The sequence below is a fragment of the Prinia subflava genome, chromosome 3 (assembly GCF_021018805.1).
Source record: "Prinia subflava isolate CZ2003 ecotype Zambia chromosome 3, Cam_Psub_1.2, whole genome shotgun sequence".
In the NCBI taxonomy this organism is placed as follows: Eukaryota; Metazoa; Chordata; class Aves; order Passeriformes; family Cisticolidae; genus Prinia; species Prinia subflava.
In genome coordinates this window covers 95671300-96703598 of record NC_086249.1, presented here as the reverse complement: position 1 = coordinate 96703598, position 1032299 = coordinate 95671300, and the positions used below count along the sequence as shown (strand labels likewise).

Here is a 1032299-nt window from a genome sequence, read left to right as displayed (position 1 = left end):
GAAATCCCAATCATCATTCCCCCCCCAGACGCGTGGGCAGCACCTGGTCACCACGTCCTCTTTCTCAGAACCGAAGCAGGAAAGAGGGAGGGCAGCTGGAGAACAGGGGCCGAGAGCTCTGCCCAAACCTCCCACAGCTGCTGTGTCAGGGGCCTGCAGCCAGAGCCCGTGCTCAGAGAGCAGCAGTGCAGAAGAACAACAAACCTTAAATGTACAAAAGCAGGCTCATGCATATGAAGGGCATGTTTGATATTTATCAGTCAACTACAAACCGTTCCATTCTCAGGCAGCTTTCTTCCAGGCTGAAGAAATCTGCAGTCATGCTGACTTTCAAGGAAAGATCCTATTCTGTATTGTCAGACAGACATTACTAATTTTATTTTATTTTGTAAAATGGTCATAATCATTGCAGAAGCTGATTTATTCTGGAAAGACAGCATCAGCCACTTCTTTCCCACATATGGTTATTTTTTTTTCTCTGCCTAAATATAAATGCCCATTTCACTTTGAGCCCTGTAATGTACTTGTTTCTTACATGAATTACATACAAGCCACATCCTGTTATCTGAAGCAGCTTTTGGATTTCAGGCAGTTTCTACATAAACAACTATTTCTTACTTTCCACTATACTCAGATGAAAGTGCATTTGTATCTCTGTCCTTCTTCCATTTAAACCTAATCTTGCTCTGCAAAGGTGCCTCTCTGGTTGTGCCTGTTTCCTCCTGAAAGCACTTGGATAGCAATTAGGCTGCTATTACCATGACTCAGGTTGTTATCTAAAGCGATTATCTTATTCTCCCTCCTTGTCTCTCTCTCCCCCACACCTCCTCTTCTGCTTCAGGGTCAAGCATTTAAAGGGAGAGATCCCAATTTTTTAGTAGCTCTCTTAAATAAGGAATTTTTAGTCAAGGGCACATAATTTCTTGACATGAGCTTATCAAAGTGCTGATAGGAGCCCTGGTGTCTGAGGAGTGTGTGTTGGAGAGGAGAGTTTGAATTCTGCTCTCACAATACATCCTAACACTATGGCTACTTTAATATGACTAACATAATTTAAGAAGGCAAAGAAAATTGAGATGAACATTTCAGTAACTCTGTGGTTGATATTTTGACCAACTGTCAAGAAGCTGTTCTCAGAAGGATCATTTACAGCCACCTTCAGCATATTCCAGCAGCTTCCTTAGGCCTTTTTTGCAGAACATTTTACTCATTGCTGGCATGATTACAGCAGCTAGGAATTTTATTGTTTACAGATGTTGCGACTGTGTCTCCAAGAGTCTGAACCCATCACTGTGGCAGATGAACATCACCTGTGGACTCCAGGAAGGCTGCATGTGTAGTGTGACAAGAAAAACCCTTGGCAGAGGGAGAAAAGAGAGGGGAAAGGAGTTTGTCAAATATGTTGGAACCTTTGGTTTTAACCCCTTTGCTGGCTCTGATTTCTTGTCTGCACCAAGAAACATTAGAGGGAAGACAAATGGATATAAAGTGCAGACTGGGCTTTGTGCTGAATGTGAAAAAGCATTTCATGCTCTGGTTGCTCGGTTCAGATGAAGGCAAAAAGCCAAGTATCTAAAACTGAAATAAATGAAGTTCTACAGTGCTAACTCCACCTGCCATATTGCTGGTATTTCACCTTGGGGAAGATGGGACCTCCCAGCACGCCAAGGTTCATCTAATTCCCCTTCTACTGTCCTTTCAAAGATTGAAGCAGCGGGGATTTATTTAGGACTATCCCTTCCCTGAGCTTCCTCCTACCACAGGTTTCTCTCTCGAGGAAGGACCTGCTGGGACGTAACCAGCTGCCAGTGTAAATGGCTTGGGCAGGAGGGGCTAAAAGGGACTGCAGGTTTTGTTACCTTGATTATCAGAATTGCTGTAGCATATCTTGCTGGTATGGACAGTATGGGCTGGGAGGCATCCCTTGTTCTCCCAGATTCAGGAGGGATAATTAACAATTTAGGGAGATCAATCACCACTTTGCAGTGACATCTCACTGCAGATTTTAAACCAATATTGACATATGAAAGGACCCTAACTTGCCACACACCTCATTAAATGCAACCTGTGTGTCTATGACAGCTGCTGTGTGTGTCTCCTTGGCACTCTGTTCACAGTCTGACAGACTCATACAACAGCTATGGACAGTGCTCAGAAGGGACATGATTTTCTCCATCTTCATTAATTACACAGAATGTGAGCACAACAGCAGCTTAAATCAATGTATTGGCATCCAAATTGACAGGGCTGGTCCCTAGCTGGTGGAGCCATGTCAGCTAACATGGACTGAGACTGAGACTGTTCCCCAATCTGTGTTGTGCTGGTAAAATCATCACTGTCTTTGAAGAGCATTTGCAGTTTAGAAATATGTAGCAGAATATGACTGACAAGTAAAGGAACAGAAGTTTAGGTCAAGCCAGGATTATTCTGTGCACTGCAGCGTTACTTCTGCTTCTGCTGTACTGGGAAGAGCTGGCTTACTGTCTCTCAGGCATTTCTGCTGACAGGATTAGGATGGCATTTTGGAACATTAGGCAGGCTCTGAAGGGCTGAAGGGAGCAATGTTCCCGAGGCTCATTCTCAGACCTTCTTATATCTCTTCCAGGGCAAGTGTTGAATGAACTACCTTGCTTGAAGTGGAAATCCCCTCTACGAGTATTAAAAGTGCTTCATTTTGTTAACATCTGGTTATTACTGAACTCTGTGCTGATGTCCTTCACCACGTGACACTTCTGCTTTAGCTTTCCAAAAAGCTGATCACTGAGACCTCCTGCATTTCTGCCATGTCAAAACCTCCAGGACTGCCCCAGCATTTCCCTCCATCCTCCCACCATGCAACCCTACATTTGGTGATTTTGCAAGCTACACTCCTGTGCTCTCTAACACCCCTTGCCCCTATAATCCCCCCTCACAAGATGATCCTGGCTCCCCTAACAACCAGAACAACCAGTATAGTATGATGGCAGAGTCAGATACTGAACATCTGCAGGGACAACTGGCAAAGGGAGATGGGGAGAGCTGGTGATAGCCTGAGTTCCTGTGGGAGAAGCCCTTGCAGAGCTGAGTTTGTGAAACACACTGGGAGATGGTGGGGAGCTAAGGAAAGAGGTTTCACAATTTTTCCCAGTGAAGACAAGCCTGAGGGATGGCAGCATTTCCAGCCACTCCCTGGATGGAAGGAGTGTCTCTGTACTTAAAAGACAGCAATCTCCCCAGCTCCACCCGTGGCATTTTTCAAGCATAAGGAGTTGTAGAATCCCACATGGGGCTTCGTTCCTTCCCTCTGCAGCCACATCTGGGCAGGAGACACAAGGGGCCTCTGGCCACAGCAGTGCCCATCAGCTGTGCTGGACAGAAGTGTTCCAGCCTCCACTCCTGCTCCTGGGGGTGACACTGGGGGCTGCAGGAGCTGCTGATGCTGCTGGAGGAGCAGTGCCCACCCAGACACAGCCTTCCTCCAGACCCCCACACTGGCTTACTCAGCTCTGACCACCAGGTATTTTCCTCCTTTACTGAACTTTGCTTGTTAAACACCAAGTGGGATAGGAGCCCTTTCTTAAGAACAAGCAATGGGAACGGGAAAGACAGGAATTAGAGAGTCAGGCCATGCAGTGGCTTTTATTACAAATTAATTTTTCTGTAACCAGAGCTAGACTATAAGAATAAAATCTCAGTTGGCAGAGCTGACTTTGGTATTTTCATTGATGCAGTTGTCCAATGTTCATCTTTACACACAAGCTTGCTTGCCTGAAAATGGATCCTCTTTGGAGAGTAGGGATGGAACAGGATAAAAAACCAACCAGTAATAATTTGGTCAGTACCATTTCAACACAGGTAACACATTCCAATGCATTTCTACATAGAAACCATATAAGAAAGAAAGAAAGAAAGAAAGAAAGAAAGAAAGAAAGAAAGAAAGAAAGAAAGAAAGAAAGAAAGAAAGAAAGAAAGAAAGAAAGAAAGAAAGAAAGAAAGAAAGAAAGAAAGAAAGAAAGAAAGAAAGAAAGAAAGAAAGAAAGAAAGAAAGAAAGAAAGAAAGAAAGAAAGAAAGAAAGAAAGAAAGAAAGAAAGAAAGAAAGAAAGAAAGAAAGAAAGAAAGAAAGAAAGAAAGAAAGAAAGAAAGAAAGAAAGAAAGAAAGAAAGAAAGAAAGAAAGAAAGAAAGAAAGAAAGAAAGAAAGAAAGAAAGAAAGAAAGAAAGAAAGAAAGAAAGAAAGAAAGAAAGAAAGAAAGAAAGAAAGAAAGAAAGAAAGAAAGAAAGAAAGAAAGAAAGAAAGAAAGAAAGAAAGAAAGAAAGAAAGAAAGAAAGAAAGAAAGAAAGAAAGAAAGAAAGAAAGAAAGAAAGAAAGAAAGAAAGAAAGAAAGAAAGAAAGAAAGAAAGAAAGAAAGAAAGAGCTTAACAAAGGTAGGCTCATCAATTTTAAGAAAGAGGTTAGGTTTTCAGTTCCAGCACTTTTAAACCAAGTAATCTCAAGGTTTAGTTGACCTATTTAGCAAAAGCTGGCTGCAGTGTCACTTCAGAAGCCCAGTGCTTGACTAAAGTACATTCAAGGCCATGAAAGCATGCAACTCATATTGCTATTAGGACATTCAATTTTATATAAAGCTTCACAGTTCATTATACATATATGTGTGACTGGGATTGGGAGCAATGGTAGAAAGAAATTTGTTAGTAGAAAAAAACCTAGTTAATTATTTTTAATTCATAGAACTAATTTTTCCTTCAAACTATGTTCTTCAAACTCACAGCATCAAATTTACAGTTGTATCTCCAATGAGGCTACCAGCTCTTTGTATACAATTTGCTTTATCATCATCTCTTAGCAACTTGTACCTCTGAGTGCTTAATTTAATTTCCTTTCCTCTGGTTTTGCTATTTTCTTCCTCTGTTACTTTACTCTTTACTTGGATTTATTTGGATGCATCCCATTTATTATTTGGATGCATCCCTTTGGTCCAGGCAACTCATGATGTGCTCTCCTTTGACATAAGGATGTCACAGCCACATTACACAGCTGAACCAATGGTGATAGACAGAGCAGCTCTAAGGTAGATTTTTTTTCCCCTTCATCCTACTTTTAGTTCAGGCCTTGACCAGTGAAACTGAAATAAGAAGCTAGAGGTTTAGTCATTGGAAAAACTATTAAAATGAATCGATTAGAACAACATAAGCTTCTTAAAACAAAGCTTATTTCTGTTAGCCTATGACCTATTGCAAATAAAAAAAAAAAATCCAGACTGAACACAGAATCCAGAGCACTCCTGTGGAAAACAGAAGGTCTATTAATAAGTGTACTTTTGAAGACTGGAGCAAAGCAGAATGGTGCCTGATAGAATCACATTCATTAAATCAATTTGAAATTATTAAAATGATAGATTCATCCCTTTGTAAAATAGTACATTACCTTTCAGTCAGGAACATGATAATTTACTAATTATTTCATCACATTTCTAAGGTACTAGTGTAAAAATCAATTAATCTGATATCAGCTGTCATTACATACATTACAAAAGTTATTGAACCACTGATGTATAGAAATAGGCAATTGAAGATCAAAGGCAGTTGTAAGAAGACAAACCAGTTTGAGATTGCATTCTGTTTGCATGCCAATTGCCATGTACCGTGAAATGAAGTTCACCAGTGACCTGTTTCCTTATTCTGCTCACATGAAAAACAGCATATGGAAAAATCCATGAATCGTGCTCTTTTATATAATGAAGTCACACAGCCTCTGATCCTTGACTGTTAGATGTGATTGACATATTTTAAAAAACAGTGAAGCAAAAGAAGAGGAAAAAAACTGTATGATCTTTCAAATACAAATTTAGAAATAATATTTAAAAGCCAAGATTTGTTATCGACAAGTTGTAACATCTTGGCTCCAATTAAATAGCACTTTTCTTTGCAAGTCATGACCTCAGTGGACCAAGTTATGAAACAAAGTATTACTCAGTTTAAGTAAGGTACCAGCTGCAAACCTTTAATACAAACAAAGAAAATTTATCCAAACTATATGAACAGTAACTTCAGTGATGTGACTAAAACTGGGAGAGAATCTTTCTGTTTGATGTGCCAAGTAAGACTGACATTTTCATGAGACATTCAAATCTCATAATCTTGGTGGTAGTGTGTTTCTGTGCACCATTTGTTACTGCTACTATTTATTTATTTATTCATTCATTCGTTTATTTATCTTCTTTTGATAGATGGAATAGGGTAAGGCTGTGAGGAGATGGAACACTCCATTTTTATTCATGTTTGATGATATGAAGGCAGGATAGCAGTGTAGGAATTAAGAGAGAATAATGACTTGCTCAAAACAAGGAAATAGTAAAACAATATTTGTAGAAGCGTGGGGAAGGCAGGACTGAATTAGTCAAGGATGTTGTAGTGCTTGAGAATGCAGAAGCTGAGAGCTTGGACAAGAGCCATCTGTGTCTTGATGGACACCATTTGTAACTGGCATCAGGAATAAACTTAAGGTAAAAGGACAACTGAAAATGTAGGTATTGTGAAACCAAATAGAATTAAAGGGCTTTTAAAATTGTTGCTTAGACAGAATAGAATAAACCATCTTTGTACTGTGAAGGTACAAATAAAAAAGAATTCAGGAGAAGTACAAAAGAAATTATACTGACGACATGAAGCCATGGAGACAGAGGAGATTAAATTTAAAAAGGAGGGTGAAATTGTACAAGAAAAATGAGTGCATGAAATGGTAAAGTGTCATGGAATCAAAAGGTTAAAATGTAATTTTAATTTGGCATGCTCAACAGTTCTTTTATCAAGAAAAATAATGAAGGGGGAAACAGGAAAAATTGTGACATTGGGTAAAAATGTGAAAGAATCTAGAGCTGTGGTCAACAGTTGCAAAAGTAGAGTCTTTTGTCTAGGAAGACTTAGAAGTCATGGCCAAAACAGGGAAAATCAACAATTATGCCCATAGAAGAAAGGAAAGAGGACAGAAACGAGATAGCTTAAGATGAGAAAATGTAATTGAACTGGAAGAAAGGGGTGGCCATATAAAAGTTTGTGATATTGTTGGCTAGGGACAAGAGGGAAAGAAACACAGAAAATAACAAGATTGGTAAAACACAAACAGAAAGAGATCAGAAGAGTCCAGGGTTTGGTGAAAACAGCCCTGGAGAGCTGACTGGGGCTGCCCAGTGTGGGGTGGATTGTACAGCAGAAGGGCTGTGTCAACACCCACCACAGGACCGGGAGGCAGAGACCAGAGACAAAAACCGTAAAAGTAGAATGAAATAGGGGAAAAACATTCACGAGTTCGGATCACAGGAATTAGGAAGCATGAGGAGAGAAGACCTTAAAAAATTGCATTTAGATGAGAAGAAAGAGAGCAAAGGGAGAGAATGGAAGTGTTGAATAGGAGAGAAACCTGAGAGCAGGAAGTCCTTTGATCCAGAATGCAGTGTCAATTTGCAAGGAAAGGCAGCTACAGTTTTAAAGATACAATTCCTTAAGAAAACTAAGAGCTGAAGGAAATGTCTAGAGGCTTCAGATGCATCCTAACTTTTATAGATGGAGTGGTTACTCCAGAGATGGTAAGAGAACAAAGGGAAATAGAAATGAAGAAATGATATTGTTCTGATGTGACTTGCCATTCTGTATACACAGATTCCACTTTTTGGCTAAAATGCAGATTGCTACCTTTCAGCATTTCCTCTAGAGACTTTCCAACAGTGAATTCCAAATATCAGAGAGTCTTACAGCAAGTAAAGATGTCATGATGGTGTATCAAGAGTCTACTGAGCTATCTAGGACAAGAAGAGATACTTTCAATTTTATATTAGTGTTCCAATTTCATTTTACAGAGAGAATTAATAATAATAAGAAAGGAATGAAGTTGAGAAGCATACCAGTATTATGTAGAGAAAACCTTATATTCTGGGATAGGTATTTTTTGTAATGTTTAAATGGACTTTTGGATGAGAGCAATGGTTTGAGTATGGCACACTTGTGCCTAGCCCTGAGAGCGGGCTCCCAGCTCGCCCTTGGGCAGGGAAAGATGGCAGCTTTCCCACTGGCTTCCTCTTCCTCCTGAAGATGAAGATGGAGAAGAGAAATAGCCAGTCATTTCTTATTTCTTACTCACACTTAAAGGAGAACAGTCACACTATGGGAAAGCTTTTCCTAGGCAGAATGCCCAGGAGACTTTTTTTAACCACTTGGAATTATTTAACTTTCTTTTAAATGTAATGGGCAAGCTTTTCCTAGACAGAATGCCCTGGAGACTGTTTTTACCATGTGGAATAATTTAACTTTCTTCTACGTATACTACATACCATGCCTGACTTCTCTGCTTCTCAGTTACCTCCCTCTGGCCTGGGTGACCTGATGTGTCCCACATGAGCACAGCTGTAGCATTGTTTGCATCTGCTGTAGTGGCAGCCAGAAAAACAAATGCATTTGAACAATCAGGCCTCTAGGTTTCAGCTGACTGGGGGAGTGGGACGTGGAGAAGCAAACAAACAAATGAACATGCTTCAGAGCAGCTTGTCCTGATTAAAGGCATGCTACCAGAGACCCTGGTGATCAATTTTGTGGAACCCAATCCAGCATGCACATGGTCCATACAGCCTACCAAGACTGCTGCTTTGTGCCTTTGAAGGGACAGATTTATTCAAAGCATAGATTTTGTATTTGTCTCCATTTCTACATTAGTGGCAGCTGTAGCAATGCAGTCTGGAGGCAGTGATATGGAAGGCACTGTGTCCAGATCCATTTGCAAAAGGAAGACATGAATTTGTCTTTAAGGCAGAGAAAACTGTAGACTCTTCTTCTTTCATTGTGCAGACTGAGGGATGATCTAACTGAATTTTGAGATTTCACAGCACTTGATAAATGAAGATTGGTATCTTTGACTGAAAGAAGGGTCATAAATTTGGTGTTCCTTGGGTGGCATGTCTTGTAAGGGTAACAGATATTCTGTCGTGTAATTCTGAATGTCAGTGAAACCAGAAGCCATGTTTGCTGCCTACCTTGACAAATACCTTATTGAAACAGAAGAAAGAAAACAAGATATTTCATTGGCTTTCACCTGTGAGCTCTAAGAGAAAAGGATAGGTATGCAGCACTATAGGCAGAGAGCACACAGAAATTACTGTTCTTACTTTTTTCTATGGATCTGAATTTGTAGCTGTATGCATTTTTACATAAGCTGTATATTATGAACAATATTTTGAAGCCATATTTAGTACTTTTCCTTTTCCATGTCTTGACTCGGGCTTAATTTTGAAGTCTTCCTGATGCACATCATTAGAACTAATTTGAATCAGGTTTTTTTTTTATCCTTTTTCAGTTTGTCTGTAAATTAGCAGAAGAAAGGCCTAATATATCTTGCATGACATATTTTGATGAATGTAAAATGTCATCTGGAAAGCTTCTTACTTCTTCAAAGTGGAATTAACTGTTCAAAAATACTCTCCAGAAATGGAAAACCTATTAGAGTGCCTATAGAAAGAAGTAGGAACTTGAACTGATCCATAGCACCTTGGGAAATAAAGACTTTGGATCACTGAACTGTCATCTCTTAATTGTATACTCCTGTTCCAGAACTCTCTGTGAAAAAAAGAATAGATAATTCCTCATTAAAAAGAATTATTTCAGACATATTAATTTTTTTTCCATACACATAAAATAAAAGATGGTATGGGAATGGAAAGGGGCTTTAACAGCCTTCCATTCTGCTAAGCAATTCTTCAGAAGTGTATTGCATTATGGAAAAGGACATAATTTAATTTGTCTGACCTCCATATTTTTTTCTGTCTTTCATTAAATTTCATTGTGAATGCAGTTTTGTTCTATAGGAAATGAGAAGGAACTGCAATCTAAAGAAAAAATCATTAGAAGGTGAAGATTGTGGGTAGACAATAACCACCAAATACTTTTTGTGTCTAGCCACAGGAATTAAAACAGGCTCAAACTCTCAAAATGAAGTAAAAGTGGGTGATATTTAAGTCATGCCAAGGAAAGACAGCTGGGAAAAAAAACCTCAAAAAGTTGCTATCAGAACCCCTTCACATGCAGATTAAGTAAAAAAATCTCTTCTTGAACTTTTCAGTCTTACACATTGAATTTATCTTTCACTCTTAGGAGGGAAAACACAGGCTCTGCCATTATTTACAACAACATTTACAATTTACAATTTATCTGGACTAATTGTGAAGCTGATATGCAAACAATGCTTGCAAACATGAGAAGTATATCATTTACAATGTTTTATTCACAGGGGAGTGTGTACAACAAAGAGTGGGAATTCTTTTGCATGGCTTTTGATTCACACCCAGGTGAATTTGGAAACGAATATTGTAAGTTAAATGAGAGACAGGATCTGAATTTTATATCTACTTCAAGTATACAAGCAAGGCATAAAGTAACCTCTGAAGATTAAACCTGTATATTGAATTATTTGAGTAAAGAGTTTTTAGAGAAGAGCAGACACATTTTGTGTGACAGTATTCAGTATCTGAACAATAAAAAGTATTCAATAATCCCCTTAAATAATTAGCTGGACAATTCCTGTTTCTGTTTGTGCTTGCAGAAGATGCAGTGAGAATAACGTTATTTTCTTGCATTTATTCGATTGAAATGATATCTTAATGACTTCCTACTGGGATTTTATTCCATTGTGAATGGACACTGATCAGCTCAGTGTGAATTGTCAGCTGAAATTCAAGCTGTGCCCGCTGATTGACCACATCAATGGAGCCAGGGAGCATTGATTTCTTGTCCTAGTTGGAGGCTTTCCATAAGTTACCAGGACATCAAATCACTCAGAAAGATGCTGGATTGGATTAGGCAATTTTAGAAGATCTGAAACCTCCCCTGGCCACACAAGCCCTTTGTGCAGCATCTTTCCTAGAAAAAAACCCCAAAACCACCAACAAATTAGAGTCAAAATGTATAGGTTGGATGCAGAGTTGAGGTTAAATTTCCCCCGATCCTTCCATACAAAGTAAAGGAATTCCCCTAGAAGTGTCTGGGCTGTTCCAGGAGCAGATGCTTCCCCCTGGGGCTCTCAAGCTTCAACTGCACCTTAAACTAAACGAGCCTATTCATCATTTTCAGCGATGCAGGCATGCAGGGCTGGGATGGATGGAAAGTGATTAAATTACCCGGTCTCTGGGGGTTACAAAATGTCTTGAGCACTGATCTCTTCTCTCTGGTGACCAGTTTCATGATTTCATTTGTTCAGCCTCTTCGGTTTCCTTTTCATTGCATTTGGTATGACTGCAGAGCAAATCTTCACCTGCTATACACCTACTCCACCTGTGAGTAAAAAAACAATTCCTAAATTTGCATTAAAAAAGCTAGCCTTGAGTCAAGTATTAATCCAGTATGCACACTGTTGCAATGGTAGGTGTATCATTGTACACAAGACAAAGTGACCGAGTTCTGACTGAGCTAAATCTTAATAACAATCGCAAAAGCAAACTGTAAAAAATTATCTTTTCCTTTTTATGAATGACTGAAGAACTAGTGAGCATTTAGTCTGTGAAAGACTGAAATTGAGCAAAGCAAAATGAGAAATATTTTCATCAGAGTATTTAAAACTGTTTGGTTTTTTTCAGTTTTGGGGGATTTTTATACTTGATCTTTTCACTTTTGAGCTTGGTGAACACATTGGACAAAAGGTATTAAGAAGAAGCAGATGTTTTTTTCTGCATCTCAGAAATGGAAAAAATATATTTAAAGGATTTTAGCATTAATACATGCAACAGCCACAACTGAAACAAATGACTAATTCTGAGGAACTATGTAAATAATCATCCTCACATTAACAGTCTGATTTAATATTGTGATTATATTTAGGGTAGTGAAATTAGATCTCGATGCATAGCTAAAATGTATGAGTGCATGATTCAAGCAATTTGGTTTTAAATTCTTTTAATAAGGTTTAAACCATAAGACATTTAGGAACATGTTGGCTAAATTGACCTGTGCAGAGGCAATGTTAGTCCAAAGCTCCTGTAATTGAAACACATCGCATAATAGGGTTTTAAAGAGGGAATATTTTTTGGCTTAGACATGCCCTGATTGTAAGATCCTACTCAGAGCGATTTCCTTCTGAAGCTTTAATCTCAGATCATAGTTTTAAAACAAGTCTCTTGTCCTCCCCAAAAACTGCATGAATTTAACATCCCTTTTTCTTACGCACAAGATCATAAAGTAGAGTAGTGGGCATGCTGCTATGATTTATTTATCAACTAAGGTGCAAGTTTGACTAAGGCTAAAAAACAAGTCTGAAAATGAACAGTGGATGGTTGAAATGAACATAGAGCTAGAGCCATGGGAACCCATTTTAGCCTCTGGTGTGATCATTCAAGAATTGCAGCTAGATAATTGAAAAAAGCAACTTTTTTTTGTAGGAAAAAAATTATGAAAGAGTTTGAAACTTGATGTGATCATACTCAGAATTTTGTTATCTCTCTGAGTCTGCTGAGAGTCTGAAACAACTGCTCTGAGCAAAGAAGCCAAGTATAAGCCATTTTCAAAAGTTTTTGATGTGAAGAACAGAAAAGGAGAGGAAGAAAACATCCAGCAAAATTCTGCTGCTGTTTCAAACCTGGGGAAACCAGCCCTGCTTCAGCAATACAGATGCTCTGTGGGGGTTCAGATGGCACCTCCCTCAGCTGCCCTAGTGCACATTTGAATGTCTTCATCCTTGTACCCACTTTCATTTCCTACTGGTTTTGCCCCAGCAAGGGCTGAGTGAGTCACTGCATTTCGTATTTCACCAGCAGCAGCTGAGCAGCACAAGCTCAGTGGCTGGGCTGCAGTGGGAGGCAAGGTGTGAACAGGAGTGACTGGCTGAATGCAAGGGTGGGGAAATGGAGGCCAAAAAAAAAGTGCTCATTACGTTTTGGACAATATCCCTGCTGCACTTCAAGATGGGAAATCTGAGCCTGTGCCATCTGGTTACCTGCCAAATACTAGCTCAACCCTGGCTAATTTTCTGTAGCTTTTCCTGTGGCTGTTTTTTGAGGAATTCTGAGCTCTAGCTGCTCTTAATTCTAGTTCAACTATTAGTGCCAGGCAGCCCATGGTGAGGAAAGATTTCATTATTTTTTTGTCTAGATTCCATATGTGGCTGGAGCTGTAGCAAATGTAGCAAATTTTAAGGGGCTGGTGAAAGGGTGCCTCATCATCCTGACATGCAGTTCACATGTTGCTTATGTTAAAAGGCCATTACTTCTCAAAAGGGTTTTACTAGGCAGACAGATTTTGGAGGCTTTCTGAGGGCATGACACACAGTCTTACTGATGCCTGAAGCTTTCAGCCTCCAGGTATCCCCCAAATCAGTCCTCCCTGAACCCCTGGTTTATGTGGGGGAGAAATGCTGCCCTGAGGATTGAAGTGGCTGCAAATCAGAGGATTGGTAACCCAAGGAAGCAAAAGATCAGAAGAAACAGAGGCATTTGGGTACTTTTCAGAAATAGGAAATAAAAATGTATTTAAGGGATTTTAGATGATCCAGGATTTCCTTATCTACTTTTGTTTTTAAGGTGGTAAAACATTAAAAATGCCACAGGTGTAGTTCACGACAGGGCCAAAGGAGGCCAAATCAATCTCCCGACTCACCATAAGCATGGCTAATTACCATTTGTGAGCTGTGAAAGTGACAGTCTTTATTAATCCCTTGAACTTGACATACAGAAGGTGAGAAAAAAGGAAGAAAGAAAGACTCATTTATTGGTTTTTTTTCTGATGTAAAAATTAACGTTCACGAACTCACTTTAATGACTCAGTGAGACAGCAAGCAAGTAAAAGCATCTCATTTGCTCTGCACTCCAGGACACAGATGTTCTGTCTCCATCACACTGTAACAAGGAGTAAGAAAGCACGTCCCTTGTTTTGGAGTTGTCTGGGTACTGTGCATAAGCATAATAACTATCATTTTCTCTCATTTTCCAGCATGTTCATATTCTCTTAAAACAGGCAGTTGAGCTCCCTCATCTCTACTGAAAGTGCAACCCCAGAAACAGTCCCTGAAGTCGGTGACCGATGTAAACTGAGTGAGCACAGAGCATAAGAAAGAGGAGGCTACATGGTGGCAGTAAAACATCTATACAGGGATCACAGAAAACTCTCTCACCTGTGAGCCTTGTGTCACTGCAGGATGCAAGAAATATTCCAGAATCCTGGTCAGCTGGGGTTCACAGGGGACGAGAGGCATAAATAAATGGAGGATTGAGAAGGTGAAGAGGATTGGCTGTCATGAACTTGCCTTTGGCTCTTCTGCAGCTGCAGGAGAGCTGACAAAGCGCAGGTGTAACTGAGGGCTGGTTTAGTCTCTGTCTGCAGAACAAGTTTACAGGGACTGAAAATGGGAGGTGTAAATTGTCACCTCTTTGCTCCGCTGACCACCAGTACCACTCCCATGAGACAAGAAATCTCCCAGCAGCACCTCACCTACCAGCCCCACATTGGTCACAGAATCACAGAATCACAGGATTGGAAGAGACCTCCAGGGTCACCAAGTCCAACCCAACCCTAAGCTAACCTAACACATGGCACCCATTGCCACATCCAGTCTTTCCTCAAACACATCCAGAGATGGTGAATCCACCACCTCTCCAGGTAAACCATTCCAATACTTTATTACCCTTTCTGTAAAAAAAGAAACCTCTGATGATGAGGTGCAGGATGCCCTGTGTCAGGCTGTGACATTTGAAGGATGGCAGATGCAGCTGAGCACATGCCAAGGCCTGCACTGCAGTCCTGACACAGCACGAGGGTGGGATTTTTGTTTAATGAGCAAGAGAGAAGCTCTGTGATTTTTCGTGTGTGCACTGCCTACAACAGCAATCACTTAATACACCATTAGACCCTGCAATTATTGCTGAGTACAGGCTCCTTTACAAGAGAAGAAGTGATTTCCACATTTTATGTATGTGCACTATTAGTCATATGGCATTGCTGACATATTTGACTTATTTGTTGTCTAATGTTTGAGGTGAATACTATTTAAGATTTATTTTGTAGTTTCCACTATGCCAATGTAAAACATATAGTTTGTTGCCATCAGGTTGGAAAAAAGACTACCTCTTGATGCAAAAAGGGTGTCAAGATTTGAGACTCTCCAGTGACAAATGAGAGAGGCACCAAATATACCTTGTTCTCGTATATCACTTCTTTGATGATGATGTGCTTTTTATATAACATTGTGGGTTTCATTCCTGTCCCCAGAATACCCTTGGAGCTGAGTAGTGCTGTCCCAGCAGTGTTATTATGCTGACAAAAAGATTTTAATTTTTAGACAGTTATAAAATATATGAATGCAGGCATAATGTTTTAGTTGCATAATGTAATACCAGGAATAGCTCACCAGTCATCTTAATCAGGTCATAATTCACTCAAAATCTCTATAATTTGCAGTACACCTTGTCTAAATGGAGGTCAGAGAAGGTACTGGTAAGGTCAGTAATCAGTTCTGGTACTGAAAGGTGGTACTTGGTAGATATGAAAATAATTGTGCACTGCCTGAAATGTTTTACTTGCGAGGCTGCAACAATCTTGGAGTCTTTTTCAGTTTGTAGGAATTCACATCCACTTTCAGTCATTAATGCTTTCTGATTTGAACAGGTCCACAAATTAAAGCTACCTTCAAATCATTAACTCTCCAGTCTTAATAGGGTTGATATAAAATCACCATTATCAAACCTTCTACAATCTGATAAGAACTCTAAAATGACATTGCACCACATCTGCTCCATTCAGTTACGCCCATTTAAAATAATTAAAACAGAAAATCCTCATTGCTGAGAAAACTCTGGACAGCTGGAGTCTTCCCTTTAACCTACAGGAAACTAACAGGCATCATATCTTTCTTGTTAGCAATTCTGCACAACATTCCTCCTGCCAGCCAGTGCAATTTAAATCACCGGGTTGCCTGAAGTAAGGTCAGGGACAAAAAGATGAACAATTACTCTGAGTGTTTTTTTAACAACATGAATATATTAGATAAGTGAAAAAAAATTATTTCTCATTGCAAGAATAGTTGAAGAAGTATCTTGGAAATTTGCTATATTTCTGAATAACAAGCGTCTAAATTATTCCCGTCATTAGAAAGATGCATTCAAACGTTGTAAACATCAAGAACAATTTTAGATTAAAGATCTAAGCAAAAACTTGTAGGTGGAAACTTAGCTCATCAATAATTCAAAGTAGTTCTGGGAAATGTAATCTATTTCTTGGCAATGCTTTATCTACACGTGTGGCTGTGTGGGTTTGATTGCTCTTCTGTGCCACAAGGTGTCATTGTTTCACCATTATCAGCCTTTAAAATCCACACCATGGGAAAATTGCAAAAAAATCCCTTCGTCTGGTGTTTTAAGAACTTGGAAACAGACATAGATAATTATCTAGGTTTAAGTTGCTTGAGAAATGTAGAAAATAGCAACCCATCAAAGACTAAATCAGAAAGCTCTCTTTGACACCTACTAGCGTCCCAGCAGGCCTTCAAGGTCTTCAGCCTTGCTGGTTTTCCCTGCCTAGTGCCGAGGCATTTTGTGTGGCCATTTGATCCCTCACCTCGACGGGAGGTAAGGAATTTCGGTTCTATTTTGAAGGCTCTGGGGAGGACAGATGCCATTTGGGCAACCCCGCGGTGCTGTGCCCCTCAGGGAAGGCCGGGTTTTGTAATTGAACACTGACAGTCCCTGCCCTGGGACGGCTGCCTCACTGCTCGTGTTGGAATGGTTTGGGTTGGAATGTTTGGAATGGTTTGGGTTGGAAGGGACCTTTAAAGGTTCACCTAACCCAACCCCTGTCATGGGCAGGGACACTTTGCACCAGGCCAGGCTGCTCAGAGCCCACCCAGAGGGGCCTCGAATGTTTCCAGGGATGGAGCTTCATTACCTTCCAGGGCAACCTGTTCCAGTGCCTCTTTACCCTCACTGTAAAACATTTCCTCCTAACATCTAATCTAAACCTCTTTCCAGTTAAAGCCACCCCCTTGTCCTGTCACTGCAGTCCTTGTAAAAAGCCCTTCTCTGTCTTTCTTGCAGCCCCTCTAAGGTACTGAAAGGGGCTCTGAGGTCTCTCAGGAGCCTTGTCTCCTCCAGGCCCAGCTCTCCCAGCCTGTGCAGCTGAGATCAGCAAAGTGCTGGTATTAGCAAAGTGCTGGTATTAGCAAAGCAGAGCTCCGTGTGACACTGAGCCTGTTACACAGACATCAGGTAGGACTCTGCAAAAGAGAAATTCCACTATTAAACACAGACAGGAAGAGAATGGACAAGGGCATTAGCACTAGTAAAGCCCAGGAATATTTATGCATTCAGGAGGTTTTCCAGGTAGATGCCCATTTGCCAAAACATGGCTAAATTTCTCAGGGAAAGCCTGGGGGAAAGCAGATATCCATCACTTTTACAGGGCTTGCCTGGCACAGTGCTGGGAGTTGGCTGCTCAGGCAGGATTTCTCTGTGCTGAAGGGGAGCCACGTACAGAGCTCCACCAGGCTGTTTGCTCTGTGCCCAGGGCAGCCACAAACACTGCCTCCAAAGAGGGCATGGTGCAAAAACCTTGAGAAAAGCTAGGTGGTGAGAGGGAGGGAAAAGGAGGGAGTAAAAGGAGCTGGCTCACAAATACAGCAGGAGAGACCCAACATCCATTTGCAGGACTGAAAGGAGTGCTGGAAAGAGAACGTAACAAGAGAGTTGTAAAGCAATGTTGTGCAGTGAATGAGGAGCTATTGCTTGGAATTTTTTGCCCAGGTACTTACAACCTTGTGGAGGACATTTGAGGTTCTCACCACAGGATGGTTTAATAGGAAATTAATGTTGATGTGTCAGTAGGAACCTGTTGGTGTATTACACAGGCATTCAGTGTTGAGACAAAAACTGTGAGTTAAGAAGTCTACATACAAGCCATCCTATATGTATCCATAAATTATAAAGCTAATAACATATTGCTAAAATAAAATAAAATAAAATATACCCAGACATCCTAGGCATTAAGTCATATCGCTCTCAGCTGAAAATGAATGTTTAAAGTAGTGAGTAGATCTTTCCTTTTGTAATTGGTCTTGAAAATCTCAGTGGACCTTCCAAGACTTCAAAACCTTTGGAAATGTTTCTTCATCCTGGGATGAAGATTACTAACAGAATGGCATGTGAAAAGTTTGCTGGAAATTGCTGTCTAAATCATTACCTTTTCTGTGCACAAAGAGTGACACTCTGAAGAGTGTTGAAGTGTGGAGAAGAGGGGATTTATCCATAGGAGTTTGCTGGATTTCAGAAAGGCATTAAGCTGTGTAATTGCCTCAGTCAGTTTGCTGTAGGGAGAGGAAATTATGGCTCTGTTGCATCAACTTTTCTTCTGAATTTTATCACTGGTTAGTTAGAGATACATTTTTGAGCAGCCAGAGAGGTGTCATTCAGTACTGATATTTAAAAAGTCAGTAAAACCACAGAGATGATTCTCACTGGGCCTTCTGCTTTTCTTTTCTCACCAATGAAAGCACCAAGCATATCTTTTTGTCTTTGATTTAATACACAAAACAAGTCACACTTTTTGTGCAATATCTTTTACCTGAAGTTCCTGCAGGTGTTGGCAGCAGAGGTGAGCAGTGTGGCATCCACTGCACTGCGTGCTGGTGTCTCACCTCGCCCTGCTTCCAGCTCAAACCTTCTCTGACAGATTTCTCCATGTTCAGTTATTTCACCCTGCCTTTATTTCTGCTTTCACTAGGCTCCCCTAGCCAACATATGCATGCCTTTAAGTATCTAGACTGAAAATCAGTCTTCACAGAACCAGCGTTAAATCTTGTACTGTCAGAGCATGACTTGTGTCACTGGGACAGAAGGTCTTTATGATCTTTATGAGGAATGCCTTTAGGACCTCTATGCACTGTATAAAATCTTTCCCCAGGCTGCCAAGGGTACCTATCACCTTTGTTAATGATTCCTCAAATGTCACCATGTTAATGATCTCTTTTCAGCTCAAACTGTAAGCCATGGATGTCTATTTCTCTTGAGAGAGATAATACGTGTATAAACTGCACCTCAAACCAAATGGAAAAAAATAAATAGCAATAACATTTCTGATGGAAAATGCTTTCCACAGAAGGGCTCAAAATGTCACGTAACAGTTACAAAGATAATGTTTCATCTATCATAAAAAACTCCCATCAAACCAGGAGCTTTTACTATGCACTTTATTTGTTGATCTTAGGAAGAGGTGAGGCTTCAGCCTTCTCTTTTGTCTCTTTGTGTGCCAGTACAGATGCAGCAGTGGAGGCTCTGGTCACTGCTTGCAGCTGTGGCTGTGATGGCTTTTGGGGATTTCTGGGGCTGGACCTCAGTCTGCTGCTGGCCAAAGGTCTCAGCATGGCCCTTCTTCCTCTGCTACCCTGGGAGAAACAGCTCAAGTGCCAGAGCAGCAAGGCAAAGAAATGCCCTGACTCTTTTCAGGCCTTGACAATACTCATTTCATAAAAGCTGTTTGCATTTGCCAGATTTTCAGGAGCTGATCAGGAGCTCCTTCAAAGGCACAGCTTGGTCCTTGAACACCTTCCAGGCAGGGGGTTACCATGTGCCTTGTTCGTGTGTCCTGCTTGATGCACAGTGTGATATGTGGTAGACTCACTGAGAACATTCAAGCTGTCATGAATTGAAGAAAAAGACAAGTATCTGTCTTTTCAGAGTCTTTCCAGGCTAAACAGGCTGCCCCCCTTCAACCCCCTAGAAAAAACCACTCAATGCTTGCTCAGATATTGCTCAGAAATATGGATTCATGTAGAATAACCACTGACCACAGCAAAGGCTCACAAGAGTCACGGTGTCATGACAATAGAAGTGTCAGTCAGAGTGTCCAATTCTGGTACTCCCTTTGTCACATCATGCCAAACATTAGAACAGAGCTGTGTGGATGCTGAATGCAGAAGCGGGTAAGATCAATGTTATCTTCAAATATGGAGAAGAGAAAACCAGTGAGATTAGAGGGAACCTTCCTTAGAGGCAAGTTTTACACTCACCAGGTTTAGCTTGCATTTTCAGCTCCAAACCAGACTGTAGTAATTAAGTGGACAGGTGAGTCAAGTGCATGATTTTCCTCTGTGGAAAAATTAAGAGAAAAATGATCCCTTAGAACATCTGGTCTCAGTATCAAGAGGTACTGAAGACTATGTAAGAAACAGGTTTCTAGTGACCAAATTATTTTATGTTCTTTCTCACTGTCATTATGTTAATCAAGGATATGGGTGCTCATCTACCAATGTCTCATTAATGTTCAAAGGCACTGAACTCCTATTTTTGCCTTTGAAATTCATCCCTTATGGTACTGAACACATTTCCAGCAGTCTGTCATATTTAGTGTTTATCACATACCCAGTAATCCCTTCTTCTCCAGCTTCTGTGCTGAAAAACAGTAGCCCTGTATTTCAAAAAAATTAATAACCACGTTTCAACTTAGCAGAAGCTCAGGATTGTCTTAGTTTTCCACAGTAACTGTAAGGAATACCGTAAGAAGATAGGTCAAATAAAAATGTTATTCCATGACAAAATCAGAGGCAGAGTTATCATAGTGTTATTTCTGAAAGCTGGTAGCACTATTGTTAAGATAGGATGTGCATTACACACCAATTCCTCTAAATTATTCTAATTAAAAAAAAAAGAAAAATACTGTAGGGATGTTTGACCCATTTTGGATGGAGAGTGAAATTAATGGGTCAAGGCAAAGCAACGCTTTCACCTTTGTGTGGCACTTTAGTGATACATTTTCTAGAAACTTATGAACAGAGTTAATTCTGTGGTACCTTTTTGGGATATTGTTATAATGATGATAAATTTGACAGCTAAAACAATCTATAGTGCAGATCACAGCAAAATATTGACCTAGGATCAACAAGAATTTAATGTTAAGCTACCTCTCTTTCACAGTTTCCTTGATTAGTAACATGTGCACATATCACAATTTTCTTTTGCTTTTCGTGCTACTATTTGTTATTTCATCCCAGAAGCATTTGGGAGAGTCTGTGATATTCTTGAGAGTTACTGTATAGAACACAGAGAGCAGAGAAGACTTCAGGATGGTTATGATCCTTCCACAAAGACAATCTGTTCTTCACAAAGGATAAGCTAAATATGTTAGTGAATGGGGTGAATCTCTGAGAAAGTGTGAAGCAATACAAACACAGTTTAAATAGATCATGTACTTGCATAGGAAATAAAGTATGATTAAATTTAGAAATACTTTGGTTAATAAATAGAGAGAAAACACCAATTTTTCAATCAAATGGATCAAGTTTGAGAGAATATATGTGTTTAACATCATCACCTTATTTTGAGTAGGAATTGATTGCAATGAGGAGAGTAAATGTTCCTCTTCATAAGCAGACAAATTGAATTTCACAACCTAGATGCCATCTTTATAAGCTCAGGAGAGCAAAACACTTCTCTGAATATAATATATTGCTTAGTTTTCCTCAAAACACTTTCTACAGGAGAACAGAATTCTGGGTTCACTAGACTGAATAGTGTGAAATGTGGACAAATGGTAGAGGGGTTTGTTTGTTGGTTGGTTGGTTGGGTTTTTTTCCTTTTTTTTTTTGGTTGCCCATGTCTTCTAGTTACATGCATTGTGGAACCAAGCTAAAGGTTATGTCTTTCTTCTGCTGCTTCTATTCAAAATTGCTGCACAATGAAATGTGGCATTGAATTTTTAAAATTTGTTCATTTTGGTTTTGCTAAAAGATATGTCCATCCTTATACTCTTCTGCCCTCTGATCACAAATGCTAATTACTTTCTACAGAGTTATTCCTGTTCCCCTTTGGCCAGGTCCTGGCTTAAAAGCTGTTTCCCACCAGGGAGCAGTCTGTACTGAGTGATCTTCTCTTATGGCACTGATCAACTCAAGGCATGTCCCCCTCATCAGAGGGACCAGCTCAGCCTCTGTCCCAGCTCCACAGAAACCCTCCCATGCCTCTGAGTGGAGCTGAGTGAAACCTCTGCTTCTCACAGACTCTCACCTGGACTGTCATGTCCTTTATCACGAACAGGAGTCTTTGTGCTGATCCCTGTCTTTCAGGGATATGAATTTGAGATTGTTTTCTATGCATAATTTTATAGAAAGAGCATGATATTCCACTTTTACAAATAAACAGGAAAGAAATTAAGCATTAGGTACCAGCTGTTGAGCTTACTGTCATCTATTTTGGAGCAAACTGTGACTAAATCTATGTAACAAGGGGACTTGCATAATAGAATTTACTTTATTCTTCATTATAATGCAAATCTTTATGTCCCATTACTCCAGCTACAGTATTTTATACCAAAATAGCTGATGATGCAAACCAGATTTCGCTGCTGCTGAGACCTTGCTCTCTGACATTTTTTCATTCATTTGGGGAAAAGGCCCACAGTTTCCTTCCAAATATCTCCCCCAAAAGCTTTCAGGAGATAAGCATTTTTCCCCTGCTTTATCCTAATGAAAACTTGAACCCATAAAGTTTCATCAAAAGAATGTAAATCTCTCTCCTCCAGAAGTTATCTGCCATGTTTCTTCTTATCCTTTGGATGACTGCAGTAATTTTTATGCTGTGCTGTCGGGAGTGTAATGTTAAGTGCTTCATTAATGATGATTTGTGCCATCCAACAGTTTAAAATGGGCAGATCATGGCAAGGACCTGACATTATTTATTTTCGCTCTTTGTATTAAACTCCGCAAAGAACATTTTAAGAGCAGTTTTGCTTCCACTTGGGGATGCCATAAGCAGTATTTCATATGCCATTGCCTCAGAGACAGCATTAACCAGGACAACAATAATAATGGCTGCACACATTGCTAATAAATATTTTCATTTATTTGTAATAAAAGGGATAAATTTTACTGTGTGAAAGGAAGGAGATAAGTAGAGATGCTTGTCTGCATTTGGAAAAAATGATAATTCCAGAAATTTTCTGCTTGAAGAGTTAAGAAGTAATAATTGTATCTCAAGGACCCAGGCCCTGCAGAGTGTGGTACAGCAGAGCAGCTGATAGCACATATAAACTGGGAGCTGGGAATTGCCCTAGGGAACAGTCTGGGGCTCCCTGGGATACCTCTTTTCAAATGAAAACAAGGAGATCTCACTTTAACTTGGAGGTGGAGAGGGATAGGAAGGAGCAGGAGGAAGGAGGGGATGCCTCAACACTCGGGTTGATGGGTTTAGGTCCTGACCTGGCTCTTGGTTTGGGACCCGGTCCTGGGCTTGGGGTCCTGTCCAGCTCCTTACTTGCCTGGAGAGTGAACCAGGGGGCAGAACTTGTGCTAGAATCTGGGTGGCATAAAATAGTCACAGCACAACTTAATACAGGAAAACTGAAAGACCTTTTTAGCATTTTATTGGCTATTTTTTTTAAAACCCCCACACTACATTAGAATATAAGAGGAAACAGAGGCTCATTTGCTAAGCAAAAGTCTTTTTTGCCAAGACCAGCACAGGATGGTACAATATGGTCTCTTTGTTTAACTACAATTTTTGCAACATGTTGAAAAAACATTAATTTGAAGGAAATTAAAGGAAGTGTAATTTTTTGTCTATTTGATATACAAATAGACACTTTACTATAGCTGAAATTTCACATGACCTCATTTAAACACCAGGCACAGGTAATGCCAAATGGTAGGTAATCTAATTCTTGTGTTTTAGCTCATTAGGACTGTATTTCTCTAGGGAGACTGAAGCTTAAGCATGTACATTAGGAAACTGAAGAGAATTACTTCTGAAGTTTCTAAGCCCTTGTCTGTGGACTCCAAGGTGGCTTTCAGAAATAAATAATGAGAATAAGTTGCACTTCACAGTCAAAAAAAAAAAAAGTTTAAAATACAGTGTCCCAAAAATCACATTTAGTAGTGGTATTAAATAAGTTTGTAGGAAACGAAAGGTCAAACAGAGTATTAAAGGACTTTGAATTAAATACTGTAGAAAAATTAAATCATTAATAAAGACTCTTAGAGCCCCTTTATGATTAGTGTTTCTTGGAACTTTGAAGAGACCAGATTGCCTGTGCAATGTAAAATGTCACTGGAAAAATATTCATTTAATCAACATGGATTAAAATATATGAATCTTTGCCTGGTTCAACTTGGATGCAGTAATTTTCCAACACACATCTGTAGCAGTCAGGCATCAGCCTGGATGAGTTTGTGCTTCATACTTCAATCATTCTTTGGTGTTCTTGTATGGGAAAAATGCAGAAATTAGTTTTATAAAGTGAAATTTTTCCGGAATTACAATTCACTCAATAGAAATGAAAACACAAATCAGATGTTAGGAGCGCTCACCAGTTTCAGTGACCAGACTGCTACTTATTTTAATATGTCTGGGAAAAAACCCTGCACAAATGGCTTCATGACACAGGAATTATTTAGTACAGATTGTTTTTAATTTTACACTCAGTCAACGAGCGTAATTTAATTTAATGGTAGAGAAAGAGAGCAAACAAGGAGGTGCTTACCACGTGGGGAGGAAGGGACCTCATGAGGAGAAGAGTCACCAGGATGGAAAAGGAAGGAGGGATGCCTAGCTGGGAGAGCATGGTAGTGCTGGTGCCTGCTGAGATCCCTCCCTTCTACCACCCTTCTCCTGTGTTGTGGGTTAAATAACCAAAGAATGTTTATTCTGTTTTTCCATCTATTGAAATCGGATGGGGAGATGTTTTCTTTATCTCTTGTATAACCCATTCCTCATAACTCCAGCGGGGAGGGGGTGGATGCCTTCTGCTAATGGACCAGCATTTAAACCCAGGTGGGGCAGTGTTTCTTATCTCTTCCACCACTGTCCACCCTCCAGGGGGATATCTGCTGTTAATGGGCCATTGAGGCTCACCAGTGACTGACACATTACACCATCCATTGGGAGATGCTCCACCCAGTGGGGAGGAGCCAACCATTCCCTACCCAGATAAAAACTGAGACTCAGGAATACCAGGCAGCCTCTTTTCCACTGGATTCCCAGAGGAAGACCAGACCCATCTCACCACCACTGGGCCCTTCTACAGGATCATCTCTACTCCAACAGAACCACTTCCATTTCTCCAGGAGGATTTATTTGGACTGCTTCCAACACCCTGACCAGCAGGGTGTCAGGCTGTGTTTCTGACTCTGTCAGGGTTTCTAGGATTTTTGTTTGTTTTTGTACTACTGCATTTGTATTTTTAATATTCCCAGTAAAGAGCTGTTATTCCTATTCCCAAATCTTTGCCTGAAAGGCTTTAATAGCAAAATTACAATAATTTGGAGGGAGTGGGGTTTACATTCCCCATTCCAAGGGAAACTCCCGTTCTCCCTGGCAGACACCTGTCTTTCCAAACCAAAACTTCCTGACAAGAATTAGATCAACTTTTCACTCTCTCTGCAGGATGCAGCAACCTTGACACGCTGCTACTCTGTGGGATGATGTGAAAGACAATAAAAGAAAGGAATATGTTCACTCTAATTGGCAGGGAAAAATAATGAAGAAGCAAAGATATTGTTGTGAACTAAGTCTTGTTAGGGTGCACGCTCATTTTAAGAGTTGTCCAAGTGGTGCTATTCCCAACAAATCTAATTAATCTGAAGTATTGATGTTTATATCCAGGATTATGATGACTTCTCATGAGCAACCAATTTGCTGGCAGTATTAACAATGCAAGAACTGATACTCAGAAAGTCCTAATACATTTAAAGCAACACAGATGCCATATGTCCACTCTCAGTTAGTAGTAGAAGACATTATCAAGCTCAGTGATCAGTTTAAAAAAGTTTTATAAATCCTGTATACATATGCCTTCTGAATAATGAAACTGCCTTGTGGGTTCATTTTCCCCTCCCATTTTCTCCACCTAAAAGCAGCAGTTTGGGAGGCTCATTTCCATTACAGATGCTGTATGTACATAAAAGGAGAGTGCCTGTGGAGAAAGCTCTGTTTTAGATGTGCTCCCTATGGAGTGCATTTTTATCAAAACCCATTTCTGATAAAACATGCTATTTGAGCTATTTTTCAGTTGTAAAGAATCTCATGCAAATCTGCTGCAGTTGGGCCATAGTGTGAAAAGTCCAGGGTGCCCAAGAATTGGTGTATGAACTGAAGCTGCAGCAGTGCTGGGTAAAGGTATGGGGTCCAGTCAGGATACTGCAAATCACAAATGCAGCTACATGAAATTTTTCAAATTAAAACATTACTTTCCTGAAATGTATCTATAGAGAAATCAAAATATTTTGTCAATATATGCTGAGTTTCCTAAGAAGTTCAGCCTTCCACTCCTTCCCTTCTCCCCAAGTAAAAAAGAAAATATTTTTAGACCTAGTTTTACCTAATTCTTCAACCATAAACCTATATCTGTTTGCAGATTTCAGATTGACCACCATGGGAAAATCTCAATTGTTTTATTTTCACATATTAGGGAGCTGAGTAGACAAGGAAAATGCTTTCCAGGCCTACTTTGAAAAAAGGCTGAAGTAAATATCCAGTTTGTTTGAATTATATCAGGCTCCATACACAGAGAAAACTGGATGCCTGTCACAGAGGAAACATTTCAAGGAGAGTTAATGCCTCGTCACCGTAATCATCAGAAACTCAACAAAACTAATAAGCAATTAATCCTGTGAAGCCAAAACTCATTAGTTCCTGTTCTCATGACAGTAGAATCTAAACAAAACTTCCTGACTTTGTGTCAAGTGATTGTAGAATCACAGAATGTTTTGGGTTGGAGTGGACCTTGAAGGTCATCTGCTTCCAACCCTCCTGCCATGGGCAGGGACACCTTTCACTAGACCAGACCCAAAGCTCCATCTAACCTGGCCTGGAACACTTCTAGGCATGGGACATCCACAACTTATCTAGGCAACCTGTGCCAGTGCCTCACCACCCTCACAGTAAAGAATTTCTCCCTAATATCTAATCTAAATCTACTCTCCTTCTGCTGAAGAACATTCCCCCATGTCCTTGTAAAAAGTCCCTGTCTCTCTCTTGTAGGCTCCCCTTAGGTACTGGAAGGTGCTCTATGCTCTCTCTGGAGCCTTCTCTTCAAGATGAACAACCTCAACTCTCTCAGCCCGTCTTCACAGGAGAGGTGCTCCATTCCTTTGATCATCTCCATGGCCTTTCTAAGGACTCACTTCAAGAGGTCCATGGTCTTCCTGTGCTGGGATCCCAGAGCTGATGGATTACTCCAGGAGAGTCTCACCACAGCAGAGGGGCTGAATCACCTCCCTTGACCCACTGCTCATCTGACACAGCTCAGGATATGTTTGCCTTTCTGAGCTGTGAGTGCACATCACTGGGTCATGTTGAGCTTCTTGTCACCTTCACGCAGGCAGCAGTTATCAGTCTTAAAAATATCTAGGGTGTTTTTTGTTTGTTTTGTTTTTATCAGTGATAGAAATGTTACTCCAGTGTCCCACCACTCCGCATGAGTGGGAAGAAAGCAAGCAGCAAACAAGGCAGACAAAATTGGAAGTAATCATGAAAATATAGGGGACTGAGGGAGTGGAAAGGGAGAGAGAAAATGTCATCCTCATTTGAGAGGAAGAACTTGAAGAAACTGAGAGAGATGACACAGCATGACGCAGCACTAATTGTAAGCAAATGCTGGTGTTGATGCTTCTTCTATAAAAGGAGAAGTTCTGAGAGCTGATCTTCATCTCACAGAATTAAACAATTCTGTGAGGACAAGGCAATAAAGAAAGGAAAAGCAGTGTGCTGTGGCCTAAATTGAGTATATGTTATTTTCTTTAAATCAAGACAGGGTATTTTTGAATTTTTATTTCCTAAAAAGGGAATGTCATGTTCCCTGGCAATATGAGTGAATATGTCACAATATGTGAAATATGAGTTTGTTAACATCAGTGATGATTTTGATAGATAGACTGAAACGTTTTCAGTCATACATTAAAGAGAAAGGAGTTTATTAAAGGAATTTTTCTTCCAACATTTTTATTAGGTCAACATAAATTCAGTGTTTTTTGGCAGTTTGAATAAAAAAGCCATAGACTGTGTGGATCAAACTCATGTCCCTTTTCAAACACTGGGAGTTTTTCTTATGAAAAATATCTATATTAGTGAAGCCTGAATATTTTTGCATACTTTGCCTACAGAAAATGCAGAAAGTCATACAGGTGCAGTATATCAATATGCCACAATCGTGGAATGACCCTGTGTGGTATTTTAGTTTGAACCAGGATTGCATTTTTGTCTCTGCTTACTGCCTCTCACATCAGGGATTTGTCTTGGAGGATGCAAACCAGATTCCTTGATGAAAATGAAGTGGCAGACACTGCCCTGGTGGCTACCTGAGGCACTTCAGCTGCTAATGAGCAATTAATCCATAAAGCCAGAGCAAAGCTGTTCTAGCATAGCTCCCCTCCCCCAGATTCCTACGGTGCTATGACATGTGCTCAGCATCGACTGCTGCAATCAGCAGAACAGCCTTAGCACTCTTGGTAATGGAAACAGCTTCAAAGCTCACTCAGTGCTCGAGGCGACACCCAGCCCAGGGTGGGGGCTAAAGGGCATTTCCCAGTCCTGGCTCTGGATGCTCAGCCTGGTCCTGTTCGATGTCTGGACCACAGCCAGGGGCTGAGCTAAGGTGCACCTCCAGGCTCCCTGGCCTCGACAGGGGTCGGGATGGCTGGGTCTATTATCCTGCCAGAGGCTGCCTGTCCAGGGGGGTAGCAGAGGGAAAACTGCCCCTACGCTTGGACACACAGAGGATGAGTTATTTGGGGCTTGTTTTTTATATCTCCTGGGAGCCCAATGTGTCAGTCTGCATGGTGTCTCTTTGACAAATACAAAGCTTTGCTCCTGCTGCTTTTCAGAAGTCACATCTGCCTTAGAAAAATAGAAAGTCTTCCCTGAATATACATTAACTATTTCTATAAACTGCTTTAAATTCAAGTTAAACAGATAATGTATGAGAAGCTATAAGTTACTGGTAATGTGTACAAGGATGTTGTACCTTCTTCAAGGCAAACAGAAAATTAAGGAAAAACACAACAAGGAATACAGAGAAGGCTTCCATTTATTAAAGTAATATTTTTTTTTTTTCACTAAAAAAAAGAGTCTGCTTTCTCAGGTGTAAGGCCTCATTCCAAGGACTTTATTTTTAATGAAAAGAAACCACCTTGAAAAAGCACACAGCAGGATATAACCATACTAGGCAGACAGCTTTGTTAAATGTTTTCCCTTCATAGATTTCTCAGGCATCTTAGACCGTATGTGTGAGCAATGTAGCACATGCAGGAAACAATTTCATTCTGGACACACAGGTTGAAACACATATCACCGTATAGACATTTGCACTCACAAATAAATGTACATGTATACTCACATGCACAGCCAAATAATCTTAAGCTTCCATATTTTGCCATTCTGATTTGTGTACAGCTGTAGAAGTATCAGTATCTATATCATTTTGCCCATCTATATGTCTTTCTATGAATGATAAATAATTAGTGGTGTAGCTATAAAGCTTATGTATTTCTAGCCAATGACACCTTCAAGGTCCCTCTGCTGCCTACTGCTTGACCTTGGTTTAAAAGCACACAGAATGGAAACCTTGAAACCAAGATCAGCAGGATTCATTCTGACAGAAAACAGATGCAGCACAATGGAGAAAAATACACATTTAATTTTAATCCTTCCTTTTTTTTTAACAGCCTGACTATTACCAGTTCTTAAAAAAATATTCCAAGGTACAGACTGTCCTTCACACAAGTATCACACGTTTAATACTCCAATCAGGTTATGACTGGATAACACTGTAACTGCAGTCACTAGCAATGTCTACATCCTTCCTCCCTTTGGATACGGCAGCAGGAGAACAATGTGGCAGTAACATAACAAAGGGCTGTGGCCTCAGGATGACCCTGCTTAATGGAAGATTCCTGACTTCACAGAAGTACAATAAGAGGCATTTTATTTCATAATATCTGGACACGAAGGTTACAAGACTGCAATATAGACAGATGACACACAGCGATGTGACCTTAAGGATACTGCTTTTGTCTTACATGACTTTTCAATTTTATGTTCTGTCTCAAGCCACCTAATCTTAGGTAGAGCTTAATAGGCTTGTTTTTTGAAAGGGAATGAAAATAATTATCTTTACAAAGTGGGGAAGAGTATTTGAGATCATGTCACATGTCACTGGTGTAGGTCCATGGAATGGACAAACCCATGCCTGGCTCTCCAGCTGCGCTTGTCCATGGGAAATGATGACTAATAGAAGGCTGCCTGAAGTCTTCCCACTAGAATGACTGCTTGCCACTGCATTATTTGGTGCTTTTATACACAAGAAAATATAAACCTTTGCTGATACTGGTTGCCAATTTTGTGCTTTTATTAAGAAGAAAAGATAAACCTTTGCTGCTATTTTTGGCAATGTCAAAAAAAAAAAAAATGCAAGGGTGCTTAAATAATGAAAAGAGGCAGATAATGTATTCTGGATTGCTCAAGCTGTTGGTGACCAAAGAAGAAATATCTTAATACTGCTAAAGCATAGGGAAAAAGAATATAGGACAATGTTCATGAGGAAAGCAGGGATACTTAAAAGAATTAACTTAGAATAATGCTAAAATGGACGGGCATTGTGTTTGAATTGAAAAAGGGGAGCATTCTAAAAGGATGGAAAAAGATACTTATAATTGTTATGGGAACACTTGCAAACAGTGAACATATCCAGAGTCCTTTCTTCATCAGGGTATGTGGGTATGGTTTATAAAGACAGGAAGGTCTTTGTAGTGATGTGTGTAATTTAAAGAATCACAGTGTGAATGTTTGAATTTTGGAAGCACATGAATATTAACTACATTCCACAAAGGCTTGAAGACCCAATATAACAACAACTCTTGAGCTTACTTTGACAAAGCACAAGCTGGCTAACAAATTGGAAAAGTGGGAGGAAGGAATTGTTGTGACAATTGAATTTTTCTGTCACACCACAAGACATTTCTGTAACAGAAGGGACTATTCCTTTCTTTTTCATGAACATTACAAAATCTAGTAACACATGACTCAGACTTTTCCAATTTGTGAAAACAGAACCATTTTCCAGTGCACATGCGCAGACTTTTAATAGTTTCACCAAGGAGGTTAAAGACAGTTAAAGAATTTCTGAAATGGTTCAGTCCTGTAAATTACATAAAAAAAGCAAGCAGGCTTCCAGAGGTTTCTTCATCACACGTGAAGTATCGCACCATCCTCTTTTCTGTAAAGGGCATCTTTATGGTCCTCAAATCACCTATGAGGTCTCTTCCCAAGCCCTTTTCCAATGTTTCTATTTATCCAATTTAGTTCTAGTCTGATGATGCTCTTAATTGCTGTAATTAGGCCCTGCAAAGGCAGGAATTGCCTGATGTTTCAAGCTTCCTTCTGCTGTTTTCAGGCTTCGCCATGTCATGGCTGGTCTCACAGTTCAGCACAGAACAAACTTCTCTTTTTCACTTTTAATAGGAGATTTTTTTTTTTTTTATTTAAGGATCACTGCCTTCAGGTATAGCTAGAGAGTCTTTGTCATGCTGCTTTAGTAAGCTCTTTTTCATCTTTGCTTCCATTTCCCATGTATGTGTGATCAACATACATTCATTGCCATACCTGGATACATCAGAAGCTCAGAAAAGTTTGATTGTAAAGCAAAGTAAAATATATGAAAGAAAGTGTTTTATTTATTCTGGGAATACAATTATGTATAGTTGAATAGGAGACTCTGCTGTATAACTGCACACAGCTTTTTTTCTCTTTTTCTATTTTCTTCTTTATAAAATTGAACTTTTCTGTGGGAAAATGTGCTGGTTAATAATGAGAGCTCTAAGCACAAAATGTCTGATAATGACAAGAGCAATGAGAAGAGAAGCAAGATGGATAGAAGAATAAGGACACTGAAAGAAAGGCAGAAAAAAATCCTGGAAACCTGCACACAGGCCTGGGAGAATATTATTGAATCAGAACCATAAATTTATTTATGTAATTTTATCAATTACACCTAATTACAAGAGTGAATACTGGGAGAGACAGAAAGTACTTCACTGAATTTTCATGCTCATATTTCTCTCTCCTGATTCCTTTTTATTGTTAAACAATTTAAATTAGCATTTAGTTAAGACCATTCAGTCTATAAAAGCATAAATGCCATGTAGCATGTTTTGGTAGGCAAAATAAGCTCCTAACCTGAGAGATGAGTAAGAGGAGCCTGAGGTATTTTTATCAAAGCAGCCTAAGAAATGGTACATTGCAGACCTCAGCTGAGGTAGTGTAATTAAAGGGAAAGTCAATTGATCACACAAAGAGAAGGACAAATATCAACAGTTTTTGTCAATGAGCCTTCTAAATCATCGTGTGGGATTCACAGTTCTAGGGAAAGGTTAAAGCAAGAGACTTTATAATGCAAGAACAAGCATCTCTTGGGGAATTCATTGCAATCCTCTGACCAGTTTGCCACGCTTAGGTTGCTGGGGACCAGTTTCCTCAGCGGCTGTTGTCACGCTGGGTAGGATGTGCCATTGCTTCTGACTGTACTAAACCATTATTAATAAGGTCACAAGGGATGTATTTCACTCTTCAAAACAATGAAACCAGTTAGAGATGAGGTTTTGGGGTTTTTTACATGGACTGACCTTCAAAGGCTTATGCACTTGGCAAAAAATTTGCTTTATATTTTAGTTTTAGAATGATTCTTTAAGCTGCTTGATCACAAGAAATTTCCCATTGCAAGCTTCTGTTGTTTTTGAAGAACTACTAATGAATGGAGCAAGTGTCATCTTTTTGTCTTTAGAAGTAGTGTATCTCAAGGAGTCTGGTTCAGGTTGATATTATCCTAAAGTTCATGTAGGTAAACACAAAGCACTGACAGTTCTATGAATAAAGAGAACTCTATAAATAAAGAGAGGACAATTATTCATATGCTCTGACATGTATACTGAGAAATAAGAAATGGACTTCAGAATATTGAAATACATAAGAGACACTGTCTTAATTAAATTTCTGTATCAATTTGGAGCTTAGAAGAACATCAAAAGGCTTGATTCAAAAGAAAAACCAATACCTCTGATTTCCCAAGTAACAGCTGACAGTTTAATTTTACTGCCATCTTTTAGACTGTAATTTCACAACAGGTTTTTTTCTATTTTAAATGAAGTTCTATAAGTCCTACATTACACTAAAATAAATAAGGTTTTAACTTTGGCTTTGTTCAAGATCTTAGGTCAGAAATTGAATTTTTTAATGATTTATCTTGAATTTAATATATCCAAGCTACTGATTAAACATTATAACTATCTTTCCTTGCAAAATAATGTGATTTATGTAACACCTGAAAATATGGAGCAAAGCATGAGGTTTCTGCTTATCAGCTGAGTTAAGCAGTTCAGTGAGTTAGACTTCAAGCATTTGAAAAATTTTAAGAAATTAACAACTGGACTCTACACTTCCTGGTCAATATGTATATCTGGACATCTGTGCTTCTTCACTGCAGTGCAGGCAGCTGCTTCCCTTGTCAGTGCTCACCTCCAGCCAGGTAACAGAATGACCTGGATCTGAGAATCCATAGTTAACCATAGCATTACAGGTATTCTGCATTAATACAATAATCATAAGTCACTTTGAGCAGTCCATTTTCAGAAGGTGACTGCCTTGCTCTCCAGACTGAAATCTCTATTCTCTCAGCCTTGTGACTCATAATGCACCTTTAGTCATATTTTAACCTTCAGCATTGCACTCTCTGTCACATTTTATTGCTTAATACATGCTGTTGAGCACAGCAACATCACAGCACCAGATAAACCTCAGTGACTTCTGCATGAAAAACAACTTCACTTGCCTTTTTACTAAGAGTTCCTTTTAATTTGAATGCTTAATGTGAATGTTCCCCTATGATACGAATGTTGCATTCATGCCCTTGACATACTTGCTCGATAATAATAACAACAATACTGTCTGTACACAAAAGAGTAAACCAGGATATTTTTGGCATATTATAAAACCATGTTGGTTCACTGGGTTTCATCTCATTAGACTTAACACCTTTTTTTAATTTTTTTTTTTAATTTTTAAGTCAATTGAGCTATAAAACACAATAGATTTGGGGATATTTCAGGAATGACTTGAATCTCTTCATATTCAAAGACACCTTCCCCACCTTTGTGTATTTTGTTTGAAATTTAATGAAATAACAGTATCTGGGGAGAGGTAAAGGAGCCCTGAAATGCAGTTGTTATTTCAGATATGGCAATAATTTATTCTATGGCTTTACAAACCATATGGATTTAAAAACCTATATTCTGTAGCAAACAAAAGGCCCTAGGATTTTTTAAAAAAAGAATCTATCGAGCAATGTGATATGGAGTTGATAATCCGTACCAGTCGAACATCCTATTAATAAAAAAAAGATAATGGGATTTTACCTGGTATAGTCATTAAAGGCAATTTTTTTTTCAATTTGTCATTGTGTTGTTTTCACCCTTTGCTCAGTGTTCACCTCAAGCATAATTCCATTCAAATTTCAGAACCTGCTTGTAAGGATTTAGGAAAATTAATTGGAAAACCTCCTTTATGGAGAAGTGTATGGAAATTTACAGAAGGGAAGAGGTGATAAGCTTTACTCGTATCCTAGTGAGAGACAGTGAGAGACTGAGTGGGATACTAGCAAACACAGACTGATCTCTGACACTGTGGCCAGTGAAAGGCATCATTAAATTCTCTACCTTTTGCTTCATTAATAGTCATTACTTGCTGTGGCCTTATTTTCACACCACAATAAGCAGGAACGGGAGCTTGGCCAATCCTTTGCAGAAGTGGCTGTGGCGTGGGGCTTGGACCACACTGATTCCCCTTGGGGCACCAGGCAGAGGCAGCTCCCTTACCTGCATTTGTTTGCACTGCTGTGCCTTGCAACTCCAAACGAGGAGATCCTGAGGAAAAGAGTGGTGGACATGTGGAATTTATTTCCTGCTAAGTCATTCAAGTTGCATCTTAGCTTAAAGACCAGCCCCCAGCCATTAGAGTGAAAGTGCAGTGGCTGACAGACAGTGGTCCTTCCCTCTAAACATGGGCTACAGCACCACTACATGTGCCCAAACTGAGTCCTTATCGCCTCCTTAGTAGCCCTTCAATTAATTAGAAGATTTGCAAATAGCTTTCTACGCCTTGATCTGGTGCTTTCATTCTTTTCCTGCCGCTTTGATGGATTGCCAGGCAGGATGAGGAAGTGGCAAGACAAATACTTTCAGAGGTGGGAAAGGATCAAGTTCACAGTGCAGAAAATGCATGTCCTCCAGTGATGGAGCCTAAATTCTAATTTAGCAACTCTTATTTCTGGGAAAGAGTAAAAGGATGTCATGTTTCCTCTGGTCTACTGGATATATTTAAATTAGCATCCTAATTTGGATCTGGAGTAAACTCTTGAAATTCTGCACTCAGAGGGTGAGTGCCAAGGCTCCAGCTGGAATGGCTTCACTCAAGGGATTGGTTCCTGCTGTCCTGTCTGACCTGCTGTGTGACTGTAAACAGGCACCACGACTGTGAATCGTTCAAAGCTCAGACAGAGCAAGCAGTGCTTGCTGATGCTGCAAGAGAGCTGTTCAGGCCTGCTTATGTATATATTTATTGTATATGTCTATGTATACATTATAAATCCTCATGCTGGAGCTGCTTCTTTCAAAGGCAGACTTTGGTAAGACAAAGAAAATCCCCAAACAAAGGGATAAGTGAAGATTCCTGCACGAGGAAAGCAAATCTGCTTTGCTTTCCACATTTGAGACCAGCAGCATTGCTACCAGTGGGACAGTAGGACCTGTGCTATTTTCTAGCTGTGTCCAAATACTCCCCATAGGCACCAAAAAAATTCACTGGTAGTGCCAAGAGTAGCCTCCATTTTCTTACTAACCTTGGAAGACTCCTTCATGAAATCTGAGCTAATTCTGGGCTGCTTTTTAAAATTTTTATTTTTATTTTATCTTCAATCAAAGTAATATAAATGAATTTGCAGCAGAAGCTACAAAATATCAGCTTCCTCTGAGTATGCTTAATGAGGCAAATGGCTATGCTATGTGAGAATTTGATTTATATGCATCCTGAGAAGGTGGTAACAAAGTCAGCCTGCATGTCTTGAGCCATCAAGGAAGAGATTGCACAAAGTGTGTCCAGTTCCTCTTTAGACCCACAAGATGTGAGTGCTCAGCCCCTTTCTGAAATCCAGAGGGGATATATCAAAGTGCAGAACATTTTTGTCTGCTTTACAGATATGTAAAGTAACTCTTAAATTTTTTTCCAAAATCTGCTTTTATGGGCTTAATTTTCAAAGCTGAAAAGAACTTTGTTTTTTTTAAACCTGAAATTCATTAAGATGATAAATAGTAAAACAAATACTAAACATTAAATAAGCATATAGTAAATGTTATTGTGTTCAAAGTTTCATCTTGGAGAAAAGCAACAATCTCCTCAAATCACATAGGACTTGCAAGTATTGGAAAATATAATAAGAGAGATCTTGTAAAAATCATGCAGATATGCTGTTTCACCACAAGTACCCCTAATTAAAAAAAAGGGAGGTAGAAATTAAGAGTCTTTTTCCCTCTTCTAGTGTTAAACTACGACAGATGACAAATAATATAGTACTGGATAAGAAATAATACTCTCTGTAATCTTAAAAATATCCACTACATTGCCATCAGACACTGCAGCTCTAATAAAAAATTATTTGGAAATATAAACTTACTTTAATTCTATGGGATTTTTCTAAAACGTGGAAGTATTTTGATGCTATTTAATACAGTTCAGTGAAGAGTTATTCTTTTTTAAACAAAGTTTCAGGGGATTTAAAGCTATCCAAACATTAGTCTTTCATATGAAGCATCATTAGCAGAACTAAAAATTCTCATATTCTACAAGGTTTTGGAGCAGGACTTAAGCAGCTGGTTGCATGGTTTCAGATAGGTCCCATCTCTATTATTCAAAAGGTTGCTTTCTGGAACAGAAATTTTATCCTTTCTGGTGAAGTGGATAACACTCACTTTAAACCCATACTTACATTTTTTGCTGGGTCAAGATTGTCACAGAAGTTCTTGATTTTCAACAAAAGATTATTTCTTGGAGGCACATGAGGGTTCAGTGAAATAGTATTGACTTTGTAGCACCTGTATTTATTTAAAAAAATTGCTGCTAAATTATTTTGTGACCTTTGAAAAATAAAATCAAGAAACTTCCAACAAAACCATTTTTCTCAGTAACCTCAAGTTTTGTGATTTGAAATAAGGCTTCAATAATGTACTCAGCACAGAAAGTTCTGACTATTCCACTGGAAAATAATAAAAGAACTAAAAGATTCCTGTTAAACAATGAGATTTTTAAAGATCCAAAGGGCATTCGGGCCTCAGAGGCTGAGGAGAAAGTTGTGAAGGAAAATGGTTACTATATAACTTTCTTTTTATAGTTGGAATAATCTGACTCTTAAATAATTTCTTGCCCATCACTTGACAGAGGAGAGAGGAAGGAGAGGGAGCTAGCTGATTCCTTTCTTTCTCCAGAACTGTCTCACTGCACAACCTTAAAATAAGCCAAGATGCAAGGCACCTCTGGAGACACCTGGCCCAGGCTCCTGAGGGAAGCAGAGGGATTTTGATGTTGCACCAGCCTGCCCAGGGCTTGCCCCCACCATGTCCCTGGCTACCAGCAGCACCAGAGGAGGGGGTGACCACCTGCCCTCTCCTAACCATAGTCCCAGGCTGTGTCTGAAGAAGACTCTCAGAATATTTATGTCCCCTTGCCCCAAAGGATCAGAGAAATCTGAGTCCATTTCTGTCTCCCTAGCAGCTCCATATAGGATATTTCCCCTGCCTCTCTGGTCATGTGAAACAGAGATTTGGAGCTCCCCTCCTCGTCCCATCCATTGCAGCGATGACCCTGTCCTGCCATCGCACACAGACACATTCTTGCTAGCTCAGGTAGCACAGTTTGAAGAGGAAAAAATTGCAATCTTCAATGCAGTTGTGTCAGCAGGACATCCCAGGGAGTTACACTTCTACTGCCAAAAATACATTTAAAAATATAGCTACTTTTCCTAAAAATTTACTATGCTGCTTTTCTAACAAAAATGAGCCACAAACCTACCAATATAACTGCAACTGCCTCCTGCCAGGGAAAGCAGATCTTAAAATAGCTTCTCTAAGATAAACAAGACAATTTCTTCTACAAAAATAATGCCTACACCAAAAATTGCGTTGATGTAACTGTACAGATGGAGCAGTAAGATTCCTCAAGATTGATTCTTCCCTTTCAAGTCTGGCTGCCTGAAGTTAGAGCTCTCAATCTATTTTCTGGCATGTAGACAAACGATCTGATTTTCATGAGTGCTCAGCACTAGTCAGATTTCCAGAAAACAGTTTACTTTTTAGTAACTAATGCCACTTTTAGGAACACTGAAAGACAGATAAATCTGGGTTGAAGGGTTTCCTCCAATGCTTTCTACGTTGTAGGGTTGTTTTTTTTTTTTTTCTTCTGCTTGTCTTGCCTAAAAATAGAACAAATACTACCAATTTAATTAATTTTAATTTGCTGAATAATAATTAAAAAATCCCTTGCTTGAACAGCATCTCCCATTATGACTGTTCACTGGCCTCTGGGAAATGTACAAGCAAAATGACATTCCTATCCCATGTGATATATGATTCCTCCAAGGCAAGAAAGTTGAGACCGCAGATACATTCTCTATTTCTAGTCTTTGTAGTCATTATTTAGCACTGCATACAACTTTTCGTTCAAGTATTCATAAATATCTTCAATGAACTTGAAGGCAGAATGCATTGAAATGAAAGATTAGATTACTATTGTTAGGTAATGGAGGAAAAAACTAGTAATAGCAGAAGAAGAGAAGTGGGATTTCTGGCATGCTGGTTGTTAATTATTTAGAACACACGCGTGTGCACACCCTGTGTCAGACAGCACAGCCCAGGAGGAGCAGAGGTGTGGGCTGTGCTGCCTTCTGGCTTCTATCCTGCTGTGGGGCTGCAGTCAGCTCAGGGTAGCTGCTGTTGTGAGGGAGGCTCAGACTGTTTTCTGAAAGCAGCAATGGGTGATTGATATGGCTGGGATCACCAATTTGCTCTTCTTTGCTAATGAGACAGTGTTAATACAAGCGGTGCTTCATTTAGGATTTCTGGCACTGTCACAGTCCAGTCCTGATAAAATATGACAGTGCATTGTAGATTGTTACTGCACACAGATTTTTTGGAATGGCACATCCATATTTTTTTATGTCATTTTACTTGCTGATATTTGAACACAATGAAGAAGTCTGCTTGCCTGCTTTAGTTAGCATTTGTAGTTTTTTAAAGTAATTTCTGACCTTGTTAATGCTGTTAAGTGTCCTTGAGCTTAGCTTTAATCTTAAATAAAAGCACAAGAAATGCTATGTTTTCAAAGGCACAGCTGAAAAGCCATTGACAAATAATATTTATAATATTTTTATTCCACTTTACTAAACCCTTCTACTTGTTAGGAGCTCTGATTCAACCAAGTTAACAAGGTTATCAGGTGACATGTCTATTGTCTTGTTCTGGCTGAGCTCCTGCAGCAAACAATGCAGGATTGATGCTTTGTGCAAGCGGCAGGATGGAGGGAGCAGGGAGGGGTCAGGGAGCTGCCAAGGTCAGGATCCATCAGCCTCTGGCTCCAAGGGACCGTAACAGCCCGGCCTCACCTCTGCAAACCTGCAAAGCATCCTCACACCACAGCAGGGACACCAGCAAGCAGGACACTGCAGGCATGAGTTATCCAAGCTGACACGTGCTGAAGACCTTGGAAGAGACGTAATTAAAAGCATTTTAAGGGATTAAAGCTACGCATTAGCTTAAAAATACATTTCCACTCACCTCAACCTATGCCACAGTATCCAAGTTATAACAATAACTGTTTAAATTACCAGTAAGAAGGCAAGATCATGGCTTGCTCCCATTTCTGCTCTTCTGTGTAAATGCCAGGTGCATTTAGCTTTCCCCTAAGCACAGTCATAAATTTGCTATCTCCCTGCTGGCATAATTAATATATGCAACTGTTGCTATCTAAAGAACAGAGGGTGCCAGGGCAGCAGCTGCACAGTTGGAGAACTCACATCAGCATCATGCCAGTTGGCTGGCAATTCTAATCCCTTTTGTACTGTCATGATACTTTGAGAAGCAGAAAAAATACTAGCTCCTTCTACAGTACCAGTTGGTGAAATGGAAATAACAGGAGTACCCCATGTGGCTGCAGCAGGATTTACAGCACAGTTCAGTATTCAGTTTTGGAATGGTATATGTGAAAGTACATGAGACATCATTGAAAACTTTGGTGCTCTTTTCCCTTCTCCCTCCCTCTCCCAGCAACTTTCAATGTTACTGTTTACATTCCTGCCAATAATTCATGATTAGTTGAAGACATTGGTGGACCCCTTGAAAAATTTTAGAGGTTTTATTCAACACCAGTAAAGAATAAAATCTGAAGTGGTTCTTTGAAGTTTTAATGACTGAATGATAATAAAACTCACTCTGCTCAGTCCTTCGCTGACAATTAAGTAGTGGCCAGCATCCTGCTTCTGGACAGGACGGTTCAAAAACTGTATTCAAACATGATCTCAGCTATAACATACCCAGATTACTGCTGCCTGTGTGAAAAAACCGTGCTGGTCAGGGCCAACAGCTCCAGAACTCAAACTGTGTGTGGAGCCATCACCTCCAGCAGTGTTTTAGCAGGTATAAGCACAATGAAGCCCCAGCACTTTCTCCCATAAAAGTGTGTGCCTCCAGCTGTGTCTCCATCACTGTGCCCTCCACCTGCATTCCCTATTTCTCCTCCTCCTGTGGCTGCCACTCACCCTTGCAGTGTCTGCCCAGCCCTGTGTGTTCCTCAGCTCCTCTTTCCACTTTCTTGCACATGTGCTGATTGCCCATAAGTTACCAGCATGTTTCTTCACTGTCCTCATTTTCTAAATGATCTCTATGCCTTTTGTAAATACTTTTTCCAGGGGATGCTGCTTCAGTTTCAACATGTGGCTGCTGAAGTCTCTGCATGCCCTGTGTGTTCCCTACCCTTTTACTTCAATCAGACCACACTCAGTCTCTCTGTTTTCTCCAGCTCTCTGTGTGTGCCAATGCACCTCCAAGCTGCTGTCACAGCGTCCAAACTCACAACTACCAGAGGTTTACCAAAAATAAAACACTCAATTGCCTTCACATCTAGGGGCAGACTGGGGTACTCAACACCCTTTACACTCCTCTGTTGTGTGGAGCCAATGTTGGAAGCCAAAGGGGGAGAGAAGCCAAGAGAAAGGATGGTGGATTCCTGCCTGTCCCCTTCTCTCCCCTCACCTGAGAAAGAGGCAGCTGCTTTGAAACAGTTCATGTCCCCATCCAGATGTACCCTTGTCAGGACAAAACCTTGTCCATTTAGTATTTAAAAAAAAAAGCCTACTGTAAAATGCTAATGAGGGCACTTCCAGACTGCTTTTTTGGGTTGCAAAACCAGTGTGTGTTTACCATGGACAAGAACAGATTTATAATTAAAAAAAAAAAATATCCTTGGCTCCAGACAAAGCCTTGCTGGGTCACATTCATTTCAGACCACTGCAGTAAGGTATTTAACTGAGGATACTTGACATTGCTTGCTTCCTTGTACTTCAAAATCATTTTAACTTTAAGGTTAAATACAAATAGGGCATGCATTGTTCGTTACAACAAAGCATATGTTACTAGAATTCATAGAGAGTGAAATGTGACTCTTTCAAAGGGAAATGTCAGAGGATCCAGAAGGTTTTTTGTCTGTATTTTTCTTCTAAATGCTGGTTTTCATCAGAACTTCACTCTTGGCAGTTTTCTTTGTGCCAGTAAAGTTTCAGTGAATAGAGCTGAAAACAACTCACATGGGGACTTCACTAAAATGTCTTATCCCTATAGGAGTAGGTAATCAGGTCCAGTCTTTGTGGCTCAGGAAAGAGTGATCTACACAAAGGGCACCAGATGCCTCAGCAGAGCCTTTGAGTCTCAAGATCCTTTGAGGATTTTATTTTCAAAATGCTGTTGTGAGAGAAACATTTCAGTAACAGAGACACTTCAGAGACACAACAGGTGACTACTTTACCACTGTGCTGTACAGAGACATCTCACTTGTCTGGGTTCCACAGGCTGAAATGCCTCTTGAAGAACTGCACTTATAACCTTTCAAATAAAAACTTGTGACATTTCCTATAACCCCTGAGACATGTCCCCCCACCGTCCCTCCCCACCTCCAAAAAAAAAAAAAAACCCAACTAAAAAGTCAGCTCAAACCCCCAAAGGATAAAAAAACCCAAACTCAAACTCTACAAAACAGAGAGAAGGGGAGTGAGAATTAATGTTTCACATGGGGAACTCCTGGCTAGCCCCAGAGCACCAAAAATGTTCTGGGGACAACAGTGGGGTAAAAATTCAGTGTGAGTCAGGAATGCCATGCTGTGAAAAAGGCATACTACAAATTAGGATGTATAAATAAGGCTATTGTTTTTAAGGCTTATCAAGGGCTGTTTTATCTTTGTTCAGCAAAATGGAGGCTTGGCTGTATCCAACTGTGCTCAAAGTATAGGGAGTGTGTACAGAAGGGCAACAGGGTGATCAAAGTGATTCTTACATTCCTGGTATGGAAATCCACAGCAAGAGTGTGAAGTATTCTCCATTCTAGAAACAACAAGTCACTGTCTCAAATTTTCATTTAAAAAAGATGAAAATAAAGATGGAGAACTGTGTACCAATATAGCAAATTGTTTTGGGAAGTCGAGGGAATTCTATCCATGTAGTGTTTTAAGAGCAAGATAGACACAGCTCTGGTAGAAATTATATACACAGCTTTGGTTTCCTCAGGCAGAAGAGGAAATTGGTGTAATTACCATTTTGCATAAGAGTTTTACTCAACAAACTTCCAGGTGAAAGGAAACAAGTCATGATTTCTGAAATCTCCTTCACATGTTCAGCTGAGTCTGGGAAGGGAAGTGGCTGGGACTCTACTGAAGTGAGCTTTCAGTTTTCAGCTAGACACTGTCCAACACAGGGTTTTTTGACCATGCCCTAGAGTAGCTTCTACGTTCCTGTGAATAAGTATTTGTGAAAGCTAGTAGGTTCAGATGTTCTCTGAGCTGAGGGGAAAGCAAGTAGGAATTTTAGGGGTATGAACTTTGGATGCTGTTACTTATCAGAATTTTATTTTCCTTGCATCCTTTAGAGAAAAGACTTTCTTGTAAAGATGACGGGAAAGAAGGATGATCCAGGGAACCCTGGGCTTCAGGCTTCACAGGCTCAGCCTGTCCTCAATCCCTGGGGTACCAATATTTTTGGAAGTCACCTCCAGCTACATGAAACATGAAGGTGCATTTGCTAAGGGCTGACTGACCTGATTTCTCTGAGGGGCTGACAGTGTGGATGAGTAATGGGTGTTTACCTTGCCTTTAGCAGGACCTTTGTCAGGGTCTCCTATAATATCCATAACTAGTGAGTCATAGGTTGGATGGTGAGTTACAAATTGTCTGGATTCTTGAGATTAAACAGGGATGATCAGCAGTACAAAGTCCATCCAGTAGCAGGGTAGTAGCTGTGACCCTTGAGGTTCATAATCTCCATCCTTGGGGAAATTTAAAAGTGCAACAGGACACATCCCAGAGCCACCTGCCATAACCAGATCTCCTTCAAGCAGCAGGCTGGGCCAGATGGCCTCCAGTGGTCCCTTCCAACCCACAGCGCCCTGTGCAAAACACTGGAGTGGAGTTTCCTTAGACAGTGTGCTGAATACACTGGGTTGTTTTGTAGGTCAGGATGAGTAAAGGCCAGTTATAGCTGTGTAATCCTTCTATTTGAATGAGAACTGAATTCAAATGAAGACTAAGCAACCAGGCTATTGGGGATTGGGGATTTCCAGAGTCAAGACTGGTCTTGTAGTGTAAGTGAGTGGGGAATCTACAGTGAATCCTGGTGGTACATCAATCTCACTGGCAGCTCACCCTCCTGTCTGCTCCTTAGCTGTTTGCCTGGGAGGTGTGAGAAGAAAGAAAAGATCTCTTTGACAGTAGATGTTTTCCTTTGATATTTGATTAGGTGTGCTTGAATTTCTTAGCCTTTCCCATCCTGAGACCATGTTGGTGTCCCTCCTGTTTTGCAGGAGGCACTATAAGCCTGCTGAATGTGAATCTCTCCCCTGCTCTCCTTCCATTATGGAACCAGGAATGTATGAGTCTATAATTTACTTAATACTATTACATATGTTCCACAAAAAGTCTGGCAGACTTGTTGCAGTTAAACTACCTTGTATCTTGTACTTGTACTTGTATCTTGTAAAAAGAAGTTTTAATTTGAATGACAACTCCTTTTGTGCCTGATTTATCAGCAGTGTGTGGTATGGTAATGGTATCTGGGAGTGAATCACTTTCCAGTCCAAGCTCTACAGTACTACTGGCCTACTGAAATTATCTATTGAATATTCTTTAGGCATTTCAAGTCTACTGACAGAATTTCAATGGACAATTCCATACAATGCCATATTATTAAGATAAGCTGGTGCTTTATTTCAAGTTCATGCCTATCAGCTGGATGGCTTATGGCTCTGAATGTAAAAAGAATTTTAAAATAATCTTTTTAAAAAGCGTTTTTGAAAGATGACAACTAAGTCCTTTGAACATAGATATCATGCTGCAACCTGATCATAGAAGGTAACATCTTTATGTATGCACTATAGAGTGCATAAATAAAGTGCATATACTGCATCTCAGCTAGGATATACAAACCTTTGGGACTCAGCACATGCAGGACTTATAAACTGATCAGGATTAATCTAACAGATTCAGGTGAGATCACAGCTCCTGACATGTCTTAGTTCAAAACTCAAATTAAATGAAAAAATAACCATCCTTCAAGACACTATAGCTTGGTACATTATTTAAATTTTCCAGCATAGTTTCCTAGCCAAACACAGCTTTTGTGAGTTTGCCATCTATCTGTTATTCCTCTTTAAACCTTTTTTTTAAGTTCCAATAACAGTGATAGACATGTCATGGCCTCAGAGATGTTGTGTTTATGTCTATGGCCCACGTATGTTATAATTCCAAGATATTATTTCTGATTGGATTCATGCAGGATGAATCCCAATCACTCCCTGGGCCAAGAAATGCAAGAGCAGAAACTCCATGAGACATGACATTTGAAAAACACCCCCAACAAGTCCCACATGCTATTTTGTAAGACTCAGCCTGTTTTAATATATTTCATGCACACACACACAAACAAAAATTTTAGTTGTTTCTCAGTGTTCAGTGAAATCTCAAATACAAGATTTAGTCATTATTGCTCCTGGCTTTACAATAGAGCAGCTGTTGGGATTAGATACCAATAAATATAATAATTAAACACTATAAAAAATTCTGCTAAACTCTGGGTAATTTCTCTATTGTCAGAACTCCCCTTCTAATTTCTCTCTTTTCTACTTAAATTGTAATCTTTACAAGAAAGGAACTTTCTCAAAATATATTTTTGTAAAATCCTTGCCAGCTTGCTCCTCTGGGCATGAAAGTAATGATGAAAAAACTCCAGTAATAATATTTTTTTCAGACTATTATGTGGGAAAAACCACAAATCCCTTATATGTGTAGGATTAATGTTCTATTAGGGTGGTAGGCTCACAGCTCTATCTTGTGTGTACTCTCTTGAGTAACATGTTTGTTCAACTGAACATAAATAGACTTTTGTAAAATGAACAAAACAGAAATCTTAATTTAAACTTCAGGGAAAAAAAAGTTTGTATTCCACCCATTGCTCTCCAATCTTATTACAACTCAAGTCCTTAGGAAAACAAAATAAATCTACCTAGTCCAGATTGTTTTGCTTCATGCTTTTATAAAATATAAAAAAAATGTAGAAGAGAAGAAAATTAAAGAGAAAATAATTTAATGAATATTATCCCTTAGAAATCAAAGTGTTTTAATAAACATTTTTAAACTCACTAATCAATTAACTAGAAAAGAGGTGTGCCTTTTGTGAGAATTATGAATTTCATTATAGCAATGTCATAGGTTTGACCCAGTTATCTTGTGGTGGGTTTTGTTGTTGTTGTTGTTTCTTAGAAATAAATTGCTCTTAGCCAGCAAACTCTTTGGGATGAGAACTTGCTTGGAGTCCAGTGTTTGCCTAACAATAGGCAGTACAAATAATCATAATTTAGCCTAATTTATGAAGTTATAAATAAGAGTGACTGTTGGGTCATCCTGTCCCAGAAACATATCCCTTACTAGTGCTGATTTGAAGCATTTTTGGCATTTCATTATTACTTCTTTTCTGGTTTTCTTGTGAGCCATTTCCCTGGGAAAGATTTCTTGAGGGGATTTGGCAGCAGGCTTGACTGCTGGGCTTTAGGGATGGCTTCTTTTTCTCATCAGGGATATAAAGGAACAGGGGAAATATGATTTCACATCATTTCAGTGTTGTGGAACCAGAGCTTGGAAGGCAACAGGTAGGTGAGCTTCCACAACAAGTTATGTAATGAAAAACCTGTGCTTCTTCACTCTCTCAAGTGCTTAAGATATATGTTCTCTAACTGTGTAAGGTATTAAGAAATCTTTGAAAGTAATGATGAGTTAGATGTAGTAACCACGTACACCTTCTGACATTGACTCTTTTTCTTTGGAATTTGAGAAGGTGAACAAACTTCAGGTTGTTTAACTTCACCCCTTTTGCCTCCCATGGAAATCTGTAACATGCTTCAATGCAGGTCTGGATTTGAAGGTCTATCCTGCAGCCTTCTGGAAAAGTCTGTGAAGTGACTCCCTGATTTCAAGATATGCACAACAGAAATAAGAAAGAAAGGAATGCAGTACCCAGGAAGAGGTGCATTTTTATATCTGTTTCCTTCTTTGCAGCACACCAAGGTGAAGGCTGGAGGATCCACGCACATTCCAAAAGGGGCTGGACTTGGCTGTGATGTCACTGCGCCGGTGGGATGCACTTTCCTGAGATAACACACTGTGGGTCATGCTGCACTGCTATTCCCTCCCAGATGTGTGCTGTCCCCTCTGTGAGTCACTCGGTGATGTCCTGTCTCGTCCTTTCTCAGTGTCATTGCCGTGCTGGCCAGCACAGGCAGGTGGGAGGGGAAGTGTAGAGCTAGATAACAACAAAGTGTACTCGCTAATTTTTCAGTGTGCCAGTCTTTCTCTGGTCATGAAAATATGATGATGAATTAAAGTTTTTGGCTTGGTTGTGGCTTTTTTTTTCTTATTATTTTTTTTTCCTTTTGCTTGTCTAGCTATGTCTTTTTGAGAGGTATAGTCAAAGGCAGAGCAGAAACTGCTTCCCCTTTTTCCAAGGTCCAAAGCTCCTGCATTTTGTTCATATTTAAAATCAATTCAAATTTTTCAAATAATGAAATAAATAAAGTTTTATGGAAAAAGTTTTCTAACCTGTGGAAAAATAACCTCTTTTTTCCCCCGTTCATATAAAATGTGAAAGAGGCGTTTATTGCAATGTAAAAATAATTATTGAGATTTTCGAGGTGCTTAATACAATTTCAGATTTCTCAAGCAAGTTTTTCTGTAACACCACAAGCAATTTAAAATATATTTAGACTTCTGTCTAGGTACAACCTAGGTTGGATGAATTTGAAGATTGGAATATGAAGGTCAGTTTATTTGTTCCTTCAAGCACTAAACAGCAAAGTTTGGAAAATCACAGGAGACTAACAAACAGCAGATTGCATACAACTGAGAGCTCAGTGCAAAAGCATAAAACAAATGCCACAATATACTGAAGAATCACAATTTGTTTAGAGACAATTTCATTTAAAGGAGTCCTGTTAGTACTTGGGAGAGATTCAGTAATGGCCTCAGCATATTTGTCAGCGGGAAAAATAATAAGCTTGTTTTCATGGTATCTAGGTGAACAAGGTCAAAATGAAGCATGAAATAAGATAATACCAATCCTAGTGTAAATATGAGAACACTGTAGAGGCCAGTCAAAATACTATGATGACTTCTCCAAAATGCACCTCTCCTAGAGAAGATTTGAATGGTATTTCTCTGCTGTCTTCAGGAGTATGTGCTATCCATAATAAAAGCTCAAAATTATCCATAATAAAATGAAGAAGCTGTAGTTCCAAGAATAATTAATATTTATGGTTTCAGCAAACTCAGCTGTTCTTCTTGCGAAGGAGAAGTGTTATTTCAAACCCTTTGAATTCTTTATTAAGCAATGCAGCTGATGATAGAGTAGCAGGATGTGCCTACTGTTGCAAGGAAGGGAAGTAAGTAAGGAGATGTTGTTTCCTATAATTTACTATCGAGTATTGCTGTTTCTTAGGGTGGCAGCTGAGGGAGAGGAACTGCAAAACAAGGCAGGGCACTGCTCTCCCCATCCTCACCAGTGTGCTGGCTCAGTCCACAGCAAACTTCAGGTGAAGCTCTAGTGCTTTGTTCTGTAACACAACTAATATGAGCTTGTAACATATCATGGTGAAAAGGTTGACTTTTTGGATCACGGCACTTATTTTGTTCTCCAAATTATTAAGATGAATAATTACTGTAATTGCCGTGTCAGATATAGGAATTGCAAATCCTGTCCGTTGTATGTTGGAGCCTTTTAAAAAGCTAAGTAATTTACTTCAAGTACATTCTATTTTGGGTTTATTACCCTGAGCTTTCATAAAGGGTCCTCTTGTCCTTCAAAACTGGAAGGCTTAGTTGGCCTCCTCTGATTTCCTCATTCTGTTGTATAACTGACCCATACCTTTTTCTTTAAATCAATCCTTTAAGTCTTGTTTTAAAAGAAAAAAACATGTTCCCTTCATTTCTGTTCATCATTCCATGGTCTCACTTTTTATTTTTTTTTTTTTTTTTGGCTTGGTTTCCCCTAAGGTTTGCATGTGAACTCACCTTCTCTGTAGATGCCTATATACCTTCATATGTCAATTTATAATGATGTTCAATTCACTGACTAATTTTATCTAAATTTGTCAGGGGGCAGACATCTCAAAGACAATTAGTTTCCTATAAATAACTTTCGAAGAAGTGTTAAGAGAAGATAGCAAGGTGACCTCACTTTAGCAGAGAACTCACACCTGACAGGGCCTGAGGGTGCTCCTGCGCCAAGGCTCCTCCAGAGGAGCTCGGATGCCCACTGGCAGACAGCCAGCAGGACATCATGGAAGTACCTATTTTAATGAGGGGCCCAATCGAGAAAAAAGGACAAACTGAGGAGCTTCCAGCACGTACTGCAATAATACTTGCATTTTCCCTCTTCTTCACTTTAAGTAGCTTTTGAAATTTTGTGCAGCAAGGGGCTGAACCCACCTATCATCCTGTTCCTTGTGAGTTCCTTCAGTCTTACAGGATGACCCACCCGTAGGAGTCCCACGGGGCCAATCTCACTGTGTGGAGCAGAAAGTGAGCCCAGAGCAGCTCCCGGGGTGGCTGTGGAGCCTGGCACAGGAGCGATGGAGCTGTGAGGTGTGGCAGTGAGGCAGGATGGAGAAATGCTGCCACCCTTCCAAAGCATCTCCTTCAGAAGGCGCTCGGAGCAGGCCACAGGAGCAGCCATTTCCAGTCCATGCACACACACCCCCCACAGATAGCTCAGGGAAGGAAAGACAGGAAGGGCCTTCTGTATGAAGAATTCCTGCAAGGGTTTGTTATGTTCACCACCAAAGGAGTGCCCAGAGTTAAGTGTGGGGTCAGGAACCAATGGTCTGAGGGCAAAGGGCGGTACCCTATAGGAGATACGGGGGCAGGCCAGCAAGGACACCACTGGGGAAACAGGGAAAGGAGAAACCTTGAGAACTAGGGACTTATATGAACTATAGAGGTGGGCTAAGCCCACGGACCGACAGGAACAGCAAAACAGAGGCAGATTGGCGATAGTTCTGTGTCGTGGTTTGTTCTGTTGTCCCCCATTTACAATGGTTCTTCCCTAGCTATACCCTCCCTCTGAGGTGTCAGTGTCCCCTGGCCCTTCCCTTGTTCCTGATGGTTCCATGCCAATCCTGCAAGTGTGTCTCCCACCTCCCTTGTCAATCCTTGTTGTGCTTGCCCCTCAGTGTGGAATGTTCTGTGTTCCTGGACAGATGATCGGTTGTTGTGAGTTGTACCCTCCCCAGAATTCTTCCTATGGGTCCCTGTAGTGTCTGTCCAGTCCCTGTACCCTCCCCTCTCCTTTCCCCTTTGGTTGTGTACTTGGCCCCGCCTGTAAGGCCACCCATGCTGGAAAGGTTGGTCTTTGTCCTGGGTCTTCAGTCACTGTGTCTACACTGGTTAACTTCCCAAAGAATAAAAGCTTTTTGGATTGACAACCGAGGACCCTCCTCTCATCCTGTGCCCCTGCCTTGCACCGTGTGTGTGTCTGTGTGTGTGTGTGTGTTTGTGTGTGTGTGTGTTTGTGTTTGTGTGTGTTTGTGTGTGTGTTTGTGTGTGTCTGTGTGTGTGTGTATGTGTGTGTGTGTTTGTGTGTGTGTGTGTGTATGTGTGTGTGTGTGTGTGTGTGTGTTTGTGTGTGTGTGTGTCTGTGTGTGTGTGTTTGTGTGTGTGTGTGTGTATGTGTGTGTGTGTGTGTGTGTGTTTGTGTGTGTGTGTGTCTGTGTGTGTTTGTGTGTGTGTGTTTGTGTGTGTGTGTCTGTGTGTGTGTGTGTATGTGTGTTTGTGTGTGTGTGTTTGTGTGTGTGTGTCTGTGTGTGTGTGTGTGTGTGTGTTTGTGTGTGTCTGTGTGTGTGTTTGTGTGTGTCTGTGTGTGTGTGTGTGTATGTGTGTGTGTGTTTGTGTGTGTGTGTGTGTTTGTGTGTGTGTGTGTGTGTGTGTGTTTGTGTGTGTGTGTGTTTGTGTTTGTGTGTGTGTGTGTGTGTGTGTGTGTGTGTGTGTGTGTGGCTGGGCTGAGCTAGGCTGAGGGACCTCGAGGCACTGCGTCAGTTCTGCAGGGCACCACGCGGGACAATCTTTTCTTTCAGCCTAAGCAGGGCAACTTTATGGTAGATTCTTCCAGGGCAAAGCCACGGAGGTTTCCCTGAGGGGTTCAAGGGTTTCCACAGTGAGGAATTCACAGCTCTGCAGGCCCCCTTGCTGTTCTGCTGCTGAGTGTGCTCCGTGCTGGACACACAAACCTGCTCACAGCCATGAAAACCCCACGGCTGCAGGGGGCTGTGGCAGTGAGCAGGAGCACTGAGCTGTGAGATCAGTGTGAGCTCAGTGTGTGCTGGGACATGTTAAACCCCAGAAATGGATACTATCTCATAAGCATATATTTATTTTAGATCAGGTCACATTTCATTTTTGTGCTCAATATGTTCTTCTCTGTTAATCCTGTAGTAATGGTATTAATTCTATTTCTTGTGTTCAGAAAGGCATATTGTGTTTGAATTGGAAATTTATATTGTTCAACTGCAGCCAAACTGGAAATAGTAGAGGAGGTCAAACAGGATGATAATAGTCTCTGTTGCTTATATGTATCCTTAGGGAATATTTTGCATTTTTTTTATTTTTTATTTTTGCTTTTAGTCTGTTACTATCACTACTATAAAATTTCAGCTTAGGGAACATGCTTGACTTTTCCTAGCAATGCTAAATGCTTCTTTCTGTTAATCTCCTATAAGAGATGACTCCAGTGAAAAATAATTCAAGGACAGCGCCTGTGAAACTGAATAATCCTCACTCATGTGAGCAATGTCAGGGAAGCAAATTTTCCTCATGGCTGATTATTTGAGTAGTATTTGCTTTGTACAAAACGAAATTGTCTGCCCACTCTTTTTCATACTTAAAACCAGTTCTAACTGCATGTGCTGATTGATAAGTAACTTAATGCTTATTGAGAGAGGCTGATCCCCACTATAGCAGCTGATCTGAGTAAAGATTCCATTTTCATATAATTGGAAAATAAAGTTGCCTATTTCCCCTTGAACACACAAACTGATTTCACCTTTCCAGTCACCAATACTCATAAAGTGATGTTATCAGTTACTAAGGGTAACAGGGATCAAGAAACCTATTTTCTTATCTTTCAAGGCCAGAAGGTTTTATCATAGTTAGGAGACAATGTTATATGAACCCAAACTTTCTGCTGTAACAGAAAACAATCTGAACTATGTTTGGAATGTTTACTATTAGTTATACAAAACAATACAGCTTTAATTCTAACGACATCAGCTGTGATAAAAACTAGCATGCAGCGCATTTAAAACCATTCCATCCATTTGTATATATATTTATAATAGATTTTTATTTAAGCATCTTATAAAAACACATAATTCTCATGTTCATTTAATTCCTATAGTGCAGAATTTGCCAGGCGGGCCCCTCCTCAAATGCCACAGGATGTTTAGCATTAGTCTGGCAGGCCCCACTAATGGGTAAGGTAGAGCTGTCAGCAACACCACCAATTTACCCTTTGTGCAGATGATCTGCTGTTTTCAGGGGCTCTGCTGAAATCCCAAGCCAGTCTCACCACCCTGTTTAAGTAGGAAAGACTGGCCTGTTGGAATCTAGGGCATTTTCTGGTCGCCTTGGAGGGTCAGGAACCCTGCCAAAGGGGTCTGGGACCCAAGCAGGAGGTTTGGTACCTCTACAGCGGGGTTTGAAGTTTGTACAGGGGGGTTGGAAACCTTAGCACAGAGCTTAAGAAGAATTACAAGTCTCAAGAGTGTGAAATAAGTAGTGTTAGGTTATCACGGGGTGAAAAAGTAGAATTTGGGGGTTTTTAGAACTGAGGCTGAAGAGCCAAGATGGAGGAATCAGGGCGTGGACCTGTTCTTCTTCCTTCTTGTTCTTGCCCCCCTCCATCTTCTGCAGTGCTGGGTCACAAGGGATTGGTTTAGAGTAGAGTTTACATGGTTGGCATAAGTGACAGGTATTGGCAATTACTTGTAAATAGAGAATATGTTATAGACTATGGCTGGGCCAGAGGAATGGTATAAAAGGAACTGCCCAACCAGGGGGGGAATCACCACGAGTTCTGTGCTGCAGCAGGAACCTTAGCAGAGCACAGAAAGAACTATGAGATAAGAAAGAATAAACAACCTTGGAAAACCTGAGATGTGACTCCTGACTCTTCTTCTGCTTCTGGCACGAGGTGTTTCAGAGGGCAAAGGACACTTTGCCACCGAATCTCAAAGATAAAAACCCAAAACCGGCCCTTCTAGAAAAAAAAGTCAGATTGACTTCTCTAGCAATAGAATTGAAACAATTTTCAATGTGATTTTTTATTTTGACAATTCCAATAAATATCTTACCTTGCTCACTGAGATGTTTCTGGAGCCGCATGCCCTTCAATTTCCTTGAAAAACCATTAGAATGACTAAACCCATCAAAGTACCCTGTAAATCTTCCCAACAGAAAGCAGCATGCATAGAAATAAACATAATTTTTATGTTAACATCTTCACTGGGGTCAAAAAAATCAAAGGCATTTTTCTGAAAAATTAGATTAGTATCGTAGCTGCTATTGAAGCAATAGTACTACTTTCACAGTTAGAGAAATTTGAATGTAGGTGTTCTTTTCTAACTAAAACAATTTAAGTGATTCTGTCTAATCTCCACTGAATTTAATAGCATCACATACAAAATCCATCACACAGCAAAGTTTTCTGTTTCCATAACGATATAATTTAGAGCAGTTTTGTAGAGAGAAAATGCCCTACTGCTGCAATGTCAGAGCTGTCCTAAAGCCAGTGCTTTTGTAGTTGATCCCAGCTGAGGAAATATTTTATAACATGGAATTCTGAGTATAGAATTAAACATTAGATTTTTCAGTTTTAATACAGAAGTCTGGGAAGAAAAAAAGCATTCTGTTACACCTATGTTAAAATACTTTTACAGCTGTTGACTTGAGAAGGTTTATTTCTTGGGTCTTAAGAGTGACTTTAAACAGGTCTGGGGGCAGCTCTTCTGCCAAAGCTCTGCCTACCATGTATAGCATTCCTGAATCTGGAAAAGTTTAAACAAACAAGAAATCATGTGTGTATGTGTTTCAAAGATGTGATATCCAAACTGGCTTAGTTAGAGATTATCAGTCAGGAAACCAATTTATTTTGGGGTTTCTTTGTACGATGGGACACTTTGTTGTCAGGAGGTTAGAGAAGAGATCTTCCTGATAGTGCTGGTCTTTGGCTTCAAGTGTTCCTTTTCTCTGGATAAAAAATCTGCAAGGAAGGTGTATATCTCCATTATGGATTCATTCTTCTGCCTGGCAGGCCTTGAACAATATGAAGGAAAACAAAGAGGAAGCAGTTTCTAATTTTGCAGTATTTGACTTTGATTTTTGCAAATAGCAAAATCTCCCATTAAAAATAAGGAGCACTGAAAAGGATTACATTTATGAAAACGTGTACTAGCAATTTCTTTTTGTCTTTTGCCAGAAAACATTGGGAAAATGCTTCTTAGCTGATGATGTTGCTCATCAATTGCTATTGAAAGTCTGATCAGGTGGTGAAGATACCCTTCAGCCTGCAAGAAGGATTACAGTGACAATGACTGCTTTTGGGACACAAAGTAAAATTAACTTCTAGGTTATCCCCGTCAAGGACCATTAAGTCCTGAACTATGAGGGACACTGTGAACAACTCATATTTTAACCTCCTGTGAGCACAAAAGCAGGCAGGTTCTTCTCCTCCCCCAACAAATCTGACCTTCGCTGAAATTTATGTGAAAATGAAAAACTAAAAGAAAGCTGTAGCCCTGCCAAACTCTGATGATGTGACTCATTTTAATTACTGGTATTTGGGAAGTAAATGGCCTGCGTTTCATTCTGTTGTTTGCTGCAGGAAGAATGATTTAAGTAAGCTCCAGAGTTGCAGCACCTTTTACAGCAGGTGTGAAACAAGGCATTCATTTTTCTTTTAAGGGCGTCCTTGTAAACATAATAACAATTAGGAAGCCAGGGCTTCACATCAGAATCTCCTGTGCACTCTGGCATTACCTCCTTGGGCTACTTCATCACTTCTAATTTTCTCAACAAGTTCCTCAAATAAGAGCTTTGATAAAATGACATTGAACAACATTAGATGAGGACAGTTTCCCTAAAGGCAAAACATGTAAGAGGCACAGAGAGCCAGAACACATGCACTACTAAAGGAAGCTTCTCGCTTTCCCCTTATCAACTTCATTAAGCCAGAATATCCACTGCACCAAGCAGTGATTCTTCATTCTGTGAACAGACTTCCTGGGGAAACAAGAGCTGTGTTCTGACAGCTTATGGTGCGTTTCCTTGCTATTGCTTTATTTTCATATAGTATTCCTCTAACAGAATAAGAGAAAGGACTGTACTATAGCAGTAGTGACACTATCAGCTGTTTCTTACAAAAGTCACAATACCTCTGTTCATTTTACATCTAGCTGTATTTAACAGTGACTTTTCATATATTCAGTCTATCTTTGAAAAGCACAGATTGACTTCAAAATACACACAAGTTTGCAGAGCTGACTCTAAGAGAGATGGTGAACTCTCTTAAAGGAAAATTTTCAGTCCTGTTCAGTGTTTCTGATAAATTCTTTTCAGAAATTTAAATTCACCTTTTTCAGAATGAGTAAATCAGGCACAGCTTTCAGATTGGGGGGTGAAGGGAAGCCTGAAATGTTAATTAATTTGTTATTCTTAAGTTTACTCAATCCTGGAATAATTTAAAATATTTTCAAATATGTTTTGACTATAATTTACATTGATAATTTTGAATATGATAATAATTATTTCTACTATTTTTATTAACAAGGAATATCTACTATCTTTATTAATGTACAATTTCAAACTATTAAGTACATCCTGTCAGCTTTTGAAACTGTATTCTACACATCGTCCAATAACAGTAGGGAATAAGCAAAACTTTACAAAAAGAGATAATGGAATAATTTCAGGTATGGAATAAATGCTGTTAGAATGTACTAGTCTGTATGCCTTTAAACTTATATTTTGAACATCAATGAAAAATTATTTATCAAATGAAAGCATTTATGAAAAAATCAAACACATTTTACTGACCATACATAATTATCTCACCATAAAAAAAAATTCCATCCTCAGTTCCACACATGCTAAAATTCTTTTCTTTAAATGTTCCTCAATGCTCTTGAACCATTTCAAGTTAAATTCTAAACAAAATTGTATGAGGATCATACTGGCTCAAGTAGAAGAATGAAATAACAAGCATTGCATATGCCTGCAACAGACTGAAGAATCTTTTACGATAGTTTCTGTCCACATATTTTAAAAATACAGTGCCTGGCTGAGATATTTACTGACTTCCCTTAAGAAACTTCAGTTTCTTAATAGTTGGCAAAATTTCTACCATTATTTTTTCTCTGGGAGCTCCTCCTCATAACACATCTATTTGAAGGCTGATACTACAAGAATACATTTAAAATATTAGTGCTCTAGTCCCAGTGGTTGTGGTACAGAGAAGTACCGCTTTGGAAGTGAAGTGTACTGTGCCATATCTCAGTTGTGAAGCTATCCTGTAAGTCCCATTTTCCCAAATGGAAAAGGCAGAATTATTGATGGTCTAGTTCATCAGAGCAAAGAATATCTGAAAAACAAATTATCCAGGAAGGATGTGCAGTATGTACAGATTAGGTGAAGGTGCAAAAGAGCTCTGCTCTGGAATGAGCAAAGTACATGGTACACTTTAAAAGGGGGGATCAATGTCAAATGGGCAGCTAATATATAAACTGTCATTTTTCCCTGAAGAATTTCTGTCCACTAATACAAGAAAAAAAAAAAAAAAGGAAGTGGAGATTATAATAGGAAAGAGATGAATATTGCAGGAATAGATAGATGTTGCAACTACTTTAGTTCTGAATTTAAGTTATTCTAAAACATTACCTCATTTTCAGTGAAGTAAAAGCTAGTAAATGGAGAACCAAAACTATGTTGCAATTGTTTCTAGAGGAGAAAAGATCTCTACTTCTCTGTAGTGTGGTTATTTCCACTGCTATAACTACATCCGTATTTCCATCCTTGCATTTTTTGGAGGGCTTTTCCTGGTGTATAATAGAAATTTTTGGGAAGGGTAGCAGATAATCATAGAGGAGTATACAAACAAGATGAGGAGAGTCTGTTATAGTCTGATAGATTTTATGTTGGGTTAATGCTTCACAATTCTGAGTGAGCACTTGCTCTGCTCCCTATCACTACTGGGATTGGGGGCAAAAAAGAGGGCAATAATTCCTAATCCCTTGGGATGGAGCTTGCTTAAGTAGCAGCTTAATTTCCTTTTTACAAAGGGCAGCTTAATCATTATTCTGATGATTCTACTTTGACAGCTACAGGCTCCATTGATTTATAATTTACTTGTATTCATTGGCAGAAAGAAGTTGATACTCCATTTTGAGCTGAGTCTATGGTTTGGAAAAAGAGTACTAAGTCCAATGATTTTGTTGAGATCAAGATTCATTAGCATCAGGCCTTGTGATGCACACACCTGTCCTCTAAAGCTGTAATTCTGCTCTGAAATCAAATAACTGCATAGTTCACAAAAACTCCCACACTATACAAGAATCAGAGGAGATGATTTCCCCTTTGGTGACATACAATTTAAGGTTTCTATTAAAAATCATGCTACTATGTATCCTAGCACTGAGAATGTCCAAAGGCTGATAAATTTAGCTTTTTCCACATTTTCTGTTGACTTTAAAAAAACACCTAATTCAGTTGTTGTTATGCAAATTGTATCAGGAAGAAAAAGTAGGTTAGAGGACTTAGCCTGTGTTTATTGACAAAGTGCTATGATGAGATACAGCCTGTCAATGCCAGGTGCAAAGTTATATGGCCATTCTGATGACGTGCACATGAAAAGAATGATTTTGCACATGAGATAATCACCTTGAATTATTCAAAGTGCAGCTTCTTCCTCCATATCTATCATATATTACTGCTGGGTCAGATCAGTCGGTGTTAGATGGTGGTGACATATTTCAGTCCAAAGTGGGATTTTAAAGATGAATTATGAACCCCTAAAAATAAAATAGGAGTTTATCATGGGACCTTCAACTACAGAATTGCTAGTAAGCATAATTAATACTGTGCTCAAAAATGGGCAATCTGCTGCAGTCCTCCACTGAAGAAGGAATATTGCATGAATTAGAATGCCTCATGTAAGGAAGAGAAAGAGATCTATTATTACCATAAACTTTCTGGTTCCATGATCTTCACCTCCAAACCTGTATCAACTAACAGAGGGGTATCTGTGGAAGGAATACAATCATTGCATACATGGTTGTCTCAGGAATTCTGAAATAAATGCAATCTGTTCTGAAGTTACATTAAATAAAGTTACCGGACTTTATTTAATGGTCAAAAAAGAAACAATAACCAGAAATTGATGAAAGGGTAACATTGATGATGACATTGGTATAATTCTACCTGTGCTATATTTTTATGGAGGAATAAAATTGGACTGGCCTTGGCACACTCAAGCTACGAGGACCCTGATTAGACTAGCTGAGAGCAGGGAACAGGAGAAGTGCTCTTAAGATCAGGCTGAATCATAGCTCTTTGGAAAAAGCCCTTTTAACAAGGATTTATAAAAGGGGAGCATCTTTTGTTTGGCAACAGTGGAACACAATGTCAAACCTACCCTGGTCCTCTTCTATGGATTCCTAAACCGTAGATTCCACTTATACTTGACCCATCAAAACACAGGTCTGAGTTTTTCCACACAACTTATATTATTCTTGTATTCATATTTATAGTTCTATGTGCACTGTCACATATATTGCTCACAAAAAACTGAGGCAACATTTTGTTGTATTTGTGAAGAAATAGAAGCACATCTCAAGTTTGTTGCCAATTTCACTTAAGTCACCTGTAGATCTTCATTACCATTCACAAATATTAGCACTAATATGCTAACTGAAATATCTGTTTGGAATATGAACAGTTTTTTCATTGAAAAATGACATTCATACAATATAAAATAATTCTTTTTAAACATGTCTACATCATTTCATCTTTTCTTTAACTTCTCTTTAAAAATTAAGGATAGGGAGAATGGGTAGTAAATTTTACTGTTTTGAAAAAAGAGAAGACAAAAAAGCTTTCATTTATTATCAAAAAATAGATCCCCACCAGCCACTTCTTCCATCTTCTGCAATCTCCACATTACATGGAGCATGTGGTGTAGGTGTCCCTCACTTTCAAGAATTTATCTGTTTGAAGTGTACTTCAATTTTTTTTAGTTATTATTTATATTTCCCTAGTCACAAAACACCAGAATTCTTTACTGTGTTTCAAAAATACAGTTACTTAGTGTAATATAATGCAGAAAATTTCCTTAGATCATTAAGCTACAACATTGCAACTGCAAAATTGCAAAGATGGAAGGACCAGAATATGCATAAAGAACAAAGAATCTCAAACAAGTATCTGATTTTTGAAGGACATATTTTATATTTATGATATACTGGTTGGCAGGAAATATCAATGTTTATTTATTTTCCCAGACATCCCAGTTGGTTTTAGTAAAAGATCTGTCTTTAGCACTATGCCTTGCTTTTGTACATTATGACTGTAGCACTACTACTACTTTTTGAATATAGCCTTCACTTTGACTGAGCTCCATTTAATTCCTGATTTCTCTGTTCTCACTCTTTTATTGTGCTGTGTATGAGGAGGGCTGAGTAAGCATGGGGAAGCACATCCAGTTTTGCAGGGAGTGGGGAAGGGCTTGAAGTGAATCCTCACAACAGAAAGGAGATAGGGGCTTTAACCTGGACATTTCAGAGGTTGTGGAACTCTGTCCTTGGAGAGAGTTCTTCCTTCAAAAACCCAGTTGTGCAAAGCCCCTAGAAACCTGAACTCGGTGTTGAGCCCAATTTGAGCAGGAGATCGGACCAGGGGTTTCGAGTTCATCCAAACTGAGTGGTGCTATGGGTCAGTGACAGCTGTGTGTGTGCAGCTCCAGTGGGAGTTTGGAAGCACCAGTGGGCCAGGGGAGGCAGGAGTGGCTGTGCAGGCTGATCTCTTCCAGCAGGGGAAGTTCTGCCCTTACCACAATTATCAGGAGAGCAGTAGTCTTGGTGAGATTGTGTCCTTTGCTTCCTGTGTCCCTGAGGGTGAGAAGCTCTGGACTGACAGACCACCCTCTGCGTCTCTGACACACAGCCCCTTGCTGAAGATGTGTCTTCCTTCTCCATGGGCACAGCTGTGGACCACTTTTCTATTACCTACTGCTTTTTCCTCTTTTTCTCTGTGCTGGAACTACTGGTATTCTTTGATTTGCTGCCATGTTTTTATTTCTTGACATGTTTTTCAAGTTCTAGATACTGCTCCACGTTCACCAACTAACACATGCTCCCTTCCACCAGCTGTGTTAGTTAGCAATAACTTTCCTTGCATACTTCCCATCACTCCAAAATATTTTTGCTATTTTGTATAATTTGAAGTTTTGTAAACTTTCTTTCAAGGATTTTATCTTTTTCTTCAAGTTTTTCTCAGTAATTTTTCAATCATACCCAAATGTCACAAAGCCAGTTAGGTATAATTTACAAATGTAAGAAAGCAATTTAGCTTGTCACCCTTCTGAAAGCACATCCCCAGCTGTGGGAACAGATTGTGTCAGCTATATGTGGCTGCAGTACTTCCCAAATCTTATCATATCTCAGGTAAGAAGCTGAAGCCACAGCCTTGACTAGAAAATCCATAATGAAATGTGACGGACGAGATGGAGAACCCTGTCATCCTTGTGTTCTATACTGCACATTGTCAGTCCTGTCAAGTCAAATCTGATGTAAATGAGTCACATTAATCAGAAAATGGTGATTTCCATTTGATGAGCTAAAGGAGCATAACATCTTCAATTAGACTAGCTACCTAAAATTAGCTACTGACACAAGCAAGTGTACATGGTCAATTTGCCTGCTTGAAACTTAAAATCAAGTAAGACATGTTAGATAATAGATAGTCTCAGACTGAATGCAAGGCTGTAACTCACTCAATAGGCTGCACTGACGTCACACGAAACCAAAATTAATTCAGCTATATATCCAGTTTGGGGTCATCTGCTGGTGTCTGATTTACAGTACATATTTTAACCTTAAATGGTTTATACTCTTCATCAATATTTCAGTTCTTTGGTTAGAAAAGATGATAGAAGCTGAAGTCCATCTTTCAGATGTGTTCATAAATTCTGTGCTGCTCTGAGATCCCAGCTATGACTAAATGACAAGAGGCTGGTTAGGCCTTTTATTTTTGTTGGTTCAGTGCACAGTAGAAACTTATTTTCTACAAGTTTATTAGGATGAGATAAAGGGAGGAAAGGCAAATAGGGAGAATATCCTTCAGGGACACATGGGCAAGGGCATAAAAGCTTGAGTGTGCAAGATAAGGAAGGATGGTTTCTAGGTGCCCTCATTCTGAAGCTGAGGCTGGATCCAATTGCTGAGAACCTTACCAGGTAGGGTGCTAACCCATGAGCAAATCATTGCCCTGTCCTTGCAGAAGTGTAGGGACGTGTTCCCTTTGAAAATGGACAACAGGAGACCAGTTCTTGGCACTCCTGTGTACCTCAGTATCAGTGTTTAGACAATCATTAGCCAATTACTGACTTAAACATGCACAAATCTGCTTCTGGAGGCTAAGTTATCTCTTGGCAGAAAGAAATTAAACACACACTAGAGTCTTAGTTAATATCATCAGATATTTCTGACCTTCCGCACAGGGAATCTGGGCTCAATTCAGAGATTAGATTAATTGCTTTTTTTACCAGTTGCCTTCTGGATCTTAAACAAAATATATGAAGCTAAAAGTCACTAATGTTTCCATGTTTTGAAAAGCCTATCTTCCTCCCATAAAGATCGGGACTATAATAATTATAGAAATAATAAATAGCAATTACAAACAAAATATTAATCCAGGACTCACAACATTAATTCCCTCTAGGCTTGTGCAGACATGATTGTGTGATTGACACAGAAAGGTGTGTAACACAGTTAAGTATCTGCTCTCTCATATTCCTCGTGGCTTGCTGTTTTCACTTCTCTTTCCTTCTGAGAGTGAATTCCTTCAAGCTGCTACAGTCACTTTTATCTAATATGGACCACTTCTATTTCCATAACAACTAAAACTTCTTGATTATCTTAAACTTCAATAAGTCTGGCATCTTAATAATTTCTAGAGAAATACAATTCCAATAGAGAGGAATAAGCAGACTAAAGACATGGATTTTGAGACCTGAGGGGAACACAATCACATGGTTTGACCTGCTGCACAATGTAAAATATTTTCTACTGATTGTGGCATCTTCACCAGGCTTTAAATCTCTCACTGTAGTGACTGATATGTTATAGAGTGAAGAGAAAATTTTTCTCTAGTTTTTTTTTAATATGTCAGCTCTTCTTCTTGTGTGAACCTTATCTTTAAAAGGGAAGTTGATAAATATCAGAACTTGTCCTTTGACATTTACAGAATGGTCCTGCCAATATATTAGGAAAAAAGAATAGCCACAGGCAAAGATTAAATACTTTGACCATAAGGTGAACAGGCAAAACATCGTTCTCCTTATTGTAACTGGACAAAGACAAAGGAGAACAGATGAGTCCAGAGACAGAATTTCAGTACAAGATGAGACAGTAAATGTTTATTGGGCAGATGGACACCCCCCTCAAGTGTTTGGCTGCATCTGCCATATGACAGAAATGAAGGCATTTTGGACACAGAACAGGGGCGCAGACATAAGGAAACACTTCTGTGCCAGAAATAATGCATGAAGTCACCTTTGTCCACTCCAATACAATACTGAAGGGACAGGTGGTGAACACAGCATCAGGCCAGTTGTTTGACAGTTCTTCTGGTGGAGTTTATCCATCCTGCAGGCTGCAGACCAGTTTGAAGAACTGCTTCAGGGCTCAGGTCCATGAGTGACTTACACCAGCCTATCAGGAAACTTTCCAGACTGAGTTCATCATTCTTACCCTAGGACAAGTCTAGGATGAGATGAATGATGGCAAAGGGCGCCTCTGTCCCATCAATGACTCTCTGAGGGAGCCTAAGTTACTTTGATTAAGTCTGCCTTTGGTTTGAGATGAATTTCACCTCATTCCTGTTGTACTGTTCAGCCAAAGTATCAAAGGTTTGTCCTGAATAAAGGAAGGGCATCACGCAGCAACACTGACACAGGTGATGAGCAGTAATATAATAGGAAGCTACAGTCTGACTGTCAGGTCTTTACAAAATGGAGTTCTGAGTTCTTACAACCCTTTGAGAATAAATTGGATCTTTTTCTGTTGTATCATTTTTGCTTTGAGAGCAGAAATTCTTTATAGATAGCACTTTCAGCCATAATTCATTCAAACACTGTACTAGCAAAATAGATAATGAAGGCCTTCCAAACTATATTTGTGATATAAACCCAGAAAGATGCTTTTAATAACAACATCTTTTATCCTTTTCTTGGCACGAGTATGAAATATCTTTGGAAAGCTCCAGAAAATCCCACAGCTACAGAAAGAGTTTGACCCAGCTTGGATCCCACAGTTAAATCACTCAGGGAGCTTCAGAGGAGACTAAAAATCTCACTGGAAAGTTTGCTTTAATCACAGGGAATTCTTTTTTCCCCACGTTCTTGACGGGGAAAGAATGATAAGTTGTATACACGAAAAAGGAATGGTATCATTTTCCATTTCAGTATCTTCACAATTTTTAATCGAATATCTCCACCATCTTTTGTCAGTTTTGCTTAGGGTTTGTAACAAGCTAATTGAAAACAGAAACAGGCTTCAACTATTTTTTTTTCATTCCTTTAAACTCTACCTTTTGTATTTTCCTGACTTTGTATCTCCCATAAATATAGAAATAGAATAATAGAATATCCTGTGTTGGAAGGGACCCACAAGAATCATCAAGTTCAACTCCTGGGTCTGCACAGGACACCCCAAGAGTCACACCATGTGCCTGAGAGTGTTGTCCAAACATTTCTTGAGCTCTGCCAGTTTGAACATGAACAAACTTTTCATTTCTAGTGTTTCCTTTGCAGACTGCTCTCCTCTTAATTCCTCTGAAGTTACAAGAACTCCTGTGTGGAAGTGCAGAAAGAAGTGCCAGAAGGTGAACACAATTTATTTGAAATACTTGTGAGTGATGCCATTTACTTGTGAGCTATGCAGCAGAGCACTTGAAGAATAGGCTGTTCAGGAGTTTTCTGTAGTATTTCATTTTATCACAAAAAATCTTTTCTGGTCAAAACTCTGGGACTTTTTTCCAAAATAATAATTAACTGTGTCATCAGCAAATAAAAGAAATTGATATTGTTTTTACATTAATTTTTGCAAGTAGCAGAAGTTTTGCATACCTGTTTTCTAAGTGAAAATGTAACACAACCTTTTCTGAAAATGAGATAATATATATGGTAATGTAAATAGGATTACTTCTGAGTTTTGTTACACTCTGCAAAAAGCCATTTGATATTTCATTAAAAGAAAATAGACAAGATTGTTTGTCAAAATGAAGTTTCTTTGATTTTCATATTTCTTGGACTGATAGTGCATTAAAATGATACTAAGAAAATGAAGAGTTTACATGAACAAGAGCTAAATGTTGTTTGGGGATCAATTGTTTGATTGTTGTTCTAATATAGATAGAAAGGAGAGGGTACCATCTATACAGTAAATCATGCAATTGTTAGCATGGATCATTAAAATATACATAACTTCATTCCCCAGAATTTTTTGATAAAAGAAAGAAGATATTTCTTTGCCATTTATGTTGTCTCATTTTAATCACGAAGTTCAAAATACGAATGTTTTCAATGGAAAAAAAAATTGAATAAAACATTAAGAAATAGAATTTAAAGTATTTTTTTCCCACTTAGATACTGACTGTGCCCTAGACTTTCATATCTACTGGATATCCCTCACCTGAAGAGGGAAACACCTAAGGAGAGTTCTGAGGCAGCCTCCAGATCAGCAATTATTCACTGGCAGTCAAGAAACTGTCTTGACTATTGTAATTCTGTTCACATTCTTTTTTACTCCCACCCAATTAGGCAACCTATAATTCAATTCCTTTAATTCAAATCCATTACCACTGTGCATATCTGAGGAACTTCTTTTCTCACACAAACTTGGAATCCAATGACCTCATGCACTAAATAAAGAAAAAAAGGCTGAAAATAAAATAAAAAAAAAACAAAAAAACCCACAACCAAAACCAAACAAAAAACCCCAAAACCAGCAGCAGCCATCAATATCAAAATAAGCTGTCACACAAACAAAGGAATAAAAAGTAGTCATAAAAATATGTCCAAAGTCACCTGTCATCTGTCTAAGAAACCAGGAACACTGCACACAGATGAAAGATGACTTTTCATTTGAAGGTGAGCTTCACAGTCTGGATGCATCTCAGCCACTGATAATGCAGAAAAGACAAGCTCAATAGCTTGTTTGCTGAATAAACATCACAGGAAAATTGCAGAAAACCTTGGTTTGACTTATGCAAACATATTTGTTTAGTTCACCTGATGCGGAGATTTTCCATTGTAGGTTTGACAAGAAACAGATTAATTTAATGAACTTTCCATGCATTTATGATGTGATTATTAAGGGCAGGTGAATGTCTCATTTTGTCAGGTTACGTACTTCAGGTAATAACATCTCACAACAGCAGTCAGCTTCACTTGGAGTGTAACCTTTAATTCACAGGAGAACAAATAATGGACAAAAGGTGTAGGTAGCAAATACAAACATTTTTTGCAACAGATGATTTGTCTGTCTTGTGCAACTTCTCTAATGTCATCCCCCAAAAATCCATATATTCTTTAGTCTGGCCTCAGTTTTCTCTTGCTACCTTTCAGAACAGAGGGCTGCTCAATAACATCCCTCCATAGGATGCCAGCTCTTCCTGCAGCTGCCCTGCTGCTTGCTCAAACTGTGATTTCACTCACCTGTAAAATGTCTAATAAAAGCTTTCTCATTGCTCCCAGGATCTCAGCTAGAGGAGGAGAAGCCAAACAAAGTTCATTTTGATCTTCACTACTTTCAGGGAATTGCAAAATGCAGATTTGATGAAGATCTGCTTCTACTTTCACTTTGGTAAAAGCACTAGGTCAGTGATCTTTCCTTGCGGCAAGACTACTATTAAAAATCATAAGAGAGGTTTTATATAAAAGAATTTTATTAACTTGTAGATTATTAGGAAATTCATAGCCAATACAATTTAATCAGCCTTGCAAAAGCAAAGCAATGAAGTTAAACCACCTAGTTAAAACATAGCCATTCTTCTTACAGTAACATGGTAGAAAAAAGTAAATACACAGAGTTTTTTTCCTCCTTACTCAGCCTTCTCATTGTTATATCCTGAGCAAGCTATTCTTATCAGCTGCTGAGGAATCTGGCACAGAAGCATGTTGATCTGAGAGAAGACTGAATGGGAGAGGGAATCACAAAAGTTTAGTGGTCTTACTAGGACTTTCAGTGTGTGTGAAGAAAATATGGTGCTCTGAGACTCTGGCATCACTGTTCATTGCAGGTAGGTTCTGTGAGTAATTCTGAAAGCTTCAAAGTACAGTTTTTCATATATATATATTTAGAAATTTTTAATGCTTGGTAAAAGCCTTCAGAACTACTGATGAGGATGGATAAAGATTTTGTGAGCAGCTTGGGAAAAAAGAGCAATAGTGATCAGTAGATACAACAAGAATTGCATACAAAGTCTCTGTGAAGTATGAAAAATGCTGTTCTGCTAATTTTATCCAATGACATAATTCTGTATGAAAATTTACAATAAAGGTTTTTCAAGAACTAGATTTGTGTTTCACAGAAAGTCTACTCTGAAGTGCAACTTTTGCTATAGACTTACAGAACCTTTTGATAGCTCCATATCTTTGCCAGTCACCCTCCTCAGCATATTGAAGGACACCCACTCAATCCCTTCATTTTAAAAAGGATGACACACATTATCACCTCTTTCTCCTACCCTCTGCAGAAGAAATTTGGTCCAGGAGAGGCTCAGTTGCCTTCTCAGAGGAAGTTACACAAAGAAATTTAAGAAAAACTTTTTTTAGCTAAAACTCAGACACTAGGTTTTTTTCACACTGATTACTGAAATAATGTTCAGCATTCATTTAAAAAGACCAAACAGGATATTCTCAGTCTTTTTATGACTTTTCATCTTGTTTCTAGTATCTCTAAAAAAACAAACAAAAAAAAAAAAAAAAAAAAAAAAAAAGAAAAAAACCTAAAAAGAAAATAACATTTGAATGAAAAACTCCTTCAAAAATCACTACACTGTTACTGACATTTTACTCCCCCACCATCCCTAGGTCTGACCCTGACAACAAAATATATATCATGCTGAGAGTGTAAGCACTTCAGTTTTGTGATGTGGCAATATGAAGAAAAGATCCTAACTTGTCTGTAGTTGTTACTTGCATTCCTAACTGATGCACTTCCACTGAAATTATTTTAGCTTCCTGTTGATTGTAAAGATTTTTTGTTAAATATACACATAGAAAGAAATAATTAGGTGCCATTTCTTTCAAATAAACACCATTAACTATCTTTGAAATGGAAAATAATCTAATATTATAACCTGCCATAGCAGAGAAAGACCTATTTTTAAGGTCTTTAACCATGAGCAGTACCTGATATAACACACACTACTGAGGCTGGCACCATGAAGACAGCACCTCCCTGGAAAAATATTGTTTGTTGATATACTGTGTATGGGGGAAACATGAGTAGGAACAGGTGACTTTTGAAGGGCTGTGCTTCTTGCAGAAATAGTTCATCAGTGCACACATAATCTATTGAAAGACAAGAGCATGCAGCCTCCCACAGAAAAATAGAAGGCCTATATTTTATTAAGGCCTAAGTAAAGCAAGATTATTTTTGTTATTTACTCACTGAAAGACAATCAATTGCTGCAACATAATCCTGTTGACAAAACCTGTGTGAATGCATGGCCTATCAACAACATAAAGACTTAGAGCACTAAAATAAATAAACATTCAGATGCTGAATAATACAAACCAGTCTTTTGGGGTTTACCATTTAAACTGTCACACTCTTATGCCAAACACCCACCAGGTTTACAAGTATTTCTTTCAATTATTTCATGAGAATGAAAAGAATTCTGATTCATCTCTGCTGCCCTTCAAAAGCACTCCAAGCTGTAACCAAAGGACTCTGAACACTGGTTCTTCCTAAAAGGAAGATTACTGTTTGTATCTCTAGTGTGTAGTACAGAAAGCAGCAGATGAGACCATTTTTTCCTGGATGCATGCTGAAATAACCAGCATTTCCACATGACAGGGAGTGGATGATCCAAATCTGCTTGCAGCACATAAATTTCATAAGTTATGTAGGACTTGGACACTACAAGACAGCTCTGGGAGCTTATGCAGAAAAATACTTTAAAGTAGATGAATTCTGACTATAATCCATACAGAGATGTATGAAATATTTGCTAGTCATTTAGGAACTGTTATGCCACCTGCATTTTAACTTGTATCTCTAAGGGAAAGAATAGTAATTAGGCAATCACCCTAAATTTGCTCACCAATTTGTGTTGTTGTTCTCCAGCTCAGTAACTTTTAAGTCACGAAAGCACTGCATTGCCATAATACATGAAATAACTTGATGCAGTGGGAAGGAACTCTATTAATGGTTCTACTTAAAAAAAAAAAAAAAAAAAAAAAGGCTAATTTACATGTTTCTGTCATTTCAGACATCTAAAAAGTCTGTACTGGTACCTACTCCTGAGACCCAAAGGCAGACCTTGTTTTATTTTTAGTTGGCACTGAGAGCACTGTGTGGGAAGTGCGTGTGTGCCACAAACAGGAAGCATTTAAACACTCCTGGGCTTTTGCCTTTCTGAACATTTGAGAAATTCCTCACTCCCTGATAATCCTGGAAATGCCTTTGCAGTATCTGGATCTTGTCCAAGAAACTTTTCAGGCAGCCTTGGAAGAAGTCATGTGGAGTTTCATTTTGCAAGACAGACTCAATATGATGCTGAACACATTTCTTAGTGCAGTAATTTAGCAATTCCCAATAACAGAGATCTCAGGATTATATCCACAGTATTAAAAAAGTTAGGAGATGACACTAACTTCATCCCCAGAAGAATAAGATTATTGGAGTAGCACTTTGTGAACATCATCACAGATCCCTGGAACACATTTGCACTGCACCTATACAAATGTTGTGCATGGATTTCAGAGCTGTCTTCACTATAGAATTTTTGTTTGATTCTTTGACCACCATTAAAATATTTCTTGCCTTCAGTAAAAAGAGGAAGATTCATGATAAAATTTCAGTGTTCTCTTTTTAGAGACTTTTGAAAGGGAGTAACATTAGGTTTGTTTACATAAAAAGTAAAAACAAGTCAGTAGAAGCCCAGCAGCTTTTGAATAAATGGTGTGAAAATTAAAAACTCAACCTTTAAGTGCTATCACAAAGGCAAAGGTCTTACAAACAGTAGCTTCTAAGAATAATTATATTAAATTACAAAATTTGTTGTGAATCCAACACTTGTATTTCTTCATTTCCTTGCTCTAACTGTTCAGTGATGAGTTCCTGGATAATTCAAGAAAGTACTTCTGTATTTTCCACACTATGAAGGGCTTTTGGAAATCATACATCTGTTCATCATGCGATAAAGAATAACAGCTAAGAGAAAAAATTGTATTTAAATAGAAATCAAAAGTTGGTGTTGCATCCTTCAGATATTTCTACATCATCAATAAGAAAAAAGATGAGTAGGACAGCTGGGAATGCATGAGAACATGTACAGTGTTGGAGATCAGAAGCTTCAAAGTAACAGTGTGGGTAGTGTAAGGGTGACTTTGAGAGCTGACTTTCTTATTGACTTTTAAAATTAAACTCTGATCAAGTGAATCATGGAAAAGTTTTTAATGACTCAGGTTTAACTGAATTACTTTGAAGTGCTGTAATACCAATTTACTCTTTTGTGATTTCTTTCGTGTAAGAAGCCTTTATAAAGAAGCTGTTAGTGTCTGCTGATCAATCATTGGAGGAATAACATAATTTAGGGCAATAATCCATTTAGAGGAAATACTGACATTAAAATGTGTGCTTCAGACTTTTAAGGCTATTTTGAATTTTGAACACAGCTGCAGCCGCAAGTGCTTTCCTCTGCAGAGCTGAACCTAAACTTGCATGCTTACCAAAGAAGAAGAGAAGAATGAAGATGAAATCTAGGAAAAATAAAGCAAGTTTTAACATGGGCTACAAAATATTATATAAATAAATGGCACCTGAAAAAGTGCCATTTGTGCCAAAAAGTGCCACCTGAAAATTTTTTGCTAATGTCAAGTTAGAGTCCATTTACTATTATCTAATTACTGTGTTTAGTTGAGCCTGCCAGCAGAAAAGAACATTTAAAAGTAATTTTTATATAACAGACATCCTCAATATTACAGGAGAAAGGAACTGAGATATAAGTTGATGACCTGATTAAATCAGTTATTATATATAATAAAGAAAATTCTATAGGTGTAAGTTTATTTTAGAAAGACCCTCTCATGAAAGGGATACCAAAGACACTCCACATCATGTCCTTTCAGGAAAGAGGGAGGATTTTGCACATTTGCAGGATTTTCTATCATTAAACATTGACATCTTTTCCCCTCTGGTAAGAGGCAGCTTGGCTTTCCTGGAGAACTTTTCCATGTTTAGTTTTGTCGTGAGGGTCTTAAGCATAGTACAGGTAGACTGGGACTGTACAAGAATATCTGATATCTGTGACTTGAGAGGTCACCACACAGACTGACTTTGTGTCTGCAAAAGTGATACTTTTGTCCCAGCCTCTGATTCAAAAATCTTGCTTGACAGCAAGTTATTTTTAACATACATTAAGACAGCTTGTAAGAAATGATGCATGATTGTTGATGCTGCTGAGGAAAAACTGCATGCAGGGGAAGAAGCAATGTCTTTCTATGACTGTCTCTTTCCTCTAAAAACTTCATTCTTTCTGAAACCAAAATATCAGAGAAAGAAAAGATGTTCCTGGTTTCTACCTGCATCTATGTGTTTTCTGTTCATTCTGCTTCTCAACCCTGGCCTGGTCACATAAAATGCTCCTTTTCTGAAAAGTTGTCTCCTGCTGCTGATTCATCTCCTGCAGGAATCCAGTTTATTCTCCTTTTCTCTAAGGGTTCTCTATGTAATAGAGCTGCAAGAGCATCTTCCACAAAGAGCAATTCTAGTTGTTGAAATGCAGCCTTACCCTTCATTCCCTTGGAAGAATTTTGTCTCTCATCTGCCTCTTACCAGCATTTGCTACAACAATTTTGTGAGGGTAGATGGACAACCACAGTGGGCACACAATCACATTGTAGCCACATTAGCAGGCACTGCAGTGCAGCACTGTGGAGCTGTGTAGGATAGAACAGCACTGAGGATCCAACAGTGATGCTGCCTGTATTGCAGGGCTTTCCTTTAGGCTGACTCAGGCTGGGCAGCTGAACCAATCCCACTGGCAGCTGGAGAGCATCAGGAACATTTCTGGGGATGATATCTCAGCCTGGCTTCACCCAGAAGAATGTGGTTTGCACAGTCCAAAACCACTCTGCAATGCAAACAGTCTGCAGGGATATTGAGCTGAACTGACACACTGATTGCTGTATTAAGTTTCCTTCCTCTCCATGTTTCTTCATTCATCTGAATTCAATGTGAAGCAAGCTCTCTGAGATAAATAAATAGAGTATTCCCACTAGAGTAGCACCTGTGATGGTGGAAGCCATAGCTGAAGTAATATTTTCAGCTCCACTTTCCTTCCCTTGATTTTCTGCTTAATATTTGCAGAAGCAGATAGTGAAGTACTGTCTTGAATATTTTTCAAGAAAGTGTCATGCAAAGTCACACATCACAAGACTAGAAAAAAATACCTAAATCATCGTGAAAGAATATACACAGGAAAGCCAAATATATTTCAAATCCTATCTTTAAATTTGACATTTATTATGCCTATATACTATTTTGGATGTTTCTAAACTATTAGGGGTGGCTTGTTCATTGATATCAGGGAAAAAGCTGTTTCTTAAGAAATGTGATCAATAAATTGAACTGGCAGAGCTGTCTAAATTAACAAGAGAGAAGACTAGTGAATGCATAACTGTCACCAAAACAAGCTGGGAAGGGAAGAAATAGCATCAACCATTAAATGAAACAAGATTTTAAAAGAAGGTAGGCAAGCCAAAGATAGTAAATATTTATTCATAGCATCCCGGACAAGGCAAATGAATCAAAATTTGCATTTTAGCTGATGCACATGGTATGAAGAAAATAGAAAAGTGAGAGTACAAGCTGAAAATTGTCACTTAGAAGTTCCAGAAAATAAGTGCATCATTTAATATATGGACAAAGGTGATTTTTAAAGTAACAGTCTGAAGACATGTAGGAAAACATATTTCCTTTAAAAAAAAGACTGATCTGTAGCTTCAGAGAGGAGCCTTGAAGCTGTCCCCTGAATGGGTTTGCTCTTGTCACTGAAACTATTGTTTTTACTTTTCACTTCACCTGCAGTCAAACACTGATGAACCCAGCAGGGAGAATGACAAAAGAAAATCCCACAAAACACTAGAAATGAAGTGGCCATTTTCATCTCAAGTCACTGCAAGAAACTGTGAACACACCAGTCAATTAAAAATGAATGTGATTACTTTATTCTCTCACAAATACCACTGGCTTTATTACAATGTCAAAAATTTTTCTTACTGGTAATGCAATTTATTTGTAAACAGGAAAAAAAAAAGTGAGTTGAATCAGTAAGGAAAAATAACACATCATGAGGCTGTACTGCAGTAAACTGCTTAGTTCTGGGTATCAAATTTGCCTCTTACTCCCTCAAAAAAATTGTACATTCAGTTCAAGGTCTCCTTTGGATCATATAGAAGGTGTCAGCAGAGACCCATTATGGACTGCATGCAGGATAAACCTGTACAAAGGCAATATCTCTTAACAGTTGAGGAGATTTGCTATTTCCCTTATAATTTTTCTGCCCTCCCTTACCTTTCCTATTTAAAATTTGTGGTTTCCAAGCAAAAAATTAGAATATAAAAATTACACGGTATCATGGTTTAAACATGCAAAAGACAACTCATATTTCCAACTTTCAAAAACCTCATTAGAACCTTACACATGTGTTTGCTGCTGCACCTTTTTTGTGTGCATAAACAGGCTGAGACCAGCACACCCACAACAGGCTGTGCTGAGGAAGGAAAGGGATTCAAAACACAGGCTTTGGAAAAAGACAAAATCAGATTCACAATGCAGCAGTGCACATGCACTTCTCAAATGATAAAAAGTATAAATTGGCAATAAGTTTTCACAAGAAAGATGAGGTCAGCTTGCCCTTGTGTGCTGTTGAAAGCTCTCAGTCATATAAAGTTGAGGACACTCTAATAGGTTGAATTTGTTGCTTGAAAAACTTTCTCCCTCAGTGGATCCAAATTAAGATTTTCCTGACCTTGACAGAAAGAAGCAATTAACTTGGAGTTTTCACTCATCTGCAGCCAACTGAGGGTTGGTCAGGCATGCTGTTATAGTATCTTTGTGAAGAAAACAGAGCAAAAATAGACTAACCCCTGAAGAAAAAAATACTGAATGCTAGGAAATTGCCTGTGTAATTTCAAGACCTGTGCCCTTGCAGAAGTATTTTTTTTGTCTGCATACAATTTCACAGTTAAAGCCAAAAAATTTCTACAACTCCATTTAGCCCAAATAATACTAAGTTCTTTTTATGTATAAGAATTTGCACTGTAAAACTTCAAAAGAAATTTAAATTTCTTATTCCTAATTTCTATTCATAATTACTTTGAAATGGAGCAAATTAAACAAACCATGTTGAAGAAAAAATTAGAAAACATACTCCTAATCTACAAAAGATGGGGTATTTACTAATTAAATCAACTGAAAAGTTATAAAATAATAATAATAAATAGTTCCCTTCATCGGTTTGTACATATTTTCATTAGTGCAGACCTTAAACCATATGTCACTGTCTGAGGAAAAAAGTAGTCATACTCCTCAGAAATTCTAGAGCACAGGAGAATGAAGGGCAATGTACAGATGTAAAAGTATGGAATCACTGTTATGAGCTAAAGGCAGGGTGAGATTAAGGTTAGGGCTCATCCCAAATGCACACAGCATCGAGCTGGTCAGAGCATTTATTTTTAATGTAGCCTTTCCTTAGAGCAGACTTGGAATTTGAACAATGCTCCCTCCAGAAACTCTACTGAACAGTGTTTACACTATAAGCACACAGTCTTAGGGGAAAATACCCCTGAGTTCCAGCCAGTCACAGTACACCAACATGAAACAGTAGAAATTCTTAACATAACCACTTCAAATATTTCAGTCCAACCTCTTCCTTGTGTCCCACTGACAGCTCATGGCCAGTGCAAAACATGGATATCACAGGGACCCATGGTATCTTTTGCCTAACTATTGATGTAAGAAAACCGGCCTACAGGTAGGAAAAAAATGTACAATTCTAAAAAATTCAACGAAGAAAGGGATCTGTTGAGGCACTCCATTGTCAGATACCTTTAGGGCTATCTTGAGCATCTGGGGACATTATCTTTTATGTGTATCTATGTCAAGATACGAACTCCACCTAGAATTGCTTGTGATGCTTAAAAAGAAAGGTTAATGAAACCCAAAAGTTTGTAAAGATCAATAACTGAATTTTCCATAATTGATGTGCCTTCTTCTTTAGCCATTAGTGCATAGTTTGGGACCACAGTTCCAATTAGAAACCCACTATGAAGCTCATGTATTTCAGCCTTCAAAGTACCAGCTGCAAACAAACTATATTAGTCTGAAACATTTCACAAAAAAGACTGTTCACACCTAAGGTCAGTGAAGTGGAGACATCTTGCAAAAGTTGCATTCCCTTCTTTCCCTTCTGCCTTCTTTCTACTGGGGGTAATTTCTGACCCATAATTACAGACCAGCATGTACTTAGTGGTAGTAGTAAAAGATGATTCTTCAACACTATTTGAGAATTCTTAATCAAGAGCAAAGCAGTTCCTGTTTGGAGTGTACTCTACAAAAGCATACCTCTATATTTTAAACCCCACACATGAACTGTTATGACAAGAAGCTATAAATGGTTGCCCTTCTATGCTCTTTTTAAATATAATGCAAATCCTTGTCCTATTTGGGATTATTTTGGTGACCAGGAGATACTAACACAGCCTGAAATAAATTTTGAGATACTATCTTATCTTTGCAGTGTGGTACTATTTAGGTTCAAATACATTTTTATAATTGTTCTTTGCATGGAACACCTGTTAAAGATGGTATAGTACCAGCAGAGCCCTATATTACAACAAACAGATTTTATACACCTCTGCAACTTTCTTATTGCCAACAATACCATCTCTGATCTTCTTGCAGCTGTCTTTTCAAAATATGTTTTGTCTTTTAAAACATGTCAGAAGTTGTTTTGTTCTTGCAAAACATGAGGAAACCAAACAGAGCTGCCAGAAGATGGACTCTGCATAGCAGCTAAAAACTTTGGCATGCTTAGGGAACTCCTCTGAAAACAAAAAAGGAAAATACACATGTTATAAAAAGCCATTATGTTCAGACATCAAAATTGTTGACCAACACCTGTTTAAAGGCAGAGGAATTCTTTCTTCAAAGAATTTATTTTTAATCACTTTCACTTTATTTTTAGTCACTTTCATGAGCTACCACTTTTTTTGACATATTTCAGGAGATGGGTGTGAAGTAGCACCAAAGCCCAATACTGCCTGATCGGGTTCTTTTAGATATTCCATGGGAGATGTAATGTTTAACCTCAAATGTACTTATTTAAAGGTTATGTTACTTGGTATTTCTGATTTGTCAGAGTGATACAAAACATATTGCACAGCACAATACAAATGTTAAGTTACCCTTAGCCAAATGCATGTATGGGAACTGCAATATGGAGTTCAATCACAATATCAATGTGATTCCCATTATTGGCCTTTAGAAAATGCTCACTACCATGACAATGGGTTCCCAGTCAACAGGAAATTGTTGAGGGGTTCAAGCCACCACAAACCTTCTATTCTCTTTGAAATTCTGTTTTTAGTTTTGTAGGTTTTATACTCTTTGTTGGGGTGAGTCAGGTATTTTCTGAGTCTCCTGGTCTGGCTAACTCAGAGAGACATTCCCACTCTTCTAATGTACTCAGAGAGAAACTTTTACAGTGCCTGTTGATCCACTGTTGATAGATGTTTACCTGAAACAAAAGCCATCTTCTGGTCCCCTTGGTGCTAAATCAGCTTCTATATAACAACTTTGGTCAGTCAAGCCCTGCACTTTTCCCAAGCTTCATGGGAACATTTCCTTGCCCATCTCCTCTGCACTGTCTTCCATTGTGGGTGTTTATTGGTCAGTGTCATTTAAACTTAATTTACAGATTTAGGAAATCATGAGGGGGAGTACATTCAAATAGAACTGAAAAATATGAAACAGAAAAGAAAGAAAAGAAAAGAATAGGATGAACATAAATGCCATAAAGTATGAACAAAAATACCATGGATTTCAGCCATGCTCTGAGATGCTCCACAGGAGCAACCAATTCTGGCAGGCACCCCTCCTTCCCAGGCACACTATTCACAGCCTGCACCCCCTCCTTGTGTTGCAGCTGGTGGAACTATCAAGCGTCTATATAAGGCTCCCTGAGTAACTGCTTCTCTGTCATGAATAAACATCCCTTTCAAAGCAGACCCGTGCAGCAGGAAGATGTTTAGCCCCCTTTCACAGGCGGGAATTGGAGTCTGAGACAGACTGTTTTATCCAAGGTCAGGCACAGTATCTGCTGTCTGAGCTGGGAAATGAGCAGAGACCTGCACCGCCCTGCACCAGCACTCTGCCAGCATTCCACCTCATTCTATCTTTATGTTTGCATTGAATACAACCTTAATTTAAACTTGCTATTACCTTAAAATAAGCTGCTGCCTGCAAGCCTCCTTGCAAGCTTGTAAGGAGTTAACACAGTGAGGCTAAAACTTTCAGTAAATACAATTTATTTTAATTACAGCCTACAACAGTATGACATTTTTTTCTCCAAACAACAAGGGCATAAGTCTCAATGCAATAACTTTTTCAAATGATTAATGAGAAAAGTGGGTCAATATCAAGGATTAAATGGTACAGAGACACAAAGTTAATCAAAGTTAATATTTAATTCACCAGGAGAATAATCCTATTTTGTTATGCTCCAGTCTACATTTTTAAATATAGTGCTAATATGGAAATAGAATTTCTTTTCAATTCTTCACAATTCTATCATGAGCTCTGTAAGGTCACACCTTCTGTTGCTGTTAAAACCCATAATATCACAGGGTCCCTTTTTTATAAAACATGGCAAAATATGTTAGATCTAAAACCTGAAATTAATAGTGAAATATTATTAAGCCAACTATGTAGACCTGTAAAATCAAGGTAACAATTACAACACTTTCAGTTTGTATATCCATAGTTCTCATTTTCTTTGTATGGACAAAACATCAGAAATAAAAATAGCCAAAACCTCATGCCATACTTTAGGATAATGATTAGCTAGAGAACCATTAACATGTAGAAGACATAATTTAGCATCTAATGGTAAGCAGAAGGATGAAACAGGTGGTAAACAGAAGTACATAAAGGGTTCTGTTAAGAGAGCACAAGAGGCAAATTAAATTAACATATCATTGTGAGTTTCTTGAATTGCTTCATTGCACTGCAAGCATTTTTGCTAAACAATGCCTTTTTTCTTCCTCTCTGAGGAACATTATATTTCTATTGTCCTTGGTATCTCACCAAATTTTGTAATTATGAAATAATTTCAGAAGAGTGTTTCTAGTGAAAAGAACACTTGGCTTGTCACTGTTCTTTGCTTTCTGAATAATTTAATCATGTTTTTAAAGGTCATAGATGGAACTTTTAGTAAACAAGTTCTTATTTTTCCCTTTACTTAGGTGTACCAAGTCATAAACATTATTGGTTTTCATTTTTGTTTACCTGACAGTCAAAGCACAAACACTGAGGTAGAAGCAGGGCTGTTCTGCTTACGTTTTTGTACTGCTCATAACCCCCTTAAAGCTCAGAGAAATAATCTCAAGGAAATTTCTATACAATCCCTAAGTCAAGGAAAGCAAGGATTTAACAATAAATAAGTGAATACAGGATACCTTTTTTCATTACTGAGTTATGGGGTAAAAGGCAAATCACAATATTACAAACCAAGTTCTAGCCTCTGCTGTTACTACATGTTATGGTGATGTAGCTAAAGAGAGTCACAGGAACCTAGGAACTGCTCCATTCCTGCTAATGGAGCTCAGGGTAATCCAGACACCTTTAACAGATCCAATAAACTCCTCTGGATAGCAGCCTGCACTTCTACAACTCTGTGATTTACCATACAAATTTATAACATATTAGAAATTATCAGTATCATGTCAAATACAAAATGCCTGTGCTCTGAATGATTGCTTTTCATTAATGAAAATGTATCAGACTATGGTGTATTTTAAATCCCTGGACCTTTCCTCTTTTCACAGCACAACACAGTGTGAGTGTATGTGGCAGAGTGTATCTGTCACAGCATGGTGTGCTTGAAACCTGACTGACAGCTACGTGCCATAAACAGCAGCCTGAAAACTGCACTGATAATGTGCTGAAATATTGTCTTGTTGAGGTAATTTAGAGCTACATTTCCCTTCACCTTACCTCTGTCTCTGCTTTGTGATGCAGTTCTCAAGCACTGCACTTCCATTGCCCAAGGACCATCACAAAAGAGGGTTTAGAGAAAGGTAAATTTCAAGAAAGCAGAATTGAAAAAATCTCCCAAAGGCTGTGTCATAAAAACAATGGTGTAGTGGACATGAGTCAACAAGGATGCTCTGCAAGGTAATCAGCAAAAAATGGTGATTTTATGCTCAGTTCATGCAGCATCAATAGACCAAAAATAGAAGAACTGACTTTAACATGTAATAAGAATTTACGTTCCTATTCTGTTGCCTAAATTCTGATCCTAATCTGGTGGATAAATATGGTTTTAATGTCATTATAATGCAGATACACTTTTAAATATCAGATATTATTTTCCAAAGTCAAAAGAGGCCATAGTCTTAGCAATGCAGGATTTGTCATGTGTAAGACTTTATTGATCTACACTGAAGTAGTATTTGTGAGTTTGTGGAGGGCCAAGCTGAATGTTTTTTCTAAATACTGCTAGCCTCATCACTCAGACCACAAGCTGCCCATTGCATTTTACTAAGCATATCACCATCCTGTGAATCCACTGCAGCTTTCTTTGGGGCATGGACAAATTCTTTACAAAAGGAATTTCAACAGATAGCTTACAGACAATAAGTGTGGAAGACTGGGTGCTCACAAAAGGTGCAAAGTCATCTATAAACATCAGCTATGTGCTAGCACATGCAGGTTGGTAGTGTTGTTTTGCACTTATGTGCATAGAATTTGCCCTTCCTTTGCTGATGTTTTGAGAAAAGTCTCATAGGCTTGTAGGAAAAGCAAGAGAAAGCCAGCACAGTTTCATCATGTGCTGCTGATAAGAATGTCTGAACTATTAGAGTCTATTTGGGAATGTCCTTGGAGTTTTAACTTAAGCTTCTCTAGGGGAAAGAGAAGTCCTAATAGATCATTCTTCTAATAGCAATGATAACAAATAGAACTGATATCAGACAGCTGTTGTATATCAGGAAAAATTGCCTCCTGTTTATTTTAAAATGACAGAGTCGAACCACATCTGCACTGCCTTATCACACATTTTCTGGACAAAAGGTTTCTCCTGCTTGTTATTTAGTATGGAGACAATAATAAAAATAAAAAAATAGTCAGTGGAAAATGGGCAGTAGAAGCTTTGCTGAAATGACCTGTGGTTATTCACAGTCTCTCTACTCATGACAACACTTGAGATGTTCGAGACAGTGGGTGAAACAAACACTGTAGTCCTGCTTCACCAGTGATGCATGATACAGTCTGTATTTCTGTTTATCCAGTAGTGACAGGAACATATTACTGCCTCCCACCTGAAAAATGGCCCAGACGTTTTTGTTTGCTGATGAAATTGTATTTAAGCAATAAAAAACAACAACAACAACAACAACAAACCTTCTCCAAATTGGTAAGACAAATTGCTCTGAGATAGTTTGAGTTAGGCTTGGCTGGACACAGTTTAGTGTCACACAAGTACAGGGAGGGGGAAAAAAACCCAAATTGATAGGTCTTTAGTTTTCAGTGCTCTTGGATTTTTTCATACAGAACTTGCTATAGTGTTTCTATGGTCCAAATTCTAAGTCACAGAGTGGTGCAATATTGTTGTGATTCTGTAAATTATTGCAGATTAATTTTGTCTGCATTCTTCTGCCAGAGCTTCTTTTGTTCTGAGCCTCTTTATGCTGTTCCCATCCATTTCTCACTACATGAAGCTAGGACAGAAAGACACAAATAAGACAGATTTTCTTTATTTCACTTTATTTCACTGAAAATGATTGACAGCAGAAGTGCAGCCAAGAGGGCAGGAATAAACCAAGCCAAGTATCCAAATCTGTTTGAGTAATTTGGTTTGAATTTAGGTATTACAGGACTCAATTTTAAAGTTATAATAAAGAGGTGAACTGACAGGGGGAGATTTAATTTAATTTAATTAGGAGTCAAAAAGGCACATTCTCCAACATTCAAAGATTTCAAATATTATGCTTAGGGCAGATTTCTTGAATTCATGTAAGTAATCACATTTTTTTAAAGTTAAAACACTGAGTTTAAAATTAGGCACTGAGAGAACGCTCCATAGGTTTAGGTCTTCTAGTGAGGCTGTTAACAACCATGGCAAAACACAGGATATGAAATGGAAAACTAGGAACTGACTTGACCCTGGAAAGGTGGGATGCAATTCATATGAACACTGGTCAAGCTTCTACTCCCCCTTGTTACTAGCTGAGCACTACAAAGATTTGACTCACCTATGACCTCTTCATACTGTGCAGAATCTGAATAAGAGAACAAAAAACCACCATAACGAGAGGATTTAGTAGAAACTCACTCAAAACCATAAAATATATTGGTCATAGAAGAAACTAGTAGCTATAGAGGGAAAAGGATGGATGGATGGATGGATGGATGGATGGATGGATGGATGGATGGATGGATGGATTATGATTGGCTCTCAGAGTCAAAATAAAATGAGCTTGAGGGCAAATCAAGGGGTTCACAACTCTCAGAACAACTTTCTGATAAACTATTTGTCTGAATCACTCTGTGGGTCATGAATTGTTTTTCAGTCACTCATGGTATCCTGATGTTTTTTCACATCTCTTTAAAGAACATATTTTCTTGGACATTTAACTTTTGTTTGTTGGTTATTGTTTCCCTCTCTTCCACTTAAGTAGTTAATTTTCAAAACAGTGGGCTTACCTAAGCGGTCTCAAATTTTTAACCAAAAGATTTAGAGCATCCTCAGACTGGTAAATTGAACATTGAACTACAAGGTTCAAGCATTTTACTTGTTCATTTTCAAAAATACTGGAAAATGGATTTTATTCCTATTACATACTTGTATGATATAAATGAAAATGACAACTAAAGCTGGCAGAGAAGGCTACATGAAAATATGTGAATCTGATTGTGAATCAAATGAATTTGTGTTGCTCTGTGATGGTCTCTCTAGTTGATCAGAATGTTTTAAGGAAGCGATCAATTTTTCAGCAGTCATGAAATCTTGAAACATTCATCTCATTAATCCAGCCATGGTCTTCTTCAGAAGCAGCTGCATTGTTTCAGAATGAGGAAAGCACATTCATATGGCACTATGTATGAATACGTATTTCTGAAGAAAATTTGGTATCATCCCTGGTATAAAAATTGCTATACATTTATTGGCATATAAATTTATGGAAATAGCTTATTTTCTCTTGACATAAACAAAGAAAAATGGAAAAGAGGGTTTGTTCCTTGAACTGGACTTTCTTTGTTGCGCTAAGTAAAACAATTCTCAGCACCAGAATAAAGGGCTAGGAGTGTAAGATCATATGATCATAAAACTATTTAAATTAGAGCACTACAGAATCATTTTACTGAAAAATGTCAACAAAAGTATTCCATCCAAATCACTAATTCCAGGGTGAGTTTAGTGAAAATAAATAGCCATAGACTTCTCTCTTATTATTTACCTTTTAACTTTTTAAAAAATCACATTACTCTTGCGTACAATGAAGTATCAAATGACGCTCTTGATATTAGCAAAGAGCCTTAACTGGTGGGAAACTGCAGACATGTTTTGATTCTACAAATTTTGCTGTGCCTGTTTCTACCCATCTTGTCTCCATTCCTTTCTGCATGGCTCTTGGTCTGCAGTGAAGCAGCTCAACAACTGTAAAGCTGCAAAAGAGAAGAGCAATCTTTTCTCTATACATAACTCCAAGATTCATTACTTTTATACCTTTTTTTTTCATCACTTCACCACAGGGCTGTTAAGCTGTAGTGTTTCACTGACCAAAATCACTGGGCTGAGCAGTTACATGCCCTGCTAGAAGATATGGGATATACAGCAAGGTTTTCACACAGCTACAACTTCAAATGGGGAAAATAAAGCCTCTCCCTTTTCATTAACCCACTATTTGTCAGTGGATTAAAGCACTGAAGCTTTCACTCCCTTATAGCAGTCAAATCTAGGATAATGTAATGCAAATTGTGTGTATTAAGCTGGAGTTTCAAAATGTTGGCTTTTTTTTTTCCAGACAGTGTCCTTGAGGATATTAATCATATTCTTAATTTCATTGTAATGATAGGTTTCAACAGAGGAAAATTATCTTCTCTTTCACTTGATCTTCTTCCTGCTTGTTGTCTTTTATCACAAAGAGCTAAAACACCACTCTGATGGCTTTAGACAATTATGAAAGAACAGGCCCTCCTATCCAGCTTTTCTAAGCATTTTTTCTTCTTCCCAGGAGCAGGGAATGCTTTCAAGAAAAGAGGCAAAGATCAGTGTCTTCTGTGTCTTGAAGAAAACTACTACAGATATGGCTGGATCCTGGAGTTAGGGGCCCTGTAATGCCTACAACAGCATTTTCAGAGCAAAATTTAGAGAATGTTTAGAGAATGAACACCTGCATAAAACCACATCAAGAAAAAAGGTTAATGAAAGTGAGATGGGAAATTTTGGAGAATTGATTCTGCCCTGGAGTATTTACTGGGTGAAAAGGGCTCTGGCACTTCCCCAGTGATGGATAAAAATGTAAATGTTTCCAGTGTTGGCACAATAGCCAGAAATGCTCACTATTCCCTTTTTTTTTAGTTTCCACTGTTTCTCTGACAGTGGTACTTTGACCCAGAACATTTAATGGCCAGTGTGATCAGACCTTTTTGAATACTGCTCACATTTCTCAGTGCTTCACTGGTGAGGAAATTGGCCAACCTCTGTTTCAGCTGATTAGAGAATCAAGTCTCCAGTTTGGTTTTGTATCTTCAGCAAAATGAACATGTATTGAACATGACCTGCAGTATTGTAAAATTAAGGTATATGCTAGGCTGGGTGTGGAATTGAGTATAAATTGAGAAATCTATAATATGTGGGATGAACTTTGGCCTCATTGAACCCAGGGGGAAATTCATTGCTGGCTTAAATAAACTGGCTGATTTGCTTCACAATTCTGTTTTTGATTATAAATAATCTCAGGCAAATAATTTAATGTCTTTTTTCTTGTCCTTGAAGTTTTGATCCTCTTTGGCCAGTTGTGATAATCCCTGTGCCAAACTGTTGATTGTCTCTTATCCTCAGAGATCCTAAGCACAATGGCACACATCTCAGTCTTTAGTTCTCATCATTCCACATAAATGGTAATATGAAAGCAGACTGTATCAGGAAATCCATGAGCACTCCTTATTTTCACTGGGCCAGTTGCACAATTGCTGGGGATAATCATGAGTACTTACACATGAACCCTCATTGAAGCATCTTTTGATGGTTCCAGACAACAGCAAACAGCTAACACAGAAAACTGAAGTGCTCAGAGACACAGGGCATTGAAAACAGTGTATTGATACAAAGTACCTATAAACCAGGCAAGGTGAGAGAATTCAGAGTAGGCTCTCTCACTGCATTCCCTTCCTTGCACTTGTAGCACAGATGATATGCCTGTTTCTGTGTCACAAAGCCAACCGAATGACAACACTTACCCAGAGCAATTCACTGTTTGAAATATGTCCTTTAACTTTCCTTAATTGTCAGACTTGAACAGTTACCTTACATTTAATTATGTTGCATTTAAGGTCCAGCTTTATGAAGATATAATTTATTTTGGACATTACCAGTGACATTGCTCTGCCTGTCAATGGGAACATGAAAGAATATCATCATAATGAATAACCATGGACTTACATAAATCACTCAAAATACTTCAGATATGTACAGAGATTTTCCATTGACCCTGTAATGACTTTATTAAAACTGTTTCTACACAAGCTGTGTCAGCAACAGAGATGTGAAATGATTGTGCTTCAGCAGCATCACCTCAGCTTTTAAAAGTTTTTGGAAAACACTGTTAATTTTGTTTTAGTAATGTATCATCTTTCCCAAATTACCGTCTCAGAGAACAGCACAGGCTCCATATGCTGGGAACACATGGGATTCCCTTTTTCTGTTACTTCATAACATCAGGAGTTGTAGCACACTCTGGGAATAAACCAAAGTTATTAAAAATGTCTCTACTCATCAAAATGAAGATGTGAAGCCACTGCAGGTTTAATTTAACCATTAGAATGAAGGTGATCCAGCTGACAGCCTAGAGGACTTGGACAGTGATTGTCATTTCCACAATGTCATTGCTACTCCTCCTAGAATTAACAAAACTTCTCTTGTTTAATTTTGTGGGATGAAAAAAACCTTAGAGGATTTTCTTTAAACAGTCTAAGGAACTGCAATTCCACATTGGCCATAACACTGGTGTAATTCCAGTGATCAGAGAAGAATTCCAGGAGTCAGGGTGGAGTTCAATATCCACTGAGGCAGTGGCTCAGACTCTTTATATCCCTTGGTAAGCAAGACCTTGGAAAATAACTCACTCAGCCAGTTTCTGTTACAGTGAGGTAATTTTCCTCTCTCACCTTTACACATTTTTAATTGTAGCCTGACCTGCTTCCAAGTTAAGCCTCCTCTCCTTACCAGGAAAGGTTCTCAAAGATTCAGGCTGGCCATGGCCAAAACTTCTAAAAGACCTGAACTGACAAAGGTTTTGGAGGTGGAGGGGAAGGAGGCTGATGGGGAAAAAAAAGTCTCCAGGGGACTTCTGGGATCTGTGTGTGTAAAGCACTACCCTTGCCAAGTTTGGTAAAGGAAAACACACAATTATGTTTCAGGAGAAGTAAAAAGAAGCTACAAAATATCAGATTAAATTTTCCATGCTTTATGTGGAAACTTTTATTGTAAGGATAGAACACAGTTAATAAAAAAGTAAAAAGTCATACTTCAAATCAAAAGCAAGCATGAAGATTTTACTCAAACTAACCCTCTTGTAATTGGTGAAGTTTAAAATACTAATATCTACAATCAGCAACAGCTTCAAATCTCAGAACTTCTTCAGTTCTGATATTAAAACAAGGTAATGATGTCTACAGGTGTACAGAGAAAGCCTTACTGTGAAAACAGTGGAAGATTTAAAGTAAGTATGTTTCTGGATGTAAGAAAGAGGTAAAGAAGTGTCAGTGATGACATTGTGGGGTTTTTTCTGAGGTGGACCCTCTGCATGGTGCATGCAAGTAAGCAAAATAAACAATAAAGTTGTGAAAGAAGGAATTTGCAATCAGCCTCTTCTAAGGAACCCAAATTTTCAAAGACAAAACAGAAATACATGCTTTGATATGATAGAGGAAGTAAAGAAATAGCAAAATAATCACATTCTGGTGAAATTTCACTAAAAAGAGAGATCTATGTGAAATATGATTTGCACAATAATAAAGGGAAAAGAATTTATCAATCTTTCCTATTTCTATGGGACCAACTATCTCAATTATGTCTATTCTTTAAAGGTCTCTATCTCCTGCAGGCCCTTCTGTATTTTCAGTTCTTTCTCATTTTTCTTTCTTTATTTCTCATCACTTCAAAATTTCTTCTTCCAATTTTCTAAGCTAAAGTTTTCCTCCATGTGCTTATTTTCTATGTCACATCTTATGGCTGCTCTATCAAAGTCCAATGTACTGTAACTGATAATCAATTATTTCTTGATTAGTATTCCAGGCACAACAACTTAAACATTAGTCAATTGATTGCCTATTACATTCTTATTGAACAAGTAACTCTAAAATAACATGTGATCCTTGATTTGTCTGAGTTTTTCAGTGACATTTATGGTATTGATTTCAGTGTTACTGTCCCAGTATTTAGAGGTTTTAGAGTGTTTTGAGAAGTGGACCTAAAAAGATGCAACTCTTACCACTCAAGTCTTCAGACATGAGAAGCACCAGAAGATTCAAACTCACAAATTTTTCTTCTTTTTTTTTTTCTTTTTATCATAAAATACTCTGTGCATCTCTTTAACATAGTACATTATATAAAACATTTCAGTTATGAGGAGCCTAAATAAATTTTTATGGTAGTGCACTATAATATTCAACTCCGTCTATGTCAAGCCAAGAGTAACTACTCAGGTACAACATTGTTTAGAATTATGGTAAGGCATTTTTCTGAGTGACACGACATACCGGTTAAAACATCAGCCCAGTGCAACAGCAAAAAGTTACTTAAGAAATTTTCAAAATTACAATGAACACAGTTACTGAGGAAAATATTTCCATCTCCAACTTAAGAGAGCATTCATGGATGAAGATGAGGATCAGTGGTGATGAGGAGAAGTAACTGAAGGCCAGAAAAGCTCCCTTGGATTGCTGGACCTGTTCTCATGGAACACATTAGAATGCAGCCAAACACAGAACTGAAACAAGAAAGACATCCTACCTCTGCTAATAAACAGCTCTGTTGTTGAAAGAAGATAGAAAAATGTGTAGGATGTCACAGAAGAGGAGCAGTCTGACATAATTCTCAGTGCAATATGCAATTATGACCCCAAAAGACTAATGATCCTTTAAAGTAGGAGCCTAGAGTAATGAACCTGAGTTGGGGAGTTATTATGTCTCTCTCTCTGGCATGGGTGAGAACATCACATGTGGAACCCTCTGTAAAGTTCTGATGTCCCCACTTCAAAAGCTTTTAGAAACCGGCAAAAGTGTTGCAATGGGCTCAAAGGATATCTAAGAAACATCTCTAAAGAAAAAAAAAAAAAAAAACCACAAACAAAAAAAAAAACAACAAACCTTCAAAGTTTTAGCTTGAAAGCTGTTTATAAGATAAAATATGTTACACTCATTAAAAAGGGGGTAAGTATTGACTGGGATTATTCCTATGATTTTAAATTAATAGGGAGATGCATATTAGGAGCCTAGAAGTTATGAACTGAATCTGGAAAGCAGTAACACAGTGCTAATTTTATACAGTAAGAGTGGCAAAAACACAGATAAACAAGCAGTGGGCTGGTAGGATTTAATGTCTTGGACCGAGTTTGCAAACTGAGATGAACGGTGTCCTGCTGAGGCACAGAGCTGAGCAGAGGCTGCACCTCAGGCAGCAGCAGCTCCGTGTTTAACAGGAAGGCAGAAAGGGGAGTGGATGGTCCCCTTCAGCCTCGGAGCCTGAGCTGCAGCCCAGCCAAGGATGCTGCCTGCCTGCAGCTCGGGTAGGTTAAGGCGTGAGCATTTCCCACTGTACTTTGGGCTATCAGTGACTGCGAGTGCACTGAATGTACCAACAGGACTGCTGGGTCACTCCCTAATCCACCTGTGTTGAAAAGAACTAGGTTGGAAAAATCCTTTCTTTGAAGAGGAGAAGCTAAAGTGATTATTTTGACAAAACTGCAGATGCAGTCTGTCTTGTCTGCCAGCAGAACAGAATACCAAATGATTTCCCTGTTAGCTACAGAATGGGTAGAAAATTTAAAAAGCTGGTGAATGGTGATTGAAACAAGGAATGCAAGGAAATGCTGAAGTTATTTAAATATCATAAGTATTTGCTACACAGATTATAGGTGAAGCTTTAAATTAAATATGTACCTTTCAAACTCATGTTTGAAGAATAATAAAAAGAAGAGAAAGAAATACTGTTTTAATACCATAACACAAACTTGATCTAATGAGAAATTTTATCGCTGATTCACCTGAGGACAGTATTTTTAAATACCCAGCTTGGGTGAAATATGTCTGGATTAAAACCTGTAGAAAGATGTACAGATTTTTAAAACCTGCACATTGATACTCAGATAAAATACATGCTAAATTATAGGCATGTTTGAATGCAAATTTTTATTGGCAGAATATCCTATGCTACTAGTCACAAATGAAAGTGTATCTGTGAACTCACCAGTCTCAGACAATTAGCTGCAGCAACATACAGAACTTTAAACTTTTAAAATTGGTGCAATGGATACATAGTATCCTCCTGCCACTGTAGAGCTAGAATATGTTTTATTCTTTAAGCCACAGCCTTGAACAGTATCTAACTTAATTGAGCTTTTTGCCTGTTACCCATCTGTTATTCTGTATCAGCAATGTGTTCTTCAAGGTAAGTAACTGAAAGCTATTTCTACACTAATATTTTATGACACAATTCTCTTTTTCAAGTGCCATTAGCAAGAGTACAGATCAATTTTGCATGATATTTAAAAGAATAATTTAAAACCAAAGCTTGTTACAAGCCCTCTGCTAGTACCTGTAATTTTCTGCTCTCAAGATTTAGGGCTTTACTTTCCTGAGGGAGCAGTTCCACTTGGTGGCTGAGTGGAATGCTGGTTTGCAGCAGTATTTTCTGCTCTTTCCCCATTCTCCTGGAAGAATGGAAAGACCACACCTTTCCACCTGCTCTGGCATCCATTTTAACCCTAGCTGAATTCAGTTCAGTTCAATTAGCAGAAAACTACATGGTTTTTTTTCTTGATGTGTTAGTTTTTGTTGACTCACCAGGCACAATTCTGCTGTATCATGAGTGTTCCAGCTTCTCAGGTGGGGCAGAAACTTCAAAAATACCACTGGGTAAAACAAAGCATAGAAAGCACACTTCAAGTTATCTCATTTCTGTGCTAATTTTTTTTTTTTTTTTTGTATTGGCTGGCACAAAACTGCTGCCAGGTTAGAAAGAAGATTTGGTTCACCAAAGAATCGGGTGTGTGCCAGAGCTGGGCCAAGGAAAGCAGCAGCAGCAGCAGCACTTCTGTGAGTGTCACCTCTCAGCTCCAGTGAGCTGCTGGGTTGGCTCAGGAGGGATTATGAGACTGCACCCTGAAGCATTCCTCACTGCCAGATGCTTGGGAGCCCCATGAACCCACCTTGGACCAAAATATAAGTTATTACTTATATCTAAACACTGAAACCCCAATAGCATTTCTAAATGCACAGTTTGGGGTTGGGTAGAAGAAAAAAGGCCAGGCCTGGGCTATGTCAGACCTTCTTAAATTTTCTATATGCCAGTGTAAATATGACAGTGAAATGCATGGTCCAATAAGAGTAAATCAAAATTCAGAATTGCTGTTTCTGTATCCAAGTTGCCATGGCCACCTCTTACAAACAACTGATCTGACAACAACATCATATTCCCTTTTGCATGTTCTGGTTTCTATAAGACATGTTAAAAGGCTGATTTTGCACCATTACAGTTTATACCAGATTAGATATCATCTGGTTTCAAGCAGCTGGCAGGAAGTTCTAAACCTGGGATAAACTCCTTTTTATTTACTCTGGCTAATTCCACAAAAATGCCACCATATGCTCATCCTGCTCTAGAACAAGCACATACTGTTAGGTGAGCTGGTGGTGGGATACAGATGTCAGATCACAGCCCTAGGGAAGCTGAAAAAGCTCTGGAAATTCTGGTCAGCATCTCTCAGCTGGGTCCACCTGAACCATCTTCACCTCAGGCTCTCAGTATGCTCCTCCTAAGGAATCCATTGCCCATCCAGGAAGGGGACAATAGAGCCATCAGGAGTGTGTGGCACAGCACACACTCGTTTTCCCTTAATCCCCACTTATTTCAAAAAACACCACAGAAAAAAAATAGGGGAAATGTGAATGGTGGTCAGTCTAGCAAATGGATAGCCACAATGAAGAAATAACAAAAAGCAGCAATATATTTCAATTCCCAAACCTTGTTTTAATAAAGCATTTGTTTTTACAAAAGATATATTGTTTATCATGTCCTTATAACAATATTCCACATTAAACTTTGTTTTTCTGTACAAAAAAGTTATCTTCTCTTGTGCTCATCACCAAATTGGGTCTGCTTTACATCTGATCTTAAAATCAAATTTTATTTTTCAGCACTTATACTAAAAGGAATAGTGTGTATTTGTAGGACATCAGGATCAAATTCTGCACTGGAAAAAAGGCTTTTCTCAAGCTAATGGTGCACTGAAGCACCGATGGCATAAAAACAAATGCTTGTTTGGTCTTGTTCTGAAACTGAAGTCTTGCCCTCTGGCCAAGAACCAAATGTGCTACCAGATGAGTGATACAGAGACACTGAGCAGCAACACGAGAGAGTGAGGCTGCCAAGTCTTCCCTGTATCACCTCCATATCCAAGGCTTTGTCTGAGTTAAAAAAACCCTGTAACCACACACACAAACACAAAACCAACCCAAAACAAAAACAATTAAAAAAAGCCCCAAACAAAACAAACAATCCTTTGTCTGGAAGCTTGTGAACCTATTCATGACTGTTCCACAAGGAGCTTGGTAATATACGTGTAACATCAGATATTCCAGCAGTAACCAGGCACTCCTCCTTTATACTGAAAGAGTTTTCATGCTTTTTCCATCAGTTAGGTTTCTGTGAGAGATTTTGGTATTGGTTGTGAATAGAATGCTTTGTTATTAGTTTAGCTTGAATGCTATGGACAGACAGAACTCAGATTTTTAAATAAAGACTGTAAAAATTGCTAAATATCAACATGAAAACCACAAATATTTATAGGATATTCTTAATATTTTATCTGGGAAAGAGATAATCTACCCTGAAAAAAATAAACTTGCACATATATCAGAATACATTAAGAATTAGAATAAGAGAAATGAGTGTTTACATGCACTTGTCAGAGAAGGAAATACACTTCTAACTATAGCAATGTGATTTCTGGCACTGAATAGTAAACCTGAGTTTCTGTTTCAATGTGAGGTACACATTTTGTTATAATTATCAAAGATAAAGGCTTTTTGTATAAGTTTGTTTAGAAAATGAAGAGTCAGCAAAATCATTATATAACTGAATTGCATCTACATTTGAGACTTGTTTGAAAGAGAAATACCTTGAAAAGTTAAACCCCTGCAACCAATATTGCTACATCAGGGAAAAAATCTATTGTAGACTTGGTATAAAAGTTATATTTACAAATATTTCCTTTGTCTATAGCCCTGTGTAAGCAGCACCCTCCCATAATAAGCAGAACATTCCCACAGTTGGAGTCCAAGGTCAAAGCTGCAAAGGCAGTGATTCCAGTCTCAGCTGTACCATGCTTTCCCATAGATATTTTCCAAGTAACAAACTCATAAAAAACACATCTAGATTCCACAGTCAGACTAATAATCTGTATCTCATAGGAGAAATGTTATTGAAGACAACTACAAGCTTAAAGATGATCTTATTCTAAAAATTGGCAAGACTTACCCCTGAAGTTAGTGAACAACCCCTCCTCAAAAAACTAAGAAGAAAAAAGACTAAAAACACTGAAAGAAGCCATCTAAAATCCTAATGCTGGGGAAACACTGAAGACTACAATAGGAAAGAACCTATTGTAGGTTCTTTTATTTCCTTTAGGTTTCCTGTAGGTTCTTTTATTTCCTACCTATTGTAGGTTTTTTTATTTCCTAAGAAATATTCTAGACAAATAATTTACTATTTTCCCAATACTGGCAATACTATCCAAATGAAAAAATGGTAATATTTAGTATTAGTACATTTTTTTTGGTAAATCTAGCATCTTTTCTTTCTTAAAGGATATTTGGCGAAACCACTGGCCTGTCATCAAACTTTAGACATCACTTAATTGGTGCACTGTGGCAGTTCTCTTCTACTACAAAGCCAGTAAAAGTGTTTTATCATGCTTGGGTCTGTGGAAAAGAAAATGCATTTCATAGGTAAAACCAAAAGTATGGTAATCTATATTTTGGACAGCTTGCACTTGGAAAACAAGGTTTACTTGAGGCAGGTAGCTCAGCAGTGTTTTACATAATTTTGTAGAAAATTGCCTTACAAAGAGCACAAGTCATTTGTAAAAGCCATTTGTAAAGAAGATCCCCTCTGAGTCCAATTGTGCAGAAACATTTAGAGGGAAAAGCCTATATGGCTTTGTACCTGTGTAAGCTGATAGAGTTGGGCTGACTTCACAGGGAAAAGCAATTGCCAAGATCCAGCCCCAAATTATTTTGTTTCTACGAAATCCAAAGCACTCAGTGGTATTTGCTTAAAAAAACCCAAACCCAAACAAACAAAAAATACTTTTATGGAAAGAAAATGCAGCTTTTGGAGAAGATTTTATCTTCTCTTGGTAGCAGATACTGGTGGAGAAGGTACAGAATTTTGCTTAAAACCGGCTGCTTTCTCTAACTCATCTGTCAAGGTTCTTCCAGCTCACATGAACCAGGGAATGTTTCTGCTTTAGCCCATATGGAGCAGACAGAAGTAACTATTTTCTGTAGTGTTTATTTACTCCACTCTGCTGCACTCACTTTTATTTAGCCCGGCTGAGAAGGTGTTTATTTTTCATTCAAGAGTCCCCATTTGAACAACCACTGTTCCCTTGTCCCTCCTGTGTAAACACCAAGGCCCGGAAGGATGGAAGGCTTCCTTGCTTTGGAGTCCATTTGCCACTTGGAGGACATGGGTCACAGGAAAATCAGAGGAAAATCAGTACCTAAGAGGATTCATGGAGAAGCAGAGCCTGAAGGGATAATGAAAATGCATGGAGCAACAGGACATCAGAAAGGTGGGGTTTGTGAAAGGCAGAGCAAGGGAGTTATTAACGGGAGTGGTTCCATGGCGGATCCCACTGGGTGCTGCAGCAACACCAGCTTCGGGGCACCCTGACAGAGCCTGGTTTGCAGCCCTGGAGAGCGCCCATTTGGGCAGGCATAGCTCCGATCCTCCCTCCCGCATGGCAGCACTGAGGAGTTCATTTGGCACACAAGGCATCACTCCTCAGGGCAGGCATACACAGAAGTCCTCGATGTCATTGGTGGTGTCACCTTTTCGGACCAGCTCAGCGCTGCTTCCTCCACCAATGCACCTTTCTCTCTGCTCCCCCAGACCTCTCGGGTGCTTGTGAAGGCAGCGGCGCCGCTTTTCATTTCCCCCTGGGCTCCCGCGGGGGTGGGAGCTGCTCCCTAGGGTGGCAAAAAGAGAGAGCGGCGGGAGCTGCCCTGCCTTGCCCTGCCCTGTCCGAAGCATCCCGGCCTAACATCCCAGCCGGGCCGGGACTCGCAAAGAGGGGCATCCCGAGAGGCGAGGAGGGTGCAATTCGCGCTCAGCACGCCGCAGCCCGCGGGCTCGCCGGCTCCCCCCGGGGATCGCTGTCTCAGGAAAGGAGGAGGAGGGTTTGTTTCTTTTTATCACCTCCCCTCCTCCCCCCGCCTCTTTCCCAGCCAGTAAAGCGTGTCTGCCCCCTTGAACCGCCGGCAGAGCGCCTGCGGCTGCACACACACACACACACACACACGCAGACACGCACACACCCCCGCCGGCTATAAATGAGGTAAGGAGCGGGCAGAGGGCGAGCCGTGCCCGTCTGCCGGCGGCACCGGGAGCAGGGCCCGCCCCGCCGAGCCTCCCCGGCGGCACCGGGAGCAGGGCCCGCCCCGCCGAGCCTCCCCGGCGGCACCGGGAGCAGGGCCCGCCCCGCCGAGCCTCCCCGGCGGCACCGGGAGCAGGGCCCGCCCCGCCGAGCCTCCCCGGCGGCACCGGGAGCAGGGCCCGCCCCGCCGAGCCTCCCCGGCGGCACCGGGAGCAGGGCCCGCCCCGCCGAGCCTCCCCGGCCGCCCAGCCCGGCCCGGCCCGGCCCGCGGCTGCCATGGCGTGCGCGGAGCGCCGCTGCCGCTGCTGCGCCGAGGGCCGGCGGCACAGCAGCATCCTCTACAGCATCCTCCGCAGCCAGGAGCGGGCGGTGCCGCCGGCGGGGCCGGCCCCGCGGGGCTGCCCGTGCGGGTCGCGGCGGAGGGTGGCCCTGCGGAGCCCGCAGCTGGCTTGCAAGGCGGCCTCGGCCGTGCTGGTGAAGACGCTGCGCTTCGTCCAGAACGTGCCCTGCTTCCAGGAGCTGCCGTCGGAGGAGCAGCTGCTGCTGGTGCGCAGCTGCTGGGCGCCGCTGCTGCTGCTGGGGCTGGCGCAGGAGCGGGTGCACCTGGAGACGGTGGAGAGCGCCGAGCCCAGCATGCTGCAGCGCATCCTCACGGCCCGGCGGCAGGGCGAGCGGGCTCCGGCACCGGCACCAGCACCGGCACCGGGCCGGCCGCACCACGGCCCGCACCTGCCCTCCGCCGCCGAGATCCAGGCCATCAAGGGCTTCCTGGCCAAGTGCTGGAGCCTGGACATCAGCACCAAAGAGTACGCCTACCTCAAGGGGACGGTGCTCTTCAACCCGGGTGAGTGGCCGGGCGGGGAGCGGGGTCTGTGCCGCAGGGCAGCGGGGGGGGCGGGGAGAGCCCGCTGTGTCCCCAGGGAAGCGGGGCACACCTTTCTCAGGGTGAAAGAGGTGCTGGAGGAGGGGGACGCCGAGCAAGGGTTCACCTTCTGCCCTTCCCCACACCCGGCCGCAGGCAGGGAGGGAGTCCGGCTGCGGCTCGGTCTGGGGACCTGCGGGCTGGCGCTTTCCACAGGCGCTTTCCACGAACAAAGCGAGTTCCAGGCGCCTGGCGGTGGGTCAGGGAAAGCTGCGGGTCAGCAGCGGCTCCTTGCTCGTCTCCCTCGGCGGGAGCGGCGGCAGCTCTGCCCGAGGGCTGCGGGTCTGCCGTGCCCGGGGCTCTGCGCGCCCCGGGGAGCAGGGCAGGCTCAGGGCTCCCAGCAGCAAAGTGCTGCTGTGGCTTTTGGCGTAGCATTTATGATCGGGGTGTTTTTTGCCATCTCGCTTTGTGAAGACTGACATAGATGCAGATCTACCAAAGGACTTATTGTCACGTGGGTGACTCGCCTGAAAGGCTGGATATAGCACTTCCCAAGAGTGGCAGTGCCCTGTGAAAGTGGGACAGGGTCTGCTGGCGCTCCCACTGCCAAACCACTAGCTATTTATGGTTATGTTCCTACTTTGCATTTATCATCCTGCTTGTGTAGCTTTGCTTTCTACACAGACAAGTGTACAATAGTTAAGGTGAAGCTTATGCTACACAAGTCGAATTTGGAAGCTGGTCTAATGCAAAAAAGATAGAGGCATTGTTCTGATAGGAAAAACTTCTTCTCTGAAAGGGTGGTCAAGCATTGGAACAGGCTGCCCAGGGAAGTGGTTGAATCACCATCCCTGAAAGTGTTCAAAAACGTGTAGGTATGTTGCTCAGGAGCGTGGTTTAGTGGTGGACCTGGCAGGGTTAGGTTAATGGTTAAGACTTGCTGATCTTGGAGGTCTTTCCTATCTAAAATGATTCTGTGGTCACATATAGCCTTGATTCTGCACCTTCCATCTTTCAGCATCCCCACTGTGGCTCATGGGGAAACTTCTTGTCTCATGTTGGAGTCAGTACTTCTTGCCACTTATAAACTGGAGTAGAAACAGTTGTCAAAAGAAGTCTTAAATGTAAACAGCGCATTTTTGCAGAAGTGAAAACCAGAGAAAGTTATTTTTGTTATCTTCCCCACTGTAATGGTGTTTTGGAGAGCATTCTTCAATCAAAGTTTTTATCAACTAATTTGTTTAACACTTAAGTGAATGTTTACAAACATCATGTTTCAGGTTTGTGAAGAAGAGTATTAAATATCCAGAACACAAATATGATAAGAATTTGAGCTGCCCAATAAAATTTGGCATGTTGACTTTGCATACAAGAAATCCTCTAGCAATTTAATTTGTTTCTTTCCTTGAGTGATAATTACAATCTGTGAGCTGTTAGGAGTTGTTCTGTAAGAATAATGTTGTTTTATAAACAAAAAGTATGTAAACAAAATAATCTATTTTTTCTTTTCAGATCTACCTGGACTGCAGTGTACACAGTACATCGAAGGATTGCAGAGGGAAGCACAACAAGCTCTAAATGAACATGTTAGACTCATTCACAGAGGTGATGAAGCCAGATTTGCCAAGCTGAACGTTGTTCTCTCCTTGTTAAGATCTATTAATGCTAATGTGGTTGCTGAATTATTCTTCAGGCCCATCATTGGAGCAGTGAACATGGATGACATGCTTTTGGAAATGCTTTGTGCAAAATTATAATTAAAATTGTAAAGATGTGTAAAATAATGAAAAGAATTCCAGTGCAAAGGAAGCCCCAGAGCAGGATAGTGTAAAGTATTGTAAATAAACTAACTTATTGTTTTTACATAGATAGTATTTTTGTATTCCATAATAAAATATTCTTCAAGTTCTGAAAGTAATTTTTATTAAATATGGTGGTTTTGGAATAAGGTTATGGTCATCAAAACGAGCTTTAAGGTTGTAGAGACTGTTCATACCCAAAGTTGGCTGGCTATTTTTTACCATGCCTCTGAATAAAGAACATATTTACTATATTGTACTTCCAAGGTGAGTAATCCCTGCTTTTTAAAATAAGGACAGTCTTACAGCTATTCTTACTACTTCTATTGACTTTATTGGCTTCTACTGAGAGTGAAATCTATGAAGGTTATTAAATATTTGCCCAAGGTTTTCTTCCATATGGGGAAGATGTGTTAGGAGTATTTTGAGGCTCAATGAACTTTAAAGTAGCTTCATCAACTCTAATATTTGCAGTAAAACATTCCATTCAACACATTTTGGGCTCCAGAAAAAGTAAATAAATCAGTTCCCCAAAACAACAAACAAACAAAAACCTCCAAAATATGCAAATTGCAAATGCTGATTAGGGTCAGGAGAACTAGCAGGGTGGACTCACACTTTTATTTCAACTAGATAACTGATAACTGGGACTTCAGTAGTCAGATTCTCCAGACTACTTATTCCTATTGAGAAACAAAATTATTATGCTGAAACATGGTGTACCACTGCTACATCCATCACAATTTGTCAGTTCATGTGATGATGTCTTAATTAAGCATTGAGCTTAACATTTTTATTTTTTATTTTTTTAAATTTTTTTAATTTTATTTTTTCTTGGACTTGATCCTTTCTCCCAAAGTCATTGTGTTTTCATTGAAAAAATACCCTGTGTTAAAAATGAAATTAGAAAGAGAAAATCAGTGATTTAAGGGGGATTTGTCTCATGGTTTTCCTTCCTTTGCATTCAAATTTGTAGCTTTTCCCAGGGGAATATTGGTAAAGAAATGCAGACTGAAGTCTGACAATGTTCCTAAAGTAAAAGGCATCAGTAACTCCATGTATTGTTCAGACATATATTAATCACTAGCAACAAGTGGTTTTTAAAACATAATTACTAAACTTGGAGGAGTTACTCTCCTTAACAGGAGGTGTGCAGGGGAGAGAGGAAAGAGTTTGAGGAGCTTTCTTTTGCTGCCACCTTGCGCAAAGGATAATCACAGCTCCTACACTAAGGTAAGGAGCAGGGGCACTTCTGTTGGCTTGTACCCATCCAGATAAAACTTATGGGAAGCAGAAATTGTTTGAGAAGTAGCTACACATTCCTAGATGTACAAGTCTTTTCATAAATATCACAGAGATTTCTATTGCCATGGCACTAAAGATCTCCTCATGGACTTTTGACACTGTCACAGAGGAAAAATAACTGAGCAACAAAAGCAATGGTGATCATAAATGAACAGTGTTCTGGTGCTCACATAACTGTCTAGGCTTGTGTACTATAAGGAACTTCCCAAAATTTCAAAAGAAGAAAAAGTAAGTGCGTAAGTAAAGTAAGTAAAGTGATTTACCAGTCCAGACTTCAGATCAGTTCAGACCACAATAGTTTTTGTAATAGGTTGTTCCTTTTATAAGTACACACACATATATGCAGACCTATAACAAACATCTACATGTGAATAATATCTATTGTGCCTGTGTAAATGTTCTGTGAGTTTGCCAGGGGTTTTGAATTTACCTGATCTCTCTGTAACATAAATATGTATAAATGTCTCCCTCTTTGTAGGCAGCATATGAGATCACAGTTATTAGCTTTCAAGGATGCCTGACAAAGAAACTTTTTTCCACAAAAGCGCAAAGCATGATGCTAAAACTTTTAAATAGTGGCTAGTGGCAGACAATGAATCTTGGGTAAGGACTAAAAAGAACTCCAACAGCCTCAGACTGGAGCAACTTCATCCCCACACGGAATTCATTAATACTCACACTAGTGTTCACATTTCTCTGCTAAGTGTCAGAAGAGACTTGTTGGCAGTACTCCCAACAATTAATTGTAATAGCTGAGCCTTGGTCACAGGCCAGTATTTGCAGCTGAACAGTTACCTTGACACATCTTGGGTCTATTGTGCTACTAAATATTGCAGTTTTCTTGACTCAGGGGTACCTGCTTACATTCCCAGGTTTGATGTCTCAACAAATTCTATATTATGCTCAATTTTCTGAAGCTTTTATGAAAAATGTGTACTGCAAATCCACCTTGATCTGTATCATATTTCTCTTGGACCAGCAGTACTGTTAGTCATTCAGCTGTTGTCTATTCTAAGGGAAGCACCTGGGAATGGTAAGTAGGAAATCGGAATGGGAAAACAAATTTATCAAGGTTTTTGCAGAGAATTGGCAAAAAAAAAAAAAAAAAAAAAAAAAAAAAAAAAAAAAAAAAAAAAAAGAAAGGTGTCTCTTCACAGGCCAGAGGAAGAGGAATGACAAAGCAAGACATTAAAAACAGATTTGTAGGAGGAACCAAGCTGAAAACCTGGGAGAACTACGCAAGAACGGGAGAGAACAATTGGATGTGATTCTGGAATGCAGTGGGGAAGGGTCTGATTTTAGTGTGGGGATGATGTGCCAGGAGCTGAGTAGAAGGAGCTGGAGAGGGATTGTAATTCACAAAACAAAGTCACGGTGGGAGGTTTCTCCTGTCAGCTCCAGAAAATTTGCAGAGCAGGGAAGGACCACCCGCAGAAGCTGACACTGGAGAGGACACAGCATCCTCACTGACCTGCTGGGACAGGTGTCCTGTTCTGTGCACTGCTGCTGCTGCAGAGGGGCCATAATGGCAGCAGTGCAGTGTGAAGAGTCAGCTCCTCAGCCTTTGACAGAGTGCAGTGCTTGCAGAATTAAACAAAACTACTCAGATCTTTGGCCCTAGGTGCTCTACAACACATTTTTCTGCTGGAGGAAAAGTACTGAGCTAGATCCTTTTCTGTCCTGTGCAGGATGGGTGAATTCTGGCTCAGATAGCCTCAGATGGCCATGGCCACTGCTGTAACACGAGGGGTGATCTTTCTGGATATCCTGGGTTACAGGAATAGGATAAAGCACTGGAGGCCTCAGGGTGGCAGGGTGGAAAGGAAAATGGTGAGTAAAGGATGCTTCTTGCTAATGGAGCCTTTACTAGAAGAAGGGGAGCAGGTCAAGACCCTCCCACAGCCTCAGGTAGTGTGTGAGAGCTCTGTTTGCCAGCTGCCTGGGACTCCTGCAGAGATAAAAGCCTCCAGCCCTGCCTGCTGCTGAGCAGTGCTGTGCAGGGAGCTCTGCCCTGTGCTGGGAGCTCTATACTGGGGAGCTCTGCCCTGTGCTGGGAGCTCTGCCCTGTGCTGGGAGCTCAGCCCTGTGCTGGGAGCTCTGCCCTGTGCTGGGAGCTCTATACTGGGGAGCTCTGCCCTGTGCTGGGAGCTCTGTACTGGGGAACTCTGCCCTGGCACATGCAGCATAGAATTTCTCCTCACGTTCCTAAATGTACCCGTAAAGATTACTTTCCAGATCAGATATTGACATGGCTTCTGAGGCTATTTTAGCCTGTTTTTTCTCTGTTTGCTCTCTGTCCCTGTCATTCCAGGCATGAGTCTCCTAAGGAGCGCTGGTTTTTTCAGCCCTCCAGGGTGTTAGAGACATTTTAACTAAGAGCAGCCTCCCAAGCAATTTAATCCTGCAGTCCCCACAGTGAGTGTCTCAGGCAGAGGCAGTGCTGTACAAAGAGCCTTTCCCAGCCACCTCAGCAGAGATTCCCATCGCTCCTGGTCAGCTCTGCCACTCCAGCACTCCAGACACCAGCTTCTAATCACAAAGCACCATGTGGCAGAGTAGCCTTGTCCTTGTCTCTGAAGAGATCTGAGAGAGGATAATTTAAAATCCAAGTTGCATTTTCAGTTGTATGAGTGCTTCTTTTAGATAAGAAAAAGCATAGCTTTTATTTACAATCTTAGTTTTCCAAGTTTAATATACAACCTTTGCTTTGGTAACCTTTCTAATAGTCTGCTTTAAACTTTGCAACATTTTGCTGTTGTGGGTAGACTGTGAACATTGTTAATGCCTAATGAGTGGAAACTTTCCTACCAAGGGTGGGATTCTGCAACTTAAATTTTCTTGTTTTGAGTTGGTCTTATATACTGGCTTGAAATGATGGTAGTCGGTAACTTTCATCTCTTTTCACAAAAAAGTTATTTTTCTAGTGGACCTTCTAGGCATTGCAATTTATCAATTTAATTTACTGAAAAAAAGTCCTGAACAGGTTAAGCAAATATTATATGAAAAAAATTTGAAATTTCGAGATGCAGCTTGAGATTTGAACACACATATTGTCTTAGGACTCCTAATATTTATTTTAAATTATGGAAGTGTAGTATTTTAAATCTAAAATGTACATGAATAAAATTCAATAGCTGAGACAAACAGAGACTGTCAGAGGACCTTTGGCAAAAAATATTCCTAAATCTGTGAGGTCACAGGGCTATAAATTATTAGCTCTATGCAAATCCACAAATTATTCACACTGTTGATATCAGTCACATTGTTGATAGGAATGGGTAATCATTTCACTGCTTGTGTCAGTAATGAAATTGGCCCAGCTTCATATACACATTCACAACATACCTACATACCTAGATGAAGATAAATAACCACTCAGGTGTTATGCAAGCATACGTGATACACAGCCCCTTTTTCTTCTGTGTGTAGTTATTTACTTATTTTATATAAGAGAGATTACACTAATTTCAGGTTCAGAAAAAAACAACCTGTTCTTTATTGTGTAGAAGAACTCACTGTTTTGTCACATGGGATGAATTTCACCTCGCTGAAACAGAGCTGTCTGAAAATTTAACATCCAGTCTAGTTGGGGCATCTGGGCTGTGTCTGGAGAGGATGGAGAGACACAAAGACCTCCAGGTTCCTTTTGATCCCAGCATCCCTACTGTAGGGTGGTATCATGGATTTGTACTTTGCAGAATTAGGCTTGATTCAAGTTATACACTGAACAGTCAGTAGCTACATTTTGGTAAAGTGAAACTTTGGAGTCACTCTCACTTCTGGCAAACCATCAGCCATCTTCTCCCAGCTGAGACCAAAATAAGGCTTCTCACATATGCACACACCCATACACACATACAGAGCAAAATGGAGCAGGACAATTCATATCCTCTTTTTCTAGTGGGGCTGGGTTAATAGAAATAACAAAAAAGTCAGTAAAGCCTCCAAAAGTAGAGAAAAAGGATTTAGAAAAAACTCTTTGTACGCATAACTACATTCACCCTAGGAGCAGACCTGCAGTTCTAAGTACAGAACTAATATCTGCTGTCTGTAAGTAAGAACTAACTGAAGAAAATGAATCTGTTTTTCAAAGAAAGAAACAATCCAGTTTATTTTGCCTCTTTGAAACAAATTAGCAGATAGGGTTGACTGATCAAATGACCAAAAAATCAGTACTGGAACAAGGGGTTTTTATAATTGCTATTATAGGGGGGATTTTTTTAATTTCTTTTCCCATACTATCTTTACCAGATCAGGGAAATATAAGAATAGATGTGACTCTGTCTTCAAATTGTTGCACCTTAGCAGGCAGCAGCCATTCAGTATACTGCTTCTTGTCAAGTACATTTTGGTGTCCTGAAGAACCAGAGCTGGAGGAGATCTTTAAGGAGAGCCTCTAGAAAGCTGAGGAGCAGTGCTGTATTTCTAATTTTAGAATAATTAGGTGAAAATCCTGATTGTCCATCAACTGGCTCAAACAAGGTAAAGAGAACAAATTCCTATTGCAGGGGGGATCTGAGCTCATCTGAGCTGGGAACTTCAGCTGTTCCTAAACAAGATGTAATGGCTGAGATAGTATTTATGACCTGTAATTTATAAGTTATTTCCAGCTGATTTCCAGACACTCTAGTCTGTGCAGAAATTGAGGGATATAAGAATGATGCTTGAGTGGGTTCTTATAAAGAAGTCACAAAACTCAAGAAGTTACCAGCTTTAAACTGATTTTCAACTGGTCCTTTCTATAATTTCTGAGATTTTGAGTTGTGAACAGAAAATTTTCACTGACATTTGCTGTGGTCAAATTATCACAGCCTAGTTAACAGTTTGAATTAAGGTAGGTGCATCATACAGCTGAACTCTAAGACACTTCATGGCCATCAGCTGGAACTAGTTATTCTGCCTAGAAATCATGCTCAGCAAGGGCTAAGACTTTAAGAGTCCAGCTCAATTAGAAGTGTGCCTTGTTGTAACCAGAGAAACACCCAAGCTACAGCCCAGCTCTGCTCTGGGCTGAAACCACAGTGTGGTGCCTGCAGTTTCCTCTCTCAGTTCTCTTCTTCCCTCCCTCCCAGTGCTTTGGTTTTTCTAGGAAGTGAATCAGATGTGTGGGCTGAAGGAAGCTGTGGCTCCTTCCAGTTGGGCTGCTCTTCTGGACAATCACACACACAGCAGCTTCCCCTGGTTACCCCAGGTGCATTGGGGAGGTTGCAGACCACTCCTTTTCTGAGTACTGAGTGATGCCTTGGGAGGCTGACCTGGAACAGAGACTGGACAGAGCTAGAGAATAAAGCAGGTGTTTATTGAAAGTCCTCTAGGGTTCACCTTGGGCAGGACAGGAACCTGACCAAAGTTGCACCCAGGGTGGGCTGAGAATGGTCACAAAATGGCTCCGTGGTCACAAGATCTTACATTTTTATAGGTTTTGGTCCATTTGCATATTGGGGTTTAATTGTCCAATTACAGCTTCAGGTTATGAAGTCCCATCCTGCTTGTTCCTCCCTTCAGTCCACCCTTGTTTGTGCTTTTGGGCCTGAAAGTTGTCCTTGGTCCTCACAGGAAAAGGATTTGTTTTGTCTCCCTGCTCTGTGAAGAGAGCTTACTAGCACTTAATAATGAGGCTCAGACACCTAAGCAGCACAGAATCTGAAAACATGAAAGCTAAAGTTAAGGCATCAGAGGACTTCATGTTTCTGTCATCCATGTGTTTCTCTCCTTATCTTGCATGTTGGGACAAATATTTGAAAGTATTCTCTACCTTATTTTTGGGACAAACATAGAGCCCTTACAAGTGTAAAGCAATTTCTGATAGCATGAAGGAGGCACTGCCTATTTAGATTTGCCTGGCTCCTGAAGAGTCCAGTTGGAGTTGTTTCCTTAATACAAACCATAGAAGTAATTCAGCAAAGAACCCCATTTTCCATCAGCTATTTTATTACAGAACAGTAAAGGTGACAAGAAGAAAATATGAAGAGAAGCAGTAAAGCTGAAACAGGCTATAAATTACTGTGGGTGTATATTCTGTTCTTCTACATAGTCATATGGCTGGAAGGGATTTCATGGGATCATCTAATCCATCCTCCAGTCCTGACAGGATGAATTGTACACCATATCACACATGACAAGAGCTTGTCTAATTTGTCTTTAAATGTTTTAGTGACGAGGACTCTATGACACTTTCCATTCAGTCTATTTTTGTGTCACTACTCTTAAAACTCTAAAACTCAGGCATCTGAGCTGGCCCTTCTATGTTGTAGCATAATCTCCCTTTTTCTTAACTTATCCACCAGCCACAGGGACAAACTTCGTGGCAGAAGACCCTTGCATATTTGAAGGCTGTTGATCTTACATTTTATGGAAAGCTTCTTGCCAGGGTTCTTTCAGTCTCTCATGTTCCCTGGAACCTCCTCTGCACACCCAGTTGGTCAACATCTTTCCTGAACTGCAACTCCAGATTTTCTACTGGAATAGAAAAACATACAAATTATGAATATAGTCCTCTATGATCCATTTATACGATCTTGTAATCAGTTTTTAAATAGCACAATGAACTCTTTATGGACATTTTTATAAATACTGCTTTTATATCACTCTAGCACTTTCTGATAATCAGTAATCTCAGTTAAAACATATTTTCCAGCTTCAGTTCTAAACATCTTGCATAGATTGTATTTATAATTTTCTAACCTAACAGATGTAGTATTTGATGTTATATGCAGTTGCATTTGAAAAATCTCCTGTATTTTCTTTTTTCAAGGTGGTCTTGACACTTGCAAAATTTAAAAATGAGACTTTTCAAAACACTTAGAAATTCCCTTGTGGGACTGTTCTTAAATAGTCAGTGTGGGTGGATGAGCTTGGTGGGTGGGTAGTTTTCAGTGCCTAATTGCCGAGTCTGTGAAATGCAGTTCAATGCATCATCAGCACATGCCGTTGTCTCAATGACCATTATTCTGTTTCCCTGAGAAAAATAGGTTCCACTTTATGGTGGATTTTAATTTGCTTATTTAAACTGTCTGAAACAAAGAAAGGAAAAAGAACCAAGTGTATGTGTAACATAGCAGTTCCTCTGGAATTGGTATGCTGAGAATATGAAAGGAAAACAGCTAATCTTGTTTGCAACAAGAAGAATGCTTCACATCAAAAGTGAAACAATCATTTCTGCAGACCTTTTACTTCACAAATAACACAGGCTTTTCTACATCAGAAATTTTGCTGAGAAGAGGAAAATGAAATAAAATAAAAAGAAGGCAGAAAGATTGAAGGAGCATATGATGACTGCTATAGAGCCTGGCAAGATCTGCTACACAGCAGGTCTCTCTGTATCTGCTATGCCATACTCTGTCAAAAGCAGCTCCCAAGTGTGGTGAAGGAAATGTTAACATTCCTAATCTTGGATGCATTTAATGGTGCCATCTCAGTTTCATCATAAACCTGTAATAAAATACATCCAGAACATTTTCTCTCATGAAAGCTTAGTGAAACACAGATGTTGCTGCTCCATATTCTCCCAGAGACCCTCACTGACTCCTTTCACAGAGAATCTGGGCTTGCCATAAACCCATCATTGCCTCTAACAGCAGTCTGCCATTGCCATCAACATTTTGCTCTGCAGAATTGCTGTTATCGTGCAACACTGTGCTTTTCAGCACATTAAACTGGTTAGAACTGAGGCTGTAGAAATGTATCATTGCTATTGCCGGGGAAGAAAGCAGATGCTGTTCGTATGCATACTAAGAAATGAGAAGAAAAACCCCCAACTGAAGATTGTTTTGAAACTTCCTTAGAGAAATGTGAAAAAAGGCACAGTCCAAATGGCAGGGAATTACACTAATCAATATTCACCTTAAGTCTGTGAAAGAATGATTAGGATCCATGCTGACATTATCAAAAGCTTTCTTTCTTTCTCATGTACTTTTCAATAGCAGGCTTATTTTTTATCTCTCTCGAGACTGGAATAGCCAATTAAGGTTTTTAAACATCTATGGGGTTTTTTTTCAGCAATCTGCAGAATGAATATAAATAATCTGTAACTTACAGTGCTGCTTCATGAAAGTCAGTATTTTTTTTCTATTTTGTTCTGTGACAGCTTGCAGTTTTCCTTAAAATTTGATTTTTTAATCCCTATTGATTATTTTTTCTTAGTTTTAATAGTTTTCTCCCTCAAACTGTTTTGCATATGAATATTACTACAATTCCTGTTGAACGCTTTCCAGTACAATCACAGGCACATGTATTCTCATAAATTTTGTGTACCTAAGCAAGTCCTCATTAATGTGCCTAGTTATGAATTTAGAACAATCACTTCTTAGATATGGAGTTTTGAAAATTATACTTTGTAACTTGAAGAACCTTCTTCCATTTGTAACTCAACTGTCTGACATTTCATGATCTAACATTAAAGTGGCAGGGTACATTAGGATCTGTTCATATATTTGAATAGTTTAACAGGGAATTTTAAATCTGCACACTGTGGCTGTCAGCACCAAATGAGAATCTCGTGGCTATCATGGTGACCAGTGGACTCTCAGGATAGGCATTTCTTCTGACAAGTGAAATAAATCTGTCCTGTCAGAGGAAAGAACTGTGTTCAAGAAGCTAAGCAGGAGACCTGCTCAGACTTGTTAAAACTGGTGGTCATTCTGTTGGCGGTATGTGGAATTGGAAATTCCAAATATATAATGATAAAGTGTACCATGCTGGAGCTGACAGCTTGGGGAAGACAGGGCTGCTGCCACTCTGTGTCCCCAGCTGATAACAAGGCTGAACAATTACTGCCAACAGGCACAGGGTGACAGAGACCTGTGGCAGTGCAGGTCATTGACAGCCACTCAGGGCATTCCCAAAGCACCAGCAGCCCTGTCCTGCTCCCCTCTGTGCCTGGGCAGCACACAGAGCCCCCTGGGCTCACAGGCACAAGGGGCACCCAGCCAGCAGTGAGGGCTCCTGCACATTCAAGCTCCCAAGGTGCAGCCCCACCGCAGCTGCTGGCACCACAGATTCACTGGCAGGCAGGCAGACAGGGACACACACAGAGGGAAGTGCCTTCCTTGCTGGAAAACACTTGGAAGTGGACTTTAATAACTAGAGGCAGATGGTGATGATCAACTGCAAGACAGGGACAGACAACTGCACTGATCAGACCCGGCTTTTGTGTTAATGGACCCCTTTGCCCCCTTCTTCCCCCTCAAACTCCAAAAATCCTTTCCTTTTTCCATCTTTGAGTCCTCCCTTAAGAATCCCATAGAAATCCTGTGCAATCCTAAAGGGTTCTCCCCCTGCATCTCGTGGTGTGTCCCAGCCCTAGATAGGAACCATCCTTAGTCCAAAAGATGACTCAGAGGGTTGTCCCCAGTGACATGGTGACAATTTTGACACCTGAACACTGGCACTGAGGTTCTGCGGGGGCAGCCCTGGACAAAGCCCAGACAGGATTCTTTTCTCTCTGAGTCTTGAATTGGGATATGCCCCCTGCCTGTTGGTGCTCCTCTGGGTTTATGGCTGCAGGAGTGGGCTTGGAACTGGCTAGACAGGGTGATTTTTGGGGTGCCTCTGTTCCATTGTCTCTCTGAGTCCTTTTGTGGGTGTGCAGGTGAGCTTTTATCAGATAACCTAACACAGATAACCTTCATTTTGTCTTGTAACTACAGGGACCAAAAATTCAGTAAGATAGAAAATCTGTCAGCTGTAAGAGAATAAAAGAGATCTTCTGCCTTCTGAGATATCCCATGTTCCTTTTTTTTTTTTTTCAAGTAATATATGATAGCTAGGGCCATTCTACTACAGATATTATTTGCATGTTAGGCTGCTTTATCTCCCATCTTTCAAAATGCAGTTCCACCACTACAGAAAATATTTTTTCTGTATTTCTTTGAAGAAGTTCAGGATGATAACATCTCTTGATTAAATTTTGGTAGCTCACAGATATTTGCACCAAAATTACATCAGTTATCATCTTGTCTACATTTGTTAGTTTTGGGGGTGGGTTCCTGAGATGTGATGATGGTGTGTCAATGGGTGCATTTTGATTCCTAAGCACTTTATAAATGCAATGTTCCTGCATGTAACTTCACAGTGTCACCTGTACTTCCTCCACTGTACCTTGACCAGCACGTTTAGCCTGCAAAAAATGTGGAGCAGAAAGAAGTCAACGCTCCATTGTATAATTACAAAGCAATGTCATTAGCTTAGCAAATTCAGGCTAAGATGGGGCTCTCAATTGCTATACATTAATGAAATTTCACTGATTTTTCTACAGGCTGGAGAAGCAACTTGAGCAGAACTTGGCCCGTGGCATGACTGACATTTCACACAGCCGTGGTGCCACCTCGCCCACCCCTGTCCCCAGAGGTATTTCTGCAGAGCTCCTGAGCACCAAACTCACTCCCCAGCTTCCTGTCACAGTTGTGGTGTGAGAGAACTCAGTAAAAACTCCTTCGTGTTTGAAGAGCTTAGCAGAGTTTCCTAAGTGGCAAATGTGTTGGAAGTGGATCTGAGAGACACCTACCCTGGACTGCAAAGTAGTTAAAACCAATGGGTAAGAAATGTTGTTAAGCACCTGAAAAAATGGCCTTTTCTACTTTGCCCTAGACCATTCCATATAAATTCTTGTTCAACACCATGTCCAGTGGGTAAGGGTTTCACAGAGTACCTAAGTTGTAACTCATGTTATGTTTATCTGGATAACATGCTGAAAGTGTTCCCAGCTGCAGTGCTTGAACTTTTAACCAAATTCCTCTAGCACAGCTGAAGGTGTAGTTTGAAACTAAGGCTTGACTTGAACTGCAAGTTAAGGGATAACTTGAAGAGATAATAGAGATGTATCAAAGTAGCTGTCCTAAATTTTCTCAACAGGTATGTATGAGAGTGAGCTTTTGCAGTAGCTCGTGACTAGTGCCCAGAACAACCACCCTTTTCTTCTAACACAAATGACCTCAACTAATTCTCTGCAAAATGCAGTCATAGCTGCTTTATATCGACAGCAGTACTAATCTTGCTCCTTTTGAAAATGAAACAGGAAAAAGCAGATAGAATGTAATGGAATTTCTAGAGCTGGAGGCTGGACACAATAGCAAGGCTCCTAGTGGAGAACATACAATAAAATTTTCAACTGATAAGGAACTTGATCTTAACTCTTATCTTCAAAGGAAATACCTCTAACAAGCCAGCATTTTCTAACATGGTGAAAGGCAGGAATTTGAGGAGCAGACCCGAGGAAAGCATGCTGCCTAGTGGGTTACCAACACCTACACACTGAAGCATTTTGATTTTTTTGAAAGCTTCTCACCCAGATACTATCCAGCCCCATCTGTGCTCAGCTTGAAAGCTCTGCTGCAGCCAGAGCTCAAAGCTACAGGCCAAATTGGAGATGCATGAACTGATCAAAATTTCCTCTAATCCTACCTCAAGAATAAGTGAGTGAAATGAATTCCATCAGCTCTATACATTTGCAGCTCTGCCCCTGGCACATTCGAGTTGATTGGCTTATTGCCATAATGGTTTCAGAAATATACTGCACTGAGCTCTTCACAGCAGTGCATTACAATCAAAATTCCTACACATCCACACCTGCTATTATTTAAATTGCTCACTGCAACTTCATTGAACATGGCACTTTATTACAATGGATGCTCAGCAAGAAAATCAAATAGAAGAGGACAAAGGGATAAAATTGCTAGAAAATAAGAGCACATAATCAAAGGAAAAGAATATATAACACTTTGGGATCTCCACTCTTATCCTCATAATATTAAATCATTCTCTTCTTGTCAGTAGGGTAGAATCTGAATGACTAAGAAGGCTAAATGCAAGTTTGCAATGCTGAAATAGACACTAAAGGGTGAAAGAAATCATGAGTACTTAAAAATCATCATCGAGCCTCCCTGCAAAATCAGCATAACTATGATTTCATTCCAAGTGACTAAAAGTATCAAAAAAAGAATTCCAAATAAGCTTAATACTTTTTTTTTAACTACTAATTTGGAGCACTATGTAAATCATACCCTGCCTCTAGAGAGGAAGAATATATTCAAAAATATGATGTATATCAGCTGTATTTTTCACGGCTACACAGTCCTATGTCTCCACAGGGCCCACTCAGCAATCCAGCTGCATGAATTCTTCTATTTCTATAGGCAGCACAGGCATGTGGCTCAGCTGAGGCTTTTGGATTTTTTCCTAATGTGTGGGCCCTAGTGGCTACCTTTCTTTAGATGCAGAAGAGCTAAATCCTCTGAGAATGTGTGATTCTATCAATATTAAAGCTTCAGGAATTGTGTGCATTTGATAGCAATTTTATTTGAAGGGAAATCTTTTCATTTTTTTGTAGTCAAATATCCTTCTTAAAGGCACTGAAATGAGATGCCTTTTTTTCAAATTGCTTTTCTCACTTTGTTTTTAATTTTACATTTGTCTTTGATGAGCATCAATATAAAGTAGCAAGATGTAGGTTTAGTTGATAGACAGCATTTTTGCCTCCTCCCCTAACTGAGCTCCTCTGCAGATTGTGTAAAAAAATTCTGTGTTTGATTTACAGTCAAAACAAAGAAAAAATTGAAATTCTCTGTGGAAGGGAATTTCCATAGTTTATACAGTTTTACCATTGTACTTTTCTTTCACTAATGGCAGGTGAAATATTTGGATGCACTTGAAAAGTATTTTCCATTGGATATTCTCTTATGGTTAATAACCCTTCAGTCAGCCAATATATTACCTTAATTTGGCCTCTCCCAGGCATTCTGAACTTGGAAGAGACTCCTCAAAGTTGCAGAGTAAGAGAAATTGTTTAGTTTAAAATCTGTGGTGTTAAGGCACATTAACTCTTAAACAATAATGACCACCTTTATACTGACTCTTCAAAGTCCATCTGACTGTACTCTTTTCTATTTAACTACCCAGTTGATTTCTAAAAACAAAAAAAATGTTAGTGAAATCTAAATTCTATACATATCTAACTTCATTGCACTTCTTACACCAGCTAGCAGAGAACTGCATGATTGTGTAATAATCTGATGTATGCCTCTTCTGCTTTCACCCCTCTGTTTGTGAACCCATCCATGTTCTCAGATATCTAATGGGAACACATCATTCTGTGATATCTGTCACTGTTACTCTGCTGTGCCATTTTTGCTGCTGACTGTTCCTGAAGACTCAAAGACCACAGTCACTTTGTGCCCACGTTATAAATCTTGGGCTGAAAGGACTAAAGCTCAAGATTTTTTGCATTAAGAAAAGCAATTTGTCCCTGTCTGGATATCAAATACAAATATGTCAGAAGAGTATATCAGACTTCTTCTCAATTACTAACTATAAATTCTTTCTATACCACATACAAACATTCTATATCTCAGCCCTTTCCAAGCCTATACACAGCAGTCTCATTATTCACAGCTTCAATTGCAGGCATTTATGTAATGTTCAAATAATCAACTTGAAAACTGAAATACTTCTCAGTTTCAGCACAAGCCTCTCTCCAGGAGCTGAAGTTATGTTGATTTTATATTGCCAAAAAAAAAAAAAACAAAAACAAAAACAAACAAAAAAAACAACCCCCCAAAATTGCGCTGTTTTTGGATTTAGTAAAATCTTTGCTATATTTTTTTACCCCCAGTCCTGTCCCCCATTTCTAAAGCAATCATGGGCAGATCAAATACTTGACGTCTGAATTGTTTAAACTTTGCCATGAAAAAAGTGATGCTATTACTTGAACAAATACAATCTGTGACTTGGCAATAAAAAGGGGCTATAACTGAGATATATGAATTGCTAAACATAATTTGAATTATGCATACACACTTTATGGATCAGCCTATCAACAGATCATCTCCTGTTTGTCATTTGATGCATATTAACTTTATGCACTACTGCTTCAGCTGCTATTTCATTAGCATGTTTACTGATGTTTAAGGTATATTAATTCACAACAAAAATAAAAGTTCTTACAAGCTCATATTCTTTTCCCTTCAGCATTGTGTAAAATTTATTTCCTTCAAAATTAAATAAAAGAAGATAATGACTATAGTGTTGTAAGTTTTGTAATTATGTAGGCATATTGCTTTCTTTTCTTCCAAGTTTTTTAATTTAAAAATTAACAATGGAAAAGATTCAGAACCTCCTTTTTAAGTTCTGGTCTGAATATGATTTTTTAAAAAAATGTATGGTAATGGTAAAACTGGAACCAACAGAATTGACTTGAGTCAGGGAACACATAGACATAATTATTTCACTCAGAGCTCTTGTATATTTTAGGCCTGAAGGAGAATTAAATTAGGTACGTGGAATTCATGTATATGTGTATATATATGTATATATATATATATATACCCTACCCAAAGTCCACCCCCAATCCATCCTCAGACTAGTGTAAAATATCTGCAGTTTTAGATGTAATATTTCAAGAAACAAATAATTTTACTTTGCACTTAAAAATCTCTTATTTCTCCCAATATGGTACTGGATGTGCAGAGCTAGTTTCAAAAAAAGGCTTTTTCTGGGTGCTCCTGTGCCTTGACATAGCCTAAGAGTAGCCATCCTTAGCAGCATCACTTGGATTGGGAGCTCACCTTTGCAAGGGGATTTTCCAGTCACCCCCATTTTTCATGCCTTGGCTCACACCATGGAAAGCCTTGAGGAGCAGGAGGGGTTCCCTTCAGTGGAAGCCAGGCTGGGGGGGTGAGCTCAGCTGCTTGTGGACACGCAGTTCATGGGACTAGGCAAGAGCTTGTTCAAAGTGAAATATCTTTTAGCCCTATAGTGTGAAAAATAGGTCTTCAGTACACATCTGTGTTGCTGTTTCTCTGTTGGCCTGGTCTTTGACAATGCTGTGTCCTACCTTCTGCCACAAGCAGGTTTTGCTGCAGTTCTGGAGCCTGGGATCTCTCCTGACACTGGTGGAAATGAAAACTGAACAGAACCAAACCTGCTGTTAGTTGGTTGGATTAATGCTTTACTAAATCTGTTTTGGAAAAGCCAACATGTCATGTACTCACTGGTCATAGAGACTATTTCCCTCTCTTGGCTCTGATTTTAAGGCCCTACCAAGGAAAAGGAAAGTTAAAGTTCCTTGGATATTTGGTTGCTTGTTGCATGAGAAAGGGAAGGCAGCCTTTGCCCTGTATTGTGTTTGCATGGCCAGATTTGGTAAGGGAGGGGTACAGGGGTGGCTTCTGTGAGAAGCTGCTGGAAGCTTCCTCCCCATGCAGCAGAGCCAATGCCAGCCAGCTCCAGGATGGACCTGCTGCTGGCCAAGGCTGAGCCCATCAGGAAGGGTGGGAAACACCTCTGTGATAATATATTTAAGAAAAAGAAAAAAAAAAAGGTTTTTTTTACAGAGAAGAGCAGAGTGAGAACATGCGAGAGGAACAACTGTGCAGACACCAAGGCCAGCGGAGAAGGAGGGGCAGGAGGTGCCCCAGGCACCAGAACAGAGTTTCCTCTGCAGCCCAAGGTGCAGACCATGGTGAGGCAGCCGTGCCCCTGCAGCCCATGGAGGGCACAGGGATGCAGAGATCCACCTGCAGCCCTTGGAGGAGACCCATACTGGAGCAGGAGGGTGCCTGAGGGCAGGCTGTGGACTTGTGGGAGGCTTGTGATGGAACAGGGTCCTGGAAGGTTTCCTGGTAGGACTTGTGACCCTGTGGGAGACCCACACTGGAGCTTGGAGAACTGACCCCTTGGAAGAGTGACCCAGATTGCAGCAGTCTGTGGAGAGCAATTGTCTGTGAGATGGGCTCACACTGGAGATGTTCATGGAGAACTCTCTCCTGCTGAAGGGGCCCCAGGCTGATCAGGGAAAGGATTCCTCTCCTTGAGCAGCAGCCAGCACAACCTGTGATGAACTGACCATAACCCCCATTCCCTGTCTCCTTGCACTGCTGGGGGAGGAGTTAGAGCTGGGAAGAGAGAGGGGTGGGGGGAAGGTGTTTTTAAGGTCTTATTTTACTTATCATTATCCTGCTCTGGTTTTGTTAGTAACAAATTCAATATCTCTAATGCTGTGATGGCATTTGATGAGTGATTTCTCCTGATCCTGATCTCAACCCATGTACCCTTCTTTCTATTTTCTCTCCCCATCCAGCTGTGGAAGGGAGTGATTGAGAGGCTTTGGTGGATGACTGAAATCAAGCCAGAGGCAACCTACTATAGCCCATCTCTTTTCCTATTGTCTTCTCAGAGTGCATGCACCCCTTGCAGTTGATATCTTCTATAATCCTCAAAACATTATGGTCCATCTTGCTTTGTGCTCAAACTGGGCCAAAGCCCTCCTGAATCTTCTCCTTTATTATGGGTATGATTTGTTATCTCCTTTGCATGGTGGATGGAAGATGATGCTTCTGAGAGACTTACATGTCCACAGGGAAACACAATTACAACCTCTACATAATGAGATGACATCTACATTTGCATGATTTCCATATGAAATTAGAAGAGAGGACTATTAGCTACAGAAAATACATAAATAAAGTATGTAATCTGGAAATCTGAGATAACTTGGGAAGAGGAGGGAAGGGAATGCAGCTTTCTGTAGTTAAGCACCACCAGTTCTGGGGGTTACAGGGCGAGTGCAGATGTGGACTTGATCAATGGTTGTAGGAATGCATTTCCACACCTGAGCAGGTGTTTTCTATATAAGGGAAAGAGTTTCAGCTTACCTTGGGACGTGTAAGGAAGTTAAACTAGAATTTTCTATAGCCTTCTCACTGTAACTGGCTCAGTGCCAGCATAGAGGAATTGACTGAGCTTTGGAAGTGCACCTCAAAGCCTGGTGCCAATCTCATTGGGCAAAGTGCCAAACAGCCCACCTAGGTCATTCAGTATTTAAGAGAGAGCACAAAAGAACTTACAAGCTTTTTTGGACTGCCTAAATCAGTGTCAGTGTTCTCTGCACTGTGTTTGACTTATATTTCTTTGTTCTATGATGTTTATTATTTTTGTCATTATTAAAAACTTTTATTTTACAAAGCATGTCCAGAGAAGTTGTCTCGCTATTATTAAGCCATTTTGAGAAGTGCTGGACACCCTCAGAGATCTGATAAGTCTTCAGGTGGCTTATTTCCATTCTGGCCATGTGCAAAAGATTTTGTCAAATGGTCACTTGCAGGTGAGCCCATGTTGGCCAGAGTGGCCAGGTCGCAGTGGTTTCCTCCCTAGGAAGTCCACTGAAGGTCACACAGGCTCCCAGATAAACAGAAAGTGACTTTTCTGTGACACATTGATGCTAAAGATCCTAGGAGAAGTAAAAATAAAATAAAATAATTAAAAGCTATTTGAAAACTGTTTTGATTGTTATACATAAAGCCAGCAGTTCCCTGTATTGCATATATTTCTCCTATAAAATTGGGCATATTCCAGTACATGAAAGAAGATGCAGCTGCCATCAGAGATACAAAAGATACAAAAGATGCAAAGGGCAACTTATTAAATGCAATCACTCTCCTTGGAGGAAATTTTTGGCATTTTTCTGTCAGGTTTTAAACCAATACAGGGTTTCTCCTCAAGCTGCAAAATTTGTCACAAGGGAATTGAATTTTTTTTCCAGGCAGTATTTTGTGACTGCTGTTTCCTGTACTCTAGTGGAACACTAAATTTCATGGAAGTCTGCATTTCTCTTCCACCTGAAATATTAGGAAACAGGCTGTGTTGTCCTTCAGAAAAATAAGTAAACCAGAGAGCTATTAATTTTTTAAATAAAAACTCATTTTTAAATATAGTAATTCCCAATTTTGAAATAAAATTTTATGTTTAAATTGCAAAGAAATTTTTTTTTTACTTTTATTTTTTCTATTTTCACAACAGAAATCTTTTCTGTTGTGAAAAAATAATCTTCTTTAAACATTCCTTTTTACTCTAGCAATGTTAATGCCAATGGTAAGCACAAAAGACATGAAAGTCCTAGCAAATCAAACTGCATACGTGAATGAGGAATATTTTAGTTTTAATTCTGTATCCCCAAATGAAAAGCCTGACATGAAATAGTTCTGTCATGCCTACTTCTAATACAGAGAAATACCTTAAATACAGTGTATTATGTGAGTGTCCTGTGGAGCATTGCTTTTAAATTATGTAGAAAACAAAGTTCTGAAATTTCAATCATTTCAAGGTGAGCTGTTACAAATATATATATTTGTTCAGTTACATTTACTTTATAAAAATACAAGTGTTTAATGCATTTATGTAAATATAACTATTGAATTTATATAAAATTATACTTTTGCATAGATTTACATTAATATGATGCTCTTGCAGTAAATTTTTATTCTGGATTTAATTTGGATGGTATTGCATTTATATAAATATGCATTTATACAGTGGATGAATAGTAAGTGGCAGGAATAATGAAATAGCTGAGCTGCTTATTTTGGCCTTTGCAGCCCAGAACATGTGCTGCTCCCCTGTGAGGAGGTCTGGCCCCTCACAGGAGCAGACCTGCAGCACTTCCCCTGCACCTCTTTTAATTGCTGAGGATATGCCAGGTCTTGTCCTCTCACTCTCCTTAAGGTCTGAGAGCTCAGTTTTAGTGCCAGAGTAAATTTGGCTTTGTTTTCCTGTTGGCGCATCATGTACATTTTACCTCTGTGTAACAGGGATACAGGATGATCACTAAACCCTCTAAGCAAAACTAGGACAGAACTTCCCTGCTGCTTTGGGAACCTGAAGCCATGCACTTTGTACACCTAGATCTGAAGTTTTGATTCACATCTTGCTCTGAATGAAGCAGCTCCCTCACACACCCAGATGGGTCCCTCAAAAATGTAGAAATGAGCTGAGTGTGCACATGGATTTGCTCTTTAAGTTTATCTGAAGGGTAGAATAACGTGGCTTTATGACACAATTCTACTACATAGTTCTGGTAAGGTTCTGTCAAATAGCACCTGTCTGCAGACCAGCTGCTGAGGAACAGGAAGATGCTTTAGTTTAAGGGTTAGAGGAGGAGGTGGAGGGACGCCTTTGCCTGAATTATTTGAGGATCCATCTGAGGATTAGTGGTGAACATCCATTTACTACCCATATCAAAGCCTCTCTGCATATGACATATTGTGCTCTCATGTCCCAGATCCAAATTCCACTGTCTTGCTCTCTTGCCAGTTTTCATCCCCTTTAAAACACTAATTTTCTTGTAAGCTGTCTGTAGCCTACTGAGAAAGCACAATGATCCTTGCTGCACTTGTAATAAAGAAAATAAAAATGCATTAAGAAGGTGGCAGAGGAGAGAACGGATCACTGCTTTTGGGAAGCACAGTTAAAGAGTCTTCTGTGCTTGGTGTGGCAGATATAAAAAGTGAAACTGGTGAAAAAGAAGGTTTTGTACCCTAGGCAGTGCTTTGAAAACCAAGCAGGTGAAAGAGTCACTAGAACCAAGCTAAAATATTGGAACAGGGAGTAAGAAGCAGGAGAATTGGCAGTATCAACTTCAGACTGTATTTGCAGGCCCTGTAAGAGGAATAAACAAATATATCCTAAACCATGACATTTACTGAGGACTGACAAGAAATGCTCATTAGTTTATGCTAGTGACAATTTCACAGATATGTGGGAACAAAACCAGAAGTAGTATATGGTATTGTTAAAAAAATTGTTTACTCATCATCTGATCTGATCTCCTGTACATCTTCCTTGATGTTTTTAGATGGCTTGCTACAGCAATAAATAGGAATTCTGTATGCTCAAATGGATAAAAAACAACTCTTTTTCTTCCCAATCTTAAGAATGTTTTTTATTAAATACAATAGTCTTCGGGTCCTACTGTCTGTCAAGCATCATCACTATATTTCATTCCTCACAGGCAACTGTCCAGATTTTATGCTCATTATTGGCTTTGATCTATTTTTAAAGGTAGGCAGGACAATTTTTGTTTTGTAGTAGCTTCCTAAAAACTCAGGGTTTTTTCCATCTGATTAATTATTTTCATAGCTTTTACAGACTTTCTAAGGAAGAGTTATTGAAAATTATATACTTTATTGTCTTATATTATTGCCTTCTTTATAAATTATTTAGGGTAGTGCATATTTTTATTACTTTACCTCAAAACCATTCTGCTTATACTAGTAAACTCTCCTTCCTCTGAAATAGTGCTGATCCATATTTACTTTTTAAGTTTAAAATTCTTTATTAAAAAAATAATTAAAAAGAAAGAATTTACACATACCTGGAAAATTTTGAGAACACAGTAAGCAATCATTTCAGAACAGTGTGAAATATCAAAAACTATCAGAAACTTAAAACCAGTGTAACATTTAGAAGGAAAGCAGGCAACTCAGCCTACAAGGCAATCACTTTGCTGGCTGCTAAATTTACCAGACACCAATGAGAAAAACACTCTGGGAAAATCAGTGTCAGAATACAAAGCCATACTGAAACATTCAGTGACACCTGCAGGGAACACTAATAAAAGAGATGATACTGGGGCAAAGACAATCTAAGTTTGAGAAATTGAAACATTTGACATGACTACGTCACTTCGCAAAATAATTTATTCCATTCTAATTGATTAATTTTTATGAATAAAACCCACACATATAAAATTTACTATAATTAAGGGACCTAAAAACTTAATCAATTTTAGTAATGATCCACACTAATAAGTCTAAAAATTTTGGAGCAGATTTGAAGAAATATTATGGTAAACAAGGAATGTACATGTAACCAGTCTTGTCAGAACAAACTTAATTCTTTTTATGCTAACAACAGAATTATAAAGAAAAGTAACATTTCTTCTTCATGTGATCGAACTCTTTTTTTCTGAATATTTAATTATTGGTTAATTATTGGTTAATAATTATTTTTACAGACTATAATGTATAAAAGCTTTTATTACCATTATTATGAAAATTTAATGAGTATCCATTTTTAGCATCCTTTAACTTTTCAGTTTTATGAGCTGGCTATACTTCATTGAATTACTGCCAAATGCCTAATCTTTCAGAGAAAAATGTAAACAGTCTGTATGGTATATATCATTATCATGACAAGACTCCTCTTTGCCAGTTGACCTGATGTGCAGGCTTCTTTCAGATTCCTTGGTAACTCTTTTCATACAGTAAATCACTAAAAAAAAAAAAAAGGGAAAGTTGTCAGCAATAAAGGTTTATTGGAGATTGAAAAAATTATAAATTGTAGCCTACTAAATAAAGTTCAGAAAGATTTCTGTGTAGGAACATGTAATTTAACAATAAAGATATGTAACAATAAGGATCTTTATAATAAGGAGAGGTGCTGGCTTGCTGACCCTGTACCTTTTTAATTTCATGTTCAGTCATTTCCTCATGCACATCTCCTTAGGGCATTTCAAACCTCTTCACGGCTGACAAGGTTCACACTTTCTGATCCAGAGTGGCCCAGCTTCCAGCCTGTGAGCCACAATGGCTTTGTGAAGCTGCATCCTTTAATCCCAACATATTCCAGCTTTCAAGGGTTAAACAGACATGTGCCAGGGAATAATTACTCATTGCTCAGGTGACACCTAAAAACTACATTTTGAAGAGCCTTCTTTCCTGAGTTCTGTCAGTACAGAGTTGTGTTACCTGAGGTACCACTGCATCTCTGTGAAGGGATGTTTAGGATAATTATTATGTGTTTCAGAATGTTTTTAAAAAGGCTTGTGCTGGTTGTAGTTCCTAGTAATTCATACTGGGTGTTATTCCTAAAGATGGCACCTTATTCCTGGCAGGTGCAGGTAATTGATGAGTAACACAGTTTCTTGGGTTATGTAGTAATAATAATAATAATAATAATAATAATAATAATAATAATAATAATAAAGTGTATTCTATTTCATCTGTAGAAAGCAGTTGGGGGATGGTTTCTTTTTTCTTTGTCTCTTCTAACTCCAGGGGGTAGGAGGGTGGATGCCCTCTGATAACAGGCCAGCTGTTAAAACCAAGTGGAGCAGTGTTTCTTATCTCTTTCACCACTGTCCACCCTGGGGGATATCTTCTGTTAATGGGCCATTAAGGCTCATCAGTGACATGACACATTACACCATCCCATTGGGAGATGCTCCACCCAGTGGAGAGGAGCCAACCATTCCTACCAAGATAAAAATGGGGACACAGGGACCCCAGGTATTCTCTTTTCCACTGGATTCCCAGAAGGAATGGAAGGACTCATCTCACCACCACTGAACCTGTCTACAGGATCATCTCTACTCCAACAGAACCACATCTGTCACTCCAGGAGGACTTATTTGGACTGCTTCCAACACCCTGGTGGACAGGGTGTCACGTTGTATTCCTGACTCCATCAGGGTTTTCTAGGACTTTTGTTTGTTTGCTTGATTTTTTTTATTACTGCATTTGCATTTTAAATATTCCTAGTAAAGAACTGTTACTCCTATTCCCATTTTTTTGCCTGAAAGCTCCTAATTGCAAAATTGCAATAATTTGGAGGGAGGGGGTTTTACATTCTCTATTCCAAGGGAAACTCCAGTTTTCCCTGACAGATACCTGTCTTTCCAAACCAAGACGCACACTGGTGTAAGCCAGTTTGCACAATGTGCTTTGTGAAATGCCGTTTGCTCAGTCCTTCATAACTTTTAAGTCTCCAGCATCAGGAAGGCAAAATCCTGATGCTGTTGAAGCCAAATATCTGTTTTCCTTTTGCTGCAGCAGAGCTGTTAGGCTCCCTGTTTCCCTTAGGAAATAAGCAGCTGCATCCCTGCCTGGAACCAAAACACAGATTTTCATCTTAACTTTGAGATGAAATTTCAGAAAGAGCATGCATTCACACACACCCACACACACACACACAAACCCTGCAAACACCCCCACAAAATGAGTGCATATTAAGCATGATGGTGGAGTTATTTATTTATGGATAATGGGAAATATTTTCAAGATGATTTTCTGCTGTAAAAATGGAATTGTAATAATAAAAGGGAAATGGAAGTAAAAAAGAGATTAGTCAGGAACACATTTGGGTGTGGTGAAATGCCATCCCTCTACCATTTATTTCAAGGTTAAACTACCAAATGTTCAAATATATCTGCAACTGACTCAACAGCATTATAGATGAATAGGCACTATGCAATCAGAATACATTATATCCCTACAGAGGCAGTCCAGGAGGAATGATGCTGATAAACAAGCCAATATTAAGAGGAGTGACAGAAAGACTAAAAATAAAGGCTTTTGACAACACAAAATTGCATTTTGCTAAATATTTTATAGGGTGAATGCAATATTGGATCTGCCAGCATAAAAGATTACATAAAATTTTTGGATTTCAGGTTCTGCTTCTTGTTCTGACAAAGTATCTGGCTAAATTACAGCATGAAGAAAGAATTTCAGGATAGAAATCAGGCCTCAAACCAGCTTAAATTGTCCTGGAACACTCAGTGTGATTCTTCTCACTCTTCCCCCAGTTTTCCACTCCTTCCCAGGGAGGTTCAAGGGAAGCCTGTGCAGGGCTTTTTCAGCTGACTGTAGGCTGCTTCCATACGTTTGGTTTCCTTTCAATCCAAGCTTCCCTGAATGACACCTTGTGTTGCAAAGGCTCAGAAGGGGCAGAATCAACTTCTAGATGTTCTTGTTTTCTGAGTCAGATTCCATAATGTTATCTCTAGTCTGATAGAGATTATAAAATAAAATCTTTATGGGTAAGGTAATTTTGGCTAGTGTTAGCTTCTCTGGAAAGTGCAACAGGAGGAAAGTAAATTCTGTAAAATTTCTATTATTTTTAAACATTTATTATATAGTTCACATGTGAAAATTTTGCAGAAACAAAAAGGATATTACATGAAATTGATAGAGAACTGGTCCAAAGGAAAGGTATTAGACAGATGAGAATGATCAGAGCAAAATCACCAGAAAATCGCTGAATTTATAAACTCATATTGGGACCATATTCTTATTCTTCGGCATCTGACCTCTGGGTCCCACATAACAGATACATTTGTCCTAGGTCAGGTTGAGTTCAGTTGTGATTACAACTGACTTAGTTTCAGTTCCAGTAAAAACCTTTCAGAACTTTGAAATAGGATTTGCTTTTTGTTCTGGTTTAAGCCAAAAATAAAAAAGAGTATTATTTGTTCAGCTCCATTGCTCTGTTATTCCCTTATCCTTTGTTCTGAAATCAAACTTTTCAATACATGCATATTTTGAAGTGGACTAAGTGGTAGGGCACCTCATTTCTATTAACCTTACTTTAAAACTTGAGCCTGTGGATTGTGTGTATCCAAAGAACACTTTGAGTAAGAGTCAGTGTGTCCCAGTATGGATGAGATGACTAGATAAGTAAAAACCTCTTCCATAGAGCAGGTTTTATCATTTCTGAAATTAGCTGCATATTTATCAACTTGAATATAATGGAAGGTGCATTTACAGTTCCTGTTATGTGTCAGATTTTCATTCCTGCACTACCCTGAAACACATCTGCAATTCCTCAAGGAGAAGTTGAGCTTACACTCGACTTATTTACTGTCAGTTCTAGTGTTAGAGATTTACCTTTGCATAATACTGAATATTTACAGTGGTACAAGTGGTACTGTGATCTTGAAAGGGCCAAAGTAAAGCACTGAGCTTTACTCAAGTCAAATGCAATAGGACTACTATTCATCTGTTTCTGCCCCTGGTTTGATTCCTGAGTAGCTGAATCTCTTGCATATCTCCATGTTTTAGCTGTTTTCAGTTGGCAATCCCATCCAGAATGGTTGCTATGTTCCCATTCATGGCATCCAGGGAATACATGAACAGTAGTGAAAACAGCAGCAGGAAATGCAGAAATGATCCTGAGCAGCATACAGGCAGAAAAAGCAGAATTACTTTTAAAGCAACGAGAAATGTGCATCAAAAATTTAACATGTTCATATGCAGCAAGCAATGTGGCACATCATCTTTATTGATTACAACTTCCAGAGTTCACAATAGAAAACATACCCTGCATTAAATTTCAATTTGTTCTAAATCCCTAGCAGGGATAAAACAGTTAGGAAAAGGTCATATATAGTCTTTGCAATAAAAATGGTCATTCTGTACCCCTACTGTGTGAGCTAATGATAATATTGAGTCAAACATGAACAGGGGAACAAAATTGGCCTGGCTAAACAGAGATATTTGGCTGAAACTCAGGACTAAAAGGAGAGTTTATGACTTTTTGAAGAAGGAGCAGACTACACAAAAGGACTGTGAAGATGTTTTGAGGTTATGCAGGGAGAAAATGAGAAGAGACAAACCTTGACCAGAAATTGTTTGGCTACTGCTGTAAGGACAGTAAAAACTGGTCTATTGATACCTTAGAAACAAAAGGAGGGCTAAGGAGAGTCCCCATCTTTTACTGGACACATGGAGGGTGAGGAACACAGTGACAAAGGTTGAGGTACTTCATGCCCTCTTTGCCTCAGTCTGTAGCAGTAAGACCAGTTGTTCTCTGGGTGCTGAGCTCCCTGAACTGGAAGAGAGGGCAGGGGGGAAGAATGAAGCCCCTGTGACCCCAGAGTAAAAGTTCAGTGGCCTTTACACCCCTTAGACACACACAAGGCTTTGAGGCCAGATGGGATCCACCCAAGGCTACTGAGGGATCTGGTGGCAATGCTCACCAAGACATTTTCCCTGATTTACCAGCAGTCCTGGCTAACCTGGGAGATCCCAGCTGACTGGAAGGGACCTAATGTCCATCTACAACAAGGACTGTAAGGAGGATCCAGGGAACTACAGGCCTGTCAGCCTCAGTGCTGGGGAAGGACATGGAACAGATCATCCTGAGTGCCATCATGTGGCACAAATGGGACAACCAGGGGATCAGGCCCAGCCAGCATGGGTTAGGAATGGCAGGGACTACTCTACAAAGCTGATCTGCTGCTATGGCAAGGTGACCCACTTAGTGCATGAGAAAGAGGCTGTGACTGTGACTTCAGTAAAGGTTTTAATATTATTTCCCACAGAATTCTCCTGGAGAAACTGTCTGCACATGGCTTGGACAGCTGTACTCTTTGCAGAAAATGCCATATTGGGCAGGAGTGTTGATCTGCTGGAGGGTGGGAATGCTCTAAAGAGAGATCTGGACAGGCTGGGTTGATGGTCCAAAGCCAATTGAATGAGGCTCAACAAGACCAAGTGCTACATTCTGCACTTGAGTCACAACCCCAGCAGAGCCACAGGCTGGGGGCAGAGTGGCTGGGAAGGTGTGTGGAGGAAAAGGAGCTGGGGTTGCTGTGACAGCAGCTGAACATGAGCCAGGTGTGCCCAGGGGCCAGGAAAGCCAATGGCTCCTGGCCTGGATCAGCAATGGTGTGGCAGCAGGGCAGGGCAGGGATTGTCCCCCTGTGCTGGGCACTGGTGAGGCCACACCTCAAATCCTGTGTCCAGTTTTCACTCACTACAAGAAAGGGGGGGACAGCATTGAGGGGCTGGAGCGAGTCCAGAGAAGGGGAATGGAGCTGGTGAAGGGTCTGGACTCTGATAAGGAAAAGCTGATGGGGCTGGGGATGTTTAGCCTGGAGAAAAGGAAGCTTGGGGGAGACCTCATCACTCTCTACAACTTCTTGACAAGAAGCTGTGGTCAGCTCCCAAGTGAAAATGGCAGGAGCAGAGGACATGGCCTCAGGTTGAAAAAGGGAAGATTTATTTTAGATATTAGGAAAGATTTCTTCAAGGAAAGGGTTGTCAAATGCTGGAACAGGCTGCCCAGGGAAGTGGTTGAATCACCATTGCAGGAGATGTTCAAGAGATCTGTAGATGTGACACTTGGGGACCTCTTCTATTGATTGACTTGGCAATGCTGGGATAATGGTTAGACTCGATGGACTTAAATACCTTTTCCAATCAAAATTATTCTATAATTCTATTCTATGATTACCAGTGATGGTGATGATGATGAGGAAGGGTAATAGGTGGCCTCTTACCAGCAGCATAGAGTGATAAAATATTTCTACCCTGGAAGAGCAAGCTTAGCATAACCCTTGTCCCTTAGTAGTAATCAGTAGTCCTACTGATGTCAAACTGAGATAGAGCATTTGCATTCTTTTGATTAGAGAACTGAGATTAACATTGCAAGTCTCCTCTGATTATATCTGAGAAGATGGGAAGTCATATAAGAACTCCAGGGAGAATGTGATAGCCTTTAAAAGAACACAATTTAGATGGAGGGTATCAAGTCTCTCACTCCTTTGAAGGCAGAAAAAAGAATAGCTTCAAACTGGTACCATGTGAATATCATGCAGCTTATCTGATATTCACTAACCACTTCAGGACTGCTGCCATTCCAAAGGCCAAAGGAAAATGTGACAGTAAGGTGCAAAAGAAAGTGCAAAACACTGGTGATGGCAGCACACCTGTGTCTGCTCATAATAGGGAAAAATCTTGAACTGAATAAGAGAAAAATAGAATTTCACTTCTAAGATTAGTTGTACTGATCCGTTTCATGAGTAACAAGAATTTGCTTTTAGGCATAAAATGAAAGAAAATACATATTTCTTAGCGAACAACTTTTGATGAGATCTACATTTCTGCCAATTACAGATTCCTCACGAGTTTAAAAAGCTGGGAAAAATATAGGAAAATGCTTATTTGAGTTCTCCCCAAAAGGGACAATTGGCTTATTATGTAATCACTTTTATCAAGTTCTTTTATCATTATGTAATGTAAGTTCAGAGTGACAAGATTCATTTACTCATTCTCTCATATCTTCTGTTACAGCAGGCTTCTCTCCCAGCCTGCATGCCTAAATTTTGGGCTGTTTGTTTTTAGAAACAATCTAGCAAGGTCACATGATTTTTTCTGTTATGTCACAGTGAAGAACGTTCCATGCATAACCCATTATGTTACTTAACATTAATTATGGTTTAGACCTTTATTAGCCTTTTTTAAAAATTCCTTTGTATTTGAGATTTTAGTGTTGCATTAGGATTAGTTTTTGCAAGAACACTCAGGTATTTCTATAAATAGAACTGTAATGGATGCACTGAGTGAGGTGAAACTCCACTGTACTTGGTTATCTTCTCCCCATCAGTAGCAAATATTCCCAGCTGTACAGAGAACAAATACAAGAAACAGTGCACAAGAACTCACTCAAAGGAGCTCAGAAATTTAGAGACTTCCTTGAAAAAATAAAGACTTTTCTTCAGAAAAAGAGCCCCAGACTTCTCCTTTTCCTCGCATATTTCCAGCTGTTCTCATCTGTGCAGGGGTCTAACTCCTTTCTGAACACATATAAATCCTGGCTCCATGGTAACATCTGGCAGTAAATTCAACAAATCAGTGTGCTATTTGTTTATTTAATGCTCTTCGTAGTCATTGCTTTGCTACCTACCAGGGACATTTAATCTTCTGGTAGGACATCATGGATACACATTGCTCATCTGAAGTCTCCTCAACCCTGAAGATTTTTTTTTGTAAAAATTTGTGTTATGGAAAGAAGTATTTTCCTTTCAACATTGAAACCCCTTACTCTCAGAGCACTGCAGCCCTGCAGATTTCAATTCCAAAATAAAGCACTCTCCCTTCTTTAGAAAAGCTGCCAGATTTTTGGGCATGCTAGAAAGAGATCATAAACAGAGGAAATAATGGAGAACGAAATTTATTCTGTGCATCCCCAACAGGTAGCCAAATATATATGGCAGATGACTGAGAGAGCCTGCTTTATTTATTCATGTCAGTGTTTGTAAGAGGGGACCAGGATAAGCAGCCCTGCTGAGGGATGCAGGGACACAGCCCGTAGATGGCACTGCTCCCTCACTAGTGCTCTGCTCAAGCCAGCCGTGACTCACAGTTTGTACTGAAGATATTATTTTTTCTCCTAGGGACATGTTTACTTTGTGCATCCTGAGTCACAAACAGAAAAATGAGCTCTTCTTCAACGCAATATTAGCAATGAAAATCCTGTTAAGCCTTGAAAGATCGGGATGGGCCATGTTGCACTTACCTTTTGCACCAGACTGCTCATACAGTTAAATAAAATTGCTCTTCCTGGTTCAGTGGACTAAAGCCCTTGCTTTCTGTCCAATTTAGTATGGAATTCCTTTGTTTCTAGAAAAAGAAAACAACAATAACAACCAAACCCTCTAAAAACTTGCAGACCTTGCAGTAGCATGAAAATCTGGATGTTTCTTTAAGAAAAACAAAAATATCTGTCAATTGATAAGCAAACAGGTGAATTGATTAAAGGAATACATTTAAAACCACACACACACATACAAAGAAAATAAACAAACGTGTCCTACTTTGGGCAGCAGCTTCTGTTTGATCAGGCTTCTCCTGAAGATGCAAAGCTAGCAAGTAAATTGGACAAGGAAGAGTTTTCCTCTCTGTTCTCTGCAGTGTGGCACCTCAGTAAACAATGCTGGGTAGAATTTAACACCAGACTGTGGCAAGGGAAGCAGCATGCTGTAGTGATTTGGTGACTGCATGCTCTCCTTTTATCTATCTGCAGAGAGAGCAGTAATGCTAGCAGTTAACATTTCATAGTGTTTTCCAGACTAAAGTTAGAAAAAGAAATGGTTTGCCTGAGTTACAGCATCTCCAGTTGTTTCCTTGAAGAGCACTATTGTCTTTGTTTTTTTAGGTAATGGACTTTAGTTTTCACAGGGGACTAATCTCGAGGACATGAAGGTGGCCATTGCTTCTGCTTGATTGTTTACACTGCTCTGACCAGCCTATAAAGCCTTTCAAAAACCATGTTCTTACATGCTTAGCAGAACTCTTCAGAGACTGGCTGTAAAAATCTTGCAGCGTTCAATTTGTGCTAGGCACACACTCAGCTCTACAGCAGGCTCTGCAGGTATCTGTCTTGAGCAAAGCTTCAAAAATAGGACTGAAGCTTGCTGCTGCAGGTACAGCTCCTGAGGCTGCACAGACCCAACTGCAAAGCCTGCCCCGAGTGAATATGCATGAGGCAGGATGCCAGCAAAGGATTTCTATAGCAGATCTCAAGGGGTTAATGGGAATAGCAGTAGCATTTAAGGGCTCTTAACAAGCCAGTGACAGAAAACCCATTCGATAGGGAGGAAACAACTGGAAAGATGATAAATCTTTTTTTCCTCCCTGCATGCCAGTACTAACTACTGAGGTTGTGGCCGCTTTTTCTTGCTGAATATCACAAGGAGTTTGGCACGTCTGGGCAAATCCATCTTTGTTTCTACTCCTTCAAGTACACAGAAGAAGGGGAAGCCCAAATTCCTGACTTGTCGCATTTTTTTCAAGTCCTGTAGATTATAAACTGTTAGCTAACTGGGAGGCATGTCTCAGACAGAAACTGTAATGGTTGATTTGCACAGAGCTTAGCTAGGTACAACTATCACTGAAGTCAACCAGCAGACTAAAGCTCAGAGCAGATTGAATCTATCATATTCCTGAGGAACTGGTGAATAATTCCATCCTTTGCCTTTTCTCCCCACACTCCTGCTATGCTTTTTTTGCTCACTGCTTGATTCCCTTTTTCCTTTGTGTTTGCTTAATGATGGCTGCCATTTCCCCTCTCCATGAACAAACAAGCTCACCATTTTCTTTAATGCTCCTATTTGAATTATCTCTGTGAATTCACCAGAATGATAGAAGTGTTATTTTGCTATCTACCCCAACTGTGAGTCTTGCTGATTTAAACTCGAATATGCTAAAATGAGTTTTAGATGAGGATTCTTTGTTCTATTGTCTCTACAGAATTCACTGTTCCAAATGTGTTACTTTGAGAAGAAAAAAAATTAATATCCTGTGCTTGAGGCATTCTTGGAAAAAGCCAGTGGCCTATAGACATAAGGAAGAGATACTTATCTGAATAAAAATGTGTCTGTTAGACATATGAAGACACTCTCTATGCATTCTTCTTTGAAAAGCTGTCCTAGTCTAACCCACCCCACCTCGTTTTCCTCTCGCTCATTCTAATCTGACTCCTCTGAAGTTTCCTTGACCTTTCCTTACTACTCTCTCTTGACTTTTCCATTTCATGTCTTTATATAAGGTAGATGAACAGTTGTCTTTGTACCTCTGAAAGCTTTTTCTTTACAGCCACCCCTGTGAGTTTGAACAGCATTTCTTTCTGGGCAAAAAGCTTTTAACTTGTTTATTTAAAAAAAGAAAGAACAACAAACCAATTTATATGATGCTCCAAACTGAGCTTTTTAAGCAAGAAAGAGAAGGAAAATATTTATCAGGGCTTAAAAGTAAGCACTTCAGGTAATGAAAGCTGATTGACAATTACTGCTGTCTTTTAAAGGAAACAATTGGACTGAGGTATTAGGAACGCCTGTTGTATGAGCTAATATTACAAGAGAAAAGCTTGTAATATTAAAATATCAAAAGCTTGAAAAGCTTGTTGATTCACTAACAAAGGTATGTACTAATTCCCTTTTAAAATGAATAGGTTTTAATACTGAGCAGAGGAAAGTTGTCAGAGGACTTGACAAACCATGACACACTCAGAACATTGTTTGGTAAGTGATGTACCTAGGGTTGACTTCAAGCATGTGGAGAAGAGGCAGGAGAGCACATCAGCAGGGTAAAAGTAGGGAAAAGCAGAATTGCAAAGTGGCTGTGCCCCATTGACTGCTCTGCCCTGGCTAAGGTCCCACAAAGACAAGTTCACTTGAACTGTGACTGTGAGAAGTTTTGTGGATGTAGGGCAGTAAATGTGGCTTTGAAAAAGTGAAACTCCTCTTAGAAGTATCAGATATTTCTGGATCTCTTGCCCTACCTCTGGTTACAGCAGGAGCAGCACTCCTGGTTCTCCAGAATCCACTTGACTCTGATACTTTTAGGAAGGAAAATGTGGTTTTTTCAGCCCTTCTCAGGTGCCACATCCACAGTTTTGCCTCTACCTCTGGCTTCTTCTGTCCCTGTGGCAAAGTAGACCCATCTTGGCTGTGCTGCTTTGCAGAAGCAAACCACCAATTCGGCTTGACTATGGATATATATCTTTGCAACCACTGTGAATGCATTACACACTATAGAGAAATAGATTATCAAAACGTTCAAGTCAAAGTCAAAGACATAATGAAAATTATTGGCAATTTTTGACATAAATAATTTCAGAGCTTTTTGTGGAATGGGATTTGGTTCCTTCTCATTTCAGCCACCACTGGGATGATGTGACCAAAATAACTCAAGCACTGAGATGCATTAATGCAGATAGCTATAGTAAACCCTGTGAAGAAGTTAATAATACTTTGTTTTCATAGCAGGGAATTAATAATGTGCAGTAAAAAAAGACACAAGGCCATTGTGAAAGAGAAAATATAAAACATATAAATACATAAAAATGCACACAGAACACACATAAATAAATACATATATATATATCAATAAAATAGTTGATTCAGTTAAAGAATTATCTATTGGTGTTAGTGCTGTTGGGTTCCTTTGGACTAAAATGAAATGTAAACTTGTGTGCAACATGTAAATAAAGATAACCATATCTGCAACATCCACAGCTAGCAGTAGGAAAAAACCCCAAAAATGAGACCTAATTCTCACCCAATCATTAACAATGATCTTCTGCATTTTTAGGCTGCTTGAGTTGAAATTGTCAATTTATAGAAAGAAGCAAAACAGAAAAACAATCATCCAGCTGCTGCAGTCTGTGCCTCTGTTCCAGAGACCTAGGCCCTCTGAGCTGACAGAATTTTGGACAGAATAGTTATCCCCTCCTCGGCAGAGCAACACTCAGCTAGGGGCAAGATGCTCTACAGCGAGTTTCACAGTTATCAGCTGATAGCAGAGAAACCTAAAACTGGAGTCATGTTTTCTGTTCCAAGTTCTGGGCATATGTTCTGCTGGGTATGTCTTCTTCTGCTTGTTTCTCTCTGGTATTATCACCTCTCCCATGCCTTGAAATTTCCCTCCCCCAGTCCTGTCTCCTGAGATGCCTCAGCCTCCTTCTCCAGGCAGGGCTCCCCAGAGTCTCACACCACACGGGGTCTTTCCTTGGGCCTGTGTTGGATTTCTCCCTCCTGCATGAGGCCATTCTGCATTTGACTTTGCACAGTGCTCATCAGGAAGGAGAATGCTTCTAGGGCAAGAAAGAGCAGGTTTTAAAATCACTCTCAAGCAGATTGAGAGAGGATAAGCTTTCCACATTCAATTTCATTATCTGTGGTACCTCCAGCATCCCTGGGAACAGTCCCTGCAGGAAAGGTGTTCCCAAATACTCATAGCCCTTTGTTGGGAGCTACTTCCTGCAGAGATTTGCATGCACTGTCTTCTCAATCGGATGGGCTGGAAGGGAAGTTATTTTCATCTGAAAAACCTAAGTAATTCTTATTTTTAAAAGCTGATTGTAGTCAGTGTATTTTCATGAGATGACCACTTCTGATATTGCCGACTGTGAAACCACAGCACAGCCACAGCATTTCAAATAAATTATCTGCATTTTTTAAAACATTTGCTAAATTTGCCTTAGGTAGAATAGATCAAATAAAGAGAAAATACTGCAAGCACCTGAAAATTACCTTCTTACTGAAACACTGAACAAGTTTAACAGTAGGAGTTTCTACCTCCCCTATGTCTATTAATTAAATTCTGATATATTGATAATTTTACCTACACATATTTTATTATTTTCTTTGATTTTAGAAGAAGCATTTCTAAACACAACTCTAAAGCTACTGATGCTGTCCCATGGAAAGAAGAATGTAGCTTTGTGGGTAAAGAACTACAAAAGAAAATAGGAAATTTATTTTTTAGAGCTTCCCCAAGTATAAACATAAACATGTCCTTTAATCTTTCCAATCATTGCCAAATTCAAACATTATTCTATATATAGCTTTTGTCAGTCGTCCAAAATAAAGACCCCCCCTCATTGTTAAAGAAAGGAAAAATAAACCATTAAAAGCTGAGCTTACTATCACAGTTAAATGTTAGGTACCTCATTCCTTTACGTCCTTTTTCAATTTGTAGATGTAACTTGCAAGCTTTTATCAAGAGTTACTTTCTGTATTTTTTAATGTTTGTTTATTTGGTTTTATTGTCCACAGCTTTTTGCATTCATAGTAGTAGAGCAGTGCTAAGCTAAGCTTAGACTGACTCCTAATGTGAAATAAATGATAGACCACTTGTAACTGCAATTGCAAATTTTGAAGTATGCTTCATAAAATCTGCGCCTAAATGTGTATTTTCTCACAAGAATATGTTTGTCTCAAAAATACTGTCATAATTTTCATATTCTACCTGTAGTCCTCAATATCTCAGGGTTTTTACTCTTTCATGTTTCAAAATATCTTTCTTTCCTATCTTTAGTTATGGTATGAAAGTCAACTGTACACCGCAGTAAGAGGACAATTTTGAAAATTATTGTAAAACAAATTACAATCTGACAAGGTTGGAGGATTTAAACTATCTGACTCTCAGATTTATTTACCTGTCTTTCTCTACGCCCCACTAAGTAAATCTCAGTTGCAAGAAAAGTAAAATATTTCCATCATCCATTCAGTCAATTATGGAATGTCCAATATTGTATTATCCTTTGTAGTTGTAATTTTGTATTATCTGCAAATTACTTTCTTTGCTGTGCCTTTAACAAACCCAGTACCAATAATGACACATACTGTTTCCCTGAGACAGGCTGAGGCTGAGAAATATGCAGAGCATGATTAATTAACCAAGTGAAAGAAACTACCCAGCTGACAAAAGTAATCATTGGCCCAAATGACCTTTGATGTCTCAGTGCTTTTGGCCAGAGGCCTTGGCAACTGCACCAGGGGGAATGCTAAAATAATCTACAACTAATGAATTAACATTCTGAATATGGTCTATTTTCACTGTAGAAACTACAGGTCTTAAAATAAGCCATTTCTGTTGTTATAAAGCCTGGTAGATTCAGTATTCTAGTAAAAAATAGAGGGACTGGTGCCTTAGTTTTTAGTAATATATTCTCTGTTTCTACAGTAAAAAAGAATCACCTAGCCTTTTTTGTGCTGGTCATGTATTTCTTAAAATTTTTGGAATTTGCTGAGCATGCAGGTCAACTATCATGCACATGCCACGTTGGTCTGACTTTGGTCATTCCCTGGTCTGCAAGTCCCCCTTTGAGCCCTACTGTTTAAGTGCCTGAAAAAAACCCCAAAGGTGTCCACACAGGGTTGGTACAGACTCGGCTGTTTGCTGTGGTGAGTGCCTTCTCTGTTCTGTCACTCAGCAGTTAACCACATGCATGTCTAAATCCTTTTCCACCCCGTGTGTGTCTCATCTGCTTTCTGCCAATCCTCTGTTAAATCACACTTGTGAGTATGAAGTGCCCTGAGTTGCTGTGAATCTGCATTGCTCACCCACTGTATTTAATAAGTCTTGGTTTTTATTGCTGCTGGCCTCTGCCTCCTGGCCTGTGTGGTGTAATAGAGAGACATCCTAACCTGTAAGCATTTAAAGGTGGGGAAATGGTACCACTTGTGACAAGTGAGAGAAAAGTGAATCTAGCTTAGATCTGGACTGTGAGAAAGAGGTACTCAGTACTCCAGCAACTTCTATGTAAAGATGGTCCAGAAAAGCATGAACATAAATGTATATATAGCGACATACACAAATTTCAGCAGAATTAAACCCATTTCCTAGGAATGGCTGACTTACAAAGTGCAGCTCAGCCTCATCCTTCCCTGCCACAACTTAGAAACCATTTTTTTGTTGTGAAAATACAAACTAATCCAAGCACCTGAATAAAGCCTTAATGAGGCAAAAGGCAGACTTTGAGAGAAGAGGGTCAGATGGCATTTTTACTTCAAAACTGTAACAAGTACCAGCTTTAATCTTTGCTCAGTGTGTACTCAGGGAGACTATCACTGTCATTCTTCCATTTGAGAGCCCACTGCCAGAGTTGTACACCCTGTGTCATCTTTGTTCTGTCATCCCCTGGGACACAGTCACAGTCAGTCTCGAGGCCAGCAGGCCCAGAAGATCTACAGTGCAAGAAATGATGCTCATTAGCATGCAGCAAAGAGAAGCAGCTCTTTCACTTTGCTGCAGAAGTCACAACTCTAAGGCTGAAAACATAAGTATTGCATTATTTGCTGACAAGCACAACATATATTGTTAAAAAGATCCTGAGTAGACCTCAACTATAAAAATCAAATGTGGATGTTTTAATAAAACATCACTTGAGAAATTCTGTGTTATTTGAATATGATTAACTGACATTTTGTCCAAGGAGGATTTTTAATTAGTAAATTGGAGAAATTAAAAATGCAGTGCATCAGCTATTCCTGTCCAACACCTCTCTGATCCTTTTTTTGGATGACTTGTATCTCTCTTTTGCTACCAGATATGACATGGTGATGTCCTTGGTATTTAGAGAAAGGAAAAGCACTTAAGTTTCTATGGAGGTGGTCTTCTCAAAGATACGTTTTCATCAATACTTTTGAAACTTGTGGCACAGCTGACAGATCAACATTGTTAAACTAACAAAGCTATTTTCCCTCTGAGCTTAAGACCACAACCCTTTTATGTTGCCCAGCTGACCTTGCTCCTTTTTTTCCTTTTTCAGAAAATACCTGAAATTCTTTAAATAATGAGGTCAAAGGAAGGCCATTATTTCACTTACTTTAATTGTGCCTCTGAGTATCTATTATTAAGTCCTTCCCTAAACAAACTGACCCACCCCAACCTACTGCTCAGATTTTTTTTTTTAATTATGAGAAGATTCAGCAGAACATTTGATGTTTTACTGGTTAACCAGAGCAACACTTCAGACATTCTTCCTAAAACACCTACAAAGCATCTACCTTGTGAAGCAAGCAGAAGAGCAGAAGGATAATTAGGATATAGAGAATTCCACTCTGCCGATGTAATCCAGACAGCAATGTCTAATGAATGAGAACACAAAGGCATGCAGCAGCTGTCAGTTGAATGCATGCCACAGTGCAGAGCAGCTCTATAAATGCTTCTGAAAGATTTATGGGCTTCTATTTCTATTCTGGTATTCTGAGAGCATATATTATTTGGAGGATAATGTAGGGGGAGATGGGATAAGGATGGAAGAAAATTAGATCCCAAATTAGATCACAGATTAAGATGAGGAGTAAAAGTGCTCATGAATTATCATGGGCTCATAATGGAGCTACAGTATACTCCACACCCGAGAAAAGCACTTAATACCCTCTGCTTAGTGCCACGGCGATTTTGGCTAAAAAAATAGAAATCAAGTGGAGTTACAGCTTGCCTTAGCTAAGCACATATGCAGTATTTACTGCACATTTGTTGAGGCTGTTGGGCTGCAGTTCCAGAGGCCTGTTCACCAGGGCACACCCTCGTGTGTCCGTACGCGCTCCCGAGGAGCCGAACGCATCCGCAGGAGGAGGGAGGCACTCACTGTGGCTGCAGCACATGGCTATGGAAGAGAGATATTTGCTTCTTCTGCATTTTGTTTCTCCTCATTTCTGTCTGACATCTTCTGTCAGGTTTCCATGTTTAGCTTTGTCAGCTTTCATTTCCCTCTTCAGGCTCTCTGGGAGGAATTCAGCTCAGGAAATCACTCTCTGAAACTTGCTAAGTCAGAGCTCAACTAAAACGCCTTCACCTCTACCTCAACTTTTTTTTTTGTGACAATCAGATAATGGCTTAGGAAAGGTTACTTCATTCTGCACTAGGGCAGGATTTACTCTCAGCATAAAATCTGTGCATGTTTTATCTAGTCTACTCAAGTATTCCTAATAATAGTCCTCCAACTACCTCTCTTGGTAGAAATTTCCCTTGTCTAATTGTCCTTGGTTTTAGCATTTTTATTCCTTGTGCATAATCTAAATTAATTTTCTTTCCTCAAGTTTCAGCCATTTCTTATTATATTGCTTTTTTAACTTGAAATACTTCCTCCCCATATTTTATGTTACTACTCCTGAAGTAGTTAGACACACTTATCATATCTGTTCTTTGCCATTTTTCTCCTAGCTGTACAAATTGCACTCCTTTCCTGTCACATTTCAGATTATGCCTGCTAAATTATTTATTATTTTTTACCATTTTCTCTAATTTATTCCTGGCTTTTGCTTAGTCAGGAAGTCCACCATAAACCTCCCGTGAAATAAAGGAAAAATGAACATGGAATCTCATTTTTTAATAGCCATTTTAAGAGAGTTTCAAAGGTTTACTGAGGTATTGCATACCTAATTAATCACTTTTACAAGTACTGAAGCACTGTGTTCTGTGTCAGCATAATTATGTTAATGAGTCTAATAAGCAGTCTGAACAATCAAACTTCTTAAAAGTAAATATATAATTTCAGAAAAAAAAATTGCTTGGCATCCTGGCAGAATCATTCAAGAACTAATTTGATCTCATGAATACTGCTGGATTTGTAATTATTCTGAGTTACACAAATAGAAAGAAAAGAAATTTCTGTACTAGGAAGGCTGCAGATGACATTCAAGAGGAAGAGTGCAAATTCATAGGTAACAAAAACCAGTTGATGCTAGCAGAGAGAACTGCACCTCTGGCAGTGAGGAAGCAGCTCTCATTTATATTGAAAGTATTTTTCAAGGTGCTTCAATCTGAGAAACAGTAACATGTCAGAGAAGTTCTTATTAAAAAATGAATGCTATATAAAATTAAAGCTTTGATAATCTGATTTTGTATGACCTTATTTTGTCCTTGGGCAGGCATTTTCAGAAAGCTGCAATATATTTCAAAACTGGTGGTTGTGTTTTAGATCCACACCAAGAACCAACAAGGTCTGACCATCAGCACTTACAGAGCCCACAGCAAAAATGATCTGAAGACCAGGGGACTGTTTCTAATTTTCCTTGAGCAGTTTCTCATAATCCACAAGAACTTGAGGAGACTTGATGAGGAAAGTTGCAGTAGTTAGAAGCCTGGTGTTACTATTGGACACTAACATCAAGTCATGCTCTTCACCAAAAAGTTTGTAACATAAACATAAGGGGACATTTGGGCAAAATGCTGGTTACAGGCAATACTGATGTCTCTGTAGGATAAGACAAGTGGGTGCACATCTCTTCCACTTGTGATCTTGGTTTGTACCAGTGGGGAACCATGGTGCACTTACAGTGTCCTGGTGCTGGAGCGTAACAGAGCCCAGCCAGAGCAGGAGATCTGAGCTGCCACCCTGGAGAGGCCACAAGTGCCCCTGTGCCAGTGCAAGGGACATGGGCTCTGCAGCCAAGGCTGTCAAAGGGACTTCAGGGATTTTATTTTGTTCCAGGAGCAAGATGGTAAGAAGGATGAATCACAGCTTTACCCCCAAAACTGCTGGTTCTAGAGACAGGCTCCAGGAGGCTTCATCGCATGTCTGTGATCAGAAGAGTGACTGTGTTTTATATTTTAAAGAAACAAAACCAGCAAGGCATACTGAAGTCTGACTAAGCTTTATGAATTTGCATTTTCCTAAAAATAAATTGTGTTTTCATAAAAATATTTGCCGCCTTACATTTTTTAGACACTTTCACTTTCAAGTTTGCTTTTTTTTTGTTTGGCCACTTGGTTTTGGGTTTTTTTAATTATTTTTGAGAACTAATGATTATGGAGACTTCCATATTGTCTGTCTTTCACTGGACTCATGGTCTAAATAACATCACTTAAATAGGCCTCTTATAAAAAGGTACAATTGTATGGTCAGTCTTACAGCTCAAAGAATTGGTATATCCTCATTAGGGAGTGCATTTTAATTTTAATCTCAGGACCATTTTATAGTCCTTCATCTGCAGTTCCCTACCCTTAGAAAGACCCAGCTGCAGTGACAATGTGTGATTTCTTCACTGCAGTCTAGACTATGGTCTTTGCAATTGCTGTGCATGGCATTGTGACATACTAACCATCCACTGCTGGTGAAGATGTTCATTCCTGAGGCACATTCCTGTTTGGCTGCTCTCTGGAGCCAGCCTGGCCTGCAGCATATGCTGTGTGGATGAGGGAAACGGGATCAGAGCATGTGGGTGGGACACCAGACTGATATTTTCCAAGATTCAGGTCCTTAAAAAAGCAGGGAGAGCATTTTGTCTAATTTAGTGGCAGAGTACCATGCTGGCAGCTTGCAGTCATTTTGGAAAACACAGTTGAGAGAAATGAAAAATCAACAAATATTATTGTCCATATGAAAGCAGCTATAATTCAGGCAGAGCTCAGCAAATGGATTGTTGTTGTTTAGGATCTGGGGAGAGTTGCTCATAATGCAGGGCTGAGTTATACAGGCTGTTATTCCACAATAGCTGATGTGTTTCTCACCTGACCAGACCCAGATTCACTTTCAAGAGCAGATAATTCCATCCATAGCCATCAGGCTGGCTCTTGCTTGCACATTCACTTTTAACAAAATAATGTTTTTCATCATGTCTGTTGGAAAACCTTCTGATTGCCTCAGATATTTAGGTCCTAAAAATGCCCTAAGAACATGCCATTTTGCTGACAGTCAGAGTGAGAATTCTCAATTAGTTTGAAAGAGAAAAGCTTAAAGAGATGAGAAAGAATTCCAACCTTCAGCAAATAGCAAAAGTGAAATTTTAATGATGGCTAAATTAAGTTTCAGCAGGTCTGCTGAAATGAGAGGTATGGCTAGGACAAAATCAATATATCATCACACTGTTTAGAATAAAAATCTCTATATGTGCTTTTATATGTAAGTCCAAGGTGGCAAACCTCATGGAAAAGCCTGGAGAAAAAATCCATAGTGGAAAGGAACATGATATGTTGTGTGTTTCACCAATAAATGATGAAAATACTTGACCTCCCCTAGGTTGAAAATAACTCATTTGGAAAACTGCTTTATAAACTCATTAAATGAGGAAATTTTTATAATATTTCCTCTAGATTCATAATTTAGGTAAATAATTTTACATGGGAAAACAGACAGAAATTTCTGGATCAAGAAAAAGAAAGGAAGGAGGTTTTTCTGGATATGTTCTAAAACTTCTTTAGTTGTTACTGTTAATTTCTTCTGTCATTGTGATCTGGATACATTTTTAACAGTATTTCGTTGTTTCGTTTCTGGGCATTGACCCATGTGTATTTCAAACATAAAATGTATATTTCCAGACTGTTGGAATTAATAATGATTTTAAAATCACTTTACTGTTGCTTGTGTCCCAATTTTTCCAACATTCATCCTGTTGGGAAATACAACCTCAATTTAATTTAGATATTTGAAAATTTAGGCTTGTGCTTTCTTTCCAGTGCCATAAAGCTGCACTGGAATTGGTTTCTTCCAAATTTTTATGCACATATTTATTTACCTTGTAGCCAACTGCTGTAGTTCTGATAAGTAACTAAATTTGAATTTTAAATAATCTTTGCTGAAGGCCTTGGGTTGGCAAATGCTTTTCTTACAAATAACAACTGCTTCAACTTGAGTTTTCATTATTTCTGATAGAAAAGAAATACTAATACACTGAAATTGTGATAATGAAAATTGAACAGATGGAATTGGATGAAAATGGCATAAATGTTTTAAATTATATCTTTTTTTTTAACATGGAAAGGGTTTAGTTGTTTAAATGAAATCAATGAAGAGGATTTTGTAGAAGATAATAAAATATAACCATATTTAATATGAAATAAGGCATTGCAAAGTAACTCAGTTGTCATTGAGAATAACTTTGCAGGGAAGTCCTCCACTGTGCTCTTCCTCAAGAATACTGATAGGGTACAAAAGAAGCAGTCTGTATTCTTGCAGAGTTTGTTTATATTTCCACAATAAATGTTAATGTGTTCATCAGTTTCAAAATGAAGCATCTCTTGTTTTCTTTTTCATGTTCCACAAACTTGAAAACACCAATAAACAAAATCAGATTTAGGTAGTAAAATCTTTCAGAATGATTAAGTCATGATTGTTCTCTCATTTGAGCCTTTATAACAACCTATATAAATCCAAATATCCCAGTGTACATTATTCCTAGCTTACATTACAAAAGAAAAATTGAAAGATCATTTGCAGTTTTTCTTTTTCATACTATGCATTAAGTAGAAGCCTTAATGGTCTATTCCACAGAACATCTGGAAATCTCAGTTAGATAAAATGCTCTTGTGTTAGGTCCTTACAAACATACTATTGGAAAAAGGCCAACTCCAAAGGAGGTCTCACTCTCAGAAATGCTTGAGGATGGAAAAATAATGATTTGCTTTTTGTAGCTGCAGACACAAATCACAGAAAGGTGATTTGACTTGCCCAGGGATATACATGCGACCTCTGCAGAGCTGGGATTTACGCTTTCATCTCACTGCTCAGTGCCTTAATCACAAAACCTTTATTCCTCTTGCAGCCAGACAGTGACCAGCTTTGCTGCAAAACATTCCTGGCTCTGGCAAAATAATATTGTCCATCCCTTCTGAGTCCAAGTGTTCCATGAAATCTGCCTGCAAGAGCTCCCAGTCTTCAAAACCTCCCTAACTAAACTGGCAGAACTTAAATTTGAGGGTTGATTAGCAGGGTTCACAATGCACATTGTTAGAGACTGAGGGAATTTAACACTGTGACAATGTATTTCCAGCTGGCATCACATACATTAGCTGTAGGTGCTGCCTGAGATCTCTCAATCATTATGTTAAAAAAAGTGACCAAGTTTATTTTAAAATCATTTTTTCATTTGCACTCATTGGTAATAGCTCTTCTCCTGTGTTCTTTGTATGCTATCCTTTTCTTTTTATAATTAATAAATTTGTGTCCTCTAGAATATAAGTGCTATGTTTAGTTCTTGTTATTACAATATTTCCACTGATTGCCAGCCATACCATACAATGAGGTTTGATATCATGTAGGGGTGAGTGGGCTGAATTTCTCAGTGGGTGACATGCTAAGAGCAAGGTTTGAAAGGACAGATTTTTAAAACAGTGAGCAAAATTATTAACATGAGACTGAAGGGCAAAGTAATAAAACTTTAAAACCATTAAGTCTGGAGGCCATGTCAGAACATTGTAGTAGAGGCACAGATGGTGTGCATACTGATGAGCAGGAAAACATAAAAGAGTGAGCAAAACTGTATGGGTAAATGGAGGATTACGTAACTTTTACTGGGAAAACAGATGCATTATTTTCTAAAGCTAAAGCCCACTACAGACAGCAAAGAGAAAATCAGATGGAAAGCTATAGTAATTTCGCTACCAAATGAGTAAAGCTGTGCAAAGAACAAATACCACAAATGTAACATAAATACAGTGAAGTGACAATGTGAGATTTTGAGACACGGAAGGGAGTTATGTGGGGTTAGCACATCTGGGAGCCTGCCTCTGAGATTTCAGAATCTGCACTGATGGTGTTGACACTCAAGGTGTCTGTAGTCATCTTGTTGGGTTGTCTTGGCCGAATGCTGAATTATTGAACCAGCAGTCCATGGCCTCTTTTCTTCTCATTTCCTGAAGCTGGGGAGCTTCTTGTCTTCTGCCTTTGGATCTGAGCAATGTGTGTTGCTTTAACTGATGACATACAGTAACCACTGTGAAGGGAATTTTCTAAATCATGCCTTTATTTTCAGTTCAGCTACAGGATTGATGACTTCATTCATAACAGTAACAAAACATTCTGCCCTCCTACTCTCTTAACAGTGGTATCTTCTGTATTTTAAGGTGATGGCTTTTGCAACCTACAGAAGTAAAGCTAAGTACAGCAGACAGGCATGTAAATTTTCTGCAATTGCCTTGGAGTAGCTGTCTCTGAATCTGGGTTTTCATTCTAAAGGTTATGGATATCAGCAACATTTACAATCATAAATACTCCCATTATTAAATGGTAGTAATAAATGTATTAAATGGGATAATAAAATGGTAGTTTTTCTGAATCCATCCTGCCAGAAAGTTCTGTGATCCACGTAGTCCTGAGAGCCCCATAATTATGTAGCATCTTTGTCTACTTGAAAGGCTCAGGTCTGGATAGGAAAAAATCCCTGGGAACATCAGCTGGACATGTGGGAAGCAGAGCAATGAGGAAGATCAGGCAATCACAGAGGTTACTGCTGCAGCGTTTCTCTTGTTTCCAACAGATATTCTGAAGCACCTTACAAGCCTCTACTCCTTGGTTAAACTCTTAAATGGTTACTGTCTCCAGGGAGCACCGTCAACAGATGCTAATTATGACTCTTGGGTTGCTACTACTTAATCTAGCCTATCAGATATACTACTTCACAGTAATGGAAAAAGAAACTGAGAAAGTATTCCCAGTCCTTCTGTACAAAGGCAATGTGGCTTTCTTCAGTCTTTCTTTGACACATCTCATTCCGGTCACCAGCTGTGTTCAGATCCTCAAAATAATTTCCTAAGTTTCCTTCATCTTTAGGTTTATTGCTATTCTGCCAAAATGTAATCAGTTCTTTTATTCTCCTTTTCATTTTTTAGGGTTGGCAATTTAGAAAACATTTAGCATTAGCAATATCACCCCTTCTGTTCTCAACCTGACACAGTACTCCTTGACCCTTGGCTATTTTCTGAATTTCTCAGCTCTGCATCTGAACTCATCACAAGGAAGTGCCATGCACAGTGGGAGAAGCAAGGAAAGGTGAAATTAATGCCATTTCAGAGCTCTCTAATACGATATTGATAGAAATCGAGTTATGTCCTTGTGGATGTTGTACTTGGGATCTGCAACTGGATTGTTACCTTAGAAAGATGACTCCTGTTTTATTATCCCTTAACTATCTATGGTTGAAAAATAAATTGCCTAGTATATACATGTGATAAACAGTACTGCTGAAATGATGCAAAAGCTTTAGAGACGTCATTGTGGTCTGTGTTAATGGATATGTTTTCAGCAGAATTTTTTTATGTGTGCCTTCAAATTTCACAGCACTTTAAAAAAGATTAATGATGTTAGAAGCATGGGTGAAATATATTTAATGAGCCCATTCTGTGCCAAAATTAAATCTCCACCCTTAATTCAGAGGCTGTAACTTCTGCATCCATTCAGTATTTTAGGCAGGAGGGATGAGAGCCAGAGACACGACTTGGCAAGTGGCATTATTGAACTTTCTTCTATTGTGAAGCCATGTGCTAGTGGTTTGTGTGGTCTGACTGTGCTCTGTGATCCTGTGTTGACAAAGTCCAGTCAGCTATAGTCCTCTGCCTTCCACACAGAGTGGATATACAGTGGATGTACAGTGGATATACTGTGGATAGTGGGTATATAGTGGATATACAGCTCACTGGGCCACGGCATCACTGCTCCTCTAGATATTGGAAGGCTTCAGCAAAACAGGTTTTTTTCTGCAAGTTACCAGGAGACTGTGAGATATGGTAGACAGCAATATGAGGTGGGCTTAAATAGCTGAGATACTTATTAAAAATATAAACATAACTGTATAACTTGCTTGATCCTCTACGTGGTGTTTCTGAATTCACTAAACCATGTTTACTGTGTGCCTTACATTAATAGACACCACATTTCTATTCATAAGCTCTCAGTTCTAATAGGAAATACAGAAAACCTTCTCAGGAGATGAAAGCAGCAGCAGCAGTGTATCTGAATGACTGCCAGGTGAATCACTCCTCAACCATAATACTGACAGCAGCATCTTCCCCTGTTTCTCCCTTTGCAACAGGCTCTTTGTCACAGATTTCCTCTCTTCCATTTATAAATCACCCTGCACAGGCTGTGTCAGGTGTCTGTGCTCCCAGCACACAGCAGTGCCTCTGGGCAGTCCTGCTCTGCCAGGGCTCAGCTGGCAGGGCACAGTTCAGTGTGAGAGCCTCCTCCCCAGCACCTTCTGACCCATTGTCCTCTTGCTGCTGCAAGGACATCAGCTCAGGGACAGGGCAGTAAGCAGGACACTCAGAGCTACTGAGAGTGTCTCCCTGCTTCATTTTTTCCCTCCAAATGCATTTCTACTCTCTGGGTAGCATGTTGTAATTTATGTTGGCTCCCGAAGTGATTTTGAGAGATCCTGGGCTAATCTCTTGTATGCACTGATATGTGGAGGTTCTTGGTGTGCCCAGCACCACCCCTGGCTCAGCTCTGCTCCTCACAGAGGGACAAGGCTGTGGGGAGGGTCCTTGCCCCACTCTGTCCCATGGGACCCTTTGCTACCTGCCCTGGCCCTTGCACCCTGACAGGAGGCTCATGGATTGCAGGCAGAAATCCAAAATGGGCACAGGCAGCTCTGTGGTCCTCACAGACAAGAAGCTCTGCTCAGGGTGGAGAATACTCTGTGGGACAGTCACATGGATTTACTTTGTCTTACCCTTCCTTTCAGAATTGCTTCTCATGGTGAAAGGATGATCTATGCAGGCTAGAGATCATAAATACCACATAGAAATAAGAGAAAAGCATTGAAGGCATGGATTCTGGTGGATATTTATGGCAAAAGAATGGCATTTTAGAGTGGATTTTGCTGCTTAGTTCACCCAGCTAATAACCTTCTTTCCCTGCTTGAGTATCTTTCCCAAGAGCTCCTCAAAACCCATCTGCAGGCTTGACAAACTGCTCTGCTGGCAGTGACATCTCATTCTGTTTTTAATTTTTCCTGGGGGCCCTGTGATTGCTCTTGATTGTACAACATGCCCAGACAGGAAGTCATAAAGGAGAAAGGAATAAATGACCTTGGGAAAGATAAAATCTAGGAAGGAGCTGCCTCTGTCATTGCCAAAACAATTATTTTGGGTCTTCCCTGCAGCCAGAGGGGGTCTTACAACAGTTCATGTGGATTTCTCTGCTGGCTGCAGTTCATTTTTGGTTTCTCTCTGCTCTGGTACGCTTCAGACACAGGCAGGAATCAATACTGTGATGAAAGGACTCTGCATGGAAGCTCTGGAAATGTTTGGGTATCCCTGTGTCCAGAGTTCTCCATAGCAAATGGTCAGCAGCTCCTTCAGATGAAAATTGAGCAGTACTTACCTTTAGCAGCCCCCAAGAGCTACCTCCCCTTTAGGTCCCCACGGTGCCAGGTCCCAAATAAGCAGCCCAGTTTTAGCATTTCCTCAGTTTGTGAGGGGTTCAGTAAGTACTCAATGTTGAATTCCCTGGCTGAAAAGAAACTGCACCCTAAAATGCTTATTTTCTTTAAGTTGTTTCTAATTACAAAACTATTCCCCACAGACTTCTTTCTCTGAAAAGTACTGGTAGGTTCCCATCAATTTGTGCTGTTTCATTTTTATTGTGCAGCGATGGTAACTTGGCTTTCATTGATTGCTAAGCATTGATCTTTACTTGTTAATAAAGGTTTTATTTGACATTAATAAAGTTAAATTCAATGTTAATACAGTAAAAGCTTTACCTTGTTGATGTCTTCATGATTTTGCATTATGAGCATGTTTTTTAGCTTACAGGAGGTAAGTTTAACATGCAGATATCTTACAGAGGTTTTACTTTCAATGTTTTAAAAGATAAGTTAATGAGACAGATAATTTTAACACATACAGCAAAACAACTAAAAAAAAGTTCTCATAGAGCTGATGAAGATGTGGGACTGTGTCGCTTTGAGGAAAAAAGGAATAAAATAGAAAGCCTTGGAGTGAAAATTATTCCTGGATCAGAAAAAAGACACAAGGAACCATGCCAATTAAAAAATGAATTGTGCTTGCCTTGTGATGATTCCAAATTCTTTATGAGCCAAAAAAAATTACATGTCTAATAATTCTAAATATTCAGCATTAGATCACATTGTCCTCTGCAGAACATAAATACTGCTTGCAGCTGGTTCATACCATGACTTCCTAAATGCTCAGCCTTCCACATCTTCACACTTGATGAAGTATGGGGAATTCACAGGTTTATTATACTAAATATTTTAGGCTAAATTAACTAATTACCTTTGCTTCATTAGAGTCAAGATATCTATCTATCTATCTATCTATCTATCTATCTATCTATCTATCTATCTATCTATCTATCTATCTGTCTATATCTATATCTATATCTATATCTATATCTCTAGCTCTATCTGTATCATCTATATCTCTATCTATATATCTATATCTAAATATATATATATTTAGATATTTATATCTATCTAAAGCTGTACTTACTGGAAACAATAGGAGTGATGAGGCCAAGTGTTATGTCTTGGAAAGCACTTTCCACAACTTTTTTAGGTAACATTATTGAATTTTACAATTATATAAATACTCTGTAGCTGTAGGACTGAGCCTTCTCAGTTCTCATGTTCCTTTGAACAGTGCATCACTTCTTAAAATCTAAGATTTTGAAAGAGCAGAATAAAATATTCAGTAGGAAAAATATTGGAAAATATTGGTTTATGATAACAATATTAATAATTCCAATGCTAAACCAGAACTTTTCATCTCTTCATAAAGAATTCATAGGTGAAAGCAACATTTTTAATTATGCAGTAGTTCTTACTCCTGCCAATGAAAAGTCAGTTTGTGCTTTCATGTTTCTACAAGGTACATGCTGTGTATCCAAATATTTGAATACATCTATTCATCCTTTATCTGCATCAATATTATCTTGATATTTATTCACAACCTTTACTTGGCACCTCTTTTTTTCGTTTTGTTTTGTTTTGTTTTGTTTTTTAAACATGGGGAACTGATAAATGTTTAGCTTCTTCTATATGTATTGTTGTCAACTTCATTAATGCAAGTGATAAAATCTTTAGCTTTTTGCCAAGAAGTTAATATTTTAATTAATTCAGAAGCATTAATGGTAGAGGAATTGCTTTTCTTTGAGTGATGTTGCAGAAAATTCAAGCTTTGTTTGATAAATGTTGATCATTGTTGTCTAAAATTTTTCTTTATCCTTATTTTTAAATCTTATTTTTAAATCTCATAATTAGAAAAATCAAACTCTTCTCTCAGTTTAAAAGCCAAGATATTGTTACCTTCTATTTTGTGGTTATTGTGAAAAGCATTTTCTAGCCACCTCAAAAACATGAAATATAGCCACAGCAGGATTGTTGAACAGCTCAAATTTCTCCCTGGGAAGGGGAAAATATCATTTATGTAAGCACGTTTATTGATTTAGATTGGAATGAAGTTGCAGAGGTAACCAAGCCCTCTAACATTGTTCAGGCTGTAGGGTGACCTGGTTTGTAGGGGATATTGGAGCTGTGGATTTTGGGGAAGAGGTCCCTTGGCAGCACTTCCTTGGAGCTGATGGGAGCGACCCAGAGGAGCAGCTCAAACCTCTGTGTGCCCTGCACATGACACTGTGGGATACTTGCAGAAGAAAAACAGTGAAGGTCTAACAAATTATCCTATTTGTTCGTAAATGTGGGAAAAATTGAAAGCACAGAGCACAACAGAGATTCCTCTGGTTTATATTTCCTAGCCCTGCAGACTCATGCTGCTCAGCGAGAGCTGCACAAGAGGAACTGTTCATGAAACAGAATGAACAGGCTTTGATACCAGCAGCCACTGCCACACAGCTTTACTGATCTTGTCAGGGAATGTTTCTTTGTCCCAGAGTCAAAGCAAAAATCAGCTAACCCATCTGTGAGGTCCCTCAGAAGGGCAGTGGGCTCTCAGAAGTGTTTTTCGAAGAGAAATGAGAGTGGAGCAGAACATGGTGGTGACTGAAGAGTCGGCTGGTGGGTGGCAGGGATCAGTCAGGGATGACTGAGGCCAGGGCAGTGCAGAACAGCTCAGCCCTGACTGTGTCTATGGCACCAGTCCATGCCTCTCAAAATCAGAGTGCTTCCAAGCTGGAAGGGACATCAGCAGATCATCCAACACCAGCACCCTGCTCAAAGTGTGCTTCAGGGCAGAGCTGCTGCAGGCCTGAGCTCCAGTGAAAACAGCTTGCATGCTGAGATCCTGAGGGATACCTCCTCCTGCACTTTGCTATAAACAATGAGTTTCAAAATAATTATTCAATTCCCCTACCTATGGGTGTCTTGGAGATGGGAAAACGTGTGGTGCAATGCCTGGGATGGACTGAAATATAATTGCTATGTTACAGTTGAGTCAGAAGTTATTTCCAATTGACAGCAAAACTAGTTGCACCATCTCCCAGTTGACACATTCATGATGATCTCAGATTTTACATGATGTTGGTGGCTGGATTTCCCAAAGGATGTGAAAGGCAGCATTACAACCCAGTAATACATTGATTTATGATTTTATTGCAGGCAGAGCAGGCAAACCAGCACACCTATTATGGTAATTTTTCCTTAAAAATTTTAATTTTATAACTACCTCTGGACTGAAAGCCAGAGTTTTTGTGAGACAAGCCACATAAATCTGTGTTGCTGGTTCAAATATTGCTTCATGCACAGCAATTCAGGCTGCAGGTGGTTGGCTGGGCATGAAGCAGGAAAACCTACCTGTAGCATCCCCTAGATAGGGAGGAGCAACATCTTCAGCAATATAGTGACCAAATCCAGAGCTAAAAGGTCCAAGTCCAGAGCTGTTGGACTGAACAGAGAAGTTATCCTAGTTCTCCCAGCAGTTCTGACAAAATGACCCATACCAGGATGATCCTTTTCAAGATTTCATTTAGCTTTCTCCATATGCCTGTTGTGTTTGTTCTTCCTGACCTATGGAAAAGTGGGTTGAGATTGTCATCTTAAAAGGCAGGAAAAGTGTATGTTAAATAGTCATGATTTTTCTTTTTTTTTTTTCCAGATTTCTGTGGCATAACTTCTTCATTCTCACAGTTTAAATCGGAAAAGTTAAAAAATCCAAATTTATTTCTTTCCCAGGGCTATGGCTGATGCAAAAACAGCTAAACATCAGTTGAAGTAACATCTAGGAGAGAAGTGAGTTTCATAAGCAATCACCCCAAAATTCTTGCAAAGCATACAGAACTAATATGCTTAGGTCTGCACTTTCAGTTTTAGACTGAGGTCTTTCATCACCCTTCAGGGTGATGAAGGGAAATCTTTGCTGTGTGCTAGGACCCTGCATTTTGAGATCAGTCCATGCAAATTTTTCCATAGAAAGAGCTATTTTAAGTTCCAGCAAGATACTTTCCTTTATTCTTACACTAGAATGATGAGGTTTCTGAACAGAGACAACTAACACTAACTGATAAGGTAAGTGGAAAAGCAGTGAGAAGTATCCTAAATGTAATTCTACTTCTGTGTCAGTTCTGTCTTGCTGACTGTCAAAAGGCTCTCTGTACACAAGCTTGCCCTTATATCAGAAGAATTTGACCTTGAGACCTGCTTGATTTGCTCCTTGCTGAGAATTTTATTCTCCTACCACACTTGGCAGCATCTAGAACCATTTGTTTCCTGAGCAAGTTCACTCACCCTCCAGGGTATACCAGCTGCTGAGTTTTTTTTCTTTGAGGGAAGCAAGTGGAAACAATCCTGACTCTGTTGGCCCCAAACACATTTTTTCAAGTAAAATTAATAATACTGTGGCTGCTGAGTTTATTTATGTTTCCTGATATACAAGTGAGTTCCCAAAAATATTGCTATTCTATTTAAGTCTAAAGCTACCAAAACAGAAGTTAAGCAATTAAAATTTTATTAAATTATCAGATTAGGGTTTATCTGTGTTGTACTGAAAAGTGATAATAAACTGACAAACACATGACCAGGAGACCAAATAAAGCCCATTTCTTCAAAACCACTTGCAAAAAACTGCAGAAAAAGGAGCAGATGAAACAAAGCAAAACCTTCATTACAACATTCCCAGTCTGAATACGAGCATAAAACCCAATCAACCTGCTTTTTAATTCTATAGATTTTGGTATGATGCCAGGATAATTTTCAGCTCATTTTTTCCAACATTAAAATAAAATTGCTCGGTAAGCTTCTTCATGGTAATCAGGAACACCTCACATCTGCATTAAGAAATGGACAATTTAAAATATTTACCTTAAAGCCACAATGCAAAAAAAGGGCAGCCTGTATAAAACTCAGCAAAACAACAGAACACCTGACTACAAAAAAAAAAAAAAAAAGATCATCTCATCAAACAGGACAGTTGGCCATCTACCTCTAACATTTGAATTGCAGATGTGTTTCCCATCTTCAGCATTATCCTGTAGAGCCCAGGAACACCTTCTCTTCTTTACCTTTGGAAACTGGAGGGGGTGTGATTTTACAAGAATGACCAAGTATAAGTTCTCAAAACGAGGACATGTTCTCCACCATCCCAAGCTGAGATGGAATCTCTAACATTCCCTGGCCAGAGGGACACTCCTTGGCACTATCAGACAGTGTCTTGCTGAGATATTGCCCTGGTTCTGTTTCTAGGCTTGGACCAGGATGTCTGGGATTCTGTGCTCATCCAGATTCCTTGTCACTGAAGGACAGACAAAAGGTCCACCTTCACAGGAAGGCTGCAGGGTCCCTTTGTCCGCTTTCTGCCTAAAAACTTAACTATTTCTTGAGTTTGAGAGGAGCTCTCATTTGGTTACTCTGCATCCTGATACAAAATAACCTCTGCGTGTGAATGGTTCAAATCGGCATCACAGACAGAGACTAAATCCCAACCCCAGTCAACACAAAAGAGCTCATTGTCAGCCAATTGTCTCTGAGTGCTGGAGCTGCCAGGAGGCTTTTCTGACAAATGATCATCACACCTCTAACTTCCTCATGGAGCGATTTAATTGTTAAAAATGTCCATATCTGAGGGACTTTCAGGATCCAGGGGGACAGGGACCTGCTGCAGTCCCATCAGAGGTGCTGGGGATGGTGCCCAGGGCAGGGAGCCAGGGTGTGACAGGGACCTGGGCTGGCAGGGACACTGCTCAGGCCAGACCACGAGAGGCGAGGACTGAGGAGGCTCCCAAGCAAAGAGGATGAGGGTACATGAGAGGAGGACTCTGGGGATGCTGGTCAGGGTCATCAAGAAAATTTACTGCCCTCAGGGCCCTGACAGTAAACTTGATTCAGAAATACTCATTGGAGCCAACAAGAAACAAAATATCCTTTCACCTCCAACCAAAGAGTAAATCTGGTAGGATGGGGAATAGTGCAGAAGAAAGACTGAAACTTCTTGCCACAAATGCAAATTAAAATATGTTCAAAGCAAAACATGTGCATTAATAAAACATGTCCTACTGAGATAATTAAGCATATGAAATTATCTGTATAAGAATGAAACTAACTTTTTCATTTTCATGTAAAATGAAATAAAGCCCTTTCAGATCAGTATGTAAATCAAAACCTAAATAAAATCATGCAATTGTAGACCATCTGCCTTCAGAGAATGTTTTTGACTGTGATAAGCTATTTAATGATGTTGCCCACAATAACAATGCCTTTTAATTGGAGAAGTCATGTGCCTTGCAACAATTTGCTCTTAGGTGCCTTTTCCTAAATACCTTTTATTGTTGCTGTTGCACCCTGTCACTGGATTTTATCCAAAGCAGGGTGCAATTAAGGCTGGCTGAGAGCTCAGTTCTCAGAGCAGAATGTTGAGCTTGGTCAGATGAATGCTATTTCATGCTTTGCCAAAGATTACTGACTGATATTTAAGCAAAAGGCAATATTTAAAATAATATAATGTACCTGGTCATGTTTTGCAATATGTTCCATGGCTTATAAATTCTTGTTTGAATGTGATTTACTTTATCCTCTGTCACATGAATTTTGATTTTCCGGCTTATTATGTGGAACTGCAAACATTGCTCAGAAGATTATCCACTCCTTCTTAAACTCAGCTGTAGCACATGAAGGCTTGAGCTTCTCTAGCAGTGGATTGTGGAAATGCTACCTAAATATTGTAAGTTATATCCACTTTAAATAAACACCCTTGTTATTAAATACATAGCATGGCTTACATGATTGCAAGAGAAACTGAATAAGAGATTTTGAGTTTTCACTTCAGAACACAATATGAAAGAAGGTGGGACTGCTGCTAGCACGTGGCAGCAGCTGAAGTGAGCTCAGGAACCCAAATTCCTGGGAAAAAGAGGAATATCAGCTCTACATAGCTGAGGGTTACATAGAGGGTTTCTGAACTCGTAGATAATAAGTAGGATGAAATTCTTCAGACTTATCTCTTTGCCTGGTATAGTTGTGTTTGTACACAACTATATGTACATAGTTGTATATATATACATATACACACACATATATATGTATCTATATATATATATAGTTGTATAGAAATCACATTATTGGGTTTTACTAAAGGGTGGATTCAGTCAGAACATTGCTATCAAAGGTGAAATAAAATGAGGGGTCCGGGAAAAGCCATCTCTGAAAGGATTCTGGTGCCAACACCATCTCATGGATGCTCCAGTCAAGTCCTTCTGTTGATAATTACTTGCTTGGCTGCAGCAGAGGTGAACAAAGCACCCCTAGTAGTACTGTAAATGATGTGAAATATGCTTGTTTCTTACTTTTCATTGCAAATGAGATAATTTCTCTAGTTTTTCTTGAGATTCACAAAAAGCTTTTCAATGAAAATGGGTCTTTGTCAAGAAGAGAAAAATTGGTATTTATAGCAAAAGCAATGAAAGAATGCTAGTCTTTGCCATTCTCATGTGACAGACTGTAAAACTTGCCTGAGCTTTTTCTCGTATTCTCTGGTTTTTAAGATGATTCAGGCGTTATAAATATAGGTGAAAAATGAAACATGAGACTCTAAATGATGACTTATGACATTTCACCTTGCTTTATTCCTACAACTTATGGGTAAAATGGAAAGAGAAGAGAATCAACTCATTAAAGGGGTAAAGATAATGCCTTAAAGAACTTGAAAAATCTCTTTACTTTCATGTAAGAGAGAGAGGGCCTGATTTGCATTTATGCACATCCACTGGAAGGGATGCAATTATACTAGCATAAGTTAATGTGAAGATGAATCAAATTCGCTGTCTTTCTTTATAGCTTCAGGGCAAAAAGCTGAGTTTCAAAAAAACCTTTAAGGTGAAACTTAGGGTTTCAGGTTGATGGGTTATGCCAATGCTTTTGGCTTAGGAAAACATTTAAGATCATCTTTATTTTATTTCTTTTTGAAAGGTAAATCTGGGGCTTAACTGAGAGTTACTTTTAGGTTGTGTGAATATTGGTCACATATCCTCTGTAACTCAGCCTGCTGGTCAGCAAAGCTCAGATTGTTCTGCTTACTGGAGATATATGATGTTCTTAGTAACAGCCAGTTCTCAGAAGAACTTCAGAGATGGGCCAGAATTTAAAGAGCTGTCACTCCTTGAAACAACTTCTTACAGTCAGCAAGGAAGCAGTTATCTGGAGCTATATTATTTTATGCATTTCAGATCAGACCTGTAAACCCCCATTTCTCAGAACAGCTATGCTATCAGTGTGTGTCAGAAGCAAACATTTCAGTAAGTACACTGGGCATACTCTATTCTACAATAAAGGTCAGGGAAAGGATGCATTTTCTCCAAAAGATCTGACCTGAACAGATGGTGATGTGTAACTGATTGATTCTTTTAAAGATACTATATAGGTATATGAATATATGAACAAAGATATGTCAGCCATGAAATATATCAACATTTACAGATATATATATGTGTCTATATTACTGTATCAACAGGAAAAATATTATAAGTGAGAATAGAATCAGCTTTTTTAATCTGGATATTTTATACAAACTAAAATTCCAATTTTAGGGGTAAAAAAAAGGGTTATTAAATAATCTCCAGCATAATAGAAGAACATTCAGAAGCCACCTGTGAAGCTCTGAAAACACGATTACATCAAGAAGCACTAAAAGCTCATGTCTATGCCTCAGTGTCATCAGTTTTATATTAGCTTAGCTCAAGTACCAGAAACAACCTCATTGCCACAATTTGGGATTTCCTTAAGGTGTGTGTTGCTGAAGATACCCTATTTTTACAGCCCATATTCTTGTGTTTATAGCTAGCTCAGCTGTCTCTAGGTGAGGGTAAGGCATAGGCAGTTCCATGCTTTTATATCCTTTTATATGCTTGGTTTAATGCATTAACCCTAGGAGAAGAAAACCTGATGGGTACCCTGTCCCAATTGCCACAGCACTGCAACAGCATCCTTGAAGTGGCTGCAAAACTGAACTGGAGGTTTCTCATCTTTATTGCTAATTCAGTCCCATTTTTTTGGCAGGAAAATTTTAACAGGTAGGTAATCCTGTACATGATTTATACATAATGTCAGAGACATAATAATGTGTAATGCCAGAGGCATAATAATGTGTATAAACATAACTAGATGAGTACTGTATTTTGTTGCAGTCTGGGAACTAAATGGGGATTAAATTGAGTAACAGCATAAAAATCAACACTAGGAATGTGCAAATCACTTGATCACAAATTACTACATTACCTCTCAGCATAATCTCATGCACAAAATTTCAGATCTAATTATCTTACACTAGTTTAAAACTTCTATCATTTTTATATGTCCTCTTGAATTCATTTACCACTCAAAAGTAGTAAACATTTCACAGAAATTTTCACAGTTTCCTCTTCTGCCTTCTACAAGTAGGCACTGTGTTTAATTGTTTTGGCTTGTGAAATGAGAAAATGAAAAGTGGAAATTCTGGTAGAACAATAAATGCAGTGTCTTGCTATTCCATTTTGACTGACACTGAGGTTTAAACATTCTCTGGTTTTGATCTGTGACAGATAAAACCCCCAAATTTATTTCTCCAGTGAAATTCTTGGTTTTAGGCAATTCTCCTGTGGTTACCATACTGGCTGTCCATATGTAATAACAGGGGATTAAGGTAACCTAGGAAACCAATATTAACAGATGTAAAGATGTAAATATTTTTAATATTTTCCCATTTCTTCTCTTATCTCAGAACCGTTGATATGGCACATAATAAAATTCTTGCTATTTTACCAGTATATACAAAGACATTATAGTACTCAGGCTACTGTGGCAAAAAGGTTCCTCTGCAGGTGTGCAGAGAAGATATGAAGTGTCCTGGGGATTCAGAACACACATCTATATGGCTGCCTCAGGAATGAATAAGGAAGGTGTTTTTAGGCTAGCTGCAATCATTGACACTTCCAGCTACAAATAAAATGCTGAAAGAAGGGAACTGAGAATGGTTTTATTTTGGTTAACTGGAAGAGAATAGGTATAGGCTGATCAGTTTGCTCATCACACATTAGTGTATGGGTGAAAATTCCTCCCTGATGATGATAGACAAGATTCTGTGGTGCATGAGTTAAAGAGATGACCAGAATATTTGTTCAAATACAGCTTTTCTTTTCTAAATAACTCTGCCAAGTGGCTTCAATCAAAGAAGGAACTTGGAACTTTGATTGAGGGACCTCTTGTTTTAAGTGAAGGTGGAAGGAATGGAAGTGGACAAATCTAAATGTTCCCTTACTCCTCACAGAATTAGTTGTTCAAGAAGGGAATAGATAGATAGCTAGACATTTCCTGACTTGTCCTGTCTTAGTGACAGTGTGTGTGCAAAAAAGATGTTGCATGTCCCACAAGGAGATGCCTCTGGAAGACACTGCATCTCCATTTCTAGGGGCTGACCAGCTTACCTATTTCTCTACTTACCATAATTTTTACTGTGCCACCAGGAATTGACAGCTTCCAGCTTGATCTCAAGAGCACACTGACCAATTTCCTTTGCTTAGGCAGAGTTCAGCATAATTTTCAAACTACCCTAGCACAACTGAACTGCATGGTCTACTCTAATATCTCCAGACCCAGAAAAGACATAGAAAAATTAAAGACCCAAATGAAGATGGCTTGGTCTTAAAGACTCAGTCATGGTTGGGTCTCAAGCTGACTGCAGATTGAAATGTTGCACTTCACAAAATTTGGATCTTCCCTTCAGCCTGAAACTTGAGGAGGACACCCACCAGCATACTGTTCATATCCCAGAAAAGATCTGAGCTTTCCTTGCGTCTCACCAGGAAGCTTCAAAAAAACCCTGTATTCCCAAAGTTTTCAGTTCACCTTAAGAGAGTATATTAGTCAACACAGGGGCAGAACTGAGTTCATGTAGCAGCACAGTACAAAACCTCTGCTTTCATGTTAAAAGTCTGGCCACAAGCATCTGCCACTCCATACTACAGAGCTGACCGGTGAGATTTTCTGTATGAATGGGAGATAACACCTGGAGAAAGCCATAACACTCATGGTACATCTTTGCAGGAAGAACAAATAACTGGTACTGGTGTTAATTGTGGCAAAGGAGGCTGAAATACCATTCCTGCTCCTGCAGAAAGCAAACACAGCAGACTCGTGCTCAGCAGAGCAGCTGAGGGTTTCTCTTTTATGGTAAGAAAAGCAGCTGAACTAAGCAATGAAGTGCTGTTGGTGTACTTTATTTGACAAGGCAAAAAAATCCCAGGGAACATGGGGAACCTTTTAGTACAGTGCCAGAAGACAAGTGGGGGAACGAGCTTCAGGATAACCTTCTCTGACCTCCATCTCAAAAAAAACCATGCTCCCACCCAGTAAGAAGAGACTGTGGGAGGAAAGAAAGGTCTGACTCACAGCAGAAACAAAAAAGTAACACAAAAAGAACAGCCTGCATATGTCTCAATAAAGAGATCTCGTATATCTTTAATTAGCTCATTATAGAAGAGTGTAAAGCACTAAAGGAACCCAACATGGAATTATCAAATCAAACGGTATTAAAAAAGAAAGCAGGGAAGGAAGAAGTTGCTCATGGTACACGTTTTCTGTTAGTGTGCTGTTCCAAGCAAGAGGGAAAAAGAAGGAAGAAGGAAGAAACAGAATAAAAAAGTTTGGACATAATCTACTGTAATGGAAGTGTCCATAGGAGTGAGTGGGGAGATTATCCTACTGCCTCCATCATTTTGTGTGTGTCTGCATTCCTGAACAGGACTTCTCTTTCCACATTCACTTTCAGCTCTCCAAACAATCTAATATCCCAGGTTAAAGAAATGTTAACAAGGTAGGTGGTATAACACAATATGCCAAAATGTAGACATCAAGTCTAACATTAACCTGACATTTAAAGATAAATGACAATTATTTCATGCTGTATCTACGTCAGCCACTCTGATCTGCAATTCTGCAGCAAAAGAAATGAGATGAGCACTTTAGGTACTGTAAGTGGTGTGGCTGCAACTCACCATCAGTGTAAATTTTACTTTCAGCTCTTTTCTCACTGAAATAACCTGCTAGAAATTTTCGTACATGTACACTTTGAGCTTCTTTATATTCCCTTGAGTTGCCAAAACAGTGAAAAAAGGCAAATAGGCTTTAGAGACCAAACAAGCTCAGCAGCTTTTGCAAAAACATTCATAGAATAGTGTAAGGAATACAAAGGCTGCCTTTGAACTTAGTCTCCCCTCAGTGCTAATGGAGTGGAAGTGTGCTATAGTAACTTTCTCTGTGCTCCTTGATACAAGCTGTGCTAGAGAGTAGTTGGCATGACTTGGATCCTTAAATGGTATTTACAATACTCTCTGCTGCCTCCATTAGCAACCAGAGTAGCTGAAATAATAAGTAATACTGTAAAAAACATCTAAAGGGAGGAAGATGTAAACTCTCAGTCAAAGACGAGGGAAAGCAGGGCAAAAATTACAATTCTCCTGCCCTGGCAATACAGCCCTGGTGCAACAGTTCAGGTTGGATGATACAGTGCTCAGCCATTCCTGTTGTACCCTTTACCAGCTAAACTACAAAGGTGACATCTTTCTGAAAGGAAACATAGACCTTGCCATATTTTGGGTGTGCACTGTAAAACCAATAAATACATACTGACAATAGTAATAATTCAGACACTAGCTTGTGAGGACCATCTCCTACATTTCAGCATGTTTGACCCTGTCCCTCTGATACATCTCGTTTTGCAGAGAGACAATGTCTTGAGAGTAAGCTACATGTGAGCTTGGTAGTTTATGTACCTGTGGCCAGCCAGGACAGGTGACCCCAACTGACCTAGGGGATACTCCAGACAAAGTGACACCACTGTCATTATGTAAAGGGGGGTGGGGGGAGAAGAAGGAAGGGAGGGATGTTTGAAGTGGTGTTTATCTTCCCAAGTCACCATAATGTGTGATGGGACCCTGCTCTCCTGGGATGGCTGAACACCTGCCCAGCCATGGGAAGCAGTGAGTGAATTCCTTGTTTTGCTTTATTTATGCACACAGCTTTTGCTTTCCATAGTGTTTAAGATATGCTGAGGCATGGTTGAGAGTTTCTGTTGTTTTCACATCTAATGACCAGACAGCTCTATCACCCTCCAATTTCCCACATGCAGTCACTGACCATTCTTATATAGAATATTAGAAATAATTTCTCAAATTCCTGCAGCTATAGAACAGATGAACATACACATTTATTTATAGAGTTCAGTGCCAACAGCAAGGACCCAGGTTTGCTGAAGCCCAAAGTGTGGGCAGTGAGCCAGCCCCATTTTGAGACCCCACTGAAGGGATGGGGGCACAGCCCTGTACCTGCATCTTTGAATGGTGTTTGCTTGCATCCTCTTCATTTGGTGCCTATGCAGAGCCAGCTTGGAATTTTCTATACATTGCTTTTGGAATAAAGCTTGTTATAACTCAGTGGCCCATACCCATAATATTGGTTTATTCTTTCTTCCCTCTGTCAGACTGTAGAAGGAAAGAAAAGTGCCTTACTCACCTCTTACCTGGCTCAGGCTCTAAGCCAATATCTCGTTTACCTTAAAAAAACCAAACCAACTGAGAGAGAAAGCACAACTGCTATTGCAGAAAAAGGAAAAATCCCAAATGCTTTTAGGCATTCAGAAGAAAAAGAAAATAATGTAATTTGGTACATCAACTTCTGTAAGTCCTCGCTCTCTCTAGAACTGGTGACATACAAGGAATTTGTAGTGTCTTTTAAAACCAAGGCACAGAGTTATCCAGTTTAATGGCCTGTGAGATTCAGAATAGCAATATGAAAAATGTGTGACAAATATAAGAGCTTGATCTTGCCCTTTGGTACAGCAGTAGAATATTACTTCCAGTTGTTTAAAATTAGCTCCTGATTGTATATGGCCTCAAAATGTGGGAGGCAAAACAGGAAAAACTCCTTTGGCTGTGCATATTAGCTCAAAACATGATGGCTTCTTATTCAGGAATTGTTACAAGTGACTTTACCTTATTCTGTTATGTAAGAACTCTGGTGTTGGGTTTTAATTTACACTGCCAACACAGAGCAATGCCACCACAGCTAAAATGTAAGAACAGGCTTTGTAAAGAGAACATAATCAACCATTCCAATGAACAGTGCCCACACAACACACTGTCCCCCAAAACCACTGATTTTCTTCCTAACCTTTTTCAGAGATGCTGGCCAGAATTTTTTATCTCGTCCATTTGTGGCACTAATGAGTTTCACAGAGGTACATGATTTCAGAAAAATAGTTTTAAAATTACTCATAAAAAATAGTTTGGAGGCATAACAGATACCTGCATAGTCTATTTGTTTCCAACCCTACTGAGCCAAAGAACTCAAAAACATCCTGCTTTTCCTACATGACCAACATTCCGTAATATCTGCAATAGTGGAAGAAATATTAAAAGAGAGAGGGAAAAGGGATGATGGAAAGGAGAAGGAAAACAGGATATATTCAGACAAGTAACACTAATAGAATACCTGAAGTAAATAAAGGGGAATGAGATGAGTAGTATTGAGAGCAGAAGAAATGATGTACTGACACAAGCTAGACAAAGGAGTTAAAAATCTTCTAAGGGAACACAGATGACAAAAAATCAAAAGAAAAAAGAAAGAAGTAAAAAATATCCCAGAAGAGAAGGAGAAACCCAAGTACATTTTCATTTATTTGTAACACGACCACTATTTTTCCATTTAGTTGGATGAGAATCAGATAACATTCTTAATAAAAGGCAGAGAAATAAAAAGCTTTCTTGAGGATGAAGGAATGACGAGAAAATATTGCTGGAGAAGAATAATAAGAATTAATTCAACATTTTGAAGATGAAATGTAGTCTAAACATCAAGCAAATTATTATTGGGAATTGTAAAACTCCAGATATTGGAAAACAGAATTTGTCACTTTCTTTTAACAATTTACATTGGTTTCTGTTTCTGTTATAGAAAAGAGTCTCTGTAGAAGTTCTGAAATCAAAGAATCACAGCTTAGAGTTCTGCCTCTTGTAAAAGTTTGGCCTTTTGTCTCTTCTTTTCTCCCTCACTCTCAAGAAAATGAACCTCAAATGGATCTCACTGTATGGAATTCCCCTGGCACCTTGATCAGCAGGGTATGTGACATTTTCATGCTTCGAAAATGTGCTCTGAGGGCACAGGAGAAATGTTTGCCTCTCTACTTCTCTGTACCAGATCTGGCAAAAAGATCAGTCCCTGACATGCCTGTGGGGCTGAAAGTCCTCTAATGATGACTCTGCTATAGAGCAGTGTGGCAGGAAAGAGGCTGAGGGAAAGGCATTTTCCTCCTGTCAGGAGCCTGTGCCATTGTGTGGGTGCTCCAGGTCTCAGGAGTCCAAACTGAACATTCAAAATGCACCCCAGCATGAGCCTCCCACCTGTGGATGTATTTGTGTATGTGGATTCATTTATATATCTTATATGTTTTTATAGGTGTATGTTCTTACATGTATATCAAACTCTGGTTTTCCTTTTCCCATTGACTCTCCATAATCACAATTTCCTCTTTTTTTCCCTCTTGTAACTAGTTTATTTCTTTTGTAAAGGGTGAAAGACCACCAGAATAATGGAATATATAGAGAACTAACCACATCAGGGAATATATGACTTCAACTGCTTAAGAAGTCCTTCAGGATTCCCTTGGGAGGAGAGGAGAGCAATGGACATCATCTGAAAAGTCAAATGCACAGAAGGCAGCAGAGCCTGAGTTGCAGAAGGAGGCAGAGAAAACAAAGATGAGTTTGGATCATGTCCTTTGCTGAGAGGAATGAACATGAGCTGGGTTTAATGACAACACTATTAAGTGATATGTTTCTGCTGCAGCAAAGAAGTAAAATGTAGTGGGAACACATGTTTTGCTGGTAGGGACAGAGAGGAATGACTGGGTTTCTCAGATAGATTAGAAATAGCAGCAGGATTTGATGAAAATACTGAGAGGAAAAGAAATAAAGGGAGAAATTTAAAAAAAACCACCAACTCTGTGACACTGATGACTACAGGAGATAAGAGAGTTACCAGTATTGACAAACAAAGCAGAGGATTTATGTGAAAAATATGTAAGTTAGCCTCCAGGAAAATTTGAAGTATCAGCAAAATCTGGGAAAGGAGATCTGCACTGGATCATTTATCTTGGGGGGTATCTTCTAAATGTTGGGGTAACTAACTTGAAGTCCTCAGTTTCAAAATATTTTGGATACTCTACAGACCAGACTTTGCATTATTCCCTGAGTAACCAACAAAACTGTAACTTGAATTGTTTCCATTTTATCTGGGTGAGTTCCTGGGAGCTGAGTAAATTGATGAAAGGAAAACAACATCACATAAGCTTGAACTTGAGAAAAGTTAGTCTGGTACTGAAAGCAACCACTTTAAAATTACCCTCACTGTTTCCAGTTCATTTTAATCTAATATAGAGGTTGACTAACATCATCCCTCCTTAGTGACTCAGTTTGTCTGTGTTTCAAGTGCTCCTTGCTGGCTTCCAGCTGCTGCTATTCCTGTATGAACCCGTCTTGTGACAGGAAAGGAAAGCAGTTATATGGAATGTCTCAACATGGCATTTGCTTCTATTCAAGATGCATATGAGAGGGAATTTGTGCTAGGTTTGAGTAACTAGATTTCCTGTAATGAAAAGACATTGGATGTGATTGGTGCTTTGGGCTCTGGTCCCTTCCATAGTTTGCAGTTCTGGAGAGGTATGAAAGCAGTGTGAAATATTGCAATCCTTCCTGGGGAGGAGTCCTCTGGAGCAGACAGTGTGGAAACAGCCAGCAGCTCTGTGAAATCAGAGGTTTTAATTACTTCTTCTGCCTCAGTTTGCCATTTGAAAAAAAAAAAAAAAGGAATGCTAATTTACCTGCATTTTAGAGATACTGTGGGATGTAACCTACTTAAGCTTTGGAAATCGTTCTCCTTTATAATTTTTAAACAGTGTTATTTAGCTGAAATGAGAGCACTTGTGAACAATTGTAACCATGGGTTTGAATTCATAATTGTAAAGAATCTTTTGTTTAATAAGTTCACACTGAGAGCATTTGTAGCACCTTTGTGAGCTTTTCAGACCAAATATTTGACTCCACCTAAGTGAAAGACCCTTTTTCTCTAAATGTTGGCTTACAATCTACAGAATAACAAGAATAATAGTAGTAGTAGTGACAACAATAATAATAGCAATAAATAATGTCATTATAATAATGATTAACTCTGGTTTTGGTGACTGAGGACCTTTTCATGGATTTCAATGGATGCTAGATATAAGACCAACTCATCTAGACTTAACTACATTAACTTGATTGGAACTTTGCATAAAACTTTGTGTGGAACTGTTGATGTCACTGTAGCTGCAGGAATTCACAAAATATACCTTTCAAAGTCCAGTGACCTCCAAAGATACTAAAAGCCATTGAGTCAATTGAGATATTATTGTCATGGCACACTGCAGTTTTTGCCAAGCTGTTTCCTGATAACTCAGTGTTCCGTAGTTGATAATTACCAATTTCTCTTTTTGTCTCTCAGGAACTGATGACCTTATCATCTCTGCTTTTTTTAATATCCTCATTTTCCTGACTGGTGACATCAACATTTTTCTTTCAGATTGTCTAATTGACTAACATAATTAAATTAAAAACAGAGCAGGTATTTCCAGTCCAGAACTGCTTTGAAATTGTTAGTTCAGAATTAAAAAATATGTATTATCTTCATCTGATGTTTTTTAGAAATAAAGACTGTGGTAGTTTAAAATAAGTTGTTACCTTTCCAAAAATAACCAAAATCTCCCTCATTGAAAGTATTATCACCCTAATTGTATAGAACAAGAATAACAATAACAATAATAAAAAAAGACATATGTATCCATATTTCAAACTTAGTTCTGAGATGTTCTGAAATGTTTTCAATAGTCCCAGTTGAAGTCTGAGCACTGTTATTTCAGAGGAAAATGGGAAGGCTCTGTTGGGTAAATAGTCACACTTTATATAATGCTGAAAAAAACCCCAGAAAATGGAAATGCCTGAAGGTGGTCATTCAAGGCACCAATTTTCTGCTGAAACCTTAGAAACTCTGTAACTGGAGTTTGGGTTTTTTTCCTATAGACTAGTACAGTTATAGAACGAAAATAATTAGAGGATATATCTAACACAAAAATGTAATCATACTTAATTTCAATAAATCAAAATTGTGATTTAGGTCCACATGTACAAATGTAGGTATCATTTTATTATGCTCTGTTATGATACTCATTGTGACCTGAAACAAACGTTTTCAAAACTGTCTTTGGCTCAAGGACAGGAGAGAAAATAGGCAAATGTAAAGGAAAACCATGTTTTTAACAAGCAACCACTGCTGCTGGTTTGTTTGTTAGTTTATTTTCTACATAGCTTTTTTTTTTCTTTCTTTCTTTCTTTCTTTGCTATTGTTGTATATCAAATTCTAAGTAAATGTTCTGGTTTTCAAGATATGGCATTTACATTATTGGTTGTCTTGGTTTCCAGGAAATATTTCTTCTCTGCTGTTCCTCAGGGAAGTTAAAGACCAGCAAAAAGAGAAGGTGCAGTTACATTTTCTCACACCAGAGCTCACCCCTGCAGCTCTGTAAAGTGTCTGGCTTGAAGAAAATCTCTGGGAGCAGCATTGTCCCCAGGGGAGGAATTGCCCAGACCTTGTTTATGCCCTGGGCTTGGTGGCAGCTCATGGCAACTTGGCAGTGCTGCCATCCTGGCAGTTTCTGATGTCAGCAGATCTCTCAAGACTGAAATACAGCCCTGTGATTACACTCATTATATCTATTATCCAAGATCCATCCAGCTCAACAGGAAGAGAAAAAAAAATGATGTTAATTACTCCCTAGTTATAACTGTTGTGGGGTAACAAATTCTTTCATATAAGAAGTCATATGAGGAAAACTGGTGAAAGTTTGATAATATAAAGTGCTGACTTCCTTAGCAAATAAATTGTGTTTCATTCAGCTTTTTAAAGAGCAAAATTAGCAAGAGCAGACTCTCCCATGTGTGTCTGTATGCCAACTCCATTTGCCTATTTTTCTGAAATTTGAATATCCACTAACCCTGTTTCTGAACTATGTTTTATTTTGGGACAGACTTTAGATCACAGACCTCATTAATAATTTTTCCAGTGTACCATGAATGACAAGTATGGGCTCAATATGATAAAAGGCAATTCATATACTGGTAAATCCACCTATATCAGCTAGATAATGATTCCCTTCTCCATTTTAAATGTATTTACATTAATAGAAGAAATTATAATGCAGAGATATGGGCGTATGACAAACATGCTGCAGTCTATGAAGTTACAGACAGGCAATTAATCTATACTGACTGCCCTGGGCAAACTCCTCTCACACAACTTACTGTGGGGTAGCAAATGTTGTTTTTGCTCAGAGGCAAGCAACTTAACATGAATTTGCATTTCCCAATGAATAATTGTGCAAATGACCTGGCTCTGTAAATTCGCTCTGTAGCTTTGTGGTGGGTTGTTCATACACTAAAGCCTGACTAGAAATGAATATCCACAGCTTCATCTCTCTCAGCAACACAAATTGATTGTACTGGGAAAGTTTGGATGCTACAGTGGGGAAGTTGTACCAACAGGAAACCCTGGTACAACTGCCTGGGATGTAGCATTACTTTACAAGCCCCTTTCATGTTGCAATCAATGCAAGCTAATGTGAAAATTGTGCATAGATTGGATCTAATATTATGCTAATGCACAATAGAGAACTGCCATTCCTCTGCTTAAAATGATAGAGCACTGTGCAGAACAGATCATCTCTTCGAGCAAAACCACCATTTGGCTTTTCAGTGGCTCCATGATTACTACAATAAAAATGGATTAAAGTTAATTTGTACCTTGTCGCCTTGAAAGAATCCATTGCTTGTATTTTGCATATACCAATTTTTTTTGTGTAGATTAAATGCTGACTAATTTCCTAAAAATTGATGTACATTCTATGACAGTAAATGAACAAACAGCTAAAAAGCCATTTCTTTTTTCTCACTGAAAAGCCAAAAATTTCAAAATAAATAATTTTCTTTATTATTTGGAGGGGGACTAATGAATTGATTCCTTTCAGATTATTTGAAAGGGTAACAAACAGTTTCATTTTACATACTACAAGTACCAGAAATTCAGTGGTAGACATAGTCCTGATTTCAGCTCTGGTGTTTTGCCAGTCTAGCACAATGCCCTCAAATGATATGGAGAATGATAATGTTTTTGGGCAGCACAAAAATTGCAAAGAGCTGCAAAATTTAAAAAAAGAAGCACTTTTACATTTTCCTAGTGTCTACTATACCAAGAAGAGGAGAAGTTGCTGCCAATACTAGCTACAAATATTTATTATATAAAGATATGTCAAGGGTAAAGTGAAGTGCCTCAGAGTGCTGGTCCTGGTGTAGTTTCCACAGGGAAGAGGCCTGAGCATTCACACCCACACTGAATAACCAGAGTTCTCACTTTCCTGCCCCAGGTGGAGCTGGTCTGCAGCCTCCCACAGGTAAGTTGAGAAGGGGTTGTTCTGCCTGAGATGCTTTACTACGAAAAGCCAGGCAAACAGAGCAAAAAGTCAATGGTGGTGGCAGGTACCCAGCACCTTTGGCAATCAGGCCAGAAGACATTCTCTTAATCTTCCCACAGCTGGATTGAATGGGAAAGAGACCATGAATAGTTCAAAGCTTTAGAAGGAACGAGTCACTTTGTCACGTTTTCAGGTCTGCACTCTCTCTCACCTTGCATTTCTGACTTATTTTCTTACAAAAATAGTAAGAGAAGCAGCCTGCCCTGAAGCTGGTCTCTCTAGTTTAATTAAAAGCTTTATTTCAGCTTTGTATAGACTGTGTGTGCTAAATGACAGCAATTTCAGCAAAGAAGAATACTGTCTGCCCTCCCACCAGTCATCTCCAGGTCAACAGCAGAGGTATGGTCCAGTGGAGGAACAAGGACAATTGAAGTAACTTTCCAGTTCTAGTCACTTGCATCTTCTGTTTCAATGTCATATTTCACTTCTTGCTTTTCCCTTTTTGTAGAACTCAAAATCTTTTGCTCTGCACTTCTTTTGACACCCACTCCCCCACCAGCAGGATCAGTGAGAGAACTGGAACAGTAAAAGCTGGAAGATTCATGGGTCAAGATAAAGACAGGTTAATTGGAAAAGCAAAAGCCATGCACACAAGGAAAGAAAAACAAAGGATTAATTCACTGCTTCCCGTGGCCAGGGAGATGTTCAGCCATCTCCAGGAAAACCAGGATCCATCATGAGTAATGGTGACTTGGGAAGACAAACACTATTACTCCAAATACCCACACCTTCCTCCTTCTTCCTCCCACTTTATACACTGAGCATGATGTCACACAATCTGGAATGTCCCTCTGGTCAGTTGGGGTCACCTGTCCCAGCTGTGTCCCCTCCCAGTCCCCCAGGCACTCCCTGGCCCCTCACCAGCATGGCAGCACGAGAAGCAGAAAAGGCCTTGGCTCTGTGCAAGCCCTGATCAGCAATAACAGAAGTATCCCTATATTATCATTGCTGTTCAGCACAAATCCAAAGCCTACCCCTGTGTTAGTCATTGGGAAGAAAATTAAATTGTACCCCAGCCAAAACAAGCACATCTGAAAAGGTGAGTCTTGCCCTTCTGTATCTCTGAAATTTTAAAAATAAATGTACAAAAAAACCCCACAAAAAATTATATACCTATACATACATACATACATACATACATACATACATACATACATACATATATATATATATATATATATATATATATATATAAATTTCAGTTTTCTCCACATCCTAAATCCTAGTCAATCCTAACAGAATCTTACTGGCTTGTGACAATATTCCACATGGGCTGTATGTGTTAAGAGTATCTGCAACGTTTGCAAGGATCACATCACAAATGACAATGACAATTCCCCATTTAAGCCCATCACCTTCAATCCTTTGCTCCACTGCAGCTCCATTTCTTCCTGAGCCAATGCAAAGTTCTCATTTTGCCACTCCTAAAGATGGATGCCAAGCATCATTGACTTTCCTTCTGCTCAGATTTGATATTTTCTCACTCATAAGAATCCAATATTCATAGCTTTGAATGGTAAGCTCACTATACCATCGTGACTTCTTTTTTGTCCCAAGTCTACTTACTCTCAGTTTTAAAAGTGAAAATTTGGCCTCAATAGCACAGATTAATTTGACTAGCATTTCTCTTCAGACTGATCTTCTGATACACACAAAAAATATTGAAAATATTCTTCTGCAATACACAGTAGATTTTATGACAGGTAAAAGTGGATTAAAAATCGGCATTTCAAATGGATTAAAAATCAATGATATGTTAGTTATGCAAGTCTTTCTGTTTTGTAATCCATTCAAAAACCATCTAGACATGGTCCTGAGCAGAGACGTTGGACCAGATGGCCTCCAAAAGTTCCTTTCAACATCAACCATCCAGTGATTCTGTGCCTTGCCCCTAGCAACACTGGGGACACAAGACACTTCATCATACAAATTCAAGAACTAAAGGCTGCTTCTGGACCTGGCTGTATTAAACAGGCATGGGTGGAGGACACCAAGATTCAAGACACCGGGTTGAATGACAGAATTAATTCAGAATATCAAACTGTAAGTTTCCTCTCTTACCACTAAGTTACTGACTGCCATGGAAGTGTCTACTGGTGGGTGGTGGAGGGAAATTCCAGGAGATCAAACACCAAATTAGGAATATTTTCCAACATTTTGAAACCAGCTAGGTATTTTTTGACATATCAGCATTTTCTGTTTAAAGATTTATACAATATTTTCTAATTGCTAGATAGTTGGGACTGAGGGGTAATCATATTAAGAGATTGTTACAAAGATCATTAGTATGAATTACCATCCTAAAAATTAAATGTGTGCAATTACAGTTCAAAACTAAGACAAACAGGTAATTTCCTAGAAAAATGTAGTATTTATTTAAGACATGGAAGATATTTGAAAATATGTTCTTTCTAATGACAAGCTCTATGGTAATCAAGAACAAAGAAAAAGTTTCTCTGAAAAAAGAAAATTTTAGGACTACAGCAAAATCACTAAATGCAGGAGTAGACACACATTACAAAATTGAACAATTAGTAGTAATTGTTAAAATGATTTTGAAGTATCCTTTTCCGATTTCAGGTTTCAGACTTGTGATTTTTCCTGGGAAAAAAGAAACCCAAGCAAACAGCAAATAAAGACTGAAGAATCTCAACCACTTGCTGCCAAAGCAGGAGAGCCAAAAGGTGACATAATGAGCTGCATCTTAGCAGAGTCTTTTTCAATGCAACTGCTATGGCTGAAAGCCCTAAGCACCACAGATCAGCAATCCTATCCATTTAGCCCTGCTGGCAATAGCTGAAAAATAGCCATGGTGAATACCTCAAACAAGAACACTTACGGTGCCTTTGATGAGCTGGTTTGTCCAAGCCTTACAGACACTGAATCATAATTTATTTCAACTGGTTATTTCAGAAGCCCTGCTGGCCACCGAGGCAGGGCTGGTACATGCAGGGGGATATGGCTGTGTCTGTATGTGCAGCTCCTTGCAGAGCACAGGGGCTGTAATGAAAGACTCTGCTTTCACTAAAATCCAAGTTATTAATAGCTGCAGGTGCAAATGAAAAGCAGACACATTTTTTAAGGTAGCAGAGTAAAGAGCAAAGCAGTGTTAAAATATATTTGTGACTGAGATTGTACCTCACCTCAACAAATTTTGTCAATGATGTGTGTGTGTTTCAGAGAAGTCAGGAGCCCAAAACCTGGCACAACATCTTGTCCTTTCTTGCTGTCACCAGCCTGTCCTCAGCCCTGTTGTCAGGTCCCCATTTTGCCATTTTGTCAGGTCCCATTTTGTCCCCATTATCCAGCTGTGATAATCTGTTTCAGTTCTATACCCAAGAGAGTTTTATTTTTTTCAGTTTCAACATCTCCAGGTGAGCATATCTCTGTTTCCTTTGCTACACATCTGTTGTCTGTCCATAGCAGTTTCCACCCAGGGATTGGAAGCATTTCTCTCAGCATACAGGTCTCCTCAGTGCTGTGAAGGTGTGACTGTGAGAGCCTCTCACCTCCCACTGGCCTTTTCTCCCAAATGCTGATAACACTTATCTGTTGTCCCAGAGCAATGTACATATTTTGTGGGATGGTTTGAGGGTGAGGAAACTACTGAAGTAAATCCTCTCTCATCAGTCCCTGCTCTGCATTGCTGGCATAATCAGCTGGTCACAGTGACAAGTTCACTGTCTCCCTCCCTATAACACACTTAGACCCAGTATTCCTAAGTTTTCAGGAGGAAAGGTTTAGTAAACAGGGCGTCTGGTCCCCCTCAGTCAAACCCATAGAATCAATCTTAGGAGATGGGAGGGAGGGTGGCAAGATCATTGGACTTGATGCACTGTTCCCAGGGAAGTCCATCTGGGAACCCTGATTCTGTGAACACAGACACACTGATGTAATCAGTGACTAATGAAGGGTGGTAATAACAATTATAATTGCATTCAGTACTGTTTTGCTCAGGTATAGCTGTTTTTTATCTTCCCAAAACAATTACAAATTACTCTATTTAATTAAGTGATTAAAAAAAAGACCATGAAGCTGCGTGCAGCATGTGCTGTGTTCAAAAGGCTGCCTGAACTCACAGAAAGTTCAGTTCAAGACAAATCATACTGAAAAATAGTTCTGACAGCATCAGATACTCCTTAAAGTGTTTGAAGAAATATAAATTACTTTGGACATTAAACTAAACAATGTTTTTTCTCTCTTTGCAACATAATTTGTTACTCTGAGCACATAATCAATCTGAAGGCTTGTTTGAATTCATGGAGATGTGCCTTTGCTCTGCATCAGAAAAGATTTCTCATTCCAAAACCTTCCCCATTGCTCCTCTCTGCTGGGAGGAAAAAGTGGTCAGAATACCCTTCTTACTGCCTTCTTTCCCTTTCTCTAGCCAATTATTTCACATAAACCTGAAGGCAAATGATCTATGTCTGTCTCCTCTCCTTTCCTCCATTTGCTTTCACTCTGGGCTGTATTTGGTACCTGAATGACAAAAAGCCTTAGGATGGTAAAGGAAACACACAGGCCTGTGGGGCTGCCTCAGACAAAATCCTGAGTCTGCTCTAATCCTTGGTGCAGAGTCCTTTGCACCATATGTGCTCCAAAATGAAGTTAACTTTGGGAGTGGAAATGCCACAGTTGTGTCAAAATGGTGCAGCAGTGGGGTGAGGAGGCCGTGATCACTGGGACAGGGATTTTTATCTCGTGGTTGTGCTCCTCCTCTGACACCAACCACTGCCTCTGCTTGAGTTCCAAAAAGGCTGCCCCTGCAGGGAATTCTCAGTGTAATCTTTGTTGGCATGCAAGTGTCCTAAGTGGTCACAATCCTGATTACTGCAAATATATATATATATATATATATACACACATATATACATATACATATACATATACATATACATATACATATACATATACATATACATATACATATAAATTTACACACATATGTGCATACGCATGTATTTGCTCACACATTCACACGTGTGTATCCCCATGAGTCCTCACATCCCTCCTGTCAGTTGTGGTGGTACAAGTAAACCAATTTTATGACCAGTGAGGCAATTTGACCATAGATAACATAAACAGAGGCCTAACCTGATGCAGTGGAACAAGGGAAAAAGGTCAATTTGCCAATTTGAGAACATCTCATTGCACTTAGGCATTTTGTTCCACCATCTCTTCCATAATGCAACTGAGTCTCCCATCGTTTTGTACTTGGAAATGTCAGAGTTCATTTAAATAATGATATGGAAGGGAGAAAAAACTTTACAGGGATGAGATTTAAAAGCATTTACAGATGAAATGAAGGAGAGGATGTCAGTCAACAGGATCTTCTACAGGGAACTGTAATTCCTGTTCAAATAACACCTCCCAAAACTGTGAAGGAGACCTTACAGAGGGAAAGCACCTCTACTGCACAGAAAATCAGTTTTTAAAATTGAATCCAAGAAGTTAAATGTCTTGGTCTGGAAAAGTTCTTTGGTAATGTTTGAGGTTTTCCTGACCTTTACTTGCCTAAGGGAAACTTTAACTGGAATAAGAGCCAACTGTGTATATGTGCATCATCATATATTATGAAATAAAAACTTCTTTTTATCCTTTCAGTTGTGCTTGTGGATTAAACATTTATGAAAATTATACTACTTGATCTGAGGTGTGATTTGTGTCTTGCTTCATGAAAGAGACTGCAGCTCAATTCATGCTCCATAAAGCTGCCAGATTTGTTAATAGAATCTGCAAATATAAGACCCTGGTATGTGCCAGCAAACATTTTTTAGTGGCACAGGAATTTGAATGATAAATCCAAAAGAAATCCTCCTGTCCTGTAGTTTCAGTAGACTTTACAAACAAGCTCATTAAGTGTGAAGGCCTTTACTTCCAGGAGGATTTGTGGAACCCCCTGGGCTTTTCCCATGCCAATTGTTATCAGCAAAATACTGGAAAAGGTTGTGGGATAGGGAACACGTCTGCATAGGACAGGAATAGACTGGCAAACCGAATAATCTTTGATAGCTCTGATGAGATACTGTCAAAAATCTGCTGAAGATGACAGATTTAGAACAAAAATACAATTAAAAAAGTAGTGCAGTAAAATTTTACAATAGATTCCTTTAGTATTGTCTAATATTTTTTGGTCTACGGATGACAATTCATGTAAGAAATGAAAGTGTTCTGTTGGACAAGAAATATCATTGTGAAGGATGTCAAGTAGAAAAGAAAAAAGAATGTCAGATTTTATCTTTGGTTTGAGGAATGTACCTTTGTTGCATCTAATGACTATTGAAATCTAGAGGAAGACTTTTATCCCATAATTTTTATTCATTCTGAAGACTGTGTTAAAGTTTTAATATTTTGTACTTATGTTTGCATATCATATCATTTAATTTTGTATGAATTCAGAATAAGACGCTTAATGAAAGGCAGAGAAATAGAAAGCTTTCTTGAGGATGAAGGAAAGGTGAGAAAATATTCCTAGAGAAGAATAATAAGAATTAATTCAACATTTTGAAGATGAATGTAGTCTAAACATCGAGAAATTATTGGGAATTGTAAAACTCCAGATATTGGAAAACAGAATTTAACAATTTTTACAATTTACACTTGGTTTGTGTTTTTGTTATAGAAAAAGGTCTCTGTAGAAGTCTCTGTAGAAGTTCTGAAATCAAAGAATCACAGCTTAGAGTTCTGCCTCTTGTAAAAGTTTGGCCTTTTGTCTCTTCTTTCCTCCCTCACTCCCAAGAAAATGAACCTCAAATGGGTCTCACTGTATGGAATTCCCCTGGCACCTTGATCAACATGATATGTGACATTTTCATGCTTCTAAAATGTGCTCAGAGGGCACAGGAGAAATGTTTGCCTCTCTACTTCTCTGTACCAGATCTGGCAAAAAGATCAGTCCCTGACATGCCTGTGGGGCTGAAAATCCTCTAATGATGAGTCTGCTATAGAGCAGTGTGGCAGGAAAGAGGCTGAAGGAAAGGCATTTTCCTCCTGTCAGGAGCCTGTGCCATTGTGTGGGTGCTCCAGGTCTCAGGAGTCCAAACTGAACATTCAAAATGCACCCCAGCATGAGCCTCCCACCTGTGGATGTATTTGTGTATGTGGATTCATTTATGTATTTTATATTTTTATATAGGTGTATGCTCTTATATGTGTATCAAACTCCTCTCTTCCTCTTCCAATTGACTTCTTGCCCCACTGAACTCTGTTCCTGCTTCCAACCTATCTCCTGCTCCTGCCTCCTAAACCCTTAAGCCTTTCCAAAGCCCTCCAGACCAGCACTGGTCCCCACCAGAAGCTGCCTGAATGGCCTGAGCTTGTTCCTACCATAACAGTGCCAGATCACCCCTCACACCCACCCTGCCCCCTCCCCAAATCCCTTGCACATTCTGTGACAGTGTCACTGGGGGCCCGATTTTCTGAAACATGAGAATTGCTGGCTTACCCAAGAGAAAGTTTTCAGCAGTTTCTCCTTTCTCAGGCAGCTTTGTGTAAATAACTTTTCTTCCCATAACATTTCTGGGTAAACAATATTCCTTTTCCACAACAACCCCTCTCCCAGGTGTTGTTTGTGTTACTTAACCAATGGAGAGAGGTGTCCATCCCGTGGACCAATACTGTTTCTTTTAGCACATCATGTTATAAAAAGGCTGAAAGGAGTTGTAATAAAGCCTTCTGGTGTATTTCTGCCTTCTGGAGTCAAGCATCTTTATTTCATGTCTAATTGTGCCATGTCACTACCTGGGGAGCCCCCTCTGTGCCCGCTGGCCTGCATCAGACCCCTGTGCTGCAGATAACGTGGTGGATGGGTGCTGTGGGGTGTTTTATAACAACACACACACACACACGGACACACAGACAGACACACAGACAGTCTGGGGAATGCAGGATGTGTGCTCTGCTCTCACTGGTACTGAGAGGCTGCAGATATAGCTATTTTAGTCTGCTCAGTGTCCCGACCTTAAATATTCCGTTACGCTTTTGAAAACTTTCAATCATGAAGGATATTAGTCTACATTTTCAGACTTTGCTCCCAGTGTCCAACGAAACAAGATGGAGAGAAGGACAGGAGGGAGAGGAGGGGCAGTCTGAAGCATTAGCCACAGTCTCAATCCCTGTGCAATGTGTGACAGTCTCCTGGGGAGGGGACAAAAAGTTACAGCTCTGTGAGCACCTCCCAGCCTTGCAGTGAGTGTGTGCCTGATTCCTGATGAACTGGCACAGCTGCTTTGTACAAAGCTAAAAAACTCATGTGAGCCACGCACAGGACTTTTTTTTTTTTTTTTTAATATAAAAGAATTATGATAATTTTAATATAAAAGAATTAATTCTACTGTAAGGATACAGCTTGTATCCTCACACAACAAGATCCTTTAACTTGGAAATTCACCTGAATCACTGAAGGTGTGTTAAATATTTTCTAGTAATAGTTTTCAAAATAAAAGTAAAAATGTCTTAAAAGAATACTTCGGACTCTTAGGCACATGAGGAGATAATTGGCATGTCCTGTGCAGGGCCAGGAACTGGACCTGATGGTCCTGCTGGCTCCCTTCCCACTCGTCGTGTTTTATGATTTTATGATCCTTTCAAACTTACATGGTGACATATTTTGTATCAAAACACTTAGCCAAAAATATCTACCTTTTCCTCTGTTATAACTCTTTGTACTCCAGTCCTTTCAATTCTTCAACTTTTGAAATGAAAGGAAAATAAATGAAATAAAGTGATGGGGAAATAAATAAGAAAATAAAAATCAGATAATAATGAGTTGGAAAAGTTTGAAATAAAGAGTGTGGAAGCATTATTTTTAGTTTGCTTAACTTCTCTAAGAAATGACATAAAAACTTCCTACTTTACAGGGAAAATGACTACATATAGTAAAATTTTTGTTACATTTGAAGTGTTGTTTTTCAGCAAAGTGATCATTGATGGAAAAACTATAAACAGTTTTTATTCTACTGAAGTCTATACTGCTCAGTTTGAACCACCACATGAATTTTACTGATTAGCTGTAAGTTGTCTAAAATAAACATTTCCTTTCATCAGTTTATAATCTGACACTTTGTATTTGTGTGACAACAGAGAAAAGTTTTTAAATTATTTGCTTTATTAACCAACTACATAAGTTTTTTATCTTCTTCAGTACATTTACACTAAAAAACTGCAGTACTAATCTTTGTAATTAATCTCTTTACAATGTTTTATTACTTGCCACTGAACAGTTGCAATTTACATAATATTATATTTACTTTGGATAACCAGAATACTGCTACAAGTCTGTGATCACACCCTACCATTACCCTTTTTTGCTGCTGAATACTGACTTTTTTCCCCCTACTCCATTTTCTGTCTTTAGCTTTTCTTACTCCCCAACAGCCCTTTATTTTTCATATCGTGACAACTTATGTTCTTTACTGGCTTCTTATAATGTAATTTTTCAGAAGTTTATGAAAATCTGATGAGTCACAGATTCAAACTGCTCTCTGAACGTGCAAGGTCCAGGAAACAAAAAGGGAATTAGTAGATAAAAGTAACTTTGAGTTACTCCAGTGAATTATAAACTGACTAGACTGCTTACTTAAAGAAATACTTTGCCTTCTGCGGGAAAGACATGGACTCTGAAACATCATATGGAGTTTGAGGATTTTATTTTATTTTGAAGTTGACATTAATGCACCAAATTGCTTATCTCTTAAAAAAAGAAAAAGAAAAAGAAAAATATCCCACCTAAATGTCTAAGTTGGTTCTCTGTTTTTAAGGTTACAGACCTAGGTCTGTGTGCCTGATGAATGGGAAGGGGATGAAAACAGGAAACTAAAGAATGGAGATGAAGCACAGTTCTCATACTGTCAGAGGCTTATGTCCACAGATACTCATGACTGAAAGGCTTTGGCAGATCTGTAGGAACAGAATGGGAAATATGATTACTGCCATGGGCAGCCTGTACCTGGCTGCCACCTGATATTTGAATTGTGGTAGTGCTTGGGGGGTCCAGTTAGAAGACAAGTTGTATTTCATTGTGTGCCTGCATACGGAAAAGGAATGAGGAATGTTTCAGACACCTTAGATTTGGAACCAAACCCATCATTGCCTTCTTCCCTGGCACAGAGGTGGGAGCTATTTTCTTTGCTGGGTTCAGGTGGAAGCTGAGTGTCACCAGAAACCTGGGTGACAAATTGAGCTGATTAGGAAACAGATACCTTCTTTCTTCATCCCCTTCCTTCACATGTCAGAAAAACTGTGACTAAAATCCCAAGCATTTAACAAATCCAGGAGGAATTAACATGTGTTTAACATGACGTGATAGCACCACAGCATCTGACAGCTGCAGTTCATGGATCTGAAAGTCTAGGTGACCCTACAGGAAGCAAATATTAAGGCATCTTTCCCAATTCTACTGTAGTTTCCTTACTGTGATGGCGTCGGAGACACTGTTGCCCCCAAAGTCCTACAACCAGAGTGTGTGAAGGAGAGGGAAACCCAGCACAGAACAACTTGTTCTGGGAATACACTTGTCTTTCTTCTATTTATCCTTCAGGGCAATTTAAAATTTCTTTTAAGTCTTGAAAATTATATTCAATTCCCTTCCACTGTTTCTTTTCTTTTGAATGTTAATTCTGTAATGAGATCTTTTAACACTCCAATTCTCCTCCTAGATTTTTTCCCCTGACTTCCCTAGTATTTATCAATGCAAACTACTAAATGAGGAACATACAAAGCTGGTTCCTAAAGTAACATCTGCAGTGGAGAACCTGTAGTAGCTGTAGATTACATAGGCATAACCAAAGGAGCTCTAAAATTTGCACGTTTGGATGCACCTAAGACTTATGGAGCAGGACTTCTAACATGCCCAGTGCTAGAATTGCAGTGAGTATTCAATTGGACTCTGTGACTGCATTTCCAGGAGGTGCAATGGTACCTTTGGCTATGGTGGAGGCAGAACCGACAGAGATGATAAATCACTGCAAATGGCAAAATTGTCTGTAAGTTAAGAATACAGAATGAAGCTGTTCTCACCTGCACATTTCCATTACAAGGATGAGAGCTTTTCTAAAACATAATATTCTTGAAGGATAAAAAAGACAGTGGTTCCCATGGTGATGAGAAAAAGGATATTGGAATGGAAATGTGGAGGTCTCTTGAAGTAACTAGCAAACAAATCTGTAAAGTTGATGATATGGTGAGTAAACACAGAACTATGGTAATCAAAAGAAAACTACTGACTCAAAAGAAAGGCACAAGATATGGGCTGTTCTGGGGGTCAGGAAACACTGTTTTGTGGTGGTTAGATATATATGACTCTGGTTTGTGGGAAAGCGATATTAAATTTTCAATAAAAACTATAAACTTATTTTCTGTTGCTAGAGATGATTGCATATTTACTCCAAATTATTTTGGATTTAAAGAAAAAAAAAGCCTGTGTTTTCCATGAAAGTGGCTTACATTATCTTATTAAAGGCCTCTTTTAACTTTTCAGAAATTGTCAAAATTATATTGCTTTTTTGTGGGTTGTCAAATATATTGAATCTGAAATTATATATCCAGGTTTTCAAGAAATCATAGAGATGGTATAAAGTTTGAGATCAATCTTTTATTCTTGAATGTACTAATGTTTTCAATATAGCACATCCAGACTAAATAGCATTAAGCAGATATGCTATTAAAAGAGTATTTCTATATTTTCCCCTTTCTCCCAAGGAGTTAGTGCATGTTAGAGAATTTATGTACATGGACTTTTAAAATAATGCTGCAGCATGGCAAATCCCCAGCTAATTTTCAAATTATCAGATATATTCAATCATCAGATTTGATGTCCAATCACCAGATTTTATGATCAAATGCCAAATTTGAGGCATAATGAAAGAATGAAAAATCAGTCCGTGATTTTGCCAAAGAAATAAGACAAATTAAATATAAGTACAAAACTATTTGGCAGAAGAAAGATATGTCCTATAAGGGAAATGTAAAAATGCTTCCAGTGTGGGTGAGAATGTGACCTGAGAAAGAAAACTGCAAGGAGAATGAAGAGAGGAGCAGCCTGAGATCATGTATCTGTATCCCTGAATGATCAAAAACATCATGGATTTTTCTGGCCTGTGACAACATAAGACAGGTTTGGTAGAAACACAGATCCCTTCTTTTAGTCTCCAATAACCTGGGGAGAGAACTGCAGGGGGCTGGGTTACCATGGGTGCTGTATTATGCTTTTTAACTGAAGCTGGATCAAAGTTTAAAAATATTAGCTACTTCCTTACTTGCCTTAATATTCCACTTTGAAAAATCCATTCAACTTTGCCAGCTGCTGATGGATTTAACCAGGCAGCCTCATTCACATCTTCCTGCTTGTGTGTTCTCCAGCTTTCAGGATCTCATGCAATTCCAGAGAGAGAGAATTTAGAACTAAATCTATCAAACGACCTCACACAGGAAATAATCCATTTTATTCAATTTCCTTTGCCATGGATTTAGCTTGCAGACCTGATATACAGAATCCTCATTGTGGTGTACTAAACAAGATCAAAGATGACTCTGACTATTCCAAATTGCTTTGAAAAGCTAATCTGAATCATTACAATTTAGACAACTTCTCTCCTAGGAGACTCTTCTTTAATGAACCATTATTCACCATAGCACAGGATCTGCTCAACTAAAATAAGCTCAAGTATCTTAGAATTTTACAGCTGCTGTAATTAAGCAAACATTGTCAGATCAAACTTTCCTAAACCATGGAACTTTTTTTTTTTTGTTATATATATAATGTACCAAATTTAGTGCATCTGTCAAGAAAATTTTCAGAAACATATTGAGCTATAATTATGTGTTGCCAATATGCAAAAATTGAAAATAGGGAACCTAACCTAATTCAGTGTTCATTATGATTAAAACCACTTTTGAATTCATTGCTTTGTTTAAGCAGAAAGAAAGAAATGGTTTTATGAAATGATAGGGCTTGATCCAGGGGAACAGAGTTAAATAGAATTGAAAATGAAAGTGAATTGAAATATTTAAGCTCCTTGTCTTTCAGCAGGCAATGCTGCAGTTAGAGGTAGCATTAAGGGCACTGGATTTCTTCTGAAAATATCTCTAGGTTGAAGAATTTCTCTTCAGTACTCCAAACATGGTAGCTGTAGGTAGTGAAACATTCAAAGTATTGTCATGAAAATATTCATAAGATTACTGCTTGAAAAGACAAGAATCTGTCTTCCATAAGAGAGTCTGATTCCATTATCTGATTTCCTTTAAGAAAACATGTGGGTAAGTTTTCATGTTTATTTATAGCTGCTGCTTTCCTTACATCTTGCTTTCTTATGTGCCATTTCATGCATTATGCAGGAGCAAAAATGAAACAAGACCCAGTGAAAATGAGGCTACAGAACATGCCTGAATTTCACCAGCCGAAATCCCCTGAAATCTTTGAAAAAGCGTGTATTTCGTGCTGCTGGTGCGAGAGGCACGGGCTGAGCTGGGGGTGCCCAGGAGCAAGGGTTGCTTCCCGAGGAGGAGGAGGAGGAGCCCTTCCTCCGGGGAGGGCACTGAGGAGGCAGCATCCAGGGGATTCACTCACAGCCAGCACCTCTGTGCAATAAACGGGAGAGCCATGCCTGGAATAGAATCATTTTTACATCCACCAGGGAACAAAACTCTGTGGCTTTCGCTCTCGTTATCCAGACAGCCTTAAAATGTTACTGCATCTATCTGGACAGAATTTCCAGTTGCAGGTAGCTGGTGTCTCCTCTGGTGTGCCACTGATAAGGTGCAACTGATAGGATGCCTTTGTTGATTAATAATGCTGGATACAGCTGACCAATTCTTACAATTCCTTTTAGAAGTCTCAGGACATTCTTTGATTTTAACATTACTATAAAATATACATTTTTTTTTCTCTTTTAATTGCCTAACTTCTACAATTAAAATCATCCTCCTGAATTCATATAACTCTATTTGTCCTTTTTAATCCATCCAGACTTCAAGATAATTTTATTCTTTTGACATTTGGTTTCACCACTCTTCTTTTCTGTACATTTTCTGTAGGCTGAGAAGGCTCCATAAGGCATTTTACTGCAGGTATTAATATGACATCTGATTAATGCAGCCACCATTATAATTAAGAAACCCTTGTTCCAAGAAGATAATTGCATTTCCTTTTCTTTTGATTCAATTATATTAGTATATTATCCTCACATTTCAAATTTCCATTTTTAAGGTATTACATTCTTCTAGCAAGGTTTGATTTCTTCGCAATTTTGAATGTTTTAAAAGATTATTATTGGTCCCAAAAATTAAACAATCAAGAGAAAACACACATCTCTATATAGAAAAAGCTGCTGTTACTGATACTACTATCAATTTTTTCTGTAATTCTGGACTTCAGCCAAAATCCACAAGTGGAAATGAAGTGCTGAATAGACTTTAAAAATGAATCACTTTCTGCTACATGGCAACTGATACTCAGCTTGCTGAGAGAACCTGTCTGAGGATATGGCAACCTTCACAGTAGCTTCTGTGAACAGATCAGATGTAAATAATCATTTGGGTCAATTTCTGTTAAATATAAGGAGATAACCATTAGCATTTCAATGTAAGAAAAGTGAAAAAATTACTGAGAATGATGTCTCATCTTCAGCTGATGTCTTCTAACCATGGCTACCAGTCTCAGCCAAGAATTGTTCTTCAAAAGGTACATGCACACACATTTTGGGAAAATCCTAAACATAAATATCTTCTCATGCAATCACAGAATAATTTAGGCTGGAAAATCATTGAATGCTAAGATCATTGGATGCAACCCCAGCACTGCTAAGTCTACCATAAAACATGTTCCCAAGTGCCACAACTAAAAGTATTTTACATCCCTCCGGGGATGGTGGTTCAACTAGTTCCCTGGGCAGTCTGTTCCAATGCCATACAACTCTTTCCCTGAAGAAAATTTTCCTGACATTCTCAATCTAAGCCTCCTCTGGTGCAACTGGAGTCCATTTCCTCTGCTCTTGTCACTTGTTACCTGGAAAGTCACTGACCCCACTTTGTTGCAACCTCCTTTCAGGCAGCTGGAGAGAGCAGTGAGATCCCCACAGTGTCATTTTCTTCAGGCTAATCCCTTGCAGCTTCTCCTCATCAGACTTGTGCTCCAGACCTTTCCCCAGCTCTGTTATCCTTCTCTGGGGATGCTCCAGCTTCTCAAAGTCCTCTATGTAGTGAGAGGCTCAGAACTGGACACAGGATTTGAGGTGTGGCCTCACCAGTGCCCAGCACAGGGGGACAATCCCTGCCCTGCTCCTGCTGCCACACCATTGCTGATCCAGGCCAGGAGCCATTGGCCTTCCTGGCCCCTGGGCACACCTGGCTCATGTTCAGCTGCTGCTGACCAGCATCCCCAGATCCAAGCACATCCCCTTCCCCAAGCCTGGAATGTTGCCTGGGGTTGTTTGTAATCCAAGGGCACAAACCTGGCTCTTTGCCTTCTTGAACCTCATACAATTGGCTTTGGACCATCCACACAGCCTGTTCAGATCCCTCTGTAGAGCCTTCTACCCTCCAGCACATCAACATTCTAATCACCTTGGTTTTATCTGCAAAGATTCTCAGGGTCCTTTCACTCCCCTCTTCCAGATTATCAGTGGATGTAAAACAGGACTGGGGCCATTACTGCGCCCTGGGGAACACCACTGGAGACTGGCCTCAGCTGGATGTAACTCCATTCCCCACCACTCTCTGGGCCTGGCCCCACAGCCTGTTTTTACCCAGGAAACAGAGAACCCATCCAATCCAACAGCCATTTTCCTCCAGGAGAATGCTGTGGGAATAGTGTCAAAGCCTTCACTGAAGTCCAGGCAGACAATATTCATGACCTTTCCCTCCTCCAGTGAACAGGCAGCCTTGTCCTAGAAGGTGATCATGTTGGTCAGGCAGGACCTGCCCTCCATAAACTCATACTGGCTTGGCCTGATCCCCAGATTTTCCTACCCATGATGGCACTCAGGGTAGGATTTTCCTTGGCACAGAGGTCAGACTGGCAGGCATCTGCCTTCTAGACCTTCTTGTGGATTGGCATCGCATTTGCAGAGCTCTAAATGCCTAATTGCCCCAAATCCTGTGTGATCTGTCTCAGACACTTACACAATTCCTAACGCATCAATAACACTTGTGTCTACTGTTTCATAAATCTCCAGCCCCTCTGCCACAGCAGACCAAAAGACCTCACCAGTAACCATCCCTCAAATACTGGTGTGGTGTCCCCAGGCTTATCTTGAGTGAGTTTGGTTTTAACCCTTTCCCCTTCAAATCCATTTAAAGTTCTTTCACTGACCCCTGATAACTCCTGTAAAAACATCCTTTTCTCTCTTTGATACAGGTATAACCTGTCAAGCATGCAACCTGCACTTAAATCTCACTCACTTGTGAGAAACTTCTGACTGTGGCAAAGCTTTGAAAGCCAAAGACCTCATGAGAGTTAGTCTGGGCAGAATCAATGATGTTGAGATTTACTTAAATTAGCACAATAGCTAGATGATTGATGAAATTGAGGTTGTAAGCATCACGTGCAGGTTAGACTTTTTTTTCCTTTTACAACTTGAAGGTTTTTCTTTTTCCTTCCTGCCCACACAATCATTTTTGTTAAAATTCTTCCACAGGGCTTTCTGGAAAAACACAAACCTGACATTTTAGAGCCATTGCCTTCCCTGCATGTGCACAGAACAAGGATCAGCACACAAACAAAAATACAAGTATCAATGTACTGTCCCAGAAATGAAGCGTCAGTCTGACTCTGCACATTTATAAATCAAAGAAGTATGAGATTATTATCCACTTGGCTCCTTCTCCTTCAGGGTACCCAGAAGCATGCCAATTAGTGCCAGCTGTGCTGACAGCTATTCATTAAGTCTATCAGGAAACTGCTCTGAGATTTAGGGGTTTCATTAATTCCTCTAAAAACATCAGGGCAGGTGCGTTACTCGTAGTGGGAAACCGAAATGCTTCCTTTCAAGGCGGATCATCTATGTTTCAGTGTGGTCAATAATAATGTTTTTGAGGGTTATAAATGGCAGAATGCATTGCTTTCTTTGCTCTTAATGAAGTAAAGAGCAGGCACTTACTGGCAGCCATGGCCCTGATGGTGAGTCCTCTCTGAATCTCACAGGGCACATCTTGGACCTGAGCATGTGCTGCAGTCTGGTCAGGCATAAGCTCAGAACAACCAAGCAAGGAAAACGACAGCAAAAACAAATTCCACTCTCAAGGATTTTCCTATACTTCAGGAAAAAGCAGATGGGATTCTGCCCCTTTCCTGCTCCTCAGATGGTGCCCTCAGCACCAGGCTGACCCTATAGATCTCTATAGGGCTGACCCTACAGAGCCTCCTCTCACGAGGCAGTATTTCTCAATGCAAAACCTCAGCTATTTTCTGTTCTGGGACCCACTTGGATACATTCTCCCTTAGTAATGGAAATTACTATGGATTATTTTCCTCTTTAGTTTAAGACATTAAGGATGGGCATTTAATGCTCGATCCTCTTTCCTGACTGACACAGTAGTGATGTTATTATTATCCACATAAAGATAAAATGCATGCCTTGGATCCCAGTGATTGCATTTTCCTCCAAAAAGAAAGAAACTCTTCACATTGTATCCAATTTTTACTTAATGTCTCTCCACTTATTTTGTTTTATGAAACATGAATATTTGTAATGGCATCTGTTATTTCATATATCCATTTCAATATATATGCTTTGTCTGTATTTCTATCATGTAGCCTTTGTTTGTAAACACATTAAAAAGGCTTGTCCATTAAAGTCCATTACAAATAATTAAGTTTTAATTTTTTTAAATTTCTTTTTTCTTAATTACTTCCTTCAGACAGATTGGCAGAACTGAAAATACTACTGGTGCTAAAAAATAAACAATAACTGATATAATCTAAACATCTCCATCCTGAGACACAGAAAATAGAGTTTGCCTCTGCAAATAATATATGCATGGGTGATATTTTTCTTCTTTCTTTTTTCCTTTTCTCTTTATTGAAGGCATTTCAATTTGCTTTTATTCATTCAAATACCTAGAAGTGTGCATTGAACAAAGTGGTTCCCATATTGGGATTTTGAATTATCTTTTTTTTTTCAAATCTTTCCAAATGGGACTGGCATATTCAGTATTAATAACTCTAATTTCACAGTCTCCCCACTTGAACATTGCCATGATCTTACATAGCTTTAACTGAAATTTGTATATGCACATGTGTTCATATGCATTACATGAAATCAAGAACTGCCTCATAGTGGTGGTGCATTTTTTCCCCTGAAATTTTTAAATGTACATATCTACCATGATATCATAGTTTCAAAAGTAACTGTGTAGCTTTTCAGGATTCACTGTAAAATTCCCACTGACATTTACAAGAGCAGAGTCAGTTTTGTGAGACCAACACTTCAAAAGCTTTGTGAAGACTCCATGCTGTACAAATGTTTGCAGGAACTCTAGGAGGAACCCAGGGCTTTTATTTTCCCAATCTGTAATTTGTGAATGTGTTAGACAGCGTTAGCTCTGATTTTTTTTTCTCTTGTTTTGATGTTTATGACAGATTTTTTCTGTCACTTTTCCTCAGCACTGGAAAAATAACTTCAGAAAATATTTTACTATTCAGGCAAGTGCAATTGGTAACTCTTTTTGTCTAGAAGTTACTAAAGCTTTGAGTTTGCCACATGGCAAATGCTTGTAAGGGTTTGGAATGGGACTGTGTCTGTCTTTATCCAACTAAGGGTAATTCTCTCCATTTCTTGACAGCATTTCTTCAACTGTATCCATGTACTCCAGTGACATCGCGTATCCACAAAAGAATTTGTAATTACTGGATGAAAAGCGTGTTCCTACTGAGAAATGTAATAACTGGAACTAGCTCTGACTGGCAATGTTTTGCTATAACCCTGAACTTTTCCACTCTAGAACAGTGAATTTCAGCTGATCAATTTTTTCAGTTTCAGCTGTCTGTGAAATACTTCCTTATGCCATAAAGAACTATAGGAGAGGACAGACACTTTTTAAGCAACACATGGGCACTGCTGCCAAAATGTCTTTTACTTAAATAGGATTGGATTCCACACTTAATGATGGAAATGCTTAGATGTGATGAAAAGGCTTCTATAGTTGCACTGCTTTTCTGATTAACACTTCCAACAAAATGAACCAAAAGTAATGAATTTTATTTAACAGCTCCAAAATTATGACAGAAAAAAAAGATTTACAGTGCTTTAAATCTTTATTTTTCTCCTGAAAGAATTAAATGCTTTGCCCAAAATACTAAAAAAGTAATTTCTTAAATTCAGTTGATAAGGGGCATGAGGAATGAGGTTTCCAATCTTTTAGGAGCTAAAGCCATGGATAGAGTGTCTCAGCCTGAGGGTCCCTTGCCAGAAAGGGCAAAGAGCTGAGAAAAGCTGTCCAAGGCAGTTAAAAAGAGAAAAGTAGGTACCTCATTCTGGCTGTGTTTTTTTTTCTCTTGAGCCTGATTTGAGATTATGAGCTCATGTTGATCCTCTCTTACACAAAGACACATGTAGCTTTTTGAGGAGACAGATAAGTGGGGATGGGCAGAGGAATGAGGGTTTTAGAAACCCACCCCACCACGGTCCACTAAACTCAAGCAGGGACCCTCTGCCTGTGTGCCTGTGCCTGACCTGGTATAAAAACACATCAGAATAACTGAATTCTGGGGCCCCTCATAACCTATAAGAGCTTAGCGCTGATTTTAATGGAAATGGGTTTTCAGTCAGAAGTAGGGAACTTTTTTCACAAATATATTTATTAGATTGGAATGTGGTTTGCCATAGGAAGTGTCAAATGCAATAATAGAAATTCACTTCAAAAGCTTTTTTCCATTCATCTTCTATCATCCTATGAATATTTTGGTTTCCATTTCAATCAGAGACTAAGAAATTACATGTGTTACGTGCCCTATTTGTACAAACTCTGTCTTATTAAATAGCACATATTTCACCACATTAAATGATGCAACATATTCTTTAACAACCATGAAAATAATGAGAAAATAGGCAGAGTATATATTTAAATATAAAGCCACTGCTGCGTGTAAGACCTAACTGATAGGAGAATATAGTAAAATGGCATTTATAGTCTCAATCTTATAAGGAATCAGTCACATTTCTAAATAAATGCAACTAAATGAGGCATTTCAATTTACATTTTAAAAAAAGCAAAATTTTCTGTAGAGGAAGTAATAAAAATTTTTTAACTAGCACTACTTCTGAAAACTTCATTTGTGAAGACCATTAGTCTGACCTCATTTACCAGCAGAGAATTCACTTCAAACTGATTATGGTAGCAACTTATCTGTCATGCTCTTTTGAAATAAAAAGAACAAGAAAAAGTGAATCAATGTCGTAATTATATTAAAATATCTACATTTTTCATAATTGGTTTTATATGTTAACAAGAGAGAACAATGTAACCATTGAAGTAATTACTTGCTTCTATCTGATCCCTATTTTTGTAAGAAACAGAGTTAAACCCTGAACTAATTATTTTTAAATTCTCCTTTTAGCTGGCCTTACTTTTTGTATTCTGGAGCCCCAGTTTGATGTCCTCAGTGGAATAATTAAGCTGAATGCTCCTCTTTTCTGCATGTATTCATGTAATGGGTGTTGAAGAGAGGAAAAAACAAACAAGTCAATGAACAGACTAGTGTAAAAATTGAAATCTTTCTACTCTTTCCTTCTTAGATGATCTATCCTAGGCTGAAAGACAAGACAATTTGATGCTTTTATTAACACAGCTTTAATGTGGTCTAAAGGCAACACTCTTGGTGCTCCCTTTAGCTGTGGCTAAAGGCAGTGCTGAATTTGATTGCCTTTACAGCTGCACATACATGTAAATATCAGAGCCAGGTGAGCCCTGTTTGACTTCTGAAGTGTATATAATCTGTTTGTGTCTCGGGCACATGGGAGGGCTTTCTGAATTCAGCAACAAGTCAGTGTTCTGGGAGGCCTGGTGGCTTGAATTCTATTTCCATGCTTAATAACATAGGCTGCCTCAAAGCGATTTCTTTGTTCAAGAATGTAAGGAATACAATAGTCAATTATTCAGGTCATTCAGTTCGGAACTGTTTCTGAAAACTAACTTAGATTCAGTCCTAAGTCAAAATTTAACTCTGTGAATACCTACTTACATGTATAGATACATATATTTTATACAAATATACTCTATACATATCTTTACATATACACATGTGGAATCATGCCCACTCATGCACCACAGAGACTGCTATTACCCTGGAATGACAACCAAGTATTCTACTTACTGTCAGTTGCCTTTGTCCAGCCAGGACCAGCAGTGAGTTCAAATCAATTGTTAGTGCCTGGTCCTCTAAAATGAATTCCTAACTCTGAATTAACTGGCATAACCTTGTGACTCCCATGTGTCTGCATTAAACATTCCTATTGTCACTTATGCTCATTTTAGTATTAGAATTAAGGATATTTCCTATGTAGGCACTTGTGACTGCAATCTGCACTGGATTGCAGTTATTACCACTACAGCAGAGTACCTCATCATCCCCTTAGCTGATGGCAACACACCATTACAAACCCTTACTTCTGTCCTGTGGTACTTGAGAAACAAACTTGGCATTTCAGGTTCTGCTGAGTTCTAACTCCAAATCTAACACCAACATCAATATGAAACTTCCAGAGGTGCAGTAAATCCTACTTGCTGACAGAACATTTTGCACTTTCAAACAGGCCTTGTGTGAGTCCTCCTTCCTTGCAATTCCCAGCAGGAGACTGAGGTCTCTTGCCTTTAACCTCAGCCAAACCCAAAATGCAACATCAAACATAATTACTCTACAAAACTCCACGGATTACTATCATATCCCTGAAAATCAGATTTTGAATTATTTGTTCCTGCTGATGCCTCTGATGCCAGTATGAACTGCTTGAGAGGATATAGAAGGTAATGTACCCGATCAGCTGCTGCTTTCAGCTCAAGAACTGGTCCATGCTACACCAAAATCATGGCCTAGTTACACCAATACAAGTTAGGACCATAAATCATAATCTCAATTCCTGCTGACACCCAGGATCTTAACTCTGTACGTTTGGAAGGCTACAGACACTAACTTAATTCCAAAATTGTAATTTACTTCTGAACACAAGTATCTCTCTACTTTTCTGAACTCTAGCAGCCCTTCTTTTCTTGTTCAGGACTACCTCTCAAATTAAAACTACATCATTGCAGCTCAGCCCAACCCTACAAGGCTTGCATCTTGCTTCCCTCAGAAAACAAAACCTCTGCCCTTAGACCAGAGATGAGCATATTTCTTGTTACTAAATGTAAAACTCTGACCATAACAATAATCTTAGCTATTCAGTCTTTCCTGCCCTGACCCCTGAATTGAATCCGAGCCACATCTTCTTCATCCAGAATTTATTAAAAAGATTAAGATTTTCTATAAATTTTCATCATCTTAGCCACAAGGATATAAGATGATTTAAGCAGGAAAACTATTTACTTAGACATTACAGATTCAAACTTTAATATATTTTGCTGACAACTGAACCCATCCTGATGCAGACTAAAGTATGATACTTATTTCTTTCCACCAGAGCATTCTCACCAGCCTTGCGTCACTCAGTTTATTTATTATTCTTCTTTTGTCTGGATTGTATCCAAGACACAAACTTTACTGCAATATTTAAAGCAGTCCTGTGACCTAAACCCTCATAAAATATAACCTAGACTAGTTCTCACTCTGAAACAATTGCACATCTTAGACAAGTAATTGTCTTTCTCATCTATGAACACTTTTCCCTCCTGCTTTGGCAAGCAGATGAGCACAAGATAAAAATAAACAAGGGGTTGTAGTTGGGACTGGCAAGATTTGAGTTAGAACTCGATTTTCCTTTACTGTTTAAGACAGCAGGGGTTGGGGGGGAATGAACTTTAATATATGAAGGCCCTAACCTTCAAGTTAAGCAGCATTAGAGGCTATCTTAACTGGTGATGGCTCAGAAGACGAACAGGTGTAAACATATAATTGTGTGTAAACTGGAAAATTGTGTAGGTACTTGGTCTTGATTATGTGTCAAAAAGAAAAATCAGAGGTTTAGGCTTTTTATTATTATTTTGGTTTTGGGAGAGGTATTATGGTTAAATTGCTGTTCTTATAGCTATTTATATCAATTTGCAGACAAAGCTATAGAAGTGGAAAACCGATGGTGAAGTTTATCTAACTAGAAATACCTGTGGCTTGCTAAAGAATAATAATCATTCTTTTATATGTAAAATGACAGAGTCCAATATTTCTTTGACTTCTGCAGGAACCAAGGAGGAGTTAGGTGTTTGATGGAAGGAATGGTTCATTGTTTGTGAGACTGTAATTTGACAATCCAAACATAACTGTTGATCATTAAATAAAGCTGGCTACTATTTCTGTTAAATATGCTTGTTTCCTGCCTTTATGAATGCTACCTGGGTCTCTTCTGAAACTGAAAATCTGAAAGCACAAGTTTCTGATCCATGACCTCCTTGATTCCATAATTTCAGACTGCCTCCAGGCCATCTGTGGCCTGTGACCAACATGAAGTCTGAGGACTGATAGAGAACTGGAGATATTGATGATAACACTAGCATTTTATCCAGCACAATTTGTATTAGAATTTATGGTTACGACTGGCGCTCATGACCGCTGCCCCTATGCGGGTGGAAGCTGGTTTTCCCCTGGAGCCTGTCAGAGCAAGGGGAAAAGACTGATGCTATAAGCACATAAAAGTTACATCTTGACTCTGTGGATCTGTCATGATATAGATACATTTTGTTCTTTAAATCCTGTTACTTCCAGTCTTAACCCTAATGAAATTACAGTGCCAACACTCATCAATTCCTAAAAGTGTCTTAAAACGTTCACTTGTGAAAAACTCCTGCCCCAGCCTCATAGGAGAGAGCAATAAATATCCCAGTACCTTCTTGCTCTCCAGTCCTCTAACTCTAGTCTTAATCTCTCCTTGACAGTATACAGCAGAATGTGTCACTGGCTCAAGAATTAACATTAAGCTGCACGTTAGTACTGTGACTGACTTCTGTGAAAACACCCAGCCGGGACACTTTGTCAGAGCAGGAGCTGTCAGGAGATCCCTGCTGCCACTGCCAGAGCAGCAGTAAAATTTAGAACAGTGGAGACAGCTGTAAATCTTGGTACTGCTAAGATCAATAAAGGTTGTTGCTGACATGGGCAAATATCTTACACAGAAATCAGGAGGAGAATGAAATAGAAGGGTTTTCATTATGGCTGTGGTTAGGTGTGGAACAACCTAACCATGCTTCTGCCTGAAAATGCTGCATGTCTAAAGGTGATGAGCAATCCTGGAACAGGGAAGGTGAATCATGGAGTGTCTAAGGACTTCCAGATCATCCCTGGGAGACAAAGAAAGGCTGGTCTGATCCTGCAGGATGAAGGGGAGGAATTACTTTAGCCCAGAGTTAGATCTCAGGGTAGCAGAGGTTGGAGGACTAGCTCCTGGATTAATCCTGCCAGATTCAGCATATGATTTATTCTGAGAGCCTGGGGGGTGAGTGCTTTGTTTTGTTAAGGTTGTGTTTAGGCTTGTAGTGGGGTTTGGGACAGCTGAATTATGAGAGTTAATGTCAAGTATGAATTCTGCTTGGCAGACAGAGCTTGGCTTTTAGGTACATTTTGTTCTGGTCCTGGTTAAATGCAGCTAATAAACGACTATGTTAAATATAGGCTTGGCATTAGGCTTTAGGAAGAATAATTTTTTTATTTTATTGTACTAAGTAGAAGTGAATGCCAGCAGAGGTTGCTGATGGACCTTGTTAAAGGTAGTGCTACATTTGAGCCAGACTTAGCATCAGTCTTTGGGAAAACTGGCTGAATTTATCTAGGGTTAGCTTAATTGCTTGACTGTATCAGAATAAACTAGCAGGAGGTAAACCCCATGTTTTTTCTTTAGATCCAGATACTGCCACTGGAAGGAAGGAATGACTGGAAAACAACAGATCAAATGAACTATATATTTGTGATTATTGCTTGTGTTAATCAAGGTCATTGCAGTATCTTGTTTTTATACCAATGGCAGAATCTGGCTTAGAATTAGAATCAAGTCTGACCTCCATGTTTCACTGAGAGCTCTGACAAAGGCTGCAGAGATAAGATGAAGGTCAATGCTAGCAGTGGCATTTGGCATTTGATTGATATCAGGACTGGGGAAGGTCAGTGCTCTTGCATTTAATGGTTGTGTTAGGGCAGGCGCCTGGAAGAGCAGAGCCAGGTTTATCGATTGAATTTCCAAGACTAGCAGGGCTAGGATGATATCTTAAATAGGTCATACTAAGTGCAGGGACTAACAAGAATTGCTGCTCTTCTGAGTTAAGTTTGTGATTAGAATTTGCTGTGTCAAGAACTAAAGAGCTGAGGCCAGCAGGCTGGAGAGGAGTCAAACTGAGAGGGTAGGCTTGTTGTTTGTTTTGGATGTAATTATCTCTGGGCTGTGAGGTACCTGATAAGATAACTATGTAGATGAGTCTCCATTAAAAGAAAAAAACAAGGGGGGGATGGGATGGTTCAGGTGATGAAAAATTCTCATAATACCCATGCCTTGAAACTCATTGCATAACCTTACTTTTATTACAATTTATAAAGCTCAGGCTACCATGAATCCCTTTCACTTTGAAGCTGTAAATGTTGCATAGTTCAAATGAATGCACCAAGAGCAGATTTATCCTGCTCAGGTACAGCAGTGGATTCTAGCTAATAGGCATTCTGAAATTTAGAGCACTGGACAGCTCTGGCTGGGCACAGACTCATTCTGCACCTGAGGCACATCAGGACTTATTATTTCAGATATAACTGAGATTACCCTGAAACACTTCACTGTTTTAAAGCAGATCTCAGGGAAAAACAAAACAACACAAATCAAACACCCCCTCAAAAAATTAAAGAAGTCCAACCAAAACACACAAATCTGATGATAAAAAAGTTGATAACATAATTGCAAGAAAATTTGGAGTTGATGGAACCTTGTGTTTCCCTCCAGCTTAGAATATTCTGTGATCTGGAAATAAAGTTAAGAATATGCTCCTTTGCAACCACAGTGTAACTATTGCAAATGAAATATATGGTATTCAGTGCTTTCTATATATATGGATTTTTCTTTCCTATTTTTTGTTGAAAGTAAACAACAACTAGAAGAAATTATACTCATAATTCCACTACTGGAAATACTAATAAAATATAATTATCTGCCTTTGCTTCAAAGGGAACTTTCAGTTTAAGAGAATAAAATGAGTTTTTCCAAAATCCCAGAAATTTTATTTTTTTATTATGATACAAATATTCAATATGTAGCTATATAGCAGTTGAAAGGATCTGAATTAATGTGTGAACTGAGATAAAATCTATGCAAAATTTTTTGAATACATGCTTTAAAGAGGGACAGACTGAATTAAAATGAACTTCTTACTAATTTTCTCCATGAAAAAAAAGGAATTACCGGATATTCAGAAATACCATGATGTAATGTTGGGAAGGATGCCTCTTACATGCACTGACTAGGTGAAGCCCTGTTTCAAAACTAGGAAAATTCAGCTGGCTGACCGTGAGGATTTCTTTGCCTTTGGTTCTGTGATGAGTGAGAATGTACACTTGTACTAAAGCAGCACAGAAACCTTCATTCCTACCCATGGAAACACGGGGTAATCACAGGTTTAACATTCCAGGTGGGGCAGTAGGATTTAATACAGGGCCCCAGGCAGCAGCAGCTACACTGATTTTACCTTTTCACTTTCTCACTGGCACCCACGGTGTTGCAAAGAGGTTGGTAGAGCAATGAGGGTCAGGAAATGCCCTGAGGTTACAATATTGTATAAGGCACTGCTACCCAGTGGCCCACAAAACCCTGTTTCTTCATTGACTCTGGTCCCATCTGAGCATCTGAGAGCAGCTGATCTGAGCATTTCTAAGCAGCTAGATTATGAAACAGCACTGACAATGATGTATAATTAATGAAGTGTGGGTTCATTCTAGACAAGCACAACGTTGGGAAGGAAGAAAAGCTGGTGAAGAGCATTGATCTAAACTCAGAAATCTGCTCAAACACCCATTTGTGTCAATGGAATGACATCATACATGCAATACTAATAAGTTAAAAAGAGGAAAGAATTAGGGCTTGAGAACAGAAGCTGTCTCTGATAGAAAGATTTTTAAGGAAATTTTCTCATGTGCCACAAAAATTTTAAATGCACACTGAGAATGCGAATTCTCATACTGAACTGTGTTTATCTAAATAATCACCATATACTACACGTTATGCTCTGGTTCCAGAGAGATAGGCATCCTCAGAATGGGAGAAATTCCTTCTGTTTTAGCTCTTGGATAATCTTTGGATGGATTACTCTCTGGAGACACTCTAACCTCCCAAGTTTCTTAAAGTAATAACAGAGCAGGGAAGAAAGTGTGTGTGTTTTATCTGAAATTACCTGTTTGTTGAAATTGAACCATAACATTTCAGTTGCAAGCACTCCAATATTAGAATGGTATCAAGTTCAAAGAGGTCATAGTCCTGTCTCTGACATTTGGACAGTTTTAAAATTAAAAAAATCTGAGCAAGAGGACATATTCTTTTGAACTTTATTCTTAGAGACCCTTAGGTAGGTCTTCTGCAGCCTATTTTCTCTCTCACATTATTATTGCATTCATCATCTCACCAGTGCATGCAAGTACTTTTGAAAATATCATATGAGGGTTCATGGGGTCTCCTGTCCATAAAATCATTCTGTTTGACATTTTCATAAAACCTTCATCAAAAGTGCTCCCATGAGCCTGTACCCATTTAGATGAGGTCAGTATATTCCTGTTCCTGTCGGGTAAACCTACTCATCTTTCTGAATATGAAATGATTATCTAAAAAATGCCAACTGTAAACCAATCTTAGCTGCAGTAATGCAGCCTGTGGTAAGGATGGCTGTTCTCCAACCAACTTTGTGTAATCTTGGGCACTTAAGTGAAAAGTAACATCAATATATATATATATCTGCTTTAATCTTGATCTTTGAAAAATATCAGGTCAACAGACATTCAGCAATTCCTTGTGAAGCTAATTTTATAAACAGACATTTGTGTTTCATTACATGTATATTGGCATAGAGTGATTGACACTGCATTTTTCCAGGGTTCATGTTCTCAGGCATTTACATTTCATAACAACTTTATTTTGTAAGCACAAAGAAGGAAAAGGAGGGATTATGTTTCTGTTCCCCAGTCAGATTTGGCAAGGTGAGCAGCCCTGGGGAGCAAACAGACAGTGCTGAGCACGATGTGTCTGTGGTACACACATTTTGAGTGTGGGGAGGGAAAGGAGGTGTCAGGCCAAGTCTTGTCTGGTTCCATGGCCTGAGCTCCCACTCACTGAATACCTGAAGATTTCTCTCAAGTTCAGGGAATTCAGATCAAGCAGGCTGAGTCAAATCCGCAGTGTGCATGAAAGCATCATAAGAAGGGGGCATTGGAGAAACATTTTGAAAGAGTATTCCTGATCCAAGTGAAGCAGTAATGCAATGCTCAATGAGAACAGACCTCAGGAACGTATTAACAAAAATAAAACAAATGTTGTTTTCAGCTGCTTCGAGTTTTGAAGACACAAGAGTCAATTTACCTCTCACCATCACCAGCTGGCAACTGAGATGAAGTAAAGACATTCCTTTCCTGTTTGCTTATAGAAATTTAATTATCTTCAATTCTGCTTGCTGGGGCTATAACAGGAAATTTTGAGACTTATACTAACATTGCTAATTGCAGACATGATACCAAAACATATCCAGGTGTTGAAATAAAGTCCTTATTAAGTAAACAGCTGTGAAAATAATCTTCTTCTTATTAAACAAATTGCTGATTCAGAGAGTCAGGTTATCCTCTTCTTTCATTAGCAGCAGAAGTGTTAAGGACAGCAAGGCACTCTGGGACAAAATTACCAGGCACCCAAGCAAATGTTTTTCCTTTGTGAACTGTTGAAAAGCTAATGCTACCTGTTCTATCTGTTCTCACAAATCTTTGTTGGGATCATCAAAGTGGTAGCAGCTGAAGAAATGTGTGATATAAGAAGCAGATTGTCCTTTGAGTTTGATATATAATATATTGCCTGAAAAAATATTAAAATATGAGAAAATGAATTAAAAATTACTTGAACAGAATAAATACAGACCATGGAAAATGTCAATGTGAAAAGGCCTTTTACTGATTTAAAATTTAATTGAATTCCAAAATGTTCCACTTCAGTCAAATGCTGAGGAAGCTCTGTTGCGCATTCACAATTTCCTGGATGTCCTGGAATGGATTGATGACAAACGTTATCATTTTGTCACAAGAGACAGTTATATATGAAAAGAAAAAAGAAATATTTTCTGAGCATGAAAACTGCAAGTGTATTTAGCAAGAGACTTGTTTTTAATATAGTGTCGTTGCACTTTCTTAATAGGTAAGACATCTGTGATCTATCACTTGGGCCTTAACCCTCAAATAGATTTTGAAATGCTGGTATTCAGCAGTTTAGCCCAAAATTACACTGGGGATATGAGTTTAAATGCTCTCATTTAGGTCATAGTAACATATTATGGTTTAATCTATACACAGAAGCAATTGTTTACTGTTTGTGATAGTTAACGTTGTTTAATTCTGAGAATTAATGACTTAGATAAAATGAAGAGTAAAAGCCATATTCTAATTTGTAAGTCAGGCAAGATTCAGTTTCATAGAATTGCAAACTGTTAAAAGAGTTTTAACCACTGCAATCACTACAAGTACATAATTTCAGCTTGGAGGGCATTTTTTAAGTACTGCAACAGGGGAAAAAAGAAAAAGATGGAAAGAAAATTTGTGTTAGTCAAAGCACAAGCTAGATTTTTAATGAGGTATAGAAAAGTCTCATAAAAACCACTGGAAGGTTGTTTAATATGCCCAGTTTTGGTTCATAAAATTTACAGCTCTCAAGGGCATTAACTTTAAAGGATTTCACATGACTTACAAGTCATGTAGCCAGACATAGTCCATCATGAAATGTGAAGTATTAGCATATTTACCAGGTAATACTGGAGACAGAATCATGGTGTTTATCATGAACACACAGGGTTTTGTGTTTGTTTTTTTTTCTCCCCCTCTGTGGTAAGACATGCTAAACAGACCATTACCTCAAATAAAATAGCAAATAGTATTACTGTTTTTCAACTACTGAACCATACTTGCTGCTTCTTCCATTTAAACTTCCATTTTCTCTTCCACAACCTACTGCATTCACTTGTGATTTGCTATGAACTTGGTTAGCTATCAAAATAAATCAAATGTGATAGTGTACTGGTACTGGATTGCCAGTGCAAATATAAGTTAGAAGTGCTGGTTTTAGTTTTAAAAATGTAAGTCAATAAAATCAAACTTTATATGTTACAGAGTGTCTGGAAAAACAGGTTTTTGTCTCTAATGCAGAAGAAAAATGTAAGGTGCCACTGTGTTTAGGGAATAGAACTAGACCTGTGCTTTTCAAAAATTAATAGATGTGAACTTTTGTGTTATTTTAGATTTAAACTTTAGAACAATAAAATCTGAGGGAAATTAATCAAACACTGAAATTAAGAGGATCCCGATTTACTTTGTCCTCAACAGAGACATTAATCTTTCTTCACAAGTGCTCCATTGGAATGTTTCAGGTCAGGTTCCTGCTAAGAAAAATCTGATCAGTGCCATGGCACCAGAGTCTGTTCTTAGTGTCAGGTGTTTCATGTGGAAGCTGTGGGTGTCCTTTGAAATATGCATGGTCAGAAATAACAAATTCCACTGGAAGTTGCCTCTCAGGTGGGACAGACTTTTGAGCAGGACAGGTGGAACAGCCCAGGCCATGACTGCCAGTCTTACTGAGATGCACATAAGGCTTTCTTCAGGGTCCTCAGCTTTTACACAATACCCAAGGGCTAGGAAAAAAGGGCCTCTGAAATTCAGTGTGCTCCTAGAAACTAAAGCAGATAGCTTTCCAACTTCCCACATATGCCCCAAAGAACTAGGTATGCAAAATATTTAATTTTTTCAAAACGCTATATGTAAACTTGATGTGCTTATATGCAAAAGCTGTACAATTATTCCCATCAGTTTTATCTTCAGGAGGAAGAATAAAGTTGTGAAAATGAGTAAGTAACCACATGATTGCACATTTTCATGATGACCAGGTTATTCATGTTTTTAGAAATTATCTGCACCTACAGTGAATGCAAATCTAAGTTGAAGAGGACTGCGGAAAGGAGGAGAGGAGGGGAAAACTTCACTGTTGCTGCCACATTTCCCAGCATCTGCCCACATCCGGGAGGGGCAGAAACAGGTCTGTGCCTCTCCAAAACCCTGAGGCAGATGTGCACTGCTTCCTCAAGGGCCACAAGGCAACCTGTGCAGGCTTCTGAGCTTTCACACCTGGATGCTTTCACACTAATTCGTACGGATGAAGGCAATGGGTTAAACTCAACCTTACTGTAAGTTCTCTAAAGTGAAAACAAATCTTCACCCAAGGACTTGAAATGAAAAATATTTCTCCTTTATTTGTGTCCAAATTGCTCCAAAAATTTGGATTTTTTTTTCCTGTATATTAACAAGAAGATAGTCCTGGAGACAAAAATCCAGAGAAGGCAAACTGAAGGGGAAAAAAAAAAGATTGGTGTGAAGCTGGGTTTTCCATTCTTTGCAGTATGCATTTGTGGCTCAGCTTATTTTTAGCCACTTTTTCTGTTGCTAATGTAAATGTTCTTGTTATTCTCAGTAAACCCAGAAATTTTACCTTTGTCTCAGCTTCATCATTATCATTAGGTGTTCTTGAGGGATAATTCTCTCTCTGATGTCCCCATACCATATAAATGGAAGGCTACTTTCATAGAAGCTGAATTATGTTTTATTAAAAAGTTATTTATATTCAATCTAATTATATCAGTGCTATAATGTATACCATGTCTATTAACCAGCTGTATATACAGCCTGATATGCAAAGATATTAAAGAAAGGACTGATGTGTGCCCAGTGCTGGGTGTGCTTCCTAAAAGCCCTGCCACTTTTGATCATTTGTTCATGGCACACAGCCCGAGCTCAGTGCAGCTCCAGCTGCTGACAGGGCCCAGGTTGCAGCAGCCAATATCAGGGGGTGTCTAGGAAAGGATATGACAGTCCTCTGTGTCAGGTGTCATCTCTGCAAGGGCATCTGGAATTTTCACAGAGTGCCAGGAAAATCCATCTGAAAAGCATGTGCTGGAAAATATCTCAAGTGACAGGATATGCTGGCAGTTTTCTTAAGGAGCCACTGGTATGGATTACTCCAGAATGTGGCCCAAAGCATATTTGAAGAATAGAGAAATACTGTAAACCTGGTAGGTATCCTGTCTGCAAGAAAATTCACAGCTTTTCCAAAACATAACCATGAAAGCAATAATAGCAATCAACTCCCCTCTAAACACACTGGAGAGTGCTGTGTTTTAGAGACCATGGTACTCCATTTTAACTAATCCAGTAGCAATGCCTCCTGAAGAACATTAGCAGACAAAATAAAAATTCAGTCCATGATATTATGTGCACATTTCACCTGAACCACATTTGCTGTTACCTGCTTGTTGTGCTGGACCCTGAATGGCTCTATAAGCAGTAATATGGTCAAGAATGAGACCCACTGTGTTTTACACTTAGCATAATTTTTATTGTTGGAACAACAGGTGCATCTGATTCTTGACAGAGAAAGAGCTACTCTGTTAAAACAGTCAGCAGTTTCTGAACAGCTCTTTTAAAGATTGCGAGCAATCAAACAAATAAAAAGCAGAATTTTCCAAAACTGGGTGGTGGATACAGCTTCATCCTGAAGATGACTTTCCATTCCAGATCCTTTGAGGGCTTCTGTCGTGGCCCATAGCAAGGCTGCTCACAGCCCTCATTCTGTGTCTCCCAATCTATGACCCTAGTGTTTTAATGTAAATGGTGACATGGTTTGTGGTAACAGACTGCCAGGCTACTCACTGCTTTCCTGAATTTAGGCTCTCATCAAAGTTGAGCCCCATTCTGTTTTGGTGAATGTGTGTCACCTTCCTGGTAAGGATAATTTCTAGAGCATTACAGTGACCAAAAGGAATGTGAATGCTAACTTTTTTGGCTCTCTCTGGATGCAGACCTAAATGACAACTGCAAAGGGGAGGGTTAGTTTGTTACTGCTTTTTAAAGGAATCAGTATCTAGTACCTCATGTCATTTAGGGTAATAATTTTGAGAGATATGCTGTGTTAGTAATATTTAAAGTCATTCTGGTTTTAGTTTCACTTTTCTACATTGCTTAACTGAAGTTTGTATTCCTTAGTGTTAATGAAAACAGATATAAACAGTGATAGAAAATGATTAAGCTACTTGTCTAGGGTAACTTCATGTTTTGGGATTTTAGAAGGTTCAGGTTTTAAGTAACCATAACAATTTCTTAAAATTGTATAATTATACATTTAAAACTCTACTAATATAAAGTTTCAAATTCTAAAAGCAATTAACTTCTTTTAATTTGATAAAAGTAATTAAAGTATCTTCTAAAATTAATCTTCTAAACTCTAAGAACCTGAAGTTTGCTGTTGAAACAAGTTGAGGCTATTGAAAATCCTAGGTCACATATGTGTTATAATTTGGTAATTGCTGGAAAATTAGTTTGAGATACTCTATTAAAGATGCTGCAGAAACACCATGTACTGCTCATTCATGTGATCACAAAAATGAACACAGAAGGAACTTATGGCTTTGTTTTTATTGCTTATGAAGGTGATGATTTAGGCTATGCTTAAGGTAGATGCAGAATCACTGTCCCTCTGTTAGCAAAATGGATTTTTTCTTGCCAGCAAGAAGATGATATTGGATGATACAGAATATGGAGAGGGAAACACGGGACAGATCAGCACTGTATGAAAAATCATCCATCTGAAAAATGAACAAACACAATTCTCAGCAATAGTCTCCCATGAATTACCTTCAAAGTACTTTGTCTGTTGTGAAATTTCTCTCTGTCTGCCCTCAGAAGGTGCATCATTGTTCCTTATTGCTGGAGCAAGAACCGTCAGACAGAAGAGGAAATCTGGATTCTGAGTCTGAATGTGCACTATGAAGATTAGAAAAAAAATACGTATATATGTATGCATAGATTTTTTGATTTAGTTTTGCTGATGACTTAACCTAACAAATTATGTACCCATATGTAATGTTACTTAGAACTGCTTTAGAGATCTTTATAACATTCAGACTGTTACAAAATTACGATTTCATGCCTAAAATGTTTTAGGTTAGTGCTGCATTGGCTCAAATCAGGTTTTATTCTGTTATTCCCTTGGGGGTTATTTTTTGTGAACTTTTCATATGTTTATGTTGTCTTTGGCTTGGGTAGAGATAATTTTGGCTTTGGTAGAGCTACTTTTCTCCATGGTAGCTGGTATGGGACTGTGTTTTGGTTTTATGCTGGAAACAATGCTGATTACACAGGGATGTTCTGGTCATTGCTGAGAAGTGTTTGCAGTGTCAGGGCCTCCTCTGTTTCTTACCCATCCCACCTGTGAGGAGGCTGGGGGTGCACAAGAGGTTGTGGGGTGATAGCAGGGACAGCTGACCCCAAATGACCACAGGGATGTCCCAGACCATCTGCTATATGTGGCTCACACAGAAGAGATGGTTGGTCTCTGCATGATGGAGCCCAGCTTTCCTGGGATGGCTGAACCATGGGAAGCACTGAATTAATTCCTTGCTTTTCTCAGCTTTTCTTGTGTGCATGGCTTTTGTTTACTCATTAAATTGTCTTTATCTCAACCCACGAATTTTTCTAACTTTTACTCTTTTGATTCTCCCCCTTTTGACCAGGGGCAAGTAAATGAGTGACTGCAGAAGGCTTAGTTGCCCTCTGGGGTGAACCATGACAGTGCTACAATAAACTGTGTTTGAGAGGTATGTGATGTATTCTGCACCCAACAGATGCCAGAGAGCTCCAGCTGAAAGATGCCATGCCTGGTGCAGAAAACTGCTGAAAACACTGTGCCTTTCTCAGGCTAGGGATCTGTCAGACCTGGGCTTGCTTGATAGCACAGAGCCTTGTCAGAGTGTGTTTACAAGATTGTGTACAAAAGATATGCAAAGCCCAACATGAGAAAGTTGAGCCTAAATACAGACTTTACTCAATTTTCAGTCTCTGTGGGACTAGTAGTGCAGTAGTTGCCATCAGCATCAGTACAGCACTACTAAGAAATCAAGAAGACAAGGATAATAAAAATAAAAGTTTTTCTGAATATATTAAGTCAGAAGCAAGAATTTTTGCCCTGTTTTCAAGTCTGCACCACTGTCTTCTTTGTTGGACCTGCCATCTGTATCATGGTAGACTTCAATAAATTTAAATTGTTGTGTTTTCTCCATCTACCTGAACCCAATAACAATGAAAGTCCATTTAAAATATATCTGACATTGAAAATTACTATGAATTTTTCTATTTTACTATGAACCCACTTTAATATATCAATTATTTTGTTTGTTTGCATAACTATTCCTGGCATATATTTATAAATTACTTGTTCCTCTTGGGCATATTTTTCTCCTTTAATCTTTCAGGAAATTCAGAAAGGGAAAAACCAACAACATTAAATTTAACCCATTTAATTCCATCCATAGGAAAAATTAGCAAGAAATTCTGAGGTATTAAAGACAGACAAGGAGTGAACAGGAAAAAGAATTTGTTAATAGATGTGAATCGTCCTTAAAGGTAGGTAGTCTCAATACGGTTTTCTTTTCATGCCTAAACAACTAAAGAATTTTTCTCAACTTTAGGGCCAATAAGTTAATGAATAAGTATGTTTGCCAGGTTTTGATTAAAGCCTTCAAACTTCACAACAACAAATGAATTAAATTGAAGAAAGCACAATAAAGTAGTATAAGAAAAAGAGAAGGACTCTAGGGACTTTCTAACCTTTAGGCTGTAAGAAGTCACTTCTGTTAGACATATGTTTTCAGACATGTTTCTTGATAGCCAAAAATACTACCCAAGGGATTTTCTGGATACTCACCTCTTACTGAAATCTTTGCATGGTTAAGCATCTCTTCTGAGGTACTGATCTCATATTCTGTCCCATCCAGGCATATGTTGTGTGGATTTACAATGACGTCATGAGGGACTTCTGAAAACTCAGCAATAATCTTAAAGAAATTGTGTCCAGGTTTTATTTTCAATCTCCAAGTAGAAACAAATTGTGGAAAAAGTCCCAGCAGTATTTGTATCTTGTCTTACAAAAATAAAATTTGATATTACTAATTTAATTAATTGCTTTGGAAAAGTGTATGAAGCAATATGTGATGGAAACAAAGAGGATTGCAAAAAATACATATCTAAAAAACAAAAGAAAGATTACATACCCTGAAAAAACCCAGTGCATTCTGAGACCCAACTCCTTTGGCTATCTTATGGTAGCTGGGAAAATCTAATAGTTAATTTGTTGGGGAGGCTGAAGCTGCAAACTTTAGGCAACATCTGAAAGGAATGAGAAGAGGAGGTATATGAATTTGGACATCTTCTTCATAAACAAGCTGCTTACCCACAGGCTACAAACTCATTTTTCCTATGCTTTCTTTAGACTACTGAATATTTAATTACTGTATATGAAGCAGAACGGCTTCAATGGAAGGAATCTATCCAGCCTCAAAAATCCTTACCTGATGATGCTTAAATCAGTCCCATTGCCCTTGGCAGGGACAGAGGAGGAGAAGAGCAAAGCCATCACACCCTTGCACCAGTCTGAGTTTGAGAAGGAGTTTTCACAGACACTGAGCTCAGGGGCTAAATTTCTGTTGGGGACAGACAATCTGTACTGACCCGAGGGAAGTGTCTAACTCTGAGAGAAAGGCACACTTTATTATATGTGTTTGTTCTCACAGTTTTGTATCCTCTGGCATAAATGCTCATTACTCTGTGTGCTATTTTCTGTGATTTGCCTTAAACATGAGGTTTTATTCCTGTACAGCACAAAGAACATAAACCCTTAGGAAGGGCTGTGAATGTTGCCAGGTAACTGTGCACTGGAAAGTTGGGCATTGCACTGTCAGTCTGCATTTTGAGATTAACTTCTCCTGAGCTGTCTCCAATTCCTCCACAAGGACACAGCATGCACCTGTGTTTTGACAGGTGGCAGTGATGCTGAAATATCCAGCCATGGGCAGAGCATGCCAAAAAAATGATACTTCTGTTTTTCCTTCTCCATCCAGCTTGAGGTACCAGGATCAGTCTTTTCCAACCTCCTCCTCCATTATTTTTCTCTGGGTCGTACCCTGTGTATATTTTTGGAACCCCACTTATTTCCCCATCCCTTGTTGACAGCTGTAGAGTCACATTACCTTTGTTTAGAGTCGGTTGTGGCACCTAGGCAACCCCAGGGCATCAGTAGATTGGATCATTGCCTCAGATTGCACTGGTGTTATTTTGTTTATTTCTGGGGAGAAACCTTCATTTGAACACAGCTGTATTTGCCTATAACAGCAAAAGAAATAAAATCTTACATTTTTAACCACACTTAACAGCTAATACTCTGAATAAGTAACAGAAATTATCCTGTTTCATAAGTAAAAATTAAAAATTTTTAATTTTGATACTTTTGCAGCCCTGTTCTCTGCCTCACCACCTTTCAAGAATCTGATTCAAGCTGACAGAAGACAAAAAGATATAAAATAATGCCTGACACGTCATCCATAATCCTTACTGTGGTGCCATCTTCTTGCCCTCCTTCAGTTTAGTTCAGTGCAGTGGTAGATGGCAAGGACACATCAGGCGCTTTCACCTTAGATTTCTGGATTCTCTTAGACCACTGGGGTAATTTGCATTTCACTGGTACATGCCATAACTAGAAAGGTACTTCCTCCTGTGTGGAAAGACAGTACACACAGGCACAAAGAACCAAAAAAGGGATTCTAAACAGTGGTATGGGTTTAAGCTATGTAGGAACTAAGATAAATGAAAGATGCTTCCCCTGGGTGAAGAAAATCAGAATAATGTTGAATCATCTGTGCACAGATTTTACAAGGGAAGTACTGTAGAGTCAAAATTCAGTCAAAAGTACCTTAATTGGTATTTCTTTGGCTGTGATTATTTGGTTGATATTAAACCTAGATAATCAGTGCTTTCTAGAGAACAGCAATCATTTTTCAGCATAATGCTGACTTATATAAGCACTGAACCTCTGTAAACTGGCACTATTTTTTTGGCAAAATACACACAATGACAACTTCGAAGAGAAGCAGGAAAGCTTTCCAGAAAACGATGAGATGAGCTCATTGCAGATCACAGTAATTGAGTGTGGTGGGTGTAGCTGGCAGGGTTCTGGTGGCAGGGAAGCTGTGACCCTGAGAGAGCCCACGCTGGAGCTGCTGGCAGGGGCAGTGCCCCACTGGGGACCCAGGCTGGAGCACTCAGGGAAATCTCCTGGAAATCATGCAGCCTGTGGGAAAGGTTCATGCTGGAGAGGTTTTTGGAGGGACTCCATCCTGGAGCAGAGGAAAAGTGTGAGGAGAAAGAGATGGCCCCCTGGGCTACTGAGAGAGAGGAGGTGGAGAAGTCGGGAATGATGCTGAGCCTGTGAGGAACAAAGATGTGTTTATAGATTTGTTGGTATTTCTCATTATTCTCCTGTAATTTGATAATTAATAAATTAAATTGATTTCCTCAACTTAAACCTCTTTTGTTCATGACAGTAACTGGGGAGTGATCTCTTCCTGTCTTTATCTCAACCCAGAAGCCTTCCATTAAATTTTGTCTCCTTCTTGTGTTCAGGAAGGGGAGAGAAAGATCAACTCGGGGGTACCAAGCAGTCAGCCAAGTTCAGTTCACCAAATGAAAATAGAGAGAAAATCCAAGATTCTACAGGAACAGTTTCACAATAAACAAACAAACAAACAAACAAAATTAAATCACCATAGCAGCATAGATTGAGATATGTGAAATAAGAGAATTATTCAGCAATCCAGAAAATTCAGTTAAAATCAAAGAAAATATGTTTAGTGATCTGTATTTAAAATTTGTCTTGAATTAATAATACTGCTGGTATTATTAATAGTTGCACAAGATAACATCTCAGTAGTTCCACTACAGAGAAGTGATTCATAGGAAAAGAAAAAAAAAATGATAGCTTAACTTTTATGTTTTTAATAAAACTTAGTTATTAGTGTGCTAACCCAGATCAGGAACTTAGGACACTCAAACTTCTTTTTAATGGATTCAAATAGAGTTACCAAAAAATTTGGTATTTTTGAAGCCTAAATTGTGTCTTGGAAAAGCTTGTTCAATAGAACAAAAAACCCCCAACAAAACAACACCCCCCTCCCCTCCCCAAAAAGTTATGACTGGCATTTCAAACTCAAAGTGAAAGGTTTACTAACATGTACCACCTTTTTCTTTCACTTTTTTTTTCTCATATTGCACTACTAATGGATTTTTGTTTCAACTTGTGAATTAGCTGAGTCTCATTTTCAAATGGCACACAACAAATCTCATGCTTTGCTTTCTAATTTTTTGGAATTTTTTGCTTTTAGTTGGTTCTCTCAAACACATGAAAGGCACATTTCTAATATTACTTGTGTTGTTATTTTGTGCTTTCGTTTGATCCATAACCTGTCACGGTTTGATTCTTCACATCAGAAGTTTCTGCAGCCTTTGAGAAGCATATGTGCTGATTCACATTCCAGCTCTGTTTTCTCCAGAAAAACACTCAAGATTACAGTTAAATTAGGTCAGTAGTTGGATTGAAAATGCAGAAGAAATTACTCAAAACACCTTTCTTATTTGTGGTATAGAAATGAGGAGAAAATAAAAATCAGGGTTCAGAATACCTTTTATTGAAAGTCTTGTGTTCCAGTAGTAAGTGATTTTTTTTTTCTTTCTCCACTGGTAAATTGAAACGAACAAACAAATGAACTAAAACAACAAAACAAAACCACCAAAACCAAACAAAATCCCAAACCAACCAACCAACAAATTGACTATATTTTCTTAGAATGGATAGTAAAACTATCCCAAAATATTTCTTTTAGAGTATTTATGCTTTAAGATATACTCCAAAATATGTGAAACTCATGATAAGATTGTGAGAATTAACAACTTTCTGTCCTCGTTTGCAGGGAATGTTCAGGAAGAGCTGGGGAGCACAGTGACTCATCTGCATGAGTTAATTAAACATTGCCTGTGGTGCTCTATTATCTCACTCTCATGCTGTTAAAAGGGTCTCTGGCATGATTTTACTCTGGGCCACCAAGGGCTCTCCTAGTCAGTGCCTAAGCAAGTCTGCATGATTGCTCCTAATAGTCAATTTGGATAAGGCACCTCTTTTGGATGCCAGAAGGGTTTTAATTGTATCGATGCACAAGTTGGCCCCAGGACCAAAGAATGGGCCTGTCACAGCTCCCTTTGCTACTTTCAAGGTGACCAAAGTGAGGAAGCCTTGTCAAAATACATTTGAAAAATGTGTAGGGAAAAGCACTAGAGTCACTGGGAGAATCCCCTCCTCATGAAAAATAAACGAAAATCTAACTAAGAAATACAAAAAATGAGATCCAGATTCATAAGGGAACTTAGAAGTCTATGGTCAGATAATATCAACAGCAGCAAAAGTCAAGCTGATTTAGAACTTGCAAATTAACTTATACCATAAAAACAGTCGTATAAATCACATAATCAAGAACAAAAAAGGTGTCCAATCTCTACCCCCACTCCTGCTATATAGTAAGGATAGAGCACATATTAAAGAGATTGCTGGCATGAACCCAAAGGTAAATTAAAACTTTGTCTTTTTTCTGGTCAGATTGCTGAAAGAAATTAGCCAACAATCCCTCAAAATAATAGGAAACACAGTAGGCAAGAAGAATTACTAAATCTAAGACTGAAGTAAAACTCAGTTTGGATATATCTCAATTTGGAGATACCCATTCCAAAGGTCTAAAAAACTTGTACATTAAGCCTAAGTCAAATACCAAGAGTTGTTAATGCATTTCTAAGGCTGACAACTGTACTTCTTCACTAAACAATTGGAATTGTAGCATCTATGTTTATTATGTGGAGAAAGAGCAACAGCTGAATACAATTCTTTATCTGACAAACAGTAGGCAGGGCTTTGGATTATTTAAAAACAAACAAACAAATAAATAAAATACTGAAAGCTATGGAAGCAAATAAAAATGGTGGTGAGTAGTGTGGGTCTATCATCTGTGCATTGTGCAATACCGTACAGGTAAAGCCTCTTAGAAAATGAAAATAAAATATAATATAATTGTAGAACTGGACCTCAGCATGTTTTTCTCAAATTCTTACTATTATGTCAGCAGAAAAGTTACTGGAGCAGAGGATGCTGTGGAGGTCAGGCTTTGTTGGTCTCAGCTGGCTTCCTGCTTCACCTTGAGTCTCATGCGCAGCTGCTGCCACCCCCAAATCACCTCCTGCAAAAGGGCTGGCTGGGAACACATGAACAAAATGTATGAAAAGGCTAATTTACATAAGGGGTGTGCACCTGGTGAACTAAATAAGGCAGTGGATTGGGCCCTCTCCTGCTCTTTTTCTCTCTTCTCTTTCTCCTCTCCTTTCCTCTCTTTCACTTTCTTTGTCTCTCAACTCCAGCTCCAGACCATCCACACGGCAGGACCAGTGTGGGATCTGAGGGCTGGTGATAGTCTTTGTCTTCTGAGGATCTGAGGGCTGGTGATAATCTTTGTCTTCTGAGGAAAACACGTCTATCTTATTCACCCCTTACTCTGTCCTGAAAGCTGTTGTGGGAGCTGGGGGATCATGGAAGTGTGTTGTGGCTTGTGAGCTAGAACAGGTGAATACTGAAGTGTACTGTACAAAATCAAGGGCTTGTTTGCCTCCACTCTTGGGGAAATCAATTGTACCAAGTTAAGGGCTTGTTAACCAGTGTCTTTCCAGTATAAACAGGGGGCTGGTTGCCAAAGTTATTGACTGTACAATAAAGCCTAAGAGTTCCCTGACAATGGAACTGGTGTCTTTCTTCAGCCTAATGAGAATTTATCAAACACCACCATTGGGTCATGACAATTACCAATCCAGATTTCAGTAAAACTTGCATGGGAAATTATTAAACAATACACATAAACTGATAAAATAATAGAAAAAGAGGATTATGTTGGACTATATTGAAAGCAAATATTTTAGTCAGGAGAGGCTGGTACTGAAGCTCTTAGGTGAGTATTAAGGACAATCTTTGTCCCTGCTTTAATTTGGAAAAATTCTGATTCACAGCTTTGGGATGCACTGTCAGTGAGTAAGTCTAAGAACACCACTCACAAACAACAGAAGATTTTAGGACTTAGCTAAAGCCTGGAAGCTGCTGAGGGATTATAACAATTGCATCTAAAAAACTGAAAATAATGACTTAGCCCAAAACCTTATGTATAGGCCATGTAGGTCATCAGTAGGCAATTCTGAGTCATTGTTCTAGACATCCATTAAAAAAAAATTAATCAGGAAAAATACATGTGAAATAGAGATAGACATATCAGTGAAATTTTACAAAGCCTTGGTGGAAGATTTCTTTTAGATCCTCAACGGCAAATCACACCAGAACCATCATGAAGAAACCTTACAGATGCTGAGGGGAAGATAATTATGGGACTATCTTGTCTTATCTTCATTTAAAAAAAGCCAAGATGCATGAATGATACATAGTACCTAATATTTTCTGAGGAAATACAAGGAATAAAAGAATTAATTGTGCATAGAAACAAAATTGGCACAGACACAGTACATTCAGGGTAAATATATAATGGTTTTTGAATGGTAGAAATTGGTGGCCTGGAACAATAAATATAAGACAGTAATAATAAAAAACTACTTGGATTTAAGTTTAAGAAATATACCACTCTGGATACTTGGAGTACTTACAGTTAGGACTGGACTTGACAGCCAGCAGCTTTTGTCCTAGTGCAATATTTGTAGGATTGTCCTTTATTTCTGCTCTGTGGCACCTTCAAGAGCTATCTGAAGTAGGTACCAGGACTTTTTTGGACTTGTTTTGTGTCATGTCTGTTTTATAACTAATAGAGAAGATTTACATTTCTACTTCACACCTTCACAATTTATTTTCCACAGTGGCTTCATCTTACAAAGTATTTTAAGCCAAAAAGATTCTCAAGGGAGAAAAATTTCCCTAGAAATAATTTCACAGTAAAGAATGGGTGTAGAAATTAATTCACAACCACTGTCCATTCATTATTCTGGAAAGAGGGTGAAAGTCTCTCCCTCATATGATTAAGTGACCTACAAGTAGTAGTCAGAAAGAAAATCAACTTCTTTCCTGTTGTTTCTGAGTGGATTTTTAAAAATCAAGACTAATATAGGGATAAGCAGTTACAAAAACTCCTGACCTGTGAGAGCAATCTCTTCAGGAACAAAGCTGTCTCTTTCCACACTGAAATAAAATCTTTGTAACTTCATCCCTTGTTCTCCAGATTCTGTTTATGTACAAAATATATTAGATGTCAAATCTTAAAAAATGTCTGCTTAAAGTTAAGCCAGCCTCATATTACAATAGTTTTTGTAAAGTGATCCATACAAGTTTGAAGACCAGACTTCATTTCTCAGTCCCACGTTACAAGCTCTGAAGAGACCTGTCAGCAACTGGCATTTTATTTTATTGAAGAAACAGAAATCAAGGATAGAATATTCTTCTGTTTTTTTACATCTAATGTCTTTTATCACTTTTGAATCAAGTCCTTGATGGTATTTTGTATTTTTGGTTTAAAATGATCTCACTTCTCCCACTTTTAATTAAAAGTTATAAAATCTGTTATTTACCCAGGAGATTAGATCAGAGCCATTTCATCCTATTTACAACAAAGACAGTCTGTAATAAGTCCTTGAAACCCCTTCTAATCTCTAATATAAATATTTATTTTATCAGTTTAAAGATGATAATTATTTACCAGAGAGACTGAGGCAACTTATACAAAGTTATTATGGATGAAAACATAGTTTTTGAGGCTTTTGTTAAACTTAATAGCTTGAAACAGTCCCTTTAGAAGATGCCTAAATCTTTTTGGCAAATGATTGTTTAGGTTGCTATCTTTTTTGTATGTCACCTATAACCTAAGGAGATTTTTTTTCCTCAGGCATCTATTGATTGCATTAATTGCTAATTGGCCATTTGCTTGGAAGAGTGTGTTATGTTATTTCAATCACTGGAATAAATGCTGCTCTTCTGTCCTGGTTTCAGCCTTAAAACCACGACATCTTACATCACTACAGTTTCAAACTCACACCACTGGTGCTGGGTTTGCATGGCAAGGTTTTGGTAGCAGGGGAACCACAGGGGTATCTGCAGGGCTAACTTCCCTGAGGAGCTGCCAGGAGCTTCTCCCATGTCTGAGGGAGCCAAAGCCAGCTGCCTGCAAGTGACACCTGCCCCTGGCCAAGGCTGAGCCCACCAGGGATGGTGGCAGTGCCACCGGGACAGCAAAGCACAGAAGGAAAAGATCCAAAACGTGCAACAAGCAAGAGCAGCCAGGGAAGAGAGGACTGAGAATATTTGAGCAAAAGACCTGCAGGCACCCAGGGTCAGTGAAGCAGAAGTGGAAAGAGGTGCTCCAGGTGTTGGGGCAGAGATTCCCCTGCAGCCCATGATGAAGACCATGGTGTGGCAGCTGTGTCCTTGCTGCCCATGGAGATCCACAATGGAGCAGGTGTCCACCTGAAGCCCATGGAGAACCCTGTTTCAGAGCAGGTGGATGTTCAAAAGAGGCTGCAACACCACAGGAATCCTGTGCTAGAGCAAGTTCCTGGCAGGATCTGTGGACCCATGGGAGACCCACGCTGGAGCAGTCTGCTCCTGAGGGCCTGCACCCCGAAGAAGGGATCTGTGCTGAAGCTGGTAAAGAGCTGTGTCCTGTGGGAAGGACTCATGTGGAAGAAATTCATGGAAGAGACCACCCACGGTGGAACGGGATGAATGTGAAAAGTCCTCCCCTTGAGAAGGAGGGAGCAGAAGAGACAATGATAGTGAAATTACTACAACTCCTACTCCCTTTCCTCCTGCATGGGAGGAGGAGGAATGCTGAGTGATCTCTCCCTGTCCTTTCATCAACCCATGAGCCTTTTTAATATTTTCCCTCTCCTATCCAGATGAGGAGTGCAGTGCCAGAATGGCTGGGGTGGGCACCTGTTGTCCAGTCAAGGCCAAACCACCACATAACAAGATCCTCTTTTTTACATTCAAACAAATTTATACTTTTTAGCTTTACAACCAAATATTCATGACAAAAAAGTCCTCTTAGATGTATCAAAAAAGCAGAATTTCAAAATCAAATGCAGTGTATGACAGCATACTAAATTCTGTGGCCAAGCAGAACATAAAATAATTAGTTACAGTTAGGGGAGTTTTGGAAGTTAACTTGGAGGAAGTCACCTCTTGCAGTGGGGAGTGTTGAGGTGGCTGAGCTGGTGCTGCCTGGAGGTGTTCAAACCTTGTGGCTCAGCATTGCCTGTGGATCTCATTTGTCTGGGGCCAGAAACCAGGACTGAGCAAGACCTGGAGGAGGCAACAAGGAATTTATCTATCGTGTGAGATGAGAAGTCAGCCAGCATAGGAGCAATAGTTCTTTTTCTTGCATTCTCTTTCACAGTATATTCTCCCTTTAATGCTTTTGTATCCTTTCCATTCTGTGAAGTAGATGTGGTGCCACTATCGGGTGCAGGATGATGCTCACTGGAGAACAAAAATCTTGTGCTTGCTGTTGGCAGGGTATCCAGTGCTGCTGACAGAAAAGCCACAGTATATTCCCACATCAAATATTTGGGCTGTGTTGCTTCTGACAGCTGTCTCCACCACAGCCAATACGAAATCTGAAGACAGTCAGCACCTAATTCCTCAAGACAGAAATGAGAGTGCTATATAAAGTAATCATAAGGGGCCTGGGCTTTGTCCTAGCTTTACCTTGCTCTGTGCTTATTTCCCTGCAGTACAAGTAGGGAGAACATACTGACCTGGGTAAGGCTCATCAACGTTCAGAGAGGAGTAGCTATTTGATTTTGTGGCTTGCATATTGATTTAAAAGAATGAATCCATTCTGCATGTAACTGGAAAGTAAAACATTTTAAAGATCTTTGACTAATTTTCTGGAGCCTATTTTGCAACCTCTAGACAATTTGGACATCACTTCTACGTTACTGTTTTATCTCCTCTGTTCACATTATTCTCAGTATTGCAGTTCTTATTCTGCAGAAAAATATGTTTACTGTTCATTTCACTTTTGGCATTTGTTTTCAACGAGCTTTGAAACTAACTTGTGTACAATCCATGAGTCCATTTGAGGTGAGGGTATATTTCCCAGACCTTTTGGAGCAATTTTGAAAACTTACAATTATATATAGATCTATCTTGCATCGTAACGTCTCTTTTTCTCAGCATTACCTTTTATAGTTTATGACTATCAGGGTGTCTTTTATGTTTCTTGTTTAACAGAAGACTATCTTAAAATTCTCCAGTTGAAATAAAATGGCTTTTTAGTTGCAAACAACAGTTTTATTTGCACTTCAGTGGTTACTATAAATACCTGAGCATTTAACCCTCAGTTTTGTATCTATTAGCTCAATGACATTCCAATCTCCCTGATCCAGCAGTTGACATGTAGGCTCACAGGGTGTGAATAATTGCATTTCACAGGTCTGTTCATAAACCTATGTTTCAATTACAGATACAACACTAAATTCCTAACAACACAAACTTAGTATTTAAATGATACTTATTTTTTCATTGAATACAAAATTCAATTATCTATGCAAAATAAGATAAATATGAAGAAACCTGCTCTCAGATAAAAAAACCATGGGTTGGGTGCTCTGGTTTGGGACAAATTTGGAAGGGAATGGTGGGGATACCAGGATACAACATCATAAAGTCATCCCAGGATATTGGGAAAAATAAAAAGTGGAAATAAGTACCCCTAAAGAGAGGAAAAGTTGAAATTTTGCAATTGATTGTAATAACTCTAAGTAGTACATGTCAGGAGAATTCAAGAAAGATGTCCAGAGATATTCTAAATATTTGGATCAATATTAGTGTTTGTTGGTGCTTTTATTCTTTCTGGGGTTTTTTGTTTGTTTGTTTGTTTTTGTTTGGTTGGGTTTTTTTGTCTCTTTCTCATTATTTATTTACTTTTTGAAACCAAGACTCCAGCACTCTTGAAGCAATAGTCTTGTTTACTTACTTTTTTCTTGTGATTGTCCCTCTTCAAGCATGCAGCCCTATGTGGCTTCTCAGCCTGTTCACACAGGCATGATTTTGGAGAGAATACTAGCAATTAATAAAATATTTGTATTTATATCAGTCATGTGTCTAAGGATTGCAAGAAATGCAGAGTAATGCAGTAAAGAATAGAGAATTATGTTCTTCAATTTTTTTATTAATGTCTGTTAAATAGCAATATTTAAAAAATGTAACTAAATATACATAAATATTTTTTTAATTTACAGTGGATACCATATTTCTGTGCACGTCACATGCTGGTAATTGAGTAATCATAACTCTTATGATGTCTAATCAAATGCTAAATGCATTTCCTGCCACCATACCAGGCCAATGAATTGTGTTGATACTGGTGAAACCATGATAATTTATTCCAATGATCTTACTAATATCTTGTATAGCAAAGATAAAAATCTCATGAGAAGTAGATGAACCTGACAAAGTTCAAAAGGGTAGCTGTCTGTAGAAACAACATTTTTTAATATAGTTCGCCTTGACTTCAGACTGCAGGTGCAAAATACAGTGATATTAAAAATGCATTTAAATATGAGTTGCTGCAGGTAAACCAATTCAGTTGTCACATCTTAGAAGCCTTGTGATACTCATGAGCTACAGAGACACAGGTCTGTGGCCTGGGCTTCTGGAGCCAGATCATCACCAGCCCTTTTGAGAACTTGAGCTCTAGCTATGGCACACCATAGACCTTTGTAAGAGCTGCTGTGCACTGGTGCCTGTCTCTTATTGCAAGGCCCCAAATTCTTGAGTTACAGAGGTCCAGATTTGGAGCAATTCCCCTGGCATCTGAGGAGAATCACAGCTTTAAAAAATAATAAATGAGTGGAAACAAGTTCAGTGTTTCTTTCATCTTTCAGGACTTCAGAAGATGAGGGTCTTGATAGGAAGGCCAAAAAGAAGCTGATTGCAATTCATTTGAGTGATGTAACGTGGGTATAAACTCATTGCCTTGGATAATGATTTATGCCGTTGCAGTTTAGGAGAGAACCACAGAGCTTACAGTCTGTTCAGAAACCCAGGGATGGAATTTGTCCTGACCCAGGCAGGATGTCATATTCAACAAACTTAAAAAAAGAAAAGCATTCTTCCAGGTTTTCAGTACTGCCCTTTTTGACATTTTCTTATTACCTTTCATTGGTACAATGACAATTTTGCAGTGATTTGAGCTCCTTCTGTTCCACTATAGTTTCTGTATCAGTCAGGGTCTTCCATGATGCTCACACAAAGGCACCACACACACACACATGGACTGCTAAAAATCATTTCCTACCATATTACTCTATTCCCCACCACGTTATTCTACTCCCCTGTCACCCTGTGGTGCCAGTGGAGCTAAACTGTCACAAAACTTGTGCAATGCTGTAACAAATCAAACGTGTGTGCAGCACCCACACACAAACTCTTTGCCCCAGAGAGTTATGAGACTGAACTTCTTGCTTTACAGTGATTATAGCCATACCCCTTAGAGTTTTTTAAAAAAAAGAGTACATAGAAAAAAGTTATCTATCCTAAAGAAAATATCCTTAAAAAATAAAACAGAAGAACAAGAGGAAACAACAAGAAAGGGAATATTAGAGGTCAGATTCTCAGCTGGTGTAGGCTGGAGCAGCTCCACTGCCTCCAGTGCAGCTGTGCCAGCTAATCCAATGTGTATGCTCTGACCCACTGTGCCCTTCTAGCCAAATCACTGAACTAGTACCTTCAAAGCTCTCCCTATTATGATGTTAAATTTGTATTGCTACTAGCAACAATTTCTTTTCTTAAAAAAAATTTGCATACGCAAATTATTCACATTGCTTTATTTTTTTTTTTTTTGTCAGTTCACAAAAAAATATTTCAAGTTGTCATAACCTTGCATTTAGTCAGTGAAAGAGTAATCTTGGAAGGAGAACATTGTTTTACAAACTGGACACATACCCTGTTTGCTTTTCTCTATTATTTGCACACTATAAAGCAAGTGGGTTTTTTTGTTTTAAAACCTTCTTCATATATTATCATACAAAAATATTCATATGCAATTAATAAAGTTTTTTTTAAACATCAACTTTTTTAAACCTAAATCAAAGTCACACTGAAAGGGTTTTTTTTGTTTGGTTTTGTGTTGTTTTGTTGTTTTTTAATCTAGACAAAGTACACCTTGTGCTTTAACAAACTTACGGCATCATGTGCTCTTTACAAGGATTGTATTGAAAAAGCTCATGTGTTGTTATTCATTAAATAATGTAAAACTTGCCTACTTTTGTGGGTTTTATTTCTCTTAATCCTCTTTTTTCCCCCTCTATGTGTTATTTGTGTTTGTCTATATGTGTGGAAAAGTTAAGGCAAGTGCAAAGTTACAAAAATCAATGTTTCTATTGCTAACATGTGCAGCATTCACATTTAGTGAGTGATGTCTTTTCTCCTGTAAGAATAAAATCAATGAAAATACAAAAATGTTTAATATGTTATAGCTATTAGAATAAGCTCTTCTTTTTTTTTTTTTTTTTTTTATACCAGTCTTGGTGAATTTTCCAAAAGTTAGGATAACATAAACCATGTTCTTTTTAAAGTAACATACACTGAAACTAGGTAACATTTTGATCATGACTCTTGCTTCTCAGCAATAAATACAGCATTACTACAAAAATGCAGTTCCTTTTAGCTATGACCCATCTAATTGTTTAAAAAATAAATATAAGTTTATCTCTTTAGGTAAAATCTTTTTTATACAGTTGGCATAAATATAGGTTGATGTATTTCTAGTTGACTTCAATGCTTCTATTTTAACTGTAATGATTTTGAACAAAGTGTATAAAGGAAAAGACATATTTTCCAGATTATAGTCATACCTGTAGCCTTAAAGAAAACCTTGACAAGAATGAATATGTTAATTTATGGTTTGTATGGCAATAGTTATGGACATTTGGAAAAGGTAATGATGCTGAAACTTCAATTAAATTGTAGAATAGACAGAAATTCATGTTCACAAATTCTGGGCCTGATTCTGCTCTTTATTTTGCACCAGTTATACACAGCTGCATTTAATTCTGCTGACTTCTGTAGAAATATTTTTTACTTTAATCAACTATTAAGAAAATTAAGACTAAATGTGCCAAAGCCTAACATGGCACTTCTTCTTTCATTCCATCAACCCAAGATTAAAGATGGTAAGTAGACATTTATATCTTCAATGTAGGTGCATGTATTCAATAGGAGCTACAAAGCAGTTCTACTCTGCTGGTTCCTCAGATTGTGGAAGACCATCAGAGAGCTTGATTAACAAAATGCTTTATCAGGATACTTATCCAGGTGTTAACTTTGAACAATGGGCACCCAAGAAGGGATTATTACTGCTTGAGTTGTGTTGTGCATTCTGCTTATGGACAGTCAGCTCCTCAGATGAGTAAAATAACTAAATAAAAGAAACTAAATCACCTAGACAAATTGCTTTATTTGTATTATTTTTGCAGCTTTTTTTATGAAAGAGAAAGTGATGACATTTTTCTTTTAGTATTTCAACTAGAGGTATATTCTTCCTGTTAAAGATCTTCTTGGTCATTTTGTTTTCCTGTCATCTGAAGAAGGTGCAGAACCTACAATATGCTAATAAAAAGATTTACTTAGAAATGGTGCATATGCTTAATTTTATATATTATGAACAGTATCATGACACTAGTAACTGCACAGAAATTAATAATGTGCTTTTTTTGCAAAATTCACAGGTGGCTCAAAACTGCCATGAGTGACAGCAGTGGATTTTCAGATGCATTGTTGGGAGATAACTTAACTGCCTTTTACTATACTAAGATTAGTATTTTGTCTTTTAGCTTCCTCCACTCACTAATTATTGCTGCTTCCTCACTTCCCAGGACTGGCCAACTTTATTAGCACACTGAACATGTATCATTAACAAATGTGCAAATCTTTATGATGAGGATGTTATAAACTATTTATGAGTTTTCTGAATAATATAAAAATATCTTAGGTCATATTTTTACAAGAAATGTAATATAAATTATATCAAATTACTATCTAGGGCAGTAGAACTGTAAGAGTTACAGGAAGAAGGGGAAGATATCTGTGTTCTAGTCAGGTATTTGAAATAACCAATGATGAGTTTGTAAATTCCCATAGATTCACCTTGACTCTGAAATATTTTATTTTATTTTTCAAGACTTTGGAGAGCCTTAGAAAGCCAACAGACAGCAATCAGAAGGCAGGAGTAGAAAACCTCAGCTTTTCAAAGAATGATTATTTCTCAATGAGCAGGGGGAATCAGACTCACTGTGCCTGAGTCTCCAGGCATAATGGCTCCTGAAAGTACAATTTTCCCTTAAAATACCTAATTTTGGGATTGGCTGTGGTGAACTGACTGAAGTTTATGACTATTTTACTCCAGTTCTCTGGACGTCCACTTCATTCTTTCTAACAAACCCTTGTAGTGCAATGGCATCTCAGTCCTGATGAAAACAAATCAGAACAAAGCAAAGCAACTCCAAACAAACAAAAACACAATTCACGGAGGTACAAGGAATGAAAAAATTCTTGAAAATTGTATGCACGTGCCTCTCAGTCTGTGCCCAACTCCTTATGCTCTAGATTGATGTCTGAGGGGATCTTTAAAGTTGTATGTCTGGTAAGTTGCCCAAGATGACTAAAAGGGAATTTTTCTTCAACAATCCTTAAAGAACAACCTGGCAATTGTCATTCAAGGGAGATAGCATCTTTGCTGCTGCTTCTCACTCTTCAAATAATTAACAATATTAAAAAAAAAGTAGGAATAGTACTTGCTATGTGGTACTGAGAGCTATTCTCAAGCTCTTTGTTTAGAAGAGCGAAGACGTAATCAGAGAAAATAACAGATGAACTGTACTGATACAATTATTTACACTAGAAAATTTGGCAGATATTCAGGTATGTCCTATCAACTAGAAAAGAAACTATTTCCTACCTCTAACAAGGTTATTTAAATGACTTTAGATAGCAAACAGTTGAAGTTGAAGGAACTATCTGCTAAATTTGTTGTTCCAGGCAAAAGACATCTGTAATTTCCTGTGGCAGCAGGACCAGATGAATGCTTGTTGTGTTACCCTACCTGGTCATGACATGACCAACAAAGATATTCCCTATACCTCTCCCACCCCGTGTCACCCTGGCAATGTGTCTGTGTCGAATTATCCCTAGCAATGTCTTGGTTACAAGTTTGTCATCTCCTTGTTGCACATGGGAAATGCCTTGCTATGAAAAAACAAAGATATTTGGGAATCCCTTGCCTTTTTCTGAGTGCTACTTATTTTATTTTGTTGCACAGTTCTATGATTAAATGGTTACAAGTTAAAATACCTATGTACAGGAATTAAATGGTATAAAGTGCTTTTTGTGATATAACTAAGATTTGAGAGTGCTTATTGCAAAAAATTTGTTTCAGATATCTGCACAGTTTGCAGATTCGTGTGTTTTGCTGAGGTAGGCATAGGTTAGTGTCTCAAAGAAGGAGCCTGGTGTCACTGAACTATTTTGCTAAGATAGATGGAGAGACAGTTGTGTCACTGTTCTCCTCACTGCTTTGTATTTACATAATTATTCTATTTGGAGTTGCCTGGGTCTTAAGATGACAAATATTCAGCATTTTAATGTTATGCTGAAGGTAAACGTATAGTACTAATTGTTTAAATTTTCTACTGAAACATTCCTAAGAACTCAATTAGGGCTGCAGTGAGCTGTTCACCAGAGAATATTAACTCTGGCAAACAACATCTTGTTGTAAATGTCTGTAAATTCATTGCCACTTGTGTTTTAAATTTACAGTGAATAATAGGATTTCCTAAACAAATATCTCTATGATTTACCTGTCATGCAAAGAATGGAGAGAAAATTTGGAAAAGTTTCTTACTTAACTTCATACAAAACATCAGGAAAAAACAACCTTCTCTTGAAAAAGAATAATCTAAATCCAGGTTTAAAAGGATTAAGTAATTGCATTGCTAATTTGCTTTTCTTCATGTTTGTTTTTCAAGTGTGTGTGTACAGACTGCAATTTAATGGAATATCTTGAGCCCATAACTGATATTTCCAAGACCTTCTTTTTATGTCAGAAAAGATCCAAATAGTATCAGGATGTTGCTTCATATGAACAGTCTATGTGGATGTGAAAAATTTGTGTACTGAGAACAAAAAAATACAGCCTTCTTTCAGCTGAGAGCTTTACTCCTGTAAGTTTCAGGAAAGAAGACATCTACTGGCCCTAAACACCTCTGCAAAGAGTTTTGGTGTGGACCCCAACCTGAGGCCTTACAGCAAGCTTTGAGTGCTTGTACTTCTGATTTAGTCTGCAAGGCAAACTGATACGGGAGGACAGGATGGGACAGGACAGGATGGGACAGGACAGAATGGGATGGAAATTTCTGCAAGGGTGCTCAGGTGTGGTGTTACCTGATTGAAATGGCAATTTCCTGCAGCTGTCATTTAGTGGGTTGCACACTAACCAAGCAAGCTGGCCTCTTTCTATGCTCGATGCTGATATTTAAACATGGAACAAATGGGAAATATTGTCAGCTGTTCCTGCTCTTCCAGATGCTTTCCCATAGGGTATCTGTCCCTCACATCTGGTAGTTCTCATGTTTATTTTCATTGACATCAGGAGCAACTTGCAGCCCACCTTGCCTGTGTTGCCTACAGCAGGTAGGACAGGGGTGATGCCTGGAGCCCGTGGCTCCTCTGCACCCACCTGGCAGAGGAGTAACTAAACCTGAGGCCGAGGGGCCTCTGCTCTCCTGCTCCAGGCACAGGAACACACTTTCCCCTCTGTGAAGCTTCTCAGTCGTAGACATGTGGTGCAGCTGCCTGCTCTGGCTTGCAATTTGTCTGTCACAAAATGTGCTGGGGAGTATGGGCTCAGTATGTATTAATTATTCCTGGATGACTGTATTTCTGAGAAGGGCAGAGAGAGCGCTAATATTTGATTAACGGAGAAAGAGAAGGTTAATTTTTTGTTTGTTTTGTAATTTGTGTGTTCCTTTTGACATGTTCTGATGGTTAAGAGATGTCTTTATAAAAGATATCAATAATACCTCCCTCAAAATCTTAGCTCTCGCATTTTGCTTGAAGTTATTTTCCTAATACTAGTGATCAAGGAAAAAAAATGTTTGTACTCTCCATAAGTTTGGTACTAGATAATCTATTTTATTTAGCATTTAGATCCTAGAGAATCATGTAACTCTTAGTTCCCACAAATAAAAATATTTGAATTGACTACTGAATGTTTCTGAAATTATGTTATATAAGGTATTAGTTATTTAATGTTAAGAATGCTGATAAGCTTTTGGGATGAGACTAGTGGTAATTAAAAATTGAATACTTCCCTTTAAAAGCCCTCAATAAAATATACTAATTTTTTAGTAATCTGAACAGCTTCAGAATTAAAATGTTTCCCACATAAGGTATCAGACCTGCTTTTGTAATTTCTTCTCTAACTACTTCATGACCCTGTGGACTCTAAACCTGCTCTCAGATCTTATTAGTCCAGAGCAAAAGTCAAACTTTGTCATAAGCAGAATAATAAAAGAAGAAAAAAAAAAAGACACAGGAAGACTCTTAATAGCTGAAACATTTTTATCATTTTTGCTCCCCAGGGCAACAACTCTGAGTTTTGCAACATCGAGTCAAGGCTCTTTGGTGAAGTGTGATGCTGCCAACATCTTCTTGGAGGATAGAGACAGAGTCAATGGAAAATGGCCCAGCAGAATTACATCACTAACAACAGCTCAGTATCCATGCTAAATTCAGTGAATCTGAAATTAAAGACACAATGATGGTCTTCAACCTCCACTCAGTGGGCTATTTAGGAGGTGAAGAGATGTGTTTATAAAAAAAAAAAAAAGAAAAAGGAACTTGGAGCCCCCATAATACAAGGAAACTTATTGTTATGAGGTTGCTTACATTTTTTTCTGTTGCCAGCCACTTTAAGCTATTTCTCAGCTGGGTTAGAAAAAGTGTTCTAATAACAGCAGACCAGATAGGGGGTGGGAGTGAAGGAATATAGTTACTCTAGTTAATAAACTAAGTCTGTTACAGAGATTTTTTTTTTAGCACTGACAGATTTTTGTCATCCTCTTTATAAAAAAAATAGATGACAAACAAAAATCTCTCTGTGCTAGACTATCAACAAGTACAAAATCATTTGGAAGTGTATTAGACATACAGGGACATATTTGTGTTGCTGCTCTGCCTGGATGGCCTCCAAAAAAGCCAGTTGCTTGATGCAGGTCAGCCAGAGTACAGGGCTTTGCATGACAAAAGAAACCACAATACAGTCAAAAAGCAAGTGGGTATTTTGCCCTTAATTCTCCATTGGCCACTGTTCTATTTTTGAGCTTAGTTTACCACTGTGGTTTGTCTTCCTTTGGATTTTTAATCAAACTCTCCTTAGGCTTACTAGCTTGACATTTTCTCCTTCTTTTTTTTTTTCTTTTTTCTTTTTTTTTTTTGTTTAAAAATGAAAGAATCCCTCATTTATTTATTTCATGTTTACTAAGCCACTTTGCCCCAAATCTCACTGCTCTATCTATAATTTAAATGGGTCATTAATGCACAATATCCAAATTAAACTTTGTGAATTTTGATCAGGTGGGTATAACAAGTTTTCTGACTTTTCTGAAACTGATTATCTCCCATTATGTAAAATACACATGGTTTTCCCAGCTGTGTAGTGATAGAAAAATCTTAGTTTGCATGTAAGCCTAACAGTATTGAACTCTGAACCAGATCATATTGAAAGTGTTTGAAGTTGGCTGCCAGGTGAGAACTGGGTCCTCACTAAAATACAGAAGGCATTTTAGTGTTCTTCTCCCTGCAGCCAAGATTTCAGCCTGTCACAGACTGCAAATACGAATTCCTTTCCTCATTGCTTTTCTAATTTCCTTCTCCCACACAAATCCATCTTGCACTCATTCAGATTTATTAGATTTACTCTCAAATCATAGTGGTGTAACTGAGAACAGAATCAGACCCAGCAATGCATTTTGCCTTCAAAATAATTAGCTGCATCCTATACAGTCTCCCATTTCTGTCCAGTTATGTATGCCCTCCGGAGAACCTATATACTGAATTTGCACAAGCTGTGTAACAAGAGTCCTTTTATAACACAGACTACCCTGATAAGAGACAGCCTTATAAAGACAGAGCACCACACTTGGATAATTCACGTGCATAGAATCCACATACAGACCCAAAGTTATTGACCAGGCAGAGAAAGTTTTTCTGATCATCACACTGTGCCTTCATTAAAATAAAGTGCTATTTGCTTATGGCTAAACCTTATATGTGGCTATTGCATGCACAATTCAGGCTGCTTTGTCAAAAAACCAAAACATCTTCACCAAAAAAGATGGAGCCTAAGCACTAGGGCAATGGCATTTTTTGTTGGTTTTGGTTTGTTTGTTTGTCTGTTTTCATTTTATTTTGCATTCCAACAGAATTTTTGTCAAACATAGAGCATGTGAACACACAAAGCTTTCCTTCACTGTTCCCCACACAGAGTTGTTCACAGAGGAGGAATAATAAGGATGAAGCACAGACAACTTCTCCACTTATTTCAGGTTTTGTGGTTTATCTTTTTTGTTTGGTTTTTTTTCTTATATTTAATATTATGACAAAACATTGTAAGAAAAGCTTTCTTTAAGTAGTGAGAATATCAAATGGTATTTGTCAATCCCTGAATCATGCTATTCAAAGTGCTTAAATCTACACTAAAATAGAAGAACAGAAAAGTACTTCCCATGTGGTTAACAAAAGACCTACCAATTGTCTAAATGTGACTGTGGTCAAATAATTACATCCTACATTTTTCCACATCCCAGTCTTTACACCAGAGCATGTAAAGGGGAAAAAATAATGCATTGCTTTCAGAGGATCCTGGGGTATTTGTGGTTTAAGCCCAGATGGAAATTAAGCACCACACTGCCACTCACTCAACCCCTCCCTTTCTCTCCCCCTCAGCCCAGTGAAAATCAGGACAGGCATCCAGATGAATGAAGGAAAATGCCATCAGTGCCTGACAGGTGTCTGTAAGAGCAAATAAATAATGGCTTTCTTAAAGCAAAAGTGCAAAGCTCTCTTGAAATGTTATGTGACCTGGCAGCCTAATTTCCATTTTGTGGATGTTTGGCACATGTCCAGAGACACTATAATAAAGAAGAGATTGTAGAAAAGGACTTGAACTTAATCTGAGAGAAATAAACATTTTAAGCAAATAAAAATCAGTGCACACCTCAAAGGTCTATTAGCTTCTTATGCAGATACTGATATTTCTTGGCTTTCACAACAGGAGCACAGTCATTTCCTCCCACACTGTCAGTTCTGGATTTCTCCCACAAACATCCCCCAAACTGCAGCTTCTCGACTCACTTCTCATTAAGAAGACAAAAATATCATAAGCTATACTTTTCTTGTTGTGACAATCATGATGAGCAAACCCCACAACATCCATTATATTGGCCGATATCACTCAGCTGCAGTAAAAACACCTAAAGCTAATTAATTACATCAATAGACTCTGAGGCCTGTTTGCCAGGACTCCAGTTATGATTCTGCCAGGGTAAATCAAAGCCTTGACTCTACGACAGTGTGCTGCAACCAGTAACTCTACTCCAGCTCCTCTGCTTCTGCCAGCAGGGACCAGCAGAGAGCTTGGCCTGAATATGTTGCAGAGCTGCACCACTCCTCTGTCTTTCTAAAACCAGAAAGGACTTTCTGTTATTTAAAACATAAGTATGAGCCAGGTGCTTTTTTAATTTCTCTCAAAGATGTCTGGATGTAAACACAGTGGTGGGCTTTTATTCTTCCCTGTCAGCCATGGTACATGCATTATTTGCAACTCCTCAAAGATAGAATCATACATAAAAATAAAACTAATTTATTTATTCATTAAAGTGAATAAATTGTTCTTAATACTTCCAGGTCTGATTTAAATATTAATTTTGTATAAATAAAGTTTATTCTGAAAACAGTTATATTTCTGGTAATCGCGTCATTTTTTTCTGCCTGAGTTCTTACTGAAATCATGTTGAAATTAATAAAGTTTTATTTATTGTTACAAGCTAAAACCAAATGAAAGAAGATTTCTTAATCTTGAATATATCATTTTAAAGCAAATACAGTTTTTGGAACATTAAAATACAAGGGACTCTGAAATCCACAGGAAAATAATGTTTTGCTCTTGCTTTTTTTTTGAAAATAACACTTTCTATAATACAAAGTGACAAACCATCTACAATATTGTCTTTTTCATTCCCCTTTGGTTTGGAAGTCATCACTGTACATATCAGCAGGACTCTGCACTTCAGTGTCTATTGCCTCACTTGTCTTACTCGCCTGACATTTGCAAATGTTATTTGCAGGATTTTGAAAGTTGAGAAAGAAAAAAAAAATGAGTGCTTAAAAAATAAAATCCACAACCACATTAATACTTTTCCAGGATGTGTTAAAAATAGGGTTGCTTTTATATTTATAAAAAGGATACAACCAACTCTTTCTTAAAATAAGAATTAAGAAAAAAAAAAAAAAAAACAAACCCAAGAGAGCGAAAACCAAACTGGCTATAGTTTCTACACACTCTAGTGACTACTGTGAAGCAACCGATACAGATTGGGTATTTTCTCTTGTTTGACAGGTATCTACCAAGTTACATGTTAGATGGTCAGACTGTAGTGTTACCCCAAATGGGGGTCTCTGTAAGGGCAGGGAAGGAGCAGTGCACATTACGGGAGGAGAAATGAAACTGGAGCTCTCAGTGAGCAATGGGGTCCTTCTAAGAACAAAAACTCTCCAAAAGAGGTGAGCTGCAGCAGGCATGGCTAGGCAGGCCAACAAAATGAATGGTGCTTCTGATATCAACATAGCTTTGTCCAAGCATTCCCAAGAGAGGTTATAAACAAACAAACAAAAAGTCTAAAACTATACTAATGAAGCAAAAAAGTTTCCTATCTATACAGCAGTCTCTTCATTTAAAAAAAATGTAAATATACAAATTCCAATGACATATAAAACAAAGTCAAAAATGTGAATGGGAAGAGACATGGGTAAAACAGGAAGACTGATGCTACAAAGAAATTGCAAAAACATATGTACAAGACCCTGTTTTTCCTCATTTGTGATCGATTGTGATGCATGTTTAACAGCAGCAGTCGAGGATGTAGTTCCAGGCACCAGACTGCAGACTCTGCTCCTGCTCAAGGGGGTCGACGGCCCCTTGCACGTCGGTCACCAAATGACACTTGATATACTGGTCTCCCGCGGCAAGAGGGGCAGTATGGCACTGTTTGTGTGAGCCTCCTCGGGGTTCTGCTCCCTGTTGGCTTTAGTCTGGGGCCGCTGCCCGTTTATGAGTGTCATGGGGATGTTGCAGTAGGTGTGCTGGTTGCCGATGGAGGTGAGGGGCAGGGTGCCGGCGGGCGGCACGTCGTACTCGTAGCTCCGGTAATAGTGTTTCTGGCGCATCTGCGAGTGGTATGTGTTATGGAAGGTGGAGCGCAGGTCTGGGTGGGCAGTGGCAAGAGCAGTGGAGGTGGCAGCGGCCATGGAAATTGCGGAGACTGTCTGCAGTTCCCCAAAGGGCCCCTGCTCACTGACATCTAAAACCTGCTCGTTTGTCATGGGTTCAATCCTCTTAAAAGGCATTTCGTACTGTAAACGTTTCCAGAACTTGGAATTCAACTTGTTGCATTTTGGTCCGTGCCATTTAATGACAGTGAGGAGTTTGATGGTATGTTTTAGGGCCTCAACCTCCTGGTAGTTCATAACTCCCCGTAGTTCACTGCATTCAATCAGTATCACTTTGATTTCTCCCGTGACTAACATATTTCGAAGCCTTGTTTCCAGTTCAAAGATGCTCCAACCTCTTCTTACCACGTAACTTGGAGTCATGACGATGATCAGTCGCTTGCTTTGGTCTACACATCTTGCCACATCTTCAATGTAGGCTACAAAACAAAACAATTGCTCAAAAGAACAATCTAAGAAAACAGTCTGCTCTCATACACTGGTGAGAAACAAAGAGGCAAATCCCTGCTCCCAGACTATATCACTGAAATATGCAAAAACGTCAATTGCAAATGTGCCAGACTGGCCTGGCAGAACATGATCTTGAGCAACCTGCTCTATGTGGGCAGCCTTGAGCAGGGAGGTTGGAAAAGATGACTTCCACAGGCCCCTTCCAACTTCAACCCCTCTGTGATCCTGCAAAACATCTGTTCCCACACGTGCTGTGGATTGCGAGTGTTTTTTCATGACCTGTGGCTTTGTATCATCTATATAGCTATTGGAACAAATATGTCCATCAAGATTTTTACCTTTAAAAAGGCAAAATCACCCAGTTAGACAACAGAGCAGCAGCCATGTGCTTCAGGACCTCAGTCTCAAACCCAAATGATACTCTAAGTTTTTTGGTAGGCTTAGATTCTGCTTTTCTTTCATACCCCTGCCACAAACATTCACAAAACTAGTGCTGTCTCCTGTAAATTAGTGTTTAGTTTGTTGTAGATTCAAAAAATACCCATGAGATTATTAGATGTTCTATGTTGTGTTTTGCCTATTCCAAGCATCCTTTCTTTTATCTTTGATTATAGGTATTGAACTCTGTTGCTGTCTATATGATTACACTGAAGTCAAGAATATTACAATAACTGACAAAACATTACTGTACCTATGTTGGAATATGTGAGAGAAACAGGAAAAAGATCTACTTGTACCAGCTGGAATAGATTCCAGTATTCAGTTTCTGAAAATGATCAAGTACATCCACTACACATTTGTCTACAATGGACACTGGCAGAATTCACTACTTTTGTCTAGTGTAGAAGTTATTACTCATCCATTGCCTTAGTCCAAAACCAACTTTTTCTTTCTTGTATGAATTGCTGTAATACTTAAAATTATGGGTATCTTTCCAAACAAAATCTAAGGAACTGAAAAGAAAGAACTCGGTATTCATTCCTAGGGATGCAAGCTCTCAAAAACTCTGAAAAATGTTAGTCTCTTTCCTTTACTTATGCATGCCATTTCTGCACTGTTTTACCTTCAATTAAAACAATACAATTACTAAATAATAATCCTCTTATCTGAGAAATGCACATTAATGTTTGGTGGCTTATCTTCCCCATTGTCTAAGACATGGGAGAAAAGATGACATTCTGGACGAGTAGGTATAAAAACAAGACTAAAACAATCACTGCAATCACTCATTTTCTCCTTCAAAATCACATGAGAATAATGACATGACTTACTTCCTGTGGGAATCAAGTCTCTGTCTGGTATGAACAACTTGTATCCATAATGCTTTTCCAGCATATCTGGTAGAATCTCAAGAGCAAATCTTTCTTCCTCTCCAGTCTCTTGATTCCACTGGTCAGGATCCACTTTGGTGTAAGACAGATATGCATCATAGTCTTTGTTGTCTAAGGAAAGAGAAGAATTAAGTTAGTTTATCCCTTATTCTAGCAGTTTTCCCAGATATTTCCCCAGGTATTATTTCTGGGAGAATTTTCTGGGAATAGGAGATGGTTTAGATAAAATGGCAAGCTTTCACCCAGTCTCCAGATATGCATCCATTCAGCTTTCCTGTTTCACCTGGTAGAGATAATCCTTAGTTACAGAGATGCAGGGAAGGAGGGCTCCATATCCATAGACAGAAGTCAGTTTATGTAAGAATCTGGATGAAGGAAATCCACTCAGCTGCAGAGTGACAGCTCACAACCACAAAAGTCAAAAGTCATTGAGAAGAATTTGCATTCTTCTCTAGCATAAAAGGAGAAAGAAGAGCATGGAATTAACTAAGCTAATGTGGAAATATCTCTGCTGCATAGTAAAAGCATTTCAGTCTTGCCAGAATTTTACTATTAGTTTAGGACCTGGGGTTGAAATGCTCTAAGTGTACATAGAGCATTCCTTGTAAAACTGTTTAGCTCTCCAGGTCTTAAAGTATTGTCAGGCTTAAATATCTCCAGCATCAGCTCCTGATAATGCAGTTTAAGTTTCTTGAATTCTGTACACTTAAATTTGCAGATTTAATGATATATTAATGTACCTTTCATTACTTAACACTGCGTTACTTCACTTTAATATGAGAAATAACCATGCCTGTGTTTTAAATGTGCTTGGTGTGCCTACTTGAAAGACTGTATCAAAAGAGCCACCATTAATTTTCATTAGGAAGTCAATAATGCCAAGTGCTCTGGAACTAATTCAGTGGAATAAGAGGTCACGTTTTGACTTTTGTTGTGAAGAAAGTAGAGAAAAATCAATGACAAGAGTAATGGAATGTTAACATCCCTCTAACTCTCTTGACAACATTATGAACAGGCTATCCAGAATATCAATTGCTTGTAAAAGAGATCTGACTGAATACTCTAAATACTGTGTGTCATAAGTAATGTTATATTCAGTCAGTGCTGACTTCATTTAATTATTTAGCCACTCCTTTCTTCATTTTGCACCTCTTTGTAGTCTGGTAGCATTATTTTGAAAAGCTTGCCACCTGTAAGGTGGATGCAAAGAGTGTAAGTGAAATTAATGGAGTGGTGCTAATCTTGAGCAGTCCTCTCTCCCTTCTGAGAAACCATGTGCACTATGCTCATTAACATTTGCAGATGAAGAACAAATGCGGTTGTACTGTTAGTACTTTTAAACCCTCTAAACCCATGAAATGGCCATGTGCTCATTCTGTGCCCTTCACATCTTTTGTGGGATATTATCTATTACATTGTTATAGCCACAGAAAAAAACAAAAAACCCAAAAAACAACAACCAAAACAACAGCAAAAAAGGAAACTAAGAAAAAGAGAAGCACTGCCTTTTATGGCTCACACTTCCTATGGTTTTTTGGGAGTATTTATGAAAACATGTCCTTTAATAACAGACAAGCACCTCCTACCTTTGACAATGCCTTAAAATAAGACTGATTGGATCAAGTGTAATATAGAGGGACATACACAGCAGGCTTTTGTTTCTGCAGTAGGACAGTGTTAACCCAGCAAAAAGTTAACATACAGTGAGGTCAAAAATATGTCAGGAAATTATTACAATCGACAAAATACTGGTTCTGCAATGACATATTCTACTGTCACCTCATTAATGTTCATGACTATGGTACATGCTTGAGACCAGTGCTTCTCTGTTCAAAGTCTTTGACTAAAGATGAGGATGTATCATTTCTCAAAGGGATAAGTAATATGAAATAATGCACAATTCAAATTATTTTAAAGGCTGAGTACTGTCTGTTAAGATGGTTTGCACATTCTTACTTGGAGGGGAAATTATTTGTGGCATGGCAATGTTTTATTGCATATGCAAATATGGCACTTACGCATTTATTCAAAGTACACACTTTTCATATCATGGAGGCTCCAGCACCTCCACTAACTACAGCTGCACCATCCTGTATGGCAGGGAAAATCTCTTTCCTTCCTAGTTTTATTAGTATTTGTAGGGCAAAGAGTGGCTGGGGCCTAGGGTATATCTGCAGAGATGTGTTCAGGCATCAGGCATTGGGAAGCTCTGGATTAGTTCATCACAATGAGGTCAAATGCAGCTCGTGCTCAAGGTGTGCTGCTTTCAGTCCACAAATGTTCCAGTCAGCCTCAAACCACTGGTACTGCAAGACTCCAGGCAAAACAGAGAGTTACAAACTGTCCTATCATTTCAACCATTCTGTGGAGTTGAAAGTGAGACGTTTGTAAGTGAGCAATGGTCATGGAGCTACACTCAGCCACAGGCTTAGGTAGACCTTAGGGGTGAACACTGAGGGTCAACTCTCATCTTTGTTAATAACACATGGAAAGAGTACTTCGTTTAGTGGCCCAGGATGCTAGCCAAAGCACATGCTGCATCACTGGGACATGCATTCTTTAATACTGCCTGTTCCTTTTGGTACTCATCTAAATGCAGAGTACGCTATCATACTCCCTGTAACTTTCTACAATGTTAATCCAACAGAAGTGATATAAATTTTTAGGGGATCAGGCTGTAAATGCTTCTTGTTATTCCAAGGATGTGCTCAGAAGCAGTCACTTAAAGGCTCAAAGTAAGCATAAAATGAAACCCAGACTCTATATGCATCTACTTTTTCACATGCAAATAGGATCTTTGAGTAAGTAAATTGCTATCAGACATCTAAGAACTCATCTGTATGCATGCTCTCCTAACAGCTACACATGAAGAAATGATAAGCTGGTGCCTACAGAAGGAATGAGAAAACTACAGGGACCACCAAACAGACTTAACATCAAATTTGCATTATAGATGTATGGGTTTTCTAATGATTTCTATGTTGCACTGCAAGAAGTCAGCAGTTTGGGCCTTTAAGGGTTTCTTAGATTTAAACACTGAAGATATTTCTGCTAATGGGGGACAGAAAAATACATGCATGAAAAATAAAAAAAAATAAAAAAAATTCTAGACACTTTTATCAGCCATGTTCCAGCCAGTGACAAATTCTGACTTTTAGCTGGCATGATACATTCTAGCACAAGACAGATTAAGAGATTAGAACAAGAAGAAATTCCACAATGTTATATTTTACAGTAAATCTTGTTTCAATGAAGCCCTAAGACTTAGGTGGTGGAGTCAGTTCATGTGTCTGTGCATCCTGAACTCCTCAGAGTAAGTTTGCAGTGCCTTCAGGAACATTCAGTGACTGCTCTGGAGGCAGCTGGCCGTGCACAGGGTGCTCCACAGCTCAGTGCAGCCAGCAAGGCTGGGCAGATCTTCCACCTCCAGATCAACAAGGAATGGCACAGCTGGCTCCTCATCTTCAGCAGAGCAGGTGCTCTCCTCTGAAATACTTGAATACTCATGCAGGAGTTGGGACCAATGCACTGATTTAACTCAACATTTCAGGATTTCAAGGGGAGCTTTGGGAATGGGAGATTGGATCCCTCCAAATGCCACAGCGAGCTGGAGTCAAAATGATACAGGAAGCTTTTGTCTTTAAAAAAATGTGCTATGTTCAGGAGGGGTTACAGAGAACCTTTCAGAATTTCTCAGAGACTGTTGTTGCTTCAAAATAATGGCATTTCTTAATCTGTATTTGCTTCACTATTTTGTGGGGCACATTAATATATACATTGGGATACTGGTTATCCTTAATGTAATGAAAAAAAATGTCATTTAATGCTGAGTTGAATGAAATGCTCAAATCCTAGGTCTTTCAAAATACTTATGCTTTTCCTCACACTATTTACTGTCGATGATGTAACATTTTCTATTATTTTAAAATGTCAAGCCCTTTTAATTTTAATAAAAATTAAGAACTACCCATACAATTTTTTCTATGGCATAGTATTTTTAAGTGTAGCATTCCTCATGTTAGTTCATATTCTGGTGCAAGTGAGCAATGTTGAATTGTATGATAATCTCTTTTTTTTTCTACTTTACATATGAAGTTTTAACCCATAACACTCTCTTAGTTTGGCATCTAAAGATAATCTTGGTAATATTTTTTTTAAGATAAACATATCTTTATATCATATATTACACAAGCACTTTAGATGCTATGAATTAGGAAGAGAGGAAAAAGCAGGAATTTTCCTTTGAATTAGCACATTTCATGCACAGAACCTAGAAAATCCCATATTCAGTGGAGACATAAATTGAGTTTTTATTGTTTGAATTGCATTTCAGATGTAAATAAATAACATAAACAAGAAGAGGTAAAAGAAAGAGTTTTCCAAAAATAAAATTGTAATTAAATAAGGGAAAAATCCCTTTTGTAACCAGTAATGTTTAGAAAGAGAAAAGTCACATTTTTCTAAGGTGATTCTAATGGAATTTGAAATTGATATTCATAGAGCAGGATTTCTTATCGTCACAATTTGCCAATAGCCAATAAGAATATATAAACGAGTGGTAAGACTGCTATTGCAAACTTATTTTGTGCGTCCCCAGGGAAGATTCAGTAATTGCAAAGTCACTAACTTCAGCAGTAATTTCAGCCTAGCAATACCTGCACAGCATAATCATTAACACAAGTGCTTTGGTGGTGCTTAAACCAATAGTAGAAGTTATATTTGAAAGTTAATAACCTAGCCACACAGAAACCTGAGGAATCTCAAAGCATTGTCATTCCTTGCTGCTTAGGAGTTTCACGGGGATGAAACCCAGGAAACCACTAAAAAGTATTTCTTGCTTGCTCTTGCCCTGGACAGTTAATAAGATATCATCAGGGCATTCCCATGGGTTCATCCATGAACCCGGCTAGTCTTTTGCAGCTAAATAATAGCAAGGACAAAATCAGGATTACATAAGGACTCCCAGGTGCAACAGGAACTACAAGGAGGAACCAGTTTCATCAATCTCCTAATTTGAGCATTGATTTGCTTTCCCTCAGCAAGAAGCAGAAATTCATCTCTCATGAAAGGGCAAACAGCCCAGCCAAGAAACAGGATAGATGTCATGTACCAAAGCCAAACAAGGTTCCCAGAACTGAGAGACCTCACCAGTGGCACATTTTAATCTTATAGGAACACTTTGCTTTATTTCAGCAATGTGGTGCAAAACAAACAAACAAACAAATAAACAAAGAAAGCAGCCACTTTCCATCTTTCAAAAATGAAACTCCCCGGGCCTGGGCCCAGTTGGTTTTTCTGTAATGGAGCTGGACAGAGGCTTCCTTCAATTCACCAAGGTTTCTATGGCAAAGAAAGCTGAGAAGAAGACTGAGGACACCACAATGAGCTCCTGCCCGATATTTTAGAAACAGCTGATGGAACCTAAAGGCACCAAGGGTCATTGTGAAGGTCATAATTTCAGCTCTTAAACAAACGTCTCACTTTTTAGCTATCAGTGCCCTACATTCCTCTTATTTTCCTTGAGGCTAAAGCTTGGCTTTTTTTTTCTTTTTTTTTTAAGATTGTGTTCACCTTTACTTGTTAATTCCCTGATAAAAAACTTGCACCAATTTAACAAGTTAAAAATCGGCCCAGGTAATGGTAGCAGCAGATACCTGCAAACTGTTTCTGCTATTAGCTGTACCATATGGTCCTACCTCTGAAACTAGAATGTAAAACACAAACACATGCATAGGTTTTTGAATACTTTTGCCTGTCTTTCTGAGTACTTTTTCATGTCCAATGGTTTTTAGCCTGTCATCCATAGACTTCTGGATTTATCCATTATGTAATTTAAAACTGGCATACAGTTATCCACATATGCACCGGAACCTCTCAGATCCTGAATCAGTAAAAAAAAAAAAAAAAAAAACAAAACACAAAACCACAAAAAACAAAACAAAACAAAAAACCCCAAAAACAAAACCACAAAAACCCCACAAAAAACAAACAAACAAACAAACAAACAAACAAACCCACAACCCACAAAAAAACCCCCCACCAAACCCAAAAATAGCTATTTTGGTCACTTTAAGCCTCCTATCTCCTCTCCATCCTCACTGTGGCTGATGTGGCTGTCATGCCTGGGGACTGATCCCTGCACAATTTGAGGAGCAAGAGCAGTACATAGGAGAAAGTTGACCCAGGTAAAATAACAGGAAAATTTCCACTGATTTTAGGGTGTCTGTAAGTTAGCTCATATCTAGATAAAGAGCAGATTTCTACATAGTAATAATATCTCTTATACAAATAGCTTTTAATAGAGTGCAAACTAGAAAGAAGTCAGGGCATGTGTTGATTGCAGGTACTTGTAAATGCTTATTTGCATTTTCATTCTGTCGGTTAAAGTACAATACTTCTTTTCATAAAGTCATTTAAAAACTGGGAACAACAGCAAGAGAAGGTCCTTGGAAAATAAAAATACATGAAAAGCAACTGCTAAAATGCTCCACAGAGAATGAACATGATGTAAAATCTCTTTTGTTGGAGCCCAATGTGCAACAAAATAGAGGAAATCATCACTTCTAAAAGCAGCTTTCACTAACATCATTTTAGTCCCTAAAGTGTGCTTTATGGACAAGGCTTTTTCAAATAAGCTTTTAAGTTTAAAGCTGCAAAACTAGAAGGGTTACCTGACATTTGACAAAGAGTAGCCCTCAGAAGTTCCCAGTGAGCATCTATTTCTAAAAACATTGGTTTTGGAACAGTACAGGACATTTCTTTGTTTGCATAGCACTTCAAGCTATCATCTTTATTGTGTATGCAGAGAGATCTTGAACTGGATTTTTCTTCTTAAACAGATTTGGGAGTTTCTGGCCACCAAACCAGTGTGGTTAGTTATGGCTCAGAGAAAAAAGGTGATGCCAAACTCCTGCAGGTAAAAAACCCCCTGCTTTGCCAAGGGTCAGAGTGTTTCTCTTGCCCCTGTGCTCCAGTGACCAGGGGAGCTGTCAGCATTCACAGAGAGGTCCCCTGACTGGACAGGGGCACCCTGTGCTCCTCTGCACTGAAGGACACATTGTGGTGTCCATCGTGCCATCCCCTGGTGTGGAGCCAGCTCCCACGCGGTTGGAAAGCACAGGAGTGGAATGAGAGGAGAAGCAGCAATATTACTGTACTCCAAATTAGTGGGAAAGGCAGGGAATCAACCATGAAAACATAAAAGAGGGTCTCAATTCCCATTCCCATTCCCACTGAGCTGCAGTGTCTGCAGGAGAGAGAAAAACAGATGGAGAGGCTTGTCCTTAGGCTGAGAAAAAAACATTGGGAAATCCAACAACTGTAAGTTAGAGAAAAGAGGAATTGACAGCTGTGATAATTTCTTTAATCTGCAGTATCCCTTCAGAGAGTAATAAATTGAGTTGCATTAGCTGAAAGGGTTAAATAGTTTGTTTTCAAATACTTTTCAAATACTTCTCACGAGTATGAGATTACCCATGCCTCCCACAAAAATACGTATGTTAGTTAGCCTGAGAAAAACCAATGTGTCTAAGGCTTGGACAGGAAAAAGGAATTGTGATGAGATTTGACATCCTGAAGGGCTTGTTCTCTGATCAGGGGAGAAATGAAGCATTGAATTTTAAAAGAGATTTTCAACTGAATATTTTAATTGGACCTCACCTTTAAAGTGTTTCAAATCCTCTCTGGGTACAATACAGTGCACATAAAAAAAAGACTGTGATATTTTGATGTTTGCTTATCTCCACGCAGTCCTGAAGTATGACAGAACACGGTGTAAATTATGAATAGAACGTGGGTGCTCTGCTGCTGCACTGCAGGAGATGTGGATAGAATAGGATTTTAGAGTTCAGCATTTTGTGTCTGTCAAAAACTAAGCCAAAGGAAGGGATCTCGGTGTACGTCTGCAATTTATTTCTGCACAACCTGTGTCTTGGGCTTCTAGGGAACATTTTCTCTCCATCTCCCCTCTTTTGCACGAGTGTAAGTAAAAGAGACAGAGTGAAATGTGCAGCTGCACTCACTTCATTAGCACAATGGGTTTTATCCATGTTGCCAGCATACTGAACATGGTAGAAGCTACCTGTTTTCATTAAGAATTTGTAAGTAGTATTTTTCATTTTTATATTGCTGTGGTTAAGCACCCAAGCTATCAGTGTTTGCACTGATCTTCTAAGGAGGATCCATGCATGACCTTCTTTAACAATGACCTTTGCTCAGAAGGATAAACAGAATGGATATTGGTTTTCCTCCTACTGAATCAGAGAACAGTATCCTTTAGAGGTAACTTTTTTTGATATTTAAAATCTGTGACTCAAGTATTGCTGTTCCCAAGTGAACAGTGTTTGGGATGGGACAAGAGAGAGAGGCAAGAGTGTAACACCTGGCAAAGTAAGCCTGCAAATAAATTGGAATTATTTGAGAAATTGATAAACGACAACTATAAAAGCAAGAATTACTGACACTAAGAGAGAAAAAATTAAATTACATCCATCTAAACAATTATTATTTTAAGTGTCTATTTCTGCATAGGCTGATATGACTATTATTAAATTCAATAATTTATGGAAGTAAGCATGCCCATTTGAACTGGCAGGTTCTTTGTGGATAGGAGGATATCAGCTTCTGAAAAAAAAGAAGGTGTCTGTCAAATCCTCCATGACTCACAATCCTTCTGGGCCTCAGTTTCCTGCTTGATAAAATAAATAGAATAACCTGACTTTTTTCCTCACTGAGCTGCTACATTAATGCATCTTTTTGTAAATCCCGTAGAAGGTTACAAAATGTTCTGATGTTCTTGGGCTTGTTGTTTTGAGCATTTTCTATTTTGAATCTTTGTGCATTTTTAGATGGGAGACAGAAATGGGTCATTCCCTAGTGATTTTATTACAGAAGTTTTATATAAGGACCTGTAATTCCACAACTGCTCTTTTCTTTATCAGTGACAGATTTATCCATCACTTGTTTATCAATACATATTTATTTTAATATATCACTGTGGCTTCTGCCTACAGGCTGTTATGTTGACCTGCAAAAAAACCTTTGATTAGTACTTCTGTAGAATAAAAAGGTCCTGTCACCAAAGACATAGTGGTAGCCCAAAACATCAAGAACTCTGATCCAAGAAACCAAATCTAATTAATCGGAGACTGCAGCTCAACCCAGTTTGCTGTTCAACAACAATTTTGATTAGTAAGGCTAGAGGCAAAGAAGACCTCTTCCTTCAGTCCATAAAAAAATAAAGATAAAAATGCATGTGTATATTTGATAGAGCTGGTGCATATATTGTGGATTAATTTTGTTTAGGCTGGATGTTCTTGAATCACAGAACAACTTTAATGACCATTTGCAGCCTGCTCAGTGATTAAGTAAATGAACTCAAGCAAATGAACTACTGGGTACATTCCCAAACACCCAGTACAGTTTATTGAAACTGATCAGTTTAAGCAAGCAGTAAATTGAGATTCACTTCAACCTCTGCCTATTTGTTGAATATAATTAGGGAGAACACCCCCTTGCTCACACAGGAGAAAAGCTTGCTTTCAGTACTGAGGGGAAGTGAAAATCTTTAAAGTATAGATGTTGGCAATTTATATTCAGTGTTGGCAATAAAAATCTAAAAGACATGGATGTCTTCTGGAGCTCCAGAGAGCACCACATACATCAGCTCAACAGTGCCTGTGCTTATGAACTGTATGAGGAATGTATATTCAAGTCAGCACCTAAAATTGCAGTTGTTAACACATCTTGAACTGAAGTGAAATTTTGTGGAGAGAAATAAAGGACAGATACTCTTAGAAAGTAGGAAATGTGCTAAGAAGCTGCCTTACCTCCATCTAGCTCTTCAGCTCCAAAATGATTTCTGTAGAAGAGCATAATCTCTATCTTGTAACACTTGTAGATAGTCACTAAACAAACAAGCAGCAGCAGAATAGCACCAAGCCCACCAGCAAGCTCAACTGTGTACATCAGCTCTGCAAAGAATTACAAAACACAGTAACAACCACATTCAAAACCACAGAAAGATTAGCAGCAGACCTTGCACTTCTGTTAAACATTAAAGTAAAATAAGGAATGATGGGTTATTGATGTATTTATCTCATTATAAAGCCCTTAAATGAATACTTAATTGATAGAGTTTTTATTCTTCAATAAGCTGTTTTTTCCCTCTGACACAACATATGAATTGCTCATTTAAAAATAATTTTTGCTGGGGATGTGTGTGTGTTTTTGTATATGAGTATGTCATATATATGATATATTTTATAACTCTCTTCCTTTTTTTTTCCTGTAGATAGATCACAGTTTGCTTTACCTAGATAAATGTTATCATTTGACTTAGAGTGAAAGCAAAGATGAATGTTTCCTTTTTGAGGACTATAATGCTAAACCAGCTCTTCCCTGATTCCATATACAAATAGAATGTGAGCAAACTGGTCAAGATTAAGGATTTTATTTTTTCAAAACAAAAATAAAATAATGATAATTTTAAAAACCTCACAAAACACTTGAGAGATGTGAAGACAGATTATCCAAGGACACCTACAACCTCACATCTCAGTTATATTTATGTTAATATTTTTAACAGTTTCCCAGAGGTCTGTAGTCTATTCTCTTTTCCCCCAGTGGGCTTAGCTCATGTGCAGACACAGCAAACAGTCCTGGTTTGTCTCTTGGGACATTCCCACTCAGACTGACCCCTCGGTGTCTTCGCTGCTGTCTGCTCACAGGATGGATTGAGATCATCACGGTGGAGCTCTGTTCCTCAGGACAGGGAGTGGTCAGCTGTGGCCACCACAAGTGTCCAGCACCAGCAGTGAAGTCACTTTTCAGGCCAAAGGTAATATGCCACCGTGGACTTTTGCCTCACACAGTTTAAAGAAGCTCACAGAGCTTCGTTGCTTTTCATTTGCTCATTGACTGAAAACTGGTAGTGTCAAAAAAGAAGGGCAGGAGGAGAGCTGTTCACAATTTTGTAGCTGTTAACAATTTTGTAATTTGAAATCCCTAGATGGCAAGTCTGAAGGCTTTCCATGCTTTTCCAAATCACTCAGTTTTGAGGAATGAAAAAAACCCCAGATCTTGGAAATCTAAGATATAGAGTTTGCTTCATAAAAACTCTGTGCTGGAACAAGTGTTATTTTCATAGTGTCCTCTTCTGGTAGGCAGCTTCTGTCTGAGTGAAGTAGTGTGGACCTGGAGTAACCTTTTTGCTTGTGTGTGGCTGTTCAGATTTGATAATCCAGCAGCAGAATACAATTCAATTAGAGAAATAAAAGTTTAGAGGAAAAATTGACAATCGCATTTATTTGACAGCTTCTACTGAGAATCACACACCTTTTTTTTATTATTATGAGGCAACTGTAAGAAGATTTCATTGCTCTCCAGAAGACACTAAAAGTGTAATAAAATAAAATAAAAAGGCATTTATATTCCGTGACATTCTTTCCAAAACTGTGCTGGAACTCCTTTGTGTTAGATATTTTTAAGACTGACATGGTTATTTCAAACTCCCAATACTTTTCTGGTCCAGAGAGGGAAATGTTATTAAAAACATTCGACAAAATATGGTTTGCATAGACAAGTAATGCAGTATTTTAGAATATAAATGGAAATGGAAATTACTCTGCACTGGCTTACTATACCCTGTTTATCATTTTGTAATACAGGTGATGCAGCTGTTCAATGGTAACCAGAAGAAAGGCTTTAGTATTTCAGGTTGCTAGGCACAAAGTACTCTATTTATGTGCCTGCTGTTATGACTCACTAAAGGCAAAGAAAAACTTTACAACTGGAAAACAGAATTTTTTTCCTAAACTAATGATTTTTATATTAAATGCAAAGAAATAACTGCAGGTATTCATCTGTTTGTTGTCATTGTGCATGAAATCGGACTAATACACTGCATCACTTTTGCCATCAGAGTCCCCCTTAGTTATATGTTTCCCCATAAAGTAAGATTATGCCTTTATGTTTGCTTCAGTAAAATCTATCTGGAAGCACATGAAACTGTCCTTAATTAGGCCATCAAAGCAAACAGCAAAATTCTCCAGTCAGCCTGAATCATATTAGCAATTACCTTTTCATGTGTTGCTGCTGAGCCTCCGTGATCATACACAGATAAAGTGTTTCTTAAACAGATTTGTTTGCAAAAGAGGTTTCATGCTCTACTGATCTAACAGAGCCAGCCTGTACCTTCCTCTGTGCTGGACAGCATCCGTCAGCACGTGTTCCCTCTGTGTTTTGGGTGCAGTTTGTCAGGGTCCAGGGGCAGTGATCAGGCCAGCAGACTGCTGCATCCTTACACCAGCCCATGCAATGCCTGAGCCGGCCCCAGAGTGGTGGAAGTGGGACAGACACACCCGTGCAGTGCTGGGGGAGGCAGGAGGACTGGCCTGGGCAGTGGCACAGCAGGCTGACTGTGTCCAGACCTTGAGTTTGTGTCTGCAGGATGCTAAACCGTGCTCTGAAAGGCCTCTGGCTGGCTCTGGGATACCTCAGGATTTTAGGAACTGTGTCGCTCTGTGCTGAGCTGAACTGAAGGTGCGAGAAGCAGAAGGCTCAGTCCTGCCTCTGCTGTTGGTCCCTCAGGGGACTGAAGCCATTTCTGTGTCTCGTTTTTCCCAACATGAACTGGGGAAGCTGCTCTGGCTCCTCCCTGTGAGAGCTTACTCCTGAAAAATGCCCTGGGAGTGCCAAGGGTGTTGGTGATGTGTGTATCCACAGCTTCAACAACGCTGTAGTGACTGTTAATGACAAGTTAAAGAGTAGCAGCAAAGTTGCAACCCGTGGTTACCTTCACAATAATATTTTTTTCTGCTGCTTTATTCCGCCTTTTACAGTGTGATTTGAGCACAGTTGCTGCAGCAGGCATTACACTCCTTTGAAGTGCGATCTGTTTTTCCTGCTGAAATTCAAGTTTGATGTAGTGGCAACACACTAAAAATATTCAATTTCATCACAATTCCACATCAGAAGCAAGACATGAGAAGTGCAAACCCTTTAAAATCTATTTAGCTCCTGTGTTGCATTGCTCAAATTACAGACCTGGCCCTCCTTAAGGAGCTGAGACTGAAAGCAGAAAATAGCAGAGGAAAATTACTGGGCTAACCCTTAGGGGGACAGGCATTCTGTTAAACACAACAAACGAGGGAGTGCCAGAGAGTTACATCCAGAAGCACAGCAATCATTTAGTTACAGGCAATTAACAATAGTCTTCCAGTAGCACAGGAGCAGTTCTATTCCAAGGAAAACACATTGATTGCGGCAGCAGTAGTAGATTGGTTTCTGAATAAATAGCTTCAATTTAAAATGAGATTTGCTACAAGTGTTTTGACCAGTGGTTACAATTTTTTTCCTTATCAGGAGGCTTTGGCCAAGCAACTCAGTGAAAGAGACAGCTAATTAAAACAAAGCACGTGCCATCTCCAAATATCTAGCATATATGGCTTGTAATACACTCATTTTATACCTTATCTTTTCTAATTACTGGACACATTTGTAAATTATATCTTTGATCTTCACCTGGCTCTAATATTTGATAAAATTCCTTTCATTGTGTCACACAGGTAATTCATTTATCATAGCTGAACTTATAAGAAGAAAGTAAATAAAAGTGTTCTGTCAAAGATTCATATCTTTTGACTTATATGACGTGCTTCAGGGGCTTTACATTTAATGATCTGTAAAAATTTAAAATTAATTTGGTTCATTAATTAGCCCTCATACAGTTGAACTACTAAGAAAAATAATTATATTTCAAATATTCTTCTTTTTTTGTGATTTATAATTGTAAGAACACATGTGATTTATAGCTGTGTATTCAGTTTCTGAGCCTGTTTCAAAATCCAATTACAGTCTATCTAAGGTTTCAATTTTGCAATCACTTACGCAGATTGCTCAACTTCATGGACTATAAGTAATCCCTCTGAAGTCAACAGGACTATTCACAGAGCTTCAGGTTAGCACAAAAATAAATCTTTGCAACTTTGTGGCCTAAACTGATTTCCATTCTCTGCTTGTCTTGCATGATTTAACTCCCAAAGAGATAGGGTTTGGTTAGAGGCAGTTCTCAGTTTGTTTAGGTATACTTTCAGAGACTTCAATTATTAGAGGAACCATAAAGATAATGAATAGAATTTGGAAGGGGAGCAGGGACTGCTGTGCTACAACATGCAGGTTTGGTTATGAACAAATGTGTCTCTTCCAAAGGAAGAAGGAAGCTGGCTAACACAGGAAAGCTTCCCTGAGCCTCATTTCAGGGATCAGCCATAAAGAGTAGGCAGTGCTTAAGTTAGTAACAAAGAAACCCATACTTACAATTTTAAAATGAAGAAGTATGCAATTTTTTCCCTTATTTTTTTTTCCCTGCTTAGTACAGTGTTTGTCATGGCATGGCTGCAAAACAAATTATCTTCCCAAAGTATAGCATATGGAACCATGGCTTTAAACAGTGTACACATATCCAATACACTTATGCATAAAATCTATTATCTACTTTTTAGGATTATTTTTGTTTGCTTATTTGTTTCAGAGTGACAAAAAATCTGTTTGTGGTAAAGGTACCTAGATGAATATGTGTGAATGTCCTATATGGATACCCTATATGGATACTGTCATGAATAATTACTGATTAAAACTGTAGGATAATAGTCCATCTGAAGCAGTAGAAGCAGATCTGAGCTACTCATTAGCTTGATCATGAAATTATTTCTTAGCACAAAGTATATACTCTTTGCCAGCATGGGCCATGCATGCCTGTGGATCTCTGCAGAGTTGACTGAAGATGACTAAATTAAGTCATGATTTTCAAAATTATTTTCAGTGCAGTAGTTCCATTTTATTTATTAGAACTATTGGGACCTGGTTTTCTTTCTATATTGTTCCCTAACAATAAATAATATATATTCCTGATTCCCTTATGAAAAAGAACTTGTCATGTTTGGGATTATATATACATAAACATATATATGTGCAAATGCAACACAGGGATCTTGTTAATCTATTCATTAGTATGGCAGAAAACACATCTAAGCCTTTGTGCTGCTGGATTTCCAGGGTTATTAGAAGAGAGATAGTAAATTATTATAACAGAAGTATATTCTTACTGATGGCATTTTTATTTCTGCTGAGAAGTGCAGGATACCTGCTCCCAGTAGGAGAGTAATTACACTGACTATCTCCAAGAGTATGTTAGCTCAAAAGAGGATAAAGTTGGGAAAATATAGATGCTGCAATGGTACTGAAGCTTACTACATTTAAATACTCAACAATGATTTTAAAGGCAGTTTATTATATAGATTGAAGGAAAAAGGTGTCATGGTGTGGAACTGCAATAATCTCTGATTATCTTCCCCAAATTAAGGAATTGTGTATGACATCTCCTCATTAGGAGAGCTTCTATTTGTTATTTGTACTACAGAAATCAGACAATCAGACAATTACTTCGTTTAGATCTTCTGAAAGTAATGAATGTAAGAGGCAATGAAGGGTGCTAAAAATGTGGGGGAGAAACTGAGTACTGAGTTCCAAGGATGTAAGATCACAAAATACTGTTTGCATTTTTTTTTCTGAGGATAGCATTAATGAATAATTTAGCTATGCATGGATTCTGAGAACAATTTGTGACATTTTATTTTAAAATATTTTCATCCTTGCCAATCAAGGTTAGACTTGCACTTAGACATTACATAGAAGGAAGAACTAAGGTAAAAGTGGTAGAAAAGTTGTTTTAAAGAGTAATCTGTTAAACAAACCAACTTGTTTGACACATTGTCAGCACTAAGATTTGTCAGAGGAAAGTTAGATTTAGGCACATGCTGAGTAATCTTACAGATTTTTTACTGGAGTTATCTTAGTCCAGTTTTTTAAAGGATGAGAAAAACCTGGTTGATTAAGAGAGTGGTCTTATGAAGAGTTTCTTTGAGGCAGAGGTCTTTAGTATTCTATTCCTCGACTGATTTTAGATGAGGTTGAGTGTAAAAGGACAGACAGTTTTAGTTAGGTTTGGGACAAGAAGGGAGCAAATATTTGACCTTTGGCCCTTTTTGCCCTCTTGGGAGAATTAACCTTTGCACTGCTGAGCACAGTGACAGCTTGAAGACTTCAGTGGCCATAGGTGAATGAAAAATCAATTTCCATCAAATCCAATCCAATTTCAATTCCAATTCTAAAACCTGATGAGGGTCTTGGAAAAGCTTTTCCTGCAGTGCAGAATTAAAACTGAATGCCCTATACAGTGGAAGATGGACTCGTGTAAGGTCAGAACTGACCAAATGGGTTGGAATTCTTCAACAGTTTTGCTTCCACTGAGACTCAGAGATTCACTGGATTGAACAAGCACTCAGGTCCAACTAGCAGAAGCTGAAATATAACTCATTGTTCTCATATTTCACATGATGAGTTTCCTTTCAGAAATTTCAGAAGCATTGTGAAGCTTTTTGGTAAAAGGAGATATAACACCTGGGGTTTCTTTGCAGAGGTTAGAAAAGAACTAATTTCTTGTTAAGTCTTAATTGTCACTCATCACCACCACTGTGTGAAATTGTGTCCAACTGACTGAAAATGCATATAACACATTCAAGTCTGTAAGTAATGAACCAGATTTACACTATTATGTGAGTGGCACTGCAATTTAAGGTGCTTGTCAGCAATTCTATTATCATTAATAACCATATGAAGATAATTTGAAATTACTTTCTATTCAGAATTTGCTATTACATTGTACAGAAAATATTAATATGATGTTTATGCATTAAAAATGAATTTAAAATAAGGCATTTTTCCTCAAGATGCATTCCATTTAGGAAATATTATCTTGCATATTTTTCAAACATATATTTTCATGGGCAATTTTAAACACTCTCTTTGTCTATACAATTTCTTTCAGTGAAAATGTTTTTTTTTTCTTGACAGAAAAAAAACCCAAACTTTTTTTAATTACCCCTCATTAACTTACAGTCAACAAGATTCATATATGCCCACTGAGAACCCCTATGATAGAGGAAAACAAACTGAAACCATATAAGAGCCTAAGGGTGTGATATTAGATAACACTGTGTAGATGACAATGGGAAGAAAGGGAAGTAGCTACTTTGAAAAAATGCATGAAAGCATGTTACCTTAGTTTTGGTGTCTGTCCCAGAAAAATACCAGCATATTATCAAGCTTTTAAAATATCCATACCACTTAAAGAAAAATGCCAAGATGGAATTTGAAATTATTTTACCTGTAGAGTTCTACTTGCAGATATACAGAGAGGACTTTCAAAAGAATAATCACATAATTAGATATTAACCTGTATTTACAACAGTCTATGATAAAATAAGATTATGAAGACTTTGATCCTGCATGAAAGTCATACTTGTCAATACATAACATTGCAGAAGAGCACTTTTTTTCCTTATGCATTGCATTTTTATCTACTACATTGATAGACTATAAGCTTGTCTTCTTTAATTAAAAGACCAATGAAAAAAATAGAATTGTAGTCTGTGGACCACCTGTTGTATCGTTTGCAATCTGTGGTCTGTCATTAATAAATTTCTGCTTAGCTGCTGTCAGTACCACTCTCAGAATTAATTTCCAGAAGATTCCTCTACCTGACTGAAGATTAACCTGAAACTGCTCTGGATGATCAATGGCACCTATCACCGGTAAGTAACAAAATCAACCTTAGATTATAACAAGTAGATTTTTTTTTCCCTCACAGAAAAGAGTGGTTTCCCCCACAGAAAATAACTTGGTTATTGTTAGGGTGAGAGGAATTTGGCCAGAAGGTGGAGGAAAGGGGTGAAAGTTAAATCTTTTGGGTTTTGATTGCTCTCTTTTTCCTATTTTTTTTACAAATTTTGTTGGAATGAATGAGAAAAGGAAACAGCATTGGCATTGTCATGCTTAAAATGCTCTACTGCTTTTAGCTTTCAGTTAAATGCTCCCGATGCACAGAACCTGAGGAAATTTAGGACTCTCAAAATGGTTAGCTGGCAGCAGAAAAGCATAGATCATAGGTTTTCACAACTGGTGTCAAAAAGTAAAAGAAATTCAGGAGAAAACAAGAGCTGGGATCCCTGAGATACAGAGCACTGGTGTTTGCATGAGAGGGAGGTACCAGGGTTCCCAGCTTTTCCCAGTGCTGGATGCTGAAATCGGGTTCACTTTTCCTGCACACATGTGACTCCAGGGGCTCTGTGCTGTGCTCCCCTCCTGAAATCCATTCAAGTCAGGAAAGGAGAGGCTCTGGCTCCCCATTCCAGTGCCACATCAGGGGAAGAGCAGAAGCCCCCTCTCCCTGGCTGAATGTGCCAGGCTCTGGTCTGGGCAGGGACCACCCTCCACTGGAGCCTGCCCCGGGTTTCTATGAGGTGAGAGTGTGTCCCTGTTGGGCTGGCCAGTGGGAACATTAAGGAAGATGCATCCAGGCTTTTTCTGGTGATTTAGCCTGTTGACTTCTATTCTTTCAGCCTTTGTAAGTGTAGGCATGTCTAAAATCTCCCCCTGGACCTCATAGTGTGCAGAGACTCCTGCACTGGGTGAAGCAGCAGTTGCAAGGGTGTTTGAAAAGCTTAACCTTTGTACCTGAATCCCCACTGCAGCGTTCAGCCCTAAATACCTCTTTTCCCAGGAACCCTCTCTGTTCAGCAGCAGAGTTTTCTGCTTTGCTGTCCCTTCTGATCCTGGTGATAATGCTCCACACTGGAAGGATTATAATTTCTTTTTCAGGTATGCAGTGAACATTCCAGATTCATCATTTTTGTGCTCTTATACTGCTGGAAAAAAAGATCACTAACTAGAAAACCAGCCAAAACTAATACATCTGCAAATGTCTTGGTGTTCAGGAAGCAAATTTACCTAATTGTTAGGTCCCAATTGCTCTAAGTCAGCCAAATAATCAGAAATTAATAAACAGCTAACTCATTCCTAGCAGAGACTAAATATGGATCTAAACAAGGAAGCCTAAACCGAAAGGTTGTCATGGTGATATACAGGAGACTAAGCAAGCAGTGCAAAACTCCTTTTCCTAGGAGACCTGAGAGACTAGCTCAAATTTTTATCTGTCATGCTTAATTTATCATTTCACTGAAACAGTTGTCAACATGCAAAATGTGTAGAAGGTTTGTATCTGGTAGCTTTTGTCTTTCGAGGGCACAACAGATTTTGCTTCCAGATCTATTGCAGATTCAGCCTTACTTCAAGAGGAAAAAATATTTTTGGGAGTTTTTCTGCTATTTTTTGTCCTTTTACTATTTATAAGGGCAATTAAATATTGAGATTACTCCCTCTTAAGCATGTCATCATGAGGCCATGTGCTGTGGCATGTGGGATTTACTGAGTTCTCTAAGAAAGGGAGCAAGGAAAGTAGATTGTTGCAAAATTCATGCATGCACAAAGTTAAATTAAAAATCTGGTGGTCACAGAAGAGACAAGACTTACATGTTTTCAGTCTTAGAGCTACTGCATGTATGGAAGAGAAAATAAAGACTCACCATCAGAATGTGACTTAATAGATATCAGTTAAATAAGTATTGGTTTTAAATTAATTTGAGCTTTAAAAAATCTTTATTTTCAGTATTCCATCAAGAAGTTTGATTATTAAGAACAAGCTGATGGATTTCAGTGGTTTTTTGCTTTAAGCTCTTGCTCAGGGTTCAAATATCTCTGACCAAGAGTATATGACTACTAGCTAGTATATTGTTGAAGTTCAATTACTTAGTAAGTTAATTTCTCATCTCAGTAAATTCAAGAAAAAATGACAAATACCAGGCTAGGCAGAACATCTGGTAATTCACACCTGCATCTTTTAAGGAGCAATGACAAGAATTCAGAAAAATTACCACAACTGAAGTTCTATTCAAGTAATTGGAGGTACCCAACCATATGTTTAAATAAATTGGTCACACTATCTTGATTTATGGTTGCCTTGTAAGCTTAGACAGACTTTGCATGCTACAAAACTAAATTTAGGGAAGATATCACTGCTTTGATATAAATTGAGGTGCCACAAGTACTTCAGCACCACAGCAAGATGCAGGTTTGCTCACTTTTACAGTCTAAAAAAAGCACAGGAATGCCAGCAAAATGCAGACACTGCTCCTGCTTTATCTTTGCTTCCTAAAGTCAAGAGGAAGCTGTGTGAGGATGGGGAGTGTCAGTCCCAGGCACGTGGAGCACCCTCTGCGGGGCAAAGTGGGCAGAGTGGGTCTGGGAGCCTTCATCTGCAGGAGATTCTCCATCCCCCTGCAATCATCCCGGTGGGAGATGGCTGTGGCCACTAGGCAGGCTGGAACAGTGGGATGTGAGCAGAGAGGAGAAACAGGGAGCAGCTTCTTAGAAGCTTCTGTTATGCTGCTTCACTTCAGAAATGTTGATGTTAAAAGTGTTGGAAGAAGTGTCCATGTCAGGCTATGCAGGAACCTCCCTGGCATAGGGTTTAGGTGGCATTTCTGATAGAAGTGGAAAGTTTTTGTGGGTTTTTTTTTTTGGTTTTCCTAAAATTTGATTTTTTTTTCAATTATTACAGTTGTATCACCTGTGATTTCCTACTATTTTTTCTCTATTAAGTCTTTATTAATTTTAAAGTTAATGAATTATTAAATGCATTTTTTATAGATATCCAATTAAAAGGAGTTGCTGTATTTTTTCCCAGTGACAGCCATAATGAACAACATCCTTTCTCTTTTATTTTGCAAGTCGTACAAATTCCTGAGGGAAAGTAATCACTGACTATTAATTCTTAAGAAGCTAAAATTCATGCTTGCTTCAGAGGGAATCTCTACAAATAGGGAATCTCACCCCTACATTTTACCCTTTCCTGGAGAAAAGCTGCATATTTACCCCTTTTGTGCAGAAGAATACTGGCATGCCGGCGTCCGTTCCCATTCTCCACGTAGCAGGAATAATTTCCTAGGTCTGCCTCTTCGACTGAGTCAAGGATCAACGAGATAGAAACCTCCTGTTCCCCGAGATGTTCCTTGAGAACCCTGAGAACAAAAACAACCATGGCTGCTGCTCTGCTTGTACCACAGTTTGAAGATTTAGAAAATCGTGACATAATAATGCTACTTACAGCTCACAACTCGCTGGCTCCAAATTTGGTTATGGTTTGATGCAATCTTAATTTAATTATGTCATGCCCTTTTCTTCCTCACTTCTAATGAGGAGGTTTGGCTTTGTAAATGTTAATGAGAGCTGGTGTTGTCTTTTTTAAGCAGAGTGATATGCACATGGAGAATATATCATTGCACACTTTGATGGAGACCCTGATCCATGAAGTTTTGGAACAGTACAAGAGAGAAAACTGAAAACAGATATTCTGGGGGTTTAGAGTCACACCAGGAGTCTGGGCCAAACACAGCATTTGTCCTTTTTCTGAGGCTCTTCAACATGACACTCAGAAACAATGTGTTCATGCCATGGTCTGAGACATAATTTCTAGAATACATTATAAAATTTGGAAATGTTTTATCAAACAGTAAGAAGGGCTGCTATACCAGGTGATGTAGTTCATACAGACTATAAATAAAAGGTGTCCTGTGTAAGACTCCACCTGTCTTCCCATTACTTTCTTTTCCTCTTAACAAGACCATCAGTCGTTTCAGGAACTCAGGAAAGCAAATGACAAATTATTCCAGGTCTGACAAATGAAGTGGAAATGAGCTTTTCTGCTCCTCCCTCCATAAAACAAGGAAGTTGTAACAGGTTTCTTGTCACTGTTTTTTGTCAGTCATCAGACAGCCAAGTCACTGGTTGAAGGACTTGGGAAAGGTTTAAACACAAAATAGAGCTGATCTTATTGTCACCTGCCATTTAGTGTATTGGTCTTGACTTTTATAGAATAAACTTGAAGTACACTGGGGTGAAGTACACTTCCTTTTTGCCTATATCTGGGGATGATGACCTTGAAAGTCTCTGCAGTCTTCTTGATTTTGCTAATTGTGATTGTATTGTGCATAATTTCTTTTTCTTGGGTTTTATTCCTCTATGTCTCATTTTCATTACAATTATTATGAATAATATATGTTTACTATTATAATTAGTATTATTGCTATTATTGTAATCTCAAACTTTGTCTCAATTATTAAACTGTTCTTATCTCAACCTATAAGTTTTATTCTGGTACTTCTCCCTGCCTGAGGGGGATAATAGGGGAGTGAGTGAGTGGCTGTGTGGAACTTACTTGCTGGCTGAGGTTAAACCATGACATGCACACTAAGAATTGCCTGAATTTCTGAGTTTTAATTTCTATGATACATAGAAACAGTGATATTCACACATATAGAATTAGAAATGAAAAAGGAATCTCTACAGATCCAAGCAGATAATTCATATTGGATAGGATTTTGTATGCTATGTCAAGCATGTAATTCTCAATACGAATCCACTTTTGTCCTTAATTTCTAAATGAGGCTGCACTTTTGGGAGCAGTAGAAGTACATGGCATGAATTTCCAGATCCTCTCCAAAACAAGTATTTTAGCAGATATAAGCAGCCCACATAACAGGATGCTTGGCTCTCACAAGCTAGATAACATCCCAGGAAACTCAGGTTTTTTTATGAAGAAATCAAAACATTCCAAAAGGGAAGTCAAACACCACCATTTATTTAAGGCTTCATGTTTGAAAATACTTTTTTGAGATGATTTTCTCATAATACATATTTTTCTTCATTTCATCTTACTAAGGGTCCTCGTGGCTGTTTTTGTAGATTGCCACATTTTGAAAAAGTCACTAGGTAAATTCCAGCTGGTCAACATTACAGTTCTTTTTTGGTAGCTATTCTACTTTTGCAAGTCTCTAATATCAAATTTGGCTGAGGAGGGAATTTTTCTGTTCTCTAATGATGGAGTCAAAAAGGAAAAGCATGGATGTTTGAAAAACAAAGATCATACCCAGTATGCTCCTTAGTAAGTCTGTGATAAAAAGTATAACATTAACTATCAAAAAAAATAGAGAAAAAAAGAAAGAACCTTTTTTTTTTACCTAATGTCACTTTCCCAGACTCGACTATCATCCAAATCTTCAATAAACTTCTCCCCTTTCATCCAGTAGATTAAAGGACTGACGTCTCCACTGTATCCAAAGAAAGCTCTGCAGGTTAGATTAGCAGAACTACCTGTTGCAAAGAATGTAAGAAAATATGTTTATTTCAAAATTTAAAATCAGTTGCTTTTTAAAAACCAAAATATTCAGAGAGGTCCTCAATGTCCAGCTGCTGTTGAAAGTTTCCAAGAGTATCTGCTTGTCTTGACACTGGGTTCAATACATTTTCTGAAAAGAAATACAATAAAAGTGAAATTAAATTATATGTAAAACCAGGATTTTTTAAATATGGTTTCTGTTTGGTAAGGATATCAGTGACTGTCTTTTCAAAAGAATCTAACTTAACAAAATATTTCTATGTTTTCTGTGAAAAAGATAAAAGTTAGGTAAAACAGACGTGCAATTACATCTGTGTTAGTTCAGACTTGCAATGGTTTCTGCAAAGAGGCTGGTATATTCCTGTAGAGTTCCACTCCCAAGGGATATCTGGTAGAAAGAGGTATGCTCATTGTTAAACTACTTTAGCAGGAAAGTTTGAAGCACTGACACTTGAAAAAAAAATACATGTGAACTAATTCTGAACATTATAAGCCATTAGAATGGGAAGAACAATTAGAACATGCAGCAGGGAGCAGAAATTTCATGTATATGTACAGCCCTACTTATACAATCATTATAATGAGGATTTTAGAAACTAATATGCCTTCACTTCACTTTGTTCATTTTCATTATAGAATCTTACACTGTGTTTGTACCACTTGGCTTTGGGTTTTATCTCAAGCACAAACAGGGACTGGAATGGCAGCTTGTACACTTTTTGTGTGCATAAAAGACTGCATAAAACAAGTGGACAGACAGAGCTGAGGATCTCCCATTCACTGCTGTAGAGAGATTTGTCTCAATATGCACCAACTCTTCTAAACTGCCATGAGCATTCCTTTAGGGGATAATTACACAATAACCTAAGGAAGTGTTGGGATTTAAGAAGTGGTCTTTCCCCCTTGAAGAGAGTACGTCCATGGGGTTTATATTACTGCTGAGACCAAATTCATATTTTATTGACACTTTCAGATTTTGATTTTTGGACTTAAAAGCTGACTGACCACAGCTCCTGGACAAAAAATAAGAAAAAAGCATTGTTAGCACTACTTCATCTGTACCAAGATTCCATAAGTCCATCTGGATTTGATTAATTTCCTCAAATATTTATTCTTTTGGATCAAGACCTGGTCCTACTAAATATTTAACAATAATATTTGAATATAATATTTACTTTTTAGCATGAAAACAAATGCAGAATGCAGTGTAACAAGAAGACAAGTAATTATTAAATTAATGTCTTATAAATTACTCCTGTCTAGCTTGAACTCTCACATCCATTCAATGAAAGGTATGGAATAAAATGTTTGTGTTCCAAATGTGCAACGATCTCTGCTACTTTCACAATCTGTTTTTGAACTGTAGGAACTCATTTTCTTTTAGTCATTCCAGAAGGTTGGGTTGCTACCATATCTTTTGCAAGCAATGCCTGCTAAGGAGACAGGTGTATTCCAGTACTTGAAACTAGGATGGAGAGAAAGGTCTCTTTCATAATCAAAAGTATGAAATGGAATCTCTGAACAATGAGAAATTTTAATAATCTCACATTTTTAAGAGCAAAGTTGCCAAATATAAGATGAATATCTTCAGTGAGAGGGCAAAATCTCTCTTTCTAAAGGCAAGCATAGCTCCTGTTTTCACACCCCAGGGAGCGATGGTCAGGACATCTCCCTGGAAACTCAATTTCTCAATCTCTTCACGGCTCAAGAAGTGCAATTTGGAATCACTGGGGGAAAGATTTTTGCAGTCTTGAAGGCATTTGCAGGGAATGAGATGGGCATGGGGACACCACTTAATGTGGGTCAAGTGCATGAAAACCTGTAATGGAACACGATAAATGTCTTGGTTCCTTGCCATGCTGTCCTGGGGTGACTTTATGGTGCTTGCATCCCCAGCTGTCTGTTCTGTTCATGCTGGACATTCAGCTCTGCACCTTTCAGACTGTTCTGAGCCCTCAGGGGCAGAAGCAGTGCGTGGTTTGTGTGCACACCCTGCACTCGCTCCCTGTGTTCTCTCTCACAGACTGTGCTATCTGCAGCACGGGCAGTGGGAGAGAGCTCTCCTCTGCTGTTAGTTAGGTTTGAGCTAGCTGAGGCAGAGAAATTCCCCAAACTGTGGGTTTTCTTTTTCTTGGAGCTGTTCAGCCCTGCTCTGAGCTGAAAACCCAAAAAAACCTCTGGGAGCTCACACCAGTAGGCCACCAGGCCCAGGACACGGCATTTTCCAGAGCAGGAGGGACTGATAAGAGACTGAGCAAGCTGAGCTACACCCCATTACAAGGACTTTCTGAATTTGCCATTTCTTCAGAACAGTGAGAGGTTTTACTGTTGAATATTATTCTTTTTTTTTTTTTAATGCTTGTGAATACTTTGCTTGTTTAGTAAGCAGGTTTTTTCCACCTTTCCCCAAGGAAATCTTTTCCCAAACCAGTTGGGGGAGGAGCCACAGGAATTTTGCTTTCTGGAGGGACCCCATTCAGAGGTTTCCTCCCAAATTTGCCCTAACAGGATGCATAAAAACCCAGTTTTTTATAGCAGTTGCATTGCAGTTATATACCAAGCGGAGGATGGGGTTGTTTGGTTTTGATTTTGGGGTTTGCTTTCCTTTTGGTTTTACATCATAATTATGAAACTTGAACTTGTGAAAATGAAAATATAAAAAGTTAAAGGATTATGAGCGTCTTGGCCACAGAGGAATGTGTGCACTCCTGAAATGGGAGAAGGTACCTGTTCATCTAAAGCCAAAGCTGGCTTCTGTGATAATTGGGCAACCCCCACGGCATTATCTACCAGGCATAGAGAGAAGTGTGCTACCTAATGAGTCACTGCCACTTCTTGGGCTTTTTCCAGAGCTTTCCTACCAAGCCAAGGCTTGGTTGGAACTTTATAGCTTTTAAGAACTGAGAAGATCACAGCTAGAGACTGTAACTTCTGGCCAATTTATCCATGGTTCACAGAGATTAGACACTACAGGTGCTGAACCATCAAAGCTCTCCAGGCTCCTGCAGCTAACAGGTACCCCTGAGAGATGAATTTGCTCTAAGTGGGCTTCTGGGCTTTTTATACATGAATATTATGAACATAGATTTGTTTTTTAAAAATAAACATATGATAAGGGCAAAAATTGTCAAAAAATAAGAGTTTTTAAGATTAAAGTTGTTTTCCTTATTAAATTATTAAGGACATTTTCTCCCTAAATAAAACATAGAAATATATCTTTAAGCATAGAATCTGAAGTTTCCATTCAACATGGAATAGTTGCAACTGAGAAATAAATTAGGAAGAATGTAATGCCATTTAGTAGTACTGTGTTGATTGCAGTTACTCAGGGAAGGCCATTAGCATGCTGGGGCCTCAGCTATAAATTACCTGTACTCTCTATCTTGACCAATCTCCACAATAAGCCAGTGGGATGTTCATTAGCTGGCCATCAAGGAAGATTCAGGGATCAGCTAATGACCGCCTCTGACCATTAATGAGGGGGTTTGTTACTCCAGGACTCACAGCTCCTTGCAGAGGGCACGGTGCTCCCTTGGTGAAGCAAGGAGGCTTCCAGCTGCAGGCACATGTAAATAAAGGCTGACTGCAGGGCAATGCTATGGATGGACAGAGGATTTTGGGAGCACATCTTCATCTGGCATGAGAGTGAGTGTGTGTGTGCTGCAGGAGGGGCTGGTGCTGCAGGAGGGGCTGCCTTTTTCCCTAGAAGTTCACTTTGAAGTGAGCAGAAAGACAATCCCTGTTTTGGCACCGAGCAGCTGCTCTGCATGGACAACCTGTTTTTAAAAGTCTACAGATTTGTAGAAAGCATAAAACATATAATAAATATAAGCTATCCTTTGCTTCATCTTTAAGTTAAGGTATAAACAATCTGTCAATCAATTATAGAAATCCCTCACAGTTAACCTTAGGCAACTGCTTCTCTCCATGTGTTTTCTGTACTGAGAAAAATTAGAGAGGAGATCTGAAAGTCATAAAAGTTTCGTGAAAGGATATATAATGCTTTCTACATCATCAGTTTAATTTTCTGTAAATGCAGGATTACTACAGCTCTATAGTTTGGTTTTGAAGGATTTAATGTCACGTTTTAAATTTACTAAATGTTTTCAATTAAATTGCTAGGGAAATTCATCTATTTCTGACCCCTTTGCTGTAAGATGTAAATTCAAGTTACATCCTGGGGAAACTGCATTGTTTTGGTTTGTGTTTGTTCGTTGTGGTAGGTTTGTTTTTGGTTTTGAGGGTTTGTTGTTGTTGGTTTTGTTTGGTTGTTTTTTGTTGGTTTTTGTTTTGTTTGTTTGGTTTTTTGTTTGTTTTTGTTTTTGTTTTTGTTTTCTTTTGTATTTTTTAGTGGACCTTGGAAAAATCCAAAGGGATCAGAACTATTAAGTGAAACTTAGAGTGCTGCTATTTTTATTAGCATCCCCTCAAAACAACAAACAGAAAAACCATACCAACTTAAACAAAGGATAAAGAGAAAAATAACACCTTTGATTCTCAGTATAATTAAAATTTTTTAACTGTGAAATAAAGCAATAAAGATATGCAAGAGAACACATAAGCATTTCTCCATTTTTCTCCATCACTCTTTTTCTTTTCCCGATGAATATGCTCTTACAGTATTTAGTTTATTTTTTTTTTAAATTGCAGTCTATAGCACTAGATGTTCCTGCTGCTCACTGTGATAAAGTCACACTGCCAGTTCACGCCAAGGGGGTTCAAATTTAATTAGTCAGTAGCTCTTTGCCATCCAAACTGAGACCCGTTTTTGTTGCACAGTACGCTTCCAAGTACAGCAGAATGCACGAAGGGACCACAGCAAGGTGTGCTCCCTCGAAATCAGCAAATATCTTGAGCATAACAACACAATTTTTGTGTTTGTTTTCACGAATTGTCAACATCTGGGGCGCTTTGCAAACTGCTGCTGTGGGAGCCTGTGCCCAGCAGAGGGCACTGTCCATCCTCCAAACATTATTTAAAAATAAAAAGGAATTCCTAGTGACTAACTTCTCGTTAAGAACATCAGCCTGCTAAGAACGTGCGAGTTGTAATTAGAAGACAGTGGCTATTTCGTGATTGCTGAAATGCCATTTTGTATGGTCAGCTGAGATTCCACTTGCACTGTTGTACCACAGAGAACGAGAGCACCTTCCTCACCTTGGATTTGACAGATTCTTAGTAACAGGCAACCATTTTTTGTTGGCAGGAATCAAAATAATCAGAAACATCTCTGCAATTCTTTTTTTAGGAGATATTTCAAAGGCATATTATGGGAGCGTTTGAGAGCCATGCTCAACACCTAGCAATACTGAGGGCCAAAAGACTGAAAATGTTAAGTGCACTGAAATGTGGGACTTTCTTTAACTGTGCAGTGCAAGCCATGTATACAACTTATGCACAGGAAATACCTAGGCAAAACCTACACACTTACAAGTATGACATTTATTTGTAATGTTACCATCTCAAAATGAAATTATAAAAGGTCAAGAGAGATGCAATCAAAATCTCCCACACAGGAATTAAATCCTATTCTTTCCATTCACATTTGAGAAAAAACACTGCCAAAATACCAGTTTTTCAAGGGGAGGGCTGTGAAAGCTGGTAACTTCCTGTGTGTGCAGATCAGGACTGACAGAAACAAGTCAGTAACCCACTTGTTTTGTCAATGTCGTCTGACAAAGACAGCAGGCAGGTAAGTAGGAGCTGCTTTCATTTTCAGAGAAGTTTTGTGTCCTAAAACAACTCACCAGTATTTGAAGGCCTTCATTCAAATGTGATTAAGGAAAAAAAAAATAAAAAAGAAAAGAAAAATGAGGTACCACATAGTTTCCAGCTGTGTGGCTTGACCCTATGATCATCTACCCTTGATCTGTCAGGATCCTCTTAGAAGAGGGCGAACTGCAGAGATTCCTCTGGATTCCTTCCTTCCATGCACAAAGCACTGCTATCTGCCCTCCGGTTTCCATATATAATCTTAAAATCTTGTACTCCCTTAACTTAATATAAATATCCTGCTGCATATTTCATATAAAGAGGTAGGAAAATTAAACAAACAAATAAAACCCCAATTAATACCAAGCAGAATCAAATATTATTTTCTGAAATACAACTGTGAACTTGGAATTGCAAAATTCTAATCACATCACTGAGAAGTAGTTTTTTCAAGTTTTTGGCGAAAAGGTCTTACAGCCATAAAATTGTGAAGATAAAATGTGTAAATGCCCTGTATTTTGAATTCAGAAAGGGTTGGACATGATCATTCTGCTAACTGTTATCATGCAAGCATCATACAAAGTGCTGAATGTGATTACAAAGCTAGATATCTTTGTTATTAGGTCTGTCCATATTTTGCTGTGTTTCAGAGTGGACTTTTGATTGCATTGGAATCTAAATCACATGTTGAATATGTCCTTTAGGCCATAATGATGTAAACTTAGAGTACACACTACCATTCCTACATAATTAAAAAAAAATCAGCAGGAGGTTCTCAATAAGACCAGAGAGAGATTGTAGTTTTTGAACTTTTACAGAATTTGTAGATATCACTATTTAAGGGAGAGGTTAAACAAATCCCTTCCTTCAATTTCTGACTTTTTTTAATTGGAAAGAAAAAATCAAAAGCCTAATCCTTGTTCATTACATTTTTCTTTGTTGTTGTTTTTTTTTACTAAGCAGATAGTCCTGTTCACCCAGAGCTGAACTCATTCACCTGTCCAGGGTTACCCTTTACTGTATGAAAAGCCCTTTGCCTTCCAGGGCCTCCATCTGCTGAATTACAGTTCAACAGCAGGACCCCTAAAGGAGGTCTGTGTGCTCCTGCTGACAATCACCCCTAAATACTGGAGTCTGCAATACTTAGTAAGGTACTGAACTCAAACATATATAGTGAGATCTAAGCTTAGTCTATGAGTATAAAAATTTTGTAGTGGGCTTCTTCGTAGCTTGTGAAGGAAAAGAAACCCCAATCCTTTCTGCTTGGAATGGGCTCTTCAGCAGCAGGACTGCCAGAGAGACTCAGTGAAGACAGCAACCACCAGAGCAGACTGCAGAAAATGAAGTGATGTATGGGACTTGGGATTCAAAATGTCCAGAACACCTCTCAGGTGTGCTGATTGTCAAACTTGCCCTCATTTCACAAGAGGTAACAAAACCCCTGAACCAATAATCTTGATTTTCCTAACAGCAGGTCTCTCCTCTTGATAGATGGTAATGTCAGGCTGATAAATTAGCTGTTCAGCAAATATTTTTCACTTCTTCCTCTTCAGAAGTAGAGGCTGGAGTGGGAGACAACTATGCATAAAGCAAGTATTGCTAAAGAAAAGGAAAGCCACTGCAATTGTTTTACAAACTTGGCTTAACTTCTACTCTAGAAGCTCATATTTTCTGATTTGTTTTTAGTAAATGCATTTATAAACACTTTTTTACTGTGCCGTCTCTGTGAGATCAAAGAATAATTTGTTTTTTAAAGGTTTAGCTGTTTTTAAATATAAGTCACAAGAAAATATCCTAGGTAAAAAAATACCTCTAATTGAAAAAAAATACCTCTAATTGAAAAAAAAATAAAAGAGAAAAAGGTGGCTCTAAATGTCAAACTTCACATTTGTTACCTCTTACAACTTGTGTCTTGGGAGCTTTAAATCTATTCATATCATGCACAGCTTAATATTCTTAAGTGTTTTTTTTCTGTATTCTCTTTACACTGCCTTTGATTATGGTTGTGGTTTTTTCATTTTAATGATGTTACATGGTAAAAAACTCAACCTTAGCTGACAGTCCAAAGTTTCCATTGCACAAAGGAGTCCAAAAACCTCCCATAAGGGTCCATATGGACTCCTCCTGTGTCTGAAAAGAGTCCCCAGGTCCCACACCTGGGGCTGCCACTGCCCCTCAGCAGTCACTGACCCCCAGAAATGCCTTGTGTCTTTAGCTTTGGGAAGTCCTGCTCTGAGTTACATTTTGGAAAACTCCTAGAAAAGCAGAGAGGTTTCCTGCTTAAGGCCTTCATATTTTGGAGAATTTATATTAGGGGAAAAAAACCACCAAATATTCAATGTACATTGAATAAAGAATATTTACTAAAGAATAAAGTAAAGAATATTTACTAGTAAGAAATGCAATAGGACCTAATCTCCTGGAGTTCTGTAGGTGACTCTGGGCCTCAAGAAACTACAAAGCTAGAATAATTTGTCTACTACTTAGGAAAGGGAGTTTCAAGCCATTAGAGTTCTCAATATGCATCTCTCCATGCCGAACAGAATCCAGAGGTAAAGCAGCAGCAGGCCCAAAGAGGCACTTCAGAGGCTCTCTGTCAGAACACAGCTTTTGCTGGGCTTGTTTTGCTGTTTGAATAACACACAACAGCACAGCTCCTTTCCCACTTTATTTTGTTTGTGAAAACTGTAGATATAATTGCCTTTTTTTAAAAAACCTGAAGAGTTTTGTTCCGGCAAAACTCGGCAGATAAAAGAACTCAAATGTCTTGCTGTGGACGCTTTTTTATAAATCCTGTTTTCCTCTTCTTTCTGAACAGACTATAGTGGGTTTGCTTTGGTCTCTTGTGGGTGCTAGCCCATGTCAAAAAACTCTGCTCATCAATCATCACAACCAGTACCTTCTCCCAGTCTCCCTCTCAGGTGCACTGCACAATATGTTCTGTAGAAGGAATAGCAGATGATGCGCTGGATTCTAGATAATGATAAATAACATGCTTATTCTCCCAAACTTTGCAAACAACTTAATACGTCAGTTCACACTTAAATGTAAGTATCAACAATCTTAAAGAACAGGCTTATCAATTCAGGTTAAATACAAATTCAACTTTTTGTTGCTCTTTCAGCTCCTAACTGTTCATACAGTTGATATTTTTGGACATAGAATTTAACAAACAGCATTAGAAAATGTGTTTTATTGGAATGTCTTATAGTAGCTTCTCTTCAACTGCTTTGGAGAGAGGGTCTGCAGTGTTTGTATCATCATTAGGTAATTTGAGTGCATACATCAAATTCTCAGCTTTGGAGTCACACATATATACTAAATAATCAATTATGGGTTTGTTTTCCATTGGTCTGCCTGACCATTCTTTTCCTTTCTTTCTTCATAAGCAAGTCTACCACTAACCGAGTAGGCTGCAGAGAATTATTTGGGCAAGGAGGTATTCTGAAAAATGCTGTAGAAATGGGCTGTATATGAAAGATTAAATAAAAAGTTAGAGCCTTTGAAAGTAGCATGCACAGCGTCATCTGCACCTGCGTTTGTATTAAGGAAACTGGGACTCCAACTTACAAACAACAAATAAACACTATATCTTCCTCTGGTGGATTTTCTCTTCAGTATACACTGCAAACATCACCAGTTCTAAGATTTTCATGAATTAATCTGTTCTGTCAGATCAGATCTTAGGATGGAAAATGTCATTTGGAAAAGACCCAGACTAGTTTGGCAAACATTTGAATGGAGAAAACTATTGCTCCCATGAAGCAATGTGGCAAAACAGGATAAATGCAATACATCTATTATGTAAATCAAAATACTTCAATTCGGTTCTAAAATATGTGACACCACTAGTCTGTCCCAATTTTCACCAGGAAAGCTATTAAGAACCACTGAAAATTGGAGCCCTGATGAAATGAACCTACTGATTACTAAGAAAACAGATAAATAAAATCAGCACCAACTTTCAGTTTACTGCAGTAAAGTCTCTGATGGTGGAAAGTGATTTTATGTTTATTCATAGGTGGTTTTTCTACTTGAACAAAAGAATGAAAAAGAGTGAGATACATATACACATAGTTTAAATGTGCTTCTACTTTAAACCAAGAAGATGCAATGCAGTGGACAGAGAAAATACTAATTCTTAGCATAACCTTTGCAAACAAAGAAACAGTTTGCCATTTAATTATCATATGGACTAGTATCTGTTTATATAGTTTTAAAATCCTAGCACATCAAATGTTTCTATTGAATAAAAATGGTAATGCATGCTGTTCCTAAGAGCACTAGGCTTTCTGCTTTTACACAGTAGTCATCACATTATGTAGTCTTTCTATTTCTCTTACATGTGTTAAGAAGTTAACCTTTAGTTAATAAGTGCTTTCCTAAGAAAACACTGAAACAAAATCCATTAGAACAAACCCCTCTGGTTCACAGAGATGCAAACAGAGAAATTCATTTGCTTCTCAGTGATAAATGTGCTATACTCTTGGACCATGCACGTGCTGGAATAATCCACTGCTATTGATTGGCTTCCTCTCCACATGAAAGGCAAGCAGGCATTTTTTAGATTATACCTCGATACATTGCAGATTGATAGACAATGCTTGGTGAAGGCAGCTGCACAAATACCACCAATGGAATAAAAAAAAAAAAAATCCAGCTGGCACCACATATATGCCACCTGACTTTAAAGAAAAGAAGTTTATAGATGGGAGCAAGCATGAATTTTTGAGCCTGTACCCTGCTTTCTGACCTGTGGAGCAGAGGATCTGAGTTACAAGAAGAATTCCCACAGGGAAAAATACATGTCTGACCAAAGGCAGGATTCCTGCCACACATTTCTGGGCCACACAGCTCCACCTTCCAGGTCCTCACTCTGTATGAAAGCTCCTCCTCTATGGCAGAGTCTGTCCACTGCTCCCAACTTCTTCTCTCACTCTGGTTTTGATGTGGGTGAAGACCAGTGAACTTCATTTCCCCTCTGCAAAGAGTAGTGTTCCTGTATCTCACAGTCCAGAGGGGGAGAGTTAAATAACTAAATAGCTAAATAACACCTCAGCAAGGTGTGGCTTCACGTTGGCTGCTGCCCTTTAATGGGAAAATGACCTGGCCAGACTGGAGGTACAGTGGGAAGAAGGACAGCCTCATGTCCCCATCTGTCTTTGAAGTAGGTGCAGTCCTGGACATCATAAAATGTGATGCTCCCAAAACAACTTCCTTCTCAAGAACAATTAGTCATCAAGTTATTTTGGTTTCTTGCATATTTTTGTCGAGAGGAGATGCTCTTCGATGCTGGAAAGTCTGAGGAGCAGCAAGGCTGAAATGATTTATCTTCTAGCAGCTGCCTCGTTTCTCTAGTCCATCTTCATTCTCCCATTGTCCTTTAGCTGTAATTTCCATGGTTGCACAGCACAGGGTCCTGCCAGCAAAACTTCTGAGAGATTTAGGGCTGCTGCGTCTGAAGCCAAATGCTTGAGGTCAGCAAGCAGGATATTAATCCTCTTTACTTATATAATTGGGAATTTCCTGAACAATACACACAATCCACCCTCCTTGTGCTGCATGCCCACCAATGCTGTAAATTCTCCTTGTTATACTTTTTGGTTTGGTAGTTTTTTGTTTTTTCCTTTTTGGTTTGTTTGTGGTTTTGTGTGTTTTTTTGGTTTTGTATTTGCTTTTGTTGCTGATGTTCAGGTGGGGGTTTTTAATTTTTATTTTTATATATATATTTTCTAAATGTTCTGAGAGGCACTGGAGTTATGGCATTTCTAAAAAGTAGAAGAAAATGAAGGAAAATTTCACCTTGTTGCATTCAAGCCCTGGGAATAGGGAACACTGTCTACAAGGCTGTTTGTGCTTTTAACAGTTTCTGGAGGTCTCAAAGCAAGGACTAAAAGCAGGGTTTGAGTGACAATAGAAATATAACGTACGACAGCTGCTGGTTACAGGAACAGAGACAAATATTCATTATGCAATATTTATGATACAAACTGTCCAAGGAGAGAGGTGGCAGGCTGGTGTCTGTGAGAGCACAGGTCTCTGCAGAGGTGTGTGTGCCACCACTCTCCCAGCCCCTGTCCCCCAGAGCTGAGGCTGCCAGTCACCCCAAGCTGCACGATGGCTTTTTAATGGGGACACCTGCCCACAAGGGACCACAGCAACTTGGCAAAACCCATCTGCACTTGTAGCTCAGAGCTAGAAATTTAGTCCAAGTCTGGGGAAGAAGAAGAGGGAGTGTTAACCCTTGCACTACATAGCCCATCACCAGCTCTAAAGAATATCATTGTAGCTACAAGCTTTGTTTTTTATCAGTGCAATTATTGGCAAATGCTGTTACAAACTACTGTAAACATACTGATAGTAACACATTGATGGATTTTTAGAAAGTGCTTAGTACAGTGTTTACTTTCGGTCCTTTGTCATCTGAACGGCATCCACCCCTTTAAAATGTGTCATAAATGCAGACATGAAAATGAGTATTATTTATAAAACAGTCCAAAATGGATAGCCTTAAGCATTAAATATTGCATGGTCAGATATTCAGCAAGTTTCCTGTATATGTATAGTGTACACTCTCAATGGAGTTTAAATTCCTACTTAAAGGAAGTGGTATGGATCATCTGAGGTGAGAATAGTGAGGCCAAAGAAACCACTTTAAAACACTGTAATGGGAGTTTAAGATCATTGATCTACAAACACAAAAAATGGAAAGAAAACAGTCATCCATGAATCAGAGCAAAGACCTATTACCCCAGCACCCTCTACCTGTACTTTCAATACCATGAGACACAAATACCTAGGTATGAGTGTCACAGTCCCTGAAAACAACCTTAATCATAAGATGAAAATTTTGACAGGCTCTAACTGCAGCAATGCAAATAATAAAAAGCAAGGTCATATATCGGTTCTTTGTGAGCATTTAGTCTATCTGTTCTAACAGGATGTGCATATAAAATAGGACCAGGAACAAGCTTCCTTAGCAGTGGGATACAAAAAGAAAAAACAACAATAACAACAGCAACAACAACAACAAAAACAACACATAAAAACCAGAACTTCTGATGGAAGTTGTGCTTTTTAAAGAAAACATGCATTTAATTAAAACTTTAACATATGTAAATTTATTGATTTAAGAAGAAGCTAAGTGGTCTTATCCAATTGAGTACTTTGCTTCCAACTGGTTATCATTTGTTTTCTCCATCTCTCAGTATAATCAAAGATAGCTAAAACTCAAGTTTGGAGAGAGTTGTTTAGGATTTTGTTGTTGTTGTTTTTAATGCATTAGATTTTGGATAGCAATTATGTAAAGCTATACTTCATAAATTATACTTTATAAATTGTTGTCCTAAAACACTTTGTAGTGTGAGATGCTACAGTTCAACTGCTAAATAATGAGCTCATTTAAGAAGCATGAAAAAACAAAGGAAAATAATAAAAGGCAGATGGAAAAGAGGCAAATTTTCTCCTGGTGTAGGTGGTCATTTAAAGATGAAGTCAGGATTTTTTTGAAGACTGAGATGGAAGGCAGCTCTTCCTTGGTGTCAAAGGCAGGTAATAGGATGACAAGGGTGTTTGGTCCTGTATCTTTTCTATTTCATTCCATCCAGTCTCTAAAACTAATACCTGTCCTGATGAGCATGAGGAAAAAGCTAATTCAATAGGAACAGCAATTACTTCTCAATGTCCTGCTCATTTTTTCCCCCTTATACTGCAATAAGGAATTCTTGTAAAAGCTATTTCCATCTTGAATGTTTAGGTCAGTATTGTGTGGAAGGAGCAGCTGAGAAGCAGAAAAAGATTGCTTTTGAGGTTGGGACCTGGCTTTGAGAGCCTGTGTGTGGAAAGCTGGGGGATGGTAACAAGGTACCTCTCAGAGATGGGCTGCTGGCACCCACCCAGTGACAGTAGCCCAAAACCACGTTCCAAAAAAGGCTGAGCTGGAAGAGGAGGATATTGCTGTTTCTCCTCAAAACAAAAGCCCTCAACAGTCCTGTTGCCCTGTTCTCACAGCCACCTTGTCTCATCCCATCCTTCCTCCCCATCCTAAAGGTTCCCTGCAATCTCCAGCACCTCCCTGCATGGAGACAACTCCAGGCCTTGACCTCCAGCATCCAGTACAGGCATGTGGCAGCCTGAACCCTGCCAACATGTGAATTCACCTAACACCTCTGTCCTCACACACAAAGGCTGGAACCTGCCAGGTCTCTAACATAAGAGATCATTAAATATTATGAAATTTCTTTGAGGTGTGATTATGAAAAATAACAAGGTCAACAAAATAAAACACTGCAGAGATGTGAGGGAGAACTGGCTGAGAGCAGCCACTTTCCTTCCTTGAGAAAGATTCTTCTGCGTTAAGTTTAGAAGTGGCATTGCTAATAAGAACTAGCTAAGAGCAAGTTTTCCCATTCTGAATAAAATGAATCATTCCTAATATGATTAGCACATGTTACATATTAGAATGAATATGAAATTTAAGTTTGAAAAGAGCATTTGTTGAAAAGGCAGAAGAAAAAGGTTGACATGACATTTTCTGCACAAATGAAGACTTAGAAGGGAAAAAAACCCTCTGCTTTCTATATTCATTGTAGAGGTATTTTATTAAAAAGCTATTAGTTATTCAAATGTCACTTTTATGAATAAAAACTTATCTTGGTGCTATAGGAGATACTGCAGATGAGCTCTTGTTTGTGTAAAGAACTGCAAACCCACAGATTTTCACTAAGTAAGACAAAAAAATGCAGATCTACTAGCTCACCCTTTCACTAACTGGGAACATGAAAAACTCCAATAGATTATTTAAAATTACAAAGGTAAATTGTTAAACAGGTTATACAGGAATAAAATCACCTTTGATGGGATTTTTATAGTTTTATTTATCAACTGCTTATAAATGAATAATTCATAGACTTGACACATTGGGTCCAACAGAATTAATTTTCTGTGGCTTAGACAGTGGTATGAAAAGCAGAGATTTCCAGGAGATAGGATTTCTGATAAGAAAGATTTGCCATTTTATTTTATTGATTTTTTTCCTGTCTGCTAGTTTATTTAATTTGAATAGATCAGCACCTTAGAACTGTTAGACCAGGATAGTCACAAAAGCAAGGCTGGCTTGCTAAAAAAGGTTTTGGGATCTCTCCCAGAACTTGCAGAATCTGAACTCAAGTGATGCAGGAAGAAGTTGGGCAACCCAGTTGGACCCTGACCACCTATTTTCCCAGAGTTTTAAATTTTTTTAAGGAGAATAAATTACTTGGAGCTGGAGATCCCAAGGTTTTCTTGCTGGAAACCTTCCTATCAATGATCTTGGAAAGTCTTATATGTCTTTCTGCCTGGAAACACAGTCCTTGAAAGTCCAGCTTGAGCTTCTCAAAGCTGTAGCTTGTGGACTGCCTCCCTGTTGACCACCTCAAGAGCCAGGATGCACCAAGACCAGTGTCACACTGGTCATGCTGGACAGGAAGGCATCTTCCAAGGTGACAACTGTAGCCCACAGGACATTCAGACTTCCACCTCTGTCGATAGGTGGGAAACATCCCTCATGATTATCAGCATCCGAGACCAGCTTGGATCAGAGATCACCAGCTGTGATTTACCATAAATCTGAGATGTTTGATTTACCAAAATGCTGTGAAACCCATTTGTTCTGGTTGGGACTATCTTTTCCCAAAAATTGCTGACCTTGACATTTAGGTGTGGTTCCAGCTGTACTGCATGTGTTTTGTAGGACTTTGGGATGCTTACTGTCACTTGCTGTTCCAATTCACCTGCCACCAGGGCTCACAGAAATTTGTCCTCTAATCCTCTGTTTTGTTTAATTAAACTCCAAGGGCAGCAAGTTAATGAGATTCCACAACACAGACCCTCAAGGATCAGCTGAATGAACGGTAGGCCTGAGTATATCCCACAGTAAAATAATATTCAGAAAATAATAGTCAAAATCCTGAAAGCAATACAGCTGTAAAATGCTGTACTGGATCACCTGCACTGCTTCTGTACCAGAGCTTATTTATTCTGGATCCCATTGGTGTTATAAGGGTAGCATGCATTGCTTACTGTAGGTCTATGAACACTGTTTCTTCTGTGAAAATTGGATTTAAATTGCAATGGAACTTCCTTCTGGTGGAGGGCAGTAAATGTCACTGTGATAACAAGCACTGCTAGTTACATTTGTGATTGCTCATTTCTTCTCTCACTATTTCTTCATCTGTTCCTCAAAGAGGTCATTTGTTTTTGGCAGGCTACTTGAAGAAGTGTGAAGAAAGTAGAATATTTATTAATGCATTTATATAAAGGGTGTCAAGTTTAATTCAGTATAATCTGTAAGGCAATATTACTTTCAACTTATTAGGAAAAGAATAAATAAAATCAGAATGTCTAGACACTGGAAAGGGCTCTAAACAAATTGGTAGTGAAACTTTAGCAAAGCCCTTGTTATCACTCTTGTCTAGGCTACACTTCTGCAATGAGGAAACTGCTTAACACTCTGTAAGCTCTGAGATGACTCATATGCTTCAAATTAAGCATTTACATAACTGTTTATAGGCTGGGGGCATTGCATCTTAACCTCCATGGGGGAAGAGAATAATCTCTCCCATGCTCATTACACACCAAAAATTTAATTCTTTTTCTAGAAGCCTTCCTGCTTCTCCTAGGAATATCTTTGCAGTTTAAGTTATAACACCCCAGATATCTTTTTACTTATTTTTCTTTTCACTACTAACTTGCAGTCAACATAGTGCTTTTGGGATGCTTTTGTACCAAAAAGGCAGAGGCAAAATGAAAAAAAGGCAAAGTAGTAAAAATGCAAATCAGGGAAAACATTTTGTAAGGTAATTCATTGTATTAGAGAAGGAAATATACGTGGAATTAAAATAGGTATTGATGACTGCTCTGTCTGATATTGCATGTCATTAACCTACAATTTAGGTTACAGATAAAATATGATAGAGAAATAGGTACATGTTCCTCCATGGATGTTCACGTGCTGCTTAATGGCTCAGGTACTATTTGAATACATCTTTTGAAATACAACCTGTAAGCATAATTACTCTTGCTAGTGGTATTGTAATAGTGATAAATTTGGACCCTAACACTATAATCTGAGGGGGATTTATTGGTTAGAGACAATATTTGCTACAAGATGAAGATATGAAGAACTGGAAACATTAATCTCAATGTTAGGACAAACACTTGTGCTGTTCACCTCTAATTAAAACCATTCTGACTTCCTTGCTATAAAACTGGTGTGTCTCCCATATTTTATTAGTTCATAGAAACATAGAATATTTTGTATTGGAAGGGCTCTCCCAAAACCATCAAGTCCAACCTCCCTACAATGATGAAGGGGGTTCCTATTTTTTTTTCCTTGTTGCACTGTTTTTTCCTGTTTCTGCAATCTACTTGGAAAATCTGGGTCCCCAAATTACATAAAATTTTATCTTTTTATGTTTAAAAAATGATTAGTTTCACATCTTCTGTGGATAGCATTTTATATTTCTATATTGCCTTTGTACAGACCACCAGAGGTATCCTGAAGTGTTCTTAAATAACACAGCAACTTTTCTGATACAAATGGTATTTTCTATTCAGTTGAACACAATTAATATAGTTTTATGGTGAGATACCAACTGCTGAAGAACTATCTGGGCTGCCAGCAGAACTCCCATCCTAGTCTGGGATTTCCCCCACTGTCTTCACAGCACCACAGCTCTTTGCACAGTAATGCTCCATCTGTTTATGGCTGGCAAAATCACCCTCATCACTGCCACTGCCCAGCTCAACAGCTGTAATAGTGTAATGAGATACAAAACCATTTAAGGCTCCTATTGCTGTGAGATAAATGCACGAGTTTAATCCACACAACTTCTTCTATGCAAAGGTGCATCCCTTGGGAGTCTTTTATAATGGCTGAACCCTGGGGAAATGGAACCTGGGTGTTCATGTGGACCAAGAACAAGGGGGTTCTGTCCATCACTCCTCAATGGGTCTCTGAATAATTTTCACTGCTCACAACAGTTCCTGATGTGCCTCTTGCATTTCTGGCTCGTGTACCAAGCAGAGTCCTGTGCAGTGCTGCCTGTCTTCCCCACCAAATGTTGTTGTGATGACCACAGACAAAAAACCAGAGTGGTGAACTGGGAAAAGAAATATGACAATAGCTCCTTTGAGAGCCAAGATTACTAATTGTGAGGAGAGAGAAACAAAATCAACCCATACCTTGCATGGGAGGATTTTATTTCTGGTGTTAGGGTATGAACACTTCCTGCTAATTCAAAAGGTAGTCATGGAAACACGATGGCTGCACAAAGACCTCTCAGACCACTGAGTCCACATTCTTCATGCAGGATATAGTTTTCATACTTCTAACATACTCAGTATGTTTTACTGGAGCCTAGCCAAAAGACCAGGAAGAAAGTTGTATAATTTGGAAAGACGCCAAGACAAATGCTTTTCGATTAAACACTATATAATTAATTTTAATTCACTATAAAATTCTCTAGAATTTTTCCCTTTATTGGTAGATTGAAATATACCCCCTTTGGGAGAGTTTTAGTAGGAATATTTGCCCTCATGAAGTAAATATGTATTCCCATTCTCCTCCCAGCTGCATGATGAAACATTTGGGGCAATGGTTCCTTTGCCAGCTTTGCCATAAATCTCTGTGGCTGGTCTGGATACAATCTATATCTTCTTGTGGGGGTATGGGTAATAACTCAGTTTGAATAGTAATTCTGTCTTCCTCTTCTGATTTCACGGAAAACATAAAGTTTCTACACACTAAAGATCCAGTAAGAAAATCCTTTGCTCTTTTATGCATAAAATGGAGGACTATCCAGAGACTATAACATTGTGGGAATTGACCTATTTAGTAATGCTTCATAACTAAATCTTATCCTCCTAAGAAAGGCATGTTAAGTCAATTAAAAGGTTCATGCATATAAATTGCTTGGAGCTATTCAAGGATGATGATAAAAATATAGTGAAATTTGTAATCCTGTTGGTAGAGAGGGGAACTTCTTAACAGACAGAAGAAACTGGAGTGGGTAAAAGGCAGAAATACCCACTATAAACTCATTTGCAAACAGAGCCAGTCTAAACAGGGTTCATTTGTTCTCATTCAGAATTGTGACAGTCCCAGACATCCAGGACATGGCAAGGAACAGAGTTCCCAGTAAAATACTATATAGACCATGACTATGCCTCCCTCCTCAGATGTGCACAAAGCTTTTACATAATTCACTTTGCCTTGACAGAGATGATTTTTTTGCAATGTCTAGTTATAGAAAGGAAAAAAGATGCAAAATTATTTTTGAATTCAGACGAACTTTGGCTAAACAAGGGTAGAAAATATGAAGGGAGGTGGTTCTTAGATTTTGAAAAAAGTTTTTCAATACTTCTTACTCTAATTTATTTTATTTTGGGAAATGACCCACCCTGACAAAGGAAGGATTTTTCAAAAGGGATTAAAAATCTGGAAAGGAAATGCAACTTATTATTTTGTGCTGAAAGACATAGTTGGCTTCTCCAAAATGAGACCATGAGTGACATCATTGTTACACCAAATATTCCTAAAAAGGTTATTTAACTTCAACCCTAAAAAGTGCACTCATTTCTTAGCCAAGTATTGATCCTTGGCAGATCCAAATCACAGGGTTGAACTGTGCTAATTATTGTGAGAACAGACTTCTTTAGTGCTTTGTGTTCCCACATCTAAATTGTCCTTTCCTACCCTCATGCAAATGGCATTTTTTACAGCAAGGAGGAACAGAGAGGTTCCTGCCTCTCCGGATACTTGAGTTCTGTCAAAGGGTGAGATGTGCAATCACACCTAACACTTTATATTCCTTCAAGCCCCTTAGGCCCAGGTTAAGCTATCTCCTGTGAGTTCAAATTTCCTTTGAACTATGCCATCTGAGTACCTGTGACAGTTTACATGTTTGTACAGTCACTGTTGTCTTGTGTCGATGAAAAGCAGCGTGGATATTGAATTACACAGAGCCAAAAACCATGGAGGAGCCTGCATGGATTTTACTGGACTCCTCAGTATTCTAAAAACAACAGATTGAACCCAAGAACTTGGAAAGACCACATGTCAAGAAATTTTCTGTAAAATCCTTCCTGATTTTTTTTCTGGGCAGAATATCTCCCCAGATGAAATAATTTTTACAGTAAACAGAAGTTTACTGAAAAAAAATTAACAGATAAACAGAAGTTTATCTGATACCATTTATAACACAAAATACTCCATAAATTTTTTTTGGTGGTGTATCAAAACTAAAATGGAATATGAATCCTTAGGCCTGGAACAAAAGATGCCATCCCAGAACATTTTCTATCCAGGTTACTGGGCTTTCAGCATTAAAGTTGAGGTCATTTTGACCTTTGTTTTAGTACTTCTGTTCTATATAAAGCCAGGAGAATTGCTTGTAAGTGTCACAAAAATAGACAAAAGGTGTTAAAATCTCCTGAACCATAGAGACAATGGTTTGTCTAGAGTTTGACTTGAATTTTAAAGAAGAAATTCTTTTTTTCCATATTCCATGCACCTCTGTCATTAAGATGTAATCGTCTCAATCAGGGTAGTAACCCTCATGAATGACTAATGCCTGCTGTACCCACACTATATGAGATAGAATTAAACTTTAGAAAGGTTTGCTTAGTTGGTTTTGTGTTTTTTTGGTGTTTTGTGGTTTGTTTTGGTCTGTTTTTTGTTTAGGGTTTTTTGTTGGGTTTTTGTTTGGTTTTGTGTGTGTGTGTGTTTGGGGTTTTTGTTTAGTTGGTTTTTGGTTTTGTTTTTGATTCTGATTTTGGTTTTGGTTTTGGTTTTGTGGGATTTGTGTGTGTGTGTGTGTTTGTTTGCTTTAATATGCAGAGCACTTTGTGTTTATACTACAGAAGCTGGGTTGAAGAAATGTCCCAGGCAATTGGGGAGCCACGCTGGGAATTCTGCCCTGTGATTCATCAGAAAAGCCTTAACCACAAAGCAAGTTTACAAAAAGGTATCCCTAGAAGTAATCCAGGACATATCAGAACTTTCACATAATCTCACATAAACAGAGGTAATGTACTGAAACAAATGTGCAGCTGATATTTCCTCATTCCAAGGTGCTGTGAGGACAACCCAGGGGTCTGGTGAAACTGCTGAACAGCCACAATTAATCTCAGATGTAGGATAGCACTCTATCACATTGACCAAGTCTAAATACTCTGCAGATGAACTTGTTTTATATCTGATCATAGTTTTGATTCACCACTGTGGTGAAGAACATGGATTACCTTTAATCATTTCACCCCTCTCTCTGCTGCACTCACACAAATAAAACAAATTAGGCAAAAATCAGAGGTTACAATGGAAAGTGAAAAATTAAGAGCTAGATTGAACTAGTATCAAATTCTCTAGGGGGAAAAGCTAATTTTATCCTTTCTTGAAGTGGTCCTTATTACAGGCATTAAACTCATTGATCAAAAGGTCAGACATAAATTATAGAAATAGATTAAAGACTTACATAGGTGTATGTATTTGCTTAAATTTAAGCTGGTCTTACTGCCTTACTCAGATTCTTTAGGTTGAACAAAGGTTTTCTTTGGTTTGGTTGGGTTTGGTTGGGTTGGGTTTTTTTGTTTTGTTAGATACGTATCTCACAGTTTTGAATTTTCCCAGTAGAGATTCTTTGTAATTAAGACTTCATCAGACTTTTCAAATTCAATAATTTTTAATTTCTGGAAAAATTCTTTCATTTGTTTCTAAAATTTTTCCAAGACTGGTCTCAGTCTCATTCGTGACAATTACAATTGCCTAATTAAGAATAAATGAACTTTATACACAAAATCAAAAAAAGTTAATCCAATAGAATATTATACTTGACAAAAAACTACAGCCTGTTTCCAGTGCTGTGAGAAAAAAAACCCACCCTATTTTTAAATCCTACTCAAAAGTTTTTATTCATGGGCATTTTCATCTTTCATTATAGTTTGAATTCATATAGTGGGAACATAATTGTGAAAAGCATAATTTACCATGTTAGACATACCGTATGTATGAGTATTGAAAAGTAGCACAATCTTTCCAAAAAGATGAATGAAAAATATTTGGTAAAAGTTTGTTTTTATGATGATAAGATTAATTACAAGAATTTCAGGTAATCAAAATATAGAGAATTAAATATCTAATCTAAAGTAGACCACAGTGTTATTTCATTAACAATATTTAAGTTGCACAGGTCAAGAAAATAGCAAGAAATGCAGTTTCATATTTTAAGCACGGGCTTACCTAATACAGATTTTCATAATAAAAGGGGACTGTCCTTGCCAAAACCAAGTCCCTCCAAATATCTAAGTTATTAATATTCTTTTTTCTTGATTGCACAGTAAGTACCAGCAAAATAATAAATTACATAATACAGTAAGTCTTCTATTTTAAAGATTCCAAAGGCAGGAACTTAAAAATTTTAGGCTTAGATGTGCACACAACTGGAAGTTGTACATGCGAAGAATAAGACAGAATCTGCTTACATGCAGTTTACTCTGAAATATTTAATTTGTACAGTTCTGGCTTTCAGTGACTACAGGATGAATCTTCAGATTATAAGTATGTCTGCATTTAATGTGGCCTTTCTTAAAGTATTAAACATTTCAAATGACTGACAAAAATGTTATAAAAACCTATTTAATTCTCCTCTATCTTCCCCCCCTGAAAAGATAAGAGTCTATTCAAATGCTATTCACATAGGACAACATTCCTGAAAACTGGCATCATTAGTCTGGAGACCTACTGTAATTAATAAAATTCACAGAAGAAGGAGATATCTATCCTACAAAAAGGGGATTTGAGGGAAATAGATCTAAAAATTTTCTGTTCCTTGAAAGTTATTACCTTTGTTGTTTAAAAAAAGAATCCTTTATAATCATGATCTGGATCTTCTTTTGGTTTTATATTATCATAACAGGAAGCTCGAAATGGATTGACATAATATGATAAATAACTAGCACAATCTCTCTGGGTCTAAACACTTGCAGAAATGTTCCTGTCCACGCCACAATTCTGCCTGAACACCAGGTACATTTTAAGCAGGCACACACTCACGGGTCCCTCCTCTTTGGGCACTGCATCTTTTGGCTCTTTCCCTGCTGTTTCTGAGCAACTTGTAATAGAGTGTTCCATGGAAGAAAGACTTCAGGCAGAAGTCCAGAGAAAGAGGCAAGAAAAATGTGCCTTATCTCTCAGCAGCTCCAGAGTGTGAAATGACAGTAACTAACTACTGTGGCCATATTGCTCATGGGGAGAAATGAAAAAGAAACCTCCTGGGTGTGGAAAAGGTTTTTATTCAAAATAAATTCTATATGGTCACAGCTTCAACAGTCTTCATCAAAACCACGCTACTGAAACCCCTAAATATATAGAGTGAAAACCCATGGATTTAGAGCACCCTAACACTTTTTCATAGATGTCTGCACAATCACTGTCAGCTAGAGAGACTCCACAGTAATCTGAAATCAATTTACATTACAAGAGTCATTGGACATCAGTGTCTCATCATGTGTCACTATATGAAACAATCTAATATTCTGCCTTGGCAGGTTCTCTATTACAATTATTGAACATAAATTGCAAATCCATTTCTTTTTCTGAACTTCCTCTGAAGTATGGATTCAGAGGAATAGTGATCTCTAGTATGCCAGGATCCAATCTCTTTGATTGAAAATGTTGTAAACACATGGCTCATAAATTAAATAAAAATAAATAAATAAATAAATAAATAAATAAATAAATAAATAAATAAATCGCGGTCCACAGTGTTTAGATGAGGGGACAGTAAAAGGGGAAATTACATTAAAGAAGTCAAAAGAAAATTGCTTTACATCTTCAAAGATTTGGGTGCTTAGACACTTCTAAAAATGGGGAAATCAGAAGCTGAAGAAATAGATGAACATACCACTTGTTTTCTGCACCCACACATGGGAAAAAAACCACCTTGACTGATGGCAATTGCTTGTGTCTGAAATAAGGAAAGCAACTGTGAACATATCCAGATCTTGTTCTTCATGAATGTGCCTAAATCTTGTCATTTTCTTCTGTAGAACTTGTGATACCTGCCCTTTCTGGACATCCCTATCCTCTGCAGATCCACATCTCATGTAATTTCTACATAAGTCTTCTCTGTAGCAGTCCTGTAAAATTTCGTCACCCATTTCCATAATGATTACTAAGATCTGCTTCTTTAAAAGCAGTTTTGACTATCAAAAATCCTTCATGTTGCCAGCTGCAAGGCTTTCCAAAACAATTTTATTCTCATTATTCATTTTTTTCTTTGTTTAATTATTTAAACACTTTGCCACTCCTAAATTACTCCAAATGAAGAAAGTTCAACAAAACCTTTGAAAAGGTGAACATTTTGCTGGAAAAATAAATGGAAGTTTTCTTTGAAAATGGAAATAAAACTTTTAAAAGATCCCCTTAGAAACTACAGTAAAAATTTTGAATGATCTGATTTACCTTGAGGTTTTAGTTCTTGAAAGCTTTTGTGATTTTGATGTTTTTTTAATTCCAGTTGAATAATATGGGGGCAAATCCATTGCAGGACATGAAAACTGTCTCTCAGTGGTTACAGCTCCCTGTAAAGGTAATTGATTTTAAGTGGGCATGTACACTGCCACTAGACAGAAAGTGCTTTTACTACTTTCCTTTCATCTTAGTTCTTTTTATTGACCAAGTTAGGAGGGGTTTCATTGATGGAACAGAAAAGATTAATGTATTACCATGGCTTCAATAGATTCAGGATAAAAGCATAAATACCTAGTTCATAGCTTTAACTTCCTCCCTTCTGCCTCATGCTGCCAGTCAAAGGATTTGTAGTGTCAAGTAACTTGTATTTCTGGATAGAAAAATTTTTAGAGTTTAGCTGTGATAAATAAAGTTTAAAAAGGTGTAAGTTTTCAATAAAGGAAATTCTTAACTAAACATTTGAGAAAAAAAAAATTGGAGGCATAATTTCATTGCCTGCTACTGGGCTTTAATCTTCATTAGCAAACAGATGAATGGATGCAGTTGTCATCTATTCATTTACCTGTCCAGAAGAAGTATTTCAGGACATTTGTACTACCTTTGGAATTTGGGGTGTTTGCAACAGCTATTCTATATCTAGCACAATCCTTTCTGCAGAGGGGCACACAAGGAGATGTGTGGAAGGCAGAGCTGACACAGGAACAGGCAGAAGGTGGGATATTGAGGATATTTAGGGCAGCACTCAGAGACAGCCAAGACAAACCATCCATCTCCATCTTGGATTATCAGTAGGCTGTTGCTCAGCTATTGATACCATAGGAGAAACCAGACACCAGATCCCTGCCAACTAGGGGAGGATTTGTAGTTATTAGGTCACCATCGGGTTGTTTGCAGAACTCACCTACCATGTAAGGCTTTGACAGAGAGGTCATAACTCATGAGCTAAGATAACATGACCATGTTGAAAATAACCCAGGGAAAAGGGTCATAACTTAATTAACTTCCACTGATGAGTGGAAGTGCCTTTTGTCCCAGACTGTGTTGCTGTAAGATGTAAGGCTTATTGTGCCTTCCACTGTTTAGGCCACACATACTTGGAAAACAAAGACATGGATTTTACTGGAATTCCAGGTCCTCCAAACCCACAGTGACATTCACTGCACCATTTTCACATGCTCATTGTTCCAAACGAAACAGTGTTTTGAAGGCTGTCTCATGAACTTAAATACTGGTATGCTGGGAAAACTTCAGCATAAGCCCCCAGCTGGATGGTGTTTATCTCTGTCACACCAAATATGTGATATCTCAGTATGAAGCTTCATGCCAGAGACCCTTCACCCACCACTGCCCTCTTAAATGAGAATTAGTATTTGAACTTCTTAACTGCATTGGTACGTGTGCAGAAATAGATGACATTTTCATTTTTTCCTTCAAAGGATGGCTGTATTGGCTCACTATGGAGTTAATCTCACACAAATTTATCAAATATAAGATGAAATGTAAATCACTTAGACCAGAAGTTTTAAAACTGTGCTGTTTTAGTTATCCTGAAGTATTGATTTTCTCTCATATCAAAACTCATTCAAGGAACATTAATATTGCCAACTTTTTTTGCAGATAAACTTGCAGTTTGAATGAGATGTAAATAGCTACCACCCTTAGAAATGAAGAAAACCAGGCTACCCATATATTTTGCAGCACAAAGTTGAAACTAAACATGCCATTTTTCACCAAAATATTGTTTCCCATTACTGAAGAGAAGTGATGGGCCTGAGGGCCTCATGCATTACAAATCTCATGTGCTTTAAATTGCTAGTAAATGACTTGCAGTTTTGCCTTTAGTAGTTTCTGCCGAGCTCAGCATTTATTGCTTACAGCTGAATACAGCCACCTAAATCATCCATCACAATTTTATAACCTACTGTCACTTTCCATTTCATACACCAAAGAACTGGCACATCCTCAGAATGGCAATGGGTGAGCACACTCCACACACACTGAACAGTTCTGTATGTGCAGCTTGGTGCAGGGCAGGGAGAAACACCCGTGAGTTTCAGCCATGAGCCTTTGACCTCAGGGGACAGGGATCCAGAGCAGAGCCTCGCCCACAGGATGGAGCTGAGACTTCCAATGCTTGCTGCCATCACGTTGCTTACAGTGATGTGAACATTCCTGTCCTTCATTGACTTCACACAAGAAATGAGGTGAAACTTCAGCCGGTGGTGCCGGAGACACCGATGGCCATGGAGCACTGAGCAAACACCCCTAGACCTGGTTTGCATGACAGGCCAAGATTTTGCCATGTTTAAGCTTCTGATGCCCTAGGCAGAACTCAAATATGAGCCAAAGTCTCTCCCTAGTTGTGAAATGTGTGTAGCTGGAGACAGCAAAATGTGTGGTTTTGGCATTCAAGTCCCTAAGGAGATAATCCCAAAGTGACCAAATATAGGAAGGAGTAAAATTCAGATCTGTGCTCCAGGCTGGCACCTCTTCACTTCTCTGGGGGTACTGAACACACAGGCACATGGCCACAGAGCAGTTGAGAGGTTCAGTGGCTCTGGGCTTCTGGAGGCTCACAAGGTGGTAAAGAACAAAAATTCAAAAATTCAAAACTTTCAGTGAAGCCAGTGTTTAACCAGGTCCAAATGTGATGTCACTATGTAGTATTCGTAATTTAGCTTCACCACTTGCTGTAGAAGGTTCTTTTGCCGTATAGATATTTTCTTGGGATCCAACCATATTGAATCTAATCCATCTAGTTTTTATGGACTTATTTCAAAGGTATCTAATCCAAATTCCCAAAAGGGACTTTTTTCCCTTCTCAAATTTCACATTGTCCTTGCATGACAGCAGCTAAGTTCAAACTCTGAGGTAACACCTTATTACTCCAGCTCAGTGATAAGCACTACAATCTGTAGAATTTTCCTGAAAAAATTCATTTTCCTGAAAAGCTTCATTTCACTGTCTCATATGTTACCCTCTTAATAGCTGTCATTTCATACTGTGTTGAATTGCCCTTTTTTTTTCCTTGAATGGCAAACTAAAAGCATAACACAATGGACATTTCCACACGTCTGTTATAAAGTAACATTTTAGATTATTACAAGCACACTACTTCAACAGCAGAATCATGTCCTGTTGGAATAGAGTTGGTAAAAAAATCCAACAAGAATTACAGAGATGGTATCCAAATGGATGTTACAGACAAACCAAAGACTCCATCCATTTACCCAACCATAAAGTCACTTAGATACATTCTTAAAGAGAACAAGAAGCTCATTTCCCTGTAATGTGATTGATCTGCACTTTAGATGCTGTGGGGATGGATGCATAGAGAAAGGGATAAATAATTTTACTGCAGGCACACTAGAAGTGGAATTTAAAATTATAATCAATAATTACCATTAATCATTAGTGAGTTAATAATTATTTAGTAACTAATCACATCCACCTAAGTATTAATTATTCATGAAATGATAAGTTTTAATCAACTAATAGTTTATAACTATTATTATTAATTACCTAAAAGCAATAAATTTCACAATGGGATGCTTTTAATATTTTTAAAAACTTATTTCCTATTTATTTTCTTCCTCACACTTTTAAAGAGGGAACCCCTGCTCCCAACAATATGTCCTTTGAACTTTTCATTTGGAGCAGTACCAGCCTGCCACAAATTAGCCCCTTATCCTTAATTTGTCCTGACTAATTAACTTGTTCCAATGGAAAAAGATGCATTTAAAAGAAATAAAAATTGAAGGTTAAAAAAAAAAAAAAGCCACTGAATCGGTACTTCAGTGTTTGAATACAGCTTTTGGCTTTTCCAGAGAACTGAGTGTCACCTCAGGAAATTTCAAGACACCTTCAATAAAAGCCCTACAGAAACCTTCTTTTTTCAGAGTTCTGCTGTATACCTTTAGCTTTCAAAATTCTGAGTATCAAGAAATGGGATGTGTCACCCAGAAATTTGGAGCCCCTTTTCAACATGCTGAGGGTCTATCCAGTCAGAGGCAGTCTAATGCATAACAGATGTCACAGATTAATTTGTGGAGAAGTGAAGAGTAGAGTTGCTGTTTCTTCAAAATATATCTACAGTTTTTCAGGTATATGTCAGGGTGCAGAGACTGTATAGGTAATGCTGTCTTATTTTCTCTGGGCATAATACACAAATCTTAAATTTCTGTGAGTCACTCTGAACATTCAGGCTGTAAAATACATTCATAAGTTCAGGAGTCTTCTTCATGAAGGCTTTACTGGGGAAAAATAATGGTGAGTTTTTGTTAAGGAAAAATAATAGTGATATTCATTTCCATTTTTTGGTTTAAGATGCTCCTGTTCACTAAGTTAATATGAAACAGGATACAAACAAAAGGAGAGCAGATGTAATAAAACTGGGAACTCTGATTTCAGAAGCCAATGTGCATTACCCAAGGTTAGACTGTGTTTATAAAGGCATGCCATTCACATTTTAAAATGACTAATACAATCTAGTTCTATCGAAAGACCTTGAGTCTCTAAAATCAACACAGAAATTCAGAGAGATATATGATGACTCATTGGTTTAGGAAAAAAAATTCCCAACAAAACAAAAAGCCAAACCAAAACCACAAAACCAAACACACAAGAACTAAATGTGCCCAAAACATTTTTTTTTACTTGGTTTTCTACAAATGAAATGAAGTTTTAAGTGACTCTGAGCAGAATGTGCCTGTATGTATGGTAGGTGATTAGTAACATGAGGGAGGTCTCTGAATATCCAGTTATTGCAGTTTGGGTCATCTCTTTCTATTCAAACAATAGAAATGTTAGAGCCCTGCTGGATACACCTCCAGCAATGTTTATTCAGCCCCTGTTTATACCATAGAAGCTTTTCTGGCTACACCTTCATTCAGATAGTAGGAAAAAATGGAAGGAATAAACATGCCTGGTCCACAGCTGGTATAAACCAGTACAGCTTCTCTGTCTTCCGTGGAATGACACCAATTTATAGCAGCTGAGGATCTGGCTCTTGAAGCCAAGTTATGAGCCAGATGAGCACAATGGGATGCAAAAAGATGGCATAATGTGGCCATAAATTTGCTCAAAGGCTCTTCACATTTCAATGATAGTCTCTTTGTAGAATTCAATTAGCATTGCTGTTTCTACTCATAAAATATATGCTCTTCCTGAATAATTTTTTCTTGTTCTTTTACACATTCCAGAGGCCAAATCTTACAGCTGCTGCTGAGGGTAAATTCTATTGATTTCACAACATGCCTTCAGTATGTAAGCTGGACTATTTCACAGAATTTCTATGTTAAACAATATGAACTTGGAAAGTAGTCTGGAAATATTCTTTGGAGTGCAGAATCTAACATTTTTCAGATGTCTGAGTCCCTCAAAAGTTCAACCCATGGTGCTGCCTCCTTTCAGCCATTCCATTTTTGCAATTTATCAATTACATTTTATGTCATGTTAGGTTTTGTGTTCTGATGTATTAAAAAAGGGTATTTGTGTGTGTGAAGCATATGCTATAAATCAACAAATGAGACAGAGTCAGAACCAAGTATCTTATTTACTGTGTGGTAATAGTGAAAAAAAATAAAAGGAGAAAATTACAGGCATAACTTTTTCAATCTTTGTTGTAAAGCAAGGGAGAAAATAATTTTAAACAAGTTTGTGATAACATGCTATTTGCAAACACCACTGCCTTCAAAGTTTTATTAGAATTTTCAGTATGTGTAAAGTTCAAAATTAAGAAAACCAGATTCAAATCCCAGCAATATATTCCCACTGTACTTGTGCATTTTCCTGCCAATTTCATTCTAATAGCCAGTTTGAGCCTTTTGACTAAGTCAACAGCCTAGGACGAGCAGCAATTGTGACAATCCTGTCTCTGTTTTTCCTGGGCTGAAAAGTCATGGCAACCACAAAGGTCAGATTGTTATTTTCCTTACACGCTGCTGCCACTAGCTGCTTTATTTAGGTGCTAAATCAAGACTCCTTGTTCCTTCTACCAGAGTAATATCTGCATCCTAAGAGTGGTTGACTTTCTCTAGCCTCTGCTGTGTACCACCCAGAAAGTTTTTCAAAAACATACTGCAGGAAAAGGAGAAAACCACAATTCCTTGCACCACCCTAATATTCCACTGAGGATTTATGTTTTTCCAAATACATCTCAAATTTAATCTTTCACTTTGCCTGTACAACTTTCTCTTTAAGTTATTTTTTTTTCACAGAGATGCTAACACAACATGTGCCCCATCTCTTCCCTTTTCTTTCAGATTCCTCCTCAACACCGTTCCTTAGAGAACATCCACAAACTCTAACCAGATGGGTTAAGGTTATTACAAAGGAACTGAAGGGAACTGTAAAAATACTAGACAAGCATAGTTGTCTGCATATGAACCTTTTTAAGAGCACCAGAAAACATTCATTATAATTTTTGTGTCTAACATGTCTGCTCAGTGAATGCCCATCTACTTTGTCTTTAAATTTTTGAGCAAGACCTACGCCTTCTTTTATACTCTTTGGCATGTGGAGCTGGATTGGAATGCTTCCCAAAGATGGATCATCACAATAAATGACAAATAATGATCAGACTCCAAAGCAGCTCTTGAGTTGGGATCACAAAAACTAACGAACATTCCAAAAGAAATTGCAGGAGCTGGAGGATGTGATGACACCGCTACAACACAAGACACTGAATTGTTGAAGAGAGAATAGTCATAAGATGTAACATTTAGGAAAAACAAATCCTTCAAAATAAAAATCTCTTGTATGTTGGGAAATACTTGCTCAACATAGAAGGCTTTAAAAAGCTAATTTTATAACCAAAACTAAAAAATATGAAAACTTTCTTAGAAACAAAGCCAAATATTCAACCATAATCAAATTAAAGATATTAAAATAGGGAAAATAATAAATAGTACAGGAACTCTTAAAGCCATAGTGAGTTTTAAGATGATCTGTACAAGATTTTGTGTTCTATTTTATATGAGCACCAAAACCTTCTCAGAAAAATTTCATCAGTGGATATAAATTTCTCTTTAAAACACTTCCTCTGATTTGAAGGAGTTTTGTTGTTTTCAATTTTTTCATTATAACTGATTTTATTTTTTCTCATCCAATCTTATAATTGTGCAAAAACAGAAAAAAACCTTGCAAATTTTGGATGTTAATTTAGGTTAAACCAGTAGTCAAAGCAAGCCCCTGTTTTTGTTTGCTGCTATTGACTTTGGAAGTGGCCAGCCAGCTCAAAATGAATTGCAGCAAATTTTGGATGATTTTATCTGGTCAGATAAATTTCTATGTGATTCCTTATCTATACACCAGAAATGGAATTATTTTTTTTCTCTTCTCTCACAATGTCTGTTAAATACATGAACAAAAGCCTATTTTAGCAAATAAAATTGGTTACATACATCTGATCTTACTCTGGTCTTCATTCTTCATTATCTGAGGCCATTGTAGATGTCTGTACAAAATGAGCACAATGAATCTGTTTCATTTTGGTAGGATTTTATTACTCTATAAGAAACTAAGGTTCAAGAAAATTCCTTCCTCTCAACCCTTCTGTGCAGCTAGATTGCTAACCTAAGAATATTTCCTCTTCAACAAACACAAGGACAATACTTTTTTAAAACACTCAAAACTATGAAAATTGGGGTGAAATTTTAGTTTCCAGTTATTTTATTTTCAGTAATACCTGTTAGGCTCAGAAAATCCAAATGAAAAATGCTTCAGTTCAGTTTCCCAGTTTAAAAAAAGCTTTAATCCTGTTCTGGTTTCCAAGTGAATTTGTTCTAATGCACTGCCTAGATACCTAAAAGAAATCATAGGAGAAAGTATCTTCTCTTCATCAGGCAAAAAAAAAAAAATTATCATCTTTCCTCTCATCACAACATGAACTCCCTCAACTTCAACATTTGCCAAAGACTGTCCACTAATCCCATTTGATTTTTTTAATCCGATTTTCCTGGGTAATAGTTTGAAGACACTAAAAGCAGAAAATAAATTATTCACCTAGAACATCAAAGTCAGATTTTTCTTCTATATGTCACTGGAGGCTAACAAAGTCTGTGAATAAAATGACCATAGTAAATAATTGGGATTCAATACTAATATGAACTTATGGCAATTTCATATGGTTTTGGAGTTTGATCATATAGCAATTTAAAACAGGACTTTATATGGCTTTACCAATTAACTTCCCATAGCAAAGTTACAAATTATTTTGAATGAAGATTGTTAGTGAATCTGTCAGTTTTGATGTCCAAATTATTAATATTTGATAAAGTGGAAATTTCAATACATAATTGTGGCTGTGGAGTTACATAGTCACATTTAGAGTTTGTTCCTTTTCTGTCATTTGAGTGATACTATTCCATAATTTTTCAAAATCATTATATACCTAATGTAGTTCATTTCTTCTTCTTTGTCAAGGGAAGTTCCTTAGAACAAGAAGTGCCTTGCTTATGAGGGGTACAACATTTTGTATTTTGTGAGGTGTGAAAGAAGAATGCTGTAAGTTATGTTCAGTCTTAATTGAGATGCTCTGCTAAAGGACATCTGAAATTCCTATGGCTATAGTAACATGGTATTAACATCTGTAAAGGGATAGTTATAGAATATTGGCAAATATTTTGTCTTTAGACAGTTTCAGACTTTCAAAAATGAAGGAGGAGTGAATTTTTACAGTGACATTTCAGATCATTAGAATATTTTAAGTATTATTTTCACGTAAATATAGATGCTGATTAAGCAATAGTTAGCTAAACTAAAAGTTCAATGACCTCACTAGATAAATAATTGCTTTAGGGAATTTTACTGATTTTTTATTTTAGAATCTTATATTTTTGTGGGTTTTGTATCTAATTTTCATGAAGCAATACTAATGTCATAAACCAGTGGCTAAGAATATGTTTATGTGTTTTCTTCATCAGAGCTCTTCATATACTGTTACAGTCACACACTCTTGTATCTTCTGGGATTCTTTTGTGCCCTTTTCTGTTCTTACTCACAGATCTGATCCTGAGAACTACAGTTGGAAGGAGACAGCTCAGTGACAAAGCCCCCTGTGTGTGCTTCTTGTCTTATACTACAATCCAAGCTTTCCTGGCAAATGCCAATATCTCTATAATGTACTTGACTCATATAGTGCAATTATTCCAGGGCAGTAACACACTACAAATAAATAAATAAATAAATAGCAAACCTAACATTGCAAGTCTGTTCTGATATTTTGTTATGCCTCATTTTTTGAAGTCTTGTGGGAAATTTGGATTAATAACCTGTTACTAAAGTTTTGGTTTAGAAATTCAGAGAAATATTCTTTTCCACTGAATTATTAATGAATATGAATTAGTCTCGGGTTTGAGTCTTGTTGCTCATGCCATCCTGTCTTTGCTCTTCAGACAGTTTGTGAGGATGGGAACACTGCTGCTGCATGTGTCAGTATGATTATTTCCAATCACTGAGTGCCACACAGATTGTGTCATCTTGGTGTATTGGACTCACCAAATCTTTAGGAATCCTGTGCTGAAAATCTGTCCCATAACAGCTGGATCCTGTCCACAGGCTACTGATTTAAAATAAGTTTCAGACAAACTCTGTGCTTTTTCATCTTTCATCTTTCTGTGACACTTATCTGCATGAAACACTAGGGACTTTTCCTTACAAGCTACTTCATCACTGGCTACTTTAAGTATGAATGATGTTCTAGCACTGATTTTTAGCTATAAAAGTGGCCTAATTAACAGACGTATGATTCTTTTCTCTTAATACTTGAACTTTTAGGAGGTAATTTAAGGTAAAAGGATATTCTCAGGTGCTTAGGAAGAGCCTTGATATCTTGGTTTCTTTCATTTTCCTACCTAAATGATTGTATTATTCTGTTATGCTGCTAAAATTTTTAATTTCAGGGAATGGAACATTTGAAATAATACTATTCTTGATATGGCAATGATGGGTGAGCTTTTGTCTATAACAAGCCAAGAAGTTTTTAAGGAGGTATAGGCTGGTAATGCAGACATTTCTTTGATAAATGTTTATTATTTTTATAAATAAAGCTGTTGATGGGTTCTCAAGTGATGTGAGCTGTCTGATCTTTATGGGAGGGACCATATGGGGAATATAGGATGAGACCGAGCAAGCTTAATGGCAAGGGCAGAAAAATTTATGTTCACAAGGTATAAAATGATGGTTCCATGAACAATGCCCGAGATACTTTATCTTTTATTGTGGTGTTTGTTTATTTGTTTGTTTGTTTCATTGCTCGCTCTGGTAATTTAATAAGAAATATTGTTTCTCACTCTCAGCCTTGTCTAGTGCTTGATCAGGGCATTGTGAACATTCACCTGGGGTCCCATATTCTAGAGGGTTCTGCATGCTGGCTTACTGAAAACAGCAAAAAAAATCTGCTATGGAGCCTGAGTGGTGGGCTAGTGAAGGATGATATTGAACTCTTCTTGCCTAAGCAGAAAACTTCTACCTGGCTTTTCCTGGACAACTGGGGAGCTGTGGTAACCAGCTTGGTATAGCTAGGTAAAGCTAACATTGCTGTAGGCAAGAAACTCATCCATATCCCAGAACAAATTAATCCAAATTATCAGGGAGGTTTGTTGAAGGTAAAAATCTGTCATTCTTATCATGGCTGTCTCTGCTGCCTGTCCTGGGAGGTGCTGTTGGCAGCGTGCTTGTTTATCTTCCATGTTGGCTGTGAAACATCTCTTGTCTGCTTTTCAACTTGCTTATCATGAACAACTTGATTTGAGTTCATCTTTTAAGGCCATTATCATAACCCACAAACAACTTGAGGTAGTCATTAAAGGTGCAGTTTTGCACCTCTTCTGCAGGGAGAAAAGAGAATGTGGTATTTTACCTCAACAATTTCAAAACTTCTGATTCTCTTTTGGAAGACATTTTTACTACATTCTATAAAATCTCTGGGTTGATAATAGAGGCTTTAAATTCAGCACTCACTGTGGATGATTGATAGCTGGAATGAGTACGCAGAACAGGAGGATTATGGAGAAAAACACTGAAACATGTAAGAGGTCTGAAGGGATTGACATACAAGAATAGATTAAAATTTTAATATGTGTAGAGTAGCTAAACAAAAACTGAGAAGGGATTGATAGCCATGCAGGGAGTAAACACAATAACTCGAGGCAACTGAAGGAAATTAATCAGAATAAAAATTAGTCAGAAAAAAAATTAGGAAAAGTAGAATCGATTAATTTCCTAGAACAAAAGGGGAATTCCCAGCACTTCAAGCCTTAAATCCAATATAGAGGAAAAATATAATAGGGTGTTCTCTTGGAGAATTCCCTCATTGCAAAAAAATATTACTTTCTGACCTACTAGGTCCTTTTTATCACCAATTTCTCTGTATATGTAATTAACATCAAAAACACTGCAACAAATCCTTAGAATATTGTCTTACATTCACATGGGCAAAGGTGGCAATTATTAACCATATCACACTATAGGAAAAATTTCCTAATTCTGTGTTTATTAACAAAAAGATGGTAGACTGCAAGCCAGGCTGGAATTTTCATGAATATTGAGATTAAGTTATCTTTTTTTCCTTATTTTCCCTAGTTTACCACCTATATATTGTAGCATCTATTGCTCAAGAGGTTATCCAGAAAGAGGCTTTGGGAATACATTGTCCCTTGAGAAATGTAATTAATTACTATTGTTTCGCCTAACAGATTTCAATTTCAGATCATTTATTTTCTGGAGTCACTGATGAGCTGACTGGGAAAATTAAACACTTGAGTTTAATTACCAGTCAAAATTACAGCTTTCTAAGCAGGTACTTCATCTCATACCCTTTTTCTAATTGTCTCTTCTTATGATATAATATGTAGTTATACCTGTTACCTTTCCCATTGTTAACATCTTACTACTGCTTTCAAGCCAAAAAGAATATAAGATGATTGTAGGATGACTTAAGTGTGGCTTTAGAGTGCACGAAACAGCACAGTTTAATCTCTCACAGGTGCTTACTTCTTTTCCCATGACAGGTGCAGAAATGAGAAAAGGAAATTGCCTAAAATACCCACACTGACATTAAAACTTTTAGGTATTTTCAAACGTAATTTTATAAAATATAATGCAAGCGAGACAGTGGCTATAAACTGGATTATTAATGTCAGTGATACACTACCACAACTGCTGAAAATAGAACTTGAAGCCAGATTCCCAGTGGAGAGACAATACCCTCAAGGGCCCGAGCTTTGCTCCACAGTGTGAGCATCTTCAAGGTAGGGCCACTTAGAACAAGACACATATCAACACTGTCAGCCTCAAAAAGACTAAAAATGTCAAGAAGTGATATTTTAATCACCACTGGGATTATAAAATCATATTCTGCTCCTGCAAAAGAATAGAAATTCTTCTTCCTCACTGGCATGCCCAGTTATTTACAGATATTTTATTCTTTACATTGCTTATTCTGGATAATTAAATGAAGTTGCATTTGAGTAATTAGCTGAACTAATAGTTATTCATATTTGACCTCCGTCTTCTATGTTGCCACTCTCTTATTCTCTGGTATGAGCTTTACAGCATTCTTTCTCCTAGGAGATGGGAGAGATGAATTCAGTGTAGATGAAAAGGTGAAAATCAAATTTAGGAACTGACTACATCACAAGTCCAGCTCAAAATGCAAAACTGGTCTATTCCAAGTAGGAAAATGGTTTTTTTCTTGTTCTATACCTTATAAATCATCATTAATTCTCATATGTATCTAAATATACTTCAGGAGTCTTTACCAGTAATTTCATTTTTTGCAGTTATGAATTACAATCACTGGAGCTAAGCAAGCTGTTAATGGGATTGAGGTAAATTGATAAAGTTAATAACTTCATATCATTAAAGTTGATCAATATTTTCTTTTTCAGCATGGATACAATTTATTCTCAATAATTGCAGATGTGAATTAAAAGAGACAAATACTATGATTAGAAAACATATTGTATTTCCATTTATGTTATGTGTTGCCTGGTGAGAGTGACAGAGAAGATGTAAGACCAGACAAGTATCAGGTCAATTCTTAGGACATTGACAAACCATTTGACTGTGCACATTTTACTGAGTTCTAACAAATGCATGCATAATTTAGAACCAAAATCTTCAGTACTGTTGCTGTTCCTCTAACTATAAACAACACTCATTTCAAATTCTTGTAATAAGAAAAATCTATGATGCTCAGTTGCTCGCTTGCGTGTCACTGACTACACATCACTTTACTCAACTGTAAGAAAATTTTCTGTGCTTTGATTCATTTAGATTTCTCTATCTCCTCCACTAAAAAAAATCACTAACACAAATCCACCAAAGACAAAAATGTCTCTCCACGTACTGTCTATAAATTGCTGCAATTTCTTATTTTCTACTTCTGGTTAATATATGTGGCCACAAAAACACACATAAACAAAAATTGTCTCATCGCTTGGGTTTTACTATTGTTGGGTTTGGGCCAATAGGAAAAAAAGCCCACAAAATGACAACCCAAAAAAAGGACAAAAAACTTGCTGAAATCAGCTTAGAGATGAGCCAGGGGAAAAGTAACAAACACACACACACACACACACACACACACACACACACACACTTACATTCTCTCTCCCCGTGTTTCTGGGATGTTTATTCCTTTTATTTTGATGGTTTGAGATTACCAGAGGTTTCTTTCAGTTTGGTTTGGTTTGGATTTGGGTGGTTGGGGTTTTTTTGTGTGTTTCGTACACAAGATATTTCTTAAAGTTTAACACATATAAATTTTGGTCTCTTGTAGTTACTTATTTGATTTTCTAGATTTGAGACTGGGTACAGGTGTTTCAAGTGAGCAAATGTTCACAATAGGTTATTTCTCATGATGAATCAGGGATGTTCGGGGTAGTTTGTCATACTTTCCTGCCTCCCTGGTCTCCCCTTTGGTCTTTATCCCCTTATACTTTCAAATTTCTAAAGTTTTTATGTCCCGGCTACTAACATTTTTGAAGGTAGTAAGAGTAATTTTTTCATTAGCATTTATATAATTTTATTTTTAGAAGATGGAAGAGATAATATTATCCTAGTCATCAAGAAGGATAATAAAATCTTAAAAACACAGGGATTCAGATTAAGATGGCAAGAAGAAGCACATTACATGTGAATGTACTGAATTAAACAGAATCCTCTGAAACATAAGGTCACAGCACATAGTACATCTTATAAAATATTTTGCACAAAGAATGGATTATGGGTCTATCCTTCAAGATCTTTATAGATTTCAGATACAACAGTGAGGACTTGAGGAGTGAAAGCACTGCCTAAGATTTTGATCAGAAGTAATTCATGAACAGAACAAAAGAAATATCTTAGGATATCAGACTTAATTCTCTCATGTTGCCAGCAAATAGAGGCAAGAGCCATAGTACAGCACCCTTTCCTCAGGATGTGCAACACCTGCACAGGTTTGCACAGGTTAAGATTAAAAGTTTCACTAAACAACAGAGACTCAAGAATTCACACTAACTTTTAGCTGAGATGGAAATTAAAGAACTGGCAATGTGTTTGCTGTATGTTTCCAGTCATGCTAAAAAACTGGTTTGTCTCAATAGATCATTATTGATCATTGAAAATGGCATGACATGAAAATGGCATATTCCTTCTTCAGAAGGCAAGATTTCTATATGACATTTAGAAAGCAAAATTTCCAAAGCAGCTTCTCCACTTTTCCCACTTCCAGTGCACCTACAGTGAATTAGTACTAATCTTCAGAATAGGTTAAAAAAAAAAAAAAATTATATATATATATTATGGCCATTGCAGACATAGAAATCTGGGAATTTTGTCATCCATTTTTCTATTAAGATGCAACAATGTCAACTGTTAGGCAAATTAGAATTAGATAGTTCACATTAAACAAATTGTGAGGATTTTGATCTGCTTCAGACATTTTCCAGTGTTTGCTTAAAACCTTGTGTCATTTTTCTTAGTAGTAAAATATGCCATACAGGAATTCAGCCATTTGCACATTAAAAAAATATAAAATATGTTTTTTCTTGTTTTCCCAGCATAACAAGGGAAAACAGGGTAGCACCAATTTTATCATTATTATTTTTACCTTGTTAGCTAGGCAGGATGACTGCCACATTTCTGTTGGCAGTGCATGAGCACTGGGACAGCATATTCCCTACCCTTCAACATCAAAAGTCACAAGTCACTAAGTGGGAATCAGATCCAGCAGCTTCCCATATCACCAGAATTTCAAATCTGAGGTTAGAGATTCTTTGGCAAAGCTTAGACCTAAAAAGCTTTCCTTTGCTTCCTGTTTTAAGGAAGAAAAACTCTCACCTGCTCCAAAGTATTTCTGACCTAACTCATTCCCTGCACGGCCCACAGAGAGTTGCATTCTCTTTATCACAACCCACTCCATTTGAATGTGCTGCTGGTGTGATAATATGCCTCTGTCATTAATTATAAATGAGGTGGAGTGAGTGTGCTGGTTTTAACTTGGGTAGAATTAATTTTCTTCCCAGTGGCTGGTAAGGGGCTGTGTATTGGATCTGTGCTGAAAACAGGGCTGATAATACAGAGATGTTTTTATTACAGATGTGCAGGGCTTGCACAGAGCCAAGGCCTTTCCTGCTTTTCCTAAAGCCACCCTGGCGAGGGGCTGGGGGTGCCTGGGAGGAGACAGAGCTGGGACAGGTGACCCCAGCTGACCACAGGGGTATCCCACCCCACGGGGAGCCATGCTCAGCATCAAAGCTGAGGAAAAAGGAGCAAGGAGAGGATATTTGGAGTGATGGGGTTTGTCCTCCCAAGCCACCATTACGTGTGATGGAGCCCTGTTCTCCTGGGATGGCTGAACACCTGCCCAGCCATGGGAAGCACTGAATTAATCCCTTGTTTTGCTTTGCCTACACGTGCAGCTTTTGCTTTCCTTATTAAACTGTCTATCTCAATCCCTGAGTTTTCCAGCTTTTATGCTTCAGATTCTCTCCCCAGTCTCTGATGGGGAGTGAGCCAGCAGCTGCCTAGGGCTTGGCTGCTGGCTGGGGTTAAACCATGACAGTGAGTCAGCAGCTTCTCTGTCCTCTTTTCAGCTCAGATCCTCTCCTGCAGAGGCAGCTATTGAGCCATCAAAGGCAGGAAGATGTTATGAGACCTGTAATGCCCCATAGCTTTGATATGCAGCTCACCCAGACACCTCATTCGGGCAATAAATATTTTAGAAGGGTGGCAGACAGATAAGTAAGTGAATTAATTCATGCATTCTTATTTATGAAACGCTTACTGTTACTGTTACTGTTACCAGATTCTGTTAAAATTTTACGTATTGGAGAAATGGAAATTTACTTTCATGAAATGACCATCATCTTCTCTCTGCTGCAGAACTGGCACTGCAAGCAGCACACAGACGAGGGCACGACCTCCTTCTGAAGATCAAAACCCCTGACAAAATTGTCCCGGTCTCATCACACCATTTTTGTGAGCAGATATGCTTATCATTTAAGAACAAAAAAAGTAATTTATTCTATTTATAGCTCATTTTCCTTGAACTTTAATTGACTTACGGAGGGTCACAAATCCTGTTTATGCTTCAAACAAAGCTGCTTTTCCCCTTTGAGATACTTGGTCTCTTTCAATGTGTTCTCTCATAAAAATATGGTTCTGTTGAGTTCACCCTGATATAAAATTCTTTCTTTCTTATTTCTCTGTCCATCTGAGACTTCTGTTACTTTAAATATATATTTTTTTCTGCAAAATATTTTTACATCGCTTCATTATTGGTTTTGATCTCATATAGAAACTGAATATATTTCCATTTTTCAATATATTTACCAGTGAGACCTAATAAAAGACCCTTAATAGAAGCCAAAATGATGCATTTTACACCATTCTGTTACATTAACTGGGGAGGGCAGGCTGACTAGGAGAAGTCTTCCCCTGCCCCCAAAGCAACAGGTATATAGTGTCACTTCCCAAGAGGAGGAGGTATCAGCATGACACAGCTGTGTAGGGATGGCAGCTCCTGTCCCAGATGTGTTATAGGCACGTTAGCAGTTTGCATCTGAGGTCTTCAACCCCCATTGCAGTTATTAATGCTGATGCCAGTTCTTGGGTAGTCCAGGTCTGACCATGCAGATCATGGTGCACTTCTGTCTGAGAAATGCCCTTCCTCCCAGTCAATGCTCTTTTCCTGAGTGAGAAGTGGTAATACCACAAGGGACAAGTCTGAACTTTTGACTGATTGTGGGAGGCTGACCCTGGCTGGACTCCAGGTGCCCACCAAAGTCGCTCTGTCACTCCTCACCTCAGCTGGTCAGGAAAGAGAAAATATAACAAAAGTCTCATGGGTTGGGGTAAGGGTGAGATCATTCACCAGTTACCATCAGGGTCAAAACAGGCTTAGCTTGAAGAAATTAACTTATCACTAATAAAATCAGAGTAGAGTAAGTAGAAATAAAGTCAAACTATATAACATACTTCTTCCTTCTTCCCAGGCTCCGCTCCAGATTTCTCTGCCTCCTCCTTGCAGCAGGGCAAATGGGGGCTATGTCAGTTCATCACATGTTTCTGCCACTCTTTGCCCCTCAGGGTAGCATTCCCCACTCCTCATTCTGCTCTCTAACATTGCTCAGTCCCTGTTTTGCCTGTTACCTCTCCCAGTTATTATCCTTACCTCAAATTCCTCATGCCCCATGCTGGGCACCAAAAGGAACTGTGGTGAGTTTACCTTGGCTGAACATCGCCAATCCCTCATTTTCCCCATCAGACAGCGGGGAAGAAAATAAGATGGTAAAAGCTTGTGTGTAAAGATGAAGGTAGCTAAAAAAAGCAAAAGCAAAGACATAGTTGGGAGCAAAGAAAACCAGAATATTTTTTCTGTAATTCCCATCAGCAGGTGATGTCTAGACTTTTAATATTTTACAGCAGCATTGTTTAAGTAGAAACAGAGGCATTTTTTCTGTCAGCATAAGTCTCAAATTAGAACTTGCTCTGCAAGATATCTGGTTGTAGAAAGTATATATAGGATGTAAAGTCTATGACACATCTTTTGTAGGAGAACTTCAAAATAGAAAAAGCTCTGAACAAAGATCCTGGAGCTGAAAAAACCTAAACTCTGAGAAAATTAGGATTTGGAGTTTGGCTACATTCTCCAAGTGGGTATTTCAACTTTGCTTTTGGTAAAGGAGTTGACAAACTTCATAATAGTTTTTAGTTTTCAGTCCTTATTATTTCCTTTTTAATAAGCCAGTGACACTGAGAAATGCTGGTTCATTTTAGTCATCAGTCCTTGATCAGTCAAGAAATTTTTGTACTTTGTCTGTAACCTTTATTCATCTTAGATTCCTTCCAATTTCCAGCATGGGCAACAAACCCACATTTTGAAATCTGAATTCTCTAGCTGAGAGAATTTCCTGAACTCATTTGGAAACTTTTATAATGATACAGTGAATGTTTATGATATTTCCTCCATCATGCTTAAGGTGTTTGTTTCATATCCCATGGGGTATAAACCAACATTGTAATTTAAGAAGAAAATGCTATCTGAGAAATCTGGAAGCAGGAAAAGGAGAAAGCACTGCATGTTTGTAAAGTTTAGGTGGGACAGGGATCTTTACTTCAGTGACATGTAAAGCCCTCAGCTGGACCTATATTTTAAGAGAGAGTAAATAATGGAATTATTAGCCAGATGAAATTATTTGATTTAATTTGAAAAGCAGAGCCTTGGATTTATAGCTATTATGACCAAAAGAGAAGAAAATTGGTTTTTTTGGAATAAGTTTCTATTCCTTTTAGCAATATACTGTGTATATTAAAGCATATGACAGTCAAATCAGTTAGTTACTATCCTGGGTTGACTGAATCTGGGACAAGAAATATTCTACATCAAGAGCTGAGCTCTTGAGCATCCCCTTTCCTTCTCTATCTTTGTAAGTCTCCAGTAGAAACAACAACAATCTTATCACACATTTTGCATAAAATAAGTAAATAAATAAATTTAACAGTTATGCAGATTCCAAATATATAATGCATAGGTACTCCAAAAACTTGCACGTCAGCTCAATTTTTAGTGCAAACTCTCTATACTTATGAAATAAATCTTTGGAAAAAAGCTCTGCTCCCTTTTACTGTAATACTGCAAGGAAAAATAAGCAAGACACTGTAAAATGCCAAAAAAGAGAGATGTCACATACGAGAATATTAAAGGCAACAAATAAATTGTTGTGAATTCACAGCAATATTTCGTTTCAAACAACCTTCCATTCTCGAGTGCTAGAAATGACCCATTGTTGAAAAGCAATGTGATTTGTGACAGTGGTGGTGTAAGAGTTCAATGCAGGAATCTGTAAACACACTTTGGTTCTACTTCAGTAATTGCTGAAGCAGGCATAAAAGACCATTGTTAAAGATTTTAATTTTAATTTTTTTAATGTTTCTTAAATCCATATTTAAGCAGAACACAGCCCTCCTTTACTTTTCACCCTCATGTTGAACTCCTCATAAATGACACAATACTTCAGGAGAGAATGATATTGACAACTAAAGCTTCCCAAAAGTAAACATGTTGCAATTTATTCAGGGATACAAGCATGTCTCACCTTGTCAGCTTTCAGATTGTTGAGCTGAGAAAAATAGGTGCAACTTTCCATTAAAGGTCTGCTTTAAGCCTGGTAGTTAAGAACATAAAAATGGTACCTTAAAAATGATTCCTAAATTCTAACTGTGAACCACTTAGAGCACTGATTTTTTAAAGTGCTGAGCACTCTGCAGTTCAGGACAAGGTAGTGGTGTGTGTGTCCAGCTTTAGGTGCTCTTATATATGAGTGCTTTGAGTATTCAGGCTACATGTAAAGGTGCTTAAACAGACTTTACTGAAACTGTTCTACAGGGATTTGTGGGCTAAATGCTGGCTTTACCCAGATTTCAAGGTGTCAGATGGTGTGGTCTGTTAAAAAGGCCTGTTTAAAATTTTCAGATGTGAATCAAGATGGAAACATGTGATAGAAGCATAATGGAGAATGACTGCAATTTGTTTCTCTTGTTTACCTGATGATCTTGAGCCTTGACTTGATATTCACAGCAGACCAAGCTGTTTATATGCACTTATTAGAAGCTCTATACTGTGCTCGGCTGGTTACACAATGTTGTTTAAATATATTCCAAGGTATTTTATTAAAGAGCTTTCAGTGGCTTTCAGCCAACTCCAGACACTAGGCAGCAGTGGATGGGATGATTATTCATGACAACAAGAAATGACTGGAAATGAAGGAAGCTTGGGAGTGGTCTGTGAATGATGGAAAAGAAAAGCAGAAAAAGAAGGATTGATTTAGCTGGGGGATGAGAGTATGATAGGAAACTAAGTCAAGTCAAGAAGGAGGAATAAAGGGAAAAGAAGAAGTAAAGTATTTGGAGATGAAAATCAACTAGAAATAGATATCAGTGTGATTGCAAAGGGTTTTGTCATCAATAATTAATAGTTTTACCATGACAGAAAAGAGAAAAACAGTCAATAAAGGGATTGAGAATGAGTGACATGACCAGACCAAGAGATAGGGGAGGAAGTTTCTTTGACAAGGGCACTCAAATTACAGTGGGAAAGAGTAGCAGGCAGTGGGGGTACATAATTTCAGGAAATCAAATCCAGCTATGCTCAGCCCATAAACATGCATGGGTTTCAGCAATGTAGTGCTTTGGAAACAGTGGCTCCCAGATACATTAAATGAGGGGAAAATTGCCTATTCTAAGCGTCTGAGTATATTTCTATTTTAAAAACACATTTAAAAATATACCATAAGTGTGTCTGTACCTCACTGGAAGACATGTTTAGAGTGTAAAATTAAATTTCTTCCAAGAATCCTGAATCAAGGACACACTCCACTTTGTCATCTTGGACTCCAGCCCTCATTACCTTAACAGATTTAACTTAAACCCTTAATCACATATCCTACTGTCCATTGCTGCAATTCCTCAGCCACAGAAGGAAGACGGGCAGTTGGCAGCCTGCTCACAGAACAGGTTAGGGGGACAGGGCCACCTGCCACAAGTCCTGATATTCAGCAAGGGTGACCACAAGGAAGCTACACTCTGTTTGGTGCCCTGGTACCTCATTTTTCCATCAGTTAATTACAGCTGAATTAGGGAAGGTCTGCAGGAGTTGCAGGGGGTAGTGATGCTGCTGCTGCAGCTCTGTGTTCCTGTTTGCCAGCCGAGTGAGTTCCAGGTTACTGCTACTGGTCTTTACACCCCAGATACCTGCAGCCTTGATACCACACTGAGACTTTCCACAAAGGAGAAAAGCACCAAAGAAAGAGGTTAATTAGACAAAGAACTCTGTCTCTAAACACTGAAGCAAGTGCCATAGTGAAATCCAATCTAATGAGGCAAGTAGGATGGACTTTGACACAGTGATCACGTCAGGCAGGTAAAAGTAATTTTCTTTCCTCTATAAATCGTAAAATATACTTTCAACTAACAAAAGTCTTAGCTCAATAGAAGTCTTCACGGGCATAGATAAAAAGTTGCTTCTTTCCTTCTTATCACTTTATAAAACACCTTTCCTCTGCTCTGAGAAGACGGTTCACAGGTGAAAGGAAGATTGTTATTGACTCACAAGCATGAGTCACCTGGAAAAAGACTTGGCTGTTAGAGCTGCTGTACTGATTTTTCCTTTAGGTGTCTACATAAGACATCTCTGAAATTCTAACACATAACAGCAATATTTTTTGAATTTGGAGGATCTTTTCCATCACAGAAACATCTCAGTTCCCCTACGATGAATGTAATTATTCAAGTACTCAAAAAGAAATTCAGTGAACCGTGTAAGTATGTTATTATTTATTTTCTTAAAACATACTCTCCAACTTTGGAGAGACAAATTTACAAAGCAAAATCAGCAAGGTAATAAAGAAACCAAATTCCATTCCCTTTTCAAAATAAACGAAAGGAGTCATTTTAGTGGGCACGTAAATATCAGGAAAAAAAACTGTCTGAAAGACCTGAGGGAACCGGCCATAAAATCAGCTGCAACAAAAGAATCAAACCAAAGTCTCAGAAGAATCTGGCCTTGACATGTCTCAGTTAACTGAAGGCAGCACAGAATTTGCAATGATAAAGCACTGGTAGCACATGAGAACTTTGTGTCTGAAACCCAGTCAGGTTTCAAGGTTAAACCCATATTTATATTTTCACAGTTTTTCTTGTTAATTTTTGAGGTTACATCTATGAATACTATAATATCTAATCTGAAAATTTCTAATAGGTTAAAAGGCAATCTATCACCATCTTTGAAATGTGATGTTAACAGCTTTATAGTTAAATTAGGCCATGAAAAATGGCTAAAGGTTGTCTCTGAAAAAGCTCTTTTTTATGACAGAGATAATTGAACCCATACAGAGGAAAGTATAAGCTGAAAATGATTTAGAAAATTCATCATGAAAGTGTGTCATTATATTAATTTAGAGAGAAAATAACTGGGTTTTTTTTATTATTTACCTATCTCTAATGAATTCATCTTTCTCTGAACAGACAGGCTAAATGAATGTCAAAATGTTAATGATGAGCAAGTTGAAAGTTAGACTTTAACCTCTGCATGACGCTGAGCAGTTAAAACAGTATTTCTGATATCCTTGTAATGCAACATGAGATGAATCTTTGTGAGCCTTTTTTTTCTTTTCTGTTGAAGGATAGAAGAAAGATCTTGGGGAAAAATTGAATTCAATAAATTTGTTGTCATCTTTTTCTCTTTTCTCATATCAGTGTACTATGCAATGCAAGAGTGTCCCTAAGAGAACTGAAAATTTCACTTCAGCCTGCATATAAAATGACTTACATTATTCTCAAAACCTCATCCTTTATCACCTCAGGATAATGAAGGTGACAGAATGGAATATGAAGAAGGGAATTTAAAGTCCTGTTACTGGTTTTTAGCTCTGCATATTAGCTGCAGTGCACACTGACTCAAATCTTTTCCATTTTATCAGTGCTTGTTGACTAATTCATAGTCAGTGCCATTAATTGCCCAAGTAATGAAATCAGTGAGAGCCCCTTGGTAGTGAACAATAATGAGGCAAAACATCCAAAATACTGGGTGATAACTAAGCTGTGTCAGACCCCGGAATGTGTAACTTCTTTTTAAAATGGCTGTTCAAATATCATTTAATTGTTCACTTAGCCATTTTTCATAATGAAGCTTCATTTTAGTTCATTTCCTTGGTGTGAAAAGATAAAAAAAGATGAAGCATCTCTATTTAGTGTTAGGACTCCACGTAATTTTGTGAATTCTCATAAGAAAAAGGCATTTTCTTTTAGTGAGTTTTAAACAAAGAGTATGAACAATATCTCATTTATTAAAAAAAAAAGGGAAATTAATTTTTTTGTTGAATCTAGTTGGTACTTTAGTTGTGTTCACCATCCCTTAAATAAATATTCTGCCAATATTTCTGTTTTGCTGAAGTACAGATTCAGTCAAGAAGGAAGCTGTCCTAGTAAAAATGTAGCTAAAAGGTCTCTTTGGACGGATTTCCTAAAAAACAGAAAATCACGTATCTGGGGATATTTAAGTTTGAACTTGTGTGTCTTGAAAATCTCCTAAATGTTTCAGTGTATTATGGAAAACTACTGACATTTAACAGCAGAAAACTGGGGCTGTTTCTGCTCCCATTTACAAGGGTTTCATATGGCTGTTTACTTCTGTTAAATCCATTTTAATTTACATAAGTGTACCTGACTGTAAAAAGGGGTCCATTTGGGTTATTTATTTGCCCATTACATGCATATTTCTATACATTTCGTTATAACCAAATCACAGCTGAAGAGCTGTTATTATGCACTTGGTCAAAGTTCAGGACTGTTGCTCCTTTGTACCCTTCTTCCCAATTTTCTAAATAGAACAGACCAAAAAATATCTGTTCAAAAAAGGACAGGAAAATGCAATATGTTGTTCTGCCTATGCTTCTCTGTCAGTAGCTGAATACAGTGTAAAGAAACAACTGTGGTGATCCTGTAGCAAGTTAGTGCTCCCTCACAGAGAAAAAATCAATAGTTCGATCAAACCAACCATTAGGACAGCAGAGAACAAGCTCCCAAGATAAAAGAAAGAAATTTTTTACAATGAGGGTGGTGAAACACTGGGAGAGATTGCCCAGAGAGGTGAAAAATGGTCCAGCCCTGAAAACACTAAAAGCCAGGCTGTGCAGAGCTCTGAGCAGCCTGATTGAGCTGGGGATATCCTTGCCCATCGCAGGGGGTTTGACTAGATGACCTTTAAAGGTCCCTTCAAACCCAAAGTATTCTGTGACTCCATGATCCCATGGAAAAAAATTGGTCTGAAAAAATGGCTACACTTTTGCATTGCACCATTTTTTTGGTATGGGTGGAGCTACAGAGGAACAAAAATAAAAGTACATGTCTTCCATGGACAGTGGATTTAAATCCAGTGCTTGTCACGGAGGTACCTAATCAAAGATATTTTTAATCAATTTAAGCAGAAAGTATAAAGAAAAGCACACCGAAATCTCAAAATCTCCCTCATGTGAGATTATAAAATGTGTGTACTTGCTTACATGAAATAAGAAATAGGTCAATAAAAGATTCATTAACTCCTTTTCATAGATGATATTTTGCAAAAAATGGAGGGTCAAATGAGCAAAATACATTATCACGAGTATAATTTTGAAACACCTGTGACTTATTTCCATAACAAAGGACTGTGTATTAAAAACAAATGAGATATTTATGCTACCTGTAAAGGAGGGCTAGCTGCAGATACTGAATCAATAATTCACTGCTTTATGAAGCTGAGTTTTAAGTTAATACACTTATTCAGATATATATTTTCAGATCTCTATGTAAACACAAGAGAACATATTTCAATATTGTAATGAAAGTTCTTGTCATTATCAGATAAAAAACAAAAATATCACAATTGAAAACATAGTACATGTGAAGTACTAGCAACAAGAAGGACCCATCCCCTCTGTATTTAAATCCATGAGAAATGATATAATACAAGAAAAAAGAAAATCTAGCGGTTTACAGTCATTCTCTTGAATATGTTGTCCTTTTCAATTGAGGCAAATAACCTTATTAGAACAATGTTCTTCAATCATTCAAACTAGTCTTCTCCAAGAAACACATTTACTAAATTCTCTGCATGAGTTACTGTCACAGTTCTACCAAGGAAGAAGAAAAGGAAAGGTCTTCTTTTGTGTTTCATATCAGGCATATTTTGTCACTGCTGTTGAGTTACATTTCTGTGGATTAGATTCCTGTTAACTGGTTGTTTTTTGCATGTCATTACCTCAGAACATTATTGATGTCATGATAAGCACTAGTGAAATACAGTTCTTTCACCAATAGAATGTCTTGTGATGCTCAGGTGTATCTTTTCCATGGTAATGTTTCTCTCTCTCTCTCTCAAATAAGTAAGCCTTAGATGAAGAACAGCTAAACCAACATGAACATGCTCAAATAATTGGAATGTATCCCTTATATCTATGCCTTCTTTCATAAAGGCCAATACACAGAAGAGCAGGAAAGTTGTATCTTCATCTGTTCTTGAGAAAAAGGAGAGAGTGCACAACCTCTCCTCCCTGGGTACAATTTTTCTGCTAACAGGGAACATACTCCAGTCTGCAAGAGCTTTTTCCAAAGATGCTCTTAGGTGGATGAAATACACATTTCGGAATGTAAAGAAACCACACAGGTCATCATGACTCAGATGGTCCATCCAACAAGCCTTCATGTGTATTTTGGGTATCTGAAATGGAACATTGAACCATATGTACACTGGCATTCCCATATGAGTTTTAGACTTGCTAGCATAACTACTAGGAGTGATGCCATATCTCAGTTAATTTTTAAAGATTTTCTCAAATCATTTAGCCATGTAACATGATTCTTTAGTTTTCTTTATGTCTGAGTGTAAGTACCAAAGGCCTCATGAATATCCCAGAAGAATGTATTAATGGAAAAATGGCTAAAAATGTTTAGCATGAAATGTGCCCTTGTGGGTAATTGAAATGTTCCTCATTTCTAGTAAGACCCCCAAATGGCAGTGCAAATAAGTATCCTCCCATGACACATTTCACCTTTCAGAGAAAAAGGAACACTGATGATCTAAATTTTTTTTTTCTGGGTCATGGAAAAGGCAGTAAGCATGACTAATTTTTCCTGGTATCTAATTAACAATGAGATGAATAATGTATTGGAGTCTGTGTTGTCTACACCTGCACTGACTACATAGCAAGAATCCTGGCTCATGTCTAGACATGCACAGGTAGATATCTTAATCTGTAGATTCAATATCAGTAACAAAATTGCAACATCTGAAGAAATATAAGGAGAGATTTTCAATTTATGAGGAGATACTGAGCAAAAATTATCAAGCTGTGTAAGGGCTGAGAAAATGAGACAGTGGGTGCAGCATCAGAACTTGAGCAGAATATTAATTTCTGAACCTGTTATATACAAGGTATTTTGTCGCAAAAATCGGGGAAATGCAATACTTGTACATCCTCTTTTTTCCCCCTGCTTTTATCAAAACAAACTCCATGTGGAATATATTGTTTGAATTTCCCAGGAAGACAAACTAGGTTCATGACCAGGGTTCTCAGAAGAAATTATGGAAGAAATCACAATGTACAGCATTTCAAAACAGCTATTTAGAAGCACTGCATGTTTACCACAATTTAAGCAATGACCAAAAAAAACCCAGCAATAGTTAACTCATTTTTTGTCTAACAATTGCATGTATCCAATGCACTTCTTAAACAAACTTGCTTTTCAGATGAAGTGTTTGTACATTTTCCCCATGAAGGTACCTAGAAACTCCCAGATTTTAAAGATGTTGCAAGATGTGTTTCCACAAGGAAGTTAGCATCAAAAAAGCAAAGTGTTTCTTCTTTTTTGCTCCATCCTCCCCTGAATTCTTTAGTATCCAGATAACAGGCAGAGAAGTTGATTATGATGTCCAATGCAATTACCAATTTTTCCTCAAACAACTTTTTGTATTACATTTGAAATTATAATAATTACAATTTTTCCAAGTGCCCTGCTTTTTTGTCTTCTTTTATTAAGATTTCATTGTTACAATATAGATAGAGGAAACATTCTGGAACATTTATTTGAGATTTTTCTTCTGTTTATCTCCTACTGCTCCAAGGGCAGCTTTACTAGTGTTCCCCTGGCTCTCAAAATCAGAATGTTTTTTCCCAGGATTAAGTACAGTCTTTCTATTTACTTCACATTCCTCTTCCCTGATCTTACTAAGTCTTAGGATAATCCATTTTGTTGGTTGCATATGAGATTTCAGATCTGTGGTTCTGTTGTTTCAATCCAAGATCAGTCACAAAGGCTTCTATATAAACAAATCACAAAATGTAAATGTGGCTAATTGGGATAAATTTAAAGGAATTGGAGTGAAGTAGTACAGATCTAGGCCTAGATCTACAGAAGAGGATTCTGTTTTCCATTTGAGATTTTAAAAAACCTGTTCTCCTTTTCAATTCTCCATGGCTATATCAGCAAATACTTTCACTTCAACTATTACATACAAAATTTTTAGGATAAAAACATTTAAGACAAAATATATCCTAATATAAGGGTTTATTGCAACAGTGTCTCTGTCATTGTGTCCACATGGACAATTGACCTAAGCATAACCTTGTTCATGTTTAAATTAAATGATCTTTCTTGAATCACTAGCTAAACCACTTCCATGACTTCAGTGACACTTTGCTCTTTTTCACATTCCTGTCTTACTCACATTTCTGCTGCATGATCAGCACTTGACCTTAGTTCATTTGCTGTCTGACTGCAGAGGATGTTAAATCAAATAGAGAAGGATCTGGGTATTACATGCTGATGAAAGTATCTGTGCACAACAATTTGTACGTGGCTCTTTTCAGCCTTTGACCACTCATGATGGCAGGAGCTGTGCCTGTGGCTCAGTTCAGACAGCAGTGCGGATGCATCAAATGCCATTTCAGCTAAACTTGCACAAGGTGCTTTGTGGGATTAGTTTGGGAGATCTGTGGCCTTGCAATTGCAGAAAGAATGGTCATAAAGGTTAGTGAATCCTTCCCTACCTGTCTTATAAGTTCAGTTCAAAATCCACAATTTCCTCTTAGTCAAGAGTTTGAATTTGAAGCTGACTCTTCTGTTTATATTGCAGATATACTTTCCTCCTCATAAAAAGATGTCTGTTGCTTACATCCTCTTTCAGTGAGACCTCAAAACTCACAATCACTTATCTCTCCATGGAGCAGGTTCTGCACAAGTAATTAGAGAGGTTTTTTGGTTGGTTGGTTGATTGTTTTGGTTTTTTTTTTTTCCTAGAACTAGACTATGCTGGAAAAGAAATCAGTCAGTTCTGGAACTTTAGTCAAAACATAAGCACTTAAAAAACAGTACCTCTGTCTTCACAGTAAAGGGATACACAGTCAGTACAGAGTTCAGGACATATGTAAATATAAAGAAATATAAATATACATATGTATATGTACGTTTGTGAACTTTGGCACTTCTGGCAAGTTTCAGACTGACAAAAACTGCAATAACAGTGAGTCTTTCAGTGGTAACTGGCACTCTCCACACATATTTTGAAAACTTCTGTTTTAAAGGTTATCATGATTGACTGAGGCTGACTGCTCATACTAGGTCAGTTCAAAGTTCCCTCTTGCCCAATACCCAGGCTCCATGGAAGACAAATAGAGGGTTACAGAGGTCAAAACTGAAGCAGAAACCATGCAATTCTGCAATTAAGAAAATATTGCAGTGTATGTTACGACATGTAGACTCTTTCTTGACTATGTTCTCAAAGGTTGTGAAAGTCTCCTCTTCCCCTGGCATGCTTGTTCTCTGTTATTCTCCACAGAGTGAAAGTGAATAAATACAATCAGGACTGTACTAAGAAACAATGAATCTACAGCCCATTAAGAAGTTTTTCCCGTGGATTTCATCAAGCTGTTCAGAGCTGCCATGCAGTTCTACAGGCTGTCTGCTCTATTTACAAAGTACAGACAAAGTTTACAGAGAAGGCTTGAATTAAACTCCTTTCAGAGAACCCCATGTGTTCAGCTCCCTGTGGGCTCAGCTTTGAGCCACACACATGGAGGTGGCATGCAGTCACAGGGATGGGCCTGAATCTATTCTCCAAAATGTAAAAAGATGCAAAAATCAGGCCTTGACACAAACCAGCTCAGTCTATTTGACTGCTGATATTGCACCAAATTATTTGTTAAGGTAGAGATACTCACTGCCTCCAAGCTTCTGATTTCAGTTTATAAACTCCAGTATGAAAGTGATTTTCGGCTTCTTAAATCTCAGAATTCCCCACACTGGAAGGAAAACATTAGGATTGTGTATGTTGTATCTATCTTTCAAGTGTCAGTATTATTAAACCATTCAGGGGCACAAACACAGCTTTTCATTTCAGATCAAAAGCCAAAGCAGATAAGTGGGACTCTTGACAGCAAGTTGTATGCTAATAGGAAACCAAAATATGTTTATGAGTTGAAGTCCTTCCCAAACCCCTTTCTGGTTATTGAATTCACTCTCCATTATTCAGCTTTGATTTGAGCATAAAACACAGTATAATTGTATGCAGGCTGGTAAATTTGTACTTGAACAGAACATTAACTACAGATATAGCATTTCTTATGGAAACCAATAAATGTGAAGTTGATACATAGGAGACACAAGGGCACTTCATAAAAGCAAGAAAGACATCAGTTTCAAAGGCTACATGAGAACGCACATGAGTTTTGAGAGAAAAAAGAAATTACCATTCCTTTGAGATGGGCAATATTCTTCTGGATAAAGGATAGAAAATACAGTCATTTAAAAGTATATCAAATTTCAGATATTTAGAAAAGTTTGGCAAGAGTTGTGGATTACAGGAGGTGATTACTCTTTACTTATTTAAATTTTCTAATTCTTACAAGGAGAATGGAAGGTATGGATAGTTGTGAATACATTGTTTGTCAGCTTGCTGAGGGGCATGGTGTATTCCAGTAATGGCTATGGTATATTCTCTTTTATAAAATTAATTAAGACTTTTTAAACCTAAACTAATTTAATTCAGGAAAAGGTAAATGGTATTTTTGTGAAATGAATCCATGCAGATGCTGGGGGAATTTCAGTTGTGAACAATTATACACAGTTTAAAATAGACTGTAACTATCCTGTGGGTGCTCTCTGATGGCATGAAGAGGTTTGCATTCCCACTGCTTTGGCTGGTGTTACTTCACAGAGCAATAAAGCAAGAGACATTGCAAGAGAAACTTTGCACACCAGGAGGAAAAGGTTGCCAAGTAGTGGCAGTTATACAATAGCTTTAGAATCAAAAGTAGGGGAGAAACACAGGCTGTTGCAGTCCTCAGACTCAAATTCCATCAGTAACAGAGAAAAAGAGTATGCTAGTAATACTGAAGAGATGAACAGCAGTTTTCTTGGCATCATTCAAGTTGACTAAAATGGTATCAATGCAAAGCTATCTGCTTATTTTGTTTGTGCTTTGGAGAAGCAACTCATCCTCCTGTTAAAAATTTGAAACTGATATTAATTGTGTAATGTAAACAGTGATAAAACAGTCTACCTATCTTGAACACATTAAAGCTTAGAAACATTGTTCAGGCTTCTTTTCTCAGAACTCATTATTTTTTTTTCTCTATCTTTCCTTTTGCTTTATGCTTTAGGCCAGGTCTTATACTGTATTTGGAAAAAAGAGAATGTTATAAGGTTCTTCAAAGGCAAAAGTTGGAGTCAGTTGGCAAAAATGTGATCATCACTTCAGAGACACTAACATGCAGTCACATCTGGTCTCAATTATGAGCTTATAATGAAAAAAGTATTAATCTCCTTTATTTGTATAAATGAAGTTAGAAACAATCATAACTTGTTTTATATCATTTATTAAAGTATAATGTTTGATAAATGGAAATAAATGCCTATTGAAATATTTGTATTTCTGTATTAGGTAAGAAAGAACATTTTACTCAGAGATTAATGACTTGCTGGTTAAGTAAGAGAGAGGAGATGTCTGCACCAATCCTGTCCAAACTACATTATCCTTTAAAGAGAAGTAAGAGCCACTGGTGATCCAGGAAAGAAACTTCTTCATGGGAAGCTGTCTGTCATCATTTCAATGACAAGAAATGATTTCTGAAGTTAAATAAAATTACATAAACATGCAAGTGAGCATTCTGTCCAAAACATCTTATGAACATAATCTGAAGATGTAGAGCTGTCAGGAGATACAAGTTTCTGAAATTCAGGGTATGAGCCAATTTGGTACAATTTCTAGAGAGATCTCCATCCAGCTTCACAGGGATTTGATTTTGAAATAATCCAAATATTTTCTTTTCTGACATTTCTGTCTTTATAACTTTGAATGCTCATCTTTTTTTGCTTTGAAAATTAATTTGTGTTCATAACAGCATAGCATTTATTTAGAATACTTTAAAGATATATGGATTACATAAACTTCTGGGATATACTTCCAAGATATTCTTAGAGCACACCAAAATTCAGCAGACAATCCACAGCATACTTCTGCACACATGAGTTTGAGAGACAATACTGTGATGTCTAAATGGGTCAGACATGAACTGGCAACTGTGCTCAGCTGAGAAATTTCTCATTTCTGAAGGAAGTTACACTTAAGGAGTACACTTAAATCTTGATAGGCCTCATGGAGTTTATGATATAAGTATACAAAAAGAAAACTTAGATGAATGACTCTCATAAAGATTATATATTTCAAATGGTTATTCTCCAGCTAAATCAGAGGACAAAGATGTGATTCTGAAATTACATATTGCTAGAGAAGACATAACAGCTGCTTTTCAGCTATATGAAATGATGAATCTACAACACAAATAGGAGTGTTCTGCAAAGATTTTGTGGGGTTTTTTTCTGCATCATGGTGTTAAAGATGACATAGTAAAACATAGTTCTGGGGAAAAGTGTTAGAGACAGAAGTTATCTCACTTTTTTATATTTCGTATGAGCTAAATATGGGGAAAAACAGTTTTGGCATTCAGAAGATATAAATTAGACTATTCCAGATCTATCTCTGATGATCTAGTGCATGAAAAGAGAGTGGGTTTATAACAATTGCTTTCAGAAAAATGACTAAGGATTAAGTCACTTTTAGTTAGGCAAAGCTGTGCATTGTCTCCCTAGATATTTTTAGGCTATTGCTCTTTGATACAAAGGGAAGTACTGAATGTATATGGGATGAGGCAAATCTATTGTCAGAAAAATGATATTTAAAAGCACCATATAACCTGAGTGCCTACACATTTGCACATTAAACTTGCTATCACTTTCCCTAAAGTGCACCTTGTCAAGAATTTTTATGAGCAGCCCTATCATTCCCTTAAGGTACCTTTATAACCCCTCAGTGTAGACAAAGAACACATAAGTAGATGATTTTGAACATCCAGGTCATAATTTATATGAACACTGAAGCATGGAGTGAATAGGGATGATAGCTCTAAATTTACCAATCTAATTCTATGAAATCACATGTCCTTTTCTTTTTTTTTTTTTCTTTTTTCTCAAGAAGTGCCAGTCTTTCACTGGGTGAGACAATGGAAAATAATAGGCCACTTCTAATCCCAGTGAACAGGGACGAACACAGTCAAAATTTCATGTCATAAAATATTAAAAAAAAACAGCAATAATATTAAATTAGTGAAAGTTTACAATTGTATCCTGTTGTTTTCAGTCTCAGAAAAGCTGCCACTGGGAGAGGTGGCCACAAGAAAACAAGAAAAGATGAGTATGGGGAGAAAAAACTGTACAAGTCTAAGAGCAAAAACTTACACTGTTTTCAGGATCAACAGCTCAAACCACAGAAATAGGCACTATTATTTGCTGCAGGTTTCCCAGCAGTGTCAGACTCTAAAGCAGATGAATTTGGAACAATGACAGTAGCAGATGTTCCTGCAAAAGTATTAGTGACAGGAGGCCTTCCAGGCTGGTGTCCTGAGGACAGCTGATGCTACCTCAAAATAAACCATATCCAACAGTAGTCCTACCTGAGCACTCCTGCCTTAGAAAGCCAACCAAATCCTGGGCTGCATTAAAAGCAGCACAGGCAGCGGGTTGAAGGAGGGGATTCTGCCCCTCTCTTCTGCTCTTGTGAGACCCCACCTGGAGCAGTGAGTACAGTTCTGGAGTCCCCAGTACGAGAAGGACATGGAACTGGTGGAGTAAATCCAGAGGAGGCCATGACTGATAAAAGGATGGAATCACCTCCTTTATGAAGACAAGTGGAGAATGTTGGGGCTCTTCAGCCTGGAGAAGAGAGGGTTGTGTGGAGATCATTGTACCGGGATTAAATCACAAAGGAACTATACTCTAACCAATAGAACAGGGAGTACAAGCCCAACAAAATGGGAACAAATGTTAAATTGCCAGTGTTGATGTAGGTGTTGTATGGGAAAAACAAGGATTTAATTCTGAAAGTAATACCATCAAGGCCTAAGTCCTTGACACTGAACAAATGCCATTTTGTAATACATCCTGATGAAACTCCTGAAATTGTACTTGGATATGCTGGAAATAGACATGACGGTATGAGAACTATTTGTGACACTGTCCTTATAGACAACACCACTGTAGAAATGAGCAATCACTCAAATATCTTTCACTTTACCAAAATTGTGGAAACTGACTTTAGCTATTCAGGCCATGTCACAATCTAGCCACTGTTATAACCTAGCTGCACACCATATAAAGATTTACTGCCTACTCCCCTTGGAATGAATCTTACATTGGTAAAGAAACTACTGTAACACGATGGCCTGTGGCAACTGCTAGAACATGCCTGAAACAATGGACAGAAAGCTCTAATCCACGTTCATCATGACACAGAGAAGATACACTATGTCCTGGAAAGAGTGAAGAAGAATGAAATCAGTGCCAGTGGGACACCTCATTCATATGGTCACCAACAGTGACAGAAACCCCACCTCAGATGCTGCACCCCATAAGTTTGATAATTTCTGTTTTCTTATGCTTGCTATTGAATACTATTGTGTATTAGAGTGTGGAGAAAAGCTAAGTGGGTGGCACTGTTCCAAAGAATGCCTTGCATATATGATACTACTCACTCACATTTAATAAAACCTTGATAAGTAGGTAACCTAACAAAAAAAAGTCTCTCAAATTACAGTTAAGTAGGGCATTAATATGTTTATAGACACAGAGGCAAGAGGCAGCCACACTGCCACTCTGTGGAGCAAGATGGATTGGGGAATTTTTAACAGGTATGCTTTTATGCGTTTAAATGTATACATCTCTGTGTTTGTGTGTATGTATTGATTTAAATACCCTCTAGCTAGTACAGTATGAATGTTCCTGCTTGGATCTATAATTAAATCACTGTTGCAATTGTAGTAAACTCTATCAAATCACTTTGTAAATGTTAAATTAGTCAATGATTAAGTGCTGTTAAATTCCTTTGCACCCTTACCCTTTTGCAACCCTGGTTTCCATGTAAGTCATTCTAAATTGCTTCTAACTTGATTTTCCTTTGCATGTTTCACCATGTAGTAAGTAATAGAGTGAACCTTGCCACTGACTCTGTTAAAGTCAGAAATTTATGGTAAAATCTGCTTTGAGCACTACCTTTAACAGTGATTCTTTAAGTGGCCTAAACCACTCCTTCATGACAGGAGAGGAGAGATCATTGAGGGAGCCCAGAATTAATCACGCTTGTGATTCCTTAATGAAAAACACAACAAGAGCCAGGAAATTTAAATTCCTTTCATAGCAAAGGAATAATTAAGACTGGATCTTTAACTTTGCAAAGTCTACATTTGCACAGTCTACCTCAAAGCTAACTGACCCTTGGTCAATGGAATTAAATTATCACTTGTAAGATGCAGTACATTTGACATGTTTTGGACACCACTTGTGTTTACTCCAAAGGACATTCAAGTCAATCGATCAGAAGAAAACACCTACATTGCAGATTCCTTAATTTGTTAAGACGACTTTCATTCCTTTTTTTGGATTCTGTAGGACTTGACTTCTGCATGACAGCAAATTCTGGGCACTGATTTGTGCTGGGTACAAATGTGCTGGGTAATGAAAGCAAATAAGTGCTTTCAAATAAAGCTGAGGCTTGCTGCTAGAAGTAGCAATGAAGCGTTATTTCAAATATTACAATTTGTCCTGTAGAAGGCCTGAAGATCCCCTACACCTTTCAATGCCCAATTTCTTTACCAGACTATTGTAGGAGGCAGAACTCAGTTTTTAAGAGGGTTTTTAAATTTTTTTGCTTGGTTGGTTTGGTTTTGTGTTTGTTTTGTTTTCTTTCATTTTATGTCACCTTGTTTTCAATCTAGTATCATGAATGGCCACTGCTGGAGAGAATTATGTTTGGCAATATGTCAATACATTGCAGGCAAGATACTCAGAGGTTAATGAACTGACTATCCTGTATTGTCTTCTGAGACAATTCTACAAGCATGGGTTTTCTTATTTAAGACACTTCTAAAAATTATATTTCTTAGTTTTAATAACCAAGCTGAAGAACTATAAAAATCTTTCAGCCACCTGTGTATCTCCTACTATTGTGAAAAATTCTCTTTTTTATTATTTTAATTTTAACATGTAATAAAGATTAGGAAACCATATTCCCAAAGAAATGAGCATACTCTAAAATTGGCATATCTAGGGTTTGCTGTAGATTCTAAGGAAGACAGAGCTACCTCATTTGGTTTTAAAATGGACACATTGCATTTAGCACATGTAGGGAAGAATTAACTAGCTGTAGCAAAATATTTTTCACAACTGCTTCTCTCTGCTGGAAATCCAACAATCATACTTATAATCTAAGATAATGAGAAAGCCTCTAAGCTGAAAAAGCACTCCCTTTAATCATTTCAATTGCAGTATAATATATAATTTTCTAAAACAGAGCAGCCTTCTTTTTCCCAAATTGAAATTGAAATTCTTTTCATTTGCTAAGATATCATTTCACTGCAGATCCTTATAATTCACTGCTGCCTGCACTGGCATCTGAGTAAGAGCAAAGAGACTCTTGCTACACTTGGGACCTATGTAGTGACCACAAATGCACAACAGCTCACTCAAGAAGGCTGGAGGGGTAGGATGTGGAGTGCACACTGAGGTGGGACAACAAAAGCACACCATTCCAGCAGCAGTCAGTGAAAAGATCACATGCATGAGCTCAGCAACAGGATCTAATCTGAAACAGCCGTGGTGAGAAATATTGCCAGCTCCAAGAGTTCTACTTGGAAGGGAGGAATTTCATTCAGATGTAAGCACCTGATACTCCAGTACTGAAGTTGTGGTGAGCTTCCTGTTCTGCTTATGTCACTGTGGGGCACTAAGGACAAATACAGAGTGTCTCTCCATAGTGCCTGGCAGCCATTTAAAGACTGTGTCTGGTTAAAAAATATTCTAGGTTATTTCTGGCATTATTAGTAAACATCTGCTTCCTGGGGTAAATGTAACCTTTCCAGGTTCATGTCTAAGATGGAGTAAACCTCCACTGGGTCATGCTCCTCTCTTGCCCCTTAAGGATATAACAATGCTTAACTTTCAGACAGACAAAACAAGGAAACTGAATCCTGACAAGTTTGGGGGGGGTGGAGCAAGGAAGCAGAAGAAGGAACGGAAGAGATGAGGAGGCTTCTCATGAATGTTTGTGTTCTTTTCTGATGACATCAAATATTCAACTATCAAAGATTAATATTAAATTCCTGTGAATAGAGGTTACAGTGCATGAAATAAATAGTATCCTATTCTAAAAAAAACCTCTCCAAAGAAATTGAGAAACATTAATATATCAAGGAGATGAAGAAATGAAGAAGCTTTGCATGCCTGAAAGATCTGGCAGCCACTTCACTATTAAGTCTGTTGACTGAAAGTAAAAATAACTTTCAAAATCTGTTTCTGTTCCACATGTTTTGTTCTACTAAGTGGCAAAATGGAAAAAAACCCATATACATAATAATGCAGATGAGGTTTCTGAGTAAATCCAAGGCTTTCAGCACACCTCCCCACCTCTCCACTGAAGAAGCACATCAGGAATTTGGCTGCCATACTGGGATATGAACTGGAAATTTATATGTATGCAAAATAGATCAACCTGACTCCTGAGTAGATATTAAATTAGATCTAGACTGCTTTCCAAGTAGGTGAAAATGGTAAATGCCAGACATGCTAGCCTTCATTAATGGACTTGAAGGATATGGCTTTCACTACATCATGGCATAATAACTTTTTTTAAAAAAAAACTTTTTTTTTTGTCATCAAAGGGCCAGTGTCTATAAAAGTTGGATTTGACACTGTATTTACAGAATTTGCATTATTAAATTAAATTATTCCATTATTTTAAGCTTAGGCAAAACTATATTGTCTTGGTTAGGATAAAGCTGACTTTCTTTTTAGCAACCCATAAGTTGCTGTAGTTTGGATTTGTGTTAAAATCAGAGTTGATAGCACAGGGTTTTTTTAGTTGTTTGGTTGCTGAGCTGAGTTCACAGTGTCAGGAACTCTGGACCTCCTCTGTCTCTGGCACCATTCCCCTGTGAGCAGGCTGGGAGGGCACAAGAAATTGGGAGGAGACACAGCTGAGACAGCTAAACTCTACTGTGAACATATGCAAGATTTTGATGGGTAGATTTCTGCAGTCACTCATGAGTGGAACATTCAAACATAATATAATTTCAAATAATATGTAATAATATCCAAATCTGATGGTATTCTTGTTGAATTACACAATAAATGTTTAATAGGATTGGATCTTTATGCAATTATTATGCTTTTTGCATTTAGAAAATAAAAAAGGAAATATTAAGTAAACATAACATTTAAAATACTTATTTAAATTAAGAATAAAATATATAATCTGAATACCTGAATATATTCAATGTATATGACTTGGGCTACGTGCTGGTTTTCGCAGTACCTGCTTTAGATGGAGCAGCATTATAATGCAAGTATAAAACAGAGAGGCAAGTTAATAACATTTGTGTAGTACATTTTTTTACAAGAAAGTATATGAGCTATTTCAAAAGCATGTTGTCAGTTTGCTAGTTATGCCTTCTGGAAATAGTCTCATAAAATGAGCGCAAGCTGCCCTCTAAATTACAATGTAATTTTCTTGTAGTGGAAGGTAAGCATTTGGAATACCATCCTGTTTATCACAAATAGGGAACACCATATTTGCTCAATGGAAAATTTTAATCAGTTAAATTAAATTTGTGGATTCAATTTAACCTTTTTTAGGAGTCTGTTTTAAATACTTAACTACACAATATGCTGCAGTTTAGTTGATGAAAATGACCTGTCTGTAGAATTACCATTATTGCACACGTAAAGTTATGTACTGCAAGAGAATTTTTGTACACTGTAATATCAACTGGATTTATTTTAGCCAGTTACAAGAGGATATACCAGAGCATTAAAAAAAAGGCTCTTGTAAGGGATAAATATCTCTGACCCAACTCATCTTCCACCTAGTTTGGGTTATTTTACCTGGGTGGGGGGAGAAGCAGGGTTCCATCTGTCCATTCATTCAGTTAGTGTACAGTTGAATATTTACCTCTCTAAGAAGTCTCTAAGATATTTTGGGCCTACTGTAATTGCATAACAGTGATCAATTATTGTGGATAATTTTTCAGTTGCAGGTAATATATTTACCAAGGCAAACTTCATGAGCATGCTAAAATCACTTTCTTGGAGCATACTATAAATCACCCCAGATATGTCAGAGCCCTCTTCAGTATGGAACCTTATTTTATGTATGTTTTGTACGTAAGAAGTAGATCTTTCATGTCCCAGCAAAACAAGCTCACTATATATGTGCAACTCTATTTATATATATATGATCAAGGCAGAAATGTGGCATTCCTATCTGGAGAAGATGAATCACTCTGGGAAGTCACGTTCAGGTCCACTGTAAATGGACCAGAAAAAGTGTCACTATCCAGTAGCACTAAAGACCAGAGTACAGAAAAGGTTGCCCTGTAAAAAGGAGATTCCAGTGGCTTCACTGAGCAGAACTCAGGATGCTTCCATGGATTGAGCAATCCTGGGTAATCAGGCTAAAAAATTTTCCAAGGGCTTTCTCCTCAGTGAGCAGAGGTCACTCACTACCCTGTACAAAGACATGCCAGGGTGGAGTGGAGGCGGGCAAATAATGAACTAACACTAAAAACTGTACAACAATTTCTGTCACAATCATAATACACGTGAGGATTATATGTCTTGCAAATTCAGATGTTATTTTTCTTACTGGTGCTGAAACAGAATGAGGTTGCAGAGCAGCATTCCTGAGAGCCAGATTCTGTTACACATCCTGGACAGGAAGTGCCAGTGGCTTCAAAAGAGGTTAATTGCAAAGGAAAATTATGTTCACTATGAGAAAAGACAACAGACTGTAAGCCTCAGAAGTTTCATAGAATTTGATCCAGGGGGAACCATTATCATCATCCAAATCTGTTTTCCTGCAATACAGCTCCAAAAACGTCAACCACTGATTTCTTCACTTTGCCCACACTGCTGGTGTTTGAGCTAGACTTTTAAAATGACAGCTAATCTTAATTTAAAGACTTTAAATGGCGGAAGATACACTACAAACTCCAGTGTATTTTGCACAATTTAATTAAATTTTATTGCTGAAAAGTCTTTTTTGACTTTGAATTTATTAAGCTTCCGATTCCAGCCACTGGGTCTCATTCTCCATTTATTTGCAAGATTAAAAAGATTAAAAGTATTCTACCACCAGAATACTTTCCTCATGTGGGCAGCTGCAGACTACAAACAATTCACCTCTTAACCTTCTTTTTGTTTAGTTAAATAGATTAAGTTTTTTTTAGTCTTTTAAGGTTGAAACAGGTTTTTCAACCTTACCTTTTTCTTTGAGTTCTTTTATAAATCAAACTTCTGACATCCTTTTTATACTCTTTAAATGAGAAGTGTACAAAGAATTTCAATAAGTTCTTGCTATCATGGACTGCACTAACCACCTCCTTGTTAGTCTCACCTTTATTAAAACAAAGTCCATGCATGGCTTCAGAGACACAAAATCACTTTGTAACCTCAAGTTCAGATGAGTATGCCCTGTGACCTCCAGCTGCTCCATGGGAACTGGTAAAGGTTCTTTTGGAATATTTTACTTTAGCTAGAGAGTCCTTTAAGCTATACTTCTAAATAACTCTCAAACAGAACCATGTTAAGAAATTCTTGTATATATGGAAAAAGCCAAAAAGCCATTTCCTCTTATGCATGTATTATTCTGGGAATAGAACAATTCATTAGCTAAAAATTCAAATAGACAGTAACATAATCCTAGATGGAATTAATATTTTTATTGATTATAAAAAATTAATTAATTAATCAGAAAAAGATAAAGTGATTTTAAATAATTCCTTACTGCTTAAAAAGCAATTTTCACTTGGGTAATGTAAAAACTTAAATCAGGGAGTTTTACTATCAGTCATTAAATGTATAAACAACTCTAGGCTTACTAAGCTGGACATTGAAGGATATGATGAATAGCTCTGACAAAGAGTTTTTAAACTAAAAATACCAGTCCAAGAAATCAGTTTGAAACATTAAGTATCTTCACTGTATCTAAAACCTTTCTGTTTACAGTCAAACTGAAAGGAAAGCATTACTTCTCCTCCAAGTAAGTAGGCAAGCCAAAAGCAAAATAGATATTTTCAGATTTTTTTCTTATAACATTTTTACCACCCATGTTTTGGTACCCAAGCAGCAGAGAGATACTAGTTATGGTGGTAACTCCTGGCCGGGCTTTTTATAGAGCAGCATTTCTGTCTTCACAGAATTTTGATGAATTATGCTACAAGGCAACTGCTTTAACTTGAATTAAAGTTTCGATCAGTGGTTGAACTGATTTTGTTCCAAATCAATTTTGAACATGATTTTAGAATTCACAGTCTAGTGATAAAGAAATGTTGTTCTTGGCAGCTGCTGTAATGAGTGTCCATTTTCCTGAGGGTTAGGCTGATCCTCTCCTCAGCGTAGTTAAGGTTTCCTTCTTGTGAATGAGGAATCTGGGGAGCATATTTTCCTTTGTCCCATACTTCTCCCTAACTCCTCACTTTGCTGAACTATGTATTCTGTGGAATGGACAAAGGACAGTAGTTCCTACCACAGGTTTGTAGTCTACACATTCTGCTTCTGTGAGACTTTAAACTTGTCAAGACCTTGGAAAGAGAGACATCTCCCTTCCTTCAGATTCCTTATGAGCCACACAAAAAAGCCACCAAGAATGACTATTATTACTTTCCCATTTCTGCTTTCCCTCTTATATTGGACATCCAAGGACAACCAACAGGCTTGTGCTCCCTGTGTTCAGACTGCTCCTTGGAAAGAAGTGGCTGTTCAGCAGCTGGTATGTCTTCATTATAACTGATGCCTTCCTGATATTCTGAAATAACCTCTAATTTTCACACAGGTAAGAGAAGCTGCACATCTAAGGATCAGTGGCATTTTGTATGTTTATATTCTGCTTCTAAAGAAATTACTAGAAATTGCTTCAGGAACACAAAACTGTGAGTATTTTTCCTATTTTCCTAACGACTTTTGGCAATTATTTATAAAACATGATAAGCTGCTTTCTGATTAGTAAAGCAGTGTGAAACTGAAATCCTCACTTGCTGGGAAGTGTGCATTCAGTTCTTGTTTCTTTGACTTTTTCCATTGGTGTTCTGTTTGTGCGTGCTGAGGAACTTCTGTGAGAGCCAGATTATGACAGATTCTAAACCTCAAACAAGATTGACAAATTTTGGTTCACTTTACATATGAAACTGTGCAAAGCCATGAACTCCTTGCAGAATTGCAAATAGCATCTTGGTACACAACTCACATGCTTCTTAGAGCAGAGTCAAATCTGGATGAATTCCCAGGGGCTGTGCAGCCCTCCAGTTCCCCTCTTCTGCTGCACTGGGTTTAAAGCTTTGCATGGTGCTAACAGGTAACCATTTTCACACAGGTGAATTTGCAGTCCTGTAGAGGTTTAAGGTGCTCCATGTGGGGTCTATTTTGGAAATATTGATTTCAGTAAATGATATAACTCATAAGCATTGCTGTAGTTAGGTTTCTTGATCTTGGGGCTAGTCCTGTTTTCTTCCAGGAAACATACAGAATCACACAATGAATTACAAGTACAAATATTTGCTGTTATTTGTAAGGATTTCTTAACCAAACATCACAGGATGCTCATCTGTTTCATTGTCCCAGAGAGGTATCCTAGTCTGAATGTGAGTTCTGCACTGCTGAGATATAAATAATTCCTGTCAGGCTCAGAATAAAGTTTTGTAAGCCTTCTGAGCACCTGTATTACATGGAACATTGACTTCACCTGCTGTCCATCATTATGGTCCCTGGAATACATTTTAGGATGCTGCTAGACTTTGTTTCATGTCTTGAACAAAAAATGTGTTATTTTGCTGGAAGTGTATTTGTTCGCTATTTTTTCCAAGCTGATATTTTTAGGCTAAATTTCTAATCTTCCCATAAATACTATATCCCAATATAAATTTTATTATTTCTTTGTAGCAATATTGCCACATATTAATTATCTCTCCTGTTTTATGCATCATCAGTAAAAACCAGTCATGTGAGAATAATTCCAGCTTCCACAGCAAAAATTAAGATATTAATCAAGAGAGATAATAAAGTCATGTCCTGCGGAAAGCCACTAGATATTTCTAGTCAACAAAATGCTATTTATTATAATTATTAACTTAGGATAAATTAAGCTATAATAAAGGCTAATTATATCAATAAATCAGCTTGGACTTCTGAACAACGTAAAGCAATTTGTTACTATTTCCTGCACAGACGTTTGCCCTCCATAAAACAACCAGCATCCATTGTTAGGAAAAAAAAAGGCAAAAATATTTGTAAGAGTACTACAATTAGCTGTTTATAGTTACTATGGAAACAAAACAGAATCAAATAAGCATCAGAGCTTGTGTGATTTTGCTTTTGTTCATTTGATAGGCTATTGAACCATATTCTTACTTTTAATAGCATTTTCTTTTAAATATTAATAAAACTTGGTGTTATGGATTTCACATTCAGGTGAACCCTATCTGATGACAATAAGCGGAGATGCTGGAAGACTTAAATTCTACTAACCTATAAACATGAGCAACGTGCATTGTAGGAATTTTTACTTGTCTAAAAGAAGAATTTTCAAAGTAGGCTGTAGAACACAAAATGCAGCCACTTACTGTCAGATGTTCTTTGCTGCAAAAAGCCACCAAACTTCATGCTTTAACTTTTTGTTATGGTACGGGCGAAAATACGGGTTTATATGTAGGATTATACATCCAGTCCTATCAAATTGCTAAAGATGAAGCAACAAGCAGATTAAAGGAAATTAAATAACAATTCTGAAACATTAAAAAATAATTACCCAACAATTTATTATGTATGAAAGCACTTGTAGTGTTTTACACAGCCTTTAGATGCAACTAATTTAAAATATATGACTTAATGTGGAAACAATCTCAATTTAAGTGTATTCAAATACAAAAGGTACATTATGATCAGTTTACTGCATGTCATGTGCAGACAGGTAGGGGACACCTGTCCCTGACAGTCAGCATGAATTTAGTGACATCCAGCACAGATCCAGATATACCCCGGGGTTTGCTACTCTGCCTGTTGCTACTGCTCGTGGGCATCCAGGAACTTTGTTGTCTCACACACAGGCGATCAGCCTGCTTTCCTTAGACTCATTCCATGATCTTCAGCATCTTCTGATTTTATCTTTTCTCCCTTTCTTGGAGCAGCGTGGTCTTCACACCACTGACAGAACCACAAGGCTGCTGCCATCCCACTGCTTCAATGCTCCTTCCAAGAAAGCTCACAGGAATAAAACACTCCAATGGAAGGACCAAACTGTGGATGAAAACTGATGCCCCCACATCCAGAGGCCACAAATTGTAATTGTAAGGGTGACTTTACGGCAAGAAGAAACAAAATCTCTTGTTTACAAGAGTTCGACTTGCTCTCACAACCAGAAAGATTCTGACTACAACCTATGCTATGTTTCAATTAATCACCAGTTCAAAGACCCATTTCAGACACGTAAAGAAAATTACAATGATGGCAGCACCTAACTTTTCTAATGACAAGGGACTCACAGGTACTAAGACTGCAATCAAAGTTTTAAAAATATTTTCACATCATATACAGTGCACACATTACTGTGGTATGGGATAATCAGCTTTTATTGGTACCACTTTTGAGAGCATCCTGTTTCCCTTGCTTCCCTTCATGCTAATAAAAACATCAAAAACTCAGAGTACTTTTTCTTCACCCAGCTCTTGACTCTAGTTCCTTTACTGGGCTTGTTGTAAGTTCCATATTTAAACCAGCTTGTCTGTTAAGAAGGAAATTACGTTATGGATGACATCCTGGTTCAATTTACATCAAGAGCAATATTTCTGTCCCTTCATTGGAGACAATTTCATAACACAAGCATAATTAAAATTATTACTCTAGGAAATGCAGCTTCCAGAGGCAGAATTTGTCTTGTTTCCCAATGCTTTTAATAATATAAAATGAACATTTTTTCACATTTTCCTATAAGTAAAGTGTATCTTTATTTAGAGAAAAAAGAAAGGGACAATAAAACAGAAAACAAACTATTTTCCTATGGTAATACAAACAAAATGGGGAAAAACTAATTTAAAGAATAAATTAAGTTTAATTGTGTACTATAAATGTTACACACTAATACACCTGTTTTGTTGGGGTGGTTTTTTTTTTTGTTTTTGTGGTTTTGTTTTTTTTTTTTTTTTTTTTTTGTAATGCCATTTCAGAAAAATGTCATTCTGTAAGGCTATTTTTAAGGATCATTTTAATCTATGACATATTTCTATGTGTCCTGTTTTTCCATATTTGAAAATATTGGCTTCATTTTCAGTACAATGAGAACTGATGAATTTTCTCACTTTAGAAGTATCAAAAAATTCTTGTGATGTACTTGGGTTTCCAAAGAACAACAGCTTCTTGAATTTTTAATTTTACTTTGGACTTGAAACAAATATGTTATTATGCTGCTAATTGTTGTCATCAGTTAAATCCATGCTTGAAAAATATGTCCATCATTTTGGTGATTAACTTGCTCTGGAAGTGTTGGTAATACCTTAATAAATAAATCATCTAATATCACTTTTTTTTTCCCAAACCAAAACAGACACTTACATAAAGGTCTTTAAATTTAATAAAGATAGATGCATTTTTTAGAGTCTCTTTCAGGTCTTTTTCACATTTGATTTTCATTTTGCTGCCATTTTTCTCTATTTTTGACAACATCATGTTGGATGAAATGGAGTGAGTCAGTAAGAAAGAATGTGTTGCAGACTTCTGTTTATAACCTAACATCTGACTGATTCATATTAGAACATCTTGTCATCCACACAAGAGAGTACAATGTGTTTGTTAGCTGGATTCTTCATTTAGGATGTTTCTGGGTTTGTTGATACTATTTCTCCAAATTCTGTATCAGCAGGGAAAGAGGAATGTTTCCTCTTCCTATTACAATTAAAGGATGCCTTCTGCTGCCAACAAATGCACTTGTGTTGGCTTCTGAAGACACAGTTCTCATGAAAGAATTGCAATAAATACATTTTGGTTGGGTTAAACAACAGATGGCTGACATCTTCTACAGTTTCCTTTCTCCAGTGGTATTTTACCACCCTCTGAAAAGCTTGAATTGTAGCACTTCTTGCGTTTCTGTTGATTTTGCAATAGGAACCAATCTGGAAAGCAGCAATGACATCTCTGAGAAGGGTAAATGTTTTTCAGCAGGTTTCTGCTCATAAAGTCTGAGACTTTAGTGAAAAAAGATAGGTAATCTGAAGGGATTACCTTTAGTTTTGTAGCTCATCTGGTGAGCGATTGGAGCAAACAAAAACTATGCTGGCAATAAATTTCTATAAATGGTAGCATGCTCCCTTCCTTCTTATTGAAAAAATGTGAGAAATTGTTGCAAACTTCCAGTTCCTTTTTTTATGCCAAGACCTTTGATTTTGGAAATAATTGACATAGTAATAGTTTCTTTTTTCTCCTCTAAGCATTTTAGGAATTGGAAGATGTAATGGAAAACTGAATATGGATTGAAACACTGGAAGGTTTCTAGATGAAACAGAAACATTTGGTCTGATCTCAGAAACACCTTAGGCACAGATTCCCCAGTGAAAACATTCAGAGCAGCCAGTAGAAGTCAAAATCTAAAACTTTTCTTTGCAAACAAATGTTATCATGACCGACCTTCCTGTGAAAGGAAGAGGGTCATGTTGCACACAGCTCCTTTCATCTCCTGCTTGGGGACAAGCAGTGCTGTCCTCAAGCTGCTCAGCAAGCAAGGCTGACCTGTCACCCTCACACACGAGCAGCAGAGACATGCTGGGACAGGCACTGTCTTCATGTCCTCCCACCCGTGGTGGTTTCACGTTTGCCAATTTCTGTTTCCCAAAATTAGTGTAGTGGTCTGAGCGTCTACCAGAATCATTTACTCCCTTTCTGTTGTGAGATAGGATTAGGAGAAAAGCAAAGCCAGCTCAAACTTAAAGGGTATTAACAGGTTTATTGACACAATTACAAGAGAGGAAAAAAAAAGTAAGAAGAATCAGAATAAATCTTTCAACACACTTCCCTCTCCCCCAACAGCTTCTTTTCTTTCTCACACATAACATACAAAGACAAACTCGGAACTCTAGGTCAGTACTACTTATAAAATAGTCTTTCATCAGTCCATTTAGAAGTCTCTTTTGGTCTGTTATGGTAACTTTCCACAAGAAAGAACAGTCTGCTTGTGGCTCTCAACTCTCATAAAAGCAGCAGCCCTAGGAAATCTGCAGTTATGGGATCCCTCCCATTTCATGCAGCCTTTCCCATGGCTGCATATGGGCCACAAAATTTATTGGGGTATCATTTTTAATGATGAACGGTTCCAAAAGCAAAGGTTTTTTTTCACTACCTCTAAAATTGTCTCCATCTCAAGAAAGAGAGGTCTTCTTTTTCCTAGAGGCTAGAAGGCTCCATATCTTTCTCTATCTTCCTCTGTTCAAACTCTCCATTAGGTCACAGGTATTTCAATATTTACTTAGTCCATCACAAATACCTTTGCTGATTTGTACAATCTGAATACTCTTATCAATTCACATTTTCCACAGTTTAAAGGGATCTTCTAGCATTTTACAGTCTGTTACCATGGCTCACAAAAGACTTTCAGCCCAAAAACCAAGGCATCTTCTCCATCTCCTCACCTAAGATGTAACTTCTCCTCAACTGACCCTGCTGCCTCCATAGTGTCTCTCTACATGCCTGTTACTCTGGCTGTTCTCTCACTCAGAGAAAGGTTAGTGCTTTTTAAGTGTCATCTGTGTAAGGAAAGAGTTAACATTTTCTTAGGACTTTCTTAGGTGTGGTTCTTCCCCAGGAGATGGTCGAAGGTGGCAGACTCAGGCCGTGCCGGGGCTGGAGCACAGGGCTGGCATCTCTCACATGGCTGGGCTCCCCCTGGCCCCTTCCTCTGCCCGGCAGCCGCTGGAGGAGAGGGGGTTTGGCCAGGGCCATGATGGGGATGCAGCGTAGCAGCAGATGTGAGCAGCCACTCGGGCCCAGGCTGGGCCGGGCAGGGCACACCCTCCCTGGTCCCCTGCCCTGCCCCGGAGCCGTCGGGCACGCCGCGGTGAGGCTGCGGCTCAGGGCCCAGCCGGCCCGCCAGGCCCCGGGGACCGCGCACGGAACGGGCCCGGCCTGATACCTGCTCTGGGGCTGGGAGCAAAAAGAGCTTTCCCTCAGTGCCTCTGATTTTTAACCTGTCTAGCCCAGAGGCGTATCTAATTCTCCAATTGGTTGATCAAACTGTCAACTTCAAAGCCAGTCACTAATTGGCTTTTTGCTATACTTTTCTTGAAAAGTCACTTCCGTGTTAAACCAGCACACCCCCCTTTCCTTCCCTGGGCACCACACCCAAAATACCTTCTACACTTCTGTAAGATTTAATCTGCCATGGGTTACTCAAATGGATTCTTGCGAGGCTTACACAGGGCAGATCATTCACAAGAGGAGAATGAGTTGCTTTAAAGCAGAGTTAAGTAAATATCAAAATGTTTTTTGCAAAGATGAAAAACTGTCCAGAGATATGTCAGTTTAGACAAAGATGAACTTTTTAAAATAAGAAGAGTGTGAAAAGAGAGAGAAAGAATTCAGAGTACAGGTATAAAGATACCTGCATTCTCACCCCTAATGCTCAATCAGCATAATTCTGATATTCAAAAATATTTAGGGATTTTGTTTGCCTTCCAAGAGCTAATTTAAAAAGAAAAAACCCAACACCTTCATATTAGCTGCTTTCTTTTCTTGTATTTTTCTTCCCATATTTCTTGAGCAGCATTCCTTATCAAAGTATATCATGTCATCTAAGCTAAAGAAACAAGCTGGAAAAGAGCTACATATATATCATACTATGTGTAAGTTTTCTTTGGGGGAAGGAAAATAAGATCAAAGCACATTTCAGTATTTAACACATCCGTATTGATTCAATGTAAAGATGTGCTGTGCTAGGAACTATGGTATGGTATGAATTTTCAACTTGGCCAGCAAAGAAAGTATCTTGGAGTCTAAAATTTCCAGTGCTCATTTTTCCACTGCTCTCAGATGATAGTGCCATTTTTAAATGAAAACCATTTGGCTTTAAGAACATAGGATAAAGGAGAGCACTACAGTGCGCTAATCTCTGAGGTAGAAAGCATTTTGAAGAAGCTTTTGGGAAAAGCAGTCAATCATATTGATTTGGAAGGCAAAGAAAGGAACTTACTGACAGGAGAAAAGGCTAAAGAACTTGTACATGGCTCTTAATGACCAGAGCAGAATATGGGCTACCCTGTACATTTTTTAAATATCGTGTTTCAGGGGGAATTCAAGGTAGATCCTAATGTTTAGTTAAAATAGAGATACTCTTTCAGCATTTGGGTTTGGGCTATTTCGTGTAAAGCTGACTTGCCTCCCTTCCTGACAGAAACTGAGAGTGAAATAGCACTGATTGTAGATGTCCCCTAGAGGGCATCCTGAGTGACACTTGGTGGAGGAGGACCTAGGACAGCTTCTGGGAGATGATGAGGAAATTCCCTTTTCCTACCAGATGAACTGCACCAGTGTGAATTGCCATCGCAGTGATGAAGAAATGGAATGGGACACAGCCTCTCTCTTTCCATGGCATACAGAACATAGGCCACTTTGGGAGGTCCTAGCTGCAAGTCCAGAGCACTCCCCCTCTCCCTCTTTTCCTTAGCAGCTGGATACAACTCCACTGCAGACTCACTGGTGCACAAGGAAGGGGAAGGACCATTTCCACAGACGTGCTGGCTCCAGCACTGCCAACACGGCCCAGGGTGCTGGGGCTGCCTTTGCCACAGGGCCCGCTGCTGCCTCATGTCAAACTGGGTTCTCTGGACCTTTTCTGCAGAGTTGTTTCCCAGCAGTTCTCCCCCACCCTGGGTTGCTTCATGCCATTCCAAAGCAAAAGGATTCACCCTTCGCCCACGCAGAGCATCTCTTAGGGCAACACCTTCAGCTTTTCCTTCTCATCTTCAGAAGGGCTTACAGGTCATGTGAAGAGAGGATATGAGAAAAATCAGGAAGGAATATTACACAATCCCCATTAAACCAATAAATTTAAGATGTCAGTGTATTAGGCATATGGATTCATTAATACACAGAGCAATGAGAGGATTCAGCAAACAGATGAAAGGCAGCCTGCTGGTACATCTCACCATATATCTTTCTACATGGCTGTGAAAATTTTTTGTCCTGAAAAACAGATCCTTACAGGTGCAGCACAGACGTGTACTTGCCTCCACAGCCATAGATCCATATTTTATATCCCTGGGGTCAGTGAGCAGTAAACAAGGGTTTGAATTCACTGCACTGCTACCTGTGCATGAAACTGTGAGTAGGTGAGAGAATGAGTATTTAAAAAGTATTTTCATTCCTTCTTGTTTAAGCTCAAAACTATTTCTGTATCTCATAAAAAGACACTGGAGAGAAATTTATAATGCAAATGTTATCTTCTGCTAGAATAAATCTTAGAGTCAATAAAGAAACAGCGATTCTATAGCCACTTTTTCATATTAGGACAATATTATTATAAATGTTTGTTTTTAAGTATGAGAAGGAATGGAAAACTTTTTTAATTAAGTGGCTGGAGTTATTAATTAAAAATACACAAACTAATAATATAACCAAGAAACAATACAAGGTCTTGAATATGATGCAAAGAAATATTTTGATTTAGGACTTTAAAAATGAACTAAATCTAGTGTACAGAATTTATTTAAAAGATTAATAATGACATGGAATTGCTATTTTAATTGCTTTGCTAATCATAGGGGCATTATGCAAAGTTCTTTAACATGAACAACTTCATTTGCATGTGTGCTGTTGCTAATTAGTTTGATGCTTTGTGCTGATAGAATGGGCCCACAAGCAAGAATGTATGTTTAGAGTATTTGTAACAAGTAATTTATTAAAGAATAACCTTCTACATTTGGTTATGGTGGACGAGTTAGTAACCTTGTTGAACACTGAATGCTGTTTTTGCCTTTTCATGACTATAATAAAGGAGAGCCACACGTTGTCCTTAGAGACAGATGCAGAGAAGTCACAAAAGCCATTTATGTAGTTAGGAGAAAACAACCAATAGCACTTTGTGAAAATTACATTTAGCAAAAAAAAATTAAAAACAATGACAGCTACAAGCTGTTGGAATTCATATCAATAACATCCCGTTTTCCCCTAGCAGCTAAGAAAAAATGAAGAAACCCAGGAAGTAGGATAACACAAAATGTGCTTTCAAATCTTTGGTTCCAGGGATGGATAACCAGGAGGGTGAAGCTGAACTGGTAAATTCAAATTGGATGGGGCTCTGGGCAGCCTGGTGTAGTTGAAGTCCTCCCTGCCAGGAGGGTTTGGAACTGGAGGATCCCAAGGCCTCATTCTAACCCAAACCATTCTGTGATTCTTCTGTGTGCCACTTCTCCAGAGAAGTATTTGAAAACATTAAGAAGATAAACAAAAACACCATGGTGCCATTAAAGAACTTTCAATCTACTTTCAGTTTAACAGAAAGCAAGTTAACATTGAATTAAATATATATGCCTATTATTACTTTGAAAAGGGATTTTATTGTTATTGCATTGAATATTTTAATAAACTTCATGCAGTAAACACTGAAAAGAACATTATAGAAAACCCATTCATTTTAATTAGTCCTGTTATAAATTATACAAGTGACACTGCTCAGCTGCCTAGCAGTAAGTAAAATGCCATTTCTGAGTTCACATGTAAATAACTGTGAGTGACAATTAAGAATATGTTGATAAAGGAGTATGTAATTACTGCTATTACCATTATACCTAAAAAACAGTTGATGAAAGTTTTTGATGAAAGATGAGGATGAGAGGCAACAGCTTTTTATTTAAGTTTTGCTTTTCTGTTGACATAATTCATTTGGCAATTGTTGGAGTTTTTGAGTAGATATGGACCAAATTTCCGTAAATATGAAATAATTTCTTAATTCATTTTGCAATGGAAAGCTGCTTAGATTTAAAAATACATGTGCTTAAAAAGTAAAAATATTTTAAAACATTTTAAACTAGTATAATTTGGTTTGGTTTACAGTTTCTTCAAATATTATTTTAATAAATGTAAACAGAATTTAATAAAATAGTATACTTGTTATACAGCTATCTTGTTTTATGGTTAATTTGATCCAAAAGTAGTAGTTTTCAGTTTTCAGCAAATTGAACGATGTTGTCAGAAAATTGAAGGATGTTGTACATACTTATTTATATATTAAGAGCTCCAAACTTTACATAAAGCCATGGGACTGCCTGTGTCACTGTCATACAATTGATATTTATTAAAACATCATCACATGCATTGGTGCTATAGTGACAAAGTTATAAAATAATAAATAATTATTTTATTCAGGTACTTGCCAGGAAACACATACCAGTAGTGGTGTCAACCAGTTTTGGTTTTTTTTAAATTGTAATGTAAGTTAATTTCCATTGGTAACATAACTGACATGTTAATTTTTTTTCTAGATAATGGGATGAATTAACCCTATTTGCTTAGGAGAGTAAAAAAAAATAGATATACAACGGTATCAGATTCTGTCTACAGTGGCCTTCTCTGGTCATCTCTGTAATGTGTCCATGGAAGACAAAGGTTTTCTACTGATTTTCCGCTCCTTTCTCTCTCCTAAAAAAGTCAAAATAGCGCTTTCCAAAGTGCTCTAAGCCCTTCTGCATTAGGGAGGTCCTCATTGCTTCTCACCACTCCAGAAATACCATCATAACTCACAGATCATTTATACTCCAACACTTCTGCCCCAAAATTCTACCAGTTTTCACCGTCACATCAAGTCACAAAAATACGCTGAAGTATTTCTCTGGATGTGCAGCAAGGATAGATTCAGCTGGGCTGTACATGGAGCACTGTGTGCCAATAATTCCGTTCACTCATCTCTGAGCCTATTATATGCTGAACTAGCTTTGTTAGTGTGCATCCACTCTCACTTATGGGTCATAAAGTTATGCCCAGTCACCACATTAAACCTGATCTATAACTGTTCCTGATTACCTAGGGTGTTCTGTCTGAAAAAATTTTAGAAACTGTGTAATTCAGTCATTTTCAAATTGCTCTATGCTGATTTACTTGTCCTTAAAACCTGACATCAAATCACCATTGCTGATAAAAGTGGAGAGGAAGAAAATCTGTGCATAGCAGTTCCAAATGGAAGCACTTCAAGTAAAAAAATATGAATGCTGCTGGGAGCACTTGCAGCAGTGACTGATCTGGCTATAGATTGATCTCTTTTGTTCAAACCAAGCCTGCTGTCAGCAATAGCTTTTCTCTCTTTCAGCTGATTTTAAAAGCATCACCCAGAAAATTAGCAAAATGAAAAGGGATGCTGCTCCTTTCTGAATCCCACACCATGCATGCTACAGAACTTTGTATGGTCTGGCAAAAGAATGCAAAGCAATGACCTTGCAGGTAAAATTTAAGAATCCACAATGACTTCCAGCTGGGGAGTAGTGTTACAATTTAAATTGTCTGTGGAGATAAAAACATGGTTACCTATAGCCCCTGGAAATGGGGAGGTAGTAGTGCAGGATGAGCTACAGCTGCTGCTGGTGAAATGAATGATTATCAGATGAGAAGAAATGCAGGAAAGACAGTCTAATATTCAGTTTTGAGGACAGAGTGGAAATGACAATGTCCCCGTGCATCATTAAGCTCCAATCCAAATAATGATGGCAGTGGCAGAAGAATTTTATTATCTTGCTTTTTGACACATAAAAGTCAAGTCTGATGGAAGACTGTCTGAAAATTATTTATCATAGCTGTTTCATCAGATTCCTTCATTTTTGTAGAATTCAAAGGTTTTGGGAGAGGGCATGAATAACAAGTAAAAAAGGAATTTAGTTGGTAATGCTCATTTGCCTTTTTCTCTCTTTGGTAACAAATGGTACAAACAGTAATACCAAGACATATATTGCTGCAGTATGCTATCAAACTTCATTGTGGATTCAAATGAAAGGGAAAAGAAAATCAGAATATATTCTACTTGTAAACTTTCTGTGAAAAACAGATGAGATGCCATCCTAAGAGCTATAATTTCCATGTTCTTTCATTTCTACAGAGATGGAAAGGGATCATTAGGAGTATATATAGCCCAGCAAGCAAGGGACTGTTGGATATCTCTGCAAATAATGCATCATAAATCAGTGAACAAAAGCCACGAAGATTCCACTATTCAAAGTATTGTTTTTAAAGCCCTGTGACAGATGTAAATGGGTGGTCTAGCTTTAAAAAAAAAAAAATCCCCCAAAATAAAAAAGGTTCTTCCCAGCAGCAGAGCCCTCTCATTATTTCAAATCTCAGGTTTAAGGCTTGAAGAAGCAGCAGTGGGGTTATTATCCTCTGTAAGATTCAGTCTCCTGTGACAATTTTTTGACACACTCTAACAGGATAACAAGGCATGGAAGGCTGACACAGGAGCTTGATAATGCACTTGAGATTGCCTTTTGAGTAATTATGTGATCCCAATTAAATTAGTTTAGAATGCCTTAAAAGGCAGGTTAAAATTCAGTATTCATTGTCCACCTTTCTCTATGAGTTGAAGTCCTGCTCAGTACACTGCATAATTGCCATGAAAGCAATGATTAGAGCCTCATTGCCAGGATTCATTACTGAGCTTCCTCTGCAGTGCTCTCAGCTGAGGTTGCTCTCCAGTTTTTCTTGCATTTGAGTGCATGAGGTTCTAGTAATAAATGTCATTTAGGGTATATGTAAAGGTACTGTCACCCCAGAGACAATTTCAATCCTAATTAAGCATTTGCAGTATTTCTAGAAAAGAAAAGGTTACTTATGCTTGTTGTTTTAATGACTTATGGATCTGGACTCTCTGCAGTCAAATACACCTGATCATAATCAGAATGTGGATATACTTTCAGAAAAGCTATCCTTTGGTTAAAAATTGATTGCTTTACCAATTTTGTCTCGGAAGAGTTTTTGCACTAGTATTCCAGAAGTACTTTTCCAAAGAAGCATATTTCATCATGCAGGCATTTCTGATTATTTTTCTGTATGAAGTATGTGGATTATCTGTCCTAAAGGAAGGCAAATGACAATAAAGAGGCTGTTTCATTTACTTTAAAAAAAGGGTTAACATATCTTATCTGCTCTCCCTTTTTATTGAGACAGCAAATGACTTGTGTTTGTATATATGCATAACTGCAATGTAATTATTTTGATCTGTGAAAAATAACTAACTCAGGCAGGTTAGCAAGAAATGTAGGCCATAATCAGTCAGTTAATTTGTCTTTTTAATTAACTATACCCTCCTATGGTTCTCTCTTCTTGTTTCTACAACCCCAAAATACCCTTGAAGTGAGCATCAGTTATGTGGTTTCTCATTCAAGTAGAAACGATTGGTCCATCTACCAGCAGTGCATTTTCAGCTCAGATATCAGAGGATGAGATGGCACCCAGCTATTCAACAACAGATTAGACGCAACTCCCTCTAGGCATGCAGGGGCAAATTCATCAAGACCTACAATTATTACTTGACTTAAATTAAATCTTTCTGTGGTTTGAATAAAAAATATCAAAGCTTCATCAGCCTGCCTGTGCACATGAGAGTGAACAAAGTTTACCTCTTCGGAAACCCCCAAACCATGCCCAAGCTAATGAGACCAATACACTTCATTGGTGTTTCAGCCCAGTTCTTTGAAATGAAACTGCCACAGAGGGAAATGTGAAAAGATTCAAAACAAAAAAAAGAAAAAAAAAAAAAAGAAAAAAAAAAAAGGAATGAGTATTCAGTAAAGTTTGAGTACTTATTTAAATTTGCATTAAATAACAAATTCATGGTATTTGATATTGATTCTTTCTTACAATACAAATTGCTGCAAAATTAGTTGGTTGAGGAAGGAAGCCACTGATAAACTATATGTGGCCTAAGATGGTCAATGCCTTCTCTGGAATGGAGGGTGTGTGCTGGGGAGACTTTATGGTGCTTGCATCCCCAGCTGTCTGTTCTGTTCATGCTGGACATTCAGCTCTGCACCTTTCAGACTGTTCTGAGCTCTCAGGGGCAGAAGCAGTGTGCAGTTTGTGTGCACACCCTGCACTCGCTCCCTGTGTTCTCTCTCACGGACTGTGCTATCTGCAGCACGGGCAGTGGGAGAGAGCTCTCCTTTGCTGTTAGTTAGGTTTGAGCTAGCTGAGGCAGAGAAGTTCTCTGAACTGTGGTTTTTCTGTTTGTTGGAACTCTTCAACCTTGGTCTGGACTAAAAACCAAAAAAACCTCTGGGAGCTCACCCCTGTGGCCCACCGGGGCTGGGACACGGCATTTTCCAGAGAAGGAGGGACTGATAAGAGACTGAGCAAGCCAAGCTACACCCTACAGAAAAGACTTTCTGAATTTGCCATCTCTTCAGAACAATGAGAGGTTTTATTCTTTAATTTCTTTTTCTTAATGCCTGTGAATACTTTGGTTGTTAAATAAACAGTTTTTTCTGCTTTTCTCCAAGGAAACCTTTTCCCAAATCAGTTGGGGGATGATGCTTAAATCTGCTTTCTAGAGGAACCTCATTCAGAGGCTTCCTCCTAAATTTGCCCTAAACCAGGACAGGATGATAATCTATAATTAGAATAACACAGTAAAAGTGACTATTTAAGAACAGTAAATTATCATAGGATTGATTCCAGCAGTTTCCTTTGTGCATATATGTACATAAATAATACAGTACAAACATGACATGGCAATGTGCCATACTGTTCAAGCAATTGCTATCTACAGTGGTTCACAGTTCTTAAAAAGCTTTCATAATCCCCAAATATCCCATTAGACCAAACAAAATAATCACAAGAGCGTGTGACCAAAAGCTTTTCAGAGTATAAATATTTGGGCTGCACAAGCAGAAACTTACTGAGACCCAGAGTCAGTGAGGGGAAAGTGCTCCAGAGGCTCAATGACTTGCTATAATCCTTGGTAATGAATTGCTACCATCAATTTATTAACTCAGTTGTGAGTTGAAATCCAGAGGTGAAGCCAAGAACATCTTAACATCTTCAAAAACGCTACAAGTTGGAAAGTCAAGTTTCGTCAGCTTGTTTCCATAAATGAATTTTCAGTTCCATTAAAAATAAATAAAATCCATCTTTTTAGGAGCACATCCAGTGTGTGCAGCTGGAATTTTGTGAAGGAAAGAGCATGGTGGAACATTTGAGTTGATATAAGATTGGCTTTTCCCCAAGAGAAAATTATAGATTTTCCTACCAATCACAAAGTAACACAGAGTTTGCCAGACTTAAAGTGCTTAGCAATATTCTTGGCAAAGGCAGATATATAATCATCTGTCAATTATACTACTGCTGTGTGTTAGAAAAGAATTAATTTTGACTACATTAAAATTTGATCTCCTTAATCCAGGCCTTGATATCTTTGTTCTAGAGGAATACATTTTTTTATGCAGCACAAGGTAGAGATTTCAAACTTTTCAGATTATTCTCACCATGCATTACCTGGAGTAAAAATAAAAGGGGAATATTTTGCAATTCAAGTTGAAAAAAGACAACTACTAGAAACATAATTTGAATTTTCTTTCAACAGAAAAATGCATCAATTTTAGTCCTAGCCTGGCTCAAAGATGTAAATCCAAGATCATCCAAAGCTTAAGGGAAAAAGATGTATTACTTCACAGGCAGCAGAAGGTTGTTCATTGCAACAATAAAATATATTTGTGATAGCAACAGAGCTTTGGTCCTTCTAGAATGAAAAAAATGTTTCCATAATATCCTTTATGTCTCATGGTAGCTGTGGAAAGCTTCGTGTTTTTCTGATTTTCTGTCCATATATGTGAGCATCCCGCCATATTCATCTCTAATAAACCAAACTTGTTTCTACTTCAAGCTTGAGCTCCATGTAGTTGAAAAGTTTGTGATTCAGTCATGATGGTTCATTTTTAAAATTCTGATCCAAGATTCTGCATTGAAAAATATTAATGTGTTCTCAATATACTGTCATTAAGGGATTCAGAACTCTTACGAGCCTCCCTTTTTTCAAAATTTAGTATTTCCTCTTATAGTCTAATATACCAGTCCTCAGAGTTTTAAATTTGCTTTCTTTAAGCTTCTTGTCTCTGTTGTGATGTTCTTTCTCCATTTTTCCTTGAGAATCATGGGGCCTCTTGAGTCACAATCAACTAATATATTTCAGTATCAGAGTCAAACTGAAATGGTCTTTTTGTCGCTCCCTTTTGCAAGAAAAAAACCCAAAAAACTTCAAGCAATGTCAGACACTTTGTGCTTTGCTGCATTCTTCATCTGGCGGCTGCCTGAGTACATCTGATTCCCTCTTACTACAAATCATATATTTCTTTAATCACTAGGAAATCTCATCTGCATCTCTAAGATTCCTCCACTTTATGTGGTTCTCCATTTTACAGTAACCGCACATCTTTCTTCTATTGTACTAAGAAAATGAGAATTCAGTGTTACTTCTGGTGGGGTTTTTTGACACAGGCACACACACAAAAAGCCAATAGCTAACTAGAATAAAAAAAGATTTCAAGTAAACTTTAGATGGAAATCTGAAGACTTTGTTTTAGAAATGGAAAGGAAAAAAAGTTGGGGAGAAAATTTCTTGCTCTCTCAGTACACTGAATTAGTTTGCTTAAAAGCCTATTTTATTTTAATCTCACAGACTATTAGTAGTCTTACATAAATACAACTTGAAATCCCAGAATTTTATTTGCTTGAACATTATTCTATATAGTACAGAGTTCCACAGACTATTTATATGTTATATAAAGTAGGACCTCTTGTTTTGAATCTGTTGCATTTTCATTTCAAATGACCTCTTCTCCATCTGGCAATGAAAAGGGTTTTAGTCTATATGATTCATGATCTTATATATCACATGATGTAGTTTTGCTTTTCTTCCCACAGTAAATAAGGTTAGTCTACATAGTCTCTTAAAATAAAAGCTTCTGCTGTTTCTGCCTCCAAACAGTTTTGCAGTACTTTTCTGAATTTTTTGAATTCAATATATTTGTGATATTAGCTAAAATAGACTTGTCTATCTGAATCCCATTGCAAATCACTGAGACCAGGTAATATCAAAACTGCTGCCTCAGCTGTTCCTCTCCTTGAAAGGTGAATATAATCTAGCATCTTTTGTCATAGATTATAAACCTAATTGCACCAATAGCATGCTAGTTTAAACTATCTTCTTACTATAAGCCTACCTCTTTTGAAAGGAAAGAAAATTTAAGATATTTGGAAAAATTGGGAAGAAGATTTATCCCTTCCTTTTCCCTAAGCTTGCTTTCTGTCCATCTGGAAGACAGTGGCTCTTTGAGCTCTCAGGTGTTGTTGTGCTGTGCCATACAGGGCTGTTTGCCACTGAGGATCTGCAGGACACTCATCATCCAAACACTCCCATGTAGGTGCTGTTTCCATGCTGTAGCACAATGTTTATGGTTATACCTGATCTCAGATAGCCTTTTCCAACCTAAATGGTTCTATCTCTGCACAAAGGATGCACCACTGAGGCTGGTGACAGTTAAGGATGCAACTGAGGGAGCTGGGGGTGTTTAGCCTGGAGAAAAAAAGGCTGAGGAGAGACCTAATTGCTCTCAAAAGTTACCTGAAAGAAATTGTAGATAGCTGGGGGCACTGGTCTCTTCACCAAGGGCAAACCAACACAATGAAGGGAAATGGCCTCAAGTTGCACCAGAGGATGTTTAGACTGGATATTGGGAAAAATTTCATCACTGAACTGGTAGTCAGGCATCATGAAAGGCTGCCCAGGGAGGTGGTGGAGTCAGCATCCCAGGAAGTGTCCAGAAAAGCATGTAGCTGTGGCACCTGGGAACATGTGGTGAACCTGGCAATGCTGGGTTGGACCAGTTGGACCTAGTGATCTTAGAGGTCTCTTCCAACCTAAGTGATTCTGTGATTCAATGCATGATTTTTCTTCTTCTATGTGGGTCATTAAGCTTTTGTTGAAGCTCACCTAATTTCAGGAAGTTGTCTGAGTCTTACTCTTCACAATTTACTGTAATTTATACTAGTTGTGTGTAGCTGCATTAGTCTCTCTCTCTCTCTCTGAAAAAGTTACTCTTGAGGATTCAAGTCCCTGATGTGCAAGTTACTGAAGTTTAGAATATACTGGGGAACTAATATATGTTTGTTCTCCTCTATGCTTTTGTTACAGTCTATCTTTAAATGAGAGAAAAGAACTAAAGATCTTTGTTTTAGTGTGGTTCACTGCTGGCATCTTTTTGTTTGAAGCTTTTTTGAAGCTTTTTTGAAGCTTGTTAGCTATGCCCAAGAATAAGTTAACTGTATAATAAAGGATGAGAAAGACACAACATTTGACTACAGCAAAAGGAAATGAAACAGCAGACTGAGAAATCTTCACACACCTGAGCACAAACATACACAAACTGCAGGGAAAAACTTGGTTTCCCCTTGCAAGTGAACTCCTCATGAGCTCTGCAGGATGGCTTCCTGGATGAATGTCTGCATATATTTTCCCTATCCACTTTGTTGGAATATAATAAAAAAAAAATCCATTATGTGAATTTAAGTAACTCACAAAGTCTGTTTATTGTTTAATATTCTGTCATCACTAATTTTATGCTTCAATTAATTTTCTGCCATATTTTCTCATGCTATATGAGAAAGCTATTTGTACGAAGTCATCTTCTTCAGATTCATTTCATTCTCCTCTCTGAAAAAGGCCATCTGCATGAACACACTGAGAAAATGAAAGGAAAACTTCACATCTTTAATTTTATAAATCAGAATTATTTATATGATTAAGCTTTGTAGAGTTCAAATAACAAACTGACTTGACATGCCCCCAACTTGGATAACCATTGTCTCAGGAAGGTATCTTAGATACAGACTGTCTGACTGCGTGTGGAATTGAGTGTAGCCTTGCCAGAGGTGGGTAGAGGCAGTAGAAGGTGGCCTTCCATTCCTTCTCATTGCACAGGGTTTTATTTTTCCAAGGCAGATGGTTGCCAGGAAACAGAAAATGCAATTGAAGAAATGGATTTATTTGACATGAATCCCTTAAACAAGGCAAGGGAACAGAACACCATGCAATGACTGAGCTGAGGATCAGTTTGAGAAGTCCACATTTGTTCAGGTGATTGCTGAGAAAGCTACACACAATATTTTATTTTTGCATCCTTTCCTGCCCTGTTTCCATCTTCTGCAAGAAAGGAAGATGAGTATAATGCTGGTCCATGATCTTTGAAGGCAGCTTTTCTGTTCCAAAAAACACCTCTATAGTTCTCACATGCTGGCAGGGAGCCTGGGGAGAGAACCTGCTTGACCGTGCCAGTCAGGTACCAGGGTGCTCCCCACAGCCCCAGCTCCACTCCCACCTCTCTTTCTCCTTTCCTTCCCATCTTGTTCTTCTCCCTTTTCCCCCACCTTCCACTTACAGCCATGGAATTAAAGTCAATTTTCTTCTAGCTCTGCTTACACAACATTCTGTGAAATATTCATTTCCCATGAATGATTTCATCCAGACTGAAATTTGCTGGATGCAAAGCACATATCCTTCTTGGTATTTGCTTTTTTTTTTCTTGCTTTGTTTCTGTCTGGTACAATCAGGCACTATTCTTGTTTGTTTCCCAGCATCATCATAGCAATAAATATAAATAATATTTGCAGTATCTGCAAATTATCCATGATTAACTGTTTCTGGGGTAATATTAGCAGTTCTCTAGGATACACCCCTCTCATAAGAAGTCTGTAATATTATAGACATATTAAATCATTGAAATTATTCAGAAATGTTAAAGCAGGGAGATTTCAACAAGGGAAGCTGAAATCTGCAGCTCCCTAATAACTTCTCTGACATTTTTACGTAAAGATATTTTTCAAAATACATTTTAATTGATAAATTTGTTATAAAACTTGAGGCTATCCTACCCCAGTAATTATATGTACTATTAATTTGGAAGCATGCTGGAGAAAAGAATTAGTGCAATTACCTTCACTGTAAAAATGGGTACCTGTGGACATATAATTTAAGACACCATTCAAAAATATCACACTTTCTTTTATATCTATTCATTTTTGAACATGATAATTGGTGAGAAAGTCTTTTGTCATGGCTCATCTTTGTGATTTATGTTTGTTGTAAAGCTACAGACACATAATATTATAGGAAATATGTTCTGAGCTGGGTAAAAAGATATGTCTACCTAAGCAGCTGAAGTTATTGAAATTCTCTTATTCCCAGAATTATCCTATTTTATTCAGAGGTTCTCAAAATTTAGACAGAAACTTTGATCTAAGTGGGGGTAATATCATTCATCTATTCAAAAAATTTATACAGATTTGAGGAGAGTAGGATATTCTTGACCTTGAATTATTTAAACTCAGAAATATCAGCTTTAAGGATGAGTAAAAGATAAAATTCTTCTCCAGTTAAAAAGAAAAGCCACATTAAGCCTACAAGAAATCAAGTTTTTCAGAGAAATTGGGAATTCAAAAATGTAAATATATGTTGTACTGTGTAAACATCTACACCAGTTCTGACATTAATGCATGCCCTGTTTTACTGGTTTGCAGAGTAAGAAAGATGAAAGCAGATAATCTAGCCAGCACACTTCTTCAGCCCAGGCTCTTGAGGAAAGCAGGGAAAAAGCTTAACTTCCCATGGAGTCTGGTGTGAAAGCACACGCAAAACAACAACACGGAGGCAGGAGGTCTGCAGTGAAAAGCTGCTCCCCAAAAAGAGGGCCAGCCTGTTTATTTCTTCCATTTTTATACATTTGTGGGTCTGGTAGTGGATTGGCTTCCAGGGTTACTACCCCTTCACCCCACTGGCCAGACCAGCTGTCAACCAAGATTGTTTTCAGGCTAGAAATATGTAAAAAAAGGACAGTGAACAAAAACAAGAAAGGTTGTTTATGTTCCAAAGTGTGAGAAAGTGAAAAACTGACCCTTAATATTGTACAGAAATGAAAGAACTGACTCCATATTACGAACAAGTAGAAAGCTTTAAAAAAACTCAGAAAAAACAGAGCAACAGTCTGGCTAAGAGCTGGAGCTGAAAAAGGCACCATTTCCTGGAAGTGGTACCTGCCCTGCTGCCACAGGAGTTCCTGCTATGGAAATCAGGCAGATGCTTGCCCTGAGTAAAGTGGATGTCCACCCAAATAAAGAGATGTCACAGAGGTGCAGCTTACCCCAAGTGACTTTCCCTGTGTCAGGGGCACACACTGTCAGGGGCACAGTGACCAGAAGTCAAAATTTCCTGAATTGCAACCCTGTATTACTTCTCCCAAATCCCATTGCCTTAAATGTTTACAATCTTCACAGTGAGATTTGCCATAGGGAAATACCATCAAGGTAGGTCACTCTTCAAGCCTACCAGTTCTGACAATCTCCTTTCAGTGCATTTCTTTTCCAAAGGATCAGTGTGAGCAACTGCCACTTCTGATCGTGTAAGAACACTTGCTGATCTTACTACTGCCAACTTCCTCACTGCATTGCTTACTGAAAATGTGGTGACAAGCTGGAGCTGTCAGGAAATCACGTTCTCTACAAATATATGACTTTAGCAAACTACTAGCTCATACCAAATCCATACTATATTTGCATCATATAAATATATATGTTGCAATACATACTTAATAAACTATTATTACACAATACAATACAAACAGCCATGGAAAATTTGCTATTTTTATGCTGTATATGCACAGTTCCAGAAAACAAACCTTTATAGCCTTTTGCTATTGTTATTCTTGTTGAGTTTGCTGCTTTTGTTTTCTTTTTTTTATAAAATATTACTTTGAATTGAAACTACACAGCAAAATTGCCTATTGCATGTGTGCACATTTGCATAGAAACAAATCTGAAAAAGAGAAGAACCTAAAAATAATGCTTGAGCTGTTTCAGTTCCTTTGATGTTCTCAGTTTATCATTGTGCTCATCATGCTTTTCAGAATATCACCCATATCTTGATTCTGTTTTTATTGTATTTTTAATCTTTAAACTTTCAAAAACAGGCCAGTTATTATTGTTTTCTTAACAGGAAAAATGAGGCAAAGGAAGATGAACTAACCTACTAATGGTCATAAAATGTCAATCGTGATATTTGTCATGACAGAAATTCACATTCATTTTCCTACACATGGCAAAGTCTTGCTCTTCTCTCTAGCTCTGACTTCAAGGAGCTCAGCATTTTTCTGGACTGTCCAGTGGAATAATTTCTTAAAAAATATTTAGGACAAAAATCACACAGAAAATTGTGGTCTAAGAAAATTCCATGGGCATGACTCCGATGTGTTGGTGGATTACATTTTTTACCTGATTATAATGTCCTAATTACTTCTAAAAATAATATTTGATATCTGTTTAGGACAGAGAAGGTGTTTATTTCCAGGGAAGATAATTCATCCACATTTGTAGGTGTTTCCTTCCTTAGACAGGAGGTTTTAGGAAGGCTGCAGACATCAGGCATCTAGAACAGCATTCATTCCTTTCTTCTTGATATTGCTCTTTTCCTAGTGTGTCATGAGAACAAGGCTGTGCAGTTGTCACTCATTTTTCTATCCCTGAAATACGGGGAACAAAGTGTCACAGCTGTGCAAAATAATTCATCAGTCTGCCTGTGATGGAAACCTGTATAGATTTGTCTTCAATAATCTGGAAACATGAGTGTGAGGAAATGAAGCAGATGTGGGATGGTGGAAATGCATTGGAGGGAATGTGACAGGAGAGAAGCAGAAGGAACAGGGATTCTTGTTTACTCTGGCACTTTATTCTCCCTGCTGCTTACAAACCTAAAGATCCCAATAGCACTCTTGGTCTGTCCATAAGCAAGAGATCTATTATTTGCTGCCCTGCCAGATCCATTTAGATCCCAGGCAATCTGTTCTTGTAGTTATTCCCATTTGGAATTAAAATCGCAGCTGTATCTATACAAGCAGCCACACGCCATAGAATACATGGTGATGGTAGCTTTATTCACTAGTGGCATTTTCTAAGGCTTAATTTATAAAATAAAAAATAGTATTTGCAATTGTGTGCCTTGGGTTGAGAAATGTAACCAAAAATGTGTATTCTATTTTCATCTGTTGAAGTCGGTTGGGAGATATTGTTCTTTATCTCTTGTAACTCTAGGGGTGGAAAGAGGGTGGATGGCCTTGGTTAATGGGAGACCTGATAACACCAGATAAGGCAGGGCCTCCTTATCTCTTCCTCCACCCATCCTCCTCCGAGGGACATCCCCTGTGAATGGGCCATTGAAGGCCTCTCACAGGACTGATAACATCACCTCATCCCATTGGGAGATGCTCCACCCAGCAGGAGGAGCCAAAGCCTTTCCACCGGGATAAAACTGCAATCCCAAAGACCAAGGGAGCCTGTTCCCACTGGATTCCCAGAGGATGACTGGGCCCTTTCTTGAGGATCATCTCTACTTCAACAGAGCCACATCTGTCACTCCAGGAGGACTTACTTCAGACTGCCTCCAACACCCTGACCAACAGAGTGTCAGGTTTGCATTCTGACTCTGTCAATGGTCCTTTGTACTATTGCATTTGTCTTATTTTATTTTTATCTTTCTTGTTGTTTGTTCTCTCTCTATTAAATGGTATTTCTGATTTGGAGTCTCACTGGTTTTGATTTCAAACCAGCACACGGTGTTATTAAAAAATATAATTTCAAAATATACTTTGAGAAAAAGATACTTCTACTTGAGATGAAACTAAATACAACACAACACAATCTTAATAAAGGAATATTTCCTTTCCCACCCCCCCAGCTTTCTTGCAGAAATTCATAAATTTTGGAATATCTCTGTAATTTGGAAAACGTCTCAAACCAGGCGTCTCTCCAGGTCAGGACTGACAAGAGTGCTGCAGTTCAGTGTGCTTAATTATCTAACATAAAGAAGAAGAGAAAGCTCAGTCTGTGTACATTTCATGTTCATGCTCCTTTTCTATGGTTAAACTATGACACTTGCTCTTACTTCAAAGATTTTTTTTTAATAGAAAAGCCAGTTAGTTTCATCCTCCACTGAAATTTGGCACAATCAAATATTTCTGACAGCACATGTGGACCTTGCAAGACACTTTTACTTTTTCTGACATAGTACATGGCAAATGGCTGTAGCATGGTTCCAAAGCAATTTAAATTACAGTCTAATTTTAATCAATCCTTTAATTAAGGGGAAAAAACACCAACAAAAGCAACAATCAAATAAAATCCACTCTTAACAATTATTTTTGGTGAAATTATCAGTTTCCATGTCAATTATTTGGAATAGGAACTCTGGATAATTCAATTATTTTAAATACTTAGGGAAAACTAAGAAGAATTTTTTTCAGAAAATTGCAGAAAAATTAAAACATGTCTAGACTAAATATAAATACACAGATAAATATATTTGCTTGTATTTCAAAACATCTTCAAAAGCAGTGGTGAATATTTCAATAAATAAATATTTTTAAAATAAATTTTTAATAAATTTTTAAATATTTATTTTTAGGTTTTCAGAAAGAAATGTAGTAAAGAAACTGGAGCCCATTTACAACCAGCTTTCCTCTTTAATGTAGGCTTAAACTGCTAATGATGCTGTAGTGTAGGGTGCAGTGAAAGCAGAGAAAGTATAAACCAGCAAGAATAGTAGAAAATATATTAGAATTATTTCCTCTTCTGAGCTCTGCTGAGAATTGATTCTGGAGGTTTCAGGCTGCCCTTGTGCAGTGCCACCCTCCCAGCTCCACATGAAGCAGGTCCTGCTCACGGCCTCATTGCCACAAATGTTTGTGTGTTGATACTGGTATCAGAGAAACTCAAAAAAAATTCTGATATAAAACTGTGAAGTCCCACCGGTTTCATTGACATTAACATGGTGTAAAATAAGGAATACAATGTCAATCTGTAATTCTATCTGTTTGTAACAGTTTAATTTAAAAGATTGGCTTGTGCAGTGGGTCGATGCCAGCTAGCAGCTAATCATCACTTGTGTGATTGAATCAATCACTCACTCCTTCCCTGTGGTAGGATGGGGGAGACAATGGGAAGGCAAAAAGAAAAAGATGTTGTGAGTTGAGAAAGTTTTACAAGTGAAGAGAAAAACCTGAAAGCAGTGTAAACTGCAACAGCAGAAAGTAGTCACAAACAAACCCTGGAATTGAATGTACAGTAAGAAAGGGAATGAGCAACTGCAAGAGACTTAAAGATCACAAACTGAGTAAAATCATTAAACACTGTCAAGGCCACAGAAGGAACTTGCCATAAGCTACCACAGCAGAGAAGAGAGGAACTTGGAACAGGAAGGCCTTAATTCCAGGCCTAACAGAGCACAGCCTAGTTAATGCATCCAGACAAAAAGTTCCCACTGGGATAGATTGTGGGAAAGGAAGCAATGCTACAGGATCCACGAGGTGGTGATTATCTTCTGCTTGATCGCTGTCTCTCCCTGTCTCCCCCGCTTCTGCCCTCCCTGCCTCTTTCCTGTTTCTTTGTATCTCTGTACCTCACATTTACTGTGAAAAAAATCCCTTTGACATATGATCACTTGCACCCTTATTCAGGCAGAGGCATCTTTCAATAAATTGGATCATAATAGCAACAGGTCAGATGAAGGAGTAAATATGTCAACACTGTGGCCAGCAACAGAAAGTAGCAACCCTCCGAGTCAGAGCAAAACTCATATCACAGCTTTAAACTCAGTCTAGCACACTTTGGTCAGATCTGTCATTACCTTGAATCCCTAGAGCCAGAGAGATCTGTGCTGGGCTGACACTGCCAGCAGGCAAGCATCTACACCAGTGCGGACTCAGTCCCTGCTCCAGAGGGACGAGAATAGGAAGAAAAAACACTAAGAAAAGTTGTGGGTCAAGTAAAGACAATTTTTCAAGTGAAAGAAAGAGGAAGAAAAAGCAATGCAAAGAAGCTCCCTCACCACCTCCTATAAGCAAACTGATGCCCAACCGGTTCTGTGCAAAGGACACCTTACAAACCAAAATGAAAATCCCTTTCTTTTCCTCTACTTCAGGTTTTGTTGCTGAGCATCATATTAATACATTGAATATCCCTTTAACCAGTCTGGATCAGCTGTTCAGGCTGTTTCTTACCTTCTTACCCACTCCCAGCCTGCCCACTTGCTTTGGGGGAAGGAGACAGGAGTAGGAAAGAGAAAGCCTCAGTGCTGTGCAAGCACAGTTCAGTAAGAGCCAAAACATTACCTGCCAACACTGTTGTAGACCCAAGTCCAAAAGATAACAACATATGGGTTATTATGAACAAAGTTAACTCCATCCCGGCCAGAGCAAGTACAACTTGCTGCAGAAGATGCTCAACCCCTTATTCGGCAAAATTAAAAACAAGATTAGCTATTAGGCAAAGCAACTTATGTCCTTACTTATGTCACTTATGTCCTTTAATGCAACAGGATTTGTAAGAGGGCCAAACCAAGCCCTGCCTAGTCCCTGAGCAGGTCCCAGGAGTTTCCTGGACAAACCTGGAGGTCCTAGTGTTCCCAAAGAAGGAAAATTTCCTTTCATTTGAAGGAAATTCTTCTCCACATTGGAGGTGTTTAGATGACTACAGCACTGGTTGAGCAGATCTCACTTACATCCTGCTACACAAAAGCCTGACTTGATACAGAAGCTGTATTCTGGGCTCCCTGTCATTTGTGGGAATTACACTAGTCTGTTTAGATGGGAAATGTGCTGCTAACAGCACCTGAATTTAAGTGCCAAAGCTGGCCAATCAAGGACGCCTCAGCAGTCATGAAGGGTATAATACATTTCCTTGGGGAATAGAGCCAATTACTTTACAGCGGTGCCAGGAAGGGATAAATCATCCACTTTAGGTACTTACTGCTCTCCAGGTATTGATGTACTTGTCTAAGTGCCAAAATTCAGTATCAGAAAGAAAACCTGAATATCACTAATTGAAGAACTATCTTGAAACAAAGCTGAAAAATATTACATTTAGCAAATCTGACCAATGTAGTCACAGCTCATAGAATCACAGAATAATATAATCATCAAGGCTGAAAGGGACCTTTAAGATCACCCAGTCCCACCCAGTCAACCCAACACTACCTATTGCGCCCTTAAACCACATCACCCAGCACCAGATCCAGACACCTGATTAGGGTTTGTTTGATGTTACTGACTGAAATGTTTCCTCTCCAAAGAGGAAATAAAACAAAAACACCACCAATAAAATGGAACTAAAATAATTATCAACAAAGATATATACAAAACCAGATGACTGTTGGACATTTTCAACTGTAAAATAAATTTTGGGCACAATTTTCTGTCACTTGAAAGTGGTTCTCCAACATTAGCAAAATGGAGATCAGTCCTTCATATAAAGTTAAATTACTTCAAACAAGCTGAACTGAGAAACTGCACAAAATGAATTGTTATAAAAGCGAGGGTGGGGGGTAGGAGGGGAATTATTTTAGATTTATTACACAAGACATAATATTTCTAAATATTCAGTTAACATTTCTAAAAAGTAATTAACTAGTTTTACTTAGGTTGAATAAATAAATCGATGAAAAATAAACACTCTGATGGTTCTTATCAGATACCTTCACTCCAAACTCCCCAGCGCATTTATTGCCACTAATCAGTATGCTGCAGTATTGTCAGAATAATAATTAACTTACACAGAATACAAGCAAGTCTGGTAAATAAAATCACCCACTCTGGCAGTCATATATGCTATAGTCATTAGTAATTAAAGGCAAGAAGGCAGACAAAATTACAAAAGTTTCATCAGCCTAAGTAACACATACTCACCCATGCCTGGTGAACAGCACCATTCAAGAACATATCTAGGATATACTGTTCCTTCCTAAGGCTTAGGAGATATTTTGTTTTCACAACGTCAAACCATTGTTCTGCTTCAAACCATATTCAAGACCATAGAAGTATCACGTGGTTGTTAAAATAATTTAAATTATTCTAGAGCATCTAGCACTGAAAGACAGCAAGGAGCAACTACTAAAAGTATAAAATATTACTTCAGTGACCACTCCTTTACTGAGGATGACTTTAACATGACTCCAAACTCCTTTCTTAAGTTGGGACAGTATAGAAATGCTCACAGGAATAAACACAGAGGATTCTGGCCCTCACACCAAAGCCATCATCCTTTACCATTCTCGTCAGAGGAGAGCACTGATCTGAAAGCTGCGAGGCAGGAGCCCTGCAGGCTCCCTTTCTACCCTGCCCTGCTCTGTGTCTTACTAACCTGAACAGAGTGTGCCAACAGAAAAAACAGGTATGGGCAAGCTTTCTTCTGGTTTTTATTACAACAATATTAAAATATTCTTTGATGATTAACCTGGATTGCTTTTCTGGTAATTTTTTTGGTGTTGAAAAAAATGAATAATTCATCTCTGCAATTACAGCTAATAAAAATGCATTAAAAAGGAGATAACAGCATTTTTTACAAATTTGAGCTGAATTTTTCTTGATGGTGACACCACAGAGATGCTCTACATCTTGCAAAACCTTAAAAAAGATCATAGCATAGGATTAAGAGATTTTTTCTTAAGTGAAATATAATTCATATTTTTACGCTTTTAATAATAGTCTCAACACTTTTATTTTAAATTTTTGGTCCTTTTTTGGGGGGAGAGGGAATGTTCAGTAAAAGATGGATGGAAAAAACTAACAAATTGTGGTTTCATTTATATGTACTGTTGTCAATACCAGCTCTGGAAAACAGCCTGCATCTCTAATGTAAGATACAATGGGGAAAGTAGAAAAAAATATAACCTTTACTGTTTCTGTAATGTTTTATACACTTGCTGCAGAAGTGTTACATGGTCTGCGAGACCCTGCATAAGTTACAGACAAAATATAAATGGTCTAAGAAATCACAACCCTTTTATTTCACGGATCAATTCTCAAATGCCCAGGCTGAAATATAAGCTATACAAGGCAAGAATTCCATTGCAGAAGGCTTTTTGGTGTATTTGGTTTTGTGTTTTGTTTTTTTAAGGCAATATTTTACCTTTTTTTTTTTTCTTTGGGTAATTTGTGTAAAAACTCAATGCTTTTTCCTTGATGCAGCCGCTTTCCAATTTTCCATAATGTTGCTAGCATTATATCTAAAATTAACATTCCTCTTCTATGGAAATACACACATGATGTTTTTATAAGGAGTGTGAAAGATAACAAAACACTTAAAAATTATGTGTGTGAGAAAATACTCAAGGCTCTTCAGACTCCCAGAGAAGCTGTTCAAAACCATTAAGATAAAAATTAATCCTCTCCATCCAGAAATTTATGGTCCACTTCTTCTGCTCTCTTTGAAGATATGACCCTCAAGGATCAACACATTCCCAATGTTGGCTCTCTGAGAATCAGCTATAGTGCAATTCCTAAAAGAGTCATATATCCCATGTGTGGTCCAATCTTATGCTCTGCACTTTTCACTACCTGGAAAACCTGAACAAAATTTCAAATTTTAAAGGCTGTTTGATAATTATATTTGACAAAGTAGATAAATGTTTCTATCAAGTCTATTTTCAACAGTGGAGTTCTGAAAGATATTATGGACATTTCTTATTTTTCTCCAGTTTGTAGATAAAAAAAATTATATCCGAACAAAGATCATTAAATTGTTGGGCTCACTCCTTAACTCATGAGATTTAATGGACAGGATTGTGTTTAAACTCCTAAAAAAGAACAGCAATTAGTATTTCAGTTACTATTAATTCTCTGCTGATGAAAGATGCAGGCTCAGCCAGAGCCAGTCTAGATGAAATATTAAGTGGATGGCACATGAACAAATTAATTTATTCCAAGTCAGTCAGGATGCAACCAGTAAGATTCCAAATTAACAAACCACTACCAAGTCATCTAAGAACAGTGTCATCTGCATGGAATTTCTGAAAACTTCAGCATTTGTCACTATTATTTAAATGTTTATATATAAATATATAGTTTTTATTTATATATTTATTTTCATTATTTATAATTAATATAATAATTATATTATATTAATTTATAAAATAGGGTTTATTGCATGATTTTCTGGATTGCACTTACATCTCAGTGGTTATTCCCTGTTTTAGCAAATACACTAATTGATATAAAATCTCACCATTAACCAGCAGTTAAGGATATTCCCACAGTTTGTGATAAAGCAATATTATCCCCATCTCTGGAAGTGTTGAAGTCCAGGCTGGACAGTCTTTGAGCAACATTACCTGGTCTGGTTCAAGATGTCCCTGCCCATTGAAGGAAGGTTAGAACTAGATGATTGTTAAGGTCTCCTCCAACCCAAACCATTCTGTGATTCCGTGATTCTACATCTCTGACATCTCAAGCAGTGGTCAAAGATTAGTATAGAAAAATGCATTAAAACAACTTAGAAACATAGAAATACGAAGTGTTTCAATTAGTTGGAATTTCTGGGAAAGATCAATCTAGTAATTAAAAATGAGACTGCACTTTACAAGTTGATCAGAAGGATGTCAACATATTTTCTCTACAAATTGCCCACTTTTGGAATAGGTATAGTAACCCTTTTTAAATTCACAGGAGTCCTAGAAGCCTTCAATGCTGAGAAAACATTGAGTTTCTTGGGTAAGTAGTAAGACAGCTGTGTAAAGCATTTTTCCTAACCAGGCCAATGTGACAAATGAGCTCCTCTTTAGAGTATTTTAACAGCTTTGGTGAACTGCAACAGGAGGTGAAGAGACACCCCATTGTCCAACCTGTATATCTCAGGGATAGGCATCAGCATGATTTATTACAAGAGCTTGAACCCAGCCTGCAGCAAAGGAGAAGCAGTTTTAGATCACTAGGGAGGGCTGGGCTGGGCTAACTACTTCACTGGAGTCAATCACTCTTACACAAAGCATCTGCCAGAACTCTGCTATGAGACATTTACAAATCAGGGATCATGACAAGTACAGAGTGTTCTGTGCTGCTGCTTCTGTTTTTTCCCTTGTTGAAGTTAGCAGTAAGATGATTTGTATTCAGTGCTCTTGTTTTTCACCATGTTACAGCCTATTTTGCTTAAGTGCAGTTCAAAATTTCTCACCACAGCATGGCCAAATTAACTCAAGTTTTTCCCTGATTTTGCTTATGTGAAAGTGCTCTATGAGAGATCACTGGGAATAGGCACACAGCACCTGATTAACAGTGCACAAACAAAAAGTTTTCCTCTGCCTTCACTGCCCTTTAAATGATTTCAGCAGGTGTTCTGAAGCCAAGCTCTGCCGTGGAGCTGGCTTGAAAGGTTGTTGTTAGAGGAAAACCATACTATATGGAAGCCAGTTACTTGGATTCACACTAAATAGATATCACCATTTTGGCAACCACATTTGCCAAACCCTCTGTGTTCCTCCATGCTTTTACACAGTGGGGTTTTTTTTTATGTCAGCAACTTATGAATGTGAAAAAATATATTTATCCATAATGGGATACAAATTATAGCACTGTTACTTTACAATGATTGTCAAAGTTGCATTTAGAGAAGTGTATGGGCTGAATCTGTCAACTCACTGCCATTGATGCCCCAGTGAATTTGGCAGTAAATTTTGCTAATCATGCTTCAACAAAAAATCAGGGAACTAGGTATCAGAATATAAGAAATTTTGGGACCCCCAAGTGGTTTTGAATGAATGATGGTGAGCATGCTAGACATTTTCATGCCTAAAGTTTTTATATTATTGATGTATTTTATTGAAGTATTTTATATCATTGATGAATTCCTAAATAGGTGTAAAAAAAGTAAACAAATCTGAGCCTGGCTGAATTACAGAATAGAGAGCACAGTTCCTTCAGGGTGTATGATTGCAGCTTTACTCATTCTGACTTTGAAAAGGATGGGAAAAGGCGACAATTGTCAGTACTTATGCAACACTTTGTCGAACATGAAATGTGCTCCCTGCCAGGAAGTGTCTTTTCAGTTTAACCTCAAAATGTCAAAATATCTCTGTTTTCTAAGTTTCCTCATCAGCTCTTTTCCCAGTGAAGCCTGTTCACAGCAAAAGAAAGAAGAGTTTTAGTTCACTGCAGAATGGGTCTAAGAATAAATATTCTAAGACTGATTCCAAAAGCTTAGTTATTGGCTGCTTTGCACTGATTTTATGGTACCATGCTTTGTTCAGCAGTGATCTTTGGGCCACTAAGTATAAAAACTTCTAAACTTAAAATATATACAGTTGCCAAAAAGTAAGCTTATGGTTGGAAGGCACTATAAATCTTGCCCCAGAGCTGACAAGGAAGAGCTGAAGGATTTGATGGGGTTTTTTTGTTCTAATTGGCAAAAGCACAAAGTGTGCACTCCAATTTCAGGAACTGCATCCTGATTTCAGCTAAGGCATCACCGTAGTTCAAGACAATTACCTAATCAGCCTCCTTCTACTGCAGCCAACAGATGGGGCATTCATCCCTAACTTAGAGGAAAACAAGACTGACAGCCAACAATGCTGTTTAAGGGTTTTCCTAACGCATTTTTTTTTTCTTTGTAATGAGAGCAGCTTTCCCTCTCTTCAGTCTTTAGTGCACAGGTTACGTTGCAGTTAATCTTCTCTGCTGATAGATTGAGAGAGTATGAACTACAAGAAATATCTTCTCAGTGTGATCCCAGAAGTCATTCTGCATAAGATTTTATTTAGAAATAAATAAAAATTATGAGCATTTCAACAGCTGAAACAGCTTTTCTGAGTAGTTTTGCTTTATCTACGTTAAACAAAGACACAGTATATTATTCCTTGTGAAAAAGGAGCACATTGAGAGACTTTGCCTCTATTAATCTCTCATATATAAGCTTTGGAATTAACATAGCAGAAAGAGACATAATGTTAGAGATGAGATCTGGATTTTTCTGTTGCAAACCTAATGCCAATAGGGACACAGTAAAATCTACCTAGGATATCAATGATCATTGGAGTCAAACAGTTTTGCTCCCCACTAGAAACCAGGCTGAAGACAAAGTAAACTGAAGTCCCTGTGGTGCACAGATTTATACCAGATGGGAATTTCTACCAGCTTTTTTTAGGCTGGCAGTATTAGAATTTCAGTGTTTCTTTCAGGCTTGGATATGGGCCTTAACATGCTCCTAAACTGATTTTTCTTTTATATAGCACCTTTTAAAGACTTTTGAATGGGTGTAATGTTATGTGAACTCTTCCCAATAGGATATTATTTATTTTAATATAAAATATAATATGTATATTACTTTAAATATAAAAATAATTTTCTTAAATATATATTTTATATAAAATATATACTATAAAATATAATATATAAAAATATATTTATATTTATATTTAGTAATACAGCATATTACTACTAGTAGTAGTACTAGTAGCAGTAGGATCATTATTATTATTATTATTAATTTGAACCACCATTAATGTATATTTTAAAATATTTGTATCTTTATATATATACAAACTTATATGTAAATAGATATATATATATGTGTGTGTGTGTAAAAATATGTATGTATGTGTGTTTTTATACAAAGTGTACATATATGTATATGCACTTATATCTCTGGAAAAACAACTATAATATAACCATGTATATACAGACAGATATAAGAGCTCTCAAAGTGCTTAATCTCAGCAAGTGTGTAAAAACAGACACATAATTCCTGTGGCAGCCTAAATTATACCCAGTGCATGATGAGAGAGTTGATATTACATGCAACTGTGATGTGACAAATCACAGCTTTCAGGGACTCTCAAAGGAAAAATGCCATCTTTTTTATTTTGTGTGTTCATGATATTTAAGTGTAAGTATATGGAATTTCTGAAAAAAGTGTTAACAGTGGAAGATAAACGAACCTGCTGACTCTTACAAAAGAAAGTTATTTCTAACAGTAAGATGCTCCATTTTCTTCCATTTTGATTTCTAAATGACTAATACCATAAAATAATAGTAAATTTCAATATGATCATAAAAGTAACACACAATGTAAACCCTGCTGGAAAAAATACATATTATACATAAAATTTACCATCAGAGAGACTTTCAATTTGATATAAGTGAGCAATTTTACCTTGTAGTTTAATGTGATTTATGAAAACAATCTTTTTTTACAGAAATAAGAAGATATTATTGACTGAAAATAAATGTATGATAATAAAGACTGGTTTGAGTAAATGTTCTGCCTCTATCATTTGCACATACATATGTGTTTATCTGAGAATTTAATTAAAAAAATATTTTCTAACTACTCATTGAAATATTACAAAACCAGATAACTCTGGAGAAAACAGACGAATGAAAATATTCTATAAATCCTTATTTAAAATCTTCCTTGGAGAATAAAAATATATTGCATACTCCATACTGTTTCACCACAAACTGACTTTCGTGTCAAGAAGATGGAAGCTATACCACAGTGAAAAAAAAATAAAATAAAAAGAGAAAGGGATACATCTGCAAACATAATTTCCTTACGTCCAGTTCCAAAGGAGATCTCTTTTTCCACCACTGCATAAACTCTGTTAAGAACAGAGAGCTGCCATGTAACACTGGCAGTAAATAGGTTAATCAGTCTCGTGACCTGTTCATGGTGTGACAGGACTTGTTTGACTCAAATCAATGACACCAGCTTTGTTTCTGTAGATTACAAAGGGCATATCCTGCTGCACATCCTTAATGGAATAAAGAAAAATCTCTGATCTTTGGGGACGCAAAGAAAGCTCTGGTTATTCCACATGTTGTTACACATAAAACATTCCTAAATTTAATATCTGTTCTGAGGCTTCCTCAATTTCCCAGTGGTTTCTATTCCTCCTAACAAGCCAGATCTCCTTTTTGAGAAACTGCTGCTAAAGGAGCTCCACTTGATGTCTTGAAAAGCAGGACACCTGAGCGAAGAGCTAATCCTGGACTCCATCCCATCTCTGGGGGACTGAGGACCAGTTCTACCTGTCAGTAATGAGCAAGGTGGAAAATATGTTATCAGTGTCTGATAGCAGTCATATGCTGAGCGGAAAATGCTTGATGCTACTCTCAGAACACTCTGCTACAGCTGTGGGGCTGCAATCAGCAGCATCCCCTCAGGGTTTGCGTGACAAGGGGGAAATGGAACGAGAATGGTCAGCGCTCCAAAGAAGGTTACCAGAAAGTTACCTTTTGGCTCAGGCAAATCTCTCGGTCTTGCATAATTGATAAGCTATTTTCTTCCAGTCTGACACACTTTAAGTAATGGCTTTTAGTTTTAAAGGAGTATTTTTGTTCTCTGAAGAAGAAGAGAGCTTATAAATTGGGTGAGAAAGAGTTGTAACATGTTCTCTACTTCTGTTCAGAGTTAGTTATTTTCATTTGAGAAGAGTACTGGACAGAAGTCAATAAATAAATTTCTCTTCACATACAATAATAGTCACTTCTGGAGAGATTAAGTGCCTGAGGTCCAAACTATATACAAATAGTCCTTATTTTCCCCCAGGAGGAAGCCTAAAATTCACATTATACAGCTGAGCAATTGGTCTGGGGATGCTGAAGTGGAGGTTTTACAGGCTTCAAACTTCACTTCCTTAAGGCTGTGATTTCAAATTTAAAAATAATCACACTAATAAATACATTCTGAATCCTAGAGAATCAGGAGTATCTCAGACAATACTCCATGACAAAAGTGAAAGGGGTTATTCCTCTGGGAAACCGGAGTAGGGAAATTAAGAGGACTGTATGACTTAGAGGAGATATAACATGATTTCTTGCCTAATCCTAAGATGAACTCTTTTTCTTCAGAGGATGTTATAGTGTTGTGATGTACACTTAATACTTTTTCTTATGGAGCAGCCTTGATTCCTGGGTGATGGTTCCAACAGGAATGCAAACCTGCATACTGTGGTTATTATGAGACTGACCTATCTTTCAAAAAGAATGAAAGTTTGGAGGTGTCTTGTTTAATCTTTTTGACATGTTTCAGAAATACACAGTTGTTTGAATATAAAAATTTCATTACTGACCAGTAAATATTAACCTGCTCTATTAAGTGCTTCAAAGATGATCCCAAATTTTAGATACATCAGAGATCATCTGCCTTATATCTATTCTGTATTTTTGGGTGAATGGCTTGATGACTAAAGAGGAAGACATTTTCTAAAATCCAACTTCTCTAGAATTCCAATTGTCATTTACCTACAGCAACTATGGATATTTTATTTCATAAACATTTCCCATTGCTTTTCATTTTTACAGCATTAACTTTTGCAGATATGGCCATTATTCTAACTCACACATTTTTATTAAACTGTATTTAATTTTGTGAGTTTTCTCAATCTTCTGATTCTCTTACAGCTTATTTCACTTGCTTCAGTTCTTGCTGATTATCTGAATCAGTAGGTTTATACTCCTCTTCCTGATCAGAGCTGCTAGTTGATATGCAACTGATATTCAACTATTGATATTCAACTATTAATGCCAATAAAAGCAAGGATTTAAACAACAGATAAAAGTGGTCATTATATTTGTCTGGAAGTGGAGGCTGCTTCACTGTGGGAAATGTGCAAAGCACCCTGTGTGGAGTGTGAGTGGAAGAGGCATCCTGAAGCTGGGGAGAGCCCATTCCCTGGTGCCCTTCAGAACACTTATAGATCCCAGTCTTTGCTCTTTGCAGGGCCAAACACCTCTCAGGCACAGGGAAAGGATCACCAGCACTGCAAGGACTTTCCAAACAATCATTTCTCTTGTAGATATTGGTTTTTTATAAGCTTGTAACATTTAACTGGTTAAGAATTAATAGTGAAAAGCCAGAATTGAAAACTTTTAGAAACATGAACTGATAGCAAAATAGAGACAATTTAATAGATTTTACAGATATTTTCCAACACTCATTTTAGTTATCTATCATATCTGTGCATAGCCATTAAAGTGTTTAGTATGCAATAATTACTTGAAAGAAAACCCACATACTCTATAAAGGAAAGTTGGCAGATAATAAGAAAAATATCTGTTTAAGTATTTAATGTGTTTTAACGTGAATTAATGCCTTTTTTCTTTTTTTTTTTAATAAATATTCATTAAACTCTACTGTCAAGCTTTAGAAAATATTTAAAAAATGTAAACTGAAACAAACCAAATTCTTCTACGTAATTCACACCTCCCAAGATTTTGTATATATCACTTAGATTTCTGTGCACCCTGTAAAAGCAGTTAGCTGCAGGGTCTTCTGTAGATCATTTTAAATTGTGAACATTTCAAAACACACTGAAACATTTCCTTACCGCTGGCTTGCAAATTTCATTCATTCACTCATTCATTCATAATAAATTTACATAGCCATGAAAATTATAATAAAACAATAAAAAACCTCAATTGTTTTCCAATTATCAAAATAATTTACTGCTAAGGATGTGTATTTAAAAAAGGTTGAGTGCATGTGATTTTGGTATATTCTGCCTGAGGCTCTGAAAATGTTTCTGGGACATTAATTTTGCCTCACAAGACTGCAACAGAAATAGTAAATTATTTTCCTAATTTTTCTAAATTTTCTAAATTCTTAAATTTCACAGAGCAAGCAATTTAAAAAGATACCATATGTTAGATGACAGAAACATTTTATTAATTTTTGATGAAAGATTTCTGCATCAGATTTTTTTTTAATTTTTGTTTACCCTTCAGATGGGAGGATGTCATTTTGGCCACTCCTGGTACTCTAGGTTTGCATGCAGAAATTGCATGAATAGAGCTTCATGATTCTATTTGATTCAATCTCCTTACTCATATTTATTTTAAAGAAGTTTTACTATCTGTGAATAAAAATAGACATATTGTTGGATTTTTTAAAAGCAGAAATACGAACCCCCATCACACAAGACTTTTCAGAATGAAACAATTGTGAGTTGACATGAGCTTCCCTTGGTGCTGTTTTGAACAGTGCTATAAACAGTTTTCCTCTTTAATTGATGAAAAATATTCTATAAAAGAGAATTATAAATTTATATTTTCCAGCTTTTAGCCGTAAGTGCAGGGGAAAGAAATCATAACCTTTGGGCTTTGACAAATGATGATAATTGACATTATTGTAATGTCTAAGAACTTCAGGCACATAATAGACCATTATCCTTGCAGACTACAACACTCACAATTGACCCTTGATGTTCCTAAATCTGTACTATACTCTTAAGATAAGAGGCAACAGATTGTTAGAGGCAGATGGAAAAATGGAAGGGAAAATGGGATGATGGCATTAAAACCAGCACTATTCTCATAGCAGTTATCTATTCTCCAAATTTCATCATAGTATCACAGCAAAGGAGAGTATTAGGGTGGATTTTAAAGGAGAATGTTAGCATAGCTTTGTGGAAGTTTTTTCTGGCAGCAAGGACACCACAAAAGAAAGCTGAAAATTCTTTCTTCATAACTTGTACCTTACAGAAGAAGAAAAGATCTGAAATAGGCCAAACATGGATTAGCCTATAAGTCTAGATGGGCCAGCTACCCATAGATGAGCATGGGGTATAAGACCTGCAAAAGAAATCAAAGGAAACAAGTAATAATATGGATTTCAAGGGCGGCACAAAAGGATGAGATTCCAAATGAAAAACAGAGAATCTTGTGCCCAGTGGATCCCATCCTACTCCAGAGTCTAAAAATGATGACTCCATCTCAGATCAGTCTCACCATTTCCCATATTTTAAATGTTTTAAATTGCAGGCAGATGGAGACTTGCTTTGCTCTTAGCCTTCACCAGCCAGATGAAAATCCACTCTGGATTTAAAGGCAAGATATTTGAGCTTCTCACTCACGCTGCCACATGTGGCTGCGTTTCTGACTGACATAAGCTGACATCCAAGTAACCAATGCTGGAATTCATTTAGAGGAGGGAGGAAGTGGTATTGTGCTTCTTCTGAAAAGATTTTCTAGACAAGCCATCAAAGTCTTGACTCTCTTATGTCCAGCTTACATTGTGCTTGGCATTTGACTTTGCTTGGAAAATAGTTGGCTAGTTCTATCAGCACTCCATCAAAAGCATGAATATTATTTTTCCCTTTCCAGTGGCGGGTAATAAAATTGTAATTCTCACCACTTGTCAGAATAGAAGGGTTTGACTTGATTCAGAGATAGAAAGATGGATCACTGCAGGTGAATCATTTCTACTTCATAGCAGGTAGCAAGGAGCTTCCTTGACTCCCTATAGACTTATTAGTTTAGTATAAATATAGGAGGAACTATCTGCCAAAAGGTAGTTAGGGGTTTCCATAGGTGTATATCCTATTTCACAACTGAAAAAGAATTTAGCTTTTCCTTCCACAACGCTAATAAATACACCTTGCAACAGTTTCTCTCACTCATTCTCTTTCACTGATTTCCTCAAGCTACTTAATTTGACAAACTAGAAAATGTCATTTGTTGTTCTCTGAGGTCCCTGAAAAGGGGAATGGAAGAACATTTGGACAACCTGAGAATATTGCCAAGTGAAAGACCACCCTTGTGTTGGAAGCAGAGCAGAAGTTGCCTGGAGTCCCAAGCATTGTGCTGCAAGAGCAGGTGTTGCCATGAAGTCACCTACAAGGGAATACCAGGTTGGATGAAGATGTAGAGGCTTATGGAGGGAGGATGAGAGGAATAAGTGCAGAGCTGTAAAGGAAGCAACCACATTAACGCATAAAGATGACCCACAAGTAACTAGACTGCTTAGAATGTTTACTTGTTCTGTTCTTAAAAAAAAACAACAAACAAAACAACAAAGCAAACTCTATGGAACAACAAAAATTTCAGATTTAAACATCTCTGCACACAGAAACACACAAAGACAGCAAGTGAGGGTACAAGAGCTCACAAAAGTACAGAGTTTTTACAATATTTGTTGGCTGACTATTTGATATATCCAAATGTGTGAGAATAAAGATGCCTGGTCAGCAGCACAAAGTTTATGTGTGTACTTTTTCAAATATTCAGTACATGATTTAATTTAATTACCAAGTGCATATTTGGTAGAAATATCAATATAATTGACTTACAGCAGAAAACATGAAGAAAATTCTAAAGAACTGTATAATTTATGATCATCACTGCCACTGAAATCCTTATTTACATTGGCACTTATAATTTTACTTAAATGATTTCTAATATAAAGCAAAGGATATATATGGGTAATATTAAGCATTCATGATACTGCTAATATTTAAGAGGCCTCACCAACCAAAATGTTTAACTAACTTCCAGTTTTGATTGCTTTTAATGGAAACTCTATTAGATGTCATTGAATAGAAAAGCATAATCCACTAACTCACACTATGGTACTCTGACTAATTCAGAGAATATAAAAATTGTCCATGTTTTTTGCATGTAGTTCCACTTGTATCTTAAAACCGTGGAATTGTTATTGTACTCTAGAGGGTCGTGGATACTAAGCAATGTTTTCTTGTTCTTTTCTTTATTGAAACTTTTAGTCAGAAATTTTTTACAGAATTGAAGATTTTACAGTTTTAGTTCTGAAAGGAAAAACCCATGCTTTGTTACTGTCTTGTTCTTTGGACACTACACCTGGAATCCCTGCATTCTTCTTTAAAGTGGCAAATTTGAATATTTAAGAGCCTGATGGAGTCTATTACTACCTTGCTCTGCAAATTAAAGTGCCGTAAACATGAGCTTGGGTTGTGCCTGTTTCATGGTGGGAACAGATTCTTCTGATGTTTGGAGTGGTTAAGCAAATTGCATTTACCATCTTGCATCAGTACTAATAGGAAAAATGTATGAAAGGAATAAATTGAAGTTTGAAGGTGAAGCTGCAGAAATCAAAGGAGTTCAAAAGTGCAATTTATGTGAACAGCTTGGTTGATAGTAAAATAAAAGTTTGTCAATCACTCCAATGGACTCCTTATAAGAAAGGTGGATAAATTTAAGCTTTAGTCTCTATTCCTATACACTAGACTTCTTTCATTTCTTTTCCAACATTTCAGAGCTGACATTGGTAAAAGATGCTTTGCTGGATTCTTACACATGCCTCATTTCTCACCCTATTCCACCCTGTTCTCCTTATCTTCCTTTCACAGTGTGAGACTGGTGTGAGCCCTTTCAAGAGAAGTGAATTTACCTTGAGTAAACCTTTAAATTTACCTTTTGCTGTAACGGGATTGTAAACCTTGCTCCAAGGCTTTCTCTTGGCAGCTGCAGTCCACTGTTAGAGTGTGCTGGTCTCTTTACACTGACTGCCACACTGTTTTTTTAAACACAGACTGCCAGGCTCTGACATCCAGGGCCAAATTTAGCCCATGGTTTCCTAGTGCAAGGTTTTCTAGGTTTCCTTTCCCACCGACAACTTGCTTAACTGTTCCTTCAGGAGGCCAGCTGAGGGAGGAGGCATGATCTCTGCCCAGCCTTTTTGGCAAATGTAGCCCATCTCTGTGAGTTCTGTGCAGGAGTGATAAATTCAGGTTACACTTCATCCCACATCACCATGGGGCTTTTCCAGAGTGGATAGGTATCCTGGAAAGGAGTTCTTCAGGTTATTAACATGAGATAGGTAAATAGATCTGCAGTTTAAGGGCAAATTACCTAAATAAGCAGTGGAGAGAAACAGGTATTTTCAGAGACAGATGGAGAGTAAGAAATTATTCAAAATGCTCTGTGCTGCCTCTGGAAAGTTTTTGACTCACAAAGGAGAGGAGGCACCTTAACTGCTGCACAAAGGAGGGAAGAAGAGATATCCAAAATCCTTCTGAGCTTTGAAGAAACAGCCCATAGCATGTCCAGTGGTAAGAGGGATGGGTGAAAAGTTCATGAGCAAAGCACTGGGTGAAACAGTGTTTGAACAATTTTCTTACAATTACTGACCAAGAATAAACAGTGCTTTGTCATCTTCCCCGAGGGCCAGACACTAACCTGTGACATTAATCTGTACATCATGAAAAAAAGGCACACAGCATAGTCTGTTGTGCAAATGTTTCTGGCTTTTTTTTCTGAACTGTGAAAAAAGAGACAATCCTCCTTGCAGTGACAGCATGTCCCATTAAACTCATTTAAAAAAGCTTACGTTCTTGAGCATTAACCACAAATAATCATTTAAATGCTAAACAACAATGGAGTTTGACCTCAAATTTGAAAAAAAATAAAAGCTTTAAAGTACATTATTTATGAAATGTCAAGATACTGCACATTCTCAGTGGTAAAACTGTGTTATTATCTAGTCAACATAAGTGAAGAATAAATACTTCCATTGATTAATGAAATTTATAAAACAAAATCCCACAAAAGGAAGTTTCAGACCCTAATTGACATGATGTAATATGGAAGCTAAACTATGTTATCAGAGTTACAAGCAGAGATTTTTCTTCTCTCATCCTGTGTTTTGCTGCAGGGCAACACCTCTTAGACACACATCCGTGCCAGGAGGATCATGGAGCAGCTGATCCTCAGAGCCATCGCACGGCACGCGCAGGACCAGGTGATGTGAGGATGGGGAACTTGGGATGTGTTTTAATGGTGGATTTGACAGTGCTGGGAAAACAGTTGGACTCAGTGATCTTGAAGGGGTTTTTTCCATCCTAAATGATTCCATGATTCTAAGGAATCTGGCCTAGAGCTGAGAAAAGAACAACCAAACAAGGAACTGTGTTTTGTTTCAAACTTGTTCTCTTTACATCTCTTCAAGTTTCATGATTTGTTTCCAGGGGACAAGATATGCTTGTTCTTCCTCTTTGCAGGTAAACATCTAATTCCCTGATAGTATAACAAATATTCTCATAAAATCTATTTCAGTTTTGCTGGTCTTTTGCCAGACTTTATTACTACAGTTTATCAACCCTTCCCAATCCCCTTGTAAGAAACCGAGAAAAGGTAATCCAAACCCTTTTTGTTCTTTTAAGAGAAAAAACATCTTAAGCATTCCCAGATGTTCAGGTAGACCTATTCATTGATCCCATGTTTTCTGAAATGCAGAGGCAGCACAGTACAAAGATTCAAGCAGACATTGATCTTGTTTCATTGCTACCCAGCTCCAATAACCCTGGACCAGAATAAAAACAGGGATGATTTTAATAGACACTTTCATTTCTATCTTCCACCTCTCTAAGTTCAGCAGTAGGGTACTCACATGAGGCCAGACTCCATGCATTGAAATCCACAGCACTGTGTGCAGAACAGTGGATTTGTACCTATAAATTGTTTTAAGCTTTGCTGCCTAAAGAGATTTTCACCTGCTGGTCTACAGCTCTACTACTGAGGGGGAACACATCAATTGTCCTGGGATGTTTGTTTGGGTAGGTGGTAAAAGGTTTGTTTTTATCAGTGAAGATACAGTCACAAATACCAGAAAGGCTACAGGTACAATGTGAACACATGTACATATGTGTTTCAAAGATTACCCTATTACTGATTGTGCTGAAAGATTTAAATGTAATTAATAGATCACATAATCTGCTCAGGTTTTCACCTGTGTCTGCACTTGAACCACATTTGTAATTAGCATATTTTCTGCTGGTTTCATTTATAAAATTATTATATTAATACTGAAATAATGATATAACCTTTCACTCAACTCGTCTGAACTTTGAAAATCCTGTTCCTATTAGCCAATCTCAAAAACAGGTGAAAATAAGACTGTATATGAATGTAATTGGCCACAAAAGTTGGTCACACAAAAGCATTTTACCTGGACAACTGCAACTAATCCTTTCTATTAATGCTATTTAGGTAATATAACTGTGCCTGTCTTATGGTCCATGTTTATGTAAATAAAAATAAATCAAAGAAATATGATCTTTCAAAAAGTGCAAAGAAACCATTTTCAATTATTTTGCAAAATAGACTTAGGTATTGTTATCTTAGGTTTCAAATCTATTGACTCAAGCAGGGAAAGATTAATCAATAATGCATTCTAACTTCATGGATTTTATACTAACTTTTAAGTTTTCGCCACACATTAAGAGCATGGGAAGAGCTTACAAGAAAAGCAGACCCCTCAGGAAAATAAACCTTACACACTTAGCAAATGTATCTGAGAGCTACGCTTTAAATTCATGCTTGTGGTGTTATTTCACCTGATTAGGCAGTAGCTAAAGTCTAATTAATATTTAATTGCAATTATACAGAGAAAGTAGAGACTTTAACCTGTTTGGCCAATGATGGGTTACTGTCAGCCCTAGGTAGATTCTGTCTTTAATGAGTTTGTTGCTGTTTATTTAATCTGTTCTTTTATTTCCATTGAAAGATTAACTCACTGATCCATCAATAACTTTGACATATTCTTTTCTTGCCTTTGACTTTTAGTTGCACTGGTATTGCTAGCAAATACATAAGGATTGAGTGCACATAGGAGCCTTCTCTGCTGTTGTAAAAGACTCTTCAACACACAGAAAGAGGAAACAAGGAGTTACTCAGAAGAATCTGCATTTTCTTTTTATTCACTTGAACAATGTCTTTCACACTATCTTTTATTTGAAGTAAAACTTGTTGTTATAATTTTATACTTTTTCTTTCTTTTTTATTCAGAAGGTTTAAAATCGAATGGATTTTGCAAAGTGCAAAATACAAAGTACTTGGTATTTTTCAAATGATGGGTGTTTTGTTGTTGTTTACATTTGAAAATTCATATTTTATAGAATGTAATGAAACATGAAATCATACTCATAAGAAGTAATGCTGTGTAGTCACAATGCATGGAATATCTATTTCATTGATCTTCAAACCTTGGTCTGGGTCTATAGTGAACTTCCAAAAATGTAAGTACAATAGAAAAATGTGGAGCATAGTTGTTCATAATTTAAAGTAAATAATTCAATAACTCCTTTAGAAGTTCTATGGGATTTTCTTCTAGCCATCGCTTTGTTTCTTATTTATAAATACAATAATTTTACCTCTGTGAATGTTCACGAGAACAACTTGGTCAACTTGGCACCTGTCAAATATCAGTCAGTACTGCAACTCTAAGTGACTTTTAAGTGAATTTTAAGTGGATTGTGAGTGAATTGTAGGTGAATTGTGAGCCAACACATACACACAGGAGCCATCCTTGTACTTCTGCTCAAAGACAAGCTACTACAGCATAGGCAAGACACACACAAGAAAGTTATCCAAATGGGAATACAGAGAACCGGGTTTGAAATGGGTTATTTTCTTTAATTTTTCTTAACAACAACTGCAAAAACATGACATATCTTCTAAACATAATCCATGTCAGTAAGCAACAACATAAAGATGTAAATTAAATATTTACCTGTTTTTTAGAAAAGGCTGAAAATTAATTGCTTTGGTGTATCTCAGTATACAGTTAAACAAAAAAAAAAAAAAGGCAAATAACAAGAGGATAGTTAACCACATTCACAAATGGAACTTATTTTATAATACAGACATGACAGAACTTCTGAAAAGAATCCCATCTGAGTTTAATTTGAAGCCACTGGAAGTTAGTCTTGAAGCAGGAAATTAGCAATTATAATTATCTTCTTTTTTACCTGAGGGTGGTGGTTTTGGGGGTGTATTTTACCTCTTCATAACAGAGCACATAGGAAAAAGAGCTCAAATATTCAGCAGGTCAGTGAGAAACCTGAAGCCTGACTGTTCCCTTACAGAAATAAATTTTGAACTGTGTATTTTTATATATATATATATATTGTTTTTTATTCAGGAATTAATGTGTTCAAAAATACACAGCTCTCCATTTTGTCAACCTGCTAATACTTTTGATATAGCTTTTGATTTTCTTTGAGTTATCCCAAGTAGGGAAAGTTCCTAACAGTCACTGCCAACAGTTCCTACCCATGCTGAGTGCTGGCTCTCATCCCATTTGGCATTTAACACCACAGTGGTATCACTTGGCATTTCTGTTCCCTCCTCATCCCATGAATGCAGAGGGCAGTAATTGCAACGTCTTTTCAATGACCAAATATTGTGGATTACTGAGGATACAGTCCCTGGAAGCCCCTCTGTGAATCTTTCACAAGATAAGGCTGAGCACCCTGCCTCTCCATTGGGCTAGCTGAGGAGATTTGATTTTGCCTCCTGGCCCTGAAAAATGCATGGCTTTTAGACAGATTTCCCAACAGAGACACCTTAAAAGCAGCTTTTCTTGAGTTGGAATTCAGGACTCTAGGGGAAAATAAAAAAAGCCAAAGTGTAACCTAGAAATGAGAGACCTGCTTTTTGGAATTTTAGTGAGTTGGCTGTAAATCCCAAAGTTCTAGCTTTCTGACAGAGCTGCCAAGTGCAAGAGCCTCCAAACCTGGGCTTTAGGGCAGGCTGGACAGTACAGAGTAGAACCCAGCCTGTGCAAAAAGCACAAAAGCCTCAACAGCCACTAGATCTTTAGTAAGTCCTTTTTTTGGTTCTTATGGGCAGTCTGAGGTACACACATACACTCACTAAGGCACAAGCACATATTTGTATTTCAGGTGTGCTCAGAGCAGTGGTAGAATGTTACCAAAGAGATATTTCATGACTTGCATGACCACCCAAACACCCTCCCACCAACACCAATGCTTCAACATTATTTATTATCAAACTCCCCGCACAAAGGACTAAGATAGGTCAGGATTGTGTGACCAAGGCTTTCTCATCCTTAATGCCCTTAAAAGCATAAGATTCTCCAGAGGTAAAATCCTGTCATAACCCATGACAGCCCAGTGTTTCTCTCCTTCCCTTCTCTTTGTTCAGGTTATTGTACTCTACCCAAACCACCCAAGGAGCCAGGATCTCACCCTTTGTTCTGCTGACAAACAACTTTACTGCAGCAACAGGGAAAGAACAGATCTAGCTTTTGTGATCCCAGCTCCTGGTGGGGAAGAAAGGATTATTACTCCAGATATAGGGTAAGTGAAGAGGCACAGGACAAGGCCAGCCTGCAGGTAGAGCATGATGGTTGGGTCACAAAACTGCTTCAGCAATGAACTATGAGCAAGTCTGGTATATCGCTGTGAACCTAGCTAGAAAGACACACTCGAAGCCGGAGTTTTGGGTTGATCAGAGCAGCAGGGCAGAAGAACCTCTGCCTTGTTTATTCTTCCTATTTTATACCTCTCACAAGGTGCCCATGGATTGGAGAGTGGGCATTCTCACCTCTCACCACATTGGTCAAGGGGACTGTCACACAGTCTTGTTTGTCCCAGCATGGAATGTGAAAACAATGGCAATGTTTATAGAACATAGCTGGTGTTTACATGAAAAGAGCGTGAGAAGGTACAAACCTTCTACTTAGTATGAAATGCTCAGCTAGCTAGGAAAATCTCATGGTGACACTGGTATGTCTCAGCAAATGTAAATTTAAAATCCTTGTGCTACCAACCTGTTGATAGATTGCTTGTCACTAGTGTAACAGCTTTCTGAGACAAACTATAAAACAGATAATAAAAGAAAAGCTTCAGAAACAGCCATATAGGCAAAGAAAGCAATAGGAGTGGAAATAGGATAAGAAAAGAAATCTCTTCAGGATGATGAAAAAACACACTGTGAACAATATTGTGAAAGCATCCACCCCTCATTTCTACTGAGCAGCTCATATACTCAGCAAACTCTTCATGGAAGGCAGTAGTTACCCATCTGACACAAACATTAAGAGATGAAAAAGAGGTGAGGCAAAAACATTAAACATTTTTGAATTAAAAATATACCACAGTGCAATTGGATATTCTGATAATTCACAACATGAAATTGTTGAATACTTTGAAAGCATGGCTCCTCTATAAAAAACAAAACACAGTATTACAGTGTTAGCTACTGAATTATGATTTGTTGACCCTTTGAGAGTGATGGGCAGTTCCTGTAGCTTTCATTCATGAATGGCCATGTTGGACTTCTCTTCCCCAGGACACTGTAAGAAATGACATCACAGACAGATTGTCTGGCCCTTTACAAAGCAGGTGGATGTATTTGCTGTTAGAAGAGAAGCTTTGGCAGGAGGTTCAGGGAGACTACCAGCAGGTAGACTCTCCTGGGCAGAGCTGGAAGGTTTTAACAAAACACCTCCATTACCCCCACGTGCTCAGATGGAGGCGTTCCCTCCCTGCCTGTGGTGATTGAAATGAGGGGACACTAAAGGGGGCCAGCCCCATTTACCCACGGGGATGGCAACCTGAGATAAGCAAGAGAAACAAGCAGATTAAGGTAAGCCAACAAGGAATTACTTTCCCCATGTTTTTCTCCTAGTTTCTTTTATTCTTTCATCACAAGTTATGTACAGATCTCATAAAAGTATTTCCATTACACAGCCTAAAAGTATTTATGGGTTTAAAGAAAATCCTTGTGCACATATCACATGGTTGGTGTTTCAAATCAAACTGTTTTATTTAGGTTATGAAGAATAAAATTTTGCAGAAAGATGGAAGACCTTAAGATTTTATTTAACATTAAAGCCCAGAGTCTCATATAAAAGAGTTACCTCTGCTGCACAGGTAGGTGCAGAGAAGTAATTTATATCCCCAGGATTCAGGACATAAGAATTAGAAAATCCCTAAGCTTTTCTTATATAAGGGAAGGAATTTTGTTCAATGCATCTGGGGAAGCGCTATTTCAAATGCTGGGGACAAAAGTGAATAGTAATTTATTTTTCCATGGGGAGGCAGGATGCCCACAGCACCTCTAATGTCTTTCCATGCTGCACGACCAACAGAGCTTCCTGTCCAAAGTTTTCCCAGCACCAGCATAAGTGAGCTTCCTCTTTTCCTTTGACTCAGAATTTTGTTCTGCCTGAAGAACACATCTTTCACATACTGTGAGTCAATAGAAAGTTGTTGTCCTCCCTGCCTTTTTTTTTCTTAGATCATATTTTAAGTAACTTATCCTCATGCTATGAAAATAATGAAATATCACGGAAAATATTGAATATGGACAAACTATTTGATAGCTGTCATACCTATAGACATGCACAACAAACCATAAAAGCTATGTGTTAAAAATTAAAATAATTTATGAATATTTAATTAAAGCTTATTTTCTAACTGCATTTTTTAAATAACTGTTTCCTGTTGGAGGACATTCCACAGTAAGACACCACATTGAAATAACTGAGGACTCCCACTGTGCTTTTGCACTATACTACTGTGATGTAAGCCCTTTATCCCTGTAAAGGTGCTTTCCTGACAACTCAGTGATTAATGGAAAAGAGGTGAGTTGTTAAATATTCAGCTTTCATGTCTTGTAGTCTCTTGAAAGAGATCTGTAAGAGCCACACATATGCAAAAAATCCTTTGAAATGTTGCACTTATTAAGTGATTTTCTAAACCTTTTCACAAATTAAAAATGGAAGAAAAACTCCAGCAGTTTTATATACTCTGAAAATGTCAGAGAAGCTAAGAACTAATTATTATGTATTCACTTCTGTTTGAAGCAGGAGGAATGTTACTAGTAAATATAATATTCTCAACACTAACTCCCATAGCTTTTAAAGAAAAAATACTTCCCATTTTTCAAATCTTGCAGGCATAAGAGGAAACAACTACTCAACTACGATTTTCTTGTTTCTTCTTCTTTTAAGATATGTATTTTGATTTTAAAAATATTACTTTATCATGGCTGTCTTATTCTATTTAGACACTTAGACATAATCACCATCCATGTTTCTCATTCTGAATCTTTGTTAATATCTTTGACATTATGCCTCATAGGTGCACTGCTGCAACCAGACCTCAAGCTGTAGGGCACCTTTTCATCAGGATTTTTCAAAATAAGTTGTTGCAGGGACACTGAAGAATATGCTCCTAACTAATGACACCACTAACCTAAAAGAGGCAGCTCTGTGCAAGGAACTGATTAGTTATTGGTAACTGCAATGGCTCTTTCTGCTCTTTTCTGTCAAGGGGAAGCCCTGAATGTGCACAGTAAAAGTGGAAGTGTGGCAGGGTAGGGAAAATCACTGGACAGCAATAGACCATCAGGATCATTGTGGAAGTGCCCACAGCTCCTGATCCCAGCCCATCTTGGAAGGTGACAGTAATTCCTTTTCTCCAGCTAACCCAAGCCTTTGCCTCACTATGAGGACTGCAAAATGAATGCTGGTGGCTTAAAGTTAGACCCCTTGTAAAAGCCTTGCCTGGTGAGTTAATGAGTTGAATTCACACAAATTACTCCTGGGGAGGAAAAAATCATACATTTCTCAGCTGTTCCAATCAGCTGAACCAAAACCTTAATGAAGAATTAGCTCCTGGAAGTTCCAGGACTTAGGTTATCAAAGCTTTGTCAACATGACAAATTGCCTGACAAAATCTCTCTCTATCCAAGAACTGTTTGTGAATATCAGTGGGTGAATGAATATATGTAAAGGGGTGGGGGTGGACACTGAAATGTCAGGAACAGACTCTCTACCTATGATAATTTCCAAATTACTTCTGACCTCTAAAGGCATTCCTGTTCTGCTTGGATTTGATGATTGCACAGATTTTGCTAGCAAGCACAGTAAAAATTGTGAGCAACAGAGAGAATTTGGCACAGACTCTCACAGACCAGTACAAAATCAAGTGTAATTTCCCATGGTCAAAATGGTCCAGAGAGGTACAGAAACAAGAACACAAGCACACCCTTGTCAGAGCTAGTGCAGAGCTCTCCCAGGCAGGATCTACATCATCCTCCAGAGCTGATTTTAGTCATGAGCAGTCATTCTCACAAATCTTATGTGACAGTAATAAGCTTAAAACTGAAAAACAATAGTTAAGAAAAATGGATATAGAAATGCTAGAGCTTCAAAGGGCAAGTGAAAGGTGTCTTATCAATCATTCTTAAAAGACAGAGCACTTGCTGACCACCTTTTGTCTTCAACTTATCTATTTTTGCTTTGTTATTATCCTATTTTCTTATACATACATCCTATTTTTTGATACTTACTAATTGAAATCTGCTTTTTTGTATAAGGATTCCACAGAAACACAATTGGATAACTATATACCCATCATGGTCTAATATAATTCACACATTAATATATTTCCTGAACAGAATTTATTTATATTTCTTTCAGTCTTCATCTAAGAAACAGAAGAAATCAGTGTTAGCTTTGGCAGGCTGACATTATCCTAATTAGAATGTTATTAAGGAATCTCTCATCTAATATCTGTTGTAATCCTGGCTTCAGGAACAAGACAGATTCTTTCTGCCATTTTGTTACAGCCATAACCCAACCACGCAATATACACCCTCCTTTCTTTCTGCATTACCTGAGAGAGCCTGTGGATTTCCCTTTCCTCTGCCACAACACAGTCACCATGTGCTGTCCTAATGATATTCTCTGCAGTAGACTGAAGTGGCTATGCTGCACCCCATGATTCCCTCCTCCTTTTCTGCTGTTTGCCAGTATTTACTTGTTTTAACTCGACCCCTGCTGATATTTTGTGGGCTTCCTGCATTCCAACTGCCTGATGCCTGAACTCCTGGTCTTGAACAGGCTGGATTTTTCATTTTGCTGGAGGCTCCCTGCTTATGCCTGTTACACCTACACCTAATCTACTTCTTATTTCTTGCACTAATTGCCACATGTATTTTTCGGCTTTCTCAGAGCCTATAGTCTGACTAGAGGTCTTTTAAGGACACTTCAAATTCCTCAGAAGATATTTCTAAAGTTTAGGTTGCTCACTGAAATATGACCAGAACACCAGACATGACATATTGGACAACTTCTAAATATCATAATGATCATTAAAAATCCTTAGTATGCATTTTAGTATCAGTCATATCAGACTGATTACTTATCATCTAATCCCTTCCAGAAGTAGGGTAGGGTTCTCTGTGCTGCTAAAACACAAGGGGGCTTTGGCCTGCAAATAATTGCATCATTTGGGATCAGTGTGGAGCAGAGTACTAATAAATACTGCTTTGAAATCTGTAATCTCTACACCGAGATTACAGCTTCTACTGCACATTTGCATGTGAAAGATTTTCTCTATTTTATTTCCCATTAAAATTGGCAGTGTGGTAGATGGTGGATGCACCCAAACCCATGATCTGATTCTTTGAAAAGATGCTGAAATACCAAAAGAAAGCTCTGTTAAGCAGCATATATTTGGATCTTAGTGCAAGCATTCATTCTGAGATTACACCATAACCTGAGAGAGTTTTCAGTATCCAGAGATGACAATCAAATGAAAACTACAAAGGCTCACTGGTAGCTTCCATCTTTGTAGAGTCCTGTGGGATGCCTGGCAGTTGTAAAATGTCTTCTAATAAGAAGGGCATTGATGAGGTTGTACAGAACTTTTTATTTAGCCAGTTTAATTTTTGGTGACACTTTTACTGTATGGAATAAGTTTGCTCTTCTTTTCCTTTCTTACTCTCCTTGTCTGGGAAGATAGTGGTAAGGGAATGAGGAAGCAGGCAATGTCCTTTACAGGGTTTAGACCTATACAGGGTTCATGGTGTGCACTGAAGAAGGAGGAACTAAGGAGCAGTAACTGTAATCTAAAGGTCTTTCAAAGGAAAGAGCAAAACAGTTATTGCTGTTGTGGTAGTAGCTGCCATGACCAGGTATGACAGTTGGATGTGGCTCTACAGAATTTTCACATAGTAGAACAGAAGTATTTCCTCAAGAAATCTGCATCTTTGTTGTGAGCAAACATATAGCAATTCATATGGAGACTGTGAATCATGCAAGTTTTAACAATTTCAATCACATTTCATCCTGTGGGGCCATCATCAAGAAAAGTATTTAATTAATAAGTGGCCTGAAAGAGGATGACACCTGTCTTAGCTATATCTGCAATGTATGAAATGCACAAGTGAGTGTTAGAGGATTCTTGATGTTCAGAGGTACATTCTTGATGTTCACAGTTCTTGAATTTCTGATGAGTTAAGGTAAGGATGTGGGAGGATGGAGATATTTCTGAGATAATGACTTTCTTTTCTTCAATGACTGTCAATTTCATGGACAATACCGGGCAAGAAGAAAGCCTCTTCTGGCATTTGGGTGAAACTTCAGCAGGAGAGGAAGTCCCTTTCATTACAGGAACTACCACTTGTGGAGACTTTGCTGCTCCATAAAATGCCCATTCACAGAAATCTTTCTTGCTTTACTAATACAAGAAGTTTCTGTCCCACCTCTGCTAGCAGTATAACCAAAGACTAATTGGAAACTGAATCCTTTAAAATGCCTGTCAGATAGAAAAGTGGAGAACAGTCCATTGCTTGCAGGTATTATAGCCCTGCAAAAGGCACAGTGTTTGAATTCCAGGTAATCCTTTGCATTAGTTACATTAGAATAACTCTTGAGAATCATAACACTGAAAGAAGGCAGAACCCAGACCAGAAAGTCATAACTATTCATGAAAAAAGACATATTTATGACAAGGGTGGTAGTGACTGTCTAAATAGAGAAAGCTAGCTATGTTTGAAGAGAAAAGTAAGAAACAGAATTGGAATCCACAAAAAAATTGAATGGCTATGCCCTTTATGGGAAGGAAATAGACGGTAGCAGTATTGTGTGTAAAAGTCTCTATTTCCAACAGGCAAGGAAGTTTACTAAAGGGAAAAGTGTACAGCCCTCTAGACAGTGAAGCCTGGGAAGGAGAGAAGGCCCATTTTACATACAGTTGGCATAAAATATTTAGAGTGCTTTTAAAGACTTTAAATAATCAATTACATTGTTTTTCCAATACAGAATTGTTTCAATTGTCCTCAGGCTTCTGGGACATTTATATCCATAAAGAGATACACAGTCTTGAATCTCACCTTATGTACTGGAAAGTGTTTGAATTGCAAAGACAAGTGAAGATGACTGACTTTAGAGAATGAGAAAAAGTTTGAGACTGGAGAAACTCTTATATTGCCTTCAATACCATGCTTCTGAAATAAGATTTATCATTATTTACATATGCCAGACTTCTACCTCATGATATTTTTAACTTATGACTCCAAGCAGTTTGTTTTTAAAAGTGATTTTTTTTTTTTAAATGTATAATTTAAAGAATCTTAATAGTATTTTCTACTTAAATCAAAATTAATGTATAGATTCTGACAGAGTCACTTTTTGCCAGGATTAGCCATTAAAGGAAAAAAAATCCTAACATTAACACAAGTTATTTCCTTTAGCTACACATCAGAGATTCTCTCTCATGCCACCGATTTCTGTTATCTTATTTTTTTTAAGAAGCACAGATCTTTACAAGTCTTGACCTTTGTTAATCATTGACTGATTCTTTTTATTTTTTCCTTCTCCAATCTTTGCTTAGAGCAAAATAAATATTCTTTAGACTAATGCTTTCAGTAGATAAAACCAAGTAGCATGAAAAAGAATGAAACCTATTGAAAAAAAGTCTTTTTTTTTTTTGTCTTTCTGCTGTTTAAGTTTAAACACAAAATTTAACAATTTTTAATTTTTTTTTTTTCTTATCTATTAGAAAACACTCAACTGGTAAACCCCAACTTCTCCTTATCTTTTAAAACATATTTATGGCTTTCTAACATAAGGACAATGATGCAGGATGTGGGTTTTCATCTCTGTATAAGAAAATGTTTGGGGTTTAAATTTATTGTTCTTCCATAGAGCCTGTAAAATCTACAGCTACAGTAATCTTGTTCCATTCATACCTATAATATACATAGGCTGTATGTGGATGCCATAATCAATCATTCTCCTTTTGAAAAAGCTTTTTTAAAGGTAGACTGCTGGATTTAAAATAAATTATCTTTCTATATACTTCATAAAAAATATATAGAATTTACTAGGGAATAAAACTGATGATACATGTCATGTTGGCTTTTCATTTTTCAGACTCTCTAGTCCAATATTTTTTTTTCAGTTTAGACTGTAAACATTTATAAAAAATAGCTTTACTTTTCCTTAGATTTTAATAGTTTGTATTTCAACCTAGGTGCATGTATTTCTGTGCTGCAAAATATGAGCTGCAGAAACAGCTTTTAATAATTTTTAGATTATTTTCCGTGTTGGATGGCCTAATTAATTTTCAAATAACGCCAGAGTTTCAATCCAAATACAATATCATGTTGTATTTTTGTAAACAAGGTAAATTTGGCTACACGTTTGCCTATGCGCTAGATAATGCATTTGGGGTAGGTGAATTACTGATCATAAATAAATAAACTAATCATTACTAACTGTGAAGAAGCTGTTATATATTGAATAGACAAACATGATATTAGATTATTTAGTAAGGATTCTGTAGTGTTCTTTAAATCATAAATGTGGTACCACGGTTCAAGGAACTGCAAAACATCTGTGCCAAGCAAGTGATAACACATACTGTGAGGCTTTTGGAAAGCAAAACCCACAGACTCAAACCTCAGCCCTGATTTACCTCCCATTTACCATGCACTGAGTACATCTCAGGAAATGCTGCTGGGGTCAAGTACTGAGGCTCAGCTCATCTACAAGTCAGTCACACTTGAGACCCAAATTAAGTGGCTTTGAAGTAACCAACAATTATACATGCACCAGCTTCCCTCTTCAGATATCTCCAAGTACTGAGGTCCCTTTTCCCATCTGTGGGTTGCAAATTGCTGCTGGCAGTTCACCACTCTGTATCTCCTCATCCATTAGGTTAATTTGGAATGAATCATACTGAATTTAGGACACGAACTCTCATGAATTGCGTTTCATGCCTGGGGATATTGTGCCAGCTCAGAGGAGCTGGCCCACACCCACACTTGTTAGCAGATTGCCACAAAGCAAAGCCAGAGAGAGGGGCAGGGCTCTGCAGAGTGGTGGGCGATGGATCAGGCAGTGACACCACCTTGCCATAATAAAGATAACTCTCCCAAATAACAAGCAAAGTTCAACAGAGGGGGTGCTCAAACTCAGAGAGATACTGACTTGGACAGTCTTCTCTTTTGGTCTACTTCAGGCTAGAACTCTAATTTTCTAATTACATGAAGGTGGAGTTGAGAAAAAGGATGTGTGTAGAGACTCACTGAATGCAGTGAGGGTGAAGCTTTGGTACTTCGGCATGAGCAGTGAGGACACAGCAGCTCAATTTTCCTACAGAAAATCTAGTTTGCAGTGTAAAGGAAAAAGGGAAGAACTTCAAAACAAAAGCAATTTACTCTTAAAATCATTAATATGCAACCATTTTCACTGATAATTGCCTGTAACATAAAGTCAGAAAAAAGTAAAAATCAATCCTAGTATTAACTATACAATACCTTTTCAATGTATTGTACCAATAAAGTTGATTCAACAGTCTTATTGTGCAGGTTGTATTAAAATCAGTGCATTTTTCATAACAAAGCAATGCTTCAAATGCAGAAACAATTCATTTTGTCATGCCACTAAGCGGAACAACCAAAAAATGCCTGAAAGTCTTCTGACATGACAGCATTAAAAGACTGAAAATGTACCAAAGAAAATATCATCTTCCTAAATTAAAATTTCAGTTTTACTGAGCTGTAGAAGTATGACCATCAAAAATTATTTGCTATGTTTTTCTTAGTATCACTAATCTATCATGTGCATTTCTGCTGCATCATCCAATGTGCTTGTTACTCACTGATGAGTAAAAAGGAGATGGAGCAAGAACAGTGGATAAACAAAGTTAACTTAATATTTAATTAAACAGTTGATATGAGTAATACCCTTTTTCCTTTTATCACAGTTAAATATCTGCTTTGCTCTCAAGCTTCTATAACTGGATATCAGATAGTTAATTAAGTAGCAGTGTGATTCAATATAGCTTTAAATAATATCAAAATAATGATATCCTTGTCATGGTCATGGTAAATCATTAACACATCTCAATTAATGGAGGTACATTTCAATGAATTTGGCAGTCAAAAATGCAAACACATTTGAAGAAGAAGACCTGGGCTGTAAATTTCTATGATATACCACACCAATTCCTTTCCTCTTATAAAATTCATCTTAAATGGCTCAATGTAAAATATTTCTGAAAGGTTTATTTTAATGTATTTTTGGAATTTGGCATTATTTCACCTGTTATGTAGAGGTATCGTGAATTAAGACATTCACACACTCCAGGTTCAAGTACGTCATCCCAGATGTCTGAAAAAATAGTCTAAAATCCTATACTTGGAATGGAATAAGTTGTCAGTTTGCCAAAGTCCAGGCAAAGACACCTTGATGGGAAGATGCAGATAGCTTCCAAGCAGTTCCAATCTGGTGTGATATGATTTGTGTCATACAGGTGCCTCTTGATCTATGTTGACATCTTTTGGAACTTACTGTGACCAAGTGTGGACTTAGAGTGATGTTTCATAATCAGTTTGAGCCAAAACACCTTCTCCCACCTTTTCTCCCTGGCTATAATTCCCACTCTTGCCATGTATTGGCATGAGGGTTTGTTGCACTCATGTCACCATCAGCACAGAAAGTCATCCAGCTCAAATTGGTTCTCTTTCCTTTAAATTGCTTTTCAGCCCTGTAAGGAAGAGTGCTGAAGCTGGATGAAATAAGGGGAGTGTGACAGAGGCAGGTGTCAGAGCAGCACAGATTCACACCTCTTTAAAGCAGTCGTGAAACATCACACCATTAATGGCTAGCATAGCTGCCAGGTGAAACTGTGTCCCCTCCCAAGAGGCTCTACTGACTAATTCAGGAGCCTATTTGAGCCAGAGGTGTCAACTGAAAAAAGTGAACACTTCATAATATATAAATAGCAGCAACACAGAGGTACTGACAGCAACAGAAGTTAGGCATCTTAATGGATTTTGTGCATCTTATTTTAAAAGGGAGTTTATGTTGGGTATTTTTTGGTAATTTTCTTTTAAGGTGACAGCACCAGAATAATTTTAAACAGGATTTGCGTGTCCAGAAACTGCAGGAAACAGTAGCAAATTTTTCCTCCTCCCTAGACCTCTTTCTGCTGTACAAGTAGGAGCCTGTGTAGTCACTTCCCTCTTGAACTGCTGTAAATTCCAGTGTCCTGGAAACCACACTCCACTTGCTACCTCCATTTTCCTCCTTACCTCAGGGCTGATATGAGGAACTCCCCAAATAAGACAACTCTGAAAAAAGATGTGAGTATTCATAAAACTAAAATGCAGGCAGTGAACTGTAATGAGTACCAACACTCCCAGGAAAGTCTTTCAAAGACACTGAGTTATGACTTGTACATGTCCCTCCAGTAAGTACTGCAATAATATTTTAGTGCTCATTTTAGTTTTTGATTTAAACTAGGTTGAACTATTATTGCTGGTAACACATTTGTATGTGTGGCCACTAAAAATATTCTGGACACTCTAAAAAAACCCTAAAGATCATTAATTCCCTAACAGCAGTTCCAAAACATCTTGCCTTGGATTTTGCCCTTCTAAATGTAACTTCTGTTTTTGTTTGTTTTTGCCAGGAAGAGTAATCTCACTGATTTGAGTAAAGCATGATGGAAAGTATTTGCATTTATAAGCTTTTTTAAGTGCCTGACCTTTCCAAAGCATTGGGTGACTGTAAATGGCATGTTGGCTACTGTAGCTATGATAAAATATCAGCTGTGAGATTAATTGCCACTTGACAAAGGCAAAAAAATAATTGGTTGCTGTATTTTTAAGTTATCTTGCTTTATATGAGTATTGAATGCCTTTATTAAAAGTTGAAAAGGTCTTCCAAACAGAAACCCTCTAATTTTAAGTGTGATGAATTCTCTGTTTAACAGAAACTTATGGGAGATTAAAACCACACAAAAGAAACTCACAAAAATTCTCCCCTGTAAACCTAAAGGTATCTTTTTATCAATCTCTAAATATATTATAAAATCAGCACCAAGAAGCTAGTCCTCCTTTGATTTTTAATGAGGAGAAATGTACCATGCATGCTCTTAGATATCTCATAAAAATCTGACCGTGAACGAATGATTAAATATTACAAGCATTTATTACTTCAAATTAATTGCTTTGAAAGCTGTGAAAGAAACAAAACTTATAACCCTAAAGCCTCACATCTCCAATCTATTCATTATATTAGTGTACAGAGAAGTAATTTTGCAATGCTTGTTATAATTTTTTCTAAATAATCCTAATGTGGTTAACTGAAGTATGTGCTTCATTTATTTCTGTAGTGAACATGAATAGTCACTTGATATGTTTTATTTCACGATAAGCATAACATTTGTCTAATATTTCTTTTCCAATATTGTCAGTTGTTGTGAACTAGCTGTTGGAATGATAGCAGCATACTGGTAAGATATCAGATAACTATGTGAAGGACACTTTAAGCAGCTGAAATTACTGATTCATTGGAAGGTGACATTTGCTGCAGAGCTTCAGGTAAATGCTCAAGGCCTCACAAACACCTACATCCTGTACGTTTAAATTTTGGGTTTGTGAAATGAATGTCTTCTCTCTCCTTTAACTTCCTAGCTCCATGGTTCTCAAGAGTTACCTCTGAGCAGTGAGAGAAGTGTTTATCACCTGGGGTTTTTTTGCACTTGGTCTTTTATTTGTGTTTCACATTGGCATAAAAACTAAGTGCTCAATAAACCTCTTGTTTCAGGTGATATTTTGCTTTCTTGTGTGGAAAAGAATAAAAGTCCATAAGTAGTTCATTGTCAGAATTTTACCTCAGGCAAAAGAATAAAAATTTAAAAGAGGACAGATTGTGGAAAATACTATGTTATCTTTTGTTTATAACTCTTTAGAGCATTCTCAGACAGTTACAGGACACAAGTGATTGTTGGCATGTGAACCTTGAACACACTGCTGGTATTATTTTTATCAATATGAAATTTAGACTAATAACCATGTGCATCCTAGTATTCTCAAGCCCATCCCAAAACAAAGAAGTGCACTGAATTATAGTTCATCATGCATTCATTACTAAAAAATGCTATATAAAGATTTATAACACATGCTATATGTAAACTGTTCTTGGAATTGTTTCCATTTTTTAATATCAACTATTTATCATCAAGTTGAATTTCTGTGAGTATTTATTTTGTTTTCAAGTTCCTCAGATATTAAATATGTAAAATTACATAGGTAACAAACTGGGTATTTATGAAAAATATGTGTTGATTATATCTTGAGATTATATATCCTGTGTATTCATCCATAATATCCTATGAAATCAGACAAGAATACCACTTCAGAATGCACAATCTGGAGTCTCAGAGTTACACATCTGTTAACAAATATAAAAAAAGATCCTGTTGAGCTGACAGCTTCAAAATATTCACACTACTATGTTCAAAACTCTAAGAGTTTATCAAAAGCATTTAAGCCCTCCAAACCCTTAGTGTTCCTTCAAACCACTTTCCATTTTCTAGTGACTTAACAAGCTCTCAAATCCCAGATAATTTTTGCTATTAAGAATGCATTCAGATTTAGATGCACTTTTCAGAATAAAACCTGTGTGCAGCAAAATCTTAATACAAACCCACAGTATGTCTAAGACAAAAACAGTGCTCAATGCAGCTTCATGTAAAACTACTCCCTTGAACTGCATGAGCACATGCTGACTTTACTAATAACGCTGGAAAGCATTTATTCTAGAACTGGAAAATAGACTAATTCCTGTAAAAACTGTAAATTCCTGAGTAAATCTGTAAATTCCTGAGTAGAAACTGTACTATTGCTTCTCATTTCACCAATATATTAATCTTGAGATGAACTTCTTATATGATTAACTTTGCTGCTCACAAGAGAGCTGTATCCCTATAGCAAGATATTCTGGAGGAGTTAGTTAATTTAAATACAATTACTAATGATAGTACACAATATTAAATTTTGAGTTTGACATTTGCTGTTTAACATTTTAATGTTTTTGCATTGTGCCATTGTATGATGGTTTGGGAGTTTTTTAACACAAAGAAACAATGTATGTTTTTCAGCATCATGTATGATGAAGTTTCTACATAAAATTGAGAAATACAAAGCATAGCTTGAAGCAAAAAATCTGGCAAAAAGTGGTCATTGAACAACATGAGTTTCAAATGTATAAAATTAAAATCTTTTCAGGACTATAATTTCACGTGAAATAATGTACTATATGTGTCTAAATTGCATTTCTTGCTATGTGTACTTATTATGATTTTGTTTACAATAATTTATATCCTGCTGTCTGCCATAGAGTATTCCTACAAAGGTTTCGCTGTATCTGAGTATATTTTACTCCACTAGTAAGGAACATATAATTTTTGACTGTTTAACTCTTAAATAGAAACCCAGTCTTCTGGATTATCCAACTGACACAGAAAGGCTTCTCAGGTTTCATGGTCTTCTCTCATATTATCAAAATAAACTGGTTGTATTGCACAAGCAATCTGAAATAGAATATTGTCATATATCTAATCTTTACGTAAAGAATCAAATGTACATAGCTGCAGAGATACTGAACACTTTTGTTTTCATTAAATCCTGTTTAGATGTTTAACACAGCTAAGTATGGTAAATAGTATCCTAGAGCAGACATTTCTCAATGGATTATAACCCAGCATGAATAAAAGAGTTTTGCTTCTCCACCATTAAATCAGATAAATGTGTTGCAGGGAAAGCATTGATAAAGTGGGATAAAATTTGAACATGTGCATTGTCAATTTTTGTCCATAAATATATATATATGTATATAGAGAGATTAGGTATATATGTATATATCCTTATTCTCAGACACATACAAGTGGGTAAAGAGAGAAAAAGAAGGCTTTAAAATACATATGCTATTTTTAATATCTAACCATGACCTTTTAGGATTTGATTAAATTAGGAAAAAGAGTGGAAGGAAAATCAGTTGACATGTTGTCACTGAGCTGTAACTGCAAACTTTTCCTTGGTGCAGTTGAATGTTTCTGACTCACCTATTGTCTCTTCAGTAAAACATATTAGGCCCTTCATGGACAGCCTCACCTACAGAGTAGTTTCATTAATGCAATCTGAAGGTTAAAAGTTTAAAGAAGGGAGTGTAGGGTGTCTTGCAAACTTTTTTTTTTTTTTTTTTTTTGATAGTCAGATTTTAGAGATTAAAACCTCCCTTATCACCCTCTTCACTAAATTTTTTATGCTTCCTAAGTCAAGACCCTTCTTAGGAGCACACTTTAATGCTATACTTCTGCCTTTGGAATTTGAAAGCTGAGCTGAAAATGTCGAGAAAAAAATTACAAGTTATTTTCCGCCTTTAAAGTAGAACATGTAAAAGAGTCTGCATGCAGTTTTGGTTAGGTTGCATCTGGTTTGACTGAAAAAAATGTACATACATGTTAAAGTAGTTATTTTGATATTCTGAACTTCCTAACAGCACTGCTTCAGAGAAATAAAGAGAACCTTTTTAAATTATTTCTTCCAACCAAATGATCCTGCTTGAGCACATTTATAAAAACATAGAAGATCATAGTTGTATTTACTAGATTTGCTTAAACTGACTGACAACCCCTCACTGCTGTTAATCTTGCTGCTTCTGACCCTTCCTGGGCTCTCCATTTTTCCATGTGTCTCTCCCATGATGGTCCTCAGAGCCTGCAACAGCAGGGCTTGAAGAGGTTGGCATTTCTAGCTATTATCACTGACAAAAAGACAGCAAAATTAACAGCAATATGCAAACTTCTTTATCAGATAAATATTTCCCTGTGTAAAATTTTCCTGAATGGTCGGTTCATATTTTCATTTATATCTTGGTAGGGAAAATTGTCAAAGACACTTTCAGTTTTGTTTCTTTGTTTTTGTTTGTTTGTTTGAGCTTTTGTTGTGAATTTGCTTGTTGTTTTTTCTATATGCTGATAGCACATATGTTCTTTATCTATTTACACTAGATTTCAAATATTTCACTTTTTATGAACTAGTCTGCAGTTAAGTCATTAACTGTGTGAGTTTTTCAGCAAAGCTTTTTCCTAACGCTTCACTAGGTGAGTATAGCCCAGGAATTGATATAATATTAAACCAAAATATTTCAGAACAGTGAGGTTATAAATTTCTCAATGAAAAATAAAAACACCTCTTAAAACATTAGTTTGTTTAAATCTCACTTTTTGCAATAAATAGTTCAAACAGAAAAAAGACTTTTTAATTTTCCTTTTTTTTTCCAAAACACCCCAAGTTGTCTTTTGAAAGGATAATCCAAGGTCTTAGATAAATAGAAAAAAAATTAGATGGTATTGAAGAAGTAAATTGTGAATTTACAGTTTTAATTATTCCTGTGTTAAACTGTTGCCCATATTACTTTAATCTAATTATAGAATATATCAAAGAGCAAGTGTCCAGTTGAAACACATGATTCAAAAAAAAAAGGTTCAATTTTGTTTAAAGACAGTTGATTTAATCAAACTTGGAATTCTTCATATAATGAAAAATATGTTCGTGTTGCAGAGTGAATAGAGCATTTACATGTATTCTGTAAAAATAAAGCTTAAAATTCTCAATATTATTTCAATTCAATTTCCATCCTGAAAGGAGTCACTGATTGCTAGTTATCACATATCACTTTAGCTAATTTATTTATACATCTACTGATTAATCGAGTTAAGGATGGCATTTATCGTTAACAAGGTCAATTTCTGTGGAAGATTTTTATGACAACACAGAGCTATAAATGAACCAGCATTCTTCTGTCTCTGATGGGGAGCTTCTTTCTATTACTACCCTAGAAATTATATCCTATAAGAAGTTCAATGATTTTTTTTCTTAATTCTGTGCAGCAAAGTGTGAGAAAGAAGCAATCTTCAATTCATTATGTAATAGTGAATTTAATGTTATCAAAATAATGCCCTAGATAAAAACAGGACAAGTATTCACTATGTATTTGGTCACAAGTAGCATTTTGGGTTGGGTAAAATTCAGGAAAATTCACTTTATTCAGATGACAGGGGAAGTATCTTGGTTCCTATAAAAATTTATGTTTTAGGTCCATTCCTACAGTTCTGGGAAGGCTTTTGGTTGGTTGGTTGGTTTTTGTTTTGTTTTGTTTCTCTTCTCTAATATCAAGCCTACTTAGCTAAAAATAATTCAACAATAGCTTTATTTTTCTGAGTTATTATGAGTGAATTTCGGCATGTCAAATTACAGTCTTGTGCAGAATCCGGAGACACATTGAAAAAGTGGGGAGGACAGAGGTTAACTAGCTTGTGAGGTGTTTAAAATAATTATTTTATGTTTTGTTATTTTTTAATCCAGATCCATTACTGTCTGTTGTGGAATCACATTTGTCTTCCTTAGCAACATGACATGAACCAATTGGTCACTGATATCAGACTTTTTTGAGTCTAGCTGATAGTATTTACTTCCTTGAGGGGGCAGATACTGGTGTTGGTGTGAAAAGCACTGTAACCTGAAGGGTGAGACTGAAAAGGCTCAGAACTTACCAATAAAAAACCCCAGAATATAAGTTTGAAAATAAATTTACACATAATGGATATATTTCTATCATAAATCCATAACATCTGCATGACTCTATAACTAAAAATATAGTTACCAAAGTTTTAGGATTTCTGATATATGGGGAACAATGTCAATTAATTCCTTCCTAAACAGGTCTGCATTAGTGTTTTCAGGTTTGTGTTTTCACTACCATTACAAGGGGGTCTTATGAGAGCTTTGGACACTTGATTTGGTTAGCATGCTGAAGGTAAGCAGAATATTGTGGAATGCAGCTCCTTGCTCCTTGTGTTCCTCATTCCTGTGCCTGGCCTCCCCTGCATTTCCAGCTTTTCTCTCCCTGGCCCATGCTGCTGCCAGACCACAGAGTGCCTCAGAGCTGAAACCCTCTTTCTCCTCTTGCAGCTCCAAGCTTTGTACAATCTTTTGAAGAGTTTATTTGACATAATATTTTATCTGGAGATGTTGTTTCCAGAGAAGTACTTTGTAGCGAGGTCACATATCTATCTAAAATCCCTTTTAACAGGAGAAAAGCTTAAATGTAATTAGCATTTTTTATCCTTGCAATAGGATTAAGTAATTGATTGCAAAACTGGAAGTAACAAACAAAAAACATAAAGTCCAGGAACTAATCTTTCCCTCCTCATCTAGGTTTTTTGTACTTCATCCCTTAGCTCTCCCATGCTATTTTTAATGAAAAGCCTTTGAGAAATCAACTTCACTTTTCATCCTGTGCTTCTATCTCTCGCATTTCTGGTTACTATTCAGTGTAATAAACAGGTATTTCACATGATACCAAGACATTGTGACTCTCTAAAGTTGCTGGTGCCGTGCTTACCACACTCCCAAACACCAGCTGAACAGCATGACACCTTTTCCCCAAATAGCTGTGGATAACTTGAGCAGGACGGGAGCCTCTGGGCTACTGGCACTGAGGTGTGCAGATTCTCCAGCTCCAGTTTCTCACCTTTTGTCTTATTTCCCCTTAGAGAAATTCCTTCCTGCAGTAACATCCTGGTCTGGTGTTGTTTTATGGAAGCTAAGCAAGACAATAACACAACAGGAGTGTGGTCCCATGATGTGAGTTTATAGAAGCCACTTTGTCTCATATGTCTGTCACCAGCAGTGCTGGGGCCCAATGGATATGTCTTAGATATATCTTGGGAGTTAGATGCAGCTCGATTTCAATACTGTATGGAGGTGTTCTGTTTAAGGCTTCAGTTCCAGTAGGTATTTCAGCAGAAATACACTGGTATTACTGCTGAGGTCTTCCTCAGAAGTGTGCCCAGCACTGCTCCACAGGAGCCTGCCAGCAGGGGAAGATTTGGAGGTGAACATCACTGCTGATTTTTCAGTACATCATGTGCACCTGGAGCTACACACATCCCTGAAAGGCAGGTATGACCTCCCAGAACATTCCCTGACACATGTAACCTCTTTCATTTCCAACTCCAGGTGGAGGACTGGAAGGTGAGAAGGACAGAAATGTGGGAGGAGAGCAGGGATTGCCCCAGCTCCCCAGCAACTGGTGACCTGCTAAAGAAACACTGGCCTGCCCCAAGCTCCTAGTTCCTTGCTCTGTCTTCTCTTTGGGAATGTGAATACCACCCATTCCACTTCTCCAGCATCCACCAACACTTTTATTTTCCCAGTAAGGGACCAACACACCATCCCAAATACATTCTGGAGGACTAACATTTTCTGGCAGTGTCTAGACTGGTCACAAAACGTGGCCACCCCAAGTCTCAGCTGGGTAGGATTGTCTTGGCTTCAACAGCTGTCTAGGTGAGCCTTGGCATTATTCCAGCATTCAAATAATCTGCATCCTTTGCAAGGTATGAACTGACCCCCAGAAATTTCCCTGGCTTTCCTCAGGGAAACATAGACCTTTCCAAGGTTATCCAGCAGGACCAAGGCATTAAATCTAAGAGAAGAAAAACCCAGTTTTCATGTTAGGGAACTATCAGTTTCTTAAACTTGTTCCAGTTCTCACAGGTTTTTCACAGGCTTTTAAACAACAAGTTAATATATTTTGTAGCTTCTTGATATAAGGCTAAGTACTGCAACCTCACATTAATTTATGGTCAGACTTTCCCATCTGTGTCTGAAAGTGATGTTTTCAAGCAAACTCTTATATTCACCAACAGCTATTTCGTTTTCTGAAAAGCATCTTTTTCAAACCCAGCTCTTTTCCAATGATTTGATATGCTTCTTAGAACTATGAGAAATCAAAACTGAGATTAATTCTGAAACTCATAGACAAAAAGCCTCTAGCTAGCCATTAATAATTACACTCTTCTTGCAACAGTCTCACCATACAGTATATTTATCAGGACATCAAAGCCCAGAAAGGTTCTGTCTTTTGGTTTTGGGTTTTGTGTTCTTTTTCATCAAAAATATCTCAGCAAGCAACATTAGTTAAAAAACAAATGTGCAATCACTTTGTTCTCTGTTCCCCAGTCCTATGTTCAAACAATGTAAAATCATTTAGGACTAGCATACAGGAAATATTTTCTGAGTCAGTGTATCAGAAATCATGCCTTCAGAACAATAAAAAATAGCTCTAGAAGGAAACATGTTACATGTTTCCTTTTCTGTATAATAGTTTCTAAATATATATATATATCAGCATATCAGAAATCTACCTGGATAGCCTGAATCATTCAAAATAAAAGTTTATTATTATCAAAGAAAATGTGAGTAATTCTCTGGCCACTATTAGCCATAAGCTGGTAATCACCATAAAATGCTCTGCCAATGACTGTCAGAATTAATTTGCATGCCTTCTGCTTTTTAGACGTTGTGTTGCAGAAGGTACTGAGCTTTCCTTGCTGGGTTTTTTTCTATGAGATTTATATTTTTTTCTATGAGATTTTTTTCCACCAGATTGGTTTCCATTTTGTCCTGTAGCCAACATGCTAGAAAATCTATCAATAGGTTACTGTTCTGACACCAAAGCATAATTGCAGTGTAACCTACTGTTTGTTTCTAGCAAGTTGCCCTCATTGCCAACCCACAAAAGAGATAAATTGCTATGTCCTGCAAAATCTAGTAACTCATGCACTCAGTTTTGGAGCCTTCATTACCTCTGCAGCATTAGCACACTGAAGTGACCAATCATACTCACCATCCACTAAACTAGTAAAAGTGAAACAAAATGCTTTCTTCATGTATCAGTTTCTCTTCATTCATCTATACATAAATATCCACACATTCAGAATAATCAGATGCTATCATGATAACACTACTGTTTCCTGGATGATTTGCCCAGCACAATCTTTGTAACTAAGGAATATATTTGCAATTCTGTAAGCAGCCAACAAAGCACAGAAGTCTTCTGAGCAGAACTTAAATCCCAAAATCCCAATGAATCCCACAGTAAGTATGTATAAACATACAGAAAAGGGAAAGTTTAGAAAGAAAAGTTCAGATACTCTTGTAACAGTTGACTTTCAAACCTAGTATCAGTAACCCAAACTTGGCATTCAGCATTAGTTATTGAGTTTTTTTTTTTTTTGTGAACAACAATCTTGTAGATCAATATGTAGATCATACATCTCTTCATGGAATCAACATATGTTTAACATCTTTTCAATGAAATTATTAATGTCAACATGCCATCACATTACCATCACACATTAACACATCAAATTCCTTCATACAAATTGAACAGAGGTTATGCTTGCTACTTACCTAACTGGGTCTCCTGAATTGTTAGCTTACTCTCCAAGGGGTGTAAAAGCTTTGGTGGTTTATCTGTTAGTGGTGCTAGAAAAGAAAGAAATTCACATATGTAGTGTTCTGATATTATTGGGTGGACTAAGATGAGTAAGATTTGGGTTTATACCTATTATTTCAAGAAGGCTTTTGTTTTTCTTTCGTTTCAATAGTTAATGCCTTCAGTAGCTGTAAATATTTTTGCTTACATCATAAATATAGCTTCAAAATTAAAGGTCCTTGTATTAAAAAAAGTAATCTCTTTAAACCCCCACAAAAAAAACCAAACAACCATGCAATAAAAAAAAGAACAAAAATCTCAACCTAACCAACAACAAAAAAACCCCATAAAAAAGCCAAAAAAACCCACCCCAAAAATGCAATGACATTGTAATTTTGTCTTTTTGTAAATATTACCCAGAATTTCATAGTTTGCTGTGATATCTAATTACTTTTCTATAAGGTATAGTCATTAAAAGATAAATAACATAAATTAAGCTACTATACGCCAATTTTGAATATTTGATGAAAATTTTATTTGAAAAGATATTCCTAACACTGAAACTTTGTATAGTGGAATACTAGAAAAAGATTAAGTTTTCAAAATCTAAGGAATGGATACAATGAAGTAATGTCAAGATTGCTAATATGATGGCTTCCCTTTCCCCTTTTGGTCTACCTTGAAATAATATCAGTAGACTTATGCAATAATGAAATAGAAAGAGTTTTGTAGTGGTCAAAAACCTTCTGAAGGTTGTTGAAGTGTCTTCAAACCATGCATGTACACAAACCATGCTATTCTACTATATCTGTCTACTTAATTCATGGAAGTGACATTGATTATTACTACTTTTGTTGTTGTTAGCAAGTTACTTTACTATGTCTGACAGATGAGTGCATGCCATATGAAAAAAAAGAATATTTTTTTTTCCTTAAAACCTGATAGTAAATATTCATGGGAAATTTCCAACTTTTCTAGTCACCTGCAACAATTTGATATTCCTCTTTTCAACATCAATTCATACTTCAGTTTTAAACACAGATTATGGGCTGTCGCAGATTTAAACTGCATTTGACATTTTGATATAGCTCTGGAATATTTGTTCCCTTCAACTTGTCAAAATCAATGCTCCTTTTCTTACTGACACATCACATACCCATATGTCTATGGGCTCAATCTACTAAAGACACACATCTCCTGTCAGTGGAATAGCAGGAGAAGTTTATTTACATTCTCTTCACCATGTTTCCTCTTTTAGTAAAATAACAATGTTCTTTAAAAGGTACAGCATTAATTTCAACTTTGTAACAATTACAGAAGGAACCATTATCAACTTGTGTTTGTGCTTTACAAAGATTGTCTTTTGTTTGATAACAGCATAAACCCACTGAGTTGGTATCAGAGGTATTAACCCATCAGACCTAGCAATGAATGAAAATTCAGTAGAGTGGTAAAAGGTGTGTACTTGGTCCACAAACCTTCTCTCAGCTCATTCTTCTTACAGCTCCTAGTCTCTATGGGAAATCATTCTGCACTACAGCCTGCAGTTGTGAAAGATTTCTGGCATCATCTCTGGCTTGATACTTTACACCAATGTTAATTCTTTTTATCGCTTTTTGTCTCTCTCTCTCTCTCTTTTTTTCTTTTTTTTTTTTTTCCTTAAAGGCTAAAGTGGGTGGAAGGGAAAAGGATTCCAAATATATTTTCTTCTTAAACTGTAAAATTAGTCATTCCCATTTCTTAACTTCTCTGAAAAGGCTCATAATTCATCAGCACACTGCCATTTTGTAAACATTCATGATGAATTTAAATTTAATTTTGCAGTTCTGTCATTCTCAACTCAATTACTATTCATCAGATAATGTCTTCTGAGTCACTGTTGTTCTAAATCTGTTTTGAAACTGTGAGCAAAGTTCCTTCATTGTAAGCAAAGATATAGTAACTTGTGGAGTTAATCTGAATGCAATGAATAAGTAGATTAGAAACTAGAATTTTTATCAGTTTAAGCAAAGATCAACATCACTTTTACGATGCTGTATCTCAGGCCTCTAAGAAACTTTCTACTTTTAAATGAATAGGCCCAGGACGTGTGGAGATAAATCATACTTCAACAGAAGTTTGAAGTTGTTATAAAATTTGTTTATTTTATGAGATTTTATGTTTAATTTATGAGATTTAATAAATAATTTAACAAATAAAATGCTACTGAAAATAATAAATTAGAAATAACTGGTGTATCAGAATCACAGGAGCATGTAGGCTGGAAGGATCCTTTGGAAGCCCAGTGATCCAACCTCCTGTTGGAAGCAGGCCCAGTAGAGCAGGTTGTCAGGACCTCATCCTGCCACATTTTGAACATCTCTGGATGCAGATTCACCACTTTGGGTGTTCCAGCTGCCAGCCACCCAGGGGCCCTGTGCTGGACTTGGTTCAGTACATCTGTCTTTTTGAGCAGCAAAGAGCTGAAAATTTATCAGTGTCCCAGGTGTGGCCCCACAGACAGGACAGGGAAGGATTCCCCTCCTGGACATGCTGGCTAAATTCTTGCTAAGAGCTGTGAGTTGGATTTCATCTCCTCATGCTCAACTTATTGTCCACCTGGGCTGACAGGACTGTCCATGAAAAGCTTTTCTTCTCAGTCTGTCCCAGGTTCTGCTCTGCTGCATGAGATTATTCCACTTCTAGACCAAGGCATTGCCTTTGTTAGACTCCACGATTTTCTCCACCTTTTCAAGGCTTCCTGAAGGAGCATCTCTCTTCTCTACTTTGTCACCCATTTCTCCCATTTTGCTGAGTCCACTATTGTATTTCTGTCCTGTAAGCAATCACATTTCCCAGGGCCAACTCCCTCACCTGTCCAGAAAAGTAAAAGTATCCTTGAGTACTCTGCATTCCAGAGATTTAGACTGTAGGGAAATACTGTGAATGGGAGTTATATAGACAAGGAAAAGAATTTCAATAACTGTATGTGCTTAAAATATCTAATTTCCCAGGGTGATCTGAAACTTTTCCTCAGTCAGTCAGGGCCTTTAGTGTCTGTTATTTGATCCATTTCTTAGCCTGAAAAATGTATATAATTATGTTCTGGAATATTAATCCCAGTGGACTGATGCAGAGGTGGGAATTTCTTAGCTGCCTCTACACCTCTCAAGTGTACACTCTCCACAGATAGCAACATCAATGGACAACACAGAGTTACTGCAATGCTCATTTAATTTAGAAACCCTGGAGTAGACTTATGTGTCTCCTATAAGCTTTTTCATGTCCCTAAAGTCATGGGGAATGACTTCTTAACTAGGCTATGTGTGAGGCTATTCAAAATCAATATTATTTTCACATGGATATATTGAGCCACAGTTATCTATTAAATTGAACAGCAGAAGTATAATTTAATCCTTTCTTCCTAAATTTTTATGAAATAGCAAGAACCAAACAAAATTTATAAAACTCAAAACTATGTCTGGTCTCTTAAATAAGTTAAATAGCTTTTATTCTTTTGTTATATAAATAGATGCAGTAAGGCAATAATTTTCATGTCCTACAAAAATATCCATGATTTGAAAGCACTTCCTGTTCTGTACTGTATGCAAAGAATAAAAATTCTTTTGAATATGTGTAAAAATATAAAGAGAAGATCCTCTTCCCACCAGGTAGTACTTGTCAACATGGCTGTCATACAGGAGGAACAGAGTGCTTGGATTCCTATTCTTGCATCAGGGAATTCTCAAGTCTCTTGGCAAGAATCTTAGTTCCTGGATATTATTATCTACTGATGCATGGATTCACTTCTCCCTTCCTTCCTCTGTTTTTTTTCTTTCTCTTTCCTTCTCACTTTTTTTTCTTTTGTTTTTCACCACCCTTGCATCCCCCCACTTGAGAGTCAAGAATATATTATCCCAGACACAGTTAATCAAAATTGGCATATTCCTCTATAAAGACAATAGGGATTGATAGGTCAGTGCCTTTTAAAGGGAAGCTGTTTGATCATAAATCAACTTTGCAGCTCATCTTATGTTTGACTTCTGAACCATCATTGATGAATGGTTTGAAAACAAATATGTGTCAAACTTGAAGTAAATGAAAGTTAAAAAAATAAAAAAGCTGAAGTAACCAATTCTGACGATTTATTAAAAATTAATATACCGCTTCAGAGATATCAGTCAGCTGCAGACATATTGACCCTGCTCAGAGAAAAAGTGTCTAAATTCACATTCCATGTCTATCAGATTGAATGTACATTTAAAACATATTGAAGAATTTGTCTTGCGGTAATGAAAGTGAGAGCCACCACAATCAGTCACCCTGCTGGAAACTGGCCAGAGGATAATATTTTTACATCAGCCACTGACTTCCATGCTCCTCCTCCCACGCTGCTGCTTGAGCTTTAGATGAACGTGATCACACGAGACGCACACGCACTTGCTCCGTGCAAAACTCTGATATTTGGAGAGACCAGCCAACTGTTAGATCCTAGCACATGTAATGAAGAAATCTTAATTCCACCTGTATATCAAAATAGCACTAGTCTGGACACGAAAATGGAGCTGCCTCAAAATGCACCAGCTTTATAATAGAAAAATTATAATTCCAAAGATCCAGGTTTATATCTGTTTTATGAAGCGCTCTTGGATTCTCCCTGGAAAATAACTACAAAAGGTTTTAATTTCTTAGAGGAAGACAGGGTTTTGTGGAATTTTTCTGCAAATCAGAAAGCCAGTTTATTATCTGGACATTTCATTCCAGGCAAAAATTCACAGGAATAGTTGCCTCACTTGTCCAGTCTGAGGTATATATATTTTAGAACATTCCTGGTTCAAATGTTTTATTGAAGTAAAAATTACATTTTGAGGATGAAAATCCTTCTGATCTTTCTGAGATTTAAGATAACACAATGAGACTAAACCTCTTATGTTTATAAACTTAGACCATTTTTCAAAAAAATGACTGACTTGTCCCTGGAAGACATTGTAACTATAGCACAGGATTAAACAGGGGGATTAATTCATTGCAATGCAAAGGGAAAACATTCCTACACTTTGAAATCAAAGAACATCAGAGACATGGAGTTCTTTTCATGAATTCTGTGCTGTTTCTTTCAATTTAACCCACAGTTCAAAAATTCTCCATCTCTTGGTTTATGTTTAGAAACTTAACAGAATTCCTCATTGCCATGTACTTTCTTGCTAATTTTCTGAGCTTGTGTTTCATTTTCTTGTATTTTTGTTGTGCCAATTTTGTCATGGGCAGATAATTGTGAAGACAAGGTACTTCTGTCAGGGGAGGGATATCTGAGGGGAATACAGAGGGGGTTGACTGACTATGAAGCTGAACAGGTTGCCCACGGAATCTGCGGATTCACCACCCCTGGAAGTGTTTAAGGCCAGGCTGGATGGGGCCCTGAGCAATCTGGTCTAGTGGAAGGTGACCATGGCAGAAGGATTGAAAGCAGATAATGTCTGAAGTCCCTTCCAACCCAAACCATTTTCTAATTCTGTGGCAGTGCCTGGCACTGCTGCCTGCTCCACACGCCCGCAGAGTTGCCCTGGGCCTGGCTGTGAAGTGCATGGGGTGCACTCCCCCCTCCAACCACCTCATCTGAACATTTACCCAAGCATTGTCAAGCATGATTCTCTTATGCCAGCATCGGTGGAGAAGGTTTGAACCTAAAACAGTGAGTTTTGCAAGGAGTAAAGCAATGGGTTTAGATTGCTGTGTTAAAGTGTCTGCTTCACGAGAGGGCTCTGAAAATAAAGCACTGTCATTGGAACATCCTCAGTTCTGAAAAGTTGACATCAATGGCCATATTAAGAAATCATAAGTAATTATAATAACAGAAGGAAAAACTATGGCATTCCAGTTGATAATTTCAGTGCCTTGAAAAACTCTGATGTATACTTTTATGTTTGGTTTCTTTAATAGAAATGTCTGTAAAACAAAATGCAGTAGCAGTAGTCTACAGTAGATTGCAATAAAAATAATTATGTCCAGCCTGAAGCTGCAAACATTAATCTACACAGTCACTGTCCATATGAATTTTGATATGTAGAACTCAGAGATTCCTCAGTGTAAATGTGAGCTGAGCAAAAAAAAAACCGTAATGCAATGAAGGATGCTGCTTTTTCCTTATTTCTCTTTACATAGGTATAGTCCCATGTATTCAGATCTATCAATAGAGACATCAATGCCTTTTAAAAACTAAATATATGGCAAGGTCCTTCATAAGAAGGGAATTCTTTCTACCTGCTTGAGACTTCTAGCAACCTTAAATCTCTGCTCTCAGTTACATTCAGATTAGTTTTTATTCACGTGGGCATTTAAAGTCACATATGTCATGAATTGCACAGCAGCCCTGTGAGAATATTCTGCCTCACTGTGTGAATGCTGAATCAAGCAGTTCAAACTGAGGGCAGACACATATAGGGATACTGAAGATATGAGTGTAAAGCCATAGGCATATGACAGTAAATGAGCTCTCTGATGTGGCTTAGTTTCCACTATGACTGGCTGAAGATCAGCTTTTATCTTCTGAAATGTTCCCATAAATCTTGCATTGCCAGACAAAAATGTCTCTCCTTTCATTTTATGTCTGTCTCCTTGTCTTCTCCTTACTACATATTAAAACACCCCCAAAACAACAAAAAAACAATTCCCCACCCTTACTGGTTTGGGCATATAACTGAAAATGGGTTTTATTTCTCATACCAAATCATTTCTTCTGATGTTTTTCCCAAACTGGCTATAATCTTTAATTTTTCAATAATATTTAAAAAAACCAACAACAACAAAACCCCACGACTTTGTAGTGCTTTGAATAGAATATCAGCCCTTCCTAAAAGGAAGTGCAGAAACAGCTAAACCTGTATTAAATAAAGAGGTTGCAAAAGTTTTCGTTATGCATGTTGAAAAGAGTCATTGTAAAATAAAATCTAACAGATGGAAAAAATATTTCCAAGAAGCTTTTTAAAATGTTTTAAGCCTATGAGTCCCCTGAGATTAACAACACACTGATTACTGGAGAAGAGCAAATGCAGCCAGATGTTGGGGTTTTCATTATCTGCTCATCTCTAATTGAATCTGATGTGACACTTGTGCTATCCCTATGACTTCAGAGGAGATGTTAGTTTTCTTGAACACACAGTGACATTTCCCAGAGATCATCTCCATGGAAAAAGTAAAAATAATCAAAATGCTGCCACGGCAGATGTTAATGCAGTCTGGAAATACAAAAGAACAAAACAGTATAAGTAGTCAAACTACTGAGTGAAATATCAGCCTAACATCTTGATAGGCTCTTGGTCTCTTTCTGTGAGCACATTTAGGATTTCTGTATTGATATTATAAAGAAAAAGTGAAGGAATAAAGTAAAGCTTTGATTCTAGAAAAAATTTAATTATAGTTACAGGATTCCCTGTCTCCCTCCCCCAAAAAAAAAAACCAAAAAAAACCCACAACAAACAAACAAACAAACAAACCTCAAACAAAAGAGAGACCCATAATACAAAAAGCCAAATATAAAGTATCTAAAATACTCACAATATTTTTTCTCTCTTGCCTAAAGTTTTTCTACACTACACCACTGTTTTTTGTACAAGATTATTGAAGATAATGGAAATGAGGCTTCCTATGTAGATTTATGAAAAGGATGTCATGCTAAAGCCTGGTCTATCTGCATGTTTTTCATTTCACTTGATCTTAGAGGTATCAGATCATCTGGGAAAAAAAAAGGGAATGTTGTTCCAATAAAAAATCAGATTATATATTATCAGTGCACTTAGTGAAAACAAAATCTCTTGTTAGCAAAACAATTAAATGATGTATCAAGGAACATTTCCACCAGCAGATCCTCAGCTTAATGAAGCAGCTCACCAGCAGTTATTCAGCAGCAATGCAGATAGAACCTGCCAGGGAATCTGCTCCTGTATCTACATGTTAGCTCATGCCTTTGTTTGGAAGAGTCTTTAGAGAAGTGGTGTGCTGATAACTCTTGTATAAGGCTTATGAAACAAATAGAAACACACACAGTATTCTTAACAATGAGGCTACCTGAAAAGATGTCATATTCATGAAGCAAAACAGAGTTATATAAATAATAACGATTTAGGCAAACCTATAAGATAAGCCAGACTAATACATTATAGTCAAGCAAGCATTCTGCAATACACTATTAATATTTTTCTGCATATCATCCTAGACTGACTTCTCATATCATTACCCTAACCTGTTCTCCTTCCTTTTATCTCTAGGTTAAAACAAAGAAAATACAGGGATGGAAGTAGCATAAAGTTGTATTTTCTGTGACTAGAAAAAGTATACATATTTTAGACAACTACTCTGTCATTCATTGCAGATGACCCCAAGAATCTCTCATTTATACAGTCCAACCATTCAGTGATACCTACATTTTTTTGTTCAGCCCCACCTTCACACTTGTCATTGAATTTAAGTACTTACTATTATTCTTGTCCTCAAAATTTTCACAATCATTAAACCTCCCCCTGACATTTAGCAATAGTTTCCTTTTTTTTCCCTATTATTTGTATACCCTGTCTCAGATTTAGATTTCAAACCCAAGGAAATGGAGTTTGTTCTGGAATCATTTGAATCATAAAGAAATCTGGAAAACCACCGAGTCCGACTGTTAACCCAGCACTGTCCAATCTAATAAACCATGTCCTCAGGTGCCACACCTACAGGTCTTTTAAGTACCTCCTGTTCCAATGCCTGTTCTCTGGACTTACTCCATCCCCTCAGTGCCTTTGTTGTAGTGAGGGGCCCAAAACTGGACACAGCATTTGAGGTGTGGCCTCACCAGTGCCCAGTACAGGGGGACAATCCCTGCCCTGCCCTGCTGCCACACCATTGCTGATCCAGGCCAGGAGCCATTGGCCTTCCTGGCCCCTGGGCACACCTGGCTCATGTTCAGCTGACATTGTTCTATTGACAGCATCTCTCAGTCTTTTTCTACCAGGGAGATTTTTCAGCCAAAATTTAAAGTATCCCACTGAAGTAGAACAATGATTTTAGGAAATGAATGGTAATATTGGGAAACTTGTTCCTGCCTTGCTTTTATTATTCTTTCCTTTTTTTGGAGTTGGGGCAGACAGTTCTTGGATATACACTAGCTCATGACCTTTGAAGACAAATTCTAGATACTTTATTTTCTTAAATAATTAAATTGGTTATAAATCTGCTGATAATGCTGACATTTCAAAGTAAGATTTCTCAGCCTCTGAGGAGGCCTTGTAAAGAGAAGAGGACCTTATGCACCCTAACCACTTCAAGGCTTCCAGTGAGCTGACATTTAAAGGCCTCACAATTAAAGATTTTACATATTTCATAGAGTTTTCTCTGTCAGGATTTGTATTCAACCTTTTAATCCTGTTGCTCTATTTAAAAATAATTTGATTTAAAAGGTGACCTGCTCTCATTCTCTCTGTTCAGTTTCTGTCTTAGACCTGTTAGATTAGAACAATTACTTTGTTCTCCAAGTAATTTCAGTGATTTATTCTTCTGAATCTGTCTTTGTTCTGCTAGGAATTTGGACATACTATCATTTCTTGTGACTTAGAAAGTGAAAAAAAAATCAATTTTCATGAACAATAAGAAGACTTTTTTATTTTCTTTTTGTATTTCTCATTGAGTGCACATGGTTTTTTTCTGTCCTCTCAGGCAGCTTTTTTTGATCTACTCCATTGAGACAAGGGTTTTGCTTTTAAGCTGAGAGATTTTGGACTGTAAGAAAGCAAATACCACTCCTAATCTTCAAGAAAGACTAGAAGGAGGATCTTGGCAACATAGGCTGGCCAGCCTTTCCTTGATCCCTAAGAAGATGATGGAACAGTCCTGAAAACCAGTGCCAAGATTATTAAGAACAAGATGATGATTGAGAATAGTCAGCATGGATTTACAAAGGTAAAATTGTGCTTTACCCACCTGACAGCCTTCAGTGATGAGATGATGGGCTCAGTGGACCTGCAGAAGCAGCTGATGCTGTTTATCTTGACTTAAGAAAGGCTTTTGTCTCACTTACAAACTCGAGGGATTTTGTATGTGGATGGGTTCAAAACTGAGTGAAACTGCTGGACTAAGAGGGCTGCAACCAGCAGCACCAAGCTTTTGGGGCAGCCTGTACCACAAGGATCAGTGCTGGTTCAGCAGTCCCTTAGTGATCTGGATAATGAACACAAAACTGGAAAGAGTGGTTGGTGACCAGCAGGACTGCTGCCACCCAGGGGGACCTTGACAGGCTGGAGAAATGCTCTGACCCTGACAGGAGCCCAATGAAGACCAACAAGGGGAATTGCCAAGTCCTGTCCCAGGGGAGCAATAATCCCAAACTCCAATGCAGGCCTGGAGCCGAGCAGCTGAAAATCAGATTGGCATGGGAGAACCTTGGGTTCACAGAACAGAAATTAGCCATGAGCCAGCTCTGTTCTCCTGCAGCAGGGAAGACCAGCAGCCCCCTGGGGTGCACCCAGCAGAGCATGGCCAGCAGGTTGGAGATGATCCTTGGCCTTTTCTCAGCTGTGATGAGACACATCTGGAGAGTTGGGCCCAGGTCTGGGCTCTCCAACACGAGATAGATACCAACATAGCGGGATAAGGATAGTGATGACCAAGAGATTGGAGCATTTCAGACAAGGAGAGTCCAAGAGGGCTGAGACTGCTCAGCCTGGAGGAGATCCCTCAAAGGGATCTTGTCCATGTCTAAAAAACTATGATGGGTGAATTCAAGATAACAGAACCACACTCTTTTCACGGTAAGGGACAGGATAAGAGGCAACAGCACAGGAAAAAAACCACAGGAAATTCCACTTAAACATAAGAAAAATATTCACTTCACAGGCAGTCATCCACAGGAACAGGTTACCCAGAGATACTTCATTGTCTCCATCACTGGAGAATTAAAACCCAACTGGACATAGCCCTCAGCAGCCTGCCCTCTCTGACCCCATTCTGAGCAGATGATTGGATCAATATATCTCTAGCAGGTGTGTTATATATTTTTAGCAAACATTTGTACTGTGCATCCAGGTTTGGAAAGCCTGGAGAATTCCCCAGGTATCCTGAGCACTCAGTGTCCCTGCAGCAGGTGGGATGGAGGGAGTGCAATGCAAATTGCACTGCAGAGCTCCAAAGTTTATCATACAGATGTTGTGCCTGGTTCTGTCTTGTGTGTACAGATCCTTCTGTTATAACAGCAGACACCCTGGCACAGAGGACTTCAGGTTTGCATTATCTCTGTACAAATCTTGTCTGAAGTCTCTGCTGTACAGTTTTTGTTTCCATACATTTTCTGTTTCACAACATGGTAGGAAATCAAGGTCCACCATAGCACATGAAAAGCAAAAATAAGTTATACAGTCCATGTAAGGAGAGGGAGAAGAACATGCCTGAGAACAATAATATCTGACACATATTGTCCATTTAATGTGCCAAGCTTTAAATAAAGCTCTGTCTACAAACCCAGTATGGCAGATGTTATACTAGCACATATCATACGGTTACTTGGCAACAAACAGATTAGACATCACAAACATTTGGTCTGCAGAAATGTTACCAGAGCTGGTGATTACACAACCATATTTAACGCTTGGTGCTTAGAAATATCCACCCTAGTTGTGTATATACCAACTGTCTGTGAAGCAAACTCCAAACTTTTTCAGCAAAGGGCCTAGTTAAATATGTTAGAGTTTTCTAATCTATTTCAGAGTATGTCTACAAGGCGCTATTCAGTGTCATACAGAGGATCCCCATTAGAAAGGACATATAAGGACACTCTGGGCTAAAATACTCAATTTCAGGAGTTCAATAATGTATGCTGGTGAGAGAGGGAAGGTGCACTGCTAACAAATCCAGGCTGCTTCTGGTGTTTGAGCTCCATGCCACTGCACAGTTCTTACTACAGCACATCACCAGGGATTCAGGAGCCTTCATCCAGTTTTCAAAAATGCTGTAGATATTTAGGAACCCAACTGTCATGTCAGTTCTCAGAAACGTGTTGTGTTCCCCTTTGTTTAATGCCTATCCTTTTGTAAACCCTTCTTGGTGCCATAATCTTTGTGTAAATCTAGGAGCACGAATCTAAATTCCCATAAAACAAGGGACTTGCCTGTAAAGTTTTTTTTTTGGAAAATGCAATTTTCTGGCAAGTTAACTTCTTTCCCAATGGGTGAGAAATCTGGAATGCAGAGTCTGTGTAGAAAATAGCACCACAACCCATTTAGCATACAAATACTCTTAGCTCCTGTTTATATAGCTGACTTTTCTCTGAACTTTCAAAGTACATTACATGCTATGCTAGTGAAATGAGAAAATTAGCTGTCACCTCAAATACAAGATAAAAAACACCCCCAAACATGTATGGAGCCTTAAAATGTAGAGTTGGAACTCTCCCATAAGAAATGAAGTTGTTTTTACAAGGAACTAGAGAAAGAAAAAGATCAAATCAGAAATGTATCAATTTTTGCAGAAAACAAATAAAAATTACAGAGAGAATAAGAAACTTTTGTTTTCATGAGAAAATACTCATTCTTATATTGATTGAGGGATTGTTGCTCAGAAATAGTTCATCCTTGTGTTCCATTTTCATAGCAAAGAACAAAGTTTGTTTCCACAAGCAGCCGTGTGTAGTGGCTATTATGTTACACGGCTCTGGGTCTTTTAAGGAGAGAAAAAAAACCAAGTAAAAGGTATTACCCAGCAGGAATAGCCATTTTTTTTTCTATGTAGTGCACTGGCTGGGAATAATCTGCCCAAAGTCTGACATCTCCATATAATGCTGTTGGAGTACATGTTTCCATGGATCCTCTACCAAGAGTGAGAAGTACAGAGATTGAATTAAAACCTTTAGAAAAATTAGAATATATAAAATCTTTAGATACATAAAGTAGAAATTTAACCTTTAGCCTTAAGTTTTACATGCCCTAAGTCCTAGTTGTCAGTGTAGAAGGACACAGCTTCAAGCCTAGTGATAGGGTATAGACACAACAAAAATAGAGTAGTGTTTATAATTTTTAGTATGAATTTTATGTACAACAAGGTAGAACCTTATGCTAGTAAGATAGAGTTTTACGTTAATAGATATGCTATGTGCATAGGTTTTGACGCTGATTTTCGTAGTTTTACGAACTTTAGAATTGTACCTAGACTGGCTAGTGTGTAGATAAAAAATATGAATATGCATTTTGTAATTTGGGATAAAAAGTCTCAGGGTTGGAGGTGGAGGTATCGATTGATTGATCAGTTCGATCCATCGCTCTAACCTCCACCTCCTGCAGCCTGAGGAAGGAGCCTTGCCAGGGAGCCGGATGGAATTCTAAAGGTATCATCTATTGTAGCCTGGCATCTGGGCCCTGGGGTCCCGTCCCTTCCCCCTGCGAGGGTGCGGGACCCTGGGACCCCTCCTTGCCCCTGCGATCCCGTCCCTTCCCTTTCCCCCTCTGGCATTTGCCCCGGAACTCTGTTCAGGGCTGCTGGGGAGTCTGCGAGGGTCCGGGACCCCAGGACCTCCTTCCTGTCTCTGCAACTGGGAACTGCAAGGGTTAGGGACCCCTGGGACCCCTCCTTGTCCCTGAGACCCCCCAGACGGGAGCTCTGTGTGGTTCGGGACCCCTCCATTGCCACTGTGATCCCCATGGCTGGGACCCCTGTCTGGGATCTGTGATCTTGTGTTCCCTTTCTGTGATTGTGACCCCACGGTTGGAAAACCCTGCTTGGGGTCAGATGGGAGGCTGATTTACCTAGAGGCTGTAATGCCAGATTTATGTTTTGCTTATAGTCTTACTAGAGTTTTGCTTGTTAGGAATTCTACGCTTTGTTTGCTGTTTCATTAGAGTTTTGTGTGTTAAGATTTCTATGCTTTAGTTATTGTTTTACTTAGACCTTGCTTGTTTATGTTTATAATTGGTTGTATTGTAAGACCGCTCTTAGAACTCTCGCACTTTCAGATACGTGCTTTGTAAATAAACCACTCTGCTTAGATACTAAAATGATATAAGACCTATAAAGACTTTTAACTCGTACAACAACCTCGGCAAAGTGGTGCCCCTCGTTTTAAATTCTCAATAATAAAAACAATCCCATTAATATTTAGGAAATAAAGATTAGTACACAAGGCCTCCACAGACAGGACAGAAAGCCACTGCATCAGAGGAAGAAAAAAAGATCTCCTGAGTCAAATGAACAGCAGATGATACCTTCTGCTCCTACATTACATTCATGCTGGGTTGGAAGGAATCTGAGATCATCCAGTTCTTCCATCCCTTCGACACAGGCAGGGACACCTTGCACTAGACCAAGTTGCTCAGAGCTGCTTCCAGCTTGACTTTGAGCACTTCTAGGAACAGGGCATCCACAGCTCCTCTGGAAAATCTCCTCCAGTGTCTTACCACCCTCACAGTAAACATAATGAGGTCTAAATTTTAACTACTAAAACATGCAGATGGATTTTCATGATTAGATGGATCTTCAAAGTCTCTGGATATCCCTTTTCCATTGTACCCCACAGATATCTGGCATTTAGGAAAACTAGAGAGGCTTGTGTCATGGATAAAGAGTCAAAAGACTTGTCAAAACCATAATGGAAGTGCTAACATTTTCTTTCTGACTGGGTTACATCTCTGCTCTATATAGTTACAATATTTGTTGTTTTCTTCCATGTAACTTCTTCCAGAGAGGATCCAGAATTTATTGCCTCTGTTAGAGGTTTAATTTACCTGTAACTTTGTTCATGGCACACATGGAATATGTCTCTGGTTTTGTATCCTACACAATATAGGTAAGATGTCATAGGTTTTACTGTTGCAAATGGATTTCACCAGGACTTCAAAAGCCACCACGGGCCCTTTTCATGCCCAATTCATAATACATAATCCTGGGAAGAAACACTGAAAATAGCAGATCAGGGTAGAAAGATAAATAATGGCACTATTTTTCAGAAAAACTAAAAAAGATAACTACTATTTTTTTAAGCAGTTTGAGAAATGCCATGTATATGGTGTTCTTCTCTGCTTTCTTCCCATCTGTTCAGTTTTCCTTTTTGTCTCATAAATTCAGGTAATTCTCACTGCAGTTGTTAGGAGATGATTACTGGGGAACCCGCAGTAAAAGATGTAAGGGGAATGGCACCTCGGCTAGGATGGTGGAAAGGGGCTCTGGAGGACTAACTTAAATTAGTCACTGAGTGAACTAATCACTGATTGCTAATGTAGAGCCCACCACAATGCAGGTTTTAAAGAGTGAAAAAGCACTCCAAAAAAAGGAAACTCAAGGGTACTTTCTTTGTGAGGACACAGACATCATGTGTCTTCAAAGATAAAAATTAAGAGAAAGAAAAGAAAATCACTCCCAAATTCATGTTGCGTAAGGAAGAGTGGAAAAAAACCTGACAACATCACACATTTCTAGGGAAATTATCTACTTGATTTCTAAGTGCAATTTGCAGCACTTGGAGCTTTTCCCCCTATTATTGCTTTGCTACTTATTCTGATAGAAGTGAATTTATCAAGTGTTGGTGGGGTCCCAAACCAATTCCATATGTATATCTTTATCCTTCATGCATCTTTGAATGTGCTACAGGTTAAGTATTCTTCAGCCAGACTCACTCATGATAAACTTGAAATTCATATATTTTACTTATGACACCAATCAAAACATAAATAATTAAAACAACAAAAGTTTTGTAAAGCCAGATGCATTTTTCTGGGATTTCTTTCTGAGAGTAGAAATTGACTTTGAAGTATCAGGTAGATTCACATTATCAGAAATCAACAAACAAGAAACTGAAAGAATTTTTGATGTGGAAGAACTCTAGAGCCATGCCATAGTCATTTTCCAGGGGAAGACCTCATATTGGAAGCAAATGTGGAAGGCAAAAGGATGCGTGTAAATGCATGTAAATGCAGTAAATGCATGTTCCTTGATATATTCACATCTCTTTTGCTCCTACTTTCTTATTTTTTAAAGGGAAAATCAGGAAAGTAGATTTACCCTTGGCACATACTTCAAACCAAACCATATTCACTAGAGAACAAAAAAAAGCAATGCAAGGAAAAGAAAAAAAAATAAAGAGTACATAGAAAATCATGATAGAAAATTGTCAAGTATAATGTTGGACAGATTTCAAAAAATATATTTCATAAACAACTATTTTAAAGGTATTAAAAGCAGAATACATGCAATAAATATTTTTGAAAAGAATCACTGAATAATTGTAAATTTTTTCAATACCAGGTGCCCTCTTCAAATATTAATCAGAATACCTCATCAGCGTGTGGATATTTCAAAGAGAGTTTCTAAGTGTGCAGTTATTGTGTGAAATATCAGAATCAAAGCCAGGTGAGGCTGCAAAGAACTACAACCTGGAGGTCACCTAGTCCAAACTCCCTGCTCAAAACAGGGCAAAATTACCAACTTCTGTTCTAGGAATCTCAAAAAAATAATTTGTATTATATTAATAAATTTTAATGTTCCTTTTCATCTTGCTTATTCTCTTTGATAAAGATGTTTTGGATGAAGAAAAGAGGCCATTTAATTCCCATCCACTTCTGCACTGCCCATGGGAGAACAGCTTCATGCTGGAGTTCTGACATAGGAACTCATGAGAGTATGAAACTCTTCCAAACTTTTCTGAAACAGGGTTTTCACTGCTAAACTTTTTGCAGAGAGAATAAGGGCCATTTTTTCTGCCAAGTGTTGTAGTTTTTTAAAAAACAGATTTACTAAAAGCTGCCTGCAGGTGATAGCCAAGTTATTAATAGCTGAGCATTGGCAGCAAACTTAGGAACATTAAAAATATGTTTTTAATCTCAAGAATTATTTCATACAATAGATTTTATTTTATTAATCAGCCTCAGAAAATGTTACTTGGAAGGTAAGAACAATCAGATATTCTGAGATAATTTATATGCATGCTAGCCTTTTTATTATTGTAAATGCACCTTAAGATGCACTCAGTAAAATGATTTTACCTCATTAATAATCATTGTACTCTTGTACTCTTCTGTATAAACTGTTGCCTGTATAGTCTGCAGATATGTTTTAGTTTTTCCATTTCTCATCCTTCCCAGATATTTAAGTAGGTTTTGTGTGCATTTCTTGCTGTGTTTTGGACACATGCAAATGGAAAAAACCAAGAATTGAATATGGAAAAGATAGATGGATGGCTATACACTTATTTCAAAATAAGTAATAAATTGTTGATGGTCAGATGGGGCTAACAATGACAATATGACATTTCTGTAACTCTGGGATAGCTAAAAGTTGGAACAATAAGTAGACAACACTGACCTCTAAAGAAAGTATGACATTCATGGAAATATAATAGACTGTCTATTATCTTCTGTCTATAAGCAGAAAAAATTGCTGGTTGTGAGAAATGAAAATTATAATGTGCAAATCCCTCATCGTCCTTCCTCTGTTGACAATTATTTGGTTATAAAGTATTAAACTAATTATGTCAATAAAGTAATGTCTCAAATATAATAACTTTTCTTAAAGATATTCCTGCTGCTCAGCACTTTTGTCTGTATTTTACATTCAATCATTGAGCTTCTCAGCAGGAATAATTTCCATAGATTTTTAAATTGTATCTGTATTCAGGACCCACAGCTCTTTAGAGATGTAGGTGACCTGCACTAAAATCATGAGCAGTGCTTACAACATCCCCACAGGTTCAGAGAGAGCCAGCTCTGCCTCCGGGGCAGCTGGCCCAGTCTGAGACCAGTCTGACAGGGTCTCAGCTGGTGCAAAACCACTGATCTAATAATCAGTAAACTAATTCATCTTCATGGAACTCCTCTAAAGTTGGTTGTTTCACTAGGAACCGAAGGATTTTTTTAATTTAAATTCTATTTGGTAGGCACCACTGGCTTAGATATTTTGGAAAAAAAAATTCTTACATAATAAATGAAAAATAAATACTTAATTCTATGTTTGAAGGAAAAACATCAAGAGATCCCTGATTCCCCAAATTGTGAACAATACAGAATATAAAACTTAAAGAAAAAAGAAGAACTCACAGTGTGGACGTACAGTGAGAGTATGGTAAACACTTTATAGGTCTTATCCACAGATTTCTCTATCTTTTCATTCAAGTAATTAACATGATTAAGTACAGCTTTCCCATCTGGTTTAATTAGCTGTAATCATACCAAACTATTGTAAATTAGGCATTCAAAATATATGACACATCTTTTCAAATATGTGTACAAGTATTGTGAAAATGAGTGTAATAGGAGCATTCACTGGCCCAAGGCAATTACAATTACAAGAACTGTTTGTATGGTAAAAGGTCACAATCTAATATCTTTCATTCTCCTGAAATAGTCTTGTCAGTCCATAAATTCTAACAGTGAAAGCACATTTTTGACAACTGTGATTTATTAATTTAACTTTAGAACTAATTCCATATTCTTCTGAATATTTTAATAACGGAAATTTAAAATATATTATCTTGACAGAAATGATGGATTAAACCTTTAAACTGCTTTTTATATTTTTATTCAAGCAGTTTATACATTTACCTATAGGCATGCTGCTGAATAAAGTATGCCATTTTAATGAAACACCAACGCTCTGACCATGATAATTCCTCAATGCTGTGTGAATCACTGAGAACTTTTTTAATGACCCTTTCCAAATTACATTAATCCTCAAGTTTCTTCCCACTGTCTCCTGATTAATTCACTTGCATTTTGCTGGAGGCAACGTGCACGAAGCCTTTGCCTTCAGCTGGATGCCTGGGGAGGATGCTTTGGTGAAGTTCACATCACATCAGTCAGGGATGAGCACCTTTCCTCTGTCTGCCACTCTGTGTTGGTGACCTGGCTCCTGAAGCCACCACCCTTTTCCAGAAACCCTTTGTCTCACCTGCACTGTAACACACTAGAGCAGCAGAAAATGCAATGTAATTAATTAGTCACCTTAACTTTTGCTGCCAGCAACTTGCCAAGCAGCATTTGGGGAGGGGAAGGGGAATAGTCTAGAAATGAAGAGAAATCTCAGAGTGGATTTTTAGGAAAATGAAGACTTTTTGAACATCCTGTGTCTCAATGAAGATTAAGGTGGCTCTTGTTCAAAAAGCACGTGGAAAATGAAAATGCAAAATGTTTTTTTGTTCACACAATGAATTAACCACAAAAAAACTACTAAACCTATTAAATATGCAAAATCTACTTGGAGGGGGAGAGAAACTATTATGGAATTGATAATGCATCCCTACTAAATAATGGTTATTTGTAATAGATTTCTCCTCTGTAGTAAATATCGAATTTCTTAGGAGATGGTTCTATTTCTTGTTTTTCTTTCCTTTTGATTTAATAATAAAAACTGAAGGAATCCACATAATTTAAAGACGTAATTATAAGCTGCTGTCAAAAAAAGGCTGTGATGTAAGTGTGTATTGAAAAAGTATGGTTTCTCTCTTGTTGACTACATGTAGAGGTGAAGTACAATAAAAAGTGCTGTCTTTAAACTAGGTATTCTGTACCAAAGCACAGTATGGATATTCAGAATGACAAAGTATCCTAACAAATAAGCAAAGTAAAGAAGGAGAATTTACAAACCAAATTAGAAAATCCACAATTTAATGAATTATAATTCTATTACCTTGAATAACCTGTCTCAGACAGTGACCTGTGTCATTGTTTCACCTCTTTCACCTCTTCATCTTTCTTTCCAGACATGTAATGAATATATTGAACACCACCTGCTTTCCTATGAAATCCTGTATCCTTTGTTTTTATTAAAACACACATTCTTCATTTAGCTTTAGAAAAACAATTAATTACTATCTGAAACACCTCTCTAGCTTGAAACCTAAATCTTTTCAGCATTTAATATATAAAATTCTTTATCTTGTGAACCAGACAAACAGCAAAATATATTAAACCCCTCACATTTTGAAGTTTCCCAGCTATTGACCATATATGTCCCTTAGGAATTTTCACACAAAGAAATAGGCTTTGTCTGCAGCAAAATAAAACTGGGGGGTTTGTTTACATTTATGTTTTCTGAAACAGGACCAAGCTGCCATTAATATAAGTATCTATTTTTCTTTATGATTGAACTGTTTATTGATTCACAGTAAGACACATTGTAACTAGTAATAGCCTTCTAACTCCTCTCTACTTTCCTCCAAATAAAATTATTATCAGAAAAATTATTCAATCTTCTTATAAAAATTGGCAATGATATTGCAATGCATTATTGCCTCCACAAAAAAATAAAATCACCTTTTTCCACAATATATATTCTTCTGTATAAGAATCCATAATCTCTGTTTTCTTTAAAATAATATACTCAGTTCATGCACGACTTATAAAACTTTATGTGTATTTTGAAATTATTTATCTTGCATAGAGACCTGGGACAGAGAGTGATTGGTGTCAATGCACTTTGCATTCATAGATACGTGTAGCAAATATTATAGGGCTGTGTAAGCAAGAGCAAGTCCATGAGCAATACAGGGACATCAGAATAAAACTACATCAAGTAAATTATTTATTCAAATTCTTTATGTGATATCCAAATATCTAGTCTGATCTGGAATTGCTGCAAGGGGAACTAGTCAAAACTTCATTTATTTGAAATAAAACCAGTTGCACTCTGTGTATATTTGCAACCTTTTCTTAGTCATATATACTTTATTGATCTCAACAGTCACAAGAATGTACCTTTAGCTTGCATGTTTGCTTACTATTTCAAGTTAAGCAGACAGTTGAAGATATGATGTCTCTAACTTCATGAGGTAATTAATCTAGGCACAAAGAAATCCCCTCCAAATAAATTTTTCATACAATGAATATTACCAGATTAACCTCTCCTTCTAAGTAGACAGGTTACAATCTTGAACATGAGGTGTCCTTTCTTCTGTTGCTCTGAGTCAAAACTGCCACATATGATTTTTGTGTTTTCTTCTTTGGGGGGGAAAAAAAGGCAAACCCTCTAATAATGTTGTCTCCCTGAAATGCAAAAGCTTATCAGAGTAATGCTTGTTAGTATTAAAACTCCGAACTTAATTTCATAGGCATTATGGATAGAAATGTCAAATGCAAATGCAAAAGTAAGTCAGAGCAAGCAAAGAACAGAACAACAAACAAAGGAGATCAAAATCCTAATGCGCTTCCTGTTCCACATAATACCCAACTCCGTATTAGCATTGATATTCACTGCAATGGCAGTGATGGAAATGTCATTGGTACATCCACAGAAAATTCCTGAGGCACACAGCCGTAGACACTTTCATCTGCTGAGTAATAACCACGGGTTACATAAGGGAAAGGGCTTGTGAAGCACTAACATTGGCGACTATCCCTACCTGGTGTGCAGCCAGTGTCTTGGGAACAGGTGTTTTCAGTGTTTTTTTTGATCTTAAAGATAGTTAAAAAACAGAAAAAAATATTTTAAAACCAAAATATATTAGTTAGACCTCAGGAGATCTGTTGGTTGAATGTAAGCCCTGGTTTTCTTTAGAGAGACCCTAAGTGAGGTTAGAGCAGGAATGACACTTCAGAACAAACCAAACCAAAACTTTTAGTACTCGTTCTGGTAGCACACTCTCCCTGGAGTGGTGGGGAAGCACAGAACAGAAATCACAGCAAAGACGTGTAGGCACACACACAACAGCTTCTTAATCAGACATTTTAAAGAAGGGTTATCACAGATAGATCACTGGTTGGTTCTTAAAGATAGTCAAATATGAATTCTAATACTTATATGATTTTCTACCATCAGCCACAGATATTAAAATGCAGTCCCTATAGACAGGAACTCCCAGTCAGAAGGCTTAGCAGGAATCCATGAAGATTTTTCCACTTCAGTATATATGATCATGCAGGTATGTAGACATATGTGTATTCAAAGACACACTTGCAAAGGTAGTTTGCTGCAACTCAACTAACACATTTTCTGAAGAACTGAGTACCAGAGAGATTTTGGAGCACTGCAACCGCCTTGGATTAAGCCCCAAACAAGGGCTATGCTAACCTCCTGACTTTGTGAAAGGCACAAAGCAAATTTTTAAAATGTAATTTTTCTTTCCAAAGAAGATTACAAAATTAAGGTTGAGATACAAAGCTGTTTAAACATCTTTCTTCACAAATTTTTCTCTGTGAGTCATCAGCCCATGAAATAAATATACTCCTAAAGAGTAAGAATTCTTTTAGAGGAAAAGAAAGAACTTTCTCTCTGTCGTAATTCTGAAATAATATATGAAATGAATCAGAAGTAAACAGGGCAACAAATGGAGTCACGCCTCTACCAGCCTGAAATCATAAATGCCAAAAGTATTGTGTGCTCTGATTCATTGCAATGAACTTCCCCAGGAATCTGGAAAAGGTCATTCAAATATTAAACAACCCACTATTTCACTCAGCTAAAAGCACACTGTAGCTCTATGCTATAATCTTAAAATGGCATCTCAGTTGCCAAGTGCCCCTGGTGTGTCCAGCTGCAGCTTAACTGATGGTGAGCTGATGACACAATTTTCTTCTCTACTGCCTGAACTACAGCTAACTACAGCTAATGTTATGAGAATGTCAGTGGTTAAAAAAACTGACAGGAATACCTTAGACATTTAAATGTGGGGAGTAATTTCAAATTGAGAACTAGCAACTCTTAGACTGAGGTGCATCTTTCTTCCCCCATGGCCAGGAGAGTGAAAACTCTCAAGCAGCAATCTCTTACAGAGTTCACTCCCCACAAACTGACCCCAGTCACCCTGTATAAACAGGAATTAAACATGCTCTGAGCTAAGTGAGCTTGCTCCAGGTTCTGTAGGATTACCATATTCATAACTGTGCATGATGTCTGGGGGCAGGAGCTGTGCCCTGGTGTCCAATCTGATCCCACTGTCCCTCCTGACCAGGGGCTGCACAAGGGTGTGTGAAGGCATCAGCCAATTTCCCGCTTCCAGCAGCTCTGCCTGAAGGTGCTGGCCACACAGCCTGACGTGTCCTGTTCACCAGGACTGGCAGCTCCTGTCTTAGATGGAAGATGAGCTTTTTATCACATTCATACCATATCAAACTTTCAGAAGGTTACACAAATGAGATTGATTATTTTTAACTTGATGAGATGTTCTTCAGATCATTATGTCTTCATCAAAAAGCCAGGAAAAATTACACTGTCATTGACTCATTAACAGGTTGGGATAAAAACAATAGCAAATAGCTTGATATTAATTTCTCTGCTGCTTTGAAATTTGCTGCCATATACTACATGGAGATCTCATTCATTTTATCAGCTAATTAGTTGCAAGCAACCTCTGATCTTTGCTAAAGATTAAAAATACATTTGTTAATGAAATCTGTCTTGAATACAGCTTTTTGGAGTGATTCAGAATGTCTAAAAGAAGAGCATTATGTTTTTATTAAGTTTACTGAGGAGACTGAATTTACGTACTGTAACACTACTATGACCTATATTAAAGACAAACTGATAATCATTGCCATGGTAACCAAAAAGCTTCAGAGACCTTGTAAGAGTTTTCATGTGAGAATTTAAAAATAACAACTCCATACTTTCCTTGTCATTGCAAAAAGTCAATCAGCTCTAAGCGAACAATTACTTTATATACATATATATATTTATAAACATAGAAAAAACACAAAATTGTCTTGCAAAATTAATTATGTCCATATATTTAACACTAAAAAGTAGGTAGCTAGGTAAATTCTTCTTTTCAAGAGATCTATATTTTGAAATAAAATTAGAAAATTTATTCTCTCGGTCCAACAGGAAGGTATTTATAATGAACTCAAAGCCATCTCCCACCATTGGTCTCAAGTAGTTAATAACACTTACATTATACCTGACTTAAATGGTCGCACTGTTTGTCAGCAATTATATCAGCAGAGTGTTGTTTTGTTGTTGTTGTTTTTTTTAATCACAAATCATTTAGGCATTCAGTACCAAAACAAATAGGATGAAGATGTATGTCTTTGCTGCAAATACTGGGATTCCCATCGCTTTGCTGCTTCATGTTATGCTACTTACGAGGAAGAAAATTTCAATAATTTGATGAAAAGTTGATTAGCTCTAAAAATCCTGAAATTCATTATTTAACATTTCCTCTTGAAGCAATTTCAGATTGTCATCCATGATAAATAAAGGAATAGACTGGTTCCAGCCTCTATTTAACTGCAGACAATGCGTAAGTCACAAATATATTTTCAAAACTTCTTTTCTCCTCCATGTGCTGTTCTAATACATACTCTGGAATCCACAAAGGTAATCTCTTTATAAAATCAGCAAAGGAATATATAATAGATATAGATATAGAGATAGATAGAGATAGATAGAGATAGAGATAGAGATAGAGATAGAGATAGAGATAGAGATAGAGATAGAGATAGAGATAGAGATAGAGATAGAGATAGAGATAGAGATAGAGATAGAGATAGAGATAGAGATAGAGATAGAGATAGAGATAGAGATAGAGAGATAGAGATAGAGATAGAGATAGAGATAGAGATAGAGATAGAGATAGAGATAGAGATAGAGATAGAGATAGAGATAGAGATAGAGATAGATAGAGAGAGAGAGAGAGAGAGAGATAGATATAGATAGATATAGAGAGAGATATAGAGAGAGATATAGATATATATATAGAGAGAGAGATAGAGAGAGATATAGAGATAGATAGATAGATAGATAGATAGATAGATAGATAGATAGATAGATAAATATAGATTATACAGATAATATATATTTATAAACCTGAGTATTTTTGCTAAAACCAACCTTACGTTTGTTATCTATCATACTTACAGCTGTAATAATACATGTCCTGTAAAGTATCTGGAATGCATTTAATCCATTATATTTATATCCCATATAACATTATCTATAGTTACAAGTATATGTACTTAAATGTGATATATTCAGTTTCAGTACTGTAAGCATCAAAGTATAACAACTTACATTAACGTCCAAATGAATATATTCAACAAAAGTTTCAGTGTCATGCAGTAGTTATAGATGGTCTTGTCAAATACCCATTAAATGCCTTATTATTATGCTTAGGTAAACAAGCTGAATTGAAAAACTTGTGGAAGTTCCCTTGAATGACCACCCAAAGTTCCAAATACTTGAATAGAATGAAAAAATAGTCCCTCATATTTTCAGCTTTTCCTCATTGCACTTCTTGTTCCAGTATAGTGAAAAGTTAGGGGAAAATCATTCTTCAAGTATTTCCACAGCCATGATGCAAAAGCTTTGGTTTAGAATAACATCCAATAAACATTCAATATCCAACAAATATTTTGGATTTCTATTTAATCAGAATAATATCTGAACTCCATGAAAAGCACCATAGTAGTGACTTCTATACACATAATGACTTATTGAATGCAGATGAGTACAGACACTTTACTTTCCTTTTTTCCAAAGCCAACAGTGCTAAAAGTGTTGATAAAGGGAAAAATCATTTAACAGCTCAGTTCCTGTACTTCAAGTTCTTCATACAGGTTAAAAATAAGAGCTTTCATTGATGTGGGTTTGATGACTTTTTAGATAAGCAGTTGAACACTCATGCTCTAGAATGATATGGTAAAAAGTGCGATGAAATGCTGAAGTATTAAGAAATTATGAGTCATTTAAAGAGTAATAGGCTGAAGTCGCAATATCATATGTGGCAATTATAGTTAGAGATTTCCTGAATTTTGCTTATAAAAGCCATTGCTGTTTAACATCAGGAGTCTAATATAAATAGACTCCTTGTGCATTCATTAACTATCATATATGGAAGTAGAAATGAGAAGCTTTTAAAAACATGACCATCTATCATTTTCTGTTAGAAACCCACAGAGATTTTTCTCCACAGTAACCATTCAGGATTAACCAGTTCATGGCTTCATGGCCCCCCAACAAAATCTCTCAGCTACCAAATCATGATTGCCAAAGAAACCCTGGTCCACCTCAGAATATGTATTTCAAGGGGCTGTTTACACTTTGAACAAGACATATAGAACATTTTTTTTTTCTTCTAAGCTTGCCCTATCTATTTGCCCTGTATGCATCTGACTGTGCAAGAAGGGTCAGTGCTTAGCATGGATACTCAATAGTGATGTCAGAGCGTAGGGCCTATTTTTAGGTGTAGGAACACCTGAACAAGCTACAAAAATCAGCTATAGCTTGGACAGAGCTATCAGTGCAAAGCCCAAAGTCAGTAAGGTGCCTTCTTCTCAACACCTCTGCAAACAGAAATGAAACCTGGCCCCAAGAGCACTTCTTTCTCAGGTCATTCTAATTATGGGTCCACATAACACAGACTGACTCACAGAGCTACACAGGAAAGATGAGGGTTAACAAAAACAGAGAGCTTTCTTTAATTTGGGGAGATGTTACAAATACACAAACAAAAGATAGCTTATTTTCAGAAATAGCTCGACCCCAATAAAGTACCAAACACTTCAAGAATGGGAGGATTTATCAGAGTATACATTCTGAAGTAAATATATACTTGTGCTGAAAAGCAAAATATCCCTGAGTGGCTCAACACACTCAATGTGTTCATGCACTATTGCTCTTTGTAAGTACTCTACTAATTACTTAATGATTCTGAAGTATTTTTGAGTGCTATAAAAGAGTCAATTGCCAGCATAGGTGTATTATTATGTTATGTGACACTTAAAACACATATGTATACGTGTTTTCCTTTGTTTAAAATTAGTTAGTGGGTTTATTTTTTGATTTGCGATAGAAGAATGACAGAAAGTTGACATCCCTCTAAAAACCAATGAACAGACATATTTGTTGTAACAGACATATTTTTAGGGGAGTGATGTCCTCCTCTACTATGTCCTCTATAAGGCTGAAATTACTACTACATTTGAAATTTTATTTGATAATAATGCTTATAATAAAAGCAAAGGTACATAGACCTATTTGCAAAGTAATACATTCAGTAAGTCCTATCATGTCTAACAAATGATTGTAGACAAGAGATAAAAGAGGACATCCTGGTTCTAACTTCAGTCCTGCTAGAAGCAGATTTCACACATGGTCCAATCATCATAAAAACATGAGTTGTTTATTATTTTTTGCTATAATTCTCAAAGAAACCGATGGAAATTCACTGGGATCTTTTCTCTTAGCAAAATATCACTGCTATTACACTCCTGAAAGTATGAAACCATCTTTGACCACATGATTTGTGGTATCTGAACTAAGAAACACATTTGAAGTATTTGAAAAATCAGAGGTTTTGTACTTCTTGGGATGCTGCTATCAGAGTTGTCTGACTGTGCATGACTAGACAGAGTGCACAAAGATGTGTTGGTATGCAAGCTTTTGTCCAACCCAAACCAAACAGGATATTTTTTGACTGCCATCACATGCACCAAAGAGCTGTAGTCAATAAGTTCCTGTCGCCGTGGGACATTCTGTGTGGAGATCAAGCAACATAAATAACCCAAATTCCTCTGCCAAACCAAAACTTACTTTTACTATATTGTTTTTAAATTTTAACCCTATTTTGAAACTAGTTGTACTCATGAACATTGTCCTCAGAGTTCAACTGAATAATACGAGTATTAGAAACATCAATCCTATTTTTAGATTTTTATTAAGGTTATCAACCCACATTTACTGCTATGACAAAATAATATTTTGTTTCTTACTGCTTACAGTGACAGGAGCTTGTGTCATGAACTGTACATTGTGTTTGCTAAAAGCATATATAAATTGTCAGTTTATGTCTCATAGAGGCAATTGCCTCCCAAACCAAATTCTCAATAAATCAGATGAAGTATTTTTAAATTGCAGTATTCGCCTGGTGGAAATTTTGTAAAAAAAAAAAAAAACACCAGTAATTTCTAAATTGTATTTCTAGCTCTCTGGTGCCTTTGCTGTTCCACTTGGATTGGCACTATTGATTTTAAATGTGAAATTACAGAGTCTGGAGACACAGGATAGTTACTTGTGGCATTCATCACAAGGCAGGTATTTCAGCAGTACTGTTGGTTTGTTGGGGACAGCTGTTCTTGTGTAAATGTAACTCTGTAAGGTCAACAGAAAAGCAAGAGAAGAAATTCGATGCAGCAGCTTTACTGATAGAGGGAATGATGTCTGCCAGAGAGACAGATATAATGGCAATATTACTTTTATTTGCCATTTCTGTCTTTATATATATAATATTTAAAAAAAAAAATCAGGAACTTGTTGAATGCTGCTTTTTATTTTGTTTACACCCCTTAAGCAAATATAGTTAATTCCAATCTTTGAGTAACTGAAGACAAATACTAAAACAAAAAAAAAAAAAAAAATTGACTTTACAGTGGACAAATTTGTTAATAAAAATCTCACTAATATTGTTCTGGACAAGATTATGTAGTTAATTTTACCATTTGACCATGAATCAATGAAGAGGAGGGAAACAGTAAGTCAGAAACATAATAGTCTTTCCTCATCGCCACAAAACCTGAGACTGAATAAACTGCATGGCTCTAAAGTGAGTGGTGGAAAGATTCAAGATGAACAATAAGCAAGAAGAAAACATGATGAGATGGCAGAAAATGTCTTTGTTTTTGAAGGACTGCTACAACTGAATGCTCTCTCTGAGACTCACATAAAGGATATTCATTCACACCCTAATTTTAAAAATTGAAATAAACCTTGTAAAAGGGGGCTGAGTTTAGGTATCCAATTTTACTTTATGATGACCCTCTCATACTCAGACTTTGTTAAAATCTGTAAGCAGACCTACAGCGTATCTGCAGCACAGAAAAGGAACCAGGGAAGATGCAAGCCACGACTTTATTCAGCTACTTTGACACATTTTTAGAACTTTGCCCATGATGATCCCATGGAATTTTGTACCATCTAACTTTTATTTTTTTAATTCTCCTCGTGTCTATGCCAATGAGAAAAAGAATGAGCCTGCCTAGAACAATTGTTATGATAGCAACAGAAAAATCTCTCAAGTATGATGGTACATTGGAAATTCAGCAAGAAGTAATCACTATATGTGCATGTCAATATATTTGTGCATGCTATTTTGCCCCATGGACTTATATTTCATTTTATAAACCAAATAATAACTCTAATTTTAATTTCTGAATTCACTGCAGTATAACAAATTATTACAGAAACTATGTAATAGAATTTTAAAAATGCTATTAGTTCTTTCCAGTCTTTTTTTGCTTCTGTAGCTTGTTCCAACAATCCCCTCCTGCTGAAATCTTGCTGAGGAATTCAGGGGAAAAGAATGACTAATTCCAAAAGTGGATGTCATAAACTAAGGACATCATGCTCATACAGCTCTCCTCTCTTGCTGCAGCTAAACAATAAAATTTTATGCTGGTAATTTGTGGTGGTACTATGGCAAAAGTTTACCACATAATGAGCTATTTTCATAGTAAATTTTTAAATTGTAGTTTATCTATATTAAAACTATGTTATAAAGCTCCCCAGCTCATCTACCATAAAACAACCTTCAGCAAATGTTGCAGGATATAATCTCTGGATAATCTTTTCTGAAGAATGCATAAAACCCCCCATCCATTTCAAGTTGTATTACTACTTCATTTATAAAATCCCAGAGCCACATTGAACTGTAACCAACTTTCCTGTGATGTGCAGCTATTAAACAAAACTGGTATTGGCTTCTTTTTTTTGCTTCATCCCTATGTCTACACCATCTACACCAGCTACACCATCAGGTTTTTTAAGTGCAGCCCTCAGTTCATCACAGCTTTCCATTCAGGTGAAAGGAGCTCCAAGACCTGAGTGTGATCAGAATGGAAATAACCCCAGAGTTTAATAGTCTTTCTCTGCTACAGGTAACAAAGTTGATACCAAGAAGTGTCACATTGCACACACAACGTGTATTTTGGTGGGTATCATTTTCTGGGGTCTTTCAAAGTAGCTTCAAATTTAAAGAACCTACTGCAGTACAGAGAGGAGCAGAAAAGGCTGAAAATAACTGTGGAGAGAGAGAAAATCAAAGACTGAGAGGTCTCCTCCTCAGTCTGTAGAACCTTCTAAACCCTACTGGAGTACAACTGAGGACAGAAAAGGAAAAAAGTCAGGTAGAGAGAGACAGAGATCTCCTACACAGTAAAGAAGCTGTGCTTAATTTCTAATCAGTACAATATTTATTTAGCCAGTATTAACTCTTTTAGAGAAATAATGTTTGTGAAGTCCTGGGAACACAGGGAGAACATGAAAATGTACAAGAAAGGCTTGTTTTCAAACAAAATTATTTCAGTGTAAAATTCACCTGCTGGTGACAGATTATGGCACTCATCTGGTGGTTCTACACCTCAGCACAGTTTGTTAAACTGTAGAAAAAGAGAATTTAGTGGGAACTTTCTATTCCAATGGACAGACTGAAATCACAAGAACTCATGTTTTCTGTTTCTGCAGATGCTGGAAGTTCATGGAAACCTTCATCTGTATATTTCCAAAAGAATCCAGCTTAAGCCTGGCTTATGTTCAGAATGTAGGCACACACCATGGGACTGACAGCACCAGATAGGTGATTCGACACTATTTATTAGCTCCTAAACGCAGGCAAAATTTAAAGGTAAGTTAACCCATCTTATCCACTGACACTTAGAGATGGAGTGGCACTTTGATTACATTCCATGTTGCAGTTTGAAACTATAAAATTGAGAGAGTATGTGCCAAAAACAGCAGTGTGGTGTGTCCTACAGGGCCTTCATTAAGGTATTGATAGAAATATGATGAGATAATGAGTATGTAACCCCCACTGCAGTATCAATGACTACCCACATTCTAGCTTCTGTGTTAATTATCAGTGAAGAAAAATGAATCCAAATACAGTGCTGTACCTTCTCTTAGTAATGACAATAAGCTATTAATTCATTTTTAGAAGAGAAATATATTCTACTGGTACAAGGTATCTGATAAAATTAAAATAAGCAAGCCCAGTATCAAGATTTATATAAATTCCAGTGAAATGAAAAAGCAAACAAAAAGCAGTATTCTTTTTCCTCTCAGGAATCAAAGAACACTAAATATATTTTCATATGATTTGTTAGTATTTTTTTAAAGAACGTGAGATGCCCTGAATTCTACATTTTGCAAGTGCTTCAGTTAAAAAAAAACAATAAAACAACACCTCTGCCCTCAGCAAAAATTTCTTTTTGTAATTTGAAAATTATCTTTGCATAGTCCTTGACATTATGGACAACAAGAGTGACTCTATTTCCACTTAGATAACAATTTATTCTATGTATGTATGAAGCTCTGATGTCATGAATAAACAAACACAAAATAAAATGTATAAAATGTAATACAATCACACAGTGTATCCTAAAATACAGCATATGAGGTTGACAGCTGCATCACCTCCTCTTTATTATGGCAACATGGACTAAATTCACAATTATGATGAGTGCATAAACAAATGTCCCAGAATAGCTAAATTTATTTTTATCAGAAAATATCCCAATTTTATTTTCTGATGGTATCACTTCAGGGCAGAATTTAAATATGTCTCCATTCCTTCACATACCTTAGATCTTTTCCCCACCTAATCCAAGCCATATATTTTCTCAATTTTCAAGTAGAATTCTACTAAGAACTGCTCTGTGGCTTTCCCTTTTAGTTCCTGAATGAAGGAATCCATGAAAATCCATGAAATAAAGGAGATGGGGATGCTGTGCAGCCCAATATTCATATTAGTCATGAAGAAAGGGGGAGTATGAGAAGGATTCCAGGTGCTGACTGGAACACCTGATGTGGGCTGGGGCATAACAGGATCCCAAACCCTGTTGTGTCAATGGCTGGACATCAGCTGTAGCAGTAACTCTGCTTCTGAAGGACAATGGGACTAATTTTAGTTTAACCTGAAGGAAGTTTTGTTCCTCCATCCTGGGGAAATTGCTACTGACAAATAGTTTAATGTGTATTGTAGCTCTTGTTTGATAACTATAAAGATAATATTTTAGGAATACCTAAATGACATTTAATAGCTTAAAAGCAACTGGGAGGCCACTGCTCTTTGTTATTTTAGCTATTTTATTGATTTTTTTTTTCAACAACCAATATTTGTTCATGAATAAGAAGCTAAGCAAAGGTTCTACAAGGCAGAATTTTTCTCACAAAGATTTCTTCCAAATTCTCGGTTTAAGTAGGACTGAAACTACTGATATGTGATTTTAAAACAAACTCTGTCTTAATATATTTGTTTTTCTTTAAATATAATGTAAAACTTCTGAATATATTTGCAATCCATATAAAGTGGAAACAAATGTTCTCTCAGATCATGCATTGAATGGGTTTTTATGAACCATAAAGACATTAATCAATTATTTTTAAATTGATCAAATGTATGTTCAAAATTTCCTAATTTCATTATTTTAAAGACCTATTTCTAGCTGTCAGGACTGATGTATTTATATCTTCTGTCCAAATACAGGGTTATACTTCGTTATTCAGTAACCATGAATTTTCTGCTGAATGTGAAGAAAATTGCCATGTGGAAGAATCCTGTTCTTCTGTAGTTATGCAATATAAAAATGATGAGAGACATCAGTTGTTTTAGTCTGTTTATAATCAGTTTTCATTGTAGTACTTCACCCTTCTCACCTGTTTCCTACTGAAAATATTCATTGAAACAGACACATCAGGACATGCACCTCAAGATGAACAGAAGTGTGAAAATTGAAACAAAAGCTTCACGTTGATGTTTTAGAAATGAGCAAATCCTTCTAGGAGACTTAATCAATATTAAGAATGATATGGAAATCATAATAGATTAAAGGATACAGCAAGATAAAAGGAATATTTCTCTTTCAGAATGAGCTGCAGGTATGGAATACACTCAGGTACAGCAAATAATAACATTGATTTGCATTTGTTTGGATGAACTAATGGAAATTCTGATCGAGGCACTGACATTGTCTTCTCTTTGACAATACAGCTTAATGTGTTTTGAGAAGGCCTGGAAAAAGGTCAATAAAAATGATTACACATTCAGAGCCAGAGATAAACTGTAAAATCTTTGTAGTTATATAATTAAATGGGAAAATTTCCTTCTTTTAGACTAATTGATGAAAAACTCATTGTGTGAATCTTAATTTCTAAATTTTAACAAACAAAACTTACAAACTCCTCTTTTTTCTGCAGCATTCGTTGCAAGTCAATCCCTATAGGAACTGGGAAAACCCCTTGCCAGTCAGATTCTCTGACACAAGGAAATAAGATATCAAATAAAAGATTAAGTAAGCAAAAAAACCCACCCTAAAATCAAAATCAAAAACAAAACTGAACCAAACCAAACCAAAACAAAACCCCCACAAACAAGCAAACGAAAAACAAAAAAAAAACACCCCAAAAAACCAAAAAATGAACAAAAAAAAGCAACCCAAGGTTTTGAAGATGATTATAGCTAAAAATTGAGCAAAAATAATTTATGGTTTGGTACTAGCTTATGACATATCATCTCACAAAAATGTTGTGGTTCACTTAATAGTATTTAGAAAAGTTGAACAAAAGACTGACAAGCCAATGTGACAAGAAAGATGAAGAATGAAGCTGACATATATCATGAGCTATTAGGTCCTTTTGACTTTTTAATTTGTGTGTGAACAAATGTCTTGATGCAGACTAGAAAAAACTAAATTAGAAAGAACAGAGAATACTTAATTCTTTTTGAAAATTCTGACCCAATCAATTAAGCCAAATCACAATTTTCTGCTTTAATCATGGAGCCCTTTCATGGACCTGACTAAGGTAAATTTAGTGGAACAAACAAAGAGAGAAAGCTACACAAAATCAAGTTAAAAGAAAAAATAAAATATATGTACAAGATAAATTATTCTTGCTTTTATTAAAACAATATTTTAATCTTAATATAGGTTTGCTGACAAAAGCTTGACTAATTAATTGGATTCACAATACAAGTGTTTCTTTGTTTCATTTTAGTCATGATGGAAGTGCTTGGAAGCTGTTACGTGCATTTGCACAAAATTTTCTTAAATTAGTCTTTAGTGGATAGATTGCTCTGCACTTCAGAAAAGATTATACTGTTATAAATTCACACACATACTCAACTGCACTGTCGCAATTCTACGGTGATTAAGAGGTTAGAGAACTCATCTGCATTTCTCTCTGATTTGTTTTTAAAATCAAATATTCCTCTGTGGTATTGTCCTACACTGCAGTACACCAAAACAGCATGGAAATAACTAGCAAAAGAAAGCATTGTCATTTGAACCAATCTATATTTTTTAGAATGTTTCTCTCAGTTCTTACCAGAGCTGAGCATTCACCAGACATTATTGGCTTTTGTCCTATCCTGTATACAATATGTGGATATTCCACCCCAATTTCATACCCTGGGAAAATACATTTTGCACAAAAACCGTTTTGATGTCTTTCAGCTTACAAACATTACTGTCAGAACTCAGTACTAGTAAACATTTCTATATTTTAATGACACACCTTGTTGCTATAAGATAACCAGGATGAAAACTCTCAGTTACCACAAAAGGTGCAGATTGTATTTACATTTATACTAAGACAGCATGCAAGAAAATGAAAAAGGGATGGCATGCATGTTCCTGTGTGAAAAAATCCACAAAGCCAACCCAAAGAGGTAAAGAAAAATGGAGAGACAGTCATGTGAAACTATAACTGAATTAAAACCATGAAAACAATTCTTCTTCTACCCTCTCAGGTTGAAAGATAATTGCAAGAACAATAGCCAGGATCAACCCAAATAGAGCTCAAATTGTACAAGAGTTTTCTAAAGAATATCAGGAAAATCAAGACTAAGAACAAAATCAAGAATATTTTCTTCACACCTAGAGCTAGATTCAGGTAGGCAGTAGTTGAATAGTATCAAATACCACTTATATGACATTTGATACCAAGTAGGTTTTGACAGGGAATATATCATGTTTTCTAAAGAAAGAAGCAATATGAAAATTATGAGATTTAAGTAATTGGATTTTTTTGCCAGAATAAAAACATTCTGTACATTGTATTTGAATGCAGCATGTTTATTCAATTTTCTTAATCAATAATTCACCCTGGACCTACAGGAATAGTAGTGCAATATTTTAGATTTCTCACATAGAAATGTTTTTTTCACACATATATTGATGATATAGTAGAAACATGATTTATGATTTCCTTAGACTGGCATTGGAATTAGAAGGATATGGATACCATCACATATGTATTTTATAGAGCTTACACATCATATTCTCTGATATTCTCATGAAAACAATTATAAGACAAAAAATACCTCACATAAATAATATGAAGTGCTCACACCCCTGCAGAGTTTGTCCAGCAAGACCAAATTTCTGCCTTAGCAGGGCAGTAAAATCAGTGTGTGCTACAGGATTCTGCTAATTTGTGTGGAGGAGCAAATTTTGCCTTTTTAGAACTTTTAATCTTTTTTACTTTGCAGCTTTGCAGCTTGGGAAGCTGTATTACCAAATAAAGCTGGTAACAAAATAGAAAATAAAAATAGACATTTAAAACAAAACCCAAGTAATACATTTTAAGTGGAATAACTAGAGTACTCATAAATTCATATTGTCTAAATATCTCTCATTAAAGAAAAGTTTGGGTGACTTTTTTGTTGGTTTGGGTTTTTTCCTTCCTTTAATCTGGTAACTATTGATAAGCAGTCTCAGACCATTTTTATAATTAAATTGATTTCTCCAGTTTAATAGATGGATTTTAGGTTCATCTCTTGGAGTTATCTTAATGTATTTATACTTTATTCTTCTGAGAATTCCCTCAGCACCATTTTTCATGGGCAGAACCCAAAGCCACTACATTTAAGCATGTTTCAGTACTCGGTATTTTGAAGTATTTTTGTCTATGTAGAGACAAGTCTAAAGTGGCATGAAAATAGGACTGTCATTCAATTACATCTGGAACTTGTCTGCTTCTCCTCCTCAGGTCTGTGATCACAGGACACAAAATTTACAGGTGCTCACCCCTAACTAATCAGAACAAACTAAATAGGAACAGACTATTTTTTGCCAATTTCATGCTTTAGTCTCTGCAAATAAAATTGTTTGTACATAACGTGAAAGTCATGGAAAACAAAACCACAGTATTTGTCTGACATAAATGTAAAGGAAAGTCATAAATGAAAGACAGGATTTAATACAGCATATATCTTATATGGATTTAATTTCTCCACTTCAAATGTTATATTTATCAAATATCTGCTGTGCATAAATACTAAAATGAATCTTTTTCAATTTAACTGCAGGATAACTGCCTCTTAAATAATAATTTATTTGGAAACATATGAAAAGGAATTAGGATTTAATTTGGTATATACAAAATGCTCCAAACAAATATTTCTGGATAATTAAAGATAATAGCAATGTTACTGAAGAATTTTTGCACTGTATAACAGCAAAATTCTCCCAATTCATAAATATCATAATTTTTTTTACAAGAACCGTAATTTTTTTCAAGTTCGAGTTTAATTTGTCTTGTGATAATTATACACTGTTCTTGGTAAATAACAACCATTAAATTCTCCTATAAAGCAGTGACATTGCTATGTCCTCAGTGGAATCCCACAACACTTTCAGACACTTTGATTTTATGGATTTTGCTGAAAAGTTAGTTATATGCCTGTAGATAACCATGGAAACAATGAACATGTTTATCCAGCTAACAGGTTCAAAGTTAGAAAACTGTCTTCAGAAGAGAGATTTTTACCCTTTAACCACTAGCTTGATGTTTTATAGGAATAAACTCATTAGGAAAATGTTTACATTGAAACGAGAACAACATATGAATGTGCATTCAAAAGATAAAAATACCCAAAAAAGCGGTTGTACGGGGTCTTAAAAAATAATTGCAAACTCTCTAATGTTGTTTTTCTAGGAAGTAAAGCCAAAACACAAAACAGAAGATAATACATTTTATGTTTACAGTTCAGACCTTTCAGAAATAAACTTTAAAAGACTGCCAGTGTTTTTCCTCCTCAGTCTTTCAGTTTCCTTTTAGCAAACATAGTGGAATGAATGGCTCATCTGTCCTTCACATTTCTTATCGATTCATTAGCATTAAACGTGAATGGTTGTGACACAGTAGCACTTAAAGACTAATTTACAAGGACACAAACAGCATTTTATGTAGTAGAAAGACACTAATAGAATAAATGCTGGTTTGCTCAAGTCATTTCCTTATTACTGTACTTACATAAAACATGACCATACTGTACAAAATTTACATAATTGCTACAATGGGTTCCTAAATTCAGAAATTATTTTCCCAGGTCTCTTGTCTGTACAATCTAAATTTCATTCTATTTTTCTTGGCTCTCCTTGGGCAAGTTCTTCTTCTAGTAAACAAAACAAAACAAAACAAAAAACCCCAATAAAACTAACCAAAAAAACAAGACAAAAATCCCACCAAACTAACCTCAGGCCACACAAGATGTACAAGAGGTACAAAAATAATTATTTCCACACTGTCATCTTAACCATACAGGTTTTAAAGGTACAAGTGAGAGAGGCAAAAGAGGAAAGTGTCACCATTTTTTGCTACAGAACACTGCTGATCTACAGGATCTGATACACTGATGAGATCATGAGTCACATCATGACTTGTCACTGATATTGACAAAAGAAGACACTGGAACATATTCTCATCCCTGTGCATATTTGGAAGGAAGGGAATGAAAAAAATGTACAAATTTCATATAGGCATGCTGCAGGCAGTTGAAAGAGGGAAGGGCAGTGGGGGAAGAGCTGTGGTAGTACTGCCTCATTATTTCCTTCCTGAAGTGTTCTTCTCTCACACATCATTCACTTAAAATGGAGAATGGTTAGCAAAGAATTATTAAGGATAAAGGGCAATCACTGTTTTCACAAAATCCAAACATCTCTGATAGTACTTTGTAAAAATTACCCCCTGCTCTTTCAATTCTTAAAAGGAAAGAAAACCATCCAAACAAACAAAACAAAAACAACAAACAAGTAAATGAACAAACAAACAAACAACCCCCACAAAACAAAACAACAAACCACAAACATCATTTTTTCCCCTGATTTTTAAGAATTTTTCCATTTTAAGCAGGTTCATAACCAGGAGGTTAATTGTACTCAGAGAGATATACTGAGTCCTGTTCGCATTTTTTTCCCCTGTAATTAAAAGCAACTACCAAACAACATAGAATTATTCCATGAATAAAAGGACCTGCAAAGGGATCAATCCTCTCCTAAATATAAAAATCTACAACCCTAATTGAAAAAATAAATCTTAAAACTATGTGTACATTCACACACTTTCAGTCAACTGAAAAAATTGAGACCTTGTCCAACTATCTAAAGATCCATGAAGTTGTCCTTTGTTTAGAAGAGTTTTGTATACTTAGATTGAACTTAATGGAATAATCTTTCCTAGATAATTGACAACGTCAGAATAACAAGAGGTAGGCTGAGAGGGAAACAAAATTTCCTATCAGCCCCAAGCCACAAAAAGCAAAAGAAGCTCTTTATGGTGCTGCATGCACAGGAAAGGCTCCCAGGCTCCACTCTCCAAGCACAGAGCATCCAGAAGGCTCCATTTGTTTATGTTCCCTGACATTAAAGAGGACCAAAAGAAGGGCACGAGACATCTGTGAAGGCATATGGAGTTGGCAGGAGGGCAGCAGCACACCAGCATGTATGTCTGCAAGGCTGGGAGGCAGGAAATAAAGCACCACTTGTGGGGCACAGGAAGGCAGAGGTGGAGCATGGGGTACCCACAGGGCGCCAAATCCACTGTGAGATGCTGTGAAAGAGACGTTCAGAGGGGATGTAGGGATGAAAGGAGAGAACAGGCAACCTAGAAAATGGAAAAGGAGGAGGCAGAGGTAAGTTTGAAGGTGACAGTTCTGGCCTGCAGACAGGTTTAGAGCTGCCTGTTTGCACAGCCCCCAGCTAGAGATGATTAAACAGCGTGAGAGCACTGGGTAGTCACCAGTATTTTCTCCATGTTGGATCTCAGTGCTGAGCTATCACTACAACCCTCTGAGCCCACCAGAATCAGAAAAGGGATTAATAGCTCATATTTAAAACAGAATCAGATATTGTTACCCTATGATCAGGGAGCTTCACAAATCAATATTCCCTTATCTCACATAGAAGGTACGAAATTCTCACTTTGCAGGTAAAGACTAAGATGCAGAAGCTTTAATTCAAGTAACCAGTGATACAGTCAAGTGATACAGGATGCCTTTGGTGATATTGGAAAGCAAGATATGTCGCATGCCTTGGGTAGTGTCCTAACAAACCTCCAGAACAAAGGCAGCACTAATTCAGTTAAGTGCTGACTTATTTAATTGAGGTTTTCCCTCCATGATGTAGACATATACACTGTACTTTACTTGAGTCATAATGCCATGTAAAGTATGCATAAACACAAATCTTAAATAGAAATTTGTCATGAAAATTTTGAGGTATGGAAAAAAAAAGAGTGTACTCTTATGCTTTCACTTCTGCTGACCTTACTGTTTTTATGCCAGAAAAAAAATTAGTAACTAGGAATTTTCTGACAACATATTTTATAATCAAGCCCTTGTTGGAAAACACTTTTCCTATCAAATGTCTGGTAATGAGCTCTGCAGCTAGAAACAAGCACAAATTTGGCACCAACCAAAGATAACAGATATGCTGTTTGGATGCCCAGTAGATTTTGTCAGTGGATGATTTGAAAAAGAAAAAACAACAAACCAGCAAAAAAAACCCCAACCAAACAAAAAAGCCAAAACAAAAAAAAAAAAAATCAAAAAAGACAGAATTACAAACTAACTGAAAAATTCTGATGATCTCTGGAATTCATTACCACGTCCTTCTGTCACAGGCAGGGAAGACCTGCACCTTCCTCCAGCTGCAGGGCTGGATGCAAGCAGTGCTCTGCATCTATGGCCCTGCCACCAAGGAAAGGCAGGCTGGGGATTCAAAGTGTCATCAGCAGGCACAAAAACAGGACAGAAGGAAAGGGATCGTGCTGTCACATTGAATCAGGATTGAACTGTGGCATATGGCAACCACGTGAGATGTTACACCCTTTTTGGCATGGACCCTGGACACAGAAGTGGAAAGGGAGAGTCTGTGTTTAGCCATTAGTCCCCTGTATCAGGGTATGAGAACTGGGTGGGAAAATAACTAGCAGAAGTAGCTATATTCAAATATACTTTTTAATTGCCTTTAATAAAAACTTAAAGAACTCTTTCAAACAAAAGTTGTATATTTCTTTTTTGTTTCAACACAGAAAAATTTTACTGTTGGATTCTCCCAGATATCCCACCTCCTTGGAGCTTCTGAAGGGGAAGGAAAAAAAATCATCTTTTGCTCTGTTTCCCCAGGGGAGTGTCCACAACACAGCTTTTGCAGGCAGAGCATTACTGCACCTGAGACTCTTGAAATGAGGCACAGCTGGGTGGATGAACCCAGCTTTCAAGAAGTGGCTGGCAGAGTGGATCCTAGGCTAAGGCAGGGAAGAGCAAGTGAGATGAGAAGTGAACTAAGCCAAAATTTCACTGGAAAGCCTGGTTCCTCCATCTGTCTTCTGCTTAACTGCAGCTCTACTTTCATGTTCACTTCAGCAGTTATGGACATTCCTTTAAGAAGTAACTCCAGCCATTCAGTGGCACTAACTTTCTAGCAAGCTTATTTCCTATGGCTTGTGTGCTGCTTTGTTTCAGCAAGCATTTAATAGAGCACAGACAATATTCACATTCACAAAGACATTTATTAAAAAAAAAAAAGAGAAAAAATATCTTAGTAATGTAAAATGTCTGAGGATAAAAGAAATAAAGAAATGTAGACAATAAGAATATAATTAGTACTATGCAACATGTGGTGAGATTTCTGCTTTTGATCATTAGCATTCTTACAGCTTCGTCTGCCCAATAATAATGAGGATAATGGGGTGCTTTTCTCTAACTGCAATCATAAGGTATGGAAATTACAGAAATCTCCACAGAGTCAGAAATCTGAAACTATAAATAATAATGAAGGTTCTCGGGTACCCTGGAATTAACTAATGACGCATTTTGTGAGAGAAAAAAGAAGCAGTTCCCAGCACCATGTTAAGAGCAACACTCTCCAGCTCCTGCTCTTATGCTGATCACGGAACGAGCAAAAGCACTTTGATGCACAAGGGCCTAAGATTTTATGTAGCAGTTCTATTCAGATCATATTTTCTGCTCCTCAATTATTTTTTCCCCATGCAGATTTTGTGCAGGTCATTTGCACTAAGCTTCACAGGAGCACAGGCACGAAGGCATGGACCCTCAAGGTAGCACAGAGCACACCATAAACGAGAGAAGAGGGCTCTGCTGAGCCCTCTCTTTATTCCCTGAGTTGGGATAACTCAAGAAATCATTTCAAGATTAGAGTCAATTCAGTGTAGCAACACCTGTGCCTCAGTGGCAGGGAATGGAGGAACTGTAACAGGACCTTGGGTTGGAGACCTTGAAGAGAAAAATCTTTCTGCTGTACCGCATAATTTTTCTATTTCTTTTATAGGAATTATGACAGCAGGGGGTTTTTTTCCCAGAATTGTTGTATATTATTTATTTTAAAACAATTTTTCATTTCTGAAGTGAATAATTTGCTATAGAAGACTTTGTAATGGCATTTTGGGTTCACTCTGTAAGAAATAAGGCAAACGTATTATGGCATTCAAGTTATATAAAACTTAATTCTCACTGGACATGCAGAGTGACTTCATCTGTGTATTAATAAAATTTTCCTATGAACAGCAGCAGAAATGTTAACATTTTCTCACCAAGATTCTTATGCAACCCATTTTTAAAAATTCTATGTGAGCTAATAGACTGGAGGTTAACAGTGTATTTTGAAAGATAAATACAAGAAAAAGAAACTTTAAAGCACATGCAGGTGAAAACAATTATAAACTCCTCTTTTTAGACAACAATAAAAGAAAATAAGTGGATTCTAAACCAGTAGAATAAACCAGGAAGAATAAAAATATTCCATTAATTTACCAATAAGACTCAAAAGGTGGGTTTTTTTAAAGATTTTTCTTTGGGAAAAGCCATAGTTGTATGGAGAAAGTATAAGGATGGAAAGCAGGCATATCATTGAATATACTTTTTACTTTTTTACTTTCTCATATCTAGAAATTACTTTTAAAGTCAAATGAATATACTTGGTCATCTAACATTATTTTTAAATCTCAGGTTTGAATATTGCTTTAATTCACATCTTTTTCACAAGACCCAGCTCACTTTTACCATGCTAAGCTTTCATACGAAAACCTTATAAGCAATAATTGGGAGCAGATTTCAAAGAGTAAAATTAGCTTAAATAGATAGCTCCTGAAGATTATTTGAGGAAACAACCCCTTATGCTCATACCTTTTACACAGCTTTGAATTTGGGCAGTGGCAGAAGGGATTCCCACATTACCCCCAGGACTCGCAGACTTTTTATTGAAGGATCATCTCTAAGTACAAGAATATCCATGTGCTTAGAAAAAAATCTGCAGTGCAACAGAACAAAATATGAGGTAAAAACCAGAAATGGCAGCAGTGACCCATGTGCTCACTGGGAACCCTGGGGAAACCATTTACCTCCTTACCTGTGTTGCTGATTCATCTCTGCAAAGGCTCCTCAAACAAATTGGTGTGTGGGTATTTTGATTGCAAACATACTTGTCAGCAACCTGGATTTTAACAGTTTCTGTTTAAATAGCTCTCAAAATAGAATATGTAATTTGTCCATTTTTAATAACCATCATTGAAAAAGATTGTATCAACAGTGAAGGGAGTGCAAAGAGCGAGTAAAATAACAAGGTAATCCAGGAAAACCTTTTAAGGATTACAAGACAAAACACCCTCTAAAATAGCTCTAATGAATGACTATATCCTTAAATGATGAGTTATGTTTTAGAGCAATGCGTGATTTCAATTGACAGCTGCAATGTAAAACATTAAATAAAAGCAAGAATTTATGTATATATTTATGTGCAACTGACATATAACTATATCTATACATAATTAAATAGATAACTATGAGTTCAACTCTAACACACAGAATCACCCTGACATTTTATTTTTCTGATTTTACGCACATCATGTATCGATTTATATTTTTGGAGCCTGACATATTAAGCATGTACCTCAAATAAATTAATCAAAAGCATTCCATTTGAGATGTCACTGCTTTAGTTGATGCATCTAAGCTTGCACCCTTAAAAGAGCTAAACAGGTCTCAATATTGAGATTTTTGAAAAGTGCAAGAAATAATGGGATTTGAGTGCAGAACATAAGAGAATAAGAGAGTTGCTTTAACTGGACACATTTTATGTTTAAATTGCAAAAGGTTTTCATTTCTGAAGTGAATGATTTGCTATAGAAGACTTTGTAATGGCATTTTGGGTTCACTCTGTTGATGAAATTGAATTTTCCTTACTATTTTATTTTTAATTAGCATGTATTATTGCTTATTCCTTGCCCTATCTTCCCTTTCCAGCTTGTGGAGTATTTAGATACTAATAATTTATTTTGTAAGTCTGGACACTGTGGTAACTTTTAGGCTGATCTCCTAAATTTATGGGCCAAAGAAACACCACCAGCATTTTCTGGAAATACTTCATCTAAAAATATTTTTATAGTGCTGTTAAAAATTCACAAAATAGGATGAAATATTGGAAAGTATTGTTTGATACTGAATAATAGAGAATAAAAAGCAGAGTTGGCTAAGCATTTATAACATGCTAATGGAAGGAAAATTTCCCACCTAATTTCTGGCTCGATAAGGAATGGAAATAAAGATAATGATTTTGAATATATTATAGATAAATCAAATTTAAAAGATAGTAAAAGAATTTGAAGTTTTGTCTTAGTTTGACCTTTCTCTTCTCTGTCCTCATGGCATTATCTTTCTGAGTAAAATAATTCACAGAAGTTCAGGAAGATTACTTTTGTGCAACAAGGATTTAATCATGTAATTTTTCTGAATCATAACTCAGTTAAAAAAGATATATAACATAGAGAAACAGAAGGAAGACAGAATGAAAGAGCAAATTAGTCTTTTTTTGTGAAGGCCATGTAGAACATTATAGTAAATACAAAAGGTAAGGATTTTCTGCACTGATAATTCCCATTACTGGCCTAATAAGCATTTAGAAGGATTTTCAGGTCAGGATTTTTCTATATACCATCCAAATTACCCTCTTCTGATACATACATGAAAATATTATTTGGCATGTTGTTTTGTCAACATTTATAACAATTTTGAATCATTTAGAATACCATATCTGGTCTAAGGGATCCCAGGATATCTTCATGGAGACTCATACTTTTAAAGTTGAGTGCAGAAGTGGCCAAGAAAGGGATACTGCAGTATGGATATGCAATTATTACAAAAATTTTAATATCAAGAAAAAATTCACTTCAAGCCTTAAATCCAGATATTTTGGATTAAATGGACAAAACCCATAACTAAAAGCAATTAACAACCACTGAACAGAAAAAATCTTTTGTCAAGAGAGCAGAGAGGGTCTGCCAGAAGTTTTTTGCTGCTTATATATACTTTGGAAATATATAAAATATATTTGCTTCATTTAAACTTTAAAAAGAAGTTCAAAAACTATATAAAATATCATTGTAAGTACTTCAGTTCAACTGTTCACTCCATGTAGAATTTTTAAAAATACTTTAATTAGTTGGTTTTATTATGTTTATGGGTTCTGATTTTTTAAAAAAATATTTATATTGTTGATAGTTTTAGCATGTCAAAGCATGCCCCAGGTATCTTTTTTTCCCCACAGTGCTCAAGGGACAGAGGTGTGTTTCAAAAAGTGGAGGAATTAGAGTGAGGTTGGTGCCTTCAGTGATTGAGCAGTCTGAAAATGGCTTTGCAGAGCTGAGTATGGACATTAAAGTTTGCCTTCTGAATGAAGTGCAGAAATCCAGAGAGGTTTAACTGAGCTGAGAACAGTTCATCTTTGCTTGAACATACAAATGGAAATTCCTGAAGGTTCATGGCTTCATCTTTAATGCCTAAATGTGTTACAAGTTAAATTCTGCCAGGCTATTTCAAGACATCTGCCAGCAAGCTCATGGCAGACCATGGCATTGTGCCCAAACCTCTGACACAGCTTTGTTACCTCTGTCCAGCAGACCAAAATTCCTCTTGAAGTTATGGGATTTGTACATTTTACCAAAACCCTTGGAGAAGGTAACACTTAGTCATCTAGACATGTGGGTCTGCACAGTCATACAAAAATAGTCATCTGTGAGCAAATATAGAAAATTCTTCATATACAGACTTTTGATTCACTACATGAATCAGTGCTAAAAATAGTAAATCACTTTCCACTCTTCTGCAACTGACAGACCAAATGGGACAGAGATCAGCTGTCGTGATGTGGTGAACATGCTCTGCAGTTCCCACTGAAATGAATGATTCAGCTGCTTTGATATGCACATTTTGCTGAAACAGCACAATTATTTATCTTCAGAAAAGTGTACAATTGAAAGAGCAAAGTCTGCTTTTGATCACCACTTTGAAATCTTCATTAGCACAATTTTATTCAGAGCTGCAGCTGCTTCTCTTTGCTGGTGGAAACTAATCAATCAAACTGCAAACTTACTTCTGAAAGAGTACAAAGCAGCAGCCAAGTATCAGTGTATTTTTGGTGCGGCTTTAAAGCACACTAATAAGGAACAGAATATGTAATTCTCTTTATACTAAATACACTATTCACAGCAATGACAGTTAATTAGCAAGTAAAATGCAAAAGTAAATATTTGGCAAGATTACAACTTTTAAGCAAAGGAGTGTAAATGAACTACTGGGGTGAGTAACAGATGTTTCCATAACGTGTACCTGACAGGAGGGCTTTTAAAACAAGGTCACCAACAAATTCTTTCAATTATATTTTTATTTTTATTCCAGTTAGAAAGGATTAGTTAGTAACTAATCCTCTGTGATAACCTGCAATTTATTAACTGGAAGCTTCTCTAAAGTTGTTGGTTTTTATCTCTTGACTGCCTCAGGCTACAGGCATAATTGAGACTGCCAAACACCAGAACTGACTGAAAGGAAGTTTTGAAGAACTTTGTCTGCTTTTCCACCAGCAAATGCACTAGCATGGCCAAAAATTTTAATATGAATTCCAGCTGGACAATGTTGTCTTTCATCACTTTTAAGGAAGATTATAACCTTTAATACAATTTTGATGAGGATTTATGAATATGTAGCAAGCAGAAAATTCTATTTTGCTTACTCCTTTGCATGAAAATGTTATATAATCTCAATTAGTTCAATGGAACAGAGCAGATGTCAACCCTGGGTATATATTAATTGGTTAAAATACATATGGGACAAGTACAGATGTCTCTCTCTGGCCATGTGGTGCACAGTGGAAACACACTCCAGTCTAGATAGAATAAGGCTGGAAGTAAAGACACATCTGGGGATGTGTCAGTAGGGACACACACCGCATTCCCAGAAAAGGAAATGATAAATTATTCATGGGGAAAAGTATTGTAATTTTTGAGTAATTAAGAGAGGCAGAATTAGCTTGCTCAGGCAGGGTTTCTTTAACTCTTCTGCAGCACTCAGCAAACACTATCTGGCCAATGGAAGGGCAAACACGGCCATAAAGGCAACTGGGTTTGACATAAATCCCAAGGTGCACCAAGCTGTGAACAGAGCAAGCTTGCACAGGCCTGCCAGGTGTCCCCAAATCACCCAGAGCCCTCCAGGGAAAAGGCCTGTGGGATCCACCCCAGTTCCAGGATGGAACTGCTGGGGATGCCACTGCATTGCAGCTGCCCATTCCTCTGGGGTCAGCCCTGGACTCCACAGACAAATGTGGAGCAATGGGAAACAGCAATAGGAAGGAAATTTTGCCATGCTAACAAAGTATCAAGCACAGCAGATAATCAGTGCAAAACCATTGCTGCATGGAATCTTGATGTAGATGGTTCTTGTTTTACTTACATGAATTCAAAAGGGGTACAATAGCACTGCACACAGCAGATTTATGACATTCTTTTTTCTAGAGAATCTTTACAGATGCAAAAGAAGCTGGTATATAAATTCATCATCTTTAGCCTGGAGACTGAAGAGTTGCAGTGATTTTAGCAAAATCCTTAACATCCTGCAATCATTGAGTTAGTTGACAGTGTCAATGCAGTGTGAAATAAGGCAAAATTACAATAAATTATTTTTTAGATCTTCAGGACAAAACACTTGTATATCCTTGACTCTGTTCTCTGAAGACAAACTATCACCTGATGAGATTTTCTTTATGCTAATCTGTTTTATGGTACCAAACCCAAAAACTGGTGGTTTTTTTGTGGTATTCTTTTCTCAGCTTCAACAAAGAAGCCATAATAAATCACCTGAACTTTGGCTGGCACGTATTAGGAAGTTACAAGCCAGTGAAAAATGCCTTTCAGAAAGGAAACAGCCAACACAAAATTCAATAATACTTTCTGAGAAGAACATATGCAAGTGAATAATCCTTGTTCTGATATGTAGTTTGGCAAGCCTCTGGGATCAGTAAATGCTATGTGAATGAAGAAAAATTTGTCGTTTCTCAAAGAGTGATTTTTATAAATATAATAAGTATATGAACAGAGGTAAAGTCCTCCCTTTTATTTCCCTCTCCAAGATTGTTTTCAAACAGTTATTTGGTTCTGCTATAGGCAATCTAATAAAAGAAGATATATTTTTCTTCAGACACTATTAAAGTAGCCTGTATAATTTTTTAAAAGCAATTTGCTGCAGACATTTTATTGCCCCAGAATTTTCATAGATGTCAGCTACTGTAAAATAATGGGCACATTACTCACGAACACAGGCTGCAGAAAAACAGTTTTTTCCAGAAATCCTGATCTCATTCTGTCATTCAGAAAGAATTCCCATTTTTCTAATATGTAGAAATCATCAAAGTTAGCACAACATGCACACCTGTGACCAGAAGATGTGTTAATTTAAATGAACAGCAAGAGGTCCAGCAGAGTTTGACCCTTTCACTGATATTCCTCTGAGGATAACATACGTAATGAATGGGTGGTGATTTAATTAAAAAAATGAACTCTTCCTGGTTGTGCATGATTAAGTTCACAGACCAATAAAGATTAACATTTAACATTTGCTTGTTTTAACAATGCTCCATGGGCCTGTAGAACTGCATGAGGAGAGCATTTTCTCCTGTAAAAGCTTACAGCATTACACTGGTTGATGCAGAATGATTCTGAAAATGGCTGGTCTGTAGAGAAGATTTTTAAGTGAAACCCAATCACAGGCATTAAAATTCATTCTAAGAATTTCAAATGAGAAAACTCAAACCAAAACAAAACTGATCAGGCTTTTAGTATCATCCTTTCCCTAATGCCTGCCTCTCACCACCAAAATTACAGCACACAAAGCTGTGTTAACAGAGGAGGGTTTTTTAATATTTCCTATTTCTTTGTGATTTTATATGCATTCTAGCAAGTATGGATAAAGAAAAGAAATCCCCTTTTTTCCATATATATTCAGTATACACGTGACTCAAATAGAAATTAGACTAGTGCTGGAAATTAGTTGACAGAAATGTGATATTATCCTGGTTATGTTTTTTAAAACATATATATGAATAGGTAATGCTGTTCTCAATCCATGTAAATAAGAAAGAAAGAAAGACATTCTCCAGGTGAAATAAAAGTGTTATCAACCTCATGAAACACAGCATTGACACAGAACTCTAAAGCTGTAGCAAAAAGCCCTAAATTTAATGCAGTATTTGTGCCCTTCAGCTTCAGAGATATAAAAGTTAAGTAAATAACTAGTGTAACCAGCTGATTTTCTTCTGGAGCTCCTATCATCCTAGCACTGGTACAAGAGCCAGTTGTGATGAAATCCTTGTAGAGATTCTTATCTGCCTTTTGTAAATATTGCAGGACTTAGCCACCAGATTTTTTTTTGTTCAATTGCCATCACAAAAAATAGTCCTTGATTCCTCAAGCATATTAAAGCAAGATTGGAAAAAGCCCTTGAGGATCACCTGGTCCAAACTCTTGGTAAAACCACACATACTCTGATGAAATGGGAGGGGGGACAGGAAGGGAACTGGATAAAGAATAAAGAAAGTTCTGATCGAGACCTTAGAACTACAAAGATTTCATCAGAGTTCTCACTTCCTCTGACGAAGGAACTCCACAGCAAGAGCAAAGTTTTGCTGATGTGGCAGGAAATTCTGGAAAACATTTTGCTGAAACAGAACCAATAGTTGTGACAGGAAAGCTGACAAGCCCAGTTACACTAACAGCCCCCCTCTATCTTATGTGTAAAGGCAACGAGGTGAACTCTACCTTCCAACTGGACTAGTAAACATTAAAGTTAAATGTTAAAACAGAAGTTTCACTTCTCCAGCTTTGATTTATTTACAAGTAGAAAAATGTATAAACTGGTGCAAAGTTGCTTATAAAGGTTAGGATGTGTACAAGAGTACAAACAGCAAGAACAGTGATTTTCTATTTTATTTTCTGTCTGGTTTTGGGACGTAAAATGGCTGCTATCATTTTAATTTACTCTAAAATGTGTATTTCAAAAGAATATGTCACTTATTTTATTGAGGCCAAACAAATTGCTGAAAGCATAAATTATTCATTACCCATCTGAAATCAATTTTAAAAATCCCCAAATCCTCCCCGTAAAATAACTAACAGAGTTGACTGATGTATATCTCCAGAGAATATCTTTCTGTGGATTAATTTAAGAACTATTCCTATGATGAGGGGAAGATGGTTTGTTCATGTATGTACAGATTTTACACACCCAACAAGGTAATCTTCTCTTCTAGCTTGCCCTTCCCCTGGGAATACTGAAGCTGATGAGAAAAAAATGCTGTGGAAAAAGAAATCCGTGCATGAAAAATGAAAGTTTTACTGCCTGCAATATTTAAAAACTGCAGAAGGCACAATACTAAATGCCTCAACCAAAGTATCCCTTCCTATAGGTGATTTGAATCTTGTATTCCTTTAAATAAGTATCTCCTGACTTAAAAAAAAAATCTAGTTCAACTCAGAGTTCAGAAAGGTGGTCAGAAAAACAAGCCGGCATGTCGTGTATGAGATCCCACAGAGTTTTATTGACTTAGTATCTTACAAAAAATCTTTTTTTTTTCTTCCTCTCAGCTTCCTCCTTCTGAGGAGGCTGTAGGAAATTAATGACCCGAAAAAAACTTGTTATAAGTCTATCAAGCTGTGATTGCATTGACATTTTTGGAAAGGTTAGGAAATACTTTCTATGCCTATGGTGCTGTCCTAGGATAGTTGTGGTTCCAGCTGCCCGCTGACATCCTGAGGAAAAGTTGAGGGGTTTCCCTCTTGATTCTGCACTGGTAAAGGCTACTCAGGTACCAACAGCCCAGGCCTGGCCAGGAGTTCACACCTGCTCCTACAAAAGCCTTGAGCAGAACAGGTATTTTGCACCATGAGGTTTCATTACCCCAGCTCAGGTGCAGAAGCACCTATCTAGAAGAACAGCCACAATTAGCACAAAATGCAAAAGGCGACCTGGGAACAGCAGCCATGGGAACACATTCCCCTCCTTGTGCCTGCTTTGCCCCAGATGAACTGAGAGATCAGCTCAGCCTCTCTGCTCTGGCTCTAAAGCCATCTGTAGCTGTTGCCTTCCCCTGGCAGGTGTCATCTCTCCCCTGGTAAGGTTCTGCTGATTTTTGAATCCCCTGTGATCCAGCTGCTGACCCCCACAAAGCCCCAGGGTGCAGGGGGCAACCTTTGCACTGCACAGAGAGTGGAGAATGACATTTCTGCTCCTCAGGCACAAGGAGGACACCCCTTTGCACAACTGCCAGAACTTAGAAGTTGGTGTTTCCAAAATGCAACAGTCCTTTCAAAACCCTTACATAAAATAAAACCCAAGCTCATATTCCCTAGTATAAATGATCAACCAATGAACTAATAAAGCCAATTTTGTAGGCTAAAGATATTTCTAATATAGTTCCAGACAGCAGAACTCTGCATAATGTAATCCGAGCTCTTGCACAATACAGGGCAGAAGATTTAACTGTGTTTCTTTACACTTGAAATTATCCTCTCCACTTATTAAAAAAGCAAAGTTATTTACATGGTATTAAAACAAACAAACTAACTAACTAACTAATTAACTAACTATATTTTACTGTTTCCAGTCAAAAATTCTTATATTTCCAGGAATTCAGTGCTTTGCTAGAGCTTAGATTCTCTTTATTCTCCACAACTCTTAAATAAAATATTCTCTGCCAAGTAAGAGAAGTATTAAAAAATTATTACGTTGTAAAATCAATTTTATATGTGCTAGAGTTTTAATCTACATCCATTCTGAACTGGCAGTTCAGAAATCATGTGGAAACAATACTAAATTAGTGACAACAGACGTTTACTTCTTTATCAGAGAACATAATTTTTAATTATATGTGCCAGTACAACTGTAATGATGTAGCCATTTATAATGAGGTACAACCAGCAAATTCGAAAACATTTTAATTAAAAAGTATAATGGTGAGAATGAAGTCTGTCTTAACTAAAACATTTAAATTATAAACAAAATGTTGTAGTAAATGTCTAGACCCAAATACATTAAGCTCCCAAAAAACACATCCACCCATTCCTCTCCAGCTCCCACATTTTTAGACACAAAATTGCTTTGCTTTATTAGATTAACACTAGGAGCTTTAGGTTTTTTCAATGGAAAAGTCATTAGAGAAGACAGAGTTGCAATAGCAGTGGCAGTTTCTATCTTTCTGTGCCTTTCTAGGTGGCAGAAGGCCCTGCATTTCCCTGCCTTGGTCCAAGGAAATTCCAGCAGCACCTGAGTGAGGGGATGCTCTGCTTTCATGGCCCCAGGCTGTGCTGGTGGCTGAGGCTTGGCTCCTTCCTCTACCCAGCCTCCAGCAAGGACCTCAGCAAAGCCACCAGGAGCTCTCCAGATGTTTTATACAAAAGTGAACACACCCATGCACTGTCACTTACCTGATAAATGAAAAGTCTAAGCTTACATTTCACGTTGGTCTTTTAGCCTTATTTTTAAAAAATATTACGGTACTGAAAATTGAGCAAATCCTTCATCTTCTCTATTTTTCTGTAGATAAAACTTTCCAGATTTTCATTGTGAGGATTTAAAACTATGAAAATATTATTCAAGAAAAGAAGCCTTATAACCTTAGTATCTTTATTTATATTGATACTGTGTTCTTGTACAAACATATTAACCATAAACACAAATGAGCCATGTTTTACTGATTTACTGAAGATGTCTTTTGTTATAACATCTCTGCTTCCATTTTGAAGAGTTTCATGAGTCATTAAATCATCCAACAGTGCACATAGAATAGAATGCCAAGTAAAAGGAAATAATTTAAAAGACATTTAGTTTTATTAACAATAGCAACAACAGAAAACTCACTATAAATGCTGACTTCTTATTAATAATTGAGTTCATCTCTATGCTGAGTTTTATATTTTTTCCTGTGCATTGCATAGCCACATACCCACTTGGACAAAGGATGCTGTTCTGTTGTTGGCCCATTTACAATCCATGGCAGGCTAAAAAGTACTCAAATCAGAAATAATAAACACGCAATTTTTTGCACAAATTCAGAAATATAGTGCAAATCTGAGAATATTCTTATTTAATTACTTAGGCAATTAAGCCACACTGTATGATTCAATTTAAGTCTAGCAAATGGGATGTAATAAAGACTGCAAATGCAAACTGTTTAGATTAATGTAAAGCCAAGGGTGTTGGTTATGCAATTCTCCTTTGCAATCAGCTGTCACTTGTTTCATTTCAGATAACTAAAACATCTAATAATTTTAATTTCCATACAAAATTTGGGAGGAAAGAAGCAAGCACAAAGACACATAGCAAAAATACAGAGATAAAACTGTTGTATGGTGGTGGTTGTTTCTTTTATTACAAATTCGGGCAACATGTGGCATTGAAAATATTGATACTAATAGAGGAATATCAGATGCCAATAGCTTGTTTCCTTAATAAAATATACATTTTAAATATGAAAAGCAAAAAATTTAAATTAACTACAATATATTCAGAGTGATACACTTCTAAAAGAGTGTTATTTCTAAGTAGCCAACTCTGATTAGTTCTATATACAAGTATTTGAGGGTCCTTGCAAAATTTTCTGGAGGATGCATTAAAAGCTCCTTGTGTATTGTAATTGATTCTTCATGTAATTCCTAAAAGTCATTCTTTTGTATAAAAACTAAGAATTTGGCAAGCTTACCATGATGTAAAAATATAAGAGAGGTGAGTCCGAGTAGGAATTTAGGCAGAGGCCTAGAGTGAAATATAGGCTTGGGGGAAAATTTGCAGTGTAATAGATAAGACCAGAGAGATTCAGCAAAGACTGAAGCAATTTTTATATGTAAGGACGTGATGGCAATTAATGCAGCCTTGAAGAAATGTGTGTTAAATAGAGGCACACTCAACTAAATTAGCTTAGGAAAAGTGTTTTGTATGCAAGGGATGACTTGGAAGAAAGTGTGTGTTGTACTTCCAGACTGATTCTGTGCCTGGAATTCAGAAAGGGGGATAAATGATACTATGAGAGATAACTTAAGTGCCTTTTCAAGTGTTTCTTGTGAAAGTATCTTCAAAAAAAATAAAGAAAAAAAGGTTAAAATGAAGTGTTATATATGACAATTACATTTGGCAGACAATTGGTTTTGGAGTGGGTTCACTTATAATAGATTAATTTAAGTGGTAAATGGAGGTGTTCGTCTAAATCATTACCTTGTTTAAAGGGTTTTTTAAACAAAATATCTGTATTTATCTGGATGGGAATTCTCAATCTGATGGTACGTATCTGAGATATAACCAAATACTCCATAACCATTTTCAATTTGCATAGGTTTGTCTAAATTTTGGTAGATTAATAACATCAAAAAAAAAATGTTAGAGACTATAGATATTTTCATAGAATCCTAGAATCACAGAGTGGTTTGGAACCTTAAAGATCATCTCCTTCCAACCCTGCTGGTGTGGGCAGGGACACCTCTCACCACATGACGTTACCTAGAGCCCCATCCAACTTGGTCTTGAGGACTTCTAGGGATGGAGCATCCACAACTTCTCTGGGCAACCTGTGCCATTGCCTCACCTCCTTCACAGTAAAAAAATTATTCCTAATAATTCATTTAAACCCAGTCTGTTTCACCTTGAAGCCATTCCCCCTGCCCTGTCACGCCAGGCCCCTGCAAAAAGTCTTTCTCTCTCTTTCTTGTGGACTCCCTTCAGGTACTGGAAGGCCACAAGTAGGTCATCCCTAAGCCTTCTCTTTTCCAGAACCCAAATTCTCCCAGCTTTTCCTCATGGGAGAGGTGCTCCATACTTCTAATTATCTCGGTGATTCTCCTTCTACATGTATTCACATGCATTTTTCCCGTTGCATTTACCTTATAGTTAAAATAATCAAAGTGCAGTTTTATATGAATCCATTTGAACAAAACTCACAGCAGCAGTAATTACAATTAGTCCTATTCTGATCCCATGGATCTATCAGTGACCATTTACAGCTTTCACAGCTGATGTGCATTAACTTGTGCAATGTAATTGTGAGAATTGATGCTTATTGGTGGGAAGACTACTTAAGATCACAGCTCCTCAAGGTTTATTTTAAGCCTTTTCTCATCAGTGTAGTATTTAAACTAGGTAGGTGACATTTAGAAGGTTTTTGTTTGTTTGTTTTCTTGGACTAAAATGCTTTGGAAGTTTTTAGCATAATTCTGTATGGTGTCTCAGACTTCTAGGTTACTGCTTGATCAGACACAGTTCAATAACCTGAGCATAAAAACACTAATGGCAATTTATTTTGCAGTGGAGCAGATCAGTGTCTCTTCTTCACACCTCACAAACCATAAAGAAATAAGAAAATCTTTATGGTACAGTAGTCTAAATACAGAAATCTTCTGTGAAATTTGTATTTACATGAAACATTTAGTTCAGTGTATGCTTGGTGAATTATAAAGGAATGATTTTCTATTTTATATTGAGAAAACAAGCAAATAAATTTATTATAATTCTGCAAAGCTTTATATTTCATCAAAATAAACTTAAAAATAAATAAAATTTATAAATATAAATTTATAATTAAAACTAAAATTAAATAATTTTAATTCATTGTATTTATTGTGTAATAATATTGAAGTGACATTTGTTTTAAAGAAGTATCAAGTTTAAAACCTAACTTGGGATAAAAGAGCAGAGAATAATATACACAAATTGTTACACAATGAAAGAACAGAATAAAGATAAACAGAACCAATTGTTTATAAATAGCAAATATTTTAATGTGAGATACAGATGTTTGATTGCTGAAACATATAGAAGAAATTTTCCTCAATAACATGTGAAACATAATTTTAGAGAAAATTTCCCCTGAACCAACTCCTTTAATTGTAGTATATTTGAACTGCAGAACTTGTTAATCAATGTCCACAGTTCATTGCAAACATAGCATTTTTGTAAATTGAGAAAAAAATGGGAAAAGCTTTAATGTTATTTTGAAAAAAATTCACTACACTTGTATTCATTAAAGCTTTTTGTGCCTACTGGATTATATAGGCATACAGGAAAATAATAAGTAATACTGATCTAAAAGCCAGCATACAATACTTGAAACCACTTTCCCTTATTTCCAGAGAGACTACTTTAGTGTAGTGTCTAAAGCTTCCCTCCATCTCATCTAAACCCCTGAGGTTAATCCAGCAGTTATTTTGAAGCTGATAGTGTGTGCTGCTCTGGCTTTACAGGTCTTGAATACACCATTGTGTTGAACAGGAAGAGAAAAGAGAGATTTATCAGGTGTGATATTTTGAGATGGCACTGATTGCCTGTCCAATAAGCTCTGCACTAAAGGTATGACTGTTATAACTCACACATAACATCAGCTGCTAAAACCAAACAGTTTTCTGAATACATAAATCAAACTACTGGACTGATGCAGACAAGTCTAAGACAAGCCATATATGAGAAAAAAAAGGGCAAAACCTCTAACTTTTAAGAGAAAACATCTGACATAACCCCAGTGAGCAATATTCTGTGACAAGAAGGATTTCTCCCCTTATCTCCAGCTTCCTTTCTCAGCAGCCCTGTCTGTGGCTTTCACCCCCCTCCTATTCAGAGTGGCAGTGACTGTCCACAGCTCCCATCAGACCTGTATCAGACTGTCAGTGATTTTAACATTTTAAGTTATTCTGCTTTTAATTAATTGTAATACTTTTGCTGAACAATGTTTGGATGGGTTCCATGCACTCTATGGTTCCATTGAAAATATGAGCAGGAATAAACACATTAAACAAGAAAAAGATATTTGAAAGCATTATTTCAAAACAATGAAATGTTTCTGAAAGCTACTGAAAGATGGTATTTGACACAAAGTTATGTCTGCCAATATACTTTTAGACTTCAAGTTTAAAAATGTAATTATTTGCCTTGGCTTAATCATTCTATATTCTTGTTTTCACTAGCTCTGGCTATTATTAACACAAAATATTACCAAAATATTATTGTTTCAGAGAGCTTATTTAAAATAAATCAAATCATCTTAGTTTGTCATTTAGGGAAGAGTGTGAACTAGATTTTTTTTTTTATTGACTACATATAATAAATAATTTATGCTAAAATGCAAATATGTATTGATCTCATTACAAACTGTATCATTACAGAAGTGACTGCTTACAACTAGTTTCAAGTTTAATCCATTCAGCAAATGATCACCTCTGACATCTGAAGAATCACAATGTTAGAGGCACACAACAAAAACTTTTCTTGCTGCAGCTTCCAAAGATTGTTGCAGCCAGCTACAACATTAACCTGGATTCTTGACAAGTGCTGCATCAGTTCATAGGAAAATCACAAATGCAAAGATAACTGTGTTTTACAAATAAGTATTTTTTAAAATTCATGAAGGTTTCTATTTAATTTTAACTTCAGCTTTTAACTGTAATTGTACTCACAAGGTATGGAAAACTATAAACTTAGCTTTGCAAAAATGGAATGAAAATTCAAATGTACCTTTTAAGACTAATCTTTAAGACGATCGAAACTATCCTTCAAACTTTATGAACCTGGGCAAGTTTTTTTCACAGTTTCCTGACTGAGCTAAATAAAGCACTTAGCCAAGAGCAGATGTGTAATTCTCCAATGGAAGTGGGGGCAGGGGAACTGAGAAGTAACATTATTTGGTTGGTGTTCTCGTTCATAGTCTAAAGAATAAAGTCTTTCATTGACTGCAGTGCTCATGACTCCTTCAGAATTTTCAAGGCTCATTATTTAACAAATGATTTAATAAGTTATTCAGGCTGTACAATACATTCAAAACCCAAGGATGGCAGAAAATAAATATTTTATAAGATAGAAAAATTTCTAAGTAACATCAGTTCCAATGTGATTTCATGAAAATTTGCTTTTATGTGTACATTTAGGAATAGGTATCCTGGGATACAGCCATCCCTATTAAAAAGTCACAAAAAAATCTGCATTTATTGCTACTTTTATTCTTGATATGGTAGCTTACCAACACATTGTACAGAAATTGTTCTAGAAAAAAAAAAAAAAAAAGCATCTTTGCCTTAAGTATGCCTTAAGAACATTAAAAATGTAACTTTAAAGCCTCCATTCAGGGTTACAATAGTTCATCCATCAGCAGATGTTTTCCCTTTGACAGGATGCTTATACTCCAAATACAACTGCTGGAGAGAGTGAAAGAATACACAGTGCTTTAGTGCTGAGGACTGAAACACAAATGAAATTTATATGGGTTCATGCCCTATTTGGGAGATGTATTTTTAAAGAAGAATTGGAAATGTCTTGGAAATAACTAAAGGATCTTGAAAGACAACAACATTCACTGTGTGCCACCACTGAATAATGAATTATTCAATAGCAGGATGCTCTAAAAGACCACAATATATATAGGCTGGCTGAATCCCCAGCTGGCAGGGTGCTTTAGTGCTGCCATGTGGGTGTGTGTGTGTATGGGAGAGAGTTTGGGAGACCCCAGAAAAGGCTCACACCAAAAGCATAATGGGTCAAATTCCAGTAGGCTTTCCAGGAAGAATTCACCTTTTTGCTTTGGTGCTTCTGGTGAAAGCCAGAAAGAGACAGAATTAAAAAAAAAAAAAAAAAGTATTGGAAAGACAAAGAAGTTGATTTGAGTTTGTTTTTCCTGTGGTGGGGGGAAAAAATCCTCCAACAAACAACCACAGATGAAACACGGAGGACTTTAACTCCAACATTCGGTTACTCTACCTGGGTCTGCAAGAGCAAAAATCCTTGCAGTTTCCCACACAGTTCATTGCTGGATTTTGAGAAACATCCATGGTTCTCCCAGGTGCCACATCCTGCATCTGGGCCAGGGCAACTCTGAATGTACAAACAAACGAAATGCTGCAGAACAGTGATGTGCAAAGGGACCTGGGGGTGCTGGTGGATGGAAAGTTGGATCTGAGCCAGCAGTGCCCTGGAGCCAGGAGGGCCAAGCGTGTCCTGGGGCACCAGGCCCAGCATGGCCAGCCGGGCAAGGGAGGGATTGTCCCCTCTGCTCTGGGCTGGGGCGGCCTCACTGCCAGGGCTGGGGCAGGTTTGGGTGCCACAGTACAAAAAAGACATTGAGCTGTTAAAGAACATCCAAAGGAGGCCATGAGGATGGTGACGGGTCTGCAGAGCAATGAGATGGTGAAGCCATGAGGGCCTGAGGGCACTGGGTTCCACCTGGAGGAGACTGAGGGGAGACCTCACTGCAGCTACAGCTTCCTCATCAGGGGAAGACAAAGGGCAGGCACTGATCTTTTCTCTCTGAGACCAGTGACAGGACCCAAGGGAATGGTCTGAAGTTGTGTCAGGGCAGGTTTAGTTTGGATATTGGAAAAAGGTTCTTCCCCCAGAGGGTGGCTGGGCACTGGCACAGGATCTCCAGGGAAGTGGTCACAGCATCAGCCTGACAGAGCTCCACAAACTTTTCAACAATACTCTTGGCAATGGTGTCATTCTTGGGGTTGTGTTGTGCAGACTTAGGAGCGTGACATAATCCTTGTGAGTCCCTTCCAACTCAGGATTTGTGTAATTCTATGATATTTTGGGGATTATGGAGTTTTTCTCTAGTTTTTAAGGACTGTTTGTATCAATAAGTTTACGGGGCAATGGAAAGAGACAGTCCTGTTTTGTTGGCTAAGATGTCTCATTAAAGAAGACAAAATATCAGCTGATTGCCTTATTTTGCCAAATATACATACAGATATATATATATATATATATTAGCATTTAAGAAGAAATGAGAGATACCTATTCCAGAACAGAAAATCCCTTGTGTTTATGTAGGAAGCTGAAGTCCCTGATTTGAATTTCTAACACATCTTTTAGTCATTTTCTTTCAGTAAATCTTCTCCCGCCCTTGGGGTCCCCCAGCACAGTTATTTTCCAGGGAGTACGGAACAGGAACTGAACATTTTCAGCCTTCCCCAAGTGTAATTTTCAAATCTTCTACATATATGTTGGATTTGTTCCAAGTTTCCAGTTTATCTTGAAACATAGACTCACTCCTGGAACTTGTCTGTCCTTTTTTCTTCTCTCTACTTTGAAAGAACTTAGAGGAAATAGACAGTAATACTTCTATTATCTGTCCATATGCTTTTGCTCCTGGGGAAGTTTTTCTGGTTCCCGTTAACCTTTCCTCTCTCTATGTAGAGATTAAGAACCCAATCCCTTTCCCTAACACATATTTCTTCCACTCAGAAAAGAAAATGTATCAGCTTTACTTTTTTTTTTTTTCGTCTAAGAGCTGAATCAATAAAAAATGGTGATAGAAAAGGCTGTAAACCAGCCTGGTTTAAACAAATCTGTACATACCATTTTTATCTATTGTAAAGCCTATAATAAAACACTATGGCAGGATTGGTAAAATGCTGATATTACATACTGTTTTTGAGGAAAAAATTGTCACACAAAATGCATTTTGCCATCATCTCTTGTTAACAGCTACCACACTGATTCACTGGTCTTTTTCTCTAAATTTTATATCAGAAAAAAAACCCCAAAACATTTCAGTAATCATGGGTTCTCTGAGGTGATTTCCAGAATAAATGTATTCTGTTGAATTAAGAGTCTTTTGGAAGCTCAGTGGACTAGAGAGGAGGAACAGGGAATAAAGCAAGCTTGACTAAATGTGCTGCTTAGTCAGAATCTCATGTCCTTTCTAGAAACTTGACTGGAAAATAAGATAACTGCACACTCTAATCTCAACATATCTGTACAGTGAAGATAGTCGCATATTTTGTACACTTAAATGTGCCTCCTATAAATTATTCAAATATGTTATTTCCACTCAAAATTTTCAAAAAATATGCCTATGTAGAAACTGAGTACTACAGACTAGACTGCAATACAGCCAGACCAAGTCAGGCAGAATTTCTGGGCCCATCAACTATATCAAATTGCTTTTCACAAAGATGAGGATCATCAGTAAAATACTGATTCTCATCCTTCCAATTTTGACAATCAATATTTCTTAGGTGATAAATAAAAATAAAATAAAAATGAAAGTAAAAATAAATACTGAAAATGAAAATGAAAAAGAAAAAATAAAAATAAAAATAAAAATAAAAATAAAAATAAAAATAAAAATAAAAATAAAAATAAAAATAAAAATAAAAATAAAAATAAAAATAAAAATAAAAATAAAAATAAAAATAAAAATATAAAAATAAAAGTATTTATTTATTTAAACAAAACCAGAAGGCAATTGAGACAAGCTAATAGCCTGGTGCTTCCCATGTCCCTGACAGATCCATGAGACCAAGGCAAACCAAGGCAGTGTACCCAGGTTAAGGAGCAGTCAAGACCCCTGTGTGCATACAGCTACACACTGCATCTCGTTTGCATCACCTATCATTATGTTTGCCAGTAGGAGTCCATCTGAATCTCTCCTTTCCTATGATTGTGCTAGAACCTCTGAACTTCTTTACCTTTCCTACTTTTCATCAAACCTTCTGATTTGTATTTACTGCATATTTCTTTGTCCTCAATATGTGTCCTCAATACCAGAAACTTAATGAGACTTGACTTTACCACTATTTTTTCTGTAACTTCTAAGATGTCACTCTAGAAAAAATCTTTCTTATCTTCACCACTGCTCCATGGCAAAGGTGTATTTTCCCACGTCTCAGCTTTGTCTATCCTTTCTTCTACTCTCACAACATATCCTCTTTAAAGGGTTTGATTCCTTTACATTCAATTCACACACTTCCTTAGCAACACACTGAATTTTTTCAAGTGTAAATCTATTCTCTTACACATTTTAACACTTGTCACATCCAATTCTGTTCATAAGGTGCTATCATTTTTTGTAGTATTACCATTATTTTTTCCAATAACAGGATCACTCTTTAGTAGTTAAAAGAACACATGGTATTACCCTTTTTCTGCTTTCTTCCACTCTAGTTCTCAGTGAGACACAGAATAATCTGTTTATGTCATGCTCGTGTCAATTACTGTTTGTATTTTAGCACCTCTTAATGCTGATATTGGGGGAGAAAAGTTTATAGCTGTTTAAGGAACAAAAAATGTTTATATAAAGTGTATATGCAGTTAATTCCAACAGATTACACAGTAATGCAACATGGAAGCAGAGCTATAACTGATAAAAGTTATATGAACTACTTCTCCTTACATTTCACAGCCTGTGATTGAAACAGCTCTGGCATGACAACTGGCAGAGGATAACTCTTAATAACACAGTGGCACACAATCATGAGAGTAGTATTGTAGTGTTGTGATTGCTGTAAGCATGACCAGATCCTTTAGGATGAGCAGTCCCAGTTTCCTGAGTCCACCTCAACCTGCAGTGAACTGCAAGAGCTCTTGGTCAGCCCTGCAAGCCCGCAGGTGTCCTGCTGGTGTGCAGAGCCTGCCAGGAGAAGGTGTCCACCTCCCTGGAACCAGCTGATGCTGACAGCCTGACTCTGCAAGGCTCATTCTCCTTTGCTCTCCCCTTCTCTATTGCAGTGTTTGAGTGGCCTTGCCAGCTTCCCTCCCTCTCTCTGGGACCTACAGCTTCGTGTCCTTCCCCAGTTTCTCCTGACAGATGGTTCATTGTTCCCAGTGAGACACTGAGATACCTCCCACTCTGATCCAAAGCAAATTGATCACTCGGTCCTTGGTTGCAGTTCTTCAGACCGGGGTTGCAGCTCCAGGAATGATCCATAGATAATTACATTACCTATGATCCATAGATAATGAGTTCTGAGGCTGTTTTAGCCACGATAGTGCCATGGTAATAATGTATAACCCAATGAATTGGCATCTCTGTTCCTTCAGTAGTTCAACAAACAATGGCTGGATTCTGTCTTGCCACAAGTAATTCTAAGCTTGTGCTGGGTTGACAATTTGTTTCCAGATCCTCCTCACCTCAGCACCTGCCATTCCTCCAAATATGGTCAGAGGCCTTTCCTGACAGGAAAAGAGATTTAATTTTCCTACTGCAGCTTATTACGCCAAATCTGAATTACTCCCTGCATTTCTCCTTTAGTTTTCACTCTCCTCAATTGCATTTTACTCTAAGAGCATAATAAATATCCAACTGTGTTGGACAATATTGCTTCTAGCTCAGAAATCTGACTTCATGTAGCTGAGCAACATCAATGGAAAATATTATTTAGAGACTCGTCACCTTCTGCAAACCATTCTCCCACAGAGTTGATCACCCTTTGTCCCCTTTCATTCTGTACAACATGGGCAAGTCACCTCCATTTTCTAAAGAAAAAAGACATTCAGCATTCCTCTCCAGCAACATTTTTTTTAATTCTTTCTCTTCAATTACTATGGGCACAGCTATCCCTAGCTGAATTTCCATATATTTTCCAGAAACCACTAAAACACAATCTTTAGTATACTCTGCAGATTATATGAAAAGAAGTACCCCATTTTCCTTCTTTAATAGCTTCCTTAAGCCAAAATTTTCAACTCACCTTTCTCAAATTTCTTTTTACCTAACCTGAATCACTATTTCAGTCCATTCTGAACATAAAAATATGATCTCAAATCCTGTTGTAATTTTCTCCATGGTTACCAGAGTCCCCTTTGCCTTGTGCATTTTCCTTTTAAAATATTTCTTTCATGAAACCTCTCCATAGAAAACAAATTTACTTTCCATTGTTACACGGCAACACATTCCAGAACTGTACTCTCGCCCAAAAATTTACCACATGTGTCTTCAGGGTCTTAGACCTGTAGTAGAAAACCACATCTCTCCTAATATTTATTGCAGAAAAACAGCCCAGACAAATCCAGCATTTGCACTGCTCTGTTTCAGATTACTAATTGAGAAAGAATGGCTTCCTAGTTGTGTTTTATTTCAGCTATGAAAGAGTTTGGGTGGATACCCATTAGAGTCATGATCCTCATTCAGGATACCAAAGCTACAATGTCCATTTGACTTTTGATTAGTATTTTACTGGATGCCCAACTGTAAATTTAATTTCAGTTGTCTAAACCATGTTTTTTCACACTGTTCCTTCTTGCTGCTTTGTTCTCATCATCAATAATCTCTATTTGTCTCCATCCGTCCAGACTTTTGGATGTCAATTTCAAATCATATTTCTTACTCAAGTCATCATATCTAGGTTATCTATATCTTGACAAGTTTTATTTTTACAACCAAGACAATGAATGTCTATAATTTTAACCTTCATTAGCTTAGTCCTTTTTTTCCATTTCAAATGAAAAGCTATTCAAGATGTACGTGACGAATTCATAATTCAGTCCTATTACTTTGATGATACAAATTCCCTCTTTTTATTTCTCTGTTGAATTCCTCTCTTTATCATATCATAAATGAAAGCAGAGAAAAAAGGCTTCACAGTATGTCAATAGTTTTTTCCTTTATCCTTCAGTATCAAGGATTCACCTTGCACTTGCTACTCACAAAGTGCTCACAAAGCAATTCCCCCTCCATGTCCTCAAGGGCAGTTACCCATTTATAATTAACAATGAATTATTGTTTCCTTCTGATTGTTTATGTATTAATCATAATGCTATTATGGGCTCTTTTTCGCACGTACACTGCAAGCTATTTAGGAAAAGAAGAGCTTTTCTTCATTATACAAACACATGTTAAGTGGGGTCTGGACAAGACCTTCTTCTATTGTGAAAATGGAATTATAAAATGAGAATCATATATTTTTTTTAATGCATAATTTTTGGGTGCATACTTTGTATAACAGGAAAGTTTCATATCAAAATGTCATACCAAGACACGGAGAGAGATTAGTTCTCTTCCTCAATGGATCTTCTGTGACCCACAGTTAAATGAATTAGCTCAATAAATTAGTATCTCTGAATCCTTATTATTAAATTCTCAATTGCTATCTAAAAATTACTTTATTGGAGTAATACTAGCAAAGTACAGTCCATAGGTATTCTGTGAGCTGTACTGTCATATTACAATTACTTTGATATAAATATTAATTATTAATATAGTCATGAAAAGTACAATTACTTTCTAACATGAATGCAGCATTTTTACTTTCTCAGGTTCTTCTCATTCACATGGAATGAAATAATTCCAATATTCTGACAATAAAGTGAAGTGTAAGTTCTTTTTATTTTGCTGATAGTTGTGATGTAATTTTGAACACTAATGCGAATGGTAAAATGAGTATAAAACACAATTATTTGATGCACTTAACGAAATCAAAGGAAACAGTCCAGGAGTGACAAAACTACTTCAGAATGATGAAAGCTGTTATCACCTTTGGGTTTTTTCATGTCATCAGAGTGTATAGTAAGAGTGTGGTATCAATAGGCTGAAATAATGGAAAATTTGAGTGCTGCACAGGAAGATTATCTGAAATATTTGCCTTGGGAATTAATCTACCACTGTACCATGGTACGATGCAATACATGAGATTTCCATGCAAAACCACAGAAAGGACAAGTGGGTGTACACTTAGCTCACTTCTGACCAAATTCACCCCCTTGGGGATTGGCATCCAAGAGCTGTCAAATGCAGGTCAAATATCCATGTTCTGAGAGAACCTGTACTGCTTGTAACTGGATTTAAATTCACAACTGCATTTAGTGTCAGGGCACTTAATGCAGCCTATGAGAAACATCCACAAGATTATCAGCCTCGACATAAATATAGAGGAGGAACCATTCACAAAAGGCTGGTATCTCACAGCTGGTGCATGAGGCACATATACAGGATACACACCCATGTCTCACAGCAGAGAAATTTTAACTAAGAACCCCAGGTATCATTCTTGAAGGACATCTTGACAGATCTTTCTGTTTTCTAAATTCTAGCCAGCTGCTAAGAGCTAAGGAAGAGTCCACCCGTACAAATCAGATCAATTTCTAAACTGAGGTTATGTGAGCCATACAATTAATGAATCAATTGATATTTTGCCCCTGCAATTTTTTGAGTCGTTTGCATAAAGTATGAAACTGTCTCTGGGGATAGAGCATAGAGAGAGGAGGAATGTGAAACCTAACCTACTGAGTCTCTGAGTTTCCAGGAAAACAGAATATAAAACTAATGACTGATTACAAAAGTTTCCTTGCAATTTCCAGGCTGAAACTTCTTAGTGTAGTTAAATGATGAAGTCATTCCTTGAAACTTACACTTGTTATCAATCTAAGGCTGAAATTAAGAAAATTATTATTTTCTTTAAAATGATTTTTTGCTGTACATATAAATTAACTTTTATCTCCACGACAGCTTGTTTTCACAGCTGGTCTTTTAACTTTTAATCCTCAATTTGGCTCCTGAACAGAATCCACACATCAGGTTCTTTATTTAATATTCAATCCCCTTCCTGACGCCTGTCAGAAACCAACTTTTGAACAGCAAAACATAAAGAAGTGCACTTTAATTGTTCATTAAAAGCCTTCTGTGCAGATCAGCAAGAAAACCCTTAACATCCCATAAGTGCTGGATTTGCACACAAAAATATTTTCACAATCTTTTCTACTTCAGTTTTCAGAAATATTTGTCAAGTGTACTACTCTATATTTAAGAACACATATAAACAAAAAGGTGCTCTTTTCAAGTACTTAGTTTATATAAAGTGTGTATATATCTCTCAAGATGACTTAACATGGGTAAAATAATGAGACATCATTAAATATGCTCAATAATAGTCATACTCAAAGCTCATAAAACAAAGAAAGATTAATCCCTAATGATTACCATTCCGTAAAACCTGTTGTGTTATTGTAATGCAAAGGAGTTGAAAATTAATGATTTCAAAATAAAAATAACAATAATTAGTTTAAAAATATTATGTTCTTTGTTAGTGGCAAGCAAAGAATTGTGAGAAATCACAATATATGAACCTTATCAAATCTCACTTTTACTTACATAGAATATACCAATACACATATACATACAAGCTACTGCATTCTTATACCAAGGAGCTCTTGCAGTAATCAATTTTGATAGGATACATGAGCATCAGTTCTGTCTCATTTCAATTTGTTAGTTCTTTCCTTTCCACTGTCAGTTCCTTTCACCAGTTGTCAAACTAGAGCAACAATAAAAACACATCAAGTTACTTTGCTCTATATGAAATATGTTAAGTATGTAACTTAACAATTTCTTTCAGATGATGAAAAGAGATCCAGAAGAATCAAATATTACCTTTACTTATTTTAATGGCATTTTTTTCTTTAATGAGCTCGAAAACAGTGGCTTTAATTTTAACAATTCAGTTTTTAAATTGCATTTTACTTCAACCACAAACTGAGACTTCAAGAACAACTCCCCACACTTTTAGCTTCAACGTCTGAACAACTTAAAAAATTATATCATGTAGAGGGAAAAGAAATGGATTTTAATTATATGTTCTTTCATAATTAGTTTTCGGTTTTGTTTAGGTTGTTGAGGTTTTGTTTGCTTGCTTCATTTTGGGTAGGTTCTTTGTTTCTTCATTTGTTGGGTTGTTTGGGTTCTTTCCTTTGCTTAAGTTTGTTTTTTTGAGGTTTATTTAAGTGTAGCTATTGAATAAGCATAATGCCTACAGCTTTGTGCTTTGCTCCTCCAAAGGAAGTAGGAGACCTGAAACTCATTAATCATGAAGGGGCTGTGCTTTACCTTGTGACATTGATCATGCCAGCCCCTAATCGATCACAAGCACTGTAGGGGCATTTAACTCAGTTTGAGGTCTAGCAAAGAAAACCATACATTATTCAGAGATGTCTGGAACTCAAGGGTCAGGAAGACAGATTGCATAAAGAACTGCAAAACTAAAGGAGTTTTACGTTCTGACATAGATGCAATAGCTTCAGAGAAGATTAAAAGTGTGGAATAACAGTAATGGAAACTTTATTTATTTACCAAAACTACTGTAGTACAAGTTTCTTATCTCAGCGAGCTATCAGATAATAATGATCTTTAGATGCAATCGACCTGTGTGAATTTAAACTCGTGACCTGAATGTGACAGATCATATATCCCTCTATGGCTTCCTGAAGACAGCAATTTGGCATTTGGAATTACCTTTTTTGAAATAGATAAAAGCATAGTGATCTTTGCATGGCATAAACAGGGATCAGACAATATATGTTAAAACCTTTGTGAAAGTACTTTTTTTTTCAGCAACCCTTGATTAAAAGATTAAGAAATTGATAAATGGCCCTCATGTCACAGAACTGTTAGATATGTGGCTTTGTAAGCTATGAAGAGGACCCAAGTTAGCAAGCATTCATAAATGCAACAGCCAATTCTATCATGGAGCTATGCAGAAATCTTCAGAAAGAAAATATTTTTTTTTTTTAATTAATGCAATGCAGGCAGTCTGAAGGAAAGACATTATGATAGATCATTGTTCCAGACTACTTATAATATAGACTTCTGGTGGTCTTAAAAAAGATGCATGGAAGGGGGCTGGCTGTTCTCTTTTTTTAATCTGTTTTTATCTTTTTGTAAATCCACAGAATTGTTAGGTTTGGAAAAGGTTACTAAGACTATTGAGTCCAACTGTTAACCCAGCTACACTGTCTTCACCATTGAACCTATGTGCCACACTGACAAGTCTTTTAAATATCTCCAGGGATGGTAATTCCACCAGCTCCTTGGGAACCTCTTCCAGTGCTTGATACAACCTTCTCCATGAAGATATTTTTTTCCTAATATCCAATCTAAACTTTCCCTGATCCAACTTGAGACCATTTCCTCTTGTCCTATTACTTTCCACTTGGGAGAAGAGATCAACCCCTGCCTTGCAACAATTATTTTTCAGAGTGATAAGGTCTCCCCTGAACCCTCTTTTCTCCAAACTAAACAACCCCAGCTCCCGGAGCTGATCCTCCTCACATTTATGCTCGAGACCCTTCCCCAGCTCTGGACTCGGTCCAGCCCCTCAGTGCCTTTCTTGTAGTGAGGGGCCCAAAACTGGACACAGCATTTGAGGTGTGGCCTCACCAGTGCCCAGCACAGGGGGACAATCCCTGCCCTGCCCTGCTGCCACACCATTGCTGATCCAGGCCAGGAGCCATTGGCCTTCCTGGCCCCTGGGCACACCTGGCTCATGTTCAGCTGCTGCTGACCAGTACCCCCAGCTTCTTTTCCTCCACACACCTTCCCAGCCACTCTTCCCCCAAACCTGGAGCATTTTCTGGGATTGTTGAGATCTGAGTACAGGATGCAGTATTTGACCTCTTTAAGACTCATGCAATTTGCTCCAGTCTGTCAATTCATCCTGCTCAGGTCCCTCTGCAGAGCCTTCCCACCCTCCAGTGTATGAACACTCCTGCCCAGCTTGTGGTCATCTGCAGACTGACTTTGGGTGTCCTGGATCCCCTCATCCAGATCATCAAAGAAGATCCAACAGGACTGGCCCTGGTGCTGAGTTCTGGTGAACACCACTGGTGTCTGTCTCCAGCGAGATGTAACTCCATCCCTTCACCAATTTCTGGGCCCAGCCATCCAGTCAGTGTTTATCTAGGAAACTGGGCACCTGTGTAAGCTATGAGCAGCTAATTTCTCCAGCAGAATGCTTTTAGAAATTACGTCAAAGAATTTTCTAAAGCCAGGGAAGCAATATCCACAGCCTCTCCTTTACCTGCTAAGTGGATCATCTTGTCATAGAAGGAGATCAGTGAGTCAAGTGGGACTTGTGTTAAACAGCTCAGCCTCTTCCTTCTCCTTTATTGTTGTATTTCTCTCCACACATAAAGGACGAAAATTCTCTTTAGCCCTCCTATGGTTGTTAATGTATTTAGAGAGATATTTTTATTGCCTTTTACAAAACAGCCAAATTAACTTCTAGTTGGCCTCAGCTTTTCTGATTTTATGCCTTCATAACCTCCTGACATCCTTGTAATCCTCCTGAGTGGCCTTCCCCTTTTTCCAAAGGAGGTAAACCCTCTTCCTTTTGTTCCCAGAATTGCTGCTGGTTTCCAGCCAAATCTTTCTGTTAAGCCAAGCCAGTCTTCCCTGTCAGCTCACCTTTTAGCACACAGACACTCCTGTCCCTTGAATTTTTCCATCTTGAGGACTGTCCAGCCTTCCTGGACTCCTCTAGCCTTCAGGACTACCTCCAAAGGGACTTTGTCAGTCTTTTAAACAGACTTCCCTCCAGGAGTCAAAACAGCAGTTCTGCTGACCCCCTCCTTGTTTTTCACCAGTCATTCGTCTGATTATACTGAATTGCTTTACTTCAGCATGAACAACCATTCTGTAATTCCAGTTATTGTATTCCTACATCCAATTTATTTAATTGGCTAAAATGGGCAGAAATTGGCTTTTTCACCCTCCAGAGAACATTCAACTTCCAAATGACTTAGTCTGGTTTCTGAGTGAAAAATTGATGTTGCTAGCTGACCAGCCATCTCTGATCAGGTAGCTCACATCTAAACAAATAATCAAATCTTCAGGGAGATTTACACAAACAGCAAATAATTCCAGATAAATCTGAAATGAAAACATACACATAGCAAACATGTAAGGCATAAGAATGTATATCTATCAATTTGTATTTAGAAATATTTACTAATTTCCTCTCAGTTTTTTGTTTCTATATCACTATTGTTCGTTGATAAACAGGTAAAACATTCTTTTCTACACATTTCCAGGGTACACGCAGCACTTTAAAAGCACAGATAGTGCTCTATCCTTCAAATACATAGGTTGTCCTGCTATAAATATTTAATAAAAACTTCAGCCAAAAAACCTCAGGCCTTTACTTTCATATAATTATTTTCTAATTGCTTTGCTTCTTGTTTCAGTTTACCCAACAGACTCTGATAGATTTTGTTCCCTGTTAAAAGCCCTGATCCAACTTTATCCAAGGTGGTTGGACCATCTTTCTTTTCTTGTATGCAGATCTTATGCATAATAAGTCAAAACTTGATGCCTACTAGCATTTTCCTATAAACCAATATTTTTCATATGTTCTCATAAACCATCTTTGTAATGAATTGTCACATTAACAAAACCATAAAGTTTCAAGTGCTTTTTTTTTTTTTTTTTGGTGTATGAAATGCCACCCCAGGGTATTCCAAAGGTTTCATTGGCAGTGTCTGATAGAACTTCAGTGAGAAATAGATACTTGGGTAGGCCTTTGCTTTTAGCAAGCATTTCATTTGAAAAATCAGTAAACTCTCTCCCATGAAATTATCATTCCATACAAACTCCTCAAATTAATTTAAAAAAAAAAAAAAAAAAAAAAAAAAGGTGGGATTTTCAGCCAGCTCTCAAAGACAATTAATACTCAATACATGTTGTGGCTTCACCAAAGCTCTGGAAGTCAGCTGTGGTACCTCTAGGAATCCCTTGCTCTGCCTGTGCCTTACCACAACCAAGCACTCATTTAGTGTATATCAAACTATTGCAAAAGAAAAAAAAAACCAAACAAAACCAAGCTATAAACTCCCCTCATGGTTTGCACTTTCTTTTTCTAGTCTGTGTTTCGTAATTTCCTCCAGAATTAGAAAAGGTTCACGAGAGTTTAACATTCCCTCCATTAAAAAAGGACCTCTATAGTAACACAGTATTTGTCTTCCAGAATTTCTCACATCTTGGATGATGTCTCCAGTATTTTAATAATGTAATTTCCATTTCAATTGATGTTATCTACATCATTAATATATGGAGATAGAGATGCAAATACTGAGAAAATCTCATTCTATATAAAACATGTTTACAAGATAAATTGTTGAACATAGTTCAGTCAAAGCTCAACATTGTAAATATTAATTAAGCTGTGCTAAAAAATTGTGACTGCTTCCCAAGACTTGGGAGAGTTTTTGAGAAGCAAAACCTCATATGTATGGAATATATCCATGGCTATATTTCTCTTATATATCAAATATATCTCTGAATTAAGTCCAAAGTTAAAATCTTTCAGCAACTGCTCACATGAAGACAAAGATCCTCTTAATGCTTACTGTCACATTAATGTATTTTACAAATATAAGCTGGCATACAGAGAGGGAAGATATGTTCCTTTATTCACTACTACAGAAAGCTTAAATGAAGTGCATGATCAAGTCCTTGTTTGCATGGGATTGAATACGAGATGGATTTCCCCGTTCCTTATAGTGGGTGCCTTATAATGCTGTTGTTTAAAAGATTTATTCCTTCTTTGTTCAAAAAACCAAATTCTTCTTTAAAAAGACATTATATGAAATTTTATTATTTAAACAGTTCTAGTTCAGAGAACATGAATGGCACTAAATTCATCAGTGCCTCCCTATCATCTTTAAGCAGAAGGATTACAGCAAAGAAATATTTTTTCTGTGCTTTATCTGCAGTCTCAGAGGGAGACTATGGCAGACCTAATTATATTCACAATGAACTAAGAGGAAAGCGGTTCTAAGGTGAAATTCTCATTAAAACAATAACTCATATCTCCCTATGTTAATTCATAAATAGATGCTGAACTGTAGGATGAGGAGTTTCTCATACGTATCAACAATATTTAGTGTTAATGAGCTTTTTAAATAGTTGTCATGAGAAGTCATGTACCCAGAAATTTGATAAATTCCAGTGACAGAGAGGAATAGACCCACACAGACAGTGAGCCTTCAACCTATACTCAAAGCATGACACTTTACTCCATGCTGTATCTGAATTACCCATTAGCCAAGATAAGTGGAAAGAATCTGACACCAAATGTCATCAGGAAGATACATAAAGGTCATTAGCTTATTAATTTTACACTCAGCACTTGTGCAACATTGGATGGCATCACTTTCATTACATGCCACAAGAAGGGCAATGATACAGAACAATAAAACATCATTTGAGGAGACTTGCAGGTGAGTTTTCAATAGTAGAACATAGAATGACAACAATTGTCTTACATGTTCAGAAGACAAAATTTAGGGCACAATTTTTGACATAAATTTAAAGTTCAAAAAGTTTTAGCAGTTTCTTCACGGTTATCTTGGACAGTATTTAGTGATATCTAATACTGCATGGCAACTTTTATATATTTTATTACCTTTGAAGCTCAGCTCTAAAACTTATTTCTCATTGACATGACTAGGACATTGCAAACTTTAGCATCTCTCTTCAAATCAAGTAATCCCTTCAGTCTAGTTGATATTGCAAAATGTGCTCCAGGCATTTTCTTTTTAGCACCATAAATGAGATAGCGTTCAGCTCTCTTGCATACTTATGCTGCATATAAAAATGAGGAACATTTATAACTATTGCTGAAATCGGGTGAAGCTAGAAATCTAAATTTAACCTTCAGAAATGTGAAAAATGATGCATCTAAATTTCTATATTTTTCACTCAGATTAAAAATGCTTACAAAATACCGAAGATCTGCAAGTATCTGAGTTCAGGAGGAATTAAAGTGTTCTGATGTCCTTAGCTGTACATCTATGACCAAAATTATAAATGAGTTTGGGTTAGCAAGGAGGCAGAAGAATAATTTGCCCCTAGTTTTGGTTATTGTTAAATGCATATTAAATTATTGGAAAATATGCCATTTCTTTAAAAATAAAATAATGATTTATAAGGTTTTTTTCACAACCATTTATGCTCACATACTCAAATGCAATAGGCATCTAATATTAAACTCAGTCCAAGCAACAGTCTCAGTAAATATAGATTGAATTGAAAGTCAGGCATCTCAATATCATTTGGGATTTGAGTCATGGTAAACAGTGAAAAAGCAAACTAAATGAGGTTCACAATGTCAATGTTATTTCAGAGGAATAGAAAAAAGAAACAACCCAGGACTGTGAATTTTGACATATTCTGTGATTTTTTTTCCAGCAAAATCAGTATTCTTGCTTTAGGGACTCTATTGTGAGCTCTTATGAGAAACTCAAGCCTAGACGTGGTTTCAGTGAGTGAATTATATCTTTGGGAGGAAGAGCAGAGGCAAATTTGAGAACAGACCTGCAGGCTCAAACTATATAGTAAATTTTCTTTATATTCACCTGTGTTGGAGGCATACAGCTTCAATCTCATTTAAAATGACAAATTACTTTTCCCCACTAGCCTCCCCTACATTTACCCCTGCAAATCAGTGGTCGATATGTATGTCCTGTCTGCTATTTTGATTTAATTTTATCTTGTATTAAAAATATAATCTGTCTGAAAGTGTGTACACAGGTTCCCCAGATTACTGAAGTATTGCTATGGTAGTGCCCTTTAAATATCAGCTTCATCAGCAGAGGCTTAAAAGACTTTGAAGTGGCTGGTGAGATAGAGAGGAGACAAAACACACAACTTGCATTTTCTACAGAAATGCTATAACTGTGGCTGCTATGGTGTACCTCCACCCCTGAGTGTAAGGGAAACATTCCACGCCTTCCTCTACTGGAGAGCTGAGCTATCAGCTATTCTAGTTTCTGCTCTCTCATTCTCTTTGAAATACTTAGGAAAGCAGTGGATCTGAAAATTATTAAACTACATGTCATAAATATCTAATAAGCTATATTACGATTTATTTAGCAGGAGGAGCCAATTGTATTAATAAATATGCACACATGTATATCCAGAGGGGAGGAGGGAAAGGGAGGACAAGGGGGAAGAATAATTTCATTTTCTACTGAAATACAGCATTCTCTGGTATAAAATGAAGCAATTAACAACAGTCCACAGCACTGCACAACACCGGAAGTGATTACCACAGCCAATTAAAAGTGCAGGGGATAATTACATTTGGCAGACTGCAGTCCCTTGCTGGAATCTGCCCAGAACTCAGGTCCAGACCAGCAGCTCAGTTAGTCTGGAAGCTGGTTCCAAAGAGCCCAGGGTGAGTGTGCCCAACCTTGGCTTTCACACAAGCAGCTGCTTACTCACGAGCTGAGCTGGCCAACAGAGCTGCCACAAGAACAGTGCAGCAAAAAGGGATTGTCAGCATCTACCAGGCAATAATTAAACCTCATTGCTGTACTTTTTTTCAGGCATGTACTTCCTTTCTGTGTATCAGCTGACTAAATAATTGTCACAATTAAAGGTGCTTCAGTCAATAGGCATTTCAGCTGATTGATAATTTCAATGCAGCTTCAAAAAGCCACCACTGACATAACTTTATCTTTTTCCAGCTGGCATCACCAAAATTCAGGAAGCTATTATATTGACAGTCAAGTTAAGTTGACATTTTCTGAATGCACTTGTCAGACACCTATTTTTTTTTATGACATTGAAGTCCTATTTGTCCTATTATATGGCTACTAATGCTGGTAAAGAATTCACCAAGTAAAAAAGGAATATAAAACTTTTAGGCATAACCTAAACTCAGAACTCTTGTGCTTCTTCTACCTCCTTTTGCATTTGCTTGCAATGACCTCAACAGCCTCCCAGTAAATACATGAAATGGCAAGAAGCGTGGGATGGAACAACATCCAACAGAGGCATTAATTCCCATCCACATCTATTCATGTTACCATGTTTTGGTAACCACTGGCATGTTTTCAAAGATACAGAGACAGGATGAGCCCGGCAGGCATCTCTGGGGATTGCCTGGTCCAGGCCTGTGCTTAGAGCAGGGTCCATCACAGGAGGTTGCTCAAGCTAACTTTTGAATATCTCCAAAGATGGAGGCTCCACAACACCTCTGGGCATCCAGTTCTTGTGTGCAACCACCCGCACAGTGAACACTTTTTTCTCTTTTTTAATGGAAATTCCTGTGTTTCAGTTTGTGTCTACTGCCTCTCATCTGTCTCTGGGCACCACTGAGAAGAGTCTGTCTCTGCTGTCTTCACTGCTGGATCACGTATTTATGGGAATGCACAAGTCCCCCCTGAGCTCTCCCCTCTCCAGGCTGAGTGATCCCAGCTCTCTCAGCCTCTCCTCATTTGTCAGATGCTAAAGATCCTTAATTTGGATTCTTAATTTAAGGATCCCGATTTAATAATAAGGATCCTTAATTTGGATCCTTAATTTAAATTCCTTCCCTGGGCTTGTTCCAGTAAGTCATGTCTCACTTTAACTAGTAAGCCCATTTTTTTAGCTAATTTTCTGAGACTTATTTTCTAAGAAAAGAAGTGCAGCTGCGCTGTCACATCCATTTGAGAAGTAGCTACAATTTAATTTTATGGTCCAAAAACAGCAGCAACACACCTAAAATACTAGTTCTGAAATTTATTATCATTGTCAGTAAAAACACCACAACATTTACTAAGGAGTTTTTAAAATAAATGTATGAACACATTTTGTACATAACTGAGTTCTTTAATTCAGTTTCTATTTTTGCTATCCATAATTACTCATTTTACTGTGAATCTCCTGTAATTTTGTAACTTACTTTCAGTTTGCTTCTCAATGGAAAAGGTTCACTTGGTACTGCTGATTTTGTATGTGCTATTATATTTGTAATAAGTGATTCAAACCAACCTAATTTGGTTTTTTACAAGTGAAAAAAAAACTTTACAAAATAAAAGGCTTAAAGGGTATTGAGTCTCAAGGTATATTAAACTGTGACAGGTTTGTGTGTTTTTCTCCAATTTGTTGCTGAGGTAAAAGAATATTTGTAATGAATGATGAATGGGTTTGTCCCTGTAAAAAAAATGGATAACATCATACCTGAGGTTTATTACCGTATTTAATGCTTGTATTTACTAGTTAATACATAAAATCATGAAATACTTATCTCATTTTTTCATCTAAGTGCAAAGTTTGTTTGCATTTAATCTCAGAAGTTTCAGCCATTTCAGAAAAAAAACCCTGATTTGAAGATGAATGATAAAGGCATGAAAATACTTCTTATAAAGTAATAGTACTGATGTATTCTCAAGTATCTAAGAACTATATTATAGTCATGTCTCTTTCATCACATTTATCCAAAAAATATTGTTGGGATTAATTACCATAAAACCATTAGAAGCACCGTAAATGCATTTAGGAATTGTGTGGTTAATTGAATCAACTACATGAAGTTTTCTTTCTGGTTCAGGGGGGATCCAGCAGAGACTATTTTGGAAGACACAGTAGGTGAAAGGGTGCTGAGCCCCTCTGACCCACAATGGAATGTATTTATTAGAAGATGCAGAGTTGCAGAAGAGAAGAAATATTGTCCAGTGTTCATTTCACCCCCTTCTGAGTTTTATCATCAGTATGAAAAAACATAAGGAAAGAAAGTTCCTCTGAAGGATCTGGAACAATCATCAGCCTCAGGTGCTGCAGACTGGACTTTGTGTGTGGGAGTTAAGTGAGAAAGATGAAGAAGAAATGAAGAGTAAGGACAAATGAACACACAAGGGAAAAATACATGAACCATTTGAAAACTATCATGAGGAAATATACTGCCAAAAATTTCTATAATATTTATGGAAAATTTCTTTGCTGCAGTAAAAATTATTTCACTTGGCAAATTCAAGCATGACTATTGAGGACTTAATGTAATGTTTCAAGAGGGCATGGAAACAGTTTAGAAAAAGCAGGAGAGCTGAGTGTTTTATGCTTCTCCGGGACCTATTGCTGTTATTTCTCAAGCCATCACACCAATTACAGACCCTTACTGGAGACTGCAGGCTCAGTAAGAACAGGAATAAATACACTGACCTCTATAAACAATACCTAATTTCTGTAGATGGTGTAATCAAAAAAGAGTCACAGCTCCCCATCTCCAAATGACAACACAGCTCGTGTTCTCAAGCATGCGTTATAATGGATCCATATGAATTTGTTGCTACATAATATATTGGATTCACTGAATATCTCCAAAATTCACATACAGTTCCATTTAGCTTGACTAATTTGATCCTATTTTCAGGCATCTGAAAATTTTTGCTCTCTTTTAAAGCTTAAAAAGGACATAAACTGTAATCATAATGATAAATCAACTGTTAGGAAAAATATTTACATTATATTTAAGATAGCACTATTACAATGGAAATACTTTGTAATTCATTTGACTTCTACTTAAAATAATATAATAATTTCATTTGAATAATCAATGAAAATTGTAGCATAAGAGCTTAGGAATATTAAATATATTGTACTCTGAACAGAATAATAGTATCCCTCAAATCTCATTTTATTGTACTTCATGCCAAAGAATGACTTTCAACCCCAAACTACTTCTGCACTTGTGTAAAATTATCTGAGAAAGAGGACCATCTTATATCATTCAAACCCTAAACAGGCTCTTACATTCTGAAAACTTACTCTTTGCTCAGCACTTTGCAGCTCAGCCAGAAGATGCTCCTCCTACCCACTTAAACAATAAAAAGCACTGGGAAGAGATATTTTCTATTCCTTCTAATGCCGAGCTAGATCCTTAAGAAATCCTATTAATTTCACACCAGGATCTATAGAAGCCAAGAGGAGAGTTTGGAAATCTGGACTGCTTATGTTGGATTGCAAGGAGCTGAAGGCTGCTGCATGTTAATGGGCACAGTGAGTTTAGAGATGCTGCACAGAAACACAGAAGGGATCTTGTGTGGGAACCAGGGAGGAGTTACCTGGGGTTCTGCTGGGGATGTGTTACTGCTTTACAAGTTAGGAGCACTGAAGCCAAATATTTTGTCTCAGGGAGACCAGCTGATGATATCCACATTGTTTTTAAATAGAATTACCCCAAAGAAGACACCTCAAAATCTTTTTTTTTTCCTGACAATTTAAAATGTTTTATTGGGTGAAAGCAAAATATGTATATGGGTTAGCTGATCTCAGCACATAAGAGTTAGATAAAGTTCAGCAAATTATTAACTGTTTCTGAAAAACTGTAAGATAATCTTTTAAGGATGACAATTTTAAACACTCATCTTGGTATCCAAACTTGGTTTTTGCAATTTTATTGAACCCACTAAAATATTTCCACTGTTTAGTATTTCACCGGGTAGATTTACAGAAGACAGCAGATGGAAATATGAAGCAAGATTTCAGTGGTTAACCTCAGAAACCAATGATAAATTGATAAAATTAAGTTTTTGTGTTCATACCATTATCACCAGAAGAGTAGTACACTCTTAAGGAGTAATGGCTAAAATTCACCCTCTTTGTCAACTATCTTTAGTCTACTAAATTCTATTATTTCATTCTACTGAAAAATCAAAGTTTTTACATATCAACCAGTTGTTATGTAAGAGGATGGACTACATTTAAATAAAAGATAGCACATAGTAGTAAATTCTAAACATCTCTAAGACTCATGAAGGTAAATGTAAAGATTCACAAGGAAGATACTTTGAAACCTTCATATATGCTTGATTTTCTGCTCCTACCAAGTCTTCAAATATTCCATCCCATGCAAATTGGCACAAGCAAGGAAAATAGTGAAGAGAGAGATGAATTTGAGCACCATTCTTAACACAAACCTTTGATTTTTAAACCTTCTGAGTGTCTGAAAAGTCTGCATGTTTTGGTACTGCTTACAATTTTGTAGCCAGAAAACACTGAGAGATATGATGTTACAGTCCAAAAATATGATCAGTTCAAACTGGTGGGAAAATATCGATTTTCTTATCCCAGCCATATTAATTCAGCAGCAAAACTCATATAAGAAATTTATTAGTAGTGTCAAAAAGTAAAATATGTCAGATTTTTAATTCTTGAAATTCTTACTATTGCCTCTAAATTTATTTAGAACAGATTTAATGTTTTCATTACAAAAATTCTCCAATATTAGTTGCATCAAGTAGCATATTTTATAGGCATCAGTGTTTAATTTTCAGACATAAGCCTTACTCTATTCACTGAGTGTTTAATGAGGTTAAAATACATATTACCAGGAGGGAGTATTTCTTATTAGCATTCTCCTCATCCTAATTGTGCTGTACAAAATTGTTGATCAGTTCCAAACCCTGGCCTAACATGTTCTTTCTGAGTAGTCACTTCAAATGACAAGATCTTTGTAATTATGTGATCAAGTTTTAATTCCTGTGTGCCGTGGCACCTCTACATGGGAAGTGCATGGCCTACATCTTTGCAGGGTATTGCTATAATTATTGTACACTTGTAAAGATTCAAGGATGACAGTAAGGGTAGAGTGGAAGAATTTGATGAAATAGAAAAATTTGTTCTGGTTTTACCAGATGCTGGGCCTCTTTTGCCTTGCTTAATGACAACTATGCATTGGTCATTTTTACTGAATTAAAAACCAAAAAAAGGTGTTTCATTTTTATTCATTTGATGATGAATAATGTGAAATCCTTTCATGAGAGTAATTGAAAACATATTGTGTAAATTTGGATATTCTGGCTCCTGAATAATTTGCTATGAGCAACTTGATATTTAGTTTGCTGTCCTACTGATTTCTGCATTAGGAGCAACAAGGAAAAAGGGTTAGATGAAAAAGTGATTATTTAAAAAAAATATTATGTATCTTAAATCCAGCATTTGTGATAGGGAACATTGTCACTTAGTATTTATGCTGCAGAACTTGCAAGAGACCTCAACACACAGTAAAAAAGAAAAGGACAATCTAAAGAGATAGATTGTCTGAAAAGCAAGAAAAGGAAAGTACAGTTGTGTCCTCTTTTCAAAGGAAAATGAAGGTACACAGAAGGTAAATGTCAGAATAAAAACAGTAGTAGAAAGCTGAGAGCTCCTGAGCACATCAGCCATGGGTCTGCTCCTTATCTCATCCACAACAGCCCAGCTGCCACCAGCTCTATGAGACTGGAGCTTTCTGCTGACCCTGAATGGACAGAATCTCACCAACCACAGCCAGGGGAGGTGAGCACAGTCTGTAAGCAGAAACAGACCCATCTGTGTGAATCTGCCCATCGAGGGTGTGGTCAGAGCCCAGCTCAGGTGAATCACTGGTGCTTTTCTGTCCCAATGGCTCTGAACAGGTGAGACAAAGCCACATACTGAACCACAACATACATGACCTGTGTTTGTCTGTGCTTTAAAAAGAAATTTATTTCTTCTGAACATCTTCAAGATAACTTCAGACTTTGGGAGTATATCTAGATGACTGCCTTACAAAACCGGTATTTTAAATTGATCACTATTTTATCTGTATGCTTAAACTTCTGGGGCTGTATAATACATAAACACTCTAAGTAAAGCTGGGAATAAATACTGACAGACTGAAGAACTCCAAAGCAGCCAAAGTCTGACTTTATATCCTTCCTGAGCAACTTAAGATCCCAGGGTGCAGAATTTTTGAGAGCTGGTTTGTAACTCTGAGAATTATAAAATATTTCCATTGGTTTGAACATCCTTTGTATTACTGTTTAGTTGGAGGATTTGAAATAATACACTTTCAGATTTGAGAACCAGACTATTCAACAGCACAATAACTGCATCTCTTGGAACCCTCTCTGTTAAAACTGTTAAAGCAGCTTTGTTCTTGGTTTTCAGCAATGTAACTTAGAATAGAATCAGTCACTAACTACTAACAGAAAAAAGTTTCAAACCAAGCAAAAAATACCACTTTTCACACAATGCTTGATTACAAGAGTTGAATTCCTTCCTGCAAGTCTCTACTTTAAAGGTACACAGAACTGTAAAAAAATTTGAAATGGACTTTGGAGAAAGACTATTATTACAGACAGCAGTGGAAAAATTCCCTGAACTCCAGGTAAGAGAAGACTGAAAGGTATTCTTGGGAAATGTCATGGTCATGACATTCAGTTCTTTCATTTCTCCTTATGTAACTACTATAGACCAAATGTGAAGATATGAATTCTTTCAGGGTGGAATTAGTACCTTTAACAAGAGTTCTGAAAAGTTCTGTAATTAAATCCCAGAATCCTCTAACTGAAAACCATTTCCCAAGACTAAAAATAAGAAGAAAGCTTATTTCCATGAGCTACAGTACATGATGAAAGGGCTTTTAAATATTAAATGATATATGCAACCAATAATAAACATATTCTTTATGAATATGTGTCCTATTTAAATTTCTCAGCATTTGCCTTCAATGCAGAATTCAGTAGCTACTTCATTTGTCTAAGAGAAAACATAAATACACACAGTAACTACTCTCTTATTACTTCAATGAAAAATTCATGTCTTAGGCTACAAATCTATGTTTTGTTCACTTGGTTTGCTATCTATTGGGAAATTAGTGTTGCAATTCTGCTTTTTGAAAGTATTTGGGTGTTCAGGGAGAGAGAACATGAAGGAAAGCTGATTATTCATCTTGTTTTACATACATTTAATCCAAAACTACTTGTATATGCTATTTGTTTATAGCTCTAAGAACAGTGCTCCTGGTCAATTTTATCAGTTTTAAGAATAAATCAGTCCTTATTTAGTTACTACTGCAACACAAGACTTTTTCTTTTTTCTTTTTTCCTTTTAATTCAAAGTTACTAAATTACTCTTATCTATGTAAAAAGACAGCAATCAGGATATCTATATGTCTATTAAGAAAGCAATAAATGCTCATAAAATGTTACAACATAAATTAAATGCCTTTAAACACTATTAAGTTAGACAGATGAATATGCCAGAAAAACTTTACAAAGATAAAACAAAATCTTCAAGAAGTTTTTTGCATTACTAAACTAGTATCTTGGTAATAATTATATATTTGGGTTTGCAAAGGAATATATTGGGTCTGTAAGTCATGTCACACCTACTCTTCTGGAAACTACTAATTAATAAAGTTATTCAGCATTAAGATATATCCATTTTTATCCTATAAATTACTTATTTAAAAGCTAAAGTTGGGCTAGTTTTGTTGTATTTCTTCTTTCACTACTTTATGCACTGCTACCATTTCAAAAGCAGAACACATCCATGTGTACCCATTACAGTAAATCTAAAGACATCCTTTGGTTCTGATTTAACTAAGAGATGAGACTGGAGGACAACATAAAAAATGAGGAATGTAAAAAAGATGAATATAGAAAGCACATAATAAATAGAAATACCATGCACCATTAAAAGTTACTCAAAAACTAAAGTTCAGTAACAGCCCAAAGTGATGTCAGCTATTACCAGCAGATTCTGTGATAACTTCCAGTCAGCTGGATCATAGATGGATTTCCCCAGAGAGGATCAAGATATGCTGTAAGTACCTGATGGATGCAAACATAAGGCAGCTCCAGTGCCAGCTAAAACAGTCTCACATCAATACAAACCTTTAAAGACTCTTTTGCATGAATAAGATCTTCGTCTAAGGGAAGTTTATCAGAGAGTGGAGTTTCTGAGGGACAGAAATGCCTCATAAAGGAAGCTGGAAATTGTAGCATGGATATCAATCTAAAAAAGCAGTTTATGAGAATTCTTTCTCCCTTCTTACAGCTACACCTGATCTAAAATCACAATTAGGACTAGGGCTGATTATGCTTTGGACCATAATCCTGACACGTACTGGATAGTAAAGTCAGTGTTTATAAGGAAACAATTAGTCATGTCAGTGAGGTTTGACTTGGCAAACCACAGCCCTATAGCCTAAAAATCGACTTTTCTTCGTAAAGTATGATACTAACACTGATGTACATTCATCTGAGAGGCAGTATCTTTCAGTTCTTTTCAGAGAAAACACTCTACTGACCTCCACCTCTCACTGTGAAGAAAGAACCATCATTTCCCAGGTCCTGTGAAACACTGATACAGAGGAAGCTTCTGTCAAAGGGGACTTTAATGCCATCTTATATTTGTCAGTATACATTTCTCCTCTTTGAGAATACAGCTAAGATTATACAGAAATACATGCTCCCTTTTTCCCCCCTTTCTTGGTCTCTGTCATTATTCCTTTAACATGTATATCTCAAAGAAAGAAATTAGAAAAGAGACTGCTTGGAAAACATGCAGCATAGTTTTCCAATGAAAGTGTTAGCTCAAATTCAAAAAGATTTCTTAAAAAAAGAACAAACTGAAACAAAAAACAACCAAACAAAAATTCCCCGAATGAAAACCCCAACAAACTTTCTTGGAAATTGTGTGATAATGATTATTTCTAGAAACAATTTCAGCAACAGATAATATCTCTATATCAGCTTTAGCCTATCATACTAAAAAAGTTTTTGCCAATCTGAGACCAGTTTTAAATGCCAAATGCAGAGGAAATATCTCTCCTACCTCCAAACAGTTGGTTCTGCTTTCTGCTTCATATTTCCACAGTTAATGATATTTATTACAATGTTGGCATAGGGACCAGAAATAGAAATATTTATCCTTTATGGAACAGAATTGTTGAAGAAAATGTATTTACCCCAATTTCATATGTTCTTCCTTTTCCTCTGTAATTCTAATTTTTTTTTTTAATTTTTTTTTTTTTTTTTTTTTTTTTTTTTTTTTTTTTTTTTGGCAAAAAATGTAAGCTTGCAAATGGCTAAAAGATCAGCTGTTTTGAAGGAATAGGATTGTCATTCTAAGGCTATTTTGCTGCACAGTCTCTTTCCAAAGTAATTATTTTTTGTTAATTAATCAAGCCATACCATGTATTCAAAAGCTTATTTGTTTAAGTATTCAGAACCAAATTTAAAAAGATCCGTTCCTTTTTCAAGGCAATGGAATGCTACTCCAGTTTGATCATATTCTGGTCCTTCAGGTGAACACAGTTCTAATCTGATTCATGCAAATTTATTTCAGTGAAATCATAAGAGAACTGAGCAAAACTATTTTTATTCTCCTAATTCTTCTTTTTCTGGGAGGTCACTCTAAACAAGGCAGCAGTGCTGTAGTGAAGGGAATCACTGGAACAAACTGGATATTTATAGTTTATATGCTAAAGGTGAGAATTGTTGACAATTAAAAATGGTAACCAAGAGCCTAAGGCACCACAACTAGAACCAGAGATGACCAGGAAAGACACAGTCTTCAGTTTTGGTCAAAATTAGGGGGAAAACTGGTTTCATAGGAATTATGATTGGGTCTGAATAACCCATTATTATTCTTACTTCCTCTTATCATGTGTAGACCTTTGTATACACGTATGGTTCTATGAATGTCCTGCCTATTTTTCACTTCATAAGGTACCTAGTTCTTTGATAAGCCAGAGTCAGAGAGGAAAGATTAACACGGGAAAAAGTCTGTTTCCAGTCAGCTTAGTCCTGTTCCATGGGTATTTTTTAGTTACAAAGCAGCATTAATGGCAGAGAGAGACATCCAACACTAAGCCTTGACCTCCTGGGGAAGCAGAATGACAGCCCCATTTGACCCACCATTCCTCTGCCCTGTGAGGGGAAGGGAATGTGGTTCTTAAAATGGTCTGAGAGTCAGTGAGGGGCTAATTGAAATTTTCCATGAAAGATGATAATCCACCAAGGAACTTAAGCCTTCACTATTATCCAGACAACACCTACTGGATAAATAAAGTTGCAACTGCTTATTCTGTAGCTCTACATGTTTCACATTCTGCAATTATGAAACTCAGAGCAGTATTAATTTGAAACATTTTATTTTTTAAATAGCTGGTTTAACTTAAAAAGAAAAGAAGTCTTTCTATAAATCATTCAGGGTGACTGATGCATTCCTCTGATGTCCAAATGCTGTTCAGCTCATAATAAAATTATGCCAAGCTGGAATTACAGAATCTGAGGTGAATATCTGAAGACTTCTCTGTCCCTCAGAATGTGATCAGAAGAGTTTGTCACTGGGAAGGCAAGCACACAAAGTGTTGCACGCCTCTATTTGTAATGAAGAAATTGGAAAATGTGTTTGAGAATATTTCTTGCATTTTACTGAGTACGAAGCTAAAGACTGGTCCCAGCACTGCCACATCCAACCTATCTTCAACTTACTAGAAAGATCTAGATTAGATAGAAATGAGCAGCTCTTACCTGCCAACACCACTCTGGCAGGTCTGACAGTCCCAGGCAACCACGAACTGTGCAGTTTTCATTGCCAGTTTGACATGTTGCCTGGTTTAGAAGCACTGGAAACTTCAGAGAGAAAAAGAATTACCGGGTGCTGCTGGACAGCATTTTACACAGCTCACCTCCAGGGAGCAGGGCTGCGGCAGCCTGAGATCCAGCAGGGAGAGAGAGACTGGTGGCAGCACGGGAAAACTTCAGCTGGACACCATGGAAAATCCCAATGTCTGTCTTGTCTCACAGCAAAATCCAGTGTTTAATTTTGCAGCAGTTTTAATGAGATAGGAGCTTTAGAAGTGCAGTGCAGCCATGAAATTAAAGAAATTTGGGCAGCATGCTGACAGCAGAGTACAAGTGTTCTGCTTTTTTTTCACATTTTGGGATAGGCAGGACAGGATGTCACTAACTTCTGCTGTTTGCTGGTTGAGTTCTGTTTGTTTGTTTTGAAATAATACTGCCTTTCTGAGTGCAAATACAGATTTTTACCCTGTGAATTGCTATTTGGAAACAATTATCTACGATTTAAGCAAAAAATACTTACAATTTAATGTGTTTTATACCATTAAAATATATATATAACCACACTAGTCTCACGACAACTATCTCAAAATTCATTTTAACCTTCAAAACATTATTTGAAGTTAGAAAAATATTCAGAGACTACCAAGTGAAGTCTGAGACCCTGATAGAGCAATGATGAATTTCAAATGCAAAGAGCAAAGGATCACCTTCTTTTCAGGCCACTGTCAAGAGTTAGTGCACACACTAATCCTGATACCTCCTGTCAGCTGCTGAACTCTGGCTGCAAAACATGGCTGGGCTGAAGGGATCTTGTAGTAAGAGAACACCACAGCTATTTTCACAGAATCATAGTATCAGACACAGAATTGTTTAGGTTGGAAAAGATCCTTGGGTTCATCAGGTCCAACTGCTAAAAACACTGTTAAACAAATATTGAAGCGGACACACTGCACAAGCTGAGCAGAATACACCACAGTCCTTCAACAGAAATGTTTGCAGTTTAGCCCAGCTCTGGCTGATCCCCAGGCAGACCAGCATCTAGGAGTAATTTGGGCATCTCCTTAAGCAGAGATCAATACATTTAAATTAAATTCTAACCCAGGTAATCCAATTTTCTTCTTTTCTGTGTGAAAAACAAAAAAGAAATTAACAAAACAAAACAAACAAACAACCAACAACAACAACAAAAAAAAACACACACCAAAAAAAAAAAAAAAAAAAAAAAAAAAAAAAAAAAAACCACCAAAAAAACCCCACCCCAATTTCAATCTAGGCAACACTTCAGAAAATATTTTGATTTGTCATTCAAGAGTTATTTTTCTATTTCTATACCAGCCACAGGCAACTATTGAAAGATGTCTAGAAACCAGACAGAGACCATTTAATTTCAAATTAAGTCATTTATCCTGAGTAGCAAAGAGTCATGATGTCATGAACCAAATTCTTTCTCTGCAAACCCGGGCAGAGAGGTTTCTTCATCCTCCCTGCTCTCTAATGTACTTTTGGGACTCTGCCTAATAGTGAGGCTGCTAGTGCAACCTCCAAAACCATTCGAGTGTCCTCTGAGATGACCAAAGAGGCCAATTAGTGCTGACGGGAATGGCATTTTCTGTGATGTAGACATTGTCAGACAGGAATCACAATGAGATACACCTGTTAATTTGAAAACAGGAATTTAATGTCTTTTTGTCCCTCTTCTCATCAATTTAGTACAGATGACTGAGAGATTAAGGGAGATTTTGAGTCCTGAGTGTTTGAATCCATCAGTAGTGAAACTAAAGTTCTTTTTTTTAAATATCTCCAAACCTGGAATTGTCTGAACACACCCAAAAAGCCTCTGACTGCTCTTGCAATGCAGCATTGCAGTTGCTGTTTAGAGTGTGGTTTTATTTATTTTGTTGGTAAGCCTGTTTTTCAAGGATGACTGCCAGACAGGGGTGACATTTCACTGACTCCAGCAGTGTCACAAAAATCATCATTTGATGGAACTACTATGCAAGTAACAAAATTATGTCATTCAAAAAAAGACTTTGTGAACATTGTGATCTTCCAGGCAGCACTTCCTAATAGTTAATTCCCACTAGCACTACTAAGAGTTTTTGAGCCCCATTTGCTGCAATACCTGCCTTCTCTAATATTTCCTCCTCCCAAATTTCTTCACTTCCATACACTCTAAATTCTTTTTTTATTATTATTTTTTTCCATTTACTTATGCATTTGTATTTCATTGACCATTAAGACTGTTCGTGACTCTGAAAAAAAGAGATTCTAAATAATTTTAGTTATTTTTTCCTGGTGTATTAGGCAGAGAGAAATCTTTCAGAAGGAAAACAAGGGAATAGCAAGCACTTTTTAAAGGCTTGATTTCTAATGTAGGCATTCCCTTACAGATGACATATGAAAAAAAGATTAGAAGGATTCTAAATGCTTGTCTAGTTGTCAAGCTGCCTCAGACTCATAATTTCAATATTTACAGCTTGCACTCTAACCTGTTTAACAATGCTTGGTGAAGTTCCAGGCACGTGGATCAAGTCTCAAAGGACAATCAAGGTTATTTAAAAACAATTTGGTGTGTGGATGCAAAAGTCCCACCTTAAATTTAGCAGACAAAATTAAAAATATTTCTGATTTTTCCTAGCTAAGGTGTTCTTCTTTCACTCAGTGCAGCAGGAGGAGGAGGGCTTACTGGCTGCAACAGATTATTTGTATAATAAAGCCATATTAAACATTATTTTAATCTTTTAAAAACATATTCTAATATTCTTCATGCATTTATATTTCAATATTGTTTACTATTTGGGCATGAGATGCAGAGATTTCTCTCAAATGTCTGTATAGGTAGCTAGTATAGCCTTAGGGAGGGAGAAAAATAGGTTGATATATTTGACAGTGTTGTTTACTTTGCTATAATGCCATTTCTAGAATAAAAGCAACTAAGCAAGTAAAGGAACATCATGCAGTGGATTATGTAGTAATAGCTTCAAAGGCAATTTGGAGCCTCTCACTTTCTATATTCCTTAGAATGAGCACAACACTTATAAAGGTTTTCAAACAGGAAAAGGCTGCATGCTGCAGCTGAAGTATTTCATGATGACAGGTAAAGGCAAAGCTGACAGGTAAAGGCAAAGCTCTTCAGCGTATTTCATATAAATTCTAAAAGGATTTTGAGAACTACCCTTTGGAGGGGAGAGGGAAATCATGATTTTTTTAACAAGTAAATGATGTCTAGCTGTGCTTTTGGCTGATGTTTTCACTGTATCATTCTATACAAACTTGGGCAGCAAACTTTCATGAAAGCATCATTTCAGTGAGATTCAGGTGGGATACATTCACCAGCTAATATACACAGAAATACATAATGCAAAAGTTTAACTAAATATCCATCACCTTTGAACTTCTCACTAGTTACAATCTAAATACTTATAGCTTAAACTGAACAAATCTTGTATAACAGCTTGCTGGTACACAAAGGATAAATTAAAAACCTTACATAACCCTATTTTTTAACAGAAATTAGAAACAAAATTCAGTGTGGTAGCTATGACAATCCTAATGACAGAGCAATATTCAATTTTAAAAAATACATTCACTATAGCTGTAGCAGTGTTTTACCCTTCCCAAATATTCACATCTTTAATTACTTTCCACAGTGGTTTGTCTTGTTTTTCTCTCCCTCTGTTATTTCTCTTTATAAATCAGTTGTACAGAGTAAAAAGAAATCTAAGCATATTCATTCCACTTCTATTATTTTCTTTAATGGAATGTCAACAACTATTGTAGTTCTGCAGAGCTCCATTGTACCCTGGACTGTTGAAACCAACAGTGGGTTGTAAAAGCTGTGATTATAGCAGCCATTCATGATGACAGATACAACTGTATTCATTTAAATATATTCAGAACTTCTGACTACCTCACCAGTCTTTAGTGTCAATACTATCTTGTGAAAAATGTTACAGATTCCCACAGCAGGGAAAATCATACTTGCATTTACTCTGGGCTTCTGTAGAAAAAAATAAATTACTGTCTCCTCTATATGTATTTTTCCCATCTCTACTGGTGGAAGCCTCTCACTCTTTCTATATTTGCATATTCATTTTCTCCTGTACATCACAAATCTTTAAGGGGGTTTTGTTGCAGTCTTCCCAGGCTCCCATTGCAAAGTAGAAAGGAATATATGTTTGTCTTAAACAAATGCTCTATCCACAGCTATTCTACTGCCTTGGTTTGAATTCACAGCTTCTCTTCTCCTGCACCCAGCCAAACTGCCATCTTATTTAGGAAAAAGAGCTGGTGTATTATTATAGGCATTTAAATGTGACCCTTATCTCTTAGAAGAACTTCCTAAAAATATAGTAAGATTTTTAAATTGTCTTTCTCTTCTTAAAAGTGTATTTTTTTTCCAGGGTAGAAAGTTCCATATATTTCTTCAATGATGTGTTACTCAAAATTTGGAAAAGGTCAAATACAGCTAAGCACTTTTATAGCTGTTTTGTTTTTTTGTTTTGTTTTGCTTTTCTCCTCACAGAACAAATAAACACACACAAAAGCAAAAAGTGTGTTGCTTGTCCCTCCTCTCCTCTCCTCTCCTCTCCTCTCCTCTCCTCTCCTCTCCTCTCCTCTCCTCTCCTCTCCTCTCCTCTCCTCTCCTCTCCTCTCCTCTCCTCTCCTCTCCTCTCCTCTCCTCTCCTCTCCTCTCCTCTCCTCTCCTCTCCTCTCCTCTCCTCTCCTCTCCTCTCCTCTCCTCTCCTCTCCTCTCCTCTCCTCTCCTCTCCTCTCCTCTCCTCTCCTCTCCTCTCCTCTCCTCTCCTCTCCTCTCCTCTCCTCTCCTCTCCTCTCCTCTCCTCCCCTCCCCTCCCCTCCCCTCCCCTCCCCTCCCCTCCCCTCCCCTCCCCTCCCCTCTCCTCTCCTCGAATCTCCTCGAATCTCCTCGAATCTCCTCGAATCTCCTCTCCTCGAATCTCCTCTCTCCTCTCCATTGGCAAAGATTTTTGAGAATGAAAAGAGATTTCTTTCTGTCGACTGGTAGTCAGCAAACTCCATTTAAATTTAATGAATGGGTGTGTATATGTGTTTAATTAAAACACTTGAATATTTATAATTAAAAGTACAAGAGGTAAAACTGATTTTACCAGTCATGTGACTATTGTTTTTATTAGAATTGTTAAAATATCACCAAAAGTCTCTTAGCTGTAGATCAGTACACTTTTCACACTCTTTCAAAATTTTGACATAACAGCCCACCAATCCAGTGCAAATGATTTTTTTCTTTTCTCAAAATCCTTTACAGACTACAGGTTTAGCACTGGCTTAGCTTCTCTTCTGAAGCTTCTCTTCTGCTGAAATTGCAGAAAACAGTTTTTTTCCATTCTAACTTGATGAAAATTCTGAAAGGCCTATAAAATATAAATACCCTTTTTCTACAAATGTTGAAAATACAACTCACATCCTGAAAACTTAACAGTAGTTCAGTCAGTTTTACTGGATGTTATCAATTGCGATAAATAAACATGAATTAGGACCACCTCCAATTCAGTTTTTGAATCAGAATTGCATTTCTTACTCTACTCATTTTATTTACTCTTCCATAATATACATGAGCAGGAACTATAAGGACCTTCCACAGATGTAGTTATTCATTCTGCAACAATTAACTTATTAAAAGTACCTCCCCTTTCTGCCCACAAAATCCTTTTATAATACCAAAAGTAAATTCATCATTTTTCTGTTGACTCTGTATAGTATTTTTAATCAAGTTAATGCAAGTTTTCTGCCCTTTGATACTCTGAAGCACTCAGTTTAATAAGGAAACCAGATCAGCTGTCATGTTTAGAGGAGTGACTTTGCCATACATTCAAAAATGGAAAGCAAACTTTCAAGTCATGAAAGTCTTATATTTGGGCTGTAAGGCCCAACCCTCCCATAATTTTTATTACTTGGGTTAGTTTTCTTTTTTAATAAAGTAGCATTTTTAAGAACTGCTATTTTTAAAGGACAGATCATAAAAAAACAACACTGACAGTTATTATGTGTCTTGTGGAACTCAAGTAAAAGCAGGACTCTGAACTTGTATTTATAATATTTTATTCCAATTTACATATGCTATGGTCTAAAGTAAGACACCTTCAGTGCTTTATGCTTTCTGCCCATCCCCTAGCAGGCACTTCTACCTGTATGTCTTTCTGAGTGCAGCTTATAAATCCTTTTTCTCTCAGCTTTATGTGGATATCAAAACTACTATGACAGATCACAAAGATGCTTTTGAACCACCTAGACAAGACACCTAGAGCAGAACAGTACAGACATTAGCTTGTAATCTGCCAACTACCATTTATAATGTATTGGAATAAGACATTACAGAACACATGCAAAAGCATTTTGAAATGTCCCAGACTTTTCAAAAGCCAGACTAGGCCTTTCAAGCACTTTCCTTCAGTCTTTTGAGCCTCTCTTAGTAAGAGAAATAGCTGCATAAGACTATTTCCTGTTAATTGTGGAGCTGTTTATTTGTGCATGAGAATAGTGAAAAAATAAATGCTTTTCCTGTTGTGATCACATAATTTACACTAAATGTCATATTATCCATATTTTGCAAGTGTCTTTTCTTCCTAAATCTCTGTTCCTGCCCTCCCATTCATCCTGATAAATTGTCACTGTTCAAACATAAAGAAAAGTCTAAGTAGTGCTAGCAGTATGAAAATGACAAATGGGTCACCTAGATTTATTTTTTCGTTTTTCCTGTTGATGTCAGAGTAGCTCCTCAGAAAACTGAACTTAGTCCTAAAAGTCTAGATATTAAATTAAAAAAATAAAAACGCATATCCAACCCACACAAAGGAATGAGCCTATTTCTATTTAAATTAGCTTATCACAATGCATTTTTTGCCCTTTGCCTAGTTATTCATGAGTGACTTTCTGAAATCTGAATGCTAGCTCAAAAATTCACAGAAAACTAATGGAATTGTTTTGAAGGAACAAAACACCTGGGAATTCAAAACAGGATGTCAGCAACACTCTGCCACTGCACGGAGGGGTGGCTGCTGGGCTGGAGGCCGTGGCCAGTGGGAAGGTGCTTGCTTTGGCCCTGCAGGAGCAGTGGTCACTGCTGCCTCCATCTCAGGGTGTTGGATTATACCCTTTTCTGACCCAGGGATGGGGCAACTGAGATGTGTTTCAAAAACTTTTACTCCATTTTCAGTCTCATGTGAGGGGTGAGACAGCACAGATGTTACAATTCGCACTTTCACAATCAGAAGCCAACTATTTCCTAATTACAATACATTATAAGCTTTTCTTGGCCTATCAGCTTTTGCCACACAATGCTTGTTAGTACTTTAAAGCCAATTATATAAAATTACCCTTCTTGGGTCCTACTACGATGCATCTTTCATAGTTCTATTTCTCCAAAGTACCTAGTCTTTTTTGCAAGGCCATCTTTTGAAACTTGTTTCCAGTTCCATTTCTTTCTCAACAATGTCTGTCCTATTCCATGGCATTTCTAAGTCAGCATTTATCTCAAAGTTTGCATACAAATGCACAAGGCTATGTGAACCTTCTGTCAGGCTTTGAGAATTCTCCACAAATCCATTTTCTACATTTCCCCCTCTCTCTTGAACAGAAAAGACTTCTTTGATGGCCTTATTTGTCATTCACCGTGCCCAGTGAAGTACACAAGGCACTATTATTAACATTATCACTACAATCATTAATGCATATTAACATATTTTGCAAAGCTTCTTTAGCTAAGGTGTAAAGATAACAGAATCTTCATCTTGTTTTTTTTTTTTCTCCAATTCTTCAAGGCTTGGCTCATATGCTGATGATGACCCCAGTGCTAGCTGAATTTTGCCCAGGGCAGGGTGGGTGGTTTGCTGGAGGGCAGGAACAACCAGAGCAGGGTTGGTGGGGTGGCACGTTGCCCTCGAAGGCCCCTCCTGCTGCTGCACATCCCAGATGTGGCACCCAGGCCCAAAATGCATCGCTGATTTGTGCGTTCATGGGGCAGGCTGGGCAAGGAGGTTTTGGGCAAGGAGGTTTGGAGAGAGAATGGCTCGGGCCACTGAAACCACAAACTGAGAGGCAAATGCCAACCCCAAAGAACAAAGATAGGAGCCTTTCAGTGAAAATGCAGAGACAGAGGGTAGCATGTTAGGGCAGAACCAGCATGGGGTGCCACAAGGCAGCTGGTGCTTGGGCTCTAGTGCCAGGCTCAAAGCTGTGGAGGAGCCAGATGTTCATGGCAAGTTACATTTCTCTCTTGGAAGGGACAAGGTTTCCTGGTAGAGCTCTACAGCAAGAAAACAAAAATCACCTCTCTCCTCAGTTCTTTACCCACCTGGGCATTAAAAACTATTGATAGCAACATTAAAAACGCTCTGTTAGAAGATATGTGTAAGTATTGAACAGAAATGGGAGCTTAAAATAAATTTACCATCTCTACACTGAAGCATCATAACCCACCTACTTTCCAATAAAACATTTATTCTCTTTACTGCAGCTCTCAAACCAAAACCTTTGTTTTCAAAGAGGACTCATTTTTCTTTATGTTTAAGTTGCATTGACTTGAGAATAGTGAAGTATAAAAGGAAAGCTTCTAGTTGTCCTGTAGCCGCAATCATCACTTTCAAAAAAGCACAGAATGAAAAAGGGAAACTTGCTGTTACATGTGAAGCACAGCTTATTCTAACTGCCAAAATTAATCAAAACAGCAATATTCTAATAAAAAACCTCTATACTTATTTTGCACACTTCAACTAGCTTAAAGAACTGCATGCTGTGATTCCATCCTAAGAAAACTTAAATACCATGAAAAATAACAACAGTAATGTTGCCTTAGACATATCAAGGTAAAAGCAATAGAGTTTTTTAGATCAGCTGGTATATTAAGACTCTGAGATTTAAAGACAGCCTTGTATATCCAAAAGCTTGAGCTTTTTTTTTCCCAGCCCTACATCTTGTTTAAAAAACAAGTAATATTTCTATCACAGATTTGTACTTGTCTGCTTTGACATGAATTTTTGCTCTTGTTTTATAACAAGAAAATATTATGTAGAGCCAGCTTGCCATTTCCAAAGATTATACCCATAACAACTGTGAAACCTTAAAGTAGGATTCATGTGATTTAGGTACCTATATTATAAATCTGCATTTGAGTTTGTCAACTAAAGCCCTTGGACAGTCAAGAGATGGAAGTGGAAGTCTGTAAAACTCAGCTCATCTGATCTTCAAGGCCTTGGCATAAAGAGGATATCAGTCATGCCATGGAATTGCCAGGAAGAGCAGCCAGTGAGTGTTAATATTAAACTTAGGTGAGAGGAGCCTTACCTCTAGGAAAAAAACCCCACATATACTCACCATAAATAAACTTTCCACAACTTGAGTAGAATTACACTGTGGGACTAGTGGCTCCATAAGGGGCTCGTTAAGGGCTGGGGGTGTTCATTGTCAAATCGAGTGTCTGGAGAAATACAATCCTCTTGCTGAACATGGGAGGGATGCAGTGAGATGAAACAGAATGATTTAGAAAAGGAGAAAACTCACAGGCATCTTTCTACTCTTGTTCTTCCGTCCTCACTTTGTGTAAAGAATGTGGAGGAAATGCACTGATTTATATCACTCCCCAGCCATGTTTCTATGAAGTTATATCTAATATTTCTAAATTAATCCTGTTCTGGGTGTGAATATAATGCTTCAAAGCAAAAACTGCATTAAGAAATGGAAAAATGTCATTGCTGGTTCCAATTTCTTTTTCATAGTCAAACAATTATTGTGTTATCACATTCATACAAAAAAAAAAAACAAGCTGGTGAAATTGTTTTCCCATATTAAGCTCTCACACAGATAAGTAAAGCATCAGAAGTTAAATTATTATATAATTTTGATTTAGTAATTTTTATTCCCTTTAACATATCTTTAATTTTTAAACTTTTCAGATAAAGTACCCTAGAGTACAGAATTATTTCTCTTGACTGCTAAATTTGAGCTCTGTTTTTTCCAGTAAGTCAGTAGGTGTTTTACCCAAATTTACTGCAGTAAGGACTGAAACAAACCGTTTACCAAAGTGAGTAAACTGGGAGGAACTATAGTTTCAGACATTCAGAATTAAAATCTGTACTTTACAGTCATGTAGAAATAGATGGGGAGGTTTCCCTTTTTATCATTATGGTAAAAAACCAAAGTTTTTATCTCTTGCTTATCCTGTTTTGGAGCGTTACTGTGCAGCTACCATGCATTTAGTTATTAGAGCATGAAGAAAGAATATTTACATTTAGAAAATAGTTTCATTTATTAATTGAAAGAAATTGCATGACAGAAAAACCAATAAAACATCAGGGTGATTTGCAGATCTGGTTTGTTTTTTTTTTTTCAAAACTGATTTCAATTTCTAAAATTAACATCAGTTTTGGTCTTTAATAACCAGAAAGTCAAAAGATGAAATGTTGATTCTTTAAGTCAATAGTCAAATAGACACCAGTCTCAGAGAAACTAAGATTTCAGACTTGAGTCACCCTTGTAATAGAATTCTGAGTAAAACTTGTTTCTTAAATTTGATATGCACTGTTTTTCTGATGTTTAAAAACTATGATATTTTGAGTAATTCATTAATACTATGAGAAAACAGCATGAAAAAAAGCTTTTTTTCTTCCTTGGGGGGTGATGAAGGGCAGATGACAATATTTCTGAGGCTGTCAATCCTCTTTAAAAATTACTCTTTTAATATAGAGAAAGATATATTAGATACCTTCTAAATGATTTTGAGGCTACTGTTCTGTTAACACACATGTCCCCAGGTTATATTGCTGTTGTTAAAATGAGGTGTCTTTCCTTTTCTTCTGTAAACAAAAAAATTCTGCTTCTACAAACAATTGCAATGATTTCAGGTGCATCTATTGTCTGGAATTTCTCTCTGACCATACGTATTACCAATACAATTTTGCTTAGTAGGTCTGAGTTTAGAACTTGCTTAAGCCATTTGAAAGACACTGAAAGCATAGAAAAATGCTCTCCATTTTAAAGCTAAATATTCAGTTAGTCCAATTGTATATAGACTTTTTAAGAATGTGTACAGATTGTTTTTAGCATGGGGGCAACATTTTATACTCTGGTTGATTAAAGTACCACCCTGGAAGACTCCACTGTACATATAAATTATCTAAAGCAGTATAAGAAAAGCTTTGGAGATGCCAAATGCTCAGCTAGAACAGTATTGGTGGATTTAACATACTCCAGGGGAACGTAAATTAAAATGCAGTCTTCTGATTTCATAGCAATAACATGAAACATTAATATTCAATGTAATTTATCTACTTTTTTAAAGGTTGTTTAACAAGCATCTTGGGTGCCTTAACAACAGATTTATTCAATTTTGTGAGATATTATTGAACTACAAGTTTACATGTCTTTTATATCTTTAGTAGTCAGTAACACATTTTTGTGATAAACTTTTGTCTGCAAATTATTTCTCTCTGTAGAATGTAGTTCATCTTTAAAATCTCTCTACACTAAACTGAAACATTATATACATAATGAAACAATCATCCTGGTAACAGCATCCACTCACACTGTTTTTATTTCAATATTCTCATATGACTCATGAAGAAAGGGAAATTGACTCACACAAACTTCCATTCTGGAAAGGTCATTTTCCCCTTTTTTTTCCTCACTTGATTAAAAAAAAAAAATAGTTTGAACTTACTATTTTACCTTAGTCTTCAACCTTACACACAAAGCCAAAATTGAAAAAAAACCCCTAACATCTTCACAAAAAAAACCCCCAGCATAAGTTTAAAAAGACATTAGGTTTTATAATAACACTTAGAAATAAGCAAAATTGTTGTAAATTTAACAACAGTATGCATAGTAATGCACTTCTTATATAATATCTAATTTATTAATTTAAGTGAAATTCTTCATTTTGATTATGGAGTAAGATTTCTTCTATTTGTTAGCAATTATTGACACAATGCCTAACTTTTAGTGTCACTGGACTGTCCACAGGGAGTACAGGACTCCAGCAGAGGTCATGACTGCATCATCAAATACTGGCGGCCACATCCTGTAGGACTTTTGGTAAATAACAGAAAAAGAGCAGCATCCTGTGCATGAAACACGACTTTGTCCAGAATGATGAGCATATAAACACATCACCCAAGGGAACAAGTTATTCCTCAGGTCTTATTTTAGGGAGAGAAAATTTTCCTTCTAAAGCCCATAGAGTCTGTTTTATTAAATAAGCTTTGACCACCCTGCTTTGCCTACTTTGAATTACTGTTCAGAGGATCTTCTCTCTACCCTAACCATGATAGGAATAATCTGTAATAATTAAAACTGATCTTTGTGAACATCACAACTCAGCATATGACAAAGGAAGAAATGTCAAAAGGTCACCAGCAGCAAGACTGAAAAATCCCTTCTTTGGCTAAATTGCTGAAGCTGGTTTTCTAATTCATCATTTCAATTTATAACATAGAGTACATGACATCATCTGCAATTCCTTTGAAGTAAAATACATAAAGCTTTGCTCATTGTTGTCTTCATATAAGGGTAGTTTTGAACAACCCTCTAAACCCATTTACAATAAATATTTTAAATTAATATTTATAAGGAATATTTTATCAAACATCAACATAATGTTTTGATTATTATTACCCAAATACACACAGAAAATTAATTTAGACCCTTGTTTTCAGGCATATTAAAATGATTGCACTATAAAAGAAACTCACTCATTTCTAATTTACAAAAAAAAATCATCCCACTCTTCAGCCATAAATTTGTTAAACCTACAGGATTTTATGCATTTTAAAATGGTAGGTTAGTATTTTGAACATGCTGCTTTCATAATGAGTCTATTGTTTGCTTTATACTTTATTAGTCTTTGCACGGAATAATGGTAAATAGAATTTCTATCTGAGTATGTTGTGGAATTGAATTAAATTAATGATGAACAAAAGGAATGAATGTCAGCTCTGATAATTACTAGGATCAGCTGAATCAAGGAGTCACTGGGTACACTCAGTATGGTTCATACCTGTCATTAACCTCAGCAACCAAGCAGAGTCTGTGCTAAAGATCTAAATGCTTAGAAAACAACCCTCTTTGTTCCTTAATACTTGTCTCACCTAGAACCTGCTAAAAATAAAGAGGAACAAACTTATGGCAGCACCTCTCTGCATTCTGATGGATTGAATGAGAAAGAGCAGCACATCTGGTGGAAATTGAAGCCAAACATTTCGGGGAAAAAAATGGTGAACATTTTTTCTTATACAGTTAAAATACAGTCCACTTAAAGCAGGGTATAACCTTCAAAGTATCTGTGTGTGTGCGTGAGTGTGTGTGACCCTTTCAGGTTTTTATTTTGGGTTTTTGTTGTTGTTTTTGTTTTTATTTTGTTTTTGTTTGGTTTTTTGTTTGTTTCTTTTATTTTTTGTTGGTTTGGTTTTTGTGGGTGTTTTTTGGGTTTTTTGGGGGTGTTTTTGTTTTTGTTTTGGTTTTGTTTGATTGGTTTTTATTCACAATATATGGTGGCTAGCTGTATATAAAAGGTCCACTTTTTTGAGCTGTGAGGCTAGGTATATAATTTAATAATTACTTCTTCATACTATTTATTTTTATAGTGAAATTTTTAGCTTTAAAAATACACACATACATGTAATTTAAGAGTTCCCATTATGCTAATGAAGACTGAATTTGTCAGAAAGCGAAAGAGACAAAACTTATTCAACATAACCCAAACTTTAGGCAGCACTAAGATTTGACCACAGCATAACTAAATGAGAAAAACGACATTCCTGGTTTTTTGCCTGAAAAAACTAAAAATGAAAAAAGTAATGGGTTGAAGATGGGAAAGAGTAAACTGGCACTTTCAAGATTATTGCAGAAATTTGTTAATTTAAATAATCAAAAATTACTCTCTCGATTTATTATTTCTATAGCTTGAATGTAAACATGCTGGAATCTGTAAATCTAAAACTGTGCTCATTCCAGCAGGAGTTGTTTCCAAGGGAACTTCTCAGGGTCTAATCACTGCATAAAGAAAACAAAGGGTATCTCTGAGGAAAGGCTTCAAGATTCAAAAACAACTGATTAGTTCTGATTCCTTCTGCAAGATATGAGGTTTTCTTACTTTTGACAGAATGGTAAAAGTATTTTAATATTTAAAACGAAAACAGAATGTTTTCGTTTTAAATATTAATTTAAAATTGGTAATTTATTTAATAATAATTTAATAGTTTAATAATTAATTGGTAATTAATTTAATGTTGGTAATGTTCCAACTGCAAGGCTGATGGGGTGTGCTTGCTTTATGATGTTCATAGTGGGGACAGGGATATTCTCTCTCAGACACAGGCTGGCCTTCATTTGACCTGAAGGAAACCCTTTGAAAGTGGAAAGAGTTTCCAAATGCCTTGGCACGACAAGTAAAAAAAGAATATTATTAAACCTAATATTTAAATAGAACAAATCACTAAAGGAAAATATTTTTGACCCATGTTGTGCACTTTGACTACATTAACACTATGCTTTTCTAATAGGATTCTTTCCCAATACTAAACACATTCTAATTAATTATGTCAGAGACAGCAGGTATGCCTTAATTAAAATTCCACATATTAAAGGAAACCTGCTCATCTGAAGTACAAAAGTCTACAAATGACTTTGTACATTGCAGGACATTTTAGAATGTCTAATTGCATAACCACAAAGCAAAAAACCTACCAAATATGCTTTTTATGTGAATACTTTGATTAGTTGCAAGCTAAAATTATCAGCATATAGTTTTTGTTTTTTCAAACAGGGAATTTATAGGACCCATCTCAGAACAATAAAGGAATTTATTCAAATCACTTAGAAAATAATATTTTTCAGTGTGAGATACAGATCTTCAAAAAAAATTTAAAAGTTTCCATTAAGATGAAAGAAAAAACCCCAAAAACAGCAAATAAAGAAGTGAACCATTAAATAGTTGTTACTGTAAAGGTGTACTGTAAAGGTGCACCCAAGGTGGCATTGAGTGCCTATAATTTTAAGCTGAGAAGGGGCAATTTTTTTGTTTGTTTGTTTTTTAAGGAAAGGAAATTATTTTTTCCATGGCTGAGGGGTTTTCAACTGTTAGATGAGATGGATACTGCCTATCAAATGAGTTTGGTCTTTCACAAAATGTGTGAATTCCCTTCTTCTTTTTCAACATTAACAATAAATCAGAATACGAGCCATTCCATGTTTCACTATGAGGCACACAGACATTCAACATCTAAAGCATGGAGATTATAAGAACAAGAATTTACAACACCAATATTGAAAAGAACATGTTTATAATTACATCCATATTTAATAGTCTGTAAGAGCAGCAGGTTTCCCACAGGAGACAGCAATTCTGACAAAACACATTGTGTGGGAAAAAGCATCCCTAAGTGGTGACTGTCCACAGTTGCCCGGAGAGAAGAGGTGGTGAGCTGCTTGTTCTGTTTATTCACAAAATATTATAAAAATAATATGAAGACCCACAGTACTACTAAAGGAGTTTACTAATTTGGAGGTTGTCCTTAAATCTGCCGGGTGGAAATTGCAGAGGTGGAAATTGAATAGTTCCCTCCCTATGAATTCATTCATTTTTAGCATATCAAAATCAGCCAAGTCTCTTTCTGTCTCTGTCTAGTTAAACATTAAATACTGAACTCCTACCTACACTACAAGTGATGAATTACATTTTTTAAACTATTCCTACAAATAGTAACATGAATCTAGTTCCATTTTTTTTTCTTTCTCTTTTCTGTCAGTCTGAGCCTGTTGAAATACTGCTGTGCAGTGGAGCACCAACCAAAGGGACAGATGGGATCACTTAAAGATACAGTAAATATGTACTTTTGAAATCCAGGTATCAAATATTGCAAAAGATATCATTCTGGTATAAATCACACACTTGAATCTTTCTCTGCTTTCTCTACATCAGAGTCAATCCAACAGAGTATATGGATGTTTATTGTGAGGTTAATCACTTGACAGTAATTGCCTGTCTGTACTGACCAAATAAATCAATGCTATACAACAAGAAAGAGATCCCGGTTATTGAGTTTAAATAAATATGATTGACTACTTGAATGTCCCAAAACAACATAAACAATATGATTTCCAGACACATCCAAGAGCAGAAAATTGCATTCCCTAATTGACTATAATTTCTGTTAATGTGGAGGGAAAATGGGATATAGTGAAAGAGAAAACAAACTTTTCACCATTAAAAGAAACTGTTGCAATTCAATCTAATGCTTAACACAAGTGTGTTACTAGTTGCTGCCTCAGATTTATAGATTAGATACAAAAGAAAAAAAAGATCAAGAACAACCCACACAGATATTCTGGAAGATTTCTATCCTGGTTTACCAGATATTTTGAAGGTGCAAGAACTTATACATGCAAGCCTCTTTGTCAACCATATGGATCCAGTTCACCTCGAATTTGACAGGAAAATCCTCATTCTGCATTTTTTAGGCATATACCATGAAACCACACAGCCTTACACAGATCATGATGTACTCCTGCCTCCCATTGTAATCCCATAATTGTAACAGCTCATTTTTCTGCCTTACATGTATGTTCAGCTATATGTTTTACATAATTGTAAAATGGAAATTAGAGGTCTGGTGAGAAATTGAAAATTCAATGGACCATTCTTCACATTGTTCTGCTGCTGTAGTCATTACTATTACAGTATATATTTTGTTTTCATTGATAATGGATTTTAAATATTGATATGGTAGTTTTAAAAGCAGGTTATAGTAAATGCATCTTATGCAATTGCTGCTTGCTGAATTATGGAGTTTATTTATGTTGCATAATTACTATGTGGAACTTAATACTTGAAAATGTTTTCGAAGTCAAGACTAAATGGATTAAAAAAATAATCAGACTAATGTAAAATAGATGCATTGGTAACCACAGCACATGACAATGGAGATCAGGAAGTTCTTGAACTATAACTAGAGAAAGTGGGGAGAGAATAACAGAGGAAAAATGTCCCTCATCATGAGCTGCCCAAGCAGCTGTCTCACACCTGCAATGGTCCCACTGGGACAGAGCTACTGCTCTTGGGCTGTGGCTGCAGCTGTTCCCATGTCCAGAGACAATTACAGCTCCTACTGTGGAGTTATTGCTACAGCTATGTCCATGTCCCAACTAATTTAATCACATGACAGAATATGATAGACATAATGCCTTTTTTTTTCCTATAAGAGGTCATGCTTTCTGAATTTTCTGAATTTCTGTTCCTTGGCCACACTTTCCACTCAAAAAAAAAAAAAAAGAAAAAAAAAAAAGAGCTGTGCCCGAGCTTTTGGAACAGAACAAAATTCAGACTTGTCAAGGTGTTACAGATACCCCTGTGAAGTATTCAGGACAGTTTTAATAGGCACAGAGCAAAGTTGTGTGCAAATTGAATGACTGAAAACCACACAACTTAAACCACAATATTCAGTGGGGTTTTTTTTCTAAATATAAAGAGATAGAAAGAGCCTGTAATTACCTGTAACCGTCAACTCCGTCGTTCTTCTGACAACAAAGAATCCATATTTTAGCTCACAAGTGTAATTTCCAATGTCATCCTCTCTAACTTCCCGAATGACAAGTGTGTCCTTTTTAAACACAATACTGGATCTCCACGTCTTTGTCTTGCATTCCTGTTTAAAAAGAATATAAAACTTCAGGGATTGTGCCCATACACTTCAAATGGACCACTGTGGACAATGCTGCCCAAAGTCAAGGTGGCTAGGCAAGAGCCCAGGCTAGTTATAAATGTGCATAAACTAAATATGTAAAAATGCAGTCTATTTAGTTGTTGGTTAAAACTAATTATAGCACCTGATTTGATATTTATGCCTGTGACTATAAAAGGGAGGATTCCTTTGGTGGGATTTTTTGGACATTAGTTTGCTGAGTGGCTCGTATTTAATTTACTTATTTAGCATTACACTTATGTCTGCAATCTATGAATTTTTATATTACCAGCAGCTAAGGCTGCAGGGGATAATTATTTTTTTCTTTTTAATTCAATTAAAAAAAATAGAATTTAAAAATGTAGAGAACAGATGATAAGAATGAAGAGAAATAAGGATGCTATATATCTGTTCTAAAACAATCTTAGAATTAAAGCTCTCTGAACCTATAAAAGGTGCATTCTTAATCTAAAAAAGTATTTTATTACAGACACAAAATTCAAGGTGAGAATAAGAAAATAGTTGGCTTCATTTCTCCTACCTTAGATATGCCATCATTTAATTTGGACATTATCTTTCCAGGCCACAAAACTTTATTTTTTAAGTAGCACAGTCTTGTGCTACTTAATTAATTACTATAGTTAATTCTACTGCACTGTCCACAAGCAACACTACTTGCAAGAATTTGGCCCTTAAGTAATGGTGTAGAAAGCGCTACACCATATTGAAATACAGCTATTGATAAAAACAATGAAATTATATTTGTGAGTAAAACCTTAAGTATATATGTAGAAAATTAAGTTTTGGTAGTATTTGCTGAATCTTATGTGAAATTAAGCTGTTTGTTTATGCAAAGCATACATAGATATCTCATACAGGTTACCAAAGGAAGCATTTGAATTTCTCAGTTAGTTCATTCTTTTCTACCATTGGTTCTGTCCACTTTTCTTGACAAAATGAAAAACAGCCCAAGCTTCATAACACATTTAGATCAAGAGAATCATAAGAACATTGCATAATATATATTTGAAGGTATAAATCTCTTGCATTCCTTACCTTATACCACAGAATTTCAGGCTCCCTAAATGGAAATAAAAAATCCTCAATTTCAGGACATGAGATTTCCTTGCTTTTGCTAAGTTCAGCTTTTTCAAAATATTTCATCTTTGAATTGTAGCAGAGTCCAGTGTCATTTTCACCCACCGTCAGCGAAATGGACACTTTCATACAGTAAGTTGAGTTTCTGTAATGCAACAAAAACAGAAAGAAAAGTCTAATAAATTGGAACTCGAGCAACACACTGAGAGCCACATATTCATCAGCACTGAGTATGCCTTAAACTGGAAGTGGCAACATTTTACACGTTAATTAAAGACGTTAATTAAAAAGAATCTTATGATTAGTTATAGAATGAAGGATGTTTGAGCCTAAGGCACTGCCAGTTTGTTGACCGTAGGCTTCAGTGCCCATACTCCCAGGACAAAATGTCCTGCATTGCCTGCAGACCTCATGAGCTTGTGTTCTCCCCTGAAACTTGTCACTGCATACGCTTCTGGATGTTGATAAGAGAGGCAGCCAGAGACTAGGGAACATTGTCTGCCTTCCCACATTCCACTACGTGATTCAATCAGGCAAAAAGGCAAAATTGCCTGAAATGATTCTTTAATTTTTTCATTTGAGTTTCCAGGTGGGGAGCAAATGAGTGTATAAAGCTGAGTACTCCCCGGGAGCACACTGTGACTGCGTAAGATTTCTCTCCTACTGTTCTGTAAATGCATTTTACCCCTGGCCTGCTGACAGAGGATCCTGCAGAGACCACTGAGGAAACATTCACCTCCTTGTCACCATTCTCATCCTCTGAGAGCTGATTGCTTATTTATAATGGACTTGTGTGTATCAGACATGGCAGAATCTCAAAGATCAGTTTCCTAATATCTGTTTTCTATTTCTGTTCAATAGGAGGGCTTAAAAATACTTAAGGATAAAGAATAAGAAAACTTAATTAAAAGAATTCTAGAGTTCAATTTTTGACAGAAAATGTAACCCTGTAAGGAACTATCAAATTAGAGAATAATCTTGGAAACATAATTCTTTGAACAGAATGACCCTTAGCTATTGATTTAATTCATGGACTTGTAAGGAAAACAAACACAAAATTATTTCCTCATAATGAAGAAGTAAGTATAATTTGTTACCATGTTTGAGCATCTGGCTGTACAAAGCAAATAAAGTTGTGTAAGCTTTATGCAAATCAAAGCAAGGATCCACTGAATCTGGATCACTCTGGCTGCATTTAAGCTGTTAAAGAGCCAATTCCCATTCTTACCTATATTTGCAATTGAAAATCACTCACTTTTTAATGAATACTTTTTCATTAGTGTAAATTATGTTATTTCTCTATTAAGATGTTTACTTGGAATATTTTATTTATTTGTTTGTTTATCATGTGTCTTGAAAATATCATACAAAATCACTTAATTCTGTTTTTCCAAATTGGTAAAATGCTTTTTTCTTTTTTCTTGGAAGACTCGCCCCTTGGAAACACATTCAGAACAATTCATCAAACCCTGAGTTTTGAGAGTAAACTAACTAGATGAGAGTGTCCTATTATTCGATGACAGGAAGCAGTATATAGGGAGTTGTTTGGCTACACAATTTTCACATTTAAATATTCTCTTTAATTCCTTCCTGTGTGTTTAAGCAGCATGTTTTGCTCATGTTGCTGAATCTCATTATTTAAATATTTCTAGAAGGACATAGCAGGGGGGAAAAAAAGAGAGGACATTTTACTGTCTTCCCACTCTCTGAGGAAGCAATGTTAGCAAAATTTTTGCATAGGCATCCTTCAGTATTTGGAGTGAATTTTGCAAAAAATATGATTAAATGTTTTGATGTACTAAAGAACTCTGTTCTGCAACAGTGACAAAGTCAATTGCCAGAATTTCATCTGAGACACATCCAAGTTTCCATCGCAACAGCAGATCCTTTAGCAGATTCAACCAAGGCTTCCTGCTCCATAAGAGAAGCATTTTGGAAACATTTCAGAATTTTTAAGTTCATTGTTTAAAGTGGATCTTTCTAAACTGTCAGATACAAGGTACTGAAAGATTTGGGGTGGATTTTTGTCAGCTGAGTTTTCCTAAACAGAATTTTCTTTCAAAAACTGAAAGTATTATCAAAAAACCCTACAATCGCAGATGCCCACTGGTGACACAGACTTCCTTACTCCAATTATAAATACTAACTGCACTGTCAATCTGACTCATGCTCTGTGTCAGAAACCAGGGCTGTTGGGATGAAACAAAACTCAAAGAGGTGGGTACAAGAGGCAGACCAACACAAACAGTATGAGGTAAGAAAACCAAGATAATGGGCTCAAGTACAGAAAGAGAGAAAGAAAATTAAATAGTCCCCAGGCAGGAATGAAGAAGAAGAAGGAGAGGGTGAGTTTGCTGATTACAGCTAGAGCATGAAGGATACAATAGATGTCAATCCACTGAGGCAACAGAAAAAGTTGAGGCAGCAGAGCTCTTTGGAGCATGCACATATTGCAGAGGGTAAAAAAATGCTCATGTGTTAAAAGTAAGAAAGTTTTCCATACGTCTCTTACTAAAGGGACCAGATAAGAAACAAATAAAACAAGCAAAAACCCTATGGCATGAGTTTAAGGGATTTTAAAAAGTGGTATTAGCTAAACTAACTGTGCTTTAACTCACTTACCACAAGATACCTTTGGGGCATTTCTTTTGTTTGTTTGTTTGCCTTTGTTTTTTCCTGAACATGGTGATAAGAATTATTTTTTCCCTAATCTACCAGTCGCAAATATTTGCAAGTATAAAATTAGCTAGAACCTTTTTGTGCATATAAGTGAAGATTTTCATTTTCATCTGTTATTCAATAGATTTTCAAGCGCTAAAATAATGAGATCCAAAAGTGCAAAACAGAAAAACAGGAAGAAAAAAGCTGTTTGGTGATTTTTGTTTAAGAAAAAAAACCCATTTAAATCAAATTTACCTTAAAACAAAGTTAAATGAACAGGTAACTTGTTAGAAAGAAAAGGAGAAGAGGAGACACAAGGGAGAAAACAGACAAGAGAACCAAGAATACCTTCTCTAAACTTTAGCTTTTGCAACATTCACATCAACATTTAAAGGAGGTGCTTTGAGATTTAAGCACTAAAACATGGTTTCTTTATAAATACATCTGTAAAATGGGCCAGATGGGTTTATGCTCACAAAACTTTGTGGTTTTTTCCTCAGAAAAAGACCTGTGGTAATTGTCATTCTCCAGCCTCACCAGAGAGAGCTCAGTGATGGATTTATACAGCTCAGGACCATCCAGGCAGCACCCCTCATCACCCCTAGTCATGACAGAAGGGAAAGTGGGACTCTTCCTGCTACTTGTCCACTCTGGTGCTTTGCCTTTTATGCTATTTACCAGAGAAAACAAACTGGAGAGCAAACAGGAAGCCAGAAAATCTCTCTTATGTTTCTCCTCTTCATACAAAGTTGGAAAGTAACTTTATTTCCGACTGAGTTGGAAAAGTAACTTTATTTTCAACTCCTTCAGAACGGGACATTTAAAAGAAAGTCTAAGAAAAGTCTTTCCTTTGCAGTTTTATTTTAAATTTTAGTAAGCAAGCTTAGCTACTGATATCTATATCCACTTTCTATAAATGGTCCACCACATTTCTGGAGAAAACTTTTGTTGACTTCATTAATTAGTTTTTTCATTATTTTGCAGACACAATTTTGTCCTTTTTCAGTCCAAGTAACTTCTGTTACAGTTATTTGGATGCCTGAAAGCTGGAGAGAAAAGAATTCATTCAAGACAGAAACAAAAACACGTTATTGATAATCTACTCGTGCTCTTGGCCTGTGGCTCCAAAGGCTCTTTGTGAGATCGTAAACTTTCACACAAAAATTTTGAAAGCCTCTACATAGCAGCAGGGTTTTTTGAGGACACCCTGAGGCCTTGGGCACGTGGTGAGGGAGAAAGGCCAGGGCTCCCTGGGACAGCCAGGATTGCTCTTGTGCACTGAGGTCCCCTTGGTGGCAGGATCTGATGGCCCCAGCAGGGCTCTGAGCATTCATTCAGGACAGCAGTTCACAAACCTTACATGCTGGATTCCCTTTTACTGGATTTGGGTTTTGTCTGCTGTTTGGGTTTGTTGTTGTTGTTTTTTTCCCTCCAGGCTCTGGAGTGGCTGACTCCCACACTCGCTGGCTCTGATAGCTGCAATCACAGATTGCCTTTTCCACAAAGCTGCAAGAGCCAGCAGAGCTGCAAGTGCTGGGGCACTGCTTCAGGCACGGGAAAAGAGGAGAAAAGTGGGGGAGATGGACAGAAGGCGGCTGGAATTTTCCTCTGTGCCTTAGAAATTATCTCCTGCTTCCATACCCTGGGGGGCCAACCCAGTTTGGAAACTGCTTTTGACCTCAATTGAATTACATAAGCACTGATTTCTTCCCTCAAGGGTCACCTAATTATTTGCATGATACTATGAAATTACCCACTGCACATGAGCCTCCAGGACTATTTGAATATCAATACCCTGCAAGATACCTGTTTCAATAGGTTTGAATTAGACACACCAGAAAATACTGTATAGTTTTAACGCCTGTTTCCAGTCTTGGAAGCCAAACCTTCCCATTTTATCTTTTTCTAACACAAGTGGTACACACTGCCATCCTGAGTTTCCCCTTCACTCCAAACCTGTCAAAAGAGAATGTCAAAATGCAAAGTCTAACTGCATTAGAATAATGCTTTCCTTGTGTAAGAGGGAGCTAGTGACTGATGTGAAAGGCCTTTTATTGATGTTCAGAACAATAAAAAATTAAATAAAAAATAGCCTTTACAAAGGGAATTTAATTTTCTCATCCATATAACACCTTAAAGCTTATTTTTGGATAAACTAGAAAAAAAGTGTAAATTTTTATGTTATTGATTTTTATGTATGATCTGTCTTTTTTAAAGTCAAAGTGAAACATTTCTTTATGAGAACTGGAATCCATCTGATATTGGTTTCCCCATTTAAATAAAACTTCATTTTCTTAGCACAAAATAAAATCATGACAATAACTTTAATTATGAACTTGTACTGGCAATTACATGGAAGGAAAAATTACAGAAAATTAACTAATTTGCTTAAATTCCCCATCAAATCTTTCCTTTCAAATTAAAGCTTCCTTTCAGATACATCAAAAGAAAAAGTCTATAATCTTACTGTACAGGTATACAAAAATATTCCTATAATGTACCTCTGTCTGGACTCCTACAGTATATGAATATAAATCTAAATAAATTTTATTTGAAGTTAAAGATTTCTTACTGAGAAAATGTGTCTATATGTGTATATATATATGTCTTTAAACCAGTCATATGGGTATGCTGGGGATTCTAACAGTTGTAAAACTAATACTAGATGTATGTGATTCAAGAAAGTTATAAAGATTTTAAAAACATATTAATAGTATATGTATATGCTATATGTATATGTTATTTATTATGAGAAAATTTCAAATTAAAAATAACTTTCTATTAAAATATTTGGTTTCAGAAATTCAGAGAATAGCACATATGGATTGCAAGTAAAAATTTTAGAGGTAGTTAAAAAGGATAGTAATAAATAAAAGGAAAAAGCATTTTACTGCACATGGAATATAGGGTGAGTAAAATATGGATTGCCACTAGTCTGAATTTAATTGCACATTTGATACTTTAGTGGTAGTTACAAATTTAGTGCTAAATTAGCTACTCATTTCAGTAAGGATTCCCAGGATCATTAGTGAAGAAATTTTGGGCCAATGAGTCTTAAAATACTAGAATGGAGATGCATCAGAATGATATTGAACATTTTCACTGCAGCAGATCCATGTGTATTCCCAGAGGAGACAGAAGTATGAAGAGCTGTGCAAAAGTGCACCCTCACAGATGGAAACCCCTTTAGCTTTCAACAAACTGCAGCAGGGAGATAATACCATAGCATGAAATGCCTCTAGGTACACTGTGACCTCATAATACAGGAGGTGATGGCACTTGCTTTTTCCTGGGAACCAATGATCCTGAAGAAGAGTAATTTTTATACCTGCACTTAGCACCATTTGCCACAATAGCAGAAATGCTTCTTTCAAAAATTACAAGCTAATACAGTTATATTATTCCTCCCATTTCTCTCATTTATAAAGTCACAGAATCACAAAATGTTTGAGATCAGAAGGGAACTCAGGATATCATCTTATCCAACCTCCCTGATCAAGGATAGCCACTTAAATCTGCCTGCCCAGGAGTGTGTTCAGACTGCTTTTGAATATTGCCAAGGATGGAGACTGCACAACCTTCCTGGGCAACCTGTGCCACGGTTCAGTAGCCTTTGTGGTGAAAAGTGTTTTCTGATGTCCAAATGGAATATTCTGTGTTGCAGTTTGTGCCCATTGCCTCTGGTTCTGTCACCAGGCAACACTGAAAAGAGCCTGGCTCCATCCCGTTGGCACCCTCCCTTCAGAAATGTTTATTTGTCAGCGGGATTCTCTTGTGCTTTCTCCAGGGTAGAGTCCTGTGCTCACAGCAGAGATGCTCCAGTTCCTTTATCATCTTCATGCTTCTTCACTGGGCTCTCTCCATGTTTCTCTTGCACCAGGAAGTCCTGAACTGGACACTGTGCCCCAGTGGCCTCACCAGGAAGGGCCACCTCCCTTGGTGTGCTGGCAATACTTTGTCCAATGCAGCACCATCATTCACCTTTGTTTTGTTGCAGGGGCACATGGCTGGTTCATGTTCAACTCGGTTTTCACCAGAATCCCCAGTCCTTTTCTTCAAAGTTGCATGTATTTTTGTTCATGGAACATCTGTTTATTCCAGTGTTTTTTCTCTCACAGGGATGGAGGGGAACTATTAAACAAAAAAATACTTTTCCCAAGTGTTATATAAAAAGGACAGGGAAGAAAAATAGGATTGGTATGAGAATGACTAGAAAAATGCAGACTTTTTGAAGGTAGAGGTCCTTAAAATTATGTGTACTGTATGGTGCACCAGAGCCTGCTCCAGCAGCTGTGCTTCTGTGTTCAGGAACAATTGAGTGTTACTACATCCTGATGACTCAGAAGGTCAACAAATACTGGAATGTCTTTATCACCAAATCATCCCTTTTGCAAATGCAACCGGCCTTCTTTTATAGTACTAAAACTGAAAATATTGAAAATGCAGTGCTGCTAAATGGGTCCTCCCTTTTATTTATTCCTTCTCTTTGCCTGATGAACTCCCACAGTTCTCAAAGACAGATCCTGTCATTAAGTCTCAAATGCAAGGTTAGTTTTCTGTTCAGCTGTTGAGCAGATGCATAAAGAATATCCCATGAAGGTATCTGCCTTGTTTCCAAATGATTAGATATTTATCTGTTGCTAACTCTGCATGAGTGTTATTTTCTGAATAGAAAAGTTACTCATTAACAGTAGATATGGACAGAGATATCCAACAATTACAACATTTATTATAGATATTAGAAGAATGGCATTTGCTCATGAATAAGATTCCCTTGAAAACATCTCCATAACTCTTTCCCATATCTACCCAGTAAAAATGGGAATATATTTAAAAAATCATCACATTTATTAGGTCCAAGGCTGTTTCCTAGCATACTGATGACACTTTTCCAGACTCCTGAAAACTCTCTAATGGGATTTAATGACACTTCTGAGTTTAGAAAAAACCTAAATAATTTCTAGAATTATGACTCCTACATTTGTTTTAAAAAGAAGACCAAAACCCTTCCTACAAAAAACTCAAATAATCCCCTGCCAAAGAAAACCCCAACCCCTACAGTTTTAGTTATACTAAAAAAGTAGGTTTCACATCTACTTTCCTAAGAAGAAACATTTCAGATATCAGTCAGTCTTCCTCACCAGTTACAGGATTAAAAGGAAGACAGTAGTATGACATCTCAGTAAGAGCACTGCTGTGTGCATATAGAGACAGAATTCAAAACAAAGCAGCAATTTTCTGCAGAAAAGTCAGTCTTTGGAAAAGCTGCTACTGCTGCTACTAAAGCAGAAATTTAGAAATGTCCAAGAATTTTTATGAAATTTTTACAATTGAAGACCTCAGAGCAGGTCCTGAATTTCCAAAGGCAGCAGGATTTGAAGGAACAAATCAATAAATAACAGGATAAACACAATTTAGATCTGTCCTTCATTGGAGAACCATAAAGGATGCAGGAAACTATTAACCATTTTTGACTGTGTTCATAAGAACAGCTTTACCTCAAAACAGTTTCCAAAGTTGCCTTAGTGTGATCTGTAACTATTTAATAAATATTTTTATTTCACTCTAATTTTAAGCTCTAAAATGTGATCATGTTACCCTTCAGGCTGTAGCTGAAGATCAGAGCTATGGAAGCTCAGGCAATATAAACCAGTATTTGCAAGATGTTCACATCAACAACATCCCTGAAGACAAACATAGGCAAGCAAAGACTTCCACCCACTGGAGTTATCAACTCTGCCCAGCATTAAAAGTGTTCTCAGTTCAGCCTCCAGAGGTTCTATCCAGTTTGTATTTCTGCCCTTAATTGTACCAAACACTATCTTTACGTCCATACAGTCAAGAGAACTTGCAGAAAAATAATCATCTTTGCAGAGAAGAAAAAATAACTCAGTGAGCCATTTTAGGTTTTTATTGAAGAGGTTGGGACAGCCAAAGGGACACAGTCTTTGTTGTAGGCTTTCAAAGGATGAGTTATGATTCCATGTTAAAGAATGATTAATTCCTTTCTTCTACAGAATCCCCAAATAAATTACTCCTTGTTTTCCTCAGCATAAAACCAATATGGACCTTCACTCCTAATGTCACATTTCCATCTCCAGTGACTGACCCTACCTACAAGACAAGACACTTGGGAATTCAGCAGAGACTCAAGTTTCAAGTATATGAAATTATACTTTTATTTGTCCCATATTATTATCTACCACCAAGGTAAACAACTCTGATGTGACAAAAGAAAAGTTTCAGAGGCATTGGATGCCCAAACAAACAGAGTGAGAGGATAAGGCATAGGCAGGTGCCAGACACTATAGCTATATATTTTTATTCCTTTATTTAGCTTTCAAGCTTGCTGCTACATGTCATCCTCAGAAGCATGAATCACCCGGAACATCCAGACATGAAAACCCAGTCACATGAACAGCAGCAATATGAATTTATGAGAGCATTTCTACACAGAAGCTTTGAATAATTTCACTTAAATCATGTGCTTGTGTAAACTATTCTAATCTCACTAAAATAAGGCTTGCTTTACACATTTTAATTCATACCTCAAACATAAAAGGTAAACTGAACAAGTTTAAATACATTTCAGATAATTGAAAGTATTTTTTTTTCAGTTGGTCTACGATGCAACATTTATGTGCCAGAGTCTTTACACAACACCTTTCAGCACAGATGCAGGAGGGACAGTACCAGACACCTCTCTCTCAGACATATTTTTCCTTGGTGGTAGACTCACAGAAAAGTCCACTTCATTTGTCAGAAATGCAGAATCTCCACTTTGGCTTGTCTGGCTGCTTCCTCCTGCAGCAGGACACAGCCTCCAGCTGGGCTGGTGCTGCCAGCTTAATCATCTGCTGTTCTTTGTCACCTAGCTTCACCCACAAACCCCCATATCTAAATATAGGAATAGCTGCATTAAAAAAGTTCAATTCCATTTATAAATACACTTGGGCTCAAAACCCTGCCACCAGTTTTTACAATAGGTAGAGAATGAATGAATATATGAACTATTTATGAGTAGAAAACTTCACCTATATCGTCATTTATGTACCACATTTTCTGGTTTCTATTTTTGTCTCTGCAGTCTATTTCAGTCACATTTTTCTTCCTTCATATTGGGGAAAGAACAAAGAGAACCTGTGAATTCCCGTATTGATTAAACACTTTGTCACATTTTTCACGGATGAATTAATATCCATTTGCGAGTATTCTAATATTCAGAGCAATTTGAATTAAATCACTATTTCCTTGACATTTGTTCAGAAACATGACTTCTGCTTGTGCTCTTGATGTCTTTGTTAGAGTCAGGGGGATGTAGTAACCAGAGGGGTGAGGAGAGGCTGCAGCAGTGCAGCAGGTTCATCCAGCACCGGGGCTAAGGACAGGCACCCCACAGGTGGGCACCCCACAGGTGGGCACACACACACACACAGAGCTCACAGGGCTGCTCACTCACACACCCACATGGAAAACTGAAATGCCCTTTAATGAGAAGATGGGATAAATTATACAGCTCAAACGAGGGTACCTACCATCAGCATATTCACACTGAACAGCATTTTATCTCCTTTTCTGACTCTCCTCTTGCCTTTTATATTCTACTCTTTTTCTTTCCCTCACATCAGTCTCTCTGTACCTCTGGTCCTTCCCCTAAATAAGATTCATGCATCCTCAGAATCACTTCATAAAATCATTCAGCAATATTTTTTACATAAACAAAAAATGCTTTTCCTCCCTGCATCCCATAGGAAGCCCCACACATTCTTCAGTCTGAAGGCCTTTCCAGGAGGGAACATCTCCAAGTGATTGGGTGGTTTTTGGGATTAAAACCCATCTCTGCTTCTCCAACCCCTCATTGAGCCTTTGTGTTCTCCACAATCATCTTTAGGCACTAGAGTGTGACTAACTTGGCACTATGTGTGTGACAGCAGACAAGGTATCAGTATACTCATTTTAAAACAAAGATCATCCTACAGCTCTCAAAGATCATATAGGGTAAGGTTCTTGACAAGATACTGATTTTTTTCCCCAGAATCCCTTGTTTTTCAAGCTGGATCATTCCTTGCCTCTTTTTATAAATGCTCACTCCTGCTCACTTAGTCACTCTCTGGGCAAAGATCCTATCAGGTTTCTCTCTAAGACTATTTTAATAAAACTTTCACTATCCTTTCTTTGCTGTTTAATCTAAAAACTTCAAAACCTCAGCATGTTGTGGCGAAAGCAGTCAGCTTGTGAGTGTAATCATAACCACTTTTGAATGTTTCATATTGTGGTAATACTTTTTTCTAGTGATTTTTCTGAAACTTCCTATAATCCAAAGCAAATGCATGCAAAATGTCTAATCAGTTTCTGCATCTTCCTAAAAAAATGAAATACAACTTCTATTTTGTTAAACTTCAGTTTTACAGCAGTATTTCTTCAACCAGGTTTCTCCCTGAAGTTTTAATTTCCTTTTATCTGCCATTTTTACCCCCATTCTAATATATTTCAACCATGATTTTGTCTACACTATGTAAGCATTATGTTTACATCAGTATATAAATAATCCTAAACATATAGATAATGTACCAATATAGTTTCCTTAAAGCCTATATATTCTCAAATCTTTGTGTGTGTGTGTGTGCGTGTTCAAGAAAAAACCAGAAATATTTATCTCCTAAGCAAACCAGTTTTGGAGCTGCTACAAGCAAAAGAAATATAAAATACTACCAAAAATGTCAGATGAAATTTCAGGCTAGAGTAATTATAATTGTCATGAAAAAGCTGTACTGTGAGGAGGGACTGAAAGCACACAAAAATCAGAAAAGTCTTTTTCTTTCTGAGCCACTGAGGAGTTTGTTTTTCAACAGAGCTTGTTATGGGAAATCTTCCATTGTAATTATGCATCAGCAACTGCTACTCCATAATACTGATATTTTCTGTGTAATTTTTGCCTTTCCTCTTTCCTTCTCCAAACACCAAAATATCTGAAACAGGGGAATTTTATCTAGAAGGCAGGAATTCAAAAATATTTTCAAATATATTGCAGCATAAAGGTAAATATCAACTTTGATGTATGATAGCTCTGATGAAGATCAGGGTTACTCCAGGATCACTTTAGCATGAAAACAACCCAGTCTATTAGTTTGAAAATATAATAGTTATAAAACAAGTTGCTTTCACACAGTAAAAGCACTCATAGGGAAACAGTATGAGAATAGCTTTCCTGGATTAATATGTCTGGGTTTTTTAGTTTTTCAGCTATTTCACGAGGCATGCTAATGATATTACTGTTTCACAGTAAACACAGGAACTGAAAAAAAAAAAACAAAAAAAAACCAAAAAAAAAAACAAAAAAACAAAAAAAACAAAAAAAAAAAAACAAAAAAAAAAACATAACAAGCCAAAACCAAACTTGCACCTAGAAGTACTACTAGCATATGAATCTTATCTGTGACAGCAAGATAAAGGTTGAGCAGAAATAAAATTCCTTATTCCTATTCAGACAATGGAGCTAATTAGAAACTAGTAGAAAAAAAAAACTGGTAGAATGGCTTAATTCCACAAATTGTGGGGTTTGTGTGTATTCTTCCTTCAGAGCATCAGCATACCCAATTATTGAAATAAGATGTGTACTTGAAGGGAAAGCCATATCCAGTGGTTATACCAGTTATACATATACTAGTTATACTAGAAATAATTGAGGCTATGTCACTATTTAAGATAGTTCCAGAAAGCTCTTGAATTTCAGGGGAATGTCCCTCCTTTTTATATTTGTTATAAGCCATCATTTCCAGAGAAGCAAGACTGGACACAGAAAAGCAAGACTGGGAAGATTTTACTTATTTGAGCAGATTTTCTCAATTTCTGTGCAAGCTAATACAGCTTCATGTCAGGACTTATGGATCTCCCTGCAGAGAACAGAATTGCATTTTTTTTTCTGGGGAAAAGCTGTGCAATGGAGTTCTGCTCCTGTATCAGCTCAGTGACAGCTCATCATTGCTTTGTGACTGAAGGCTGTGCTGAACACTTGGCAGAACTGGGCTTACTCTGTTGACAAAGCAGAATTTTGCCACAATCTGCTCAAATGCCCAACCAGAGGAGGGATAGGCTGCCTGTTCCAGCACACAGATTCCTCCAAGACACTTTTCTGCTGTAGTTCCCTGTACTGCTAGACTTAAGCCTGAAGTAAAAATATCAGTGGTGGTTTCAGCCAATAAGATAGTTTTTGATATTCAAAAGCAGAGGGAAGTCCCTACAGCAGCATGCAGCATGTGCACATTTATGTATTGATATCTAATGTTTGAAAACTAGGAGATTTTTTACAAATTTCTTCATAAATGCATTGCCTTGATTATGTCACTAAAACAAAAAGTAGCAAGTCCCTGACTTAAATGATTACTGTATATCCTTCTCTCTACCTTTCTGTGTACTTATGTTATAACTAAGTTTTTAGCTATTTGATTACATCTTACTTTTCATTGTGAACTTAATTCATTTACATGCCCAGTACAGACTAGTACATTTCAGACTATGAAACATGGCTTCAATACTTTCAAATATTACTCTCAATTATTAAGTCTCATTGGATGGGTTGAAATTCAGACATGTTGCTATGAGGCATGACATGGAGAGGCTCAGGAGTCCTGAGATGCAGCATGGTGTAATCTGACAAAGGAAAAGGAAAAGGGGAAAAAGGGACCTACTTCAGGGCAGAGAAAAAGTCACATTATTTTCCTCAATGTCCCCAGGGCTACTGAGACCCTCAAGTTAAAATACAGGCATGGAGAGATCCTGTATATCAAGTGTAGCTCAGAAGAGAAAAGAGTTGTTATATAATCCCTATATCCTCTCTCCTCACCAAAAAATCCCTGAATAAGATTGTTTTTGTAGGAAAAGTGTCAGATCTGACTGCAGCACTACTAAAATATCATTCTTTTATCAGTTGCCCTCATTTCAGTTTTAATAAGCTCTCTTGGCTCTCTTATCTTTTTATGTTCACTCCACAGCAATTAAACAGAAATGCAAATGTCATACCCATTTTTATAACAGTGTCTCTTCTAAAACTGCAATGAAGACAGCAAATTATATATCTGTTAAATGATCTATCTCCTCTTTGTCAACAAAATCTAGCTAATATGAAGATAATGCCCCTATATGTACCATATGTGTGTTTGCATGTTTTATGAACATGGAAAGATTATTGGTTACAATTCTAGCATAACTTCTGAGAAAACATTAGACTTTGAAAGCTCAAATCAGTTAAATCAGGCAGAGAGAGAGTTTATGAATATTCAGTTTGAATTTCAAAACAGCTGCTCTTTGACCATTATAAAAATTGCCACCTTTTTTATTCACTAAATACAAACATCCAGTAAAGTGATATTGCATTCACACAAATATCTGATATCTGCTTTAATCCAGATGTGTTTTCATAGAGCCATCTTCCCTCTTTAAAGGGAAACCTCACCAAAGAAAAAAGAAAGGCAAGAAAATTCAGATTTATTTTTCTCTGTTTGTCTCTGAAACCAAGCCAGTAATCCAATAAAGACACAGAGAGCACACAAAATAATTCAGTAACCATCCATCTTGCACAATGAACAACATGCAGTCACAATGACAACATCTGATCACTACCACCAGTAGAAAAAATCTCACCCAAACTAAGTGGGGTACACATTGCCACTAGAAGTTTTCTGACACAGAATGCCATCTGTCTTCTGCTCAGGTATTTGCCTGTGACCTCAGCCAAAGGCAGCCAAGTGTTTCACACTCTGTAGTGCATTTACCTCATCAACTGTGAAGTGTAAAAGTGTTATTTTGCAGAGGAGGAACTGAAACAGAAAGACTACTTCTCCTCTCCTCACAAATAGTAATATGACAAAATACCACAAAAATAATTTTAACCCAGGTCTAAACATTTACCCTCCAAAATCAACCCTTATTTCTCAATTAACACAGCACAGGATGAAAAAACAGAAAGAATATATGAAAGAAAAAGCTAGCTTCCTACTTTATTTGCAGCTTCCTTGTGATTATACCACTTTGTCCCCCAGTTGTTTAATCTTTATACAAACTATTCATAGCCGTGTGTAAAAACAGGGTGGTAACATCATGGAAAACAGCAGGAGTGAAGTCAAGATGCAGATACACTGAATGGCAGGGACTGTGTCAAACAGCAGACAGCTTAGGAGAAGAGCAGTCAGATTAGAAGAACCAGGCAAAATAAAGGACTGAACTGGGTTTGTATGGCCAGGTGTTAGCAGCAGAGGTGGCCTGTGTGAGGGGAGACCAGGGCTGGCCAGATGAGACAGACCCTGCTCCAGGGGACCAGGATCTGCCTCAGGACACAGCTGAGCTTAGCAGCCAGGCAGGCCGTGTCCCTAGGAAAGCTTATGGAAGAATGCATTTCAGAAAAACCACAGTGCCACTGCTGTGGGAGAGGACTCGGAGAAAGCTGGAAGAACCAGCCTTGCAGACTCCAAGCACAGTGGGAAAGGAAGGGGAAAATGTTCTCCAGGGGCTGGAGCAGAGAAGCCCCTGCAGACGGCCATGGTGACACGGCTGCTGCTCATCTCATGGAGGATTGTGTTGGAGCATCCATCCATCCATCCCCCTGCAGCCCACGGAGCTCCCATGCTGGGCAATCCTGAAGGGAGCCACAGCCTGGGGACATCCTGTGCAGAAGTTTTCTGGCAAGAGCTGGATTTCATGGGGGACCCATGCCAAAGCAATCTGTTCCTGAAGGCCTGCACCCTGTGGAGTAAATCTTGAGGAACCACAGCCCAGAGAAGAACCCACACTTGGTATCCTCATGAAAAACTGTATCCTATGGAAGGGGCCCCACACTGGAGCAGGGTAAAATGTGAGGAAGGCATGGCAAAGATGAACTGCTGTGAACTGACAGCAACCCTCATTCCCCATCCCCCTGGGCCACACTGGGTTGGTGGAGATGAGACAGAGGACTTGTGAAAGAGGAATAAAGTTGAGTCTGGGGAGAAGGAGGAGACTGGATGAAGCTGTTCTTTGTTTTGCCTTTTTTTCTCACAATCCTACACTTAATTTTCTTCCAGTCAAGTCTTCTTTTCCCATGAAAGTAACTGGTAAATTATTTCTCTGTTTTTATTTTGACCCACAAGCTTTTTCATCTTATTTTTTCCCCCATCCTGTTGAGAGAGGGGAGTGTGAGAGTAGTTGGGTGGGCATATGGCAGCCAGCAAAGCTTAACACACCACAAGGGCAAATCATTAACTTCCTAATGGCACTGAAAGCAATTCTGAATCCCAAAGCTATCATAAAAAATTTGGGTTTAATTTTTACTGCCGTTTAATTCTCTCATGATATTTTATTAGTCATACTATCCTCCTCAGCAGTATCCTCATATATTAAAAAATGACTTTGTTTCAGATAGGCTGTTATATATTGTAAGCTTGAAAAACTAGACACGAGTTGCATGATTTTCTGCAGAGTTACAGAATGAACACAAAGATGACATGGTAGACAGGAACATTACTTGTTTAAGCATCACTTTTGGAGACTAGACAAGAACATCACTTTGATGTACAATACCAAGTGATTTTTTAAATAATAAAAGGCAGAAAAAGACCATAAAATGTAGCATGACTGAAAAGCTGTCTTTAGAAAGACCAGAATAAAACTGCATTCCAAAATAAATGGTTTGAATGAAATTGGGGGGCGTCATGTAGGAAGGACTGTGAAAGGACTGCATCTACAGCTGGGTGAAGCCAGAGGTCTTGTCTAAATTTTAAGTAATTTATCTTGTCTATTAATTTTTAAAGATGTGTTTCCTGCTTTCTCTTTATCTAATTATTATTGACATTTTAACTTTGTCTTCCTGTTTTTTAAAATATAGACCCCAGCAATAGACAAAACACCTTGAATGTTGTCCTAATCTGTCATATAAAGCAATGAATAGTCAAATAAATGCAGAATCACACAAGTTTTCGGTAGTAACTCTCAAATGCTTTCCAAAACAGTGTTAGCACTGGCTCAAAGATGATGTGTCTTGAGACAGAGTAGCTGCAGGTACAGTACAGAGCCACCTTTCCAGTATGCAACAATATATAGTTAGCAAATGCATTTTTTTTAGAATATTTGGTGCTTTTCAAAATTACTTTCAACTATCACTGCTGTTAGTTCCATACTAATAGTGGTAACAACAAGAAAAACAATAAACAACTAAAAGGCACAAAAATAATTTTAATTGATGGATCATTCAAAAGAAATCACTCCAAAAGACATGGAGCAATCCTCCTTAGCCATACTTTGATGTTGTTATTCAAACACTTGGCATCTCTCTGCAAAGCTCCTATTTCATTTAATCTTATACTCTAATTAGCAAACAGGAGTAGCTGGAAAGGAGGCCAAGCAGCATTAGTGCAGAGCAGAACTAGCACAGTTACTGCTCCAGGTCCCAAGAGGTGGTGGTGTTACACTGCATGCAAACAATCTGGCCTGCTCCCCTGAATGGGACACAGCATCCTGTATTTCTAAAAGGTTCAATCAAGAGTTTGGATGCTCTCATTTCCCAGCCAACTGAAGCAACTTGGATGCAGCTGCTATTTACTAAGCAGGCTGGCCTCTGTGATCACTTTAATGGGTCACAGACACCCAACAGTAAAGACATATAAATGTAACAGAGCACAGATTTTACAAAATATGTCTCTCTCCACACAGCAGTTTGAAACCCACTCTTACAAATTCCTTTATACTGAAAATTACGAGAAATACCATATGTTTTTCCTGTAGTTCAAGCCTTAGAATTATAACGTATTATTTGTATTCTAGTAACATCAAATTCGCCAGTCAAAATGAATGCCTCCCTATTTTAGGTGTTGGTGTAAACACTCGAGAAGAAAGCACATGACTTAAGATCTTACACAAAAGAAGAATAGACCTTTCATAAAGAGAAGGAAGAGTGTTTAGGACAAAAAGTGACATGGTTTGTTTTACTTCTTGTTTCAGAAAATTTACTTTTTTTTTCCTAAAATTAAAAAAAATAAGTAACATGAGTGTGTTTAGACTGTAACTGGTGACAAGTAAATCACTGATAAAAAGAAAAACCTGGACTTTTAAGGAAGTTTTTGGAAGCATTTGTATCTTAAGTGAAGCAGAAGGTAGGCAGAGAGGGCAGACAGCCTGACAGGAGGAGAGACCTAGAGGAAGGCCAGCTCTCTGAAGTGTCACAGAAAAGACAGTTGATCTAAAGGCAATTGCAGTGAACAGGAATTTTTACACTTAACTGCATAAGTTAGTAGCAGGGCTGGGGTTTTTTTATAATTATTATTTCTTTTCTGTCTGAGGAGGAGGAAAAGGTGGAGTAAATTCTTTAAGAAATCAATCAGCTTGATACCATGTGCCTTCACAAGAGCTTAATCAGACTCCAGGTATCCCTGTGAGCCTAGCCAGAAAGACACACTCGGAGCCAGAGTTTTGGGCTGATCAGAGCAGCAGGGCAGAAGATCCTGCCTTGTTTATTCCTTCCTATTTTATACTTCTAGCAAGGTGACCATGGATTGGAGAGTGGGCATCCCACCTCTTACCCACATTGGTCAAGGAGGCTGTCATTCAACCTCCCTTCTCTTAGGGAAGGAATCCATAACAATAGCAATATTTACAAAACACGATCTTCTGTTTACATTAACAAGCGTGAGAAGCTGCACACTTCTACTTTAGTAGGAACGCTCAGCAAACTAGAAAGATCTCATGGTGACATCAGGTTTCCTCTGCTCACCCCACAAGAGCTGACATTGGAAACAGGAGGATAAAGTCTCCTGAATCATCTCTGCAATGCTGGGAATGCCATAACTGTGGTGAGCAGGAGCTGCTCCAGGAGCTGGGTTATTCAGCACCCACTGCCCAGAGGGACCAGCACTGCCTCCTGCAAACAACACCCAGCCCTGCTGCCCCAGGCCATTTCTCAGACTGGTTTCTTGGGCCTTCAATACCCCAAAGTGAAAAAAAAATCCTGTTACAATTGACACAGGGTTAGGGAATTGGATTCTTAAACTAGTGCAAGTAGTCAGGAGAAGCTGGTGCATAATATCTTAATTTTCAGCAGCACTTTTTTCTGAAGAGCTGAGGACAGAAAAAGAAACTTCTTAAATTAATATTAGTTAACCAAATAAAACAATGAAGAGCTGCTGCTGAGCATAAAGGCCCATACGACACATATATTTTAAGTTGATAGGAATGGGATAAGCTGCAACATGAAGTGGACACTGTGCTTCAGAAACAATCAGTAAAATATGTGTTTGTCTGGGTCTTTAATTAAGTCAGGGTCTCATGAGATACAGGTTAAAGAGAGATTTACACTTTCAGATAGTATATTTATAAAATGGGAAAAAAAATACAGAGAAGATGTGGCAAAGACACCCTAAACCAGCCCACCTCTGTGGAATGCATTTTTAAATACCTTCCTCTACCACATTGGAGAAAATGCTGTGATGGTACAATTTCTTGTTTCCAGAGAAATGAAACAAAATAGCCTTGAGAGCAGAAAGAAAAAAACCTCTCACTTTAAGAATTATTGCCTTTGTCAGCAGCTGTTACTCAAATTTCTTACATATGGTGCCAAGAAAAAATATGCTTCTTCAGTATAGTTCAGTACACTGTATAATTTTGACAGACATTTATTTCTTGAATTCTGTTCAGAAGAATACAGGAACCAAAACTGAGCAGAACTGAAAGTTACTTAAAAGAGTTAAAGCTAACAGAGTAAAAATCCATATGCCAATATTAAACCCACCCAAAAAAGTAACAGTTGTGTACACAGAAACAAAATCACACAGGATGTACTATAATAAACAATCTCTAGTGACTGCAAGCAGACACTCTTCCAAAGAAAATCAAGGATTAAAAAGAAAAATCTTTTCCATGTAAAACCAAAAATTCTGTAATTACTTTGAGGAAAAATAAATATTTGCATTAATTAAAAAAACCAAACAACCCTAAACAGACTAAATAGCCAGTAGTCCACTCAAGTGCTCCTTATTTACCTGTGTAAAGACCTTTCCTATGATTTGCCACAGAAGGTACCCACCCCAAGGAAGGTGGATAATTTCAGTAACCTGGGATTACAGGAACATCAGGAACATGAATCTCAGCTACGTTATGAAACAAAAATTAGGAGTTGTAACCAAATGGACAAGGCTTAGGAAATACAATGGCTTCAGCCCAGGGGACCTCTCCAGGGCTAAGTTTTGGGTCTGGTCCTGTTTCACACCTTTACTGATGATCTGGATATGGGAGTTAAATGTACATTGTTTTGCTGTATCCATTCCTTGAATTTTGAGTCTTTTTCTACCACTCCACTTAACAAAGTTTCAGTATTGGTAATATCTTTTCAATTATTTTTTTCATCAAATATTCAAAATTCCTTTACATTAACTTAGTTTATGCTTCATGATCAGTTTTCACATGATCAGGTACTAGATTTGTACATTTCTATATAAAATTTCCTGCTCTTTAACTTAATAACCAGTGATTTATACCTGTAGATACAATGTTATCTGCTCATTCTGGCTTTAAAAGTCAGCATGTTTTCACATGACAATGTGCAATTATTAACTGGTCAGATAATAGTAAGGGGCCATAGCTAGGGGACTATAAAAATCATTAAAGAGATAAGACTGACATTGTCAGCAGAGCAATATTAAAAGCTCACTCCGAAACCTTTCAAATTTTAATTTGATATTTTACATACAGAAAGAAACTGACATTTTATAAGCATAAAAATGACATTAATGTCCACAGACAATTTATACAGAATGTATTTAATTCAATGAAACAATGAGTAAGAATCTGAGAGGTGACGGACTTGAATAAATTTAACCAGGATGAGTTAAAAGTAAGGCTTATTTGGCCTTTCCTGAATATTTTCCTGAGTATGCATTTTTCAGTGTTACAACTACAGCAGCTGAGCTATGAATGCAATTTTGAACCATGAAATCCATATTGCACTCCCAAAATGAAACCAAATCAAAAGACTGCCTATAAAGCAAAATCCTCAGTCTTTTAAAGTCTACATTGGGGATCTGATACACTCTTTAGCAGCTTTTTGAGGGTTGCTATTATTAGATGGGGATATTTCAGGAGGAATGGTGCATTAGGAAATCTCAAAGATAGTTGAAACACATTATTTTCCTAACTACTAGTGTTCCTCATTGGCTTGTGAATTCCATCCAGGGGAAATTTGGTAAATGGATAATGGTACATGTACTTTCCTAGCACAGTCTGAATTTTACATTTTGTTTGGATATCCCTGCCCTCCTCAGACCTGGCATTCAACTGTCGAATCCACAGGGATATGTGCTCTGTGAGGCTCTTAAAGATGTTTTACATGGAGAGGATATTAATAAACTTTGGAATTATATTGTATCAGACTGCCTAGAAAATAAGCAATAAAATTTGAATCATTTTGGTCCATTACATAATTTTTTTTCTTTTTCTTTGTTTCTTTTATGTAAATGATAATCATTACAAAATCCTTAGCACTGCATGCTGGTTCCTTCCATTGCAACAGAAGAAATAGTCAGGCTCAAATAAACCCTGGAAGATATCCTGCAAAGTAATGGAGTGTCATCTGCCTTAGAAAAGCCTTTGCTGACTGGGCTGCTGTCTGCCTTTGAGAAGTCATCTGTAGATATATCAGATTTACTCTATACTCAAGTCGTGTGCTTGTGCATTGTGCTCAATGAAAACTGTTTCTCCTGTTATTATTCTTCTCTGAGCACACACTTGTGGCTGCAACTCCTATTGATTTTCCCAGTTAGGGAGAGGAACCAGGCTGTACAAAGAAGTGCTCTGTTATTACTGTGGGAAATGAACTGCTTCCTACTCCATCTTTCATATAACCATCCCTGACACATCCATCCACAACATTCTTGCACTCCTCTCCGTGCAGGAGAGTCATATTCTGATAATTTTTTAGCTCCTTACAATAATTTCAGTCACCCAGGAGCAAAAAAGAATCAAAAGTGAAGGGCTATAAGAATTGTCCATAGAAAGCCTGGATTCCCAGCTGAGCTGGTTTTCTTTATTGTGTGCCCCTTTGGAGCTGCTGTTTGGTTTTGGCTCCAGATAGGATGCCTTATATAAAAAACTAAACTCAGGGCAAAATAAACCTTCAGCTTTTTGACCATTTCATAAGGAAATATTCTTATTTAATCAGACTACCTAAAGCATTGTCTGTATTGTCAGACACAGGACATAGGTTCTTGACATTTGTGTTGCACTCTTGTCCAGTTTATGATATGTGTTAATTGTTTCCATATTTAGTACATTTTGTGGTATTTTTTATATTACTAAAGTCATCTACAAGATTCCTACTGAGATTTCTACTTACCCATTATATGGATATTTAATTTTTTTAAGCACAGTGGGGTTTCTTCTGCATGAGACCAAATGCCAGATATTTAACTTTTTTTAAAGTTAATATAAAGACTCTTTAGTAATCTCTATCAGGAGTATATTTTTAATTTTGTAAATATCATATGGATATGGCTACCCTAGTGATAGTAAATACAGAAGAACAGAATATAGCATTGAATTATTTAACACATTCACTAACAGATGTATGCTGTTTCTTTGATTTTCAAAATGAGAAATTTTAATTAATTATTAAAACACTAAGAGGAATTTGATCTCTCTGCTGCTATATATGTAAGCAGATCATTGATAGTAAACAATGATAAAATTGTTTTCCATACACAGAGGCAATTCTACTCTAGAAAGCTGCTTCCATACTGAAATAAACATCAGATTTCCCTCATGTGATTGTTTTTAGGAAACATAATGAGTGACAAAAATTGACTGATAAACTCAGAAGATCTTTATGTTTATACGAAACAAAATTTTCTGTAGTCATTATCAAATGACTCCCAAAATCATCCCTTCCATGGAGTTCCTGGTCATAAAAGAAAGACAATATGCAGGTTAAAAAATAGCCAAGTATAGTATTAAAGGTGTCTTTTCTATACAACCATTACTGTTCTGATTGACACTTGTGGTGTGCATTGCATGTGGATAAAAAATAATGAGTGTACTCATTGTGATAAGAAATTCACAATAAAAGGTAATTAGGAGATAAAAATTTTGATGCAACACCTAAGGAATTGTATGCAAATAATAGAAAACAGGATTCCAGGTTTGCAACTCAGCTGGTTTGACTTCACTGAACACTCAAAATTTAAGCATGACAAAAAAAATAGTATGCATGCTTGCTATTAGCCATTGCATTTGAATAAGGTGTCCTGCAGGACAAGCTCAGATTTAAACCTGTATTTAGGGTTTCCCAAATAAGCCAAAGGTTCCTTTTTTTTTAGTGACAGAGAAGAATACTGGAGTTATTAGTATTAGTATTCAATATTTTTTCAGTGGGTGATCATGAAAGACCCCACAGTAGCACAGCTCTTCACTATGACGAGTAAAATTGCAACCAAAATCTTAGACTACAATCCTATAAAAGGACTGCATGAAAAAGATAACCCTGAAGACAGACAGATTGACTGATAAAAAAAATCATAATTTGAATTCATTATGATGAAAAAAAATTCCTTAATATTTTAGGTTAAATCCCGTCAAAACATCATTACTGCATGAGGCAGGAGAGGCAGCACCTGGGCCAGGCATGGCTTACTAAGTGTGGACTCCACCATTACTGGGAAAAAAGACTATAATGGAATATTTCCCAAAATTGAGCCATTCGTTTTCCTAAACCTCATAAAATCCTTTTAATCATAATTTTTTATAGGTTTCCCTCAAGATCAATAAATTCTTAAGGCTTTTGTATGATGAATTAAAGATGAAATTTCTGCTATCTGATCCAAAATCATAAAAATACATGCCCATTGAAAGTACATACACATATATAGGGTTGTGAAAAAAACCTGAAAACTGGAAAAAACCCACTTTATGCAATTGATCTAAATGCCTCCACTGACAAGACAGGCAATGACATTGCAAAACTATGGAGACATCGTTACTTGCATGCCTTTTAGAGCTATTTTCATGTAGTGTTATGATTGAAAAACAATTAAAATTCAGATCTTTAGAGACCCAATGGCAATGCTGTCACAATGCAATTTTAGACAATTCAATTTAGATGCTGCAGCAGCTGCTTTTCAATGAGGTTTTGATGTTTACCCAATTTTGCTGCTGGGTTAATTGAGTCATATTGAGGTCAAGTGGCTTTTCTGCAATCACCCAGATGTAGGCTCACTGAGAATTACAGCTCAGGACTATCACATCTATAAACCTCTGTTTCCCCCAACAGGGCAAAAAATACAAACAGAAATAAACTAATCAATGAAACACTCTCAGTGGGAAATCATGTCAGCTGCCACAGCAAGAGATTACTTGGGTTACTTGTGTTACTGAGGAATAACCATTAAATAAAATGGGAGAAATATATTAATATGAAAATGCAAACAACAGAAGAGAAAAATATTTTAGAATTTATTTCATCTTTAAAAACAAGCTTATTTTAAAAATACCAACAAGTTAAAGCTGAATAATAACCCAAGCAGTAAAGTTTAAATAAAACCTCTTCCTTTTGCCACAAGACAAAACAATTTCTTACTGAATTCATTACATCAATTGACTGCTGCTCTGTCTGAAAGATATATCCAGAATTGTAGCCAATGTGAAAAAAACACTTGCTCAAAGAATAGCTTGAGTTCTCAAGCCATTAATGGATTCAGCCCAGCTGAAACTATTCTGAGAAAAGATGTCATGGAAAATGGCCCTAGTGCAGCTGCAGTCTCAACTGCAGCAATAAATAATTTAAAAATTGTAACTTTCGGGGGCACACATAATTAAAATTAGTGCATTTTTACTTTGAATATCATATTCCTCTCACAAAACCATATTTCAAACTATCATGTAATCCTAGTTTGGAAATTATGTATCCATGACTAAGCTGCAAGTTACAGTAGGAATTACTAGAGCATAACGCTGCCATTAGAATCCTTTGTAAACACTATCTCAAAGGCAATGTAGGGAATTAAAATATGCACCCTACAGGACTAGGTAAAAAACAATAAAGTTTTTGTATGTGACTAAAAGAAAAGAAAATTACCACTAGTTTAGGTTTGAGTCATATTGTTGTGAAGGGAATTACTGTAGAAGGTGTTCTCCCTCTCCATTTTAAAGATGGTCTCTCTCTAGAGCTGGTATTTTGGCTCTTTCAACAGCTTCGTTCTCTGGATTTGTTTTGAACCAGAGACACAATCCTCTGATTTCCAATACAGCTTTAAAATTGATATTTCTTCTTTATCTTTAGTTGCTATATGGAAATTTGATAAATTCCATCTTGTAGTTGTGTTGAAAATCTCCATTTAAAACAACACATTGTTCACCATTTAGATTTTGGCAAAGAAAAATGATAGCAAGAGGACAGACAAATGACAAGTAGAAAATAAAGCAATTCATTCTGATAATGTTCAAGTCAAAGGGGCAATACAAGGCTTAAAATTTATTATTCTGACACAAAAAATCATTAGTAAAATAAATGTTTCTCTTTAATTTTTGGGTTTAGAATGTTTTATCAGTTGAAATATTCATAATCAGATTTTTTAGCATCTACTGGCAAGCATGAATAATAAAGAGAAACAATTAAGAAATCATTATATTTCCATCTTTTCTACTTGATTTCAGAAGATACTTTAAGAGTTATTACAATGATTTTTGGGGTGGAATTGGAACTGACAACTGATAAAACCAAGTTCAACTATTTCCTAATTACCAAAAAAAAACCAAAAACACATGTGTGTCAAAACTTGTTATTGAAATATGCTTTTAACTAATTTAGCTTCTTAAAAATTTCTTAGATTTTTAGCAATTATGAACTTCTGAATGAGTAAACTCTAAAATGCTTCTACCACAAGAAGAGATGCTGTAATATCATAGAAGATAGAAACATCACATAGATCAAGAAGATCACATCTGTATATAATGTGGAGGAAGAACTTTTAAAAACTCTTTCTTTTCTTCATTTGCATGTCCTTTGGTTAGTAACAGTTTTAGTAATTTAGAGATTATTTTTCTTGAACCACTGAAATAGAAGTTGTCTAAATTAATCCTAAATTTCTTAGTGTTCCTTTGAACTCAAAATTTCTCTTTTTCATGTTTTCTACTTTTAAAACACCTTTCAAAAATCTTTATGACATGGTACTGAATGTTCTTATCAGGAAACACAGACCAAAGATTAGAGAAGCAAGAAGATGAGAGACATTACAGACTTGGGATCAGAGACTGACGATGCACAAGCAGATTTATTAGTGTGATTTATTTCACCAGGACTTTATGATTGTAAGACAGATAATCAAGCTTTCAAATATTGTGTGTTCCTGTTTCATTTTTCAAAATCTTCTGTGATTCTGTAGTGATTTCAGTTACTGACAGAGGAGAGCTTGAAACTTAATTGCTAAATAAACATAGGCAAAAATTAAAGTACTTGCACAGGAAAGCCTGATTGATTGATAGGATGCTATTCATTACATTCTTTGGCAGAGTGTTCAGATTTCATGAAAGAGGAATGGAAAGAAGAAGAGGAATGGAAAAAACTGAGCCCCTCTCAGTGAAGCAAAGTCTCTAAAGAAAATATGAGGACTCTGCAGACTAAAATAAGAGTCAGTTAATAGAAGACCAATGATAAGCTTGTAGTTATTTTGTTTAACAAATGGGCAATCTGCAGGAATACCTTATTATTCATATCAGGTCTGTCATCTATTTCATATCATAATTATATTATTCATATCAGGTATCTCTAAATTATCTAGCTCAACAAGGATAAGTCTTGCACCTGGGAAGGATCAGCTCTGGGCACAAAATTGTGCTGGCAGATACCCAGAAGCTTTGGGGCAAAGGACCTGAGAGTCCTGCAGAACATCAATTTGAACATGAGCCAGAACTGTGCCCTTGCAGGAACACAGGGCAGTGATATCCTTGAGTGCATGAGATGGAGCATTGCCAGCAGATGGAGGTGGTGCCACCCCTGCAGCAGTGTCCAGCCCTGCCCTCCCCAGCTCCAGAGGGACAGGGACACTGGAAGGGCCACTAAATTCATTAAGAGACTGGAGCACCTCCTCATGTAAGGAAAGGCAAAGACAGCTGGGACCTTCTAGCCAGAAAAAGTCTCAGGGGGTTCTCACTGATGTATACAAATACCTGAAGGGAGGGTGTGCACAAGATGGAGCCTGGCTTTCATCAGTGATGTCCAGTCACAGGAAAAGAAACAACAACAATTCAGTCTGAATGTCAGGAAGCCTTTCCCTATTTCCTTTTCACGTCCTGTGCTCTTGAGATCAAGGCCATTATGAGACAAGTGTTTGGTGTGACACAGCAGGTGCCACAGGGATTAGTTATAGTGGATTAGGATCTTTTTCTTGCAAACAGCTCCATGACAGCAGTTTATAAATGTAACTGCAAGAAAAATGAAGCCTAACTGCTTGTTCTTAGAATATCATATGCACTAATTTCCACAATACATGTTTTACATCTTTTTAGGGGTACTTTGGTATCAAGGAAGAAGTTCAGCTCCTCTGGATGAGAAAGGATAATGCTATTTTATTTAATTTTTGTCCTTATAACTCACGTGGCTGATGCCTCAAGACTTGGATGGGTGCCTCTTCTTTTGTCATGGAAATTAAATCATTAATTCCTGTGTCAGAAGAATCCAGTTTCAACAAGGAGATGCAATTGATTACAATTTTAAAAAATGTAATAGGAAATGGTGTGGAAAGTTTATCATTCTGACCTTGCAAGGGAATATTGAAAACAGTGCTTAAAGGGATCTGCAAGTACTGTGATACATAGTGCATACTGTGATTTTTAAAAATTGTATTATTTATATTTGAATTTAAATTTTCAGCTACAATTTTTGAGCTTCTATAATGAAAAGTATGATAATAGTAGGAGACAATTCCTCAAGGAGAGTAGTTGTCTTTATTAAAGCATCATGATAGCCCAGTCTTACCTTGACTTTTATGTGCACATAGATGAATCCACAAGCTCTGTATGTATATACTAAAACACCTCAGTTTTTTGTTTGTTGACTCCAAGAACATTAGCATGGCTTTGTCTATATTAGCAATATGAATAGATAATATTCATGTTGCTTGTGTGTGCTAAGCAATGAATTTTTCTGGCAGTTCATTAAATACCAGACCAAAGCCAATAAACTTAATCAATGCATAAAACCCTTGAATGTTGTCTGAACATTTCACTGCCATGAATTCTAGTGATACTCTGACAAAAATAAAATACTTGTGGACAACATGATCTTTTCCCCCTACTCATATGCTCCTTTTCCTATTTTCCAACATTTATGTAGGTTTGTGGTAGTTATACAATTTGTAATCTGCAAGGTTCCTCACAATCCAGTCTTATCTACATACATACATAAGATTTATTAAATAGTTTCACATTATTTTTGTCCCTCACACATACTCTCTAAAGCAGAAGAAATAAAGCTCATTTTCAGATAATATAGCAGTAATCAACCTCATTCATCCTATTTGCAACATTTGTTTCATTACAAAAATTCACAGGCTACCTTGGCTGCCTGCCCAATAGCTTCAGTGAAGCATCTTGTCAAAATCACCCATGCAGTTTTGTCTTTTCATGTATAGTAGGAATTATGTAACCATCAAACTAACATACAACATGAGACAGATGACTATAAATCCAAAATCTGATGAACATTTACAATGATCTGCCTTAGAATTCCTGTAGTTCTTGAAAGTACATAAAGAAATATATCCTATGTCCTGGAATTCTTTGGATTTTTTTTTTTTTTTTAAATTGCTTTTCTTTTGCTCATCTTGTATGACTGGATATTTACATGCTATCATATACACATCATGTCCTCTTTCCTTATAGTATATATATTAAAAAAACCCAAAAAACTAATGAAAGAACAGTGAAGAATGAATCATCATAGATGAGTAGTAAGGCTGTGGGTCAGATACAAACACTTATTTAGCACAAGAATACAAACCCCAGCTGTTTCCCAGCATTACACAGCTTTAAGCTCATTATTTTCATCAGGTCTATCAAGGCCTCTTGTTAAGATTCCCAGATAACTATTTTAGACTCCTTCCCAGGGAAGGATCAATTTCCAAATAGTAATATTAAGGTTCATCCTGAGGAATTAACACTGTGATTCTACTGCCAATATACATATTATTTTTTTCCATCTAAAGTGGTTGTACTATAACCCTGCAGTCTAACCACTTGTATGAAGCTCACAATGAAATGCATGATTTTAGTACTGGAATGTATCTTCTGTTTGTAACATGTATTTTATAAAGATAATGTCATTCATTTTAAATGTTCCCGCAAATGAACAATTCACCAAACCAATAAGTAAAAGGTTTTTACTATACTACCATAAGTCAATCATTTTTTCTAGTCTGAGTGCACGTTTCTCAACTTGCTTGCCACAAAGCCTCATCCCGCCTTTCACTGAGCCATCCTACTTGATGTTCCTGTCTTCTGTCACATATTAAGGATAATAGATGCAGAAATAAAACATGAGTTCACATCTGATCATCATTTAAAATGACTACATAGACCTTTTCAGTCATTCTGGGCAGAGTTCCTCATCCTGTGCATGTGAAGCATTCTCTGTTCTAGAAATTTTAAGCCCATATGATGGGATTAAAAAGTCACATTTTGTAATAGGCTTACATTATGAAAATTAAAATCAGTGTTTACAACTATCTAATTTATCATCTGCCAAATGGCTCACTTGCATAAATCTGCCAGGAGTAGTTGTATATTTTCTCCACAAAAAGGAGATCTGTAATGGCCAGAGAAGGGATTGAAATGTTTAAACAAATGTGCAGTGCTAACATAGTAGGGTTGTCTCTGGCTGTTTTCTGTCAAGGTTTTCAATCTTATCTCATGTCCTGGATGTGATTTAGTTCATCAGTTACCTCTGCTGGACCTGCCACAACTGATGCAGTGGTGCACATATTTCAACTGAACTCCTAATATTTGCTCATTTAAAAAAAAAATGCATATAGGATAATAATCAAGTAGCTACATATTTATAGACTTGACTACACACTCAAATTTTTCAAGATTTTCAGGTAATGGCAAGGTGCTTGTCTGCTAGTGTTTTGAGTTTATAATAGTGACAGCTACAACAGTGTTTGCACAGTAAAGGAAAGCAGAAAAACATGGATCACACTATGGTTAAAGAGCTGCTTTTATACTACACTTCTTTACACTTAATATATTGCATTCTTGATTTTAATTGGATTCAAACCAGCATTGTATAAGTGATCAGGCTCTTTTTCACAATATTTTACTACATTTACCCAGATATTTTTTGTCTTGTTTTCTTTACTGAAATTAAAAATATTTTGAAGGCATGATTAAGTTAGTTAAAGTATGTTTTTAGGTTTCCTAAAGCTCATAATTCTTACAATTAGATATAGCAGTGATCTCTAACTGTATCCATCCACTTAAGTTTTCCTCATTAAGGTTACTACATAATAGAAGAAAAAATGGGCTATGAACTAGAAGAAAACACCTTCAATCACCTCTATTTCACTGTGTGTTAAGAACATATATATTCTAGAGAAAATCCTAAACATGTATATCCCCCTCTTCCTCCTTTCTTATACATAGCACAGAGAACTGGGAACATATTCAGTTCATTTTTGAAAATGTGGGCAGTTCTCCAGCTGAAGCCATTTATCCCTCTCCAGAAGCTCCCCTGTCAGAATGACAGAAGATAACCATGCCAGTCCACACTGCCTGCTGCCTAAGCTGGAAAAGCTTCAGTAGGGGAGGCATCATTTTCATTGTCTCTGTAGAGAAATAGGTCTCTTCAAAACTATAGTACAGGATCAAAATTCCATGGTGATCAGAGAATCATGGATTATCCCAACTTGGAGTGGCCATAATGATTGAGTCCAACTCTCTGTTCCTCACAGGGCCACCTAAAACTAAATTGTGTAGGGATACAGGGGCAAACACAGACATTTTAAATAAACATAAATAACGTGAATCATGATATTCTAATTTATTTGTGATCTTTGGAGGTTTGACTCATTTTGAACAAGATGGAGATTATTTTTTGCATAATTTCCAGTTCCGTTTCTTTTCTAAATGCACTAATTCATATAAAGTTTATGACCTCATTAGGATCATAAAGCTTTTTGACATGCTCTGCATGTCAACCTCTACCTTTTAACTGAAGTGGTAATTTGCCAACTAATGAAGCTGAAATGACTGAAATAAATACACCCTTTATGCACTTTAAAAGAGTATAGAAAAATACGCTGCAAAAATTCTCAGTGTAGTACACAATGAACAAATCACCCAGATGTGATTGTTATCTATATTGTGACACCAAATTTACTCTAAACACATGAAAATCACTTTGTTATCAATTTTTATCTAACAATTATTGAGTACTTTACACTAAATATTTTATCCTCTTTTTTCTGATGACAGAAAATCAAACTCCTCATATAATTCTCAGTGAGCATTTGTACACTTTAAGGAAATATCATCCACTATATGATTCAGATCTATACAAAGACATATAATTTCTGCATTATAACTTGCAAAATCTGCAAATTTGTTATACAGTGCTTCAGAAAACATAACTTTGACTCTCACAAGTCTTCCAAATAGAACTATTGAAGAGTCAGAAAGAGCTAGATACTGGTGCTCAATGTAACATGCTCTCATGTAACATGCTCAAAACTCTATTTATCAGGTAGCTGTTTACTCAAAAGTATTACTTCCCCTGTAGCACTCTTCACTGTTGAGAGTCTATAATAGTTATTCTGTCACTCAAATTAAATTTCTTTGGTGCATTTTCTAAACACCGAAGAGCAAAACATGAGGGTCAAAGTAGTGCATGTCAATGAGATTCTCAGTGGCAGCAAATGACTGAAACACGAGCAGATTGCTCATTTAAAGCCACCATTTGAACGAGACTGAGAAGAGAGACTGACAGCAGGAATGCTGTAGTTTCTGTAGTTTCCCAGAGTTAAGGTTTTAGTGCAGTATCTGCTGTTCTATGTCATACACAAACATTGCTCTGCAGTCTGCTACAGAGCCTTATCCACATATTTATTCACCATAGAGGGAAGACACAGATTGTTGGACATATCCCACATAAGACAGCACCCATTGTCCTGTGTAAACCACTTTTTGAAGTCTTTTGTATGAGATACAGTAGGAACCCATTGTCCAGCCCAGCTTATCTCATCTGTCAGCCAGCCATGCCTGTTCTGCCCTGATGAGACTGAGGGACTCTGATTTTCAGTGCTTGAAGAACGCCTCCCAAAAAACCTGGGTCATACCACTTTTTCCTCATATGCAATTGTGCTGTATCTCTTTCACTGACACAATGAAACTGCCATTAAAGCGGGCAAAATTCATGTCTACAGACCCTATCATGTCCACAGAAATGGCATTTATTGATTAATCTTGTTGATCATATTATTTTGATTATAAACACATTAATCCAAACTCTTCTATTTTATCTTATTTAATTTCATTTGGCCTTTGCTGTTTTTCCTCATGTGCTAAACACCCACAAGATTTGAATACGTGGATGGATTTTTCCCATAAAGAATAGGAAAGCACAGCTTAAAAGTACCACTCTAACAAATTGTACATTATTGCAAACACTGTCAGTTTATTGCCCTAATTAACAACCAGGTATTTTCTCTCTGGTGAGCAATATGAGAGGTTAACAGAGTCTTTGTTTTCATTCATTCTCTACTGAACACTTCCTGCAAGCAACAGGTTTAATGCTGAGACCTGTATGATTTTTAGAATGATTCCCTAAAAAGTTCTCACAAAAAAATAAACACAAATCTGCTATGATAAGGAAAACTATTTGTAGTGGAGAAACTGAACATTTTTTTCAAAAGCAGTAGAAAATATTTCAGGCCAGACAACTGTTCTAATATAACACCTTTTGAATAATGAACAGGCTTGAGTTTGAGAGGGGTTCCTGAGGCCCATAAAGAGTCTGCATGCTGTTTTGGCTTCAGCAACTGAGAGCCAAATGGAAAAATTAGCAATTTCAATGAGCACAAATGGAGTATTTACTGTCAGTGCATCACAACAGTCCAATGGGTCTCACATTGTTTGAGGCCGTTCTTCTTCTCACTTCAAGTGATGAATGGATCAATACAACATTGCCATTGCAGAAAAAGGAACTGTCACTTGCCAAGCATAAAAGTAATGCTACTGTGAAGGGAATCTTTTGGGGAGAGGGTATTTTAGCACACAGCAGCAAGGGCTCTGCAGCAGAGAGATTGGACACACACTCAGTGTCCCCTCCAGCACCAGCTCTGCCTGCCTGGGGGCACTTGCCCCTCTCATTCCTTACCTGGGAACCTAAGAATGGTACACCCCAAAAATGAGAAAGATGTGTGTGTAAGAACATTTGGAGATGTTTTTAACAAGGACAAGGATTCAATATATTTTTTTATAGCAGTAAAGTCATACAATTTATTAATAACTTTTCTACCTATAGTGCTACAGATCCTGGGGTAAAATTGATGGGACAGAGGAGTGGGAGATAATATATTAATTTTAACAAGGTATGCACACCCCATTGAAATTAAAATCGTATAACTCTGCTGCCATGTAATCTGTATATTTTAAATACCTGAACAAAAAATGTGAAGTAAAATACCTAGATGTAAAGGAATGCAGTAATTAAGGGTTCCTTAATCCTGCCATCCTGTCTGCCTATGTAACAATGTTATCTCTAAATAGCATGAGAACACTTCTTTTTCCCCAGTCTTTCCTCCAATCAGCCACTTTCTTTTCAGATTTTTAACTCTGGATGTGCAAGCCCCAATAAATGTTCTCTGATCTCATCTCTCTTCCTATCTTACTGCTCAGTATGCAGGTCCTGGTTTTACTTACTGAATATCCTGAACTGAATACAAAGGATTTCATTTCCTTATAAACTCATATATAGTTTTATCACTTCACTACCTAGGTTTTTCATTAAACTTTCACCTCTCAAACTAGAATATTTGGCTGCAATGTCCCAGGGAAAATATTTTTCCCTTTTCTGCCCAACCTGAAAGCCTAGGCCAAACAATTCTTAAAGAGCTAGTTTTTTTCACTGCAGAGTTAACTGGAAATTTTGATCCTTAGATTAACTCCTCTCAAATAAACCTTGACAGAATGAAAGTGACCATTAAATGACATGCACTTGGAATGACTGCATGAGCAGCTGAAAAAGCTTACTCCATGGGTAAATAATGTGGACACAATTCCTGCATTCCTGCTGCTTAACTGAGAACTCAGTGAGTGCTGTGAGGACTCACATTCAAATTTAGATTCTAAGTAGTTATGAAGGACATTTCCAGCAACTCTTGAATTTTACCTCAAATGAAAACACATTACTGTGATAGAAGTAAAGAATGTGCTTGTGGTTTTTAACAGCTCTGAAGCTTTTAATACAAATGGATAACTGCAAATCCAGGTCCCGCTGGTGTTATCAGCCATTTTACAGTGACTAAGTCAGAATCTCAGTCAAAAACTCTGACACTTTGAGAAGGAAGACTTTTCTATTGAAAAGTATTTGTATTTTCTACACTTTGGTAGCAGTGTAAGCCCTTGCTTACTGGGGAAAGAACTGCTCCTAAAGCAAATGAAATTCAGATGCCTTGAAGCCAGAACTGTGGCTCAGTTAAAGCCTCTTTTTTGCAGTATTAGTTTAAGAGTTCATTCTCAAGATACTCTTTTCCAGCTTAGCTGAGTATAGTGGCAAATCCAATGCCTGTCAGTGCTGGAATATTGCCATCCAGGGGTCCTGAAGCAAATTAAGCAAAGATGCTAGTTTAGAAGACTCATCTTTTGGTTTTTACACTTTGTTATTAGCAATTTGCAGAATCATACTGCAGGACAGTGTTTCACACATATGTTTTGCCTGTATTCTGGTAGAAATCTGAGGGTTTCTGAGGCTGAGAATCTGCTCTGTTCTGCTGCTGAAGAGATACAAGGCCTGAAGGTATATGCACCTTATCCTTCTTTCCTCAGCATTGAGAGAAAACGGATTCTGGAAGAATACTTTCATTAAAAAAAGAGATCAGGGCTTTTATTTTTAATCTTCCTCAACATAAAATGTTATTCTGAAATAAATTTAATTTTTATTAACCCTTGCCTTTTTCCAAGGATCCACAGAGAAACAGTGCAAGAAAACTGTAGCCAAAAGCAAGGATGTTACTAGCAAAGCTAACTTTAGTATGTACGAGTGATAATGAGCACACAAATTTGAATGCATTTGATTAAACTTTTGTCTGTAAAGTACCATATTATTAGTCATACTTTGAACAACACTGAAGATAACATGAATAATAGCTATTTTAGTAGATATAATGTCACACATAGAGAAACTGCCTGTGAGTGTCATTACTCATTATCAACCACCACAAGGGTGTATTTGACTATGTGCTCTTCATTTAATAACACACCACAGCTGGGAGTTACTGACTGCTATTTGAAACACGTAAGAATTGTGTTCATGGTGTCTAGATTGAGAATAGCTGTGAATCTGAATCTGAAAGTCATTAATCCTATTATTTCCTGCATCTACACATATATGTGTGCCTGGGGCCTCCAGCAAAAGGAAGATATGAGAGGTTAGAGATGGCAGGAGAGGCTCCAGAGGAAGGCCATGAAGATCTGTGGCACCTATGCTATGGATAGGCTGAGAATGATTTTTTTCCATGGGCAGATAGCGTTATGACAAGGAGGAATGGTTCTAAGCTAAAAGAGTGTAGGTCTAGTCGAGGTGTTAGGATGAAATTCTTTATCCAGGGGATACTGAGGCACTGGCACAGGTCACCCAAAGAAGTTGTGGGTGGATCATCCCTGGAAGTGTTCAAGACCAGGCTGGATGGGGCTCTGAGCAGCCTGGTCTGAAGGAAGGTGTCCCTTCCCTTGGGAAAGGGTTGGAAATAGTCTTTAAGGTTCCTTCCAACCCCTGTGATTCTCTTATTCTATACAAAGAGATATTGCCTCAAATATTGCACATATATGCACATGTTTACTGAGCATAGTTGAGCAACTATGGATGTGTGTATGTGTATGTGTGTATTAGAGTGTGTATTCACATACACAAATTAGCTCTTGCAGTAGGTGAAAATAGGAGCCCTTCTCACTGTCTAATCTTGATTAATTTTCTAAATGAAGTCCAAATTTAGCACTCAAATGCTGTATCATAATGCTTACTACATTAAAATGCTGAATGAAGATTACAGAGGCATCCTTGACCTTTGATAGTCTTCTCAGCTCCTGCAATTAAATACCACAAGACTTGTTTGGTCACTCTCATCACCTTTGAAATTAGCACCACCAGGCTATATCACTTTGACAGATGATAACACTAAATATGCACCAAATATGCAAATTTCATTAGTTTCTCTCTATAGTGGGAATATCCGAACAATATTATTTTCAGTGTTACAAATAAGTTCTACCAGTTAATTCTGCCTGTAAGCTTTAAAATAAGACATTAAAAAACTAAAGCAAATTTATTTTTTCAGACTACCATCAATTTGGGATATATTTACCACAAAAAGGTTACTCTTTAGTCATTCTATAGACACCATTGGAACTGAAGAAACAACCCATTATGAAATGGAATCTTTGCAAGCATGGGTCTGTCTTATCTCCGACCTACATGTGAACTCTGATTTTATGATAAAAGAACAAGGGTTTTAATCCAAATTATTTAGGTGCTACAAGATGTCATATTATTACTTCTAATGCATCAAATCTGGAGTCACTTTGAGATCTCACATGATTTCTCCAAGTACTCTACTCTCTTCACACAGAACTATTGAATCATGTGCATCAGCAATCCTTTGAAAAAACCCTGCTATTTTGACATTGCCAGACTCAGCAAGTAACTTGCTTCTTTCACACCCCACATTTCCTAGGCAATATTTCATTAACATCAGTGTTTCTTCCTCCAGTAACCTCCATACTCTCTTAATTGTGCTTTTGACTAGGAGACAGAATTCCTATAAAACTATTTACAGGATGGCCAAAAAAAAAAAAAAAAAGAATCTTTTAGACATATCAGAAAAATTAAATGAAACCAATTAATTAATTAAATTCTATTTAATTGCAGTCTACTTATTTTTCACTGCTAATCTTACCACTATTTTCTCCTTCATTTATTTTGTTATAACTATAACAAGTTTCCAAATGTCCACCGAATTTGCATCTGAATTTTCCTGAACACTTCTCCTCACAGGTACGAAATAAAAAAAACCTCCAACCATTTTTTAAAATTTTTTCTCACCATGAAATCCTCTTACATTTACACAATTTTCTGTAGCACACACAAACGACCCCTAGACAAATAATTAAGCCTCAGCTTAAAGACTTGTGATAAAGATGTTTCTCCTTTCTTTCTATATCAGATAAAGATTATATCCCAGCTTTGTTTGTTCGTTTGTTTTGTTGTGGTGGGGTTTTTTTGTTATTTAGTTAAAATAAAGGAGAAGATTGAAGAGAAGGCAAAGAGGGACAGAGGCCTTTACCTTTCCACTCTTCTTTATGCTGGGAGCTACACAAACACTTAATTATTGGGAATATTGGCTGCTTGTCTCTGCTTTGTGAAGGAAGAGCAGAGAGATGCAAGGGTCATAATAAGGACCATGAAAAAACTTCTCACTGCTGCTAGGACTGCTTTAGCTCAGTCCTGGCTAGGGGAAATACTCTAATGGCTGTGGGAAGTAGATGCTAATGGAATTGTTCCAAGAACATCCTGAAAACACAGCACCTTCTTCCCTAATTTCTTTACTCTTACCATAGTGGTAGCAGAAGGTAGTCAGTAGGAAAGTTCTCTACAGTGTCTCTACCGTATTAGTAACCTTTCTGGGTCATGGCACACACTCCCTTTTCAGACTGAACCCTTCTGGAAAAGTCATGCAAAACTTCACCAGAGATCATCTAATATTTCATACTTCTGGGAGCCTGACTAAAGATTCAGAGCTGCTGCTTTTCTTTCCCCTTTCTAAAGGATGATTTGTAATATTTTTTGGTCAGAAATCTTGGAAATGCTAAACTAATTACTAAAAGACTTATTTGATGAACTGATGGCTTTTAAGTCAGTCTGATAAATTTTGTGAGCCTCACAAAACCACTACTTTAGATTTGCATTTCAGAAAAAATTATGATCATAAATTAATTCAATTCCATTACTTTCTTACATTATAAATTCATCAAATAAGTTTAATATTTTAAAACACCAGCCTCACGTCATAGCGCTTGACTTCCATATCAGCCACTGCATTTCAATGTATGTGATGGAAACACACAAAGTTAATTTAGTTTGGAATGCAGTTTAAGACATTTCAGTTCTGTCATCCACTTACATTCATACACCTGTGTGCCACATCTAAACTCCTACTGTAGCTGTCAGTCTGCCTGATGGAGCCTAGAAAAGGGTTCAGCTTAAAAGCCACAAAAAGCTCATTTTATTTACCTTGGAGTGGGTGAATAGTGGCATGTGGCTTACCCAAATGTATCCCACATTCAGCCTCCTCCACATCTAGTGTCGATATGTCATTCCCTTGGAAGTGTCTTGGAAATGCTCCTGGAGCCTCTAAAACAGCATCAGACACCTATCCCCATACAAAGGAATCAAATCTTAGCTATATTTTAACATCACTTAAATTGCTTTCTGTCCTGAGAACAAGGAGAATTTAAAAAAGAAATAACTGACATGCAGCTTTTAGAACCAAGGTGCTTAAACTCAATTTGATGTCCACAGAGAGCTTATATACAAAGAGGTAAGCACTTGCAGGGCAGGTTCAAAATACAATATTAGATATTAGGAGCAAACTTAAATGACCAAGTAATTGGCTCAGATTATTACTGTCAATATAACTTGGTTGTTTTGAATTCTGTGAGAGGAAACAAAAGAGAAATCTATAAAAATTGGAAAAAATTAAAAGCCACTGTTTTGAAAATGGGTGAAAGTCATTTTAGTTCTTTGCCATTGTCTTCCTTTTTTTTTTTTTTTGTAGCATTGTGAAGAAAACAATCAATCCTTTACTTAAATATCTATTATGTGGAATTAACTTTATCTGTATTTTCTCCTTCTCTTGCATTTGCTAAAGAGACAGATGTAAAGCCACTTTTTCCATTCTGTTGCATGGTTTTTGGACTTTTTCTAAGATAGATGAAGTTAGAAGCAGAGTAAAACAGACAAAAGGCTGCCTACTCCTTAACAAAATAGAAACTATGTTTTTTTATTATGAGCAACGCATAATAATGCAACCTTACTATCTGTTAGGACTTTCCTCTCTTAAATTACATATGCAAAACCAAACATCACAGTCATATTTTACTATTTTATTGAAACAAGATCTGGAGTGTCACATTTTTGGTCACAATTTTTAATTTAGTTGTGAGCAGAGGAACCTTGACAATCAAAGGGTAAACCAAGTTTGCTGAAAGTCTTCTTAAGGAGAAACTAACAAACATCTAATAAAACAGTGGAAGCAATAGACAAGCTGTTATTTGTTTCACTGCTGTATTTACACAAATATCTCAAGAACAGAAGAATTAGCAGTAAAAGAAAATGGATATCAGATAAAAGGCTTTTCTTTAACTCTTTCTTCAAGCATTATTTATGCAACTCCTATAAGTTCAGAGCTGTTAAAATGCAATATTAACAATGCCTTCTGCTCAGTCAAATACACTTATTTCTTCATCTTTTCCAATATCAACATTCTTCCTCTATTCTCTGTAAGTATAGGCATTTGCTATTTTGCCCTCAGTAAAAATTAAAATTAATATCTTTCAAGTCTTACGTAAAGGAATTATCTGGACTAACCTGTTCAGTTCTAGCCCATCGAGGCTCCTCACTTATTCATGACTCCACCCACTGTAAGGGTCATATTGCCCCTTTTTCTACTCATCACCATGCTTGTTTGCTTGTTTTTCATCGTTGAGTTCTCATTCAGCCAAGCAAATAGCAAACACACACTGGAATTTAGCTTTATATATAAGTTATACCAACTCCACAATGAGAAGATGTACCCTGCAGTCACCTGCTTATCTCCTCAGTATTAGGTGTTTGTTTTGTCCTAACACATGTGGAAGGCGTTTATCATGTTCAATGAAGATGCAAATGTCAGGCAGCTGACCTCCTGCAGTGTCAGGACAGGGGAGTGGAGAATGAGTAGATTCCAATCTCCTGACTTTCAACAAGCATTAGCTTCATGAAAATCCCACATTTATTTCTAGGAGCAACTGCTTTTGCCATCTGTACAGACCACTTAATGTAAGCTCCAGATACCCAACCTGTATAAATTCCTAATGTTAGCCTGAAGGCTATTTCAACTCACCAAGTCACAGTAAAAAATTGCATGAACATCTGACTAGCCTACCAAGCTTTCTTTAGAGAAGGAGATGGAGCAAACATAAGAAAAATAAGAGCCAGATTCCTTGTGATGGTTATCATCTTCAAAAAAGAAAAGACCTTGGAAAAAGCTCAGACAAGCTTACAAATAGAGTGTAAAAATAACAAAGACACAGTTAATTACCCCCCATGCTCTCTGTAAACCAAATGACCACTAAGGCAGGGACCAAGGAAAGTCCTTCTCGTGTTGAACCAGGTTCTCCTGAATTTGCACACCATTTCAAGAGATTGTCAGAGTTGTTGTTTTCTTAGAGCCACATGGTTGCTAAGGTTGGAAAAGACTCCTAAGATGCTCAAGCCCAGCTGTTAATGTAGCACTGCCACGGTCATCACCGTGCAGCCGTGTCCCATTGTCCTATCACTTGTTACCCAGGACAATGAGTGGTGATATTGTCCTGAAGGAATTAAGGGAATAACAGGGAATAACAGGCTCCTCTGAGACTTCTCTCTGAGTATTGCTAGTTCATTTCCTATAACTTTGAGAAAGCTTATTTCTCTTATCCATAGTCAGATTCCTTTGTCAGTAATACACATAAACATAACCAAAGATCTCATGCAGATCTAGGGGACACCATGTTTATAAACTTTTAAGACAAACTGTTTTAAAACTTCATTTTCAGATATTTTCTCCCTTTTTTGGATTTGTTTTTGTTTTTGGGGAAGCTGTTTGTGTTTTGTTTGTTATTGTTCTTGTTATTTGGGGAGTTCTTTGTTAACTTTTTTTTTTGGTTGAGATTTGATATGTAGTTGTTATATGAATGCTTACTCTTTTCTTAAGATAGTCATTCTTAAAAATTTTATAAAGAAATAAAACTATTTATAAGCATATATAGCCAGGATAAAAGGCCCTCCTCAGGTAAGACTGATTTCAAAAGTGGTTGGTACCCAGAAATAGCAATTCCCTTTTGTAAACATGTTTTACATTATTCAAGATGATAAAGAAATGATGCTTCCACCAGGTTTATGAAAAATTGATTCTATTTCTTTTCTTTGCTCACCATTTCCTTCAGTAAAGCAAAGATTTCATTATACATGCTGTGTTCAAGATTTCTGACAATTAATTAAGCAATTGTGCATACATGAAATATGTAAAAATATATATTCTTAAACTGAATAGGTAACTTAACAGGTTCCTACTATGGATGGTCAGCCTTCTTAGCAAAGAAAGCAAGAAAGAGGGAAAAAAAGAGAGAGAGAGGGGAAGGGAAGGAGGGAGGGAGGGAGAGTGGGAGGAAGGAATCTGATTTCCTTCCTTCCTGCCTTCCTTCCATCCATCCATCAGAAAATTCTGTACACTTCACACTATTTCAGTCTTTACCTCTTTGTCTGAAATGCTATACTGTGTATTACTAATAGAAACAGTTAAGGATACTGAAGCAGTTGCTCAGGCTTTTTTACCAACTGGGGATGAAAATAGAATTTGAACAATCTCTATAGATGCTGTTGTTTCCTGTTTGAACCTTGCTGTCATCTGAATTTGTATCTTCAAAGCTGGATATCACTAAACTTAATTATAGGCAGTATTTTTATGGCTAATAAGTATCTAATGAATTTAAGTATGTTAAAGATGGATAAGATTTTTCATCCATAATATAATTTCGAATGCTTTATTTAAATTTCTATTGTTATCTCTATTTGTCTGTATCCTAAGCATTCTTTATAGACACTCTTATATTTCTGAACAAGACTTGTTCATATGCATTTTTCTCCCCTAAATGTTACAGCTTAACAAAGCAATTAATCTTTATAAACATTAAACATGTTAATAAATATAACTCATGGCTGGATGGCCAGACCCCAAGAATTGTGGTGAATGGTGCTACATCCCCTTGTTGGTCATCACTAGGGAGGCTCTCCATGGTTCACTGCTGGGGCCAGTTCTGCTTATATTTTTACAATGATTTAGGGGAGGGCAATGAGTGCACCTCAGTAATTTGCAGAGGACAGTGAGTTGGGCAGGAATGTTGCTCTCCTGGATGGTTCAAAGGCTCTGCAGAGAGTTTGGGGCAGGCTGCATCCATGGGCTGAGGCCAACTGCATGAGTTTAGAAAAGGTGCAGTGATAGGCCCTGCACTTTGGTAACAACAGCCCTGTGCAGAGCTACAGGATGGGGAAAGAGTGGCTGGAACGTGGCCAGCAGGAAAGGATCTTGGGGTTCTGGTCAACAGCCCAGGTGGCCCAGAAGGCCAGTGGCATTGTGGCCTGGATCAGCAATGGTGTGGCAGCAGGGCAGGGCAGGGATTGTCCCCCTGTGCTGGGCACTGGTGAGGCCACACCTCAAATGCTGTGTCCAGTTTTGGGCCCCTCACTACAAGAAAGGCATTGAGGGGCTGGAGCGAGTCCAGAGAGGGGCAATGGAGCTGGTGAAAGGTCTAGAGAGTGAATCATATGAGGAACAGCAGAGTGAAATGGGATTTTTTAGTCTAAAGAAGGAGAGGCTCAGGAGAGGTCACTCTCTAAAACTATCCTAAAGGATATTGTAGCCAGGTGGGGCCTGGAGTTTTTCCCAGGCAACCAGTGACAGGACAATAGGAAATGGCCTCAAGCTGCATTAGGGGAAGTTCAGGTTGGACATCAGGAATAATTTCTTCACCAAAAGGGTAGTTAAGCACTGGAATGGAGTGCCCAGGGGAGTCATCATCCCTGGAAGTGTTCAACAACTGGATGTGGCACATAATGCAATGTTTAGTGGATGCAGTGCTCCTTGTTAAAACTTTGGACTCCATGATCTTGGAGATCCTTTCCAGCCCAAATGATACTATGATTCTATGATTCTAAATCACATAAATCTTCACTAAGACATAACTACAGAATTCCAGTTTCACTGACCTATGCTGATATTATGTTGAGCAACTACTAAAGACACTGCAACTGATGTTTTCAGGCAGGGAAGAAAAAGAATACATGAAGGAAATGCTCTCTTGATAGCTATTTTTGAAACTTTAAAGGCAGAATTTTTGAAAGGAACTGCTTACTATTTACTATTATACCAGATGTCTGTAACATATACATAATTTCTGGGAGCTGCACTTGAATTACATTAACTCTTAGTACAGTTTATCCTGCTATATTCACTGTCCATATATGATAAATAATAAGCAACCCTGTGATGTGACATCCCTCTCTTTGTCTCAAGGGGGGTGTACAGGACTGACCCCATCCTGTACCACAGGATTGACCTGATCCTCTACCACCGTCACCCATCCCCTTCCTGTTCCTCAGGTGAGGCTCTGGGATGTGGTTCTGACCAGCAGCAATCAGAGCCTGCACCCCAGTGGAGCAGAGTGGGGCAGTGCAGGTTTGGGAGCAGCTGCAGGGAACAAAACAGGGGTGAAAATGAGCCGAGAGCAGCTGAGCTTGGTGCAACAGAGCAGCAGCACAGTGCGACATGAGCAATTTAGCTTTCAGAGGTTTGTCCATCATTGCTTTCCATTGCCTTGGACTTAGGGATGGAGAAAGCCATCTGTGGGAAGCACCCACCAACTTGTCATTGTCTGGGAAAAGGCACTGGGCACAGGAGCAGCTGCCACCTTGTCTCTGTGTGGGGAAAGCCACACGGCGCAACCTGTGGGGAGCGCCACCGTCTTGTCTTTGTCCTGGTGCCACGCAGAAATAGGACAAGGTGACAAACACCTTTTGAGTGTAATGCACCTTTTTGTTATTAATATTGCTGCTATTACTGTGCATTTCTTACCCCTCTGCTGTTTGCTTTCAGTAAACTGTTATCTCAGCTCATAGTCTCTGCCTTTGACCCTCTCTTGCCAAAGGGGGTGGTGGGAAGAAGAGTTGTTTATCTATAGGTCTAATTTCTGACTGGTAGCAAACGACCACAGTAGTTTAAAGCAGATTAGAACATGGCCCTACCTACCTCTGGATTAAATAAAAATGCATGTTAAATGTAATTCATTAATACAGGTTGAGATGATAAACATAAAGTATGTCTGAGTAGCTAAATTCAGCATTTATCCCTACTTGATGGAATTGAAACATCAGATAATTATGGTTTTCTTTATATAAACAGAAGAGATTAATTATGGTATTTTAGATAGCATTATGGAATAATTGACAAAACTGTTTTCATTTTCATGGCTACTGTTACACTCTTATCAGAAAATAATCCAAATATAACTAAAAAATTCTCATTAAGGAGCTTACTTTGTAGGTTTTTATACTTTTCTTTTAAAGAGAGTTGTCATCATCAAAAAAACCATGTTGAATATGCTATTGAACTACCAATATAATATGAAATGTCTCGCAGGTTATATAAAGAGCTCATAAAATAATGTTTTTATAAACACATTATTTTGTAAAAATCCCCTTCAGCACACACAAGCCAGACAGCAACCTGTGCTCCCCTGCCTCTATCCAAGACAAAAACCCAAATCCAAACAACCAAAAAAACCCTCAATTAAAAAAAAATGGAAAAGTGGCAGACAGTAAACCTTTCCAGCTGCTGATAAAACAATTTCTACATCTTCTTTGCATCACTGTACTGGCTGCACTGTGCATTCCTTTTCTAGTCAGTCAGTCATTTTACACTTTGCTTTTGACTCTTTCTGTTGTGCGTTAGTAGCAAGACCACTTTTATAGTTATCCAGATAGAGAGGAACACTGTAAAGGGCTGGAAAAATATCTGTATTAACCACATTAAAGATGCAGAAAAAAGCTGAACACCTGTTGTAGAAAGCAGAAGCAGAATGCAGTCCAGTTTCTGGTGATAAAACTTGATGAATCAAAGGGTTAAATATTTTTGGAAGACATCTGGCACCCTGCCTCTATTATCATGTTAAGCCAGAGGATGTATGTAAAAATGCTGAAAATTCACCCTCTGTTTTCCTTAATGCAACTACTTTACATCAAATAGCAAATTTTTTTACAGAAAAAAAAAAGTTAAGTTAAATCACTTAATGAAATTCACATAAAATTAAATCAGAATGTGAAAAAAACTATATATTTTTTTTACTTGAGGATAGTGACTGCAAGAGTGAAACCAGAACCAGAGACAGGAACAGATGACTTATCCATCCTGTCCCAACCTGCTTATCAATTTTAAATTTTGTTACAAATGACTAAGTTTATACAAAAGAAAATTTAATATGTTCAAGACATTCAATAACAATTTCCAGTCAGGCATAAAAAACCTTCAGGGAAGGGAATGCCAGGAGGAAAGAAAAAAGAACACAGTCAGAAAAAAATTTCTTTAGCACAGAAGTCTTGCTATTAAGAGCCTTGTTTCATATTCAGTCAATTAAAATGCAGTATATTAAAATATAGTACCTTATAACACATGCATAGAGCCCGCTGTCTTGTACCACTGTTGGTCTGAACCAAATGGAGTCTTCTTCTTTGCTCATTCTGGTTCCATCAAAAGCTATAGGTTCCTCAAAATCTCCAGGTCCAGAGCTTTTGTACCACATCAAACTAAGTCCAGCACTTTGGGCTAGGGAGTAATTAGCTCTAATATATCCATAAAAGAGTGCACATTTTATACGAACAGGTTCTCCCACTAGAACTTGATATTTCTTGTAATCCACAGACCAGTCAGTGCATCCATCAGCTACAAGAGAAGAGAAAATGACAAGACATTGTCAAATCCTTTGGAAAGCACTATTCACACAGCAGTCTTTATTGTGGGAAAATATTGCATTTGAAAAAAAAAGTCCATTGAGGGACCAGCCGTATGCTTTTCTATCCCTAGAAAATTAACTGCATTTTCATGATGTTTATGTCATGTACTACAGTGGACAGAGCTATTAGGACATGAATTGCTACATGTTGATAATCTCTGAGCAATAACTGAGCAATTGCTCTTTTATCTTTTGTGGAACTCTGGCATGACCAGGTACAAAATACTGAAGTGAAATTAGTGTAACACAGAGGGTGCGTGGTTCACAGGAAGTCACCATCTAAATTGCCTCAATCAAATATCTTCAGGGCTACTGTGTAAATGAAAGTCTGAGAAGATATTAGGACAAGGAGCTGTGGTCTGAACTAAAAAATGTGAAAGTTTGGAATAGGTTTGAAGGAGGAGAAACTTCTTTAAAATACGACCAGATATGCAAAAAGATACTTCCAGGAAAACTGCTATCAGTAATATAAATGGATTATTCAAGAACATTTTAAACAGATCTTAGATGGAATTCCTGACTTTCCAGAGCTACATTACAAATTATGGTTATTAATGTTTTCATTTTTATTCCTGTTGAATATCATCAACCCTTACCAATACTGTCCCACAATAACTGCTCGTCAGAAAGCAAAACTAAATTTATTTGACATTCTGAACCCCAGTAACATAACTAAACCCCAAGGCCAAAAAACCACCAAACTCACATCCACTTCTCCTATATTTTTGGTTAAGAATACCAAAAGAACAAAAGGAAAAGAGCTATTTTCTACAACACCTTCCTTAACAAAAGCTAATATATTTTTCTTAAGCAATTTCAGCCATGAAAATTCACCATTAGGTTCATACACTAAAAAACTAGGCCTCAATCCAGTCAGTAAAAAGTGATCGGTACATCCAAAGGACAATTTATTTCATCCTAAAATTAGTACCTATGTCTCATATAAATATTTTGTCTTTGAATTCGACACTTTGTTAACTTTAAAAGAGCTCAGATAGATAGATAGCCATCTTAGAAAATCACCTTTTGCAAAGCTCCATTTTCATCCTAGAACTGGTTGAATACTGACTTTAACAGAGAATTCCACCTACTGCGCAACGTAAAGCAGTATTGGCACTTCAAACTTAGACAATATTTTGATCTGTTACTTGAGAGGAAAACATACTAGATAGTGGGGTTTTGAGTCCTATATTTGGATAATGCCACCGTACTTATTACACATTGAAAAATAAGAAAGACTCAGACATTTTCACACATCCCTGTGTAAGCAATAACTAAGTTGATCCACACTGAGAGATGCAGAAAAACAAACAAACAAACAAACATAACTTTAGATTGAATTTGCATTGTGAATAGAATGCACACAAACAAATATTTCATATAGCTTTGGACTGTTTGCTCCTGCATTTACTTTTATGACCAGGAAGGGAATCTAACTTGTCCCTGTTCCAATTTTCCTACACAACAATTCCTAAAAATCAGTAACTGTTGTTACAAGGCCCTAATAAGACTTAGTTGTACTCATGCATAAATTGAAGTGAATGGAAACAAAGGTACACTATTAGATTCCCCTTAGGACCAAAGAAAGTAACTTTCATTTATTCCAGAATTCAATTACATCTTTTATCATTTCATTTTTACCTCTCTAAAAAAACATTCTCTCTCACCTGATTTTATTTCTCTCTGCTGCCAAATCCCAATTTCAAAAATGAATTAACAGCCACCCCTAAGCAGTGTTAATTTCATTATAAAAGTTACCAGGTAATAACTTCTTAATCATACTTCATCATCAGATTGTAATCTTGCTTTTCATGGCTTAATTTAGCTAGCACACATTGGTTTACATTATTAGTCTGTAAGTTATGCCTTCTCTCTCAGGATATTCAATTCTAATGGCTCCCAATTCCTTTAACTTGCAGAATCCATGAGAATATATTGCAGAAAAACACCAACTCTTCAAAGCTCCTTGTATTGGACGAAGAATTAACCATGCAAGGTAGATGCCACTGACTTTATTTCAGCATGATATATCTCAGGATATATCATATACCTGGGGGTGCTGGTGGATGGAAAGTTGGGTCTGAGCCAGCAGTGCCCTGGAGCCAGGAGGGCCAAGCGTGTCCTGGGGCACCAGGCCCAGCATGGCCAGCCGGGCAAGGGAGGGATTGTCCCCTCTGCTCTGGGCTGGGGCAGCCTCACCGCCAGGGCTGGGGCAGGTTTGGGTGCCACAGTACAAAAAAGACATTGAGCTGTTAAAGAACATCCAAAGGAGGCCATGAGGATGGTGACAGGTCTAGAGAGGAAACTGTGTGAGGTCACTTTTCTTGCTTAGCCTGGACAAGAGAAGAGCAAGGAGAGACCTCAGTGAGGTCTTTAACATCCTCATGAGGGGAAGCAGAACGGAAGGTCCCAATTTCTTCACTCTCATGACCAGTGACAGGACTTGAGGAAATGGCATGAAGCTGTGTCAGTGGAGATTTAGGTTGGATACCAGGAAACTGCTTTTCAGCCAGTGGTTGGGCATTGGAACAGGCTCCCCAGGAAAGTGGTCACAGCACCAAGCATAACAGAGCTCAAGAAGTGTGTGGACAATGCTCACAGGGTGTAACCCTTGGTGTGTCCTGTACACAGGAGTGTACAGGAGTGGGACTCCATGATCTGATGGGTGCCTTCTGACTCAGCATATTCTATGATTCTAGACAAGCCTGATAAGGATCATCTGATTTATCTACATATTCACTGAACTATTTGTTCATTTTTTGGCACAAACCATATCAAAATCTCCCACCAGATATCTTACGAGAATATCTACTTGTCCTGGATTCAGCTGGGAGAGAAGAGTTCATTTTCTTCAGCAGCTGTGCTGTGTTTTGGATTCAGAACTAATGAGCCCACACCTGGAGTGCTGCGTCCAGCTCTGGGCTCCTGAATATAAGTGATGTGTACAGACTGCAGTGTCCAACAAAGACCCACAAAGCTGATTAAGGGACTGGAGCAAGCACAGGCTGAGAGCTGAGACTGCTCAATCTGGAGATTGCTTAGGGGGGATCTTAGCAATGACTACAAATACCTGAAGGGAAGGTACAAAGAGCCAGGCTCTTTGCACTGGTGCCCAGTAACAGGACAAGAGACAAGGGGCACATATTGAATCACGGCAGGCTCTTTCTGAACACCAGGAAACACTTATTTTCTGTAAGGGTTACTGAAAATTCACACAAGAGGTTGTGTATTCTCCATTCTTCGAGATATTTAGAAGCCAGAGAGATATGGTGCTGAAAAATCATTTCTAGGTGGACTACAGGACCTACAGAGGCCTCTTCCCACCTCAACCATTCTGTGATTCTGTGCTTTATTACAGTTACACTCAGTGATAACTTTAAGGAAACATATGTCCTCTTCTCAAAGTGGTGTCTGAATGGCATGAACATGAGAGTGTTTCTCTTCCTGCTTTCAGAAATATTATAGCAGTTAAACTGCCAACACTGACATTGAAGTCACTTAGAGCTGTATTAACCTTATTACAGCTGGAAGGCTTAATACCTTTAAAATCTTCCAGGAAAATCCTCACACTACTGCTCAGCCAATGTGCTAATCTATGAGAAGGTGCTAATTCAATTTTGTCAGATGTAAGAGATGTTCATCATTCCCATCATAAGACACAGACATCCTTCTGTGATATTTTCTGGTAGCTGATCTTTCAGGAGATAACTGTCGATGTCTGCATTAAATGCTCCCCATTCCACAGTAACTGAGGAACACAAACAGAGGCTTAAAACCACATAATGAAAAGGAAAACAGACTGCCATGTCCTTAAAATGATTCCTGTGAGCACTCAGATGATGATGGCATGTATGCACCATAGCTAGCACTTTCAATGTATGCTCTGCATGTGGAGTGTAGAGAGCACGTGCATTTTTCAATCTAGAAAAACTTGGTTGTATCAAAAACTAATTAAAAGCCCAATTTCCAAACTCCTTGGACAACATATGTTTTAAAAGACATGAACATATATTCACAGAATTCTTTTGATTTTTATATTGACATTGTTACCTTAAAAAATGTAACATATTTACATGTTAAACATACGTCACTGGCTTTGTAAATAGGGACAGAAAACAACAAAGGTTTAATATTAATTCATGTTTTTTAAATAATAAATAGATTGAATATTTCTATTCAGTTTCCCATTATAACTGTGTCCATTTCTACCTTGATTGGATTTTTTTCTTTGTGCAAAAGTATGGCATTGACCAAATAAATTATCTAATGTTTCCTCTCTTAATTATACCTGCTACTGACACAAAAGCAACACCTTCAACTACGGTGGTTCAAAACAACCATGAGGAAAAAATACACTTAATTCTTCTCAATGTTTTTATTTATATTGTCGCATCATCAAGCAGTCCATCATCTTTTATAAATTGAAAACTACTTGAATAATTCAACAGCTTTGAAATTTCACAACTGCCTTCAAAAGAATGGTTGTAGTCCCTGATCTCTATTTTAATATGCTGCCAGTTATTGCTACACATAATAGCACAACACAGAGTCCAGGATAAATATAATCCACTCAGTTATTTCCTTGAGTGATTTCAGGGTATGAAATAAACCACACTGCATCACTGTCCTAATAATGAGATCATTCTGCTCAATAAACAAGTGTCTTGCTTGCTGTATCTGCTGGACAGGACCCAACACACAGAGTATTTAACACTACCAAGAAGGCATTCCCCTTAATTTCTGGTATCATATGTATCATTTTCAGGGTAAAATTCAGTGCTGAAAAGGAAAAAAAGATAAAGCTAATAACTCCTGGATCTGCTGCTATAGCCTGGTCTCATTCAAAAGCTTCAACTCAGTATATAGGTTTCAGGGTTAAAAAAAGTCTTTACGTTTTCAACATATTGGTTAAAATCTGATTTTAAGACATCTAAACAAATTAGGTATGACAGTTAAAAACAGGTCTCCTAAAACATTTGTAAAAGAAATAGCAAATTATCCTATTTTTTTTTACTTAATGATATTTAATAAAATAAAAATTAACAACAGATTTACTTTTTCCTGCTCATCTGTGTTTGTAATTCTGATCTTAATTTTATATAAAGAGGATTATGCAATGTTGTCGTGTCTTCTATTTATTTGTCAGCTACTTTGAGGTTTTTTAACAAGGCAATTGCAAACCTGACAAAGGAGTGATATCACAAATCAAAAAAATTTTGAAAAGTGGGCATGTAAAGCAGAAAGCACCAAGTCTTGTTCCTACAGCGGGAAAATTGTCAAGGAGGGCACTAGGGGATGCAGAAATAAGATGGCACTATGTAGGGAGAGTAAACATGCTGGGTAGAGAAATCAAACAAAGGATGGTGTAAATGTGCTGTAAGATTTTTGGGTAGGGTGGCAAATAGCAGGCATAACAGGCCAAGAAAACGGGCTTTCCTTAATTGGCTGCTCATAAAACAGCATTTCAAAAGTTCATTGAGTGATGCATAAGACTCAGAATTTTTTTCTTCAAAACAATTGTTACAACAATATTTTAGCATCAAAATCACAGTCTGTTCTCTCTTTACCTTCCTTGTTACTTTCTGCTTTTTGCTTAGACTAGCTAGCATCAAAATGAAAAAATAAAAATGAAGATTTCCTAGTTTATAGCACACTCATTACAGTGCCTGATCCAATTAACTCTATCCAACATAACACATGGTATTCTGCTGTGGGTTCTCATTATGAAGACATGCAAAGTTTGTCTATTTTTGGTTTGCGTATGCTTTTATTTGATACAAAAATAAGCTCTGACAGGAATGAAGAAGCAGAGCTTAGAAACAGCACATTATGGAGATGAGAGAGAACATGGTCAGTTCTATTCTTAGACTGCTTGGATTTTGTTCTTTCAAAGTACTATCAGGATAAAATTGGAAAAATAAAATAAAAAAAAGTATTAGCGCTACTATTATCAAATGACCACATCAGGTATTTTATATGCAATTAAATTTCTTTTTGTACTGACTGCTATTGCAGCTTTGCATATTGCATATTCTGTTGGATACAGCATTTTCATTTTGAAAAGGCATTTTTCATTCTCTTGAAAACTCATGTAAAAAATATGGTTTAGGCTAAAAAAACGTATTTTGTTCTCAGTCTAAAACTGTGTAGTGGCTGTTATGATAGGGTGCTAGTAAGGGAAAAAGATGTTGAATGACATTTCAGAGAAACAGAAAAATTATTCTGGATATCATAATCGATTAAAGGAGTTAGTTCCTAAAAATTGCACTTTTCCTAACCTCAGATAAGTTGTAAAAGCAGTAGATATGGTAGTTGAGGAATTCTGGCAAATGCACTAGCCCATAGGAAGAGGAATAATGAAAAAAAGAAATGTATGTCTTGCCATAAATTAATTCAAAATGCTGTGTTTCTTGGCTTCAGAATACTGCAGTAACAAGAAACAGAGTGCATGTGCCTGGGTGCTGGGTTACTTAGAGGCAAAATAAGCATGAAAATAGTTTTATGTCAATCTGGTAGGAAGTTTTTTATGTCACTCTCTCTTTTATCTAATCGAAGCCAAATTAAATAGAATTTTTGTCTGAAATACTATTAATCCTTTAATTACCACAAGTATTTAGTAGAAAAAGTAAAACCACAAAAGTTATTTTAAGAAAAAAAAAATACTGTTCAAGACAGACCAATGCAGAAGCAAATTCTGCATTTCCTCAGTTCCTACTCTAAACCAAGAGTTTTTCCCTGTTGCTTATTCAGTCTCATTTGCAGCTTTCAAATCCTCCTATTGTGCTTTACAAGTCATACAAATTAGGAAGCTCCTTAAACACACAGTTAAAGGTATCCTGGCTGGACTGACTGATCAGGTTCTGATATTGTCCCCAGACCAGCAACAAGCACAGGAGAAAGGATAGGAAGAGCAAAAGAATATTCATTGGTCAAGACAAAAGAACTTTAACAAGTGAGGAGAAAAAACCCACAGGTGATGCGTAAGCACTCCCTCCTTATTTCCCACAGGCAGACCAATGCTCAACTGGTGTCTGGTTAATGGATAGCTCAATAGCCAAACTCTCCAACTTTTATTTGTGACCATGATGTTGTTTGGTGTGGAATATCCCTCTGGCCAATCTGGGGGAGTTGTCCCAGCCATGTCCCCTCTTGATGTCTTGTTCCCCATCCTTGGGGAGTAGAATGGGAAAAAGAGAAGTCCTGTGGTGCAATAGTCAAAACACTCGTGTGTTACCAATGCTTTATTACAAATTATTTATCACAAATCTAAAACACAGCACCATAAAGGCTGCTGCAAATAAACATAACTCCATCCTGGCCAGACATGGTACACAGGTCCCTAATCTGTGTGCTTCTGTCTGCTGCCTTCTTTCAATTATTCATTTTCAGCTCAGGAACTGTCTGTACATTTACAGTTGATAGAGATGGCAGCATAATTTAATCAACAGCCACAAAACACAAGAGTTTGTTTACTAGATTAATTTCCAAAGCCTGATATTTAACAACATTAATTTCTGTGCCCATCTGAAATGAAATGGTTCTTCTTTGTTATATTTACTATATAATTTTATTTGAGGGCAGTTCTACATCCTCTGTTTCTTTTACAGAATCATGAAATAGTCTGAGCTGGAAGGGACCCACAAAGATCATCAAACTCAGCTCTTAAATAAATGGCCCCTAATGGGATCAAATCCTAAACTTCGATGTTGTGGTCACCAAATCCTTTGTATTCCTCATGCAGCTGTACCAGATTATCTACAGTTCTTTTTTGAACCTTAAGAGTTCAAGTTTCTCTCCTCCCTGCTCCCCAAACATACTGTGATTTATTTTGACAACTTCCACCCAGTCTCACTATCACACAATTTCTATATAATGTATAACTTTATATATATATATATATATATATATATTACATATATATATTTAGATATAGAATCTCAACATGAGTATGTGAGGCAGTCAAGTCTGGTACATGCTGGTCTTAAACCTCCATCTGGAATGTCTAAACAAAGTGACTGAAACAAAATAGTAGCTGAGCCTGAAGAGAACTACCATAGGGAGAGGTTGAACTAATTTCTAAAATTGAACAAGCGCATGTAAGGGTAGGGTTTTCTTCCTTCAGAAAGGAGATTTCCCAGAAAAGAGAATCTCTGGGCCATACTGGGGTATCATGTTGCATAGCAGATGGTAAATGATTTAATCTCTTCCATAATCTCTCAGTTATTGAAACTGCTTCTGAAAATACATTCTGTTCACCAGTAGCTCCCTTTTGGAGATTATGAGGAAGATCAAGGATTTTTTCAGGTTGGAATTTCAGTAGCCCTTGAGTGATAGCTGCACTGTATACCTCTAAACTTTTTCTACAAAGAATTCAACCACTTAAAATCACAAAGTTGCTGAATATCAGCTGAACTGCGATAACTAAATATGTGAGAACAGTCCACTTGCAATAAATATAAAAAATTCAGCAGATTAGTTCATAACACAAGAGGATTAAAATTAATCAAATGACAACATGTGCATAGGAGAGTACAATTACCTTGCTGCTGTGACTAATCCAGTGGAAATTTCTTAAACTGCATTATCATGACTATGTGACTAGTACTGTGCAGAAATGGAAAGAATTGCAGTGAGAGCCTCAGAAAGAGCTGAAACCTAAAGAAACACTTTATTTTGAACAGACTTTGAATCAAAGTATCATTTTTACTTTAAAATTTCAAAGATTAAAAGTCCTAACCATACAATTATTAAGTATAAATAGGCCATGATGTTACCAGGAATATATATATTTTTAAAAATTACATATTTCTGTTTATTACTCTGTTCTACCTTACTTTCACTCCTAAAATACAGGGAGAATGTTAATATATGGAAACTGGAATCTAGGATTTAAAATATCATTATTCTTTGTGAAAGAATATTTTAACTGCTTACAACTCCCAGTGGTTTTGATGGCTGTTTCTTGCCTACAAATAATCCTGCTAGACTGAAACTGCAGATATGGATTTATTTAAAGCCATATATGTATCAGACTGCTATTTGTGTTTAAAACTGCAATCAAATAGAAGCTAGAATGCAGCAGAGCATTAGAGAGCACAAAGCAGTTCTAGGAAGTTTTTATTTTTCTTTACTCAATCTGACAAAGTAATTTATATTTCCCAAAGCTGGGAAGATTTTTTTAATAATCTTTAGAGTATATCACTGCTTCAGTCTGATTTACCGTGTGTGCATTTGCCTGCAAAGAGAATTGACCTAGCAATTACTGTGTTCTTGAACAGGGATATGACGCCAATATTTATATCAATATGTTAATACAAATGTGTGGTGCCATTAGGAATCTGTTAAGCAAGGCTTTAGTAACCATCAGCAGTTCTGAGACAGCCCAGGAACATTTAAACTCTTGAAGAGAGAAGAATGGCTTCTTCCCCTGGCTGCTCTGGGGCAGGTCAGGGGAGCAGAGCTGGACAGAGGCTGAGTCTGGGAGGAGGGAAGGGCACAGGGCAGAGAGGTCTGCAGGAAAGCTGCTCTGTGGCCTGGCTGTGGCTGCCAGGGCACGCTGGTGTGGCCTGGAAATGACATTCACTGCACTGGGGGACCGAGGGATTTCCACTGCACAGGTCACATCAGGACCTGCACTGTGCTGCCACCAGACCGGGGCAAATAATGGCAAATAATGAAAAATCCCCACCAACTGCCCCCTCCATAGGGCTGGACCCTTAGCAGGGACATGTTCACTTTAAAACATTACTGCCCTTGTAGCACTGTGTCCTGTGTCTATTCTGTTCTGTTATTACATGCCTTAACAAGTTTCAAAAAATATACACTGATATTAGATGCTGGTACTCTGCTTTGTGTACATGTGGACAAGCATCCAACTTCTGGAAAAGACACATTTTCCTTCTCTTTTTCATTCCTTTTTAGTCCCAAGAGCCCTTTAACATTTTCTGTGTGAATGACTGAAAGGAAAAATAAGTTCTTGACATTACTCTGAACCTTACTACCAGCATACAACACAGTGCCAACTACCACGACTGGGAAATGTGTATTAACCAAATATAACAAATGTAATCATCATCAGTATGTAGATCCTCTTTTATACAAAAAACCCATGTTATTTAATGACTACCAAAGGCAGAATATAATAGATTCTGGGAACAACAAAAAAGTATTCTCGTTTCCCAAAACCACAAGAAAAAAATTTATTAATGTATAACACTGGGATAATTTATCATCAAATGCCTAAAGAAAGGACATCTTTTCTTATGCAACAGAAATTAATTTTTAATTTAAGAGGCTTTTATGATGTATTCTCTTTTCTTGCAGATTTTACTAAGTAGTTTAAGCCAAAAGGAACTTCATGAAAGACTTAGCTAGAAACAACAACATTAACTGAACTTTAAAGAGAAAATATTAACTATAGTAAATCTGCACTCCAGGATTACAATAAATCATTACAAATCTGTTTGTACACCTTTCTGTTTTAGAAAAAACCACATTACTATAGCATGTGGCATTTTCCTTCCTTTGTTTTTGTCCATATTAAGTCAAGAAGCTAAAGCTTATGAAAGTTATTACATTTTGTAAATCTTTGCTCCCCTCTTTGACATTTCCTCTGTTCCCACATGCCACATGTTTGTCACACTTCAGACACTTTACCAAAGAGAAAGAGGTCACCAGAGTAATGCAGTAGTTCAGTACTTTAATCTCATTAGGCAAAGGAAATTAAAATCACTACTATTTGAGTTTGAGAAGAAAACTTTACACATTCAACCAAAGTTTACTTTAAAGCTTAGTATGAATGTTTTGGTTGAAGCAAATCTAAAGAAATAGAAAGGATTTAAATGAGTTAGGAATCCAAATCCCACAAGGCTCAGATAAAAAGCTTCCTCAGGTACCTTTGTGGATCAGGTAAGCACACTGATGTGCTTAGCTGCATTGAATTTCAAAGACAAAATCAAAACATCAGAGCATTTCCTTTTCTCTACTTATGCTATGTTCTAGAATACATTCAAAATTAAAACTCATTAGATAAAGCAAACAAAATACATTATTATACTGAAATATATTTTTGCATCCTGATTCTATTCATAGAAATATCTTTGGATTGAAATTCCTAAAACATTTTAAATGAGAAGAAGATGTCATCTTCTACTGAAAGACAATTTTTGATATATTACAAAACAAGTTTTTCATTCTGGTTAAATGAACAGAAACAAGAATGTTTATTTGATTGTGGAACTGCTTTTTCCTACATTTACTTTCGGACTCATGATCAGGTCAGATGACTCAAATTTTCCCTAGCAAGAGCTGTCCCAATGGGCAATAGAGTACCCAAAAGCTGTACCAGTGGGAAGATGAGATACCAGGATCTATCCCAGTGGGAAGATGAGACACACCAAGGGCTGTCCCAAAGTAAAGACAATGGCAGAAAGAAATTCTTAAACTCAGTTCCCTGACTGGATAACAGGAACCTCTGACAGGGGGAGATCACGACCACTGGCTCCTGGCTCACCAATCCAAGAAACCCCTGACTCCAGGGAAGAGGAAAACTGAGCAAGCAGAATAATTTGCATAAAATATGAGGGAGTCTTTTAAACAACAGAAGATAGAACACTAATTAATTAAAGAATGACATAATTGATTTGTTAATATATGTAAATAATAAAAATTGTTGATAGCCCTGATGCTAGCTTTGTGGATTTGCCATAAAGCACCCCTGTCTGTGCAGAACTGAAAATAAATCAAATACTTCCACTCTGTGAGGGATTATACTTCCACTCTGTGGGGAACTGGCTTCTTGCACACCACAGGAAAGAACACATTTTGAAATAACAACTTTGCCATGCACACATTAATAAAACATGCTGATTTTCCGGCCATGCTAGCCTGTGCCTCATCTGTCTTGGGAGCAAGACGGGTGCAGACAAGACAACTGAGAGTTCAAATTTAATCACTGCATGGTTGCTGTGGCCAAGATGGTCACCATTCACCACTTCACCCACAAGAGCCTCTCTGGGAACAAGCAACAAATCACAGAGGGCACCTCTCTGAGTCAGCTCCCTGAGTCCTGCACCAAAAAGCTGTAACCCAGCTGTTTTAGGAATCTCCTGGACCTGTTTCTACCAGCTGTCTGGTGTTCTGAATTAACACCCACAAGCCCAATTCCCCCACAAGGATAAGGACAGTTGATTTCGTTCCTCAAACGATAAATTTTTGGTGCCACTGTCTTGGCTGGGTGGCCAAGAGAACCTCCCATGATGACACCCACTTCATTTGCTTTTCCTTCAGTCCTTACACAGAGGCTTAGAAAATGCAGTCCCTCCAACACATCCAACACTCACAACAGTGCCCTGCACACCCCCAATAGTGCCCTGAAACCTCACACTGCAGCACTGTCCTGCACACTCACACTGCAGCAGTGCCCTGCACACTCACACACTGCAGCAGTGCCCTGCACACTCACACTGCAGCAGTGCCCTGCACACTCACACACTGCAGCAGTGCCCTGCACACTCACACTGCAGCAGTGCCCTGCACACTCACACTGCAACAGTACTTGCACACTCACACACTGCAGCAGTCCTTGCACACTCACACACTGCAGCAGTGCCCTGCACTCACACACTGCAGCAGTGCCCTGCACACTCACACTGCAGCAGTGCCCTGCACACTCACACTGCAGCAGTCCTTGCACACTCACACTGCAGCAGTGCCCTGCACTCACACACTGCAGCAGTCCCTGCACACTCACACTGCAGCAGTGCCCTGCACACTCACACTGCAGCAGTCCTTGCACACTCACACACTGCAGCAGTCCCTGCACACTCACACACTGCAGCAGTGCCCTGCACACTCACACTGCAGCAGGCCTTGCACACTCACACACTGCAGCAGTGCCCTGCACCCTCACACACTGCAGCAGTCCTTGCACACTCACACTGCAGCAGTGCCCTGCACCCTCGCACACTGCAGCAGTCCTTGCACACTCACACTGCAGTGCTGCACCAGACAATCACAACAGGCCTTGCACACTCCTCTGCTGCTGCTGTGCCCTTCACCCACCCTGCAGCCATGCACTGGTGCTCACAGCAGCGGGCTGTGCACACTCACACTCAGTGGGTCTGTGCCTCATTGCACAGTCACAGGGGTGCCCTGCTTGCACACTCCCTTTTCACACACACCGTTCATGGAGAACCTGGCCTGCAAACTCTCCAGCCACTGAAGGGAGCATGTGTGTAAAGGAATTCAATGAAATTAGAAATGGTTATAACCCAAATAGTCCTGTGAGACAAACTTTTATTGAGTGGTGCTTCACTCTGTTTGATCTCTGTACAGCCTTATTGCTGCCTCTAATGCGTGGAGGTAAAGAAAACTCTAGTATATTTTTCAAGATAAGGTCACAGAGCTGAAAGAGATTTTGATCTGGGATTATTTGAAACTTCTTCAGGGATTTTTCAGTTTTAGAACTGATTCACTTTCTATATTTTTCACTGTCATCCTCTGCACACATAGACACAATTAAATATACAATTTAATTATTAACAATGAATTTTGCTGCCCGATATTAGAAATGCCAATGAGAATGAAATCTAAGTGCAATCTGGAGCTGTGCAGTTTGAGGGTCAGTGGTGTCACAGCCCTCTGCTAATACTGTAGGAAGGCAGCATGTGGAATGTACAAATATAGGATCAGATTTATGTCAGAATAAAGGAGACATGACTGAAGTAGGCAAATAGATATAGATACCATCATCTCTACAGCCAAACATGAATTTGTGGGTTTATGTCCAGATGGAGTGGAGAAAAACCAGCAGGGATTTTTCCTACTAGGAATAAAAAAAGAAGAAAAGAAAAGAAACTACTTCCATCTTTTCTTCTTCTGAACAAAAAGAATAAGAATTAAATGTAATGAGGTAGAAAAAAGTATATGAAAAAAAAGAGAAAGAACCAAGACTGGATAATCCTGAAAGGCTGAGAAAAGAGATGAAAAAAATAATATTTAATAAAGTATTAGATGTTTTTCATAAACAGAAGTGCTTATATCGCTCCTTCTTTAGTCTTGTTTTATGTCTTGTTATGTTCCTCCTCAGGATTCAAGTGTTTTTCATGTGAATACAATAGCAAACAAGTGAATTCCTGCAGTAGTTCATGTCATCCCCCCCCACTTTCCTTCTGGGGAAAATAATACATATCAGTTTAGAAAATTTTCCAACACAAAGTTCACGCATGAGCATGTTTGACTGTTTTAGGATGTGTTCAACTTCAGATCTCTCTCTTTCTTGGAGAGGACTGCAATTTCTGGTAGACATATAGAAGATATAGAAGAGCCTAAAATTGCAACACTGACTTCTGAATTTCTAAGCAATTGAAACAGTGGGGGGGAAATTTAGCCCGAGTACAAGTTCCCTGGTGATAATCAAGTTATTTATTTTGCTTGGACTTCCTACAGTTTTCATTCCTCTGGATAAAAGTACTTGGGTCATTCTAGTGCCTTCAATCTGTGGTTAGACACGAGGTTAACTGCCTGAAATAGGGATACAGCAGGAGAACAATAGTCCAACAAGGACTCTGAGAAGCCAGGAGAAAAAAACAATATATACAAAAAACCCCAATATATACAAATATAGATATATACTTTTTTTTTCTTTATTTTTTGGCTGTTTGCGGGGGGGTTGTTTGGTTGTTTTGGGGGGTCTTGTTTATTTAGATATTTTGGGGTTTATTTGCCTTGGTTTTGGTGGGATTTTCTGGTTTTGTGTTTGTTTTTTTTTTTTTCCCCTGTACTTACTCCATTACTATCTTGAGTATGAAAAAGACAGCTTACATATATTTATAAGGGAAGATAAGGTTGGCTCACTTGACTTGGCCTGCACTGACTGGGCATGAAACAGCCCAATATTAGCACAGTAGTGCACAAGCTGTTAAGTTTTGTACTTCAGACTGGGAGCAGCTCTGTGCTAATGAGGCCACACAGCTTCCAGCCTGGAAAGCTGCAAAGCTCAGAACTGTCAGAGCAGGCATCTCCAAGTAACACAAAACTTCTACTTCCCCTTCCAAGACGAGCTCAGCCTCTCAAAGCAGTCAGAACAGCTAGAGCAGCCCCTCATTCATTTTTTCACAGCCTTCCCTGGGGTTTCGTGAGTGCTGCCATTCATGGTCCCACTTTACAGCAATAAATTAGTGCCACTCCAGCAGCTCAAGATGGAAGTTCACATGGTTCTGCTCGGCACATTAGCCAAGCAGTAGGAGAAGCCACACGTGTCTCTCGTTTGACACTTGAGTCTCATTTCACACTTGGGTTTGCCAATAGAGTGAGAAATAGTATTTATCAAGCTTCTCCTCAACACAGTCCTCTTAATAACAAGGGAAAATTGTCTTTGAGAGTAAAATTGTCTCCAGTTGAGAAATGCTTTCTGCACTGCTATGCTGCAGAGTGTAAGTAAACTTAGTTCTCACACTGGTCATCAGCAGCCTAATTACCACTGTCCTCTAAGGCTGGATCTTTAATAACAACAAATGTACCCAAGGAAAATTTAATTATTTTTGTAGCTTAACTGCAGCAAACAATGTCTTTCACCAACGTGAGTATAAAATCATATTTTAATATTATAATAATTTAAAATAAAATAATAATATGAAGAAAAAATAATAGCTTTACAAAAAAGGCTGATTAATAGAAAAGACCCTGATGTGTAAGATTTTGACATAAATCTCTTTTTCTTTCAGCTAACCTTTGAAATTGAGGCCAACACTTTTCAAGAGGATTATTTTTATTTTGAAAAAATCGTATCATGATACACAGACCTACTAGCAGCAAGGCAGAAAAAAAGAGAATCTAAGGTAAGATTATATGCCTCCTTAAATGGCAATTGCAAATCCTTTCTTTAATGTGCCACTAACCCAGAGGGGCAGATAAGGAAATAAAATCAAAACTAAAACACATCCAGTATATTGTATGGGTGAAATGTGATGTGATTAAATCTCACTGTATGGCACATGATATATTATTTCACATATTTAATAAAGGAAATAAAAAGGATAAGGTATGCAAATATTAATCCCAAAATTCTCGAAGATTTCATCCTCAGGAGGTTGGTTTTATGTTTCCTTCAAAGAGATTTTTTAAATGATCAGGAGAAAAGAGGGAAGGGAAGGGAAGGGAAGGGAAGGGAAGGGAAGGCGCAGAAGGAAGGAAGGACAACTATTTTTAGTTGTAGGAATTGCATGATCACAATTAAAATCCTGGTCTCCTATTTAACTTGGCCTGCTTTAGATGATTATTTATGAACTCTAGGTGATACGACATTTTTGTTATTATAAAGATGTTATTAGTAACTTCATAGTTAAGAACACACTGAGATTTTTGCTGGAAGTGATTAAAATTCTTCTATTTCACACTTCATTGACTGAATCTCCGTTTTAGAGTTAACATAGTATCTTCATTGCAGAACTGTTTTTCTTTTCTTCAAAAATATTACCTCTCAGAGAAAAAACAGCATTAAACCAATTCCTTCTGGATTTTTCTTTTATCTTCTAAATGCCTCCTATGTTCCCTCTCAGAATCATGATAATCACACAGTTCAGACTTACATTATATAGCTTTGTATGTAACCACATTTTAGACAGGTTACATATCAAAACACATTTTATTCCATCCATGCACTATATCCCCCTCATAAAAGTTGAATAAGAAACCTAAACCTTCTTTTCTTGTTTCTACAATTCAGCATCTCGCCCTATCTCTATCACTACCTTTTATCCAGTTTTTTTGAAGAAGAGTTAACAACAGAAACCAGCAAAATTATCTGTTCAATTCACTGAAATCAGGGTGCCTTCAAAATTGGGTCAGTCTTAACAAATTTTTTTTTTTTGTTTGGAATTGAAGTTGGAAAAGGAAACAAGAGGACAACATTAAACTCAAAAATATATTCACTGTAAAATAATTATATTTTGTATATTCAAATAATTATATTCTATATTACTGCACAACAACATAGAGCTTAATGCAAAATATCAGTACTTGAAATAAAACATTTATTAGACTTGATTTTTTTTTTAAATCTTTTGTTTAAGACAAAATGATCAAACTATTCATTCGCTATTCATAGCGAATCCAGATTTTAAAATGAACACTCCTCCATAAAATTTTATTGCCAACCTCTGGACTTGCTTTATCTAGGAAAAATCCTGTTATCCTTCCATTGGAAAGCTCCCCTTCTAAACAGAAGTTCCCTGACCTGATGCTCAGTCAGGAGTCACTCAACTACCTGCATGTCAGGGTTGCTTTTCCATGGGATTCTCCTCGGGGTTGCTGTTCCTTGAGGTATGTAGGGGTTTTCGGGCTTTTCTTGCCCGAAAGGTTCCACACCAGAGCCACAGGAGACAAGCTGAGTAGGCCAGTGCATGTTTCCGAGGTTGTTTATTCTTTCATTATCTCTCAGTTCTTTCTCAGCTCTGCAGGGCATCCCCAGCAGAGCAGGACATGCTGCAGACTGGGTGGATCAGAGGGTCCCGGACCCTTTGTACCATTTCTCTGACCCATCCACCGTCCACAACATACTTTTATTTACAGAATCTTACCAATACCTACTACCTATGTAAACATATCATTTCTACTCTAAACCAATCCTTGTGATAAAACTCAGCAGAAAATGGGGGTTGAGAACAAGACCAAGGAGGACAGGACCACTCCCCAATTCCTCCATCTTGCCTCTTCAAGCCCATATACTAAAAATCCTAGATTCTACATTCACACTCTGTGATAAAATAACTACTACTTATTTTGAGTTCTTTCAGCTTGTGATTCTTCATACAATGTGGGCATTCACTCCCATGGCCAGGGATCAGAAGCAGTGTCCTCCTGGGCTCTGTGTGAGGCTGGTTGACCCCCTTCTGACCCCCCTGTCCAGTCTCCAACCCCTCCAGGGTGGCCAGAGGGATGTTCTGGATTCCAACACCTGCATATGGACTGCTGTGATGGGTTAACCCCAGCCAGATGCAAGGTGCCCACCAAAGCTGCTCTATAACTCCCTTCTCAGCTGGACAGGGAAATATAACAAAGAAAATATAACAAAAGTCTCGTGAGCTGAGGTAAGGACAGGGAGAGAGCACTCAACAAATACTGTCACAGGCAAAACAGACAGCATGGGAAAATTGATTTATTACCAATCAAAATCAGAGTGGGATGTTGAGATGCAACCCAAATTTTAAAAATACCTTCCTCCATCCTCTTTGTCCTTCTCGAGCTTCACTTTACTCCCAGTTCTCCACCTCCATCCCCACAGTGGTGCAGGGAGATGGGCAGTGGGAGTTATGGTCAGCTCATCACAGGTTGGTCACATCTCCTGCTGCTTCCTTCCCACGGAGAGGAGCCCTGTTCCCACAGGAGACAATCCTCCACAAACTTCTCCAACATGAGTGCCACGGAATAAAGTTCTTCATGAACAAGAGACCAGTTGGTCTCTGAAGAAATGTCCTTTTCCTTCCCTACCATCACTTCCCTGTCTGTATTGGAACGTGGTTTCTGATTTGTGGGGAAAATGACATGCAAATTTTGTGTCTAGTCCTTTACAGAGATATCAGGAATACATTTCTTCTCAGTTATCTTAATTTTTTCCTGTTCTGATGATGCTGGAGGGGACCAGCACAACAGATGAACTTACCCAGGTATTAAAAGATGTATTTCTCGAAAAAAGAGCAAAACTCACTCTACTTCAGCCAAGTATAATAAAACTGTGAGAAATAATCAAATTAGTAAGTGCCCAAAACACTCATGAGAGAGAGGGGGTTTCAATTTGGCAGAAAGAATTTAGAAATATAGCATTTTTTTCGTTGTTCTTTGATTTTCGGTCATATTGGAAATTTTCAGCCTGACTAGAAAACAAATTAATTTATATGGTTTTCAACACATCTCTTCTCTGACTTGGCTTCTTTCTAGTTAAGATATTCTTTTGCCTGTTTTTTTGTGGGTTTTTTTTTTTTTGGTTTTTTTTGTTTGTTTGTTTGTTTGGTTTGGTTTGGGGGTTTTTGTTTGTTTGTTTTGGTTTGGTTTTGTTGTGTTGTTGGTTGTGGGGTTTTTTATGGTTTTTTTTGTTTGTTTTTTTTTTTTGGGTTTGGTGGGGGTTTTTTGTTTTTTTTTTTTTTTGCCACAAGTATCCAACATGGCATCATGGTGTTAATATATAGTCTGCTATGGAAAACTTTCAGTATAATATAAAAAAAAAATGTTGCTATTGTTAAACAAATAAACCCCTTGACAAAGAAAGAAAAAGAAAAAAGTTTTCAGAACTAACTCATAGTGTTATGTGACAGATATTTTGTTTCCACTGTGAAATATCCTGCAAATTTATTGTGGAAAGCATGTTTTAAAGACCATTAGAACATCAAGGCATTCAGTGATGTAGAATTATTAACTTCTTTGTGAATAAAACCCTATTGAAAAGGTAGCTACATAATGTAATACTAAAAGAATTAACCACTGTGAATAAAAGACATTGAAATTAAATTCTAAAATGTTAGAATCAAAAAAGTTACATAGTAAACATAAGGTAATGAAAAATCATCCAAAAGTAAATAAGGAACTGAAGATTTCATAAGTGAGCATTTTGATCTATTTCTTGAGTTGCCAACAGCTACTTAGCTTTTAATTTAATCTGCATATAAATGCATTCTTGTATTTTTATTAGAAAAATCATAAGAACCATTTCACTAAAATGAACATGTAGAGATACTGGAGGTTAATGAAAATAACAATTCACAGGAAAATATGTGATATATACTTGAATGTTAAATAAAATGAATTATGCATAAACATAAATGAAATTCTTCAAGTTTTATCACAATAAAACCACTCCTAAACACCATTGTACAGTGCACCTACTAGGTACAGACTTCAAAAGAATTTGAAAACACCCACTTTTTCTCTTCCGTTATAAAGTAATCCAATATTTTTAATGACAAAACAGGGCCAAGTCTTCTGAGTCAACATTTCTTGTTGTCTATCAAATCTATTAAAGGAGAAAATAGAGATTCTTATATTAATTCTTATGTTAAGACCATTTTTTTTTCTGAAACTCCTGATGGAAGTTGGAGTCATAGTCACAGACTCCATCTTTGATTGTTCAGAAACTATCTTATATTTCACAGCCCATATTTAATTTCCACCTTAAATTTATCTGTGATCAGTTTATATTTGCTCTTCTTCGTGCAAGTGTACTTAATTTATTATCTCTTATTTCTGACTAGCAATTTGGGAAAGCCCTACAGTCAACTTAATGGTCATCTCTTATATTCATCTGAAATGAAGCAGGGAGAAAAACAATTTGACTCATCAGTGTGTACCTGGATCACAGCAGTACAAGGAATACTCCCCTCTGAAGATGTGGAATATTACCAGTAGTACTAAGAAGCCTCTTTGTAGCATCAAATTATACTGACAAAAATGTTTTATTTTTTGAAGATACATTAAAAATATCGGAACTAGGGCACTTCAAAGGCAGAATTACAAAACAGCAGCACTGAAAATAATTGCTTCAGCTACTGATGCTACAAGTTGCCCACAGATGGGTCTAGCATTGTCAAAAGAAAATGCAAATTTATTAATTTTAATAAAAGCCTTAAGAAAAATTTGTCACTATCTTTATCAATATTCAATATGATCACATCAGACTATAGTCAGCTATTTCTTTTAGGTTTTCTCCAGTTTTATTAAAACAAGTATATGCTGTCTGGCAGAATTTGAGATCACTCCAATAGAACCATTACATTCAATTTTCATTACTCATTTCATCATTATGATTTATTGTTGATATTTTATATCTGTTGTTAAAGTATACAGACAGAAGTAGTGAATCTCAGTACAACAATATCAAAGATTGGAGAGATGCCCTTGTAAGAAAGAAACAACAAAATAAGCATTCTATTTTCTTCACTTTACCACAAGATGATTATTCAGAATGATTTAATTCACACATTGTAAAAAATATGGAAAATTGAGATTTTGAGTGCTAACTACTCAGACTGTCTACTTCAGGTATCTATTTTGAGTGCCCAACAAAAACTTGGTTTACTGACTACTCAACAGAGAAAGGTTAGCAAGGTGACAACCTGGCATGTGAAAATGAAACAGTTAAAATGAGGTGATGACTGAACTGCCCATGTTTGCAGAATGTGAAAATGAAACAGTTAAAATGAGGTGATGACTGAACTGCCCATGTTTGCAGAATGTGAAAATGAAACAGTTAAAATGAGGTGATGACTGAACTGCCCACGTTTGCAGAATGTGGAAATGAAACAGTTAAAAAGAGGTGATGACTGAACTGCCCACGTTTGCAGATGGAGACCTTGAGCACTGAAGCCTGGGAGGACAGACCTCGCCAGGGGTGTGCCACAGCAGCTCCTGCCTTCCTTGCTCTGCATCTCTGCTGGTGGGACAGGCCATCCCCCTGAATAGAGCAAATGAGCAAAGACAAGGCACAGCACAGGAGATGAACTGAAACTGAGATTGTTGCTAGTTTATCCCAGGATATGAGATCATGAACTGTGATGGCTCCTGTAACACGGGTGGGGAAACACAAAGGAAGGTTTTGCTGTGTAGCCACAGATAAGAAGGTTTTTCTGTGTAGCCACAGATAAGAACCTCTACCATTTCTAGACAGAGGGTCAGCACTTGCACAGCAGAGCACATACCCATGTTTGCTAAAGGATTTTTTACTAAAAGGACACAGCAATCCCCCATTTGCCAGTGAACGAAAATCACTTCTCCATACCTCAGCTTTTTAGCTTTGTAGTCCAATGTAGTCACTAACAATATCCTTTGTCCTCCCTTTCCCCACACCCCTGACAGGAGCATGGCTAGAGAGGAAGAGATAAAACCAAGGTAGCATTGCTTCTGAACACTGCCTAAACATATTTCCCCTCCTTTCAGCAAAACACAGAATTACTCCCCCTTTCCCACCTCCAGAGAGTGTAAGTTACCAAAAATTGGCTCTCAGCAGCTGTCAAGCAGGAGCCAAGCAAGCTAGCCTTTGTCAAGAAATCAGACAACTGAACAAACCCGTGGACTGAAATCAACCCCCAGCGCTTCGCAGATATTCTGCTCAGAAACATTTCAAAATATACACACAGATACATTACAGCAGATCGGTTTCACCCAGTGAGAAACAAATTAACATCTGTCTAGAAAATGATGCTCTGTTGTACACTTTGTCTTTACTCTGCAACTCCCCCTCCAGTATTCATTCAATTTTAATTCCTGCTCAATTCTGTTTTTCTGAAGAGTGAACAACTCGGGGATTGCAACTCTGAACCGCATGTTTTCTAGCTGGTGAAAAATGTATCTGTTCTAGTAGGTGTTCTTGCCAAGACAAACAAAATGTAAAAACATAGTGATTTTCATTGTTAAGCCTGCTTTGTCAGATATGGGATTTTCAGAGTCTCTGAATTCAGTAGAAGTATCTGCTATAAGAGATTAGGGAGGCATGTGCTAATTAAACTGCTGGGCAACAGCCACGTTATCACTGTTAAACAAGAAATACCTGAACAGATGTGTCTCAAACAAAGGCAGGAGATGTTACTTTAAATAATTGTATGGTTCTTCAGTTCACCAAACCTTTCATATAGAGCCTGAAGCCTACAAAGATAATGGATTTTGTCTTTTGGTTTGGGAAAAAAACCTAAGAAAAGAGTTGAACTTAAAAATAAAAAAGAAACCACAAAACATACTCTAAGTGACATAAAAACTGCAACACGACATATATGTGTTTTCTGTTAATTTTGTAAGTTTCTGCAAGATAATCGCAATATCTTCCCCCTTTCTCTTGCAAGAAGAGTTTATCTTTCACTCACCTGTAGATCAATATAATATAAACAGAGACTGATGATGCTATGTGCTAATTTTGGTTAATAGTAACGGTGGTAGTAGAGGTTAACAGTAGCAGTAGTAATAATTTTTATTTTTTGTTTAATGCCAAACTATAGGATAGAAAAAGCAAAAAAAAAAATCACAGTTTAACAGACACAGAAACTACCTCACTGTCTCTCACTAACCATTTTCCAGGGGGTCATTTGTTCACATGGACTCAAACCCTAAATTCTGATTAAAGCGAGTGAAGCGTTATAGGCAGTTTCCTGTTAGCCATTGTGAAAATCAAAAATGGAATTTCACCACTATGACCAAGTCTTTTAAAGGCCATTACAATTTCCAGCTGGATATTCACTTTGATAGCTAGACCTGCTCAGCACGTTTTTCATGCTTTTTATGAATGTGATGCAATGCTTGTATTGATGAAAAGAAGTATTTCAAACATGTACTGACTCTCTTCTCCAAGAGTAAAGTTGTTATGATATTTTTAAAGAGAAGCCACTGCAGCATCATTAGTTCATAATTAGTTCATTAGTTTGCAATCAAAGGCAAAACTGGAAATAAATAAAATCTTTATAAGCACTGATGTTTACTATTTTGCACATTAGAAATAGCCATGTCCATACATATTTTGGCACAATAATTCTTCCTGTTGGTCACCTGCAGGCATGCAGTTCAGGGGCAACCAGATGTACTGTTGACTAACAAAACAAAATCTGTAGTAGCATTTACAAAGCAAACAGCACTCCAATGTATGTAATTATTGCAATATTAATTAACAATATTAAATATTAAAAACTGCAAGATAATAAATGTATGGTAGATTAAGCATCACAAAAGAGTGATAATACCAAAACATATTTTCTCTTCTTTGACAGAGAGCTGGAATTTTACAGGTGTGGTGTTTTAAGTGAGCTGATGAAAAAACTCAAAATCTCATAACCTTTCCTTATTACCTACAATTAGCACACAATCACTTTTGTCTTCTGAGTGTTCAGAAGTCCCTTAAGTGAGCATTCCTCACTCTTCAGTTTCAACACCTTTTTACTTAAAGACACGTGACCACTTAGAGCTTGGGGTACTTACCTGGCTATTAAACCAAAAAATTAACAGTGAAAGTAAACAAGCTTTTATCTGTATTCAGATCAAATCTGTATTCATCTGTACAGGAATGACTAGCTCAGTTTTCATAATTTCATATTAAAAGTTGTCAAAAATATGCTTTTCCCCTTCCTGACGTGTCTTGAAAAAGCACTACCTCTCCCCTGCTAAATTATTCAAAATTCTTACCAGAATACTTAGTGGTCTTTAAAAAAAAATGAAAACAAAACAAAACAAAACAATGCATACAGTTGTGCACAATAAAGCTGTGTATTATGTAAACATAATTGCATGCATTATAGGGATTCATTAAAAGTGCCACTTCTCTCACAGATTGGATCAAGTACTGCAGATATATGTCAGGATTCTCAAAGGGCAGTAAGACAGTATCTATAGAGATAAGGTCAATTCATGTTTTAAACCCCCCAAGCATTGATTTATAAATCCAGTAAAACAAATCAGTGAAACGTCTTTTTCTTGAAATAATTCTGATCATGCTTTTTTCCCCTACGTACTAAAAATACATTTTAGATACTGGATGAGGCACTGTGCCATGACCATATTCATGTAAGGAATAAAATCCCAGTCTACTCCCACTGTTTTCCCCCTGCTGGCCTTCCTGGCCCCTGGGCACACCTGGCTCAAGAAGAGGAAGAGAAGGATGTTCAGCTATCAGCAAGGGGCACTTTGTGCTAACTGCTGTAGTCAGGGCAGGTCTTCTCTGGATATTACAACCTTGATTCTAAAATACATGCACACAAGTTTATATTAAAGAATTTGATTACTCAAATCAGTAAGACTTCCCACACACTGAGGGTTTTTCAGATGTCAAATGTGAGCAAAACTGATACCAAAAGGACTCTGTTCAAATTCTATTTCTCTTCTGCTTTTCCACCTTTCCTTCAACCATTTCTAGCAGGTAAGAAGCTGTGAGGCAAATTTTATATGGCAAAGCACATGGAAGGCAGGGACATGTTTTTGGTATTTGCAGTTTTAATGTGCTAAGCAGAAGCTAATCACCCTCTGTTGTATCCTTGGCTGACAGAAACCCACAGTGTGATTAGTGTGCCTTCCCAAGTGCCAGTGAGAAGTCCCATTTTCTGAAGCTTTTGTCAGAGTAGGTAGAAATGAGCCAGCATCTTGCAGCACAGAGGCTCTCAAAATCTTTCAATGCCTTAGACATCAGTAATTATTTAGTCAGGAAGCACACAGAGGAATTAATCCCTACCTGAGAACCATTTGTTGTTGCAGCAATAAAACCCCTTATATCAGCATGAGTCGTCCATACTTTCATAATAGGAGCTCTTTTTTTCCATCTAAGCTTCATGTAATTACATATTCACAAAATTCAGTGTAGCAGACTTCAGATTTACCTATCACATGTCTTACAGACCTCATTAGGGAAAAAAAAGAATTGTGTGAGAAACCCAATTCATGTTATGCTTCCAAGCACATTAAATTTGCAGGTGAAAGAATTTTTTATTATTTTTCTCTGGTATATATATATATTCATTGTGTCTATATAAGCATATGTGTGACTGAGCTTAAAGAGTGTTATGGATGCTTCTAATCTAACAACAAACATTAAAGCTAGCATAGTTTTTCTATTTTCTTCTATTTACTTCCTCATTTCAAAGAAAGCCTCCTTTTCCCTTTTTTTAAAAAGGAACAAGAAAAACACTTGACAGAAAAACAAACACATCCATGCAATGACAAAAAAAAGAAAGAAAATAGTTTAGAAAACCAAAGTCTGGTCTGCGAATCAGGAAAAAAGAAACAAATAACAAGCCCCAAACAAACCAAAAAACGAACAAAACCCCCAAACAAAAAACCCAAATAAAGAAGAAAAACCAAAACCACAAAAACCACCTAACCCCTCCCCCCCCCAAAAAAAAACCCCGCAAAATCAACCCAAGATGATTAAATGAAAAACACCAAGTCATACATTACTTTTGCTTTCTTGATGCTGTTTCACACACATATATTGGGTTAATTACTTTTTCATCCTCTTATTATATTTAAACCATCACCCATTTTCTACTATTCGATTTAACCTAAGTCATGAAAATCCACAGGATTCTAGTGAAGTATAAGAAAACATAGTTGAAAAAAAATATTCATTAAGTTTGAAGTAAATGATTGATCCAACTTGTCCAAGCTGCTTTTTTCAGATATATTACAGAGGTATCAGTATCAACACTACAGTTAATGCTGTATTGAAATGAGCACTTAAACCAGGATTAAAATTCTCCCATTTCATCCTTCAGTGATTAAAATTAGACTCCAAATGATGTAGCAACTCTTCAAAAGATAAGTACATACCAGGCAAATTACAGATGAACATTTGAAAATAATGCCTTATTAAACATTTTCCCCGATAGCCTTAATGTGCTGGCATCACCTTAATATTAGAAATGTAGAAATATTTCAGAAATTTACCCTACTCCTAGACACTTTCAAATTCAAAATGCATTTAAACACTGTTATTAGCCCCTTTTCTCTTTTTTCTTGTAAGTCCAACAAGATCATGTGCTGAACCTTTCAGTGCCCAGGCCATGTAAGCACTTCTGTGCTTTATTTGCACTAGTGCCTGCTCAGCTCCATAGGTCCGACTGTAATTTTTACTATAATCTTTCTTCAGATTGATTATAAAAAGAAAAATTCATGTGAACTCTGAGAAGTTCTTAGGTGTTCCCAACAATTTTTTTTTTTTACTGGAAAACAGAAAATTAATGTAATTCTTAAAAGAAAAAAAATAAATTCATAATAGGCAATAGGCTGCTTTCAATTAAAAATAATAATAGTCATGCATTTTTTGTTGCCTTTCTCAAGTACCTCTTCCTCTCTCAGGTGAGGGATGCTTTAAGATGGTTACATGTGGGCACAGAAGGGCTGTGATGGCCCAGGGGGAGCTGCAGGCAGCCAAAAGAAACCAGAGCAATTGCAGTTCACCTCAGCCACCAGGTCATATATTTCCCAGGAAACAGCTATCACAACAGCTTGAAAATCAGTTCTGACACATTTAAAGAAACAAACGCAGTATTTCATAATAATATTTAAATCTTTTTGCTTGTTACAGAGTTTTTCAGATGATGGTATTGTGTTCAAGAAAAGAAGGAAGGAACACTGGATAAAAGACAAGTTTTTATATTAACAACATTCACATAAATTAGAGGCATTGAATAGATCTTTGTGAATAACTTCAGCAAATCTGTGAAGTACTGGTAAAATAGCTACAAATAACACAAGGTATTTTCTAAAATCTTTTGGTGTCCTATAGCAGAAGGGCTTTTTCCTTCAGAAGGACCTTATTAGTTTTATCAGCTTTATGTGAAGCACATTTTAATGTGATAATAGTTTGAATTTATGGATGCCAAGATCTTTCAAATGTCACAAATGTGATCCTGCATTTGTATTGTCCTTTATCTTGAAGCCCTATGGTGTTTACCAAAAATATCAAAAATTATATCAAAGCAATATATTCTTTCAGATTCTTATCTAATTGAGTTACCAATGGCTCCTTGAATATCATCCCAAGTGCAGTTATGTTGTGCAAGCTGTCATTTTAAACACCTTAGTTTCTTTCGACAGCTTACCATGCCTATAGTGCTTTTGAAACCTCAACTAGTTTTTCTCTGGGTGTTGTGCAAGACTGCATAACAAAATCTTCCCAATGGCATCTTACTGTCTCACATATGAATTTTTATACTAGAATGAAGGGTTTTTAACAGTGTGCATTGCTTTGCATGCAGGCATTAAAGCCAATAAGAACTCTGTGACATTTCTATTGTTCTGCTGTCATAAAACAAAATTTATTTTAGTTTAGACAATCTTGTGAAAATTAGAAGTAAAATGCAAAAAAGCCCAACCTAAATATTTGCAAGACCAGAGTATGCAGCAGGTTAAAGAGAGAAACGGTGGGAAAGATGGCTGAAAAGAGCCATTGCAGGTTCTGAATCTTAGGTTCTGAATCTCTAAGAACTCCAGTTATTTAAAAGTTATTACTTGTCTGATGGCTCTGCTGGGCAAGCCCATCAACAGGACTGAAAAGCTCATTGGTAAATACCTGATTGTTGTCAGATCCAGCTTTTTGTTTGCATGCCAAGTCACAAATTCAGCTTTTGATTTCTCACAACGGTCTCATTCATGGCTTCCCTTAGAAAAATTGTTCTGAAGCAAAATAACATAAGCTGAAAGACAGTTAATTTTATTCACTTTATTTCACTTGCATTTGATTTGCAACCTGCAGAGGTACTTGGATAATCTCTTTCTCTGAGATAAAAATCTCTGAGTACAAATTAATTGGAAATCTTGCCATGGCATTCTTTCCAGGGGTTTTTAAATTTTGCATCCTGTTTTAGGTCTGTTGAAGCTTTGCATTACTCCCAGACACCTACAAAGTCTAGAGTTAAGCAACCTAACATCAAGACAAATAAGGATGTACTTGACTCCAACAGTACTCTAAGGTATATTTCCTCAAAGTGTATTTCCTCTTCCCACAACAGGGAAGCCAGACAGTTCTCTGATGAGCCATTCATGAAACTTTCCTGTTGTCCCAATCTTCCTCCCAACCCACTCAAGTGCCACTGATTTTGAAAAACTAGCAGAAAAACTCCACTCTGAAATATGATCAGGAATTAGACACACATGATTACTAAAGCACTTAGCCATCCCAAAAAAAAAAAAAAAAAAAAAAAAAAAAAAAAAAAATTTGGTTTATTTTGCTGTTTTCAGGAAATCCTGCTGCCAAAAATCAAACGACACAGCTGGAAATCATAATGCTCCACAGAGATGGCAGGCTTTTCTCTACTTTTTTCATTTCATTTAGAAAGAAGTAATTGTGGAGGCTGCTCTGCTTTCTAAAAATAGATAACTGCAAAACAAATTAATTTTACATTTGCATTTTATAGCCTCTTCACTTTCCCTCAAAATATATGAATTCAAGAAAAGTGACAAACTATTAGTCACTTTTTCAAAGACAGCAAATATGCAATGCATGTTATCTAAAAGCCTCTACTTTATTTTACAGCTTTAAGTTTCTTCTTGGAAATGTTTTACAAGGAATACATGATAGAATTGTCACCCTATTTTGTAGTTTGTGATATAAACACGGTCACTGTATAATTCAGAGCAAAAAAACCTTTTCTGATTGTGAAAAAATTGAGTCTCAGTGCCACACTATAAAGTTAATTGGACCACTGGGAAAAGATATTTCAGGTAAGTAGCTACAGTAGATATTTCTTTGCTACCCTGTAGAGATATTTTTCTCTGAATCCATCAGTTTACTTGCATTTTCTCTAAGAGAGCAACTTAAATTATGGATAAAGCTGCTCTCTAACCTATTTTATTCTAATATCAATACACCATGCAATCTTCAGCAAAATGCTCTTGCTGGAAAATGAGGTTCACTGTAAAAGGCTGCTAACAAAGTGTTTTGCAGGCCTGTTTCTTGTTTTCTGCTCTCGTCAGCACTGATCAGTTGAATTTTGTTTTCACTGCTCTGAACAGGATCACTGCTATATCATGCTGACTTGAAATGCTTTGCAGTGCAACCAGATTAAGTAAGTCCAGAGCAATTGTTCCTCATTATTGCTTTCAATAACAATAGGGTTCCACTTAAGGCAGAATGATTGATTATTGGTCAGGTCTTTTGGTAAAGTTGAAAACCAAGGAAGAACTAATTCAAGCTAAGAGAGGTCATGGAATCCTTATAGGGATGATTTATCCATGGATAATGGCATATAGTATGCCACAGTCACACTGTGATGGAATGACTGAAACAGTTGATGAGGAAAGACTAATTAATGTCATCTACCCAGACCTCTTCAAGACCTTTGACACGTTCCCACATGATATCAAATATTTCTGAATAGGAGAGAAATGGATTTGAAGGATGGAGTATTTGGTGCATAAGGAATTGGCAGGATGGGTACAGCCAGAGACTTGTGATCAATCTTTCTTCGTCCAGGTAGAGTCCAGTGACCAGTGCTTTCCCTAAGGGCTCTGTCTTGGAATGGATGCTCTTTAATATCTTTATCAATGACACAGAGAATGAGATCAGGTGCCCCTTCAGCAGGTTTGTAGATGATGCAAAGCTAAGCAGTGCAAATGACACAACAGAAGGACAGGATGCCATCCAGAGGGACCTGAACAAGCTCAGTAAGTGGGTCCAGGTCACTCTCATGAGGTTCAACAAGGCCAAGTGCTGCACCTGAGGCAGGACAATCCCAGACATGAGTACAGGCTGGAAGCTCTCTCACTGAGAGCACCCTGTGCAGAGGGACTTGGGGTTCTGGTGGACAAGAGGATGGAAATGAGCCAACAGTGAATGACTGCAGCCAAGAAAGACAATTTTGTCCTGGGCTGCATCCAAAAATACCTGGGCAGCAGATGGAGGGAAGGGATTTACCCCTCTGCTCTGCTCTGGTGAGACCCTACCTGAAGCACTGTCTCCAGCTCTGGGTCCTCACCTTTGGAAGGGCATGGTCCTTTTGGAGCAGGTCCAGAGGTAGACCACAAAGGTGATCAGAGGACTGGAGCACCTTTCCTAGGAAGACAGGCTGAGGGAATTGGGGTTGTTCAGTCTGGACAAGACAAGGCTCCAGGGAGACCTCATACCAACCTTGCATTTGGGGCCTAAACAAGAACTAGAGAGAGACTTTTTACATGGGCTTGTTGTGATAGGATGAGTGGGAATGGCTTTAAACTGAAAGAGATTTGAGTTAGATGTTAGGAGGAAACTCCTCTCTCAGGAGGTGGTGAGGAACTGGAACAGGTTACCCAGAAAAGCCAATGCATCATCCCTGAAAGTGTTCAAGGCAGGTTGGATGGAGCCCTGAGCAATGTGGTGGAGAGAAGGATGTCACTGCCCACAGCAGAGGTTGGAACTAGGTGGCGTTTGAAGGCTCCTTTGGTGCCAAACCATTTTGATTCATTCTATCATTCAATGACTCTTGTGACTAGGATTAAAGTTTACAGTGATGAAATCATAGGGTGACTCTGATACTGTGATGTACAGTTAAACCAGAAATACTAGCTTAGGCTGGGGGCATGTAGTCAAGCTTTAAAAATCCTTTTGATCTACCTTTTGATCTGACCTTAACCTCAGTTTACTTGCTTACCTCCACAGCCTCCACATGTAATTAAAGTCTTGAAGAATGAAAAGAAGTACAACTTTTATGTTTTTAGTAATGCAGGATATGGAAATGAGGATAAGAGGATAGGAAGGATTCATTACTCAAAATGACTATTTTTTTCCAAAGTACTGTCATACCTCTTTGTTGAAAGCCCACATTTAGAGTTAAAAATATTTCTGTTCTCCTTTATGAGGTTATGCCACAATCTGTATCAATACAAGTACATATTACAGAGGAAGCATTTCTGATGCTAATTGTTTCCATTAGATTTTTCAATTATAATGTTGGTATTACAATATAAGGTATAATCTGGGATAAAAAGAATGACTGCAAGAGTGAATAGTAAGCTACATTAAAATATACTTCCAGCTGGCAATGTTTTGCTTTTAGTGTATTTTTCTTGAAAATACAATACAAATTAAAGGCCAGCTTGTGTAACAGAACTTGATACCAGTTCATTGATATATTTTAATACAAAAAAAAATCCTGTCTATGAGAGCAAACATTTCTTTTTAGGCAAATATTTTCATGCATCTTCACAGCCATAAAAATTATGGAAAACAAAACCTATAAAGATTTAATCTACATTCCATTGTCTACATGTATATGGGGAAACCACAAATTGTTCTATATAGGACAGTCCTTTTTAAATGTGTTTGCAGATAAGAACAGTTTCTTAACATCTTTCCAGACGTCATTCCCCACTTCACACAAACGACATCTTTAAACATTAAGACTGAACTATCAGGCAGTGAAGGTCTAGCTGTGTTGCTAGAATGATGCATGAATCCCATGGTTAGGCTCCAAACACCTGCACAAGCAACATTTGTTCTGCACTTTTGAACTTCTCAACAACACCAACCTCCCTGCATGGTTTCAGAAGCATCCTATTACCAAACTACTTGGCTTTTCCTCCTCCAAATGTTGATTTTTTTTCCCCCACCAGTTTACATTATTGTGAGATCTAGGACAGGAATTACTCAGTCCTAAGCCTGAAAAAAACAGAGGATCTTTGGATACTGCTGAGTCAGAAAGGGTTTCTTTATGCCATAGGAAGGTAGTCAATGACAGCTTCATAATAGAATTCACTACAGGAGGTAAACACAAAGTAGAGGAGTTATTTCATGCTAGGTATTCTAGTTTGCTAATTTTGATTATATAATGTTATTGGCACATAAAGAAAGAAACTCAAAGGTGAAAAAATCTTTTCAAGATTATCGGAAAATATATTTGTAGAACTAATTATCTACATTCACATAAGGAAAATTCACCATTAGTCCCTTGCTGTGAGACAATACAAAATTAAATCAGGAAGCTCAAGGTTTGGGCAGAGAACAAAAAACTTCACATTTTATGTTAGATGGTAAGTGCAATGAATAGCAAAGGTACTTTTGATCTTACTACCTTCAGAAGGATGTCACTGGTGTCACTCAGTATAGTCCAACTACCACAAACTTGCATTGCAGCCCTTTGGAAATTCTGCCCTTCATCAGTTTCTCAGTCTGAAAATTGTTCTCTCATAGCTTTCTTTCATTTTGTTCCATGGAATTTCCAAGGTATTTAGGGCTGGGATAGTGCCTTTCTGGGCATGTACACACAGTGATTGCTGACCACTGCCAGATCCTGGCCTGCAGCAGACACCATTGTGATCCCAGGATTATGACTTATGACTCTCCTTTCAGCCATGAACAGTCTTTCAAAATAACTCAAAATTGTTATGCTTTTGATACATTTTTTTTTATTATGACAAATATGAGAATACATATTTAACTCGGTAACAGTCTCTTGAGATTTAAAAAAGAGCTAAAACCTCAAAAAGCACAATTAAATGCCGTTTTATGATAAGAGCACAGGTGGAGAATTTTGAAGAATAGAACACTCCTTTTATATATCTGTCAAATCTGAGAAATTTTTCAATACTTATGTAGGGAATAGAGATGAGAACTATTACTAAACCAAGGATGAAATGCCTATTAGATGATACTTCTGTGAAAAGTAAGCCTAAGTTAAAAAAACAGTACTGAGAAATGTTGTGTAACATGGAAAACTTTTTAAAAATCAATTTTATTTTCACAGTCCATAATTCCAGAAATGTAAGAAATCAGTCTGCAGCTCTCAATAGGATTGCCAAATTTTATCAAGGACTGGCTTGCAATGGAAAAATAATGTTGGTTAAGGACCTCCTTAGAGGTCTCTTCTTACCCACAAAGATGATCTATTTCTGCAAGTCAAGCTGTACATAATTTGTGCTGTGTCAAAAACCAGACTCATGCACTCACACTGTGCCACATAAGCAACCAAGATTAATTATAATAACAATCCTGGAAACACCCCCACTTATTAGTATTTCAGGTTTTCCCTAGATTTGCCTTAAAGGAAGTGAAAAAACTCACATTACGTCTTGGTTTTTACTGTGATTTTATTATGATTTTGCTGATCCTTTCCCATTATCAAGAGCATCAGTGCTGTAAAAAATTCTGCTTATCACAGTATATATTTCTGTAATCCCTGACCCCTTTGTGCTCTGAGCCCAGAACTGTCCCATAACCTTCAGCAGTAATTCTGAATTTACTTTCACTAGATATGACTGGGATGAACCTTTTTGTCAGCCTCTGACAGACTGCTCAGTCACAACTTTAACTTGAACAACAAATGTTTCTTTAAAAAGGTATTTGTTTAGCTTATGTACTCAACAAATTGTTGGGGTTTGTTTGTTTGTTTATTTTCTTTTTCCTTCTCCTCCAAAACAGAGAAAGTCTGGAATGTGTTAACTGTAAAGTCTGCCAAGCTTATTGACATACATAACACTATTAATTTACCTTCACTCTCATATGTCATATTAACCAAACTTCTTAACTTTTTCTTGGCTCTCATTATATCTTGGTTTATTTCATTAGTATCCTGCTTTCATATTTTTGGACTTTCAACCCTGTGGGTATGACCATCTCTCTGTGTACATGATCATGGCACTGTCACCTGCAACTGCGCATGTTATAAATATCAATATAAATATCAAAGTGTAACAGCAATATTTAAACTGCTTTTAAAAACTTTGTCTCCCAATTGTTTTTCTACTAGTCTATCCAAATCCAGTAAAGCTGATGGTTTATGAACCATAAACATTTAGATTATGAGCTTTATCAGAAACTAGCAGTTGTGTAACAAGTATCACCCAAAAGCACTGATAAAATAGATGTAATTTAGCATTAGCAACCTTCTAGTAAAATAATTTTAATTTCCTGAAAAACATATTCTTCCCTGCTTTTCCCTATTTTTCCAAGAACTTTCTCAGTTTCCAGATAGTGTCAAAAACCTACTATATCTTTCTTCTGTAGCTTGAAAGAGACACTGACTTGGGCTGAAATTTGAGTGGATATTTTAAGGCAAGTTTGGAAGTGTCTCATCATTGCATTTGTAACTGGGTTGCTGATGCAAATCTGAGTATGCAAATCCAATCTGAAAGGCAAAACATTTGTCTGTCCAAAGTTAATTTTATCAGCACGAAAATTAAGGTCAAAAGGAAACTGCCTTTGCTCCTCAAGTCTCAGACTGCCAGAACACATAATGTTTATGGTGCCTTCTCCAGCTGATTACAAATCATTACAAATCCCATATTTTTATCAGAATGTGAGCCCTGCAAAACATAAAGTCACACAGGTCAGTAACTGCACTACAGCTCATGAAGTCCTACAGGTACTCAGATTCCCAATTCCCCTTGTTACCAGAGGCTAAGCAGTAATTTTACAATATCTTTTCTATGTAACTTCTCAGAGACCCAATAGACTCAATTCTCATTTCTCTTTCTATGTAAGAAAAATATGTATTGGGGAAAGAATTGGCAGGTTTGGGATTTTGGGAGTTGGCCCAACTGGAAAATGTTACCTACTTGCAAAGGATCCTTTCCAAACAAACAGTCTTGTTGAGGTTATTCATTTCACATATTGTGCTTTTTCTTCCTGATCACCTGTGCTTTCTTGGCCAGTTTACTTCACAATTTATCTACTGCACTTATTTTTGCCTGTATACAATTCCTTTCTTCCCTAAGCTGCCTTCCCAAGGCAACAATAATTTTCTAATGTCACATACTGTACTACCTCTTATCTCAGCATTTTGGCTATGAGTTTCAAAATTAACACTATGGAGAAAAAGAGACTGCAGATTGATGCAAAACATATTTGCAGTTAAGACATACAGAAATACCTGTAGAGTCCACTTAAGGCCCATCTATCACTCCATCAAAACTTTATAAAAAATTCAGAAAAATAAAATTATTGCCTGTCATTCTCTTACATAAATCTTCATCTCCCAATAATATATTTTAGTTGCCAAAATTTTTCACATCAATAATTGAACTTCCCAAACTATATCCATAAACTAAATGCCTGATCACTCTTTAAAAGTCAAAATGGTAAATTAAATAATTGATGAAAAAAACCAGGAATTTCTTTTCCAGAATCATGTGAAATCATAAGATTCATGCCTAAAAATTATCCAGATTAACCTCTTAGGCAGATTAGTCTGTGTAAGTGGTTACTTTTTAACATTAGTGCAAGTGTGCTACAGGAAAGCATCTCCACCATGTTTAAATTCCATGTACAAATTTCTTGCAGGCACACTTAAAAAAAAAGAAGTCCTATTCTCAAATCTAGACTGCAAATGGGAGGACAAGTTTTATCTTAAAACAAACAAACAAACAAAACTGTAGAGATCTAAAAAGCTGACAACCAGCTGCTGTGACATCATTTGCAGCAACCAAGATGTTTCTTCACTGGAAACAGCAGAGGACTGAGTGTTATGTTCTCTGAAGAAAGACTAGAAAAATGAAATGCTTTGAGCAGAAAAGTGGGAAAATATCTATTTCAGGTTTAGGGGGCTCATTTTTTTTTTCCTTTTCTCTTGAGAAAGAAAAAAAAAGTCTAGGAAACAATGTAACATTCTGCATGCGTAGAGGTATTCAATGGGATGCTCATAAAAGAACGGATGAAGAACAACTTGTCCTACACAGCAAAACAAAAGAGCATAAATAGGCTCACAGGATGAATCACAGCATTTGGGCAGGCCAATCTAAATAGAATTAAAAGGAGCTATTATATTATTCCATCTCGAATCTAGGGGAAAAAAAAGGAGGTGACCTAGGTCAGGCTCTTCCTAGGTAGATTAAATACTTTTGTACTGCTTGAAAAAATGGAAAAAAATCAAGACATTAAAATCACTGCTTGATTTTTTTTTTTTTATTTTTTTTTTTTTTTTTTTTTTTTTATTTTTTTAAGGTATGTGCAAAGAAGCATATTTGTTTCCCTCCGTCTATGTAAGCCTGGATACTTTCAACTTTCACCAAGTCTTTTAAATATACTACCAGAAAACATTTCAGCCTGCATGTTTCTGCATAATTTAAACCTAGGACTACCCTGTCCTGTCCGGGAAAAACCATGAATTCTTTGAAGAAAAAATGCAATTTATATTTATGTTTATTTAACTATGACATTGCTTTTCTTCATCTACATTAGTCTGAGACAAAATTATATACTTTCCTGTTGGGGAAAAAACTCACACGCATTTTTTCTTTAAAGTAAAATACATAAGTTCTGGTAGACAGTGTGACTGTCACAAGGAGACACCTAAGGAGAGCAGGCAGATCAGAACTTTGACTCAGAAATGAGCTCGGATTTCTTAATTTCAAGCACCTGTTTATAGTTCAAGCTTACCAGCACTATTTTGGGGCCCATCTTTCCTTATCTTGTATTAGAGCTCTTCTAATTCGAGCTCTTCAATGCTCAGAAGTCTCCACATGATGGCACCATAAATACCTGAAACTGTTTTTCTTTACTCTGAAACAAGGTGGAAGACCTGTGCCAGTGAGATGTTGGCATCATTGCTACACTACACCTGTACTCCGGTTTATCAGCTAATGGTTAGTTCCTATTAATAATAATATTTTAAAAATTAAATATTTCTCTTTAGCCAAGAAGCTGAATATGATCTTGTTCAAAGTTTTTTGCTCTTTGAGCAAAATATTTGATAAGTAAAAATACTCCCTCTTCAAAGACAAATAATTCTGTTATTAATGTGAAGATTTTTTATTAAAAGCTTTTACTAGCCCCAGGTTTTTTGATCAAATGTACCAGGAGGAATAGCTTACACGTGATTTGAATTATGCAAGAATAAAGTTTTATTTTTTTCAAGAAAGAAAAGTTGTTAAAAATTTATTTTCATCCAAAGCACTGAAGGCAGCTGTAGGATGACTAATAACTTTGTACCTTTTAAAAGGAATAAGGAAAAGCTACTTATCTTTCTATCTGACTGTTAGGAAAACTCAATAATGCTTGCTTGTTAAGTTGCTTCTGATAGCAAATTTTGCCTTACTGAAACTATGTTTAGAAGTCCCATGAATCAGACCTTATTAAAAAAAAAAAAAATCATGCAAAGCCTGAGAATTTCAATTTTGGAAAAACTAGAGGACAGATTTTAAAAATAAAGCATGGAAGATTAATGTATTTATAGCAGGCTTGAGACAACTTCAGGAAACTTTCATAAAAATTATGGAAGAGGATAACTTTCACTGAATTTCATCAGTCACTTTTACTTCCTCCATTTTCACAAATACAGCCCACCTTCCATACTTATCTTGCAGAAGTGAAAGGTGATTAAGTAAACCAATTTTAAGATGGAACCAGAAAAATACCATCAATGGGTTGGAGAATTTATCTTGTACTACTCTAACAATGATGACTATATCAGCAATATAAAGCATATAACTTACTTTAATGAAATTAGAAAGTGGTTTGAAAGAAATACAACAGTTGTTTTAATCCAATGACAGAGCAACGGATCTTCTGATGCTCTGTCATCTTAGGATATAGAATGAACAGTTGGTCTACTCTTTTCCTTCTGGTTTTATTTGACTGTTTGGTTTTGGTGTTTGTTTTGGTTTGGTTTTTGGTTTTTTGTTTTTTGGGGGTTTTTTGGGTTTGTTTGGTTTTTGGGGTTTTTTTTGTGGTATTTTCTCTGGGCTGTGTGAAATTCCCTGTTGGGAAGATAAGCAACTGTAAGTGTTTCCAGAAGGAATTTGAATAAAATGCTTGTCCTACAGTCCTTCAAGATTACTTACTTGTGTGAACTCCACCATCAAACTACCCTGCCCCTCTCCCAGGCTGAGGCACAACTCTCCTGTTGACTTTACATCTCCAATCTTATAGCCCTTTTATTTGCTGAATTATACAGGTACTGTACAAGCACCTTACAGAACAAAGTGCATTATAACTTTTATCGGCACTGAGGACCAGGTCAAAATTAGGAGAAAAGTTCCATGCATTTATCTTGTTTCTGAAAAGTAATGCACAGTTGTTTTCATCAGAGGAGCTGTTGGAGAATGCTCAGATCACGATATAAAGCACCATTTTACCTCTCAGTTATGGCATCACTTTGAGAGCCTTTAAACATAGCCTAAAAATAAGATCCACTAGATTTTTCCACCCTGAAAATATTTATAAAGGTTTCTAAGAGCCACAGCTAAACCAAGATGTGACATTTAGTGTTTCACAGAACTGCAGTGAGCTCCCAGGTCCCAAGCACAAAGAGCAGTGACTCTGTCTCTCTGCTAATAAGCTGGATGTCTTTTCCTACTGAGAGCCATGTGTGAAAGCAGCAAAAACATTCATATTGCTCTAGAAACTATTCAATTCTTTTAGTTGCCTCTGGTGTGTCTGCAGGGCAGCAGCCTCTTTAAATGCCTGTGATGATTTGGAATATGAGAGTAACAGCCAAAATGGGGAAATAGGATATTTATTAGCTTGTTTAATATATTTTCATTATCATCAATTGGAACGCATTCTAAGTGTAGTCCTCTACCTCAATATACAAGGGATTATCATAATATGTCAGCACAGAAAGCACAGTAAAAGGAAATTACTGTCAGTAAAAACCAGTACAGCTTATTATAAGCTCAGAGGCAATTTGGAACAAGTCTAAAATAGATGCTTTCAAATACAGTTGGTCTTGAGTGACTTATTTTATTTTTGCTAATGAAACAAGGTTAAAATGACATGATGATAAGGAGTCTCAACTTTTTAATTATGTATCTCCTTTCATTTTAAGCCTTCATTCTAGTATAATTTCTCTTCACTGACATAGGCTCTGGCAGGACTGGTGAAAGCAGCCTCCATCTGCTGGTATTCATCAGCTGCACAGTCACTGCATAATAATACTCTGGTTACCTCCTGGGCTTTGGCAGTTCTGGTGGGAAAAGCTTCTGGACACCCTGAAAAGGTATCTGTTAACACTAACAAATATCCATACCTCCCTTTTCTTGGAAGTTCTGAAACTGCCTGCTGCCACAGGGATGGGAGAGTGTGCCTCTCTCCTGGAAATACAGCATTCTTCCAGTCATGCCAGGTCTTCTCTAGGGATGTCATCATCCTCCTCCTCTTCCTCCTCTTCCTCATCCTTTTCCTCTTTCACCTCCTTATTGGACATGAAACTAGGAACTAGAACTAGAACTAATGTACTCCCTTAGGCTGAAACCTCATACAGTCCTCCTTGCTGGAGAGTATATATCAAATTATATATTATGATATATAAAGTTATTATTAAAAATAGAAAGGGTTAAAGCAGTGTGACTTTTATGCACAACATAAGCATCTAATTTTATATTTAGTGACAGAACATCCCTGACTTGGTATTTAAGTGAATTAGCCTATTTCCAAATAATTTTTATTCATATTCTTGAATGTGTATGATTTATACATAGACTTCTTAATTTACTATCAATTATCACTGAAATACTTCCCTTGCTAAGTGCCAAATGGCATATTTAAGTTGAAAAAAAATCTGATTAATTCCCACACATTTCTGACCTTCTCTCTAAGAAGTTGAAAGAGAGAGGAACATCAAGGGCATCTTTGCATTCCACGGTTTTCCTGTTACATTTTGGGTCCCCTGGTACCCCTGCAGGGACAAAACACTTTCTTAAGTCATCCTTAGGAAGTTCCCAAGTGTGTGAACATAGAAATGCTGGTAAGAGGTAGTGGGAATCAAATGCTTTACTTTGCAGAAGCTGGGGTTACGCAAGGGAACTTAATTCTGACACAGGACATAAAGCAACTGAGTGATGGCATGTGGAAATCCTCAGCCTTGTCTCTCCATCCCCACGGGGTCTGTGCTGATTTTGACAGGCCATGCCATGGAGCAGTTTGTCAAGTCAGTCTGTCAAGGTGTCTCCTAGGATGCTGTTTCAAACTTACAGATATGGGAACAATTGTGGCCTAGAAACAGCAAAACTGACTGCTGTCCTCCCACCCAAGACAATTGTGATCTTGCAATATACTATTGATTTATTAGCTGTTAGAATATATGTTTCAACAGTGTATTCCTTGAAGTAATATCTGCTATCTCACGTTTCAGTCCTCTGTTACAATGTGTTCAGCATGGCTTCTCTAGAAACCAATCCACACCTGAGAAAGCCAGAGGCACTAAACACAATGCAGCCTTCATGACTGCAATCCCCATCTCCTTTCTTTAAAATACAATGAAATAAGTCAGTTATTAGTGCTTGTCAAAGGATAATTCCACTTCTTTTTTTATCCGCTCCAGAGGAAATGTTTTCCACGAATGAAGGGAAAACCAGAAGCACTGGGTGTGTGATGTTATTGCTGTGGTTCCTGGGAGCTGCAGTTCAGAAAACAGCCACAGAGCTGGGAACAGCTGTTTCCCAGACAAACAAACATCTCTTGATTTACAATGAGTTATGGGAGATACACTGGATTCCACTCTCAGAATAAGACTGAAATAGTTGTATGAGATGACATGAAGATCAGCATAAATACATGCATTACATTTGCTTATGTACATATAAACATTATTTTCCCATAATCAGCAAAATTTGCATTTGCTATTGTGAAACTCTGAGAATTTGTATTGATTTGGGTTTCTTTTTATGTTCATGGTTTCCTATAAAAAAAAAATTGCTCTGAATCTACTTTGCCAAATATCATTGTAAATTAATAAAATAACAGCTCTACTTTAGAATACTTTGGAATAATTCCATCATTTTTTAAGACTTTTTTATTCATCCATGCATTTCTAAATACCATAGAAGCATAGAAACATACAATACTTTGTGTTGGAAGGGAACTTTGTAGGTCATCTCCAGTCCAATTCCTCTGCAATGAGCAGGGACATCCCCAAACAGATCAAGTTGCTCAGGGCCCAGTCCAATCTGACCTTGGAGCATTTACTACTTTTTTGGACAACTTGTTCCAGAGTTTTACAAGCCTCGTAGCAAAAAATCCCCTTCTTCCTTATATCTGGTTTAAATCCAACCTCTTTTGGTATAAAACTGTTATCCCTTCTCCTTTAACAATACCCCTGCTACAAAGTTGCTCCCTTTTTAATCCCACTTTAAATACTAAAAGCTGCAATGTGGTTTCTCTGCAGCTTTCTTCTACAGGCTGAACAACCCCAGCTGTATCAGGCTGTCTCCACAGCAGAGATTCTCCATCTCTCTGATCATCTTTGTGGCCTCCTCTGGATTCACTCCAGCAGCTCCCTGCCCTTCCTGTGCTGGACCCCAGAGCTGATGCAGCCCTGCAGGTGGGGTCTCACCAGAGCAGAGCAGAGGGGCAGAATCCCCTCCCTCCCCTGCTGCCCACAGGGCTTTGGATGCAGCCCAGGACAGGTTTGGCTCTCTGGGCTGCAAGGGCACACTTCTGGGTCATGTCCAGCCTCTCTTCTACCAACACCCCCAAATTCTTCTCAGCACAGCTGCCCTCGCCTGTTCATGCCCAGCCTGGATGGACAGCAGAGGTTGAGCAGACCCAGGCTCAGGTTTTGTTGAACCTCATGAGGTTCCCATGGGCCACTTCTCAAGCTTGTCCAAGTCCCTCTGTGTGGGAAGACAGATAAAGACAGTGCTAAAGGCAACCTTGACTCCAATATATTGCAGCTATGTGAATTGCCAAAGAGTGGGAACAGCCTTGCCGTCCCAGCTACGGGTGTGATAAAGAGTGAGTTAGCTGGGAGGGAGTTGGAGTCTGCTGGCTGTGCTGTGAGGAGGAGGGGACAGGAGGGTGTGTGAGGGACAGAAAGGGTGAGACATTGTACAAGGGACAGACAGCGTTAGGCGGCCATGCTAGGGACAGGAAGGTGCCAGCTGGAACTGCAGAAGGAAGAGAGAGAAAGGAGAGAAAGGGCCAGAGCTGTGTCGAGCTGCCCATGGAAGGCTACTTAGAAAAGGTATGAAAGACTTCTAGATGACACGGAGCTGATGCTTGAAGGCTTCTGAAGTTTTACTGAAGCCTCTGAAAGTCGTCTCCATCTCTACCCCTGGCTGTCACCGTGTCCCCCAGACATGTCATCCCCACCACTCAGCTCAGAGTCAGCTGCAGACTGGCTGAGGGTGCACTCAGTCTCACTGTCTGCATCAGTGCTGAAGATATCAAACACTACTGATACCAGTGCCGGGGGGTCATAACGATTTGATGATTTAATTATGATGCTTATAAGAATGTCAGTGACTTCAGTGTGAAAAACCCAGCATATCACATCAAATAATTTCTGGTTCGTAAAAAATGAACTCCATTTGTCATGGAGTTTAAATTCATTTAGCTCAAATCAATATATTTTCAGCTTTTAGGAAAATTTACTAATTTTAGATTTTTTTTCTCCTATGAAACAGTAATCTAAGTCTTGACAGGGGAAGAAATATCCCTACCAATAGCAGTAATAGCTGTTCCACTCATGTCAACAGTCATTTTTCATTATTAGCTGCATATATAATTTCAGTTATTTAAATTTAGATGTTCTTGACCTAGTTTCCTTTTATTTTTAATCTAAATAGCTCAAATATCTAGGAAAAGACTTAAATGAGAGATTGACAGCTTTGAGCACATGAATGCTGCATACATGTATTTATTTATATGGTACCACCCTGGCTCAATATAAAAAACTGAATCAAATGAGGAAGGTAAGGCAAAGCCTATTTCTTAAAAAAAAAAAAAAGTCAAGGATGACATTGCTGTGCTGTTTCATGAGGGGCATGAAATAAACCTCAGCCTGACACCTGCTCAATGCTGAGTTGCAAGCATTGAAAAAGCAAAGTCAGTCTAATCAAGGAAGATAGGGTAAATTGGTCTAAAAGGAATTGTCAGAAGCACACACAGCAGTATCTCAGTTTAGGCACGACACACAAGTATTCTGTATTTTTTTGGTTTTAATCTCTTTCTTCTCTAGGTTATATAACTTGGGATGGAGGAATAAACCATACTTTATGTGGGAAAATCTTCTGGTTGGTTCTCTGATGAAAAAGCTGTTTCATCAAACATTTATTTTTTGAAGGCTCATGGGCCTTTGATTTGGCCTCAGGCTAACAGATCTTAGAACCAGCAAGATTTCAGCCTAACGATGCATTTAAAAGTGGCTGGGTGGTATGGCTTCTACTCAGAATGAGGAACAGAAAACAAGATTTGTCATTAGAAGGTGCACTCAAGAGTAATTAAAACAAATTTGAAGTACAGTCCTCCCTGGTACTATAACATCTGTTTTGTATTACCACATATTTGGAGTAACAGTTGGTCTTTGCTCTTTATGGCTTCATAATGAACTGAACCTTAAGAACTAATTCCTAAACATCACTAGTTTGGATTCCTAAGCATGCTAAATTATATGCTTTCTCATGCCCAGAAAGGATTACTGTCTTCTTATCATGGAAAAAAATATAAATATGGAGGGAATTGGCACTTTTTGCCAAGACAGAATGTTTTAAAAGAGAGCGTCATAGATAATTTTTATTGCATGCTACAGCTGCAACTGTAAAGCATCAATAAACACTTAAATCTTAACTGCCCTGTGTTTTGCTAATATGAGAAGGGAATAAGCTGTCAGTTAGTCACATAAGTTAGAGTGTAGTATGTTCTGGTAAAGCTTAATATTATTAAATAATGCAAGTTCTTGCATCTAAATTGATGCGTATTTTAAAGCTAGCATTTGATTTGTATCTTTTGTCTCATTTGAATGGGTTTTCTTAAGCTATGAAAACCTGCTGAATGCATGGTTCTTTTTAGAAAGCCTTTTGTTTTTTAGAATATACTGGGCATTCATCCATATAAATTAAGTACAATGTTTCACACAACTTTTTTGAATACTAATGAATTGCAAAGGTGACCTCTTGAAGTACAAGAATATGGTGCTTTTGCTAAGGAGTCATAGTTCAGCTTTCAAAACACAAAATATTTAAAGAACATTAAAGAAAGGAAAGAGAAAATGAGGTTATAATTTTAAACTGATTTCGTTAGAATTTTATTTTATATTCATTGAACTTCACAGCAAACTCCCACTGGCATCAGTTTTATTGGATTAGATATTAAGTGACAAGGCTACGCTGCAGTTAGACTGCCAAAGCCAATGTGGTTTCCTACACTGCTTTTAATCTTTATTTCATTATTTCTGACCATTTCTTTTTTATATTCCTCGACTACCCATAATAGTTCCCCAATTTTTAAATTGCTGTGGTCAATTTAAAAATTGACTTTAAAACTAAGGGGCATAGTTTTAAATAATATTACTAAATTAAAATAGTATTACTAAATTTAAATAGTATTACTATTACTTAGTATTAAATAGTATTACATTTACCAGCTCTTTTTCTGTTACAGTCAGGTGAAAGTTCTGGAGCACGAGTCTTACAAGGTGCAGCTGAGGGAACTGGGGTTGTTTGGTCTGGAGAAAAGCTCAAGGGAAACCTTATCACTCTACAAGTGCCTGAAGGGAGGTGATAGCAAGGAAGGCTTTGGTCTCTTCTCCCAGGTAACAAGTGACAAGAGGGAATGGCCTCAAGCTGCACCAGGGGCGGTTAAAGTTAATTATTAGTTAAATTCTTCTTTGAAAGGGTGATTGAGCATTTGAACATGATGCCTTGGGAAGTGGTGGAGTCACCATCCCTGAAGGTATCTGAAAGATTGTAGATGTGGCATTTAAGGACATGGTTTAGTGGTGAACTTGGAAGTGTTATGTTAATGGTTGGACTCAATGATCTTAAAGGTCTTTCTAAACCTAAAAATTCCATGATTCTATGTTATCATCTCACACTTAAAGGTACTTGAGACACATACTTGCTTCTTGCATTCCTTTGATTTTTTAATTCAGATTTGAAATTTCTGTTTGGCTGTAACTTCACAATGATAAATTCAACTAAAGCTTTCTTTGTTTTGCTTTTCTTCCTCTGAAATGAAGAACTATATCCAGAGTGAAAAAGATTTTTACCCTCACAGACAGCCTTGGTGGAACTTGCTATAGCCTTATAAAAATGAAAAAGACAAAAAAGAGACATACAGACCAGTCTCATCTTGGAGCCTTGCAAAAGATCCTCCTGGAAACTATGCTAGGACACAGAGAGGGAATCTGTGACAGCTCATATGGCTTCACTGAGGGCAAACTGTGCCTGTCAAATTAGATAGATTTCTATGGTGGGGTTACAGTATTGGTGGATAGGGGAGAGCTACTGGTGTCATCTACCTGGAATGTGCAAAGCCTTTCCTACTGTGCCAGAAAACTTCCTTGTCTCCAAACTGCAGAGACGTGGGTTTGATGGGTGGGGCTCTCAGTGGATAAGGAATTGGCTGGATGGTCATACTCAAAGATTTCAGTCAGTGGCTTCAGTGATGTCCAGGTGGAGAATAGCAAAGAGTGATGTGGCTGAGGGAATATTCCATACTGGAATCAGTATTATTGAACACCTTTGTCAGAAAATGGACAGTGGGATTGAGTGCACACCCAGCAGGACTGCAGACAATACCAAGCTGAGTAGTGTGGCTAATACTCTAGAGGAAAGAGATGTCATCCAGAGGAACCTGGACAGATTAGAAAGATGTGTGAAATACAAAGTTATGGTTCGTGTCAGGGAAATGAAGAAAATCTGTGTAATTGTAGTTGTAGAACACAACAATGGGACAGTTATAAAAGATGAGTTCTAATAAACAGCTGAGGAAAGCATAGAAGGAAGTTTTTGAATAAATCTTTTGCTTGCAATTATCTATTATAAGTCTCAAGCTATTCTGCAATGTGTCCTTTAATTATAACTTTAGAAGCTTGCTTTGTATTAAAGAATTTTAAACTGTAGTTTTAGAGTGCAAAAAGGGTTTTTTTAGACAAAAGAAGGAAATAAGGAGGGGGCTCAGGCCTCACACAAGGTGGGAAAACATCCTGGACATGAAGATATGACTTCAGCTCACTGATTTATGGCTCCTGGAGAGGAAAACTGGACATCAGCATTGGAGATTGATGGACTTGAAAATAGAGATGGGACCCCACATCTGGAAGCCAGATCCCACCACCTGGAAAAACATATCCTGGAAGTACATCCTGGAGTATTGAAATATCAGAATAGATCACAATGGTCTATAGAATTATACAGGACAATCTATAGATTTATGGCTGTTAAGTATTGAATTGTGACGTTAAAACTAGAAATGGAAACTGCTGAGAAAGCTTATGAATATGTATAAAATACCATCAAATCCAGCAATAGGTGTGCAGTCGGAAGGGAAAACCCCTACCACTGTACCCAGCGCTGCCTTTTGCTCACACTTTATCATGATAATTAATTAGTTATTAAATTGCTGCTTGATATATTGGCCGTGTCAAGCGTCTTATTTTTAACAGATGGGCCCATGATCATTGGGACACTGATTATTGTCATAAAAGCCCAAAACTTTTGAAAGTCTTGAAAAGTTAAGCCTCCTTGGACAGTAAATCCTGAGATATTTTTGTGTTAGCTTTCTTGGTTGCCATCTTTGGCACTAAAGACTCTAATACAAAATGTTTCTTTCCCCTACCATCACAGAAAGTACTTTTATGACAAAAGGATAAACCAAACTCTTTCTGCTGTCAGCTAATCAGTGCTTGAAAATGTTGACTGCATAAGATATCTGCACTCCAAGGAAATCAAAATCCTAACATTTTGCGAAGAAAATTAAAAAAACAGCTCTCCAAGAACTACAAAGTTTGCAGCATGCACTATTTTTACATGCATGCTACAATTAGTTTTCAAATGCACTGATTTAAGTCCTGGAACCTTTGTTTTTTGCTTTTTGTTACTAACATATTCTACAAAAATATGCCTACTGGGGAGACTTCAAGAGAGCAGGTATATAGAGCCATGAGTAAATACCCTGTATTTTAGAAACTGAAATTTCTATGTTACAGTCAGGGAAAGACGTCTGGATGTGTGTGCTGTGACGTTAGAGATTTGCAGAGGAGTTATGTAGGACTGCATTGAACACAACATATTAGTTGGAGGACACAAAATTGGTATATGGCTTTCAGCAGAATTTTAAAAATGGGCAAGAAATATGAATAGCAACTTTCTACTGCTGTAGATAGCCAGAAATTACCTAATGGAGTGTCATGTGGTTTTCTGTTCTAACTCAGCAGAAAAAAATTCCCTGAATTCAGGATGCACATCAGAAGTACTGAGTTTCCTCAGCAAAGAAAGACAGCACTTTCCAGTCTCCGTCTCATCTTCCACTACAAGGTGACAAACATGGAGTTTACTTGCTTACATGTCTTTTATCCACTATACATTTATTTTTATGAAAACTTAAATGGCAGAAAAAAATCTCATTCTTTCCCCTCTAATCTATTTTGTACTTTTACATTGCTCTATTTTTATAATTTATTCCAGTCTAAGCCTCTGTCGACAGTGATTTCCTCCACCATATTTTCTTATTGTGAAAATATTTTCCTAATTATAACCTACTTGAGACCCAAATTTCTTTTTTTTTTTTTCCAAAGCATTAAAGCATAATAAATGCTAATTTAGAGCTAAAAATAGACAGAATCAAGCCCCATCCCCCCCCCTCCTCCTACATAATGCCATGATGCCCAGGACACTTGTAAGATTGTACAGAAATTCAGTTTCTATGTGTTCTGCTGAATTCTGTGGGTAGGTTTTAAGAGAAGTTTCTCTCATGCATGCCACTTTAATTCAGCAACTGTTTAGAGGTGTAGGTCTATTCCCCACTTCCTTAGAGCTCCCTTGCCCCTCAGAAGTTTTCAGAAAGAATACCACATCTTATACATCCTTGGTTAACTAAAGTCCAGAGCTTTTGCCAGTACAATTTTCTAAAATGTCAGGGAAAAAAAACCCAAACCTTCCTCATCTTATTTAAGGTGCCAGTAGAAATCACACAAATTTTGCTTGAAACATATTTTCACAAAAAAATATGGCAGTTAAAGAGCAATGGTTTAAAGTTTTGCTCACATCATACTGTGTTGGTAACATCCTAGTCCAAGACTCTTGCATGAACTGAAGTTAAATGCTTTTACTTTCAGGTACCAAAACACAGTACTAACAAAATGTTCTTTGAAATCTCAGCCTGAAATCACTGTTGTTAGAAAAGTATGAGAAGAAAGAAATTAGATATACATTCTAAAACTACTGTGCCACAACATTTTATTCACCACAATATGTTTATTCCAAAACAACCCATAATGCTGGTGTTGAAAAATAAAAACACTTTGAACAACCTTCTCTGAAGAGCTGAGTTTCAAACTTTGCACCATTGTTTAGTCTTTCCTGTGGTCACTAATGTCAGCAAAAGAGTTCTTTGGATAGTTTTAATAACACTTTTGTCTTTTTCTGGGGTGAAATTTTACATTTTATTCTGTTGTGCCAGGAATGGTCATAGTAGTGATGTTCAGCTTGGATAGAAAAACATTTCTTAAAATTCAAAATTAAAACCCATGATTGATCAGTCACTGAGTTTGAAGAAAAGAAGTCTTGAAGAATATGACAACGATGAAAACAGGTTAGAAAAGTTTCAGAAATGTCTTTTGTGAAAGAATTCTTGATTACTTGTTTGACTTCTTGGCTCTCAACCAGAGTGTTTTTAATGTTCCTAAACATTTAGCTTTTTATTAGAAAAATCACAGTAAGATCAAATTTGGCTTTTAAATAAATGGATTTTTTTAAAATCCCAATGTCATATAACTTTCAGAAAAAGGTGAATGCAAATGTTATACTTTTTAATGTTATAATTATTTTGAGTTTTTTTCAACATAAAAAAGGCACATATTTTAAAAAGGATCATTCAAACACTTCCATAAAGCAAAATAACCGACCTCTAAACCTGTTGTTAACAACAATGAAAGTGACAGCAAATCTCTTTCTGCTTTTATTATTTCATTTAAAGGTACAGGCAAATAAGAAAATTAATTACACACCACAAGTGGGTGTGAATAACTTCTCAGAAAGTTCCTTTCAGGATAATTCTTCAAAGGAAACTTAGGAGATGAGTACAAAACTTCATATATATCCAGGTGGCTATTCCAGGTGTGTTTGACTTGTATTTTAAACTGTAGAACAAATGAGGAACTTGGGCATTGTAGCAAAATTGATGGCAAAAATGTACAAGATTTTAACTACGCTTGATGCATGTCCATGATGATATACAGGATTTTCCCTAACAGAGCAAAGCATCTGAATTCAGTAGTGATAGCCACTATTTTGAGGAAAGCACAAACTTGTCTTCAAAAATCCAGCTACTTATTTCTGAGGACATGACAAATAGGTTATCAACATTTTATAGCCAAAAAATATTATAGATCAAAATATCAGCACAGGAAAACAAACCCAGAGCATTACTGCCCCCAAAATTTCATGTTGACTAGTTTTGTTTAAGACTTTGCAGAAAACTCTTATTTTAAAAAGCTCTTACTATATTTTAGTAAACACCAAAAACATCTTAGTTCTGCATTATCCATTGAATTACCTTCTAGATTTTCTCCAGGATAATTATAAATTGATCATACACTCAAAATTAAATTCTAAGGAAGTGATGGGGCAATGAACCCCCATATTAAAGAAAGATAGATTCATTTTTCTCAAATCATAATGAATTTATCAAAGCAATCCTAAAAAGAGTTTCATGATAAAGCAGTTTATAAATAGGAGTGGATCTTCTTTGCAGGCAGAAATGTGAGGTTTTTTGGTAAAAGCCAGACTGAACTGGTTATTGTTAGCAGCTTCCTGTAGATTTTACTGGAAAATATGTGTTTTGCAGTGAGAAGCGTGTAAACTTTCCTTACATACTTTTACAAATTCTGTGGCAGAGAAAAGACTAAATGCAAAATGAAAGCCCATATTGTATCTCATTTCTAGGAGTAATTTCAAACAAATGAAACTACAAGACTACATTGTTATAGTTCTAATTTTCAAGCTAGAACTACACATTTAATACTGCTGAAGTCACAGAAATTACAGAATTCATCCTTGTAAGATACTCTAAGGAAAGAAGAGTAGCAAATGTGTTAAATTAAGAATATTATTAACCTTTTAAAAGAGATAAAACCTATGTTTGAAGGTTAACATTGCTGTATAAAAAAAATGTAGCCTCTTTCATTTTTTAATAACATTTGAGTACTAAGGTAATCGCCTATAGTTTTTTTTTCAGCTCTAATTTCTAAGCTTCCTTCTCAAATGTACTATTAGTACCACTGACAATAAAAACTAAAAATCTTGTTTGAGTAACAAAGCTAGAGATTTCCTATGATCATAACTTCCAAAATAGTATTGGAAGTCTATCACATGAAAAAAAAGTCAGAAAACTATAGCAGAATTTTTCACTTCCTGACATTGCTGCCTACATGAAATCTGTCTGCTTACCAGCAATCCATTAGTCACAACTTTATTACTTTTCAAGGGTCCAGGACTTTCCTCCACAGGACACCAGAAAGATGATATGCAAACCATGCTACTGATGTGTCCAAAAAAAAAAAATAACTTGACTGAGAAACAGAAGATTCAGACAAGTTGTTCATTTTATCAGTACCAGTATAACAGAAAATTAAACTGCATTGATTTTCAGTTTTCTTGCAACTTTCCTTTAAAAGGCACATGCATTGATTAACAATAGAAAAAAAGGAAAAAAAAGGAAGAGGAAGAATGTAAAGAAGACTGGAGAACTTTATTGCCTCAGTGATTGTTTAAGAAAACTGAACAGAAGAACCTACAGGCACAACTCCTACCTACACACACATGCAAGTTCATCCCATATCTTAGTTACTGATGGCCAAGTCTTCAATTTACCAATAAACCCTCTTACCTACTGAAAGTAGGATGCTTATAATATAAAAAGTATTCTTGTTGACATACATTTTTTTTAGTAAACATTTTTTACATGTTAATAAGTCTTTGGAAACTGACAGAAATGTTTTCAAATACTGTTTGAAACATGGGGACTCAATCAAGGTTTTAGGCATGTGAAACATAAAAATACAGCAGGAGTTAAGTGTTCCAAAGCCAAGGGAAAAAAAAAAAAAAACACAATCAAAACTCTAAACTATTATGTTTAATAACAGAAACTTTATGGGAATGTAATCTATAATAGAATCTAACTAGAGTCCATGTCAGCAGATTAAAATATTTTAAATGCAAATTGAACTTACAGCAAATCTGTCCAATAAAGAATTATAATTAAAACTACAACCTTAGCAATAGTTGCAAATAATCTGCATAGGCATTATTAGTTTCTCAAACACATTTTGTTGGCTAAAAGTAGGGAGTTTTTTAATTAAGTGTGTGTGCATATTTATATGTTTTTTGTGAGGACACATAAAATTCCCTTAATTGGAATATGCTAGTAAAGAGTATATGAAAGTTGGTAATTAAACCAGTCTAATATTAGAAATACAATTACAAAATACATCCTTAGAAGTAATGTTATATATTATTTTATTAAAGTAATGTTATCATTAAACAAGAATCACTACCTAAAAAAGAAAAATTAGCAATAGGGCAAGGTTACAATATATTTTTTAATTATTCTTATAGGGAAGAAAAAAGTTACACATAGCTCTTTAGGACAGAAGCCCAACAAAGTTATTAAACTGTCTATGTTATATTCTTCCCATTCCTAAACCAGATCTCACTTCTTGTAATATTCTAGCCAATGCTCCAAGATTCAGACCTCTATGCAATTACAAGCAGTGTCAGCTGGCATTTATCTGAGTGAAGTGGATAATCCTGGTTCTCTTCTATTACAGCCTAAAATCTATTTCCTTTTCTTTTTCTTTCTTCAATCAGATGCTCTGTGTCATCTCAAGAAAACAATTTGATCGCACAGGAATGGAAATCACTATGAAACATAAGGTATGGCAAACAAAACAGACAAGTTCCTCTTTTATGAATATTTTATAACAGCTTGACTATCCAAGCTATGTCTTTCACAATTTTCTCAAATTTTCATACTTCTCACTTTTCCTTTTTTCCCCCATTTATGTTTTCTTCTCTACCATGTCTTTATTGCTAAAACAAGACCACTGAGAAAAAACAAAACAAAACCAGAAAAAAAATTCCCACCAAAACCCCAAATCCAGAATCAAGACAGCATTTTTGTAAGAATTGCTCTTTAAGTTCAGTTCTACATTCTGCTTAATAGTACTGGGTGCTTGTTGGTGAGTTGTTGTCATAAGGCAATATTTTATACACCAAACACAGATAAGAGAACTTGCACCATTAGTCATTCTCTGAAGTGAAGCCTCTGAAAGCCAAACATCAATTATTTAGATATTGATGTAACCAGTAAATTTTATAGAGATACCTCAAGCACAAGCTTGCAGGGGCCATGAAACCAGTCACTAATGTACTCCTAACATTTGGATAGACACACTGTATCCTGCTGTTTTTGAACTGGTTGAAGATGCTGATGAAAAGTTTAATTCTATTGAATTCTCAATAGATTTTCTAATATTGAATATCCAGTAACTTCACTATTCTAGTTTTACCTGATGCCTTTGAAGAGGTTTTTCAACCCAAGGGTGGTTGGGCATTGGAAGAGGCTCCCCAGGGAAGTGGTCACAGCCCCAGCCTGACAGAGCTCAATAAATGTGGTTATGGACATGGTGTGGACTCTTGGGGTGTCCTGCACTGGGCCAGGAGTTGAACTTGATGACACTGATGGGTCCAGTCCGATTCACTACATTCTGTTTTTACTATTATTATTTGGCTTTGCTCACTTAATTACGGGAATATCCAGTAATACAGTCTTCCAAAACAGAGAAAAAAAATTTCTTCCCATCCCTAGCATCATAACTGAAGAAATGCTAATACCTAGGAATATAAATTTATTGTTAAATTCTAAATCCTTTGCATTTGCTCTTTGTCACTGCCAAAATATACTGAGATGCCATTTATCTAGAAGGTAAATATAAATGTATATTGAGCACAATATATTTCAGAACCAAAGCTGAGGTTCATCATGGAATAATAGATTAAAAAAAATTTAAAAATCCCAACACAAACTGATGAAACAATTAAATATTTATATAATCTTTAAGTACAAACAGAATTGAAAATTCTCAGTGTTCTTCTAAACAATATTTTCAATTAGGTCTGTTTATCTTGTGAAATATGTATTATTGCTAATGAGTCAGTTGATCATGAAATTAGGCCTAAGTTCACCAAAATTTTACCATCTTAAAAGGCTTTTTCTTTCTTTTTTATGATATAACCATCACTACGTATGAAGTTGTAGCTGGTGCTAATTCCCTAGTATGTCACAGACATTATCCATTTTCCAGAATAAGACTTTAAATAAAACAAAACAGCATCTAAATCTATAAAGACTAGAAAAGAACAGAAATTAAATTCTTACATCTATATTCTTATTCATCCAAAAGCCAGCATTCAGAAACTTGCATCTAAACATGGCTCTAGAAGAGGGCAAAGAAAACATTTTAAAAAACTGAGTTTATCATACATTATACAGTATTTTTTATTATATTATATTCAGAAGTCCTGTAGGCACCTTTCAAAATTACCAGTTAAATTTGCCCTGTCACAGGTGTCTCATCAATCCATACAGACACTTTCTTCAGTGTGCCATTCACCAAATATTGCAAGAAGATGTTCTGAAATCCATATAATCGATAATGCTGCACTCGATGTGTTCCACCACGGAGTTTTGTTAAAGCTGGGGCTTCACTGAGTAACAAACACCAGTTAAAAACTCTGCCTTTCAGACAGCTGTGAACAAACTTCTGATGTAAAGGCATAGCCAGTCACTATTAGAATAGCTATTACGAATGTTAGGTTACTAATTTTAAAATATGCATTTTTATTATTATTAATCCCTCCCCCCCAAATATTTACTTTGCATCAGAATCTTGAGCAGATCAGCATGTCACTAATAGTTATCACTTCATGGATCTCTGCTTTCTAGGATTTGTGACTTCTAGGTTCAGGGTTCTTAAAACATTCAGAGAAACATTTTAATTTCCCTAACAATAGCCAGGATATATTGTATATAAGTAGAGCTTATAGTAGTTAATAATGAATATAAGGAAAAAAAAATCAATTAAAAAATAACAAAATCCCAAGTACACAGCCTGTAGTGTAATATTAGGCTCTGTGAATTAAAATATTTTGGTTGATGCTTCCTAGCTTAAAACTAATTGTTTATAATTATGTCTTCAGCACAGATTGATCTGTGGATACCTGAGGGTTGTGATAAATATCTAATGAGAATAAAGACACCAAGACAAATCATGCTGAGACCTTCATTTACTTCAGCTTCTGTCAAGATCTGAAAGTCAAATGCAGGTACAGTTCACACATTTCGTGCCACAAGTGTTAAAATATAATGGCTTAAATTGCTACTGTTCAATTAATTAAAAATATTTTGGTGAAGTTATAAGCAAACCCTTTAAAAAAAAGTTTAGCAATGTTTAGATGTTACAAATAATCATCATGCACGGTCTGTAGTTTTCCACAGAGCCTCATATTTTTTAATTGAGTAAAACAACAGTAAACACCTTTTTTTAGGTGTTGCACATGAAAAGAAATGGAATTTTCTGGTTTATTTGGAATTAGTTGATTTACCATCATGATAAAATATTAACATGCTATTTATTATGTAGATGTCAATGAACTGAACTGAACAAGTAAAAAAAATATCCTCCTCTAGTTGTAACAAAAGGCAATTATTACTGAAATTTGCAACCTTCTTGCATTATGGAGGGTTTTGATTTTAATTATTTTTTTATTTGTTTGATTGCTGGTTTTGTTTTTTCCTTTTTCTTTCCTAATTAAATCTTTATTAAAAAAAACCCCAAAAAACCAAACACACTCCTCCCATGCAGAATGAAAGGACTGTGTCTTCTTAGCACCTCAGGGCATTTCAATGGTGCTACACACTCAGGACCTTTATCACAAAAGCTATACTAACACAAATGATCCACATAAACAAATAGCTGAATAAATCTTTGTCTTTGTACCTGTTCTGCTGAAAACTCTGAAGTAAAGCTCTATCCTGGCAGGTGGCTTGGCATGAGGCTTAATATAACTCACAGTTTCACCTGTTTTCAGTCTTAATAATTTCAGATATTAAAAAAATACAGAATAGTTTTTTAAGTGTTATAAACCATGAATGGACCATTATTTCATAACTTTAAAAGTGAAACAAGAACCATTTTTTGAATCTTATAACTAGCTTTGAAATGCAAATTTCTGAGTCTCATTTTTGTGAGAAGCAGGGTTTTAAGGACAAACATGAACAGAACCTATAGAAATGAGCCGTAAAATGACCATTATCCCTTATTGGGTATCGTGTCAAAACTGGTGTACCTCCTACAGAATTCAGTTTAAAGATCTGAGAGATTCACTTTATACAATTTTAGGAACAAAGCTGTCCTTTATCCCTTCAGTTGTCTATGAGAAAATCCTTATCTTGTTAGCTCTTTACAGGTACACAAAACCCAAGATCAACACTGCTCTCAAAGATTATTCAATTACACCCTTGTAAAAAACATGAAAAATAAACCTTTGTCATAACACAGTTCTCTTCAGAATGAGCAAAGAAATAAATAGAATATGGGATGAAATGAAATATTTACTCTTGCATGCAGGAGGAGGCCTACTGGTATTTTTGACAAGAAAGTGCAAATGGGAGGGGGCTAAACAAAAAAAGGAGCTTCCCACTGTACAACTTCACACACATGTGATTACTGCACAGGCACATGTGGCAAAAATAAAAAGGTTTTGCAATCTGAATTTGAATTCTGGCTGTTCAAATGTCCCTTGAACCTTTCTGACATATTTCCACTGCTCAGGGTATTGGCCAAGGCACTACCTTTTTTTTTTTTTTTTTTTTCTTTCCCTGTGGCTTTTGTAATCTAACTGAAATAAATTAACCCAAATGGCAGGATTGCTGGCACCCCCACTGGACTGACCCACAAACAGTAAAAGTGAGTTCAGGGACCTGCCAGTCATAATGAAGAGTCACAAAGGGAGAGGGTCATGGCAAATTTCTGTAGATGCAGATAGTACATTAACTTTTCTTACATGATAAAGTCTTATTTATAAAGAAGTGAGCAGATTTCTGTGTAGGTTTGTTAATTTACTCCTATGTCAATTCATTGATATGGATAGAAAATAGTTTGAAGACATACAAAAACTTATTAACTACCATTTCATTGATATTCTAAATTCTCAATGAAGTGCTATTCATCCCCCCTTTAATACAGGAGTAGGACATATCATAAATTTTAACTACTCAGACCAGTTAGACTGTGAAAGCCAGATCCAAAAATCATACTACAGCTGTAAAGCAGAGATGTAAATGAAAGATGACTGCACATTCTGTACAAAGTAATCAGAAATTGTTAAAAACAGGTTCCCATCCAACTGAATTCAGTGTAAGTTTCCTAATTGATTTCAGTTTCAGTGGGTTTTAGAATGAGGTATTTAATGACTGGTCATGCTTTCAGTTTGGGGATATAAACAATAAAGGAAATATTCAATTTTATTTTAAATTATGCAATGATTTCTATTGGAAATTGGCAGCTGCCAGCATTCCAGAAAATGAGACTGCTAATTTATATGACAAAATAGAAGCATTTAGCTGCTGAGAGACTTGATAAATCTATCTCTAAATGACTATTTGCAAAATCAAGTACATATTTATAATTGTGTAAGATTATATTATTTCTCCCAGCATGAAACTGGGAATGAGAAGTTTTCTGCATAGAAACTGATCCACTGGATTTAATCTGATGCTTCAATAGATACTATACTGCTGAAAATATTTTAAGATCCAGCCTGAAGTTACCCAGATATTATTTGCCTGTCAAAATAACCAAGGAACACTGTATTATAACAAACAAGAATATTTTTTAATTGGACAAGATTCAACTTAGATATCAGATTTAAGGAATGATGCTAAAAATATTCATTTACTGACCAACTGTAATAACAAAGAATACACCAAAAGATATTGGAATGTATTCACCATACAAGGTACAATAAAATTTATCTGGATTTTTCAAAGCTAAACTTTCATTTGCTAACAAATACAAATAAAGGAATTTGAGTTACTTTGGAATTCCTAACAGTGACAGAAAAAATGTACTGTACCAGACTAGAGTCCCTAAAGTTAAAACTTTTATTTGCTATTCCTGCTTCTAGTGATTCGTGCCTGCAGCATAAATTGAAGTTAATGGGATAAATATACAAAACCTAATTTAATTTTCATTCATGTAATAATTTCACATCAAATTATGATGGTAATCATGAATGGTAAAATTCTAATCAACTTATGTTAGTTTTCATAAATCAAATATTTTTAAGTTGTCAAACAATAACACTGAAATATTTTGTCTTATAGCTTGAGACACTACTTTGCTTGTTTTCTCTAGTCATATTTTTAAGTGATATCTGATTTAAGTAGTAGTTATAGGAACCTTAAGACAAACTTTTCAATAAACTGAAGCTGACTAATTTTCATCTGCACTTAAGTTACAATACCTTTTTATTGTTTTTCTTTTACTGTTTTAACTATGGTTCTTGAAAGCTACTTACACCTAAGATCTTAGTTTCACCAAAATTCTTTCACCTCAAATAATTCCATACCTATAAGAATGGAATTAATATTAAACATGAGAAGGTGGGATTATAATAAAGCCTAAGTTCCTATGTAATTATTTCTGTGAAGTCAGAGACAATAGCTTTACAGTCAGTTTTCCATAAAAAATAGTTTTTGTCACCAAGCTTGACTACAGCAATAGTTTTCAGAAGTGTGGGAAAACACAGATGGTATAGTAGAGTGATTCAATAAAAATAAGCTACCTTGCCTCTATGTATTGATTTTGACAAGTTTCCCCTATTTCAGCTCTTTTGTGCAAATAAAAATAATGGTGATCCTATGATTTCACTTGTTTGCATCACTAAAGGTGCAGCAAAGTCTCATAATCACGACTGGGAGTTGGTAAATTGACATCTTTTCTTGCAATAATTACAGTAATAACACAGAAAACAAGGAAAGCCCTGCACGTTGTCCCCTCTCTCTCTTTCCAAGTGGATCTCTCATTGGCCCATCAGTTTTACTCCAGTTTATGAGATCCAGCTTATATTGTACAACAGAGAAGTGTTTCATAATCCCACTACCAAACATGTAACACCTTCCATAAGTATATACACAAACACACATTCAAGCAGACAAAACACACAACTTCAGAAGAGAATGCAAGAAAATGCATAGAGTGCTGCATGTGTATACAAATAAGTTTCACCCTCCCACTGAGGATTTATGGAGCCTTTCTTCTTCAGGCTTGATGGCATAAATGAGCTTGATAATAATTTGTTGAACATCTTAGTGAACACAAAGCTTTGAAAGAAATAGATTGACAGTACTGAACTCTCTGGTTTGAGTATTTTAGTGAATTTATGTAATGGTTTATGTAAGAATTTACAATAAAATCTCATTAAATTCAATTATTAATTACAGACTAATGAAGATTTACTTTTCATAAATGCTTCAGAATTCATACTAGATGTTTGGAATTCACAGCTCTTGGCACTGCAGCAAATGTAATAACAACTCCTGAAGTCACTGCATGACACAGCATCACAGAATGTCCTGAGCTGGAAGGGACCCACAAGGATCATCAACTCCAACTTCTGGTTTTGCACAAGACAACCCCACAAGTCACCCCATGTGCCTGGGAGCATCCAAACACTTCCTGAGCTCTGCCAGATTTGGTGCTGACCACATCCCTGGGGAGCACATCCAGTGCCCAGCCACCCCTGTGTGAAAAACCTTTTCCTAACAGAAAGAAAACTTAAATCTATTCAGTTTCAGACAAATAGTAAGTTTGGTTTTTTGTCTGGTTGTTTGTTTTGACTGATCATTTTATCTACAATTTCATAAAGTACAGTTTTACAAGTTTGTATTTTTTTTACAATTTTTTATTCGAAATACTTTTTATATTTCTAACACATTGTTTCTTTTTCCGTTTTCCTTATCTGTAATAACTTTGCAGGATTTTTCATCTTCTTATTAGATGTTTGTAGTACCAAACTTTTGCTTAAAAGATCTTCCTCTTTCCAGTTTCCATAACCCTAGAAACCCACTGAGAGATATCTTACAAATATAGCCTTGAATATCTAACTTTCTCATCTTACACATCTTCTCAGTCTTATCTAGCAGTCTCTTTTTTCATGTTTTTACCACATTTCTGCATTTTGTGCTTTCAAAGCTTTTAATCCAAATTTTCAAAAGATACAACTTTCAATTTGACAGCCTATGAAAATCACACAAATTTCTGATTTCTCAGAGAATTTAATGTTCTTCTAATTAAGCTGACCTAATTATGACAAAAATTAAAGAGAAAATACTTCTCTTTTTGAAGTGTCTTTAAGGCACTTCAGCATGGAGCTGTTATTTAACTAAGGTATTACTGATGAATTCAGGTATTTAAGCCCACCCTAACCATTCAGGAAGTTTTAGGAGCTTAAAGCCTAGGCTCAAGCTAGTTAATTCTCACGGATTTAATCCTTTTATGAAAGCCCTTTAGCTAATATTGTATCAATTTAGGGTTTTAAGGAATCTGTTTTGATTTAAATTAAATGAGTTCCTGAGTATTTAAAGTAGTTTATCTGTTATTTCTCAGCTTCTGGGAATTCCAAACTCGAGTCTCTTTAAATAACAGTTACTATAAATTACATAAAAGATTTGATATATGGGTCAAGTGCTTTACACCCCAAGATCTATCAGCGTCAAACAGAAGGAAAACAAATTTACCCTGCCTCTTCCTACTATTGACCTGATCTTTACCCACCAAGACACAGCCTGTCGATGTTGGACAGTGCCCTCTACAACTGTGGAAGCTTAGAAAAACCTTTCAGCAGCACCTTATGAGAACAACAAGCAAATAAAGAACCTTTAACAATGCTAACAGGAACTGGGGGATCCATAAGCTAGAAGAAAATTCTTCTGAGCATCTCTGAGTTGAGCTAGATCCATGGAGTTGATTAAGTGATGACTAATAATAATTTATTTCTTTCCCAAAGAAACGAGATGTGATAGGCACTACACAAGGAGAAGATCTGATACTGCTTATGTAGGACATTCTTAATTAGGTCCTGCACTGCGTATCAGCTTAGTTTAACATGGCAAAACTCAATTAAGCAGCTTTAACTCAGACAAGCCCTTGAACCAGTTGGAAGTCCTTAAAATGGTATACAATTTGCTTTAAAAGTTAAACAAGTTGTAAAGTAGTGATTCAACTTCTAAAATGTCTATTGACATTTGACATTGTTCCTCTGAATGAATGTGACAAATATAGAATCTTCATTTATCCACTCAGTTTAATGACTAAGCTAGTTTTACCCTTTTATTCCTGTTGATTTCTAATGGCCCTGCATAGCCAATTTGCTGATGTGAAAGACAGCTGGAACCTCTCATGTTTTATGAATGGTAAAGCAGAACTCTGACCTCAGTTTAAACTGTGCAGGATTACTGACAGCTACAAGAAAAGTGGGAACATAATTTAAAGAAAAATGTTCTGAAGTTGAAACAGAACGATAATTTGGCTTTTTTATTTATTTCTGTCACAAGGTTTTACAGTTTTCCATGCAAAAGGAGGAATCCCACAATTTATTTTGAATCATGTTTCCATTCCCCAAGGGAAAACCCAGAAGAAAAGTGAAACTCTTGGAGGGGAACACAAGCTACTTTGAACAAAAAATGTATGTCTGCATCTATAGCTAGTCATTAAACATGATACCAGTCATTTTAGGTTAGTACAATGAACTGCATTTCAAATCAAGTCAGAACACAGCAGGACTTTGTCTTAGTTTCTCTGCAGGGAAAACAGTTTAAAAACTTCATCATAACAAGCACTAATTCAAACAGCTTTGAGCTGAAAGTCAATGATATGCAGCAAATATGCAAACCCAAAAATACTGAATTAGGAAACACTTTTGGATGAGAGTCACTTGTGAGCAGGAAATGCTGTCTTAGGAGCTAAAAAATAGTACAGCTTGTATTGGAAATCATTAGCTTCATCAGAGGACCTAATAAAATTTGAGACCACAGGACTGAAAGATATAATTCAAAGTACCCATGCACAAAATGATTAAAAATAATCTTCTTTTTTCTTCTTGTGATAACTCAGATTTTTCCGGTTTATGTTTGTTTTTCAAATTATATCACTTATAAACCTGAGGTGTACCTTGCGTGTTACTCACCTGTTAATACCTGGAGAAGACTATGAAGCTTACACTCATTAAATAATAATTTCTGCTGTCTCTCTCTTTGTCTTCCTCTCCTGCTCTCTTCTTAGCCTACTGAGGACCTTCAGCCCAACTGTGGAGAGAGAGGACCGGGAAGCGAAGTGAAGGGACGCACACAATCCTTGTGGTCCTGTTAAGAGATTCTGTGACTACCACAGCTTGCATCAACTCCACTCATGGCTGAAGAAACACCAGTCAAGTCTCTAACAAGACTGTTTCTCTGCAACCACAGCACTAAGGACCTGTCACATCCAACCTGCCAGGTTTATCAGGCTCATGAAGCTATAGGACACTCCTGCAAACATCACACTCAGCAGAGCTCTGCTGGAAACCATGGAAAGGTTTCCTAATTTGTTGTCACAATTTAGGCTCAAACTAGAAATTTGTACTGATTTTCTGAGCTAAGGCTAGAAAAATCAGACAGAGGGTGGCTGGGCACTGGAACAGGCTCCCCAGGGGAGTGATGATGACCAAGCCTGACAGACTGCAGGAAGTTCTTGGAAAACACTTTCAGCACATGGTGTTATTTTTGGGGCTGTCCTGTGGAGGGCCAGGAGGTGGATTCAGTGATCCTTAAGGGTCCCTTTCAACCCAGGATATTCTATAATTCTATGGGCTGAGGGTTTGCAGTATGAACAAGCAAAGTATGAGAATGTTTTAATCAAGACTTATAGTGGTGACAGTTTTAAGTCACAGAACTTAGACAGGTTCTTGAGCTTTAAATAAATTTTTCATGTCATTTTGAGTTAGAACACGACACTGAGTGTACCTAATGTCTTACAAAATATACCCACCTACAGCAAGTTCCAAATTTATAAGACTTCTCCAATTGTGAAAAAATTCTTACTGAATATGTTGTATAGCTACATACCATGTGCTCTGAGGAAAACTAATGATTTTAGAAGGATATTTTTCCAGAAGCAGAAATAGAAGGGACGATGAAAGATTGCATTAGAAGAGTCCACTAATTTATTTTTTTTTTTGGGAGGGGGGTGTTAGTGGCTTTTTTGTGGTTGTGTTTGTTTGGTTTTTTGTTTGTTTGTTTTGTATAATCTCTTTACTTTGTAGGAGGATCATGGAAGAGAAAAAAATATCCTCAGGACTTTACTGGCATCCAGAATGTTTCATTAGTTTGCTTCAGCAATTAGTAATATCACTATGTTGACAAATTCCTTATACATAAAACTCCCATGTCTTCTTAGTGCAATAAGAAATTCCAGACAGAGATATATCATACCAACATAGTGTTCCTTGAACAATGAGAGTGGGGAGCAATTATTATGCTGTTTGTAAAATCTGTAAGAAATTAGTGGAACTCTTATGGATTGTACAGACTTGTGACTTTTACCTGATACTTTAACTACCAACTTTACATGACCAATTTCAGACATGATAATGTTTGTGTTTCATATAGTTGGACCCAATATGTAACCTGTGTGAGTACACTGAGCCTAATAGTAAAATTACTAACCTTCTGAGGAGAAATACCTAAAATCACACTAAATGTCAGCCCTCTGTTCTTTTATCATAACATGCTTCCTCTCCTGAGCTTTAGATTTTATTTTCAATAGTTCCAAGAAGTAAAGCTATGGAAACAGTCTCATTCTGAAGTCTTATCCCATATTCTGAGATGGTTAAAACATTTTCAGGGAAGTTAAAGGGGGTTTAAGAGTCTTTTACAGATAAGAACCAAGACACAATAAAGCCTTCACTTTAGCTGCCATATGGATGAAGTAATTGAGATTTTTGAGGTTTTTGGACCCCTTAGCAACTCTTTGAGGAACACTGGATCATTAGACTGCTCCAAATAGCTGTGAAAGGCTAATATAGATCAATAAAATTTAATTTATGCACACATATACGTGCATACATATATATACATATACATATGCATACATATACATATGCATACATATACACACATGTACACACAGTGAGATTTCAGGCCAAATATGGGAAAAAAACCCTAATAAGTCTATTAATGGCTAAATATACATCTTTAGATCTATAACTTTAGTGTTTACATTTCTACCTCTGATTAGCAAGTAGGCAGCATATATTCTATTTTATTAATTACCTGGTTTGCCTTTTTTATCTTCTGTTTGTTCACATCAATTTGCTAGATCCATCTACAAAATGTCAAGGCATTGGATCTCAGATCACAAAACCACAACAGTATGAAATCCCTCCCAGCTGGAATACAACATTTGAACTGCTTTACAGATGGTCAGTCAGTCCCCTATTAAGAGTTCTTGTGCTGGGGAGGAGGGCAATGATCTGACAAGAGTGAGAACCTCCAAGGGACACGAACAAAGATTTCAAATAACAAGTCAGCACTCTCTTTAACACATCCCTCTACTACTGTTGACAAATAAAAAGCCTCCGCTACACCTTGAAAAAGGCTTTTCTTTTTGTCCAATATCTCCAGGCCTCCAAAGGTCTTTTTAGACCAAAACTGACAGAAGCAGGACTCCCTTCCTCCTCTGGACAGCTCTCTTCTTCATTATTTGTAACTGCACAAACTAATTTTCCCCCTTACTCACCCTTCCAAATGGTTTCTACATGTGAATTAGATGTTTTCCAGTATTTATTCTTCCCTTTGTCATGGGAAGAATTATGGGATTGAAGACATTCATAATGGAATCACCTGACATTAAATATTCATAAATGATAAACAGAACTTTTATCTGATGAAATGTAAGTGTAAATGTAAGACAAATGCCTGCCCAGCAACAAAATGAGTTTAAAAGTGAAGCTCATTTTACTGAAATTCCTATAAAAGGGCAAAGGAAATAATGAAACTTGACTAATATTCAGCAAGTTTTGGACTTCTGTAATTAAAACAATAACATGTATTATAAATCACGAACTCAAATCTCAAACCACAAACCCTTTTAAATGAAATTACATATACCACAGCAATTTAAAGCAGAGAGTTGTTTGCCATATCCCTTGAGTTATTTAATATTTTTACTGGTTTTGTCTTGAGCAGATGCTGTGAACCACTTGTCTTGAACTTTTTCCAGTATGCCATGCTACTACAAGGCTACTCTAGTAGTCTTTTTTGCTATACAACAGTCTTCAGATTGTGTTTAAGATCAATAAAATTCTACAGCCTTATAAAAGATTAAATAATCTTGCTTCTATAAAGTTTGAGCATTTTAGCAGGCCTCTCCATACATGTACGTTCTTGATGGTCACAAAGGGGCAATCTAGTAACCACAAAGCAAGAAATATTGTTATTTATTTAGTTTAAGAAGAACCTGCTTAATGAAAGCCGAGAAGAGATTCAGGCTGCTCTAAAGGGAAAAATTAGGAGAGCATTGAAAATAGAATGTGTGGGTTTTTTGCTTTATCACACCGGAGCCAATTCTCAGTGTGAGGCCTGAAACAGCAGTGGCTGTTGAACAACTGACTAGATGCAGTAGTTCAGACCAACTCCAGGGAAGCAGAAACAATTACTTGTCTGACATAAGAGTTTTTATATGAATTACTATTTAAATCTAGAAATAAAATATAAAAGAAATAACAGTAAGAACAATCACAATGTTTTACCAGTTTTATGAGGCACAATTTCCAATGTGTCTCACTTTAGTCATTCTAATAGAGAAGAATTTTTACCTTTCCTCCCCTGCCCATAAAGTTCTAGATACTCAATTTCTAGCATTTTCCTCTAGCAATACTAACTCAGAAATGCTTCAGAGGATGCACATTTCTATACCACCACTCTGTGTGGCATTATCTTCAAGATCTACTATGATTTGTAAAGTCCCACCAGACCTTTCCAATTGCAGATTAGCAACAGATATGGCAGAGAAAGGCAGCACATTCCAGTCAGTCTTCAGTTGGCTAAAAATTCTCAAATGCATGAATAGAGGGAGTAATTTTTCCAAGAGGAGCCAGAACTTCTGTTGCTATTCATAACCTGCTTCCTCATGTCACACTAACTCCTCTGTGAGGGAACAGAATGAATGTTCTGCCTTTGCCATTACAGGCCCCACTTTGTTGTCAATGGTCAAGGTCATCAATACAGTCAAAATACATAAAAATACACTGTAGGATTAAAAAGAAGTTGAATTAATAAGTGAATAGGCACTGCAGATGGAATGTGTGCATCATAACATACATAATTTTAGAAACAGTGTTCTGCTCAAAAGAGTACAGACAGGTTTTACTGATTTCCCAGATGACTTAGAATTTCCTCTATGCATTTTTTATGTACTAAAGAGAAAATTATTGCGTAGTAAATTCTCAAAAAACAGAGTACAAATAGAATTCTTAGGGATGTCAGATTTGTCATCACAAATATCTATGTGATGTTTATTTGCAGTTATTGCTTGTTAACATCTTATAAATATTTAGTGATTTGATTTCCATCCTCCTTAGCCATCCTGAAGTGACCTGACTGTAAATCTGGAGGGAAGTTAGGAAGTTTGTTTTCCCAAAATATAGATGAGTTTTCTTCTCTTCAATTTTCTCAACTTTTTACAGCAAAAATTGCTTAAAAATGTAGTTCTAATATTATCCACCAGCTCTATTAGTCTATCTCTTTGGAAAGTACTTTCACTGAGACTTTATATAACTCAGAAAAAAATTATTCTCTTCTATCAGAGTAAAAACATTTTCCCCTTCGGTGAAAATTTGCATTAGATTTATTTAAAAAGCAACTGGATTGCCATCACTCAGTTTTCTTTGTCTCTATTTTGAAGATATTTGGAAGCAAGCTTTTTTTTCTTTAACATCTATCCATGCAGTTATCACCTTTCTCAACAATAATTTGATGATCATATACCTATATATTTGTAAGCATGGAATGGAGAAATAATGATTAAAGAAAACAGACATATTAGGATGGAGAAACAATATTCTAGGAGCAAAATTCTGTGTGTCTTCTAATGTGCCAACCTTTTTATAAAATTACACAGCAGCTGGACTGTAAATGGTGAATGGTCACACAGTTGACAAATTAGACCTGCCAACAGCTACAAAGAGAGGAAAATGGAGGGAATTTCACTGCGGAACAAGAAGGTAGACTTTCTTCAACTGATCTCAATTTACATAAAAACATAGCATGTTGTTTAGAACAAACACATGCAAATACAGCATGTCAGAGAAAACACTCCTTAGACAAGAGCCCTCAATAACAACAGCCTAATGAATGGGACACTGAATCAACCCATGGACTTTAAAAGCTTCCTACCAAGCTCTCTCTCTTTTTCTCCAATCCACTAAAGCAGAATAATACCTCATTGCCTGTACAGTCTTTCCATTCTAGGCCAGGAAAAACATATACTACCTGACAGAGCCAGAGATTCCCTGGTGCCAACTTTCAATTTAATTATACAGACAGAAAGGATTCTGAAAAGACTGATGTGTCAGTAGCTATAAAGATCATTAAATCCAATTCCTGTGGACAAAATCTTCAGTCATTTTCAAGAGGCTAAAATGGAATGGCTCCTGGCTTTTATAAACTAGTTTTGAATCAATACCAAGGCTAACTCTGCTTATTGCATACAGAATATGCTTTCATAAAGCTCTAGTTTGAAGAAATTTGGGCCCATGTGAAGAACAGGCTCCAGGGCTGTAGACTGCATGCTGACAAGTTGTTCACCAGGTTTGCTCTATTTGCATCCCACACTTAGATGAGCTCATTTGGTAGCAGAGCTCCCAGGTGCACATTACCTTGATTTCTGGACCCTGTGACTAACTCACATGCATGTGCTAAAATAAATTAAAGTCTGATACCATTTCCTGACTTTAACATTTCCAAAACTAATGCAAATTCATTATTGATTATGTCACAGTCATGAAAGAATTTTGAATCCTGATTCCAGTCTCATTCTGGTGTTTCTCCAGTACATGGCCCTTAAGACTATTACAGTCACTCCTGATTTATAAATACACATATAAGATTACTGATGCTGCATTAAGAGCATATGTGGGTATGGGCCAGAAAAAAAGCTATTTTCATGCACTAAATTTAATTGAAAGCATCCAAGAACCTATTGGCTTTAAAGCATTGATTCAATTATATGCACCCAGAAGCCTGAGAATATATGAGTTTTTATTTAAGTGAAAAACTGAGTACCTCACAGTATCACAGAATTCTGTAGACCATGTCTTTATTTCAAAGCTTTAAAATGCTTTCATTTAGCACATCAGTAGGGAAAGAGAGTGTAAGGAAGAGTATGGGTATGTTTTCTGAAATGTCAGAGAGAGGACACTCAGTTAAATTTCCTTGAATTTACTAAAAAACTTAAATTTAAGTTTTTACATCTTTTCATGCTCTGTTGCTGCCATTTCTTTTCATGCATTTTTTTAAAATGACCTTGAATATATTTGAATGCATAGCTTCCCATCTTCCCATCACAATAATCCTAACCAAGATTTCAGTTCTCAACTTGAAACCTACAGATTTAAATGAAGTTGTGTGTCTAATCTGAATGAGAATCTCTCCAGAATGCCTGAGAAGATCCAGAGAGCTGAGTCTGTATAAAATAAGCAAGAGTCACTATAACTTACACAATAATTGGTATAAGATGTACACATATTGAGGCTGTAAATTGTCAGATCACTTCAAGACCTCTCCTCTAAGAAGTGAATACAAGAAAAAGAGGAATGAGCACAACCAGATCACAGCCTTTTTCTCCTTCTCTTGGTTAAACATGCCACTCCAGTAACAAACCATTAACATGAACCAAAACACAGGTTAGATAGTCTTGGTAGGCAGTCTTAGTCCATGGCATCTTCATACTCATATGGGAAATTCTAATATGGGTTATTCTAGTAGAATAAGACAATTTTTTTAATTCTAATGGACCCATGAAAATTAATAAAACAAATACTGAGAATGACAATGGCAATATTTTTGTGTCCCAAATCTTTCATCTATTATTCATGCAACGAAAGCACAAGAATATTTTTCTATTTTACAAAGACTGTAAGAGGTTATAGAGATAGCATCTGAGCTACAGGATTTGGAAGTTTGCAGCCACATTCTGTTTTCATTTCTGACTAAGCCCATATGTGCACAAGTTCATCAACCTCTCAGCTGAATTGTGGTTATGATGGAAAAGAAATGCAAATATGTGCCTTGGGTAGAAATCTCAGCATGTACAAGCAGATCCAGTTAAAGGCATTAAATAAAAAAATCACAGGCATCTGGAAATACTGGAAAAGGAAGTTGGTATCATGTAAACCATGTTCAAAGTATATTCTTTGGTATGGATGAAGAGCAACTGACAGCAAGTAAGTGGAATTCCTCCAGAATTACAAATGTGTGAGAGTACATTTAGTCTTTCTTTGTTCTCTGTAGTGATTTGCCAAAGTAAGAACTGTAAATATAGCTTTCATTTTAAATGCAGCCAGTTGAGATTTTAAAGTGTGCCAGTCTTTTTTACCCCCTATAAAGCAGCATCACAGAATAATGGAAATTAATTGAAGAAAGAATTTTGCATATGTGGTCAAATCTCACTTCAATAATTAATTTATCTCCTAAATTTAATAACTTGTAGGAAGTTTCTTGAGTAGATAAATACATTCAGTATTAAAAAATATGGGCCATATTTACTGTTTGATTTTGGCACCAGCTTGTAGGTGTTGACTCTTTCTATAACTTTCTCCCTTATATTTTTTCTATATTACTTTTCTCCACAAATCGCTATTGGTGAAATAAGATCTTCATTTATTTCTTCAGAAACAAAAAGAAAAAGCTGGACAAGCAGTGTTCTTTCTTAATGGCATTTTCACCAGGTCTGTTGACCTCTTAATTGGGTTAGTTTCTACTTCAGATTTTCTATAAATTTTAGTTGATTAAATATTGTATCCCTTTTATCTTTCAATTAAATAAAAAATGTGCTGTGGAAAATAGGAAGTGAAAAAGTAATTTTCAATGGTCCAGAAAATGATCCACATTAACATAGGTATATTCACAACATTTTCTCTCCCAGTTGTGTATTTAGTGATTCTTCTGCTTCACTGTAAAGGTGTCAATATGTCAGAACAATTTCACACCCAGTTCCAGTAGTCAAAACTCTTGCATTTCATGTGTGTCGCTCCATTCTTGCATGAACTGCCTCCAGATGATTCTGGTCCTCACCTCTTCCCATCAGAAGCTGTTAACAATGAGCCCTCTTTGGATTTCTTTCAGGCTGGTGGAAATAAGGGTGATACACCTTGACTTCACTATGGAAAAGAAAATCCTAATATGCAGAATTTGAATATTACCATCTGCCTATCGCCCTTCTGTCTTATATTTTCCCAATTGATAAGTGTTTCTGAAACTAAATTATGATACCAAGCTATTGTAAAAGTGACGGATGAAGTCTGTTCTGTGATATGTACTCTTGTACTGACCCCTCAGAGGCCTTCTCTGATCCAGTTTTCAAGAATTTGTAACTTGCTTTACATTCACAACTGTAAAAAAAAAGTTCATTTGCTACTTCATCTTTTTGAAAATTATCATTTAGATCTACAGAATTTGCATTTCATTAAATTGGAATCTTAGAATAAAAATTTCCAGACATTGTCTTTCCTAAACCAAGATATATGGGAATATTAAGAAAATGGGAAATTTCTAAAACTAAAAGGCAAAACTGAGGATATTTCCATTGCTTTAAAGTTTGGGAATGATACAATTATAAAGAGGAAGAGACTAGTGCAATCCCTTGAAAAAACATTTTCAAGGATTTCATAATTAAAAAGAGGAGAGGCTTCTGTCTCTGACACACAGAAGAACTTCTGATATTAATTTTATTATTTAGGTATTAATGATCCAATTTCTTAAACAGAATTCCAAATTAATGTAATGAGCACTGCAGAATGAGTATTCATTCTGTATTAGGTTCTCTTTCTTTGTATTGAAACAATTCTTTATAGTTCCAGATGAAGACCTTTGGGCTACCTTACACAACCTGACCAGAATATTACAGTTTCTTGTAAGATAAAACATGTAAATGTCTTTTATTTTTTAGCCACTAAATCTTTCTGTTTAAGTATAGATCTATTTGAACTTCAACATATGTCCCTTTTCCAAACATGGTTAAGAGAAAGCATGTCTATTTTCATGTCTTTTATGTTTCAGGTAAAAGTATCTATTTCTTCCATGATTTTTTCCCCCCATAGATAGAGTTTGGTAGGAGGGCTCAAAAGCCTGGGATGAGGCCAGTCTGAAGAAATCTTTAACTATCATTTTCTTGAGATGAACTGGAACAACTAGATGAAAGTAAGAATAGGAATGTTTATTTCTTTTCTCCTGGAAAGTGTTTTCTGTTGTCTGTTTCTGTAACAAAAAGTATTTTCATACTGATCCATTTGATAAGCCAAACCAAAATGAAAGCTATTTAACAAGTATATTTATATAAACCAGTTTGCACTGATGGGCTGTATCATTATAGCTGTGAAAACAGTACATTCACATTTTCTGTCTTGTAAATGACATCTCAGATTTGAAGTTCACCACATTTTTTTTAAATGTACTAAGCTTTTGCTTTTATTTCATATGAGTAACTTATCTGCTGCACAAACCTTATATAACATTGCTGTTTAATGAACAGAAAGAACTCATGCTCAAAAAACACCCAGAAAACCAGCTTGCTAAACAAATGTGATTCAATTACAGTATCTGTAGCTATTTGTGATATGTTAAAAAGAAACTGTTCTGGAAGAATCCTCATTTTAAGTTGTTTTGACAGTACTGCACACTCTCCAGTGAAGGTCTCAAATGAACTATACCACAGATAAATGCAAGTTTCAACCAATTTCTATGTTACCAACAGTAAGGTTTTAATTTTGATGGTTTCAAATAATTTTTTCTTACTTTATTAATATATTGCTCTTTTAAATAAATAAAATAATAATATTTTAGAGACAGAAGTCCATTTAAAATTTTTAATTTTTTAAAATATGAGTGCCATCTTCATTATAGTACAAATATTCCAGCATCTCAAAGACTAATTTTGCTGTTTAATAAATATATTGCCACACACTCCCAAATCAAGAGAATTAATCTAATTTGCTCTGCCTCTCAAGTTTCTCATTAGGTCTGATACATTTTACACAGATGGCAAATTACTCAATGGTTCTGATTAGGACAAACTTTTGCATCTAAAAAAGTAATTTTCTGCCTACAAATTGTCTGCTAATAACAAAACTATTCATTTGAATAAGTTCAGTGAATGAGGAATGATCTTTTTCTTTTGCAGTATGATTGGTATATCTGCATTAACAGGAAGCTCCTTCATGACTTTTGACATTTATATTGACTGCATTCTTTTGATCCACCCTCTCCAAGAAACTGAGGGAGTGGGTCATGAACTCCCCTGTACTGTTAGAACTTGCTATGTACTTTATAAACTATTTTCAGCAATGCTTGTTTCTGTCATTAGTCTTCTATGTGTGGGGTTTTTTTTTTCCAATGAAGCCTTGCTGAAGCTTTGCCTTAATCTTTTCCTGTCTCCACAAAGCCATCTCAGAGCCAAAGAAAAAAATAGCTCATTCTGAGAAACACCTAGTTCTGGGTTTTTGCTTGCATTCTGCTTTTGTCTCACTGTGTTTCTTTCCATTAAAGCTGCTCATCCTTTTTGTTTCTCTGTAGGGGACATTTTATTACCATCTCCCCTTAAAACTCCTTTATCAGAAATAAGGGGTCAAGTTACAATGACAAATGGACAACAACTCTAATTTGAGACCAGAGCTTTGCTGACCCTCGTTATTTTTCAGATATGTTTTGCTTTCCTTCAGTCTTTCATTCTCTTCTATCTGCCCCTTGGTGTCAAAAGGAGGATGTTCTCTTATCTGTCTCATTAATCATCTCTGACACTCAGCTAGAATCCTTATCAACAGCAATCTTTCTGTGGCATGCCACAAGCTGAGTTCACCTCACCATAGAAGAGGACTGGGCTTTGACACTGTGATCTACAGGCACAGCCTTGTTGCACTATTCGGCCTTTCCAGTGTTTGTCATGGGGATTCTTCATCACACAGGGGCTTGTCAACCTACATTACTTAAGTGTGACAAGATGAAAGAACATCAGCCTTGAGTATGACGGACAGGAACTTTCATGCTTTTGTGTGATGACACTGACTGATAAAACTGCTGTAATGAAAATTATCAAGCTTTGTCAAAGTAATTTAAAGACAATTCGTGCCGCACCTTTCAGTGCACTTGCATATTTTTTCATCTGACAACCAGGTAAATAAAATGCAATAAGAATGCTGGGCTGGGTGGATTTAGCAGCTCAGGTTGCTCATAGCTAAATATCAGTAGCTGTTTAAACCAATCCCTTACACAGGCACTGGAGAAAAGCGGCAGTGCTTTTCTCAGTCCACTAATCAGACTTCCTGATGAGACTGGCAGGGATGGAACTACAATGGAACCACAATGGAACTATCTAACTTTTAGAGACGTGCTGGTTTTGCACGGAAGTGATTTTTCTAAGAAAAGCTGTATCAAAACCAACCAGTGACTAGCTTTAAATATTGACAGCCTGATTACCCAATTAAATATGAGGATACACCTCTGTGAAAGCACAGGTTAAAAATCAGAGGAATCCCAGGAAAAGTCACCTTTTCTTCAGGGAAGAGGTAACATTCTCCACCACATGGCCCCCAGGCCTGGTGCAGCCTGGCCAGGCCCTGCCGCTGCTGTAGCCCTGGCAGGGCCAGGCCCAGCAGCTACCTGTTGCAAAGTGTAATTTCATGTTTTAATACCCTATGGTTTACTCCTTTTCCCCTCCCCAGGGTGGTGCTTTAGCCTGGGCTGTCTGTCTTCCCTGATACCTACCCTTATTCCTGAATGCTCCCTGTCAATTCTCCCTGGTACCAGCCGCTGCCTGGACTGCCGCTTGGGGAATCCCTTTTCTTCAAAGCTCCATTGGTTTGTTTATACAAACCTCCTTATATCAGCCTTCCTACTGGTTTTATGTTTTGTAAACTTCAATCTGCATCCCTCCCCAGTCTTCTCCCTATTGGCCCCTAGACCCTAAACCCCAGCTAGACTCTGTCACTTAAAACCCACAGTCCTGGCTTTGTCTCTTTGTCTTCACGTCTGCACAATATTCGAGCTATGTGACGTGATAATAAAGAAATCTTGGACTGTATGTGAAGCCCACTTTGCTCATTGTTACACCGACCCAGCAGTGACTGCTCAGGACTCTCTGGGGGCTGTGTTGTGCCCCTGCAAAGTGCCACATCACCAGGGACAAGGTGACAGCCACCGGGCAGGGCAGGGGAGGAGAGCATGTCCCGTCCCGGGGGATCGGGCTGAGCGGCTGCTCACATCCTGCTGCTAGAACTATGTCAGGGCTGGCCCCTTTTTTCCCCCAGCGCGGCTTTCTGAAGAATCCTTCACCACAAACAGCTCTGGCCACTGCTACAAAGTCATTTGGCTGAGGGGGGAGCCTGCCGTGTGGAGTGGCCCCGCACCTGGAGCTGGGTGCGGCTGTGGACCCTGTGACCCTGGCGCAGCCTGAATTTACCACCTTTGGCCACTGCCCAGGAAAAACATGACTCTAGGAAGACCTGGGAGAGATATTAACTCTTTCCTTGACACATGAAACTTTCAAAGCATTAATATTCTCTGTGTGTGCGAGAAGGACAGAATGAAGACACATAGAGAGACAATATGAAGATATCTAAGTCAGCAAAGGAGGAGTTGAGTCTTAGATGGAAAGAAAACAAGAAGATGCCTTGGTTTTATGCTGAAATTCTTTTGCAAGCCATGATAATGGGACTGTGATATACAGAATATCCCTCTAAGGTGTGGAAGGCATGGATGGGGAGATAAGAGTCTTCAAATTGTATATCTGAGCAAAGGTATTTGTGGTGGACTAATACCTAAGTAGCTGTGATCTTAGGAGAAGCTTGAACAGAGAGAGAGAGAGATGAGACTGAAGACGAAGATCTGTCCCCAGGAAGAAGAAGAAGATCTCTGTTCCTAGAAATAAAATGATCTCAGAGGAAGATGATGAAAACCTTTGCTTTTGAACTGCTCATCTTTAAAATGGTACCCCATGAGTTTACATGGCCCATAATGCAGCTGTGGGAAGGCTGCATGACATGCATGGGAGGGACTTCACAAATGCAGATTACCATCTGGCTGCTTTTGTGAGAATTAAAAGCCACAAGAGAACTGTCTGTCTGGTGGGAAGTTTCCATGGCAGACTAAAAGAGATTTCTCTCTCTAAATGAACTGATAAAAGACTATTGTATAAGTGGTAAACCAACCTAGGCTTCCAAGTTTTGTGTCTATATGTTGTCCATGAAAGGGAAAAGAAGTTGAGGGGAAGGGAAGTGTTTTGAAGGTTTTATTCTGATTCTTACTAATTTTTTCCTCTCTTAGAGTTTTGTTAATAAACCTTTCTTTATACCCTTAAAAATTTGACCCTGCTTTGCTTTTTCTCCTAATCTTATCTCACAGCAGAAAAAGAGTAAATAATTCTAGTGGGCACTCAAACCACTACAATAATGGGTGCATTGGCTGGGAAACAGAAATTGGTGAACCTGAACCCACTGCATGAATTGGTGTTTCTGCCCAGGTTCGACCTGAAACCATCACAATACAGCATTGTGATTTTTCATGTCATGGAAAACTGCAAACTCACTGTTAGTCCCCAGAGACAGAGGAAGTTTAAGCATCATCTGACTTTGGTAATCATCAGTCAATACATCTCCTGGACATTTTAAAAATTAGTAATTTTCATATTTGTGCAAATAATTTCCAATGGAAAATACCAATTGCTTTATCCAACATTCTATTACAATGTGCAGAAAATAAGGTAGTTTTGTACACACCTCAATGTAATAGGCCTGTATTGACAATATTCTTAAAAATATAAACCAGCAAAATTTAGAGGGTTTTTCTTTTTTCCTTAAGTATAGATTCCACAAAGTATCTTTAGATTATTAACTTTTAAATGTAACTCATATTAATCCTTCAGGATACACAAGGCAGTTGAAAATTAATAAAAAATGGCTATCTGTGGCAGCATTTACAGTGACTAAAAGATTAAATACCTTTTTTGATGAATCTTCAAAAGGCATTATTTTCTTTTGCATACAAAAAAAAATCTTATACTAAACTTTTCCTTTCAGTTTCATTCAGGACCCTGATGTAGTCCATGAAGAGTTTAAAAAAATACTGTATTTAGGAAAAAATATAGGCATAAAAAAGAGCACTGGTTATCAGTCATTTAATGATACAACAAGTCGTAATCTTTGTGTAAACACTAATCCAAAACTAACCTAAATATCTTCTGCTCTCAGGTCCTGAAACCTCAAATTAATATGACAAGTAGTCCATACTGAAAAGAAGCAAGCAACCAACCAGGCACAGCAACAAAAACATAGGACTCTGTATTGGCAAAGGGAAGGAACAGAAGGGACTGTAACTCACTGGGATATTAGGATTTATTTTATTTCTAAATAAAGTTTTATTAGGACTCAGTTTATTTCTAAAATATATCATGTCAGAGCACCCAGCCAATCACATTTATACCTTTGAAAGAAGAAAATACATAGGGCATAACAAAAAAAAAATCTGACTCATTATGGACCTATCAAAATGTCATTAAGAGTTGCAATACAAATAAAAAATATGGCCTAAAAGTGTTGCAGAAGAACTCCTCATGGACCATATTAAATGCAAAAATAATGCTAAACAGTGATAAAGAATCTGAAAATCTGCTTTCCCACCAAGGATATGACAAAAGAAATATATACTCCCTAAACCCCATAACTCATCCTTCAAAGAATTTCTGAAGTCTTTGTGTTTTTCCAAACTAGAGGATGTGTTGTCAGTTCCTTAAATATACTTCAGAACTAGGCATCGTTTAGGAAATATGCAGTCATTTCGAAATGTAGTGACCTATGGCATATTGAATCATGAACAGTTTGACCTCTGGTCTATTAAATAATGCATCCTTTGTGTAATGCTTTTGCACAGTGTCTCCAAAAACTATGTATACAAGGGCATAAATTTAACACTAGAAAACAGGGATTTTTAAATTTAGACTTGAGATCATGAAATGTATCAAATAATTAAGAAAAGAATGGGGATAAGAAAAGATGGTGAAGATTTTATTGCCTGTAATATCGACATATTTTAATACATTATAAACTGTTTACCTAATTTGTATTGAGCATAATAAGTGACAACAATATAGGAATTAGACTTCCCTTTTGAACTCTTGCAACATGTGCCTGAGCTACAGAGTCCAAGAGTCTTTCATTTTAGTAGGTCAAAGCTTTGTGTCCCGTTCATACTTTGACAAAGCACCTGTTATCTGAACAATCCCTATAGATGATAAATTCCTCTGTAATATTAGCAGCCATTCCAAAATGCCATGGTCTCCCACAAAATGCCCCAGAATCTGACAGAACATTTATGTAATACATCATGAAAACCAGATGACTGAGATATTGCCCAGAAAAACTGTTTTGATGGGACATATCTCTGGTAATGCCTTAGCATAGCCTTGTGAGTGTCATGACTCCCACACAGCCACACTGCCAGTGACTGTGGATCTCAGGAGTTCTTATAAGAAAAAAGGGTTCTTACACAATTACTCAGTCTGGCCCCAGGCTTTATCCATTTCAGTTTCCTTAGTTTCTCATGTAAAGTTGTTCTGTGGGAAAATCAATAGGAATTCCAAAGATATGATGAAGTAGGATCAACAAATTTGGCCTTCTTTACCTGAAAAAACTGTGTGCCGCACTTTCTCTATATAGCTGTGCAAATAGAACTGCAATCTGGTCTAACACTTGCAGGGGACTCATAAATGACTCAATAGAAATACAATTTTGTGTGCTGTTCTTTCCCGCATTAAACTGATTTTGTTGCCTTAAAGAGGTCAATGTAAAGTGTTTACATTGCCGTATCTTAATATCTCCCATGTGCTTCTCCTAACAGGATGAAGGAAGTAACAAAGTCAGCTGTGTTGCAGACTTGTGTAAGATGTTATTTCAGTGTGTATATATATATGTATATATTTATTTATATATATATATATACAGGAAAGTTTCATTTCCCAGGAAATGGAGGCAGGAGTAAAATTCAATGTCGTTAGGTTTAATGTATGAGTCATCTAAGCAAATTAACTATTTGTCCTGTATATAAAACATTACTCATTTCAAGCCATAAATATATCATTAAAAATATAACAGTCTACAAATAAAAATGCAAGCACATACTTAAGGTTTTCTCAGATAGCTACAATATCTTACCTTCAGCATTTCAACAAATCAGTTCAGTAATTTAGAAGTCTGTTTTTTTTTTTTTTGTCTGAGTATTATAATTACTGTAAGGAAATCTATTCAGGATGTTACACAGCCAGTAGCTAACCATTAGTGTGAACAACTCTAGTCATTTGTCAGAAAGCAGAGGAACCCCAGAGTGCACCTGTATTTCTGTACAAAAATGTAATCCTGTAGCAATAAAGGTAAGCCTCTATTATATTCACTGAGTTTTTAAACCACAAAAAGGGGCTAGAAAACTTGAGCCTGTGCCTTTTCAAGAACCATGCAATGACACTGCATCAGTGCCTATCTGTCAACTACGGGTTTTTCAAATTAAATTCCCCTGGGACAGAGTGCCCTGCAGCCACAGGGTATGACATTCTCCAGGCAAAGAGAGCCAAACTCAGGAACAGGTAACACAGGTGTGGGCAGGGTGGCACTGTGCATGGAGGCAATTATGTTTCTTCATCCCAAAGTCTCAGCATTGCTCCCTGTTTTCAAGCAGTGAATGTGAAGGGTGGAATAGGAGTCAGCACCTTTCTCTGCTGTCCCATCTCTCTCTTGGCTAGCAGAGGTGCCAGACATACCGACAGAGCACACTGCACCACACTGTGAGGTAACTGATTCTCCTTGTGTACCCTGAGCAGATTGGGGTGATGTTCTATTCTTCCAAAAGCAGTAACTCCCAGTGGTGTTACTCCCAGTGGCTCCACAAGGCAAGCAGGGATCTGCATGATCCTGACTGGATCCATCCCAAAAGAGTCTGGCACCCCAACTGATGCCTTAAGCTTTGGCTTTCATATTTTCATATTCTGTGCTGTCTAGGAGTGTAGTTCTGAGCCTCATATTAAGTGCTAGTAAGCTCTCTTCACAGAGTAGGTGAACAAAACAAATCCTTTTCCTGCTGAGGACCAAGGACAATTTTCAGCCCAACAGCATAAACAACAGTGGACTGAAGAGAGAAAAAAAAGAAGGATGGGACTTTGTAACCTGAAGCTGTAATTGGACAATTAAACCCCAATATGCAAATAGACCAAAACTTATAAAAGTGTGAGATCTTGTAACTGGTCAACCATTTTGTGGCCATTCTTAGTCTAGGTGTACCCCTGGCCAGGCTCCTGTCCTGCCCAAGGTGTATCCTGGAGGCCTTTCAATAAATACCTACTTTATTCTCGAGCTCTGTCCAGTCTCTGTTTCAGGCCAGCTTTCCCAAGGCATCACAACAACCTACAGACTTCCACAAAGTGACATTAGCACTTTCCTTCAAAGAAAGTAACAGATTGTCTAATTCAAAAAGAAAAAAATGAGGTGAGAAATTCCCACAAAAGAGGGTTTCACTCCAAAAAGCACTAGTAACCTGTGCTTTCCCTAAGCCAATCCACACCAGGCAAATTATGTCTGAGTTTTGTCAAAGAAACTTTCTTTGAACAGCTTGATTGCTATTATCAACCTTGCAGTGGGAGTTTGGCTTTTAGCATATGTGAAAGTATGGTGTGCTCTGCTTTATGTATATAAACAATTTCCCCATAGTAACATAGTAAACATTGCACAGACTAGACATGGCCATGAAACCCAAGCACCTTCCTTTCAGTGCCTAGCACTTCTGAATTACTCTCATTGCCGATCGAGTTTTGAAACAAACAAACAAACAAACAAACATTTTTTCAATGAATCTTAAAAAAAGTTTCAACGTTACTGAAGTTATTGTGGATATAGAAAAGGGGAATATATTTGGGGTAAAAAACAGGGAAGACAAGAAAACATAAGGCAGATCTCTGATGTTGCTGTGACTTAAACAAGAGACAAACTGTTGAGAAGAGGAATAAACAGATCCTGTTTATTCCTATATTTAGAGGGTCCTGGTCTGTAAGTGGTACAGAAGGGCTTTTATGTTGCAGAAGAGGCAAACCCATGTGCATGGTATGCTGCTGACTCTGCAACATAGAAGCTTGAACAGAGCACTCTACAGGGTTCTGAAGGAAGTTGCACTTCTTCCCTAAAAGTATTTAGAACCTCAAACTTTTTGAGAAACGCAGACACCCTGATATAGGGAGTGCTCACAAAAGAAAAAAAAAAAACAACAGCAAAACAAAAACAAACAACAAAGACAAAACCAAACCGCAAATGAGATTCTTTTAAGCACTTTTTGTGCCACCCTACATATTTCAGAAGTTTTGCAACACTGTCTTAAGGGTCAGGAGTCTTGTTCTGCCTTACTGGAGTGCCCTCGTAAATGGGTAAGGAGAGTGATCTCCAGTGGTGCTGTCAAAGCCTGCAGGAGCAGATCACAATTCAAGGCTCTGAGGACAAGAATGCACCTCCAAGATGGCACATGATTTTGAACAGAGGTAGGAAGATGTTTTCTTAATAACCTAATAGGCAACTATTCAACTTGTGAATATATATTCAGTCTATTCTGTTTATAAGATATTTTGAGACAAAAACCAAAACCAGATAACCTTCATAAATTTCATAGTTGCAACAAAAAAAAAAAAAAAAAAAAAAAAAAAAAAAAAAAAAAAAAAAAAAAAAAAAGGCTTTTTCATCACAGAGTAACAAACTGCTCTAAGATAATGGAAACCTTTATACTCTTGACGCAGAGGCCTTCTGGGCCTTGCCAGCTGCCCACAAAGCCCTCTTCAAAAAGGCTGCTTACAAAGGATTGAGACTTAAACAATCTGAAAACAAAATATCACTACTCTTTGACTTGTAGAATCAATCATTCACTGTTAAATATTGTGGCCTCTCTATCACCTTTCCCATGACTTTATTTACCACACAATTGTCTTTTTTTTTTTAATTTTTTTCTTCTTTCATAGGCTCAGATGGGTGTAAAGGATTGAAACATGTCACCTAGCCCACCCTGTTTGGGCAGTGTCAACGAGCCAGTCCCTGTGGGACAGATTTCCCTCCTTTAACAGCTTCTTTTGCAAACTAATTCATCCTCTTCTAGATTGAGTGGGGAATTTTACAGCTTTCCAAAACGTAATAAAGCTTTCCAACCACTTGTCTGCATATTACCAAAAAAACCCAAAACCACTAAAAATTAGGTTATCAAAAATTCAGCATCCAAAGATTCACATGGCTTGTATTTTCTCAAACTAATCTAAACAAAAAACCTCTGAAATAGATATCAATGTACTGTACTTAATGCAATTTCCACAAATCTTTCCTGTAACACAGATATTCACTAACGTGGTTTTTAAGCAAAAATTTTAAGCAAATATTCTACAGACCTTGCATAAAAAGACTTTGAATGTGTTATGCTGCCCCAGTATCTTAAAGCAGTAGAATAACCAATGATTTATGGACTGAGAGAGTCTGAAGGGCTTCCACAGAAAACAGCAAGGAATAAATAATGACAGAAAATGTTGACAGTGATTTATCAGTCAAGGCATTTTTTTTTCTCAGTAGACAAGGGACAACCATTTTTTTTGTAAATAGGAATTTCATCATGTCTCTGGCCAGCCTGGTGATATCACCCTAGCCTTGATGAGAATTCCAAAACACGCCTGAAGAATAAGTATCAGACAGTAAAGCAAGGCCCTTTTGTGAGTACACTGTAAGGCAATAAAGTATAATCAGAGCAGAATTTCCCAGTTTCCTTTCATATTTCTAGTTCTTTGAAACACAGTAATTTAGACTTGTTTGGTTAGGTTTTTGTTGTTGTTGTTGTTGTTTTTGTTGTTTTATCTACCTTTATAATATCTGGATGTTTCCAGCAACTGAAAATCAGACAAAAATGAATATTTTTCTACATTTTGTGGAAGTTTCCACTTTGCACAATTTTATATATGTACTGGAAAATTTAAAAAAACTCGCTTTAAACTTTACTCAGACATTTTTCTTTTCTAAAAAACCCACTTGTGTGAACTCATGTCCACATGCTTAAAATCTTGATGTATGCATAAGTATTATGATGGATTAAGGCTGTGATTAATTAAAGCTGCAGGTTTAGCTAATCATCTCAAAATTTAATTTTCTTCAAAATCCCTCAAACTTTAATATTAATATTGGAAAGAAAAGTAGAAGCAGCACTTTTTTGTTCATTTCCCAGTCAGCCAGAATGAGGGCCTTTTATCAGCACTTTTCAGGCAGGGAGAATTGATGAAATGGAGAGAGTTCGGAGCAATTAGAAAAGTCAGTCAGATTTTTTTAGACAAGTCCACAGAGATGATGTTAGCCAAAGATACGAAGAGGCAGATAAATTGGGTTGTCTCTGTCCATTAGAGTTCTTGGGGCAATGCCTTATTCTTCATTCATGTAAGTAGCAATACTCTCTCTAATCTGCCTGTGTGCCCACACTGGTCAGCCTTAGCCTCAATGGTCAGGTGGACAAGGTTGTTGAAACAGAATTTGGAACAGTTCAGCTCCTCAGAATAAAAGAAAAAACAGTATCTCTAAAAATTACATTCATTTGACATATAAAAGAGTTGAAACCAATGCAGAGCTTCCTTATGTGTTTTTTTCATCATATCTATGTCTGTACTCTATGCCAGGTTAGATATGCACCAAAATGAAAGCATGTATTTTGATAGGTCAGTGATCATTACAGTAATGGAATATTATGCAAAGTTATATTTATTTTTTTTAAAAGGAGGCAAAAAAGTTGCATAAAACATTAAATCCAATTTTGCATTGGATTTAATGTAAGTTTTCTTTGTATAGAATTAAAAGGTACTAATTTTTTTTAGTTTTGAAGACTTTATACAAATCAAAAATTGTGTGAGCTTTCCAGCTAACATGAAAAATAGATGAAAGCAGATTTAGTGACAATCTAGCACAGTAACATTAGGATTAGTAGGATAAACTATAACTGCCTATTTTTTCAACCTAATAAGGTAGTTGTAAGATCAAAGCGGTTCTAGAGAGAAATGTTTTTGACCCAAAATTTTAGTTAGTTTTGATTAGTTCAGAAGAAAGCCTTTCTATTTTTGCTATGCACAAAATTACAACAGAGAATTTACTGGTACCAAAGAAAAAAATAGCACATTTTTTTCTGCTGCATTCTTTATTTTCTGAACTCAACATGACTACAATTTAGGTGTCAAGTAAAATTATATTAGACAGGTTTTTCTTGTCCTTGTTTGTTCACATCACAACATTGGCATGTTTTTACAGTTCAGCTGGAAAGAAACAAGAGATTTGAACTAAGGGATTCAGGTTTGAAATGACAGTAACAGAAGGAGAAGTCTAAGCAGTATTTTTCGGCACCATACTAATCTGTAAATGCCTCACATAAATATCTATTTTATGGACAAAGGGCTAGTTCAGAGTGACAAATAATTACATCCTGAGTCCTTGAAAGAGCGGAAAAACATGACCTAAATACTTACTTTGACCCCATAGTAAAGCCAGGGCTTTTTATTCTCCCCCTCCTTCCCACCCCAGAGCTGTGTAGCAGAAAGCACACAGTGCTTGGCAGTGGCTCAATACAACATATTGTTTCTCATCCCACCTCCAAGATGGATTTCAAGGAAGGTTTTCTGTTTTAGACTTCCATAGAGTACCTGTAAGGAAAGACTCATCCTAAATCTGCAAAATCAGAAAAAGTCTGAGTTCTGCCCTATAGCTTGTTTTACCCATTTCAATATCAATAAGTATTAATACCAAAAAGTTTTGCATTCTATATCAATGATTAATTACTCTTTTTTCTAAATCCTTGATAAGAAACAGTGACTATGAATTGCACATTTTGTGATGTGATGATTGTGAAAATGCTTCAGAAAGTATTTCTTTTTTTTAATTGGTATGATCCCAGAATCATTATGGTTGGAATGGAGCTCTGGAGATCATCCAGTCTAACCCCCCCTGCCAAGGCAGGGTCACCTGGAGCAGGTGACACAGGAACATCCAGGTGGGTTTGAAGGTCTACAGACAGGGAGACTCCACGACCTCCCTGGGCAGATGTTCCAGTGCTCTGCCACCCTCAGAGCAAAGTTCTTCCTCACGTTGAGGTGGAACTTCTTGTGGTTTAATTCATGGCCATTACTTCTTGACTTTCTGCTGTTATCATGGGAAATTTATTCTTTATCCTTCTATTTTGCCTTTCTTCTTTCTAATGAACAATAGTACCTTCCCAAACTTTATTTAATATCTTCTTTTCTTCCTAATAATTTTATTCTGATTCTCTGATTCTTCTACACATTTTAAAGATCTAATAACTGCAAAACATTGGAAGTGTGGATTATGAGGACTATTGATTTATTCTTTATTACCTCCACATCCCCAGATGATTTTTATGCCACTCATGTATTGTATCTTAGGGATGACTATAATATTAATTAATTTATTTTAGCCTCATGGAATTTTTTCCCTATCATCTAGATAATGACATGACAGGGGAGTTTTCAGTGTTTGGGTCAGAGATTATACATTTTCAAAAATCATTATTAACATGGAACTGAAACATGTTAAGTACATGTTAGTAGGAGGAAACTGAAATTATATTGCAGGAAGGAAACTGAAACATAATATCTGAAAGACACCATAGGATTTGGAGCTACATAGAAGTTGCTGTTGATGACATAGAGATAAGCATTGAAGGTGGAAATAAAAGTTTTAACTGGAATATTTGAAATCTATTTTTTTTGTTTGTTTGTTGCTATTTTTTTAAACTTGAAAACAGAGATCTCTAAATTCTAATACAAAATTGTGTAATGTTTTTGTTCCTCTATACATTTCATCTGTCAGAAGTGATGTTTTCCTCAGCATTGCCAATGATTTCATAATTCCAAGGCTTTATATTGGAGGATCTGTGCATTAAAGATATGTTGTGAAGGGTGTGGATACAACTGTGACTCAGACAAGACCTGTGGAGGAGGTATAAAGGAAGCTGCTGCTCCAGAAGTTCTGAGCTGTTACCCCTCTTAGACAAGTCTGTAGGCCATGATTCCTCCATTTTTTCCCAGATTTAAATTATGATGTGCAAATTTGGATTCATCTGTTTGAAATGTATAAAGTGGGTTAAAGCCAAACATTCTCTGTGTGTACACTCTCGAGGAGACCTCTGAGGGCACGTGCCTGAGATACCCAGCTCAGTTTCCAATCCAGTCCTTAGAATGCATCAGATGCAGTGAACAAAAGTAGAGACAAAACTTTGCTTCTGGTTCTTTCAATCAGCCTCTTTCAGTGGCTTAATACATAGGCTCTTGCACAGATTTTAACTTTCTGTGATTTATTTTCCTTATCTGTAACACAGAGGTAGCAGCAGATGTACCACAGTATGACTGCAAAACAAACTCTTCTGAAGAACTTTTTGAGATTCTAAGGTAGAATGTATATTGTAAATGCTAAACGTTATTACAATTATACATACTAATATATCTTTTTGTCACTATGAAATTACCTTAATAGAGCAGAATTTTCCTAATTGTCATATACCCTTGTGGAATCAGGAATGTGCCATTTGACCAATTGTCTTAATTATTTGAGATCCAAGGAATACATATCACACATGGAGATTTTTTTAAATTACTATAGAAACAGGCTTAGGTGATGGAACAAATCTCCCCCTATCTACGTGCTTGATAACATCATTAAAAAATCACACTGAAAAATGAAGTTAGAAACAGTAATGCATTATGAAACCCTAAATGTTTTATTCATAATCTTCTTGACAGGGTGGGAAAAAGCTGAAGTAAAATAAGAGGCCAACAAAGTAGGGTGTCTGTGTAGAAAGTTGTTCCTGTTAACCTCAGTGAATTAAATTTTGCCAGGCCAACTGTTCTGCCAGTTAATCAGACCAACCACCACCTTCTTCCACTCCTTTTAATTAAAATGGCCACTGCATGTTACTTCATTTTGCCTCTTCACTTTCACTTATTTCTTCTGAGTGTTTTTCCTAGACTAGGAGCTTTCTTATTTAGATATCTTTAAATCACCAGCCATTGCAAAGCCCTGGTATATTATGTATAAGCAGTCGTAACACAAATAAAAACAATGCTGGAATACCTCAATCTCTTCAGAGTATTGCATCACCTTAATTATTTTATACAAAAGGACTTAGATATTCTAAATAAAAGTAATACTATTTTGTATTATTACCATTTTACTTCTACTACACTGGTAGCATTCCCCCTGGCTCTTTCATTTCTCCTTCCCTCCCTTCCTCCCCTCTTCCTTCCTTCATTACTGTTATTATTACTACTACTGCTAAGAAATTATTATTATTATTATTACTACTACCACCACCACTACTATTACTACTACAGACAGTAATTTTAAAGCAAGGAAACACCTTTGTGTGTCATACCCTAAATTAGCCAATTCCCTAAATTTTCTTGGCCTGAGCTGACCCCTTCATAGCAGGTTGGACAAGTGCTCCCCTACTACTTGCAGACAACAGTATAATCCAGAAGTGAAGGCCTGGATATGACCGTTATAAATAATTCAAAAATTATAATTAGATAAAAATTACATTTCACTAAGAATGAATAAGCATCTATGTTAACAAAACAAAGCAAGTTAAAACCCATTAGGTCCCACACAAGTTACAGAAAGTATCGAAAATTCCTTCTCATCCTGCTTTACATGTGAAACTCTCAAGAAAGTAGGCAAGGGGTCATTGAGGAATGAGGATGTCACTGAGGACACGGAAAGAACCACACGAGGACACGCTGGTGAGTGAAGCAAAAAAAAAGGGCGAGTTTATTTACAAAACTCAGTTTATACATTTCTTATGGGGCCTGTGGATTGGAGGATGGAATTCTACCTCTCAATCTACATTGGTCAAGCTAACTGTCAATCAACTTTCTCCTCTCACTTAGAAATTTGTAAACAATGAAAGACAGTTAGCAAAACATGGCTATTGCTTATAGTAGAAAGTGTGATAAAGTAAAATTTCTGACTCCGATATGAAGAACATTACAGAAGGTTTGGAAAAGTCTTCAAAACTAAAGTGACATGAGGCTTCATACTGTTGCTCAGTGATGGGGCTTCTCCTTTCAAACACAGGACACAGTGTCATTAATTCTTATTTCCCCTTGAAGAGTCATGCTGCAGTCTTGGTTACAAAGTTACATAATGTGTTATGGTACCTGCTCGCACAGATTAAAATGGGAATACCATTATGAAAGCCACATTGAAAACAAAAAACCAAACAAGAGCAAACAAAACAAACAAGAAAACAACAACAACTGAAAAACCCCACAAAAAAACCCTAAAAACCAGTGGCAATTACATATGTCCATGAGATCCACAACTCAATTTTTTAAGCTCCCAGTTTACAGTGGATGAAGCCAGAGACCTGAGGTCAACATAAAGTGCAGTAAAATGTTCAAGAGTCACACCTGCCCCTGTGATGAGAAGAAAAACACCTTGGCATCTTCCTAAGCCAGTAGTTTTCTGAAAGGAGAAATCCTTTCCCCAGACACTTTGATTTTTTTCTGTCTCAGGGAAAGTTTAAAATGAACATTAGGAAAAGGTTTTTCACTGGAATGCACTCTTCAGGGAAGTGATCATAGCACCAATCCTGTTACAGTTCAAGAAATGTCTAGACAATGCATTTACTCATTTGGTTTAGTTTTGATTAGCCCTGCAATGACTACTTGATGATCTGTATGGGCTCCTTCCAGTTTGAGATATTCTAGATTCTACAAAATTGTGTGATTTCAGTCACACCTTAGTGAGAAATTACACCCCTTTTCCTGGCTTTAAAAATACATTACTTTTGAGCACATAGGTATAAAATGAGCTGTGTATCTGTTGGCAGTTTGTTTGAGAACGAGAATCTCTAATGCCTGCAAAGAAAATTGTCAGCTTCGTTCCATCAGATATTTGCTGTTGGTTCCCAGACACATGAAGCAGGCAAGCCCAGTACCAGCATTTCTCTGGCAACTGGAAATATGGACTTTAATGCTAGTTAGTTAGAAAATAAGACAAATAATTTCTGATGTGCATAGAAAGTATATCATGATTCCTTCAGTCTAAAAGTACACAAAAATTACAAACATAAGCAAGCCTAAAAAAATCACCTGTTGTCTGTATAATACAAGAACAAGGATCCCTGGAGCTATGTACAAGCCACTAATGGTACATTATCTAGCTGAAGACCTTTTCTTCCTCTGCATATAATTTATTACATTCTTTTTCTTCTCGTAATTGTGAATTTTAGCCCAATTCCTCTCTGTTTGCCTACAGTTTACATTAAGCATTAAGTAGATCTTCAAAAATGTTGCACAAAAGAATTGCTTTTCATTAGGAAGTATCTGGTGAATTGGCTAGTTACATTTCTTCAATTTCAAACATTAGCTAAAATATGCAACTAGTTGGTTAATTCCAATCTACTATTTCATACAGTTAATGAATTATTCATAGGTTCATGCAGCTGCTGAAGTACTGCAAAAGCTTAAATTTAGCACTCAGATGGCACACGTGGCAACTTGGCAATTATTATTTTTTGGAATATGACTTTAATTTAAATTCATATGTGATTGATGTGATATGGCATGCTGAGAGTACAACAGATAGTTTAATCAACAAATGGTCCTTATGAATAATGTTGATGGTAAAAGTTCTATTCAATTTCATGTCACTTTCCTTATCCTTAAAATGAATTTCAGTTCTTATTCAGCTCTTGATATTCAATGTGTTTTCTTTCATTAGAAATACTGAAGGAGGATGGACAGAAATGCAAATAGGAAATATATTATGACAATATTTAATGATATGAGTTTAATTCCCATTCCTACTTACTTATCTTCACTGTCTTGGACTCAGTCCAACATCTTCTACCAACAATAGTAGTAAATTTTTATATCAGAACAATGATCTATCAATATATTAAAAAATATGGAAAACCGTTGCCCTAATTGGCATGAATATTTTTATTTATAAGAAGAAATTCTAATGACAGTTAATAAAGTTTCTTAATTCATAACGATTGAAATATTATGAAGAGGTAGAGCAATTGTTTTCATGACACTTGAGAGGGATTTCCTTTAAAGATACTATGGCAGCAAGAAACAAATTTTTAATAAGCTAGATACTTCCATGGAAGCATGGAAGTGTCAAATACTTTTTACAATAAATTTTATAAACTTTTGTTTTGTAACAAATAAAATTCAAGCAGTTATTTTTTTGAAAAGTAAGGGAGAAAGTAAAGGCAGGATTATGGGTATTAGCTTGGTCTAGAAAAGGTAGATGTATGATCTTCACATATGCAGGTTGCTGGAGCTGTAAATTGTTACCTCCAGCATAAATGTTATGCTGCCATTCATAACTCAGTAAATAACTGTCAATCCCCAAAAACCAGGCTCCAAAAATGAAGATGAATACAGGAAGAAAAATCACAGAAAGTGATTCCAAGCATTGTTACCATGGTTTTGCTCACTGTTCCTGTGTAAGGACACTGGGTAAAAGACACAGTGAGGTTTACTTTGCCCCTTGGATTACACCCTGAACTCATGCCCATTTCTCCTGAGCCACTTCTTCCCAAGTGAGAAGGGAGCTTCCCACAAGCACACATCTGTACATCATTTCAAACACTGCTGCAGGTAGCAGCTTGTAGCCCTGCTTGCTGAAGGTGCTGGATGCAATTCCGATATCTTTTATCCCCACTATTTGTGTTATCTCCACTCTTACCCCACTCCCATTGTGCATTAAGGCATGTGACCTATATCTTTCCCTATAAATGAGAACTAGGATCCAAATATGTGCTAGTTTTGTTGCTTTATGTTCCAAGTCTCCTATTAAAAGCCATTTTATGATGTTTCCAGCATTACTGAAGAATAACACATATCACCTTCTGAGTTATGATAGATGAAAGGAACTAATGGGATTTAAGGACATTACAGTGAAGACAAAATCATTGCTGCAGGTAGATAGAGCCTGACAGTCTTTTGGGTGTTATTTCTTTCTGTAAATGCCTAGGAAAGTATTTTATTTATTCATCTCATTGTTCAGTTCCCCTGTAAAATTTAACAGTTCTAGGAAGATTCTACTCAAATCAGAGATGAGAAAACAATCCATGATCTTCCCGATAACTAAATTTTAAGAACATAGTATCTTATCTTTCACAAGCCCATCTTGCTTTCCTTGTTACAGGTCATCTAATACTTGCTCTTTTGGAGCAGGCACTTAAAATATGGATGCTCTTCTTATATGCCTTAGAAAAAATTACTTATTTGAGACAGTGAAAAATATTTGCTGTTTAAATTGACCTGCTGAGAATTCCCATATGAATAGGATGAATAAATGTTCTACACAGGGAGTACCTCTGAGACACAAAAATTCCCCAAGAGCATGAGCAGATGGCACAATCTACACTTCAACACAGGGGCTGCATGCTCCGTTGGAAAAGCATTAAGGTGTATCTGTTACATTCAAAATACTTATTTCAACAAAAAGAAAAAAAGCACCTTTTATACACTATCATGAATTTACTTAGTTGTGTGATAGAAAATACAAGTAAAAAAATGCAGGTAAGAAAACTATTTCATAGGAAAATCTCAAAAATATTACTGAGTTATAATTGTTATGCAGAAACTCCTTGGATTTTGTACTCTTTCTGTGGGGTTATTCTTCCCCTTTCATTGCTCCTATAGGTCATACAGTCTGCAGCATCATCAGCAAACCCTGACCTTCCCTCAAGTGCATCATGTTGATGTTGACACTGTTGACACTTCTTGTTCCTCATTTCAGGTCAAATGTGTATTTCTAACATAGTTTTTCCCCTTGTTTGTTTGTTTTTCTGTTTTGCTGGGGTTTTTTTGGGGGGGAGGTGGTGTTGTCAGTTGTAGGTATGTCTTTTGTTTTGTTTGGGTTTTATTTCCTTAGGTTTTTGTGGTAGTTTGATAGTTTATTTGTCCCTAATATATCTTAACTTCCCATATGTCAAACAAGCATCTTTCCTATCTCACATACTTGCTCTCTGTTCTCCTGTTACTTCTAAAAAACTGGTTTTACACAGGTGTGAAGGCAATATTTCTCTATCAATAGGTAATTGACCACTCAGAAGTTTTTTAAAACCCTGGGGGTCCTCATATCACCAGGTGTCACTTCTGCCATCACCCCATCCCTGTATGCTCTCTACACTGCATCATCTTTCCCCACATCATTTAAGGACTCTGCTTCACTCCCATTCTTCTGTTCCATTACTCTACATCATTATGGCATGGTCATAAATAGTTCATTCTACACAAAAACAATTACTTAGTAGTACAATCTATACAAAAGTTATGGTTATAATTTTATAAATTTACAAAATTACTACTTGGTTACACAACGCTCAGCAAAAGTAAAACAAATTAGGAAATAGCCATTAGAGAATAGGCCATTAGAATATTGCTTTTACAGCTGGACATTGTGAAACACAGCTCTGAACAGGCCAAGAGAAGTCCTGACAAAGCCTAAAAAGTCCTGAGGATTTGCAGAGCTACTGTGAAGCCTGAAATCTGTCATTAGCAAGGTCAATAATGTATTTATTTGGTTACAGGCTTGATGCTTGGATGGTCTCATAAACATTCAGAATAGCAAGACTTGCCTAGAACATATGATGGATTTTTACAGAATAATATAAATACATATTAATTAATTTGACAGTGCAGTGGAATAATACACAACAAAGTTACTGAAGGTTTACAATTTATGATACACTACTGAAGGAAAAGAGAGAGCTGAATAGCTCATCTGAAATATAAACTGAATAACCATAAATTAATGTTTTTACAGCAGAAAATGATTTTAAGGGCCAAGCTTTGCCCTTAGTTTCATGTGTACAGCTGCTGCCAATGCCGATTTTAGTTATGGCGGTGTGTATCCAAATAAAGGATCTGTTCATGAATAGGGACGGAAATTGTATTATTATTTGCTTTCAAGAAATAATAGGACTGTGGATCCTCACATTTTTTATATATATAAGAGAAGGAATTGCTTGATAGGGCTAAAAATCAATTGGAAGAGATTCTGTCACCTTTGTGGTGGAGTATCTGTTTCCCTGTCTTAAAAACAAGCTTCCTGATTCAGTGGAATTATATCCTGTATAAGAAGTATTCAACATGAATAAGAGAAAGAAAAAAAGTATCTGAGAAACTATAAACATTTCCAAAAGTTCAGCATAAAGTATTCTACAGAAAAATCAGAATACTTTAAGAGAACTCCTTTCTCAAAACCTTTTTATGAATGAATGACATTCTTTTTATAAATGCAGGTTCTATTATTTTAGATTCAGGTAGTGCTCCCATCAATTTAAAGAATTTCAAACTTGAAACAAAATCACTTTGCTACCCTCATTATGAAAAATTGCCAACACATATGTGAGATTTATATTGAAAAACTATTCACCAGAAATTCAGATGACTGAAAAGACAACAGCAGAAATAACTCTAAAGACCTTTCAATTAAATCTACACAAACTTTTTGTGACTTGCATTTTTGGAGTCTAAATAATACCACATGTATGTTCCTTTGTTTCAAGATCTGCTTCCTTTCTCCTTAACATGCTCCAAAACTCTGAACTTTTCAAATTTCACCAGAAAAAATCATCCACTCATGCACATTGATAGAAATAGACACAGTCTAATGTGCAAACTGTATCTCTATTTTCTTGTAAGTTAACCCACAATGTCAGCAGTACAAGAATTTATTTGTTGGTATTTCTGCAATGCATTGTAGTAAAAGTAGTTTAATAGCAACCAATCAAATGTTCATTTTTTAAATATAGAAAATACTTAAAACTTCATGAATCACCACCTAAATCATTTGAATTTAAGCATTTTAGAAAACACCATCACAATTTTGCTGATTATACAAGCTTTAGGCAAAACAGCAATTTATTTCAGTCACTGACCATGAAGTTGCCTACAGATGCACTGTATATTTTAAGAGTTTTGAAGTACAATTTGTGCTTTATTACCTTTTTAAAATATACCTACTCTTCTTTTACATGCACTTTGGACATGGAAGTGCAGGCCTCCAAATTTACTGTAAATATTCCAATAGGATTGAGAGTAAATGTGGAAATGGGAGAGAGTGAGGTTCAGGTGAACACATTGTCCTTATCCTTCTCCTGTGTAATAAATATTAAGTGTCTAACTATTTTTTGGTGCTCATCTTTAAAATATATATATATATTTAATTTCTTTTTAAGGTGGTCATGAGGATGAGAAGGACCTCTCTGTATTCTCAGTGTAGAAAAGGCAGCATTGTCACCTGAAAACGGACAGGCCCTCTCCCTTCAGCTTCATAGGACTATGCAGAAATGTTTTCTGTTCTTTGCCTGGCTCTTTGTTGCAATCTCAAGTTATTTTCACCTCCTGTCTTTCTGAGTGGGAATTTGTTTTAACAGTAGTGTCAAATTGGTGGAAATGAAGCAGGACTCCAGGGCTGATAACAGTGAAGGAGCAACAGGATTTCAATAGCAGCAGTGAGTTATTGCAGCAGCTCAGTTTGTGGAGCTCGGTTCTTAGTCAGCAACGTGCCTTGGTTGACATGAAATTTGATGGAAATAAAAAAAAAAAAAACAGTGAGTATTTGTCAGGCTGACTGACACAGCTCATTCCAGAACTACTTCCCTTTGTACACCACAAAACCCACCAGACCTGTGAACTGTTGGCTCTCTCAAAACCTGATTTGAATTCAGCAACAATTAAAATAGCTAATTTTGCTCCATTCAGCTTTTCTAGTTGGATATTTCCTGTCCAAATCCAGTAAACACCCTGTGAACTGGAGTAAGCACTGGGAAACCTTTCCCCTTGCCTGTCAGGACCTCCCAAAACTGGCACATGGGAGCTGTGGAGCCAAATCTGACACCTCCAGGTGGGAACAGCCCCTTGCCCTGTACCTGAAGACAAGCAACACAAATTCCCTGATTTTCCTGTAATTCCCATAACACAGGATAAATCCACAGGTAGCCAAGATTACTTTCACCAAGTTAATCCTCAGGGGTGCAGAAAAATCTTGCTCTCAAACTCATGACTCGTCCTACACCTCTGCAAATCTTGTAGTTCTGCAGATGAAAAATGTCTTCACTCCGATATTAATTTCCAGGAAAATTAAAATCTTTCCTGTTTCTGCTCAGGATTACAAAATCACACTTTAGAAATGTTTCCATCTCAGGGTCCCTGCTTTTGCAGGCTCTATGTCAGTCACAATCTTTCACCAAAAAAGGAAAAGGGAAGGGAAGGGAAGGGAAGGGAAGGGAAGGGAAGGGAAGGGAAGGGAAGGGAAGGGAAGGGAAGGGAAGGGAAGGGAAGGGAAGGGAAGGGAAGGGAAGGGAAGGGAAGGGAAGGGAAGGGAAGGGAAGGGAAGGGAAGGGAAGGGAAGGGAAGGGAAGGGAAGGGAAGGGAAGGGAAGGGAAGGGAAGGGAAGGGAAGGGAAGGGAAGGGAAGGGAAGGGAAGGGAAGGGAAGGGAAGGGAAGGGAAGGGAAGGGAAGGGAAGGGAAGGGAAGGGAAGGGAAGGGAAGGGAAGGGAAGGGAAGGGAAGGGAAGGGAAGGGAAGGGAAGGGAAGGGAAGGGAAGGGAAGGGAAGGGAAGGGAAGGGAAGGGAAGGGAAGGGAAGGGAAGGGAAGGGAAGGGAAGGGAAGGGAAGGGAGTTTAAAGGGTTGTCACAGTGAAATGGGGCTAAAAAGAACAGTCAAAACATGTTTGCCATGCCCTTATGAAAGTATTGTTTCTACAGGAATGCCTACTGCAGCAGTAGGATTCAGAGACTGCATAACCAAGAACAGGTCACTCATTGCACACCCAGCAATGCTTTAGTTTCTCTCTGTTTCCTCTGTGTTTTCAGGCATGCTTTCACACAGGCACAACCTAAATATCTTGGAACTTGTCAACAGGCAATCCCAAAAATAAAAGTTCCAGTTTCATCAAGTTCCTCATCAGAAGGACTATACCAACCACAGCTGGTATAGTCTTTCAAGGCATTACATCCACTAAGTAACAAATTTGAGGATTTGGTGGTTATCTTTTTCCTTCTGTTTCAGCCATCTAGATTTAAGTATGATATATCTTATTTTGGAGGAAATGAAATACTATATGGCCAGCTATATCCAGATATCCACACAAAAAAACCCCAATAATTATCAGAAGAAAAAAAAAGAAAAGAAAAAGAAAAAGGAATATGAAGAAGGAGAAGAAGAATAAGGAGAAGAAGAAGGAGAAGAAGACGAAGAAGAAGAAGAAGAAGAAGAAGAAGAAGAAGAAGAAGAAGAAGAAGAAGAAGAAGAAGAAGAAGAAGAAGAAGAAGAAGAAGAAGAAGAAGAAGAAGAAGAAGAAGAAGAAGAAGAAGAAGAAGAAGAAGAAGAAGAAGAAGAAGAAGAAGAAGAAGAAGATGAAGAAGAAGAAGAAGAAGAAGAAGAAGCAAAACTAATTTTTAAAAAGCAGACATTATACATGAGACTCCAACTAAGTTTCTGGCTTCACTATCACCCATGTTTAAAGCAAATGAACGTGTATGTAACCTCAGAATTTGGGAGCTACACAGCTCTCTACTGGCACAGCATTTTGAAAGCAATTAACTTGTTCTGGGTTTTACTATGCTGTGCCAAAAAAATAGCATTACTCTTCCATGACCTACTTCATCAGGCTGATGGGAATGTTTGCTGAACTACGTAGAGAGCTTAAAAAATATATAATGATTGAGAAAACTTATTATTTTGACTGAAAACAGAAATGGGATTTTTAAAAAGGGAAGGGGTATTTACTACTCAGAATAAAGTCAGTGGACAGCTTCTGAAATTCTCCTTAATATTAATCTGTCCTCTTACTCTCCTGAGATAGCTAAAAATAGGAGAAGCAAAACTCAGGTTCCTTGTTGTTTAAGTTTTGTTTGGTTTTTTTTAGCCTGCCATACCTGCCTGTAGGTTTTTCAAGCAAATAATTTCAAAGATAAAGTGTGGTCTTTTATACACTTCTAATTCTTTAAAGCATTGCCATTAATAAATTCACAATAGAAAATATTTAGATGTTGTAAAAGAAGCTGTTATTGCTGTGATCTCAAACGCACACACAAAAGATTCCCATATGCATTTCTAAAGCTAAAATCTAAAGCTACAAAATTACATAATATTCCCTTATTTAGAAAATCAAACAGATATATATCAAGATGAGTGTCCACTGGAAAAATTGTTTATTTCTATGATCCTAATATAATAAGGCTATGCAAAAGAGCAAACAGGTATTATTAAATATTGGTGGTAGCTGATTATAGCAGGGGGGTTGTGCTATTAAGGGTTAAGAACAAAAATTTGTATCAGGAAAACTTATGCTCTGAAGAGAGTTGTGTCATTCTGTTAAACAGTAGAGAATAATCAGGCTAACATCCCACTTGGTAGTAAGCCACTTACAGATGTCAGCAAATACATTTATCTTGTTAGGGAAATTGCCTTGAACAACTGTGATCCTGAGGCACAGAGAACAATATCCCTGGACTCAGCTGCTTTTAGAAATCCAGGAATCATCTACACACCAGAACACTGAAGTGAAGAGTGAGTAAAGACATGTTGGACACACTTCTTGTGTATTTAGTAGTATAGCTTTATCAGAAAGATACTGAAGGATAAACAACAGCTGCTGGTTTTGGAGTGGAAACTAAAATGCTCTGAGCCACAGACATCGAAATATGTGGTGCCATTCTGTCCTCTCCCACTGGCATCCAGAAAATAGTCTCTGTGTCTATCCTTTGATGATTTGCATCAATAGGCATAAAAGCATGTACTATTTATGTATATATAAAGGTTGTGTGGACCAGTCTCAATCAAAATGCAAGGCCTCAAAAAATGGCACTGAAAATTCATGTCTGTGTGTAGTTTAATAATATTCTGGTGCTTTTTATGCTCTTAAAAGCATCTGTTGGAAATATATATATATTTATATATATATATATATAAAACCAGACCTATACTAAGTTCTGTTCCATACATTAAAAAGTCAGAAGGGTATGGCAATGAGGAAATAAATATTTAACCAAAACAGAAGGTTCTCACTCTGAGAAAAAAAAAAGGAAATAGAGAACAGTGTTTCCAAACCAATGTGTTGTATGACTTTAAAAACAGTAGAGTTCTTTACAAAGTTTTGTACACAGAAAAAAAAAAAAAACCAACAAAAAAACCCAAAAAAAACCACCAAAAACCCAAAAACAAACAAAAAAAAAACACCAAAACAAAAAAAAAGCAATTCTGCAAATTTTTGTAAATTTCCCATAAAAGACTGACAAGATTCCTTTGATAGTGAAGAATAAGCACCAGAAAACTGCACTGAATTACCCTTTTTTTTAAAAGATGTGAACAGCTACTCACTACAATGATACCAACATTAATATACAGTCAGGCTGACTTTCTCCCTTAGAAAGATATAACTGAGAGCTAAAATGTATCTAAACCACCATAACAATGCATAAACCTAATCCAGGTCTTTATGGTATTTAGGCACAATGATCTCAGAGGACCTTACAGTGCAAAAAAAGCTTATCAATATTTAACAGGCCTCAGTACAATATTTAATATAGGATTAGAGACAAACAGGAATACACATCACAAGATCCTTAGGGTTTCTGGCCACCAGCAGCTAAATTTGCTTGTAATTGGTGCATATGGAACAAAACAGAAACATAAATCATGTTTATTCTCCTTCTGTTTGCTTCTGTTGTCTTTAACCAAAAAGCTAATTTTATCTAGAAATTATTTCACCCTCCACTAATTTTTCACACTTTTCCCAAAAAGGGTTTTCAGTAAGAGTGAACAGTGGTGGAACAGCTGATCACTTCTTTTTTAGACAAAAAAAAATAGCTTTGTCATTTTTCAGGCTCAGTTTCAAAGTAGTATTTATTGAAGGCTCTCTTTAACAAGGATATTTCAGTATAGCTGTATAGCAGAATGCAATATGTTTTACCTTTGACCACTAAAACTAAATTTTCAAAGGATATAAGACTTTTGAAAATACTAATAAAGCTGAATGAAGCTATTTTCTCTGAGATTAAAGTAAAAAAAGAAGGTTGTAAACCACTTTCTAAATGTTCCATGCTATTTTGTCCTTCTCTTAACTGTGCCAAAACTAGGTTTTATTTTTGCATTTGAAATGCAAAGTTGTGTTTCTTTCATTAACTATAACCAGTCTATGTGGATTTTTCTAAGTGCTTGGTATTTGACACTCTCAAAAGAATACAGTCTCAAAGTAAAAAGAGTCAAAGATGTAAAAGCGTTGAAATTACAGCTGAATTATTTCAAATTAAATTATATCTTCAGGGCAATACGATAATAAATTAAATTTCTGAACACATGAGAGGGGATGGAAGTTCCAGGAAATTTGTTGAATTCTCCTAATGTGCATATCTTTCCTCTTCAGGCTTTATACACTTCCCACTTTTGGCAGGAGGCAAAAATGCTGCTATTAATGCAAAGTACATTTCCAAAAAAGTGTTTTAAACTTGACCCTAAGGAGGGAATGTTACAGATCACTTGAATTAATCCACCTAACTTTTTAGCCTAGTTTTGAAAACTTTATCAGCCTGTGATCTTTGGGTATAATTAGCTGAAACTCCAAGCTTTGGATCAATACCTTAAATTGACATGCCTTTCACATTTGTTAAATCATTGTCTTAAAATCCCATAAAAACTGTGAAGTTCTTGGTGAATAATGTATCCAAAGTGACTTCAGCAAGTCACTCTATAACAAGTCTCATTGATTTTGATAGCACTGCATGAGGCACGGCTTGGCTGAACTGATCTAGAGGATACCTCAGAAGCAGGAATGTTTCCTCTTCCCATTCTTCCCTGTTTGAGAAAGAGATGATCCTTCCCAGAAGCTATGTTAGCTTTAATTTTTGATAGCAGTATTTTCAAATATTCCATTTTCTAAAACAGAAATTCAGTGGTAAAGGAAAAGCTAAATGTTTATTCTACTACTGCAATAAATATGAGTGAAGGAATGTAGAGAGTACATTATAAGGGCCTATCCTTTTATCTGCTCAAAGTTATTGTGAAGGATTACCATTATCAAACTGCAATCTACAGAAAAAAAATAGATATTACATATAAAAGTATAAAAGAAGACATTTACAATTAAAATAAATATCATTATTATGTGGTCTTTTCCCCTTAGAACTTGAATACATCTCCTTCATATAATTCAATACAATCCTTCATATAAATACACGACTAGAGTGAGGAAGTCCAAAGGAATATATTTTAGTCATTTGAGACTGAGGTTAAAGGGAAGGAGTCAGCCAAAATTAATGTCTTATAGACATCGTGTTGTCTCATAAACTTTTGCAATTTTTCTTTTTCCAAACTCACAATCCCATCAGAAATGTAAACATAGGCTCCTTTCCTTAAGTTGAAAAAAATAACTTTTTTGGGGTAAAGTTTGTTTGTGACCTACCTATGAACAAGGAAAATTATTGATCATAATGGCTGTGATTCAAGTCTGGCACAAAAATTTGGGAATGCAGGAATACCTTTAGTTCTAACTTTCTAAAAGGAAAAATCAAGAATGAGCACATGGAAGGGCATCCTCTCACATTCACTGCCATTCAAGGGAATCATCACTTTTGAACTAGTTCTTGACCTGCTGGAAAGAAATGATGAGGGCTCAGACAAGCTGCATGAATTCCTCAGCACTGATATTGCTGGTGGCATGCACAGTTCTTGACTTTCTTCATTACTGCACTTGCATGCTGTGATGGAGATAGAAGGAATAATTAGGAACAACTGCTTTGATTTTCACACTTTTCAAATTTGCAGGATACCTTGTCAAAATATAGAAACATACAAACACAGAAATATAGTATATGCATGCACAAGCACACACATGCAAAACAAACACAAAAAAAATCCATCCATAATATGAAATAATGCCAAAACAAAATTCAATTACTGCTGTACTGAATGTAGGTTACATTTTCAATGTTCCTGTATTTCTTCCACATCAGAAAAAATGGCATTTTACTGCACTCCTTGTGAATACCTAAGAACCTCCATTGATCCAGAAATCACAGCCTGATAAACATTGCTGTACACAGTGTCATGAGAGTAGTTCATTATATTTTCCTGTATGAAGCCAGTACACTGCACTATTTATGTACATCCTTTATAACTGTATAACAAATCTTTCAGTCAACACTGCTGAATGGTATTCCTGAGGTTGCACCCAAAAATAATCCTATCGAACTACTTGGAAACACAATTATTATGCAGGCCCTGCAGGCTTTTTTCATTGCACAGACTAAGAAAAAGACCAATTTTTAGGCAGAAGGAAGGGAAACGAATTGGAGATTAGAGGAAAAGTGGAATTTTGAAGATTTTTGTCTTTTGAAAGTTTCTTTCAAACTTTGTAGAAAAAATGCTGAGTGACTGCTACTTAATCTACAGGAAAAAGCAAGACATGTAGGTACAATGTCCACAAAAATAGAGCTACATTGCTACAGTAGCCTGTGCTGGTTTTAACTGGTACTTAATTTAATTACAAATTTTTAAAAACTTTAAACAGTTTTTTTTTTAAACTTTTGCAGTTACTCAGAGCAAAGATAGTAGTGAAATGTACAAGTGTCAGCCTTCACTCTCTCCTCTTTTCCTTTGTTAATTTTCTTCTTAGACCAGGAAGATAACAGCCTACAAGTATTTTTAAGACCTTAAATATACAAGAAGTGATATTAGCTATGGTACTACAGTGCCTGTACTTGTCTGTCTGCACATTTTGTATGTGCAGAGCCACTGGAGCACTCCAGGGGAGGACTTGTAGATTGATTAAAGAAACAGAAACAGTTATCAAATGGAAAAAGGATAATGCCATGGCTGCAAGGCTAATGTGTGCTTGATAAAGCTACAAAACCAATGAGGAAAGATGGCTTGTGGTATTTCCTTTTGGCAGGGAGTGGGAAGGAGAGAGATTCAGAGAAAGGGAAGAAGAAAGAACAGAAAGTGAAAACTCCTCTTTAAACTAAAGGGCCAGACTGACACAAAAATAAATGGATTCAAGTAGCCAGGAGGACAGAAGTGTGATTTTACAGGGCAGGTGGACAAAACTAAGCTGAACTTCTGCCAATTAGACTTGATTACCCTGAAAGACCTCTTGTTCTGAAACAGCACAACTATCAGAGTGTCTCCTCTTTTGGATGCCAACAGAAACATAAATATTATCTGGTTAATGGTTGAACTCGATGACCTTTGAGATCTTTTCCAACCTTAATAATTTTGACTCTATTATTTTATGATCTACATGCTGATTCAAGTATGTTTGCAGATCTATACTTATATGTGAAGCAATGGCAATTTCCTAATATGTTTTGCTGCTGTTAGTGGTTGGATCCTATCTGGGATCATGAATACAAGAAAACAGCAATACATTGTGCACTTGGATAACACATGCCTATGAAATAACAGTTTCTGTGAAAAAAAAAATCATGTGGACATCAAAAGAGCGGGGCTTATTTGAAGGTTGGTATTAAAATATTTTCTGATGTAGTATAAGCAGTACTTACAGATGTACAAACACTTCCTTTTTTGTCTGCCATCCCTTTCCTTTTTATCACCTTATAGTCTAACACATTGTCACCCCTGATGGAGAAATCTTTGCTAATGTTCGATTTCCAAGGGCACAACATGAACAAGAGTAATAAAAGTCATTCAAGAAGAAAGCAGCTGAATTTTAGTCTAGTGCAAGAGCTGTAGCAGGTAGCATAATGAAATCTAATTACTGAAACATCATTGAATTTCTTGAAGAACTGAGCAAAGTAAATACAAAAGCCTTCTGAACTAAAAAAAAAGAATGACCATTGAGGTCTGAAAAGGAAGACTATCATACACTATAATAACATCTCTTTATCATTTGACAATGATGTGCCTTTTAAATGACCACCTACTGAAAACTTCAGTACTGAAAACTGAAGTTAGGTTTATTGAAACAAAATCCAACACAAAGAGCACAAACAATATTATTCAAAATTTTCATAGTTTAAGATCAATGTCATGACAGTTTAAAAATCATTAGGCTTTGGCTTTTACACACTACTTTTTTTATTAATAAAGTAGAACAGTTTTCTGAAAAATAGATTAAATGAAAAAGACAAATCCAAAAAGTAATGGAAAAATTTTGATCTGATAGTCAAGATGGCAGGAAGGCTGCTTCTAATATAATGTCTGTATATAACTTTTTTCATAAGCACTGAATGTCAGTTCTATGACATCCCACAAATTCTCCCTCAGGTAATTCTACTAGTGCCAATATTGTTCAGCACTACAATTAATGATCCAAATGATGGGATAGAGCATTACCCTCAGTGATTTTACAGATGATGCACAACTTGAAAGAGTGGCTGATGCACCAGATTAGTGTCCTGTTATTCAGGAGGATCTCAAAAGGCTGGAGAAACGGGCCAAAAGTTCTGGAGATCAACAATGGTAAAGGCCACGTCCTGCCCATGGGGAGGAAGAACCCAAGCAGCAGTGTAAAGAAAAGCAGTGTATGCCCCATCTGGAAAGCAGTTTGGCAGGGAATGGCCTGGGTGTCCTGTGGACACAAAGTTGGACATGAGTCTGCAGTTTGCAGCCAAGAAGGCTAAAGGCAACCTGGGCTGCATTAGGCAGAAGTGTTGATAGCAGGTCAAGTTTTTCTCTACTCTGGCAAGACAACTCTGAAGTGCTGGGTCCAGCACTGGGCTCCCCAGTATGAGAGAGACATGAACATACTGGAGTGAGTCCAATGAAGGGGCTCAAGGACTGGAGCATCTGGCATAAAAGAAGAGGCTGAAAGGACTGTCACTTGTCAGTCTGGAAAAGAGAATGCTCAGAGGGATCACGGTCCCTGATGGGGGAGTAAAGAGGACAAACTTTTCTCAGGCAGAGGGCACAAAATGAGACTTAAACATACGTAAAATCTTCTTTGAGAGGGGGAAGGTCACACCCAGAAAAGTTGTCTGGAGAAGTTGTGGAGTCTCTGTACTTAGAGATATTAAAAGCCCAGCTGGACACACTCCTGGCTACCCTGCTCTTGCTGACCCTGCTCTGAGTAGAGGCCTGGACCAGGTGATCTCCAGAGGTGCCTTCCTGCCCCAGCCAGTGTGTGAGTTGGTCATTCTGTGTTTTAATGAACAAGTTATACGGCTCAAACTTCTTTTCCAGAGAGCTAATTGTTTTTCTAGATGGCAATCTTTTCTTCCATGCTTCCCTCTCATTAAACTTGACAGCATGACAGATGTTTTTATACTGCTGATAACAAATTTCTACTCACTTAATGCACACTGCATTGTGCAAGTCTGGATAACCAACTCTGGTAAACAGCAGCAGCTTCACAGCCACTAAACTCTTTACGTCTTCAGTCATAAAAATGAATTCTGATGACTTATTGTCTAGAGGGACACAAAGTAGAACTTTTCAACCATCTTTTCTTTATGCCTGGCAGTGTGTGTGCACATAGGAGAGGGAGTGCTCCAGTTGGCTGCCAGGGAGATTTATATGAGCATGACTTGAATGTTTCTCAACAGATTTAGTTGCCAGTGTAATATGAGTGCCCAATGAGTTACTGTCCCTCTAATGAGTCACAAGACAAAGGAGGGCTTTGGAAGAAGATCCATTGTTTCAGAATTTTTTTGAATACCTAGAAAATTAAAAAAAAACCCTCCCATAGATTCAGAGTTAGGTTACATATATGTGTGTGTGTGTGTAAAATGTATCAAATTTATAGCAAAATCCTGGAAGTGAAATTTGAGTGCCTGGGGATTTGAGTACCACAGCAGGTTGAAAACTTGGGAGAGGTTTTTAATGTAACATCATATTCTGGTTTGGGTGGGTTTTTTTAATATTTATTAATTCTTATTATTATTTCCAGCTGAATAGTGTAGAATCAAGAAGCAGTTTATTCAGGACTTTATTCAGGATTCAGGACTAGGTTTTTTTGTGTCCGTGTGACTGATACTGGCACATAGCCTTGAGAGAAGGGCTGTTATTTCCAGAGAAACAGAACTCGGCTTGATCTGACTAGAAACTCTGTGCTGGCTTGGACAAGGGCAAGGTAAGTGTCTCATGTGGACATAGTCCAAGTCTCAGATCAGTGTAAATTATCTTGTGCATGCACCTGTTTAAATAAAATCACCTTGTCCAACATTTGGAAACAGCTGTTGCAAGTGAGCAAGTGAGGTTTGGATGCCTGTCCTCTGCAACAAGCTCTAAAAATTGAGAAAGGAAAAGGACAACCTCAACTGTGTATGAGGCAAACATAGAGACAAGTTGTGAGAAATCCAGGTTAGTCAGGACAAGATGATTCCAACTAGTAGGAAGCTGTTCATAAGTTTACCTGATTGAAGAACTGCTCACAGCTTGTCAGAACTTCAGAGCTCTGTAACAGAATTGAAATGAATATGTAGCAGCTTTCATTACACAGAAGCAAAAAATAATTGACAACGACCACCTGCTGAGAGAACATCAGCACTAATGTAATGAACTTCAATTTGCAGAGGACAGAAAGTGCTTTGTCACAGTGATGCACAGATACTACTGTACTGTAGATTCCTGAAAGTGTCATGAAGAGCTGGAGTTCTTGGAAAGAGCACCAAAGGAAAATCTCATTTTATGATAGTTTTACAGAGCTAACCACTCTGGCAGCTAGGGCCTGTGTGCCTCCTTATATGCCTAAATATGCCATTATGAATATCCATATATGCAAATTCTATGTATGTTATGCATACACATATGAGTGTGTATATTTGTTCATATGCATATGCCTCCATACATGTGCATATACAAACATATATTTGTATATCCACGCACACAATTATGTAATTGCAGTATATTTTCATCCAAGATGGCAAACTGGAATGCACAGTGATTGATCATCAAGAACCATAAGAGAAGAACTCATAGTTCCTAGAAAATCCTTGAAAAAGAACTAAAATATGTACAAAAATATAAGAAGCCTCAAAACAGATGAGTACAATCATGTGAAGCTTTTCAAAGCCTCCAAGCACATTAAGAGTTAGAGTAACAAATATAAAAAGAGAAAAATAGCATCAGTGTTTGAAAATTTGGTATGCTCTGATAAAAGAAGGAAGAATCAGAAGGAGGAGTGCATTCTGCATAGCTTCCCAGAAAAATCATGCAAATGTAGAATTAACAAATCTACAAATCAGTCTGTTGAAGATATTGAGAGAAATGAATCCAGGGCATAAAAGGTCAATAAAGTTGTTTAAAAGTCAGAAATTTCTTACACTAATGGCAGTCACAGAGAGAAAGTAATTCAGTATTTATCTACACAGGCCCATGAGCTGAATTTTTTAGAAATTTAGATGATGCTGAGAAATAAATATATGTCATAGGAGCACTGCCTTCAAAGCAAACAAGGATTTCACCTGCTAATGCTGAAAATGTCTCACTGGGGATGAAACTGAAGAGCTGTATTTGCTAGAAGGTCAGAAATTTTAGAAAATAATGAATTACAATTTGTGTCTTTAACAGCATGCTGTCATGAAAAAACATTCCTGCCCTTCTGACTAGACTCTGATGCAACAGTTGCTGAGCCGCCACCACCACTCTGGTGAGCACTTCTGAAAAAGAATAAGATTGAAGAAGCACGACAAAACTTAATTTTTATTTCCTCACCAGTGTTTTTCTTCTTTACCTGACGTGTGTTTCTAACTCAAGCTGTGCTGCTTATGCTGCTTTATGCAGTGAAAAACATCACATCAGGGACACCCTTTTTAATAGAAATACCATACACACACATGTTCTGTCCTTAAACTCATGCAGGTGAAAGCAAAATTTGCTTGAACGTCTTCACTGCCAAGGGGTTTATACAGTATTTTATATTCTGTGCACACTGCTGGTTAAAAAGACTTGAGTAAGTCTGATGGTTAGGATAATTTTAGGTGCAAGACAGTGAGCATTTCTTCGAGTTGAATATGCTTTTTTTCTGTGTGCTCAGTAAAACAAAACAAAGTTTTGTGATTTATATCTTCAGGGGAACCACAGAAAACTGAAAAGCAGCAAACAGAAATAAAGCTAGGATGTTATATAAGAATGCACAATTAAGATAATAATTAACATAGTGAGTGTACAAGGTTTTATAACAGAAAACAAATCACAGAATTATATGAGCACTGATGTTAAGTGCCAGCATGATCAAGAAAGAGACACTTTATTTACTGTAGATGAGTACTGCCCTTCACAGGGATACCTAAATCTATATGGCAATGGTATTTGAAAATGGTATTCCCTCAAATTACCCTAATATCTAATATTCAGGATAATTTTCAAAATTTTAAATCAGTCAAATGGCAATTAGAGGAAAATCCATGTAAAAATAAGTTGATCATTTCTGCGAGTCCACACTGGATAAAAAAGGGGTCAATAGCCTCAGAGGTTCAGTGCAGAACCGGACTGCTCTGACCTCCCTTATATGCCTTCTAAATTATTTTCAACTTTCAGAATGATAAAAAACTTCAAATTTAATCTACAAGAGGCATGAAGATACTTTTTGGAGTGAAGGAATAGTACATTTTGAAATATGTATGGGACAAAAAACATCTAAATAATTGCATAAATAGGAACAAAATAACCTCTTCAGGTACATGTTATCTGAATTATTTTCAATTGAAACAGAAGATATTCAGGTTTGGAAGTTATGAGTCATATTTGTTTCTAGAGTAAGAGAAAATGAATTGATAGACTGAATCCATTTGAAAAATAATAAAAATAAATTATCCTTAAAAATATAACCCTCAGTTTCTCATGATGTTTTGAATGTAGACGTGCTACCATTTAAGGCTGACTGTATTCTGCAGGATACCTCCTTAATCATTGGTCATATTGTTATGAAATTCTGTGGTATCCATGTCAGACACCTTTTCCTCCTGCAAAATTTTCAGTTTGTCTGTTTGAAATGTAGTTCTGCATTATGCAGGGAAAAAATAGAATTTAAAAAATCTTCCCTCAACTCCTGTAATTGACACACATTCCATGGAAAATAGAATATCCTCTTCATATGGCTTAAATTACAAACTCGAGTCTTTTTGAAAAATGTGTGCTAGCCAATCCATAAGTCATTCTCTAGTCAGACAAAATTTAAAGTATTTCCTAAAGGAGGATCTTGATATATGGCTTCTTGACAGTTACATGAAATGACCTAATGTTTTAACTCTGTAAGAGAATGAAATCTATAGAACAATTTTAAAAGTCAACAAATGACTCAAGAACACTTCAAACACTCTGCATCTTATCCAAAATACAGCCCCTAAAACATGCAAGCTATCAATACATATTTGATTTTTCTGGTGAATCAATGTCTCTTTTTGTGAAGCAGCTTAACTAAGGGACAGTTGAGGATTTTAACTGAGAAAACTGCTGGATTAGGATGATCACAGGTCTCAGATCTTTAATCAGATGATCACTTAGTGAGATTAGTGGTTTTAGTCTATCACACCACCTTTGTGAGTTTGAAAGATATCATTGTTCCCATTTTCAGTTGTCAAGAAGGTGCCAAATGATTTACTGAACATAAAATAGAGATTTACTCGCTATGGAGCAGGAAATTGAGCTGTCCCAATTTTTACTTGGTTGTTAGAAGTATTTTGTTGACAAAGAACAGTTATTATTTTCATTTATCAGGACAGCACTTATTTAAGAAATGGTAACAGCAATCTGCAATTCCAGTCTGCAGTTGTCTGCTCCATTCCACAGAGACAAGAAAAATATTTATAAAAATAATTTAAATGGCTTATCTCAATAAAAACAAGCTTTATGAAAAGTTAAAGAAATTATAACCTTCTATTCCAGAAAAAAAAAATCATGAATACATGTACAATTTGAATCAAGGTTATAAAACCCAGTATTCTATATTTCATACCAGCACATGTATTTACAAAGGCATAAGGTACAAAATGACCTACAAATGCAGTCAATTGGCTTTTTTGAGATGCACTACTATGTGTTTTCAGATGGAATTATGTACCATTGATAGGAAATTCTATTCTTGTTGTGGATCTTCTGTTCTCTTACAGGATCTGCTGTGCTGTGATCAGCTCAGTACTCTGTCTCTGGCATGGGCCAGGGCCACATACATCAGAGAAAGATGCAAGGTACTCGTGTGGAAAATGATGGAGGAACCTGACTCCTTAAAATGTAGCTTTGTGCCCTTGTCAGCTAAAGATTACCTTGTGCCCTGAAGAGAGATGGAAATTATCTAAAGGATGAAGGATTGAAGGCTCTTGTTTCAAGCTGTAAAGTCTGAGAAATACAAAAAGAAATACACTCTCCAAAAGGCTTGTTGCAAACATGTCTGCTACAGCATTCTCCAAAACACACCGTCTTCAACAGCACCAGACAGAAAATACTAGATTAGAGGCACTGCCAGATTGGTCATATCTGCTTTCTATTTCCTTTACATAAGGAGCATTTCTTACTATCCTTCAGCTATTTTGCTATACAGTTTTATACCTATAAGGGTACCCAATGGAGGATAACATTTGGATGAGGATGAGGATTAACATTTTGTAGATAACTGTTTCCTAGGAAGGGGTACAAGATATACTATGTTCTGTAGTAAAAACGTGTCAATATCAGAGTTAAAACACTGAATTATTTTTACATATCCCAACCTCAACTGAACATTTTTTTCTATTAAACGACCAGAGTGTTGGGAAGAGTGTCAAAAGGTGACAAAGAAGAAGAAGAAGATGATAGTACTTGGTAGCACAATGGATAAACCAGTACTGAACACATTGAAACTGTGCACCCTGAAGAAAGCAATCCTGATTTTTTTTCATGGGAACAGGAGTGAAAAGGAGTTTCCACCTGTAGTAAATACAAGTTGTTAACCTTACTGCTTAGTCAAAGATTTGCAATTATAATGAAGTTCTATGAAAGTATTATCTAAAGGGGAAAAAGTAAAAAGGGTGAAGAGTGAAAAATAAAACCACAACATTTAAAAATGATAGAGAAAGGAAGAGAGTATACAATACTTACGATACTCATATCCCAATAGAATAATAAGATTTGAAAAGAAGCGAAGAAGGGCAGAAAGAATTCCCAAAGATAAACAAAGACTTCTGAACAAGATCTGACCTTTAAACCTCAGGCATGTAACAGAAGTCTGTGAAATCATGGATGCCAAGAAGAAGGTGAATAAGGAATGAGTGTTTAGTTCTTATCATAAAACAAAAATGGAATCAAAGGACTGAAATCATCAGACTAGAATTTCAAAACAGGAAATATGCTATCACTTTGCTCATAGCTGAACTCTGTGCATGCAGGTGAATGATTGCCTCAGCTTGCTCAAAGCACTTCGAATTTATGGGAGAAAAAAACTTTAAGGAATGAGTCAAGATGGTAATAGCTGAATAAGGGAGCATAACAGTACACCTAAAAGATAGAATAATATGGTTGTCCCTTCTCTGTTTGCCACAGACTGGAACCAAAACTGAGGTACTGAAATAGATGTAACTGTTTTCTGACTTGATATTGCCAATTTCATAAAACCCAATAGTAAATTCAAACTCTTACAATGTCTTCCCAATTTCTCCACAGTTGCTTCCTGTATCATGTCATCTATTATTATACCATCATCCTTGCTATATTTATTTATATTAAAGGACTGTGTTTAATTCCACCTTTAGGCATGTCTCATTTTCAAATGCTCAAATTTTATACAGTTAGTACTATTTAATAGAGTTAGTACTTTTCTGCTTGGCTCATGGCACATTAGGAACTATAAGGTAATTTCACGATAGTGGGTGGTGTGGTTCTAGAATCAATTTCTGAACTTTAATGAGGAATTTGTATCCTTATTATATTTTCTACAGAATTCCAAGTTCAGGAAACCAACTGAGAAAAAACAAAAACTTCAGTCATAAGAAAGTTTTGGATTCAGCTGCAAAATTTGACACTGATTTGAGGCAAAGCATTTTCCCTTCTGGCAAAATATTACTGCTCCAAAATAACAACCATGAATGTCTTCCAGCTTCCTGCAACAGATTTTGTCCTAAATTCTGACAAGACATGCGACAGAGCTGATTTATGACTTTCCTTTTTTATTATATAGTCATGTCTGTGATTGATATTCTAGGCCAATATTTTAAAATATACACACTTTTAAATGTTTCTTAGAGTTTTATTATAATCAGTAGGTAGAATGAAAGATAATACATTTATTCTGATGACTGGACTTCAAGACAAACAAAAAGTTTATCGTGAACTTTCCCCTTTCAGGTAGGAGCCCACAGCTTTTTAAACTGTTCTCTTGGAATAAGAGCCCATTTTTCAATAGAAAAAGCACATAGCTATAATCAGATTATTCAAATGTCTCATTTTCCTTGTTGTTTCTCTGGTTTATGTTTTTAAATTACTTTAGAACTTATAAAAGTTGTCAGACGCATTGCTCTGGAGGTAGTGTTTGAAAGTACAACTTCAACGTGCCCTTATCCTATTTATGGTATCCAAGACATACTGTTCCTTACTGTCTTAACACTTTGAAGAAACAGCAATACCTATTTAAAAAGCCATCAAGGCAAACTTTTCATTATAGGCAGTGAAACTGTGATCTTTAGAGAATCTCTAGAGAACCCCACATATGCAGGGTAATGCTGCTTGTTTCATTTACATAAAAATAGAAATAGTTGTGTCTTAGTCACTGCTAATGATGATGATGCCTGGCAATCTGGATTCACTTAAAGTTTTATAGAAACAAACCCCTTGGCATTCTCAAGATACCATTCTTAAACATATTGAAGCACAGCTTCAATTAGGTGAGTGAAACACACACTTATGGGTAAGTGGCAAATTATACATAAAAGGACATCTTCAAATAAGACTTTAATTTTGATCCAAACAAAAATATGGAAAATTATGATGAATAAAATGAATTAAAGGTAAGGCCATTACTTGAATTCCATTTTGTTCATACTGGAATGTAACAAGACATAAGTAACATAACTTTGTTTTTCAAAATTTGTGGTTTAAACTTAATTGTAGATTTGCTACAATGAATTAAACAAAATTCCATTCCCATAATTCAGTCATGTGATATGTTTATTATATGCACAGGCAACCAGTCTGAGATCAGTTCTATCCCATCACCCTCATCAGGAACATCCAACTCTTGGAATAAACTCAGGCGAATCTTAAAAACGCAGCCAAGCAGAGTCTGCAATTCAAAGTAAGAATTCCTCTTATTTTCCTCTTCCCATCTCTTCCACTTAACTCCTCAGAGTTACCTCGTCCTCATCCTTAATACCAATTAATTCCAATCAAAAGCCTGTTTTCTTATCCTTAATTCAGCAGCAGGAGTGGACCAGTGGTGACCATGTCCCTCCAAATGTCCCTCCAGTCCCAGCCCAGCCACAGAAAGACACTCTGCATCCCCAGGCCAACTGTTTGTGGGTGAGCACACCCAGAAGAAGGGCTTCTGTGACATTTCTCCCACGTTCTGCTTGCCACTCCTCGCCTTGATTTTGCCCTTGAATGTACTGCTTCCTTGCAACCATTTTCTGTGGCACAGCAGAAATGGTTTTGTTTGGGATTTTTTTCACAATCTTAATGGAACTGGAAGCACAGAACTGGGTAAAATTATAAAAATTTACTTCCCTTGTTCTCACAGAAAATATGCAAGAACATATGAAGAGTCCACAGCAGGACTGTTTTTCCCTGTGGATATATACATGAAGCATTGCCAAAGGCGAACAACAAACAGAAGTACAAAACAAACAGCAAGGAAAGAGGACACCCAGAATCATCCTAAAGCAGTTTGTTTTTCAGCATGGTCATATTTATAGAAGGGCTCCTTTACTGCTGTTTTGTTTTGATTACTTTCAAAAATAAAATGGAGAAGTCCATCTGCTTTGTTACCTGGACTGTCTCTTCCTGGTTTTGATTCAGCTAAGGATCATTTTCCAAGGAAATTCACATTACATTTTATCCTCAGGAAAGACTGAATGACATTTTTTCGTCATCCTTGACAACCCAACATGACATCTAAGTGCCTTCTGCACTAAAGAAATGATTGTTGTTTCTTTGCCAGGTGTCCTGTAGCTTTCCAGTTCTATTTACCAGCTCCAACTTAGCACTGAGCTGGTCAAGCTGCATGTCATAAATGGGTCTGCAGAAACTCCTTCCAAATAAATCGAGTTCTTTTTCTTTAAGAAATATCAGTCACAGACTGGTGGACCTGGGCTCATAAAAGACATCCTAGCCTAGATGTCACGGTCAGCCACGATGGATTTTGAGTTGGTTCATGCTGGATAGCTGAAAGTGCTTAAAGCAACACAGGAGAGAAAAAAACAAAACAACAACACTTATTTTCTAGCTCTAAAGATTTCTTTTTAAATGGTTGTTTGTTGCTTTGCCAATTCAGAGGCTTTACATTTCAATGGAATACAGAGGAAAAGGTAAGCATTTCAGCAGTGCTAGGATTGATAACAACAGAACTCAGCTTCCCTAACATAATTTTGCAAGTTTTTCTACATTTGAAAAGCTGACTTATCCCTCCGAAGTAAATAGCTTATATTTGAAGTTGTTAATAAAGCAGCTCTTCTATTCTGCAGTAACTCATACCAACAATATTTCCAATATCACAGCACTGCTGTTTCACAAGGCAACTCCCAGAAACCAACTGATAATACCCTAACATAGAGAATGAGTATGTTCAAAAAATCGTGTAAGGGATTTCATGATGGTAATGTGAGAAGGTAAAGGGTTACACAAATGTAATGTCTTCCTCTTTTGCTATTCATACAGAATATAGCATATATACCTTAATATTAACTGTTATATTCTATAGCCCTCATGAGTTACATAAACAAATTTGTAAAGTTACATAAATAACATCATCCCATATCATAATAAACATCATTGTATAATGAATTTTATCTTACATTTCTCTTTACTCATCTTTAACTTTGCTGGGCAGTTGAGGACATCAGCATTCCCAGGACAGTACTACAAGCTTTCACTCCAGAAGCCTTGATCAGCACAAAATCAGCTGCCACAATGACAATTGACTGTTGCTTGACAGACTGAATTTTTTTGTTCAATCACTTGCACAGCACAGAGTGGCAAAAGATTTTATGATTGCAAGTCCTATTTCAAGTACTGACACAAACCCAAAATGTGTTTTTCATCATCACAAAGCTAACAGCAGGAGAAAAGGCACTATTAAGCAGAGAAATGTACTGATTAAATGTGAAGGTTAGGTTAGAGCCATCTCAGTTCTCTCAGTGCAGCAATTTCCAGCACAAGAATTTCTGATATTTAATACTTGTAAGTATTTGCTGTTAAGTATCTAATGAAAGTCACTGATTAGCGTGTCATGGAGGAAAAGATTAGACACTATTTCTTTGATTTCTCACCTCTAACATAATTTCAGCATTTAGATTACAATGTCCCTTTCTAAAATTTAACTTATGGCTCAGAATGAAAGTTGTGGTGAAGGCATTTGTATCTACTGTCTGTACGAAACTAATTGGTAGCCTGCCATGCTGTAATTCAGCCCTTTAAACCTCAATAGACACTAAACTACTCATATATTATTGTTATTAATAATAATAATAACAATAATATAATTATTAGTGGATGGTGAAATAATATGTGCACAGAGGTTGGTACCTTAGCATGAACAAAGAAGAATCTGGAGGTGATGGTGTGTTTTAATAACATCTTGGAAGCTTATTCAAAAACTCTCAAAAATGTAACACAGAAGAGACAATCACTTAAGCGTGCACTTAGAGTAAATGACTTCTGGGAAATCAGTATGAGCAACTCATGTCAAAGATTTATAATCCTGATTTTCATAATTCAATCTTCAAATTTTTTTTCCATTTGAAACAAATACTCAAAGAGCAGGAGAGGATTTCCATGTTGGAGAAAGGTCACTATTTTTTTCACTCTGGTCTATGCAGTACTGCTTAATTGAAAACCTTCAACAAGCAGAAATCTGCAAACAAAAAACATAACTCCTATTTCCTCATCACACAACAAACAATCTATGGTTTATCCTTCAGATGAAGCACCCTCATCTCTCCAGCCTGGGGCCAGGCACTGCTGCTGGGGTGCAGGAGACACAGCGGGCTCCACTCTCCAGTCCCAGGACAGATCCTACACAGGATAAAGTTAATTACAACCTAATGATAATGAGATGATAACTAATGAGAAAAGTGGATTACTTGACCTTCTGGAAGAGCCTTCAGGATTATGAATAGTGTTAAAAAGGTCCTGTGGAAGCAGAAGCAAGTTCTAGGCTGCTAACAGACTGGTTTATTTTAAGAAATGTTGCATTGATTTGCATACATTAATAAATAATTAGAATTCTATGAACCATCTTAAGAGAAAGATAAACAACTTTTTTACAACTATTCCAAAAATTAGTTAAATTATCCCCAAAATAAGTCATATCTGAAAATACCTTCCTCCCAATACTGATGTTTTCATCCTAACTGAGCTAAGTATTGCCATATCTATTCATATTGATTAACTTTAACTATATTAAAGCAAACAGAAATAATCCAACCTTTGAAGGAGAGATTGGTGAAATTCTAATGATGCTAAAATATATTAACATTTCTGTATTTCTTTATTTTAATACAGAAAATTTCTCTAGCAATTAAGAAATACTGTAGCATGGCAAGCTATCATTCCAGAAGATAACTTTTTTTGGCGTCTCATATTTCAAAGGACATATTAAAAATAATAGACATAATAGACCACATTTCATTTCAGAGCTATTTATTAAAAATACTTTATTCTTGGATTTAAAAACTTTGTTTGGGGAAATGTTATTTCTTTTCATGAACAAATGCTTAATTCTGTTTTAGTGGTAATAAAACAGTTATAGAAAAATCTGATAGAATTAACATCACAATATTTTGATGTAAAATAGCCAGGCATTTATTTGCCACAAATTTACTACTGTAAAGGGAAGTCATAACTTTTTTTTTTTCCTATCAAGTTTTCCTTTGTGGATTTTTGCAAGAAAGTCTTTGTGTGTTCTGAAAGTTGAAAAAGACTTTTTTACTTCATTAGCTCTTCATATTTTTATCACTCTAGCAGAGACAGGAAATTAACTGACCTCAGAAAACCTTAATTCTTCTTTCTAGGACTTTTGAGATACATGCTGCTGTTACACTCAGTATATGAATCAGGTATGTCCAGGACTCTACTCAGTGAACCAAACTCCCTCCCAGACAAACAGAAAATATTTCATCTTCTAACATTAATTGTGAGGATCTTTAAGTCCATGCACAAATGGACCACAAAAGATATTCTGCCTACTGTCAAAATATATGATTTGTAGAAAAGAAGAAACAACAAGGAATACAACAAAAATTCTATACGTTGCATCTGTCTATACAGATAAAAATTCTATACGTAAATCTGTCATGATGCTGGAGATGCCAGCTAAGCTCTGCACAAAACACAAACCAAATAAAGCATCCATGGAAAGCACCTACTAGTGCATTACCCATTTTGCACAAGAACATTTGGGGCTGAGGACAATGCCAGAAACTTCCTCCCTCATCTTGACCACTTTAATGCCAATACAGTCAAATTGTGAAGGCAAAAGTATCACAGTCCTGTGAGGGACTTTAACTTGTAGGTGGGGCAAGAAAGCAAGGAAGCAAGAGAGGATATGAGATTCCATTTCTGCTGTCTTGATTTTCAAGTTTTAGAGTTTGGATACATAAATGTTTTCTTTCTTGGTGCACGTTTTTCTTTAGGGCTCCCCAGGGTCTAACTAGGTACTCCCAAGACACGGCATCTCTGCCTGATGCAATCCTGCAGGAGTCGTAACATGGATACAAATAGTCAGATTTGTAGGTGAGAGTTCTGGCATTGTTCAATATCATAATCATTAATGCATTGTTCTAAAAATGTATTATATTTTATTTCAGGATCCCATTTTTAAAAGTTTTACATCAATATCTCAGCAAACACACCGTCCACAAGTTAAAAACATCTAATTTAAGTTATTGATATCACACTGTTATTTGTGTGAGAGCTCTGCAGTTTTAAAAGGAAGGAAGAGAAAGAAAAAAGACTGACCAGCAAAATAAACAAAAAAAAAGATGCTTCTTTCATCCACCAAATTTCCTACCTTTCAACACTTATTTATATATTCTTTCTCCTCTCTCATTTTATTCACTATGCCCCTTGAATTGTACACTCGTTGACTTCTGTACTGCCCCCTCATTTTGTGTAATAAAATGTTGTAATCATGCCCCAGGTTAACCATTTCTATGCTGAAGGCAGCACATAATAGCTCTAAAAGTGGAGAACCTGAGATGACAAGTCAAGACTTAATCAGGTATTATCTTGCTGATGCTTCCATTTCTTTGAACAAAAATCTCCTGTTCTTGGCCAAGTAATTGCTTAGTTTTTTATTTCCATGTCTGTCTGATGGTGCATTTTAGAACATAATGCACTATAAAAAATTGTGAGAATTTGAGGATTGTGATTATTGCATCTTTCTCTAGGTATTATGGAAATCATAATTATATCCTAGCATAAGGTATGCAGCCTGGGGTCTCTTTTTTTTTAAAGTATTATTTTAGCAGCTGTCAGTAATACTGGAGAGTAAAATGTGAAATCATGATTCCTTTCCATTTTGCACACCATGAATTGCAATGCTTAACAACTCCACCACAGAATTTCATCTACACTGTATTTCACATCAATATATATTGTCAGATCAAGTTTAATAATACAGGCAATGTCTCCTCCTGAGCACAGGAAGGAACAGATCTGCAAATAAGGCATTATTCTAAAGTCACTCTACACTCAGGAAATTCTCCTAATCTCTAGTCTTGCCTTCATATGAACCACACTTCCCTTTCATGTCATCCCATGCTATATTATTCATGATTTCTAAAATACTGTCCTTCTGCATAGTTGGTTTTTCCAGGGGAAATAAAACCACCTCCTTAATAGAACTACAATCTAACAACTTTCCTGATTGAGATAGGAACAATTTTTTACCCTACTTGCGCACTATAGAGATTTTTCAAATACCTACAGATCTAGGTGACAGACCTCTATCAAAATTGTTATCATGTGGGTTTCAGCACTTTTTACATTAATTATAATAACCCTGCAAGTGCATCCTGTGCTTTAGTAGAAAAAATGTCATCCATGTACTTTGGAGAATAAATCATAGCAGCTTACCCTTCTGACAAGTAGATAGAAAGCCAGTTGGTTTAACAATACATTGATTAAAGTGTCCTTCTGATGAAAAACTTATATCACAAAAATACACCAAGTTTTTGCATACATAGAAATCTCAGGGAAAGCTCAGTTTCTGTCACAGAATTGGGTATTTTTTTTTGTGGAAGTGGATGCTGAAAAGATCCAGTGATTAAAATGATCAATAAATGACATTCATTACTCCTAAACCTCATTTTCGAGTACAGATGCATTTTACTTAAGAGATAATGCACAGAAAATTAAAAAACAACAACAACCAAAACCACCCCAAAACCCCCAAACAAACAAACAAACCCCTACTTTTTCAAATATTATTTATTTTCATAAAACCATCAAGGAAATTAAGTCTTATTATTTTACATCACATTTAAATGTGATAAACTGAAACATGGGAAATTTCAACCACATTTAAGTTTAAAATTTTTTCTCTGAAGATAATTCAGCAATGATTCAGGTCATCCAGAGGGGTTGTGGAATATTCATTCTTGGAGGTTTTCTAAGACCTGGCACAACAAAGCCCTGAGTGACCTGACTTCAATTCAGTGTTGTTTGGAGCTCCTGGTGGGAAAAGGTTGTGTTAGAAACTTCTGTGGTCTCTCCTCTCCTGAGTGATCCTGAGATTTGTCAGTGCAGCAAATTGTTCAGATCATGATTCATCTAATTAGAAATCAGTCCATGGTTGAGCTGCTGTGTTTGGATTGCATGAAAGCTTTCCTCCACCTGTAAAGTCAGTATGATTTTAGGGATGTGTACTCTGTGGACCAGATAGTTATTTGCAGATGACTTTCTAACTCATAATATTGATACACATGTTTTTAAAGATTTCAAAAAAAAAAAGCACACTTCAAAATAGAAAGCAAATAGAAATGCATTAGGTACTCATTTAATGTGCTGGTCTTTGTAATGATTTAAAATAAGTTGGAAAGATTCCTGAGATCTGAAGGTCATACTTTTGCATAGACTTAGATGACTACAACATAGTTAGATACTGGCTGTTTTCCAAAGTGCCCAGTTACTAAGCCTTAATGAGAATTATTTGCTCACCCTATTTCACTTTATCTGAAAAATGCAGCTATCCACTTACCTGACTTTTAGTGAATGTATATGCATTCCAAATTAGCCTTAAATTGACTGGTCTTTGAATTAAAGGCTTAAGATTTTTTCATTACTCAGTCTAAAATCTTTTTCAGAATATATATTTTTTTAAATTTCCTGCTGTAAAATGCAGCCTTCCTTCTGTCTTGCAGTCACTGTTAAATATGAGTGATCAAAATTACTATTACTTTTGAAAGAAAATAGTAATTATCTGGACCTTTTAAATTAGGTTTACCTGAAACACAGGTGACCAAAGATCAGTATTTACCTGCATTTTATTGTCCTACAATAAGCAAAACATGGTCCTATGACACAGCCACGGAATATATCTTGTTATCAGAGACACAAGGCTCAATCTGAGGGAGGGGGTGCAGATGCTCACACACAGATTAGGCAAGTTTGGTGCTGTTTCAATTTGCTGAGGTGTTTGGCAGGCATGGATTGTAGAAGGAGTATTTCACCTTCTAGGAAGGCAATTGGAAACCAGAAAAAGCACTATGGGAGTTCTAATATAATGCTAAATGTTTACATTACAGCATTGCTCTCTAGTAACCCTTATGCAAGATTAACTCCCTAAATAGTGCAATGTTAGTTGACGGACTTTGTCTGTGGATTCGCAATTCTTTTATTTAAATTATAGTAAAAAAGACCTAACCTTTTATACCATCTATGTACATTCACTACAAAACATGTAATATATCTTAATAAAATATTGATCATTTTTGATGTAAATATTGTCATTTACATGTTAAATACATATTAAATAATTACACACTAGAAAGAAGTTATTCAGTGACTTTTCAACTGTTGCTAGATATTTTATATACTATTCTGCCTCATAGGCATCTTTGTTACTCTGGAGAGTTTCTAAGGGATTGATTAGACATGGTCTCTGAGATGACATTTATTTTGAAATTCCTGTAGTTACACAAAATTACATTACAGTCCACAATTGCTCCCAGGAACTCTTATATTCAATTCTATTTAATACCAGCAGAGTTTGTTCTTTGCTCAACATTTTGTCCTCAAAAACTTAACACAAATGCAACCACCATGGGTGCACCCAGGGGATAACACATCAAGTTCCATCTTTCCTGAGGTGGCAGGTGCAGCAAAGCCCTCTCTCATTAATTATTCCTTCCATTCTTTATGGGCTTGTAGGGCATGAACCGTCAGCCTCCCATATGAGTTTGATGTCACATAATTACGTGGGTCCAGCCCACAGAACAGAACATCACATGAAATGTTACCTCTTTCCTATAAAGCACACAGAGGCACTGAGGTTCATCTCCCCTGCAAGAAAGTCATCCAGGTCTGACCTTTATAAAGAGGTGGAGAAAAACAGGCAGTGACTCTGCTGTCCTTTTTTCTTTATTTCCCTACCTTCAACTCTTGACATCACTGGGCTATACTACAGATTTCTCACTTTCCTTTCATTCAAACAATGACTGCAAAAAAAAAAATTCCAGCCAGTTGCATGCAGGGTGCACACTCTTCACACACTCATTTTTGAGGTGTGTATCTTTCTTTGATATTCATGTTTACAGACAATGACAGATCCATGGCAGAATGGATCATGTTAAGTCAACAATGTCTGCTAAAATTATTATTTGTGTTTTTTCAACTAAGAGTTGTCTTCCCAAATCAATTAATATTGATGCTCTTATTTACAACAAATCTATCACATCTTAATTTATTATTCCACATGCTACAGTTCTCTACAAAACCTAGCAATATAATTAATGACAATAATGGGCATTTTTCAAAGTCCCTTTCATGTTTCTTGTTCCATGGACCACGAACAATTAATAAAGTTGTTTAGGGAAAGTTGACTACTTCTGCATCCAGTGAAGAATACAACTGAATAAAATTACGAAGTTTAATAAATATAATGTAACTATGTCCATCCAAATATGAAATGATATAACCCCAACAACTGAAGAAGATACTGCTTAAGCATATGTTTAATGATTTATATTGAGGTTTAGAAATGCTTTAGGTTTTTTTTAAGGAAATATAATTTATTTTAATTATGTGATTTACCTGATTTTGCTGGTGGTGTTTATAAGTCAAAGTGGCTTTTTCCCCTACCAAATTAACATGCTCTTTTTTCTAAATGATGATTTTCTCATTAGAGTCTGCACTGGGGGAATATTGATTTTTCTTTTTAGTGATGTCTTTTTGTATTGTATTTTAATTGATTTCACTTTCTTTTAAATAAATAAACTCCAATCATTTTACATTTAATCTGTATGTAAATCTACTTTATTTGCTTAGATGTCAAAAACTTTATTTATGTTATCAATGAGGTCTGACCTTTAGTTCTTTGGGCTGGAGAAACTGCATTTCTCTGTAAATTTTTATAAGTTCCTACGTATTTCTAAAAATAAAGTGGCCTTGAAAAATCGAAACCCTTTAATGTTAATGTTCAATGCTCAAAAGGATAAGGTCAATTTTTTTCCAGTGATCAGCTTATCTGATAAAAGTACTAATAATTATTTGCTCAAATGTGACATATGCTTTTGAATCTGAATATTCTTTTTAAGCTTTAGAGCAAATTCTAAAATAAAATGAGGAAAAATGTGTTAATAAACAATTTCAACCACAAATCATTACATTAGCATAAGTTGAAGTGAAATTTCTGTGTTTATTAGAGAAGTAATCTTTTCACAACTCAACCTTTCTAATACATTAGATATTATGTAAGCATTAGTTAAGGTTAGGTATGACACTACACCTTTGAATACATATCAAAATATTTAGGAAAAAATCTGTGATTTTAGAAAGAAACTGTAAGTGAATCTATAGTCTATTAAAAAAAAAATTCAGACATTGACATTTTCCCTCAATTGTCATAATTTCTCATTCCTATAAGTTACAGAGACATATTGTATACTCTACCCCATTTTCTGGGACAATAAGGAAAACATCCTTTTAGAAATTAATTTTCTAGCTCACCCTGGGCACAAAACCAAATCATTCTACAGAAAGCAAATGCATTAGTGTGCAGTTTCAGAGAAAATCATCAAACTCAGGTTTATCCTAACCCTCTGACAGACACTGGAAGAACTTTGCAGAGGTGAATGTATGTGAATCTTGCTACCATATTCTGAACAACAGAAAATCCTTCTTTCTACAGAAACTTCAATGACCAGAAGATATTTTTAATTTTTTTCCTTTATTCAACTGCTTGAATAAAGCAAATAGCATGAAAATTACTTTTTGTCTAGATAAAATATAACTTGGAATTTTTATTTTCAAATTTTTGAATCAGGAGAAGAATGGAAACTTTTGGAACTGATTACAGATGAAATTATAAGGAAAAAAATTAAACCAAGTCAATGTTTTTGGAATATTCAGCATTTTTTAATATTTATTTGGAAACATTTGATATTTCCTTATACAGTACACAAGGATGACTGGTGATGTGTATGTTCCAGAATGAGCCATTAGAGCAGTGGACTCTACAAATACTTGCAAATGCCATGAACTGAAACAAATGTCCCAATTTTTACAAATTCACTGACAACGAGGAATAGCTTTCATTGTAGCATGCAAATAGCACTGAAAATATAGCTCTCAACATGTAATTTCAATTGCCACCATTGACTTATGGAAGCACCCAGCTCCTCTTACCAAAATATTATTAAAGGAAGTTGGGGCTTTTTTACCCCCAAATGTGCAGGTGTACTGGTGGCAATATGAAATGTGAGAAGCCAGAAAAACAATTTTAACACAAGATGGATTCCTGAAGCTCCCTGGCTGGAAACAAAGCTGCATCTGTGCATCTGATTTCAAGTGCCTCTGCTGCAGAAAGCTGGGTACACCCTGTGGGTACTTATGTTGTACTCTATCCTGACTGCTTCTCCTGGAAAATGCACATTGTTAAAGCTAATTTAAAAGGAGTTCTGCCCTTTTCACATAAAATAACAAATTAGACGTGCTCTACACATATGATCACTCTGCAGATTGGTGCTTTTCCAGCTGAGTAGCTGCTATAGCAGAGTACCAATTAATCAATTAACTTTAATTAACTTGGAGAGAAAAGACAACAGAATAATGAAAACACACTTCCTGCAAAATCAAACAGAAGACTGAGGGTTTAGCAGAGGACTTTTAGGGTATTTGTGTGTGCCTGCCTAGAGTATATAGGGGGACTGGAGGGTGAGGAGGGCTGTGAACCCAAACCAGGCAGATCCCCCCACAGAAAACACCAGCCACAGAATGTTAAGGCTTCAGACAGAGGTGAAAATTGGAATGAAGGAGCTCCTTGCAATGCATACAATTTCTGCCACAATGGTGGAAAAAACCTGGGAGAGGAGATGCAGACAAATATGAGACAAGTGATATAGACTAGTGGGACAGAGCTAGATACAAGGGAGGGAAATGACAGCAGATGATTAAAAGAGCATCTGGAAAGTCCTTTGACAGGAATGGCTCCTGTTGCTTCTTTCTCTTACACCACGGGCAATAAATTTTGTTACTCTGTGAAAACCAAGGGGATTTATCCCACTGAAGCCTTCCTGTAAAACTGATGGGAATAGGAACATCTAGGATTCTCTTCCTGATATCAGAGCTTCCATGCATTCCTACTCATACACCTTGTATTTCATACAAGGGGCTGGAACAGTCATTTGCCTAGATACTCTAAAAAAAGAAAAACAATCCTCAGAAAAATCCCTATTGAATGAATTTCTTAGATGAAGGCAGACTTTTGCATTCTGTAGGGTTTGGATCACACATCTAAGAATCATTATTTTTTGGTTTCATGTAAACTCATTAAGATTTGATGAAGTTATACTATTTTTCACTTTCACAGATAGAAAAGTACATGACCGCATAATTAAAGATTACATGATAATTCAGCTACTACAGAAATAAAAATTCTCAAGAAATGCTTTAATTTTTACTTCTCTTTGCATTTTTTTTCACTCATCCTAAACCAACTCTCTGTGCTCCCTGCTCCTGTGCTACCTCTTCATGTCTTGATCTAGAGCTGCTTCTGTGACAGGAAACATCTTGTTGTTTCTTAGCTGGGATTAGAGAGTTCCAGTGGGCTGATCAACAACAACAAAAGAAAAGAGAAAGCCAGTAAATACACTAGAGAAGAAATGTGAAATATTTTAGCACAAGATCGAACATTATGACACTTGGAAGATGGAGAGCTGTTTGTTCTTTTGAAAAAAAGAAAAATTCTAAGACTAAGGATAGCAACTTAAATTCTACTCTTTGAAAGCATGGTGTTCATGCTGTTTCCTTTCTTCTTGTCTCTAGATAACTTTGTGGAGGAATTTTTATACATGCTCACAGACACACATAGAGAGTGTGTGCAAGTCAACATTGCAAACTAGTATTTTAATTTTTAGATTCCTGAGATTAAAGATCCTTGGTCTATTCTTCCACAATTGCTCTTACTTCACTTACCATAGGAGAACTGGTGGTTTTTCTTGTGTGAAATTATAGTGTTCTATGTAACAGCTGGGAGGTTTCTTCAGATACACTATGAATAGGGATGAAGGAGTGTCAGTGTCCCTGATTTTAGTCACGAAGATGAAGGAGAATTTTATAAACTGTGTTTATAAAAATCAGTATCCTTCTAAAAGACCTCACTCTAGTTTGTGTTGTGACAAGCAAAAAAGCAGTCTTCACCAAAATAGTTTTTGTACATTACTCATAAGAAAGAAAGTGAGGGAAAGTGCACAGAACTGTAGGGCAGAACTCAAGTATAACTCCACAGCTGCAAGTTGACAGACAGACAAACTGAGAGAAGACATATTTTGACAAATGAGAAATTTTCCACCTTAAGAGCATCTTGGATAAAGATTACTCTGCTACCCCTGTTGCCAAAATTGGCAGATAAGCAATGAAATTTTGTGGCAGTTCATATATGTTAATGACAAGCAAACACAATTCTGTGCTGCAGAAATGTCAGTACCTATATTTGGCTCACCCTCCAAAAAAGATATTGGGTAACTATTTTAAAATATAGCATGTGCTGGCAGTGATCTGATCCTTTCAAATATTTTGCTTTCCAAAATGAATATAATCCTAAACCATTTATATTTGGTGGTGGCTTTCAAAAATTAGTATAAAAAAGTAGATATTCAAGCATAACAAAAATGAACAGATTTTACTTAACTACTTTTTAAGACATTGTATAATGATGTAACAATAAGAGCAATAAAATGAAAATATTTTTATTACACTCCAACTCAATCGAAAAAGTGTAATGAACTTGAGGTTATCCACTGATTCCTTCTGTACAATCTCTTTCTGAAATGAAAAGTTTATAGCAAGGCAAGATGAAATTTCTGTTTAATTTGCCTAATATTTCTTCAGTAGTACTCTGTGGAGAACAACCCTACTTTCTTAAATCTGAACACCCACATGACACACTGATGAGTAAGTCCAGTACATAATTCATGACCATTTTAGGACAAAGTTCTCAAATTAAGGCTTGTTCCTGACTGCATTTTGTCTTACTCAAGCTTAATGTTAATACTCTTCCACTGATGTACTGAAAGTTGCTTCTGGGGTTTTGTCTGATAAACACATACACACACATATTTGTATTTTTTTCAGAGCTCACTAAGTCATGGAAAGTATCAATCTACAAGACCCTTTTATGTCTATAACAGCCAGAAACAAAATAGGCTACATACAGTGCTCTAACATATGTTTGTTCAAAGTGCATCAAAAGCTCTTGAATTCTGTCTCCAGCAAGCCCATCAATCAGCATGCAAACTCTGAGGAATGACATTTATAATATATGTTACTATCAGTTTAAACAAGACTGCCTTTTCCTTGTATTTCCTTGTATATTTCCCACGTTTCTTCATAAGTTTTTCTAGCCAGAAAACACAACTAGTTCATGCTATCCCTTAGCAGAGGCTGTTAAATTATTACTATTTTATGTGTTAAATTTACCACTTTCTGACAGCTTGGATTCCCAAAAAGAGATGAAGAAGCTGCCATCAGCTGGAAGGCTTTGAACATCTTATTAATCCCACTTCCAGAGGACACAGGGGAAGGAGCAGTGTTTTCTCTAACCCCACGTTCTCAGAGACCTCTTGCCCAAACTGAGGTACCAACAGTGCCCAGGGAAGGAGAGAGCAGTGAAGACGTGGCCACAAAGGTATTTCCACATTGTGCAGGAAACAGCATAAGCAATTGAGCAATACAAATAGTGGGGAAAGATGTCAACCCATATATCAAGTCTTACAGAATAAATCTGTGCTTTGCCTTAATATTTCATATTCTCTTTTCAGAAGTTTAATAACTTCTTGCCCTATAAGTGGGCAAGACATAATTAAGTAATTTCAATTGTGGCAACAGCATTTTACAGTAATTATTAAAATGATAGACTTTTATAAGGTTTTTTTAATTCACAGTGTGCTGCAAAAGTGATTAAAGAGGAAAGTTGTGAGGCTAGTATTACTATTTCTTCACATGGCAAGAGATTCGTATTTTTGGAGGGTGCCGCAGAGCACGTGATTACCTGATCAAAATCAATGGTTATGATACCCTCCCTCATAACCAAGCAAACTACTAAACAGAGCCCTCAGATGCACCTGAGAAAATGCAGTTTTGTACTCTGATACATGGAATGAGAGTAAGTGGGAAATAACAGTAGCTCAAAATGCTCATCATCCAGGAGAAGGACAAAAATAGCTCCCAGTTCCTTGTTAGCATTTCCTTGCTAACATGATGGTAAGAAGCAGGCACTGCTTTTGCTTTGGAGGTAAAAAGTGACCTTGTCGTGTATATGTGGATGGGAATGACTTCAGACACCTGTAGAGCTGAGTGAAGGATCAGCTGTGCTGCAGAAGGGCAGCTGCAAGGGGGTTAACAGAGAGCAGAGAAGGGAACTAAAGTATCAGGGATAATAACTAGGCACTTCTGTTTCTAGGAGAGTCTTGATCATTAGTATTTTCATGTTTGGGTATGATTTTGAACAGTTCAACTCAAATTTTCTGAAAATGTGATTCTCCTTATTAACTTGCCTTCTTTTTGTAATCTCCCAATGGTTAAAATTTGTAGATTGTCACTGTCAAGCACCTAATGAAGGATAACTTCAGGGAGTGATATATATATTGCAGTTATAGACATAGATCATATAGATACAGTTAGATAAATTTCAACTTTTTTTTTTTTTTCCTTAAAAACTTGTTTTCCAAATACTTGCAAGCCCTTTTGAATCCTTTTATGACCTTGCCAAAGAAACACTTTAGTGGAGTCCCTTCTCTGAGACCACCACTGCAGTCTTGCAAGGGAATCAGCAGGCATTTCAGACTTGGCAGGTACAGCAGGAACAGAACACACCAAAAGCAAATAGAGAGGGTAGGGGATGTATTCTGCTCAAATGTGAGTTGATTAGATGTGTCTTCTGCTTTCTCCTGGCAGGGTTTGGTTTTTTCCCCTAACAAATGTATTGTGAGCATTCAATGAGAAGTCAAAGGCTGCTTGATGACATAAAACCTTGTGGGGTTTTAGCTTACAAGGACATAATATACCAGGAATACCATTCTCAGAACACACAAACCCTGTTTTATTCATTGTGACAAACTTGCTTAAACACAGCATTTTTCTTATATTAACATAAGAAAAATCTTAACATACAGAATTCAACCCAAACTTTTCTGACAAATGCAATTTTTCAAACTTTTTTTGTAAACTCTACCAAGTTTCACAGAAATTTATGCAGACAAAAAATATTTCATTATAACAGTTATTTTTAATGTTCCAAACACAGACATTGCTCATAAAAATCTGACCTATTATTTTTTCTTCTTAGCTTTTCTTTTGTCCCTCAGATTCATAGTGCCCTAAACAAAATGCCAGGAAAGCTCTCTGTCCCAAAAGAGTACTAGATCAGCTTTGCAAACTGCAAAATTCAAACTGAAAAATAATAAAAAACCCCACCAATTTAGAATTGATAGCAATAGATAAAAAATAGCGATTTATTCTTGAGTTCAAAAACATTTGACATAAATAATTATTCTTTTACTTCTATTTCTTCAAGCATGCAGTAACTATGCTGCCATGTTAAATGTGATGTGGAGTAAAATTAACCTTTCATTCTGGAAAAGTTCTAATTTTCATAACTTTAGGACTTAAAAATTGTGATATGAATTGAGTAAGTTAAATTGAGTAAGCTAAATAAAGCATGGCTACCTGAATGACTAGTATCTCTTAGCCAATGAAAAATTTACTTGAAAAATTGCTACGTGTCATCCAATGATCTCTTCCCTGCTCTGTTAATTTATAACACTGTTTTCCCCACTGTATTAAACTTGTATAAAATGGTAACAACTTTCAGATTATAGAGGAGGTCAAATGGTAGAATTATACTCAGAATGTTCAAAGAAGAATGAATGGTTCAAAGAGGAAGGATGCAATTTTCCATCATGAATTCCTAGACTTCACCCCAACTTTGATATTAAAAAAATTCTACTTCCAGGCTATCTATGTTCCATTTAAATATTATATTTAATCTCACATAAATGGAAAAATAAATATAAAGCAATAGAAAAATATGACGTTAATTTCAACAGTTCTTGTTATTTTCTCTCTTGTCTTTTTTCTTTTTCTTGCAGATTCATTTCACATATGACATAAATGAGATCATTCTGAGCAAAAGGTTCCTTCTGAGAGGTATTTCAAATGTACTATAGGCACTTAGGAAAGAAGAATGTATTTTCCACTGAAAATTCATTGGATTTCATTTAAAAGGGCCAAAAGATATTTGTGGTCTTACTATTCATGAGAATTCTTCTCTAAACTGAGGTTTCTAGCTTATTTTCAGCCCATGAACTCCCACTGTGGTTTTTTTAGAATTCTTACTTGGAGTCTATTATCCTCACTGTCTTCAAAAACCAACTTTGTGCAGCTGAGGTATTTTTCAAATTCAAGCAAGGCCCAAGAGACCACTTTAGAATTCAAAAATACCTAGTTTCTTATCAACTTCTTTTTCTTTCTGGTATTGGTTTGCACTAATTTTTACTCTCACCTTGTTCCTTAGACAGCACACTCTTGGAGAAGGTTTTGGCATAAAATACAGCTCAGGAGGAAATAATGTAAATTTAAAATAGCAGGGATTTCACATATATGAAAGGCCTGCACTCATTTGTATTTAGGTGTATTTACTTTTAGTCCTCATTCCAAGGTGTATAAGTTTTATGAAATATAGAATAAAAAAAACACAGCATATGAATTTACCAGCCACCTTTACCTGCACATTCCCCCCTTATGTTTCACACAGGCAATTTCCTATTGAGCCTACCTGGATTTTTCTTTTATATTTTCCTTAATACCTCATTTCAACTCACCATGGGAAAAATGAAGAATGTTATGTTAGTACCTCAAAATCATCAGATCAGAGTCTGTCACAGCAAAACAGTGAATTCCTGAATCTAGGGTACCTGACAGAAAAATACAAATCATCCTGAAAAGCAAATTAATGTCATGCTCCTTGTATTTCATATTGAATACAGAATGGAAATAATGATCAACTCATCCAGTAAATAGCACAGATGGCCTTCAAGGGAATTTCAGCACGTGAGGGTTATAATATAATCTTTTCCATTTGACATTTCATGTTCTTCTCTGTGAGTCAAAAAGGATTTTGTTTGGTTTTTTCTTTAATCTTTTCCTTTGCTCTAATATATCTTTGGATGCATTATTTTTTATTTTTTCTATTCTGATGGGCAACAGTGACTGATTTTGTGATGATAAGAGATGTGGGATGGTCACAATGTAAGTCCCAGGATTGTGTGTAGGCCTGGACCTAACACTGAAATTTAACATTTTTGTCTTTCTGAAACTTTTTCAAAGCTACTTATAAGGAAAGACTACTGCCAACAAATACCCTTTTCAAAAAATATTGAGAAATAAAAAGATATTTAAAATCTTATCAGGACATTTACAAAACACAAAAAAAAAATTAAAAAAGAGAAAGATTGACTTGCAAGATAGTGAATAAAAGTAGCAAATAAACCTCACTGGTAACAGAATAATGCTGGGCTGCATTTAATTATTAATCAAGATCCAGATCAAATAAAATATTTTGACTTGTCCAACACATTTTAAAATGTATATGGTTAAAACAAAACTTTTATGTCTCTGATATGCTTAAAAACATTGAAAATGTCTTTAAATGTGATCCCGAATTGTATACGTTGTCACTGGGTTTTTCTAGCATTGCAATACACAGTTTTTAGATATAAGGCTCTCAGAAAGACATTTTTATTACAAAAGTTTGTGGTTCTAGAGGTCATGGTAGAGTGAAGTCGTCCCAGCATCCTCATTGTCTTTCTTCCCAGCGGGTAAAAAAAAAAAGCAAAAAAACAAAAGCCAACTAAAACTTTTACATTTTAATATAATGGTCACAGATAGCTTTTATCCAGGCACTGCTGACAGTTTTTTGGGAGCATGGCACCAGTGAAAAGGTTCAGCTTACCCAGCAGAGTATGGCTTCAGGCAGTTGGTGTTCTCAGCAGACACTGAAACGGAGTAAAACAGATTCTCTAGGCTCAGATTTAACCTCCCTTTCTCTTTCAATCACTTTGATTCATAGGAGCTCTTGATCACTCCTGCCCTGTGCCTTGCAGAGTGCACAGGGTGCCCCAGCCCCAAAGAACAAGGCAGACACAGCAGCTCCGTGCCAGCAACAACACCTGGGAAACAAATCTGTCACCTGGTCACCTCCTGACACTTCTTGAGCATTCCTCTGCAACCCAACTTTCTGTATCATTGACTAAATTATCCTAGTACCTATCCTTATTAGCCACGATTGATAAGATTTAAAATACAGAAATTACATTATCATTAACACAAATCATTTGGTTTCCTCTATTTTCATCAAATTAAACAGAAAGCCTGATTCATTAATAAATAAATTAGGCAAAAAAGAAAAATTTACAGTAGAAATTCACACCTTAACAGTCTCAGTTCTTTACACTGAGGAAAAAAAATACTGCAATTTCACAGTTGTTTTGTTTTCAGTAGTCCTTGATAAAACTGAAGGGAATATGATAGGATTTTAAGTGAGATTTAGAGCTTTCATTGGTGATAAAAGACATTTCTATATATATACACACACACATACATATGTACCTCAGTTCAACAAAACTGTAAGGCTCGACTTAAGTTTCTCCCTGCTCGGTAGAGTACATAAAAGTGTATTTATCTCTTTAAGGCATGTAAAAGAACTATTTCCTCTGACACAGGCTGTGCTAGTTTTGGCTGGGATAGAGTTAATATTCTTCTTAGTGGCTAGAATGGGGCTACAGTTTGGATTTGTGCTGGAAACAGTGTTGATAACACAGGGATGTCTGAGCTACTGCTGAGCAACACTTTGCACACTGTCAGGACCTTTTCTGTCTCTCACCCAGCCCTGTCAGCAAGGGAATTGGGGGTGCACAAGAATTTGGGAGGGTACACAGATGGAAGAGCTGAACCCAACTGGCCAAAGGGATTTTCCATACCCTTTGGAATCATGGTCAGCATATAGAGCTGGGGGAAGAAAAAGGAATGGGAGGACATTCAGAGTGATGGTGTTTGTCTTCCCAGGTCACCATTACATGTGATGGGCCCAGCTTCTCTGGGAATGGCCAATCACAAGTGGTGAATGAATTCCTCATTTTTCTTTTCGTGCATGCATGGCCTTTGCTTTGCCTGTTAAACTGCCTTTATTTCAACCCACATTTCGTCACTTTTACTCTTCCAATTTTCTACCCACCCCACCAAGTGGATGGCTGGGGCTTAGGTCTGACTGAGTTTAAACCACAGCACTGGCTCATTTGCTCCTCACAGAAACTGCAGTTTAGTGGCTTCTAAATCTCACAGTTCCCACTCATTTAGTACCAGTTGAAATATATATAAAATGGGAGTGATCAGTGTATGGTTGGATGGGTATGTGTCTTTGTTGGGAGAACATTAACCTTTTTAGTTTTAGTTTAGCCATTATTTCACTTAAAAATTTCAAAAATCCCTGACAAATAGCAAAGTGACATATCCTATTTGTACTTACAGAGCTTCCTACAAGCAGGAAACCAGGTGTGGGAGGTAGGCATTGTGTGTTCAATTTCTTATCCTTTGCCAGATGGCCTATACCACTGAGATTGGGGCATTATGAAGTTTAAATCCTGGAAAGAATTCCATTCTTCTATTTCGGACAACAGAGGTAATCCATCTTCCACTTCTTGAGACCTGGAGTGCCCAAACTGCTCATCATGAGATTGCTGTGTTTATGTGTATTTCCCCTATTTTAACCTGGACACACAGCCATGCTGACATACCTGGTTGTGCACCCCACATTCCCTCTGAATACTCCTTCTTTGCCCTTTCTTGCTCTGCAAGTTTGCCCATCATCTTAGGAAATGCTGCACCTGACCTTTTCAAAAGGGCAAGGCTGTATCTTTGTTTATACTACAGATAATCACAGACCTCAGACTAAATGTCCACCTCTGTTTCAACATTGCTAGACATAAATACCCTACAAGTTTTATCAACACTGTTCTTCCAGCTGGCAATCAAACTGTGTCACGGTGTTGAGGTGAAGTCAGTCTTTGTTTCTCCAGCCACAGAACATGCTTTGCACAAATTACATTCTTCAGCAACTCACGAATCTCTCAAACTCTGTCAGATAAATTTTACCCTGCTGTTCTTCCTGTCATTTCTGGTATTTTTGTGAGGTCAAGTGTTTGCACTGCATGTGCAAGACTTCTGTATTTGCAGTTTGGAGGCGTTTGAATTTTACAGCATACCCATGTACCAAAATACAAACTTTAGTGAAGAACAACCCTTCAGTCAAACAACCCCTAAAATGTTCACAGATCAGGTGAGCTTTCTTTTTTGTCCTTCTGGTGTTGAGGGTATGGCAATGCATAATTTGAAAACTCTTTTTATGCAGCTGGAGTTGAAATATGTGCATGTGTGTGTGTGTGTACCTGAGCGTGTATGCATCCATGTGAACACATAGTGTTGAGAAAAAAAACTAACATTTATCCTCCTAGAAGATTACAGCTAATTTGATACTAACAATATTGAGGAGGAAGTCAGTTAAGAAACCCATGACCTGTAAGGTTAGGCCAAATATACTACATTAAAATTGAGCAAAATGTACATCTAATCTTGATATTTAAGATTTAAATCGGTCACTGTCTTTATACTGCCTTGCTTTTTCTCACTTGATAAATTAGCTTAAATGCAAAAAAAAGAAATAGTACCCCAAGGCCATTCTAAACTATATTCAATGAAATTAACACTCATATTCGGGCTTGCTTATTATATATTTCTTAAATATGGTAAGGGACAAGACCTTGTGCTCATATACAATAATATAACCTTTAAGCCTCAAGAAACTTTCTCACCTATTGAAAAATCTGACACCTTTAAAAAAAAGTCAACGAAATGTGACACCAAATAAGTTGTTCTATTTGCTGGAAAAATAAAAAACAAAAACAAAGGTTGAAAAAAAATGGATTAGTCTTCATTTGCATGAATAAATGAAGTTACAGTCCAATTACCATGCTAATCTAATTACTGCTGGACAGATTTCTGAGCACATCTGCAGACTTTTTTGTCAGAACTGAAAGAGAAAAACAGGGAAAAATGTGATGATATTTGTATTGTCTAAATCCCTTCGGCAGCTGCAGTCTAATTTGTTTTGTAAGACAGAACAACGACAAAACTGCTTCAAATGGTTTTGCCTAATGATTGTCTCACAGGGGCCATTACATTGTCCTCACCTTTCAAAGCACATAGGATATTAGCTGCAATGCCTTCATTTTAGCCTAGTACTCTGTGACCTCTAAGGAAATCTTAGTTTTCCTGTTTAGGAAAATTTCTGGCTTCATATGCCATCAAAATTTGATATAATTTTGGTCTATTTGACATAATCTCTCTTACAAACTTTCATTTCATTTCTCTTTGTGAAAATGGAAATAGGGCAAAGAGAAAATGAATTCTTCAGTGTCATACTGAACAGTATAATTTTAAGTGCTTAACCTTCCCTAATATGCTTAAAGCATCAAAAAATAAATAGCTGCTGTCCTTGTTCTAACCACTCTTTAATGAGCTAGAACACTGTACACAAACCCACATTTTATATGAGATGACATCAAAATAAATGACTCTCAAAAATACTACAGATATTTAAAAAATATTTCTTTTTTATTAAAGTGAAGCATTTGCCAAAAAGTTCAACACAGAACATTTAGAGCACATATTTAAGCCCAGATTGTATCAAACCTTTTGGATAAAATCCATTAGCAGTCTCCAGAAACTGACTTCTAACGTGATAACTCTAAAACTCGGATGTCACGTTTCTTTGTGTGCCTTGGCTTTGGCACACCATACTTTGCATTCTTGCTTTTTGAAAACCTAATCCCCCACCACAGCTGAATTAGACCCCACAACTCAGAATGAAGAGGGGCAGGCACGAGCTTCAGCCTCCTGCAGTGCAGAGGGCAGAGCACAGGGGTCCCACACTGGGGGGACTGCAATGCACCACGAAGCTTTCAGATGATAGCAGGGATGCAGGGGTCTACAGAAGAGCAACACTAAATTCCCACTGAGGTTTAGAATGGAGATCTAATCTCTATTCCATTTTTGAAGCAAATAACTTAGGTGCCTAAACAGAGACAACCCAACCACTCAGGGTCTTTCCTCATTCACAAGTTCTATACTGAAAACCCTCAAAGAGCAGAAGGACTAAGATGTACCTCTGTAGCCTGTATTCAACATTTCCTGAAAATTTAGCATTCAAGCTATTACAAGTTTCTCCCTGAAACAACTCTCCCCACATCTTGTACAAGAAAGATTCTAATCAGCCTAACCAGCTCACAGATACTGAACCCAGTCTCCCAGTGCTTTGGAAACAGTCTGACCAAAAAATCCTGAAACTCATCTTCTGAGGGCTGCAGGGGTTTATTGAACTTGTACAGAAAATACAGATCTGTTCTCCCAAAATTCTGAACTCAGCACGAGCTGAGACCACTTTGACCCATGTCTCCATGTCCTTTGCACAGAAATCAGGGCAAAGAGGGAAGATTGCACGTTATCCACTCTTGCCTGATGGGGACATGGGATGCAACCCAGACATTCTTCCAAGAGATAGAAGATGTTCCAATATACAGAGTTGAAACAAAATCTTAGAGAGTTGGATTTTCAAGAAATGTTATAGAAATGTGGCACTATTAGGCTACTATGACTAAAATTTCAGTATTCCAAACTAACAGGTGAAACTTCAGAATTTCACTTTAGCTTAACACTTCTCCTGAAAACTTTATATAATATAATTCTAAAGCAAATGTACTGCAGAGGCTAAAAGCTAGAAAATTATTTCTATGCTATCAGATTCTGCTAAAAATGAAAGTATTAACAAATTTCTCATTTTTTTCTGACATTTTAGCCCTGAAATGTGAGATTACAGTTCTCTTAAGAAGTCTAAGTATGATCTAATACCCAGTGAGGAACTTGGCATATACAGAAAGAAAAACCAGGACCAGTCATAAAATCAATATAAAAACAGATTTTACCATTACAGTTCCTACAAATCCTTCCAGGCAATGATAAACTCAGTAATTAGATATCTGACCTTTTCCATTGTTCACACTACTGAGTGTTAAACTTTCCACATTACATATTACTTTTATTTTTAATGATTAAGTGATTTAGATGTTCAGCATATTAATACTCTGCATAAGAATCAGTGTTCCTTCTTTCACACACTCTATTTTCTGCAGTTTATCAATTTGCATATGACAATATTCAATTTTTACATTAAATGGTTCGTATTTTTGGCTCAAATTTGCAATCACTTAGAATAAATTTCTTGTGTGCATTGTTTCATTGCTGCAAGGTGTTGATTCAGAGAAGAATAATGAATTGAAGAGTAGCAGAAAATATTATAAAAATAGAAATCATTCATTCCACTCTAAACCCCACACGTTATGATTAGTTTAACTGTGCAGCATGTAAAGTTTGCTTCCCCAGTAATTGTTTTTCAGCTGAAAAAGTTTTCTGAACACACAGGTAATTATTATCATGAATAATAATTAAAATTATTCAGAAAGTAGAAACCGCAATAACAAATTTTGTGGATGTCACTACATTAGTGTGAAGGATCATTTATAGCAAGGAAATGCAAGCTTCCTTCCAATTGGGCTGGAAACACGTCTTAAAATTTGCACAATGAAGAAAATTTTTCAGTAATAGAATATGGAAGGGGAATATATATTGCAAATTAAATGGAAAAGTAAATAAAAACTAGCTGTGAAGAGTTTTGCAATCTATTTTGTCCTTAACCTCAAGTCCTCATCCCCTTTGGTATTCCCCAGCCTGTGTTGCTGCAGCACTGAGGAGAAGCTGTGCCCTGTGAAGGGAATAGTGTGTGTATGATGGTCGAATTTGTTTGGTTTATTTTACTTTCTGCAATGCTACCCTGTTTAAGGTTTTCTGTATGGACAATTATTAATGTTGCCTCTGTAGATTGACAATAAAGGGAGCCGGAGGCTTAATGAGATTGATCCACACACAAAAGTGAATAAAGTTTTCCTACATACAGTTTGACCTTAAAAGTTCATTATTTTTACAAACCTAATACTGCTGGAAACATGGAACTCTTTTATCTTGGCCACACCTAAGATTTTGAATTTTTAATCAGCATACTTCCTGAAATAGAAAATGTAAATTAACAAAGTTGTATTTTGTTAATTTGATTATATTTCTTTGAGTTTCGGTGTGAGTTCACCCACACATACGGACATCCACCTTTGCATGCCTCATTTTCATGGACGGCCATTAAGATCAATCAGAATTAACTTTAAAAATGGATTAGTTAAACTATATTAAACTCCTGCCTGGACACTCTCATTCAGAATTAAAGAGGGCTTGCATTTGGTTTAATTTAATTTATTCAGGATGTGAATCCACTAATCTACTTTAATTAATGACACTCTGAATTCACGACTTTAGTCAATTTGGGTTAACTTCCACAATTGCATTAATGTAGACAAGTCCCAATGTAATTCCAAACATAAAGCAGTATTACCCTAACCAACTTGTATGTTGTGACTCTGTGTCCAAAGTCAAGATAAATGTCATGAGTTCCTGGATGAATTTCATGGGTTTGTGCAGCTAGAAAGGCCAAGATGCAATCTGAATTCACAGCAGACATCGCTTCTGAGTCCACAAAAAAAACCCAAAATGGGTTAAAACAACTGGATGGAGGTAAGTGCTTCTAGATGAAAGATCTTTACTCATGTGGGTCACTAAGTATCCCACAACACTTTTCACAGGATTAAAAGTGTTATTCCCAAAAGACCCTGAGTAATTACCTCGTGTCTTTCTGGCACCACTTGCAATTTAAGTTGGCTGCAGTATTCCCTGCTTGGCAGAGTAAGAAAGGGAATTCTGCTCTGCACTCCTGAGCAGCTGCCACTTTGCACTTCAGTGGTGGATCAACATGCATAACCTGCAATGGTTAGCAACCTCCCAATCCTCAGAAAAAAAAAATTCAAACATAATTGTTTATATGCAGTAGGTTTTTCCTTGCATTTGCTGTTTTCCCTGAACAGAAGGGCACTGCATATTGGCATTTCAGTAATGGGGAGGCTTGACAGAGACTCTGTGCTTCACAGTACACCAAATACTGGTATGAAAAGAAGCCTTAAGGAAGTCACATTCAGGAAGTCACAATTAGAATCATATTAATTAATTGGAAATTTAGTTAACATTTTAGTTGAAATTTTAATTCTGTAATTATCAATAATTAAATTTGTTAAATACTTACTTTAAGAAACTTTAAATACTTAAAACTTCTTTTAAATTCCATTAGCCTAAAAGTAACCAAGTTCTTCAGCTCTTGAACATTTTTTTTCTTTCATGCCTGCATTTTTCTGTTACTGTAACAACAGATTTTTATGTTTTCTTAGGACAAAGCATTAGCTATCACTATACCTGTAACAAATAAGTAGCAGGTGGAATTGTTTCTAAGGCAAAAGATATTTTTATTCTTGCAGCTAATCATTTCCATTGATACCAGAAACATATATAGCAGAAACATTATATAGCAAAGTATAATGGCTAAATGACTGGAAAAATTGTTTAAAAGTTACCTGTATCTACTGAAAGTGCTATTAAAAAACTAAATGTTTGCACACATCCTCAGAGACTCAGGATGATACTCTTCCCCTCCCTGCCGCCATACTCACATACACAGTTTTGGCTTTGTTTTCCAAAAAAACCCATTCAAAGCAGTACGAAATCTGTTTTTTCATTTGAAATATAGTGCAATTATTGCAGTGTACGGTCTTATAGTTTAATGTAAAATTAGTCAATTTGTAAGTTTTTAAGTTGAGAGACAACTTAATACAAAATGAATTTCATATATATTTTTGTTTTAATCAATAAACAAGTAAGAAGCATACTTTAAAATTATTTTTGATAAAAGGCCTGTTGTGAGTTCATATTTGCAAAAAAACCTCTTGCATGTTGCCTATAAAATCACCTGTCTGGTGATTTTTCTCTTTTCTTTCCTCTTAAGTATTTACTTAGCAACTAGAGTAGCTTTTCCAATTTTCATCCAAGAAGTAGTCAGGCAGTTTCTGAATTACAGCTAAAAGTATGAATAATGTTAAGTATATCTTTTTTTTTTTTTTTTTTTTTTTTTTTCCTACGTAATAGGTGATGACATGGACATCACATTATGGTGGCATTTAGGGAATTGGTTGGGCAGCAGGCAAATGGAAACCCTAAAAGCATAAGAAATGCACTGTCTTCCTTTGAAATTGCCACTAGAAATGTCTTTCCCCTTTACATGCAGTGATGGTGGATGTAATGCTCCTGCTTGTACAGCACATTCTGGTCCAGAGTTCTGAATACAACACAGAAAAATGTGTAAGTAATCTGTAGTCTCTTTTTAAATACAGAGCAACTGCTGCACAGAGACATTAAACATTTCAGCCACAGTCACTGAATGCCTTATTCTCCATCACAGCAGGGCTCAGTGGTGGTGGTAGAAAAGGGAACATTAATTCATACACCAAGAATGTTCATTTTCCTGTGTAAGTTGTTATCATCCACCTGTCACAAAGAGTTCCTACCAGGAAAACTCTTCCAATTTGAAGAGTTTAGGATGTGAACATTATTCAGTTGAAAACCTGTAGTGTGGAATCTGTTCTATCAGCAGAAGCTCAGAAAGATTATTAATCATGGCACTTGAGCAGGTCAGGTCTGCTACGGACCTGACAAATCCTGTGCAGAACAATTAAATAGGTCCCTTATGTGAGATCAGGAGGAATCCATGAACAGAGTGCAGGGATAACTGAGGGCTTTTAATTGGACCACTTGAAGGATTATGAAGGTACAAAAGTATTGTTTCAGATGTAGGGTCTTAATGCAGGTCTCACTGAAAAAGCCAAGAGACATGACAAAGATTAAGAGATGATACTTTGCATCTAAATTCCTGAGATGGATGATATTGATCCTGTATTTTAAAAAATAACTGGGGAACCTTTTCATATTCTTGTCACTCTACTACTTATTTATCTCTTTCTGTAGCATTTGAAAGATTTAGAAGTAGGTTCTGCTAAACATTTTTGGTTTTGTCAGTCTGAAATTTCCAAGCTCTGAGGTATCTCCAGGCATTGTGTGGCGACTGAGTAGATTTTTTTGAAGAAAGACCATGAACAGCTGGAACAGTAAACGTGGAAATCCTTAAAGTGCAAGGCAAATAAGGAAATATGTTTCATATTTCAAACAATCATATTTTTGTAGTGACTCTTTGAATAGGACGTTGAGTTTGTATTACAAACTCAGGCCCATCTATTTACAATAAGGACAATCGACCCATTTAAAGTATCAGAAAACCATAGATGACTCTGGTGATAAAAGTTAGAGCCACTCAAGGTGGTTTTAAAATTGTTGATTACCAAGAGGCAGCTGAAGCAAGCTTATTGAACTATTGTTTGGGATACCTCAACAGTATTGTTAAAGTGTCAATTCAACCAATGTTCCATTAATGATTCTTAAAAAGCCTATGACTGAAGCCCTCCAACATTGACCACAAGGGTTTCTCAGGAGAAATACAATTTCATGCAGCTCTGTTAAGAATACTTTTTATTAGAGCAGCAGGAGGAGAAACTGGCTCCTTAGCAATAGTAACTTGGAAGGAAAAGTGCCTGGTCCTTTAAACATTTATAAAGGTTCATATGTATTTCTGCAGGTGCATTCATTCATATATACACACACACACACACACATACACACACACACATCCTTGATGAAATGTGTATGATTCTCATTTTTAAAGAGAGGAAGGAAAAAAAAGAAAAATAAACTCTACTAGTTCACACATGATTTAATGTAGTTTTCTGAAAAGTAATTTCGGATGTTCATCTACAGCAATGCTGGAGACTATGACAGGAAGCCCAGTAGGTTTACAAAGAAAGAAAACTAAAAGCCAAACTGAAACACTAGGGTGATGCTTTTTATCAGCCACAACAACGCCAGGGAAGACACTTACTTGTCTGTCACAAAGAGTTCTATTAATATTGAATGTTATGAAGTTATAGATAGCACAGGTGGCTTTTCCAATCAGTGATTGTACAAATCCATGTTTTTAGTGATGGGCTGGAAAAAAATGAGGTTTATCTAATTTTTTCTGTCAGTCTGTTTATTGCTCTGTACTGGAAAAAATTGAAGATGAAGCCTTCCTTAATATGTTTCCTAAATTTTAATATTTCACAACAGAAATTATCTCTAAGGTTAGCATCCTCAGATTAAATTATTTTGTTTCTCATTTTGCAAAATGGCTTTACCTAGTCAGCATCCATATTCAAATCTGTATTTGCTTATTTCTTGCAGACAGTCACTCATTAGGAGTTGATACAGAAGGATAGACATAATGATGCTGCTTAATCTCACAGGTTTTATTGCAAACTGTTAAATGTTTACCAGCTTGCTGTAGTCCTATCTGAAGATAACAGACTTCACAGCTTTGTTATTTAAATCCAGAGCTGATTTTCAGGCATAATTTTGAGATGAAGTCTGAACAGGAGTTCCCAGTACTTCTGCTAAAACTGACCTTCAAGGAGTACTTTTTCTTCCAGAGCCATGAGAAAATGATCTTAAAATATATATGCTGAAGACCCTTTAAAAAACAAACAAAAAGGCAGGCTACCATCCCTCTTAATGCCACGTGACTCACTGACGAGGCTCAGAAATTTGAGATTCAACTAGATAATCAGATCCACTCTTCTGGCTTGTCCAAACATTGTTCAGTGCCCAGTTCTTCAACTGAAATGGCTTTCAGGTGAAACTGGAAGACAAAGACTTACAGAATTGTCTAACAAGAGAGTAATTTTTCTGCCATGTCCCATGGGTTTTGTCTAGACACAAGAGCACATAATTAGAAGGCAATTAGCCACATATGTGGAAAGCAGCAGTGGAGATTCTACCATGCCTAGAAAAAAAGGCTTTGGGATGATCTAACTGCAGCCCTCCAGTGCCTGAAGTGAACTTACAGGAAAGATGGGGCAAGACAGTTTACCAGGGCACACAGTGACAGGACAAGGCAGAATGGCTTCAGACTGGAAGAGACTGGGTTTAGATTAGATACATGAAGGTATGCACTGAACAGAGAAGCTGTGGATGCCCATCCCTGGAAGTGTTGAAGGCCAGGCTGGATGGGGCTCTGAGCCCTGGTCTAGTGGCAGGTGCCCCTGCCCATGGCAGAGGGTTTGGAGTTAGATGATCTTCAATGTCGACTTCCAACCCAAACTATTCCGTGACTCTGTGTCTCTTGGGAAGTTGTTGCAGTGATTGAATGAAAGAAAAAAAAATCTTTCTTATGTTGAGTTAGTCTGTCCCACTGCAACTTGTACCTGCTGCCCTTACCTTGTTCATGTGGCTGCTTGTGAAGAGACTGTGCTCTTTGCTAAATTAAGAGACCAGAATATAAACAGTTCTGTAAGTGAGGCCCTATCAATGACTAAAATCAGGACAGACTTTTCCAGAGGTACATAACATTTGCAGTTTGGACATCCTCAAGGGACTGATTCAATGAGAGATGTCTCCTGAATTGCCATCTCTAACTGATGTGCTTTTGGATTGTATCATTATTAACTATGAACTGCCCCAGTTCTCTTCAATATCACCAAAGCTCCCTTTGGCATATTTGTCATTCTTCCTGTAATGTCATTAATCAACATAATGAGGATGAATGTGAAAAATTATCCTTGAAAAATTTCATTACTAATTCCTATTTAGAGAACTCTTAACAAAAACATTTTGCATTCTCTTGGTTCGACAGTTCTTTATCTTTCTTATAGCTCTTCACTTTATTTTTATGAGTTACACCTTAAGTCACTCTACAGCAGCAATTGAGTAAACTATTGATTTAAATCTAGGTAAGTCATAAAACACACGTATTTGTTTTATAGATTTGAAATTGGGATTTTTATTTGCTATAAAAGCATATTAAAGTAATTTTCATGTACATTTGATATAATCTTGTATAATTTATCACTATTTCTTTCCCTGTGCTAATTTGCTGTCCTTTAGAATATATTAAATTATGTTTGAAATTTGGGCACCAAATTCAATGCCAATTAATTTTTTCCACATTTACAGAGGCTGAAGTGAAGGGTTGCAGAAGGGTTTGAAAAAGCAGAAACATATTTTTGCATATTACTGCCTCACTACCTTATACTCAAATAGTGGACAAAGTAAATTGAATATTAAGTAATAATGCAGAATTACACAACCAGAGAGATGATAATGAAGAGTAAAGTACAACAAACTGTAATCCAATCACAAAGGCAAAACATGCAAATGAAACAATCAGGTTAAAGATGCTGAATTGGCAGCGTTTAATAAAGATTTATAGAGAAAGAATATAATTTAGCATAGCAGAAAAGAAAATCTATTAGCAAATATAATCTCCCTGATGCAATTCCTTTTTGGTACATGTTAATTCTTCTATTAACAAATCTCCAATGATTTTGCATTGAATATTCAAGGGAACTGAGTCAATATTAGAGAATCATATAATTCCTGGTAAGAAAGGAAAGGATTCATTACAGATACTGAGAATTCATTTGAACACATGAAATAAAATATTGCCAAGTATTAAGTGATACAGGATCCAAGTGCTTGAGACCTTTGGAGTTTTCATGGTAACCACCCCTGAATTTATGACATATGATGCCTAATCTGGAAGCAGGCTGCCTCATGCTTTCCATCTTAATTTAGGTTTTCGTTGGTTTCATTCAAACTTTATATTACAAAGTAAAATACTTTGTACAAAGATTTACATATGCAATAAAACAAGAAATCAAAATATTTTATGTTTGATCCTAATGAAGAACCACCTTAGTTAGAGGTTGAGTGGGGGGCAGTACCATGCCCTGTTTCTGGTCTGAAAAGCTTCAAAAGAGTCTTACTGCCTACAAAATTACACCCTACTTCTTAAAATGAGTACAACTAAAGCACTTTATTGAATAGATATGAATTCTTGATTGACTTTGTGCACAGGTAAGATGAGGATAAGTTTACCTTTAAATTAACTTTGCTTTTTTATTTAATCAAATACAAATATAGGAGTTCCACATGCATCCATTGACTATTAACATTCTAGAAAATCTAGCAGAAAATCTTTCCTCATTAGTGTGATTCTATGACTAGATTTTGACTCACCACAATTAAAACATACCTAAGTAACAGTACACAGAGTAAAATACAGGTAAATTGGATTTCTAATTAGCAAGAGTTACCAGAAAACATTTAGATTTTTTGATGATGTCTGAATTATTCATACACACTGCAGTATGTTTCTCACCATTCATGATTCCTACAGAAAATAACCATTAATTACATTCTGAAAACATTTACCATACAGCTACTTTGATTCTCTGCTAACAAGTAATATACACTGTCTACTCCTTTGAAAATGCTTTGTAATCTGAGTTCGGGAAGGGGCCTGCTCTGTGAAGTGTTGGCATTTGAGGTCTGAGCCAATAACCACAACTGATTTCCTAATGTCATTTGTGTCCCACTTACAGAGAGAAGATAATTTTAGCTGGAATTCCAGCATTTGGATCCGGAACACAAACTGGTTTATAGCCAGCACAAATCTGCAAGCATTTAATCTTCCTGAGGGACCAGAAATTTTATTAGCTGTTCACACATCATAACATTGCCAGACTGCAATTACTGCTGAAGGGCTCAACACAGGACTTGAGCCCCTTGAAACCCAAGGGCACCACTGGGCATGTTTTCATTCCTCTCATTTCCTATTCCACACTTAAACCATAAGAACCCTCACTTTAGCACTTAATGACTAGGGAAAGGGGTGTGTGAGAAGCAGAGAACAAAACTAAAGTTTAATATGTCCCTCTGCTAATTTAATAATTAAAAAAATCCCTCTACAACCTTGTTCAGAGCAGCACTTTAGTTTCTCTGAAATCTGTAGCTTTATTCACACTTTAAAGTTTAGTGCTTTGTTGGACAAAGGTATTCATACAGTTAATGAATGTACTTTTCCTATTCCCATTCAGGAGTTCAAGAACATTCCTTTTGCAATAACCAAGAGAAATTTTTTACAAAGTCTTTTTACCATAACAACAAAAAGTTATTTTGACTTTGAAATAGGATAGAAAGTTTCTGCCTCCAGTGAAAAGGCTAAGAATTTTGCCAGGAAATTGAAAACCAAAACCCAGATACTTTTGCTTCTGTTGCTTTTAAATGTCTGCTTTCTGTACATTAGAAGAAGGGTGTTAAAAGACACTTTTTTTTTTGTTCAGCCAAAATTTACATTTCCTGGGAAGGAGGGAACAAAACAATTGGACAAAGACCTGCAAAAATCAATTAAAAATTCTAGATAGTACTGTGAGAAGGATTTTTCATTAAGCTAGTTACCTTACGAAAACAGTCTTAGCTCCTGTAAGAGTTGCTGCATTGCTGCCATGGTGCATGTGTTTAATATTCTGCATGGGCTTCCTGCTTTTCTTTCTTGGTGGGAAACAGGAAAATTCTGTGCTGTGACAGCTCAACTATTTACAGTCACCCTGCTGTCAACACAGAGAAACAGTGTCTAGGTATCATCAGGAACAGCCTTCCTCTCCAGCTACTGAGCTGCTAAAACCAGAGTAGTCGTGTGCAATCACAGAGAAAGGGGATCAGTGAACAGTAAGATATTCTGATATTGGAGTCATTTTTCACCCCTCTAGTAAAGTGAACACATTACATTCATTCATCTGTGTCGAACCTTAATTGTCAAACCGAGTTTATGGACTCACAGGGCTTTTAAAAATACTTATCATCAGATAACGTGCACTATCAGAAATTTTATTAAAAGCATATTTAAGGCATGCCAAATTGTGTTTTTCATCACCAAAAAGTAATGAACCATTGCATATTTGTTTTTGCAGGCAGCTAATGAAATGCAAAGAAAAGTGACACAGCAATACCTAGTTTCTGAACAAGTGCATACGTTTTCAGGATGAATAAAGTTCTTACAATGCTGACTACTGTCAGACTTAGCCAGTGATCAGAATTTAAAAAAAAAAAAATCTCACTGGTATGGAGTTTTAGTCACATTCATACATATGTGTTTAACTCAGAGAACCTGAGTTCTCTGTTTCATCTTAGATGTAACTAAATCATAGTAATCTGGGGATCTTCAAGGTGCCCTTCACAGAAATATCTAATATTTCTTCAAACAGAGATGGATCTCCAGTTGGTACATTCTGTGCACTGTGTTCAGTGTACTGTGGTACCACTAATACTGTACTGTAGTGCAGTGTACAGTGTATTATGTAGCTTTACATACTTAGTGCAAGACAAAAAATAATAACAAAAGAGAAATATTTTTCTTAGTTAGAAACTATAAAATCATTAACAAATCTCAGTATATTTCATGCTCATAGCTATGATAGCATTCTTCCTTTTTATCATTGGATCTGGGCTACAAACTCCATGGAGGAACCTCTCCATCAGAGAAACTCCTCTGACCTGATGTTCACTCAGTGCAGTGGGAACAACCCTTGGCAGTGTGCACTCGCTGGGCTCATAGCTGTGAAAAAGTAACACAGATGCAATTTCGTGTGTGCCTTTGTAGGCAACCCTGGCCTAGCTGTAGGGCAGATTTCAGTCTCTCGACTTCAAGGCAAATCAAAGCAGAGAGGAATAATTTCCTGCCTCTTTGACAGGGACACAAACTCTGAAAGGAGTACGGTCACATCCTGCCTGGAAACTGCAACAGCTGCAGCAAACATATGGAGCTGCCGTGGAGGAAAAGCTGTTTGGTTTGTGGAGTGAGACCCTAATCAAAGTGATTGATGCTGGATATGGTGCAGAAATGAAGTAGATATCCCTTTTGAAGGAAGATACTCGAGAGATAAATACAAAATGCTCTAATAAATGAAACAAGCTGGAACACCTGTAATACCTCTAGGATAGATGTTAAAATCACTTAGACTTATATTAGCAATGAATCATTTCCCTCAACGCAAAATATAAAAGATAAAGAATAAAAATAAATCACTGGTCCAATATTAACCCTAATATATCTGATGTTTTACACTGGGGTTTTTGGTTTTGGTTTTTTTTTTGTGGGGGGATGTTTTGGTTTGTTTTTTGGGCAGGGGTTGGGTTTTTTGTAGTTTGAACTGTTATGCTACGTATTGGAAAAAGGTGTGATACAGCAATTTATTTTTAATAGAATACAAAAGTAGGGTACAGCCAATGAATCTCTTGTCAAAGGCCAGTGTCTGTTAAATTTGCTTGCAATGAACATTACCATCAAAGACTAACTATTTTAAAGCCATTGGACCTTTGCCATTGTTATGGAGGGAACTGTATTTTTCTTTTTGAGTAAGTAGCCCAGAATTCTGAAGACAAAACACATAATTTCCTGCTAATGAATCAACAATATACAAGTATGAGAAGTCATGCTGTTTTCATCTTTGTTACAAGACAGTGGTGTGAGCAATAGAGATTCCAGTTTCTCAAACTCTTCAGAGGCTAAGAGAAAAGCTGAGAAAGGTTATTTCTATCTCACCCTTCATGAAGAGCTGGTACTCTCAGGGTAGCCTTGTTCCAAACATATAAGCTGAAAATAGTAATTTTGGGGTGAAAATGGCACAGACTTGTTTTCTAAAAGAGTTTTGATTGCCTTTCATGCTACTTTTCTTTCCCTACATCTTTTATTCATTCTTATATGCAAGAAATGGTAAATCATTCTTTTTAGATGCTCATTTGACTGGTTAGGATGATACTTAAAATAGTATTTGAGAAAAGCATATTCAGGCAACACATTTTTCTAGTTTCTAATATTATTTAGAATACTTAAAAACCTTAAGTGGTGGACCTTAATCTTATAATAAAGAAAATGATATTAGTTTGAGGAAATAATTAAATAAAATCTCAAGGGCAACAGAAATAATCTATGTGTTTGAGACTGACAGATGGGTCTGGATCCAAGGTAACAATGTTCTGTTTCTGGTCTAGAAAATGACATCTAAATGATATACTATTGCTAACAGCAAAAACATGTGGAGAAAAGAAGTACACATAAAACTTTGGGGTAACTGAAATGAGGGAAGTAACTTAGAAAGGACAACTAATTTATAAATAATTAAATTCAGAGGAGATTTCTCCCAATCACTATATCAGAGTTTTCAGCCTTCTGCATAGAGTTTTCTACGTGGATGAGCACGTTTCCTTTTAGAATAGTCCAGGTGGTAAAGTGACTGGCAATAAAAACTTCTGCTTCCAGATACAGTAGACCCCTTTTATGTATTTATGACATTTGGCAAATGTCCTGCTCTTAAAATCATGAGTGCATTTACCTCCCACTGAAGTAATTGAAAGCCAACAATTCTCTGGATCAGTACAGCCAGGATCCGTAACTACAGGGCTATAAAATTACTTGAGTCAAGTGCTTTCCTGCATAAGCAGGCTTTACAATAGATGAAATTAATTTTCTTTCAGAAATATTTTAATTCCACTGCAATCTGTCTGATAGCAAAACTTCTTTTCAACAAAAAGCAGCAAAGGCTTTTTAGGCAATCACCAAAGGCTCAAATTTTTCCTTGCAGCAACTTTACTGTATACTCCAAACAATTATATATAATTTAACACATATTACATTTTGAAAGGAAAGTCAATAGCTTGCCTATCATCCTAACCTTTAGAAACTGATGAAAAATATCCATGACAGTGGCAAAAATCCTGTATTTGTCCAACCGTGTACTTAGGGACAAGGCTACAAAAAGGTTTATGTTGTAATTTTCCTCCACTCCATTGCGCTAAAGAGAATGATTCATTTAATTAGGCAAGTGCAGTTGCTGGTGCCCTCTCTGCTCACACAGTCACACACCATCCTCTCCTGAGCAGAGAGCAGGGAGAGCAGCTTACATCCAGCTCCTTCCTTCCACATAACTGCTGGAACTGACCCATGGCTGTGGGGCCTAGGGAACTGTACCTAATTTTTGAAGTAATATTCTATATGGAAAAACAAAAGCCCTATTGCACTCAAGGGTAGTTCTCCAAAGATTTCTTTTCACCTACATGTAGTTTCTCACTTTCAAAAACTGTGAAAAGAGTCTTACAGATGAATGTTGTGTTAAAAGTTTGTCTCCCATACATTTATTCTAGATACACTTTAGACTATAGATACATTAGAGCTCTCGAAATACTGAAATTTCACTCTACATCAAGATAGGAGCACATTCTGAAGCACAGCCATGAGCAGGTTGGAAATTCATGGGTAAGAGTCAGAGACCAAGGCAACCAAGGGAAATCAGAGTTTGGAGTCTGCTGCAGGCTGCTCGATCAAGGGGCGCCTGCTGCCAAAGCCCTCCTGCTCCAGCTGCGGGGTCTTGTCCTGCTGGGGACTTCAACCACCTCAACATCTGCTGGACAAGGAGCTCAGGGAGCTGCAGGCATTCCAGGAGACCCCTGGGATGCAGGAAGAGTAACTTCCTAAGCCAGGCAATGGGCCCACCAGAGGGGATGCAATAGTGTAATTTAATAGCAACATGAGGGAAATTTGCAATTCAAACCTTTCTTTGTGCACTTTGTTTTCCAGTTCCTGCAACTCTCAGGACAAAGAATGCAGCAAACATCACAAGAACATCAGGGAAAAAAAATTACTAGAGTCTATGAATGGATACAGTACTTACCAAAAGGTGGGATCAGAAGCACAACATCCTCTGCAGATGACTAGAGGCTTTAACAAACTCAGTTACAAGCCACTAACTTCAGAATAAATATAGAGGATACAAGAAGTGACATGAATCACAAGAGTTAGACTGTGAGGAATGAAAATATTTGGTTTAATTTCACTCAAAAATGTCCATTTCCTCTGCCAACATATACTAACATGGATGATCTTCCAATGTTTTGCAAAATGTGTTTTACAAAATCTCCATGCCCAGGTTCAAATTGATCTTAAAAAAAACAGCCAACCAGTATTTATCAGATTCAGTACTTCCTGGATTCAGTATGACACTCACAGATTGATGTATCTTGATTGTCCTTAAGAGCATTCATTAACTTAACAGTGAAAACACAAACATACAGAAATATATTTTTTAAAAAGAGGACATGCATTTTCAAATTACATATGTCACAAAATACTTCACTATATTCTGACTGTATTTAGACATGACCAGCAACATGAGAATTTGTCACCATATAACTAAGAAGGTGGTGGACATGACTCTACAATCAAAGATCCATCTTTGCTTATCCAAGAAAAAGAGATCAAAGAATATTTTTAATCAAAATTCTACTTAAAAACTCAGCTTTGAAATTATATAAATCAGATTTTAGAGAACCAAGTGCAATAACTAAGTACCAAGTATGTACTGGAAAGAGTAGTGGTATTAGCAGCAAGCACAGTAGATGTCTGGTATTCTTTCCATAAAAGATAAATATTCACAGTTGATAAAGTAACTGTGTCTTTTTTAATCTTTCTTTCCAAAGGAAATTATATTCTGTCCTTCTCATAGTGGCAACAGTTACTACTAAACTCCATTTTTCAGTTTGCTGGTCTTTCCACTACCTGAACATCTTATCTTTTTACTCTTAAAATTCCCCTAACTCAAGGTACAATTGGTGCTATCTAATTAATGCTGAAGAAAGTTGTTCCCTTCATTTTCCAGGAAACAGATTTTTTAAAAATTTATTTTGCTTCATTCTAGCAAATAAAAGAAAATTACTGTATTTCTGATTTAGTGAAAGGTCTCAATAAATAGGTCTCAATAAAGAGAACTCTGCAAGAGGAAGGGAGAATAGTCTAACTCTCAGACATCTAACTTTGTATTTAAAAGTCCTTATTCCTTTCAGAGTAATATGTCTGTAATAAGGTGTCATAGACAAATGAGCTTTTAGGGAGCTGCATGAAATTCATTGACAGGTAGCAATTACAGCTGTGACCCCATCTAAAGCCTAATCCTTTGCGAAGTCAGTTCCATCTCTTCCTCCTCTTTTCTTTCAGTTTCTTATGCAGGCTCCTGTAGCTTGCATTGGATTGATTTCCTACATACAAGGTCTTCCAGTTTTGAAATATAACTTTTTTTTCCTCCAAATTTCTTTAGGCTTGCCATCTTGACTTGTCATCATTGCCCTCTAAATGTTATTCATCATATTCCTCAGTAAAGTTCCCAGCTTCCATTGGACTTTCAGTTTCTTCATTTTTATCAATCTTTGTCTCTCAAATATCATTTACTCTCCCAAATTGACACAGTGCCAAAATATTGCAACATTGCAATAAGGTCTTGTCAAGTCTTCCTCTTTCCATCTTGAGTGGTCTTTGGATTATTCTCCTTGAAAGTTACTTGAAGTTTAAAGATAGACAAACCTGGACTCAGAGATGTTTAGAACACTTCTACCCTTTCACAAGTGCTGCCATATGACAGATATCATTCTCAGACATTTATCAATACCTCACAGCTCAAGAGTATTTTGGTGCTAAAATACCAGTGGATATAGTTAAAATTTGCCAGTAATGACTTTTTGAGCAACAGGTGAATACATTTGAATGTATTCAGGTGAATGACAGGTGAATGACATTTGATTCTCTTTTACTCTTTGCCTTGAGAGACGTAAATTGTGAGGAAAGCCGAAACTTGAAGTGAGTCTCCTTTTCCTCTCTATTTCTATCAGAACAGCTTCTTATTCAATCACTTTCTCCTAAACTTTTATATTTTCCTCTTAAGTGTTTTTATTTTGAGTGATTAAATATCAGATACATAATTGTATCTTTGAATTAACATTTGCTTGTCTCCCATGACTCGTGTTCCAGAAAATTAGAAAACTGAAGAACGATACCAAGTATTGAAATGCATTATTTTTCTCAAAGGAAAGAATGTAATATTACCATACATAGTCTTATGTATATATTTTATGTATGATTATTATGTGCAGTTGAAAAGATGTTTGTGTTCACTGTTAAAAAAAAAAGTTATTATTCCTTGGCTAATTTCCTTTTTGTAGAAAACAAAAGGTATTGGTTAATTTTCAAGGGAGTTATTACCAGAAAAATTGGAATCTGAAACTCATAACCAGCCCAATAAATGAAGAAATTTATATTAATTTCATTAGGATAAGAGATGGACCTAAGTTTGATAAACAAGTAAATACAAGATATAATCAGATAGAGAATTCTCAAAGAACACTGAAGTTGAATGTCCACCTGTTTCCATCTATTTTATTCACTTGACTTCATTTGACACTCATCCTCTCTTGAAACAGAAAGCACAATCAGTACAAAAATCTTCTAAAACCTGATCAAGAAACTCATGTGAAAATAGACATATAAAAATAGCAACACTTTGATTTGGAACAAGTTTTCTGCCCACATAAGTGAGAAGATAATAACCTATTTGGGAAGTACAGCTGTATTTAATTGTCCTTCAAGATTTTGCACTAAAGAGTCTTTACATTTATAACAGTTTTTGACAATGCAGAATCTATATTTTAAGAATACACAGATCATTAGCATTCATTTTTAGCCACAAACACAAGTCACATTGCTGAATGCATCAAACCCTGTAAATCCTACTAATTAGTAACACTGGCAGTTGTGTGATATTGTCGTTCATCAGACAGCTTTATTTTGGTTTAAAATGATAAAACTAAACGGCTTTCATCCTCTGTCATTCTTCATTTACAATCTGAAGTGGGGACAAACCCACACAGACAAACCCACACATAATATGGTCTTATTAACTGAAAGCAAATGCAACTGAAACAATCTCCGCTGATAAAATTCTGTTTTTGCAATTTCTGACAACACAGTAGACGAATTGGCAATGCAGCAATTCAAGGCGATGCTCATCCCAGAAAAAAATTGAATTTATCTGATAACATTATAAATCTTATACTTCTTTTGAAGTAACATTTACAGAAGTTATTATCTTTACATAAACTCAAACAACACAGCCTGACTTCATTCTAACTATAATAAAATCAGATAGTCCTTTCTGTATCCATTAGAAAAGTTTGAAGCTGCTTTATTTACTTGGCTTTGTTAGTAATTTATCATCTTACCTTTAGAAATAAACAAAGAGCAAAATAAAGTACAAGGCTTTATAGAAAGAGTCTAAGTCTAAGAAACCAACATTTGCAGATGCTTCAGCACATGATTCTCTTAAGTACAGAAAGCAAAAAGAGCCAAGAAGAAATGATTTCCAGAGTATGGAAAAAAAAATCTGCTGAAAATTACCAATGTAATAGCTGAGTTGTGAAGAAGCTGGGAAAATGTACTCTTTTGAGGGGCAAGAAATGTTATTTTCTTCTATTTACCTTCAGAAGTCCTAAAAAAATGTAAGCATTTAGAGTTTGAAAGGTCAAAAGTAGACTCCCCAGGGCCTTTTTCTTCCTCATGAAGAAGACAGAGATTTGATTTACCATTTTAAGTCTGAAGAAAAACTTAATTTTGAAATATCACATCAGAAGTTCATAAGAGAAGCTTGATTTCAGAAAAGTCATCTTGCTGCAATATACCACTATCATTTCACAAAATGCCTTCAAAAATTTTTTCAAAAAGCACTTTATTCTAATGAGTAGAAGTACACAAGCCTTGCATAAAATTAACTCGTTACAAATGCAAATGGTGGATTCTTAGATAAATGTCTTTCTGACACAAAATTTGGATAATTTGGTGAAAAAAAATCATCACATAAAACAAGTACATTCATATTGAGCTAGAATTTTTAAGAGCTCTTCCTCTGTAGTAGGAAGAAAAGTGGGGTTTTTTTTCTGCTAGAAATTAAATATTTGTGCTTAAATTATAGTTGAAATACCATGGCAGAAGGAGACTTATATTGTTCAAAAACATGTACTTACACACAGTCAAAAAAATTACCAGTCCTAGTTTAATTGTTTCCTATGTTCTGTTTAACAGTTCAGCAACTACCAAAGTCATATTTGAGGTTTCATTTCATACAAACTGTCTACTCCCATGTAGCTGTTGTATTTTATAAAATGTAAGAAATTAACAAAATAATGCCTTGTGAATGTCTGCTTCACTGGGACCTGTCATACGAGAGACTGAATGTCTAATCTTGCATAGTGACATTATACTGCCTTGTTTTCAAAGATGAAAATCTTGAATTCTGTTTAAAATGAGATGATGTTCCATGGCAATATATAACAAGCAAAATATCACCAGTCTACTGGACAGGTGGAAGAAAACAAAGGCATTCATCACAGAGAGATCTGACTGCTAGAAGAGAAAAAGGAAAGCAGCACAGATACATGGATTTATGTCCGTCTGGCCAAGAGCAGCAGCATTTTTGCTCATGTCACAGACTTCGAATTTGAGTTATTCCTAAAATCAAATGATGAAGTGGAATCATGATCCAATGCTTTCTAAGCTTAATGTACTTCACTGTTTTCAACTGCCCGCATTTTTTTCAGTCTTTTATTTATGGCAGAGGAAACGAGAGAGAACGAGAGATATTATTCTTTCAAAAGCTAATCCTTGTTTTCTTTCTGCTGGAAACTACTTAAGCAGACTGAAATTATGAACATTAAAAAAGGGCAGGCTGAGACTATATTCTGCTGCAATTCTACAGAGAAAAAACCTAGTGAAGAGGAGTAGAGGCACTGTCATGATAAGCCATAGCATGAATTCAGAATTGATTTTCTTTACTTGCTGGACAAGAGCACATTTTTATACAAAGCTCCGTTCATGTCCCATAGCTATTTAGGGTCTGTAGGAGGAAATGTTGACAGTCTCTTTCTTAAGCCTTCTTGTAGCTAATACTGCAGCCTCTGCCAACTTGGCATTGCAAGGCTTCTATTGGACTCTGTGTGGGATTTGTAAAGCTCAACAAATCGAGAAAAATACTTTCCTCAGAGAAACCTCAGGATTTTCTCTCGGGAGATAAGTATTATGAAATGCATGTTGCCTAAATGATTAGAATTCTCTAGCATTTAGATGGGACAAAATCCTGTATGAACCTACAGTAATTAAAACCTGTTCTTTGAAATACATATTTGTGTTTGAAAGAACAGTTTTATATCCTTTAGTATTTCTGCAGTGAAAATATGTGAAGATTTGCAGTGACTCTGAAGAGGAAGTAACAGCTATCATTTCAAGATGCTAAACTGTTTATTGTTTTAATTAAATTCACAATTAACATTTTAGTACAATTTATAGAAGTTTAACTCTTTCCTCTTTTCCATAATACTAATCACCCCTGCAACAAAGAGCAGATACAATTTACAAACTGCCACTAATAGCCAGCGTGCTGCAGAATCACTGAGCTCCAGGATGGTTAAACATTTTGCATTTTGAACAGGCACCAGGTTCATGAGCAAGCAGAAAGAGGGAAGAAATTACTGATATTTTTGCTGCAGAGTTTTATTACGTATTTCTGGACCTAAATTTCATGAAAGGGCTGTTCATACCGTACTTGACACATATTCTGAAGGTACAAAAGAACACAGAAATGGCTTTTGTCAGATCAGAATCTCACCCAGCCTAGTTTCCTTCCCAGAGTGGCCAGTAGCAGATGACTAAATAAGAGAAACAGCAACCCAGCATGGTGTGTGCCAGCAGTATCCCTGTTTCCAGCTCTGCTATTTTGCAAGGAAACCTTTGGTTCGGGTTTCATGAGAAAAGAAGAAATGTCTATATAACTATATTAAGCCACTTAAGTATTCACTATCAGAAAGCAACTACTGCCCCCCTTTAACAAAGATGGGATTGAACATCAACAGGTCATAAGAACAACACTGTTTATTGCAAAGTGGAAGGAAAACAGTCTGGGTTTTGTGATGGCTGCATCTAGACTTTGTATGCCGAAGCAGATTCATGTGCACAGGTTTTCATTCACCTGGAAAAAGTCAGAGGAAGAAGCCACAGCACCAAAGGGAGGAGAACTGCTGCTGGTGGCTGTGCAAAAGTCTGTGGCTCTCCAGGCATGACATTTTTATTCAGGTGAACTTTTAATGCAGCACAGTACTACTGCTAATACAGTTTAATCACTGAAAACTGTGGCATATAATCCCCCTTTCTGATATTTCGGTAAATTCTAGAAGGTAAAGCTAATCCTATACAGCATTTTCAGCTACAAAATTGTTATTTTTAAAGCACTGATCTATTGTCATGCACAGAGCAAGGCTGTTTTCTGAAATGTTTACAACTTCACAAATATTTTTTGAGTTACGCTATTTTATCAGATCAAAAATCCAGTGCTATAGATTCTCCTATTAGTGTTAACACTGGGGGTTTTTTTTGTTAAAATTGTTGCTTCTATGATAATGAGATTAAACCTTTAGGCACATTGGGACCTGTATTTTGGATTGATCAGCTGCTGCTTCCTTTGTCTCTTTCTTCAGAGTGAAAATCATTAAAGGCAAGAATTCACCTTGACATGCACCTCTATTTTCTTCACAACAGAGTTGCTTAAAAATTTAAAACGGCAATGATTGGTGAACCACAACAGTGAGTGAAATCGATAATGAAAACAGCTTTATTAGCTCTCTAACTGCTCCTGTGTATCTTCTGTAAACTTGCTACTCTTACTTTCAGATTCTAGAGGATGTTTCACCTTGGGTGTGGGAGGGGACAGCTTATCTGTGTCCTTCACATCCTGAACTAGGTGCCTGAAGTGTTAAGAAGTGTTTCTGTTTTGATCATGGAAATGATTCTGGTTTTCCATTCTCTATAGAGGGACTGAAATTACATTAGACTCATAGTTCCATTACCAAGAGTTGGGTAGTGGGGAATATGTAACACTTTGAAACCTGCCTAAACAACCAAGAGGATGACAAAGAGACTCATTAAAGTTCCATACATCTTACAGCCCATTAAAGCCTCTGGGCACACAACAGTCTTGTTCAATTGTGCAAATACACATTTACAAAAGATGAGAGCCATAAAAAATAGGAAGGAGAGATTTACTGTCTGCAGTGGTTTAAAATCGAAGGTATAACTCTGGGCTGTAAATTTACTTATATATATATATATATACATATATATACTTATATATATACACACAGACACACACACATATATACACATATACACATATATACATATATACATACATACATATATACATATATATATACACATATATACATGTAGATATATATAAAAAAGAAGGTTTTACTATAAAAATCTATGTCCCAAAAAGCTATTCAAAAAAATAGTAATTTCAGTGTTTCCAATCCAAGCTTTTATGCTGAATCTGCTCTCCAAAGACTGTAAGTATATTATGGAATGTTTGCTTCATCACCTTATCTAATAACTAAAACTAAATTAAGAATTTAAGAATTTGTAAGTGCTGAAGACCTTGTAGACTGTCAATAATACATCAGAGACTTGCCTTAATATCTAACCAATGCAATAATTGCATTTTCTCCTTTATTGCTTGTGTGGACAAGAACAGAATTAATTATAAAAGCAAAAGTATACAGATTTTATCAAATTGCTAGTTTCATTTGTTATAGAAAACAGAAAATACAATGTAAGCCAAGCCCTCTTGAAATCACAAATTCCTGGTTTCTAAATGCTATAAAAATAAATCCAGTGTTTAGTATACATCCATATGTACCACCAAACTGATGTGGACAGCAAAAGAACTTGTGTTGTGCACCTTATCTCTATGATATGCAGTTTTCCAGGTTTTACTTTAGACTGTTTTATTCTAGCTTCACAGTCTGAGCACAAAATCACAACTGGAGATTTGGGTTTAGTTTCATGCAAAAGAAGCCAAACTATTCATTCCAAGAATGTCCAAAGATACAAAAGTACAGTAAGTGGGAAAAATTAGGCCATTGACTTAATAATGTAAGATTTATTGCTCCTTTAGCATTACTTTAAAATGAGATGTCCTCACTGAGTTATTTCACTTAGCTTTGGTATCCATTTAATGACAGGAATATATTCTATTCAATTAAAGTAGAGAGCATTGTACACTTTGTAAACAGCTCTTGGCTATTTTCATGTCTTTGAATGTTATGTTATCAGAGCAAAGGCTCAAAGTCACAACACCAAAGCAATCATCATCTGCTTCAAGAATGTATGATCCACATGCTATAAATCTGCAGTGTCTGAAGAGTTGCAAATTTGAAAAGAAAAAATTTGGAACCATCTTGAAAAAAAAAAAGTTGAATTTTATTTGTAATTCAGAATCTAAGCATCAATATTTAAACATGGGAGTAAAGGAAGACAGCATATCGTAAGACAGTATATTAGAAGAAAATTTCTTTTTTCACAGGTTAAGGAAAGCTTTACATTTCTTATAACAGTTATTGAAACCATTTACCCATTTTCAAATCTGCATATGAAAAACCTGACATGTTCATCTTCCCCTGGAAAGATCACTAAATTTAAATTTTCTGGACTATTTTCCTCTAGTCAAGGGTGGTGCCCCTGTTCCTGGAGCACATTCCCAAGATGTTCCAGCCTCCCCAAGGTGCCCACGCTGTCAGTTAAGCCATGGGGCCTGAAATGGTGTGCACATGCTCTTCTAAAAAGAGTAATTTGATGTTCCCTCTTTCATTCCATTGCAAGTAGGGATCCAACTCTCAATATTCTTTTAAATGAAAGGTCTACTTAGGCTGAACAAAATCACAGAAATGTCTGGTTTAATAAGACAGAAGCAAATGAAAGTCCAAACATTTAGTGAAATGAGTCATCATTAGCTGAATCAAAATTCATATCAAAATGTTTACACTTTCATATTACTATTTCTACAGACATTAGAATACGATAATTTAAGCAATTTTAGCTTGTGTGAGTTACTGAGGTAAGGGGAGAATACCAGAACTTCCTATTTGTAACACTCTGCTGAACAGACAGAACCAGCTGGTAGCACTGGGAGAGACAGATCTTTCCACGGGAAATAGTGGGGTCCTCATTCTTCTCCACGTCCAGGAAACTTGGAATGGAGTGTAATTAAATGTCAATTGCAAAGATAGAGAGCTAGGATCAGGTTTGTTTTTGTTTAACAATGAACATTTCAGTTGATTACAGATCAGTATGTCATTTGGGGCAACTGATAAAGAGAAGTGATTGACTGTGATCACTTCCACGATGCCACAAAACTGTGACAACTCACAGAGACAGCAGGCTTTCTAATGAAAACACCCAGAAGCTGGAAGCTGCAGAGGCCTCAGTGACTTAAAAGCCTTGACACAGGATATTAAGGACCTTGTAATGAAGTCATGCTCAGACAAGCCTCTAAAATGAAAATTCCAGACATAGACAAATTTGCCATTTTACTTTGACACACCCTGTAGTGCAGCTGTGTGGACTCCCCATGCCCTGAGCTGGAAGATCTTCCTCCCAGCCCAAGAAGCTGACACTGAAACTAAAACTCTGAAAGATCTGAATGCTTTTCTAGTGCCCACAGAAGCTGGAAAAACCTGACATGCACGTCCTCTTGGCACTTCAGCCTTACAGTTGATTCACTGCTCTATCCTTCCTCTCTGATCTTCAGCTGTGGCAAAAAAGTACAATCAGGTATTTTCATTACCAATTTTCCCTTCCAGAGCTATGACACTCAGTCCAAATATTCAAGCAAAGCAGAAAAGGTAGCATGAAACTACTTCTGCACAATTAATTAAAATATTTCAGATCTTTTTTTTATAAACTAGTATAGATTTTGTAAAAGACACAGATTGCATACATATTGCTTTCTATAGCTTTGAAGTACAGTATATTAAGACTGCAATATTCAGCACCTGGTTTGTTCACTTCTATGTTCCAGGTGAACATACTAATACTATATACAAACAAGATGTAATAAATATAATTTATATTTATTTAAATTTATACTTTATATAAAGCCAGTATAAAGTTAGTGCACACAGTAAAATACACATAAAAAACATTTTCCTTGGAAATTCCACATTCCAGTTTCTAGTAATACGAATCTGCAACACCAATCTCTTCAGGAATATAAATATGTCATTCATATACACACATACATCCTCTAATAATATTGATTTTGTTTGATTAAGCCAATTTCCCTGGCAGAAGACTTCTATATGTGATTATCCACAGTTAATGGATAAAAAGTACTAAATATTACTCTATGTGATAGTCAAATTATAGCTAGGGTGAAATTAACATATACTAATGTCAGAATAAAATGTAACAAATTACCAACCCAAAATTTCATTTTCACACAATGCTGAATTGATATTTTTGCCAGTTATTGTCTATCTTCTGTACAGGATATTCTACATTAGATTGCACTTTAAAGAGGGAGAAAAGACACATGGAATTTTATCATGAAGACCCATGCCCAGATTTGAAAGATGTTATGCAGATACAATTATAAATTTTTTATCATTTTATGTTGAAAAATTCTATTTAAAAAATCTAACATACCACACAGAAAGTTTCTATGAAATAAATGAAAAAATCTGGTGCCATCTCAAGGCTACTCAAGTATTTAATTTTTTTTCTAGAAAAATAACTAAAAACTTATTTTATCTGGCCTGAAAATACATTCATTGTAATCTTTACAATCAGATATTATTTTATTGCTTTTTGAAGTGTCAGTACTCTCTTTTGTACATGTACTTAACTTCCTTGTGCAAGACAGTTATCTTACATATCTTTTGGATGCATTAATAGCTTTTTTTTCTCCTGCTGCTTCCTTCTTTTCGTTTTGTCCAAGACCTATCTAGACATGCAACTTTTGAGTAGCCTGATTTTATTATATTTTTTATATGTTACAATATGAAAAGAGTAGTTTCTCTCGGTTTGTATAATATAACTTAAAAGCTCCAAACTTATAGCATATATTCCTTTCTGACAAAAAGAATTTTGAAGAGTTAAGTCTACAGTAAGTATTCATGACTGCACACTATATTTTCATTACTCTGTTCAATACCCACAAAAACTGACTTATAAGAAGGAAATGTGCAGAAAGACAATTTTTTTGGTACTTATCTTTCAAGTACACACCTATCTGGGATATTTTTTAAAAAGTCTATTGCTAGAAAGACTATTCCTGCCTTTAAACTCAGTCACCTTATGAGCTAACAGCAGTTGATATGCAATCTGCTGATCCTGTTGCATTACAGACAGTAGAATTATTATTAGTGACTTGAAGTGGAAATGGATCAAATCTGGAATAAACATGCTGTAGAAACAGATTTTACATGCACTATTGAAACTTATGGAATGTTTTACCCTCACACAATCACTAGTGGAGAAGTTTACAGAACATTACAATCCAGTGATTTGCACTCCAATGTTTAGAAAAATTTTTTGGAGAGGTAAAAAACCAAACAGTTATTTTTTTACTGAAGGCACAAACCACAAAAATCCTCCATCATCTCCTTTTTTTTGAGCATTGTATTCTGTTCTATACCTAATAAAAACAATATTTCTTTGAAGACTTAAATCAAGACATTCACTATTTCAGTTTTATATGTATAGGAAAAATTAGGAGCTTGCTGCTCTATTTCTTTCCATTTGCAGATGCATAAAGCAGTCGCTTTAGAAAACGAACCCTGTTAAATTTATGGCAAGTGTGCTCTCATTTAGTCTAATCTCTGCTGCCTCAGCATAACATGTTGTCTTTACAGAGTGCCCACCAGAAAAGGAACCTCCACAAATTTTTTAACAGCTAAGGAAGAAAAGTCAAATCCTTGCTTTAAATGTGGGCATATTTTATAGAAATATAATGGTGTAATATTTGCATAATAAAGGCATCATAAACAAAATAAATAAAGGTATAATGCACTTTTCATTCAGTAGCTGAGCACCTGAACACAGAATTGTTTCTTTCATAGCAGATTGATGATCATGTTTACCTTTTTATATTAAAAAGGAAGTAATTAATTTTGAGAAAATCATTAAAGACCCAGATAGTGTACTGTAAATTGTCTCTTGATCTCAGATAAAATAACTGCAAGATTACATCAGATATAATCCTTCGAAGTCCCTTCCATAGTTCTACACTGCAATGCTGGAAAATTATCTCAATGAATTGATTACTCTGTCTAGATGCCAGGCTGAACGGCAAAATGAAGTTTTTGTCTTCTGACCTCAGAACACGAAGAATGTTTGCTTACAGTCCAAATGGTTTTCATCACAAGGTCCTGAAGCCCAGCCCAGAGCAGTGCATTCAGTTCTTGGGTTATCAGCACAGGAGGGACATGGCCCTGCTGGAGTGAGTCCAGAGGAGGCCACAGAGATGATCAGAGGGATGGAGAATCTCTGCTCTGAGGAAAGGCTGAGGGAACTGAGGACTTTGGGGTGACTTCCAGTGCCTAATGGGGCCTTATAGATGCAAGACCCCTTAGAGATGCCCCTTTTTACAGGGGCACGTAGTGATAGGACAAGGGGAAATGCTTTCAGATTGAAAGAGGATAGGTCTAGATCAAATATTAGGAAGAAATCCTTCACTGGTCTAGTGGTTTCCTGGTCTAGTGGAAGTTCTCCCTGCCCATAGCAGGAGGGTTGGAAACAGATAATCTTTAACACCCATCCTTAATTCCATGACTGCTGAAAAGCTTTTCATTTCAGCTAATTGTTTTTGCACACTGGAATGTTCACCTTGCCTGAATACGTTTAAATAAGCTCATGAGGAGCAGTGACACTTGAAAACAATGTCACTGGTTGGATTAAAAGCAGATATTAGTAAATAGATCATTATTGCATGAAGATAAATAGCTCAGCAAATGTTAAGCTTGGAATTGGCTTGTACTTCAAAGTTTTCTGACTCCTGCCTGTGTGTTTCAGACCATGCAATTATGAACTCACATTACTACAAATCCCCTTCTGCTATAGTTAAATTGCTGTGAGCATCTTGGACTCAAGCCCTAGCTAAAATTACATTTCCTTCTTTATGCCCTAAGCACTCAGAACAGTCTTGAAATCTTGCCCCTGTTCTCTTCATAAAAAATCCCAACTCTAAGATCTGATGGAGAAATCAGACCTTATAAAGTACAGAGGTCTTATCACTAAAAAAATGAGGATCACAGGAAAATTTGATGCTCAGTCTCTATATATTCATTTGAACATTGATGATCTATTTACAGGTCTGATGATTTTCTTATAAGAATCAGAAAATTTTCTTATAAGAATCAGAAAATTTTCTTATAAGAATCAGATAAATTATTAATGTACTTTCCATTGAAATTGTTGAACAATTATATTCTAGATTCTGTACATGATAGTGGAGGCAATGTCTAAATCTCTTTATCTGAAAAAGTCATAGCTCTGAAAACAATATGAAAAGAAAGAATAAATAAATTAACTACTTTAGTTAGAAGAGAAAATGCTTTTCTTTTTTTTTCTGTCAGAGAACATAGACTATGAAACACACCATTTCATTTTTCCTCAGATTATGTAAGATTGAGGGTAAAGAATGTAACTGTGCAGTTCTACGTATATGAGCAAGTTAAGCAAGCCTTCTTCCTCAGCAAGAAATTCACCTAAAAGGCTTTTTTTTTTTATACATAATCTACAGAAACAAGAGCAAAATCCATCTTTCTGCACTATAGGATTTTAACCTTGTAAAATAAAATTTCTCAGGCATGCTTTCGTGTTATTTTCCACATTTCTGTATTGAAACTGCATCTTAAAAATATCAACATTTTTTGTAAACTTATGCAAGGGATGCTTGGCTGGCAATGGAAACATTTCATGTCACTTCATTTCTTTCAAGAGATCTTGTTTCTGTAACAAAGTTGAGTAACTGTTAACTAAAACATTAAAATAATTCTCTAATTTTGGACACTATCCACACTAATGCATGGACACTTCAATCAATTAATTTTTTCTCCTTTTAGTTTTCTATTTTTGAAATCTGTAACGATCAGACAATTGATTAAAATACAATATTTAAAAGATGTATTATCACTATATCTTTGTTCCTACATAGTCACAAATATTTAAGCCTAGGAAAAAAATGCAAAACAAATGGTAACCTACTATATACATATTCTAAGTAGTGGCATAAAAATTAAATTAAATTTTCAATGGAGTATAATAGGTTTAGGATAAAATACATGCAGTTGTAGCAAACTGAATTTGAGGATGCCTTTAAGAGAAGTTTTACATCAATTTCAGATTTTTTGTCTTCATATACTTCTCCTTCAAAAGGTTAGTTAGAAGTATTAGAGCAAAAATGCACTAGAGGTTCAGGTTTGCACTTGTGCAAAAATGCACAAGAGATGTCAGAAAAGAAAATCCTTAAAATCTCCCAATTCTCTGAGCTGGACCTATTGAAACATTGTTTTATTGGGGTTGTAGGATTTCCTATTCAGTTCAACAGCCGTGCAATTCCAGGGAAAGGAGGGGCAGCTCCTTAAGGCTAAAGGAGGAAAGAGAGACCCTACAGACACAGGCACACACACATTTCCTCCCAAGCAAACCAAACATGAAGCAAATGAATCTTTCCCATTTCTTTTCCTAATTTGCTTGTCCATTGCTGGGAACATACAGTGCATGTTTCTGTTAACTTCTCCTTAAAACAGCTTCCCCATGTCTCCAGTACACAAAATTGATATGTCTGAATTCTCATTTACTTTAAGAGATTAAGTTTTAAATGGTATGTCAACTTATATTTTTAAGAGAAGCATTACTGATGTGGACTTTCAGGGTGAGGTAAGTTCTGCTATTAAGCAGGTACATTCTGATGTAAGTGATGCAGAAAGACTATCTCACCTTTACAATAGTTAGGAAGGTTTAATTTTGGCAATATTTTTGATTACATAATGAATAACTTCTTGAATAAAAATCCTTCCAAGAAGAAGTTCATGAAATCACTTGACAAGACTATGTGGATATTATGAGATTGTACCAAGACAGAACTAAATGACATTACAACTCACTTTTTAAAAAATGAGAAAAGTCTATGTATTATGTTTTTACACCACATTCTAGGTCATCAGACTTCTGAATAAAGAAAAATTGAATTAATAGTGATAGGAATTGCCATAGTGATAAAAATAGCAACAGTATAACAATCTTATTTGATTCTTCTCTTCCAAATAGGAATTAGGAAGAGGAAAGGCAAGGACAGAAGAAACAGAGCTCAACATATGGAAAATATCTTTTCACCTCAGTAATCTGTCTCTCAAAATAATTTGACTATTATTCAATGTTGTTAAAAAGGTCTGCCTACCAATGTATTGTGATTTTGTTTTCTCTTGTTCAGAAGAACCATCTGGATTGTTTTAGGCAGTTTTTGTTATTTCTTTTAATTATTAGGTTACTGAAATAGCTGAAACAGAAAAATAAAAAAAATACTAGATATTTCTGTGATAGCAAACAGAAAACACAAAGCCATTTTTATTATTCAGGAGAGATGTTAATCTCATCTTATTTACCTGAATTGGATAAAATGAGCCCTTTGAATCTGAAAAACTTAGTCACAAATCTGAGTTTCCATAGTGATCATAATAACAGTTCAAATAATGAGACTGGTGGCATTATTAAAAAAGTTTAACAGTTGAGAAAAAACAATCTTATGATTTTGGTCAATACACTTTGGAAAGTAAGAAATTTTAGGAATATTTTCCAGCATAGGTAACTACACATTTTGAAGTAGGGATCTTTCAGATCTATAATACTTGCTCTGTGAAAATCCTCAGTGGCACACATACAGCTCCAACCACTAACAACCACTAGTATATCTCATTTACATACAGAAAATAGAGCTTAGTGGATGTGAATTCTGCAGAATATGTGTTCTCAAGAAAAAAAAAAAATTAAGCTGACCTGGGAATGTCAATTCTCATTATTTATCCTGGGTTTATGGTATCAATTTCTTCTCACTGATAGCCTTACACTGAGAGAGGTTTTGTAAAAGGAAAAATGGAAATAGAACCTGAATACAATGAGGCCTTTAGAAGGACAGCAAGATGTGGGAAAACCCTCAGTGGTAGAAAGGGACATATTGTTACTCCTAAATTTTGATACCACTGAAGTGTGAGGCAAAGCTTGCATCTAATTTAAATGGTAGGATGATTCCCTTAATTTGATTGCAAAATTCAGTATTGGGAACCATTTTTCTAAAGAGTGAGCAGTTCTGCGTTGCCAAAAGTGGTCTCATTATTAATATTTTAATTCCACATCTACTTGCTTATGATAACTTTAGTTTGAAGGGAATTATGTACCATGCAGAAACCAACTGTACTATTTAAATCTGTAGCTATTCTACTAGAAGCTTTCATTATTTAAATTCTATTCTGTATTGTCCTTTAGAAGTCATAATTTAAACTGAAATCTCTGGGCACTTTTGTGGTTATTTTGTTGGGGGTTTTTGTTGGTTTGTTTTGTTTGTTTTGGATTTTGGGTTTGTTTTATTGTTTGGTTGGGGTTTGTTGGGGCTGGTTTTTGTTTTGTTTTTTTTTTTAAAGCTGGTCTTTTTATTCTGCTGGCAGTACAGAAATGTGTCTTTTCACTTACATCATCTTGTTTTCTCACCTGCAGGCTTGCAGATAGCCTTACCAGGTGGAGCAGATGCAGGAACAGGAAGCCATGGAATGAATTTAGGGCATTCACACCTAAACCCTGTATATTCCTGCTTTGTGGCAGCTTCTCTCCTTAAGGGCTGGAGTAAAAAAAAAACTCAGACAGCGAAAAACTGACCCAGATGATTTATGAATCTAGGATGTTATGGCTCTTAATGGCCTTCAACAGGGTTTTTTTCAGCTTTGGCATTGCTGCAGGGGTCACAAATGATTTACTTGTATCATCACTCATCTTGGAAAGGCATGTTCTGAGTTTGGCTGCAAGAATGAGAGAAATGCATGGACACTGTACTCCTTGGAATATGTTGGAAGATAGTTTCTAAAGAGAAGGTTTGGGAAACCTGCCATCAGTTTGAGCTATATGGATACTAGACCTAGCAAAATTAGAGATTAGTTCAACAAACTGAATTTAGGAAGAAAAACAAATAATATGAAACATTCAAACAAACAAACCCCCAAACAGTTTCTAGGAAGTTTCATCTCAATCAAGTATCATGAGAACATGATCCTTGAAAGAGAGGAAGTAAATACATTAGAATATGTCACAGAACCACAGAATATTCTGAGCTGGAAGGGACCCACAAGGATCATGAAGTCCAGCTGTTAAGTGGATGGCCTGCACAGGACTAAACCCACAAACCTGGCATTGTTAGCACCGTGCTCTGATCAGCTGAGCTGATCTCAGTGACAAGGAAACCTTTATGTCACCAGATACAACAAAGATGGACAACAGAACCTTTAAACAATGCATTTCCTTTTGATAAAAAGAGAGGATATTTTTGGCTACCATAAAATAAGAAAAGCAGTGGGAAGAGTCACAAAAGTCAAATTGGAAATGTAGAATTTAGCTGGACCTGTTTTAAAAGGGCTGATGGTTTTGAACTAAAAGAGGGCAGATACAGACTAGATATAAGGATGAAATCTTTTACAATGAAGGGAGTGGAACAATCAAACAGATTGTTCAGATAACCCAGAGAGGTAGATGGTAGATGCCCCATCTCCAGAAACATTTCAGGTCAGGCTGGAGGGGCTCTGAGCAACCAGATCCAGTTGGAGATGTCTCTGCTCATTGCAGAGAAGTTGGACTAGACGACCTTTAAAGGCCCCTTCCAATCCAAAATATTCTGTCTTTCTTTGAACACAGTATTAATTGCATTGCACACAGGTAATGTTTTTAAAAATCCTCTTGGTTATCAAAAATGAGACACAAGAAGTGTGAAATTCTCCTAAAGCTGAAGAGCAGATAAGTTAGGATCACAGACTTGCACCTACAGCCAAACTTGCCAGCTGCTTTCACACTGACCTCCTCCTTTTAGCACTGTGTATGAGAAAAAAAATATATATTTTTCATAAACAAATCAGTGTCTGGTTATTTGATTAAACAAAAAAAACTTATATTTTACACCCTTGCTTTTAGCACATATATACATTTATAGGAATGTTGGCTCTTACAGCTTTTTCTCACAAATATATTTAAAGTCAAATGGAAAGTATTACAGAATTATCCCAAAACATTTATCTTTCTTTTTTTTTTTTTAGGTCTGTATTAAGTCTGACGGACTATGAAATATTGAATATGGAAGGCTGTTAATATTCTTAACACTTTACTATAAAGGAAAGAAGGATGTTCTCATTTGAAAAGTTTGGAAAGTCTGTGAAGGTTATCTGAAATAATCAAATGAGAAGAAAGAGAAACAGGCAATTAATGATATCTTCCCTGTGGACTGAGAAAGCTTCACTAGAGGAAGAAAATTATCTTTCCCTTTATCATGTTGTGGAAAGATAATTTTAATATATAGAACTACAATTTTCTCTGGTTGATGCAGTACTTAACAAAAACCAAAGTAATTTTTTACTAGCTAACACTTATTTCTTCCATGGAACTATACTCCATCACAAAAATACTCAAACTGAAGCTCTGAAGCTAGAATAATTGATTGCATTTTGAAAAGTACAGTACATTAAAAGAATCTTGGAAATCTAACCAGACCAAAATGGTTTAAAAGAAAATAAAACCCCTATATATTTCAGGAAATAAAATTAATCATCATTGGAAGATTTTATCAAGACAAGCCTAGCTTTAATTCAAGTGTATCACTTTAAATTATGGACAGATAAATAAAATAGAAAAAACTTAATAATGTGAATCTGTTAAACATTATTCTCCTAGCTATGAAACAGAAAGTCAGAGAGTTCAATGTACAAGCTCTAATAAGTAATATCGATAGGACCCTGGTGATATTCCTTCCTTCCACTTCTCAGAACAAACTTTTACATTTCAAAACATGAAAATGTATCAAATTATTTAGTGAGATATTATGGCAGTTCCAGCTCTCTCTACAATGCACATGAACCATTTGCTAGCACAGCTGATAGTCCACGGACAGATTCTCCCCTGCAGGTAAGAAAGGCAGTCCATTTTATGGTACCTAATTATCAAAGAAAGCCATGCTCTGATTGCTACATCGTGAGAACAGTCACAAGTGTCTTGGTCAAGTCACACCTTAACAGGTATGACTCTGAGATATTTAACTTCTGCTTAACCCTGAAACTTTGTGCTTAGTAATTAATATCATTGCAACTACCTGAGGAACTTCAAAGTAGTTTCTTGTTCTGATGCCCCTTCTACATTTGAACTTGTTCAGAAATACTATGATCCTAGATCAGAAAGAAAATTAGAATATGACCCAGGAACCTAAATTTTTAATCCTAAGAGAACACAGCCTGGTAATATGGCAATTTGCAGTATCCAATACAGTTGTATTTTAAATCAAAGCCTGTAGGAAATGTTTTTAACCACTAATTATGATTGTCTTAGAGATGAAATCAGTATTACTTCTCTGTTTGAAATTAAAGGTGGGTCACCTTGCTGAAGGGAACTCCAGCATCAGATATACAAACAGGAGAGAAACAGGAACTTGACATTGTTTCTCAGTGGTATATCTCTAGATCTGGGAGGAAGGAGATGTGGGATCTGATTCCTGGCCTCTTGGCCAGGTTTCAAATTAAATCACTAAATTTTACAAATACATTGATGTCTGTGGAAGCAAGGGGTAAAACTGACAACTCCAAACATTTGAATTGTCTGCTGGGAAAATCAGTGCTCTTCATGTTCTTTTCCACACCTGATGAAACTTCCTTTCTTCTCCAGTAAAGGAGAGCTGCAGAGAAGAGGCCTTTTTGCACAGGTGTGGGATGAAAGCCCTTCCAAACATGTCAGACACATAAATGAAAGCTCAAGCCATATAAAAGAGGCAATCTAGACTCTAGAAAAAAACAAATGATTAAACCAATGTCACTTTTCTGTCTTACTGGATAGTTCTAATAAGCACATTCATTTGGGACTGTTCTCAGTTGGGTTTTTGGTGGTTTATGACACTACTCTAACATGCTCAACCATCCCTCTGCGATGCATGACACAGTTGTCTAAAAACAACTCTGAGTTGTGTTCAAGTGATCAGACTCTCAATGTGCTATCACTAGCTTTCACAAGTACAGAATAGGTAATCTTTAATGGACATAGCCCTAATTATTCCTGTACTCAATGGCATTAGAGTGTTTCCTACCAGAACTGCAGTGGTCATACAGCAGCCCAGCTAGCAGTCAGAGGGGTACCTCATCCCAGTGGGGTGCTGTGTCGCCATTCTATTGTTTTTCAGCTACAAAAAAAGAGATGGAAACTCCAAGAGCTGAGTATCTTCCTTATCCCTGGTATTTATCACTGTGTTCATCCAGACCTAAGCTGCCACCTGGCCCCTCTTGCTGAATAGACTGGACCTCACAATAGCAGGCTAAAGGATGATCATGTCCTCTCTGAAGGTACTGACTTTCTCCAATAAAAATTAAACAATTTTTGGGTGATTTTGTCCCTGTATCCTGCTGTACTACAGATGCAAATAAAATGAATATTGAAAACATCCTGGTCATTTGCATTCTTTGCTTGCTTAGGACATCTGGAAAATGTATAAGGTCTTTCTATGCACTTAGGCTTAAAAGTATAGATTTACGTGAAGAAATTATTTCCTTTTCCAGTCTTAATGTTTTTTTTTTAAGATATTTAGGGGTTTTGAAGTTAATTCCCAAGTTTACAGTCTGCTGTTAGGAGAGTGCTTGGAATAGCACACACTTTGTCTTCCACGCTGTAAATCTTAACAGTGCAGAGCACTCCATGTTTCACAGACAACGTAAAAGATACATCATAGCCATTAACCTTCCCCTCAGCTGCTGATAAAGTAAAATAGGCCCATTCTTTACAGTAACAGTAATGTATCTGTTCAGATAAATATTCCTCTTGCTGCAATAAAGTACAGCATTTTACAGCTGCATACCATCTTTGCAAACTATACCGTGGCAATTAAAATTAAGTATGAACAGAATACTAAGTGAAGATTTGAAGGCAAAAGGGGATGAAAGACCTTTTCCTAAAACTTTCCTCAGCAAAATCTGAAGTTCAACATATAAATCACTGCTTGCTTTTGCAAATTTTTAAGTCTACAGCAAAGATATAACATTAAATTAATTTCTGGTAATCACTTCCTGAAGGTTGTTAATTTGGTATAGTTAAGTGTAAGTTTATATGCCTGGCATTTTTTTTTTTATTGCACACAAACTAGTTATATCAGGAGGCTGTAACTGAAGGACTCATATAAGTTAAAATTTAAGAAGCTATTTCATAAATATATAAACAGAATTATACTTAAAATATCAATAATTTAATAAAATTTATTATGATTTCATAATTGATCATAAGAGATTCAGAAGCTCCAGCCTTGTTTCATTTACTATGTAGCCTTGTGCAAATCACTGACAGTCAGTTTCTCTCATTTTCCCACAAGCACAAGACAGAGTTCTGTATTTCCCGACAAGAAGCATATTTAGGATCAGATCCACACTGACTGGGAGGATTGGTTCATCACATTTATGTGCAAGGGTTGCTTAGTGGCCTAAACCTGTACATTTATGTGCACATGGTACATTTATCCTTGACTGATTCCATATAAGGACTTGTGATGCTATTACACCTGAGGAAATATTCAGGATTTGCACTTTATAGTAATACTAGTACTTCTGAAAAAAGAATTCTATTGATGGATCTTATCATATAATGTTATAGCCACATCATTTTTTAGTGGGTGGGGAAGGAAAAGAATACTTGCAGTTTATACTCAAGCCTATAAATCAGAAAGATTTTTTTTATTTACTTCTGTAAAAGAAAATCATAGCTTCAGAAACATAGCAGCATAAGAATACATGCCACCTTATCAGTTTTTGAAACTAGTGGAAAATAAATGTTCAAATACTGTTTTCAGATATCATTATCATGTTATCAGCATCATTTTAATCTCATGTATCAGCATCCACTTTGACCAGTCACATTTTTCAAAACAATACTTTATCATAAATTTCATTTTATAAATTATGACAAAGTCATTTTTCTATGACTCTTTAGCTGCTCATCCCACAGGACCACATGAGAGTTCATGCCACCGCAAAACTTCCAGGAACACATTTTTTGCCTAAATAAGTGAAGTATGAGAAATTTATAAGATTAGAGCCTAACAATCCAACTATTTTTTCAAGTGTACAGCATTAAATAGAAGGCACAAAATCAAATAAATTAATGTAGTCAGTTTGACATATTCTTGAGCTCAAAGATTATAAAATAACTGAAGTTTCTGCATATACCTATGTGTTCCAGAAAAGTTGTGAAGTTTAAAAGCCATGCTGAACTAATTGCAAAATATTTCCCATTCCTTTTGTGCTCTGAAAAATATAATTCCCAAAATAACAGAACAAAATAACATGAAGTGAAATGAGCTATACATTGGTCACTTCCAATGTTTTCATTTTAAAAAAGAAAAATATGAAAAGATCTATTTTTGTCAGTCAAAGCTACTTCAGTCACACTGCTGTTATGCTTCTTTCCACACTATTAGTTGAAGAGTAGGAAAGCAATATAAAAACCTTTCCCTGCTCAATCCCCTCAACTCTTAAATATTGAAATCATCTTGATGCTCTGAGATTTAGCTTTCATGTTTTCAGATTCTGTGCTGTTTAAGTGTAGTTCTGAGGCTTTTATTAAATGCTAGTAAGCTCTCTTCACAGAGCAGGTAGACAAAACAAATCCTTTTCCTGTGAGGACCAAGGACAACTCTCAGGCCCAAAAGCACAAACAAGGGTGGACTGAAGGGAGGAACAAGAAGGATGGGACCTCACAGCCTGAAGCTGTAATTGGACAATTAAACCCCAGTACCCAAATGGACCAAAACTTATAAAAATATAAGAACTAGTGACAGGGGGACCATTTTGTGACCATTCTTAGTCCACCCTGGGTGCAGCTTTGGTCAGGCTCCTGTCCTGTCCAAGGTGGATCCTAGAGGCCTTTTAACATATACCTGCTTTGTTCCCTAGCTCTGTCCAGTCTCTGTTTCAGGGCAGCCTTCCAAGGCATCAATCTGAACTGGAATGAAAATTATCAATATAAATTTCAGCATTATTAAATGATTCAATCTATAGATACTGGGGTAAAATAAGATGAGGTGTTTCCTAAAATGACACTGATTTTTAGGCTTACAGCTGCTGAAAGCTTAAATATTGAAATATACTTTAGTCTAATTCCACCTTGCAGACCAATACTTTCTAATAAGAAATAAGAAATAGGGAATTATCATGAGTCTGAAGGTAGATAAAAACCTCATGTGCACAGTTAAAGGAACATAAAATATGATGCACATACATACTAAACATGCATGAGATAGGCATGAACATGGTGTTCACATGAATGATACACATCCACACCATGAGGAATTTGTGTGGTGTATGATAAATTAATATGCAGGGGTAGCTCAGGCAGCCTGTGCAGTTTTAAATTGCCCTTAAGGTCCTGCTGAGCTGATTCCCAGAGGTGAATATGGCACACCATTGGGGCTGTAGGCAAACAAACACAGGGCTCTTGTTTATTTTTACCTTGGAATTTGTTGCAGTTATGAAGTATTGAATATAAAGCAGAATTTAAGAGGGGATGTAGATTTTACTAAAGTGCATAAAGAAACTCTTAAGCCTTGGTGCAGACATTCTTGAACTGTAGAACTTGAAATATTCAAAGTGCTTGAATCACTTATTTACTGCTTCACTTATGATCTTTGCCTGATGTTTTTTCCATTGCTGTGCTTTTAGGTGCCACGAATACCACATGTAAACACATATCTTAAACAAACAAACACACACACACACAAAACACACACAAAAAACCCACCACAAAATAAAAACAAAAAACACCTCCAAAACCCAATCCCAAGCCAAAAATCTCTATATCAACCACGAAAAATGACCACATATTTTAGTTTTAGAATACATAAATGAAAATAGTAATAGCAGTAGTGTCCTTTCAAACAATAGATATTCATGGTCCTGATTGCCAGAACTTTTCACTCTGCACCTCTCTTTCTGCTTTTCCTGTATCACATGTAAGGTCTCTGGGAACAGCTTCCCTCTAACTTAGTTTAGTTTTTTACTAATCTTGCAGCTTCAGAAACAAGATGAAATACAAAGTACAAACTGCAGTTCTAGCAGTAAATTCTGGTGGAACAACTAGGAGCAGATTTCAGCTTCTGTGTATCAGCTTTCACCTTTTCCATAAACCTTCAACTAATATTAACTATTATTAAACTACTACTTCAACAGTTTTCTGTTTATCATCTCCCAGCAGTGGCTGTGGAGGCTGAAATGTTTAACTGTTAGCTGTTGTAATAATGCCAAGTATTTTAATATCTGTAATTTTAAATCTCATGCTTTATACTGGTGATTTACACTAATTTCAGCTGTGAGTGACTTTGCTTGCAGACAGATCTGACAATTTACTGATGGTTGCTGCCCTATTGTTTAAATTTCTTCTACACCTGCAGCTCTGACCCAAAGGTAAAATTTCACTTATTCCCTTATGCTGGCAGAGGCACTTCCACATCAGCCCAGTGAGTCAGATTAGAGACTTGACATGATATCAAACAAATCTTCAATTCTGTTCCATTTCTTATTTAGTTTCCAATTTAGTTTTTTTTTAATAAGGTCTCTTCAGATTAATTAAAGTTAAAATTATACCTATGAATAATACAAAATTCAGCCATAAATTCTATGCTGTTTTTCCTTCCTAATTTGCAAAAAGTTATATGTATTAATCCCAGACAAAACTGTACCCCAAAGAGTTAGAGAGGATCATTACTAATGTTTTTATGAAAGCAGACAAAGACAATGAAAAAGTTTCACAAACTGGTTAAGTGCTTTGGGATATATTGTATTATACAATTACTGTGGAAACCCTGAACATCTGATTGGTAAAAAAGCCCCAAAACTTTTACAAGGTGACAACTGTTGCAAGCACTAAAGGAAAGAGGAGAAAACAATTGTGAGCATTGAAATGGGAAAGAGAAGAGTAATTTCTGTGGTTAGTACAGCAGTTTTGATGAATGCTACCAACACCTGAAAAGCCTTTCTTGCTTCTAGAAAGGAAAGGATCAATACAGAAAGATCATCCAGAAAGTTGTTCAGTGGCATTACTCTTAAGATTCTGCTACAGACTTGTGTAAGGAAAGTCTGATTAAATGCATCTGTCTCTCAGTTTAAATATTAGTTACAGGTACATATCTGACTGTTTTACTACATCTGTATTAAAGATTAGATCTAACTCAGTTCCTCAGTTCCACTAATGTCTCCTTTTTGGCTTGTAAAATGCAGGGATGTTAAAATTACTCAATAAAAATCCTGCTTTGAGGTGGCCTTGAGAGTTTCACACTTAGAAATACAGATATTTGCATGAACAAGGAATTTTTACTCTGGAGTTTATTTTCTATACTCTGACATGTGAAAGCAAACTCTCTACTAAGCTATTTGAACAATCTTCCAACTTCTTTGAACCTTATTATTTTAAAAATGTATCACAGCATATTTAATGTAAGTTTATTGAAAGTCATTTTGTTAGGACTAAGCAGAGCATCCAACCCAATATTATGTTAATGCTCAAAGAAACAGGAAATTACAAGTTATTTTAAAGCTATGTTAATTCCATAACAAACTTTTCTGAAATAAATGTTGAAAAATAGTTCATTGGATCTGTAATAATATTCTAATTTATGTCCAGTTTTTAACATTTATTGTGTTAGTCACACTTTCTCAAGGCACAAAGAGAACTGAGGTAAGTATTTATAAAAGAATCTGACTCTGAATCTTTAATTTTATGAAAAAAACCAACTTTGCCTGCAAGTGATCCTTATACTGATAGTGATTAATTGTATATGCTATCAACAGGAAAATTGGGGAAAACACTTAGAAAGAATCCTCATTTATAAATATTCATATAACTTTATATCCTTAGTCATGACATTGTGACTAAGGATATTCCATATCAGTGGAAAAAATACTGAACTGTAAAGAATGGCTTTTGACATGAATTAAATGTTTAGTCACAGTTTGTAAGCAGTAATCACAATCTTTCAGCACCTTGGATCCTAAGTAATCTTCTTCATTTAACAAGACACTTTCATATACTTCAAAATAATAAAATAAATTCCAAAAAATATTTTTTAAAACAGCATCAACTCTGCAATTTCCTTTTACATCTCTTGCCATTACCTGTAAATATCCTAAATGTTCTGGGAACATTTCTTTCACTGTAAAACAGAAAGGTTGAATGAGGCAGGACAAACGGCCAGTGACTGAGAGATTAACAACTACCTAGTCAAGGATCTGCTCTCTGCAAATCTCTTGAAGGAAAGCAAAGGTTTTCATTTAACAAAGTCCAGATTAGATCTGCAGAAAAGGGAAATGACAAAATAGGTCAGATAGGTCATATGCTTCCATGGACATGGGAAGAAGCTTCATGCTTTGTCAAGGTTTATGGAGTTCTTGTGAATAAGGACTCCACTTTAGTCTCTGTTCAGTTGTGAAAACAGTATTATTAGCAGCATGTTAAATTATTTTAAAGAAGAATATTTCTAATCAGAGAAAGAATTTTTCTTATTGTTAGGTATATTTTCTTGTGGTTTATATATATTTAAGTGGTTTATTTCTCTTGAAAAACAACTATGATTCTGTTTTTAAAAGCCCCTACAGAGATAATGAATTTCAGCAAACACAAAACATCAAAGTACACAATATGTCATTAGCTAGGAATGTCTTTTCACTGTGTGATATTTCTATCATTGTTTATCTCTGAATCACCATTTTTCATTCTAAATAATTCTAATGTTTATTTCCTATGACCAAAATCTGATTTTCACAACAGTGTTCAATAGTGATTGCTATTTGCTTCAGTTTTTGCTGTTTCCTCCTCTTTTGCTTCTCCAGTTTTTGAAAAATGGGTTTGTTTGCCATTATAAAATCTGTTACCATAAGTGCTGGTTTACTTTATTGAAGAGGTTAGGTGTGCTGGTTTTGCACTACAATGGGGAATGACATAACTCTTCCACGTAATGACTTTTTAAAGGAAAAAAAATCTTCAGCCAAGATTGACTGTCAACGTAATGTTTGCTAAGAATGCAAACAAAATATTAAAATATCAGTGGCCCATACCAGGATACAAAGCCAATGTGACAAGGGTAATGGAACCACCATGATGTACAAGACATAGGAGTGTGCTGTAAATTATTTGTGATGCGGAGCCCTCGCCATTCAAAGGGATCATAACAAAATTTTTCTTCAAAAAGAAATTCTAATTCTGAAGGAATAATATAGTCTAACTAACATTTCTTCAGGAGGGGTGACAAATAAGCATACGAAATATATTTAACATATGTCGGCAACAGCAGAGATTTTGTAACAAAAGAAAACAAGTATTTGTGACGGTATACAATTCTAATTTTCAAATCAAAACTGAAGTACCTGCAGGGAAGGCTCCATTTCATGTCTAATGCTGAAGAACTGCAATTTACATAATGCTAGTAGAAACCTAGACCTGAGGTCATACAGTCAAGAAACGTAAATGAAGAATATACCTGAAGGAGTTAACTGGTCGAGCTGAGGTGTTACCCCCCAAGGGTCTGAAGTTTTGCCACTGCAAAGCAAAAGTCCCATTGAAATTTTTACCAAACAAAACCATGCAATTCTCTCTGTATTGGCAATAGTTTACATATTGTTTTTAATTTATTAGAATTTTTTCATTTCAATTACTTAGAACCATAAAATGGTATGTGGATAAGAATAACACTTGCAGAGAGAGATGAAAAATGCAAACATTTGAATTTTATCACCATAGAAAACAAAATAATTAAAGGAGCAGCATCATACCTGATTTGTGAATAATGGGAACATTTGCATTATATTTATTGTTTTGTGTGCCTTTATCACTTTTATTGTTGTGCTGCAGTGTAGCCCTTTGAAGGTCTGCCAAACCACTGCGGCTTACTCAAATGCAGGGCTGAATTTTAATTAAGCTTAGCAAAATACTCATTGAATTTGCTGAGCCTGATTAGGCCAGTCATCCTGATAGACGTGCAGAGGGCATCTTGCTTACTTATTTTAACAACTGACAGAGACAATTAATAGATTCTTGTAAAACAGTTAAATGTGAAAAATACAGAATGTCATCACCTCTTTTCATTGACAGTCTTGTTTTTTATGTATTCAACGTGGCTAGAAAAAAGTCCTTGGTATTGTAATAATGGAGTACTGAAGAGAATTCAGTATTCAAATTCATGAAGATTAAATCACAAAGATATGCATTTTGTTCCACTAAAGTATTCCCCATAAAATCACAGTCCAGTGAAGAGGAGTTTCCATGGTCTCTGCAGGGTAACATTAAATATGTATGCAAGTGGATGCCTTCTTACAGATGACTTTTCCCTTTTTATGGAAGAGATACTGGGACCTCTCTCTAGCTTATGAAGTTAGAATATCCTCTCTCTCTCTCTCTATACATCCTATATCTTCAATCTTTCCTGTGAAGCGTGACTACGAATTGCAAACCCAAATATTCCTTTATCTCTGTTCTCTGAGAGTGGCAGTTTCACTTCTTATAAGGTTAATAGTCAGGTGGATTTTGACTTAGTAGCAACGTCCTTGGTACATTCCTGTGTATTCCTTATGCTTAGGAGTGCTGGTTTTGTTGTTTTCTCTTACCTATTAACACAAGTATAGGGAAAAAAAAAGGATTGTGATATATAATGAAGAAATGTATAATACCTGCCCTATCAACCAACCTCTTATCCCTAGAGAAAAGGAGTAGCACTAGACAAAAAAGGTAAACAAGGTGAACAAAACCATTTATATTCTTTGAATATAACTGAATTTTTTTGTCATGAAAGGATATGAAAAGTTCAACCAAATGAACAGAATTTGTATTCACTTCAAGTTGTTTAGTATCAGGCTAGTAAGTAAACAAATTTTTAACTATAAAGATAAAAATTCTTTATATAGTGACTGAACTTCTGTGATCAAAAAATTCCACAGTGACTTGCAGCAGAAGCAAGAATAGTAAATAAATTACCACAAACCACAACACTTAAAGACTGAGACTTGCAATTGAAGAGCTGTCTTCCCTCTAAATGAGAAGGTGTGGGAAACAAAAATGGGGAAGATGTACAGTGTAAAAATGGAATACGTACAGTGCAAAGAAGGGCAGCAAATCTGTGTTTTAGTGTCCTTCAGTAAAACTAATACATAAAAGTAAAGGGTGGGAAAGGTGGTGCTAATATTTGATTTCACTGCAAAACAGCAATTTTCATAGGTTGTGGTTTGCCAATTCTAGGCTGAGGAAATACAGGAGTACCTGCAAAAATACAGGAGTACCTGGGATAAAAATGGTCTTAGGGGATTTTATCTCTGTCTACAGGCAAAAAACAAGGAAACAGACTAATTCAACACAGTGTTTTAAAAAAATATTGTTGATTACACCCTTCCCTCAGTCTCTTCTTTGTTATTAATCTAGTAAAGAAGACAACCCCCTACTTAATCTTTACTATTTTCTTATTAATTGGGATATTTGTATGCCTAAGCAAAAGATTTACTTTTAATAAGAACAGCAGAATTGGATGAAAACAACATCAGAAAACAAAGAAAAACAAAAAACCCAAACCAAATAACACAAAGCCCTTTTTACTGATTACTTAACCTAACAACAGAGAGAAATTATATGACAAAAATCATGTGCAGAACACAGAAAATTTCCAGAAATATTAGCTAAAAAAAATTTGCTTGGAGTAGAACTATTTAAACTTCTTTTCTGGAGTTTTACTGACACGTAAAAGTGGAAAAAGAACACTTATATATACTGTCATCACTGTGGTCACTGCTGCTGTTCACAGCATTTTCACATTATCACTTTTAAAAGGGTCAGTCATATCCCCCAGGTGGTGCCTTATTTAGGACGAAGTGTTTATTTTTCAAAGGACTAATGAAGTGCAGAAAATAATTGGCATATTCCAAAATCTGACTGTACTATGCTGTTTACAGGAATTTCCCTTTGAGTGCTGTATCTTTGTTATGCAAATTCTTTCCTGAGTCACTGCCTAGCTTCACCCATTTCAATCCATATTTATAAAGCAAATCCCACTATTAGTGGGGTTTTTTCTAATCAAGATACATAAGAGTTATTGAGCCTAATGTAACTCATTATTTTTTCATCCTATATCTCTTTGCCACAGAAGTATCATGTATTTTTTATTTTAAAAATCTACAGAATTAGGATCAATATTACAATATATTGTTCAGTAGACAGATCAAGGTCACAAAATAAGTAAAAAAAGAGAAGAAATAACATTGAAATATATAATAATTGTTTAAGCTTATGGAGGTTTTTTCAAAGTTTCGTGAAAATTACTAGCATTTTGGGTCTATGTCTAGAAGAACATCATTGGCATGGAAGCATTAATGAAAAAAATAATAAAATTATAGAGGGCTTTTATTTGATAAAATTATAGCTACTTTTACCAACAGCAAGGATTTATCATTTGTTTTTCTACAAGGACAAATGAATTCTGTTTTGGAAGAGATGTTGTGAAATAATTTTGCAGGTTCTAGTTATTAAAACATTAAATAGTAGTTTGTTGGTTTGTTATTTATTTAAAAGGCCATTGTTTATGCCATTTTTGTGAAACCTAGGCAGTTATCAAGGTATTTGTTCCCAGCAGGTCCCTGCCCATCACTATCATTATGATTTTGGCTGCTTTCCATGAGAATTACCCTCCATCTGTTCCTGTTTCACAGAAATGGTACCTTGAGGTCCACTTGACCTATGAGCCCTCAGGAGCTCCAGCAATTTAACAATAATTTCTTCTCAGTCAATTAGGCTGACAGAAAGTGCTGCATGGAAACATCTCAGGTTCTGCACTTTTTTCCATGCACAATTCTCTAACCCTGTTTCTTTTATGACCTCACTTCCAAGCCAAGAGTTTTAGACTCTCCTTTGTGGCAAGATTAGGGGAAAACTCCATGAAAAGAATGTGCTGAAATTTTCCCTGGACACTAAAAAAAGAAAAAAAAAAATTAATTAAAGTGTTGTAAATCTGTGGCTCTCATGATCCAGGGCTGTGACCTCCAGTGAGTGAACACAGTAATGCTGAGGTTGAGACACTCAGGCTTAGATCCCTCATTTACAGACAAAGGTTTGAAGACCACCTTTGACAAGGGGAATAAATGTTGTCGTTTCAAACCCCAAGCAATTGTTGGGACTACTCAAGGATTACAAAGTTAGAGAAACTAACATAAAAAATTCTGCTACCACAAGCATAAATAATTCACAAGTGTCATGGGATGTTCTACTTCCCAATGGGTAACAAGGCATCAAAATTAATTTTTATTCAAAAATATTAAGCACATTGATACACAAAAAGAGATTTAAGATGTGACACCTCAGAAAACATTACTTCGGTTTTATTACTCTCATAATTAAATTCCTAAGGTTTCTACACCAATGACAGATTTTCTGGTCATGATTTCTTCTGCATTTATCACAGAGAATCTACTGATAAAGAAATATTGCAGAACTCTTCCTATTTTGAGAGGACTCATCATGCCACAGGTCCAACAAACAAACTCTAACAGCTTGGGACATCCCTATGTTAGATCTCTGATGTGTTGGTAAAGATAAATTGATTGTGGCATCATTTGTAAAAGATTGTGTCTTGAGTTGTCTAGTTATCTAATGTTATAAGTTGAAAGTCATATATATAACATATAATGTATATGTTAAAAGTTCCAGTTATTTATAGTAGCATAGTAGGAAGAGAAAGCATACAGTAGAAGTAAAGGTTGATTATTTAATTCTTGTCTTTTCTCTGCTCGACTCTGGAGCTTAAGCTAACACACTGGATGGGGAAATGAATAAAAAGGGAAGGGAAAAAAATGGCAGAGTGGAAATAATAAATTCCTCTCATAATTCAGAAATATTCTACATTCCCACCACTGGAGACAAGTTCTGAAAATAGCATCTGCATTTTTAGCTTGTCCAGTTTGATTCTTGAGAGTATCTGTTGTAACCTACTTCCAATTATATTAATGAGAAGAGAAGCAGTCACTGACATTCTGAGATAGCTCAATATCACCAAACTTACTAGCAAACAAGGAAAGAGAATTTGCATTATTTCAGAATAGCAAGAAACCTTATGGAGGGAAAAGCTCACATGCACATGCACACACAGATGCAGACAGTGATGTTCTGCAGTAAGAAATTGTATCAACAGAACATTTGTTTTCACAAGTAATTAATGCACATCTTCATGGACAGTACATTAACTAGTGTTTGTCCAAAAAGGAAAGTCTTAAAGCTACGAAATGAACATTTCCTTCAAAACACTCTTCTTATAAAGTCACTTGGAAAGAATAAAAAAATATTCAAAAGTATTTTTAGGTGGTTTTACCTACTGCAAATATTCTTTTACTTATGAAATAGATGCATGTATCAAGCTGAAGTACATACAACAAACACAAGTCCAGCTGAAGCAGAAATCGGAGTAGAGAGATTTTTGGGTCATCTATTTTTATACATGTACTTGCATGGATGTGCATATCTTTGTGCACAGAGAAAGAAAAAGAGAAATGTTCCATTGCAGCAGAAGCTTTTTCTGAGGAAACGAGGGAAATCATCACTTAAATTGCAATAGCAGTGTAAGAACTGCTCTGGATCTACAAATGATGGCCACAGGTCTGATATAAATAGAAGCTAGTCTACTTATCTCTGGATTATTAGGATTTTCTTGAAAATACCAAGGAAGTACAGGGACGTTTAGAAAGTTTACATGACAAAGCAATAAAACTTACAGCTTTATTTGCAAGATACACAGGAGTTTTTGTTATATCAAGTCCTCTTACTTTAGCTCTTAAACTCAAATGTCTTGGTGATCTGGCAAATACATGAGCACTATAGAATAAGCTGAGAAATCCAACTTTATTTAATGAGGATGGCCGGTTTTGGACTTCATAAACCAAATAATATGTTCCTGAAATGAAATCTAAGTCCACTGCAAAACATTATGTGACTTCCTTGTCATCTTCATAACCAAGACCCTTCTCTAGAAACATTATGACTGAACACCCTACAATGGAAGGAGGTGTAGAGGAGATGGGCAAGGAGACATTACATGAAGATCAGGGAATAATGCAGGGCTTGACTGACCAAAGCTGTTGACCAAAGCTTGACTGACCAATAGAAGTGATTTAGCACCAAGGGGACCAGAGGGTGGCCTTTGTTTCAGGTAAACACCTATCAACAGTGGAGTGGAACACGCACTGTAAGAGTTTCTGAGTTTACCAGCAGAGTAGGAATGTCTCCCTGAGCTGGCCAATTTAGCACAGGTGAGATTAAATACCTGCAGAACAGATGCTGTGGATTAGCCCAGCAAAGAATACAAAATGTAAAAAATAACAAAGGAATTTTGAAGAGCTCCACAGGCTTGAGCTGCCTTAACCAACCCATGTGCTTTCCTGACGACGGGGGTTATTCAGCATGGTGATGGTGAGAGCATTACAGACTTGTGACTGGACTGTATGTACTGCTGTATTTCACTGAGTGTAACTTACATTTGTATTGTGTTATGCAGTATATTTTGTACTGTTCTGCTAGATCAGAAATCCCAGGGAGCATCAACTGTCTCCATACAGGTAAACTAGATATCCCTCCACATGTGGAATATTTAAAAGAACCTGGTCTGAGAGAATGGAACTCTGACAAACATGCAGGTAATCCCCAAATGAGAAAGACAATTATTTACAAAATGTGCACCCCCAATTTGTCATGCAGAACAGTTACAGCACATCTAGGTGTTTTAGTAAAGTGTCATGGACAAGACAAACTCATTCCAGGAAGAACATATTTCAAGAAGAGCAAGCATTTCTATACTGAATGACAGAAACTGATGTTAGTCAATGGGTAATGCTCACACACTATACAGCAAAGATTTGTTCATGCTGTCTTTGCAGAGATAAAAGTGGAGGGCATGAAACAATTCCATCATGTTGGAAAATCTGCAGTAAACACTAATGCTTGTTATTAGCTTGAAAAACAAGCAAACAAACCTAGTGTAATACTAAAGTGCCAGTATAGAAATAGTTGGGTTTTTTTTTTCTCTGACCTCCAGTAATTACTGCCAGGTTATACACAGAATGGAAAAACAGGTCTTTGAAGTCTGTCAAAATGAGGGCTCCATTCTATTTCCAGTGAAACCAGATTAGAATATTACACCTGACATTAATGTGAACAACATCAGTTTCTCAGAGAAAAAGAGTTTTGGGGTATCTAAGGATAGTTGTGCATCACAATAGACTTCTTCATTTCTATTCCAGATTCATTTCTAGTTATAATAGTTTTAATTTAGATTTAAAGAATAGTGCTGACTGATTTCAAAAAGACAGGGCTCCTTTTTTTCTCTCTCTTGTCTCCTCTTTATACTCTTGGAATAAATGTGAAGTTTCAATAAAATATTACTAAAGATGTTTTTAATGACTTCATAAAGAATAATTTTCAGGTAAATATTAATGCTTACACATACCAAATTAGAAAAAAATCTTGCAAAAGTGACAGTGTCCTATAATTCAAAATCTTAGGCAACATAGCACAAAAGAAAGACTAAATCTCCTAATATCTTCTAATTTTTCTAATACAAACTTCTTACTGATTTTTTTTAACAAGAAAATTAGCAAGATGTTAATAACTTGAATTTGCACCGTGTAAGTATTTCATCTGATCGTTTCTGATTACTGCTCCCTAGCCTTTTATGATTTTCAAGAATCCTGAAAGCATCAATTATGGTGGATTTTTCTGACAATTTAAGCACTACATTATCTGAAATACTAGTGCTATTTCCTATTTTAGCTATTGAGAAGTACTGCAAGTATGGTTCTGGGGTAATTGACAGCAAATGTTGACATTTTAATAGCAGCTACAAAAACAGGTGCTATCAAGGCCAGAATGAATGACCTATTACTCCTGAAACCAGAATAGGAATGGTATTTCTAAGATTTATGAGTAAATGTAATAGCTTTCCTCTTTACTGTGCCTGACAAGTAAGGGGGGAAAAAAAGTGAAAACAGAAAAAAAAAGCAAAAATTCACACCAAACAATGCTTTCAAAAAATCTAAAGCTAGAATATTCTCATGTCCTTTTAAGAAGACAAAGTGAGATGAGTGCAGTTAAACTGCAGATTAGGATAATGATTGCTTTTCAACATTCATGACAGATAATTGGGCAAAATTTTCCTTGAATTTGTTTTTCTAGAAATAAGACATAATGAATATATTCCATTAACTGTTTAGTGCCTGGTCTGAAAATTTTTTGATTGTTCCTTCTTTAAAAACAAAACATTATTAGAAAATCTCTGGGGAAAACTGCTTAAAAATGAAGAAGTGATACACAGTGTCATACTTCACTGCACACTTGGTTTGTGTCCAAATCCTTGTATAAATGCACACTCAATACATGACTGTGAATGCACAGAGATACTGGCTTTTGGTCCCTTCAGTTTTTTGGGTGTTGGGGTTTTTTTTGGTTTTTTTTTTCCCTGAATTTTCTGATTTGAAGAGTAAAGAAAGTAAAGGAAATTCACAGCATAGCTTACGTTACTTTTCAAAAAAGTCACCACATACATGGTGCATACACCAACTCAAAGGCAAATAAAAACAAAATACATTGTCTCCACCTTGTAGAGCCCAACAGAGAGATGAACTAATGCAGTGAAGCAACATTTGGTCTCCAAACACAATCATTTCATTATGCCTTCTGTCATCTGAATATCTGGGACCACTTTTTTCTCTGACAAGCAACAAGAACCTGACAATAAAAACAAGAAAACAACAAGCACACAGGTGTAATCTTCCCAGAGTATGGAAAATTAAGCATCCTGAGTAAGAGAAAAATATTTTTCCCAGGGACAAAATACTGCCTCTGTTCTGATCAGTCTTTCCCAGAGACATAGCACAAGCCTTATCTGAAGTCCATGTCACAGATTCACAGACACAATGAGGCAACTCCATGGACAGCTTAGCCCAACCCTGTGGACAGCTTAGCCCAGAGCAGCATCCAGGGCTGGTTTTAAACATCTCCAGGGATGGAGACTTCACACAGCCTCTCTGGGTAACCTGTCCCATTGTTTATCCTCACAGTATAAATCTCAGGAGTTTTGTTTTGTGCCCACTGGCATCTACCCTGTCAAAGGGCACCACTGAGAAGAATCTGGTTCCCTCTGGATTCCTTCCCATGAAACATCTGCTGAGTTTCTTTCTACCCCTGGTCTGCACTGGTGGCTGGGGTTGTTCCACCCCACGGGCAGGACTTGGCACTTTGTTTTTTTTGAATATCATACCACTCTTCACAAAACTCTGGGCACAGATGTTCAGCTGGATTTCAGCCCACCTCACTGTCCACTCATTTAAGCCATGCTTCATCAGCCTGGGACGATGCTGAGAGGCAGCCTCCAAAGTCTTGCTAAAGTCAAGACAAATCTTACTCACTCCTCTACCCTCATCCACCAAACCTGTCACCTCATTGTTGAAAGCTGTCAGACTATGTAAATGGAAGGAAGAGTTTATTTCAGGTCTTTGGTTTCTGGGTGAAGGGAAGTGAAGGGATGAGGTAAGGACAAGAAAAAGAAGATTCAGACCAATTGCATATTGTGTGAATAGAATTTGCTATTGTTAGATTACTAATTACTATTTTGCACTCAAGGCAGTGAAGAAATTGGCATCCTCTCAGCCCCATTTCTTCTTTCTCTTTTCTCTCTTAAATAATTAACTAGAACACTGAAGTGCTGAACACATACAATTCCCAAAATCAGTACTGTTCTGACACACTCTGCTCAATTTCATGTGTTATGAACAGTGACAGAAAAATGTCTCCCTATAAATTAATGTGGTTTATTTATTTTATGTCCTAAGTAACATTTCATGTTTTAAGTTACATAGGTAACTAATTTGTCCTATTTCAACAAATTCAAAACATTTTGCTGGAAAAACAACAGCACTATCTTTTTTAAAAAGAAGAAATAGTGAAATGTAACTTTCAAGCATCTTTGAAACAATAAAAGAAAAATAGAAACCTTCAATATTTAGAGAAGTTTTTCTTAATCAGGTAGTAGTTAGATCAGTTAATAATAAAACATAAAGTTTTGCCAGAGATTATCAGAACTCTAACGAAAAATGTTGACTTTCCTATAGCAGGAAGGTCTACACAATCAACAGCCTCCTCTGAAAGAGTATGTCAGAGAGGGATGAGAAATCTTCTGGGCAGTAGAGTTAGATTCAGATTTGGAAAAGGATTTGTCCAGTTACTTCAGCACCTGACTCCTCTGCTGAAGGATTTGACTCATGTGACTAAGTGCTCTTCTCAACAATAGAGCAACTTTCTTGTATTTTGCTTGTGGGCTTGATTAGTTGATTGGGTTTGTATCAGTGGCAAAATGAAGGCACTTCCCATCTGGTGACATTTGAGACTGTGATCTCCATCATTGTATCTCACAGCCAGTTACTTTCCACTTTAGGCTTGATGCTGTAACCCTACACATTTCTCTGCTACATAATTAAGCAAACTGATTAGTATATTATCATTTGTTAGACAAAAATAGTTCAATAAATGACCACATTCAAACATAGTTGGTGAGGACTGGAAAAGTCAGGTGAAACATGGAATTTTGAGGTGGTAACCCAGCTCCCAAAGCTTGTCAAAAGTCATGCCAGGTGAGGCTACTGGAAAGGAGGGACACAGGAAGCATGTAGGGCAGGTCTGTTTGCAGTTAAAATTGAAATAGCTGCAATTAAAAAAGATATATATATATATTCTAGAATTTCTAGAATCAGGCTTGAAACATCTATTATTTTTATTTTTTTAAATGCACATATAGTTCAAATATTTACAGTACATTCCACTGATTTTTTAACTTCTTGTGATTTCTAGAGTGTAAGTAACCAAGGAAAAAAATCTGTATTTTAAAGCTAGAGATATATACACAAAGATAGCTATTTTTCTTACTGGAATAAGAAATTATTAAAAATGGAAAAGCTTAAAACATGGAAAAGGAAGACTTTTTACCTCAGCAGCATCCAAGATGCACTCTTCTTTCTTTATTTAAAACATAACATGTTTAATTCCTGTGTCTAATATCAGTAAAAAATAAATTAAAAAATCTCTTGGAGTGAAATCCTTTTCCTACTAAAGGAAAGTGCTTCAAGTTTCCCATGGATGCCAATGGAATCAGGATGTATAAGTGGGTATTAGCAGTTCCCTCTGTTATATGCGTATCCACTTAGTTGTGCCTTTAGTTGTGCCTGCATAAAGGAGAAATTAATTTTTTCTCCATTGATCTAAAACTATGAGTAAAGATTCACTTATTAGATACTAACCAACTACTCTAAAAAACCCCAGAGTATTGCTAAAGTAACTGAGTCCTGAATATTCTTACCCCTTTGCACATGCATGTTTTATTGACATGGCAATATATCATTTTTTCCCCTAGAAATCTGCTGCATTCAATCTTACAACGGGTGGTACTCGTTTAATGACAAATCACTCAATATCCTCTTTCCTCTTCATTGTTATACACTTCAAATCATTTTCTGGAAACAAATTGCAATATCTCATCAGATTTTTTAACTCCACATAGCTATCAATAATTTAATTTCTGCACCATTATGAGACAAGGGTTCATCACTATCCCATTCTACAGAAGAGAAATAGAACCACAGAAAGAAAATTAAAAGTGTCTTCTAATTTCAGGTGTCTACATTTACAACAAGCACTTGATATTTTCAGTGATATGTTCCCAGTGGTTACTAATCAGACTTCAAGATCCGAAGTTCAAAACTTGAAAATAAAAACTCATTCATTATTGCACAGAAAAATGGTGGCTCTGAGAAGCTATTCACACAGGAACGCTGGCAGTGAGACAAAATGTAGCTCTGCAGGGCAATATTTGATTTAACCATCTCTATTGGTTTTGTTGTGTTTTCTTGGGGTTTTTTTTTGTTGTTTGTTTTTTGTGGGTTTGTTTTTTTGTTTTTTTTTTTGTTTGGTTTGGGTTTTTTTGGTACTACTTTTTCAGTATCGATCACCAGTATAAACCCAAAAAACCTGTAACCATTTCCCATCTTTTTTTTTTTTTTTCTTTTTTTTTTTTTTCCCTAAATGAAGAAGGACTTCTTATTTTAGGAATTGTTCACTGACATGTTCCTACTCCAACAATCATTGAAGTCAGGTACTTTATCAATGCCTCCTCCTAGTATATTTCTTCTTGCTCCTACATGCAGGAGGGGCTCAAATTAGACCATACTGACCACTCAGATCTGAACAGATTTAGTGCTTTTATTAAATATTTATAGTAAGTATACAAATGCAGCAGAACTGAAGCTGGGAACTTCCTAATGACTTCTTGTATTTCTACAATATTAATTAAACCAGCATTTACTCTGTTATTTTAGTACATTTTATACATTTAATTTCTATGATTTTAATAGCAAATAGTTGGACAAAATACGTAAAAAAATTCATCATGAACAAAAATACAAATTATTATTGATAGATATATGAAACAGAGAAACTGACAAGAGTAGCAATTTACAGCCTCCAAACTACCTAGTGAGACACTGCTTGAAAAATATGTCTGTTTTCTAACATCAGAGAAATGTTTAACTGTGGACTTGCCTTCAAGCAGAAAAAGTGTTTTTTTACCTATTCTGACTTTTCAGTCAAGTCTCCACTCCTTGCCTCAGACTCGGGCATTTGCTTTAAACACTTCATCCAAGCACCACCTTTCTACATAAACTCTTTCACAGTTTCTCCCCTTTTCTTACACAGCCATTCCCCTGGCACTGTCTCAGATTCCCTGATCCATGTTCACTGGCCCAGATGCTCCATTTCTGCACCTCATTTCCCAAAACTGGCTCCAACACTTGTGCTGCTGCTCACATCCCCTGCCAGGAGCCACTCCATGCCCACCCTCCAACATCAGTCCTGCCTGGGTCTCCCCCTCAGACCCACCCTCCTGAATGCCATCTCCACCCTTTTTCCTCCTTTTGGCTCAGGTTTCTCTCTCATTCCTCCAGTGGGATTTGAAGGATGTCTCCCATACCTACCTGGCCCAATCCCCTTCCCATGAAAAGGGCCAAGGTTACTCTCTCAGCTTTTCATTCCCTTAGGCACCGTGCATTTCCTCACACCACTGCACCCCTCACTGTGGCCTCTCTCCTGGGACCACAGACCTGCCCTCCCCTCACACTTCACAGGGATGTATTGGGGTATGCAAGAGAGAGGAAAGAAGTCAGGACTCTCCTACAACCTTACCCTCCTGAGGGAAAGGAGCTCCATGGCAACCCTACAGAGATGGGCTGGGTTTCGCTTTGGAGAACAGGGAGACAATGCAGCAAAAATACAGATCAGGGAAAGTACAGCAAGAGAGCAAGATGACTTCAATTAATAATACTTCATTACTAATGGTGTTGATATCTAATGCACCAGATTGTCACTGGTATTGTGTACACAGAGGGTGAGGATATGAACACACTGGCTGCATGATGCTACGCCTTATTTAGGGTAGGAGGCTCTTATTTTACAGCACAGAAGAGTCTGTTTCCTCCTTTCCCTTACTTTTGGTTCAGGTGCTTGAATCTAGACTTAGTCTGCCCCAAGGAAAGCCTCTTCCTGCCCCACAAGGTCACACTCCAGCCATCCAGGGCTCCACTGCAGCAGCACCAGCTGTGCCCTGCCCAAAACTCACACCTTGGTCAGCTGGGCTGTCCTGGGAAAGGCAGGAGGGACACCCTGGACAAAACCCCTGCCAAGGCTCAGGAGCCTGTGACATGTGCCAGACCTTTCCAACAAACAGCTGCTGGGATGATTACTTTCCAGCGGGGTAAATCTGCATCTTTTCCCTGTTATTTGTCTTGAAATCTGCTCACCAGTTTGGCCCCAAATGAGAAAACTGCCTTGAGGTGAATCAGCATTAAGCACTAATCCCTGTGCCAGAGACCAAGAAGTAACAAGGTGAGGAGAGAACGTCCTGCTCAATTACAGAGAAAATTTAATTTTCTTAGGTATTTACTCTGTTCATTCCCCTTGCACACCTGGCAAACCTGTGCACCCACCTGAAGAGTCGTGGCTGCATACTGGATCAGTCACTGCTGATCTAAAGGGTGGCAACAGGTTTGCCTCACATCAGCTTTTCACAAAGACAAAATGTTAAGCTTCATTTCTTTGTTTTCACCTAAATCACTCCATTTCAAGATAGGGAAGTGCACAGACCTGAAATAAAGGGTTTTTTTCTTCTTTATTTATATATTTGGAGTACTGAGCAGAGTAAGAGAAATGCCATGGATTTTATTTCCTTGGCTAAAGTAAATATTATGAAACATAAAGCATATTCTCAAGTCTAGCAGACTCTTCATCCTCACAGCATTAACAGTCACAAAAACAGACCTAAATCCCATAATCACCCTGCCATAGGCATTTTGCTTTGCCTAAATGCTTATGAAAACTTTAGAAATTTCCTGATACTTCCATTACTGTCAGTAAAATCGAAATTGCCATAGAAAAGGAATTAGGTTACTCTCTCTCCCCACTATTTAAATAGTATATATTTTTAATTTAATATTTGCAGGTTGAATAATTTCAAGTAGACATGTCCTATGACTCACTAATGGTTAACAATTCAAAAAGCAGTAATTATTATTCTGCAGATCTCACTGTCAATTCCAATTATACAGCACTATATTCTCCTTGGAATACATTTCAGATTATGAAGTGGAAGGAAAATCTGTATTCCTTATTCTCACTTTGTTTTAGGTTTAGGAGGAATGAAAAAGTGGCTACATATTTATACCATTGTGATGCCATAATTTATAAATCCCTGTCTGGAATGTAAATGATCAAATTTCTAATTTCAGACTTTCTATATTTTTGCTTATCTTCCTCATCTGTCAGAATAAGAAAGGCACTTTGGGACCTTCATATAATTTCATATTGTTGGTCTATTTTCTCAGTTTACAAGTCTTTAATGTTATTTCCACTATCAGTAGAATCTGTTGAGAATAGTGAAAAACAAAAAGTAATTGTGGCTTTAAAATGAAATTCAAAACACACTAACATGTAATAAAATCAGATATACTAAAAATCAAATGGCACTTTTAAAAAATATATATTTTCAGTATATGTTTTCTGTGCATCACATATCTTCAGTATGAATACAGAATTTTACTTTTTTTTTTTAAATGAATTTCTGTCTTCATAATCTATTAGTGGATACGGTGAGCAAAAAGCAGATATTCCACTGAGTGTATGTGTGTGTGTTTGAGCTTATTGGATGAAGTCTTGTGGACTTTGTGAATTTTTCGTCTGCATTACACTAATTTTTACTCTGCTGCTTGTCTGTCTCAGGTTTTTGTTGTTCTATTAAGATGAATAAGGCAAAAAAAGTTTTCTTTCAGTATCTGAGCATTATTTCAGGAAAGTTGGTACAATTTAGGATCAGAGAAGAAAGCTGCAAAATTTTCAGTTATGAAAAATGCTTCATCTTATTTCATCCAATACTTCAAAATAATTACAAGCAAAATGTACATAAGTATATATATTTTTAGCTTTCTATACAAAAAAAAAATTGTCACTAAAGTAACAATTAGTATAAGTTTAAAAACTCAATTGTCATTTTTTAATCTCACACAAACATTAAAATCTCCAGTGAGGTCAGCAGAGTAGGCACAGCTTCTATCAGTCAGTGCTTTGCCTATGAAAATAACTAATTTTTTACATAAAATCTCAGAAACCCCATGGAAATATGTCATAATTATAAATGAGTCTTACAGTCACTTTCATAATTACTAGAAGGAAAATTGTACCTAGTATTTCTAAAAGTTCAGGAAAAATGGCAACATTTTGTGGAATTTTCTGGTACTTAGTTTATATCCAGTGACACATTTGGCTGGTTCTCAAAATATTTTCATAAAGTTCTTATATTTCCATTAAATCCTAAAGCAACCCAAAAAGATACAGAATATCCCAAATAATTTTTAAACGATATAATTTTTTGGCTACAAGTATATTTCACTGAAACACCAAACATATTGAGGCAAGATAAATGCTTAGTCAGCGTTTACATACCCTGAAAATGCTGGTGCTCCTTTTTTATTCTGCTTTTATTGGCAAACGATTTAACATATCTACATTTAAATTAGGAGGGTACAAAGTCAGAAGTGTTTGAGTGTGTTCTGCTTATCTCATCACAGTCGTTTAGATGTCAATCCAGTGATAATGAACAAAACTTCTCCAGAAGGTACCTTGCTGGTTTCACCTCATAGCAGAGATGCAACACTGTTCTATCCTTCTCACATTAATTTTTAGTTAAATGTTGTCTCAAAGTAGCATAGGCACTTGAAAAAAACGTTGCACTTTGCTTCAGAAGACTTTCATTGCATTTTGCTAAATTTGCTTAAAAGACAGGGATTGAAAATGCCACGGATATCCATCAATTTGTATTGAGGACTGGTATTCCCAGTGAGGCTGAGTATCCTTAAGCTTGACTGGAGATATTTAGTGTTTGGAGCTTTCTGCCTGAATTTTATTAAGTGTAAATTTTACTTTGTGATGCTTGGTTGCATAGTTTATAAAAGCTAGAGGAGAGTTAGACAAAATGCAAAGAAAAGCAACCAAAAATGATAAAGAGGATAAAACATGAGGAAAACTGAGAGATAAAGGAACAGAGTAGTCTACAAAATCTGCAAACTCCAGGGAATGGATCAATCTTCAAGGTAACAATACAAATGAAATTGCCCTTTTTCTGAAACAGTGAAATGAAGAACAATCACCCATGGAAAAAAAAGTGTGAACTGGATAAACTAAAAAGTAAGAACATCATAAATGAGAGTGGGTGAGAAGCATCACACAAAAACATTTGCAAGCTGTGTGGCTGTAGTTGCTTAACTGATAATGTTGGTGGTCCTGCAGTGGCCAGGACCACAGACAAATCATGTTCTCTGTTATATTCCAGATTAACCCTCTGTGGGTTCAATAACCCTCAAACTATGACAGCTCCTAGTGGGAACAACAGCATCTCTAGGAAATGGGAGTCTACAGTTGGGTCACAGACACTTGCTTGTTACTTGAATCAGTTCAAACAGAAAGTATGAAATCTCAAAATTACAGTAATGACAGTTCATAACCTTTCTCAGAAAATCATCTGAAAGCACTTTGATGTGATTGAACAAAACGCAGCACCTTTTGGAGACTAAAGAAAAAACTGATTTCCAATTCATAGTTTAATAATTTTAGAAGAAAAGTCTTTTAAAGATGCTTTAAAAACTGAACACTTAAATACACACCTGAACCCTTCTATTATTTCATCACTACGTATTTATAACACTGTTTCAACAAAAATGATACACAAAATGTGCTATTCTGGACTGCATGCTCATTTATCATGATGTCAATATTTCTATTATGAGGGTTACAGGGAAGAAAGAAAAACCCCAAACAACTCAAATTTTGCATGCCTGTCTTTTCTGGAATTAAACTTCCCAAAGTGATACCTCAAAAGAAGCTCACTTCTAAATCCCATGTGATTCTGAAAATCCCTGACAGTGTAGATTTATCTGCTTATGCTTTCTCTTCGAATTTATACTGAATTTTACTGATGGAAAAGATACTGAGCTTTTCAGACATTTAAATAATATGGTAAGCAGAAAAGCACCACAATACAACTTTCTACAAGAAATAAAGTTTTAAATTAAATTATGCCTTTCACAACACGTATACAATCTTATTCTATCCATAAACAATGGATAGAATGGACAATCTTTCTCAACAGCTGAAAGGAATATTAATGACTAAGGCACAAAAATCCAGTTTTTAGGGAAAATCTTATGAATGTTAATAATTATTCTCAGGTTAACTTAAAGCTGGTTGATAGTTACCTGTCAAGATGCAGAAGTGACTTTGTTGCAGCCTCACCACACATCCAAGCTGTACAGGCAGGACACTGGAGAATAAAGTGTGAAGCATCCTGAGAGTTCTGCTCTGCTTCCTTCAGCTCCCTCTACATCCACATCAGCACTACAATCTCCACTCATAAATATGAGATATTTATTATTTAAAGTAACTGTCCAGTTGCAGTTCACTCTGTTGAATAATGAACTAGAGCCCTTCTAAATTTTAACTCTGCATGAGTTAGTCTGCATATATTTAAATACATTTAAATTTGTGTATGTTCATTTCATATCTTGAGCGTTTAAAGTAATTATAATTAGGTTTTACCTGTGAAGGTAATCCATCTGATTTGTCTGAATCTTGGTCTTGGTAAGACCAAGCAGCAATGTGTGTTAACAATTTATTCTCCTCACAAGAGAATGAGGACTAAAATAGTGAATCCTATAATTAGCCTCATAGGTGATGAATTATACAGCAAATATGGAGGAATGGATCTGAAGAAGTGTCATGACACACAGTTTAAACCACTATCAATAGACATATATTTATAGAAAGAAAAAAGCGTAATTAAAAGGAAAAGATCAAGCATGCATGCACTTTTTCTTTTATGCCTCAAAAATCTTGCTATTCAGAAAAAAGATTTTCTTCCCAGTTTTCTGAATGAATTGCTAATTACTACTTGTTCAAGTTGCAATTACTATATTCACCAGCTATATTGAGGAAAAGAGAAAATCTCTTTGCTTGAGATTAAACTAATATAACTTTCTATCATTTTTTACTTCCAATTTATTTTGAAAATAACACAAAACATACGAAATCTTCTCCCTGTGTCAACTGTTTAGGCTTAAGAATTCCTCTGACAATATAAACAACTTTCAGGTGGGTATTTCAAGACATGGCATAAAACCAGCTCAGTGTAGATGTTCACACCATATTTTCTGCTGAAAGAATAAGGATTTCCCTGAAGTGAGTAACATCTCAAAAAAGCCCTTACATTTTACTTACTACTGGTTAGTGGAATATCACTCAATTATATGAAAGCTATGAGGGTTTGAAATACTTTAATATCCCAACCACAGTAGAAGGGGGTAAAAAAACAGGAGCAGTTGCCTACCTTGCACCCACCACAGTGAAGGATTATGGAATACTGTGACTTACTCTCAGTCAGCTCCTTAGTCTTTTTTACTCTTAGGTTACAAAATTCCATCTTGGATGCAAGAAATGATCCTAGCATATACAGAAACACATTTATGTAAAGCAAGTTGTTTGGTAAAAGGGAAGTTTGTAACTCCTGCCTGAATTCCTTGCTTAATTCTTAACTTCACAATTTGGCTTCCAATCTCAAATAACATTATCAGGACCCCTTAGTGAGGTTTCAATAAATGCTAACTAAATTGACAGTTTTTCTCTTAAAAATTGTTCAGTTTAATAATTTATATATAACTTCTGATTTGTATATGATTTTTTATACAACTATAGAGGGTTGTGTGAGTCTACACCTATTCAACAAAGAGAACAGGATGTGAGAAATGAAGATTAGGAACTCTGATTAAAAAAGAACAACTCATCAGTGATTCTGTCCTTCTGCTTCACAGAGCAAAATGCAAATCAATGGACAGTCCATGGCTCTCCACAACTTTCAGCACCAGCTTTCCAATTATTAATGTCTAAACATCTGAATGAAAGGAGAAGCTGAGTTTGGCAGTTTGTTAACTATGCAGGTAGTATGGATCATTCCCTTTTGAATTTTCTTTTTGTGTAGGAACCATAAAGTGGCTCTAAAATCCATGTGAGTAGATGACATGCCAAAATTCCCATCTTGAGATTTGCAAGGTCCACTGAAATAAAGTATTTTTAAAAGGATTTGCAAGAAAATTGGATTCAAAGATAGGAACATTCTATTTTTTCTGTAAGAAGCACAGCATGTTAGCAATAAATCTGGCACAAAAATTATGCCAACTGACCTTTTGTTTATCATAAATTTAAACATAAAATATGGTTTTTTGCATATTCTTTGCTGGCATTTTGATGCCTTCATTAAATATCAATATTTTAATCTGTGAGATGTTTTCTGTAGCAGAGGGTACATATTGCATCAAGGACAGATCCACTAATTCTGTCACACCAACACTGCAGCTCATTTAGCTGTGTAAAACACGTCCTTTCATATGTTGCTCCTTCCTCATAATTTGCCCAGTAGCCTGCCATCAGCAACATGAAAGAGAAATTAATTTTAAAATTAAACACTAGGTAACAAAATATCGCTAGGGATTTATCCTAAGGTTTGAATTCCTTGCAAATCTAGTCCTTGATCTTAAGTCTTCAGAATAATTCCATAATTACAGGAATTTGTGTACTCTTTCTACCATAATTCCAGTATTTCAAGTATTTAAGCTTTCTAAACTTACAGTGAATTTCCTACTGTGAAATTATTTTCTGTGATTATAACCACAGTATTTGAACACTTTACTCAAAATGATGCAAAGCTAAAGAAGAAAAAGTTTTTGAAAGTATATATTTTATCATAATTTCATTATGGAAACCCACCCCCTGGGAAGAAAACAATGTATAATTTTCTGTTTTCATGCTGACTTTTTTTAAAACCAGGCTTTGACTTATGCTAGTTCAATTTCAAGACATAAGTTAAAAGGTCTTTTAACCGATATAGTGTTGTAAAAGTACACTACTCTATGTCCCAGAGAAGACATATTCTAAAAGAGTAAGTTTTGAGGGAATCTTTATTAGCTACCCTTAGTTGTAACACCAATCCATTATTTGGATTTGGGCATGTAAAACTGGCCTAATTTGTAATTAACACATAAACTAGATTACCAGCAATCGATTTTGGTTTTGGCTTTTTTGTTTGTTTGTGTTTGGGGGTTTTCTAGACTTTTTTATGCTATTTTTAACATTAATTTCTGTATCTATTTTCTATAGGGTTTTTTGGTTTTTTTTTTAATTTTACAGGGCACATAATGCTCTAACACAAAACCAGCTCTAATTGTATTTTCAGTAAAGTCTTTCTGGACCTTTCAAAAATAGATTGTGTGGGGTTTTGTTCTTCTTTTTCATTAAAGATAGAGATGGTAGAAACTTACTACAGGAGGTGTTTTCAGCAACAAAAGATTTCCTAAAAAGTTACTGGTATTTGGTATTTTCATTTTTCAAGCTAGACCAATATGGAGACAAATGAGGCACAGTCATTCATAAGTGATCCAGGAACACTTCTCTGACCCCTCCAGACTGGAAGTATCTGTAGCCATCTACATGGTAATCACAGAAAAACTGGAAGAGAAAACAGACACAGAGCCTAAGGCTAGTCTTTCTGAATTTGGCTTTGCTTTCTAAATATTTTATCCTTGGAAAACAAAACAAAACAAAACAAAACAAAACAAAACAAAACAAAACAAAACAAAACAAAACAAAACAAAACAAAACAAAACAAAACAAAACAAAACAAAACAAAACAAAACAAAACAAAACATCAGTGAATTAAAAAGCATCAATGTGACCTAAAATTCATTTTCTGTTTTCACCATGAGAGTTCATATTCTCTTTTAAGTCTAGGATTGCAAATAGCTGCAGTCAATATATGTTCTACTACTGATGCTCACAGGGAGGCCATTATTATATTTATGCATTTGATTATTCCTTACTAGCACCAAGACACCTGCACTCTATAAAGAAATCACTCATAAAATATGGCTCTGCAATATATGAATATATGTCAGAACCAGGTTCTGACAGCATCCTTGACATGTAAGATTCTAAGCATTGCTGATTCTTCTTTGTTTCACCACGGCAGTGAAGATCCAGGTAAAACTAGCAGATAAATTACAGGCAAATCCCTAGAGGAAGGAAGAACATGTACACTTCACAGTTCCACAGGAAATTATTACCTTCAGTTCAGTATTTTCCACACTAGTTGTTTTGTTTTGTTGGGTTGTTTTGTTTGTTTGTTTTATTTTTTCCAAATGTGAGATGGTTCAAATATTGGGAATTTAAACTAAATCTGAGATTCTAAAGTAACTAAGTTTCAATCAGTTTTACAGCTTAATGTGCATGCAATATTAAAGTGCTCTTATACCTAACTTTAACCTCTAATTTATTATTTAAGATTGCTCTTGTTCATTGGGCAGTGGATTTTTTGTTTGTTTGTTTTGCTTTGTTCTTATGTTTTTGTTTTTTTTTTTAACTGATTAGTTGGTGGATTTTCAAGGGATTTGGAATTTTTTTAATGACTTCTACTCCAGCTCCCTTCTTAAAATTTAATTTCCAAAAGTTCATAATTCATGAAAACCTTTACAACTATACAATATTGATTAAACATAATTTGAAATTCATACCCATTATGCAATGACTAGAGGTAAGAAAACTGAATGCTTTTAGATGTCATTTTAATATCCACTGCATATATTTTGGGCAATGAGTATACTTACAAAGGAAGAGAAAATAAGGTTTTGTTAGAGGTTTTGAAATGAGAACAAAGGCTTAAAGGTAAGTTTCTTTATGAAAAACTTTTTTAAAATACACTTATATTTGCCTAATGATGAACAAATACACTAATAACCTAAGAAAAATACAACATATGTTTTTCTTTTTAGTTCTGTCTCTTTCACTTAATTTCAACCTTGTTGACTCAAGGTTGATTTCCTTTATTGTTTTTTGCCTATGCAATATATGGGAGCACCCATGCGTGCTTGTATTTGTTTCCCCAGGATGGTTCTGAAGTGCCCATGGGCTGTACATTGGCTTTCTGTTTGACCTCCTGCCTAACTTGTTAATTCACTTTCCTTCAAGGGATTTCTTCTGCTTTTGTTTCTAGCTTACTCCAAACTAATTGAAAAGCAAACGATATGAAGTCTAAAAAATCATTCTGCCTCAGAAATAATAAAACATTCATGTGCAATCGATAATCTGCATACACAGAGCAGCAATATTTATGGTCAGAAGTATTCTCTCCCATCTGCCCATTCCTGTATAAATAGTTCCCTTTAGAGAGAGCCTAGAAAGACCATTGCAGAAAAGGTGGAAGGATAAACATATTAATGAAATATGTGTTTCTGACAATAACTCTCTGAATAACTTGATATTGAAATTCTACTGCAAAATTCAACAACTAAACTTTAATGCACATACAAATTAAGCAAGGGATTCTGAAACAGATAATTTACAAAACACACGTAGGACAAGGAATAGGCTGCAACACATACAAGTTAGAAAGACAATTTCTAAGTTTTCAACAAAGTTTTTGAAGAAGAATTTGTATCATAGCTGAATCTGGAAAAACATATAAAAAAAAAACCTGACATATGAACTGCAGATAATCCTTTCGTATTTTATATGTAAATTTACTGAGAAAAATAAGTCGTCACTTCTACAACAAATATCATGGGATGTTTGCCTTGAGCTTTGACATCTTTGTACACTTGTTAGGTTTCAAACCTTATGAAAAGCCTTCTGCAATTAAAAACATGTAGAGTTTTCAGCTGGATTCCACAGCACAGCTCATGGATACAACCTGTGATGTGGCAACCACATGAACAAATATTCTTGCATCTCAAAAAGCATTCTAAGGCTCCCCAGCATTAAACTGCTTTGCAAAAATTTACAAGCTTCAGCAAGTTCTGTGTATTGCTGGCAGAATGTGGCAACTCTTGTTTCTGGCTTAAAGATCTCTCCACACAGAGAATGGACAAGGCTTTGGGAAGGCACACCAACTTTGTGGAAACCAAGCACACAAATCCCATTACAGAAAAGGTCACAGGTGCTGTGCAGAGTAAGTCTCTATGTAGCTAACAATACAATGATCTGAATACCAAAACAAGAAGAAGAAGAAGAACAAACCCTAGTGAAAGATAACTGGGTTAAACACTATAGAGATGTCAGTTAGGAAAAAATACCTTGGGAGTTTGCAATGATACATAGCAAGTATGGATTACTGAGATAGCATTGTCATAATTCTTTGTTTCACTAAAAGGATGGCTGCAAAATTCATGAGATAGGAGGAGATATTTCCAGATATTACTTGGAAAACCAGGAAATTTCACTATTGTGTAGAAATTGAAAGGTCCACCTATCTGAAGGCAAATGTTGCTTTCCTTCAAATACTAACACTGTTTCTTTTAAGCTGAATAGGTGTTATATTTAAGTGACTATGAACCACTTAGCACTATTACTGGAAAGCAGAGTAGCAAGCCTCTTCCCAGGCTAGAGACAAGTATTTCTTTGGAACTACAGAATTTGAGAGATAGGCTTCAGACACTTGCAACACAAAGGAAACAATAAAATCTCTTTGCTCTAACTGTTATTGCCTGTAATACCAGCTATGATGGAACACTGAAGAAAATAAGTGGGAGTAGCAGTAAAGAATGTCCAGGACACTGTGCTTGCAACCCTTTCATCAACTTAACAGACACACAACAAAATACAAGACAGATTTTCACTTAAAGGCACTGTGTTATTGACTTAAAGTGCTGTAGAAAAAAAAAAAAAGTTAAAAATGTATGGCATTCACTTGAATAGGGAGAAATAAAACAGTGAGATAACATTTCATAATGGCCTCAGAAAAAGTATTGTTTTTGAATAAAAGTACTTGTTTTGTGTGAGCAGAATTCAATCTACATTAAGTAAAGGAATCCATGTTCCTGGCATGCAGCAGTTGAGGTTATACAAACTGTCCTTCACAGCAACCTCTCCTAATTGACATAAGGAAAGAGCTGAAGATTAGTGTCCTTTTTTACTCCTGGTCTTAATCTTTTATTGTACAGTTGCCACCCAGTTAATAGGCTATCTGAAAACTCCATTGTACATATGATTCTCAAGGATTAGTAGAGTTTTTAATCTTCAAATCAGTTTCCTATTTTTTAAATACTGTTAAATACAAGGTTTCAAAAAAGACTAACAGTATTTAAGCTGAAACCTTCAATGAAAGTGAGCCATCAGAATTTTATGACTCAGAAACATCCCCCAGATAGAGTTTTGAATGGATCTGATTACTTAAAATGCATGCTATAGGAGTACTTAATTTGCAACATCAGAAAACTGCTTCCTAGAGAGTAACTCGTGTAAGAATGCTAAAATGTCAGTCTTTTTCCCAGATACATTACTTTCTCCCAATGAACACTGCAGGGCTCCAAACTGGTAATGCACAATAAACAAATATGTTTAATAAATACGGCATGGAGAAAAGGCACAAGTCTGAGCCTACAGTTTGAAGTGAGTAAAGATTTACTACCTGCCAGGTAATAAATGCATTGCTGGACCTAATGAAATTGACAACAAAATACCTAAACTTCATGGTTTCCACATAAATCAACATGAGGTTTGGGGATTTGGTTAGTTTTTGGTTTGTTTTGTTTGTTTGTTTGTTTGTTTTAGGACTGCTATGTTAACTCATAACTTATACACAGTCTTAAACTATTTCCTGATAAACACAGGTAAATATTACATGTAATAACCAGGTTAGTGAAGACACTTGGCTATTAATGAACTTGAGGGGCTGTGATCCTCAGAAGAATGATGAAGAAAACCCAGACTAAGTTTTCACAAACTGTGAATACTAAAAAAGACAAGTCTGCTTCTCTACCTGACTCAGGTACACTGCCTCTTTGAGAGATTTTCAGCTAGCCAGTGAAATTATTTTCCTATGAACTCCTCCCTGCGATTTATAGTTCTGACTAATCTCCGTTGAAACTTCCCGAATAGGGAAATGAGAATAAGGAAGAGACGTGTACTTTTTGGAAAGTCTTGCTTTAGGCAGAATTGAAGACTATTTTGCTGAAATGACAAGAATCAAACTAGAACCTGAAACATTCCAACTTCAAAAGGAAGGTGTTTACCAGCAGCTACCACTTACTAAAGCTGGAAATTATATCCTCCTTACCACTATGTCAAGAGATATGCTTCATCTGATGAGCAGCTGGGATGTTATGATATCTGCAACCAAAAAACCTATTTGAATTAGTCTACAGTATATGGTTTTTAAGTATTTGGTCATCTTTTAATTTTTAGGATTTTCTCAAGATTATTTGGTGAAGTAGTGAAATCTGATGCCCAGTCATGTTGCTGGTTTAACTGTGCAACTAAAAATCAACTAATAACAGGCATCTCTAGAGTATGTAGAACACTGAACTGCAGAGAACATGGGTCATAATTCTGGATGTTCTGGAAACAATTTTCACTGAACACCAAACAAATTTATACACATTGCTACGCAGAAAATATGATATGGCCAAATACCCTTCCACCTGTTGACTTAGCCAGCAGTGCTTATGTCCTACCACACATACCATGGTGTATTCTCACACCTTTTATCTCATATACTTCTTCATACAGGAAACCAAACACCTCACACCAAAACCTCCAGGTGCTCCTCTGGCTTGGAAAAACCCAGCACCCTGCCTCACATCCTATCCTCCATCTCCCATGAGGAACTAGAAGTTCAGGCCCCAGAAAGGCACATGAAAGGGCCAAAGTACATCCATGCAAATGAAACGTGAAATGAAAGGACCAAAGTTTTGCAGTTTGCCATCTTGCACTGGTTTTCCTCACACACATAATTATGAATGTCTGTCTGCTTTTCCTCTGTCTAAACTTTACTAGGAACTAAACAGTTCTAATTTTATTTTCTGAAAATGTGAATAAAAAGCTATGTAAAATCAGTCTTCCCTATTTGTATAATTTGTAATAGGTGATGGTGTCTGTATTTTCCCCCATTTTATTTTTTAGAAGGTGATATATGTATTCCAGACCAGAGAAATGCTTCCTTTCATAGATTTTCTCAAACATTTTACAGTACATAAGCTAGCTTTATCCTAATCAATGCACACAATTGCACCCTTCAAATGCCTTGAGGAGGAGAAAAGTCTGACCTCGTGTTGCAAATCCATGATGAAAGTGAATGATTATCATCACACGCTCAACCGAGTGATTGCTGATTACAAGCATGTTTGGAGGACAGGATGCTCCTGACCTCACAGAACAAAGACTCTCAGCTGGTAGAAATCAAGAGTCCCAACAAGCAGGCACAGGATGAGGAGGGGGCTGAGAGCTGAGGGTCTCCCCCGTGGGTAAGGTCTTGGTGCTGAGCTGCTGAGCAGTGTCCCACAGCAGGGACAGTCCCATCCCAGCACATCTCCAGCCAGCCCTCACAGCCATCGGCGGCTCAAGGACTCCCCAGGACACGGGTTATAAGCTCTGGTTTCAATTTCCCTTCATGGACCACTCTTTCATGTGCTAATCATCTTGCACGCACTTCAGCAAGGCTTTCTAATCAACTGCTACCTGTACCTTTGTTCTGTGATAAAAGATTTCTGAGGATGGTGATGAAGGATCTTAGAGAAATCAAAGAATATAAATAACCTTTTGTGATTGAGAATCCAAACACAACACTCATAAAAGCATAACATTTAAATTTTTTAGGTTAGGAATGCAGTATGAAATGAATAGAAACCCAAAGAACATTGAGACATCCAATTCAATTATTATGAAGTGGTGAAATTTTAGCAGTACGCTTATAGTTTTATACAGCTGCACTTTCTGTGATGTGGGACTTAGAGAATATATTTATAATGAGGGAAACTAATACACAAATTAAAAAATATTTTTCTTTTAATGCAATAATGGAAAAACTCCATGCTTTATTCTGAGACAAAAATTCAAAAAGTTATTGGATTATTCTTTTCTGCCTAAATGTAGCTTCATGCTGTACCAGTCACTATTTAGAAGAAATCTTCAGAATTCTAAATAGAGAAATAGTTCTGAATTATTTAAAATATGACAATATGACAATCATTTATAGTAGCAGAAAATCATTGCTCTCCTTCTTTAAGACTGATGTTGATGATGTAGATTACTAAGACTTTCTAAGCAAGGCTTGACATGAGTGATATGATTTAACAATACACATTTTGAAAACTGTCTAACGTGTCCGGATCAATGAATAAATTTTACTTCTCTAAATCTTTATTAAGTAAGTAATGCAGTATATAACTTTATAACATACTAAAACATGTGCAAAGGAAATATTCAATTTCTGTTTCAGCCTCCAAAGACAGATAAATCAATGAATAAAAGTAGGTAAGGACGAGGTTCAAAATAAAATACCAGTGCAAAGTCTGCCCTGATAGCAATGAATTTACTAAAGGGCTCTTCTGTCTTTTAATGGGTCAGCTTCAAGGACAGGTGCATCTTACTAAAAGCAAAGTTTTATCAGGGTATTTCACAGCACCCAATCAGAGACAGCTGACAGAACATGCTTATCTCATGTTGGAATTCTGATAGTGCAGGAGATATTCCTAACAAGGTGGTGCCAAAGCAATCAGAGAATCACAGAATGTCTGAGGTCAGAAGGTGTCTCAGGAGATCAAGCAGGGCCTCAAGCAGGGTCACACAGAGCTGACTGCCCAGGACCATGAATAGACAGCTTTCGAATATCTGAGTTACAGAGAGGACAAAATTCAATAAACTAAGGTAAGGACATGACGGGGCAAGTTAAAAAATACATTTCAACAGATTGTTTTTTCATCAATATTTTTTTATTTCTAAAGGAAATAGTAATAAGGTATAGGCATTTGGTTTCTTAGGGTTTGCATGGCTTTGATTCCTTTGATGACTGGAAAAACCAAACTGAAAAACAGAGTAAGTACAACAGGACTTCAGCAGATTTGCAGGGTAGTTTAGGTCAGATTGACATCGAAGTTGACATCCTGTGCTAGCACTGATGCAATGACCTAAGCTGAAGCTTTTTTCCTCGCTGATTTTCAGCAGAAATTGTACCCAGAAAATCTGAGAAAATTCATCCCAGAAATCACAAAATTCTCTCTTAGAAATATTTTATTTTAATAAAATAAATTCTCTGGTGAAAATTCCTAATGTAAAGAACAAACAAAGAAAACGAAAACCAACACCTCCAGCACAATCTATGCAATAGTTTAATGGAGCAACTCGCAACAGATGCTATTTCCTCACCTGCCACAAATTATCAAAACACAAATGCAAAGAAAAACAAGACCATTAAGATACCAAATAAAAGCATAAATAATGGCAGAGAGGGCTTTAGGCAGGGCAAGTGAAAGTTAATATTTTATATGTTATTAGAGCTTCAATTGTAGTTCTCTCATGGACAGTGAAATATGGCACATATGACATCTTAATTACTTCTTGGGCTTAGATAGATTATTTATTATGTAAAGTGTTATATTGTTAGGGTGTATTTCATACAGATTTACAGATCATTAGCTAATTATATCTAATATGAAACATGGTGATTAAATTCTCATTAATGACATTTAATTGGATGTTATTAAAAAGTGATAATTTTATTCTACTTAATTTTAATGCAGAAATGAAGTGCACTATAGCTTAATTACAGCTATGCAAATAATTTAAATAAACTAAGTTAGAAGTGTTCTAATAATAGCATTTTTTCTCCTTTTAAAGGTACATTCATTTACTTTGGTCTTAGTCTGAAATCCAATAATTTGCATTATGCTTCCTTAATTAATGAATACTTCAAGAAATCACAGAGCAAGTAGTAGGAAAGCACTGGAGATAAAGCATTCTGGTATAATGTATTGCTTTAAGCATTTCCATATGGTAGGGAACAGAACAGATATATCAGTTCTCGAGCCTGTGACTTGGAAAAGATTATTTCAACCAATATCCACTTCCAAAATGAACAAATATATCATAGTAATAAATACAGAAAACAATGCAGATAGCACTTAAGACATTCTTCATCATCACAGTCCTTGATTATTCCAGGAAACTTGTTGATGCGCCCTAAAAAAGTCTATTTATTTGTTTAGAATTTGATTCTGTATTCTGAGGAGCAATGCCTTGCTCCTCTACTTATCTTTCTAATTTCTAAGTTAAAACTCTCTCTTAATCTGAATGCTTATCAACATTACCTCAATAAAACAACCTAAATTCAAATTTAAACTTTAATTGACAGGAAAATACACTTTAAGTTATAAGGATGCAATGTTTCCCTTTTCAGAAAGGGATTTTTTCCCAATCTGCATAACAATACAAATATTTCAGTGCCTATAATTAAACAAAATATTTGATCTTGTAATAGTGATTTTTTTTCCGTTTTTAATTTTTGAAATTACCAGTGGAGATTTTCAGATACTTCAACAGGCACGTCTAGTTAAGACTGCTCATCCCAAACCAGAATGGTCAGGCTGGGGGCTAGCAGAGGGGGTACTTTTCTCCCTGAACCAGGAAGGGAAGTTCTTTTCAGAGTTCAGGACCTGTGGGCTGTGCTTTTTCTTTCATAATGCAACTCAAACATCTCATTATTTTCTACAGAACAGCTCAAAGCCATGAAGAGTACAGTAACGATGCAAACTTATCAACAAATCAAGCGTGAAGAGTTCCTCCATTTAAAGAAGTTGGTGATCATGACAGCTGAAATTGGAGAATAACCTTTATAGTATTGCAACAGTATTATGTTGTAATTTTTTATAAAGCAGAACCACATGCAATTCCTTGAAACTTAATTGGCAAAGCAGTAGCAGTTTAGTTAATTTTGCAACTCTGTCGACAGAATGAAAGCAAACACACTTTCAATCGCAAAAAGAATCCCACTCGTTAAGCAGAAACATGAATGTTGGGTATACAGTAAACTTTGCAGCTAGTTCATAAGAGGAAAAAAAAAGGCATATTAATAATGTGGGGAAAAGGAGAAAAGAAATGCACCTTTATTTTCTTGAATTTTTACCTATTTCTTTCCCAATATCATTTGAATCAAAGGCAGCTTGGCCAGATCCTCATTCATTTCAGAAATCAACAGGGCTATGCTACAGACAGATCCTCCTTCCTTGCTGTGACCTAGCAAGAAAAACAAAGACACAAATGCTGCCTTGTCTTACACCTTCCATCCAGTGAGACCCCTGTGCAGTGCTGGGAAAGCTGGAAATGCAGGCACTGCAAGGATGCAGTAGGAAAAGAAGTGTTCCTAATTCATGGGGCTAGCTAGGGCTGAGCTACATGATCTGCACTTTAAATATTGGGGAAATATGGAGATAACTTCTTGGAGAAAAATAAAAGCTACCTACAGAAGGATTTTTTTCTTTCCTGGACTGAATTCTCTCTAGTTTATGACTATCAGCAGAAAAGGGAGGGGGAAAAAGGTCACCACTAAAAGGATGTGTTCTCATTATTTTTTTTTCCCACTGGAACAAAAAAGTCCATAATAGATTTTCGCATGCAAATTTTGGCAGCATAATTTAGGCTTATGTTTACAGAGGACATGCAGATTCCAAAATATAAGAATATGCAGTAGTCTTCTGAAATGCTCTGTTCATCTTGCTATGATATTTATTTTTATAGTTACTCTTACTTGAGTAAATATTTTAATTACTTAAGAATAAATTCATGCTTTTATCATGCCATTATCATTTTTTGTGCAGTGTTGCTGTTAATTTAGCAAGTTAAAAGAGACAATCATTAACTTATCATAATATGAAAACTAGATTTGTCACAGTGTAATATTTTATAAAGTTAGTTATGTACTCATGAAATGTACTAAGAAAGGTCATCTAACAGAAAGAGCTCAGGAATGTTTCCGAAGTTTTGGAAACTCCACCTTACATGCCATAATGTTTTTATCCTTAAACTAACAGAGGGATCATGCACCCATACAATGAATGTACACACCTTTATATAATTTTTGAACATATTACAGATATTCTTTTCTAGAGTCATTTCATTAGATGAATTCTGGAGTAACAAGACCAAGACCATTAAAGACATGAAGGTATTTCATGATGCAGCTCATCCCTTGCTGGGTTTTTGAGGTCAGATTCCTGCATGTAGACATTATACCACGTGTTTGCACAGCACTCCAAACAGCAGCACTGCATTCAAAGAAATGCAGTGCCAACTGCAGAGTGACAAATGGTAATTCTCTCTCATTTCTAGTTCTCATTTTAAGTAAAGAGAAATCTAATCTCTTGTAGTGGCTTCATAAGCTTGAGCCAGGTATTACCTGAGAGTGAAGGTCTAACCCTAACATAAAATTTTTACAAGAAAGCTGAATGAGTTGATATAAATGAAAAGAAATGCTGATAGAAAGCAAAAGAAACTGCCCAGAGTCACATAGAAGTAGTAGAAGTTTTTCTGAGATGTAAATAGATATTTGCATCAAAATTAATGATCTTGACACTCTATTGTCATTACCAAAGAACAAATGAAACTCAAAAATGGTGAAAAAAAAAAAATCTCAGGGTGCAAGGTTTCAGTTTGAATGGGGTGTACTGGACTCTACTGATATTCACTAATTCCTTGAAGTTCACAACTGCTCACTAAGATTTGGCCAAAGCAAGATCTGTCACCATGCATGTATTTTTTACTTCCAACAGTCTTAAAATTAAGAATAAAGATGAGTTATTTTGTAAATATTTATTGTATTATTTTTATACTGCTATTCTTCAAATGGTTTCTTAATCAGAGATTGAAGGGCAAAAATTCACTAATAATCATAAAGCATAATAAGTGAGGGTAGGATAGAAGAGAGAATAATGCAAAGAGGAAACTGGTAAGAATCAGCTCATCCTTTTTTTTTTTTTTAACTTCTGTATTCTGTCCATTTGTTTAGCTGACCAAGACAAATCCCTAAAAAAAACCTCCAGCTGTCTCTACTGATGACAGTTACACTTGACAGAAATCATAGTCAGAACCTCATAAATCTTATTTTAATTTCAAGTTAGTGCTTTTGTAAGTGTAAATTAAAAGAAATAAAGATCACTCACGTTTTTTAATGTCCTATTTATAAGGCAGAGAAGACTGGGGATGTAAGAACTGGTCAGTTTTCAATACTCCAGACTGTCCTGATGGAAATATATATCCTGTATCAACTGTGATAACACAGATATGCAAACACACAAACCAGGGCTTTGATCTAAAAGACTGACCACTGATCATAAATCAACTTACCTAAAAGTTGATTTCTACGGTTCAGCAGAATGAAGGCTTATCAACCCAAGGTAAATGGGTTTGCTTAATAGAAACACATACTGGGGATTCAGATGAAGTCGAGCTGTTTTCAGTAAGAATCCCAGATCAAAGTAATTTATTCAGAAATATTGTTACCTGCTTATTCAGCAGTAAGCAATGGGGTGAAATGAAGAAGCAGTAAATATAATACAAATGTTATATAAAAGACTACTCTGAAATGGTACATTATTTAGAAAACATATATTGGCCATTACATGAATATATTTTTTGTTTTCATGTAAAAATCTATATAATGCATTTTATTCTCTTTTTCTACTAAAGTGTTCATTTTATTACTTATAGTCTGGAACGTATATATGGTAAGTAATTTTTACATGGTTTCTCATGCTTTTTTTATTTACTCAAGTTCAAATGTAGAGGAATTAAAAAAAAATATAACTGAAGATGAAGAAGGATGGAGATGAAATTGGAAGAACTATACCTTGTTTCTGGAGAACTTTTCTAGAATTGTTTCAGATTTTTACCAAGTTATCTATGGTTAATTTCCCTTGTATATTTTCATCATTAGAACATGGCATTTTATTAGATATGTTTATTCTTTAAAGGAGTTCTTCCTGAGGGACAGAACTGCTGGAACTTGTAGCACAATCCTTGGCATGATTCATAGGAGTTCTGATGGTTTAGCATATTCCAGCACTTGTGTGCGGAAAGAGCCCAGGTCTTCCATCTTCCTTAGGTACTGGTTTGTTGGGGTTTTTTTAATTCAAAATTATTTATGACTTAGGAAAATGCTGAACAGGAGAATGACATCTTCTTCTAAGTTAAATACTTTCAAAAGGGTCTACCAAACATAAAAGATTTCTCATTCAGTGAAGGGGAATTCATGTATATTTGTTCACGTGTCAGTAATTCTACTGTTTTCACCTAAATAATTTCATTCTGATCAGGTAAAACCTCAGCTATACGGAAAAATATGATGATGTTCATTTGTCATGAAACTCCCTTCTAATTTATGCAGCTGTCAGAAACGAATTGCATTTATCTTGAGTTTTTTTCATCTTTTTGCAGGTTAGTCTGTGTTACTCTCAGAACTTCCCCATTTTCCTAACAGGACAAAATTTTATCCTTTGCAATAGCCTATTCAAAGATTTTAAAATGGAAGGGATATTCAGAGAGTAAAAAGAAGTTATTGTTTGAAAAATTAATAAATTATACATCACCAAGGCTACATACACTGATAGTCCTTAGTCCTGACAGCAGAAATTAATTAATCCATCTAATTTATTGATCAATTTAGATGTAAAAACACTTCAGAGCTAAAATTAGTCTTTCAGTCATCCTGAGTTATGAAGTAGAATTTATTACATAACTTCCATAAGAGGGAAATTGAAAAAGGAACATCTATCAGTCACCTAAAAGGTGCTACGTGCTGCTAAATTTGTTTCTAAAAGCTGCACCAGTCAAGAATTTATAGTGGTTTCTACTTCACATCAATTTGTAACAGAAAGAAATCTGTAAGATTAATTAATTTCTATACCTCTAAACATTATGGGTAATAGGAATCTGAAGTTTTATTCATGTTTTCCAGTTAGGAAAGGAGGTTAAACTCATAGGCTTATAAAAGAAAACCCCCTGAGTTATCTGAAGTTTTAAATTATATAGTGACAATAGCGTTTTTTTCCAGGTACTTCCTCTTATACTCAGAAATTCTCAAGACAAACAATAAAACCACATGTTCCAAGACACCCTGACAGCTAAATGGAACAGAGGTTGTAGTTTAAGATAATTCAAGTCACAGCAATTTAATGTACAAATAAGTCAAACAAATTACATGGTTTGTAATTGTGAAAAGTATCACAAGTGATCTGAGATATATGATGTGATGTACTTACAACACACAGAGCTTTGTGTATCAAATTAACACAAAAATAGATTCACTAGCAGAAACCCAAGTCTGAATTGCATTTTGTCATTTTTTATGTCTCTGTGTGCTGAAATAGCAAGAGGATTAATGTTCTTTCCTTCTCTCCCAGGTATCCTCCAAAAGATACATAAATACTTATTAAGCAGGATTTTACTCACTGCCAATAGAAACCTTTAGCACCGCTAAGGAATCAGTTCTTTAAAATACAGCTCAACTTTCTTTCATATGTAGGAAGAAAACTTTTTTAAACCACTGTGATATTTCAGTGAGGTGTGTACAAAAATGCAGAACTAGATGCATTCTTCTTCACTTGATGCAAAAGATTGTTAAGATTTCTTCTATACTAACAGACTATTCAACTGGAACAAAATGTGTTGGAATTAGAGCACAGTATAGAAAAAAATAATCTGTCTCCGTATGTTCCCTTAATAACTTCATTATGCTTTTCAAGGTCTGTGAACAGAAACGAAATAGAAATTCTCCATGTTTGAAAATGTGATGACAATGAATGTCATAAACACAAAGTGAAAGACTGGTAGGATGGTACTTGGTAAAAATGAGGAGCATCCAAATCCCGAAAATGTCTGCTAAAACCAGGAAATGGAGGAAAAACATGTGAATGCATAAAAGCACAACCTTGCTATGGATCTTCAAAGAACCAATCAGTAATAACTGTCTATATATTCAAGCTCTGATAACGTTATTACATGAAACAATGCAGAATTACAATGAGACTAATAGAAAAAAACCAAATAAACCTTATATATATATATATATATATATGTACTGTATACTGTATATGCATAGATATTTTCCTTTAGGACAACTGGAGAAAGGAGAAACGCTGCTTCCTTTATAGATAAACAGAAACAAAAAATAATTTTGCATGCAAAGTGAGGATTTTTTATTAAAACAAAAATTTATAGCAACTTTAATTGTATATAAAAAATAGATTTCTGTGATTTCTAATCATCTGCATTTGGAGATTATGGAAGTGGGAAAAGCATGGGTGAGTAATCATTTAAAAAAATCTACCTTTTACTTGACTGAAAACAAAGGGACCCCTAAATTGTAAGTTGTTCCATCTGCCCCTGCTTTTTTCAGGGACCATCTAAAATGACGAACTGGATTTATATAAAATTTAAAAACAGAAAGAAAATAATTTGATTTTCTTTTTCTTAATACCTATGCTTTGACACACAATTTCAGTTCAAGCAAGGTAAGTAATATCTTTGATACACTAGTTAGCACTCTTCACACAGAGAGAGGCCTTTAGTGCTGTGCAGGTTATTAAAGGATTTCCTCTGGTCCAGGAAAGTTGCAGTTAAATGACAGAAAGTAAACGCCAGAGGTACTTTTCAAAGGCACCCCTAAAAGAATTAGAGTACTTTGTACTTCTAGTTATATAATATATTAACTTAACAGCCTTGGCCATGTGAGATTTGAAAAATTCTGCTTTCTTTGAGGTATTTTCCTTCACTGAATTGCTTCCACAGGAGCTAGGAAGAAACAGTGGGATGCATTTTTTTGAAAGGAAGCCTGCAAGGTAAAAAGGTAAAGTAATTTCAATTGAAAAAGCAGCCAGGAAAAAGGAAGGAACTTTCTCTTCTGAAGGAATGTCCTGCTCAGAGCACAGCCAGAGGTGTGCCTGCCTGGCTCTGCACAGCCACGTCCCAGCTGTGCCAGGTGTGTGCCCCCATTTGTACCAAACCCCAACAGGAGATCAGCACTGGTGTAACACTGGGTTTAGGTTACAGCTCTTTCAGACATCAATATGTGTGTACCCTGCTACATACTAATAACATAAACACTCAGGTCAGCAAAACACTGCTGGGCCTGTGGGGAGAAGAAAAACTCAGAGAGGATGAGTTTCAAGTGTGTATAAAGCAAGAAAAGGGGTGGATTTCCATCTGAAACCCTGCCATTGCAAGAAACTTATAATCACTTATCTTTTTAATAGACTATGTCTTTCTTTTCTTTTAGACTGTGCTTTTCTTTCTCTAGCCTTCAGCTTCCAACCACTGTTAGGTATTTGTTCCAAATGCGTGCAATCCTACATGAAGTATCAGGAAAAGCAAAACTTGTCTGCAGAAGCTGGTCAATAAAACAACATTCTAAATCAGTTCATGAAACTAAATAATAATTAGTGATATCAGGCACAACTGCACTACACCAAAAAAAAAATTATCTGGTAGAGATTTTGGATAGCCCTTGAAGTCAGAGCAAACCACTTCACCTGTGCCCTTTTATACTGTATGTGAGGATTAACACAGCTCATTAAAAGGGGATTCTGCAGAAGAAAAGAAAAAAAAAAAAAAAGGGCTCAATCTTACCATATTTTATAAGCAACAAATAGACTAATAAATGTGATTTAGAGTTAAAATACTTTATGTTAAATAATATGTGTCTTTTAGAATGCAATTAGTGAAGTCCCTCATTACTTTTGCGTTTTTGTTGACATAATTTATATATTCAAACAGCAACTTCAAGAAGAATTCTTGACTATGGAGCAGCACCATAAGTATCAAACAGAGGTACAAATCACTTTAAGGAAAAATACAGTCAAGGGAGTCATGAAGACAAGCAACTGAATTCTTTCATGATGGCAGACAACCACACCAGCCTACACATCAGGACTAAGACAGCTGATGTCCATGGAGAAGCTAGGCTGACAGCATCAAGAACAGTGTGGAAAGTGATAAATGCAGCTTACACAAAAATCTGATGGGAAAGAAAAATGATTTGGTCAAGAAACCTGGTATTTTCTTTTTTCATTTTTGATGTTTCACTTAACCATGATGGGATCCTCTTTCATAGGGCTATTTACATAAATGTAAAACCACAAGCACACATATAACACACATGCATTTACACAAAAATGTATGTCATACATTGTATATAACACATACAGATTTTTTTTTTCTCAGTATTGCTTTACTCTGCCATGATAGCTTCTCAATTCCGAAGTTTCTTATGACAAGGTGCAAGTCTTTGCATGAAAAAACAAGACAAAATTTTAAAATTTAAAGTTGCCCAGGGAAGTTCTGAATGCTCCATCCCCTGAGGTGTTGAAGGCCAGGTTGGATGGAGCTTTGAGAGACCCGGCCTAGTGGGGGGTGTCCCTGCCCATGGCAGGGGGTGGAACCAGGATGATCTTTAAGGTCCCTTCAAATGCAAAATATTCCATGATTCTATATACAGTGTAATAGGTATCTAGCCATTCCCTGAATATAATTAATTGTATTACCAGATGTAATGACAATTCCTTCTTCAGAATACAATGCCTTTAGTTCCATAGATTCTTGTGTTTTACCATCGTTTAGGAGACCTATTTACTTTAAGAAGGATTCATAATTAAATTGCAAACTAATAGTCCAGAAAATTTATTATTTTAACAAATAAACTCCTAACCTTTACAAGGTAAATCTAAAAGCCAAACACTTTCTTATAAATTAGTATCTATTTCTTTTTGGAACAGTTATAAAATTCACTAATAATTTCTGTATTGGACAATGAAAACTGAATATGCTGAAAACATAGGCTAAAAAGTAATCAGTATTTCTATGGAAAAGAATTTTTTCACAGTAAAGTGATTATTTGAGGAAGGATAGGACCAAAACAGAGAAATGAGTTTGCAGAAAAGTTAGATTTAGTGAAAATATGGAATAACAACACATAAACAAAACGATTGATAGTCTGATTTTCATAGATTCAGAAAGAATGTGTGCCTGTGCTACATATGATTGAAATGGAAAAGGAATGGGCAAATGAGAGAAAAATTTATTATAATCCTTTTTAAAAGGACATTTATTTAAAACCAAAATGTATTTTATTTTGTCCTGTTTTATTCTATATTTACAGTGAAGAAAACTTTCCAATTTCCAACAGCTTTTTGGTTTTGTTTTTGTTTATTTTTCCTTTGAAATATCACAATAACATTGTGACTTGTGTTTGACATGTGAGCGCACCAAAGTTCTGAATTTGTCCTTATTATCTCAAACACTAACTGGAATGACTAACATATAAAAAAATCAAGTGTTAGTAAAGATCTGAAAGCCAATTTTATCCTCATAAATGTTCAAGGAGATTTTTGTTGTCCTAAAGTATTTGGAATAAAATAACATGCTTATCATAATAATAAAGCTGTTTTGAAGCATCTCCTGTAGAGGCAGCTCACCAAACATTTTTCTGAACTATTGCTGCCGTTGCAGGAGACTGTCATTCGTGGAAAGGATTCTGTTGACTGTGCATGAAAAAAGATGAATAAAAGCAAAATGACAAGTGGAAACTGAAGTTTACAGATCATTGAAAAGAGAGATTTTGTTTGTGTGCTTCCCTGCCTTGTAACAGACAACTTAGAAGAGGAGAAGAACATATATCTTGGAGGAATATAAAATTCATTGTAAACATGTTCTTAAGCTATTTGTTTCTTCCTAACATTGCTAATCAATATACCTTAATGTCAGACATATCATCTAACCTGTGCAAAACAGCAGAGGTGGCCACAACAGAAGATTTTCCTGCTATGATTTAGTACTGGTTAAGAGATAATTGGTGTTTAATAGGCCTGCTCCCTAAAATAGAGCTCACATCAGATATTCTTTTGCCCATGGATCTCAGCCCATAACTGCTTGAATAGAAATCTCTTCAGATGAAATATCAATAGCAGTGATGGATCCCCAGAGCTCTGATTGTTGTATCACAAGTCAAATCATCAGATCTTCTGTACAGCTACAGCTGACTATAGAAATCACTTCCCCACATCAAGGGACTACTGTACCTCCCATTCTCTTCATAATCCAATCCTGTCAATACCTTTTTTCCCCAATATAAACCTGAAATAGATTTTTTTCCTTCAGATAATTTCTACTAGCATAGTTGCACATAAGATTTTTTTTTCTTTTTACATATACACCTTAGCACAATGAAGAGAGCACTTGAGAGCACTACAATAATGCCATTTCGACAATATATATAATCTCATTAGAAAACTGTAAAATCAAAGTAAAATTGTATAATCCATTAACAATACAAGCATTCTATTTGTTTCTATAACAACCTTTCATGTCTGTTTGAATATCACACTTTTTCTTCTCTTGTTATTTCCTCTAATTCAAAATACATTTAGAATAATATTTAATTACTGAAGGAAAATACTAATAATATTGTCCTCTGATATACTTCTAGGATTGCTATCAGCAACTACAGAAGCTTGGATGGAGGTATAAGAATTGTTCCATTATGTAGCTTTCTACTCCAAAATGCACAAAAAGAAATATCTAAAAACCAAGTGATTTTTTGTTGTATTTTTGACATTAAGTGTGATAAAATTAAAAGCAGCTGAAATCTGCCTCATTGTTTTCCTCAGCTACATCGTAAGGTGAACCCTGGGATTTCATTAAAAAAATTAAAAATCACAGGTTAAATACAGGAATTTTAACACACTGAAGTAAACCAAATCATCATAATTAAACTACTACTACTACTACCACATAATTAATACTCAGGATCACCAGAAAACACAGTTGTGTTACAGAGGAACTTGCATGAACAACAATGACCTTCTTCTTCATGTTGAGGTGGTTTGTCACCCAGAAGAACACAGCTTTGTGGTATTCCAGTTTTGGAAATATCATATTTCATTTTCCAGATTAAGGCAATTTGTTTGTCCTGTTGGTGACATACTAGGGTATATACTAGGGTAGGAGTTCTGCACTCAGTGAATTTCAGCAGCTATTCAGCCCTGTCCTATGTCTCTGGAATTTTCTTTCTGGCATTTTCCTTTCTACAAAGTGAGTAACAATTTCAGGAAAGGATACTAGCCAGAGAAATAAAAAATGTCTGTCATTAGAGAAGAGATAAAGCCCAAAGGCCTATTGGCAAGGAAGAAAGTAAAGGCTGAATAAAAAGAAACAGACTTGCAGGACCTAAGGACATTATCAGATCACTCAGGAAAAATGTGGAAGAGAAACTTCTAGATTTTCACTTTTAAGTGAATTATAATGTTATGGAGGAAAATAAGGAAAAGGTATTCCTTACCCCAAATATATAGAGTTAAACATTTCAATTAACAAAAAGCCTAAACACCATATGAAATGTTGAATTATTTGTTTAGAGTACTAACAATTGTTCAGCAAAATGGCTTTCAAAAGCAACAAAAAAGAGTTTGTAAAAAACATAGAATCTCTTGACACGAAGAGAATACAAGGATGAACAGAGCATTTTTTGTTCATTAGCTTGTTTTTTGTTTAGGACATCTGTGTCTGCTATAACAAGCTGCACTGAAGAGACTCCTTACTGTAACAGAAATTTTCTAGATATTAATGAAATCCCAGGCTTGTGTGTTATGTATATACTTACACAAGGTACTAATCTGCTGGCAGCCCACACACATACATCACACACAAGCTTGTCAGCAAGATGGTGACTAATAGAGGGCTTCTTATTAGCATTGGACTGCTAACTTTTTCTGACTCATGTTGGCAGGTGTGCCTCTATTGCTGGAGGCAACTGTGATAAAGACAGGGAGATCTGGAAGAAATCATTGAAACAGCCAGGTTTGGGAATTAAATCAGAGATTTGAAATCTGTTATTATGATTTCAGCCATGAGGAGAATAAATCCAACTAAGTGAGTTTGAACTTTTGCACCATTCACAGCTCTTATCAGTATGAGAAAGCAGCCCCCTCAGAGTTTGGTATTTTCACACACAGGCATTGTGAAGCTTCATTGTTGTGTTTGATAGCTCAGTGATTGTGAGACTCCATGTGGCTCTGCCCCAGAGGCAGCTCTCAAAAGCCCTACTGTCTCAGCTCTGAGTCACTCAGACCGCCTCTGGCACTCAGAAAGGCTCAGCAGTGCTGATGAGACCAGGACTCTTTGCCATCCAGATGAGATCAGTCCTCCAGACTGATGCACAATGGAAAGAATGAAAAGTGTTTTCACTAGAATCCTCCTTATGTCTCACTGCATACACTAAACTCCTAAGGCAGGAAAAGCCAGAAAATGTCCTGGAGAAGCAAAAGAGAAGCAGGAGTACTTTTAACATGAAGAATTAAATTACAGTAAGCAACACATCATCTACATACAAACCACAATGTATCGGCTATTCGTACTATTCTACTCTTAAAAATACATAGGAAAGGGCCTTCTGAGGCACAGAGAGAGAGAATATTTCTGAGTAATTCAAGAAGGACTCTTTAAAAACACCAAGTTGACACACAGCTGCCCTAGCTGGGCACAGAAGCACTCATTTGGCTACCAAAAACACAACGGCATGAGCAACAGCTGGAATTAACATGGAGTGTTAATCCTACAAATAGTTACAGATACCACCAGGCTGGTGGCTTTTCCTGAGATGCAGCAGGCTGCTGGCACATCAGACAGACAGTCACACTTCTCTCCCATGCTCAAGCTGTGCTTCATAAGCCATATTGCCACTCCACAATAAAAAATAAACTGAGGTTATATACGGTGCTGTGCAACCACAGCTATCACTTATTGTTTTTCTCCACCTAAATTTTAGGTTTTCTGTGGGAACATACAGTGATAAAGACATGTATTTTCTTAGATATCTGAGGAAGTACCAGTGCAACTTTAGAAATGTTAATCCAATCAATGAACTCAAAATGTCAGAGGACTAAAAGAAAATTGTGAATGTTTAGTATATGTAAACAGTGCCCATACAGAAAAAAATAATCTGTCAGTATATGCTAAAAGGTGACTGAGATTGAAAGACTCCCAATTAACATACACTGCTGCCATGTTGTTATAATCTTATATTAAAATAGAATATAAAATATTCTATTTTACTGTTCAGAACAACTGCAGGATTAAATGTTCAAAATATGTCCAATAGAAAGTTTTTACACTCATACAAAGATCTTAGAGGTATATTTAAACTGTATGCCCATGTAATTATAACCCATAAAAAAATCTGAATATACTTCAAATTTTTAATTATTTCATATTTCCTATCATAAAAGAATGATAAGAGTGAATTACTTTTCTTTGTCCTTGCCTAAAGACAAAGAAATAATCAGGAGCACTGAATGGATAGACTTCTATTTACAATCATCAAATAAAAACCACAAAATGTTGTCTGCAGGCATGCAACCTCTGGGATTAGCACTTTGTAAAATTCGTTTGGCTTAACAGACAAATGGCGGTTTATATATGATATAGATAAGTTCCTATTCCTCAGACAATTAAAATTGCTATTTAGAGAAAAGGTACACAATTTGTGATTACATATCCATTGGCACAATCACCAAGCAAATAACCATAAATAAGACTGGGAGAGAAGAAAGGCTGTGTTTCAGGCTTGCAGATGTTACCCAAATTTAGGGCTAGATTTGAGCCACAGTCACTCATAGTTTTTTCCCTCAAAATATCTATTTGTTTTACAGAAATTGATTGCATGTCCTATATTCATCACTGAAACTTTCTGCCAATGTTCTTTGCAGCACTATAGCAAAGCTAAAATGGAAAATACCAAAAACTTGAACTATTAGGGTTTTATCTGAATCTTAGACCCTGAATTCCTTAAGTCAAATGATTTGAAAAGAAAAGGAAATTAAAAAAGATAGACCTCTAATCTGTCTGAGATAGTGACAAAGAAGGGAGTGGCAGGGAAGAGGATAAATTCTTAGCCCAAGTCTAACAATGCATTTAATTTCTTGCATTTGGAAGTACAGAGGAATGCAGGGATTAAGATGAAAAAAGGAGAGACAGATCAAATGAATCCAGATAAAAAATCCTATAGAATAAATAGCAAAAGGCAGATTTACTTTAAGCCTAATATTTCTAATCAAAACTTTAATTTCCAAAGGTCCATAAGATAATCATAGAGCTACGAAAAAGTACTGAGACTATCAGGGTAGCATTCATTACGTATCTCAAATATAAATATTCTTTTAAAAAATATTAAAAGACTGAATTGAGAAATAAAAAATGTTCTTTGACAATTAGAAATATTCACACTGAAAACTCAGAAATAGAGTAACTATTTTGTCAGATCAGCTGAAACTCTTCTATGCATCTCAGGCAGAGTAGACAAAGCAGTGTCATATTCATTCTATCTTTAAAAAACTAACATCTTCTTGAAAAATATTCAACAGGAAGATATGCATAAATGTAGTTTTGTAATACTGTGTAGTACTGTCTTTAGTTTTAAGAAGAACCTAAATCTATCAGTGCACTTTTGTGCTGTGTTTATCAATAGTTCAAAAACCCCGGAACAAAAGAAGTCCATTAATATCACAACACATACATAAAACTAGCTATAAGACAGTTTTTAAATGTTTATTATTCAAACTGGAAAATATTTTTCAGAGGAAAAAACTCCTGGTGGTGGGCTGACCTTGGCTGCCAGAAACCCACACAGCCTTCTTTGTTATAAAAGAGAACCCACCACAATCATTCTTCCAAAGGTTAAACAACCACTTTAGAAAAATGTTCGCCTGACAGCTAATCTGGTTTTCCAGCTCCCACTTTCAGCCATGCTGGAACTTTCAGTATTCATGATTTTTCCTCCTACATCATGGATATTTGCATTAATGTCAGTGTGCATTAGAAAGAATGATGACTTTATGCATTCATTTTCCTAATTCCATTTGCTATTCGCTGCAATAATAGTAGTTGAAATAAATTTGTTTTGTAGTAATGCAGATGCCATATCTATTTCCAAAAAAACTCTGTTCTAATCTACATTGGTTTACTATTAAAATTAGGTGCCACCAGACAATTCATTAAAGATTTGTGATGTAAACATGTAGACAAGCTTAGCAAAAAATTGCCTGCTTATTCATTAAAAAATGACTCTATAGAGGCTGTGTAGATCATCCCAAAACTTACCATCAGGAAGATTTAACTGATTAAATTCTGGAATAATATCCTGTAATAAACAAATAAACTGCAGTACTCAAAAATCCATCCCTGACTGTTCAGTTTCTCCTAACAAATCTCTAACTCTGCAAAATATACATATAGAATTATACCTTGGTCAGTTTTGAAATACTAAAATGCAGGAGAACATCTGCCCTTTCCTCTGATGATGTAATGAACACCAAGGATCCCTTCTCACGACAATCATATCCATTATGACGGAAAAAGTATTCTTTTGCCACAAAAAAATCCTTGATGTTGTTGTTTTTGTTGTTTAAAGCACAACAAAATAATCAGACTGAAAACTAAAAATAAAATTTGTTTAAGAAAAAAGCTAAGGAAAATGAAGGGGTAATATGTTTTATATTTTTAATACCATAGAAAAGTGCTGACAGATCTCTGACATGAATTTTTGGAGACTTTCCAGTCTTGAAATTTCCCCCAGTATTTCAACATATCTTTTAAACTTTGTCATTAAAAAAAAAAAGTTCAGAAAGATTAAATGCCAGCAGAATAGAAGGTTTTGTTTGTTTGCTTCGTTTGTTCTTTTTTTAAACATGTAATTATCAGTTTTTCAGAATTATTTAAATGTCAGTGTCATACTTGTTAGTTTAACTAACTCTTTCACCATCACACGGTAAGTGAAGGAGGAATCAGTTTGCAAAATAAATGAGGATAAAACTGCCCTCTACCAGCTGTTTTGGTGATTCACTGATTAAAGGTTTTTAAAAACAGAGTAAACTAGAATTTCATGCCAGATTGCTCAGGTTAATTAGTCTCTCTGAAGAGTCTAATAGTATAAGCTGAGTGGCAGCACTTAGAAGGATAAGTTGTCTCTTTACGACGGTAATCATTAGGACACAAAAATATACAAATATTATGCATGATTAAGAGTGACAGGAAGTGGCACTAATTTCACAGAAGGACAGAGCAGTTCTGCATGGCCATCAACAACCAGGCCAGCAGACAAACTGTAATGTACCTCAGGGACCCAAACATTCATTGAGATTAGCTCTTGGGGGTAGGGGAAGGAATAGAGCAACAAGCAAAAATTCTCACACCCAAAACGTGAGTAGAAGTGAGTTTTTACAATGGTGACGTTGTGGATCTGCCTTCCTGGGAGCTTGCCAAAGATGAGGACACCTCTTCTGAGCAGGAAATCTACTACAATAGGATGGAAGCAGAGCCTTATCCAACAGGAACACTTATTTTACTCCAATTTTCTGTGAACATTTTTGATTGACTAAACATCTACATCTTTGAGGAACTCTGTTTTCCCCCTGGGAATTCATGGAAATATGCAGGGTTAACTAAAGATTTTTGTTAACCAAGCAACTTGACTGTGTCTCAGGATGATCTCTTTGTACTTAGGAACAAACAGCACGTGTAATTACAGAATTCAGATTTAATGCTGCTTGTGTGACTGAAGTTTTTAATAACCAATGAACTTATATGTCTAAAATTTGAGTTCCATAATTTTAACATTAAATGTCCACTATTCTAGTGTCTTAGCTGCACATTGCCAGCCAGAAGTTTTTAAAAAATCCATTAGCTGCTGAAAGGATGAAATCTACAACTGAGTGATCAGACTAAATACCTTTTGTTGTCTTAGACAGGCTGATGATTTAGGGTTTCTGCTAGTGGCAAAATCATCAGAATTCCCACACTTGGCACTCTATTCTCTGCCAAGGCATGACAAATGATGAAGTAAGATGTCCTGACTACTAACATACTCCATGTCCCAGACATCACAGAGCTGTACTGTCACCCCTCAGGAACATCTTTTTAAAAGTCATGCTATGCTTATTGCAAGAGCTCAGGACTTTGAATCTCAGTCGATTACCTATTTTTAGAGGTGAATATTACTGAAATGATTTGTGGTTTGGGTTTTGTAGGGGTATGTTTGTTTGTCTGGAGGTTTGTTTGTTTTGTGCCTTTTATTTTCCATAAGCCATCATCTGGACATAGAGAAAGTTTTACCTTCATGGTTTGCAAAATCTAAAGCCAAACTGCTAAGATGTGGAAGGAAAAAGGACTTGGCCAGGACAGATGCCAGAGTTTCTGTAAAATGAAAAATAATAGCAAATTAAAATACTACTGGCTTAGCACAAAATATTGAAACCAGACCACATTAATAACAGTAATAGGGAAGACATTAAATTATAAAAAAATATAAATAAATTGATGGTACTCCTGTTTTAGATTTACTAAGACTCTGTATGTCATTATGAAAAGTAAATACAGAATACAAAATATATTACTTTTGATGAAGATAAATGCTATTGGATCACAATATAATTTTATGGGAAGACATTTTGACATGTACAGGCATTTCAGATTTTCAGTAGAATCCTAAATAGCATAATTTTTGTTGTATCATGACAAGCAAGGAACAAAGAAGCCAGAATACATTTTATAAACTGTTCATTTGGATCACTGTCCCTTGTCATTTCTGTAAAGAAACCTATCAAATTCTATACAAAATTGTCCCTCAAGGAGAAATAAGCCAACCCCCTTAAATTTAGATATCACTCTCCTTTTTTGAAAGAAATTCTAGTGTTAAAGACAAATGGAGGTATTGAATAAAAAGATGTTTGCCTGGTTTTCTTTAGGAGTGCAGGACCTACTATTGAAGGGAGAACTTATTACAGATAAAGTGACAAATAATTATTTGAAAACAGGATAATTTCAACAACTCTATCTAGACTTTCTTTATCTTTGTATTTTGTTTCTCATTTGATAAAAAGTAATTTCCATGACACATTCAATTTTTATAAGCCAGGGTATCTTTCACAGGTGACAAAAGCCTCGCTTAAATTCACATACACAGTTTCAGTATGAAAGCCTTCTGCTTAAAAATCACTAATCAACAGTGATGTTTTCAGTTTGCCTGAACAAGTGCAGAAATTTCATCACACACAAATTAAACCTGACCAGAAGAGGTGTCAAGCCTTGATGCATTTGTCAGAGGGAATGCATGATTTGGCTTCATAATTCAGACCTTATGGTGATCCATAAAAAAAAAGAAGGAAAAGTTAAAAAACTGAAATCTGAGCACATTTTCTCTTTGTTCTCTGCTTTTCCTCCAACGGAAGTTAACATCTGATAGAAAACTATCACCTTCTAGTGATAAATGAACCACAGAAATACTATTCCTCACTAATGCTGAGGTGAGATGCCTCAAAATGATTTTTTGCTGTTTTTCCTTCTATAATTCTTACTGCTGCTGAAGGTGTTCTGTCTCTGATGTGTTCTGTCTCTGATCAGGTGTTTTTTGTAAAAAGCCTTTTCACCACCTCAGTGATGTTAAAAAAAAAAAAGGAATAATAAGAATAATAAAAAACCCCTAAACAAGATAAGAGTATGTTGGAGGGAGAAAGCTGTAGTTCCATTTAGGATTTCCTTCTTTAGAGAAGAAATCTAGCCAAAGAGGAGGCATGACCTAACCACCACATTGGTTGGCACTACTCAAATAACTGGTGAAGCTGTGGGATTTTAACAAGTAAGCAAGAATAAATAAGAGAAATTTGGAGCATGGGAAAAGTACCTAGGCTGTTTTAGGGAACTTTACTTTGAAGAATGGATGCTAGAAACAGATCTGGATATGTTTTGGGTTTATCACAGTAGGTTTATTTTAAAATATGCATAGTTGGTGTTATCAAATACAACCTACCAAACAGACACAGCAAAGGTTTAATTACATCAAAATGTGAATGGACTTTAGGAATGTGAACTGAAGCACAAATCCACAGGCAAAACATGATTATGAGCAATCTAATGATATCTCAGTAACTAGTCCTCCTACTTGTCACAATTGATTCCTCCCATGGTGTTTAGTATGAGTTATACTGAAAAATACTCATAAAGGTAGCAATGATGCTGAAAAGTCGCCGTGAACCTTTTGAAAATGTTCCCATAATTGTTTTTTATTTACTCGAAAAAGCTATACTACTATATATATCTACAGAATCAGTCCTGTATTTAACAGGTTTCAGTGTATTTCAGGGGGGAAAAAAAGTTTGGTTTTTTTGGACAAAAAAACCTTGTCCAATTTTCCAGGATAAATACTTCACTGTAAATTGTCATTGCATAGACAAACTCCATGCAGTTGTTTGGGATTTTTTGATTGGTTGGTTGTTTTTTTTGTTTTGGTTTGGTTTTTTTGTAGTTTGGTTTTGGTTTTGTTGTTGGGTTTTTGTTTGTTTGCTTTGGTTTTGGTGGTTTTGTTGTTATTGTTGTTGTTATGCTTGTATGAGAAACACATTCAATGCCCCATGGCCACGGAGGAGGTGAGGGGGTTGGAGGGTAAGAAGGGATCTCTGTTCCACTACTGTTTGTATTAAAGTGATCACTTCTGTGGCATGATCCAATAAATACATCCAGAGAGTTTGCCAGTTCTTTTATGACAAGGATTTGGAAGACAACTTTGTCAGAAAGCAGAGAGAGTTAGAGGGCAAACATTTTAGTGTACTAAAGACTTCTCCTTTCTTCAACCCTTTATCTCAAATTGAAGAGAAGAGAATGTGGCATGAATACGCCTTATGTTTCTTTTGGGGTGTTCAATTATCTATTATTTCTGAGAGTACCTAGACAGCCAATCTACAGCATCAAGTCTGAAAACAAACACTATTCAGGCAGGAAAATAGGTCCTAGGTAAGAGGAGTTAATAATATTCTCATCTAGATAAACTACAAACTGTGGATCCCAACTTCCTTCCAAACTTTATAGTCCAAGAAAGAGTCCCTGTCCCAGAGAACCTACACTCTAATCAGTGATTTTTAGAGCACTGTTCTATACTTCCCTGTAATGGCCTTCTTTAAAAGCTGATTATAGTTCTGTTCAAACCCTAAGGTTTTCAGTAAGACTCGTTCTTTTATTTATATAGATACCTTTAGAAATTCCATCTTCACAGCTGCAATTCTATGCATGGGTAGTGGTACCAATATTCACAAGAGAAAATCACTGATACAAAACCTAGCACTCTACGCAGGCATACATTATGTTGCAAAACATAATGAGACACTAGGCAAGCAAGTGAATGCCAGAAAAAAGAAAGAAAAGGAAAAAAAAAAAAAAAAAAAAAAAAAAAAAAAAAAAAAAAAGAGAGAGAGAGGCTAAAGATGCAGATTTCCATTTGACTGGAGTTCTACAGAAAGTCAAAATAAGAAATGAGGGTTATGTAACTGTTTAGCAAAAGCAATTTTTTGGGCTATTGCCTCTGTATATTTTATTTTGGAATTCACAACTAAGGAACTTAATTTTTTTCTGTTTCCAGTCTGCCTTAATGTTTTTTTTTGTCTTGGTTTTTATGTCTAAGTAAAATGGGTAGATAATTATTAGTAACGGAAGAAATAATTACACGTTCACAATTACTTCAGTGAATAAACTGTAATCATTGAGCCTTCTATGAGAACACATCGGACATTAGCTTCTTCAAGTGTAAGTTATACCATGTACTCTTAAACTCATGATTATATTTCTTTCTGAACAAGTAAAGGGAAGTGTTGATTGGATTTACAGTCTATCTCTTGTATTACCATGGTATATTTCCTATATTTACAACTCAAGGAAAGCTCGCTGTCCAGACACTTAGTGATATAAATTGTAAACGTTTATTGCAGTCAATAAGGACAGTGAATTTACACCAACTAAAGAGGCATTCTACCTTTTCTAAAGGGTGACTTGTAATGTAATGCATAAAGGAATGAAGGTAAGCTACTTCTAAACTTTGTTTGATGTTTTAAAAATATACCAGGTTCCTCTGTGAGAAAAGAGTAGTGAAAATTAACAGAAAACCCAAATACAACTAGTGAGGCACTTCATCAGCTGAACCATAATACAGTAAAACCCAGGTACCATTTTGGGAATAGAAGTTTTCAGTAATTAAGTTTCCTTTAAAACAGAAAGATGCAAAGAACGTATTTTTCACCAGTTACTTTTGTTTCCTAGGCTCTCCTTACTTCAAAAATACTTTGTAGATGAGCTAATATCTTAGATATTCTCTGCAAGCCTATTCTTTTTCTCTTCTGCAAAATGAAGAGGAACAATCAACTTGAATGGATTCATTTCACAAATACATCCTCTACTACCACAGAGCAAATAATACTTCCTGAGTAATTTCTGTAAATCTTATGCTCTGATAAATTTCTTCAGAAAAGAAAAAATATTATGCATATGAAGAGTGGACACTATAAAACCTTGGTTTAATAAAAAAACCCTTATTTAAATATTTAAATTATGGGAAACAATTTGCTGCATTAAGAAGGTTTTAACACTAGGTTGTAATGACATTACAACAGTACATTTGTAAGCATTATTATTTAAATAAAGCATGTTTTCTTTGATCCTTAATACAGAGAATCCTTAAAACCCAGACACCCTGATCGTGTTCATACTTACCCCAGCCATTAAACTTTACAAGCTCTTTCTCCTTCTCTGACCTTTTCTTAGCTTTCAAACAGAAAAACAAAAAACAAAAAACAAAAAACAAAAAACAAAAAACAAACAAAAAAAAAAAAAAAAGAAGGAAAAAAAAAGGCAGGAAACAGAATTTTTGACCTCTGCAAATAATTATAATTTGCTTCACCATATAGAAAGCTTTGGTGACACACAGGAGAGTGAAAAGGGGAGAATGCATAACCTAGGCTGGGTGGGGTTTTCTCTGAAGGTTATTCCTGCGTTGTACATGTATGGGGTGTACTTCGGAAGTTTTTGGTAGTGGGAGAGCCACGGGGCTGGACCCTGTGAGAAGACGCCAGAAGCTTCCGCCATGTCCAACACAACCATTCCAAACAGCTCCAGGAGTGACCCGTCACTGGCCAAGGCCAAGCTTAGGAGCTACACTGACAGTGCCTATGGGATAACATATTTAAGGAGGCAAAAAATGATACACAAATGTAGTTGGGCAAGAGGTGTGAAGACATGTGAGAGAAGCAGCCCTGCACACACCAGAGGAGGGGCAGGAGGTGCTACAGGCCCTCAGGAGCAGAGATTCCCTGCACACCACGGTGAGGTAGGGTTCGTCCTGCAGCCCACGGAAGTACACCGTGCAGGAGTTATCCATGTCAGCCCACAACAGAGCAGCAGGGGTGCCCTGCAGGCAGCTGTGACCCTGTGGAGAGCCCACACCGGAGTGGTTTTCCTGGGAGAACCTGAGGCCCTGTAGAGAGGAGTCCACACGGAACAGGTTTGCTGACAGGGCCTGTGACCCCGTGGGGGATCCACACTAAAGCAGCCTCTTCCTGAAGGAATGCACCCTGTGGAAAGTGTTCCTGTTGGAGCAGCTCATGAAGGACTGTTTCCCATGGGAAGGACACCACACTAAAGCGGGCAGTTTGAGGAGGAAAGAGTGACAGAGACAATGTGTGATGAACTGACCAAAACCCCATTCCCTGTGCACCTGCACTGCCTGGGCGGAGAGGGGGAGGTGTCCAGAGTGAAGCTGAGTCTGGTGAGAAGGGAAGGGGGGGGAAGTGTGTTTTAGATTGGTTTTTATTATCCTGTTCTCTTACTAATTATCAATAAATTCCATTAATTTTCTCACTTTGAGTCTGTTTTACCCATGACAGTTACTGATAAATGATCTCTTTCAGTCCTTCACATTGATTCATGAGCTTTTTGTCATATCTTCTCACCCTGTCCAGTTGAGGAGGGGGAAGGATAGGGCAGCTTGGTGGGCACCTGGTATCCAGTCAAGGTTAATCCATCACAATATCATATTAATTTTTGCCACGTTCCTGTTCTGTGTTCAATTATTTCATCTGTTGTTATGAGATGCTTTTCACATTAAACACACATTCCTTTATCTCTACTTTTCACCATGCAAGCTATCTATCTCTGCAAAAGCATTGGAAAGTTTCATTCTGTGTTTGGTATCTGTCTGAAACTTGATTGTTGTATTTTGAAATGAGATCCTTAGTGGATTTCTTTTTTGCTTGAAACAAAGAGTTTTCCACAAATCTCAAAGTAGACACTTTAAATACAGGACACACACCTCTTTCAGAAAAAGAAATTCCTCAAGCCCCACAGCTGGAAGATGGGGAAGGGAGCCAATTGCTTTGGAGTATAAATACTAAACACCAGTCAAGAAGAAATGAGAAATGGACATAAAACTAGTCATGTTTACAATGAATTACCAATTATTCTATTTCAGCTCATGCTGCACTGGGCCTTGGTTAATAAGTAGTGCCACCAAGATAAATTCACTAAACGTTTAGAAAGAATATTCAGTAAGACTGAATTTCCTTGGCAGTAGAAAAAACTTGGCTTACATTCCTCTTCTTTTCCAGAACCAAATGAAATGGAGGAAAGTAATGCTTTTCTCATCCCCTCTCTCAAAGTATTTTATAAGCCATTTGCACATACTGAGTAAGACAGGAAAAGCACCCTTTCTTCCCTAGGTAATATTTATGATGAAATCCTAGGATACTTTCTTAGCTTCAGAACTGCAGTGACTGAGAAATGTTCACAGCATTTCTACATAAAATTGTGATAATAAAATATGTATAGAAGTCATCTTGCCTCTCTGATCAGCAATGAAGGAATGGTTGATAGAAAAGCCACAGTAATATTTCTTCAATTCATCAAATTATATAAAGTGAAACCCACAGCAGGCATTGATGATTTTGATTTTCAAAAAAGTCAACAAAGTTACACAGATCAAACTAAAACACAAAATGCAAAATTTCCACAATATGGATGAATTGCCCATGCATTTTGCACTAGTGAAACACCCTCAAGTGGAAATTTCTCTCACTGACATCTCATTGAGCTGAAACGGGGATCTTTATTTTTTTGTGTAACAAGCATTGTATAAGTGCTAATTTTGCAATACTTTTAGGTGTGAGACAGGACACCCAGAAAGGTCATCTGCTCTATCCTGACTGTGACACACATGGGGATGCTTCTGGGGTAAAAGGGCAGAGTTCTTGTCTTGAGAGTAATGCTGTATGCTCAGAAATAATCTCTGAGTGCAAATGCACAGCTCAGAATAAGACCATAATCATGGGATCTACAGAGGCAGCACAGCTGACAGAGAAGGCCAGCAGTCCTGAAAGTTTTAAAAGTATATGCAAAATTTTCCTAGAGATCCACAAAAGACTACAAAATTTTTGCAAACCAAGAAGACACTGAAAACTGATGGAACGAGGACCTATCCTGACAGGGCACAGACTTATTTGAAATATCTTGTATTCTGCCAGATCCAGAATATCCAGGATTTGCTGATGGACAAAATTGCCTTCTGCAGCTGAATTCCACCACAGATGTACCTCTGGCCATAAGTTCCTTTCACAGTGTTATTGGCCTCCATAATTAAGGGAAAGGATTCCCTTCCCTTCCTCCTCATTGGTGATTCATTATTTCATCACACATTAATATTAGTAGGACAAGAACTTCCCTAACGAACTGGAAAATTTGACAACAGTTAACAGGTGCTCATGCTGGTAAAAGCAGCCTGTCCAGAAAATGGCTGTAAGTAATTAAGTGGAAGAATCTATACTTCTGAAAACAGAAAATTTCCCTGTATTACCCTCAATTTTTCTTTCCCTAGTTAAACAAAATTAAATTTTATTTTTTCCATGAAAAATAACATCAGTTTTTGCCTTTACACTTTACACAAGAAGATCACTACTTTGTAATGAAGCAGTTGCAGAGAGCTTTGATGTCAAGCTGAGGACAATAAGGAAAATGTAACAAAATTAGAGGGTGCCAAGTCAAAGGATAATCAATTTGAAAGCTGGGAACTCACAGAAGGAAAGTAGAAAATTGATTGAGAAGGGAAAGCTAGGGAAAGCAATAAACTCTGTGAATACTGCAGTTGATAAAGGCTCTCTCTTATGATTTGCTTCATCCTAAGATGACAGAACTTACATAGCCCTTTTTACTAAACATCCCTGTAACTTTACTGAATGTGCCTATTCTAAATTCAAATGAAAACAACCTGAAACACTACTCAGTTAAAGACCTTTCACAAATATAAGTATGGAATGATGACTTTTTCCTGATCTAAAGCCAAAAGTAATTCTTTCCATAGGAGTTCTACCACATCAAAATTGTATGGAGAACAAATCAAAGGTTCTTATGAGGTAGATACACTTTTGTTTCATTACATTTATTTCTTCACAGCAGTCATGAGATAGCCAGACACTCTGTCATCCAACAGGGAGGAACAGCAAGTCTTTTACTGCGAAATCCACCACACTGGCCTTCTGTGCAATAAAAGTAATAGACTGATCTATGGAACAGATTTCTTCAAATGGGTTTCAAATTTCTCACAAAATAATATTCTGCATCAAGTTTTCCATACAAATGTTTCACACAATAAAAATGTTTGTGCCCATGAAGCATCAATGTTCTGCTATATGCACAAACCTAAAGCTGAACCTTTGCAAGCCTAAGACCTTCTCAGATATCAGTGTTGTAGCTGATACATAATATATTAGCAAACACTGTGATCTGGACTGGAAGATTATGAAATGAACAACATGAGCAGAGAAACAGTTTGCAGGAATCATCACCACTGGTTGTGTTCTTCAACCTGGCATCCAGCCTGAAAAGCCTGAGGCTGAAGATTCCTTGTGTTTATTATATGTGTATAACAGCTCACATTCAAGCCTTACGAGGAGTGATCTATTGCTGTGGTAACAGGATTTGACTCTACACTTTTGTTGGGACTCCTTTTTTCCTAGTCTGTATTTTTGGTGTATTCATCTGTACCTAAGGTGACCCACAAATAGCATAAAGAGGCTCTAAGGAAAGACTCACTTCATCCTGAGAGCAGGAAAGTCTCCACCTCTGGATGGAATTCTCTCTCCTCAGACTTCAAACAGGAAGATGGAAGGACCAGATTAAACCAAACTCAGCAGAGATCAATACAGATCATAGAACCATAGAAAAAGGTTGGAAAAGACCTCCAAGATCATGGAGTTCAACCATGAACTCAGCACCATTTGCATTCACCACTAAACCATGTCTCCAAGCCCATAATCACATTTTGAACACTTCCTGAGCATCATCACTCAGAAACCTGTTTACATGGACAGAACAAGTCAGTCATGAGACATCCTGATTAAGATAAGTTTTCAAATAAATGTACACAATTTCAAATACCTACTTGAGACATGAAACCTCTGCAGCTGGAATATTTTCTTTACATTTTTATTTTCATTTCAGGCTATTATGGGATATCTGCAAAAGAACCTTCCTAAGCAAACTCTCAGCTCACTAAACTATTCCTGAAAAAGTAAAAAAAAAAAAATTGTTTCTCTGCTTTACTGATGAGCCTTAGAGTTCATTCATATCAGCCATATCTGAAGGGGATGGGTGCATCAGTGCACTGGGTAGAAGATGTCTGGCACCTTTTAAAAGCTATTTTTAGGGTTCCTGTTTGCTGGGAAGTGACCTCTCATCTCTACATGACAGTAAACAACTGTCAGTTCTGAGTCATCAATAACCCAGCAAGGCAGGAAGCTCAACTTTTCTGGGAAATATGTAATATAGGATTATAATATTTCAGTTAATCAACAATACTTTAAAATATTTTTTAGACAACCTGAAAGAAAAAAAAAATTGAGCATACCATGCTTTTCACTGATACAGGCAAACCTTTTAGGAAGTAAATATTCATGGCTAACTCCCACACATTCTTTATGCCAAGACAGTGAGAAAAAAATATGTGTACATTACTGCCACAGTAGGATTGTTTGAGAATTGAGTCATGGATGAATGAAGAAGAAAATATAAGATATCAAAAAATGCTGAGAATTAAGATAACACTTCAAGCACTATGGATCTCATTACCTTTTCAATAGATGTACAATGTTCTTGCACCTTTCCTAGTACAAAATGAATAAAAATTCCCCTAGACACTTAGATCCCACAAATAAGCGATCTAAGCAGAGTGCATTATTGAAAAGTAGTTTGCTTTATTTTCTCTCTTCAGCCACACAGATATTTGATCTCAGCATGTTGTACATTTGCATCATGCCCAATATATAAAAAATAAATACAAAAGATATCATTTACATTGTGTCCTTTCAACATTTACTTGTGACAAAAAGCTGCACGAGCCACACTTAAAGGTGTTCTTGATATTAAATTAATGGTCTGTCAGAGATAAAAATAATTGAACTGCACTTTGGAAATCAAGCTGAAGAGACTAATACAAGGTGTTTATTCACTACTGTTGCCAACAGAATTCTCTTTGGTAAATAGAAATATTGTTACTTTGCTTTTTCCAACCTTTTCACACACATCATTGCCCATCTACACAATCTTCCCGAGATGGCAAAATGTTCTAAAGTACAGGACATGTTTCCTCTTAAAAATCATTTTGGCACAAGGAACCATAATTGCCAATTTCAGGCTGCAAAGTTGCATTGTATCTTAATAAAAAGATATAAAACTGTTGTATTTACTCATCAACATAAAGTAAGAAGCTGCATACCTTCAAGTATGTAAATGGATACCACCTGATGGTGAAATTCCATACAATATCCAATCCTTTTGTTAAATACTGTATTTTCATCAATGTTGGTAAAGACACTAGAGTAAGCATTTTGTCAGGCCCTAAATACAGCCCTCAGAAATATTACAAAATCTTGGAGGCTCTTTAAAGTCTAGAAATCTTCCAAGAGGCCTCTATTATATTTTGGATCCATAACTAAATGCTTCTTGGAACAGTTACTACCAGCTGCCAATATCCAGATGGTGAAAACTAAGAAAACTAAGAAAAAAAATAATTAAGTACTTGGGTTTTAAAAATACCAAAACCCCGCAATCAAACCAAATAAAAAACGCCCAGGCAAGTATGTGGGAAAAGAAATCTCTACTTGTTTAATGAATACACTCTACAGGACTTAATTTAGCTGGTAATCTTGAACCTCGAATCACCATTAAGTAGTCGTGTTAGACATACAGATTTTGTACACAACTATGTCAATATTAGGTTTAATTTCAGTGCATATCAACATCAAAGCAGGATACAGAAAACAACTTATAAAGGAAATGAAATGACACAAAGCCTGGCTATTTTAACTGCTGGCAGACCCATCAGTGCCTGGTATTTTTTCCTTTTTGATCTTTAATGACTCTTTCTTGCATGGGTTAGATGGCATTATTTTCAGTGACTGAAATCAACAAAAAAAGTTATTTCTTCACAAATATATATAAAGAAGAATAAAGACAGAAAATTTATTTTCATTGAGGTCTTTTCACCAGTAAAATTACTGCTTATATATACCACATTTGATTTTGAAGGCTCTGAACAAACACCCACTGAAACGACCCTACATGGACGTTCAACAGACTTGAATTTAGCCTTTAGAAAATTGTCAACTTTCGCTCAGAAAAATGAGTGCATGGTTGAAATTACATTAGAGGCTGCTGCACTTCTCAACATACAGGTTCACACTAACATTATTATGGTGCTCAAATGCAATCAGGAGATGGTGGCCCTGTGATGTCAGTGGCCAATGTGGAGCCAGCAGCAGGTGACAAATGTACAGCCTCTTGCAATACACCTTAACTTTGTCCAGTAAACAATGTAGAAGATTAATATTATATCTCAATCCAAATTTAGGAGACAAATTGTAGGAATAGTCCTTGAATCCAGAAGGAATGTCATGACATGGCCATAGACATAAAAATGACATAAAACTATCTTGACTGAATTCTTTCCAAAATCAGGATCTTCATTGTTACTTTAAAAACTGAGTTCACCTATGTAATCCAGTTCCATGGGTAGCTCAATGAAATCCATCTTTTTATTGACCCCAGAGAATACTGAAAGAAATATTTACAGTAGTTAGATTTTAATATTTGTCTTTAATTCAAGGGATGTAAATATCAGAAAGTTTTTTTATCATCATGCAGGGTATTCAATTTGAAAACATCTAAATTAGACAACTGGAAAGTCTTAATGATTAGGCTTGAACAAGAAATATATTAAACTACTATATTTTAGTGAAAATATTTCTATTAAATGATTAAATTCTATTTCTTGTAAAATTTTCTATAATTCTAATATTCTGTGTTAAAACATAAAAGGACAATGAATCTGATATTAGATATTTCATTATATACATTATATGCTCTTATCTATAATTCATTCAGATTTTTTTCCCCTGATCATTTCTTCAGCAGTTATTTCACTGGAGAATGGAATAGCAGCCTCCTTAATGATCAGTGTAAAAGGAATCCCTAAATTCTGGGCTTCATGGGAATCTCTTCTGTGACCACATTCACTCTAAGGAGTGCCAGATAGTCTGCCAACTCTGAATGTTCTCTTATGAACAAGTTATTGTGATTGTTCTATCATGACTGATCTATAAAGCATGTATGCACATAGGGTACAAGCAAGTTAAAAAAACAACAAACAAACAAAAGAAGCCTAAAAGTTGTAATTAAAATAAATTCATAAACATTAAATAATCTTCTGAAAAACAAAAATAAGGTCACAATCCGAGAGTAGTCAAAAACTGAACAGCAATCATCAACTAATTACCATGAATGATAATTCTAATAAAGTCATCTTAGTTTCTCTCAGGAGTCTTCTCAGACTTTCCTCCCCAAATCTTTTGCTGGCTAAACACAATTTAGAATTTTTTTTTTCTCTAACTTTCATATAAATTATATCCCTGCTTTCATCAGTCTCTTAACTTTTGTAAAACATACTTAGAGCTGGTAAAATGGCATCACAGAGAAGAAACATATGATTTGACCAGTTTGATGTGTTTTGCATCATAGACCTTACATAACAATAGCTAACAATTATCGCTTACCCTTAAAAATGCATTGCTTTACTTCCTTCCAAGAGGCAGCATCCTAAAAGGGTTACGTATTCAGTTACCTTTAAAGAATACTGCCACAGAAAAATGCACCACCAGTATTCAGCTACTTGTTTCAGCAAATAAATCTTGCATTTACTTGCTGATATTTTATTGTTGAGTTGGCTTTTATTTTCTTCTATATATAAAAATTGCTACTATAATCTCCGGTAAGGCTAAGTATGACATTCTTCAGAAAGAAAATGTCAGTAGTCACCAAATGTTACCACTCTGGCATGTCTACCTTCTTCTATTGACTTACTTAGATTTAGGTGCCAGAACTTCAGGTCAAAGGGGAGACCTTGAGGCTTCTAAACTTCAGTGAGTTATTTATGGGCTGACCACAGGGCCATGCACTGCTGCCCCCTTTCTCAAGAAAGGAAGAAAAGGCAGGTAGGGAGGCAGTACTGCACTAAACGCAACCTTGCTATTCTGAATTTGTGTAGTATAGTGACAAAAATAACATAAGGGAGTGATCTATCTATATTAATCAATCTACATTAATCAGATAACATTTAAATCATTACATGATTCAACTTAAGACAGAAATTACTTATGCTTAGCGATAAAGGTAAACCAGCAAAAGAAATACTTTCCACTAGCTCTAAAGAAAAGGCTTAGACAGTGACCTAAATTAATGTGATAGCAACTACTAACAGCTTTGAACAATTTTATTGTTCTTTTAAATGTAATTCTTTGCATTTAAGTCATCTGGACCAAAAATAAGGTTCCTAAAGTTCTAGTGTTTTTCATTAAAGCAGGGATTACTAAATTACAGGTATTCAGTCATCCACTCAAATGTATCAGAATCTTAGCAATAACTTTCTGTAGTTCTAATAGAATATTCATTGAAGTAATTTATCCTCAGTGCACCAAGTCTGAAGAGCTCAACTCTGCTTACAAACAATTATCTAGAAAAACAGAATGTAGCAGATTCAGTCTAGAGGCCATAAGTGATTTTTTAACTGCTTTGGTTAGGAGTCTAGGACAGTGTCACAGTGAGTTTACCCCTGTCCCACACTCCCCAGTTCTTCCCGAGTTGAGTTCTCAACAAAACCCTCACCCAACAGTTGAATTACCAAGTGTGCATTCCATATACATTCCATGTGCTGCCTCCTCACAAATATATTATTGATATCAGAACTGTATTTTATTCCTTGATTCTCATCCATTTCTTGATGATGTGACATGTTCATTGAATTTCTGCTGAGAATACACAGTGAAATTACAATGTTTGAGCTTTTAATATTGACTGCATAAGTAATTCATCTTCTCTATTAATGTTTCCATCAAGGGTCACAGTTACCATGGAGTTACACATAATAGAGGTACTCACAAATACTTGCTTTGGTGAAGAACCAAGAACATCCAGATACTTTGTAGAAAAAAGGAAGGGGAATGCTTTCTAGTGGATTTGTACTAAGCACTCTACCAAAGAAAAGAGAGGTGAGATGTATGAGAGGCAAAAATCAAGGCAATGAGAAGGAAAATAATAGCAAGAAGTAGAAAGGGAGGAAAAAAATCTTGAATTTAAAAAAAGTTGAAGAAACAGTATGAAAAAAGTGAGAGATATAAATAAGTAAGTTTTTAAAGTGCACAGTGTGTATAAAAGCAGATGGTTATTTCAGTAAGGTTTCCAGCAGAGCTTGACCATTTGATATATGGGCCAGAATAGGAATTGAAGTAGTATCAGAACAGTTTACTTAACAGAACATGAAGGAATGGAAATTTGCCAGAATGCTTTTTACTTCAATATGTTGGAAATCTGAGAATTTTGCCATGATGCAAAACTGCAAAATTATCCAACAGAATATGTAGCTATTTCACACCGTTTTCCCCCCTAGATATTTTAGATGCTTCAATAGTCCAAATACTATAATACTTCATTTTTATCTAACTGAAAGACCCCATTATTTGCTGGTTGGATTCCACTTATTCTTGTGGTGACAAGAAAATCACATATTCCCAGCCCCTCCCCAACAACATTATAAAGTCTCAGTTTTCATCAAGAGTAAGGAAAAAATAAAAATATTTAGAAATTATTTTCTATTTATAGACAAAATTGACATTAAACTGTTAGTAGCAAAACTGACATTAAATTGTTAGGAGCAACACTTACAACAACAGTGAACAGACAACACAGAACAGATCAACAAAGCTAGTAAGATGCTCAAAGGATCCTTGCTTCATAAAGAATTTAAAGGAAAGTCATTAAAAGTGAGTTTCATTTGGTATTAGTTTCAGTTTAACAGTTTAACAGGACATGAAAGACCTATCAAGACTTGCAATGTTTTGCCTTCATCAGATTGCTAAAATAACACTATTATGTTCAGTATGTTTTTCTAATCTTTAGTTTGGTATTTCATTAGAGGTTAGTGTTAGGATAGCCGAGTTTCTTGTCTTTTTACATATAATTAGACACTCACACTAGATTTAACAACCTGCCACACTTGCAGAATAAACAAAATTACTTTTCACACTTTTATTCATCAAAGTTGGCAACACATTATCAGGTATACTGGTTAAACTTTTGATTTTAGCAGAAAACCTCAGCTTTTGGAAGAGTTCATTAACAAACTTATCCAGATTTATTTGCTGTGTGAACAACCCGTGATTTCAATTCCATCAACTTTTTCAGGACTGGAAATTCTGACTCACTTACTGTGTCTGTTGCAAGCAATTAGATTATCCTCCTTATGTTCTTTTTTTTTTTTTTTTTTTGAGAACTTCAGGTATTACAGAGTTCTTCAGGGGTATTACCCTGAAGCACTTACAGAATGCCCTGGAAATCCCATCTTTAACATGAAAACCAATCCATTGCCAAGTTATTGAGTGTCCTATTGCCAACACAGATTTTTTAAAAATATAAAAATGCTATCCATTTAACCCAAATATGTACAGACTTGTTTTCAATTAATATTAGGTAAATTCTAAAACATCTATTTAAATAGCTTAGGTCTTAGTAAACTGCAAGTTAAACCAATTTTTAAGCACTTACTCTGAGCTAAAACTCTTAATATTTATCTCTGGGAATAATTTTACTCTTCTGGTGCAGGTGAAAGGTGGACCAAAAAAGTTAATAATTTTACTGAAACAAAAATATATGCCAGCAACAGTAACAGTTTTAATTTCATTTTATGCAATCTTCCTAAAATGAAAAGATAAGCATCTGAGGGCATGCTTAGTTAACATTTTGGTGTGAAGACATTTGTGGGTTTTTTTCCTATCTACAAGTCTGTAACACAAGTCATAAGATTGACAATATTCTCATTTTTTTTAATGCAGAATAACCTGTATTTTCTTCTCTCTTTCAACATCCTGAACATGGCCTTGCTTTCTTTATTCCCAACATTATCACAGCAAAGGTAAAATGAGTAATCAAGAATGATGTGAAAATAATTGTAAAACTGAAAGTAAAACTACAGCTTCTTTGAGGAAACAAAAGGCACCATATGCTCATTAATTTATCCTCTGCTCTCATAGGAAATTGCTTTTGCTACCTTTTTTTTACCATAAGAAAAGACTTCTACTGGAAAAATTACAAAAAAATCATATCCAAATTATAGCTTATGTAACTTACATTATAGTCAAAAGAAAAGTTTTATTCATTTATTCCATGGAATATTAAAAATTATAATGACTTCAGGTAATCAGGAGAGTTTAATTGAAGTGGAAGTTATTTTTGTACATTATTTTTAGGATCTTAACCTCTTGGGTCAATGTCTACTGAGGTGCCCTAGAAAATAACAATAAAAATTATAATAATGATAACGACAATAATGATCCTAATCATCATCATCATCATCACCATCTTTTCAAAGCGTAGAATTTTCAGCAGGATATTTTACTACTTGTCACTTACACAGATTTGAAACATATGCTGTAGTTAATTCAGAATATACAGTGTCAGAAAGCGAGTTTTGCATTGTTGTACTGAAGAGCTCTTTACCATGTCTTGGTAGAGCTTGCCAGCCATGTCTACTAGGTAGAGTACTAGTGCAGCTGAACAGTAAGAAAATGTGTGTACACACTTCAGATTCCCAGTTGGAACGTAGCAACGCCTGCAGAAAAATATTCAGCAGTTAACATTTATTTCCTTTAAGGAAAGATGGTTCAGTGGAAGTTAAAGAGGTGTCCCCTTAAACCAATTTTCTGGAAAAGATAGCCTAATAATGAAGGCTTTGTGAATATTCTAGAGACCTGTGACTTAGAGGAATGGAAAAAGATGTTCAAGAAAAAACCTAATAGTTTTAAATTATGTCCTCACCACGCTTGAAAGATGGAGTTTTTATGTGCACAGATATTATTTCACTGAAAAGAAAATAAAAACAACATATTCTCAAAGTGCAAATATCTTCAGTATCCTTCCTTTTCCTGATTTTTTTAAGTTTTAATCTAACAAAACCTCTCACAAAGGCAAAACAAAAGGAATTTTTAATTCACAGATACCACCAAAGATTGCATACTCATGTCACACAACTGCAATATTAGAATTTCTCTGATAATCATTAGCTCCTTATTACACTACTTTGTCTGAAACTACCTAGCATTTTCTGTCTTGGAATTTAAGTGAAACAAATAAATCATCACTTATTTTCTACACCAATAGTAAAACCACATGGAAACACTCAGAGTGCAGTAATTTCTGTCTTGACCTTATTTACAGCAGTTTTGAAAATCTTCTCTATTTGAGTAGCATGCCTATGATTTAAATGTTTTATGTAAATTAAGCACTCACAAATTAGCCAGTCCCAAGATCTCTCTTATGACACACTTCAGAACACAACTGGTTTTTTTACTGCTCCCTTCAACTCCTGCTTTCCCCTAATTCAAGAATGGGTAACAGGAAAAAAGAAAATGGAAACCACTGAGGCTACAATTGTGCATATAAATGTAGCTTTTCACTTTCCTTAGAGCTCATTGTGAATGGAACCAGCGAAAAATGTGAGAACCAAAGTCCATAAAATTTGCTGGAACTATCAAGATCAGTAAGACTTATCAAGATTAAGAAGGGAAGTTAAAATATTTTCTTGTAAAAAAATCAATTCTTATTTCCACAGTCCTAAGAATAAGAACATGTTTTCTGTATCAAGTAGAATACATTTTCACAGAACACCACCTATAAAATTTAGAGACTCAGTCTTTAACGAAGAATTTCAAACAGGTCTCCTAATAATGTCAGTGAATCTTCACTTTTTTCCACTATTAATAAATTAAATAACTTTGCTACAAGAATTCTGTAATATAGAAAGTTTTCTTGTAATGTTTGTATCTAAAATTGCTTTAAAATTCTAAAATCAGAAATGCACATAAATATCAACTGTCACTTACTATGATCTTAATCACTTGGTAACCACCATAGGACTGTCCACTGTTGATTTATATTCATTTCTGCTGACCTAAACCAATACAGAGACACCACAGGGAATAGTGCAATGGTTTGGATAGATGGATCTTTTCTTAAGAACCCAGTTTGCTTTTAGGCACAAAGTGGGTTAAGATAAGTCACATAGACTTGCAGTATTGCAATATTGATATGTCATACAGAATACCCAGAGAGAATGAATGTCATTGTATTTTCAATGTATATTATTAACATTTTAGAGATCTATATTATATTCAAAGTTAAGTACAGTTAAATCATCAAAACGCAGCAAATAGATGCCAAAATGACAGAAGTTGAAAGCATGCTTCATTTTTTTCTTTTTTTAAAGGTTGCAAGTCCAAAAAAGTAATAGTATTCAGCATCATGAATAGTGAATTGCCATGAAAAAGAGATTTCCAGCTGTTCTCGATGAAGACTTTCAAGACCTCCTAATTTTATTCCTTGCATTATTCACTGGCTCTGCAGCTTATCTGTACGTACAGCAGCAATAATTTACCTGAACTTTAAATTTCAATCATTCTACATTATTTTAGTTTGTGCATTTAAAAAGGAATTCATATACTAAAATAATATTTAGTCAACATTAGGGATGTCTGAGTAAGAATAAATCACTACCCCCATATGGAGTCAGCAGTTCTATTACTCTGAAGAAAGCTGCAAGTAAATTTTGTATAATACAGCCATGAGTAATCCATGGGTCTGATGTGTCTTTTCAAAGGGCATAATATTGTTTTCTAATTTTAGTGCCTGCACAGTACCTGTTGGTGAAATCTCTAGGTTCTGACAGTAAAATTACTGATTGCAGATTGGTATTCTCTGGAGTGACTCATGCTCACATTAAATTTTTCATTATTTCCTCAAGCTCCCATTAAACATTGTTGTTACAAGACAACTGTGACTTTTTCAGTTTGCCTTCTAAGAAAGTTAACCGGGTTTTATAGAGGCTGCTCTGTAAATATATATTTATGGAATACCTGTACTTCTTTAGATCTTACTGTAAAGAACAGACATAAAAACCCCAGTAATTTTCAGCAAAAGAAATAGCAGATAGATCCCTAGAGGACAGTGCTGGACTAAGGGAAGCTTTACATGCTACACCACTGCAGGGTCACACCCAGAAGTGAAGCTAGAAATAGATTTTAACTATACACATTCTTCAGAAGTAAGGCAAAGCATGGATAAATGGTTCACTGCAACTCATAACCATCCTAACTGATCCAGAAGGAATGCAGTTTTGCTTCATTTACTCCATGCTTGTTTGTTCTCCTCTTAAACTCCCAGTCTGGAGCCTCCTCTACCCATTAATCAGTGGTGTGGGCAGCTCTGATCTGCCTCAGAGGTTGGTAGAAGCCAAGGTCAGAATTTGTTTCTGAGATGACAAACTGCAGTGAGCATTTGTTTTCAACATAAAATATGCTTAGTGCTTAAATACTGCAGTACAGCATAGTAGTTATAATGCTTCCTCAGTCACCTACTTGAAAAAATGCCCAAGGGTGACTTGAGTAACTGTAAATGTGTTGGCTCTGTAGTCTACTGGAATATTAAGTGTCACACACAACAGATACAATAGATGCTGAAAAAAGGAGATTTTGGGTAAAAAAAATAAAAGAAAAAAAATAAATGGCCTTCTACACAGAAGCTTGAAGCATCAAAAATATTCAAATAATCATATTTCAGACAAGTTTCCAAACACTATATTATTGAAAAGTTGTCTTTTCCCTAAATATTTCTAATAATTTTCTCGCATGTCACAAGCAACATAATAAATACAACAGAAAGAGAAAATAATTTTGTACAACAATACAACAGCATATGCAACAAGAAAACATGCCTGAAATACACAAGCCTCTGACACAAATTGCACAAATAACAGGCAATAAAAAAAGGGAATGAATTACATTTGTTTGCACATGTAGGCAGAGTTTCATCCAGTTCATCAATATTCCTTTTAATAATGGCAGCATTATTGCTGGATAAGTGGTGGCTATGAATAAATAATTTATGAAGGGCTTCTTTATCATAGGAAAATTAATTTCATATTTTTAATTGGAATGAAGAACAACAAATTCTACTTATGCCTTCTATTTTTAAATGCCTTTGTGTCAATTTCTGTTAGAACTGAAATTTTATCCATTTGCTACAGAGTGATTTCCTTTCATGGTGAAAGAATATGATGCAGTTACTTTGGATATTGTGCATCCTACCCAGCCAGAATCCTCTGGCTACTTCTTTGACCCCAGGAATTGAAAAATTCTCTCAACAGTGGTTTCTAAACGGATATGATTACAAATTAAAAAAAAAAAAAAAGGCTAATCCCTTCCCCACTAGTTTTCAAATCATTTATTTAATGGCAAAAGTATTTAAGTCAAGGTAGAAATATCCAAGATACTTGGTTTCCTAAATGTTTCCCGAATATAAAACTTTGCTGTAGAGTTTCAGACATCCATGTGCTCGCTGCTCCACTCTTATGTTCTGTTTTATAGAGTAGCTTCCCAGGTATTCATATATATATATATACACATTTTATCCCTTCATGAATTCTGGAGATGCACAGTTTGACATTTTGGAAAAAGATGACTGGATTCAAAGTAAAATACAGGGACTGTGTGCACGATGAATATAGAAGCACAGATCCTATAAACTGGCTAACATCAACAAGGAAATCTTTTTAAGCCCTGTACAGTCATATTTGGGGACAGGAACATTTGAAACCAAATATGTCTATATATACAGATGTATAGATACATGGTTCAGCAGAAACTTAGATCTCACAAGCTTTATTAGGAATATGTAAATTTAAAAATTCAGAATCAATATGTCACATAAATATCAATGCTTTAGAATTTGTTATAAATTGTTAGTAAGAGAAAACAAGGTTTTGATTTGAATTTATTCTTTTGTAGAAGGGCTACTGCCTCAACCCGTTACCTCAAACATAGGAGACTCAGCTAAAACAAACAAACAACCCCCAAAACCACAAACAAACCACCTCAGACCAACCCCACGAGCCAGATAAAGAGATAAAGTATAGTATTCCTAACTTCCCTTTTTAAATTCTATGATTGTGTTCCAGGACACTTATCTGAAATAATAAAGTATATGAATATGCATCATATTTAGGGTGATGCAGGCTTCACAGTGATTTAATACCTGATTTTTTTCTTTTGATTGCCTCTTTCTGATATAAAGGATGCCCAGTGGGGATTGGTTTTGTATTGTAACTGAACAGTATGGTGTTCATTTTAAGTGGATTTCTTTTATTTAAGTAATTTTTAATAATTATGTTTTCTGACAAAGTTGTTTCTCATATTCATGTTATATTACATGTAATTCAGTTATCTATTTACCAATTTTTAAACAGGGATACCCCAGATTTGGTAACTATTGTCTCTTAAATTCATAGTTAGTTATATAAAACCAATTATTGCTTTTTGCAATGGAATTTGCAAGTAGAGACCGGAGGATGCAGAAGTTCATGTATCTAATATTTTTTCTTTTCCCAGTAAGTTACATGGATTTTGGCTTGTGCAGATATTTACTTACATATTTTAATCTGTTTATGAAGATCTAAATCCAAATATTAATAAACTGGATTAAATGACACTAGTAGTAGAGGGCAATGGATTATTCTCTATTCTTTAATGTCTACCTGCTCTCCTTTTCAATAGTAGTCTTCTGTAGCACTTCATATTTTTAAATACCTTTACATCTTTAATCCTTCCTACAACATTGCTTTTAAGAATGTCAGTGTACTGTATATTTCTGGTTTAAATTCAAGGTGTTGAATTTGAACTTTAAATCCATAGAGAAATGTAATAAAGAAATACTTTCCTGAATAATTTTTTTCAAAGACCATAGCTCCTTGGTGAAAATATTGTCTTCCTTCCTGTGTTTCACATATAACAAAAGTTAACTAAGGGAATAAAAAATATTTACAAATTTAGAATTATGTAGCTGTATAGTGTCTTGATGATGTGAGTATATCTATGGATGAAAAGGGCAAAAGTGAGTATTAAGAGTGAATGACAGGACTGTAGACTTTTAGTGAAAATTATTCAAGAGATACACACTTAAATTATCATTAAGTAAATTAATTGGGAAATATGTTCTGATTTAAGAGTATTGTACAACCACAAGAATGACAAAATGGCTTGGTCACAGGCTCTGCAGAGGCTGCTGTATTAGGCTTGCATGGTAAGGTTTGGTAGTGGGGGACTGCAGTGGTGGCTTCTGTGAGAAGCTGCCAGAAGCTAAGAGAGAAACTGGCCCCAAGGAGGAGCTGGTACAGGCCAAGACAAAGCCCACTAGCAATGGTGGTAGTGCCTCTGTGACAATGTGTCAAAGAAGGAGGGGAAAAGCCAAGCTGCAACAGCAGAGGATAAGAACATGTGGGAGCAGCAGCCCTGCAGACACCAAGGTCAGTGCAGAAGGAGGGCCAGGAGATGCCCTAGAGCAGAGACTCCCCTGCAGCCTGTGGTGAAGACCAGCCATGCTCCTGCAGCCCATGGAGGCCCACAGTGAAGCAGAGATGCAGCTGAATCACTGCATGACCCCACTGCAACTCCTGGAGCAGAAAGCTGTGCCTGCAGGACACCATGACTCATGACAAGTCCAACTGCAGCAGGCTCCAGGCAGGACCTGTGTCCCTGTGGAGTGGGGAGCTCACACTGGAGCAGGTTTCCTGGAAGGGCTTGTGACCCGTGGGAGATGCACACTGGAGCAGTTTGTGAAGAACTGCAGCCCACGGGAAGAGCTCTGCTGGAGAAATGGAGAACTGTCTCCTGTGGGAAAGACCCTGCATTGAGCAGGTCAAGAGTGGGAGTCCTCCCCTGCGGAGGCAGGAGTGGCAGAGACAATGTGGGATGAACTGACTGCAAGCCCCGAGTCCGTTCTGCCAGTGAGTGATCTTCATGTCTTTATGTGGACTCACAAGCCCTTTATTACATTTTTTCTCTTCCCGGTCCAGCTGAGGTGCAGAGGGACAGAGAAGCTTTGGTGGGTGTCTGCCATCCAGCCAGGGTGAACCACAGTTATTTACACAGAATCATAGATTTACAGGATTCTAGAACAGTCCAGGTTGGAAGGGACCTTAAAGATCATTCACATACAATGACAATGTCCCTACAAGGACAGGGGCGCCTTTTATTAGACTAGGCTGCTTGAAGTTCCATCCAACTCGGCCTTGAATACAGGGACACAGCATCCACAGCTTCTCTGGCAACTTCTTTCAATGCCTCACAACCCTCACAGTAAAGAATTTCTTCCTAATATTTAATCTAAACCTACCCTCCTTCATTTCAAGCCACTATCCCTTGTCTTGTACATGACCTTGTAAAGAGTCCCTCTCTGTCTTTCTTGTAGGCTCCTTTCAGGTACTGGAAGGTGCTCCAAAGTCATCCCAGAGCCTTCTCTTTTTTAGGCTGAATAATCCTAACTATTCTCAGCCTTTCCTTATAGAAGAGGTGCTCCATTTTTCTAGTCACCCTGATAGCCCTCCTCTGGACTTTCTTATGAGTAGTATGAAAGACAAAAGGCCAAATATATATATATATATTTATTTTTTTTTTTTTTAGTTACATCAAGATTTTTTGTAAAATGGAAAATATCAGGATTGTTACATCTTCTAAGTATTCATTTTTGTGCTATAAAACTACAAAAAAGTCCTACTGGCAATACAGTCTGAGTTTCATACATTCTATCTGTACTTAGATTAATCTCTGGTTTCACCTGTAAGATATAGAAATAATTAGAACAAAATACATATACTTCATTCTGATTTGTAGAAGCACATTTTTTGAGATGTGCCTTCCTCTAGCCTTGTGTGTCCCATCATTTAACCAAAGATGCAAGCTTTCAGATAACAGAAAAGTACAGCAATATTAGTCTGTGAAGTTACACATAAAAATGCTGGTTTACTAAAGCGTGACTGGCACTAAGAAGATAATTTTTGTTTCTGTGTATTTTGAGACAAAGTTTTACAAATGGCTTGATATTATCTACCTGCAATCTTGCTTCTCCCTATTCCCAGTCCATTTATTCCTACCTGTAACTCATTTTGGACATTTCTGTCAGGTTTGTCACCCTATGTTGACTCTCTGTATGGACATGTAATTGCCAGTGCTGATTTTAGAGTTGTCAGGTGGGGCAGAATCTCTTTGTCACTAGCAGCCTTACATCACCAAACCCCTCCCAACTTCAGCTGTGGCATCAGGGACAAAACAATAAGGCAGAAGAAACCTTGAATTCTCTATAGCATTTCTAGAATCTCCCTCAGGGTAGTATGAGTGATGGCCATTATAATGTATTTGCTATACAACAAAATAATGAATCAATCTACAAGTTGTATTTTTTCCATAAAAAAAGAGGCATATTACAGGAAAAAAATTGTAAACTACTCTCTTACAAACAAATCATTACATAATCCTAAACTCTGAAAAGTTTATACACACAAATATAAAATTAAAGGTAAAAGTTACACACACACCCCCACATACACACACACATGCCAGTTCCTTATATAAATACAATGGTAACTTTCCTACCAGCTGTATCTGATTCTTGGAGACTAGTTAAAATTTTAATACAATATAATACAGAAAATATCAGATTTATCCTCTTGTTTCAAACACTTTTTTTCTCCAGTACATCATGCCAGATGGTCAGGCAGAGGCTCACACATTTAGACACTCAAAATTTCCCACTTGCATGTGGTTGGCAGATGTGATGCTGGAGTGAAGGATGGCTCTGCATGGGCAGCTAGAGGCCAGGCTGGATTCCTCACAGCACCTCAAACAGTGCTACACACTTGTATTTAGGCACCTGAGTACAGCCCTAAAAAACTATTCTGCCACTAACACCAAAAGAAATTTATATACTCTAAACTGTATATAAATAAGAAAGATCTCACCTTTTGGTTCACCAGTTTGAACACTGAAACTTACTCTTCTTCATAGAGAACAATTATCCCTAACATCACAACACCCACGGGAAAATGGAAATTATCAACACATTCTTCTACAAGATATTTTACCACCGCTAATTACAACTAGCTTGAGGTGTTTAAACAGCTCTGAAAAACGGCATTTAGATTGCCAGATATGCCACAATTCACACAAGCAGTCTAGCAAAAGGAGGAGGCAATGAGCTCCAAGTCTCCTTACATCCCAGTATGGTTCTCAGATACTGATTCCTTCATTCCACTCCAACAATTATTGCAGTAAATTGTCACTCTCAGCTCAGCAGTGCTGGTTCCCAGAATCACAGAATCTTAGAGTGGCTTGGGTTGGAGGGGACCCATAAGATCATCCAGTTCCAAACCCCTGCTGTGGACAGGGGTACCTCTCACTAGACAAGGCTGCTCAGAGTCCCATCTAACCTGGCCTTGAACACTTCCAGGGATGAGACACCCACAACTTCTCTGGGCAACCTGTTGCAGTGCCTCTGAACACTAACAGTAAAGAATTTCTTTCCAACAGCTCATCGAAACATATTCTGTTTCAGTTTGAAGCCATTCCCCACTGTCCTGTCACGACACACTCTTGTAAAAAGTCTCTCTCTGTGTTTCTTGTAGTCTCCCTTCAGGTACTGGAAGGCCACAATTAGGTCCCCTTGAAGCTTTTTCTTCTCCAAGCTGAATATTTCCAGTTCTCTCAATCTTATCTCATAGCAGAGTTTCTCCATCTCTAATTACCTTGGCCCTCCTCTAGCAATGACCAAAGGGTGACAGCAAGAATGTCAGAAAATGGAGACCTATCCCTAACAACCTCTCTTTTGGTAAGAGGCTGACAATGAAGTTGTTTGTTTTGTTTAAGAATAGAATTTCCTCAGGAGAACATTCATGTCACTTTTAATATCAGGAGGTATAAAAATAGTATGTGGAGAGCTATGAGTCACTTCTATGCCACACTAGGTAAATTTCAGTTCATCCTTCTGCCTATCTTAGTATTTCTTCAGTGACATATACAGCTTCAGAAGTTTGTCAAATTTTTTCCCATACTGTATCTTTTAAATTATTCATTTCCCTGCTAATAAATTCAGATATGCATTTGTATATACAGTGTTTGCAGCAGTGAATTTTTCAGCCTATGTATTTAAATGCCAACTAATATTAATAATTACAAATGTACACACATATTAATAGAAATATTGAATAACAGGAAGCATCTGCAAGTGATGCAGCATCTCTACTACAAGAGAAGGGGCTAAAAACTAGAGAGCCAGAAGAGAGTTTGAAAATATCACACCCTCTTGGCCTACTTTCTGGCAGCCTCTAGTAATGACTATACTCATTCTGAATTGCCTTCACCACACTCATGTGAGGGCTACACTGAGATTCCTGGATTCTCTTTAATCCAACTGAAATAACCGATGTGCTTGTATTTGTTACCTTCACAGCAGCATTTCTAGAAGAAAGCTAATTGTTTCAGGGTTTTCTAAAAAGACCTGCTCATCTGAAAGTTCTGCTGCTAGCAGTATTGTTCCAATTTTTATCCTGTTACATCATCACATAATGTTCAAAATTAGGTTTTGAAAGGTCAAGAGACTACGTGGCATGTTTAACTAAAGAATTATTAAACTGGATTACATGAAACTCACATTTTACCTAGGAGCTTTTCACAGTCAGTGCAGCATTTGTCAGTGTTCTCCTGAACTGGCTCCAGTCCCGTGGGATTCCTCTATGACACAAAAAAGCTCAATAGCTCAAAAAAGCAGCAATGAGCTATTCAGTGTATTATAACAATACACTGAAAAGCAGCATAATCTATGTAAGACAGAATCTACATAAACAGCTTTTTCTATTAGATTATCCAACAGTTATATTTCATATGACTATTGATAGGAAAGAGATTAAAACATTTCTAAACACCCACTTTAGTGGCCTGAGTGCTTTTCTTTCTGTGGAACTGCAATGCGGACACTAAGTTATAAATAATTTTTGAAAAAAATGTCACTGGGTGAAGCCAATATTTATTATGAAAGACCTGACCAAAATGTGTTTGTTTGTTTCTAGATAGGCCATATGGATCAGGTTCATGTCTTTTGGTAAAACTTATGATTGTTCCTGCTCCCTGTGTTACTCAAAATAATACCTAAATTTACACACTGCCTACCTAGACAAAAAACCCTAAACATGAAATTCCTGCAAGGCATTCAATATGCATGGAGGCTTTTTTTTATTTCTCTAGAAAACTCTAGTACAAGATACTTTAACATTAGAATTGTAAATATGTTAACCTACAGCAAGTTTCACCTTCATGAATCAAGATCAAATAGTTAAATATAAGGGGAAAAAAGTTATATCTATAAAATCAGATGGCAGTATGTACAGGTAACTGCCAGAATAATTGATTTGCTTCAGCCTGCAAAGTTTTGATTACTCTCTTTAATTTTATTTTTCAGTGCCTTCTATTTGGGGTTTTTTTGTGTTTCAAAAAAGCTCTTATATGTGCCCTCTCTGAGATGACAGGCTCCCTGCTCTGTTTGGGCCTCCAGCTCCAGGGCCAACACTGCCTGGGGGACTCTGTCATCCCAGAGCCTCCCCTGGTCTGGCAGTGCCACTTAGCACTGTGAATCAGGGAGCAAGGAAGAGACTCAGGCAGCATGGAAATCAGGCAGCATGGAAATCAGGCAGCACTGGACTTTGGCAAAGCATTCTTTCATCAGCCCAGCACAAGGAGAAGGTTGAAAGAAATACAGTTGTGTGTCCATCTCTGCTTATGGCTTTGCACACTAAAATGTTTCATTGCTTTGCCTTTGCCAGTTACACTTCCTAGGGGGATATTAATTAATTATATTAAATGGTGCTTTATGGAAGGACAGGTATTTTCATGTGGGACCAGGAATTACACCAGTACACAACAAAATTTTCCTTAGGAAAATCCTTCCATATTGAGGCTCCTTCAGCAAAAAGGAAAAATAAATTACACCTGAGTTTAAATTAAACTGCAGCACTTCAAGAATAGACACTTCATTTATCACAAGGAAAGGAAAGAGAGGCTAGTTGGTAAGTGAACTTAAGCACTGAGTTTCTTAACAGGACCTATGGGAGAGTAAGAAATTTTCACAAGGTCATTTTATTATCAAATTAAATTTTCTTCATAAATGTGTAATTCTATTAACTGAGACCCACCATAAATAAAAAATGAAACAATAAATCTTTGATTTCAATGTTAAGAAATACATAAAACGTCCTTCCTTAGCTAAAAACAATACTGAGGCTTTAGAAAAGAAAACTTTATAACATATGATAAACAACTCTTTTTGGCTATGGTAAATCTGTTGAAGGCACTGATTAATTCAGCTCTACAATTTTTAAATATCCTTTAAAAGATTGTTAATATTGCTAATCCTTCCAGTCATTGAGTTGCATTCACAGAGAGCTACTTCTCATTGGCCTAACCAACCTAATCCTCTTGGCAGGAAAAGTAAGAAATCAAGTTTAGTTTTAAAGAGTCTAAGCAACAATTGAAAAAAAAGTACTTATAACAATATATTCACAATGAATGTCTATATGTATGCATTTGGTACTGAGTTAGGCTCTTGAATTTCCAGACCTTCTGGAAACATGCAGAGTTTATTCCTCCTTATGGCACTGGCAACCTTCTAGACAAAAATTTTCACAAAACATGCTGCAAAACTCCCACAAGAACCCAAAAGTTTTTGAATAATAATACCATCATTTGGCCCAGGTAACCCTCAAATACATTTATGAGTACAACAAATGTACAATTTCTTGAGCAGTTAAATCTCAGGCATAGTAGGCATAAAATGAATCAAACTATCTTTAATATCATTTCTTGACAGAAAAGCTTTCACCTTGTGCAACTTTTGAGTAACAGCACTTCTACTGAACACAGGGCTTATAATTTTTTCTTCTGTTAAAAACAAACCAAACCAACCACCCAAACAAACAAACAAATAACCCACAACAACAAAAGAAAAAAACCCAACCACCCAGAGCATAATTATGCAATATGCTTTATGCTTTCTGGGTTGATTGGAACACCATCATAATCTGAGTTGTTCTGTTTTACAGGAAAAAGCAATTGTTACCTAACCAAGACCACTATTGCAACACATACTGAGGCCAGAAAAAATATCAGTTCTTAACCATAACAATTATTTGTAGAAGTGAGTTCTGAACAAAATTCAATCCGTATTCTTTCACAAAAACTATTGTTTATTTACTTTGTCCTCTTATGGCACCCCAGCTACACTCACAGCTTGTTACTTCAAGAAGCTATAATAAAAATAATTCATTACAACCTTTGTGAGTGAAGTAATGCATGTTTCATGAAAAAGAATACATAAATTAAACAAGCTCAGTTACATTATCTAATTTAACTCAACCCAAAATATCATCACATGGCAGATTTAAAAGTTTTGAGAGCCTCAGAAGGGGAGAATAGAGGATATCCTACAGTTCCCAAGCACTGCCAGAAGTATCATCATGTTGGGGGAAAGACCCAGGCAAAGGATACTCAATCTATTTTCAACAGTTCTCTCAAAACACACGTCTTGGAGGAAAGCACAATCTGGAATTAAACATGAAACATACTAAAACAATGTAGTCTAACTGGAGTGAGAGGTAAGTAATTTAGTCTTGCTGAAGAGAATGAGATCTGAAGCAAAGGTGAGTGCTGCAGAAAGCTCCGTAGTTTAGGCAGATGCTGCAATAACTTGTTTTCTGTAACTCCTCCTTCTGCTTTGGTACAAGCATGTATGTGATTTGGCTCCAGAAGTCACATCCCGACACACAGAGGTACACTCTGACAGTACCTTCAAATCAGTTGGATTATAACATTTCCAGAACTGCCTTCAGTAATAGCAAAGAAACGAAACAATTCTCTTCGTCTCTCATGCAGTAAAGGCTTGTGAACCACGAGTGAAGTTGTGGGATTTAAAAACAGTAAATTTCAGCTCCTTACCTAAATTAAATTGGTTAAACTCTATTGATATAATTATTTCAGTGTATATTAGTATCATACACTGTTCCCTAAAACTGCGTTCACACCAAAAGAAAACACAAAGGAAGGCAGAGTTTACCTTTAAGTAATTAAACTTGCACCGCTAAAGCAGTGTCTTGGTTCCAGCTACATGCTTTGGAGGTTTTATAAGTTAAAATAATTAGATTAAAAGGCAGTCCTACATGTGTGTTTAGATCATATTTTGATCCTTTCTATGTTTGAAAAAATTAACTGCTATTGCTAAAAAATTGTATTTGAGAAGCTGCTGAGTATATAGCTTTATTTCATTTCATACTGAAAGGAGTTGGTTTGGAGTTGTGGGTGTCCCAGGTTGAACAGGACACTGGTTACAATGTGGTACTCAAGAACTAGAAGTAGGGCAGGTTTTTTAGATTTCTTAAGTGACAAGTATGAAAACCCTATTGAATTTACAGGAAGGTTGTTTTGTTGGTTTTTTTAATACGAAAAATAGGGCAAAAAGACAGAAATGTCTAAAAAGACCCATTAACATCTCTATAATAAATCTTCATATATTGATCTATGTATAGACATATACTAAATTAAAATACAATGCTTTTGCTTTTCAAATGTTAAAACCCAGCAGCTTATTAGTTGAAAAGCTTACAGACTAAAGTATTCATAAAGAAGCAACACAATGTACTTCAACTTTCTGCTACTATTTATACAAGACTGCACCAAGATCTCCAGGTGGGTCCTCTTATGAAAATAACCCAAATTTTAACCCCTTTTTGCTTTCCTGTGCTGTGACTTTCTAAATTATTTTACTCCTTTTTAACTTGTTAGTGGAGCATTAAAGGACAAAGATTATACTTTCTTCATCCCTTGATTCATCAGTTCATTCTTTTTTCTTTTCCTCAAAGCTCAGCAATTTTAAGATATAACACTTTTGTCTTTTTTCTTTCCTTAAAAAAAAAAAAAAAACCAAAACACAAAAGCAAGCAAATAAAACAGCCTGAACATATACTTGTCTAAGCTTAAACACTGAAATCTGAAACTTCAGAACCAGAAGATGAAAAAACAGCAGTTATAATTCTGAAAAATACATTCTGATTATGCAAGTATGCAACTGAGTGTAGAAAGTGACTATATGGAATTTTACAGATTGCTCTATAAAAGATCAGATAATGCAATATTCCCCTTCAGGCTTTAATTTAATAGATTTTATTAAAACAAACCTTTTACTACAAAATTTTGTCTGGTCTCATAGTGATTATGGGATTTCACACAGTTATCCAGAAGACGTTATTCTTAAATCATCCCTTTCAGAAATTATTAAAATAAAAGTATCAATTGATGACTTTTAAGTTTGTCTGAATCTGTTGCCTCTGCTCTACTAGATGAAAAAAAAAATCAGTAAATGTATTTTGATTGTCATGAAAGGAGACAGCACTCTAATTAGAATGAAATGACAGGAAAAGGTGAGACCACGAGAATAGTTTTTTCATATTTGAAAAAAAAGGAACCACCCCATGATCATTACTGGATTTATTAGTACTTAATGAAATGTTAATTACTGCATCTGACAAACAGTGATTAAGCAAGTCACTTTTTTTAAACTAGGAAAAAAAAAAAAGAGAAGATATGCTAAAATGTTAACTTGATTTAATAATCATAGTAAGAGATGACAGAATCTGCACTGTAGTCACTTTTCTAACTTTATCCTACCTGCACTTATCGATAAGTAAGTCTTTTCAATACTGCTGACAGGTAGATTTTATTAAATGCATGTATAACTAGGGTGTAATATAAAATATTTTCAAAGACCTTGCCAGTAAATGTAAAGTGATGGATTTTTTTTTCCCGAGATTTCAGGGAAATGATGAAAAAAGATGAAGACATCTTCATATCCCTTGATTTTAACAAACGACTGAATAATCTAACTAGGTCACGCAAGCTCTCTATGTGCTCTATTGAGTCTGTTCTTACTACACAATAAATTCTGAAACAGAGCTCTTAAAATATAAGTAAACAGTCTTTATTTATTAATTGCATGGGGATAGTCAATTTTATATTGTAATGGCAAGCTCTGAAAGGACAGGAAAGGCCAATTTACCACTGCACAGTACTACTACACACAATCCAAGCTACTTAGAGATGGCCAAATTCTGAATTTAGTCTCAATGAGCAGTTTAAAAGCTGATTCTGATACTGATCCTGATAAAGATTCAAAAGTAATGTTAAAAATTACATTACGTTATCATATATAAGATTCAGTTTGTGCTGGAATAATTTTTGTTACAAAAAGATGCTGTGATATAGTTCTGAAGTATTTCTGGACAAACTTGTTTATCCCCTAAATGAACTGACTGTATTTAAAACTCTGGAATTCAACAAGTCTTGGCTGTAACTTTATTTATAAACTAGCTCAGGGTATCAGGCCATATATAGGAATGATTTTCAGTCCATGGAAAAATGTATTCATAGAATGAGAGGTACAATCTCAGACAATACTTGACCTTCTTAAAGCAAATCACGCTGAGCTATTAATTTTCCAACAGAGCTAAAATGCATTGTCTGTTTCCTGGCAGATCAAAGAGCCTTCTACATTAGTGAGGGTTTGCAGTGCAATACTCCTAAGATATATTCTTTAAATCTCAGGAGAAGTTATGAGGATCATGTAGGAAGACCAAATTGGCTATATATCATCTGAGATGTTGCTAAAGAGGATGTGAATTTCAATTTTTCCAATAAGTATTTTCTTAGTTCCCCCTACCTTCAAGTTACCTAACATTTCAAATTACTCTTATACTATTCATTAAGCATCAAAGTATAAAATATTTTAAAACACGATAAAACACCAACTTTTTTTTTGACTGAATAGAACTAGAAGTATCTGAAATATCTCCAAACTCAGAAAGGTGTATACTAAGTAATTTACACAACAACACTATGGATAGCATCCATATAGTCAACACTGTAAGTTAAAAGAATCTGTTTTTTAGAGAATCAGCTAAAGAATATCACATTACCCATCTGAAAATCTTCTGTATGATCTTGGAGTGGCCTGGAGCCCAGTGGAAAGAAACTCCTTATCTGTCCCAAAAAATCTACAAAACAAACAGTCGTGCCACAAGCTGTTTGTATTGTACTTTTTCCTCTCTCATGTGAACTGCTAAGATCCATAAAGACTCCCTGGTCACCAGTCACACTACTGTTCTACTTATTCTAAAGCTGAAAAAAAACCCCAAGTCTCACTTTTGTACAGGAAATGATTTCCTGATTACTGGTGCTCACAAATCTCAGAAAACTGGAGTCCAGTAAGAACAAAGTATAAATATCTTTACTGAAGCACCTCTAGCAGTTCCTTAGGAGTTTGAGGATACTTTGTGAAATATCTGTCTTTGCTATAGCTGCATTTTCACTGTGCTTTACTGTGATCTGATGGAAATTGATAGAGCATGCTGAAAAACAAACAAAAAAAAATTATTCTTCAGTTCCTTTTCCACAGTTTTATCTTACCAGCCTCTTGGAAAGTGCAGGTACACTATTGTGATATAACCAGGAGAAATGAGATTGTGACCACACTGTATCCTTGATCAAAGCAATGGAACAGTGGAGGAGGGACTATGTGAAATATAAAAAATGCATTCTGCATCTATTTCCAAATATTGAAAGGAAAAGTGCTATAAATTTTGTAATAAGCAAAGATTACCATGGTTTTGATTATAACACCTAGAATAGAATTTGGAAATCAGAACAATCCAAATTCCAGTTTTTCTTTCTGATACTTAATTTTAACGTAAACCAGAGAGCACTGCCATCTACCAAAAATTAATCTCAAAACCACACTAAATTAGTTAAATGAAGCAAATAATTAATTATGTATTCATAGCCCAAATAATTTAGTTTTGTTTTACAGTAATGATAAATACTCATGTAAACCCATTCTAGTGTTTTGTTTCACAGTCTGAAACACAAGAGAAGATGGATGACTAATATATTCTCATTTAGTGACTGTTTTTTAAGGACTTCGATACAAGACATATAATCTTGTTGTAGGGTTTTTATCCTAAGCATTCATGTATATTTTTTTCTGGTCCACTAAATCTTCTACACCTTAATAGAAATCCTTCAGCTTCTAACATAAATTCCCTTCCCTTCCCTTCCCTTCCCTTCCCTTCCCTTCCCTTCCCTTCCCTTCCCTTCCCTTCCCTTCCCTTCCCTTCCCTTCCCTTCCCTTCCCTTCCCTTCCCTTCCCTTCCCTTCCCTTCCCTTCCCTTCCCTTCCCTTCCCTTCCCTTCCCTTCCCTTCCCTTCCCTTCCCTTCCCTTCCCTGAACTTCCCTTCCCTGAACTTCCCTTCCCTTCCCTGAACTTCCCTGAACTTCCCTGAACTTCCCTGAACTTCCCTGAACTTCCCTTCCCTTCCCATCTTTCTCATTAAATGGATAAATCTGAAACTGGAAGTCCTGCTGTTTTTGTACTGGATAAATGGCATTTTCAGGTCAGGTACAACACTCATATTAAACTGTATTTACTCTAATGTTCAGTTTCCTTCTTTTTCTCAAATGCTTTAATTTTCACAGAGACAAAAAGACAAATTTGTCTTTGAAATATGGACACTATTTGCTGACAAAATCAAACACATGCTTCCATTCCAACATATTCAGCCAAGTACTGAATTGCCCTACTAGTAGTGCAAGATTATATATTTGCAGACAAGGGAATAAGAATTTCTATTTCTAAAAAAACCAAAGTATTATTTTGACACAAAATTGTTAATATGCTTTTTTACAGGTACAGCATTGCTTTGTTTCTAGGAATTCCCTGTGAAAACAATTATGCTGAAAAAACCTAAGAATTGCTTTACTGTCCTGTTCCTCTTTTTTTTTTTTTTTTTTTAATTTAATCCTTGAGAGGAAGCATTCCTGTGAAACAATCCTTCATTTAGACAAAAAAAAGTGTGCCAAGCTCAACTTTAATGATCTCTAAAAGCATAAAAAAAAGTTCCAGAAATAAAAGAGTCTTGATTTTCCTCAGACTGTTTAAATTCTGCAAACTCTTCTGCTTCTCTCAGGTGACTTCAGCACCTTTCATGTTTACACGTACAAAGCAACTTGGATTTAACTGTTATGAAGATTTAATTGTGAAGACCAAAATCGGAATTAATTACCACAGAAAACAATTAAGTCTGATGCACACATTAGTGGACAGCTTACATAGTACCAATTGTGTGACATTGAAATAAGATGAATAATCTTAACACATTAAGAAATCTCAGAAATCTTAATCTCAGAAAACGAAATGAAATGAAGAAAAGATTGGAGCAAAATGGGATTTATTCTTCCTCTAAATTTGAATTAGTCTTTGCCTTAATGAATAAAATGTGGAGGTGCTACAGAATTCCATTTTCTGATTTCTATTAGCTTTGAAAGACGTTTTATAAAGGAGTAGTTCTATCGTTAAAAAAGAAAAGTTATTTGTGGGTCCTGTAGCATCTCTTCTTTCACTAAAACATGAACAACTAAAGAGCTGAGAATTATTTTGTTTCTAGAGTTACAGGGAGCTTACATTACTTCAATCTGTTGGAAACAACAAACGTCACACTACAAGACTTCTTTGCTTGAAGATTAAGTATTTATATTAAAGTATCCTTTACAGAATTTTTTTTTCTGGCTACTCTAACAGATACACGGATTACTTGTATCATTAATGTGTGGACAGAAACAATACTGGAATGTAGCTTTTGTAAATGTTTATGAACACCTAGATGCTCATATCAGAAACCCTTTAAAAGAAAAGTAGCTTTCCGAATTTGGTGTAAGTTGTCAAATTAAATGAAAAAATATGTATATGCCATTTCATTATTCTATCGTGTATCATTTGCTCCTGTGAATCTCAGACAAACCCTTGAAATGCGCTATGGAATACTGAAATTACAGCTGCTTGAACACCACTGGATTGCAAGCCATTCTAATTCTTTATAAAACTCCACTGATTGTGGTGAGAGTATTTTTTTCACTGAATCACCGTGCCACAGTAATTTCCATTGACTTGTCTCTAGCACTTATTAAAATACATAATATAACAATTTAATTTCCAATTAGCATTGCCATGTCAGACCTTTGTCTGAGGGTCTGACTCACAAGCAATCAGGAGATAATAACTCTATGAGAGTCAGAAAGACCCTGTTAAATTCGTGCAAATGAGGAGAATCAATCTACACTAGACTGGTCATTTAAAACAAGCTTCAATTATTTTTCTTTTCAATTCTCTGAAGCTCCAAGGAGAGCAGAAATCAGAAGACTAGTCTGGCTTCCATTATAGCATAATAAACATGAAATATATCCGTGTGTTGAATGAAAAGTAAATATTGGAAATCAAAAATTGCCAGAAATAAGAGCTGAAATTACTGAAACTTACTTGAGTATATTTAGAAACAGAAGTAATCTGTGTAGTTGAAAAAGGGGAATGTACCTATATGAAAGAGTATGCTAATACTGACTCATTCCAGAATATGGAATCAAATGCACAGCTTGTAGAATCAGACATCACATAAAGTAAAACTCAATTTCCATAATGTCAGCATAGTCAAGGAAAAAAAAATCTAAAGAAATCGTAATTCTGTGATTTTTTTGTATACTTATTTTGTCATCAGAGAGAAAAAAATGTTTATTATCTCTTCTTCAGCATTTATTTTAGAACTTCAGTATTTTTCCAAGAGGGCTGAAAGGCTATTTCCATGAATTTTTCAGTGTCTACAAAATTAAACAGGAAGAACAGGGTTAATCTATTGATTAACAGTTAAACCAAGAAACATCCTGCTTTCTATGGGCTAGTAGCTAATGAATGCCTAATTAACTGTAAAAAATAGTCCCCACAGGACTGAGTCAGATGAACATTGCTCTTGTGATGAAGCTAAATTGGCTAAAGAGAATTTTAAAGAATTAAATAAGATTCATAATAAATTAATGGAAACTAGAGTGGTGATGTCCTGTACTCAACAACTGAATAGGAGGTTTCTGTAGAGGATGTGACAAAGTGTGGAAATTGAATAAGTCTTTTTTTTTTTTACTTCTGACTAAAATAATGTGTCAAGTGGTTCTCTGATGAATCCCTATGTGGCTTCAAATATTTGTCTCTTATTCACATCGGTTCTCAGATGTTGATTTTAGTCTTTGACCTAACTTCTACTAAATTCTTTGGGCAACACACAAAATGCCTGTGAATTTTCAAGTGTATGCTCCATGCTTGGAGGTAAAACACGGATCGTCCAATTGAAAAGAATCTTGTTGCTTTCATTCATATATATGGGTAAGTATACAACCACAGACAGGTACATTCTCCTGGAAACTTCAAGGTAAATGCCTGCACTAGAATGGTTAAATAAAAACTAAAACTTTTTTTCCAGAATTCTATTATCTTGAGATGCCTTTAAGACTTGTGTTGGGGAAAAAAAAACGTTTCCCTTTCTAAAGGACAGGACTGAACTAAAGGCATCCTTGTTCTTCACAAAGCAGTGAGAAAAGACTGGGCAGTTACTCCCAGAATACACCAAAATGTACCTGATCAGGCAGTATAATACTAAAGATGCAAAAGGAACAGAAATATGGAATGTAAACCTATTGGAATTTTATATGCAGTAGCACCTTAAGAAGGTATTTACAGTGTTTGGAATTAGAGAGATAACTACAAGCACCAATCTTTCAATAAAAGAAAATACACTGTTAGTAGGCATTTTATTTTCTATTTCATATCTGGAATTTAAAAACTTATGTTGATAGAAAGATGTAGATAGAAGCTAGAGAGACAACCTGGGCTGATTTGGCTCTCGGATTATTACTCACTGCAGATACTCCAGGCTGGCAGTGATGAGACTGAAAAGAGGAGCATCAGAGCAATTAAAAGGCACTTTAGGGCACTGAGTCAAGTGGTTGATAGGGCAGGAGCACAGGTAGTGTTCTGCTCAGTCCCTTTGGTGGCAGAGAAAACAATAAAAGTATTAGGAGACCCCACATTATCAACAAATGGCTCAAGGGTTGGTGTCATCAGCAGAATTTTGGCTTCTTTGATCATGGGACAACTTTTTTTGGCACCTGGCTTGCAGGAACCAGATAGGCTCCATGTCTCTGTTACGGACAGAAGGATTTTAGCTCATGAACTGGCAGAACTCATTGAGAGGGCTTTAAACTAGGTTCAAAGGGGGAAGATATGCAGCTGGGCTGTCTGGAAGCAGGCTCAAGGATGGTAAAGCTGAGTTAGGGGTGAAATCAGTAGCCCAGCTGAGGTGCATGTACACTAATGCATGCAGCATGGGTAACAAACAAGAGGAGCTGGAAGCCATGGTGCACCAGCAAAGCTGTGAGGTAGTCACCATCACGGAAACGTGGTGGGATGGCTCACATAGCTGCAGCACTGCACTGGATGGCTACAGCACTTCAGAAAGGACAGGAAAGGGAGTAGAGGTAGAGGGGTGATCCTTTATATAGAGAGGCTTTTGATGTCATGGGTATTGAAATTAGTGACGATGGAGTTGAATGCCTATGGGTAAGAATTAAGGGAAAGGCCAACAAGACTGACATCCTACTGGGAGTCTGTTATCATCCACCCAACCAGAAGAGAAGTACAACTTATTCTATAAGCAGCTGGAGAACGTTTCAGGATCACCAGCCCTTGTTCTTGTAGGTGACTTTAACCTACCAGACATCTGCTGGGACCTTAGTACAGCAGAAAAGAGGCAGTCCAGGAAGGTTTTGGAGTGTATGGAGGACAACTTTTTGTCACAGCTGGTGAGTGCACCCACCAGGAGAAGGATTGTGTTGGACCTGTTGTTTGCAAATAGAGATGGGCTGGTGGGAGATGTGGTGGTTGGAGGTCACTTGGGGCACAGTGATCATGAAATGATAGAGTTCTTGATATTTGGTGAAATGAGGAGGAACATTAATAAGACTTTTATATTGGACTGCTGGAGGGCAGACTTTGTCTATTTAGGAGACTTATTCAGAGAGTTCCTTGGGAAGCAGCCTTTAAAAACAAAGGAGTTCAGGAAAGTTGGGTGTGCTTCAAAACAGAGATCTTGAGGGCACAGGAACAGACTGTCCCTGCATGCCAAAAGATGACTCAATGAGGCAAATGTCCAGCCTGGATGGGCAACGAGGTTTTGAATGAACGTAGGAATAACAAGAGGATATATCACCTTGAATCAGGTCAGGTCACTCAGGAAGTATGTCGGGGTGTTGCTAGGGCATGTAGAAAAAATATTAGAGAGGCCAAAGCACAGTTTGAACATAGTTTGGCAACTTTTGTAAAGGATAACAAAAGATCTTTTTACAAATATAATAACAGCAAAAGGAAGGGTAAAACCAACCTTTATTCTCTACTGGATGCAGGAGAGAACTTAGTAAGTGCAGATGAGGAGAAGGCAGAAGTGCTTAACACCTTCTTTGCCTCAGTCTTTAGTAGGACAGCGGCTTGTCCTCAGGACATCTGTCCTCCTGGGCTGGTAGATGGTGTCAGGGAGCAGAATGGTCCCCCTGTTATCCAGGAGGAGGCAGTCAGAGAACTGCTGAGCTGCCTGGATATTCATAAATCTATGGGCCCAGATGAGATCCATCCCAGGGTGAGGAGAGAGCTCACAGATGAGCTTGCAAAGCTGCCCTCCATCATTTACCAACAGTCCTGGCTCACTGGTGAGGTTCCAGATGACTGGAAGCTGGCCAATAGGACACCCATCCACAAAAAGGGTGGGAAGGACAATCCTGGTAATAATTATGGGCCAGTTAGCCTGACCTCAGTACCCAGGAAGGCAATGGAGCAGTTAAAATTGGGTGCCATCCTGCACCACTTACAGGATGGCCAGGGTATCAGACCCAGCCAGCACAGCTTCAGGAGGGGTAGGCTGAGTTTGACCTGCCTGGTCTCCTTTTGTCACCACGTAACCCACATGGTGGATGCAGGGAAGGGTGTGGATGTTGTGTATTTGGACTTCAGCACTTTGACCCTGTCTCCCACAGCACACTCCTGGAAAAGCTGGCAGCCCACGGCTTGGACAGGAGCACCCTGTGCTGGGTCAGGAACTGGCAGCCCACAGCTTGGACAGGAGCACCCTGTGCTGGGTCAGGAACTGGCTGCATGGCCGGGCCCAGAGAGTGGGGGTGAAGGTTCTGCATCCAGCTGGGGGCCAGGCACCAGTGGTGTCCCTCAGGGGTCTGTGCTGGGACAGTTGGTTCTGGTCCAGTTCTGTTCAGTATTTTTACTGATGACATGGATGAAGGTATTGAGTCTTTCATTAGTAAATTTGCAGACTCACTAAGCTGGGAGCATGTGTCGATCTGTTGGAAGGTGGGAGGGCTCTGCAGAGAGACCTGGAATGTTTGGGTGGATGGGCAGAGTCCAGTGAGATGAAGTTTAATAAGTCCAAGTGCCAAGTCCTGCATTTTGGCCACAAGAACCCCCTGCAATGCCATAGGCTGGGGACGGTGTGCCTGGACAGTGCTCAGACACAAAGGGACCTGGGGGTGCTGGTGACAGCAGCTGAACACGAGCCAGCAGTGTGCCCTGGTGGCCAAGAAGGCCAAAGGCATCCAGGCCTGTATCAGGAATGGTGTGGCCAGCAGGAGCAGGGAGGTCATTTTGCCCCTGTACTGGGCACTGGTGAGGCCACACCTTGAGTGCTGTGTCCAGTTGTGTCCCCTCAGTTTAGGAAGGACTTTGAGTGCTGTGTCCAGTTGTGTCCCCTCAGTTCAGGAAGGACATTGAGTGCTGTGTCCAGCTCTGGCCCCTCAGTTTAGGAAGGACATTGAGTGCTGTGTCCAGCTCTGGGTCACTCAGTTTAGGAAGGACATTGAGTGCTGTGTCCATTTGTGTCCCCTCAGTTTAAGAAGGACATTGAGACACTTGAGTGCATCCAGAGGGGGCAACAAGGCTGGTGAGGGGCTTGGAGCACAAACCCTGTGAGGAACAACTGAGGGAGCTGGGGTTGTTTAGCCTGGAGAAAAGGAGACTCAGAGGTGACCTTATCGCTCTCTACAACTCCCTGAAAGGTGACTGTAGTCAGGTGGGGTTGGTCTCCTTGTCCAGGCAGCGACTGGCAGAATGAAAGGATGCAGACTCAAGCTGTGCCAAGGGAAATACAGGTTGGATATCAGGAAAAAGTTTTTACAGAAAGGGTAATAAAGTACTGGAATGGTCTGCCCAGCGAGGAGGTGGAGTCACCATCCCTGGATGTGTTTAAAAAAAGATCGGATGTGCCACTCAGTGCCATGGTTTATTTGAGGTGTTAGGGCTGGGATGGACTCCATGATCTCTTCCAACCTAATGATTCCTTGATGTAACTTCTAAAGAAATTTTTGTAGGTCTGCTTACTTCAAAGATAGATTTATTCAGTAATCAAAGAAATTAAAATATTGACTTAATTTCTTGCCCTGTTGAAGAAGGTTGAATTTGAAGGCAAGAATATGAATTTCATAAATTTAAATTCAAATTCTGAGCATTTGAAAAACTGAGAGGTAAAAATAAAAAAATTTCAGTGATTTTGATCTTCTTTTCATTCTGCATACTTAATTTAAGCAAGTGGGAATGGATATAGTTATTATATAGAGTCAAGGAAATATTTTAAAATAATATACAGTAAGGAAACTGACAACTGTAGCTGGACAAAGGTACATAAATATATTTAATGGTCAGCTTCATCCCGGGGGAAAGAAATGTGAAGCAATGTGCAGGAGCTGTCAGGAGCTCATAGGAAAATAATATAATTTTTTTTTTTTTACTTGGAACTCTGAGATTAAATACTACATCATATTATTCAGCAGAATGTTACCTTCATTAGACCACTCTGGGTTCTTAAGTGCGATGGGAAAGATGTTAGGTAGTTTAGAAAATTCTAGTAGGGTTACTGTTGCTTAAAAGATGAAAAACAAACTTAAATAAAGACCATTGTTTTCTGCTCTGCACATACATTATGAAAGAAATGTGTCTTCACAGACTATCAGATGGTTTTATCAACTGACTATTTATTGGAAGAAAGGCCAGGAGTGAAGTTCAGCTTCAAACAGCTTCAAACTATTCACAGAAGTGTATGGTAATGGCACCAGTGAGGGTTAGATTTGCTAGGGGATGTTGAGAAACCTCTAAGGCTAAAGATTCATAGAGGTGTTTTCTCATGTTCCCTTATAAAGAGGGTTCCTCCTCAACAGATCTTTGGTTTTGTGGAACTGAATGTCAGTGTTTAAACTGGTCCCATGCTCTTGATGCTAAAAATAAAGAGCTTCCACAAAACCTCCATTGCTGAGACCTCAGTCATGTTTCTCTTCATTTTTGCATGTGCAAACATTTTCACATAAATGATAGCTGCATGTATTAAAAAATAGTTAATCACACTCAAACCTGAAAACAGGATCACTGCCTTTGTGCCAAGTAATCTTTAACTCTATTCTCAAAATATAAAGTGTTTAGGTAAATAGGAAGACTTCTTTATTTAACTATGTTACACTGGCTTAATACAACTTCATAAAGGAAAATCTGCTTCAACATTATCTGCTTAACGTTATAAAATTAGAAATTATGAAATTTATCGCCAGAGTAAAAATAGTCCACATCCCCAAGTCCTGGAAATAACACACAGAGAAGTAAGAGAATTCTGAATTATGTTAAAAATGGGGTTGAACGAGATCTTTTCCTCAACGCATTTAACTCAATACCATATCAACACCTGTTTGGTTTAGGATAGTTTTTACTATTTCAGTTAAAATCCATGTTTCAAACTCACTTTTTCTGCTTTCTTGAATACAAAATCTAAATTGACTGCCATATCTATTTTTAAAAATTACTATAAGTCAACTCTTTCACTGGTAATTGACAGCATCTCTACCATATGAGCTCCCATGGCAAAAAAGGTTCAAAAATAGTTGAGACACATGTTGTAGCTGAGATATTTAAATCAAGAAGTACCTGATTCCAAAATGCTAGGTGACATATAACTTTTAATATCTAACTTTTGTCTCAAAGTATTTTGTAAAACCTGAAATCAACTAAAAGGTCTTTGCTTAACTTCATTCCTTAGTAATACAACACTACACTGTCACAGCTTTGAATTATGGTACATTTATAAAAGTCAAACATCAGAAAAGAAAATTAGTCCTCCCTGTGATCATAACATAAATTTAAAAGTGGAGCCAAATTTTATGGGATTGAAAATGATGTGGCTATTAATTTAACACAATCATTTTGTAGAAATGCCAAATATACCACGCAGTCTGCCTGACTGCTGCCCTGCCGGTCCTCTCCATCATCAATCACACAGGTTATCCCATTGTGTTATTTTTGATCTACTAACCTATTTCAGACTAGATTGCACACACATACACTACACAGAACAGAAACAAATGTGATGTCATATAACAGAATGTCTCCTAAAACCATAACATTTCAGGAAATGTTTTATTGCTTAAAAAAAAGTTCTCAGTCAGCATATCAGGGATGTGCAGTACAACACAGTAAAATAAATTAAACGGTGTATAGCCATGCATAGAGAAACAAAAAGTTAGAAAAATACTCTTTGATGGTCAAAAAGAGAACTATTGAAGACAAATTCTGACTTCTGACATTTGATATTTAGGTTTTTTTAAAGCAGTCCATGGTTTCACTGATTTGTTTTGTTTTGCAGACACTGAAGGAAAGCTGGCTGCCACCAAAATGTTAGAAATTGTCTTTAAAACATTAAGTAAACACATGAAAAGTGTACATGAAAAGTTGAACTACCAGCAAAAGTAATTTAATTTCACTGCTCTACTGTTTGTTGGTTTCTAATACGTACTCATAAATGTCAAAACACAACAGAGCTCCTACAGGAAGGAGATGAAAATTGAAGGGCTCAGCTGCTCCTGAACAAGGCACTTTCTCAAGGCTAATGCAATGCAACATCTCCCTTCATTCCTTGTTCAGTCTGTCAAAAACTTGGATCAGCGAGCTTTTCCTGGCCAGAGAGGTGAAGCTGCACATACAGGAAGAGAAGGTAGGGGAGAAACTGGAAACTCTGAGCTAGCAAAATTAGGCCAGCAGCAAATTGTTACTTCTTGCCCAGAGCAAGAATGACACTGTGACTTAGAAATGTGTCTGAATTTTAATGGCTCTAGGGCATCTCATGAAATAATGTAGTTCAACTGCTGCACTTTCTATGCTTAATAAAGGCAATACAATGCTAGAATCAGTTATTGGGAGAAACTATAAAAAAGTTCAGGTAATTTTAAAATATATAGGGAACCATGTCAATGTAAGTATATGAAGTTAATTCTACCACAGGTCAGGTGAGTAGGCCCTGGTCTCCAGGACACAAAGATCCTATGGTCTTTCAGACTGGCCCATTTGTAACCAAATCCAAGTGCCCACAGGCAACATTAATAGGGTTATTTATCACATTAAAAGACATGGGGCTGTTCACATAACTCTTTGTAGCTGCTGCTTAGTGTGTAAACAGCATCACTCTGTAACACTGAGGGAAGGGGAAATCTTTTGTTGTATGAACACCAACAAAACCTCTGAGTTTCACACTGGTGTCTTTGGCAGGCTGAAGAACACCTCTCCTGCTCCACTTTCCCTAAGGAAAGTTCCCTTTTTGCCCATTCTTGGCAGCACTCTTCTTGCCCTGTTCTGCCTGTTCTGGATGGTTCAGAATGTGCCTTCCAGTGAGTTTGCTGCTGACACAAATCTGTTTCCAACCAGATGTTTCCAACCACACCAGGGGTTAATTTTTGCTAATGTCCATGTATGTTCTCTGTGTCTTCTGGCTATTCCCAACCTGTTGATGATAAACCTTCAGAGTTTAGGAATCTTCTTTGTGTTGACTGAAGCCCATCAGGCCTCAGCCAGCAAAATGCAAAGCCTTGGTCAAAAGCCTTTTGAAGAAAACCTTCAGTTCCTCCGCTACCTTGGCAAAGGTGAAAAAACCCATGACAAAAGTGACTTAAAAATTTTAAAAGTTGTATCATTTCCAACAGAGCTGCTGACCTCTGGCTGTGTCCATCTGGCCCTTGGCTCGTGCCCCACACAGCCTACCTTCAAAGGCAGGGCTCTGCAGTGTGGGGCTCGGGCTGTCGTGTGGGACCATGTCCAAAGCCTCACAAGGCCCTGGGTGCATCGGGGGCTGCAAGTGCCCCAGTCCAAGGACAGCTCCATGTTGGTTCCACTTGTTGGTTGCGTTTGGCTGTGAAAAGGATGTCAGGTGTGACCCTTTGTGACACAGGGCCATTCTGTCAGGGCCCTTGGTGATGTGGGACATTGTGGTGACCAGAGGCTCTTGTAACATGGCAGAGCCCTGCCTTGCTGGAGGGGAACCTGAGGGGTGCAGAGCCCTGGGGTGCCCAGTCCTAGGAGAGCCGCTGTCTTATGAGGAAGCAGCTCCCCTGAGAGCCCCAGCAGCAGAGCAAGATGGAGACGCTCAGGGAGGAGGTGAACCCCAACTCCCCCCATGCCACGGAGCAGCCAGGCCGGTGCATGAGGGCCCAGGTGACGGCCAGCCCCGGAGCGAGAGGGGACACAGGGAGCTGGGATGGGGCCAGAGGGCAGCTGCCTGGGGCCAGGGCCCTGTAGCCCCTGATGTGCCAAGGCAGCCTCCTCCTTCCCCCACAGCCGGGGCACAGAGCCAGGGCCCTGCCCCGCGCAGCCCTTCCTGCCCCCCACACCTCTCTCCTGGGTGGGGGCTGAAAGAGTTCCTAGAGCAGTGGGAGCAAACATTTAAGTGGGGAGAGTGGTACTGGGCCAGAGAGGAGGGAGAGGAGGAACCCTCCATGGACCAGGAATTGCACAAGTGGAGGAATCTGTCCATTTGGGAGAGACCCCAAGAGCCATCCCAGCAACCTGACGTGGGAATCCAAGAGCTGTCCCAGGAGGAAGATGGCAGAGACAAAGTGCTTCCCCAAGGGGCACACTCCATTCACCAGGAGCTGTCTGAATTGGAAGCCAGTCAAGACCCAGAATTGTCCCAAGATGGAGGCAACAGAGACAAGGAGGAGTTAAAGGACGATGGGGAATGCATCACCACCCACACCATCTGGGTCAATGCCCGGTACCCACAGCTGCTTCAAGACCCTGACTCTGCTCCCCAGGACTCGGCCAAGGCAGGAGCTTCTCCAGCCTTGGCTGAGCAGGTGAAGGCAGCCGGGGCACAGAGCCAGGGCCCTGCCCCACACAGCCCCTGCTGCCCACAGGCCCCCCAGCTCCCCTGCCAGGAGCCCAGGCCCCCAGAGAGCAGCCGGCTCCCCCCAGGAAACCCCCGTCCCGCTTCAGGCGGGCGCTGTGGGCGCTGTGGGAGCTGTGGGCGCTGTGGGGGCTGTGGGAGCTGTGGGAGCTGTGGATGCTCTGGGGGCTGTGGGGACTGTGGGCGCTGTAGGAGCTGTGGGCACTGTGGGGGCTGTGGGCGCTGTGGGGGCTGTGGGTGCTGTGGGAGCTGTGGGCGCTGTGGGGGCTGTGGGCGCTGTGGGGGCTGTGGGGGCTCTCTGGGCGCTGTGGGTGCTGTGGGCGCTCTGGGGGCTCTCTGGGGGCTGTGGGCGCTGTGGGCGCTCTGGGGGCTGTGGGGGCTGTGGGCGCTCTGGGGGCTCTCTGGGGGCTGTGGGCGCTGTGGGCGCTCTGGGGGCTGTGGGGGCTGTGGGCGCTGTGGGGGCTGTGGGGGCTGTGGGCGCTGTGGGGGCTCTCTGGGCGTTGTGGGCGCTGTGGGCGCTGTGGGCGCTGTGGGCGCTGTGGGCGCTGTGGGCACTGTTGCGCCGCTCCTGTCTCCGGCCACAGCGGACAATCAGTGCCCGCTGCCCGCACCAGGCCAGGCCCCGCAGGTGGCGGCTGTGCCCGAGCCTGGCCGGCGTCCTGAGCGAGCCACAGAGACTGCATTTACCTGGATGTGTCCCTCCAGGCTGAGCAGGACTGCCACACAAACCCTTCTTCCATTACAATGAAAATTGGCTTTAGGAAAAAGTGGTAGTAAGAAAGGAAAACACAAAAATGCCCCATTTAACATCCCACCCCAAACAAACAAACAAACACACATAGGAATAAGAAGATGATGAAGAAATAGTAGTAGTACATGATAATAATAAGAAAAAGAATAACAATAAAAATAGTAAGTTGAATAAGAATAAGAAGAATAAGACAAAGAAGAAGAAGAAATTGTAGTAGTAGTAAATGAAGAAGAAAAAGATTATGAAGAGGAAGAAATAATAGTGGTAAAGAAGAAGAAGAAGAAGAAGAAATAAGAGTAGAAATAAAAAAGAAATAGAATAGGAAAAGCAACAAGAAGAATAATAAAAATAAGAATGAAAAAGATGAAGAAAAAGGAATAGAAGTAGTAAAGAAAAAGAAGACTAAGATGAAGAAGATGAAATAGTAGTAGTTGTTAATAATAATATCAAATTAAAATACACATCCACACTCCTTCTAGAATCATGGAATGAACAGAAGGACCTTAAAGATCATCTAGTTTCAACTGATTATCTTCTGCGCTCTCTCTCTCTGAGACTTCTTTCCTATTTATTTCCTCCACCTCCCTTTTCTTGTTAAATCAAATCCATGTTAAATGAAATCCCTATGTTGTTGTCGTGTGCTCTCTTTTGCACCTTCATTTGAGCAGAGGCATCTCTCCCTCATGGGATCATAACACCTGCACAGGGTCCCTTCCAGCTGCAAGCATTCCATGATTCTGTCAGCTCCTTGCTTCCCTTTTCTTATTCCCTCTTTTTCGAGCTGGGAATGTGCTTGAAAATGTCCGGCAAAGAAACATTTGCTGTCTGCTCTGGGAGCCCACACGGCTCCAGGACCTTGTCACCTGGACAGCTCCCTTGTGAGGCATGGCTGAAACAGCAACCCAGGAGCCTCAGTAATTCCCCTCTGTGATTCATGGCACACACTGCAATGGTCTGCAATTCCAGTTTCCAGCAAGAAAAAATATGTTCCTGCCCTTTAAGGCAAAGCTCTGAAAGGGCCGAAACACAAGTGGAGCTCTTACAATGCCATTTCACAGCCAGTCTTCCTAACTTACTCAAGGGTTGTTTTAGAATGTGAATTTGTAAAAATGATGTGGTGAGAGCCTTTGGCTGGAGTGCCATAGGTACAGATAGACACCAGGAAAGAAACAGAGCAATAAAAGGAAGGAAGAAAAGAAAAAAGGACACAAAGAGCACTCAGCTCACCTCTGAGAAGGAGAAACTCTGAAAAACAAGATGGAACTTACTGAAAAGGAATGGGACAGAAAAAAAGAATTCTGAAACTTTTATTTACTATACAAATACAATTTCTTCCCTTGATCGCAAACCTCCCCCTGACAAAAACAGTCATCCAGCATGGTCTTCAGAAACTCCTTAATTCTGAATGGGTGTTGCAGGCTGCAGGCACAATGAAACATGGAATGGTGTTTTTTCTTATTCTGCTCAGCAGAGGACATGATGAGGCACCCGGAAGAAAAGGGCAGCTTGCATTTACCCTTCAATGGGACACAGGTGGGGGAAAAAAGATCTCATAATCTTTATAGCTGTTCCCACACTGATGCAAAGCCTGTTCCCAGACCCCCAAGAGTCACTTTAATTGGTGTCTTAATGCAATGCTCACTTGGTATCGAGGGGCAGCATGGCAATTTTCTTCACCAGCTCTTCTCAGTGATGCCAAGCAACAGGACAAGAGGCAATGGGCAGAAACTAATGCACAGGAAGTTCCACCTGAACATGAGGAAGGACTTGTTCACTGTGCAGTGATTGTGTAGAGAGGTTGTAGAGTCTCCCTCACTTGGAGATATCCAAGAGCCAGCTGACTGCAATCCTGTGCCATGTGCTCTGGGAAGGCCCTGCTTGAGCAGGGAGGTAAGACCAGATGGCCAGATGTGGTCCCTTCCAACTTTACCCATTCTGTGATTCCCTAAGGACTATAACTGAGTGACTTTTCATTTTGTTTCTTCTTCCGATGTTAAAGATTGACCAGAAAGCCACTGAGTTTCTTTGAGCTGGAAAGATTTACATCTGTTCTGAACATATTCTAAAGATTTTTGAGGAGTTTATCAAGAGCAGTGATCTTGAAAAGCATCTAGAGGAAGTACTTTCTATTCAAAGAGATTGTCAAGGTGAGAAGCTCAATAACAGCTCAAAAGTGAAGAGGGAAACTCCCCAAAAAATTGGATTGTTGGGTAGAAACAAGGGAGAGTATCCAGAAAGAAGGGAATAATACACTTGAAAAGGTAAAGAACATTAAATTGCATTTAGTTAAAAGCTATAAAATTATCTTGGTAGACTAAGGACTGAGACTTTTATATTTTCTGCCTTTTAAAAAATTTTTATAAATACACAGTTCTCATGGAAGTTAACATTTTTCTTACAAAATATTTCATGTGAGAATATATTTGCCATGCTTAACTATATTAAATTCAATATTTAAGTTGTATCTTTTACTTGCTCAGGGTAAATATGTTTCCCAGTTCTTCCAATATTTGAAATAAACTAACACAGCTGGCTTAAAATAAGAAGGATTTGACGGTTATATGCAATTGACTGGAAGATTCCAAATTACTGTGTTTTGAGGTCTCTTCAGACTGATGCTACACTTTCACCTCTCTCTCTCATTGCAGCTCTTTCATTGCGTAGATCTTTCACATTCCTGAAGAAGTTTCATGCCACTGATAATTTGTGTAGGATTTGCAATTCATTGCAAGGCAAATTTAAAGTTCCTCATCCAGATTCTGTTTTAAACAATTAGCCTTCCCTTCACCTCAGAGTGCTTCACCACTTTATAATTTCATGTTAGCTGCAAACATCCAAGACTAAGAGAAAGTCAGTAACTGAACACTGGTAAAAATCAGTTTGAAGTCTCAGTGTTACACTTGAACCACACTGCTTTAGAATTGTATTTCTATGTTATTTTAATTATCCTTTCAGAGACAGCTATATAAGTGTGTTGAGAACTAAAAAAAATAGAATGTTACATAAAACAAAATTAATTCAGATTTTTTTTTTCATTTTGTTTGGTTTGATGTTTTTTTGTTAGTAAATTGCCTCCTCTCCTACCTTGGCCAGGCCTTTATCTCCCTTTTTCCCTGGAGGAAGCAGTTCAACCCTTCTTTAAGACTCGGAGTTCAGCTGCATACGGATCAATTTAATTACCTGTAATTAGCTTCCAAGATGACACACTAATCCATTTGGATGCCAACATCAGAAGGAAAAGAAAAACAAACTAAGGAAACTCTACATAATCTGACCACTGCTTGAAGGGTTCATCCCTGAGCATGATAGATACCCAGCATAGTCCTGAGGAAAGTATTAGATCCTGTAATATTCAATTCAGAAGATTAAAAAAGGGCTCTTTTCACCTTAAAAAAAAAAAAAAAAAAGGCAGCTGTGGTCAAGGAGATTCATCTGCAAATGTTTTAGTGCTTACCATGAAAGCATATTATCCATTGATCCAATCTGAAACAGACATCACCACTAACTGTGCTAGAACTTCTTGCATGCTTAAAATTGTGTGATTTAGAATTTTTGCGCCTATAGCCCAATTAAAGGGAGTAATAAGAATTAGAACCATACAAAAAGTTGTTTTGATTTTGTGGGTATTTTTGATAGGGTTTTTTGTTTGTCATTTTAAGGAGCAAAGTATAACAAGTATTATTGCCCACTTTCAAAAAGTCAGAAGCTAGCTAATGAAAACTAAGCTTCTTCCTCAATAATTAGTATAATTCATTGCTTCAGTGGTGTATTCTAGTATGCTCAATACCTTTCAATTGAACAGTTTACTGATAGTATAAGTTTTATTGACAGGGTTAGCTACACTTCATAGAATTCTTTCCAATCACACAGTTTGTTTCAAAGGTCTTACTCTAACCACTAATCTATTAGAGAAATCAGAACTGCAATTTATTTAAAAAAACCTTCATTTCATGTAACAAATTTTGGAGTTTGGAGTAATGAATTTAAATAACTTTACATGTAAACAAAATAAAAAATGGATGGGTCTATCAGGTTTCTATTCATATCAGAAATCTATTCTCCACTAACCTTTAACAGAAGCAGTAAAGTGCCTTAAGAAAAAAAAAACAAACTTAGATTAAAGAAAAGCATACATATGGAAATAAATTATGCAGAAAGATGAACTAATTGAATATTAAATTATCTCTTTTGATTTAATTATAAAGCCCTTTCTAAGGTTTAAGGAAAAAAATTAAATTATTTTTATTTAGATTGATTCTTTTTTTTTTATTTTGCTGCAGATAACCAAGCCTGTTATCAACTAGCTGATTTTGTCTTTTTTTTCCTTTTTCAGAATTTCTTAAGATATTGAGTCTACCAGACATAGTTTTTAATCTATGCATTAGGTCATTCTGAACTATGAAATTATTTTGAGACCCCCTAGCAGAAGGCAAGAGTCTATCAGTTTCCCAGAGAATTTGTGCAAGCTCTGTCCCTGGAGGTTTTAAAAGACTCTCATGGATAATGTCCTGAGCAATCTGGCCTGATGTCAGAGCTGACCCTACTTAAGACCTGAGACATCCAAAGATCTCTTCCAGCTTGAGTCATGCCACAAAAGAAAGCTGAAAAAATCAAAACTACTATTTGGCTCAGCCATTGTCAGTTCACAGCTAAATCTCTGTGTCAACAAAACCACAAAAATACAAAAAACATCTTCAGTTGTTGTCAAAAAGCACTTCACTAATATTTTACTAGCCACTGTAGCAAAGGAAATCCACACCAGTTACTGGAATGGTGGATTCCAGAGAATGGAATTCGCCTCCATATTTGTTTATATTTCATACATACAGGCACATTTAATTATTCGTATTTGGACTATGTCTTTGTGCTACTGCAAGTCAAATAGAGAATTGTTCAGCAGGTATTATAATTTCACCCCAAATTATAAAAAAATGCAGCTGTTCTACTGATACCAAAACTAACTACAGTAAAAAATAAAAAATCCAAAACCAACCCACAAAAACAACAAAACTCAGCAAGAGAGGTCTTCAGTAAGGGGGAAATGGCAAGAAGCAGATGTGAACAAAAACTACTCTCATATGTGACTGGTCATTCACAGTTGCTTAAAGTAGTGAAGGACTGTGAACAAAGTATAACATAACACATTATTCTTCTCTCCTCAGTGTGATGGAACTTGATGCCTGACCTTTCCCCTAAGCAAGAGACAAGATTTAAGGCCTTCTTATTGAATTTGGCATATAAATTAAGATCAGGCAAACGGGAGAGAAAATAAAGAGCTATTTCTTGAGCATATTAATTAAATCAACCTAATAAAACATAAATCCAATTCAACTCTTTTTAATAGCTGCAGGTAGAAAAAGAAAGGAACTGGGAGGTTTTCAGAGTATAACAAAGCATCTTTGATGCAAGTAAATAATTAGAGAATCAGATAGTTTAAAAATTATATAGAATCATAGAAGATGGAAATGACCCCTAAGAACACTGAGACAGACCTTGGACTGAACATCATCATGTCAACTAAGCCTTTGCACTAACTGCCATGTCCAGTCATCCCTTGAACACCTCCAGAGATGCTGACTCTACCACTTCCCCAGGCAGCCCATCCCAGTGCTTCACCATCCTTTCAGTGAGTCCTGATCTCGAGCCTGAACCTTGGTGCAGCTTGACCCCCACGTGTCGACACCTCCTTTCAGGCGGTTGTACAGTGCAATAAGGTCCTCCAGAGCCTCCTTTTCTCCAGGCCAAACAGCCCCAGCTCCCCCATGTGCTCCCCATCAGACCTGTGCTCCAGACCCTTCCCCTTCTCCGGACCCCCTCCAGCCCCTCAATGCCTTTCTTGTAGTGAGGGGCCCAAAACTGGACACAGCATTTGAGGTGTGGCCTCACCCGTGCCCAGCACAGGGGGACAATCCCTGCCCTGCCCTGCTGCCACACCATTGCTGATCCAGGCCAGGAGCCATTGGCCTTCCTGGCCCCTGGGCACACCTGGCTCATGTTCAGCTGCTGTCACAGCACCCCCAGCTCCTTTTCCTGCACACACCTTCCCAGCCACTCTGCCCCCAGCCTGTGGCTCTGCTGGGGTTGTTGTGTCCCAAGTACAGGACCTGGCACTTTGACTTACTGAACCTCATACAACTGCCCTCAGCCCAACCCATCCAGACTCCTTTCCCACATGGCAGAGCCTGTCAAAATAATTCACTTCCAAGAGTTCCTACAGTTTACTAACATTCATAACTGCTCTCTATCAGGAAAAGTAATTCAGAACTTGGGCATAAAATCCTCAACAGCAATGTTGGGCAACACTACATGCAGCATCTACTGCTGAGTTGGAATTAAGAGCAGAATTTTAACATAACTATCTTTTATACCAGACACATATGAAACATGCTGGCTTTGTACATGGATGAGTTTCAGCTACTTTGAAATGCAAAGTTTTGTTACACGTGTGTTACTTACCAGTGACAAACTGAAACAGAATCATGAATGAATAAAGTGGTCCACCTACTTAAATATGCATAAAATTTCATTTATTTTCAGTTTCCCTGAATTACGATAGCATGACATTAGTCAGATGATAAGGACACCTGCTTTTTCATGGAGTCTTATTGTGAAGGAGAGTTATCACACTTTTAGGATTCAGTCACTTACATCCTGAAAATTGTCCACTACTGGGTTGTTTTGTTTTGGGGTTTTTTTTTGGCGGGGGTGGGGGGGTGGGGAATGCAATTAGTGGGTAATGACCCTGCATTTTGGTGTACTGTTGAGCAAATTCTTAGTGATAAATTTTTAGGGTTTTAAAACTGTCCAAACTGGTTTTTGTTACAACATTGCATTATTTCATTGCACAGACTTATAATAATTTTACTATGAATTAGAAGGAAAAAAAGCTCAGATAACAGTACCAGTGGTTATTCCAAGTGAACCAATAAAATGTATTAATTTATTAATATGTTTGTCACAAAACTGTTCTCTTTCAAAATTTGAGAAAAAGAAGTGATTTCCTTAATCTCAAATCTTACATATTACTTTTCAGTGGGTTTTATCGTATATATTTCAAATATAGAGAGAAAAAAATACTCTAATTAGAAAAATAGAAGCCCTCCTATTTTACCATTCCTAACCACCAGAAGTGATTTGTTCCTCCTCTCCTTGACATGAGAGCTACTTCTCACAATAAAAATGTATTTTCTGACAAACACAATTTGCCATGGGTTTTTTTCAGACTTTCTCTAATTTTATGCTTCCTGCTTCATCCATTAATAGTCCCATTTTGCTAAAAATTCACAGCAAGTAGTACCCTTAAAAAATGAAAGTGTGCACATTTTTAAATTCATACCAGCTTGCATTTCTGCTGAATAACTGTTTCAAAAAATCTTTATTACTGAACTAGAATGCCTTGTTACTGACTCTTATCCAATTTCCTAGAAAAAAATACAAAGTTTATTTTTTTTTGTCTCTCAAATAACAAAAATATGAATTGCATTTAAAACACTGCCAATGGCAAAAATAAACATACAACACAAAAAAAGTGATATTTTTGCAATGTGTGTGACGTGCCTGGCACAGTCCCCAGAAGGAAAACAACGCACTGACTGGCCTCCATGCCGGCCTGACCCTTGAGAACCCACGAGCTGTGCATTAGTCACTTTGAGAAATGGCAGCTTGACTGCTCCTCATCCCTGGCTCAGCCTGTTTGATCAGAACGAGCTCAGGGGTTAACAGTACTGCTCCGTTTTCCCTCCTCTTTTGCCGTGCTGCTCCCCAGCTATCACCTGTGTGAAAGCTTCACAGCATCTCTGTGGGCTCCATGATCCGTAGGAAGGAGCTGAGCCTTCCCTCATTGCACAGATAGCTCTACATACATAGACAGGGATTTTGCATTGTTCTTCCCTGTCTCTCTGTTTTGGCCTCAGAGTTCACGCTGGGTTATACCACCAGTGGCATTCAGCAGAAAATCTAGAATTTAAGACAAGTCTACCTTGTACTTTTTTAAAAAATAATGTTTACAACACTACTGTTGGTTGTTCTCTCTTGGTCTGGCCAAGCCATGTATGTTGCTGTTATTTTCAAGAGAGTAAAAACTGTTCCTTTTGGTCAAGGATAAAAAAGATTCATTTGTGGAAATGGACGAATCCACTAAATTAATTTTCAGATCACTTCAGCACAATTGTCTGCTTTGCATCTGTACAACCAACAGTCTCCTGACATGAGTTATGCCTTCAGAGCAAGGTGATGAAATTACAGGAGCACTCACCTCTCAACTTAACTGTCTTGTAATTTGCCATTGCAACAGTGTGAAAATTCTCCTTATAATTGCAAAAAAAAATACTTTGGAAAAAAATACGAATCTTAAAAGACCTTGTGTATCCTGCTTTTGAAGTAAAGACCATAATAGCTGCAACAAGAATGAGCAAGAATGTCTGAAGAACTCAGAACTGCAATCTAAAGGACAACCTCTTCTTTTCATGCTAAATTGGTTCCCATTATCTATGTATATAGCACTAATAGCACTCTCCCCTCCAGCCTTCAGGAAGAGCAAGTCAGGATGTATTTTAACAGGGCAGATTCCATCAATTTTCATTTCCTTTAAGTATAAAAACAAATTATATTCTAATGGGCAGAACTTATTTTCATTGCTATTATTTTTATATGTTAATAATTTTGACTATTGAGTACATTTAAATAAAAAAGACAAATATATCAGCTGGCCGTTACTTGTCCTTGAGGGTTTTTTGCCTTCTTATTTTCCACAGTCATCATTCTACATAAAATTGGCAGGACAATATCCAAATAAATACATCTTCTGCAACAATGATTTCTGATCAAAGGTCAATGGCTCTTTTAAATCTTTTAGGGCTTTTGCCAACAGATGTCAATCAGTAAAACAATCTCTAACTGTTCCCCAGGGAAAATAGGGACTGTGGAAGAAGAGTCATCCTAAGCAGCTGCTAAAACTCAATGACCAAACTATCTAAGAATATCTATTACTGTCCTTTTGGCTTCAGATTTTATTTTGTCTCCTTTCCTATCATTAGTCATTTCTTAATATATATTGCACAGTCTAAAACATTGACCCTTTTCCAAAACACAGACTGTCCTTTCACATACTGTGGTATCATTCACAATCTCCCAGGACTCTAGGAAGTATCAGGATAGATCCTAGAAAGAAAACAAAAGGTCATATAACTGTTTCTAAAATGCCAGCCATCCTGTCCATAAATGTTTACAGGACAAGTAACAGCTCCTGCTTTCATGGTGTCTCCAAAATAAGCAATGTGCCACAAAGGATTTATGCTTGAGATGCAATCATTCCTTACTGCCCAAATCCTCCAGTGGAACCGAATTATACTTCTTTCTTTCTTTACAGTACAGTCTCCCTACCATCGCTTGGTACACAATCCTCATATCTGCTGCTCATCTGACATATTGAATAGCATCCTTAGGTTATAAAAGCAGAGTAGAAACCATTGGAGCCACACCACTCCCATGGCCAAGCACAGGTAACTAGCAAAACTCGGTGTTCTTTCTAACAAAATTCACCATTCAGCATTCTTCAAATGAAAACTGTACATTGAAAATTACTTTCTGTGTCTAAATAAATATGCACTATTGTAAAAGATTATTCTTTTTAAAAAATCTAATGCTTCCCATATACTGTTGACATAAACATGCAAACAGAAAAACAACCAAACCCCAGGTTCAAAACCATATTCTAAAGGAAACCTCCAAGTTCCTGAATATGCAGAAATGTACTAAATAAGTTGATTCTTCACTCTACCTTCTTCCAGTACCTATTGATTCACCATCAGAAAGTCATGCCTTTTTACCTAACAATAATCAAATGGAGGTTTACCTCCATAAACTGAGAAAGAAGTTGAGGATCAGAACAAAATTGATGTAAATGGCTTTGTCAGAATTGCTGCAGGATGGGGATACGGATACTTTTGATGTCTAAATAAGGTGGTAAAGGATACTAATTGCTCTCCTGACATCCTGGTGCCATGTAGGAATAGCAAGATGTAAAAATCTTCTGTGGGTTATATTAATTACAGAAGGCCTCAAAATTCTCCCCAACAGACAGCAGAAGTTCAGGACAAAGAGTGCAAGTGTTGAGGAAGGAGGCAGAGAGCATTCACACAGTCCTTGCATCTCTAGATGATCTAGGTCTCCCTCCCAGCAGGCATAAGAAATCATTCATCTCAGCTGACCCCATTACTGTACTGCTTTTGAAGGTTTTCTATCATAAAAGAAAAGTGCATGTATAAAAGCAAGAAACTCCCTCCTCCACTGACATACAACTGTATCTTGCAGGGTAATTAGAAAAATCTAAGAAAGCAGATACACTCAGTTAATTAATCCTTCAACTATGAAGAGGAAGTTGTAACATTAAAAATTAAACAGTGGTTTCTACTACCCATTTAAATGGTGAGGAATAACCATCTTTAAATAAAAAAAAAAAAAAAAAAGAAACAGGTGCAAAAAGAAAACTGAGAAATCTTTTATTCTTAGGATAAAAACCTGAAGAATATTAGTGTTAATAAAACCACTATGAAATGAATGAATAGATCACAATACAAGAAACTTGCCTGAAAATGAAACAAAGATTTCTATTTACCTCTATTATGTTTTTAACTGTAAGGATTCAGCCTCATCTTTTTGTCTCTTCTCCCTCAAAAAGAAAAATATTTCACAGTTTTCCCCATTCAGCCCCACAGCTATAACCATAAATTAGGTTGCATATTTATGTGCCAATTCAAAATGAGTTTTTTGAAACAATCCTCATAAGAAGCAAGGTTCACTTCTTAATCAGGTCATGATGCAAAAATAATTCCATTCCCCAGTGCAATAAGAAAGGTACACACATATTTGCTTAGGACTGATATTCACTATATTTTTTCTTCCTGTCATCAAACAGAGAATAGTATTCTTGATTGTTCCAGTTTAAAAAGTCATTGCTCATGGAAGTTAATCTTGTACATCAAATAGACACAGATTCTAAATATTATTTCAGGTTCTGCATAACCACACAACAAGCCACAATCTCATCAATTAATAATGTGAAGGTAACATTCTGTAACAGAGTGAAAACAACAGCTATGAGCCATTAATATCAACTGACATAAACTCCTATGGTTCACAAGAAGCATATCCTTTAATTGCTGTAATTGCTTTCCTCCAAGCTCACAGTACCTGGAGTATGGTATACACGAGTGTTCTGCTTATAAATTGTATACGAAAAAGAACAAGTATATTAATTTATTTTTGAATCTTCTTATTACTATTCAGTGCATACCAGATCCAATATGACATCCATCAACTAATTACCTTTTGACAAGAAGCCAAATGGAAAATACTTAGGCAACCAAAATACAATCAGAGTTAAAACCAGAATGGAATTACTGAAAGGGAGATATCAAGAAGAGTTGGACTATTTATGTAGTACTACACAATTAGGACTCCAAATCTCACCTGGAAGCATTATAAAAAATAAATTAAAAATATAAATGCTCAAATACTGGGTACCAGATCTCTGCTAAGCCTTAGAACTTAATTATGTTCAATTTCTCAAAGTGTTTTTGCCATGTATCTGGATAATACATATACGTTCTATAAAATAATAACAATTCAATTATTCAGAACAGACAAGTAAACTCAACTCAAAAACTCTTCCTAGATTCAAAGTTCTCACTGTCTTGACTTCCTAATATTCCTTTTTTCTTAAACTACATTGTTGAGTTCTCATTATGACATTACTCATGAGGTGTAAAATCTTGGCTGTCTTGATGTTAAGGCCAGTATTGCACAGATATGTTCCTTTTCTACTTAAAAAAAAAAGCAACTCTCTTTTTATTCAGAGATATTCTTTTATACTTCTGTTATTATTATCTAAAGTATAATTTTTATTTAATGAGAAATAAATTCTAAAAAATCATGGATGGCCATAATTTAGAAAAATATAATCTTATTGTTCTTAAAGAATAACTACTTGAGATTTTATTATGTGTTTCCAGTCTGTTCCTCAGAGTTCCACTACTTTTAGAAAAAAAAATCTTTAATAATTTTTACCTCATTAAAACTAATATTTTGCTCATACAAAAACAAAATAAAATTCAATAATAGCATCTCAGTGTTAAAGTCTTTACTACCTTATTTTCATAATTTCGATCTTTCATCCAATTATGATAAGAACCACCCATACTGAGTAATGACAGCTAAGGCAAAAAAATAATAGACATTAAAAAGAGAAGTAATCTGCTACACAACAAAATACATATCTAGACTTCAAACTCATCACAATGATGTGAAGAATCTCTTACATATCCCAAAAACCCAACACTGGAAAGATTTTCTTACAGTTACATCATTTCATCACAGAATAAATTTGATCTAGAAGAGAAAATTTCTATTCACAATAGCAGAACTGAACACAGTATTAATTAACTCATAATGAAAATAATCTGTAGAAAAGCAGAAAACTAGAGGCAGTGACAGCAACTCTCACCTCTTTGATACAAGGCAGCCAGATTGTTACTAGGTGATCTGAGAGTGAAAAAAGCAAATACAATAATACTTGACTATACTGATCAGCTCATAATTGTTTTATGTAATGAAATCTCTTTTCATACTTTTTTCCACATTTTCCCTTTTATCACCTTAAACTATATATATATATTTTTAAAAAGTGCCAAACCTTTCTTCCTATTGTCTATTCAGCATCCTTGGGAAAAACCACCAGATGGCAATGCAGTGTTCAAGTATTTCATTTAACATACATATTATAGGGAAAAAAGTCTATATGCATCAGCATGAGGCTCTGTTTCCTAACCTATTTCCTCTTTGATGAATATTAAATAATTCATAAGCCAAAACTCTGTTCAGCACAAGTAAGTGATCAAATACCATTCAACTTGTAAAGAAGAGACTTTTAGAAATCTAAGTTTCTATGAGTGTAAAACCACGACCAAAAAAAAAAAAAAATCAACAATTTAATTCAAACTATGAAAATGGATAATTTCAGGAAAAATCACCGAAAGGAAAACACTTAGAAATGCATTACCATGAAATTCTCAAAATATCAAGGACTGAACTGCCCAAAAAATAAACCTATACACTTTTCTAGGCACATCACAAATTTGTATGTAGTTTGGTTTCATGCTAAGAAACAGGCATTATCTTCTACATTTCTGAAGTTTAATTCAATTCCGTTAAACTGTGTGCTGAACGAATCAAAATATGTAGGCTTTAAGTATTTATTCTTCCTTTTCATCAAGCAGATCACTGTGATCAGACAGGAACTGTTTAATGAAGGAAAACGCTTTAAGATATTTAAAGGAGCTGAGAAGTAGTGCAAGAGTCAGCTTCCCATTCAGCAAATCTAATCTGAGATCTATTATCTGACATAAGAAAGTGTCTCTTTGCAGTAACTGTTGCAGGCTCTGAATCCTCTATGGTGCAGGGAGACTTCACTGAATATCTGAAACACCCAATCAATAAAGATGATGTCCACTGTGAAGTTAGTGGTTGGAACAGGGAAGCCAATAGCAAAGAATCCTTTCTTTCTTGCAAAGGCATTACAACCTGTAGGTGTTGTATGGTGAACTCTAACTGACCAGAAAAGTTAAGCTGTGCTTACAATCTTTTACATACATGGATTAGGAAGAAGTTTCTTGCCTGTATTTAGTAATGGAATTTTTACTACAACTGCTCAGCCATCCATTCTCATGTAACAAGCACAGTCATCACATGCTCTCAATGCAAAAGAAACCCAACATATATTAAAGAGTAATTTGAAACTGTTCAGAACTTATTTAAAATATTAACTGGGAAAAAAAAGTATCTTCTGTCAGATAGAGACAATCATACAAGATAAAGTGTTAGAAAGGTAAATTGAAAAGCTGCGAGCAAACTGATTTAAAGCATGCTTTCTGGCTAATGTAATAAATATTTGATTAACACTGTTCCCTTTATTCCCTATATTAATATATTTATTTGATTCATAGCACACAGTGGTAGAAAGATTCAAAGGCTACCTTTTAAGTAATTTAAGTGCTTTGCACAAGGACCACTCTCATGACCAGAGATCTAATCCAATGCAGCACAGCCTAAGAGCTCTTCTACCGTAAAGTTTTACCAACCTTCTTTTCAAACAAACAAAAGCAAGAATACTATATTGATTCTAATTGTTTTCACATATAGCTAATTATTTGATATAACTTCAGTCCTGAAAGCCAATAGGTGGTCAGAACTGCTACAGATTTTTAGAAAATCACTTTCTGAAGGTAGGCTTTTTATGTTCTTGAAAAATCAGAGAAGTCATTGGAAATGTATCTCTACCAGATTGACAAACTCATTCTTTTATTAATCACTATCTTTTCAGCAGAGCTGATAAATAAACATCGAAAAGAGGTTAAGTCCTCTGACAGTATTGAAAAGACATATTTTCAAGGACAGATCTCTTTTTAATATTAAATATTGAATATATAAAATAAACATTAAATATATAATCATATATATTTAATATAATTAATAATATATGTGAAAATATATAAACTTAATAAATAAAGAAAGAAAGAACACAAGATCTGTGGGTTTAGGTTTGGACATCAGAAACAGGCTCAACAAAAGAGAATTAGAAGGAATAAATCCCAATTAAAACAACTATTTAGTGTATTAATATATATTTCTTTAACTTTACTACATTACTGTAATTTATAACAGAAAAGGAAGTAAAGAAAAGTAATATATCTGAAAAAATGAATACTGCAACTCCATATTTATAACTATTATACTGTAACTACAAAAATATTACTTTTTTTCTTTGCTGTCATGGTGACATTTCAAGGACAAAATGCATTCACATGTGGAAGTGACTGAAAAGGTTTAAACCATGCCTTCACCACACTCTGCCTCTGGCTAACATGTTCACATAAAACTTAAGTTCCACTTTCCAAGTTAATTTTTTTTCCTCCTTCCAATTATGAGTTGCACTAACATTAGGAAACCATCCATATTTTCACAGTACATGTGAGTCAATCTTATTTTGTCCAAATTTCTGTTAAATAAGGTTCTCTTTGTAGAAACACTTCAGTAGTGCACAAACAGCCCTCTTGAGCACCCAAGGGAGGTAAAAAACTAAACCAAGCCAAACCAAATCAAACCGAACAACAACAAATGCAAACCAAGAACCATCCCACACTACTACATTCCACCTAGCACTGAAGAAGTTCTTCACATCTAAAATCACAAAGCAACATGGCCAAAGGCAGAAGGATCTGGGACTCCAACAAATCAGAGATGTTTTCCTTTGCACACACAGTATGACAAACATACTGAAGCTTTACACAGGAGAAGCATGCAAAAACATCAAGACCCCATGTTACAGTAAGGTATGATCCAAAGATTCCCATTACAGTTTTTCCTTTCTATTACAGTACCAGGATGAGAACAAATTCTATACATCTTGAAAAGTTCTGTATGTTTTTTCTTTTGCTGGACAGCAATTATATTACTTACCCAAACATAAATTGTATATTTACCATTTTTTCCTTGCATCAGTTAATCAGATGAAGAGGATACAGACAAAAAAATATGAAATAAAATGCAGACAACCCAGGTTGTCATTGTCACTTTCAAGTGACAGGTGATAGCAGGACTTTTTTTTAGTACCAGATAGATCAGATCAGATGATCAATGATGTTTTTACTAAATTTGGATTAAGCGGCCTTGACTTAAAGCTTAAAAGTATTAAATCTTCATCAAACAGGACAATCTTAGCCAGGCACATTCAAAGGATATCTACACTATCTATCCAGGCTACAGCATTTTATAAACACGTCAACCTATTGCTAGATCCTTTGCTCTGCACACAGTCTTTTTATTTCAGTTTTCTTGAGTTTAAATAACCCCAAATATACTTTATTCTCAAGTTTTCACTAAGGGATACATTACTTTGTAGTAGTACTCTATGTTTGCCTTCCCTACATCAACATTTCCAACTACTAAAATATTGGAGACATCTTCTGTTTCTTTCTGTTGTTACAAATATAATCCATTGAAAATGCAAGGTACAATTTAAGATGTTGCCAAAAATGTAAAAAGAGCTGTGTACTCCCCAAGCACCAGTTTACAACTACTACCAAACAAAAGACAAAAATAAATCAGAGACAGACTTCTGGAACAGCACAACAAAAGCTACCTAAAACACTCCAATGCCAAAAGGAAACTTATAGCTAACAACAAACCTAATAAACTAATTCAATCAACATGGGACTACAACTTTCATTAATCCACCAACATGGAATTAAGGCTTTCATTAAGGATTTAGTTTTCTTTAGTGCAATACAGTAAGATAGGCTGCAGAAGCAGTATCTTCTTTTCATCATCCAGTGAAAATCCAAAGAAAGTAAAATTAGAATTTCGGGGTGACGGAGAAAAAATGAATCCAAAACTACCCAACTGTCTTAATACCAACTATTTTTGTTTGCTGAATTAAACTCTTCAACCACGTATTGGGTATCCCTTTCAAATACACATTGTACTATTCATTTTCATGGTTATTAAATCTAATGCGTTTGATCTATTTGTTGTTGCTTAAACCCAAATTCTCAGATCCTAATTTCCCAAAGTATATAGCAAAACAGATAAATCCAGTAACCCAACAACACTGAATGTAACATAGTCTTTTAAGTAAGTTTAAAAGTTCTGGGAATAACTTTCCTTCAGCAGGTGAAAGGTTATATTCATTTTACATTACATACCAGATTTTTTTTTCATCAAGTCCACACAAAACCATAGTCTAAAAATATATAGAATCTGACAACTCTTCTTGCAGCAGAATTTGAAATCCTCTTAACTGTATTTCAAACCACCATAACAACATCCAGGTATATTCTTGCAAACACTAAGCACCTCTTTCCAAGCCACACTGTAACCACAGAGGTAAAGATTTACTTACCTGATCCCCTTTTGGTTACAACCTTCAAGCTCTGAGTCAGAGTAGCATACAAGAGAATCAAGTTGGGAATAGGAGCTTTCATCTTCTGTCTTTCCGTGACTGCTTCCTGGAGTACCAAAAAATAGAAAGAAACACTGGTTGTACATTGGTGCTGAAACAACCTTGATGTAAACAATCATAATACTGACATTGTGGAAAAGCTAAATACAGTTTTTGTGAGCAATTTAAAGCACTAAAAATGTTTTATTCTTTATTTTAAAAAATATGCAAATCAATACGACCATAAAACAAACACATGCACGCACTACATTTAACCCTGAAGATCAAGTTACAACTTTGTCTACACATTGAAAATGCATTGAGTGCCTGCTAAAATTTTGTAACAGATCTCCTGAAACATCTATTTGTTTCTTTTTATCATACAACCTTTTCTACCCACCAACATGAGAAAGAAAATAATGTCCTTCCTCATTAATTTTGCTCTCATTTATTAATACCACAAATTGAGCAGAAAATTCAAAGTAAAATGAACATTTAATTGAAAAAAAAAAGAAATCTGATCATCTTCTTAGGAACAGAGAAAAGGGGGAAAATAAGAGCACATCAAAGTAAGCAGCAGAGATACTTGCAACTTCCTTTTAGGTGAGCAAGTTCCCCTGCAAGTTCAAACTAACATATTCACCACACTAAATCAGAAGTGAATGTTAACTAAATGGAGATAAGCAGAGCACAGAGTGTGTTTTAGCCTTCACCTCCAACATGTGAATAAAAGATCTGCATTTCTATTTACTTACTCTGGGTATTAAGTGGTATGAGATGTTGGTGAAAGCAAGGACTGAACAATTTGTTAATTCCTCACATAAGTTAGTGTCATCTAATCATGGTGATTATCAACTTTCTTCAGGATAGGTTGATAGGACTAATATCTCGTATTTCAGTGTTTGAAAGAGGAAAGGACAAATCTGCCTATTCAAGCTAGACAGCAGCCCATCTATTCCATCTATATTCATTAGATAACTTACACAAAAATATTCTTGTCTAATGGGGATGAGAAAGGGCTGGGATCAATGGTTGTTTAATATTATAACTATGACCCAGACTAAACCAATGTGGTTTTGATATTCACCTCTTTGAATCACAGCCCTGGACAGCAACTGAAAAAATTCTCAGAAGGTACCACATAGTACAAGTTTTGATTTCTAAAGAGACTGTGAATCTTTTGCACTTTCATTGATAATCAGGTTACTGAGTACCAAAGACAGTTTTTGAAAGCAGTATCTTAGAATATCTTCATCTTAGAAGAGAACAGGTTAGAAATAAAAAACAGCAGGGGTACAAAAAAGGACATTACAGGAAGAATTGTATAAAAAATGATGACTTCATATATAATCTGTATTAAAGCTTTGCATTTCATGACATTTCAGAACTAGGCACAAATCTACTACATTCATTAACATGTATTTAATAAAGATGAGGAAGTGAGATAATATATTTTGACAACAGTTTGTGATATCTTATTTTTCATAACAATATTTGTACTCACAGAGAAATACATAAGTGTTCATTCACGGTCTTTAACAAGCTTCAGCATTCTAGTACCACAGTGAAAGACTGTCCCTTGCCTACATTCACATGCTATTTCAGAAAATCTAGGCAACTTAGGAATTAAATATGAAATATAGGATTGCCAGGAGGTAAATTATGTGTAATGCTAACATTTTTAGATAAGTTTAAAATTTAACAATGTAGCATGACCACTGGCAGTTATAAATAATACAGATCTTTAGAAATTTAGAAGCTAGCAATAAAGGTTAATTTTCCAGGGGCACAGCAAGTAGATACCACAATGTGTTACGCCACATTTTACTGCAGACTTTAGTCAAGCTTTCTGAAATCAAAATCTCATTTCTCAGTCACTGCACTAACCGATGCCGCAGGAAATCCTGAAGCTGATATCTTCAGCCTCCAGGGTACTAGCAAGAGTCAGCTCCTTGCTCTGTGTGAGCCTAATAAATATTGCCCAAAGAACCACAGGATCTTACTATGCAATTACAAATGCAGTAAATAGGTTCTGACTGTGAAAGCATATCCAAACACATCCTTTTTTACTGTACCTCCAAAGACAATACTGCTGATCACTGTCAGTAAGTGCAAATATATACATATATTTGCATATGTATGTGTATGCATGCCTTTATTTATATTTATAGATATTTGTGTAGGGAAACCATGGAGCAGCTACAAAGATTGATTCTATCAAAGCACGCCTCAGTAAATACAATATTATCACTAAGAAACTGTTCAGTAAATGAAAATATTCTTCTGGTCCATGCAAATTTGCTAATTTAAGCTGTCAAGTCAACCAGGGGAACCATTACTACAATAGTATAGCAGGAACTGCATTTTAAACATATCACTGTGGAAGACATCCTCATGTGCACTCATTCTCAGATTCATGTCTAACTTAAAGGCACAAGCTAAACTGGCTGCTGCCTACATGACTTGTAATAAATCCCCAGAAAGTAAAGTCTGCTGCTGTCTTTGGAAATCCCAGAAAGAACTTACTGCTAAAGAAAAAAAGAAGGGAGAGATGACTCCCAACAGCAGCCACTGCCTCCTTACAGCAATATGAGCAACACATCAGATCTTGCACAGCTCTCCCCAGAGCTTTCCAACCCTTCTCTTCTGCTTACACTCCCTTTTGTGAAGAAGGAGAAGTATTTCTGGTCTTCTCTGCATTTTAAAAATCAAACACTCAACCAAAGAAAATGCAAAGAAGTAAAGATCAGTTCATGGGAGCTGGTGCCTCACGGCTCTGGAAGTTGTCTGGGTGGTTGGAAGATCGGCCTCCGGTTATCCATGCGAGTGTCTCAAAACAGATATTTAACATCTCTTGTCCCTTGTTCCGGGTGAATGCCTCGGAAATTGACTATTCTAGAAAATGTCACCCTTGTGAAATTGGTTGTGAAAACAAAATAAGCAAGTCAGAAGAAAATATAACAGGAAAATCCCAAGGGGAATCTCACAACAAGTCAACAAAGTCAACCAAAAATGCCTTCACTGCTGCAATGAGTATGCCTGAAGCCTAGACACTGTAACACATTCAGGTAGCTCTTAAACAAGAAAACAAAATAAAAGGCATAATTCTGAGAAGCCAAATTCTTAACACCAACTCGAGTGTGATATCTCATGAATTGGAAATAATCTTCTTTCAGCAATGAATTTTTTAAGGAAGAAAATATTTTACTAGTCGCTTAGCTATAATTTATTTCTTTTTTTTAAGTAACATTAAGAAATTTTGATTTTAACAAGCAGAACAAATCTACTCTTTCTTCAAGCAATAGTTAGATAGCTTACATACACATCTACAAAAGTCATTTTCATGGTTGCTTGCGGGTTTTTTTCCTGATTTTCAGTTACTTCCACTAAAAAGTGAAGACAATGTATGGTAGTTATAAACTTAATTTCTGTTTTTTAAGCTGAATCTATTTTAACATGTTTTACATACCCTTTGAGTTTAAGAGTGCTATACTCCAAGGGTGAACAGTAGACTGAGAAAGTCTTTTAGAACCAGGGATTTTTGGCTGCTTTTTCTTTATACAATAGCAAAGATGAAATGTTCTTTCATCTTTAAGCAGTAGTCACAACTTCACATTTGCACTAGTGGGTTGTTTGTTTGCGTGAATCAAGGCACTGAAAAAAATGTTAAATATTTCTGCATAAATATATTGCATACAAATTTTAACTGGGTGTATTAATAACTTTACAAAAAAATTCTCTTCTGTAGAAGGTGTCACTGCTTGACACAAAAATGCCATAGCATAGCATTTGCATCAGAAAGTATTTCATATTCTAGTTGAGACAGAAATAGAAATACAGCTGTATATCAAGACTAACATTCTTTGGGGAAATGCCAAGAACGCTTTTTCTCTTCAATTGTCATAAGTACTCACTGTGAGGAAAATGCATACACATAGACACATGCTTCCCAAAACAGCTCAGCAGACATTAAATTAACTATAGTAAAGCAGTTCCAGATAAAGCAGGAAAATAGAAAAGTTTTATTTCCTTATTGTACTTATATTTATTATGGGCCTTTCCCAATAATTGAATCAAAGTTAACTGAAGTAAGAAATTTTCCATGGGCTCAGTCCCTTAAAATAACTTTAGGGGTTGATTCTCAGCCTATAAATGGTAGCTGATGTCTGTTGACTAATTATTTGAAAATCATTTTTCTTCCTACAGTGCTGTTCTAACTTTGAAGAATGTTTTTTTATACATGTTAAAAACTGCTGGATTATCTTTCTCCATCATATGCCCTTCAAAGGAAAAGAAAAAAGCAAAAGAATATTGCAACATCTTCTGAAATCTGCAAGATATTTCATGTTTGTTCTGAGGTAATGACACAAAAAAACAGTAAGTTATGAATGAGTAACAAAATTACAAAGAACAACCACCTGAATATATAGGAAAAAAACAAACAAAAATCCCTGTTCAGTAAATGTCTCTTTTTATGTGGCAGTTCTTTAGAAATCCCTGAACAGAATGACATTAGATCTCACAAGGTGTAAGGGACACTTTGGTATGTCCAGAACACAATTCTAACATCTTGAAAAAAAAAAAAAAACCAAACTTCAAAGTCCTAAAATGCAAGGAAAAACTAAAACTAGAATCAATGCGATTTTATAAATGTGTCAATTCATTGTCATGAGCTGACCTAGAACAGTAAGACAACCCTAGCCATTCTTAAAATAGTAGCTAAAAGAAAATACACCTGTGTCAACTGCAAAAATACATAAAATTAGTCCTTTCCAGAGTCCCAGTAAACAAAAATATCCAGCAATCACATTATGAAGAACTCATGAGAAACCAGTCAAACGCAACACGAAGCCAATAAGCTACTGCATTTGCTTTCCAAATCATCCTCCATCCTAAGCAGCATTCCTAAATTCAGGCACATTGTGGTTCTTGACAAAAAAAAGAAAAGGAAAGGAGATGATTAAACAAGCAGTAAGGGTTAAAGGAATGGTGACAGTGTTTTAAACTGAGATAAAAAACCTATATGCCACCTGTCCTGCAGGACACATAGTGAATAGCAATTCAGTGGGGCCTTTGGAGAGGTTTCCAACCAACTGCATTATGACTTTTCCTATGAAACCTGGTACTCATTACTTTCTTTAAAAGATACTTTTTATTGCCCCTATCCATCATACAAGGTACAGTAAACACAGCAATCTAACTGGAGAAATTTAAGATTATTCCATATATCTCTGTGTATGAAAATATAATCTACTTTCCCCAAACATTTCCATTAAGAAACATGCATCACTTAAACATATAAAAGAATTTAAAAGTATTCTACAATGAAAAAGAATCCTGATATGGGCTAAATATTTATTTTCTTAGTCTTATGTAAAAAAGTAATGTCAACAATAGTACTTGAACGGAACATGGACTAGCAAACGCTCATATTTTGCACACTGTTTAAATTGCTGAACGTGTTTCTAAATATTTCATTAAGTGGCTTTTTTCTGTACTGTGTAATGAATAAAATTTCTAGATTGTGCTTTTTCTATTAAGACAAATAAATTTTTGCAAATTGCATATACCTGAAATTTAACTTGTCATTTGCTTGAGGAACTTCTTTTGAAGAAACAGATGAGGATCTTGTCCTTCTGAACCACAGATTGAAATAGTCACATAGCTGAAAACTATCCCACACATATTTTGGGGAACTGCAGGGGCTAAGAAGGGGAAGTACAGATTCAGCAAAGACATACAAAAGGGAGATGATAGTCTCTTTCCAGTGGTCTCATAGGACCTTGTGGGATCCAGGTCAGCAGGGTGTCCTTGCCAGTCCCAGATAATTCACCAAGGGGGCTCAGTCAGTCAGAAGAGCTGATGCAAATGGAGCAGGAAAGAAAATCCTTGGATAGTGAGGCAGTGAGTTATTTACTGTCAGGGTAAGGGAACAAAGGATGGACAGAAGTCTCTGTTCATTCCTAGGAGCCTTTACTTGAGATAAAAAATACATCAGCCTAAGTTTAAAACAATCTTATATTAATTGTATTAACATTGTAATCTTGAATTGTTACTAGAAGTAGGTGCGTCACTCTTAATAGTTCACAACTCATGATCATAAAGGAGTTAGAATCTGAAACTAAAGGAAGGCTTTTTCAACAAAAAATATAACAAATCTCGAGTAACATACTTGATGTTTCCAACGTATCTAGAAGGATACATAAGAAAAGTGTTCTCATAATGTGAATTAGGCCAATGGATTAAAGAAAAATTTGAAACCATCATTTCTTTTTCTGGACAGCAAACAAAAAACACTATAGCAACCTGGCAGCAAACTTACAGGCAATAATCAAAAAGTTTTGCTCAACAGCAGTGTTTAAACAAAAATAGTTGGATGATAATTGCTGTGTTACTTAGCTTCTAAAGGGAGATGTAGAAGATAAAAACTAAAACAGTTCTCCCTTTTTATAGTCTTTAATACATACAGTTAGATAAAGAGGAAAAATTCAAAGAATATCAGTGTGATTTTGCCCTTGTAAGATGCTGCCCTTCCAAACAAAGAAAAAGGCCTTCCTTCCAAATCTGTGTGGATTGGTGACCATCACTCAACTTATGGCACAATTACGGGATGCAAGATATCTAACACCACTAATCTGCTCTTGTGTTGGTTCCTTGACCACTCTGTATCTTTGCTTTTTGAGGGTTAGTAGCCTTGTTTTTGTATTGAGATGAAATTCCACCTCTGCCTAAACTGACAAGGTTTTAACACTGCAAGTATAACTTGTTGGATAATTACGTTTGTTTTTTCAGGCAACAAAACGAGCTCCTGAATTATTTACCATAGCAGTAGAATAACAGAAACACGGAATCACAGAATGGTTTGAGTTGGAAGGGACCTTAAAGCTGCTGACCTGTCTGTGTCACTGACATGGATGTTAAACAATGCTGGTCCCAGTGCCAACCCCCCAGGGAACGCCACCTGTCCCTGGTGTCCCCTGGGACATCCAGCCATTGACCACAACTCTTTCAGTGAGACCATGCAGGTAATTCTTTATCCACTGACTGGCCCACCCATCACTGAATGACCAACCTGTAGTTTCCCAGGTCTTCTCTACTGCCCTTCTTAAAAATTGAGGCTATATCACCCCTTTTCCAATCTGTGCTAAGTATATTCACTTTATGGGTTTGTGGAATTCAAGCTCCTTTTCTGCATGTGGCAAGTGTTCAAAGACTGGCAATTTGCAGCAAAACCACGGCACAACAGCTGGATTCTCTAGTTTACTATATGAGTATTTTCTTCCTTTTTATAATTTTTGAATAGTAAAAATTATGTAATAACACAATATGCTTGAAAGATAAATTTGCAAGATGTAACTTAAAATAAATGAAATCTAATTTGAGCTTACGTTAGGATAAAAGCATTTCTAAAAAGTGCAGTCTTCATAAAATTTTCTGAACAGTTACTTGATAAAATAAGCAAGTTCTTTCCCAGGCAATAACAGAAGTTTTTAAGTATTTTGACTATCAAATCTACAAGTATGATTTATTTCCAAAAATTCCCTACATAGTATCTTCCATCTGAGTCACTAATGAGAAAGATATTTTCCCTCTCGATGAACAAGGACAGAAGGATGTTGAGGATGAAGCTCCCCTGCAGATATTCTGACAGGATGTTTATACACAAAATAATAACCCTCCCTTACCCTCACTCAGGTTATCATTTTACATCACACCAACGTCAATGGTTTTCCACAGCTGATACTTGGCTAACACAAGGTAATCTTTACACATGACCTGTTTCTAATTTAATGCTTGCCCTATCCTGCCATTTGAGATGTTAGAGAAGTTGTCTGTAATTTACATTACACTTCATACTACATGAGCTCCCTTTGCACTTTAGGGTTGTGAAGTGTTTCATTTATCCCCTGTCTCTCACAGACTAACTGGCAAGCCCTTTGTACTTGTTCAAACCCAATTTTGACACCCTGTTGTCACATCCTGCGATCAGTCCTGGGCTGGGTGTCCCTGCTGGGCCTGGGACCCCTTTCAGCTCTCTCTGGGGATGTCAGTCCCTGCCTTGGTGACACCACAGGAGTCTGGGCTCAGCTCCACCTCTGGCCCTGCCTGGATGCTGCCAGCACTCCTGGCAGCCCACCTCAGCACGGATTCCTCCCACAAGTGCTACCTCCAGCCCTCTCTGCTCTCATCCTCTGCCTAAAGCCCTGGCCATGGCTCACCACTGCCACAGAGGCTGGTAGACCCCACAGCCAACCCCACAACCAAGCCCACATTCAAAGACTGTGGAGCTGCACCCCTTGGGTGAGGGCATGGGCTACTCCAGTGCCACTCTTGAGGTTGGACAGTCTGCCTTCACCACACCCTGACACCTTGCTCCTCAAAAGGGTCTGAAATCCAGAACAACCAGTTACCAATGTCTGTCTTAAACCTGCTCATTTCCAATGGGAGAAAAATTTAATACTAAAAAAAAACCTGAGGAGAGTTGCTACATCTCCTTGAAACTGATTGAAAACAGTTTTGTGTTTACAGAAATAATAAAAAGCTTTAGAAGTTCACCAATTTATCAATTATCTATGATTTAATTCTTTTAAGATGTCAGCAGGCTATAAGAAAGATGACATATAAAAACATTTGAGTAGCACCAATTCAGTATCTGTAGGAGATTTCACAGGCAAGTGACTGCCTGACAAAGACAGGAGTCCATGTGATGAATTTGCCATTTGAATATGAACAAGAGAAATATGAAGAGAAACCTGAAGAGAAATATGCATACAAGGCAGCTTCACATTTTGATACATCACCCTGCGTACCATAATTTAAAGCAGAGTAATTTTTACCAAGATTACCATCATTTCATTGGTTTGTAAAGAATCCAAGCATTGATGATATGAAACCATACCAGTGGTGGGTATAGCAGAGCAGGTCTTTCTGCTCTTTCTGCACCCCACAATGTAAATCAGCTCTCTTGCAACACTGACAATCACATCACAATTTTGTAAGTCCTGAACTGTTATTATAAAGACCAGTAGAAGTGTAAAAGGAAGAAAGTATTGCAAATGGGACTAAAACTTCCCCCGTTAAAATTGTAGAGCATTTAGCTGCACTGAACGAGAGAACTTGGAAACTGCCCAGACCCATCATTCCACGTGGGATGCCATCCCTTAGCCCTGCTTCATTTTCAGGGTTGATCTTGTTGCTTTGTTTAGCTAGTTTTGGAAAAGCATATCCCGATGGCCTTAATTTCTAGCCAAACTCTGTTTGCAATTTCACTGCCCTAGCACCAACCAGCTACCTAATAATCCCAACACATTGCTGCAGTGGAAAGTAGCAAATCTATGACTATTGCTTACCTTACTATAGCTCTAATCTCAGTCTGTGCTGAGATCCAAGGTCACGAGGCAGAGTGGCTGGCCCAAATAACTGCTGCATTTAACCTCCTTACAGTCATTTACAGTTTTAAGCTGCTGAATAGTACTGTTTATTAGTAGCTGCATTTTATGATTTGACACTAAGAGGAAGCTGATGGTTTCAGAAGAGGCAGAGCTTCCAGTTTACCAATTGTGTATTACTAATAAAAACTCATGAAATACATAATATCTGAACTTAATGCTGCAACATCCTGATAATTAATAGTAGCTGTTCCAAAATTAAAACTTCAGACTATAACAGTAGAAAATATAAATCAAGTAAAGATTTACATATATTCAGGTCACAAGCTAAGTATCAAAAGTATCAGGTCACAAACTAAATTGCAGTATATTCAGTATGTTGCTAGCAATTTTCATAGCTGGGAGATAATATAATGACATTCTTCAAAATCTTGATTAGAGATTAATGATGAAAATTAAAAAACCTTCTGAAAAATAACTTATCTGGAAAACATTAATATTTTCTTCCACCATGACAAGTATTTATGTAGCCTTTCAAAACTGGAATTTCAAATACTCATGGACTGAGAATCACTCTGGTCTTGCCTGTGGTAGATCAGGCTTGGAATTCCAAGATACTTACGCAAAATCTTTTGTCTTAAAATGGATGAAATGTACATTAGAAATAATAGGAGAAAATATTGTAATTCTGGGACTCTTTCTTTCCTATAGAAGTGTTAAAACTATTAAGCCAGAACTTGCCTCCTTTTGCTTCTTTTTCCAGGCCCCTGGATTTAGCATGCACAGCTGCACAGCACCTTGTTTTCCCCAGAAATTATAGAGATTGCTGTCATCAAAATAATTGGACGAGGCATTTGGGACATGTGGGTTCAACTCCTTCAAATCAAGAAGACTTACAAAATAATGCTTCTATTTCCTGGGCCTGTGCTGTACTTCCATAACACATACACACACACTGTGTGCTTTCAAAGGAACAGTTTGTGACGAGCAAAATGTTAACTTGTAAAATAAATGCAGCAAATGTTTATGGGTAGCTCATTCAAAACTATTCTAGTTAATTTCTGCCCTGTTGTACTGGGTAGAATGATTCCCATCATACTCTAAACATAAAAGTGGAGCATTCCATAAAATTTTATCAGCTCCTATTGTGAAAGCCCCCAGGAAGCTTTAAAAGCTCACTAGAAATGCATCTAGTTTTTGCAGACTTCAAAATTTAGCATAAGTGTATTTGCCCGTGAATCTATGCTATTGACTGACTACTATTATGCCAATAAATCATAAATACAAAATCTATATTAGGATAACACTGCTGAGGTTTTACTTCCCTGAGAAACGATGTCTAAAATAAAAAGATTTTTAGTACATTCTAAAAATACATGCAACAACAGTTGATGCATGTATTATTTACATAGGATTTTGGATTCTAGTACATACTCCCCATATGCACACTGAGAAAGAACATGTTGTATGTATGTATGTATGTATTATTGATGTATGTTGATGTATGTATTATTTACACAGGATTTTGGATTCTAGTACATACTCCCCCTATGCACACTGAGAAAGAAAATGCTCACTCCCACTCCAACAACAGCCAGCTCAGCCTCTGTAAATGAACTGGGAATAAAGTATTTTTTGGGTTACTTCTGACCCACAAGAAGTGACTGTCATCTGTCTGTTCCTGTCTCTCAGCTGCTCAAGGCTGTTGTGCTCACACATCGATTGAGGGATTAGAAGTGGATGCAGATGCAAGGTAAATTTATTTCACAGGCAGTGAATTTCATACCACACACAGAAATCTTATTAACTCTTCATTGATTATGACACCAGGAGATTAATAAGAGCTATAAGAGATATTAAGTAAGCTAGAAGTAGAACAGTTTATGGCGTTCCAGTACTTTTTTTTTTATTTTTGCATTTAGTTAAAGGAGATTATTCTCATGAAGAATTGTGAACTAGAGCATCCAAAATCAATTCTGTCATGAAAGTCTTCCACTGTTTCATCAGGACGACCAAAGGCCAATACTCTGGAAGGCCAGACACCAAATGGACCTCTGCATTTCCTGTTGTTAGCTCAGCATTATTTATTAATTGTTTACATGATGGGAAAATTATTTTGATTGTTACATTTCCAGATTAAACAAGGTGGGATGAATTACATAAATGTTTGAGGTCAGTGACAGTATTGAAAATTATGCTGACAGACTAGAGAAGTCACATTTAAAAAAAAAAAAACTTCAGAGGAACAAATGTAAATTGTCAAATTAAGAAGATCTAATCAACCAAATGCAGGGAGGATGAATAACAGCTGGCTAGGAATTGGTTCTGTAGGAAAGGATCTATCAATTACAGTAGATAAGAAGCTGAATAGCAGACTACATTTCCTAAAATAAAGCTGTCATCCTGAGATGTGCACAGAGCAGGGTAATTGTTGAACCTTTATCTTTAGGCTCCCAAAAATCTTTTAAAAGGTACATTTAACATCTATACACAAGGACTGAGTACAGCTGACCTTGACACTGGGCAGTGGAATAGTTTCATTACATACTTTTGATTGTATGAAACTTCCTCTGAAAATAAGAGTTGGAAGAAAATATGAAAATATGAAAACAAAAAATATGAAAATATGAAAGGTGAAAATATGAAAATATGACAATAAGGATGTCTATGAAGTCCACACATTCTGGGAAACACTTCTTCAAAATAAACAAACAAGGAATAATAGAGTTGTTTAAGACAGAGAGCAAGAGTGCAAAGCATAGACAGTGGTCAGTTCAGCAGTACTAGCAGCAGCCACTGCCCAGAATGTGTCATTTCAAAACAAATGATGGTACTATAAGGACTCACTCAGCAGCCAGTGCACTCATAACAGGTAGAAACATTGATTTTGTCTCACCTGTTCAAAATTATTTGGAGACAATAAGCATTCCTAGAATAAATACTGCCACTGATGACATTTTCCTATCATTTGGGGATAAGAAATTCTGACATGGATCTAAAATACACATGTGGTTCATTTGCTATTGTGGCTCATGATGGTGTCCAGCATTTTAATTAAAAAAAAAAAAAAAAAAGGGAAGGGAAGTTCAGGGAAGGGAAGTTCAGGGAAGGGAAGTTCAGGGAAGGGAAGTTCAGGGAAGTTCAGGGAAGTTCAGGGAAGGGAAGTTCAGGGAAGTTCAGGGAAGTTCAAGGAAGGGAAGTTCAGGGAAGGGAAGTTCAGGGAAGGGAAGTTCAGGGAAGTTCAGGGAAGTTCAGGGAAGGGAAGTTCAGGGAAGTTCAGGGAAGTTCAGGGAAGGGAAGTTCAGGGAAGTTCAGGGAAGTTCAGGGAAGTTCAGGGAAGTTCAGGGAAGGGAAGTTCAGGGAAGGGAAGGGAAGTTCAGGGAAGTTCAGGGAAGTTCAGGGAAGGGAAGTTCAGGGAAGTTCAGGGAAGTTCAGGGAAGTTCAGGGAAGTTCAGGGAAGTTCAGGGAAGGGAAGTTCAGGGAAGTTCAGGGAAGTTCAGGGAAGTTCAGGGAAGGGAAGTTCAGGGAAGTTCAGGGAAGTTCAGGGAAGTTCAGGGAAGTTCAGGGAAGTTCAGGGAAGGGAAGGGAAGTTCAGGGAAGGGAAGTTCAGGGAAGGGAAGGGAAGTTCAGGGAAGGGAAGGGAAGTTCAGGGAAGTTCAGGGAAGTTCAGGGAAGGGAAGGGAAGGGAAGGGAAGGGAAGGGAAGGGAAGGGAAGGGAAGGGAAGGGAAGGGAAGGGAAGGGAAGGGAAGGGAAGGGAAGGGAAGGGAAGGGAAGGGAAGGGAAGGGAAGGGAAGGGAAGGGAAGGGAAGGGAAGGGAAGGGAAGGGAAGGGAAGGGAAGGGAAGGGAAGGGAAGGGAAGGGAAGGGAAGGGAAGGGAAGGGAAGGGAAGGGAAGGGAAGGGAAGGGAAGGGAAGGGAAGGGAAGGGAAGGGAAGGGAAGGGAAGGGAAGGGAAGGGAAGGGAAGGGAAGGGAAGGGAAGGGAAGTTCAGGGAAGGGAAGTTCAGGGAAGTTCAGGGAAGTTCAGGGAAGTTCAGGGAAGTTCAGGGAAGGGAAGTTCAGGGAAGGGAAGGGAAGTTCAGGGAAGGGAAGTTCAGGGAAGTTCAGGGAAGTTCAGGGAAGGGAAGGGAAGGGAAGTTCAGGGAAGTTCAGGGAAGGGAAGGGAAGGGAAGGGAAGGGAAGGGAAGGGAAGTTCAGGGAAGTTCAGGGAAGTTCAGGGAAGGGAAGGGAAGTTCAGGGAAGGGAAGTTCAGGGAAGTTCAGGGAAGTTCAGGGAAGTTCAGGGAAGTTCAGGGAAGGGAAGTTCAGGGAAGTTCAGGGAAGTTCAGGGAAGGGAAGTTCAGGGAAGGGAAGTTCAGGGAAGGGAAGTTCAGGGAAGTTCAGGGAAGTTCAGGGAAGTTCAGGGAAGGGAAGTTCAGGGAAGGGAAGTTCAGGGAAGGGAAGTTCAGGGAAGTTCAGGGAAGGGAAGTTCAGGGAAGTTCAGGGAAGTTCAGGGAAGTTCAGGGAAGTTCAGGGAAGGGAAGGGAAGGGAAGTTCAGGGAAGGGAAGTTCAGGGAAGGGAAGGGAAGGGAAGGGAAGGGAAGTTCAGGGAAGTTCAGGGAAGTTCAGGGAAGTTCAGGGAAGGGAAGGGAAGGGAAGGGAAGGGAAGGGAAGGGAAGGGAAGGGAAGGGAAGGGAAGGGAAGGGAAGGGAAGGGAAGGGAAGGGAAGGGAAGGGAAGGGAAGGGAAGGGAAGGGAAGGGAAGGGAAGGGAAGGGAAGGGAAGGGAAGGGAAGGGAAGGGAAGGGAAGGGAAGGGAAGGGAAGGGAAGGGAAGGGAAGGGAAGGGAAGGGAAGGGAAGGGAAGGGAAGGGAAGGGAAGGGAAGGGAAGGGAAGGGAAGGGAAGGGAAGGGAAGGGAAGGGAAGGGAAGGGAAGGGAAGGGAAGGGAAGGGAAGGGAAGGGAAGGGAAGGGAAGGGAAGGGAAGGGAAGGGAAGGGAAGGGAAGGGAAGGGAAGGGAAGGGAAGGGGTTTAGAGGAGATGAAAATACACTCATTACATCAGTGTCATTGGTTAATGATAAAATGGGATTTAGGAGAGTGAAAAAAATCAGAAATAAAAGATCTGTTAAATTAGAGGGTTTTAGTTGCTGGTATTTTGTCAAGCAGAGACAATCCTGCTTGAAATAGTAACTTCCATCCATAGTAACTTCCACCCTTAGTCTCACTGGAGAGAATATAGGGAGAACGTAAGAATTCCAAGTGAGATGCCTTACAGATCTGCATTAGATCCCATTGAAACAAAAGATACAGGCGTAACATCCTTGCTCCAACCATTGACCATTATTCATTGCCTTACACACCCTGCTCACAGTTGTGCACACTTGACTTTTTGTGATGTCTAATAGCAGCAATCACTGCATACAGTGGGGCCCCAGCTAAAGGCATCAGGACATTCTTTCCTGACATTTGCCCATTCAGGACAGAAGCCTATTTTCTGCTCAATGTGCATGCATTGTCAGTAATTGTGTGCAAATCAACAGTTAATGAAAACAAGTGTAATAAGAAAATCCTGAGGTTTTAGCAATGAAGGATATTAGCACAGCTTTAATGGAACAAGTATTAGCTATTCACCAAGAAACCTTTAGCTCTGTTATATAAAAGCCATTAGACACTGACAGAGTTTTGACTATTATCTCATCTCAATCAACTAACCTGAACTCTTTATTTTAAGAGTGGCACTGGAACAGGTTGCCCAGAGAAGCTGTCAGTGCCCATCCCTGGAACTGCTGTGGGCCAGGTTGGATGGGGCTTGGAGCATCCTGGTCCAGTGTAAGGTGTCCTTGCCCAAGGTAGGGGGAGTGGGACTGGATGATCTTTAAGGTCCTTCCCAACCCGAATCATTCTATGATTCTATGAACTTCAATTTGTAACAGAAATACTTTTTAAATGTGCTTTGGTCTCATATCAATCAATTAATGATTTCCAGCTTTTAAAGTAGAAGTCATGATAAGCATTTAGCATTCTCTGATATATTTTGGGTTTTGTATCTGCTGTCAAATAGTTACTGAAACTTTTTATTTTATATGAAATCTTATAAGCATATGCAGTATTTCCAAGTATTTCAGTCTATAATATCTAGAAACTAATTTGCTACAAGGATAATTTTTTTAGGTAAATATATTTGGACGGGCAAGGTAATTCCTTTAGTTTAACTCTGTGTACAAGTTTTAGTCTTTCTTGCAAATATAAAGAATATCAAAAAACTTTGCTGAAACATATAGTAGCATAAGCAGAGGACAATTACCAGAGAAATGGAGATGCTGTCTACCCTAACAAAAAAGCCTAATAGTAAGGTTATTTTTAAGCAATTATTACTTCTAAGCAAGTTCAGTGTTACCAGGGCAGAATATATACCTTTCAGTACCACAGATTTAAGGGCTTGTCAATACTAACTACTTTGTCCAGAGAGTGCAGAGGTAGATGAGGAGTTTGTAACTCCTACTTACCAAGAGAGCTGACAGCTTATTCTTAGCACTGCTACTAACTCTGATGACCACACACATTCATGAAAGCAATTTAATTAGATATGAATTATCAAGGGTTCTCAATTGTTTACTTATTGCAGGTCAGGCAACTAGTAAAAAGGCTGCCTCCTGCACAAAAACACCTTGCCTTTTTTTTTTTTTTTTTTAAACAGGACTCTTTTTTACTTTTTCTTTTCTTTCAGGAGAAATTGTTAAATATATAGCTAATGTATGGCAAAGCTATGGTTTCAATGATGAACAGAGCACCCCAGCTTGCAGTAAGACAGAAATCCTCATTGCCTCCTTCTCAGTTTAATGACACAAAGCCTAGAGGAACACATATGACAGTAGGGCTAAGAGACATCAAAATAATCCTTAAATCTCTTACTGAACTGCGTTGGGGTGTGTTTTTTGGTTTTTTTCTTTAAAAACATTAACCAAACTGTGTGAAGGAGTGTGTCCTGCTGTGAGCAGACTCACTGGGGCCCCACAAGGGCTGCAGGTGCCCAGGTGCTGGGGCTGTTGCAGGGCTCCCCATGTCCCACGGCCCAGCTGTGCCAGCCCCAGGCACGGGCACCTCCCACGGGGCCACTCCAGGACCCAGGGCTCAGCTCCTCCATAACCCACACACATTGATAGGGTTAAATTGTTTGTAAAGTCATGGGAATTGTAGACAAGAGGTTCAGGGGGGATGGAAAGAAAGGCCTGGTAGGCCCTGGGAAAGGGAGCCAGGGTTGGGTAGGCTTGGGAACGGACTGTCTTTACTAGATGTCTTGGGTTGAAAAACGTAACCAAAAATGTGTATTCTATTTTCATCTGTTGAAGTAGGTTGGGAGATATTGTTCTTTATCTCTTGTAATTCTAGGGGTGGAAAGAGGGTAGACCCCCTCTGTTAATGGGACACCTGATAACACCAGATAAGGCAGGGCCTCCTTATCTCTTCCTCCACCCATCCTCCTCCGAGGGACATCACCTGTGAATGGGCCATTGAAGGCCTCTCACATGACTGATAACATCAGCTCATCCATTGGGAGATGCTCCACCCAGTGGGAGGAGCCAAAGCCTTTCCACCAGGATAAAACCAGCAATCCCAAACACCAAGGGAGCCTGTTCCCACTGGATTCCCAGAGGATGACTGGACCCTTTCTTGAGGATCATCTCTACTTCAACGGAACCACATCTGTCACTCCAGGAGGACTTACTGTGGGCTGCTTCCAACACCCTGACCAACAGGTAGTCAGGTTTGCATTCTAACTCTGTCAGTGGTCGTTTGTACTATTGCATTTATCTTATTTTATTTTTATCCTTTTGTTGTTTGTTCCTTGTCTCTCTGTTAAATTGTATTTCTGACTTGGACTCTGACTGGTTTTGCTTTCAAACCAGTACACTAGATCATGTGAAACTGCACCTGTGTAATCAGTAAATGATAAAGGATGTGATTATTAGATGTGATGATTATTTGGTAATTGAATATGATTATTGTTTAATTGTGATAAGAATCATGAGAAACTGTTTGAGGGGCTTGGAAATTCATGCTTGGGTAAGATCAATGTATACAATAGAACAATATAAGTTTAATAATTAATATGCAGTTATATAACAAAAAGGGTATAAAAACATGTCCGTCTTGAATCCATGTTGGAGTCAGATTTGGGTCCTTACCCCGATTCCCAGAGTTCTTCAATAAAAGCACCTGCATATAATCGTATTCTGTGATTATGTATTTCTACACTATCAACATGGGATTGCACAGGCCTGTGTATGGAGTTAATTAAGACTCTTTAGAACAACACCAAAATATCATGGGAGTTCACAATCCACTGCACTCTTCTATAGGCTTAATCTTTTCAAACCACATAAAAACATGAACTTTACATTACTTCTGATAAAAATCCAGTATAAAAGGTAGACAAGTGTATGCACTGAGGAAAGTCTTATTTCCAAATTTCAGTTTGACTTACTGAACCGACAGGGTCTTTATTTCTGACACTGTTTTTACTCTGTTGTCCATCATGCTTCATAAACTGAGACAAGACTTGTACTGAGGGTGTTGTGAAGGACTAGCCTGACAGAAACATCACGATGTTCTCTTATACTGGAGATCTGAAGCACTACTCAGGAGCTAAATGAATTAAAGCATTAACCACATCAGAGAAAAAACGCATTTTCTCCACCCTAAGTCTGAAAGTACAGGGAATTCCTCCAAAGGACAGCAGTTACCAAAGCAGAGTTAAAAAAAAAATGCTTGTTTGAAGAAAAAGACAAAGACACCTCCTCCTTGCAAAAACACTACAGGACTTGTAAAGGCTGAGAGAAAGCAGGGACAAATACAGCAGAATCAGAGGAGGAGCAGATGGAGGCTAGAGGAACTGCTGCAGACACTGCACAGTCAAACATTGCCTTGCTCCATCATGCCCTGCCTGTGGTTCCCTCCACTTGTATATGCATTTTGTGCCAATTAAGAAATTCTAAATGCTGTGTTTTCTTTGCCAGCATTCCAGTGATCTCCCAAGACAGGACAACTGGGATAAATGTGGTGGTGTGGTAATTAAGAAGCTTTGCATAGAGTTCTAAAGAGAGGGTGAAAGGCAGGAAAGTCAGGTTATAATACCTCATTTTAAATGAAGTGGCTAATTAGCACTGCATGAAACAGAAGGTATGGCTGAAGTCAATGAAAGATGCCATTCAGACTTTTCAAGTTTTAAACACAGAGACTTAATATAATGAAACTCTACAGCAGTTTGACAGGTGTCCACCAAAAGAAATTTAACTTCAATTTTCACAGGTAGATTAAAAGATTGATTTGTTAAAGTAAAATAAGTCAGATCCAACATGAAGATTATAGTGTAGGTACATCCTCATGTTTACTTTATTAAATATTTGCCTTTCAAACACATGGAGGGAACATTAATCTTCCCTTGATTTTAATTCCTACTTTTTTCCTGGTTTAATTCTACAGTTGAAAAATATCTACTGAGCCTTTCCACTTCCACTTTTGCCTTGTCCTGACTTTGGGTCAGCACTGAGCATACATTTATTTCCCTGAACTGTGTGAGTGTGCTATTCACTTTTGCTGTAAACAAAGAATCTTCAAGGATGCATCAGTAGATGTGGGAGAGAAAGAAGAGATGAAAGTAGGTAGCAGAGCTAGAGCTACAGACATCATCACATAGGTCTGCTAGGACTCACTGAACCTCTGGTTTTACTTGTGTACAAAGTTCATGATGCCATCCTTTTATCTTGCTGACCAACCTGACCTACTCCACTGAGTGTAACTTTGTGTCAGCAAAGCAAATTAGGGAACTGGGCAATGCATTTGTTAATTCTGGATTAATATCCTGTGATATCAGGCAGCAATGAACTATCTGTATAGTAGTTCTCTTCAGATAAAACAATCACACCAGAAGAGAATTACATTTTCAGCTTGCTGAGAGGTCCTGACTCCATACATACAAAAAGAGTTCTCCCCAAATATCCAGTGTTTGTGAAACAGTTTCTGAATTTAAGAGACCACATTTGAATCAACAGAGCAAAGACCTTGAATTTAAGGGCATGCTTAATAAGAGTTTTACTAAACAAACTAAATCTTAGTTTGATTAGCCTACCCTATTTTCATTCTGTGAGTAGATGAGACAAAGTATTTTCAATAAAAGTGACCTGATCAAATTTTGGTATGAACCAGACCAAATCAGGATGCTGTTAAAGTTGTGGGTTTTTCTACTTTTAAAAAGTAAAAATAAAGAGATAGAAACACCTTCTCTGCCCTGCTGGTCCCACTTTTTCTTGATACAGCACAGGACAGTTGGTGTTCTGGGCTGCAAGCACACAGCAATGGCTCATGCTGAGCTTCTCAACAAGCAAAAACCCCAAGTCCATCTCCTCAGAGAAGCTTCCAATCCGTTCTCTGCCCAGCCTGTGTTTGTGCTTGGGATGTATTTGTGCTGCTCTGACCCAGGTGCAGGACTCTGCACTTGGCCTTGCTGGACTTCAGCAGGTTTGCACAGATGCACCCCTCAAGATCCTTCTGGAAGGCATCCCTGCCCCTCAGCACACTGACCACACAACACAGGTTGGTGTCACTGCCAAACATGATGAGGGTGCCCTCAACCCCACTGTGCACATCACCAGCTAAGGTGTCAAACAGCTCTGGTCCCCTGAGGAATGCCACTTGTCACTGGTTTCCACTTGGACATCAAGCTGCCACCCACAACCCTTGGAGTGTGGCCATCCAGTCAAGTCCTTATTCACCAAGGGGTCCATCCCTCAATCCATGTCTCTCAATATAAACATGTATTTAGACAGGGAACAGAGACTGTGACATGTACCTAAAGTTGTTGCTACAAGAAGTATTGGCACATGTCAACACTTAAAATGAAAATAAGCTACAAACACTTTACTTAACAGTTTATTAATCCTTCGCTGACATACTTCAACCTGAATTATTAAAAATATATAGTCAAAATTAAATAGACAAGATTTTGTTTGTTGGGTTTACCTTTGCTGGAATATTTCATGCATCTCTTCCTCTGAACCATGCATTAAATGGAAGCTCTGCAATGATGTCCACATATTCTCCTCTGGTTCATCATCCACACCAATTTGATAATAATTTTGTCTCCCCATTGTGGAAAATATCAGTATTACAGTCAAAAAAGTCCTTCCTCTGACTGTTGCTAGTTTAGAATTATTTGGTTACAATTTTCTCAATAAGGTTAATTCTCCATCATTTGTGAACATATATAAATCCCAATGGGAGTTTTTTAGATAAGAGGGATGACATCCTTCAAATTGTAGTCCCTGTTCATCCCAAGTACTTGAAAGTTTGGGCTGAAGAAGAGCAGATTGCAGGTCTCATTTAAATTCATTAATGCTGTTTTGAAATAATTAAGCTGTTTTATATATTACAGCAGCTGGTAGTGTAGCTTAAAATAAAACGGGAAGGGATCATTCTGCTTTCAATAGAAGTCTTTATGGGCTTGAATTTGGTAGAGACATCATGCTATCTTTGATGACTGTTCCCTGGATGACTATCTCCCTAACAACAGATGATGCTTGTGTGATATTGTCTGAAACAGAAGGGCTTCAGTTTGTAATTCTACTCTCAGCACAGAGAGTTTTGGTTTTGATTACCAAAACAGGAAAAACAGGGAGCCAGATTACTGAAAAGAGGAAAGGTATCCTCTTACCACCATTCCCAAACCAAATCTGAGGATCTTACTCAGAAGAACTTATTACCAAGAGACCAGTTTTAGGATTAATAGATCTCTCTTGTTTTCCTTTGCCCTTTTTTTTTTAAAGGGAAATTGTTTCCAAGAAGATGAGAATTCCTGTTTTGTTCCTAGAAGCTGAAGTGCTGACCAAAGCCTCTGAAGACAATCATCTGTACAAACTCCACCAGAATTAACTCTCACTTTGGATGAGTGCATAGACATAAAAACTCAAGGACTTCTTCATAATTTATTTTCTTGTAATGATGACCTTTTGGAATTAACTGTTCTCAAATGCATTTGTTTTCCAGGTTTGCTATCCTTCACTAAAATCAGGAATCTGATCAAGAAACGAAACTTTAAACATCAACAGTACACATTATTTTTTTGGAAATCTAATTTTTTCCTTCACTCATTACAGCTCATATAGATCCAAAGAGATACTCCCAAGCCACTAGATCATGGGTCTGCTGTTTAGTACTGCTCCAGATAAATACAACAAAATGTGTATTATTTAATATATTAAAAAAGAAGTTGATTTCTATACGGGCAGACTTCAAAAGAGTGGAAATACTCTTTGACAGCTAAACAAAAAATGGTAAAAAAGTAAAAGAATGATTTTTTTTTTTTAATGAACAAAAATATTTGCCAGTGTCATGCCTATTTTCAAAGGTTGAAAAACAGAAGCAAAGCTTATTTTAGTGTATTCTGATATACAGCCCTTGTGAGGGACTGAGAGGAGTTCATGAAATTTAATAATTAACCTTCACAAGGGATGTACTCCATGCCTTTAGATTTTTACACTTTAGGCAAAAAATCAGCAAGGTATGGATCTCTCTGAAAACCTGTCTAGAGATTCTATTTCCATAGAAAAATACATTTATCAAACAGCATCACTTATTTTTAAGCAAAGAACAATGAGTCACTTAGGAATCAGAAGCAGAAAAGATCACAGTAATAAAATCTTTTCAAGCTCTCACAAGCTTCAGTGTTTGGGCACATGACTTCTAGGAAGGTAAACTTGGAAAATCCTGAATAATTCTGCTAAAATGCTGTTTGGAACAATTCCTGATCCTTCAGTCAATCAATTAGTTACAAAAATGTGAATGCTTTGTTTACAATTGCACCTATATTTTTAGGAATCACTGGAGTAAACATAATTTTGGTTTATAATAAATTTTGAGTGACATAGCATAGTGGACAAGAGAATAAATTCACAAAAATTGTCATTAAATGCTAATGTGTTCTAAGATTCTAGAAGTGCCTAAGTGTGTGTGTAAAGAAGAGATATCAAATTACAAAAGGGCCCCAGGGGAGGGATGTGCTGAGCCTTGCAGGGAATATCCATTACAGTGCATCCTTCCTTGCAGGCTGTGCTCTGCAATCAGCAAGAATGCACTCTGACCTTATCTTTAATATGTGGCATAATTCTGAGCACACCTTCTCTGCTACAAACGGAAGAGCATTTTTAGATTCATGTTTGATTGACAAATTTTGACCTGAATTTAGCAAAGATCTTTTGCGTGTAGAATAATAAGAATAAAAAATCAAGTTTCTTTTCTTTTTATTATCTTAGTAACTTCTTAACATTTTAACCTTTTATTTCCTATTTCTGCTTGTTAAAATGAAAATGAATAAATGCTGAATTATTTCATATTTAGGGTGACAGAAAGATTTAGTTTAAATTTGTGGTAAAATTTCTCATATACGCTCATCACTTTTTCATTTTAGCATTGAGGGTTTCCCTGTTTTCCAGTGCTTTAAAATTTATTGAACATCTCTTCAATTAAAAATTACAAATTACATATATTCTGGGTATTTCTAGATAGAAAATATTTACTATGTATGTATAAAATAGGAGAAGTACATGGGCTAAATGCTACTCTCTTTAATTTGCAGATACCCAGCAGTAAAAGACACAGTAAACAGAAAAAACTGGAGTGAACAGAAAAACTCTGTAGTAAGAATTTGCTTGATCTCTTCCTCCACCATTACAAAGGGCAAAACAATGGGCTGGCAAAGTATAAATCTGCCAGCTCAGAGCAACTGTCCTCAAGGGAATTAAGAATGACCTCCAAAGCATGCCTTATTCCTAGACAGTCCCTGCTAAATTGAAATAATGTTATGCCATTTTAACAACCTAAATCACATTTTGTATTTCTTCTTCGACATAGCAATAAAAAGAATATGAAAATTACTGGGCTAAGCTTTCAGGAAATCACCAGTGACCCACTTTATAAAAGAATGCTGCCACATTGTCTTGAAATGATTATTGGCTTAGAACTTTGAGTAACTGTGGTGATTTTTCTAAGGAAGTGTTAAATTGCTAAGCCCACTGAATAGCCACCAATCATTAAAAGCATTTTTTTTTTTTTAGTTTAATGACATTATTTATCTTCACACTAGGAACTGTACTTGGCAGCAGACTTCAAATGTTTAAAAGATACACATCTTCCCATAAAAGCAGAGAATAACATAGAAAATGTCTGACTTTTATACTAGCAGCTGCATACTCTTTCAAGGGCTATTGCAGAAGCATGAGACTGGAGCAATCTAATCTAATAAGAGAAACAAAGGAGATCAGTTGGAATCATGACATTCCATGACTTTTTCAAAATGCTTCTTTTCACAGGATTATAAAATAAAATAAAATAAATGCAATGCAGAGAGGAAACGCTCGTCTTTTTAAGTGTAATCTCTATGGCAGCACTAACAATATCTGTTAATTTCAAAGAATAAATAGTTTCTAGTCAGTCTGATTTTGTTAATTCTTTTTTTTTTTTTCTTCCTAAGAAGATCATTATGTCTTTACACCCAGGAGATTAAAAGTAGTAAAACAATATGCCCTTAGTATACTGAGATTGGTGTGGTACAGCAGTTGAGATGTTTCACCAATGACACCTCTTTGGTGACCTCTGGATAATATATTCTTCTAGGTAAGGCACCAATATAAAAATATTCCTCTACAGAATGCCATGGAGCAAATTTCTTGAGTGTTTTCCTTTTTCTTTCATCTACATGGGAATTGGACAAGAAAGATTTGCTTTCTCCTCTCCCTTTGTCCCAAGGAGACAGGAAAATGAAAATAACCTTGAAATAGTTAGACCTCCCTGCCCACTTTTAAAAAACTGAGACTTTTTGATGGGGGTTGAGTATTTTTGAAGGTGAACAGAGAATGAGATTCTCCAGTAACTTTGTTGGTTCCTAACCTAGAGAAACAAAGCACACACATTTCCAGTGGAATTTTGTAAATGAAGAGCTGTTTCCCAGCTCCTGGTCTAGCAGTTGTCTTCTTGATTTCTGGCTATCTTACTCAATACTTGTTTCTGTGAAATACAATTCTTCCTGTGCTCCCCAAACCCTTCCATTCCCAGACTGACATCCCTGGTATTATGTGTCCCATGGGTAAGTGCAAAATACTCACACTGCTCCATGAAATATTGATGAAATTGAAATGGACCCAAAAAGTAAAACCCTTCAGAAGTGATATACTTTTCATAGAGGCAGGAGGCTTATAACTATTTATTTATGTATTTAACTATCTGGTATTTAGTTGAGAAAAGCTACATCAGGAACAGAATCGAGCATTTAAGCTATTTCAGTGCTGTATGTCTCTGTCCAACATCAGACATTCACAAGCTGACATCCTGTCCATACAGATGTCCAGTTAGCAAAATAAAACCTTTTTTTTCTTTTACTTCTCATCAAATGGGTTGATATTCTGAGATTTATAATATGATGCTATTTTTCCTTAGTAGAAACATGGAAAATTACATTCTTTTAATAGCTACATTACTTTTTTTTCTATCCATTTCTTCTTATAGCACTGAGAATGACTATTTAGTAGCCACACCTATCTTCTTTTAAGAAAGAAAAATAGAGAAAGAATAATGGGGTAAAGGTAAACAATCTTTCTCAACTTATTCTTGCAGGTCTATGGCAAACTGAAGCTCTAAAGGTAGAGAGAGCTCAATCTCACGACCATTATAAAGACAGAAATACTATTTAGGTGAAGTTTGTGGCTTGCTTTTATTAAAAATGAAATATGCTAAGACTGCTTAAGCAATTCTGCTAGCCACAGTGCTCTGCAAATTACATTTTACAAGCTGTCTAATGCAGATGAGACAGAAAAAGCTGTATCAAATTATTTTTAGTACATATACAGGTATCATATTGACAAATCATAAATGAATCCAAGTGAATGAGACCTGATGTGTGTAAACAATGTAGTAGAATGATCCTCATACAGTATTTCTTCCCATGCTATAGTCAATTTTCTGACTATTATAATAAACTCTTCATGAAGTAAATATGCAGCTAGAAGGTTTTAATTTATTTGTCAATTTATTTTCAAAAAAAAATGTTTGGAGGAACAAAACATTTCAAAATTACAGAGGAAAGTATATTGCAACTATAATAATTCAGATGGGCTTTATGACACCAAGAAAGCTAAGTTAATTTTGTGGGTAGCAGAACTGTAAAAGAGAAGAGAAGGTTGGTAGTGTTACATGTGACATGGAGCAGAGGAATGCAACTTTTTCACCATTGCCCTAATTTGTAAACTGGCAATTTCACCTTAGGTTGAAAGGTTGTTGCAAATGTGCACCAATGTAAGAGAAGTAACACCGAGTTGTTTTTTTTTTTTTTCCTTTTATGGGAAATGGAGGAGGGGAACAAGATCCTATCACCTTAGGATAGTCTTGACACGTACAGCAGTAATTACACAGCCTGCTAAACAGACACATGGGCTAAATAGCTGAAAATATGCTGCACCAGCTGATATTAAACATCCACAGTAGCAAGTTTGCATCTAATGAGGTGACATGTACAAGCTTAGCAAGTATTTGGGTCATAGTGTTACTGGTGCAAGTTCGCCCTATTTTGCTCACTTGCATGGAGCTGCAGAAATTCCTGTGGCAGAGTGTGAGCAGAGGTACATGCTCATTTTCCAGTGAAGAAATACACATTTGATTCAAATGGCCATGCAAATACCACAGACATTCTATAAGCTGACCTTACAGAGCATCAATGGATAGTAAATGACTTAATTATTCTGCTTCCACAACATTTTGAGCTATGTACATCCGTATTGTTCTGACTAAGCCAGGAATGATGTTCAGACACCCCAACACAATCCCCATGCACGATAACACATCTTTGCAAGGTAAGGGCACAGTGGTTTTCTCCATCAGCAGTACATCTCTGTCTAATCTTGAGATCCCATATGCTGCTCGGAGCTCCTGCCAAAAATCCCACTGTACCGTGGAGAGAAATTCAGCATGGAGAAATGGAGCTCCCCAAGGACAATGCTTATTACAGTAATACTCAGAGAGGAAATGCTTTGTAGAGTTGGGTATTTGCAGGAAAACACTCATTAATCAGTTTGTTCAAGTAACACCCCCACTCCCAGCATCACTCCCTTTCTGCTTCACACACACATGCACTCTCTCATTCACAAGTGTCACTGTTTTCCAAAGACTTCTTGACTTAATAATTTTCTAAGAATCATTTAATTACATTCAGTGGAAGATAAGGATATGGCTGTGTAGTTAAGTAATTCAAAGGAGGGGAACAAAAGAAGGGAACTTCATCCGTTCTTCAACTGGAAGCTTTGTTTAAATGCAAGGCTGCATGCGAAGCACATCCAAAAGCCAGATTATGCAATTAGCTAATAGCCACTATTGACATGTAAAATCAATTTATGACAGCTATCATAGCAAAGCCAAGCCAGATAATGCCCTAGATTGTGCACCATTCACTTTGAAAGTTTTATCATTATTGTATCATAGGGAAGACAAATCCTGTGTGTACAGCCTGTTTGTATATGTACAGTGGGTACCCAGCAGTTGTGACACAATACAACCCAGAATGCAGGCAGCCTACTATTGTCCTTGAGAGACTAGAAAATTCAGCTTTAGCACTGCTGTTTTGCAAATAGTTGCCTCCAGTTCTGAGAGCAGAATTCTTTGGTAAGGTCTACTCTGGGGCAGAGCACTGTTGCAGAACAGTCTGGGGTTTAGTGCCAAGAATGACCTCAGCTCTTGCCCCAACAATGAAAGTCATTGTTAAGACTGGTACTGAAAATGTTCACATCTTCCTTCTTCTTTCTCCTACCATCAGCAAGAAATCTATAATCAGGCATTTCTTCCTTGAGAACAAATGCTGTAAAGTGAGGTAAACAGCAAAGCTCAACAGTTTTGAAAAGCGAGTTATAATATTAAAAACAAGATAGATTTGCTTTTTCATAAAATTTGTGTGGCAGTTTATAATTGGCTCTCTACTTCTTAAGCCATACCCTTGTCAGCTTTCAAAACATATATTCACAGCAGGGAGCACTCAGCTAGAAAGTTTTATCAGACAAAGCCAAGGCAAACCTTTAGCTGGGGGGCAGAATACAGTTGTCAAGATGCATGCAACCTTAAAGCATGTGAGTAATTGTTTTGTATCTGGGAGTTTTAACTTCAACAGGACTGTTTGTGCAAGTAAAGATTATACAAGTGGATAAGCATGGGTAAGTCAGTCCCAGTATGTGCATTCCTCGAAGTGCACGCATTTCTAGAATAGAACTGGGAACACTGCTCTTGCATAGAGAGGTAGAATAGAGTTTTGTTTTTTTTTTTTTAATTTTGCAACACTGAGCGTGTGCTAAAATGAAATTATCATGAAATTATATGAAATTATGTTATCAAAAACTGCATCACTGAGAATTACTTTCAAGCATGTTATAAATGTTCTCTAACACTTCACTCTTATAAAAGTTAGCGATACAAATCTCCAGAATTCCACCTATTTCAGTGAGAATGCAGGGGATATAAACCAGCAAAAAACATGTTCTTTCTGCATTCTGTAGGCATGAAATGATAGTATCAAGGAGACAGGAATTAAGTTTTTGAAAGGAAACAGGAGAAGGAAACAGATATATATCTGCTTTGTATGTTACAATCTTTACATGACTGATAAGATTGAACAAGCACTGAATAAATCATTTCATTTTCTGTGTACATTGATTTTACTCAGCTTTCAGATTAGTGTTGATAACACAGCAAAAGATTTCGATGAAAATTAAACTAAAGAGACAATGTCTCTCTGGTGTGGAATAAATTAATGCCTTCACTGGGAAAAGCTATAGAGCATTCAACAGAAAGCAAATCCCTCACCTTGAAACAGCAATACAAGGTGAGTATACAGAAAGGTGGAAAATAAGAATCAATACAGTTGGATAGAAGAATAAGAACTAAAAGGTAGAACGTGTTGGGGTAGAACTCTCATATTTTCCAGTGTTTTCCCAAAATTCTTGTTTTCCCTCTGTTGAGAAATAAAGTTTGCCTTTGCTTCTTTTTAAGACTCATGACGGACAATTTGCATCTTTCCTCAGAGGTAAATATTTTCCATGAAGCAATTCTACAAAGACAAAGGAAGAAAAATATTTTTCTGTTTATGACAGCTGTTCTTCCTGTGACCAGGAACATCACAAAGAACAAAAGTACTTACCCCAATTCTCCCTGACAGGCACAAAAAAGCAAATAAAAAAATCTCCCACACGAATTCTGACAAACACTGGAGAAATTCTATCTCCAGACAACTACAAGAGCTTTAAATTCATATTCTATGCTTCATGTCTGTATGATCCATCATCTTCCAAGACCTCCTCCACTCTGAGGTCCCCTTTGAAAACACGTCCCCATGGCACCTCCTGTAACAGTTTGGAGCAGCTGAGAAACAGAAACGCCCACAGTGTTGTGATGTCCCTTAATCTCAGAGGTGAGATTGTGTGATGGGTGGACTTTAGTTCAAACCCAATACTCTCTAAATTTGCCAGAGCTGAGCTATGGCTGTCTGAGAGATCCAGTTCTGTGTCCTAAGGATACATCTTCAGCAGCACCACTTGCAGCTATCTGGCCTCCCTGCTGTTCCTTTCCAGCTCCCACCAGTATTCCTGTAGGGAAGAGTAGGGAACCAGAGTTCCCTACAAGTATTCCCTGCAAAGCTCTGGGGCAGGAAGGCAGGTGAGAGACCCCACACAACACATGTGTTATGTCTCACCTCAGCAGCCAGGCTCTCTAAATCTCTGTAAATGGAACTTGCAAAACCAATGCTAGCTCTTATCCAAACGTTATTTGTAACAGAATTAGTTTTTCATGATGAATACAGGTACTAGACACAAATGAAGATTGAACATTTGGCTGTATTCTAGAGCAGTGTAAGATTTTAGCTACTCATGATAAAATGAAATCCTAGTGTTGTTTAAAAAGACTCATGGACATGAAATTTACATTCCTTTTTCTCATTTTAGGTGAAATGAAGAAGAAATGTTGACTTTGTTAACATAGAAACATCCTAACCTTGAATAATCAGGTCAGTGGACTTTATGTCAGAAAGGCAGGAGTAGGGAGCAGTACAGAGTTGCTGACTTCTCTAATAGAGATTTACTGGAGTGGCAACATGAGTTTTACCAGTACATATGACAGCTCTTTAATGAAACTATTCACAACTCCACATTTCCATTACTTGCAAGCATCAGTGCTTTATTATTTATGGAATAGTTTCATTCTCCTCTAACCTCTTCTGACATCCATAGTTCCTGCTTTGTCTGTGTCATCTGTGCTTCTTAGCCTTCTTTACTTTAGACCATCTTCCTAGAACCACTTGCTGCTGGTCTTACTTCTTTTTCCATCCACCACACTCTTCATATTTCCTCCCTTCCTTCTGGCACTACGCAATTACAGGATTTCTGTGTGACTGTAAATGTCTTTGCCTATCTCTTCAAGCAATGCAGGACCTCCTGGGGGGAACAACTGCAAGGAATTCCTGTTCAATTCCTGCAGTCACAAGCCATCTGGGGTCAGAATGAAAATGCTCTATAAACATGAGCAGCTTTGCAGCATATGCAGACTGGTTAAACCCAATATGCACTTTCACATAGGATATCTTATATATAAAAAAGGACACTTTACTGAACTACAGATTCATCTTCCAAAGCATGAAGATACTATAAAATTTAAAAACATGGGCAACTTTTAGCTCTTTTTTTTTCCAAGTGACTGTTGCATAACCTTACAAAAGGTGATGTTCACAAAAGGTGAAGATAACCTTAATAATTTTATAATTACTTGTATCCAGGCTCTCAGATAAGACTCTAGGACAAACTGGAGATAAAAGTTTCACTAACTACAGAACCATTTTGCACAGCGACATGCAAATAATACCAGCAATTTCTTAATGTTTTACATTGTCCACCATTTCCAAACATTGTCTTTTAATATATAGTAAATCTACAGAGAGCTTTTCCTCCTTTAGTATGAGAATGAGCAGCAACAGAGAGATCAAAGCAATACAAAGCATTATGATTTTACTCAGCTTCTGGAAGCAAAACCAATTTTTGTAGAGGTAGAGGTGCATGAGCTCTAAGCATTTTCTTTAGCATATTTCATGCCACAGCTCAAACCATAGAATCATAGAATCTGAAAGCATTGACCTGCAGTGGTTAATGGGAAAAAAATTGAATTCACATATACACAGAACACATTTCTTATATATAAAATGTCTGTTTTCTGTGTAAGAAGCCATCCATATACAGATTGGTAACACTTTAAGGATAAGTTTATTGAAAAGAAAATGAGTTTTCTTCCCTTACAGCTTAAGAGCTATTATCACATTTTCATACACATCGTTTGACTTCCATTTAGACTTTACAAATCCTGTCCCTTTGAGTATGATGTTTGCTCTTTCCTACTGTTTTCTCCTTTTAGAGCCTCACAACATTCCAAGAGCCAGAGGTACAACTGAATCTAAATCAGTGAACTCTGAATTTACATTTAGACTGTTTTACCTTTTTTTTCCAGTTCCACATACTTGATTGGGGACAGGAGAGGTGGATGGGAGAGGAGAAGAAGGAAGGAGTAAAGCAGATAATTTAAAAGCAATGGCTTTTGTCCAGGTCAGTCAGGAATCATGAGTTTTCTCAGTCATCAGTTCATAATTCACTGATGGTTTTCTAGACAGCTTTATTCCCTGAAGGAGAGCATATTGTCTCCTTACTTTTACTGTTATTTCAATTTTTTTTATATTTTTTAAACTAAGCCTGGAGATTATTACAATCTGCCACACTCCTCTCTGACAACAAAAGGGGATAAGGCCAACCATAAAGCTTCAAGGCAGGCCCTTTGCCCTCCTCACTAACTTACACTGATACTAGCACACAACTGGATAGATTTGCAACCTCAATCCTCACAGATAAGGCTTGTTTAAAACAATCTCTTCTTGTGCATTTTCCTGCTGTACGGTGTCACTCTCATTCCAGTGATTTAGAATAATAGAGCTTTATCTTAAACTGGCAGCTCAGCACACACTGCAGGAGGATGACAAGGATCAGCAGACAGTGACAGGAGCGGCGCAGCCTTTGTTCATCGCTGGAGTCATTCCTGTGATTGAGTACAAAATGGGTATGAGAGGGGGAGCTTACAGAGATATGCTAAAGACAAGAAAGGAGAGGCCTTGTTACTATCTGTCAGATTTTTTTCATCCAACAAATGTTCATAAAGGTAAGGAAACGAGTTCTTTCCTTCCTCTGCCTCTGAAAGGCCTGAGTCATTGCACTTTCTAAACCTTTACCTTCTCTCCCAGTGACTTCCACCTGTCTGAAAACCTCTTTGTTTCTCATGTTTAGAAAGAAGAGCAGGAGCCCAAAACCCTCTAAACATATTATTTAACATAACAGACCGAGAACACAGCATTTAATTCCCACTTAAGGACAAATTTTTGAAGTACCTTCTTATAATTTAAGACACACATCCCAGTAGGAATATAAAAATTAGGTTCCACACATTCTCCAATTATGCAGGAAAATCTGGTCAGCTCACAATGGAGCCTGGTAAATGTGCAGTGCTGTCAGCTTCTGGACCTGCCCACTCTTACAAAGGCCAAGTCAGACCTGCACAGTGTCATGGACACTTCTGGTCTGGTAAAATGCAGTGGGAAGGTTAAATTCAGAACTGATTTATCAACCAGCATTACTGAGCTGGGCATTTAACCTAGATCAGCTGGCACAGCAACTGCTGTAACAACCTGCTTGCTTACAGCTCACTGCACTTCCACTGCACGTTTAATTCTACACAAAAAGATGTCAACAGCAGCACAGCCAAGGACTGGCTCTTGGTTTGCTCCTTCTCCTCTGCTCCAGCACCAGAGAGGAGAGTTTGCTTTGCTGAGAGCAACTTTGCCTCCTCCCTCTGGAGAAATCTTCCTGGCAGGTACAATGAGCAGTTGGGCTGTACTGAGGATTCAGACAGTGTTGAAGTGCTTCAGGATCTAAAGTGAAACCCTGTGTGCACTGCTGCTTTCCTTTCCCTGCTGCTGCCTAGCTGAGCTGGGGCACTTTGGAGGGAAACAGAACACTGCTTGCAGCTGGGAGAAAATCCACAGCAAATTTCCACAGCAATGGAAGTCTGTAGGATCCTCATGGATTTCACCAGTGTTTGATGAAACTAGAAACTCCCAGCAGGATTTCAGGCTGACACCCAGACTGAAGGAATGGATTTTCCTTGCTATGACAAAGCTGACATGGGACAGGCTTGTTTTCAAACTTGCTATCATACACAACAAAAGGAGAAAGATTTCCTTCAATGAACTCGTTGCTCAGCCAAAATTTTAAAGCTAAAGGAAATGAACTGTGTGCATTGCTGGGGTACCATCCACCCCACTGCCATTTAGGCAGCAACAGTGCTGGAAGAAAAGCTTTTCTGATTCACCCTAAAGTTCAGACCATGCAAAGAACTGAAGAAACAGAAACAATATCATATTTTTCTTCCCAGAGACTGAAAAAAAAAATCAGTTCTTTAATTAGGGAAGTGGCAGGATGACTTATAGCGGCGAAAAAAAAAAAAAAATCATTGTTTTTTGTAAATGACAGTTTTCACTGTGTCCTGATTATAAACAGGTAAAATAAGCTATACTATTCTCTTCTTCTAATTAAATTGCAGCTATTTCAGCTAATAGTTTTGAAGAAAAAGAGAGATCAGGAGACTGCTGCACTCCTTTACATCACACTATATCACATTCTGTAACAGCACATCTAACTTTTTAGTTGGCTTAGGAAAAGGCAAAAGGAGACAAATTAATTAATATTTAACTTTCAATGATGTAAAATGTTTCCAAGGAAAGTGTGACACCTGTGGAATATGGTAAAAAGCACTCTGGTGCTTTCACACTATTTTATATATTATTATTTTATACCATTATGTTAATTAATTGCAGGTTGATTAATCATTCTTGCAGCTGGAGTGTTAAGCTTGAGTGTTTCACTTTTGGCAAGCTTGTTAAGCTTGCTAAATCCCTTCAGTACCCCTGTGAGACATGATGATGTTTATTAACCAATAATGCTGTGCAGGAACAGTTTTCTTTTATGTATTCAATTTCTTTTTCTTTTTCTTTTTTTTTTTTTTTTTTTTTTCTTTTTTTTTTTTTTTTTAATTCCCAGTACATCTCTCATTCCCCCAGTTCTCTTCCTGGGTAACCATACCACCTGAATCTTGCTAGCTCATCTATGCAGAATGCATTGTGTTTTTCCTTATTAAAAGATACCAAAGGTTTGAAAACACTTGCTCAGAGATAATGATAATTACTTGAGTAATGTTATCAGTATACGACACATGTAGAGAAAGTCTTCACAGAGGCAGAACAGATTAATTCGTATTTCTTGGAGACACTTTCAGAAGTGCTACATTGTTATTCCCTATTGTTATAGGAGAAAGAAAAGAAAAACAAAAAGCAACCTTGTCCAACCTTGAATTTTGAAATGCAAACCAGGCTTAGTCCTGACAGGTACTGAGCTCTTCTGTCTCTCAGCTGGAGCTACTGTTACTGTTAATATTGAATTCTCAGAACTTCCCAAAAGCTTAAGGACCAGAAAATTTTTTTGCCGGGAAGTGTTCTCCAAATAGCATCATGCCAGCCCAAAGCCATTATTATTCTGTTTCTACAATAAACAGCACATTAGTCAGTGATGTTTTACAATTGTATATGAATGTCAAAATCTTTTAATAAAGATTATGTATCTGATTTCATAATCATGGAATTTCCAGGGTGCCATCAGCTGAAACCAAAGTATGAGGGAATTATTCACAGCCAGTCAGTTGTAGCAGTAGACATGTTTGGTTTTATCACAGAACAACTGTTGAGCTACAAGTAGCTATAAATGGGCTTTTTATTGCTATGCAACAATTTCTTGTCTAAACTTTCTACAAACAGGAGATCTATGAACTTTAGGCTTATTTTTTTCTTCTCTACAGCTATACATTCCTATAAATCTTGATTTATTCCTTCAAACATTTCTTTAATGTTTTGTTTACATAAAACAAACAAACAACCCCCAGTGAACCAAACAAACAAACCAAAAAACCCCATAAACCAAACTAATCACTGTTGCTTTCATTTGAATCTAACTCCTATGGTTAGAAGTGCTGCAATCCATCTTGTTGTTCAAACATGTGCTGTTCCGAACAGGTCACTCCCTTTCTCTCCCCATGTAGACTTCTTTGTTGTATTAATTATTCCTGATCAAATAAATTTCTTTTACCACCTCTTTGCCCTGTAACATGACTCTCTTTCCCTCCCACTTCTCCTTGACCATCCATTGCTTTTTTGAATAGTCTATGACAAGACTGCTCCAGAGATGACTTCACTCATACCCATTGCTGTGTGAGAAGAATTGCAATCTATAATTCATAGCTTATAATGACAATAGAAATTTAGTTTTGTTTTTATAATCTACTGAAGACATATGCATGGTTAAGAAGCTTAAATTACACTCAAATCCTGGAACATACTAATCCTTTCAAAGAATAGCACTGACTTTTTTTCTTTCTTTTCCTTACTTGTGATCCCACTGGGGACAAGCCTGAAACCCAGAAATGATCCCTCCACATCCAAGTATGAGTTAAGATGTGAATATAACCAAGCCTAGCCTGTATTTCAGTTGCTAAACATTTGTTTATCCCTTCTCAAGTACAAAGTTTTCTTGCTGAAAGATGCAGCTTTCCCTGCCTTTCTTATAAAGGGTAAATGATAACCGTAAAACTCATTCTTCTGACATTTCAACAGCCACGGTGTATTTTTGCTTGCGATGCAATAAAGCTTTTATTCAGAACTACGAATGAAATATATCTTCACTAAGTTATCCTAGGTATATAACATCCTTGATACGACACCTGGCACACAAGTCTTTTGAGCAGCATTGTATCAGTGCTTTTTAAAGTCCACATTCATTCTGCCTGTGGTCTCCTGTGCCTTTGGTACCTTTCCACATGCACATGGAATCATTTGGGTTAGAAAAGACCTGTAAGATCATGGAGCCCAATCCTAACACAGCACTGCCCAACCCACCTAACACATGTCCCTAACTGCCTCATCTACACATCTTTTAAACACCCCCAGGGATGGTGATACAACCACTCCCCTGGGAAGCCTCTTTTCAGTGCTTGATGACACTTTCTGTGAAGAGGTTTTACCTAATATCTACTCCAAACCTCCTCTGGCTCAGCCTGAGGCCTTTTCCCCTTGTCCTTTTGCTTGTTACTTGGGAGATGAGACCTGCCCCACCTCTCCACAACTTGCCTTTATGCACTGAAGAGAGTGAAAGGACCTGCACGAACCTCCTTTGGTCCAGGATGAACATCCCCAGCTCCCTCAGCACTTGTGCTCCACACCCTTCATACACACACACACAAGCTTTGTTAAACATGAGTTGTGTTGCCCTGGTTTTTCTGAGGTTTTTTTAAAGCCTTCTACTTGTTCATAAGATGGAGTCAGTTCTTTAGTTTCTGTACAATATTAAGGGTCAGTTTTTCACGTTCTCACACTTTGGAACATAAACAATGTTTCTTGTTTTTGTTCACTGTTCTTTGTTTACATACTTCTAGCCTGAAAATAATGTTGGTTGACAGCTGGTCTGGCCAGTGGGGTGAAGGGGTAGTAACCCCAGAAGCCAATCCCCAACCAGACTCATAAATGTATAAAAATGAAAGAAATAAACAGGCTTGCCCTCTTTTTGGGGAGCAGCTTTTCACTGCAGACCTCCTGCCTCTGTGTTGTTGTTCTGCATGCCGCTTTCACAGAATTTCTCCATTAATTCTGCACCCCTCCACCCTAATTATATCCTGCCTTTGGGAGAGGGGTGGAAGACTGTGGTCCATGGATACTTAATCCTTCCACTCTACTGCACTTATGGGTAATCCTGCAAACTGTTTCTTTCCAGTGAAGTTCTGTATCCATGGGTAACTCCCAAAGCAGCTGCTGCAAATTTTTTAGCATTCTGAATGCGCCTCATCTATCTTTGTCAATCATTAGACATTTCTTGATCACTATTTTTCTTCTATGAACCTGATTGCTGTAATTATTTCCCCATATTTTTCTTGAGTCAGGTATTACCTCTTTTCAGTGTATGTCGTTCATCACCAAAATTTCCAAATACCACAGCAAATAACTTTCTATTTTTATTTCAATAAGTAGTTGTTATGTTTACATGAGAAGAATCCCAAAGCAACTAATCTATGAAACAAACCATAAGCCTGCAAATAGTCAAGAATTCTTTCCACAGTGGAAAAAACATCCAGAGAAAACTACTAATCTGCCATCTATTCTCCTTTTCCTCAAAGATTTAAGTTTTATTGCAAAAATATTTATTTTAACATAAGACCACTGCACAGATGACCATTACTCTGTGACATGATTCCTATACAGTAATATTTTTATAAAAATCTACCTAAGGCACTTGCTTTTTCTCCTCCTTTCTATGCTGCATCCCGGACCTGCTATACTTGCTACATGTGTTTAATTTTAAGCCCTGAATTAAGATCCACATGAGTACTGTTTTGTTCACAAGTACAACAACTAGGTAAAATATCATCATTCTTAAATTTCAGAGAAAAATCGAAAATTGAAAATTCAAATTTTCTAGTGTTTTTACAATGCACGATATCAGAAATTCACCAGAATTCTGGCAGTCATTTTTAGACTCGTTTTTTGAGACAAAGCAATTTAACTGAATCAGTGGTACTTAGCTGATACATGTTTTAGGGAACATAGGAAAGAAATTAATTTCATCAAGTTCTAAAGAGAAAAAACACTAAGTGATTGAAACCAGGAGACAATTCAGCAAGGCTGAATGTAATTAACAGTGTGACTAGGAACTCCTTTGAAAACTGCCTGGAGATGTCTAGTAGTTTGGATCAAGTAACCTCTTCCTCATTATGCTGTATTAACCCTGAACATTATTTCTGTTGGGAATCTCACTGACTTATTGCAGTCAGATAAGCTGTAGAATTTGAACAGCTCTAAATTATTATAGATGAATGTGTTTTTCTTAACATACTTGCTTAAATGAATGTTGAACACTGACTACTTTGAACTGCAGTTTCAAATAACATTTTCCCTTCTGTCTCTTGCGTGACAGTCATGGGAATTGAAGTAATGGTCTACCTTTTTTAGGACATGCAAAAGTTAAGTTTGATACTTTGTAATAAGCTAAATACACTTTATTGTGACTGACTCTGAAAGGTGAATTTCTTGAAATCTACAACAGAAGGGGTCCAACCCCCCTAGATTTACCTACTTCCTGTGAAGATTCTATATACCAAATACCGTAAGTACACTTTGTGATAATTAAACTGCAGCTATGAGATGTGCAGAGCATATACTGAATGTTTATTAAAATCTTGAAAGAAGAGATGTAGAAGATGGTTTACACCCAATGGTTCATGTAATTATTTGGAAATTACTCATTAGGTTATGTCACAAATCTTTGTTGCTTTAATAAGGAAGGCTTTCCTTCCTTGAATTTCTTAGAACCTGTACTTTTTCCTTTGTCTCATTTTCTTTAACATTTTGAGAGAGAAGAGAAAATTTTTATTAAAGATGCTGTTCTCATTGCAATGCCTTAGAATGATGCTTTATTGTCACGAGATATATTAATTTAATTTTTGAAAACTGTTCAGGAAGAATTCAGAATACATAATACGGATACCTGTCCTGAACAGGAGCGTGGTAACAAAGGAGACATAAAGAACTTATCATTCCTATGGGTAATCCTATATTTCCTCTGGTTATTCTACTCTTTGAGGGAGCAGTTGTCACATGATGCTGATGTTCTGAACTGGGGAAATAAAATGTGCTGTGGCTGTCCCATGAGAAAGGTTTTTATATTGAGTAGACCTAAGAAAATATTTTTACAACCATTCCTATTTTCCCTATCTACTGTAGGATGTCTTCTACAGATGGACTCGATATACATAATATCCTTCCTTTCTTAAGTCTTCCTTTCTCTGTAGGCTTTCTTTCCCACAGAAAGTTGGAGTGGATGAACTTCTGAGACCTTTCTAACCTGGGCTCATCTAGTTTTGAGTCTGAAGTCTGAGTCTTGGTTCTAGGGCTGAAGGAGAAGTGCAGTAACCTGAACATGAAGTTGAACAGACAGTGCCACTACCTGAAGATCAGATTTGATAGAACCTAATAGAGAAATGCCCCTGGAGGAGAAGGTGAAAGGAAGCTCTTAGAAGTCAATCAGCTGATCTTTAGGACACACCATGGGGCTGCATTCACCTAAGTGTTAGATCTGAAGTTAGCAGTATCAAAACAGACTGGACCAGGAGGTACTGACCACAGAGAAGAACAGTGGGCCAAAAAGACACAGAATTTCAATGGGACACAGCAAAAGCATACAGCAAGAAGACACTGATTTAGGAACACAATTCCTAGAGAATGCCTGTTTAAAAGGCCAATGCTCAGTTAATCTGATGATCTGAATTGGCTATCCTATAGATGTAGGGGGCTTACTTGTATCCAAATACCTTTAGCAATTTTTCCTCTCAGCAGATAATCCCAGCACTCTGTAGGAACTGGAAGATGGGGAGAGATATCAAGATAGCTTATGACTTCTGCTGTTTGGGTGCCTGCCTGCCCACTCCTTTCACAAGCATTTCCCTGTGGCAAGCATCTCCCTGAAAGCTGGTAAAAGGCTTTGAACTGTTTTACAAAATGCAGTTGGCAGAGGAAAAGTGCTTTCCATCAAGAAAGCTGGAGCACCGTGTTTTCCCAGCTGCTCTGAGGCACCATATGTTTGCAGCACGGCTACTAATGCTACTTTTATTTCTTCAGGAGACAGTACAGATGTAAGTCTCTCTAGTGATAATTGTATGAGGATAAGCAAACTGTTGGTATGTGGCAGTATTTCATTGGGGTTAATGTCAGGGTCAGCCCTGTCAAAGCAGCTGACACAACAGGGCCTTGAGGAATATGGAGATCATGACCATCGGTACCAGCAGTTTCATTTGACACTCTAAGACCCTTGGAGCAAGACTCAAATCTCTCTGGCTTGGTCAGCACAGAAACTGAGATTCATCTGACGAGGATACTAGAAGGATGTTCTTCCAATGGCAATTTAGAAGTTGTCTCTGCAATTTTTTTTAACAAAAATTAATTTCACACAGTGAAATCACACGATGTACAACCACATATTTGCCTCACCCATGTTTCCAAACCTTTACTGGGATGACTATTTGTCAAGCAGTCAAACCATGCCTCCTCAGGGTGAGAAGGTACACTTTCCTGTCCCAACTAGCAGTCCAGAAAATAAACAGGAATTCACAACACCAGATGGGGAATAAGGTGCTGAGCAAATGTAGGTAGGGATCTGTTTCACAGCTCTCCCTGAGGGCTGGCAGGATGACAAAAACCAAGAAGAAAAAAAAGTGACCAGCCAAGCATGTGGGAGAGTCAGGGTGAATGGCAGTTGCTTGGGGTTTGAAAAGGAAAACAGCCAGAAGAATAAAAGACAAAAACAACAATGTGCTGCAAGCAGTGTGGACAAAAATCTCTTTAATATTTGCCATTAAAAACAGACACATGAATCTTCTCTCTATTGGCAGCCTTTGAGACATCATCATATAGCATAACATGAAGAGACCAGATGTCACATTATAATTAGGGATTTGCAGTCAATGGAAGGGCTAAAAATAATGGGGCATTGAGAGAGTGTGGGGAGAGTCACCTAGAGGAAGGGAAATTGGTCAATGTTTTAAACTTGCAAGGCTCTGTTTTCCAGAATGATACTGGCAGCAGGGGAGTCCACATCCATTTCTTACTTCTACAGATCGTCAGTAAATTATGGCAATGATTCAAAACTGCTTTAGACTATTACTCATCTTTGACTTGGCTGTAGTTACAATCAGGAATTGGGGTTTGGTGATCACAGCGCTGATGTTCTGTTCTGCTTCCTACAGAAGTCAAACACAGCTCTGTCTTCTAGTCTGTTTTTATGTCAGACCTCCAGTAAGCACCCTGGCAGAAGGGCTGGGCTTGCTGCAGTCAGAGTAATTCTGAAGGAAGAGAAGTAAAATAAGAAAGAGGAAGGCATCTTTGAGGACCCAGCACAGAAGCTCTTATGCAGGAACAGCTCGCACTGCTCAGTGGATAACCCCACCTCCTTCATGATGCAAAGTAAACACCTGATTTTCAAGGTGGAAAGCACTTAGGGAACTCTTTACCAGCCACAGTAGTGCCTCACCAAGTGTCACCAGTGTCAAGTGGCAGTGTCACCTCACCAAGGCAGTCCCTGCAGAGCACAGCTGTTGCACAGGCATACACTGTCCCCTCAGAGTGATCAGAGCTATGAATGATGATAACCAGAAAACATGAGCCAGTACAGCAGCATTATCATAAAATAATAGCATTCTGTGTAACAGAAGTCAGGCTTGAGTGGGGAATGTGGAATTCCAGGTCATGCTGGACTAAATTTCTAAAACTCAGTGAGGTTCTCATAAAAGGCCAACAGTAAGCAAAGTGAATCCGAGATGTTTTTCTCCATTTAATAGGAGTGTGACCTTGCTATGAAGAACTGAATTGAAAACAGAACACAAACAAACCAACCAATCCCCACATCCTCCTTTTCCTTTAACATAAATAATGATGTGACTGTGTGGCTGGTGGGATCCCAACTCCTTCATGGAATGACAGGACAAACATCTGTATTTGCTGCCTGGAATTGACACAGATACTCAATGGGATGAGGAAAACTTCTGAGGACTTACTGGTATGGAATTAGGTGCAAGAGAACAGAAAGTTCCTGGGTTGCTCTGGGTGGATTATATTGGCCCCACAGTATCTGATCTAGTCAGCAATCCTGTTGAGAGAGGTAGGTACTGTGCTTCATGACAAGGATTCATCATCAGAATGTGCCAAACACTCAACCAGTAGACCATAAATATGTCTGGAAGTACCAAAATAGTGTGCAATGGAAAATAATGTGCCTGAGTAAATTTAGTAAATGGACTTCATCTATCAGATAAAGATTAAGAAAAAAAGAAAAAACCAAAACCAACTCTTTAAATTGTGTACTGAACAACTGAACTTACTAAACACAAGAAAATAAAAATTTATGTTGTCCAAGCACAATGTCTATCTATGCATACAATGCATTTCAGATAAATGGTAGATGGTCAGCCCCCACATGTAAGAGATCCAGTGACAGACCTATGAGCTGAGACACAGTAGAATAAAATGCTGAGAAATTGAGCAGTGGACTTTTTTGCTCAAAGTAGAGGAGAGGAAACAAATCTGAGGAGACACACAGCCCAGCTTTTCAGCCCTGTTAATCATTTATGGTCCTTCCATAAGACATGTTACTGCTTGTCCACATGTATATGATCATAAAGCTGCTGACTGCAACAATCACACCTTCGTTTCTGCTATTCTGCTATTCAACATTTCAATTGTCTGAGTCAATGGCTGTGAAGACTTAAAGCTAGTCCTACAGAAATGTGGATTTTCCTCAATCTTCTAATGAGATTTTTATTTGCTTGTCCTTTCAAACTGGCTAAACTGAATATTTTGAAACTGTTCCTCTTTATTGCATATATTAACTGACCAGGAAAACAAACAAACAAATAATCAAACATGAATCCATGTATTTACAATGAATTACGATTAAGAGGTATCCATGCCTACCAGAAAGATTTAATTACAAGGCTGAAGCAATTAAACCCTTCATCTTTACTTTTGCTTAAAAAGCTAAAATTCAGTGTGAAAATCATGAGCTTCTACTGCAGCTGCACTACAACAAAGCACAGAAAAACCAAACACCAATACATACCTACCACATATATTAAAAAAAAAAAACAAAAAAAAACAAAAAACCAGAAAACAAGACAATATACCAAACATTGAGCACAAGCATCAGTACATACAACCCTTTTACTAGGATGAAAATCTTACTACATTGTCTATAAAATCTTCATATGCAAATTATCTTTTAAGTCAGCTTGGGGGAAAGTGGAGTAAGAGAAGGAGCTATTTTAACATTAAAATATAATTCATTTGAACCTGAACAAGATCCTCCAGGCAACAAGGGGTGTGGAATAAGTTTCAGTGAAACACTTAAAAGTTCATCTGTTTCTATGCCAGCATTTTAAACATTTGGAAACCAACAAGGTTTGAGCACTTGCAAGCAGAAAGTGATAGGGAAGTACCTTCTCCAAATTAAGTCTTTCAGAAGACTACCAGCTGCAAACTGTTCATGTAGAAATTGAGACAAAGTTTTCACAAAGACCTCTGCAAGCAGTACTTTGAGCTCAAAAGAAATGAGATATGCCTTGCCTATTTAAAAAGTTATAATATCCTTAAAAACTACAGTTAATATTCTTGCAAATATAGTCTTTGGAGGTCTACTTCCAAAAATGGGACTCCCAAGCATAAAGGAAAGAAAGGATGCAAAAAATACCTTTTTCTCCCTAGCTCCTCTTTAATTTATGTTCATAGCTCAAGGATTAGGGATATCATTTTTTTCCCAGCCTGATTTCAGGTTACTGTTGCTAAAGGAGTGATTGTGAAGAAGCTTCTCCCTGTGCTTTTCTCACCTCCTAGTTCCTCTGCTGGAATAAAATTGATTGAACATAAAAGAATAATAAACCTTAAGCAGATGAAGTAAGTCTGCATGTATGTTTTAGAACTTTCTTCTCATTAAAACTAAATGCTTTGTGTGATGCTGACTTTGTACTGCAGTTTTTGAAGTACCCTTTAGCAGCACTGTGGTTACATGGACACATCCACAATCTGCAGTGGGGAGATTGTCAAAATGCATCCTTAATTTATTGGTTTTAGTAAATGAACTTACAACATTACACAGGGATTTTTTGGTAATGTGTCTCTTCTGATCTGGATGGGGCTTGGAGCAACCTGGTCTGGGGAAAGTGTCCCTGCCCATGGCAGGGGGGTTGGAACCAGATGATCTTTAAAGGCCCCTTCCAACCCAAACTACTCTATTATTCTTTTGCTTCAGAACATTGCATTTCAACTGTTTTAATTAGCACACTCTAACAAATACATTTTGAGACAACCATAGCCCATTTTGGTTTCAAAACCAGAGGCTTAAAGAAAACAGTTTATGTGGCATTATACAAACACAGAAATACTAATCATGCAGAATTAAAAGGTGAATAAATAAATTAGGAATAAGAGCTGTAAAAAACATAATTTGCTTTATAAATATAGGAAGGATAGCTTTTAGAGTAACAGTGGCATGCTAGTGATAACGATGAGTAATAGTGTGAACCTAGTGAGATCCAGAAAAGTAAACTGTCAATGAGGAGAGGCAGTGCTATAAAAGCCCAGGGCACCAGCTTTCAGTGTGCAGGTTCACTGTGCTGACTCTCAGCTGTTAGAACTCTGCAGGTACTTCACAGAAATTCATGAATTGTTACAGCAGGGTGTTTTAGGCCATCTATTATTCCTTACATTGTGTCCCTGCTGCCCAGATGTAAAGCAGCATGCAGGTAAGACATATAATATGCAACATGTAACTGTGTATAACTTGTGATAATATTAAAAGCACAGGCAATATAAAACATCAGCTAGTAGATCAATCCCAAGGGGAAAAAAGTATATAACTTGGTTATTTTAAAATTAAGAAAAGATAAATAATGTTCAAAACTTTACTCAGAAAAATTTGAATTTATTTACACATGCTGGCATGAACATACTTTCATTGATAAAGTTTTGGTGCCTTTAGGCAAGATGAGTTTCAATTTTAAAATCATATTCTTTAAAAACGTAATAAAAATATAGCAGAAAAAAAGATTAAAAAATACAAATCTAGCTGACATTATCTTCCAGAATGAGAAAATTAACTAATAAAGTATTTTTTTAAAAAAAAGTATGTTCTTTATGCTGCAAAGGCTCAGTTTTGAAAAGCTGGAGAGTGCTCTCTCCAGTCTCTGAGACAAGCTGAAAAGAAATCATAAAATCTTTACTGAGCAAACTCTATTTTGTCACTTCATGCTGTCGCTGTTCTATTGAAGATTCCCTTTTTTCAATGTAGGGACCATGTACTAATGTTGCTTCGTGCTGCTGGAGTATGTGTAGCTTTTCAGCTTCTATTTGAAGTATTATCTGATGTCTCTCTTTCCTCTTCTCACTTGTGCCATTTTACTACTATTCTCCTCAAAGAGACGATTTTCTCTTGATCACCCCTTTAGGCACATGTCAGGAAAGTGAAGAAGAGAAGGCCTGTGAAAAGTGACATGCTGGATATTTGCTTATATCCCTGCTGCTGAAGAGCATGCTCTCAGAGTCACCTGAATCAATTTTATTATCTAAATGCCTTGTTCCACAGGTAAGTCAGAGGCATGGAAATGTACCTGCATTAGGGCATGCATGTTTGCATATAACCAGTTTAGGCTGGCAGATGACACTGACCCACTTTGAGGCAAAAAATCCAGTTAAAAGCAGAAAGAATCATTTGACTGGTGAAGTGTTAAATCAGAATGCTGCAGAAAGTCTTTTACATGCTAATCTGGAACACAGGCTAAGGGGTAATGTTTGCAGAAATACTTAGAATTAGGTCAAAAAAGGGCCACTGAGCAAATAAAAGTCTCACTATGAGTTAATTATTAGAACAACAGATAAATAGGAAAAAGAATGAACTTATCCTAATAAAAAGCAAAGCACTAATAACTCTGACTTTAAGCAGACAGACACACTAATACTTGCCATGCCCCACTAGTGCTCTGACCTGCAAATGTCTTAACACTGAACCTCTGTTGAGGAGATACTGCCAGGAGAGTCAAGCTGAGTCACATTATGTTCCAGTCTTCTGAAAGTGAGTACACAGGAAGGAAGCAGAGATAAAGTGACCTAAATTAAAAGCTGAATTTGTTTTTTTCTGAAGTGAAACCTCTCTGGGCTAATTTCTACATTTAACTTTAAAACCAACTGACTAAGGACACTCAGATATTATAAGGATTAATTTAAAAGAACACTAAGCGCCCTTTCCTATCAAGCAGCACATCTGGAATACTTTGGCATTTCTTGCATAGTATCTCAATCCATATAAAGCAGAATAATTCACTCTTTCATGAAGGTATATTGAAAATTCTGAATTTAAAGTAAGTTATATTCTTAAGTTTTAAACAATATTTAGTTCCTCAGATAAGTAGCTGTAGAAAGGGAAATCTTAGCTAGCTCTCATGTGGATTTGTTATCTCTGGATAACTTGAAGCATGAACAAAATCTGGATTAGTGCAGTTTAAGTAGCAGTCTGGATTCTGATTTTCAGATTTGGCCTTTTTGTTGTTTTGTTTTTCTAGTTTAAAAAAAAAAAAAAAAAACACACAACAACAACAACAACAACAAAAAAAAAATACCCTCCCCAAACTCTGTGTCTCTTCTGGTCTGGTGACAGTTATTCAAGAAGGTTTCTTAGTGACTTGACTGCACTGATGATCAGCTCCTTGGTGAGCCTGGAAATCTTAGTGATGACACAGAACTTTGCAGATTCCAAATGAAAGGTTGCTTTCCTTGGTATCTGTTTGACTGATGTGAAGCAAAATACCTCAGACAGACCAAAATTTTTTTTTTCCAGCTGGTGGCATGATATGTCAGATGTTTGACACGCACATTTTCATTTCATATTAATTTCTCTATTTTCTCTAAGTTCAAATATGTGCACCCTTGAATACCTGTTGAGATCAAACAGATTCAAGCAGGTGCCAATTTTAGGCATCAGGAGTGATAGCTGAAGTTAATGTTAAGTTTCTGTCAAATCTAACATAAGATAACTATTCAACATTCTTGGCACTTGTGGTGCTGTGCATGTAGCCTGTAAAATATTGAGTGTTCAGTGAATGCACAGCAAATGCAAGGAAAGGAAATTTGACTATAATCAGCTTCTCCGTATCACTGGGGGCAGTTTTAGGAAGTGTGAAATGCTTCACACACTACTTCATTCCCAAGGAGTCTTCAATTTTAAACCTTTGAAAGATCTACTGAAAGACTGAGGTAAGTACAGCTTTCTTTTTATTGTGACAATCAGAAGGATTTAATAATAAATCAGCTATTCCTCCTGACAAACTCAAAAACCAATGTTTTGAAGGCAATGCATTGAAATCCCCTTTAAGAGTAAACACAATGTTCTGATGTCTGATCTTGGTTAAGTCCTATTTATGAAACTCCTGGATAGAATAAGTATTTTTATCATATATTAAAAATTGTGGGGTAAAGGAAACATCATTATATTTTTAATGCATTGAAAACTGGAATCTAAACATTTCAGATGAATGTATTTTAATTTGGGAAGTGTGATACTGTTAGAATTCTAGACTACTATTATTTATAACCTATTTAGCCTTCTGTAGTATCTCATGTTTACCTGCTTATAGATTCAAAGTTTGAGAATGCCAGCAAAAGGACTATTTATGAGAACAGAAAGCAAACTGTTCTGTGGTGCAAAACTTTATACAGATTCTTTCTTCTCACTGGACCATTTCTGAATTCAACACTTATTCTTACATGAGTAAATCATCTGTGTGAATATTCAGTGACTGGACAGGATCACAAATAGCACAGAAGTCAATATTTTTTTTCCAAAACAACATAAATGTGCTATGTATATTTTTGCTCATCTTTGTTGTATTTCAAAACTCCTAACAGATGAGTGATAATCAATACATCAACTTGCCTGATTTAAGTCTTCCTCCTTACCCTCAAATAATAATGATCAACAATAACGATAACTTGACACCAACTTACCCTTTCTTAAGAAGGGGAAATAATTGCAGCTGTGATTGCACCACCAATCCAGCCCCTGAATCATATCAAGTTCTGTAGACCAAGGTCAGCACCCCAACCTCTATCCAAAATGCAATCATCCATGAGAGAAAGCCCCCAGCATTGTCTGGAGTGGACCTTAGAAACTGGCCAGTTTCTTGACTTTTTCTATTTCCCAGACAGTGCCAAGATGGTATCTAATCACTCTGTACAGAAAAGAGAGAAAGGCACGACAAGTACATTGAACTGAATTCTTACAGCATGAAAGCAACTATTTTCCTTCAGTACCTCACAGACCATATAGTGCGTATTTTCTACTAGTGAAACAACTACTAGGAGTAAAAACAGAGCCAGCTGCTCCATTTATTCATTTCAATAATCCTTCACTTCTCTCAAACGTTCATATGAAGGGAAGAAAACAGGTCTTAAAATGGAAACTTAGTTAAGTAAGACTAATTGTATAAGAGAAGGGATAAATCTCACTTTGAAGCACATTGTCTCTGGAAAATTAGCCTGAACAAAAGTGTGCATTTGTCCTTGAAGTAAAACTATAACACTACAAATCATAGTAATGAGAAGTCTTCTTGCAAATATGAATTTTAAAGAAAAAGTGCTCTTCAATAGAGAAATTATGTCAATGCCTAAAGGAGTAAAAGAGAAGTGTCTGTATAATAAACCTCATTCTCACTTCAGCACTATTAGTATTGGAGTTGTAATTCAGTTAAGCTACAAGAACACCAAAAGGGAATGAAATGGCAAATCTGCAAAAGATTTGTCATAGATGAAAAAGCCCAACAGACACATTTAGTCTTTGAATACTACCAATTACCAGAAGAGCTAGACTGGGAGATACACAAGAGCCATGCTGGAAGCTTGGTTATGGTTTATACTGACATTTCATCCACCTTGGGACCTCCTCCTGGAGCACTCCACTGGGTCACACCTTATCCCAGTGTGCATCAGTGTGTATGTTTCTTGCTTCTTATAGCACCAGTAAATACAGAAAAAGTAAAATCATAAGGATGAACAGACCAGAGAAAACTAAACTTAACACGCAGTATTTCAAAGTTGTATGTGTGTAAATGCACATTCATTTCTGAGAACCCATGTATCAGCGTTAAGGGTTTCTGTCTCTGATCTGACCAGTCCCAAGGATCCTCTGTTGATACTCATATTGTCTTTTACATCTTGTCTAGTTCAATAAGAATACATCTGTCTACCAAGTGTTCAGGTCTGTGAAAAAGGCCTGAATTTTTGCTCATTTTGAGAAGTGTCTGTCAGCTCTTAAAATGTCAGATCACTTTGAGGCAAACACACTATTTTCCTAAGAAAATGTGATTTTTTTTTCCTAATAAAGGGTAAATCTAGGTTGTGTAAGTCCTATCCAATCAAAAAAAATACTGAACTTTTGCAATCCTCTCATTGTTCAGTGAGCCTAAAAAAAAAATCAATACATGGTATCATAACTATAGTGTTACAAGGACCTGCATTTTCTTAAATTCATTGCAATAACAGTTGAGAGATAATGCCATTGTTTCAAGGAGAACAACAATTCTCCATATTTTGGGAAAGGAATGATAACCAACTGACACAACTGAGGAAATGGAAGTCAATAGAGTACAATTTTCTGATATAATAATTGGCTAGGGCAAGAATGGTTTTTCTAAAGCCTCCCATCCAATCTAGAATAACCACTTGAGGGCACCTCTTTATCGTGAGGTCATTTTAAAAGGCAACAGCTTTCAAAAGCAACTTAAAGAGATTTTGGTGCTGAAAATATTCAGAGGAAAGAGTGCCACCTACTGAATCTTTCTGTCCCTATTCCTCCAAGCCCCAAGAAACTTACCCATCCTTTAAGCACTGGAAAAAACAATCTTTTCTTTGCTAAACTTATTTATCCAGTAAGATAATATCAACAACAACAAAAAAATTTATCCTAAAGAAACTTCTATAGTCCTCAAATTTAAATATTGGACATGTGACCTTGGTTTTCAATCAGTTTCTCTTTCATGACTTCTTTAAAAAAAAAAAAAACTACCTCAGGATGTAGATACATTCTGTGTTAAATATATGTACTCTTAGTTATTTGAAGCTGAAAAAGCCTTTCAAAATCATAGCACTTCTACCGTAGCTTCAAGGACTAACTTACAAAAAAACCCACTTAGAATATGTATTTGTTTTACAGGTTCCCAAAATTAGGCCAGAGATTTTTTTTTAATAGCAGCTTGGCATATTCTTCACTTCACATTCTTTAAAAAAACCCTCATAGTTCCAATGAAATTATTAGATTATGGCTCCTTAGCACAAAAGACAACAGCAAGATTATCAAAAGCAAAAACCACTAGATTGGCTTTTGCTACTACATAAATAATGCTTATCAAAGGCAACTGAAAGAACAAAATGCATTATATGCTTGTAAAGTGTTAGATAATGGTCCCAACCTAGAGATTTCTGTTCATTTCTCAGGATTATACAGTCAGTTATAAAAATATCCAGGGCTGTTACTGGGTTGATTGAATATACCTTGACCTACAAAACTGGAGGAGTTTTTTATTTCAGTCTGTTCGCTCCCAGGTGGATGTGCTGAAATGTTCACTCCTCCATTAATTACAATCATTTGTTTATTATCTAACATAAACCAAATAGCTACTAAATTGCTTGAAACCGGTTGACACTTGATTATATTAAAACATTTTCACACAAAAGGCACGATTAATCTGAACACATTTGTAATGCAGGATCTTTGTTTCCACCCCTGAGTTGGACATATATATATGGATATATATGGATATATGTGGATATATCTCTGATATATCCATATTTAAAGGTTGAAGAAAATGCTTCCTTACTGTCTAATGTGAACTGAATCATTATGAAGCTTTTCTTAGCACATTTTGTTTCCACTAGTGCTTAAACAACTTGGATGAAATTAAATAATCCAAAGAACTGTTTTCAGTCAAAATTAATTAAATAAATTTTTTGTTGCTCAGCTTTTCTTTTGTTTGCAGTCTAGACATTAATAAGGAGACTACAGAGTAGGCTTCATAGCTGAAGAATAACTAAGACTAGTTCTACTTTTTTGTTTCACCTTGTACTTATATTTCTCATGAATGCATAGTTCCTTTACTTAAGTATAGGCTGCATGAGGCAATGTCTATACAGAAAAAAGATACCATCATTTTCTATGGAAGTTACATCTCCTTAATAGATGGCAAGACAATTTTCATTTTCGTCATTAGGAAAATGTTCTCTTTCAAATGTTAAATAGTGTCAAGGAAAGAGTAGACAGTGAGCCCAAAGAAAGTTGTAAGCATGAGTATGTATGCAAGACCAGAGAGGACAATGCTCTACAATAGTTTCTAAATTCAGTAATGGTCTAGCAGCATTTCTACTGGCAGATTCACTGGAGAAGAGCTTTGTGTGTGGTATTTAATCTAAATCTGGGGTTGAATCTCATACCTATTGCCTTTTTTTTAGCTGGCTTCTAACAGGTTTTATATTGGTGGGGATGGCGTAAGGAGGGAAAGAGAAAGGCTCTGACTGGCAACCTATCAGTCATCATGATGATCACTAGACTTCTTTGAACCTTTTCAAAAAGTTATCTTATTAGTAAATATTTCTTGTCATAACAATGTAAGTTGCTTAACCTCAAAATACCTATATGTCATAAATTTAAATTTAAATTTACATGTCTCTAAAATTTGACATTGCAATAGCGTAGGTGATTTGTAGATAAAGGAATGTTTCCATTAATTGCTAAATCAAATACATACTTCGACATAACTACACCAACAGGTCGTCATAACTGTCAACTCTGACAAATGGCCATAAAGTTCACATAAAACAGAAATAAGACCCTACAAGAGACTCTATACATATATATGTGATCAGCTCATGAAAATTTTTCTGGTCTTATCAAACTCTACATCTAGGGGGGACCAAGGAAGGTACACATTGTACTGCAGCTGACAAGTGCCTTGTTCAGGAGGTTGGAGTGGTATCTGGACACTGGCTGGTAGGAGCTGGAAAGGGTTTTAGCACTATATATTCAGAGAGAAGGTAATCATCTTTAGATGGTGCCTTACCAAAAGGCAGAGCCAAATAAGATAAAAAGCCCAGTCAACAAAAATAGTCACTGCAAACCAAGTTATATAGAGTTTTTTTCCCACTTGGCAACCTCCAGCCTAGCAGTGTCTGCATGCCTGATTTAAATGAACAGGTCCCTCATCAATGTAAGAAGATACTTTCTGAATCTTAAGCTTTGCATCCAGGATAAGGTAAGAGGAAGATAATACTCTCAGTCTGCTCTTGGACTTAGGGAGCACAACTAAGGTAAGATTTTAATGCTGAAATATGGAAGCTGCAGTTAAGAACTGGCAAGAACCAGGCTTTGATCCCATCTCTACTTACACTGGAGAACAGACTGAATTGATTTACCTGTCCTGCTAGATTATTGGTCTAATCACCAAAGTGGGGGTATCTCGAACATTTTCCCTACAATATTCTTGTATTGTTCCAAATATACCATGTACGACACACTGGGCAGGATGGGCAATGTATTTAGCCATGGTATGCATCCAGAAGCCCAGAACTTCAGTTCTTGCTGCAGGCAATACTTAACTAGTTTTAACTAGTGGAGAATAAATTCAAGAGGTACCACTAAGGAATTATTACTCAGAATATCCTGCAATGCAGGAAACAATTCAGGATATGAGTGATCAAGTTCAGCCACTTGCTTCACAGTACCTGCTCCTTTATCTATGCAGAAGGAACATGAAATGTTAGTTCTATATGAATGCCTGAAGCACAGCTGTGGGATTGCATTTTATGGAAATGGTTTGCTCTGGCTCACCCTTGGAAAATGTATGGTTTATCCCAAGTCTGTACCCTCCCTGCAGTATCCTGTATCTGTAACCTCATTGGCTGGAGAATGTTACCGCGCCCCTTTGAACCTCTGTGATAAGAATGCAAAGGCAGAAGGCTCTGCCCCTCTTGCCCCTCTACCCCTGGAGGCCTCCTGATGCTCCCTTTCCCTCTCCTCCCTTCCCCCCCCTTCCCTTCCCCTCTCCCTCAGTGAATAAACCCTCACCTCATCAGCACCCCACCGGCATCTGAGTCTCCTTGCCTGCCAGCGCGGGAACACCACGACCCCAAGAGACCCCAGGGGTCTCCGGGGGGCACTCCCCGGGGACTCCCCATAAATTTAAACAACAACACACAGCATTAAGAAATTCATCATATACATCCCCTGAATGCTGGTGTCTGGGTGAGTCACACTGTCCTGAAGGGACATGCAACAGGAGCAAACTGGAACACAGGAGGTTCTCTCTGAACATCAGGAAACACTTTCCCTCTGAGGTTGACTAAGTTTTGGCACAGGTCGTCCAGGGGGGCTGTGGCATGTTCAGCCTTGAAGATACTAAAAAAGCCACCTGGCTCCAACTCACCCTGCTGGAGCAAAGGTGCAGCAGCTGACATCCACCACTCTCTTCCAAACTCTGGGCTTCTGTGATTCCTTCCTACCAAATTTGCTTTCTCTACAGCTGTAAGTGTCCATCTTGAGAACTTTGACACAAAATTTCCATGCCAGGAACAAAAGCTTTGAGATAATTTTTTTCTTCCAAAGTATCATGTCATTTTCTATTTCTCACCACTAGGTTAATGTTTTGAAAAATCTTAGAAATCTGAAATGTTGCAATAAGAGGCTTAATATGGTTGTTACTGACATAGATTTCAGCATATTTATTCCAAAATGAATGACAAAGACATCAGAAACATTTATTAGAAGTCAGTCTACACAACTGAAGTAGAGATGAGAAAATAGAAAAGACCTTGATGGAAATGGAAAATGGATTTTACCTTCAAAGACCCTTTCTGAGACATAACACAAAACAAAGGACAATTAAACATATTGCAGTGATCAGAGAGATGATGTCCCTGTTATATTTATCTGTTCTCTGGTCTGATGTGTTCAGCCCAGAAGAGATTTGTGTTTGATGACAACAGCCAGTGCTAATGATGTCATACTGAAGTATTACATTTCTGTATTAAACAGTACCTGAAAATTACAATGGGGGTTTAAAATGAGGTTTTAGCAAGACTGCTGTAAGGAAGGAAGCCACTATAGCTTTGGCCATTCCCTAGGCAATGAAAGGGCACGGCCCTCCCGGGGCCATGGAAGGCTGCTGCAGACCTGACTGTGATCCTTCCTCCAGTCAGCTTTTCTTAGAAATCCTACCACATACCAGTTAACTAGCAGAAGGAATTCCCAAGGATTGAATGTAGTTGCCTGCTGTTGTTTTCTGCTCCCCTCTCATTATAAGATAGCCAAATTATGTCTGAAACTCCAGGATACATGATATGAGTGCAAGAGAGTGACAATTGGTACTTCACTTACTGACGTTTTCTTTCATGCTTGCTTTTCATTCTTTCTTTGCCTCCTTTTATTTCTTTACTAATTCCCTTCTGTCTGTACACCTTGATTACTTAAGAGAGATGTAAAACAAAAGCCCTGAGCACTAAATGATGCATGAAAAAAAAAAAGAAATGAAAATATACTTCTCTTCTGGGTGGTGCCCTGCAATCACTGCTCTGCTCTTAGTGTTCCTATTCTCACACTACCTCATGTGTGTATCTCCAATATTAAGCTCAGATCAAAGGAAAAAGGACATAAATGTAAATAGTTTCTGCTCTTAGCAGCCAATCTCACTCTGAAGTGCTACAAGCAACACAGTAGTGTGTAAGACCAAAATGCCTCCAGTTTGGTGGGAATAAGTACACAAATCTGAGACCCTTCTACAGCTATAGAAGCCTGTTACACTTCCTTCTTCCCGGTTAAACATTCTAAGAAGTACTTTCCATGCTCACATTTTGAATTTGGTTCCACTTCTGGCAAATACTAGAAACATTCAGACTCCCTTCCAACTGAACAGTGACACAGACAGGTTGTTTGGCTACTCTGCAAAAAGGGACCTTTCACAGGTTCATCTCTTGTTGCTTCCATCTGAGACTGTCTGACCTGTTTGATGAGCAAGAAGGAAAAAAGACTAGGATTCTTTTTTCTTTCTTTTTTTTTTGGATATGCTATTAGCATACCAGCATTTACTTGTCTTAATTCTGACTGCAGTCAGAACTATATAATTATACGTTATTACAGCTCTAATGACTTCTATAAATTCTCTAACAGATGTGGAAATCTATATTTCTCCCTGTCTTCCTTAGCTTAATGTGATGGCACTTCTTGTACTAGAGCTGAATTTAATCCAGGATAGTAAGAAAAATTAGTAAATATTTAAAAGCTTATGTGTGACACCACAAAAAATTTTTGATTGAATAGGGAAAAAGAAGTAAATACTGTATCTTTATTCAAACAATAACTTTTCAATCCATGTATTTGCTTCTTAGCATTCAGTCTATTTTTTAGAACAGCCTATTTTTAGAACATGTTCATTCTGTGCTTCTTACTTTAGCTTCAACCTGACGTACAAAATACCAGAGGTTTTCACATTTCTCATTTGCTGACTACACCAGCAGAAGCAGAATGCATTAGTAATCTGGTGATATTCCCACACCCATCAGCAGGTCTGAAAGGCTTTGATAAACTTTTACAATAGGCTTCCCAAAGATGTAATAAACATGACCTTTAGAAATCCAACTATATCCAAATACGCAACCTCCATTACAGGCACTTGATAAATTACAGTCGATTTGTAACAGGTACTTAGAGAAAGATAATAACATATGTGTGAGGGAAAACAACACACTTTGTTTGTAAACACTGAGAAAGCACAGAAATAACCTCTCAGGGGTGATGTTCAGGTAGTGTTATTTGTGTTCATACAGCAAGACATGAGGGATGATGGATTACAAAAAGCGATAATCAGGTAATATATTATTGTCATGAGAGAAGAAGGTGGGGAGGGGGTGCTGTTTGTTGTTGCTGTTGTTGTTGGTTTTCCCCAGAATTACCTCTTAAAACAAATGCTGAGAGTTCAGTGCATTCATAAAGAAAGTGTCTGTGTAGCACAGTCTGTATTTTTGGAGGTCTTGACGGGAATTTCTTTAAATATGCAGTAGAGCATTCATTTCTGGAATTATAAGTACACTGAAAAATCCTTCTGGGAGCAAAAGAAAACAGTGGTCCATAACGCTCCCCTTGCTATGTGAAAATAAAAGCATCTGGTAGTATAATGAGTGTGTTGTTGACTCAGTGCAGTCGATCATCTCTGTTTTCACAAGCTCATGTACTCCAGTCAATGGAAATCACTGCGGGAAGTACCTGGGGAGGCAATGACAATTTGTCCACTCAAAATGTGTATTTTGTTCAATAAAAGGTAAATGTTATGAGAAAATACTGAAACCCTGGCCAGCAAGTCTAAAACTCAGGTTTTAAGAAAACTTTGAAAGTGCAAATAACTGATATCATCACCACTATCCCTACTGAGAGAAAACAGAGAAGTTGAGCTCTAAATGTTTCAATGATAAGTCAGCTAACGAATGGAAAACTAAAAGAATGAAGGACATACGTCAGATGACCCAAACCTAAACCTTGGAACTCTCTACAGAAAGGTGTACCCATGGGAATAGATGAACATCCCTATCAGCTGAGGTGCAGTTTATCTTTTTCTCTAACTTTGTGTAACTAGGTAATAGCTGCCTGTATTTGCAACTTAAAAGATATCTCTAGTCTGAGAAGTTATTTAAATATTGTGATATGATTATAATTTTCCTACCAATTATTTTCAAAACCTCTTGGATTTAAACTAAAAATAAGGCCTTTTGAATTGCCAACCATGCAGATACATTCCTGAATATGCAAGTCAGCCAGCTCCTCTCATCCTCAATCTCTTTAATATATTTTTCCTTCCCTTACTCACTACCTTTTGCAGTAACAGTACCTTATCCTGATGTTAATTTGAGGAGCTTAGAATGGAACCATGTGGCTTTGCCTGAATTCTATCAAATCTTTAGTGCCAGCAGAAGTGACAAGTAGCCAAAATTATCTCAGAAAAGTCATCAGAGGTGACACACATAAACACAAAGGTCAGATCTGTTGCAAAAGATTCACTTTTCTGTGGTGTATAAGGAAGCAGAATCTGCTCTAGCAAGAGCTTGGACTAGACAACCTCCAGAACTCCCTTCCAACCCCAACCATTCTGTGTTTCTCAGAACAGAAGATACAAAGGGCAAAAATTTAAACTAAAAATGAGTACATTTAGATTGCAAGGATATTTTTTTTTCAATGAGAGTAGTGAGACAAGGACAGTTTGCCTAGAGAAACTGTGGATGCTCTATGACTTGAAGTGAGGTTGGGTGAGCTTTGAGCAACCGAGTTGGGTTAAAGATGTCCCTGCCTAGGAGATTGACCTAGACAATCTCAAAAGTTCCCTTACAATACAAACCATTCTACAATTCTGTGCTAAAGTGGAGTTTATAAGGATTTTACCTGTCCCCCAAATGCTGTCAGCAAACATTATGTGTATATATTGATTTTTATATAATTTTAGTTTTACCATCTATCTATACCCAGATGTACCCTCACATACATGCCAATGTTGACTCAGAATACAAAGAAAGCTAAGCATAAACTTTTCTGGATCCTAGCCATAACTCTTTTAGATGACTACATGAAAATAAGCCTTTCTGATAAAAGCTCTTTGATCAATAGAGGGCAAAAATGTTCTCCTTGCCAGCTCTCAAAGTGGAGTTTTTACCTACAGTTGTAATTTTTTTTTATGTTTCTAAGTTCAAGCCCTAATGGCTGTGAGGATGACAGCTGTGAGGATACTCTAAGATGTTTACCAAGCCCTGGGGACCCTTTCCTTGGGGAGCTGCTGTTCTCTACAGGAATGTGTGGTCCACTGGCTCTTCTGCACCCACACAGTCAGGTCTGATACTTTCATGAAGCCTTAGACCTTAAAGCAAATGATAGAAATTGTACTGAAAGCCTGATGTCCCCACATTAAAAATCCTTTTTGCCCTATGTAAAACATCAAGTAGGGCATTTTAATATGTTGAAACCAAAATGAGCCATAGTATGGCAGACAGTAAAATGTTAACATATGCTGAAATAGAAGATTTATCTGGTAGAAGATATTTCAATATTTGCAATTGTCATGTTCTGGCATGGAAAAGTACATATTTTTCATAAGGGAAATAATTAGAAAGCCCAAAATAAACAGCAAGCTGATTTAAAAAGTGGCGAGAGATGGAAACAAACAGTAGAAATCAACCCCTATATGCACAAGGTGTAAGCAAATAATTAAATTTACATTATCTCCTAAAAAAATCAGTCAGCAAATGTTTGCATTTGGGGGAGGTTAATTCCCACCTTACCTAAGCATCTCTTGAAAGTCATGCTGTAGCTGTTGATCCTCAGCACAGGGAAAAATATCACAGTGTTTTGTGTTATTTTGAGTTTGATGTGATCTGTGCAACTACAGCATTTCGAGAATTTACTTTTCTTTCTAAAATTCCTGAAACCTGGAGGAAGGTCTTATCTTGCTACTGTGGGGAACACTCCCTGCTATTATTTACACTGTTTCTATAAATAGAATATCCCTCAGTACTTAAGACTGCCAGCTTTGTTTTCTGGCACTTACTAGGGAGATGTGGTAAACCCTCTCTGACGCCAAAGCCCATTCAAAAATGTACGTCATGGCAAAAGAACATTTGAATTCTGATAAACTACATGTTGTATGTTCCAGCTGAAGTACCACTCTAGGGCATAGCTCACTAACTGGAGACACATCTCCCTCTTTCCAAACCTTTGCATCACAAATTTCATACTTTGGCTTGGTATTACGATTCCTTTACAGTAAAACAAACTCTAGCCTGTAATATTTCACAGAATCATTTAGGTTGCAAAAGACTTAAGATCTATGAAGCCTATTTGTTAACTCAGCACTGCCAAATCCAGCACTACTAAATCATGTCCCTGAGTGTCACATTCAGACTCCTCTTGAACACACTCTTCGAGTGTCTCAACCACTTCCCTGGACAACCTGTTCCAATGCTTGACAACCCTTTCAGAGAGGAAGTATTTCCTATTACCCAATCTAAAGTTCACCTGGTGCAGTCTGAGGCCATTTCCTCTTGTCCTGTCCCTTGTTATGTGGGAGAAGAGACATCCCCTGCCTCTCTACCCCCTCCTTTCAGGCAGTTGAAGGGAGTGATCAGGTCCCCTCTGAGCCTCCTTTTCTCCAGGCTAAACCCCTCCAAGTCCTTCAGCTTCTCCTCAGACCTGTGCTCTAGACTCTTCACCAGCTCTGTTGCTCTTCTCTGCTCTTCACTCCAGCACTTCCATGTCTTCCTTGCAGAGAAGGGCCCCAAACTGAACACAGGATTTGATGTTCAGCCTCAGGAGTGCTGAGTACAAAGGGATGGCCCCTGCCCTGGTGCTGCTGGCCACACTGCTTCAGGCCAGGATGCCACTGGCCTTCTTGGCCCCTGGGCAGCCTCTCAGCTCATCACCAGCCAGCTGCTGACGAGCCTGCCCAGGTCATTTTAAACCAGGCAGCTTTTCAGCTACTCTTCCCCAAGCCTGAAATATTCCATGGGTTTGTGATCCAAGCGCGTGTCCAAACTCACACATCTGCCCTTGGCCCATCAATCCAGCCTGTGCAGATCCCTCTTTAGAGCCCTCCTGCTCTCAATTCCATTGATCTGCTCAAGCAGATCAACACTTCTTCCCAGTGTGGGGTTATCTGCAAACTGCCTGAGGGTGGCCCTGATCCCCCTGCCCAGATCACGGATAAAGATGTTAAACAGGAATGGCCCCGGTGCTGAGTCCTGGAAAACTGACCCGAGCTGGATGCAATTCCATTCCCCACCAATCTCTGGCATCTGCCATCCAAATATTTTCTTACCCAGTGAACAGTGAACACAACCAAGCCATGACCAGCCAGTTTTTCCAGGAGAATGCTGTGGGACACACCTTTAAATGCTTTACTGAATTGTAGTTAGGCCTTTTCCTCATTCACCAAGTGTCACCATATCACAGAAGGAGACCTGTTAGTCACGAAGAACCTGCCTTTCATAAACCTTCATAAATTTCACACTGCATGATTTGAAAACTTTAGCATAAATATCCAAGTATGGGAATAATAAAAATGTTTATCTAAACATCAATAAACATTAGGGAAAATATTATGAGATAGCATACTTCAAAATTGTCTGTACAGTACATTGTAGAAGTTACATGATTGCATGTCTTTTAAAGAAAGGTAAAGCTGAAACCCCTTGTTGTCCATGAAACCTTGTATGCATTTTAAATCAGTCATTAAATATTGATCAAATTTTGCATGAACTTGTAGATAAGGTAGGATGAATATGTATATTCCTGGACAGCAAAAACTTTACAGCAGCAGCGTTACAATAAATTTGGAACCAATGAAGCATCACAGTTCATTAATATTTTAGTGCATGTTACTAGACTTTCTCTGTTGCAGCATAGATATCTTGATCTGTTCTGCTCCTTTTTTGCTATAAATTCTCATTTTAAAAACCTGTAAACATATGCTGTAGAATAAAATAATATGGAGACAATTTTGAAGACCCCTTCCATCTTCATGTTTGAAGTTTTAAATGAGCATATTTGAATGCTTAAGCATCCCAATTAAATGTGTTTGATTTTTTAAAATGTATTTTCCTATTTTCCGAAGTACCAATAGTAAAACATTAGTAAAAAAACATACATGAAAACATCCTCTTTTTTCAAATATTACTATTTGCATTGTGAGTGCATAAGGTGCACCATCATGACAGGCTCTCCACAGTTTATCCTCACCCTCAGATACCTTTCAGTCTGAGCATTACAAATTTAGGCCTACACAAAAGAAACCTAACTTGCACTGAATTTCAATTAAGCTGTTTTGTGTACTCAGCCTACAATTAAAACAAACAAACAAACAAACAAACTCTCTGCCATACTGTTGCACTAATGCTTGCAAAACAGTTAAATTACTGGAAGGAATAGCTATCTTTTTTGTTTCTTGTCTTTATATTTTTCTTTTACCATTGATGGAAGGTAAACAGAAGCTCACTGAACATAAAACCTGAATATTATATTCTTTCTGGAATAAAGAATGAGGGCATGGAAAAATGAGGGAATTTCTCACTTACTAAGTGCCATTAATTATCAAATATTATCAGCTACACCAGTGCCTGTTAAAGCACTCAGGCTGGAGGCACTGTCTGTGAGTTCTGCCATGAAACCTCTTTTAAAGGCCTTGGTATCTGTTTGCAGAGATACCAGGCCTTGGCCCTATAACCACTTATCCACATGAATAACCTCAGTTACATGAGAGAACCTTATAAACTTGGCAGCATCATTAAAAACTCACAAAGCTGGCTCCAAGCCAACACATGAAAGCCAAGCTGATATTCAGATGTTAATAGTAATGATCCTCACTGTATTTCAAAGACGTCAATGAAAAGATGAACATATTTACCTAACCTATAAATAGCTGCATCTAACAGACACTGTCTTTTGTTTTAATTAAAGCTGTCGTTTCCGACATCACCTGTCATGCTCCAAGCCAGCTCCGGGGATTCCTGGGGATGCTCCTGCATGGGTGGGAGGAGGAGTGAGCCTGGTCTCCTTCCAGCTCAGATCACAGCCCTGTCTGCCCTTAGCCCTTCCTCTCTCACACTGTCAGGAAGGAGGCGCACACAGCACGGCCCTCACTTCTTCACCTCCTGTTTTGCTTCCCATTACCTCGTTTCACTGCCTCACCACCTCTGCAGAGAGATCTACACTGAAAAGGAATAGCAAACTTACATCTGTCAGACTTAAATGTATGGAAATCACAGCAGCATAGAGATGATAAAACCAGCAAGAACAACTAATTGCAGGTGTCATTAAAGATTTTTAATGATAGGATAATGGGGGCTATTTCAATGCACAAAGAAAAAAAATCATAGCAGATTAAGTCAGGAAAACTGTACCTTTTAAATTAAAAAAAAATTAAAATAAACTTCATAGTTTTGCAGAACATAAGCATCCACTATTTTTCATACCTATCATTAAGATATGTATTGCATTTCCCATTAGCTATACAAATAAAAATACAACTTGTAAAATCACATAGTTGAATCATTTTAGAGAGCACAAACAGACCACCTTAAACAAAAAATGCAACTCCAGCAAGAATTACTTGAGAAAGTCTTCTTTCCAATCTAAATACCAAAAAATAATGTTCTCCAGGATCAGATATTGCAAGCCATTTGCACTTGTTTTGTGATAGTAACAGGGGACCACCAAATATATCCCCATTCTTCATTAATCAAAATCGAAGAAGCTACAGTGATTCTGTCAAATGGCCTAAGGCAGCAAAGTAAATAAAACAAGCTTAATCCAGTATACTAATTTACAGAGAAACATGCTAAGATGATTTATTTATATCTCCAGCAAAAATGTTCTTCATCTGCTTAACTCTAAACAAGAACGACTGAAGGCTTGAGTGAAGGCATTTAAGGACTTGAGCATGTGTTCTGTTGCACGAATGCCAGAGCACTTGGCAACCTGTTGAATCATTCTTTCACATGTAAGAACAACAGCAAAACTCCTTGTTCCACTCAACAGTCACAGTCAACCTCAGTTACAGCTAAAAATCAAAAAGAGTTAACTAGGAAATATTAACTGAAGACAGGCTGGCTAAATTCAGACTGCTACAGTATTATCTTTCGTTCCAGGACTGCAAACAGATTCATCACCTCTTTCTAGATTGCTCACTGTGAAGCTCAATGAATATTAATCAACCTTCGTCAAGAATATTGATCAAGTACAGATTCCTCTGAATGGCTGTTAAATAGTTAAACACAAATTCTCTTCTTTTTCATTTGTGAACAAGACCAAAAAAACCTGTTCATTAGAACTATTTCAAATACTTTCGTAATACTCAAATATGTTTTTCACTCTTATCCTACAAGACTTTCATGGAGTTTTTGTTCCTTACTTTCATGGAAATTTTGTTCCTTACTTTCCTTTCTGGTTACCATGAATTAGCATTCTTTCAGTCATTAAAATGGTTGTCATGGTAAAAATTGCTCCTTGGAAATGTATCAGGGTGCCAAGACTGACAGTATTAAGCAATATATCAAGACAATATAAAAAAGGTCAAGAGTTTATGATACAGGTAGATTTACTTATTTTTGGCTAATGCAAACACAGTTTGGCTAATGCAAAATCTTCTTTAGAAACTAAATAAAAATACATACACAGAGAATCAACCTCGCAGATCTTTTAGCTCCTGGAGCTATTCCATGGGGTGCAAATTTCACCTCCAGCAAGAGGCCATGGAGGGTTAAACCCAGCCCAGCTCCCTGGCCAGGCTGGGCACCCCTTACCCACTGCTCCCCACAGCAATCCAGGCTGCTCGGCCACAGCCAGGGGCAGCACCCACTCCTGGATGGTTTTTTATATTTTGGAAGAGTTTTATAGTAGCCGCTTAGGAACTTGTTTAGTGAGACTAGAGGATGGCTGGAAAGCAAGGAAAAACAGGCTGGAGGAATGAAGGGTAACTGAGCAGACCACTTAAGGGGAGGATGGGATGTTCCCTGCACGCTGGGAAGGAGGTGCCAAGGAGCTGCTCTCTACTCAGGGCTCAACAGCTGTTATTAGGCAATAATAAAGTAAGCGTTGTTTGTCCATGCAGCTGGGGAAGTCTCCTCAAGTCACCATCCTCCAGCTCCTCATCTAACACCTCTTCCCATCAGTAAAGGAATGACTGTCAACTAACCTCATTAAGACAAATAACAGTTTAGAGCTAAGCAGTGAACAGAATTTATGTCAATAAATTTTTGGTATTAAATGATAGGAACTGCATCTGGACTCTACTTTGCAGTTACTGCAATTAAAATAACAGCGACAAGTGCCATTTGTAAAAAGAAATGTAATGTAATTTACATTTACAGAAGAAAATGTAAAATTTAACACCTGCATTGTATTTTTACTATTAAGACACCATTTGCTATTAAGACAGCATTGACTATCAACTAGTTCTTAAATTCTACAGACCAATTTAGAACTTCAAATTTAGATTTGGATATGAAATGTATAATGGAATAAACACGAACCCATCGCAATAATGGTGCACATATCACCAAAATTTCTTAGGTCTAATAAATGGTGCTACTTTAAAAACAGTCAGAAACAAAAAACAAGCAGATGGAATTTGCAAGCAACATATTATTGCAAATATCATAGTTCAGCTGCACAGAAATTACAGCTGCCAAAATCTGTTGTCTTTGTAGTGCCATTACTCCAATGTTGCAGGTCAAATCCAACAAACAGCTGTTCAATATCTGAGGATTTACTAAATAATGCAGTACTACACACACAATGGGATATGTACTGAACCAGCCTCAGAGGAAAGCAGAACATGGGAAAACAATTACTTTTAATCTTGTTATGGATTAAAGGGCTGTATTATATAATGCATTTCTTACAAAACCTGACAAAATAGTGCTACAAAATGTGTAAATCCCCTCTTCCTATTTTCAGGGGGTTTTTTTCTTTCTTTTCTTCCTGAGCCAAAGTGTCATTTCAGCTCTTTTAAAACTATTTGCAAAACTGGGTCAAGTTCCTAAACCAAATTCTGCTTAAGAAAATTTGGTTGTCAGATTTACAGACTATCTGAAGAAACGTCCTTTAACCTAGAAGGGCTGGATGGGGAGGCTGGAACGCGCATGCCCACAGCTGATCTTCCTGTTTTAACAAGAGCAATGGCAGCCCTAGGAAAAAACTTAGGGCTGAGCACTTAAAAAAGATTAGCCCACATGGCAGTACCTTGTTTAAATTTACTTATTTACTCATTTTCATTTTTTACTGGGAAGCTAATTTCTTCCCTAAAGGTAAAGGTGCTTCTTCAGTCATCTCACTTTATTTTACTGACCCACATATTATATCCTTAATGCTTTTTTACCAGTATCCATATAAATAAACCTGCTCTTCACTTATTCTGGTTTTATATCATTGGGCTTTTTCCCCCCTTTTTAACAGCAACAACTAAAAATAATCTGAAAACCAAAAACCAAACCCATTCTGTATTATCAGCTAATTCCTGGCGAAGAGAATGAAACAGTAATTATATCAAATCGTGTGGCATGCAAGCCCAAATTTCTGCTCTGTGTAGTGGAGTGCACTTCAGAATAGGTTTTATCTTGTGCTTGGAAGCAGCTCCAGGCTGGCTGGAAGTTCAGCCTGGGGCTTCGACCCACACATGGCTGTCGGGGATCCGAACTCTGCCGCTGCAGAGGGGAAGGGAGCTGCCAACAGCGCCCTGCTCTACAGGGCCACCTGCTTCACATCATACAAAAGCTGCCCTGGAAACTGAACTGACATGTGGGAAGTGGGAACAACCAAGGGATTTCCTTCACGATTGTGCTTCTGCTTCACACCAAAGTGCTAAGGCAGACAGAGCCCACCCCAACTCATGCAATTCAGAACATTCGCCGACATTCCTCTTAACTACCATTCAGCCCAGAGCAACACTCACTCTGACCCAGATGTGTTGGGTTTAAGGGGCAAGGTTTTGGTCCTGGGAGGGGGGCATGCAGGGTTGGCTTCTCTGACAAGCTGCCAGAAGCTCCCCCTTGTCTGACAGAGCCAAAGGCAGCTCGCTATGAGACAAACAGACCCAGTGCTGGCCAAGGCCAAGCCCACCAGTGACAGCAGCAGCACCTCTGGGATAACCTACCTAAGAAAAGGAAAAAATGTGCTGTGCAACAACAGCAGCCTAAGAGAGGACTGAGAATATGTGAGGGTAACACCCCTGCAGGCACCAAGGGCAGTGCAGGAGGGCCAGGAGGTGCTCCAGGTGCTGGGGCAGTGATTTCCCTGCAGCCTGTGGGGAAGAACACGGTGAGGCAGCTGTGCCCACAGCCCAGGGAGGCCCATGGTGGAGCAGAGATCCACCTGCAGCCCACAGAGGGACCCCACAGCAGAGCAGGTGGGTGCCCCAGGGTGACTGGGATCCTGGGGGAAGCCCATGCTGGAGCAGGCTCCTGGCACGACCTGTGAACCTATGGAGTGAAAAGCCCAAACCCGAGCAATCTCTTCCCGAAGGAATGCACCTCTTGCACCTCCATGGTGGAGTAGTTTGTGAAGAACTGCAGCCTGTGGGAAGGACTCACACTGGAGAAGCTTACTGAGGACTGCCTCTTGTGAGAGAAACCCCACACTGGAATAGGGTAAGATTAGAGGAAGGACCAACAGAGACCACAGCTCCCATCCCCTGTCCCTCTGTGCCACTGGAAGAGAAATCAGGAATGAAGTTGAGCCCAGGGAGAAGAGGGTGAGGGGAAGGTGTTTTCTAAGATTTGATTTTATTCCTCAACATCCTACTTGAATTTATTCACTGAATAAATTCAATTAATTTCCACAAGTGGAGTCTGTCTTGCCCATGACAGTAACAGGTGAGTGATCTCTCCCTGTCCTTATCTCTCAAGCCATGTGCCTTTCGTTTTATTTTCTCTTCCCTGTCCAGCTCAGGAGGAGAGTGACAGAACAGCTTCAGCATCAAGCCAGGGCCAACCCAGCACAAAACCAGATGGGTTTGGGGTATTTTGCTCTGTTCTTTGTTTTTATGAATTTTGGAGAAATTATTTGAGAGGAAAGTGCATTAATTCCCTTTGGAATCTCATGTACAAAGAACGTCATACTTCATCAAAAATATAACATTTCACTTTTTTTCTATACAAGAGTGGTTTAAACTTTACTTCACGGAGCAATATAAATCCTCTCTTTTTTAGGAACAGGAAAAGAAATATTGTAAAATTACTGCTTGGGGAAACATACTAATTTCCTGTGTTCTACATGTGGTTTGTTTATACAGAAACATGTATTCTGTTTACCTTGAAAATATTCAAAGTGATGTGTAAATGTTGTGAATACATTAACCTCACACTTACTAACTTCACTAAATGCACAATACTAATTTCTGCAGTGCAATGTAAAATCAAACCAAAATAAAATTTAATAAGCATCTATTTCTTTCCTGTCATTTTTCCTCAGGTGGTGTCTGGGGAGACTCATTTGACGTGGGTGTATGACTACTAGCACTTGCCAAACAGTTTTACCTAAGGTGATGGGGAGAAGAAATAAGCCTAAAAAATCAGCAGCCTTGCCCTTCTGGAAATACTGTTTCACCCCTGGATAGCTCCTCCAGACTTCTGCAAATGCCTTAGAGCAATCTTTCCTCCTCCTGCTGCTTGCTTGGGCAATTATTACATCTTGTGCCAGGATGAATACGCTTTTGCCTAGCTGATTAAATATACCTGGGATTAGTAAGAAGAGCAATTTTCACTACATGCCCAGTGGTGAGACTTAAGGGCTTGTGAAGGTGCTCCCCACCTAGATGTGTCTCATTTGGCTCTCCTTTGTCTGATGTAGTTAATAACATATTGTTTCTGGACTGCTTTTTCCTATCTGTCCTTTCCCATCTTACACATTAATGAAGAAAAATTATACCATTTTTATGCAACATGGGACTTGTTCCTATATTACAGCTTTAGTAATTTCTTCTTTTAAACTTCTTAATTTACTTTAATAAAGAATTTTATGTCAGTACTCTCACCATTGTACCAGATCTATACTAGGACACCCTAAATGCCCTTGATTTCTCCTGCTCTCTTTCTGTGGCACATCATAATTTCTAGGGCTTTTTTTATTCTAATTAATTATAGGATGTTGAGAGTTATTAGCTTGGAACTTCTGGCATGTAAGTGGTGTGGGGTTGGTGCTCTGAAGTCCTTTTTCAACTAACAGTATATTACATTTTTGCAGTCAGCTAAATTCCCTGGCTGCACAAGCACAAAGGGAAATAGAGCCAGGAAGAAAGCTCAAATGTTGGCTCTGCAGCCATTCCCACTGCTCCCCTGCTGGAGCTCTCCCTGGCATAGCTGTGGTTTGGAGGGGGACTGAAGTGGTCCATGGATCTGCTGTATTCACCACTGCAGGCATGGCTGCTTATCCAGATGGTTTCTGGCATCTTTATCCCACAATTTAAAATTATCTGGTGCCCCCTCCTAGCCTCACTCCTGTGCTTAAAGGCCATTCTGAAATGCAAAGTGCCTAACAAAACTGGATTTTTTAACACTGGTTATGCAAATGAATGATACAATCATGGCTGGGGGTTCATAATGTAGTTTTATTCTTGCGTCTGACAGATGTCACCATCATTGATGATCCTATTTCACACTGGCTATACTGTAATTTTACACCCTCAGTAAAGCTGAATTGCATGTAAGTTGAAGTGTTTTTTCACAAAAATTTGGTATATGATGAGGCCATAAGGCTGAGGAACCACAAACGAAGTATTTAGGACATTAAACACAGGGTTTGCTCTACAATTGCTCTAAACACACAACTGCTCTACAAATGCTAATTTACATAACTCCCAGCTAAATGGAGCCAAATCCTGAGGGTTTATTACTTAAAATGATGCTGATATTACACTTCACCATCACTTGACTTTCCTAAAATCCCTTTTTTTTTTTGAAGGCTAGTACTCCTCCTATGCCAAGTGGTTTGTTCTTCCCTTTCTTGACTTTTGAATAATGAAGTGTCTGAGTATTGCATCTCTAAACATACACCATGTGAAGTTTCTTTAGGTCTTCAAAAAAAAGAATAAATTTTTTCTTAGCTGTATTTGTGACTTGCATTAAAATGCCAGATTTTCTGGCATGGTTTTAGAGCTGAGAGGAGGAGATTTTTAAATAGTATCTGATAACTATAGGAACCAATGAGAAATATAGCATCTTGTTATGGGAAGATATTTTCAATGAGGTCTGAGCTTCACACATAGCACTATTTCTGGTGATCCAGTGAATGTACTCAGATTCCATGAGCAAGAATGACCTGCTCAATCTTACATATCTATATGCTAGTAGCTACCATGATATCCTGCATAATATATGCAATGAAATAGCACTGAAATATTCTATCCCTCTGGTACCAGGATGAATTTTTAACCCAGCTTATGAACAATTAATTCCATTCCCCACATTGCCAGAAGAAAGCCCACTATTAAGGACACTTAGAAGAGCAGAGAGGGCAATACTTTTTGCTTCTGTTCGGATTCTAGGTAGATTCTCAGCACTAAATACACACTTCAGTTAGAGTGGTAAAGCATCACAAGCTGGGGCAGCCACAGACTGACAGCAAAGCACAGATGTCAGAAAACCTGCACACAATAAGTACATGATCTTAAGTGACAAAGCAGAATGACATTTTACTGAGAAGCTGCAAATTTTTCATCTGCATTTGAAGACAGGTGTGTGGAAGAGCTACAGTAAACAGCAGTAGCAAGACCTCCTCTATCATAATGTAGAGGCTTCTGGTCAGTATTCTCCAAAGGAACTCAGACCACAAGTGCAAAGGCAGCTCCTAAAGCACACAAGGGGAACAGAGTCTAACTGGAATAGAATATTTTAGTTTGCTTGTTGTGATAAATATCAGAGAAGTTATGATTTCTTTCTGTATGCCATCAGGAAACAGACACGAGTCAGAGGAAAAGTCATGTCAACCAAAGGCCACTGAATCTGAGCTGTCCAGCAACTATTTTGGCCTTAACAGCAGAAACCAGATTAGAAGGACAAGCCTAAAAGAAAGCTGTTTTAAGAGAGAGAGGGGACTGCATAGCAATAAGGCCCTGTTCTCTATTCATAAGAATGGGTGTATATATATTGGAGTATACCCTGAGAAACAAATCATAAACAGATGAAAATTAAAGTTTATGAGTCGTTGTAAAAACAGCCTTTAAAAATAAATACAAAGATAACTTGTTTCAGGAATTGTCTGCTGAGCAATTTTACTGTATTTGGGTAAAATTTAATGTGGCACCACGAACACGTAACTATAAATTCATGTGGTGGTTAGTATTATGTTCCAACAGTGTTCTCTTTTACATGGAAATAACTAGACAGAAATAAAGAAATTAAATATATCTCATATGTGATTTATGTTAATTCATATGCTAGATATAGAAAACTGAATTTTTTAAAAAAAGCTCTAACAGGAAACCTTTAAAAAGAGGCTTTGAGTAGCTGCCTTCTTACTCAGCTTTACTGTGCAAACACCCATCATTCAGAAGACATCCTTCTACAAATTTCTTCTGGCAACTCCTGTCTAGTCTGGGGATGGCTACTGGAGGACAATTTATAGGTCAATGCATTTTTCAGAGGCAGACATCATGATCTGTGAGCAATACTCACAATTCAATTAATTATTTCTGACTGATAAAGGTAATAATGATGATATAAGCAATTTAGATTGTCATAAGGTGTTTCATTTGGTGTTTCATGTGACCTTCTGATTATTAAGGAAGTAAAATGAAACAAACTACATTAAAAATTAAAACCCCTTCAAATTAAAACTTGCTTATTAATATGAGATCACAAGTCCAAATTCAAATTAAGAGCCCAAATATTTTAAATACACTGAATACTGTGCAGTATAAAATTATGTTTAACTCCTCATTAGTGATAGTTTAGTTTTCTATTTTCTAAACTGAGATTTCATCAATGGGGGTGTGATTTATGATACAGAATTCTGAAAAGCTCATAGATATTTTTGCAGAAATGCATTCTTCTGTAGCTAAAATCAACTTACAGAACCACTGTAATTTTAAGCAAGTTAATTGTCCTGATAGTCCAATGAAAACTGGGCTGTATTCTTCTTCAGTGACATCTGCAGGTGGCCTGGCACTGCTGAAGCTTTCTGCTCTTCCTACAGACAGACAATTTGTGAGAATTGGCTACTACGAAATTAAGCCTGAGGTGGATTTTTATAGCCTTCCTCAATCATTCGAGCAGACTGAAAAGACAATGAACTCCATTCTCTGTTCCTTCAAATCCCTTCCCCACTGTGACGCCTGCAAAAAATTGAGAAGGAAGTGGTAGCTGATGGCTGCTGTCAGGAGTGTTGCCAATATGGTTTTGTTATTACCTCGTGCTCCCCAGATGCCCCAATGCAATTTCTCTCTCTTGTAAGCTCTATGGTATGGGTTCTGAGCATGCCCAACCAGAGAAAAATGAAAACTGGGTGATTATGGGCAATCTTTTAATGGAAAGAAATCACAGTAATTCCTCTACCAACATTAAAATCGCTATTCCCATCCAAACCCCAACCACAATGTCTGCTTCCTCCAACAAGCAGACATTATTTCCAATTCAGACAGGGCAAAGTAAAAGAATTTCTTCCACAATTTAATCACAAAAGCTTTCTAAGGGTATAGGCAGATGCACATTTTGTCTGTACAAAGGCATTTTATGGAGCTGTGTATAGAGAGGAAAATAAAAATCTGCTCTGGAAGAAGTCCAGCTTGGCCTCTGAAAACACTAACACCTTTAATTGAAATCTGCTGAACAAACATAATCTGCTAGAGTGCAGTTCTCCTACAAATGGAAAGTATGGAATTATTTCACCAAACCTTTCTTTCACCGGCCCTTTTTTGGCAGGGCAGTTTGTGGAAAGGAGTGTGCAAGACCAAGAAGCTTTGCAGCTTACTTCTGATGAGTGTTACAGGGTGATGCCCCACATGGGACCTGCACTGGAGATCCATTTCCCTCCCCAGTCCTGACCCAAGAGCAGCAGGCACATGCCTGACCAGCCTGATGGAGAGGAACAGGCAGGGGGAAGAGTACTCAGCTCTGCATGGACCTGTTTGCACAGCATGCCAGTGAAGACAGCCATGTTTCTGGGGCTTTCCAAAGGGCAATAAAAAAAGATGCACAAGTATCTCATAAACATAGATACAGCCAGACTGAGCTTCAATGTGTAAGACTCAGAGCGAGCTAATTTATCTCAGGGAAAAAATCTGTTTATAAATATGCTTTTCTTATGCAGCTAGGTTGCCCCTCTCCATTTCACTATTCCTTTTCATGCGTGCATGAGTCTTAAAATGTGATAATCAGAAAGTACCACCTGCATAAAAAAATCCCCAGAAAAAACTGCAGAGTCTGTGACAACCAGCTCGCATTTCAGAGGAAGGATACAGCTCGTACTAATGCTTTACTGAAGGGAACTCATCCATCTCCTCAGACAGGAGTCTGTCTTTTGCACCCTCATCACACCACAAAACACCACAGCTTACCGTATCTTCACATCTCACAGTCTCTAATGTGTCTGTTCCCTCAGCGTGCCAGGGAGGTGAGAAATGCTATCACCCCATCCTGCTCCTGGGAATCCAAGCAGGCAACACGTCTGCACCGCCGAGCAGCACAGCCTTGGAGTGAACTCCCTCCCAGGGACCATCCTCACTGCACGCTGTGAGCCCAATGCTGGTTCTGGACCCAGCAGGTGAGGGAAGGCAGCTCACTCCAGACTGCCTCTAACACCCACGTGGGACTGATATTTCTGGGCCTTAGAGAGTTTAGCTGCTGGTAGCTGCTAACTCCCTTCCCAAGGGAAAAGTTTCTTAGGAAAGCTTCTTCCCAAAACAATCATGGTAAAACAACTATCCTTTCCCAGGCAGTGCTTGCCTTTCTGGTTCTCAGAGAGAATCGAATGTGGTCTCCTGTGTGGTAAGCAGGGACTTTAGCTACTACACTACCTGGGAAAGGACAGTTGTTTTGCCAAGACTGTTTTGGGAAGAAGCTTTCCTGAGAAACTTTCCCTTGGGAAAGGAGTTAGCAGCTACCAGAAGGCTAAAATCTCTAAAAATATCAGGCCCACACACCAAGGTGACAGGCTTGGTTTGGTCTGTATTGAACAGTCCTCTCACACCATCCTATCCCCAGGTTTATCCCTGCACATGGCCTAGGACACACAACATCTACCAGTTTTGTGTCTGAAAAAACTACAATGCAGAGGAGGCTGCACTTCATACAAACAAAACTAAAATAAACCCTACAGACCTCCATAAAAAAACACCTGTAATAGTAATAACTGAGTCCACCACAGGTGGCTGAGGAGGAACCCAAAGTTAAATGGCAAATACTGTAGTTCCCAGCAACCTGTTTGAGAGGGTATGGGCATCAGGCAGTGTGGCTGTGAACTGCTCTCCACCCCTTGGAGAAAATTAACTGTACTGCAGCCAAAACCAGCACAAGCTGCTCCCTCTCCTTGCCCCCTAGCCAGCTGGCCCCAGAGTGCAGCGGTGCAGGGACAGCCTCCCAGCCAAGCTCTCCTTCACTGGGAGCTGACATTAAACCAAGGCATGACACTCGCCAAGGAGGCAGCAATCCCTCCTTAGGGATGACGTATGCAACAGAGGAGGTGATCAAACCAAAGTCACGCCAGGGGCCGCTGACCGACACTGAGGATTTCTCCATCTCTTCACTATCCATAGCTTTTCCTTAATATCCATCTCAGAAGCATGAGGCTGTGCCTTCTGCTCACCCTGATCAGGACCTGGGCCAGCAAGCACAGCAGCAGCTGGGGACACTCCTCAATGTCTGGGGTACCAGGGTGGTACCCTGGGCACGGAAAGGCTGTCAGCAGGAGAAAGCAAAGGCTGGAAGAGGCTCTGCACGGTGGGATCAATCCAGGTCTTTATTGGGGTCTCTGGAGAGCCCCTAGATCCAGGGGGTACAGACCGTGCAGAGAGGCTCTGACCCCAGGCTCGGAGCCCACAGCTCCTTTTACAGGGAGGAGGGTACAAGGGGGAACCACTCATCAGCCAGTGGGGAAGGCTGGGGAGAGAACAGGGCACATAACAGACAATGAGGATAACCACTGAGGGTAGATTGGGGAAGGAACCCCTGCGCTCCAGCCTAGCACTTGACACACTTCTTAGAGCCTTCTAGAATAAGGGAAGGGTACACCAAGTGATGGACAAGTGATCAGGGAGGAGGTATGAGGATTGGCATCGAACCTTCAGGATCACAGGAGGTGGTTAGGAAGAACTGACATATAAAGGGGAAGGTACAAACTCTTAAGATTCCATCATGAAAAGGAAAAATCTGAACAAGCCAGAACAAAGGTAAACAAAGCACAACAGGAGCAGCCTCCCCCCTGCCTGTCAGCTGCTGCACAGGACGTGGTACCTACAGGGCAGCCCAAGATGGGGAGGCAGTGCCCTGCTGTCCACTCCCTGTGGCTGTCCAAGCACCTTCCTGGTGCCCACCCACCCGGGCCACCCCACACGCTGCCAGCCAGGCACTGCCAGCTCCCAGTCTGCCTCCGAAGGAGGCTGAGCTCCATCAAAACCTGTTACACAACCTAATTGCAGCGCTCAGTTATCTTAACTGGCAGGTATACAGCTAATTGTTCACCTGTGGTATGAAATCTCAGGAACAACGCGCTACATAAACAGAGAATTTTTGTATAATGTAAGCAGTGTGTGCAGCAGGGTGTCACAATCTCTGTCAGGGACTGCTGACAGCTAGAACGTCTCATCTGATAGAGATAAATAAATTCCACATTGCTGAAGGTAATTCTTGGATTTATTTGTGTATCACAGCACATAAAATAAAGGACCACTTAAGGATATTTTTTCTTCTATGTCTTTATTTTCAAATAAAAATTTAGTTTTCACTTGAAAAAGAGGTGTGCAAAGCCATTTACTCATGGGAACTGATTAATTAGTTCCTGTTTCATGCATGTATTCACCATGAAAGCTATGCACACACATCATGTAACAGAAAAAGTGAGCTAGAATTCTTGACATCAACAAAACACAACCTCCTGCTAAAATCAGTTATTCCATATGTAAAACTCCCATAACTCTGTTATAAAACTTTGGAGTTCCATAAACTAATTTTATGGAAATGCCTAGAAGCATTTACAACTTTGATACTGAGACAGTGATGTTCTCCACTATATTTCTGACCACCTAAAGGAAAGTGAGTGTTGCTTGACAGTGTATTTTGTTTAAGTTTATTCTTTGATAAGGACTAAGCAAAAATTGTGCCCCTTCACAGTGAAACTATTTTAAAAATAAGATTTAAATAGTAAAAGGGTCTGTATACTCTCTAAGATAAGCAGAAGGACAACTTGTACTTTGAAAAAAGTTATGGACTTAAATAAATGGGTATCTAAATTTAATTACAAAAATTTATTTTTCTATCTGGTGTGCCCTTTCCTTTTCCTTGGGGGGAAGTTGGGTGTGGTTTTTTGTGGGGGTTTTTTTTGGGTTTTTGGGTTTTTTTTTCTTTTTAATTAGAGCCTTAATAGATAATACTCAAAACAAAACATAAAGTTTATGGGTGCAAAAATTTGCTATTATCTGAACACAGTCTTACTGTATTATATTTTTGCTGTATTTTTCCTCTATCCTGCAACAACTGTTATAGTATAAATTTCCAGTAAAAGAATAAATAAAGAAAAAAACCTCCTTTTTAAGCTAAGAATATTGTGCCAATCTTGGTAGAAAAAATACAAGATAATTCTACTGTAAACTCTCTAGTTCAAAATTCAGTCATCCTCATTTATCAAAACAAAGCATAAGGTTGAAAGCTTATTCTGAGAGGTCAATAAAAATGACAATAAAAGTGAGGACTGTAGAACCACAGTCCCTGCCAAATAAGCAGTAAATTCACTTATTTGCATATTTCAGGTGGCACTGATACAAACTAATACACTTTGGGCTACATTATACATTTGCATTCCTGCATTCTAGTTTCATTATTAATAAACTAGACTCTGGCTTATATATATATATAGCTTTCAAGCAATGGTTTTCATACTCCATATCAGTGTGGGATTAAACACACCAAAGTGTATGTTAAAATCTTGACTCCAATAGCAATCTAAAGCCATGTACACAGCAAGCAGCTCCTGCCACACTGTGAGATGTACTGCCCACACCTTCCCATATTACAAAACACAGCCTCCCTCTGAGTTATGAATTCAGGAGTAGCACAGAGCCACCAGCCTGTCCTGCACATGACAGGACACTGCCATTCAGGTGACTGGTGGCTCTTTGACTTCCAGAAACTTTGACCCAGCTCCTGTGGCAATGCATGAGGGAGTTTGGATGGAAAAATGTGTGTAGGTCTAAACCAGACACGCAAGTGAGACTGTGCAGTGGGTCTTGGTGGAGCAGGCAAACCTCCAATACAGTGCTCTTGAATTCCCTAACAACAAATTAAAGGAGCATTTTCTGTCTAATTGGACCAGGCAGGAAAGCACAAGTACAACTCTAGTGGTTAAACAGCCCTTAACTGTGCAAATAAAATGATAAAAATAACATACGAAAATTGACATAATGGTTGGGTTTTCAATATTAACACCTATGATTTTAAAACAAAAGTTTGTATATACATGCATACCTCTCCTTATATTCATATATATGCTTATATATATATACATCAGTATTATCTGAAACCCATCAAAATGAACACAAATTAAAGCTAAAAGATTGATTTTAACACAAGGCACTTCAGATGGCTGGAAAGCCTTATTTACACATGTCCTGTATTTTTATATGTTTAAAGAAACATCAAAGGTTTTTAACAAGAAAATTATATTCTCATAGCCATAAAGTATACTCTTGTGATTGCATTACACTGGCTGTGCAATAATAACTTCTTTGCTTGCTGACAGTGGTTTTTGCTATGTTAATTAAATAAGTCTGTGATCTTTATTCATTAAAATTAATGCAATAATATCTATGTTGAAAGTTCACATCGGACTCAATCTGGCAAGCCAAATGAAACAGCTTCACTGGAGTTCCTCTAATATTATTCTTGACAAAACAGAGCCCTGACAGGAGATTCTGTGTGAAATCGGTTTACCCTTGCTTCACTTAATATTATTCCAAATCAGCGAGCACGAGTACCTTCAGAGCAGGCAGAAACGTCTCCCATTAAACAAAGCTATGGAAACCAGGGGGCTCCGGGCGCCGGGCGCGGGGCCCGCGGGCCGGGCATGCCCGCCGGGATGGGGAACGCGGGGCACCGTGGAGCGCCGAGCCCCGGCCGGAACCGGCCCGAGGGACGGGGGAACCACACCTGGAAAACCAGCGAAGGTTTCACGTACGGAACGCGAGATCCCCTGGCCTGCGGGGTTTCCTCGCAGAGAACAGGAGCTGCCCTGCTCCCCTTGGGAACGCTGCTCTTGAAGGCAGGCAGGACCTGCGGCAGGGGACGGCTCCGCACCGACAGCCAAACGCGCTGCAGGGAACAACACAGCCCCGCTGCTGAGGTTCCAAAATCCCCAATCCCCTACACACTGAACAGCACAGCCCCGCTGCTGAGGTTCCAAAATCCCCAATCCCCTACACACTGAACAGCACAGCCCCGCTGCTGAGGTTCCAAAATCCTCAATCCCCTACACACTGAACAGCACAGCCCCGCTGCTGAGGTTCCAAAATCCCCAATCCCCTACACACTGAACAGCACAGCCCCGCTGCTGAGGTTCCAAAATCCTCAATCCCCTACACACTGAACAGCACAGCCCCGCTGCTGAGGTTCCAAAATCCCCAATCCCCTACACACTGAACAGCACAGCCCCGCTGCTGAGGTTCCAAAATCCCCAATCCCCTACACACTGAACAGCACAGCCCCGCTGCTGAGGGTCGAAAATCCCCAAATCTAATCCCCGACACACTGAGACCAACAGCAGTCTTTCCCTCAACACCACGGGCACCGGATTAAGACTGGGCGAGTAAGAGCAAACACAGAGCTGAAGTTCAGCATCAAAACCAGAGAGCCCCATCAGTATTAACATTTTTGTTCTGTCAGCCAGGTGGGTTACACCTGAACCCTGGCAGAGAGGAAAACCACAGGCTACCTTTGATTCATGACCATCCATATTTTATATATAATGAATTCAGGCAACAGGGGGAAATGAGAAGATGAATAGTGAAGTAATCTCAAATTAAAAAGACTGATTAGTATTTAGGAAACAGGCAGCTGACCCAGCCACCCCCAGTAGTATGACTCACAATACTATTTTCATATTTGTATTATTTAGCATCTAAAGACCTTAGCTGAGAGTCCTGTTCTGCTAAGAACTTGCATTAAGTACCCTGAAAATATCTTCCCTGGTTAATTTTCTACTGAACAGGAAATGCTTTCATTAAATTTTTATGTCTAAAATGGCACCTTTGGTTCAATCCTCCCAAAATCTAAGTGCTAAATAAATAAAAAATATTTAAAAATCCACCCTCCAACCAACATGGAAATTACGTCTTTTCTGGAGGCTGGAAATACTTTCCATGATTTCCAAGGGCTGGCAAAAAATTTAATTTCCACTGAGGTAGGAAGCTGAAATTGACATTAACTTTTTCTCTAACCCTACTTCAGAGATAATAAAATAGAAATATTAAACAAAGAGTTTATATTATAAATAGATGAAGCACTTAAAAATACAAGAAGGCAGAACGTGTCTTTCAGCGTTTAGAGACAAGAAATTTGAGTATGGACAAATGTAGCAAAGTTTTACAGAGAAGAAACATTTGGCACTAGTGAAAGGACCTGATTTCAGACACCAGAGAAATAAAAGACATACATTGCATTAGCTAATGTGGAAGTCTTAAGCATTTAGTGATACTACAAATGGACAAAATCAAGCAAAAACAGTAATTAAGGAAGGCCCCTTGTAAGTAAACAGCCATAAGTAGAAGTATACTGAGTATCTTTCCACTGAGCCATGTGACTGTCCTTTGACAGAATACACATTATTACATATAATAAATATATTACAGATTATTATACATCTAAAGTACTTAAGAAGCAAGAGCAAAGAGGATAGGTTAAACTAACTTCAGACTGAAACCTATCTGTATTTTGATTAACCTGACAAATTTTTAGAAAGAACTAGCTCAGGATGTACCTTAACACTGCATATATTTTTAGCGACTGATAAAGATCATTCTGAGTTTTCCATCACAGCAACTCAAAGTACCAGAGAACAGGGACGGTGTAACAACCTGTTAAGAAACTAGACATTCCTTTTGGTGAATGAACAAAGTATGGTGGTTTTGTATCCCTTAATGATGGAAATTAATTATACTGTTTATACTGTCAATAATATAGTAAGCCTTTATTGGATTCTGTTAAAGTTTAGAAGATTTTCTTTTTGTAATCAATGTTAACCTGTTAAACTTAAGCAGTACGAGGGTTTTTTTCCACAGAAAATAACAAAAAATTAGATGATAGAGCTGGAGATGGATCCAATACCTAGAGTGCAGTAGGCCTCATTCCATTTCCATCACTGTGTTTTGGACCAGGACTTCAGTAATGAGGACGTAAACAGCAAAATTAGGTTGTTCAGCCAACATTAATAAAATCTCTATTAAGCAGTACTACAATTGCTGGGTTTGTAAAATAAACAGAGAGTGAAGAACTATAGTCTCAAGAACACACAGTCCATCTAGTCAGACAGCAGACCTCCAAGGGAAGCCAGTAACAAATCCCTTGGAAGAAGCATCCTTAAACACTTCAGAAATCACAGTACATCCACTGATTACAACATAACTGGGGTACACAAGGTGACAGCCTTCTAACTATCTGTTACACAGCCTGATAATCTGCTTACCTAGTATCTATTACAATGCAACTTTTCGAAACTTTGGGTTTTATCAAGCTGTTCTATTCTACCAGAGCTTTCTCTTCACTGTGCCCTTGTCCATAAGAGACATAGGATTTGAATGAACTATGTAAAGCAGTGCCTTTCTTTACTCATTTTACATTTTCCTCAATTAAATTTTACTAGTCATCAGGAAAACAATACATAAGATAAGCCAAAGTATCTTTCCATAGCCTTCATATTCCCTGCATCACCTGTTCTTCCATATTGTATTTTCTTTTTTCTGAAAAAAACAAAACCTTCACCTCTGTCTTTGCATGGGAATCTTTTGATATGTGTCGTTTGGAGAATGTTCTCAGGCACATGGTGCAACTCTTGGGGTGTCCTGTGCAGGGCCAAGGAGCTGGACTCAGTGATCCTGATGGGTCTCTTTCAATTCTCCATATTCTATTATTCTGTGATAACTAAATATATACTTATGTGCAGAGACAGCACTGATGAGCCAGCCTGATTTAACATCGGTGTGAGCACACCACCTTCAGCCATGGGACCCCCAAGGAAATGTCTAGGAGAAAGTTCACAGGCCTTGTCTGTTCTGTAAGAAATGCTGAATAAAATAAACTCTGTATAATGAACATGCAGATCTTACTGACAGATAGGTACATAAACATACATGTCTCCATCCCATGCACAACTTGCTGAAAAGGAAATGCCATGCATTTGCAGTTATGTTATTCTAAAATGAGCAAAAGAGTCTTTGGGGGTGGGGGAGGAGAATAAAGTTTTAATACAGGAAGAGACAGAAAGCATTAAAGGAAAGTCGAAGATGCAGAATGCCAAGGTGCTGTATGGTAACAGCTGTGCTCTGCTGCCATCCTGAAATTCTGTGCACTGAGCAGCAACCTGACAGACACAGGGCTAAGCTGCTGCCAGGGATCAGTGCCACACAAAAGCATCCTGGCCAAACGCATTCCTGTGCAGACACTGTGGCTCTATCCCAAGGTTTCCATCATACCAGCAGATCTTCTTGGTGTAGGAATTATCCCTGAGGCATATGATCTGAGCTCAGAGTCAAATCCAGTAAAGGTGCACTGTCAAATGGATGTAGGCAGGCACAAATGTAAATGCAGGTCCCTTACACCATTCAGGCACAGCAATTCTCAGAGGCAAATGGTCAGGGAACTCAGGTCAGAGCATTCATAACCAGCAGCAGAAGCTTTTCCCTGCCCATGACAATGGCAGGGAAACAGTCCAAACTTTTGATTGGGATTGAGAAGAAATTGCTCCTGAAACTCCAAGCACACGTTACTAAGTGAACTTAACAGGGGAAACTGAGATACTGAGGCTTTACACAGCAGTTGCACTACCTTGATGTCAGTCTTGCAAGAGCATTGTGAGATCCTTGTTGGAAATTCAAAGGTTTGTACTTCATCAGAGCAAAGTCTGATTTCTGCAAATTATCAGTCTTTTCTAAAATTACTGGCCTTTTCTTTTCAGTCTTTTCACCTAACAGAAAATATTCTTTCATGTTCCTGACATTAATTTATTATTTTATGGGGAAGGACCTTAAGTTACCTCAACTGAGTGACCACCATCTCATTGCATGACTGGAAACAGGCATGAAAACAAAAAGCTGATGGCCCTTGCACTGAAGATTTTAAGGCTTTTAAGACTTTTCCAAAAAAAAAAAAAAAAAGCAGTGGGAGTTGGGACTTGCAATAGCTTAAAGCATCTGAGAACCCCTACTAAAGAACAGACAAGAGGAATACAGAAATTCCATCTCAGAATATATAATTCAGAATCTCAGAATCATCCAATATATTCCATCTCAGAAGATAGAGAAGATGCTTCACCATTGCCCCCTTTTAACCCATTCTGCAGTCTCCATCTTCTTCCTCTTTGACAATGCTCTATCCACTGTGGACAGCTCTGAAGGATGAGAGAACAGAAAACTTTCTGACACCACTACTCCTTGTCTGCCTGTTGATTGTAGAGATTTGTATAGATGGTATTGGCCTTATCAACACATGAATTAGGTTTCTGCATTTCTTTTCATTATCTACATTGAGCATTTACTAAATTATTCCCTGAAGTAAAAAATAAAATGGAAACTATCTACTGGATTGGCAAAAATCTAAATGCTTTCATGTTCTCCCTTTCTCCTACTTCATTCCCAATTTAAAAGTCTTTGTGAGGAAATGCTGCAGTTGATGCCATGACTATTTAAGGATTATTGTTATGTCTGTGTGCTGTTCCTATAAACACAAAACTTTAAAGCACATAAAGCAGTAAGACTGACACCTTTGGTTCATTTGTTCAGATGGAGCTACTGAGGCATGAATAGTGTGCTGTACAAAACCATGAAATGACCTAGGAGTGCCTATGATACACAGGTACAGTGAGACCTAGAAAAATAGAGTATTCAGTGTTAAAACAGAGAGCCAGCACCACCTGATTTCCTTGCCCTGGCCTTACAGAGCTTTGACAAATGACACAGGATTTTCCCCTTCTGCACAATGGAGTTCCATATGTGACCACCTCAGGGGAATATGCAAAGTTTGTATATTAATATTCAAAACCCACAAAGTTTCAACTTCATTATTCTCTCCTTCCTCCCCACCCCCCAAAAGTTTTCACCTAAATGCAAATTAGTTTTAAGCTGTCACAAAAAGAATTAGTTGCTGCATTTCATGTGTTTTTGTTTTAGTAGTATGAAAACTATGTGAAAGTGCATTAAAAATTGTATGCTAAATGATCCCTCCCGAGTCACTAAGTCACTGAAGTCCATATTTAATTACATTTTAAAATAAAAGAATATACTTGAATTGATAAAGAATAATGGCTGCTTTGGTGCTGCAGTAGACATTCATCTAAACACTTAAAGAAACACATGGATTACTGACCTGACAGGCCACCACAGTAACCTAAAAGAGCCTTTATGGCCTCTACTGTGAATTCTCCTTATTTCATGGACCCCTGACACAACGGATGGAAACAGGACAGAGGTTTATAATAGAAATGCTGACACAACCTTACCTATTGCTGTGCAAATGGTGTTTCTATAATTAAACTTTACAACTTCAGCACCACTAGATAAGTTGCTAGTTTTTAATCATATTAATCAGAGACTCATGTTTCAATTGCCATATATTATCATGCAGTGTGAACTATAAAAATAAAAAGATTCCCAGCTGCTAAATATCATAGCTGTTATGAAACACAGAAATATATCCAAACACTTCTCTGTAAGTGCAAATATACTGAAGGAAAACCTCAGCTGGTTATCCATTTTGGGGTTTTTTCCCCCTACTACATGGGTTCAACATAGTGACCACAGAAAGTACTCCAAATACATTACAAGAATATCACTGAGTAGCAAAAGTTTCATTAAGATCTGCCCTGGTTTAAATTTTCCTATCAGCACTAAAACAAGTCTACTGTTGTCTACGACAATGACAGTCAGAAGCCTGCTCCTTCAGAGAAAGGCACTGAGATTCTTCTTCATGCACTGCTGTTTTCTCTAAAAGCCAGCTCTCCAGCAATCGTGAGGAGTGGGTGGCCAAACTCTCACTGCTTTCAGTGGTCTGAGATTTGGAGTCTGGTACTGTTTTATGTAAATATTTCTCTTCACATTTTCTCTTCATTTGTCCGAGTGATTTACAGCTTTACTTCAGCAAGGAAAGTTTCTTCTTGAAAAAGCTACATTTGGTGCAAACTGACGAGATACTGCATTGGATCTGAAACTCTCTATTTTTACCAAGTTGGCATAACAATAAAATTAATCTAAAAGTAAAACTTGGCTGCTTATCATTCTGTATTGTCCTGAATTTGCAAATCCTTGCATGCTGCATGCCACTTTACATGTAGCATGTGATACATTCCCACACTGTCAGTGCCTACTCCTCTACAGCACCAGTTTTATAACACCTTCTGGAGCCAATTGTGCTTTCCTGTGAGATGGGTGGTACAGGTATGTAGCCTGTGTGTCACAAGGGGTCCTGCAAGGAATCAATGGCAAGAGCATGCCTGCAATTTTGTGTGGCAGAGAGTATGCAATGGACATTTCTGAACATTTTAAGAGCTGTAGCAATGCATAGCAGTTGCCATAGTGTTATTCTGACCCCTGAAGGATGGAAACAGAGTTAACTTCATATCCTTTTTTTTTTTCCAATTTACTCGGTATACTCTATGAATGTCAAACTCTAAACTGCATTAGCAGGATTTTTTAGTGCTTGCCCAGACCCATCCTCCAGAAATATGAATACAGTCATGAACTAATGGTGAAGCAACTTTAAAATACTGATGTTTTCAGGGAAGCAGGAAAAATGATTTTTCAGGCTGCTGTAGGGTAAAATTACTGTGAGTTTGATAGTGCATTAAATCTAGTAGGTATGTGAAGATCATGTTTATCAAGAGATGAAAAACCCACTCTGCCCTCACCTCTTCTTAACTGAAAAGTATTTTAGTGACATTTTGCTAGAATGAATTCAGAGTGAAGTGGGGAAGGACACAGGTCACTGACGATAAGATCACTCATTTCAGCTGAGTAAAGATTTCATCGGGCTTACATTTTTCAGAAAATGCATGTGTTGGAGGTATGGGCCCTCAGCAGTGCCTTTGTGAGCTTATCTATCTTCAAGGAGTGCTCTTCCCCCTCCTCCCCCTGAACAGATAGGAAAAGTGATTCTCGGTTCTAAAAGGGGCACATCCTGATACCGCTATCTTCGAGGACAATTTGCTAAAAACTCTGAGTTAAACCAATGGGACTCCTGTTACACCTTTGCTCTTCACCCCTTCGCTTCCAAGACGCTCGGAAGGCGTTAAAGGCCCCCATTTTCGGTGCGTGCCAATGTAACAGGTGTACGAAGCTGTTGTATCTGACAGTACTTTCTCCTCCCGGCAGTCAGCTGCACTGTCACACAGCGGAGCAGCAGCACCCTGCCACAGCCGTGAGCAGGCACTGCTCACACCGACACACACACACCGCTGTCTGCGAGGCGGCACGGCTCTGCCGGAGCACGGGGAGAGGTCGGGAACGCCGTGCTCGGGGACAGCCACGGCGAGGGGACAGCAGAGCAGAGGAGGAGGAGGAGGATCAATTTTAATTTCGGGTTTGTTCCGCCTCCGCTCAGCTGTTGCCATGCTCCCAAGTCCCAGGTTGCGGCGTGACCTTGCAAAGGAGCGCGCTGCTCAGCGGGACCACGGTGCAGCCCCGCTGCCCGGGCTCCTGGCAGCCTCTCCCCGGGTGTGGCTGAACCAGCGCCTCGGCAGCCTCCCCCTCCTCCTCCTCCTCCTCCGTGAACTCCCTGTCCCGGGGAAACTCCGCCAGCAGCACGCTGATGCACAAGGCAGCCTGCAAGAGGCAAACCCCTTGTCGGGAGCTGAGCGAGGATCTCCCCTCCTCTGCCCAGGTCTCCGTCCCTCGCTGCCGGGAGCGCTACAAAGTTAAGCCAAGTGATCGATACGCTATAGGAGCACATTATTCCACTATCGGCGACCGATGCTACTGATGTAATCAAGTTACATAATCACCGTCTTTGCACAAATACATCCATCTTCCTACAGACAGATCTGCATATCTTCTTCCATCCATTATGCATGAACTCGCCAGCAGTACATAAGGGTACATATTTCCGCACGCACTATGTAACTTTAGCATTGCAGTGCATTGCACTGCACAACGTCACCACTATCGATTCCCTCAACCTTCCCCCATTGCCTCTTATCTGAACTGATTTTGCAGAGAGAGATTACCAATCTGCATTGCTCGGATCCCTTTAAATCTTTAAAGGCTGAAGTGCTTCCCTCACTCGCTTCTGTTCTTAAGAAGATGATCTTTCCTTTTTCTCCCGTCTCGCTTCACACCACAAGTAACGGGAATGAATTCCCACACAGTCCCTCAGCCAGATGCATGTATGTATGAAATACCGAAGATAGCATCTCTGTTTGCACATCTTCCAACTCCCATACACGTGGTCCGAGGTTTCAGTAGGTAAGTTATTGGGTAAAAAAGATATTTTATGAGAGCAGCTGGATGAGATATTTTCAGGCTAGGGACATTTATGGCATTTCTCTACTATGAAGCTGAGGGGATTTTTGTCCTTACCGCCCCTCAGTTTATAATTTCCTTGCAAGATTTACAGGAACAGTTGTAATCCCAAATTACCAATGGCATTTAACCCCTTTAGCACCAGTGTACTGTACCACGATCAATAAGGATCACCACCTTAAAGTTTAACAACTTGAAGAGCAGATTTTCTGTTCCTCCATTGCAGCTATGAAATGCAGCAGAACGCTGCACAGAGTTGGAAACATCTATTTAACCAGAGGATGGGATCCGATCTCATATTAATTGGATTCCATCACAGAGGGCTTCTTTGCTGTCACATACCCTTTCCAGTCAAATACATTATAACTAGGGAAATAAAAAATAAAAAGAGTGAAAATTAAAGACTCCTTGCTCTTACAGTACTCTCCCAAATCCAGAAGATGCATGAATACAGAGGGAAGAGATTTTTTTTTTTTTGATTTATCGCAAAAAGCACTCACCAGAAGACCTACTGCAGTTATTCCACTCAACTGCCAATAGCGGCTGGAGCCCCTCGCATCAGGGTAATGCAGCAATGCCGAAAGTGCCCATTTCAGTCACCCGCCACCAAGTTTAGCAATGCCGGGCTTTTGCCTGGATAAAATGACCTTACCCCCAGGAGTCTCCCGAAATATTCCTCCGGTGCGATCAGTCAGCGAGGCGAGTGCCGGTCACCACACTGCGCACTCGGCCGGAGAAGCCCCGTGTTTACTCCTGGGGCTCAGCTGGCCGCGAGTGCCGCGGACGCGGCGCCCATCCATCCACCGCTGCCAGCTCCGCCGCGGGCGCAGGTAATTCCATACAGACTTCGGCGCCCCCCACCCCCCGAGTCGCCCCTTCCTTCCTAGTTCAGAAAGTGCCCGCGTCGCCGGCGGGAGGAACCATCCAGGTGCGGCGAGGGGGGGCGGCGGGAAGGGGGCGGCCGGCCTGGGGCCCCCGCGCTGCCCGCGGGCAGCTCCGCGCCCAGCGCGCCGCCGCCGCGGGCCGGATCCCGGCTGCCCGCACGAGTATCCGGGGAGCGACGGTCCGGAGGGGGCTCCTCGCGTTCCTGGTGCCGGGTGAACGTGGGGAAAACGCTCCGGGGGGGCCGGGGGAGGGTGCCTGACGGGTCCTAGCACCCGCACCGCAGCGCCAAAAAAAAAAAAAAAATTAAAAAAAAAAATAAAAAAAATAAAAAGGGGGGGAGGGAGGTTTGGGGGAAAATTCTCCAAATGGAAGAAAGAAAAAAAAAATCAGCTGTCCGCTTGCCCCGAACGATACTAATCCCCGGTGAAAATGACAAGTAATCAGCAAAGAAGAGGAGGTCTTGATTGATAACCACAATCCACCCAAAATATCCTCGGGAGCAGAGGAAGAGAGGGAGGGAGAGAGGCGAGAGAAACTGCAGTGCATGAACGATCCCTGTGTTCCTACGAGACGGGCGGGCAGGCTCGGCGGAACGCGCCCTCCGCCGGGCCGGCGGGAAGGGGCCGGCACTGCCACCCGATGGACAGCGCCGCACTCGCGCCGCTCCGCGGGGGGAGCCGCCGGGGAGGGCCCTGCCGGAGGGATCCTGGAGAAACTCCTGCGGAGCGGGGCCTCCCTCCCTCCCTCCTTCCCTGCCTGCCTGCCCCCGCCCCGGCGCCGCCCGCCTCCCCGCGCCGCCTCGGTCCGCAGCGCCGGGCCCGCTCCGCGGCGCGCCTGCCGGGACAGCGGCGGGGCACGGCCGGGCGGGAGCGCCGGGCGCGCAACACGCGCGGGGTCAGCCGGCCGCGCTTCACCTCTTGTGCTTTGTTTTATTTTTCTTCCCCCCCTTCCCCTCCGGTTTCCCGAGCGAAGTGTTTTAGGAGAGATGATACATTATCTATTCTTGGATTTTTATAAGGCAAACTGTGGGCCTCGCTGTTGCCATGGGATCTTCTTTGTGCGAACTCTCTGAACTGTGTGGGAACAGTTTTATTTCCTTCCCTTCAGATTTTTGTCTTTATTTTTTTTCCCCTTCTCTTCTGTAACTCTTCTGAAGATATGTATCAAAATGTAACTGCATTATTGCCAATTAAGATTAACAGCAGCTGCAAGGTGCATCTAATTAGGAATGTTAATTACTTCATGAAATAAATAGTCATTTGCAGATGTTTATTATACTAAGCAAATGTTCTATAAAACATAACTCAAATTCTGACACTCCCCTCAATACATTTGTTCCCCTTCCTGCTCAGAGGTGCAGGGGAATAGCCACCTCTTCTTTCACTGCATTTACCCTCCAGATGCACACACACGGGGAAGAGATAGAGTGTGCATAGGTACGGGCTTGGACCAGAGGCATTTTGAACTCTCACGACCCATTGTATGGGGTGGGAGCGTGGATGAGCAGGAAAGAGCTGAGCAATGAGAGATAAATGTGTACAGTTACAAATCTGTTTATATCTGTATATAACGCTCTCCAAAACGAGCACAGAGAGACTGCAACGTTCACTTACCTCTTAATCCATCCTGGCTTCTTGTAGGGCCACAGAGAGGAATCCAAATTGCTACAGTTATTAAACCCCCAATATCTTACAAGAGAAGGGAGAAAAGAAAAAGCAGCCTGTGGGAGAATGTGATTTTATTGCGGAACGTGGTAAAGGGTTATCGATAGGCAGATAACCGTGCAGAGCCAGTGGGTTGCAGGAGGGGTGGGAGCAGTTGCAGAATTTGTGGAACTTGCTCACACCCCACCCTACCTCGCCTTATAACAGAATGGCATTCTTCATGGCAGATAAAAAAATAGATGAAACTAGAAATGAGTACAGCAACCAGTAGTCAAAATCCCATGTTAAAACAAAAGAATTAATGTGACTGGTTAAACCAGGCATTCAGATACTACTATGATGAGTGATCCATATGTGTGGGCAGGTAAAAGAGACATGAAAAACTTTATGGGATTCTCTTTGTGGATCAGTATAGGGCATTTTATATTAGATAAATGACTCATACCATATACTTTAGAGAGCGGGTTTGGGTGCTTGATTTAGAAGCCCAGGCACCCTAGCTGTTTGAGAGAGTGAGAGGGAAAGACAGAGGGGTTCCCAACTTTGATTCTCACCATTATCCTTTGGGAGAGCTGCTTTCTCACCATGGAGATGTGACAACTCCCAGACAGGCACTTCCAGACTCCCAGCACAGGCACCTCCATTATGGGAATTCCAAGAGTCTTGTGCCTTGACAGAGTGACAGATGCTTGAGGCTGCTCATAGTCTGCAAAGGGCAGAGTGTAGGACGGAGGTGCTTGGGGCTAACCCTAACCATTTGCCTTCGGTTCCTGATGCTCTACAGATTTCTCTTCCACTGATAGCCAAGTCATTTAATGTCCCTGTCCTTTTGTTCCTTCTCCATATAATGTGAATTAACACAGTTCTTATTCATAAGGGTGCAGTGAAGATAAAAAGGTATCAATGTTTGTTAGGTGTTCTTACACAGTGGTCATGGGAGCTATATAAGTTCCCAGAGAGGCTGATTAAGTGTCTGGCAGAAGAAACGGAAAATGAAAAAGGGCAGAAGCCAAAAGCTGTGAACAAAATACAATGGAATTGGTAAAATAGCTGAAACCAGACTAATAACACAGAAAAGCCGTAGACCATTCACACATGCAGAATACAAACCACCTGTGTTCTTGAGTTAAATTTATCCCACGGTTAAAGAAACCAGATTTGGTTCATTTCTCAGTTACTGAATTGCTGTGAATAGCAATGCAGTTGTATGGACACAAGCATAAGAGATTTTAATTTCTTTTTTTTCTCAGCCACATACATAATCTCTAATTGTCTTCATCTTCCCCTTAATAAGTATGAGTTTTATAATATAGATGAGGATCTCCTTTGTCGTCATCATGACTTGTGTTTTCAAGATATTTCACCAAAGAGGAAAGCATAATCTTGTCTGTTTTGTAAACATAGTTTTAATTCCGTGGCATTCAGTGCATGCTGAAATGTTTAATATGGATGAGTAGTGTATCTCATACCTGAACTATGTGTGTGTTCTTGATGCCTTGTGTCCCTTGAGAAAAGGAAGAGGCACAAACCACATCCTCATACATTCCTCAGTGTGTGTCTTTGGAAGGATCATCACATTTAATGTGCATTAAGGAAAGGGAATTAGTGCAGTCAAGGGAAGCTTCCTTTTCTAGAAGTAATACATATCTCAAATGAAAGGGCTGACAGACTGTATGAGTCTGGAGAACGCTACCATCATGCAGAATGCTCTTGATTAGGAAATCCAGCTGCTTGAATGGGTACTGCCCAAGAGCTGATACCATCTCTTAGCTGCCAGGGGTTCTATGAAACTTCATGGCTTAATGCTTACCCTGCCAGCAAATCTGTCCAGAGGGCCCAAAGACTGACAGGTCTTGATTTCTTGCTACCTACATGTGGATTTTAGGTAGTAAATATTGTTTCCATTTGTATATTTATTTTCCCTTTTTTAGCAAATGCAGTGGGATAAACAGGGTTACACAAAACACCAGCACTTGCACATTCTCTTGCTGAGTGTGCATATACAATAGAACTATGACATGATATGAATCTGACAGCATGGAAAACAAGCATAGATTTTTAGATTTAAAAAGTAATGAAATCAGAATTTCCAAAAAAAAAAAAAAAAAGCAGCCTTCACTCCCCCACTAAAAGCACCAAACAAAACCCCTGCTCATGTAAAAATCTACATCTGAATCTTTTGTTCCTGGAAACTGCATTCTCAATCTAATTACTAAACAGTTTCAGTAAAGAAAAAAGGTCAGCATTTTGTCTAGCTATTTTCTTTTCCCCTTTTCAAAACACAGTTGCATTGATCTTATTAGAAACAGGTTCCCTTTTTGTCCACTTCTGGCAGACTAAGTAGCCTTGAATCCTTCAGAGAGAGCAAAGTAAAACCTGAAACTTGCTATGTGATTTTCTTAGTTCTTGAGTTCTTGTGTATTTTATATTTTTAAAATCTTGTATATTTTATGTTATACATAATTACGTTTTATTTGTTGAGTGCTTTATATATTGTACCTTACATATTACATCCTTTTCATAAGTTTAGGCAAGAGTGTTCAAGAAAGAAGATATTTTAAAGAGAATAATCCCTAATTCTGTATCATGTGAAAATTTCGAAAACAATTTCCTGTACAGAGGAGCACGGCTCTAACGAGTACATACCTAGTCAGGGAATACTCATCTCATAATGAAGAGATTTAATCACAAACATTCTTGTTCATAGTTTTAATTGCAATTACGTTTTGCCTTTCCTGAACCACTGTTGGGTTTGCATGGCCAGATTTTTGTAGCAGGGGAAAGAGCTACAGGGGTGGCTTCTGTGAGAAGCTGCTGGAAGCTTCCTCCCCATCCAGCAGAGCCAATGCCAGCCAGCTCCAGGATGGACCCACTGCTGGCCAAGGCTGAGCCCATCAGGAAGGGTGGGAACACCTCTGTGATAGCGTATTTGAGAAGAAGATAAAACAATCAAAATAATTACTGTGCAGTTGTAATGACAGCCAGAGAAGAGCAGGGTGAGAACAAGTGAGAGGAACAGCTCTGCAGACACCAAGGTCGGTGGAGGGGAGCCATAGAGGGGCTTTGGTGGGTGGGTGGCACCCAGTGTGAACCCACCTCAACCACATACACCTTTCCATAAGTACAAGTGAGCTGTGTTCACTGCTGAGCTGTGTTGTCCCAAAGGCTGCAGTTGCACCGTGCTTTTCTTGTTGGTGCCATTTTTGTGTGACTAATTCAGCAGCTTTGTGCAGAGCACAAAAGCTGTCAGACAGCTCAGGCTCTCTGGCACCCAGCTCTGCCAGGGCCTCGCTGCTGAGACAAACCTCCTGTGTCAGGTACTCAGCAGTTGTAGGTGGTCTGAGCAAAGCATTACAGAAGCTGAGGATGAAAAGTGGCATTGCATAAAAGCTAAATGTCTTGTTACTACTTTATCACATGCATTTCATTGATTTTAAATGATTAAACCCCCCAGAATTTACATATATATGTATATACATACACACACATATATATATTAGCCTTGTTGTCCGTGAACTTACTGCTTTAACCTAATATAGCAAAGGATAATGTCAAGGTAATTAAATGCTCATCCTTTGCCCATTTTTAATTTTGTAGAATAAATGGTTACTTGCTGTTCCCCTAGTCTTTCATTAGAGTATCTCAAATGAAGATAATACCCATCCATAAGCTGCTTAGAACATATACCTCATCTATTTAATTAAACAGTACTCTATCACAAGATGAGAGAACTAAAATGATGGGGTGTATTCATGCATGAAAAAAATTCCGTATGTTTCAGTTCAGAGTTGCTTTAATTTTTTCCCCCAAGGAACCAACAGAAGGTAGCAATAAGGGATTATTTTCTTTTGCAGGACTGTTTAGTTTTAAAGTATTCAGTAATATAAATCTCATCCAATTCCTGTAAAGTCCATAGAAAGACTCCTATTGATTCAGTAGGTGTTACAGCAGTCTTGCACTACTGTTGTCTAACCAAAGATCATAAATTTGAGATTTTAAATACAAGCATTATTTGGAAAAAAAGTTGAATACGAATGAGTGACCCAAGTTATCAGAGTAACCCTTTAGCCAGTGATGTGTCCCAGCGGTGGCTAGGGCTGGATGGCTGCAGGTGAAAAAAGCAGGGCTGGTGACAACCAAAAGCAGTTCTCAGGTAATGCCCTTCCCAACTTCTGACAGCTGCCAGTACAGGGATTTTCACTTTTCATCATGAGAAAACACTAGTCACAAATGTGAAAAGTGATAGAAATGAAGAGACAAATTGATATGAAAAAAACCCACTAACAACCCAACAACCAAACCCTAAAGGAAACAGACCACAAGCAAAACTTTGTTGAATCATCCAGCTGCTCTGGGAAAAACTTTTAGTCTTTCTATTATTTTTTTTCTCTTTTTCACTCTAAAAATTGCCAGAAGGTAGAAAATGTGCCAGAAGAGCAGTTCTCATGGGCTGCTGCTCCTTCCCTGCTGTGCTGCTCCCCTGCCCAGCACCTCCTTCCCAGCCCACTGCAGCCACTGAACCCTTCTGTTGCTGAAAGCTTTGCTCAGCAGGAAAGGGACATTTCCAAGGCCTCCTGCCTGCCTGTGGTTGGCAGTGGCAGGGCCAGGTGTCAGGGACCTTCCCCAGCAGCCCTGTCCGACCCATCCATGTGGATATTACACACAATCTAATAAATATCATTTCTGTGCCCTCCTGGTCTGCCAGCACCTGCCCATTCTCTCTGTGAGATGTGGCGTCTGCCCTGTTTGCATGAATGGGGTGTATGTGGTCATTATGTCATGAATGTGCCCATAACACAAATTTTGTTCCTTTGACTGCAGAGTCATCTGTTGAAGCATTCACTCCCTCGCTGTTGGAGTCTAGAACATCCCTCTGGCCACCCTGGAGGGTTTGGAGATCGGACAGGGCGTCTGGGATCTGTGCAAAGGGGTCAACCAGCCTCACACAGAGCCCAGGAGGACATTGCCTCTGATCCCTGGCCATGGGAGTGAATGCCTACATTGTATGAAGAATCACAAGCTGGGAGAATTCAAAATAAGTAGTATTTAGTTTATCATAGAATGTAAATGTAGAATCTAGGATTTTTAGTATATGGGGTTGAAGAGACAAGATGGAGGAATTGGGGAGTGGCCCCTGTGCTCCTTGTTCTTGTTCTCGTCCCCCATCTTTTGCTGAGTTGGATTTTAGACATTGGTTTAGAGTAGAAATTACATGTTAGCATAGGTAGTAGGCATTGGTACAATTTTGTAAATAAAAAATACGTCACGGACAGTGGTTGGGTCAAGGGGACCGTACATAAGGTGTGGGTCTCTCTGATCCGCCCAGTCCTGCCGGGTGTCCTGCTCTGCTGGGGACACCTCACAGAGCTGAGAAAGAACTAAGATAAGGTACCCTGCCAGGGAGCCCTGGCAGAGCTGAGAAAGAACTGAGATAATGGAGAATAAACAACCTTGGAAACATGCACTGGCGGACTCAGCTTGTCTGCTCTACCTCTGGTGTGAAACACTTAGGGCAAAGAGAAGACGGAAAACCTTATTACCTCTGGGAACAGCAACCCAGAGGAAACTCCCAGGGAACAGCAACCCTGGGGGAAAAACCTTATTACCTTGGGGAACAGCAACCCCAAGGAGAATCTCAGGGAAAGCTAACCTTGAGACCTCACCACTGAAACTACTTCTGCAGCTTGGTACAGGTTGACCAACCCAAATGTGGAGGCATGCAGGCCAGGGGAGCCACGGGACTGCCAGGAGCAGCTGGGTGCTCACTCAGGTGCAGCTCCACATGAGCAAGTTCCCAAAGAACTGTGGCTACTTTCATCCTGATGTACACTGAGTACTAAACTTTCATCTATCAAAGAGCGTGACTAACAAAAACAAAATCAAATCCAGAAATTGCCTGTGTAGATGTAAACCACTTTGACAGGAACAGACTAAAGTTTAACTGGTTTAATGTTCCTGAGAAAAAAATATCCTTTGGAAAGTTATGAAGCAGAATAAGAGATTGCTAAAATCAAAGATGTGTGAATTATCTACCTCACAGAGCTCACAAATCAATTACATATAAAGCTATACATGTCAAAATTAATTAATGTAAGAAATGTTTATTATTCAGTGTTGTTGATTTTCTGCCTCCCCACTATACACACGTGTGCATAGCAAGGAACTGGATTTTGTGCTTACCAATGCATCACTTTAGCAGCTGCAAAGGTTTGTCCCAGCTATTAATATAAGTGATTAGAGTCATCTGCAGTCAATATTTTTTGTAGCTTTATTTTGCTGTGTGGATGCCTTGGGGAGATCTAGACCTCTACATGTAGACCTGGGCTGCACATGTGGGAATAACTTACTGAGGGCAAGCAGGGAAAACACAGGCAGTGGAAAAGGAGAGGGGGAAAATAAACATCTTTATTACATGCATGACAGGTCTTGATTGCAAAACCTGGGTGAGAAAAATGTATCAGTACAGGGGTACTATGGCTCCCCTATCTAAGGTGGGGACAATGACTGTAAAGGAGATTAGAAAGATTATGAAGGCAAGCAAAAAAAAAAATGGAAAATTAAAGATGATAGTGATACAAAACCTCAGCTTGGGTGTTATGGTAGAATATGATGAATGAAGTTTAGGACATAATAAACAGCTGCTCTTTGGAACAACTAAGCAAAGAACTCACAAGAAGAGAAGCAGCTCTTTACTTTTTAACAGTGCACAAGACCCAGTTCAAGAGCCAATTATTTAAGTCCCACTGTACAATAATCTTTGTGAAGTATGCAAATTCCTGAAGCAAATCTTTCCAGATCCCTCCAAATAGATATCAAAACAATCTCACCTTCTCTTACTGAAATATTATTTTAATGTAAAGAGGGGAAATATGTAAATATGATGAAAGTTAGTTAAAATGAACTTTAAAAAAAGAATACATTTCAAATGGTAAAATATTAGTTGGTGCAAAGGATGCTGTTCAAAGACATTATGTTACAGGCTTGGTGAAAGAACCCATCAGATCCTTATAAAAGGGCTTGATCGTGACAAATACTGAAGGGTCTTCTAGAAATGGAAAAAACCCTTCTTTCCAACATGAAAATCACAGCCAAATAATTTGAAATTATATATAGTAAATTAAATGTAAAGCTATAGCAACTCAGCCCTGACAAAAATGTTGAGAATCAACCCACTAACAGCATATAACATAGAGAAAAAATATTTTCAAACTCATTAGAAGGTGAAATTTGCCATCATTGGTAACAGCAGATGATTCAGTAGGATGAGAATTAGCAGAAAAAAACCCAGTCAATAGAGCAGTAATAAGTTGAAAAATAGTCAAATTATAGATATTGTTCTAATACATATTAGATGTTTTAGCATCTAAGGGTGTTAAAATGATTATTGCTACCATAGTTTAAAGTATTTTTGGTTTCACAAAAGTCTTCTAGTACTCACAGGGAAAACTATCAATATCACTATCAAAGTTTCTCAAAAATGTCAGATTAATATTCAATAATTTCCAACAATCAATCGAAACATCAAGAATGATTGGGACAAGAAATGAAAACAAAACTGAAAAGAAACATTATACCACAGTATAACTCTATAGTGAATTTTTTTCTGGAATATGACTCATGATTGGGTCACTCTGTCTCCAAAAAAAAATCTTAATTGTTAATTAGTATTAAGCAAAGTTACTAGCAAGGAAATAGTCAAATAGAACATGTTTGCTCAGAGAAATGGAGGATGACTGAACAGAGTAGGTCTATTTGGTTTGCAGAAGATGATACAAAGAGAAATATGTGAGATCTGTAAAGTTGCACTGTAAGGACCAATGTTCTCAGTACAGAAGAATGAGGAGGCAGCTAGTGAAATTCTGCTATGACATTTTCAAAACAGATGCATAACAAATAAGTAAATTGCATAATTCATTCATTGCCTCAGGACATGTTGAAGGCCAAAGTATAAATCAGTTATGAAAGATTAAGCACATTCTTGTTGGAGAGGCCTCTCTTTTGTATTAAACAATAATCAGACTACAACTTCCCAGCCAGAAAATGCCTAAACCGTGTGCAGCCAAGGCAGAAGGACACACCAGAGAAAGAGAGTCTGCTTCACTTGTTTCTTTCACCCTTTGCCTGGGTTTCTTTTACCAGTCATTCTTAGACATGACACATTGGGCTAGCTGGGTCTTTGTGCTGAATCTCCATGGATATGTTGGGGTTTTTTTGCTATTATGGTATTTGGAACTTGAAAGTTTTGCATTATTGAAAGAGTTAATGCACATTATGTACATGTAATGCAACACAGGATCTGGAAACAAATGACAAGGAATGTCACTTATCTGAGTTACTGTACAGAAATTTGATTTTCCATTGGTGTTTACATCTACGTAAAAAGGGAGTAAAAAAACTGCTACCAGGTAAGAATTCCTGAATTCATTCAATGCTCATGTTACAGGTATAAATACAAAGACATTATGATTGCAATAGGAAGAAAGATGAGAGATTCTGAAAAAGCAGGAAATTCAGGCTCAATTTCAGTTATGCCTGTGAGACACTGTTAATAAAGATATTGAACCATATTAATTATACCACTCCTTTCAAAATAGTACAACCCCCTTCACTTTTACATATTTTGTTTGTTGGGTTTTTGTTTTTGATCAATTTATTCATGGCTTACAACCTGTAACCTTACTTTTAGAGCTTCTGGTATTTGAGGAAGGTTAAAAAATCTGTTCGTAGGACAGAAACCTTCCTAACCTTTCTCAGATCTGGAGCAACTAAAAAATGTGTTTGTGGGTGATGGCAGCATGGAGAGATCTTTGCATTATTGGCAGCAAAGGGGTTAAAGGAAAGGGGCTTTATCATGGCTGTGGAGGGGTTCTGTTCCTCTCTGAATCTTTCTTCCAGTCTGTGCAGGAACAGGAGAGCCTTGGTAGGACAGTGTTGTACCCTCCTGAAAGGCTGTGTGGCTACAGGAAAACTTTACAGCACAAACATGTGAGGCCTCAACAGCTCAGTAAGGGTGCCAGCTTTTCCTGACGTGGATCTGTGAACAATTCTGTCAAACTTCTGCTATCCACAGTGTGAAATTCAAATTTCCCACGTCCAACATTTTCATCTTCTGGCTTTATATTTTCCACATTAATATTCTCTTGAAATAAACAGCAAAAATAATGCTACAACATTAGCATGATTGTTGCAGAAGGTCTGTGACAGCACAGAGAGCAAGCTGCAGACAATGAAAAATGAAGGATTAACAATTACCAAGATTTAAAAGAACAGTCCTGTATAACTTTGTTCAAGGGACCTGGAAAAAATGTCACTTCCGTTTCAATGTGTAGTCTTGCCTTGCTTGATCTTAAAATGCCAATTTTTTTCAAAGGCCAGGATTCTTCTAACAGGACAACAAGCTGTTCCTTGTGAGGTCAGCAGTGACGGTGTAGCATTTCCTGAAAGAGGAGAGACAACAGTCAAAGGAAAGGGGAAAGTTTTGTTTTCAGCAGTGAAGAGAGACGAATCAGAGTAAGAAAAAAGAGGATAGTGGCGAGGTCTGAAATGGAGGCAATGTGATCTGAATGTTGATGAGGAGGCATTGACAAGATGAAAGATCTCTCTCTGTCGCGCTCTCGCTCTCTCATTTCCAGCGTGTAGAATCTGTCCTGTTGACACACTCTGCGCTCTTTTTATATCACAAAACTGCAACAAACAGGATTCACAATCAGTGGGGATGACACAATTTATATCTATAAAATGAATATATATTAATATATTGCAGCATATAAATAATATAGCTTAGCACTTGCCACCCATTCTCCCCCTCTGTTTGAGACCCTTCAGTCCATGTGACTGGACTTTACCAAGGTTTGAGGATGCTTCTCTGAGTAATTTAGGCTGATTACAAATACTGATCTGAGTAATTTAGGCTGATCCATGAGGTGCTCACAATTCATGCCCACTCTCCAGGGCATACAGTATAGTTAAATATTCAGGTGTTTTACTTATATGTAATTTAAGTGTATTCATAATGTAGCATAGTTCTGTGTTGGATGTCAGTACTCACAGGAAATCCTATTCTTCAAAACAAAACAACAAAGACAAGTAGACACATTATGTTTGAAAATAGAAGTTTGTCAAACTTTAAAAATAAATTTAAAAAACAGTAGATATAGTAGATATATTTAATAGTAGATATTTTGAAGTCAGCTCAAGTTCTTGCTTCAATATGTGCATTAGGGAAAGTGTCACTCTCCAGCCATCAAGCTATCGGTTTTGATGGCAGTTCCTCTCAAAGAATCAAGGTCTTGAAATCTGCTTTCAAAGAATCAGCTGTTGCTGAGTGCTCAGAACAGTGTGTATTCTACCAGAAAATACTTTTTTACCGTGTAGAACAGCCTATAGTGGCAGGTCTCACTATGGACCCAAATGTGTTGTCATATTTTGAAGTATGTGATATGCAGACAACAATACTGTGCCTTGAGTTAAAAAAAACCCCCAAAAACTAGATTTTATGTTGTATCTGAGGTAGTACTAGCTTTATTGTCCTTCTGTAGAATGACTTTTTAAAACCAGTGCCTAAGAAGCTTTTTAGTTTTTCCCTCTCTATAGTACAGCTGTAGAGAAATTGTGATTTCACTAGGATAAGTGAAGAAAATCAAGGAAGCCAAGGTCTTTTTACTCTTTAGTAAAAGGCTTGTTCACTTTTGTAGCTAATTTGCCTAAGAAGAGTAAAATTAAATTATACATTTATCTGCATTATATATAGGAGTCATGAGGTTTAGTTAGTTAATACTTAGGTAGCTCTTCATAAAGGTAAAGTGCATTTTATTATTGTTGAATATTTAACAGCAAGTAGTATGCAGAACAGTTTCCTTAGAATTTTTTAAAGGCACTTCTGGAAGGCTTCCCTGAAATTCAGTAGGTCTTGACTCCACTGTGATTTACTGAGGTACTTGAATCACAGCAGGTTAGTTACCTTGAAGTATATCTGTGTATATGCTGTTATTTCACCACTAGAAAAAAAAAAAAGTTATTTAAATTTGCCCATGTGCAGTTACAGAAAATAAATATGACTGGAGCAAAATTGCTGGGACACCTCAAACAAAGTTGTTAGCTGGTAGGCAGTTTCCTGGAACATCAGACTTGTGGGTACTATAAAATGGCTGTAACCTTGCTCCCTGCTTTGCTGTGTTAGAGCCTCAGAAACCCAGGTTTGCTGCTGGTAGTGACCCTGTGGTAACATGGATTTGTGGAAATGCATTGAGTCTGGACTCCTCATCTTTTGAAGAATAAAATTCAAAATTAAGCATTCCACTGAGAAGCACAAATTTGCTCTAGAAGGAATGATAACTGCCCAACCTCACCTTCATCTGCTTCCACACAAAGATCAGCGTGTCATGGTACTGTCACTGCTGTCACAACCTCATCTGATCACACCCAGGCTGAGCAAAAGGCAACAACTGCAAAAGAAGCTGATAGTGTAAATTCAACACTAATCTATTAGGATAATTAGGAAATTCCAAACTTTGTTGCCAACCACGTTATGAGGATAGGAAAAATACAGAGAAAAAAACAAGCAGAATTATAAATCAGACCAAGTTTCTTTGAAAGTTCACTTTTTTTTTTTGTTCTGAACAGAATACCTGACAGGTAGAAGGACAAATTCAAATATTAGTGTTCAAAAGCAGAATGTTTTTGAACTATTAGCCGTTATTTTTTTTACATCAAGTTATTTTATGGGAAATTGAAATTCCTAGCAGGCTGAAAACCCTATCAATACCCCATTAAAAAAAAACCAGTGCATAAATCACATATGGAAAAATGTACATCTCTTTTATAACTGCATGTATCATTAGGGTTTGGCATTACAAGCTGTTAATAAGCAATGCATTTTTTCAGGAGAGGAGGGTTTGGAATTCATGTGTCAATAAACACTCTGTAAATTTCCAATAATTTTACTATCTCTGGTCACTACTTTTACACTATATCACACACATTTTCACACTGTGTAGTAGGGGCATCTTCTTGCTGATACAGACAGATACAACAGTGAATTATTCAAAGTTGATTGAAGGATTATAGATTGTGAGGGATCTTTCAGGTAATTTGTTTGTTTCCTCTCCTGTTTCATTTCCATACATTTCTTCCCCACAATGGCCTATCTCTCACATATTTATTTTGTGTGGCTTGACATTAAATTTAAAAAATCCTACTGAAATAAATGACCAATATGTAACTGTCAGGTTATTCTAGATCTGTGGCTTATGTCTGACTGCATATTTACAAATTTTTAAAATGGAAATACTTATAGTAAAATCCCTAGACAAATATTGGGGAAAAAAGCCAAAAACCTCCTGAAAACCAAACACCAAAGCAAACCAAACTTCAACTCCTATACAAATCAAAATCTGATTTAGTGATATAAGCAATGATGGAAATATACTGGAAAGTTTTAGGTGTTTCCACAAGGGCATATATATATATATATATATATATATATATATATATATATAAAGCAGTCCAGAGCAAAAGTAACACATTCTTAAGCTAGGCTTTGGTTTTAAATAGAGACCTGATTATCATTAATGACTGTAAAAACATTGATCTTTGTCCGAGGATCAGAAATTGAATACTTCTATTAGGTTTCAAAGATTTGTCTGAATCAATACCAAGACAACTTTGCTGTGTATTGTAACAAATTAAAACAAGTTTTCTGCCACTGCAATTTGTGATGCTAATTCTTGTAATTAGGGCAGAACTGATCTTCTGTAACTTTAGGCTCTCATCATCATCATCATCATCATCATCATCATCATCATCGTGTCATCATCACCCTGAGCTCCAGACTACCTTTATAGACATGGGGGAGAAACAGAAGCTGGTTTAGAATGATTCAGCTCATGCTAGTGTAGACATCTTAAGTGAATCTCACCTTTGAAGGATCTATTTCACTCTCTCAACTAGACAGGAAAGTGGATTAAAAGCTTGGAAATAGAAGGTATATGACAGATGCCTAAATCTTTGTGGGGTTATTACTGTCATTAATATGTAAAGAGGATATAAAATAATAAGCAGAAGTGAATTTCTGAATTTAGAAAGTACAACATTGCACAAAAAAGGTGTTTTTTCAATGGTTACAGTATTGTTTGCAAGTAAAATTTTAGTAAACTTTATGCAGAATATTTTTTTTTAAAGTTACCCTATCTTTGTGACCCTGAATACAATACCAGGATTCCAAGGGATTGCCAAAAAATCCTGCTCACTTGTAGAAATGGCTTTTTACATACCTAAAAACACACAAAAAAGGAAAACATACTTTTTGTTGGGTTTTTGTGATGATTTATAATAGCATACTTATACAGACACTCAATGACACTTTCAAAATAGGAACTCAGTACTAAGCACCTCTGAAATCTCTAAGCACCTGAAGAGCAATTACGAAATTGTGACTAATAGCCATCAGCTCTAAAAATAACCCTAAAGGCACTTTTTTGTAACCCACAAATAGATCCCTTCTTGTACGTTCTGCTTACATCTGACATGGTGATCAAAGCCTTATGGAAGGAACCTATTTATTTCTTTAAAAAGGAGAATAAAGTGAAGATTATAATAAAGCTTCCAAGGAAACTCACTGTTGAAATGTACTCCAGCATCTATTGTGCACTGTCAGTGATCATCAGTGAACCTCAGGTAAACAATGTCACTTTTTTTTCAGTTTTCATCTCTAAAAGGAGGAAGAAAACTGAAGTCACACTCTTTTCAAGAACAAGCTGTTTGATACAATGTTACTGGGTTTTTCCAGTTATCTGTGGCCAAGGATGGTAAAGCACATAATGCATGGTTTACATCAAAAAGTAGATATTAAATATTACATATTTCTGGGTTTGCATGGGATTATTCCTCATTTCCTCTAATTTTGCAGCTTAAGTTGTTTTAATTTTTTTGAATGATTTTAAATACCTATGTAACTATGTCAGAGAGGATAGAAAATAACTGGAGAAAGACTTATACATTTTTTGTGCTTACTTCCCAGGACATAATCAAAAAATCAACAGCTATTGCTTTTCCTCAGGGTTATTCCACATTAGCTAGGGTTTTTTTAATCCCTCATAACCAGCTAATTTTTGTTTTCCTTTCTTCTAAATGGCAAGGTGCTGCAGTTTTCAATTGCTCAAGAGAACAAAATTGGAAAGTTTCAACAATAAGGGATATTTATCAAGTCACTCTTTCTTTTCCCTCTTTTCCAGACTGGACTTTGGTTTGCAACCATAACATTTATTTAGCTTCAAAGATTAATAGTGCTTGATGTTATCAGGCATTAAGGGTGTGACTGGTTTATAAGAATCTACACATATGAACAAGGAATGATACCAGAGATTATACTTCCATAAGGGGCATCTAATGGCATCCATGGCTATTGTTTAATTGTCAAGAAAGCAGCAATCTTTGAAGCAGTTTCATTACTTGAGATTATTAATTTTGGCACTTGTACCTGTAATTTTTCCCTGCAGCCATATTTTCAGATGTTTCTTCAGGTAAATATAAGAGAAAATAACTCAGTTTTTAGGGGGAATGTCACCTTTGTCCATTATAGCCAAAAGGAAAAAAAAAACTTAATTAAAAATCTTTCCTCAAATTTCTCTCCTTGCCAAAAGGACAGCGTGACATAGCATGAATAAATCCTTAACTAAGCTATAGTCTGCCAATAAAATTCCAATTTAATGGACACTGAAGCAAAAAGACATCAAAGCTAAGGTTGTAGCTCATTTGTTTTGCCAAGCAGTGGTTGAAAGTGCTTAAGATATCTTTGAATTGAATCAATGTCCTTTTCTCTTACAAATACACTTCTTTTTTTTCTTGTGGTTACAACTATTTGGTCATTAATCGATTTTTTTTAAGGCTTAGTTAATTATAATTTGACTGTAAATGGAGCAAGTTTAGCATAAGGTAGAGAGAGGCTCTTCAGTTAAGCAGGAGAAAACAGAGAAAAAATTACTCTTTTGGAAAAGAGGTGTGCTTATAATCAGGAGAAGGGGTCTAGAAAGAGAAAAAGAAATTAAGGAAATTCCCAATTCACATTTGAAATTTTTATAAATTAGGACTTTCTCCTTACAGCTAGGACTCTGAACAAGCAACACACACACAAAAATATTCATTTGCCATTTTAATCCAATCTGATTTTGCAACAATTAGTGGTAGAAAGGACACTCTTAGGAGGAACTGCACTTATTTTTTTGTGGGAGAAGCTGATAGGAAATAACAGGTGAAACAGGGCTATGAGACAGAGGAATTGTGTGTACTGGTCATCTGCTTGCAGTGTCTATCAATTCTTTCTTAGATCACCTGGTCAGAAAGGAAGTTATCAGGAATCATGTCTAATACAGCACAAGTTCTATTTCAGAAAATGGTTTGTAAGGTCTTGTTCCTTGTTGAATGCAGAAGTGACATGATAACTGAGACTAAGTGACAAAAAGTTTACAATTTGGTCTTCCCCATTAATTGTATTTGGAGTAGATATATTTGTGTCCATTCCCTTCTCAGGCTGCTGAACCTTCAAATTGCTATGATATCTAAATTTCCAGCTGACCTTGGGAGTCCTGAGAATGCTGAAACTTTTGTTCATATCCTTGAGTACATATCATATGATTTGCACCTATCCTGCTCTGGTATTTTTTCATAATTACTGTGTGCTGTTCAGAAACTCCCATGTTCGTCTCTCTATATTTAAAATGGAGCTGAAATTTGTTCAGAGATCTTTTATGCTTCACTGAATTTGCCTACAACTCCCTTGGGAGCTTTTAAATAGGAGGAGGGCTGGGGGACGACACCAGTACCCTTATTTGTACACCCAAAAGAATGAAGGAATTTGAGGTCATCAAAATGTAGAACCAAGCATTCCTCGTGTCAGGTAAGCCCTGAGAAGGCAATCTCTGCTTACAGGAGAAGGATTCAGCCAAATCCTTATCACTCTTCAGCAAGGGTAACTCAGGAAATTCTTGGCCCAGTTAAGCAGTCATGCCTGCCCTAGATCCGTGGGAAGGCTGAAGCCAGAATGGGTCTTCTCATTCTTGTGGTATTTAAAATAAACTGCATTTTGAAAAGAGAAGTTGTAACATTTGTTAAAAGGCTGTATTTGAACTGCTGAGCTGCAAAGGCCTTTTAATACTTTTTTTCTTCATTTTTCCCTTGGAATTGTTAGCTAAGAACACACAACAAAGAGAAGATATAAAAAATCCTTCAACTTTTCTGTGAAGCAGCGGGTTGCCAAAAATTCCTGCTCAATCCACCCCCAAATAATCCTCAGCAGAGCAGTCTTATTATCACTGCTCCCTGAGGACAACAGAGCTGAGAGTAAGGCAGTCACAGAGAAGCTCCCCCTCCCTCAAGGTGTCTTTAGGAATTTCCCACTCACCAGAACTAGGTCTGTGTGACCAGAGGATGAAGACAGAATGCATGGCTTCATTTGGCTCTCTGCTGTGGATCTTCCTAGCCCCAGGATTTGTTCTTCAGCCATTTAAATTAACATAGCATTAAAATATGACAGGATTATGTTCTATGGGCTCATTAACACATTCCTCTGGTGCAATGGGAGACAAGGGATGCTTGAGCGCTCAACCACCCGAGGCATGTATTAATGTGATTGGCACCCCCTGCAATGTCTCAATACATTGGAATAAGACTCCTACTGAATACAACTTTGCAATTTACATGCAATTTTTCAAATGTACCATGAAAGTATTTATCTTTTTGTTCCACCAAGTAATTCTCAGGTTTGTGATGGGAGAAGAAGAAGTTTTTCCTCTAAACCTACTATTAGATTGTAATATTTTTCCTCATTCATGTGCTCTTCCTTTCTGTCATAATTTTCTTGCTTAACTCCCATGAATTCAGCAAAGCAAACTATGATACTTCAGGAGTTTCATTTTTTTCACCATGATAACTTTGCCTGGCTGCTGCACTCAACAACCTTTGAAAGGCAGGCTGAGATTCTTTCAAGATTGTTTATTGTTAGAAAGCCAAATGGAAAGCTGATCACTCTTCCCCATTCATTTTTTTAAATTCAAGCAGCTCCACAGTTGTATTTGTAAATACAACCAACCATAAAAGTGACATAAATTCCACCCTGAATGTCTGCTAAGCCTACAAGCAGTGGAGGATACAAAAACTTGGAACCAAAAGATACCAGCTGTAACCTGCACTTACCTGCAGATCATTAGGTGGCAGTCTTCCCTCTGGCTTAGCACTGAAACCAGAAGAGCACAAATGAAGTCTGGTTTTGGAGCAGCCATTGTTTTAAAACTGCCAAGATACAAAACTGAGATTATTGGGGTGTGTAGTCACTAAAGATGTGCAAAAAATTTTGAAAAAAATAATATTGTTGGGCACCATAACTTGACCACATTCAATTTTTAAGGTTCTCTGTGTTCAGACATATTATTCTGGCCTCAGCTCTTGTGGATACAGATCATCATGTCACAGCCAAATACATACATAAGGAGTGTAAAAAAGCATGGCTGTACCTTAAAGCCTAAGTACCAATTGTTACGTATGCCTACTGCAACATTCATGTTCAATTGCTCTTCTTATGAACAGGCAAGAATTCCCTCATGCAAAAAAAAAAAAAAAAAAAAAAAAAAAAGGGAGTTTCTTTCTCTTTCTAAAAACCCAATGATATTTGAAAATCAAAACGTTGAATATATTTCAAATGTCAGTTTAACACACTCGTGCATGCATTTTCCTTTACACACACATGTATGTAAAGAGCAAATCAATTGCTGTGAGTCAAAGTTTTCTTTGTATGGCATATTTTAAAGCCTAAGGAATGCAAGAACTTATCTTCTCCTAGTCCTTAGGAGGTAAAACAGATTATCCCCATTTTGTAGAATGTTTATGCATTTTACCAGTGGTCAATCAGATAGTTGGCAGTAAGGCCAAGAATGGAAGCAGATCCAGGTAGGTAGGTCTCTTCTTTCCTTATCTGTTATTCCTTATAACAAGAAAGCCTGCAGTGCCCTATCTAAGGTGTTATTTAAGTAGAATTTGGTATAATTTGAACTTTAAAGCTATGTTTGAGACCCTAGGTATCTACTCAGTAGTTTTATCCAAGACTGAGAAGATAAAAAAAGACTCTTGCTGTCTTTTGCTATAAATGCTGGAATTTACAACTGTCTCAAGTTTAAAATTCAGTGGAAGCTGAATAGTGCCTTTTTTTCTCTCTTTTTTTTTTTTTTTAACTAAACCTTGGACCTTTACTTGTAAATGCAAAAGGCAGAAGATCTTGATGCTTCTGGTAAATTCTAGTGCCATGTTTCTGTGTGAAAGAAGTTTTTCAAGAAGTTTGTCTTCCATAATCTGCTCTTATCCTGCTCCACAACACCATCACTTTGCATCTAGAAGACTGCATGGCACACAGCATCACAGTTTAGTGTTCCTTTGGGTTCACTTTGGCCTTTTTAACTTTGTGGGGCTGTAAATTACACTGGAGACTTCATGGACTGAGTATTGTCACCTGATTGAGACAAGGTACCTTGAGCATCTCTTTCCAACACAGACAGAAAGCTGCAAGTTCAGCTTCAGAGGAAAATGGGATAGGACAGCAAGAATTAATTGGGACCTAGAGTACGAGTGAGTAAAAAGCTGAAAGACATCCCAAGTCAGGTGATATTTTGGCTTTCCTTATGCTACATCATTACTTGTGATACAAATACACGAAGAAACATAAAATCTGTGACAGAATTAATGTCTTGGTCTACTTTTAAATGTTTTCATTCCACCATGAGTCTGTGCATGAAGTCAAAAAGCTGTGGCACTGTTTGCAAGTTTGAGGCAAATGTAGAACTTAAAGATTTCTCGCTTTCATTACGTGCTGAAAATGTTTAGCCACGTCTGTCTACATTTCAAAATAACGAAGGTGAGAACCCACCCTTTTGCCATCGACAGGTGCTCATTTTGCAAACAGCTGCTCCAGTTAAAGTCTTTATCACCGTCCATATGCCTATCATCTTCAGCTGTGATGGGAGAGGAGCACAGCAGCAGTTTGTAACCTCATTTACACAGAGCCAGCCAGCTAAGTTTTTGTACCAAAAAGCTAATTTGATTATTTTGCTTGGTTTTGTCTGAACTACTCACGAAAGTGTTTATGCTACCAAAGGTATAGAAGAACAACATCCTGTAGTCCATGGTGTATACAAATAGAAGTAACAGCTTTAATCAGCTCTATATCTTCAGCAAAATATCTGTTGGCTGAATGGTTTATCCTTTGTTATTATTTATCTGACTGCACATAGGGAAAATAACTTATCTTGACGGAAAACTTGAAATTTTTGCTTCAAGAGTAAGGTATTAAGTAAATGTTAAGAAATGTGAATACATTGATTTAATCTATACAAAATTGTCACAGAGGGCCTTTGCGTGGGTTTAAACCACTGTAAATAAACCTTTCTGTAACAATAAAAGTTTGGCTTGCTGGATGGTCTACTCATTATTTCAGGGCTCTTCTATGACAACATATCTTCCTTCAGTTTTATAAAAGCATGTAATATAAAGAAAACTTTTAAAAGCAAGCCTATACAGACTTTGCTGTTCTTTTAAAGGTTTTCTTGCTTTGGGTTTGGTCTTTGTTTTTGTTTTGTTTTTGTGGTCTTTGTTTTGTTTTGTTGGGTGGGGTTTTTTTTGTTTTGTTTTGTGGGTTTTTTTGGTTGTTTTTGTTGGAATATGTATTTTTATTTTGTTGGTTTTTTTAAAATCAAACATTGAATCCTTGAAGTTATAGGACACCCAATATCCAAGGGCAAAACCATGCCATTGGTTCTAATGCTTCTTGGAATGAAATTATCTGGGCTTAATGTTAAAAGGCTGAAATAAAGTCTGAAAAGAGTCAAAAGAATGCATAGAATGAAATACGAGATGCTTTTCTTTTTACTTTGTCTACTGTTAGACATTGAGCTGTTTTTCAAAATGACATATCATTGAATTTATGAGTGTCAGTTGTGCTTCCCGTCAGTAACATGAAACAGTAAGCAAGAAATAGATTTTTTCTGCCTGGTTAAATTAATTATAAGTAGCCCAATTAAAATGTCTGTTTGGCATTACATATATGTACACACCTTGTACAATGCAATGCTGGTAACAGATGTAGGATTACAAATCATGACTGTGGTCCTGTTAAATTCAGTACCATGACACCCTGGTTATTCAGTGTACACCAGTGATTTTAGTGGTTTCCTCTACAAAAACGTGAGTTTATTTTTGCTAATAGGAGAAGCAAACAGTATTGAGGGAAAAATGTTTGTGTTTGGGGAAACACCATTAAATATGCTTGTATGTGGTAAATATTTCACTTTTTATTCTTAAAAATATAGTAAAATATATTTTTGTTTTTCTGCACCATCTTTTCATAAAGATACTTGAAATAATATTCTAAATGAAATTAGGCTACAATCTGATGGGAGATACTAAATCCCTGATGTTTAATCCATGGGCACAAAGGGTTTTCCTCATTCACATTAGGAAGAAAAAAATTTTTAAAAATATGGAAGGTTTTCAGAAATAGTCACAAAGAGATGTTCTTTACTAAAAATATTATTACATAAGCACTAAAGATTAAAAAATTGCCTTAGGGTTATATATACAGGTATATATATGCCTTCAGTTTTTATATATACACCATCTTATCCCCTCCTTTTGTAAGCAAGGAAAAGAAAAAAAAAAAAGAGGGAAAAAAAAGTACTGCCTGCCTGTCATGTCATCTTTTCTCCCAGATAAAGGAGTAATGATCCTTCCTGTATTTGCCATACATTTTAAAATATGAAAAATAACAGTCTCAAGCTTTTGGGAAGAAAAATAAAAGACATTATTTAGTGAACATAAGATAAATGGTCTGTAACAGAAAGCTAATTAAACTTTGCCCTCACTGACCTGGCTTTTTAATTAGTATGTTTAACTATATTTAGTAGAAGTATATAGCACAAAGTATGCTGACTAGCAATAGATCATTTAGACATTCCAGTGCTTTTATCAACTCACAAACAATGCTGGTCTAGTTCTGGAAAAAAGTGCTTCTCTGATTCTTTATTTATCAGATTGTTTCTTCAAGAATGGTTGGAACCCCTATTCCATCAAAATTTCCATAAAACCTTTATATTGCTGATGTTCAAAATAGCCTCTCAGATATAGGTGCTGAAAGGAAACTACAAAAGCAAGATTTGGCTGCCTTCACGTGACTGTATATTTACTGTATAAAACATTTTTGTGAGTTTGGTGAAATTATACAATGGCAAACATTATTTTAGGGAATAGAGACTGCAGAAATTTGAAGTGCAGAAGAGGGGTATGCAACTTTAGGTACAAAATATCAGTTCACAAGTCGCCCTTTTAATCTTTCTTATTTAACTTGAAAGAGAGAAAACATGAAATAATTCCATAGAAATATGGAGAGTTTTGATTACTTAATTATACACTTACAATGTAAAAATTCAAAGACAATTGTGGTGTATTTTAATTTTTCAGAAATGCAATATTGGCTGTGGCCTGATCTTCCACCCCCGGCCCCACAAAAGAGCATTCAGCTTCCAGCTCAGAGTTAATTAAATTCCTGTGCTTTTTGTTTGTATCAAGGCATAAATGAACATGAGAAAAGAGAACTATACTTATTTCCTTATATACGTTTACATTTAGCATAAAAATATGATAATTCTGTTTTGCTGAAAGATTTCTTGGAGCAATTTTCAGATCTGTCATTATATGCTATTTCTCATTAAGCCAAGTTAGCCCTCCATACCTCATATTCCTTCCATGTTTAAAGAATAATATGCCAGAATGTTTCATTACACAGCATCATTTCTTAAAGCAATCATGGTAAATTATGGACCTCCTCAATCTTCCACCAAAGAAAAAAAAATTAGAAAGGAAAGATTACAGTTCCTGCCAGGGATCTGACTAAGTCTCCAGCTGTTAGGACAGATGGAAAATTCTGTAAGTCTTTACATGGTAGCCCAAAGAATTGTAAATTTGTAGTCAACTTTTCATATTTCCTCATTCAGCTATCCTTCAATGAAAAAATTAGAAAGGCAAAAAGAGGGATATTTGGTATTGATTTTTTAATGCCATTATGGCAGATGGAGGAGAATATTAAAACTACATATGAATCCTTTACTTTAAGATGTCTACTGTTAGTTTTTAAATTAAATATTTTCTAAGAAAGCTCATTTTGGGCTGTACTTATAACAAACAGAAATTGGCTTTAATTGAGCCATATGAATATTTATTTGATGAGGGTATATTTCGTTGGAAAAATTTCTGGTCTAGTGCATCAACAATGTGTTTCTAGAAACTATTTCTTCTGGAAAACAAAAGAAATAACAGGAACATAATAGGAGATAAAACAGAAAAATGAAATAGCTTCTACATTCCACCTCACTGTGAAATATTAGTTGTGTATTGGTCTGCAAGTCACATTGTATAAACATCCAACAATGCTCAGAATCTAACATCAGCTTTTGTTTATAGTTCTCATTCCAGGTTCTTTATTTTAAAAAGACTCTTGACTTAGTAAAGCTGAAAATAAAAGAAAGAGAATGCATATTGTTGTCAGATAAAATGCAGAAATCTTGCAGTTAGTGGATTATGACAGGCTAACAAGGATACTGCTCTGTTGCTTTTCTGTGTGTTTTTATTGCAGCAGTGGGATTTACATGGGGGGTTGTGGAAAAAAGGGGAAAATGTCATGACTAAAATTCGTTTAACAGACTGGGTACTTAAAATATTATTTCTGCTTAGTACATAAACGTTTTTGATATGTGCTTATTAATGCTCTTTTCTGGTCCCTTCATTCAGGTATTTTACTGAATATCCTAAATAACTTGAAGTCTGCCTTGGACAAAGAAGGTTTGCTGTAAGACCATGTTTTTAGTCTCACTGGTAGATTTTTACAGTGTGAAGTTGTGTCAAGGGAGGTTTATGTTGGGTGTCAGTAAAAGAGTAAAAGGTTCTTCCCCCAGGGGCTGGTTGGGCACTGGAACAGCCTCCCCAGTGCAGTGGTCACAGCACCCAGCCCGAGTTCAAGAAGTGTTTGACACAGGGGGTGACTCTTGAGCTGTCCTGTGCAGGGCTGGGACTTGGACTTTGATCCTTATGGGGTCAATTCCAACTCACCACCTTCTGTGATTTGTTTAATTTTAGACCATCTGTTCATATACTGGGCACTTATATTTTATTTCTGCATACAGAAGTTCACAGATGCTGCTTTGTTGGCCAATTTACTGGACGTGCGTTTCCGTTGTATCTTTAAAGGCAATGTAAGGTCATTAGTTTAGACCTTGGTATTCAGTGTCATTGGCTACTCTGCCTCCTCTAAAAGGAGGATAAAGGAAACAACCACTCTCAAGTGATTTTCCTGAAAACATCTCAGTGCAGTGTTGCCCCCATGTTCCTAAGAACCTCTAACCAAGGCTCATTTCTACCTTTTTTTTTTTTTTTTTTTTTTTTTTTTTTTTTTTTTTTTTGGTGTTGTGTTTTCCTTCTTTGTTTCATTGGAAATTGTTGCCAGACCACCACTAAAGCCAAGAATTATGAATACCATGAAGTGTTACCATTGAAGTGTTCAAGGCCAGGTTGGATGGGGCTCAGAGCAGCCTGCTCTATGATAGATGTTCCTGCTCATGGCAGGAAGGTTGGGGGTAGGTGATCTTCAGAGTTCCTTCCAACCCAAACCATTCTATGACTCTACCTTTGTATAACAGCTGTAAAATTTGTCAGCCTAATCCGAGGAACTCTGGATTTATTACAAAAACATTGTTGTGGGTATACAGTGTCTCTGCTGCTTTTTGATAGTGAAGACTCTTTCTGTAAATTACTTTGCCTTCCTGATTTTTCTTCTCCCTTTTATAATATGTGCTGTATCTACCCTGTTCATCTTTCCCCATTTTTCACCACAACAGAGTTTCTGCGTGCAAGGAAGCCAGAAGTGCACTGCTGCAGAAATCCATCAACTAACTTGAACTTCTTTCATTGTGCACTATCCATTCATAATTCCCTTGGGTCAAATACATAAACTTCAAATCCTTTAACTCTTTAAAAAATCCAAAAGGTTTAAAAACTTTAGTTGTTAACTCCTGAGCAAATCTAGGTACAGAATGGGCTCCTGGAGGTCACCTTGTCCTCCACCTGCTCAAGCAGGGCCACTCAGAGCTGGTTTCCCAGGACAGTGCAGAGAGAATTTGGAATTTCTCCAGTGACAGAGACTCCACTCTTAATCAACTTATTTCAGGGCTCAGTCACCCTCACAGGGTGACAGGATAATTACTACATGTCTAGAATGCTGAAGATTTGAATGTAGCCTATTAAAAATATGTGGAGAATGTAATCAATTAATAAAGACACATAGAATGGAATAATGACAACAAGAACAAAAAATAATAATAAGGCAGCCAATCCAATACATACTTGAATAAATTAAACTTTATTCAAGATCAGTCATCTCTGGGATCTCATTGAGGGTTTATTTCATAGATAGCACTGTGCAAAAATAACCATATTTGCACTAATAAATGGCATAATTTAAGAGAAAAAAGAAAAAAAAAATTGATGCAATATCTTTGTATATGTGTCCAGGAAGTCTAGCTCACTGTCAGATTTAGCAGGCTGTAATTCAAATCATAACATATTGAAATAAACCTATTTTCAAATATCAAGTTTGAACATGTCACTAAAAAATCTTTTGGACTGTCTGCAGCAAGCTGAAAACCTATAGTCCTTAAATATTCATATTGTACTTCAGTTTGGAACTTCTTGAAGGTTTATACACCTTCAGTGTTTGTGTGAATAAGTCACACAAAACATTTTTTTTGAGATTAAAGAAGGGAATGAAAATAAATATTTTATAATTAAAAACTTACCATTTCTTTTCAGGATCACAGAATCTTCCAAATTTTCTTCATATACCTTCTCCATTATTACAAAATATAAAATAATCTGTTTTTTTAAACATTAAAATCTTCTCTCTTAAATCACAGCAAGATTTCTGTGATTTATTTAATTACTGTAGACAAGAAATAGAGGTGCTATGGAAATGCCCTGCAGCTTCATCTTGAGCAGCACAACCAAAGTCCCAGCAATGCTCAGAATCAGGAAGATGCTTCCCTTTGGTGCTGGAATGTGCCTGTTTTGCTCCCTCCTTTTACCTTCCTTGTTTCTTGCTGGTCAGTGAATACAATGAGTTTTGATAAAGCAGAAGAAGAGGGGAGGCTTCTTGTTGAACTCAGAGTCTTCATGGCATCTGCCCAACCTCTTTTTCTTTTATAAGGGAGAGAGAAAGGTGCACCAGTGCTGTACCAGACTTGCTGCACAATTGGCTTTTTCACTCTCTTGTTATTTCAACATCTTCTTAAGATTAACATTTTGCCTGTAGCTTGTGCACATTCTTCAGGAAACTCTGTAAATGTGGTGGACAGATGTGAGAACAGAAAAAAAAATAGTTCTTTTTCGTTCTAATAAAGTCTCTGGTATGTGAATGAAGGGGTACTTTGTATAATTTTCCTTTACTTGATTTTTTTAATATTGTTCTTGCAAAAAAGTTTTCAGGGTATCTCAAAAGTGAGAGAAATGGAAAAAAAAATCACCTCTTTACTAGGAATTTCTTACTGTCAAGACTTCATTAGGAACTGGAAATCTACTTCCAGTGAGTCCAAACAACCTTACTTTTATATAGAACCTTTTATCTTTGGGGGAAAAGAAGTCCCTGAGAGTGAAGGAGAATACAAATTTTAAAACATTTCTTTAAAGTATCCTTCTTCATGTTATGTGAAGGTGATTGAAATTTTTCTAAAGGGAGGAAGAGGCTGAAGTGCTGTCATTTTTTTTAACCAATTGGAAATAATGATAATAATGTGGTTTTCTACCTAAATGTCTCCATAAACCCACTTGTCATGTTTGTATGTTGGTCTACATAAACCAATTCTTTGTATTACAGATGAGGAAAAAACTAATACTTGTTCTACTTGAGTATGTTTAATGGAATTAATCCCTCTAGTGCTTGATATAGTTTTGGAGGGATCTGTTGTGTAGGCTATTTTGCATAATTGAAATGGCACACTGTTGTATTTGAAAAATATAATAATAGAAAAACCTCCACTATATTCAGACCTTACCTGGTGCATTTCCCCTAGAAGTAGCATACTGAAAAATTGTGAAAATTTTTCAGGCAAACAATATTCAAACAAACAAACAAAAATAAAAAGAAAGAAAAGGCCTTGGGAATACAAATGAACAACAACAACAAAAAAAATCTCATTAGTGCTCAATATTTCAAACAATCTGAAATACCTGTTTTGATGGTATCACCAAAAAGTCTGAAGTGCTAAGTCAGAGAGGGACTTGATTACTGTATACAGAAAAAGCTACTCTAATTTAAAAAGTGAGAGTTGACTAAATTACAAATAACTCTAATGATATAAAAAGCCTCGCACACATGTTTAGTAGACCTGAAAAAATGGGCTTTCTGTTTTGGGGTTTCTTTTATGATTATCTAAGCTAAACTTATAAAAACATTACTAATATTTCAATGTTTAGTTTAATGCCTTCCCTTGACACCAGGTACAGTTAATCAGGATAAGGACACTTAAATATTTCCTAGATTAAAATCTAATATGCAAGCAAGGGGGCAGCACAAAGAATAGTTTCAAAAGCATTTCCAAGAGTCATTTCAAATTCTCTGCAGTTTCACTGCAGAGACTAACACAAAGAAGTAAGAAATTAACAAAAAAAATGCAAGTTATCAAATTCTTTGGAGAAATTACTTTTTTCCCCAGGTTTGTGATCATTAAAGTTACTAGAAATTTATTTTTGGTTTTTAAAAGAGTTCAGATTTGGGCAATACTGCTCCACTGCCCAGGGAGGTCGTTGTCACTACAATGTGGAATTCTGCTGCAGATAAAGGATGTAGGACTGCATTGGGAAGAAATTTTATGTGGTTCTCTGTGGCTCTATTCTGCATCTCTAGTACACACTGGTATACAATAATGCAGACTATTACTTGACTAAGAAAGCACATTCACTGAGAATAGATTAGAAAGTGATGTGAAACCAAGTGGAAGAGAGCTGTATAGAGAAATATTCACAAAAGAGGTGGCAAAGCACTAACTGCACAATTTTGGAAAGCAGTCTTGTGCTTGAAAATGTATTACTGAATTTTCATAATAGTTGGGAAAGATGCTAAATGCTTTTTTAAATCCATGCCATAATAGCTGTAACAGGATGCTATTTCTAATATCAGTATGTCTGTTTGAATGCATTATTGCCACCATGTATCAATGTTCTGAAAGCCACACACCAAAATTGCTAATAGTTTGATTGAAGCAAATATATAAAAGTATAAACCCATGGTCTAATTGAAATGTTATATCCTCTCAAATTATGACAAGAAATGTTTATGGAGCCCAAGACTGCTGTGTCTCTGTTGGGCAGGTACACAGGCAAACAGCAATGATAAACAAAGGTGTTCCACCCTCCCTAGACAGATGCAGGCATTTACCATTGCCACTGGCTAACTCCAAAATAAAAGGAAAATTTAGATCCCCATTTATTCCATTTTGTACGTTCAGTCCTTTAGAGCCTAATGTGAGCTTATTAAATAAGGAGCACCTCCACATTCAGGGGTTCTTATCCTCTCATAGGGAAATCTGCCTTTAATTCACAGTTTCTCTCACCCACCTTTGTGTGGTTTAAGCAGCAAAGGATCCTTGTGGAAAGATAGACATGCAAAGTGAATAACTTGAGACAGAGGACCTGAATTAATAATTCACATCATTTTGTGTCTTACTGATAATGAATTTTCAGACTTCTAATGAAGTCCAAGTTGTCATCTATAAACAAATACAACAACAAAACCCCCAGAGATTTCTTCCTGTGGGTTAAAAAACCCCCAAACTCACAAAACCCCCTTTAATTCAATTTCATGTTATGTGGGGTCAAAAGTCTTGATTAAACAATTTTTAATGTAATTTATATGCAAATAAGCAAATAATCTGTGTCTCAATTTCCTAAGCTAAAGAATAATATTAGCTATATTCCTTCTAAATGCCATTAACCTAAGCACCTCTGCAATATTGAAATATGGGGCTTGTGTTTAGCTTTTGAACTGCCATAGTAACTTTTTTCCCACAGAAGATTTCCCTTGATAAACCTGTATTTATTGTCTTTTGAAGAGCTTTCACTTGGTGGAAGTATGAGACAGTATGAGACACAAGACTGTGTTTTAATCCTCACTAATATATTTTATAGTCTTATTTACCTGTGTTTTGGAGAAGGTCTGAATCAGGAATGTCCTCTTTCCACAAGAGGTCAACCCTGAATCACAAAGTGCAGTAACACTTGTGCATTCTCTCTTTTCCTTGTGCCATCAGCTTTGCCTAAGGACTTTTACAAATGGCAGTCACAACTGCACATCCCCTTCCTTACTTCTGTGCTTTGGCTTCTTCTTATCCTATAAACATTTCCAGAGAAATTTGTAAACCTCTTTCAGGTTCATTCTTTCCAAAGCAGATAAAAGTGGATCATTCTGTACTGATCACGTATATACCTCCTGATCCCTTCATTACTGTGTTTGCCCTTACATTTCTGGACAAGAATTTAAGAGAAATAGCTACCTTGATCATTGCTTGGATGGCATTTAAAAATAAAGGAAAGATAAAACCCTGCCTTTCAGGAAGATGTTCCAGGTTCTGAACCTGGCAACTGCATTTCAGTCAGCCTGAATTATGGTGATTGAATGCAGCAGAGCATTCACTGGCAGATGAAAGACACTGCAACATGATATTAGAAACAATCACTGAAGGCTTTGGGTGAATAAGTCAATGAAACTGGCCCAATTTTATTTCAAGAACACTCCTTTCTGATCCCCTGAAAGGCATCACCTTGCCTCTAGTTCCTTCTAGAAAGCAGACATTTTCACACTAGGATTTGCAGTTAGCTGCTAATGTTTTCAAAACATTATTTTTGCAACTTTTTTCCTCCACAAGATTTTAAGGCAGAAAAAGGTTCAATTGCGATATTACAAATATTAGTCCTGTTCATAACTAAACAGAAAACAGAAGGCTGAAGCCCTTACAGTATCTATTTTCAAGCAGGTAGTTTCTGAACAGAATTTGGCTTTGTTCCTGTTTGTTGAAATGCTGAGCTCATAAACCATGAAACAATTAGTTGGACTACAAATTAAGTAAGAATCTCTTTCCATTATTGCAGATAATTCTTGAATGCCAGCTCAACACAAACGAAATTGGCTGGTAGCACACCTGTTGCAGACAGTGATAAACTATCTTTCAGCCTTTTGCCTTGCACAGTTAAGATTTAAGAAGCTGATTTGGCCAAGCCTGTTTAAAGCAATAACATCTTTTTCACAGGTAAAACAGTGCCTCATTCCACATTAGCAACATACTGTTTCACTGATTGTGAGGAGAATACCAATGAGCTTTAAAAATATGTTAGAAATGTTTTACTAGTTCTTAAAATAAAGCATTGAATGCTGCTCCCTTTCCAGTGTTCATTGGGATAGAGGTTGAGAGCCTATTATTGTATGTAAAATGCTAATTCCTGTGAACAGAGGTGATACACACGGGGTGTTTGTACAATACCATCCCTCACAAACATTAATCATTTGTGCAACATTTAGCAAGAACAGGAGCCCCTTCCCTCCATAAAGTGTTAATATTAATGTGTAATTAGATTAAAAAATCCAGCAACAAATACAACTGTTGGGTGGTCTGATACTTACAGTTACATGCTAAAATGTGTACTTATAAATCCAAAATCATTCCTTCTAATCTCCAGCCTCCCTGATATTTTTTCTCAAACCACATTATTCACTTTCAAATTCACTGTAATTCAGTTTAAAAGGTGCAACGTTTACATTGATTATTATGCATCTTTTTGCACAATAAGTTTCTACAATATTTGACAGAGAAAAAGCCAAAGAAGACACAGAATATTAATGTCTGAATTACTTTAAACAATTTGTACCTAGGACCCATGAGGCTGGATAGAAAAGCAAGGGTAGAAACCCTTTTTTCATGGTAGCTTTGTGAGTCATGTCCTCTGTAAATTAAAAGCTCATGTATGAACTGGATTTGTACCAAAAGGGCAATATTGAGGATGGTCGGTGTGCTGGATCTCAGAAATAAATATCAGACCTAATCTAGCTCTCATAAATGTGAATGGAAAGCTTCCACTTTATTTTAGGAGGAGATCTATCAGGCCCATGCTGCTAATTTCATTTTAGCCTCGAGCAATATTGGCCTGAAAGTTACCCCTGGGCACTGCAGAACTCCATTGTGCAGCTGTAGGAGCTCTGAGACTTGGATGCACATATTTTTATCCATTTTGACACAGATAAATTTATGATTAGTCTCTTACAGAAAACAGATTATCTGTAGGCCTTAGAGACCCGAATTCTTTGTTATTCAGGGTTATATCCCTTGGCAGGGAAATTTACTCCCCTTGTCTTTGGCATTTGTCACCTCTTGGTCACAGTTTTACCTCAATTTTGATCTCTGATCTGGTGATTTTTAACTTCTCTTTATCTATGCATCTGACTTTGTCTCAGTCCAGATGTCATTTTTTGTGACTAGGTAATGAAAGCTCAGCTGCCAGCTTTTATTACAAGAAAGTGCTCTCTCATATGTATTCTAGTATCCTGCAGCAAAGCAGACTTTTATTTCAGAATCACAGTAAGATGCACCTATTTTTAATCCGTCTCTCTAAGTCAAGGAAGTATTTAATACTCTTTTCTGGCAAAAAAGGGCAAAACTAAATGTACACCATTTAAGCAATGCCTGCTGCTATAAGAAAGTGAAAGCCAGCATTGAGTGAGGGTAAATCATGCAAAGTCTTAGTTATTGAGCAGGTAATAATGAAATATGAGCTCAACCAAAGAGAAAAACAACCTCAAATTACTTGATTTTGAAACCTTAATATTAAACCAATAGGAAAAAATCTGAAGAAGTCTAAAAAGAGAAAATAAGAGGAAAGGAGACCCCCTCCACAGGTGCTACATCAAGGGAACTACCTCTTCAAAAATTGTGTGATTAAGTCTCCTTTCAATCTAATCAGCACTTTCCTCACTCAGTGTCATAATTTTATTGATATAATAATTTTATCCCCTGATTTAACCTGCTTTGAACTGGGGAAAATCAGGTCCATCTGTCAGCACAAGAAGGTTTTGATTGAGGACTAAAATATTTATTCAAAATGAAAAAAATAAAAATTAAAAATGACACAAAAAAGTTCCTATCTGTCTCACATTGCTAGCTGTTGTGCTGTTAATATATAATGTAGAGGATTTCCTTTCTGTTACAGAGGTGATCTAATGAAGCCTAACAGCCAGGTCAATAGACACACTTTCTGCTTTTTCTGCTTTTGTAAGAGAAACCAGTGGAAGAATGTTCCTGAACTGAGCTCTGAAGGGGCTGCGGAGGGAAAACCTAATTTAGCAAACCCAAAATGAATTGAGAATGAACTAGACTGGAACATGTCATCATCTGTAAAGGCTGAATCATATTTGCAGGCTCGTGCAGAGGCAGAAACGGATATGTCTAGAAATTTTGGAGGAACCTTGAATGCACCAGGATGACTGCTGAAAGTCACTTCCTCCCTGTGGTACCCAAGTGATGCTGATGCCTGCTGGTGTCATAGATTCACCTTTTCTTTCTCCAGATGTAAAGGACCTGAAAGCTCAGCCTAACTTGCATGAACAACTTCCACCCTTCTGCAACAGCTTCTACACCACAGATTCCTGAAAGCAGAGTCTAGCAAATTTGGTCCTTTTGCAAGCAAAAGATACAGTTTGGGGCAATATATTCCACATTCTGAGTGAAAATTTTGCTAAATTGAGTTGCTCTGGTCTGCCTCAGTGGAGCTTCAATTAAGTCAATTTGCTATTTAAAAAAAGGATCCTTGTCCCCTGCACTCAAGAGTAGCTCTGACTGAGTAGTACAGAGATGTTATAATATGTATTTCCCTACTCCAGTCTTAATGTCTAATGCTGCTGCTTAAACAGGAAAAAAAATCCCATTTTCCACACTCATTTTTGCACTTGATAATTTGCTTTCTCATTTTTGCAAAGCACTGAGAGCTCTCCTGATGAAAATCAGCCTAAATAAGACTGAATAAGTATAGTTGCCTGACAAACTGATGGTGTTAGTTTAGTTTTTGTCAAAACTAAACTCAAAAATCTATTCTGGCTGTCTGACTCAACAAATGACAGAAGTACATACTCAGATTTCTAAAATATCCATTGCAGTAGGCAGTGGTTACTACACGCCAACAAAAAGCATTGGTTTGTTCAGCTAGGATACAGGAAGGCTAGATTCCCTTTTTTCCTTAATTGTTCATGTGTGGTTTTTTGTAATGAACATGAGTAACCTTAAAAGACTATGGAAAAGGCTATGGCCCCACAGAGCTCTCCACAGCTACTCTTTTTTGTATGGATTAAAAGTGTTTATTGAAAAGATGCTTTTTCTGTTGTCAGCACGCCTAGTGTAATGTAATTAAACTGGGAATTCAAGAGGAAGAGAATACCTTATGCCTCACAGTTTCAAAAATCTAATTTCAGTAAAATTTTTCAGCTGAGCCTTTTTGGCTCACTGAAAGGAGATTTACTAATAGATTCCAAGGAAGCATACTGGGTTTTAATAGCAGGAAACTGGAGATGAGTTAGCTGATACATGTTGTCCTGTGTTAATTACAACAAAGGATCCATCCCTGGAAGTCAGAAATGTTAGATTGTTGTAAAATAGATGAGGTTTTGTCCTGCTTTTTCTGTCTTTCTTTTTATTGCTCTGTATTCATGCCATTGATCACTTTTGATGGTGCTCAAAGTTACTTTACAAGTGATGGCAGAGCAGCAGCTCCACTGCAGGCTCTGTGGGAAAGAATGCAGTTCAAGTCAGCTATTTTTCCTTTTGTTTGCACCAGCTGTGGCAGTGGCTGGGACTGGGAAATCTCCTCACTGTGGATGGTTGCTTGAAAGAGCATACAATGAGTTTCAAAGCTGAAGTGATCTTCAGCTGTTTTTGACTTCTGACTAGAATTCTAAGAATTAATCTACTGCCTTTTGGGTGCTACATGTGCTGACACTGACTGAACAACCTTTGGTCAGGTATTGGTTCATTTGGGAAATCTCAGAACACTGCAGCAGCAGAGAGGAAAGGGCCCTTTTGCAGCTTTTATTTGGGACGTACACAACCTCTTAAGAGTGAACTTGGCAGCTTGCATCTAAATAAAATAAATGCATTTAACTATTACACTGAGAGCAACTGAAATCTTTGAAGATTTCTACTTCACATTGAATCAGAGTCAATTGCAACCATGAAAAATTGATCTGTAGATATCCTGTATCCATTCTTAAAGCAAACATCTAAGCCCTACTTCTTGTTGGGTTACAAAGTAGAGATTTATGAGGTGGAGGAAACATTCACTTTTTTAAAGCTCGAATTTTTTTTAAGGGGTATTATTTACATTTAATGGTAAATGTAGGTTTTTTTAAAAAATGAAATGTAGGTATACAAACCTGGAAAAACTCTGCTAATGCAATTTATTAATAATAAAAATACCCCTCATGTTGGGGTAGACTTGTACATGTGCACACACTACTGAAAAAAGGATAAATTATCAGTTCAGGTAAATGTTCAAAGAATTTTTTTTTTTTTTTTTGCTAACAAGCTGATGCAAAACCCCCCAATTTCCTTCTGTGATAGATTGTCACAACTTAAAGTAGTTCTCAGTAAGCCCAAGTAAGGTTCTTCCAGTCTGTCTATGAAGCTGTGCAGATTGAAGCTGAAAACCTTACCCTTGGATGGATGAACACTTCAAGTTCATAAAGGTAAACTTGGTGCTGTAACACTAGCAAAGGACTGTTACATGACAGAATAGTTGTCACAGAGCTTAATTCTGCACTGTCAACCCTTTTTCATCTCTAGAATCCGATGGTGTTATTGCTGATGGGTTTTTAGTGTCTGCATTAGGGAAGCTCAAGTGATTCTGTTGCTTTAGTTTCTCAAATATTTTCCCATTATATTAGTAACTACAGGGGAAAAGAGTTCTCAGTAAGAGCCACCACAGCATTAGTTGTCATTAGAATTGCGTTGGAATATCGTTAGCACTGTAGTCTGTGACTTTCAGGTTGGATTTTAAAACTGCTTCAAAGCCACAGTTTTCTTTTGTAGATCTGGTTTCTCTTGCAGTCCAACAGCTCCCAGTTTCTAAGGCCTTACTCATGGAAATGTGGAAAAGAAAACAGTGCAGACCCAGTGCTTTTCCTTTATATATCCATGCAGCACATTCTCTAATTCTTAAAAAAATCTAAAATAATATAATTTAATTCACTATAGAATTAAAAGTGGAAGCCTCAAAAATGCTTTTTGTATCTTCTTATATCTTGATGTATCTTATCCAGTGAAAAAATTCCTCATATATTTATCACACAACAGATATCTTCAAATATTCCCCTTAAATACTCTTACAGATTTTTTTTAATAGTAGCACTGTGATCCTGCTTCTGTCTCAAAAGTGAAAGGGAATGTATGCTTTCTCTCCTCTGCTGGGGAGCATTAAACATACAATGGCATATCACTAAACCACATCTTGCTGGACTTTTTTTTCCCCTATGGTTCTTTGTCTTAACTAGCAAAGTTGTCTTCACATTCTAGGTCAGTGAGAATCATTTTTGTTTTCTACAGATGCAGCATCAGCCCAGCAGGTTGGTGGCTGACAAAAGAAACTGTCGTTATATGCTTTTCTCCCTAGAGCAAAATTTATTCATTTTTCTTGGCTGCTTTAACTTATCCACAGACAATACTGCGAGGATTAACATATTATCAATAGACAATACCATAAGGATTAACATAACTTTTCTTCCAAAAGTACATTAATCTCTGACATAAATCCTCCCCGAAGTTCACAAGTGGTGCTCACAATATGTGTGCCCAGATTGAGGGTATTTAAGGAAATGTAACTGATGTCAGACAGAAAACAAAATACCTGGTATTAGGAAAGGCCAGTGACCAAAAAGTGCTATTATTGTGCAACTATTTGCCTTTCTCAAATTCTTGTGTCTCTTCCTGAACTCTTCTGTAGTGATAATTTACTGGTGTAGACTGGGAGCAAGCATGCCCCCATGCTTTACAAAAGGCAGAACATGAAGATCAGCTAAGCAGTATCTCCACCTTTAAGTAGCATGGAAGTATCTTCTGAGGTCCCCTCCTTCCATTCACCCCACAAAATGTTTTAGAAATTATGGTCCTGACTGTAACACATGGGTGAAAATAGGAAGTGCAAAGGTTTTCCTGTGGCACAAGAGTGCTTCCACCAACAGGCCCAAAACTGAAGGAAAGGCAAAGGAAACTGAAGGGAAGGAGTAGGACTCCTAGGTGTTCTTAGGAAAGTCTGTGCAGATCAGACAGAGGAACCCCACAAGGACCAGGGGAACAGTGACAGGTGGAGGACTTCCAGTGGCCTCATTAGTGACAATCTAATTGGTGAAAATTACAGAACACTGAAACAGCTGTCCCTGAAACTACCAAAGGAGCAGGACGGGACTGCTGGACCTGGCTCACAACCTACAAATATCAATCAGTGAAAGAAACTTTGCACCACCATGTAAACTAAAGCAGACTCCTGCCTGTGGGATCCACAATGGAAGAGCATTTTGGGATTGTCTAGAACCCTTTAAGGTGTGTTTTAAGGATTTTTAGGGGGAAGGAGCTAAGTAGGTACAAGAGGCACAAATATGAGAAAATAAAAGGAAAAGGAGATTAAAAGGAACTAGTGATGCCCAAACAGGTTACTGGCAGCACAGTTAGTGCTCTCCTCTCACTGCATCCCACTTCCAATTGTTTTAAATGCGTGTGCCCTCTGTGTTGGTGATCTCTGTGCATGACCAGGGATGAACAGCGAGCCAGCCTGGCTGAGGGGGTGAGGTTATGCCAAGTGCCAGCCTGCAAGAGAGGCTGAAGGGACTGTGGGGCCCAGGCCAGCTGCTGCAGATGTGCAGCTCCAGGGACAGCAACACAGTGTCCTCTGTGTGAGTGTGCATTGGACATTCTTCATTCAAAGAGAAGCAGAAGGCTTTAAAGACTTCAGTTTCTCTCAGTGTAACAGTTAAATGCAGTCATTTGATATCACATCCAGCAGCCAGATTTACTCTTAGAGGCTATATGTCCATCCAAACTGCCAGAAGGGACTCTTTCCCTCAGCTGCTCTTTTGAGAATCTTGTATGAACCAGATGGGGATGGGAAATCATCCCTATGTCCTGAAATCCACTGGGTCTGGGTACCTCTAGCAATAACAAGCCTGTACAACTTTTTCAAAGGGTAGTGTTGGGGAAAACCAAACCTCCAGGCTTCCAGCTGATACAATGCCATCAATTTAATTATTCTACTTGAGGCACTGATTCAGCTATGTACTTAAAAACACTGCAAAAATTAGGCAAAGGTTAAACTGGGATGTGCAACGAATCACAAAGGAAATATTAATCTTATAATGGTTTGTGTATATATTCGTACTTGGGATGGACATTCAGGTTGCTTCCAGTAAACCTTCATCTGGTATGTTATCTCTCCTTAAATCCTTTAGGGTGTTAAATCTGGATATTTTTCACAGAGTGGTTATATTTTTTCATTACAAAAAATAGTGAATTGCACCAGAGTGATTTTTAGGCACTACATTTAAAACATCTGACATAGTTCTCAGCTGCCAGGACTATTATCCTCTCTCGCTGCACTTAAGAGTCTTGCTGGTATTTCTTAACACATATTTTGGTTTTATATTTTAAAAGGGATTTTTTTCAATTTTACAACTAAAAAATTACTATAAGTAAAGGTAAGACTTGGTAGAGCACCCAGGGCTTTCAAATATTAGTCTGATAAGATTATTTACTTTCAGAGTCAATTGCAACCATGAGTTTTGAACACTTTTGAGTTTTGAATCTAAATGTGCAAGTCAGAGATTCCAGTGCAGCCACACATTGAGACTATGTGTGCTTAAAAATGTGACACAATGCTTTGCCAAGGGAAATATTGCTTTTCTCCAAGGGCCTTTCTGTGAAAGGAGTCTTGGTTTTTAGATACAATATGCTAATATATAAAGATATTAAAATCCAATGCTGATGTGGTTGTTATTCAGTTTTTGAGGAAAAATTGGTATCTGAAACTAGAAGTAAGATCTCTGTCATTTTTCAACCATCAGATCTAAAGCATAAAACATGCCCCTCTCCAAAACATAACATACTACCAGTGTGTTGTATCCTTTCCTGGATGAGAGAGGTTAACCCTGATGTTCTCACTCAACTCCTCTCCACCTGCACATACATTATATTTATATTTATATATATTTATATATGTATGTATGTGCACACACACAAAAAATCTAAAAGCGGACTATGTTTAAATAAAGACAAATAATACCTCTGCAATTTCTTCTGCAAAATACTCCCATTGCAATTCTATACTTTATTTAGTGTCTGTTCAGATTGAAATAGGATGCTCTTTAACTTTGCAAAAAGATGACAAATAGACACAGCTTGAAGTACACATCAATATAAAGAACATGTCATACACTGATTACAAGATAAAATATCATCATTAAGAGGTAGGAGATCTGCATATGAATCGACAGATTAAAGCAAAAAGACAAAACAGTTCTAAGACATAATTGCTTTCAATTAATTTCCCAAAATGAGCAGAAGTCAGGAGAGGTGGACATTTAATGGAAACAATTCAGTAGCCTGGAGAATAGCCTTAATTAAATGTTTTTTTATTCAATATTTTGTACTAGGGGGCAGAAGGAAAAAGATATTGCTTTTTATTCAACATCAAATAATTTCCAGGCATCTAATCTGTAGTAACAGAGCTGTTCAATTTGAGATTATGATACGGCCTTGGCCTTTTGCAATTACCTCATTTTTTCAGACACTATGAATACTTGCTATTCACATTAATACACTGTTTCAGAAAAGAAAAAAAAATAGAAAAATAAAACTTGCCGGTGTATTTAATTACATAATCTCTTCATTAGGCAATAAAACCTATTCACGGCCATTTGGTCAGGTTAGAAACAGTTCACTGGTGCAATTGCTCTGCTCAGCACTCAGGACTCTCACCAGGACTGTCCTTAGCTGATGGATTGCAGGAGTGCTAGAAGTCTGACAAACACATTGCTATCAAATCCATCTGCAGCAAGGCAGCTCCTTAGAGAATTATTGTAACAGTTTATGTTGTCACCTTCCACTCTCACTTTTAGAGCTGCTCAGGGCAGAGTGGAAGCACCCAGATTCCTTTAGGTTACAAGCAGTGTGATTTAAAGGGCAGAGAAAATTTTGTTTAATCTCCTGTCCTTTCTCATTCAGTGCAGTGAAACTGTTTACAGAGAAGAAGCAGGATGGAGACATATAGACATCCAAATGTAGAAAAAAAATGAAATAAAAACTAAGGTGATAAGCTTATCTTTTCCTCTGAAAGTGTGGAGTAAGGTGCAGAATGCAATAACAATTTCCAGTGTGAAAACTTTCACACAGAACGACTTATTTGCTAAACAGAAATAAAACATGCACTGCCCAGGTGTTCTTAAAAATGTTGCTTATTTTCAACTTGACAGCAAATAGAGAAAGAAATAGCACAAACTTTGTTTTGTTTAATTTTCTTCACAGAAAAAGAAGGTGAGAAGGAATTTGCTTTCTTTAAATACAAGCTGTGCAGCTGTCTTATCAGAGGGTGAAACCACAGGGTTTGTTATTTACCAAGTCACTTTTTTGTGAGATACCTCTTGCCCTTTGCTTGCAGTAGTAATTATGTCATTTAAAGATTGTTATCGTTAAATAATTTCATAGTTATTCATCTGTGGCATTATTATTCATTGTTATGTAGTACTGATGCTATGTAGCAATGAAGACCTGACAAACAATTTTGTCTGACAGAAACTGTCACACCCATTAATGGTTTAGTTAAAAATAGATCTTTAAGGATGTTGGAAGGCAAAAGTAGATATATTTCCAGTTTGTATTTAGGTCAAGATATATACCTCCTCACTGTAAAATTTTCAATTAAAGTTGGAGATCTAGTCTCTGCAAATACAGCTACACACGAACACTCCTCAACACTTCAGGGAGTTTTGTTCCAGTTCCTCATTTTGCTTGTGACAGTTCCCACATTTACCAATCTAATTACATTTCCAGGTTAGCTATTTTAGTTGTGTTCTTTTAAACTTAAAAAAAGCAGAATTTTTACAATATTCTATTCTTACAAATAAAGGTATTCTCAGCACTATATATCTATCCTCTAATATCATTGTAGAACATGTTCTGTTGGATTTAATTTCTTTGTTTCTTGTGTACAAGGGGCTCCGAAAACTCTTCCATAACTTGTTTTCTGATTGAAATATTTGGACTGACCCTATTCTATAACTTTTACCATCATATTGACTTAGACAGGTGCTTAGACTTCCTGTATGTCAAAATATTTCTAATATCATCTTTTTCATCTGAATTCTGAAAGTGTTGGTTGTTTCTAATACCATCCTTTAAGTATCTTTGATCCATTTCCCCTAAGTCCCCCAACATATGAAATTTCTTCTTTATGTAACACTTTTTATCTATTAGAACTGTTTCAAGTAAGAGTTTCTGGGATCACACACTCTCCTGTCCTTAACTTGTCTTTCTGAAGTTCTTTTATAAGATGCTGAAGAAGCCACTTGTCTCCATGAGGCACCTGTTGAACATCCATTTCTTTCTTGTCTCAGCACACATTACTCTGAAACTGGAGTTCCCAGGGCAGCTTTAGCAGATGTTTCTGGCTTCACTCAGTATTCAGTTGAGACTGAATTTTGGCTGAATTACAGGCAAGCAGGAACTTCTTACACACTTTTTCTTAACACAGTGTGCCCATTATATTTCAAATAGCAGCCCAAAGCTGCAATTCTCTTCAGGGCTATGTGCCACATCAGCCTTTGCCAAGTGCCAGGAGACTCAGCCTGTCACTCACCTTATCTCCCTGCAATCCTGACTGCAATGATTTGCATCTAAAGGCATCTGAAAAGGCAAGAATGTGTTTTTCCATTAATTATTACCAGGACACATGAGATTAAGGAAGGAGAAGAGTTGTATCATTGCTTTTGTTTTTTTCTATTCAGTTGTGAACTTTAGCTCTGCCTCTCTTCTTTTAGATAAACTCTGTGAATAATATAACAAATACAACAACAACAACAAAACCCACAAAAACCAAATCAACAAAAAACAACAACAGCAAAAACCACAAAAAACAAACCAACAAAAAACAACAACAGCAAAACCACAAAATCACCACCAACAAAAAACCAACCAACCAACCAAACTAACAAACAAAAAACCCAAATCCCCAAACCAAACAGCAAACACTGCACTTGTCCTTAGAGATAAAGTTAGTGCTATAGAGGGCTCTTTAGAGGCAGGAAGAGGAGAACTGCAAGGTGTGCATGTACCCAGTTATTATTTTTATTAACACATCATGTCCCACTCTGCTCTGCCCTGGTGTGGCTCACCTTGAGTCCTATGTGCAGTTTTGGTTACCTCAATATAAAAAAGACATTCAGCTGTTAGAGAACATCCAAAGGAGGGCAATGAGGATGGTGAAGGGTCTGAAGGTAAAGCTGCATGAGGAGGGTCTGAAGTGCCTTGGTCTCTTCAGCTTGGAGGAGCCTGAGGGGAGACCTCACTGCAGGTCCAGCTTCCTTGTCAGGGGAATACAAAGGGCAGGCACTGATCTCTGCTCTGGTGACAGTGGCAGGGTCCAAGGGAATGGCCTGAAGCTGAGTCAGGGGAGGATTGGGTTGGATATCAGGGAAAGGTTCTTCCCCCAGAGGGTGACTGGGCACTGAACAGACTCTCCAGAGAAGTGGTCACAGCATAAAGCCTGACAAAGTTCAGGAAGCATTTGGAGAATGCTCTTTGGCACGTGGTGTGATTCTTGGGGTGCCCTGTGCAGGGCCAAGAGTTGGACTCAGCAATCCTGATGGTTCCCTTACAATTCAGCATGTTCTGTGATTCTGTGATCACTGCACTAGTTGCATTGTTCACAAATCTATGAAATACTTGCAACAAATTTCTTCTTTTAATCAACTGAAAAAGAAGTCTTGACACCTGGAAAAACTGGTTCCTTGCTAGCAGAAGGCATTAGGCAGGTTCATATCACTCGAACTACCTGACAGGAGATTTCTTTCCAGAATCTTCACAATTCTTAGTGGACACAGGTCCTCTGCTCTTTTTGACGTTTTAGTGAGGCAGAGACAGAAAATACTGATCATGTATGGGCAAAGACCTGGTGAAATGTCTTTAGAAAAACTTGGGCACAGCAAAGCTGGTGCCAGGGCTGCCTCAGGCAGGTTCATGCCACCCAAGGGTGAATTAGTCCCCCCACCACGTGCAGGCTCCTCTACCACAACAAATTGCTGGTGTAAGTTAAAGCAGAGGCCAAGCACAGTGTCAGGCAGATAGTGTGCATGACTAGACAATCATGATGCAGCTGCTTTGAGGAGAAAATCGTGATATAAAATCAGGCTGTAGATATTTTTTTGTCCTGAAAGATGCAATGTCTATCGCATTTAACCAGATAAGAACGTAATTTTTACCTAAAAACCTGAGCTTCAATATTTTGTTGTTAAGGGAAAGAATCTCCAAAGTGTTAGTGCGTTTTACTTCTTAGGTTCTTAAGGAGTTCTTAAAGATTCAGGTGTGTCTTCAATCCCCGAGAATTTTTTGATATTGAAGGTAATTTTTGAGGTGAAGGCAATCTCTGCCCCATAATTCAAAATGGACTTCCAGTGATCTCCTCTGTTCCCCAGCCTTTCTGCACCTTCATCTTAATTGTCATAAGATATTTTTTGAATGTAATGCACCAAGTGCTTTTTGACACTTACTTGATGAAATCCAGAACAACTAAATTATATTTATCTCTATTTCATAGCTATTTGCATGGCAATTGTCATTGTATAATGCATGAAAACACAGTTCACTGAGTTGAAGTCTAATTTTTAGTATGGTTCTGACATATATTTTATTATTAAAATGATTTTAAAATGCCCTTTGTGTATTTGTCTAACAGCTTTTTCAAAGCAACAATCTGAGCTTCAGCACTGCAGTGGAAGCTGTGGCCTTGTGGAATCCTGCTTTTTCCCCTTGACCTCATCTTTCCTCATGGTTGCACTTAATACAGCACGACAAAGGACTTCCAAATTCCAACACAGCATAACACATATTGTTGCTGTCCTCACAGGCCTTTCTTTTCCTCCTGAGAACTGAATAAAGAAGAACCATAAAATGTCTGACTTCAAGAAAAAATTCTTAGATTCTGAATACTGAATGTAGTGTCTGAATAACTGGTTATTTTTCTTGTATTGGGATTTGAAAGATGGAGTGTGCTGACATAGGTATAATGTCAAGCTTGTGCAATGATTCTTATATTTTGAAAGTATACCCAGTACACTGTCATATTTGAATATCAGATGGTGAGAGGGAAAAGGATTTTTTCACCTTTCCCTGCTGCCACTAATTCTGCTGGGGGAAAGCTGTACAACCCTTAGACATCTCCCTTTCTGAGTAGGAGGCTCTTTTAAGCTGAGGAGCTGCCTTATTGCTCTTCTTTTGGGAAATGCTCTGACATTTTTGGTATGTGACAGTTCTGGCCAGAGTTGAGATTCCAGATTTAGGGCCGAATTCTATGAAAGCAGTATGTATAAGACTTACAGTGGTTTTATTTATTATTTATTTGTATTTCCCACTCTCCTCAAAGCCTATGCCAAGTTATTCAGCAGCAGGAATTGAACTGAAAGTTTGCAATCTGGTAAAAGCTGCTGGATTTTAACAAGCTGATGAATCAGGTCCTTAATAGTGAATCTCAGTGTGTTTGCCTAGATCAGTAAGCAGTTCCTCTGGCTCCATTCCTAGACGTGAGCTTTATTTTTCAGATCCCTTTATGACAACGAGACTCCTGGGCTGACTACTCAGGGTATTGTGGAGCCTTGCTTTCCTCACTCACTGTAGTTAATGTTGCTGATGTAGATTCATCCACGAGGATGTTCTGGATTTATGCATTAGGAACTGGCTCACAACCTCAAAAGAATCCTCAATCATAATCACTTTCCCAGTGTTAACTCTGTTGAGAGCTATAACAGACTTTACATCAAAATCATTGGTTGGAGCTGTACTCCTAAATAAAGGGATTCTTCTCTTTTCTGAGATGAATGATATCACCTGCTAATACATGTCCACACTACATAGTATTCAACTGTAAGTCAATGCCCCATATGATGCTCTGTGGCTATAAGATATATAATTATATATATAATATACAATATATATTATAATATAATATATAATTTCTCTGAGTAGTTTGTTCAGTCCAAAATACCTACCATAACGTGAGCATAATGTCCCAGCTTAGCAGAGTGCTGAAGCAAAAGGAGGGCACGCAGTCGTGTGCTGAGATACCAGGTACTGTTAGAGGACCTCATACAGCAAGGACAAAGCTGAGCTGGTGCATGTTTTTCCCCTGTGCCTGAGGAGTTCATTGGCCCCTGATGGTGCATGCTCTTGTCTGGATCATGGTCAGGAACTGTCCAGCAGAAATCTAGTTTGCTTCAGCCACACCTGTGCCTTATGGATGTGTTAGAAATTAGGCTGTAGGGATGATCAGCCCACAGCATTCAGTTTGGTTTTGTTTTCAGTGTGACCACTGAGCCTGTAACCTCTCTCAGATGGTGCTGGACCCTCTCCTGATGGCAGGTATCTCCTCAGGGATCTGGACAGGATCTGGACAGTATCTCAGCCTGTGATCCTGGATTCCCAGTGCCCCCTGACAGCAGGATGTGGCCACTGCATGCCTGCAGGAAGAGTGGAGTTCCCTCCTGCACATCAGAGTGTGAAGAGAGGAGTCAAGGTGCTAGACTTGTCCCTGCCATGGGAGCAGACACAGATGGGGCATGCCCCTAGAACCAACAACAGAAAACACATCCAAGCCCAGAAGTGAAGGCACTGTCATAGTTAATCACTGTGAACTTGTGCAGACTTCTTCACTGCCCACAGCTTCCTGTCTTACTGTGTCACACCCTTGGGTCTGTGTCCTGTCAGGCACATTTGTTTCTTTGTTTTGCCCTTGTGCATTTTCTAGTGTCATTTCCTTTCCCTGTAGAGAAACCAGGGGAAAAGTATCTCCTAGATGAAGCTGACTCATTACTTCAGAGTCTTTCTACTGAAAAATGTTGCATTATTCATTTACTTCTATTCACACCTGTGACACACAAAACCTGAAAATCCTCAGAGATCTTCTGAGTTGCAGCATTATCTATAACATCAGTAAGTCTCTGTAAGTTGCTAAAAGGTGTGTTATCAAAAGCATTAAAGTTTAAAAAATATTAAAATTATTTCTCCACAGGTTGTGCTGTGTGCTTAGCCAAACTACAAATGCCACAAGGTTCTACATAAATCCTGGCAGGATAGGCCACTCCTCCAATTTTTCTCTAATAAAATGTAAAGTTAAAATACTAAAACATTGCACTTTTAAATCCATCAGTTTCTTTCATGATTGTTGAAATTATGGTTTTGTTAACTCGAAACACTGTGAGCATGGTTCAGTGTCCCTCCCCATCTCTGACACCACTGGCAGGTGACTCCTCTCAGGTGCTCAGGAAGACATCCTTGAGAGCAGCCTTTTCTTGGCATCACACCATTCTTCCTGGATGAATTGTCATCAGTGCTTAACTGCAAGTGGACACTTTCAGAAGGGCTTATTTACTAAATTGTGGAACATTTTGAACCTTTGAACCTTTAAGTTTCTCCATAATTTCATTTCACTTAAGCAGTTTCTGACTGTACGACTGCTGAGCAGGAATTTTTAGAGGAACAACACTTTGTCTTTTCTCATCACAAAGTGCTGTTGTGGTACTACACACAGTCTCCAGACAAGGATTTGTCTTCATTGCTTTGGGAATCTTTTCATGTGAATAATATTTTTGGCTTGGCAGAGAACAGTCTTTGCTTCCTAAGTCCCAGGATGGCTGTCATTCTTTGCTAAACTAACCTTCTGATGTATCTCTCTGAAGATAAAAATTTATAGTCATACAATATGAGAAAAAATATAAAGATATGGAAAAAGTTTTTTAGAACATTTATTGATGACTAGCAAACAATATTGTCTGTAGTGGTGTAGTTTTCTTTCTTTATTGGATCATATAATAAAATTTCCCCCAGAGATAACTATCCATAAAATGTTCTTTTCTTTACTGATTAAAAAGAAGAGCAACAGTGACATGAAATCTTGAAATAAATTAGTACAGGATATTTATCAAATTGTATTCTTGGTTCTAGAGTCCTCTTTTTCTTAATATCTGGCAGACAACAGAAAAAAGATATTAAGGTGAGTAATTCTAAGCATTCTTTTTTTCCTGGATTGTCTTACACTGCCATGATAAATTTTGGTGTACAGTTAATAAACTAGAAATTATGTTTGACCAGGTATAAGTCCAGCCAAAACAGATCCCAATGGATAATACACTAGCCTGAAATAGACAGCATTTAGAAATACATCTGTTTATTTACATTAACATTGAAAATTGCTAGGTATTCAGTTACTTGTGTAGAGAGAAACTGGAAGTAGTAACTCTGTCGTAATGAAAAATTGCAATTTTGAGAGGTAAACTCTGGATGCTATGGGTAATACTGGTAAATTAATTGACCAATAATTATATTGTGTAGTCAGCAAATTCTTGTTGACATTTTTAATGTGTCTGAGAGGTCAGACAAAGTGAGGCAAGGTGACAGATGGAGAAATTAAGTGAATGAATCTTATTAAAGTTTTCTCTGACTGGAAATTAAATGTCAAGTAAGTGAATGGAAGTGTATGATGAAGAGAATTCAGAAGCAAAATTTGTAAACAATTTGGCTGTGTCTACACTTGTCATTCCAAATACATTTCTCAGCACAGTTTTAACTGTACTAGAGGTGCTTGAGAAAATTTCAAATAAACAAAAAAAATCCAGACACATCTGCAGAAATTTAGTGAGGCGATGCAAGTGTCTAAGAAAGTGAAAGGCTTTTATGTCTGAATGTTTTAGGAGAAGCAATTTTTTGTTGTTGTTCAAATTTGGAGTTTTTATATATAGAAAAACATATTTCTAAGATTTTAATTTCTTTTTGGAGGGGGAAAAATACTCTTAAAGCCATTTGAGCAAGAAGATAGAAACTTTCAAAGATGAAGGATTTTTTGGAGTATAAACAGATTATCTAAATTTTAGACCTCCAATTCCTGTATGCTGGACTATATTCTTAGGTGCCATATTTCAGTGAGACAATAATCTTAGCTTATAAAGATCATTGAATCCAATTTATTGAAAGATAAAGGTGCAAATAATTACCAAAAAAACCCCCTGTGTTGGCTGTGGGACATCCCAAGGGCAATGCTGAAGTTCCTGATCTCAAACAGAACATGTTACATGTTGAGCATCAGCTGCTTCAGCATCCATTTGATCCAGGAACCATGTATTGTCTTGGTTTTTCTGAGTTTTTTTAAAGCTTTGTTCATAAGATGGAGTCAGTTCTTTGGTTTCTGTACAATATTAAGGGTCAGTTTTTCACATTCTCACACTTTGGAACATAAACAACCTTTCTTGTTTTTGTTCACTGTCCTTTGTTTACATATTTCTAGCCTGAAAATAATGTTGGTTGACAGCTGGTCTGGCCAGTGGGGTGAAGGGGTAGTAACCCCAGAAGCCAATCCACAACCGGACCCACAAATGTATAAAAATGGAAGAAACAAACAAGCTGGTCCTCTTTTTGGGGAGCAGCTTTTCACTGCAGACCTCCTGCCTCTGTATTGTCATTTTGTGTGCCGCTTTCACAACCATGAACTTCTCCAGCTCAGAGGCAGGAACTCAGAGCTTTTCTTTGGTGTGAATTCCTGCATCTTCCAAGTAATGGGTGGTAGCCTTGCATAATTAGTGCAACCAATTCTCATTAACATTTCAGTCATACCCAAGGCCAGAGGCATTTTTATTCATTCATTTCTTCACCAACCAGAGGAAGTATGTCATCTTCATTTCTCCTCCCCTTTAATTTAATGGCCTATTTATTACCTGTTTTCTGTAAGTACATTTTTTCTGAGGTAGGCTAATTGCCATAACAGTGTTATAACTGAATATAAATGTATTTTATGTGCCAACTGTGTCTTTATTCTATTTTCTGTATTAATCTACTGTTATCACTTACATAGAATGGACTGCATAGCTCTAAAAGTCTGTCTGATCCTTCCAAATAGTCTTCATATAATTTCAAGATAAGAATAAGAAACTTGCTGTTTCTTCAAACATATTGTATAGTTGTTATTTATTCTCTTTACTCTAATTTTCCTGATTGCAAACCTCTTATCATTAGTATTTTTTTCTTTAGATTTTCTCATCTGAACCGTGGTGGGTAGGTGGAAATGGTGACTTGTCTTGGCTTCTGTTCAGTGACTGGGTAAGCAGGTACCAAACTGGGATTAGAAGCAGGTATTTCAGAAGGAAGAGCTATCATACAAGGATATATTGACAAGCTGAAAGATCTCCAAACCATACAATGTGTGATGTTTAACAAAGAGAATTGCAAGCCTGGTTTGAAATAATCCCCAGCAGCAGTAACAGCTGGGGGATGGATGTGTGGGATGTAGATATTTTGGAAAAGACCTAGAGGGCTGTGTGGAGCAAGCTGAACATGGGTCAGCTGTGAACCCTTGCAGCAAACTCTGTGTTTTCTGCATGGATCAGTAAGAATATATGCAGCATATGCAATATATGTGATAAGGTGTGATTATTTAGGCCAGACATGAAACAGAGTGCTCAGATTTGGTCCACCCTCCATTCAAAAGACATAAAAATGGGGTCACCAAGATGGGTGAAGCACATATATGAGAAAAGTTTGGAAAAGCTGGGACCATCCAGCCTAGGGAAGCCAAAACTCAGGAGGGAGGATCTAATTACAGCCCTTCAATACCTCAAAAGTAGCAACAGAGAAAAAGAAAGTACTTCCTGCACAAGGATGCACGGGACAAGAGGCTGTGGACACGGGCAAATTCTATCTGGGTACATGAAGTAAATCTTCATGGTGAGAACAATTAAACATTTGAATAAATTACACAGAGAACTGGTGTGGTCTCTTTCACCAGAAATATTCAAATTTTCTTGCCAGGGTCACAGATAATCTGATCTAAGACCCTGCTTTCACCAAACAACCAGACTGAGTGTTTTTCAGGTATCCCTACTGTCCTGTTCTGTGATTCCAGAGCTCAAAATAAAACTCTGGCAGAGAAGAGGTTTAAAGACTCCTTTTAGGACTTTTATCTATCAGGGGAGATGTCAGATAATCAGGATTCATGAATTTTGTAAGTGCTCAGAAACTTTTCCAGACTGAACCACTCGTGTCTTGCTTGAGGCACCAATCCTGGAAACAGGAAGGTTGCTGTGTTTATTGGCAGCACAGTTTAAATGTAATTTTCTCTTGTCACACTGAGATAAAATAATTGCTTGCACATTCCCTGTTTGCAAAAGGTTTAGTAACATTCTTGCATGGCTAATTGTTTGATTCTGTGCTAATTCTTTGGCAATGGCAACAGGACCATATCCCCAATCTGTATAGTATGTAAAGCAATTTTCATCCAACAAATATATCAAGGGTGTTTCATTAGTCAGATTATGATTTTCTGTCTTTATCACAATCATTGATTCAGAGTAATTGCATCCAGTTCTTCTGGATGGTTCCTTGTGCAATTTAATCAACTCTGTGTAAGTATAAACCTAGCATTTTTAAAATTGTGTCATTTCAATGTGCTTTTCAGAGGGGAGATACCTGTTGGAAGAAATAAGAATAGCAATTAAACTTATTTTAAAAAATCGAAATCTCATATATTTTGCAAGGTTATTCTCCTATCAACTTGTATTTCACATTGTAAATATTTTGGAAAAAAGCCTTGATTTTTCAAGTCCAGATTTTCTTTTAAAGTTTTTTTTTTCCTTTTACCATGTATTCTACTTTTCACCTTTTACTACAAATGAAAAAAAGGAAAGAAAAAAGAATCAACAAAAAAGGCTAAAAACCCGTAAGTGTTGTAAGGGTGGAAACTAACATTTTTTTCCTCACTTTAATATTTAAGGAAACACTTTGAAAAAAGTGCAACACCAATACAGAGAACAAGAATGGAGCTTAATAATTCTGTCAACAATCTTGATGGTGGCATAAAGGATGCACGTCAGTGTTGCAATTAGACATGAAATAAAGATGCTTGACTCCAGCAGGCAGAAGAACATCAGAAGGCTTTATTACAATTCGTTTAGCCTTTTTATAACATGTTGAGCTAAAAAGCACAGTGTTGATCCACAGGATGGACACCTCTCTCCATTGGTTAAGTAACACAAACAACACCTGGGAGAGAGGTTGTTATGGGAAAGGAATATTGTTTACCCAGAAATGTTGTTGGAAGAAAAGTTATTTACTCAAAGCTTCCTGAGAAAGGAAAAACTGCTGAAAACTTTCTCTTGGGAAAAGACAGCAATTCTAAGGCTTCAGAATATTGGGCCCACACCTCAGATTTGCAGGTGACATCAAACAGGAGTGAGCAGTAGGAAGAGTGGATGTCCTCAAGCGCTGGATTTCTGTTCAGAAAAAACTCCAAGTCAGAGGATGCGAACACAAAGGCCTTATGCAATTCAACAAGGAGTGCCAAGTCCTGCCCCAGGGGTGACAGCCCTGCAAGCTGGGGAGCTGCTCTGTGGGAAAGGCTCTGGGGTTCCAGCTGGCACCAGTGGGACACAAGCCAGAGCATGAGCTGGCAGCTCCCTGGGCTGCTCTAGCAACACCCTCAGACTGAGGGAAGGGAGCATCCCTCCACCTGGGGTCCTGCATCCCCTTGGGTCTGCCAGTATAAAACAGACTTTGATCAGCCAAGGCAAGTGTAGGGGGACCCTCAGGGTGGTCAGAGTGGGAGCAGTGTCTGTGTGAGAAGGTGCCAGGGAAGCTGGTCTTGTTGCACAGTCCCAACAGGGTCCTGCTGTGGGCTCGATGGTTCTGAAAGCCGAGGGTGCTGGCTTTCCCAGGGGAAACCTCTCAGCAGCTTCTCCTTTCTCAGGCAGCTTTGTATAAATAACTATTCTTCCCATAACATTTCTGGATAAACAATATTCCTTTCCCATAACAACCTCTCTCCCAGGTGTTGTTCGTGCTACTTCACCAATGGAGAGAGGTGTCCATCCCATGGACCAATACTGTGTCTTTTTAGCTCAGCATGTTATAAAAAAGCTGAAATGAATTGTTAACAAGGCCTTCTGATTTTCTTCTGCCTGCTGAACTAGAGTCAGGTGTCTTTATTTCATGTCCAATTGCAACATCCTGCCTCTGTCCAGCCAAGGACATCAGCATTTCTCATCAGGATGAGGAACAGTGGGTGGGAAACTCTGGAGGTCCAGGCTGCTCCATGTAGTTAAGAAGTGAAATGTGGTCCAGGGAATTTAGGCAGTCACCATCCTTGTAGGTCTTTCAAGAAAAAGCCCAAGAACCCTGGTCTGATCTCATACTTAACAATGCTGTGAACACAGGCCTGGACTAGAAAGCTCTTGAAGCCTCTTCCCATCTCATATATTCCATAATTTTAAGATATGCAATAAAAGAGGATCACAGAAAAAGTGAAAAAATGGAAGAGTGTACTTATGTGTACATATGTCCCCACCCCATAAAGAAAATAGAAATTAATTTCTGCTTTAATCTTTAAAAAAAGTCAACAAAGGTTCATATTCTAATAAAAATTGAACAAAATTTGGCTGCTTTTTTTTTTCAGTTAAAGAATTCCTGGAGAAAAAATAGTTTTGTTCAGTTCTAGTTTCTAAGTGTTTACTAAATCTACTGAGCATTTTATTGTATTCTTGTTTTGCTGTTAGATTAATATACACTGATCTAATCATGAATAATCTGAGACAGGATCAGACCCTTACAATTTGGTGCCTCTGGATGTTCTGGCTGTTTCCCAGGTTCTTATTTTCCTAAAAAATAAGTGACTTCTTTGAGAATTTGTACTGCAACACATGCATTTACACAAAATGAAATCCTGATTTTTTTTTTTTTTTGCAAGCAATTGTATTCATAAATCTCAGTGAACTAAATATTCTTAGTGAAGTGGAACAAGCCTCAGCTTTCCAAAATAATCATACTGAATCTTTGAATGAAGAGAGGTGGTTTTCCTTTTAATCTTGTTTTTGTCTGCTTGTTTTTATGAATGATAGCATTCAGGTGCCCAGTAGAAATTGATAATATTTAGAATTATTTCATAGATTTCAGAGACTTTTTCACAGCTGGAAAACAAAAAAAAATATCAAATTAAACAAAGGTTGTAGAAAATGCTCACATTTTTGGGTGATAAACCTTGAGCTCATTCCACTGTGGAGTGCATCAGGTATTGTAAAGTTAGACAGAAGGCATTGAAATGATACCTTGATGATTATTTCTCAAAAGTTTTTTAGGTATTTCAAGTTTTTTGAAGACTGGGGGGAGGAAGTTGGTTTTTGGGTTTTTTTACAGAGAATTATTTTTATAGAAACTTCCCTTACTGAGTTATTTGCAAGTAAATATCTAATTTCCACAAAGGAAGTGTGGTGCTCCTAAGACAATGGCCTGAAGATGTGATAGTGCTTCCAGTTTGTGCAGGGATTTCACACATAGTTCTATAGACATTTGAGCTGCTTCTTCTTTTCTTTCACATGAAAATGTCTTCCAAACATGTCTCCTATTCCATATCATTTGCAAACAAGACTCTTCTAAAATCACTACATACAGTTAAAAGCTAGAGAAAATGGAAAAGTGAATTTCCCAGTGGAATTCCTTAGGTGTAGGAATTCATATTGTTTCAATTTACCATACAAAGTCTTAGCATAACATTTCACAGGATGATGTGAAATGACACTAGATTTCATTTAATAAGGGCCAATTTGGACTTATCAAAGGCTGTCCTGAGGCTTCTTGTAAACTCATGTATCCTCTTGTAAATCTTATGATTTACACTTTCACTCTGCTAAAAACTGTAACAAAAATTTTGAAATAAAATATCTAATTTTTTGTGAGGACAAAATTTAAATTAATTTTCCATCTCTGGCATTTGAGTTAGGGAGGATTTGATCTTCATGCATAAATTAAGAATATTGAAGTTTTTTAACACCACATGCCTCATGTTGTGTCTCTGGGTAAACATGTATCTTTGCCAAAATCTGATGGATTGTTTTTGCCTTCACAAAATTCAGTATCTCCTATGAAAAATTCTCAAAAAACTTTTAAAGAGAAAGTAATGTAAAATTGTCTTATGTATTCGACACCACACTTCAAGACTGATAGAAGAAATAATGTGATATAAATGAATATTTGTGCCATTAAGAAAGTATTTTTTAAATCTTCAATTTTCCATAGAAACACAGAAACATTTAGATTGGAAAATACCTTTGAGATCACCGAGTCCAACCTTCAAACTTGTCAACCAGACCATGGCACCAAGTGCCACATCCAGTCACTTCTTGAACACCTCCAGGGATGGTGACTCCACCACCTCCTGGGGCAACCTATTCCAGTGTTTAGCAACCTTTTCCTTTACAACCCTTTCCTTAACAACCCTTTCCATGAAGAAATTCCTCCGGACATGCAGCCTGAACCACTCCTAGCATAGCTTGAGGCAGTTGTAGAGAGCAATAAGGTCCTCCAGAGCCTCCTTCTCTCGAGGCCAAACAGCCCCAGCTCCCCCAGGTGCTCCCCATCAGACCTGTGCTCCAGACCCTTCCCCAGCTCTGGACTCACTCCAGCCCCTCAGTGCCTTTCTTGTAGTGAGGGGCCCAAAACTGGACACAGCATTTGAGGTGTGGCCTCACCAGTGCCCAGCACAGGGGGACAATCCCTGCCCTGCTCCTGCTGCCACACCATTGCTGATCCAGGCCAGGAGCCATTGGCCTTCCTGGCCCCTGGGCACACCTGGCTCATGTTCAGCTGCTCTTGACCAGCACCCCCAGCTCCTTTTCCTCCACACACCTTCCCAGCCACTCTGCCCCCAGCCTGTGGCTCTGCCTGGGGTTTGTTGTGTCCCAAGTGCAGGACTCAGCACCTGATCTTCTTGAACCCCATGGCACTGGTCTCATTTCCTCTATCCAGCCTGTCCAGGTTCCTCCGCAGAGCCTTCCTACCAACCAGCAAATCAAAGCTCCCACCTAGCTGTGGTTTGTCTGTGAATTTACTGAAGGTACACTTGATCCCCTTATCCAGATCATCAATAAAGTTACTGAGCTGCACTGGACCCAGCACTGAGCCCTGGGAATCACCACTACAGACTGGCCACCGACTGGATGCATGGGGGCCGCCCTGCCTGCATTCTCCTCCTGTGGGGAGCTGGAAGCCCCAGGAGGCTGACACTGATGGGAAAGGCTCAGAGAGGTTGTTTGCACACACCTGCAGTGTCTGTAGCCTGCAGGGAGCAGCCACTCACCAAGTCAGGACTCCCCCCAGCATCGGGCAGGGACAGTGACAGGGACATCCCTCTGTGCTGGGCAGGGGCTCTGATGCTCCAGGGCAACTTCTGTTACTGCCAAATCAGGTTTCATTTCTGTCCTTTCCACTGCAAAGTCTTTCCCTCTGGTTATGAATTTTCATGCTTCTTTTATGCTGTTCCCAGTGACTGCTTCTTTGTATCAAATCCTCTTTATAATTCCCCCATTACTATTTAATCCAGCTGACAATCATTTTCTTCTTCAGCATGATCGGTTTTGGGAGCATATTCTAAACCCCAGGTTTCTGTATTCAATACATACACAAAGAGAAGCATGCTCACACATCCCCACTACTCACACACACTCTCATGTTCTCACCAGAACAGATAATTTGCTGAAAGTGGGTTGTGCAGGCACCCCTGCACCGATTGCCACAGGAACAGGGTGTGACTTCTCACACTGTGCTGAGGTTACCAGCATGTAACCTTGGGGCAATAAGTAGCTAAAATTGTGAATTAGTCAAAATGTTTCATTTGAAACCAGAATTTTCATCTCTTTTCTTCTTCTCAGGAGGAAAAGGATCTTTTTTTTACCTCTGCCTATTTCTCTTCAGCAAGTCACCCTAAATTTCAGCAAAAGATCTAGGAATACATAATTTTTATTTTCAAGAAAATGTGCAGGAAAAAAATTCTTGACTCATTCTCCAGTCAATTTTACCATGAAACCAGAACAAGAGCTTGCAGGAAGAGCAGCAATGCCTTGTTGGAGTCTGGTATGAGTTCTATAGGGAGGGGACAGGAGGCAGCCAAGACCCCTGAGGGGGCTGCAGGGACTCTGTGGAGTCTGAATGACTCAGCTGTGATTGGAACCTGTGTTGGTTTGTGCTCATTCCTAGCAGTTCTGGGCCAGGTTATTTAAATAACCAGTGTGGGTAGTTGATATATACCTGACTTGCTGCTCTTTTCCTGCATTCAGAACAGACATATCCAGGGCAATTTTATTGCAGAAAGGAGGTCAAATGCAGTTGTGGGATGGAGTAATTTTTACTGCCTGGTGGGCCCTTTAGGTAGCTGGTAGGAAAAGCACATGGATCTGTTCATCTGTCCATAACATTTTGTTTCTGATCCTAGTGGTAACTGGCATCACATAAAAATCAGTTCTTAAAATTCTAGTCGTTATCTCCATATCAAGAACTGAGCAGTGAAGCAGCTACAACACTTGAGACTGGAAGGCATAGATTTTTTTAAAATCTTCCTCTGTAGGACTTCAAAGTGTATTGTAATGACTCACCAATTTCTTTCTATCACAGATCAAACAACATTTAAAAGCCCTTTCCGTGTGCATTTGCTGCAGTGAGGCTTTGCATCACTTTCCCAAGAGAACATTCCACTGTCTTAAAAGTTCTTATTGTTAACAAGATTATTTTCTTCATGTTTAGTTTAAATTTGACACTGTTTTGCCTCTGAAACCTAGTGCTATTTATTCCCAAATATGATAGTTGTCTTCTCTCTTCAGTTTTTTAGTGATGCAGGAGGTATAATTTGAGTACTAATACATTTACCTGTAGTCTTTTGTAAGACTAGAATACTGCAATTCAACTAGAAACAGGACCAGTTGTGAACTAGTGTTTGCCTTATTCCAGTTTAAGATCTATCCTGGTGTTTTATATCTGCTCTGACTGGGAGGCCATTTTTCTCAAGGTCATCTCTGTTTCATTCTAGAAAATCTAGAGAATCCTATGAAAACTGTTCATAGTAATGGGTATCCATCTCTAAACCAAGAGTTAGACCCTTGTGTCACTGAATCATAGAATGGTTTGGGTTGGAAAGGACCTTAAAAGTAATTTAGTTCCAACCTTCCTGCCATGGGCATGGACATGCTCCATTAAGCCAGGTTGCTCAAAGCCCCACCTTGAACACTTCCATGGATGGGGCACTGACAAATTCTCTGGCTAACCCATGCCAGGGCCTCACCCCCCCACAGTAAAAAAAAATCTTCCATATATCCACCCTCTTATACCTTTACAGCTACCCTTTTTTCAGTCTAATCCCATTAATCCTTGTATTGTTCCTACAGGCCTTGGTAAAAAGCTTCTCTCCACCTTTCTTGTGAGCCCTCTTGAAAGGCCACGATGAGGTCTCCCCAAAGCCTTCTCCATGCTGAACAACCACAGCTCTCTCTGCTCATCTCCAAAGGAGAGGTTCCAGCCCCCTGATCATTTTTGTGGCCCCCCTCTGTCCTCTCCCTTACAGATTAATGATGGTCTTTTACTGGGAGCCCCTGGACTGGACTCAGTACTCTAGATGTGTGTTTTGAGAGAGGAGGGGGCAAATCATTTCTCTTGACTGCTGGCCACACTTCTTTTTATGGGATGGGCTGCAAGCACACATTGCTAGTTCATACCCAGCTTTCACCCTCCAGAATCCCCCAAGTCCTTCTCTGCAGGGCTTCTCAAAACCTAACTTTTCTCCAGTCTGTGTTGATATCAGGGACTGCCCTGACCCAGAATCAGGACCTTGAGTCTGGCCTTCATGGGCCCACACCTCAAGCTTGACAAGGTTTGATCTGAGAGTTACAGTCTTTTACCTGTTTTGACACTTTCACTTTCTCATATTTTCCAGGAGAGAAGGGAGTTCGACTGAGATACAGGAAGAAAGTGGTTTGAGTCTTACTCTCTGTATTAATAGCCATTGTACTGGAACACGGAGATTGGGATTGAAATGGGGAAAATGCGTTGAGAAAGTAGGGCATAAACAGTAGTTTGCATTTTACAGAGCTTGATTGTACATCTAAATCTGCTTTTACAATTACAGAGACTAAAGAACAAAGGAATATGTTAATTAGATAACGTGCTGATTAAAGTGAAAGATACGCAGCTACTTTGTTTTTCTGTTAGTAAATAACTATTCTCTGGAACCATATTTTTCATTCATTTTCATCACATTAGCCAGATTCAAAACACATGTAATTTCCTGAGGCCTAAATCTCATAACATTTTGATGTTTATAAAAGTACTGCTAAAATTTGACAAAGTATCAGAGCCACCATTCTTCACAAGAGTAAAGGACAAATGATCCCACAGTACAAACATCACAAGAATATCAAATCAAACTTTGTGCCCCAAAGAGCAAAACACTAATGTACGAATAAGATTTGTCTGGTTGCTTCCATATCTGAAGCCACGGGGGACTGGTTGAAATACCAGCTGATGTTTGCTGCACCTGCTAATTGCCATACATACTGTTGAATCTGTGCAGTTTCATCTGTGGCAGCAGGCTTTATTCTCAGCAGGGATCAGGGTGCTCCTAGATTTTCACTGAACGTGGCTGGATGCTGCAACAGACTGTGTCCCTCATCAAGATTTGTTCAGCGTTAGACTGCCATTTGTTACAGTATTTCTATCATTCCTACAAACACACAAACTGCTCTGCTTTAATTTCTCCACTTGTGTGAACCTGAGAAATGGGGACAGCGGAGGCAGGATCCTGGGGCTGGGGCTATGTCACAGGGGCCTTGCAGGGTGTCTGAGCTGTCATGCTCACCTCGTGGCCAGGGAGGCAGTGCATCACCAGCAGGCTGAGGGAAGTGGTCCTTGTCCTGCATTCAGACCTGGTGAGACACATCTGGAGATCAGTACTCAAGTACTCAGTGCTGGGCTCCCCAGTACAAGAGATAGACCTATTTGGAGTGAGGTAAAACTGGAATGTTAGTGGTTTGTTTTTTCTTTTTTTTCCAATGACAAAATCTCATGGGTAGAATCCAAAAAAAAAAAAAAAAAAAAAAAAAAAAAAAAAAAAAAAAAAAAAAGAAAAAAGTTAAAAATCAATTTATATGCATAAACCTTATACACCTTATGCTTGTTGTAATTTCTAAACTTATTTTATCATCCATCCATTTTGGTTTTCATTGTGGTTAATATCCATAAAAAACATGATTAATGCTATTTGTCTATGTAAAAGAAAGTGCAGCCATTCAATTTATTTCATGCAAAGAAGCAAGCTTTGCTATCACATTAGCACAGAGATATTAAAGATCTAAATTGGTGGGCTATAGCCTAGTCCTTAATACCCTCTTGTAAAACAATACTGTGTTGCACATGCTGCTCTTACATTGCTTCTCTCATATTTATATTAATCAAATGTAAGAGCTACTTCATTGGAATTATCAAAGAAAGCAAATAAGCCAAAGAAAGTTATGATACAAGTAATTATGTGACAATACAGGTTAATCCACTTGCCTTGGCCTTATTTTGGAAACAACTGGGGAAAAATAGAGTTTACACACATTTTTCAGAAAAGAAATGAATAGCTGAGGTGACATTTAATATGTGTAGTGCAATTAGAATTTTACAGGAAATTCAGGCAAAAGTGGCTCAAGAGATAGCTTTCTGTATGGCCATGGACATATTTCCCACAGCACAAGAGCTGTCTCTTTTCTTCTTTTCCTTTCCTTCTGTGCATTGCATGTTTCTCATGTACTAATCTTTACATTGCAAGACTGTAACTTCTATTATGATGACTTGGCTTACAGGGAACAGGTGTTGATCAGTTATTTTGACCAGAAGTTGCTAGAAATTTCTCCTATTAACCCAGATGTGCTTTGATTTCAGCAGTAGATGCCTTCAACTTAGGACAGATTCTCAGAACGGGTCTGTAGAGATGGTTTCCTGAACATCCTTCAGTGTTCCACAGTTACTCTTGGAGGGCTAAGCATGGAAAAGGAATATAGGGGTGCACATGGATTCCCAAGAACTGGCATGGAGTTCACACAACTTTTGGTACCAAAGGAAAGGTGGTGTCACAGCAGAGTCATGACATACCTTGTTCTGAGTCACTGAGTTAGGAAAGGCAGGTCAATAGGGTTGGGAATTTAGGAGATCCAAACACACAGATACCATGAAAATTCAAGTATATAACTTTAACATTTTCACCACGCCTTCATTGAGCATGTATTACTTTTCCCCTTAGTAAGAGAGAAATAATTTTTGTGCTGTAGGAAGGCACTCAAGGTGTCCTAGGGAATGTCAGCCAGTTCAGCAGTCTCATGTGCTCCCTGTAAAGAAATGACGGCCTTCCTCCCTGTCTCCCCATCTGCCTCATTTTCTTTGTGCTCACTCTCAAAAGGAATTGTATTGCTGCATTGAATATGAAACAGCAATGTAAAAAGAATGATTCCCCCACACGTAAGATAAAGGACTATATGACCTAGAATATTCTTCCTATCTTTTTTCCCAGAGGGAAAAATATATGAAGACATCGTCCACTGTTCCTTCTTTAAAAAGACACCAAAATTCTTGACTCTCTGTGTTGAATTTATTTAACACTTTTTAATGTGTTTTTTCCTAGGTTTTACATATATATGAATATTCATGCAAAAGTGACATGTTTGTGTCTAGTCATTACCACAGGTGGGTCACCCTTTTATGAACTCAATCTCCTCTTTAATGGTTTTCCCTTGCTGTTTTCCAATTTGATTTCATATAATGGAAAGACAGAAGAGTAACAGAAATGAAAACAAGTAATGTAATACTACACATTTCCCCTACTCTTTAGCAATACACTACTACCATGAAGATTTAGAGAAAATAAGAAATTATGTATGACAAAAATCTCTAGTGTGAGCTATTCATATTCACTGTGCTCTGTGAATTCACCTCCAGTGCTGCAAGCTCCAATGTTATACACAGAAGGATTCAACTTCCTGCTGACAATATTGAGCTCATCACATCTTTTTAAATGAGTCTGGAAAAATTCCCCAGTTACACATATGCCTGCTTTTCTAACTCATACACCAGAGGGTTAGGCTGGCTCCATGTATTCCTTGAGAATTGACTTCTCTCCCTCTCCTTCCCTCTTCCCGCTGAAACATCTGCGTTTGATTTCTATTTGTCAGCTGGCAAAAGCAAGCTGAAATACCTCTGTGACACTTATTCACAGATGCACAGCTTATATGATCCATCTGGAAAAAGTACCATGTGGTATCTGCTTTCCACCATGGGCCGAGGACCAGATTTACAAAATTATGTGGGTATTTATTCATACTGTAATCAACAATTTTTGGGATTGCAAATAACTGCCCCAAATCTCCTCAGTTTGTACTTGATCACTACTTAGATTTCTACTGAAACTTCTGTGTAAATATTGCAGGATTTGGACTTCTTCATATTAAAGAAGACAAGACAGAGCAAGAGATGCAGAAAGGGCAAAAGAACATATCTGATAAGAAGTGACACTCATGACAACTACAATGTGTTGATGATCACAGAGTATAAGCAGTTCTGAAGTAAATCCATGATTTTCAAAACAAGGCTCAGGTTCTATATTTGTCTTGAGCAGTGTTAAGGTGAGCAAATTTTTCATGGGGACTGAATTTTCTTGACAACAAGCTTTGTTACATTTTCCATAACCTTGTGCTCACAGGGTGCAGTGAATGCAAAACTTTTTTGTGATGTTCACTACATCACAATGGAGGACAAAATTCTACCAAAAATCACAATGAGCAGTATCTTTTCCATACTTTTGGGCCTTTGACTGACATACAATTCCTATTTCAAATTCTAAACTGGGTTCAACAATTTTGGATGATACATAAGTGTGAGTAATAGTTTTTAAAAAGGTAGAAGGAAGCAGAAGGACTGTAGAGTTATCTAACTTGCAAAGTTTGACTGGATTGAGATGGGGAAATTGAGAGTCAAGGGGTGCATGTATAAAGGTCAGAGCAAAGAAGTTGAAACAATGCATTGAAGGGAAGTGTCCGTGGAGTTGAGGATGATGCAGCAGCAGCCCAGCCAGTGACAAGGCTGCAAAGCTAAACATTGAAAGGTTCTGTTCTGTCTGGTATGTTAGTACAGATCTGTAACAAAAGCAATAATATTTTGTCCTAAAGGATGTTATCTCTGAAATAAATACTAGAATCTCTTCTAACGTAGGTGGTTTTATTTCACCAAAACTTATTGCACTGAAGTCAATTCTCAGTGGACACAGAAATTATCACAATTTTACTCCTTGACTCATGCTGTGGGAAAGGCTTGGGAGTGGCAACAATAAACCCAGTACTAAACACAGAACTGAATATTGACTAAAACTCAGTCATCTCATTTTCTAACTGGGTGTTTCTAAGCCTTTAAAATTACCTAGCTAAAAGGAAACACTAGCAAAAGTGTCTACAAACTGTATTAAGCTGCCCTAGGTACTTGACCCCGGTTGCTAAACATCCTTGATTTTATGTTAGTTGAAAATCTAGATGTATTAAACATTTGATCCATGTCTGGTGTTTTAATTTTTTGACTGCTAGTTTCTTTTCTTGAATGATGACCACAGTTAGTATTTTTGTTGCATCAAAAATGAACATGAGAAAGGACTGCTTCAAGCAAGCCTATCTGCTGTGAAATAAAATTGAAAACTGCCACATTAAAAAATACTTTCTAAGTATAACTTTTTTGCCATGATTCATTAATATATACTGTCAAAATTTTGATTTATGTACATTTACTTTCAGAATCAGGTATATTGTGCTGATTTATGCATGCTGCATATAAAACTTTTTAAAATATCTTAAATTTTAGAGTTCTGATTTAGTATGAGAGTATATAAATCTTTCTGTTAAACTTCCAGTTTAGTTTCCTGATTTATATACACAAGATTTCATGGATCGTAATGTTGAAATTCTAATTTAATACTGTAGTACAATAAAATATGCAACAGTTAAGATGGTAGGATGGAAGTAATCAATGATTTTTGTAAATTGTACCTCTGGCCCAACTTTAGCTGGTGTAAATCAAAATAACTTCTTCACTTCAGGAACTTTCTCTGACTCATTATATTTATGAATCTTACTCTTTAGTCATAATATGCAAATATAATTAGAAGCACTACACTTGGAATGGTTTAATGAAAGGGGATGTTATATCATAGAAGTAACTTTTCTTTTTGATCTCAACTCTCTACAGTCTTCATTTGCTAGTCATCAAGAACAATATCCCTAGCAGAGACATGCTGTTATAGATGTTCTCATGAATGTTTTGGTGCATTAGCATGCACTTCATTTCAGATAAATTAGGTGTTTTGACATTCATCAACTCTTAAAATTAAAATCATAATACAGTTCAAGATCACAATTCATTGTAATGTTCAGTTTTCCCATGAGTTCAACTGCTATATTGTTGCTCTTTCCTACCTAATATAATACAGTATAATAAACTATCACATTTTGTCTTAAATAGGCAATATGAGGTAGTCAAAAAAACAAACATGAAATCATCTTTCTAGATAAAGACAGTTATTGAAAGAGTTCAAGATGAAACACTGCTAGGATTTATTCCCAAAAAGCAACTACCTCCTTTTACAAATCCATTTCCCAGCCTGAGAACCCAAATAGCTGATTGTGTGATGAGCAGCTATGAGGTCCCCAGGCTAGACAGACTCTCTCTAACAATAATGGGCTCAGAGACTGATGCAAAAGCAAAGTATTTTCCATTTCCAAACCACTGTATGGTATAAAAAATGATGTATTAGGTTGCTGTGGCAAGGTTTTGGAGTTTGTTGGTGGGTGGGAGCAGGGGAAGAGTGTGAGGAGTTCCTCCCCTAAGGAGGAAGAACAGACAATGACAATGTGTGATGAACTGACCAAAGAAATAGGGAATAAAGTTAATCTTGGGAAAGAGGGAGGAAGGAAGAGATGGGAGGAAAGTGTTTTTAAGTTTTGGGTTTATTTCTCATCATCCTCTCTGATTTAATTTCTGATAAATTAAATTAATGTCCCCAAGTTGGGTCTATTTTGCCTGCGATGGTATGTGATGAGTGATCTCTCCCTGCTCTGATGTTGACGCCCAAACTATTGTTCTTTCTTCTCTTCCCCATCCAACTGAGACAGAGTGACAGAGTGGCTTTGGTGTGCACCTGGCTGCATCTGGCCAGGATCCACCTACCACAAATGGTCAAGAAAACTACACTGTATCCCTGACCCATAAAGGGTCATAAACCCCAACTTAGTCCTACTGTTCTTCTCTGTGTTAGGTCTGGTTCCTCTGCATGCTGCTGAATAAAATCACAGAATCATGAGGAAGATGTGTTTCAACAAATTAACACTTCAGAGGCAAACATAGCTTAAGTTTTCCTGTCTCAGTTAATTTCAATTGCCTAACTGAAAAAAAAAAGAGCAAAACTGTCACAACAACATGTTCTTTAACTCCAAGATTCCATTATACTGTATTTTCTACTTAGGATTTCCTTCCTGATCCCATGGAAACTTCCTATATATTGATATATCCTTATATTTTCTGTAGAACTCTGAAGTGCTTTCTCTATTTCTAACCCCTGGAACAGATCATCTGGCGGGGATATCCATAAATATTATATTTCTTACTGTATAAATAGACACTTCCACTGTGGGAGTTGAAGGCTTCCTACAATGACCAAGTGTGAAAGTTGCTCTCCTTCTTTATGAGTGGAAATGCAAATGACAGAAACTCTTGTCACATTAGACATGACATAAAATTTCTCAAGAACAGGAATTTGTGAATCAGGTTTAAACAAAAACAATGTTTTCACCAAATTGGAATCTTTTTTTTATGGAGTTGTTTTGTTAAATTCTGAAGGATTCCTTTAATAAAGATGTCAGTCCAAAAGCAACCCAACAGATTTTGCTTATCTCTAAGCAAGTAAATATGAGTGATCATTTGGGGGGTGTGGGGAGCGGGGGGGGAGAGGTCATGTGTGAAATCAGTATCTGAAATAATGAATAAAGTAATCCTAATATTTTTTTCTGGTTTCACTTACATATCTCCTACACAAGGTAATTCAAGATAGTTAATTCCAGTTAACATACTGAGTAAATAACAGGTGGTTTAGTTAAACTGCATAAAATCCCTGTGTGAAAACTATAATGAAAATTAACCAGGGTTTAATTCAATGAGTTCAAATTGCTTCCAAAGTAAATCAAGCCAAATCAAATTAAGGTCATTACAGGTTTTTATGAGACAGTCCAATCAGGGGTTCAACACGAAGTAGTCATATGACTTAAATAACTAATTCAGAATGATTTTTCTGAGTGTCTTTGCCTGTGCAGACCAGCCCTTAGCCTCAGTCAGTGACACCACCTATGGAGCACTCCTATGGGGGCTGCCCAAGAGGCCAAACAGCCTGCACTGGCAGAAATGTCTTCTGCCTGCCAGGTCCCCACCACAGGAGGGGATGCCACAGGAGACAATGTTGTTCTGGCAACCGAGTAAAGTTTGCTCAGAATACTGACGGACTATTTACATGAGTGCTGGCATCCCAAACTCACCTGCAGTTAGTTCCCCTTTTAAATCTGGTCATTGCCTGAAAAAAGCTTAAAAATTAGTCCATGAAGACAGAAATATGTTTATAATAGCACAGTTTTTAGAACTTAAGTGTTACATTGGGAGAGTTTTTCACTAAATACAAAAAAGAACATAAAAGTCCTTCCCCTCCTCTAAGAAATAAGCATTTCATTAATTATCTTTGATTCATTTCATGCTGGTTTATCCCTGATAAACAATGTTACCAGAAAAAAGAAATGCAGTCACTGGTTACAGCCAGCACAACTCTATGAGAGAGGAGACCTGCTTACTGAACCTGATTTCCTTTCCCACAAGGGTAACCCACCTAGTTGATCTAGGAAGGCCAGCAGATGTGAACGTTTTGGACTCTAGCAAAGATTTTGGTACTGTTTGTCAACTTCTGAACAAAATGTCCAGCACACAGCTGGAGAACTGTGTTATGTGATGGGTGAGCAACTGGCTCATGGATCAGGCACAGAGAGTGACAGTGAATGGTGACATCAGGCTGGGATCAGGCACAGAGTGACAGTGAATGGTGACATCAGGCTGGGATCAGGCACAGAGTGACAGTGGATGGGTGACATCAGGCTGGGATCAGGCACAGAGTGACAGTGGATGGGTGACATCAGGCTGGGATCAGGCACAGAGTGACAGTGAATGGGTGACATCAGGCTGGGAACAGGCACAGAGTGACAGTGAATGGGTGACATCAGGCTGTGATCAGGCACAGAGTGACAGTGAATGGGTGACATCAGGCTGTGATCAGGCACAGAGTGACAGTGGATGGGTGACATCAGGCTGGGATCAGGCACAGAGTGACAGTGAATGGGTGACATCAGGCTGGGATCAGGCACAGAGTGACAGTGGATGGGTGACATCAGGCTGGGATCAGGCACAGAGTGACAGTGAATGGGTGACATCAGGCTGGGATCAGGCACAGAGTGACAGTGAATGGGTGACATCAGGCTGTGATCAGGCACAGAGTGACAGTGGATGGGTGACATCAGGCTGGGATCAGGCACAGAGTGACAGTGAATGGGTGACATCAGGCTGGGATCAGGCACAGAGTGACAGTGGATGGGTGAAATCAGGCTGGGATCAGGCACAGACAGAGTGACATCAGGCTGTGTCCGGTCACTTGTGGGGTTCTGCAGAGCTCCATCCTTGGCCTTGTGCTCTTCAACATCTTCATAAATGGCTTGGACACAGGACTCAAAGGAATACTAAGTTTGCCAACAACACTGAATTGGGAGGAGCTGTTGGCTCCCTCAGGAGCAGAGAGGCCCTGCAGAGAGACCTTGACAAATAAGAGATGGGCAATCACCAACTGTGTGAAGTTTAGCAAGGGCAAGTGCTGAATTTTGTACCTGGGATGGAGCAACCCTGGATGTGTGCATGAGGATGGGGAATGAGAGGCTGGAAAGTGGAAAGGCACCAAGGGATTCTGTTGATGGCAAGCTAAACATGAGTCAGCAGTGCCCTGGCAGTCAGGAGGGACAACTGTGTCCTCCTTAAGAGGAGTGGCTGAGGTCACTTGGCTTTTTCAGCCTGGAGGAGACTGAGGGTAGACCTCATGGTGGCCTTCAACATCCTCATGAGGGGAAGCAGAAGGACAGGTACTAATCTCATCACTCTCATGGCCAGGACTCAAGGAAATGGCCTAAAGTTGTGTGAGGGCAGGTTTAGGTTGGATATCAGGGAAAGTTTTTTTTCACCCAAATGAGGATCAGGCACTGGAACAGGCTACCCCAATGCAGTGGTCACCAAGTCTGAGTTCAAGAAGATTTTAGACAATGCTCTCAGGCACAGGGTGTGACTCTTGGGATGTCCTGTGCAGGGCCAGGAGTTGGACTCAATGATCCCTTGGGTCCCTTCCCACTCAGCATATTCTGTGATTCTATGATTCTCTTGCCTGAGATATTTTATCTGTCAAAAACACATATCAGATATATCCTTTGACCTTGAGGATTTGCCAGTCTGATTCTAATCTAGTCGAACAATTTACTTTTGCAAGGGAAAAAAGGTCAGTTCCAACAATCTGCTGCATTTGAACAGGATTTCAGTGAAACCTGTGCTGCTGTTTATTCACACACTTTACTAGTCACAGAAATCATGTACAATTCTATTCCAAAAAGAATCTAGTATCTACTGAGCCTAAGTAAACAGAAGGCTGTCGGATAAATGGAACTCTAAGACAAATTTAGAGCAGAATAAAATGTGTCATTGTGTTACATTTATGACAACCAATCCTTTCTGCTTTTGCCAAAGCTGGTCACAAGTAACAGCCACCAACACTGCAGATGGTTAGAAACTACTTATTTGATATCAACATCCATCTATGGTGAAGTACCGCAAGCTTATAATACATAACATAATGATACAGAAATCAAAATTTGTGTTCTAGAACTGTATCAAGGAATCATTGAGACACATGGGCAGATCTGGCACTTTACTAATTTCCTGTTTGGAGCTTCTGAAAGAAATCCTGTGGACTGCCTTGGCCAGTATATTAAAATGCGTAACTTCTTACTATTAAAAACATTTTGTTATGTTATATTCAAAATCTTTCTTGGCTTAAATATGGTTGCTACTGCTACTGCTGTCCTATTCAGAACAGCTCCTGTACAGTGATTTCTGTCTTTTGTCTTTACACCTGTTTTTATCATATCCACGTTGTATTTCCTCATCTCCAGACTAAACTACCACAGCTCTTTTCTTTACAGATTTTTTGGTTGGATCCTGCACTAAGTAGATGACCCTGAACGATTAGGGTTCCCAGCTTTGCAACTATTTTCAGTTTAAATTACCCTTTTCTAGCAGCATATCCTAAACAAGAGTCATGTAGAAAGGCACAACCATATTAGAATTCAGCTATGTATACTTCAAGTATAATTTATTTTTTATGGAACCTGAGACATTGTGGGTTTTTGCTTGCTGGATATTCTGCAACATGCTAGGTTTTTGATTTTACCCTAATCCATATCTTGACTTGGTATCACTATGATGGAGTCTCATCAAGCTGACACAAGACAACTATTCTTTGTGAGATGCTCTGTGGCACAATTTGATATGTTCCTCTTCTTTGACCCCTACATCAGGGGAAAACAAACCAACATGTCAAACAGCATTGACTAAAAAATTAAAATACATTTATTTTATGCTTCCTATAATGAATGGTTTGTACATATGACAGCTAGCACATTCTGCAGTTGAAAGAAGTCTTTGTCAATCATTAAAGAGAGACAAATCAGAAACTAAGATCTGAATAATGTGTTTGCAAAACAGCCTGTGCCAGTCTTGTTTGATTTTGAGCTTTCCATTCCCTGGCAACTGTAAGTCACAACATTACACCAAAGAGCAAAACAAGAAGTTCTATATATTCAATGCATGCAGACCTACATGAATGTATCAAAGCCATGTTTATAAATGCATTTTGAAAAGTATTCCAATATCTTCTTTTTTCCAGATGCAACTGCAGAAATAAAAAATTACTATCCAATTTTCATGTTTCAGCATAAAAGAGGTGCTAATGATTATGCAATTCTTCAGGAAATATGGGTTTATTTATAACTAAAGGATATTTTTCAGTAATATGCTTCCAAAGTATTTTTCATATTGCCATGTATTCTATTTCCTTTAAATGCATTATATAGAATATAAATAAAAATTGAAGTTATGCATTGAGGGATAAGCTTTTTTATTGCTACTATTATCATCATCATCATCATCAATAATGTTGATTGCATTTACAGATTAGCCTCTCTCTTAAATAAATTCTCAGTTAGAGGCTGTATGATGACCACATTCTGCATCTCTGAGCTTTTTCCTCTTTTCACTGATTCATTTTCCTCACTAATTTTCTCTGTTTCTTTGTGCTGTGCACTTCTTCCAACAGACCTACATCACATTTAGTGTTGCAATTAAATATGGATTATACTACAAAAAGAAGTATAAAGGAGCCCTGAATGACAGAAAGCAGTTTCCCCAAATATTTAAGCAGTCAAAGTCCCCAGTTTTGCAGTTAGATCCTGAGAAGTTTTTATGAATTAGGAAAAAGCAATTAAAGAGTCATAGGCAGGCAAAGCAAACTCCTTTTTTCATCTCATTTTGTGCTTTTATGGTCAAACTAAACTCTAGCTAAGAAGGTCATTTTTGTTGATGGATCCATTTATTGCTATGCTGTTTAGAACTTTCTGTGCTTTTTTACCCAAGTGTAGGCCGAAATTACATGAGAGGGCAATTACATCTGTTCCACTTTTTGCATTGATCATAACACAGAAATAATAATAATAGTAATAAACTCTAGTACTTCTTGATAGTGATGATGGTGGAAACTGTTTACAGATTAGTGTCTTGATTAAGAGACAACACCAAGTAATCAATAAGATTTCTGATTAATTAGGTCCATTGGCATAATTTTTGTTATTTTCTTACACACTGTAATTTTATTTCCCTCACCACAAATTCTTCTCCTATAATAAGAGCTGACATGTTTTACTCAGGACATTTAATCATTATGATAGCTCCTGCAGAAGGAGGAGTAGATCAGTGAAAATAAGATAGGATAAAATTAATGATACAAGCACAATAGATGCAAAACTTTGCTTGCAGTCAACTAAATATCCATTGCCTTGAAACTGCTGCTATCTGATGTTATTCTCAAAAGCACCTAATAATCCTAATAAAAATCCATGGTAGCTTTACAGTATAGACCCGATGACAATCTTCCATAGATTATATACCTTTAGGGGAAGGGATTTAGATTTCATCTATCTTTTCTAAAACATAAGATATACTGATGGTTTTGTATCTAAATAAATAATAAGAGTAGTATAAGAGAGTCCATGTTTCCCTGTGCCAGGAGAAGCATTACAAGTATTAGAGCAAAAGGGCAATTAAAGTACAACTCCAAACAACTGGTAACAAAATATTGAACTATTTCAGGAAATCTCCTTGCATAAGTTTCATTCATTTTTGAGATATCATTATGGAAGAAGCACCAATGACTATGAATATTTTCTAATTCAGACATGGTTTTGCTTACTAAATGAAATTTTATTACAAAAATCTTGATTTATTTTTTGTTCATGAAAGATGGATAAGTTGTGGCCCACAAGTTCAAGTCAGACAAATACCAAAAACATAGGTTTTAATTAAGATTTTTTTCTTAATTGTATAGTCTGGAAGGACATTCAGATATATCAAGATAATATAGTAGCTAATCCTGCACCAGACAAATTTGAAAATGTGCCTTTTGTATAATTAAAAATATCAAACAAGCAAATAAGCAAAAAACAAAACAAAAGCCTCAAATATAAACCTCAAGCAAAACCCAACAACATTAAATTACTTTGTATGTGTGGTAAAAACTTACTGGATGAGGGAAAAAAGGTGACAAATCTTTTCTAAATTAAGACCAGTTTCAGAGAGATATATGTGTCTCTAAGTATGTAATTATACAGCTAGCAGCATTAAAATAAAATAAAATAAAATAACATAAAATAAAATAAAATAAATATTTCCCCTTAAATGTATAAGAATAGTCTAAAACTTAGGGAATCTGTTTAAATCCTTACTTTGTCATTAGTTTATTGGGTGATGCTAGGCAAGTTCTTTAGGATTAAGAGAGTTCCTAGGTAACCCAGTCAGTATTTAATTTAAACTGCTTTAGGAGGGAAATAATCACCCTCTGAAGGAACAATTCTTTCTACTGATTTAAAAATTTAGACCAGATAGACAACCTTTAAAAAGCTGGATTAAATGAGCTCCCATTCAGGATTAATCAAGAGCTGAGTTCCAGAGTCAATGTTGACAATTTATTAATTGAAAATGAAAATTAAAGGATCTTATTTAGAGATCTTTAATATTATGGTCTCAATGTTCTAGGAAAAACCACCTTGTCTGATTTCAAGGTTTACAGACAAGTGTGACTTTGGAATAACTGTGAATGGCTACTTAGGTTTATATAATAAAACCTGAACATTTAATTTAAAAACCACAAACATCTAAACCACAATCCCCAAAACTTATCTGCTCTCCTTATTTCTTAAGCCAAAATTGTGACTTTTAATCTTCCAGCCTACATTTGATATCACACATTTTTTAAATTAAGGTACTTCCTAAGCAAATTCACACACAAAAAGTAGTATAAGTTGCTGATATACTTGTAGATAATTGTTTAATATGAGTAGGTTCACTGTGTGCTCCAGTTTTTCACCACATAATAAAGTTTTGTTTTCTGACAGGTTGCGCATCCAGCTTCTAACATTTCTGAGTTAACAGAAAAATTAAATAGCAGAATTGTCACCTGTGTATTGTCCTTCCTAATAATGTATATTCATTTACACTGGATTAAAGTATTCACTTTCAATGAATGCAAATGATTTGCAGTGATGATGTAGTGTAAAGAAGACAGTCTCATCAAATAGAAGTATAATAACAAGCTCACCAGGCACCTCTTTATTGTTTTTTATTCCCAAATGCTCAAAAATCAAGATTTACCAGGAAGTATAGAGTTCTGTTAGGGAGTGCATAAATCCTTGAAATTTTCTCCATGCTCCAGCCTCCAAAACTTCACCTTCATAAAACATGTTCCCACTGTCCAGACAGTCCTGAAAGAGACATTGGTAAAAGTAGAACATTTGTGACAAAAACTGAGAGAAAAAATCACTTCAGATTACCACCTTAAATACACCACTGGATGTTTTTGGCTTCTTTTCTACTTAGGGTAAAAAAAGAAAAAGAAAAAAACCAGTTGATACTTTCATAGCCCACAAAAGAAGGAGAAAAGAGACTGAGTTTCTCTCCCTGTGCTCTTTAATTTTTAGTGAGTATCAAGTTCTTCACTTCTAACCTTTGTTTACAGCTCACTTCTTTGATAGGTCATGATGAAACATCATTTCAATACTGTTATGCTCTTTCATTTGGGAATAAAAAGCCAAAAAAGGCATACATAAGAGACTGCACACTTGTAGAATACCATTGAATTAATTAGAATATGCCAATCATTCTAAAGAAAAAAACCCCCAAGTTATGACCAACATAAACCCATTTAACTCCACTACTTTGATATTCTTGGAGCCCATGTAATTACAACTTTCAACTTCCAAATTTTTTACATAGATGAAACCAATCTGTGGGAAAAAAATTACCAGCAGGATAGCTTTCAGGGAGTTGATTTAAAAGTACCGAGAATTCTCAGGGTAGAGAACTATACACACCAAAATCAAGAGATATCATACCAAAAAAAAAAAAAAAAAAAAAAAAAAAAAAAGAGTATTTTAAAAGCTGCAGCAAAGCATTAGGTAGAATTTTTTGCTCTGCTAATGAAATCTGCAGGGTTAGAAACTGCAGCATTTTCATCCTTTTTTGATTCGTCCACAGGCGTAATTTGTATGTTAGCAGGCTGGTGAAGAAGAAATATAAAAAATATAAAAACTGTTTCAGAATATTGAGAGCAAGGGTCACATATTATTCTACATGTCTCAAAACTTAGTTTCAGTTTGTAATCAAAATTTTCAGTATTGATAAAACTTGACACAGTTACCTTGGCATAGTAAAGTGCATATTAGAATATCAACTCTCCCACTACATTATATGCATAACCAGTCAAACCCTCAATTCTGTCTGTCAATCATAAAAGGAGTGAGAAAAAATAAACTCTGTAGTGCCCAGGAATGAAATAATCTTCCTAGAGGTTAAGTTTCATAATCTGTATCAATTAATAGAATTTTTAAAGTGTAAATCCTGTCTAAAAAAAAGAAAATTAATATATGTGTAATAACAGTGAATGTTCTTATTATCCACATATGTGTCTAATCCTTCACTGAATCTTGCTAAGGTCTTGGCCTCAATTATATCTCAAGACAATGAGATTTTAATGTATCAATTTCCATTCACACTAAATTTCTTTTTTTCCTTGTATAATGAAAATGGTTAGAAGAACCAGATTAAGATTTACCTGTAATTTCTGAATCTCTATAGTTTTATAGGCGTTTCTACATTAACATAAAATGAGGCAATACTATGGTTTTGAAGAGAATCCTGCCCATTTTCTGCACTTGATTCGCAGACTGTGTTTGCAGAGCAGCTTTTCTCTTTTGCACTTACTCCCTTGTGAAGAAGCCAAACAGGAATCTCACCATCAGACCCAAATATTCTCTCCTGTTTAGAGGGGGCACCAAGTTGTGTCTTGGGTCATGGTAACAGCCACTGGGTACCATGACACAGACTCTGTTCACAAGCCAATAACAAGGCTCTTGAGCTACTCTCACCACCTGAAGTGGTCCATGTGTGTCATCAAAGGGGAAAGCACTGCATTCAGCATCTTCTAGCTTTCCCCTCATAAGCCTGGAGCTGCTCTTCCATCTCAGAGACCTTGGTCACCACTTGAACTAAAATAGATTTGCCCACCTGGATCTGGCTTGCCACTTAGTGATAAGCCATGGGCTGCAAAACTCACCTGAAGAGCAGCTCTCCCCCACTCTCACATCGAAGTTAATGTAGGCTCTGAAAATTGGAAGGAAGGATGCCAAAGATCAGATCATGGCAGGGTTGTTCCTGAGTTGTTCCCTCACTACCAAACATTTCTGCACAAACTAGAACAGCTCCTCAATTAAATCACTAGAAAGGAAGAACTAGCAAATACTGCTTTACTTCTCAAACTGGAATTATAACAGAACTGGCAATTCAGTGTTCTGCATTAGTTGCTGCAGTCAAAGGATGAACTCTGACACTTTCCTGTGGACACTGAGAAAGCAAAAAGGACAATTGGGTTGGGTAGCAGCCGCCACACAATGGAATTTTGAAATATGGGTTAGCAACAGCAACATCATAAACATAAATTATGTTTTATTCTTATATGGATTATAAAGGTAAAGGTGGCAGGAATAAAAAATGCAATAATGTGCTAGTCATCCACATGAAATAGATAAAATGACACTCTGATTCCTAAGCAGATATGTGGAAGTATGTCTAGTCAAGTAGATAAAAGTTTTACTGAATAAGTTTTCATGAGATAACTTGAAGCCATGTGGACATAGGCACATCTGGCCCAACTATCCAGCTTTATCTAATATAAACTCCATGAATCACACACAACAGAAATATGAGGAACAACAGAACAGTCTAATTTACCTATTTATCTGACCTGTTGAACCAGGAGGAACAGCTATTAGTGAACAGCTAATATAAACATAACCTCCACGAGCACCTCTGTGTCTTTGTGGTAAAAATACCAATCTTCTCATTTTTCTGGAGATCCTCTGTGCCTTTATTCATGGCACATGATCCTAAAACATTTCAATTTCACCTACCACGTTTCCATAAATAGAATGAGAACCAAGCAATCTATTTCAGATGCAGATGGAAATAATGGAAAAATGGAAATTCTCATAATGGAAAAACTTGTACTATTATTACTATTAGTTTATATTTTCTTCCACATCTGTCTTTTCTATTATGACAGCACTGTCATATTTTCTTCTAGATATGCACAGTCATTTTAAACCAGCTTCTAGAACTATGCTGAAGACTTTTGTGTTTCTCCAGTTTTTGCTAACGGACAGTTTACAGTAATTCTTCCCAATATGAATCATCTGGCATGTCTAAATCTCTTTTACACACCATGGTGATATTCATGTAATTTGTGTGGGCCACTGAGATACTGTGCTGATCATGACTGGGGTAGTGTTTTTTTCACAGTGTCCAGTATGGGGCAGTGGTCTGGGTTTTTTTCTGAAAACAGTCTGGATGACAGGTGTATTTTTGTTCCTGCTGGGCACTGCTTGCACAGGAGCAAGGCCTCTTCTTCTCCTCATGCCACACCATGGGTGAGGAGCCTGGAGGTGCACGAGAAGCTGGGAGAGCACACAGGAGCAGTGACCCCAAGTGACAAAGGGGATACCCCAGCTCATGTGATGCCATGCTCAGAATGTAGAGGGAAGAAGGAGGGACAGGAAACATTCAGAGTGTGGTGTTCTTCCTCCCAAGCCACAATTGCCATGCTGGGGTCCTGCTCTCCTGGCAATGGCTGAACACCTCAGAGCATCTGGGAAATGAGTGAATACCTTGTTTTGCTTTGCTTGTGTGCTCAGCTTTTTCTTCCCCTGTTAAACTGCCTTTACCTCAGCCCACAGGTTTCCTCACTGTCCCTGTTCTGGTTCTCTCCCCCATGCTGTGGGTGTGGTGGTTGGCAGCAGGCGTTAAACCACAGTGGTTACCTGTCCAGTCTGACTTTTCCTTTTGTTTCATTTCATTGACTGTGTCACAGGTCACTTACTTTTGCACATTACTCACAATGACAAACAACTTCACTGCTACAGAATCAAGAGGTATGTTTCATTTTTCACAGGTAGAATGGTTCTTTTTCTTCATTTTCTATCTGCTACAATTTCATCTTATACCTCCTCCTTATACTCCATTGCATTTTATATTCCTTCATATACTATTTTGCTCTACATCAAAGGCAAAAAAAAGAAAAAAAAATAGTTTTTCTGAGCACACTAGAATGATTTATCAAATACTACTGGTTCAAAATCGTATTTTACTTCCATAAAAGACTCCATTTTACCCCACTATTTTTTTTCGTTTTTCATACTTTGTGTATGGCTTCAGTTGAATTGCCACCTTTTCACAGAAGCTGGACTAACTTGACCTCTTTAGAGCTCTGTCAAGTCTTTTGAGATGCCATTAGTGACATTCAGAAGTCACAACTACTTTTTGTAAGTGTAAAGAAGAATCTTTCTTTTAGGCATTGTCTGTACTCATGTACCAATCTGGATACATGCTTTTCCATGTTTAATGTAAATGTCAAATTAACACAGTCTAAAGCATTTGTAATAGTGATTAAGGAGGTATCTAAGTATTTATTATATGTACTTAATCCTTATATAGTTGTTGAAAGTGATATGTCTTAAATTACAGCAATTTTGAGCTGGCAGTGAGGTTCTCTCTTATGGGACATTATATAAATTGTAAATATGTCTTCCCAAAGCAAGATCATCAATCAAAACTAGCGATGATAATGTTGCCAGAAAAATTAGAAACAGGCTGTCAAGAAACAAATACAAAAATCATTGTGAAAGAAACTTGAATTTATGTTTAGCTCTAAAAATTCCTTTTCTCCAGCAAAGACACATAATAATTTTTGGTCTTTTCTGTCAGATTTAGGAACATTTTCTAATAAAAATTTAATATTTACAAAATTAATGAAATTTACTACATAGATTTATTATTAACTAGTGGAAACCTGGTTAAAAAAACAGGCAGGAAGAAAAAGAATAACTAATGGGTATCACTTTTCAGCAAACTCTTCAGATAATTCTAAAAACATAACAGAAAAATCATTTACAATTAAAAAAAAATTTAAAAATTATATTCATTCTCTTCTGCCACCAACTGTAAAAAATGAGTTTTGATTAAAAATATCAAATTTTCAAAATTCAGGACAACAGTGAAAGAAAGCATCCAAACTGATCCTCTGCTGTGAATAAGACAACAATAATTTTGGAGACTCAAACTACTGTCTATCAAATTGCCATTGAGAAATGATTGAGCATTAAATATGAGAGGTGTAAAATTTTTTCTTGTTTCAAAATATTGTTTGTCTTACAACTTTATTTGTACCTATACTATAGAATGTCATTTCAACCAAAAGAAAGGGAGAGAAAAAGAAAAAGTTAAAAGAAAAAAATTAGAAGGTTGATTATTATCCTTGTTACACCTATCACTTCAAAAACAGTTTATGAGGCTTGACATTTTCCATGGCCTTAAATAATTAACTGCAGACTAAAAGGCTGAGCAAGTATGATTAGTCAATTAATAAATGTTACTGATTTAAAAGCATAGTAACATTACACTGTGCTAGAACCATCTATTTTACATGACATAATTATATACATTCTAAGTAAACACTACTCCCTAAATTCCTTTCTCCCTTAAAAGAATAAAACAAATTGCAATGATAATTGCTTAATGAAGCATGTACAAATATTCACTTTCTCTTTGAATTACTGAGTAGCTAGCATTCTGCATGCCTACTGGGTCATTCTATCATAATAAAATCAATTTCATCTTTCCAATATGATATGCAAAGTTATGATTTCTTTTTAAAATTGAGAACCTTCTCTGTAGTGTTTTAAATAAATAGCTATAAATACTGAAACATTTTGCAAACTTAGGCCTATATGTAAAGTAAGCATTTATTTAGTGAACTCATTTTTGGAAGACTTGTTAGCATCAGCTTGAAAAAAGATTAAAACAAAAACTTAAAAAAACCCCAAAAACAATTTAAAGAAAAGGTAAGCAAAGGCAGATTACCCTGTTATCCTAGCTGCAGTTTATCTCAGTTGCAGCGATATAACATTTGAACTCATGTCAGCTTTACATATTGAGAAAGATTAAATGTCTTGGTATTTCTACCAAAAGTAAAAAGTGTAGTATTTATAGAGAAAAGAGTGAGCACTGCCAGTGAAAGATGAGAGGAATGATAGTATCTGACTTTAGTTATAATACTGTCTTTGTGATAACACCTCTTTTACCAAGCATTCATACAGTAACCTTATGTCTAGAAATCTAAAATTGAATGGCTGTGGAGTGATGTTGCACACTAACAACTAACTATAGCGTGATTTAGCCAACCAACATCAATTTCCTCTCAGCCCATAATGCAAAATCCATCCAGCCTTTATGTTGATACATCTGCAGGCACTAGCCCAAGATAATACTTACAAAACTGGTGAGAAAAAAGTCCCAAAACATTTTCTACAGAACCAATATATAAATACACAACCCCCCCACTGCCCCAAGAATAAATATATTTACCTAAAAACGTGAAATCAGAGAAATCAACCTCCAATCAGATTCTTATTCTCTCCACCTAAATCTTCTTAATAATGCCATTATATTTGGTGTCTGGAGTTACATTTGCATCATTGATGCAAGTTTTTTCCTGTTTCCTAAGTATTAGGTTTTCAAGAAATATTGTCTGGTTCTTGCCTTTTTGACCCATCAACTGCATGACAGTTTAGACTCAGATTAAGGGATGTGGCCTATTGTTTCATTTACTCACACTGCACAGATGATTTAGACTTATGTACATCATAAAACACCAATATTTAGTTGAATTCTTGGCCTACTTCTTCTGAACAATTTGTACCCTTTATGTAGTGCCTTGTCTTAGTTAATTGTCAAGATTCCAGAGCATAGGCAATGTTCAGCTTCTCTTGTATGAATACAAAAGGATTGTTCTTGGGGGAACTGCTGAGTGCTTTGGTGCTGAAGAGTTTTCACTTCTATACTGCTCCTAGAGTATTTCTTCCCCTAACAAACTCTTTGTCATCTCACATGATCTGCATCGTGTTTATCTGCAGAACTAATGGAGAGCACTAAGACTACTTGTAAGTGCACTAATTGCCAACACCATCATGATGTGGTGCATCAATAACTACTTTATTTCTATTTGATCAGGGTTTTTTTGTTCTGCTAAGTAGGTTTTAAAAAAAACAGTATTATGTATTTGTTCCTACAATGTAGTTATGTAATGTATGTAACCTAATGCTTTGAACACCTCTTTCAACTCAAAGCACAGTAGCTTTGGAAAATATGTACTTTCATGGATTATTGATGACATTTTTAGCATCTCTTTATGAAGCTGTGATTCCTATTTTGTTCTCTGATGTAGATGGTTAGTGAGGTTTGTAATGGTTTAGGTTCCACTCTGCCTAACACTAAATACAGTTATATGCATAATTTTTTTTTTCTCCAAAAGGCATGAAAAAGTGAGATAGGAGAATAAGACCTTCACCAGAATTGTGAAACAGAAGGGGCTACTGAAAGCTGATTTAATGACACAAGCAGTTAAAGGAAGCTGCAAAATTCAGGTACTGTGACTGTTCAATTTTAAAATGTAGGAGTTGTGGGGTTTGGCACCTAGACAAAATGCATTTTTCTGATATCTTCAGAGATAATCACTGAAAGATGGAATGACACATAATGGCTAATAGGTACAACCCATGAGAAAAAATGCAGTGGTTCTGTGAAGTGTAACAACAGTCAAAAGTTACAACTTCTAGTGTAGTCACCTAGCAGCTCCTGGTAAACCATTAAGACAATATTTTTTGGTGTGTACAAATTCTATGGTGACTGCAGAGTATTTCCACATTTTTAAAAGGGGTTAAAAGGGAAAATATTTTGAAAATATGATGGAATTGAATAAATTGATAATCCTGTCAGTTTTATAGAAGGCTCTGGTGAGGTCAGAAATTTATACTACTCCTAGTGGAATCTGTTCCTGGACAGGAAATAGACAGGACAGGACATCTATCCAGAATCTTTTGCCAAGTGAATCTGCTCTGGTCAGAAAATGCATTGCAACATTGGTGGTTTGGGGTGTCTTAGCACTGAAAAGGCCAAATTGTTGCCCAGTAACCCACAAAAGATGAATTCAGGAGTTGCAGCAGAGATGATACCAACAGTAGCAGGAATTACACTTCAATTCCATGTTTATTCCACCCCATATTTCCACCGTCTGAACCCCAACAGACATTTTTTTTTTTTGTTTCTTAGGTATATTTATTTATCACAATTAGTTTCTCAGACTAGGGTGTTGCTAGACTTCCTACTGCCTCTTTACGTATCACCAACACCTATCATCCTCCTCATCATCATTATCATCAACATTTCCCTGTACTTAATCTGTTTAGAATAGTTTGGAATCTGCTCATTCATTCTTGTGCTCTCAAGAGGCATTCTCTAGGACTAAAATCTCTCTTCTGACTTTTTCCAAAAGCTTCTCAGCTTGCCAAGTGAACACACAGTCACACAATAAAAGGTAGAGAATAAAGAACCAAAAACATACCCACTGACAGATGCTGCAGGCCACAGAGTCCAAGCTGACACTGAGCATATGAGGGCCACAGATCAACTGGCAGAAACTTCAACAATTTAGACAAAATGTTGACAACAGTACTAAGTAGAAAAAGGAAAAATTAGGAAGAAAGATGAGCAATGAAACAGAACCTTGGGATAAGTTTAGGTGAAAAAGCAGGTGAAAAAGAAACTGAGCTTTCCTGATAAAAGCAGCTATGTCAAGGAGAGGGATATACTCAGAATATCATCAAAGTCAAAGCAATTCCAAAAATCACTGAACAACATTTAACAAAATATCACCAGCAGAAAAATGCAAAGATTCAAGCAGAGCTGCTCTCCCCATGAAACCGTGATATCAAACAGGGCATGAGGACAACAAAGGAAAGACATCAATAGTGTGGAGCACTCATTAGATCAGGGCACAACTAGCCCACTGGAAGGTTAGCACAGACCTAAAGGAAATGCCAGATAAAAAGGGAGTATATTAACTCTGCTACTCACAGAACAACACTGTAAACTTTGCATAAGGGTGAAACTATAAAAATGGAATCAACTGGATGTGGAATAACAAGGAGAAGAAGAGAAATGGGGGGAAGAGACAGAAACAGGGGAAAAAGTAGGGGAAAAGGAAAAGAGGAATGGGGAAAAGGAAAAGGGGAAAGGGAGGGAGGATTTTTTAATGCAAAAAATAATGACACTAAGTTTAATTAGGTAATTTTTGAATTATTTCCCACAAGAATAATATGAATATTTAGAATAACATTGGTGTTTATCCCAGAAGCTGGGCAAATTCTTTCTAAATATGACATTGCTTTTTGCCTAAAGATCTCATTTATTTCTCTATTTTCACCAGGTTGAGTTTTCTGGCTTTTTCAAGAAAAAAGAACATAGCCAGATGTTTTGTTTACAGTGGTATGTCATGGTAAAATCTCATTCTTCTAGAAATCTGTGCAATGATTGTTAAGAAAACACAATTTAAGTTCAGATGTGGAGACAATGAGAGAAAAAACAATATGACAATGAAGAACCAAAAAGAAGATTTACTGGAGAAACAGAACAGGACAAGAAACGAAGGAATAAATAGAAACAGAAGTGAGTGAGAAAATAAGAACAATTTTGAAGAGATCTGCATGGTCTATACCAATATTTTTATCAAGATATGAGACAAATCTACAAATAACCTGTAGAGCTATGTTTTCTGTGTTTGCGGTAGGGACACTTTGGGCATAGAAGATCTAATGTGCAATATCAGATTTTCAATAGCAAGTCCAGGAATCTTGCTGAACATTTGCATCAGCCAGCAGCAGTGTTTCCATGAAGGCAGCAGGCACAGTCCATCTGGACCTCTAAGTGGGATCATTTCATGTTAAAGGACTATGATTTGAATTCAGGCTATTTCTGGTTAATGAAAAATACATGGTAGCTCATGGCATCATTAAGATGATTTCCCTTGAATTCCTTCATCATGCTATTGACAATAGGAAGGGTGAAGATAAATCTTCTAATAAATACCTCCTTTAAATGCTGTCTTTCTAATGAAATAATCTAGACACTGGACTCCACAAATTTTACATTAGCATACTTCTGCTCAGCCATTAATGTAATGCTAATGTTTGTCTGTCACCATCTAGACTATTGCAAACAAGAAACAATACAAGGAAATCAAACTATATGTGAAGGGTAGAGGAAAAAAAAAGTTCTTCAAGCTAATAAAAAATGTAGCAAAAAAACTAAATGGAAGGAAAATGGAAGAACAAGAGAGAGAGTCACATGAAAAAAATAGAACAATAGAGCAAGCAGTAAGAGGTGAAAATGATTCCCTGAAGCATGATTAAATATAAGACAGGATGTCAATAATTCATAAAAAAGAAATGGCTATTTAGAAGTGCAAAGCTTACCTCAGCTTGGTTTGGACATATAGTCAGTATACAGGTGTGAAGGGGGTCTGTGATCTGGCAGTAATCAATCAATATTTTATATTAAAAAAAAAAAGAGCTTGAATAATTTATACTGAATTTCCCATTCTGTACCTGGTAACAATTGGGCCAATGATTTCATGACTAATGAGGAAGATGCAGAACTGAATTATGTCAATCTAATTCATAAGACTGCCTGTCAATAGCCAGGAATGAGTATGGTTGTGACAGTGTTTGAAGATAAGAAGATGGAAATAAATGTCCTGTACTGAGCAAAGCCTGAAGGCTATCAAAAGAGATGTTGGCAGTGTGCCCTATCTATGTGGGGATATATAACCAGTTATGAATCCAGACTCTCTAAACCCTCAAATAAGAACCAATATCTTCATTTAACCTTTCCCTTCTCATCAGGTAAGGCATTATGCTGTTCAGAGAAAATCAAGTGGGATGTTGTTTTCAGAAATGTAATGGTGTAATCCCTTGTCATTCTCTAACGAAGCTTAGAGAGCACTGGCAGGTTGGATGCAGAGTAAATCACAAAATATTACCAACTGTCAAAAAAAGATATTCTCATTTAGCCTGTATTTTGAAAATACCTTGCTACTGAGACAACTGCTTGTATGTATTTATCCTGGAAAACAAAACCAAAGAACACCAAAAAACCTTTCAAGGGTTGCCAGGGCACATAAATCCCAGTCAGAGAACATGAAGAGAGGTATCCTCACACTGACTGGAGTTGCAATAGAGGACATGAAGACATCAACACTTCATGAGGAAGGTCTCAGACTTCTGGGGCCTTCTCTTGTTACAATTCCAGGAATGGCTGAGACATCAGTCAATCAAGGGAAGTGACACCAAGTGACACTGTCCCCTCTCCTGGTTCCCTCTGGAACTCTCCCTTGCACTGGATTCTGTGCAATCACTTGGGCCTCACCCCTTACAATAAATGTTTCAGTTTTTATGGCTGTAAATAACTTTCACACACCTAAGGCAGCTGTAAAAAAGCAAAGTATGAACATTATCAATACATGTATTCAGCACTTGCTGTTGTGCTTCACCTAATCAAAGAGGATTTTTAAAAGACTTGATTTAGCTCATTATTTGTGTTGCAATTTTTGACAAAACTTAAATGTTCTGGGGGGGCAACTCAGAGATGAATTCCTAGAGAAAGTATTATGGTGACACTGTAAGTACATTGAATATTGTATTGCAAATATTCCTGAGAAAATGTTTCTTTCTGATTTCCCTCTGATTTCTCTCTGGTTTTGGTGTTATATTAACAATTCCACAATACATCTCTGAGCAGCAGTTTTGTGGGTGTCTTCATTTTGTCTTGTCAATTCTTCGGCTTATCATAAGTGAAACAAATCAAGAGCACCACAAAATTTGATATTGTGATATTTGTGCAGTGCTTATCTTAGAATAGTCTTTCTTGTTTCTTGTTAGTGCCCCTATTCTCCATCACGCTAAGTAGAATATTAAAACCTTCCATTTTGCAAATATTAAACTATGTGACCAAAGTCCTCAAACATGAAACTTTGAAAAAAATGCATTGCACCAGCTTTTATAACTTTGCTGCTTGAGACTAGTACTGAAAACCTCTCCAAGCTGCATTATAAATTCGTAAGTAATTAATTTTTCTTTAGATCCCTGAGCAGATTTCAAGTTAACTATTGCTCTCAAACCACCTAATCACAACAGCCACTTGGTCTATTTCCTTCCATGCTGAGGCAGACTTTTAAATTTTATTTGCTATTTAAGTTTGTCATAGCACAAATCTCTTCTATCAGTGTTCAAGTAATGTCAAATGCTAACCTGCTAGATCATTTTAGCACCTATTGAGGCATATTTGTTTACTGTGAGTTAACAGATTAAATAAATAATTAAAACAGGTGAAGAGAATGCTTCAGATGATTCATAAACATGTGAGTTATAGTTTCTGGGTTGTTTTTGGTTGGTTGGTTTGCTTGTGGGTTGTTTTCATGTTCTCAAAAACTGCCTAAAAGTCTTTTTCTGAGATCAGGTTTGTCAGTCACTTTCAGACGAGTTATGTTGGTGCACATGTTTGGGGAAAGTCATATTGGCATTTTGAAAGAGACTGGTTTTTTTCCAGCAAGAAGGTTTTGTGTAATTAATGCTTTATAAGTCAATATTCAGCCTCTAAATCGTTAGAAAGAAAAGCTTCTTTTTCTAAGGTGCGAGACACGGATCATCTACAGGATACATCTGCATTTTTATTATATTATCAGAAAGAAGGATATAGTCAGGATATAGAAATCTATTTAATAGAAAAATCATAGATTTGATGATGGTTTTTATAAATCACAATTAAAATTTTAAGAGACTCAGAGTGTTATTTATTAAACCCATAGCAAAAGGTATTCTCAATCAACTGGGATAGGACACAAGTGTCCAACACTAGTCATTGTGCTAATGTAGTAGAAGAAACAAAATTTGCTTTCTGACAATTTATGACTGACTAGAGAAACTATGGGTATTAGGAAATATTAGTGGTTTTATCTTTTAAATTAATTTCTTCCTCTTCTTGAGCTGTAACACCTTCTTGTCAAGTAGTATGTCCTAGAAATGTACATAAAAACAAATTCCATTAAACCTCATTATAAGAAACCCTGGGTTTCTCTCATATTGCTGACTTAAGGTCAAATGGCTTAACCTGATCTACAATTTCATTTTGTATATGGCTTTAATTGAAAAATTATTTTTTATCTTCTATTACTATTCACATCCCTTCAAATGCATCCTCCTGCATTTCCCTCTTTCAATTCCTGTCTTGTTCCCAAAAACGCAATTAGACAGCTTGAGTTTACAAACAAAATAAATACATCTAAAATAGTCTGAAGACTTTGAATTGTCATACACAGCTATAATCAATGTGTAACCATTACTCTACATTCAATCTTTTATAACCAGCTCTCAGGGCAGTACCAGTAGCTGGGACTGATGGATTCTTAATTGATCTTTATCATAAAAATGAAAATCTATATCTATTAAAAAACCTAAATCTTGTCTATAAAGGACTTTGAATTTTTTTCTCCTTTAAATCTTTGTGTATTACTTATTTTCTTCACTACACCAATTGAAATGTTTTCTCACAGCTTAACTTCTAGGTGTGTGACATATTCTTTTGAGTTCACAGTTAGCCACATGCATAAGTATTCAGCATGATGTAAAATCTTCAGTTCTTCCAAAAGCAGGAAATAACTTTTCTTCTTTCTACAACATGTATAGTACTTTGTCTTTTTTCCGTAGAGATTCTCATCCCTAACTAAGGGTTCTAGAAATACAGAAGGTTAATGAGCATCAGTCCATCTAATACCAGAATTGATTTAATTAATAATAAAATCCTGCAGCAGAACAATTGCTATCTGGAGGAACTAAAGCCTGAAAAAACCAAATTGTCTTATCACCTGACGGTTTTTTGCCAGTCAGATTTGTCCTCAGAACACTATAGTTCGTTTAGAGCTCAGACTAACTCTTAAATTTCTAATATCTCTCCTATTTTCAGGGGATATATTTTTTTTCAAATGGGGTCAAGGATACTACTCAATTCTTATGGGCCTTAAATAGTCATTGTATGCTAACTTCACTAACATGAAATGGTTTGGAAACCAAGATATAAGAGAAATTCTGTTTTGTTGATGATCCCTTGAGTCATCAAAATGCCTTAGAACACCACTTTTCTAAGATAATAAATCTATTGGAGAATTATCTAAACCCACCCAATTCTCATTAGGATTTTTTAATTAATTTTATGTCTGCTGCATTGATACTAACAGCACATTAAATTTAAAAAAAATATTCAAAGCATCCTGTGGGATAATGTATTTAACATAATATTCAATGCTTATCCTTTTGACTGTCAAGTTTAATATCAATAAATAATATTCAAGCTCAATTACCCGTTGATAACATGTTGCAGCACATTATAGATTTCCAGCATTGACTGCTAGGATTGTAAGCCCCCAGCAGCAAGTAACATCAGAATGAAAAAGATTTTGTGTCTGTTCTCTGGTTGGTACACTTCTACAAATTGACAAGAAACTTTCTGTCCCATAGACTCACCTCCCTAGGTACAGAACATGCAGAATCCCTACTGAAGGCACTGGAACTGCTGCTAATCAGTACATACAAGATCACTCCCATGATATCACTTCAAATTACTAAAAAAACTTGGGAAAAACAGAACTAAACTTATTCTAGTAGTCCTGGGAATTCACATCTTCCTGTGTTTCTGATTGCCTATTAGACAACGGTAGTCTTAATTTCCATTTAATTTTTATTCATGTAATTTTAAAATGCCATTTCTTTTAATCTAAGATGTTTGCTGGCAACTAAATTCTAATTGCTTGAAAAACAGGTTCCAGTGCAATTATTAAAGAAATCTTTGATTGCCTGAGGTAGATATAATTTCCTAGACTGCACAAATTAATTATCATTGATCTGCTTGACATTCCATGCCTATCTCCATATATGTGCAAATATAAGCAAGATGGATATATATATATATGTGAGATATAGATTTTTATATATACACACACAGATATATATAACTTTAAATCTTGCTTAATAGCTGAGGGTTGTTAGAATCATTTCTGATCACGATGATTCATGGAACACATTGAGAAGTTTTCTCAGTAAAACCTGACACTGATTAATAGATATGCTAAGATCTTGCTATTATAAATGTGTCCTGCAAGCAGCAGAGCCTTTTGAAGGTAAAATAAAGTTGGGGAATTCAAGGTCCTGAAACAGAAGCAGACTGGATAATCTGGTCTTTCTTCCTGCTTCTCTACAATTTCTCTTTGGAAATACTTTTAGCTTTTGATGTCATTTCTCATAATGTGTTGTCATAAAGACCGCTAACACCAGACCATTTTTCTGTGTTGTGTGTGAATTTCCTAATTCTCTTCAGAGGTGAGAGGAGGTACAGCATGTGTACCTCCTTTATTTTTCTAGACAATTAACTATTAATGCTTCAGCCCATATCGACACAAGTTAAAGGTTATATTGCATAAACATGAACTTCATGTGATGTAATCCTTGTTTAACATAAGTCTGTGTATCTCCCACATTGCATTACTGCTCATTCTTAACACTTCATAAGCCTCCTGTTTTGTTTGTATTGTCATCCTTAGCATTTTTTTATATTCCAGCAGGAAGTAAATTAAGTACCTAAAATAGTTCAAATGTTCTCCAGGCTGTGACACTTTGGAGTGCATCCAGAGGTAAACGAGAATATTTATAATATTCAAGTGTATTTTATGGTAAATTCTTCTGTCTTTGGCCATCAAATAAGTGGAATTTTTGAGAATTTTAAATTTTGATGCTTAAGTTCTACCCATAGGTTTGCATGGATTTGGTCTGAGTGAATTTGGTAAGGTCACAGAAGGAAACCTAGGAGATCAGGAATTCTTTCCTCTCCTAGACAAGTGACCCAAACACAAAAATGCTCTGATTGTCCTCAGTTCAGTTGAACTCGTTTTTTTTAAAAAACTCTGTTTTGAATTTGCCAGTTATGGCTATTTGCAATGGTGAATTTGAGGGACCTATCCATTGATCAAACACAGGATGAAACATTTTTCTGTAAAACCCTCAGACAATCATCAAAATGCTACAAGATTTTAGTTGCTCTCATTGTTTTGTAGAATCAATGCAAATGGTTTCCAGTCAATTGTAAAAGTGACATTTCAGAACTCGCCTTATTAAATGTTCACTTGGACAGCAGAAAAAGTGTTTCCCATTAGTTTTTGTCTAATGCCTTGTGACAGCTGTCTTTTACAAGGTTTATTATTTCTCTCCATTCTGTATGTCCCCTTTTAAGATGTGAAAAGGTTGTCTGAAGAATTTCTGATACTACTTCAATTAGACACACAACAATCCAGGATAAGCTTTGTAGGTTCTGTTTTCTCAGTGACAGTCTGGAACATAAACAAATGCATTTTACTATTTCAACTGCTGAGTTTCCTAGCTCCATTGTTGCTATCTATATCAAAAAAGAAAAGACTTAGGAGATTTTCAGAGTCAGAGGTAATATTTTTTTTCTCAGTTAGATTTCATGCAAGCTTTTAATTTGGGTTCCATATACAGATTATTATGGACAGTCTTATTTGATATATACCATAATCAAATTTCAGTCTGACTATAACTTGATGATTTAGTTTGTTGGTTTGTTGTTTCTCTTCTTTTTCAGATTTATCAGACCAGTTCTTCTATTTATATGTCCTGACTTTATTTGCTCTCACGTGAGGCCTTTTGGCTTGCTGTAATGGTTTATCTTTCTTTGGCTGTCACAAACCCCATTTTAGGGAAAATGTCAGGCTTTACCCAACCTTTTCATGCCAGTGTAATCCTTCTTGTCTTGAGTCAGGCTATTTGAGTGATTTATGTCAAAACTCTTACTAGGTGTTTTATTACAAAGTCTTAATTTATTTTTCAATGAGAAATAATGGAAGGATGACCTGTAGTTGTTCTTTATGTCCACTCTCTATTATTACTCTAACCATGGAAAATTCAATTTAAAAACAAAACAAAACAAAAACCAAACAAAACCACCAACAGATTTTGTCTCTGTTTATTCTGGGCTCAGGTCCAACCATTTTGTCTTCTTTGGAGGGGAGAACAAAACAATCTAAAGGTATGTGAGAGAAATTCCTAAGATAAACTGACCTATTTCTATGTCTCTGGGCTACTTAAATGAAAATACAGTGTTTGCAGTAGTCCAAAGAGAGTCCCCAATTTGTTTAGAAATGAAAATTGAAAGTTTCAGTGATAATAAGTTATACACAGTGAAATACTATTTAACAAGTTGATTGCTTCTATTAAGCTGCCAGTCATGAAGATAGTCTTAACCTGGACTAGCAGGGCTATTTCATCAACATAAGCTCTACGATTTTTGTCTGTATTATTCATTTCTTTTCTCTTTGATTTCCTCTTTCATTTTCTACTGGCATAGTATTTTGTAATAAGTGAAGCATGAACACTCATTTTCACTTGCAAAGCAGACCATTTACCTACTTGGGATATAAAGACATTTAGTATATTTGCTATTGTGTTTTTCACGTAGCAGACATAAAATACAGTGTGATTGCATAGAAAAGATGTGGGCTACGTACTTAACACTTAATGTCTTAAACATTTTTTATAGAAATATATCTTCTGTTCTGCTCTCTCTCTTTTTCCTGACTGTAGCATTGCAGAATATGTTGTCTTTACCCCTTTGAGAATGTTTTTGACTGATGACATTTCTAATGGCAGATTATCAACATATATTCTAGCTTTGAATCACGACTGGAAGAAAAGTAGCATAATAAGACTTCTATTTTTGCTTGTATAGTCAAGTATATTCTTTCTTAGAGAGCAATTTGGCATAGCTATGAACAGGAGGTTCTTGTGCAGTTTTTGATACTGGAAATATTTATTTTTATCATTGTAAGAATCCTTTTATGCATTTTCTATTTATTTTGCACAGTGAAGCTGGTCCACCCACAATAGGTATACAAAATTTTTTAAAGATCAATTCCAGTAAAGGACTGTCAGGATCATTATTATCTCAACAAGCTTTTTCTCCACAGCCCCTGCCTGAGAATTCTGTACCACAAGGCCTTATTCCAGGCTTTCAACATGGTCTTCACTAGCATTCACACAGCCAACTCAGTGAAATATAGGCTGATAAATGGGCGCAGAACCGACTAAGCTCTCAGGCTGAAGCTTATTTTCATCATTGGTTCAATGTCCAAATGGCAGCCACTTCATAGATATGTATTGCAGCAGATATGGTCTGTTAACAACCTGGGTGATAGAATGGTGTGCACCCTCACCCAGCTCACAGCTCACAGGAGAACTGGGGAAGGGGTTCATTGCTGCCTGAAGTGACCTCAACAATAAATGAATTAAAAAAAAAAAATAAAAGGGGTACAAAGAAACAAGCAAAGGAGAATGCAAATCTCAATAGGACAAATAGCCTCATTCACCACTACAAGCCAAGGCAGACAGATTAAGAATTAGTTTTGCCAAAAAAGAGCAGGTAAGCATCAAAGCTGATCATGACCTGGCAGTGTGAACCTACACCAGAGGGCCAACTTCGCTGCTGGTTTAACCCCAACCAGCAACTAGATACCACTCAGCCACTCAGTCACTCCCAGTCCTGAGTGAAAATAAAAGTAAATACTCATGGCTTGAATTAAGAGCAGTTTAATAGTTGAAATGAACTAAAATATAATTATAATTATTATTTTATGTTAAATTATAATTGTAATGGTGAGGAGAAAGAGAAAGGAATAAAACCCATATAAAACCCATGAAAAACGTGTGGTAAACAATGCAATTGCTCATCACCCACTGACTGATGCTCAGCTGATTTCCCAGCACCAATCAACCCCTCCTGGCCAACTTCCCCCTGTTGATTGTTCCCTGCCTGTCATGTTCTGTGGTGTGGAATATTCCTTTGACCGGTTTGGGCCAGCTGCCCTGCCCATGCGCCTTCCCTCCAGCTGCTCATGCAACCCCTCACTGGCTGAGCATGAGGCATTGAAAAGTCCTTGACTTAGAGTGACTTAGAGTTGCTCTAAGCAACTGCTGAACTACCAGTGAATTATCAATGGTTCTTGAATGTCTCCAGTGAGGCAATCCCATAGACCTGCCAGACACAGATCTGTACAAACTCATTTATTCTGCTGCTCAGTGCCTTCTTACAAGGTGTTTATGGGTAGGAACACAAACCAGACATTTTCAGTTTTGCATGATGCAGTCATGGGTTTCCATGGGGTTACAAGAACAGAAATAAGAATCTAACACAATCTTTGGCTTTCACCTATACCCATCTGTAAGTTTCAAGAGCATGAAACTACTTGAACTCTTTCTGAAAAAATTAGATTCTTGAATTTCTTTCTGTATCTTGACTATGTAAAGCTTTGTACAGAGTCTGCATGGGCAGGATGCCCAACAAAAGATTTCAAAGACTTTGTTAGATTTCTGCCTATCAACTCACCTTACACATCACTTTTTTACAATTCTGTACTGTAAACGGTGTCTTTATTTCATGGGACTATTTTCTATGCTTTTTACTTGATGTTTCAAAAGCACTTTGAATATGAGTAAGTAGTAAATACACTTAAGCCTCTTTAAGTAGCCACTTTGATTATGTAAACTCCTGTCTTAAGAGATTTCTAAGTATTTGCATGAATAGGAAACAATTTGCCTCTAAGAAAAGAAACATTTTGTGTTAGTCCCTAGAATGCTGAAGTTGAATATAACTTATCTTAATTGTCTGCTTGTAGATCTAGTTTTCACTTCTCAATAATTTAAAATGAGATGAATTATATGAGCCGGAGCTAATAAACTTTAGAGATATCTCCTTGTTCCTGGACAGAAATAGACATTTGTGCACCAGAAGTTCTAAACAACTTGACAGAGAAAATACTACTTGCCAAAAAATACTAGGATACATTCTACTGTAAGAACTGATAGTTTCGACTGCAGAAATTTTTATCCATAATAGAACAAAAGTTTTATAAGAAGCAGTTCATAATGTTTGTTGTTGTTTAACCCCAGCCAGCAGCCAGCTCCCAGGCAGCTGCTCACTCACTCCTCTCCAGAAGGATCAGGGAGAGAATAAGAAGGATAAAAGCTGGAAAACTTGTGGGTTGAGATAAAGACTGTTTAATAGGGAAAGTAAAACCTCTGTTCACTAGCAGAGCAAAACAAGAAATTCATTCACTGCTTCCCAAGGGTAGGCAGGGGTTCAGCAATCCCGGGACAGCAGGGCCTCATCATATCTTACAGTTACCTGGGAAGACAAACACCATCACTCCAAACATTACCCCCTTCCTCCTTCTTCAGCCCACTTTAAATATTGAGCGTGATGTCACATGATCTGGAATATCTCTATGGTCACCTTGTCCCTGCTGTCTCCTCCCAGCCTCCCAGGCACCCCCAGCCCCTCGCCAGGGTGGCTTTAGGAAAAGCACGAAAGCCCTTGGCTCTGTGTAAGTCCTGCTCATCAGTAACAAAAAAAAAAAAAAAAAAAAAACCACCAAAAAACCCCCAAAAAACCTCTGTGTTATCAGCCCTGTGTTCAGCAGAAATTCAATACACAGCCCCATACTAGCCACTGTGAATAAAATTAATTCTACCCCTGCCAAAACCAGCACAGTGTTGAATCTTTAACCTCATGAGAAACTAGGTGAAATCCTGGTCTAGACATGAATACTATTTAGAAAAACCTTCAAGCGTATTTCCAGAAAATTAAATGCACTTCCTTTTCTGAATGTAGACTCATGCATACAACAAAATGTCAACTAAAACACAAGGAAATTTTAAATTGTACATAAACCAGAAATTCTAAGACACATCACGCTTCCAAATTCAAGAAAAATAATGAAAATGTACTCTTATTATCCCCATGCAGAGCATAGTGCTATTAAAATTTTGCCATATTTACTTCTTGACTTTTTAGAGGGTGCTGAAGAAAACTAAATTTACCAGAACAAGATATTTGGCCTATTTTTCACCATCACTATTCGAAATGGTCATTTCAACTGTCCAAAATTTAGTAATATTAGAATACATTGGGGAAAAAAGTTTGGAAAAGAAAATTAATTTTGGAAAGAATTTTTGTAACTATGAGTTTCTAGTTCTCTTAAAGCAGCTGTATGTCTTGGCTAAAAAAACACCTAACAAAGAACAATATTTTCCTTCTCTATATAAGGATCCTATTACAATTTTAGGAAAGGCAAAGACACACTGGACAGCTGTATTGCTTTTTTCAATAACATGCCTTCTTAGAAGAAATTCCTGGCATGAAATATGAGTGGTTGTTTTCCTTCATATAAACTGTCATTGAAATCAAACAGTTGATAAAGTACAGGTAAGTGATGGTATTAATTTGCTAGTTGTTTTGAGGATTATTTTACATGCTATAACTCTTGCCACAGAAATGCCTGTATTATACTCTGTGTTTAGCTTGCAGATTTGTCCAGCACAGTACAGGTTGTGGAGATTTTACATGTTACTGATCTGAGCAAAGTTTCATCCTGATATCCTTAAACTACTCACTGCTGAGGTTACAGTTCCCAAAAGCAGTTTGATTTGCTGATATTATCATCTTCACAGCATCTCAAAAACTTTATACTATGTATAACTTACTTATTATTTTAGTACCAGAAAGATTCCCATTACCATTGGAAAAGCTTTCATTTTCTTGTCCTCTAACTTTCACTCCCACAAGTATGCATATTTGCTGAAAGTAAACTTTCTATGTAAACTTTCCTGTAACAATGTCTATCCCTAGACAGTGATGGAGTAAGGGTTTGGATTTAGCACTTTTATCATCTTCTGAATCATTCCCATCTGCAGTGCAAAGTCCCTCACCATCTGTACCATGCCTGATAACTTATGCAGGCAATACAAATACTTGTCTCTTATTTCCATCAAGGGCATTTTTTAAAACATGAGCCATTTCTCTTGCAGGCCCTAATTTAGCAAAATACGGAACCTATACATAACAATAAACTATTTTTCGTCAAACTGAATGACTGATGACAAATTATCTCACTTTCTTTTGGGAAATGTTCCTCTCTAGGAATGAGACTAGCTAGATCTTGTACCCTCATACACTGCAGTGGTGGCCCATCACACACAGCCCCTGTGAGCTCTGGCACAACTCTGGCTGCTTTCATTCAGAAATTCCCATGGCCTTGTGCACATAGGTAGGGAGTTTGTGCTCACCCAGAAAACCAGTCAGAAATAAACTTTAATGAGAGGAAATGACCAACTGAAATGTCAGAAGGAGAAGACATTTTTAATGTTTAATGGATAAATGACAGATCAGGCACAGGGCACGGCCATTCAAGCACTGTAACTAACCTCTGTTTACACGGATAACCTCTTTCATCCCCTTATCCCTCTATTTCCCTTGTTCCTTCTCCAGCCACTCTAAATCCCAAAGGCACCTGCAAGTCTTCCTCTGGTCCCATGGTAATGGGTGTCCACCCTGGCCCTGGGGCTGATCACTTCCTGTAGCTGAGACAGGTTACCCTCAAATCTCTGCCCTGCTTTGTCTGTATAGCTCAGAGTATGAATTGAATTCTTTATCATATAACAGTGCTATCCATAATAATTTAGGGCAAATCAAAAGCTTTGAGAAAATAAAAATATCTTCTGAAGCACAAGGGAGAAGAAAAATGTTGCAATCTTAAAAGGCACCAGAACAGAGAAGGAAGAAATGGGATAAGGTGTGCATGGATTATTCCAGTTGGTAAATTGCACAGACTATGTCTGTGCTGGTCATGGAGAGAAAGCCTTCCAAGGTAGCCAACAGCAAAACTATTTTCTTCTCCTGATCCACACATCAGTTTTATTCTTACATTGTGTATTGGCTTTGTTTGTACTGGCCAAGTTTTTGGTAGCAGGAGGGGGACTACAGGGGTAGCTTCTGTAAGCAGCTGCCAAAAGCTTCCTCTGTGTCGGACAAAGCCAATGCCAGATGAATCCAAGATGGACCAACCTGCTGCTGCCAGGGCTGGACCAATCAGAAATAGTGGTAACAACTCTGTAATAACACATTTAAGAAGGTGAAAAAACTATTGTGAGGAACTAATTGCATCCAGAGAAGAGTGGAGTGAGAATATATGAAAGAATCAACTCTGCAGACACCAAGGGCAGTCACCAAGGAGGGGCCCAGGCACCAGGGCAGAGACTCCCCTGCAGGCCATGGGGCAGGACAGGGTGAAAGAGCTGTGTCCCTGCAGCCCATGGAGGTCCTCAGGGAAGCAGACATCCACAGGAACCATGGAGGAGATCCACACAGGGGCACGTGAATGCCTGAAAGAGAACTAAGAATCCATGGGAAACTCATGCTGGAGCAGGCTCCTAAGAGGCATCTGCACACCTGTGGAGAGAGGAGCCTAGACTAGAGCAGGTTTCCTGGTAGGACTTGTGACCCTGTGGAAGGGACCCAAGCTGGAGCTGCTCATGAGGAACCATAGCCCATTGGAAGGATTCATGCTGGAATTGTTCATGGAGAACTGTCTTCTGTGGGAGGAAACTCATGCTGGAGAAGGGGAAGAACTCCTCTCCTTGAGCAGTAGCAGGAACAACCTGTGAGGAACTGACCATAACCCCCATTCCCATCTCCCTGCACTGCTGGGGGAAAGGAGATGGAGCTGGGAAAGAGGGAGAGGTGGGGGGAAGGTGTTATAGGATTTGTTTTATTTCTCATTACCTTGCTCTGATTTTGGTTGGTAATAAATTCATTTTATATCTTTAAGTCAGGCCTGTTTTGCCTGTGACAGTAAATGGTAAGTGATCTCTCCCTGTCCTTATCTTTACACATGATTCTTTCAATATATTTTCTTATCCGTGTCCAGCTGGGAAGTGGAGTGACAGAGCAGCTTTATTTGCAGCAATTTATTACTAAAAATAATGTAACAAATATAAAATATAGAAAAATTAAAATATAAAATTAAGAAAATTATTAGATGTGCTAAAGACAAGGGTATTGCTGATGGTGAACTGAAGATAAATATCTCACTGCTGGGCTGCATCATATATGTATATACTGAAAAGACTTAGTTAAAAAAATCTTGCCAACCTAATTGTCATAATTAACAGATGCTCCAATAACATGGTTGCAAAGAAATATGACCATGCTGAGAAGATAATAAGCCTTATTTTCAAGACAAATTAATCTAATTTCAGTGTCCAGATATTTCTATGCATTTGTCAGCAAGGCTGATTTTTTTTTCACTATTAGGTGTACTTTTCACAAAGAAGTCACTTTCAAATAGTCTCTCAAATAGTCAGAATAAGTTAACTTCCCTAAATCTGACATACCAAGCTTCACATTCTTAGCCTTTCACCGACTATTTTCAAACTTTTTTGATTGTTTTATAAATGTTTCATATGTATTAAAAACAACTGATATATAGTTGAATTTATCTGCAATTACAAAAGCTAAAAAACCCTTAAACTGTGCAACATATCTCTAATAATACCACGATCATAATTGTATTAGGTACATTTTTGAGTTACTGATGTTTTTGAGATGGCAATATCCAGCCTACAACTATTGAACATGGGTCTCTGAAGACTACGTATGACAAAATTTAAAAGATCCTTGAGATACCTGATCAGAGTATATCAAAAGTCTTACATAAAGTTACAGGAAAACCACGCCAAAATTGTAAAACAGATTCTTTTTAAAGAATGAAATAAGGGTCTAAAAGTCCACAGATTTCCAAATTAAATCAAACACTTTATTTTGCCTATGTTTAAATTCAAAGTAATTAATATTCATTCTAAATATTTTAAATAATTATAATCTTATGTCTTTTAAAATAATTGGAATAAATTTTTGAACAATACTGCCTCACTGGGACAGAGCCCTTTTCTTAATCTGAATGGAGGATAGATGTTTAACATTTTCCTTAGGGGCTCTTCCATCATATGTACTCTGAGCTTTTTATTTAATTCATAAAGTCAGCCACAATGGATGTTGTAGCGGTTTCACCTTCATGAAATTCTGTTTGCCAAATTTAGTGTAGTGGTCTGAGTATCTACTAGAACTCTACTGTGAGATAGGATCAGGAGAAACTGCAAAGCAGGTTCGAATCTTAAAGGGTACAAAGACAGATTTATTAACACACACTAAAAGAAGAAAATGGGAATTTAAATGAAACTTTCAAAACACTTCTGCTCTCTCCACAAGTGTTCACTTTCCCACAAACAATGTAAAGAGACAAAGCCTCTGTTTTTCAGGCACTTTCACCATTTAGCAATAATCTTCCATCAGTTCTTTGGGAGAGGGATCTCTTAGAACTTCTATGGAACACATCACCACTAGAACAGTCCTCTGGTGGCTCCCATGTCACGAATCTGCAGACACCCGGAAAAAACTCTGCAAACTGTGAATTCCCCTCCCATTACCAGCTTATCCCGTCAGCTGCACTCATGGCCCATATTAACTTATTTAGGGTACTGTTTAAGGATGCTTCTAGTATAAAACAAAGGTTCTCTTCCTCTATCTTCAGAATCATCTTCATCCCAAGGAACAGAGGTATTCTTTTTCCCTGGGAGCAAAGGGCTCATATCACTTTACGTTTATCATCCTCTGTTCAAAATTCTATGTTAAACCTCAGTTATATCACTCTACAACTATAACTAGATCTCTGCATCCCCCTAAACAGCATTCCTATGTTACAGGGAAATTTAACCCATTCTCAGTGGCCTCACAAGAGAAGTACAGCCTAAACAAGGCAACTCCTCACTCCTTTCTCCCACTTAGGATCTTTCTCTCTTCACTTAGTTAATTTTCATGCAGTGTCTCCTTACAATTCAATCCCTTTGTCTGTTCTCACTCAGGGAAGGGCCAGTCCTTTTGTAAGTTTTTGTACTTTGTTTTTTAATCAGAATGGTTTGTCCCATTTCTCCCCCTGGTTGCAATGGTTCCTCCCCAGTTATCCCTGCCCCTGAGCTGTCAATCTCCCTGGCTCTTCCCCTGTTTCCAGAACCTTCCTTGCCAGTCTTCAAGTGTGTCTCCAACCTTTCCTGTCAATCCCTCTTCCCGTCATTCTGGAAAAATCCATGTAGTTCTAATTGTCACTGGTGTCTCTGGCTTGTATCCTCCCCTTTCTGTTTTTTATTGGTTTTGGTTGTGTCACTCACCTCTGTGGGTCCTCCCTCACCTCCTTCCCATCGGCCAAGGCTTTGTCCCTTCCCGGGGGTCCTCCCCCTGATTTAAGTCCAGGGATCTCCTTGGAACCTTGAACCCCTTCAGATAATAAACTTTCCTGGAGACGCAAGCCCTTGGACTTCTCTGATTCTTTGTCTCCACCTCGACGCAGGGCTCTGGCTGCTGTGAGGCTCTGGCTGCTGTGGGGCTCTGGCTGCTGTGGGGCTCTGGCTGCACAGAGGCGCTGTGTGGGTGCTCTGGGGCAGTGCCCCTGCTGCGTGTGCTGCCTGCAGTGAGAGCCGGCTGGGGCTGTGAGTGCTGTACCTGAAGGCACTGCATCAGTAAGTCTCACCTGTCAAAGACAGAGTTAACATCTCTCCCAGGTCTGCAGAGGGCATGATGGCTCTTCCCAGCGGTGACTGAAGGTGGAAGGGTCAGGCCTCGCTGGGCTGGGCCAGAGTCCTTGGGTTCTGGCTGCTGCAGGGCCACCTTTGGTCTCAGCTGCATGCTCTCTCCAGCAGCCTGGGCTTTCCTTATTTTCTTCCTCTGCCCGGGATTCACTAGAGAAGGAGGGGGGGCTTGGCCCTGCAGTTTAGCAGCAGGATGTTTTACAGCTGCTGAAGATCTGATCCAGGCTGGGACAGGGGAATATTCACCTCCCCATCACCAGTCCTGGCAGCTTCCTGGGAAAATCCTGGTCCCCCAGGAGCCAGGGCCAGCTTACCTCTTCCAAGGCAAGGAGGAAAAAAGGGCAGTTTCCCAGGATCCTCCTATATTTAACCCTGTGTATGTTCCCAGAGATGTATCACTTACTTTCTAATTGGCTAATTAAGCTGTCCACTTGAAAGCCAGTCACTAATTAGTCTTTTTTCTGTAACCTTCTGAAAAATCACTTCCTAGCCAAACAACCACAGATGGATACTCACATTTTCAGTCAACTACAAGTGAGAATTTTTTTGCTTTACTTCCTTCAATTTTATGATCTACAAATTGCTAGTTCTCTAACAAGGCTGAATTTCCATTTAATTTTATTCCCTCTGAAAATGCTTCTTGGTTTTCCTTAGCTCCACTAGGCACTGGTTTTCTTTCACTTCTGTTTCCCCCTCCCCACCACCTTCTTTGCCTCAGGAATTTTTACCTTATTTTTATTGATTTTTTTTCATTTGTTGAACAATGCTGCAGTATGTTCAGTGTTTGGTTGTTTCTTTAAATTTTATCTTTGCATTTATTTATGACAAGGGTTACTTTAAACTCTATTAACGGTGTTTAAAGTTCAGAAAATATATATTTGATGAGTGTAATGAACTTCAGATTCCAAGTCAGTGTGACTAAACCATAGCCAGTATAAGAACTTCACCTCTGTGGAAAGTTCCCTTTTCTCTTCTGTCATACTTTTCTCAGTACAATTCTCTGATCAGATTTCAGTTCATCTCAACATCTCTTCTGAAATGAGGATGATTTTTATCTTTTCACTTCTAAACATGTTTCATTTAGTTTTTTTAGTTTGGTGTGGTTTTGTTTGTTTTTTCCTTGGTTAGTTGCTTGGTTTTCTTTTAATTTCAGTCTTTCACTCTGCTGGCCAAAAGTTTCACACCAAAATTACCACTTCTTCCTTTATTCAGGCTACTGAAAGACTATTGGTCTAAGTACAGATAGAAAACTACAGGTCTCAAGGAGTTAAGATTAAAATATAGTTCAGACCCCCTTCCAATATGTTGATGTGTTGTATTGTGTTTGCCAGAAGATGAAAAATATTGTGCAGTAAATACATGGAAATTCACATATCTAGCTGGACTCCTGCAATAGGACTCTGTCCTATGGAACCCTTGCTGTGTTTGGCTAATGTGACTGGAAGCACCAACACAAGAAGGATGTGGACTTACTCTAGCAAGTCCAGAGAAGGGCCATGAAGATAATCTGGGGGCTGGAGCACCTCTGGTGTCAGTCTGGGACGGTTGGGGTTGTTCAGCCTTGAAAAGAGAAGGTGCCAGGGAAACTTCTTAGCAGCCTTCCAATAACAAGGGATCTTCCAAAAAGGCTGGAGAGGGATTGTTTGCAAGGGCATGTAGTGATAGGACAAAGGGGAATGGCTCTGAGCTGAGAGGGGGCAGGTTAACATTAAATGTTTGAAAAGAAATCTTAGTTTATAAAGGATGGTGAGGCACTGGCACAGGTTGCCCAGCGAAGTGGTTGATGGCCCATGCCTGGAAGTGTTCAAGACCGGGTTACAGGGGTTTGAGCAACCTGGTCTAGCAGAAGGTGACCCTGCCCATAGCAGGGAGGTTGAAATAAATTGTCTTTGAGGTGCCTTTCTGCCCAAATCGTTCTATGATGCTGTGATTATTCAATAGCACCATTTGGATCCTGAGATTGCTTTTCTGGATCTTTGTGAGAGTGTATGAAGTGCTGTCATTTCTCAGATCAAGATGCATTGTTTGTTCATAAATTACACTTACTCTTAAAACATAACATTTTAAATAGATACCATGTTAGCAGGGTTTAGAAGTACTGCTTAAAGATATACTGAATGTCTGGTGTCTTTCCAACAGTACTTAGAATCTCACGAGTTTAAATTGTCTAAAAAAGCTAATGTCAATCACTGACAGCTTCAGGAATTAATGTAGGAAGTGGTCAGATGTTTATTAAATGAACTAATAAATAGCATATCAAATTTTCAATGGCATTTTATCTTAGATGAAGTTTTGATTTAATTTCAATTGTTTTTCCAAATTAACTTTTTCATTCAGAAATTACTGTTTTCAGATGTTTCTTGAATTTCAACATTGTCAGAATTAACTTTCCTATACCATTAAAAAAAGAAAAAAGGTCTATGGAATAGACATATTCCCCTGAGTATTCAGATATACCTGGAGTTTTTTAACCCGATATCAGCTTCTTTTTACCTTGCTCATACACAGTGCATAAGTTTCTTTTTTACAGGAAATACTTTGTGAAGAAGCATTTGATCATTAATCTGTGTACAGTCACAAAAAAAGGAAGGCTCATTTCTGCATTAGCAACCTCATTTCCAAAGAGGATTACTCTCATATGCAAAGATCAATGAAAGTATTATTAAATCTCCCAGCCCTTTTGCCTTCCTGTGCAAAGCTGATATTACCAATTATTTAAAATATGTCTGAGTCTAATTTTAGTGAAATATTTTTGGCATGAAGTGGAGGGATGCTGAATATTTTATATCAGCCTGATCTCAGAAGGAGTTCTAAACTATTTAATACCTTAGAAGATGTCATTGGGCTAAAAGGGATCACTTTAATAACAATCCATCTCACTATCAATTTTGTCAACTGTATGTACATTTAATTTTTCTTTCTAACAAATGATTTACCCTCTTTCTCTCAGATAAAACAATGGATCAGTTGACCCTGGGTTACTGAATTTCCATGCTTATTTTAATTTTGGAGCATTTGAATAGTCTAATTTATCTCTTACTTCAGAAGATGTCTTAGGCTATTTTCCTCTGCTATGTAAAAAGAAGTTCTTGTGTCTAGTATGCTTGAGCAAAGATATCAAAATACTTACGGCAGCAGAGCATTTGGCCAAACATTTAAGTGATTGTATCATCTGTGGCATACTTGGAATAAAGTTATGCTATAAAAAAAGTTTACAGTCTGAAGTCTAATGAAAAATGACACTTGAATACAATAAACAAGTAAAGAACAGTAGCTTTAATGAAATGTATCCAAAATATACAGTAGTGCATAAGGACACAGTTTTAAATTTATACTTTGCAGATAGTCATATCTCAGATGTTAAGGGATGGCAGGAAACAAACAAGCAAGCAAATGACATCTAACCATGTTGTTCAGATAAATGAAAAAAAAACCTGAAACAAAACAAATCCAGTTGATCTTGACAATTAAACTTTCATTGTATTTCTCTGATTATATTCAACTGTATTCCCTTCCCTTTTATTTAACCTGGCATATCCTCCCATGCAAAATCCACTGCAGTATCTGTAGGAATGGTTATAATTTCCCACAGGATATTTAACATTTTCACCATTTCAGGACTGCATTTTAAATTAACATTTCCCAGGGGCTGTAAGTATTGAGACAACTGTCCAGATGCATAACTGCAGACAATGTCTGTGGTGTGCAGCTTGAGACAATGTGCCCTCAATCAAGTTTTAGCATAGTTCTAGTTTATTAGAGGAAACGGGACCAGCTTTGCCAACTGAAAATAGATGCAGTGGGGAGCCAGTGACACCCATCTTGATTTACAGCACATATCTTGCACAAGATTCTGTGGCATGGTGCCCACTCCAATCACCTTTTGCTAGCTGGGAATTTATGTTAGGAGAAACTCTGCTGGAGGAGAAAAAACAAATTAATGGATCATCTGAGAACCACAAAATAAATACAACAAAACCGAATTGCGTTCTATTTCAAATTTTATTCTTAGTCTGCATGCACATTTATAATACAACCCAATTCTTAATTCTTGAGTAATTTGGGTTGGAAATTTTCATCATTGTCTGCAACATAGCGATTGTTGTTTAACTGAAGAAGAAAATTAAGTAATGTTAAAAGAATAATCTGATCATGCTTATAGCCATCTAATTAATTTTTTCTCCTTTAAGACATGCTATTCTTCCAAATGTAGCAGGTTTGGTATCCTGGGCTGTATCAGTAATTGTGTGGCCATCAGGACCAGGGAAGTGATTCACCCTCCTGTACTCAGCACTGGTGAGGCCACACCTGGAGTCCTGTGTCCAGTTCTGGGCCCTTGAATTCTGGAAGGATATTGAAGGGTTGGGCGAGTTCAGAGAAGGAAAATGTAGCTGGTGAAGATTCTTGAGCACAAGTCTTATGGGGAGTGGCTGTAGAGGCTGGAATTTTTTAGCCTGAAAAAAAGACAGCTCAAGGGAGACCTTATCAATCTCTACAGCTCCCTAAGAGCAGGTTCTAGCCAGGTGGGGTGTCAGTTTATACTCCCAGAGAAGCAGCAACAGAACATAATCACCAATTAGACCAGGGGAGGTTTAGGCTGGACACTAGGAAAAATTCCTTCATGGGAAGGGTGATTAGACACTGGAATGGACTGCCCAAGGAGGTGATGGAGTCATCATCCCAGGAGGTGTTTAAGACAAGGTTGCATGTAACATTCAGAGCCATGGTCTAGGTGACAGGTTGGTGTCTGGTCATAGGCTGGACTTGATGTTCTCAGAAGTATTTTCCAAGCATTCCATGATTCTGCATGAAGTTAACTTAATTAATAACTTAATTTATGTTTTCGGGAAGAAACCTTTCAATTCCCCTGACCTATGCTATACAACAACTCTGCTTACAGCAATAAAATGTTTCAAAGGCGAATTGCAGACTGAGACAAAATAACTTGCCCTAGTAAGCATATGAGTCTTTAAACATGTCTTTCAAGAGATGGATTCTCATAATTTCTTTTTTTTTTCTTTTTTTCTTTTTTTTTTATAAAGAAGAGATCAGTTCCTCTAGTCTTGAGATGTAAAACCATACTCAGGAAGAAGGTGATGAAAGTAAGATCATTGGCTGATAAGAACACATACTTTCAAGGGATAGGAAGATGAAAGCAGTAAAACATCCAGAGAAATGTGTTCTCTTAGATCTGAATATTTGTGTGCCATTTAATTCCCAGAGTAATTTGGTTTGGAACCATTCATAAGCTACAATTTATTTCCTTTCTCTATCACATGTTGCTAAAGGTATTATTATAAAATGGTACTAAAAATAAAGCAGTACTATAATATTCAACTATATATTTATAACAGAATGTAGATTCTTTCCATTCTACTCTATGGTGTCAGATTTGGCAGGGTTTTAACACAGAGGCACAATCCTCTGCATAAGGTTTATGCAGCTATAAGGTTTCTTATAGTGCTGCACTTTGGCTATAGTCAATCTTTGAGTAGAGAGCATCTTGCAAAAGGATGTTGCCTACATGATGTTAATTTAAAAAAGGGTGTTGTTGCAGGTTATTCAGCTTTAGAGATTTTTCTAAACTTGACTGAACTTCCCAGTTCATCTTTAGTAAAAGCACATACATAATTTAAGCTGTTTTGTGGATTAGCTGAAATATTAGCGATTTAGAACAGTTAATTAGTGATTATTTGATGGAATGAATAGTAAAATATTGTTTTCCTGTGATAGCCTAAATTAGGGAGTAATTTGAGATTGAAAGCTTCTAAGCAGGAGCCTTGAATAATTCTATTCACTCAAACTCAAGCATGGGGTATTTAGGATATGTTGCAGTGTTTATCACAACTCTGTTACAAGCTTGTAAGCTTGATTAGAGTCGAGGTCATTACAGGTTACCGCAGAGCAAAACCATTGCCAAACCTATTCTGTAAAATAACAACATAGGAGATTTTATGCTTTCTAGAGGATTTTGTAAAAGGGAATTTTTGTCAGTGGTCATCAAAAGAATGGCATTTTTTGTGAAGATCATTTCATACTCTGAAAAAGCTTCTTGTTTGCATTTAACATGATCATCTACAGTAACAATGGATACACAGCACTTCCAGATGAATGAAAGCAGTATGGGCTAAAAGCTAGTGTTTTAACTGCACTGTGTTCCCTGTTGCTCTGGCCATCCAAATCAAAGTTCACACTGAAAGCCAGGTACTTTTTGGCTTAGTTAATGGTCATACACAAGACAGGCTTCAAGAGAAGTTTAAAATACAAACCCCAAAACTATCAAAACCACCAAATCCCAAATCTTCCCCAAAGATGCCTAAAATACCACATCAAAAGGCTCTTTTTAACAGTGCTAATGGTATCAAAAGGCATGATGAGAAAAAGGGCAAGGGAGAATGTTTTTCATCATTGAGGGAAAATAAAATTTTAGGGTGGGATTTAGCTACTTGGTAGCACATTTGTTCTGTCTAATGGATTTTGGACAGGTCTTTTTAATTCTCCATGCTTCAGTTCCTGCCAGATATGTATCATATTCATGCTGCCCTTGCCCATCTTTACCAAGACTGTGAAACACATGAGACAGGAAGACTTATTATTTCAAAAATAATATATATGTGTAGCTCCTGTCCTGCATTTCATAGAGTTCTTCAGAGCAGTCTCAATTATTTTTGGGGTTTACACATTATCTAGAAGCAGAGCTAGTGTTTATGTAGCCTGCAAAGTCTAGTGGTATTTCTCTTATAAATGCATACCTCAGACTGCTTAACATTCCATGCTCTGCTACGTCCTACCTCATTAGTCCTAGAGGATTGTTGGCAGAATAAATAGGAAAGACTCCAGGAATTTTCATTGTTGCAGAGCCACTTCTGCACATCATACTGCATGTGTCCAAATATCTGCATTGCAGCTTCATGGATTTGGATAAGCCAATTTTTTTTCCTAGCTAGAGAACTGAAATGAAGTCAGTATTTTATTTTTGTCGCCTTGTGGATTTCTGCTTGTTTGTTTCTCTCTTAAGTAGCTAAATAGAAAAATATAACTCAAAACCAGTGGAATTCTGTCTGCCATTTAGTGAGTAGTGCAGAGACCTTCTGCTGCACACCAGAATTTTCTGCATGCCGGACTGTCCAGCTCATAGATACCTCAAAAACATTTCTCCTCGGATTCTTGTTGGAAAGGATCACAAAAATGTTTTCACAACTGATTTCTACAAAGCAGACCTTAAATATTGTTCTGTAAATATATTGTTCAAATTATACACTTTAATTCTTTACTCTTACACTTTCATGGAAGTCTCTCAAACGTGTCTGGGAGCCTTGTCCATTCAAATTGTTTGTTATTAGTTAATGCACTGATTTTGTCTGCAAATTGATGGGAGATGAACATTTCAGTTTAACACAGAAACCAGATGAAGTCCATAAAACTGTTCAGGTTTCTATCTCTAGAGCTCAGACTCTGCAGAGAGGTCAGCTGCGGTCAGCTGCAATTATGCAGCCAGGAACCTGCATCAGCCAATGCAGAACAGAGAAATCAACAGCTTGGGAACAAGCCAGTCTATTTTGTTTAGAAAAAAGGTGAAAAATCATAGGAGTATGTACTTGAAGGGACCTCTGCTAGCATGCTATAAATGCATACTTGAAGAATGTTTACACACTATAGTTACTGACTTCTTCTGAAAAATGGTGAAAATATTTCCAAGTGTCATTTTGGTGAGTTTTGGAAAGAACAAACCTAGATAACAGGAAGAATTAAAAGCAAAGTTGTTGTTTTTTTCTTTTGTATACATGTTTGAAATGTGAAAGACAGTCTCCAACAAGTTATTCTTTCGAAAGCTCTTAAACCGCATTGTCGGGAAGGAGAACATAAGGAGAACTTGGTGCCACAGTGTAGGGAGGGAATCAACCCACACTGTATGTGCATACAGGCATGGACACCTATGATCTGATTCTGCCTGGGGGCAGACCCCCAGACCTTCGGTGTCCAAGACATTTTCATGGAGGTAATCGAGTCAACTAGCAGATCAATAAGTGTTTCAAGTGTGGTTCTGGAGAGGTGTGTTGAAATAAGGTAGGAGAATCTAAGGCATCGAGTGGTACTGGAAGGCACAGCTTAGGTTTAGCAGATCTCAAATCAAGGTGTCTGCATGTGCTTCCGTGCATGTGTGGATTTATGTGTCTGGTGCCCTTTTTCACCTTTCCTAGTTCAGCTGCCCCCAGAGCAGAGTACAGTTCATTCAGTTTCTGAGTCATACCAGTAAGAGTCACATTAAATTATTGGGTTTCCGAGGGGTCTTTCAGACAACATTAAATTCCTCTCTTTAGGCAGCTCATTTGCAATCTGAGAGTCTACATGTGGTCAAAGTCCTATAGAGTTCAATGGAGATGTTGTTGATGCAGAAAAAAATCTATCTGATTGTAGACAAGACCCAGTTGTCTCCTTTAAAGTGAGCTGAAATATGCTACAGACTATAAATTCACTGAGTATCTCTTCACGACTTTATCAAGAGCTCAGAACTGTGGAGGCACATATGAATTTAACATGAGGCCTCATAGTTTTTACCAACTTCATATATTTGCAAAATGGTGACAAAGTTAATAAGTAATAATGAGGACCAAAAAAAAAAAAGACCAAAGATCAAAGAACACATTGACATTTGCTACTTACAAAAATTAGCACCATGGGACTTGATGTGGCGACTGCATCTCGGTCTGTATTTTCAAGAAAGGACTTCTCTGCTTTTCAGAAGTCTAACAAAGTATTCAGTCTCATAGACATGACAGAATGTCAAAACTGTAACTCACTTTTATCTTTTAAAACTCGTACATATCTTGTATATACCACATATATTTCCAGGAAAATGTATCACTCCTCATCCTTTGGAGCATGTGACATTTCATGTAGCATTTTTTGGGCAGATAAATTCTATGCAAAAGAAAACAGGATGCATTTCAGTCATGTAGCCTGGTAAGGCATATGTACTTAACTACTGCATTACATGCCATAGAACTATAAGATTTTAGAAGAAGAAATTAGTCTGTGGCTTGATAAAACAATTTTTTTTCTTTAAAAAAATAAAATTTAAAAAAGTAATAAAATTTTAAAACCTAGTGGTACTGATGAAAAAAATCATGAGATTGGTTCTGTCTATTTCATTCATAATTAGATAAATTTAGTTGAAAATAATTAGATTGCAGAGCAGAGTCCTTCATACAATAAAAATAAAATACAATAAAAAATATAATCGGTATAACAACATATACAATTTTGGATTCCTACTGCTGTCACCAAAATATTATTATGATGTGTCAATGGCCATTCATATCTAAGAAGAATGCCCTATTTAGCTTGTAATTATGTAAATATGTTTTTAAAATAGCAAATAAGTTATCAGGTGATGAGTTAAAGGTAGTTGCTTTCCTCACTTCCAATAATTTTATTAAGTATTCACAGCTTGCACAATATGGATTCAGACTACTTGTAGCTTTGATATACAATTTAGCATTAGGTGGTTAGAGTGCTATCTTTGAATTTATCAGATGAATTGCTTGAATTTAATTTGGGCAGAATGACACCTATTGAGGAGAACTATTTTCAGTTAGGCAATGAGCTGTTAACAGTAATGTTTGGAATAAATACATTTTATCAGCATTTACAAAGGCACCCTACGAGGTAGCAAGCAGAATAGTACATTTCATGGTGCAATGTAATTTCTTTGCCCTAAAAATAGCTTATTTTTCCTCTTTCAAATTCAAGAATCTTGTAGGGATAGTGTTACATTTGTTTTGCCTCCAAGTACAGTTGCAAGACTTTAAAGGGATGACATTTTGCAAACAAAATGTATTTGTCTACCTTACAGAAACAAATGTATGAAGCAGTTCTCTCTAAAAAATGTGTTCTAATCTAATATACATTTGGCAATGTATATTATGGAGCATGTAGGTTTTTTGTAGGTGTTTCAAAAAAAAGGTAGAAAGTATGGTTTTGTAAGGTACTACAAACTGTAGATATTCATGAACAGTCTCGAAGGCACTTGAATTCCACAGCATTGCAAAATAGATGCTTGTTTTTCTCTTAGATGATGAAAACTTTGACATAGATGCAGTCTTGGAAACATGAATGGCAAGAAATTTCAGAAGACTGAATGTTTGAGACAGGAAGTTCAAATAGTGCGATATTTAAATTGTGATATTTAAATATATCTTGCTATGAAGCTTTTAGAAGAAGCTAACCAAGTGTCACAAAGACTGAGGAGATAAACACAGGCCAGCATCAGCTGCTGTACAAACTACTAGTGACTTGGACTCTGTCTCTTTTGTTCGCCAGTAATCCAAATACTTTTGGATGCAAGTACATGAAACAGTGTAGTCAAACATTTTGTCCTGTATTATGGACTTCAGCAAAAATAATGTAATTGGAATAAATAAATGTAATTAAAAGAATATAATGAAAAAAGTAAGGAATACAGAAATAAAGACTTTTAATTCAATGCTTTTTCTAACTCTCAAAATCCTAGTCTAATAAAATTGCTGAAGATTTTTAAATAATAAAGTATCCATACAAACAATGCTAAAATCCTGTAAAACTCATGTTGCATATTTCTAGTTTTGAAAATGCCAAATTACTTGGTAAGGTAACACACTTTAGATGTCATATTCACAGTCATCTGCAATACATAGCATTTCCTATATATTTTTATATATATGTAGGGACTAGGGCACAAAGCTAACATGAAACTTTCAGTTCAGCAGTCTTTTGGATCTGAGTATGTGAGTGCTTAATCTTACAGCTATGTTATGTTTTATGTTAATTTTTTTAATTAAAAAATATTATTTCACATTGTCTCCAAAATTTGTGTGCCTAATGCATATTGTGTGGATTTTTCTGTGCATAATACGTATTATTACCTATGATTTTCTCAGGGAATGTGACAAAAGCACAGAAAAAGCCTAGGAAAAGAAGCAGCTTACTGCTTTTTACTTATGACTTTTATGAGAATCTTCACTGCTTGCTGTTTACTCTTCGTCTGTGTTCCAGTTACTGTACTGGATTTATTGAATATCAAGACTAGGTGTCTCGGGTTGCAATATGTAACCAAAAATGTGTATTCTATTTTCCATCTGTAGAAACTGGTTGGGGAGGGTTTTTTTCTTTTGTATAACCCATTCCTCATAACTCCAGTGGGGAGGGTGCCTTCTGTTAATGGGCCAGCTCTTATAACCAGGTGTGGCAATGTTGCAAGGTTCCTTATCTCTTCCAGGACCCATCCTCCCTCCAGGAGATATCTTCTGTTAATGGGCCATTAAGGCTCACTGCATGACTGATACAATTACATCATTCCATTGGGAGATGCTCCACCCACTGGGAGGAGCCAACCATTCCTACCTCCATAAAAACTGAGACTCAGGAACACCAAGTTAGCCTATTGCCACTGGATTCCCAGAGGACGACTGGACTCATCTCATTATGACTGGACCTTCAGAAGCAGACTACAGTAGCCTTCTTCCAACAGAACCAAATCTGTTTCTCCAGGAGGATTTATTTGATCAACAGGGTGTCAGGTCATATTCTGAGTCTGTTGGGGTTTCTAGGATTTTTGTTTGTTTGCCCCCCCCCCCTTTTTTTTTTTTTTTTTTTACCACTACATTTGTGTTTGTAATATTCCTAGTAAAGAAGTGTCATTCCTATTCTCATATCTTTGCCTGAAAGCCTCTAATTGCAGTATTTTAATAATTTGGAGGGAGGGGGTTTAGGTTCTCTATTCCAAGGGAAGATCCAGCTTTCCCTGGCAGACACCTGTCTTTTCCAAACCAAGACACTAGGATGCTTCCCAGATGAATGATTCATTACAGTATTCATATAAAAAATGTAAATATATATATTTTAAAAAATAATTAACATGTAAAGGAAGCTATCACAATGGCAGTATACAAATGAATATTAGAAAATACGTATAATGTTGTTACAAGGATCTTTGTGTCCCTTCTCTGAACCCCATGCAGCCTGTCCACATCTCTTTTGTGTAGTGGGGACCAAAACTGAACACAGCCTTCCAGATGTGGCATGACAAGCACCAAGCAGAGGGAACTGATGAGACACCACATCCTGTGTGGGCTGGCACTATGGTATGGGAGTAATTCATCTCTTCCTATTTTTGCTTTGTTTTCCTCCTTGTGGGTGTTTGTCTTTTCTTACATGTCTGTTCCTTGCTTTCTGTAAGCTTCTCTCTTTTTTTTTTTTCTTTTTTGTTTTGTTTTGTTTTTGGTTTTTTTGGGGTTTTTTTTTGTTTCTATTGAATCAATACTCAATTTTTCCATTTTTAAGCTTTTTTATATGCCTTGGAAATTAATAATTAGCAAAAAGCTAACCCAAAAAATTACCATCATACATTCAGCACATGTGTATGAATAAAGAAGTAAAAAGTAGGGAAAAAATGAAATATAGGAATGTATTAAAAAATTAAATACAAGAACATGTTAAAAACAGTAGGCTTATAAAGCTGAAGAAAATAGAACAAGCAGCCAGAAGGATGAAATTCTAGAGAAATAAAATTCTTGTATTGAAAATACTACTCCTGTATAAGATTTTTATTCCTAAAGTGTAGTTCTTCTTAAAAAAAAATCTTTTATAAATGACATCAAAAATCCGTCATGCGTAAACAAATTTGAGAAAGACCATTTGAAAATAGAAAGTCGTATTTAAGCAAAAGAAACAGGATACAAATATTGTAACTGAACTTAACTCTAAATTGTGTTTTACCAAAACAGGGAAAGGGAGACTTTGAGAAACATTTGGTCCTAAGAATAATGGATTCAAACAAATTCCAATACCAAACCAAAGAAGTCTTCCAAGATTCTGTATGGCCAAAGATTGATATAAAGGATGTCTGAGTAAAAAGAAGCCATAGGACAAAACCAAAATGAGCTAACCACTTCACCGTGCAAAAGTTTAGGAGCATCACACATTAAAGTTTGTTGTAGCAGAAGTCACTGCTCAGGAACTGTCTCATATGAAATGTTAATAAAAAGAGTTTTCAAATAAATTAATAAAATGAATACCAGCAAACTTCCAGAACCAGATGGTATTCACATAGAGTTCTAAGGAAGATGAAATATGAAAGGACTGAGTTGTTAACTATAGTGTGTAATTTATCACTTAAAATGTCCTTTGTACCAGAGGAGTCGAAAATGGCAAATGTGATACAAATTTTTTAAAAGGGCTTTGGAGAACTATAAAATGGAAAGTCTATATCTGTACTCAGCAAACTGTTGAACTTATAATAGAGCATAAGTGAGTAAATATGATATAGTAGAAAGTCAACACAGATTCTGTAGTTATGCTGTACAAGTATAGTGCATATTTAGATACAGAAAGTGATAAAGTAGATAGAGATAACTATTGATATATCGACTTGGTTTTCAAAAATAATTTTGAAAAAGCACCTCTGTACAAGAGGCTGTGTGGTACAAAGGATAAAGTCTTCATGTAGTCATTAATAAGTGGTTAAAGAAGAAGAATAAGCTGTTGGAAAAGATGGTTACTTTCACCATTATGGAAATATCCTTGGGAGCTGATGCTATTCAGCATATCCCTGAGCAATCTGGGAAAACGTATGATGGTTTCCAAGTTAGTTGACATGGTGTTTTTCAAAGAAATAGGAACAATAATTCAGCATGAAAGCTTATGAAAGATATTGTAATACTAATCGAGTGAGGGATGAAATGCCTGAAGTAATTAAAACAAAGTAATACGAAATCAGAGGTTCTACACTAGCTATTGGCATCGGGAAGGATTTGAACGGTTGTGCTTAGATTTGCAAAATAATAGATGCTCAAAAATTAATAGGAAAGGTAGAAACAAAAGCCACCATGGTATGTCCCACTGTATAAATCCATTAATCACATTCCTTGTGCAGTTCTTCTCCAGGCAGTTGTTGTTCTTCTATATCAGGAAGGATATAGTACAGCTAGACAGTACAGGAAAGAGAAACAAGTGTGAAATGGGGTTTGACTGAGAAGAGACAAAAAGGATAAGAGCTCTCCAGTTTACAAAATAAAGGACTATCACAGGACAGAGCTGCATATAAAATCAATGAAAACCAGGGAAAATGTAGTCAGGCTTTATTATGCTGTAGTACACAAGAAGGACAGTAACATTTCTATCTTTTTCTAAAACAGTGCTTCAGCTCACTGTAGTTTTAAATGAAGTTTCTGACCAGTTTAGTGTGGCAGTTTTTGTCTTGAGATATAAAGATCTGACAAGATGAAGGTACTGTTTGATTTCAGACTGCTTTATAGTTTCTGAAAGATTTCCTGGTGTTAATTCCATATCTTTCTAAGCTTTCCCAGTTTAGTATCCCTGACCTGAAAAACCATGTCTTTTGGTACAATGATCTGACTATACTGTGTGTACATACACTCCATCTTCCCTTAAGGCAATCAATATACTATCCTCAGTGCAGTGGGTTTTTTTTTCTTTCAAACCACAAAGGCCACTAATTCCAGATAAGACTTCTTTTTGAATTTTGAGCTTATCAAGCAACATGAAGAGAAAAAAGCCAACAAAACTTTGAATGCAAACCCCAGCTGAACTTTCTATCCTGACAACAAACAGATTGAATTATTAACCAAAAGCGATGTTAGATAACAGGAATTAGCTTATTTGCTTGGTTTTAACACATACATGTTAAGAAGATAGAAACCTATTAAAGAAGAACTAATTTTTCTTTTCAGTTTGCAAAAGGGACGTGTGGGTGCTGCTTTAGAGCTGGCTCAAAAGAGGGGATCATTCTGCTGTGTTCAGCATTGGTGTGGCCTCACCTGGAGTGTTGTGTGCAGGCCCCACCACTTGAGAAGGATACAAAGGTCCTCCCCTGCCTGGAAGGGAAGGAATGAAGCTGGTGAAGACTACAAGGCTTGTCTTAGGAGACATGGCAAAAGACTTGGGTTGCCTACTTTGGGGAAAGGGAGGCTGAGAGGTGACCTCATTGCTCTCTACAGTTTTCTGAGAAGGGAAGTGGGGAGTGAGATACTGATTTCTTCCCCCTGGGTTCCAGAGATGGAATATGTGGGAACAGTTTTAAGGTGCATCATCAGAGGATATTGAGACTGGACATTAGGAAGCATTTCTTCACCAAGAAGAGAGTGGTCAAATAGTGGAACAGGCTTCCTGGTGAGGGTGGTTGATGCCCCATGGTTCCCAGTGATTAAGAGACATTTGGGCAGTGCCTTTATCAACAGGAGTTAACTTTTAGTCAGACCTGAAGTGGTTGGACAGTTAAAATAGATGTTCCTTGTAGGCCCCTTCCAGCTGAGTATATTTATATTATTTATATTTATATGTATATTTATATGTATATTTATATGTATATTTATATGTATATTTACATGTATATTTACATGTATATTTACATTTATATTTATACTTATATTTATATTTATTCCATTCTACTCCATTCGAAACGTAGGTGTGTCTGGTGTATTTAAAATCAATAGGAAAAAACCCTTCTAAATTTTGGACACTTTGAAATCATACTGTTTTGCTCTGTTGTTCAAAGAACTGCAAATGGGAGAAGCATGGAAGATTTTATGAAGGAAATGTTGATTTTGCTAGAGGAGTACAATGGAATTTCTGATGCTCTTCATTCACTGTCTCTATTTAGATCTGAAAAAACCTTTCTAGTTCTTCCATTGGAAGTAAATGCATCATGTAAGAGGAATTTCTAGGACTCTATCTCCTACAACTGCATCAATAATTTTTTACCTACCTAAACATATCTACTAAGCTAAAGATCTCCTGAGTGAATATCAGCATGTTGGCATCCTACCACTGAAATACTTTCTCCTACTGAGAAATAAATTATTCATTTGGATATGTCAGCATATGAGCCACTTTGCAGTCCCATTTCAAATTAAATTGAAAGCTTTTATGGAATAACTATTGACATTAACATGGTAGGTTCTCAGCACTCTGTGAACCTTTACATTCTCAGCCATATTACTAACTTTCTTAGAGAAGAAAAAAGCTTTTGTTCCTAAATATGGAATTAGAAGGAAAAAAGGAAGATGATAGGTTCAAAATTGAGTGCTTTGTTTATTTTTACTGTATGGATCATATTATGTTTTTGATACAACATTCTTGGCAACAAAAATAGTTAAAGCATGTACAGCTAAACTCTAAAACCAGCAGATAAGTAAAATAGCCAATATAAGACAAAACCCCCCCACACTTATAAAAGGCACAAGTGTAATTGAAAAGGTAACAACCCAAACATTTCCACACGTAGATGTTCTGAGAAGAGGGAAATTTTTAATGGCCAAAGGATGGAAAAAAACCTACGACAAGAATGTGAGAAGAGGAAAAAAGTCCATCTCAACTCTACAAATTTGATATTAGCTTCCAATTCAAAATGGTGAGCTGGATGAAAGCGGCCTAGTGAGAATTACTCCCTTTAGAGGCAACTGTTCACAGCTTACATAAATGTAGTCAATAGTGAAGGCTTAAGAAGAGTTACAAAAATCCAAAACAAATCAACAAAAAGAGAAACCTCACCATGAATCTAGAATAGGAGGATTCCTTCTTTGTCCAGAAGGCAGCCAATAAAAACTGAAGAACAAGTTGAATAGCTTGTGAGTGCAATGGAGACCAGTTAAGGACTAGTGCAAGGTAACAACACAGAAATACCCCACCTTCAGACAATCTGTTTTATATGATATGCATCGTTCTCCCTGAATTTGCCAAGTTACATCTAAAAATTTATTTAATGCTTTGTTCCCACCATTGTAATTAAAACTACTTGAATTATTAAAATCTCATTTTTCTAATGCTAGAATACTTATATATCTCTTTAGTAAAAGGTAGTAAACAGAGCATCATCTCCCCTCTTGACCTGTTTGGTGAGGCTTAACGGAGGTGTTGCCGATGAAAATGCAATTAAGAGTCTGCCTTTTTTGAGAACGGATGTGTTTTAATCAGCACCAGAAGTGTAGCCATACAATTTAAGTAAACAAGCTTTTAAAAATGCATTGCTAGGTGAAATTAGCAATAATGTACAAAATTTATAGTCTTTATAAGACATATGTGAAGCAAGACAGTATGAAAATGTTGCATGCAGCATGTATTTTTCTCAGGAAGGAAAGAAAAGGCATGTGTTAAATGCAGCAAAAAGCAGACAGTGTTTGTACCAATCAGGCAGAAAACCCATGTTTATGTCAGCAATTAAGGAAAAGACCTGTTGCACTTCGGTAAGAGCAGAGTTGTGGGAAAAAAAGTGTCTACAATCAAAATTAGCTTCAAAAAACATTTCCAAAGCTTGGAGAAAATGACCTGATTATGTCATCTGCTAATACCGCATATTCTGTCTGGTCTTGCTAGCGTTTTTTTTTTCTCTCTGATTGCCTAAAATCAACTGAGATTACTTCTGAATATTTTTCCAGGGTAACTAATCATCTAAAATTATACACTGGGGAGTAAATGGACCTCATACTCAGTTCCACCGAGAACTCAGCTAGTGGGTGGGACAAAATGCAAAATGTAATGGCTAAAGAAAATTATATTCACAATCTCACAGGAACCTTTAGGAGATTAGGGAGTTGTTTTTTCTCTCAGACTATGTACATACTGGTTAACACTTGTAGAATTATCTTTGGAAGACAGGAAGGAAGACAGATATTGGGCCTTTGATCATGTCAAAATTTGTAGTGTTCTCATAAGCATTCGAACTAATTTAAATCTAAACTTTGCTAATTTCAAAATGAACTCAGGGTCCTTTTTTTGTTGTTGTTGTTGTTATTGTTGTTGTTGTTGTTTTGGGTTTTTTTCTTTGGTTTTGTTTTTTGGTTTTGTTTTTTTTTTTTATACAGTTAAATCTTTGATGGATCCTTCGGGGGAGTGGGAAAAAAAATCACAGTTGCAAGATATGTGGTAGGGAAAAGTACAAGGGCTTGTTTTTTTTTAATTCCTAGCAGAATTTGTTGACCTGTTTCTTCTTAGCATTTCAGTATCCGATTTTCTCTCCTGAACTGACTATGCAATATATTTTTGCTAAATTACACTAATCTTGTCTATAAGATAAGGAACATCACAAAAAAATAAAAAATGTATTTTGGAAGTCTCATCTCACTTGCAAAATTTGCCCTTTATGTTGGCAACTGGACATATCATTGGAGTTTATTTGCTATGAATTTGGGAGACAGTTTGAAGTTTAATAGATTTGTAATTTAATATGCCACAGGGAATAAGGTTGGTTCTGTGCCCTGTACCTAGAACGTCCAGAGTATTTTTTGTTTGGATCTTAACAAGAGGAATTTTTGTAGATTTCAACTTATAAAAAATCTCAAGCCTTACTTCTTGACTTTTTGGATGTCCAAGAATATTTGTAATAAACAGGAAATTTGTATTATTTTCAAATATTTGATTTTTAAAAGCATAAAATGAATTAATATATAGATTGAAAAAATATGTAATTTCTACAACAGCAAGTACTAGTTTTAGACATTCAAGTAGATGGATAATTTTCCATTGTTTTACCAGGGTAATTCTCTTACTTAACTTGTTCTGTATGTTGGAAGAAATGGAGAACTTAGTTAGAATATGTAAATATTATTCGATAGAAAGACCAAGGACTGATCTTTGGTATCTTTTTTTTACCTTTTACCACTTGCTATAATTATTTCTATATGTGACTATGGGCGCAAAGCACTCAAATACACACACAACTATGATTTGCAACCCTCATATTTTCAGTCTATTTACAGTATGTCCAAATGGAACCATTCTTAAAAGCTTTGCTTCGACTGATGGTTATCTTGAGCAGATCAAATTTATTTAAATATAATCAAGCTGTATCATTGTAGCTACCTATTAAGTCCTGAAAGTATTATAATGTGGACATACAGTGCAAAACTTATTAAAATATTATAAAGAAATGAAAGTTGACTATATCTCTTAGGAAAAGAAAAAAAAACTAATTCATCTGGAGATCAAATACTGGAAGAATCTAAGCTTCATTTTCCACACCCTCACTCTGTTCACTGCATTTCTAGACCTGTTCACATTTTAATCATTTACTGTAACATTTTTTTGTTACTCAAAGTCTTCTCTCACCGAAGTAATCCCCAAACCTGACACAAACTCCAAATAAAAGTATAGGAATATCTGCACCTTTATCTCCAAAATGCGTTCTGCATCAAATCTCAAAAGGCAGTTCTTACTAAATCATGTAAACACGGCTTTTTTTTTTTTTTTTAATCAAAAGTTATAACTTTTTCACAACCGACAGAAAACAAAAAATTATTTAATCTTCTCACTCCTGTTAGAACTGTGGAAACAAAACAATGCTCACAGAATAGCCAAGTCTCTGTCTAGCTCTTTTGCCAGTAGCAGAATTATTAAATTATGCAAACAATGGCCTCGGCTTGCTTCTCTGCATTCAGCCAAGGGCAGGATTTGGAAAGGTTACACACGGAGTCATGGGGTAGTGTTAGCATTAAAATCATCTTTCTTATCATACTGAATAATGTAGGAGGATTTCATTTGCAAAGTAAAAATGAAGGCAACAGGATCACCAACATAACTCGACTTTACCCAGATCACAAAAGTCACTGACAATTCAGTAATGAAATTTCTTCTATTTTTTTTTCTGAAGAGCAAAAATCAGACAACTTCAATGAACTGGTATCAAGGGCAGTATTCTCTAACTGATGTTCTAAGCCTTTAAATTTTCATCAGCTCTAAGTTGTACTAAAACTCCCTTTCATTTCACAAAGGAACAGCAAGTAACTGTTGTATCCAATACAAAGAAACATAAAACACAAGAATGGAGATGAAACTATATCTGCAGAACATATGAATATCAAACCAAGGCAAAACAAAATGAAGCCCAGATGATTCTGGCAAGAATTTCTGAGCCATTTTTCTGAACTCTGTAACTTCTTTCTGGGCTCATTTCCTAAGTTGCAACAATGCATATCAATACAAATTCTGGCATAAATGATATGATATTAGCTGGGAATAATTCAGAAAAACTAAGATAGGATAAAGGAAGTATCTGATGAATGTTATACACGTTTTGCTTACCTGCAAGGTTCTGTGAATGTTGACAAGGTGACAAACATCTGAAGGTACGGGAAAGATAAAATACTTCAAGTTCAGACAAAAAAAATTGGATGTCTTGCAGTTGAACCTTTTCAGAGGTGCCACAGGCTTATTTTACTCAAGCCCCCACACTTAGAAAGACTTGCTTTACTGTGAGGAAAATAGAAGACAACTCTATTTCCCCAATTTTATCTGGATTACGTTTCAGTGTTTGTATTCTACTTTTGCACTAGGCCAGGCAGAGAGATAAACAACAGTTATACTGATATCACTCTGCTGTTCTGAACTGAGACGTTATCAGTCTCTGACCATTACCTGATGTAGATTACACCTTCAAACAGAGGGTCTGGCCTTCACTGGGCTATTGCCTGGTCTTCCCTTTCTTTTTTTTACTGTCTGTGAGTGGTTTTTCTCTCACTTCAGTCTGGGATGCAGCTGGCAAGTGGCAGAAGGGGGATAATGTTTTCCATCTCTTACCTCCCTAACCAGGTACATGTAGAGGACTAAACTGTCACCTTCAGACTCAGAAATCAATTGAATATTACTGTGCATTTACACAGTGCTTAATGCCAGGAGATAGGATCTCAGTAGAATCTCTAAAGTACCTGTATAATGAATAAGAAATCAAGATACTAATTGTCAGGGGATTCTGATCTATTAAGAAATCATATTCCTGAATATTGATCTTCTTTGTCAGATGACTTCTATTTTCCATTTCTTAAAACTGTTTCTTGTTTGATTTTCATTTGCTTGTTTTTATTTCTCCTTAAAACTTAACACTAAAATATACTGAAGATTTATTAAAATGTTTTATTTACATCACTTCAGTTGTGGACTTATTGGGAGATTGAAGACAATTAAAAAATTATTCTCATTTTGTCTGTGTCTCAGAACATACACTATCCTCTTTCCCTGAAGGCCTTTACTTTAGATCGACAAAAGGGGAAAAGAGAGAAAGTCAATCAAAGCTTCATAAGTGATAGAAAACACAATATTTATTATTCTCTGGTCACCCTTTGTAAAAATACATCACTGTGCAGTAAAAGACAAAGCATGCAGATTGGGTTGGTTTCACATTACTGACAAATATATAGTTCAAGAATGGGCATCTTTAGAAACTATGTTTAATACAAATTTAATTGATAAATATTGTTTCATTTAGATTTAATTCTACTTTTTTCTACTATGTTTCTTTACTTACAATGAAATATTAAAAAACCACCAAAAATCCCCCTTCCCAAAAATTATTTTTAAAAAATCCAAGAAACCATACACAAAAACCCTTGAAGCCACAAATCCTATGCCTAGATATAATTCTCATCTCAGATAGTCAGACATTTTAACTTGTCCCCACATATCCTCTACACATTGTTTTTATGTATACATTATCAACCTGCTACCCAAAATACTTTCCTCTCAGTTTTTCTTTTCTCCTAAGCCCTTCCTAAGTTCACGCACCAAGTCAATACTAATACAAAAATAATGATGTAAAATAAAATTCAAACTGTAAATTTAAATGCAAAGTTAGAAGTTATAGTTGGGAGGAACAAATGAAAATTATGTTTAATTCTTTCAGTCAAGAATACATAGAACCTTGTAGATATATTTTATTGTATATTTAATCAATTGTGAAAATGCAATGACATTGAGTTCTTGTGAATGAAAAAAGCAGGAGAATTAAAAAGTATATAGAATAAGTGAAAGAATTCCCTTATGATAAATAATTCATAAAGTACCCATTTTGTGTCAGAGAAAGGGGCATGGACAAGATTATTTTGAATGGACTTGGACTAAAAATTTCAACCAAAGACTCAACAGTTCTAAAATAGAGTTTCATGAGGGTATTTGGATGAGGTGGTTGGATTTTTTCTTTTAATTCTAATAGAGCATAAGTTTTTGTTGGACATTTATCAGCAGGTGTAATCACAGTTGCCATCAAAAGAACAAAATAATTAGAGTACTACAGATAAACCAAGGCTGATTTTCTGAGTCCTCATTATTCAAAATTCACAGATAAGATAGTTTTTTTTGAGCATTGAGAAAAAAATGACTGGACCCAGGGAAAAAAGCAGAAAAATGAAGCAGAGGAGGAGAAGGAAAGATTTGGATGGAGTCATTTTTTCTGTTACCTGAGTTTATATAGTATCTGAAGAGGAGACAAAAACTATGCAAAATTTAGACATATATATGAATTTGCATAGATATACTTGTCTATGTAAAAAATATTTGTGTATGCATATATAAATACATTTGTACGTACTCATACATATTTGTTTATCTACATGTGTATAAAACCAAACAAAAAACCTCCAACCAACCAAACAGATAAAAAACTAAACCAAAACAAGAAAACTCCCCAGAGAATGGTGCAGAAGCAATTCATACCCTAGTTGGAAAATAAATAATTTTGCCTGAGAGTGAACGGGTAATTTAGGTGGGTAACCAGAAACAATAAAAATCCAAACAGGATGCTAAAATATCCTGAACAAGCTGCAGGAATTAAACAGAAGCCCTTTGGTGGCTGAAGTATGTATCTGGGTTATCCAGGTCAACTGCCTTATCCTCATCTGACTGCACCATGAGGGATGTGTTTACAATCAAATACTGATATATTTCCTCTTTGCAGCCACCACTGAATTTGCAGAGATGGCAAAACTGACAGGCACTGTCTTTTAAGGAAATTCCAATTACTAGCAGGTCCAACAAATGCATAATTATGAAAAAAGCTAGAAGAGTAAATTACATGTGTGTCAGAATAAATCATTAATTTTCCAGCTATTTTTTCTGCTTTGACACAGCTCATTTTTTTAAAAATCATGACATATGAAAGTGTGAAGAAAAGCCATAAAGGATTTTTTTTTAATTTAAGAAGATAGTCCATAGATAGAAAGTGACAAGATGTGTAATAAAATGCTATTCTAACAAAATATCAGACTGATTAAAAATACCAGGGGAACAGAACATTGTTTCATAAGGCCCTCTTTTCCATGTGGATCGTTAGTGTGGGAGAAAATCCTTGTAATTCTTTGCACTGCTCCCACACATACGCCTACACATATCATCACTTGACTTTCAAACTAACAATAGAAGTGTTAGTAGAGCTATCACCATCTGCAGAATGAACTGTGCATTTTTAAGGCTGCAGCAGTCTCAGACATTAACAGTAGTAGTCATGTAGATGGTAAGTAATACCCTCTTTCCACAAGAACCATGTAGGGGTCAGTGGATATGTTTCCCCATAAAATCACAAATATAAGTTCCTTTACATTAAAAAACAAATAAGTTGGAAAATCTTTATTTCTTGAGTTTAATATGAGATAAAGGGCATTCATCTAGCCATGGTGGGAGCAATGAGATACTCCACTACAGTGTCTCTGTAGTCACATATGTAAATTATTTTGGTCAGTGTTTTAATGACCTTGGAGAAAACCTCACAATGATCAACTAGTAATTATTGCAGGTAATATTTATGGGAAGTTCAAATCAATAAAGGATTCCTCTATCTGTTATATCTCTTTTTTCCCCTCCTTTTTTTTTTTTCTACTTAAGAATTCTGACCAGAATTAGAATGCTAAACCCAAAAATAAATTCTGTGGTCATTATTCCTTAACTAAGTGTCTGTATCCTTTGATTATTTTGAATAAAAACTTAGGGCTTCACATTTGAGTTTTCTAACTGTACAATTGTTGCGGGAGCTTTATGGTGCACATTGCAAGACTACTGGTGTGGTAACATAGGCTGCTTTTTTTCCTTACTATATTGAAACCATCAAGAAATCCTCAGAGGAAACAAAAATTGTCAAAATATTGGAGTCGTGCAGGAAAGGATTGCTCTGAAGTTTGCAAAGATGATTACATAGGGAAAAAAAATCAAGAAACAGAGGGCAAATCTAAAAATCAGGTGACAGAATAACAGAACTGGAACATAAACTCAGTTACCAAATGCTAAATCGGTCCAAAAGAGCACCAAGACTGAAAGGCAGCAGAATAACTGAAAGCAGACAGGATGGACAAAATTTGACTTAATTCTGATTCTTCCTCAGCCAACTGCTGCTTGTGTCACTCAAAATGCATCCTTTGAAGAACACCTGCAGAGTTTCTTTCCAGCAACCTGAGATTTCAGTCTATTTAAGATATTTCTGGAAGAAAAAGAAATCCCAGATAGCCTTTGAAAAAAGTGTAATAGCTAAAATATTAGCCCAGCATCCTCAGTGTTGATTAACAGTAAAATCTGGGGAAAAGTTAAATGTTTCACATCCACATCTTCCAGCTTCAAGTTTAATATTCAGGGATACTACGGTTTACTCCTAGGAGTTTTGCTTTTCTGTAATGTGAAATGTAAGGGCTCTTTTATGTTGGGAATGTGTTCTACTATGGACATTTATATATAAGCATTATCCTAGCTGTTTCCATATAGAAGTGATCCAAATAGATTGCTCTGCCTGGATCCAAACGGGATTTGGTTTGAAAACTTTGCAGTAGGAAACAGCAGGGCATGATTATTTGGCAGTACACACTAATGTAGGCATACGATTTCTGGCCTACAGAGATGTATGCCTATCTGCCACTGGAACTTCAGCACAAAGCATTCCTGTGTACTTCGTTTGCAGACTAACACTGCAGGATGATGGATGTGGCTGTCAGGAGTACTTGAATTTAACTGAATGTATAAAAAGATTGAAATCCACCAATTTTTAATCACAAACCCTGAAACATCCTTGAGGATCTGTGTGTTAGATATAATTTATCAAATCTGAAGTTCTTTTATCCTAACTCAAAAGCAAAAGCAAAAAAAGCTTTTTTTTTTTTTTTTTTTTTAGACTATTAAGGTAAAAAAAAGTGGCTTTCAGGATTTCCTGACCAGGGAGATAGGACACAAGGCATTTTCAAGACATTCGGTTTGCACTATTTGGACTTTCTGTCCACTTCCTGCAACATCTAAATTTAAGTCCTCTCCTCTCCTCGAATCTCCTTTTTCTTTCTTAACAGTTTTTCTGTATTATATATAATCAAGGAATGAAAACACTTCACTGTGTCCTTAAGCATATTTACTAAGAACAAAAAGTTTGTAATATATGTGAAGAGCTTAGCAATGACACTTGTTTTGAGAGATGTGTGTACGGAAACTTACACTGCCTTGAGAGGTCTTTCTTACAGCTGGCATTACTTTGAAAAACTGTGTTTCATTTGGCTGCTACAATGTGGTGTACTTGATAAAGTAGGCATACAAGTGCTATCAAGGTTATCTTGAGTTCACCAATCTGCCGTTCCCCTTTCAGCTGACCTCCCTCTTCACTGCAACACAATCTTTCCTCTAGACCTGTTTTTGTTTAGGTTTCTGAAAGAAGTCAGCCAACTCATGATGTTTTGAGTGAATATTACAGCAATGCATATATAAATTCATATGTTTATATATGGGAGGGGGATGTTTTATAAAAGTAAAATATGAAACCTCTCATTCTTAAAGCTCAATAGCTGTAATAGTTAAACAAGCCCCATATTCTTTACTACTCATTCTCATCTCCATTTACACCAATGTTTTTTATGCAAAATGAATAATATTATTTATTTTCCAATATGGGACTATTATTTACTAAATAAAACCATTTTGAAAATTACTAGCTATCAGTTTCTTGATATGTGTATATGACTGAAAGATAGGAAGGAGAGCAATAAATGGTATGTTGAATAGGCATAAACGAAAACATATTCTGAGGAGTTATATGGAAAACTTGACTGGAGAGAGATACTGAAATGCTAGTTTTGGAAATATTCACATTATGTACCTTGCCATATCTTATTATTTAATATCTCCAATAGTAATTGTCCCAGTAATATTTTGACTAGTAAATATGGCTGATTTTCTCCACTGAGTGTCTTGAAGCAACATTTAATCCAGAGAGCTCAGACTCAAGCTGTCCAAAGCACACCCTGCCTCTGTCCTTACAAAGACAGGCACTCTGGTTACCAGTCATCTGGGAGCTCCCAGTGGAAAGGAATTTCTGAGACCTGTACCTGCCATAGCCAGGAGAGTGAGGTCTATCTCCCACAGTGAGGTTTAAGGGGATTTTCCTGTTGGTAGCCTTTTAGAACAGGGCTCAACAATTTTACTGCCATTCTGTGCTTCTCAGTCTCAATTGCAGCAGTTACATTTGTTTTGATTATGATGTAATTGACTTTTGCCCACTGAATATTGTGTGATAAACCACCACCTTCTGCCCCCTGAATAAGATGATAGAAAAGAAATTATAGGTAAGCAAATGCATTTATTATTGTGGATAGGAGGATAGTTTTGTCATTAAGGTGAACTTTATAAGACTTAGATTCAATAACCAAATCATGTACAAATCTTAACTCTAAGTAAGCCAAATGGTTGTCAAGGAGTGCTGCAGGAGATTCTGGTCGGATGTTAGAAACTATTTTTCCACTAAAATAATATTTAAGCATGAAAACAGACTGCCAGGGAAGTGATTGGGTCACCGTTCCTGAAAGTGTTCAAAAATGTTTGTATATGGCACTTGGGAACATGATTTAGTGGTGAAGATATCAGTGGTATTTCACTGATGCTTGGACTTGAAGTTCCGAGAGGTGTTTTCAAGCCTTAATGATTCTATGATTACTGACTCATTCCCAGAGGGAGGTCATTGGAAGAAAAGGGACTAGGAACATCCTGATGAAAGGGAGTTTCACAGATGAAAGTGTTTCTCATCAGTGTAGGATGCTTAAAGCAGAGACAAATAAACTCTGATCTGCTGGATGAGGCAAGAGCTGGATGCACCTTGCTGAGACAGTCTCAGCTCCCTCACTCCTTGCACCCTTTCTGTTCAAATGAGTTCAGTGTTGAACAAAGACTATAAAAAAATTCCCCTGGGATAGAATCATAGAATGGTTTGGGTTGGAAGGGACCTTAAAATCACCTAATTCCAACTTCCCTGACATGGACAGAGGCTTTCCACTAGGCCAGACTGCTCAGAGCCCCATCCAACCTGGCCTTGAACACTTCCAGGAATAATGGGGCATTCACAGCTTCTCTGGGAAAACTGTTCCAGTGCTCACAACCTCAAATTAAGAATTTCTTCCTAACATCAAGTCTATTCCTATTCTCAGAGCTATATCAGCTAGAGCTGTGTGAAAAAGTAACCTACTGCCTTATGCATTTATTTTAGAAGTATAATTGGATGGAAGTACAGACAAGTGATGCAAGTTTGAAACAGAAGCTTATGGCTTTGTAAAGCCAAGAGCAAATACTTGATTTAAACTTGCAGATATATTTTTATCTGAGGGAAAACATAATTAGAAAGAAAGATACAGTATAACTCTTTTAGTTTTAATAAACTACATTTCACATGTGCTTTATAATTTGAAATGTTACACCATATTTGAGTAACTCAAGTGGGATCAACTTTCATAATTATCTAAATCAACTTGACATGTCTAGGGATCTGAATTTACATAACTAACTGAGGGAGTTTAGGTTTTATTTTTTTCTTTCATATCCGTGATCAGTCAGTACAAAGGGCAATAGGATATTTTCAAAGTGTTTGCTAGTCTGCAATAGCTTGCTAAAAAAGGAGAAAAACATGTAGTTTAAACAGTATATAAATGGTATTTAAGATTAAAAAAATATTGACTGTATACCCATGTCTTTGGAATTTAGATTTAAGAAAATATTCAGACAGGTTTATGAAAACAGTTAACTCCAGCAGAAATATAAATAGTTAAGGACTAGTTTATAGAGAAGATTTATGTTAATAATCTGTTGATTAGGAAGCAGACACGTGATTTTTTTTGTTAAACAGAGAATTTTACAATGCAAATTTAGCATTCCTATTTAACATTTCTGTTTAGAAATTAAACTGTCATTTACACAGGATGGCGAAGAAAAAGTCAATATAGTCAATGAAGTATAACCAATGTAGTCTGTATTTCATCTGAATCTCTTCCAGTGGCGAATAAAAAAAAAGGTTAACTTCAATCAGACACCAAAATATTTCCTGAAGAGCCTGGTCATCTGGGTGAAGTATGTCATCAGGGAAAAGAAATGTATCATATTCTCCTCTATCTGAAGCTAGATTGGAATAAGAATATGTAATACAGAAATTTCAAAAATCCAGTAGACTAATGCATAAATATAAGGTATTCAAGAACAAAAATTGGGATGCATTCTCTTTAACAAAGTAGAAATAGAAATGTATATGTCTTTATATGTATATTATGTATAATTTTCTGGTCTAGAACAGAAATGCTTTTTGTTGGGTACTTACTGAAAAGATATCTAAGGGTGATGTCTTTTCACTTTAAGTATTAACAGAAGCCCTTTCTACCCTATACTAGCCTGAAAATTAATTGAAAATCCCAACATATTTTGTCCATTAAAACATTTCATTTTAAATAGAGTATTAAAATAATCTTACACACACACAAGGTTCATAATAATTTCAGGTAAATATTACATTTTCTTCTAATACTGGTAATAAGATTAAATTACTTGCAGGTCTACATATTAAATATTCTTCTGGCCCATGCACATGGAAACATAAGTTTATGATTTTCATAAGGCAAATGTGAAATGAAGCAAAACAGACTTAAAACACCTTTGTATGAACAATGGATTCTCCCAATACACAAAGCAAGTGAAAAACAAACAAATAAGATGTCTGACAAAAACAGCTACAAATTATTGCCTAAACTTTCACTTCTTCATGGCTAAGGAAAGTTGATCAGGAATGGCATTTTCAGAATATGATAAAACATAGTACTTTGAATATTTAAAAATAAATATGGACATATGTACATGAGAATCCTTTTCCTTTATTTTTTAAGATAGACATGCATTACCACTGAAAAACGTAATTC

The 1032299-nt window shown here is 37.3% G+C and overlaps 2 protein-coding genes across 2 annotated transcripts; one reads left to right on the top strand and one right to left on the bottom strand.

Moving 5' to 3' along the window:
• The first annotated feature begins 93996 nt into the window (after positions 1 to 93996).
• Positions 93997 to 96622, top strand: NR0B1 (nuclear receptor subfamily 0 group B member 1). The gene is made up of 2 exons (XM_063393575.1): positions 93997 to 94591; positions 96122 to 96622. The coding sequence occupies exons 1-2, from the start codon at positions 94024 to 94026 to the stop codon at positions 96364 to 96366; spliced, it is 813 nt and encodes a 270-aa protein (XP_063249645.1). The 5' UTR covers positions 93997 to 94023; the 3' UTR covers positions 96367 to 96622.
• A 123068-nt stretch (positions 96623 to 219690) lies between these two features.
• IL1RAPL1 (interleukin 1 receptor accessory protein like 1) lies at positions 219691 to 904886 on the bottom strand. The gene is made up of 11 exons (XM_063392981.1): positions 904748 to 904886; positions 819408 to 819513; positions 532804 to 533083; positions 487377 to 487563; positions 486131 to 486284; positions 383444 to 383518; positions 249660 to 249792; positions 247516 to 247661; positions 236514 to 236657; positions 226627 to 226797; positions 219691 to 225324 (listed from the first exon to the last, which is right to left on the bottom strand). The coding sequence occupies exons 2-11, from the start codon at positions 819487 to 819489 to the stop codon at positions 224606 to 224608; spliced, it is 2091 nt and encodes a 696-aa protein (XP_063249051.1). The 5' UTR covers positions 819490 to 819513; positions 904748 to 904886; the 3' UTR covers positions 219691 to 224605.
• Between the last annotated feature and the right edge of the window lie 127413 nt (positions 904887 to 1032299).

Bases quoted from the DNA above. Each gene is read 5' to 3' on its own strand.
- NR0B1 (XM_063393575.1), top strand. From the start codon at position 94,024: ATGGCGTGCGCGGAGCGCCGCTGCCGCTGCTGCGCCGAGGGCCGGCGG. The intron at 94,592-96,121 runs GTGAGTGGCCGG...TTTTCTTTTCAG, and splicing joins GACGGTGCTCTTCAACCCGG to ATCTACCTGGACTGCAGTGT.
- IL1RAPL1 (XM_063392981.1), bottom strand. From the start codon at position 819,489: ATGAAAGCTCCTATTCCCAACTTGATTCTCTTGTATGCTACTCTGACT. The intron at 236,658-247,515 runs GTAAATATGCAG...AATTCTTTGCAG, and splicing joins TATTCTTCTGCACAAAAGGG to AGCTGATGTACACAGTTGAG. The intron at 225,325-226,626 runs GTAAGTCATGTC...TTTGTTTTGTAG, and splicing joins AGACTTGATTCCCACAGGAA to CCTACATTGAAGATGTGGCA.